The sequence below is a fragment of the Lissotriton vulgaris genome, chromosome 1_2, assembly GCF_964263255.1.
Source record: "Lissotriton vulgaris chromosome 1_2, aLisVul1.2, whole genome shotgun sequence".
In the NCBI taxonomy this organism is placed as follows: Eukaryota; Metazoa; Chordata; class Amphibia; order Caudata; family Salamandridae; genus Lissotriton; species Lissotriton vulgaris.
The window spans coordinates 301,815,005-302,968,437 of record NC_141686.1 but is presented as its reverse complement, the minus strand read 5'-3'; the positions used below and the strand labels follow the sequence as shown (position 1 = coordinate 302,968,437).

Here is a 1,153,433-nt window from a genome sequence, read left to right as displayed (position 1 = left end):
TCCCACTTTTCCATCATAATCTCATGTCAACTTTTCGTTCAAGACCCGGACCGCCTCATCGTAAATTTCGTTACCTCCCCCTAATAAAGGCCCAGAAGGAAAGGAGCAGAGCCAGGTGCAGAAGATAGAAAAGCAGGATAAGAGATGTTTGTGGGTCGTAAATGGGCAAGGCTACCAGCTTCGGCCGCCTAATCATGATCAGGCCAACGAACACGAGAACCAGTATAGCAGGGCTGGCCTCGGGCAGAGGAGGCAGCCTTTGTCGAGTCATGCAGCTACAGCGTGTTCTGTACTAAGGTGCACGTGTCTTTAGAGAGGTGAATCTCCGGCTAAGGCTACGTGTCCTTAATCGAAATGAAGTGATCAGAGGTTATTGCGTATGTGAGGGCAAGAAACACAAAATGGCTGCCATGATCTAAGATGGATGCCATGGGTAGATCAGAAATGCGTTTGTTACAGGAGTACTCTTGCTCGTAGCGTAGCGAAAACACCAGGATATGCTAAATGGATCATTTGCGGTTCGCTGATACTAATATTATGTATTTCCGACAATATTGAAAACACGGGTTCAAATCGTTACGGAACCTCAGGTCCAATGCAATCAGAGTTCTGATAAGGAGGAATTGTGGGAACTATGCATGGTCAAGCACTAAAGGGATGCCTCTAAAGCTCATTTTAGGCTCAAAAGTAAGGAGTTATAAAAACTGAGATTAAAAGCTCCAGTCCACACAACTGGACCTCAGGACCCTCTGCTTGCCCAATAACCCTCTCCTGCCCTCCGAACCAGCTCTGGCACTGCCATAGCCTGGAAGGCGCTGCTCACGGCTTTGTTTCTTTCTTTGCTGGCCAAGGATGGGTGGAGGAATCAGCACACATGAGGCTGGCAGGTAATACTACATGGATCACACATGAGGCGTGTAATCGTTAGTGCAGGGCATTAACCCCTCTCTTTCTGTCAATCCAGCACTGGCCACTGATGCAGTCTTCCTGTTTGTCTGGCCTTTTGTTTCCAGAGCTTTCACAATATAAGTGCTTTGTACGCTGTTGTTTCCTGAGCAAGCACTTCTTTCCATTTTATTCATGTTTCTTGAGCTAGAACTCTTGCATTGCACCCTTGTTTCCTGAACCTGGTCTATTTTGCAGTCCAGCCTTGTTTCTTGGGCTAGCACTGTCTTGCAGAGGGCCCTCACCTGAATCTGCTCTGTTTAGCAAAGCATCCATGTTTCCTAAGCCAACACTATTAAGCAGTTTCCCTGTTCTGAGAGCTACCACTTTCTTGAAGATCAACCTTGTTCCCTCATCTATTCGTTTTGCACTGCATCCTCGTTCCCAGAGCAAAGCACTGCCTTGCTGCAGTTTTCTGAGCTAGCACTGTTGTGCAATCTATCCATCTTCCCAAAGGTAGCTCTGTCGCCATCGCCATCATCCACAGGATCACCATCAAAATCTCAACCAACACCGAAGAAGCCCACAGCATGGCTGAACACCTCCACTTCCAGATCCACGTCGATCACAACACCACCCTGAGAGGAACCCTCATCTACAGACAAACCCCGGAACCCCGACCACAGTTCAGCAAATCCATCCCGACCTCATCAGCACACACGCCCTCGCCTCCACAGACTACATCCTCCTCGGAGACCTGAATTTCCACCTCGAGAACGCCAATGACAGCAACTCCACAACACTGATTGACAACCTCGCCAACCTCAGACTCAAACAGCTCGTCACGACACCTACCCACTCCGCCGGACACACGCTCGACCCCATATTCTCTGCAAGCCCCCACATCTCCTTCAGCCACACCACCGAACTCCACTTGACCGACCATCGCTGCATCCAGTTCACTTTCCAGAAACCCACCATGCACCACCACACCCAACAGGTCCCCCTCCTCAGCTGGAGTAAAATCACTGAAGACCAGCTAAACACCGCCCTCCCCCGACGCCCACCCTCCGACCCTACTGACCCAGACACCGCCGCCAGCAACCTCAGGCAAGAACCGTCCCAGTCTGGATTCCGCAGCAACCACAGCACCGAAACCGCCCTAATCGCCGCCACTGATGACATCAGGGCCCTGCTGGACGAAGACGAAACCTCCTGGACCTATCAGCCGCCTTCGACACTGTCTGCCACTGCACCCTAAGCATACGCCCCCACAATGCAGGGATCCGAGACAAGGCTTCGAAATGGACCACCTCCTTCCTCATCAGCAGAACCCAGAGCGTCCGCCTCCCCCTTTCCAGTCCGAAGCCTCCAAGATCATCTACGGCGTACACCAAGGATTATCCCCCGGCCGACACTGTTCAACATCTACATGGCCTCGCTCGCCCACGTCGCCAGACTGCACGACCTCAACATCGTCTCCTACGTCGACGACACACAGCTGATCCTCTCCCTCACCAAGGACCCCCTTACCACCAAAACCAACCTCCGCGAAGGAATGAAGGCTATCGCCGAATGGATGAAGGACAGCCATCTGCAGCTGAAATCGGACAAGACTGAGGTCCTCATCCTCTGCTCCACCCCCTCAGCTTGGGACGACTCTTAGTGGCTAACGTCCAGGGAGCAGCACCAAACACCCACCGACCAAGCACACAACCTGAGTTTCATCCTCGACTCAACACTCTCCATAACCAAGTAAGTCAACGCCGTCGCATCCTCCTGCTTCAACATCCCCCGCATGCTCCGGAAGATCTACAGGTGGATCCCAACCGACACATGAAGAACGGACACCCAGGCCCTCGTCAGAAGCAGGCTGGACTACGGAAACCCCCGCTACGCGGGAGCCCTGGCCAAACTGCTGAAACAACTGCAACGCATACAGAACGCCTCTGCCCACCTGATCCTCAACATCCCTCGACACAGCCACATCACACCCCACCTGAGAGACCTGCATTGGCTGCCCGTCAACAAGAGGATCACTTTCAAACTCCTCACCCACGCACACAAGGCATTACACAAAACTGGACCAGCTTTCCTCAACAGACGACTCACCTTCTACACCCCGAACCTCCAGCTCCGCTGACCGCACCCTCGCTACCGTCCCCCCGCAACTGAAGAACGACCGCCGGTGGCAAATCGTTCTCCTACCTCGCTGCCAAAACCTGGAACACACTCCCCATCCTCCTTCGACAGGCCCAAGACCTACTTACCTTCAGGAGACTACTCAAGACCTGGATTTTCGAGCTGCAGCATAACCCCCCCCAGCGTCTTGAGATCCCCACAGGTATGTAGTGCGCTTTACAAATTTCATCATTGATTGATTGATTGTCTTGAGGTCCCCCCAGTATCATGAGCTTTCACTGTCAAGCAGTGCCCCTGTTTCATGAGCAGGCACGTTTTACATTGCCCCCTATTTACTGAGGTAGCACTGTTTAGCTGTGTATCCTTGTCTCCTGAGCTAGCGCTGTCTTGAAAATTTGCTTGATAAGCAAGCATTGATTAGAGGTGTGTCCATGTTTTCTTTATTAATAATTGTATTGTGATGTGGTGCACTCTTGTTTAAAGAGCTAGCACTGTTTAGGAGAGTTTCCTTGCTCTCAGAGCTGGCAGGGTCTTGCTGTGTACCTTTGTTTCCTGAGCTTTTACGGTTTAGTGGGGTTTCTTTGTACCCAGAGATGGTACTGTCTTGCTCTGCACCCTTGTTACTGAAATAGCTGCATTTAGCAGTCTCCCATTGTTAACAGAGCTAGCACTGTCTTCCCATGCCACCTTGTTCCTTGAACCTGCACTGTATCACAATCAATTGTTGTTCCCAAAGCTGGCACTGTTTAGCAGTGTACCATTGTTTCCTGAGCTAGCACTGTTATATAATGTATCCCCCTTCCCATAGCTAGGTCTGTCTTGCAGTGCCTGCCATTTCCTGAATTGGCTCTATCTTGCAGTAAACAATGTGTTCCTGATCTAGCACTATCTTGCTGCACACCCTTGTTTCTGGGCTAGCAATATCTATTAGTCTCTCATTGTTAACAGAGCTAGCACTGTCTTTCAGTGCACTCTTGTTTAAAGAGCTGGAACTGTTTAGCAGTTCATCCTGGTCTCCTGTTCATCAGAGGATTCTAGGTTTACAGATCTAGCACTCGTTAGGAGTCTGCCGTTGTTTACAGAGCTAGAACTGCCTTTTTTTTGTTTACACATCTTGCACTCATTAGGAGTCTGCCATAGTCTTCTGTTCAGCAAAACACACAAGATGATTGACGGAATGTTGCACAATGGCAAAACATTCACCCACAGTCACAGATCTGGGTTTAATCCATCGTTATTTTTCTCACCACACCCCCCCAGTTCAGACAAGGCCATATGCAAATCAGTCTTGACCCTGTGCATCATAGGAACAGTACAGCCCGAACTGCCAAGCCATGTCTTCCCTGGACCAGAATCAAGCATCCTAGGACCGGCTTCTGGCTATCAGCCGTCATCAGCCAGGATAGCTTGACTCCTGTGACGTAGTGAGCACGGGACCCACATCTGGGCATACCCTTCCCACATAGGGCGAACAGCAAAACACACAAGATGATGGACGGAATGTTTCACAATAGCAAAACATTCACCCCCAGTCACAGATCTGGGTTTAATCCATTGTTATTTTGCTCACCACACCACCCCAGTTCAGACAATGCCATATGCAAATCAGTCTTGACCCTTTGCCTCATGGGAACAGTCCAGCCCGAACTGCCACGCCATTTCTTCCGTGGACCGGAATCAAGCATCCTAGGACTGGTTTCTGGCTATCAGCCATCATCAGCCAGGATAGCCTGACTCCAGTGGTGTAGTGAGCACGGGACCCACGTCTGGGCATACCCTTCCCACATAGGGCAAACAGCAAAACACACAAGATGATGGACGGAATGTTTCACAATGGCAAAGCATTCACCCACAGTCACATATCTGGGTTTAATCAATCGTTATTATGCTCACCACACCACCCCAGTTCAGACAAGGCCATATGCAAATCAGTCTTGACCCTTTGCCTCATGTGAACAGTCCAGCCCGAACTGCCAAGCCATGTCTTCCCTGGACCAGAATCAAGCTTCCTAGGACCGGTTTCTGGCTATCAGCCGTCATCAGCCAGTATAGCTTGACTCCAGTGGTGTAGTGAGCACGGGACCAACGTCTGGGCATACCCTTCCTACATAGGGTGAACAGCAAAACACACAAGATGATGGACAGAATGTTGCACAATGGCAAAACATTCACCCCCAGTCACAGATCTGGGTTTAACCCATCGTTATTTTGCTCACCGCGCCACTCCATTTCAGACATGGCCATAAGCAAATCAGTCTTGACCCTGTGACTCTTGGGAACAGTCCAGCCCGAACTGCCAAGTCATGTCTTCCCTGGAACGGAATCAAGCATCCTAGGACCGGTTTCTGGCTATCAGTCGTCATCAGCCAGGATAGCTTGACTCCAGTGGCGTAGTGAGCACGGGACCCACGTCTGGGCATACCTTTCCCACATAGGACGATCAGCAGAACACACAGGATGATGGACAGAATGTTGCACAATGGCAAAACATTCAACCTCAGTTACAGATCTGGGTTTAATCCATCGTTATTTTGCTCACCACACCACCCCAGTTCAGACATGGCCATAGGCAAATCAGTCTTGACCTTGTGCCTCATGGGACCAGTCCAGTCCGAACGGCCACGCCATGTCTTCACTGCACCGGAATCAAGCATTCTAGGACCAGTTTCTGGCTATCAGGAAATTTGAAGTTTTAATATTTTTTAACTGCGTCGTTTGGTTGATCCTAAAAACCATTCGTTTGACCTGCACATTTACTAAAAATCTGTGCGCATGCTCTTTAGTGCATTTGGGGGTGATTTTAAAACTTTCCTGCACTCTGCAGTCAGTGCTCGATGTTGTAGCCTGCCCGCCCCGGTCCGACTCGGCAATTATTGCCGTAGAGCGGAGGGCGGACAGGTAAGAGCCTGACAAACTTCCTCACTTCCGCTAGTGTATTAGGTAGCGGTCTAGCCTTCCACAAGGAGGGGCTATTTAGCCCTCTCGTTGCCCTGAGCGCGCAGCGGTCGCGCGCAGGGGAGTGCCTGAGGACGCGCCTGAGACAAGCCAGAGAGAAGCCCGTCTGTGCCCGTCCGTGCCTGGACGGGGCTAGGGGCGGGGTACCATGGCTGTTTCATCAATCTCCATGAGGATTCCTGATGCCAGCCGCATAACATATCCATCACAGGTACTACGGGATTTATGTCCCAGTATGTCCTATACATGTGCCGTCACTTTCCATTCGAATCTAGAAGGCCCTTTCACTTGCCCTAACTGTTCTATACATTTCAGCTCTGAGTTAGTGGCCAAGAGCTCCTTGCATTGTCACCCGCAAGGCCTTGTCTAACATCCAATACCGGCCCAGTAAAGATTATCAAGGATCCCACTCCTATAGGAAGCAAACATTTGTTATGTAATGTGCGTTCACTATCAAAGCACGCTTCACAGGTGTGGGACCTGATATCCACAGAGAAGCCTGATCTCTGTTTTTTAACAGAGACTTGGCTCAAGCCTCATTCTGTCCCAGCCATTACTTTAGGCATCCCGATGGGCTATAAGATCTCTAGACTGGACCGCCCACATAAAATAGGTGGAGGAATAGCAATTGTATATAGGGAGGAGCTAATTGTTACTACACTGGAGGAAATTAGTACTCCCCTGATGGAATTAATGATTTTTAAACTTAGCTCTACCTCTGGGGAGAACAGAAGGGGTGCGGTTCTATATCGACCCCCAGGCTCGAGTGTGGATTTTTCGATCGCACTTATGGAGGTTCTGGCTCCATTCATCTTAAACAATCAGATTTTCCTATTAGTCGGGGATTTCAACTTCCACAGTGAACTGGAGACATGCATGGAGGCCAGAACACTTCTTACTGATATGGAACATTTAGGTCTAAAAAAAATGAATCAGGGACCCACACATGAGGCAGGCCATACGTTGGATTTGGTGTTCTCCAACTCATTTTTAAATATGTGCCCATCCCCCATTCAAGCAGAATGGACCGATCATTTTATTCTAAAATTTTACACTAAGCCCATGTGTAAACCAAGTGTACCGACTGCTTTGGCGACCAAAAGAAGACCATGGCACAAACTGACACAGGACACCTTTCGAGAAGCCTATCAAGCTCCCATAATTAACGAGCATGAGGGAATAATGCCAATTGAGCTCAATCGCTTTGCAAATGCTGTAAATGAAGCAATTGATGGTACTATACCATTTAAAACGTATAAACCCCGCCAAGCAGCCAGACAAGAAGTCTGGTACTCCGAAGACCTGAGACACATGAAACAAAAGACTAGGAAGCTTGAAAAGGTGTGGAGACAATCCCGGAGTCAGGAGGACCAACAATGCTACCTAACATCCCTTAGATCCTATCATAAGGCAATAAGGATGGCTCGGAAAAGCCATATTGCGATGCAACTCGCAGAGGCTGGGAAGGACTCTAAAGTTCTTTTTCAAATCCTGCAAACTTTTACCAAGCCTGTAGCATGCGAGACGGCGGAGATTGCTTCCCAAGAACTATGTGACAGGATCTCATCCTTCTTTATGAAGAAAATTGACACGATCTATGCTAAGATATTGGCCACTAAATCAATGGAAGTGGCCGATCTTAACAACCTCCCTCACAATAGTATACAGCAGAACACACTGGCCAATCGTTTAAAAAACTTTCCCCTTATTTCTTTGGAGGAAGTCATTTCCCTTATAAAAGTAACTAAGAGCGGTAGTCCGCAGGATACTGTCCCCGCCCGGATCATGCCTATGCTGGCTGATATTCTTGGTCCAGACATACAGAAACTGATTAATCTGTCATTAAGCACGGGAGAAGTCCCGAGAGATTGGAAACGGGCATTGGTAAGACCGCTAAGGAAAAATACCACCATTCCTTGGACGGATCTTGCCAACCTGCGACCCATCTCTCTCCTTCCCTTTGCGGGCAAGATGATGGAGAAGTTTGTTAATGAGGAAAGAAAAGGGGAAACACTCAGTGTTGTGTAAAATACCCCTCACACACCAACAGGCCCCTTGGTGTCATGCTTCATCATCGGGGTCTTCGCACCCCGCTAAAGGGATGCGGCACGCTACGACCTGCGACTACGCTGGAGCGTTGACAAATTAGACTATGTGTGGTGTGTGTTGAGTGTAAGTGAAGGGGAATAAATGTGAGTGGGAGGTGTGGTGAAAAATTAAAAAGTACCTGGCTAGTGGGTAAAATGAAAAAAACTTTATTTCGTACCCCTGGCTGGTGCTGTTAAAAGTGTGCAAAAGAACGAGGTTTATTTGTCTTAATTAGGGACAGAACCTCTGGTGTGCGTCGACATGTTTCGGTACATGTGTACCTTCTTCAGGACGGGGCACAACTTCCCAACCCTACTCACGTTTTTCTAAGAAAAATGGGTTTATTTTAAATTTTCTAAAAAGTGATAACACTCATTAAAGACGGCTACAATGTGCCTACAGCGGTTCTCTGGATCATGTAATTACATGTCCTGAAAAAAGGAAAAAAAAAACCTTTAGGTTTGGTTACCATATAGGATTGGCTCAGACAGGTGCAGTCACCTGGAGCCCCAAACAGTTAATTAAACCTGTAAAGGAAAAAAGACATACAAAACACACAACATATAAGACACTTTTAGGGTTTTTTTGTACTTATTGTCTTTGGACATACTCATGGTCTTTGCTGTCTATTGCCTCATGAGCAAGTCCTGAGCATCAAGGTAGGTAGGTGGATCCACAATCTATAAGGATAGAGAAGTGGATTCAGTGTTGTTGCTTTTACTCACTTTTTAACTCCGCCATACACCTAGGCAGGCTGGGCTTTGTTTGAAAATACTCACGAAATCCGCCTATATTGGCCTCCTTCTACCACCTTGTGCTGCTCCGCCGTGAATGAAATGCGGATGAGCTAGGCGGTATATAAAGGAGGATTGGATGTGTTTCCATTGGTTGATTAGCGGAAAAGGCAAATGACCATGTTAGGGCGATACCCATGTTGCCGCCCCCTCCACGTATGTGGTCTAGTCACATGTTACATGTAACCCTCTGTTATTCGTTCATTACCGGGTCTCTGTATGTCCAAATATGGACTTTCCGCTCATCAGCCACTCACTGGCTGTTGCTGTGACCCGCGTAGGTCGAGAGCCCGTTGAATGCAGCTGCCGCTTGGCCGTCTCTCGTACGCGCATGCGCACAAGTGGTTTCTCGGCGCATTCTGTGAGCATGCGCGAAGCCGATTGTTGACAGCGCATGCGCGGTGATGTTACGTTGTTGGCAATGGTCACTGAGGGTACTTAGTTTTCAGTTTACCAAAATCTTACCATCATTAAGGGTGCATCCGGATGCCGGTTGTCAGTTAATTCTATTAACAAAAAAGGGGGGCATTGGTTTAAGTTTAAAATGACCATGTCTCTTTCCATGCCTACTTTTTTGCTTAATTTTTTCGGGATTCGGTGCAGTATATTGGCTGCTAGGAGGGAGATGTCATTCAGATATACTCCATTCTATGGCGACCTGTTATCTATACAGTGGGTGGTACATGGCCCAATGATAAACGTTTTTGGCCACTGGTATGGGTTCCCAGGCTCTCATTTAAATCGGAGGTTGTCGTCATTCCTGTTATATCCCGGGGGTGATCAAGTGATTTGGCTCCACGGTATATCATCATTGAGTCCTGTGATATGAGTTGCCAAGCGGAACACCCAACGTTGTTCCTTTTGGAACAGGCCTGCTTCCGAGGGTAGTCGTTCAATGATAGTCCAGCGTAGATCATTGATGCAATGCTGATGTGACAGAAAATGTGATGCCATCTTGGTTGTCGTTTTCTTGCAGCGTATATTGCTTTTATGTTCCCCTATCCTTATTTTGACGGGTCGGGTGGTCATGCCTACATATTCCAGTCCACATGGGCAAGTTATTATGTAGACCACGTTTCTTGTATTACAGTTGGAAAATTGGCGTTGTTCCCATGTTGTGCCATTTCTGAAAGTAAGGTTTTTGCTTTTCTGGGTTTGGTGACAACAACTGCAATCTCCATACGGGAAATGACCCTGCACACCAGTTACATTTAGTCTTGCCGTCTGGTTTTGCCGTGGTCTGGTGTGGACCACGATGTCCTTTATGTTTTTGCCCCTCCGATGTGCATGCATCGGTTTCTCAAAACTTAGGTCTCCACAGTTCAATATACCCCAGTGCTTATTGATGACCTTTGATACCTGGTTTGATATAGTAGAGTAAGTTGTCACACAGATCGGCCTCTTATTTGTTTCTTTTTCTTGGAGATTCTCTTCTATGAGTGCCTCCCTGTGATTGTTCTTTGCGCGTTTCATCGCTTTTTCGATGGTTCTGGTGGGGTACTGCCTTTGCATAAGTTTAGTTTTTAAGTCTTTTGCTTGTCGATTAAATTCGCTCAATTCTGTGCAGTTCCTCCGTAGTCTCAGAAACTGACCATACGGTAGATTTTCCCTTAGATGTCTGGGGTGAAAACTGTCGTAACGTAACAGACAATTCCTGGAGGTGGGTTTAAAGTGGGTAGTGCTTTTTAGCCTTCCGTCCTCACTGTAAATGTTCAGATCCAAGAAAACCATCGATGTGTTTGAAACGGTGCTGGTGAATTTTAGATACTCGTTCTGGTTGTTTAGCCAGGTCACAAAACTCATGGCGCTGTTAACGTCACCGTTCCAGATGATGAAAATGTCATCTATGTACCGTTTCCAGGTGTCAATCTGGGAACGGTAAGGGTTACTTTCGTGTAGAATTTTTTGTTCCTCTAGGTGGTGGACGTATAGTCCTGCTAGGCTTGGAGCAAAAGTACTACCCATGCTCGTTCCGTGGGTTTGTAGGTATAGTGTCTCTTTGTACTGGAAGAAATTGTCTTTCAGGGCCATGGTGATACACTCTAAGACCAGGTTTCTTGGTGTCTGATATTTCCAAGTGTGGCTGAAGAGTACTTCTTCAATGATCTCAAGTGTCTCTTCATGGGACATCGTGGTCCACACCAGACCACGGCAAAACTAGACGGCAAGACTAAATGTAACTGGTGTGCAGGGTCATTTCCCGTGTGGAGATTGCAGTTGTTGTCACCAAACCCAGAAAAGCAAAAACCTTACTTTCAGAAATGGCACAACATGGGAACAACGCCAATTTTCCAACTGTAATACAAGAAACGTGGTCTACATAATAACTTGCCCATGTGGACTGGAATATGTAGGCATGACCACCCGACCCGTCAAAATAAGGATAGGGGAACATAAAAGCAATATACGCTGCAAGAAAACGACAACCAAGATGGCATCACATTTTATGTCACATCAGCATTGCATCAATGATCTACGCTGGACTATCATTGAACGACTACCCTCGGAAGCAGGCCTGTTCCAAAAGGAACAACGTTGGGTGTTCCGCTTGGCAACTCATATCACAGGACTCAATGATGATATACCGTGGAGCCAAATCACTTGATCACCCCCGGGATATAACAGGAATGACGACAACCTCCGATTTAAATGAGAGCCTGGGAACCCATACCAGTGGCCAAAAACGTTTATCATTGGGCCATGTACCACCCACTGTATAGATAACAGGTCGCCATAGAATGGAGTATATCTGAATGACATCTCCCTCCTAGCAGCCAATATACTGCACCGAATCCCGAAAAAATTAAGCAAAAAAGTAGGCATGGAAAGAGACATGGTCATTTTAAACTTAAACCAATGCCCCCCTTTTTTGTTAATAGAATTAACTGACAACCGGCATCCGGATGCACCCTTAATGATGGTAAGATTTTGGTAAACTGAAAACTAAGTACCCTCAGTGACCATTGCCAACAACGTAACATCACCGCGCATGCGCTGTCAACAATCGGCTTCGCGCATGCTCACAGAATGCGCCGAGAAACCACTTGTGCGCATGCGCGTACGAGAGACGGCCAAGCGGCAGCTGCATTCAACGGGCTCTCGACCTACGCGGGTCACAGCAACAGCCAGTGAGTGGCTGACGAGCGGAAAGTCCATATTTGGACATACAGAGACCCGGTAATGAACGAATAACAGAGGGTTACATGTAACATGTGACTAGACCACATACGTGGAGGGGGCGGCAACATGGGTATCGCCCTAACATGGTCATTTGCCTTTTCCGCTAATCAACCAATGGAAACACATCCAATCCTCCTTTATATACCGCCTAGCTCATCCGCATTTCATTCACGGCGGAGCAGCACAAGGTGGTAGAAGGAGGCCAATATAGGCGGATTTCGTGAGTATTTTCAAACAAAGCCCAGCCTGCCTAGGTGTATGGCGGAGTTAAAAAGTGAGTAAAAGCAACAACACTGAATCCACTTCTCTATCCTTATAGATTGTGGATCCACCTACCTACCTTGATGCTCAGGACTTGCTCATGAGGCAATAGACAGCAAAGACCATGAGTATGTCCAAAGACAATAAGTACAAAAAAACCCTAAAAGTGTCTTATATGTTGTGTGTTTTGTATGTCTTTTTTCCTTTACAGGTTTAATTAACTGTTTGGGGCTCCAGGTGACTGCACCTGTCTGAGACAATCCTATATGGTAACCAAACCTAAAGTTTTTTTTTTCCTTTTTTCAGGACATGTAATTACATGATCCAGAGAACCGCTGTAGGCACATTGTAGCCGTCTTTAATGAGTGTTATCACTTTTTAGAAAATTTAAAATAAACCCATTTTTCTTAGAAAAACGTGAGTAGGGTTGGGAAGTTGTGCCCCGTCCTGAAGAAGGTACACATGTACCGAAACATGTCGACGCACACCAGAGGTTCTGTCCCTAATTAAGACAAATAAACCTCGTTCTTTTGCACACTTTTAACAGCACCAGCCAGGGGTACGAAATAAAGTTTTTTTCATTTTACCCACTAGCCAGGTACTTTTTAATTTTTCACCACACCTCCCACTCACATTTATTCCCCTTCACTTACACTCAACACACACCACACATAGTCTAATTTGTCAACGCTCCCGCGTAGTCGCAGGTCGTAGCGTGCCGCATCCCTTAAGCGGGGTGCGAAGACCCCGATGATGAAGCATGACACCAAGGGGCCTGTTGGTGTGTGAGGGGTATTTTACACAACACTGAGTGTTTCCCCTTTTCTTTCCTTTTTTACACACTGGTAGTAGGATTCTTCTTGTTTATTTATCAGTGCCCGTGGAGTAGGAATCCTACGTTGTACTCTACCTCCCTTCTTTGTTAAATGAAGTTTGTTAATGGACATCTGTCCAGGTTTGTTGAGGAGACACATGGACTGGATCCCTCTCAGTCGGGTTTCAGGCCGAGACACAGCACCGAGACCACCTTGCTGTCAGTCGCAGACGATCTACGTATGTACCAGGATGGGGGTTATTCCGTCATCCTGGTTCTTCTGGATCTGTCTGCGGCGTTCGACACCGTGTCACATGACATCATGACCACCAGACTTGTCAACATCGGTCTGGAAGGTGTAGCTCTGGCATGGCTGAGGAGTTTCCTGACCGACCGCACCCAGACCGTCACCTTGGGTGCCTACCGGTCAGAGGAGTTGGGGATCTCAAAGGGGGTGCCACAGGGGTCTTGCTTAAGCCCAACCCTGTTTAATATCTATGTGGCCCCCCTGGCAAACATCATGAGATCCCATGGGTTCATCCCTATGTCATACGCGGATGACACCCAACTCCTCTTCCCGTTTAAACATCTTACGGATACGGTCAGGAACTCTTTCTCCTTGGGGATGAAGGCAGTAGCTCACTGGATGGCATCAAACTTCCTGCAATGCAATGTGGCAAAAACGGAGGTGATGCTGTTCGGTGAGGCAAAGCTCCTATGGTCCCCAGACTGGTGGCCGCAAGATCTTGGCCCAGTGCCAAAGCCAAAGCAGGTGGTAAAAAATCTCGGTGTGCGTCTGGACCAGGAGCTCTCTTTAAAACAAAACAGCAATCAAGTAGTGGGCTCATGTTTCCATGTGATCGCTATGCTGAGGAAAGTCTTCCCCTTGCTCCCTGATACAACTAGGAGAACGTTAGTGCAGGCCCTTATACTGAGTCGACTGGACTACTGCAACGGGATGCTCCTATCAGTAAACGAGGGAGTTATTGCGAGATTGCAGGTAGTCCAGAACACGGCGGCCCGTCTTGTCCTAAATCAGCCTCCCCGCACACCATCGAAGCCTCTTCTGAACACCCTACATTGGCTGCCCATCAAACAAAGGGTGAAATACAAGATAGGGTGCACTATACATAGAAGTCTCCAGAACAAAGGCCCAGAGTATCTAAATAATAGATTCTCTCTCTATAGGCCTGCTCGATCCTTGAGATCCAGTGAACAAGGTCTTTTACAAGTTCCAAGAGCTAGAAAGACCAGACAAGGTGGAAGAGCTCTGTCCATTGCCGGACCAAGATTGTGGAACAGCCTTCCTCTCTCCTTGAGACTTTGTCAGGAGTATCTCCCATTTAGGAAACAGTTAAAAACCTTCTTATTTCCTAATTAATTAATGACATCTGCCTACCTATTGTTACAAGCTGAAAAGGTTCTCAAAGGCGCGGAGATACTCCTCCGGGAGATGATCCTAGCGCGATACAAACCCGCAAATAAATAAATAAATAAATAAATCAGTCATCATCAGCCAGGATAGCTTGACTCCAGTGGCGTAGTGAGCACCCGACCCACGTCTGGGCATACCCTTCCCACATAGGGCGAACAGCAAAACTCACAAGATGATGGATGGAATATTGCACAATGGCAAAACATTCACCCCCAGTCACAGAGCTGGGTTTAATCCATTGTTATTTTGCTCACCACGCCACCCCAGTTCAGACATGGCCATATGCAAATCAGTCTTGACCCTGTGCCTCATGGGAACAGTCCAGCCCGAAATGCCAAGCATTGTCTTCCCTGGACCGGAATCAAGCATCCTAGGACCGGTTTCTGCCTATCAGCCATCATCAGCCAGGATAGCTTGCCTCCATGGTGTAGTGAGCACGGGACCCACGTCTGGGCATACCCTTCCCACATAGGTCGAACAGCAAAACACCCAAGATGATGGACGGAATGTTGCACAATGGCAAAACATTTACCCCCAGTCACAGATCTGGGTTTAATCCATTGTTATTTTGCTCACCACGCCACCCCAGTTCAGACATGGCCATATGCAAATCAGACTCGACCCTGTGCCTCATGGGAACAGTCCAGCCCGAAATGCCAAGCATTGTCTTTCCTGGACCGGAATCAAGCATCCTAGGACCGTTTTCTGGCTATCCGCCGTCATCAGCCAGGATAGCTTGACTCCAGTGGCGTAGTGAGCACGGGACCTACGTCTGGGCATACCCTTCCCACATAGAGCCAACAGCAAAACACACAAGATGATGGACGGAATGTTGCACAATGGCAAAACATTCACCCCCAGTCACAGATCTGGGTTTAATCCATCGTTATTTTTCTCACCACACCACCTTAGTTCAGACAAGGCCATATGCAAATCAGTCTTGACCCTTTGCCTCATGTTAACAGTCAAGCCCGAACTGCCATGCCATGTCTTCCCCGGACCAGAATCAAGCTTCCTAGGACCTGTTTCTGGCTATCAGCCGTCATCAGCCAGGATAGCTTGACCCCAGTGGTGTATTGAGCACGGGACCCACGTCTGGGTGTACCCTTCCCACATAGGGTGAACAACAAAACACACAGGATGATGGACAGAATGTTGCACAATGGCAAAACATACACCCCCAAAAAACAGATCTGGGTTTAACCCATCGTTATTTTGCTCACCACGCCACCCCAGTTCAGACATGGCCATAAGCAAATCCGTCTTGACCCTGTGACTCATGGGAACAGTCCAGCCCGAACTGCCAATTCATGTCTTCCCTGGACCGGAATCAAGCATCCTAGGACCGGTTTCTGTCTATCAGCCGTCATCAGCCAGGATAGCTTGACTCCAGTGGCGTAGTGAGCACGGAACCCAAGTCTGGGTATACCCTTCCCTCATAGAGCCAACAGCAAAACACACAAGATGATGGACGGAATGTTGCACAATGGCAAAACATTCACCCCCAGTTACAGATCTGGGTTTAATCCATCGTTATTTTGCTCACCACACCACCCACCCAGTTCAGACATGGCCATATGCAAATCAGTCTTGACCTTATGCCTCATGGGACCAGTCCAGTCCGAACTGCCAAGCCATGTCTTCCCTGGACCGGAACCAAGCATTCTAGGACCAGTTTCTGGCTATCAGCCATCATCAGCCAGGATAACTTGACTCCAGTGGCGTAGTGAGCACGGGACCCACGTCTGGGCATAACCTTCCCACATAGGGCGAACAGCAAAACTCACAAGATGATGGATGGAATATTGCACAATGGCAAAACATTCACCCCCAGTCACAGAGCTGGGTTTAATCCATTGTTATTTCGCTCACCACGCCACCCCAGTTCAGACATGGCCATATGCAAATCAGTCTTGACCCTGTGTCTCACGGGAACAGTCCAGCCCGAAATGCCAAGCATTGTCTTCCCTGGACCGGAATCAAGCATCCTAGGACCGGTTTCTGGCTATCAGCCGTCATCAGCCAGGATATCTTGACTCCACTGGCGTAGTGAGCACAGGACCCACGTCTGGGCATACCCTTCCCACATAGAGCCAACAGCAAAACACACAAGATGTTGGACGAAATGTTGCACAATGGCAAAACATTCACCCCCAGTCACAGAGCTGGGTTTAATCCATTGTTATTTGCTCACCACGCCACCCCAGTTCAGACATGGCCATATTCAAATCATTCTTGACCCTTTGCCTCATGGGAACAGTCCAGCTCGAAATGCCAAGCATTGTCTTCCCTGGACCGGAAACAAGCATCCTAGGACCGGTTTCTGCCTATCAGCCATCATCAGCCGGGATAGCTTGACTCCAGTGGTGTAGTGAGCACGGGACCCACGTCTGGGCATACCCTTCCCACATAGGTCGAACAGCAAAACACACAAGATGATGGACAGAATGTTGCACAATGGCAAAACATTTACCCCCAGTCACAGATCTGGGTTTAATCCATTGTTATTTTGCTCACCACGCCACCCCAGTTCAAACAAGGCCATATGCAAATCAGACTTGACCCTGTGCCTCATGGGAACAGTCCAGCCCGAAATGCCAAGCATTGTCTTCCCTGGACCGGAATCAAGCATCCTAGGACCGTTTTCTGGCTATCAGCCGTCATCAGCCAGGATAGCTTGACTCCAGTGGCGTAGTGAGCACGGGACCTACGTCTGGGCATACCCTTCCCACATAGAGCCAACAGCAGAACTCAAAAGATGATGGATGGAATATTGCACAATGGCAAAACATTCACCCCCAGTCACAGAGCTGGGTTTAATCCATTGTTATTTTGCTCACCACGCCACCCCAGTTCAGACATGGCCATATGCAAATCAGTCTTGACCCTGTGCCTCATGGGAACAGTCCAGCCCGAAATGCCAAGCATTGTCTTCCCTGGACCGGAATCAAGCATCCTAGGACCGGTTTCTGCCTATCAGCCATCATCAGCCAGGATAGCTTGACTCGAGAGGTGTAGTGAGCACGGGACCCACGTCTGGGCATACCCTTCCCACATAGGTCGAACAGCAAAACACCCAAGATGAGGGACGGAATGTTGCACAATGGCAAAACATTTACCCCCAGTCACAAATCTGGGCTTAATCCATTGTTATTTTGCTCACCACGTCACCCCAGTTCAGACATGGCCATCTGCAAATCAGACAAGACCCTGTGCCTCATGGGAACAGTCCAGCCCGAAATGCCAAGCATTGTCTTCCCTGGACCGGAATCAAGCATCCTAGGACCGTTTTCTGGCTATCAGCCGTCATCAGCCAGGATAGCGTGACTCCAGTGGCGTAGTGAGCACGGGACCTACGTCTGGGCATACCCTTCCCACATAGAGCCAACAGCAGAACACACAAGATGATGGACGGAATGTTGCACAATGGCAAAACATTCACCCCCAGTCACAGATCTGGGTTTAATCCATCGTTATTTTTCTCACCACACCACCCTAGTTCAGACAAGGCCATATGCAAATCAGTCTTGACCCTTTGCCTCATGTGAACAGTCAAGCCCGAACTGCCACGCCATGTCTTCCCCGGACCAGAATCAAGCTTCCTAGGACCGGTTTCTGGCTACCAGCCGTCATCAGCCAGGATAGCTTGACCCCAGTGGTGTAGTGAGAACGGGACCCACGTCTGGGTGTACCCTTACCACATAGGGTGAACAGCAAAACACACAGGATGAGGGACAGAATGTTGCACAATGGCAAAACATACACCCCAAGTCACAGATCTGGGTTTAACTCATTGTTATTTTGCTCACCACGCCACCCCAGTTCAGACATGGCCATAAGCAAATCCGTCTTGACCCTGTGACTCATGGGAACAGTCCAGCCCGAACTGCCAAGGCATGTCTTCCCTGGACCGGAATCAAGCATCCTAGGACCGGTTTCTGGCTATCAGCCGTCATCAGCCAGGATAGCTTGACTCCAGTGGCGTAGTGAGCACGGAACCCACGTCTGGGCATACCCTTCCCACATAGGCCAACAACAAATCACACAAGACGATGGACGGAATGTTGCACAATGGCAAAACATTCAACCCCAGTTACAGATCTGGGTTTAATCCATCGTTATTTTGCTCACCACACCATCCCAGTTCAGACATGGCCATATGCAAATCAGTCTTGACCTTATGCCTCATGGGACCAGTCCAGTCCGAACTGCCAAGCCATGTCTTCCCTGGACCGGAACCAAGGATTCTAGGACCAGTTTCTGGCTATCAGCCATTATCAGCCAGGATAGCTTGACTCCAGTGGCGTAGTGAGCACGGGACCCACGTCTGGGCATAACCTTCCCACATAGGGCGAACAGCAAAACTCACAAGATGATGGATGGAAAATGGCACAATGGCAAAACATTCACCCCCAGTCACAGAGCTGGGTTTATTCCATTGTTATTTCGCTCACCACGCCACCCCAGTTCAGACATGGCCATATGCAAATCAGTCTTGACCCTGTGTCTCACGGGAACAGTCCAGCCCGAAATGCCAAGCATTGTCTTCCCTGGACCGGAATCAAGCATCCTAGGACCGGTTTCTGCCTATCAGCCATCATCAGCCAGGATAGCTTGACTCCAGTGGTGTAGTGAGCACGGGACCCACGTCTGGGCATACCATTCCCACATAGGTCGAGCAGCAAAACACCTAAGATGATGGACCGAATGTTGCACAATTGCAAAACATTTACCCCCAGTCACAGATCTGGGTTTAATCCATTGTTATTTTGCTCACCACGCCACCCCAGTTCAGACATGGCCATATGCAAATCAGTCTTGACCCTGTGCCTCATGGGAACAGTCCAGCCCGAACTGGCAAGCCATGTCTTTCCTGGACCGGAATCAAGCATCCTAGGACCGGTTTCTGGCTATCAGCCGTCATCAGCCAGGATATCTTGACTCCACTGGCGTAGTGAGCACGGGCCCCACGTCTGGGCATACCCTTCCCACATAGAGCCAACAGCAAAACACACAAGATGATGGACGGAATGTTGCACAATGGCAAAACATTCACCCCCAGTCACCGATCTGGGTTTAATCCATTGTTATTTTGCACACCACGCCACCCCAGTTCAGACATGGCCATATGCAAATCAGTCTTGACCCTTTGCCTCATGGGAACAGTCCAGCCCGAACTGCCACGCCATGTCTTCCGTGGACCGGAATCAAGCATCCTAGGACCGGTTTCTGGCTATCAGCCATCATCAGCCAGGATAGCCTGACTCCAGTGGCGTAGTGGACACGGGACTCACGTCTGGGCATACCCTTCCCACATAGGGCAAATAGCAAAACACACAAGATGATGGACGGAATGTTTCACAATGGCAAATCATTCACCCACAGTCACAGATCTGGGTTTAATCCATCGTTATTATGCTCACCACACCACCCCAGTTCAGACAAGGCCATATGCAAATCAGTCTTGACCCTTTGCCTCATGTGAACAGTCCAGCCCGAACTGCCAAGCCATGTCTTCCCTGGACCAGAATCAAGCTTCCTAGGACCGGTTTCTGGCTATCAGCCGTCATCAGCCAGGATAGCTTGACTCCAGTGGTGTAGTGAGCACGGGACCCACGTCTGGGCATACCCTTCCTACATAGGGTGAACAGCAAAACACACAAGATGATGGACAGAATGTTGCACAATGGCAAAACAGTCACCCCCAGTCACAGATCTCGGTTTAACCCATCGTTATTTTTCTCACCACGCCACTCCATTTCAGACATGGCCATAAGCAAATCAGTCTTGACCCTGTGACTCTTGGGAACAGTCCAGCCTGAACTGCCAAGTCATGTCTTCCCTGGACCGGAATCAAGCATCCTAGGACCGGTTTCTGGCTATCAGCCGTCATCAGCCAGGATAGCTTGACTCCAGTGGCGTAGTGAGCACGAGACCCATGTCTGGGCATACCTTTCCCACATAGGACGATCAGCAGAACACACAGGATGATGGACAGAATGTTGCACAATGGCAAAACATTCAACCTCAGTTACAGATCTGGGTTTAATCCATCGTTATTTTGCTCACCACACCACCCCAGTTCAGACATGGCCATATGCAAATCAGTCTTGACTTTGTGCCTCATGGGACCAGTCCAGTCCGAACGGCCACGCCATGTCTTCAATGGACCGGAATCAAGCATTCTAGGACCAGTTTCTGGCTATCAGCCATCATCAGCCAGGATAGCTTGACTCCAGTGGCGTAGTGAGCACGCGACCCACGTCTGGGCATACCCTTCCCACATAGGGCGAACAGCAAAACTCACAAGATGATGGATGGAATGTTGCACAATGGCAAAACATTCACCCCCAGTCACAGAGCTGGGTTTAATCCATTGTTATTTTGCTCACCACGCCACCCCAGTTCAGACATGGCCATATGCAAATCAGTCTTGACCCTGTGCCTCATGGGAACAGTCCAGCCCGAAATGCCAAGCATTGTCTTCCCTGGACCGGAATCAAGCATCCTAGGACCGGTTCCTGGCTATCAGCCGTCATCAGCCAGGATAGCTTGACTCCAGTGGCGTAGTGAGCACGGAACCCAAGTCTGGGTATACCCTTCCCACATAGAGCCAACAGCAAAACACACAAGATGATGGACGGAATGTTGCACAATGGCAAAACATTCACCCCCAGTTACAGATCTGGGTTTAATCCATCGTTATTTTGCTCACCACACCACCCACCCAGTTCAGACATGGCCATATGCAAATCAGTCTTGACCTTATGCCTCATGGGACCAGTCCAGTCCGAACTGCCAAGCCATGTCTTCCCTGGACCGGAACCAAGCATTCTAGGACCAGTTTCTGGCTATCAGCCATCATCAGCCAGGATAACTTGACTCCAGTGGCGTAGTGAGCACGGGACCCACGTCTGGGCATAACCTTCCCACATAGGGCGAACAGCAAAACTCACAAGATGATGGATGGAATATTGCACAATGGCAAAACATTCACCCCCAGTCACAGAGCTGGGTTTAATCCATTGTTATTTCGCTCACCACGCCACCCCAGTTCAGACATGGCCATATGCAAATCAGTCTTGACCCTGTGTCTCACGGGAACAGTCCAGCCCGAAATGCCAAGCATTGTCTTCCCTGGACCGGAATCAAGCATCCTAGGACCGGTTTCTGCCTATCAGCCATCATCAGCCAGGATAGCTTGACTCCAGTGGTGTAGTGAGCACGGGACCCACGTCTGGGCATACCCTTCCCACATAGGTCGAACAGCAAAACACCCAAGATGATGGACGGAATGTTGCACAATTGCAAAACATTTACCCCCAGTCACAGATCTGGGTTTAATCCATTGTTATTTTGCACACCACGCCACCCCAGTTCAGACATGGCCATATGCAAATCAGTCTTGACCCTGTGCCTCATGGGAACAGTCCAGCCCGAACTGGCAAGCCATGTCTTTCCTGGACCAGAATCAAGCATCCTAGGACCGGTTTCTGGCTATCAGCCGTCATCAGCCAGGATATCTTGACTCCACTGGCGTAGTGAGCACGGGACCCACGTCTGGGCATACCCTTCCCACATAGAGCCAACAGCAAAACACACAAGATGTTGGACGAAATGTTGCACAATGGCAAAACATTCACCCCCAGTCACAGAGCTGGGTTTAATCCATTGTTATTTGCTCACCACGCCACCCCAGTTCAGACATGGCCATATTCAAATCATTCTTGACCCTTTGCCTCATGGGAACAGTCCAGCTCGAAATGCCAAGCATTGTCTTCCCTGGACCGGAAACAAGCATCCTAGGACCGGTTTCTGCCTATCAGCCATCATCAGCCGGGATAGCTTGACTCCAGTGGTGTAGTGAGCACGGGACCCACGTCTGGGCATACCCTTCCCACATAGGTCGAACAGCAAAACACACAAGATGATGGACAGAATGTTGCACAATGGCAAAACATTTACCCCCAGTCACAGATCTGGGTTTAATCCATTGTTATTTTGCTCACCACGCCACCCCAGTTCAGACAAGGCCATATGCAAATCAGACTTGACCCTGTGCCTCATGGGAACAGTCCAGCCCCAAATGCCAAGCATTGTCTTCCCTGGACCGGAATCAATCATCCTAGGACCGTTTTCTGGCTATCAGCCGTCATCAGCCAGGATAGCTTGACTCCAGTGGCGTAGTGAGCACGGGACCTACGTCTGGGCATACCCTTCCCACATAGAGCCAACAGCAGAACTCACAAGATGATGGATGGAATATTGCACAATGGCAAAACATTCACCCCCAGTCACAGAGCTGGGTTTAATCCATTGTTATTTTGCTCACCACGCCACCCCAGTTCAGACATGGCCATATGCAAATCAGTCTTGACCCTGTGCCTCATGGGAACAGTCCAGCCCGAAATGCCAAGCATTGTCTTCCCTGGACCGGAATCAAGCATCCTAGGACCGGTTTCTACCTATCAGCCATCATCAGCCAGGATAGCTTGACTCCAGAGGTGTAGTGAGCACGGGACCCACGTCTGGGCATACCCTTCCCACATAGGTCGAACAGCAAAACACCCAAGATGAGGGACGGAATGTTGCACAATGGCAAAACATTTACCCCCAGTCACAGATCTGGGTTTAATCCATTGTTATTTTGCTCACCACGTCACCCCAGTTCAGACCTGGCCATATGCAAATCAGACAAGACCCTGTGCCTCATGGGAACAGTCCAGCCCGAAATGCCAAGCATTGTCTTCCCTGGACCGGAATCAAGCATCCTAGGACCGTTTTCTGGCTATCAGCCGTCATCAGCCAGGATAGCGTGACTCCAGTGGCGTAGTGAGCACGGGACCTACGTCTGGGCATACCCTTCCCACATAGAGCCAACAGCAGAACACACAAGATGATGGACGGAATGTTGCACAATGGCAAAACATTCACCCCCAGTCACAGATCTGGGTTTAATCCATCGTTATTTTGCTCACCACGCCACCCCAGTTCAGACATGGCCATAAGCAAATCCGTCTTGACCCTGTGACTCATGGGAACAGTCCATCCCGAACTGCCAAGTCATGTCTTCCCTGGACCGGAATCAAGCATCCTAGGACCATTTTCTGGCTATCAGCCGTCATCAGCCAGGATAGCTTGACTCCAGTGGCGTATTGAGCACGGAACCCACGTCTGGGCATACCCTTCCCACATAGGCCAACAACAAATCACACAAGACGATGGACGGAATGTTGCACAATGGCAAAACATTCAACCCCAGTTACAGATCTGGGTTTAATCCATCGTTATTTTGCTCACCACACCATCCCAGTTCAGACATGGCCATATGCAAATCAGTCTTGACCTTATGCCTCATGGGACCAGTCCAGTCCGAACTGCCAAGCCATGTCTTCCCTGGACCGGAACCAAGCATTCTAGGACCAGTTTCTGGCTATCAGCCATTATCAGCCAGGATAGCTTGACTCCAGTGGCGTAGTGAGCACGGGACCCACGTCTGGGCATAACCTTCCCACATAGGGCGAACAGCAAAACTCACAAGATGATGGATGGAAAATTGCACAATGGCAAAACATTCACCCCCAGTCACAGAGCTGGGTTTATTCCATTGTTATTTCGCTCACCACGCCACCCCAGTTCAGACATGGCCATATGCAAATCAGTCTTGACCCTGTGTCTCACGGGAACAGTCCAGCCCGAAATGCCAAGCATTGTCTTCCCTGGGCCGGAATCAAGCATCCTAGGACCGGTTTCTGCCTATCAGCCATCATCAGCCAGGATAGCTTGACTCCAGTGGTGTAGTGAGCACGGGACCCACGTCTGGGCATACCATTCCCACATAGGTCGAGCAGCAAAACACCTAAGATGATGGACCGAATGTTGCACAATTGCAAAACATTTACCCCCAGTCACAGATCTGGGTTTAATCCATTGTTATTTTGCTCACCACGCCACCCCAGTTCAGACATGGCCATATGCAAATCAGTCTTGACCCTGTGACTCTTGGGAACAGTCCAGCCCGAACTGCCAAGTCATGTCTTCCCTGGACCGGAATCAAGCATCCTAGGACCGGTTTCTGGCTATCAGCCATCATCAGCCAGGATAGCTTGACTCCAGTGGCGTAGTGAGCACGAGACCCATGTCTGGGCATACCTTTCCCACATAGGACGATCAGCAGAACACACAGGATGATGGACAGAATGTTGCACAATGGCAAAACATTCAACCTCAGTTACAGATCTGGGTTTAATCCATCGTTATTTTGCTCACCACACCACCCCAGTTCAGACATGGCCATATGCAAATCAGTCTTGACTTTGTGCCTCATGGGACCAGTCCAGTCCGAACGGCCACGCCATGTCTTCAATGGACCGGAATCAAGCATTCTAGGACCAGTTTCTGGCTATCAGCCATCATCAGCCAGGATAGCTTGACTCCAGTGGCGTAGTGAGCACGCGACCCACGTCTGGGCATACCCTTCCCACATAGGGCGAACAGCAAAACTCACAAGATGATGGATGGAATGTTGCACAATGGCAAAACATTCACCCCCAGTCACAGAGCTGGGTTTAATCCATTGTTATTTTGCTCACCACGCCACCCCAGTTCAGACATGGCCATATGCAAATCAGTCTTGACCCTGTTCCTCATGGGAACAGTCCAGCCCGAAATGCCAAGCATTGTCTTCCCTGGACCGGAATCAAGCATCCTAGGACCGGTTCCTGGCTATCAGCCGTCATCAGCCAGGATAGCTTGACTCCAGTGGCGTAGTGAGCACGGAACCCAAGTCTGGGTATACCCTTCCCACATAGAGCCAACAGCAAAACACACAAGATGATGGACGGAATGTTGCACAATGGCAAAACATTCACCCCCAGTTACAGATCTGGGTTTAATCCATCGTTATTTTGCTCACCACACCACCCACCCAGTTCAGACATGGCCATATGCAAATCAGTCTTGACCTTATGCCTCATGGGACCAGTCCAGTCCGAACTGCCAAGCCATGTCTTCCCTGGACCGGAACCAAGCATTCTAGGACCAGTTTCTGGCTATCAGCCATCATCAGCCAGGATAACTTGACTCCAGTGGCGTAGTGAGCACGGGACCCACGTCTGGGCATAACCTTCCCACATAGGGCGAACAGCAAAACTCACAAGATGATGGATGGAATATTGCACAATGGCAAAACATTCACCCCCAGTCACAGAGCTGGGTTTAATCCATTGTTATTTCGCTCACCACGCCACCCCAGTTCAGACATGGCCATATGCAAATCAGTCTTGACCCTGTGTCTCACGGGAACAGTCCAGCCCGAAATGCCAAGCATTGTCTTCCCTGGACCGGAATCAAGCATCCTAGGACCGGTTTCTGCCTATCAGCCATCATCAGCCAGGATAGCTTGACTCCAGTGGTGTAGTGAGCACGGGACCCACGTCTGGGCATACCCTTCCCACATAGGTCGAACAGCAAAACACCCAAGATGATGGAAGGAATGTTGCACAATTGCAAAACATTTACCCCCAGTCACAGATCTGGGTTTAATCCATTGTTATTTTGCACACCACGCCACCCCAGTTCAGACATGGCCATATGCAAATCAGTCTTGACCCTGTGCCTCATGGGAACAGTCCAGCCCGAACTGGCAAGCCATGTCTTTCCTGGACCAGAATCAAGCATCCTAGGACCGGTTTCTGGCTATCAGCCGTCATCAGCCAGGATATCTTGACTCCACTGGCGTAGTGAGCACGGGACCCACGTCTGGGCATACCCTTCCCACATAGAGCCAACAGCAAAACACACAAGATGTTGGACGAAATGTTGCACAATGGCAAAACATTCACCCCCAGTCACAGAGCTGGGTTTAATCCATTGTTATTTGCTCACCACGCCACCCCAGTTCAGACATGGCCATATTCAAATCATTCTTGACCCTTTGCCTCATGGGAACAGTCCAGCTCGAAATGCCAAGCATTGTCTTCCCTGGACCGGAAACAAGCATCCTAGGACCGGTTTCTGCCTATCAGCCATCATCAGCCGGGATAGCTTGACTCCAGTGGTGTAGTGAGCACGGGACCCACGTCTGGGCATACCCTTCCCACATAGGTCGAACAGCAAAACACACAAGATGATGGACAGAATGTTGCACAATGGCAAAACATTTACCCCCAGTCACAGATCTGGGTTTAATCCATTGTTATTTTGCTCACCACGCCACCCCAGTTCAGACAAGGCCATATGCAAATCAGACTTGACCCTGTGCCTCATGGGAACAGTCCAGCCCCAAATGCCAAGCATTGTCTTCCCTGGACCGGAATCAATCATCCTAGGACCGTTTTCTGGCTATCAGCCGTCATCAGCCAGGATAGCTTGACTCCAGTGGCGTAGTGAGCACGGGACCTACGTCTGGGCATACCCTTCCCACATAGAGCCAACAGCAGAACTCACAAGATGATGGATGGAATATTGCACAATGGCAAAACATTCACCCCCAGTCACAGAGCTGGGTTTAATCCATTGTTATTTTGCTCACCACGCCACCCCAGTTCAGACATGGCCATATGCAAATCAGTCTTGACCCTGTGCCTCATGGGAACAGTCCAGCCCGAAATGCCAAGCATTGTCTTCCCTGGACCGGAATCAAGCATCCTAGGACCGGTTTCTACCTATCAGCCATCATCAGCCAGGATAGCTTGACTCCAGAGGTGTAGTGAGCACGGGACCCACGTCTGGGCATACCCTTCCCACATAGGTCGAACAGCAAAACACCCAAGATGAGGGACGGAATGTTGCACAATGGCAAAACATTTACCCCCAGTCACAGATCTGGGTTTAATCCATTGTTATTTTGCTCACCACGTCACCCCAGTTCAGACCTGGCCATATGCAAATCAGACAAGACCCTGTGCCTCATGGGAACAGTCCAGCCCGAAATGCCAAGCATTGTCTTCCCTGGACCGGAATCAAGCATCCTAGGACCGTTTTCTGGCTATCAGCCGTCATCAGCCAGGATAGCGTGACTCCAGTGGCGTAGTGAGCACGGGACCTACGTCTGGGCATACCCTTCCCACATAGAGCCAACAGCAGAACACACAAGATGATGGACGGAATGTTGCACAATGGCAAAACATTCACCCCCAGTCACAGATCTGGGTTTAATCCATCGTTATTTTTCTCACCACGCCACCCCAGTTCAGACATGGCCATAAGCAAATCCGTCTTGACCCTGTGACTCATGGGAACAGTCCATCCCGAACTGCCAAGTCATGTCTTCCCTGGACCGGAATCAAGCATCCTAGGACCATTTTCTGGCTATCAGCCGTCATCAGCCAGGATAGCTTGACTCCAGTGGCGTAGTGAGCACGGAACCCACGTCTGGGCATACCCTTCCCACATAGGCCAACAACAAATCACACAAGACGATGGACGGAATGTTGCACAATGGCAAAACATTCAACCCCAGTTACAGATCTGGGTTTAATCCATCGTTATTTTGCTCACCACACCATCCCAGTTCAGACATGGCCATATGCAAATCAGTCTTGACCTTATGCCTCATGGGACCAGTCCAGTCCGAACTGCCAAGCCATGTCTTCCCTGGACCGGAACCAAGCATTCTAGGACCAGTTTCTGGCTATCAGCCATTATCAGCCAGGATAGCTTGACTCCAGTGGCGTAGTGAGCACGGGACCCACGTCTGGGCATAACCTTCCCACATAGGGCGAACAGCAAAACTCACAAGATGATGGATGGAAAATTGCACAATGGCAAAACATTCACCCCCAGTCACAGAGCTGGGTTTATTCCATTGTTATTTCGCTCACCACGCCACCCCAGTTCAGACATGGCCATATGCAAATCAGTCTTGACCCTGTGTCTCACGGGAACAGTCCAGCCCGAAATGCCAAGCATTGTCTTCCCTGGGCCGGAATCAAGCATCCTAGGACCGGTTTCTGCCTATCAGCCATCATCAGCCAGGATAGCTTGACTCCAGTGGTGTAGTGAGCACGGGACCCACGTCTGGGCATACCATTCCCACATAGGTCGAGCAGCAAAACACCTAAGATGATGGACCGAATGTTGCACAATTGCAAAACATTTACCCCCAGTCACAGATCTGGGTTTAATCCATTGTTATTTTGCTCACCACGCCACCCCAGTTCAGACATGGCCATATGCAAATCAGTCTTGACCCTGTGCCTCATGGGAACAGTCCAGCCCGAACTGGCAAGCCATGTCTTTCCTGGACCGGAATCAAGCATCCTAGGACCGGTTTCTGGCTATCAGCCGTCATCAGCCAGGATATCTTGACTCCACTGGCGTAGTGAGCACGGGCCCCACGTCTGGGCATACCCTTCCCACATAGAGCCAACAGCAAAACACACAAGATGATGGACGGAATGTTGCACAATGGCAAAACATTCACCCCCAGTCACCGATCTGGGTTTAATCCATTGTTATTTTGCACACCACGCCACCCCAGTTCAGACATGGCCATATGCAAATCAGTCTTGACCCTTTGCCTCATGGGAACAGTCCAGCCCGAACTGCCACGCCATGTCTTCCGTGGACCGGAATCAAGCATCCTAGGACCGGTTTCTGGCTATCAGCCATCATCAGCCAGGATAGCCTGACTCCAGTGGCGTAGTGGACACGGGACCCACGTCTGGGCATACCCTTCCCACATAGGGCAAATAGCAAAACACACAAGATGATGGACGGAATGTTTCACAATGGCAAATCATTCACCCACAGTCACAGATCTGGGTTTAATCCATCGTTATTATGCTCACCACACCACCCCAGTTCAGACAAGGCCATATGCAAATCAGTCTTGACCCTTTGCCTCATGTGAACAGTCCAGCCCGAACTGCCAAGCCATGTCTTCCCTGGACCAGAATCAAGCTTCCTAGGACCGGTTTCTGGCTATCAGCCGTCATCAGCCAGGATAGCTTGACTCCAGTGGTGTAGTGAGCACGGGACCCACGTCTGGGCATACCCTTCCTACATAGGGTGAACAGCAAAACACACAAGATGATGGACAGAATGTTGCACAATGGCAAAACAGTCACCCCCAGTAACAGATCTCGGTTTAACCCATCGTTATTTTTCTCACCACGCCACTCCATTTCAGACATGGCCATAAGCAAATCAGTCTTGACCCTGTGACTCTTGGGAACAGTCCAGCCCGAACTGCCAAGTCATGTCTTCCCTGGACCGGAATCAAGCATCCTAGGACCGGTTTCTGGCTATCAGCCGTCATCAGCCAGGATAGCTTGACTCCAGTGGCGTAGTGAGCACGAGACCCATGTCTGGGCATACCTTTCCCACATAGGACGATCAGCAGAACACACAGGATGATGGACAGAATGTTGCACAATGGCAAAACATTCAACCTCAGTTACAGATCTGGGTTTAATCCATCGTTATTTTGCTCACCACACCACCCCAGTTCAGACATGGCCATATGCAAATCAGTCTTGACTTTGTGCCTCATGGGACCAGTCCAGTCCGAACGGCCACGCCATGTCTTCAATGGACCGGAATCAAGCATTCTAGGACCAGTTTCTGGCTATCAGCCATCATCAGCCAGGATAGCTTGACTCCAGTGGCGTAGTGAGCACGCGACCCACGTCTGGGCATACCCTTCCCACATAGGGCGAACAGCAAAACTCACAAGATGATGGATGGAATGTTGCACAATGGCAAAACATTCACCCCCAGTCACAGAGCTGGGTTTAATCCATTGTTATTTTGCTCACCACGCCACCCCAGTTCAGACATGGCCATATGCAAATCAGTCTTGACCCTGTTCCTCATGGGAACAGTCCAGCCCGAAATGCCAAGCATTGTCTTCCCTGGACCGGAATCAAGCATCCTAGGACCAGTTCCTGGCTATCAGCCGTCATCAGCCAGGATAGCTTGACTCCAGTGGCGTAGTGAGCACGGAACCCAAGTCTGGGTATACCCTTCCCACATAGAGCCAACAGCAAAACACACAAGATGATGGACGGAATGTTGCACAATGGCAAAACATTCACCCCCAGTTACAGATCTGGGTTTAATCCATCGTTATTTTGCTCACCACACCACCCACCCAGTTCAGACATGGCCATATGCAAATCAGTCTTGACCTTATGCCTCATGGGACCAGTCCAGTCCGAACTGCCAAGCCATGTCTTCCCTGGACCGGAACCAAGCATTCTAGGACCAATTTCTGGCTATCAGCCATCATCAGCCAGGATAACTTGACTCCAGTGGCGTAGTGAGCACGGGACCCACGTCTGGGCATAACCTTCCCACATAGGGCGAACAGCAAAACTCACAAGATGATGGATGGAATATTGCACAATGGCAAAACATTCACCCCCAGTCACAGAGCTGGGTTTAATCCATTGTTATTTCGCTCACCACGCCACCCCAGTTCAGACATGGCCATATGCAAATCAGTCTTGACCCTGTGTCTCACGGGAACAGTCCAGCCCGAAATGCCAAGCATTGTCTTCCCTGGACCGGAATCAAGCATCCTAGGACCGGTTTCTGCCTATCAGCCATCATCAGCCAGGATAGCTTGACTCCAGTGGTGTAGTGAGCACGGGACCCACGTCTGGGCATACCCTTCCCACATAGGTCGAACAGCAAAACACCCAAGATGATGGAAGGAATGTTGCACAATTGCAAAACATTTACCCCCAGTCACAGATCTGGGTTTAATCCATTGTTATTTTGCACACCACGCCACCCCAGTTCAGACATGGCCATATGCAAATCAGTCTTGACCCTGTGCCTCATGGGAACAGTCCAGCCCGAACTGGCAAGCCATGTCTTTCCTGGACCAGAATCAAGCATCCTAGGACCGGTTTCTGACTATCAGCCGTCATCAGCCAGGATATCTTGACTCCACTGGCGTAGTGAGCACGGGACCCACGTCTGGGCATACCCTTCCCACATAGAGCCAACAGCAAAACACACAAGATGTTGGACGAAATGTTGCACAATGGCAAAACATTCACCCCCAGTCACAGAGCTGGGTTTAATCCATTGTTATTTGCTCACCACGCCACCCCAGTTCAGACATGGCCATATTCAAATCATTCTTGACCCTTTGCCTCATGGGAACAGTCCAGCTCGAAATGCCAAGCATTGTCTTCCCTGGACCGGAAACAAGCATCCTAGGACCGGTTTCTGCCTATCAGCCATCATCAGCCGGGATAGCTTGACTCCAGTGGTGTAGTGAGCACGGGACCCACGTCTGGGCATACCCTTCCCACATAGGTCGAACAGCAAAACACACAAGATGATGGACAGAATGTTGCACAATGGCAAAACATTTACCCCCAGTCACAGATCTGGGTTTAATCCATTGTTATTTTGCTCACCACGCCACCCCAGTTCAGACAAGGCCATATGCAAATCAGACTTGACCCTGTGCCTCATGGGAACAGTCCAGCCCCAAATGCCAAGCATTGTCTTCCCTGGACCGGAATCAATCATCCTAGGACCGTTTTCTGGCTATCAGCCGTCATCAGCCAGGATAGCTTGACTCCAGTGGCGTAGTGAGCACGGGACCTACGTCTGGGCATACCCTTCCCACATAGAGCCAACAGCAGAACTCACAAGATGATGGATGGAATATTGCACAATGGCAAAACATTCACCCCCAGTCACAGAGCTGGGTTTAATCCATTGTTATTTTGCTCACCACGCCACCCCAGTTCAGACATGGCCATATGCAAATCAGTCTTGACCCTGTGCCTCATGGGAACAGTCCAGCCCGAAATGCCAAGCATTGTCTTCCCTGGACCGGAATCAAGCATCCTAGGACCGGTTTCTACCTATCAGCCATCATCAGCCAGGATAGCTTGACTCCAGAGGTGTAGTGAGCACGGGACCCAAGTCTGGGCATACCCTTCCCACATAGGTCGAACAGCAAAACACCCAAGATGAGGGACGGAATGTTGCACAATGGCAAAACATTTACCCCCAGTCACAGATCTGGGTTTAATCCATTGTTATTTTGCTCACCACGTCACCCCAGTTCAGACCTGGCCATATGCAAATCAGACAAGACCCTGTGCCTCATGGGAACAGTCCAGCCCGAAATGCCAAGCATTGTCTTCCCTGGACCGGAATCAAGCATCCTAGGACCGTTTTCTGGCTATCAGCCGTCATCAGCCAGGATAGCGTGACTCCAGTGGCGTAGTGAGCACGGGACCTACGTCTGGGCATACCCTTCCCACATAGAGCCAACAGCAGAACACACAAGATGATGGACGGAATGTTGCACAATGGCAAAACATTCACCCCCAGTCACAGATCTGGGTTTAATCCATCGTTATTTTTCTCACCACACCACCCTAGTTCAGACAAGGCCATATGCAAATCAGTCTTGACCCTTTGCCTCATGTGAACAGTCAAGCCCGAACTGCCACGCCATGTCTTCCCCGGACCAGAATCAAGCTTCCTAGGACCGGTTTCTGGCTACCAGTCGTCATCAGCCAGGATAGCTTGACCCCAGTGGTGTAGTGAGAATGGGACCCACGTCTGGGTGTACCCTTCCCACATAGGGTGAACAGCAAAACACACAGGATGAGGGACAGAATGTTGCACAATGGCAAAACATACACCCCAAGTCACAGATCTGGGTTTAACTCATCGTTATTTTGCTCACCACGCCACCCCAGTTCAGACATGGCCATAAGCAAATCCGTCTTGACCCTGTGACTCATGGGAACAGTCCAGCCCGAACTGCCAAGGCATGTCTTCCCTGGACCGGAATCAAGCATCCTAGGACCGGTTTCTGGCTATCAGCCGTCATCAGCCAGGATAGCTTGACTCCAGTGGCGTAGTGAGCACGGAACCCACGTCTGGGCATACCCTTCCAACATAGGCCAACAACAAATCACACAAGACGATGGACGGAATGTTGCACAATGGCAAAACATTCAACCCCAGTTACAGATCTGGGTTTAATCCATCGTTATTTTGCTCACCACACCATCCCAGTTCAGACATGGCCATATGCAAATCAGTCTTGACCTTATGCCTCATGGGACCAGTCCAGTCCGAACTGCCAAGCCATGTCTTCCCTGGACCGGAACCAAGCATTCTAGGACCAGTTTCTGGCTATCAGCCATTATCAGCCAGGATAGCTTGACTCCAGTGGCGTAGTGAGCACGGGACCCACGTCTGGGCATAACCTTCCCACATAGGGCGAACAGCAAAACTCACAAGATGATGGATGGAAAATTGCACAATGGCAAAACATTCACCCCCAGTCACAGAGCTGGGTTTATTCCATTGTTATTTCGCTCACCACGCCACCCCAGTTCAGACATGGCCATATGCAAATCAGTCTTGACCCTGTGTCTCACGGGAACAGTCCAGCCCGAAATGCCAAGCATTGTCTTCCCTGGACCGGAATCAAGCATCCTAGGACCGGTTTCTGCCTATCAGCCATCATCAGCCAGGATAGCTTGTTTCCAGTGGTGTAGTGAGCACGGGACCCACGTCTGGGCATACCCTTCCCACATAGGTCGAGCAGCAAAACACCTAAGATGATGGACGGAATGTTGCACAATTGCAAAACATTTACCCCCAGTCACAGATCTGGGTTTAATCCATTGTTATTTTGCACACCACGCCACCCCAGTTCAGACATGGCCATATGCAAATCAGTCTTGACCCTGTGCCTCATGGGAACAGTCCAGCCCGAACTGGCAAGCCATGTCTTTCCTGGACCGGAATCAAGCATCCTAGGACCGGTTTCTGGCTATCAGCCGTCATCAGCCAGGATATCTTGACTCCACTGGCGTAGTGAGCACGGGCCCCACGTCTGGGCATACCCTTCCCACATAGAGCCAACAGCAAAACACACAAGATGATGGACGGAATGTTGCACAATGGCAAAACATTCACCCCCAGTCACAGATCTGGGTTTAATCCATTGTTATTTTGCACACCACGCCACCCCAGTTCAGACATGGCCATATGCAAATCAGTCTTGACCCTTTGCCTCATGGGAACAGTCCAGCCCGAACTGCCACGCCATGTCTTCTGTGGACCGGAATCAAGCATCCTAGGACCGGTTTCTGGCTATCAGCCATCATCAGCCAGGATAGCCTGACTCCAGTGGCGTAGTGGACACGGGACCCACGTCTGGGCATACCCTTCCCACATAGGGCAAATAGCAAAACACACAAGATGATGGACGGAATGTTTCACAATGGCAAATCATTCACCCACAGTCACAGATCTGGGTTTAATCCATCGTTATTATGCTCACCACACCACCCCAGTTCAGACAAGGCCATATGCAAATCAGTCTTGACCCTTTGCCTCATGTGAACAGTCCAGCCTGAACTGCCAAGCCATTTCTTCCCTGGACCAGAATCAAGCTTCCTAGGACCGGTTTCTGGCTATCAGCCGTCATCAGCCAGGATAGCTTGACTCCAGTGGTGTAGTGAGCACGGGACCCACGTCTGGGCATACCCTTCCTACATAGGGTGAACAGCAAAACACACAAGATGATGGACAGAATGTTGCACAATGGCAAAACAGTCACCCCCAGTCACAGATCTCGGTTTAACCCATCGTTATTTTTCTCACCACGCCACTCCATTTCAGACATGGCCATAAGCAAATCAGTCTTGACCCTGTGACTCTTGGGAACAGTCCAGCCCGAAATGCCAAGCATTGTCTTCCCTGGACCGGAATCAAGCATCCTAGGACCGGTTTCTGGCTATCAGCCGTCATCAGCCAGGATAGCTTGACTCCAGTGGCGTAGTGAATACGGGACCCACGTCTGGGCATACCTTTCCCACATAGGACGATCAGCAGAACACACAGGATGATGGACAGAATGTTGCACAATGGCAAAACATTCAACCTCAGTTACAGATCTGGGTTTAATCCATCGTTATTTTGCTCACCACACCACCCCAGTTCAGACATGGCCATATGCAAATCAGTCTTGACTTTGTGCCTCATGGGACCAGTCCAGTCCGAACGGCCACGCCATGTCTTCAATGGACCGGAATCAAGCATTCTAGGACCAGTTTCTGGCTAGCAGCCATCATCAGCCAGGATAGCTTGACTCCAGTGGCGTAGTGAGCACGCGACCCACGTCTGGGCATACCCTTCCCACATAGGGCGAACAGCAAAACTCACAAGATGATGGATGGAATGTTGCACAATGGCAAAACATTCACCCCCAGTCACAGAGCTGGGTTTAATCCATTGTTATTTTGCTCACCACGCCACCCCAGTTCAGACATGGCCATATGCAAATCAGTCTTGACCCTGTGCCTCATGGGAACAGTCCAGCCCGAAATGCCAAGCATTGTCTTCCCTGGACCGGAATCAAGCATCCTAGGACCGGTTTCAGCCTATCAGCCATCATCAGCCAGGATAGCTTGACTCCAGAGGTGTAGTGAGCACGGGACCCACGTCTGGGTTTACCCTTCCCACATAGATCGAACAATCAAAACACCCAAGATGATGGACGGAATGTTGCACAATGGCAAAACATTTACCCCCAGTCACAGATCTGGGTTTAATCTATTGTTATTTTGCTCACCACGCCACCCCAGTTCAGACATGGCCATATGCAAATCAGACTTGACCCTGTGCCTCATGGGAACAGTCCAGCCCGAAATGCCAAGCATTGTCTTCCCTGGACCGGAATCACGCATCCTAGGACCGTTTTCTGGCAATCAGCCGTCATCAGCCAGGATAGCTTGACTCCAGTGGCGTAGTGAGCACGGGACCTACGTCTGGGCATACCCTTCCCACATAGAGCCAACAGCAAAACACACAAGATGATGGACGGAATGTTGCACAATGGCAAAACATACACCCCCAGTCACAGATCTGGGTTTAACCCATCGTTATTTTGCTCACCACGCCACCCCAGTTCAGACATGGCCATAAGCAAATCCGTCTTGACCCTGTGACTCATGGGAACAGTCCATCCCGAACTGCCAAGTCATGTCTTCCCTGGACCGGAATCAAGCATCCTAGGACCATTTTCTGGCTATCAGCCGTCATCAGCCAGGATAGCTTGACTCCAGTGGCGTAGTGAGCACGGAACCCACGTCTGGGCATACCCTTCCCACATAGAGCCAACAGCAAAACACACAAGATGATGGACGGAATGTTGCACAATGGCAAAACATTCACCCCCAGTTACAGATCTGGGTTTAATCCATCGTTATTTTGCTCACCACACCACCCCAGTTCAGACATGGCCATATGCAAATCAGTCTTGACCTTATGCCTCAAGGGACCAGTCCATTCCGAACTGCCAAGCCATGTCTTCCCTGGACCGGAACCAAGCATTCTAGGACCAGTTTCAGGCTATCAGCCATCATCAGCCAGGATAGCTTGACTCCAGTGGCGTAGTGAGCACAGGACCCACGTCTGGGCATAACCTTCCCACATAGGGCGAACAGCAAAACTCACAAGATGATGGATGGAATATTGCACAATGGCAAAACATTCACCCCCAGTCGCAGAGCTGGGTTTAATCCATTGTTATTTCGCTCACCACGCCACCCCAGTTCAGACATGGCCATATGCAAATCAGTCTTGACCCTGTGTCTCACGGGAACAGTCCAGCCCGAAATGCCAAGCATTGTCTTCCCTGGACCGGAATCAAGCATCCTAGGACCGGTTTCTGCCTATCAGCTATCATCAGCCAGGATAGCTTGACTCCAGTGGTGTAGTGAGCACGGGACCCACGTCTGGGCATACCCTTCCCACATAGGTCGAACAGCAAAACACCCAAGATGATGGACGGAATGTTGCACAATTGCAAAACATTTACCCCCAGTCACAGATCTGGGTTTAATCCATTGTTATTTTGCACACCACGCCACCCCAGTTCAGACATGGCCATATGCAAATCAGTCTTGACCCTGTGCCTCATGGGAACAGTCCAGCCCGAACTGGCAAGCCATGTCTTTCCTGGACCGGAATCAAGCATCCTAGGACCGGTTTCTGGCTATCAGCCGTCATCAGCCAGGATTTCTTGACTCCACTGGCGTAGTGAGCACGGGCCCCACGTCTGGGCATACCCTTCCCACATAGAGCCAACAGCAAAACACACAAGATGATGGACGGAATGTTGCACAATGGCAAAACATTCACCCCCAGTCACAGAGCTGGGTTTAATCCATTGTTATTTTGCTCACCACGCCACCCCAGTTCAGACATGGCCATATGCAAATCAGTCTTGACCCTGTGCCTCATGGGAACAGTCCAGCCCGAAATGCCAAGCATTGTCTTCCCTGGACCGGAAACAAGCATCCTAGGACCGGTTTCTGCCTATCAGCCATCATCAGCCAGGATAGCTTGACTCCAGTGGTGTAGTGAGCACGGGACCCACTTCTGGGAATACCCTTCCCACATAGGTCGAACAGCAAAACACACAAGATGATGGGCGGAATGTTGCACAATGGCAAAACATTTACCCCCAGTCACAGATCTGGGTTTAATCCATTGTTATTTTGCTCACCATGCCACCCCAGTTCAGACATGGCCATATGCAAATCAGTCTTGACCCTGTGCATCATGGGAACAGTACAGCCCGAACTGCCAAGCCATGTCTTCCCTGGACCAGAATCAAGCATCCTAGGACTGGTTTCTGGCTATCAGCCATCATCAGCCAGGATAGCCTGACTCCAGTGGTGTAGTGAGCACGGGACCCACGTCTGGGCATACCCTTCCCACATAGGGCAAACAGCAAAGCACACAAGATGATGGACGGAATGTTTCACAATGGCAAAACATTTACCCCCAGTCACAGATCTGGGTTTAATCCATTGTTATTTTGCACACCCCGCCACCCCAGTTCAGACATGGCCATATGCAAATCAGTCTTGACCCTGTGCCTCATGGGAACAGTCCAGCCCGAACTGCCAAGTCATGTCTTCCCTGGACCGGAATCAAGCATCCTAGGACCGGTTTCTAGCTATCAGCCGTCATCAACGAGGATAGCTTGACTCCAGTGGCGTAGTGAGCACGGGACCTACGTCTGGGCATACCCTTCCCACATAGAGCCAACAGCAAAACACACAAGATGATGGACGGAATGTTGCACAATGGCAAAACATTCACCCCCAGTCAAAGATCTGGGTTTAATCCATCGTTATTTTGCTCACCACGCCACCCCAGTCCAGACTGGAATGGCATGGTGAGCAAAAAAATGATGGATTTAGGCCCAGATCTCTGTACTGGGTTGAATGTATGACATTGTTCTGCATTCTGTCCATCAATTGTTGTTTTTGCATTTGTCACCCTGAGTGGGACGGGTATGCTCAGACGTGAGTCCCGGGCTCTCCATGCCACTGGAATCAAGCTATTCTGGCTGATGAGGGCTGAAATCCCAAAAAACAGTCCTATGATGCTTGTTTGCAGACCAGGGAGGACCTGGCTTGGCAGTTCGGGCTGGACTGTTCCCATGGGTCACAGGGTCAAGACTGATTTGCATATAGCTGGGTTCAAACTGGAATGGCATGGTGAGCATAAAAACGATGGATTTAGGCCCAGATCTCTGTACTGGGGTGAATGTATGACATTGTTATGCATCCTGTCCATCAATTGTTGTTTATGCAATAGTCTTTTGATTAGCAGAGTATTCTTTGTTTACAAATCTGGTACTCGTTAGGTGTCTGCTGTTGTTTACAGAGGTAGAACTGCCTCTCACTGCAACCTGGTCTCCGGTTCACCAAGGCATTCTTTGTTTACAGATCTACCACTCGTTAGGAGTCTGCCATTGTTTACAGAGCAAGAACTGCTTTTTAATGCCCCTTGTCTCTGGTTCAGCAGGGCATTGTTTGTTTACAGATCTAACACTTGTTAGCAATCTACTGTTGTTTACTAAGCTAGAACTGCCTTTCAGTGTACCCTAGTCTCTGGTTCTGCAGCGTATTCTTTGTTTACAGAGCTAGCCCTCAATAGGAGTCTTCCATAGTCTCCTGTTCAGCAAAGTATTATTTGATTACATATCTAGCACTCATTAGGAGCCTGCCATTGTTTACCATGCTAGAACTGCCTTTTAATGCACCCTTGTCTCTGGTTCAGCAGGGCATTCTTTGTTTCCACATCTAGCACTCGTTAGGAGTCTGGCATAGTCTCCTGTTCAGCAAAGTATTCTTTGTTTACAGATCTAGCACTCGTTAGGAGTCTGCCAATGTTTACAGAGCTAGAACTGCCTTTTAATGCACCCTTGTCTCTGGTTCAGCAGGGCGTTCTTTGTTTACAGATCTAACACTTGTTAGCAATCTACTGTTGTTTACAGAGCTAGAACTGCCTTCCAGTGTACCCTAGTCTCCGGTTCTGCAGCGTATTTTTTGTTTACAGAGCTAGCCCTCAATAGGAGTCTTCCATAGTCTCCTGTTCAGCAAAGTATTCTTTGTTTACAGATGTAGCACTCGTTAGGAGTCTGCCATTGTTTACAGAGCTAGAACTGCCTGTTAATGCACCCTTGTCTCTGGTTCAGCAGGGCATTCTTTGTTTACAGATCTAGCACTCGTTAGGAGTCTGCCATTGTTTGCCGAGCTAGAACTGCCTTTCAGTGCACTCTGGTCTCTGGTTCAGCAGGGCATTCTTTGTTTCCACATCTAGCACTTGTTAGGAGTCTGGCATAGTCTCCTGTTCAGCAAAGTATTCTTTGATTACAGATCTAGCACTCATTAGGAGTCTGCCATTGTTTGCCGAGCTAGAACTGCCTTTCAGTGCACTCTGGTCTCTGGTTCAGCAGGGCATTCTTTGTTTCCACATCTAGCACTCGTTAGGAGTCTGGGATAGTCTCTTGTTCAGCAAAGTATTCTTTGTTTACAGATCTAGCACTCGTTAGGAGTCTGCCATTGTTTACAGAGCTAGAACTGCCTTTCAGTGCACCCTGGTCTCTGGATTAGCAAAGTATTCTTTGTTTACAGATCTAGCACTCGTTAGGAGTCTGCCATTGTTTACAGAGCTCGAACTGCCTTTTAATGCACCCTTGTCTCTGGTTCAGCAGGGCATTCTTTGTTTACAGATCTAACACTTGTTAGCAATCTACTGTTGTTTACGAAGCTAGAACTGCCTTTCAGTGTACCCTAGTCTCCGGTTCTGCAGCGTATTTTTTGTTTACAGAGCTAGCCCTCAATAGGAGTCTTCCATAGTCTCCTGTTCAGCAAAGTATTCTTTGTTTACAGATGTAGCACTCGTTAGGAGTCTGCCATTGTTTACAGATCTAGAACTGCCTGTTAATGCACCCTTGTCTCTGGTTCAGCAGGGCATTCTTTGTTTACTGATCTAACACTTGTTAGCAATCTACTGTTGTTTACAGAGCTAGAACTGCCTTTCAGTGTACCCTAGTCTCCGGTTCTGCAGCGTATTTTTTGTTTACAGAGCTAGCCCTCAATAGGAGTCTTCTATAGTCTCCTGTTCAGCAAAGTATTCTTTGATTACAGATCTAGCACTCATTAGGAGTCTGCCATTGTTTGCCGAGCTAGAACTGCCTTTCAGTGCACTCTGGTCTCTGGTTCAGCAGGGCATTCTTGGTTTCCACATCTAGCACTCGTTAGGAGTCTGGCATAGTCTCCTGTTTAGCAAAGTATTCTTTGTTTACAGATCTAGCACTCGTTAGGAGTCTGCCAATGTTTACAGAGCTAGAACTGCCTTTTAATGCACCCTTGTCTCTGGTTCAGCAGGGCGTTCTATGTTTACAGATCTAGCACTCGTTAGGAGTCTGCCAATGTTTACAGAGCTAGAACTGCCTTTCAATGCACCCTTGTCTCTGGTTCAGCAGGGCATTGTTTGTTTACAGATCTAACACTTGTTAGCAATCTACTGTTGTTTACGAAGCTAGAACTGCCTTTCAGTGTACCCTAGTCTCTGGTTCTGCAGCGTATTCTTTGTTTACAGAGCTAGCCCTCAATAGGAGTCTTCCATAGTCTCCTGTTCAGCAAAGTATTATTTGATTACATATCTAGCACTCATTAGGAGCCTGCCATTGTTTACCATGCTAGAACTGCCTTTTAATGCACCCTTGTCTCTGGTTCAGCAGGGCATTCTTTGTTTCCACATCTAGCACTCGTTAGGAGTCTGGCATAGTCTCCTGTTCAGCAAAGTATTCATTGTTTACAGATCTAGCACTCGTTAGGAGTCTGCCAATGTTTACAGAGCTAGAACTGCCTTTTAATGCACCCTTGTCTCTGGTTCAGCAGGGCGTTCTTTGTTTACAGATCTAACACTTGTTAGCAATCTACTGTTGTTTACAGAGCTAGAACTGCCTTTCAGTGTACCCTAGTCTCCGGTTCTGCAGCGTATTTTTTGTTTACAGAGCTAGCCCTCAATAGGAGTCTTCCATAGTCTCCTGTTCAGCAAAGTATTCTTTGTTTACAGATGTAGCACTCGTTAGGAGTCTGCCATTGTTTACAGAGCTAGAACTGCCTGTTATTGCACCCTTGTCTCTGGTTCAGCAGGGCATTCTTTGTTTACAGATCTAGCACTCGTTAGGAGTCTGCCATTGTTTGCCGAGCTAGAACTGCCTTTCAGTGCACTCTGGTCTCTGGTTCAGCAGGGCATTCTTTGTTTCCACATCTAGCACTCGTTAGGAGTCTGGCATAGTCTCCTGTTCAGCAAAGTATTCTTTGATTACAGATCTAGCACTCATTAGGAGTCTGCCATTGTTTGCCGAGCTAGAACTGCCTTTCAGTGCACTCTGGTCTCTGGTTCAGCAGGGCATTCTTTGTTTCCACATCTAGCACTCGTTAGGAGTCTGGGATAGTCTCTTGTTCAGCAAAGTATTCTTTGTTTACAGATCTAGCACTCGTTAGGAGTCTGCCATTGTTTACAGAGCTAGAACTGCCTTTCAGTGCACCCTGGTCTCTGGATTAGCAAAGTATTCTTTGTTTACAGATCTAGCACTCGTTAGGAGTCTGCCATTGTTTACAGAGCTCGAACTGCCTTTTAATGCACCCTTGTCTCTGGTTCAGCAGGGCATTCTTTGTTTACAGATCTAACACTTGTTAGCAATCTACTGTTGTTTACAGAGCTAGAACTGCCTTTCAGTGTACCCTAGTCTCCGGTTCTGCAGCGTATTTTTTGTTTACAGAGCTAGCCCTCAATAGGAGTCTTCTATAGTCTCCTGTTCAGCAAAGTATTCTTTGATTACAGATCTAGCACTCATTAGGAGTCTGCCATTGTTTGCCGAGCTAGAACTGCCTTTCAGTGCACTCTGGTCTCTGGTTCAGCAGGGCATTCTTGGTTTCCACATCTAGCACTCGTTAGGAGTCTGGGATAGTCTCTTGTTCAGCAAAGTATTCTTTGTTTACAGATCTAGCACTCGTTAGGAGTCTGCCATTGTTTACAGAGCTAGAACTGCCTTTTAATGCACCCTTGTCTCTGGTTCAGCAGGGCGTTCTTTGTTTACAGATCTAGCACTTGTTAGGAGTCTGCCGTTGTTTATGGAGCTAGAACTGCCTTTCAGTGTACCCTAGTCTCCGGTTCTGCAGCGTATTTTTTGTTTACAGAGCTAGCCCTCAATAGGAGTCTTCTATAGTCTCCTGTTCAGCAAAGTATTCTTTGATTAGAGATCTAGCACTCATTAGGAGTCTGCCATTGTTTGCCGAGCTAGAACTGCCTTTCAGTGCACTCTGGTCTCTGGTTCAGCAGGGCATTCTTGGTTTCCACATCTAGCACTCGTTAGGAGTCTGGCATAGTCTCCTGTTTAGCAAAGTATTCTTTGTTTACAGATCTAGCACTCGTTAGGAGTCTGCCAATGTTTACAGAGCTAGAACTGCCTTTTAATGCACCCTTGTCTCTGGTTCAGCAGGGCGTTCTTTGTTTACAGATCTAGCACTTGTTAGGAGTCTGCCATTGTTTATGGAGCTAGAACTGCCTTCAGCGCACCCTGGTTTCTAGTTCAGCAGTGTATTCTTTGTTTACAGATCTGGCACTTATTAGCAGTATCCCATTGTTTACAGAGCTAGAACTGCCTTCAGAGCATGCTGGTCTCGCTCTCGTGAGGAGTCTTCTATTGTTTAAAGAGGTAGAACTGCCTTCAGTGCACCCTGGTCTCTAGTTCAGCAGTGTATTCTTTGTTTACAGATCTAGTATTAGTTAGAAGTCTGCCAATGTTTACAGAGCTAGAGCTGCCTTTCGTGCACCCTGGTCTCTGGTTCAGCAGTGTATTCTTTGTTTACAGATTTAGCACTCGTTAGAATCATTGATTTGTTGCTATGGCAGCAATGATTCAGGACACCTTTATTATTGATCTTCCACTACTTTCAGTTGATACTGTGTTCCCACTCTTTGCGTTTGTTTCCTGGTTTCCCAGTGCCCCACCTTACAATCCCATAGGCTCCTCTTTTCTTGTATGATGGGTTTGTTCACTTTCTGCCAATAGGTATCAGATTCCCTTATTTCCCTTTACGCATTATTCCACTCTAACTCCTTGTCGATCATGGCAGGGTATGAACGCCAACACCCGCGCTGTTACCACCTTACCTGCCCCTGCGATCTCCAGGGTCCATGTCAAAGCTGGCAGCCTCGCTGGTGCTTCTGGTCCACTGTGAGTACTGTCTTGTTACCTTTTATGCCATCAACAAAGTTATCCGCTCCTTACTCATATGAATATTTTCATACGTTAAAAATAGTATCTTGGCATGACTTGTTGGTGACAACTTTTCTGAGCTTTCGTGGTCCTCAGTGGAGCTCCTGAGTGCTTCACCCACAATCCCATTAGTGTTATTGTTGGTACCTGTGTATGTTGAGAGTTCTCTGATAATGAATTCCTTTCAGTGCCTTTCCTTTATGAGCTTTGACTTTGTTACCTTTTGTGCAGGACTTCCTTCGGGGATCACTGGTGGCCGCCATGTTTTTCCTTTCGTTTCGCTTGCCACTGGTCCTCAACAGGACATTTACAGCTCATGTAACCCCTTCAGCGCTCATGACGAGTTCAGCTTGTCATAACCGCTGCGGACGGCCCACGCGGGGATAATTCCCCTGCTGTGCTGGGCGTTCCATTGTAGTGGGCAGAGTCATGACAAGCTCAGCTCGTCATGAGCGCAGCTCCGCTGTGCAGCATGACGAGCTGAGCTCGTCACGAGCACCGTGGTGCCGCGCGCAGCCCCCATCCCCGCAGCACCGCGGGGAATTAGCCCTGCTTGGAAGGGGTTAACACTGGCCCATGGCATAACCAAACCTCAGGGGGTCCCCTGCAAGGTAAGGTGAGGGGGCACCATTACCCACTCCGTAACTGCCTTGCTGCATCTGTTTTACTTGTTTAGAGCTGGAAGCCCAAGGAGGGCCCCATTTAGGTGAAGGGAGTACCCTTTTACCCCCCCAGACCCCTGGGGGCTTCCGTTACGCCCGTGCACTGTCCTCCACCAAACATCTTGGTGCCTAAGGCCTCTACCCCTGTTCTGGGGCCCTCAGCAGACTGTCCACTCAGTAGGTTTGCAGTAGTATCCGGCTCCTGTGGGTCAACGGCCGACAGCAGTACTTGTTATAAGGTTGGCCTCGCTGCCAGTGAGCCCCAGTCCATGAGCAACTGGCCCAATCAGTCCCATTGTCTTACAGTCATTATGCAACCACTCAGATCAATTTTTGCAATCTTCAATAAAGTATAATAAATATCTTAAAATTAATAATAGAATTATTTTTGTGGGAAATTGGAATGTTAAAGGATTCCATTGGGTTCTTCAACTTTTTCAAAGTAATACATGTATAACTTTTATAGATTGTCAATCATGTTTCTTTATCTACTTCTTATGCATCTAAATATCAGTCTTTAACTCATTGACCCAATCAACTTGTAATCATTCGGCTCATATTTCTTCTCCTTCATCTTCACCTCCGAATGTTCTTTCAGTTTTATCTCTTTCTCCGTCTGCGTCCCAAGTGTACAAACCCTTAACTTCTCCAGTCACTCGAAACAAAACAGAGGTAGAACTTTCCTGTGAAACTGGTCCCCAGCTTTCCCTTTCCATTCTTACTCGGAAAAGGGTCTGGATTACTTGTTTGATCTCTTTGCTTATTTGTATTACTTGTATTATCGACTTACCTGATTGTCTATGGGGCCTCTTATTTGATGTACCTACCCTACCAGTCACTTATACCTACAATTACGCTATGCCCAAATGCCTGTTATGCACTCTCCTGTTCTTACCCCTTGTCTTTGTAAAGCGCTCTGATATCTGCAAAGATCTTGTTCGTGCTATATAAAACTTTCAAAATAAATAAATAAATAAAATACCAACACTAAAACTTTATTTTTTGTTTACAACAGACTTTTTCTTACCCCTGCTTTGTTACGTAAAATAAATCCTACTCTTTCTCCCTCTTGCTGGTAATACGACTCCAGCAGACTTGAATCACGTTATTTATATGCCCTCATAGCCACTACTTTTGGAAACAAATCAATAACATTTTTCATACACAATCCCTTTTACTTTCGTTAACATATTTGTAGGTAGTGTATTCGATGACTAGGACTCTCACTCAAACAAATTTCATATTATAGATTAACTTCTTGATGTTGCTTCCCAACAGATTACCAGATCATGGAAAGATTCTTCCACTATTTCTTACGAGTCTGGTGGGATGGTGTTTGTTATAAGCACAGATTAGATAGAGCATATGTTTATCCCGTTTCCCCTGCAATGAAAAGAGATTTCCTGTGATTACCCATCACTCATTTCCAAGACTTGTCTGCAAATACAATACAAGTTCATAACCCCCAAGTTGAAGAAGTACCTAAACCCCCATGATTATTTTTATTACTATATTTCATAACAAATGTTATTAAATCTTGTATTAAATTTCTTTCGTTATGCTATTTGTTAGGAATTAGTAAGTAGATAAGTGGTTATATTAAACTAAATATAAACAAATGTCTTTTATTACCTTCCCCCTTTTTTTCCTCCTCCCCCATATTATCTTAACAACCTTATATAACTATATGTTATCTTTTATTTATGTATTATATTGAGGTGTTTTATATTCTATCAATAAAATCTCCTTTCCAACTAAAAAAATTATACAACCACACAATATTTCTATTTGTTTTTTTATTTTTATTTGATATTTTTCTAAAAACATACATTTCAGTGCAACTCTTTCCATAAAAAAAATGGTAAACGAAATAAAAAACAGAAAATAAACAAAAATATCAGATGAAGGCAGTATTTACAAGAATCAGGGCTGGAGTCTGGGGGCGATAGGGGGAGGCGGTTCTGCAGCAGTGCTCTTGGAAGGTGTGTGAGGAATGAATCTGGAGAGTGGAGTGTGGAGTGTGGGTGTGCAGTGTAAGTCAGCGACTGAGGCCCAGAAGTACAGGGGGTAGAAACGGACAGCTACAGACAGCTTAGGGCAGTGACTAGGGACAGAGATTGTGATAATGGTGTGCGACATCACACGCAACAATTCACGCAAACTGCAAACATTTGCATTTGCAAAATGACATTTGTAGTATTTCTCATCGAAGTTGTAAGTGAGTGCATGCTTTCCATTAAAGTCACTCAAGATACCAGCAGGTGGACTGATCAGAGGAGAAAATGTCTCACAGCAAGACAGTTTGTGTTCGTAAGTCTCCCACGAGACATTCCCAGCTCTAACGAGTGCCCCACTGAAAAACGTGCAAAATTTCACATCTACATATTTTGAGAAATTTCATAAATTTCCCATGATTTGAATACATCAACAAATTTTATGGGGATCCTAAACATTTTACAGAAGCCTGTCTAGAAGCAGATATGCACTGGTGCTACAGCGACCTCTACTGGACAGTCAGGGTACCACACTGGTTGGGCTATTGAGGTGTGTGTGCTCTGACAGGAGGCAGGCATCAGTACAGCAGGGCAGGAGAAGGCAGTCTCTAAGGGCCCAATTCACAGAACTAACTTAAGACAAAATCCTAAACGTACTACTTTTGGTATTCACAGAAGTTAGGATTTTGTCTTAAAACAGACTTAAAACAGACTTAAGTTAGGATTCTGTCTTAAGTCTGTTTAATTTAAGCCTGTTTTAAGACAAAATCCTATCTTCTGTGAATACCAAAGTAGTAAGTTTAGGATTTTGTCTTTAGTTAGTTCTGTGAATCAGCCCCTCAGGGAGGAGGCAGAAAGATACTGATACTGCAGTGACCCACTGGACTTTCAGGGTATGACACTGATTGGGCTATTGAGGGATCTGTGCTGTGGGGAGGAGGCAGGCATTTATTTTATTTCTTTTTATTGTAAAGTTTTATATAGCGCTAGTTTGACCCGTAAGTATCAGTGCGCTTTACAAACACACCGTAAAGAGCATCAGTACAGCAGAGCAGGCAAGGCAGAGACTGAAGTCCTGAGGGAGACAGCTGGAAGATTCTGGTGGTACCCACGAGACCCTCTCCAGGAGCAGCAGAGACACCCCTCGCCATGGGAGAGTGTCAGATGTAGTATTGGAGCCCGGGAGACCCTCTCGAGGGCAGCTGAGACAAACTAACACGGGTGAGTGAGTGTCAGAGGGATTGCTTGAGCTCATGAGACACTCTCCAGGAGCAGCAGAGACGCCCCCCTCCCCCATCCTTAGCAGAGTGTCAGGGGTACGACTTGAGTCGACGGGGCTCGGTCTGGGTGCAGCAAAGACCCTTCCCCATGGGAGAGTGTCAAAAGAACTGGTGGACTCTATGAGACGCCTCATTGTGCAGCAGAGGCCTCTTCAGAAGGAGAGACTGTCAGCTGGTGCTAGAACCTATGAGACCTCTCCAGTGTGCAGCAGAGACACCCTTCGCCGTTGGACAGTCAGGGGTACTGCCGGAACGCATGAGACCCTCTCAAGGTGCTGCCGGGACGCACAACCCCCATGCGATACTCCTCTCCCAGGGAAGAGACCGCCCCTCATGCTGAGGGGTATTTCAGACATGCCCCCCCCCCCCCTCTGTGGCCCACATTTGCCCCGTGGACCCCCGGGCGCGGCCGGCTCAGCCCGGCCCCGTCATGTTTACGCAGCTCGGCCATAAATTCCTGCTCCTGGGTTCATTGACGGGGATGTGTGAGAAGCCCCTCTGGGGGTCCCGGGGGATTACACTCAAGAGTGAGCGAGAAAGAAGGGGGGTGAAGGAAAGGGACCCGGGGAGGAAGGGACAAATTAAAAAGAAAGAAACAGACCTGGAAGGAGAAGAGAACACGGGAGGAATTAAAGCAGGAGTGACGTTTGTAAGGGAGGTAGGGCTCGGCAGGGGGTGGGGGAGGGGGGGGGCTGTGCAAACATTTGGCAGGAGAGGTTTCTTGCACCTCCGTGTAAATTCTCGAGCCTGTAGTGTATAAGGGATCGCGTTTCCCTTCTGCTGTGTGCGATCTAGGGGGTACAGACAGCTCTGCCTTTTTTAATCCCCCCCCCCCCCCATGACTGAGGTTCCTCTGTAGTGCCCCCTTCCGACTGACGGGCATCTATGCGCTTAGGTGGCATTAGGGGACCCGTGAAAACTGCAGGGTTGAAAGCGCCAAAGACTTGTTCATCTAGAGGTGCGGGGCTACTCAAACTGCCCACGTGTGGGCGATCCGCTGATGGTAATGCAGACTCCATGCCCATTCAATCATTGGCCTCTCTGCTAGCAGAACTCAGAAGTGCCACATATACGTGCATTCTATAATACTCTGACAATATGGACGAGAACATACATTAACAAGTAAATGGTAGTCTACGTATCAAAGCTGTGTCATGCGTGACTGACTCTCCCCCAACCCTAGCCGGCTTCAGAGACACTGGTTGACTTAGGAGGAGGCGTCCTCAACAGTTCCATCATAAAGCGGCTTCCGGGCATCCAGTGCTCTTAAGAGTAAGTCAGTCTTTGCCCTTCACTCACTGACCTCCCTTCCCCTCTTAGTGCAAAATCCAGTGGGTGGGCGGCCTCTGCCCCCTGCCAACACCTCACTTTCTGTGTTTTGAGGGGAGCGGCCGGGGGCCCTTGTGCCCAGCAAGGCAGAGGTCCGGGTTTCGTGAGGGGGTTCATGGCGAGTCTTTGGGGGGTTGGTTTAGTAAGGACTGATGGTCAAGGGAGTGGGGTGCCAGGACCACCCGCGTTCCAAAGCCCAGCACGGGGGTTCTGCTGCTCCTTGTGGGGGCTTCTGGGCGCTGCAGTACTGGTGCCCAGCATGGGAGGGTTCTGGGATCTGGGGGCCAGTATGATGGGCTTCTGCGTCCAGCAGGGTTCGGGTGTCCAGCATAGTGAATTCTGGGTTCTGCTCGGTCATGCTGGGTTCAAAGGTTTGGTGGTGCCCAGCATGACATTGGGCCTGTATTCAGTAGTGCTGTGGTGTTGGCATTCTTTTGGTCTGGATTCAGACGGTTTTGGTGACCACCATCGATGTGGCCTGGATTCAGAGGGGGTCTGTGGCCTGGACTCAGAGGGGGTCTGTGGCCTGGATTCCGAGGGGGTCTGTGGCCTGGACTCAGAGGGGGTCTGTGGCCTGGATTCAGAGCGGGGTCTGTGGCCTGGACTCAGAGGGGGTCTGTGGCCTGTACTCAGAGGGGTCTGTGGCCTGGACTCAGAGGTGGTCTGTGGCCTGGGCTCAGAGGGGTCTGTGGCCTGGGCTCAGAGGGGGTCTGTGGCCTGGACTCAGAGGGGGTCTGTGGCGAGGGGGTCTGTGGCCTGGACTCAGAGGGGGTCCGTGGCCTGGACTCAGAGGGGGTCCGTGGCCTGGACTCAGAGGGGGTCTGTGGCCTGTACTCAGAGGGGGTCTGTGGCCTGGACTCAGAGGTGGTCTGGGCCTGGACTCAGAGGTGGTCTGTGGCCTGGGCTCAGAGGGGTCTGTGGCCTGGACTCAGAGGTGGTCTGTGGCCTGGACTCAGAGGGGGTCTGTGGCCTGGGCTCAGAGGGGGTCTGTGGCCTGGACTCAGAGGTGGTCTGTGGCCTGGACTCAGAGGGGGTCTGTGGCCTGGGCTCAGAGGGGGTCTGTGGCCTGGACTCAGAGGGGGTCTGTGGCCTGGACTCAGAGGGGGTCTGTGGCCTGGGCTCAGGGGGGGGGTCTGTGGCCTGGACTCAGAGGTGGTCTGTGGCCTGGGCTCAGAGGGGGTCTGTGGCCTGGACTCAGAGGGGGTCTGTGGCCTGGACTCAGAGGTGGTCTGTGGCCTGGGCTCAGAGGGGGTCTGTGGCCTGGATTAGAGGGGGTCTGTGGCCTGGATTAGAGGGGGTCTGTGGCTTGGACTCAGAGGGGGTCTGTGGCCTGGATCAGAGGGGGTCTGTGGCCTGGACTCAGAGGGGGTCTGTGGCCTGGGCTCAGAGGTGGACTGTGGCCTGGATTAGAGGGGATCTGTGGCTTGGACTCAGAGGGGGTCTGTGGCCTGGATCAGAGGGGGCCTGTGGCATGGATCAGAGGGGGTCTGTGGCCTGGACTCAGAGGGGGTATGTGGCCTGGATTCAGAGGGGGTCTGTGGCCTGGGCTCAGAGGGGGTCTGTGGCCTGGACTCAGAGGTGGTCTATGGCCTGGGCTCCGAGCGGTCTGTGGCTTGGACTCGCTGCAGCTCTTCGGTCCTCAGCGGTGTTGTGTATCCAGTGGGGTCCGGTGCCCTCCATGCCAGGACACATGTGTGGCGGGCGTGAGCTGTCTCACATGCCAGTGTGCTGGTCCTGCGTGTTTCTCGCTGTGCCAGGGGCGCAGGGTGGGCAGAGTTGTGGCGCCTGGCAAGATCGGTTCTGCAGCGCGCGGGGCTCTGCTGGGCTCACGTGGCCAGCACGGTTCATGTCCGGGCTCTGCTGGGCTCACGTGCCCAGCACGGTTCATTTCCGGTCCTGCTGGGTTCTGGTGCCCTCCATGCCAGCGTCCAGCTCGGCGGGTGCCCATTGTTCTGCCCGGCAGGGGCCCGGAGCCAGGCACGTATAGCGTCCAGCAGGACTCCGGGTTTATAGCGCCTGTTGCCGCATCCATAAAGGGGTTCGTGGTGGTCTGTGCTGATTCAGCTGGACGGACAGCGGGGGGCCAGCGATCTGCAAAGAGAAACAGCGAGGTCAGATCTATAGACACAGACATGAGGCGCAAGAAGAGAGCAAACACCGGGGTCAACATGGCGGCGGAGGGGGGCGCAGGGCCACACACCCGGAGGAAGAGTGCTGGGGAGGAGTAAAGAAGCAGAATGCTGGGGAGGGAGGTACCCTGGCACACACTGGGGTCAACATGGCGGCGGAGGGGGGGGGGGGGGGGGGCGCAGGACAACACACCCGGGGGAAGAGTGCCTGGGGTAGGAGTAAAGAAGCAGAGTGCTGGGGAGGGAGGGGGGAGAGAGGTACCCTGGCGCACACTGGGGTCAACATGGCGGCGAGGGGGGGCTCACACACACGTGGGAAGAGCAAAGGCGCAGAGTGATGGGGAGAGAGGTACCCTGGCACACACTGGTGTCAACATGGCGGCGAGGGGGTGGGGGGGGGCGAGGGGGGCTCACACACACGTGGGAAGAGCAAAGGCGCCGAGTGATGGGGAGAGAGGTACCCTGGCACACACTAGTATCAACATGGCAAAGTAATGTCATTGATGGAGGCATGTGCCACAAAATACATACAAAAGAAAAATTTGAATAGTTTAAGACATGCAATCCTTCTTTGCCCCAAACTGTGAATGGATATAGCAATCCCTAATAACAGGACAACACACATATCAGGCATTACATTCCTAAACTGCACTAGAAGAAAAGATCACAATGTTTCAACCTTCACTTCATTAAGCTGACCTTCTTCTGGATGTTGCGTTCCATTGTCTTACGTTATTTTATGACGAGACCTATTGTTTAACACCTCAAAAGAATGAGCTCTGGGGTTTATGAAGCCAGACCAGAAAATCCATTTTTTATTTCAGAAGTTAGAGCTTCTATTAATGCCTCTTATGAGCACAACCTTTGACCTGTGCTCATCTTTGATCTTCGTTATAGAAACAAGTAGATGAGGAGAGATGTGACGTAAGGCCGTTCTCTGATCGCAAGGGCCTGTAATGAAACACCTTCTATTATAAGACCCTCCTCTGACATCAGAACCCCCTCTCTTATATGAACCTCCTCTGACCTATGCACCCCTTTATCTGAGCTTCCTTTAAGATAAGAACCCCAATTATTATATGGAAATCCTCTTATGTAGGAAGTCGCCTCTGATATAAGAAACTCTTCTGTTATATGAACCTTTTCTTTTACAAACTGGTCTGTGAGCCTCGTGATACGAGAACCCCCACTGTGTGATATGTGCTTTCTCTGATATAAGAACCCCCACTTCTATATGTGTCTGCTGTGGCATGAGACTCCCCTCTGGTGTATGAACCCCCTCTCTGGTATAGAAGCCTGGGGTGCTGCCAAGGGCTGCTATAAGAAGCACCCCTGTTACAATAACTGCACCCCGATATGACATAGGGACGCCTCTGTAATACCAAGGGGCTTCGACAGCCGGAACCTCTACCAGAAACACACGGGAGATGGATATAAGACCCCCCCCCCTCTGCTAGAAGAGGCTTCACCCATGACAAAGATCTGGTGTAAGACCCTCCTCTGAGATAGGGACCCCCTCTGGTATGAAAATCTCTTCTCGTGAGAGAAAGGTCTCGCGCACAGTCGCCTCCATTGAAGAACCTCTAACAAAAGACCCCTCTCTGGTAACACAAATGTCTTTTCAGAACAGGAAGATCTGATATTCGACCCCCTCAGGTTCAAGGACATCCCCTGATAATAGACAGATCTCCCCAGAACAGGATGATGTAATATTTATTTATTTATTTATTTATTTATTTATTCGACTTATAAAGCGCAACTGCCGCCTTGCAGGCTTCCTGGTGCTGATAGCTCAGAAAAGGGTGGTGGGGAATGTGAGGCCAGGCCAGGCCAGCCGGCCAGCACTTGGGGAACAGCCAAGTGTTAACCTTTTTCCTGAAAGGGAGAAGCTCCTTAACTTGCCTAATCTCCCATGGGAGTCTGTTCCATAGTGGCTGCTTCCACCCCAAAGGACCTTCCCCCCGACCTAACTTACCTAAACCTTGGCACATTCACCAGTCTTGCCGATGAGGAGCGAAGCAGTCTAGTTGGGGCAAACCAATCAAATTTAGATTGCATTGTTAAGGGTCCTATCCCATGAAGAGCCTTAACCCCTTGGTCGCGGCCGCGATTCTGCGCCTGTGCGGCAGAATCGCATGTGGGCGGGTTTATGACGGCCCCCAGCCGTCATCAGCACACGCCCACCGTAGTGCATGACGGCTGGGGCCGTCATCATCATCGAAGGGGTTAAAGACGAGACAGAGGGACTTAAGTTGTACTCTCTGCTCAGAGGGAGCCAGCAGAGTTCTGCCAACCTCCTCTGAGAATAGAGACTTCTTCTCAGGCTGGAAGGCCTGATGTTGGAGCCCACACGGGTTTAAAAAACCTCCTCTGAGAATAGAACCCCCTCTGGTATAAGACCCTTACCTTATAATAAGAAATCCTTTTGAGTACAGGAGGCTCTGATATTGGAGCCCTCTCTTATTCTACCTTCTTTGTGGGGTGGGGCTGTGTCCAGCGCCGCTGAGCTCTTTAAATGTCGTCTCCGAGGGATAAAAGCTTCACCTGCTCGGAGAGCGCCTCTCTCTCTCTCCGGGAGTATTGCCATAAAGTGAAAGCAGGCAGCAGCATGTCACCCCCCCTGGGCAGAATCAAATCTTACATGAAGGAAACTAGAAATCAGGTTCACTCCTGATTTTGTCCAGTAGGTGGCGAAGTCCCATCACTGTTCCTGGCCAGTCTGGAGTCCTTTCTTTCTGACTTTGCACGCGTGCTGCACTGCACCGGACACATACAAAGGGGAACGCTGTACAGCTGCCTAGGTACAGTATTGTGTACCGGAAGGCACCATTCCAGTACAAACCCATGCCAGACTCACAGACACCCTTGCACTATGGTGCAAACGTGTGTGGTGCACACATGGGTGGCCCACGGCAGCCTGATTGTACGTCCGTGCTAGGGAGAGGGAAGGAGAGTGTATGTATCTCTGTAGATATGGCGCTGTCTTTCACGCTCCTTGTCACGCAACGCAGCAACTTTGGGCGCTGCGCTGCGTTGTGTGCCAGGGTCGTAAATCTGTATCAAAAAGCCTAAGCCTCCTAAAACCCCAAGTAAAGCCGGGGCTCCATACACAGTCTGATCAACTAGAGTCACGCAAAAGGAGTGACAGTCACGCAGAGTGACGCGACGGTGAGTGGAGTTCAAGTGTGAAATGTAAAGAGGGGTGGGGAATAGCAAGCATGGTCTTTCATTTCTTGAAGCATGCAGCGTGTGTTCCTGTACAGGCGCACACCTGTCCATGTTGATGGAAGTTTTTTTTTTTTTGTTTGAAAAACTCAAAAAGAAATGACTTTATTAATGCTAGTTCAGGTTTCCTTTTGGTGTCTATTTGAACATGTGAGGGCACGTAAGTTTGCTTGCATTCTGGATATAATTTATCGATACATATATTAATTGTTTACATGTCTCTGGCTTCATCTCCTGGGGGAACTCTTAAAGGCCCGTCGCATCTGGGTTTCCTTGGAGGCTTTTCACCCAGCAGAAAAACTAGGCAGCTCTTAAAGCTTACACCCAAGCAGCCCGAGGGATGTGTGCCTGCCTGCCTTCCATCATGCCTGTGTCTGCCTGCCTGCCTCTCATGAGCAGCAGGCCTGCTGCCCGAGCGCCTGTGTCTGCCTGTCTGCCTCCCATCAACAGCAGGCCTGCTGCCCGAACATGTGTCTGCCTGCCTCCCATCAACAGCAGGCCTGCTGCCCGAGCGCCTGTGTCTGCCTGCCTGCCTCCCATCAACAGCAGGCCTGCTGCCCGAACCTGTGTCTGCCTGCCTCCCATCAACAGCAGGCCTGCTGCCCGAGCGCCTGTGTCTGCCTGCCTGCCTCCCATCAACAGCAGGCCTGCTGCCCGAACCTGTGTCTGCCTGCCTCTCATCAGCAGCAGACCTGCTGCCCGAACCTGTGTCTGCCTGCCTGCCTCCCATCAACAGCAGGCCTGCTGCCCGAGCGCCTGTGTCTGCCTCCCATCAACAGCAGGCCTGCTGCCCGAGCGCCTGTGTCTGCCTGCCTGCCTGCCTCCCATCAACAGCAGGCCTGCTGCCCGAACCTGTGTCTGCCTGCCTCTCATCAGCAGCAGACCTGCTGCCCGAACCTGTGTCTGCCTGCCTGCCTCCCATCAACAGCAGGCCTGCTGCCCGAGCGCCTGTGTCTGCCTCCCATCAACAGCAGGCCTGCTGCCCGAGCGCCTGTGTCTGCCTGCCTGCCTGCCTCCCATCAACAGCAGGCCTGCTGCCCGAACCTGTGTCTGCCTGCCTGCCTCCCATCAACAGCAGGCCTGCTGCCCGAGCGCCTGTGTCTGCCTGCCTGCCTCCCATCAACAGCAGGCCTGCTGCCCGAACCTGTGTCTGCCTGCCTCTCATCAGCAGCAGGCCTGCTGCCCGAGCGCCTGTGTCTGCCTGCCTGCCTCCCATCAGCAGCAGGCCTGCTGCCCGAACCTGTGTCTGCCTGCCTCTCATCAGCAGCAGGCCTGCTGCCCGAGCGCCTGTGTCTGCCTGCCTGTCTCCCATCAACAGCAGGCCTGCTGCCCGAGCGCCTGTGTCTGCCTGCCTGCCTCCCATCAACAGCAGGCCTGCTGCCCGAGCGCCTGTGCCTACTCTAGGCGCTGGAGCGCCTGGCTGGGTGTGTGGTCCTCGGATGTAGGTGTGTATGCATACTGTAATCATATAGCGCGAACCTAGCCGAAAGGCATCGGGTCGCTGTACAGGGTGAAAGGCAAGCTTGAAGCCGGCGAGTGATAGCAGAGGCGGCTGCACAGAGCACATCTAAAACACCCCTGACCCCATGCGCTTAAAATATCCGGGATCTAGCACCAAGAAGCAGCAGAGAGCGCTTCACAGAGACCACGTTTACTGTTGCAGGGCGCCGCAAACACAAGTGCTTCTATTGAACGCTATGGTGTGCGAGGTGCAAAAAAACACGCCACGGAAAATAGGGTGGAATTGGGACACGTCACTAGAGCCATACTACCTTTTACGTGATTACACATTCATGATTTACGACGCGCATGCATTAGAGTAGAGAGGGTCGTTGGCAAGTGATGAAAACACATTTTCCCCTTACTTTGCTAAGTACCAAAAATAATTGTAATCCAGTCACCATTTCCTGTGTTAGTCAATTAGCTGCTAGACTGGGGCTGACCACGCTGGAAACCCCACATTTCCTCAAGAAGGGAAGCCACCCCCCCCCCCCCCCCCCCTGAATCCAGCGAGACCAGTTCCAAATGTCACTGGAAAATTCAAACTAATTCTAGATACATCGTGGTCCTGGTCATTGGCGCTCAATGGTGTCTGCTGGCTGCAGAATGGACTATCTTTAACAACAGTGGCGGTGCGTCCATTGGGGGCGTTGGGGCGTTGCCCCACTAGCCATGGACGACCGCACTGTCAATGAATAATGACTTTTTAAAAATAAATCAGTCTTTTTAAAGATTAATCTAAGCCGAGCGCACTGCGCGCTACCTGTCCCGGGAAAAGCGTGAACGAATCGGGCATCCATAAGGATGTGGATTGTGGGGGGCGGAGCTGCGGCAGAGTGACAGGCAGGCAGGTCACACAGACAGGCTGCGGGGTGCTGCCTGCGCATGTTAAATCCCGGAGTAGTCAATTTTTTGACTCTCCCGCGCATGCGTACAGAAGACCTTCCCTCCCCACCCCCACCCGTAGCACTCAGATACATAGGCAGGGACCCGGGGCCCCGGTCTCATTACGGGCAGATAGTGTCCTGCTCGTAATCCAATCCTGGCGCAGTGACGCTGTTCACGCGACGCCAGGATTGGCTGCTGCAGCAGGATGGTCTGTAGTGGCGCCAACAGACCCGGGGCCTGCTCAGGAGCCGGACCTCGGGTAGGATTGTTTAAATAGATTTTATGTGGCGGGGTCTGGCCCAGTAGTAAGCCATGTGGCTATTGTTGTGCGAATGCAATGCTCGTCTGTGCGTAGGCGAGACTCGCCGATCTGTGGAAGGAATTGTGTCTGTGTAGTTGCGCCAACGGACCTGGGGCCTGCTCAGGAGTCGGACCTCAGGTAGGATTGTTTAAATACATTTTATGTGGCGGGGTCTGGCCCAGTAGTAAGCCATGTGGCTATTGTTGTGCGAATGCAATGCTAGTCTGTGCGTAGGCGAGACTCGCCGATCTGTGGAAGGAACCGTGTCTGTACAAGTGCTGAGCAGTGCGAGTGCTCGCATGTGACCAGTGCCCTCTGTTTTAATAACCCCCCCTCCCCGCACGACAGCAAGCTAGCCGCGAATGTATGCACGTTTAACTCCTCAAAGTTCATAAGGTAAAAAAAAACAACCCAGAAATAGAGGATTGTGGCCGGATTTGAACCTCATCATGAGTGCTCTGGATATTAATACAATTCGACGCCGCACAACTTGGATGTTTTGGGTGCAATACATAACACGTATTACCATTTTTGCTTATATATAGGGCACAATAGTTATCTTCTGGTGGTTACTGCCCCAAGAACTGCAGGTTCCGGTAATTCCTTGGACTTTTTTCCCCTCCGGTTACTTTCCTGAAATTTTGACCAGCAGAAAATAAACCGGGCCTGAGCACTTTATTATACTTGGTGAACACTGGTATGATACACTCTGCACCACTCATAATTCCGACCTCTGATGGAATCGGGGTTTCTGCAAGGGTCGGAATTTTCTGGTCCAGTGAAACGAGGGCTTAAATAGGTTAAGACAGACCCGGAATATGTATTACTCAGCAGGCCACACTTTGTCAGACGTAAATGATTCATATTTACAAGTGTAAAGCATGTGTGTGTTGTTACACATTTCCACTAAAAAGCTTTAGATTGTCTATTCTGTTGCATGCGTCATAGAGTGCAACCCGTTACCGAGCTTTCTTCTCCACATGCTTGGGAATGTTATTCATGAAATGGTGACACAGTTTAATTAGACTGGTGCACAGTGCGTCAGTAACTTTGGTCTAGCAAGTGCAGTTTTCACGTGTCCATGCTGACAGAACAGGAAGGTCTGATGCACATGAATAAGATCCCGTCAAACAGATACACTATTGACGTAGCTTTAGTTGGGTTGTTGACTGGTAATTGAGTTAATGCTCCCAAACGAGGCACGGGTGACACGGGTTAATTGCTAGGGAGAGTACCATTGTTCATGGTGTTTAGGCGACCAAGTTGGGTGTGACATAGCAGGAGCGAACGAGTCCAAGAAGGCAGAGTGGCTTAGTAGAAGCATGTGCAGGCAAGGCTAATTCTTTCATAGGAGAAGGCATTATCAGGTCTGCAGGGTTATTTTACTCCTTACCGGCAAAGAATTAAAAGAGCAGAAAACGTACAGAACGATACTAAAGTGGCCCGATACCCGGTAACTGTTATTTGTCAATTAGGAAACAATGCGAGGTCTGTGTTAATTTGCAGTTCAGACCTGTTAGTAATGACAAGCAGGTCAAGTGGAGTGCCCAGGAGTGGTACATGTTGTTATTAATATTTTGCCTACTCTATACTTCCATCATGTGCGTTTTTACTGAAATGCAGTGGAATGTGTGAACAATGCACTGTGCGCTCTGCAGAGAGGCCAACAATTGGATGACCATGTATTGTGAACACATTTTTTCACTCAGTGACGGCCACATTGAGGAACTGGCACTGCCCTCGGCCTCAGCTCCAGAGCTCAGCTCTCAACTGTGGTATGCATGTGATTCAGTTCAAAGCCTACACTGTACAAGAGTATTATACTAAGACAAACAACAAGTTAAAAACAGTTTTATGAGTTTTCCTTTATACGTGAATATAATAGTATTTTTTGCCCATATATCAAAGAATTTTGCTGAAAATTGCATCTACAAATGTCAATGTTTACACATCTTCTGGGGGGAACCCTATGAAACGTCAGCCTTATACGTATACATTTATTTTGTGTTACGCCCCACCACTTGCAAATTCCACCAGCCACCACTGTTTAACAAGCATTGCTTTTTTCGACTTGTTTTACATAGTCCAATGTCCCAAAACCCACCTGCCTCAACTGGGCCCAGTAGAAACCATAAAGAACTGGTCTGTTGGTTAAGGAACACTCAAGGGTGGAGGACTCTGCCTTACCTGCCTCTGGGCTCAGACCCTGCATGGGATCAGCGTCTCCTCCGTCGGGGTCCCCGGGGGCACCTTGGTCTCTCCGGACGGCTTGCCGGCATGGCTGCCGGAAGACAGGCTGCCTGACTTGTCGTCCAGGCGGGAGCCAGGCCGGATCTTCAGCAGCGGCCTCAGCTTGCCGCAGGAGAGCACGGCCAGGCACTGCTCGCGGAAGCGGCTGTCGAAGAAGGCGTACAGGAAGGGGTTCAGGCAGCTGTTGACATAGGCCACGCAGGTGGTGTAGGGGTGGATGTTGCTCAGGAAGGCGTGGAAGCCGCAGGACCAGGGAAGGACCTCGAGGTCCATCAGGAGGTAGATGATCTTCACCAGGTGGAAGGGTAGCCAGCAGGCCGCGAAGCAGGCCACCAGAGTCGAGATGATGCTGAGGAGACGTCGCTTCCGGAGGCCTTCATGGCGCTGCTTCTGGAAGTGGCTGGAGATGGTCCGGCCAATGAAGACGTAGCAGGTCAGCATGACGGCGAAGGGGGCCACAAATCCAAGAAGGGTGGACAAGATGCTTAGACTGACCATCCAGTGCAACTCAGTGGCTTTGCCGGCCACGCTGGCGTAGTCCATGAGGCAACTGATCTTCTCAGCTTGCTCCTGCCCTGGGCCCGTTCCGCGGAACACCAACACTGGTAGGGCAAATATGGCCGCCAGGACCCAAAGCACGCCGGTGGCCACCAGGCCGCTGATCCGCGAGCGAATGCGCCCATTGGTCAACGAGTGCACAATGGCCAGGTAGCGGTCGAAGCTGAGGCAGGTGAGGCAGAAGACGCTGGCATACATGTTCAGGGAGGTCAGGTAGCTGCTGAGCTTGCAGGCCAAGGACCCAAATGGCCAGTGGTAGTTGAGGGCAGTGTAGACTGCCCAGAGGGGCAGCGTGACCACGAAGGCTAGGTCGGCCAGGGCCAGGCTGGCGATGAAGGTGTCGGCCGAGCGCCTCTTCTCGGGGTTGCGGTAGATGGTCCAAAGCACAAGGCCGTTCCCCGAGATGCCGAGGAGGAAGACGAGCATATAGATGGTGGGCATGAGTACGTGGGTGGGCGTCCAATCGTTGTACTCACACTCAGTCTCATTGTCGTGGGGGTTGTAGCTCATGCCGTCTGGATAGTTGTAGTCCCCCTCATACCCACTACTGTCCATGCTGAGATTGTGGAGTTCACTCAGTGCATGTAGGCCCTGCCCGTGGGTCATAGCGGCGTTCCAACAAAAGAGGGCTTTGAATAAATCAAGGACGCCTTCTCCAAAATCAAAGCTGGCCTTCCTTGGTGGCCTCAAACAAATCAATGTAAATCTTTCCCGGTGGTCTCCACAAAAACCATGAAGTCCTCTCTTGGAAACTTCTTTCTTAAGAGTGGTCCCTTCAGGAGGGACCTCTCAGACCCAGGGAGTGTCCCTCTCAGATCCAGGGAGTGTCCCTCTCAGATCCAGGGAGTGTCCCTCTCAGACCCAGGGAGTCCTCTTCCCAGATCCAGGTGGACCTCGTCTTCTCCAGAGTTCGCCTCCGAGCCTGTTGGTCGCCTCCTCGGTCCCCAGCCCTCCTGGCCTCGGCTCTTCTTGGTTTGATTCGCGGGTTCAGGGGTCCTGGGTTTCCCTTGAGGTGGCGGCTCGCTCCCAGAGTCTCTCCTCGTCGGTCTCGGTCAGAACCGCCTGTCCCTCCTCTGTCTCAAGACGCCCCCTCCGTCCCTTCGCTGGACTCTCCGGCGCCCCTCGGTCTCAGGCTGGTCACCCGCCCCCCTCTGTCTCCTGGGCCCTGGGTACCGGCCGGTGGTATCGGATGCGGGTAGCTCGCCTGGCTCTGCCCCTCCTGAGGGCAGGGAGGTGTTCCTCTGCGTCTGCAGTGCTTGGTCACCGCTCCACTGTCTCCTGCAGGGTCCTGGAGAGTGAACTGCCCTCTCTGGTGGTCTCTGCGCTAAAGATGCCTGACCCAGCCCCTCCGTGCCATAAGATTAGTGGGGTCTGAAGACACACCCCTTCGCGAGCCTCGCATCTCAACTTCTCACTCCCCATCACCGCCGCCTCGTCTTCCTCACACCTCTTCAGGGAGCTGTTAACCCCTGCAGCGCTCTGGGCACGCACAGATTTCATCTGTAGACATGACATACAGGCTGCCCCTGCCTGTCCCCTCGGCCTGCACTCTGTCCTTGCTTACCCTCCCCTGCCTGTCCCGTCGGCCTGCACTCTGTCCTTGCTTACCCTCCCCTGCCTGTCCCCTCGGCCTGCACTCTGTCCTTGCTTACCCTCCCCTGCCTGTCCCGTCGGCCTGCACTCTGTCCTTGCTTACCCTCCCCTGCCTGTCCCGTCGGCCTGCACTCTGTCCTTGCTTACCCTCCCCTGCCTGTCCCCTCGGCCTGCACTCTGTCCTTGCTTACCCTCCCCTGCCTGTCCCGTCGGCCGGCACTCTGTCCTTGCTTACCCTCCCCTGCCTGTCCCGCCGACCTGCACTCTGTCCTAGCTTACCCTCCCATGCATGTCCCGTCGGCCTGCACTCTGTCCTTTCTTCCCCTGCTTCTCCCTGCCTTACCAGTTCTCCAACTCTCCCCCACAGTCCGACTTTGCCCCTGTACCTGCTTGTTCAATTCCAATCCTGCCCCCTCACTGCCCGTGGTTCTGATTGACGCAAAATGCCTACCAGCTATCGGGCTTAGCCGGTCTTTTACTGCCGTGTTCTGAGCGCCCTCTGACCCTCTGGCAAGAACCCTGGAAACCCACCCCCTGCCTGCGAAAACCCTGCTACCCTCTGCCCCCTGCCTGCCAGAACCCTCCCACCCTCTGCCCCCTGCCTGCCAGAACCCTGCTATCCTCTGCCCCCTGCCTTCCAGAACCCTGCTACCCCCTGCCTGCCAGAACCCTCCCACCCTCTGCCCCCTGCCTGCCATAACCCTGCTACCCTCTGCCCCCTGCCTGCCAGAACCCTGCCACCTGCCTGCGAGAACCCTGCTACCCTCTGCCCCCTGCCTGCCAGAACCCTGCCACCTGCCTGCGAGAACCCTGCTACCCTCTGCCCCCTGCCTGCCAGAACCCTGCTACCCTCTGCCTGCCAGAACCCTGCTACCCTCTGCTCCTGCCTGTGAGAACCCTGCCAACCCTCCCCCTGCCTGCCAGAACCCTGCCAACCCACCCTGCCAGAACCCTGCCAACCCTCCCCCCTGTCTGCCAGAACCCTGCCAACCCCCCCCCCCGCCAGAACCCTGCCAACCCTTCCCCTGCCTGCGAAAACCCTGCTACCCTCTGCCTGCCAGAACCCCGCTACCCTCTGCTTCCTGCCTGCCAAACCCTGCTACCCTCTGCCTGCCAGAACCCTGCTACCCTCTGCTTCCTGCCTGCCAAACCCTGCTACCCTCTGCCTGCCAGAACCCTGCTACCCTCTGCTTCCTGCCTGCCAGAACCCCCCACCCTCTGCCCCCTGCCTGCCAAACCCTGCTACCCTCAGCCCCCTGCCTTCCAGAACCTTGCCACCCTCAGCCCCCTGCCCGCCAGAACCCTGCTACCCTCTGCCCCCTGCCTGCCAGAACCCTGCCACCCTCTGCCCCCTGCCTACGAGAACCCTGCTACCCTCTGCCACCTGCCTGCGAGAACCCTGACAGCCCTCCCCCCTGCCTGCCAGAACCCTGCCAACCCCCCCTGCCAGAACCCTGCCAACCCTCCCCCTGTCTGCCAGAACCCTGCTACCCTCTGCCCCCTGCCTGCCAGAACCCTGCTACCCTCTGCCCCCTGCCTGCCAGAACCCTGCTACCCTCTGCCACCTGCCTGCGAGAACCCCCCACCCTCTGCCCCCTGCTTGCCAGAACCCTGCTACCCTCTGCCACCTGCCTGTGAGAACCCTGCCAGCCCTCCCCCTGTCTGCCAGAACCCTGCCAACCCCCCTGCCAGAAGCCTGCCAACCGCCCCCCCCTGCCTGCGAGAACCCCGCCACCCTCTTCCACAGCCTGCCAGAAGCATGCCACCCTCTGCTCCCTGCTGCGGATGTACCCCCCCCCCCATGTCTTGTGACTGGCCCTGCGCTAGGAGTGCCTGTTCTGCCTATGCTTGCTCCCTTCGTGACCTCTAACTGCCCCCTCTAAGCATGCCTGTCCCCTTCGTGTCTTGAGACTGCCACTTCTTTCCATGCCTGCTCCGTTCGTGTCCTCTGACAGTCTCTTCTGTCCATGCCTGCTCCCTTTGTGTCCCAAGACTACCCTTCTCTCCATGCCTGCACCCTTCGCGCATTCTCTGCTCCTTGTGTCCATGCCTGCTTCATTCGTGCCGCCTGATTGACCCATCTGTCCATGCCTGCTCCCTTCGAGCACTCAGCCTGCTCAAGTGTGTCCATGCCTGCTCCCTTCGTGCCCTCAGACCACCTTTCTGTCAATGCCTGCTCCTTCCATGCCCTGAGACTGCCCCATCTATCCATGCCTGCCTGCTCCATACGTGCCCTCAGACTGCCCCTTCTGTCCGTGCCTGCTTCTTTCGTGCCCTGAGACTGCCCCTTCTGTCCATGCCTGCCCCGCGCCCTCTGACCGCCTCTAGGTCCATGACTGCTCTCTCTGTGCCCTCTGACTGCCCCCTCTATCCATGCCTGCCTGCTCCATATATGCCCTCAGACGGCCCCTTCTTTCCATGCCTGTTTCCTTCGTTCACTATGTCTGCCCCTTGTGTTCAGGCCCGCTTCCTCCCTGACCTCCGACTACCCCTTCTGTCCGTCATCTCCATACGTGCCTTCTGACTCCCCCTTCTCTCCATGCCTGCTCCCTTCTCGCATTGTCTGCTCCTTCTCTCCATGCCTGCTCCCTTCTCGCATTGTCTGCTCCTTGTTTCCATGCCTGCTTCATTCGTGCCCCCTGATTGACCTATCTGTCCATGACTGCTCCCTTCGAGCACTCAGCCTGCTCAAGTGTGGCCATGCCTGCTCCCTTCGTGCCCTTAGACCACCTTTCTGTCAATGCCTGCTCCTTCCATGCCCTGAGACTGCCCCTTCTGTCCATGCCTGCCCCGCGCCCTCTGACCGCCCCTTAGGTCCATCACTGCTCTCTCTGTGCCCTCTGACTGCCCCCCTATCCTTGCCTGCCTGCCTGCTCCATACGTGCCCTCAGACCACCCTTCTGTCCATGCCTGCTCACTTCGTAGCATCACACTGCCCCTTCTGCCTTATGCTTGCTTCCTTTGCGCCCTCAGACTGCCCTTATGTCCATGCCTGCTCACTTTGTGCCCTCTGACTTCCCCTTCTCTCCCAGGAAGCACCCAGGCTCCCAGACTCCCCTAGCGAATCACGATGCTGCTGTCACCAGCATGACAGCAGCGTTTTGATTGGTCTGAGCGCTGTGGTTCAGCTCTCAGACAGGGGTTGGGAGTCTGTGCATGTCCTCCACCCAGGCTGTGCAATACAGCCCGGCGGAGAACATGCTAAGTGCGCATGACTGTTTGGCCTGCCCAAGACGGACGTCCAAACCATCATGCACATTTAGAGAGTGCCACCACTCCTCCCCCTGCTATGTGGGCAGTCCTCCCGCCCCTCCCCGCACCTCGGGAAAAGTAACATGATAATAACATGGCGATATCATTTTATTTTTCCTGTGGGACGAGGCTCCTCTGCCTTAACGGATGAGCCACCGCTGGGTCATAGAGAGGAGGGTCATGGAGCAGAGTGGAAAAGAGTGGAGTAGAGTGTCTTAGAGTGGAGTGGCGTAGAGTGGCATAGATGGCATAGACTGCAGTAGAGTGGAGTGTCAAGGAGTGTCATAGAGTAGATTGTTGTAGAGTGGAGCGGCGTAAAGTGGAGTGGTGTAAAGTGGAGCAGCGTAAAGTGGAGTGGCGTAAAGTGGAGTGACGTAAAGTGGAGTGGCGTAAAGTGGAGTGGCGTAAAGTGGAGCAGCGTAAAGTGGAGTGGCGTAAAGTGGAGCAGCGTAAAGTGGAGTGGCGTAAAGTGGAGTGGCGTAAAGTGGAGTGGCGTAAAGTGGAGTGGTGTAAAGTGGAGCAGCGTAAAGTGGAGCGGCGTAAAGTGGAGTGGCGTAAAGTGGAGTGGCGTAAAGTGGAGTGGCAAAAAGTGGAGTGGCACAGAGTGGAGTGGCGTAAAGTGGAGCGGGGTAAAGTGGAGTGGCGTAAAGTGGAGTGGCGTAAAGTGGAGTGGTGTAAAGTGGAGCAGCGTAAAGTGGAGTGGCGTAAAGTGGAGTGACGTAAAGTGGAGTGGCGTAAAGTGGAGTGGTGTAAAGTGGAGCAGCGTAAAGTGGAGCAGCGTAAAGTGGAGTGGCGTAAAGTGGAGCAGCGTAAAGTGGAGTGGCGTAAAGTGGAGTGGCGTAAAGTGGAGTGGCGTAAAGTGGAGTGGTGTAAAGTGGAGCAGCGTAAAGTGGAGCGGCGTAAAGTGGAGTGGCGTAAAGTGGAGTGGCGTAAAGTGGAGTGGTGTAAAGTGGAGCAGCGTAAAGTGGAGTGGCGTAAAGTGGAGTGGCGTAAAGTGGAGTGGCGTAAAGTGGAGTGGCGTAAAGTGGAGTGGCGTAAAGTGGAGTGGTGTAAAGTGGAGCAGCGTAAAGTGGAGTGGCGTAAAGTGGAGCAGCGTAAAGTGGAGTGGCGTAAAGTGGAGTGGCAAAAAGTGGAGTGGCACAGAGTGGAGTGGCACAGAGTGGAGTGGCACAGAGTAGAGTTTCATAGAGTTTAGAAGAATGTTGTAGAGTGGAGTATCGTGGAGTGGAATGGAGCAGCGTAGAGTAGAGTCGAGTGTCCTGTAGTGGTGTAGAGCAGAGTTGTGTAGAGTGGAGCACACATGATGTGGTAGCACACTGCCATTATTTCACCTGAAAGTGACCATTAAACTTTGCACAGACATACAGTTTCCTGATCAAACTATACAGCGCACAAACGAAGATGTGTGGAAATGGCGTCTCCTAGTGTATTGATTTATTTTAGTCGCATTAAAGAAACCGGTCCTCGGAAGCTTGTTTCCGGTCCAGGGGAGGCATGGCTTGGCAGTTCGGGCTGGACTGTTCCCATGAGGCACAGGGTCAAGCCTGATTTGCATATGGCCATGTCTGAACTGGGATGGCAGAGTGGGCTTAAGAACAGTGATGGATTAAACCCAGATCTTTTGACTGGGTTTGAGTGTTTGATTGGTTCAGATGCTCCATCCATCACCACCCCCTTTTCTACCGCTTTGTTCACCATAAGTGTGGCAGGGTATGCTCAGTCATGAGTCCCTTGCTCAATTTGCCGCTGGATTCAAGCAAGCCGGGCTGAAGACGGCTGGAATGCCAGAAACTGGTCCTTGGAAGCTTTTTTCCAGTCCAGGGAAGACATGGCTTGGCAGTTCGGACTGGACTGTTCCCATGAGGCACAGGGTCGGACTGATTTGCATATAGCCATGTCTGAACTGGGGCGGCAGAGTGAGCTAAAGAACGGGGATGGATTAAACCCAGATCAGTTGACTGGGGGTGTGTGTTTGATCGATTCAGATGCTCATGGGGGTCCTGCCTCGGGACCATCCATGCCGAAACTGTGGCGCTGACGAGGAAACTTTCGAGGTAAGGGATACTGTATGGGTCAAGTCTCCGTTTATGTCCCTCTCCGATATAAGACTGGAGACATTGACAATCACGGGAGATATGGGCTAGCCACTAGTTACTAGCCTGAATAACTGGGAGGGGTGAGGTTGCTCAATACATCAGCACGTTAACCGTATGGAGCGGAACTGGTAGTTCAACTAACATTGGCCTTTTTTAAAAAGACGTTGCGCTGCCCTGTATGAGGTATATCAGTAGCACCCACTCATATGAACCCCTATGCTATCACTCTTTGAGTTAGGGAGAAGTCCCGGTTGCATTATTAATCGCTATGGAAAGGAATGCTGGGACTTGTGGTCCGTATGACCACAGTGAATTGCTAAAGATAGGTGGGGGTCTTCTTATTGTATGATTAGGGGACCATGGATACTCTGCCTATCATGACTCTCCTGTATATATAATTCTAGATATATTGTATGTTGTTTTTTCTGTATTAGGTTCTCAATTTTTGAACCAAACCTTTACTGTGGGAGAAGGAACTGATACGGCTTCCTCACCCGAATTCACGGCGCCGGAGCGCGACATTTATAATTAAGGGATCCTTGTAACTTATTTTGAGAGGTATGCATTAGAAACTTTAAGCATGTTGGTTGACCCTTGTTTATGAAATCTGAGGGAGGTGTTATAGATGTTTCCTTCTATCCATATAGGTGTTGCCAAGGTTCACGGATACTTTAAGGCGAAAAGAAAAATTGGAAACTGAATAAACAGGGAGACTAGGAGTAGGACTACTAAACCGCTTGGGCCACTGCGGCTTCGACTGAGGTCAGTATAACGGAAGGGAGACAAGCGTTTAGAGTATGAATGCCGCATGTAATACAAAATTGGGATTCCTTAGTGAACTAGGCAAACCCGCTAGAGGTGCCAATCCGATTTTTGCACAAGGAGTGTATTGGAGAATGTTCTAGTTTGGACTCTAGACTCAAATAGTTATTAGGATAGCGGCAGATAATAGCAATGCTTTTTTACCCCTAGGTTCCCTTACACGCTTTTTTTGTGACTTTGGAGGATCCACGTACGCGTTACCGGTTGCACTTTCATCTCGGTAAGCTTAGTTGTCTGTGATATATCTATAAAGGAGGGATGAGGAGGTTTTGACTGGGTGTAATAAGAAAGATACTGACAGTGCACACAATGACATTGTGGACTCATGGGCCATTTGGGTGCCTGTGTTTCAGCTATTCTGCTTCTCGGCTTCTCTCCCCTCCATCTCTCTTTTTGCTTTTCTCTCTCTCTCTCTTTCTTTCTCTTTTACTCTTTACTCTACTTTTTTTCTTTTCCTTCAGTTCTCTTCGCTTTTTCACAAACCTTATAACAATGGTGATTTCAGTTAAAGAACTAAGATGAAAATGTATGACCATATTGACTACGGTCCGTTTACTTAATTTCATACCCTTCACAGACAAGTGTTAGTTAGCGTTAGGGTGTGAATCCTCTGACGATCCCTTACGACCATTGGTCCGACTGGTATGTACGATATTCTCTTCTCCCCCCCTTCTGCTGCTTCACAGGGTGGAATAGGAGGATAAATTTGGTTCTACATGATTTTATATGTCTATGAAAAGAAATAAGTTCTGCGTGATTGGAGTGAGATATAGACTGCATCAATGTGGGTACATCATGGGTGACATGAGTCTAGGACAAACTTTAGATCTGTAACTTGAGATCCCTTGTAACTGGTTTCTTAATGAAACAGACTGAGAAACAGAGAGTTAAATGTCTATGGTAATGAATTATGCTTTGAGGTTGTATGTGTTTCTTTTTGTATTGGTTTCTGTACTATCTCTTGTAGTGTGTCGTTTGTAATGTGTTTTTAAATATCATGTCGAATGTTTCTTTCTGGTAACAGTGACTATGAGTAAGATCTGTTTACAAAATGTAAAACTCATGAGGGTTTTTTTTATCTATTTGGTTTCAGCCCTGAAGAAACTCCCTGGTAGGGAGTGAAACGCGTTGGCTGACTGTTTTGCTAATTGCACTGTGACTGCTTTTAAAAAGAATGAATAATATTAAATAAAAGACTCTTTCACATACCAAATTTGACATCTTTCTTGGACATCTTCTTATCTGTGGGCCCCCACATAAGCTAACAAAAAAATGTTAGGGGCTGATTAGCATGGCGGGCGAACTTTGTCCACCCGCCATAGCCCCGGGAAATGGGACCGCCCGCAATGCATGCGGCGGTCGCGAATTTGCAATTTGGATGCGCCCACCACACTGGCGTGTGCATCCCGCATTTTTAACATTGTGGCGAGCAGTGCTGCCAGCAGCACCCACCGCAAGGTTAAAAATGCAAGTTGTGCATTTGAATGCACAACATGACAGGTACCGCGCGGTGCCTGCCACGTTGTACATGCAAATGCAGGGGGGTACCATAGGTACCCCCATGTGCACACCCCACCCCCCAAAATACCTGGGGGCTCACTACAGGCACCCAATGTCAAGGACTGCATGCCTTTCCGTGGTGGCAACGCCGCCACGGAAAGAGAAATCCCTGCATGTATCCTAATATGGATGGTGGATTCTACCTGACACCGCCACCATATTAAAACCTTTTCCGCACGGTCGACTCATCGACCGAGCATAAAACCGGCGGATGGTCTTTCCGTCCGTTAGGGTCCCCCTGCCATAGTAATATGGCTGGGGAAATGGGTGGCGTACGGTGGATTATGGCGGGTGGATTGCCACTGCTATGCGGGCAGTGGTGATCCGCCCACCATTGTAATCGACCCCTTAGTGTGCAATCCCTAGCACCCCAACCCTTGTGACCGCCTACAATGATTCGCTTATCACAGGATTTGTGTGATAAAAGCACTAACGCACTGACCAAGCTATATAAAATCCATATCTGTGGTTTGCAATTTTTGCACCAGACATGTTGACCTCCATGTTGCTTTATTTATGGAGGCACCCAGACTGCCATGAAGCATCCCCAATTGTATCGTTTGATTTCCACAGTGTCAACTCTTACTTAAAGTGCTGTCGGTGAAAGAGTCACTTGAGCTCCAGTGTGATTTCCAGGGACACTTTTCATCGATACCAGTTTGCTGTGCATGTGTCTCTCAAGCAAGGCACGCTTGTTTTTATGGCCTTCCATGGGAATTATTTTGATAAATGTGTGTCATTTATTAACTGGGGCATTCTGTTGCTGGCAGTATGCTGTAGTGTTCTCTGCAATCAAAGCAATATGGGAGATTCCCTTCTTTAGGAAAAGGGATGGGTGTGCAAATACAAGAACAAGATTCCCTTTTCCTTATTTTTTATAAAAACTGAGAAGAAATCACTTACTCAGGGCCTACCCTATGACCAAGCGGTACATTAGTTATGGGATGGAGTCAAAACAAGTTATCAAATTTACACAAACAAGTTATCACATTTCCATAAATAATTATGTACCTCCCTCTATGATGGAATTAGCCAAGTCAAAAAAGGGCAAAATGCAAAGGAATGAGATATATACCTGTTTTATTTACCAATTAATTCTTGTATCTTCATTATTTAATCTTAACAATAAACAAGCATTGGAAATGCAATAGGTCTCGCATTAGGAAAGTTTGAGCAATTGGTATTGTAAATGACACTTTTTTTATTTATGTGTTGGTTTTGTAACTAGCAAAAGTAATAGCTTTGTCAGTTACAATGTCAATAGTTTTAACTTTCGCAAATGTGACACCTATAGCATTTGTAATGCAATGTGTGTTGTCTTTACGTGACTTAGATGTATTGATATTGCAAATAACAATGGCTTTTAATTTTGTAAATAATTAATACTTAAATAAAATTTATTGTAATTTATAAATGGCAATAGCTTAAACGTTTGTAATTTAATTTTGTGAAGATTATGTTCAGTGTATTTTATTGTGACGAAAATCCAAGAACATTGAATTTGCACCTGGTGGTGGATGTGGTGGTGGATGTGGTGGTGGTGGTGGATGTGGTGGTGGTGGATGCGGTGGAAGTGGTGGTGGATGTGGTGGTGGTGGTGGATGTGGTGGTGGTGGTGGATGTGGTGGTGGATGAGGTGGTGGTGGGGGATATACTAATTTTACTTAGTAGGGTTGATGTCTAAGCTCGCTGCATTTGGAAGATGTAACATAGTATCTATTATTAATCTTTGAAAACGTATTTGATTTTTCACGTTTTCTTTTAATGCAAGTTCCGAATCCACCAGAAAAGGCTGTCCTCCTCTGGCTGTTGGGGGAGGGGCGGGAAGCAGGTAGAGAAGGGTTTCTGATTGTAAAGGGTGAATTTGTTCCCATGGAAGGCGAGGGAGGGGCCGTGGAAGAGGAGTGAGCGGGGCGCTGCAGCCAAGACTTGCTATGTGGATAAGTGTTCATAATGCTCGGAGAAAATATAGGCTCACACAAGCAGCTTTCAGGCTCGACCTCGGTGGCGGCTGAGATAAACAGAACTTTCAATGCGAACACCACAGGGTTAGGCTTCCCCCGCTACCGTAACAGCATACGAGCTCTGAAAACAAGAACGCACATGTTTTGGTTTGAAAGGGGTGGCTTGGTGAGCAAAATAACGATGGATTAAACCCAGATCTGTGACTGGCGGTGAATATTTTGCCATTGTGCAACATTCCGTCCATCATCTTGTGTGTTTTGCTGGTGTATTGAAGGCTGGTACCAACCTCAACTTCCCACTATGTTGCTATTGGCTGTCAACTTTGGTTCATGCCTACAAAGCAGAAATACATTTTTAAAAACATTTTAGCCCTCTTCCCTGGGCTATGAAGGTAAATTATACCTTGCACATATAAGTGATGGTTTAGGGGTCCCTAGTTTTTTGGGGCACCAATAATTTACCTAGATTTAAATACTTTGTTAGTTCAGAACCATTCTATGTTTGCTTTACTTGATGTTTCATTGCGTTGTGGCACCAGTGCTGCATCTCAGCCATATGTGCTGTGATCGACAAGTTCTTCATTTGTTTTAACCTGTTTTCCTGAACTGCGTCTCAAAAAAAAGTCCGTAAGGCAGAATTTGTAATGACATTGGCAGCAGCTGTGCATTTTAAAAGTAAAGTGTTATAATGCGCAACGTGTGAAGTTTATCTCTTTCACAAACCAGATTGTCGGTACATAGTTTTACAGATTCCTTCCACGCACGCACCTCACAAGCATCTCTGAACACACACACACACACAGCTTACACACTATGCACGCAACCTTCGGCACATCCTCACATGCCAGCGCTTGTCTCCCAGGAGATGGCACCTTCTGTAATGATGACCCTTCGCCCTGTTTAAATATCCGCAGTTAACGTGCTCAAATCATCGTTCACTGACGGGTTTCGACCTGTGACTAGAAAACTAAATATAAGGAAAGCATACAATTTAAATATGTACTATAAACGTAATACGCATGTCTCTCCTTTTAGTAGCCAATGTTTGTAGCATGTTGTTCCTTTTGGTTTTCTTTAGTTTGGGTTTTATATCGACTTAATTAAATGTTCTCACCTTTGCATCTTCCTTCAGACCCAGGTTGTGCACTGACGTGCCGCAGAACCAGCATGTTCTATGCGCTCTAATGCACTCACTATATATATATATATATAATATATATATATATATATATATAATATTTTTTTTAAGGTTTTTTTTCCCCCTTTGATTCTCAGGATGCAGTCTACACGCCGTGGACAGTGCCTGGATGCAGCCAGGGTGCAAGGATATGCAAATAACTCATTAAACTCTAGTCTGACGGGCATCTGTTACGATCTTTGATTGGGGTGGGGGTGTTAGTTGGGGGGTTGACTGTTGCTACGGACTGTGTGACGTACGGTTCACGCGCACTCTGAGTAAGAAGCTTAAATCAGAATGAAAACTGGGGAGTGGGGCCCTCCATGGCTGGTGAGCAAACGCCAGATGACTGCTCTCGGAAGCACCTAGCGGGCTGGTGTCAGGGAGTCCGTGTTTGTTTAAGGAAATGTCCCTATCAAAGTGTTTGTTCGCCTAACGTGCCATGTCGGTCAACTGGACAGCCCTAGTCCTGGGACCAAAGAGAGAAATTAGTCAGCCAAGCGTCAGGTATTCACAATGTACTCAGCTGTTTTGTCAAAGAGGGGGGAAAAGTAACGAGAAACGTCGCCCCTTCCACTTCCGAAAAAACAAAACACGGACGTCTCTTTTCGGACTAGTATTGACCCAAAGCCAAAGTGCGGCTCCCCCAAGTTTGAGAGCAGCAGTCAGTCGGTTATAGCGTCACGTGTTGATTCGTGCTTATCTCACTCGGGCTGCGTGTGTTTGTTGCACGCAGCAGTGAAGTGACATGTGGCCTACAGCTTGGCTATTGTGAGCCACGGATGCTGAAGTTTGCACTACGATTAGACCGTGAATGTTTAGCCAGGAGGATGAATGGCTGCTCCGGTGACGCAGATGTGACAGTAACAATTCCCACAACAGCCCTACAACAATCGTAGTGGCATTAAAATGTACTAAGCCTTAACGGGATCTCAGAAGTGTCTGATGTTTAGAAATGCCTTCATTACCATCCTTTCGTGTAAAAGAATTAAGGGAACAAACGACATTGAAAACACAAGTCTTTGTTACACCTTCCATATGACTTCTCGCTCAATACCTCTAAACACACACTGCTTTGCAGTGACTGGGCGGGCAGGGGAGGGGGCGGAGCGGGGAGAGGGAACAGACGGAGGGAAGGCAGATAAGGGGAGGGGGGAGGAGAAATGCGACACGGCGGGCAGGGGAGGGGGGCGGAGCGGGGGCCTGGAGTGCGGCTGAGGGAACTGATGTGCACGCGCTTTTAAGCTCAATGCGCATGCGCATTGAGCTTAAAAGTCACGGGCACTGCAAGGAATCGCCACGATTCCTTGCAAGTCAGTTAAAGAGTGGTTAAGCCCCCATAGTCTCGCAAGCTCGATGCGCATGCGCATCGACAGGCGAGACCTAAAAACATCATATTTATTGATATTAATAAAACATACAATACATATTAAAACACATTTATCTTAGAAGATTTTTTTTATTATATATATTGTGTTTTATTTATATCAATAAATATGATGTTTTTAATAAGGAAATAAGGAAAAGGGAATCTTGTTCTCGTAGTGTTCTCTGCTTCACAAGACTTGGGGCCAGATGTACGACCTGCCAAATAGCGCCTCGCAAATTGCGTCACATTTGTGACTCACAATTTGCAAGGCGCTATTTGGCGTGTACAACAGTGTGTTTAACACTGTTTGCGATTCCCAATGGGGTCGCAAATTGCGAGGCTCATGAATATTAATGAGCCTCTCGCAATTTGCGGGCCCATTGGGAATGACAGGCGCTCCCATGGATGGTGGCCTGCTGGGCTCAGCAGACCACGATGTCTGGGACTGCTTTTAAATAAAGCAGCTTTTTTTTTTTAATGGAAAACGGGATGCATTTAAAAAAAAGAAAGAAAAGTTTTTGTTCAACTTTTAAGGGCAGGCAGTGGTCCCTGGGACCACTGCTGACCCTTAAAACATAATATTGCATGCACCTGCAAAGGTGAAGGGGTCCCCTGGTCACCCCCTTCCTATTTGCAAATGCATTACCACCTACTTGAAGTAGGTGGCAATTTGCAAGTGTTTTGCGACCGCAATTGCCGTGGCAAAACATTGGTACATAGCTTTGCGGTCGCTATTAGGAAGGTAACGCCCCTTCCAAATACCAAGTTGCCTAACAGTATTTTGCGAGTCGCAATTTATTTGCGAGATGCAAAATACTGTTTGTACATGGGCCCATGCTTTTTAGCGCGCACAAACAGGTCTAAGATGCTAAAAAGCGTTGCACACCTAGTTGCTATGGCCAAGGTTGCCAAGGGCCTTTTAAATAACTACATATTTATATCATAACTATTTATCTACATTTGCTTCACTATTGATCTACAAAACATATATATATATATATATTACCTACTGGCGGTCGCCAGTAGGTAGTTATAGTTAGGATTTTTTTCAATGTTAAATCTCAAAATTCTTTTTGGAATATCTTTGGCGCCGGTTGACGAATCTGCCTGAGAATTTCCTCAAAATGGCCTTGCGGCGCCCCGGTCCTTCCCTGAAAGTTTGGGGGGGATTTGTCAAGCGGGGGCTGAGATAAAAGGGGGGTCCCAAAACGTGTTTTCCCCATGTTAATTTCCATAGGGCGGTCGACCTCACTTTTAGCCCGAACGGCTGAATGGATTTCCAACAAACTTGGCAAAATTGTAGGGACTGGTAGCCCGATGTGCCTTTGCTATGTCTCAAGATATGTGCTCCAGTGGTTTTTGAGTAATTTAGGTTCCAAAAAATATATATATCTATAGCAGCGCCCCGGTACGCGCACCGGGGAGCGCTCCGGGCGCGCCACGCGACTTGCGCACAGACAGCTGATTGGCTCTCGGGTGTCTGTAAACATTCAAAACAGTCCGGAGCGGCCGCCATCTTGTGTCTCGGTAAAATTGAGACACAAGAGGTGGCAAAAACAAAGGGGGAAATGACCATAAGGGGGCAGAGTAGACCCCCTCTGACCCCCTAGGTTTGATATGGGGGCCATAAATGGGCCCCGCGGGGCAAAAAAAATGTTTTATTTTTTTTCCGATGTGCGCGGGGGGAGCGCCCGGTACGCGCACCGGCGAGCGCACCGGGGAGCGTACCATGGGGAAAAAAAAGAATGACAGATTTTTTTTTTTAAATAGCATTTTTTAAGAAATTGGAGGTAGTTCTAAAAACTGTTTTTTTGGTTGTTTTATATTTTTTTATTGGTTTTTTAACATTTTTTTCTTTTTTTGGCTTTTCTGAACATTTTTTGTTTTTTTTGTATTTTTTAAGGGGACAAACAAAAAACAGGGAATTCTAAAGGGCTCAACAGGAGCAACAAAAAAAAGCGGAACAAATTAATGTTTCCTTGGGCACTTGTGGTTATCCCAAGCACGATTAATAATTGTGATGCATTGCTCTCCATAGCATATTGTTTGTCCACAAAAAATACAAACAATTTTAAAATTGGAAAATTTGGTTTGTATGGTGGAGCATATCTCCCTAACTTCTGGTCCCGATGGGGTGGAAACATTAGTTTGCGAGGTGCTGGCAGAAGATTGGACAATGTTTCTGGCCAGTTCCCTGACCTCTGCCCTAGCATAGCTATTTGGATGCTTTCTAAGCATATGTCTGATCATCGTGTGGTTGCCGAAGGAGTATTTTTTGTTGGGATTCCCCCTTGACAGCTCCTGATGACAGATTAAGCAGGTTGCCTTAGGTGCATTGACTTTTTTTTTGTCGTTGGGGATTGAAAAAAATTGCCAGATGATGTGCTCTTTTGGTTTATAGGTAATATTGTCCTCTGGGACGAATCTCCTCTCCTCCTCCTCATCCTCCTCCTGTTCTTGATCTCCACCACTGTGAAGTTGTGGAGGTCCTTGTGGTGGTGGTGGTGGTGGTGGTGGTCCAGAAGATCCAGCAGCTGCAGCTAATGTAGCCATTTTCGATTGAAATAAATGCAGGTCTTCCTCTCTCAAAGCACAAAGGTAGAATAAGGAAAAAAGGTGGGGGCTTTCATCATTTGGAAAAAAAAAAAGATCCTGAACCAATGAAAAGTGTTATTTTCATGTCACATGACCCGGGGTTTCATCATTATGAAACCAAAACTGTTATGAACCAATGAAAAGTGTTATTTTCAGGTCACATGACCCGACGCGCTTACGCTACGTGCTCCGGCGCGCTTACGTTACGCGCTCCGGGCCGCGCCCCGGAGCGCTTCCGGGTGCGTTTACGCAGCGCGTCATAAGACACATCGCGCGGCTACGCGATACGTCACGCTTACGCGACGTTGTTTTCGATCGCGACATTGGCGCTAACGGGACGCTTCCCGGTTCGCGCACCGGGGCGCTTCAAAATACTACGCTTTCCGGGGCGCGCACCAGAAGCGCTCAAGGGCAAAAAAAAAAAATGTTTTTTAAAAATTTGAAAAATTGTAAGGACTGGTAGCCCGATGTGCGTTTGCTATGTCTCAAGATATATGCTCCAGTTGTTTTTAAGAAAATTAACTTTTAAAAAATATATATTGGCCTATATATATGTTAGAGCCCAAATGTAGCCCAAATGTAGCCCAATGTAGCCCAATGTAGCCCAAAGATGGCCACCAGAGACAAAAAAATACAAATGTAGCCCAAATATCAGCCAGATGTAGCGTAACTATAGCCCAATGATAGTATGTACAAGAGTGTTCTAAATAACAACTAGAGCGCTAACAGTCTTACTTATAAAGTGAGACTTTTAGTTAGGAATTAGCATTAAAAAAACCTTTGAAATTCACTGAAAAAAACATAGGTTTCACACCAGTTATAGTTAGGAATTAGCATTTAAAAAACCTATGAAATTCACTGAAAAAAACATAGGTTTCACACCAGTTATAGTTAGGAATTAGCATTTAAAAAACCTATTAAATTCACTGAAAAAAACATAGGTTTCACACCAGTTATAGTTACCTGGAAATTTTACTGACATAAAACCATTGAAATTCCCACGTTATAGTTAGTTGGACTCACTATAACTTGCGCGTGTAATGCACTTCTGATGACATCACATATTACATCACTCATGACATGGCCAGTGACATCACTCATGACATCACTGATGACACCATCCTTGTGACAGAGTGACTGAGCTCCTTTCACTGTAAAGTAACCCTTGAAACACATATTCAAAAATAGAAACTAACATTTTCAAAAAAGTGGAGATACCTATACCAGTTAGAACAACCAATTCAGTAATTCCACCATCTATATACACATCCTCTCATTCAGCAACAGTTCTATATAGTCACTCATACATATACTCACTCATCATATGTAGTGATACACATATACATCCTGTTACACACCGACAGTCATCCAAAAGTTACTCACACACATACTCACACATGCAAATAAACTATTGAACATCCATTTATTTGCATATACAGCTATACATACACTAGTACATTACTTCTAAGGAAACTTACACATACTTACTCTCTTAAACAATCACTTATAGAAACACATACTTATTTAAACAGGAACTCTTTCAATCTCTCATTCTCACATATACTCACTTATATACATCAATACTCACATATACTAGATTAAAACATATGTAGTTACTCATAAAAACACTAGTGAGGCAGGCATTCACTCACTAACACACACATATTCACACTCATCCACCCATACAGTCCTGCACATACGCTGTCTTAAAAACACATACAAACAGTGAGTCAGTCACCAACCCATGCAGCCACTTATACACAAAGTGAACCACTGATACATATATTTAAAATATTTAAAAATTACTCGCTAATATATGTATTTACTAAGATACACTTTATAAGGCAGTTAACCAATCAATATTTTATTAAAAATAAACATCAATTTACACACTTATTTAAACATTTATTTGTCCATCGACCTTTACAAATACATATATAAAACAAATGTATGTTTCAGAAAGACACACATTCACTGGATGGTGTCATCAGTGATGTCATGAGTGATGTCACTGACCATATCATGAGTGATGTAATATGTGATGTCATCAGCAGTGCATTACACGCGCAAGTTATAGTGAGTCCAACTAACTATAACGTGGGAATTTCAATGGTTTTATATCAGTAAAATTTCCAGGTAACTATAACTGGTGTGAAACCTATGGTTTTTTCAGTGAATATATATATATATATATATATATATATATATATATATATATATATATATATATATATATATATATATATATAAAAATAAATAAACCTAATTTTAAAAATGTAAATTAATACTTGTATAGCGCACTACTCACCCGCAAGGGTCTCAAGGCGTTTGTACGAATACCGCTGTGGAACCCATCCTGGCTTTCCCTGTGAGGCGCCCACTGCTGGGCACCCCCAAGGTGGAGGCCAGGCATCCTTAGCGTTGTGGGGGCCGTTGTGGAGAAAAGCAAGCTATTGCCCAGAGTTGCAGAGTGGGACTCCATGATTGGAATAGGCACCGAGGCGAGAATTATCAGGTCCATGGAATTTTTGAGCCCAAGACCCGCTGAGGCAGGGAATTGAACCCTGGTCCCAGGCTAGACCTCTGCATCAGGGTCTGCCGCTCTAACCATTGTACAACAACACTTGAAAGCCAGAGGGTATTTAATGCAGCTTTAATCTACATATACTACCTACCTTTATCCATCTATATACCTTCCATGTACTTATGGATACATATCTTTATTACTTTTTGGATCTATAGATTTATTACTTTTCTTCTAACCCAGCATATCCAATGCACTACCGTATTTTCCCCCTTTGCAGCTCTCAATATATCCTCCAGCTCAACTCTTAGACGCATCTCTTTCTACTGCTCTTTCCAATGCACTAGCCTGTTGCTCACCCTATACCTCTATCTACTCTATCTATATATCCATTACCTCCACTCTCTCATTCATCCCAAACCTCGTACCACTACTATGGTCCCCAAAATAACCCCTTTGAGAGTCTTCCCTACGCCACCCCTCCTTCTATCATCTAACACCTCTTTTTACTATACCAATCAAAACAAGCCTTTCTAAACCACCCCTTGGACTCTTCCCTCTCCACCTCACTTTCACTCACCCCCCTCCACTCCCTTTTACTCATCCCAAGCCTCCTCCGACTGATATAATCTCCAAAACAAGCAACAAAAATAAATAAATAAAATGTAAATGCTTCCCTTCTATACCTCCACTAACCTTTTCAATGCAAATAACAGACTAACATGCCCACCACTCAAATTAATTTCATATTTCACAATACTAATTCACCACTAATAATTTATGGGTTCCAGCGTAGCATGCTACTCACCGTAAAAGCACTTCAACACCTGATCAGGGGTAGCAAGTGCTACACAAATGCAAACTTTTCTACCCCTTCTACCTTTCGCTATCCTTCAGAATCCAAATAACGGACTAACATATCCACCACTCAAATTACTTTCATATTCCCTATAATAATTTACCACTAACATTGTACGGCTTCCAAAGCAGCGTACTACTCGCTGAAAAAAAGCACTTCAACCCCCCCATCAGGGGTAGCAAGAGCTATATAAATGTAAATCATTTTTCCTTCTCTTGCCTTCTCAATCAAAATAACTGACTAACATATCCACCACTCAAATTACTTTTCTAATTTCACTATACTAATTCCCCACTAATCCTTTCCGGGTTCCGAAGTAGCGTGCTATTTGCCAAAAAAGCGCTTCAACACCCCATCAAGGGTAGCTAGCACTATATAAATGCATACATACCTTTTCCCTTCTTCTATCCCTCCACTATCCTTTTCAATCCAAATAACTGACTAACATATCCACCACTCAAATTACTTTAATATTTTCACTATACTAATTCACCAGTAATCCTTTATGGGTTCAGGAGTAGCATGCTACTCGCCGAAAAAGCGCTGCAATACCTCGTCAGGGGTAGTAAGCGCTATATAAATGCAATTACAATTCAATGCAATAAATCACCCAAGCTGCTAGAGCATCAACTTTGTATTTGTTGATTCAATAAGCTCTGTTCATGTGCTTCCATATTTAATTTATAATTTGTGATTCGAGTTAGCTGCTTCCATTACGATTTCCACATAATTCCACTGCACACTGTGCCAGATAATTCCACTACACATAACTGCATTCAACACCACGCAATTCCACAACAAACAATTGTATTGCACCCCACATAATTCCCCTCCACATAATTGCAATCCACACAATATAATTCAACATCATGCCACTTAATTCAACTACATTCCATACCACTCCGTGCTACACAATGCCACTCCATGTAAATCCACATCATTCCACTCCATGCCACATAATTACAAACCAATAAAATACTACACATTATTCAACTTTGCTCCATGCTACAAAATTCCAAATCACACAACACCTCTCTGGTACATAATTCCACTCCACTCCAAAACACATCATTTCAAATGCACAGCACACAATTCCACAACACATCACATACCTCAAATACACACTGCAGATTTCAACATCATGCCACAAACTTTAACAGCACACCACGGAAATCAACTTCCAAACACGCCACTCCGCAACACAGAACACTATTCCGCGTAATTAACTTCATAACACACATTCTAGCTCAACATAATTCCAATACACTTAATGTCATTTAATTACTATCCACATCCTTCTACAGCACACCATGCCACATATTTTCACTACACAACTTCACACCACACCACACAATTCCACTACACGCAATTCCAATCCAAGACATCTCTCCCTTACACTTCCACCAACCCTGCCATCTCTCCCCCACACACCCACTGCCCTCTCATCTCCCCCCACACACCCACTTCCCTCTCACCTCTCCCCCACACACCCACTGCCCTCTCATCTCTCCCCCACACACCCACTGCCCTCTCATCTCCCCCTCACACTCCCACTGCCCTCTCACCTCTCCCCCACACACCCACTGCCCCCTCACCTCTCCCCCACACACCCGCTGCCCTCTCACCTCTCCCCCCACACACCCACTGCCCTCTCATCTCCCCCCACACACCCACTGCCCTCTCATCTCTCCCTCACACTCCCACTGCCCTCTCACCTCTCCCCCACACACCAGCTGCCCTCTCACCTCTCCCCCCACACACCCACTGCCCTCTCATCTCCCCCTCACACCCCCACTGCCCTCTCACCTCTCCCCCACACACCCGCTGCCCTCTCACCTCTCCCCCCACACACCCACTGCCCTCTCATCTCCCCCCACACACCCACTGCCCTCTCATCTCCCCCCACACACCCACTGCCCTCTCATCTCCCCCTCACACCCCCACTGCCCTCTCACCTCTCCCCCACACACCCGCTGCCCTCTCACCTCTCCCCCACACACCCACTGCCCTCTCATCTCCCCCTCACATCCCCACTGCCCTCTCACCTCTCCCCCACACACCCGCTGCCCTCTCACCTCTCACCCCACACACCCACTGCCCTCTCATCTCCCCCCACACACCCACTGCCCTCTCATCTCCCCCACACACCCACTGCCCTCTCATCTCCCCCTCACACCCCCACTGCCCTCTCACCTCTCCCCCACACACCCGCTGCCCTCTCACCTCCCCCCCCACACACCCACTGCCCTCTCATCTCTCCCCCACACACCCACTGCCCTCTCACCTCTCCCTCACACACCCACTGCCCTCTCATCTCCCCCTCACACCCCCACTGCCCTCTCACCTCTCCCCCACACACCCGCTGCCCTCTCACCTCTCCCCCAACACACCCACTGCCCTCTCATCTCCCCCCACACACCCACTGCCCTGCCATCTCTCCCCCACACACCCACTGCCCTCTCATCTCCCCCTCACACCCCCACTGCCCTCTCACCTCTCTCCCACACACCCGCTGCCCTCTCACCTCTCCCCCCACACACCCACTGCCCTCTCATCTCTCCCCCACACACCCACTGCCCTCTCATCTCTCCCTCACACACCCACTGCCCTCTCATCTCTCCCCCACACACCCACTGCCCTCTCATCTCTCCCTCACACACCCACTGCCCTCTCATCTCTCCCCCACACACCCACTGCCCTCTCATCTCTCCCTCTCACACCCACTGCCCTCTCATCTCTCCCCCACACACCCACTGCCCTCTCACCTCTCACCTCTCCCCACACACCCACTGCCCTCTCATCTCTCCCTCACACTCCCACTGCCCTCTCATCTCTCCCTCACACACCCACTGCCCTCTCATCTCTCCCCCACACACCCACTGCCCTCTCATCTCTCCCTCTCACACCCACTGCCCTCTCATCTCTCCCCCACACACCCACTGCCCTCTCACCTCTCACCTCTCCCCACACACCCACTGCCCTCTCACCTCTCCCCCACACACCCACTGCCCTCTCATCTCTCCCTCTCACACCCACTGCCCTCTCATCTCTCCCTCACACACCCACTGCCCTCTCATCTCTCCCCCACACACCCACTGCCCTCTCATCTCTCCCTCTCACACCCACTGCCCTCTCATCTCTCCCCCACACACCCACTGCCCTCTCACCTCTCACCTCTCCCCACACACCCACTGCCCTCTCACCTCTCCCCCACACACCCACTGCCCTCTCATCTCTCCCTCTCACACCCACTGCCCTCTCATCTCTCCCCCACACACCCACTGCCCTCTCATCTCTCCCTCACACACCCACTGCCCTCTCATCTCTCCCCCACACACCCACTGCCCTCTCATGTCTCCCCCACACACCCACTGCCCTCTCACCTCTCCCTCACACACCCACTGCCCTCTCATCTCTCCCTCACACACCCACTGCCCTCTCATCTCCCCCTCACACTCCCTGCCCCCTCTCTATACTGCCTACTCACACATGCTACCTTCCGGTTCCACCTTGTTCTGTGCACAGATCCACCTCTGGCACACACCACCCCCTCGGGTGCTCCTTCCACTTACTGTCAGCCTCCTATGTAATGTAAGACCTTTCTGCTTTTCATAGTGTGTATGTGCAGCGCTCTGATGCCTACGGGTCTAGCTAGCGCTTTATAAAACTTTTCAAATACAAATTTTAAAAAATCCCTCTATCTCTCGCTCTCATACTCTCTCTCACCCCTGTCTCTCACACACTCTTCTCACCTCTCTCGTGTGTTGTCTTCAGACCTTCAAGCACAGTTTCTTTTCAAACTTCCCTCCTCCTCTTCTTGGGGTGTCTGTGGCCTGCTCCCCCCTTCTTTTTCTCTCTCTCTCACACACGCTCTGCTCCTCTAACTCAAATTCAGCCACCATTCATGCACAGACCACCTATGGCTTTCTCTTCCTTTCTATCTATTCTGTGCAGCTCCCACCCCTATCTATTCACCATGCCACATAATTCCACTCTAGACCTCACAATTCCATGTCACACAATTCCAATACAACCCGCATAATTCCACCCCACACCACATACATCCTCTCCACTCCGAACCAAAGCATGGGTACAAGACAGTGTCATTTGCAGCGCCAATAGCTCAAACAAATGTGAGACCTTTTGCACTGCAAATGCTTGTTATGGAGGGAAGTCCCTGAGACGGTTCTTGGGGTGTAGATTTTTCCGGGTAATACTTCTTTTTTTTCTACCTCACATCAATTCTTTTCACTCAAAAATCAGAGTGCATTGGAATCAGACATTTCCAGATTAAATAGCCCCCCTTAATGAAGTCGGATCAGGTCTCCGCTTCTTATCTCATGCCAAGATTGAGCCCCCTCTCACCCCCCCCCCCCAACCCTTACCACCCCCTATCGCTCCCTCCTATCTCACCACATATGTCTCCCGCCCTTCTCCCCAGCAGGCAGGGGTCCTTTGATGTTTCTTCCCTATCAGCACCCAGGAGAAGTTAATTATGGGTACCCCAGACCCCCTCCAGTACGTTATCTGGGAGTGGGGTCTCCCCCTCGCCCCCCAGAGAGAAGGCATCTGCAGGGCTTTCCTGGGGCCCCCCACTTTCAAGCTTCAAACGCGAGCTCTTAAAACTTTGTCGTAATCTGAAGGCAGGGTCTCTGGCTGAAACATAACTTTATCAGGACAAGGCATCTCTCGAACATATCCATCAATCACAGCCACATGTCGCCCCCCCTGTGCGATGCGGCTCCATTAAGGTGGGCTGTTTAATCTTGAAGGGCTGTGAGAGCATCCTGCTACGATTTTTAAGCGTAAAGAATACATGTGCGGCAGAAAAGACACATCATGTATATGTACACCCCCAGAACCGTCTGAGGGTCTCCACGCCATAAGATGCTTACAACTTACAGTGAGGCTGTGACTTTGAAGGACAGTGCAGCAGGGTCGATGACAGCCAGGAGGCAAACGGATCACACCCCGGAGGTCAGCTGGAAGGTCACAGCGCATACCCCCCTCCCCACCCTGCCGCCTTCACGCTGCCCCTCTCCCCACTGCCATAACTCACCATCCGCTTTCCGCACTGCGAGACCTCCCACAGCGCCTCGAGGCCCATCGAGAAGTGGCACGCGCTACATAGCACAGCATTCGATGGCTCTTTCTGCTGCGATGCAATGACTATGGTTTAGTTTCAAACTCCAGCTACCAGCATCTTCGGGGGAGGGGGGGGGGCAGACACTGGGCTGTGAAGATGTGAAAGAGAAATCGTCCGAAGAAGGGCAATTTACCGTAAAAACTTCAAGAAAGGGCAATTTTGTAGAAACGTTGGGGCAGATTTACAAGCCCCAAGCGCCACTTTTGCGTCACTTTTCCCTTGTTCAAAATGACGCAAAAGTGGCGAAAGGGCCTTGTAAATAAGCCCCATTCAATTTAAAATAAACTAATGTGAAGAACAGAGGCTGAGAGAGCATTCAAGGAAACGAAAAACAAGAAGTATTTCTCAAGATGCTGCTATGAGGTCATGTTTGCGACATGTCTGTCTCTTCAAAGAATGGGCACATTTTATTAAAATGAACTGAAATATAATAGGGCAAAGTAGTGCGCGGTGGGATACCAAATCTAACTCTTCCTAAACAGAGAAGACTTTGTCTTAGGAGCGTCAAAAAAGATCACCTTTCCTGTGAGATGCTGCAGGTGACAGCACTAATAATGGAAACAAGCAATGGCAAAGCCAATAGGTCTGCCTTCTGTGTCTCAAATATGATAGGTCAAGAAAAACTGCTGCGATGAAAAAACAAAACTGAAATGACTCCATTTGTGAGGTGCAGACTTTAAATGTGTGATAATTCAGCGTGCATTGGTTACTCGACCAGTCTATTAAATGTCTCTCACCACATCCATACTGCCATGCAAACGGGACCTCGCAAACGTCCTTACCTTGCTGAAATTACATCCCAGACTGCCAGTAGCTTGCAAACTTGTAATCTGAAAGAAGTCCGGAAATAGCCATGTAGTAGGTTGTAGGTTCAAGGTTTATTAGCTTGGTTGCAGGATGGTAGTTCATTAGTTGAGCCCTACCAGGAGCAGTATCCTTGCTGCTCAGCCCAAACACTCCAACTGTCTCTCTCTCTCCACTCCACCAGGCACTCCAGCACTCCACCCCCTCATCAAGCATTCCAACATTCCACATACACATCACATTCACACTGGCTGAGCGGCAGGGAAGGGATAACCAGGGAAAGGATGCATTATAAGAAATCAAGGTATAACACAACTATAGACCAATATCCTTGCTCCCCTTCGCTGCACAGTTGCTGCAAAAGATGGTTAATTCACAGCTCACAAATAATTTGGAGACCTACGGCCCTCTTGACTATTTGCAGTCAGGCTTCAGAGTGGCCCCCAGCACCTTGAAGCTGTGAAGAGGTTTAGATCCTTCCTAGCAAAAAGATCCCGACCATTCCACCCCACCCCCCTCTGCTGAAGTATTCTAGATCCAGACTTGATCATTAGGGAACACACGGGGTGCATTGCATCATCTACAGGAGCAACATGTCCCACCTGCTTGTACCTGCGCGTCATTCTTCATACTTCAAACTCCATCAAGATGTCCTCTGCCACTCCCCGGAAACCACCTCACTCACTTTCACAATATCTTTGAATCATCTCTTCCAGCCTCTGCTCTCACTCAACACCATCATCCTGGGGGACTTCAACATAAAGAGGAATGGATCCTGACCTGATCACTTCAGAGGCGGCCTCCTTCTCTCTGCCAATGATCTCCTACAGCAGTGGAAGGTATGTATATCAAAGGCTCCATCTGCTGCCTTATCATTCCCAAACCCTAGATCTGACCACCCCGGACTGCTGTGACAACTTCCTAATCCCTTTCAATATATTTCCTACCACCACTTCCTTCCGCAATCAATCTAAAAGTGAACACATTTGATGCTGCAACTATTGACAAATTGGTAGAAACTCTTTGCACCACCACCTACCTTCTGTCTCACAACTCTCCTTTTCAAACAATCCAATTCTTCCATCGTGGCCTTTATTTTTTGTTCCTGGTGAAGGGGGGAGAGCTCAGAACTTGCATAGACTACAAGGCACTTAACAGCAGTCCTGTAAAGAACAAACATCCTTTGCCATGAATTCCATCTTTATTAGATCAATTAAGGAAAGCAATGGAGTAGAGTAAAATAAACTTAAGCTGGCCTTATCATCTTGTGCGCCCACTGAAGGGTGATGAGTGGAGGACTGCACTCAGACCAAAGGGGCATATTTACAGCTGAATGAAGGAGCGAGGGTTAGCTTCAAAATTGCTATCGCTGCGTTCCATCACTTTAAAATGCAGGGATGCACTGTATTTACACTAGTACGCCAAACACCTGCTCTTCTCCCCGCGCTAGCGCTAAACCCAGCTGCCTAGCGCCAATGCAGGCACCCTTGCACAACAGTACAAGGGTGCCTGCATTGAGGGAATGATCGCTTATATGCAGGAAGGTGTCCCTTCCTGCACATAAACAATCCAGAATGGCAATTTGCTGTTTCTATGTGTGCTGCCCATTGCAGCACACATAGAAACAGCAAAAACGAGGAGAAATAACGCATTTCTCCTCGTTTCACCCTGGTTTGCCCTGGTCTTAATTTTGGTGCTGCCTCCTATTTATACAACCCTTGTAAATAGAGGGCAGCGTCACAATCAATGGGTGTTGTAGCAGAACGCCCAACACCCATTGCCCACCACTTTCACGCTAAGTGTGGCATGAAAAGGGGCCTTATTTTTGAGGTGGCTTTAAGCCACTTTAAGTGGATTAAAGCGGCCTCATAAATAAGGCAAACCCCAGCTGCCACAGAAACATCATTAAAAGTGGCGTTCCTGTGGTGATAGGGGCTTGTAAATGTGCCCGTACGTTTTGTGTTTACGCATACCATGTTAAGCTTTTTGGGCTGTGCTATGCCCCCACTGCTGTCACTAATGTGGATTTTTGGAGATGTATTATTTCTCATAAGGGTGTCCTAATGGTTCAAATTAAAAGTGGAGGCTATTAAGAGTTGAAAATCCTCTCAGTTTGTGAAAGCAATGCAATGCTTCTTGGGCTTTGCCAACTTTTATCAGAGTTACATCAATCATTTCTCTTCTATTGTCTCTCCCATTACACACTTTTGGGAAAAAACGGGTGCATTTAAATGGGATTCTGAAGCGGCGAAAGCTTTTTCGGAACTCATAAAAAGATTTGCGACAGCACCGGTACTTAGTTACCTAGAATTAACCTGTCCTTTCATTGTAGAAGCAGTTCAATCACAAAGTGCTATCGCAGGATTGTTATTGAGGAAAGGCCCAGATGGGCGGGGGTGGCCCCCTAAGGTGGCATTCCCTCAGGTGCCCAAGAGGTCTAGAGCCAAGCGAGTCGGGGCTACACCCCATCGCACCCAAGAGCAGTGGATGCTGAGGGCGCGGGACCAGTGGCCCAGTAGTGGAGGTGCCAGTGGCTGCAGGGAGGGTGCCAGTAGTGGAGATGCCAGTGGATGCAAGGAGTGTGCCAGTAACACCGGTCAATCCACCTAGAACTGAGGGGGGCAGTCAACCAGGTACACCTGGGACTGACCCGGTGGCACCGTGTCCGGTTATACCATCTGCTGGCGAGGGTCCTTCCGGTACTGCACCTGGGAATTCAGATTTGGTGGCCAGTTTGGCAGCAGTGCTACCTTCGTTAGCTAAGGCAAGGACTTGGACCCCCGCAGCGGGCACTGAGGAGCTGTTGACCGCGGAGAGTGCACTGGAGAAGGCCAGGAAATTAGTAGTGCAGTTGGAGGCGACTAAGCCAGGGGAGGACAGAATGTGCCAGTGGCGAATGTGGTGGCTAGTAGAGCAACAGCTAATGCGACCGGAGAAGACTCTCCCAAAGCAAATCCGCCATCAGAAGAGGAAGAGGTCAAGAAACGGAGGCGTCAGCAACAGGTATGCCACTGACGTTACCAAGCCTAGGTTTGGCCGAATTACGCTCCTCCAGGTATCGGTTTGTGAGGCATATCTCACAGGAGGTGAGAGAAAAGATTTGGAAAGGGGAATATGTATATATGTTTGCCCTGTTAGTTGAAAACGCGGATAAGGAAGAGGCAAAAAAGAACAAGGAGTGAATGCACCCAAGGGAATGGTCTAGTTTGAGGAGAGTCTGGTCAACTGGTTCAAGGGTTTCTGTAATTATATGGCAATATTTGCTGAACGTTTCCTGGGTTTAGGCACACAGATGGCATGCTACAAGAATAGGATAGCGTGAGTGCACGATGAAAACGGTGGTGTGGGGTGGAAGGAGTACGATAAGGATTTCAGAAGAGCAAAGCCAACCGACCCTGGCCTACTTGGGACCAAATTGACGTCTTTTTGTTGCTGAGGCACATGAAGTCCGTGCCCCATGACAACACGCAAGGGCAGTTCTTTCGGTCAGGTCCCCCATTTAATGTGGGGAGAAGAAGAGGGCATGTTGGGACTTTAACAAGCGTTCATGCACCAGAGCATCAGGCAAATAAAAATGTAAACATGCAAGTTCCTTCTGTGGTCACACCTCGCACCCAGAGTCAAAATGTTTTACGAGCTCAAAGGATAGGGGAGGCAAAAAACAGGATTGAGTGCGAAGCCCTCACCAACGCCCACTCCCCGATCATAACTGGTGCCCTGATCCCATGGTTGAACAAGTACAGCTTCCACAATTCAGGGCAGATCCTATTGGAAGGCTTCAGGGATGGTTTTAGAATTCCTGCACCTGGTTATTCGGGGGTTTCACTTTGCCAGAATCAATTATATGTAAGATCCAATGAGGGGATTTCAACAGCAAAAATAGAAAATGGGGGGAGGAGCCTGGCTCGCAACCATGATGGCCGTCTGACTCCTCGGCTCCGCTGACCCTCTCGCCATTCTCCCGTTTTCCGCTTCATCCTGCTGATTATCCTCATACTGCGTGGCGTCAACGGAATCGGGAGGCGAACCCGGTCATACCGATGTGCCTCTCTGCTCGATCCCGGCAGTGGAAGTGCCGAGACGCCCTCACCTCCTCCTGACGCCGCGCGGCTGTGTCCGGGTCTTTGTTCCTCGAGTGCGGCCGGCCCTGCACATAACGACGGCGGCCATTACAGGCAGGACAGAGCCGGCCGGTGTAACGTGGCAGCTACATCGCAATCTTCGCATCCTGTTTTGCCGCTTCATAGGCTTTGGGCACCGCCGCTGAAGGGGAAACATTGTTTCGTCTCTCCGGCCCGGGGACGGCTCCGCTGATACATTGTCTCCCCGAGCGCCGAGGTGGGCGCCATCTTCCTGCCTGCCTGCAGCTCCTGCAAGTGTGGACCCTGGGCTGCTATTGAGGACGCGGGCGTCTGCCCACGCCACTTCAACACTGTGGGGAGATGGAAAATGCTGCCCCTATGCCCCCAGACTGGTTTCGCCATGCTGAGCATTGGCAGGGTGATCAAAGGTTTGCGAGGGGTGATGGCGGCCGACTATCGGGACGGCTCCGCATCTGTTCGCCCCCCATACAGGATAATGCTGCGTCCTCTCTCCCTGAGGCGCCACTGTTGATTGGCGACATTTTGGGCGCCCTAGGCACTTTGAGAGCTGCCCTGTGTACTGTTGCCTGTGACTTGGGGGATCGGCTGGATGCGATTCTGTCTGCAACCCCCCTGCCTGTCCGCGGCTGCCTTCGAGAGCGGGACACTGCGCCACACCCTGTATCTGATTCCTGTGGTTCCTCCGCCCCGGTCGCCATTGACACGTCAGGGTTGCGAGACCCCAACACTGCTGAGGTGCCGGCAGGAGCACCCTTAAGGAGGTCCGAAGTTTCTGGAGCTGTGTTATGGCTGGGGAGACGTCACTGGACACCATGTCTGGCGGCTTCTTCGCGGAATACTGGCGGGACTCATTCCCTTCTCCTGGAGCGGTTGTTACTGTTTGGACTAGCTGATTTTGGTGGACCACTGCCGTGTGATGCTTTTTCTTATACCACTGCTGACCACATGGCTATGTGTCGGATGGACTTTGGAGGCCGTCTTCCCATTCTGATGTGGTCCCCTTGTTCATTCACTTCTTCCAGGATGTCTATCATGCAGTTGGACTGCGTCGCTACACCGTACCTTAGGGGGCAAGGTTGAGGGTGTCCCCTCTCAAGTCAGGACTGTCCTCCTTGTACTGCTGAGATGCTGATGGACTGCCGGGGATATTGCACATTGGTATTGTATTGGTAGCGGGGTCGGGGTAAGGGCGGCCAGAGTAATACATGCTGGTAGTTTTGGGTATACCCGTATGGCCCTCCTCCGGTCTTATGTGAACTGTGTTATTTCTTTTTCTTTCTTCTTCCCTTTTCTTGTTCTAAATTTCGGGTTCTTATGGGCGACAGGCACACTGCTAGGGGGGGGTAGGCCGTAGCCTCCGCATGCGTGCAGGGTGGGGGGTTGGGGGGTGGGGATTTTGTTTCGTTTCAGTTTCTATGGGCCTTCTTTCTCTTTTTTCTTCTTGTTTTTCTTTCACTTTTTCTTCCTTTCGGGTCAGTAGGAGTCTTGGGTGTAGAGCTGCTTCTTCTTTCCGCTGATGGTCCTGTGCCTTTGTGGATTTAGATGTTCTACGTCCGTGGGGCGGGCAATGGCCAGTATGTTCTGTTGGACTGTGCCATCATCCTGATTAGTGTTATTGTATGCTGCTTGTTGATTATCATCCTTCGTTTGGTAGCCAACTTGCTGGGTTCATTGCCTGTAATGTACTTTCGGTGGATTGTATGCGTCTGATCCTTTGTATTCATAAAAATTTAAAATTAACCTAATTTCTCCTTTACCCGGCGGTCCCTCCTTTCATATGTCATGTTTTGGACACTTGCTGCTTTTTGTCTTTAGAATTGAATTGAATTGAATTGAATTGAAAGAAAATTTATAATGCGCGGAGAGAGAACAATAACCCGAAGGTATCAAGGCGCCTAACAAAAGATCAGAAAATGATCAGGGGAAAGTCATAAGACCCTAGGCATATGCTTGCTGGAAGAGAAGGGTTTTTAAGGCAGTGCGGAAGTTCTGTAGGGACGGGAGAGATCTAAGATCCAGAGGGAGTTCGTTCCACCACTTAGGGGCAAGGGTGGAGAAGGCTCTGCCGCCCCATTTGGCTCTTCGTACACGGGGGGCTGCCAGAAGCAGTTTCCCAGAGGAGCGCAAGTTCCTTCGGGGGACATAGTGGGAGATGATGGATCCTATTCCAGTGTCGCTCTTTTTGGCGATGGCTCTGTAGGTCATACATAGGACCTTAAACCGGATACGATATTCGACCGGCAGCCAGTGCAGCGTTTTCCTGGCTGCAGTGGCCGAAGAGCGTCTGGGAATATCCAGGACAAATCTGGCTATGGCGTTTTGGACTACCTGTAAGCGCTGCAGCTGTCCTTTATTAAGTCCAGCATACAGCGCGTTACAATAGTCCAGACGCGAGCCGATAAGAGCAACAGCTATTTGTTTTCTTGCCTGGAGGGAGAGATATTTCCTGACCCTTCGTAGGGTGTGAATCAGGCCCCAACAGGTGGAAACGGTTCTGCTCACCTGGCTGCCTAAGTCAAGGGCAGGGTCTATTAGCACCCCGAGATTTTTAGCAGAAGATGTGGGGGAAGGACAAGTTCCAAGAGAGTCAGGCCACCAATTGGCTGACCAGATATTTTCTTTCCCCCCAAACACCATCACCTCCGTCTTCTCCCCATTCAGTTTCAGAGAGTTCTGGATCATCCATTTATCAACCGCCTCCATGCAGGATCTAAACTTGGAGGTGATTAGTTCATCTGAATGGGGAAGAGAGACGAGGATTTGAGTGTCGTCTGCGTACGAGACTACCTCCATCCCGAATGATCTTATTAATTTGGCTAGTGGGGTAACATAGATATTAAAAAGGGTCGGGCTGAGTGCTGACCCTTGAGGAACCCCACATAGCACAGGACGGGATGGAGATAGAAACTCCCCAAGCTTGACTCTTTGTTCCCTCCCCGTGAGGAAGGAGGTCAAGAGATCCAGAGCTGCATTCTTCACCCCCACCTCCCTCAGCCGCGATGTAAGTACTGAGGGGGAGAGGGTGTCGAAAGCCGCAGTTAGATCTAGCAGGACCAGGAGAGAGGTCTGGCCCTCATCTACTGACGTGCGGATCTTGTCAAGCACGATGGTGAGGGCTGACTCGGTGCTGAATTCTTTCCTGAATCCATGCTGGGAGGCGTCTAAGCATCCTGAGCTTTCCACAAAGGCGGCAAGATGCTTGTTAAGATGTGTCTCAAGCATCTTCGCAGGAGCAGGGAGCAGGGAGATAGGCCGAAAGTTTTTTAGGACCCCCGGATCCAGAGAGGCCTTTTTCAGCAGGGGTTTTACTACCGCCTTCTTCCACTCTGCAGGGAAAATGCCATCTCTAATGGCTAGATTCGTTATCTCCAGCAGCGGTGGTAAGAGGGTCTCCCTACACTGCTTGATGACTTTCAGTGGGCAGGTATCCAAAGGTGAACCAGACTTAGTCTTGGCTAACAATAGCTCAAGATCTTGCAAGGCCAGCGGGGGAAAAGCGTCCAGAGTCTGCTGGGCCGACCTATCCTTACTTTTTGTGCTCCCAATTGCTTTCGAGGCCGGCCTGTATGGTTGTGGGCCCGTATCTGTATGCTTATGTTGCACAATAAAGGTTTCAAAAAATAAAAAAAAAACGGAAAAAAAAAACGAAAATGAATTGAGCCTGGGCAGAGTGCGGGCCATTTGATGAAATACCGGTGGAGGGATTTGTGTGCTCACCTTTGGGGGGTTAGTTCCGTTTAATTCACAATTTATCAGCTCCCAGGGGTTAATCGTTGAATGAAGCCATAGATGGGGACCTTTCCACGGTCAGATATGCATAGTTTGATCAAGAAGTTGAAATGCTAAGGGGGCTGAGACAGGGCGCACTGCTAGCAAAATCTGACATTGAATCAGCTTTCCGATTATTGTCAGTGCACACACTAGACTTTTGCTTGCTGGGTTTCAAGTTCCAAGGGAGATATTATATGGACAAATGCATGCCTATGGGGTCTTCTGTTTCCTGCTCTTACTTTGAGATGTTCAGTTCATTTCTGGAGTGGGCTTTCAGGCAGGTGACGGGCGCCAGTCAGTGTTGCACCACCTGGACGATTTCCTTTTCTTAGGAGAGCCGGGCTCTCATGAGTGTGGCTGAGTATTACAGAAGTTTTGTACACTCATGCATAGGTTTGTGGTCCCTTTGGTGCAAGGCAATACTGTAGGCCAGCCACTGATATTGAATTCCTATGCATAGAACTAGATTCAGTGAACGGTGTGTCACGACTCCCCAAAGAAAAAATCATGGTTTTCATCATAGCATTACAGGAATGTTTGAGGAAGGAGAAGGTTATCCTGCACCAGCTGCAAAAAACAGTGGGACAGTTGAATTTTGTGTTAAAAATTATTCCCAGTTTGTCCTGCGAGGTCCGCAAGGACATGCATATTTGGATGGCATTTCTGCATGATTGTAATGGCAAAGTAGAGTGGCCCAGCCCAACCAGATCAAGCCCTGAGATGGGTCTGATGACCGATGTGGCAGGTAGCAAGGGTTTTGGTGCCATTTTAGCCCTGGCGTGGTCTGCGCAGCATTGGCCAGCATGGTGGGTGGAGTCCGGGTTTACTAATACTTCTATGCATGAAATGAAATGTACTTTTTAAGGCAAAACATGTCCCAGGTGTGTTTAATCATGCCGCTGATGCGCACTCTCACTTTAAGATGCAGGTGTTCAGGTCCCACCATCCCGAAGCAGCAGAGAACCCAACGCCTTTCCCAGACCAGCTTTGGCATCTTGGTGCCCCAGCTATCGGACCTCGTGGTGGTTAGCCCAGCACCCAGGACCAGGCGGGCCTAAGAGGGGGCTTTTGGGGCCTACTGCAAATTCCTGGGGGAGGAGTGGGAAGGGGCAATGCATGAGTCATCAGTGGTGATTTCCTTTGTGAGGGCAATGAAGGACAGGGGGGTTTCCGTGGCATGCACAAGATGCCACATTCCAGCAGTCTCCTTTTTTGCAAAGATGCAGGGCAAGCATGATCCCACCAACACATTCATAGCACAAAGAGCTCTGGGGTGGCAGTGCTTGCAAGGTCTCCAACCAGATGTTAGGCACCCCATAGGTATCGACACTCTGGTAGCGCTACTTAATGCGTTAGGAAAGGTTTGTAAATCATCTGGGGAAGTTCTTCTTTTTAAAGCAGCCTTTCCTCTGGCTTTCTAAGGCGCGTTCATGGTAGGGGAACTGGTAGCGAGGACTAAACAAGCCTGGTATGGGGGGCTGCAATTCAGCCACATAAGGGTGCTCGGAGGATCCCTATTTGTATCCATCCCCAGGTCTAAGTCTAAGTCTAAGACCGATCAGGACGGTAGGGAAGACCAAATAATACTGCAAAACGCACAGGCCACAGGGCACGGAGGGTCCATTATTAATGCACAGCGGTGGAACCTTGTTCACTAAATTTCAATTCAGTAAGGTCATGAGTGTGGCCTTCAAGGCAGCCGGTTTGAACCCATTAAGGTTTGGGACCCACTCTTTTCGGATAGGGGCCGCAACTGAGACCACGGCCAGAGGCCTATCAGGTAGCGCAGTCCAGAGGATTGGTAGGTTGTTCACAGACTGTTACACGTGCTATGTGCATCTCCATATGCTGTAAAAAGGGATTTCTATGTGTTACTGACGGTGATTTTATCTTTGGTTTTGGCTTGCAGTTTCCATGTCCTGTCCCACATGGAGGAAGCTTGCAGCGGTTCATCATTCTCCGGAGCCTATCGCAGCCCAGGTACCCACTAAGTATGGGCAAAATTTGCAAACTCGCGGTACGCGAATTCGTGCAAAAGCAAATTCGCGGTCCACAAAATTCGCAGATTTGTGCGAATTTGCGTATTTTTTTATTTTGCATGTTCGCGGGGCGTTTGTGTGTTCGCGGGGGTTTTTTCAGCGCGCCGACCGTGAAGTTACTCAGGCGGTCGTACATGGGCACGGCCCTCTTGTTTTCAGTGTTCGCGTTGCGTATTTCCGTTTCCGGGCCCAAGTTGCATGCTCGCGTTGGGCATTTCCTACGTGCGGGGCGCAATTACGTCATTGTGCCCATTTTTGTGTGTTCGCTGGGGAAATATCACGCAAACGTACCCAGGCGGTCCTCAATGGGCGCGGCCATCTTGTTTTTCATTCATTGCTATGGTTCTGGGCATGCTTTTTCTATCCTGCTTTAATCTTTGCAATCCTTTGTTTGTTTGATCTTTTTTTTAAATCTTTTTTACTCGTTATCTATCCCTCTCTTTTTCTACATCTATATTTTGTGTTTTTTTCTACTTTTGATTACTTACTACTTTTTTTAACGCTTTTCATTTATTTACTTTTTCCCTATTCTCTTTCCTATTTATTTCCATTCCTGTCCAGGACCATGGCAAAGGGAGCCGAGAAGAACAAGGGGAAGGGTCCCGCACCCCGTACCTGGCTCCCTTGCGGGCGATTAAGGGGGGAAGATGTATTGGCCCGGGAGATTTTCAGCACAGTGGAGGTGGCTGCACTTAGCTTTTATGTTCAGCGCCACCTCCCGAAGACCGTTGCAGCAGGCGGCAGGCCCGGTGCACGGTATGGCCTCCGGGAGCGTCGCAAGCTCTGTGATAAGGTGTGCCGGGCCATGTTTAGGGAGTCGGGGTCCGGCGCACCTACCATCAGGCGACGCACTGTTGGGCGGACCTCCTTGACCGGGAGCAGGTGCTGCTCAACCTGCTAGGCGTGGAGATCCCTGGGCTTGGTGAGTAGCTATTTAATAACTATTTTGTTTTCTTCTGCTCTGTGTTATTATATTGCTAATATATGTTTTTTCCCGAAGAGCAAGAATGCTGCTGATTCGATTACATTGCAGGTAAATTAATGTTTATAGCTTCTGTGATTGCAGGTGCTCCCCTGCTCAGTGGCGTTGCTACTATGCTTACTTGTTTGCAACTTTGTGCTCATTTGGCCTGATTATGTATGAGTGTAGTACTCTTACAGTACTGCGTAATGCTAGAGAGACTAGAGACTCAAGTCTAGTCCTTCCTTTGTACTCCAGCTGCCACTAAGAAGAAGAGATAGTGGTGGATTGATAGGTTGAGCATATTAAGACTTGTTATTAGTAGTAGGACATTTTTTAGTGGTCTGCAATCATGATGACTGACTGTGTCTGTAACATCGCGTGCTGCTGAGTGCTGGCAGTCGTTGTAGAACCTTTTTGTTGTTGGTTTAGTTAGTGATTTACATAACTTTCCAAGTATAGGGTCTGCGTATCTAGCAATACTGTACTATCCTCCCAGTTGCCCAGATCAAATAGGTCAATACGTGTAGTGCAATTGTTGGTAATTTGTTTCCCCGAGAAAATTTTAGTTTGTGGGCAAAGAAATCAAATATTTAAAAAAAACAATAATCCATGTTTGTGTTTATTTCATGATCATCAGCAACTCCCAGGGGCAAGAGGACAACAGCGACGCCGGCGGGACAAGGTGGGCAGGATCGGTCCTCCGAGCTGTCTTCTGCTGGCCCCAGTAAGTTGTTCTGTTGTAATTTTAATATTCTTAATTATACTTCCCTAACTTTTACAGCACCTACTCATTCCAAATTGTTTCCTAATTCTATTTTTTACATAATAGTCTTTGATCTTCTTGTAGACTGTTTCTACATTCTTATACTGCCTCTACTATCACTCTCTGTGCTATTACTATTTACTATTATTATGATTCGGTCTGTGTAGGTAGCTAAGCTTGCCCAGTCGGCAAACGGTGTTAAACAAAACTCTGATCCAGCAATAGCCCTAGGCACTGAGTGCGGTCCTCTGGGTTGCCCTTGTTGTCTATTCCAGTCTTCTTAATGTAAGTGCTTTGACAATTTCCAACAACAAAATGTCAATGTGTCCACCAAGAATAAGCTAGTAGTTGGCTTTTTTGATTTGATAGGAGCACATACCATACCGCTAGTGATTCAGGGACTATTCTGCACATACAGAAGTATGGACAAGAGAAATAGGACATTGTTGATGATAGGTGCAGTTCGACTTTCCACATACCTCAGTCCGAACAGAAGTTGATCCCATGACCGACTATCTAGTGTGTCTGACCAATGATTATACGACCCAGAAGAACAGAAGAAGACTACCGCCGAGTCCTGACCTATCAGAGTCACGGAAGCATGCCTGCCAAGTGCAGTAGTACAAACCCTTCCGCTCGCACTCGTGAACAAAAACCACACAGTGTTTTTTAGTTTTAAAGTTTTATTTTCAAATAAGAGATAAAAAAACTCTTTTTTTATTTTTAATAGCACAGTATTCCGAGCGAGCAGTGGTGATAGATGACGTTAAAGTTTAAACACCCTTCCCTAGAATCAATATACTTCAACTTAACACATCTAATTATTAGAATAACTGTGCGGGAGCCCTCACCTTGTTTGAACTTCAAGTACTGGTGGTGATGAGGAGTAGGTGGCGAATTTAAAAGCTCTTGTTGGCAGAAGGGCACTGGAATCTTCTGTCTGTAATTAGAAAAATGGTGCACGTTCAAAAGCAAGCATTCATCAGTTGTGCCAAAAAGTGTAGCATGTAATGGCTAAGCATATAAAAGGTTAACACCCTCCCCCAAACGGTCACTTTTTTTTCATTCCCAATAAGTAAAAATTGGTTATGTATCAACATTTTCTTCCATTAAGAGACGAAATAGGGGGTGGTGTATGGCATCTAAAAATATGACATGTTTTTTCTGGGAGTCACAACATCGGATGCGGCACACAATACCACCACCACCAGTGCCGGGGCCAGCAGCGTGTAGGCGTCCACTCCAGGGGGTGATGCGGCGGCGCCACAAGTGCCATCAGGAGGAGCTGTGGGGCATGGCTCAGCAGCGACGGACGGTGGTAAGTTATTATACTCCTTACTTATTGACATTTTAGAGTAGGCTCGCAAAGGAGTATATGATGTACTGTACAGTAGACAGTACACTAGTACAAGTACACTGTACTGTTAAGAACAGTTACTAATTTAGAACTACATTTTTGCCAATCATGGAGAAGACAGTCACCCTTGACTTCGCAATAGCATTAGCGGTGGTAGTTCTCGAGTAAGCAATGGCCCCCTCTATTTGACTTCCACTCAGCTGGGAAACTTTTATCGGGAAGCCAAGTCATATCAGATGAACTTGAGGGATGTGATGAACGAAATGGGGAAAGAAGGGTGAAAGGAAGGACGAGTGAGTCGTAACATTTATTGCTGTAAAGAATGATACGTGTTTTTGAATGCAGGCAGAGGTGGCTGATAGGAAGGAATCAGATGCATGGCTGCTTGAAGCAAGGATGGTTGGAGGAGAAAGAAAAGATGACTGCCTGTGTGGGTGTATCAGAAAATCATGTGTGGTGTGCATTGCAATATATCATTAGGGTGAAACTCAAATGCAAATCAAGACAGTGGTTTACCAAATAACATGAAATGGGTGTTAGTTGGTTGTTGAGAAAAAGTAAAGTTGGTGAGACGTTAAGAAGAATGATAGACGTTTACTTTGGAAGCCTGGATGGTATCTTCTTCCTCATAGATAGCAGAGGTGTATGTAGAGCAGACGCTCAGTGGATGAAGAGTGTTACTTTGTTTGAACAGCATGTCCGTGCCAGAGTAGCAAAGCAGAGGAAATCCAAATGCTAGAAGTTGTGATTGTTCAGAAATTCTTCCTTGACTAACAGTACAGTAGTTTACTTTGCAAGCACAGCATGTATTGTGTATGTATTGTATAGTTGACATATCAAGTCAAGTCCCTTCCTCCGGCAATTATGGGTACCACACTCACTCCCTATGTTAATAATTTTCTTTCAGCTGTGTCATGGGTGGACTATCGCTGTTGTTCACTCAATCTATCAAAACAAAGCACCTAAAGTCATCCATCATATAAGCAAAGATCATGTGATCAGGAGGATATATGATTAGAAATTAATAATCTTCATTTTCCTTTTGTAGTAGTCAAGGCCCGGGGGGGCAGTGCGAACTATAAATTACATTGAGCAGAAGCCCATGATGTAACCGAGTATGGCCAGTGCCACCCCTATAGAAAAGTAAGAGCTTCCCTATCCCCACCTGCATGTACTGCTTAAAGTAATGCGAGTCTGCATCATCATGGCTTGTGTCTGTTTTTCTTGGGTGGAAGCTGAGTGAGCTGGCATTATGCCAGCTACCACAAGTCCACGTACAAGTAACTTCTTTCGCAAAACAAGAGAAAGAAAGAAGAAGACTGTGTACTCTCTGACTCTCTGACTATTTAGTGAGTCCATAGTGCTGCTAGTAGAATTCCTGAAACTCCCACTAATGTTACAGGCCTACAAAGACGGCGGAAAGATACATGCCAAAATGTTATACTGTGCTTGCAAGTTGCTAGTGTTACTGTGAGACAACTTTCTGTTGAATTATTTTGTGTTAATGTTTAAGAGTATTGGTTACAGTATTTTTCTTTCTTTCTTCATATAGATGCTCCACAAAAGCTCACCAGGAAGGAGATGGCTGTCCGGGCCAGGGCCCGGAAGCTGGAGGCCATTTGTGCTGAAAATAAATAAATAAATAAAAATAAAAAAAAATTAAAAAATATCGGCGGCTGTGGGCTCGGGAGCAGGAGGAGGAGGCGGCAACAACTGCATCCTCCTCCAGTGCTCCCGGGGCCACCAGCCAGCAGTCTCCAGTTGTACGGTGCTGTGGTGCGACATCTCCTGCTGCCGCGCAACAGCAAGTAAAACACCAGCTGGCCCCCCCAGAGCCTGCATGGCACGTCAGCGCCACCTCCGCAGGAGCGTGGACTCCCTGGAGCTCGTGGTAGAAAAGCGCCAGCTCCGGGACCTCCGCAAAGAGATGCGGGACCACCTGTCCACAGGACACTGCAGGAAGAAGTGACTGTCCCTTGCCCCATTTTTAAAGACTGTTGGGGGGGAGTTGGGCGTTGGGGATTCAAAGGGAGTTTTGAAGGACATTTGGACGTTGGTTGGGGTTAGGGAGGGGGGTGAGTTTGGGTCTTTTGAATAGTTTATTTTTGTTAGGGAAAATATATTTATTTATTTTACATACTTAAACATAGCATATGCGTTCATATTATTCGTGTGGTGGTGGGCGGGGGTTACTGTACGTTTGGTTTCCTCAAACTTTCCAGCATGAATTATCTAAACGTCCAAAAATGTACAAAAGTGCCCCACTAACAGAGTTATTGAATTCAATTGCCCTACTAGTACTTTATTAGTACTACTGTCAGTCTCTCCTCTCCTCCGAGACCTAGCCCATTATTCTACCTCCCCAAAATGCTTATCTTACCTGTGATTCGTGTTTGAGAATAGGGCTGGACACAGGGCTGGCTGCATGGCAAATGACGATTAAGGTAGGTTGAGTATGGAATCCTGGACGGATGAAATGTCATCGTTGTGCTGGTAGTAGTAGTGGTACACACTGGCAGTAGCATTTGCAATGCAATAGGTCTCGCATTATGAGAGTTTGAGCTATTGGTCTTCTGAATGACAATTTTTTTATTTATGTGTTGGTTTTGAAAATAGCTAAATTAATAGCTTTGTCATTTACAATGCCAATAGTTATAACTTTCACAAATGTGACACCTATAGCATTTGTAATGCAACATGTTTTGTATTTACGTGACTTAGATATATTGATATTACAAATAACAATGGCTTTTAATTTTTTTAAATAATTAATACTTAAATAAAAGTGATTGTAATTTATAATGGCAATAGCTTAAACTTTTGTAAATAACTTTTGTGAAGATTATGCTCAGTGTATTTTATTGTGATGAAAATCCAAGAACAGAAGTGAAATATTAACATCTTTTTGTGACATTTGTAATAAAGCTTGAAACATTGAGATAACATATTTGAACCAGTTGTTGTTGATTGGTTGCACAGATTGATGCTGTGATGGCGCGGAGTGATGTTGTGGTGGTGCTGAGTGATGCTGTGGTGGTGCTGAGTAATGCTGGGGTTGCGCTGAGTGATGCTGTGGTGGTGCTTAGTGATGCTGTGGTGGTGCTGAGTGATGCTGTGGTGGTGCTGAGTGGTGCTGTGGTGGTGCTGAGTGATAATGTGGAGGTGCTGAGTGATAATGTGGTGGTGCTGAGTGGTGCTGTGGTGGTACTGAGTGGTGCTGTGGTGGTGCTGAGTGATGCTGTGGTGGTGCTGAGTGATGCTGTGGTGGTGCTGAGTGATGCTGTGGTGGTGCTGAGTGATAATGTGGAGGTGCTGATTGATAATGTGGTGGTGCTGAGTGATGCTGGAGTAGCGCTGAGTGATTATGTGGTGATGCTGAGTGGCGCTGGGGTGGTGCTGAGTGATGCTGTGGTGGTGCTGAGTGATGCTGTGGTGGTGCTGAGTGATGCTGTGGTGGTGCTTAGTGATGCTGTGGTGGTGCTGAGTGATGCTGTGGTGTTGCTGAGTGATGCTGTGGTGTTACTGAGTGGTGCTGTGGTGGTGCTGAGTGATAATGTGGTGGTGCTGAGTGATAATGTGGTAGTGCTGAGTGGTGCTGTGGTGGTGCTGAGTGATGCTGTGATGGTGCTGAGTGATGCTGTGGTGGTGCTGAGTGATAATGTGGAGGTGCTGATTGATAATGTGGTGGTGCTGAGTGATGCTGGAGTAGCGCTGAGTGATTATGTGGTGATGCTGAGTGGCGCTGGGGTGGTGCTGAGTGATGCTGTGGTGGTGCTGAGTGATGCTGTGGTGGTGCTGAGTGGTGCTGTGGTGGTGCTGAGTGAAAATGTGGTGGTGCTGAGTGATAATGTGGTGGTGCTGAGTGGTGCTGTGGTGGTGCTGAGTGATGCTGTGGTGGTGCTGTGGTGGTGCTGAGTGATGCTGTGGTGGTGCTGAGTGGTGCTGTGGTGGTGCTGAGTGGTGCTGTGATGGTGCTGAGTGATAATGTGGTGGTGCTGAGTGGTGCTGTGGTGGTGCTGAGTGATGCTGTGGTGGTGCTGAGTGATGCTGTGGTGGTGCTGAGTGGTGCTGTGGTGGTGCTGAGTGGTGCTGCTGAGTGGAGCTGAGTGGTGCTGTGGTGGTGCTGAGTGGTGCTGCGGTGGTGCTGAGTGGTGCTGTGGTGGTGCTGAGTGATGCTGTGGTGGTGCTGAGTGATGCTGCGGTGGTGCTGAGTTGTGCTGTGGTAGTGCTGAGTGGTGCTGCGGTGGTGCTGAGTGATGCTGTGCTGGTGCTGAGTGGTGCTGTGGTGGTGCTGAGTGGTGCTGTGGTGGTCCTGAGTTGTGCTGTGGTAGTGCTGAGTGGTGCTGTGGTGGTGCTGTGTGATGCTGTGGTGGTGCTGAGTGGTGCTGTGGTGGTGCTGAGTGATGCTGTGGTGGTGCTGAGCGCTGCTGTGGTGGTGCTGAGTGCTGCTGTGGTGGTGGTGAGTGATGCTGTGTTGATGCTGAGTGATGCTGTGGTGGTGCTGAGTGGTCCTGTGGTGGTGCTGAGTGTTGCTGTGGTGGTGCTGAGTGGTGCTGTGGTGGTGCTGAGTGCTGCTGTGGTGGTGCTGAGTGATGCTGTGGTGATGCTGTGGTGATGCTGAGTGATGCTGAGTGATGCTGTGGTGGTGCTGAGCGCTGCTGTGGTAGTGCTGAGTGGTGCTGTGGTGGTGCTGAGTGCTGCTGTGGTGGCGCTGAGTGATGCTGTGGTGATGCTGAGTGATGCTGTGGTGGTGCTGAGTGGTGCTGTGGCTGTGCTGAGTGATGCTGTGGTGGTGCTGAGTGATGCTGTGGTGGCGCTGAGTGGTGCTGTGGTGGTGCTGAGTGGTGCTGTGGTGGTGCTGAGTGTTGCTGTGGTGGTGCTGAGTGATGCTGTGGTGGTGCTGAGTGATGCTGTGGTGGTGCTGAGTGATGGTGCAGTAAGTGCCCGACTGTTGAAGCACTTCTAGTGGAGATGTGTGATGTTTTTAAAAGAAACATAAAACAGGGGCTCTTTACTTATTTTATTTCTTTATTTTATGCGTTTTATATAGCGCGGACTTTACCCGAAGGTGTCAGAGCGCTTCACAATAGGAACATAACTAATACATGAGGAGAAAATTACAAGTGAAGAAATTACAAAAGCAAACGTTAAGTTATTATTATTATTATACAGTTTATAGAGCGCCTGGTTACTCCAAACGCAATGTCTTAATCCCGGGACACAGTATGCTGCTCTGTGCCACGGCTATACCTACTGTGGCTACAAAAATTGTTCTTTTCAATTACTGAAAAACATGGCTGTGCCCCCAGAGCCCAAGAGTCTGCATGGGTGCGGGAGGCGAATACAGAACAAAAGGGAGGGATAGGGGGGGTGCATGCACATTGTGAAAGGGGGAGCAGGAGGTGAGCCCGAGAGTGGTGCGCGGCACAACTAGCAACCATTGACAAAGCCAATAGTCCTTGTTCGTTGTAGGTGTAATGTTAGTTGTTGTTTTCTATATCTGGATGTAAAGACATAAGCAGCAAAATACCAGTCCGCAGCACACTATGCTAAGCACAGATTTTAGCGTAAATGTTTAAAACAACGATCTAACTTCTGGGCATTGGTGTTTCACCTTGCAGGTTTTAACAGATCTTCTATTGTTGTCATGAGCATTGGATGGTGCGGTAAGTACCCAGCTGTTTAAGCACTTCTATTGGAGATGTGTGATGTTTTTAAAAAAACATAAAACTGTGGCTCTCATGCCTGCAATGTCTTCATCCCGGGACCCGGTATGCTGCTCTGTGCCACGGCTATCCCTACTGTGGCTACGAAAAGTGTTCTTTTCAATTACTGAAAAAAAACATGGCTGTGCCCGCAGAGCCCAAGAGACCGCATGGGTGCGGGAGGCGAATAGATAACAAATGGGAGGGGTGGGGGGAGGGTAAACGCGCATTGTGAAAGAGGGAGCAGGAGGTGAGCCCGAGAGTGGTGCACGGTGCAACTAACAACCATTGACAAAGCCAATAGTCCTTGTTCGTTCTCGGGTAATGTTCGAGTTCTATAAAATCACATTAAATAAAATACAATAAATAGGAATAATGTTAGTTGTTGATTTGTATATCTGGATGTAAAGACATAAGCAGCAAAATACCAGTCTGCAGCACACTATGCTAAGCACAGATTTTAGCATAAATGTTTAAATAGTAAATCCTTTTCTTCTTCTTTTTCAAAACTTGTACCGCCTTGCCCCGCAAATAGCCTTTAAATAAAATGAAACACTATTGTGCCAAGCATCGCACACTGTCGAAAAATGAGCACGGTGCACATTTAAGTCGCAGACAGCAGGAAGTTCCAAAAGCAAAAGAGAGGCTTTTTTTCCTAAAAGCTGCACAAAGCAGTAGAAGAATAAAACCGAAGTATAGTGAAGCGAACCTACCGGGGGATGGTGAAGCGGTGACACGGCAGTGCAGTACGGTGAAACGGCAGGGCAGAGCAGAGAGTTGGAGCGGAACACAGTGGCGGAGCAGGCTCGGGACGTGGAAGGTGAAGCAGAATCTTCCGGGGTGGCGCAGGATGAGGTAGAGGCAGACTTGGGAGCTGGCGGACCGGCACTAAGGAGGCCAGGGAAACCAGTAAACCAATGTGTGATTCAGAGAAAAGCGGCAAGTGAAAAGAGGCAAAACTTGAAAAACCTGGAACATTGGAAATATTAGAGAGCTGGGCAAAGCTGCAATAGTTTTTTTACTAAAAGGTGGGGGTTGAATGCTGGTTGCGGGGAAGCGGAGTGCTGAAAGCATTGGCGGCCCCTTTGAAGTGAAGCTTACGGCCTCGCGGCCATGAAAGTGAAAGCGGGATGTAATTAGGGGGGAGGAGAAGTGAGGCCGAGCGCGCAGTGCGCACGCTGAGGAAGCAACAGATGCCTGTGGGAGGGAGGCTGATGGATTTGATGTGGATGCGCTTTCCGCACGAGTGCACCACACGAACTGTCCGAAATCCACAATGGTTTAAGACCTTGCTTTGCCCACTATACTCTTGTCTATTTATCCCTTGCGGGATATAATCGTCTCGACCTAAAAAGGAAATGAAACATTGAGTGGCCTGAGCGTAGCATTAGAACAGTACGATAGATAGTACGGTAGAGAACAGTGTCATAAATTGTAGCCTAAGCAGTGCTAAAGTATTCAAAATATAAGTACTAGTTGCGTGGAGTATGGCTACTATAAGAAATAGTATTGAAGGCGAAGGACACAGCAGCGAAAGCATTAAGCATTCGATTCATCACGTGTGGAGGAGGATGTTGTTGATGATCAATCCACGATGGCGCACATGAAATTCTGATTTGAATGATTTTTCTGTTGCTTTGACCTTATCCTCCCCAGCAAGTGTGTGGAATTATTGTTCTCATTTAGTCACATCTCAATGAAAAAACATAGCCCGGGGGAAGAGGGTCAGGGTTTGAAAATTGGATGGGAATGGGGGTTTTTGGGAAATATTTATGGAAAGAGGAAAAAAAACACAGCATGGACAAACAACAAATGAAGATAAACAAATCTTTGGATACGAAGATATCCATAAATCTTTTAAGGGACATAAAGGAAGTGCATGCACTACTGCATGCATGAAGTTGTTTGCTAAATGGATGGTTAGGTTACTAAAAACTAAGTAGTACTTTCTACAGCTTACTAACTACGAAGAAACAATGTGACAGTACAGGGCTGCAGTAATTATGCAATTTCACTTGCCTATCTGCCCTCAGAGAGAATAAACACTTAGTACATTAAAGTAGTTTTAAAAATAGCAAATAAAAATGTATACAATGGCTAGAGGGATGAATTTGAAGCAGAGAGCAAACAAATGCACAGAGTCACCCTCATAGAAGTTCACAACAATAACATTATTTAAAAGATAAGGAGAAGTGAAGAGGATACTGTAACTGTATGTTGTAGTTTTTCTGTTGAATTTGGGAAGTTGCATGCATCTAGCCATTCCTCTTATTCGCGGTACTCCTCCATTCCATCTGACACTCCGTCGATCAATCTTGGTGACCAGACACACTGTCCACTGCCTGCCTGGCGGATGCGGAATTGCGGATCGCTAATGGTAAGCCTGAGTTAATCGTTTTTCCAATCGCACAGGGTAAAAGCCGGCTTGTAATTGTTGATGGAAAAACAGGAAGTGATATTAAAACACCACGGAGAAAAAAATATAAGGTACGCCGTGTAGTGCAAAAATAACACTTTCAGTTTCAGAGGCGACAGTATTACATACAAGCATCATTTCTAAAGTGCGTACTCTGAGTCTCCTTTTCAAGGATAGTAATTAGCACACAGCAGGCTAGGGCCATGCAGACGGTCAAGGCAGGCACCACTGAGTGAAGCAACCTGATGTAGAATACCTCTTTGACACAGACAGACAAAGCATATCTAATTGTATGCAGCAAGCCACATAGCCGCAATTTTACATGAACTGCTGTCTGGACTCTGGCATAACAACACTACACTGGCTCGACCACTCCATACCACAACTAGACAGACATGTAGTTCTGCTGTAGTAGTTGTTGTTGACTGGTTTACCTGTTTGCCACTCACGAATTGGCCATATTTCTTCCGTAAATCGACGATGATGATCCATCCATCCCAGTGAGTGACTGTAAAGAAAAAAGATATATTATTTAACTTTGATCATCAACACTCATCATCATCATGGTATATTGGCAAACAGTGAGTCCAAGGACATTTTGCATATTGGAAAATGCAACGTAGTGGCCCCTGCAATTTGAATTAAACAAGGTAAAAAAAACAGAGTAGACTTGAGTTACATTTAGTGTGTAAAAGAATAAATAATAACAGAAAACATATGATTCATTTCATGCACAACAAACAAACAGCCGTTGCTTTCATCAGAGCCAGACAGCCATTGCTGTCCACTGCATGCCATCTTCTCATTATTCATTACCCGTTCCACTTTTTGTCCGCATCTTGTTCTGAAAGTGAAGGCCCACATGGCAGCCTCTCCTGTCAATTTCAGAAGTAACTCTCAGCAATCAGCATGTAGTCAGTAATTCCAGTCCCACTTGAGGGGACTCGTCTACGAAGCCAAAGTTTCTTGATTCTGCGTAATCCAGCCATCTGCCTTGAGGGAAATGGATAGGGGTAGTCTGGAGGAGGAGGATAGAGAAGCATGACTGAGTTGTGAACTTGTGAACCTCAGGAATGCAGACAGCGGCACCTTCAAATCAATAAGGAAATAAGATGACGACAGTGCTGCTGATGGATTTGTTGTGATTAGAGTTTTGTTGTGATAAAAGTTGCAAAACAAAGAAAGGGAAGCGTGTTGTATGCTACATACACTAACACTACTATGGACTAAACAAACAATAATCAAAGAGATTTTTTACAGGTATTGTCATTTATTTTGCAATACCAGATATCAACCATTATCAAATTGCATTCACATTTAATAAATAGCCCCAAATGGGGAGAAGGAAGAAAGGGAAGGGGAGGGAGATGCTCAGGGAGGTGTAAAGTCAAAAAGGATAAGCACAGTCAAAAAACAAGTAGCAATTAAAGCAGTATTTCAAATTAAGTTCAAGACAAATCAGGTACAAAAAGGCCAAAAAATTAAAGCATCCATTGAAGAGCTGTTAAACTAAAGACATTCAACGGTCACATACACAAATCCTAACTATCAGGGGCATGTGCTGGAGGTCCAGTAAAGGAAAGAGCCGTTGACGTTTCGACCCCTGTCTGTAGGCTACCTTAGATCCTTTAACGGGGTCTTCATCAGAACATGTGCAGGGAAGGAGGGGAGTGGGGCGATCCTATCTGTGAAATTAAAACAGGAGGTCAGACTAATGCATTTGTAAAAACCAATTACAACGGTCCTATTTGACAGTGATAGAGTTCATTAAATTTAATTTACCATGGAGTCAGGGCCCAACCGGCCTCTGAACGTAGGAAGTGAGTGAAGCCACGCAAGCAATCGTGGTCAATCTCAGCGATATTAATTCGCAGCTACAGAGGAGAAATAATGGGATTGAATTGAACAGTATGGGATAAGAAGAAATCAAAAACATACCACCAGTTGAGAGGTATTCTGTCATACAGTATTACATACTAGATTTAAAACCGGGACTAAACTTACATAAGCTTCAACCAATCAGCCGAATGGTGAATGTATTGTGAGTTCCGCTCCCAATTGTCATTATCCGAAAGGGCCGAAGGTGCAATTAATGTGCACGGGCTGTATGGATGGAAAAGAAAGTGGGACTGGTGGGTATGTGCAATGATTCAATCGAGTGATAATCATAACAGGGGCCACCATTGTAGCATCACATCATCACTTACATTAAGCAATCTGAAATTGGCAAACGATAAGCGACGCTGGTAGTCTTAAACCATGGAACGCTGTTCCTGGTATAACTTCGTAACGTTTTGGTTCGCTGAAAAAATACAACAGAGACTCCGTTGGTAGAGAGCTACATGGGAATGCCTCCCTAGTCTAGGGCATACAAGACTTCGTAACATACCTCCGGGATAAGGGCTAATTGAGGAGCCGACCTTCCTTTCGGCGACAAATGTGCTGTGTGATGATGTCGTCTCATGCGACACCAGCCCGAGGGTCAAAGGAGGCAAAGGGCGGATAGCCGTTCCGTCAGCCTCAGTTGCAATTGAATCCTACGGAAAGCAACACGAAAAAACACCCGGTCAGAAAAGAGATGAGATATCTCTTTAGAAATTCAATGAGGCAAAGGGTTGCTTGGAGAAAGCACGCTGCTACTTACAGACACCCTGGGGGCCCGCTACAGTCAACGCTAACGCGAACTCCGCAGGACTGCTATGCGGAGTTAGGGGCGGGGTCAGTGTTTGTCTGATTCAAAGGAAATGGAAGAGTTACTTGGTGGCTACAGTAATGCGCACTGATGCAGCACTGAACAAGGACATCTGTTACTAGAAAGAAGACGTATACTTTGAATGTTCAAAAAATAAGATTCTAAAAGGTATAGAATTATTAAGACAGCAGTTTGCCGATTGAGCCTATTGCGAGACTGAAGCATTTCTTAGCTCGAGCAACTCTCCCACAGGAGGTTGTACACGAGTCGTTGTATTGAAAAAGTGTTAGTCAATCAAAACATTCAGAACAATTAGGGACAGCCAGGTATTACTGAAGTTGTAATAACCCGCGCAACTCTCTGGCACGAGGTTGTAGGGCGGGTTATTTTGCATCTAGTATACTACATAACTAACCAGGGTGCAATGAAGTCCATGTAAAACAGCTCGTGCACTTTCCAACATGAGAGTGTAAACGAGTATAATCAGATACATTTAGTGTGATAAAGTATACATATAAATTTATTTTATTTATTTGCAGGTTTGTACCGCGCTGGCTTCACTCCCAAGGGAGTATCTCCGCGCCTTTGGCTTCTACAGAGGGTTTTGAGGGAGGGAGTCTTTAAAGCTGATCCAGTCTGGGTTTACTGTTCAAACAAAAAGGTCTTCAACCTTTTCCTAAAGGGGAGATGGTCTACACATAGCCTAAGAGATACAGGGAGGCTGTTCCAGAGAGAGGGGCCAGCTATTGATAGGGTTTTAGTTCCATGTCTGGCCTTCTTAGCTCTGGGTACACACAGGAGACCTTGTTCACTTGATCTTAGTGTCCGAGTGGGAATGTAGGGCGTAAATTTGGTGGTTAAGTATGCGGGGCCCATACCATGTAGGCTTTTGTGTATGATGCAGCATACCTTAAATTTAGCCCTCTGTCTGACAGATAGCCAATGCAATTTGGTCAGCAGGGGTTTGGAGGGCGTGCGGGGAGGAGCATTCAGAACCAGGCGGGCGGCCGTATTCTGAGCTACCTGGAGTCTGTTCATGACTCCCTCGTTGGCAGACAGGAGCAAGCCGTTACAGTAGTCCAGGCGACTCAAAACGAGTGCCTGGACCAGTGTCTTCCTAACTGCATCAGGTAGAAATGGGAAGATTTTCCGTAGCATGCCAATAACATGAAAGCATGCTCCCACCACCTGGTTGCCATGTTGTTTGAGGGTAAGCTCCTGATCTAGACGGACCCCCAGATTCTTAACAGTTTGTTTAGGTTTGGGCACTGGGCCAAGATCTTGTGGCCACCAGTCTGGGGTCCAGAGCATTTTTGCCTCCCCAAACATCATGACTTCCGTCTTCCCCACGTTGCACTGCAGGTAGTTGGAGGACATCCATCGTGCCACCGCTTTCATGCCCCTGGAAAAAGAGTTTCTGACTTCAGGTGTAAAGATCTTAAAAGGAAAGAGGAGTTGAGTATCGTCTGCGTAAGATATTGGGATAAAACCATATCTTCTCATGATGTTGGCCAGGGGTGCCACATAGATGTTGAATAAGGTAGGGCTCAAACAAGAGCCCTGTGGCACCCCCTTGGTGATCTCAACTTCCTCTGACCTGTATGCACCCATAGCTACTTGCTGGGTGCGGTCTTTCAAGAAACTCTTTAACCATGCCAAGGCTTCCTGTTTTAGGCCGATGTTAGCCAGTCTGGTGATCAAAATAGAGTGGGATACAGTATCAAATGCCGCAGACAGATCCAACAGCACCAGGACAGCAGAGTAACCCCTGTCCTGGTACATGTGTAGATCGTCTGCGACAGTCAGCAGGGCGGTCTCCGTGCTATGTTTGGGTCTAAACCCAGATTGGGACTGGTCCAGTACTTCGTTGGATTCAATGTATTTAGATAATTTGTTGTTAACATGTTTTTCAGCAATTTTGCCTAGAAATGGGAGCAGGGAGATGGGCCTGAGGTTAGCTAATTCTTCCCAAGGAGTAGCAGTATTTTTCCTCAGTGGTTTCACCAAAGCCTTTTTCCATCCCTTGGGAACCTGTCCCGTACTTAAAGAAAGATTGATAATTTGCTGGATAGAGGGTCCCAGAGCCGCAGCCAGGATGGGCATGATCCGTGCAGGGATAGTGTCAGTAGGGGATCCACTCTTTATCATAGAGATGTTTCCTATTACTTCCTCCATAGATATGGGGGGGAAGGCAGAGAGGGAATGCCTGATCGGCTTTTCTGGTTCCAGGTTTACGATGAGCTCGTTATCAGCGGTGTTCTGATAATTCAGAAGCGTAATCTTATTATAAATGGCATCTATTTTTTGGTTGAAGAACTGAGAGATGTTGTCACAAAGTGTTTGTGACGCTACTTCTGCACTTTCGCATGCGGTGGGTTTAAAAAAAAGTCTCTAAAATCTGGTAAAGAGTCTTGGGATTGTTACCAGCTGCTAATATTTGCGACACAATGTGGTTTTTCCTTGCTGCTCGGATGGCTTTGTGGTATAATTTCTGAGAGCTTTTGTATGATTGTTTATCCTGATCTTGACGAGATGCCCTCCATTTCTTCTCCAGTTTTCTGGTGGTTTGTTTGAGCACTCTAAGGTTCTCTGAAAACCAGATTTCCTGCTTATGTGCAGGTCTGGGCTTAAAGGTTTTTAATGGAACAATGTTGTCTATAGCTTTGAGGAGAGTTTCCTCATAAGTCTGTAGGGCATTGTCAATGTTCTCTTTCTCATTTAAAATTGGTCCCACAAATTTTTTATTAAAGTCTTGTTGGGTCAGCTTATGCCAGGGTCTTCTTTTGTTCGCTAGGGTGAGGTTTCCGTTTCCACATGAGATAAGGGTGGGAGTGTAGAATTCTATTATAAAGTGGTCAGTCCACTCCACTTGATAGGGGGATTTACATTCGACCTGCAGGGAGTTAGTTAAAATTAGGTCTAGCGTGTGTCCTGCTTGATGAGTGGGTTCATCATTGATAGGCTTTAGACCCAGAGTGGCGAGGTCTGATAGCAGTGTCTGGGCTTCGCTGTTAGAATCCAGCTCACTATGGATGTTAAAATCTCCCAAAAGGAGGAAGTCAGAGTCTTCATATATGTGGGGTGCTAATGTTTCCATCAGAGTGATGGATACATTTGCACATGGCCCAGGGGGGCGATATACCACTGCTCCCTTTCTGCTAGTGAACAACCTAACCTAACCTAACTTAGATGGTGTCATTCTTGGTCAACATGAGAGTGTAAATGAGTATAATCGGATGCATCTAGTGTGATAAGATATACACATGAATGACACATGAATGGTGAACAGCCTGATCTATCTTAGATGGTGTAATTCTTAGTCAACTAGGTTAACCAAGAGCTGCTAATTGTGCCAAACTACTGTCCTGCTCATTAAGACCATTTTTTATCGAGTCTAAAAGGGACATCCATTTGGATTCACGTGTATTTAAAGCTGTCAACAGATTACCCCCTCTTCTTCCTAGGGATACCTTTTCAATGACAAACCATCTTAAGTCAGACACCGTATGTCCTGCTTTTTGCCAATGTTCTACCAAAGGCGCACCCAAAACTTTACATCGCAGTCTACTGCAGTGGGAAGAGATGCGGGATTTGATTTTCTGTTGGGTTTGTCCAACATATACATGATTGCATGGACATTGAACAATGTAGATCACACTAGTCGAATTACAGTTCGTGTAGTGTTTTAAAGTGTAGGCCCGTCCACCATGGGCAAATTTCTTGGTCTGAATGGTGGTGTCACACGCAGTACATGTGCCGCATCTGTAATGTCCTACCAAGGGGGGCAGATTCCATAAGGTAGTAAGAGTTGGTTGACTCCCTGGTTCCAAGTAGGAATGGACCACCATGTCTCGTATATTTTTAGCCCTTTTGAAGGAGTGAAGGGGGAGATGCGGTTGCTTGATCTCATCTGCTACCAAAGACCAGTTCTTGTTGATGATTTGTTTGATTTCATTACTCCGTGTCGAAAAAGTAGTGACACAGATAATGCGGTTGGGAGCGGAACTCACAATACATTCACCATTCGGCTGATTGGTTGAAGCTTATGTAAGTTTAGTCCCGGTTTTAAATTTAGTATGTAATACTGTATGACAGAATACCCCTTTCCCATACCAATACCGCAATGGGTTGTGATCAATCAAGACCTCTGCTGGGTCATCCAGATAGGCCTGCACCATCCGCTCAAGGTCCTCCAGGGTTTGTCCACTTTGCATACCATCTGCTGAATTAGGCTTTGCATCAACACTGGAACGAGAAGAAAACCCTTGATGAGTTATCCAATCCGCTTCCGACAATATTATGGCTGGCCTGGTGCAGGTGATGATGATGATATGGTTGCTGGTGTCGGTAACGGCTCTGAGGGAAAGAGACTGCCTTCGGCCACAGAAGTGGACCTTGACGCCGGATGGCCTACTGGCTCAGTAGTACTTGTGCCGGTTCCTTCAATTTCCTGACGCTCTTTTTTGAACCGAGTGGCTGACAGAGCTAGCCAATGTCTGTACTTTGAAACATCTGCTTCAGTAAAAGGAATAAACGCTTTGCTGGCCAGTGCCTTTTTGTACCGTGGATCCAGAATAGTGGCACAAATGTAATGTTGTTCTGTATGTATTTTTTTAAGCCTTTCATTGGCAACTAGGCGGGTTAATAAGCTCTCCGCCAACGGATATGCTTCTTGCTTGTCAGTATCATCTTTGAACATTGAAGACACTGCCTTCAGTTGGCGCTCTAGCATGCACAAACCACAGTTGATGGACTGAATGCAGAACAATGTCATACATTCACCCCAGTACCGAGATCTGGGCCTAAATCCATAGTTTTTTTGCACTCCACACCACCCCAGTTCAGACATGGCCATATGCAAATCAGTCTGACCCTGTGCCTCATGGGAACAGTCCAGCCCGAACTTCCAAGCCATGCCTTCCCTGGACCGGAAACAAGCTTCAGAGGACCGGTTTCTGGCATTCCCGCCGTATTCAGCCCGGCTTGCTTGAATCCAGTGGTGTGGAGTGCATGAGACTCACGTCTGAGCATACCCATCCCACTCGGGGTGACAAATGCAAAAACCACAGTTGATGGACCGAATGCAGAACAATGTCATACATTCACCCCAGTACAGAGATCTGGGCCTAAATCCATCGTTTTTTTGCACTCCACACCACCCAGTTCAGACATGGCCATCTGCAAATCAGTCTGACCCTGTGCCTCATGGGAACAGTCCAGCCCAAACTGCCAAGCAATGCCTTCCCTGGACCGGAAACAAGCTTCCGAGGACCGGTTTCTGGCATTCCAGCCGTCTTCAGCCCGGCTTGCTTGAATCCAGTGGTGTGGAGTGCATGAGACTCACGTCTGAGCATACCCATCCCACTCGGGGTGGCAAATGCAAAAACCACAGTTGATGGACAGAATGCAGAACAATGTCATACATTCACCCCAGTACAGAGATCTGGGCCTAAATCCATCGTTTTTATGCACTCCACACCACCCCAGTTCAGACATGGCCATATACAAATCAGTCTGACCCTGTGTCTCATGGGAACAGTCCAGCCCGAACTGCCAAGCCATGCCTTCCCTGGACCGGAAACAAGCTTCCGAGGACCGGTTTATGGCATTCCAGCCGTATTCAACCCGGCTTGCTTGAATCCAGTGGTGTGGAGTGCATGGGACTCACGTCTGAGCATACCCATCCCACTCGGGGTGGACAACAATGGGATAGCTTTGCCCAAAGTACAGTACTCCCTGCTGACTTCACGCGTGAAGACCTCAAAAGGACAAAGCATGTCTGTCAGGCTTTTAACTAGGTCCCATTCATCCAAATCTAGCCTCATGTCTTTCATAGTAGAACCCCGTTGAAAGACATACTCATTGATTACCATGCACTGCTCAGACAGACGCTCAAGCATGTAGAAGGTTGAGTTCCAACGTGTTACCACCTCCTGGATAGGTCCTCTGACTGGCACGCTACGTTCACATTGAATGTTCCTCCGCTGCTTCGGGACCTTAAAAGAATGGCTGAAATGTGTGCAGATTCTTCGACAGGTGGTCAGAAACTTGCTGACTGTGTTTTCTTTTTTCAAGAAATCTTGCACCATGATGTTAATACTGTGCGCCAAACACGGCACTCTGAAGTAGTTACCATCATGCATGGCCTTAACTATATTACTGCTATTATCCGTGGAAACATAACCAATCATGCACTTTCTTGGAAGCAGCCATTAAAAGACCTTACTTTGAAACTCCTTCAAAATGTTTTCTGCAGTATGAGATTTCTCCATGGCAAACATGGCTACTGTTGCATGTTTCTGACTAGCTTGACAAACTATATCACTGTCAACACCTGCATATAACTTGTCTCTAACCCCTGCAAAAGAGACCCAGTGTGCAGTGATGCACATGTAATCAAGGGCTTGGCAACTGGTCCACATGTCTGTTGTCAAGTGGATAGTGTGAACAGCACTCTTCTGCAAAGCTGCCCCAATCACCTCCAGCACATCTTGATGTAGTGCTGGAACCGCAACTCTGGCAAAATGGGACCGGCTAGGAACCTTCCATTTAGGGCAGGCTGTTGCCACAAATTCTCGAAAACCCACCCCTTCCACGAAAGAAAAAGGGAGAAGGTCCAGCGCTAACATTTTAGCCAGCATTGCATTAGAAAGGCGTGCAGTTGGGTGGTTGCGTTCAAATGGCGCCTCCGAACAAAACATGCTTTTAATGGTGGTCTGGACCGTTCTACATGATGATGATCCAGACTTCTTCAACCCAGTTAGGCTCATTGATGTACTATTTTTTCGCATTGGTGTCTCTCCCAGACTCCTAGTGTGCCTCATAGATGTTGCTGGGGTAGAGGGTGTGGGCGCTACCACTGCAGTGATGCTGCCAGGGGTACTGTGTGCACCAAAAAAATGTTGCTCGCTTTGAGGAAAATTAAATTTTGGCCATGTTGTGTTCCCTAGCGCGTACCCCACCGACTCCATGTACCAGCTTAAAGTGCATGTAACTTCCCTCCTGTGCCAGCTATGAAGACGCAAATACATTTGCGTCCACCGTTAACTTGTCCTCTTTCAGATCCACCTTGAATGGATTATGTAGTCCGTTCCTAAGTATGCTATGCCACCGTCTTTTTGTAGTACACTTTTCATGTATTCCTGCTCTAGCAAGAGTAGGCCCTGAATTCCTGCCATCTGAACCTCTTTTGTGGCTCCTGACTCTGCCCAGGCTACCTCTGTACCCGTGAACTCTGTCCTACTTTCAGCGCGGCCCCTCGCGCTCAGCTCCAGCCTGCTTTCTGCCAAGACTGACTATAACCTTCGAGTTATCTGTTCCGCTCCCCGAGAATACATTCCTGCCTACTAGATCCTGTAAACATCCTCTCCAGCTGCAGAGCCAAAAGGCCGACCTGTCTTAATGCAAGTAATTCATAGCCTCTGTTGCCATGCTTCCATGGAAGGCCCCGTGCCCCACGCTTCACATGTAGACACTTAGGCGCTTATACACGCATCCACAGTTAGCATAGAACAGCTTCTGCCCTAGAGACCTTTCCGCCCAGATAGTATAGTTCCTAAACACCAGATATCAGATATGATAGAAATACAAGTTGATCTGACATGCCAGACTTCTGTCTCTTTCCGTCAGTGTAAATGTCAAGTCCCCTGCACCCCGTCAATCACACGTCATGCAGCTGCGCGCGCATCCAAGCTTCCGATTTCTGCTGACATTGCAACATTCTGTTAGCACCACCCCTTGGTGCCACCCACTTGCGTCACTTATCAGTGACGTTTCTAGCACACACCTCTGGTTCACGCCTAGTTTACGCCTCTTGATGATGTACTAGTACCACGTGTATACTGTTATCTTGTCTTCTCTCAGCTGTTACGCCTCTTACATTGATTCTTTATGGTATAAATCAAGTATATAAGCTATGTACTGTCAATAAACGAGAGCGCTCATCTATCCCTTCTGACACCCCTGTGGTGGTCAGAACATGATATCCTGATTCCTTTATGAGGAATAAAACCCTTAGAAACTCTAACACCACGGACTCTGTCTTTTTTCATTCCGATTGAGTTATTATTGATTAAGTACTTACCTGCATAGAAATTAAGAGAGTAAATTAATTATTTACGTCATTTTGGCGCCCGAATAGGGTCCCCTCCCCCACCTCACGCGCCGGTTGGCGCGTTGCAAGCTGTGTCCCCTGCCATCAGTTAGATGGAACACACGTGTACTGGCAGGATTTCCTGCATCTCCCTCTGACCCACGGAGGTGACGAAGACTGCGATCAGTGCCCAGACGAGGCGGTGAGGAGTGCGGAGGATCCCGACCAGAGCCTAGCCGAAAGAAGCAAGGTCCGAGGTGTGAAGAGGCCCACCAGTTTTCCGAAGTTTTCCGAAATTTTCCGAAGTTTTCCGAAGTTCCGAGTCGAGTCCAGTCGAGTTTTCCGAGGCCTTCTGTTTCCGTGCTTCCCGGTGAGTACCATTGCTGGGTCGTATCTAGACGGGTTTGGGTACGCAAGTCCGGTCTGCACTGTTTTTAGGCAGTGTATCTGTACTGTTTAGCAGTATATCAAGTATTCCGAATTTCTGCACTGTTACAGCAGTGTATCCGTACTGTTGAGCAGTACATCTAGTATAAGGGGGTAGTCATCTATGTCTTCAACGTGTTTATGTGCTTAATGTTGTGGTATGAATGTGACTGTTTAAATGTGTATTATTGTGTTTCTTGTATCAACTAGCTGTGAACTCGTATTAAGGAATAAAGATCTAGCATTCAGTAATAAGTAAGCAAGATGCCGTTCTTCAACAAGTTAAAACAGATAGGAACTAGGAAAGGGTTACTGGAGGAAGAAATTCCTATCCCCCCTAGGGACACTCCAGGCAATTTTATGTACCAGAAGCATGGCATAGATGCCATATTATATCTAGACTTATGGGCCGATTACACCAAACACCTAGACGAAAGACACAGATGGCCTGTTACCGGAACGTGGGATGCCGAGTGCATCATGAGGGTAGAAGAAGCATTATGGAAAAAGAAAGCTAGACAATCTCAGAAGGACGCCATAGAATTTTGGCGTAAGGAATCACGTAAGCGTGCTGACAAAGCACTCCGTAGAGAAGACAGACTTAAGGAATCAGATAAAGAGCAAGAAAACGAATTAGTTACTGAAGGGATCCGAGTAAAAACAGAACAAATAGACCGTGCCCGAAATAATCTTGTAAACGGTATGTATCTTGCAGCAGATGGCACATCGGAAGCCCAATCAGAAACACCGAAAAACTTACCGACACCATTAGTTCCAACTAAAGTAATGCATAAAACTACTAAAGACATATTCCTAAATTCATATCTAGAGGATGTAGCACCAGCTTATACCAATCTGCCTGTTCGTGCCCTGCCTACTGACAGGGATGGGGGTGGCACTGCGCCCCCAGATAATGTTCCGCCGGTACCACGACAGACTCCCCCTGTTCCGCTAGCTCCGCCACTTCCCGCACTTAAAACAGACCTACCGAAACCAGTCCTACCTGATCTTACTAAACGACAAACTCAGACTCAGATCCAGATTCCGCGGAGAGATAATGCCCAAGCATCCGCCTCAGGAGGTGCGACAGCGGGTCTACAGACCCCGCCACCGACACACAGATTAAATTTAAGGGATACGCAGAATCCTTTCCAGTCTCCCCACTTATCCCGGCTTGACGCATTTAAAGAGAAGATGTCAGTTTGCAGATATGATCCAGTACCCGGAAAAGACGATTTAATGATATTAGCATCACTCCGATTAAGATCTGCCACCGATAACTTGCTATGCTATGTAGGAATGCAGGAACTTCTCGACAGACTATATAAGTTTATACAGACAGGGAAAGACCCCGACAGTGTCAAAGATGCCATGCATAAACAGAAAGTTGACATTCAAGCACAGATATTACGATTTTTCATAAATTGTGTAATAAGAGAACGAGACAGGCCCGGGACAGATCAAAGTGAATTAGACGCATTAAACAAGTGGGGTCAAAATATAGCCGAAGGAAAGCATGATAGAGGGAATTGCATAGCCAGTATGTCCCAGAAAATTAGAAAGGCAGTATTGACTGCACACCAGGAAGAGAATGATAAAGCTTCCTCCGAGGAGGAAGAAGACCATGAAGCACCAGGAAGGTCTACAGATACTATAGCGTACGTAGGTAAGGGAAATTACCTTAGGAAAGGCATCCGTCCGGAGAGCAAGAGAGTTCTTTTCTCTGCTTTAACCAATCCGAATTCTTCTGAACATCAGTTCCAGGAAACTGATAAAAGGCTTCGAGACCGAGTGGGGTACCATGTACTCAATTCTATGGATGAACAGGAACTAGCCCGGTCAGCCGTGTTATGGGCCGAAAACCCAGACATGTATAATGATGACACGTTAGTACAGACATTCTTGAACCTTTCCCCGGAAGAGCAGAAAATAGCAGGTGTATACATGATTCAGCACCTCCTCATCAAGTTCAGAAACCATCATTCTGATCCAGGTCCCTTACACGAGACATTAGAAGCACTACTCATGGATAGATGGAGAGGTTTTAGTACCAAATTAATACAAATAATTCTAGAACAACGACATAAATATAACACCTTCATAAGTCCCGAATATGTTCCCGCCCCGCCTCCAGAAAGGAAAACGTACCACATGCAATGCGGTGGCGGCATTGAAAGTCAGAACCCCTTACGAGAAGTACACCCAGTTATGGGTACGGACCAACGTTTGAAGCGTGTGTATGTTCACACACCACTGACTAAGTTAGAACTGTTAGAAATGAAGAAATTAGTTCCGTGCCATGATAAAGATCCTGCAGGTTTTCATAGAGAGCTTAAAGACATGTTGCTGATGGGAGATTACACGTATGATGATATTATGAAAATGTTAAAAGTACTGTTGCCCACGGGCATTTACGAGAAATTAAAGGAAAAGGATTGGGAGGTGGGAGAGTCAAAGATAGCATGGGCAGAAATAGAAGACGAAGAAAGCAAACGAGTCCCAGGGGTAGGCCTTGGGGACAAGACTAAAGCATTACCAGGTTTAATAGTACAGGTTTTGCCAAGATTATTGACAACTAGAAAGGAAGATTGGGACGCAATCTCGTCCTGTAAACAGAAACAAGATGAAGATACTAGTGACTTTTATTCAAGATTCGAGAAATGTTTCATCATAAATAGTGGCCTAAAAGTTAGCAGTGAGTCATATCCGCACCCTTTTGTAACAAAATTAGTAGAGAATGCCCTACCATTAGTCAAAAATAGAGTGTACAAAGTTGAAAGTACTTGGCAAGCAAACACACCATCCCAGATGTTACAAATGTTACAATATCACCAGAATAGAATTAGGGAAGAACAAGATCAGGAACAGAAACGTATGAAAGACACGAAAATGAAAATGTTAGTAGCTCAGACGATTCCAGCCGACGGTCATAGAAAAGGTGGGGCCCAGACCAATCATTCTGCCGCTCCCGTTAAAGGGACATGTAATTATTGCAAGCAGCCAGGTCACTACGTACATGAATGTCCAGTCCTGAAACACAACATCGAGACAGGTAAAACTAAAGAAAGACCGCGTCCGCCTAGACATGAACAGGGTCATCAACAGACCTCACAGAATGAACAGCCAATGCAGAATACACAGCACATGCATGATCAGTCCCACACAGTACAGACAGTAGCAGTACCGCAGCCACAACATGCCCAGACACAACCCATTGCCGCAACTCGGCAAGTATCACAACAGATGTACCAGTATGCCCAGTCGGCATATCCAGATTATCCCCGTTATACATGAAACAGCCTAGGGAGGGAAAGTGATTTGCCTCTTATTGAAATTCCTGTAGATCAAGAAGGTCCTTATGTACACAGTCACGTATTACGAAAAGACAGAAAATTTTTAATTGACACAGGGGCAAGTCGCACTACAATAAGTCACAATGAAGTCCCAGGGGCACCCCTCTCAGGCTCACAGAATGTTTCCCTTGGTTTTCAGGACAGCCTATTGTAAATGAAGTATCAGAACCAGTACCACTAGCTGTGGGTCCATTATCTCGAGTTACAGATTTGTTACTTACGAAATCATGTCCAGAAAATCTGTTAGGAATTAAAACACTGAAAGCTCTAGGAGCTATAATATGCTGTTCCCCGGAGGGAGTCAGACTCTTTCTTCGGGATTTCAAGGGTCATTATGTTTTACGTGATTTTGATGTCAGATTGAAAAATGTACCAGATCACTTATGGGCAAAAGGCCCGGCTGATGTAGGTTGTATGCATATCACTCCATATCGTGTCACACTCAAGACAGGAGTTGTTTTACCCAGAATCAGACAATACAAGTTACCACCCGATGCTGTAGTGGCTTTACTGAAAATAATTGAAGAGCTTATTGCCCAGGGAGTGGTTGTAGAGACCGACTCCAATATCTGTAATTCACCCATAATTCCAATTCTTAAACGTACAGACCGCAATGCACCGCCAGTATATCGGCTGGTGATTGATCTTCGAGAGCTGAATAAATGTATTGTACCACAGTATCCTGTGGTCCCCGATATCTCCTCCCTATTGACTGCTATTGATTCAGAAGCAACGTTCTTTACTGTAATAGATCTCAAGAACGCTTTCTTCAGTGTACCTATTGACCCGGAGAGCCAATATCTCTTCGGATTCAGTTTAAATGGACGAAGTTTCAAATTTTCCCGCGCACCTCAAGGATTTACAGAAAGCCCCAGCATCTATAGTCAAGCACTGAAAAGACAACTAGATTGTATCCAAATGCCAGTTAACACCGCTTTACTGCAATACGTCGATGATCTACTGATCACCGCACGAAGTGAGCCCGAATGTGAACAAGCATCTCTGACAGTTTTGTATTTCCTGGCCGACAAGGGACACAAGGTGTCCCCTTCGAAGCTACAATTCTGTGTTCAGCAAGTTGTGTACTTGGGTCACTTGCTGTCCAAAGTGGGGAGACAGCTCACTCCCGATCGCATTCAGTTAATTATAAATATGCCGCGACCTCAGACACAAAAGGAAGTGCGGGCCTTCATAGGCCTCACCTCGTACTGCAGACAATGGATTCCTCAATATGCATTTCTAGCTAAACCACTCATTCAGTTAACGACGCAGGAGGCTGCAACTTCCATTGCCCTCCCTTGGACTCAGGAACACACACAAGCCTTTGAGGAATTAAAGAAAGCTTTATGCCAAGCACCAGTTTTAGCGACACCATGTTACAGCAAACCATTTACACTTTTTGTTACAGAACGTGACGGTACAGCATTGTCTGTCCTCACTCAAGATCAAGCAGGTTCACATAAGCCTTGCGCTTATTTTTCAAGTACATTGGATTCAGTAGCACAGGCACTCCCTGCATGTTTAAAGTCAGTAGCAGCAACAGCGTTAGCAATCAGACAAAGCGACTCAATTGTTTTAGGTCATCAGTTAACAGTACAAGTTCCACATTCTGTAGAGGTTCTGTTAAACAGAACCCAGACTCAGCACTTGACTATAGCACGACTGACAGGTTACGAATTGACATTATTCCAGCCACACATAGAAATCAGACGCTGCAGTATCCTGAACCCAGCAACATTGTTACCTACAGTTATGACAGATCCAGCTCCACATGATTGTATAGAGATCATTAATGCAGTAACCAAGCCCAGACGAGATTTAGCAGATGTTCCATTGACAAATCCAGACCTGACACTTTATGTAGATGGTTCATGCATGAGAACAAGTACAGGAGAGTTAGTGGCCGCGTATGCCGTGACCACTGAAACCGAAGTTAAAGAAACACATCGTATTGATACACTGTCTGCTCAAGCGGCAGAGCTCATCGCTCTGACCCGAGCCTGTATTCTAGCCAAGAACAGAAATGTTAACATATACACAGATTCCCGTTATGCGTTCGGAGTCGTACACGACTTCGGCATGCTGTGGCAAGAAAGAGGTTTTCTGACCTCTCATGGTGCCAAGATACAACATGGTCCTCTCATTCAAGCACTATTAGAAGCAATACATCTGCCTTCAGCCATATCCGTCATGAAGTGTAAAGCACATACTAAAGCCACAGATTCTGTTTCCCAGGGTAACGACCTAGCAGATCAGACAGCAAAACATACAGCACTGACCGACACTCAGATAAATGATACGACAAAAACAACAGATCCGACAAACTGTATGACAGTCAGGGATCCCACACTAGATGTTATCGACATTCAGACACATGCTACTCCAGAAGAAATAAAGAAATGGATCGAACTAGGAGGGATCCAGACAGATCAAGGTTGGATGACGAAGGGAAAATCTACATGGTTTCTCCCTGACTCTATGGTTCAAGTCATGATAAATACAGCACATAGTCCTGCCCATCTAGGAGAGAAAGCAATGTTAGACAGTTTGCAAAATCTCTGGAACAATAAACACTTACGAGCAGCCGCAAAACAGAAAGTGCGTACTTGCATGATCTGTTGTCAGTTCAATCCAGGTAAAAGCGTCCCTGTAGAGCAAGGTGGATTTCATCCTCCCGATCACCCTTTTGAAGTCCTCCAGATGGATTATATCCAGATGGACCGTTGTCGAGGATTTAAATATGTTCTCGTAGTTGTCTGTGCTCTGTCCCGCTGGACCGAAGCATACCCAGTCCCAGATTACACTGCTCCGACCACTGCCAAACAGTTGGTTCGTGAATTTTTCCCACGATACGGCCTGCCTCGGGTCGTGTACTCAGATAACGGTCAGCCATTCTCGTCTGCCTTAATGAAAGAAGTTTCCTTATTACTGGGATACCAGTGGAAGTTCCATTGTGTCCGACACCCAGAAGCCGCAGGCCTTGTTGAGAGGCATAACCAGACATTAAAGATCCGCCTTGCCAAAATATGTCAGGAAAAAGGGGTCGACTGGATAGTCGCCCTGCCAGTGGCACTATTCTATATGAGAATGGTCGCCCATTCGAGATCAGGGCTATCTCCGTACGAGGTGGTCTTTGGAAGACCGCCGAATATGTGGGGGACGCCCATTCCTAAAAAGATTACTGATGTTGATTCTAATATGTTGACAGATTACCTTGCCTCCTTGATGTCTGCACTCCAATCATGTCGTTCACAGGTTGCCGCAGCCTTCCCTGACAACACTGATGTGAAGCCACATGACGTCCGTCCCGGTGATACTGTCCTCGTCCGCAACTTCGACAGGAAAAGTCCGTTGGAGCCCCGCTGGAAGTCTCCGAAGACCGTTCTTCTAACAACAAGGACGGCGGTGAAAATCGAGGGAAGAAAGGGGTGGGTACACACGAGTCATATCAAGAAATTTGCTGGACTGAAACCTGACCCAGACTCGTCCACCCCCACCAAAGACTGTGTTACCAAAGACTTTACCGAATCGCAACGAGAAAAGACTCCTCAAGAACAATATCGCATGAAATTACGATCTAGCAAGTCAGACAGTTTAATTGTTTAAGTCCTCCCCTAGGTGAATCGGTTAAATAGTTTTTGACATGTATCCCCTAGATCGAGATAGAGAGAGAGAAGCAAAGAAACGTACATATTGCAAATCACTTCGTAGTCACTGTATAGTGACACTAATAATCATGTTTATTCTCAGTGTTTTAATTATTATTGCTAGCATCTTATTACCTATCTACTATCCTATTTTCAAGCGTGAACAATCTGCTTACAATGTCTCTGCTGAACACACTTTTAGTGAGTTACCTCCTCATGAGCTTTCCTACAGACTCGCGCTGCGCAACAATACATTCATTAGTATGTTACATCATTCTCATCAAACTAACAATGCTACAAATTGCTGGATATGTGGCCGACTCCCTCCCTACCAGAATTACAAGGGAGCTCTGCCTCTCTTTCCGTATCCGTTCTCTCACAATGGCTCCTGCGGAGCATGGTTCAAAATAATTAATTCTTTAGATCCCGACATTGCTGTTTTCGATGGGGGTTGGGTTTGGGGAAACCTGAACTTGGTCCTACTAGACGTCTGTTACCCAGATAAGGAGGGACTTCCCACTAGAATAGGAACTGATCTAGAAAATGAAGTATATGGATTAGGTAATTATACAATTAGCCTTATGATTCTTACTGTCGAATCCGAAGCCACACCAGTTCTACCTATTATGTCAGTACTGCCAGTCACTGGTGAATTATGTATCAAGAAGAAAGGTTCAGTACACTTAGGTCATAGTAAATGTACTACTGTGGTCGAATTCAGTGATCATGGAAAATCGTCTTTCAAAGCTGTCAGTCATTCTTACTTTGTTTGTGGTCATACCGCATACATACGTCTACCTCCAGATTGGGATGGTACCTGTTACATTGCATTCCTCCTGCCACCAGTTTTTCTAGCTCCTCCTGATTACCATAGAAATAGCAATCTAGTAAAGAATAGACCCAGAAGAGATGTCCCACTTGTCGACTACACAGAAACGGCATGGGAACAGTACACCGATTTTAATAAAGGATTCTTTTTCTTTTTAGGACCTGTCCAGAATAGTAAATTAATACGCAGATTAACTAGAACACTTGAAGCAGTAGTAAATGAAACTGCCTCCGCCCTAGGTAACTTAACAGAAGAGCAGTCCGCTATGCGGGTTGTTGTCCTTCAGAATCGTCTTGTAATTGACGTCATCTTGGCAGATAGAGGTGGAGCCTGTAAGGTCATCGGGTCAAGTTGCTGTGTTTTCATACCACAAAACGCACCATCAGTATATCAAGCTATTACCCGTCTTCATAATATTGCAAATCAGATACATCAGAATCCAGGCACCTGGACTTGGTCCGGTTGGTTCTGGACAACGTTAACAGCTTGGGGATGGAAGATCCTATCCTTCCTAGGCATTGGCCTAGTCCTTGTATTCAGTTGCTGCCTGTGCCTGCAGTGTGGGCCAGCGATTTGTGGACTGTGTGCCACTTCTTGTATTGAACATTCCAGTTTTCACTCAAAACGTAACCGAAAGAAAGAAGAACAAATGATGTTACAAGAACAGACTGATCGATTCATGAGGATCGATATTTCATGAAGGGTCCGTAGGGAACAAGGAGGGAATGAGGAAAATTAAATTTTGGCCATGTTGTGTTCCCTAGCGCGTACCCCACCGACTCCATGTACCAGCTTAAAGTGCATGTAACTTCCCTCCTGTGCCAGCTATGAAGACGCAAATACATTTGCGTCCACCGTTAACTTGTCCTCTTTCAGATCCACCTTGAATGGATTATGTAGTCCGTTCCTAAGTATGCTATGCCACCGTCTTTTTGTAGTACACTTTTCATGTATTCCTGCTCTAGCAAGAGTAGGCCCTGAATTCCTGCCATCTGAACCTCTTTTGTGGCTCCTGACTCTGCCCAGGCTACCTCTGTACCCGTGAACTCTGTCCTACTTTCAGCGCGGCCCCTCGCGCTCAGCTCCAGCCTGCTTTCTGCCAAGACTGACTATAACCTTCGAGTTATCTGTTCCGCTCCCCGAGAATACATTCCTGCCTACTAGATCCTGTAAACATCCTCTCCAGCTGCAGAGCCACTAGGCCGACCTGTCTTAATGCAAGTAATTCATAGCCTCTGTTGCCATGCTTCCATGGAAGGCCCCGTGCCCCACGCTTCACATGTAGACACTTAGGCGCTTATACACGCATCCACAGTTAGCATAGAACAGCTTCTGCCCTAGAGACCTTTCCGCCCAGATAGTATAGTTCCTAAACACCAGATATCAGATATGATAGAAATACAAGTTGATCTGACATGCCAGACTTCTGTCTCTTTCCGTCAGTGTAAATGTCAAGTCCCCTGCACCCCGTCAATCACACGTCATGCAGCTGCGCGCGCATCCAAGCTTCCGATTTCTGCTGACATTGCAACATTCTGTTAGCACCACCCCTTGGTGCCACCCACTTGCGTCACTTATCAGTGACGTTTCTAGCACACACCTCTGGTTCACGCCTAGTTTACGCCTCTTGATGATGTACTAGTACCACGTGTATACTGTTATCTTGTCTTCTCTCAGCTGTTACGCCTCTTACATTGATTCTTTATGGTATAAATCAAGTATATAAGCTATGTACTGTCAATAAACGAGAGCGCTCATCTATCCCTTCTGACACCCCTGTGGTGGTCAGAACATGATATCCTGATTCCTTTATGAGGAATAAAACCCTTAGAAACTCTAACACCACGGACTCTGTCTTTTTTCATTCCGATTGAGTTATTATTGATTAAGTACTTACCTGCATAGAAATTAAGAGAGTAAATTAATTATTTACGTCAGCTTCTGATTCTCCAACTCCCCCCTGCACAATCTGATCATCGTCATCAGAAGATGCGATATCAATGGATACATTTGGATTTGTTACTTAGGTGCGCCTCCCACTGGATGATGTGGTGTTTTAGGAGATGCCCTCTCTGGCCTCCGGTACCATAGTTGATACCAAGCTTACCCCGACTAACTACTTGTTTACAAATCGAACAAATGACTAGGTTTTTCGCCTTTTTGCTAATATTAAAGAGTCCCAAACTGGCGACTGGAGAGTTCTGGTGGTGGTTGTGGTGGTGCTACTTTCAATGCCAGATGAAGTGGAGGATGGGCGTGGCGGAATTTGACTCTAGTGTTCCCTTACAGTTACAGCACCACTACTTGAGGTAATGGAGGTCGAGCTAGTTGGAGGTCCCTACCGACCCTTCTGAAGAGAAAATATGGCAGCTGTAGTAGGTCGTGTTGGTGTAGTAGTTACCTGTGTTGGTGGTGGTACCAGTGCCACAACGCCCACATCCCGCTCACCAGAAATTCGGGATAGGATCAAAATGTCAGACTGCTGCATGCCCGCTGGGGCTGGAGTGATGACTGTGATGACTGGGTCGTCGTCAGACTCTTCATCAGCAGCAGAATACGCCACTTCTTGTTCGTCGTCATCACCCATAACTGAAAGCCTTGCGGGAACCTTCCTTTTAGGCTTAGCTACCTTTGTCGGCTCATGGCGTGCCTCACTCTCAGACTGCATTGGTGGGTTCCAATCAACATCAAGATCATCAGAAGGAAGGGGGCTTGAAGAAGAACTTGTAGTAGCCCTCCTTGACCTTTTTCTTGCTGGGGATCTGGAAGACAATGGATCACCAGGAAGTGTGGCTTCCTCTGATGATACCTCTGCTTGAATCTCGATTTCCTGATGTGCCCCTACTTCTGGAGGAACAAGCATTGTGGGCAGTTGTGCCGCTCCATGCGCCTCTAGTTGCGCCTCTCCATGCGCCTGTCCATGCGCCCTTTCCCTGCGCCTCTCCTTGCGCCTCTCCTTGCACCTCTCCTTGCGCCTCTACTTGCGCCTCTAATTGCGCCTCTACTTGGCCTCTCCTTGCGCATGTACTTGTGCTTGTACTAGTTGCACCTGTGGTTGTCGTTGCGTCTGTGGTTGTTGAACACTCGTCAGATGAGTTACACCCTGCGTTGATTGGATGCTACTTTCTTGCGATGAGCCAACATCACTGGTCTATGGTGATTGAGCAATTAAAGTGGCTGCCTCTGCAGCACTCATGGCCTTGGACCTAACTTGGCGTGGGGGCGCTGAGCCCAATGAAGCGGAGGTACTGCTCCCAGCTTGGTCCCCGGCAAACCCCGCTGCTGCAGACGTAGTTTTTTTTCCCCAAAAAATGTGCCAGTCGGCACACCAGTCTCCTTGGTAAGTGACTCCACTTGCTTCTTCTGCTCCTTCTTACTGGCAGTGGCACTGGCAACTTTCTTGGTAGAGGATCTACGGCCACCTTTTTTTGGGCCCATCTTCTTCAGATGTCAGAACAGCAGGCCGCAGTTGCACGAGTTGCAGAGTTGTCTGTGGCCACACGTGACGTCACGTGACGTTGTGCAGCACACACCGCAGCAGGACTTCTTCCTGGCTCTGATGAAAAACAATGAGGCTGATTTGTGGTTCTCTTTGTGCACCTAGAAGCAAACGAAGCCAGAGGAACATCAGTTAAATGAATTTTGCATATGTTGTGCTTCAATTAATAGTTTGCAACTAGGCATTTAATATTATTAAAACACACCCAAAAGTGGAAAGACCAAAAATAAAAATTGCATATTTATTTCTAATAAAAAATGGATGTTTACATTAAATGTAAATGTAAATGTAAATGTACAGGAATTTATATAGCGCAAATCACCAACCAACCAGACCACACAGAGAGAGTTGTTTCATGCACCACTGAGTACCCCTGGGCATAATGGATGAAAGTAAGGCATACTGGGTGCAGGCCTATGGCACAAAACACACTGCCTGGCTTCAACATGGACCTTTCCTTGACCCCCACCCACATGGCCAGGCCCTGCCTGGAGGGACCAGGCCTCAAAATGGACCCCACGCACATGGCCAGGCCCCAACAACACCACAAAAAAGCAAAAAACACACAAAAAAACAGCCCAATCCAATGCCATCTATGCCCTAAATGATATTTAAATTCAAGATACCCCACAGAAAGACTTGGTCCATGCACCACTGACTACACCTGGGCATAATGGATGAAAGCAAGGCATACTGGGTACAGCAGGCCTATGGTACAAAGCACACTTCCTGGCTTCAAAATGGACCCTTCCTTGACCCCCACCCACATGGCCAGGCCCTGCCTGGACCAGGCCTCAAAATGGCCCCCAGCCACATGGCCAGACCCCAACAACACCCCAAAAAGTCGAAAAACACACAAAAATCACCACAATCCAATGCCATCCATGCCCTCAGTGATGTTTAAATTCAAGACACCCCTGGGCCTACTGGCTAGTATGGCTTTTCAGGCACCCCAAAATTAAAAGAAAAAAAATCCATATATAACATTGAGCTAAAATTCCATGACATAAATGAGATTTAAGTTCAACAAAACTCACAGAAACAGTTGTATCATGCACCCATGACTAACCCTTGGCCTACTGGATACTGTGGCTACCCACAATATTTTTTTTTTAAGTTGTGAAAAAGTTTTAAAATTGTAGTTGCAGCAACTGCAATGCCCCAAACAAACAACACCAACTTACTTGTAAAATCTCAAATCCAAAAGTGATCCAAAGTCCAAAAAGTCCTCAAATACAAATATCCAGCAGCAGCCACAAAAAGTAATCCTTCCAAATATCCCTTATTAAAATCATCATTTTCAGAAGGATTATGCTGCCTGCGGTGGACTTCTTACGCAGAATTGAAATTTTTGCAAGTTCGGGAAAGCAAGCTGTTCAAATCTCCGCCGGAAGTCAGCTGCGCGCCGCATCATTGTGTTCGCAATTGTTTACTCCTGCGATGCGTGATAGCAGGCCCTTATGACGTACTCGTGTTGTCAAACTCTCGCTGTGCAAGATGGCGGGCCGCGATGACGTACTCGCAGTCGAATGAATGAATTAATGTTGGATTTATAGAGCGCATGGTTACCCGGAGGCGTCCCAGCGCTGTACCACTGGGGAAACCGTCCTGGCTTTCCCTGGGAGATGGTCCCTTTACTGGGCATCCCCAAGGTGCAGCCAGGCATCCCCGGTGGTGATGGGGCCGGAGTGGAGATTAAGTAAGCTATTGCCCAGAGTTGCAGCGTGGGAACCCATGGTTAGAGTGGCACAGAGGCGAGATTTATCGGGCCCGCTGACATTGGTCCTGCAACCGGCCGCGTCGGGAATTGAACCCTGGTCCCAGGCCGACCTCTGCCGCCTCTAACCGTTGAGCCACACTTCTCCATATATAACTCTCGCGCGATCACGCAGCAAGATCCAAAATGGCGCAGCACACGCAAACCGGGAGGAAAAACAACTCGGCGAACTCAGAATCACAGTAAATCAACGCCACGCGCGCAAGATTATATTTTTCAAGCGCGACCAAGCAAAAAAATCCACCAGCTTGCGAATTGTGGATTTTTGGGCAAATTTGCGCGATTTGCGGACCGAGAATTTGCCAAAAATCCGCAAATTCCACAAACGGAGCGGATTTTCAGCCCATACTTAGTACCCACCTGGGGGTGAAAGAAAGTGGAAGTATGGATAGTGGGTCACTCATATGTGAGCAGATTGAGACAATTTTTCTTTTCAGGCAACTACGCTCACCGGGCATGGCAGGCCGGTTTCAATGTTTCTTTCCATGGCCGAGGGGTTTACGTCTTGACCAGCTAAGGGATATGTTGGTGAGTTTACTTGACAGGATTCACGTGCCCCCTGAAGCAGTAATCTAGCATCTGGGGGGCGTTGATCTGGTTCATCTGGGGTGGAAGGGTGATGTGGAAGCACCCTACTACTGAGGTAGGATGGCTGGCAAGGAGATGCCCACAGGCGGTGCTGGCCTGGTCACAGACGGCCCCCATATTTCAATCAAGTAGGGGGTGACTCTATGTGGGCTTTGAGCCACTCAGTAAAAAGAATCAACAATTGTATCAGTAAGTTATTTCGATTTCCAAAACTGTAGACGATGGTGCAAGGGTGCATCAGGGGGGAGAGGTTTTTCCTGCAGGATGGCGTGCATCTCTTCAAAATCGGTAATGAAATATATCTGGAGAACTTACTTGCCTGGTTGGAGGGAGCACGGAGCAGGGCATGACTTTCTATGTGCAAGGGCAGATAGTCGGGCAACTATGCCGGCCTGTGGCGGTAAGGTCTTGATTGGTGGGCATCTGTTACGGACCTTAGTAGGCATCACCATTTTCAAATAAGGACTATGGGGGAAGGGGGTGGAAAGTTGGTCTCTCATGGAACTCCAGAGGGCAATTACAGTGGTAGGCTGGAATGGTACGGGGGGAAGGGGAAGTTCCGCTTCTGATAGGCTTTACGGCCAAACTCGCACACACGCAGTGGCGCACGAAAACTTGGCATATCAGCATAGCCCCTTTTGGAGATAATCTTGATGTCATAGGCTGTGCCCGGGGAAGATAAGCTTCTGGCGAACTGGGTCTCATGCGCAAGGTCACTCCGGTAGGAGGGTGGGACCTAGCACGATTTTGGACCCTTCATTGGCCTTGCCGTAGGCTCAAACAGGGATACGCAGGAAAAGAATGATGTTGATCATTTAGCTTATGAAAGGAATGGCTATGTATTAAACTTCCTGGAGGGCTGACAAAGAGGTCAAAGATTTAAACGTCCTTAGCTCGTCAAGAGGACAGAATACATTTGACTGCCAGTAGCTCAGTGGACTGAAGCGCTGGGTGCCGAGAACTGTCCGCAAGGTGTAGGCCTCGGGTTACGTCGGGTGTTGTTCTGATGTCGTCAGGACTCGTCATGTCAGCTCGCGAGTCTACGACTCATTCGAATCAGGGATTTTATACATCAATTCGCCTCGAAGGCACTTGTAGGTTCACTCAGCCTTTCAGCCTTCCGTGGTGGATGCATTTGTGTCGTTGAATTGGAGAACAGATATTGCAGTGTTGCAAACCAACCTCATGTCTCCCTCTCGCTGCTGAAGTCATAGTTCTGAAGCTGAACGGGGGCCCCTTAAACTGTGCTGCGCTGAGTTGCGTGAAAGAGAGTCCAGAAAGGCCTCATATTTACAAATATATGGAACATTTTTGCTCTCGGCTTGTGGTGGCTCACTGTGGGGCTTACTTACAAGCCCCTTGCTGCGCCGGTGCGTCACTATTTGTGATGCACCGATGCACAGTGTGTCGGCCCATATTTACAAGGCCACGCAAAGCCCCCCTGCGTGTCTTTTCATGGCCTTGAAATGCGGCCTCTTTACACGCAGCACTTTGCATGAAAGCGGATGCTATGGCTGTTTCTGTGGGTGTCCCCACGCAACACCCATGGATTTTGCCGAATTCTTAGATTTACAATGTTTTGTAAACCTGGAAATACATTCCTATCCTACGTCTCCCCAGGGGAGGGGCAATGAGGAGAAATACTTTATTTCTCCTCAATTTTCCCGCTTTGTGTGTGTGCTGCAATTTGCCGCACACATAGAAAGAGGAAAACACCTCTCGGGATTGTCTTTGTGCAGGAAGGTGTCCATTCCTGCACAAAAACAATCATCCTCCCATTGCAGGCACCGTGGTGCAAGGGTGCCGGCACTGGCGCACGGCAGCTAATTATGCGCCTGCGCAGGGTATTGCACAAGGACTTGTCATATTGTTGTAAATATGACGTATCCCCGTGCTTTTAAAATAACGCAGCTCAACACAGCCAAATGGCTTGTGGTGCCGCGCTGCATAATTTTTTTGTTACAAGATTTTGTTGTAGGGCAGTGCAGCAGGCCTTCCTGCTGTGCTGCTCTTCGGCAAAAGAAAAGAGCAGGAATGAGCCGTATCTATAAGATATGGCACATTCCTGTCCTTTTCCCCTGCGCTGGTGAACAATGGGCTGCCATGCGCCAATGCAGGTACCTTTGCGCCATGGTCAAGGGGTGCCTGCGTTGCAGTGATGATTGTTTTGTGCAGGGAGGGAAACCTTACTGCAGAAAACCAATCACAAGAGGCTATTTCCTCTTTGCTATGTGTGTTGCAGAATACAGCACACATAGAAAAAAGAAAACGAGGAGAAATAAAGGTATTTCTCCTCGTTGTGCCTCCCTTACACCTTCCCTGGGGAGGCGTACTTTTTTGGTGCTGCCTCAGAGTTACAATTCCTTGTAAATCTCGGACAGTGTCAAAACGCCACGGGTGTTGCTGTGTTCGCTCCCAGCAACACTTATTAAATGCCCCTTTAATGAAGAAAACTGTGTTAAAGGGAACGATATTTACAAGGCTGCATCAAGCCACACAAAGTGGCTTAGCGCTGCCTGGTAAATATGGAGCAGAGGCAGCGCCATCAGGGCGTCGCATCAAGTGACGCTCTGGTAGCGCAGCGTCATGCAGGCACCCAGCAGTGCTCGCACGGTGATCAGGACAGTTTTAGTGCAGGAAGGGACACGGTTCGATCCCCGGCACCGGCGGCAGGTTAGCCCAGCACCATGTGACTCTGGGCAATAGCTTGCTTAATCTTCCCGACGGCCCCTAGCGCCTGGAGACCCTTACGGGTGATTGTGCGCTTTACAAATGTGGATTATTATTCTTCCACAACAACTTTTCAAGGACACACATTCAAAGAGGAAGCAACAAGGAGAAATAAAGATATCTCTCCTCGTTAGGCCTCTCTGTGGTAGGCACATTAGTAAATCTGGGTTTGCTGTATAAATCAATGGGTGGCTATATAGGAACACCTATGCTGCACCCATATACCATCTCCTCGAAGGAAGGTAATGCTTTGCAGCGCTATGCTCTGGGTTGGGTTCGTTTTTCTTACACGAAGCCATGCAAAGACAAGCAAAGAAATCAGATTTTGCTTGACTTAGTAAATCCGGACAAGAATTTTGCGTCGGGCTGTTTAAAAAAAGTGACGCAAAATGTTCATAAATGGGGGTCATACATCTTTGTAATTGGCAGATAGCTCTGCTTCTCCAGGTGAGCCTGTAGGATCCTGTAAGATCTGTGTCACCGGAGAGATAGCTTTACTGCTTCAGGGGAGCCTTTAAAATCTTTACAACTTGACAGGCAGGTCTTTTGCTTCCTATGAGCCTATAAGATTTGTGTAACCCGAGAGATAGCTCTGCTTAGCCAGGTGAATCATCTGAAGGAACTTTGTAACTGAGATCTGTGTAACCCGAGAGATAGCTCTGCTTCTCCAGGTGAGCCTGTAGGATCTTTGTAACTTCACTGGCTAGTCTGTTGCTAATGCAAAGCCTGTAAGATCATTACACCCTGAGGATAGATTTCCTGCTCCAGCTGAGACTGTAAACTCTGTGTAACCTGAGAGATAGCTCTGTTCCTCTGGCAGAGTGTGTAAGTTTTGTGTGGCCTGACGAAAAGATCTGCGTTTCGGAGGAACAGACTGTGCCTTTGTTGTAAATTGAGAGATGCCTTTATCTGAGGTCTGAAAAGAGCATGCAACGTGGGTGTAACCTTTGGGATAGTAGCCATCGGATGACCTCACTTTATAACGACTGAGAGCCATATTTATTAAAGGGTTGCCTCACCCTTGCACCATGCATCGGGGAAGAACAGCGGCGCAATCATAAGTTGGATTTTATCACGCCCCGCAAGGCCCCTATGCGTGGCCCTGAGTGGATTGATGAATCTATATTAAAGCAACGCAGCACAAATCACTGCCTTGCGTTACTCTGTCCGGGGAAGCCTTCCATGGGTGCAGCGTGGGGGTTCCCATGCGTCCACTCATGGTTTGTGAGGCATCCCCCGATATAAAGCAAAACCAAAGGGGATGAGGACAGAGCGTTGAACATTGCAAGCACTCACCCCCAGTCAACTGATCTGGGTTTAATCCATTGTTATTTTGCTCACCAAGCCACCCCAGTTCAGACATGGCCATATGCAAATCAGTCTTGACCCTGTGCCTCATGGGAAAAGTCTAGCCCGAACTGCCAAGCCATGTCTTCCCTGGACCGGAAACAAGCTTCCGAGGACCAGTTTCTGGCATTTCAGCCGTCTTCAGCCCGGCTTGCTTGGCGTAGTGAGCACGGGACCCACGTCTAGGCATACCCTGCCAACTTAGGGCGAACAAAGCGGTACAAAAGTTAGATCTGGGAATACGTCAAAATGCTACGTCTCCCGAAATGAGGCATAACGTGCAGAAATGTATTTTCCTCTTTCGATGTGCGCTGCTCTCTGTAGCGCACATAGAAAGAAGAAAAGGCCTCAGGGGATTGTTTTTTATGCAAAAAGGCGTGCCTCCACAGCCACCCTTGCAACATGGTGCGAGGGGGCTGCGTCGGCGCCAGGCTGCACATTGTGCGCCAGCGCTGGGAAAAGACAGGAATGGCCCTGTGCGATGTTAAATTCTGCACATTACCATGTATCCTTGGTGTACAATACCATTCTGTGTTAAAAAAAATACACACACCCTCCCTGTGATGGAATTTCCCTTATTTATAGATGTGAAAGTCCATTTGTTTCAGAGGAACTAATCTCCCAGAATGCATTGCTGTGACAGATGAAAGCCTAGGATGGGAAACCGGTGACCTGCTAACAAGAAGTAGCCCTAGTGAAGCCTCAGGCCTCAGAGGTGTGTGTGATCCGAGAGATAACCCTCTCGCACTGAGTCCTAAACCGCAGAGGTCTATGTGCCCCGACGGATAACTCTGCGCATGTCTCAGTCATCGACAGCCTCAGGACAACTCCACTGTGCTGTGTCCTATGGCACAGTGCATGTAACACAAGGATAACTCTGCTGTCTTATGCTCTCAACCTCAAATGTCCAAGGGCCATATGTATCAAAATACCCATTTGCGATTCTCAAATAGCGATTTTTAAGGAATCGCTATTTGAGAATCGCAAATGGATATGTATGTACAAAATCACATTTTTTTTGCGATTCCTTAGAATTCCTTAATTGCGATTCGCAAATTGCGAATCACAATTAAGGAATACTTTCCCATTCATTTCTATGGGCCAGGAGGCCCATAGGAATGAATGGGAAATAATTCTCAATTTGTGATTCGCAATTTGTTAATCGCAAATTGAGAATAATTTCAAGGGTGCAAGGGTGTCCAAAGGACACCCTGTTGCACCCCTGAAATATGCATGGGTGCACATGTGGCGCACATACATGCCCTAAGGGCATGTATGTGTGTCACATGGCACTTTGAAATATGCAAAAATATGCATTTTTAAAGGAATTCGCAACTTACCACCAACTTGAAGTTGGTGGTAATTTGCCATTCCTTAAGGCCAATCAGCGAATTTTTTTGGCTTCTTACATTGCATTTAAGGAATCACAAAATTTGCGATTCCTTCAATGCAATCGCAAAATAAAGAATCGCAAATTTTGCGATTCCTTATTTTTGAAGCAGATTTCCTTGATACATACCATTTTTCCAAATTGCATTTGCAAACGCCGAAATTCTGCGAATTTCGGCGTTTGCGAAGTCAATTTGGCTTGATACATATGGCCCTAAGTAACTGAGTGATAACTCTGCTGTTTTATGACTGCCTTATGACCTAAGCATTAACGGTCTTTGGGCTAGATGCATCAAGATACACTTTTGCGATTCTCAAATAGCGATTTTTAAGGAATCGCTATTTGAGAATTGCAAAATAGTATGTGAGGACTGTGAGGGGTCAAGGGATCCGTTGGTCTAGAGGAAGGCGGAGAGTTGTCTGTTGACGGTCTTCTCGATGACTTTGGCTGGGAAGGGGAGGAGCGAGATGGGGCGGAAGTTCTTGAGGTCCATGGGGTCCGTGGTGGGTTTCTTCAGGAGGGCGCTCAGTTCGGCATGTTTCCAGCTTTCCGGAAAGGTGGCGGATGCATAGGAGCTGTTGATGACGAGTCGGAGTTGGGGTGCGATGATGGAGGCAGATTTGTTGAAGACGTGGTGTGGTCAGGGGTCGGTGGGTGAGCCGGAGTGGATGGTGTTCATCAGGCCAGCTGTGTCTTCGGTGCTGACAGGGGTCCAGGTGCAGAGGGTGGTGGTGGTGGGTGACGGTTCGGTGGTGGGGTGCGTGGTCATCGTGGTTTAAGCGCCGAAGCTGTTGTGTATGTCGGCGATCTTGCGGTGGAAGAACGAGGCGAGAGAGTCGCAGAGGTCTTGCGAGGGTGTGATGTCGTTGTTGCAGGCGCTGGGGTTGGAGAGCTCTTTAACGATGCTGAAGAGTTCCTTGCTGTTGTGGGTGTTGTTGTCCGGTCGTTCTTTGAATGCTGTCTTCTTGGTGGTGCGGATCAGCTGGTGGTGTTTGCGGGTGGCGTTCTTGAGGGCTGTCATTTTTTCTGTTGTCTGGTCGTGGCGCCAGGCTTTCTCGAGGGTGCGGCAGGTTTTCTTGGAGTTCTTGAGGTCGTTGGTAAACCACGAGGCTTTCCTACTGCCGGGTTTGCTGGGAGAATTCTTCAGCGGTGCGAGTTCGTCGGCGCAGTCGGTGAGCCACTGGGTGAGGTTGTGGGCTGCTTCATCTGGGTCAGGTGTGTTGGTGGGGGGGTTCTGGCTGAAGGAGGTGGTGAGCTGGTCGGCGGTGATCTTGCTCCAGATTCTGCGGGGAGCCTGTTGCGGGTGCTGGTGAGTCGTGGTTCTCCTGAAGTTGAAGTGGACGCATCTGTGGTCTGTCCAGTGTAGTCCGGTGGAGTGGCTGAAGGTGATGTGCTTGCTGGAGGAGAAGATCGGATCAAGCGTGTGGCCGGTGTAGTGGGTAGGGGTGTTCACCAGTTGCTTGAGTCCGAGGTTGGTGAGGTTGTCCAGCAGGGCGGCGGTGTTGCAATCCTTGTTGTTCTCCAGGTGGAAGTTGAGGTCCCCTAGGAGGATGTAGTCTGTGGAGGTGAGGGCGTGCTGACTGATCAGGTCTGTGATGGCTTCGCTAAATTGTGTACGTGGTCCCGGGGGCCTGTAGATGAGGGTGCCCCTGAGGGTGGTTTTGGGGTCGATGTGTATCTGGAAGTGGAGGTGCTCGGCGGCTGTCAGGGTGTCGTCTGAGTTGGTCGTGATGCGGATGGTGTTTTTGTGGACGATGGCGATTCCTCCTCCGGTTCAGTTGATGCGGTCCTTCCGGGTGATCTTGTAGCCCTCCGGGATGGCTATGGCAATGTCGGGGGCTGAGGAGGCGTTCATCCAGGTCTCTGTGAGGAAGGCGACGTCTGGTAATGTTGTGTCCAGGAGGTTCCAGAGTTCGACTGCGTGCCTGTGGACAGACCGGGTGTTGAGCAGGATGCACTTGAGGTGGTTGTTGCTGGTGCTCAGCTTGGCGGGTGCGGTGTCGGTTCGGAGGCAGGTGAATTTGCAGGCTTGGCAGGTGAAGGGTCCGTGGGTCCGTTTCGGGGCGGCCTGGTGACAGGCGGGGTTTCGGCCGGTGCTGAGTCCGTGGAGGGTGGCCGCGTCATAGGTCCGTCGGGTGGGCTGGCGTCGGTGGGGTTCAGGGGTCCTGGCTCTGGGCACGGTCCAGGCGCCGACAGGCGCAGACGGTCTTGCCTTTGGCGCACAATCAGCGCGCCCACTATGCGTGACCGCTGCGCGTGACCGCTGTGCATACGCGTGGACTCCGCCATAAGTGGTGCAGAGGGAGGAGCAGCTGGGAGGGGGAGCGGGGTGGCGCGGGGATCGGGATACAGAAGAAGGGGGTGGGGCCGCAGGGGAGCAGCGGCAGGGAGCGGGGAGGGGGTACTGGCGGGAAAGCGGTCACGAGAGGGCAAGGAGCGGAGAGCACATATCGGGGGCACAAGGAAGCGTAAACCAAGCACAACAAGCACAGGGACCGACAAGTCAACGAAGAACACAGATCAGGTCACAAGGCAGAGGAAAAACAGCACAGGGAATGACAGTCACAAGAAAAGAACAAACCTATGCCACAGGGGCAGCGGCGACTGAGCGGGGCAGGCAGGGGGACCGGGCGCGCACAGGGGGAGCGGCGCGGCGGGTGGAGCGACCTTTACAGACCAGGATCTGGTCAGGTCATGCTCACCGTCGCGCGGGCTAGCCCTAAATAGCCGGTGGGAGGGAGGAGCAGCTGGGAGGCGGGAGCGGGGTGGCACGGGAATCGGGATGGAGAAGAAGAAGGGGGCGGGCCGCAGGGAAGCAGCGGCAGGGAGCGGGGAGGGGGTACTGGCGGGAAAGCGGTCACGAGAGGGCAAGGAGCGGAGAGCACAGATCAGGGGCACAAGGAAGCGTAAACCAAGCACAACAAGCACAGGGAACGACAAGTCAACGAAGAACACAGATCAGGGCACAAGGCAGAGGAAAAACAGCACAGGGAATGACAGTCACAAGGAAAGAACAAACCTATGCCACATGGGCAGCGGCGACCGAGCGGGGCAGGCAGGGGGACCGGGTGCACTCAGGGGGAGCCGCGCGGCAGGTGGAGCGACCTTCACAGACCAGGGTCAAGTCAGGTCAAATTGCTAATCGCAAATAAGGAATCATTTCCCATTCATTTCTACAGGCAGGAGGCCCTTAGGAATGAATGTGAAATTGTTCTCAATTAAGGAATACTTTCCCATTCATTTCTATGGGCCCGGATGCCCATAGGAATGAATGTGAAATTATTCTCAATGTGCGATACGCAAATTTGCTAATCGCAAATTGCAAATAATTTCAAGGGTGCAAGGGTGTCCAAAGGACACCCTGTGGCACCCCTGAAATAAGCATGGGTGCACATGTGGTGCACATACATGCCCTAAGGGCATGTATGTGCATCACATGGCACTTTGAAAAATGCAAAAATAGGCATTTTTCAAGAAATTCGCAAATTACCACCAACTTGAAGTTGCTGGTAATTTGCGATTCCTTAGGGACAATTAGCAATTTTTTTTGCATCATACATTGCATTTAAGGAATCGCAAATTTGCGATTCCTTATTTTGCACTAAAATTTGCTACATACATACCATTTTGCTCAAATGTGTTCGCAAACGCCGAAATTCTGCTAATTTAGGCGTTTGCGAACCCTTTGAGCTTCATACATCTAGCCCACAGTAACCTGACTGATAATTCTGCTGTCTTATGACTGTTGTGCCCTAAGCATCAACGGTCTATGCAACCTGAGTGATAACTCTGCTGTCTTATGCGCTAAGCATCAACGGTCTATGCAACTTGAGTGATAACTCTGCTGTCTTATGCTCTAAATAACAACAGTCTATATATCCTGAGTGATAACTCTGCTGTCTTATGCGCTAAGCATCAACGGTCTATGCAACTTGAGTGATAACTCTGCTGTCTTATGCTCTAAATAACAACAGTCTATATATCCTGAGTGATAACTCTGCTGTCTTATTCGCTAAACATCAACGGTCTACGCAACCTGAGTGATAACTCTGCTCTGTTATGCGCTAAACATCAACGGTCTATGCAACTTGAGTGATAACTCTGCTGTCTTATGCTCTAAATAACAACAGTCTATATATCCTGAGTGATAACTCTGCTGTCTTATGCGCTAAGCCTCAACGGTCTATGCAACTTGAGTGATAACTCTGCTGTCTTATGCTCTAAATAACAACAGTCTATATATCCTGAGTCATAAGTCTGCTGTCTTATGCGCTAAACATCAATGGTCTATGCAACTTGAGTGATAACTCTGCTGTCTTATGCTCTAAACAACAACGGTCTATGCAACCTGAGTGATAACTCTGCTGTCTTATTCTCTAAACATAAACGGTCTACGCAACCTGAGTGATAACTCTGCTGTCTTATGCTCTAAATAACAACAGTCTATGGGGCATATTACCAAGCAATAGCGATAATTAACGCTATTGCTTGGTTAGAGACAAAAATTTACCGCTGAGCTGCGGCGATTTTTACCGCAAATAGACCTTAGTATTACCAAGGTTTATCGCAAATGCGATAAAAATCGCCGTAATGCATGAATATCGCTGAAAAGTCAGCGATATTCATGCATTACCGAGCTAATGCTCTTAGCCATGTTATCCACCTCCCATTGGATAACATGGCTAAGAACTGCTCAGGGCAGGTGTTAGCTTTTGGAGATATTCGTGCTTAGCGCGAATATCTCCAAAAGTTGGTAATAGGAGATAGCGATGTTAGCGACTGTTTTCAGTCGCTAACATCTTGGCACGCCCACTTTGCATGTCATTAGTGATAAATATCACTGACATGCGAAGTGGGGCCAAGATGGTCGCTATCTCCTACTAGCTGTCGCTAACTGTTGTTAGCGACAGCTAGGTAATAGGGAGATAATTTTATCTCCGCTTTCTTGGCTTTTAAAGCCAAAAAAGCGGAGATAAACCCCTTGATAATATGCCCCTATCTATCCTGAGTGATAACTCTGCTGTCTTATGCGCTAAACATCAATGGTCTATGCAACTTGAGTGATAACTCTGCTGTCTTATTCGCTAAACATCAACGGTCTACGCAACCTGAGAGATAACTCTGCTCTGTTATGCGCTAAACATCAACGGTCTATGCAACTTGAGTGATAACTCTGCTGTCTTATGCTCTAAATAACAACAGTCTATATATCCTGAGTGATAACTCTGCTGTCTTATGCGCTAAACATCAATGGTCTATGCAACTTGAGTGATAACTCTGCTGTCTTAATCCAAGGAAAAGCACTGAATGGATCACCTCATTCCTCACCGGGAGGCATACTTTTATGGCGCTGCCTCGGAGTTACAATTCCTTGTAGGTCTGGGACAGTGTCAAAACGCCACGGGTGTTGCTGGGTTCGCTCCCAGCAACACTTATTAAATGCCCCTTTAATGAAGAAAACGGTGTTAAAGGGAACGATATTTACAAGACTGATTCAAGCCACACAAAGTGGCTTAGCGCTGCCTGGTAAATATGGAGCAGAGGCAGCGCCATCGGAGCGTCGCATCAAGTGACGCTCTGGTAGCGCAGCATCATGCAGGCACCCTTGTACCACGCTGCAGCAGTGCTAAATCAATGGGTGGCTATATAGGAACGCCTGTGTCCATCCTTATACCATCTCCCCGAAGGAAGGTAACGCTTTGCAGCGCTAGGCTCTGGGTTGGGTTCGTTTTTCTTACACGAAGCCATGCAAAGACAAGCAAAGAAATCAGATTTTGCTTGACTTAGTAAATCCGGACATGAATTTTGCGTTGGGCTGTTTAAAAAAAGTGACGCAAAATGTTCATAAATGTGGGTCATACATCTTTGTAATAGGCAGATAGCTCTGCTTCTCCAGGTGAGCCTGTAGGATCTTCGAAACTTGACAGTCTGTTGCTTCAGCAAGCGCAGAGCCTGTAAGGTCTGTGTCACCGGAGAGATAGCTCTGCTCTCCAGGTGAGCCTGTAGGATCCTGTAAGATCTGTGTCACCGGAGAGATAGCTTTACTGCTTCAGGTGAGTCTTTAGAATCTTTATAACTTGACAGGCAGGTCTTTTGCTTCCTATGAGCCTATAAGATCTGTGTAACCCGAGAGATAGCTCCGCTTCTCCAGGTGAGCCTGTAGGATCTTTGGGCCCGATTCACAGAATGGACTTAAGACTCAATCCTAAACTTACTACTATTTTGGTATTCACAGAATGCACTTACTACTTTCGGCATTCACAGAATGCACTTACTACTTTTGGTATTCACAGAAGTTAGGATTTTGTCTTAAGTTTGTCTTCAGACAGACTTAAGACAGACTTAAGACATACTGAAGACAAATTCCTAACTTCTGTGAATACCAAAATAGTAGTAAGTTTAGGATTGAGTCTTAAGTGCATTCTGTGAATCGGGCCCAGTGTAATTTCACTGCCAAGTCTGTTGCTAATGCAAAGCCTGAAAGATCATTAGACCCTGAGGATAGATTTCCTGCTCCAGCTGAGACTGTAAAATCTGTGTAACCCGAGAGATATCTCTGTTCCTCTGGCATAGTGTGTAAGTTTTGTGTGGCCTGACGAAAAAATCTGCATTTCGGAGGAACAGTCTGTGCCATTGCTTTAAATTGAGAGGTGCCTTTATTATCTAAGGTCTGAAAAGAGCATGTAACGTGTGTGTAACTTTTGGGATAGTAGCCATCGGATGACCTCACTTTATAAAGACTGAGAGCCGTATTTATTAAAGGGTTGCCTCACCCTTGCACCATGCATCGGGGAAGAACAGCGGTGCAAGTCATAAGTTGGATTTTATCACGCCCCGCAAGGCCCCTATGCGTGGCCCTGAGTGGATTGATGAATCTATATTAAAGCAACGCAGCACAAATCACTGCCTTGCGTTACTCTGTCCGGGGAAGCCTTCCATGGGTGCAGCGTGGGGGTTCCCATGCGTCCACTCATGGTTTGTGAGGCATCCCCCGATATAAAGCAAAACCAAAGGGGATGAGGACAGAGCGTTGAACATTGCAAGCACTCACCCCCAGTCAACTGATCTGGGTTTAATCCATTGTTATTTTGCTCACCAAGCCACCCCAGTTCAGACATGGCCATATGCAAATCAGTCTTGACCCTGTGCCTCATGGGAAAAGTCTAGCCCGAACTGCCAAGCCATGTCTTCCCTGGACCGGAAACAAGCTTCCGAGGACCAGTTTCTGGCATTTCAGCCGTCTTCAGCCCGGCTTGCTTGGCGTAGTGAGCACGGGACCCACGTCTAGGCATACCCTGCCAACTTAGGGCGAACAAAGCGGTACAAAAGTTAGATCTGGGAATACGTCAAAATGCTACGTCTCCCGAAATGAGGCATAACGTGCAGAAATGTATTTTCCTCTTTCGATGTGCGCTGCTCTCTGTAGCGCACATAGAAAGAAGAAAAGGCCTCAGGGGATTGTTTTTTATGCAAAAAGGCGTGCCTCCACAGCCACCCTTGCAACATGGTGCGAGGGGGCTGCGTCCGCGCCAGGCTGCACATTGTGCGCCAGCGCTGGGAAAAGACAGGAATGGCCCTGTGTGATGTTGAATTCTGCACATTACCATGTATCCTAGGTGTACAATACCATTCTGTGTTAAAAAAAATACACACACCCTCCCTGTGATGGACTTTCCTTTATTTATAGATGTGAAAGTCCATTTGTTTCAGAGGAACTAATCTCCCAGAATGCATTGCTGTGACAGATGAAAGCCTAGGATGGGAAACCAGTGACCTGCTAACAAGAAGCAGCCCTAGTGAAGCCTCAGGCCTCAGAGGTGTATGTGATCCGAGAGATAACCCTCTCGCACTAAGTCCTAAACTGCAGTTATGTGCTAAACATCAACGGTCTATACAACCAGAGTGATAACTCTGCTGTCTTATTCTCTAAACATAAACGGTCTACGCAACTCTCTGCTGTCTTATGCGCTAAACATCAACGGTCTACGCAACCTGAGTGATAGCTGTGCTGTCTTATGCGCTAAACATCAACGGTCTACGCAACCTGAGTGATAGCTGTGCTGTCTTATGCGCTAAACATCAACGGTCTACGCAACCTGAGTGATAGCTGTGCTGTCTTATTCTCTAAACATAAACGGTCTACGCAACTCTCTGCTGTCTTATGCGCTAAACATCAACGGTCTACGCAACCTGAGTGATAGCTGTGCTGTCTTATGCGCTAAACATCAACGGTCTACGCAACCTGAGTGATAGCTGTGCTGTCTTATGCGCTAAACATCAACGGTCTACGCAACCTGAGTGATAGCTGTGCTGTCTTATGCGCTAAACATCAACGGTCTACGCAACCTGAGTGATAGCTGTGCTGTCTTATTCTCTAAACATAAACGGTCTACGCAACTCTCTGCTGTCTTATGCGCTAAACATCAACGGTCTACGCAACCTGAGTGATAGCTGTGCTGTCTTATGCGCTAAACATCAACGGTCTACGCAACCTGAGTGATAGCTGTGCTGTCTTATGCGCTAAACATCAACGGTCTACGCAACCTGAGTGATAGCTCTGCTGTCTTATGCGCTAAACATCAACGGTCTACGCAACCTGAGTGATAGCTGTGCTGTCTTATGCGCTAAACATCAACGGTCTACGCAACTTGAGTGATAACTCTGCTGTCTTATTCTCTAAACATCAACGGTCTACGCAACCTGAGTGATAGCTGTGCTGTCTTATGCGCTAAACATCAACGGTCTACGCAACCTGAGTGATAGCTCTGCTGTCTTATTCTCTAAACATCAACGGTCTATGCAACCTGAGTGATAGCTCTGCTGTCTTATGCGCTAAACATCAACGGTCTATGCAACCTGAGTGATAGCTCTGCTGTCTTATTCTCTAAACACAAACGGTCTATGCAACCTGAGTGATAGCTCTGCTGTCTTATGCGCTAAACATCAACGGTCTACGCAACCTGAGTGATAGCTCTGCTGTCTTATGCGCTAAGCATCAACGGTCTATGCAACTTGAGTGATAACTCTGCTGTCTTATTCTCTAAACATAAACGGTCTATGCAACCTGAGTGATAGCTCTGCTGTCTTATGTGCTAAACATCAACGGTCTATGCAACTTGAGTGATAACTCTGCTGTCTTATGCGCCTCTGCTGTCTTGTGCTCTAAATAACAACAGTCTATATATCCTGAGTGATAACTCTGCTGTCTTATGCGCTAAGCATCAACGGTCTATGCAACCTGAGTGATAGCTCTGCTGTCTTATGCTCTTACCATAATGGTCTCTGTAACCTTAGTGATAACATGAACTATAACCTTTGCGTTAACCAATGACGGAATACGTGGCTCTGCTGTATTATCCCAGAGCGTTGAAGGGCGTTTGTGGTTTGTGCACGAATCACCGACGTGATGATATGTCACCTGAGCGATAACTCAGGCCTGTGTAACGTGAACACAGCGCCTAGACACTATGTCCAACGGCAAGAAGCGCCACGCTCCCTTAGAGTGGACGGACTGCGTCACGTGTGCGCTAGCTCTGCGGTGCCATGCGTCATTCTGGCATTATGTTAACCCTTGCCCCGTCTTCCAGCTCGATAGCATCCCCCCTTCCTCCCTGGGGCCCCTCCCTGGGGTCCCTCGCTGTTATCTCCTCCTGGTGTCAGGAGGACAGACGTTTGCCATCACGGCCCCGGCGGGGGCTCGGCTGTGTTGTGCTTGGGGAGGGGGTCCTTACTCTGGACCTTGGCGTTAATTGACCTCCAGAGGTGTGAGGGACCCCCCTCCCCGCACAGACACCCCCACCCCCGCCCTACTCTAATCCCCGCGCCAGGTGGGCCGCCTCCAATCCCTATCTTCAAACAGATGATGGGCAGCAAATGGGGGGCTCTAATTGCCCCCTGGGCCCTGGGCCCGGGGTGTCAAGGGATCTCAGAGCCGGGGAGGGAGGGGGGGGGGGGGGGGCAGTCTGACGGCCGGACCTCTCTTCACACTCAATCCAGGCGGTAATAACTTCCTTGCAGGTCTGCAAACACAGCCAGACCCAGTACACACCGCACTGCAGGGCATGCCGGGACATGAAGAGGGCACTGGACGTGGGGGCACGTGCACCCACAAGGAGGCCGAGCTGGGGCGTTGCATTTATTTTTGCAGTTTTATAGCGCAAACTTGACCTGAAGGTATCGGAGCGCTTAGATTTGATTGGTTTGATTTTTAGATTTATAGAGCGCTACGTTTTCCCGGAGGCGTCTTGGCGCTAGGGACTCAGACTTATGTGAAGTTAGCATGTGAGTGAGCATTAGAGGTTTACATGAACACCAGTTTCATTTCATTGCACAAAAACACATTATATTTTTTTGTAGGCGCAGGGAGATTGTTATGTGCCCAGAATCACAGGATGTTGAGCTGCCGCCGAGACTCGACCTCGGTTCCTCAGCAACAAACTAGGCAGCTCTCCCCGTTACGCCACACCCTCTCCCAGTGACGTGTTTTTTTTTAAATAATGCTGATTGACCGCTTCAGCCCTGCTGATTCTAAGCGCTGCACAGAAAAGAGGCCCGTTTACCGAAATGATGGTACTCGCTGTACCCACCTCGGAGTGATGAGGGCGGCACGTGCCTCTGCAAGGAAGGTGGGGCTGGACGGGGTCAGGAGCATCCCGCCCAGGGCGTCTGTGAGGCTGGGAATGAGGGGGTCGATGGCGTACTAACATCTCCTGATCGCGGCCTCAGCGCCAGGAGGGCTGGGGCAGAAGCAGTCAAGCGGGATTCATATCAGTCCCCTCGAACCCCCCCCCCCCCCCCCCCCCCACACACACACCACAGACCAGGGTTAGTCTAGAGCTCGACACAGTACTCTGTGCACGCGCTCCAGAACTGGGGACAGTGTTCCAGCTGAGACCTTCAGAACATAACACAACACTCAGGAGGAGGCCAGCAGAACTGGACACGACATGAACATGACACGACACTTCTACGAGGCCACTAGAACTGGACACGACATGATACTGCTATGATGGCTGCAGAACTGTACAAAATACTCAAGAAGAAACCTGCAGAACTTGACATTACCTGTCACTAACATGAGGCATGTTACTCTGCACACAATATTCAAGATAAGGCCTGCAGAACTTGACACACTAGTCCAGGTCAAACCTCCAGAACTGCAAAGAATAAGCCATTTGAAATGTAATATATTACCAAATGGCACTCAAACGCATGGGTCCAGAGGCACTTCTCAACACTTGCACTTCAGACACGAGGCCACACATGCATCAGTTCAAGAGCACTTCTTAACACCTGCACTTCAGAGATGAGGCCACAAATACATCAGTTCAAGAGCACTTCTTAACACCTGCACTTCAGAGATGAGGCCACAAATGCATCAGTTCCTAGTCATTTTTCAACACATGCACTTGTTCATGAGGCTTCAAATGCAGCAGTTGATGAGCACTTCTTAACACCTGCACTTCAGAGATGAGGCCACAAATGTATCAGTTCCTAGTCATTTTTCAACACATGCACTTGTTCATGAGGCTTCAAATGCACCAGTTGATGAGCACTTCTTAACACCTGCACTTCAGACATGAGGCCACAAATGTATCAGTTCCTAGTCATTTTTCAACACATGCACTTGTTCATGAGGCTTCAAATGCAGCAGTTGATGAGCACTTCTTAACACTTGCACTTTAGAGGTCAGGCCACAAATGCACCAGTTGATGAGCACTTCTTAACACCTGCACTTCAGAGATGAGACCACAAATGCATCAGTTCCTAGGCATTTTTCAACACATGCACTTGTTCATGAGGCTTCAAATGCACCAGTTGATGAGCACTTCTTAACACTTGCACTTTAGAGGTCATGCCACAATTGCACCAGTTGATGAGCACTTCTTAACACCTGCACTTCAGAGATGAGACCACAAATGCATCAGTTCCTAGGCATTTTTCAACACATGCACTTGTTCATGAGGCTTCAAATGCACCAGTTGATGAGCACTTCTTAACACTTGCACTTTAGAGGTCAGGCCACAAATGCACCAGTTGATGAGCACTTCTCAACACTTGCACTTTAGAGGTCAGGCCATAAATGCAGCAGTTGATGAGCACTTCTCAACACTTGCACTTGAGACATGAGGCCACAAATGCATCAGTTCAGAAGCCATGAGCCCCCTCTACACTTTCTCTTGCCTTGCCCTCATACTGTCCTGGTGCAGATGTGGCACCAAGGGCTGGGCAGGAAGGGAAGCAGAGACAGGAAGGGCAGGAAGGAAGAGGAGAGCGTGCGGGGCGCGGCCGGTCACTTGCCTGCTATCAGTAGGACAAACTACTGAAAACATTTAGGCAGTGGGTCAAAGTCAGATTTATCTGTGGAACAATAGAAGGAGATGAAGCCAACGCAGACCAGAGCTAATTTAAGGCCCTGCGACAGCCTGCAGGCTTCCGATGAGGAATACACAGGTCCTGCACCCGTTCACCCTGGGAAGGGCCGCCCCGGTCCTTATTCACCATGGACAGCCACTCAGCCATGAAAAGTGACCCAAAATTGTTCATTTTAAATTTACTTTCCCAACCAAAACACTTTTTACAGTAGAAAGTCACCTGAAACGAACACATAGCATCGCCTAGCACATGTTTGCATTACTGCGCGTCAAAGGGACGTTCCGTGGGTGGTACATTGTCGTTCCCATGCAACCAGCCACGGTTTTGACACAAAACTCTATCTACTAAAAAAAAGTGGCCAGTGTTTTACATGAAAAAGATAGTGCATTTATGACATTGGCACTTTCAAGGTGAAATGCTTTTTTTTTACCTTAGTTTTCCGTCTTTGAAAGTGTGTGGCACTGTACAGCACACATGCCAAGTAGAAAATGTTTTAAAGTTAGTCTAAGCATAATATTTTGTACTGGAAGGGCACCCTTACCGAACGAAACCTATACTAGAGATCACACACACGCCCTTGCACTATGGTACAAAAGGCGTGTGCATGGTGCTAGGCAGCCTGATTCTGGGGAGGGAGCAGGGCAGCGTCATATCACTGTAAATATGGCGCTTTCCTGATCTCTCATGCGATGTAGCAGAGATTTCATTCTTGCTGATCTGTGTGATGTTTTCGTAAATATCCCCTTTAATGTTGTCATCTATATCTGGTTCAGGATCACCAGCTAGTGATACAAGTCTATTCTGAGATGAAAGCGGGATGAGTGCCGTGGGATCAGCTTCAGTGCACTTCAATGCATCATTACTGGGCATCAGCGAGGAGTTCGGAAGGCTCTGCGGAGGCTTATTCCAGAGGCCCTCCCTCTCGGGAGAGCCGACAATATGGTGGGAATCTTGGGGGCTACTCACAGGACTGGGGCGTTTCATCCCGGGGAACTCGTTTGTGGCGAGGCTGTGGATTCGGCCAGGCCGGGCTCTGTCCCTGAAGTACTAGAGTGCTTCTGGGGTAGCGCGGCCCAAGCCCCGCCCATATTTAATGAGCTGCACAGAAGCGAGTGGGTCTCTCTGCTTCTGCGCAGTCCCTGAGGCCCCCGACATCACAGCACTCCCTGCGAGCAACCCCCACCTCAACGCTACTGGGAGCAGCAACAGGCTGGAGAGATTTTCCCCACCCACCATCCCCGGAGCAAGAGGGTGGGCATACGGTGGCGGGGTGTTATGTGATATAGGACATAGGAATATCCTTTTTAGGTCTCGCTCAGTAAGCACTCATGTGCTGCTCGGAGAGACATTTAGTAGGGGCTTTGGGAAGTGCTCCCAAAGCGGTGACCAGTTTGCTAGTACGCGCAACAAGCATGCGCACTGCTGCGCGCGCATCCCTTGCGTGTTTTAGCGTGTCATCACGATCACTTTCGCTTTCACAGCGATCATGATGACTTTTGTGGCCAATGCTTGTTATGTTTAGGATTCTTGTTACTATAACATCGCTTTTACCCGCGACAGCCTCCGATGCAATCAAGTAGCTCGCTCCATCGCACCGCTTTAATGCAGAATTTAGGTAAGTGTCTGCATTTCAGACACCAGCAGCCTGAAGCAGGAGAAGCGACTCGAAAGTAACAAATATAATACATTCATTGAGTACTGATTCCTTCCTAAGTATGAGCAAATGGAAGGGAAGAGAAATAAACACAAAGTGAATGTACCGTATAAAAAATGTGAGTGTTTATCTCTTGAACAAATACATTTACACAAATACTAAGTGTTAGGATTCAAATGCTATGTTTTCACTTAATGGCTTTTGAACCGGGTTGTTTGCCTGTGCTCCATTTGTCAGAATTTGGAGAGATTTTTGCCTTTGAAGATATTTGAGTCCAGAATCTCACATTTTGGAAACTTTTGACAGAGTGGAAGTGAGGTCCTTTTGGTTTTTTTTTTCTTTTCCCCAATATCCGATGATTAAGCCCACCCACTCAACAGTTCAGTATTGTGGTCTGGCCAGATTTCGATATTTATATACTGAATTTTCAGCATAGAAAAAAACCCTCAGGCCATTCTGTTTCAGCTACTAAGCGATTGAAAGTAGTCAAATACGTTATTAAATCACTTCTCCCCTGACGTAATGACAACAGCTCTTTGTCCGCACTGAAATTGGTGGCCCTTCTGTCAATTCCTCCCTGAACATATTCCAGTTGGACAGCATGGCATCGTCGTTTTTGACTAAGGGCACCGCCCAATTGGCAGCATCCCCCACCAAATATGACAGGGCAAACGCCACCCTAGAGTGATTAGTAGGAAAAGACGCCGGCTTGCATGAGAAATGTAACATAATCTGTGTCATAAAGGCCTGTGTTTTGCGTGGATCCCCTCCATATCGTTCAGGAGTAGCTAAAGGAATGGGGGGAGGAACAGTAACTTGAATCTGTTGTGCCCCCGAAGAAAAAGGGTTCTTAGACAATTGCTCAACCCTATCCTTCAGAGCCACAGCTTCCGCCTTGGACGCCGCTAGTTCTTGCTGAACTAAAACCAAAGCCCTCAACACATCATCCAAGGTGGCCATATGTACCCCAGCCGGACCAGGCAGTATGCAATTCGTGGGTTAGTAATTCTGTCAGACTCCACACTGCAGGATCCGGCTGATGCACATAAAACTCCACCTCCCGATCTCACCAACACACTGGCCAAAAAACACAGTGGGTTCGAGCGATAGGGCGAGGGAAAAAACAGGAGACCAAGGAAGGGAAAGGAAGGGGGCTGCTGGGAAGGGATAGCTGAAAGACAAGAAGAAAAAACAGTGCACAGGTTAGAACTGTTACTTCGAACCCCTGTCTCTCTACCTCTTTTAGTACTTATTGAAAAGGGTTCACCTTTCTAGAATCAATGCTCTTTTCCTCCTCCCTGTATATCCTGGTTGTGGATAACCTCCTCCCTGTATAAAGGTGTGTTTGTCTGCACCGATTTCCTAAGGATGGTAAACAACAATTAGTTCTAAATCACCCCTCCTCAAATGGACTGTGTACAATGATGGTATTGAAACAGCACCTACCCCTCCTTGATTAGAATGTGTCTTTAAATAAACGTGTATCCTCCACCAAATACGTGTAGTCAAAAAACCAACCAAAGTTATGCTCTTCCAGAGAGTACATAAGTGTTGCCCATAAATGCAATGTTCTCTTTGAGGAATACGGCAAGACGTAGCCTCCTACTACTGTCTTCCGCTTCCTTCCAAATATCTACAATTGTCTTCAAGTATCCCCGTTCTCCCAACACAGCAAGATGTAGGCCTTCCCACTATCTTCCGCTTGGATAATGAACTCAAAGACACTAGTGCCGTACTTCGTAGCGGCAGTGCGCAGAGGCTAGCCCCACTACACTCCGCTCTCCGGCGAGAACACTCACAATATAAATTCCAATGTCAGTTTTAACAAACAGTTTTCCTTTTGCAGCATCACTGTTTAACTTCACTGCAGCGCGTTAAACATCACGCGCTGCGTGTTCACTTACAGTACCAAAGGCGCTTCTTCTTTCCGATCGCGCTTCCTCTGAGGATCAGCTCCCAGTCTCCCGTCCCGCTGACGAGTGGCCAGAACAACCGGCAGGTGCACAAACAAAGATACGGGAAACTCCTTCCCCGCCTTCACTGGCAGATGAACGAAACCCTCTGCAAATTAGCGCGTTCCAAAAGCACTCACGCTGGAGCCAGCAACATACACTAACAAAGCTTCTCTAAACACAGTCCCAAGAGAAGCCAGGAAACAAGGTCTGGATAGCCACACAACGCACTGTAGGTCACAAAATTACTAACAGGAAGCAATGGGTCCACCTGACTTTTATAGGACCCCGCCCCCTGTATAGGTATTATGGGATTTGTAGTTCCTAGACTTTCGGTAGGCGCCTTGGTAGATCCTGACAGTATGTCCCCGCCCCTAGCGCCTCCTAGGGCCAGGCTTAGCAGGAAATCTCCGATGGAAAGAGCGCACCGCCGCCGGAGCATGTACATCCGAACATGGCTCCCAGGAATCATCCTCTGCGGTATACCCTTTCCATGAAACCAGGTATTTAAGAACACCCCTGCTCCACTTTGAGTCCTTAATGCTCCTCACCTCGTATTCCATACCCCCATCACACAACACTGGTGGAGGGGCCGCCCTGCGTGAAGAAAGAGCAGGTTTCAACAACTGTACATGGAACACCGGGTGTATGCGTAAGGAACCAGGCAGTTTCAGCTTGTAAGTGACAGGGTTCACTTGCTTCACAATGGCATAGGGGCCGATAAACCTGGGGTGGAACACGCTGCGCAACTTGAACCTGATGTTCCTGGTAGACAGCCAGACCTTATCTCCCACCACATACTGACGACTCTCTATCCTGCGACGATCCTCCCACCTCTTGTACACTTCCTTAGCCTTGTTCAAATGTATCTGAACTCCCTTATGTACCTTCCTCAACATCAGTACCCTTTCCTTGACTGAGGGTTGGTCTTGGAGATCGAGTGGTATGTCAATCGGCAATGTTTTTGCATCAAATCCGAATGTAGCCTTGAAAGGCGACATCCCTGTTGAATTGTGCCAGGTGTTATTGTAAGCCAGCTCCGCCATCCACAACAGATCTACCCAGGATTCATGAGCTTCTTTAGAGAAACATCTCAAATATTTCTTTAAGGTCTGATTCAGTCGCTCTGTTTGCCCGTCTGTTTGTGGGTGGAAGCTGGTAGACAGATTGGACTCAATATTCAGGGCGCGACACCACATACGCCAGAACCTGGCAATGAACTGGGGTCCCCTGTCGGACACTATCACCCTGGGAATACCATGCAATCGGACAACGTTACTAGCTAGAAGTTGCGCCGTCTGACTGGCATTCGGTAGATTTTTACAAGGGATGAAGTGTCCCATTTTAGTGAGACTGTCTACTACCACTAACACAGCGGAAAATCCCTTGTCCAACGGAAGGCCAGACACAAAATCCAAACTAATGTGTTGCCAGGGTTGCTTGGGAGTAGGCATGGGTATAAGCTTCCCCGCTGTTTTAGAGTTTAGTCCCTTTGCCCTGGCACAGATATCACACCGAGCTACCCATGCCTTGACGTTCTTACCCAGACTAGGCCACCAAAAGTGTCTTTGAACTATTTCGAGGGTTTTACGAACAGCAGGATGTCCCACCAGCTCTCCCTCATGCCCCCAAACAAACGCCTTTTTCTGCAACGGTAATGAGGGCAGAAATAATCTGTTCTGATAAAAAGGCAAACCATCTCTCACCTTCCTCTCTGCTATGCCATGAGCCCATGACATCCATCCTCCAGGATACTGATAGGTTCGTACCTCATCCAAAAACGTTTCTGCTCTGACTATACACAGAACTTTCCCTTCCGGAATGATGGCCTGTGTTTCTTCCACACTATCAGAGGGCATTGTCTGTCGTGATAGGGCATCTGCTTTTCTATTTTCAGACCCCGGACGAAAGGTAACCACAAAATTATATTCGGCAAAAAAAAGCATCCATCTCATTTGCCTTTGGGTTAAGTGTCTAGCAGATGACATGAATTGCAAATTCCTGTGGTCGGTATACACAGTGATGGTATGAAGGGCCCCCCATAGATATTGCCTCCACTCCTGAAAAGCCCTTTTTATCGACAGCAGTTCCTTCTCCGCTATCGTATAGTTGAGTTCAGCCGAACTCAACTTTTTTGACAGAAAGGCCACCGGGTGCAACTGCCCTGTACTCCCATCTCTCTGTGACAATACCGCCCCGATTGCTTCATCCGAAGCGTCGGCCTCAACAATAAAGGGATGTTCTAAATTGGGATGTGACAGCACAGGGGCTGTAGTGAATGAGTTTTTTAGTGTTTCAAAAGCCTCCCCGGCTTCCACCGTCCACTCAAAAGGCTTACCCTTCCTCAGAAGTTTGGTAATCGGCACCGCCGTCAACGAGAAATGCATAATAAATCTGCGATAGTAATTCGCGAAGCCCAGAAAACTCTGGACCTCTCTCACATTTCTCGGAACCGGCCAGTCTCGCACTGCTTCCACCTTCCGTTCCGACATTTGCAACCCCGATGGACTGATCATTACTCCCAAAAACTCCACACTATACACACCAAACTCACATTTGCTGAGCTTCACAAAAAGGCTATGTTCTTGCAGCTTGGCCAGCACTTTGCAAACATGTTCCACATGACTTTTTTCCTCCATCGAGTACACCAGAATGTCGTCTATGTACACGACTACAAACAAGTCAATGAACTCCTTTAGCACGTCATTAATCAGGAACTGAAAAGCCGCGGGGGCATTACAAAGCCCAAACGGCATGACTAGATACTCGTATAGTCCATACCGCGTCTTGACAGCCGTCTTCCACTCGTCCCCCTCTCTAACCCTGACCAGGTGATAAGCCCCCCGCAAGTCCAAGCGAGTATAGATCACAGCTTCTCTCACCTGATCGATCAACATGGTGATTAGGGGGAGAGGATAACGGTTTCGGATGGTATTTTTATTCAAGACGCGGTAGTCCACACATGCCCTCAGATCCCCATTAGCTTTTGCTATAAAGAAAAGGGGAGAGGCTGCGGGGGAACGAGAAGGTCTTATAAAGCCAATACTCTCATAGTGTGTAATGTACTCCCGTAAATGAGCTGTTTCAGGTACGGACAACGCATATACATGACATGTAGGAATCACTGCCCCGTCAATCAAATCAATCCTACAGTCATAGGCCCTATGAGGCGGTAGCTTCTCGACTCTGCTTTCACTAAAGACCTCCTGATAGCTTTCATATTGTTTCGGAAGCACTACCTCCTTCTCTGCCGCTGTAGCCACCCTGAATTGCAAGGCTAACACTGCCCCTGGAGAAGATACATAAGGCACCAAATGTTCCTTGCACATTCCAGAAGAGAACAGCACTGTACGGGATTTCCAGTCAATGGAAGGATTATGGTATGTGAACCATGGCATTCCCAGTATTATTTCATATTGTGGAGCGTCTATGATGTTCAATTCCACTTTCTCCACGTGTCTCCCTTCGGATACCTCTATAGACAACTCCACCTCCGCTGTCTTCTCGGTTATGAGACCCGATTTAATGGGCTGCCCATCGACCGCTAATACCTCCTCAGGATTACCTCGGGGTACCCTAGGCAACAACAGTCGGTTCACCAATCCATTGTCAATGAAATTCCCTGTCGCCCCGGAGTCCAACATCACCATCACAGAATGGGATTTTTGTTCGCACTCCAAGGACATCTCCAACACCAAATGGGACTCAGTTTCCCCTATACCAGAGGAAGCCAAGGAGGTAAGTTTCCAATCGGGAACCTCTTCCGCCTTAGGCAATGATGATTGTACTTCTTCCTTCTCCCTTGCCGTGCTAGACGCTGCTACCCTTTGATTCTTATTCCAAGTATTAGAGGTCTTGGGTTTTGAAGGGCATTCTCTTACATAGTGTCCCTTTTTTCCACAATACATACAGAGCCCCTGTACTCTTCTACTTTCTCTCTCGGTTTTCGATAACGGGTGCCTAATCGCTCCGATTTCCATTGGCTCCACCCCTGCCTCTGCAGAACCCGTAGCTCTAGAGGGGAACCCTACATTACGGGCATAGCCCCTGTCCCACTTCCTTCTATCCCCACTCCTCTCAGTCAAACGACCATCCAACCGCAACACCAGATTCACCATATCAATACAAGTGGTTGGCTGTGGGTCTATGTGCGCCACGGCATCCTTTAGTTCATCTCTTAAACCCTGATAGAACAGGGACATTCTTTTACCCTCAGGCCATTCTGTTTCAGCTACTAAGCGATTGAAAGTAGTCAAATACGTTATTAAATCACTTCTCCCCTGACGTAATGACAACAGCTCTTTGTCCGCACTGAAATTGGTGGCCCTTCTGTCAAAAACCTTCTCAAATTCCTCCCTGAACATATTCCAGTTGGACAGCATGGCATCGTCGTTTTTGACTAAGGGCACCGCCCAATTGGCAGCATCCCCCACCAAATATGACAGGGCAAACGCCACCCTAGAGTGATTAGTAGGAAAAGACGCCGGCTTGCATGAGAAATGTAACATAATCTGTGTCATAAAGGCCTGTGTTTTGCGTGGATCCCCTCCATATCGTTCAGGAGTAGCTAAAGGAATGGGGGGAGGAACAGTAACTTGAATCTGTTGTGCCCCCGAAGAAAAAGGGTTCTTAGACAATTGCTCAACCCTATCCTTCAGAGCCACAGCTTCCGCCTTGGACGCCGCTAGTTCTTGCTGAACTAAAACCAAAGCCCTCAACACATCATCCAAGGTGGCCATATGTACCCCAGCCGGACCAGGCAGTATGCAATTCGTGGGTTAGTAATTCTGTCAGACTCCACACTGCAGGATCCGGCTGATGCACATAAAACTCCACCTCCCGATCTCACCAACACACTGGCCAAAAAACACAGTGGGTTCGAGCGATAGGGCGAGGGAAAAAACAGGAGACCAAGGAAGGGAAAGGAAGGGGGCTGCTGGGAAGGGATAGCTGAAAGACAAGAAGAAAAAACAGTGCACAGGTTAGAACTGTTACTTCGAACCCCTGTCTCTCTACCTCTTTTAGTACTTATTGAAAAGGGTTCACCTTTCTAGAATCAATGCTCTTTTCCTCCTCCCTGTATATCCTGGTTGTGGATAACCTCCTCCCTGTATAAAGGTGTGTTTGTCTGCACCGATTTCCTAAGGATGGTAAACAACAATTAGTTCTAAATCACCCCTCCTCAAATGGACTGTGTACAATGATGGTATTGAAACAGCACCTACCCCTCCTTGATTAGAATGTGTCTTTAAATAAACGTGTATCCTCCACCAAATACGTGTAGTCAAAAAACCAACCAAAGTTATGCTCTTCCAGAGAGTACATAAGTGTTGCCCATAAATGCAATGTTCTCTTTGAGGAATACGGCAAGACGTAGCCTCCTACTACTGTCTTCCGCTTCCTTCCAAATATCTACAATTGTCTTCAAGTATCCCCGTTCTCCCAACACGGCAAGATGTAGGCCTTCCCACTATCTTCCGCTTGGATAATGAACTCAAAGACACTAGTGCCGTACTTCGTAGCGGCAGTGCGCAGAGGCTAGCCCCACTACACTCCGCTCTCCGGCGAGAACACTCACAATATAAATTCCAATGTCAGTTTTAACAAACAGTTTTCCTTTTGCAGCATCACTGTTTAACTTCACTGCAGCGCGTTAAACATCACGCGCTGCGTGTTCACTTACAGTACCAAAGGCGCTTCTTCTTTCCGATCGCGCTTCCTCTGAGGATCAGCTCCCAGTCTCCCGTCCCGCTGACGAGTGGCCAGAACAACCGGCAGGTGCACAAACAAAGATACGGGAAACTCCTTCCCCGCCTTCACTGGCAGATGAACGAAACCCTCTGCAAATTAGCGCGTTCCAAAAGCACTCGCGCTGGAGCCAGCAACATACACTAACAAAGCTTCTCTAAACACAGTCCCAAGAGAAGCCAGGAAACAAGGTCTGGATAGCCACACAACGCACTGTAGGTCACAAAATTACTAACAGGAAGCAATGGGTCCACCTGACTTTTATAGGACCCCGCCCCCTGTATAGGTATTATGGGATTTGTAGTTCCTAGACTTTCAGTAGGCGCCTTGGTAGATCCTGACAGGGTGGGCCTGTCTATGCCCCTGTCTCTTCTCTGCTTTGCCCCGCTTTCTCTCTCTTCCACTGCCATTCTCCATGCCCCAGTCTCTGGCTCCCATTGTCAAGTCTAACCCTGGGCATAGTTTGCATAGCAGCACTACATGTAGTTGTAAGTACTATACTTTGAAGTACACACAAGTACTGAGTGTAGCTGAGGGCACTGTGTACTTGTCTGCAATGCCAAATAAGTGCAAATGGCGTTCTGCACAGTGCTAGTTATGATAAAATAAGTAACTCTATCTTTATATAGTACAGTGCATTTAGTACTTTCACAAAAGTGAAACTGGAGAATTAGCCAGCAGTGAGAGAGGTGATGATTTTGGGATCCTCCCAAACCTAGGGAGAGAACCAAGCAGATGCCTTGAAAACAAAAAGCACATCTTATTGAACGATTCGGTGGTGGTCCCATCCTCTTAGGACCACCCCAAGCAGGTATTGGCAAAAAAACATTCCCAACCACAGGTCCTGCAAAGCATTATGGGATGGGAATATTATAGTATCCAAAATCAAAATAATTCTACAAAGAGCTGCAGTTCAACTGGTGGTTACTAGATGTCCCTCACGAGTCAAATGCAAATGCTTGTTGAAAGGGTTTCAATGGTTTTGCATTTCATTTGACTCGTGAGAGACACCTAGTAATGACTAGTTGAACTGCAGCTCTTTGTAGAATTATTTTGATTTTGGATACTATAATATTCACTACCCATTGCTAATCTCGTCCCATAATGCTTTGCAGGTCTTTGGTTGGGATTGTTTTTTTGCCAATAACTGTGCTTGGGGGGGTCCTAAGAGGATGGAACCACCACTGAAGTTCAACAAGAAGTGCTTTTTGTTTGTGCTCTTTGTGTTCAAGGAATCTGCTTGGTCCACCCCCTAGGTTAGAAGGGACCCTAAACTCATCACCTCTCTCATTGCCTAATATTTTCATTGAAAAAAAACACTTTTGTCAATTGGTTATATGGTTTTTAGCATGTAAAATTGTTTTAGCATAGCATCTGAGGATGTTGTTGATTTAGATGCTATGTGATTAAGAACATGTGCTACGCAAAAGTGGGAGGCAGGCATTAGTTGTTTTTAATGTATACTGAATTAATAAACAATTGCTGTTCTGGTCATCTCTAAATTATACAAATAGCATCACTATGTGAGAGCTGTCATATTGCTGGTGTTGACAATTAAGTGCCAGTGTCAAGCACCAGGCTCTAATTAAGCACTGCATTTAACCAGGGTTACATTGGCATGATGTTCCTGGGGAATTCATGTGCTAGCTCCCAAAGGCGAGACCTATTGGCTATGCCAATGCTTGTTTCTTTTGCAGGGTGATCAGGGGATCTATTGTTTATGTAATTAATGTCATGCTTAACCCTTTTCTTCTAGCTTTCAATGTATTATGTTTTCAATGATTTGTCGTAGTTAAGTTGGTTGTTAGGTGAGGTCATAATTGGTTGGGACACTTGAGGTCTCTTTCTGGCATCCTTTTTGTACCAAATTAACATCCGCACCACTGGACCCTCTAAGGGGTGCTGGCAGCAAGTCAACAGGTGGTTGCAGCGGTGAAAGGCGTTCAGGTGGTTGCTGACACACAGTCCTTACCTATCAAAAACCCACATAGGTGCAGTTGGCGCAAGTTAGCACATGCCCTTATGCCCTTGGGGACGAGGAACTTGGGTGTAGGAGGTGCCCGCTGTAGGTATCTTAAGGGCAGCCGGGTCCCCTGCACAAGGGCTCACAGTATGGACGGGGGAAGGGGGACCTCCCATAAGGAGCGAACCATCCTCTGGATTGGGGGGGGGGGAGTAAGAAAAAGGGTCACAGACCAAGTTATGATCTCACTCAGAATGGTTATGTTTTTTGTTGGTTGCACAGGAACAGACTAGTTATCGTTAGGTGGTTCCCATGTACTAGAGCCTCTGTTATGGCTAGGTCTCACTTGTAAACAAGCTGTAAATAATGTGTTTACTGTGCAACTTAAGATCGCAAAATTGTTTTATGTGTGTGTAAATATTAAATATGACTGGAGGTCTTACAACCCCTAACCTTCACTCATCTCATTTAATGTCCCCAGTTCTTGATGCTTTACTCATCTCTGTTAATGTCTCCATTTCTGGAGTCCTCCTTCATCTCAGTTAATGTCCCTAGTTCTGAAGGCCTCACTCATCTCAGTTAATGTCCTCAGTTCTTGATGCCTCACTCATCTCTGTTGATGTCCCTAGTTCTGAAGGCCTCCCTCATCTCAGTTAATGTTCCCAGTTCTGAAAACCTCCCTCATCTCTGTTAATATCCACAGTTCGCGATGCCTGACTCATCTCAGTTAATGTCCCCAGTCATGAAGGCCTCCCTCATCTCTGGTAATGGCGCCAGTTCTTGATGCCTCACTTATGTCAGTTAATGTCCCCAGTTCTGAAGACCTCCCTCATCTCTGTTAATGTCCCCAGTTTGCGATGCCTCACTCATCTCAGTTAATGTCCCCAGTTCTGGATGTCTCACTCATCTCGCTTAATGTCTCCAGTTCTTGATGCCTCACTCATCTCAGTTAATGTCCCCAGTTCTGGAGGCGTCATTCATCTCTGTTAATGTCCCCAGCTCTGACGGCCTCACTCATCTCTGTTAATGTCTCCAGTTCTGGAGTCCTTCCTCATCTCAGTTATTGTCCCCAGTTCTGAAGGCCTCCCTCATCTCAGTTAATGTCCCCAGTGCGCGATGCCTCACTCATCTCAGTTAATGTCCCCAGTTCTTGATGCCTCACTCATCTCTGTTAATGTCCCAAGTTCTTTAGTCTTCCCTCATCTCAGTTAATGTCCCCAGTTCTGAAGGCCTCCCTCATCTCTGTTAATGTCCCCAGTTCGCGATGCCTCACTCATCTCAGTTGATGTCCCCAGTTCTGAAGGCCTCCCTCATCTATGGTAATGTCCCTAGTTTGCGATGCCTCACTCATCTCAGTTAATGTCCCCAGTTCTGAAGGCCTCCTTCATCTCTGGTAATTTCTCCAGTCCTTGATGCCTCACTCATCTCAGTTAATGTCCCCAGTTCTGAAGGCCTCCCTCATCTCTGTTAATGTTTCCAGTACTGGATGCCTCACTCATCTCAGTAAATGTCCCCAGTTCTGGATGCTTCACTCATGTCTGTTAATGTCCCCAGCTCTGAAGGCCTTTCTCATCTCAGTTAATGTCCCCAGTTGTGAAGGCCTCCCTCATCTCAGTTAATGTCCCCAGTTCCCGATGCCTCACTCTTCTCAGTTAATGTCCCCAGTTCTGGAGGCTTCACTCATCTCTGTTAATGTCTCCAGCTCTGGAGACATCCCTCATCTCAGTTAATGTCCACAGCTCTGAAGGCCTCCTTCATCTCTGTTAATGCCCCCAGTTCTGAAGGCCTCCTTCATCTCTGTTAATGTCCCCAGTTCTGGAGGCCTCACTCATCTCTGTTAATATCCCAGTTCTGGAGGCCTCCCTGAGCTCTGTTAATCTCCCCAGTTCTGGATGCCTCACTCATCTCTGTTAATGTCCCCAGTTCTGGATGCCTCACTCATCTCAGTTAATGTCCCCAGCTCTGAAGGCCTCCTTCATCTCTGTTAATTTTCCCAGTTCTGGATGCCTCACACATCTCAGTTAATGTCCCCAGCTCTGAAAGCCTCCTTCATCTCTGTTAATGTCCCCAATTCTGAAGGCCTCCTTCATCTCTGTTAATGCTCCCAGTTCTGAAGGCCTCCTTCATCTCTGTTAATGACCCTAGTTCTGGAGGCCTCACTTATCTCTGTTAATGTCCCCAGTTCTGGAGGCCTCCCTCAGCTCTGTTAATGTCCTCAGTTCTGGATGCCTCACTCATCTCAGTTAATGTCCCAAGTTCTGGATGCCTCACTCATCTCTGTTAATGTCCCCAGCTCTGACGGCCTCACTCATCTCTGTTAATGTCCCCAGTACTTGATGCCTCACTCATCTCTGTTAATGTCCCCAGTTCTGAAAACTTCCCTCATCTCAGTTAATGTCCCCAGTTCTGAAGGCCTCCCTCATCTCTGTTAATGTCCCCAGTGCGCGATGCCTCACTCATCTCAGTTAATGTCCCCAGCTCTGAAGGCCTCCTTCATCTCTGTTAATGTCCCCAGTTCGCGATGCCTCACTCATCTCAGTTAATGTCCCCAGTTCTGAAGGCCTCCCTCATCTCTGGTAATGTCCCCAGTTTGCGATGCCTCACTCATCTCAGTTAATGTCCCCAGTTCTGAAGGCCTCCTTCATATCTGGTAATTTCTCCAGTTCTTGATGCCTCACTCATCTCAGTCAATGTCCCCAGTTCTGAAGGCCTCACTCATCTCAGCTAATGTCCCCAGTTCTGAAGGCCTCCCTCATCTCTGTTAACGTTTCCAGTACTGGATGCCTCACTCATCTCAGTAAATGTCCCTAGTTCTGGATGCCTCACTCATGTCTGTTAATGTCCCCAGCTCTGAAGGCCTTTCTCATCTCTGTTAATGTCCCCAGTTTGAGATGTCTCACTCATCTCAGTTAATGTCCCCAGTTCTGAAGGCCTCCCTCATCTCAGTTAATGTCCCCAGTTTCCGATGCCTCACTCATCTCAGTTAATGTCCCCAGTTCTGGAGGCTTCACTCATCTCTGTTAATGTCTCCAGTTCTGGAGACCTCCCTCATCTCAGTTAATGTACCCAGCTCTGAAGGCCTCCTTCATCTCTGTTAATGTCCCCAGTTCTGGAGGCCTCACTCATCTCTGTTAATATCCCAGTTCTGGAGGCCTCCCTGAGCTCTGTTAATCTCCCCAGTTCTGGATGCCTCACTCATCTCTGTTAATGTCCCCAGTTCTGGATGCCTCACTCATCTCAGTTAATGTCCCCAGCTCGGAAGGCCTCCTTCATCTCTGTTAATTTTCCCTGTTCTGGATGCCTCACACATCTCAGTTAATGTCCCCAGCTCTGAAGGTCTCCTTCATCTCTGTTAATGTCCCCAATTATGAAGGCCTCCTTCATCTCTGTTAATGTCCCCAGTTTGCGATGCCTCACTCATCTCAGTTGATGTCCCCAGTTCTGAAGGCCTCCCTCATCTATGGTAATGTCCCCAGTTTGCGATGCCTCACTCATCTCAGTTAATGTCCCCAGTTCTGAAGGCCTCCTTCATCTCTGGTAATTTCTCCAGTCCTTGATGCCTCACTCATCCCAGTTAATGTCCCCAGTTCTGAAGGCCTCCCTCATCTCTGTTAATGTTTCCAGTACTTAATGCCTCACTCATCTCAGTTAATGTCCCCAGTTCTGGATGCTTCACTCATGTCTGTTAATGTCCCCAGCTCTGAAGGCCTTTCTCATCTCAGTTAATGTCACCATTTGTGAAGGCCTCCCTCATCTCAGTTAATGTCCCCAGTTTCCGATGCCTCACTCATCTCAGTTAATGTCCCCAGTTCTGGAGGCTTCACTCATCTCTGTTAATGTCTCCAGCTCTGGAGACATCCCTCATCTCAGTTAATGTCCACAGCTCTGAAGGCCTCCTTCATCTCTGTTAATGTCCCCAGTTCTGAAGGCCTCCTTCATCTCTGTTAATGTCCCCAGTTCTGGAGGCCTCACTCATCTCTGTTAATATCCCAGTTCTGGAGGCCTCCCTGAGCTCTGTTAATCTCCCCAGTTCTGGATGCCTCACTCATCTCTGTTAATGTCCCCAGTTCTGGATGCCTCACTCATCTCAGTTAATGTCCCCAGCTCTGAAGGCCTCCTTCATCTCTGTTAATTTTCCCAGTTCTGGATGCCTCACACATCTCAGTTAATGTCCCCAGCTCTGAAGGCCTCCTTCATCTCTGTTAATGTCCCCAATTCTGAAGGCCTCCTTCATCTCTGTTAATGCTCCCAGTTCTGAAGGCCTCCTTCCTCTCTGTTAATGACCCTAGTTCTGGAGGCCTCACTTATCTCTGTTAATGTCCCCAGTTCTGGAGGCCTCCCTCAGCTCTGTTAATGTCCTCAGTTCTGGATGCCTCACTCATCTCATTTAATGTCCCAAGTTCTGGATGCCTCACTCATCTCTGTTAATGTCCCCAGCTCTGACGGCCTCACTCATCTCTGTTAATGTCCCCAGTTCTTGATGCCTCACTCATCTCTGTTAATGTCCCCAGTTCTGAAAACTTCCCTCATCTCAGTTAATGTCCCCAGTTCTGAAGGCCTCCCTCATCTCTGTTAATGTCCCCAGTTCGCGATGCCTCACTCATCTAAGTTAATGTCCCCAGTTCTGAAGGCCTCCCTCATCTCTGGTAATGTCCCCAGTTTGCGATGCCTCACTCATCTCAGTTAATGTCCCCAGTTCTGAAAGCCTCCTTCATATCTGGTAATTTCTCCAGTTCTTGATGCCTCACTCATCTCAGTTAATGTCCCCAGTTCTGAAGGCCTCACTCATCTCAGTTAATGTCCCCAGTTCTGAAGGCCTCCCTCATCTCTGTTAATGTTTCCAGTACTGGATGCCTCACTCATCTCAGTTAATGTCCCCAGTTCTGGATGCCACACTCATGTCTGTTAATGTCCCCAGCTCTGAAGGCCTTTCTCATCTCTGTTAATGTCCCCAGTTTGAGATGTCTCACTCATCTCAGTTAATGTCCCCAGTTCTGAAGGCCTCCCTCATCTCAGTTAATGTCCCCAGTTTCCGATGCCTCACTCATCTCAGTTAATGTCCCCAGTTCTGGAGGCTTCACTCATCTCTGTTAATGTCTCCAGTTCTGGAGACCTCCCTCATCTCAGTTAATGTCGCCAGCTCTGAAGGCCTCCTTCATCTCTGTTAATGTCCCCAGTTCTGAAGGCCTCCTTCATCTCTGTTAATGTCCCCAGTTCTGGAGGCCTCACTCATCTCTGTTAATATCTCAGTTCTGGAGGCCTCCCTGAGCTCTGTTAATCTCCCCAGTTCTGGATGCCTCACCCATCTCTGTTAATTTCCCCAGTTCTGGATGCCTCACTCATCTCAGTTAATGTCCTAAGCTCTGAAGGCCTCCTTCATCTCTGTTAATTTTCCCTGTTCTGGATGCCTCACACATCTCAGTTAATGTCCCCAGTTCTGAAGGCCTCCTTCATCTCTGTTAATGTCCCCAATTCTGAAGGCCTCCTTCATCTCTTTTAATGTTCCCAGTTCTGAAGGCCTCCTTCATCTCTGTTAATGACCCCAGTTCTGGAGGCCTCACTCATCTCTGTTAATGTCCCCAGTTCTGGAGGCCACCCTCAGCTCTGTTAATGTCCTCAGTTCTGGATGCCTCACTCATCTCAGTTAATGTCCCAAGTTCTGGATGCCTCACTCATCTCTGTTAATGTCCCCAGTTCTGGAGGCCTCACTCATCTCTGTTAATGTCCCCAGTTCTGGAGGCCTCCCTCAGCTCTGTTAATGTCCTTAGTTCTGGATGCCTCACTCATCTCAGTTAATGTCCCAAGTTCTGGATGCCTCACTCATCTCTGTTAATGTCCCCAGCTCTGATGGCCTCACTCATCTCTGTTAATGTCTCCAGTTCTGGAGTCCTCCCTCATCTCAGTTATTGTCCCCAGTTCTGAAGGCCTCCCTCATCTCAGTTAATGTCCCCAGTGCGCGATGCCTCACTCATCTCAGTTAATGTCCCCAGCTCTGAAGGCCTCCTTCATCTCTGTTAATTTTCCCAGTTCTGGATGCCTCACACATCTCAGTTAATGTCCCCAGCTCTGAAGGCCTCCTTCATCTCTGTTAATGTCCCCAATTCTGAAGGCCTCCTTCATCTCTGTTAATGTTCCCAGTTCTGAAGGCCTCCTTCATCTCTGTTAATGACCCCTGTTCTGGAGGCCTCACTCATCTCTGTTAATGTCCCCAGTTCTGGAGGCCTCCCTCAGCTCTGTTAATGTCATCAGTTCTGGATGCCTCTCATCTCAGTTAATGTCCCAAGTTCTGGATGCCTCACTCATCTCTGTTAATGTCCCCAGCTCTGACGGCCTCACTCATCTCTGTTAATGTCTCCAGTTCTGGAGTCCTCCCTCATCTCAGTTAATGTCCCCAGTTCTGAAGGCCTCCCTCATCTCTGTTAATGTCCCCAGTTCGCGATGCCTCACTCATCTCAGTTAATGTCCCCAGTTCTGAAGGCCTCCCTCATCTCTGGTAATGTCCCCAGTTTGCGATGCCTCGCTCATCTCAGTTAATGTCCCCAGTTCTGAAGGCCTCCTTCATATCTGGTAATTTCTCCAGTTCTTGATGCCTCACTCATCTCAGTTAATGTCCCCAGTTCTGAAGGCCTCACTCATCTCAGTTAATGTCCCCAGTTCTGAAGGCCTCCCTCATCTCTGTTAATGTTTCCAGTACTGGATGCCTCACTCATCTCAGTTAATGTCCCCAGTTCTGGATGACTCACTCATGTCTGTTAATGTCCCCAGCTCTGAAGGCCTTTCTCATCTCTGTTAATGTCCCCAGTTTGGGATGTCTCACTCATCTCAGTTAATGTCCCCAGTTCTGAAGGCCTCCTTCATATCTGGTAATTTCTCCAGTTCTGGTGGCTTCACTCATCTCCGTTAATGTCTCAAGTTCTGGAGACCTCCCTCATCTCAGTTAATGTCCCCAGCTCTGAAGGCCTCCTTCATCTCTGTTAATGTCCCCAGTTCTGGAGGCCTCACTCATCTCTGTTAATGTCCCCAGTTCTGGAGGCCACCCTCAGCTCTGTTAATGTCCTCAGTTCTGGATGCCTCACTCATCCCAGTTAATGTCCCAAGTTCTGGATGCCTCACTCATCTCTGTTAATGTCCCCAGTTCTGGAGGCCTCACTCATCTCTGTTAATGTCCCCAGTTCTGGAGGCCTCCCTCAGCTCTGTTAATGTCCTTAGTTCTGGATGCCTCACTCATCTCAGTTAATGTCCCAAGTTCTGGATGCCTCACTCATCTCTGTTAATGTCCCCAGCTCTGATGGCCTCACTCATCTCTGTTAATGTCTCCAGTTCTGGAGTCCTCCCTCATCTCAGTTATTGTCCCCAGTTCTGAAGGCCTCCCTCATCTCAGTTAATGTCCCCAGTGCGCGATGCCTCACTCATCTCAGTTAATGTCCCCAGCTCTGAAGGCCTCCTTCATCTCTGTTAATTTTCCCAGTTCTGGATGCCTCACACATCTCAGTTAATGTCCCCAGCTCTGAAGGCCTCCTTCATCTCTGTTAATGTCCCCAATTCTGAAGGCCTCCTTCATCTCTGTTAATGTTCCCAGTTCTGAAGGCCTCCTTCATCTCTGTTAATGACCCCTGTTTTGGAGGCCTCACTCATCTCTGTTAATGTCCCCAGTTCTGGAGGCCTCCCTCAGCTCTGTTAATGTCATCAGTTCTGGATGCCTCTCATCTCAGTTAATGTCCCAAGTTCTGGATGCCTCACTCATCTCTGTTAATGTCCCCAGCTCTGACAGCCTCACTCATCTCTGTTAATGTCTCCAGTTCTGGAGTCCTCCCTCATCTCAGTTAATGTCCCCAGTTCTGAAGGCCTCCCTCATCTCTGTTAATGTCCCCAGTTCGCGATGCCTCACTCATCTCAGTTAATGTCCCCAGTTCTGAAGGCCTCCCTCATCTCTGGTAATTTCTCCAGTTCTTGATGCCTCACTCATCTCAGTTAATGTCCCCAGTTCTGAAGGCCTCACTCATCTCAGTTAATGTCCCCAGTTCTGAAGGCCTCCCTCATCTCTGGTAATTTCTCCAGTTCTTGATGCCTCACTCATCTCAGTTAATGTCCCCAGTTCTGAAGGCCTCACTCATCTCAGTTAATGTCCCCAGTTCTGAAGGCCTCCCTCATCTCTGGTAATTTCTCCAGTTCTTGATGCCTCACTCATCTCAGTTAATGTCCCCAGTTCTGAAGGCCTCACTCATCTCAGTTAATGTTTCCAGTACTGGATGCCTCACTCATCTCAGTTAATGTCCCCAGTTCTGGATGACTCACTCATGTCTGTTAATGTCCCCAGCTCTGAAGGCCTTTCTCATCTCTGTTAATGTCCCCAGTTTGGGATGTCTCACTCATCTCAGTTAATGTCCCCAGTTCTGAAGGCCTCCTTCATATCTGGTAATTTCTCCAGTTCTGGAGGCTTCACTCATCTCCGTTAATGTCTCAAGTTCTGGAGACCTCCCTCATCTCAGTTAATGTCCCCAGCTCTGAAGGCCTCCTTCATCTCTGTTAATGTCCCCAGTTCTGGAGGCCTCACTCATCTCTGTTAATGTCCCAGTTCTGAAGGCCTCACTCATCTCTGTTAATGTCCCCAGTTCTGGATGCCTCACTCATCTCAGTTAATGTCCCCAGCTCTGAAGGCCTCCTTCATCTCTGTTAATGTTCCCAGTTCTGGATGCCTCACACATCTCAGTTAATGTCCCCAGGTCTGAAGGCCTCCTTCATCTCTGTTAATGTCCCCAATTTTGAAGGCCTCCTTCATCTCTGTTAATGTTCCCAGTTCTGAAGGCCTCCTTCATCTCTGTTAATGACCCCAGGTCTGGAGGCCTCACTCATCTCTGTTTATGTCCCCAGTTCTGGAGGCCTCCCTCAGCTCTGTTAATGTCCTCAGTTCTGGATACCTCACTCATCTCAGTTAATGTCCAATGTTCTGGATGCCTCACTCATCTCAGTTAATGTCCCCAGCTCTGAAGGCTTCCTTCATCTCTGCTAATGTCCCCAGTTCGTGATGCCTCGCTCATCTCAGTTAATGTCCCCAGTTCTGGATGCCTCACTCATCTCAGTTAATGTCCCAAGTTCTGGATGCCTCACTCATCTCAGTTAATGTCCCCAGCTCTGAAGGCCTCCTTTAGCTCTGATAATGTCCCCAGTTCGTGATGCCTCACTCATCTCTGTTAATGTTCCCAGTTCTGGATGCCTCACTCATCTCAGTTAATGTCCCCAGCTCTGAAGGCCTCCTTCATCTCTGTTAATGTCCCCAATTCTGAAGGCCTCCTTCATCTCTGTTAATGTTCCCAGTTCTGAAGGCCTCCTTCATCTCTGTTAATGACCCCAGTTCTGGAGGCCTCCCTCAGCTCTGTTAATGTCCTCAGTTCTGGATGCCTCACTCATCTCAGTTAATGTCCCAAGTTCTGGATGCCTCACTCATCTCAGTTAATGTCCCCAGCTCTGAAGGCCTCCTTCATCTCTGCTAATGTCCCCAGTTTGTGATGCCTCACTCATCTCAGTTAATGTCCCCAGTTCTGGAGGCCTCACTCATCTCTGTTAATGTCCCCAGTTCTGGAGGCTTCACTCATCTCTGTTAATGTCCCCAGTTCTGAAGGCCTCCCTCATCTCTGTTAATGTCCCCAGTTCTGGATGCCTCACTCATCTCTGTTATTGTCCCCAGCTCTGAAGGCCTCCTTTATCTCAGTTTATGTCCCCAGCTCTAGAGGCCTTACTCCCTTCGGTTATGGATGTCTCGCTCATCTCTGTTATTGTGTGCAGATTTTGAGGCTGTCTCTCAATTGTTGTCCCCATTTCTGGAGGCCCCATCTGGGATATTTAAATTGTAATTCATTCTGTGTTCGGAAGTCTCATTACTGATTTTCTTTCTTAGGTATTAGGGGGCATTGCATATATGACTGCTTTGGCATGTAGGGGCAGTCCGAATTAATAAACCTGATAGAACATTACTGCTGGTGACCCTGCCTGATGTACAGATGTCGCTGCTAGTTTTCGTGCATGCAACGCCCCCTGAAAGGCATCTGATCTGAAGCGGTCAGTTCTGTAAATTAACCGTTCACTTCCAGAGAATTGCCAGCCCTCAGATAAATGACCAACTACATGCAGAGTCCTTCATCCATCAGCACCACACACAGACCCCCCCCCCCCCCGAACACAGACCCCTGAGAGCTGTGGCGCACTGACAACTTTTCAGAGCCGCAGATAAATGAGGGTTTGACGTTCAGGCTCTCCCTTTCCTCGTAGGAATCAGGCCGTCTCTTGGAGCCATTTGTTGCACTCTGGCGCTCTCCAGCGGTCACTCGTGCAGATGCCGTAAAGATAGCAGTTCAGAGATGTTTTAATGTAGCTACGGTCAGGAGACCAGAGTACGCCGCCAGGGGGCGAAAACATGCTCAAGCAGTCCCCGACACACCTAAAGATCCGCGAATGCAACGTGGTTCTGCAGCGAGGCCTCTTTGTATCGGAACTGCATGCTCTAGTCACACAACCGACAGTGCTATGACTATGAGGCAGCACCAGTGCCCAATGGGCGCTATAAAAACACCAGAACGCACCATATGACAGTAAACACCCTGGGGCAGATTTATGATGACCTTGCGCCGCAATTGCGTCACTTTATTTGACGCAACTGCTGCGCAAACAATGCGCCCTATTTACAACGTGACGCATCTAGGAGATGCGTCACGTTGTAAAGCCCTGCGCCATAAGGAGGCGTTCCTGCGCAGGGTGGGGCGTTCCTGCTTAGGAACGCCTCCTGAAAGTGGCTGAGTGAAATCTATGAGATTTCACTCAGTCACTTTCAGGCCAATGCTGCATCAAAACCCTGCGCCTGCTTGAAGCAGGCGTAGGTCTTGATGCAGCATTGTGTAGATGGGGCATCCCCGAGCCTTGCTGGAGCTGCGTCGCGCTTGCGACGCAACTCCAGCAATGCGCCACATTTCCGGCACAGATGTATCACGCATCTGTGCCGTTTTTGCACCATGGTGCGCCGCATTATAAATGCTTCAGTAAAGGGGGTGGTGAGGGACAGAGTCTCTGAATTAAGCAGAACACTCCTACCCAGTCAACAGATCAGGGCTTGATCCATCACCGTTTTTTAGCTCACTGCACCATCCCAGCTCAGAACCTGGCTACATGCAAATTAGTCTGCCCCTGGCACAGTGCATCATGGGAACAGGGCAGACCAAACTACCAAGCCACTTCTTTTACTGGAAAGGAAACAAGCTTCTGGGGACCGGTTTCTGGCATTACAGCCGTCTTCGGCCCGGCTTGCTTGAATCCTGATGGTGCAGTGAGCAAGGGACTCATGTCTGAGCATACCCTTCCACGCTTATGGTGGACAAAACGATTCAGTAAAGGGGGTGGTGATGGACAGAGTATCTGAATTAAGCAGAACACTCCTACCCAGTCAACAGATCAGGGCTCTGAATAGTTTTGTCCACCATAAGCAGATGTGAGTCCCTTGCAAATCGGTGGTCTCCCGCCTGAATCGGGAGGGTGGGCACAGGTGATATTATGATAAATTGCACTGACATGCAGTGGTGCTGCTAATGATTTTAATTGGGAGGGTGTTTATCAATAACATCACTACACTAGAGGTAGAGGGGATACGCGGCAGTCTGCATTTAAAAATACAACTAACCCTGTCAGAAGAATAGCATTCAAAAGACACCTTTATTATTCATATTTATGGGGCAACACCTCCTGCACCCTTAGTTTCAGCATCACTGTTGGCGCATGCCTTCGGTGGCGGCAGAGGCGACGGGGCTGGGAGTCCTACAAATATCTGTGAGTATCCACACAGTCTGGCTTTCAGGAGTTTCAAGAATCCTAGGGCCATATTTAGGACCCAGTTTGCATCATTCCTGCACCACGAAACGTGGTATAAGAGTGATGGAAACTGTATGTCATATTTTACAGCCATGTATAGCCCCTTTGCGTGGCTCTAAGTGGCTCCTAAACTATGGTATAATACAATGCAGTGCAAAGCGCTGTGTTGTGTTACTCCGCCCTGGGTAGGCATTCCATGGGCGTTGTGTCGGTGTTCCCATGCAACTCCCATGCTTTTTGATGCATTATCACATTTACAAGATCTTGGAAACCAAACAGGGAGGCGGTGAGACTGCTGTTGTACCATCACCGACCATCACGGGGTCATGTGCACCCTCTGGCTCTAAGCATGAGAAGGCTCAGAGGGTGCCTGGCACAACACTAAAACCTCATTTAAACAGTGGCAATCCACTGGTGCTCTCGGCACCACCTGGGGGTGGGGGAACCTAGAGAAACTGTCTCTATGAACCAGGCTGCTTCACGACCGACCACAAAGTTCAGCCGTCCACCAAGCAAACGGAGAAGGAGGAATTGGAGAGCACTGATGCTTAAAAGGTGTTTCCAGCTCGAGAAACAGACCCACACCTACCATAAGGCACTTTTCTGGCGCATGCATCAAGGTAGGCTTTTGCGATTCCTTAATTGTGATAATTAAGAAATCACAATTAAGGAATTGCAAAAGCCTATGGATGTAGGTATCACTATACAAATAGCGATTTCTAAACATTCCTTAATTGCGACTCACAAATTGCAGGTCATAATTAAGGAATGCCTGCCCATAGAAATGAACGAGAGATTGCATGCACAATTTGCTTGTACCAGTAGGTACTCGCAAATTGCTCATGCAATTTCAAGGGTGCAAGGGTGTCGAAATGACACCCTGTAGCACCCCTGAAATTGATCTGTGCATATATGTTGCACACAAAAGTGCATTTTTCAAAGTTTTTGCAAATTACCATGAAGTTCAACTTTATGGTAATTTGCACCCCCTAATAGCGAAATCGCTATTCTGAAGTGGTTCCTGCATTGCATTTAAGGGATCGCAAACTGTGATTCCTTAAATACAATCGCGAATTCTCAATTTGCGAGTGCCATGAACCTTGATGCATGAGAAATGCCATCTTTGCTGGCGCAAACGGACGATTTTTGCAAATTGCACTCTTGCAAAAATGGTTGATGCATGTGCCTGTAGATCTACTAAAGCCTGCCCTTCAGTTGACCAGACGTCGGCGATCCGCCTCCTTGTTCCTCGCAGACAGCTCCAGATCCGCCGATTCAACAGCAGAGAATGCGCCTTCTCTCTCCTGGCGGCAAAGCCTGGAAGGACCTGCCCGAGCACCTGAGGAACGCCGCAACGCTCTGGGAATTCAGAAAAGGGCTCATGGCCTGGCTATTCAAATGAACAGAGCACCGCGAAGCAGCTAGCAACAGCGCCTAGAGACCTTCAAGGGGGATTTGCCGCGCTTTATAAATCCTGATTGATTGATTGATTGACCCTTGTCATGGTTTAACCCCTCCCCTGCTGATGACGGAACCTGCGCTGATGATGGAGCGGTTCCGTCATGGCCCGCCCGACGCTCCTGCGCGGCGCGAATTCCGTGCCTGCGCTGAGCGTTCTATTGAGCGGGCGGGGCCATGACTGAACCGCTCCGTCATAAGCACAGCGCAACCAACGCTGGTGACGGAGCGGTTCCGTCACCAGTATGCGACTTCCGTATTTCCGCCCCGCCCCCTTAGCACTGCGGCGGAATAGCCGCCGCAGTGAAGGGGTTAAAGCTTCTCTCCCATTAGTGAACACATCACAGTGTCTGCAGACAAATCATCTTTTTAACTTGAGCACCCTGATGTTATTGTGTGTTTTCAGGTTGAGTTTGAAGGTCAGTGGAGCCTTGCTGTTTGGTTGCTTCACTGGTGCAAACAAGCCTCTTGGGCCTCTTGTGAGTAGAGAAGGGGTGAATCACAGCCTTGGCCAATAACCAGCCTTCAATAAGGTTCTGTTGGAAAGATTGTTCTCCTAAATATCTAGTACCACAATATCATGCCACACCAATACCGTGGAGAAAATATGAAAAGATAAGTGCATATAGGGTGGTATACATTTATTAATCTTGAAGTTACATACGTATCATTGAGGTGGATACGTGTAGATTTAGGTTTAGAAAATCTATAGATACTTTCCTTTCAATATTCAATGTCTCTCGATATCTTCTACTGTCAAAGCCAGTAGGCCTGAGCTACTGTTGGTGAATGTTCTTTCCTTGTAATGGCTGACCCTTGGATGAAAGAAAGATCACAATACAGATTAGGGGAGTCACCAAGCCTTTGAAGATGAATGTAGTGAGCAATGAAGAAAGAGAATTACAATACACCTGTTACTCACAGAAAACAGTATGGCATGAAGGGGAAAGGACTTTGTAAAGGTTCATTGGGCCCGATTCACAGAATGAACTTAAGACTCAATCCTAAACTTACTACTATTTAGGTATTCACAGAATGCACTTACTACTTTTGGTATTCACAGAATGAACTTACTACTTTTGGTATTCACAGAAGTTAGGATTTTGTCTTAAGTCTGTCTTAAGTCTGTCCTAAGTCTGTCTTAAGTCGGTCTTAAGACAAACTTAAGTCAAAATCCTAACTTCTGTGAATACCAAAAGTAGTAAGTGCATTCTGTGAATACCAAAATAGTAGTAAGTTTAGATTGAGTCTTAAGTTCATTCTGTGAATCGGGCCCTGGGTGCTGCACCAGGCTGAGTAACGGGCAAAGTACATGAACCTGGTGATCTCGTCCGGCCACATCAGTCTACAGATCCAAGAACACAGAATGGGTGGAACTTTGGGACATGAAATGTAGGCAGTTGTTAGCAAATGTTTGAGCAGAAAGACAATGCTGTTTTTGGAAATCGTCAGAGTGTGAATGAGGCTTACCCTTCTGTTACTAGATTTATACCAGTCAGTCTGTGTGATGGAAGCTTGCACTGCTGCCCTTGCGGTCTGTGCTCTGTGTGATGAAAGCTTGCACTGCTGCCCTTGCTGTCTATGCTCTGTGTGATGGAAGCTTGCACTGCTGCCCTTGCTGTCTATGCTCTGTGTGATGGAAGCTTGCACTGCTGCCCTTGCTGTCTATGCTCTGTGTGATGGAAGCTTGCACTGCTGCCCTTGCTGTCTATGCTCTGTGTGATGGAAGCTTGCACTGCTGCCCTTGCTGTCTGTGCTCTGTGTGATGGAAGCTTGCACTGCCGCCCTTGCGGTCTATGCTCTGTGTGATGGAAGCTTGCACTGCTGCCCTTGCTGTCTGTGCTCTGTGTGATGGAAGCTTGCACTGCTGTCCTTGCTGTCTATGCTCTGTGTGATGGAAGCTTGCACTGCCGCCCTTGCGGTCTATGCTCTGTGTGATGGAAGCTTGCACTGCTGCCCTTGCTGTCTGTGCTCTGTGTGATGGAAGCTTGCACTGCTGCCCTTGCGGTCTGTGCTCTGTGTGATGGAAGCTTGCACTGCTGCCCTTGCTGTCTATGCTCTGTGTGATGGAAGCTTGCACTGCCGCCCTTGCGGTCTATGCTCTGTGTGATGGAAGCTTGCACTGCTGCCCTTGCTGTCTATGCTCTGTGTGATGGAAGCTTGCACTGCTGCCCTTGCTGTCTATGCTCTGTGTGATGGAAGCGTGCACTGCTGCCCTTGCGGTCTGTGCTCTGTGTGTGAGCTGAGAGAAGCTTCCTCTGCAATGTTTGCACTGTACCTGCTTTGTGTACGAGAGACCTTCTACTGTACATTCTGTATGTTAGGGATGCTGGTATTATGAATGCCTGTACCTTCCCTGTGTGTGAGGGAAGCAGCGACTACAGATGGATGTATCATGCCTGCTTTATGTAAGTGAAGCTTGTCCTTCTCCTTCCAGTGCTGTACCCAGCCTTCCTTTACTGTGTATGTTCTTGCGTAAACTGTGGGAAGCTTGCACTGCACGTGTTGTGTGTAAGAGGAATGTTTTTTCTGCAGACTCTTGTGCTGAGGACAAATATCAGCATTGTGTATTTGTTGTGTGTGACAGAGAATCTTGTTGCTGTGGTACATGCTGTGAGCTAAGGAAGCTTGCACTGTTGATGACCGTCCTGTACCTGCTCTGTGTGAGAGGGAAGCTTGCACTGTTGATGACCGTCCTTTACCTGCTCTGTGGGTGAGGGAAGCTTGCACTGTTGGTGACCGTCCTATACATGCTCTGTGGGTGAGGGAAGCTTGCACTGTTGAAGACCGCACTGTACCTGCTCTGTGTGTGAGGGAAGCTTGCACTGTTGATGACTGTACTGTACCTGCTCTGTGTGTGAGGGAAGCTTGCACTGTTGATGACTGTACTGTACCTGCTCTGTGTGTGAGGGAAGCTTGCACTGTTGATGACTGTACTGTATCTGATCTGTGTGTGAGGGACACTTGGACTGTTGTGACCGTACTGTACCTGCTCTGTGTGTGAGGGAATCTTGCACTGTTGATGACCGTACTGTGCCTGCTCTGTGTGTGAGGGACGCTTGCACTGTTGATGACTGTCCTGTACAATGCTCTGTGGGTGAGGGAAGCTTGCACTGTTGATGAACATACTGTGCCTGCTCTGTGGGTCAGGGAAGCTTGCACTGTTGAAGACCGCACTGTACCTGCTCTGTGTGTGAGGGAAGGTTGCACTGTTGATGACTGTACTGTACCTGCTCTGTGTGTGAGGGAAGCTTGCACTGTTGATGACTGTACTGTACCTGCTCTGTGTGTGAGGGAAGCTTGCACTGTTGATGACTGCACTGTACCTGCTCTGTGTGTGAGGGAAGCTTGCACTGTTGATGACTGTACTGTATCTGCTCTGTGTGTGAGGGACACTTGGACTGTTGTGACCGTACTGTACCTGCTCTGTGTGTGAGGGCCACTTGGACTGTTGTGACCGTCCTGTACCTGCTCTGTGTGTGAGGGACGCTTGCACTGTTGATGACTGTCCTGTACCTGCTCTGTGTGTGAGGGATGCTTGCACTGTTGATGAACGTCCTGTACCTGCTCTGTGTGAGAGGGAAGCTTGCACTGTTGATGACCGTCATGTACCTGCTCTGTGTGTGAGGGAAGCTTGCACTGTTGATGACCGTCCTGTACCTGCTCTGTGTGTGAGGGACGCTTGCACTGTTGATGACCGTCCTGTACCTGCTCTGTGTGTGAGGGAAGCTCGCACTGTTGATGACTGCCCTGTATCTGCTCTCTGTGTGTGGGAAGCTTGCACTGTTGATGACCGTCCTGTACCTGCTCTGTGTGTGAGGGAAGCTTGTGAGGGACGCTTGCACAGTTGATGACTGTCCTGTACCTGCTCTGTGGGTGAGGGAAGCTTGCACTGTTGATGACCGTCCTGGTCCTGCTCTGTGTGTGAGGGAAGCTTGCACTGTTGATAACTGCCCTTTACCTGCTCTGTGTGCGAGGGAAGCTTGCACTGTTGATGACTGTCCTGTACCTGCTCTGTGTGTGAGGGACACTTGCACTGTTGATGACTGTCCTGTACCTGCTCTGTGTGTGAGGGAAGCTTGCACTGTTAATGACCGTCCTGGTCCTGCTCTGTGTGTGAGGGAAGCTTTCACTGTTGATGACTGTCCTGTACCTGCTCTGTGGGTGAGGGAAGCTTGCATTGTTGATGACCGTACTGTGCCTGCTCTGTGTGTGAGTGAAGCTTGTGAGGGAAGCTTGCATTGTTGATGACCGTCCTGTACCTGCTCTGTGTGTGAGGGAAGCTCGCACTGTTGATGACCGTCCTGGTCCTGCTCTGTGTGTGAGGGAAGCTTGCACTGTTGATGACTGTCCTGTACCTGCTCTGTGTGTGAGGGAAGCTTGCACTGTTGATGACTGTCCTGTACCTGCTCTGTGTGTGAGGGAAGCTTGCACTGTTGGTGACTGTCCTGTACCTGCTCTGTGTGTGAGGGAAGCTTGCACTGTTGATGACTGTCCTGTACCTGCTCTCTGTGTGAGGGAAGCTTGCACTGTTGATGACTGCACTGTCCCTGCTCTGTTGGTGAGGGAAGCAAGCACTGTTGGTGACTGTCCTGTACCTGCTCTGTGTGTGAGGGAAGCTTGCACTGTTGATGACCGTCCTGGTCCTGCTCTGTGTGTGAAGGACACTTGCACTGTTGGTGACAGTCCTGTACCTGCTCTGTGTGTAAGGGAAGCTTGCACTGTTGATGACCGTTTTCTACCTGCTCTGTGCGTGAGGGAAGCTCGCACTGTTGATGACCGTTTTCTACCTGTTCTGTGCGTGAGGGAAGCTCGCACTGCTGATGACTGTCCTTTACCTGCTCTGTGTGTGAGGGAAGCTTGCACTGTTGATAACTGCCCTTTACCTGCTCTGTGTGTGAGGGACGCTTGCACTGTTGATGACCGTCCTGGTCCTGCTCTGTGTGTGAGGGACACTTGCACTGTTGATGACTGTCCTGTACCTACTCTGTGTGTCAGGGAAGCTTGCACTGTTGGTGACTTTACTGTACCTGTTATGAGTGTGAGGGAAGCTTGCACTGTTGATAACTGTCCTGTACCTGCTCTGTGTGTGAGGGAAGCTTGCACTGTTGATGACCGTCCTGGTCCTGCTCTGTGTGTGAGGGACACTTGCACTGTTGGTGACTGTCCTGTACCTGCTCTGTGTGTAAGGTAAGCTTGCACTGTTGATGACCGTTTTCTACCTGCTCTGTACGTGAGGGAAGCTCGCACTGTTGATGACTGTCCTGTACCTGCTCTGTGTGTGAGGGAAGCTTGCACTGTTGATAACTGCCCTTTACCTGCTCTGTGTGTGAGGGACGCTTGCACTGTTGATGACCGTTTTCTACCTGCTCTGTGCGTGAGGGAAGCTCGCACTGTTGATGACCGTTTTCTACCTGCTCTGTGCATGAGGGAAGCTCGCACTGTTGATGACTGTCCAGTACCTGCTCTCTGTGTGAGGGAAGCTTGCACTGTTGATGACTGCACTGTCCCTGCTCTGTTGGTGAGCAAAGCTTGCACTGTTGGTGACTGTCCTGTACCTGCTCTGTGTGTGAGGGAAGCTTGCACTGTTGATAACTGCCCTTTACCTGCTCTGTGTGTGAGGGCGCTTGCACTGTTGATGACCGTCCTGGTCCTGCTCTGTGTGTGAGGGACACTTGCACTGTTGATGACTGTCCTGTACCTGCTCTGTGTGTGAGGGATGCTTGCACTGTTGATGACCGTCCTGTACCTGCTCTGTGTGTGAGGGAAGCTTGCAATGTTGATGACCGTCCTGTACCTGCTGTGTGTGAGGGACGCTTGCATTGTTGATGACCGTCCTGTACCTACTCTGTGTGTGAGGGAAGCTTGCACTGTTGATGACTGTCCTGTACCTGCTCTCTGTGTGAGGGAAGCTTGCACTGTTGATGACCGTCCTGTACCTGCTGTGTGTGAGGGACGCTTGCATTGTTGATGACCGTCCTGTACCTACTCTGTGTGTGAGGGAAGCTTGCACTGTTGATGACTGTCCTGTACCTGCTCTCTGGGTAAGGGAAGCTTGCACTGTTGAAGACCGCACTGTACCTGCTCTGTGTGTGAGGGAAGCTTGCACTGTTGATGACCACCCTGTACCTGCCCTGTTTGTGAGGGAAGCTTGCATTGTTGATGAACGTCCTGTACCTGCTATGTGTGTGAGGGACGCTTGCACTGTTGATGACCGTCCTGTGCCTGCTCTGTGTGTGAAAGAAGCTCGCACTGTTGATGACCGTACTGTGCCTGCTCTGTGGGTGAGCGAAGCTTGCACTGTTGGTGACTGTCCTGAACCTGCTCTTTGGGTGAGGGAAGCTTGCACTGTTGATGACCGCTCTGTACCTGCTCTGTGTATGAGGGACGCTTGCACTGTTGATGACTGTCCTGTACCTGCTCTGTGTGTGAGGGACGCTTGCACTGTTGATGACTGTCCTGTACCTGCTCTGTGTGTGAGGGACGCTTGCACTGTTGATGACCGTCCCGTACCTACTCTGAGTGTAAGGGAAGCTTGCACTGCTGAATACTGTACGGTGCCTGCTCTGTGGGTAAGGGAAGCCTGCACTGTTGATGACCGTCCTGTACCTGCTCTTTGTGTGAGGGAAGCTCGCACTGTTGATGACCATACTGTGTCTGCTCTGTGTGTGAGGGAAGCTTGCACTGTTGATGACCGCCCAGTACCTGCTCTGAGTGTAAGGGAAGCTTGCACTGCTGAATACTGTACTGTGCCTGCCCTTTGTGTGAGGGAAGCTCGCACTGTTAATGACCGTACTGTGCCTGCTCTGTGTAAGAGGGAAGCTTGCACTGTTGGTGACCTAACTGTACCTACTTTGTGTGTGAGGGAAGCTTGCACTGTTGATGACCGTCCTGTACCTGCTCTGTGTGTGAGGGAAGCTTGCACTGTTGATGACCGTCCTTTACCTGCTCTGTGGGTGAAGGAAGCTTACACTGTTGATGACCGTCCTGTACCTGCTATGTGTGTGAGGGACGCTTGCACTGTTGATGACTGTACTGAACCTACTCTGTGTGTGAGGGACGCTTGCACTGTTGGTGACCGCACAGTACCTGCTCTGTGTGTGAGGGAAGCTTGCACTGTTGATGACCGTCCTGTACCTGCTCTGTGTGTGAGGGAAGCTTGCACTGTTGATGACCATCCTTTACCTGCTCTGTGGGTGAAGGAAGCTTGCACTGTTGGTGACCGTCCTATACATGCTCTGTGGGTGAGGGAAGCTTGCACTGTTGATGACTGCCCTGTACCTGCTCTGTGTGTGAGGGAAGCTTGCAGTGTTGATGACTGTCCTGTACCAGCTCTGTGTGTGAGGGAAGCTTGCACTGTTGATGACCGTCCTGTACCTGCTCTGTGGGTGAGGGAAGCTTGCACTGTTGATGACCGTCCTGTACCTGCTCTGTGTGTGAGGGGCGCTTGCACTGTTGGTGACTGTCCTGTACCTGCTCTGTGTGTGAGGGACGCTTGCACTGTTGATGACTGTCCTGTACCTGCTCTATGTGTGAGGGAAGCTTGCACTGTTGATGACCGTGCTGTACCTGCTCTGTGGGTGAGGAAGCTTGCACTGTTGATGACCGCCCTGTACCTGCTCTGTGGGTGAGGGAAGCTTGCACTGTTGATGACCGTACTCTACCTGCTCTGTGGGTGAGGGAAGCTCGCACTGTTGATGACTGTCCTGTACCTGCTCTGTGTGTGAGGAAGCTTGCACTGTTGATGACCGTCCTGTACCTGCTCTGTGGGTGAGGGAAGCTTGCACTGTTGATGACCGTACTCTACCTGCTCTGTGGGTGAGGGAAGCTTGCACTGTTGATGACCGCCCTGTACCTGCTATGTGGGTGAGGGAAGCTTGCACTGTTGATGACCGTACTCTACCTGATCTGTGGGTGAGGGAAGCTTGCACTGTTGATGACCGTCCTGAACCTGCTCTGTGTGTGAGGGAAGCTTGCACTGTTGATGACCATCCTGTACCTGCTGTGTGAGGGACGCTTGCACTGTTGGTGACTGTCCTGTACCTGCTCTGTGGGTGAGGGAAGCTTGCACTTTTGATGACCGTCCTGTACCTGCTCTGTTTGTGAGGGAAGCTTGCACTGTTGATGACCGTCCTGTACCTGCTCTCTGTGTGAGGGAAGCTTGCACTGTTGGTGACCGTCCTGTACCTGCTCTGTGTGTGAGGGATGCTTGCACTGTTGATGACCGTCCTGTACCTGCTCTGTGTGTGAGGGAAGCTCGCACTGTTGATGACCGTCCTGTGCCTGCTCTGTGTGTGAGGGATGCTTGCACTGTTGATGACCGTCCTGTAAATGCTCTGCGTGTGAGGGAAGATTGCACTGTTGGTGACCGTCCTATACATGCTCTGTGGGTGAGGGAAGCTTGCACTGTTGATGAACATACTGTGCCTGCTCTGTGGGTCAGGGAAGCTTGCACTGTTGAAGACCGCACTGTACCTGCTCTGTGTGTGAGGGAAGCTTGCACTGTTGATGACTGTACTGTACCTGCTCTGTGTGTGAGGGAAGCTTGCACTGTTGATGAATGTAAGGTATCTGCTCTGTGTTTGAGGGACACTTGGACTGTTGTGACCGTACTGTACCTGCTCTGTGTGTGAGGAACGCTTGCACTGTTGAGGACTGCCCTGTACCTACTCTGTGGGTGAGGGAAGCTTGCACTGTTGATGACCGTCCTTTACCTGCTCTGTGGGTGAGGGAAGCTTGCACTGTTGATGACCGTCCTTTACCTGCTCTGTGGGTGAGGGAAGCTTGCACTGTTGATGACCGTCCTGTACCTGCTCTGTGTGTGAGGGAAGCGTCCTTTACCTGCTCTGTGGGTGAGGAAAGCTTGCACTGTTGATGACCGTCCTTTACCTGCTCTGTGTGTGAGGGAAGCTTGCACTGTTGATGACCGTCCTGTACCTGCTCTGTGTGTGAGGGAAGCTTGCACTGTTGATGACCGTCCTGTACCTGCTCTGTGTGTGAGGGAAGCTTGCACCGTTGATGACCGTCCTGTACCTGCTCTGTGTGTGAGGGAAGCTTGCACTGTTGATGACTGTCCTTTACCTGCTCTGCGTGTGAGGGAAGCTTGCACTGTTGATGACCGTCCTGTACCTGCTCTGTGTGTGAGGGAAGCTTGCACTGTTGATGACCATCCTGTACCTGCTCTGTGTGTGAGGGAAGCTTGCACTGTTGATGACCGTCCTGTACCTGCTCTGTGTGTGAGGGAAGCTCGCACTGTTGATGACCGTACTGTACCTGCTCTGCGGGTGAGGGAAGCTTGCACTGTTTATGACCGTCCTGTACCTGCTCTGTGTGTGAGGGAAGCTCGCACTGTTGTTGACCGTCCTGTACCTGCTCTGTGTGTGAGGGAAGCTTGTGAGGGACGCTTGCACTGTTGATGACCGTACTGTACCTGCTCTGTGGGTGAGGGAAGCTTGCACTGTTGATGATCTTCCTGTACCTGCTCTGTGGGTGAGAGAAGCTTGCACTGTTGATCACCACCCTGTACCTGCTCTGTGTGTGAGGGAAGCTTGTACTGTTGATGACCGTCCTGTACCTGCTCTGTGTGTGAGGGAAGCTTGCACTGTTGATGACCACCCTGTACCTGCTCTGCGTGTGAGGGATGCTTGCACTGTTGATGACCGTCCTGTACCTGCTCTGTGGGTGAGGGAAACTTGCACTGTTGATGACCGCCCTGTACCTGCTCTGTGTGTGAGGGAAGCTTGTACTGTTGATGACTGTCCTGTACCTGCTCTGTGTGTCAGGGATGCTTGCACTGTTGATGACTGTCCTGTACCTGCTCTGTGTGTGAGGGAAGCTTGCACTGTTGATGACCGTCCTGTACCTGCTCTGTGTGTGAGGGAAGCTTGCACTGTTGATGACTGTCCTTTACCTGCTTTGTGTGTGAGGGACGCTTGGACTGTTGATGACTGTCCTGTACCTACTCTGCGTGTGGGGGACGCTTGCACTGTTGGTGACTGTCCTGTACCTACTCTGCGTGTGAGGGAAGTTTGCACTGTTGATGACCGTCCTGTACCTGCTCTGTGTGTGAAGGAAGCTCGCACTGTTGATGACCGTACTGTGCCTGCTCTGTGGGTGAGCGAAGCTTGCACTGTTGGTGACTGTCCTGTACCTGATCTGTGTGTGAGGGAAGCTTGCACTGTTGATGACCGTCCTGTACCTGCTCTGTGGGTGAGGGAAGCTTGCACTGTTGGTGACCGCCCTGTACCTGGTCTGTGTGTGAGGGAAGCTTGCACTGTTGATGACCGTACTGTACCTGCTCTGTGGGTTAGGGACGCTTGCACTGTTGATGACTGGCCTGTACCTGCTCTGTGTGTAAGGGAAGCTTGCACTGTTGATGACCGTCCTGCACCTGCTCTGTGTGTGAGGGAAGCTTGCACTGGTGATGACCGTCCTGTACCTGCTCTGTGTATGAGGGAAGCTTGCACTGTTGATGGCCGTCCTGTACCTGCTCTGTGTGTGAGGGAATCTTGCACTGTTGATGACCATCCTGTACCTGCTCTGTGTGTCAGTGATGCTTGCACTGTTGACGACTGTCCTGTACCTGATCTGTGTGTGAGGGAAGCTTGCACTGTTGATGACCGCCCTGTACCTGCTCTGTGTGTGCGGGACGCTTGCACTGTTGATGACTCTCCTGTACCTGCTCTGTCTGTCAGGGATGCTTGCACTGTTGGTGACTGTCCTATACCTGCTCTGTGTGTGAGGGAAGCTTGCACTGTTGAAGACTGTACTGTACCTGCTCTGTATGTGAGGGAAGCTCACACCGTTGATGACCATCCTGTGCCTGCTCTGTGTGTGAGGAACGCTTGCACTGTTGATGACTGTCCTGCACCTGCTCTGTGTGTGAGGGAAGCTTGCACTGTTGATGACCATCCTGTGCCTGCTTTGTGTGTGAGGGACGCTTGCACTGTTGATGACTGTCCTGTACCTGCTCTGTGTGTGAGGGAAGCTTGCACTGTTGATGACTGTACTTTCCCTGCTCAATGTGTGAGGGAAGCTTGCACTGTTGATGACGGTACTGTACCTGCTTTGTGTGTGAGGGAAGCTTGCACTGTTGATGACTGCCCTTTACCTGCTCTGTGTGTGAGGGAAGCTTGCACTGTTGATGACTGCGCTGTACCTGCTCTGTGTGTGAGGGAAGTTTGCACTGTTGATGACCGTCCTGTACCTGCTCTGTGTGTGAGGGAAGCTCGCACTGTTGATGACCGTACTGTGCCTGCTCTGTGGGTGAGCGAAGCTTGCACTGTTGGTGACTGTCCTGTACCTGATCTGTGTGTGAGGGAAGCTTGCACTGTTGATGACCGTCCTGTACCTGCTCTGTGTGTGAGGGACACTTGCACTGTTGATGACTGACCTGTACCTGCTCTGTGTGTGAGGGAAGCTTGCACTGTTGATGACCGTCCTGTACCTGTTCTGTGGGTGAGGGAAGCTTGCACTGTTGGTGACCGCCCTGTACCTGGTCTGTGTGTGTGGGAAGCTTGCACTGTTGATGACCGTACTGTACCTGCTCTGTGGGTTAGGGACGCTTGCACTGTGGATGACTGGCCTGTACCTGCTCTGTGTGTAAGGGAAGCTTGCACTGTTGATGACTGTCCTGTACCTACTCTGTGTGTGAGCGAAGCTTGCACTGTTGATGACCGTCCTGTACCTGCTCTGTGTGTGAGGAAGCTTGCACTGTTGATGACCGTCCTGTACCTGCTCTGTGTGTGAGGGAAGCTTGCACTGTTGATGACCGTCCTGTACCTGCTCTGTGTGTGAAGGACGCTTGCACCGTTGATGACTGTCCTGTACCTGCTCTCTGTGTGAGGGAAGCTTGCACTGTGATGACCGTCCTGTACCTGCTCTGTGTGTGAGGGAAGCTTGCACTGTTGATGACCGTCCTGAACCTGCTCTTTGGGTGAGGGAAGCATGCACTGTTGATGACCGTCCTGTACCTGCTCTGTGTGTGCGGTAAGCTTGCACTGTTGATGACTGTCCTGTACCTGCTCTGTGTGTGAGGGAAGCTTGCACTGTTGATGACCGTCCTTTACCGGCTCTGTGGGTGAGGGAAGCTTGCACTGTTGATGACCACCCTGTACCTGCTCTGTGTTTGCGGGACGCTAGCACTGTTGATGACTGTCCTGTACCTGCTGTGTGGTAGGGAAGCTTGCACTGTTGATGACTGTCCTGTACCTGCTCTATGTGTGAGGGATGCTTGCACTGTTGATGACTGTCCTGTACCTGCTGTGTGTGAGGGGAGCTTGCACTGTTGGTGACTGTCCTGTACCTGCTCTGCGTGTTAGGGACGCTTACCCTGTTGATGACTGTCCTGTACCTGCTCTGTGTGTGAGGGAAGCTTGCACTGTTGATGACCGTACTCTACCTGCTCTGTGCGTGAGGGAAGCTCGCACTGTTGATGACCGTCCTGTACCTGCTCTGTGTGTGAGGGACGCTTGCACTGTTGGTGACCGCCCTGTACCTGCTCTGTGTGTGAAGTAAGCTTGCAGTGTTGATGACCGTACTGTGTCTGCTCTGTGGGTGAGGGAAGCTTGCACTGTTGGTGACCGCCCTGTACCTGCTCTGTGTGTGAAGGAAGCTTGCAATGTTGATGACCGTACTGTGTCTGCACTGTGGGTGAGGGAAGCTTGCACTGTTGATGACCGCCCTATACCTGCTCTGTGGGTGAGGGAAGCTTGCACTGTTGGTGACCGCCCTGTACCTGCTCTGTGTGTGAAGGAAGCTTGCAGTGTTGATGACCGTACTGTGTCTGCTCTGTGGGTGAGGGAAGCTTGCACTGTTGGTGACCATACTGTACCTGCTCTGTGGGTGAGGGAAGCTTGCACTGTTGATGACTGTCCTGTACCTGCTCTGTGTGTGAGGGAAGCTTGCGCTGTTGATGACCGTACTGTACCTGCTCTGTGTGTGAGGGACGCTTGCACTGTTGATGACTGCCCTGTACCTGCTCTGTGTGTGAGGGAAGCTTGTGAGGGAAGCTTGCACTGTTGATGACTGCCCTGTACCTGCTCTGTGTGTGAGGGAAGCTTGCACTGTTGATGACTGCCCTGTACCTGCTTTGTGTGAGAGGGAAGCTTGCACTGTTGATGACCGTCCTGTACCTGCTCTGTGTGTGAGGGAAGCTTGCACTGTTGATGACCGTCCTATACCTGCTCTGTGTGTGAGGGAAGCTTGCACTGTTGATGACTGTACTGTCCCTGCTCTGTGTGTGAGGGACGCTTGCACTGTTGATGACTGTCCTGTACCTGCTTTGTGTGTGAGGGAAGCTTGCACTGTTGATGACCGTCCTGTAACTTCTCTGTGTGTGAGGGAAGCTTGCACTGTTGATGACCGCCCTGTACATGCTCTGTGTGTGCGGGACGCTTGCACTGTTGATGACTGTCCTGTACCTACTCTGCGTGTGAGGGAAGCTTGCACTGTTGATGACCGTCCTGTACCTGCTCTGTGTGTGAGGGAAGCTTGCACTGTTGATGACCGTCCTGTACCTGTTCTGTGTGTGAGGGACGCTTGCACTGTTGATGACTGTCCTGTACCTGCTGTGTGTGGTAGGGAAGCTTGCACTGTTGATGACCGTCCTGTACTTGCTTTGTGTGTGAGGGATGCTTGCACTGTTGATGACTGTCCTGTACCTGATCTGTGTGTGAGGGAAGCTTGCACTGTTGATGACCACCCTGTACCTGCTCTGTGTGTGCGGGACGCTTGCACTGTTGATGACTGTCCTGTACCTGCTGTGTGTGGTAGGGAAGCTTGCACTGTTGATGACCATACTGTACCTGCTCTGTGTGTGAGGGAAGCTTGCACTGTTGATGACCGTCCTGTACCTGCTCTGTGTGTGAGGGAAGCTCGCACTGTTGATGACCGTACTGTACCTGCTCTGTGGGTGAGGGAAGCTTGCACTGTTTATGACTGTCCTGTACCTGCTCTGTGTGTGAGGGAAGCTTGCACTGTTGATGACCACCCTGTACCTGCTCTGTGCGTGAGGGAAGCTTGCACTGTTGATGACCACCCTGTACCTGCTCTGTGCGTGAGGGAAGCTTGCACTGTTGATGACCACCCTGTACCTGCTCTGTGCGTGAGGGAAGCTTGCACTGTTGATGACCGTCCTGTACCTGCTCTGTGTGTGAGGGAAGCTTGTACTGTTGATGACTGTCCTGTACCTGCTCTGTGTGTGAGGGAAGCTTTCACTGTTTATGACCGCCCTGTACCTGCTCTGTGTGTGCAGGAAGCTTGCACTGTTGATGACCGTCCTGTACCTGCTCTGTGTGTGAGGGAAGCTTGCACTGTTGATGGCTGTCCTGTACCTGCTCTGTGTGTGAGGGAAGCTTGCACTGTTGATGGCTGCACTGTACCTGCTCTGTGGGTGAGCGAAGCTTGCACTGTTGATGACCGTCCTGTACCTGCTCTGTGTGTGAGGGAAGCTTTCACTGTTGATGACTGCACTGTACCTGCTCTGTTGGTGAGGGAAGCTTGCACTGTTAATGACTGTACTGTGCCTGCTCTGTGTGTGAAGGACGCTTGCACTGTTGATGACTGTCCTGTACCTGCTCTGTGTGTGAGGGAAGTTTGCACAATTGATGACCGTCCTGTACCTGCTCTGTGTGTGAGGGAAGCTTGCACTGTTGATGACCGTCCTGTACCTGCTCTGTTTGTGAGGGAAGCTTGCACTGTTGATGACTGTCCTGTACCTGATCTGTGTGTGAGGGAAGCTTGCACTGTTGATGACCGCCCTGTACCTGCTCTGTGGGTGAGGGAAGCTTGCACTGTTGATGACCGTACTCTACCTGCTCTGTGTGAGAGGGAAGCTTGCACTGTTGGTGACTGTCCTGTACCTGCTCTGTGTGTGAGTAATGCTTGCACTGTTGATGACCGTCCTGTACCTGCTTTGTGTGTGAGGAACGCTTGCACTGTTGATGACTGCCCTGTACCTACTCTGTGGGTGAGGGAAGCTTGCACTGTTGATGACCGTCCTTTACCTGCTCTGTGGGTGAGGGAAGCTTGCACTGTTGATGACCGTCCTTTACCTGCTCTGTGTGTGAGGGAAGCTTGCACTGTTGATGACCGTCCTGTACCTGCTCTGTGTGTGAGGGAAGCGTCCTTTACCTGCTCTGTGGGTGAGGGAAGCTTGCACTGTTGATGACCGTCCTTTACCTGCTCTGTGTGTGAGGGAAGCTTGCACTGTTGATGACCGTCCTGTACCTGCTCTGTGTGTGAGGGAAGCTTGCACTGTTGATGACCGTCCTGTACCTGCTCTGTGTGTGAGGAAAGCTTGCACCGTTGATGACCGTCCTGTACCTGCTCAGTGTGTGAGGGAAGCTTGCACTGTTGATGACTGTCCTTTACCTGCTCTGCGTGTGAGGGAAGCTTGCACTGTTGATGACCGTCCTGTACCTGCTCTGTGTGTGAGGGAAGCTTGCACTGTTGATGACCATCCTGTACCTGCTCTGTGTGTGAGGGAAGCTTGCACTGTTGATGACCGTCCTGTACCTGCTCTGTGTGTGAGGGAAGCTCGCACTGTTGATGACCGTACTGTACCTGCTCAGCGGGTGAGGGAAGCTTGCACTGTTTATGACCGTCCTGTACCTGCTCTGTGTGTGAGGGAAGCTCGCACTGTTGTTGACCGTCCTGTACCTGCTCTGTGTGTGAGGGAAGCTTGTGAGGGACGCTTGCACTGTTGATGACCGTACTGTACCTGCTCTGTGGGTGAGAGAAGCTTGCACTGTTGATCACCGCCCTGTACCTGCTCTGTGTGTGAGGGAAGCTTGTACTGTTGATGACCGTCCTGTACCTGCTCTGTGTGTGAGGGAAGCTTGCACTGTTGACGACCACCCTGTACCTGCTCTGCGTGTGAGGGATGCTTGCACTGTTGATGACTGTCCTGTACCTGATCTGTGTGTGAGGGAAGCTTGCACTGTTGATGACAGTACTGTACCAGCTCTGTGTGTGAGGGAAGCTCGCACTGTTGATGACCGTGCTGTACCTGCTCTGTGGGTGAGGGAAGCTTGCACTGTTGATGACCGTCCTGTACCTGCTCTGTGGGTGAGGGAAACTTGCACTGTTGATGACCGCCCTGTACCTGCTCTGTGTGTGAGGGAAGCTTGTACTGTTGATGACCGTCTTGTACCTGCTCTGTGTGTCAGGGATGCTTGCACTGTTGATGACTGTCCTGTACCTGCTCTGTGTGTGAGGGAAGCTTGCACTGTTGATGACTGCGCTGTACCTGCTCTGTGTGTGAGGGAAGTTTGCACTGTTGATGACCGTCCTGTACCTGCTCTGTGTGTGAGGGAAGCTCGCACTGTTGATGACCGTACTGTGCCTGCTCTGTGGGTGAGCGAAGCTTGCACTGTTGGTGACTGTCCTGTACCTGATCTGTGTGTGAGGGAAGCTTGCACTGTTGATGACCGACCTGTACCTGCTCTGTGTGTGAGGGACACTTGCACTGTTGATGACTGTCCTGTACCTGCTCTGTGTGTGAGGGAAGCTTGCACTGTTGATGACCGTCCTGTACCTGTTCTGTGGGTGAGGGAAGCTTGCACTGTTGGTGACCGCCCTGTACCTGGTCTGTGTGTGTGGGAAGCTTGCACTGTTGATGACCGTACTGTACCTGCTCTGTGGGTTAGGGAAGCTTGCACTGTGGATGACTGGCCTGTACCTGCTCTGTGTGTAAGGGAAGCTTGCACTGTTGATGACTGTCCTGTACCTGCTCTGTGTGTGAGCGAAGCTTGCACTGTTGATGACCGTCCTGTACCTGCTCTGTGTGTGAGGAAGCTTGCACTGTTGATGACCGTCCTGTACCTGCTCTGTGTGTGAGGGAAGCTTGCACTGTTGATGACCGTCCTGTACCTGCTCTGTGTGTGAAGGACGCTTGCACCGTTGATGACTGTCCTGTACCTGCTCTCTGTGTGAGGGAAGCTTGCACTGTTGATGACCGTCCTGTACCTGCTCTGTGTGTGAGGGAAGCTTGCACTGTTGATGACCGTCCTGAACCTGCTCTTTGGGTGAGGGAAGCATGCACTGTTGATGACCGTCCTGTACCTGCTCTGTGTGTGCGGGAAGCTTGCACTGTTGATGACTGTCCTGTACCTGCTCTGTGTGTGAGGGAAGCTTGCACTGTTGATGACCGTCCTTTACCGGCTCTGTGGGTGAGGGAAGCTTGCACTGTTGATGACCACCCTGTACCTGCTCTGTGTTTGCGGGACGCTTGCACTGTTGATGACTGTCCTGTACCTGCTGTGTGGTAGGGAAGCTTGCACTGTTGATGACTGTCCTGTACCTGCTCTATGTGTGAGGGATGCTTGCACTGTTGATGACTGTCCTGTACCTGCTGTGTGTGAGGGGAGCTTGCACTGTTGGTGACTGTCCTGCACCTGCTCTGCGTGTTAGGGACGCTTACCCTGTTGATGACTGTCCTGTACCTGCTCTGTGTGTGAGGGAAGCTTGCACTGTTGATGACCGTACTCTACCTGCTCTGTGCGTGAGGGAAGCTCGCACTGTTGATGACCGTCCTGTACCTGCTCTGTGTGTGAGGGACGCTTGCACTGTTGGTGACCGCCCTGTACCTGCTCTGTGTGTGAAGTAAGCTTGCAGTGTTGATGACCGTACTGTGTCTGCTCTGTGGGTGAGGGAAGCTTGCACTGTTGGTGACCGCCCTGTACCTGCTCTGTGTGTGAAGGAAGCTTGCAGTGTTGATGACCGTACTGTGTCTGCTCTGTGGGTGAGGGAAGCTTGCACTGTTGATGACCGCCCTATACCTGCTCTGTGGGTGAGGGAAGCTTGCACTGTTGGTGACCGCCCTGTACCTGCTCTGTGTGTGAAGGAAGCTTGCAGTGTTGATGACCGTACTGTGTCTGCTCTGTGGGTGAGGGAAGCTTGCACTGTTGGTGACCATACTGTACCTGCTCTGTGGGTGAGGGAAGCTTGCACTGTTGATGACTGTCCTGTACCTGCTCTGTGTGTGAGGGAAGCTTGCGCTGTTGATGACCGTACTGTACCTGCTCTGTGTGTGAGGGACGATTGCACTGTTGATGACTGCCCTGTACCTGCTCTGTGTGTGAGGGAAGCTTGTGAGGGAAGCTTGCACTGTTGATGACTGCCCTGTACCTGCTCTGTGTGTGAGGGAAGCTTGCACTGTTGATGACTGCCCTGTACCTGCTTTGTGTGAGAGGGAAGCTTGCACTGTTGATGACCGTCCTGTACCTGCTCTGTGTGTGAGGGAAGCTTGCACTGTTGATGACCGTCCTATACCTGCTCTGTGTGTGAGGGAAGCTTGCACTGTTGATGACTGTACTGTCCCTGCTCTGTGTGTGAGGGACGCTTGCACTGTTGATGACTGTCCTGTACCTGCTTTGTGTGTGAGGGAAGCTTGCACTGTTGATGACCGTCCTGTAACTTCTCTGTGTGTGAGGGAAGCTTGCACTGTTGATGACCGCCCTGTACATGCTCTGTGTGTGCGGGACGCTTGCACTGTTGATGACTGTCCTGTACCTACTCTGCGTGTGAGGGAAGCTTGCACTGTTGATGACCGTCCTGTACCTGCTCTGTGTGTGAGGGAAGCTTGCACTGTTGATGACCGTCCTGTACCTGTTCTGTGTGTGAGGGACGCTTGCACTGTTGATGACTGTCCTGTACCTGCTGTGTGTGGTAGGGAAGCTTGCACTGTTGATGACCGTCCTGTACTTGCTCTGTGTGTGAGGGATGCTTGCACTGTTGATGACTGTCCTGTACCTGATCTGTGTGTGAGGGAAGCTTGCACTGTTGATGACCACCCTGTACCTGCTCTGTGTGTGCGGGACGCTTGCACTGTTGATGACTATCCTGTACCTGCTGTGTGTGGTAGGGAAGCTTGCACTGTTGATGACCATACTGTACCTGCTCTGTGTGTGAGGGAAGCTTGCACTGTTGATGACCGTCCTGTACCTGCTCTGTGTGTGAGGGAAGCTCGCACTGTTGATGACCGTACTGTACCTGCTCTGTGGGTGAGGGAAGCTTGCACTGTTTATGACTGTCCTGTACCTGCTCTGTGTGTGAGGGAAGCTTGCACTGTTGATGACCACCCTGTACCTGCTCTGTGCGTGAGGGAAGCTTGCACTGTTGATGACCACCCTGTACCTGCTCTGTGCGTGAGGGAAGCTTGCACTGTTGATGACCACCCTGTACCTGCTCTGTGCGTGAGGGAAGCTTGCACTGTTGATGACCGTCCTGTACCTGCTCTGTGTGTGAGGGAAGCTTGTACTGTTGATGACTGTCCTGTACCTGCTCTGTGTGTGAGGGAAGCTTTCACTGTTTATGACCGCCCTGTACCTGCTCTGTGTGTGCAGGAAGCTTGCACTGTTGATGACCGTCCTGTACCTGCTCTGTGTGTGAGGGAAGCTTGCACTGTTGATGGCTGTCCTGTACCTGCTCTGTGTGTGAGGGAAGCTTGCACTGTTGATGGCTGCACTGTACCTGCTCTGGGTGTGAGCGAAGCTTGCACTGTTGATGACCGTCCTGTACCTGCTCTGTGTGTGAGGGAAGCTTTCACTGTTGATGACTGCACTGTACCTGCTCTGTTGGTGAGGGAAGCTTGCACTGTTAATGACTGTACTGTGCCTGCTCTGTGTGTGAAGGACGCTTGCACTGTTGATGACTGTCCTGTACCTGCTCTGTGTGTGAGGGAAGTTTGCACAATTGATGACCGTCCTGTACCTGCTCTGTGTGTGAGGGAAGCTTGCACTGTTGATGACCGTCCTGTACCTGCTCTGTTTGTGAGGGAAGCTTGCACTGTTGATGACTGTCCTGTACCTGATCTGTGTGTGAGGGAAGCTTGCACTGTTGATGACTGCCCTGTACCTGCTCTGTGGGTGAGGGAAGCTTGCACTGTTGATGACCGTACTCTACCTGCTCTGTGTGAGAGGGAAGCTTGCACTGTTGGTGACTGTCCTGTACCTGCTCTGTGTGTGAGTAATGCTTGCACTGTTGATGACCGTCCTGTACCTGCTTTGTGTGTGAGGAACGCTTGCACTGTTGATGACTGCCCTGTACCTACTCTGTGGGTGAGGGAAGCTTGCACTGTTGATGACCGTCCTTTACCTGCTCTGTGGGTGAGGGAAGCTTGCACTGTTGATGACCGTCCTTTACCTGCTCTGTGTGTGAGGGAAGCTTGCACTGTTGATGACCGTCCTGTACCTGCTCTGTGTGTGAGGGAAGCGTCCTTTACCTGCTCTGTGGGTGAGGGAAGCTTGCACTGTTGATGACCGTCCTTTACCTGCTCTGTGTGTGAGGGAAGCTTGCACTGTTGATGACCGTCCTGTACCTGCTCTGTGTGTGAGGGAAGCTTGCACTGTTGATGACCGTCCTGTACCTGCTCTGTGTGTGAGGAAAGCTTGCACCGTTGATGACCGTCCTGTACCTGCTCTGTGTGTGAGGGAAGCTTGCACTGTTGATGACTGTCCTTTACCTGCTCTGCGTGTGAGGGAAGCTTGCACTGTTGATGACCGTCCTGTACCTGCTCTGTGTGTGAGGGAAGCTTGCACTGTTGATGACCATCCTGTACCTGCTCTGTGTGTGAGGGAAGCTTGCACTGTTGATGACCGTCCTGTACCTGCTCTGTGTGTGAGGGAAGCTCGCACTGTTGATGACCGTACTGTACCTGCTCTGCGGGTGAGGGAAGCTTGCACTGTTTATGACCGTCCTGTACCTGCTCTGTGTGTGAGGGAAGCTCGCACTGTTGTTGACCGTCCTGTACCTGCTCTGTGTGTGAGGGAAGCTTGTGAGGGACGCTTGCACTGTTGATGACCGTACTGTACCTGCTCTGTGGGTGAGAGAAGCTTGCACTGTTGATCACCGCCCTGTACCTGCTCTGTGTGTGAGGGAAGCTTGTACTGTTGATGACCGTCCTGTACCTGCTCTGTGTGTGAGGGAAGCTTGCACTGTTGACGACCACCCTGTACCTGCTCTGCGTGTGAGGGATGCTTGCACTGTTGATGACTGTCCTGTACCTGATCTGTGTGTGAGGGAAGCTTGCACTGTTGATGACCGTACTGTACCTGCTCTGTGTGTGAGGGAAGCTCGCACTGTTGATGACCGTGCTGTACCTGCTCTGTGGGTGAGGGAAGCTTGCACTGTTGATGACCGTCCTGTACCTGCTCTGTGGGTGAGGGAAACTTGCACTGTTGATGACCGCCCTGTACCTGCTCTGTGTGTGAGGGAAGCTTGTACTGTTGATGACCGTCTTGTACCTGCTCTGTGTGTGAGGGAAGCTTGCACTGTTGACGACCACCCTGTACCTGCTCTGCGTGTGAGGGATGCTTGCACTGTTGATGACTGTCCTGTACCTGATCTGTGTGTGAGGGAAGCTTGCACTGTTGATGACCGTACTGTACCTGCTCTGTGTGTGAGGGAAGCTCGCACTGTTGATGACCGTGCTGTACCTGCTCTGTGGGTGAGGGAAGCTTGCACTGTTGATGACCGTCCTGTACCTGCTCTGTGGGTGAGGGAAACTTGCACTGTTGATGACCGCCCTGTACCTGCTCTGTGTGTGAGGGAAGCTTGTACTGTTGATGACCGTCTTGTACCTGCTCTGTGTGTCAGGGATGCTTGCACTGTTGATGACTGTCCTGTACCTGCTCTGTGTGTGAGGGAAGCTTGCACTGTTGATGACTGCGCTGTACCTGCTCTGTGTGTGAGGGAAGTTTGCACTGTTGATGACCGTCCTGTACCTGCTCTGTGTGTGAGGGAAGCTCGCACTGTTGATGACCGTACTGTGCCTGCTCTGTGGGTGAGCGAAGCTTGCACTGTTGGTGACTGTCCTGTACCTGATCTGTGTGTGAGGGAAGTTTGCACTGTTGATGACCGTCCTGTACCTGCTCTGTGTGTGAGGGACACTTGCACTGTTGATGACTGTCCTGTACCTGCTCTGTGTGTGAGGGAAGCTTGCACTGTTGATGACCGTCCTGTACCTGTTCTGTGGGTGAGGGAAGCTTGCACTGTTGGTGACCGCCCTGTACCTGGTCTGTGTGTGTGGGAAGCTTGCACTGTTGATGACCGTACTGTACCTGCTCTGTGGGTTAGGGACGCTTGCACTGTGGATGACTGGCCTGTACCTGCTCTGTGTGTAAGGGAAGCTTGCACTGTTGATGACTGTCCTGTACCTGCTCTGTGTGTGAGCGAAGCTTGCACTGTTGATGACCGTCCTGTACCTGCTCTGTGTGTGAGGAAGCTTGCACTGTTGATGACCGTCCTGTACCTGCTCTGTGTGTGAGGGAAGCTTGCACTGTTGATGACCGTCCTGTACCTGCTCTGTGTGTGAAGGACGCTTGCACCGTTGATGACTGTCCTGTACCTGCTCTCTGTGTGAGGGAAGCTTGCACTGTTGATGACCGTCCTGTACCTGCTCTGTGTGTGAGGGAAGCTTGCACTGTTGATGACCGTCCTGAACCTGCTCTTTGGGTGAGGGAAGCATGCACTGTTGATGACCGTCCTGTACCTGCTCTGTGTGTGCGGGAAGCTTGCACTGTTGATGACTGTCCTGTACCTGCTCTGTGTGTGAGGGAAGCTTGCACTGTTGATGACCGTCCTTTACCGGCTCTGTGGGTGAGGGAAGCTTGCACTGTTGATGACCACCCTGTACCTGCTCTGTGTTTGCGGGACGCTTGCACTGTTGATGACTGTCCTGTACCTGCTGTGTGGTAGGGAAGCTTGCACTGTTGATGACTGTCCTGTACCTGCTCTATGTGTGAGGGATGCTTGCACTGTTGATGACTGTCCTGTACCTGCTGTGTGTGAGGGGAGCTTGCACTGTTGGTGACTGTCCTGTACCTGCTCTGCGTGTTAGGGACGCTTACCCTGTTGATGACTGTCCTGTACCTGCTCTGTGTGTGAGGGAAGCTTGCACTGTTGATGACCGTACTCTACCTGCTCTGTGCGTGAGGGAAGCTCGCACTGTTGATGACCGTCCTGTACCTGCTCTGTGTGTGAGGGACGCTTGCACTGTTGGTGACCGCCCTGTACCTGCTCTGTGTGTGAAGTAAGCTTGCAGTGTTGATGACCGTACTGTGTCTGCTCTGTGGGTGAGGGAAGCTTGCACTGTTGGTGACCGCCCTGTACCTGCTCTGTGTGTGAAGGAAGCTTGCAGTGTTGATGACCGTACTGTGTCTGCTCTGTGGGTGAGGGAAGCTTGCACTGTTGATGACCGCCCTATACCTGCTCTGTGGGTGAGGGAAGCTTGCACTGTTGGTGACCGCCCTGTACCTGCTCTGTGTGTGAAGGAAGCTTGCAGTGTTGATGACCGTACTGTGTCTGCTCTGTGGGTGAGGGAAGCTTGCACTGTTGGTGACCATACTGTACCTGCTCTGTGGGTGAGGGAAGCTTGCACTGTTGATGACTGTCCTGTACCTGCTCTGTGTGTGAGGGAAGCTTGCGCTGTTGATGACCGTACTGTACCTGCTCTGTGTGTGAGGGACGCTTGCACTGTTGATGACTGCCCTGTACCTGCTCTGTGTGTGAGGGAAGCTTGTGAGGGAAGCTTGCACTGTTGATGACTGCCCTGTACCTGCTCTGTGTGTGAGGGAAGCTTGCACTGTTGATGACTGCCCTGTACCTGCTTTGTGTGAGAGGGAAGCTTGCACTGTTGATGACCGTCCTGCACCTGCTCTGTGTGTGAGGGAAGCTTGCACTGTTGATGACCGTCCTATACCTGCTCTGTGTGTGAGGGAAGCTTGCACTGTTGATGACTGTACTGTCCCTGCTCTGTGTGTGAGGGACGCTTGCACTGTTGATGACTGTCCTGTACCTGCTTTGTGTGTGAGGGAAGCTTGCACTGTTGATGACCGTCCTGTAACTTCTCTGTGTGTGAGGGAAGCTTGCACTGTTGATGACCGCCCTGTACATGCTCTGTGTGTGCGGGACGCTTGCACTGTTGATGACTGTCCTGTACCTACTCTGCGTGTGAGGGAAGCTTGCACTGTTGATGACCGTCCTGTACCTGCTCTGTGTGTGAGGGAAGCTTGCACTGTTGATGACCGTCCTGTACCTGTTCTGTGTGTGAGGGACGCTTGCACTGTTGATGACTGTCCTGTACCTGCTGTGTGTGGTAGGGAAGCTTGCACTGTTGATGACCGTCCTGTACTTGCTCTGTGTGTGAGGGATGCTTGCACTGTTGATGACTGTCCTGTACCTGATCTGTGTGTGAGGGAAGCTTGCACTGTTGATGACCACCCTGTACCTGCTCTGTGTGTGCGGGACGCTTGCACTGTTGATGACTATCCTGTACCTGCTGTGTGTGGTAGGGAAGCTTGCACTGTTGATGACCATACTGTACCTGCTCTGTGTGTGAGGGAAGCTTGCACTGTTGATGACCGTCCTGTACCTGCTCTGTGTGTGAGGGAAGCTCGCACTGTTGATGACCGTACTGTACCTGCTCTGTGGGTGAGGGAAGCTTGCACTGTTTATGACTGTCCTGTACCTGCTCTGTGCGTGAGGGAAGCTTGCACTGTTGATGACCACCCTGTACCTGCTTTGTGCGTGAGGGAAGCTTGCACTGTTGATGACCACCCTGTACCTGCTCTGTGCGTGAGGGAAGCTTGCACTGTTGATGACCGTCCTGTACCTGCTCTGTGTTTGAGGGAAGCTTGTACTGTTGATGACTGTCCTGTACCTGCTCTGTGTGATAGGGAAGCTTGCACTGTTTATGACCGCCCTGTACCTGCTCTGTGTGTGCAGGAAGCTTGCACTGTTGATGACCGTCCTGTACCTGCTCTGTGTGTGAGGGAAGCTTGCACTGTTGATGGCTGTCCTGTACCTGCTCTGTGTGTGAGGGAAGCTTGCACTGTTGATGGCTGCACTGTACCTGCTCTGTGTGTGAGCGAAGCTTGCACTGTTGATGACCGTCCTGTACCTGCTCTGTGTGTGAGGGAAGCTTTCACTGTTGATGACTGCACTGTACCTGCTCTGTTGGTGAGGGAAGCTTGCACTGTTAATGACTGTACTGTGCCTGCTCTGTGTGTGAAGGACGCTTGCACTGTTGATGACTGTCCTGTACCTGCTCTGTGTGTGAGGGAAGTTTGCACAATTGATGACCGTCCTGTACCTGCTCTGTGTGTGAGGGAAGCTTGCACTGTTGATGACCGTCCTGTACCTGCTCTGTTTGTGAGGGAAGCTTGCACTGTTGATGACTGTCCTGTACCTGATCTGTGTGTGAGGGAAGCTTGCACTGTTGATGACCGCCCTGTACCTGCTCTGTGGGTGAGGGAAGCTTGCACTGTTGATGACCGTACTCTACCTGCTCTGTGTGAGAGGGAAGCTTGCATTGTTGGTGACTGTCCTGTACCTGCTCTGTGTGTGAGTAATGCTTGCACTGTTGATGACCGTCCTGTACCTGCTTTGTGTGTGAGGAACGCTTGCACTGTTGATGACTGCCCTGTACCTACTCTGTGGGTGAGGGAAGCTTGCACTGTTGATGACCGTCCTTTACCTGCTCTGTGGGTGAGGGAAGCTTGCACTGTTGATGACCGTCCTTTACCTGCTCTGTGTGTGAGGGAAGCTTGCACTGTTGATGACCGTCCTGTACCTGCTCTGTGTGTGAGGGAAGCGTCCTTTACCTGCTCTGTGGGTGAGGGAAGCTTGCACTGTTGATGACCGTCCTTTACCTGCTCTGTGTGTGAGGGAAGCTTGCACTGTTGATGACCGTCCTGTACCTGCTCTGTGTGTGAGGGAAGCTTGCACTGTTGATGACCGTCCTGTACCTGCTCTGTGTGTGAGGGAAGCTTGCACCGTTGATGACCGTCCTGTACCTGCTCTGTGTGTGAGGGAAGCTTGCACTGTTGATGACTGTCCTTTACCTGCTCTGCGTGTGAGGGAAGCTTGCACTGTTGATGACCGTCCTGTACCTGCTCTGTGTGTGAGGGAAGCTTGCACTGTTGATGACCATCCTGTACCTGCTCTGTGTGTGAGGGAAGCTTGCACTGTTGATGACCGTCCTGTACCTGCTCTGTGTGTGAGGGAAGCTCGCACTGTTGATGACCGTACTGTACCTGCTCTGCGGGTGAGGGAAGCTTGCACTGTTTATGACCGTCCTGTACCTGCTCTGTGTGTGAGGGAAGCTCGCACTGTTGTTGACCGTCCTGTACCTGCTCTGTGTGTGAGGGAAGCTTGTGAGGGACGCTTGCACTGTTGATGACCGTACTGTACCTGCTCTGTGGGTGAGAGAAGCTTGCACTGTTGATCACCGCCCTGTACCTGCTCTGTGTGTGAGGGAAGCTTGTACTGTTGATGACCGTCCTGTACCTGCTCTGTGTGTGAGGGAAGCTTGCACTGTTGACGACCACCCTGTACCTGCTCTGCGTGTGAGGGATGCTTGCACTGTTGATGACTGTCCTGTACCTGATCTGTGTGTGAGGGAAGCTTGCACTGTTGATGACCGTACTGTACCTGCTCTGTGTGTGAGGGAAGCTCGCACTGTTGATGACCGTGCTGTACCTGCTCTGTGGGTGAGGGAAGCTTGCACTGTTGATGACCGTCCTGTACCTGCTCTGTGGGTGAGGGAAACTTGCACTGTTGATGACCGCCCTGTACCTGCTCTGTGTGTGAGGGAAGCTTGTACTGTTGATGACCGTCTTGTACCTGCTCTGTGTGTCAGGGATGCTTGCACTGTTGATGACTGTCCTGTACCTGCTCTGTGTGTGAGGGAAGCTTGCACTGTTGATGACCGTCCTGTACCTGCTCTGTGTGTGAGGGAAGCTTGCACTGTTGATGACTGTCCTTTACCTGCTTTGTGTGTGAGGGCCGCTTGCACTGTTGATGACTGTCCTGTACCTACTCTGCGTGTGAGGGACGCTTGCACTGTTGGTGACTGTCCTTTACCTACTCTGCGTGTGAGGGAAGTTTGCACTGTTGATGACCGTCCTGTACCTGCTCTGTGTGTGAAGGAAGCTCGCACTGTTGATGACCGTACTGTGCCTGCTCTGTGGGTGAGCGAAGCTTGCACTGTTGGTGACTGTCCTGTACCTGATCTGTGTGTGAGGGAAGCTTGCACTGTTGATGACCGTCCTGTACCTGCTCTGTGGGTGAGGGAAGCTTGCACTGTTGGTGACCGCCCTGTACCTGGTCTGTGTGTGAGGGAAGCTTGCACTGTTGATGACCGTACTGTACCTGCTCTGTGGGTTAGGGACGCTTGCACTGTTGATGACTGGCCTGTACCTGCTCTGTGTGTAAGGGAAGCTTGCACTGTTGATGACCGTCCTGTACCTGCTCTGTGTGTGAGGGAAGCTTGCACTGGTGATGACCGTCCTGTACCTGCTCTGTGTATGAGGGAAGCTTGCACTGTTGATGGCCGTCCTGTACCTGCTCTGTGTGTGAGGGAATCTTGCACTGTTGATGACCATCCTGTACCTGCTCTGTGTGTCAGTGATGCTTGCACTGTTGACGACTGTCCTGTACCTGATCTGTGAGTGAGGGAAGCTTGCACTTTTGATGACCGCCCTGTACCTGCTCTGTGTGTGCGGGCTGCTTGCACTGTTGATGACTGTCCTGTACCTGCTCTGCCTGTCAGGGATGCTTGCACTGTTGGTGACTGTCCTATACCTGCTCTGTGTGTGAGGGAAGCTTGCACTGTTGAAGACTGTACTGTACCTGCTCTGTATGTGAGGGAAGCTCACACCATTGATGACCATCCTGTGCCTGCTCTGTGTGTGAGGAACGCTTGCACTGTTGATGACTGTCCTGCACCTGCTCTGTGTGTGAGGGAAGCTTGCACTGTTGATGACCATCCTGTGCCTGCTTTGTGTGTGAGGGACGCTTGCACTGTTGATGACTGTCCTGTACCTGCTCTGTGTGTGAGGGAAGCTTGCACTGTTGATGACTGTACTTTCCCTGCTCAATGTGTGAGGGAAGCTTGCACTGTTGATGACGGTACTGTACCTGCTTTGTGTGTGAGGGAAGCTTGCACTGTTGATGACTGCCCTTTACCTGCTCTGTGTGTGAGGGAAGCTTGCACTGTTGATGACTGCGCTGTACCTGCTCTGTGTGTGAGGGAAGTTTGCACTGTTGATGACCGTCCTGTACCTGCTCTGTGTGTGAGGGAAGCTCGCACTGTTGATGACCGTACTGTGCCTGCTCTGTGGGTGAGCGAAGCTTGCACTGTTGGTGACTGTCCTGTACCTGATCTGTGTGTGAGGGAAGCTTGCACTGTTGATGACCGTCCTGTACCTGCTCTTGTGTGTGAGGGACACTTGCACTGTTGATGACTGTCCTGTACCTGCTCTGTGTGTGCGGGAAGCTTGCACTGTTGATGACCGTCCTGTACCTGCTCTGTGGGTGAGGGAAGCTTGCACTGTTGGTGACCGCCCTGTACCTGGTCTGTGTGTGTGGGAAGCTTGCACTGTTGATGACCGTACTGTACCTGCTCTGTGGGTTAGGGACGCTTGCACTGTGGATGACTGGCCTGTACCTGCTCTGTGTGTAAGGGAAGCTTGCACTGTTGATGACCGTCCTGTACCTGCTCTGTGTGTGAGGGAAGCTTGCACTGTTGATGACCGTCCTGTACCTGCTCTGTGTGTGAGGGAAGCTTGCACTGTTGATGACCGTCCTGTACCTGCTCTGTGTGTGAAGGACGCTTGCACCGTTGATGACTGTCCTGTACCTGCTCTCTGTGTGAGGGAAGCTTGCACTGTTGATGACCGTCCTGTACCTGCTCTGTGTGTGAGGGAAGCTTGCACTGTTGATGACCGTCCTGAACCTGCTCTTTGGGTGAGGGAAGCTTGCACTGTTGATGACCGTCCTGTACCTGCTCTGTGTGTGCGGGAAGCTTGCACTGTTGATGACTGTCCTGTACCTGCTCTGTGTGTGAGGGAAGCTTGCACTGTTGATGACCGTCCTTTACCTGCTCTGTGGGTGAGGGAAGCTTGCACTGTTGATGACCACCCTGTACCTGCTCTGTGTTTGCGGGACGCTTGCACTGTTGATGACTGTCCTGTACCTGCTGTGTGGTAGGGAAGCTTGCACTGTTGATGACTGTCCTGTACCTGCTCTATGTGTGAGGGATGCTTGCACTGTTGATGACTGTCCTGTACCTGCTGTGTGTGAGGGGAGCTTGCACTGTTGGTGACTGTCCTGTACCTGCTCTGCGTGTTAGGGACGCTTACCCTGTTGATGACTGTCCTGTACCTGCTCTGTGTGTGAGGGAAGCTTGCACTGTTGATGACCGTACTCTACCTGCTCTGTGCGTGAGGGAAGCTCGCACTGTTGATGACCGTCCTGTACCTGCTCTGTGTGTGAGGGACGCTTGCACTGTTGGTGACCGCCCTGTACCTGCTCTGTGTGTGAAGTAAGCTTGCAGTGTTGATGACCGTACTGTGTCTGCTCTGTGGGTGAGGGAAGCTTGCACTGTTGGTGACCGCCCTGTACCTGCTCTGTGTGTGAAGGAAGCTTGCAGTGTTGATGACCGTACTGTCTGCTCTGTGGGTGAGGGAAGCTTGCACTGTTGATGACCGCCCTGTACCTGCTCTGTGGGTGAGGGAAGCTTGCACTGTTGGTGACCGCCCTGTACCTGCTCTGTGTGTGAAGGAAGCTTGCAGTGTTGATGACCGTACTGTGTCTGCTCTGTGGGTGAGGGAAGCTTGCACTGTTGGTGACCATACTGTACCTGCTCTGTGGGTGAGGGAAGCTTGCACTGTTGATGACTGTCCTGTACCTGCTCTGTGTGTGAGGGAAGCTTGCGCTGTTGATGACCGTACTGTACCTGCTCTGTGTGTGAGGGACGCTTGCACTGTTGATGACTGCCCTGTACCTGCTCTGTGTGTGAGGGAAGCTTGTGAGGGAAGCTTGCACTGTTGATGACTGTCCTTTACCTGCTCTGCGTGTGAGGGAAGCTTGCACTGTTGATGACCATCCTGTACCTGCTCTGTGTGTGAGGGAAGCTTGCACTGTTGATGACCGTCCTGTACCTGCTCTGTGTGTGAGGGAAGCTCGCACTGTTGATGACCGTACTGTACCTGCTCTGCGGGTGAGGGAAGCTTGCACTGTTTATGACCGTCCTGTACCTGCTCTGTGTGTGAGGGAAGCTTGCACTGTTGTTGACCGTCCTGTACCTGCTCTGTTTGTGAGGGAAGCTTGTGAGGGACGCTTGCACTGTTGATGACCGTACTGTACCTGCTCTGTGGGTGAGGGAAGCTTGCACTGTTGATGATCTTCCTGTACCTGCTCTGTGGGTGAGAGAAGCTTGCACTGTTGATCACCGCCCTGTACCTGCTCTGTGTGTGAGGGAAGCTTGTACTGTTGATGACCGTCCTGTACCTGCTCTGTGTGTGAGGGAAGCTTGCACTGTTGATGACCACCCTGTACCTGCTCTGCGTGTGAGGGATGCTTGCACTGTTGATGACTGTCCTGTACCTGATCTGTGTGTGAGGGAAGCTTGCACTGTTGATGACCGTACTGTACCTGCTCTGTGTGTGAGGGAAGCTCGCACTGTTGATGACCGTGCTGTACCTGCTCTGTGGGTGAGGGAAGCTTGCACTGTTGATGACCGTCCTGTACCTGCTCTGTGGGTGAGGGAAACTTGCACTGTTGATGACCGCCCTGTACCTGCTCTGTGTGTGAGGGAAGCTTGTACTGTTGATGACCGCCCTGTACCTGCTCTGTGTGTGCGGGACGCTTGCACTGTTGATGACTGTCCTGTACCTGCTCTGTCTGTCAGGGATGCTTGCACTGTTGGTGACTGTCCTATACCTGCTCTGTGTGTGAGGGAAGCTTGCACTGTTGAAGACTGTACTGTACCTGCTCTGTATGTGAGGGAAGCTCACACCATTGATGACCATCCTGTGCCTGCTCTGTGTGTGAGGAACGCTTGCACTGTTGATGACTGTCCTGCACCTGCTCTGTGTGTGAGGGAAGCTTGCACTGTTGATGACCATCCTGTGCCTGCTTTGTGTGTGAGGGACGCTTGCACTGTTGATGACTGTCCTGTACCTGCTCTGTGTGTGAGGGAAGCTTGCACTGTTGATGACTGTACTTTCCCTGCTCAATGTGTGAGGGAAGCTTGCACTGTTGATGACGGTACTGTACCTGCTTTGTGTGTGAGGGAAGCTTGCACTGTTGATGACTGCCCTTTACCTGCTCTGTGTGTGAGGGAAGCTTGCACTGTTGATGACTGCGCTGTACCTGCTCTGTGTGTGAGGGAAGTTTGCACTGTTGATGACCGTCCTGTACCTGCTCTGTGTGTGAGGGAAGCTCGCACTGTTGATGACCGTACTGTGCCTGCTCTGTGGGTGAGCGAAGCTTGCACTGTTGGTGACTGTCCTGTACCTGATCTGTGTGTGAGGGAAGCTTGCACTGTTGATGACCGTCCTGTACCTGCTCTGTGTGTGAGGGACACTTGCACTGTTGATGACTGTCCTGTACCTGCTCTGTGTGTGAGGGAAGCTTGCACTGTTGATGACCGTCCTGTACCTGCTCTGTGGGTGAGGGAAGCTTGCACTGTTGGTGACCGCCCTGTACCTGGTCTGTGTGTGTGGGAAGCTTGCACTGTTGATGACCGTACTGTACCTGCTCTGTGGGTTAGGTACGCTTGCACTGTGGATGACTGGCCTGTACCTGCTCTGTGTGTAAGGGAAGTTTGCACTGTTGATGACCGTCCTGCACCTGCTCTGTGTGTGAGGGAAGCTTGCACTGTTGATGACCGTCCTGTACCTGCTCTGTGTGTGAGGGAAGCTTGCACTGTTGATGACCGTCCTGTACCTGCTCTGTGTGTGAGGGAAGCTTGCACTGTTGATGACCGTCCTGAACCTGCTCTTTGGGTGAGGGAAGCTTGCACTGTTGATGACTGTCCTGTACCTGCTCTGTGTGTGAGGGAAGCTTGCACTGTTGATGACCTTCCTTTACCTGCTCTGTGGGTGAGGGAAGCTTGCACTGTTGATGACCACCCTGTACCTGCTCTGTGTTTGCGGGACGCTTGCACTGTTGATGACTGTCCTGTACCTGCTGTGTGGTAGGGAAGCTTGCACTGTTGATGACTGTCCTGTACCTGCTCTATGTGTGAGGGATGCTTGCACTGTTGATGACTGTCCTGTACCTGCTGTGTGTGAGGGAAGCTTGCACTGTTGGTGACTGTCCTGTACCTGCTCTGCGTGTTAGGGACGCTTACCCTGTTGATGACTGTCCTGTACCTGCTCTGTGTGTGAGGGAAGCTTGCACTGTTGATGACCGTACTCTACCTGCTCTGTGCGTGAGGGAAGCTCGCACTGTTGATGACCGTCCTGTACCTGCTCTGTGTGTGAGGGACGCTTGCACTGTTGGTGACCGCCCTGTACCTGCTCTGTGTGTGAAGTAAGCTTGCAGTGTTGATGACCGTACTGTGTCTGCTCTGTGGGTGAGGGAAGCTTGCACTGTTGGTGACCGCCCTGTACCTGCTCTGTGTGTGAAGGGAGCTTGCAGTGTTGATGACCGTACTGTGTCTGCTCTGTGGGTGAGGGAAGCTTGCACTGTTGATGACCGCCCTGTACCTGCTCTGTGGGTGAGGGAAGCTTGCACTGTTGGTGACCGCCCTGTACCTGCTCTGTGTGTGAAGGAAGCTTGCAGTGTTGATGACCATACTGTGTCTGCTCTGTGGGGGAGGGAAGCTTGCACTGTTGGTGACCATACTGTACCTGCTCTGTGGGTGAGGGAAGCTTGCACTGTTGATGACTGTCCTGTACCTGCTCTGTGTGTGAGGGAAGCTTGCGCTGTTGATGACCGTACTGTACCTGCTCTGTGTGTGAGGGACGCTTGCACTGTTGATGACTGCCCTGTACCTGCTCTGTGTGTGAGGGAAGCTTGTGAGGGGAGCTTGCACTGTTGATGACTGCCCTGTACCTGCTCTGTGTGTGAGGGAAGCTTGCACTGTTGATGACTACCCTGTACCTGCTTTGTGTGAGAGGGAAGCTTGCACTGTTGATGACCGTCCTGTACCTGCTCTGTGTGTGAGGGAAGCTTGCACTGTTGATGACCGTCCTATACCTGCTCTGTGTGTGAGGGAAGCTTGCACTGTTGATGACTGTACTGTCCCTGCTCTGTGTGTGAGGGACGCTTGCACTGTTGATGACTGTCCTGTACCTGCTTTGTGTGTGAGGGAAGCTTGCACTGTTGATGACCGTCCTGTAACTTCTCTGTGTGTGAGGGAAGCTTGCACTGTTGATGACCGCCCTGTACATGCTCTGTGTGTGCGGGACGCTTGCACTGTTGATGACTGTCCTGTACCTACTCTGCGTGTGAGGGAAGCTTGCACTGTTGATGACCGTCCTGTACCTGCTCTGTGTGTGAGGGAAGCTTGCACTGTTGATGACCGTCCTGTACCTGTTCTGTGTGTGAGGGACGCTTGCACTGTTGATGACTGTCCTGTACCTGCTGTGTGTGGTAGGGAAGCTTGCACTGTTGGTGACCGTCCTGTACTTGCTCTGTGTGTGAGGGATGCTTGCACTGTTGATGACTGTCCTGTACCTGATCTGTGTGTGAGGGAAGCTTGCACTGTTGATGACCACCCTGAACCTGCTCTGTGTGTGCGGGATGCTTGCACTGTTGATGACTGTCCTGTACCTGCTGTGTGTGGTAGGGAAGCTTGCACTGTTGATGACTGTCCTGTACCTGCTCTGTGGGTGAGGGAAGCTTGCACTGTTGATGACTGTCCTGTACCTGCTCTGTGTGTGAGGGAAGCTTGCACTGTTGAAGACCGCACTGTACCTGCTCTCTGTGTGAGGGATGCTTGCAATGTTGATGACTGCACTGTACCTGCTCTGTGTGTAAGGGAAGCTTGCACTGTTGATAACCGTCCTGTACCTGCTCTCTGTGTGAGGGAAGCTTGCACTGTTGATGACCGTCCTGTACCTGCTCTCTGTGTGTGAGGGAAGCTTGCACTGTTGATGACTGTCCTGTACCTGCTCTGTGTGTGAGGGAAGCTTGCACTGTTGATGACTGTCCTGTACCTGCTCTGTGTGTGAGGGAAGCTTGCACTGTTGATGACCGTCCTGTACCTGCTCTCTCTGTGAGGGAAGCTTGCACTGTTGATGACCGTCCTGTACCTGCTCTCTGTGTGAGGGAAGCGTGCACTGTTGATGACTGCGCTGTCCCTGCTCTGTTGGTGAGGGAAGCAAGCACTGTTGATGACTGTCCTGTACCTGATCTGTGTGTGAGGGAAGCTTGCACTGTTGATGACCACCCTGAACCTGCTCTGTGTGTGCGGGATGCTTGCACTGTTGATGACTGTCCTGTACCTGCTGTGTGTGGTAGGGAAGCTTGCACTGTTGATGACTGTCCTGTACCTGCTCTGTGGGTGAGGGAAGCTTGCACTGTTGATGACTGTCCTGTACCTGCTCTGTGTGTGAGGGAAGCTTGCACTGTTGAAGACCGCACTGTACCTGCTCTCTGTGTGAGGGATGCTTGCAATGTTGATGACTGCACTGTACCTGCTCTGTGTGTAAGGGAAGCTTGCACTGTTGATAACCGTCCTGTACCTGCTCTCTGTGTGAGGGAAGCTTGCACTGTTGATGACCGTCCTGTACCTGCTCTCTGTGTGTGAGGGAAGCTTGCACTGTTGATGACTGTCCTGTACCTGCTCTGTGTGTGAGGGAAGCTTGCACTGTTGATGACTGTCCTGTACCTGCTCTGTGTGTGAGGGAAGCTTGCACTGTTGATGACCGTCCTGTACCTGCTCTCTCTGTGAGGGAAGCTTGCACTGTTGATGACCGTCCTGTACCTGCTCTCTGTGTGAGGGAAGCGTGCACTGTTGATGACTGCGCTGTCCCTGCTCTGTTGGTGAGGGAAGCAAGCACTGTTGGTGACTGTCCTGTACCTGCTCTGTGTGTGAGGGAAGCTTGCACTGTTGATGACCGTATTGTGCCTGCTCTGTGTGTGAGGGAAGCTTGCACTGTTGATGAGCATACTGTACCTGCTCTGTGTGTGAGAGCAATCTTGTAATGTTGTTGCATACTGTACCTGTTCTGTGTAACGGAAGCTTGCTTTGTCCACAGTCGATGATTGTTCTCAGGACAGACGTCCACATCATGTACCTGTTGTGTGTGAGAGAAACATGCTACTGTAGCTTCTTTTAGTGGTTTGGAAGCTTACACTCTTGGTGTCTGTAGTGTATCTGCTCTGTGTATGAGACAATGTGCACTGCTGAGGTCTGTTTTGTAGCTAGTCTGTGGTAGAGAAGCATGCACCATGGTTAAATGTTTTGTACCTGTAAAGAGTGAAGCTTGAACCAGAGTTCGAGCTTCACTCACATACCTTACTGTACTTTTACTGTATCTGCATTGCGGGGAGTGTGTCAGGCTCCCAAGGTGGTCTGCCTCGGCCTAAGGAGGTTCTCCATGAACACTATGCCACCAATATGCCCAACGGCACCTGCACGCCAACAGCAGCAGCATCTCCTACACAATGAAAGCACTGTGTCACATCTCACCAGACCTTGGATACCAGCAAAGGCTACAAGCTACCCTCACACTCATAATCTCCAAGTTTGGCTATGTGAACATCATATACCTTGACACACCAGATTCATCATATGCAAAATACAACTAATTTATCATGCTGCCACAGGCTCCTTCTGCGCCTTTACCCAAGAGAACACGTGACCCCTCTCCTCTGGCTACTTGCAGCTAGAAGAGCAATATTCGAGGCACTCTGCATTATCCACAGAGCTTCTCAGGGAAAGGACCTGCTGTACCTACAAGTTAAATTCAAGCAATACAAAGAGAGCAGGGCACTGAGCTCCACACTTGCCCCATGGATCGACACATCACCACACTAGAAGAAATCCCTAAGAGGCGCTGCTTTCTCATTACAAGCCGCTAAGCTGTGGAACTCACCGCCAGCCAAGACCAGAAGCATCAAGGAACATTTAAGCTTCAGAGGAGAGTTGAAAACACTGCTATTTCCAAGATAACTTCATGATCCCACAACCCTGGGATTGAACCCAGAACAACAATCACACCTTCAAGTTTAATGTGCAATGTACAGTCCACAGATAAGGAACAATCAGACTAGCGCGCTGCTTTCTATGTCCAGGTAAGTTATGAAAGGCTTTTTATTTTAATTATGTTTCCTATTTCAGAGTGCTAAGTTATATGTTTGTCTTTTGTTGTTTTTGGAGTTGGATGAATTCATGGTTGGTGCTGAAACTTCAGGTCGCCCGGGCATCTCACATGGAGTAAGGCACAGAGAACACCAGTGCCACATGGACCTCAAAGGGGGTGCTTGCAGCAATTGGTAAAGAAGCAGCAACTTTGCAGAGGTTGGGTCAGTCTCTGTCGCGGCCCTTACCCGCCTATCCACACATGCACAGTTGCCCTTTGGGGTGGTTGCAGGATGTGGTCTGTGCCAGGGGACCAATGCATGGCCCGGTTGCTCAGGTTAGCTCTCCGGTGGGTGGCGGGGGTACCCCAGGTAAGGGTTTGCTCTGGGGTGAGTGGGCCTCCGGCACAGGTAAAGAGAGAAGGGACTCCCAAAGGAGCAATTGTCCTTTTTCAGCTTTCGGATAGGGCCTTAGATGGCCCAAAAAGGCCAGAGGTGCCAACGTGTTATGGCAGCTAAAAACGATTTCAGGTTGTTTTGTGTGTTATACTTCGTAGCTGGAAACGCCAGGACGCCCCTTTGCTGGGGCAGCTGTGCGCTATATAAGATACAATAACATAACGTAACATAACATAACGTGGACCTGGTCGAAGGGCACACAGTGAGTTCACAAAAATGATTGTTTATGCACAGGGAGTTTTGGGGTTGTAAGTAGTTTGATGTCTAGCTGACTAGATATGTGAAAAGAACCTGTTACAACCTTAAAAAGATAAGTGATGTGTTTTTTTCTAAAAACGAAGATTTGATCATGTCATAAAATAGAGCCTGATATTGTGGTGTCTCTTACCACGGAAGTATGGGCGCAAAATCCGTTACGCTAGCGAAATTTGCGAATTTTCGGCAATTTCGTGATCTGCGAATCTCGCGAAATTGCCAAAAATTCGCAAATTCAATCGCGGGCAGATTTATATTTTTTTGCAGCATCTTTGTGGATAATGCAGGCAGGATTCATTCTGGCACGATGCTCCTGTCACAAAAATTAAACCTCAACAGTAAGCACTTACAGAATGATATAAATAAAGCAGGTGCCCGAGTTGACGCTCAAATTCAGTCACGCATTATAATCAGCCCAAACAACTAGTGAGCACAGTTGAGGCTAGGCAGGTGTGCTTCCTCCCCATATTTCTACCGCCTACAATTAGATGTAATCCTTGATGGAGGTCTGCATCCACGAGTTTCTCGAGCATCATCTCCTGTACTTCCTGTGAACAGGAGGCTGCTTTCTCCTCACCTGGTGATCGGTCTCTGACCCTTTATAAACAAGAGGCATGTGAACTCGCATGGAAGCCCCGCCACACACACATTAGTGCATGCAACGTCTTTGCGCCCTTTCCTCACAATGATGGACAGCTCACTCGATGGACCTCGGCGCCCAAATAACTAGTGAGCATGGTCGAGGCTAGGCAGGTGTGCTTCCTCCCCATATTTCTACCGCCTACAATTAGATGTAATGCTTGATGGAGGTCTGCATCCACGAGTTTCTCGAGTGCAATCCCCTGTACTTCCTGTGAACAGGAAGCTGCTTTCTCCTCATCTGGTGATCGGTCTCTGACCCTTTATAAACAAGAGGCATGTGAACTCGCATGGAAGCCCCGCCACACACACACTAGTGCATGCAACGTCTTTGCGCCCTTTCCTCACAATGATGGACAGCTCACTCAAGGGACCTCGGTGCCCAAATAACTAGTGAGCATGGTCGAGGCTAGGCAGGTGTGCTTCCTCCCCATATTTCTACCGCCTACAATTAGATGTAATCCTTGATGGAGGTCTGCATCCACGAGTTTCTCGAGCGCAATCCCCTGTACTTCCTGTGAACAGGAGGCTGCTTTCTCCTCATCTGGTGATCGGTCTCTGACCCTTTATAAACAAGAGGCATGTGAACTCGCATAGAAGCCCCGCCACACACACACTAGGGTATGCAACGTCTTCCCGCCCTTTCCTCACTATGATCGACAGCTCACTCGAGGGACCTTGGCGCCTTTCGGCGCGGTGACAAAGGTCCAGACACACGTGTCACAAATGGCTAAAAAATCTGCGACTTCGCGGGAAAATCCACGAACTTGCAGATTTTTTTGCCATTTCGCGCGAATACGCGAATTAAGCATACCATGATGGTTGAGTCTTGCAGCGGCAGGCCAGATTTTGCTCCCTAAGTAAACAGCAGATACTCCGTTCTCAGGTTTCACCAGCTCTTCTTTGTGCATTTTCTTCCTAGGTCCGTCAAATCTGAAGTTCAGGGTTGGGTAGTGGTCATAACCCTGACCCCAGCTGGCTAATTCTCTCTAACAGAAGATAGAGGAATTTTAACTGCGGGGTCCATCTCACCTGTCCCACCTTAGGGGTGGTGCTGGCTGAACGTGGGAACACCTCCTAATCTTACTAATTTCCCCTCCCACCAAAAGTAGGGCAGGATCAGAGGGTTGTCACCCTCCACTGGCTGGAGACGCCTGACTTGCATTTCAAAGGTAGCATCTCCTGTGAAGCACCTCTTCCCAGATTAGGCTTTGTTCCTGACCTATGAGAGTGCCGGCTCTCACCCTATGAGTTCAGAACATGCCTAGTGGTGGCAGGGTGGCTGAGACCAGTCAGAGACCACGTTAGTAGGAAGTAGGTTTTCAGGGGAGACCTCTAAGGTGCCCACCGTGTGCATTTATTAACAAACCTAACACTGGCATAAGTGTGGGTTTATTAAGATGAGATGTTTGGTACCAAACATCTCTGGGTACAGGGAAGCCATAATGGTGCTGGGGAACTCATAATGATGGGTGTACAGCACATGTACTCTCATTGGTTGGTTGTATGTCAGTACCCCGTATGCATTTACCCCACATGCCTTTGCAACGCATCCACTGCCCCGACTGCGATGTTGCCACATATCACTTTACCACGCAAGTCCTAACAATGACATGCTTTAGTGGGTGCTGGACTTTGAATGGTATAAATTACTATTTCAACTCCAGTCTATGTAGCAGTAGAAAATGAGTTAGACTTAAAAATCACCCCAGGAGAGTAGATTGGGACCCCACGTAGGACGTGTGCAGCGTGTGAACACAGACGCGGGCTCCGTACAACTCTATGTGAAAGTCGCGGTTACAATCTTATAATTTAAGGGCACTTCTAGGAAAACTTCAAGCAAAACCTTTAGAACTTGAGAAGTTCTAAGGACAACCCACCCGTGGATACCGAGGTATCCGAGTTACCTATCCCAGAGGAGCCATGTGCAAAGGGGTGGAGTGGTGTCGGAAACCTCAGTCGTTTTCTATGGAGAGCTGCAAAGTAGTACTGCTGCTACAAAATGAGAAAATAATGAAGTAATACTGTCAAAACAGTGCTGCATTATGCCGCATAATTCGCCTTTTCATGCCACATAACTTAGTCAAGCCTGCCATGTAAATTGGTGCTACATGGCCGCATAATTCCAGTGGCCCTGCTAATAGGTCGAATGAGTGTGGAAAGCAGTAAACCAGTAGTGCTACTTTAGCTACTCCTAAAGGCTTTGTGAAGTTGTCACAAAACATCTAAAACGGGAATATACAGGGAATTTTTAGTACCAACAGAAAGGACTGTGTCTTCTTTGCACTTTTACTAATCCGGAGTTAGACATTTCAGGGCTAATTTACATAGTCAGTTATGAGTAGGGTCAGAGTAATCCTAAATGCCCTTTTCAATTGATCTCAAAGTCCCCAAAACCTGAATTGCATCAAATGCCCCTCTTCCGTTCTGTATTTACCCCCAGAGGGACTTATGTATGACAGATTCCACCTTTATGGTCAATAACACATCTATTATTAATATTGCATCTCAGTACCCTACTCACATCTCACATCCTTCCATCCTCAGTTTTTATCACATTCTGAACAGTTTTTTGCAGCCCTGTCCTTGAGACCCAGCCTCTGATCCCGGTGCAAAGAGATGCAGGTACCAAGACATCACACGGCACAGGCCCTGCCCTCCCAGGGGCGGAGGGACGGATGGGGCAAGTGCTGTTTCTGGACTTACACACGCTCTTTAAAGGCACTGCAGCTGTCCAGAGGCTGAGTGAATATCAGTGCAATGCACAAAGTGGACACTTTCTGTCATGAATGCACAGAACTGTCCTCTCCTACACGTGATAGAGTGACACACATGGGGGCATATTACCAACAACTAGCGATATTTTTCGCTAAATGAGATTAGCAATATTTTTTTTATCGCAGCGCATCGCCGGATTTTATCGAAGAGATAATGTGCCTGCCATTAGCAACATTTATCTCAAATGCAATAAAATATCTGACGATAGCGGCTCAATGCGTGAATATCGCTGGAAATTAAGCGATATTCAGGCATTAACGCCAATAGGGTCTAAACCTGAATATCAAACTCCCATTGGATATAAAGGTTAAGAAGTGGTCTTAGCAGGCGTTAGTTTTTGGCGATATTCGCACTTAGCGCAATTTTTTTTATTGCTGTGCCTGCGTTGATAATAGGCGATAGCGATGTTAGCGACTGCTTTCAGTCGCTAACAGGTTGGGTACGCCCACTTTGCATGTCATTAGCGATAAATATCGCAGACATGCAAAGCGGGCCCCAAACCGCTCGCTGTCGCCTACAAACTGTCGCTATTTGCTGTAGCGACAGCTTGCTAATATGGCGATGAAATTATCGCCACTTTAGCGGGAAAAAGTCCTGCTAAAGCAGCGATAAGGCCTTTGATAATATGCCCCATGGTGCTTTAAAATGTCACCCATGAGAATGCTGAAAACATGGAAATGCCACACATAGGTACATTTGTGATTTGGCAGCCTGGGGGACTAGGCCCAGGAGCAGGATAAGTGATGCTGGCTACCAAATGTGGAGCATGGGCTAACAGCTTTTTAGGACATTTTTCATATCCAGATGGTCGAGAAGCCTGCAGTAAGATGCAGCCCTGCGTCCTCCTGTGATAAGGAAAAGGACAGGCATAGATGACGAATAGCGATGGACGCGTTCAGTTGAATGAATGAATTATAAACTTATAAAGCGCACTGCCACCCCCACGGTGCCTCCTGGCGCTGCAAGTTTAAATCAAAACAACCCAGAAGAAAGGGAAGCAGAAAAAAGAAGATCAGGCTGACTAGATAAGGGGGTAGCATCGGGAGCCAAGAAAAGGCAGGTTTATAAAGAGAGCTTCCGGTTCAATGACCCGCAGGGGGCTGGGAGCTGACTGAGGAGGGAAGAAAAAGAAGCAAAGAAGAGGTTTTGTCGACACTTTGTTGTGATACACAGATTTGTTCTCTGATTTGTGGCAGGGCTGTTGACAGGTTACTCCACTAAACCCCAGGAAGGAGATGGGTGACTCGTGCGTCTGCAGAGGGTTCACTTCCTGTTTGCCAGTGCGTGTGTGCTCTGATAAAACCACTCACTTCCGGGAGGAAGGAGACAGAGCGTGAGCCTGTCTGAGATTAAGTAAAGTAATGTTTGGCACAAATCACTTCTAGGATAGTTCCTGGACAGCCCAACCTTTCAATCTCACATGGGAAGCCAAAAGGGAGGTGCCCCTCCCACCCGGAAATCAGCTCCCAAGACTAAAATCAGTGTCAGGGAAGGATTGGGCCATCTCAGTTACTTTAGGGAGCTTTGTGGTTAATAATATTTGATGGTACAAAAGGAGTTGGTTATTATTATCAAACGCAGGAGAAGAGGTCCCGTGAGTGCGGGCCACTTGGCCAGTGTGGGTGAATTATTCCCAGGAGTCAGCCTGACTGAGTTAACATACCTTCCACAGTGAAAGATTCAATTAAACTCATTGTGGTTTTTGAGGTCGGATTGGTGCGATAAGGGATTCCTTCCAAAAGATACAAGGGTCCATATTTATCATTTTTTTGGGCAACATAGTAAACCACCTTGCTACACAGCGTGAAAGGGTAGGATTGCGCAATATTTAACATAACAGAACATTCCTGTCCTTTCCTGGCACTGCCACACCTCTGGCTGCCCAGCGCCAACACAGGCCCCCGTGCGCATTGTACAGGGATGCCTGCGTTGTAGGCAGGATCGTTTTTGTGCAGGAAGGGACACATTTCTGCAGGAAAACAGTCCTCAGAGGTAGTTTCCTCTTTCCACGTGCGCAGCACACATAGAAAGAGGAAAAACCAAGGAGGAAGTGTAGCATGTTGAGGCTTTCTTTGTCTACGACCACTAATGGTAAATCTGTGGACGGGCCAAAATCCCGTGGGTGGTGCGTGTGAACACACCCGCTCCGTCCATGGAACGGCTCCCTGGGGCAGAGCACTGCAAGGCAGTGATTTATGCTGCTTTGCGTTACTCTAGATTAATCAAACCATGCAGGGGCACGCAAGGGGCCTTGTGTGACTTGATGATTCTAACTTAGGTTTTGCGTCACCCCTGCGCCCCCTTCTATGGCGCAAGCGCGATGCAAAACCTGGATATACCTGGCCGAGGTGCTTCATGCTACGCAGGGGTGTGACCTCATTGCAAATGGTGAGGTCTAGGGGGCACTTGAGGCTGGCCGGACATAGAACTGCCGACCAGACTGGGGTTGACCGAAGAGAGCTCGACTCCTTTTCATAACTCTCTACATTGAGAATACAGCTTCCCTCTGCTAATGCGGCTTGCTCAGTAAAATGAGACCTTTTTAGTCTCTATTAAGTAAAACCACATGCACGTGGTTTTATTAGTAAACCCTGTTTGTCTTCCCCTACATGTCAACCAGTGATAGTAGAGGTAACCGACGTGTTAGTGCGCTCTGGTGTGGTGTAATTCAAATGGGTGCATCTTCCACTTCTTCCTTGGAGCAGCGTCTGGGCGGTCCTGATGGACACAGAGATGCTGTTCTAGATACTGGTCAGGGCTCGAGTCGGGGTACACACGGGTGGACGGCGTCCCCCCACTCTTTTCACAGGGTGGACGCCGTCCCCCCTGCCAAGAAGCTGAGCCCCACAGAAAGAAGCTGAAGGTGTCCTGGTGTAATTTTCAGACACCGGGACAAGTTGAGCACGTGACGTCATTAGGTCATTTGCATATTGTCATTCCCCCCACTTGTTTTTATAGGATTTGTGCCCTGATTCTGGTTACCCAGATGGAAAATACCTGCTGTCTTATTTTGTTACTGTTTTATTCTTCAACCAGTCTGCAGCCTGGTGGTGTCCTGGATGAACTCACACACAACTGCACTTCCTATATTAATGCACAGTCCTGAGAGGCCCATTCTCCACTCTGCTCAGGTGCATTAACTCACCCACAGGTCTAGATTCATTTATTAACGCCCGACCTTCGGAGCACCATTCTCCACTCTGCCCAGATGCATGAACTCACCCACAGGGTTAGAATTCCCATAATAAGGCACAGCCTTCTCAGACACTCCCTTAGCTTCCCTGGCCTCAAAGCCAGTGGTGACAGCTTCTAGCATGAAGTGCACGGTGCTTTTGTTGTGTTATGTAGAGTGACATAACCCCATGATGCACATTTTGAGGGTGATCCTGACCCCGCGGAGGTGTGTACATGTATGTAAGACCTAGAATTCATAAGTAATCCTTGCTTCAGCAGGCATGCGGTGGGTTTTTAATCAGGGGTGCTGTTTATTAGTTCTGGATACTACTAGCTCCTAGATGTGGCCTTGACACTCATGTGTAGGGAGCATTGACCTGTGCACGACTGTGTGCACGGTGGACATGTGTGCTTGGACTTTGTGTACAAGGTGAACATGCGTGTTTGAACTGTGTGCGTGGTGAGCACATGGGTAAACATCCATTTCTATGATTTTTTTTACTTCGCGATACCATTACAACGCATGCATTACCACGCATGAATTGTAAATTGCAAAGTAATTACTACGCATTTGTTTAGAACGCATGGTCATTTACCACGCATGCCTTCACAACGAATTTCGTTGTAAAGGTATGTATAGTAAATGACTATGCGTTCTAAAAACATGTAGACGATCCACGTTATTTTAAGGAAACAGAGGCTGTTCCGTTTCCTCACAATGACGTGCACCGCCCCTCAGAGACAATGTGAAGCAGGAACCAGGAGGAGAGAGGAACCACGAGGAGTGAGAGGTAAGGGGGATTGGGCATGGGGTGGGGGTTATTTTTTAGTGTTTAGGGGGTTCGGCAGGGTCGTGCTGAGGGTAGTGTTTTAGGGTTTAGAGTAGTGTAGGGGGTCGTGCTGGGTAGTGTTTTAGTGTAGGGACAGGACTGGGGGTCTGGGGTTGTGCTGAGGTAGTGTTTTAGGGTTTAGGGTAGTGTAGGTGGTCGTGCTGAGTAGTGTTTGAGTGTAGGGACAGAACTGGGGGTCGGGGGGTCATGCTGGGGGTAGTGTTTTAGGGTTTTGAAAGTGTTGTGGTGTTTGTGTAGTGTAGGGGGTCGTGCTGGAGGTAGTGTTTTAGGGATTAGGGTAGTGTAGTGGTGTATGAGTAGTGTAGGGTAGTATTTTAGGGTTTAGGGTAGTTTAGTGGGGGCGTGCTGGGTAGTGTAAATGTAGTGAGAGGACTGTCGCTTACCTTAGAAACTTTTACCATGACTATACCTTTATCTCATATGTTTTTGCGTTGTAATGGCATGTGCATAGTCGGGGTAAAAGTGTGCGTTGTAATGGTATCGCGTTGTACTTGACAACACGTACTAATACCCGCGTTGTACTGGTACGCGTTGTAATGAGTGCTATTCAAGCACATGCACTTGGACTGTGCGTGTGGTGAGTACGTGTGCCTAGACTGTGCGTGTGGTGGACATGTGAGTTTGGACTTTGTGTACATGGTGAGCACATGTGCTTGTACTGTGCGTATGGTGAGCATGCGTACTTGAAATGTGTGTGCTGTGAGCATGTCTGCTTGGACTGTGCATGTGTGCTTGATGTGTGTGTGTGGTGAGCATGTGTGCTTGGACTTTGCTTGTGGCGCGCTCATGTTCTTGGACTGTGTGTGTGGTGGTGAGCATGTGTGCTTGATCTGTGTGTGTGTGGTGAGCATGTGTGCTTGGACTGTGTGTGATGAGCATGTGTGCTCGGACTGTGTGTGAGGTGAACATGTGTGCTTGAACTATGTGTGTGGTGAGCAGGTGTACTACTTGGACTGTGCGTTTGGTGAGCATGTCTGCTTGGACAGTGCTTGTGGTGAGGATGTCTGCTTGGACTGTGAGTGTGGTGAGCACGTGTGCTTGGACACTGTGTGTGGTGAGCATGTGTGTTTGAACTGTGTGTGTGGTGAGCATGCCTGCTTGGACTGTGTGTTTGGTGACCATGTCTGCTTGGACTGTGTGTGTGGTGAGCACATGTTCTTGGACTGTGTGTGTGGTGAGCACATGTTCTTGGACTGTGTGTGTGGTGAGCACATGTTCTTGGACTGTGTGTGTGGTGAGCATGTGTGCTTGAACTGTGTGTGTGAGGTGAGCATGCATTCCTGGACTGTGCATGTGGTGAGCACATGTGCTTGGACTGTTTGTGTGTGTTGAGCACGTGTGCTTAGACTGTGATGAGCATGTCTACTTGTACTGTGTGTGTGTCATGAGCATGTGTGCTTGAATTGTGTGTGTGGCAGGCATGTGTGCTTGGACTGTTTGTATGTGGGGAGAAAGTGCGCTTGGACTGTATGTGTGGTGAGCATGTGTGCTTGGACTGTGTTTGGTGAGCATGTCTGCTTGGACTGTGTGTGTGGTGAGCATGTGTTCTTGGACTGTGTGTGTGAGGTGAGCATGTGTGCTTGGGCTGTGCATATGGTAAGCACATGTGCTTGGACATGTGGTGAGCATTGAACTGTGTGTATGCATGGTGGGCATGTGTACTTAGACTGTGCATGTGATGGGCATGTATGCTCAGACTGTGTGTTTGTGGTGAGCATGTGTGCATGAACTGTGTGAGTGGCAAGCATGAGTGCTTGGACTGTGTGTGTGTGGTGAGAATGTGCGCTTGGACTGTGTATGTGGTGAACACGTGTGCTTGGACTGTGTTTGTGGTGAGCACGTGTGCTTGGACACTGTGTGTGGTGAGCATGTGTGTTTGAACTGTGTGTGTGGTGAGCATGCCTGCTTGGACTGTGTGTTTGGTGACCATGTCTGCTTGGACTGTGTGTGTGGTGAGCGCATGTTCTTGGACTGTGTGTGTGGTGAGCACATGTTCTTGGACTGTGTGTGTGGTGAGAAAATGTTCTTGGACTGTGTGTGTGGTGAGCATGTGTGCTTGAACTGTGTGTGTGAGATGAGCATGCATGCCTGGACTGTACGTGTGGTGAGCACGTGTGCCTAGACTGTGCGTGTGGTGGACATGTGTGTTTGGACTTTGTGTACATGGTGAACACATGTGCTTGTACTGTGTGTATGGTGAGCATGTGTACTTGAGATGTGTGTGCTGTGAGCATGTCTGCTTGGACTGTGCATGTGTGGTGAATATGTGTGTGTGGTGAGCATGTGTGCTTGGACTTTGCTTGTGGCGCGCTCATGTTCTTGGACTGTGTGTGTGGTGGTGAGCATGTGTGCTTGATGTGTGTGTGTGGTGAGCATGTGTGCTTGGACTGTGTGTGATGAGCATGTGTGCTTGGACTTTGCATGTTGCACACATGTGTTCTTAGACTATGTGTGTGGTGAGCATGTGTGCTCGGACTGTGTGTGAGGTGAACATGTGTGCTTGAACTGTGTGTGTGGTGAGCAGGTGTACTACTTGGACTGTGCGTTTGGTGAGCATGTCTGCTTGGACAGTGCTTGTGGTGAGGATGTCTGCTTGGACTGTGAGTGTGGTGAGCACGTGTGCTTGGACACTGTGTGTGGTGAGCATGTGCGTTTGAACTCTGTGTGTGGTGAGCATGCCTGCTTGGACCGTGTGTTTGGTGACCATGTCTGCTTGGACTGTGTGTGTGGTGAGCACATGTTCTTGGACTGTGTGTGTGGTGAGCACATGTTCTTGGACTGTGTGTGTGGTGAGCACATGTTCTTGGACTGTGTGTGTGGTGAGCATGTGTGCTTGAACTGTGTGTGTGAGGTGAGCATGCATGCCTGGACTGTGCGTGTGGTGAGCACATGTGCTTGGACTGTTTGTGTGTGTTGAGCATGTGTGCTTAGACTGTGCATGTGATGAGCATGTCTACTTGTACTGTGTGTGTCATGAGCATGTGTGCTTGAATTGTGTGTGTGGCAGGCATGTGTGCTTGGACTGTTTGTGTATGGTGAGAAAGTGCGCTTGGACTGTATGTGTGGTGAGCATGTGTGCTTGGACTGTGTTTGGTGAGCATGTCTGCTTGGACTGTGTGTGTGGTGAGCATGTGTCCTTGGACTGTGTGTGTGGTGAGCATGTGTGCTTGGACTGTGTGTGTGAGGTGAGCATGTGTGCTTGGGCTGTGCAAATGGTAAGCACATGTGCTTGGACATGTGGTGAGCATTGAACTGTGTGTATGCATGGTGGGCATGTGTACTTAGACTGTGCATGTGATGGGCATGTGTGCTCGGACTGTGTGTGTGTGGTGAGCATGTGTGCATGAACTGTGTGAGTGGCAAGCATGAGTGCTTGGACTGTGTGTGGTGAGAAAGTGTGCTTGGACTGTACGTGTGGTGAGCACGTGCGTGCTTGGACTGTGTGTGGTGAGAATGTGTGCTTGGACTGTGTATGTGGTGAACACGTGTGCTTGGACAGTGCATGTGGTGAGCACGTGTGCTTGAACTGTGAGTGTTGTGAGCATGTGTGCTTGGATACTGTGTGCGGTGAGCATGTGTGTTTGAACTGTGTGTGTGTGGTGAGCATTTGTGCTTGGACTGTGTGTGTGGTGAACATGTGCACTTGGGAGCACGTGTGTTTGGACTGTCTGTGTGTGTTGAGCACATGTGCCTGGACTGTGCATGTGGTGAGCATGTCTGCTTGGACAGTGAGTGTGGTGAGCATTGAACTGTGTGTTTGCATGGTGGGCATGTTTGCTTAGACTGTGCATGTGATGAGCATATCTGCTTGGACTGTTTGTGTGTGGTGAGCATGTGTGCTTGAACTGTGTGTGTGGCAAGCATGTGTGCTTGGGCTGTGTGTGTGTGGTGAGCAAATGTGCTTGGAATGTATGTGTGGTGAGCACGTGTGCTTGGACTGTGCGTGTGGTTAACATGTGTGCTTGGACAGTGTGTGGTGAACATGTGTGCTTGGACTGTGTGTGCTGAGCATGTGTGCTTGGACTGCATGTGGTGAGCATGTGTGCTTGGACTGTGTTTGCAGTGAGCATGTGTGCTTGGACTGTGTGTGCTGTGAACATGTGTGCTTGGACTGTGCATGTGGTGAGCACGTGCGCCTGGACTGGTGCTTGAACTGTGCATGTGATGAGCATGTGTGCTTGGACTGTGAGTGTGGTACGCATGTGTGTTTGGACTGTGTGTGTGCTGCGCATGTGTGCTTGGACTGTGCATGTGGTGAGCATGTGTGCTTGGATGGTGCGTTTGGTGAGCATGTGTGTTGGTATGTGTGTGTGGTGAGCACGTGTGCTTGGACTGTGTTTGCAGTGAGCATGTGTGCTTGGCGGTGTGTGGTGAGCATGTGTGCTTGGACTGTGTGTGTGGTGAGCATGTATGCTTGCACTGTGTGTTGGACTGTGTTTGTGGTGAGCACATGCGCTTGCACTGTGTGTGTGGACAGCACGTGTGCTTGGACTGTGTGTTGGACTGTGTGTGTGGTGAGCATGTGTGTTTTGCTGTGCGTGTGGAGAGCATGTGTGCTTTGACTGTGCATGTGGTGAGCATGTGTGCTTGGACTGTGTGTGTGGCAAGCACGTGTGCTTTGACTGTGCATGTGGAGAGCATGTGTGCCTGGACTGTGCGTTGGACTGTGTGTGTGGTGCGCATGTGTGTTTGGACTGTGTGTGTGCTGAGCATGTGTGCTTGGACTGTGCATGTGGTGAGCATGTGTGCTTGGATGTTGCGTTTGGTGAGCATGTGTGTTGGTATGTGTGTGTGGTGTGGTGAGCACGTGTGGTTGGACTGTGTTTGTAGTGAGCATGTGTGCTTGGACTGTGTGTGTTGTGAGCATGTGTGCTTGAACTGTGCGTGTGGTGAGCATGTGTGCTTGGACTGTGTGTGTTGTGAGCATGTGTGCTTGGATGTTGCGTTTGGTGAGCATGTGTGTTGGTATGTGTGTGTGGTGTGGTGAGCACGTGTGATTGGACTGTGTTTGTAGTGAGCATGTGTGCTTGGACTGTGTGTGTTGTGAGCATGTGTGCTTGAACTGTGCGTGTGGTGAGCATGTGTGCTTGGACTGTGTGTGTTGTGAGCATGTGTGCTTGAACTGTGCGTGTGGTGAGCACGTGTGCTTGGACGGTGCATGTGGTGAGCAGGTGTGCTTACATTATGCATGTGGTGAGCTGTCTGTGTATGTCTTTGCATCTTGCGCATTCTGTGCCAGGTTGGGCATTTAATGTGAGAGCTGGCACGCCTCTCCCGCCCTTCACTCCCACATCTAGATTTGACCCCCCACCCTGACGGCTCTGCCCCCATTGCCTTCAAGTTTTAGACTAATCCAGCCTGACATTAGCACTGCGTCCACTAGGTGGCGCCAAAAGCCCGCCGATAAACCTCTTTCTCAAGCTTCGCTTCTCTGTCCCAAAAACCTCACGGAAATATTAGGAACAATCGATGGAGGAACCGAGAACAAAAGAAAACATACTATGAGAATCCATCAACTGGGGTCAATGTGTGACAGAGGAAACGAGAGGCGGAGTCATGAAAAGCAGAGAGCGACGGTCAAGGTACACATTTTTTTTAATTCGCTGCAAAGAAATTGGCAGCAAGGTCAAATGTGGCAGTTAATATATTCTGCTTACATAATTGGCCACAAAGAGGCTGCGTTTTGAAATATCTTTGGGTTAAGGCGCCTGCTGCACAGATCTTTGTGTGCCCAGCAAATTTGCATTTGCTAGAGGGATCTGTGTTGTGCCTAATCGCACTTTTGACTCATAAGGCGGCGCGTAAGATCTGATGGGCCTGCTGCAAAGCGCACTGTGTAACAAGCAGAGGACAGGTTTGTATTTTATGTAGATAGCTCAGTGGGTTGCTGCTTTTGTCACAGAGACTCTATGGTGAGGAGCTGTATGCACACAGTAGGTCTTGGGGTTAAATCCTTATGGCCTCAATACGCTATTATTCTGGGCTTGCAAAGACGGATGCCTTATGATGCTAATAAAGTCTAGTTAGTACACCGAACACCGAACACCGAACACCCAACACCCAACACCCAACACCCAACACCCAACACCCAACACCCAACACCCAACACCCAACACCCAACACCCAACACCCAACACCCAACACCCAACACCCAACACCCAACACCCAACACCCAACACCCAACACTGTGTTGCATTTTAAATCCTGCCTCTATGTTCCTCTCGACCATGCACTCAACATAGAAGGTGATATTTATCATTAGTGCACACAACGCAACGCCACGAGCCTCCGTGCTGCGCTGCGTGAAAGGGAGAGTGCAGATCTGGAAGGTATTAAACCTTAAGGGGCGCATTCATCCTCGCTGTCTGCGCTGGTGCACAACCCGCTGTCGAGTGCCAAAGCAGGAACCCTTGCCCCTTTGTGCGCGAGTGTCTGCGTTTCTGGCGTGATTGAAGGGACCCCTTCCTGCAACACAAGCACACTCCTCTGAGGCTTGCTCCTGCTTCACACGTGCTGCAGAATTCATCACACACAGTGAGAGGAAGAACGAGGAAAAATAATGATGTTTCTCCTTGTTATGCCTCTCTGGGGAAGGCGGAGTATGTACTAGGCAGTGACCTGCGCTGCCCTGCTGTACTCCAGTGTACCGAGCCACGTGGGTCACACAAGGTATCCTTGGCTGGTCTGGTAAACATCGTTCTAGGTTTGTGTTGCCCTTGTGTTACCTTGCGGGGTGCAAGGGCGACATAAAACTTTGAAGGATATGCCCCATAATGTCTACATGTATGGGCGATATGTGTCTCCTGTGCCTTGTAACTCTCATTCGCTTATGTCACGCTTCCTATACATTGGTTTACACACTTGTATGTTTTATTTTCCCTCGGTGTGTGTGATGTAAAGCTCTCCCACACCCTGCATTGTGATGAGTAGCACCGTAAAATAATTACTAAATAAAAGAGTAAATACCATTTAAATTTTCAATCAAACACTCACCCCCAGTCAACTGATCTGGGTTTAATCCATCACCGTTCTTTAGCTCACTCAGCCACCCCAGTTCAGACATGGCCATATGCAAATCAGTCTGACCCTGACCGGTCCCAGGATGCTTGTTTCCGGTCCAGGGAAGACTGGCTTGGCAGTTCGGGCTGGACTGTTCCCATGAGGCACAGGTGCTAGAGCGCGCAGTTTTCCCCAGGTCACCCGGGATACCAATTCGATACCAATTCTCTAACACGCACTGGGCCCTCGGCGTGAAGAACACATTAATTTCGTTTGGGTGAAACTGGGTGAGGATTTCTCCTCCTGCACGCTGCTAGGAGTAATCAAGTTTGGATTTACCTCTGCTTACCATGCACCTGACTTACCACAGGCGCAATTCCTTGACGGACCTGGAGCTGTTAAAGAAAAGTAGACAGGCCTAACATCCAATACACCTTAAAATCCTTAAAATACTTTCCACAGTTTTGTAAAATGACCACAGACACCTGATTAAGTTCGAGTTTTTATATAAGATTTCAAAGTGAAGAAGCCAAAATAATAAGCGATACACAGAGTAATATATCAAACATCAAAATCAGTACCAAAAGGTAACTTTGCACAAAAAATATGACCATTTAGAATATATGGGAAACTACAGGGAGAGGTTTTAGCACATACTATTCACTGCAACGTTATACTAGAACATAGGAATGGGATGGGACCTAGAACATGTACTTAACCTAAGTGTTCAGAATATTCTTGCTAAGATCACTGCAAAACCACTAAAGGAAAGGGAAAAACGGGAACATGCTATGGTTAATAAAATCAATGAATTTCTAAAGGAGAGGGGGAGAGAAGGAACCAACTAAAATTCAGGCACATATAAGTTCAATGGCAATAAGGCAATAACACAGGTAAGAATGTTTAACTGATCAGACGAGAGAGAGAGAGAGAAAAAGAGATACGCAAACCCACAATCTATATTTACCTAATTCAGATTGAAGACCAACCCTGGCCACGGGTCAGTTGGGAAGACGGGGACAGGGACCCTCAGAAAAAGAATGCCAGACTGTGAGCAGGTACAGCTCACGGAGAATAAGGACAGGATACCCCTCAGGTTCGGATCAAGGACTGGGCCTCCCAGGGTACGACCAACACCCACAGCTTCGGACAGCAACGCCTGCGTTACCCCCTCCTGCAAGTAATCCGCCAGAAACCCTGATTGGATTCTCGAATTCCCCAGCAAAGTGCTTCGCCAGCACTTAGGATTTTCCACCCCTTGGGAGTTTGTGGAAAGTATGGACAAAGTGCTCCGCAGCACTTTCAGGCTTGAACACCTATTGAGATCGTAGGGTCAGTGACAGGTCTGCTACTCGGACAAGTCGGACAATTTTCCTAAGCAAAACTAGGGTAGTTATACAGTTTGGGGACCCTTAGACCACCCATTAATGTTGCAAGTGACAGTTTCCCACATTGTGATTGGTCAGGAGAGGTGGTGCGGTCTTTACCACCTCCTAGAATTCAGTTTCACATGATTAAATATGCAATTTTGAATACCCGCCCCTCAGGTTCACGTTCCCATGCATAGAATACAGCAGTACAGGACAGTTTTCAATAGGTAGCAACAATATTGCTTCTTTCAAGGTGAGACTCCGTATTCCCAGCGATGTTCCCAGGCGCATTGTGCTTCAGGAGCCAGCTGGCTAGGTTTAGCTTCTGCGCAGTTGGAACTTTCTCTGGTCAGGTGACGGTGCCCAGCAGAGCCTCAAGCATGGCTCCGCTCATGATCACCCCAGCCCAAAAGACGCGGTACATGAAAAGTAAGCGAAGACAAATTAGAATCATACATAAAAATGATCGCACTGTATACCATGATAAAGGAAAACCAACCCTTACTTTTATAATAACTATAGCATTAAAGATTAATGCGAAAGAATAGATAGGCTAAAAGCTGCTGCAGTAAGCAGAGAGCGTGGTGAGAGACAAGCGGCCATATTTAGCATCAATGCGCATGAGCACAGAATCCCTCCAGAATGCGAGTGCGTCACATCACATGGGTATGACCGACGCATGCGCAGACTGAATTTGCGGCAAAGCAGCCATTTTCAGTGCAAGCTTCGTTAGTACGTGAAAAGACATACAAGCAAGCATCCTAGGGACACCCGCGTGTAGGGGAAAACACTTTACAAATGACGAATAATGGTGTTAATATTATTATGTAATTCAGACAAGGGTTTTGCATACGAGCAAGGCGCTATACGTGCGAATCCTTGCTCCATCAATCCCCTCTTTGATGATATTTACTATCATCACTACATGAAGGAAACAGATGCCAACTTTTCTCATTCATTCATATCGTCCATTTCGATTTCAATAAACTTATTGTTTAGTTTTCTTTCAGCTTCCCTATGAGAGTGGTGATTTTTCGCCTTTTTATAAATTGCACTCTTCAGCTCTTCTAATTCTAGCTCATCAATGTTTCTTTTTACCCCCCTCGGATTTACTGTATATTTCTTTTTACACTTCTGACATTTGCAGCAGATAAAAACGATCAATACAATCACACCTATTATGACTATTGGCATCAGTATTTTCCACAAAATATTTCTACCTAGATTAGTAAACCAACCACCTATAGAGGAGAGACCTCCAGTCAGTCTCGTCCAGGCACTGTCAACCTCCAATGGTTTGAGTTCCTTTTCCAAATTAGTTATGTTCCTCACATATTGTTTTAATTCGATACTCTTATCAGGAATGTAGGTGCAACAATGTTGCGCTCTCAGCATTCTACAGACTCCGCCCTCTTTTGCTAATAGGGTGTCAAGGGCAAGACGGTTTTGTAAAACCATTGATCTGATCGCAACCATCTCAGTATTGACCAGCAGGAAACCAGCAGCAGTGTCCGTTGATAACCGGTCCACTACTGTAGACAATTTGCAGATTCTATGGGTGTTCAGAACTACCCCCATTCCAGGTATCAGTGCACTAAAAATATCACCTACAATTTCGCCTACACTCTCGCGTCTACTACGCACTAAGCCATTAGTTTCATCATCGCTTCCAGCTGTATTGCTCACATGGTATATTTTCGGGAAAACAATGCCAAAGTAGCAGCTTCCATACCAGTGATCCGGCAATTTGAAATAAGCCTTGTTCCCACATATATAATATATTCCGGGAAACACAGGTTCTGACCCGTTTTTGAAACCCCAACCTCCGATTACCTTATAATTATGTTCACACTCGCTGGAACCGATGAATACATTGTTATAGTACTCTGTCTTTTCCCTATGGATACAAAGTTTCCCTTTTCCTTCAAAATCCAGCAACAAGGCAGGACTGGCTTCGCCTTCTGAGGTGTTATCCATGTGCTCAGCCCACCTAGGAACTCTTTCCTTCTCGTCATTTGCCTTCTTCTGAAACTTTTCTCTCCTTCTATCTGCCATCTTTATAAACATCTTTTCCTGCTCTTGCAGAGAACAGGTCAGATTGTCTTCTTTTGCTTGATCTAAGTCTATGTTACCTATAGTCAGGAAATATTCTCCCATATAGCGGGTCACGTCACTTGTAGTATGTACACGGTTCAAATGTCTTCTAATGGGAAGTTCAGAAAATACTACGTCCTCATTTGAATAATAGTACTGCAAGGAGCTTCTATAGAACAAGCTAGCTAATATACTACAGGATATTCCATAGGTCAAAGGTAGATGGTGGTATGTCACGCCTTCAGCCACTGAAGTTGGCAGCTTCATGCAGACATAACAGTCCTCTATTTCCATAGCTTCTACATAATGCACTAACAAGTTAGCAAAAACATTTAAGTGCGTCCTGTTCTTCATTTTGTGAAAGTGTAGTCCATCCTCATCTGGTGCTTCTAAATCAGGTCGTGTGTGTGTCAGTCCTACTCTTTTGTCGCGTCTTTCTAGTCTTCGTGGTGTTTCTGCAGTCGGTACAACTCCTACATCTAATACTTCGGGTTCAGTAGGGGACAAGTTAGGATTCTTACTTATCATAAAAGGTAGAAAAACTGTTAGTCCTATCCACATTACTATTAGCATAGCTACACTACACAAGCATATCTTACAACAGGTTTTGAGACACCCACAGCGGGATCTCCCAGAGACACTCGGATCAGACATTTTAGCTTACAGGTGGCTTTTGCTACCCCTCTTCGTTTCTTTGCACCAAAGGCTCACTTCAGGGCTCACTTAAGGAGGGTCTTCGTCCGAACTCCGATCAGCAATGGACTCGTTGTCACTGTTGCCACTGTGGTGAGGCTCGTCAATTTCTTCCAACACAAAGTACGTCCACTCAGGGCTCCGATACAGTCGGTTCTGTTTCTTTATTCTGTCGCTCTTTCTCAGCGATTTGCCTTGGGCTGCATTCCTCTCACTCAAAGCCCTTTTTCGGTCTTTATCGTTTTCTTCGACTGTCTTTAGTCTGAGCCTTAGTCTTTTGACGTACCGAGGTGTACTTCTTCCTCCGTGCCTCCCAGTGGTTGAGGATACTTCTCCCTCTTCGTGCACTCTTTTCACTTTTTGTTGTGGCACTTCTGTTTCCCTGCCTGTCTGACTAGTTCCAGGTCTTTCGTCTATTTCTTCTGCCTGGTCGCTAATCTGTCCCTGCTCAGATTCAAATCGCACTTTCTTTTTACTTTTTGTTACTGTTGTTTCCGTTGTCTGAGCACTTTGATCTAGTTCTATCTGTTCCTGTTCATGCTCTTCGATCTCTTCGTTTTCTTCTGCATGAACGTCAGCCCTAATTTCTAACTGTCCCTTTCTCGGCTCCGGAGTTTCAGGAGGAGTCTCGAGATCTTGATCTGACCCTACTTGGCCTATGTCCTGATCAGGTGTGTTGTGGCTTTCGTTGACCTGACCTGCTCCTTCTATTTCTGACTCACCTGGACTATCCCACTCACTGTCTAAGTAGGAATATTTCCTTGTTCGTATTGGATCATGAACTGGTTCGTCGGCGGGATACCATTCAACGTCTCGACTTGTGCTCGGCAGTTCGATGTCAGCTAGCTCCGGACTCTCTTCCTCGGAGGTCTCTTCAGCTGTGCTGCCTTCAGCTCCAGTCGCGTTTTCTCCAGATACCCGCTTTGTGTGGCTGGCGTGGATCCACTTCGGTACACCAGCGCACTTCACAGCAGTGGTAGTGACGAGGATCACTTGTCGCCGCTTTCCCCACCTTGGCTTCAAGCAGCTGCTCCGGGTGTGTTTCTTTAACACCACCCAGTCTCCTGGCTGCAGGTTGTGTGCTGGAGTCTTTGGCCACTCGTCTTCAGTCTCTCCAATCTGCTGAGAGAGAGAACGCACTTGGTCACCCAGCTGCTTGCAGTATTCTAGCACCATATCATCAGAAATGCTTAGCAGTTTGTTTCCGGGTACCCATGCCTGGCGCATCACTCTTCCCATCAACACTTCATGGGGACTCAGGCCAGTCTTTCGATTCGGGATACTTCTCAAACTCATCAGCACCAGGGGTAAAGCTTCTATCCAGTTCATTTTTGTGGAATCACACATTTTTCCCAGTCTGGACTTCAGAGTGCCATTTATTTGTTCCACTACCCCAGAAGCCTCTGGGTGGTAGGCGCAGTGCAATCTTTGCTTCATTTTGAATGCTCTACAGAGTTCCAATAGGACATCGTTGGCAAAATGCCCACCTTGGTCCGTTTCGATCGTCTCTGGGATCCCATACCTAGGTATCAACTCCCTGAGCAATAGTTTGGCTGTGGTTATAGCGTCATTTTTCTTAGCTGGATATGCTTCCACCCACCTAGAGAATAGACAAACTATGACTAAAACATATCTATATCCGTTGCATCTGGGCATGGTTATGAAGTCTGCCTGTATTCTCACGAAGGGACCTACTGCCTTTCCAATATTACTCTGTTTCACTACAGTCTTCTTTCCTGCATTGAATTGCTGACACACTAGGCACCTCTGGCAAAGCCTTTCCGCCTGGTCCCTGAACTTTGAATTATAGAACACTTGGTCAAACACCCGACACATCGCGTCTCTTCCCATATGTGTTGGCTCGTGTATCATTCTGACCATGGGGTCGATCAAGCTATCAGGCAGTACAGGCACCCCAGCCGGGTTTACCACCACACCATCTTCTCGCAACTCGCATTCCTTTGCTGCCCACCTGCCTTTTTCTTGCCTGTCTGTGGCTTGTTGTATCTCTCTTAATTCTTCCCACGTTGACACATTATCAAACAACATAAGTTGGCAGCTGGTTCCATCCCACCGGGCAATTTGTAGGGACATCTGGTGACGGGCACAAAACTGTGCAATTTGGTCAGCGTACCTATTACCGGCAGTCACATCATCATTTCCAGATCTGTGAGCCGCACACTTGACCACAGCCAATTCTTTGGGTAATTGGATGGCTTCCAGTAAGTTATGCACTACTTTCCCATTTCGGATAGGTGTGCCAGAGGAAGTCATGAATTCTCTTTGCAACCACAATTGGCCGAAGTCATGAACAACCCCGAAACAGTACTGACTGTCTGTGTAAACAGTAATTCTTTTGCTTTTTCCCCTCTTGCATGCTCGGGTTAACGCTATAAGCTCCGCCACTTGTGCAGATTTCACCTCGCGCATGTAAGATGCCTCGACGACTCCTGTCAGAGTAACCACAGCATAGGCAGCACTCAGACTCCCACTCTCATGTCTCAAACACGAGCCATCCACAAACATTGTTTTATCCCCGTCCCGTAGTGCTATTTCACGGATGTCAGGACGGGGCTTGGTGCTATATTCAGTCAGGTCAATGCAATTATGTTCCCCACCCTCATCCGATTCTGCATCCAGAGGGACAGGTAACAGTGTCGCAGGATTTAGGACATTGCACCGGGAAATAGTTACATTTTCAGCACCAATCAAAATTCTCTCATACTTAGTCAGCCGACTAGGTGTGAGGTACTGGGTCTTAGTTCTAGTCAGTAGGATGACAACAGAGTGAGGAACATAGACAGTGACGGGATGTCCCATGACAATGCTCTCACTCTGTTCTAGACTGACGCAAGTAGCAGCAACGGCTTTTAAGCAGCCAGGCAGTCCAGCCGCCACTGGATCTAGGGTGGCCGAAAAGTAGGCGACTGGTCTCCTGACTGATCCGTGCTCCTGGGTCAAGACTGAAAGAGCACAATTTTCTCTGGTGTCACAGAACAGTTCAAAGGGTTTATTGTACTCAGGCATACCCAATGCAGGTGCGGTACATAGACAGTTTCTCAGAGTTACCCAAGCATTCATGCTCTCACTGTCCCAGTGGACGGGATCTTCCACTCCTTTCTTTGTCATATTTATCAAGGGTCGGGCTAGAGCCGCAAATCCTGCAATCCATTGTCTGCAGTAACCCACAACTCCCAAGAACATTCTCACCTCTTTCTGGGTGGTGGGCAGTTCCATAGCTTTAATTATTTTGATCCTTTCGGTAGTGACCTTCCTGATTCCCTTTTCTATCTGGTGCCCCAGATATTTTACTGAGTTTTTACAGAATTGTAATTTGTCAGGCGACACTTTATGTCCTCCTTTTCCTAGGTGATTCAGCAAGGCGATGGTGTCAGTGACACAGTCGGACTGGGTTTTAGATGCCACTAACAGGTCATCTATGTACTGCACCAAAACAGACTCTCTTGGCAGCACTAGGGATTCAAGGCACTTTTTCAGTATCTGGTTGAAAATCGATGGACTTTCAGTGTACCCTTGAGGGACACGATTCCAGACATAGATATGACTGTCGAATTCAAAACTGAAAAGGAACTTGCTTTCTGGATGCAATGGGATGGAAAAGAATGCGTGGCACAGATCGATGACAGTGAACCATTCTGCGTTCCAGGGAATCTGGTAGAGTATCACTGCAGGGTTGGGTACAATAGGACAGCAAGGCACAACAATTTGGTTTACCTTGCGCAAATCTTGCACCACCCGGTACTTCCCACTAGGCTTTTTGATCCCAATGATAGGCGAATTACAGGGGCTGCTCAGCACTTCCTCTATTATTTCTGCTTCTAGCAGCCTCGTGATTTCAGTCGCTACTCCTGCCTTCACTTCTGCACTCATTTTGTACTGCCTGGTTTTGGGGTATACAGCATTTGTTTTTATTGTTACTTTAACCGGGTCCACATTTGCCATCAGGCCTACATCTTTTCCTGTGAAATCCCACACTTCGGGTACTACCCTTAGCTGGAGTTCCTCAGGTAAGTCCTCAATTGTCAAAGGCTTAATGTCAGCATCTTGTCTGACTAACATCAGTTTGTACAGGCCATCTTCATCGGGGGTCTGAATTTCGACGCCATTTGGTGTGCAATAAATGGTACAACGCATCTTGCACAACAAATCACGTCCCAGTAGGTTTACAGGACTGGAATCACAGACCACAAATCTGTGCATTTCCTTGAAATTTCCTATGGAAATCTCCATTGGTTCAGTTACAGGGGTACTTATTATCTGATTTGATACGCCCACTACTTGGATCGCTTCTCCCGAGAGGGGTAGGTTAGGAACATCCACTGTTCTTACAGTAGATCTGGTAGCACCAGTGTCCAACAGAAAGGTGACATCTCTTCCTTCAACCTTTCCTTCAATGTATGGTCCAGTCTGGTCTACCGGCAAGGAGGCGCCAAGTACGCACTCCTCATCCTCCCCTCTCAGGCCCCGTCAATCTTGATCTTCACAAAGGAAGGTATCACTTAGCAAGTACTGTGGAATGACTGCATTTCTTTCACTCTCAACCTCCCATACTTCCGCCCTCTCATTCTGCTGACCCTGACTCTTAAAATTCTGTCTAGGAGCGCGAGGTACTGGAGGTAATTTTACCTGTTGCTGGGTTTTCCTTGTCCCCTCTTTCGGTACCTGTGGATTTAAACCATTTACAGGGGCATTACCAGCCTGTAGGTGTGGACACTCGTCTCTCCAATGCCCCATCTGGCCGCACCCATGGCACGGAAACTTTTTCATGGCCTCCTCACGACTCATTTTAGGTCTGGGCTTTCCTCCCCCCCCAGAATTGGTATTCGGAACATTATTATCAGAAGTTATTTTACTTAACTGTTTTTCCTGCTGTTCGGCTAATTTCACCTGTGCCCACATCACTTTCTCCTTGAGGGCTTTCTTTTTATTTTCAATTTCATCTTCGCAGTATTTTGCATATTTCAGGACATCATCTATGGGCTTTCCCTGCCAACTGATTTTGTTATCTCGAATCCACTGTGATATTTCAGGCCTCAATCCTAGCACAAATCTGTAACTGAAATGGGTCATGTCTTTCATGTCCACATTATCAATACCACTGTAAGTTTTGAATACCTGTAGTAACCTTTCGTAAAATGAATGAACTGTCTCATCACGTTCTTGGGTTGTTCTATCTATTCGGGTCCAATCTGTCTCTTTGGCTGGCACCTTTTTCTTAAGATACTGTATGACCTGGTCATATTTCCTCATAACATCCGCTGAAGGGGCTCCCGTTCTCTCATCTCTGGGATATTCATCATTAGGCCAATCAATCTCTATTTTACATTCCGTCCACAGATCTACAGGGACCACAATATCGAAAAACCCATCCAGGTCTTTCAGCAGGCATTTCTGAACTTTTATGAAACGCTCTACCTGTCGGTACCAGTCAACTGGTTTCTCGCGTAATTTCGGGAAGTCATTTGTAAATGACACAATGTCTTGCCTGGACCAAGGGACATGGACATACTTTCCTCCCGGGACCTCTCTCATGGGACACAATTTTTCTGTTGGGGTTACTTCCTTTAATACAAATTCTGAAGTTACTGACCCAGCCCTGCTGCCTTCCTTCTTCTTTGCCCACCTTGTTCTCCACTTCCCCACTTCGCCCCATTTCTGCAGGAGTTTCAACAATTCTTTTACTTGGATCTGTTTTCCCATCACATTCAGGCTTTCTAAGTCTTTGTCTGAAAAGTCCACTCTGTAGGGTTTCTGAAGGATTTTGGAGCGACTAACATCAACGCCCATTTCTGCGGCTGCATCCATTATCTTTTCGTGGAGCACCCTAGCACTCCGGGTAAGATTTTTACTGATGAATAGTAACTCTTCTTCATTATACGAGCTCAGGCGCTCAACTCCCACGTTCCCAGCCATCATTTCTTCTATTTCTATTCTTAATTTATATATTTCCAATGTTTTAGGTTGAGAAGTGGTCTCTTTCTCTATCTCCTTTGTCCACCTGTCTAATTCTTCAGGGGAAACTAAAGAGGCGTTCCTGATTCCAGATGCACTTTCAATCACCACTTCCTTTTGTCTAGGCTGACTTCTTGCCCCTACTATACTGGCCCTCGGCTCCCTTATGGGCAAATCCATTAAACTTCCAGATTCACACTCACTTTCCTGATCCTCATCTACGAATACTTCTTTCCTCGGGGTCTGGAAGCTAGTAGTAGGCAGCATTGGGGTGATGACAGGAGGAAGGGGACTAATCAAGTCATTCTTATACATCGGGATAGCAGGACCAATAGTTACCGGAATGGTCAAGGAATCAGGATGGGGATGCAGCTGTGCAATGGTTCTGGCTAAATCCTCTCGTTGTTTACAGAGGGCTTCTCTCTCCCTTTCCTGCAACCCCCTTTCAGCAGTATTGCCATGTAATACCTGAGGTACTAAGGATGGGTAAATACTCGGGGCAGTCGGGGTAACCAATCGAGGGGGACTTTCCCCGAATGGCTGATAATTCGGGACTGTGGACTTAGGTCTGCAAAACTCATCCCTTCCACTATGTTTACTGCTTGTAGCTGTCCTGTCTGTATCACTTTCCCTCCTACTCCGGGGGTAATTGGTAACAGAACTTTGGGAATGCACCGAATCTGATTCCGCTACATAGGGAGGTGGATCCTTCATTAACAAGTCTTCCAGGTGTTCATCTTCTACATCCCCCATAGGTGCTAGGTGATGGGTTTTTGCTTTACATTTTCCTCTTTTCTCCTCTAATACTCCCATCATGGGGAACAGCCCTTCAGTTAACATAGACTGCCTCCACTGTTTCATTTTCTGCTCTTTGGTTGGCGTTGGAAGTCTGGGATACCACCTACTCACTCCCTTATCCATTCGTGGTTTATCTCGCTCTGCAGCCTCAATCTCCCATTCCTCCAAAGCTTCGTACTGGGTCAACCTAGGTCTAGGGTGTAACTCATTCATGCGGGTCCTTAAGTTAAACAGGATCCGACCATTAAATGTACCTTCAACAGGGAATGCCAGGACTCCGTCATCTACAGTATACTTTGCCCAATTTTCTAGCCAGATACAAGTGTGATACCCTTTATCAAACATCATAAAAGAGGCAGGGGTATTTGGCGGGGGAATGAGTACGCCTTCTCTCGTTCTAATGGGTTTGTCAGTTTTGAAAAAGTTCTTCACTTTATCCGAAAATGACAATTTTCTCTTTATTCCATACATCATGTGCGGTCTACCTCGTATAAGCTGATCCTTATGAAATCCTAGGTACTTTGGATTCGGTATGAAGTCTGGATACCACATACAACTCTCCAGACTCGCTTCTAACTCGGCTTGATTAATTTTGTTTACTTTCGTGCTTCCAATGCTAGCGCGACTTTTATTTCGCGCCACCCAATCAGGTCAGAGAATACAACTACGGTCAACCAATGGGTGCGCGGCCTTTTCGCAAGACAGAGTCTCACGCTTCGGCGCTCACCCCTCCTTCACAAATTCAGCTCCGCTACACGCCCGCTATCCTGACCAATACCAGCGCGGCACGGAGTGACGTCAGAGCAGCTCTCCGACTGACTCCCGCCTTCACAAGGTAACGGAAACTTTTTACTCTCTCTAAAGTGCAAGTGCAGGTTTTAGTTATCAACACACAACGTTTGCCACTATGTCTGAGTGTTCTAAATAGAGAAAAGACTTTTCTTTCGCTACTAGTAAACCACTTCTGTCTACTTTTCATTCACTCTGGATAGACTTCTTTGCCCATCCCTACACACTAGTAACATAGAACCCGTTATTCTTCTGACTCATCCACCTTGATCGGGGATATGTACTGAGCCAGGATTTCACCAGCGAACTATTTTACTTACCAGACAAGCCTCGGAGACCCTATTACTCCTCCCGTATGCGACCCTTACTAGGTGATATCGCAATGAAAGTTTTATAATGGACTCGTAGCTATCATTCACTCCAGAAACAAAGGTCCTAATTAGTGCTTCCAGTTATCCTTAACCCTGCACTAATATCTCAAACCTAGTGACTTCAACAGCTAACCGGATTCTCCTCACCGTTAGCTAAAATACTTCCCCGGGGATTCAGACTACACTGAACATTTACAAACAATTCTGGGTTAATTCAACATGCAGTATTTATAACAGCAATGCAAATTCATGAACATTTACATATAAAAACATATTTCAAAAATATTGTAAAAATACAGTAACAATCAGCAGCACGTTTTTGTATTCACGGTTTGTTTATGACTATCCTGCCTACCTAATCTAACTAGTCCAAACCATCCTCTGCTAGCCAGAAATTACTGCTAGAGCGCGCAGTTTTCCCCAGGTCACCCGGGATACCAATTCTCTAACACGCACTGGGCCCTCGGCGTGAAGAACACATTAATTTCGTTTGGGTGAAACTGGGTGAGGATTTCTCCTCCTGCACGCTGCTAGGAGTAATCAAGTTTGGATTTACCTCTGCTTACCATGCACCTGACTTACCACAGGCGCAATTCCTTGACGGACCTGGAGCTGTTAAAGAAAAGTAGACAGGCCTAACATCCAATACACCTTAAAATCCTTAAAATACTTTCCACAGTTTTGTAAAATGACCACAGACACCTGATTAAGTTCGAGTTTTTATATAAGATTTCAAAGTGAAGAAGCCAAAATAATAAGCGATACACAGAGTAATATATCAAACATCAAAATCAGTACCAAAAGGTAACTTTGCACAAAAAATATGACCATTTAGAATATATGGGAAACTACAGGGAGAGGTTTTAGCACATACTATTCACTGCAACGTTATACTAGAACATAGGAATGGGATGGGACCTAGAACATGTACTTAACCTAAGTGTTCAGAATATTCTTGCTAAGATCACTGCAAAACCACTAAAGGAAAGGGAAAAACGGGAACATGCTATGGTTAATAAAATCAATGAATTTCTAAAGGAGAGGGGGAGAGAAGGAACCAACTAAAATTCAGGCACATATAAGTTCAATGGCAATAAGGCAATAACACAGGTAAGAATGTTTAACTGATCAGACGAGAGAGAGAGAGAGAAAAAGAGATACGCAAACCCACAATCTATATTTACCTAATTCAGATTGAAGACCAACCCTGGCCACGGGTCAGTTGGGAAGACGGGGACAGGGACCCTCAGAAAAAGAATGCCAGACTGTGAGCAGGTACAGCTCACGGAGAATAAGGACAGGATACCCCTCAGGTTCGGATCAAGGACTGGGCCTCCCAGGGTACGACCAACACCCACAGCTTCGGACAGCAACGCCTGCGTTACCCCCTCCTGCAAGTAATCCGCCAGAAACCCTGATTGGATTCTCGAATTCCCCAGCAAAGTGCTTCGCCAGCACTTAGGATTTTCCACCCCTTGGGAGTTTGTGGAAAGTATGGACAAAGTGCTCCGCAGCACTTTCAGGCTTGAACACCTATTGAGATCGTAGGGTCAGTGACAGGTCTGCTACTCGGACAAGTCGGACAATTTTCCTAAGCAAAACTAGGGTAGTTATACAGTTTGGGGACCCTTAGACCACCCATTAATGTTGCAAGTGACAGTTTCCCACATTGTGATTGGTCAGGAGAGGTGGTGCGGTCTTTACCACCTCCTAGAATTCAGTTTCACATGATTAAATATGCAATTTTGAATACCCGCCCCTCAGGTTCACGTTCCCATGCATAGAATACAGCAGTACAGGACAGTTTTCAATAGGTAGCAACAATATTGCTTCTTTCAAGGTGAGACTCCGTATTCCCAGCGATGTTCCCAGGCGCATTGTGCTTCAGGAGCCAGCTGGCTAGGTTTAGCTTCTGCGCAGTTGGAACTTTCTCTGGTCAGGTGACGGTGCCCAGCAGAGCCTCAAGCATGGCTCCGCTCATGATCACCCCAGCCCAAAAGACGCGGTACATGAAAAGTAAGCGAAGACAAATTAGAATCATACATAAAAATGATCGCACTGTATACCATGATAAAGGAAAACCAACCCTTACTTTTATAATAACTATAGCATTAAAGATTAATGCGAAAGAATAGATAGGCTAAAAGCTGCTGCAGTAAGCAGAGAGCGTGGTGAGAGACAAGCGGCCATATTTAGCATCAATGCGCATGAGCACAGAATCCCTCCAGAATGCGAGTGCGTCACATCACATGGGTATGACCGACGCATGCGCAGACTGAATTTGCGGCAAAGCAGCCATTTTCAGTGCAAGCTTCGTTAGTACGTGAAAAGACATACAAGCAAGCATCCTAGGGACACCCGCGTGTAGGGGAAAACACTTTACAAATGACGAATAATGGTGTTAATATTATTATGTAATTCAGACAAGGGTTTTGCATACGAGCAAGGCGCTATACGTGCGAATCCTTGCTCCATCACAGGGACAGACTGATTTACATATGGCCATGTCTGAACTGGGGTGGCTGAGTGAGCTAAAGAACGGTGATGGATTAAACCCAGATCAGTTGACTGGGTGTGAGTGTTTGATTTGCTCAAACGCTCCGTCCATCATCCCCTTTTGTATCGCATTCTGACAGTGCTAACACATCTCTTACACATTGGAGGTGAAATAAGCTAAATACCTGCCTCCTGAACATAGTTTCTCTTAAGTACTTGTGAATTGATAACAAGCTGTGTGCATTGGCGTCTACGTGCTGGGCTCCTGAAGGCTCCTAGCGGAGCTATACCCAAAACAAAAGGAGGGCTGATGGCCCTGTGAATCAGACCTTTGTTTGAGAACCAGCAGGAAGAGGGAATAAAAAGGCCCCCTCGCTGCCTGCAAGTTGCCTCGCCCTTGCAAGGGGGTGCAAAGGCGCCACAAAACCTTTTTTGCACAGGAAGGGTATCCTTCCAGTACTAAACCTGTGCTAGAATCACGGAGACACCCTTGCACTATGGTACAAAGGACTTTCCCTGACACCCTGCAGCACATTTCTGTGCCGGCAAAAGGAAGAGGGGAGGAGAGTGCCACATTTCTGTAAATATGTTCTCACTCAGCGCAGCATTTGCGGCTGTTGCACTGCGCCGCGTGATAATGTAGTGATCCTGAGCCACGGTATTTAAAGTGCATGTAAAGGCTGTGCATAGCACTGGACGCCTGTGCACCAGCGCAGAGGACAACAGCAGCAAGCCATTTTAGTAAATATGGCTCTGGGCGCTTTCTTCCCCTTGCACAACGCAGTGCAGCAACTTTGGCTGAGGGCTGATTTGCGCCAGAAAGAATAAATATGCCCCGTGGTCTCTTAAAGTGTCAGGATCCTTCTATCATTCCCTTCCACTGAGCGAGAACTGTTAAGCGGGGAGCAGGATGGGTCAGGGTGCCGGTGAAGGAACATTTAAGAGCACTCATTAAGGTTCAGTCTAGAAATCACAGAAAACAAGTTACAAGAGACTAATTGTTTTTAAAGAAAATGCTAAATGTAAATGCATTTTGGACTGAAGAAATTATTTAAGAGGTTAACCAGAGCCATTTCTGCTCAGGCACACCTTGAATTCACCCCTCCACATATGGGCGTCCTTCAACCTGCACCTAAACTGCCAGCGAGACGCTCATACCTTGGACGCCACTGCTATCGCGTGGCCTTAGCGGAGAATACACTTTCCTCTGATAATTTGTACAGAGGCGAGATTAAAGTTCACTAACATTTTCTCTGTTGAGATTGTGATTAAATGCACTCATGAGGACACGGAGATGTCACAGGTGACCATATTGAAAGTGTGGCAGCTGTGAAACAACGAAGTGCAGAGAAGAGGGTAAACAAGCAGCAGGAGCCTATCTGAAAGAGTCCTGAGAGGAGGTCTGCACACTCGAGTGCCCGGCTCGCGAACACGGCAAGCTGAAGGAATTGCCAGAAAAATCAAAGGGGCTTATTTACAAGAGCCCTCTGTCACTTTTGCACCACGTAATGTGACGCAGAGCTCTGAATTTGATTTATGAGGCCACGCAAAGCAACCCTGCATGGCTTAGTGTGGCCTCGTAATGGAGTACAGCAACGCAGCGCAAATCAATGCATCACTGAGCTCTGCACCCGGAAAGCATTCCAAGGGGGTTGTGGTGGGTCTCCCCATGTCACACCCATGGAATCTGACGCTACCTCAGAATTACAAAGTCATGTAAACATGCAGTAGCGCCAGATCTGTACGCCTCCCGAGGTGAAGCGTAGCGAGGAGAAATTTGTTTATTTCTCCTCGTATTTTCTTCTTTCTATGTGTGCTCAATTGTGCAGCACACAAAGAAAGAGAAAAACACCTCCCAGGATTGTTTGTGTGCAGGAAGGTGCCCCTTCCTTCATAAAATCAATCCTGCATGCAAAGGAGGCCCCCTTGCACCGCGGTGCAAGGTTGTCTGAGGAAGGACAGACTGCAGCGTGTTGCCTAAATACGGTGCATTCCTGACTTTTTGCTTTGGGGTGGGGCAGTGAAGCAAGATGCCTTGCTGTGCTGCCCTACGCCAAAACTCCATCAATAACCCTAAACTTCATCATATAAACATCTGGATCTACAGAAGCCGTGGGCTCAAAGTGGGAGCTTGTGGGGCCCATACAACCAAAAGTAAATACTATGGTGGGCTGGAGGATGAGCCACAGAGAGGGGATTATTTCAGAGGATCATACTGGGTCGAGTGATCGTAGTGAACATGCCTGACCACTGCCAGGGGAGCGATGTCTTCTTTTAGGGGGGGGGGGGGATGAGTGGAGGAACATGTTGTTTACAGCACATTCCCATCCTATAGTAACTCTTCTCCCAGCTCAGTTTCCCCTCAAGCCTCCTCTTTCTGCTTCTTCATCCTTTCTGTCAATACATCTGTCCTTTTTTTGTGTAACAGTAACATCTCATGTCTTCTTCCTCAAACCCAATTTCTTCTCGTTCTCTTCTGCTTCAACCTCATTCCCATGTGTCTTCTTCCTTCCCTCCCTTCTCTCCCCATCTCCTTTCGATGTTCATCTCTCCTTCTTTCCTCTTCTCGTGCCCTGTGCAGTCTACTCTCGTCCTCACATTCTTGCTCCCCCTCCTTCTTTTCTTGCTGCCTTCTCTCCTCCTCCTCCTCCCTTTTAATCGCCTCTCTTTTCCCATCCTACACCCTTTTTTATCTTCAATGTCCTCCAGTCCTCTTTCTTCGGTTCTTTCCCTCTCTCTTCTTTCCCTTTCAAGGCACAGACAAATAACCACAGAAACCTTGCCAGTGAGCTTGCCCCTCCCAGCACATACGGCCAGCTGCCCCAGGTGGGGGCTGGAGTGAAAGACATTGACAGGGGCCAGTTGTTTCCAGCTGGAGACAGGGACAAGGTTTCCCTGCACGTGCCCCCGGCTCTCACCAGCTGATTGCCACAAAGGTCGCCGGCCAAACTGGTGAGTGCCCAGTACAGTCTGTGTCCTGTCGGGCGCTGGTTCCTCCCATTCCGACACCGCGGTTAAAAGCCTGAGGAACTGATTCGGCCAAGATTTGAACCCAGTTCCAGAAAGGGTGGTGTTTTTTTCATACTCTTGAGGACGCTGGAGACAATGTAAATGTAAATGTAAATTTACGCTGGAGACAATCTAGTCTTTCTCCCCCAGGAGAAGGGAGTCCCAGTCATTGGATCAATGATTCTAACTCCCCAAAACTATGGCCATGCCGCATATCTCAGACTCACAGGGGTACAGATTAGGGAGCAGAAGAGACCAGAGAATATAGCGCTTAGACTCATTTTATTCTCCTCCATAAGCAGACTCCCTTCACTGGATCCCCATCAAGGAGCAAATCTACTTCTAAGCGCTGTGTGCTTTGCCCAGAGGGCTTTTCTGTTTAAGTGGCCCGAATCTTTGCCTTCTCCTATCAACCCGTGCAATCCTTTGCTTCAAACAAGGTCACTGAGCGGAGGAGGAGATCCCATATAGTCCTTGCCAATCAGCTGTGAAAGCTCTGCCTTTTCAACTTGGACACATTCCGGGTGATTCTCCTTTAGCAAAGTGTAAATCTCCTTTTTAGGTCGAGACTCTGCAGCGCGTATGCGCTTTATGCAATATGTGTTGTGATCGCCTCTATCTGCTTTTGGCATGCCCATGAATTGCCATTTGTTCAATGTTGTGCCATTTAGAAATACAGGTTTTTTATTGGTGCAGTGGGTCTGATTCTCCTGTCTTTGCGTGCTTGGGTCACACCCAGGCGATTTCACTCATTTTTTGCTTGCGTTGGCCATCCCAATACATCTGCGGTTCCTCCTTGTCATCCTGATATCCCTTTTTATTTTGTAGGCTATCAACATCGTTTTAGGCTTTCAGGCTGTTTCACGGAGCGATGTTCTGCTCGCCATCTGCAAAGTAGCAATTTCTGTCTGGTAGCTGTTGAGCTACGCCAATAGCTCTAACTCCAAAAAACGCACGACCTATTGCATTTTTAATGCTTATTTATTCTAACTCTGCTCTGCCTCTCTGTTGTCCGCCATTGTGGCGAGTGACATCCTAGCACCATGGTGCTTCTGGGAATAGGTGGGCATTAATAAACAATAAATACAAATTAAATGATAACAATGAACAAGCATTGGCAAAGCCAATAGGTCTTGCCTACACAAGGTGTATTGGCTTTGTCATTGCTTTGATTAGCATTATTGTACAGAAGCGCGGCTGCAGTGGTGCATGGCTGGAAGTAACGAACTTAAGTGCTAAGACACAGCCAACGTAATCACGCCATAGCTAGGAGTTAAGACTTTTCTTGACCAACCCCGCTTTCCGTCATGCCAAGCTGGCGAAGAGCAATTGCAGCACCGTGCGTCAGTCCTCAGCAGTCCAATAGATTAGATTAGATTAGATTAGATTTGGATTTATAGAGCGCATGGCTGCCCTGGAGCGTCCCAGCGCTGATATCGACCTGAACCTAGTGAACTCAAGAGAGGGACGGAATTAGGAGGTGAATAAAATGTAACTCAGCCATTCCACAAGCCTCCGCCCAGGCAAGCGCTGTCAGTATGCCTCGACTCGCTCTCGGACCACCCACAGCCGGGCCTCTACAAGCCCCCGGCCGGGCAAGCAGGCAGGGAGGAAAGCGCAGCCGGGGTGCGCACAAGTTCCAGGCACCATAGGGACAGTTGTCCTACCTGCCCCCTTGTAACTGACCTCTGGCACACACACTTGATGGCGTCACAAAGGTGGCTGTTGTTGACTTGATAGTTTTTAGAAAACAATGGTTCATTTAAGGTCAATAGATCCTGGTAGTAAAATATTTTCTGAACATGCAGAGAAGACAGTGGGACCTATATCTTTTGATATGAGAACATTTTTGACAAGTATATGGAGGGACACGTAGACATTATAAAGCAATTAAATTATTCATTGCACAAAATTCATGACATCATTTCCAAAGGGGAATGAAGATCCAGTGCTCACAGATAGTAAAAAAAAATGTGATGTGGTGAGTGAAGGAAGACTTTAAAGATACATCAAATTTACAAGAAGAAGAAAAACCTTATGGACACCTTTTTACATAATAAACAAGGAGTTTTGTTGTAATGCGGTCAACAGCGTTTCAATCTCAGTGATTTGAGATCTTCATCAGGACAGGTTTGTGAGCACCTGGTATCTACAATGTAAAAACAAAAGAAGGTTTCAGGGAGTGTCCCGGTTAAAACCTGCATGCTGATGCTATGATTCATTAATTATTGTTATTCAATTTTAATTAATTGTTAGGGGCTATCCCTATGCGAAAGACCAAAAATGGAACATAGCGAGAAAGCAAAACTGAGTGCTTACACACCTGTCCTGATGGCCCTGATCACATTTACTTCCTCAATTTATTCCAAGGCAGAGTGTGTGCAATGAATGCATATGTTCGGAAAGACCATTGCCCGTCACTCATTCAGCTCCTCGTGGTGCACTCCATCATGACTCCACCCCGTCAGGCCCCAACCCTCCCTCACCCGGTATGTTATTTTTTTAAGTTTTTAAAACTGTTGAGAAGCCATGATTTGCTATTCATCAGAGCATGCATCTGAGGGTGATAACAATAGGTACCTCAAATGATCCTGGGCTGAGGCAGCCTCGATGTGCTATTCATAAGAGCACGCGTCAGAGGGTGATAATGGTAGGCAGTGTAGATGATACTGGGCTGAGCCAGCCTCTATGTGCTATTCACAGGAGCATGCGCCCAAGGGCGATAACGGTAGGCAGTGTAGATGATACTGGGCTGAAGCAGCCTCGATGTGCTATTCACAGGAGCACGCGCCCAAGGGCGATAACGGTAGGAAGCGTAGATGAAACTGGGCTGAAGCAGCCTCGATGTGCTATTCACAGGAGCACGCGCCCAAGGGCGATAACGGTAGGAAGCGTAGATGATACTGGGCTGAAGCAGCCTCGATGTGCTATTCACAGGAGCACGCGCCCAAGGGCGATAACGGTAGGAGGCGTAGATGATACCGGGCTGAGGCAGCCTTAATGTGCTAGTCACAGGAGCATGCGCCCGAGGGCGATAACGATAGGCAGCGTAGATGATTGATACTGGGCTGAGGCAGCCTCGATGTGCTAGTCACAGGAGTATGCGCCCGAGGGCGATAACCGTAGAAAGCGTAGATGATACCGGGCTGAGGCACCCTCGATGGGCTAGCCACAGGAGCATGCGCCCGAGGGCGATAACGGTAGGAAGTGTAGATGATACCGGGCTGAGGCAGCTTCGATGTGCTACTCTCAGGAGCATGCGCCCGAGGGCGATAACGGTAGAAAGCGTAGATGATACCGGGCTGAGGCAGCCTCGATGTGCTAGTCACAGGAGAATGCGCCCGAGGGCGATAACGGTAGGGAGCGTAGGTAGGGAGCGTAGATGATACTGGGCTGAGGCAGCCTCGATGTGCTATTCACAGGAGCATGCATCCAAGGGTGATAACGGTAGGCAGTGTAGTTGATACTGGGCTGAGGCAGTCTCAATGTACTATTCACAGGAGCATGCGCCTGCGGGCGATAACGGTAGGCAGCGTAGATGATACTGGGTTGGGAAGCCTCGATGTGCTAGTCACAGGAGCATGAGCGGGAGGGAGATAATGGTAGGAAGCGTAGATGACACTGGGCTGAGGCAGCCTCGATGTGCTAGTCACAGGAACATGCGCCTGAAGGCGATAACGGTAGACAGCGTAGATGATACTGGGCTGAGGCAGCCTCGATGTGCTAGTCACAGGAGCATGCGCCCGAGGGGGATAATGGTAGGAAGCGTAGATGATACCGGGCTGAGGCAGCCTCGATGTGCTAGTCACAGGAGCATGCGCCCGAAGGCGATAACGGTAGGAAGCGTAGATTATACCGGGCTGAGGCAGCCTCGATGTGCTAGTCACAGGAACATGCGCCTGAGGGCGATAGCGGTAGACAGCGTAGATGATACTGGGCGGAGGCAGCCTCGATGTGCTAGTCACAGGAGCATGCGCCTGAGGGTGATAACGGTAGGCAGCGTAGATGATACCGGGCTGAGGCAGCCTCGATGTGCTAGTCACAGGAGCATGCGCCCGAGGGGGATAATGGTAGGAAGCGTAGATGATACCGGGCTGAGGCAGCCTCGATGTGCTAGTCACAGGAGCATGCGCCCGAAGGCGATAACGGTAGGAAGCGTAGATGATACCGGGCTGAGGCAGCCTCGATGTGCTAGTCACAATACCATGCGCCCCAGGGCGATAACGGTAGGAAGCGTAGATGATACCGGGCTGAGGCAGCCTCGATGTGCTAGTCACAGGAGCATGCGCCCGAGGGCGATAACGATAGGAGGCATAGATGATACCGGGCTGAGGCAGCCTCGATGTGCTAGTCACAGGATCTTGCGTCCAAGGGCGATAACGGTAGGAAGCATAGATGATACCGGGCTGAGGCAGCCTCGATTTGCCAGTCACAGGAGCATGCGTCCGAGGGCGATAACCGTAGGAAGCGTAGATGATACCGGGCTGAGGCACCCTCGATGGGCTAGCCACAGGAGCATGCACCCGAGGGCGATAACGGTAGGAAGCGTAGATGATACCGGGCTGAGGCAGCTTCGATGTGCTACTCACAGGAGCATGCGCCCGAGGGCGATAACGGTAGAAAGCGTAGATGATACCGGGCTGAGGCAGCCTTGATGTGCTAGTCACAGGAGCATGCGTCCGAGGGCAATAACGAAAGGAAGCGCAGATGATACCGGGCTGAGGCAGCCTCGATGTGCTATTCACAGGAGCATCCGCCCGAGGGCGATAACGGTAGGCAGCGTAGATGATACCGGACTGAGGCAGCCTTGATGTGCTAGTCACAGGAGCATGCGCCCGAGGGCAATAACGAAAGGAAGCGCAGATGATACCGGGCTGAGGCAGCCTCGATGTGCTATTCACAGGAGCATGCGCCAAAGGGCGATAACGAAAGGAAGCGTAGATGATACCGGGCTGAGGGAGCCTTGATGTGCTATTCACAGGAGCATGCGCCCGAGGGCAATAACAATAGGAAGCATAGATGTTACCGGGCTGAGGCAGCCTCGTTGTGCTATTCACAAGAGCATGCACCCAAGGGCGATCACGATAGGAAGCGTAGATGATACCGGGCTGAGGCAGCCTTGATGTGCTATTCACAGGAGCATGTGCCCTAGGGCAATAACGATAGGACGCGTAGATGATACTGGGCTGAGGCAGCCTTGATGTGCTAGTCACAGGAGCATGCGCCCGGGGGCGATAACGGTAGGAGGCGTAGATGATACCGGGCTGAGGCAGCCTTGATGTGCTAGTCACAGGAGCATGCGCCCGAGGGCGATAACGGTAGGAGGCGTAGACGATACCGGGCTGAGGCAGCCTCGATGTGCTAGTCACAGGAGCATGCGCCCGAGGGCGATAACGGTAGGAAGCGTAGATGATACTGGGCTGAGGCAGCCTCGATGTGCTAGTCACAGGAGCATGCGCCGGAGGGCAATAACTGTAGGAAGCGTAGATGATACCGGGCTGAGGCAGCCTCGATGTGCTAGTCACGGGAGCTTGCGCCCGAGGGCGATAACGGTAGGAAGCGTAGATGATACCGGGCTGAGGCAGCCTCGATGTGCTAATCACAGGAGCATGCGTCCGAGGGCAATAACGATAGGAAGCGTAGATGATACCGGGCTGAGGCAGCCTCAATGTGCTATTCACAAGAGCATGCGCCCGAGGGCTATCACGATAGGAAGCGTAGATGATACCGGGCTGAGGCAGCCTCGATGTGTTATTCAAAAGAGCATGCTTTTGAGGACGATAATAGTAGGTAGCGTAGACGGTACTGGGCTGAGGCAGCCTTGATGTGCTATTCACAGGAGCATCCGCCCGAGGGCGATAACGGTAGGCAGCGTAGATGATACCGGACTGAGGCAGCCTTGATGTGCTAGTCACAGGAGCATGCGCCCGAGGGCAATAACGAAAGGAAGCGTAGATGATACCGGGCTGAGGCAGCCTCGATGTGCTAGTCACAGGAGCATGCGCCCGAAGGCGATAACGGTAGGAAGCGTAGATGATACCGGGCTGAGGCAGCCTCGATGTGCTAGTCACAATACCATGCGCCCCAGGGCGATAACGGTAGGAAGCGTAGATGATACCGGGCTGAGGCAGCCTCGATGTGCTAGTCACAGGAGCATGCGCCCGAGGGCGATAACGATAGGAGGCATAGATGATACCGGGCTGAGGCAGCCTCGATGTGCTAGTCACAGGATCTTGCGTCCAAGGGCGATAACGGTAGGAAGCATAGATGATACCGGGCTGAGGCAGCCTCGATTTGCCAGTCACAGGAGCATGCGTCCGAGGGCGATAACCGTAGGAAGCGTAGATGATACCGGGCTGAGGCACCCTCGATGGGCTAGCCACAGGAGCATGCGCCCGAGGGCGATAACGGTAGGAAGCGTAGATGATACCGGGCTGAGGCAGCTTCGATGTGCTACTCACAGGAGCATGCGCCCGAGGGCGATAACGGTAGAAAGCGTAGATGATACCGGGCTGAGGCAGCCTTGATGTGCTAGTCACAGGAGCATGCGTCCGAGGGCAATAACGAAAGGAAGCGCAGATGATACCGGGCTGAGGCAGCCTCGATGTGCTATTCACAGGAGCATCCGCCCGAGGGCGATAACGGTAGGCAGCGTAGATGATACCGGACTGAGGCAGCCTTGATGTGCTAGTCACAGGAGCATGCGCCCGAGGGCAATAACGAAAGGAAGCGCAGATGATACCGGGCTGAGGCAGCCTCGATGTGCTATTCACAGGAGCATGCGCCAAAGGGCGATAACGAAAGGAAGCGTAGATGATACCGGGCTGAGGGAGCCTTGATGTGCTATTCACAGGAGCATGCGCCCGAGGGCAATAACAATAGGAAGCATAGATGTTACCGGGCTGAGGCAGCCTCGTTGTGCTATTCACAAGAGCATGCACCCAAGGGCGATCACGATAGGAAGCGTAGATGATACCGGGCTGAGGCAGCCTTGATGTGCTATTCACAGGAGCATGTGCCCTAGGGCAATAACGATAGGACGCGTAGATGATACTGGGCTGAGGCAGCCTTGATGTGCTAGTCACAGGAGCATGCGCCCGGGGGCGATAACGGTAGGAGGCGTAGATGATACCGGGCTGAGGCAGCCTTGATGTGCTAGTCACAGGAGCATGCGCCCGAGGGCGATAACGGTAGGAGGCGTAGATGATACCGGGCTGAGGCAGCCTCGATGTGCTAGTCACAGGAGCATGCGCCCGAGGGCGATAACGGTAGGAAGCGTAGATGATACTGGGCTGAGGCAGCCTCGATGTGCTAGTCACAGGAGCATGCGCCGGAGGGCAATAACTGTAGGAAGCGTAGATGATACCGGGCTGAGGCAGCCTCGATGTGCTAGTCACGGGAGCTTGCGCCCGAGGGCGATAACGGTAGGAAGCGTAGATGATACCGGGCTGAGGCAGCCTCGATGTGCTAATCACAGGAGCATGCGTCCGAGGGCAATAACGATAGGAAGCGTAGATGATACCGGGCTGAGGCAGCCTCAATGTGCTATTCACAAGAGCATGCGCCCGAGGGCTATCACGATAGGAAGCGTAGATGATACCGGGCTGAGGCAGCCTCGATGTGTTATTCAAAAGAGCATGCTTTTGAGGACGATAATAGTAGGTAGCGTAGACGGTACTGGGCTGAGGCAGCCTTGATGTGCTATTCACAGGAGCATCCGCCCGAGGGCGATAACGGTAGGCAGCGTAGATGATACCGGACTGAGGCAGCCTTGATGTGCTAGTCACAGGAGCATGCGCCCGAGGGCAATAACGAAAGGAAGCGCAGATGATACCGGGCTGAGGCAGCCTCGATGTGCTATTCACAGGAGCATGCGCGAAAGGGCGATAACGAAAGGAAGCGTAGATGATACCGGGCTGAGGGAGCCTTGATGTGCTATTCACAGGAGCATGCGCCCGAGGGCAATAACAATAGGAAGCATAGATGTTACCGGGCTGAGGCAGCCTCGTTGTGCTATTCATAAGAGCATGCACCCAAGATCGATCACGATAGGAAGCGTAGATGATACCGGGCTGAGGCTGCCTTGATGTGCTATTCACAGGAGCATGTGCCCTAGGGCAATAACGATAGGACGCGTAGATGATACTGGGCTGAGGCAGCCTTGATGTGCTAGTCACAGGAGCATGCGCCCGGGGGCGATAACGGTAGGAGGCGTAGATGATACCGGGCTGAGGCAGCCTTGATGTGCTAGTCACAGGAGCATGCGCCCGAGGGCGATAACGGTAGGAGGCGTAGATGATACCGGGCTGAGGCAGCCTCGATGTGCTAGTCACAGGAGCATGCGCCCGAGGGCGATAACGGTAGCAAGCGTAGATGATACTGGGCTGAGGCAGCCTCGATGTGCTAGTCACAGGAGCATGCGCCGGAGGGCAATAACTGTAGGAAGCGTAGATGATACCGGGCTGAGGCAGCCTCGATGTGCTAGTCACGGGAGCTTGCGCCCGAGGGCGATAACGGTAGGAAGCGTAGATGATACCGGGCTGAGGCAGCCTCGATGTGCTAATCACAGGAGCATGCGTCCGAGGGCAATAACGATAGGAAGCGTAGATGATACCGGGCTGAGGCAGCCTCAATGTGCTATTCACAAGAGCCTGCGCCCGAGGGCTATCACGATAGGAAGCGTAGATGATAACGGGCTGAGGCAGCCTCGATGTGTTATTCAAAAGAGCATGCTTTTGAGGACGATAATAGTAGGTAGCGTAGACGGTACTGGGCTGAGGCAGCCTTGATGTGCTATTCACAGGAGCATGCGCTCGAGGGCAATAACGATAGGAAGCGTAGATGATTAGCGCAATACACACTTACTTTTTGGAACTTATGCCCTTTTTTTGAGTTCCTCTTATTTTGTTGGAGGCATACTGGGAGCAGGAATCACCAACTCTGTCCATTATTCTGCGCTAAATTGCAGGATTAGGTGCTAATTTCCCCAGAATTTGACAATAACGCTTAGACTCAGGAATACCGGGTTCTATTCTGTGTATGTTTTCCCTATGCCATAAAAAATAACAAGCTCGCATCTGCATCCGTTTACCACCAGCTTTAAACAGGTTATAACTGCATGTGGGCTTTGCTTTGACTCATGGTGGAGGAAGCAGATAGTATGGGGTGGAGGGAAAATCATGAATAGAGTAGAGAGCTGGGAGCCATTTTGTGCTCCCTCTTGCTGTGGTAGGAGGGCAGGGTGATGCAGTTGCCCACAGCCTCCATCACTCCTCTATCAGGACCGAGTCCATTTCGTAAGGCTTGAGAGTACCGGGTCCAGTATTTGCAGGCGAAATTTGAGACTGAGACGTGGAAAATCCTGTAATTGCCCAGAGTGGTATCCTCAAGGTACTGCTGTGGGAAGCTTGTATAAAGTGCCTAAATGGTGTTTGTTGGTTCTCAACTGAAGCAAGTCAGTAAAAAACTGCAAGAATACAAACTTCTGCCTTGCATATTGAATGCAGCTGCCTGTAGAGAGTGCATAACTGTAAATGTAAATTGATACTTGTATAGCGCACTACTCACCCGCAAGGGTCTCAAGGCGCTTGTACGAATACCGCTGTGGAACCCATCCTGGCTTTCCCTGTGAGGCGTCCACTCCTGGGCACCCCCAAGGTGGAGGCCAGGCATCCTTAGCGTTGTGGGGGTCGTTGTGGAGATTAAGCAAGCTATTGCCCAGAGTTGCAGAGTGGGACTCCATGATTGGAATAGGCACTGAGGCGAGAATGATCAGGTCCGTGGAATTTTTGAGCCAAGACCCGCTGAGGCGGGGAATTGAACCCTGTCCCGGGCTAACCATTGAGCCACACTTCTCGTAACTCATACTTCGCGTAACTCATGGAGCCATTTTAACTGGACTTTTACTTGTTACCAACAAGTTATCATTGAGCAACAAAAGCAATAACCAACCAAGAATACAAATGCCTGACCTAACTTTATATGCAATACACAAGCACTGGTAACAGGCACGTTAACCAGCTGAGATATGGCAAGCATGAGAAATCTCCACAATCTACAGATCTGAAGAATGTCACCGCTGCATGAGGCATTACTATCTAAATGAATCATTCATAGGGCAGTGATTTAGGATTAAAGAATACCTTTCACTAGATAGAGTAAAGTGATTTATGGAGCGGGCGGTGTTGAGCTCCTGTATTACCTCATATACAGGAAGGATGAGTGAGATGGCATGCTGCGTGAATGCCTGAAAACGCAGAGCAGTGGTGCTTTGTGACTCACTGATTATGTTCTGACCTTAGGTGTCACCAATGATCACTGGCACATTGACCCAGTAGATCCAATGATCCATGGCACATTGACCCAGTAGATCCAGTGATCTCTGGCACATAGACCCAGTAGACCCAATGATCCCTGGCATGTACACCCAGTAGATCCAGTGATCTCTGGCACATAGACCCAGGAGACCCAATGATCCCTGGCATGTACACCCAGTAGATCCAATGATCCTGGCACGTAGACCCAGTAGATCCAATGATCCTGGCACGTAGACCCAGTAGATCCAATGATCCCTGGTACATAGACCCTTTAGGCCCAATGATTCCTGCATTGTGGACCCAGTAGATCCAATGATCACTAGCATGTAGACCCAGTAGATCCAATGATCGCTAGCATTTAGACCCAGTAGATCCAATGATCTCTGGCACATAGATCCAATAGTCAGTCAGTCAGAATATCTTTATTCGACTTATTACAAGTCATACAAAGAACATAAAAGAAAAAGAAAACAATTACTTTGCAATGCAATGCATACTATACATCTATTTACATTTCCCACGCACAAAAAAAACCTAATAAACAAGCAGGAGAAAAATTTTAGACATGGATAAAATATTTCTATACAAATCTATCACGTAAACATGCTCAAGCAACAAGAAAAGTTTTAAAGTAAGCTATGGCTAACAGGTTTCGCCCGCATTGCGGCTACCAGAAAGTTTGCCATACAAAAAGTAATATGTATGTTAGGTAGGAGTTGTAGAAAGAGCAGGGCTGGTCTTACTTGAACAAAACCAGCTTTTTTCAAAATAGGCAACAAATATTTCTTTCTCTGCTCATGGTATATACTACAAAACATAACAAAGTGCAGAGTATCCTGCACCGAAAAATTGTCGCAGCAGCACGGTGGGGCCTGCTCAGGCTTCTGCCAGGTCTTAAATGAACCTAGATAAAAATGTATCAAATTAAATCGGAACTTTGATAATAAAAACCTGTGATATGGGAATGTGACAAAGTTCAGGTAGGGGGCGAGTGAGGGTGTACAAACCAAGAGGTTATGTGCCCTTACTGCAGGTTTCAACAATTCGAGGTCCTCCCTCCGTGCTTCCTGCCTATCCCTAAATAACTCTTTGATGGTTACTATGTCCTGTCTCCTAATATTTTCCGGAGATGAAAAAAGATCTGGGCGACCCAGATCTGCAAGGGTTTTAGCTACGTATGCCAACCAAGGGATGCTGGTGTATTTATCCAAGGATAAGACATCGTGCAAAATCTTGTGGTTCAGAGGTAGGTCATCATTTGTCCACAATTTCAGCCACAAAGTTAGCGGAGCAAGGCTCAGGGTATCAGACAGATAGGGCAGACCCACCTCCTTATGGATGGAATACGTTGGGGTGGATTGCGGGACTGAGAGCAAGGATCTAATGAATCTATTTTCTGCTCTCTGAATTGGATCCAGGTTTACGTAACCCCACAGTTGGGAACCATAGGCCGCTATGGCCACTGGTTTGCTCTTGTAGATTTTCAGAAGAGTTTGCATGGGCCTAGCCCCTAGCTTCCCAGCAAAGCCCAAAACCGCTGAGGAGGATCTTATTACCGCCAATCTTTTTGCTCTTATCTGAGGGCCCCAAGTTCCTTTCTGATCAAATATTACCCCCAAATATGGAAATGTGGACACGTTGGTGACCGGGACTCCCCTGCAAAAAAATGTTTTGTGTCTTTTTTGTTGCATTCACGCCCCATAACCATCGTGTGTGATTTAGAGGCGTTGACCTTAAGGTCCAGCGTCTCCATGAAGCTACCAAAAGCGTCCAGGAGATGCTGTAGGCCTACCCCAGTGCGGGCTATCAGCACTGCATCGTCCGCATACAGGAGCGCTGGAATTTTGACATCTCCTGCATGCGGAACGTCGGCTGCCTGTCCCTGCAGGTGACTGCCCAGCCTGTTGATGTAGATGGTGAATAATACAGGGGCTAGAATACAGCCTTGCCGCACCCCCTTAAGAGATTTAAACAGGGGGGTACGTCTGCCATCATTTGTGACTCGGACAGCTGCAAAAAGCTCCTGGTGCAGTTTAGCCATAAACACAACCAAAGACTCATCAATGCCCATCTCCAACAATAACTGCCACAATTTCGACCTATTCACCAGATCAAAGGCAGAGGAGAGGTCCATAAATGCAAGGTACATGGAGCCCTCCTTTGCCACTGTATATTTAGAAATTAATAGATGTAAGTTTATACATTGTTCGATCGTCCCCTTTTTTTCTCTGAATCCATATTGTAGTTCAGACAGCCCTCCACGGCTCTCAACGTTGTCATTAAGTCTGGCTAGAAGAACTCTGCCTAATATTTTTACCGTTGAGTCCAAAAGAGATATGGGCCTATAGGAGGCGGGATCATCTCGCTGGCCTTTATTTTTATAGATAGGGACTATGGTGGATGTGGCCCAAGAACTGGGTGCATGGTTGTTGGCTAGGTTAAACACTTTCGACAATACCGCCGACCACAATTTAGGAGAGTACATAAAAAAATCAGCGGGAACACCGTCAGGGCCGGGAGCTTTATGTCTTGTTGTGGCCATCAGGGCTTTTTCTACTTCTTCGGGGTTAAAGACCAACGGGTCTGCCACTATAGCAGGTACTGAAACATCTGCAGTTCCTTTGGAACCACCCTCATATACATTTTTGAAGTGGTTTAGCCATTTGTCGTCGGTGATCACACAGTCCATAAGAGCGTTATTGTCGTCAGAAAATAAAGGTTGTCTGATGATCTCCCAGAATCTTTTACTGTCCTTCAGTACTGCAGCTGAGAGGAGATTTTCCCATGCTTCGCGTTTAAGGGATTCTTTGCGGTTCTTAATGGCAACCTTGTAGCGTTTCCTTAATCTAACAATATCCTCCCCAGCCCTGGGAGAGGTTTTTAACGCTGTCATCAATGCTCTGTGCGCTTTTGAACAAGCAGAATCAAACCAACGTTTTGTACCAGAAAATCCTTTTTTTGGTTTGACTAAAAGATCCTTAGCCACCTGGCCACAAATTTCCTCAAAAGCCTCTATAATTTCTTTACCTTGCGCCCCCGATTTTTGACAGATGGCCACTTTGTCCTTTATTTTTGGAAAATTTGTTTCATAGAAATTATCCGGGATCACTTTGGCCCATTTCAGTCGTCTGTCTTGATCGCAGGGTTTCAGGGGGTGTGCTGGTTTAAGTGCTTTTGGCGGTGCTCCCATCTGGCCACCCCAGGCCACTTCAAGTAGTACAGGGTTGTGGTCACTGTAGGGTATTATGACTGTACAATAGACCATAGACCGATTTAAAATACCTTGTGAAACAAAGATGTAGTCTATCACTGAGCCATGGTGACTGCCAATGTAGGTTGGCGCCCTAACGCCCTTATCGGGTTCATAGAGGTCATGGTTTGCTAATAATTCTTCTAACTCAAGCCCCTCTGTAGAGTGTTCAAAGTGGGGGCCCCGAGGGGTCTCCTCGCCCACCTCAGTTACATTGTCACCTCTTCCCATACAACCCAAATTACATAAATGAATATTAAAATCTCCTAAAAGGATAAACTCATAAACTAAATGGATATTCTGAGACACTTTATTTAAGATATTATCTAGGTTAGCGATATTACTCCCACTGTGTTCGCTGTTCCTAGAATTGTAAAAATTAATATATATCGTCCTGCAATTGTTACTAGTCATCCTTTCAACCATTAGGATGTTTACGGAATCTGTATTTATCTGCCTATAGGTGCCCTTCAGATCTAGAGAAAACATAATGGCCAAACCACCTTTGGCTCTGCCCATGCGGCTAGGGACTGCAGGGATAGAGAAGCAGGTGAATCCATCCCACCAGAAATTAGCCGATATGTCCCACGTTTCTTGCAGGGCAATTATATGTTGCTTTGAAATAAAGCTCACACATGCTTTGTCCTGTCGTTTTGCAGATGAGCCGGCTATGTTCCATGATATAATTTTACAGGCGTTGGTAGGTAACCTCAACTCTTTTTCCCCCAACAAACACCCCTCAGCTAAGCTTAAGGATCTGACCGCCTTGTTCTGTGCTACCTCAGGTGCGTTCTGTGTTGGGACGAAGTTCAGGGTTGACGCTATGCAACCCTCCCCCTGGTATGATAGCCCAGGGTTGTCCAACGGGACATAACTCTCAGGTGTTTCATAAAATGTAGGCAGGCGGAGGTCATCATCGGTGTAACACTGGCTAAGGTTTATTTCGGGTCTAGCTATGGACTCACTTGCTCGGACATTGCAAGGTTTAAGTCAATCGCAGTTGTTTAGATCCGCTAAGGGAGCATACCTATTCCCCAAACCGCCCCCCCAATCAAAAGGGGTAGCTGCCTGACCTTGACCCATAGCTGCGATGTTCCACATAGGTAAAGGGGTATTTGGGCGTATCGGAAAATAATTGTTTCTCGCCCATGGTACGAACCTATTGATTCGCCCAATGGGATCTTGGCCCATCCAACCCGGGCCCCAGCCATTGACGGCAGGGTCTGGTGGCATGGGAGGCCACAAATTTGACTCATGCGCCTGGTTAGATCTTCCGTACTCGAAGTTAAATATAGGCCCAGGGCGCTCGTTGGGGAATCTATGTCTAAAACCGCCTTCCCAGTTTGGGGCGTTATTCGCTCTCCTAACTCTAGTAGGGTTAGAAAAAGTAAGGAGCTGAGCCTCACTATAGAAGAATTTTAGGGTGAGCGGGATTATAGAGCCGCTCCGCCTTTGGGGTGGGAAGATGTTATTCAAAATTTTTGGGAGGACTTCTGTGTTGGCAAAGTTTATAATCACACAGTCCCCCTTAAATTTTTTGGGATTGGACCCAATCCAAGATACCCTCCTGGTCATAACAATATCCCTTGCTAAACTATCCATCCCTTGGGGGGCCATGGTCATGTTTGTAGTAAGCCAATGAAGAGCTTTATCCTTCAAGTCCTGTTTCGATTCTATTTTGTTTTGTGCTAAGACTGGGACATTTGCTAATACTAGCACAACTGGAGAGGCTTCCAAAATGAATTGGGCTGATACATCCTCCTGTATTGTCCCAATTATGTCCCCTGATGATGATGTCGGCGCGGCTCCGCCTGCTAGGTCCTGAATGGGAGCCGTTAATAGAGTTGAAGCTACTGCTAAGGGCCCCTCTGGCAGTGTAGGCTGTGGGACACTCTCATTTGGTAGAGCCTCTACGGCTCCCGATGCCAATTTTGTGACAAGAGCAGATAGATTGGCCACCTCTACCACCAGATTACTTTGTGCACCCCCCGCCTTCTTAACCTCCGCAGTTAATTTATCCAGTTTACCAATCAAGGGCTTGATGATTGTCCTAATTTTTATATCAATCATATCTTGGATCCGATTAAAGAGTTCATCGTCAATAATACGTCTGGATTCTGCTTCGGCATCGAAGTCAATTTGTTGCCCTTCACGTCTTGGGGGCGGTGTAGCTGCCTTTCTCCTGCCTTGTTGTTTCCCCCCTCTCTTTGAGTGAGATTTTCTACAGGTTCTCACTGGCCGTGGAACGGGCTGCTCCGGTGACGGTACTTCCTCGATGGAAAATGACTGGTGATTATGCTCTGAGGTATTATCGTTATTGGCCGACGAGTTAACCAAAACATGAGGATCTTCTGCATCGCTGGCCAAGTCTTGTGGAATATGGACTAGGCTATTCGACTGGGGAAAATCTGGCGGTGTGGTCAGTAACTCTGGAACAGTTGCCCTTGCGGGCGGACTTTCTAACGGAAGAACTGGCGATTGGCTCAAACCTAGCGATTGCCTCCTCTCATTGTTGATCTTATTGACTTTTTGAACCACATATGAGAGCATTGTGTTGAGGGGCTCCGTTGCAGCAGATGCGGGCTTTTTCCTTACCATAATGCCTACCTCTTACAAACGACCGAGCCAATTGACCAAGGTATGTGTCAGGATCCACAGGCAGATGGCAGAAGACCTGGGGGTAATGAGGGTTAATAGAGTTCTGTACCTTGCTAAACGCAGACGGCGAACCTTAGGGGGGTGGCCTCGCCTCGCCTTCTCGTGCCTCTGAGGGCCACAGAGGGCGCGCCCTTTGCCCGGGCTTCGCCCCGGGCACTCCTGCGCGCTCCCGCGCAGCGAGGCACGTCACTTCTTATAGGCGTTGGTTAGGAGGAACATGAGGGGCGGGGCGGTCAGGGAGAGCGGGCCAGGTGACTTGGCCTCGGGATCGCCGGGGCTCCTGGGAAAGTGAGTCCCGGTTCCCAGCGCTTGCAGCCCTGTCACTCGCGCACACACCCTGCAGGTAACAGCACTCGGTTGGGCGACCTTGGCGATGTGGGACCCGCGAAGCGGGTTCCGCGAGGTGTTGACTGGGTCCTCCCTTCTGCAGCAGCGATTCCTCCTTCCAGGTAACAGCACAGCAAACTGTAGATCCAATAGACCCAATGATGCCTGGCACATAGATACAGTTGACCCAATAATCCCTGGCATGTAGACCCAGTAAACCCAATGATACCTGGCATGTAGACCCAGTAGAACCAATGATCCTTTGCACGTAGACCCAGAAGATCCAATGATCGCTGTCACATAGACCTGGTAGAGCTAATGAACACTGGCACGTAGATGCAATGATCACTGGCACATAGACCCAGTAGACCCAATGATCCCTGGCGCATTGACCCAGTAGACCCAATGATCCCTGGCATGCAGACCCAGTAGATCCAAATGATCACTGGCACATAGATCCAGTAGACCCAACGATCCCTGGCACATAGACCGAGTGGATCCAATCATCACTAGCACATAGATCCAGTAGATCCAATGATCCCTGGTACATATACCCAGTAGAGCTAATGAACACTGGCACGTAGACCCTTTAGACCCAATGAACACTGGCATGTAGATCCAGTAGACCCAATGGTCCCTGGCACGTAGACCTAGTAGACCCAATGATCACTGGCACGTAGACCCAGTAGACCCAATGATCCCTGGCACATAGATCCAGTAAACCCAATGGTCCCTGGCACATAGATCCAGTAGATCCAATGATCCCTGGTACATATACCCAGTAGAGCTAATGAACACTGGCACGTAGACCCAGTAGACCCAATGGTCCCTGGCACTTAGACCCAGTAGACCCAATGATCCCTGGCACGTAGACCCAGTAGACCCAATGATCACAGGCACGTAGATCCAGTAGACCGAATGATCCCTGGCACATAGACCCAGTAGATCCAATGATCCCTGGCACATAGACCCAGTAGACCCAATGATCACAGGCACGTAGATCCAGTAGACCCAATGATCCCTGGCACATAGACGCAGTAGACCCAATGATCCCTGGCACATAGACCCAGTAGATCCAATGATCCCTGGCACATAGACCCAGTAGACCCAATGATCACAGGCACGTAGATCCAGTAGACCCAATGATCCCTGGCACATAGACGCAGTAGACCCAATGATCACTGGCACATAGACGCAGTAGACCCAATGATCACTGGCACATAGACGCAGTAGACCCAATGATCCCTGGCACATAGACGCAGTAGACCCAATGATCCCTGGCACATAGATCCAGTAGATCCAATGATCCCTGGTACATATACCCAGTAGAGCTAATGAACACTGGCACGTAGACCCAGTAGACCCAATGGTCCCTGGCACTTAGACCCAGTAGACCCAATGATCCCTGGCACGTAGACCCAGTAGACCCAATGATCACAGGCACGTAGATCCAGTAGACCCAATGATCCCTGGCACATAGACCCAGTAGATCCAATGATCCCTGGCACATAGACCCAGTAGACCCAATGATCACAGGCACGTAGATCCAGTAGACCCAATGATCCCTGGCACATAGACGCAGTAGACCCAATGATCCCTGGCACATAGACCCAGTAGATCCAATGATCCCTGGCACATAGACCCAGTAGACCCAATGATCACAGGCACGTAGATCCAGTAGACCCAATGATCCCTGGCACATAGACCTAGTAGACCCAATGATCACTGGCACGTAGACCCAGTAGACCCAATGATCACTGGCACATAGACGCAGTAGACCCAATGATCACAGGCACGTAGATCCAGTAGACCCAATGGTCCCTGGCACGTAGACCTAGTAGACCCAATGATCACTGGCACGTAGACCCAGTAGACCCAATGATCCCTGGCACATAGATCCAGTAAACCCAATGGTCCCTGGCACATAGATCCAGTAGATCCAATGATCCCTGGTACATATACCCAGTAGAGCTAATGAACACTGGCACGTAGACCCAGTAGACCCAATGGTCCCTGGCACTAAGACCCAGTAGACCCAATGATCCCTGGCACGTAGACCCAGTAGACCCAATGATCACAGGCATGTAGATCCAGTAGACCCAATGATCCCTGGCACATAGACCCAGTAGATCCAATGATCCCTGGCACATAGACCCAGTAGACCCAATGATCACAGGCACGTAGATCCAGTAGACCCAATGATCCCTGGCACATAGACGCAGTAGACCCAATGATCCCTGGCACATAGACCCAGTAGATCCAATGATCCCTGGCACATAGACCCAGTAGACCCAATGATCACAGGCACGTAGATCCAGTAGACCCAATGATCCCTGGCACATAGACGCAGTAGACCCAATGATCCCTGGCACATAGACCCAGTAGACCCAATGATCCCTGGCACGTAGACCTAGTAGACCCAATGATCACTGGCATGTAGACCCAGTAGATCCAGTGATCCCTGGCACATAGATCCAGTAAACCCAATGATCCCTGGCACATAGAACCAATGATTCATGGCACGTAGACCCATAAGATCCAATTATCACTGGCACATGGACCCAGTAGTTTTGAGTGAAATCAAAGCGGTTGCAGAGGGCAGAGGGTGAAATCAGATCTTATCTCACAGGCAGCTGCTGCCCACAGGAGTGGCCTGAAATCGGAACCCTACACACAGCGCCTGCGGTGCCATTAGCCCTTGCGCATCAAGTCACACTGAAGACAACCCTACAGAGCAAGTTAAAAGCAGTAGTTTGCGGTGCGGGCACACAATTATAAAGCAAAAGTGTACCAATCCCTGACCAATCCAGAACCTGAAGGTAGTCATACTCTTGTTATTCGACAAGCGTTCGCCCTCCCAAAGCCTCTTTCCGGGATTGAAGTAAGGGTAAGGAGAAGACCTGATCCTCACAATACTAATCCAATGGGCTCCCCGTAACCCAACTTTGAAAAATTATTCAGGGGGTGTTCCACCCCAAACACCCCCCCCTGAATAAATGCCGCTATCACTGCATCATAAAAGGACAAAAAGTTCAAATTAAACACTTTAAAAGGGGTGATTCTCCTTCTCTTTTGTCCCTTTTTTATGCAACTTATTCCGATGCCAGGACCGGCTTTAGCACTGGTGGCACCCGGTGCAACAATTTATTTTCGGTGCCCCCTACCCCAATGACCTCCTTCTCCACTGATTTCCTCCTATAACCATCCAACATTGCCCTTTATCTCTCCATAGCCCCTCTCGCAAATCCATGTATTTGTTTTATAGCGCTATTCATACCAGTGTAGGGTGTCAGAGCACTTTCCATCATACACATAAACTATTCAGAGACAATGAATCATACATTTTTTAATCAGTCTGTAGGAAAGGTGTAGGAATCACGTCATCGATAGTAGTATTTACAAAAAGGGGTGGTGAGGGACAGAGTCTCTGAATTAAGCAGAAAGCTCTCACCCAGTCAAAAGATCAGGGCTAGATCCAACACCGTTTTTTAGCTCACTGCACCATCCCAGTTTCAGAACCTGGCTGTATGCAAATTAGCCTGTTCCTGTCCCAGTGCATGATGGGAACAGGACAAACCAAACTACAGAAGCCAATTCTTACACTGGGAAGGAAACAAGCTCCCGGGGACCGGTTTCTGGCATTACAGCCGTCTTCGGCCCGGTTTGCTTGAATCCTGATGGTGCAATGAGCAAGGGTCTCACATCTGAGAATACCCTTCCACGCTTAGGGTGGACAAAAATATTTACAAAAAGGGGTGGTGAGGGACAGAGTCTCTGAATTAAGCAGAAAGCTCTCACCCAGTCAAAAGATCAGGGCTAGATCCAACACCGTTTTTTAGCTCACTGCACCATCCCAGTTTCAGAACCTGGCTGTATGCAAATTAGCCTGTTCCTGTCCCAGTGCATGATGGGAACAGGACAAACCAAACTACAGAAGCCAATTCTTACACTGGGAAGGAAACAAGCTCCCGGGGACCGGTTTCTGGCATTACAGCCGTCTTCGGCCCGGTTTGCTTGAATCCTGATGGTGCAATGAGCAAGGGTCTCACATCTGAGAATACCCTTACACGCTTAGGGTGGACAAAAATATTTACAAAAAGGGGTGGTGAGGGACAGAGTCTCTGAATTAAGCAGAAAGCTCTCACCCAGTCAAAAGATCAGGGCTAGATCCAACACCGTTTTTTAGCTCACTGCACCATCCCAGTTTCAGAACCTGGCTGTATGCAAATTAGCCTGTTCCTGTCCCAGTGCATGATGGGAACAGGACAAACCAAACTACAGAAGCCAATTCTTACACTGGGAAGGAAACAAGCTCCCGGGGACCGGTTTCTGGCATTACAGCCGTCTTCGGCCCGGTTTGCTTGAATCCTGATGGTGCAATGAGCAAGGGTCTCACATCTGAGAATACCCTTCCACGCTTAGGGTGGACAAAAATATTTACAAAAAGGGGTGGTGAGGGACAGAGTCTCTGAATTAAGTATTCAGTATACTCAGACATGAGTCCCTTTCTCACTGCTCCATCAGGATTCAAGCAAGCCGGGCCGAAGAAGGCTGAAATGCCAGAAACCGGTCCCCGGTAGCTTGTCTCCTTTCTGGTGAAGAATTGGCTTGGTAGTTTAGTCTGCCCTGTTCCCATGATGCACTGGGCCAGGGACAGACTGATTTGCATATAGCCAGGTTCTGAGCTGTGATGGGGCAGTGAGATAAATAACGGTGATGGATCAAGCCCTGATCTTTGGACTGGGTAAGAGTGGTCTGTTTAACTCAGACACTCTGTTCATCACCACCCCCTTTTCTGAATCGTTTTTGGCCACTATAGGTGTGGCAGGGTATACTCAGACATGAGTCCCTTTCTCACTGCTCCATCAGGATTCAAGCAAGCCGGGCCGAAGAAGGCTGAAATGCCAGAAACCGGTCCCCGGTAGCTTGTCTCCTTTCTGGTGAAGAATTGGCTTGGTAGTTTAGTCTGCCCTGTTCCCATGATGCACTGGGCCAGGGACAGACTGATTTGCATATAGCCAGGTTCTAAGCTGTGATGGGGCAGTGAGATAAATAACGGTGATGGATCAAGCCCTGATCTTTGGACTGGGTAAGAGTGGTCTGTTTAACTCAGACACTCTGTTCATCACCACCCCCTTTTCTAAATCGATAGTAGTAGGCAGCATATTTTAAGAGTGATTGGTCTTAAAAAGCAAAAACATAGGATTTAAAACATACTGTTGGGGTTGGCAATACTAATGAGACTGTATTTCTATCCAAACCATCCCTTTTATAGCAACATTAGGAAATGACTGGGGAAAAACATAACCTTCCAACCTATAGCATGCAGTTGGTTGATGACAGTTCACAGGTCGCTATGCTATATTACTTGAGATTGTAATTTATGAAAAGCAAGTAACAACAGGATCTCTGTGAAAAAAATGAAACCCACTGAGCTATCCACATAAATACATTTCTGTCATCTGCATGGTACACGTTCTTTGCAGAAGGGACATTAACCTTCTGTGCTACAGTCAAAAATACCACTAGAGACAACTCTGATCACTCTTCAGCAGGAACACAATATTTATTCACCAGCATTATCTTGACATTGTTATTGTTGCCTGAATAAGAATTCTGGTGCACAGATGCATTTAAACCAAGTTATTTTCTAACACATTGCCCCCCAACACAGCGCCCATGAACTCAGCACCAGGTGCTCACCGCCCTAAAAGCCAGCCCTGTCTGATGTTCAGCCGGTGGGCACCCAAAATGACATGCCCATGTTTTAAACCTCAAATTCACATTCCCAGAATAATTAAGGATTCAGTTTTGACTGTCTGAATTTCTTATAGTTTTGCTGATAACTGACAGCGTGAATTTTTGGGGGGAGACAGCGTATGTTACGATGCTGCTCAAGCCCTGGGCCCTGAATGCCTCTCCACACCACGACAAAGGCGCTAAGAAATGAGTGATAGTTCGGTCACTGAGGGGTCGCCCCAGCAGCACAATGGAGTGAGTGACAGGCAGAGACAGGTCCATGAGTGCTTTGAGCTCAGGGCCCTGCCTGTGCTCTCAGCACTTCCTCCTCCTGGGCCCAGAAATCTTAATAAAATGAACACATGGGGCCCGATTCACAGAACTAACTTAAGACAAAATCCTAAACTTACTACTTTTGGTATTCACAGAAGTTAGGATTTTGTCTTAAGTTTGTCTTAACCTCATGCGCGCTATTGTTATTATGCTCGTATGCTGAGATTTTAAAAAACCCATGTAACATGACGAGCTGGGCTCGTCATCAGCGTGCGAGGAGGCTACACCATGACGAGCCCAGCTCGTCATCAGCGTGGAAGGGGTTAAGACAAACTTAAGACAGACTTAAGTTAGGATTTTGTCTTAAGTCTTACAAATTTAAGACAAAATCCTAACTTCTCTGAATACTAAAAGTAGTAAGTTTAGGATTTTGTCTTAAGTTAGTTCTGTGAATCGGGCCCATGATTACCAGCAGCAGAACTAACTACGCTGCCTCATAACCAACAGAGCAATTATTTGGGGGTCTTTACACCCCATGCACCCCGAAGCTATGCTGCTGGGTGTGTCCTATGCATCTTGCTAAAAGTTGGGTTTCTGGTTGGCTGAGGTATGCACCCTGCCCAAGCAGGAACCACAGTCCTAGTCAGGGAAAGTAAGATACACACAAAAAGTTCTCACACTCTCATAGCTTGGCACAGAGCAGTCAGGGTACCATTACGAGGCAATGTGTAAAGTATTTGTACAACACAACACAGAGTAACACAATACAAACACCACAAAAAGAGTCCACACCTGGTTAAAAAATAGATATGATTGTTATAAATCAAACAAGACCAAAACGACAATAATCCAATTAGTAGAAGTTGAGATATGAATTTGTTTAAGATTAAATGTAAAAAAGCGCTTAGAAGCAATACGGAAGCTGGGAAGCAAAACTGTGCCTTGGGATAACAGGACGTCAGAATGTAGGGAGTAAGTCTCTCTACCACGTCTGTACTTGTAGGCTCAAATCGGACGAGCTCGCAGTGCCTCACCTGAGTTCCTAACCTTTCCAGAGTGGCAGGTGATTTTGGCAAACCTCGAACATAAACCTCTAGTCCGCAAAGGACCCGTGGAAATAGATTATCACCTTTCATTTCTCACCCATCCATGTCCATAGTAAACAAAAGAAATACACAAAGGAAGTTTGCATTATATTTATTGAAACTATTGTAGTCTATTTTGAAGCAGATGTGTTGTGATGAGTAAACGATTACAACTGAGCAACGTAATCAGCATTTCTAGCAGGCTGTAAACAATGAACAACCCAACCATGGCACCTAATATCTCTATCTAGGCCTACCCTCAATATGTGAGCACAGGGATATATTAGTGGTCTCTGGGATTAGCAGCAGAACCCATACTTGGTGTGTGAAGTTAGTTAGGTGGTCTGCATCATAGGTGTAACCTTCATTTAAGCAAGCCTGCTGCCTCCGTTCCAGGGCAGGTCTCTCTGCTGGAAATCACCTCCCTGCCCACTAAGCGGGCGAGACACGGTTTATTTGATAAGAACTACTGTGTTAGAAAACTACAGCGGTGTTACCGTGTTAGGTCGAAAAAGGTTAAGAGATGTTGCCGACGAGGCACAAGAAAACAATACACTATGGTGTTTGAGCTTTTACAAAATGTTTAGACTAAGTCCCAAGAAGAGTCACTGAATAACATATAACTTGTACAGCGTATTTCTACACTAACATAATGCCACAAAAACAAATGTATTATGTGTGATTGTGCTAAGCAGGAGCAAGCTAAAACAGCTAATACCTAAAACTAAGGGAGAACCAAAGTGTGCCAAAAAGGGAAATCAAGCATATAATATATAACAGGCTTATGCAATGCAATAGGTCTCACAATTTTTGAGGAATTAGAGCTATTGGTGTTGAAATGGTAATGTTTTTACATTTTGTAAATTTGGGCAAATCTTTTATTCTGCCAGCGCCATATAAATGTGCAAATTTACCTGAAAAAAAAGCAGGGATCTTGTAGGGGTGGTGGAGGTGGGCAATTAGTTGTGTGGTAGGGATGAGGAAGTGGGGATAGAGGGCACAGCCAATCAGTGATGACCTTTGGCACTGTAACCTCCCTGCCAGCTGCCAACTCAGTAGCTTGGGATCCACGTCCGAGTCTTGGCGTTAGCTTAACATTTTGTTAATTTGGAAAAATCGCATGTTCTCCCCCTGCCCGCAATATATATATGTACAAATGGAAATGGGAAAAAAGCAGTAATCGCAGCGGTGTTGTAGCGGTGGTTGGGGTGGGCATGTAGTGTTGTGGGAGGGATGAGGGGATAGGGAGAGAGGGTACACAGAGATGAAAGTGTAAGAATTGTAATTTAAATTAAACCAAAAAAAAGCATTGATCTTGGAGGAGTGGAGGGTCGGGCAAGCAGTGTTGTGGGAGGGGTGAGGGTTATTGGGGGATGGCACAGGGAGATTACATGAAAATAGGGAAAATAAAGCTACCTAATCTAAGTAAACAGCACACTTAACAGCAAAGGGAGGCCAACAAAAAAAGAGTGCTATTGAAGCTCTCTACACCAGTTAGAACACTCGTAACAGGGGCAGTCTTCATGGGAGGATACAAAAGTCCAAAATGAGGGCATTCTAATCTTATCCACCAAACAAAAGCCGACATCTCCAAAGGACAGAAAGAGGAACTAATTGAAAAGATGGGCGGTCCTCCAAGCCCATATTCTGAATGTAACTTGTCTCGAAGAGAAAGCGCAAGCGCTGGCTAGGCAAGACCTAAAAAATAATAATCATAAAAATAAAAAAGAAGTATTAGTGAACTTTTGGTGAGCGTGGAGGTGTTTGTGGTGAGTTTGTGGTGAGCTGTGGTGACCTATGTTGAATGTGATGAGGGATGATTGGTGAGGTTGCACAAGACCCATATGAGAGGCACAGGAGTAAAGGTGAGAAAAAGGTGAATGACCGGGAGAATGAGCATGAGAGATTGTGAATATGTGGAGAGTAATAGTGAAAGTTGTGTGTGATGGAGAATATGGTGAGTGATGGTGAAACACCTCCTATTTCTATCTGAGGAAGGGCAGAGGCATAAGAAATGTCTTTGTGGTGCTGACCCTGGATTGCTGCTTCCGCAGGGCGGCCAGATGACTCCATGTCATAGGGACACCAAAGTTATAGTTCTGGGTTTTGCTTTAACACACCATTGCATTCTGGTAGTTGTAGTCTTTCTTTGTTTTAATTGAGCCAATTGGACAAAACACACTAGATGACAATAACTTGTAAAAGCAAAGTCCAGGTATGGAAAAGTGGGTTCCAGTGACAAGGATTGATTTGTATCAGTGAGCAACCCAAAATACCCTTGAGGGCTTGGGTAAATATATAGAAAGGTAAAGAGTGCCTTCAAGGGAATTTGTTTAGGCAAATAATTTAGTAGTAATTTAGGAAAAGTTGTGAGGACAATTCAATGGTCCTATAGTTAAATCAATCTCAAATATAAATTAATAACTACATATAGGATACACACTTTTACATAACATAAAACAAATACACAGAAAGAACACTATGACAGGTGTATAGAAAAATATTGAAGTTATCGTATGAATAAAAAGGTAATCAATTTGAAATACAAATATATATACACAAGCCTACAGGTGTACTGATCATAAACAAATCTACAGCTCTGTAGGTCCAAGTGACACCTTTCCTAATTCTTGATTTGATGAACAAAAAGGAAAAGGTGTAGGTCGACGTTTCGGTCTCCTAGGTATTAATCTGTGAGACCATCTTCAGGACTGTTGAACTTTATATTTGTAATACCCTAATGTAATCTCTATCATTTGGTTGAGACTACTTCGGATAGACAGTTGTATTATGTTTGTTTGTTTGTAGAAGGCTTTATTTCGATAACATTTTATCTTAAAAAGCATCACAATAAAAACAATCTCACATTACAAATTCCACAAGATAAAACAAGAAAGGAATGATCATACACAGTATACCATCCAATAATAAAAAGTTTGATAGCACATTAAAGTTAAGAACTGATTAAACATTATAATCATTTATCTTTAAGCATTCTTGCTCTAATAACCCATGCCCAGCTAAGGAACTTAGACAAAGCACAAACATATACTAGCCGAGTATCTGACATGAGGATTCGCAAGGCCATTGAATGAGATCTAGTACCCATATTCCTGCACACTGGTTTTAGCCACCAAGATCTCAGGAGTTTATAGGCAGTGCACTCAAATAAGATATGGGGCACTGTTTCCAAGATCAGCGGACAGAATGGGCATGAGCTAAGGGTGCTTGGGGACACGCTCCAGCGTGCTGTAAACTCGCCAAGAGGAAGGGTGCCAATCCTAATTTTAAAATACAGCATGCGATCACGCGGTTTAGTAATAAAATCAAAATAGGGCTCTAACGAGGGTACATCCTTTAAAAGAAGATAGTTAGAAACGATCCTGCCATTTTTAGGGTTTGAATATTTTTTATTATACACCCAGCTCCAGTAAATCTGCTTCAATTGGGATTTTGGCACAGCAGATCTATTTGACCATGCCTCCCCCAAACCGAGCTCAACAAGTAAGGATTTTACATTTCGCAGCCAACTTATTTTTGTCCAACCAGACATAGACAGAATTTCTGCCAGCCCTTCTGCATAATGAGCAAGTTCCGGAACTCGCCATAGGCGTGACCACAAAAGCAGTGGGCGGAACTGGACCTGGTCCTTTATTGGGCGATTCCCCAGATCGTACAGTACCGGAATCATAGGTGTACTTTGGGGAAGGGACAGCAACGACCTTAAAAATTTGTTCTCTGACTGGGTAAGCTGGTCAATGCTACAGGCCCCCCCATAATTATGCCCCATACAGGGATCCACTAACTGCTCTTGCGTTGTAGATCTCTACAATGGGGGAAATAGGTTTAGTTGTAGAGCTACACTGTTCTTTAATAAGTGTGCCTGTTACCCTTTTAAGAGAGAGGACCATTTTGTTAATGTGAGGGCCCCAATGTATTCGATCGGAGAGTCTAATGCCCAAATAATCAAATTCTGCCACCCTATCCAGCTGCACCCCGTTCAAGTTTGGCGGAATTCTCATTTGTATCCGGAAGACTTGCTCAATTGTTCCAGTTCCAGAGCGGAAACCTGCCTGTAAGTCGGACAGAATTTTGTTGTCTTCGACCCACTGGAGGATTCTGCCTAATACTGCCTTCCCTATAACCTTTGGCGTGGAATCTATTAAGCTAATAGGGCGGTAGTTGGCGGGGTCGTCCCTAGAGCCCTTCTTAAAAATAGGGACCACCTCCGCCCCTCTCCAAGACTCCGGGATTGGCGCACCCTTCATGATGGCCTTAAGGAGACCTGCCAAAATCCTCCCCCACTCTGGATAATTTAAGCGCAACAGGTCTCCTGGAACCCCATCGGGGCCTGCTGCTTTACGTGGGACCAAGGAGCGAATAATCGCTTCAACCTCTTTTGCCGTGAATCCGATGGCCTCCTCCTTGGACAGTGTCATGTCGTCGTGCCTGACTCTGCCTAGGGACAGAGCAGGCAGACAGGAAGCGGAAAGACAGAAACAGGAACAGGAACTCTAATCTAGCCTGTAAGCCAGTTACATCCTGGCAGGGAATAAAGAAGGATGTGAAAAGTCTAGCTCCGACTCCTGTGTCGTTTATGTGTGGGCAGAGCGTGACATTGGCGACGAGGGTGGGATGTCATTACCCCACAACAGAGTTGCGTAGCCCAGCCGCCTACACGGCCCAAAACAACGAGTCCGTGGTTTCCCGCGCCGACTGCCTAGAAAGGCGCGAGAAACTGCCAGGAGCCGCGACCCTGTCAGGATGAAGCCTCACCGCGCCTCCCAATTGTTAAGGAGCTACATTTCCCATGAGCATCTGTTTCAGGAAGTATATGGGCAATGGAGGCAGGAAGGAAGTTGCACGTAATTTTGAGTCTTTGCTTTGACTCTATCGGGATTGGAGAGGTTCCTGTATGCTGCGGCGCTTAGCTGTGGAATCCGGCTGGAACCAAGGACTCGACATCACTCGTTCTTGTGAGGTATTTGGGGCGGGCGTTACAGCCGCTGGGAGCCGCTCTGCTCGCGCGCTGTGATTCCATTGTTGCAATTATCCCCGTTTGTGTTGCCGGAAGATACGCGTCGGCTGATGCGTGCTGGTGCCGAAGGGGAAACTGATTTGCGGTTTTCCGCGGAACTGAGCGGCGGTCGCTGCCAGTTGCCGTGACATTCGTTGGTTCTTGGAAATAGCCGGTTATTTGGGCTTGATACTGAAGTGGACAAGGTAGTGTTCCGTTTAAGAACACCGAGGGTGTTTTCTGGTCACGTTTTCGCTGGGGTAGTGTGGTGGTCACAACTACCTACCGCCAGTGCTTTTGGATACTAGGTGATAGTTGCTTGCAGCGGAACGTAGTGGTGGTCGCAACCACACGTTACCGTTCAGCAACGTGGACGTGTGAAGGGTGAACATTATTCTTTTGTTTCTCCGTCTGTTGTTTCATTATTCTTCCTTGCCCATTTTCAGTTATATAACAATAACATTATTGAGTGATTATAGAGCTTCCTCTCTTCAACTCTTTATGTTTTATGAACTACTGGGGAAGAGATCTCTACTGCATTGAATAAGTAGAGGACTACAAGTCTTTGGGGTCATATGAACAGTCCTATTCCTCATGATATGGTGTGTATGAGTATTGGTGGTAAAGAGATGGAATGGAGGTGTAGAGATTAGCGATTGGTGTAATAACAACTGTGTTCTGTTGCAGGAAGCTGGACTATATCTGTCTTATGATGGTTGGAGGAAAGTGTACAGCCTCATAAGGTATTCGGGTTCTAGAGAGAATTTATGAGAGTAGACTTCAACATAGACTTGTGCTATAATTCCCATGTTTTGTCATTTCAGATCCCTTGTCCCTGCTGACCCTTTCCCTTCCCCGGTCTCTTTTCATTATTTATCCCTCGCCTGATGGTTCGAACCCCCTGTGTTTTACATCCAGGGTGTTGGTAACATCGGGAGGTGGACCCCTTTGTTCATCGATCGTATCCTGCGGAGCGGGCCCTGACAGAATTACGTGCCCACGTTAAAAGCTTCGCCCGATGCGTTGGTGAGCAAACATGGCTACACTTGAGGATGTTTTACAAGCTCTTGCTGTAATGCAGCAGGAGCTGACTGCCTCTAGAGCAGAAACCACTGCTTTAAGAGAAAGAGTGGATATGATGGCAGGCAATCCCTTTGATGCAGCCACACTTAATCCACGGATTCAGGTTACGGTGCCTCCACCAATACCGTTGGCAAGCCCCGAAAGGTATTCTGGGGATCCTTCGAAGACCCAGATATTCCTGACCCAAATCATGATGCATTTCTCATGTAAACCCGCGTCTTTTCCCAATCACCATTCAAGGGTGGCGTTCGCCATCTCGTACATGATCGGCGATGCCGCAAATTGGGCTGTTCCGTTGGTGAGAAAAGACTATGCCATATTATCTGACTGGGGGATTTTCAGAGCCGAATTCGAGAAAGTGTTCGATCGGCGAACCACTTCTTTTAGTGCAGATAAAGAACTGTTGGAATTAAGACAGGGACGGAATGAACTGGTCACTTATCCAACCTCCTTTAATCGGTTGGTGGCGGAATCATCCTGGCCAGAGGAAAAGCAGATGTCTATATACTATCAGGGTTTGAGAGATGGGATGAAGGACGTCATAGCCCAAATAGATCCTCAGCCCACTACCTGTGCAGGCATGATTAGCCTTTCATTAAGATTGGATGGTAGGATGACGGAGCGATCCGGAGACAGGAAAAAGTGGGACAGGGGTCCTCCTAAGCTAGAGTATCAGAGTAGGAAGGGGCCAGTGGGAGTTGCAGACAGTCATGAACCAATGGAAATAGGAGCTGTGAGGGCTCCTTTAACTAGAGAAGAGAGAGAAACCCGTAGAACACAAGGGTTGTGTATGTACTGCGGGAGGAAAGGTCATTACGTGAGGGAATGCCCAACGAAGCCCAAAAACACGGGGGGTGGGTTAAGAAGAGATTGGCCGTATCAAACACTGAGCTAGGCAATGCTGGGTCAGAAGGAGGAGTTCAGGCCCCTTTGAAACTGCCTTCTTTGGTTTGTGAGATTATTCGTGATTCGGTATCACACATTGTCGTGTCTATGTGTTTGGAAAGCCAACAAGTAGTCCATCAGGTGCTAGTAATGATTAATTCAGGGGCTACTGGCAATTTTATTGATAGCGGGTTGGTGTCCCTACTAGCACTGAAACGCATACCACGACAACACCCAGAGGAAGTGTGGGCGGTGGATGGGAAACCCCTGAAATCTGGGTTGATAACAGAACAAACGGAAGAGGTATTGTTAACTGTCGATATACCAGAGGGGGAACATCGAGATAGGTTGATTTTGAACATAATTGAGGCCCCTCAATACGAAGTCATTTTGGGAATGCCCTGGCTGTCGTACCATAACCCTGAAATTGATTGGAGGGAAAAGAAGCTTCGGTTCCCCTCACCTGACTGCCAGGCACACATGTCGTTGCATCCAGTTACTCAGGCTGTGGAGTTATCTACTCCCTTTCAGGTGGCTACTGCAGCAGAAAAGGAGGTCCTGTTACCTAATGAGTTACGGTCTTACAAGGATGTATTTAGTGAACAACTGGCCAATGAGATACCCCCTCATCGTGTATACGATTGTCGTATCGATTTAGTGGAAGGAGCAGTGGTGCCCACATGTCGTGTATATGCATTGTCAGTGCCTGAAACTAAACATTTGAAAGAGTATTTGGATCACTACCAGTCTATAGGTTTTATTCGACCCTCCAAGTCCCCTGCTGCTTCTCCTTTGATTTTCATTGCCAAATCCAGTGGTGAATTGAGGGCATGTGTGGACTATAGAATGTTAAATAAAAACACAGTCCGTAACAGATATCCACTCCCCCTCATTCCCGTTCTGTTAGATCAGGTACGGAATGCCAGGATATACACCAAACTGGATCTCAGAGGGGCATATCATCTTGTGAGGATGAGAGAGAGGGATGAATGGAAGACTGCTTTTAAAACATGCTACGGGATATATGAATATACAGTCATGCCCTTTGGGTTATGTAACGCCCCGGCAGCGTTCCAGTACTTCCTAAATGATGTACTGAGGGACCTGGTGGATATCAGTGTAGTGGTATACATTGATGACATTTTAATCTATTCTGAGAATGACACTATTCATCTGGATCATGCCAAACAGGTTTTGCAGAGGCTGAGAGATAACAAATTGTTTTGTAAGCTCAGTAAATGTGAGTTTGGAGTGGAGAATGTGGAATTCTTGGGAGTTATGCTGTGTCCTGAAGGGTTACAGATGGCAGAACGCAAGGTGCAAGCAGTCAACTCTTGGCCTACACCAAAATCCTTGAAAGAGGTCCAATGCTTCCTGGCTTTTGCTAACTATTACAGGAGATTCATCGATGGGTTCTCACGCATAGCTGCACCCCTTTCTCGCCTTCTTAGAAAAGGGGTGGGGTTTTGTTGGTCTCCTGAAGCTGATGCTGCCTTTATGTGTCTGAAAAAGGCTTTTGTTTCCGCTCCTATTCTTGCACATCCGCAACCTGATCTGCCATACATCGTGGAGGCAGACGCTTCTGATGAGGCTGTAGGGGCTATTTTGTCTCAAAGGAATCCACAAACAGGTCAACTGCATCCGGTGGCCTATCTGTCAAAAAAACTGAGCCAGGCGGAAAAGAACTATACAATAGCTGAAAAAGAACTACTGGCTATCAAAAAGGCATTCCAAGAATGGAGGCAGTATCTTTGGGGGGCCTCATATCCTGTGACAGTGTATTCAGACCACCGCAACCTGCAATATATGAGAACTGCAAGGCATCCATCTCAAAGGCAAATGAGGTGAATGTTATTCTTTGCTGAATACAATTTCATCATCACTTTCCGTCCAGGCATTGAAAACAGAAAGGCGGACACTCTGTCTCGTTTGGGTGACACGGTGTTGGTACAGTCTGACCCTCCGATGGAGGCCATCATCGAACCAACCAAGGTGATATGTGTGCTGAACGCAGAGGCATTTCTGGAGACGATTAAAAGACAAAAAACCGTGGCTGCATGGACTCATTGGAGTAGCAAAGAACCCGGTCGTTCTCTTAAACAGGGTCTGCCGTTTGTACAAAACCGGTTGTTTTTGCCTACAAAGGAAAGCCGGAAAAAAGCCTTTGAGTGGTGTCACTCTTCCCCAATGTCAGGTCACCAAGGCATAAAGAAAACAGTCCTTTTAGTACAGAGACAGTTCTTGTGGGACTCGCTGTCCAAAGACGTAAAACTATGGGTGGGTCAGTGCGATGTGTGTGCTCGTGCAAAGACCTTACAGTGTCAGAGTAAGGGGAAATTACTACCACTGCCCACACCAAAGAAGCCATGGCAGAGCATTAGCGTGGATTTGGTTACAGGATTGCCCACAGATCATGGACACACGGCTGTTCTGGTTGTTGTGGATAGCCTCACAAAAATGGGTCATTTCATTCCATGCATAAATCTCCCCACAGCTGGTCAAACCGCACAGCTACTCTTGTCTAATGTCATCCGATATCACGGAATACCTGAAGTCATAATATCTGACAGGGGTCCTCAATTCACCGCCAGCTTCTGGAAATCATGGTGTTTAGCGTTACACATCAAAGCCACACTGTCAACCAGTTTCCATCCCCAGACGGATGGTCAAACCGAGCGGCTTAATCAATCCTTGAAAAAATACCTACGCTGTTATGCTGCAGAGGCTCATGACTCCTGGGTATCCTTGTTGTGGCTAGCTGAGTTTGCCTACAATAATTCGTGGCACAATTCATTGGGGGGTGTCTCCCTTTTTTGCCAATTATGGATATGACGCTCGAGCCTTGCCTATAGCCATCCCAGGAGATGTGGGAAATCAGCCTTGAGTCTTGAGTCTAGTCCGTCATCTGCATGCAGTCCAGAGGAAAGTATCCAAACACTTGGTCCATGCTAAGGCGGTCTACAAGAAATGGGCAGATAAACACCGTGGTGTGGGGCCGACGTATCATGTGGGGGACAGAGTATGGTTGTCCACGAAAAATATCCGCTTCAAACTCCGTTCGGTGTTCCATCCTAGATACATTGGCCCCTACGTTATTCAAAGAAGCAGATTAACCCTGTGGCATATAAATTGAAGCTACCAGCATCACTACGAATCCACCCGGTGTTTCACTGCAGATTGTTGAAACCGGCGATGTCAGCTAGGAGACAGGCTCCTCCGGCAGTGCAGTGTGATGGTGGGTTGGAATATGTGGTTCGGTGCATAAAGGACTCTAAAAGACGTAGAGGCGCATTGTGGTATTTGGTGGCCTGGAAGGGCTACACTGCTGAGGACGACTCTTGGGAACCTTGTCAGAATGTGCATGCTCCTGTTGCGGTCAGGACATTCCATCAGAGGTTCCCTGCTAAACCCGGGCCTAGGAGGCGCTAGGGGGGAGGGCATTCTGTCAGGATGAAGCCTCACCGCGCCTACCCAATTGTTAAGGAACTACATTTCCCATGAGCATCTGTTTCAGGAAGTATATGGGCAATGGAGGCAGGAAGGAAGTTGCACGTAATTTTGAGTCTTTGCTTTTACTCTATCGGGATTGGAGAGGTTCCTGTATGCTGCGGCGCTTAGCTGTGGAATCCGGCTGGAACCAAGGACTCGACATCACTCGTTCTTGTGAGGTATTTGGGGCGGGCGTTACAGCCGCTGGGAGCCGCTCTGCTCGCGCGCTCTGATTCCGTTGTTGCAACTATCCCCGTTTGTGTTGCCGGAAGATACGCGTCGGCTGACGCGTGCTGGTGCCGAAGGGTAAACTGATTTGCGGTTTTCCGCGGAACTGAGCGGCGGTCGCTGCCAGTTGCCGTGACATTCGTTGGTTCTTGGAAATAGCCGGTTATTTGGGCTTGATACTGAAGTGGACAAGGTAGTGTTCCGTTTAAGAACACCGAGGGTGTTTTCTGGTCACGTTTTCGCTGGGGTAGTGTGGTGGTCACAACTACCTACCGCCAGTGCTTTTGGATATTATTGAGTGATTATAGAGCTTCCTCTCTTCAACTCTTTATGTTTTATGAACTACTGGGGAAGAGATCTCTACTGCATTGAATAAGTAGAGGACTACAAGTCTTTGGGGTCATATGAACAGTCCTATTCCTCATGATATGGTGTGTATGAGTATTGGTGGTAAAGAGATGGAATGGAGGTGTAGAGATTAGCGATTGGTGTAATAACAACTGTGTTCTGTTGCAGGAAGCTGGACTATATCTGTCTTATGATGGTTGGAGGAAAGTGTACAGCCTCATAAGGTATTCGGGTTCTAGAGAGAATTTATGAGAGTAGACTTCAACATAGACTTGTGCTATAATTCCTATGTTTTGTCATTTCAGATCCCTTGTCCCTGCTGACCCTTTCCCTTCCCCGGTCTCTTTTCATTATTTATCCCTCGCCTGATGGTTCGAACCCCCTGTGTTTTACATCCAGGGTGTTGGTAACATCGGGAGGTGGACCCCTTTGTTCATCGATCGTATCCTGCGGAGCGGGCCCTGACAGAATTACGTGCCCACGTTAAAAGCTTCGCCCGATGCGTTGGTGAGCAAACATGGCTACACTTGAGGATGTTTTACAAGCTCTTGCTGTAATGCAGCAGGAGCTGACTGCCTCTAGAGCAGAAACCACTGCTTTAAGAGAAAGAGTGGATATGATGGCAGGCAATCCCTTTGATGCAGCCACACTTAATCCACGGATTCAGGTTACGGTGCCTCCACCCATACCGTTGGCAAGCCCCGAAAGGTATTCTGGGGATCCTTCGAAGACCCAGATATTCCTGACCCAAATCATGATGCATTTCTCATGTAAACCCGCGTCTTTTCCCAATCACCATTCAAGGGTGGCGTTCGCCATCTCGTACATGATCGGCGATGCCGCAAATTGGGCTGTTCCGTTGGTGAGAAAAGACTATGCCATATTATCTGACTGGGGGATTTTCAGAGCCGAATTCGAGAAAGTGTTCGATCGGCGAACCACTTCTTTTAGTGCAGATAAAGAACTGTTGGAATTAAGACAGGGACGGAATGAACTGGTCACTTATCCAACCTCCTTTAATCGGTTGGTGGCGGAATCATCCTGGCCAGAGGAAAAGCAGATGTCTATATACTATCAGGGTTTGAGAGATGGGATGAAGGACGTCATAGCCCAAATAGATCCTCAGCCCACTACCTGTGCAGGCATGATTAGCCTTTCATTAAGATTGGATGGTAGGATGACGGAGCGATCCGGAGACAGGAAAAAGTGGGACAGGGGTCCTCCTAAGCTAGAGTATCAGAGTAGGAAGGGGCCAGTGGGAGTTGCAGACAGTCATGAACCAATGGAAATAGGAGCTGTGAGGGCTCCTTTAACTAGAGAAGAGAGAGAAACCCGTAGAACACAAGGGTTGTGTATGTACTGCGGGAGGAAAGGTCATTACGTGAGGGAATGCCCAACGAAGCCCAAAAACACGGGGGGTGGGTTAAGAAGAGATTGGCCGTATCAAACACTGAGCTAGGCAATGCTGGGTCAGAAGGAGGAGTTCAGGCCCCTTTGAAACTGCCTTCTTTGGTTTGTGAGATTATTCGTGATTCGGTATCACACATTGTCGTGTCTATGTGTTTGGAAAGCCAACAAGTAGTCCATCAGGTGCTAGTAATGATTAATTCAGGGGCTACTGGCAATTTTATTGATAGCGGGTTGGTGTCCCTACTAGCACTGAAACGCATACCACGACAACACCCAGAGGAAGTGTGGGCGGTGGATGGGAAACCCCTGAAATCTGGGTTGATAACAGAACAAACGGAAGAGGTATTGTTAACTGTCGATATACCAGAGGGGGAACATCGAGATAGGTTGATTTTGAACATAATTGAGGCCCCTCAATACGAAGTCATTTTGGGAATGCCCTGGCTGTCGTACCATAACCCTGAAATTGATTGGAGGGAAAAGAAGCTTCGGTTCCCCTCACCTGACTGCCAGGCACACATGTCGTTGCATCCAGTTACTCAGGCTGTGGAGTTATCTACTCCCTTTCAGGTGGCTACTGCAGCAGAAAAGGAGGTCCTGTTACCTAATGAGTTACGGTCTTACAAGGATGTATTTAGTGAACAACTGGCCAATGAGATACCCCCTCATTGTGTATACGATTGTCGTATCGATTTAGTGGAAGGAGCAGTGGTGCCCACATGTCGTGTATATGCATTGTCAGTGCCTGAAACTAAACATTTGAAAGAGTATTTGGATCACTACCAGTCTATAGGTTTTATTCGACCCTCCAAGTCCCCTGCTGCTTCTCCTTTGATTTTCATTGCCAAATCCAGTGGTGAATTGAGGGCATGTGTGGACTATAGAATGTTAAATAAAAACACAGTCCGTAACAGATATCCACTCCCCCTCATTCCCGTTCTGTTAGATCAGGTACGGAATGCCAGGATATACACCAAACTGGATCTCAGAGGGGCATATCATCTTGTGAGGATGAGAGAGAGGGATGAATGGAAGACTGCTTTTAAAACATGCTACGGGATATATGAATATACAGTCATGCCCTTTGGGTTATGTAACGCCCCGGCAGCGTTCCAGTACTTCCTAAATGATGTACTGAGGGACCTGGTGGATATCAGTGTAGTGGTATACATTGATGACATTTTAATCTATTCTGAGAATGACACTATTCATCTGGATCATGCCAAACAGGTTTTGCAGAGGCTGAGAGATAACAAATTGTTTTGTAAGCTCAGTAAATGTGAGTTTGGAGTGGAGAATGTGGAATTCTTGGGAGTTATGCTGTGTCCTGAAGGGTTACAGATGGCAGAACGCAAGGTGCAAGCAGTCAACTCTTGGCCTACACCAAAATCCTTGAAAGAGGTCCAATGCTTCCTGGCTTTTGCTAACTATTACAGGAGATTCATCGATGGGTTCTCACGCATAGCTGCACCCCTTTCTCGCCTTCTTAGAAAAGGGGTGGGGTTTTGTTGGTCTCCTGAAGCTGATGCTGCCTTTATGTGTCTGAAAAAGGCTTTTGTTTCCGCTCCTATTCTTGCACATCCGCAACCTGATCTGCCATACATCGTGGAGGCAGACGCTTCTGATGAGGCTGTAGGGGCTATTTTGTCTCAAAGGAATCCACAAACAGGTCAACTGCATCCGGTGGCCTATCTGTCAAAAAAACTGAGCCAGGCGGAAAAGAACTATACAATAGCTGAAAAAGAACTACTGGCTATCAAAAAGGCATTCCAAGAATGGAGGCAGTATCTTTGGGGGGCCTCATATCCTGTGACAGTGTATTCAGACCACCGCAACCTGCAATATATGAGAACTGCAAGGCATCCATCTCAAAGGCAAATGAGGTGAATGTTATTCTTTGCTGAATACAATTTCATCATCACTTTCCGTCCAGGCATTGAAAACAGAAAGGCGGACACTCTGTCTCGTTTGGGTGACACGGTGTTGGTACAGTCTGACCCTCCGATGGAGGCCATCATCGAACCAACCAAGGTGATATGTGTGCTGAACGCAGAGGCATTTCTGGAGACGATTAAAAGACAAAAAACCGTGGCTGCATGGACTCATTGGAGTAGCAAAGAACCCGGTCGTTCTCTTAAACAGGGTCTGCCGTTTGTACAAAACCGGTTGTTTTTGCCTACAAAGGAAAGCCGGAAAAAAGCCTTTGAGTGGTGTCACTCTTCCCCAATGTCAGGTCACCAAGGCATAAAGAAAACAGTCCTTTTAGTACAGAGACAGTTCTTGTGGGACTCGCTGTCCAAAGACGTAAAACTATGGGTGGGTCAGTGCGATGTGTGTGCTCGTGCAAAGACCTTACAGTGTCAGAGTAAGGGGAAATTACTACCACTGCCCACACCAAAGAAGCCATGGCAGAGCATTAGCGTGGATTTGGTTACAGGATTGCCCACAGATCATGGACACACGGCTGTTCTGGTTGTTGTGGATAGCCTCACAAAAATGGGTCATTTCATTCCATGCATAAATCTCCCCACAGCTGGTCAAACCGCACAGCTACTCTTGTCTAATGTCATCCGATATCACGGAATACCTGAAGTCATAATATCTGACAGGGGTCCTCAATTCACCGCCAGCTTCTGGAAATCATGGTGTTTAGCGTTACACATCAAAGCCACACTGTCAACCAGTTTCCATCCCCAGACGGATGGTCAAACCGAGCGGCTTAATCAATCCTTGAAAAAATACCTACGCTGTTATGCTGCAGAGGCTCATGACTCCTGGGTATCCTTGTTGTGGCTAGCTGAGTTTGCCTACAATAATTCGTGGCACAATTCGTTGGGGGTGTCTCCCTTTTTTGCCAATTATGGATATGACGCTCGAGCCTTGCCTATAGCCATCCCAGGAGATGTGGGAAATCAGCCTTGAGTCTTGAGTCTAGTCCGTCATCTGCATGCAGTCCAGAGGAAAGTATCCAAACACTTGGTCCATGCTAAGGCGGTCTACAAGAAATGGGCAGATAAACACCGTGGTGTGGGGCCGACGTATCATGTGGGGGACAGAGTATGGTTGTCCACGAAAAATATCCGCTTCAAACTCCGTTCGGTGTTCCATCCTAGATACATTGGCCCCTACGTTATTCAAAGAAGCAGATTAACCCTGTGGCATATAAATTGAAGCTACCAGCATCACTACGAATCCACCCGGTGTTTCACTGCAGATTGTTGAAACCGGCGATGTCAGCTAGGAGACAGGCTCCTCCGGCAGTGCAGTGTGATGGTGGGTTGGAATATGTGGTTCGGTGCATAAAGGACTCTAAAAGACGTAGAGGCGCATTGTGGTATTTGGTGGCCTGGAAGGGCTACACTGCTGAGGACGACTCTTGGGAACCTTGTCAGAATGTGCATGCTCCTGTTGCGGTCAGGACATTCCATCAGAGGTTCCCTGCTAAACCCGGGCCTAGGAGGCGCTAGGGGGGAGGGCATTCTGTCAGGATGAAGCCTCACCGCGCCTACCCAATTGTTAAGGAACTACATTTCCCATGAGCATCTGTTTCAGGAAGTATATGGGCAATGGAGGCAGGAAGGAAGTTGCACGTAATTTTGAGTCTTTGCTTTTACTCTATCGGGATTGGAGAGGTTCCTGTATGCTGCGGCGCTTAGCTGTGGAATCCGGCTGGAACCAAGGACTCGACATCACTCGTTCTTGTGAGGTATTTGGGGCGGGCGTTACAGCCGCTGGGAGCCGCTCTGCTCGCGCGCTCTGATTCCGTTGTTGCAACTATCCCCGTTTGTGTTGCCGGAAGATACGCGTCGGCTGACGCGTGCTGGTGCCGAAGGGTAAACTGATTTGCGGTTTTCCGCGGAACTGAGCGGCGGTCGCTGCCAGTTGCCGTGACATTCGTTGGTTCTTGGAAATAGCCGGTTATTTGGGCTTGATACTGAAGTGGACAAGGTAGTGTTCCGTTTAAGAACACCGAGGGTGTTTTCTGGTCACGTTTTCGCTGGGGTAGTGTGGTGGTCACAACTACCTACCGCCAGTGCTTTTGGATACTAGGTGATAGTTGCTTACAGCGGAACGTAGTGGTGGTCGCAACCACACCTTACCGTTCAGCAACGTGGACGTGTGAAGGGTGAACATTATTCTTTTGTTTCTCCGTCTGTTGTTTCATTATTCTTCCTTGCCCATTTTCAGTTATATAACAATAACATTATTGAGTGATTATAGAGCTTCCTCTCTTCAACTCTTTATGTTTTATGAACTACTGGGGAAGAGATCTCTACTGCATTGAATAAGTAGAGGACTACAAGTCTTTGGGGTCATATGAACAGTCCTATTCCTCATGATATGGTGTGTATGAGTATTGGTGGTAAAGAAATGGAATGGAGGTGTAGAGATTAGCGATTGGTGTAGTAACAACTGTGTTCTGTTCTGGACTATATCTGTCTTATGATGGTTGGAGGAAAGTGTACAGCCTCATAAGGTATTCGGGTTCTAGAGAGAATTTATGAGAGTAGACTTCAACATAGACTTGTGCTATGATTCCTATGTTTTGTCATTTCAGATCCCTTGTCCCTGCTGACCCTTTCCCTTCCCCGGTCTCTTTTCATTATTTATCCCTCGCCTGATGGTTCGAACCCCCTGTGTTTTACATCCATGGTGTTGGTAACATCGGGAGGTGGACCCCTTTGTTCATCGATCGTATCCTGCGGAGCGGGCCCTGACAGACCCGGCTAGACAACGCCGCGCTGCCATCCAAGGTGCACAGAGCAAGGAGTGTGCACACGCATCACCGGACGACCGATCCCCGGAGCAGCCCAAATACCGAGTGACACCACGACGAGCGCGGAGGCCCCGCCCACTCGCAGAGATGCCGGAACAAGAGCAGACGCGAGGGTGAGTCCAGCTACAGCGAAACAAGAGACTGAAGCGAAGAGAGTGCAATTGTGGCAGCTAGTGCAAGCGTGTGGTCGAAGAATCGTCTGGGCTAAGAAAATAGCGTCCCATCTGGCGGCCATCTTTAGGTCAGGCGCCGGCCCTTTGAATAACTCACGCTTCAGATGCGGCGGCCATCTTAGAATCAGGCACTACTCATTTCAGGACATAAGGCCAGCAAATAAAGCGGGAAAACAAGCTCACATTAACCAGAAGGAGCAAGAAAAGCAAACAAACACATGCCCAACTACAACAAACCCCAGCAACAACGAGAAAGCAGGGAGACACAACAAAGGGTGAATAAAACTCTGAACTAGCCAAACTACTATCCAAGCCTCACATGTCTGACACCGAACCTAACAGTACCACTGGAAGACACGAAACAGCGGGCCCAGCAGCACAAGCTAACGCAGCCATGATGCCTCAGGCGTCCGTGTGGGCACCCTTCATGCGACAACCACAGCCGCTGACACTAACGCCTGGCAACACTATGGGGCCCGCATGGAAAACCTGGAGTGAGGATTTTGAAGATTACATGGAGGGCTCTCTAGTACAAGACCCCAAACGTAAACTGGTTGCACTGCGAAATCTAGCAGGCCAAGAGATAGCACAAATCATCAAGGAGATGCCGGACGCAGCAACTGCCACCTACGATGAAGTAAAAGCTGCCCTTGATAGACGATTCTTACACAAACGCAACGTGGACTACGAGCGATATGTGTTTAACCTGGCCACCCAAGAAAAAGGAGAATACATGGGCGATTTCATTGTGCGCATTAAAAGGATGACGCGATATTGCGAATTTGAAAACTTCAAGACGGAAGACGCACTGCGACTTCGCATCATCGATGGATGCCAATCTGAATCACTAAGCATGCGACTCCTGAAGAAACCATACACCTTAGAAGAGATTGAAGAATTAACAAGAATCAATGATCAAGCGGGAGATCATGCCAAGCGAATGGAAACTCACAAGCACGATCATAAAGAACACGCCCTCCGAGTACAAACACGCAAGACCACTCGATCCGTGACGAACACACGTAGATCGAGCAAACACCACCACAGCTCCCGGAAAACGTCACCCAGACGAGAATCACGACATACCAGATCCACCAAATCAACACCTGCATGCTATCGATGTGGACAAGAATACCCTCATTCGGGACAATGCCCAGCAATTGGCCAGCGATGTCATCGCTGCGGGAAAGATAATCACTTTGAGGTAGCATGCCAAGCCAGACAATCAACACACCAGTCTCCCATCCCGCGACCTAGCACCCGACACTACGCACGTGCTGTAACGGGAAGAGAGAGACACTCATCCAGCTCCTCAAGATCAAGTAACCGATCAACAAGCTCTTACCAACCGCGAAGCCGATCCACGAGCACGCATTACTCTCGACATCATACGACAAGCTCACGTCGGGCACACAGATCCACATCCAGCGACTCATCGTCACACACACCTGCGTCGCAAGACAGTGACGAATACATCTGCATGGTGTCTGACCCGGACCGTTTGAAACGATACCCCAAACTAGACATCATGATAGGGGATCATCCAGCAAAGTTCGTCCTGGACTCAGGAGCATCGCTGAATTATATCTGTGCGCTGGAGTACTACAACATGAAAAATCGACCCAAACTGGAGCCAGCAGCGGTTCGTATATTCACATGGATGTCTCGGAAACCCCTACCGTGTCTAGGTCGGTTTCACACCACACTGACTTTCAAGGACAGGAAAGTTCCAGCATACGTCCATGTGGTAGAGGGACCTGATGTTGCCGACTGCCTGCTCAGCTTGCCAACAGCTGAAAGATTAAAACTAGTGGAACTGCTGTACATGACTGAAGATGCCCCTGACATCGTGGCGAAATTCCCAAACCTCTTCAAGGGCCTGGGAAAATTAAATCACTTCAAGGTGAAGCTACACATCGACGAACGTGTAACACCCATTGCCCAGCATCACAGAAAGGTGCCCTTCCACTTACAGCAAGCTGTTGATGACGAGCTCCAAGACCTCTTACAAACAGACATCATTGAACGCACGTCAGGACCCACCCCCTGGGTATCCCCAGTCGTAGTAGTCCCGAAGAAAGGACAGGACAATAAAGTCAGACTATGTGTGGACATGCGTGCACCCAACACCACCATTGAGCGAGAACACCACCCAGGGCCACACATAAGTGACATGATCACGAGACTCAATGGCGCTACAATATTTTCCAAACTTGACCTTAACAAAGGATACCACCAGCTAGAGCTCCATGAACAATCAAGGTACATTACAACATTCACCACGCACCAGGGCCTGTTCCGTTACAAACGTCTAAATTTCGGCATTTCGGCAGCCGCCGAAATCTTCCAGGAAGCCATCCGGAGAGTTATTCAAGGGATTCCAAACGCATTCAACTATAGTGACGACTTGCTAGTATTCGGTAAGGATCGGATCGAGCACGACACTGCACTGGACAGGGTATGCCACGCCCTGCTGAAAGCAAACTTGACGCTAAATGCCAACAAGTGTGAGTTCCACAAAAATACCCTGAAATTTTACGGACACATCTTCTCAAGTGAAGGGATGAAACCAGATCCTGACAAGGTAGCTGCACTTGCTGACACCCCGACGCCCCGAGACGTGAGTGATCTCCGCTCTTTCCTCGGAATGGCGAGCTACTGCGCACGCTACATCCGTGACTACGCCACCATCAGCTACCCACTTCGAGAACTCACGCGTCAAGGACAGCCCTTCGAGTGGTCACAAGCATGCGAGCAAGCCTTCATGGAATTCAAACAGGCTTTTGGCTCAGCCATCAATCTTGCCTATTTTGACACGAACAAGAGAACAGAGATCACTGTCGACGCCAGTCCAGTGGGCCTGGGCGCCATCTTAGCCCAATATCGTGAACACTCTGACCAACGCCATATCATCGCATACGCCAGCCGCAGCCTCACGGACACGGAGAAAGCGTACTCCCAGCCGGAGAACGAAAGCTTGGCCGTGGTATGGGCGTGCGAACACTTCCACCTGTTTGTATATGGCAAACACTTCACCATCGTCACTGACCACCAGGCATTGATCACCATATTTGGCAATCCCAACGCCAAGATGCCGCCGCGCATTGAGCGGTGGGGGCTGCGTCTCCAAGACTACATATACACCATCGTCCACAAGCCTGGTAAAGCTGAGAATCCAGCTGATTACATGTCTCGGCACCCCTTATCCAGCGCCACGACTGCACAATCACTAGCTGACGACTACATCCATTTCGTCATCGATGCAGCATGCCCTCCTACAGTTCCTCTTGAGGCCATTCAAGAAGCATCCGCCTCGGACCCACTCATTCAAGCTGTCATGGCCCACATACGTGCAAACTCCTGGCGGCACGTCAAAAATACACCTCAAGGCTCAGAAACACACCTCCGCGATCTCACAGCTTTTCAACGCATTCACGATGAACTCTCCATCAGTGACAATGGACTTCTCTTGAGAGGGGGGAGAATTGTGATCCCACACAAACTGCGCCAAGGAATCATCAACCTGGCCCACGAAGGCCACAGAGGCATAAACGCCACAAAGAAGATCTTGAGAGAACGAGTCTGGTTCCCTTCTCTCGACCTGATGGTAGAGTCAACCCTAAAAGACTGCATGACTTGCCAACTGGTTAGTCGCGAGGAACCTCCAGCCCCACTTCAAATGTCCGAACTCCCAGACGGAGTGTGGCAGCAAGTCGCAGTCGACTTCTTTGGACCACTGCAGTCAGGACAATACATCATGGTTGTCATGGATGAGTACTCAAGATTCCCTTTTGCACACATGATACCATCCACCAGAGCAACAGCAGTCATCCCCATACTAGATGAAATCTTTGCAGCATGGGGCATTCCTTCAAGAGTTAAATCTGACAATGGACCCCCGTTCAACGGCCATGAGTTCACAGACTTTGCGAAACACCTCAACTTTAAACACCAGAAAATCACTCCCCTATGGCCACAAGCCAATGGCATGGTGGAGCGATTCATGGGGACACTGAAAAAGGCAATCCAGCAAGCGGAACTAACGCACAGAGACATCCAGCAGACCCTGAATGAGGTGCTGAGGGCCTACCGGACCACTCCGCATAACACCACGAATCAGTGCCCAGCCACAATAATGCTGGGAAGAGCACCCCGCACTCGATTACCCACGATAAGCACGACATCCCAACCACGGACCATCACCATTGATCACAACACGCTGGTTGAAATAGACAGAGAAAAGAAACAGAAGATGAAGACATATGCAGACCGACGCCGACACGCCGGACGCAGCAACTGCCACCTACGATGAAGTAAAAGCTGCCCTTGATAGACGATTCTTACACAAACGCAACGTGGACTACGAGCGATATGTGTTTAACCTGGCCACCCAAGAAAAAGGAGAATACATGGGCGATTTCATTGTGCGCATTTAAAGGATGACGCGATATTGCGAATTTGAAAACTTCAAGACGGAAGACGCACTGCGACTTCGCATCATCGATGGATGCCAATCTGAATCACTAAGCATGCGACTCCTGAAGAAACCATACACCTTAGAAGAGATTGAAGAATTAACAAGAATCAATGATCAAGCGGGAGATCATGCCAAGCGAATGGAAACTCACAAGCACGATCATAAAGAACACGCCCTCCGAGTACAAACACGCAAGACCACTCGATCCGTGACGAACACACGTAGATCGAGCAAACACCACCACAGCTCCCGGAAAACGTCACCCAGACGAGAATCACGACATACCAGATCCACCAAATCAACACCTGCATGCTATCGATGTGGACAAGAATACCCTCATTCGGGACAATGCCCAGCAATTGGCCAGCGATGTCATCGCTGCGGGAAAGATAATCACTTTGAGGTAGCATGCCAAGCCAGACAATCAACACACCAGTCTCCCATCCCGCGACCTAGCACCCGACACCACGCACGTGCTGTAACGGGAAGAGAGAGACACTCATCCAGCTCCTCAAGATCAAGTAACCGATCAACAAGCTCTTACCAACCGCGAAGCCGATCCACGAGCACGCATTACTCTCGACATCATACGACAAGCTCACGTCGGGCACACAGATCCACATCCAGCGACTCATCGTCACACACACCTGCGTCGCAAGACAGTGACGAATACATCTGCATGGTGTCTGACCCGGACCGTTTGAAACGATACCCCAAACTAGACATCATGATAGGGGATCATCCAGCAAAGTTCGTCCTGGACTCAGGAGCATCGCTGAATTATATCTGTGCGCTGGAGTACTACAACATGAAAAATCGACCCAAACTGGAGCCAGCAGCGGTTCGTATATTCACATGGATGTCTCGGAAACCCCTACCATGTCTAGGTCGGTTTCACACCACACTGACTTTCAAGGACAGGAAAGTTCCAGCATACGTCCATGTGGTAGAGGGACCTGATGTTGCCGACTGCCTGCTCAGCTTGCCAACAGCTGAAAGATTAAAACTAGTGGAACTGCTGTACATGACTGAAGATGCCCCTGACATCGTGGCGAAATTCCCAAACCTCTTCAAGGGCCTTGGAAAATTAAATCACTTCAAGGTGAAGCTACACATCGACGAACGTGTAACACCCATTGCCCAGCATCACAGAAAGGTGCCCTTCCACTTACAGCAAGCTGTTGATGACGAGCTCCAAGACCTCTTACAAACAGACATCATTGAACGCACGTCAGGACCCACCCCCTGGGTATCCCCAGTCGTAGTAGTCCCGAAGAAAGGACAGGACAATAAAGTCAGACTATGTGTGGACATGCGTGCACCCAACACCGCCATTGAGCGAGAACACCACCCAGGGCCACACATAAGTGACATGATCACGAGACTCAATGGCGCTACAATATTTTCCAAACTTGACCTTAACAAAGGATACCACCAGCTAGAGCTCCATGAACAATCAAGGTACATTACAACATTCACCACGCACCAGGGCCTGTTCCGTTACAAACGTCTAAATTTCGGCATTTCGGCAGCCGCCGAAATCTTCCAGGAAGCCATCCGGAGAGTTATTCAAGGGATTCCAAACGCATTCAACTATAATGACGACTTGCTAGTATTCGGTAAGGATCGGATCGAGCACGACACTGCACTGGACAGGGTATGCCACGCCCTGCTGAAAGCAAACTTGACGCTAAATGCCAACAAGTGTGAGTTCCACAAAAATACCCTGAAATTTTACGGACACATCTTCTCAAGTGAAGGGATGAAACCAGATCCTGACAAGGTAGCTGCACTTGCTGACACCCCGACGCCCCGAGACGTGAGTGATCCCCGCTCTTTCCTCGGAATGGCGAGCTACTGCGCACGCTACATCCGTGACTACGCCACCATCAGCTACCCACTTCGAGAACTCACGCGTCAAGGACAGCCCTTCGAGTGGTCACAAGCATGCGAGCAAGCCTTCATGGAATTCAAACAGGCTTTTGGCTCAGCCATCAATCTTGCCTATTTTGACACGAACAAGAGAACAGAGATCACTGTCGACGCCAGTCCAGTGGGCCTGGGCGCCATCTTAGCCCAATATCGTGAACACTCTGACCAACGCCATATCATCGCATACGCCAGCCGCAGCCTCACGGACACGGAGAAAGCGTACTCCCAGCCGGAGAACGAAAGCTTGGCCGTGGTATGGGCGTGCGAACACTTCCACCTGTTTGTATATGGCAAACACTTCACCATCGTCACTGACCACCAGGCATTGATCACCATATTTGGCAATCCCAACGCCAAGATGCCGCCGCGCATTGAGCGGTGGGGGCTGCGTCTCCAAGACTACATATACACCATCGTCCACAAGCCTGGTAAAGCTGAGAATCCAGCTGATTACATGTCTCGGCACCCCTTATCCAGCGCCACGACTGCACAATCACTAGCTGACGACTACATCCATTTCGTCATCGATGCAGCATGCCCTCCTACAGTTCCTCTTGAGGCCATTCAAGAAGCATCTGCCTCGGACCCACTCATTCAAGCAGTCATGGCCCACATACGTGCGAACTCCTGGCGGCACGTCAAAAATACACCTCAAGGCTCAGAAACACACCTCCGCGATCTCACAGCTTTTCAACGCATTCACGATGAACTCTCCATCAGTGACAATGGACTTCTCTTGAGAGGGGGGAGAATTGTGATCCCACACAAACTGCGCCAAGGAATCATCAACCTGGCCCACGAAGGCCACAGAGGCATAAACGCCACGAAGAAGATCTTGAGAGAACGAGTCTGGTTCCCTTCTCTCGACCTGATGGTAGAGTCAACCCTAAAAGACTGCATGACTTGCCAACTGGTTAGTCGCGAGGAACCTCCAGCCCCACTTCAAATGTCCGAACTCCCAGACGGAGTGTGGCAGCAAGTCGCAGTCGACTTCTTTGGACCACTGCAGTCAGGACAATACATCATGGTTGTCATGGATGAGTACTCAAGATTCCCTTTTGCACACATGATACCATCCACCAGAGCAACAGCAGTCATCCCCATACTAGATGAAATCTTTGCAGCATGGGGCATTCCTTCAAGAGTTAAATCTGACAATGGACCCCCGTTCAACGGCCATGAGTTCACAGACTTTGCGAAACACCTCAACTTTAAACACCAGAAAATCACTCCCCTATGGCCACAAGCCAATGGCATGGTGGAGCGATTCATGGGGACGCTGAAAAAGGCAATCCAGCAAGCGGAACTAACGCACAGAGACATCCAGCAGACCCTGAATGAGGTGCTGAGGGCCTACCGGACCACTCCGCATAACACCACGAATCAGTGCCCAGCCACAATAATGCTGGGAAGAGCACCCCGCACTCGATTACCCACGATAAGCACGACATCCCAACCACGGACCATCACCATTGATCACAACACGCTGGTTGAAATAGACAGAGAAAAGAAACAGAAGATGAAGACATATGCAGACCGACGCCGACACGCCAAAGACGTCGACATCCAAGAAGGAGACTGGGTCATAGTACGAGGTGACCGGCGAACAAAAGCAGATAGCCGATACCTGGACACTCGACTGCAGGTTTACAAAAGGAAGGGAACAATGATCACAGCAAAAGCTGATCACAAGCAAATAACAAGAAACATCGCACTTCAAAAGATACACTCCCTCAAACCGCCGAGAAACCTCCTCGAGTCAAACATCGAGTGACTCAGCCAGTCAAAGTGACAACAACGACCCTCATCATCACAACTCTCCAAGAATCATCAGCAGCCCCAGTCGACATGGCCAAACGCCAGAACGAGAGGTCCGTCCCAGACGTCAAGTGAGGAGACCCAGGCGACTTGTCGAAGAAATGTAGGGAGCAGCAGGACTTTGTACAAAAGGGGGAGATGTCATGTCGTCGTGCCTGACTCTGCCTAGGGACAGAGCAGGCAGACAGGAAGCGGAAAGACAGAAACAGGAACAGGAACTCTAATCTAGCCTGTAAGCCAGTTACATCCTGGCAGGGAATAAAGAAGGATGTGAAAAGTCTAGCTCCGACTCCTGTGTCGTTTATGTGTGGGCAGAGCGTGACAGACAGGAGGCCATTTAGTTGAGACTACTTCGGATAGACAGTTGTATTATAAGTCTTGATAGACAAGATGAACTTTACTTGCGAATGCTGCTAAATAATAGATGGCGTTGATTTAAAGATATTTCGATAGCAGGAGGTGTGACCAGATGGTGTTGGGGTGGATGTTGCTCAGGAAGGCGTGGAAGCCGCAAGAGCAGGGAAGGATCTTGAGGTCTGTCAGCAGGCTGATGATCTTCGCCAGGTGGGAGGGTAGCCAGCAGGCCGCAAAGCAGGCCACTAGAGCCGTGATGATCTTGAGGAGCCGTCGCTTCCGCGGGCCTTCATGACGCTGCTTCTGGAAGTGACTGGAGATGGTTCGGCCAATGAAGACGTAGCAGGTCAGCATGACGATGAAAGGAGCCACAAACCCAAGAAGGGTGGACAAGATGATTAGACTGCCCAACCAGTATAATTCAGTGCCTTCACCCGCCATGCCAGCGAAGTCCATGAGGCAACTGATCTTAGCTGGCTCCTGAACAGATCCTGTTCTGCGGATCACCAACACTGGTAGGGCAAGTATGGCCGCCAGGACCCAAAGCACACCGGTGGCCACCAGGCCTCTTATGTGTGAGCGAGGTTGCCCATGGGTCAACGAGTGTACAATGGCCAGGTAGCGGTCGAAGCTGAGGCAGGTGAGGCAGAAGACGCTGGCATACATGTTCAGGGAGGTCAGGTAGCTACTGAGCTTGCAGGCCAAGGAGCCAAAGGGCCAGTGGTAGTTCAGGGCAGTGTAGACTGCCCAGAGGGGCTGTGTGACCACGAAGGCTAGGTCGGCCAGGGCCAGGCTGGCGATGAAGGTGTCGGCCGAGCGCCTCTTCTCGGGGTTACGGTAGATGGTCCAAAGCACAAGGCCGTTCCCTGAGATGCCGAGGAGGAAGACGAGCATGTAGATGGTGGGCATGAGTACATGGGTGGGCGTCCAATCATTGTACTCACAGTAAGTCTCATTGTCGTGAGGGTAGTCCATATAGTAATAGTCATCCTCATACCCACTGTCCATGCTGAAATTGTGGGGTTCACTCGTTGCCTGTAGGCCTTGCCCATGGGTCATAGCTGCTTTTCTACCTTAAGAGGCCTTTGAATAAATCAAGGACGCTTTCTCCAAAATCAAAGCAGGCCGTCCTTGGTGGCCTCAAACAAATCAATTTAGTTTTTTCCTGGTGCTCTCCTAAAAAATGATGAGGTCCTCTTTCGGGAATTCCTTCCCAAGCGATTGGTCCATTCAGGAGGGAGCTCTCAGATCCAGGCAAACCTACTCCCAGGTAGGGGTGGGCGGAAAATCCGTTCCGCTCGCGGATTTTGCGGATTTTCGGGAAATCCGCAATCCGCGAGATTTGCGAATCTCCCGCAAAATCCGCAAATCCGCGAGCAGCGGATTTTGCTCGCACTGCTCGCACTGTTCGCGTGAGTTCGCGTGAGTTCGCGCCCCGCGAATAAGTGCAAAATTGCAGAAATACGATCTTAGCAAAACTGAAAGTAACTACTTACCAGGTTCAAAAGTTCAGGCTCATCATTAGTAGCCATTTCCTGTAGTGCTTCCTGAGGGGCCCCTCCAGAGTTCAGTTGCCAGTTGAAACTATTATGTGACCCTGCTCTGAACCTCAGAATAGTTACACATATGCCACAAAGGTCCTGAATTACAGCTAAGGGAGACAAGCAGGAGCCAGGCTGGAAGTTAAAATCCATTAATCAGCCCCTAATTCATTATTGTCAGTTGGGGCAGGGCAGGTGTTGTAACTAATTTTGCAACAATGAAAGCACTTAGCAAGTGCAAAAGATCACTAATCAGGGCGCACTAAGGAAGCAGGTGCCAGCTAAAAAAATATTCTGTGACACATTAATCAGCCCCAAATTAATTCAGGTCACTTGAGGCAGGGAAGGTGTGCTTTGCTTTGCCGAAAATAATGTACACTGGACAACCAGAGGGTGTGGTGATGAAACAGAGGGTGGCATGGGTGGGCCAGAGGGTGGCATGAGTAGTCAGAGAGTGGCAGTGGTGACAGAGAGTGGCAGTGATGAAGAAGAGTGTCCCAAACAGGCTGGACACGTAGAAACAACAAGTTCGCGAAACTTGCGACCCGACAGGTAAGTTCGCAATTTGCGAAAGTGTACAAAACCCTCGCGAACTGGCAGAAACACGGGCGAACACAAAAAAAAAAAAAAATCCGCAAATTCGCGGGAATTCGCGGATTTTGCGGATTGCGAATCCGCAAATCCGCAAAATTCGCGAACGCGAGATCCGCAAAATAGGTCAAGGCACTCCTTCTTCCAGAACCAGGGAGTTTCCTCTCAGATCCAGGCAGTCCTGCTCTCAGGTCAAGGCAGACCTTCTCCCCAGAGCGCTCCTCTCAGAGCCTGCCAATCACCTCCTCACTCACCAGCCCTCCTGGTATGGGCCCTTCTTGGTTTGAAGCGCGGGTTCAGGTGTCTTTGGCTTTCCTTGAGGTGATGACTCGCTCCTGGGAGGCTCACCTCATACCTTATGTGTCGCAGGCTGGGCCTTGGGTACCGACTGGTGGTATCAGATGAGGGTAGCTCTCCCAGCCTCTGCCCCTCCTGAGGGCTGGAATTGTTCCTCTAGTGTCCGGTCACCCGTGCTCGGGGTCCTTCCACCTCTCCACTCTCTCCTGCAGGGTAGGCATGAGCGAATTTTGCGGATCTCGCGTTCGCGAATTTTGCGGATTTGCGGATTCGCAATCCGCAAAATCCGCGAATTCCCGCGAATTTGCGGATTTTTTTTTTTGTGTTCGCCCGTGTTTCTGCCAGTTCGCGAGGGTTTTGTACACTTTCGCAAATTGCGAACTTACCTGTCGGGTCGCAAGTTTCGCGAACTTGTTGTTTCTACGTGTCCAGCCTGTTTGGGACACTCTTCTTCATCACTGCCACTCTCTGTCACCACTGCCACTCTCTGACTACTCATGCCACCCTCTGGCCCACCCATGCCACCCTCTGTTTCATCACCACACCCTCTGGTTGTCCAGTGTACATTATTTTCGGCAAAGCACACCTTCCCTGCCTCAAGTGACCTGAATTAATTTGGGGCTGATTAATGTGTCACAGAATATTTTTTTAGCTGGCACCTGCTTCCTTAGTGCGCCCTGATTAGTGATCTTTTGCACTTGCTAAGTGCTTTCATTGTTGCAAAATTAGTTACAACACCTGCCCTGCCCCAACTGACAATAATGAATTAGGGGCTGATTAATGGATTTTAACTTCCAGCCTGGCTCCTGCTTGTCTCCCTTAGCTGTAATTCAGGACCTTTGTGGCATATGTGTAACTATTCTGAGGTTCAGAGCAGGGTCACATAATAGTTTCAACTGGCAACTGAACTCTGGAGGGGCCCCTCAGGAAGCATGCAGGAAATGGCTACTAATGATGAGCCTGAACTTTTGAACCTGGTAAGTAGTTACTTTCAGTTTTGCTAAGATCGTATTTCTGCAATTTTGCACTTATTCGCGGGGCGCGAACTCACGCGAACTCACGCGAACAGTGCGAGCAGTGCGAGCAAAATCCGCTGCTCGCGGATTTGCGGATTTTGCGGGAGATTCGCAAATCTCGCGGATTGCGGATTTCCCGAAAATCCGCAAAATCCGCGAGCGGAACGGATTTTCCGCCCACCCCTACTGCAGGGTCCTGGAGACTGAACTGCCCTCTCTGTTGGCTCTCCTGCTCTCTGATGGTATGACCCTTGTCCTTCCCTCCTGCTCTCTGGTGGTATGGCCCTTGTCCTTCCCTCCTGCTCTCTGATGGTATGGTAATACCAGTTGCTTCCAGCCCTCTGTCCCCTGTTCCTCTACAGTGGCGCCTCTAGATGTTATTTTTAGGGGGGCACACAAGGGGCCAGAGATACAACTGATAGAGTCACCTGCAAACGGAACCCGTGAAGATTCGAAGCGCATGTAATACATATATGGATAAGCACACAGCCAATTAAATATTTTAAGCCGACTGTTAACTTTTCTAAGGTCTGTGGAAGAGGTAATGGTCTTTGGAGTGCTTCAGTCACTCACATCCGTCTCTTTCCACCTCTTTATTCTGCAGTTCATGCTTAGACATGTGAGCGGTGTTTTTCCTCATATCGTTCTGAAACACTCCATCTGCATATCTTACATGATCTAATCTCTTTCCTCTGCAGCACATTTTATCTGTTTCCTGTATGTACTTCTTTGCATCTCCTTTCCTTACCCACCCCCACATCCACGGCATTCACTCATGTGTCAGCACTGCATTTATCCAAACGTTCTTCATGTCTGCATTTCAACAACAGTTTAACGTCTATACATACTTTCAAATAGAATTACAATTATCACACCTGACCATGGCTCTGTGTGCTTTGCAGAGAGGTCATTGGTTTGGATGAGCATTTATTCTGTACCCCTACATGAAGTCTGGCCTTTTACTGCCCCTGTCCCCTGCCAGCCTCAGACCATCCCTTTCTGTTCTCCCATCTAAGCCCACATGCAGCCTCGTCTCTTACTGTCCTACTCCTTGGAGCCGTTTCTGCTGCTCAAACCTGCATGCTGCCTCGTCTTTTACTGCCCGCCCCCTACATCCATTCCTGCCCTCTGAGCCTGCATGCAGCCTGCTCTTGTACTGTTCCATCCCCTTCCAACCATTCCTGCCCTCTTAGCCTGCATGCAGCCTCGTCTCTTACTGCCCTGTCCCCTTCCAACCATTCCTGCCCTCTGACCCTCCATGCAGCCTGGTCTCTTACTGCCCCGTCCCCCTCCATCCATTCCTGCCCTCTGAGCCTGTATGCAGTTGTGTCTCTACTGCCCTGTCCCCCTCCATCCATTCCTGCCCTCTGAGCCTGCATGCAGCCTGGTCTCTTACTGCCCTGTCCCCCTCCATCCATTCCTGCCCTCTGAGCCTGCATGCAGCCTGGTCTCTTACTGCCCTGTCCCCCTCCATCCATTCCTGCCCTCTTAGCCTGCATGCAGCCTGGTCTCTTACTGCCCTGTCCCCCTCCATCCATTCCTGCCCTCTGAGCCTGCATGCAGCCTGGTCTCTTACTGCCCTGTCCCCCTCCATCCATTCCTGCCCTCTGAGCCTGCATGCAGCCTGGTCTCTTACTGCCCTGTCCCCCTCCATCCATTCCTGCCCTCTTAGCCTGCATGCTGCCTGCTCTTGTACTGTTCCATCCCTTTCCACCCATTCCTGCCCTCTGAGCCTGCATGCAGCCTGGTCTCTTACTGCCCTGTCCCCCTCCATCCATTCCTGCCCTCTGAGCCTGCATGCAGCCTGCTCTTGTACTGTTCCATCCCCTTCCAACCATTCCTGCTCTCTGAGCATGTATGCCGCGTACTTTTACTGCCCGGTCCCACTTCTTCCGTCCCTACCCTCTGAGACTGCATGCAGCCTGTTCTATTACTGACCGTCCCCCTCCATCCATTCCTACCCTCTGAGCCTGCATGCAGCCTGGTCTCTTACTGCCCTGTTACTCTCCATCCATTCCTACCCTCTGAGCCTGCATGCAGCCTGGTCTCTTACTGCCCTGTCCCCCTCCATCCATTCCTGCCCCCTGAGTCTGCATGCAGCCTGGTCTCTTACTGCCCTGTCCCCCTCCATCCATTCCTGCTCTCTGAGCCTGCATGCAGCCTGGTCTCTTACTGCCCTGTCCCCCTCCATCCATTCCTGCCCTCTGAGCCTGCATGCAGCCTGGTCTCTTACTGCCCTGTCCCCCTCCATCCATTCTGGCTCTCTGAGACTGTATGCAGCCTGGACTCTTATTGACCCCTCCCCTTCCTTCCACCGAGAGATAACATGGGATTATTGAGAAGACATATGCTGCTGAGTGGATTGCTCTGATTGTGGTAGCCAGACGAGCCAACGGCAAGATCCGCTTGTGTGTTGAACTGAGGAACATAAACAACCTTGTAGTTGAGAGATTTCCTCTACCTGAAATAAGTGAAATGTTGGCACAGACTAAAGGGATTAAGTTGTTTACATCAATAGGCTTGCCATCGGCTTATCACCAAATAGAATTGCATGAGGAAAGTAAGGATTTGCTGCCTTCCCGACTCCCTCTGGATGCTATAGGTGTGCGCGTATGCCATTTGGACTAGCATCGGCGGCAGCCGTATTTCAGAAGTTAATGCATCGACTGTTGGGGGATCAGAGTGGCACTGTTTTTTCCAAGATGACATTTTGATCATGGGGGAAAGTGAGGAAATACATGATGCAAGAGCGGAGAAAGTACTCAACATTTTACAAGAGCCAGTTGACCACAGAATTTTTCAAATGCAAATTCAAAGTGAAATGTTTGAATTGACGGAAGCTCCTCTACCCACCTTTAAAGATGAGTTACGGTCATTCCTTGGATTGGCCGAATTGTATGCCAAAATTGTGTATAATTCTTCAGAAAAGACTTACAATGTATGGCAACTATTGAAGGATGATGTCAAATGTGTTTTGATAAGTCGGTTACAGGATGATCTTGGGTGTATCCTGACGTGCATTTGTAAGTCTGAGAATCTGCATGGGTTTGATCCAATGTGCATTCTCGGCGTGGATGGAAGCATGAAAGGCATTGGGCGGGATTTAGCCAGAGGGATGATAAAGGGAAGGCGTTTAATGTGGCCTTTGCGTCAAGGGCACTATCGACTTCAGAGGAACGTTACTCAGTTATGGAAAAGGAACCTTTAGCAAGTATATGGGGATTGGAACACTTTAAGAATGTTTTGGGGGTTATGAGGCAGAGATTAGAAGTGATCAAAAACACTTATTGAAGGATTTAACTACTGAGGGATTGTTGGATGTCACTTCCAGGATCGCTAGGATGTAGGAGAGATTGGTGGATTATTGGTGAATGGAGAAGTGAAGCACTGCCTCCCCCCTCCAGGGGTCATTTTCTCCACCGAGAAGGACTGGCCTCCAAATCAGTGAACGCTGTGTCATTCAACGCCACACCTGTTTGGGCTGCTTGTTGGGTTCGTGCTGCGAAGTGCCACAAATGTGACATTTACCGCTCTAGGAAATACCAAAATTAAAACATGTATTGGCTTTTTTACAAGCCCCTTGCACCGCTGTTACGTCACCTTTTCTGATTTTAAAAGGGACGCACCGGCGGCGCAAAGAGCTTATAAATAAGGCCCATAGTAAGGTAGAGAATGCTATTGGCAGGTACAACCGAAAAGAGTGGTGGTGAATTAGGTATTTAAATAGGTGGTAGTGTTTTGTTGGACTGTTATGTTCCATATAGGTACCCTAATATAGGCTCACGTAGTCACCTAACCCTTCACCTATATTCTCTCTACCATTAAACTGCATAATGGTTCTTGGGACTGACTTTTTACCTAGTTACGGGAAAGTTCAGAAATGACATGGGGTTTTCTCCGAAAAGCTTAAGCCTCATTCATTATACCTGAGGATTCTTCGAATCACGGCAGGCCTACCATCTCCTGCATAATAACAATGTATGAGGGTGTTTCCTTCTGTCATCCCATTCCGACATGACACAGCAAAGTATATCCCCAAGGGGTACCACTTCGGGTATACATACATCATCTCTTGATGAGCTAGTCAGAGGAGAAAAGGACTTCCCTGCCGACACTCTGACACGAGACGCTGAGGCTCCTGCGCGTACACACTCCAGCTCGCAGTGGTCTAACATCCCTTGCAGGGCGTCCATCTCAAAAACAAGACAGGGTCCCACAGTCTCTCACTTCAGGTAATGAGGTCGACTTAATCCGAGAGGGATTCTTGGCTTTACACCCACATACGTGCCAGGTACATTCAGGTATATCTAGTAAGGGACGCTTCGTAGGCGTACTCATTTTATTGTCATGTATTTTATGTACTTGCCCGTAGTCATTGTTTCAGCACAGTGTTAGAAATCTACCGTCCTTTTACTCTGTTGGTGCTTATAAGCATTTACATCTGTTATTGTCGAGTGGTTTTTCAGCACACCTATTTTAAAATAGAAAGACGATGGTTCAATAAATGCTTATTGAAAAACGTCCCTACCGTTTTTTCTGTGTATCTCACTGAGACGAAGTGAGCACGAGTGACTGAGTGAAAAGTAGTACACTGTTTCCACGATTCTGAGGGATCAGGGTTGCCATGTTTGATAGTTGCCAAGGACTATTCTCTCGTTGGTAAGAGGAGATTCTAGACTTACTGTGAGCTAGCTGGGTATACAGGCGAACATACCCGGAATCACTCCGACTCCAATCCCACAGTATATGTTGTTTAAACGTGCAGATCTAATATAGGTTTATAGGAACTACACGACAGGACTAGAATGAACATCGCATTTAATAAATTGGGGGCGGGCCTCATGCGCAGTCAGAGACATCTTAAGGATTTTGGGGGCCCTGGTCCAGAAGTAATGTGGGGCCCCTGTTCGCAACAACTTTGATTTTGTAATCCAGTTTCAGCTATTTCATGCCCTCTTTGCCCAGATCACTGACAGCGCACGGGCACACGCGCCAAAACTCTACATGTGTTTACATCTAACTTTCAAGGATAATGGCGTGTGCTTTCGATATTATAACACAGCAGTCCCTCACAAATGTTATTGCAAATAATCCTTGTGGCCCTCGGCCATTTTTCATATGTGAGGCCGTGTTTGATCTAAAAGAAACTTTGTTTATGAATGTTTCATGATATTGAAAAAACAACAACATTTCTATACAAAATGTCTCTTATAAACTTCCATACATTACCAGATTAAAAATAATTGAAAGAGAAAGGTTATTTAAAATAATTTGTTTAAGAATTATTCAAGCACATCAGGTCAGGGCTGTCCGCAGAACAGAACTGGCTCTATCAGGGGCCCCTCAAAGGTGGGGTCCTGGGCTAAGGCCCACTTTGCTTATGCCTTACAACGTCTCTGCGTACAGTAGAAAACAAACATATGAAAAACTTCAGTGTAACTGGAAGAGGCTGAAAGAAAGGTTCCTTGGTTGTCATGAGCACAAATCCATGTCACAGACACTTAAAGCTTCTGTTATTCCAACAGGACCTGAGACTTTTGAAGAATCCTGGACATGTTACATCTCTTCTAGTCCCATAGGTTGACGCCTGAATTCCTTCCCTGAGTTGCGCATAAGTAACAAACACAGCTCTGCAGAGATGTTTATTAATGGGAAGAGGAGCTCTGAGCACAGGGGAAACTCAAAACTGAACACAAGTCTTAGAACAGAAGAGAGATGCGCCGAATAAAAAGAGAATGTTTTATTTATTTCTAAATGGTTGAATAAACAGGCTTGTTTTCTGCTGAGTGAAACACAGCACATGTTGTACACAAGCTCTTCTACTCTGGTAGAAAGGCCAGTGCTAAGAAAGGGGGATTTTCATCTTCCCTGCAGGACTAAACGACTGTTAGAAATAATGTTGTCGGGGTTATCCTCCGGGAAAAGACTGAATCGCAATTTTATACATTTTAATTCGTGTTTTTATAAAGTTTTATAAATGTATAGTGTATACAAAATTATTCATTTTCCCTTTCTTGGCTTATAATTTTCTTGCTTCATAATTTATTCAGCCCTGCCGCAGACTTTGGTTTGGTTTTGCGTCATAATTCACCGGCCATGGATATAAGTGATAGTGCACATGTGGTGAGGGTTGGTGGTGAGCTGTGGTGAGTGTGATGAGGGGTGATGTGTGAGGTTTCACTCAGTGGCGTCACTAGGGTTGGTGTCACCCGGTGCGGGTAACTCATGGTGTCACCCCCTCACGACTTACCGCATGGACATCCTCCGCTCCGAGTCCGCCAGTGGACACAGTTGGCAAATAACGGGACCACAGGACAACACAACACAACACTAGACAACCTGGCAGCATACCACCAAGGTCAACACCAGAGATCCAAAATATAGCATTGCTTTGGACAACTTAAAACATGGAGCCATTACGCACAACACAACATGGACATTACACTAGAAAGTATGAAGCCACAGTGGAAAACGTAATGGCACCATATTACCCAACATGGCACAACTTTGTTTAACATGGCATCACAATGAACAGCACAGCATCACACTAGAGAGAAGGACACCACAATAGACAAAAAACGTCACCACACAAACCGCAATGGCCCAGCAATGGATGATATGACACCAGCTTAGCAACATGACACCACACTAGACAAAATGGCACCACTCTGGATACCCCGATGGCGCAACACTGGTCAATATGGCACCAGACTAAACAGTGTGGTACAAAACTAAGTAATGAGGACCCACAGTAGGCCTCAAGAACCCTCACTAAACCATAACCTAGACTGCACCCCATGTTATGTGGCACTAGTCAAGAAAAACAGCACCACACTGCACAGGCAGGCGTGAGACTAGACTGAAAAATACTGCACTGAACAACACGGCAGCAACACACTTGACAATATGATGACACAGTCTGGCTTGACAACACGGCACACTCTGGGCGAAACTAACTGCCACGTTAAAATGTTGAGAAAGCTCCTAATACAGTACCTTGAGACTGACAAAGCAAATAGGTACGTAGTTGTTCTTAGTACAGCAGGTGCAGTGGCCCTGGGGTGGAAAGTGCCCAATCTCACATCAATTGTCACTATATTTTGCTCTCGCAAGCGGAGGTGGTGGTCACATTTCCTCCTGCTTGCACTAGGGCCCATAGTGCCCCACTGAGAACAAAAAAAATACAGTAAATAGCCATTGCAAAAAAGTCCTGCGTTTCAAAGCGCTGCCCTTCCTGCGGGCGGAACACAAACACACACTTGGCAACCGTTGTTTGTGGAAACCAATATCCATCTAAAACTGTTTCTTTTCTAATCACTCTGCTAATAGTCTAATCGCACGGAGTGCTGCAAAAATTGCAAGTCAATGGGTGCCCTGTCTGAGTATTTGCATGCAGAAAAAAACCACACACATTACAGAGGGCAAAGAGAGAGAGAGGGGTGGGAAGGCGCAGAGGGCTCAAGCCACCAGAATCCTGAAAAGAGCCAGGATGCCCCCAACCCCAACTTCAACGAACCCCACAGCGCACCAGGACAGAAACTTGGAGGCGGGGCAGGGGTACCATGCGCGCGAGAGAGAACTTCCCACACACTCTAGACAGATGTTGTGTGCAAGAGGGGAGGAATATTATTGCCCCATGTATGTGCATCATACTGAGAAATACTAATACTAATATTTGCTGAGAGAAAAACATTATGTTTATACAAAATAATTTGCCACAAAAACGAGGAGTCCAGTTCAAGAGTATCAATCTGCATCACGTAGGCATTTTACCAGTCACGCAACCTGCCATTCTGAAATGGCGGTTCTATCCTATGAAAGGCACTGAAGTCCGATAAATTACCATCCACATGGTATACATATTGCTGTAGAAAAGTTTTAAAGAGTGTGCCCAAACTCTTGCTCAACTCACAGTGACATCTTACCCTTTCTTTAGACTCCACTGTGGTGGTGGCTGGGCCCGTAACGTAGGGGTTCTGCAAATCGCCCAGCACCACCCCACTGCCGAGACTGTTTCCACTCAGTCTAAGCGTGTGGTGGTGGCGCGCATCAGTGGAGCACAGCGTGGGGGCTGGTCCAGGGCTGTCATTGGTAGCGCTATAAGATTGACGCCCTAGGACCCACAAACTGGGTACGCCGCCGCCGCGCATCTCACCATCACCACTATGCAAGTAGGTGGTGTGTGCCTGGCATGCACTGCAGTATTTGTTGTAAGCAGGTGCGCAGTGCGTTTGCACAGTGCACTAATAATTGCACGTAATGTGTGCACTGTGCTGCCGCCGCCTCCAAAATAGAGCCGCCTGGGGCTGACGGTGACCGCCCTGCCCCCTTCCCCCCCCCCCCCCCCCCCCCCCCACAGCTATGCCGCTGCCTAGGATGGGCGAAGGCCCTAAGCATCCTTTTTGTCCCACTGTCCTCTCCAAGGAAGGCATGACAGTCAGCGCCCCTGCACACACTGCTCAGAAGAGGACTCTTCAGAGTTAGAACAAATGCATTTTGCACCATTTTTATTGTCTCCTCCATACTAGGGAATCAAACAAACAGCCCAGAACTAAAGAAATCCTCGAATAGTTAAATTGAGCAAGCTGATGGAGCATGATTTTGGCTGTGTTTAACCAGAAAGGAAGCACTTAAACTTTCCAGTCTTCAAATCTGAAAGACAGAACTACGTTTGTGCAGCATCATTTTGTTTAATTTCTTGAAATTGCCAAAAAATCTGAACTAGGGAGCTCTACGAATTTCACAAAAGTAATGCACATTATGTGCATTAATTTCATACTCTGTTTCCTCCGTTTTCATTTTTTGCAAAAACAGGCACCGGTACAAAATAACTTGTGTACCTTGATTATTAGCAGAACGTGCGCAAAACAGATTCGATTTGCTCTTTGCATACACCTTCGCAAAGGGTGCCTAATGGTACAATGTATCACTTAATATTCTCTGTGCCAACAAGTGTAATTCCGTAATACCTGAAACATCAGTGGCATATATGAGTTGTTGTCAACGCCGCCCGTCATAGCGCTAGCAGAGTTCACATCTGAGCGCTAGGCTGTATAATTTCTCTGCGAGGCCCTGCTAAAGCTCCCGGCTCGAGAAGGGGCGTGCAATCACGGGCTCCAGTTCCCTTCCATTGTTCACCTGTCTGACTGTGCTCCTGGGTGTACCTGTTTGTATTGCCTCCTCGTGCCTCAGGGCCCCGGTTCCTTCCTTCTGATTATAAAGCAGAGCAGAGGCGAGGCTGCAGCGCTGCAGAGCACAGATTGGTGTCACCCCATGTGGATGGTGTCACCCGGTGCGGTCCGCACCCCCCCGCACCCCCCTAGTGACGCCACTGGTTTCACTAGAGGGATGGTGAGATGTGCAGGAGTATTGGTGAGAAAATGCAAGCGACCGGGAGATTGTGAATATGCGGAGTGTGATGGTGAAAGTCGTGTGTGAGGGTTAGGGTCTGGTGAGTGACGTTGAGACGCCGCCCCTTTCTATCTGAGGAAGGGCAGAGGCACAAGAAATGTCGAGGTGGCGCTGACCCTGGATCCCTGCTTCTGTAGGGAGACCAGATGTTCACCTGCCAGGAGCACTGCCGTTTAGGGGGAGGGCTTCTCTTCACCCCTTCTGCCCTTGCACCAGCCATGGGGGGCATGGCTCACCGCTCTCCAGGCCCCGCCGTGAGGGGAACGGCATCCAGCACAAGGGACCACAACTCCCAGCAGGCGCTGGCTGCCGCTCGCGGGCTTTATCATCGCGTCACCAGGAGGCACGCTAAGTAGCGAGCAGGCCTCCCGCAGCGCGGGACACGCGCGGGCGTGCCCGGGACACGCCCGTCTGAGCCCGTCAGAGACAGTAAGAGACTGGGCTGGGCCACTCCCCTAATATGTTTCACTGTTTAAGGGATTTATATTTTATTTCCTAACTATGAGGACTGGTTTAAAAGAGCCACTTTTCTCAGATTTTAAAATGGTACGTAGAATTGGGTGGGTTGGTCCCTCAGTCAAATCATTGAGTGGAGATTGTCTTGTACTAACTTTTAAATCACCTTTATTGGTGCACAGAATCCCAGAGAGGGGCAATAATGGACCACCTAATCCTAACGACATACACATAGTACCATTGGGGTATTTTTATCGATCATTGAACTCTCTAACACGACAGGGCTTTTCGTCTGAGGGAGACAACCATTCACGACCCAGGCAGCCTAGATATCCTGTCACAGTTGATATACGCTTCAATCCTCTGAATTCCCTGGAAGTCATCGATTGACTGGACCCCGGGAAACGTGTATTATATAATTATGAAATCAGTAGATCTGATCACAGCGAATATTCTGGGTTGATTTTAACGAGTAACGATGGGACCGTATGTGAACATTACGTCAGAAATTAGAGTGGACTGACGCGACAGCCCTTGAACCCGCATATGGAGATTCAGGGTGACACCAATGGTATTTTAAATGTCTCTCTTTCAACCAGTGACTTGGTCGATAACAGTAGCGTTGAGGTACAAGGATTTCTGGGCTCATAGAACGCGGCTCAGATTAGTTTACAGGGCAGTTTAACTGATTCCTCTCCACCGATACATGAAAATGAGAACCTACCAGGAACAGTAACTCACCTTTACAACCGCCCTGCTAAAGTCAAACGCTCCTTCTGCAATATTGTTTCATGGAACGTTGCTGGGACTCGTTCTAAGTTAAACACTCAATTGTGGTGGGAATTTATCCTACAGTTCGAGGTCCTATGCTTTCAGGAGACATGGTCTAAGGAAGCGATTCACTTGAATGGGTATAGGACCTACCACACCCCAGCAGTTAATGTTCAGACCGGCAGGGCTAAGGGAGGTCTATGCACGTAATGTGTGACATTGATCCACATTCGGTCCATCAATTGTTTTGTTTGCAAATTCCGCCCTAAGTGCGCTGGGGATGCTCAGACGTGGGTCCCAGGCACTCCACACCACTGGAGTCAAGCTAGCCGGGCTGATGAGAGGTGTTACCTCGAAACCGGTCCGGTCCTCGGATGCTTGATTCCGTTCTGGGAAGGACATGGCTTTTGTAGTTCGGACTGGACTGTTCCCATGGGGCACAGGGTCAGAGCTGATTTGCATATCGCCATTGTCTAACCCAGGGTGGTGTGGAGTGCAAAAAAACGATGGATTTGGGCCCAGATCTTTGGACTGGGTGAATGTGTGACATTGATCCACATTCGGTCCATCAATTGTTTTGTTTGCAAATTCCGCCCTAAGTGCGCTGGGGATGCTCAGACGTGGGTCCCAGGCACTCCACACCACTGGAGTCAAGCTAGCCGGGCTGATGAGAGGTGTTACCTCGAAACCGGTCCGGTCCTCGGATGCTTGATTCCGTTCTGGGAAGGACATGGCTTTTGTAGTTCGGACTGGACTGTTCCCATGGGGCACAGGGTCAGAGCTGATTTGCATATCGCCATTGTCTAACCCAGGGTGGTGTGGAGTGCAAAAAAACGATGGATTTGGGCCCAGATCTTTGGACTGGGGTGAATGTGTGACATTGATCCACATTCGGTCCATCAATTGTTTTGTTTGCAAATTCCGCCCTAAGTGCGCTGGGGATGCTCAGACGTGGGTCCCAGGCACTCCACACCACTGGAGTCAAGCTAGCCGGGCTGATGAGAGGTGTTACCTCGAAACCGGTCCGGTCCTCGGATGCTTGATTCCGTTCTGGGAAGGACATGGCTTTTGTAGTTCGGACTGGACTGTTCCCATGGGGCACAGGGTCAGAGCTGATTTGCATATCGCCATTGTCTAATCCAGGGTGGTGTGGAGTGCAAAAAAACGATGGATTTGGGCCCAGATCTTTGGACTGGGGTGAATGTGTGACATTGATCCACATTCGGTCCATCAATTGTTTTGTTTGCAAATTCCGCCCTAAGTGCGCTGGGGATGCTCAGACGTGGGTCCCAGGCACTCCACACCACTGGAATCAAGCTAGCCGGGCTGATGAGAGGTGTTACCTCGAAACCGGTCCGGTCCTCGGATGCTTGATTCCGTTCTGGGAAGGACATGGCTTTTGTAGTTCGGACTGGACTGTTCCCATGGGGCACAGGGTCAGAGCTGATTTGCATATCGCCATTGTCTAACCCAGGGTGGTGTGGAGTGCAAAAAAACGATGGATTTGGGTCCAGATCTTTGGACTGGGGTGAATGTGTGACATTGATCCACATTCGGTCCATCAATTATTTTGTTTGCAAATTCCGCCCTAAGTGCGCTGGGGATGCTCAGACGTGGGTCCCAGGCACTCCACACCACTGGAGTCAAGCTAGCCGGGCTGATGAGAGGTGTTACCTCGAAACCGGTCCGGTCCTCGGATGCTTGATTCCGTTCTGGGAAGGACATGGCTTTTGTAGTTCGGACTGGACTGTTCCCATGGGGCACAGGGTCAGAGCTGATTTGCATATCGCCATTGTCTAACCCAGGGTGGTGTGGAGTGCAAAAAAACGATGGATTTGGGCCCAGATCTTTGGACTGGGGTGAATGTGTGACATTGATCCACATTCGGTCCATCAATTGTTTTGTTTGCGTATACATAAAGCAGCATAAATGTAAAGGACATCACAATGCTTGCCAGTGATGATTGTTACCACCTAGTCAGACTGGATCTCGATAAATCATTTTTCTTAGTTTTGGTTAACTTTTATAATAATATTTCCCCCTGGGAAAGTGGGCACCGTTGTAAGGAACATGTCAAAAGTACTGAGATCAGAGTGCAAAATCAAAAGCAAAGATGTAACACTTATATTGGCTGGGGATTTCAATTGTACGCTATGTGAGGATACTGGGGGTAACCTGTGCGGAGCTTTAAGAGAAGAAGGAGTATGTTCATCGCACTTTAGACATACTGCTCTGGGGGAACAGCTAAACGAACTTATCCTTAGTTTTGATCCGGGATTTGCTCACGAACTATGCTCAACATCAGCTGCAATGCCATGGACATCCAATGGTATGGGCCTTTGCTCCACCATTGATTAAATCTTAATATCAAATAATTATGCTCAAGGTTTACATTCTTTTCATGTTTCAGAGAACTGGCTTGGTGACCACTTTCCCCTTTGTCTGGCTATTACGTTACCCTCTAGTAAAACTTCTAGATCTATCACCAATAACTATTGGCTGCTAGAAAATATATCCATTGGTAGTACCAGTGGGTATTCCCTTCACTGGGCCATGGTAGATCAAGCCGCACTGACCAAAACAGTGGTGGATAAATGTAAATCACATATAGAGACATACCTGTCCGAAATAGCACCCCCTGATAACATGTTAGCCTCCTTTATGGCAATAACCGCTGTGATAAGAGAGTCTCTCTGTGGGAGCGCAGGTTTGATAAACAATTCAGAAAAGGGGGTGGTGATGAACAGAGTGTCTGAATTAAGCAGACCACTCTTACCCAGTCCAAAGATCAGGGCTTGATCCATCACCGTTATTTATCTCACTGCACCATCCCAGCTCAGAACCTGGCTATATGCAAATCAGTCTGTCCCTGGCCCAGTGCATCATGGGAACAGGGCAGACTAAACTACCAAGCCAATTCTTCACCAGAAAGGAGACAAGCTACCGGGGACCGGTTTCTGGCATTTCAGCCGTCTTCGGCCCGGCTTGCTTGAATCCTGATGGTGCAGTGAGCAAGGGACTCATGTCTGAGTATACCCTGCCACACCTATAGTGGCCAAAAACGATTCAGAAAAGGGGGTGGTGATGAAGAGAGTGTCTGAATTAAGCAGACCACTCTTACCCAGTCCAAAGATCAGGGCTTGATCCATAACCGTTATTTATCTCACTGCACCATCCCAGATCAGAACCTGGCTATATGCAAATCAGTCTGTCCCTGGCCCAGTGCATCATGGGAACAGGGCAGACTAAACTACCAAGCCAATTCTTCACCAGAAAGGAGACAAGCTACCGGGGACCGGTTTCTGGCATTTCAGCCGTCTTCGGCCCGGCTTGCTTGAATCCTGATGGTGCAGTGAGAAAGGGACTCATGTCTGAGTATACCCTGCCACACCTATAGTGGCCAAAAACGATTCAGAAAAGGGGGTGGTGAGAAAAACGGTGATGGATCAAGCCCTGATCTGTTGACTGGGTAAGAGTATTCTGCTTAATTCAGAAACTCTGTCCATCACCACCCCCTTTTCTGAATCGTTTTTCCCACCATAAGCGTGGAAGGGTATACTCAGATGTGAGTCCCTTGCTCATTGCACCATCAGGATTCAAGCAAGCCGGGCCGATGACGGCTGTAATGTCAGAAACCGGTCCCCGGAAGCTTGTTGCCTTCCCAGTGAAAGAATTGGCTTGGTATTTTGGTGTGCCCTGTTCCCATGATGCACTGGGACAGGGACAGACTAATTTGCATGTAGCCAGGTTCTGTGCTGGGATGGTGCAGTGAGCTAAAAAACGGTGATGGATCAAGCCCTGATCTGTTGACTGGGTAAGAGTATTCTGCTTAATTCAGAAACTCTGTCCATCACCACCCCCTTTTCTGAATCGTTTTGTCCACCATAAGCGTGGAAGGGTATACTCAGATGTGAGTCCCTTGCTCATTGCACCATCAGGATTCAAGCAAGCCGGGCCGGTGACGGCTGTAATGCCAGAAACTGGTCCCAGGAAGCTTGTTTCCTTCCCAGTGAAAGAATTGGCTTAGTAGTTTGGTTTGCCCTGTTCCCATGATGCACTAGGACAGGGACAGACTAATTTGCATGTAGCCAGGTTCTGTGCTGGGATGGTGCAGTGAGCTAAAAAACGGTGATGGATCAAGCCCTGATCTGTTGACTGGGTAAGAGTATTCTGCTTAATTCAGAAACTCTGTCCATCACCACCCCCTTTTCTGAATTGTTTTGTCCACCATAAGCGTGGAAGGGTATACTCAGATGTGAGTCCCTTACTCATTGCACCATCAGGATTCAAGCAAGCCGGGCCGATGACGGCTGTAATGCCAGAAACCGGTCCCCCGAAGCTTGTTTCCTTCCCAGTGAAAGAATTGGCTTGGTAGTTTGGTTTGCCCTGTTCCCATAATGCACTGGGACCGGGACAGACTAATTTGCATGTAGCCAGGTTCTGTGCTGGGATGGTGCAGTGAGCTAAAAAACGGTGATGGATCAAGCCCTGATCTGTTGACTGGGTAAGAGTGGTCTGCTTAATTCAGAAACTCTGTCCATCACCACCCCCTTTTCTGAATCGTTTTGTCCACCATAAGCATGGAAGGGTATACTCAGATGTGAGTCCCTTGCTCATTGCACCATCAGGATTCAAGCAAGCCGGGCCGATGACGGCTGTAATGCCAGAAACCGGTCCCCGGAAGCTTGTTTCCTTCCCAGTGAAAGAATTGGCTTGGTAGTTTGGTTTGCCCTGTTCCCATGATGCACTGGGACAGGGACAGAATAATTGGCATGTAGCCAGGTTCTGTGCTGGGATGGTGCAGTGAGCTAAAAAACGGTGATGGATCAAGCCCTGATCTGTTGGCTGGGTAAGAGTGGTCTGCTTAATTCAGAAACTCTGTCCATCACCACCCCCTTTTCTGAATCGGTTTGATAAACAGGAATGGAGGCTGCAATAATAGTTTAGAAAGGAGTTTATTGATAACAGAATGAGATGGAACAGGTTGGTCAAGGGTTTGTTCTTCTTCCTCGGATGATTCTTGGGATGAGCTGGAAGCAGGGTTTGGTAAAGATGTTTGTTTTCCTGCTTGCACTTCCGGACTGGAATGGTCTCTCCGGAGGCTCATAGAAGAACGAAAGAAATAATAGGGGAACCGTCAGAATGATGTTTCAGTATGCTAAGAGTTTCTTTCCCATCACCACACCGTTGTGCTTTCTCTGTATTGACCAGCTTTCTTATAGTGATAGGGTTGTCAGGATTATGCCTTTCTTTTAAGTGACTATGACTGGTAAATACTATGTATTCACGTGCAGGGATTTGTCAAGGAAACACTGTGCAGAAACGTGCAGGAATTCAAGGGAACACTGTGAAGAAACGTGCAGGGAACAGGATGCCCGATAATCAACATTCAGTGTTCTGCCCTTCCTTTATGCCCTTTATGTTGCACTCCAACCCCCCTCCCTTTCGTACATTAGTGACCCCGAGCCAGTTACACTCACCGGCTCCCTTCGTAACTCTCTTGAGTCACGGCCGCCTTCCAGCCTCCTCAGGACACCACCAGTCTTCCAACCAGCTTTCCTCTTCGTCCTCAAGTCTGGGTTCCTCCGAACCGGGTCCGCGTCTTCAGTCCCACCGGGTCCCGCGTCTTCAGTCCCACCGGGTCCCGCGTCTTCAGTCCAACCGGGTCCCACGTCTTCAGTCCAACCGGGTCCCGCGTCTTCTCTTTCCTCTTCCTCGGTGCTCCGGCATCCTGTTCCTCCTTCCGCGCTCACACACCCTGAACGCTGACCCTGCGCGCATTTGATTGGTTCGTGCTCGTCTCTTCCGGGGCACGGGGGCGGAACTTCCGTGTCCTGCCAGTGTACAGCGTTCTCCTGTGAAAACACGGGAGATGAATAGGGACGTGATGGCCGTATTCGCGACTGTAGTCCCCCTTGTCTCCGGGTAAGTACGGGGTCCTTCTCACACTCTCATTAGGCGCAAAAAGAGTAACAGACCTCAGAATGGGTGGTTTGACTCTAGGTGCACCCAAACTTACTCGCAGCTTAAAAAAGAGCTTCACAAAACCCCTAGAAAAATGCTAGAAATAAGGTTAGCTAGAGGGGCATACAAACAAGCATTAAGGGACAGAAAAAATACATTTTGGAATGTAATTAGGGCATGTTGGACAGGCCACATGAAAGGCCGCTCTTCCCCGGCCCGACCAGGCCTGAGCCCGGTCACGCAGGTACTACACACCACCCTTGCACGTCCTCCGTCCCCTCAGGGACCCCTGCCCTCGAGCATGTCCACCTCGTGGGTCCGATCCACTGCCAGCCTACGCGCCCATCCTGGGGCGCCATCTTGGACACTCCCCCACGTGGCCGCCTGGCCCCCGGCCGACCTCAACCCTGGGCCTGGCCAGGCCTCAGACATCCCGGCACCACCATCCACCCAGGAGGTGAGCGGGCTACTTGGCAAGTCAATGGGAGAAGGAGGTGTCGATGGCTCTCCACCACCAAGTGCCGCTCGCCCATCGCCTCCCCGGGCGTTGGCTCCACCCCCCTGCTGGGTGTCTGGACTCCCTCATCCCGGACCTCCCGACCTCCAAGTGCGAGGGTCCGGACATCAAAGCACACCAGCCCTATAACTGGGGCAGCTCCAGAGCAGGAAGGCAGTTGTATCTTGGAGTCGAGAGACGTAAAGAGGAACTCATCCTAGGCCGACTACTGGCGCTGCCGTAGCTCTGTCTTGTGCACCATCGTCCTGCCTGTTGGCGCTGCCACAGCCTTCGCAACCTTCATCTCCTTCATCGTCGTCGGGACCTGCTGGCGTGGCCGCGGACCGTTGTAACCGTCATCTTCACCGGGACCTGCAGGCTCCGCCGCGGACCGTCGTTTTTCCTTCGTCCATCTCGGGACCGGCTGGCTCCGCCGCGGCCCGATCATCTAGAACGCCGAGCTCGAGGATTGAGAGCTATTTTCCACTCATTGGTAACAAGACTGTCCCGCTACCCCTTTTCCTAAACCAGAGACCAGAACCGAGGGGACCCCTGAGTCCAGACCTCCTTGTATCATATCATCGTAACCTAAGAATTGCATATAAAGCCTCGTTAAACTCAACCTTGTGTGGTGTCCGTCTGTGGGGGGGAAGTTACTTGTCTGTACAGTCGTTGGAGACGGCTCTCCCCGGAGACCGCTCCCCGTAGTCTCGGCCGACCCTCCCGGTCCGTCTAACATTGGTGGCCAGCGGCGCGATCCGAATCACCGCATAACGTACAGAGAGTAGCTCACCCCACGACGAAATCACAATGTCAACTAAAGAAAGCGGATCAACAGAGAAGTTCCAAATGGAGAAATTGGAGGAGTACAGCCATCGTGAACTAAAACAATTCTGCATCGAACTGGGTATCGCTACCACCGGACTAAGCACCAAAGACGATTTTAAGCATGCCCTAGAATCTTGGGCAGAGACCGGGGCTGCCGGAACCCCCGATCAAAGCACCGCAGAAAAAACCACCACGGCCCCTGAAGGGCAAAGAACGGGTCTCTCGCAAGACGAGATCCAGGAAAGAGAAAGAACCCGACTACACGAGCTAGAAATGGCCCGGCTCAAAATGGACGTTGAACTTAAGTTGGCCGAACAAAAAATCAACTTAGAGCACCTGCGTCTCCGAGAAGAAAGAGAGGAGAAACAGAGACAAAGGGAGCTCGAGGAAAAGAAACTGGCGTACGAACACGAACGGAACCTAGCCGAGATCAACCTGCGCAAGCAGAATAAAGAAGTAGGGGTGCCCGAGCGACCCCACACCTCAGAGGCCACAGAGAAAAGGGTACACATCCCCAAGGATGTTGTCCGAGAATATTTCCGAGAGGACGACATCCAGCAATGGTTTAAGGCCTATGAAATCGCTATGACTGCACACCGGATCGATAGAAGCGATTGGGGAGCCGGTCTATGGGGGAGATTCCTCAATGAGGGCCGCGATACCCTGCTACAGCTCCCGGACCACCAGATGACCTCCTATGACCATATGAAAGCGGCACTCCTCACCCGCTATGGCCTCACACCCGAGATGTACCGTCAGAGGTTCCGAGACTGCACCCGCATCCCGGGTACAACTTGGGTGGACTATGTAACCTACTTTAGCCGAGCCTTCGAGGGCTGGATCAGAGGAAGCCACATCACGACCTACGAACAACTGTTCAATCTGATGGTATGGGAGCATCTGTCGAATAATTGCTTCATTGAACTCCGCCAGCACCTCCTCGACAGCAAGTTAACGGATCCCCGGCAGCTCGCAGCCGAAGCTGACCGGTGGGAGATCACCAGAGTGGGCCGGAATGGGTCCTACGAACAGAACCGGAACAACAATGGTCAGCACCGACCCAGAGGAGGAGGAGGGGGCCAAGGACGAGGAAGAGACAACGCTCCGGTCGCCCCCGCTACCAGCACCACCCCCCCGGCCAACCGGGGCAGCACCCCGGCGCGACCGGGGTACAGAGCCAATGTCACGTGTCACCGATGCCAACGGGTCGGCCACTATGCAAACGACCCAAATTGCCCGCAGTACCAGAGCCCAAGACCCCGCCAAGTGGCCGCTGCGGCCCTAGGGGAAGAACAGATCTCCGAGGAGCAGGAAGAATACGAACAAGAGCATCAAGAGTGGGAGCCAGCCGCCATGGCTCTAGCATGCTTAGGGGGGAAAGACATGGTCCCGCGGGTCCCCCTACCCGCTAACACCCAGAAGTACAGCCAATGGGTGAGCATCAATGGACGCCGGGCCGAAGCCCTTCGTGACACCGGGGCCAGTGTAACAGCCGTCCGCTGTCACCTGGTGACCCCAGAACAGTATTTACCGAACATTCTCTGCCCTGTACGATCAGCCGATAACTCGGAAAGTCTGTGTCGGATGGCCTGCGTCCCTTTCGAATGGGGAGGGGTCTCCGGCATGTTGAAAGTAACGGTCCGAGACGATGCCCCCGTAGACTGCCTCCTGGGGAATGACCTTGAAAGCTCTCCGTGGGCAGCCGTGGAGCGAAGAGAACACCTGGGGATGTTAGGCGTCCCGGACTGGGCGTGCGTCACCACCCGGTCCATGGCCGCCCGTGCCAACCACCGCCCAGAAGAACCCGAATGGCCGGCACCACCGCCCCCGGTCGCCCCAGCCGAAACCACCGACCGTGACGTTCCCCCCGAACCAGCTCAACCTTCCGACCTTGCTAACCTCGACCAGTGGCCTCAAGAGGGGGGGCCCACGCAAGAACAATTTCGCCAAGAACAGAAGACCTGTCCCTCCCTCGAGGGACTCCGCCAGCAAGCGCTCGCCCAAAGCGCAGGAGATACCTCCGGTACTCATTGGGTCTACTGGGACAATGATCTGCTGTACAGCGAGCAAAGAATCGCCGAGCTGGGGGCCAACCGAGTATTAGTGGTGCCCCTCCGTTTTAGAGACTTTCTGCTCAACCTGGCCCACGATGTCCCCCTGGCAGGACACCTGGGACAAGATAAAACCTACAGTCGCCTAGTGACCCACTTCTTCTGGCCCAAAATGAGGAACGATGTGCACCAGCATTGCCGATCTTGCCCCACGTGCCAAGCCAGTGGAAAGAGCGGCCGCAAACTAAAGGCTCCCCTGCAACCTTTTCCTGTGGTCACTACCCCGTTTGAGAGGGTCGGAATAGACATTGTGGGGCCCCTGGACCCGCGCACCAAACAAGGCCATCGATTCATCTTGGTGCTAGTGGACCACGCCACCCGCTACCCTGAGGCTGTCCCTCTGCGGACTGTGACAGCCCCGGTAGTCGGCCGGGCTCTGATGGGGATCTTCTCCCGTGTGGGCTTCCCCCGAGAAGTCGTCAGCGACAGAGGCACGAACTTTATTTCTAAATACATGAAATCCCTCTGGCAACAGTGCGGGGTCACCTACCGATTCACGACCCCCTATCACCCTCAAGGGAACGGACTCGTTGAGCGGTTCAACCGCACGCTAAAGGGGATGATCGGGGGGTTGGAAGAGCCCCTCCGTCGCCAGTGGGATGTGCTGCTGCCGTGCCTCCTCTTCGCTTATCGAGAGGTCCCCCAGAAATCCCTGGGCTTCAGCCCATTTGAACTGCTATATGGACACCCAGTGCGGGGGCCGCTCAGCCTAGTCAAAGAAGGCTGGGAGATGCCTCCGTTAAAGAACCCTCCAGATGTCTTCCGGTATCTCTTAACCCTCCGCAACCAGACCCGGCGGTTCCGGGAACTGGCAAAAACCAACCTAGAGGCCAGTCAAGAGGACATGAAAAAGTGGTATGACCGGAATGCCTCATCCATTGAATTTGAACCTGGCCAACAGGTATGGGTGATGTCCCCCACCGAACCATGCGCCCTACAAGACAAATGGACGGGGCCCTTCAAAGTAATCGAGCGCAAGGGCCCTGCCACCTATCTCATCGACATGGAATCCTCCCGGAACCCACTCCGGGTCCTCCACGCTAACAGACTAAAGCCCCACTTTGTGCGCACAGAACTCAGCCTCCTGATGGCCACAGACACTGGGGCTGAAGAAGACTCCGAGCCCCTCCCTGACCTCCTACGGACTCGGGAGCAAGACGGCTCCGTGGATGGGGTCCGACTCTCGGAGGCCCTCACCAGAGAGCAACGCCAGGACTGTCAAGCCCTCCTATCACAGTTCGCCAGCCTGTTCTCCCTCACCCCAGGTGTCACTTCCTGGTGTGTGCACGATGTGGACACGGGGGACAGCCCCCCTATCCGCCACCGGGCCTACCGCGTGCCAGATCGGGTACGGGCCTGCATCCAGGACGAAGTAGCCAAGATGCTCACCCTCGGGGTCATCGAAGCCTCAGACAGCCCCTGGGCCAGCCCTGTAGTACTGGTCCCCAAAGCAGCTGCCCCCGGCACCACCCCAGAACTCCGGTTCTGCGTCGACTACCGGGGCTTGAATGCGGTCACCCGAACAGACGCACATCCCATCCCCCGGGCAGATGAACTGATCGACCGCATGGGAGCTGCCCGCTACCTCAGTATCTTCGACCTGACGGCGGGCTACTGGCAGATCGGCCTCACACCCAGGGCGCAAGAACGTTCTGCCTTTTCCACACCCGATGGCCATTACCATTTCACCGTCATGCCCTTCGGCATGAAGAACGCCCCAGCGACATTCCAACGGCTCGTCAATCAGGTCCTGGCGGGGCTCGAAGGATTCAGCGCCGCCTACCTAGACGACATCGCTGTGTACAGCCACCATTGGTCCGAGCACCTCCACCACCTCCGAGCAGTGCTGCAAGCCCTAAAGCGGGCTGGCCTCACGATCAAGGCCAGCAAATGTCAAATTGGGCAAGGGTCTGTAACCTACCTCGGGCACCAGGTGGGAAGCGGCCTGGTGGCCCCTCTGCAGCTAAAAATTGCCGCCATCCAGTCCTGGCAGTCCCCCATCACCCAGACCGAGGTACGAGCCTTCCTGGGCCTCACAGGCTACTACCGAAGGTTCGTGAAAGACTATGGGACTATAGTGGGGCCCCTCACAGAACTCACGTCGAAAAACCAGCCCAAGAAAGTCAACTGGACCCCAGAGTGTCAAGCTGCCTTTGAACAATTGAAAGCCGCCATGTGTTCCGCCCCTGTGCTCCAGGCCCCCGACTACAGCCGGGAGTTCGTCGTTCAGACGGATGCCTCCGACCATGGCATTGGGGCAGTCCTGTCTCAAGTGAACACCGACGGCCTTGATCAACCGGTGGCCTTCATTAGCCGGCGACTCCTACCACGGGAACAGCGCTGGAGCACCATAGAGAGGGAGGCCTTCGCTGTGGTATGGGCCCTCAAGAAGCTCCGGCCCTACCTTTTTGGCACACACTTTCGGGTACAGACCGACCACCGACCCCTGCAATGGCTGATGCAGATGCGGGGGGAAAACCCGAAGTTACTACGCTGGTCCATCTCCCTACAAGGTATGGACTTCACAGTCGAACACCGGCCTGGGCCAGATCACGCCAACGCGGATGGCCTGTCCCGGTTCTTCCGCCTCGACGAGGAGAGTCCCCAAGAGGATGGGTAACTCTCCCCGCCTTCAGCTGGGGGGGACGCATGTTGGACAGGCCACATGAAAGGCCGCTCTCCCCCGGCCCGACCAGGCCTGAGCCCGGTCACGCAGGTACTACACACCACCCTTGCACGTCCTCCGTCCCCTCAGGGACCCCTGCCCTCGAGCATGTCCACCTCGTGGGTCCGATCCACTGCCAGCCTACGCGCCCATCCTGGGGCGCCATCTTGGACACTCCCCCACGTGGCCGCCTGGCCCCCGGCCGACCTCAACCCTGGGCCTGGCCAGGCCTCAGACATCCCGGCACCACCATCCACCCAGGAGGTGAGCGGGCTACTTGGCAAGTCAATGGGAGAAGGAGGTGTCGATGGCTCTCCACCACCAAGTGCCGCTCGCCCATCGCCTCCCCGGGCGTTGGCTCCACCCCCCTGCTGGGTGTCTGGACTCCCTCATCCCGGACCTCCCGACCTCCAAGTGCGAGGGTCCGGACATCAAAGCACACCAGCCCTATAACTGGGGCAGCTCCAGAGCAGGAAGGCAGTTGTATCTTGGAGTCGAGAGACGTAAAGAGGAACTCATCCTAGGCCGACTACTGGCGCTGCCGTAGCTCTGTCTTGTGCACCATCGTCCTGCCTGTTGGCGCTGCCACAGCCTTCGCAACCTTCATCTCCTTCATCGTCGTCGGGACCTGCTGGCGTGGCCGCGGACCGTTGTAACCGTCATCTTCACCGGGACCTGCAGGCTCCGCCGCGGACCGTCGTTTTTCCTTCGTCCATCTCGGGACCGGCTGGCTCCGCCGCGGCCCGATCATCTAGAACGCCGAGCTCGAGGATTGAGAGCTATTTTCCACTCATTGGTAACAAGACTGTCCCGCTACCCCTTTTCCTAAACCAGAGACCAGAACCGAGGGGACCCCTGAGTCCAGACCTCCTTGTATCATATCATCGTAACCTAAGAATTGCATATAAAGCCTCGTTAAACTCAACCTTGTGTGGTGTCCGTCTGTGGGGGGGAAGTTACTTGTCTGTACAGTCGTTGGAGACGGCTCTCCCCGGAGACCGCTCCCCGTAGTCTCGGCCGACCCTCCCGGTCCGTCTAACAGGGCACTATTTCTAATTAGAGAGAATGGCCCGTCAATTGAGATAGCAATTACAGAGGAACAGTAGATTGGGCATTTTGCTCAAGTATATAAGGGTGAGGGAAACACTGAAATGGTGGACAACCAACCCCATGGGGCTCAGGGCTTATGTTATTCCCCAAACCATAAGGAACTATTGTTCACTTTAGAGGAAGTGGAGCGGGCCCTAAATGCAAGCCAAGGCCGTAAGGGTACCTGTAGACATGTTTAAATCAAACATCCCTCTGTGGGGGCCTCTACTGGTACAAGTGCCTAACGCCAGTTGTAGCTCCGATTTTTTACCTTCCTGGGTAGAGTCCACTATCGTGCCCATTTTTATGAAGGGAGACCGACACGATTCAGCATGTTACAGACCAATCTCTCTGTTAGATGCTATAACAAAGGTAGTGGGGAGAATTGTTCTGGAACACCTTCAGGACTGGGCAGATGAAAATTCTGTCCTGTCTGACATACAATATGGCTTTCGGACTGGTGTGGGGACCGTAGAGCAGGGAATAAACCTTTCTCTCCTGGTGGGGAAGTATACTAGAGCAAACAAAGGGAATCTCTTCTTAGCTTTTGTGGATCTCACAGCCCCATTTGACTGTGTGTGCCACATTGAACTATGGTCAATATTAGAAGGTATGGGGGTTGATGTAAATATTATTTATTTTCTTGAACATTTTTACAATAATACCAAGGCCCGCGTACGCTGCGTTCTGAAGGGCGTACGTTCGGCTGCCTTTCCGATTAGGAGAGGTGTTAGCCAGGGCTGTGTCCTGACCCTGTTCCCTTTTAACATGTATATAAAAGGACTGGGGGAGGCTCTTCTTAAAGACAACCAAGACTTCCCCGTAGTAGCCGGATGTTCTATTCTAGCCCTCTTGTACACAGACGACGGAGTGTTGATGTCTCGGACAGAAGTAGGCCTACAGCAATAGTTTTTCTCTTTTTATGAAAGACCTAGGTTTAAGGGTAAACTCTTCCAAAACTTTTATAATGCACTGTGGAATCGGCATAAAGAAACAAAAAGATAAGTATCTGGCAGGACAAAAGATCGGGGTTACAAAGAACTTTTCATATCTGGCCATTCTTTTCGCCCACAATGATTCTTGGGGTCAAGCAACCGCAGCAAAAAAACTGGCACTTCTACGCACTACCTCTGCTCTCACTGCCCCTGCGAGAAAACTAGGCAAAAAAACCCAGGGGAGCTTATCAAAATCTACAAGGCTAAGTGTGTCTCAACAGCAGTGCATGGGAGCGGGGTTTGGGGGTTTCCCGATCCGCTTCCAATCCAGAAATTAGAGATTATTTTAAAGATCTTGGTCATTTAGCTTACTTCACTAATCCTACTTCTATTAGGGCAATAACAAGGAAGGAACTAAGACAAGAGGGTATTGTGTTGCCACCCTAGGAGGGAAAACATGGCGGCCGCTGGTTAGGGCGGTGCGTGCGTCTCTAACGGACCTCTCCTCTTCCCTGGAGGTAATGTGTAACATACGGCTTTTCACCGGCGTTTACCACAGCTTTGCCCCTGAAGGTCTTCCGAAAGTAAGACGCATCTTCCCGGAGCCCTTCTTTCGGTCATATTTGTGAGTGGCATTTGTGAACCGTTCGTATCAGTCCAGATCAGCCCAGAGTTGATGTGCGTGAACCCGATACCGCCCCCCGCCTCTCTCCTGCGGTGGAGGAAAGCAGCCGTGGAGCTTCGGCGTGGCCGCAGGGCGGCAGCGCGCAGACTCCTTAGAGGGGGTATACGAGGTTCAGGAGGAGCGAGTGAGAAAGGGAAAACGAGTGAGCAGCCGACTTTTTTCAACACGCACCACACGGAGCGTAAGGAGCTTAATGAGCCTGAGCCTGACCCTGACTTGAAAGCCAAAGCGTCAGTAGCCCGCGGACCTCCCTTAGCACCGGGTGATAAAGTATCTGAAAGTAAGGAGGGGGCACAGGGAGGAAGCTCGAATGGGGGTGAGCGCCTGAAGTCCATCAAACCGACTAGTGGTACTCTTGGAAAGCGAGGGGGGAAGGGCGAAAGACGGGTTAAGGGCTCCAGGGGTTGTTCATCCGTGGATGGGTCTGGAGAAGGTAGGAAAGAAACCCCAAACTGTACACCTGACTGTGGTCCTGAGAGAGAGCGCGAAGCGGGGGCAGATAGTGCTGGCGGGTCTGAGGCTGAGGCTGCAGGGGTTGTGGATCACGATTTGGCTGCCGCAGGTGGGATTCAAGGGGGGGGTCTATCCACCTCAAAGCAAGTACCAGTTCTGGCACCCAGTCAAGGGGTAAAGGCAAAACCAAGGGGGCACGCAGGAGTGCAACACGAATTACGCCATCGCTGCGTTCCTAATTTAAAGTTCTGCCCCAAGTCCTCGATATTATACAAAGTACGGAGGTGGTTTGTGACACTCGCGAAAGAAGCATGAGCGACTTTAATGCCCAGGTGGGCGAGTCCCCCGGATCAGCGAACACAGTAGAGGTCTCCAAGTCAATGCCAGTAGCAGAACTTGGGGTGCCTGTTTTTTCTATGGAGGGTGGTGGAGCTGTAAATGGTGATCCCACCGTTGGAACAGAGCGTGGGGGCAGCCAGTTGGAAGCACTTTTGACCGCAATGAGGAAGGAGATTAAGAGCGGCTTTGCAGAATCCAAGATGATTCAGACCGAGATCAGGGCAGCATGCGAGACCCTGGAAAAAAAGGTGGATGGCCTCTTTGAGAGAACAGAGAGTCTGGAAGGGTCAGTGGGGGAGGTAAAAGACAGCTTGGAGTCCGCAGAGATTAAGATCGAAGGCCTACAGAGAGATGGGGATGCAATAAAGGATAGGGTTGAGTCCCTGGAAAATTATTCAAGAAGGAACAACCTTAGACTCTTAAAGATCCCAGAGGGAAAGGAGGGTGGTGAAATTAAGGCATATGTGGTGTTATTATTGAAGAATGCCCTCAACTTGGACGAAACAACTGAGGATCTGGAGAAAGACATCCAGAGGATACATAGGGACCCCTTCCGCCTCAACCCAGGGAGAGTGAAACCAAGGAAAATCTTAGTGAACTTCCTCACATATTCTATAAAAGAAAAAATCCTGAACCTCGCACTAAAGGCAAAGTCGCTAAAAGCCACAGATTTTTCCTTCGAAGTCCGTTCCGACTTGTCAAAAACCACATTAGATAGACAGTGGGAACTGGGCCAGAAAATGGAGAAGTTCAGGGCCATGGGGGCAACTGTACAGATGAGGATCCCCGCTTTCTTGAGGGTGATGTATAACAATAAAATGCATAACATCCGCTCTCCTCTAGAGGCTGATGACCTATTAGCATCCATTAGTGACCACTCACGGGGGGGACACTAAGGTCCTTTTGCTCCTACTTTAAATCCCCAGACAGAGAGCTTTATAGATATGGGTTTATTTCAAACCCTAAACAGAAGGAAAAAAAAATAGAAGGGAAGGAAAGAGTAAAAAAAATGAAGATGTATAATGTCACTCAGGAAAAGGGAAATATTAAACAGCTATAACGAGCAACTGAATGTCACGATTAAGGGAAAAAAAATTAAAAAATTCAAGAAAGGGAAAAAAAAAACATATATGCTTACACTATTGAACTGAACTTAGTCAGAAACAGGGGGTGGTGGGACTCTCAATCCTGTTAAGCTCAAGCCTCCTTAAAAGCGATTCAGTCACGAAAGCTTGTGTTTAGCCGGCTCCTATTCGTACATAGGGTCGGCAGGGCAAGAGGAGAGGGTCTGTCCGCAGACGCAAACCTGGCTATTCACCTGGCCAGTGTAAGCAAGGGTGGGTTTTCCAGGGGGAAAGGGGGGGAGCTAAAATGTCCTCATAAGCCTGTCCTCGTATCAATTGTTTTGATCCGCAACTCTTTTAAACGCCCCACGAATAGGGCAAGTCAGGGTAAAAGATGTCACTTTAAGTACATAAGAGAGGGTGGTTCCATAGGCGGGTGGATGGAATGGAGTAGGATAAGGGAATGATGGGGTTGCAGTTTCTATCCTGGAATGTCAATGGCTTGCGTGTGAGGAGTAGGAGACACAGAATCCTACAATATCTGAGAAACTCCCGTGCGCAGGTCATTGTCATCCAGGAGACACATTTACTCAAAACTGAGGTCTACGACATGTTGAAGAGGCTGAAGTGGGTAGACAAATTTCTATGTACGGACCATAATGCCAACATACGTGGGAACCTCATTATTTTCAAACAGCAGGCTAAGGTTCAGGGAGTATAAGGAGGACCTCAGTGGTAGATGGCTTTCTTCCAAAATACGGCTGGATGGTAGACCATATACTCTAGTGGGCTATTATGGCCCGAACTATGATGATTTATCCTACCTGAATGAGATTGAGAACTACTTATATACTTGGGCAAAATGCCCAATCCACTGTTCCTCTGTAATTGCTATCTCAATTGACGGACCGTTCTCGCTAATTAGAAATGGTGCCCTAATTACCTTCCAAAATGTCACACTATCTCTGGCTATTGAGGCCACATGTAATGCCTCCCATACCTCTTTTTTTAATGTGTTTTTTCTGTCCCTTATTGCTTGTTTGTATGCCCCTCTAGCTAACCTTATTTCTAGTATTTTTCTAGGGGTTTTGTGAAGCTCTTTTTTTAGCTGCGAGTAAGGTTGGGTGCACCGAGTCAAACCACCCGTTTAGAGGTCTGTTACTCTTTTTGCGCCTAATGAGAGACTCTCTTATCACAGCGGTTATTGCCATAAAGGAGGCTAAAATGTTATCAGGGGGTGCTATTTCGGACAGGCATGTCTCTATAAGTGATTTACATTTATCCACCACTGTCATGGTCAGGTTTACCTACCCTTCCACTTGTCTGACCATTCAGCCATCCTCTTCACTTTAAGTCTCTCTCAGCAGACTAGATACATATCCTGGTCTTTTGACCGGATGATCCTGCTTGAGGAAGGGGAGACAGGCTTCCTTATAGCAGAGTCCACCTCATTTTTGGAAATTAATTTAAATTCTGCTACGATAGTGACTTTGTGGGAAGCATTCAAAGCCTTCCTAAGAGGGTGTATAACTAACCATGCCTCATACAGAGGGAAGGTTTATAGAGATGCAATCACAAATATAGAGAGTCTCTCTTAAATCAGATGGGTGGCCACGCCACAGGATCTTCAACTGACCAAGAAATGCGGGCGGAGGTAAAAAAAAACCTGGAAAACTTACTCCAAGAAAGGGTGGCTAAGAAGTGGGAGGTCAGTAAGCTCTCACACTTCGAGTTTGGAGAGGCTGCAGGCAAGGTTTTGGCCTGGAAGGTTAAATCCGACCAGGCCAAAAATTACATTAGGGAAATAAAAGTGGAGGGGGAAGTTACAGCTAGGACTTCAAACCCAGGAATTGGGAGCGCCTTTTTACGGAATTCTTCCAGAACATCTACAAGGAGGAGATTATGTAAGATCCAACGGCTAGGGACTCGTGGCTAGACAAGGTCAGATTGCCTACCCTCTCATTAGAGCAGAGTGATCGTTTGAATAAGGAAATATCAGAGGCAGAAGTCAGCAAGGTTATCGGACAACTGAAGCGGGGGATGGCCTGCCTGGGGAGTTGTACTGAGTGTTGGGTCCGGTCATTACTCCAACTTTGACTGCCCTCTTTAACGACATCTTCTTAAACGGTGTGGCGCCACCTGAGTCGTGGAATGAGGCAACTATTGTCTTGATCCCCAAACCTGGTAAGGACCCGACCGACTGCGGGTCTTATCGGCCAATTTCACTCCTAAACGACGATTATAAGATCTTTGCAGCCATTTTGTCATCACGGCTTGGGAGTGAGATCGGCTCAATCGTCCACCAAGACCAGAAGGGATTTATTAGGGGCGCCAGATGGCAGACCTCACTCATGACCTGGTTGGTGCAATTGACATTGCCACAACTTTTTCTCAGTCTGATACCTTTGTTTGGGCTTGGGAAAAGATTATGTTATTGCCCTGTGCCAAATGACACTCAAGGTGGTTGGTGTTTTTCCATGGAATGAGGGTTTGGCAAATGAGGACAAAAAAAAAAGAGGGTATTGTGTTTCTGGACACCTTAAAATGTCATTTGAGATCTTAAAACCCACAGTGCTGGGTAATCAGAGGGTTTTAATTACTTTTAACATTCAACCCTACCTAACCTTTGTACCTAGTGCCCACAATAGATTTTTACTAACTCGTTTTAGGCTGGGGGTCTTTCACAGACTAGTTACTTTCCCTACAAGGAGTGACTGGTCTCAAGACCTCCAACTATGTCCCTGCGATAATACTTCCCCACAATCCACGATACACGTTACCTTTTTCTGTAGGTATTATTCTGTTCCCAGGAGCTCGATCTTGGTACCTATTCTGAAACAATGCGGGTTACGCCAATCCCGTCCCGCTTTCCTGGCTCTACAATACTTAGATAATGAGCAGAGTGTTTTCAGGATAACAATCTTCCTGAAAAAGATTTTGAGTCTAAGGATACAAAGGTGCACCTAATTGTTTTAATGAGATATGGGCTTCTTCCCAACCAATGAATGAAGGCTTTGTAAGTTTAATATTCTTTTGAACCTAGTGTATGAAATTATGTATGTCATTTTTATGCGAACTATGTCTGTATGAATTCTCTGGTTGATTTTAAACTTTGTGCTTTATGATTGTTTGTTTAACCAATCGAATAAAGCCTTCTTTGACTTGAAAAGACTCCATATTTTCCAGGTCTGGGTTTGCCTTTAACATACCAGTGCATTCTGGGAGCTGTAGTCTTTCTCCATTACAATTGACAAACACACCAGATGACAATGACATTTAAAAGCAAATTCCAGGAATTGAAAAGTGCAGTCCCGGCGACATGGAGCCACCTGGCTACCCTGTGCTCGTGGAAAGAGGGGGGAGAGGGAGCCTCAGCACTACCTAGGCACTACAGGAGTTTCAGAATGGCATATTTTGATGACGTCCTTCAAGGTCATATAGCTCATTTAAGGCCTCAACATGGGGAATAACAAGTGACGCTTGTGTTCAGGTCCCACTGCCAAGGGCTCCGGCCCCCCTCCTCCACCCACCTCCATTTCTCACGGTCCCCATCCACTGCCCCAGAATCTCACTCAAGAAGAAATAGAAAATTGAGGCACAGGCTGCTGTAATACTATTCAGTTTGCAATAAAATCACATTTTTTATTTATACACACCTGAAAAGCTGCAGACTGTGTGCCTTGAGTGAAAAGAAAAACATACAAAAAACAACACATGACGTAGGAGTGCCCCATAGCAGTGCTTCCTGCTTAACATGTCTACTAATCACCAAGCATTGCATACCTGTGTGGGGCAGTGTGGCACCTAAAAGGTCATGATTAAGGTGCAGAGCTGTGCCATTGTGGTTCCTTCGGATGGTGCCTACAATCTTACTAGCAGAGTTTGCGCAGGCGCACCTCAGAGCACACAACGGGTTCCACAAGCTCCCTTGTGTCAGTTTTAACTCCCACAAAGTTTGTGTGTGCAAGCAAAAGTCAAGAAAGGGACAGTTGTATGGGAATTGCCAACATTGGATCATTTCTCAAGGAAGCTCAGTCTGGCACAGCACCGGGTCCTTAGCCCCAGCCTCAGCTTCCTGCCGGAGAGCAAGACCAGGCACTGCTCGCGGAAGCGGCTGTCGAAGAAGGCGTACAGGAAGGGGTTCAGGCAGCTGTTGACGTAGGCCACGCAGGTGGAGTAGGGGTGGATGTTGCTCAGGAAGTTGCCGAAGTCGCAGTACCCGGAAAGGACCTTGAGTTCCACCAGGATGTAGATGATCCTCACCAGGTGAAAGGGTAGCCAGCAGGCAGCGAAGCAGGCCACTAGAGCTGTGATGATCTTTAGGAGCCGTCGCTTCCGCGGGCCTTCATGGCGCTGCTTCTGGAAGTGACTGGAGATGGTTCAGCCAATGAAGACGTAGCAGGTCAGCATGACGATGAAGGGAGCCACAAACCCAAGAAGGGTGGACAAGATGATCAGACTGCCCAACCAGTATAATTCAGTGCCTTCACCGACCATGCCAGCGAAGTCCATGAGGCACATGATCTTAGCTGGCTCCTGCCTGGGTCCCGTTCCGCGGAACACCAGCACTGGTAGCGCAAGTATGGCCGCCAGGACCCAAAGCACGCTCGTGGCCACCAGGCCTCTTATGTGTGAGCGAGGTTGCCCATTGATCAACGAGTGCACAATGGCCAGGTAGCGGTCGAAGCTGAGGCAGGTGAGGCAGAAGACGCTGGCATACATGTTCAGGGAGGTCAGGTAGCTGCTGAGCTTGCAGGCCAAGGAGCCAAAGGGCCAGTGGTAGTTGAGGGCAGTGTAGACTGCCCAGAGGGGCAGCGTGACCACGAGGGCTAGGTCGGCCAGGGCCAGGCTGGCGATGAAGGTGTCGGCCGAGCGCCTCTTCTCGGGGTTGCGGTAGATGGTCCAAAGCACAAGGCCGTTACCTGAGATGCCCAGGAGGAAGACGAGCATGTAGATGGTGGGCAGGAGTACATGGGTGGGCGTCCAATCATTGTACTCACAGTAAGTCTCATTGTCGTCAGGGTAGTCCATATAGTAATAGTCATCCTCATACCCCCTGTCCATGCTGAAATTGTGGGGTTCACTCGTTGCCTGTAGGCCCTGCCCATGGGTCATAGCTGCTTTTCTACCTTAAGGGGCTTTGAATAAATCAAGGACGCTTTCTCCAAAATCAAAGCAGGCCGTCCTTGGTGGCCTCAAACAAATCAATGTAGTTTTTTCCTGGTGGTCTCCTAAAAAATGATGAGGTCCTCTTTCGAGAATTCCTTCGCAAGCGATTGGTCCATTCAGGAGGGAGCTCTCAGATCCAGGCAAACCTCCCAGATCCAGGCAGAACTCCTCCCAGATCCAGGCAGTGTTCCTCCCAAATCCAGGCAGACTTCCTCCAGATCCAGACAGTGTTCCTCAAGAACCAGGGAGTCCTCCCAGTTCTAGGCAGTCGTTCTCCCGGATCCAGGCAGAATTTCTTCCGGAACCAACAACTTTGGTCCTACTTACCTGAAAAATCGGGTCTCGATATCCTGCTCCACCAGATCCTTGAGATCCAATGACCTCCGCCTCCTCATCTCGCCCCGCTTCAGACTTTCCAGAACCGGTGGCAGAGGTTTCGGTGTCATTGCTGCCAGACTTTGGAACTCCCTTCCTCTTGAGCTGAGGTTCTGCCCCTCTGAAACCGTCTTCCGAGCCAAGCTCAAAACCTGGCTCTTCTCCGGACTCTAACTTCCTTGCACCGTCCTTTTCTCTTCCCGTCTCCACTCAGTAACCCCTGGATTTCAGCGCCGGGACACCCCTTCGGGGGTAGCTGCGCGCTTTACAAACTCCATAAAATAAAAAATAAAAAAAATAAAATAACCAGGCAGTTTTCCTCTCAGATCCAGGCAGTCTTCCTCCAGATCCAGGCAGTCCTGCTCTCAGGTCAAGGCAGACCTTCTCACCAGTGAGCTACTCTCAGAGCCTGCCGATCGCCTCCTCACTCACCAGCCCTCCTGGTATGGGCCCTTCTTGGTTTGAAGCGCGGGTTCAGGTGTCTTTGGTTTTCCCTTGAGGTGATGACTCGCTCCTGGGAGGCTCCCCTCATACCTTATGTGTCTCAGGCTGGGCCCTGGGTACCGACTGGTGGTATCAGATGAGGGTAGCTCGCCCGGCCTCTGCCCCTCCTGAGGGCCGGGGTCGGGGTTGTTCCTCTACTCCTCCTGAGGGCCGGGGTTGTTCCTCTGAGCCTCCAGTGTCCGGTCACCCGTGCTCGGGGTCCTTCCACCTCTCTACTGTCTCCTGCAGGGTCCTGGAGACTGAACTGCCCTCTCTGTTGGCTTCTGTGCTAAAGATGCCTGACCCAGCCCCTCCGTGCCATAAGATTAGCGGGGTCTGAAGACACGCCCCTTCACTGAGCCTCCCATCTCAACTTCTTCCTCCCCATCACCACCGCCTCGTCTTCCTCACACCCTCCTCAGAGAGCTGTTAACCCCTGCAGCGCTCTGGGCAGTCACAGATTTCCGATGAACACACGTGACATACAGGCTGCCCCTGCCTGTCCCGTCGGCCTGCACTCTGTCCTTTGTCCCCCTGCTTCTCACTGCCCTGCCTGTCCCACTGGCCTGCACTCTGTCCTTTGTCCCCCTGCTTCTCCCTGCCCTGCCTGTCCCGTCATCCTGCACTCTGTCTGCGCCTCCCCTGCCCTGCCTGTCCCATCGGCCTGCTCTCTGTCCTTGCTTCCCTGGTTTTCCCTGCCCTGCCTATCCCCTTGGCTTGCACTCGGTCCATGCTTCCCTGCTTCTCACTTCCCTGCCTGTCCCCTTGGCTTGCACTCGGTCCATGCTTCCCTGCTTCTCACTTCCCTGCCTGTCCCATCGGCCTGCTCTCTGTCCTTGCTTCCCTGCTTCTCACTTCCCTGTCTGTCCCGTCGGCCTGCACTCGGTCCATGCTTCACCTGCTTCTCCCTGCTCTGCCTGCTCTCCGACTATTCTTCAATGTCAAACTGTCTTTCTGTATATGCTTGTGCAGTTCCTGCCCTCTCACTGCCCACGGATTTCAATGACCCACACTGCCTGCCCGCCATGTGGCTTAGTAAGTCTTTCCCTCCTGCTCTCTGATGGTACGACCCTTGTCTTTCCCTCCTGCTCTCTGATGGTACGACCCTTGTCTTTCCCTCCTGCTCTCTGATGGTATGACCCTTGTCTTCCCTCCTGCTCTTTGATGGTATGACCCTTGTCCTTCCCTCCTGCTCTCTGATGGTTTGACCCTTGTCTTTCCCTCCTGCTATCTGATGGTACGACCCTTGTCTTTCCCTCCTGCTCTCAGGTGGTATAGCCTGTGTATTTCCCTGCTACTCTCTGATGGTATGACCCTTGTCTTTTCCTACTGCTATCTGATGGTATAACCCTTGTCTTTCCCTCCTGCTCTTTGATGGTATGACCCTTGTCCTTCCCTCCTGCTCTCTGATGGTTTGACCCTTGTCTTTCCCTCCTGCTATCTGATGGTACGACCCTTGTCTTTCCCTCCTGCTCTCTGATGGTACGACCCTTGTCTTTCCCTCCTGCTCTCTGATGGTATGACCCTTGTCTTTCCCTCCTGCTCTCAGGTGGTATAGCCTGTGTATTTCCCTGCTACTCTCTGATGGTATGACCTTTGTCTTTTCCTACTGCTATCTGATGGTATAACCCTTGTCTTTCCCTCCTGCTCTTTGATGGTATGACCCTTGTCCTTCCCTCCTGCTCTCTGATGGTTTGACCCTTGTCTTTCCCTCCTGCTCTCTGATGGTATGACCCTTGTCTTTCCCTCCTGCTCTCAGGTGGTATAGCCTGTGTATTTCCCTGCTACTCTCTGATGGTATGACCCTTGTCTTTTCCTACTGCTATCTGATGGTATAACCCTTGTCTTTCCCTCCTGCTCTTTGATGGTATGACCCTTGTCCTTCCCTCCTGCTCTCTGATGGTTTGACCCTTGTCTTTCCCTCCTGCTATCTGATGGTATAACCCTTGTCCTTCCCTACTGCTCTTTCATGGTATGGCCCTTGTCTTTCCCTCCTGCTCTCTGATGATATGGCAAGACAGTTGCTACCAGCCCACTGTCCCCTGTTTGCTCTCTTACTGTTCCTCTACAGTGGCGCCTCTAGATGTTATTTTCAGGGGGCACATAAGGGGCCAGAAATAAAACTAATAGGGTCACCTGCAAAGGGAACCCATGAAGATTTGAAACGCATGTAATAGATATATGGATACGCACAAAGACAATTAAATATTTTAAGCCGAATGTTAACTTTTCTAAGGTCTGTGGAAGAGGTAGTGGTCTTTTGAGTGCCTCAGTCACTCACATCCGTCTCTTTCCACCACTTTGTCTGCAGTCTCTTGCTTAGACATGTGAGCCTTGTTTTTCCTCATATCGTTCTGAAACACTCCATCTGCATGTCTTACATGATCTAATCTCTTTCCTCTGCAGCACATTTTATCTCTTTCCTGCACGTACTTCTTTGCATCTCCTTTTCTCCCCACCCCCACATCCACGGCATTCACTCATGTGTCAGCACTGCATTTATCCAAACGTTCGCCATGTCTGTATTTCAACAGCAGTTTAACGTCTATACATACTTTCAAATAGAATTACAATTATCACACCTGACCATTGCTCTGTGTGCTTTGCAGAGAGATCAAGGATTGGATGAGCAAGCATTCTGTACCACTACATGAAGTCTGGCCTTTTACTGCCCCTGTCCCCTGCCAGCCTCAGACCATCCCTTTCTGTTCTCCCGTCAAATCCTGCATGCAGCCTGGTCTCTTACTGCCCTGCCCCCCTCCATCCACTCCTGTCCTCTGAGGCTGCATGCAGCCTTGTCTCTTACTGCCCTGTCCCCTCCATCCACTCCTGCCCTCTGAGCCTGCATGCAGCCTCGTCTCTTACTGCCCTGACCCCCTCCATCCATTCCTTCCCCCTGAGCCTGCATGCAGCCTGGTCTCTTACTGCCCTGACCCCCTCCATCCATTCCTTCCCCCTGAGACTGCATGCAGCCTGGTCTCTTACTGCCCTGCCCCCCTCGAACCACTCCTGCCCTCTGACCCTGCATGCAGCCTGGTCTCTTACTGCCCTGTTACTCTCCATCCATTTCTGCTCTCTTGGCCTTCATGCAGACTGACATCTTACTGCCCTGCCCCCCTCCATCCACTCCTGCCTTCTGAGCCTTCTGGCAGCCTGGTCTCTTACTGCCCGTTCCCTCCATCGATTCCCACTCTCTGAACCCGGCATGCTGCCTGGTTTCGCACTGCCCCATCCCTCTTCTATCCATTCCTTCTTTCCGAGCCAGCATGCAGTCTGGTCTCTTACTACCCCACCTGCTTCCATCCCTTCCTGCCCTCTAAGCCTGCATGCAGTCTGAAATCTTACTGCACTGTTACCTTCCTTGCATTCATGCTTTCTGAGCCTCTATGAAGCCTGGTGTCTCTCTGCTTTGTCCCCTCTCTTTACTCCTGCCCTCTTAGCCTGCATGCAACATGTTTCCTTACTGCCCTGACCCCCTCCATCCATTCCTGCCCTCTTCGCCTGCATGCAGCCTGGTCTCTTACTGCCCTGTCCCCCTACATCTATTCCTGCACTCTGAGCCTGCATACACCCAGGTCTCTTACTGCCCTGTCCCCCTCCATCCATTCCTGCCCTCTGAGCCTGCATACAGCCTGGTCTCTTACTGCCCTGTCCCCCTCCATCCATTTCTGCCCTCTGAGCCTGCATACAGCCTGGTCTCTTACTGCCCTGTCCCCCTCCATCCATTTCTGCCCTCTGAGCCTGCATGCAGCCTGGTCTCTTACTGCCCTGTCCCCCTCCATCCATTCCTGCCCCCTGAGCCTGCATGCAGCCTGGTCTCTTAGTGCCCTGTCCCCCTCCATCCATTCCTGCCCCCTGAGCCTGCATGCAGCCTGGTCTCTTACTGCCCTGTCCCCCTCCATCCATTCCTGCCCTCTTACCCTGCATGCAGCCAGGTCTCTACTACCCCCTTCCTTCCATTGAGAGATAACTAGGGATTATTGAGATGACAGATGCGGCTGAGTGGATTGCTCAGATTGTGGTAGCCAAACGAGCTAATGGCAAGATCCGGTTGTGTATTGACCTGAGGAACATAAACAACCTTGTAATTGAGAGATTTCATCTACCTAAATAAGTGAAATGTTGGCACAGACTAAAGGGATTAAGTTGTTTACATCAATAGGCTTGTCATCGGCGTATCACCAAATAGAATTGCATGAGGAAAGTAAGGATTTGCAGCCTTCCCGACACCCTCTGGATGCTATAGGTGTGCGCGTATGCCATTTGGGCTAGCATCGGCGGCAGCCGTATTTCATAAGTTAAAGCATTTATCTGTTGAGGGATCAGAGTGGTACTATTTTTTCCAAGATGACATTTTGATCATGGGGGAAAGTGAGGAAATACATGAAGCAAGAGTGGAGAAAGTACTCAACATTTTACAAGAGAATGGGTTGACTGCAAAATGTTTCAAATGCAAATTCAAAATGAAATGTTTGAATTGACGGAAGCTCCTCTACCCACCTTTAAAGATGAGTTACGGTCATTCCTTGGATTGGCCGAATTTTATGCCAAATTTGTGCATAATTTTTCAAAAAAGACTTACAATTTATGGCAACGATTAAAGAATGATGTCAAATTTGTTTTGATAAGTCGGTTACAGGATGATCTTGAATGTATCACGAAGTGCCTTTTTAAATCTGAGAATCTGCATGGGTTTGATCCAATGCGCATTCTCGGCGTGGATAGAAGCATGAAAGGCATTGGGCGGGATTTAGCCAGACGGATGATAAAGGGAAGGCGTTTAATGTGGCCTTTGCGTCAAGGGCACTATCGACTTCAGAGGAACGTTACTCTGTAATGGAAAAGGAAACTTTAGCAAGCATATGGGGATTGGAACACTTTAGGAATTTATTTTGGGGTTATGAGGCAGAGATTAGAAGTGATCAAACACACTTACTGAAGGTGTTAACTCCTGGGGGATTGTTGGATGTCACTTCCAGGATTGCTAGGATGTAGGAGAGATTGGTGGATTATTGGTATAAGCTGTGCTACGAGCCAGGTGTGAAGAATAGAGCGGCTGATTGTCTGAGGAGACTACAGTTGCCCTTAGTGGAGGTTTCCAGAGATGGTGGTGAACATTTCAATGGGCCAGTGGTGCAGAAAAACTGGATGCCAGCAACATGATGGAATGGAAGGAAGCCTTTAAGGAGGATACTGCATTGGTAGAAGTAAGGAAGTATGTGGTGGAAGGTTGGCCAGACAAAGGTGCCTTGAGGGAAGAGTGCAAGTCATATTGGGAGGTGCGTAATGAAATGACTGTGATGTTTGACAATGTCTTGAGGGGAGACAGGATAATTCCTCCCATGTCTTTATGGACCGCCATAGTGAAATTGTGTCACAAGGGACATTTAGGCATAGTGAAGAGTAAAACGAAAGTGGAAGAATCCTACTGGTGGGTAGGTATAGATGAAGAAGTGGAGAGTGTGGTTAGGGAGTGTGACCTGTATGAAGGAGCGGATAAGTCGCAGATGACAATGATACCTTGTCTTCACCCTGTGCCTTGCCCTGATATGGCTTGGAAAACCATAGGGGTAAACATAAGTGGCCCTGCGAGTGAAGAAGAGGGTAGTAATTGTTATGTACTCGTGGATATGGACTACTTTTCCAAGTGGCCAGAGATTGAGTTTGTTTGTAATTCCAATGCTGATTCTGTGGTGGCATTCTTGGATAGTGTTTTTCAAAGAGATGGTCTTCTGAAGAGAGTCATAACTGATAATGGGGTGCAGCTCGGGATTGAGGTTTTGAAGGAGTTCATGATGCACAATGGGGTAGAACACAGTTTCACTTCTCTCTATCATCCCAGAGGTAATGGCAAAGTTGAGAGATTTAACAGAATTGTAAATGGCTCCTTGCAGACTGCTAGGAGTAAGAGCTTGGATTGGAAGGTGAGCATCAGAAAGACGGTGTGGATGTATCCCACTACGCCCACTGTTACCAGTTTGAGCCCATTCACCATTATGAAAGGTAACGTGCCTTTTATGAAGGATAACCAAGGTTGGCTGGCGAAGTCTAGATTAATACAATGGTCTCCAGACAAGGTAAAAAATAATATTGTGAAGGCTAAAGGTAAATGCAAGGTGTATCAGACAAAAGGAAGGGCTCTAGAGAGTGCCAGGTCAAAAAGGGGATTCTGTAAGAGTAAAGTTGCCCTTTAGAGTTGATAAAGGGAAAAGCAAATTCTTAAAACCATGTAGGGTGGGAGAAATCATAACAAACTGTGCATGATTGAGTGGTAGTAAGGTGTGGTACATGAGCAGATTTGCTAATTTTTTAGAAGACAATGTTCAGTGTTGATGATAGTAAGGACAAGGGTTTGTGGGTTTGGGTTGTTGGATTGATGATTTTGATTGGCAGGGGGATGGTCTGTGTGAGGGTGCTGAAGAAAGTTATGTGGTTGAGAGTTGAATGGGAGTATATCGACGAGATTGAACAGCTTGATAGAAAAGAGAATGGTAAAACTCTGGAAGTTGAGATGAAGAGCAGATCCAGTAGGGAAATAAAGCAGCCAGTGTATTTGCAAGATTATGTGTCTTAATCCTGTAGCCTTTCTCTGTTTTGCAATTCTGTTATTACTCTGTTACTTGCTAGGTATTATTTTTGTATCCATACAATCCTGTATTATTTATAGGGAGAAGATGTGTGTTTATTCTTGAATGTGTTGTGGCACTAGGGAGCTCACGTGGTTGTGTTCAGAATGTATTCTGTTCTATGGGAACTTTGTGAATGGTCCTTGGTGGTCAGGTACATGGTCTGCTCTCTTGACAGGAAAAAAATGTACTGCTTGAACCTCCCACTTTCAAGAAGGAAAGTTCGATGGCCCAATCCTTTTCAGGCAACGCAGTGAGAATCTGGAACTCACTTCCGCATCAGCTCCGGATCATCTCCCCCTCCCAGACCTTCAAAACTGACCTCAAAGTTCTCCTCCTTCAAAGACACTTCCAAATTTAATTCACGCCCTCTCTATTATCTGAAGGAAGACCTTCCATTATAGAAAATTCTATTCTCCATGACTATGGAAGTGCCTTCCCAGTCAGGCGCGGTGCGTCCACTGGGGCGTGGGGGCGTAGCCCCCCCCCCCCCCCGCTCGCACCGCAGGCGTCTTTGAACTAAAGTAAACTGAATCAGTTTACTTAAGTTCAAAGACGCCGGCTCGAGGGAGAACGAACTGACAATCATGTCAGTCAGCATGACGTCGGACCGCCCACTGGTCCGGCGTCATGTTGACTGACATGATGGTCAAACCAGGAGCAACAGGCAGCAGCACAAGTGCGCATGAGTGGGGACGGTGGGCACCATGCCCACTCATGCGCACTAGTGTCTGCTCTGCTGGGGCATGCCCATTAGGAGAGCGGGGGTTGAGCAAAGGCTCAAACCTCGGTCTCCTAATGGGCAGGCGGGCGAGTGGTAGCCGTCCCCTTAGCCAATCCTGGCGCTGCTGGCAGCGCCATGATTGGCTGAGAGGGGTTGCCAGTGCCACCCACCTGCCAGTCCACTCCTCCCCAGTGCCGTTGGAGTCATGAAGGCGGCAAGCGACTTCCCCAACATCACCCTGACCCGATCCGGCCAGCCAGGAAAGAGGCAGCTCAGTAACCGCAAGTAAGGTAGGGTTAACTTTTTATTTCCTATGGCCCCCCGCCCCCTCCTCCCTCCCGTGAGCACGCCGGACAATAATTATGCACAATGCTCCAGCGCAGAATATTGTGTTTTTTTTAAACAAAACTTTGTCTTAAAAAACTATGGCATGGTACGAGTGTTTCTAGAGCGCTTCCTGCCCCTGCGCTTCGTGCCAAGCAGACAGTGCTTAGCGAATGCCCTGCCAGTAGTAGGGGTGAGGGCTTTTCGAAAGTTACACTACTACTGAGTAACTACTCGCGTCGCGTGCACTCTCCTCGCGCACTTATTTATCAAATTTTTATTTGCATGTTGCGCGAACCTGCGCGAAGAGGACTAAGAGAGCTTTACGTGAGCACCAGAAGGTCGCATTCCTTTTATTTCTGGCGCGGAGAGATTGAGCGATTTGCCCAGAATCACACGCGGTGTTCAGCCGCCGACGCTGTGACTCCAACCTGGGTGCCCCGTTGAAAATTCGACAGCAGTGGCCGTAAGGCTTCGTCGTCTTCCATAATTACCAGTGTACAGGTATTTCACCCACAGCCTCCCTCCCCGCACCGGAAGGCATTTCCCATTAATGTATTATATTCTGCTTCCATAATGACCCCCAGTGCAGCCGCCCCCATGCCCTTTCCGTTCCAGCCACGATTACAAAAAGTCCCCTCATACGCATAGTATCATCTCCACCGGGGGTGAGGGGCTACTACACGGGATGGGGAGGCGGGAGGCAGGGTTGGGGTAGAAGTGCCAGGGGCCCAGAGCCGCGTACCCCATGTATGTTTGATGGGTGGGGGTGCGAATCTGCAGCCATTGGCATCTTTACTCCCAAGGGCAGAGCTGCATAGAGGGCTCTGGGTTTCCAGCTCACCCTCTCTTTCACTCTGTGATCTCAGCTTTTTACCAGTGTCCGTGTGAACAGAGACGAGAGATCTTGTGACACACGGCGGCACCATGTGCGTGTGCAGGCCTGTATGAAACAGTGTCCATGCAGGGACTGTCATTTTTCATCCGCAGAACCGCCGCAGCCGTCCGATTTTCTGTTTCTTCATTCACCCACACCGACGCCAATCAGCATAGTGCTTATCTTATCTTATCTTATCTTAAGTGCAACTTATAAAGCGCGCTAACACCAAAGGCTTCCTGGCGCTTTAAGACAGAGTGAGTGAGGGTGAAGCGTGAGTGAGTGACGGAGTTTTAACCAAGGGGAGGGAAGAGGTGAGTTTTAAGCGATTTTCTGAAGTTCAGGAGGGAAGGGCTGGATTTGATGGAAAGAGTGAGGAGATTCCAAAGCCCGGGAGCCAGGTAGGAGAATTCTGCTGCTGTGTAAAGCGTTTTTTGTAAATCTGCTGGAATTTCTCTCTTGCCAAAACATGTATTCAGCAGCTGGTATGGGCTGCTTTACCTTGTCTTGCTGGGTCAGAAATGTATTTATGGATGGAGATACATTTTTGAATGCATCTCACAGCCTTGCAACAGATGCATTAACCCATTGGAACTCTTGAGACAGAAGCTTACCGAAGCACTACTGTGCCTTTAAGAGTGTTCCGTCGCCTGCTGACAAGGCTGTGTTGGAAACTGCACTTTTAACATTTCGCGCACTCTCAGACACCCGGTCTCCGGCCCAGATCCTCACTTCCGGGTCTGGTGAGCACTGGTTAGCGTTGTAGTGGCTGGTAGGGCACTCTATTTAATAAGTATGTTGTGGCGGGCGTGCAGCGGACGCGTCGCCGGCGTGCCAAAGGTGCGCCAAAGGCAAGCCCGTCTGCGCCCGTCCACGCTCTGGCCGGGCACAGGGCCCGAACCCCTGGTTGTTGTAAAGCAAAGGTTTTATTTTATTCACGTAAGGATCTACTTAATGTTAACCCTGCCTTTAGGAACCAGCAATGCCCTAGGTTGGCCCGAGACAAGTAGAAGAACAACACTATGAGCTCCCAATGCAGATGCTGGCGGATACCGCTCCCCTCTATTCTTAATGAGTCCATTAACAAATATAGGACCACCCAGGCAACTCTAAAACCAGCGTTACCTAGAAACGGGGGCACACTGAGATGCATTATGTTCAATGCTAGATCCCTTGTGAAGCACAGCGTGGAATGCACACTTTTAATGGGGGAGCACGAAATCAAACTGGCTTTTGTCACCGAAACTTGGACCAACAATTGTTCGTGCCCTGATCTGGTGAAAGCTACACCGGCGGGCTTTCACTGTCACACCTTGGATCGGTTCCACAAGAAGGGGGGTGGTCTTGCTATTATCTATCACAAATCACTTTCCCCGAAGTTTGTACCAGCAACCAGCTTGGCCTGTGAGGCCCTAGCCCTTGATATATACTCTGAGGTTAACAGACCGTTTAAAGGGATGCTGATATATCGGCTTCCGGGTCCTAAAGGTAGATTTCTGGAGTCCCTGGACTCGCTGCTGGAGGAGGGTCTGTGCTTGGAATCCTTCTCAGTGATGGGGGATTTTAATTTCTATCTTGAAAATTCCGAAGATGCTGAAACATCTAGGCTGAATCAAATCCTGGGTATTGGGGGCCTGGAGCAAATGGTGAAGGTGCCAACACATGAAAAGGGCCATACCCTGGATGGTATATACACCAACAATAAGGATGTAACTGAGATCATGGTCTTCCCGATCCCTTGACCATTTTGCAATCAAGTTTGGACTTAAACCATTGCCGGCCCAGCCTATAGACCAGAAACAGAATCACGAGATAGGCATTAGATCTTGGGGTAAGCTGGATGTAGAAAGACTATGTAACGTCCTGGTGAACTCCATGTTCCAGATTCCGATAGATGTGGATGAAGCTACATCTACCTATAACACCTGGCTCACCAAGGCCTGTGACCAGCTAGTCCCTGTTAAAAAGTGGGTTCCCAAACGGGCTCTGCCCACTGCACTCTGGTACTAGGATGAGCTCAGGGCTAAAAAAATGGTCTGTAAATCTACAGAGAGAGACTGGCGGAAATCATATTCTGAAGGGATGAAGAAATAGTATAAAGCCTGTATTTCTAATTACAAGTTAGCTCTCTTTGAAGCCAAAAAGGAATACATCTCACTGCAAATAACCAGGGTGGAATCAAACTCTAAAGAACTGTTTAAAACAATTTGTAAACTAACTAAACCCATTACCCCAAAAAAACAGGGCGATGTAGAGTTCTGCAATAAAATGGCGGATTATTTTAAAACTAAAGTTGAAACTATTTTCACCTCCCTGGTGGGTCAGATCAATGTAAAACAGATTGATTCAAGTTTTACGGCCTTGGGCTGCCCAGCTACCACCGAAGGCTCTCTGGATCATTTTTCCCCCATCGAGAATACTGTATTGATCAAACTGTTGCACACCATAAAATCTGGTGCTCCCACTGATCCTTGTCCCACCAGAATTGTTAGGTTAATCCCAGATATTATTGGAGAAGTTCTAACCCCCCCCCCCCCCCCCCCCCCCCCCCTAGTAAACTCAGTTTTTCGGACCGGAATTTTTCCTAGAATTTGGAAAAAGGCCTCCGTGCTCCCTTTGCTGAAGAAGCAATCATTGGACCTCAAGGACTCGAATAATTATCGCCCGATTTCCAGACTCCCTCGGTGAGCTAAAGTACTGGAGAAAGAAATGAACAGCCAATTTAGTAATTTCATTCTGGCTAAGAACTCCTTAGACCCCTCGCAGTTTGGGTTCAGAGCCTTCCACAGCACAGAGTTGGCGTTAATAAAATCTACGGAGTAAATCAGAGAGGCCGTGGATAGGGGAGGAAATGCCATCTTAATCCTCCTGGACCTATCTGCGGCCTTTGACACAGTCCACCATGGGGTCCTGCTGAACCGGCTCTCTGACATTGGAGTCAAGGGTTCAGCATGGAAATTGCAACACTCCTTGCTGGCTGATAGGTCCCAGACATTGGACCTAGATGGGAATGTCTCTGACCCCTTCTCGCTCCCTTGTGAGTCTGCCACAGGGATCTTCCTTAAGCCCCACGCTTTTTAGTATCTATGTGGCCCCCTTGGTCAATATTATCCGGTCATTTGGGTTCCAGCTCACCTCCTACGCTGATGACACTCAGATTGTGTTGTCGCTGACGGAGGGAGTGGAAAGAGAAGCAGGGGGCAGGTTTCAGAAATGTATGAGCTCCATTTCCAGCTGGATGTCATCTAATTGCTTAAAGCTCAACTCAGCAAAAATCGAGGTGATAATGTTTGGCAATAATCCCCGGGTATGGATACCGGACTGGTAGCCGGAAGAGCTGGGTTCCTGCCCAATATCCTCTAGGAAAGCCAAGAATCTGGGAGTCTTGGTGGATAACAAACTCACCATGGGGGATAAAGTGAACCAGGTGACGTCTGCCTTAGATTAATTTAAAAAATCCAGAGCCTCCTCTCGGCAACCTTAGGACGGTTGTTACAGCTCTGATTTTGTCCCATCTGGACTACTGCAACAGCCGCTATCTCAATGTACAGAAACAACACATGTACAAGCTGCAACTAGTCCAGAATGCGGCAGTCAGATTGCTGTCGGAAACCGCAAGATTTGCTTCGGTTAGAGGAGAGCTGAGGAAATTACATTGGCTCCCAATTCCACTCAGATCACGGTTTAAGGCCCTTTGTGTGGTTTTTAAATCAGCAAATGGTATTGGCCCAGAGTGTCTCAAGCATAGACTCACTTGGTATGCCCCCCGCAGAACCCTGCGTTCCTCCAGGTGTAAATTAGTTCAAACTTCCATGTTTAAGAAAACCAACTGGGAGGCAGAAGTTTCTTTCACTGTGCCTCTAAAGCATGGAACGAACTTCCATTCAACTAAGAAATGCTCCAGATCTTATCTCCTTTCGGAAGGGTTTGAAAACTTGGCTTTTCTCTCAATAGCTCACCGTTCCCCAGGTAACCAGTACTCAGCGCCAGGACACCTCAGGGTAGCAGTGCGCTTTATAAGTACAAATAACATAACATAACATGTGTTAAAACGTTTGTTTACAGGCTTTCGGGATCGATTGATATTTTAGGGTGTACAAAAACTCTTGGCAGCCCAGAAATACCTTTCTGATTGACTATGTTTTTGAGACTGATTCCATATCGCAATTATGTTAAGCATAACATTTCTTCTTGAATGCTGCTAATCTGTGACCTGTTTAGTCCTTTGTTTAGTTGTGTGCAGTTTAAATTTAAAAAAATCTGTGAGGTTCTCAGCATTGTATCTTGATGTCTGCTATGAAGCTCTGTGGGTATACTGAAAAGGCAGCTACCATGTTGTTGTAGTATGACATCCCTTTATTAATGTAATAACTGCACTTTTACAATTGCATTATTAACCTTCTTGCTTCTGGAATTTGCTTGAAAATGCACCATTTACCCACTCTTTTTTCAAAAAGGTGCTTGCTCGCCGCAGGCTCGCCCAGAAACTTTACGCCTCACCACTTTTAAATGTCACCAGCCACCCCTGTTCCCAGTGTGTTCTTGTGGTTTGAGTATCTGCCATTTATTGCAGTATTATCCTTCTACCTGTGTTTGGTACTCTTTTGTAACATGCACGTCACTTTTCTCTTGTAACACACTGTTTGCTACCTCTTACATTTTGTTTGCTTTCGATACTTGCACAAGTGCCACCATTGCCTACGTAACGTTTGTTCTTGTGCTTGAGTGTCTGCCATTTACTGCAGTACTATACCTCTACTAGTACTTTGTACGCTTTTGTAACCTGCACATGTCACTGTTTCCTCCTGTAATGCATCGTTTGCTCCTCTTGTATTTTGTTTGCTCACAATTGTCACTTTTGCCTCATGTAACTTAACGTTTGGTTTTGTAATTTGTTCACTTGTAATCTTATCCTCATGTATCAGTACTGTTCCTGTTGTGAAGCGCTCTGACACCTTCGGGTAAAGTCCGCGCTATATAAAAACGCATAAATAAATAAATGTATATGTAATGCCCTGCTTTGTACTCTTCTTTGCTTTCCTTTGCCTATATTCCTTTTGGAAAACGCAAGATGGGCGCACACCGCTAGCCTCTCCACCGGATCGCCCCTCAGCATTCTGGGAGTGGTAGTGCGAGTAGCAAAGAAACCGGAAAGTTCAAAGTGTATCACCTTGGATGGTGCAAATCAGTTCTTGAAGCTTCAGTAATCTCTAGACCCGAGACATGGCCCGGGTTTCGGGATTTATATCCCTCATCAGTAGAGATAAAGTTCAGGGGTGGTGAAGAAAGCCGCTGTAGATCCGTCAAGGGCTTTGTTGCCTGCTCAGCACGCAGGTGCGTTTCCCAAAAGCCCGTCGGCTTGGAGGCTCGCAAAAGCCATTAAGTAGAACGCAAGATGGGCGCACACCGCTAGCCTCTCCACCGGATCGCCCCTCAGCATTCTGGGAGTGGTAGTGCGAGTAGCAAAGAAACAGGAAAGTTCAAAGTGTATCACCTTGGATGGTGCAAATCAGTTCTTGAAGCTTCAGTAATCTCTAGACCCGAGACATGGCCCGGGTTTCGGGATTTATATCCCTCATCAGTAGAGATAAAGTTCAGGGGTGGTGAAGAAAGCCGCTGTAGATCCGTCAAGGGCTTTGTTGCCTGCTCAGCACGCAGGTGCGTTTCCCAAAAGCCACTTACAAACTTTGTTTCTACTGTTCGAACTACACGCACTTCAAATACCAGAGTGCTTAGGGGCGATCCGGAGGAGAGGCTAGTGGTGTGCGATCCATTGTGGTATTCTACTTATAGCGCTCCCATGAGCCCCGAGCTGACGAGCTCCTGGAGACGCACCTGCGTGCCGGAGAGGCATCAGGGCCTGTGACGGATACTTGGCGGCCTTCTCATCCACCCCAAATACTTCTCTACTGATGAGGGAAACTATCCCGAAACCTGGGCCATGTCTCGGGTCTAGAGATCTTGGGGACAACGAGTACCTACTCGCACCAACGTTGGTGAACCACTTACAAACTTTGTTTCTACTGTTCGAACTACACGCACTTCAAATACCAGAGTGCTGGGGGCGTGGCCAAGATGGCGGGCTGAGAGGTCGCACTTGCCGAGAGCTCCCGGACCCCTGAATCCCTGCACCGCTTGTAACCGCTGATTCCCCCCGGATCACGCGGCGACTGAGCCTGGTGCCCACGGTGGAGGTGTGGAGCGACTGCTGAGCCCGGTTTGCGCCGTCGGGGGTGTGTTCCTGACCGGTGAAGCTCGGGTCGGGGCTCGCTGAATGGCCCGTGTGCGAGCTGGAAGCCGCGAGTCTCCCGACCCTCGGAGCGTGACGGAGCGCCCAGCCGCCTGTGTGTGAAGCCCGCAGCGGTGCATGAACTGTCGGAGTGGGAGTCTGCAACGGCTTCGCGAACGGCTCGGAGTTGTCCGATGGCGGTTGTGCGGAACGGAGCAGAGCGGAGGTGAGGGGCGGAGGCGGAGTCGACATCGCTTCACTACGCCAGCCCGTGGATTGAAGAGGCCCGCTGGGAGAGGCCGCTCCGGCCGGTTGTCTGAGCGGAGCAGCGGAGCGGGGCTCCCGGGGCAGATCTCCCCCTGAGGCCGCGGCCCCCGGCGGCCATCGCACAGTGACTTTGCCCACTGGCCGAATTTTGGGTCCCGGATCGGAGACGGAGAGGGGTTCTCCATATTGGGCGTTGGCCCCTCGACATCACAGAGCGGCCATTTTGTGGTCTCCGCCCGGGCAGCTCGGCCTTCCTGGTGCTCTTTAAGTGGCGCTGCCCCCGACTAGCATATAGCTGCTTTCTTTGCCCTCAACGTCCTCTACTCAGCTGCAATGTCGAACGCTAGGGGACAGCGACGGGGCGACCGAACCTTGCCGGACATGCTGGGACGCGGCACCCTACGCAGCGGTGGAACCCAACCCGCCACGACCTCCCCGGCCCCGACCAGGAGTGCAGATGGCTGAGAACCCCCGGTGACGAGATCATTTCTCGAATCGCTCTTTAGCTCCCTTCGGGAGGACTTTCAAACGCTCAAGCGTGAGGTGGCCGGGGAGGTCCGCGAAGTACGGAGAGAGATGGACTCCCTGGGGGAACGTGTGAACACAGTGGAGGAAGCGGGTCACTCCAGGGATGAAGCGATCACCCATCTGCAGCAGGAAGTTCTGCGACTGCGGGAGCAACAGATTGAGCTACAGGCCCACGCCGAGGACCTTGAAAATCGGTCCAGGCGGAACAACATACGGGTCCGGGGTGTGCCGTCCGGTGAGGAGGGTGAAGACGTGACTGCTTATCTAGTGGCCCTCTTTCGTAAGATCCTGGGAGAGTCGGAGGACTTTCGGATCCGCATAGACCGAGCACATCGGGCGGGCCGCCCCCGCAGAGCTACGGCGCCCGCCCCGGACATTCTGGCCTTCCTCCCGAACTTTCCCTTGAAGGAGCGAATCCTCCGAGAAGCACGAGGGCAGCAATCTTTCCGATTCCGGGACCACCCTGTGACCCTGTTTCAGGACTTATCTACAGTCACGCTGCAGAAGAGGAAATCATTCAAGATCGCCACTGACTTCCTCCGGGAACGAGGGACACAGTACTCTTGGGGGCACCCCTTCCGTCTGATCTTCCGATGGAACGGTGTTTTGCATCAGCTTCGGTCCCTCCAGGATGTCTGCGCGGTGTTGGGCCTCACAGCATCGGATACAGATACCCCGGCTCCGCGGCGGAGGCGAAGCACTCGTGACGGATGGCAGCAAGCTGGAGGGGGGACCTCTCCTCCTTCGGAGCGTCCGGGCTCGCCCGTGATCAGGGCGGACATGGAGGCCGCCATCCAGGAGGCCTCCAGAGTGGCGGCGAACGGCGAAGTGGCCCTGACGGCCTGAACTCACTCCGGGGGGAGTCTACTTTAGCTTATTCCTCTTGCAGGTGCGGGGTTCCGGGGGGTGGGCTGGGAGGGATGGCGAGTGCTGGAGGAGGGGGCTGGACGTCCACTAGACTGATTTACCACGGCCCTGCCCGTTACGGGCCGGACTGGGACAATGTCTTTTTTGAAAAGTTTGAGTAGCAGGGAATGGGGTTGGGACAGGCGGGCAGATGTTTTGATTTTGGGGACTAGAGGGGGGGGCAGCTGCGGGGGGTGGTGTAGATTTGGTTGTGTGGGGACGAGGGGGGGTTTTCTAGTTGTGGGGTGTTGGGGTTCGGGGACTGTACTGTGCCAGTGGACGGTTCAAAGTTGCTCTGTTTTGAGGCCTCGAGTGGTGCCTTCTGTGTTTGCCTGCGGGGCTTTGCCTCTTGAAATGTGCTCCATTGATCCCCCTCCTTGATGGCTCTTAAGGTGCTTACTCTCAATGTGAAAGGGCTGAATAATCCGGTTAAGAGGCGGGCAGTGTTATCCTTGTTGGAAAACTCACAAGCGGATATCTGTCTGTTGCAGGAGACCCATTTGCTGACTAAGGACTGCTCGAGGATGCGTACCCCTAAGTTCCCCACGCAGCTGTTCTCCTCTAGCGCCTCCAAGACGGCAGGGGTGGCGATCTTGTTTTCTAGAGGGTTCAGGGGAGAGGTCGTGTGCAGGGTAGCAGAACAGAAGGGGAGACTTCTGGTGTACAGGATCAAGATGGGGGGTCTAGCACTGACTGTTGGCACCGTCTACTGCCCCAATGATCACCAGGACCAATTCTTACACAGGGCTTTGGAGGACGTGGCATCCACCTCTGATAGGCACATAGTGTTGGGGGGTGATTTGAACCTGGTTTTCGATGCGGCGGTGGACAGGTCTGTGCAGCGGCGCCACCAGTTGGGTGAGCTTTCGGGCTCGATTCGAGCTCGACTTGAGGAGCTGGATCTGCATGACATGTGGCGCCACCTCCACCCCACCACCCGCGCATACTCTTACTTCTCACATGCCCATAGATCTTATGCGCGATTAGATCATCTCCTTGTATCGGGCCCAATGCTCCCTTTGGCTTCAAACGTGGACATGGGGGTCCTCTCTCTTTCTGACCACGCCCCGGTGGAGGGCGCTTTCACTCTGCCCCCGGTGGTCCGGCCGAGAGGGGTCTGGCGGCTCCGGGACACGCTTTTGCACAGGCGGTCGGTGGTGGATCAGATCCGGGCGGCCATTTTGGATTTTCAGACCATAAATGATACTGGGGATACTTCTCGTGCGACACAGTGGGCAGCCCTGAAGGCGGTGCTCCGAGGCGAATTTATAGCGATTTCCTCGGCCGAGAATAGGGACCGACAGCTCAAGAGAGATGAGCTCACCCAGCAGGTGAGGGAGCTGGAGCAGGTTCATCACAGGACAGGAGCCCCCAGGGTGTGGAGGCAGCTGAAGGCGGCACGGAAACTCCTGGCGGCCCTTGACACGGACCGGGCGGAGTATGCGATGCTTCGCCTGAAACACAAATATTATACAGGGGGCGATCGGTGTGGGCGGCTCCTGGCTAATAAACTTAGGGTGCAACACCAGCAGCACCGTGTGAAGGAACTGGTGGACCCGACCGGTGGTAGGGTCACGGCTGATGTGCAAATAGCAGACGTCTTTCGCAGCTTTTATGCTGACCTCTACACCGGGGAGGCCCCCTCGGCCCGGGCTGAGATGGCCTATCTGGACTCGGTCCCGCTCCCGTCGTTGTCTCAGGAGCAGGCTCAGTATCTGGAGCGTGACATCCGTATCGAGGAGGTGATCACGGCGATATCCCGGCTTAAATTGGGCAAGGCCCCGGGTCCGGATGGCTTTATCCCGCTGTTCTATAAAACCTTCTGTCAGGAACTGGCGCCTCTACTGACCCGCCTTTTTAACTCCTTCGCAGAACCGGGAGCCATCCCCTCCGAATTTCTCCAGGCCACGGTTTCCGTGATTCCGAAGCCGGGTAAGGACAGGACCGCCTGTGGGTCCTACCGTCCCATTTCGCTACTGAACACAGATTTGAAAGTGTTCACCAGTATATTAGCCGCACGCCTGGCGTTGCACCTCCCGGGCATGGTTGACTCGGACCAAGCGGGCTTCGTGCCCGGTAGGCAAACAGTAGATAACACAAAGAGGGTGACGCACATCCTCGAGAAGGCTTCCAGGATCCCTGGGGAGAGGATGCTCCTGTCCATAGACGCGGAGAAGGCTTTCGACAGGGTGCACTGGCCCTACCTAGAGAAGGTCCTGAGCAAATTCGGGATTGGGGAGAAGTTCCGTCATCTGATCTTCAATTGTTACCGGTTCCCCTCTGCGGTAGTCCGGGTGAACGGCGGCAGCTCTCGACCCTTCCCCATTGAGCGGGGTACGAGACAGGGGTGCCCTCTCTCCCCTCTGCTCTTTGCCCTGTACATGGAGCCCTTTGCTCAGAGGGTCAGGCAGAACCCCGACATTGTCGGTGTCAAGATGGGTGCATTCCATCATGCGATCAGCCTGTACGCGGATGATGTCATTCTGACGCTGGATGACCCGCGGAGATCGCTGCCGGCCTGTGTAGAGGAATTGAACTTATTCGCCGACGTGGCGGGCTTCAAGGTGAACCTGGGGAAGTCGGCCGCCCTTGACATTTCGCTTACTAACGCCACCAGAACGGAACTACAGAGGCTTTACCCTCTGAGCTGGTCCAGGACCGGATCCCGTACTTGGGGATCCTATTGGCGCCCTCCCTCCCGGAGATGGTCACGGCCAATTACGCGGTGCTGGGCGCGAAAATCAGGGAGGAATTGGGCCGATGGGATAAGGGCACGCTGTCGTTGCTGGGTAGGGTGGCCGCGGTGAAGATGACTCTCCTGCCTCAGGTGCTTTACCTTTTTAGGGCGTTGCCGCTCCAGCCCCCCGCGGGGTGGCTTGCGGAGACACAGGCTGCCATCGCGCGGTTCGTGTGGCAGGGCCGCAGGCCGAGGATCAAGAGAAGCATCGCTATGCTGTCACCGGAATCTGGGGGGCTGGGGATACCGGACTTGCGGAAATATTTCCATGCCGCTCAGCTCCGCTATCTAGTGGAATGGAGCCAGTGGGAGTCTGATAAGCACTGGCTGTTCCAGGACCAGGCGGTGGCGGGAAGGACGCTGCAGGAAGTACCATTCTTGAAGCGGGCCCATCGACCCCCCAATCTCTATGCGTCTCTGGTAACGCGGGTCCCGCTCCGGACGTGGGACTCGTTGGCTGCCAGGTGCGAGCTTACCACCTTCCCCTCTCCCTTTACGCCGCTCATTGGCAACCCGGACTTCGGCCCCGGGATGGAGCAGGGCGCTTATGAGCGATGGCGGGTGGCCCACTGCTGCACTCTGTATCACTTGTATTGCCCTGAGGGGGTTGTCCCCTTCCCGGACCTGAGGAGGGATTATGGCCTCCCGGAAACGGAGCGCATGCGATACATGCAGGCACGCCACTGGGCATTACAACCCCAAGTGCGCGACGCGGCACACCGGGAAATCACTGCGTATGAGCGTTGGTTAATTACTCGCACGTCGGACGCTAAACTGATCTCAGACCTGTATAAAATGCTGCAACCCCCCTCCTTTCATATTCACAACCCCGGTCGGGAACGTTGGGAGCGCGAGCTCGGGCGCGTGTTGAGCCATAAAGAATGGGAACACATCTCCTTCCGCGCACGTCACTCGGCCTACCACACGGGTCTTACGGAGACCTTCACTAAAATCTCGACCTACTGGTACCGTACCCCGGAGAAACTGCACGAGATGGACAGGGCAATACCAGGGACGTGCTGGCGCAACTGTGGCAATACTGGTACGCTAACACACATACTATGGGAATGTCCCCTGCTGGCTCCTTACTGGGAAGAGGTTTTGGGCGAAGTAGACAAATGCTTTGGGATAGAACTGCCTAGATTCCCGGCCTATGTTCTGCTAGGGTTGCCGAATGGGCTGATGTATCCCCTTAGATCTAAGAGAGGTAGACAGATCGCAATTGCGCTGGGGTCAGCGGTGCAGAATATTCTCATACACTGGCGCACTACCACACTTCCCTCTGTAGTTGGTTGGCTGCACAGATTATGGCATGTCCTTGGAATGGAGAAGATGTCCTTAGTAGCCTTGGGGGATACTGATACTTTTGAGGAACTGTGGGAGCCCTTTCACAGCCTGTTATGTTCCGAGTTTCGGGAGATCACCTGCCCTAGATACCTTAGGTTGTTAAGGCTGACACCGCCACCGGACCCGCCTACTTGATTGGGTGGGGTCGGTACTGTGTAGCGGGGATTTTCGGAGAGTTGCATGTAGCGGAGACTGTAGATACTGGCACGGTGCAGGGGGTGGGTTAGGGTTCGGTAGTTGGGGGTTCTGTTTGGTTGGGTTGGTTCTTGGAGCGGGGTTGCTTCCCTCCCTTCACCCCCCCTTTTTCCCCTTTCCCTCTTCCCCTCTCCCCCCCCCCCCCTCGTTGTTTGTAAGTGACCACAGTTGGGGAAGCTATGCTCCCGAGTCGGATGGGGCCTCTTACGAAATTGTAATTGCATTACTGTACTTGCTGCACAATACGCATTGCTGTGCGGTTCCTGTGGTTTACTTGTTCCTTGCCCCCTTTGTGTCCTACCCCACCCTGCTTCAATAAAATACTTTAAACCAAATACCAGAGTGCTTAGGGGCGATCCGGAGGAGAGGCTAGTGGTGTGCGATCCATTGTGGTATTCTACTTATAGCGCTCCCATGAGCCCCGAGCTGACGAGCTCCTGGAGACGCACCTGCGTGCCGGAGAGACATCAGGGCCTGTGACGGATACTTGGCGGCCTTCTCATCCACCCCAAATACTTCTCTACTGATGAGGGAAACTATCCCGAAACCCGGGCCATGTCTCGGGTCTAGAGATCTTGGGGACAACGAGTACCTACTCGCACCAACGTTGGTGAACCACTTACAAACTTTGTTTCTACTGTTCGAACTACACGCACTTCAAATACCAAGTGCTTAGGGGCGATCCGGAGGAGAGGCTAGTGGTGTGCGATCCATTGTGGTATTCTACTTATAGCGCTCCCATGAGCCCCGAGCTGACGAGCTCCTGGAGACGCACCTGCGTGCCGGAGAGGCATCAGGGCCTGTGACGGATACTTGGCGGCCTTCTCATCCACCCCAAATACTTCTCTACTGATGAGGGAAACTATCCCGAAACCCGGACCATGTCTCGGGTCTAGAGATCTTGGGGACAACGAGTACCTACTCGCACCAACGTTGGTGAACCACTTACAAACTTTGTTTCTACTGTTCGAACTACACGCACTTCAAATACCAGAGTGCTTAGGGGCGATCCGGAGGAGAGGCTAGTGGTGTGCGATCCATTGTGGTATTCTACTTATAGCGCTCCCATGAGCCCCGAGCTGACGAGCTCCTGGAGACGCACCTGCGTGCCGGAGAGGCATCAGGGCCTGTGACGGATACTTGGCGGCCTTCTCATCCACCCCAAATACTTCTCTACTGATGAGGGAAACTATCCCGAAACCCGGGCCATGTCTCGGGTCTAGAGATCTTGGGGACAACGAGTACCTACTCGCACCAACGTTGGTGAACCACTTACAAACTTTGTTTCTACTGTTCGAACTACACGCACTTCAAATACCAGAGTGCTTAGGGGCGATCCGGAGGAGAGGCTAGTGGTGTGCGATCCATTGTGGTATTCTATATATTCCTTTTGGAACTTGGAATTAGATCTCTGTATTATTCCGACGTAAGAATGTTAAGCCGGGATTCCTGGCAGTTGGACTTGGGCTGTTTGTGGATGAGGTTTAATAAACTATACCTCGTTTTACCTTAATCAATTCTCTTTATTTATTTATGTGGAAAACACCACAGTATACTCCTGTCACCGTGTGAACCCAACAAGAGCCCAGGCGAATCAGCATTGGTCCATTCTGCTTTAAAATAGGCGCACTTGTTACAAAACTATTTCCATGGGATGGGAGTGTTGTGTCTTCGATCCCACTTGTGCCCCGCTCTCACTGAGGACTTCACAGCGCTTTACTGCTGACTTTGATGACTGTTTGAAGCTATGAACACTACGTTAAGGACATAGAAGAAGGACTTTGAGTGTAGCTCTGCAGAGACACTAGTCGCCATTTTGGAACGGGCTCATTCTTTACGCATGTACACTGCGGTTGGACAGGGTAGCTCTCTAGGCTACTAGACGATCGGCCCACAGGAGCCGAGACGTACTTGTCTGTGTGACCTGGACCCCAAGTAAGACCGGGCTTGAAAGAGAATCAGCAACTGACCGTCCTCGCCAAACCCCACCGTGGAGACCTGAGCGTGCCCCTTACAAGATGGCGGCCTCGCGTGCCTGGCGCTTTGACGTCATCAGGACGCGCCGTGCCGCACCTCCGGTCTGTAGTGGCAGGAGCCGAGCGGTGAAGGTGACACCGGAGGGGCCGCGGTGAGTGCGGGACGGGGCCCGGGGGGCGGCTGCATGACGTCACGGCCCGGTTAGGGCAGGGAGGGCTTCGATGCCTCTCCTAGACTTAGCCTGGTGTCACCAGTGCTTCGAGGCGCTGTGGTAGCGCCTCATGTCACTGTTTCGAGCTTTGGTCAGATGTGAGACGGGTCATAATAGTGATTTGTGCAACTAATATTGTGTGCCTCTGTCTAGCAAACAATGCACCGGCGAGCAGAGCGCTAGTCTTGTCCAAGTCTAGGAAGAGGCCCCAGGAGACCCAGCAGTTGTGTAACCTGTGCAAGATCTGGCATTACATAACCGTGTGTATATTTATCTCTGACCACTAGTATATGTAGTACACCTTTTGTACTTACTATCATTCCTGTGTGATTTTAGAGTTTATCTATTTCTATCTTTCCTTGAGTGACTTTACAACTTGTACATTTGCATTTGTTCCCCTTCTTTCACTCCACTTGTACATTTGCAATTTTTTTCTGTTTATATCTCTTATGTAACTCATGTAATCTAAAGTCCTTAGGTAACGCAACTGGTTCTTTTGTAAACCGCACTGGCACCTTCGGGTAATTTTTGCGCTATATAAAATCGCATTAAATAAATAAAACAGTGGACGTTGGCTAGTGGTGGGGAGAGGGGCAGGTCTGTACTCTGAAATAACTGCCATGCACAGCAGTGGTCGATGGAGGGGGTTGGAAGCCATGTCATTGTGATTGAGTTTATGCAGTGCTTACTAATCCATATGTGGTGATGAAGTGCTTTACTGTGCATTTACACTGGGCAAGGCGTCGCGTAGGGAACCCGTGTTAGTGTTCATTGTTGGTTACCTGGAGTTATCTTGTGCTCTCCTGAAAGCCCTCCCGTGCATCCACTTACATTTTTTTTGTGTTAGATTACGTTATTCTGAGTTATTTGTGACAATTAGTAGGAGGTATGTGAGTTCATGCAGATGGATGGTTGGGCTAAGATGTGAGCTTGAGGGCATGCAGGTGTATTACTTAAAAATGAATGTCCCTTTTTAAATGACGTGTGGATTATTTGCAAAACAGAAATAATACAGACCGAGGGAAAGACATATGTGACAGTCGACTGTATTCAGATAGAGGAGACTTGTAGGAATGGGAAGCCTGAGAGTCTCTTTAAAAAAAAAAAGGGGGGGGGGGAGATGACAATCAGAAGTTATGGCAAGTCTGTGTTTCATGCATATTTTTATGAATGTAGAGTTTGCTTTATTAGCCAGCATGCAATCTAACTATGCAACATTGTAGAAAGAAACATTATTTGCATGTTATACATCGCTATAAGTTAAAGTAAATCTTTATTCCATGATTACCTAAATTCATTTACAAAGAACAATCTATATTGCGATGTAAAAGTAGGAATCTAATATAAAACTAGGTAGTTAAAAACTATACGAAAGACCTTTATAAAACCTTATTACCTTATTTAAAACCATGATTTTTAAGGCCCAAACGAAACTGGTGTGTTTGAAGAAAACAAGGAACACCCTACTCACGAGGAACTAGGGTACATGTTATGTCGAAACTGGCAGCCTAATTGTGTGCAACATGAAACAAAGATCAAGATTATAAAATCAATTGTAGAAAAATATAAAAGCACAACATTTTAAGTCCAAACAAGATTAGGAGCATTATGATGTACAATGCATACAGTGCTATAGTACTTTTGATAGGCCATGTAGCCAGACTAACAGTCTGTCTGCTGCTCGGCTACAGTGTGGCAAGCTGAATAGCCCAGGGACCAGATTTTGTAAACGGTTGGATGCATATATTGTGAATGAATATTAACTAAAAAGATTTGTGCGGCGAGCCAGTGAAGCAATAACTTTGCAAACCTAGGAAAGTAGGAGAGCAAAGGAGTAAATAATGAAAATGAGATACTTGTAGCAGTGCCTTATTGTACAGGATGTTTGATGCTTTGCCTGCAGTGTTAACAATGGGCCCTGATTGCAGTTGTTTCTGTTTTGCTCAAGCATTGAAAATCGAAGCTTTGCATGGTTAACATTATGATGAAGTTGAAGAGAGAACTATTATTTTCTATTTCGTACATTCATTCTGATTGTCTGAACTGTGTGTGAATGGGAAATGCATTTGGTTCGGTTTGTTGCATTTATTCTGCTGGCATTTTAAAAGTATGTAATTAAAATTCAAAAGTGGTAAGGGGAGTAAAGACACGAAAACATAACAATTTTGTGTCTTATACTGTGCTGTATATAAGCGACAAGACTTGCAAAAGAGACTGTTAGAAATGGGAGTCTCTAGTTGGCAATGGCTAGCTCCAATGTCCAAATAGGGACCCTTCTTCCTAAGTCATGGCAAGTGGCTGCTCAACCCTGTGGTAGCGTAGCACGGGCAGTTAGGCCTATCTCAGAGACAGTGTTTGAAGCATTTATGATCACATACAACAAGGCAGTAACGACACCACAAAAGGACACCACTCCGGTAGGTATAGAAAAATATCTTTATCTAACAGTTTAACTCAAATCCGTAGGGACTCAAAAAAGATAACCACGTATTCATCCAAGCGTAACACTGACGGATTTCAGGGCCGGGGCCTACGTGACCCGGTGCACACCAGGTACCTGTCATTGAAAGGGCACGCAGCCTCTCGAAGAAGTGGAGACGGTTAGAGGCGGACTCCCAGCGACCCCATGTCTTGGAAGCTGAAGTCTGCAGCGTGCACTCCCAGTGATTAGGGCAATCGGGGACAGGCAGCAGCGCTTGGCAGCAGAGTCTCGGGCTGGTGGTGGCGATGACTCTTGTTACGCAGGTCCGTGGTGGGCTCACAGCAGTAGCAGCTCTCTCTTTAGCTGCGGCAGCCCACAGGACAAATCCAAAGGATGCAAAGTGGTCAGTGATGCGGGTGCTCAGCAGCCACAGTTCTATCTTAGTTGGGGCGGCCCGCGGTACAAATTATGATGATGCAAAGTAGCACAGGGTGGTGGGCACTCAGCAGCTACAACTCTCACTTGGCTGCGGCAGCCCACGAGACAATTCAGAATGGTGCACAGTACCAAAAGGGTGTGGGCACTCAGCGGCTACAGCTCTCTCTTGGCTGCGGCGGCCCACAGGACAAATCACGATGGCGCACAGTAGCAAAAGGGTGTGGGCACTCAGCGGCTACAGCTCTCTCTTGGCTGGGGCGGCCCTCGGGACAAATCACAATGGTGCACTGTAGCAAAGGGTGTGGGCACTCAGCGGCTACATCTCTCTCATGGCTGCGGCGGCCCATGCGGATTCAACAGGAGGTCCGAAAGTGCAGATTCCGTCGGCCCTCAGCGGCGGCAGCTCTCCCTCAGCGGCCCACAGGGATCCTGCGGAAGGTTGGAGGGTACAGATTTGGGCAGGCTCTCAGCGGCGGCAGCTCTCGTCTTAACTGCAGCGGACCACCCAGGTTAAGCAAAGAAAGGTTCAAAGGGTCAGAGTCAGACGCGTGCCCAGCGGCGGCAGCTCTCTTAGCTGCAGTAGCCCGCACAGGTTTAGCAAAAGTTTAGAAGGTTTCAATTCAGATTCGTGCGTGCTCTTAGCAGCAGCAACTCTCTCTTAGCTGCAGCAGCCCGCACAGGTTTAGCAAAAGTTCAGACGATGCCCAGTCCGCAGTCCTCACAGTAGAACTAGAGGCTCCGGATTACTCGACGGAGGCCTCACCTGCAAGCTGAACTCCTCGCACAGGAATTCCGACGGCTGACTGGGTGAAGTCTAATGTCCCTGAGACTTCGGCAGGAGGCTCTCTCGATCTAGGCCCTCTGGTAGTTTCTTCGGCAAGCTTGGTGAAAGTTGCAAAGTCCTTTCCTCTGTTCACTCGGATGTTTATTTATTTATTTATTTTGAAGGTTTTATATAGCGCAAACAAGACCCTTGCGGGTATCAGAGCGCTTTACAGGGTGAATATCGAACAGAACAAAGGCATATGGTAAACATATAGTTCCATACAAATCAAGCATAGTAAGTCACAATATCGAAGATACATAGGTAAGTAGTAAATAATATACAGTTCAATATAGATCAAGAATTGCATCATATAGACACGGTAACCCCGGCTCAAGTGAACTTAGCCCTGATTTCACTTCTTTTTTGAAGGATGCAGTAGAGGGATTAAGTCTAGTTTCTGAAGGCAAAGCTCTCCAGATCCTGGGCGCCATCCCCGAGAAGGCTCAGTTGTATGTTTTCTTCTTGTTGAAATTTGTGGTTTCAATGGTCTGGGGATGCCACCTAAATAATAAATTCAGATATATTTAAAAGGCAGTAACAGGTGGTGCAAATGGACCCCTTACCTGGGGTGTCAACACTCTATTATGCCCACCTCCTGTGGAAGGAGGACATAACCCTAGCCCTTATTGGAGAAGTCCCACCATCTTTAAGATGTTGGATGCTGCAATATGTGCTTAACCACACCTGCAAGGTGGAGTTGGCAGAGGGGGGGCACACCTTGAATTCTACCTAAGTTTTCCCGCCAAAAGGGAGTGCGGACAGGAGGGGGGGGGGGGCCTACTATGAGGGGAGGTTGGGGTTCGTGTTTCAATGCATCAAGGCCTTTGGAGCTTCCCACCACAGATGGCTCTTCCTAACCTGGGGAACGTGTGAACATCTCCGGCCAGGACAGGCTTGGTTCTGGATCTCTGAGCGTGCTAGTGCTCACTCCATGAGGTCAGAACACTGTCTGGTGATGACAGGCTGGCTTAGACCAGTTGGTGACCTCACTAAGGATTGATAGGTTACAGGTGACCCCTCAAGTGGTCCTCTGTGTGCAGTTATTAATAAATCTGCCACTGAAATCAGCACAGGCTTATTAACCCCTTCCATGCTGGTGACGAACCCCAGCCGTCATGCACTACGGTGCTCGTGTGCTGATGACGGCTGGGGTTCGTCATGGCCCGCCCGTGTTCGTCCGGCGGCCGCACACTGGAAAAATCGCGGCCGCACGGAAGGGGTTAAGACGAGATGTTTGGTACCAGACATCACATAGTACAGTGAAGCCATCACAGTGCTGAGGAACTCATAGTGACGAGTGTCCAGCCATGTACTCCTCATGGCTTCCTTGTACACTTACAATATCCAAGAATTGACATGGATATTTGAGGGGCACATCTGCTCAGGCAGATATGTCCTCACAGGTGATATGGTGCACCCTGCCATAGGGCTATAAGGCCTGCCAGAGGGGTGTCTTACCTATATCTCATGTAATATTGTGAGCATGGCACACATGGATGTGTGCAGTGTCGACTATTCAGTTCTATCTGTTCAAACGCACGCAGTCTGCAAAGGGAAGGTGCATGGCCTTGGTGAGGGGACCCCAGGGTGGCACAATTTGTGTTGCTACACTTGAGGTACCTCTTCAGTGCCAATTCCCCTGGGTACCACTGGTCCGATTTACTAGGGACTTACAAGGGGTATTGAAGTTGGGCCAAATGGGAAACAAAAGGTGCAGGTTAAGGGAATAGCTTCTCGCACAGAGGACCTATTTGGCAGGGACCCTGTGCACTTCCAATCGAAAATACATAATTTTTCAGACAAATAGCGGGGCTAACCATATCCAAAAGAGGCACTTTCCTACAGTGTGCGCATTTTCTAGGGTGTGAAGGAGAATGATTACTTTCATCTTGACCTATATCATGTCCTCCCTAAGCAGCTGCAGGTTCTCATTGATTTGGGTTTCGGGGAGTTTATGGGATATGCACTGAGGGATACCATTATTACTCTGTGTGGATCTTTGCAACGTTTTGTGACCATGAGCTAATATTATTTCCATAAACTGCTCTGTCAGTGAGATATTCTTAGGGGCTGTTGCACTCCCTGTAGATGAGTAGTTGCGGTTTGTAGGGTCTAGTTGAAGACTCCGAGTAGTTATGTGGACTGTGGGGCTGCAATTGCAGATGAGAGTAGTATTTTGGGCGGCGAAAGTGGCTTTAAGATCCAGATTAGGGCTCGGGGGTAAGAGATGAGCTTCTATGAGGGTTTGCTGGGGTGACTGCTTACCTTCTCAGGTTTGGATGGAGATTCTGGGGGACTAGTAGGCTGCAGAACTGTTGTTGCTGATGGGTTTAGTTTTGGGCGGTGCCATTGGGAATTAGGATCATGAATAGGTGTTGTTGCTTATGGTCTGAGTCAGGTGGCTTGGGCTCGGAGTCAGGTGGCTAGGCACTTTTACTGGGACTGCTACTTGCCTTTTCAGTTCACTAAAGAATGAGTTGAATGTTTGCAAGTCATTGCCCGTTGCCTGTATGAAGATGTTGCCATTTTTATGAAGTGAGATGGTAGCATTCGCTTTGAGAGTAGGGTTATATTGAGAGTTTGCTACCATGGGGGATGTTCTGTGTTGAGTTGACTGTCTTGAGGGAGTACAATTTAGCAGTGCTTCTCGTGTAGAAGATCAAATTGGTCTTAATGGCCCCTTTTGAAAAGCAAATATAGGAGTTTGATATGAGATTTTCAGGGTTGCTTCTTATTATATTATGTTTTTGCTCCGTTTTTGGATAGGTCTAAAGGGTAGTTGATTCTAAGTGAGTTAATTCCTGAAGGGAATAGGTGAGAACATTTGCATTGTTGTGACCATACATCATACTTGATTAATTCCGCTCTGTTGGGAGAAAGGTCACAGCTTGCAGTTCCTGATCGTTGGACCGCAACAAAGTAGTTACCTCTATTCTGCTTCCAGTATTGTGGTTCATGTTGTTTTGTTGTATTTAAGGGTTTATCTTTTTGGCCACTTAATATTGCATTTGTGTTTTCAGCTCTTGTAACAGGATATTGGTTTCCATATTTGGTCCCCTGCATGTGCTATATTGGTTGCTTTCTGTGTCTCCCCAGTTTTGAAGTGGGGAGGTTTCATCTCATTTCCTGTTGTATTGTTTTCCCTCTATATCTCTTGTTTATAGTGGGGGTTGTCTTCTTTCTTTTCGCCCCTCTCAGCATTGAAATTCCCTGCTCTGCTGTCAATATTAGGACTGTCTTGGCAGTTCCTGCTTTAGCGTCTGAATCAACCTACTTTCAGTATTTTGATGTACTTTCGCGCCTCACCCATTGCAGTGGGTTTTCTTTCTGGTTTGGAGTTCCTCGCTCAGCTCTACAGTTATTGTTTGAAGTTTCTCCACTAGTTGTTTTTCGTTTTTTATGGTTTGCTCCTCTGCCTATTATTCAATATGGGTGATCTCATATCTGTTGTACTTTCACTATTCATGTCCCCTTCTTTACTTCCTCTGCCAGTACTCAGTACTCATCATCATCATCCACATTCTTTACCAGTAATGTTGGCTCTCTTCACTGCTCTGTGTCAATACTTTTCCGATTACTCTTTATTTAGGACCATTCTCTTACCTTTAGTATCTCGAGGGGTGTTTCATCTCTGCTCCCCAGTAAGTGGTGTGCTGTGCTTGCCTTACCTTGAATTCCCTCCTTTGCACCATTGGCCCATGGTTCCTTTTCTGTTCTCAGATGTGTGTTGCCTCTTCCCTGCAGATCTCTGCCTCCTCAGGATGTTTGCACTGAGACAGGCCCTTCGAGGACCCCTCCCAACACAGAGGGCTGTCCTCTCTCAAGTGCGCTTCACCTCTTCCACCCCAGAGCAGGTGAGCCTAAAGCCCATGTGGGCCTGCATCTTCTTATTGTCTAACCTTCAATGTTATTCCCTTGCAATGCTGCAGCTGAGAGCTATCTTTTGCCAGGTTCTTTACTTTATTCAAATGCAAATATCCACCAGGTAAGGCTGAGATCTCTTAGCCAGGGATTTCCTGGCTCCTCTCTCTGTAATTATCTCCAACTCCGGGTTGGTGCATCTTCCAAAAGGTGGACTTCTCTTCAGAGCTCACTGGAATAGGATTGCACATCTAGTGACCAGGTGCCCAGGCAGTATTGTCTCCTGGTTAAAGTGTAACTGCCCCAAGATTATCATGGAAACTGTTCTGTGTGGGTCTGATGCCAGTAAAAACGCAGACCGTTCTCTGCGTTTTAGGAGACCTAACAATGACAACAATCATAACAGAATGGACGCTGATCCCCCTCATTCATTCCCAGGCCAGTAATGCAGTTGTGAGCATTTATGTGCAAACGAGTGGTCAAACGTCAGCTCCCTTTTGTGACCTGTTGATTGGTGCAAAAAACTCACGTCTGAAATGTTGTAATACATACATGCATGCATTCCTGTCCGACAGATGGGATGTGATTTTACTGTGCATGTGATCATGGAACAGACTAGGTTTGCACACGTCTACTCCTTGCATGCCTTTACGCTGCCTGTCAGTTAGTCTCCTTCAAAGATACTATCTAGACCCTCAGAACCTTTCATTATCTTAGCTCAAATATTTTCAAAATGAAAGCTCTGTATAATATGGAGAAGATGAGTTGTTGATCAGCTGACCAGGTGGATTAATGTCAAACGCAGTAGTTTTTTTAATTCATGCTTCACGTATTTGAAACTCTGCCTCAATATCCACTTCAAAGTGAGGGTACTTTCATAAACAATTGGTTGCTATTGTATAAACTTCCCTTCCTCGGGTCCTTGGTGTGCCCTGTTTGCTGCAGTTATGGAAGTGTTTTTCTTTCTTTCTGTGTCTGGAGTAAGTGAACCGGTCAGTGGTGCCTGCATTGGATAGAAGAACTCTGTTTCAAAACTGAACCAGTTGAACTCCTGGAAGGGCCTGAATGAAAACCATGCACTGATCCTTGTCGGGTGGGGTGTGGGTTTTCTACTACACTTTCAGATTATGCTCAGTGCCGCAAACCCATGAAACTCCCCACATAGTGTCCTGAAAAGATTAGCTGTTGAAAATGGAGCTCGAAGGGTCTGTGAAATGCCCCTTTACGTAACCACTCTGGTTGTAACAGTTAACACAATGTAAGTGCATCTAGATGTAAAGTCCACAAAGTAAAGGTGCACCAACATCTTACTTTTCATTTTGGTGCATTTTCAAGTATAGAAAACAAGAAGGCCTAACAGGATACACACTTGAATGAAGGCTGAGTGGAGGTCAAACATTGTTGTTACTGTTGCCTTTCCTTGAAATCATTTTCGTACATCCTCTCCTTTGTCTTCTGTTCCCCTCTCTCTCCTTCCAATGTCACCTTGTGTTCTTTCTCTTAGCTGCCTCTACAACTTGATTGTGTCCCCGTCTTGCTGTTCTTCCCTTGCTCTCTCTCTTTAGCTCTCATGTTGACTCTAATTCCTGCTCTTCCACACACAGGCTGCTCCGAAGAAAACCAAGTTTGGACCTTTGAAAGATGAGGATCGCATCTTCACAAACCTCTACGGACGGCATGACTGGGGGTAAGAGCGGTCATACTTGGAGGGAATGTTCTTCCAGAAGAGCATCTCTCTTCTGGGAAAATACATATCTCCTGGCTAGCTGCTTTTCTACAACTCTTCCTTTTGAAGGAGATATTCAGTGTCTTTGGCCATCTGTGCCCAAGTACTCATCTGTGTAGTGAAAGAAACCCCTGGACCCATGTCAGTTCAATACTTTGCATCTGCCTAGGAAGGGATTTCATGTTCAGGGGGGAGGAGGTTTAAGTGTTTGCACATTCACTCATTGTCCCTTGTTACAAGAATCTTGTCCACGGATGAGTGTGGAGTTTGTTTCATAAGCCTCCTTGGCTCTTTCTTGTCATTATTTCATGTGTTATGGTTAAAGCCATTTATTTAGGTTATAATTAAGTATTTAATATTGGTAAGAGGGGTAGCTTCTTCATGGAATCGCATCACCATTACTAAAATAAAACATAACATTAGTTTGCGTTTCCTTAATTTTTTTTATTTAAATTGTTATTATTAAGTATATGTAAAAAAAATTAGGGTCAGCTTATCAGAGAAGGGGCTGAAGTGGTCAACATTTTAATGCCTTGTGGTGATGCGTAAACTATAAAGTAATGATAATTTCCAATGTTAGGCAAACGTTTTTTAGAAATGTCAGTCCGAAGTGATGGCTTAGAAGTTGGGACATCTGACGTAATGGTGGTCGAAGCATCAAAGAGCCCACTCTTCCTACTATCATATGCCTTCCTTTGCAAGGATCACCTCTCGTGGTGAGAGAGGAGCTCAGTGTTCATGTCCAGTTCATTAGTAACGTATCATTCTTAAAGGGTGGAGGTAAGAGTGTGAGTGGAGGAGTCACTATACTACGATTTCACCATGATGAACTTAATCTTTCAGGTTAAAAGGGGCCTTAAGCCGCGGAGACTGGTACAAGACTAAAGAGATCCTGCTGAAGGGTGTCGACTGGATCCTGGGCGAGGTGAAGGCCTCTGGGCTGCGCGGCAGAGGCGGTGCCGGCTTCCCCACTGGACTCAAGTGGAGCTTCATGAACAAGCCGTCCGATGGCAGGTACAACCCCATCAAGACCACTTAAGGCTCATCGCAGGCTCACCCTGGAACGTGAAATACTGAGTTTAATTTTGCACTTGTTCCTGGACATTAGCTTGTTCCTAAGCACTCCTGGTTTGGTAAAGAAAGTAATTGAGGCAGAAGAACATGAAGTGATTTGCTAAATATCTCATCATTTTGTCTGGTGTCCACGCAACCTTGCCAGTTGGGAATGTATATTCAAGATTAGGAATTCCTCTGCTGATCCATATGCCTAGGTATTTAAACTTATCATGCTGCGTCAAGGCAGCGCAGTCAGTTGTGAGTGGTGGGAGTTCACTCAAGAGGTGGAAAATGAGGGATTTGGCCCAGGTTTTCTGGTATCCAGAGTAGGTGCGAAGAGTCAGAATATGTTGGAGTCTCCTATTGCCAGGAAGAGAAACCTACTCTCTTAGCAAGAATAGAAGATATGTATGGAGAACAGATCCTTTTTATACAGCATGAAGAATTAATATTGGATTGAGATTAATTGTATAAACGGATATTGAATATTGCTGCATTCCATCTGTTCTGTTACCATATAAGTACCCAGTGTAACAAGACTGTTAGGTCTGTTACTTCTTTGGGTGCTAGGTTTGGTGATCTTTAGGTCAGCACAGCTTCTTAGGCCTCCAAAGTTGAGCAGCTTCGAGCCACTGGACTAGACTGGGGGAGTCGCTCTACTAGGAGCCAGTGGCGTATGCTTATGGTGATGCTCATGAGAAGTTTGAATGGCGTGTTCGCTTGAATACTGGCAGCAGGATTTTAGATTACTGTGATTTTTTTTTTTTTGAACAGGCGCTTAGTAATTCTAAAAAAAGATTCAGGAAAGTCTTGTGGCTACAGAATAGGTTGGGTGGTTGCTGGGCACAGTCATTAGGACAAGGGAGGTAAGTACACTGTTTAGGCTAAGCAGTCGCGGCCGGCATAACAAGCAGGGGCGGAGGGTTTAATTCAATAATAAATAGGCATCTTCTTGCCTCCGGCAGGAACGGGTAGCCTCCCTCCCCTCCCCCAAGCCAATCACAAAGCTGCAATGGCAGCGTTGTGATTGGTGGGGACGCTGCCCAGCCAGGGGCTTACCCTACATGGAGAAAGGGAAGAGTGTGCATGACTGGTTTGAGCGCCCCCAGAGGGCTGACCAAACAGTCATTGCGTCCTCAACTCCTCCTTGCTCGCAGAGCAGCCCCGCCTGCCCGCAACTAAACATAAAATGGTAATAACAGGAAGTTGTTGCCATTTTATGTTTCTGCTTCTCGCACTGCGAGAAAGTAGTGGGGCGACGCTACATCTGCCCTAGTGGAGGAGCCGCCCCTGAGGCCAAGGTGAGACCAGGAAGACCATAAATGTTACAGTGGGTGGGACCCTGGGTATGTACGAGTGCCTGCTTGTTTGGTGACTAGTTGGGTGCCTTCGTAGGTAGAATTGGAAGGGCTGTCGGAGTTGTATAGGGAAGATCCTTGTTGGTCACTTGAATGAAGGTCCTTTACTTAGTTTTGAGGCGATTGTGGCTGTTCCTTTGGGGTTTGATTGTCAACATGCTCAACGTGATTAGAGATTAATTATGCTATTTTCACTTCAATAGTTTTCTCTTCTCGAGGTTACTCATCTCCAATTTACTTCCCCCCCCCCCCCCACACTTTTTGTTTCTCGTCTGATTGCCTTGTCAAAAAACTCTTCTCTCCATGTTTCCTGACAGTCTCTTCATCTAATTGTAACTTATTCTGCTTCTGAGTGCCCCACACATATTCTTTTGCATTTACGGCTTCACTTTGACATCTCTCCTTCAGGCCCAAATACTTGGTGGTAAACGCAGATGAGGGTGAGCCGGGGACCTGCAAAGACCGAGAGATCATGCGTCATGATCCTCACAAACTGATTGAAGGCTGCCTGGTTGCCGGGAAGGCCATGGGCGCACGTGCAGCTTACATCTACATCCGTGGCGAGTTCTACAACGAGGCTTCCAACCTACAGGTGAGCCGTTTGAGCATTGAATGTTGCAAAACAAAAGGGTTGAAGAGGTTGCTAGTGGATGCTAGAAAAGATGTCAAAGAGACGTCCAGCCTACAAGTTTCTACTGCTGTGGTTGAGAAAGGCTAACTAAACTGGTAAACAAGGGCTGACAGGAGGTGGATGGAAAGAGACAGAAATGGTGGCAACAGAATGAACATTGTAAGTCTGCTTAGAAAGTGGTTGTTATTGCTGTGGGCGCTTCTCTTTGGTTATGTTTTTTTCACTGGAAAAGCTCCTTGTACAGTGAATTGAGGATATGTTCCATCTCCTGCTATTTGTGGTGCTAAAATATCTGCTATCACTATCAGAATCACAACTGCTACGACCAGACATGGAATAAAAGACATTCTGAGCGGACTCTTAAAAGATGGCTGCCTACATGTAAAGCACAAAGATCATGAGCTGCAGAGCTCTTTTAGGATGCAAAATGCATATTGTATGCACTGAAACAGACTAATGCAGATTCATTGGAGTTGTGAACATGATCAGTCCCTTTGAATGCACACAGTAGTAACAGGTGGTGCAGACCCTCAGATGAATCTCTCAAAAGAAGACTGCCCTTGAAGGTGGAGGACTCTTGCTGGCAGTGGTCTCTGTACTGCTGGATTAATGTGCTCTGAGCATTTGACGTTAGTTATTTTACTCGAGCCTCCTTCTGTGCTTTTGCCTCTGACTCAAGTCCATTAGTCTCTGAAGAATCTTTAGTTCGCATTATAGATCACTACATAAACAATACATCTCTTGTCCATATTATGTGAATAAACTTGGTACAGGCACACCTCCACTGACTGGTTTGGTACTCTGACGTTACATACATGTTTTTAAATAAAATGTGCACACATGGTAGAAGTTTAGAGGCTGTAGAGAAAAATAAATAAATGCTGTCACAGAAAATGAACAAACAGATGTATCTTAGTTTGGGCTTCAAGTTTGGTACAAATGATAGATGCTGAAGTTTGCCACTGGATAAGGTAAATTGTATTTGCATGAATAACAAAAATTTTACAATTACTACATTCGTAAAGAAAGTACACCAATTTAAAATACAGACCAATACATTGTAAAATTTCTAATAGTCTAAAATAGGTTTTCCCAAATAATCATAAACATAATTTATAGACTTTACATCGGACTGTCATCTTTCCAGAACTTAATATAAATCGCAACACTTGATATTTCATAATTCATGTATATATAGTCCTACATTTTTGCCATTACATTTTTTTATTTTTTAGACTTCTAGATTTTCTGTGCGCAACTCACAAGTATCCAACTTCTTTTTTACAAGTATTACAAATTTTGTAAAATTGGCATTCATTTTAATATCCGTTGGTCTAAAACCAACTACCATGGCATGTCTGCAGGTTCGAACACCTCCCGTCAATGAAGCAGTTTTTCAAGTATCGTTTTCTTTCCTCGATCATTACTGCACATATACAAACAAAATGTAAAATACTTTCGTCCCACAGGTTGCATAGTCTGCACATAGTCAGCTTAGATGGTCTCAACCAGGGCACTGCATGTTTGGCACTGTGATTTTGCGCATAGCAACAACCAGAATAATGGCAATTGTAAACATGTCCACAAGTCAGAGAGGTTCCTATCGTTCTCATTACCATGCATTTTTACTCATTTTGACTAATCTAAGAGATTGTTAATTAAGCTAGAAAGGAGGAAAGTTTGAGTAGTGGCATGCACGCCATTTGCTGCATCTGGAAATCTACCTCATGAACTCTCTTCCCAGATTCCTGGTGCTTCTCAGCTTTCCCTTCATGTTATGTTCAATGTCTGGAGGAAAAGCAAAGTTTCAAGCATGGAAACGGTCAAAGGTTCTATTGTTATCAGGCAGAGGATCCTGTGACACACCGATCCTTCTGTAGCCCATTGATCTCGTTATGTGGCAGCCAGTTTGGCTCATTTTGATATCAAGGCTCAAAGGAACATAGAGTACGACCACTCAGTAAGGTTTTTCATGGTGCCACGCGACTCTTGGACCACGCCGCACACTTAAGTCCTGGTCATTTTGCAACATTGTTTCTCAAGTGCTTTGGCGATCTTCATTATTCAACTCGCGTGCTTTTTTCAAAATGATTTTTGCATTTGTGTTAAATTCAGTTCTTTTGAATCGGTTTCCTTATTTAGCTTCCTTTATCTTTCCTTTCTGTTTGAATTTCTATTTTTTGGTTCTAACTAGGCTGAGTTATGACCTGTAATTGGACGAAAGTGAACTCTGCTCATCATGAGCGTGCACGCACGGTCCTTGAGCATATTACAGTATCTTCAAGAGTGAGCCCTGTCAAGAGTGGAAGGTGAAAACCATGAACCTTGACACAAATATCACTCAAAGTTAAGCAAGACATCTGAGTACTCTCATCCTTTGTTGATGAGATCATTACTCAATAGTTGAATCTTCTGCTAGGATAGAGGCCATCATTCAGGAAATGCTTAAAAGAAAACACTTTACAGGATCAGTAAATATGAATTCCAGTTCAAAATTAAGATTCTTTGAGACCAGAGCCATTGTGCTAACGACCTCCAAGTCCTAGAGAAGTAGTGCTGATGCTGGCACAGTCTTCCTCCCCGTCTCTGTTGGTGATCTTAGCATGGTGCCAACAACAGGCCTGTGAGCGCTGTGGTAGAGCTTAGAGTTGCAAAACCAGGTGTGTTGATGTAGAGGAGGCCTTCAGCTTCTCAAATACAGCTCCTTCTTTCAAACATTTTGAGGGTTATTGTTGATTGCTGGGAATTGATTACAAAGACAAGATTCGGGAAGACATATTTTCTAGGGTTAGATGAAATAAAAATTGTTGTGCTCGCTGTTAAGTATTATTAACTTTGTTTTTATGTGTCGACAATAGCATCGGTGCACTTTCAGCACCTCGCAGTGCATGGTCTGTAAACTCCCCTCTGCACCATAGTTTTACTGACATCATTTCTAGTGTTAAATGCAATGAAAATTAATTGTGCTCGCTGTTCACTATTAACAACATTGTTTTATGTGCCCCGTCAGCGCCCACTCTGCTTTCACCTATAGCCGCCTGCAGTCCCTCAGCCACCCTGTACACACTCTTCTGCACCTTGCAGAACTTACCTAGCCCCTGCCACAACCTATAACCTCTCACACCTACACAACCTTCTGGCACGCCTTACATTACTACGCCCTTCACATCCATCAGACATACTCTTTAAACCTTCACCTGCACCCTTTCTACCCTCAGCCACTCCTGCACATTCTCAGCCATCTGCAGCAGCCCCGGCAACATTGTATGGAATACCCGCATTGTGCTCATTCTCAACAAAGCTCTGCACATCCTATTTCACACTGCGCATCATTGGCCACTCTCAGCCTATGCCGTATTAATGCTTTGCATGCCTCTGCTACTGCCAAGTTGTGTAGGGCCTTCTCTACATTTGCACATCTTTGGCCATTGCCTACCAAATATGATCTGCCCAGCCTTTCCCAAAAGCTCTATGCACAGTTAATTTCCTTTCTTCACATTGTGAGCTAAAATGCCCAATTACATTTTGCAGACTGTGAGCAAAAATGTGCACTTATGCCCACCCTTGTTCACATTGCTCGCTTCCCATGCTCTGCAGTTACCCTCCCTACAAACCACCATTTATGTTCTATTAATGCCCTGCACCCTTTCAGGCGATATTTTCACCCTACACTCTGGAAAATGTTTCCACGTCTTGCATAGCCTGGGTCGAAGCTCTCAGCATTGCTCGTAACCGACTGGCAATACTCACTACCATGCTGCTAAACCTCAATCAGGCTATGCACACACTCTTCCACGGACACTTTTCCTACACACCCGCTTGCCTTTCATCCCTTTTTCCGGTTGCTACTTTGCACTGTTTGCTCTTTCCCTAATTCTCGATCTCTTCTTTTTCTAGCGCTCTTCTCTTCTTTCCTCTCTTCTTACTCCTCCATCTTGCCTTATCCCTTTCTCCTTCCGCTTTTCTTTCCCCTTTTTCGTTGCGAGTTCCATGACTAGGGTCCACGTACGTGAAATCTACTTTGAAGAAAGAGAGTTCGCGCTCACTGTTGTGTAACAGAGCCTTCTTGTCCCATGTTGCGAGTGAGAAATGTGCCGTGGTAAATATGGCCTTTTGATGAGAAGACTTTGTATACCTACCTCTAGCCTAGTAGTTGTACGGGTAGTGAGTTCCTAATAAAAAGAAAAACTCTCCCATTGAATTACCCATTAACCATCAATTTAAAGGAGTGGACAAATAGATGCATACATGAGAGCAGTTGAATAGTTTATATAGTCGGTATGTGGTTAAGGGGTATATTAGACAGAATCAACCATTGCCACAAACGTATCCATTTTGTAACTTTAGCAGGCAGACAACCCTTTATGCATTTGAATACAAGGCTGCAGGAGTTGCTGGAGTGAACTGCAAGCCCCAATGAGCATTGCGCCAGGAGTAGTCATCTTCCTGCACTTTTGCACCCATAGAGCTTTTGATATTCTACAACACGGACGCTACAGAGGCTGCAGGGGTTGCTGGAAGGGCCTACATGCTCTGACGAACATCGCGTCAGTTGGTACCACCTTAATGCACTTTTGCGATAAAAAACACAGTTAATCTCCAGCAGTGTGGGACGTTACTGAGGCTTTAGGAGTTCCCGGAGGGGACTACAAGCCGCAGTGAGTATCATGCCAGGAGGCGCCACCTTCCACACTTTCGCTCTCAAAAGCGATGTTAATCTCCCGCAGCAGGGGGCCCAGGCCCGTTCTGTGCCAGGAAGAGGCGGGGCAAAGCCACCCCCTTTGGTTTTGCATCCTAGGTAATGGGACTCCTTTTCTCTGTGGCATTCGAATAGCTAGTGCTGGGATTGAGAATTGTTTTGTTGTGATCATTCCCAATTCTGGCTTTTTATACTTGATTTGCTGTTTTCTGGGGTATCTCGTACTCTGAACTTTAGCTGAGTCTTTCCTTCCGTTTTTGAGACCCCGCCATATATATGTACGCATTACGGGGATAAGAAAAGTAGAAGCATGTGATGTTACCAATGAGCGTCCTAGAACTAGCACCACTATTTTATTTAACTAATGCAGTGGGTGCTCTCTCTGAGGAAATCTACTACGCAGAAGAACTAACTCACTCCAGCCAGGAACCAGACTTTGCATTGGAATTAGAGGAGCAGCCTATCCTGGCGGGTTCCTTCCAAAGCTATTTACTCATTGGGAGCCAGCAAGAGATACAGGATATGCAGTCTGCAGTCCCTCCCCTGATCGAACATGTGCAGGCTTGTACTACACACAGCCTGGCGGAGTAATTGGCGAAACCATGTCCAAGACTAACAAGCATTAGCATAGCCAATAGGTCTCGCCTTTGGGACCTTATAAGTGAGTGAATGATTACATGCTTCTATAGCGCATGGCTACCCGTGGGCATCCCAGCGCTTTGGACCAAGGACAAGTAACCACCACTCAGCAAAACAGAAAGGTCTTCAACCGTTTCCTAAAGGCAAGATGGTTGGATTCAAGCCGAATATTCTCGGGGAGTTTGTTCCAGAATTTAGCTTCATGAAATGCGAAACGTCGGCCACCCGTACGTGTCCGCTTGATCCTAGGGACTGTCAGCAGATTGTGGTGGTTAGATCTTAGAACTCTAGGAATTTGGTGGTGGCAAAACAGAGGGCGCAGAATGGCTGGGCCATTATTAGTTGTTGACTTGTGGACCATACACATAGCTTTAAACCAGACCCTTTCCTGCACCGGGAGCCAATGAAGGGATCGCAGTGCAGCCTTCGCGGAACTATGTCTAGGTACATCCATGAACAGACGGGCTGCGCAGTTCTGGACAGACTGTAATATTTTAATGGTGCCTAAGGGTGCACCTAGATAGACCGCATTAACATAATCCAGGCGGGACAAAATAAGTGTTTAGCCATGCAACAGTTGACGTTGTTGCACCAAGGATATTGTGCTGCATAACTAAATACTTATAAGGTCCCAAAAGCGAGAACCTATTGGCTATGCCAATGCTTGTTCATTCTTTTTGGAGTTTTTTTTATATAGGGCAAACTAGACGCAAAAGGTATCGGAGCTCTTTACATGAGCACCAGTTACGTTACAGAAGGACGCATTCCTTTTTTGTTTTTTTTGTTAGGCATGCAAGATTACCATAAGTGATTTGCCCCGAATCGCAGGATGTGGAGCGTCCATGCCGAGACCCCTACCAGTTCCCCAGCTTCGAGGTTGTCGGATTTGCAAAGTCATTTTTCAATACATTTTAATTTGAGATTTTTTCATTTTAATACAGACCATACATCATCATCTTTGTTTGCAAACTGAAACACTACTGAGGTGTTACATAAACTACTTCAGATGTTGCTTGATGTAGATATGTAATACTTTCATTCTATGGTAACATGCATGATGCTGTTGCAAGTGTTTCAGCAGATGTAGCTAGTGTTGTAGGAAAAAAATGCAAATTACAACTCAGCCACAGACTGGTAGTGTAGGTTTACAGCCGCTCTGCCACAGGGGCCATTGGCGTAGGTTGGGATTTTTTTTTACAGTTGTAGCCTTGCTTTTTACAAATCATTATGTTCTGGTATGTTGGACAAATGGAATACATCCGTGGCTACAAGGTCCAGAATGCACTGATGTATTACATGAAATCCCAGCATTGATAAGGTGTCCCGGCAATGTAATCATCTGGCAGCCCTATTATTCCTTCTTTAATTTGGAATTTGGTTGTTATCGAGTTTAAAGAAGATGGTAAACAGAGCTGACGTATGCGATCCTCGTGAGCAAGAACGGCTTGCCTAACGGGGCTTTGCTATGAAAAAATCGGGCATGGCGTTGCTTTCCCATTAGTATGAGACAGTTGTTACACAAATGGATTGTCTTGTTTCTTTGTGCCTGGGGAAGGGGACCTGGTGGAGCCTGCATGTCTCGGAAGAGGGTGGTTTTCATATCTTATGAAGTTAGTCTGGTTGATCTCTCCAAAACTCGTCAAGGTTTTTCTAGAGTCCGTAACCTTTGTGTATGATAAACCTGCCTCCTTACCTCTGAACTCTACTCTATAGATTAGGTAGAGTGACGTTTGAGTTGACACATCTGATAGAGATTTGGCGAAGTGGGACTTCTATTGTTTACCTGGATCCTTACTCCAGTGAGACTTTACAGCACCGTCTGTTTAACGTAACTCTATTCTACTGGTAGAAAATGGCGGAAATTCAGAGCAATAGCCCTGTCCTTGTCTTTACCAACTGAAATATATTGGAGCTGCCTGATGTTTGTTCCCTTTCCATGGCTTTGCATTTGTGCTTCAGGGAAGCCCTTCTGTAGAGTGTGCCCAGCTGTGTCTTGATTGGTGCTCTTGCCCATCCCTGTTGGTGGTTAAGTTGGTGAAACCCCAGTACTTGCATACATGTTTAATTTGCAATTTGTTCTCTTGACAGACTCCCCCAGCACCCCAGTAAATGGCCCACTTGCTGTGTCGCACCCGCCCTACATTCCCTCGCCTCCAACGACACCCGCGCTGGCCGACTATCCCCGTTCGCAACAACTCACACCGCCCCCGCCGTGTCCCTCCCGCTATCCACAACAGCACCCTTAAGAGCCTCCCTGAACGCTGCCGCAAGACTCATTACTGGCTCAAGAAAACATTCGCATATTTCCCCAGATTTAAAGTCCCTAAAATGGCTGCCGTTTGAAGCCGGAATACAACTAAAAATTGCAGTTCTGACACACGCGGCCGTGCACCACAATGCACCCAACTACCTCGCTCAAAAATTGTCCATATCAGGAGGTTCGAGGTCCAATAGAAGCTCAAAAAATCTACTCCTGAAACCCGTAGATTCAGGAAAGAGAAAACCTACAAGCGCTCCTTCTCAGGAATGGCACCCAGGATCTGGAATGCGCTCCCGCCTGAAATTAGGCGTATCTCCTCCGCTGCACTCTTCAAGAAAGAGGTGAAAACCATCCTTCTGGCCAAGATCTCCTGAACCTTATAGGTAGTGGATCAGAGACTCTACATTGCCTTGTATCAATGCTCACCTTGTCCTTTGGCATTATACCTCTACTTGATGGTGACACTACTACGCTACTTTCGTCCTACCGACCAATATATGAGACGCATTGGGTCAATGATTCACCCTCCCGATGCCCTCACTCAGTGCGCTCTCTATACTAAAACACTGGTATAAGCCTGCCACACACCCAAGGTGTACCTGAACACCTATGTAATGGGATCCATGACTTGTGCCGTTTTATTACCTGTTCACCTGACTGTATATTGATATGTTTTATGTATTTTATTATTATCCTTTCATGTTAGTGACTACTACATTGCTCCCATTACCTCTGTTCTTTCCTACTGCCCCTACCCTGTCATTGTGAAGCGCTCTGATATCTGTAAGGATCTTGTTCGCGCTATATAAAACTTTGAATAAATAAAATAAATAAATAAATAAAGCAGATTATTTTCATAAAGTAAGTATATTAAATTACCTTCTTCCCACTTCATTTGGGTGGTAAGATATGTAATCCTCTCTAGACTGAACTATTGTGACATCCTCTCTCCATTCCTCTCAAGGCAGAAAACCGGAGAAACTGCAGAGGATGCCAAAAAATATACCTAGAATGTGCATCAACTTGAAGAAACCTGAGCAACGTTTCCAGCCTTAAAAACAACAACACCCCACTGGGTGCCAAGTTTAAAACAAGGTGATATGCAATGCCTTGTTCACCTTGCAAATAGTGTTCTCACGTTTAAAGTCCTAACTAAATCTTACAGCTGGCAACTCAGGCTCTCCATACACTCAATCCTCTTTGATGTGCACAAAGGGGAAACAAAGAACGGCGCAAAGAAAACACAGCGTAAAGCAAGGGCCTATGAGATGCCCATTTCCCCTTTTTTAAGAAAATTTAAATGTCCCACGAGGTCACAACCAAGTCACTATCTATCTATTCAAGAAGCATATGTGAACTTCTCTTATCAGGTAATTATTTGGTGGTTACCATGAACCTATGGGCCCTTCTCTCAAAAAGAACAAGTTCCCAACACAAACTTGTGGCTACCAGATTCAGGAAGTGGGTTTGCGCATAATAACACAAGATGACCCTCAAGATAGTCTGAACCCACACACCTCGTGCATAATTCTCCTCTGCGTCCTCTTTTGTCAGTGGGAGCTTGCAAAGACACCAGCCATCTGCCTAGCTCAACAAATGTGGTGAAGGGGACACCGAGGTACATGCCAATAAATACAAAACTCAAATAAACACCAACATTTAGATCACCTGAACTGTCTATTTATGCACCATTATCAAACTGGAATACATTTTTCTTTCCAGTTAATCTGTTCACTTTCTAAGAAAGTAAAAAGAATCGACAAATTCCTTGCTATTTCTCAAACTCACACATTTGTAACTCATACTTCAAATAAACACTGGATTTGCACAAGCAACAGTGACTGCTGCAGAACCAAACGTGTTACTATGAATTGCCTTTACCCATAAAATCCGCTTGTTTGTATCACAGAAGTAGCACTTTTTTATTAATGTGGTTGAATTTCAAGACATAACATGAGTATATTTTGAACCCTATGATTGTTATTTCTTCGAAGTAGGGAAGGCCCATTTTTGAGATATTTGATGGTCATTACTTTTGTCACCTAAACATGTTATGAAGAATAAAATCAGCATATTTTGTTTTAAATGATCATAGTTAGAATGGAGTATGTATGTGATAGTATAAGTTAAATATTAACATTTTGTTTTTAGTATGATAGCACTGAAGAACTGTATTACAGGTGTGCAGCTTGAGGAATGCTGGTGGTGCAAGCAGAGTTGTATCAAGGCCACCATTGCCCCTAGTGCAAGCAAGGAAGCTGCTTCCCCCAGTTTGCAAAGTGGGTAGTACAATTTTGCAAAAAATCATGGGTTAGTGGGATTCCCAGGCCTGTAGGGCCAAAGATCACATGCTTATGCTGCAGCACGGATGGCTACACCCCTGAGAGCATGCTTGATTGCTTGCCACTACATTCAGAGCTTATCATGCCACAGTGCTTTTTGATGCATGCATGGCGTGCATAATCTCCAGCATGCTGACGCAGGATACCTAGACATGGTTGTCAGTTTTCAAGATGGCCACCTAAGTGTGCAAATTATGCAGCCATTTTGAAAAGGTACATGTCTTTCTCAACTGCAGCACACAGATGGTGGAAAAATCCTAAACACTTATTTCTGTTTCTAAGGTTCGATATCTTGAAGCATGAAGAGCCTCCCAGTGAGATGCTTACTCATATCCATTATACAACAGGCATTATGCAGGTCTGTTTCTTATGGAATGGGGTGCTTCAAGAGACCCTTAGTGTCAACACAGACTAAACCTGAAACTGAAGACCTATTTTAGAACGTATGTGGGATAATCAGAGTAGAAGAGGGCCACCTTTTAATACTCTAAGTGGAAGCTTGTAGGTTTGTGTTCTGTTGCGTGCAACATTATAGGCTGGATTCAAACGGAGTAAATCTGGGGGTAAGAAAGGCCAGCGAAAAAAGGGGTTCCATGTCTTTTTTGGCAAGGCAAAAAACTTTGCTAATTAATAAAATGTTCGAGGGATCTCCTTAATGTGTACAGTTTTCTTTCTAAAGAATCCTTCGTATTATCAGTAGCGTTGGTATCGCATCTGTATCAATATGTGTTATAATGTCAAAATAGCTAGAGAATAATGCCTCAGTATGTTCTACACAATTCATGGTCATTCCTTGCCCCATATTTTGTTCTTCAGAGCATGATTCCAGTGGACCTGGCTATTCCTGCTAAAATCAGTGGGACTCGTGTTATCGCCTTCAGGAGGTTCAAACACTAAATGAGGGCTTTTGTACAGAAATGTATCCACCCAAACGACAGCATGCCATGCAAGTGAGCTAGCAAGAGCAAGGGTTATTCTTAGACTGGACCAGGCATAATGAGCTATTAAATAGGAAAATCCTGGAAGGCAGAGCGATTACTCAGTTGTCAGGTTACACAGGTTTCAGCACCTCCATGACACAATCCATGCGCCTTCTCTGGTCTTTATCTAAGAATATTGAACGCTCCCCCTCCTGAAACCTGAACCAACCCCTCGACCGCCGCATGCAAAAAATAAGTGAAAGGATTGCTCCTGAATATCTACCTGCCTCAAGAGACCTGTAACTTCCAAACTAACTTTTACTTCTTGTTTACAGCTTTGGCCTACATTCCTACTTTGCAATGTGCTTCTTGTGTAACCTCTTATTGGTTTATTATTTTCTCCTTTACCAGCGTAACGTGCCTGCTTCGGTGTATAGCGCCCTGATACCGGACTGGTCTTGTTTGCGCTATATAAAACCTTTCAAATAAATAAATTATAGGTGCCATACATTTGCTAGTGCAGTGGGCACAATATTGGTGCAATGGGGCTCCTCGAAGGAGTAGAGGAAAGGTAGAACCGACAGCACCAGCTTCCTCATTCGAGTGAGAGTGAACTTATGTCCCCCAGGCTCCCCCGGCATCTCGGTTGTTCCCAGACAGTACATTTATTTTGTACCCTCCTACGCCACCTGCTGTTACTATAAATCATGTGTCAATACCGGAAGCGCAGCGGACGAGCGCAGCGGGCACGCCGATTGCGCGCCGATTGCGCGCCGAAGGCGCGCTTAAGGCAAGCTCGTCTGCGCTCGTCCGCGACGAGGACGCGCCTAGCGCCATAAACCCTGCCCAACACAGCCCACGGTCCCCCTGTTATTCCCGCGATGCCCTGCTCAACCTCCGAGGATATGCTCATGAAGGTAAGCTCACCTTTGAAGAGACTGCTTCTCCCTTAACAGACTTCACCCACAAGGACCTACTTGTAGGAGGCCTCTTGAACGTTAGATATCTACCGAAGCATGCCACCGAAATCAACCTCCTTATAGACTCACATCATCTAGATGTACTTTTTTTAACAGAGACTTGGACACATGCCAACTGTGAGACTGACTTAGCCTCTGCTTGCCCTCAAAATTTTAACATTCTCCATCTCCCTAGACCCAAAGGCCGCGGTGGCAGTGTCGGTGTCATCTTCCGAGCCTCGTGGCAATTGAACACCATTGATATAGATTCAGTACCCGGAATTGAGCTCTTCGGTCTGACTATAAATTGCCACCTAGGAGTCACCTTCACGGTAATTATTTGCTACCGACCGCCGGGGGCCTTCTCCCTCTCGCAACAGCAAGCGCTCCTCACGATTATCACCAATTTGGCAACCTCCCACAATAAACTTATTATTCTAGGAGACTTCAATCTTTGGCCAAACGGCAGCCTAGACACAGGTCTAAACAATCTTCTGCTGTCCTGTGACAGTGTGGGGCTTCACCAACTGATAAAGGACCCCACCCATTCCGCTGGCAACCGCCTCGGCCTCGACCTCATCTTTTCGAGTCCGGGTCTAACGCAAGTAGGCGACATCCTGCCTATGAGCTGGACAGACCACTCGCTCATTAAACTTTACATTAACAACGCCACAATAAGAAAGCCCAAGACTCACCTGCCACCACAATTTTCTTATCGTAATTGGAAAGCTTTAGAAAAACTCAGCATCTCCACCAAAGTCTTCGAGGTGGAAGATAGTGTCTCCTCGTCCAATTCGGTAGAATACAACTACAGATCTTTTAGCGCAAATATCACATCCATCGCGGACTCGGTCGCCCCTCTAAAACTCTGCAAACCTAAAGGTAGAGCACCTGCTCCCTGGTACAACTACTCCCTGAAGATCCTCAAATCAACCTGTAAACAGGCTGAGAGACAGTGGAGACATGGATACTGTAATAACAAGAAAGTCCTCTGGAAAAAGGCACTCCGTGAATACAAATCTGCCATCACAGAGAGCAAAGCGAATTACTACTGCTCCACCATAGCTAATGCGGCTAACAGTCCTAAGAGCATATTTCAGATCCTGGACAATATTTTACATCCTGACTGCGCCAAAAACCCTATCTCTCCATCTCAGACCCTCTGTGATAGCCTCGCTCAGTTTTTCACTGACAAAATTGAGACTATCATAAATAACTTAGCCACGCCCCCGCCACACATCCATCCCACCTCTCCCGAAGTTAGCCCCATCAATCCTGACTCCTTGAAGTCAGCCTGCCCTCCCACGAACAGGCTCCGCGCTTTCCCCCTTCTCTCTCAAACTGAATTCGACAAAGTGGCACAAGGCATCACCTCTGGATCTCCCCTTGACCCTTTGCCTCCGAAAATTTGGAAAGCATGTGGACACGAATTATTCCATACCCTCCGGATGATTTGTAATCAATCCCTTAGCTGTGGCTTCGTCCCCACCTCCTGGAAGCAAGCGCTCATCACCCCGCTTCTGAAGAAACCCACGCTCAATCCAGAATGCTTGTCCAATTTCCGCCCCATATCACTTCTGCCATTCCCGGTGAAGGTGCTGGAACGTTGGGTCAGTAACTGCCTCTCAACCCATCTCGAGCAGCACCACATTCTGGACGAATTCCAATTTGGTTTTCGCCCAGCCCATGGCACCGAAACCGCTGTGCTCACCACCATGGAGGAGCTTCGAATGCGCGCAGACAGGGGCCAAGCTGTGGCCTTGATCCTATTAGACCTGTCTGCCGCATTCGATACTGTCAACCATGGGATTCTGCTCGAGCGGCTGAGAGAGGCAGGGATCGACGGCACGGCCCTGATCTGGTTCCACTCCTACCTCAGTGACAGAAAACAGGCTGTATCCCTCCCCCCTTTCCAATCGGCCTTCTCCCCTGTCCCTCACGGTGTTCCTCAGGGCTCCTCCATCAGCCCGATATTATTTAATGTTTACTTGAAACCTTTGGTCACTCTAATTAAATCACACAACATGACCACAGTAAACTACGCAGACGATACTCAGCTCCTTCTTTCTTGGGAGGGCGAAGATTCCATCCCCTTAGAAGCTTTCCACAACTGTCTAAGAGACACCGCAAGCTGGCTGCACAGAAACTCCCTCCAGTTTAACTCCTCGAAAACCGAGGTTTTGTTCTGCCCCGCGAGCCGTATACCGCGCCCTCTGCCTGCTGAGTTCTGGCCCCCGGAAAACTCTAACAACCCGCCACCGGTCACCAGTGTTCGCAACCTGGGCGTCATGCTTAACCACCAACTAAGCATGGAAACGCAGGTTTCAAGAACAGTCGCTACCTGCTCAGGCCTCATGCGCTCATTGCGCAAAGTCCTGCCTCTACTACCATCTTCTGCCCGAGCACTGATAGTCAGGTGCACTATTCTTAGTCGCCTAGACTATTGTAATGCGCTGCTGTTTGAATCCCCTGTGACACTACTGGACAGACTCCAACGAGTTCAGTCGGCAGCAGCCAAATTGGCCCTTGGGTGGACCAGGAGATCCTCGGCCACTGCAGCACTGGCCGAGCTGCACTGGCTGCCGTTGAAGCAACGCATTGCCTTTAAAGCCCTTTGCCTGGTCTTTAAGGCACTACACGGTGCCGGACCCAGGCCTCTCCAACGTCTGTTCTCATGGTATACTCCCACCAGAACACTTAGGTCCACAACTGCCTGCCTTGTGAAAGTGCCCAGATGTAAGAAGGCCAGGACTGGGGGAAGATCGTTCAGAGTAGCTGCTGCCAAGCTGTGGAACAGTCTGCCTGTCGATATTCGTCAAATCCCTCACCTCCTTCCCTTCAGAAAACGAATTAAAACCTGGCTCTTTCCTCCGTCCCTTTAAATCCCCAACCACAGTTCAACCCCCGTCTAAGAACCTCTAGGAGTAGCCAACAGCGCCAGGATACCTGCCAGGTGACAGTCGCGCTCTATAAATATTTTAAATAAATAATAAATAATGTGTGTGATGCATGTATTTTTGGTGTAAGATCTGTTTTTATTATCTGTGTAATCATCTTTGGTTGTTATTACTTTTTTTATTCTAATTTTGCATTTTTGGTTCCATAGTGCGATGTGGGTACATAGGGGAATAGGGTGAGAAGTTATTTAATTGCCTCAAATTGTAAAGCGCTCTGATATCCTTCGGGATCAAGTTCGCGCTATATAAAACTTTATAAATAAATAAATGACAGTGGAGTTGCTGTTTGCTGAAAAACAGGAAGCGAGAATGGAATAGAACAGATGTTCTTTTCAGTTTCAACTTTTTTAGCGATTGTCACCATGTTGAGGCTTTGATGTTCCTCTTTGCATTTCCTACCATTAGTTTTTGTAGCTTTTTACTTCCAAAGCAGATTAACAAAAGGCATCTCTTATAAAGACCTCAATGTAATAAAAACGTTGAAGGACATTTTACCAAATATGTTCTGAGATTCTGTTTGTTTATTTTAACACCATTTTAAATTGCTGAACTATTAGTACAGTTCATGAAGTATGTCTTTTATGTCTTTTACAGCCACCATCTCTCACTTGTCTTTCTCTGAGTATGTTGTATTCCTTAAACATCACCGTCATTGGTTCTCTTTCAAACTTGTTTGTTCTGCTCCTCGTTGTGTTGCAACTTTGCTCTGTGTCTCGTGCTCTATATCCCAATTTCCTCCCTACATTTCAGTTGAAATGTAATGCCCACCAAACCCCTTTATATACTTCCTTGCTTCATACTTTTTTAGGTCTCGTAGCGAAAACAGCGCGTAAGCGCTGTGTCTCGCCAGAGATCTTTTGTCACTGACTGTGCTTCCCAGGAGACAGTACCGGCTGCGCGCATTTCCTGTTGAAGGCGGCGATTTCCGCGGGCCACGCGCTCGCGAGCAGCTGCTGTCTCCTGAGAAGCTTCAAACACGCATGCGCATACACACACACACAGCTACCTTTTGTCTCCACCCGAGTCCTTCCTCCGAAAACAGAGCCCCACCAATACGAGAGCCGCCCACCCCCCTCCCCCAACAGATGCGCACCTCTAAAAACTCTCCAGCAAACGGGCCCCTTATGCCGTTGCTACTCCGCTAATCTTGTGGGAAATGCTCTTCACCTCGCTGATCTTCAATTGCCCACTATCCCGGCACCTCTCGCCCCCCTTCGCATGCCGCCCAGTGCCTCGCCCGCTCTCTCCTTTGCCCACTATACTGCACCCACCCCTCCCCCACCTCGCCTCACACTCTGTCTACGCCGCACCTCTTCTCCTGACAATTCCCCGAAGCGCCCATGCATGCACGCACATACATACACAAACACACACACGTGCGCACACACACACACACGTGCACCAAGGCCCCCCCATCGCACACATGCATAAACACACGAGCGCACCCGCCCCCCCACCCCCCTGCCGCCCCCCTACAAGTAAGGGCACTTACCGCCACTCCGGAGATCTGCAACCCCACGTCACCGCTGCTCCTCGGGCAAGGCATTCGTGGGTGCGGTCTTCGCGCACAAAGCGGAAGTCCCGCCCCCACCATAGCTTTCATTTTCAGGACTGGCGCGCGCCGTAGCGTCCTCCTCCGTGTCAGCAACTCGTGGCCCCTCGGAGCTTAGTGCCTTGCTGTGACACAACGGCGCTCATTACCGGCGTCCACAGACACCTCCTGCTCCACTCGCAGACAAAAAACATAATCGTGCGAAAATGACCATGGCCGGCTCGATTCCTCACAGCGAAAACTCCGTGACCACAGTAAGAGCTCAGGATTTCAAGCGCTTCTTCTAGTTCCCTTTGTCCCCTGTTTCCCCTCCCTTTGCTCTATTCTCTATGCAGCAGACTATTGAGGACAGTATCTCTCTCTCTACATATTTTAGTCTGTGTATCTTTGTCATCATTGAGCTCCATGTTTGTTGGATGTTGTATACATATGCACTGTTTGAAACTTATACAGAATTAACAACAAAAAAAGAGATGTGACATTGTTGAACAATTTTTAAGTTGGACAGATAATTTATAGCGCGACTGCAAACATCCACAGAACCGATATTTTTCAGGCTGTGAAAGCCAGCCAGAGTTCTGAATGAGAATTAAAAGGGTGCCTTTCGCCTTTGTCAACAGTTTGAAGCTGCCACAACATTTATTCTCACAGGACTTTAACATCTGCACGTGAACTGCTGGATTCCGTGAGTTTTGGCATCGACTCTAGAAATATTCTCTTGCCCCAAAGTTGATTTGTATCATTATTAGTCAAAGATCTCCAACCCTTTTGTTTAAATAAAAATAAAAAATTGATATAGTAAGGTCTACTTATGTTCAATGAAAATCATCCCAAGCTTCTCACACATTATAAGCATTACAACAGTGATCGCTTAAGACAAGATTCCTTCGGGGCCTTTGCATGCAAGATTACCTTAGTGACGACCTTAGTGAATCAGACCAGGTCAACCAGCGCAAATGTTGAAAAAAAGCTTCATCCGTTTTAATTTTGAATGCCTCTACGTGCCCTACCAGCCAAATATACAGTGCTGCCTGACACCTAGGATTAGTAACAGGACTTCCCAATGCAGCAGGAATGAACATTTAACGATTGGATTTAAATATGTTTTTTTTATCTCCAAACATAAGCTTATCAGTTCCAAAAACACACATTTTACTTTTTAAATATGTGGTTTAAAATGTTTGAAACCTACCTAATTCAACCGAACAAAAGCCTTTCATTCTTTAGGTTGGGCTGCACTTAGGGTAGCTACTCCCAGGTAGGCGGAGAGCTGCCAGTAGCTCCCGAACTACCCGACAGACCCTGTTATAATGTCACTATACCAACGAATAACAGGTAATATATACTCTTTGACGTGTTAGTTTCCATAGGATTACATATGTGCTGATCCAAACACTAGGCCATGGCTGCAAGTGTTTGTAGAACTCTTGCAGTGATGCTTTTTGAAAGTTTTGCATGTATGAATTACACTATACTGCTGGTTAAATTACTTAAATCCGGCTCACTGAGCGCTTGGTGCACCAGTGAATGCAAAATGAACTAAGCACAGCAGCAGGGATTATTGGAAACTGGGCTGCATCTGAACAGGTGGTGTCTTCTGTTTTCACGAAATAATGCTCCATTTGTTAAATGCATGCTGAGGCTGACTTGTTTTTGAAAATATTATCACAGAGCTTAACTTTACAAAGCAATTTTTTGTTGATAATGAGTCATGAGGTTACCAGTAACTTTATAGAAATGTTATTCACGGACAGGGTGTGGTTGGATGAAACTGGGCAGTGTTGGAGGAATGTAAATGGATTATCCTTTTTCAGAGTCCATTTTGAAGCATTTGCGAAGTAGTAGAAGGCGTTGCAAGGAATATGTAAAGTTGAAGGACAGTAAAGATTTGTGGGGTTCTGAATGTCCCAGTAGGCCTGAAAGTATTTAGACAGTTTTAATTGACTATGGGTGACTTTAAGACAACAAGCATTTGCAATGCAATAGGTCTCGCATTTACGCGAGTTTAAGCTACTGGCATTGTGAATGACAATGCCTTTTATTTATGTTTTGAAAACGAAAACATAAATAAAAGGCATTGCCATTTACAGTGCCAGTAGCTCAAACTCGAATAAATACGAGACCTATTGCATTGCAAATGCTTGTTATATATTGTCTCTTTATTTCCTTCTTTTGTTTTTTACACATTTACAAAATGTCACTGTTTTCTGCTTGGTCAGACTTGGCACTCACGTTTTCTAAATTTCCACCTGCATTCCCTAAAATCTGTTTGCCCGCCACCCCGCTTTTATTATATTTATTTTTTTACTTGTCTTAAGTCTCCATGGAATATCCTTTTTCTTCCCCATCTGAGATTTGTACTCTTGTTTTTTTCTCTTCCTCCACCATGTTTTTTCTTCTTTTGTTCTTTCTCCCTCTTATAGGTAGCAATCCGTGAGGCCTATGAAGCTGGCCTCATTGGAAAGAACGCCTGTGGTTCTGGCTATGACTTTGACGTCTTCGTCATGCGCGGGGCAGGTGCCTACATCTGCGGTGAGGAGACAGCACTTATAGAGTCGCTTGAGGGGAAGCAGGGCAAGCCACGCCTAAAGCCCCCATTCCCTGCTGATGTTGGTACGTCCCACATTGAACTTTTCCTTGTTGTTCTATTATTTTGCTTGTTTATAGTGCAATTTTACAGGCTCTTCATGTGGGCGAAGGGGGTGCAGACAGAAATTAAGAAAAAGGCCAGTGGTGGAGGGGTTGGAGGAGTGGGGACAGTAGCTTGAGTTTTGCCTCTGGCTGGAAAGATTCAGCACATGGAACCTGGAGCAGATGTGGGTTGGTGGTCCACACCCAAGACAGAATGGAAAATCTCCTGAAAGACAATATATTGTATTTGCACAGTTCAGGTAGATTGAAATATGTTGTGTAACATCGTTTTTGGAGCATCGTTTTTGGCACTTGTGTAAACTACCATTGTGACTGCATTAGGAACTGATGTCTTTACGCAAGTGAGAACTGTACACACTGCCCATCAATGCCAAATCCAGTGCTAGCTTCTTATGCTGTCTACCAGTAGCACCTTTTACTACTGTTCACCAGTGCCAGCTCTACACGCTGCCAGCCACTGTCAGATCCTCATGGTGAGCCCTAGTGCATGTTTATTACACTGCTCACAAGTGCCAGTTCTTCACGCTGTCCACTCATCATTATGCCTGCCAGTCCTAGTTTCCCACCCAGCCCACTTGTGCCAGCTCCTCACAATGTTCACTAATAAAAGGCTGACCACCAATGGCAGCGTGACCTCCTTATAAAAGAATCTACTCACACTGCTCACCAGTGCCAGCTCCTCACGCTGCCCATCATTGTCAGCTTGTCCTCCTGCCACCGGTGCCAGCTCCTCACACTGCCCATCATTGTCAGCTTGTCCTCCGGCTCACCGGTGCCAGCTCCTCACGCTGCCCATCATTGTGAGCTTGTCCTCCTGCCACCGGTGCCAGCTCCTCACACTGCCCATCATTGTCAGCTTGTCCTCCGGCTCACCGGTGCCAGCTCCTCACGCTGCCCATCATTGTCAGCTTGTCCTCCTGCTCACCGGTGCCAGCTCCTCACGCTGCCCATCATTGTCCGCTTGTCCCCTGGCTCACCGGTGCCAGCTCCTCACGCTGCCCATCATTGTCAGCTTGTCCTCCTGCCACCGGTGCCAGCTCCTCACACTGCCCATCATTGTCAGCTTGTCCTCCGGCTCACCGGTGCCAGCTCCTCACGCTGCCCATCATTGTCCACTTGTCCCCTGGCTCACCGGTGCCAGCTCCTCACGCTGCCCATCATTGTCAGCTTGTCCTCCTGCCACCGGTGCCAGCTCCTCACGCTGCCCATCATTATCAGTTTGTCCTCTGGCTCACCGGTGCCAGCTCCTCACGCTGCCCATCATTGTCAGCTTGTCCTCCGGCTCACCGGTGCCAGCTCCTCACGCTGCCCATCATTGTCAGCTTGTCCTCCTGCTCACCGGTGCCAGCTCCTCACGCTGCCCATCATTGTCAGCTTGTCCTCCGGCTCACCGGTGCCAGCTCCTCACGCTGCCCATCATTGTCAGCTTGTCCTCCTGCTCACCGGTGCCAGCTCCTCACGCTGCCCATCATTGTCAGCTTGTCATCCGGCTCACCGGTGCCAGCTCCTCACGCTGCCCATCATTGTCCACTTGTCCCCTGGCTCACCGGTGCCAGCTCCTCACGCTGCCCATCATTGTCAGCTTGTCCTCCTGCCACCGGTGCCAGCTCCTCACGCTGCCCATCATTATCAGCTTGTCCTCTGGCTCACCGGTGCCAGCTCCTCACGCTGCCCATCATTGTCAGCTTGTCCTCCTGCCACCGGTGCCAGCTCCTCACGCTGCCCATCATTATCAGCTTGTCCTCCTGCCACCGGTGCCAGCTCCTCACGCTGCCCATCATTATCAGCTTGTCCTCTGGCTCACCGGTGCCAGCTCCTCACGCTGCCCATCATTGTCAGCTTGTCCTCCGGCTCACCGGTGCCAGCTCCTCGCGCTGCCCATCATTGTCAGCTTGTCCTCCTGCTCACCGGTGCCAGCTCCTCACGCTGCCCATCATTGTCAGCTTGTCCTCCTGCTCACCGGTGCCAGCTCCTCACGCTGCCCATCATTGTCAGCTTGTCCTGCTCACCGGTGCCAGCTCCTCACGCTGCCCATCATTGTCAGCTTGTCCTGCTCACCGGTGCCAGCTCCTCACGCTGCCCATCATTGTCAGCTTGTCCTGCTCACCGGTGCCAGCTCCTCACGCTGCCCATCATTGTCAGCTTGTCCTCTGGCTCACCGGTGCCAGCTCCTCACGCTGCCCATCATTGTCAGCTTGTCCTCTGGTAAATAATGTGTTATCAAAAGGACTTTGATGACATCCCTTAGGCACTCAAGTAGGTGTAATCCTCCAAAAGATTCAATAGAAGATAAGTATTTTCAACTTAGTTTATTTTTTATTTTTTTATGTTTCTGTTTTGATTGATGAATTTCAATTTCAAAAGATATATTCAATGCCGTAATGCATATTAATATTCACATTCCATATTAATATTCCTGCTCCAATGCATTTCGGGCTACCAGCCCTTCATCGGGGAGCCTATACAAACAAAAGACGAACATATTTGTAACATGTTGACGACTATTTGTCAAGTGTGATAAAAAGAAATAGACCCTTAGTCCAAGATATTCACCAAATAACGTGAAAAAATGCAACGATTAATGTGGAAAATACAATAGTATTGCCAAATACCCGATGCTTAACCTCAAGGTGACTTGTAAATGATTACCGTCGGTTAGTCCGAGTGAACTTAACAAAGCGTTAAACGACGTGCCTCGCTAGTGCCTTGGAATACGAAAGAGTGATGGGAAGTGAATAAAGTCAACGAAGATTAAATGCGTGCTGAGTAAGCAATGCTCGAAGTTCTAAAGCGGCAAAAACTTACTTTTTGGCGAGGTTCGCAGCGTTTCAAAAGCGCCGACCGAAGACCGGCATGTTAATCCGGAAATGCGGTGGTGGGGTTAATGAATAATCGTGAATGGTTAGTGTGAGACACGTGACCGCGAGTGGTGGCAAGTAAAAGCGGACTGAAAAAAGGGTAGTGCTAATGTATGAAATAATAAAATACAGCGTAAAGTAAACATAATCAATTCTCTAAACAAAGATATGTAGCAAATGCTAACATTATGTGCAGTAATCAGGTAAAGTTAACAAATGTCTATACATAAAAAGAACCACGCTGTGGAGATCAGGTCAGAACGGGGGGGCACCCTCTGGTGCTTTCATTCAGTTAGTGATGTTACAGGTAACATGAAAATTCGATCCGTTCATTTAAGCCAAAGGGCTTGATCGAGTTTAATTTATAAATCCAGAAATTTTCTCTCTGTAGTAGCGCCCTGTTATTGTCTCTTCCTTCTATTTTATGAATAATTTCCAGTGCCATGAATTTTAGTTGGGCTATGGTGTGGTTAGACTCCAAAAAATGTGTCGCTATGGATGATTTGAGATTCTTAGTTCGAATGTTCGATTTATGTTCATTGACGCGGGTTTTCAACTTGCGCTCCGTTTTGCCCACATATACCTTCCCACATGGGCATTTAAGTAGGTAAATTAAGTTGTTGGAGTCACATGTAGCTGTGACTTTCAAGTTGATATTGTAACCTTTCATGGGGTGTGATAGTTTGTTGCCTGTGATTACATTGTGGCAATTATTGCAGTTATTGCATGGTCTGGTACCTTTATAGATCACTGTTTGTTCTGTAGGATGTTTGAGAATTTCACCCAGGTTTTTGCCCCTTGTGTGTGCAAATATTGGTTTAGCTTCAAACATGTTGTTAAAGTCTGTCTCTAGTTGTAACATTGGCCAATGTCTTAGGACAATCCTTTTGTATGTTAAGCTAGCATTGGAATATTTGGAAACAACGACCATCCGGTCATTTTCTTTTTTCTTGCTTGATGGTAGTAAAAGTTCTTGTCTATGCAGATTTTTCACTTCATTTTTGGTTTTTTCCAGTAAATCATCTGTGTATTCTCTCGCTTTGAAGCGGTTGATCATTTCATCCATTCTACTTTCCAGCACTGTAGGGTCCGAGGTGATTCGTTTTACTCTTAACAATTGAGATTTAGGTAGGTGATTTTTTAGAGATGGCTGATGAAAACTCGAATAATGTAACATGTTGTTACGGTCAGTTGATTTTCTGAAGATATCTGTCATGATTTGGTCATCTTTTATGGTGATGCGAACATCCAAGAAGGTTATTGTGTTTGAGTCAATGGTCCAAGTGAACTGAATGCGCTGATTGACTGAGTTCAAAGTGGTTAATGCAAGTTCCAAATTAGCGCGTGAGTCTTTCCACAAGATAAATAAATCATCTATGTAGCGTACATACATCCTTAAATGATTTTTCCACAATGGGTTCTGCCAGATGTTGTTGTTCTCAAACTCTCCCATAAAAATATTCGCGTATACTGGGGCAGCCGAATTACCCATGCTGGTGCCCACTAGTTGCAAGAACCAGTTGTCTTTGTAGGTGAAGTAGCTGTGGTAAAGTGTGAACATTGTTAATTCCATCAGGAATAAGTTTGAGAATAACAACATCTGGCAGAACCCATTGTGGAAAAATCATTTAAGGATGTATGTACGCTACATAGATGATTTATTTACCTTGTGGAAAGACTTGCGCGCTAATTTGGAACTTGCATTAACCACTTTGAACTCAGTCAATCAGCGCATTCAGTTCACTTGGACCATTGACTCAAACACAATAACCTTCTTGGATGTTCGCATCACCATAAAAGATGACCAAATCATGACAGATATCTTCAGAAAATCAACTGACCGTAACAACATGTTACATTGTCAGCTTGTCCTCTGGCTCACCGGTGCCAGCTCCTCACGCTGCCCTGGGGCAGCCATCTCCCTGCTGGATTTACTTTTGGATTTGCACAGCAGGGGTTAGCCGCAAAGCCAAGATCAGTCTCCATCTAGCCACAGTTGTCAAAAATCTCACATGTGATTGACAGGATTACAAATCAATGAATCATGACGTTAAACAGCAGCAATATCCAAAAGTGTTAACCCTTTCAAACCCACGGAGCACCCTGAGTAAAGTTGTTTTAATGCATAATCTATTTTAATGTTTGATGTAAATCAGTTTTGGGTGTATGCACAAGCAAATTTTTCTATGTAAGTTGAAATACTATAATACATCTTTTATCAACGTGTCCTCAACGTTTTACCTTTTTTCACTCTGCAAGAAAACTTGCCTAGTCGGACATCAGCTGACCACACCAAGCGATTGTCAAATGTGGTGCATTTTCCCCCATCTGGTAAATTAAGAGGAATCAGAATGTCCTTTGAAGGTAAAGTGTGTCTGAACCATAAGTAAACAACTTGGAAAAGGAAGTGTTTATTGCGCCGGGCCAAGGCATCCCAAGAGAAGTAGGATCTCGACCAATGCTTCATTACTTTGGTACCCGCAGAGCTTTGAGGTTGAGCACTTATCCCACAACGCCAGGAGCAGGTTGCAAAGTGTCTGTGGGCCAAAGTAGAGCAATTCTAGCGCAGTAGCGAAAAATCGGCACTATTGGCCTTGCCAGTGCTTGTTCAGTGCTCTTTCTACATCCCTGTAATTATTTCTTTAGTTATGGAAGCAAAAGCAATATTGTAGGTTCTTAAAGTTGCCTATGTGCTTAATTTGAAATAAAAAAGGGTACTTTTATTTTGCTTTTGTGCATTTATTTTTAATTTTTTATTTTAAGCAGAACATTTATTGTGTCCTGCCAAAGTGAGGCTCAGGAGCCAACAACCAGTGGTCAAGTTATTTTACATTTTGACTTAGACCAGTTGATGATGATATGTGTTTATTTTTCTGTAGTCGCAAATACTGAGTGCTTTCCATTCCAAATAACTGTTCGTCATTGTCCTCAAAGTAGTTTTCCAAGCAACCTGAAACCCCATGTATTTCTCTTCTCTTTGCGTAGGTGTCTTTGGCTGCCCCACCACCGTGGCCAATGTGGAGACTGTTGCCGTAGCTCCCACTATCTGCCGTCGTGGCGGGGCCTGGTTTGCAGGCTTTGGTCGGGAAAGGAACTCTGGCACCAAACTATTTAACATCTCTGGACATGTCAACAAGCCATGCACTGTGGAAGAAGAGATGTCTATCCCACTGAAGGAGCTGATCGAGAGGCATGCTGGTGAGTGCACCTACAGCTTCACGACTGAACGTCTGTCTAGACCTGAAAACCTGCAGCTCTTACAGTGTACTACTACATTTGGGGGACACATCAGATTGAACTGTTCTAATTCTCAAAACACACACATGGCTTCTTGTCCCCAATTTGCAGAACCCACTGATTTTCTAGTACAGACTCTTAGCAAAGTTCTGTCGTTGCACCTCAATGCTGGCTGTCCCATCCTGACTATTCCTGTTCTAAAACCCACAGCGGAACCTCCAGTGTGACTTCAGCGCACTGCTGAGATCTTCTCCTCTAAGGGTGCCCACACCGCTGTACCAAGGCAATGCTATACTTAACTAAAGCACCTCACAGTTCCAGTTCTGTGACTCGCTCACTTTCACTTACAACACCTGACATCTGACGTGTGCATCCCCCGTGCTCTTTCACTAGAGGGACCCACACCCGTATTGTCACTGCACTTTAGGCCTTATCTGCTGTATCTTTTTTCTTGTCTTCACTAGTCGCACGTCTCTAGATTTGATAAGATTCCCTTTTTTAATGTGGCTTTGATTCTTTCTCCTTCCAGGGGGGGTGACCGGAGGCTGGGATAACCTTCTAGCAGTCATCCCTGGGGGCTCGTCCACACCTCTTATTCCCAAGTCTGTCTGTGAGACGGTGATGATGGACTTCGATGCGCTGGTACAGGCTCAGACTGGCCTCGGGACGGCAGCTCTCATTGTTATGGATAAATCGGTAAGGACTGAATTTGTCGTATTATTTAATGATAATCCCTAAACATACATAACATAACGTGTATGTGTAAAGAGCACGTTCACCCAGAGGTCTCTTGGCGCTGAATAACAGATGTTTATTGTTACTCAACTCAATGGTACTCATTTTATCGACCTCGAATGGATGAAAGGCTGAGTGGACCCGCCGGGATTTGAACCTGTGACCATGAGGTCGAACACAGGCCCCTGTAGTGGATACATTATTCAACTGAGCCACCTGACCCGGCATGCATGTGTTTGCCGGTCCCCTCCTCATTTTTGTTGCTTCGATTATTCTATTTCTTTGTTACTCTGATACTGCTGTTTGAACCCTTTGTCCCTCCTTGTTGCTACTTGTACCCTCTCCCTCGCCCATCCTTCTGTGCTGCTGCTTGCACCCTCCCACTCACCTGTGTTGCTGAATGGTCCCTCCCATCCCTCTGTGTTGTTGTGTGTCCCACTTCTCACTCCATCTGTAAATTTGTTTGAGCAGCGCAAGTATCTCAGTGAATCGACACCCTACTATTGTCAGATAAGCGAACTTGATACAGGTAATAATGAAGGCTGCACAAGGGCACACAATGCTGCCTTGAGTAGGCGAGATCGCATGCCAGTTCTCCTGGCCCTTCAGTGATTGCTCACCCCTACTTCTGAAAGGGAATATTATGATGAAAGGGTATCTGTGCACGTAAAGACTACTGCTGGGTCATTATAAGATGATGGTATATTTTCTATTGGTCCCCTAATGATTTGGGTGGGATCACAGAAGTATTTAAGAGAGCAAAGCGGTGTCATTCAGTGTGCACGGTCTTCTATAAAGGACCACCTAAGGCCTCAGTCATCACAGAAATACAAAACAAATTTGCTTGCTTTTCTGTAATATTTTAATATTTAGCAAAGCATATCAAGTGTGCAGAAAGTTGGTCCCCAGTATTGTCTGCTGCCCTCTTCATAAGTACCTTGTACATGGAGCGGTCATCTAGGGGTGAGGGCCTTGAGGGGTATTTCATGACTTCTTCCTCAGGGCATTCAGGGTTCAGATCCTGCCACATGTCTTCGTGGTGACCCAGACCCTCAAGTACAGTGGATTCATCTTCATTGTAATCGAGGATTTCCTCCTGTTCCTCTTCATGTGCCTACGTTGATTAGGGTACTTCGATGTCCAGTTGATTCGGCTCTGTTTCCCTCTGCTCTACGGGTTTTGGTTGGATGTGAAACTCTTTTAAAGGGTCACTGAAGGTTCCCTTTTGGAAGTGTCGATATTTTGACTTTGAGGGATGCAGCTCTTTCACCTTCGGCTCCTTGTCCTTTACACCTTCGGTGTGCCTGCCAGCATTGAGGGTTGGTTAGAAGGCATCCCTCATTGGTGTCTTTTGGTCCACACCCGGGCAGCTCTTTTTGTTTATGCTATCCTCCGCCTATTAAGTGTTTTGACGTTGAGGCGGCCTTTGAAAACTTGGATTCCTGTGCCTTTTGGGGTCTTAGTTACTTTTTTCTGCTTCTTTTTGGCGTCTCTCACCGCCCTTCTTACTACCTTCAATGACTCTTTCCTCAATGTCCAACTCTCTTTCTGCTGGCTTGGCTTCTCAACGTTCTCCTCTTCCTCTTTACTGGAGAAGCCCAGGTCCTTCAGGGACTCCTGTGTCCATGGAGTATCGGCTGTGGCCTGGTGTGGTAGGACCTATTTGAGTCTCGCTTTCAACTCTTTGGGACAAGTTCTGTGCAGGCCTTTCAGTCATCTTGGTCCTTCAAGAGACAAAAGTTGTGCTGATCTTTCTGCGTGACTTGTGATGGCAGTTGGGGCAGGATTTAAATGGGGTGTCCTCCATGTGCCCTCACTGCCACCCTCCTCTGTTATCCAACCCCGTGGTGTTCATCGCCAGGCTCCACCCATAGGGTTTGAGAAGGTTCCCCTCCTCTGCTGTTGGACCTTTTGTAGACCTCTGTTTTCGGTGGATAAACCTCGGTTTTCAGTGGCTTCTTAGAATTCTTCGGATCTCCTCCACCTTGCTTTGAGACCCAATGGCAGAAGAAAGAATCTTAAGATGGTGACCACGCACAGGAATCTCTGGGACGCACATCTTGCATGGCACAGAGAATGGACTTACTAGCAAGAGAGAGAACGAAGAAACACTGTTCTGGACCCAACTCCTAGATGGCAGAATATATGCGGAGCATGTGAATCTAGAAAAGGATTCATGCTGTATAGTTGCTGTTAAAGGTAAATAACTTTACTTTGTGCCTACCTGGAGCCCTACCTGCAGATTTTGCTGATGTTTTACATTTTGTGTTTTCTTCATTGTACGTCTGTTTTCATGCCTCCTGCTATCTGCTGTATTTTCTGTACAATATCCTTATTTTACGGGTCCCTCTCCCTTCCTTCCACAGACTGACATTGTCAAAGCCATTGCTCGCCTGATCGAGTTCTACAAGCATGAGAGCTGTGGGCAGTGCACTCCGTGCCGCGAGGGTAGGTTGCCGGTGGTCTCTCCTGGGGGCATTGATGCATGTCTTGAGATGGGTGAATACCCTACCTGGGTCAGTAGTTGGTACAGAGAAGCACAGGTTGCAGTGACTTTCAGAGACATGAGGGTGTGCGCAAAGTGAGCGAGGCATGAGTGCAGGGACAGAGGGTAATGTACTCTCTGGCTCTTGAAATATCGTTCACCACAGGCTGGGGTAGTATTATTCTTGCATATTAGGAACATACACTATGCCAACTGCCTTACCTCATCACTGTGTTCATTTAATAAGTATGTCCCATCTATGAGACTGCTATATCTACCTAGTCCTCGAAATAAAAGCTTTCATATTCCTTGCTGTAAACTGTGTCATTTTGTTTGAAAAAACGTTGGAGCTAATTCAGTTTGGTTTTCCTGATGAGGACGATGACTTCAATCTTTCAAGGGTTCTTCTTGAGGTGGCTCGAGGTAATGTGAAAAGGGACCCGAACCACTGGAACCTATCCCACCCACCATCTAACTCACTGCCTCTGTGCCCTCCACATTCCCTCTCTGCGGTTACTCGTCCAGCTCAATCCCCTCACTCCAACCCTAGGGCTGTTGAACTCCCTTGGTCTTGCTCAGTTCCAGCAGACCTTTTCCTCCTACTGTCTGCCCCTTCTACCCATCGACCATGATCCACTGAGACTGCCCTCCCTCCCTCCCTCTTGCTTGCATTGACGCCCAGGGCTACTATTGGGTTCCATTGGATATACAAGACTGTACATACAAAAGTGAAGAATAAGACCTTGTTCCGGGTTATGAAACTCATTCGGTGTTCGTTTAAGCCATGCACAAGGTTTACGTCTTCTCTCGAACTCTCTGGGAGCTGATAACAAATGCAGTCTGTGTTTGTAAAATGAGACCTCCTAAAAAAAAACTGCTATAATCTACCCCTTTGCACCTCCACAGTTCATGGATTATTTCACTACCTCATAACGCATCAACCGTCCACGACCCACCTTCCTCTCCTATCACTCACTGACTGGCTGCTGGTCTGTGACACTCTACAGCACTCCGCTGCCTTTTGGCTTGTTTCATGCTATAGAAATGCCATATACATATATAGGTGCAAAGACCACGCCTGCTGGCCATGTCACTGATTCCTCGTCTTCCCCTTTTTATATATAATATGACTGTTTTTGTTGTTTCTCATTCTCCATGTCTCTTTCCCTCACTTTATCTAGTATTCACTTGGTACCCTTTATTTCATTGATGGTTGCAACCATCCTCTTCCTTACAGGTGTGGACTGGATGAACAAGGTCATGTGGCGCTTTGTCCAGGGCAATGCACGCACTGATGAGATAGACATGCTATGGGAAATCAGCAAACAGATCGAAGGACACACCATCTGTGCACTGGGAGATGGTGCCGCCTGGCCTGTACAGGTAATTGAGTGCCTTCCAGCTGATTGCAAAATTCTTGCAGCTGTGTCTCGGTATTGCGTTCCGGTGGGATACATAGAGGCGGTTCCTGAATAGTCTTGGAAATCCAGGGTAAAGTGCTTCATTGAGATTTGGAGGCGAACAACCAATGCGGCTCATCTGGGTGTAGGAAGATTGGAGAGTGTTTGTGTTGGAAGGTTTGCGCGGTGGAGCGAATAGTTCTTGAGGAAGTCGGTCTGGAAGCTGCTGCCGTTATATGTGGATTGCTTATTCTCAATCCCTACAGAGGGGCACATTGTACACATGTTCAGCACTTGGTATCTGCCATGTTGGTATCAGATTATACCAAGGCTTCTAGTAGTGAGCAGGAAGAGGGTAGTGGCAAATAGGTAATGGAGGTCCCTGGCGGCAGTAGAGTGTAGTGTTTCTCTTGTGAAGAAGCTCTGAGTAAAGAAAAGATACCACAGTGCCATCATCACCAGGTTCATCAGCACTTCCCTACTCGCTGGACTTGCATCCCACAACTTAAAGAATCTGTCATCACACCATTTCCTAGAATTCTACTGCTGACTTAAGCTTCCCCGCCCTCTTCCCGATCGCCAACATCCTGGAAGCAGTATTTTCAACCCAACTCAACTCCTTTTAGGAAGCCAGCAACCTTCTCTGCAACTTCTAGTTGTGCGTCTCCCACTAGGAGACACCTGAACATTAGGACAGAACTTCTCAGCCAGGACAGTGCTCAGAGCTGCGTTTTGATTTCCCTCGACCTGTCTGCTGCTGTGAACTGTGAGCACAAAGTTCTTCTTTGCCAGCTGGAGGCTATATTTGGGCTGGAACAAGTTGTAATCCCGTGGTTCATGTCGTTCCTCTCAAACTGCTATCCGCTAACGCTCAGAACTTACCTATCTAGAATCAAATGACCTGTGGTGAGTCTCCAACATCCTCCATTTGACAGACCCTTTAACTTCTTTGTGGCCACCATTGCAATGATCTCTAACCAGTTACCTATACAATGACAAGATTCTGATGTATATTACACTCCAGAAAGAACCGAAGTACCTGTGCACGATTGTCTCCAGTACTTCCAAAAACAGACTGAGAACTGGCTCTGCATGAATGACACAATATGAGCGATTCGGATCATTGGCCCTGGTTAACTAAAGATACTTGGCCATGATCTGACCTCCTTCTCTCTGCACTTCTTCAGTCCCTGCTAATTTGGTCCACAATCTTCAACAGTTGCATCATTTCCTCTTCAGATTAATTCCATTAGCAAAAACATGCTTTTGTTTTTCCTCCTCCGTCGCCCCCGAGAAATACTCCCATTACTTTGACCTCGAGCTCGAATCAGCCCAATCACTCCTTCACTGGTGGCTATGAGGGGGGACTTCTTGCAAGTCATTAAGTAAGTTACAAGGTGCTCGGAGCTTCACATCACAGATCATCTGTGACACCAAATGCTTGAATCTCATGCCTCCACTGCACTGACTGCACATTGATTGAACGATTGTTTTCAAAACACTGCCTGGTCCACCAATCTTTCCACGGTGCTGCCCTGGGCTGTGGCTTCAGATTGGTCATTCCTTAGAGCCCCCCACATGCCAAGGTCTGCCTCCATAAAAGCACCTCAACCTGCACCCTTCTACAAAGAAGAGGTTTGGGGGAAGATTTCTACCCCTCCAAGCTTCATCCTTCTGGACCTCTCTCCCATGGCACCCATGCAATTGACCCTATGTCAGATCCTTTGGAAAGCAACTGAACACCCAGCATCTCCTCCTCAATGACTCTACTCCATGTGTTCTCTCTGTAGAATCATTTGGTCGTGTCAGCGTGTTAAACTAATTAAATTCAACCCAACATGATGCTGCAGGGGTTGCTCTTTGTAGTAATATGTACTCATTTGCTAAAATATTCAAATACCCTCTGCGCAGTACTTGTGAAACTTCCTCAGGCACTGTTTATTATCACTATCAGTTGGAAATGTTTCTAGTTGGTACCAAAACAGATATTTGAATGAATTCTTATTTGTTTAAATTAAAACACTATACTATATATTTGTGTTGCCCCCAAAAGGCAGAACTTAAAAGTTAACGTAAGGGCCCTAAACCTCAATGGCTGTGTTCATCAGAAAAAACTCATTCTTGTTGCAAGTGTTGCGTGTGCAGTATTAGATACATAGACTCTTTACTGTCTCATCTTCATCTGTACTGAACATTTCATAAGTTTTTAGATCCTGATCTCTGCCATTCATGTTTTTGGAGCTCTAGTGGTGTAATCCCTGCTAAGTTAGACTTCTTCCTCATGCAAATCTAATGTGAAACTTTTCACTTCTTTTGCAGGGTTTGATCCGACACTTCCGCCCTGTGCTAGAGGACAGGATGAAGCAGTACGAGATGACTAAGACCCAGCAAGCACGGGCATAAGGCAGCGATGCCCAAATGAGGCAGAAGCATTGAGACGATGCCCACTCCGCCATCTATCTGACCTCCCCCAGTTATTCATCGAAGAGCTGCTATTGCCCTCATTTGTTGTGCTTCTTTTATTTATCTTTTTCAAGGTATATGCATTTTCTACTTACGCAAGTTTACCTTTTGACCTGCATCAGTTAGGTGCATTTATTTCATGGTTGGGCGTTTTTACGGTTTTGCCTGGCTGTGCACAGACACTTTTCCATTTCTTGGGGTTTCCTCCTTTCTCTTCTCCTTAGGGACTGTATTGTGGCTGATCCATCGCTCCAGACATACAATGAATGCACATCTGATCACCAGTAGCATGGCAGATTAACGGTTGTGCACTTGATCGATGAAAAGGGAGCGAACTTTTCAGGAAAGCTATTTGTATGCTACACAACTGCGGGATGGCGAAAGAAAGCCATCAACACAAACCCTGGCTGCCTTTCCCTAGGATCCTGTTTCATCGTGTTCTTTGGGTTCATCCCTGCTGGAGGGACTGCTCTAAGAGCCTGTTTAATCGTGCTCTATGGGTCAGTCCCTCCTCCAGGCACTCCGGAGATTTCATTTTCTTTAGCCCCAAGTGTGCAAGGTTTCTATGCCTTGTGTCCGATCCAGGAGTCTGAACTCTACAGCGTCAGTGTCGAGTTCCAGGAGGTTTGAAATATACTGGATGAGTGTGACTTAATTTGGTTGTGTTTAAGTGCATTTATTATAAAGTAAGATCAAAGTCGTAAGACTTTTAAAACAGAAATATTACAAGCTGTTTCAACTATGGCAAAAAAGTGAAATTGCGAAAGTTATTATGTTTCTGTGGAGCAAGATCTTTCTGGATGTAGAAGGGGGCAGATCGTTGGTGACCAACTGGGAAGCAGAAGTCTGGTGGGACTGTACAGTGTCTAACTCTTGCCTCTGACTGTTGTAGATAGGGATTTAAAAATAAAAATATAATTTAAACTTTTATTAAAGTCTGCGTTCCTGTTCTCTGTCAAGTTAGCAAATTGAAATTGTCTTGTTCTCTTTGTGCTTCAAAATGTCACCAGTTTGTTGGGTTAATTGTAACGAATCTACAAAAAGCGCTGAACGCTGGTCCGTATTTTTTTTTAATTCAGTTGTATTTTAGTATTTGCAGTGGTTGCCTCCTCTGTAGTTACACCACACAGCCTTCACACGAGGTCTCAAGTTGTTCTAAATGCAAGAAAAGTGCATCTATGGCAACATTTGTTGCCTGTGTCCTAAAGAAGAATATAAAAGGATCGGGAGGTTGCAGTGCAGGCTCATTAACATTCTCCTTCAAGCTTTTAAATGTTTCTTCCTCATTTTTGCCACCAGCAAAAAGCACGTGTTTCATGTTAATTTAGTCAACATAGCTACCAACACAGAGTATTCAGAGGTGGATCTTCAATGGAGATTCCTTAGAGCTATTATATTCGGAGCATTCTTCGCACTCCTCAGTTGCATTCTGTCTAAAATGCCACTCTTAATTGATCCATTGGATTTGGACAAATAATGGTTTCCAATAATTCTACATATTGAATATGAAATGCACACATTCCAGTTTTTAAATAGGTTTCATTTTCTCTTAATATCTGTAGAACCAATTTCACATATTGTTGGTGTTATTCAATATTATCTTAATAAACCACGATAATGAAAAAAACTACATGATCCATTTAGAGATATAGATTGATACTCCTTGTATTTGAAATAGCATTTCTCTCACCAGCAGTAATGGATTAAGATATTGGATGTAGCACATTTGATACAGCCATAATCTATGCAAGGGCACCGACCATCATTATTCTTTCCCACAAAAAAACATGGCGTGGGGAGCGGGCACTGAGATCATCCTGTCTCTAGCTAAAGGGTTCTGCTAGGAGCAATGTGGTCTTGCAGGGGGCGACGAAGAGACGTCCCAGAAGTACAAGACAACATATCTGTGGAGGGCAGGGATCAACGGCGGACTCCAATGGCTACACCTCCTTGCTGCATTCCCGTTATAGATAGATGGTAATGTAGTCACAATTGGTGTGCACAGACTGCTCCTGCACCTGCCGTTGAGAGATGCAAACTGCCAGGCAGATAAACAAGAATCTGGGAAAAGATGGAGCGGTGCACTACCCTGGTCTTCTGTTTTGTAACAATAAGTAATCAATTTCCTTTAGTGAAAACATTTTCTTTATTCAGATATTCCAACAAAAACGTGCAAAGATTCCCAGCCAATGCGTTTCGTTCAGCAGAATGAACTTAGTGCTGAAAAGAGGTGTAACATAGATAATATAAATATATACAAATGACTAGATGGACACAGGACAAAACAAGCAAATGAATATATACAAAACATAATTGAAAATGACACCACTATACGTGTGTACAGATGAGTAGGTGAACACAGGACAAAAAACACAAATGAGTACATATAAAACATACTTCAAAATAACACCACAATATCAACACGGGACATGACCCCAAAGTTACAGTATGTACTTGCATTGGGTCAACACCTAACCTGAAAACAGTACAAAACTAATAACAGAAATGCAAAACAGTGCACATAAAACTTGAATGAATCATAGAACAGGCCAGTCTATACAGGGATATGTCGAACCCCTACATATTTAATGGGAACTGGTCATATTAGAAGTCAGTATAAAAACTGCCATCATATCTCAGTATGAGTGTCCTGGGGGGATGGTTGGCTGGTAGCCAGTGACCAGGAAACGTGTGCGTGTGTAAAATAGTAAAACGACAGGCCTAGACCTGCCGGCGTATACCTCGCAAGCTTGTATGTTCAGAGACCATCATTGTACGGGATCAGAATACTGGACTTAAGTTTGTAATATAAGATCAGGCATGGGCCTGAAGTTGTGGACCCCAAGCAGCTATGTGTTTGTATTCCATCCTGTGATTAGGACCTGCCTATGTGTACCCCGTATACGAGATCTATGAGGGATATACTTACTGTGTACAATAAAACCAAGTGGAGGTGGAAGCAAAACAAAGGAAATGTGCTGCAAACGGCAAGTAGGCACACAGCTAAAAGGGTCCCATCTGAAGAGCACGGATGGGAACGAGATCACAAAAGCTCAAGGGAGGGGAGATAAACAAGTTGACGAGTATCAAAAGGCTTTACACAACAGCAGTAGTTGGATGGGGGGACAGAGACGTACATAAGCACATACCGCATGTAATATTGAGCGACTCCCAAGGGTTCGGTGATGGTGGGGTCTCCTGTTAGGAAATGACTGAATATTGCTGTGGTAGCATCATGAGTGTAATTGTCAAGGTTACAAGCACCCTTACCTGTAGGTTGCTTGTAGATGATTCCGCAGAGACGTTATGGACCAACTTCCCCAAATTCTAGGCAATCCCTAGTGGTTTATTTATAACACTGAGGTAATCTTCTAGAAATCAGGGAGGTAGGCCGGATCGTGGACGCTACCTGCTTCCTTAATTGTCGACCTGCGAGGCAATAAGGAAAGCTATTTGTAATCTCTATTCAGAATACCTATTCTCTATTTCAATAACACAAGAGTTTTCTTCCTTTGGATATTCTAAGGCAAATTATGTGCAAGCCTACCTGCGACTGATAAGGCCTAGGCGTCGCGTCCGTGTTGTCGTCGTGAAGGATGAAGTGTAGCAGAGCGGTGTTGAATGGTATGAGTTGCCAGAGAATCTCCTTGTCACTGAAGAAACAAACAGTTGGGAATAAGTTATTTCCTTTCTTATGTTTGTCTAATAACTTCAATAATTCTTAACTATTTTACTCCCCCACTTACTCTCTCTGTTCTTAGTTGTGTCTTCCTTCACTTTTTCCTCCTAGACAAATTTACATTATAAACAAAACACGTCTTGCACCAAATCACTATAATGAACTACAGTCCCAAAGTTAGCCTTGATACTTCTCAAAGCCAAAAGTACAAAAGATAATTCTGTTCGGAAAGTTTCTATTCAAGTTTCTCACAAAGGTTCTTTAAACAAAGTCCAGGTAAGTTTGTTCGAGTTTTGACTTCTTGTCGCTTGCTTGCGTTGGGCGCCTGAAGAATTAAACAACAATGAAAGTTTTCACTTAGCTTGTCTTTCTCCTTTGTTGCGCGATGCCGAGTTGCAGACCTTCGAAATGCTGGGGCGTTGGCTGGTGTCTGCAGGCTCCGTGAACTCTTCAGGACGATCCGGTGCTGGGCGATGGTGAGAGGCAAAGCGTCGAGCAGCGTTGGGTGTGGCCTTTTATAGCTGTGCCACACCCAGGGTTTGCTGACGTAACGCGCACCTTCCCCAGCGTGCGTCTGTCATCGCGTGCGCTCGCACCTTTTTCCTGCGTGCGTTTTACACTGCATGCGCTCGCGCTGTTGCTGCTGCATTCTCCAGGAAATAACTGACAAACATTACTCTCCTATAAGCGCACAATGAGGAAAGAAGCATAACGTCTCTCTCTAGTCCCCTCTCAATAAAAACAAGAAAACAAGAGCACTTTATCAATACTATCAGAAAAGGTTTGAACAATAAAATTCCCAGTGAGTGAATGAGTAATCACATGAAACATTATTATACACACACATACACTTTACATTACTGGAGTGCTGGTTGCACGGGACAGGGGTGGGTTTCTTGAGAGGGCAAACCGCTTTCATGGGAGTCGAGAGAACCAGGTGTATGTGATTCATGACAGTACTCCCCTCTCAAGAGCCCTCCCAAAATGCGTGGAACAGGTTTGGGTTTGTTTGGGTTATGAAGATGGAAACTTCTGAGTAAACGAGGAGAATTCTGTAAATTGGAAAGAGGTTCCCAAGATCGTTCTTCTGGACCATAACCTTTCCAATGTATTAGATAAAACAGCTTTCCTCGAATTCTCTTTGAATCTAAAATTTTCTGGACGTCAAATTCAGGGGTTCCATCGATGTATAGGGGTCCAGGATTTTCTCTGAATCTGGTCTTAGGATCACAGGGTTTAATCAATGACACATGAAATACCGAATGAAATTTATATTTAGAAGGTAACCTCAGTTTAATACTGACTGGATTGATTATTTTCTCTACATCAAATGGTCCTATGAATTTTGGGCGAAACTTTTTACAAATATTAATTTTTAAGTTCCTTGTGGATAACCATACCTTGTCTCCGATGGAGTATTCAGGTGATGGTTTTCTGTGTAAATCCGAAGATTCTTTTTGACTTTCTTTTGCTTGAGCTAAATGATACTGAGCCAAATTTTGCACATGAATTAGTTTCGTGATGTGGTCTTCTAAAGATGGTATAGCCGAAGGGATTAAGATAGTTTCTGGGATATTTTTAGGATGGAAACCATAGGTGCAGAAGAAGGGTGATAGAGTGGTGGAAGAACTATCCATGTTATTGAATGCAAATTCTAAAACCCATAAAATATCTGACCATTCCTTCTCTTCTTCTACCAAAGCACATCTTAAAAACTGCTCTATGGTTTGATTGGTTCTCTCTGTTAAGCCATCTGTTTGAGGATGATACCCAGAAGACGTGCGAATATCCATACCTAAGGTTTCACCTAAATGTTGCCAAAAATGTGAAACAAATTGAGGACCCCTATCAGAAATTATTACCGAAGGAATCCCATGTAGTCGAATTATTTCTTTGGAAAAGATTTGAGTTAACTCTTTTGCAGAGGGAATTTTCTTTAATGGGATGAAATGTGCCATACGAGAGAAATGATCGACTACTGTCAGAATTGTGTTAAAACCTTCCTTGGTTTTTGGAAGTTCTACGATAAAATCAAGAGATATGGTGTGCCAAGGTTGAGGGGCAATTGGAAGAGGAAGCAGTTGACCACTAGGTGCCTGATGTTGTGTTTTATTCTGTGCACAAATCTCACAAGTCTCAATATAAGATTTAACATCATTTAACAAGGAAGACCACCAGAATTTCCTTCTAATCAACTGACTGGTCTTGATAATTCCAGGGTGCGCAGACATAAGTGTGTCATGATGCAACTGAATAATTTTTGTTTGTAATTCTGGTGTGGGTACAAAAATTTGTTCATTCATATACAAAAATCCTTCTCTTAACTGTAATAGTGGATACAAGTCATACCATTCTTGTGATGTTTTCTCCTGAACCCTCTTTTTAATGTCTTCCAATACATTAGACACAATCACTCCAACCTTAAAACAATGGTCTGGTAAAACAGCTTGAACTTCTTCAGATGAACCTTCTTTTTCTTCTAACATTGCCAAACGTGACAAAGCATCTGCTTTTAGGTTCTCTTTTCCTGGTCGGTAAGTTATCACAAAATTGTAATCATTAAAGAATAATGTCCAACGTAATTGCCTAGCTGTGAGTGCTTTAACAGAGCGCAGAAATTGTAAATTTCTGTGATCAGTATAGATCGTTACAGGATGTCTTGCCCCTAACAAGTAATGACGCCATTCTTCGAAGACTGCTTTGATGGCTAACAACTCCTTGTCAGCGATAGCGTAATTTTGTTCTGTAGGGGTTAGTTTCCGTGAATAATATGCAATTGGATGCATTTGACCAGTTTCTTTGTGTCTTTGAGATAGAATCCCTCCAATGGCAAACTGAGAAGCATCTGCTTCCACAATAAAAGGATTAGAAGGATCCGGATGCATTAATACAGGAGCTGTAGTAAACTGTCGTTTGAGGTTCTGAAAAGCTTCCTCTGCATCGTTATTCCAATCAAACTTTACACCTTTCTTCAGAAGCCTAGTAATTGGGGTTATCAATTGGGAAAAATTACAGATAAAACGTCTATAAAAATTAGCGAACCCCAAGAAACTTTGTACTTGCTTCACTGAAGAAGGACTACTCCAATCTAGAACTGCTTGGATCTTCTTAGGATCCATTTCTATGCCTTCTGGACTTAGAACATACCCCAGGAATTCTACTCTGGTAGTATGGAATGTGCTTTTCTCAAGTTTTACATACAAGGAGTTGTCAAGAAGTTTTTGAAGAATAGCTCTTACTTGTTGTACATGTTCTGTGGTGTTTTTTGAATAAATGAGGATATCATCTATGTACACAATACAACAGATATCTAGAAATTCCCTTAGGACCTCATTTATAAAAAATTGGAAGGCCGCGGGAGCGTTGCAGAGTCCGAATGGCATAACCTGATACTCGTATAGACCGAATTTGGTACGAAATGCTGTTTTCCAATCATCGCCACTTCGAACCCTAACCAAATGATAAGCTCCTCGCAAATCCAATTTAGTATAAATGACGGCATCTTTTAATTGGTCTAAGAGAGTTGGAATTAAAGGAAGTGGATATCTGTTCTTAATGGTTACGTTGTTAAGAGCTCTATAATCGATGCACGTTCTCAACTCACCTCCCTTTTTTGGGATAAAAAAGAGAGGAGAGGATACGGGCGATTTTGAGTGTCTAATAAATCCATTTGCCAAATATTCATCTAAATACTCTCTTAAATGGTCGTTTTCTTTTTCAGTGAGTGCATAAATACGACTACACGGTAGAGTAGCCCCAGGCACTAGATCTATTCGACAATCAAAATCCCGATGTGGTGGTAAAGTATTGGCCTTTGATTTATCGAACACATCGTGAAGATCAGAATACTCTTCAGGAATTCCTTCCAAAAGTAACACACTCTTTGAGTTCAAGGGGAAATTACTACCTTGAATCAGTACTTTGGAATCTTGTGATAACAAACAGGTTGATGTACAATAATGTGAATCTAACAACACTGTTCTTTCCACCCAATCAATTTTGGGATTGTGCTTAGCAAGCCAGGGGATACCTAGGATTAAGCAAAATTGAGGTGCGTCAATGATGTCGAAGGTTATGTTTTCTCTATGGACATTCAAACAAGTCATGGCAAGTGTTTCTGTGCTAAATTGAATTAAACCTGATGATAACTCTTTGCCATCAACAGCCCTAACCACTTCCGGATGTTCTTTGGATTTGGTCTTAAAATCTAATCCCTTTAAAAACATTGTGTCTATGAAATTGCCTGTGGCTCCTGAGTCAATTAAAGCGTCAACTGTCCATCTTTTTTCTGATTCTGTAAGAGATTGCAAAGTGACCTTAATACTAAGATGTTGAGAAGTTATTTCAGGAGTGATGGAGGCCAAACTAGAAATCTTACTCGACAATCTGACCTCTTGATTTGTCGAGCTAGTTAGTTTTCCGACTGTTGTACTAAAGCTACTTCTGGACTCTTCCCCTTGGGTTTGTTTGGACGCACCGGGCATTCTTTGACAAAGTGGCCTGACTTGCCGCAATACAAACATTGGTTTAATTTTCTTCTTTTGTCCTTTTCTTCTTTACTTAAAGGACCTTTGATAGTACCTATCTGCATGGGTTCTCCTAAATCAACCTTAGGTGTGCTTTCTGCTCTCATACTATTATTTCTCTCTTTAAAAGAGAAGACTTTGACCTCAGTCTTTCCTTTTTCACCTCTGCGTTCCGATAGCCGATGATTAAGTTTCACCACTAAGTCTATGAAATCTTCTATAGTATCTGGAGGATCTAAAATTTGAGTGACCATATCTTTTAATTCGTCCTTGAGTCCTTTGTAAAAAAGAGAAACCCTTTTTTCCTCTGGCCAATGAGCTTCAATTACAAGTCTATTGAACTGAGATATATAATGCAATAAGTCAGATGAACCCTGTTTTAAATGTAATAACTCATGATCTGCTGATTGGACAAAGACATGTTTTGCGAACAGTTTTTTCATAGTATTTTTAAAAGTTCGGAGATTATAGAGAATTGGGTCATCTCGATCGACTATAGGCACTGACCATAAAGCTGCATCACCTCCTAAATATGAGAGGATAAAGGCTATTTTTGAGGAGTCGTCAGGAAAAGCTGCTGGTTTTGCTATAAAATGTAAATGACATTGATTTAAAAATATGGAGAATTTATTACTATCTCCATAAAACCGTTCTGGAGGTGCTAAAGGAACAGGTACTGGGGTTACCACTTGAATCTGAGTTGGCGTTGAAGATGAACTAGGGTCAGGATGCAAGGTTTGAAACCCTGGCTGAAAAGTTGCTGGTTTCAACACAGACTTCTGAGTTGGAGAGAAAGTCCAAGTACTAGGACCGGATGAAACAGGCTGCATATTACTTCGAATATCAGCAACCTCCCTACGAAGGGCTGCGTTATCTGCTTGAATTGCAGTTAACAAATTTGCCATGTCTTGTAAAGAATTTGCAATGGAAGGATCCATAACGTCTGGGCGGAATAAAAGTCGTGGGCTTTGCCTTCTGTCAAGGTTACAAGCACCCTTACCTGTAGGTTGCTTGTAGATGATTCCGCAGAGACGTTATGGACCAACTTCCCCAAATTCTAGGCAATCCCTAGTGGTTTATTTATAACACTGAGGTAATCTTCTAGAAATCAGGGAGGTAGGCCGGATCGTGGACGCTACCTGCTTCCTTAATTGTCGACCTGCGAGGCAATAAGGAAAGCTATTTGTAATCTCTATTCAGAATACCTATTCTCTATTTCAATAACACAAGAGTTTTCTTCCTTTGGATATTCTAAGGCAAATTATGTGCAAGCCTACCTGCGACTGATAAGGCCTAGGCGTCGCGTCCGTGTTGTCGTCGTGAAGGATGAAGTGTAGCAGAGCGGTGTTGAATGGTATGAGTTGCCAGAGAATCTCCTTGTCACTGAAGAAACAAACAGTTGGGAATAAGTTATTTCCTTTCTTATATTTGTCTAATAACTTCAATAATTCTTAACTATTTTACTCCCCCACTTACTCTCTCTGTTCTTAGTTGTGTCTTCCTTCACTTTTTCCTCCTAGACAAATTTACATTATAAACAAAACACGTCTTGCACCAAATCACTATAATGAACTACAGTCCCAAAGTTAGCCTTGATACTTCTCAAAGCCAAAAGTACAAAAGATAATTCTGTTCGGAAAGTTTCTATTCAAGTTTCTCACAAAGGTTCTTTAAACAAAGTCCAGGTAAGTTTGTTCGAGTTATGACTTCTTGTCGCTTGCTTGCGTTGGGCGCCTGAAGAATTAAACAACAATGAAAGTTTTCACTTAGCTTGTCTTTCTCCTTTGTTGCGCGATGCCGAGTTGCAGACCTTCGAAATGCTGGGGCGTTGGCTGGTGTCTGCAGGCTCCGTGAACTCTTCAGGACGATCCTGTGCTGGGCGATGGTGAGAGGCAAAGCGTCGAGCAGCATTGGGTGTGGCCTTTTATAGCTGTGCCACACCCAGGGTTTGCTGACGTAACGCGCACCTTCCCCAGCGTGCGTCTGTCATCGCGTGCGCTCGCACCTTTTTCCTGCGTGCGTTTTACACTGCATGCGCTCGCGCTGTTGCTGCTGCATTCTCCAGGAAATAACTGACAAACATTACTCTCCTATAAGCGCACAATGAGGAAAGAAGCATAACGTCTCTCTCTAGTCCCCTCTCAATAAAAACAAGAAAACAAGAGCACTTTATCAATACTATCAGAAAAGGTTTGAACAATAAAATTCCCAGTGAGTGAATGAGTAATCACATGAAACATTATTATACACACACATACACTTTACATTACTGGAGTGCTGGTTGCACGGGACAGGGGTGGGTTTCTTGAGAGGGCAAACCGCTTTCATGGGAGTCGAGAGAACCAGGTGTATGTGATTCATGACAGTAATGGTGGCTCCGAGGACAGAGTGCCTCCTTTGATAAGGGCCTGATAGAGAGATCTGCCAGGAGAAGTAAAGATGCAATCAGCCTAAAGCAAAGGGTATCATGAAAATATCCGTAACACCCGGGGAGGGGTGGAGGAAGCAAGGTGTGTGGCCGTTCAGAGAGGGCGTACTGCGCCGAGCGTCGGCGTGAGGCTTGTGGGGTTGGAAGTGTCAAGGGTATGGAACCTGCAGCTATGAAGGTCAAGGGGTGTCTAGACCCGTGGGCGAAGATGGAAATGCGCGGAGAAAGCCGGGTGCGTAGCTGATCAAAGCCAGACAGGGAGAACGTGTGCAGTGCTGGCCATCGCGGTGTGGGGCGCGGGACGTGATACTGATATGGAAACAACGGCTGTTGTTGGTGGGAAGATGCCAGGGCCCGTGAGTGATGATGGAAATGCGCGGGACAGAAGTGTTATGAGGGCAAGTCATGACCCCGAGTGAGGCTGAATGTCCGAGCTGAGACTCAGACTTGAAGTAAAAGAAGCTCAGGGTGCCCGCAACGTACAGGGGGGTGACAGTATGAAAAATTAAAGACCAAAGCCCAAGCTAGAGGGGGCAAGCGGACAGGGCGAGAATATCTGGCACAGCGAGCGGGAATAGCAAGGGTGTCCGTCTTTGGCATTGAACGTAGGGCCAAAAAGCAACACAGGGTGCCGGCAGCGAACGGAGGCAGGACAGCGTAGCACGAAAAGTAGTGTGGGCGGAGGCAAGCGGGAAAGGTAGGTAAGTAAAGTGTGCCAGTGCAAATCGGGTGGGGGTGGGCAAGTCTCGATTCCTGGAGGAGTGATAACCCAGGTGCTAAAGCGCCCCGTTTACCTGGAGCCATGGTATATATCCATGCTCCTTCCGCGCACTGCCTCTGGATGATAGTGGAATCCATTGGTGGGGAGGCGGGCCAGTATATACATAGCTGCCAAGGTTTCAGATTGCTTAAGTGTGACATGTTGATAGTTTCAATGTACTTATGAGTGACATTCAACGACTATGAGTGACACTTTCTAGTGACCAAAATCATGCAATGATATCCACGGAAATGGAAAAATATCAGAGCTAACACTCATTTGACCAACGGGAAACTCAAACTCTGCAGCAGGTGCATTTAATCCTATTATTGCTATTTAATCTCCACCCTAAACTAAGTGCCAGGTGCTGTTGAACCACAAGTAATAAAGGGATCTCTGTCACATTAGTAACAACCCACTGAGCTATGCACATAAAATACAGTGTAAATGATGACAGACTATCTTTGCAGCAGGCATATTGACCCTCTGTGCTGCTTTTTGCTGAGAGTCAAAACTGACAAGACAGAGCTCCGACCTCTATCCGGTGAAAACCTTAATCTACAGGCATTTTCCCTCTAGGTGCACAAAGGGAAAGTGTACCCATTTGCCAACCACTATGCCCTGCTGGAGGTCACCCCCCCGTAACATTTTAAATGTGAGCTGCAGTCGGTTATTACATTTATTTGCTTCTTACCAGAGTCTCCGAGATCAGAATCCAATCCCTGTGAAAGAGAGGAGCTGCTGGCGTGTCACAGCCGAGATATTTAGCCTTTCTTTTCTCAAGAGTCAGAGAGGGAGCCATGTTGCCCTACCTACCTATCAAAAAACACAGTTGATGTGTTGCATGTTTATCTAGGTTCCTGATCGATACTGTGACCTTATGCCCCTATTCGGCTATAAATCCATTTATTCCCTATATTGGCATAACCGTTCAAGTGCGATTTTCTAAAAAGTCATCTCTGGCCTCACACGAACAGAGCCACATTCCAGCATAGTTCCCTCTGCCACTTCCTTTGCGACCAATTAGTGCAATGACAGAGCAGTAGTCACTATCTGATATTCCTAGATAACACTCCGAGTTCTTCAACAAGATAAAAACTTAGCAAACCTGGAAATCCCCGCTTGCTATGTTTTGATTAGTAATGGAACTCTAATGAGCAACTGATAACTATCACTTCCTAGTGACATCTTTAATTGACGTCTTATGTCCAGCAAACTTGCGTCAAACCCGGCACCTGTCAGGTATAAATATTACCAACGTTGCCTTAAGCAATGCCTGTTGTATGAGCTACTGAAGCCAGCTGCCTGCACGACCCTGTGTTGGTAAATCTAGCACTCTGTCGCTGCAGCCTGCTATTCTGTGGTGGTGAAGCAGCTGATACCATTATCGCCGCCAAAGCGCGAACTATGGTGCAGTACGCTTAAGGAGCTGAACAGCCGTCCTCTGCGAAGACATCCAGCAGATTCCAGCTGCCCGCGGACGCTGTCCCCCCTCCTTCCTCGACGCGCTGAAGAGACCCGCTGCCTTTCTCGTGCAGAGAAATCCAGCCACGGCGTTTCCGGTTTACCCTCGCGGGTGACTGGGATATCGAGAGAGACCCCTGAAGGAGATACCAATCCTCCATCATTCTATTCAGAGGTATGGTGTTGACTAAACCCTTAGACGAGAATTCTTGAAACAAACCTTGGCAAAACCAACTTAACTTAAAGCTACTTACTTACTCCCCTTTCACGTGTTAGGCTTAGGTCAGGCACACTGGGGTAGGCTTAGTTAGAAGCACCAGTTGAGTATGTTAGCCTAATGTATATATGACTGTATATATGTTTTATTACTTTTAAACCATTGTATGGCTAAGAAACCATATCAATGCTTTTACAGTTCTATTTCGCAATACTTATCTTACTGTACGTACTTTTTATCATAACAATTATTGCAATTGTGGCAATACATTTCTCTTGTACGAGAAGAAAGACTGTTCAATAAATGTTAACCCTTTATTGACAAACGCCCGTCTCTCTATTCTCTACATACCGTGAAAGTAAACTGCACTAGACTGACTGAGTGAAATACATGTCTATTGTTTCACACGACCCTAGAGATTGACTCTTGATCTGAGGAGCAAAGTTGTCATGTTGCACGGTTGTTGGAAAGCTGAATCCCTTCTTGTCTGTGCCAAGGAAGCTGATCACTTCCTATGCAGAGAAGAAAGTTTCCAGTGACCTCTGAGCTAGTTGGTAACACAACCCAATTAAGTTTAGCATAGTCAGTGGAGGCCTGGAATATCCGCAGTTCCACGTCGATACTACTGTTTATGTTATTCCAATGCGCAGGGCCTAGTGGGAAACTAGGAACTACACTACAGATGGACAGCATGTAGAACAAGGTCATACATTCACCCCAGTACAAGGATCTGGGCCTAAATCCATCGTTTTTTGCACTCCACACCACCCTGGGTTAGACACTGGCTATATGCAAATCAGCTCTGACCCTGTGCCTCATGGGAACAGTCCAGCCCGAACTGCCAAGCCATGTCTTTCCCAGACCGGAATCAAGCATCCAAGGACCGGTTTCTGGCTATCAGCCTTCATCAGCCTGGATAGCTTGACTCTAGTGGTGTGGAGAGCCTGGGACTCACGTCTCAGTATACCCAGCACACTCGGGGTGAAAATGGCAAAAAACACAGTTGATGGACAAAAAAACGATGGATTTAGGCCCAGATCTTTGTACTGGGGTGAATGTAAGACATTGTTCTGCATTCTGTCCATCAACTGTGTTTTTTGTGTTTTTTGCCCTACCTACCTAGGCCTGTGGCACTTGCTCTCATTGCGAGACTGACTCGCGCTGGTGTGGCGAGTATGGGGCATAGTCGAGGTCAAGAGGAAGTGAGCAGGTGCTCGATTCTCAAACACCGACTTCCTCCTTTAACTCTGAGCCAGGCAGGGCGTGAGGATGGACAATAGCAATTAACAAACTCTTACTCCTGGGGCCTGGCCGGCATGTAGGAGACTGGACATCCTGCCACCGCATCATGCGCCGGACGGGGATGTTCAGTGAGTACCGAGCGGGACCGTTCAGTCAGCGACAGACTGTCCTGGCGGCCGCTGCATCGCGGGTGACTGACTCCTTCGCTCAGCTGCGGCAAGACTTGCATTTGGCCGGGTGCAGCAGCTGAGAGCACACTGCGACCTGCCTCGGGCCGGTGCGAGCTGCAGCAGGAAGCTGCGAGAGGCTTGAATGGTTTGCGGGCGGCGCGGTAGCAACCCTCTCCCTCTCTCCAAAAACTGAACTCCCCGATCAGAAAGCAGGATGTGATGACGCCCCGGAAAAAAAGACTTGCATGATGTGGAGCCAAAAGTCAGACCGGGAGATGAGCCGGCGTTACCACTTGCCATAATGGAGGCATAATATAGCCCGAACTCTACCTGAAGGTATTGGAGCGCTTTACATGAGCTCCGGTTACATTACTCAAGGGCACATTTAGGCACGGGGAGATTATGTGATCGGCAGGCAGGGCTGCTCGGGAGGAGCGCTTGAGGATCCTAATGGCGAGACCGATTGGCATTGCCAATGCTAGTTAGACACAAGGAGATTAAGTGATTTTCCCAGAATCACAGGATATTGAGAGTCGTTGCCGAGACTCGAACTGGGTTCCCCAGTTTCGAGGTTGACCGTTCTAGCCGTAAGGCTTTAAAAGGAGCATGGAAAGTGCAGCACCTTATCGCATGTTTGCCTCTGCGCCCACGTCGGTAATACGGCGTTGGCGCAGAGGCATAGTGATTCCCTCATTTGATAATGATAGCACTGGTGCTATATGTGTGCCAGCTCTATCTGTATTACATAAGAGACAGCACAAGCATTTGCGGCCCTTCTTTAATACCAAAGTACCCCTGGGAATCAGAAAGGGGATGAGAAGACCCGTTGCACCCCTGGGGCACTTGTGTGATACTCACCCTGGAGCACCGCTTTCCGAGTGTGCATCCATCCCAACCTGGAGCGTCTCTGCTGTTCCTACATGAGGCTCGCACCACTCCGCTACCGCACATCTGTCCCCCGTTTCGGCGCCCCTGCTTACTGCAGGTTATGCAAACGTGTTAATCCTTGAAAGCCCACTATGCACTTTTTTCAAACGCTAATATCTCAGAAACTACTAAACGTATTTACCACAAACTGAAATAAGCACGCGTTTTGAGTAAGGTTCCGCTTTTGTACCAAGATTGGAATAAATCTGTTCAGTTGTTCGGGCTGTAAATTAAAGCAAAATTTCCTATGTGAGCTGAAATGGGAAACCCCACATTTTTTCACCACCTCTCCTATTAACTGCTTTCCCTTAGGATGCCGAAACTTAGCTGACTGGGTTAATAGTTTGCCACGATTCTTGTAAATCAATCCATGGGGTCAAAAGTTTTAGGCAAATCAAAAAATGCATTTTCAGTGGAAAGTGGGATTCCTACATAACCGTATAGCAGATATCACTGCTTCGTATTACATATGCGCGTATATATGTGTGTGTGTGTGTGTGTGTGTATGTATATATATTGTTAGAATTGGTGATCTCTGGTTGGCACAGGTAAGGACTTGTGACAAGCAGGGACCCTCTCCTAGTCAGGATAAGGGGATCGCCCTCTAAAATAACCCCTGCTCAACCTCTAGGTAGTGTGGCGCAAGCAGACAAGGCTTATCTCAGAGCGTCATAGGTTAAGCATTTGTGAACACATACAGTAACTCAGGGACAACACCACAAAAGGATACCACACTAGGTTTTTATAAAAAATAGTTATACTTTATGTAAGGCTTAGCACAAGACCAAATAACGTAAAAATAGGCCACAATACTATCTGCGAGGCATGGTGGGTGTCGTACCTCAGAGCGGGAATACCTCAATTGCCAGCAGCGTGATGTCAGGCGGCCGGTACGCTGCGAGCTTACGGGCCGTACTTTCCAATGCGGTGCTGCTTGTCAGATCTCAGTAGCGCGGTGCCAGGGGGCCGGTATGCTTCGAACGTACGGGCCAGACTTTCCTTGCGGTGCGCTCTGATCATGAACTCCAGCGGCAGGGGAGGCGGCGAGCAGTGCGGCTCAAGGGAGGAGGGTGAATCGGTGTGCGAGCGGCCCTTCTTTGGACGGTGCGAGCTAAGGCTCATAGGTAGAGCGGGAACAGAAGGTGTGGGGTGGCCACAGGCATGGCTTCCCAGCGGTCTGGGTTTGAGAGGTGCATTTTGCTCGCTCTTCCAGCGGCAGGGGGAAATCGGCAAATTCCAGAAGCTCTGTTTGAGGCAGTAGAAGTCCAATAGTCCTGGGACTCTGTTCAGGGGGCAAGCTCACCCACAAGCCCTTTGAGATCTTTTAGAAGCACAAGTTGAGAAAAGTCTCTTAAAGTCTTTTCCTCTCCTCGCAGCAAGGCAACCACTGCATGCCAATCCCCCAGGTCAGGGACAGTACTTCTCCTGGCAGCTTTCCCAGTTCCTTCTCGTCGGGCAGAGGTGCTTCTTGATTCAGCGGGATCTAGTTTCTTGGGAGCAGGGCCCCAATATTTATACTACATTTCTTTTGTTCTTCTAGGCTAGGGAGCCTTTGCCTTGTTCTGTCCAGTTCTTGAGCACTTTGATGTCTCTGCCCTGCACTCTGAAAGGACAAGCCAGAGTCACCACAACAGACGCTCCACAGGAGGTGGAGCCAGCATTGAGGTGGCAGAGCACAGCCATATTCAGAGTCCAGGTGCACTCCTCCCACCCATCTGGTTGTAATCTTCCTATTCACCACCTGGCTGCCCCAGCTTGTCTCATGGAATTCCCCATCCCTGTCACTCACAGAAACCAGACAGCAGATACACATCCTAGCAGAGGCGGGCTGAAATGGTAAGGCAAGCAAATACTAACTTTCTAAAAGTGGTATTTGCAAACACAGGATATTAAAATAAACTTTACTAAAATATGTATTTTATTATTCAGGCATACTAAACATGAACTTTTAGCATGTTCTCTGAGTCTGTTAGGATTATAGAGTGTAATAATTCCAGCAGCCCATTCTGGCCTATGGAGAACAGGTAGCCTTACAATAGTGAAAAACGAAAATGGCTGTAATTCACTATTAGGACATGCCACACACGCACACCAGGGATTGTCCTACCTTATGCTTACAATGCACTAACATTGGGCCTACCATAGGGGTGACTAATATGAAGTTAAGGGAAGGTTTAGGGACTGGCAAGTGGGTGCACTTGCCTAGTCCGCATGACAGTATCAGTCTGCACGCAGGTTCTGCAATGGCAGACCTTAGACACATTTTACCAGGCTGCTTCTGTGGGTGGCACAAGCAGTGCTGCAAGTCCACCAGCAGCATTTGCAGTTACAAGCCTGGGGCACTCCTGGTGCACTGTACTAGGGGCTGACAGTAAACCAAATAAGCCAAACATGGAATCCAATCAATACAACAATTTCACATAGGGAGCACTTGCACTGTGGCACTGGTTGGCAGTGGCACAGTGCTCTGAGCAGCTAACACCAGCAAAAACACATGAGGCAAGAGCAACAAAAATGGAAGGGAGACCCACGCTAATGGTGCCAGGTCAAACATACATATATTCCAAAAAGAGTCAAGTTACCTTGCATGGAAACGCCAGCACAGTTGCTAAAAACAAATCCGTTTATTGTGGGCAAAGGAAGCATCGTGTAAGCCCCACCAACAAGTTGCCAAACATATTTCGGGCTCCCGCCCTTAATCACTGGCAGTCAACACTGAGTCACAGCAGCTGTGCCGACTACAGCACATTAGCCCTGCCCAAATGGGATTTCATCTTGCACATTACATTCTGGGGTAAGTAGTCTTTGCATGAACCAAAGTTGGTGCTGTACAATGTCTCGTGTTGTTAATATATACTTCCCAAGTGGGTCTGGTGGCAGGGAACACAATGCTGTCCACTGGTGTCTGAACCCGCAAAGCTGGTATTAACAACTCCTCGCAGCACCACACTTCCAGGCACTGCAGGCCCACTGTGTGAGTGGCGGGGCTTCTCCGCGGCGAGGCATGCCGCAAATTAATTCCAACAAGAGTCAAGTTACCTTGCATGGAAACTCCATCACAGTTGCTAAAAACAAATCCGTTTATTGTGGGCAGAGGAAGCATCGTGCAAGCCCCACCATCAAAGTTGCTAAACATGTTTCGGGCTCCCGCCCTTGATCACTGGTAGTCAACACTGAGTCACAGCAGCTGTGCTAACTACAGCACATTAGCCCCGCCCAAATGGGATTTCATCTTGCACATTGCATTCTGGGGTAAGTAGTCTTTATATGAACCAAAGTTGGTGCTGTACAATGTCTTGTGTTGTTAAAATATACTTCCCCAAGTGGGTCTGGTGGCAGGGAACACAACGCTGTCCACTGGTGGCAGGGAACACAAAGCTGGTATTAACAACTCCTCGCAGTACCGCACTTCCAGGCACTGCAGGGTCACTGTGGGCTGCTGGAATTATTACACTTTATAATTCTAACAGACTCAGAGAACATGCTAGAAATTTGAGTTTAGTATGCCTGAACTCAGAATAATAAAATACATCTTTTAGTAAAGTTTATTTTAATCTCCTGTGTTTGCAAATACCACTTTTAGAAAGTAGGTATTTGCTTGCCTAACCTTTTCAGCCCACCTCTCCTATGATGTGTATCTGCTTTCTGGTTTCTGTGAGTGACAGGGCTGGGGAATTCCAGGAGACAGGCAGGGGCAACCAGGTGGTGAATAGGAAGATTGCATCCAGATGGGTGGGAGGAGTGCACCTGGAGCGTCTGATGTCTCTGCCCTGCACACTGAAAGGACAAGCCAGAGTCACCACAACAAAGTGCTCAAGAACTGGACTGGACAAGGCAAAGGCCCCCTGGCCTGAAAGAACAAAAGACATGTGGTATAAATATTGGGGCCCTGCTCCCAAGAAACCAGATCCTGCTTGAACAAGGAGAACCTCTGCCCGACGAGACGGAACTGGGAAAGCTGCAAGGAGGAGTACTGTCCCTGACCTGGGGGATTGGCCTGCAGAATAAGAAACAGGTGAGCGTTCTAGGTTTGCAAAGGGCCTTCCACCACGCTGTAACATTTGTTGCTGCATTTTTGGTAACGTTTGAACTGTTTGAGCTAGAAACAAGGCTTTTTTTGTTAACATATGCAGATTAGTGAGCAGATGATTAATTATGTGGCTAATGCAGAAAATGTATAATTGTGCGAAAGCCGGTGCAGCCAAACAGTCGCATAATTCCAGTGGCCCTGATCATATCTCTGACTAGGTCCACAAGTGCTCCTCAGTGATTCCTCCATTTTTGTCCCTCTGAGTTCATAGTTGAGCTTCTGAAGAACCGGCTTTTTAGAACCCAGCGGCGCCAGGGATAACGCCCGATGTCTTCGGATTCCCCTGCCTCGGCAAACAGAGACACGGGACACTTCTTGATGACATCAAAGGCCAAATTTTATTGGCTGCAACCAGGAACAGAGATCTACGAAGCACAACACGGGTGGTTCGCTAGAGACTGCACAAATTCATGGAGCGGAGCATCATCTTTTATGCTAAAAATCACATTCCTGGCTAGCATCAATTACATACAAACTGACCAATCGTAGGGTGACATTTCACATGACGACAATCCCACTTTCCGTTGTCCAGCCCACCAGAGATGACCAAGCAAAATCCAACATTCCTGTTCGAGCGGGCCGGACAAACCCATCGCAAAGACCTCAACCCAAATCAATAATTAAGCCATAAAGGAAGGGACAGAAGCAGATGAGAAGCAAGATAGAAGGGTGTGTGCGTGTACCATAAACTCAGCAATGTCCTGCTCTTTGATCTCTATCTGACCAGCTGCTTAACAAGGAACTGGCTCAACGAGGTCAGCCTCAGGCAAGGAAGTCAGTTCTTGAGAAATTTACGGGACAAAGGTAATTATTAAACATAAAATGTGGGCTATAGATGGTCCATCTTGACGACATCTGTTTATGATGAGTCCTTGACGGTGTTATATGAGTCCATCCATAGGCATTTTATAGTGCATTAAAAATGGTATCCGTCCCCATTTGGGGATGTACCTCTATGTTGTCACAATTGACTGGTTTATACGAATTTATCAGCGAAACCCACTACAACGTATTATTATAGCGTTTATTTCTGGTTTCCAGAATTTTTCACTCCGCCTATGAGCCTGAGGCCCACATTTTGAACGGAATCATCAGTGATTATACCAGTCAAATATTACTTTTATAATACGTGAGTATAACTATGAAGTTAATGGGTTATGTGCCCTGGCTGTTTAAGATGATACATTGGTATAATGCATATTTACTGTATATTTTTCAGAAAGTTCTGCACTTAAACCATTCCATTTTCGATCAATTGAAGGCATTGAGCCAAGTGATTGTCCAGTAAGTGATCCATGCACAATGATATAATGAGATTCTGATTTAAAACTATTATCATGTATTACAAATAAGGAACTGTTTCTGAAATCTCCCTCTTTATGAAAAATGAAATTGACCCTAAGGACATCATGTCCTAGTCTTATCTCTGTTTTTATGAACTGTGTCTCTAAGGGCCTCATGTCCTAGTTTGATCTTTGTCTCTATGAACTTTTTTTATGAACTGGGTTTTCTCCCCAGCTCTGAAATGTACAAGGAAATGGAAAACCCGTTTAAGGGTTTATATCGTTGATGTATAATTGTCAAACACAAGAGGTTATTAGGATGTAACAGGTTGAGGCTATTTTGATGTTATATTTCAGTGTATATATATCTTTTTTTATCTAGGTTTAGATAATAAACTTATTCTTTTCATTATTCTTTTCATTTTTAGAACATACTGTGGCTACTCCAGAAGAAGGCGCTGGTCGCCGAAACGCGCGTCGAGAAACAATATTTGTATTTGTATTTGTATTTGTATATTAGATTTCTATAGCGCCTTATCACCCAGGGGTCTCTAAGCGCTTTGCAGAGAGTGAGCACTTTGTGCCACTTTTTAAATTTCTATTTTATTTTTGTATTGTTGACATTGTATGTACTAATAATTGATTTAATTTACATTTGTTTGAAAATCTGTGTATTGTGATGCATTTTTTTGAAGTTTTAACCTAGACAATTTTGTTTAATGTCTTGTTTGTTTTTAATGCGAATATCAATAAATGTCAGAAACTGATTCCTGTGTAGTCCAACCTCTCTTTTACTCCTTAGGTTTGACAAGCTGCAACACCTTAGTGCCTAGGTTGTTTTATTTCATTCATTTTTTCCCTGACCTAGGACTAGTTCATTCATTCCTTCAGGGGGTCCTTGATATTTAATCATAAGGAAGTCAGTTCGGCCAGGTCACACAGAAGTCAGCTAAAGGTGTACGTGTCCCAAAAACTCGTTCGGCCATAGTCATCGGCCTATGTGAGGGCAACCACACAAAATGGCTGCACACACAAAATGGAACCCAAGGGTTCAAACGAAATCCCTGAATACGTAGTGTTCTCATTGATCGATTATGACGAAACACTCGTACATACCGCACTCGTCATTTGCGGTCCGCTGATACCAAAATCGTCTATATCCGACGACCTTCATTGAACAGGTTCGGAATCTACGGAACCTCAGACCCTCCTTTTGCCCTTACATAGGCAACAAACCCAAACCCATGTCAGTCTGAATCCAGGTCTATATTCATCAAATCATCAAGATGTTGCTGTAGCATCATCCTAGTACTTAGCAACTCTCTCTGGACAGGTCTCCTCGCACATGAAGTAGCACAGAGGCCACATATAGCAGGAGCACACTGTACACAGAGACAGAACAGGAAAAGGATAGCTAAGACCATCCCAATGACCATCAGAATCTTCCATCCCCACGTGGATATCAATCCCCAAAACCATCCCATCAACGACCAATCTCCCTCGTCTATATGTACAGACTCGGAGATCTTATGTAGCTTGGAAAAGGCCTGGAAGACTGTCGGAGCGTTGTCTGGAATGAAAACGCAGCAGCTCGATTGAATCAGTTTGCACACCCCACCTCTATCTGCAAGTATGACATCTAGAGCAACTCTGCTCTGAAGTGTCATAAGTCGATCCGACTGGATCTCAGCAGTCAAGTTACTAAGGGCACCAGCAGTTTCGACTATGGTGGACTCAACCACTCTCGTCAACTGTCGAATGTTCCTGCTATTAGCCATAGGTCCCCAGAACGGCAGAAAACCCTTAAGGAAATCTCCCAATTCTTGCCCTGCGGTGTCTTCCTTACTGAAGACACCTCTAGCAACTCTCGTCTTGTAGTAATCTGTCGCAGCTGTAAAAGTGGGAGGCAACAGGAACGAAACAAAACATTTGCCCGAAAAGTCAGGGGGCAACCATGTGTACGCTTTATCGTAACAGATGAAATAGGTACCCTTAGCTGCTAGAAACGCTGGGGAAGTCTGAGACGTAAATACATATGTCTCAGTACAGACACTCTTCCCTAACTGAGCTCTCGGATTCTTGCCACTACCTTGCAGACAATAATGACCCTGATGGGGCACTATCCAAATCGGTGGAGAACTTTTCGCTCGCTGGTTAACACTCAGACTAACTCCGTATCCAGTAACGTTCCATCCAATGTATGCTTGTGTCTCATCTCTCGGGATAGTTCATAGGAACTAATTCCTCTAATCATGTCGACTATACTCTTGACCAGAGCACTAGTCTTGGGACTATCTTTCACAGAACGTTGGGGATAGACTCCATGAGCATAAATGAACATCGTTCTGTAAGCCCAAATAGAACCATTGTAGCTAAAAGGCAAAACCAGGTAAGGAATACCTTTATCTGTAGTATGGGGCATAAGACCACACACCCAACAATTTGTCGTGTTCATTACTAGCTGGTGTTGGTGCAGGAGCTGAACAAAGGAATTGTTAGCAAATTCCAGTCTTCTAACGATTTCATGTTCGGGCAAAGGGTGAAAAGAATGAGAAGAAACAGTAGGAGGAGGTATAGGTTGCGTAGTGGGCATAAACGTCACTTGAAAAGAGAATGTCACATATCCAATTAAAAACATCATTAAGCTAAGCAACATAAGCAAACACAATATTAAAAAACGTTTTCGGCTCATCAATTTACAAATTTTGCTCTTAAAGCTTATTCTTTCAACAGGTCTCCATCTCGAAAAACTCCATCCTCTCTAGTTGCTGCTCATGACGGTAGGGTGTTCTGTGCTAAGGAATGCTTCTGTCAGTCCAGGGCAACTCCCTTAGACCAACCAGAACCGTTGACCTAACGTCTTTGGCTTGCACTCCAAAGACTTGACACCGCGACCCTACAGCTGAACCCGGATGGCGGTTCGAAAAATAAAAATCAAAGTAGTTCCTCAGAGGAGAGCTAACCTTCAAAAATCAGTAAAAGAAAGAATCTCAGTGCTTTATTAGTCCCGCGACTCTCGGTCGCAAATTATAATGCTCTTTGCCAGGCAATGTCTGTTCACGGAACAGTAAATCAGGTTCAACAGTGTTCAAACGGTTCAATGGAGGCACAGCTTCTTGAAGAAGATCATCACTTTCTTGCTCAGTGTTCGCTCCAATCAAACGGGCATCGTTGAAAGGCAGAAAACGAGGCACAGTCTCAGTCTCAGAATTAGGAAGTCCTTTCCGGACCCACCGGTCGTACGGCAGAGGCAAAGGAGCCCTCTTACAATGTACGCCGTGGATCCAGTTCTTTTTACCGTGCACTCGTACTGCAGAACGGGTAGATAATAGCACCAAATAGGGTCCGTTCCAGCGGGGCTGCTCGTTCTTGGTCCGCTGAAAGTTCTTGACGAGTACCCAGGATCCAGGTTCAATGGCATGTCCTGGATCTTCAGAAGCTTGTGGCAATGAATCGTGAACCTGTTGATGCAAAACACGCAATTTAGCCGTCAATTCGTACAGGTAATCAAGCTACACAGGATGTTCTATTTCGCTAAATTTTGTCGGCCTCGGCACTCCCCAAACATTTGCCAGGCGACCAAAAACTACCTTGTACGGACTCAAACCCATTTGTGAATGCACAGTCATTCTAGTGGACAAAAGGGCTAGAGGCAAGGCATCTGGCCATTGTAAACCAGAGCTCGCTTGAATCTTGGCTAATTTCAGTTTGAGAGTGCCATTATAGCACTCGACTAGACCAGCTGATTGGGGGTGATTCTCAGCGTGAAACTTTTGCCTAATTCCTAATCCATCACATACTCTCGTCATCACTTGACCCACAAATTCACTCCCATTGTCACTCCAGATCATTCTCGGCAAACCACACCTAGGGAAGAATTCCTTAATAAGGTCTTTCGTTGTGGTCAAGGCAGTGTTATCCTTCAAAGGGTAGGCTTCCACCCATTTAGAAAAAGAGCAAACAACCACTAACACGTACTTCAGGTTGTTGCACCTCTCCATGTGGATGAAATCTAACTGCAAAGCCTCTACCGGATACGTTGGAGGAGCAAAATGACCAGCTGGAGTTGGAGTTCCCTTATCAGGATTGTACATCAAACACACCATACAATTCTTAACCAGATTCTCTGCACACTTGGGAATACCAGCATTCTGCCATACTGGAGCTAACAACTTGCAAATCCCTTTGATGCTAATATGAGCCAATCCATGAGCCATTGTAACCACTGGAAGTACATACGCATCGGGTAACAACCATCGCTGATGCTCTGACAACTCAATCCAACAACCATTCGAATCCAATTAACCCTTGCTCTCTCTCCATTCATTCAACTCTTTCTGTGTAGCTTCAGCTTGGATGGATTTCACACTCTCAATCGTATCTTCACACATACTTCCATCTGGAACCCATGCGCCGGACCCGCAACAAACATTCAACTCATCACATCTCTTGCAGTTTCTTTTGCGACTTCATCTGCAAACGCATTACCACGACCAACATCATCAGTAACTTTCTTATGCGCACTGCATTTCGCAATCGCAACTTGCAACGGCAAAGTAAGAGATTCAAGAAGTTTATTCACCAACTGACCATGCTGAATCTTAGTTCCATGCGAAGTCAGGAACCCACGCTCTCTCCACAAACGTCCAAAACTATGAGTCACGCCGAACGCATTCTGGCTATCGGTATACACAGTCACTTGTTTTCCTTTCGCCAATACACACGCTCTCATTAATGCAATCAACTCTGCTGCTTGCGCTGAATTATGTGGGATACGTGCAGCTTCAACAATCGTATGCAAAGTCGTAACAGCATATGCCGCAGTCATATCACCATTCGGAAGCTTAAAGCACGAACCATCAACCCATAAGGTACCATCACACTCTGAAAGAGGAGTATCCCTAAGGTCTATCCTCCCTTTCGTGTCTTCCTCAGTCCTAAGGAAACAATCATGCTGTTCGGTAACGTCTGTCTCAGCTGAAATCGGCAACAAGGTAGCTGGATTCAACGTGTTGCATCTCTTTATATGCACATGACTCGCTAATAGTGTCAATTCGTAACCAGACAACCGAGCACTAGTTAAGTGCTGTGTCTTGGTACGATTCAACAAGGTATCCACTGCACGTGGAACCATCACAATCAGTATATTGTCCATCACTAAACCAGCAGACTGTCGAATCGAGACAGCCGCTGCCGCTGTAGCTCTCAGACAACTCAGCAATGCTCTAGCTACCGGATCCAAAGTCGACGAAAAATAGGCACATGGACGCTGCTTATCACCAAACTGTTGAGTCAAAACTGACAATGCACATCCCTCTCCCTCGTGGACATACAATGTGAAAGACTTACTGTAGTCGGGGGTACCCAACACAGGAGCCGAACACAACGTATCACGTAATTCTGAAAAGCTCTTCTGACATTCGTCAGTCCAAGGAATAGGATTTGGAGTATCCTTAACAGTAAGAGCTATCAAAGGTTTCGCAAGCAACGAAAAATGAGGGATCCACTGTCTACAATACGATGTAATACCTAGGAAAGCACGAACTTCTCTCTGTGTCGTAGGCACACTCATTTTCGCAATCGCTTGAATTCTTTCTGGGGTCAGTTTCCTTCCCTCCTTCGATAAGAGGTGACCTAAATAGGTAACTTCTTGTCGACAATATTGCAACTTCGAAAGAGAAACCTTATGATGGAAATCAGACAGATGACGTAACAACGACAAAGTAGCCTCTCTACAGATCTCTTCATTGTCAGCAGCAACTAACAGATCGTCAACATACTGAATAAGAGCAGCACCATCAGGTAAAACAAGCAAGTCAAGTTGTGTTTTCAAAGCCTGACTATAGATCGATGGACTCTCGCAATAGCCTTGAGGAGCGCGCTTAAACCGGAAACTTCGTCCTCCTATAGAGAAGCCAAAAATATCTCTACTTTCCACGGCAATCGGGATGCTGAAGAAAGCATTCTTCAAGTTAATCACCGAAAACCACGTGGCTGTAGCCGGGATCAAAGTCAATAAAGCTGTGATATCAGGTACAACAGGAAATTGCGGAACAACTATCTTATTCACCTCGCGGAGATCGATCACGAACCTATATACAGGAGGCTGTGAAGAATCAGTTCTTTTCAGAACAGGCAGAACCGGACTATTGCACACATTACCTCTCGTTTCCTCAATCACACCTTTCTCAATCAGATCATAGATGATCGCCAAAAGTGCTCTTTCACCATCACCAGAAATGCGATATTGCGGAATGCGTGGCAATCTAGCATTCGCTTTCAATGTCACAACATATGGCGGAATCTCTAAGAGACCTACATCATTAGGACCAGTAGCCCAAAGAGAATCAGGGAGAGTAGACAATTCAGGTGGAATTCGATCTTTAGACAAGTACATCGGAGAGATCACTCTCTTACCCAATGTAAGGTGTACTCCTGACGGAGAACAATATAGCGTTGCATACAATCTCTTTAACAAGTCCAATCCCAACAAGTTCTCACCACAACCTGTCATCAGAATGAGGGGTGCGTCGAAATCCCAAGGTCCAACAGAAATAGACAACAGCCTAGAAATCGGATTCGTAACCGGGGCGCCAGAAAAACCTACTGAAACATTCTTTAAGCCAGACAAAGGTGCGCCAGGAAGTTTAGAGTGCATAATGGAACTCTTTGCAGCACCAGTATCCAACAGAAAAGGCTCTGACACACCTGATGCAATCACTTCAACATAGGGTCCACTCTGATCTACTGGAACTGAAACAACTCCCTCTCTTTGTCTATGGCTGTCCTAGCAATCATTACCATCCACATTCTCACCGTCGACATAGTAATCATCCGCATAGTACTGTGCCGTCCTACCAGACGCACCATTCTGCTGATCAAAGCTATTCATAGAATTCTGTGGAGGCAAAGAACGCGCATTCTGACCACGACCTCTACCTCTAGGAGCTTGTTGAACACCTCGACCTCTCACACCAGAAGCACCATTCGTGCGCTGTAACAGAACCGGACAAGTACTCTTGAAATGACCCTCTTCTTTGCAATATGCACATTGATTAGGGCCTACGGGAAAACGCGGTTGAGAAGACTCGAACCTTTGCGAGTTTCTCTGATATTGCTGAGGTTGCTGATAATTGCGCTGATTATTACGAGGCGTATAAGCTTGCTGTAGAAGAACTTTAGTCTTCAATTCCTTAGTCTTCTTATCTGCTTTCTCTAGCTTATCCTTATTTCTGTTCTCATAGTACTGGGCAGTAGCCAAAATCTGCGCTGACGTAGAAACAGCCCAAGCACTCTCAGAATCCTTCAACCTATTGCATAATTCTGGAAGCAAATTATGAACAAATTTGTCAACGAACAACCGTTGACCACCTTCTGTACTCATATCCTGACCACTGTGGTCTACAAATGTCTCTTCAAATCTAGTGAAAAAGTCGGACACAGTTTCATCTTTCTTATGCTTACATGCAGACAACATGTCCCAATTAGCACGCAAAGCAGGCATTAAAGTCTTCATATAATCAATAATCCTACCAGGTAGTTCAGTAATCACATCCTCAGGTTTAGAACCACCTACTTGTCTATTATCTGCAGCTCTAAGATTATTCCATGTATCACCTAATTCATGCGCATGATCCATGTGACAAATCTTTCCCCAAATAGGCTGTGGAACAACATTCCCAAACAACATATCTATATCAGCCAGATTCATGATACATGAATCCGCAGTTTGAGATAGTTCCTTATAAAACCCTGCTGGATTTTTACGCGGATCAGACAAAGTCTGCTTAAGAGCTAAGACTTCAGCACGCTTCCATGGAAAATGTACCCAGACACGCTGAAAGTGTGGCTGAATAGGTAGTTGAGCAGCTGCATCACCAGGTCTCCAAACTGGAGGAACCTTTCTCATCGGATATTGTTGGGCCTTTCTCCTAACCGAAGAATCAGGCTCAAACAATCTCTGAGAAGGAGATTCACTCCTAAACGACAACAACGTCGCAACTGCTTTCTCAACCCCAAGACCCACAACAGTTCCTTTCGCAAATTCAGAACGTATATGGTACAACTCAGGCGGAGTTTGTCCTACCTCACCATCTTCCCATTGTTCACAAAGGAAAGAACACATCATATCGAAAACACATCTTTGTTTTGGTGCTTCCCACTGATGAAAAACATCCATAACACCCTCAAGATCATAATGTGAAGGATACGAAACCCATTTACGCGCTAAGTGATCTAACACTGTGCGTTCATCAGGACTAGGCAATTGGCTACGTAATTGCATACGCTCTACAACAGGAGATATACCCAAAGAACCCAACAGAGGAGAAAAGAGACCAGCAACAGCATCAGTCATTTTCTGTCGAGCAGAAGGAGAAGTTGACAAAAGAACAGGAGACGGAGCAGAATGAGAAGAAACCGAAGTCGGAACAGTAACAGAAGGAACAGGCAATACAGGTGTAGGAGTAGCAGACGAAGGAGGTAGCATAGTCGGCGGCCCGTGAGAAGGCTGCGCCAAAGGAATAGGAGCCAACGGAAGAGGAGTTGGCTGTTAAGGAACCACAGGTGGCAAAGCAACCGGAGGTTGCACAACTACAGGTGGCGGAGGTGCTGTAGCACTCTGCACATAAGGGGGTGGCGAACTCAATAGATGCGACATTAAAGGATCTTTCGCAAGATTTTTCTTCTCGTCTTGCTGTTGAGGCGGCAAAGCTGGATAGCACTTGTCTACCGCTAGTTTACGTTGCCTAAGCATCTGTTCGCTTTCTTGTCTTCTTCGTTATCCCTAAACTGTATAGCAGCTTGCACCATTGACATACCTCGTTCTAGTTTATTTTTCTTCGCTAACTTAATTTCTTTCTGTTTGGCTTCCTTTCGCAATAAGCGGAAAAAGTCAAACATCGCAGGCCGGGCTTTCTTCTTGAACAGTTTAACTTCGAGATTGTCTAAAATCTCTGTTTCAAAGCTACCATAACGGGGCCACAGTAGGACACTGTCTTTCCTGGTATATTTGATCCATATTTCATTATAAGCAATGGGGCCCACTCCATGTTTTACGTAAAGCTCATAGGTCGGAGTTCCAATCGGAGGAACCAGACACGAATCCTCCAATCGGGAATCCCTAGTACAACTACAACCAAATATCTTTTCAAGTCTGCTAAGACCAGGCATCTTCGCTCACTAGTCTAGCTTCAAACTTCAAGGGAAATCTCAAAAACGATAGTCTCGTGAATACACGAGTCCATCGGCTTTGGGGCCTGCAGGTACCAAATCAAAGCGATCCCGATGGGATACCAAACAAAACTAAGGACTGGGAGACGCTCCACTCATACTGAAATGTCGATGGCGTCATCAGAAGACCCGTCTATCGTCTCGCTCTACAAATCGTCTAATGGCTCCATGACAGGGCGACAGTCAGGGCAGCAGTCCTTCGTAGCCGTCGGAAAGCGGGGAACCTCGCAGCAAAGACTTTCGGACCACGACGACCTACAGGGGTCGATGAAGTGGCAGGCCTTCCTCCAGAATTTCCACATGAAGCTCCTCACGATCTTCGGGCTTGGACCGGTACCCCTGAAGTCGCCCCACGTGGGGCGCCAACTGAAGAACCGGGTTTTTAGAACCCAGCGGCGCCAGGGATAACGCCCGATGTCTTCGGATTCCCCTGCCTCGGCAAACAGAGACACGGGACACTTCTTGATGACATCAAAGACCAAATTTTATTGGCTGCAACCAGGAACAGAGATCTACGAAGCACAACATGGGTGGTTCGCTAGAGACTGCACAAATTCATGGAGCGGAGCATCGTCTTTTATGCTAAAAATCACATTCCTGGCTGGCATCAATTACATACAAACTGACCAATCATAGGGTGACATTTCGAACATATCGCATGACGACAATACCACTTTCCGTTGTCCAGCCCACCAGAGATGACCAAGCAAAATCCAACATTCCTGTTCGAGCGGGCCGGACAAACCCATCGTAAAGACCTCAACCCAAATCAATAATTAAGCCATAAAGGAAGGGACAGAAGCAGATGAGAAGCAAGATAGAAGGGTGTGCGCATGTACCATAAACTCAGCAATGTCCTGCTCTTTGATCTCTATCTGACCAGCTGCTTAACAAGGAACTGGCTCAACGAGGTCAGCCTCGGGCAAGGAAGTCAGTTTGGCCAGGTCACACAAAAGTCAGCTAATGGTGTACGTGTCCCAAAAACTCGTTCGGCCATAGTCATCGGCCTATTTGAGGGCAACCACACAAAATGGCTGCCGCACACAAAATGGGACCCAAGGGTTCAAACAAAATCCCTGAATGCGTAGTGTTCTCATTGATCGATTATGACGAAAACACTCGTACATACCGCACTCGTCATTTGCGGTCCGCTGATACCAAAATCGTCTATATCCGACGACCTTCATTGAACAGGTTCAGAATCTACGGAACCTCAGACCCTCGGTACCACAGAACCCCACTTCTATGGAAAAGAGGAAGACTAAACCTGATGTTACCTCTCCACAACACAGACTACCATACCACATAATTACTCTCCATAACACATAATCACACTCTACATAATTCCTATACACTAAATACCACATACTTTCTATCCACATAATTTCACTGCACAACATACATCCACTCCACTCAAAAAAACATTAGTAAAAAACTTTTACATTTACAACGTCAATAGCTTTAGTTCTCACAAATGCGAAACCTATTACATTGCAAACACCATTTTAACTAGTAGTCGCATTTACAGAGTGGCAGAGAAAGGGTGCTGGACCTCCGACCAGTGCTCAGGAATTCCGCTGCGTAGGACACAGAGGAGGTATCAGGAGGGCTTCTTGGCCCCAAAATCCCTCAGGAGTAAATTGGACTTCATGCCCCATCCCGTAATCTGCCAAGAGGTGCATTTTCAGAGTGGTGGAGAAAGGGGGGCATGGCCTCTGAAGATGTCTTAGCAATACCACTGGGTGGGGCTTACTGGAGGTAATAAGAGGGGTAGTTGGCCCCCAAGGACATCCTTAGGGGGCCAACTACCCCTACTATTACCTCCAGTAAGTCCCACTCAGCAGGATTGCTAAGTTCTCATAGCAGACCACACCCCCTTAGATCACCACTCTGCAAACATGCTCCCTGGCGTGCTCTTGGATGGGGATTGAAGTCCCCTGCGCTGCTGGGGGTCCTTTAGGGGCCAACTAGCCTACCTCTCACCTCCAGTAAGCCCCACACAGTGAGATGGCTGAAAGGTGGACACAGGCCACACCCACTTTCTCCACCACTCTGCAAACGCGCCTCCTGGCACGCTCTTGCTTGCGCGGTGAAGTCCTCTTTCCTCATGAAGGTTCCTAGGGGCCAATTAGCCCACCAGTTACCTCCAGCAAGCCCCACACTGCTGGATTGCTGAGAGGTCCTCAGGACACAAGAGGAACTCATTGGCCCACCAGCAGTGCGCCAAGGTGCAAAAAGGGGCGTGGCCTCGGATCACCTATATGCAATCTAGTTGTGTGGCGCTTACTTGAGGTACCTGGTGGGCTAGTTCACCCCAAGGGACCCTCAGTATTCTAGGGGACTTAATTCCCCAACTTAGAACGCGACAGGGGGTGCGTTTTGCAGAGTGGTGCAGGGAGGGGACGGGGTCTCTGAAGAGATGCAGCTTTTTTTCCTTTTTTTTGTTAGAAGGGGTACTGTGCGGGCCCCCTTCTTTCAGTTTTTGTTTGGGCCCTGGGGACCCCATGCTCCAGGGCCCGCCTTATTTCAATTATGGCCCCGGGGATCACAACCCCTGGGCCCGGCCTTCCATATCTAAAAAAAAAAAAAAAAAAAATGTAAATTAAAGGGGAGGACGGCTGAGTGGCCCCCATGTACAACCAGTATGAGCACAGGGGACTAAATGCAACAAAGTGGCAACTTTGCTAAAGTTGTGCACTGCATCTTGTTGCTTTAATTTGTCTTGAGAATCAAGTCGGGCTTAATGTAACATGTCCTTGGATGACCCCCTTTGGTCGCACTGTCCCAGAGTTAGCACAGCTGAAGGAGCAGATTGTAATTCTGCGCTCGCCAATTCAGCAACCACACTTTTCCACAGTAAAAACAACAGTTCCATGTTTTTACTATGAGAACATGTAAAATTACATGTTCTGTCCATGGGTTATGTTGCGCCCTGCATTAGGACTCGCCAGCTCTGCCATAGGGGTGACTAACACATATACAAGGGAAAGGTCTGGCCGTGCCATTCATTTAAATGGCAAAGTCGGGCAAACAGTTAAAGCTGCTCTTCCAGCCTGCAAATGGTGGGCTACGAGTATCGTTTTCCTTGTGCCCCCCCCCTCCCCTCAGGGTGGCACAACCAGTGCTGCAAACCCTACCTTACAATCCATGGGTACCTACCATTTACTAGGTACTTAGGGGTAAGTTAGCTCAGCCAATTGGGTAAAAGCCAATTCGACATGCCAGTTTATTGGTAAGGGCACATCCACCGAGGGAATGTCTGACAAAATATCGAAATCAAAAATATTGAAATACAAAAATATCGGAACAAAAATATCGAAGTCAAAAATATAGGAATCCTATCCCTAACAAGGTAAGTACAAAAATATCGAAAAATTAATATCGTAGTACAAAAATATCGAAATTAAAAATATCGTTTTTTTAAATGTATTAATAATAATGTAAAAATAATTATAAAATACATATAATGTTACAAATATTAAATAAAAATATTAAAACATAATTAAAAAATTAAAACTAATACATATACATTTAAAATAAATTAAAAACTTAATAATTTAATGTAATTTTATATTTTTTAATTTCATTTAATTATTTAATTTAAATTTATTTTATTTTTACCCTGTACGACTGTACCCCAAAAACCCAAAACTGACCCTGAACCCTAAAAATACCCCTTTACCCAAAAACCCAAAACTGACCCTGAACCCTAAAAATACCCCTTTACCCAAAAACTGAAAACTGACCCTGAACCCTAAAAATACCCCTTTACCCAAAAACTGAAAACTGACCCTGAACCCTAAAAATACCCCTTTACCCAAGAACTGAAAACTGACCCTGAACCCTAAAAATACCCCTTTACCCACGAACTGAAAACTGACCCTGAACCCTAAAAATACCCCTTTACCCAAAAACTGAAAACTGACCCTGAACCCTAAAAATACCCCTTTACCCAAGAACTGAAAACTGACCCTGAACCCTAAAAATACCCCTTTACCCAAGAACTGAAAACTGACCCTGAACCCTAAAAATACCCCTTTACCCAAAAACTGAAAACTGACCCTGAACCCTAAAAAAACTCCTTTACCCAAAATTAATTATTATTATTTAATTACCAATTAATTATTAATTAACAATAACAATAAAGTATATATATTAGCACATTAGCTGTAATTAATTAAATGTAATAATTAATATTATTTTTTCCCAATTAATTAATTAAGAATAACAAAAATTTATATATATAAAAAATTACTCTAATTAATGTAATTAACTAATTAATATTAATTAATTACCAACTAATTAATAATTAAAAATATGTACAAAAGTATATTAATTAATTAACTAATTAATATTAATTAATTACCAATTAATTATTAATTAAAAATATTTACAAACATATATTAATTAATTAATTATTATTAAATTACTTCCCACCCTATTCCCCTATAAACCCATAACCCGCTACAGAACATATTTATCAATTAATCAATTAAATAAAATTAATTAAAAATGAATTCTCAATTAATTAATTAATAATTCCTACTAATTAATAATTAATTTAACATAATTAAATTACTTCCCACCCTATTCCCCTATAAACCCACAACCCGCTACAGTACTAAAAGACAATATTTAATTAAATTACATTAAAAATAAATAATAAAACATAATAAATACAATATAATATACACAACATTTATTTAAAAATTGATATTAGTAACATCGAAATTATTTATTTCGATATTATTGACATCGATATTTAAAACTTCGATATTACTAATATCATACTAATATCGATATTAAGACTATCGATATTACTTACCTTCTATATTATGTCCCATCGATATTTAAACTTCGATATAATTGTATATCGAAATTTAAAACTCGATATTTTGTCTGTGTACCCCACCGAGGTCTATTTAGCAGGCCTCAGTGCGGTCTCCGAGTCGCAAAACCAGCCGCATCATCCAAAACCTTGGGAGTGACAATACACAAAGAGGCATGTCCTTACATCATTGATGATACCACTGATGGCATCTCCAATGATATCATCCAATGAATGCGACGGCTTGATACACACATATCTTACTGGAAGGTATCCAGCGAGGCCTAATTTTCTATAGCTGTTTCTGCTAATAGGTGTATCTTTTTTCAGCAAGCTTAGCCTCCTAATGCGTCTTGGGTGTATGGAGGGAGTGAGCTCTCTGTGAATTCTTGTGCATAGAGTGAACGCCATGAGCAGAAGAGACTTGCTGACTTGTGTCTTCTTGATTATCCACAAGAGTTCAACTAGCCGTAAAATCTTTGCTACATGATGAAGATGGTACATAGGATGTTTTTATTCTCCTAATTGTCCTTTTATGTCTGGAAGGAGTGGGCTCTGTATGAGCATTTGTGCATAGGAGTAGAAACTGTTCTCACTAGGTACTTGCCCATCCATGTGTATTTAATTGCCCCCAAAAGATCTGCTATCTGCTAAGTGTTAGGTGGTGAAGGCCCTACTATACACAGTCTTCACCTTGTACCAAAGTGGCCTTGGGTGTCTTAAAGGAGTGGACTCTCTATGGAGGATTTCTGCACAGGGCAAAGACTGTTCTTAGTAGGTACTTTCCCACCCTGGAGTGGTTTATTGCTCATGAGAGGTCGACTGTTCGTGAAGGGTTTTGGTACAGGGCACAGGCGGTGCATAGTAGTGGCTTGGCCACCTAATGTGGCTTGAGTGGCTGGAGGGTGTGGGTTCTCCATCAAGAGTTGTTCACAGGGCGAAGGCCGTGTGCGGTAGGTGCCTGCCCACACGTATGGCTGATTGCCTGCATGAGTTCGTGTTGGACCGGCCTCGTGGCGTGGCCCGACCCCTCCCGCATGGCGGGTCCCGGACTACCGCTACCCTTGTTCCCCGGACAAGAGCCGCACCTGCAGCCCTCCGGGTCACCCCCAGCTCTTCCCCGACGGAACTCAGACTCGTATTCGCAACCTTCTCGGCTGGCCCGGGCCCTTTCCCGAACCACCGTCCCCGGCCCAGCTGCCATCTTGGACCCTCCACGACCAGGCCTCGTGGCCTCGGGTCGACCTCAGCCTCAGGCCCAGCCAAGCCCCGACATCGAGGCACCACCTTCCACCCAGGGGATAAAGAGACCACTTGGCGAGTCAATGGGAGAAAGAGTTTCGATGGTCCCCCATCCGCCTGGTTTTGATCGCCCCCGGCCTCCCTGGGCGCTGGCTCCACCCCCCCGCTGGGTGTCTGGACTCCCTCATCCCGGACCCCCCGACCTCCAAGTGCGAGGGTCCGGACATCAAAGAGCACCAGACCTATAACTGGAGCAGCTCCAGAGCAGGAAGTCAGTTGTATCCTGGAGTCGAGAGACACCGAGACAAACTCATCTTTGGAGGCCTGCTGGCGCTGCCGCGGCTCCTCTTTGTGAGCCACCTTTGAAGGCCTGCTGGCGCTGCCGCGGCTCATCTTCGTGAACCATCTTTGGAGGCCTGCTGGCGCTGCCGCGGCTCATCTTCGTGAACCATCTTTGGAGGCCTGCTGGCGCTGCCGCGGCTCCTCTTCGTGAACCACCCTTGAAGGCCTGCTGGCGCTGCCGTGGCTCATCTTCGTGAACCATCTTCGAAGGCCTGCTGGCGCTGCCGCGGCTCCTCTTCGTGAACCACCCTTGAAGGCCTGCTGGCGCTGCCGCGGCTCATCTTCGTGAACCATCTTTGAATGCCTGCTGGCGCTGCCGCGGCTCATCTTTGTGAACCATTTTGAAGGCCTGCTGGCGCTGCCGCGGCTCATCGTCGTGAACCATTTTGAAGGCCTGCTGGCGCTGCCGCGGCTCATCGTCGTGAACCATTTTGAAGGCCTGCTGGCGCTGCCGCGGCTCATCGTCGTGAACCATCTTGAAGGCCTGCTGGCGCTGCCGCGGCTCATCATCGTGAACCATCTTTCAAGCCTGCTGGCGCTGCCGCGGCTCATCTTCGTGAACTATCCTTGAAGGCCTGCTGGCGCTGCCGCGGCCCCTACCAGAGAACCCTCCAGCTCGAGGATTGAGAGCTGTGCACCAGAGATCCCCGTACCAGACCGGTACTGAGACTGTCCCGCTACCCCCTTTCCCTAGAGACTAGAATTGAAGGAATCCTAGTAACCTGTTCCTCCTGTATCATGAAGATAACCTGCCTAAGAATATCGATAAAAGTGTTAAGAACCTATCTTTGTGTGGCGTCCATCTGTGGGGGGGTAGTTGCTCGTCCGTACGATCTAAGGAGAGGGCCTTCGCCAGGAGGCCTCTCCCCCTTGCTCGGCCGACCCTCAGGTTCCCCGTCTAACAGTTCGGCTATCCATAAAGTATTTGGTTAGCTCAATAATCTATAACTTGTGGCTATTGGTGTTTTTTATTGCAAGACCTAACTATAAAGTCACTTTAACCTTTGTTTTTTTCAGTGATTTTCTAGGGTTTTTATTAATGTAAGGATAAATATTTTTACTGTACTTAACTAGAACATCACTTTAACCTTTGAACTTTTATCAGATAATTTCTGATGTTTTTCATTAGATTTACCTAACTCCCTCACTGAACATACCTTTAGACCATGTACAGTAGAGGGCATGCAGCAGGGCCTAGCTTGCATCCAGGCCCTGTGCCCAACTCTTGTGAGCGGCCAACCTACCACCATGCATGGCTTTAGGCTGAGCGCAGTGTTCACTGCAAGGTCAGGTCCAACAACCTCCTGCATGTGGCCAACACCCCAGTCAACCCCGCCCAACATTGCCAAGTTTTTTAAAACTCTTTTTTATTTGATATCCAGGGTCTTGCAGGGCTTTCATGGGAGCTCATGGGGGACTGTGACAGATCCTGAATGGGAGGCTTTGCTGGGTCCCACAGGAGTCCAGGGCCCACATCTAACCCCTGCCTCACACGGCTGCAGGGCTTGGCCCCTGGGCGGTTCTTGCATCCATCCCCCTTGGTCGGACAACCCCATGCAGGTGGCTAACCCACAATGCAGCTCCACCCCACATTTTCAATTTTTTTGTCTTTTTACATTTTTTTACAGGGTCCTGCGGGACCACAGAGTGTGTTTTGCTAGGTCCAGCGAGAGTACAGCTGGCTCACGGCATGATCTGTTAATGCTGCGGTCAACCGCGCTACCAGACAGACCGGCAAGAAAAAAAGCTAACTCGGTCAATCAGAACGCTCAGTTTTTTTAGTTTGATGTACTGCACCACTTTAGTAGCGATTTACAAGTAAATTAACTATGCCAGTTGGGTGTAATCCAATGTTAAGAAGGTGGACGGCTGATACAGGGAAAATTTACAGACTTGTGAGGACTTGTTCCCCAAGCATTAATACAAAACACAGAGAGTCCTCGTGTCTAGAATGCTGAAGACAGCCTCAGGCGGGACAGCAGCAAAGATAACTAGTAGCTAGAGGGGAAGTCCTTTAATTAGGACGACATCCCATCACCCACCAAAGTGACATGCTTCATCATCTGGGATTCTCCTCTTGGCGGAGACTCCTAGCTCCGCCAAGGGCTACAACCCCCTCACTATGAGGGAGGAGCTCAGGGATGTTTTAAGAGTTCTACTCTGCGGAGGATGTACTAAATCCTACAGATGAGGAACTTAAAACTGGTTGGGTAGGGAGCGCAGTGCAAGAAGAAGAAACTCAGAATGTGAGGTAAGTGATGTTAAAACTAACTACTAGGAGTGAAAAAAACTTTATTGGTTCATTCCTAGTGTCAGAATAAAAAACAGTGCAACTGCAGTATAAAAATAATAATTACTGCATGTGACAGATGAACCAGGTCAACATGTTTCGGCCTATGAGACCCATAGAGGTGTCATTGCCTTCTTCGGGACCTACAGACAAAGTGCTACTGCGTTGAGTTATGTGAAAAGTGAAAATGAATATGTGTGATTGGTGATAAATGTAATAAAAAAATGGATACCAAACTAGTAACCCCACTTTTGGTGAACACGATTTACTAGTTTTACCCATTTGATTGCAGATACGAGGCCTCACCTCCACCTGGCAACAACTCAGGGGAGCGGCACCGCTCTGTCTATCGGTACCCCAGGCGGTCAAAGCGCTCTAGCGACTAGTTATCTTTGCTGTTGTCCCGCTTGATGCTGTCTTCAGCATTTTAGACCTGAGTACTCTCTGTGTTTTGTAATCCAATGTAACCATGTTTATAGGAGAGAGTGCAAGTACTTTAGCACTGGTTAGCAGTGGTAAACTGCATGAAGTGCCAACGCCAGCAAATCTAAAGTCAGCAAACACAGGAGGCTGAAAGGCAAAAAGTTGGGGGGAACCCACACCAATGATGTCAGGTACAACAGACACCTAATCCATCATCTGCTGCATAATCTGCATATTTCAACAAAACAAATGTCAAGCTTAATTGGACCAAAAGTTACTAAAAACGTAGCGATATGTTAGCACACAGTGGAAGACTAGTCAGCTTTCAGTCGGTTATTTATGCATTCGGTTATTAAACTGGGATGAATGAGGTGAAATCTTTCCCCAGGCAGTTTTGTGTTGTCTAAAACATACATATATTGAAGTAATACTATCAGAAATGTGCCACAATATGCTACATAATTTGCCTTTTCTTGCTGCATACTTTAGTCAACCCTTCCACATAACTTGGTGGTCCCCTGCCGCATAATTCCAGTGGCCCTAATATATATATATATATATATATATATATATATATATATATATATATATATATATATATATATATATATATATATATATATATATATTTATATATGTGGCATGTGATGATAGAGGGCTCTTTTAAGCCCCAGGTCCCTTCAGTCCAGCGTTTGTCATTGTTCCAATATTCCTGTTTGCCTGACCCCTTGTTTTCCAGGTCCCTGAGCCTTTGCTATTCTTGTTACCTGAACATTTCTGTTTCCTGAGCTGTAGTTGATTCCTTGTTCCTTGAACTAGTTCTACCTACAGTGCTGTCTGGATTCCTTGTTTTCTGAGCCAGCACTATTTAGTTCATCCTTGAACTATTTTCTTTCTGTATTTACCTTTTTCCGAGAGCCTGCCTTGTTCCCATTTACCTCAGTTCAGGTTTCTAGAGAGCAAGTAACAAACCAAACAAGGGAACTTGAAGCTAAGAATGCAGGAAGGTTTGTTCCTGCATTCTTAGCTTGCTTTCTCCCATGTCTGCCCTTTGTTTTCCCTTATTTCCTGTTGAGAACTATTCCTTGCTAGCTCCTTGTCTATCTTGGCTGTTTATTTAGTTCTACCCCCTTGCTGTTACTGCCTTGCGTATCCCTGTTTGATCACCAGGATTTGCGGGCACAGATGACAACATAGGTGGTGTTTCTCCTCTGCTGTGACTATTGTCTTTGGGTTACATTTATAACCACCATAGGTATCAGCTCCTCGGACCTTGCCTTTGCATCTTTATCCTGTAGGTGGGTATTTGCAGTCAGTATCTGTACCAGCAACTGTGGGTGAGGAACTTACTGAGCTCACAGCGCGGAGCTCATGAGTGCTTTACCGTACATTTGCTTTATTGTTTTACTAGCAGCCTGTCCCGACCTTGTTCAGGAGCTTTCAGGCTTCCCTCTACCCCGGCCTGCCCCGACATTGCCCAGCAGCCCGTGCCCCCGCCCGTCCCGTCCCCCGCCTGCCGCCTGGCCCGACCCTCGCCTTGCCTGAGTCAATGGAGGTGTTAGTCCCTGTCCCCAGCCTTCCCGGACCTTCGCCTGCCTCGACATTGCCTTTTGTAACTCCCCGTCCCCTGCCTGGCCCGACACCCGCCTGCTTACCTCAGCCGCCGCTCCTGAGTTGACAGCTCCTCGCCGCTCTGCTCCTCACCGCCTGTCCGCCGCCGCTCCTCCCCCGCGCCTTGTCCGTCTCTCCGCTGGTCGCACCGCCGCTGGCCTGTCCTCTGCTCCTCACGTGACCGCTCCTCCCCCACGCCATGTCCGCCGCTTCTCTGACGCCGCACCTTGATGTGAGCACGCACGTCGCGGCGGGCGCTACTTTGGGGGGACTACTTTTTTTTTTAATACATTTTTTAAATAAGGTTTATTTTTAAACTTTATATAGCCTATAACCATCTACACACCCTGACGATTTCTACGGTGTATCGGGTGTGTAGATTGGCACAGTGGTTCCGGAGTTTACCCGCCGCAAAGCCTGAAAGTTTCTCCTTTATTATAGTAGTATAGATTTGAAAAAAAAAGGTCAAAGTAACATTATAGTTCGGTGAGAAAAAAAATCTGATTTTGTTTAAAAAACACCCTTAGAAATTCACTGAATAAAACAAACATTTAAGTAACATAGTTTGGTGAATATGTCAGTGACAAAAAAACACAGAAATTCAACAATTATAGTTATCCGAGCTAACTATAAGTTGCACACTCGACATGCACTGCTTATGACCCCAAATATTACAACACTCATGACATGTAATTACATCACAGATATCTCAAATGACATAATTGATGATATCACTGGCATATATATTTTTTTAAAGACAAAAAAATGTTTTTATCACAACTAACCTTAACATTACTATAACCTTTGTTTGGGATGTGGCATTTTAAAGCGCATAACCATTAGCCTAGTTTTTTTTTACGTGTGATTACAAGAAGGGGCACAGAAATAATCGTACAAGGAGAGAAAGAAGAAGCACTGAGACAAAGAGTGAAGTGAGAGAAGAAATATGCATTGAGAGGAAGAAAGGGAAGTGAGAGAAATAAGGGGCACTGAAAGAAGGGTACACCTCGAGACAGGAGGGGTACTGGGAGGAAGAAAGGGGAGTGAGAGAAATAAGGGGCACTGAAAGAAGGGTACACCTCGAGACAGGAGGGGTACTTGGAGGAAGAAAGGGGAGTGAGAGAAACAAGGGGCACTGAAAGAAGGGTACACCTCGAGACAGGAGGGGTACTGGGAGGAAGAAAGGGGAGTGAGAGAAATAAGGGGCACTGAAAGAAGGGTACACCTCGAGACAGGAGGGGTACTGGGAGGAAGAAAGGGGAGTGAGAGAAACAAGGGGCACTGAAAGAAGGGTACACCTCGAGACAGGAGGGGTACTGGGAGGAAGAAAGGGGAGTGAGAGAAACAAGGGGCACTGAAAGAAGGGTACACCTCGAAACAGGAGGGGTACTGGGAGGAAGAAAGGGGAGTGAGAGAAACAAGGGGCACTGAAAGAAGGGTACACCTCGAGACAGGAGGGGTACTGGGAGGAAGAAAGGGGAGTGAGAGAAATAAGGGGCACTGAAAGAAGGGTACACCTCGAGACAGGAGGGGTACTGGGAGGAAGAAAGGGGAGTGAGAGAAACAAGGGGCACTGAAAGAAGGGTACACCTCGAGACAGGAGGGGTACTGGGAGGAAGAAAGGGGAGTGAGAGAAACAAGGGGCACTGAAAGAAGGGTACACCTCGAGACAGGAGGGGTACTGGGAGGAAGAAAGGGGAGTGAGAGAAATAAGGGGCACTGAAAGCATTTTAAAATGGGTCCCGAGTGACCTTTGTTTTTAATCGGCGCTTGATTTTAAAAAGCGTATTTTCACTTTCACGACTTTTCCTACCATCCTCTACCTCCTGGGCCGCTCTCAGCTGAGTGTTGACGCTGAGAACTGGTCCTGGGGAGGCGAGGGTGTCATAGCGCCAAGAAACTAATCAGTGTTAGTGCGCTCAATAAATAATTTAATAACATAACATAACATAACATAACATAGCGGCCATCTTGGGTGTGGGGTCGCACTCTCGCGCTCTAGCTGCCATAAAAAAGGTACAAGGCTCTCCGCGTAGCCGGAGTCACGCCAGAGTCCAGCCCGTCTGCGCCCGTCCGCGCTGAGGACGCGCTGGGCGGCTGGACTCTGGACTCAGACGAAGCCATTGCTCCCCCCCATAGATACTCCCTCCAAGAGATGCTACGTCTGAAACCTCGAAGATCAGGGTGTTCGCACTCCTATGAGCCTGACGAACTCCTTTTTCCTTTACGATGTGGCTGTCACCACACGCGTAGGCCTTCCATCTCTGTTCCCCGTCACCTCCCCCCTGGCCACCCTGACGCGATCAGTCCTGGGACAGTGGGAGTAGAAGGCATCTTGATCAATGCCCGCTCCCTTGTCAAAAATAAGATAATGTTCAGGGAGAAGGTCCTAGATAGAATGCCTGCCCTAGTGTTCATCACTGAAACATGGGCTAAAGACTCATCTGGTCCTGACCTAACCGAAGCGGTCCCGGAAGGGTACTGCCTGGCTAGACTGGACAGACAGGGACGAGTGGGAGGGGGTATAGCGATCCTTCACAGAGACCACCTGCAATGCCACACTGTGCCTATACCCGACTTCCCGGACTGCTTTCAAGCTCTCTATTTCACAATAAGGGAAGCGCAATGCCCCTTCTTTAATGGAATTCTCTTATATCGACCTCCTGGCTCAAGGACCGATTTTACACACAACTTCCTCCAGTCCCTGGAACCCTACTTTGGTCGAGAAAATTTCTCCATCTTAGGTGATTTCAATTACCACTTAGAACGACATGATCTATCGGATACATCATGTCTCACTGAGGCTTTGGCGTCCTGTGGACTCACGCAGCGAGTTAGCGGGGCCACACATCGTGCAGGCCATACACTAGATGGTATTTTTTCCAATGACCATCGTTTGACCACCAAGGATCCGGTGCATCTTTCTTGGTCCGATCATCTTGCGGTTCCATTCCTCCTGGAATACCATAGGATGGACGGAAGTAAAAAGGGGATTCACATAATGGAAACTGCCAGAAATTTTAGGAATATCAGCAATGACTCCTTTGCGCCTTGGGCTGCCAGCCTTTCCATTACAGGCTCGGACAGCGTACAGACCGCTGTTGGCCGTTTCGAAGAGGTCACTACTAGGGCCTTGAATGAACTGGCCCCAGTACAGACTCGCCGCCGAGCCAGAAAGAGACCATCTGCCCCATGGTTCTCAGACTCCCTTAGACTCCTCAGGCAAGAAGTGAGGAGGAAGGAGAGGCTCTGGCACTCTAGTTGGGACCCTAAGAACAAGGAAGCCCATAAACTCCTTGTCAAGAAATACAAGGCTGAGATTGTACAGGCCAAACAAGATCACTTTGTGGCCTTGACAACTACACTTTCCTCGACGAAGGAGCTTTTTAAAATCGTTGATTCTTTAGTCAACTTACAAGTCCCTGACCCTGTTGTACCATCGCAAGATCTATGTGATAGGATCGCCTCGTTCTTTCACACCAAAATACAGGACATCCACCTTGCTCTGGAGGAGCAGAGAGCATGTACCAGTGTGCCTCCTGCCCGGGCTGAGATGAATATGACCACTACTGAAATCTCCCCATCACGCACTCTGGACTCCTTTCCCCCGCTGTCTCTGCAGGATCTGGAGATCTTGCTTAATAAGACCAAATCTGGTTCCCCCCTGGATACCTGCCCACTGAAAATCATCAAGCAGTGTAGGGAGACCTTCCTACCTCCTCTGCTAGAAATAATGAATCTAGCCATGAGAGACGGTACCTTCCCCTTGGAATGGAAGAGCGCCGTAGTGAAACCCCTGCTTAAGAAGGCCTCCCTTGATCCGGAAGTCCTAAAAAACTTCCGTCCAATCTCGCTGCTCCCAGCTCCAGCGAAGATGCTAGAGTCACATCTTAACAAGCATCTCGCTGCATTTGTGGAAAGTTCGGGCTGCTTGGACTCCTCCCAGCATGGATTCAGGAGGGAACATAGCACCGAGTCGGCTCTCACCATCGTGCTTGATAAGATCCGCACGACAGTAGATGGGGGCCAGACTACCCTCCTGGTCCTACTAGATCTAACTGCGGCCTTCGACACCCTCTCTCCCTCAGTACTTACATCTCGCCTGAGGGATGTGGGGGTGAAGGACGCAGCTCTAGATCTATTGACCTCCTTCCTTGATGGGCGGGAACAAAGAGTCAAGCTGGGGGAGTTCCTATCTCCATCCCGACCAGTGCTGTGTGGGGTCCCACAAGGGTCGGCCCTTAGTCCGACCCTTTTCAACATCTACGTGACCCCACTAGCCAGACTAATAAGATCTTTCGGGATGGAGGTAGTCTCTTACGCAGATGACACCCAAATACTCTCTTCCCCATTCAGATGTACAAACTGCCTCCAAGTTTAGATCTTGTATGGAGGCGGTTGGTCATTGGATGATCCAGAACTCTCTCAAACTGAATGGGGAGAAGACTGAGGTGATGGTGTTTGGAGGGAAAGAGAACATCTGGTCAGCCAACTGGTGGCCTGACTCGCTAGGAGATTGTCCTTCCCCCACAACATCTGCTAAGAATCTCGGGGTGATGATAGACCCTGCCCTGGATATGGGCAGGCAGGTGAGTAGAACCATCTCCACCTGCTGGGGCTTAATTCACACCCTGCGAAGGGTCAGGAAATACCTCTCTTTACAGTCCAGAAAGCAAGTAGCAGTCGCACTCATTGGCTCACGCCTGGACTACTGTAGTGCGCTGTATGCGGGGCTAAACAGGAGCCTCCTGCAGCGCTTACAGGTAGTTCAGAATGCCACTGCCAGATTTGTTCTGGATGTTCCCAGACGCTCCTCGGCCACGTTGGCCAGGAAAACGCTGCACTGGCTACCGGTAGAACACCGAGTGCGGTTCAAAGTTCTATGCATGACCTATAGAGCCATTGCAAAACAAGCATTGGAAATGCAATAGGTCTCGCATTAGAAAAGTTGGAGTTATTGGTATTGTAAATGACATTGGTTTTTAAAATTGCTAAATTGATGGCTTTGTCATTTACAATGCCAATAGTTATAACTTTTGCGAATGTGACACCTATAGCATTTGGAATGCAACATATTTTGTATTTACGTGACTTAGATGGCAGCTCTTGTCGTTAGACCACATCTCTAGAGAGCAGGAGAGTGCAGCAGGGGAGAGAAGCACAGCAATGCAATAGGTCTTGCATTAGGAAAGTTTGAGCTATTGGTATTGTAAAGGACACATTTTTTATTTATGTGCTTGTTTTGAAAATAGCGAATTAATAGCTTTGTTATTTACAATGCCAATAGTTTTATCTTTTGCAAATGTGACACCTATTGTAACACAATATGTGTTGTGAGGGTGAGTGAGGGTGAGGGTGAGGGGTTGAGGGTGAGGTGTTGAGGGTGAGTGAGGGTGAGGTGTTGAGGGTGAGTGAGGGTGAGGTGTTGAGGGTGAGTGAGGCTGAGTGAGGGTGAGGGGTTGAGGGGAAGGGGTCGAGGGTGAGGGGTTGAGGGTGAGGGAGGGTGAGGGGTTGAGGGTGCGGGAGGGTGAGGGGTTGAGGGTGAGTGAGGGTGAGGTGTTGAGGGTGAGTGAGGGTGAGGGTGAGTGAGGGTGAGGGGTTGAGAGTGAGTGAGGGTGAGGTGTTGAGGGTGAGTGAGGGTGAGGGTGAGGGTGAGGCTGAGGGGTTGAGGGTGAGTGAGGGTGAGTGAGAGTGAGGGTGAGTGAGGGTGAGTGAGAGTGAGGGTGAGTGAGGGGTTGAGGGTGAGTGAGGGTGAGGGGTTGAGGGTGAGTGAGGGTGAGGTGTTGAGGGTGAGAGAGGGTGAGGGTGAGTGAGGGTGAGTGAGGGTGAGTGAGGGTGAGTGAGGGTGAGTGAGTGATGGTGAGGGTGAGGGGTTGAGGGTGAGTGAGGGTGAGTGAGGGTGAGTGAGGGTGAGTGAGGGTGAGGGATTGAGGGTGAGGGGTTGAGGGTGAGGGGTTGAGGGTGAGTGAGGGTGAGGGTGAGTGAGGGTGAGGTGTTGAGGGTGAGTGAGGGTGAGGGGTTGAGGGTGAGTGAGGATGAGGGTGAGTGAGGATGAGGGGTTGAGGGTGGGTGAGAGTGAGTGAGGGTGAGTGAGGGTGAGGGTGGGTGAGGGTGAGTGAGGGTGAGGGTGAGGGTGAGTGAGGGTGAGTGAGGGTGAGGGTGAATGTGAGTGAGGGTGAGTGAGGGTGAGGGTGAGTGAGGGTGAGTGAGGGTGAGGGTGAATGTGAGTGAGGGTGAGTGAGGGTGAGGATGAGGGGTTGAGGGTGAGTGAGGGTGAGGGGTTGAGGGTGAGTGAGGGTGAGGGGTTGAGGGTGAGTGAGGGTGAGTGAGGGTGAGGGTGAGTGAGGATGAGGGGTTGAGGGTGGGTGAGGGTGAGTGAGGTTGAGGGTGAGTGAGGTTGAGGGTGAGTGAGGGTGAGGGTGAGTGAGGGTGAGGGTGAGGGTGAGTGAGGGTGAGTGAGGGTGAGTGTGAGTGAGGGTGAGTGAGGGTGAGGATGAGGGGTTGAGGGTGAGTGAGGGTGAGGGGTTGAGGGTGAGTGAGGGTGAGGGGTTGAGGGTGAGTGAGGCTGAGGGTGAGGGGTTGAGGGTGGGTGAGGGTGAGTGAGGGTGAGGGTGAGGTGTTGAGGGTGAGTGAGGGTGAGTTAGAGTGAGGGTGAGTGAGGGGTTGAGGGTGAGGTGTTGAGGGTGAGTGAGGGTGAGGCATTGAGGGTGAGTGAGGGTGAGGTGTTGAGGGTGAGTGAGGGTGAGTGAGGGCGAGTGAGGGTGAGTGAGGGTGAGTGAGGGTGAGTGATGGTGTGGGTGAGGGGTTGAGGGTGAGTGAGGGTGAGGGGGTTGAGGGTGAGTGAGGGTGAGGGGTTGAGGGTGAGTGAGGGTGAGGGTGAGGGTGACTGAGGGTGAGGGATTGAGGGGGAGGGATTGAGGGTGAGGGGTTGAGGGTGAGTGAGGGTGAGGGTGAGTGAGGGTGAGGGGTTGAGGGTGAGTGAGGGTGAGGGGTTGAGGGTGAGTGAGGGTGAGGGTGAGTGAGGATGAGGGGTTGAGGGTGGGTGAGGGTGAGTGAGGTTGAGGGTGAGTGAGGGTGAGTGAGGGTGAGGGTGAGTGAGGGTGAGGGTGAGTGAGGGCGTGTGAGGGCGAGTGAGGGTGAGTGAGGGTGAGTGAGGGTGAGTGATGGTGTGGGTGAGGGGTTGAGGGTGAGTGAGGGTGAGGGGTTGAGGGTGAGTGAGGGTGAGGGTGAGTGAGGGTGAGGTATTGAGGGTGAGGGGTTGAGGTTGGGTGAGGGTGAGTGAGGGTGAGGTATTGAGGGTGAGGGGTTGAGGTTGAGTGAGGGTGAGGGTGAGTGAGGGTGAGGGGTTGAGGGTGAGTGAGGGTGAGGGGTTGAGGGTGAGTGAGGGTGAGTGAGGATGAGGGGTTGAGGGTGGGTGAGGGTGAGTGAGGTTGAGGGTGAGTGAGGGTGAGGGTGAGTGAGGGTGAGGGTGAGTGTGAGTGAGGGTGAGTGAGGGTGAGGGTGAGGGGTTGAGGGTGAGTGAGGGTGAGGGGTTGAGGGTGAGTGAGGGTGAGTGAGGGTGAGGGGTTGAGGGTGAGTGAGGGTGAGGGTGAGTTAGGGTGAGGGGTTGAGGGTGGGTGAGGGTGAGTGAGGGTGAGGGGTTGAGGGTGAGTGAGGATGAGTGAGAGTGAGGGTGAGTGAGGGGTTGAGGGTGAGTGAGGGTGAGGGGTTGAGGGTGAGTGAGGGTGAGGGGTTGAGGGTGAGTGAGGGTGAGGGTGAGTGAGGGTGAGGGTGAGTGGTTGAGGGTGAGTGAGGGTGAGTGAGGGTGAGGGTGAGTGAGGGTGAGGGTGAGTGAGGGTGAGGGTGAGGTGTTGAGGGTGAGTGAGGGTGAGTGAGGGTGAGGGGTTGAGGGTGAGTGAGGGTGAGTGGTTGAGGGTGAGTGAAGGTGAGTGAGGGTATGTATGTATGTATGTATGTATGTATGTATGTTGAGTTTGAGGGTGAGTGAGGGTGAGGGTGAGGTGTTGAGGGTGAGTGAGGGTGAGGGGTTGAGGGTGAGTGAGGGTGAGGGGTTGAGGGTGAGTGAGGGTGAGTGAGGGTGAGGGTGAGTGAGGGTGAGGGGTTGAGGGTGAGGTGTTGAGGGTGAGTGAGGGTGAGGGGTTGAGGGTGAGTGAGGGTGAGGTGTTGAGGGTGAGTGAGGGTGAGTGAGGGTGAGGGTGAGGTGTTGAGGGTGAGGGTGAGGTGTTGAGGGTGAGTGAGGGTGGGTGAGGGTGAGTGAGGGTGGGTGAGGGGTTGAGGGTGAGTGAGGGTGAGGGTGAGGGTGAGTGAGGGTGAGGGGTTGAGGGTGAGGGGCTGAGGGTGAGTGAGGGTGAGGGGTTGAGGGTGAGTGAGGGTGAGGGGTTGAGGGTGAGTGAGGGTGAGAGGTTGAGGGTGAGTGAGGGTGAGGGGTTGAGGGTGATAGAGGATGAGTGAGAGTGAGGGTGAGTGAGGGGTTGAGGGTGAGGGGTTGAGGATGAGTGAGGGTGAGGGGTTGAGGGTGAGTGAGGGTGAGGTGTTGAGGGTGAGTGAGGGTGAGGGTGGGTGAGCGTGAGGGTGAGCGTGAGGGTGAGTGAGGTGTTGAGGGTGAGGGGTTGAGGGTGAGTGAGGGTGAGGGGTTGAGGGTGAGTGAGGGTGAGGGGTTGAGGGTGAGTGAGGGTGAGGTGTTGAGGGTGAGTGAGGGTGAGGGTGGGTGAGCGTGAGGGAGGGGTTGAGGGTGAGGTGTTGAGGGTGAGTGAGGGTGTGGGTGAGGGGTTGAGGGTGAGTGAGGGTGAGGGGTTGAGGGTGAGTGAGGGTGTGACCATATCCATTCCAGACACTGATAATTAATTGGCGACAAAAGTTATTATTTGACGTGGCATATCTTAATTGCTAGGTTTTTTAATTAGTAGTTGATGTTTAATTTTTGTAATCATTTTTTTAAGTATGCACCTCTTAAAAAATAAATAAAAATATTGCTTGTTATGTATTTCCATTTGTAGACCTAGAATAGTTATGGTGCATTGTATGTAGCTTTAAAAAATAAAAATGTAGACTGCTCAATGTATTTCCGTGAATAGATGCAGGTTGCCTCTTTCTGTCAAATAATATCCCTTGTTCAACTTACTATAGTGGCGCGGCATACTATGAAGCAGAGGAGGACTGACTGTCAGAGCCTTGCTCTTTCCTCGCTTGCCAACAGGGCTACTCCAGAATAAGACCACGAAAACCATAATTTGTGAAACATGGCCATTTGACTCGCAGCCCGGTCAGTGGGGGGGCTCCGCTTTCTGATCCGTAGAGGCTGATGAGCAGTCACTTTCTTGAAGAGGAAATGGGGAATAAAAACTTTACTTTTGCAGTGATGTCGATGAACCTGGCTTGATGTCACACTTCTGCATTGTGCTGATTTTCTAAGTAAAAACATGCATAGTGAGGAGCACTAACACGGGTTTGAGATGGTGGAAGAGCTGCTTATCTCTTATGGAGATAGATTATCTGGGGGGAGGAAGGGCTCCTAATGGGAAGTGTAGACGGGGAGAAATTGAGAAAAAAGCTGAGCAGGGAGGGTGTTATTGCGGCTATCTGTTTGCCCGAGGGGAGGAGAAATGCAGGCCTGAGGCAGAGCACACGCTGAGAAGCTTGTGGGAGGGGGGCTGGGCTGCCTTTGATCTGGTAATGCGAGGCAGGCAGGCAGGCGGCTGGTGGCATTGTGCACGCGCTTTTTAGGGCTTGCGCTTGCGCAATGACCTAAAAAGCACATGCACTTGAAGAAATCGCCAGTGGAATCGCCAGTGGTGGTTCAAAACTGGATAAGCCGTAATAGAGCTTCGCCAGCGATGCGCAGAAGCGCATCAGCAGGCGAGCCCTAAAACAGCGTTATGGGAGTTGGTTCCATCATCTCCCATTACACTCCCGGAAGGAACTTGCGTTCCTCCGGGAAATCGCTCCTGACAGTTTCCCGTATACGAAGAGCCAAGTGGGGTGGCAGGGCCTTCTCTACCCTAGCCCCCAAATGGAGGAATGATCTTCCTTTGGATCTTAGGTCCCTACCTTCCCTACAGAAATTCCAAAGTGCCCTTAAAACTCGCTTCTTTCTGCAAGCCTATGTGTAACGATGTCTGTTTCCTTTCTCTGTTGGTATTGTTATTGTTAGGCGCCTTGACACCTGCGGGTTATTGTTTTGCGCATTATAAATCTCTTTCAAATCAAATCAAATCAAAGAAGGGTACACCTCGAGACAGTAGGGGTACTGGGAGGAAGAAAGGGGAGTGAGAGAAATAAGGGGCACTGAAAGAAGGGTACACCTCGAGACAGGAGGGGTACTGGGAGGAAGAAAGGGGAGTGAGAGAAACAAGGGGCACTGAAAGAAGGGTACACCTCGAGACAGGAGGGGTACTGGGAGGAAGAAAGGGGAGTGAGAGAAACAAGGGGCACTGAAAGAAGGGTACACCTCGAGACAGGAGGGGTACTGGGAGGAAGAAAGGGGAGTGAGAGAAATAAGGGGCACTGAAAGAAGGGTACACCTCGAGACAGTAGGGGTACTGGGAGGAAGAAAGGGGAGTGAGAGAAATAAGGGGCACTGAAAGAAGGGTACACCTCGAGACAGGAGGGGTACTGGGAGGAAGAAAGGGGAGTGAGAGAAACAAGGGGCACTGAAAGAAGGGTACACCTCGAGACAGGAGGGGTACTGGGAGGAAGAAAGGGGAGTGAGAGAAAGAAAAAAAGAGATTAAATCTGCGTGTTTGCTTACGCAGATCAACATCAGCAAAAACAAAATAAAGCTGCTGCAGTGAATGAAATGAATCTTTATTTGGATGCGATCACTGCACTAAAAGATAAAGTCAAGGTACAAAAGTACATTAATTACAATTCTATAAATAATAAAAATAAAGACTCCTGATTATGTCGGGCTAAAAACAAAATAAAAGGAGTTAAGTCCACAACATGGTCAATCGGGTCTTGGTAGTCTTGACCTAAAGGCAGCCCGAAGGGAATTCGTGACTACAAAAAGGTTATATTTGTTGTGCAGGAGCTGCAAGAACAAAAGCGCCACTCAGGCTTGTCTGAACTTTAAAGATTTTGAAAAAGGACGGAGAAACTGCCCCCTAGGGTGACTAAAATATTTACATAAAAGTACAAAATGTAGGGTATCCTGTGGAGACCTAAAGTGGCAGCCACTGAGCCCTCTCGAGTGTGTGTGAATCTAGCCAGACGGGGGAGCTAGACGATGATGGAGCTGATTGATCCTAAATCGGGTCACCAGAAACCTATTGCTCACACTAGTAAGGATGAAAAGATCATTCTCCATGCCCTGCACTGACTTCACCAGAGCATGCCCCCTCGCTACAGCTTCACGAGCTCATTATGTTCACGGTGAGCAGTGGCGTGCTTGAAAAACAAATCCTTTACAAATACCGGGTTATGATTATTTTATAAATATGTTGAGCTCTTGAGGCCTCAATGAGTCACGATTAAGAAAAGTGTCTGCCCTGCATAGAGTAGAGAGGGACTCTCTTACATACGATATCCATGGGATTTTAAGAGCATGGTCTAATAACAGACAATCTGTTTGGCTCAGCGCCCTTCCTGGACCATAGCTTCGCCCAACACACCAGGGGCTTCACTGCCACCAGATCAGTAATCTAGTTTATTAGAACATTGGAATGTTGGGAGCTCCATTGAAAACGATGGAGTGCTCTGGGCTTATAATGGCTGGTATAAGCCCGGAGCTCCAACATTCCAATGATTCCAATCCCCTTGGGCTCCTTTAAACATTTGTTTTATTTATTAGAACATTCTGCCCTCTAGTGGCAGAATGTTCTAATAGACTTATAGCCCTTTGTAACTGTGCTACACCGGCTATTAAAGTCCCGCTGCCTTGTTAAAGTCCCTCGTCTTCGTCTCGGGCCTTTAACACTGTAGCGGGCCTTTAATAGCTGGTATAGCCCGCTACAGCTGGCTATAAGGCTATACTCAAGTTCTTCATGTTCGGAGAACAAGGGAGGACTCTGGGGAACCTTCATGGTTCGTTTCTAAAACTTATTTTGGGCAAGCTGTAACTTGTGCACCAAGGTGTACCCCCATACTTCACTACCGTATAAAACCTTAGAAATACATTTGGAAAGGTATAACTTTAAAAGCACGCCTGGCAACCATGAACCCAATCTATGGGCAATGCCGCAGTGTGGTTGATAGGTGCATACTTATTATTAGTATTATTGCCATGCAGGCTAATCTTTTTGGATAGATGCAATCGATATTTTGTTTTACATTTCATTAATGTTCCAAGATGATGGTTGCCAATCTTGGAGTGGTAAGTGTTCAAAACTCTGCACGAAAGTGCTTCAGAGTGAAAGTGATGCCCAGGTAGCAGAATGTAGCCTCTGTGCCCGCCTAAAAAATAAACCATTTTTCATATAAAAAGAAGACCATGATAGCAAGGTGGGTTAGGAGGTGGGGGAAAAGCAAGTCACTTCTGCCAAGCATCAGGAGCAGTGGGGGCTGGACAACAGAGAAGTTGGGAAACTGGAGTTTAAAAAAATAAAGTTTTTAAAAAACAGAAGAAAGCTGGATAGGTGGGGTGGGCAAAGAGCAACACAGAGAGTTGGAATTTGAGGGGGAAGCGACAGACAAGGGCGAGAGCAAGAAAACACATGCACTCCCATGGACTGCTGATACAAAAAGTAGTTCACAGAATGTACCTGGTGGAAGGACACATGCCTTCCAATCAAAAAGATGGTAAAGCAGCAATGCTGCAGGAGGAGCAGCAAACCCAAGAAGAGGAAGGAAAGTCATCGAATAAAAAGCAAGTAAATGTGGCAGTGAGAAGCCAGCCAATGGGCTGACCCAAATCCCACTGGAAGTGTTGTTATTGTGCAGGTTGGGATTTCAACACAGCCAGCTACAAGCTCTAGTGAGACCTTAAAACGAAGGGTAATACAACAGTACCCCCCGGCTGCACAAACCGTGTCTCCATGTCATTGCTACTGAGGGCAATCCTTCCTGAAACAAATACTCCTGGCTTTAGCCCTGATTACACCAGCGTTGAAAGGCTCCACTGGTTACCAGTAGAGTTAAATCTTATTGTTACAGGGTTGTGTGCAAAAGGTTGCTCACTACATAAGAGCACAGCTCTCGCTGAAGGGTGCAGCAACCTTCAATGCAGGGCCCCAGATTCTTCACTGCCCTGGGTTTAGGTCAGGGGGCAGAACTAAACCCCCTGCGACTCAAACCCCATCTATAAAGAGACTGTTGCAAAAACATTAATTACATCATTGCTTCCACAGAGACCCAAACGTCCACTGGTTGCTGTTTGCTTATGTAGTTGGGATGCAGTCATGAGTAATTTCCATTGGCTGAGATACATTCACGCATTCCATGCATCACTTTTTTGTATACTTCAGTGTGACGTCCTACGTGCAACAGGTATGCTCAGACGCGGGTCTGGGGCACACTGTGCCATTGGAACCAAGCCCCACCCAACTGACGAGCCCCAACTAGGGTGGAACCGGTCCTGGGTTGCTTGTGTTCCAGGTCAGGGAGGACCTGATTTGAGTTGGACTGTTCCCATTGGAGGAGGGTCAGGACAGATTTGCATATGGCTGGGTCTAAACTGAGGTACGACATAGGGCAAAAAACTCTGTACTGGATGCAACCCCAATTTCTACTGGCTGAGATTAATTCATGGAGCTCAGTCTTCATTTTTTGTACACTCCAGCTATAAAACTCTCACGTGAATAAATCACAATATGCAACTTTGTCTTGCCATATCTTTCTCTCCAGCTCCCGTCTCCCTGTGCAACAACTTTCTTTCATACCATTATTTAAATCCAGTTTTTTGTTTTTTTATTTGTAATTTGCACCCTAAGATGAAAGCTCCTTCATGAAGAGATATTACTTTTCTGTGTGAAATTGCCAGGACAAATAAGGATCAGACACTTTGTAAGTTGGCAACACTTTATTTGCAAGAATATTTTTAGAAAATACCATTATGCATAAAATATATTTCCAACTATTTACAGGGCTCTTGCATGAAGACTCGCTCCGAGTGACGTGTCTGCCTATAGTTTGGTTTATAAAGGCTACTTAGCTCCTGTGCATAAAACTCTGACTACATTGTACGCTTTATGAGGCTAATAATTCGTACAATCTGCTACCACGACACATATATTTTTGTTGCTGCTACATGCTCTCAGCAGCTGATCTGAAGAGATTCCTAAATCATTCAGTTGCTGTATAAGAAACAGACCCATATAGTTTATATCTGTACTTCAGTATCCATCCATCCAAGGTCACACCACTGATTTACATTTTCTGAAATATAATTGGGGTTTGACTCTGTAAAAAGCATACATTCCACAATGTCAATGGGAAAAACAGAATCTTGTCAAGAAGTCCTATGTTGATCAATCCACACACTGTATAGGATTTTTTAAACACTTTTTAACTCCAGGATTTAATTTTCCTTCACATTTACTGCGTTAGTTTGAACTTTTACCCCAAAGTACATTTCATTTTTATACACATAAACAGAAGACATTCTTTAAATTGAATTCCTAAACACATTATACATTCACTGCATAAGAGCCAGAGGCCACTTTAACAATTGTCTGCATGAGGATTTGCAAACATTTGCAGCGGTCATCTACTGCAGATTCACACTGTGCAATATACTGCCACCTAGTGTCAGTTCCAGAATATTACAACTTGTTTCTCTCAAAACTCTTGGGGTTTATTTGCAAGCTGCTCGCGCTGCGGGCGCTTCACTTTTATTATGGGAAAAAGTGACGTAGCAGCGGCGCAAGGGGCGTGTAAGCAAGCCCCCTTATGCTTTGACATGTAACTCATCCGTGACCACAGCGCAAAGAAGCCCACACTGCATTGCAATAGCTACAATGGATACTTTTTTCACAGTTATATGCAAATGTTGGGCCCGATTCACAGAATGAACTTAAGACTCAATCCTAAACTTACTACTATTTTGGTATTCACAGAATGCACTTACTACTTTTGGCATTCACAGAATGAATTTACTACTTTTGGCATTCACAGAAGTTAGGATTTTGTCTTAAGACAGACTTAAGACAGACTTAAGACAGACTTAAGACAAACTTAGGACAGACTTAAGACAGACTTAAGACAAAATCCTAACTTAAGTCCGTATTAAGTCTGTCTTAAGTCTGTCTTAAGACAAACGTAAGACAAAATCCTAACATCTGTGAATACCAAAAGTAGTAAGTGCATTCTGTCAATACTAAAAGTAGTAAGTGCATTCTGTGAATACCAAAATAGTAGTAAGTTTAGGATTGAGTCTTAAGTTCATTCTGTGAATCGGGCCCGTTAATTTCAGTACCAATAGAATGGAAAACAGCATTGTGATGTTGGCTCTTAAGAAGCTGTCCACAATCAGGACCTGTTCTTTCCATCCAGTGCAATCTGTTGCTTTTCATTTTGTTTTACTGTGTGACGGGTGGGTGGGGTCTTGGAGGACGTGGAACGTTTGTGCTGAGTGCAGAGCACTGCCAAACCAGCACGTAAAATACACCACCGCTCAGTCCCCACCCAAAAGAAACCCAAAAGCTGCTGAGGCTGCCACCCATGTCCTTGGGAGGTTTAAACCTCCATAGTGGACATCGGCTATGCAGAGCCTCAAAAGACAATGATCTGGAAACCCTCTGTGTGCAAGAGCTTCCAGCTGCCCTGGTGCTCACTGTGGGATGGTGTCTCTTTTACCAGGTGCCTGTGTGAAGCGAGTGATGTTGTGTGGCACCATGAAAGTTGGCAGGGCTGTGAGACCTTGTGTAGTTGGTTGGTGCCCCAACCCATCACTCGCGATCACTGAAAAGATATACTTGATGTCTGCAATCTGCCTTTCCTCCGAACCCTCATTGGCTGTTGGAGTTTCAGGCATTTCTTTGCAAAAGAAGGAAACATTCGCCGGGCTTATTATGCCGCAGTGGTGGGCAAGGACGTGGCCGACTCGCCCAAGCAATCTTCAAGGATGGAATTTAAGAGCCGAAGCGGGTGGGCACCATTTCAATGTCAAGCTGGATATGACCACACAGATGTGCGTAAAGCGGTCTGGAGAGAATCTCCCACAGACCACTATCGAAGGACCAGTGCTTTGGTGGAATGTACAGAGGGATGTCCCCAAAAACCCACAATGCGGGCACACGATTCCATCAGGGATCTGGCTCAGGGAACACCGGCAACACATCTTACACCAATGCTGCGGTATCCAAATATTTTCACTGTCATCGCGGATAAAAAAAATTCACATGCTCCAGAACTGCAGTTTGGCTTCAACAGAGCTCTACTTTGTTAGGCCTATGCTGGGGCATGGTCAGTGAGCGTATTCCCCTGAGTGCCCAAGTGAGTGATATACTTTCTATTTTGGCCCTATGCTCACCTTAATCCAAGCATGCACAGAGAAGCCTAGGGCTGTCCCGAATTGTGAGCAGTACTGGCCTTGTCGTGTGACCTGGAGTCGTGCACCGACCGCACCTTCATTTGCAGCAGAGCACTAGTGTCCCTGTCCTGAGTATGGCGCATGAAGTGGTGGTGGCAGGATAATGTGGATTAGAAGAATGAATCATCCGACCCACTGGAGTGGAGGCCTACTGGCCCTCTCGTGTAAAATTCCATTTCTGTGCACTTGCACTAGCGTCTTGAAAGCGTGTTGATGTGCGTAGCCTGCATAGTGGTTGGCAATGGGCCGCTGATTTTTGTTCTTAAACACTCCCATTTCGTGTATGTTAGTGGTGGGTCTGCAGGGGGAACATCCTTTACGACGCGGATTTTACTCCGCAGTGCTTTTACGACGCGTCCGTTACAACGCAAGTCGTAACCACGACTTGCGCTGGAGGGCGCTAGAGGATTAAGAATAGTATATTTACTATTCCAACACCTTCCCTAGTGTCCACGGGGACTGGTGTTAGAATAGTAAATTATACTATTCTCAATCCGCGCCCCCAACGCAAGTCATGGTACTAACTTGAGTTGTAAGGGACGCGTTGTAAAAGCACGCGTTGTGACGATACGCGTCGTACCTTCATACATCCGTCTGCAGACTCTTTTGTGAAATGTGAGGAGCCGTTAGGTGAAGCGTCACTATTTATCTTTCCCATGTGCAGAAACTTCACATCTCTTTGCGCCTCTGTTGTGGGTGCCCCAGGATGGAGGCCACAGTGCTGTGGGAAGCATCACTCAGCACAAAGGCTGTGCCCGGTGAGCAGCCTAGAAAGGACACTTGAAAGAAGAACCACACCCAACTGGCTCTACGGCTTAGAAAAGAGGACCAGCCTCAGAAGAGGGTCAAACAGAATGGGGTACAATCTGAAAAAGAAATCAATCAAATTGGAGTTCAAACTTGAAATGGGAACAGATCAGAGAACCTGAACTTACACCATGCGAGGCCGATTTCAAACCTGCTTGGCCTCGATAGATAAAGAACCATTCTCATCGATCCTGGTAGAGACCATATCCTACAAAAATCGTTTAGTATGCTACTTAAGCAGAACGCTGAAAATGTTAAGTCCTAAAGTGGCCATTTCTGCAGAATAACCTTTCTCTCCTGCTCCTAAAGAAAGAAGGTGGTTCTGGATGAGCCTGTCAGAGAAATGAGAGACATTGTACGAAAGTCACCTGCATCACTCACTACTCGTAACACACAAGGGGAGAATAAGAGGTGGGAGGCAGGTGGGAAGAAGATAGTTTTGAAATGCAGGCACTGCCACCTTGACGAATATGTGGCTACAGGGCGTGCCTCCTTCTTGACTCACGTGACTCCAGAATCACCCAAAATTACAGTTTTCTCCAAGAGGAGATTTAAATTAGGTGAGAGCCCCAGGCCTCATTCCTATGCATAGGATGAATGAGTAGATATGCAGGGATGCTAACTGCCCTGACGAAGGCCTCAGACCCGAAAGAGCTTTAGATGTAGGCCAAAACATGTTAGCTTTTATAATGGTGATATATCAGTCATTGTTACGCACAATAAACCCAAAACAGTTTTTAACCATGTCTACGATACTCAATAAAGGAGATTTCCTCTGGTATATCTTAAGACATTTTAACTTTTCTGGATCCCTGCTCCAGGTCCAGTAGTGATTTATCTAAGAACTCCCAATTCTGTTTAAGTCTGCAAGGGTGGTACTGACCTACCATGGCGTGGATAGACACTGATGATGAAGCATGCCATGAGATATAGTGGGTGAGAAGTGTGGGCGAGGCGTCTACTCCAAAATCTATTGGTTTTCCAAGGGACCGACCTCACATTTCAATCCTAGTTGACGATATATGATTTACTACCCGCGCGACTACTGCCTTGAGAAACAGAATCTTGGTATGAATGGGAGTACGATCTAAACACTGGATTATGGGAGAGAGCCTTGCCTGGAGTAAAGACCAGCCCGACTGGCCACAAGAGGATGACCCCTGCCGATGAAAGATGACCCTATCATGCTATCATACGATGTGCATCCTCTTGCCAAGGAGGAGCTTTACAAGTCGAGGAGGAGAATGAGTTCCTTTTTGGAGGCCTCAAGAGAACAGAGAAGTCAAACAAACAATTACCCATGTTAAAGGTAGTTTGCAGCTCCAGTTCTGTAAATGTGGTGCCACTTCAGATTGAGAGAAGTTTCAAGGCTGCTCTGGGACCCCCTGTCCATCCGTGGTCATGTTGAGCCAACCTCCATGGTAGTTTATGCTGCAGGCCAGGATCCGCTCAATCGAAGAGATACTGATGCTCACCCACCAGATAGCAAGCACGCGTATTACGCTGCATGGCGCAAAGTAAACAGGAGCTACTGCGGGTTGACGTAGAGCTACATTGCAGTATTTGTAAGTCAATATGACACGTTTCAGTGAAGATTTGGTACCTTCCTGGCTAACAATGCAAAGCAAAAAGTTCAGAAGGGCAAACGCACTGAAGGGATTCACTATGCCGTAGGTGCAGCAGACAGTTTACCGACCGCCCAGCACCAGTCGTCCGTGCATCAGCATGGATGGCCTGGGTTGTACTTTATGCCAGAGGCACAAATGCAACTTTTAAATTTGCCCTTCATTGTGGATCCTCTGGTTGGCATGACTTTAGGAGGGCTCTCAGGGAGTACACTAACTGCACTACATGCTTTGGATGTCAGAGCAACTCTTGCCTTTGTGCATCCGCATCAAGGAAAAGTTATTTCTAAATATGGACTATCAGGTAGATTGTATGCTGTGTACAAACCTGTTGTTCTTTTGTGCCCATCATATCCCTTGTCTTCACCACATCTACATTACACACTTAAACAAATGTTGACAGGACCAATGGGTCTGGCGTTAGTTTAAAACCTTTTGACTTTGTCAATGTTTATTTTGTTTGTGAATGGTTTTTGTATGAAGACATGTGACATACAAGCAGCCAGGTAGCAGTGTTGGGGGCTTCCGGGGGGTTCTTCTATGTAAAAAGACCATTATCTAAAAGCCAAATCATTTTTCAAATGTGCAAGCACAAATTGCAGAAGTAGTTCCTGGCGCTGAAGGGGTTCCTTATTGTGCGAATGTGCACACTGTGCAAGAGCCGAGTGACATCACAGTCAGATAAGCCAATGGCTGAAGTGGGCTCCGCCTGTGTCCCATGCTTTATACTGTAGTAGGAGGAAACAAAATCAGAATGACACTACAGCTGACCAATGGATGAAGAGGGCAGACTAAAGCCTCTGTGGCCAGACCTATCACACAATGTGGAGGGAAAAACCTTTAATTTAAGGGTGAGTCTCTGTTCCAGTGGACTGTGGGCTTCAAGGTGGCAGGGTCACAAGTAATTCCCAAAGCATAGGGAGAGCTGACGTCCCATTAGAATATAGGGCCAGATTTTAAAAGGTTTTGTTTCACCCTTGCTGCACACAACAGGGGAAAATGGAGACGCAAAACCTAATTTGCACGGCTTGATAAATATAGAGAAACACAAGGCAGTGCAAATCGCTGACGCATTATTCCATGCGTGGTGCCTGGGTGTTCCTGCGCATCCACCCTTGGATTTTGGAACATTTCTAGATTTACCATTAGTGGTAGACCTGGTCATGCGTCAAAATGCTACTCCTCCCCACGTGTGTTGTAATGAGGAGAAATATCTTTATTTCTCCTAGTTTTTTCCTCCCTTTACGTGCGCAGAATGCGTCACACATAGAAAGAGGAAAAATTCCTCTCCGGATTGATTTTGTGCAGGAAGGTGTCCCTTCCTGCACAAAAAGTATCCTGCATACCGCACAGGTCCTCTTGTAACATGGCACAAGGGGGCCTGTGTTGGCGCTAGGCAGCCAAAAGTGAGCCAGATCCAAGAAAGGACAGGAATGCGCTCTATAATTAAAGGTTAAAGGGCAGTCCTGCCCTTTAACTTTCACACAGCTTAGCAATGTGGCTTTCTGCATTGTGCTGCATGAAAGATTGATACATCTGCCCCCTAATTCATCAATAACAGAGAATCAAGAATGAAGCAAGCCTCCGCCTCTGGGATGTCAGCTCTCAAAGATCAGGGAGGTTTTTTCTCTCTACCTGAATCTTTTGGTAGCTCTTGACTTTGATCCGTCCCAAGGAAGACTTCCCTTTCTGGTTTGGGAAATGTCGACCAACTGGTCCCAAACTGTACTTCAATACAGTCAGATTACATTCATACAGCTGTGTCTCCTCTGTATCATTGTGAGTCACTGGGCCCGATTCACAGAACTAACTTAAGACAAAATCCTAAACTTACTACCATTTTGGTATTCACAGAAGTCATTTAGGAGTCCTAAAGTTAGGAGTCCTAACTTTACTACTCCTAAACTGAGAAAAATCCTAACTTTAAGACTTTGGGTATTCACAGAAGGCATTTAGGAGTCCGAAAGTTAGGACTCCTAACTTCTGTGAATACCGAAATGAGTAAGTGCCTTCTGTGAATACCAAAATGGTAGTAAGTTTAGGATTTTGTCTTAAGTTAGTTCTGTGAATCGGGCCCAGTGTTTTTAATTGTACATAATAGTTGCACTTTTACACTTTTATTTCACTTCTGCACTTGCTCACTGTGCCACTGCAACATTTTTGTACATTGCCACCATCTAATTTAGAAATAACGAAATTGAAAATACGATTAAATTGTGTACATTGTGACCTTTGTGCAAACTCTTTTCCATTCTATGGTTGACAGTATTTTGAATGACCCATCTCCCATCAGAAAGTATAAGTAACTGTTTTTGGGCTTATGCCAGGGCTGCGAGAAAATAAGGGTGTTGGTGGCAGACAGAAAAATAAAAATAATAAGATGTGGCCATTGAGGAACGTCCTACTGACCACATGACCTGGGGGAGTCATCAAAACGTCCATGGAAATACCCCAAAGGTGTTGTGAAAAAAGAAGGCTAAACTGTGATTAAGTGGATCATTGCTGGTCAAGTGTCCAAGCCTTGGCTAATAGGGCTTATCCGCGGTGACCTGTTCATGAACCGTGGCTAACCGGATCACGTGTCGTTGGCTGTTTATAAATGTTGGCCACCGTCATCATCCTCAGGAGCCTATCTATAAACCTTGGATACCTTTAGTCTGACCACAAACATAAAATCAGTGCAAGTACAAAGATGTCTTAGTTGATGAAGTGCTGGTGTATTATATTCAGAATGTACAAGTTAGAAATGAGAGTTGTCCTTTGCTTTTTCCATTTCTTTTTTGTTTCTGAATCTGAATGCCAAGGTTTGGCTTGCAATGGAGGTCTCCTGGCAGTGTTCTGGGAGGGATTGTTCCCCCCACGCCTTGCGGTCCATCGGTTTCCTGGTGGCCTTCCGGCCAAGTGACCGTTTCACAGGTGGGTTAACCGCATTCACAAGTTCCACCTGTTCAACCCACATTGTGCAGTCTCACCTTGCAAAGCCACATACTGATGCCCATGGGGAATCAGGGGTTGTGCCACCTTGGACTTGGCGTGAGCTGGCGGCGGTGCCAACGTGGAGAGGACAGGTTGGGGAGCTGGACATGGCTCAGATCCAAGGCAGAGGTTTCTGTGCTTACAGGGTCGAGGACTTTATCTGGGCCCTCTTGCGGGTGACTGGGATTGGTAATCCTGTGGTCAGATGGGCTTCATCCCTTCTGATTCCAGCCCAGAGATACGCGGTCCAGCTGCTGCATGTGAGAAAAAGAAGAGGTGCGTTAATGGTTACATGTCGCGCCGAGTGCCATGGTACAGTATTGACACAGGTAGTGTGGACTGCCGCAGAGGTGCCCTGCTAGTTCTACAGGTCGCGAGCAGCGTGAGATACCCCAACAGTACCATGCCGATAGCACAGGGCCAAAGTGGAGCCGGAGTGCCGCCAGGCTTCAACCCTTACTAAAGTGATCTGTGCATTCTTCACTGGTCCAACTCACAGTTTGATCACAGAGTGTGGAAAAGAACCAGCTGTTAGGAAAAGTAGTTCTAACCAATAAACCCCCTCAGTGTTTCACTTTCTGACCTTTGATTTTTGGCCCTCTGCCCTGAGGGGTGTCTTCCTAATTGAGTATCACCCCCTGCAACCTCAGTTATTCTTGGATGAAGAGCCTCTACTCTCTGCCTGACTTTTAATGTGAGACCAGCTGCCCGTGGAATGTGAGGGTAAGGGTCCTGGGCAGGTTGTACTGGACATGGGTAGAGAGTGTGCCCAGATTGACTTGGCCCTCGGACTGGCTTTGTGTCACTCCGAGCGATGCAAGGCAAGTCGGTGCATAAGTTAGACTTACTAAGCCACACAAATCCACCTTGCGTGGCTCTGCCTGGCTTAGTAAATCCAGAGTGACGCACGGAAGCACAATGGCTGGCTTGCGTTACTCTACATTGAGAAGGCGTTCCGCCGGTGGAGCGTGGGTGCCCCCAAGCATCCCCCCATGGATGGTGGTGCATTCCCATATTTACTGAGGGTAGTAAACCACTGAAGTGTCAACATGCTACGTCATCATAACCGAGGCATAACAACGAGAAATATCCTTGTTTCTCCTCCTTCTTCCCTCTTTCTACATGTGCTGAATTCTGCAGCAAATATAGAAACAGAAAAATGCCTCAGAGGATTGTTTTTGTGCAGGAAGGTGTCCCTCCCTGCACAAATAATATCCTGCCTGTAACACAGGCACCCTAACGCCATGGCACAAGGGTGCCTGCGTTGACACTAAGCAGTACACAGTATGTGAATAGGGTGCATTCCTGCTCTCTCCATTCGATGCAGCGCAGGGCAGCAAGTTGTCTTGCGGCGTTGCAGTGCATCAAGTGTTAGTCATTCTGGGCCTAAGTGTGTACTGTAAATGTTGCATGTTGGGGTTAGGGAGAGTTGTGTTTACCTGTATGGGGACAAGACTCCAGTTTGGATCCCTGGTGCGTGAGCGTTCCAGAGGATGGAGGGTGGATAGAGACTTCCAGACAGAGCTGTGTCCGCCGGAACATTTCTGAGGTCCTTTCAAGTGGACCAGATCCCTGTGAAGGGAAGAAGGAAGACCGAGGCCCCTTCAGAGTGTAGAGACAACTTCTACCCCCAGGAGTCCGCCGCTTTTCCACTGGTCGACTTGCCGACCGGCGGAAAACGGGTTTAATATGGTGGCGGTGTCTGGAAGACACTGCCATCCATATTACGATGCAGGCTGTGATCAGCCTTTCCATGGCTGCATTGCCGCCATGGAAAGGCTAGCGGTTCCTGCTGTTGGGGGCCTGTTGTGGACCCTCAGGGTGTGGGAGGGCTTGTGGGGGGTGCACATCGGTGGTACCTATGGTACCCTCCTGCGTTTGCATGTACAATGTGGCAGGCACCCTGCGGTGCCTGTCACATTAGGCATTTAAAAGCACAACATGTATTTTTTACATTGCGTGGGTGCTGCACCGCCCGCCGCAATGTAAAATATACAGGATGCATCCGCCACACGGGCGGGCGCATCATATTTCGTATGGCGGGACTGTTTTGCAGCTGCGATGTCCGCCCGCCATCGTAATCGGCCCCATAGTCCCTGAGTCCTGTAATGGCTGTCAGAAGAAAAAAATCATGTTGCTGGCAGTCAGAGTACTCGCTCCCACAGGAGTCGGGCTTCCACAGAAGAGAGATGGCCCAAGGGAAAAGAAGCTCCCTGGACCAATCAGAATGCTCTATTTTTAAACTGGCGTTCCTGCAAGAGTCTCTCAAGCCTCTTGGGGACTTAACCATCCAGAAGTCTATATTTATTTTTACCTTAATTTCTCAAAACTACTAAACAAATTTACAATAAGTCACAAAAGCTCATCTGTGGACCAAGATCTAGCTTCCTGGCAAATTTGGTGTAATTCCGTTCAGCTGTCTTGGCTGCACAAACTATTCACAAAGTAGCATCTTTTTGGAAAGTTTTGTGGAGATTCGTCAAACGGTGCCAAGGTTATTAGCAACACAAAAACGCTTTTCCTATTGAACATCTAACCTAACAGTATTATGCATTGTATTTAGCTTTGTGTGCGTTTCCATTTTAACAGGGCTCCTTTGGATTCTCTGGCATCACTACCCTGAGAGTCAAATGTGGAAGAGGTGTTTGTGGTTTTCAATTTGTGGTGACAATAGTACGAGGAACTTTGCCTTTTCGTGCCACATAATTTAGTCAACCCTGCCACATCCTTTGCTCCTCCTCTGCTGCATAATACCAGTGGCCCTACTTTTATCTCTACATATAGCCCAGTACGTTTAGCCTTACCTATATCCTGGAACCTCTACACCCACTTATTCTCCTGTACATCTAACCCACCCACACCCGAGTACCAATACCCCTATGTATACCCTGATATATCTACCCTCATCTGTGTAACCATCAATAACATTGTACCTTTATCTCTTAATAGAACCTAGTAAATGTAAATGTGTTTTGTATTTATATAGCGCCTTCTACCCAGAGGTCTCGTAGCGCTGTATTCATACCGCTGTGGAACTCTGCCTGGCTTTCCTGTGAGGCGTCCACTCCTGGGCACCCCCAAGGTGCAGCCAGGAATCCCATGCACTGTTGGGGCCGTTGTGGAGATTAAGCAAGCTAGTGCCCAGAGTCACAGAGTGGGACCCATGATTGGAATGACACCGAGGCAAGAATTATCAGGTCCGGGGAAATTGAGCCAAAGACCCGCCGAGGCGGGAATTGAACCCTGGTCCCGGGCCAGACCTCTGCATCAGGGTCCGCCGCTCTAACCATTGAGCCACGCTTCTCGACTGTTAGCCTATCCTACTATATCTGGCCCAGATATACTCTTGTGCCTCTATCACCCACATCCTAGTATGACACCCCTACCTATTCCCTAATGCATCTCCCCTCGCATATATATCCAACTATATCATCATACCTTTAGCTCCACATATACCCTAGTACCTATAGCCTCAGCTATACCCTCATACATCTACCCTTTCCTACCCCCTTCCTGTGCAATAGTGAATAATGAACGGTTAGCACGCTACACTATGGTGCTTGCTTATCTGGAAGGGCGCTGTCTTTGCGATAAACAGTGATAAGCGTTTTGCTGTCAAACGTGAGTGACCAGTGTGATGGTCTTATGCAGTCTTGGGTCACAGCGCTTAATAGCGTGATGTTGGAAAGATAAGTGACAGATGGCGAGCACACAGTTTACATTAATTGGAAGATGCAAACTGCTTTGCATGTCCTTTAGAGATGTCTTCAGTGATAGCAGTGTTACCTACATGGGCACATGGGATATGGGGTCTAGGACCTCCACCTCTTCCTTCTCAATAACTCTTGGCCTCCACACACCAAAGGCTGAGATCCTCATGTCCTACGTCAGAGATACATCTCTATTGAGCAAGAAGAGTTAGTCTCCCTTTTAAAGTGTTTCCTGCATGTCATGGGAGTTAGTGTCCTACGTGGAGTGTTAGACTTTAAAGTGCAGTAGGAGTTGGTTTCCCACATGCAGTAAGAGTTAGACTTGCATGTGCAGGAAGTTGTCCTTGTGCAGTAGAGTTAGTCCCCCAGGTACACACTGGGCTCGATTCACAAAATGAACTTAAGACTCAATCCTAAACTTACTACTTTTGGTATTCACAGAAGTTAGGATTTTGTCTTAAGTTTGTCTTAAGACAGACTTAAGACAGATTTAAGACAAACTTAAGACAAAATCCTAATTTAAGTCTGTCTTAAGTCTGTTTTAAGACAAACTTAAGACAAAATCCTAACTTCTGTGAATACCAAAAGTAGTAAGTTTAGGATTGAGCCTTAAGTTCATTCTGTGAATCGGGCCCTCAGTGTTCATCTATGTGCATGGAGAGTTACTCTTTAATGTGCAGTAAGAGTTGTTTTCCCGCGTGTAGTGTTATTCACCGCTGTCGAGTAACAGTTGCTTCCTCACATGCAGTAATCAGGCAGCAAACGTTAGTCTAACATCTGCAGTCAGTCTCCCGCGTTCAGTAAGAGTAGTCTCAATGTGCATTAAAACTACCTTACACGCCAAAAGAGTTACTATGCTATGTGTCATTTGATATGTCCGCATGGGAAGTTGTTACAATTAGTATTTTGTTGCTAAGTAGTCCTATTTTTTGGGTTACATGTGTTGATTCTTTGGATACAACTAACAAAGATAGAATGCACATCAATTGATAAAAGGTTACCTTGGGCTTTATCTTGTAATTGTTTAGTTTAAAAAGTTTAACAATGACAAGATAATATTATACAAGCTAAGAACAGAGTGTGATGGATTAGAGAGGAGCTTTGTGCCCGAAAACTGCAACAGGCGATGCCGGTGTCATCCATCTTCGAAGCACAAATGTGTCTCTTTCCTTGGTGCTAAGGTTAATTTAGTTCGCCCTGAAGATGACGGTGGAATTGTAAATATCGACATGAAGATTTAGGAATTCACCAATATGTTGCAATATTTTTTGCTGTCTATCCTGCTGGTAAACGTTGCAGCCACTATTCTGTTTATTTTCATTGCAGTTACTATTCACATTGTGTGCACTAGATATATTTTTGTTTATAAAATAAGCCTTTATGATACATCCATTATTTCCTACTGTTCTTGAGTGTGCCTTTCAATTATGAAAGAGGGTTTGGGTTCCACTATCATCCCTGTGATATCTCATAGAATTGAGCCTAACACATCACACTCAGATACTGAACTGTGAGTTACAGGGTGCTGGTCAGGGGGTCTAGAGAGCCTATCCTGGGACATGTTGTGGGCAATCCAGAAAATTTATTACAGTGAGATGGTCCCCAATAGGAAGAAAGAGTTAGCCTCCTTCATGGAGTCCGGCTAAATCTCTAATATGTAGTTATATTTGTTCCCCCGTGGTCAGTGTGGTTTGGTCTCCAATGTTAGCTTACTCTGTGCCTTCTTTGTGCAGCGCAGATTAATTCTCTAATGTATGTTAGTCCCCATGTGCCTGGCCCTAAGATGGCTGCCACCGCCCTTGAGAAAGATTACCATAGGTCAGTCGCTGAGCTCTGCATTGTCATTGGTCAAGGCATGCCACTGCTCCACAGGCTGGTCCTTGTTCTTCAGACACTGGAACCAGTGCCTCAGCTGATCCCCCTTGGAGTTTATCCCCAGCTGGATCCCCCCTGTGGAGAGAAACCAAAAAACCTGATATGGGAGGAGCTCACTGGGGTGGGCAGGCGTACACTCCGCAACGATAACAAACAAAAGTGTACAGAAAAAACATAAATGACATAAACGAATAACGAAAAAAATAGCCAAATGCCACGTTGAAGCAATTGTTTCTGCCTAAATTTGAAAAGTGCAAAGGCTGGCCATAGTGCATTACTGTATCTGCTGCAGAAGAATTCACAGACACTTCATACAGTGCTGCAGTGTGTCCTGACACTTTCTATTTCAAATGTTGAGACTTGACCAATAGCAGCTAGAAGTGTAAATGGATGCATTTGCATCAGGGATGAGCTCCAGAGCACACTGGCAGTGACAGTTGGGTATAGGGAAAAAAACAGGCGTGAAAAAAACTAATAGACAAAAAATAAAAAATAAGGTGTGAGTATCTGGGAAAGAATAGGAACATAAGTACCACCCCTCCCGCCCCACATTATATACATTTTCACCACTATCACACAGAACCAACAGGGCGGGTTTAGAAATGAGGATGGCTGACAGTCTGAGGGGGCAGATGAAAAAGGAAGTGGGCAGAAGCCATTTTGTCCAGAGAGGCGGCGTGGTAACCCTACCCACAACCCAATCGGCTTCTTAAAAGTACTGGCCTGCCCGAATGTCCTGACATTTGCATAACCCTTTCCTATGACCCCGCCCCTTTACCTGTCTTAGTGGATGGCGCATCGAGTGCCTCGAAGCCTGCTAGATGCAGCCCCTAAGCACTGTAGGGTAAGCTCACCTATGAAGTCGTTGGACATGCCCAGGTCGTAGTCCCACACAGACACAAACAGCGTCTTCTTGGCCAACTCCTCCTGGCGGATCTCGTAGAAGAACTCCTGAGGGTGAGAGCAGTGAGTGAGGAGGTAAGTACCAAGTGCACATGTGGAGCAGACTTTACCACAGTATATATGGATTAAACTAACACCCACAGAGGTGGAGGGGGGCACCAGAGACAAGGTGTAAACAGATGGGGTGTGAAGCGAAAGAGGATGGCTGGGAGGAAGTCATACTATAAGATGTTAGAGTGAGGAAGTCATATATAGCGCAGAAGAGGAACGCTATATATAGACGAGTTAAAAGACGCCCCACCTACTTAAGATGTGACGACGCCAGAGACATAAATATACAAGAAAGAAAAAACAGAGGGGCATATCATCAACATACGGAGATAAGTATCGCTAAGCGCACTTAGCGCTAGGATAATTGTCGCTGGGTATCGGTTGTTTTTATCGCGGAAATAGCACGCTATCAGCGACGCCTATCTCCAGAGCGATAAAAATATCCGAGTTAGCTGCCAGTGATAATTGCACAACGTTTGGCGCTACGCTGTTGATAGGGCAGGGCAGACTCAGCCATGATATCCACCTTCAATTGGATATCATGGCTAAGTCAAACTAAAAGCAGGCATAAGGAAAGTAGCGATAACAGAGGTTAGCGCTACTTTTCTCATCGCTATGCTTGTTAGTGTGGCAATTGATAATTGGAGAAATGTCGGTTAGCGACATTTCTCCAGTTATTTTCGGCAGGAACGCCCTCTCTGCATCTCATTAGAGATGCAAAGGGAGGCGTAGTGGAAAAGGGCGCTAACATGCGTTTTTGCATGTTAGCACCCTGTTGTTGATAGGGCGATAGTTTTATCTCCGCTTTTTTGGCTTTTGGAGATAAAGCCCTTGCTGATGTGCCCCTGAGAGACCTTCACACATCATGGCAAATAATGATATCACTGAGCTAGACAGGAAGTGAGGCAGAGCACAGACAACACCCATAATATGTGATGGTAAAGACGCAATGACAGTAAACAGAGGAAAACAATAAAAGTGAGTGGACGAATGCTTGAATTAATCTATGCCGGTGCTAATTATTGTGGGAAATATTCGACTGCATCTTTTTTCCCACCATGCCACCTTGAACATATTTATCATTTTTTCACGCGCTGCATGAAAGGGCAGGAATGAACAATATCGGTCATGACATGGCGTGTTGCTGCTCTATCCATGCGTTGGCGCACTGCACTTATGACTGACTAGCGCCAACGCAGGCATCCTTGCACCATGCTGTGTTGTAGGCAGGATTGTTTTTGTGCAGGAAAGAAGACTTTGAGGCTTTTTCCTCCATCATAGAAAGAGAAAAAAGTGAGGACATAAAGTCCTTTCTCCTCGTTATGCCTCTCTTGGGAAGGCGTAGCATTTTGACACATTCCCAAGTCTACCACTCATGCTAAATCTGGTATATGCCAAAATCTATGAGTGGAGCATGCGTGGGAACACCCACACTCCATCCACATTCCATCCACACTCCACCCATGGAACGCCAAGCTTGGGTAGTGTAACGCACGGCAGATTTACAAAGCTGCATGGTCTCATTCTAGGTTTTGCGTCACTATGCACCCTTTTTCGTGGTGCACGTGTGTCACAAAACCTATGATAAATTTGCCCCCTTACTCTGATCTACATCTTAGAAAAAAGCTGCGCTATAAAATTTTAGTACAAGTCGGTGGCGGGTTTAAATTCAGGTGCACATGTATGGGCACACTGCGGGGTTATACAATTATATCTTCAACGGTCACCATAAAAACCTTTAAGAAACAAAAAGTTTCACAATAAACAACGCCTTTGAGAACACAGGCCCATTAAATTGAATCAACAACAAATTTTGTATATAAAATCTTGTATCCTTTAACTTCAGCGATACAAAGCCCTTCTAGCCAGTATGACTTTTGTCGGAGTGGCTCATATGCCTTCGACTTCCTTAGGGCTTGAATAAACACAATTAGGGGCATATTACCAACAACTAGCGATATTTATCGCTAAATGGGCTTAGCGAGTTTTTTTCTATTGCCGTGCTTCGCCTGATTTTATCGCAGAGATAACTTGCTATTAGCAACGTTTATCTGAAATGCGATAACATTTCAGGCGTTAGCGGCGAAAAGCGTGAATATCGCTGAGAATACAGCGATATTCACGCATTATCGCCAATGGGGACTTAGCCATAATATCCAACTTCCATTGGATATAATGGCTAAGAACTGGTCTGAGCAGGCGTTTTCTTGCTAATAGGCGATAGCGACGTTAACTACTGCTTTCAGTCGCTAACAGGTTGGGTACGACCACTTTCCATGTCATTAGCGATAAATATCGCTGACATGCAAAACTGGCCCCAAACCGCTCGCTATCGCCTACAAGCTGTCGCTAACTGCTGTTAGCAACAGCTTGCTAATAGGGCAATAGAATTATCTCTGTTTAGCGGCCGAAAACGGCCGCTAAAGCAGCGATAATTACATATCGCCCGCCTTGGTAATATGCCCCTAAATCTTTTAAGAGCATTGTGCTCAGGTACTTAATTCTAGAAAGTTGTGAGTAGGGAGCTACCCTTTCTAAAAGGATTGGGTCAACAATCATACAAAATACAGAGCTCCTTCTCCTGGATTTTATAAGTCATAGGTGATGTACATCCCTTGGGGGACGTTCTAGTTAGTAAAAAAGGGATTTGCAGTATTGTACGGGTTACCAAATTTACAACTAAAAGTCTGTTGGACCCAAAAGTACTATGAAAACTTCATGCACAAGGACAAAAGTTTTTGTAAAATGTCATTCATTTATTTTATAAAAGTTAAAATTCATAATAACACAGAACTGTTATATGAAACAACAAGAAATACACTTTCAATTTTTGCAAAAATATACAATCAATGTTAAAAAGGGTTATGAGATTAAAAAATGCTATTATAGCATTATCTACATCAACATGTTAAAACATCACATTTATTGATCAAACAATGATATAGGAACAAACTGTCGACGCGGCGTTTCGGTGCCCCTTTTGGTCTTGCACCTTCTTCAGGACTCATTCCCTATATTGTCACATCTACAAAGATCACAGTACATTTCAACAGACTTTTAGTTGTAAATTTGGTAACCCGTACAATACTGCAAATCCCTTTTTTACTAACTAGAACGTCCCCCAAGGGATGTACATCACCTATGACTTATAAAATCCAGGAGAAGGAGTTCTGTATTTTGCAGGTACTTAATTCTCCAGTGCTCAGAAGCGTTATTCATTGTCGTTCTGTAAAATTTGTTAGATCTGCACATTTGTGTAACACCTTGGTGATCTGCTGAATTGTGAATGTATAGATACAGAAGTCTCCATGCAGTTTTAGGAAATATTGGAGTTTTGCCCTGATAAAATGATGATCTTGCTTTACCTGAGGCAGGTGGAGAGTAAAAGGTCATTGCACCAAATTCGTGAATCAACAATTTTTTGATTAAGGTTAACCCTATACAAAGTCCTTTCTGGGTGAAAATAATGTTCTCTACTGTGAACTGATGCAACTGCAACAAAATCTATACCTGTGTCTACAGAATAGAGGAGACAACTTGGTTTCAAGAGGCGCAAATTTGAATTTATGAAATATATATTTTTAGAGGTTTTTTTTTAGATATAAAAACTTTATAAATTACTGTGAATAAAATCTATTTGAAGATTTTTGTGAATTGTAGTTTCTTCTTATTTAGGTGCATGGATAGAACCCAGATTTTCTGATAAGTACTCCTTTTAGGGACTTTGGCGTTCCTTGCTGGTCCCATCCAGTCGTTGCGACTGACACTAAAACAATTTGATCATGATCAAATGAAATAGAGGCAGGTCCTTGGAGCGAGATCCAGCGGGGACAGCTAGGTGCCGAGAGGGTGCTGAGCGTTGCGGGCGGTGTGCCATTGTCGCTCCCACCCCCCCTCTGAATCTATGGGGCGTGGTTCATACTGAATACAAACTTTTGGGCTCCTCGCAACTGAGGTAAATCCCCAGCCTTTGGTTTGTATTTTCACGCACTTTTTTACACATAGTGCCACTGTTTTTAACTTTCACACCTACAGCAGGGTAGGCCTTAGCGCGCCTATACCTGTTGAGGTAACACCCACTTACTGGTCCTGACGAAAGCCCTGTAAACTCACACACTTAAAGGGCAGAAACATGTTGACCTTCCCCTAACAGGGAAACACCTGTATTTCTTGTGGATAGTTTCCCTGCACATAGCATTAATTTTAATATGTCAAGTTGACCAGCGAATAAATGATTTTTTGGGACAACCTCTGACATTTTTAACTACACCTTCTTTTTCACATTCACTCTCACAACAACCCGCTCCGCAGTCTCCTGGCGTCGTAGCACACTCGGGAGGTACTCGATCTCCCGAGTGGACCCGATGATGAAGCATGTCACCACTAGGGTGAGTGAGGGTTTCTTGAAGAAATAATTTGTTTTTTCTAGAAAGTTAGCCCAGTGTATTGACCAACTACAGCTGGCCTCATATTAATACGTGCTATTCTGATCACACCCACGCCTCACTGACGGACACTCTTCCTTTGTTTGTGTACCTTGGAGCTGAACAACAACATTGGGTGTTGTACCATGAGCTGCTCACCTATCTTCCAGCGCCTCTTGGCACGCTGGTCTCAAACTATTGTGAGCCATGAAACTGGCACCATTGAACTGCCTTTGGTGGCCACCCCCATCTGTCCTCGCAAATTCATGCGTGCCCATGAGGACCCACAGGTCATACAGTCTTAGCAAGCACTCCCATGAAAGACCATCAACCCTAGTGATTGGAGATGGAATCTACTAGGGCTGTATCTAGGCCCTCAAAGATGCCAAGACTTTTGCATTTCTTTTGTTCTTTCCTATTTTAGATGAATTTACCATCTGGGGTGTTAATAAAGTTTCATTCTTTTTACAATGAATACCACTGAATGGACATTCATGTTTTCTGTGTGTGCCTAAGGTTTCATAGTGTAGCTGGCTGCAATCTCTTGGGACAGGAGTGTCCCCTTCATGGATCTGACGAACGTACGTGAATGACACAATATCTCTTAGGGCATCCCATGAGATGGTTTGAGACCCTAGAGTGTGGCCCTGGGATTTAGAAGGATGCACAAAAGTCACCCACTTTTTGAGAGTGACTTTTCTCAACTCAACAGGCTGACAGGGAGTGGCACTGGAAGCAGAAAATGATTTCAATGGGAGGGAAAGTCCCTTTTTATTTATTGCCTTCGCAGGAGAGTTGAAGATCTGAAGGTTCAGCAGCATTCGGAGTGAGGCCATTCCTGTGACATGAAGGACTGAGGGCCCGATTCACAGAACTAACTTAAGACAAAATCCTAAACTTACTATCATTTCGGTATTCACAGAAGGCACTTACTCATTTCGGTATTCACAGAAGTTAGGAGTCTCAACTTTAGGACTCCTAAATGCCTTCTGTGAATACCAAAAGTCTTCAAGTTAGGATTTTTCTCAGTTTAGGAGTAGTAAAGTTAGGAATCCTAACTGTAGGACTCCTAACTTCTGTAAATACCAAAATGAGTAAGTGCCTTCTGTGAATACCAAAATGGTAGTAAGTTTAGGATTTTGCCTTAAGTTAGTTCTGTGAATCAGGACCGAAGATCTGAAGCTTTGGCACCACTCGGAGTGAGGCCATTCCTGTGGCATGAAGGTCTGCGGCTTCAGCAGCTCTTGAAATGAGACCATTCCTGGATCTACAAGAATTAAACCCACCTGCTTACCTCATTAAACTCAGGGTTCAGGGTCTTCTTCCTCACTGTGGTTTTGTACTTGGACTTCTTCCCCATGTCTGGCCGAAGAAATCTTGAAGGAACAGAGAGACGTGCAGAGTTAAAGGAGGAAAGAAGGGAGAGGAAGGAGGTGCAGTGGTGACAGTGAGATCACAGATGGGAAGGAGATGGCAGAGGAGCGAGGAGACAATGAGAAAATAGCGACAGACGATGAGGGTGGAAGTAAAAAGTGAGGGACGAGGAAGAGTTTGTGAAATTGACTATAAGGACTTCTAGCTGCTACAAAGAACCTAAGGCCCTTCCTTTGGCTCACTCTCTGGAAAGGCCTTTCCCTGGGACTGACACCTTCTTTGATGCTAATGGCTTGTACTTTTAACAAAGCCGGTGAATAAACCCATTGGATACGGAAAGCCAAGCATCCCTGCAGGGGAATACACGACTCGCGGGAGCTGGGGCCTGTGGTTCCCTGGAGCTCCCTGGATACACTCCTCTTTGGATTGTCCCATTAAGAAAACAGGACTTTCACCTCTGGAAAATTATACCAGTGGATGAGATTAAAGTCTGTGTCTGCACCGCGGCACTCATTCCCATTTCCAAGGAGAGGAGAGGCATGACCCATTTTACAGAAAGTAGCCGGTGGTAGAATCTGCAGCGAAGAACAATTCTTAGGGCACGATTCACAGAATGAACTTAAGACTCAATCCTAAACTTACTACTTTTGGTATTCACAGAAGTTAGGATTTTGTCTTAAATTTGTCTTATGACAAACTTAAGACAGTCTTAAGACAACGTAAGACAGACTTAAGACAAAATCCTAACTTCCGTGAATACCAAAAGTAGTAAATTCATTCTGTGAATGCCAAAAGTAGTCAGTGCATTCTGTGAATACCAAAATAGTAGTAAGTTTAGGATTGAGTCTTAAGTTCATTCTGTGAATCGGGCCTTAGTGCTCAACAGGCACTGCTTTGTTTTTAGGTCTTGCCTACGGGCTCCTTTAAGATGTTTGTTGTGGAAAGACCTCTTGTGGACCATACCAAAAACTTACAGAGGGCTTAGAGCCCGCCCACTGCTCACCATTGGTTGGATTTCCTTGTAACAATAATCTGCTAGCTTCTTCCTCGATGACTTTCTTTCCGTTTCTGTGTTTGCCCCTCCGCTTGAGAATAGTTTCAAAACCATATTTTTGATTGGATGACTTGTACTCTTCCACTGCTTACATCCACGGAACTACTTTTCTTTTTTACACCCCATGAAAGTAGATGTGTTATTTGCCCTCTCCCTCATGCACTGCCTCCCTTCTTTAATACTACCCCTTCCCCGCCCTCTTCCTCCTCCTGCCTCCTCCCCTGATCTCAGTTCCTCCATTGCGTTTCCCCTTCTTCATCCGGGTCTTTATCCTCTATATCTAGTCCCCGCCTCTCATGCACGCCCTCCCCATCCCTCTGTGCTTTTATTCTTTTCAAAAACGTACTTTTATCTTTGATTTTTGTAGCGACCCCTTGAGTTGCAATTTGCTACTGGGCAAGTCCTATGTTTTTCATGTGCCTTCATGCATTGTTATTCGATTTTCCACTCTAATATAGGCGTCTGTCTAGGAATGGCAAATCTTTTGTGCCATGCTCAACAGACAGTAAAGACTGCAGTGGCAACGCCAAACTGCACGACCGATTGGCTTCGCCAATGCTTCCATAGTCAGTGGTTATTCTGAAAAGCCTTTCTTTAGATTCTATTTTTCTAGACAGACATAAACTAATTTATAAATAGGAATAAAAAGAAAATATAAAAGGAGTCACAAGGGGGCAGCAATGCACAAGAAATGGAATATTAATCGTCATTTTGCCGGAACCGAGCTTGCAGAGAATGTAATTGGAAAGGCTCTGCTCACGTAAGACTATGACCAATGAAAAGAAAGTACAAGAAAAGGCAAAAGATATAAGATAGATTCATTCTTTTCTCATCTTGACAACGCGTCATATTTCAGTAACAGAGGTAGAGAACAGCGACGGGTAATTCATCCAGATAGTATGGTGTGAGTATGCCCTGACCTCGGGAACCAACACCACCAGCGCCAGAGGAGGTCACAGCCAGATACAGCAAGTCCTCACCCCACCAGCACTTGACAAGGTCAAAGCCAGGGACAGAAAGCCCTGACCCCACCAGCGCCTGAGAAGGTCACCCACCAGATACAGGGAACTGTTCCCATGAGGCACAGGGTCAAGGCTGATTTGCATATAGCTGGGTCTGAACTGGGGTGAAGAAGTGAGCTAAAGAATGATGATGGATTCCACCCAGATCTGTGACTGGGGGAGAGTGTCTGAAACGTTTCAGCGCTCCGTCCATCATCTCCATGTGTTTGCTTTGTTCGCCCTAAGTTGGCAGGGTATGCCCAGACGTGGGTCCCTTGCTCACCATGCACTGGACTCAAGCCCTCCTGGCTGATGAGGGGCGTTGCCCAGAACCTGGTCCCAGGATGCTTGTTTCCAGTCCCGGTTGGACCTGGCTTGGCAGTTCAGTCTGAACTGTTCCCATGAGGCACAGGGTCAGACTGATTTGTATATAGATGGGCCTTTCTAAACTGGTGGGGGTCTAGCCATCTTGCACAGAGATGGAATACAGATTACCAAACTCAAACCTGCAGTATATCTTTCGTTTGAATACCTAGGCATCAAACTCACTACCAAGGGCTCCCCACCCATCAAATTCCACACTATCTACCATCCTCCTGGAGAGCATACCCTCGTCCCCGAAGAACTAACAGACCTCATAGCACGATTCTCCTTGACAGACACCAAAGACATGTTCTTGGGTGACCTCAATATCCACAGGAACGACCCAGAATACTCCACTGTCCTGAACCTTTCCAACCTTATGGAAATTTATAACCTCAAACAACTCTGCAATAAACCAACTCACATCAAAGGTGCAACACGAGATGCGATCATAACAAACAATGATCTGATCTCCTTTAGAGAGATTTCTCCCATTGACTGGTCCGACCACCACCCCATTCTGTTCAAGATTGACACTCTTGCCAACCTCCATGCTACCCATGTTGTCAAACCCAAACTATTAACCAGAAATATCAAAGAAATACCTTTATCCGAACTTGAAGCCAAGATACTTCCCCATCTTCAACTCCATCCCTATTCATGGACGGCTGATGACCTCACCTATGGCACAGGTCTTAGACCAAGTAGCTCAAACAACTGAGGAGAACCAAATCAAATCCCTGGTTTAACGTGGAGCTGAATGATGAACGGCGCCAACTCAGACAAACAGAAAGGTCTAGGAGACAAAACCCCTCATCCCTGCACCTAACACATCTTAGATCTGCTCGACGGTCTTACAAAAAACACATCTTCAATGAAAAGGCATTTTTTTTCCACAGCCAACTAGAGCTGGTGAAAAACAGACCAAGAGAACTCTTCAACATGGTAAAAAGCCAAACTAACTGCACTCCCTCTCAAGAAATCGAAGCCACCAATGAGCGATGTGAAGAAATTGCCACCTTATTCACTAATAAAGTCTCTAAAATTGATCAATCCTTCTTACAAACGGCTAACCCCCCTTCCACCTTACCCCCTTCAACCTCAGGGCTGATTTGCACAGAGCTGAGTCTCGTTCAAGGTGGCTGGTGAGCAAAAACAGATGGACTGGAATGGTTTCCAGGGTAATTAGCAGTGGCTGAGATGAACCCAAGCATTCCACCGCTCGCTCTTTTGCTTTCCTGTTTACTGTCATGGGGTGTTTAGCATCTCACATTAATGGTGTGTGCTCACAGACACTTACAACTACCTAGAGAGGTTTCAGGAAGCAACTCTTTCTGTTCAGACTTGGGGAGAGTCTCTGAGAAGCAACAAACATATGGGGTACACAGAGGGAAGAACAACAGATTCAGGCAAAGAGACAATGAAGAGAAGCAACATGTACATGAGCAGGAGCAAGGTTTTAGAGCAGGTGAAGCACAGGGAGACCAAAGAGAGATCAATAAATAATATATAGTTGTGCAGGGTCTACCAGGGGGCTGCTCTATCACTGCCCCCCTGCACTGCTTCCTTTTTAGTTTTCCCTTTCCATGCTCTCCCATTTACTCCTCGCCTTCTTCCTTCTGCCCTCCCTGACTCACACGTCCCATCTCCTCCCTGTGTTATCACTTCAGGCTTCTCTCCCTGTGGCTCTTCTCACCTCCATCCCTTCTTCTGCTAATCCATAGTCTTCCTTTCCTTCCTCTCTCCTCATGGTCCATCCATACAGTGCCTTTCTCTGCTCTCTTATCACCGCCCCTCTCCCCTGCCCTCTCCTCTCTATTCTTCTCACACCTCTTCTTTTGTTTTTTGTCTTCCTCCCTCCCTCTTTTATTTCCCTCAAGCCGTTCTCATCTTTCCTCTCCATTCTCTAAGGACTTACTTTCACACTTCCGACTTTTTCACTTTTACCCTTAGCTCTCCAATGTCCCTAGAACCTCTGCCTCTCCTCCCCTGCTCTGCCCGAGTCTTTACCAACACCGTTTACTCCTGTTCTTATTCCTCTTCTCGTCCATATTATACGTCTTTACCCTTCATCTCTGAACTTCTTCACCCCTTCCCTCTTTCTTTCTCTCTCGCTCGCCTCCCTCTCTCTCCTCTCTCTCTCTTCTCTCTTTCTTTCTCTCTCTATCGCCTCCCAGCCGCTCTCACACATCCTATTTCCAACTTCTCTCCTCTTTTCTCAGCCTCCTCAGAATCTCCCTCCTTTCCCTTTGCACCCCTGTACCTCGAACCTCTCATTTTCTCAACTTTCCATATGTTCATCTTTTCTTGTGCCTCGTCCACCTTCCCTCGTTCGAGTTTACCAACCTCCTCCACTCCTGTTTCTCCTGATCTCCCTTCCCTCTCTTCTCCTCCCTTGTTCCTGTCCCTTCCTCATCCCTCTCTTTGCCCCTCTTTCCTCTCTTTTTCTTTCTCCTCCGCTCTCCTCCCCATCTATGCCTCTCCTCATCTGTCTCGCTTTCTCCTCTCCCCCCTCTCCCCTTCTTTTCCTGTCTCTTATTTCGCTTGTCTCTTCTCTAGCACCTTCCTCTCCCTCTCGTCTCCTCTCTCCTTCATTTCCTGTCTCTTCTTTCGCCTGTCTCTTCTCTAGCGCCTTCCTCTCCCCCCCCTCCTCTCCATATCCCCCCCCCCCCTTGAGTCCCTCCCCACCACCCCATGTTGAGGCGGGGACCCCTCTTACATCTTGACGAAGGGGTCCGAGTACCCGTTGGAGTCCATGGCCGCCAGATGCGCACAGCGCAGGACGCCGACCACCAGGCCCAGCTTCTGGGAGCTATAACAGAGGGAGATGAGGATGCGGCCGCGCTCCTCCGCCGGCGCCTCTCCGGAGTCCTTTAGTCATGGGAAGGAGAGAAGTGGACAGGGAGTGAGGTGGGGGGATACCACAGCTTTCTACCCCTCTGCCCCCTCCCCCCTGCTCTGCCCCACAAGCACCCCTCCCTCTCACCCTTTACTCCCCTTCTAGCGCTTTAACAGTCAGCCCTTCATACCTTTCCATACCTGTGCATTATTCTGTTTATAGTCCCGCCTTCCTCCCCACTTCTCTTGCTCTGTCATTCACTTCCTTTCCTCCCCCAAGATTCTATCTTTGCTTCTCATTATTTCCGGTGATGCTCTGTAGTTTAATGTGACGTTGGTTTTATAGCACCTCAGCCCCGACCTTCTCTCCTTGTGGTGTTTGCTCTTCTCTTTGTGTATATATTTTTCTCAAATAACTCTGCTGCTCTCATGCCTTCCTATTCATGTCCCTCCGCAAGCTTCCTGTCTCCCATCCATCTTTCCTCACCCACTGTGTCTCCCCCTCTCCTAAGTCACTGTCCCCCTTAGTCTTTCTTCTCACGTCTGTTTTCTACCTCTATTGTGTTTCCTCTTTGAGGCCCATAGACCACAGGCCCTCCTGTCCTGTGATTTATCCTGTGAGGGTTCGAGGACATGGCACTCACACTGCGGGTGACCTGGGGTCCGCAGAGTCCAGAGGCTCTCAAATGCGCCTGGAACTGTGAAGTGTGGCTCAGGGGTTCGAGGCGGCAGACCTGGAGCTTGAGTTCGGCCCTGGACCAGGGTTCAATTCCCCGCCTCGGCGGGTCTTGGGCTAAAAAATTCCACGGACTCGTTAATTCTCGCTCCGGTGCCTTCTCGACTCACGGGTTCACACTCTGCGACTCTGGGCAATAGCTTGCTTAATCTCCACAACGGCCCCTCGCGGTGGGATGCCTGGCTTTCACCTTGTGGATACCCTGCCAGGGTTATCTCACAGGGGAATACCAGGACGGGTTCCCTAAGCAAGCGCGGAGATGCCCCAGGGTAAGTCATGCGCTATATAAGCTTCATTCATTTCATTTCATTTCATTTCATTTCATTTCAACTGAAGCTCCGTGTCCACCCTGCTCTCCAGGCTACAGAAGGGATTATTTGCAGCACCACACTCCGGAATGGAGAGCGTGTTCCAGTGCCGGAATCTGCGCTGGAACACGCATGGGCATAATATCAATGCCCTAACTCGTGTGTGTAGCTGGCCCTAAAATTTGAATTTTTGGTTGCAAACACCGGTGAGCAAGATAGCGACTGCCCCCGAACTAAATTTTAATCTGTGACTTTGCCAGTGGCTGGTTACTGAACCTTTACAAGCACCCTTACAAGCAGTCCTGTGGTCTTACTCCCCTGACCCTCTGGTCTCCGGATTGATCTCCTCTGCACCAGCTCCTCATGAACGATGAGGCTGCGACTGTGCTGCGGTCTGCCCTTCTCCCCCTGGACCTGCTGGCTATGTCGGCCCTCTTCCTGGACTTTCGGACTTGTGACCTTTGTGCTCCCCGCCATTTTCTCTGTATGTCTGGCCTCTTCTTCTACCTTCCTCCTCCGCCTTTTTTAGCGATCTCTGACCTCCCCCTCTGTCCTTTCGACTTTCCTATTGTCTCTCCTGTTGCCTCTGACACACTCCTCACTGTCTTATTCACCACTATCTGCTTCCCCCTCTCGTTTATCTCACGTGCCTTCCCTTCTCTGTGACTCTTAGAGTATATCCATTCCTATCCCTCTGACTTTTGTGCTGTCCTGACCGACACTTTGCTGCTGTTTTCGGACAGTTTTCTCTGGACTCTAGCCCTCCTCCCACTCCCTCGTCCTTTAACCCCTTCCGTGCGGGGCGTATTTTCCGCCTGTGCTGACTCCGCCTTGCGCGGGCGGAGTCATGCCGGAACGGTTCCGTCATCAGCACAGCTCAGCCGATGCTGATGACGGAACCGTTCCGTCATCAGCATGGAAGGGGTTAAATCTTTTCCCCGTGGATGATCCTCAAATGTTTCCTCCCTTTTCTGCTTCCCCTTCTCTCCATACCCTTGCATCCCACCCACCCTCCCTTTGTGCTGTGACTGCTTCCACACTTATGGAACTCTGCTCTTTGACTTATTGTAATAACTCTAATCATTGGTACTTGCTTTAGTCCTTGCACCATATACCATTCCTATGCGACTCTTAGAGTACACCCAGTCATATCCCCTCCCTATGTATATAGAGATAACTCTAATCACTAGTTTATGCAGGAGTCCGCTGTGCTCTCTACCTTTCCTATGTGACTCTTAGAGTATATCCATGTGTATCCCCTCCCTAAGTAGATAGAGATATCACTAGTATATGCCTAGAATTTATCCATTTGTATCTCCTCCTTGTGTGACTCTATCTCTTGTACATTTGACATTTTTTCTGTTTGTACCTTTTAATAACATATGTAATCCTAAGTCCGTATGTTTTCAACTGGTTCTTATGTAAGTCAAAAATTTGCAAATTCTTTTGTCCGCTTGTAACCTTCAGTCCTTATGTTTGAAACTGGGTCCTATGTAAAGCGCTCTGACACCTTCGAGTAAAGTTCGCGCTATATAAAATCGCATAAATAAATAAAATAAATAAAAAGTCCTGCTTGGTTGGCTCAGGATGGGATGACTGTGAGCCTGCCCTGGCTGCCATGCTGCTCGAAGGCGCGCCACTAAAACTACATTTCCCAGGTGTCCCAGCGCGTGTCTGGCAAAACACTGAACGAGGCCCTAGGGCTAGGCAGAGATGGTCTTACCATGCCGGCAGCACTCTTCCAGCCCTGCCAAGTACCACACATCAAGCGTTAGACTGACGCATTTCAGTGTGGTGGTCCGCATCAGTACACGGAAACGCGAAGTCACGCATAATAGCGCCTCCTGAGCTGTCAAGGAACGCTAGAAATCACCACGACAAAGCACCGAAACTGGAGTGGCTGCGCGCTGCGCGTGCTGCTCATGTGGGGGTGCTGGGCTTCCATGAGTCCCATCTGCTTCTTTAAACATGTCTCGGCCAGAGCCAGGCTTCATCAGACACGCGTGCTCGCGTGATGTCTTATCATCATGAAGTAAAGATGGTTGTTGTTCAAGCCACTGCAGGTAACATGACTGTGCAGTCTGAGCTCTGCTTTCAGAGTCTCACCTGCTGCTGTGTTTACTAAACACAGCAGAGGGAGTCGTGTTCCTTGTTACTGTGGGGGGCCATGGTTTGGTTTACGTAAGACGTTCACCCCTCCTGGCACGTGCTTTCCAGTCAAGGAAGGGACTTCCTGTTGATTCATTTAAACAAGTGAGCCTTTTAACGCCTGCTTTCAGCAGCATTCATTGTTGGCGCTAAACTGTGTCTACCAATGTTAGTAGATAGGGTTTAGCATCAAAGTGCGTGGGTGATAGCACGGGAACGACCATGTACCTCCAATGTAACGCCCAGTGATGCAAAGTAATGCAAAGCAGCGTTTCGTGCCATAGAGGGTGGCTTTGTGGGGCCTTGTGAATATGGACCAGCACACTGCGCCACAGGAGCATCGGCTGCGCAAGGGGCTAAGTATCTGGTTTGTTTTACAAAACATAATGCTCACCCAACGCTAAACCTTTGAGAATCTGGGCTGTCGTGTTCATAATTAGTAATCATCCTTATTCGCTGATGATCTGTTTATTCACTGAGTACAGAGAGAGTTTACTCTAACAGTCTCCTTTCTGCCCCAGTTGCCCCGGGCCCAGATTCACCCCGAGTCTGTGCAGCCATGCCGGCTAGTGCTGAGAAGCCCCGGCCCTACCTTCATTTGAGGGTCGTCAGTGTTACTTGAATCAGGCCTTCAAAGAAGCCAATGTAAGAAACCAAAAATAGCGCATATCCAACTGCTAGTGGAATGTGGTTACTGGTACATCATATGTAATTGTAGGGTGTGCACCTATCAGCAGAGTTACACCAGTAGTAACCCTGTAAGACTGTAACTGTAGGGTGTGCACGGATCGGCAGTGTTACACCAGTAGTAACCCTGTAAGACTGTAACTGTTGGGTGTGCATGGATCGGCAGTGTTACACCAGTAGTAACCCTGTAAGACTGTAACTGTAGGGTGTGCACGGATCGGCAGTGTTAATCCAGTAGTAACCCTGTAAGACTCGCCATGCAGCTGCGCTGCTCTTAGGTTTAAAGGTCCGAGTCATTTGGTTTATTTTCTGGACAGCGCCCTATGCTTGTCACTGGTTCTTCAGGATAACTCTGAGCACACAGGCTTCGGGACACTGTCTGGGGCAGGTCACTGCTGCACGTCAAAGCTCTGATCTGATGGCACCTGTAGTGTCGTGTGAGTTAGCAAGGTCATCGAGAAGATCGTCAGCAGACAGCTAACCCGATACCTCAAAGAAAACAGCATCCTTGACCCATCCCAGTCAGGGTTCCGCAGCAACCACAGCACCGAGACTGCCATCATCGCCGCCACCGACGACATCAGGACCCTGCTGGACAACGGTGAGACCGCGACCCTCATCCTCCTGGACCTCTCCGCCACCTTCGACACCGTCTGCACTGCACACTAGGCACACACCTCCACGACGCAGGGATCCGAGACAAGGCCCTGGAATGGACCACCTTCATCCTCTCTGGCAGAACACAGAGCGTCCGCCTCCCCCCATTCCAATCCGAAGCCTCCAAGATCATCTGCGGAGTACCCCAGGGATCATCCCTCAGCCCGACACTGTTCAACATCTACATGGCCCCGCTCGCACAAGTCTCCCGACAGCACGACCTCATCATAATCTCCTATGCCGACGACACGCAACTGATCCTCTCCCTCACAAAGGACCCCCTCACCGCCAAATCCAACCTCCACGAAGGAATGAAGGCTATCACTGACTGGATGAAGATCAGCCGACTGAAGCTGAACTCTGACAAGACGGAGGTCCTCATCCTTGGCTCCAACCCTTCAGCCTGGGACGACTCCTGGTGGTCTACAGCACTGGGAGCAGCCCCGACACCCACCGACCACGCACCCAACCTGGGAGTCATCCTCGACTCAACACTCTCCATGACCAAGCAAGTCAATGCAGTCTCCTCCTCCTGCTACAATACCCTCTGCATGCTCCGCAAGATCTACAGGTGGATCCCGACAGATACAAGAAGAACAGTCACCCAGGCCCTCTACGCGGGAGCTCATCAAATGACTGCAAGGCATTCAAAACGCCTCTGCATGCCTGATCCTCAACGTACCACGCCACAGCTACATCACCCCCACCTGAGAAACCTGCGCTGGCTCCCCGTCAACAAGAGGATTTCCTTCATGCTCCTCATCCACGCACACAAGGCACTCCACGAGACCGGCCCAGCCTACCGCAACAGACGACTCTTCTTTTGCATCCCCAACCGCCAGCTCCGTTTCGCCGACCTCACCCTCGCCACCGTCCCTTGCATCCCACCTCGCCGCCAAGACATGGAACACCCTCCCACTGAGCCTACGATAGACCCAAGGTCTGCTGACCTTCAGGGGGCTACTCAAGACCTGGCTGTTCGACCAGTAGAACCCCCCCCCCCTTTACCCCCCAGCGGCTTGATACCCTCACGGGTAAGTAGTGCGCTCTACAAATTCTTGATTGATTGAGCAATGACAGAACCTTGGGGCTCCTGATGGACACCGTAGGTCCATCAGGAGCCAGAGCCCGGAGCCAGGCCCGGAGCCAGAGCCCGAAGCCAGAGCCCGGAGCCAGAGCCCGGAGCCAGGCCTGTGCAGTATTACCGGTGCCATTTTAGCAGTGTTGATATCTCAATCTTGTGTGCATGAAGATCTGTTTGAGTGACAGGCGTGCTGGTTGTGACACTTGTTGCTTTCCACCTCTAATGTCCTCTTTCTTCGTCCCTTCCTTCCTCTCTCCCACCCCTCTATCTGTTCCCCTTCTTCCCTGTCTTTCTGTTTCTGTTTCCTTCTCTCTCTTTCCTTTTCTTTCACTTCTCTCTTCTCGCCCCATCCTCCTGTCCCTCCCCCAGCCCTCCTTACCTCCTCGTACACCGACATCCCTCTCACCGCATTCATCGTGCTTGGGCGCTTTTTCTGCAACAAGAAAGATGACGTGTTCATTAATCCATCAGGCCCCTGCGAGGACCCCGGTGAGCTCTCGCGGCTGACACGACCGAACCAGCTCACTGAGCAGAAATGTGTGACTAAAAGTGGTCTGAAGAGTGGAGAAAAAGCTGCAAAGGTGTATTACATAAAGCTGGGGTGTCCTGCTCTGGGATAAAAAATAGAATTAGAGAAACATGGATGAAAGCGGTGACCGTGAGGGGTCCTGGTGAGCTGACGTCAGTCATTGTGAGGTAAAGGTGATGTACCACCTGCTGGTGTGGTAGCAGAATATTGTGTTCTAAATATTGTTTACAGAAATATCGTCCCACTGAGGTGAATAGTAAAGTTACACCTAACAGGATGATATTTTTGTGAAAGATCTTTAGGACATTATATAGGGCAGACACTATTCTGACATCCACCCCCTTTGTTTGGATTCTGTAGCTGGAGATATGCCTGTATGTGATGTTCTAGGGATGTATTCTGTACAAAGTGTGCTTTCCCTATTTGTGCCTCGGTGCACTTTCCAAAGCTGCACTGGGTGAAACCAGGGACAGTGCACCATATTAGAAGTAATATACCCTGCCCCCAGGGTAGCCACAAACTCGCGCCGTCCTCGAGGCAGCACATCCAAGTGGAATAGGAAGCAGCTGTTTAAAAGATGCTCCGTGTTTCACAGTGCAGGTGGCAATCCGCCTGCACTTTCGAGAGGAGAGAGATCCGCTTGCTGGTGGGTGCAGTGTGTTAGGGGAATGTCTTGGGGGGTTGGACCCCCTCTCTCCCCTTTAGAGGGCTATCTTCAGGAGGTGCACCCTCGATGTGCTTCCTATGGGCAACGCCCATAATATGGTTCTGGTCCATATTAGAAGTGCTTGCCTCATTTGAATGAGGCCACACCCCCATGTAAATGAGGGAACGCCCTCTCATGATAGTGCTGGCGCTACATGTGCTCAAGCGCTACTAATATCATGTAAGTGCACACACAAGTGTTGGAGGCCCCTTCTGTAATACCGCTGAGCCCCCGGACTCCAGCTGACATGCTTTGAGCATGCTCTCTGGTGGATGTGTGTGGGTTGCAAGACTTTTTGAACTGCCTGGTCACTGCGATGTCCACTGATGGAGCCGTGTGAGGGCAGAGTGACCTCTGTGGGTGGAAGCGTGCATGTGGGTATGTACAGTTCAATCACTGCTGCTGTAGTAGAGTGTGCAAGAGAGCAATGTGACATACACTGGGGAAGTGTGTAAGCGCGGAAAGGCAGCGTGACCTTCTCTGCTGGAGGAACACTAGTTTGTGTGTTTGTGTTTCACTGTGAGGACCGTGTGGCCTCGTCTCGTCGGACAGCACATGTGTGTTTATTTGTGTGGACAGCGTTACTTTCTACGGTGGGAGGCGCAATAGCCTATGGTGGAGCCCCACCCCACAGGGCTGAAGAGGGTGGCGCTGAAGAGATGAATGCTGAAGTGAATGGTGGAGTTGAGAAGTTGGGAGGAGTGGAAGCGTTTTTCTCGGTTTATATATTCATGAATAAATAATGCTACTGAATAATGATTTTTATGATGGATCCAATACACGAATGCTGAACATATATAGTTGAAACAAGTTTTATATAGCCTTATAGCCCGCCGTAGCAGGCTATACCGGCTATTAAAGGCCCGCTCTAGCGTTAAAGGCACAAGCCGAAGGCGAGGGACTTTAACAAGGGACTGGGACTTTAATAGCCGGTATAGCCCTCTACGAAGGGATGTAAGGCTGTTTGAACATTCTGCCACTAGAGGGCAGAATGTTCTAACAAATAAAACAAAGGCCTCTCGGAGCTCGAGGAGATTTAAATCCCCTTGAGCTCCGAGAGGCCTTTGTAAAACATTGGAATGTTGCTCTGCGGGCCTTAACCGGTCCGTAGACGCCGGGAGCACTCCATTGTGTACAATGGAGCTCCCAACATTCCATTGTTCTAATATAAAATATAGAAGTGTGTTTATGAACGTGATTTAGTTGTGCTCCATTTTTATAGAACGATGTATTGATTAACATGGATGTAGTTCTGATGCTGTTCTGCTTGCGCTTCTGCTCCTCGCCCTCCCACTTCATCCCCCGCGCATCTACACCCCCCACAGGCTCTGCAGAGGGAAGACTGTTTCACCTCATTGAATTTTACAATATGGAGCTATTATGAATAAACCTTCTAGAGTTCCTTACTGTAAATTTTCTGACGGTCCTTCCATGTAGTTCCGTTGCTGGGCCTAGTCAGATTCATTGGTGTGACGCCTTATTGTTTGCAATGTTGCATATTATTTTTTACGTCTCCGTATCGTAAAAAGTACAAGACGCTCAAAATTCTCTTAAAATGGGATGGTGTTTATGAACTCGTAGTGATGTAGAAACATCTGATTTGTCTAAAACGTGTTACTTATAACAAGGCCACAAGGAGTCTGCGTGCTTTGTATTTGTTATGCAAGAATTGTGTATCAGAACCCCTTGGCTTTGGGATGAGCCAGAAGACTTTCCTATTCTACTAAGGATGCTGCCTGATTTCTTACTGATTTTGCTGTTCATTTGGGACTTACACATTTCTGATGTCTGACTACTCTGCACTTTGCCTTTGAGCCTTCATGGCATTTATTTCTGTACCATCTGGTTTGGTTATACAACTGTTGTATTCTTTACTTGGTACGCCCCGCTCCCCCCCTGCCCTCCTTCCCTTTGGTACGTGCCAGCCTGGCATACATGAACATTCCATAGCTAACTCCAGCTGACTGGAACTTGTGATGGTGTGTAGACGCAATAAAGAAGGCTTCAAGAACTACCGTGTGTGTTCCTATTTTGTAAAAAAAAAACATTTAACTTTTCTCCTGATTTAGAACTCTGTTATGGTTATGACTATTACACTGGTAAATCGGTGTTGGGGAGTGTGACTTTTTGCCCAAGATCAACTAGGAGCAGAACCAACTGAGGTAAATTCGAACATGTTTAGAATCTTAGGGTGTCCTGAATACCAGGGTACAGGGTTCGGCTTCCAGAGTGGTGATGAGGAAATGGTTGGTGTTAAGGAGATAGGCAGTATTGAGGGGATGTCTGGTTTTTGGGAACCAGGCAGTGAGAAATAAGTGGTGTTGAGATGGATGGCGTTGAGGACTTGTGTGATGTTGAGTCAATGAGTGGAAGTGTGAAACTAGGAAGTACTGGGGAGATAGGTGTTGTTGAGGACATGGGTGGTGTGTTGAGATGTTTTTATAGGAAAGGGATAATACTGAAGACAAGGGCAGTTTTGGGTAGATGGGTGGTGTTGAGGAGATGGGTAGACCCATGGAGATGGGTGGTTTAAGGTGGTAGGTGGTGTTGAAATTAGCAGCATTGGGATGGTCTGTGATTTCGTAGAGGAGATTAATATAGGTGAGAATATGAGTGGTGTTGAGGAGGTGGGAAGTGGTTTAGAGATGGTCAGACTTGTGGAGATGGGTGGGTTTGGTTGGGTGGTGGTGTTGTGATTGGTGACATTGAGACGGATGGTGTTGTCATTGAGATGTTTACTGCTGAGTTGATGAGTGGTGTTATGGAAATGAGAAGACCTCTGAAGATGGGTGGTGAGTATTTGAGCAATGTTGAGATGGACAACATTGGGATTGTTGGCTTTGAGATGAGTGCTGTTGAGGAGACAGGGAGTGTTTAGAAGCCAGATGCCATTGAAGGGAAGGGGCTCATTGAGGTGATAGGTGGTGGAGAAATGATGGGCAGTATTGATGAGATGGGTAGAGTCGACAAGACAGGTGTTGTTCAAGGGATGAGGAGTATTGAGGTGGTGAAATGATGGACAATATTGAGGAGATGGGTAGAGTCGACAAGGCAGGTGTTCAAGGGATGAGGAGTGTTGAGGTGGTGAAATGATGGGCAGTATTGAGGAGATGGTAGTGTTGAGGTGATGGGTGGTGGTGGGTGGTGTTGAGGCACTGGGTGGGGTTGAGGCGATGGGTGGTGTTGAGGTGATGGATGGTGTTGAGGAGATGGATGGTGGTGAGTGGTGTTGAGGCACTTGGCGGGGTTGAGGCAATGGGTGGTGTTGAGGTGATGGATGGTGTTGAGAAGATAGGTGGCGATGGGTGATGTTGAAGGGATGGCGATGAGGTGTGCAGTAATGTGGATCAGGACAATGCTGAGGAAACAGGCAATGTTGGGATGCTGCTGACGGCGGTGTTGTGGTGTATCTTGTTGAGGAGATGGCTGTTGTTGAGGTGGTGGGGTGAAGTAATGTGGTGTTGAGCATGTTGGCAGTGTTGTTGAGAAGGGCACGTTGAGGAGAATGTCAGTGTTGAGATATGGAGCATTAAGGACATGGTCAGTGCTGAAGCAAGGACAGTGTTTAAGACAGTGTGTCTTGAAGAGACGAGATGTGTTGAGGGAACTGAGAGTAGAAAGAGATGAGAAGCATAGATGACTGAGGGTTTTAAGATGAGCGGTGAAGATGAGTGCGGCTGTAGAGAGGACAAAAGCGGTGCTGAGCAGATGGGTAGTGATGTGATTGGTCTCTTACCAATAGTGGCTTCTCCAGGCAGATGTTGAAAGCCTTCGTCTGGTTGGGTGAAAGCTTCTTCAATGGAACCCGTATCTCTCCAATGAAGTCGTTGCGACCAAACTTGTCTTCATCACACACAGAAAGCCTGTCCAACCAGAAGAGACAACAATGACATTAAATATTCATGTCAGGGCTTCCATACACTGCTGCGGGGCTTGTGGAAAAATATTTTGTGGACCACTCTAAGTCATTTTTCACAATGTACAAGGGAAGGGCATAATGCCAACCTCCTGCTTTCAACTTTCCTGCATTGACACCCCTCTTCACACTGTTCCTCTCCCATGCGCCCTGCCCAACTTCTCAGTACCTTTATCTCTCCACTGCAAATATTTCTCTTCGTCACATCTCTCTCCCTCTTCTCTTCTCTATGCACCACTTTAATACCACCCCTCCCACCTGTCCCATACTCCTATGCCATGATACATCCTGCATGCCTCTCCTCAATTCGTGCCTCAAGAAAACAATATACATTGTCAGAGAATACAGGGGCCTCCTCTCTTCCAGTGTTGCATGCTTCTAAATGCTCCTGTGTTACAATGGTCTAAACCTCCTTGCATTGCAATGGTCTAAATTTTCTTGCATCATGATGGTCTAAATATCCTTGCATCACGATGGTCTAAATATCCTTGCGTTACGATGGTCTAAATATCCTTGCATCATGATGGTCTAAATATCCTTGCATCATGACGGTCTAAATATCCTTGCATCACGATGGTCTAAATATCCTTGCGTTACGATGGTCTAAATATCCTTGCATCATGATGGTCTAAATATCCTTGCATCATGACGGTCTAAATATCCTTGAATCACGATGGTCTAAATTTCCTTGCATCATGATGGTCTAAATATCCTTGATTTACAATGGTCTAAATATCCTTGAGTTACGATGGTCTAAATATCCTTGCGTTACGATGGTCTAAATATCCTTGCATTACGATGGTCTAAATATCCTTGCATCATGACGGTCTAAATATCCTTGCATCACGATGGTCTAAATATCCTTGAGTTACGATGGTCTAAATATCCTTGCGTTACGATGGTCTAAATATTCTTGCATCACGATGGTCTAAATATCCTTGCATCACGATGGTCTAAATATCCTTGCGTTACGATGGTCTAAATATCCTTGCATCACGATGGTCTAAATATCCTTGCATCATGACGGTCTAAATATCCTTGAGTTACAATGGTCTAAATGTCCTTGCATCTTGATGGTCTAAATATCCTTGTGTCACAATGGGCTAAATATCCTTGAGTTACGATGGTCTAAATATCCTTGCATCACAATGGTCTAAATATCCTTTTGTTGCAATGATCTAAATATCCCTATGTCACGACGGTCCCCTTAAGCCAGACCCAGCTATCTTCCCACCTAAACCTTGGTATCTGAGACTTACAGATATCCTGATGTCTTGATTCAGGGCACTATTCTCTGCCCAGCCTCCCCACGAGAGAGAAACAGAGTGAGAATAAGGGTCTGCTCACTTCCTTCCTGCTTTCACTACTCAGCTATTATATTTATGTCTCAATCTGTTACTTTTTAATGTCTCTTCTAACTTTTTTGTGTTCCCTTGTACATTCTCTCTTGATTACTTTGCAGACAATGTGCTGGTGTGTGACCAGAGTCCACTTCCCAGGGGCCAGGAATCCCTTGCTACCATGTTTATTGGCACAAAGACCCACACACAGCTGCACTGATGCACCTCCACCCTGACCGGCACTACTTCCATCTAGGTGGATCAGGTTCTAATGACGTGAGCATTTGTGCAGGGTGGATCACTGAAATAATATCGAGGGTCAAAATATCGACTTGCCAAAATATCGTGGACAAAATATCGACAGTCAAAATATCGAGTTTGTATCTACAAACAGGTAAGTACAAAAATATTGAGTACAAAATATCGTTAACAATAATATAGATGTAAAAAATATCGACTTTATTAAAAACAGTGTTAAATTAAATTAATATTAAATTTTAATTACTAAAATATACTTAAAAATACTTAAATTAAATTATAATAATTAAATAATAAATGAAAATAATAATAAAAATGTTTTACAATCTTATTTGTTGACCCTGAACGCTAAAATATACCCCTTTACCCAAAAACCCAAAACTGACCCTGAACCCTAAAAATACCCCTTTACCCAAAAACTAAAAACTGACCCTGAACCCTAAAAATGCCCCTTTACCCAAAAACTGAAAACTGACCCTGAACCCTAAAAATGCCCCTTTACCCAAAAACTAAAAACTGACCCTGAACCCTAAAAATGCCCCTTTACCCAAAAACTGAAAACTGACCCTGAACCCTAAAAATGCCCCTTTACCCAAAAACTAAAAACTGACCCTGAACCCTAAAAATGCCCCTTTACCCAAAAACTGAAAACTGACCCTGAACCCTAAAAATGCCCCTTTACCCAAAAACTAAAAACTGACCTTGAACCCTAAAAATGCCCCTTTACCCAAAAACTGAAAACTGACCCTGAACACTAAAAATACTCCTTTACCCAAAATGTATCAATATTATTTAATTACCAAATAATAATTAATTAACAATAACAATAAAGTAAATATATTAGCACATTAGCTGTAATTATTTTAATAATTAATAATAATTTTTCCCAATTAATTACTTAACAATAACACAAAATTATATATATTAAAATGTACTCTAATTAATGTAATTAACTAATTACAATTAATTAATTACCAATTAATTACTAATACAAAATATGTACAAAATTATATTAATTAATTAACTAATTATTATTAATTAATTATCAATTAATTATTAATTATAAATATTTACAAACATATATTAATTAATTAATTATTATTAAATTACTTCCCACCCTATTCCCCTATAAACCCACAACCCGCTACAGAATTACATTACGCAATTATTAAAAAAACAAAATTCATTTAATAAAATATTTTATAACATGAATACACACTTTTCACACATATTATTACATAAAAATACACTATAAAATATTATATATTATTAAAAATTCGATATTTTTGCTATCTATATTTTATACAGTCGATATTACTTCACTTACCTGAAAAACGATATTTTTGTAGTCAATATTATGTCCAGTCGATATTTTGTCCAGTCTATATTTAAAACTCGATATTATGTCCAGTCGATATTTTGGAGTCGATATTTTGTCTGTGCAGGGTGTGTGGTTGCTAGGCCAATGGCCTTTTAACCGCATGCGCGCTAGCGGGTTTTCCCGCTGCGCGCTGAAAATTCGAAAATCGCGCGTTACGTGACAAAGCCAGCTCGTCATGCGCGCAGTGCAGGTAACGCCCATGACGAGCTGGCTTTGTCACCAGCACTGAAGGGGTTAAGGTGTATATCTTGCTGCATGGAAAGTGCATGTGTCCTATATGGTTCAATGTCCATTCTATGGGTCTATTTGACCAGACAGGTGTGTTGAAGCTGACTACATCCCTATTGGTTGATGGGGCTGTCCGTCTACTTCTATACTTCTAGAAGGAGGAGGGCTGTGAAGTGTGCATGAGTAGTTGTCATGCTGGCTCTGGCATGTGCAGTAGATCAGGATGCTTTTTGGAGCCTGCCGGTGCAGGGATGGTGTAGATGGTAGGGGTGGGAGTAGTTGGCAGAGTACTACTACGCAGAATTCCACGAAGCGTGCATTCCGATTCCACTCTGTCAAACTCTCAATTCATAAAACCGAAACCTCATATACTTTTGATAAAATAACAAGTGTTTCTGTCTTGTAAATGTAAATTGATACTTGTATAGCGCACTACTCACCCGCAATGGTCTCAAGGCGCTTGTACGAATACCGCTGTGGAACCCATCCTGGCTTTGCCTGTGAGGCGTCCACTCCTGTGCACCCCCAAGGTGGAGGCCAGGCATCCTTAGCGTTGTGGGGCCGTTGTGGAGATTAAGCAAGCTATTGCCCAGAGTGGGACTCCATGATTGGAATAGGCACCGAGGCGAGAATGATCAGATCCGTGGAATTTTGAGCCCAAGACCCGCCGAGGCGGGGAATTGAACCCTGGTCCTGGGCTATACCTCTGCATCAGGGTCTGCCGCTCCAATCATTGAGCCACACTTCTCCGTCTTTACATGCTAAAATGCATATAGTAATTTCTCAAAAGTGAAAATGAATATGTAGCAAGCAGTGAGAGAGGTGAAGATTTTGGGATCCTCCTTAACCTAGGGAGAGAACCAAGCAGATGCCTTGAAAACAAAAAGCGCATTATTACATCAAGCTGCAGGTCAATGCTTTTGCATTTGACTTAGGAGGGACACCTAGTAACGATTATTAGAACTGTAGCTTCATGAAAGGGGTTCAATGCTTTTGCATTTGACTCGTGAGGGACACCTAGTAACGACTAGTGGAACTGCAGCTTGATGTAATAATTCAACGCTTTTGTCTTTGACTCGTGAGGGACGGATCACTGACATAATATCGAGGGACATAATATCGACTAGCAAAAATATCGGCGAGAAAATATCGACAGACAGAATATCGACTTTGTATCTACAAACAGGTAAGTACAAAAATATTGAGTAAAAAATATCGTTTACAAAAATATAGTTTGTAAAAATATCGACTTTATTAAAAACAATATTAAATTAAATTAATATTAATAATTAATTACTAAAATATACTTAAAAATACTTAAATTACCTTATAATAATTAAATAATTAAAGTTATAAAAAAATAATTATACAATAATATTTGTTAAAACATATATATATAGTAACATAATATAATTAAAAAATATCCAGTAATATTACCGTAGGATAGCGGAAGTGTAAAAATTACTATTCCCACTCCATAGAGTGCAACAGTAAGGAAAGGTTGGATAACGTAGGGGTAAAAATTACTATTCCCACTCCAGAGAGTGAAAAAGTAGGGAAAGCGTTGGATAGCGTATGGGTAAAAATTACTATTCTCACTCCAGAGAGTGCAACAGTAGGGAAAGCGTTGGATAGCGTAGGGGTGAAAATTACTATTCCCACTCCAGAGAGTGCAACAGTAGGGAAAGCGTTGGATAGCGTAGGGGTAAAAATTACTATTCCCACTCCAGAGAGTGCAACAGTAAGGAAAGCGTTGGATAGCGTAGGGGTAAAAATTACTATTCCCACTCCAGAGAGTGCAACAGTAGGGAAAGCGTTGGATAGCGTAGGGGTAAACATTACTATTCCCACTCCAGAAAGTGCAACAGTAGGTAAGGCGTTGGATAGCGTAGGTGTCAAAATTACCATTCCCACTCCAGAGAGTGCAACAGTAGGGAAAGCGTTGGATAGCGTAGGGGTAAAAATTACTATTCCCACTCCAGTGAGTGCAACAGTAGGGAAATTAGATACTTCATATATTATTTAAAATATATATATATATTTATATATATATATATATATATATATATTAATATCTATAAAAAAATAATTTAAAGTAATTACCAATTTTATATAATATAATAATTAATTAATTACAAATACTAATTTCATGTAATCATTACAATTAGTTATCTATCAATACTAATTAATTACAAATTAACAATGAATTAATTAGTAATTAAAAAGTTACTTAACAATTAAAATCTAATAAATACCAAATAAAAATTAACATATGTAATTAGTTATAATTAAAGTACTTCCCACCCTATTCCCCTATAAACCCACAACCCACTACAGAAAATAAATTCGTAAAATTAACCTAATTATCAATTAATCAATTTAATAAAATTAATTCTCAATTAAAATTTAATTAATTACCAAATAACAATTATTTAACAATTAATTATAAATGAATAACACTACATAAATTAATATATTTAATTAATTATAATTAAATTAATTCCCACCCTATTCCCCTATAAACCCACACCCCGCTACAGAAATTAAATTAGTTAAATTAACATAATTATCAGTTAATCAATTAAATAAAATTAATTGGCAATTAAAATGTAATTAATTACAAAATTAAAATTAATTAACAATTAATTATAAACAAATACCAATAAATAAATTTACATATTTAATTAATTATAATTAAATTACTTCCCACCCTATTCCCCTATCAACCCACAACCCGCTACAGAATTAAATTACGCAAAATTTAAATAACATTAAATTCATTAATTAAATTACATTATAAAATAAATAAACACTTTTAACACATAAAATACACTATAAAAAATTCGATATTATTAAATGTTAGATATTTTTATTAACCTATATTATGTACTTTGATATTTTGACTATCTAGATTTTAATATTCGATATTGTTATTATTATGTTTCTTATATAGCGCCTGAATCGACCCCCGAAGGGGTATCTCCGCGCTTGCCTTGGGAACCCGTCCTGGCTTTTCCCTGTGAGATAGCCCCTACAGGGCATCCCCAAGGTGAAAGCCAGGCATCCCGCTGCGGGGGGGCCGTTGTGGAGATTAAGCAAGCTTAATGCCCAGAGTTGCAGAGTGTGAACCCATGATTAGGTCAGGCACCGAAGCGAGAATTATCGAGCCCATGGACATTTGAGCTCAAGACCCTGCTGCGTTGGGTATTGAACCCTGGTCCCGGGTCTGACCTCTGCTTCAGGGTCTGCCTGCTCTAACCAGTGAGCCACACTTCTCCATTACATTACTTACCTTCAAAACAATATTTTTGATGTCTATATTCTGTCCATTCGATATTCTGTCCAGCCTATATTTTGTACTCGATATTATGTCCATTCGATATTTTGTAGTCGATATTTTGTCTGTTTACCGTGAGGGACACCTAGTAACGACTAGTCGAACTGCAGCTCTTTGTAGAATTATTTTGATATTGGATACTATAATATTCACTGCCCACTGCTAATCTCGTCCCATAATGCTTTGCAGGGCCTTTTGTTGGGATTGTATTTTTGCCCATAACTGTGCTTGGGGTGGTCCTAGGAGGATAGGATCACCCCTGAATCGTTCAGCATGATATGCTCTTTGTGTTCAAGGCATCTGCTTGGTCCTCCCCCTGATTAGGGTGGACCCCAAAATCATCATCTCTCTCATTGCCTCATATTTTTCATTTCCAAAGTTCACTTTTGTGAATTGGTTATATGCTTTTTAGCTGTAAAGTTGCTATAGCAAAACATTTGTGGGTGCAGTTTAGTAGCTGACTCCGCTAGGTGGAGGAACGGAGTCATTGGTTTTAATGAAATGCGTAGTTAACAAATCACCGCAAACTCCGGTAGTGGAGCGGAGTTCACTGCCTGGGGTTAGTAGATGTGTGCAGGTGGAAGGCTGGCCGAGAGCATCATGATTGACACATCGACAGGTGTGGTTTAGTGCTGTAGTGTTTCTGGTCTGGGCATTGGTTGGGACTGAACACTAGTTGCATGCAGGAAATGATGACAAGTAGAGAAGGGTAATGTGAGGATCCTGTCGTGTTCTAATCTAGGACCCCGATCAATACTGTGACCTTATGCCCCTATACGGCAATAATCCATTCATACCCCTATGATGGCATAAACGATCAAGAGCGATATTTCAGAAACTCGTCGCTGGCCTAACACGATCAGAGCCACATTTCAGAATCTCTTCCTCTGCAGCTCATTACAGCAGATGACACAGCAGAAGCCACTATCTTAGATTCCTAGATTACACTCCGAGTTCTTCAACAAGATAAAACTCAGCAACCTGGGAAATCCCCGCTTGCTATGTTTTGATTAGTAATAGAACTCTAATGAGCACTGAGAGACGATCACTTCCTAGTGACATCTTTATTGACGTCTTATGTCCAAAAACTTACGTCAAACAAGGCACCTTTCAGGTATAAATATTACCAACGTTGCCTTAAGCAAACGCTGCCGCTACGACATCGATGATAGCGATGGTGTGGTGAATACAGGAGCAGAACAGCTGTCCCTTGCAGAGCCCAGCAGATGCAAGCTGCCCACGGACGCTGCCCCTCCTCCTCCGTGACGCGCTGAGAGAGACGCTGTCTTTTCTCCTGCCGAGAAAATCCAGCTCCGGCGTTTCCAGCCTACTCTTGCGAGTGACTGGGATATCGAGTCCTGGGAGGAGATACAAGACCTCCAACATTCTATTACAGAGGTATGGTGTTGACTAAATGCTTAGAAAGAATTCTTGAAGCAAACCTTGGCAAAACCAACTTAACTAAAACTGCTACTTACTTACTCCCTCCCAAGTATTAGGCTTAGGTCAGGTACACTGGGGTAGGCGTAGTTAGAAGCACCAGTTGAGTACGTTAGCTAAATGTATATATGAATGTATATATTTTATTCATTTTAACCATTGTATGGCTAAGAAACCACATCAATGCTTTTACAGTACTATTTCGCAATCCTCATTTTACTGTACGCACTTTTTATAATAACTAGTCTTGCAATTGTGGCAATTCATTTCTCTTGTATGAGAAGAAAGACTGTTCAATAATTAATACCTTTTTATTGAAAACGCCCGTCTATCTATTCTCTGCATCTTGGTGAAAGTAATCTGCACAACTGACTGAGTAAAATAACTGTCTATTGTTTCACACGACTCTAGAGATTGACTCTTATTCTAAGGAGCAAAGTTGTCATGTTTATGCGGTTGTTGGAAAACTGAATCCCTTCTTGTCTGTGCCAGGGAAGCTGATCACTTCCTATTTAGTCAAGAAAGTTTCCAGTGACCTCTGAGGTAGTTGGTAACAAACCCAATTAAGTTTAGCATAGTCAGTAGAGACCTGGAAGACCGCACTTCTACGTCTATACTACTGTTTATGTTATTCCAATGCGCAGGGCCTATAGGGAAAATAGGAACTACACTACAATCCTATTCAAGCTGCCTCAAGCAGTGGATGGGCCTTGGGTGCAGATGGAGTTGCAGAGGAGCACAGGTACATGCAGAACAGAAGGATGCGTACATTTGAGTGGTTTGCCCATGCAGCTATGCGGCTATTGCTTGGTCTCACTGCAGAGACAAGTGTGCACTCTAAGTGCCCCACAGGCAGCAGAAGCACAAAACTCACTGCAGAACATACAGTCGCCCCTGTCTGATGCAAGTATCTGGTGGAAGAAGTTCTCTCTGAAGTGCACCCCCACCTTGGCCTGGACAGTTTACAGATTCCGGCTGGACCACCCTTTTGATGATGGAGGCTGACTTCACAAGCTCTTAGAAAAGGTCTCTGTTTCCATACCACTCTGCCACCTGCCTTCCTTCTAGCCGGAGTCCCCACTGAGAAGGCCACAAGTTCACTTTTACCCAATGCTGTAGAAGCTAAAACACATGTTGTATCTCAGTCTGAAGGGGAGCCAGTGGGCAACTTTAAAGTGGACCTTTCCTCAGCCTGCCCATGTGCACCATCTCCCTTGTGTCCCGGAAGCAAAGAAGGCTCTCAGGTCCCAGGGTTGGACCTGAAGGCTCTGAGATCTCAGGGATGGACCTGAAAGCTCTGAGGTCTCAGGGATGAACTTGAAAGCTCTGAGGTCTCAGGGACGGGAGATCTGAAGGCTCCAATGTCTCAGGTGTGGAATTGAAGGCTCCAAGGTCTCAGGAAAGGACCTAAAAATGCTTGAAGGTCTCAGGGATGGACCTGAAGGCTCTGAGGTCTCAGATGAAGGCTCTGAGGTATAAGGGATGGACCTGAAGGATTTGAATTTTCAGGGATGGATCTGAAGGCTCTGAGGTCTAAAGGGTAGATCTGAAGGCTCTGAGGTCTCAAGGATGGATCTGAAGGCTCTGAGGTCTAAAGGTTGGATCTGAAGGCTCTGAGGTCTAAAGGATGGATCTGACGGCTCTGAGGTCTAAAGGATGGATCTGAAGGCTCTGAGGTCACAAGGATGGATCTGAAGGCTCTGAGGTCTCAAGGATGGATCTGAAGGCTCCGAGGTCTCAAGGATGGATCTGAAGGCTCTGAGGTCTCAAGGATGGATCTGAAGGCTCTGATGTCTCAAGGATGGATCTGAAGGCTCTAAGGTCAAAATGATGGATCTGAAGGCTCTGAGGTCTAAAGGATGGATCTGAAGGCTCTGAGGTCTAAAGGGCAGATTTGAAGGCTCTGATGTCTCAAGGATGGATCTGAAGGCTCTAAGGTCAAAATGATGGATCTGAAGGCTCTGAGGTCTAAAGGATGGATGTGAAGGCTCTGAGGTCTCAAGGATGGATGTGAAGGCTCTGAGGTCTAAAGGGTGGATCTGAAGGCTCTGAGGTCTAAAGGATGGATCCGAAGGCTCTGAGGTCTCAAGGATGGATCCGAAGGCTCTGAGGTCTCAAGGATGGATCCGAAGGCTCTGAGGTCTCAAGGATGGATGTGAAGGCTCTGAGGTCTAAAGGGTGGATCTGAAGGCTCTGAGGTCTAAAGGATGGATCTGAAGGCTCTGAGGTCTCAAGGATGGATCCGAAGGCTCTGAGGTCTCAAGGATGGATCCGAAGGCTCTGAGGTCTCAAGGATGGATGTGAAGGCTCTGAGGTCTAAAGGGTGGATCTGAAGGCTCTGAGGTCTAAAGGATGGATGTGAAGGCTCTGAGGTCTAAAGGGTGGATCTGAAGGCTCTGAGGTCTCAAGGATGGATGTGAAGGCTCTGAGGTCTAAAGGGTGGATCCGAAGGCTCTGAGGTCTCAAGGATGGATCCGAAGGCTCTGAGGTCTCAAGGATGGATGTGAAGGCTCTGAGGTCTAAAGGGTGGATCTGAAGGCTCTGAGGTCTAAAGGATGGATCTGAAGGCTCTGAGGTCTCAAGGATGGATCCGAAGGCTCTGAGGTCTCAAGGATGGATCCGAAGGCTCTGAGGTCTCAAGGATGGATGTGAAGGCTCTGAGGTCTAAAGGGTGGATCTGAAGGCTCTGAGGTCTAAAGGATGGATGTGAAGGCTCTGAGGTCTAAAGGGTGGATCTGAAGGCTCTGAGGTCTAAAGGATGGATCTGAAGGCTCTGAGGTCTAAAGGGTGGATCTGAAGGCTCTGAGGTCTAAAGGATGGATGTGAAGGCTCAGTGGTCTAAAGGGTGGATCTGAAGGCTCTGAGGTCTAAAGGATGGATCTGAAGGCTCAGAGGTCTAAAGGGCGGATGTGAAGGCTCTAAGGTCAAAATGATGGATCTGAAGGCTCTGAGGTCTAAAGGATGGATCTGAAGGCTCTGAGGTCTAAAGGATGGATGTGAAGGCTCAGTGGTCTAAAGGGTGGATCTGAAGGCTCTGAGGTCTAAAGGATGGATCTGAAGGCTCTGAGGTCTAAAGGGTAGATCTGAAGGCTCTGAGGTCTCAAGGATGGATCTGAAGGCTCTGAGGTCTAAAGGATGGATGTGAAGGCTCAGTGGTCTAAAGGGTGGATCTGAAGGCTCTGAGGTCTAAAGGATGGATGTGAAGGCTCAGTGGTCTAAAGGGTGGATCTGAAGGCTCTGAGGTCTAAAGGATGGATCTGAAGCCTCTGAGGTCCAAAGGATGGATCTGAAGGCTCTGGGGTCTAAAGAATGGATCTGAAGGCTCTGAGGTCTCAAGGACGGATCTGAAGGCTCTGAGGTCTAAAGGATGGATGTGAAAGCTCTGAGGTCTAAAGGGTGGATCTGAAGGCTCTGAGGTCTCTAGGATGGATCTGAAGGCTCTGAGGTCTCAAGGGTGGATCCGAAGGCTCTGAGGTCTCAAGGACGGATCTGAAGGCTCTGAGGTCTCAAGGATGGATCTGAAGGCTCTGAGGTCTCAAGGATGGATCTGAAGGCTCTGAGGTCTAAAGGATGGATCTGAAGGCTCTGAGGTCAAAATGATGGATCTGAAGGCTCTGAGGTCTCAAGGATGGATCTGAAGGCTCCGAGGTTTCAAGGATGGATCTGAAGGCTCTGATGTCTCAAGGATGGATCTGAAGGCTCTGAGGTCTAAAGGATGGATCTGAAGGCTCTGAGGTCTCAAGGATGGATCTGAATGCTCTGATGTCTCAAGGATGGATCTGAAGGCTCTGAGGTCAAAATGATGGATCTGAAGGCTCTGAGGTCTCAAGGATGGATCTGAAGGCTCTGAGGTCAAAATGATGGATCTGAATGCTCTGATGTCTCAAGGATGGATCTGAAGGCTCTGAGGTCAAAATGATGGATCTGATGGCTCTGAGGTTTCAAGGATGGATCTGAAGGCTCTGAGGTCTCAAGGGTTCTGAGGTTTCAAGGATGGATCTGAAGGCTCTGAGGTCAAAATGATGGATCTGAAGGCTCTGAGGTCTCAAGGATGGATCTGAAGGCTCTGAGGTCTCAGGGATGGATTTGAAGGCTCTGAGGTCTCAAGGATGGATCTGAAGGCTCTGAGGTCTAAAGGATGGATCCGAAGGATCTGAGGTCTCAAGGATGGATCCGAAGGCTCTGAGGTCTCAAGGATGGATCCGAAGGCTCTGAGGTCTAAAGGATGGATCTGAAGGCTCTGAGGTCTCAAGGATGGATCTGAAGGCTCCGAGGTCTAAAGGGTAGATCTGAAGGCTCAGAGGTCTCAAGGATGGATCCGAAGGCTCTGAGGTCTCAAGGACGGATCTGAAGGCTCTGAGGTCTCAAGGATGGATCTGAAGGCTCTGAGGTCTCAAGGATGGATCTGAAGGCTCTGAGGTCTAAAGGATGGATCTGAAGGCTCTGAGGTCAAAATGATGGATCTGAAGGCTCTGAGGTCTCAAGGATGGATCTGAAGGCTCCGAGGTTTCAAGGATGGATCTGAAGGCTCTGATGTCTCAAGGATGGATCTGAAGGCTCTAAGGTCAAAATGATGGATCTGAAGGCTCTGAGGTCTAAAGGATGGATCTGAAGGCTCTGAGGTCTCAAGGATGGATCTGAATGCTCTGATGTCTCAAGGATGGATCTGAAGGCTCTGAGGTCAAAATGATGGATCTGAAGGCTCTGAGGTCTCAAGGATGGATCTGAAGGCTCTGAGGTCAAAATGATGGATCTGAATGCTCTGATGTCTCAAGGATGGATCTGAAGGCTCTGAGGTCAAAATGATGGATCTGATGGCTCTGAGGTTTCAAGGATGGATCTGAAGGCTCTGAGGTCTCAAGGGTTCTGAGGTTTCAAGGATGGATCTGAAGGCTCTGAGGTCAAAATGATGGATCTGAAGGCTCTGAGGTCTCAAGGATGGATCTGAAGGCTCTGAGGTCTCAGGGATGGATTTGAAGGCTCTGAGGTCTCAAGGATGGATCTGAAGGCTCTGAGGTCTAAAGGATGGATCCGAAGGATCTGAGGTCTCAAGGACGGACCTGAAGGCTCTGAGGTCTCAAGGACGGACCTGAAGGCTCTGAGGTCTCAAGGGTTCTGAGGTTTCAAGGATGGATCTGAAGGCTCTGAGGTCAAAATGATGGATCTGAAGGCTCTGAGGTCTCAAGGATGGATCTGAAGGCTCTGAGGTCTCAGGGATGGATTTGAAGGCTCTGAGGTCTCAGGGATGGATCTGAAGGCTCTGAGGTCTCAAGGATGGATCTGAAGGCTCTGAGGTCTAAAGGATGGATCCGAAGGATCTGAGGTCTCAAGGATGGATCCGAAGGCTCTGAGGTCTCAAGGATGGATCCGAAGGCTCTGGGGTCTCAAGGATGGATGTGAAGGCTCTGAGGTCTAAAGGGTGGATCTGAAGGCTCTGAGGTCTAAAGGATGGATGTGAAGGCTCTGAGGTCTAAAGGGTGGATCTGAAGGCTCTGAGGTCTAAAGGATGGATCTGAAGGCTCTGAGGTCTCAAGGATGGATCCGAAGGCTCTGAGGTCTCAAGGATGGATGTGAAGGCTCTGAGGTCTAAAGGGTGGATGTGAAGGCTCTGAGGTCTAAAGGATGGATGTGAAGGCTCTGAGGTCTAAAGGGTGGATCTGAAGGCTCTGAGGTCTCAGGGATGGATTTGAAGGCTCTGAGGTCTCAAGGATGGATCTGAAGGCTCTGATGTCTCAAGGACAGATCTGAAGGCTCTGAGGTCTAAAGGATGGATCCGAAGGATCTGAGGTCTCAAGGATGGATCCGAAGGATCTGAGGTCTAAAGGACGGATGTGAAGGCTCTGAGGTCTAAAGGGTGGATCTGAAGGCTCTGAGGTCTAAAGGGTGGATCTGAAGGCTCTGAGGTCTCAAGGATGGACCTGAAGGCTCTGAGGTCTAAAGGGTAGATCTGAAGGCTCTGAGGTCTAAAGGATGGATCTGAAGGCTCTGAGGTCCCAAGGACAGATCTGAAGGCTCTGAGGTCTCAGGGATGGACGTCAAGGCTCTGAGGTCTCAGGGATGGACCTCAAGGCTCTGAGGTCTCAGGGATGGACCTGAAGGCTTTGAGGTCTCAGGGATGGACCTGAAGGCTTTGAGGTCTCAAGAATGGATCTGAAGGCTCTGAGGTTTCAAGGATGGATCTGAAGGCTCTGAGGTCGCAGGGATGGACTTGAAGGCTCTAAGGTCTAAAGGATGGATGTAAAGGCTCTGAGGTCTCAAGGACGGATCTGAAGGCTCTGAGGTCTCAGGGATGGACCTGAAGGCTTTGAGGTCTCAATGACGGATCTGAAGGCTCTGAGGTCTCAGGGATGGACCTGAAGGCTTTGAGGTCTCAAGAATGGATCTGAAGGCTCTGAGGTTTCAAGGATGGATCTGAAGGCTCTGAGGTCGCAGGGATGGACTTGAAGGCTCTAAGGTCTAAAGGATGGATCTGAAGGCTCTGAGGTCTCAAGGATGGATCTGAAGGCTCTGAAGTCTCAGTGATGGACCTCAAGACTCCGCAGTCTCAGTGACGGACCTGAAGGCTCTGAGGTCTGATGGACATGAAAAAGAGTCATGCTGAGTCACTGCAAATGAAAACCTCGGCCTGGTGTTCAAAGGACCATTCCTGATTGCTGGGAGTATGTAATTGAGGTCCTGAATTCAGATTCCCCTTTTGATCCTTGTCCTCCGTTGCTACTTAAGACTATAAAAGATGAGGTCAACCCAGTGATCAACTCCATACTAAATTCCTCATTACAAACAGGAGATATTCCAACATGCTGGAAGGTTGCAGCTGTCAGACCTCTCCAAAAAAAAGCCATTCAAGACCAGACAGTATTGTCAAATCTTCGGCCCATATCGCTTCTCCCAGCGGTATGCAAAATCGCAGAGACCTGTATTAACAAACAGCTCACAGCATATCTGGAGGACAATAATCTTCTCCATCCAAATCAAGCTGGCTTCAGATCCCATCATTCGACAGAATCGGCCCTCCTTTTCTCTACGGAAACAATCAGAGCTGCTTTGGATCAGGGCAAAAGAGCAGTCCTAATCCTGTTAGACCTATCTGCAGCCTTCGACACGGTGTCCCACGATATCCTGATACATCGCCTAAGAAGTGTAGGCATAGTGGGCACCGTGTTGAAATGGTTTACCAACTTTTTGAGACAAAGAAAGCTGATTACCATGCTAGGGCAGTACTGTTCGGAAGAAAGGGAAGTCCAGTCTGGGGTACTTCAGGGCTCTAGTCTGAGCCCCATTTTATTTAATCTTTATATGGCCCCATTGATGGAACTCATTTCTTCTTTTGCCATAAGTTCAATAGCATATGCCGATGACACTCAACTAGTCCTAATCCTAGACGAGGACGCGGCAATTGCTGAAGGCGCTTTAAGGGACTGTCTGAAAGCCCTTTTCAAGTGGATGAATAAAAATCACCTGAGATGTAACACCGCAAAGACAGAAATTTTACCCTTTGGTAGAAACTATCTGTTTTCCCCCCAGACTTGTTGGCCGTCAGAGGCCGAGGCCCCGCCTAGCACTATTAAGAGTGCTCGAAATTTAGGAATTAAATTCGACGAGGCATTATCCTTCAAACAACAGGCAAGTGAAGTGGCAGGCTCATGCTTTAATGTAATAAAGGGTCTCAGAATTTTTTTTGATTTTCTCCCCCTATCAGCCAGACAAACGGTAGAGGTGGCACTAGTTACATCCAGGTTGGATTATTGTAACAGTTTGTACGCTGGGGTAAACAAAGCAGCCATACATAAGCTACAAATGGTTCAACATGCTGCGGCAAGATTAGTGCTTAAATTGCCAAGAAAGACCTCAGCCTCTGCAGCGCTCGATACACTTCATTGGCTCCCCATACAAAAGCGGATCCTGTTTAAAGTCTTGATAACTACGTTTAGAGCATTCCATAAACGAGGCCCAACATATCTGTCTAAAAACTTCAATCATTATCACCCTCGCCGACAACTGAGATCAGCAACGGCCAATCTGATGGTCATCCCAAAGTTCCGGCTCGTCACGAGAGGAGGAAAATCCCTAGCGGTGAGAGGAACTAAAGCCTGGAATAAACTCCCTCACCAAATTCGTGAAATTTCCTGTGAGAATAAATTTAGGAAATCCCTTAAAACATGGATTTACAACTTAGCAGACACAACCTGCAAAACCCTGGTCTAGGATTGGAACGCCACTGTGGGGATTACACCTCCCACCACCTGGAATACACAAGCCAAAAAGCGCCAAGATGCTCCTCGGAGTGATAGTGCGCTATAGAAATTCCTTATCACTATCACTATCACTGTTTAGGAAGACCTCTTCTGCTAGAAATGAGCAGGCCTGTTTTGGAAACGATGCACACTGTTCTAAAATCTAACGAACGAATGACTGCGCCTCCTTGCAGCTCTATTTGTGAACAACACCCAACACATTTCTTTTAATAAGTTTGCTTTTCTAAAGTTGCTTTTCTAAAGAACATTTTTTTCATAGTGTTTGCTCCCTAATTCAGGTTCCACTTAATTTTGTGAACTTTCATTTATGGAATTCTTTATATTATTTTCATGTCTTCATTTTCATTTCATTTCAAGGGTCTTATAAAGCGCATGGCGACCCAAACACGGGTTTCCCAGTGCTAACAGGAGACCTGAGTGAGGAACAGGCTGAATTCAGGAGAACAGATACGTTTTCAGTTGCTTCCTAAAGCTGAGCAAGTTATTGTTTGTTCCTATTGTTGGATCTTAAAGTCTGCTGGTTTTCAGTTGTATTGGTGCTTTGGTCAGTTATTCTACATGCATTTATCTGAGGGAAGTCTTGCTGCTTGGCTCAGATACCAGTGGGGAGCCAGGTCGCTTCGTCTCACCGAACATCACGGATCTGACCTCTCCCCACCAACCCTAACCATCCAGTTCCTACAGCAGATTTGTTTATCAATTTTTCGTTTGAAAATTTAAGAATAAATGTATGCAACCAACCCATGTTCTACCCAAACAATTGATTTTTCAAGGCTTGCTTGATCTATTAAGAGATGTCAATGCCTCGTATGTCCATCTGTACAGTGTATGTAGCATTCCTTTACGTTTTGTACCGCATCCTCTTTTAGGCCATGGGCCCCTGTTCCTTCTGTATCTTTTCCCTCAGTTTTAAACCAGCTCCGTCACTGATGCTTCCTATCGCCAGGTACCACGCCTGACACTGTGCGGTATATTTACAAAGAGATAGCGCCACCAGAACATCACTTTTAGTGACGCTGTGGTGGGGCTACGCCCTTCTTTATATGAACAAAGTGGCGTTAAGCCAGTTTTTGTGGCTTCATACCGCCTTGTAAATACAGACCCTTTACACGCATCATGCAAGGTGCATGCAATGCGTGTTGCTGTGAGTGTTTCACTGACACATTCATTGCTTTATGATGCTGCCCCAGATTTACGAGGATGCGTGAATCTGCTGCAGTGCCAAAAACGAACGTCATGCAGGAGCAGGTGTTTGAATGGCAAAACAAGGAGACATGCTTTGATTTCTCCTCGTTTTTGCTTTTTCTATGTGTGCTTCATTCTGCTGCACACATTGAAGTAACAAATCACCAATATGAATTGTTTATGTGCGGTAAGGGAAACCTTCCTGAATATGAACAATCATACCCTGCAACACAAGCCCCTTTGCACTATGGTTCAAGGGTGCATGTGCTGGCGGTAGGCAGCTAATTTTAGGGCCAGCACTAGGGAAAACACAGGGGTGCTCTTCATTGTTTTAAATACCGCACATCCCTGTGTTTTGGAGATGTCGGAGCGCAGCACTACCAAATTTGGCACAGCTCTGTGCACCAACATTTCGTTGTAAATATGCTCCTCACTCCGGGCCCGATTCACAGAATGAACTTAAGACTCAATCCTAAACTTACTACTATTTTGGTATTCACAGAATGCACTTACTACTTTTGGCATTCACAGAATGCACTTCCTACTTTTGGTACTTTTAAGTCTGTCTTAAGACAAACTTAAAACAGACTTAAGACAGACTTAAGTTAGGATTCTGTCTTAAGTCTGTCTTAAGTCTCTCTTAAGTCTCTCTTAAGGTTATCTTAAGACAAAATCCTAACTTAAGTCTGTCTTAAGTCTGTTTTAAGTTTGTCTTAAGACAGACTTAAAAGTACCAAAAGTAGTAAGTTCATTCTGTCAATGCCAAAAGTAGTAAGTGCATTCTGTGAATACCAAAATAGTAGTAAGTTTAGGATTGAGTCTTAAGTTCATTCTGTGAATCAGGCTCTCTGATACTTACTCTGCCACTGACACATTGATTTCCTCCCTCCTCTTCTATGTGCCTCCGTCTGACATCAGCTCTGTCACTGACACTCTGTGTGACCTGGTGCCTCTTCTCTTCTATGTGCCTCGGTCTGACACCAGCTCTGTCACCGACACTCTGTGTGACCTGGGCCTCTTCTCATCCTTTACTCTCAGTCTGGCACTAGCTCTGTCACTGACACTCTGTGTGACCTGGGCCTCTTCTCTTCCTTTACTCTCAGTCTGGCACTAGCTCTGTCACTGACACTCTGTGTGACCAGCGCCTTTTCTCTTCCTTTACTCTCAGTCTGGCACTAGCTCTGTCACTGACACTCTGTGTGACCAGCGCCTTTTCTCTTCCTTTACTCTCAGTCTGGCACTAGCTCTGTCACTGACACGCTGTGTGACCTGCGCCTCTTCTCTTCCTTTACTCTCAGTCTGGCCCTAGCTCTGTCACTGACACTCTGTGTGACCTGGGCCTCTTCTCTTCCTTTGCTCTCAGTCTGGCACTAGCTCTGTCACTGACACTCTGTGTGACCAGCACGTCTTCTCTTCCTTTACTCTCAGTCTGGCCCTAGCTCTGTCACTGACACTCGGTGTGACCTGGACCTCTTCTCTTCCTTTACTCTCAGTCTGGTCCTAGCTCTGTCACTGACACTCTGTATGACCAGCGCGTCTTCTCTTCCTTTACTCTCAGTCTGGCCCTAGCTCTGTCACTGACACTCGGTGTGACCTGGGCCTCTTCTCTTCCTTTACTCTCAGTCTGGCCCTAGCTCTGTCACTGACACTCTGTGTGACCTGGTGCCTCTTCTCTTCTATGTGCCTCGGTCTGACACCAGCTCTGTCACCGACAACCTGTGTGACCTGGGCCTCTTCTCATCCTTTACTCTCAGTCTGGCACTAGCTCTGTCACTGACACTCTGTGTGACCTGGGCCTCTTCTCTTCCTTTACTCTCAGTCTGGCACTAGCTCTGTCACTGACACTCTGTGTGACCTGGGCCTCTTCTCTTCCTTTACTCTCAGTCTGGCACTAGCTCTGTCACTGACACTCTGTGTGACCTGGGCCTCTTCTCTTCCTTTACTCTCAGTCTGGCCCTAGCTCTGTCACCGACACTCTGTGTGACCTGGTCCTCTTCTCTTTCTTTACTCTCAGTCTGGCACTAGCTCTGTCACTGACACTCTGTGTGACCTGGGCCTCTTCTCTTCCTTTACTCTCAGTCTGGCACTAGCTCTGTTACTGACACTATGTGTGACCTGGGCCTCTTCTCTTCCTTTACTCTCAGTCTGGCACTAGCTCTGTCACTGACACTCTGTGTGACCTGGGCCTCTTCTCTTCCTTTACTCTCAGTCTGGCACTAGCTCTGTCACTGACACTCTTTATGACCTAGGCCTCTTCTCTTCCTTTACTCTCTGTCTGGCACTAGCTCTGTCACTGACACTCTGTGTGACCTGGGCCTCTTCTCTTCCTTTACTCTCAGTCTGGCCCTAGCTCTGTCACTGACACTCTGTGTGACCTGGGCATCTTCTCTTCCTTTACTCTCAGTCTGGCACTAGCTCTGTCACTGACACTCTGTGTGACCTGGGCCTCTTCTCTTCCTTCACTCTCAGTCTGGCACTAGCTCTGTCACTGACACTCTGTGTGACCAGCGCCTTTTCTCTTCCTTTACTCTCAGTCTGGCACTAGCTCTGTCACTGACACTCTGTGTGACCTGGGCCTCTTCTCTTCCTTTACTCTCAGTCTGGCACTAGCTCTGTCACTGACACTCTTTATGACCTAGGCCTCTTCTCTTCCTTTACTCTCTGTCTGGCACTAGCTCTGTCACTGACACTCTGTGTGACCTGGGCCTCTTCTCTTCCTTTACTCTCAGTCTGGCACTAGCTCTGTCACTGACACTCTGTGTGACCTGGGCCTCTTCTCTTCCTTTACTCTCAGTCTGGCACTAGCTCTGTCACTGACACTCTGTGTGACCTGGGCCTCTTCTCTTCCTTTGCTCTCAGTCTGGCACTAGCTCTGTCACTGACACTCTGTGTGACCAGCACGTCTTCTCTTCCTTTACTCTCAGTCTGGCCCTAGCTCTGTCACTGACACTCGGTGTGACCTGGACCTCTTCTCTTCCTTTACTCTCAGTCTGGTCCTAGCTCTGTCACTGACACTCTGTATGACCAGCGCGTCTTCTCTTCCTTTACTCTCAGTCTGGCCCTAGCTCTGTCACTGACACTCGGTGTGACCTGGGCCTCTTCTCTTCCTTTACTCTCAGTCTGGCCCTAGCTCTGTCACTGACACTCTGTGTGACCTGGTGCCTCTTCTCTTCTATGTGCCTCGGTCTGACACCAGCTCTGTCACCGACAACCTGTGTGACCTGGGCCTCTTCTCATCCTTTACTCTCAGTCTGGCACTAGCTCTGTCACTGACACTCTGTGTGACCTGGGCCTCTTCTCTTCCTTTACTCTCAGTCTGGCACTAGCTCTGTCACTGACACTCTGTGTGACCTGGGCCTCTTCTCTTCCTTTACTCTCAGTCTGGCACTAGCTCTGTCACTGACACTCTGTGTGACCTGGGCCTCTTCTCTTCCTTTACTCTCAGTCTGGCCCTAGCTCTGTCACCGACACTCTGTGTGACCTGGTCCTCTTCTCTTTCTTTACTCTCAGTCTGGCACTAGCTCTGTCACTGACACTCTGTGTGACCTGGGCCTCTTCTCTTCCTTTACTCTCAGTCTGGCACTAGCTCTGTTACTGACACTATGTGTGACCTGGGCCTCTTCTCTTCCTTTACTCTCAGTCTGGCACTAGCTCTGTCACTGACACTCTGTGTGACCTGGGCCTCTTCTCTTCCTTTACTCTCAGTCTGGCACTAGCTCTGTCACTGACACTCTTTATGACCTAGGCCTCTTCTCTTCCTTTACTCTCTGTCTGGCACTAGCTCTGTCACTGACACTCTGTGTGACCTGGGCCTCTTCTCTTCCTTTACTCTCAGTCTGGCCCTAGCTCTGTCACTGACACTCTGTGTGACCTGGGCATCTTCTCTTCCTTTACTCTCAGTCTGGCACTAGCTCTGTCACTGACACTCTGTGTGACCTGGGCCTCTTCTCTTCCTTCACTCTCAGTCTGGCACTAGCTCTGTCACTGACACTCTGTGTGACCAGCGCCTTTTCTCTTCCTTTACTCTCAGTCTGGCACTAGCTCTGTCACTGACACTCTGTGTGACCTGGGCCTCTTCTCTTCCTTTACTCTCAGTCTGGCACTAGCTCTGTCACTGACACTCTTTATGACCTAGGCCTCTTCTCTTCCTTTACTCTCTGTCTGGCACTAGCTCTGTCACTGACACTCTGTGTGACCTGGGCCTCTTCTCTTCCTTTACTCTCAGTCTGGCCCTAGCTCTGTCACTGACACTCTGTGTGACCTGGGCATCTTCTCTTCCTTTACTCTCAGTCTGGCACTAGCTCTGTCACTGACACTCTGTGTGACCTGGGCCTCTTCTCTTCCTTTACTCTCAGTCTGGCACTAGCTCTGTCACTGACACTCTGTGTGACCTGGGCCTCTTCTCTTCCTTCACTCTCAGTCTGGCACTAGCTCTGTCACTGACACTCTGTGTGACCTGCGCCTCTTCTCTTCCTTTACTCTCAGCCTGGCACTAGCTCTGTCACTGACACTCTGTGTGACCTCGGCCTCTTCTCTTCCTTTACTCTCAGTCTGGCCCTAGCTCTGTCACTGACACTCTGTGTGACCTGCGCCTCTTCTCTTCCTTTACTCTCAGTCTGGCCCTAGCTCTGTCACTGACACTCTGTGTGACCTGGGCATCTTCTCTTCCTTTACTCTCAGTCTGGCACTAGCTCTGTCACTGTCACTCTGTGTGACCTGGGCCTCTTCTCTTCCTTTACTCTCTGTCTGGCCCTAGCTCTGTCACTGATACTCTGTGTGACCTGGGCCTCTTCTCTTCCTTTACTCTCTGTCTGGCACTAGCTCTATCACTGACACTCTGTGTGACCTGGGCCTCTTCTCTTCCTTCACTCTCTGTATGGCACTAGCTCTGTCACTGACACTCTGTGTGACCTGGGCCTCTTCTCTTCCTTTACTCTCAGTCTGGCCCTAGCTCTGTCACTGTCACTCTGTGTGACCTGCGCCTCTTCTCTTCCTTTGCTCTCAGTCTGGCCCTAGCTCTGTCACTGACACTCTGTGTGACCTGGGTCTCTTCTCTTCATTCACTCCCTGTCTGGCACTAGCTCTGTCACTGACACTCTGTGTGACCTGGGCCTTTTCTCGAGCTTCACTCTCTGTCTGGCACTAGCTCTATCACTGACACTCTGTGTGACCTGGGCCTCTTCTCTTCCTTTACTCTCAGTCTGGCACTAGCTCTGTCACTGACACTCTGTGTGACCTGGGCCTCTTCTCTTCCTTTACTCTCAGTCTGGCACTAGCTCTGTCACTGACACTCTGTGTGACCTGGGCCTCTTCTCTTCCTTCACTCTCAGTCTGGCACTAGCTCTGTCACTGACACTCTGTGTGACCTGCGCCTCTTCTCTTCCTTTACTCTCAGTCTGGCACTAGCTCTGTCACTGACACTCTGTGTGACCTCGGCCTCTTCTCTTCCTTTACTCTCAGTCTGGCCCTAGCTCTGTCACTGACACTCTGTGTGACCTGCGCCTCTTCTCTTCCTTTACTCTCAGTCTGGCCCTAGCTCTGTCACTGACACTCTTTGTGACCTGGGCATCTTCTCTTCCTTTACTCTCAGTCTGGCCATAGCTCTGTCACTGTCACTCTGTGTGACCTGGGCCTCTTCTCTTCCTTTACTCTCTGTCTGGCCCTAGCTCTGTCACTGATACTCTGTGTGACCTGGGCCTCTTCTCTTCCTTTACTCTCTGTCTGGCACTAGCTCTGTCACTGACACTCTGTGTGACCTGGGCCTCTTCTCTTCCTTCACTCTCTGTATGGCACTAGCTCTGTCACTGACACTCTGTGTGACCTGGGCCTCTTTTCTTCCTTTACTCTCAGTCTGGCCCTAGCTCTGTCACTGTCACTCTGTGTGACCTGCGCCTCTTCTCTTCCTTTGCTCTCAGTCTGGCCCTAGCTCTGTCACTGACACTCTGTGTGACCTGGGCCTCTTCTCTTTCTTTACTCTCAGTCTGGCACTAGCTCTGTCACTGACACTCTGTGTGACCAGGGCCTCTTCTCTTCCTTCACTCTCTGTCTGGCACTAGCTCTGTCACTGACACTCTGTGTGACCTGGGCCTCTTCTCTTCCCTTACTCTCAGTCTGGCCCTAGCTCTGTCACTGACACTCTGTGTGACCTGGGCCTCTTCTCTTCCTTTACTCTCTGTCTGGCCCTAGCTCTGTCACTGATACTCTGTGTGACCTGGGCCTCTTCTCTTCCTTTACTCTCTGTCTGGCACTAGCTCTGTCACTGACACTCTGTGTGACCTGCTCCTCTTCTCTTCCTTTACTCTCAGTCTGGCCCTAGCTCTGTCACTGACACTCTGTGTGACCTGGGCCTCTTCTCTTCCTTTACTCTCAGTCTGGCACTAGCTCTGTCACTGACACTCTGTGTGATCTTGGTTCTGTCATTGATAGTTCACCTCATAGCACATGCATGCTTGGGGACCATGAGCATGCATATCGGTGGCAGGGTGGGGGGCGGGGGGAGTCCTCACCGGAGGGTCTTGCGCATCATGTCTTCCTTGGTGACTCCATAGTAGGTGAGGGTCTCGTTCCACATGGGCTTCAGCGTGTTGCGCAGGGTCTTGGTGCGGAGTTTGTTCGCCTGTGTCAGGAGGGGAAAGAAGAAGGTGAAGAACATGGCGGTCCGCACTCTTTTGTTGCACAAGCCATGTACTGCAGAGGCATTCTAGGACACAAGGGGGCAGTGTGTAGGTACTCACTCCTGGGGGCAGGTGCCTGAACTTTCAAGGGTGGTGACACATTTGGGATGGATGGCTGGATGGGTAGGTGGATGTAGGGATGGGTGGAGGGAGGGCAGGATCTATAGATGGTTGGGTGGGTGGAGGGATGGATGAACGGAAGGAGGGATCTAGGGATGGAGGGAGGAATGGGTGGGTGGGCGGATGCATGAGGGAGGGACTTGGAAGGGTGGATGTAGTGATGGGTGGAGGGAAGGAGGGATCAAGGGATGGAGGGAGGGTGGGATGCATGGATGGAGAGAGAGGTGTATTGATGGTTGGATAGAGAGAGGGATTGAGGGATGGATGGAAAGGTGGGGTGGGTGGATGGATGGGTAGGTGCATAGGTAGATGAAAGGATGTAGGGGGAAGGGAGGGGGGAGGGAGGGATGGGTGGGTGGATGGATGGAGGGAGGGATGGAGGGATGGGTGGGTCAGTGGGTAGATGTAGGGAGAGATGGATGGGTGGGTGGATGTAGGGATGGGTGGAGGGAAGGAGGGATCTCTGGATGGAGGGAGGGATGTATGGGTGGATGGATGGCTGGATGGATGAATGGGTGGATGGTTGGGAGGGTGAATGTTTTGAGGGAGGGATGGGTGGGTGGGTGGATGGATAGGTAGATGGATGGGTAGATGGAGGGATGGATAGGTGGGTCAGTAGGTGGATGGATGGATGGGTGGGTGGGTGGATGGATGGATGGATGAATGGATGGGTGGATGGGTGAATGGATTAAGGAATGCATGGATGGGTGGCAGGATGGATGGATGGGTGGGTGGATGGGCAGGTGGATGGCGGATAATAATAATAATAATAATAATAATAATAATAATAATAATAATAATAATAATAATAATAGCATTTGTAGAACGCAACAGCTACCTCAGGCAGAGGTGTCCTGGCGCTTCGTGGTCAACAGCAGGTGAGGGAGGTCCAACCAAGGTACGAGCATTGGCTGAGGAGCCAAGGCTTCAAGGTCTTTCTGAACTCATGTTCGGACTTAATCAGGCGCATATGGGAAGGTAGGGAGTACCACAGTCTGGCCGTCCCCACAGTGAAGGAACTGCCTCCCATACGGGACTTACCAAAATGAGGTAATCAGAGCAGGTGCTGGGAGTTAGATCACAGAGTGCGTTCTTGTTGGTATAGGCAGAGCCTACACTTAAGATAGCCCGGGTCACCATCTAGCAAAGCCCGAAAGGCCAGAGTCAGGGACTTAAAATCTATCCTTTTAGCTGCAGGCAGTGAAGTTGTCTGATGTGTGGCGAGATGTGGTGACGGAACGGGACTCAATTAATTAATGTCGCTGCAGCATTCTGTAACATCTGTAATCAGGCAGACCACAATGGCAACCCAGGGTAAAGACAGTTTGCGTAGTCCAGTCGAGATGTCACAGTAGCATGGACTATGATTCTGCGACAATCCTCCGGCAATAGATGCAAGAATTTCCTCAAACTTCTCAACTTCGCAAAGCATGAGGCTGATATATGACTGACTTGGGCCGAGAAAGACAGGTCTGTCTCCCATTTGATGCCCATGTTTTTTGCCGTATTTGCTGGTAAAGGTGGCGATCCCATTTCAACTGGCCACACAAGTCCGGTGGGGGGAGGAGATGTCGGCCGAAGAACAAGACCTCCGTCTTGTCCGTGTTAAGTTTTAAGCTGTTATTATTCATCCAGCATGAAATCAGAAGAGTGACCCTTAAAAGAGAACACCTGCTAGGTGTCATCCGCAAAGGAGACTTCTTTCACTTCCCAAGAGGCAATGAGAGAGAAGAGTGGCACCAGATAGGTGCTGAAGAGCAATGGGCTCAGGGCCGAGCCCTGAGGCACCCCACACCACAGTGGCTTAGGTTTCGATTGATGGGATTGGAGAAAGACCCTTTGAGAGCAGTCTTTAAGGTAAGACTGGATCCAGGAGAGTTCTACCCCCTGTAAGCCCAGCTGTTTAAGTTTGTCCAGTAGGATTGGTGCGCAACTGTGTCGAATGCAGCGGACATATCTAAAAGGACCAGCATCGCTGAGGTCCCTGCATCTATCGTCATTCTTACAGAATCCACCACCAGTGCAGTCTCGGTGCTGAATCCTGAAAGGAAACCGGACTGAGTGTCGTGTAGGATGTCATGACCTTCTATAAAATTGGCGAGTTGGTGTTGCACCAGTTATTCTAGCATCTTCGCGGGTGCCGGCAGTAGTGAGATTGGGCGGTAGTTGCTAAGCTCCGTCGGGTCAGCGTTCGGCTTTTTTAATAGGGGCAGTAGCAGAGCATGTTTCCAAATATCAGGGTGAAATGCTTGTGGAAAGCGAGGTATTCCAAATGTGATTTAAAACAGGGTTAATCAAATGCGCCAATGTCCTGAACAGCTTCGGGGGACATAGATACTCAGGTGAACCAGACTTGCATCTCAGGATTTCAGTCCGTGATTCCTGCTGGGAAATAGGGAGAACATTTGAGAGGGTGCCCTTAGTATTTAGGATTTCCTGCAACTGGTTCAGCCATCTCATAAATGCCATAAATGTGGCATATACCTTCTCTGATTCGATGAATCTCAGGTGACTGGGAGGACAGTTCCAGGCCTTTGTACTGAGAGCAGCGAAGGATTTACCCCTCCCACGACTTTTGATTCTAGAGGTTGGGGGCGTCAAAGATTAGTACACAAAGGAGTCACTCTTCCTTGTAGAGGAAGAAAAAGGAAGAAACTTTTGTCGTGTGCTACTCTATCTGTGGGGGACAGTGTGTCCTCATAATAATGCCCTCACTCACCCCGAAGGATGTCATGCTTCATCATTTGGGGTTTGCTCCTTGTTGGGCCGGTGCTGTAATACCCTACGGGTCCCCCGAAGGGTCACTTTATCAGAGATCTTTGATGAGAAGCTGTTTGGGTGTGTGGGTATAAGTGGCAGTGAAGTCTAAAGTGGTGTATTTAAAAAATGACTGGAGGGAGGGTGGGTACTATTTATTAGACCGACTGACTGGCAGATCCCCCGGAGTGCATGACCCTGGATTCCGATATTATGTAGGCGGTGGATGACGATAAGGTGGGAGACTGTCAAATGCTGCAGAGAGTTCCAGGAGGATGAGGGCGACCGTGTCTCCTCTGTCCAGAGTCAGGTGGATGTCATTCGTGGCAGTGAGAGGGTAGTTTCGTGGTATGGTTTGGTCTGAAACCAGACTAAGTGGGTTCAGGGAGTTTGTGGTCGTTGACGTATTCAGTGAGGTGTCTGTTGATGATTTTCTCTAAAACCTTGGTGAAGAATAGTAGCAGGGAGATCGGTCTATAGTTGGTGAGTGCTAAAGGGTCCGCAGAGGGTGTCTTCAGCAATGGGAGCATAGTTGCGTGTTTTCAAGCCACTGTAGGCGCAGAGGTGCACAGGTGACAGAAAGGAGTTGCTTGTCCTAGATCTGTGAAGTCCTTGAGGGCCTGATCCCTCTATTACAGATGTGTACCTGGTTTTTCTATGACAGATGTGTACCCGGTGCCTGTTTGACAGATGCTTACCTGGTCCCTGTGCTGTGTGTCAGATGTGTACCTGCTCCGTGTGTGACAGATGCATACAGCTTTTTTAGAAAGCCGCTGGTGTTCAAAGTAGCTTTTGACCTGCTGTGAAAGGGACATTGGTAAAAATAGAGGGCACAATTCACAAAGGTAAGCTTAGACCAAAAGTCTAAGTTTAGACTTGAAGTCTAAGTTTAGATTTAAAGTCTAACTTTACTAGGTCTAAACTTAGACTCTAAATGTTAACTTTTGGCCTTTGTTTACTTTTGTGAATCCGAAAGCGCCTAGTCTCTGATCCCCAGCCACCTGTGTGTTTTCATGGTGTACACAAAGACCAGGGTGGGTGACCGCGCTGGTACAGATTAGCAACAACTAAACCCATACATGTACGAATGCCACCCCACCCAGGGGGTGTAGAGTGCACTAGTGGGGAAACTAGGACAACACATGCGCTCCTGTGTGCCCCCAAACAAATTAAGCAGCATTAATGTGTCCCAGATAATGTAGGGGTGAATGGATGGATGGGTTAATCAATGGGTTAGCAACTGATTGCATTATTCAAGGAGTTCACATTCTAGCAAGTGAAGCTGGCAGATGGGTACGTCAAGGAATGAATGTATAAATAAGTCACCTGGAAGAAACTGTTTTAAGAATGCAGGGTGAGTGAGGCAAATGGTGAGTGAATGGTTGTATGTTTGCTGTGATAACAAGAGTCTGTAGCACAAGGACAGATAAGTAAATAACTGAATACCTCCGAGAGGGATTTTGTAAGTGACTGACCGAATGAATGAATGAAAGAATGTATGATATTCGAGACACTGGTGAAGTGAATTGGTGAAAGCCAAAGAGAGTGAGTGCAGGATCGCCAACTCTCACTGGGTCATAGGGGACACAGGTATCTTCATTCTTTTTTACAAACCATTTCAATCTGGTGGCTCAACCAAACTGGTTCTGCTGAAAGCCAACCATGGTAAAACTCCCACATACACAAAGTGAATGAAAGAAGGCCAGAACTAGAAAGCATGTAGTATATGAGCAATATGTAATAATGTAACAACTCTAAGCGGGTAGGGTAGGTCAGTGAGATAGTGAGTTTTTCTTTATAAATACCCGCAGACGAGCCCCTACCTTGCTTGCTCCAGGAAGTAGATTCGCTTTGACATAGGGATCGGAGGAGCCATTCGAGTCCATGGGCTTCAAGCCCTGTGAGGAAAAGAAGAGAGAGTTAAGTGTCAGGTGTCCTTCAAAACGCAGTCAGTCCATCAACTGAAGAGTCCTTGTCAATGCTGCCAATACTCCTAGCTGGAGAGGCCCTCCACCCCACGCACTCCTGGGACCCTGCAGATAATACCACATGAAGAGTCCCCTGTGATACGATCAACTTACGCAATTGTCCCAGCACCACCAACTCTCACCCCAGCCAACAGGAACAATTCAAGAGTCCTTCCTGGTACCACCAACTCCAGAGCTCATGCCGGTACAATTAACTCAAGAGCTCACGACGATACCACCAATTCAAGAGCTCATGCCAGTACCATTAACTCAAGGGCTCATGGTGTTACCATTAACTCAAGCACTCATGACAGTACCATTAACTCAAGGGCTTATGGCGGTAACACCAATTCAAAAGCTCATGCTGGTACCGGTAACTCGAGCTCATGCCAGTACCAGAGCTCATGCCGGTACAGTTACCTCAAGAGCTCATGATGATACTACCAATTCAAGAGCTCATGCCTGTACCACCAACTCAAGAGCTCATGCCGGTACCATTAACTCAAGAGCTCATGATGATACCATAAATTCAAGAGCTCATGCCTGTACCACCAACTCAAGAGCTCATGCCTGTACCACCAACTCAAGAGCTCATGCCGGAACCATTAATTCAAGAGCTCATGCCGGTACCATTAACTCAAGAGCTCATGATGATACCATAAATTCAAGAGCTCATGCCTGTACCACCAACTCAAGAGCTCATGCCGGTACCATTAACTCAAGAGCTCATGATGATACCATAAATTCAAGAGCTAATGCCTGTACCACCAACTCAAGAGCTCATGCCTGTACCACCAACTCAAGAGCTCATGCCGGAACCATTAATTCAAGAGCTCATGCCGGTACCATTAACTCAAGAGCTCATGATGATACCATAAATTCAAGAGCTCATGCCTGTACCACCAACTCAAGAGCTCATGCCGGTACCATTAACTCAAGAGCTCATGATGATACCATAAATTCAAGAGCTCATGCCTGTACCACCAACTCAAGAGCCTATGCTGCTATCATTAAATTAAGCGGCAATGCCAGTACCACCAACTCAAGAGTGCATGCCCTTATCACCAACACAATGGACTCTCAGAACTGACAACTGAAGAATGACAGCCAATACCAGGCACTATAGAGACTATATCAAAACTATCAACTCAAGAGAACCCACCAACTTCATCCCCACCATCCTATGACACTCCATCACTGACGGCTACATCCTTAATCAGAGAGACAGGAGGTGAGCTTCCCTTCATTCACATACCCTTTGGGACTGCACTTTTAGTGACTCCCCCTTTGAATTCCTTTGTGTTTCTAAGATGCTTCTCCCATCTGGATCTTTAAGCACATGCATTATTTACCAACTCCCAGATCAAAACTCAGCATCTGAGGAGCGCGTCAATCACCTCCTCCCACTGTGGTCCAACGCTGATCAACTAACATGTTTATAAGTGACTTAAGTGTTTGTGGAAACAACCAAATGTATCTAGGATTTCAACCTTTTAAACAATGAGCTATGAACACCATCTAACCCCCCTGTCCATCACTCTGTCCGCCAATAGATGGCTCTCATCACCAAGAACCCTAGGTGATATGCAACTGGACAGGTTCTTAGTGACACTCAAGCACCTGAACTGCACTCTGGAAGAACGCTACAACACGCTAGGACTTTTAGCACAAAATGCTTTATCTCTCATATATGATCTAGCACCACACCAATGGCAATCTAACACAGACAGAAAATAAGGTCAATTTGATTGAAACTTTGCAAAGTTTGCAAAGTCATATATTTGAACATCTTTAAACCTTCTATCCCAATATTCAAACCCTGGGAAGCTGAAGCCATTCAACTAAACCCTATCTAGGAACAGAAACGTCCACTTTCTTGGATGACATGATCACTGCTTGAGAACAAACTTTCTATGCTCTCAGATGACACATGCGTAGCCTGTGAGTAACTGTTCCATGTTCTCAGATGGCCCATGAGTAAACCTTCTACATTCTCATATAAACCTTTGCAGTCGGCGAACAAACCATTCTGCCTCTCAAATGGCTGTCACAAACTACGAGCAACCCTTCCAAGCTCTCATGACACCATTATCGTCGACGAGCAACCCTTCCATGGTCTCACAACACTATTGTGGGCTATGAGCAAACCCTTCCATGCTCTCACAACACCATAGTGGTATACGAGCAACCCTTCCATGGTCTCACAACACCATTGTGCCCTACGAGCAACACTTCCATGCTCTTGTGACACCATTGTGGTCTACGAGCAACCCTTCCATGGTCTCACAACACCATTGTGCTCTACGAGCAACACTTCCATGGTCTCACAACACCATTGTGCTCTACGAGCAACACTTCCATGCTCTTGTGACACCATTGTGGTCTACGAGCAACCCTTCCATGCTCTCATGACACCATTGTGGTCTACGAGCAAGCCTTCCATGGTCTCACAACACCATTGTGTTCTAAAAGCAACCTTTCCATGCTCTTACGACACCATTGTGGTCTACAAGCGACCCTTCCATACTATCATGACACCATTGTGGCTCCATGCTCTCATGACACCATTTTGTTCTACGAGGAACCCTTCCATGCTCTCACGACACCATTGTGGCCTACGAGCAACCCTTCCATACTATCATGACACCATTGTGGTCTATGAGCAACTCCTCCTTGCTCTCATGACACCATTGTGTGGTTCCATGCTCTCATGACACCATTGTGGTCTATGAGCAACCCTTCCATGCTCTCACAACACCATTGTGGTCTACAAACAACCCTTCCATGCTCTCACGACACCATTGTGGTCTACAAGCAACCCTTAAATACTATCATGACACCATTGTGGTCTACAAGCAACCCTCCCATGGTCTCACAACATCTCACAACACCATTGTGGTCTACAAGCAACCCTTCCATGCTCTCACGACACCATTGTGGTCTACAAGCAACCCTTCCATACTATCATGATACCATTGTGGCTCCATGCTCCCATGACACCATTGTGTTGTACGAGCAACTCTTCCATGGTCTCACAACACTACTGTGGGCTACGAGCAACCCTTCCACGCTCTCGCGACACCATTGTGGTCTACAAGCAACCCTTACATACTATCATGACACCATTGTGGTCTACAAGCAACCCTTCCATGCTCTCACGACACCATTGTGGTCTACAAGCAACCCTTCCATGCTCTCACGACACCATTGTGGTCTATGAACAACCCTTCCATGCTCTTATGACACCATTGTGTTCTACAAGCAACCCTTCCATGGTCTCACATCACCATTGTGGTCTATGAACAACCCTTCCATGCTCTTATGACACCATTGTGGTCTACAAGCAACCCTTCCATGGTCTCACATCACCATTGTGGTCTAAGGGCAACCCTTCCATGTTTTCACAACACCATTGTGGTCTATGGGCAACCCTTCCATGTTCTCACAACACCATTGTGGTCTACGAGCAACCCTTCCATGCTATCATGACATCATTGTGGTTCCATGCTCTCATGATACCATTGTAGTCTACCAGCCCCCCTTCCATGCTCTCCCGACACCACTGTGGTCTTCGAGCAACACTTCCATGATCTTGCGACACCATTGTGGTCCACGACCAACCCTTCCAAGCTCTCACGACATCATTTGTGGTGTATGAGCAACCCTTCCATGGTCTCACAACACCACTGTGGTCAACGAGCGACCCTTCCATTCTCTCAGGTGGCACAGTTGCAGCCTGCAAGGAAACCGTCCTTCCATGCTGCCAGATGACAACATTGTGACTTGTGAGCACACCGACAATGCTCTCAGATGACATCATCGTGGTCTGCAAGCAAACCTTCCACAGTCTCAGATGACAACATCACAGCCTATGGGAACAACCCTCCTGCTGGACCATCTGCCAGTTCACCCATCTCACTTGTTTCCTCCACTAAGCCTGTGTATAGAATTTCAGATTCAGTGCCTGGCCTTACAATGGCAGCCATGTTACGCTGACGTAAGAAGAGGATGTAAACATTATTGAGGTTAAGAGTGAGCCAGAGAATGGTCAGGCGTGTCTGCCTCAAAGCCATTAACTTGATTCAGACACCCCACTGGCTTGGGGCAATTATTTTGTTTATTAATTAACTAATATGTAGGACATTGTGCTTTTGTTTGAGATTTTGACAACCGTTTGGATATTTGTCTGTATTTAATGACTGTTTATTTTGGACGTTTTTTCCTTATACATTACATTGGAATGCACTCCACAGTTGTATATAGACTTCATCTGTGACATTTCCCAATGTGTTTTTATTATTTGACCGCCCCTCCCCCAGGTTTCCATTTCCTCTTTAAAAAATAAAAATAAAATGTTTTGCCGAATCCAAAGGACAGTTTTAAAAAGTGCAAATTAAAAAGTTTTCAGAATTTTAGATAAAAAACAAACATGTTCAAAAAATGTTGCATATGTTTTAATTGAAAAAGTCATATTGATTAATTTTCTGCCATGAAAATTATATATATATATATATATATATATATATATATATATATATATATATATATATATATATATATAAGAAAAACTCGTCAAGGGTAATCCAGCACTGCCACAGTAGTTCGCAGATTTGAACAGACGAAGAGAAGAACCCAGGAATGGTGCCAAACAAAGTGCGTATTTATTTGTGCTCAATTTCGCTCAGCATGCCCGCCATTACGCGTTTCGACAGTAAATGTACATGTAAATGTACATGTATTTATATAGCGCAAATCGCCCACATCGCAGGCATCTATGCGCTTGCTTAGGGAACCCGTCCTGGTATTCCCCTGTGAGATACCCCGGCAGGGTATCCACAAGGTGAAAGCCAGGCATCCCGCCGCGAGGGGCCGTTGTGGAGATTAAGCAAGCTATTGCCCAGAGTCGCAGAGTGTGAACCCGTGAGTCGAGTAGGCACCGGAGCGAGAATTATCGAGTCCTTGGAATTATTGAGCCCAACCCCCGTCGGGGCGGGGAATTGGACCCTGGTCCAGGGCCGATCTCAGCTTCCGGGTCTGCCGCCTCTAACCCCTGAGCCACACGTATCCACTGTCTTGATCACATATATATATAATCTTTAAATTTCATTAGCTAAATTCTAAAACCATAATACTAAGAATGTCAACAAAGCACAGAATATAATTTGCACTTTACTATGCATTAGGTTTAAAGTACCACATTTGCAAAGGATGACATTTACAAACAGGTATTTTCACAAATGGTACATACATTATTTGTTTTTTTTTCTAAGTATAGGCTTCAGTGTTTTTGTGAGCCTGCTTGTCTTTGTGGTGGTGGAGTTGGTGGTGGAGAAGGTGTGGGTGTTTGGAGCGGAGCTGGGTGGTTTCTGGGTGTTACAAGGGGATTGACACTTGGGTTTGTGGGTGGTGTGCCGTTATAGTTTGAGGTGCCTCTGAAAAGACTTGTACGTTGAGCATACCTTCCAAGCAGCTACCTGATAAATGGAGCCATAGCGGCCTATCAACAAACCTTCTACGCTCGCAACCTACTATTACACCTTACACGTTGTCAGGAGACCTATTACAACCTACTAGCACACCTTCCACGCTGTGAGGTGACCTATCACAATCTACTAACACACCTTCCATGCTGTGAGGTGACCTATTACAACCTACTAGTCCACTGTCCATGCTGTAAGGCGACCTATCACAACCTACTAGCACACCTTCCACGCTGTGAGGTGTCCTATCACAACCTACTAGCACACCTTCCATGCTGTGAGGTGACCTATCACATTCACAACCTACTAGCACACCTTCCACGCTGTGAGGTGACCTATCACAATCTACTAGCACACCTTCCATGCTGTGAGGTGACCTATCACAATCTACTAGCACACCTTCCACGCTGTGAGGTGACCTATCACAACCTACTAGTCCACTGTCCATGCTGTAAGGCGACCTATCACAACCTACTAGCACACCTTCCACGCTGTGAGGTGTCCTATCACAACCTACTAGCACACCTTCCACGCTGTGAGGTGACCTATCACAACCTAGTAGTCCACTGTCCATGCTGTAAGGCGACCTATCACAACCTACTAGCACACCTTCCACGCTGTGAGGTGTCCTATCACAACCTACTAGCACACCTTCCACGCTGTGAGGTGACCTATCACAATCTACTAACACACCTTCCATGCTGTGAGGTGACCTATTACAACCTACTAGTCCACTGTCCATGCTGTAAGGCGACCTATCACAACCTACTAGCACACCTTCCACGCTGTGAGGTGTCCTATCACAACCTACTAGCACACCTTCCATGCTGTGAGGTGACCTATCACATTCACAACCTACTAGCACACCTTCCACGCTGTGAGGTGACCTATCACAATCTACTAGCACACCTTCCATGCTGTGAGGTGACCTATCACAATCTACTAGCACACCTTCCACGCTGTGAGGTGACCTATCACAACCTACTAGTCCACTGTCCATGCTGTAAGGCGACCTATCACAACCTACTAGCACACCTTCCACGCTGTGAGGTGTCCTATCACAACCTACTAGCACACCTTCCACGCTGTGAGGTGACCTATCACAACCTACTAGTCCACTGTCCATGCTGTAAGGCGACCTATCACAACCTACTAGCACACCTTCCACGCTGTGAGGTGTCCTATCACAACCTACTAGCACACCTTCCACGCTGTGAGGTGACCTATCACAACCTACTAGTCCACTGTCCATGCTGTAAGGTGACCTATCACAACCTACTAGCACACCTTTGACGCTGTGAGGCGACCTATCAGAACCTACTAGTCCACTGTCCATGCTGTAAGGCGACCTATCACAACCAGAGGCATAACAAAAGTTAAGTCGCCCCCCCTGCAAGCTACATGGAGGGGCCCCTGCTCCGAATCTAATCTGGAGCTCTCAGGTCTGACTGAGTACTGTGCTGAGGGGGTCCCCTGTAGCTCAGGGTCCCCACGCACTGTGCGCGCTGCGGGGGCCTGTGTTACGCCACTGATCACAACCTACTAGTACAACTTCCACACTGTCAGGCGACCTATCACAACCTACTAGTACAGTTTCCACGCTGTCAGGCAACCTATCACAATCTACTAGCACACCTTCACCGCTGTCAGGCGACCTAACTCAACCTACTAGCACACCTTCCACATTGTCAGATGATACCATCAAGGTCTATGAAGCATATGAGTAAACTTTCCACACACTTACATGACACTACTGCAGGCCACAAACATATTTTTCACACTTACAGATAGTAAAATATTTATGCAGAACCAAAACAGTAATAAAGTCAAAATACCAAGCTATAAAAATCCCAAATGAATTACAAAAATACTGTAAGATTGAAGTTCAAGTTCATCAATTTGAACTTGAACATGAGTAAAATTTAATAAACAAAATGACAAATTCCAATAAGGGAAACTAGAGATATACATTTTAAAGATTTCAGGGAAAATAGTGCCTAAAAGCTCAAACGCCACTGATAGTCTATAGCCGCGGGCCTAGGTGCAATTTGAGGTTGACTGTGAATCAGCGTAGGTCTGATACACCACCCAGCTTTGTCCTGGTCAAATATTTTACCTTCTGACGTTGGGCCTGATTTATATCTTGGCGGTATGGATACTTCGCCACAATGGTGATGGAGTATCCATACCACTAAGAAACACCTAATGGTTTGCCCCTTGGGAACCGCATCGGAAATCTTCGCCGGTGAAACCATGAAGCGCGGGCTTCATTGACAACATAAATTAACAATGCAAAGACCAGGTGTTATGAAACAATTGTACACCTGAACGTGCATGTGCAAATGGTGTTTCTCTTTGTGAATTACAATTAGAAAACAACTAAAGGAGTAGAACTCGTTTTTTGAAATTTTCTGCACTAGGTCCTGAAGAATAGATGAAAGAGGCAGCCTTGGAACATGTCAACCAGTGGGGTGTAGGAACATTATTCCTAATGACTCTATTCATCCCCTGTTTTTAACCTTACCGACTAGGGATCGGAATAAAGTACTTTACCCACTAGCCAGGTAATTTTAAAAGCACTTTCTTTTTACTTCACTCCTTCCCTGCAGGAACATCTACCTCTCATAGTCTGTTAATCAGTGCTCCTTTGTAATCGATTGATTGATTGATAGGCTTTATTTCGGTATACAAATACCATAAAAGCAATACAAAAATACAATTGTAAAAAGTCATATACAATCAATTTATACACAATTGATAAAAACAGGTACAGTAATTAATTTAACAGGTTAAAACAAGGATTAAATTGACACAGAAAGCCTTCTATTACGAATCAACCAAGCCCATTTCAGGAATTTTGACACAGCACATACGATCACGGGGGATATGTCAGTCATTAAAATGCGTATTGCCACTAAACACTGACGAATGCCCAGCAGTCTACAGAGTGGTTTGAGCCAACGGATTCGCGGGGCACGGTAGTTCGGGCATTCGAAAAAAATGTGGACAACTGACTCTACACGAGTGGGACAGGATGCAAAAAGAGGTGAAAGTTGGTAAGGCCCCTTCCAGCGGGCGACTACCTCCCCTATTGGTAAAGTCCCCACACGAAACTTAAAATACAGAGAGCAGTCGAACGGGATAGTGATAATGTCTAGATAGGGTTCATATGCCACCACGTCCTTGATTCTCACAAAAGCTACTGTTTTGTTGCAATGGCGTGAGTCTAGATGTAATTTAGCAGAGACCCAATTCCAATACAACTTTTTAATAGTAGCCTTCGGTGGGGCAGATTTTGTGGATCAAGCATCAGGTTGTCCTATCTCCATTAGTAGTCTTTTGGCGTCCCTCAACCATTTAATCCTCGACCACCCTGCCATGTCCATAACCTCAGACAGAGCCTCCGCGTAGGAGACCAATTCGGGAACCCGCCACAACCCCGCCCAAAGAAGCAGTGGGCGAAGTTGCGCTTGCTCCCCAATAGGTCTACAACCTAAATCCAATAGCACTGGCACAGTTGGAGTGCTTCGTGGCAAAGCCATCAGGTCTTTCAAGAACTTATTCTCAGATTTGACTATTGGATCCAGGTTGCAGGTACCCCACATCTCAGCCCCATATAAAGCGGCACTGACCCCTCTCGCTTTATAAATATCCACCACTGGGGCAATGGGTTTGCAAGATGAGGATCGTTGTTTCTTGAGTAGTGCTCCTCCTACCCTTTTATGGCCCAGTAACATTTTATAGATGTGTGGATTACAGGAAAGGGAGTCGTTGAGGCGGATACCCAAATAGTCAAACTCGGAAACTCTCTCTAAGGGCTCTGAATTCAAGGTCGGAAGTCTGCCAAGTTTCCTGGGGGGGTTCATGACCAAGAATTTGGTTTTGTCTGTGTTGATTACTAGGCCTCTCAATAGACAAAACTCCTGGAAGCTATTTAAAAGGCTCTGCAGACCCATAGGGGACTTTGAAATGAGGAGAGTGTCATCCGCAAAAAGCAGTGTAGGGATCCGTTTGCCCGCCAAGGATGGAGCGTCCGAGGGAGTGCCAAGCAGATGTTCAACCACTCCGTTTACATAAAGCGAAAACAGAGTGGGCGCCAGGACACATCCGTGTCGGACTCACCTTCCTACAGGAATTCTTCCTGTTTTTTCGCCCTTCGTGCCCCAACGCACCTGTGCAAAGTTGCCATCATGAAGTTTTAGCAGCAGGGAGAGAATGTAGGAGGGCAACCCTAGGTTTAACCGGACCTTCCATAGTTTCTCCCTGGGAACCAGGTCGAAGGCTGTTTTTAAGTCTATAAAGGCCAAGTACAGACTGCCCCCTCCCAACACCACCACCTTCCAGTGAAGGAGAGTCAGTCTGAAGGCCTGCTCGATTGTCCCTGTGCCAGAACAAAACCCAGCTTGGAGGTCCATCAATTTGAACATGAACATGAGTAAAATTTAATTTAAAAAATGACAAATTCCAATAAGGGAAACTAGAGATATACATTTTAAAGATTTCAGGGAAAATAGTGCTTAAAAGCTCAAACGCCACTGATAGTCTATAGCCGCGGGCCTAGGTGCAATTTGAGGCTGACTGTGAATCAGCGTAATGAGGAAAATGAAATTTTACATGGCCAATGTGTCCCCTGCTTGTACCCCAACGTTTAGTGTACTTGCATGTCATCCATGCATAGTCTGTAATAATGATGCCTCTGCATTTCCGTCCCACATTAGGATGTCAGTTACCAAGTCTTTCATGAAAGAAACGTTAATTTTACACTGAGGCCCATGTTGCCCATGCGTTTGCATTGTGCACTTTTAAAATCGAGATGAACCCATTTTGTGGCTCAGCCTGAGCCAGGACCCGAATTAAGGTTTCATGCCTCCAGACACTCTGAGGGCTGCAGCTACGTATCCCTGACCTCTCACATACTTTTGGCTAAGCCGAGAGGGGCCCAGCCCGGGGTGCCAAGACAGTATTTTGCACAACAGTTATCTGCTTGCTCTACAAAATCACATTCCTGCCTGGTGAAGAAGGTAAACAGAACCCGTCTGAAGAGATAGGGCCTAGCCTTTCTGTCTCCGTTTAAGTGATTTGCAGAGCTCGCCTCCATAGAAAGCTCAAAGCCCCCACGCAAATGAACGAAGAAATATATGCCCACACTGGCTCTTGGTGAAGAGCGACCTTTGCTTCAGATAATACATCCCCGGACTTAAGATATCAGATAATACCAGACGTGCAGGTCGTCTTGACACTGAAGGCCTCTCTACCAGACCAAAAGTCAGCTCCCCCCAGTTACACGTTAGTTGCACGTCATGACCAAGTTGCTCACACAAGTAGGGCAAAGGTTCCAGCTGGCCATGCGACCCCCTTCATGTATCCACCCACCTATGACTCACCTATGACTCCTCAAGTGAACTCCCACATGTATGCCCTCATGCACGCCCACATGCTCTTATCTCTCTCTTGCTCTTGCTCTGCCTGGAGCGCTCCTCCCTATGTACGAGATTGAATGTATAAATATTGTACTCTGTGAATAAAGTTCAGAAGACCCTTCCTGAACCTTAGTGGTGATGGAACCGATTCTCCCTTAACTCGAGTTATTGAAATAAAGCCCTTTTGAATCGGACACCACGGACTCTGCCTCTCATTTTATGCATGACCCTTTGTTTAAGTATAGAAATTATGACAGGGTAATACTTTATTTACCACATAAATCTGGCGCCCGAATAGGGAAAAATCCCCTTCCCCACCAAAAGAACTGCGGGAGGAGGGGGAACGGGTCAAGGCAGAACAGGCTGATAGAGAAAGAAATGCTGTCGTTGCTGGTATTTATCCCGTCCTCTCAGAAGAACTAGCTAGAGTGACCCCCTCAGAAACACCCCGTAGGTCGCGAACGCCACCACCTGTACCCTTTAGAGTACGTAGAAAAAAGCCGACAGCCTCGGAGGTTTTTATTTCCTCCTATCTAGAAGAGTCCGCACCGGACTACGCAAACGCAGATTTCCCTCCGCCCCCACCAGCGGATCAGCTCGAACAGCTTCAGCAGGTCGTGAAAGACGACGTAGGGCCAGGGGCCGTAGGGGGAGGGGGGCCAACGCCATATAAGTTTACTGTAGATGTAGCAATTTCACACTGTATATACGATCCAGAACCAGGAAAGGGCTCAATGCTCGTGATTTCACTAAGATTAAGACAAGCCGTCGACTATTTGGTCACACTACCAGACATGAAAGAACACCTAGATAAAATATACCGTTTCATCAGGACGGGGAGGGACCCGAGAGTATAGAACAGGCCATGGAACACAGAAAAGTAGGGGTTAAGAACTACATCCTACGTTTTATGATTAACTGCCTGATCAGGGAACAAGACCAAGGAGACGGGGATGTAAAGCATGGTTTGATAGAATGGAGTGATAACATAGATGCCGGTCGGCATGATAAACAGGGACAGACAGATAGCATGACGAAGAAAATACAAAAGGAAATAGTAGCGATACACAGAGCAGGGTCTGACAAGAAGGGTGAGTCATCAACGGAAGATCTTGAGCCAGAAACCGAGGAAAAGGACAAAATGAATTATGTAGGCAAGGCACGACAGTTCGACAGGCCCAAGTGCCTCGACTACCGTAAACAGGGATCGGCTATTAAAGAAAGATATTCCCTTGAAAATCTATTCCAAGCTACTGAAAAAGCACTGAAACGACGGATAGAGAGCGAGCGATCTAATACCCCACACGAAAAGGAATTGGCACGGTCAGCCACCCAGTGGGTGTCCAATTCTAATATATATAGCAATGATATAGTGGCTCAGACTTTCTTGAGCCTTCCGCCGAACGAACAGCGTTTGGCCGGTATTTACATGGTCCAACATTTAATAACGTTGTATGAAAGTCAATATTCTGATCCCGGTCCTTTGTATAAATTATGGACGACATACTTCTAGAAAGATGGACAGGCCTGGGTACTGACTTAATTAACGTCATCCTGGATCAACGACATAAGTACTTGAATTCTCTGACCACATGCATGCTTCCCGCCCCACACCACGACAGAAAGCACCTATACATAGACAGACAGAACCCCCTACGAGAGGTACATCCCGTCAAAAATGCAACCAGTGAGCTTCAACGAGTGTATGTTTACACCCCCTTGACGAAATTAGAAATACTGGAAATGAAAAAGATGTTGCCCTGCCATGATAAAGACCCGGGGGGTTTCACCGTGAATTAAAAGACATTCTCCGCATCGGAGATTATACATATGCTGACATTCTGAAACTATTGAAAGTACTGTTGCCTGCAGGTATTTATGAAAAACTTAAGGAAAAAGACTGGGAGGTGGGAGAGAAAAAGTTAAGTTGGGCAGAATTGGAAACAGAGGATAAAGCCAGGCTTCCGGGGGTTGGTCTTGGGGACAAAGCTAGAGAACTACCTGAACTCCTAATACAGGTTTTGCCGAGACTATTGATTACTAAAAAGGAAGACTGGGATGCTATTTCACCCTGTAAACAGAAACCAGACGAGGACACAAGTGATTTCTATTCTAGATTCGAGAAATGTTTTGCTATTAGTAGTGGCCTTAAGCCCAGTAGTGAATCGTATCCACATCTTTTCGTGAGCAAATTACTAGAGAATTCCCTACCCCAGATCAAGAATAGAGTACTGAAGGTTGAGAGTACTTGGCAAGCAAACAGCCCTTCACAAATGTTGCAAATGCTACAATATCACCAGAACAGGATTAGAGAAGAGCAGGATCAGGAAAAGAGACGCATGAAAGAGACAAAGATGAAGGTGCTGGTTGCCCAAACGGTACAGGCAAACATGAACAAAAATGGCAAAAATGGCGCGACACCTGTCAAGGGGAACTGTAATTATTGCAAGCAACCAGGTCACTATGTAAATGAATGTGCTGTCCTGAAACACAATATAGCTACAGGCAAAACAAAAGAACGACCACACGTTCCAAGGCAAAATAGCACCCCACAGAGCACACAACAGACAGTAGTGAATTTTCCACCCCCACCACCGCCTGTTCATGCCACACAGCAAATGTATCAGTACACACAGTCAGACTATCCAGAATACCAATCGTACTCATGAAACAGCCTTGAGAGGGAAGTTGGCTTGCCCCTTATTGAGATTCCTGTAGATCAAGAGGGTCCTTATGTACATAGTCGTGTATTGGGACAAGACAGAAAATTTCTGATTGACACAGGGGCGAGCAGAACTACCATCAGCCATGACGAGGTTCCAGGGGCACCCCTCTCGGGCTCACAGAATGTTTCCCTGGGATTTTCAGGAAATCCTATTGTTAATGAAGTATCGAAACCAGTCTCCCTAGGGGTTGGTCCATTGTCACGTACCACAGACTTGCTACTTACTAAATCATGTCCAGAAAATTTACTTGGTATAAAGACATTAAAAGAACTAGGAGCAGTTATCTGTTGTTCTCCGAAGGGAGTGCGACTGTTCTTACGTGATTTTAAGGGACATTATGTGTTGAAAGAATTTGACCACAGACTCCAGAATGTACCACAGCACCTATGGGCACAAGGTCCGACTGACGTAGGTTACATGAACATAACGCCACACCATGTCACTCTCAAAGCAGGAGTAGTACTGCCACGTATACGACAATACAAGTTACCACCTGATGCCGTAGTGGCCTTATTGAAAATTATTGACGAACTCATTGCACAAGGGGTGGTAGTGGAGACTGACTCGAATGTGTGTAACTCATCTGCCATTCCTATCCTTAAACGAACAGACTCTAATGCACCACCAGTGTACAGACTAGTTGTTGACCTTCGAGAATTGAATAAATGTGTAGTTCCACAATACCCAGTGGTCCCAGACATTTCTTCATTACTGACTGCTATTGATTCCGAAGCAACGTTCTTTACAGTCATTGACTTGAAGAATGCTTTCTTTAGCGTTCCAATTCATCCAGACAGCCAGTATCTCTTCGGATTCAGTCTAAAAGGACGTAGATTTAAATTTACGAGAGCTCCCCAAGGTTTTACAGAGAGTCCTAGCATTTACAGCCAAGCATTAAAAAGACAGCTGGACAGTATTACTATGCCTACCAACACTGCACTGCTCCAGTACGTAGACGACATCCTAATTACAGCACGATCAGAACCAGACTGCGAAAATGCATCACTGACAGTTTTAGACTTTCTGGGAGACAAGGGGCACAAAGTGTCCCCTTCGAAGTTACAATTCTGTGCACAGCAAGTGGTGTACCTTGGACACTTGCTGTCCAAGAGGGGTAGGCAGCTGACACAAGAACGTATTCAGTTAATTGCTAACCTTTCACAGCTCAAGACACAAAAGGAAGTACGGGCTTTCATTGGCCTCACTTCATACTGCAGACAATGGATTCCCCAGTATGCCTATCTAGCCAAACCACTCATACAGTTGACAACACAGTAGGCAGCGTCTTCGACTGTCCTCCCTTGGACACAAGAACACACCTTGGCATTTGAAGAATTAAAAAGAGCCTTATGTCAAGCGCCAGTTTTAGCGACTCCTACTTACAGCAAACCCTTTACGCTTTTCGTGACTGAACGGGATGGAACAGCATTATCTGTTCCATCACAAGATCAAGCAGGAAAACACAAGCCTTGTGCTTATTTTTCTAGTACACTCGACCCAGTGGCCCAGGCTCTGCCTGCGTGCCTGAAATCAGTTGCAGCAACAGCCCTAGCCATAAGACAAAGTGACTCCATAGTGCTGGGACACCCCCTGACAGTCCAGGTACCGCATGCAGTGGAAGTTCTCTTGAACAGGACACAGACACAACACTTGACCGTAGCGAGACTGACAGGATATGAACTGACGTTATTTCAGCCACACATAGAAATCAGACGATGTAACATTCTGAACCCTGCTACACTTTTGCCCTCAAGTACAGTAGACACCGCACCACATGACTGTGTGGAAGTAATGAATACAGTGACGAAACCAAGACAAGACCTGACAGATATTGCACTGCCAGACCCTGACCTAACACTTTATGTAGATGGATCATGCATGAGAACGAGTTCAGGAGAGTTAGTGGCAGCATATGCCGTGACCACTGCTACTGAAGTCATAGAGACACAAAGAATAGACATACTGTCAGCACAAGCAGCAGAGCTCATCGCTCTGACACAAGCCTGCATAAGAGCTAAGAACTTGAAAGTGAACATTTATACAGATTCACAATATGCATTCGGTGTAGTTCATGACTTCGGAGTATTATGGAGGGAGAGAGGTTTCTTGACCTCCCATGGGGCCAAAATTCAGCACGGCCCGCTTATTCAAGCCCTGTTAGAAGCAATACATTTACCTGCAGCCATAGCTATCCTGAAATGCAAAGCGCACACGAAAGTTACAGATACCATTTCCCAGGGTAATGACCTGGCAGACCGAACTGCTAAACTTACAACCCAGACACCAACAGACACGACAAAGACAGAAGTACCATTACTGACAAAAATTATGACAGTCAGGGATCCTTCTCAAGATGTACTCGACATACAGACACATGCCACTTCAGATGAAATAAAGAAATGGACTGAACAAGGAGGGGTCCAGACTGACCAAGGTTGGATGACTAAGGGCAAAGCTACATGGTTTCTTCCAGATTCCATGGTACAAGTGATCATAAACACAGCACAAAGTCCAGCACACTTGGGAGAAAAGGCAATGTTAGACAGCTTACAGGATATCTGGTTTAACAAGCACCTGCGTGCAGCAGCGAAACAAAAAGTGCGAACATGTATGATCTGTTGCCAGTTCAATCCAGGTAAAGGCATTCCGGTGGAACAAGGCGGATTTCATCCTCCTGACCACCCTTTTGAGGTCCTCCAGATGGATTATATCAAAATGGACAGATGTAGAGGTTACAAGTATGTCTTGGTAGTTGTGTGTGCACTATCTAGATGGACAGAAGCGTATCCAGTCCCAGATTATACTGCTGTGACAACCGCCAGGCAATTGGTGCGAGAATTCTTCCCTAGATACGGATTGTCCCGTGTCGTGTACTCAGACAATGGTCAGCCTTTTTCTTCTGAATTAATGAAACAAGTGTCCCTTCTGTTAGGATATACCTGGAAATTCCATTGTGTACGACACCCTGAAGCAGCAGGCCTTGTTGAAAGACATAATCAGACAATAAAGACGAAACTAGCAAAGATCTGTGCAGAAAAAGGCGTGGATTGGATGGTAGCCTTGCCGGTTGCCCTCTTTTACATGCGTATGGTAGCCCATTCCAGAACAGGCCTATCTCGGTATGAAGTGGTTTTCGGTAGACCGCCGAATATGTGGGGTACGCCTATGCCTAAGAAAATAACTGATGTTGACAGTAACATGCTGACAGATTACCTGGCTTCCTTGATGTCTGAACTACTCTCTTGTCATTCACAGGTTGCCGCTGCTTTCCCTGACAACACCCAAGTCAAGGAGCACGCCATAGTCCCCGCCGATTTCGTGTTTATCAGGAACTTTGATCGATCAAGCCCCCTTGAACCGCGTTGGAAGACGCCGAAATTAGTGCTTCTGACCACGAGGATAGCGATCAAGGTCGAAGGAAGAAAAGGGTGGCTCCATGCCCATCATTGCAAAAAGTACTTTGGAGACTCTGGAACTTTGATAAATAACAATGACATTACAGACTTTGAGCCCCCTTTGCTAGAAAAGACTTCACAGCAAGAGTACAGGTCGAAATTACGACCTAGAAACTCAGACAGCGTTTAATTGTTTAAGTCCACTAGGTGGTGAATCGGTTAGGCAAGTTTCTGACATGTATAGGATCACGGACCAGAATAGTAAAAAGAGCAAAATTAAAGAAAAATACTGCAAGATATTACGTAGTAGATGTATAGTAACTCGGATTTTTCTATCTCTTTTGTGCATCACTATAATCTGTATAAGCTTAATACTACATGTTTTCTTTCCTCCTATTGCCTCACATATACACTTTTCCATAAATGACACAGTAGAGCATACATTTAGTGATCTGCCACCCCATGAACTGTCATATCGACTAGCCCTGCGCAACAATACTTTTATTCGGATGTTGCACCGTTCTCATCAGACCAGCAATGCGACAGATTGCTGGGTATGTGGCCAACTTCCACCTTATCAAAAGACGAAGGGAGTTCTGCCCTTCTTCCCTTTTCTGTTCTCCCACAATGGTTCGTGCGGAGCATGGTTTGCTTTAATGTCATCACTAGACAGAAAGTCCACAGTTTACAAGGGTGACTGGATATGGGGAAATTTGAATAAAGTAATGAATGAGGCATGTTTTCCAGACGAAGACGGTCTTCCCCAAAGGAAGGGGACCGATCTAGAAAATGAAGAGTACGAGCAAGGAAATGCTTCCCTCAGCTTTATAATGCTGAATGTTCAGCCCATGCAAAATGCAGGTCCACCGTTTATTACAGTCCTACCAGTTAAAGGTGATTTGTGCGTTAGAAAGAAAGGATCAGTACATATGGGACACAGCGAGTGTAATGCTGTAGTCGAGTTTAATGATAAAGGAAAGTCTTCTTTCAAAGCATCTCGCCATACCTATTTCATTTGCAGTCAGACAGCCTATGTACATCTGCCCTTAGACTGGAGTGGGACATGCTATATAGCGTTCCTGCTGCCACCCGTCTTTCTAGCCCCATCCCATTATCATCAAGATTCACGACTAGAGCATGTTAGACACAGGAGGGAGACCGATTCCCCAGTGATTGATCAGACTGAGACAGCCTGGGAGCAATATACAGATTTCAATAGAGGATTCTTTTTCTTCATAGGTCCCGTCCAAAACAGTAAACTCATACACAGGTTAACAAGAACTCTAGAAGCAGTAGTGAATGAGACTGCATCTGCCCTGGCGAACTTGACCCAGGAGCAGTCTGCCATGCGACTTGTTGTTCTTCAGAACCGTCTTGTTCTTGACGTCATCCTGGCAGATAGGGGCGGGGCTTGTAGAGTGATCGGCTCCAGTTGTTGCGTTTTCATTCCAAATAACGCGCCATCTGTGTACGCAGCAATAACAAGGCTCCACAAGATTGCTCATGATATACATCAAGACCCAGGGACATGGACTTGGTCCAGTTGGCTCTGGAGTGTAATATCGGCATGGGGATGGAAAGTGTTGTCGTTCCTAGGAATGATACTGCTTATGATATTTGGCTGCTGTCTCTGTCTGCAGTGTGGCCCGGCGATTTGCGGCCTGTGTGCCACTGCCTGTGTTCCCCATCCACGTATACAAAAGATCAAAGACGAGCAAATGATGCTGTATGATCAGATATACGGTATCATGAATATAGATGTATCCTGAAGGGTACAGTAGGGGACAAGGAGGGAATGAGGAAAATGAAATTTTACATGGCCAATGTGTCCCCTGCTTGTACCCCAACGTTTAGTGTACTTGCATGCCATCAATGCATTTTCCCTCTCATGTCTGTAATAATGATGCCTCTGCATTTCCGTCCCACATTAGGATGTCAGTTACCAAGTCTTTCATGAAAGAAACGTTAATTTTACACTGAGGCCCATGTTGCCCATGCGTTTGCATTGTGCACTTTTAAAATCGAGATGAACCCATTTTGTGGCTCAGCCTGAGCCAGGACCCGAATTAAGGTTTCATGCCTCCAGACACTCTGAGGGCTGCAGCTACGTATCCCTGACCTCTCGCAAACTTTTGGCTAAGCCGAGAGGGGCCCAGCCCGGGGTGCCAAGACAGTATTTTGCACAACAGTTATCTGCTTGCTCTACAAAATCAAATTCCTGCCTTGTGAAGAAGGTAAACAGAACCCGTCTGCAGAGATAGGGCCTAGCCTTTCTGTCTCCGTTTAAGTGATTTGCAGAGCTCGCTTCCATAGAAAGCTCAAAGCCCCCACGCAAATGAACGAAGAAATATATGCCCACACTGGCTCTTGGTGAAGAGCGACCTTTGCTTCAGATAATACATCCCCGGACTTAAGATATCAGATAATACCAGACGTGCAGGTCGTCTTGACACTGAAGGCCTCTCTACCAGACCAAAAGTCAGCTCCCCTCAGTTACACGTTAGTTGCACGTCATGACCAAGTTGCTCACACAAGTAGGGCAAAGGTTCCAGCTGGCCATGCGACCCCCTTCATGTATCCACCCACCTATGACTCACCTATGACTCCTCAAGTGAACGCCCACATGTACGCCCTCATGCACGCCCACATGCTCTTATCTCTCTCTTGCTCTTGCTCTGCCTGGAGCGCTCCTCCCTATGTACGAGATTGAATGTATAAATATTGTACTCTGTGAATAAAGTTCAGAAGACCCTTCCTGAACCTTAGTGGTGATGGAACCGATTCTCCCTTAACTCGAGTTATTGAAAGAAAGCCCTTTTGAATCGGACACCACGGACTCTGCCTCTCATTTTATGCATGACCCTTTGTTTAAGTATAGAAATTATGACAGGGTAATACTTTATTTACCACAGTAGGTCTGATACACCACCCAGCTTTGTCCTGGTCGAATATTTTACCTTCTGACGTTGGGCCTGATTTATATCTCGGCGGTATGGATACTTCGCCACAATGGTGATGGAGTATCCATACCACTAAGAAACACCTAATGGTTTGCCCCTTGGGAACCGCATCGGAAATCTTTGCCGGTGAAACCATGAAGCGCGGGCTTCATTGACAATATAAATTAACCATGCAAAGACCAGGTGTTATGAAACAATTGTACACCTGAGCGTGCATGTGCAAATGGTGTTTTTCTTTGTGAATTACAATTAGAAAACAACTAAAGGAGTAGAACTAGTTTTTTGACATTTTCTGCACTAGGTCCTGAAGAATAGATGAAAGAGGCAGCCTTGGAACATGTCAACCAGTGGGGTGTAGGAACATTATTCCTAATGACCCTATTCATCCCCTGTTTTTAACCTTACCGACTAGGGATCAGAATAAAGTACTTTACCCACTAGCCAGGTAATTTTAAAAGCACTTTCTTTTTACTTCACTCCTTCCCTGCATCTACCTCTCATAGTCTGTTATTCAGTGCTCCTGTGTAATCAGTTTTGTCGCAGCACGCCCCGTTCCGTAGCAGAACGGGAAGGACCCTATGATGAAGCATGCCACCAAGGAGTAACCCTGGTGAGTGAGGGTTTTACAAAAAATGTAGGGTTTTCCCAGGTAAAGGAACAAGATATTCCTCGCTTAAGTAAAGGTGGGTCCTTTATTGCACTAATTTCTTTGCAGCAGATTAAAAAAAAAATTGTATACGTTGACTGTCAGACACTGGTTTTCAAGCTCCACCCCTCGTGACTCTGCCCCCTTTCCTTTGCCACGCCTTGCCCCCCAATTTATGAGTACACAGAGAAAATGTTTTCCAATTCCAGCACAGAAAAGAGAAATTTCCTAGCTTTGTGTCTGGTGTGTCCCTTTTAGGGCGGGGATAAACTGATTTGAGTATGGTCGGTCCCTGCCTGTAATGACACAGAGAGCAGAAAACATTAAATGATGGAGTAATTGCTTGTGGCTGCGATGAATTGCGGCACTGCAACTCTTACATTGTCATCTCCCCAGAGAATGAGATTGGGAAGGCATAGATTTATGAGAGACGTTACTGGAAAAACTTTATACTGGGGCATCATTTACTTGTTTTTAGCGTAGGGCAGCCCTGCAAGCGTCCCTGCTGCCCTACGTCAAAAGGTCTATAAGATACGGTGCATTACTGTCCTCTTTCACAGCACTGGTGCACAAACAGCTGCCTAGCACCAATGCAGACACCTTTGCACCCCTTTGCAAGGGTGTCTGCTGTGAAAGCAGGTTGTTTTTGCGCAGGAAGGAACACCTTCCTGCACAAAACAACAGTTACACCACTCCTTGGGATGTGTTGGCTTTTGTAGATATGGCTCTGCAGTGTGCGCTGCCAGAGTATCATTAAAAGTGACGCGCCAGCGTCGCACAGGGCTTGTAAATTAGCCCCTGGCTGCGTTACTATTCTAACTCCTGTCTATGGAAACAGAGGTCAGTGCACGTGCTGTGGGTTTTATGTAAATGAGGCGGGTATACTCCGCACACACCCATGCATGCTCACAGCTCAGGGCAGGCCTCGTAAGGAGGGCGGCACTACACATGATCTGGTCCTGTGTGTCCACTGCAGTTCAGGAGCAGAGGCTGAGCAGACCCCAATGTACCATTGGTTTCACCGGTGGCTGTTGCATCTTGGTACAAAGAGTAGGCATGAACTCTATTGTTGAAAAGTGAACACCTCATTACACTGTGTTTCCCTTTATTAATGTTTGTTTTTTATGAGACAATATCTTGCACAGCTATTTTTTTATTTTTATAAACTAAACTGCAGTGCACTCATTCACAGGACAAACCTAGCTCTTTTTGACAAGACGTTAGACATGCTGTCAGACCTTCTCATTCAACTGAGGCAGTAATACTGACTGCGTTGTATAAGCTACGGAAGGATGCAGACAGGGGCATCTCTCAGGCTCTGGTGCTCTTGGACCTTTCAGCAGCATTTGACACAGTTGACCACGGCATTTTAGTGGACCGTGTCCGGGACGCAGGACTCCAGGGTTCGGCTCTCAGCTGGATTACGTCCTTCCTGGAGGACAGTTCCCAGTCCGTTCGCCTATCCCCCTTTACTTTGCCTAATAATAAGTCAATGTGCGGAGTACGTCAGGGATCTTCACTATCCCGCACCTGTTCAACCTGTATCTACTCCCCCGAATCTTGTCCTTAAGAGAAAGAAATGTGAGCACATTTAATTATGCAGATGACCTGCAACTAATATTTACCATCGACAACACACCTGTTTCCGCGTCTGAACTCCAAGCCACCACGCTACACATCCGCAACTGGATGAACAGCAACCACCTGAAGTTAAACCCAGACAAAACCGAGATGAACCTGATAGGAGGGGCTCGAAATCCTTGAAGCTCACACTTCTGGCCAGCCGCAGGGCTCTCCCCCAACCCCATCCTCCTCATGTAATAGCCTCTGGACCACAATCAAGTGCGACCTATCCATGAAGTCCCGGATCGGAACAGTAGTGTCTACCTGCCTCTTTCAGTTACGGAAGATTAGGGAAATCTGTCGACGTCCTACTGGGAAAGAACTAGTGCAGGCAGTACAAGCCCTGGTCATTTCCCACGTAGACCGCGCTAACTCACTGAGCCTCGGTCTGCCGCTATTTCTAGTCAAAAGACTGCAACTGGTGCCGAACAGGCTGCAAGAGTGATTTTCCATCAGCCCCGGCGGCAACATGCTTACCCTCTTATGAGCAAGCTTCATTGGCCCCCCATATCACAACGCTGTGCCTTCAAAATCAGATGCCTCCTTTTCAAATCCTTGCATGGCACTTGCCCAGAATTTGTCTTCAATATAATGCAGAGATACATACCCAGCCGTACTTTGCACTCACCCCACATGAACCTTCTGGTCACCCTGTCCTATAAATCAAAGCATCTAGGCGGCAGCACATTTGCAGTGCTGCCTCCCCATTTTTGGAACACCCCGCCCCTTGACATCAGATCCTGTTCAGTCCTCCTGAGATTCAGGAAACTCCTTAAAACATGGCTGTTCACTCAGGCATATGAATAACTCGCCATGGCCCAGGCGACCCCTCTACATAGCGCCAAGAAACCACCCAGTGTACGTGTGCTCTACACATATTTTAACATAACAGCACAAGAAGTATATTTTTCTTTTTGCTCATGACTTGGAATATTTGTCTTTTTTTCCCTTTTACTCTCCAAATCCTTCCTTGTTTTTGTTTGTCCGGGATCTATCATGATGAAAACATAAAAATACAGGTAGAGACTTACAAGTCTGTTTGAACGTTCTTTTATATTTTTCTCATTTCACAAACATTTGAAGAATTATACCTGGAAATACTGTAAGAGTCCCTGTGCAAAATCTACAGAGGGAGTTTCCATATAGAGGGAAATGAGCTTGCTTTTTCCCTGTGCATAAAGCCCTCCCCCAAGACCCCCAGCACATCTGGTGGTGAACTCCCTCCCTTTCCCTTCCTGGAAGGGGAGTTAACTCATAACTTTCTGCTTATTTGGAAGATGGAAGGGGTCAGATCGGAGTTTGTGAATCTCCACAATCCTACATGTTTTTTGGCATCCACAAACTTACAGGGCAAACTCAGTGGCGGCTAGCATGTTTGGAGAGTGATGGGGTGGCCAAATGGGTGGTACTAAAATAAATAAAAGAAATGGGTACTTACCTTCCTGGCTTGCTACACGACGTCCTCCTCGCTCGGGTGTTGCAGGCTTCTCTCCTTGAGGCTCCAACACGGGACCCAGCCAGCTCCCCTAGCCAATCCTGGCACTGCTCCCATGCTGTTAACCATCATGAGAGAATGACCAGGATTCGAGGGCGTGCCCTCTCTCAGGGCTCTAAAGCGCACTGGAGGGCTGTGCTTTCTCTAACCCTGCTGTCTTGGCTGGGTTACAGAGGTTTAAATGTGCATGTATGGCTGGTCGTCGCAGGAGACTGGCTAAAATGACATTCACCCTTTAAAAACCTATGTGCACAGCTCATTGCTGCCACTCAGGATTAATGGCCCCGCCCAATCATAGCACTCGGTTCGAGACGTGTTGGTGAAAAATAAAATGGTAGTAAATAAACTTTATCACTGTTTTATGTGGAAAAGCCCCTGGGGCTTTTCCGTGGACATTTTGGGCGGGGCAACGCTACTCCGCTCTCATGGAGGAGCCGCTCCTGGGTAAACCATGCCTCGTAGCGCCCCTTTCCTGCCCTTTGTGTTGCATTTCTACTGCAGTTTTCTCCACCTTGATGGCGGAGTTGCTCACAGTGAGAAATCTGTTTACATCTCCCTTGAATCCTTTTGTGAATTCTTGGCAGGGCTAAATGAGAAACTTTCAGTTGTACATATATGTTTTTGGTCAAATTTACGTAGGTCCCTAGGGCCCAACATTTTTTATTTTAATTTTATATCTTTCATTTTTTCCTAGGCTCTGTGCCCTGTATTTTCACTGAATAATGAATGACTGCCCTGGCACAACATGTTGCTGAATACATAGGGCCCGATTCACAGAATGAACTTAAGACTCAATCCTAAACTTACTACTATTTTGGTATTCACAGAATGAACTTACTACTTTTGGCATTCACAGAATGCACTTACTACTTTTGGCATTCACAGAAGTTAGGATTTTGTCTTAAGTTTGTCCTAAGACAAACTTAAGACACAATCCTAACTTCTGTGAATACCAAAAGTAGTAAATGCATTCTGTGAATACCAAAATAGTAGTAAGTTTAGGATTGAGTCTTAAGTTCATTCTGTGAATCGGGCCCATAGGATCCCTGACTGTGAGAGACTGCTATGACAGATCTTATACTACATCAACCCTCTGTGCAGGAACACAGCGAGCATGCCCAGTTCCCCAGTAAAATGTGCCAGAGCACACCCCATGCATACATAAGACATCTTTTCAGGCCCTTTATAGGTCTTTGGCACCACCACTATCTGGTGCCCTAAGGCTGCTGCCTTACGGCTGTCCTACTTAGCCTCATGGAAGAGTCATTCCTGCGCACAGATCCACAGACCCCTTTCCACGTCGAGTTGCAGCAAAGCAGAGGTGTCCAGCTGTGAGGCTCGTTCATTCATAAGGACCCAATAGGGTTTAGTGGACAAAAGGTTACTCATCAATCAAACCTGCAGAAAATGAACTCCTGTCAATAACAGATTTATTTACAAAAGTGGCCTTGAGTAACTTATCCAAAAATACAGTTAAAAGCAACCCAATAAGCTCGCACACAAATACAGATCAATGCAACATAATCAATAATTATCATTCAGAGAATTGGAATGAACTCTCGTTTGAGCCTCACGGGATAACTCAAATAGCTAATAAATAAGAGACTAGTTTGGGATCAACAAATACCCCTCTAGAGCTTGAGGTGTAGGGTCAGACATCTCGCTTGAGTAGCATCCCTCAATATACGCAACACAGGAGTATGGATTCATTGTGTGTCAGTATTCATTCCCAAGAATCCCTGCCTCGTGACATACACAGATCCTCCAGAGGGCCCCTCCTTGTCATGACAGTTGATTCCAATCTCCATGTGTCAATCAATGATTCTTCTCCATTGAACACCGATCATTCTTAAAGTTTTCACTGCTCTTCATCACTGCATAGAGTTGTCTCTCCTGTTCCTTCCTGAAGCCTGATCACCACTACAATGGTGGATAGGACCCACAAAAAGTATTACATTTGTGAAGATCGCATTATGGATCCTTCTTCAAATCCTGCCAGGGTGAAAGCTCGCTCAAACAGAGAATGCATCGCAAGAAACTGGTTTGCAGGAAAATGTCTTGTGGAAGACATTAACACCTCAGGCCAGTGTTTTTGATGGTAATTCTCATGTCTTTAGAACAAGAGAAACTTCACAGAATTTTGTGAAAGTTTGCAAAGATGATTAAATTCCGCACACTCAGGAGTCCAACAAAAGAACACTCCATCAAACCTCTGAGCCATCATACAATGGCACCTTAAACTATTTCCACAACCACCCAGCCAACTAGTAAGTGAGGATGTATGTCGTTACAACGCATACTTTTACAACGCTTACCTTTACAACGCTTTTTTTACACCGCAACATCCATTACAACGCATTCCATTACAACGCATGCCATTACAACGAATTCTTTGAAACTACCTTTACAACGCATTCCACTACAACGCATACTACATTTACAATGCATACCATTACAACGCATGCCATTACATCGAATTCTTTGAAACTACCTTTACAACCGGGACCTAGTAAAACAGTACCAACCCAGCAGAAACCTTCGCTCTAGCCAGGCCTGTATGGCTATAGCTCCGAGAATAAAAAAGGCAAGGGCGGGCGGCAGGACGTTTACCTACAATGCCGCCAAGATCAGGAACTCACTTCCTCTTCATCTCAGATCCAACCCTAACCTCTCCTCCTTTCGAAAACAGCTGAAGACTTTTTTGTTTAACCCCCCTCATTAATTTCTGCAAGTTACCTCTGTCAAGCAATTTCTATTCTGGTCTCTAGCGCTTGGACGCCTCTGGGCAGCAACCGCGCTCTATAAATGTACTTTTCATTTCATTTCATTCATTTCACAACGCATTCCACTACAACGCATACTACATTTACAACGCATACCATTACAACGCATACCATTACATTGCATGAATGGTAAGTATTGGATAGTGTAGGGGTAAAAATTACTATTCTAAGTCCAGGGGGTTGCAGCAGTAGGGTAAGTGTTGGATAGTGTAGGGGTAAAAATTACTATTCTAACTCCAGGGGGTTGCAGCAGTAGGGTAAGTGTTGGATAGTGTAGGGGTAAAAATTACTATTCTAACTCCAGGGGGTGCAACAGTAGGGAAAGCGTTGGATAGCGTAGGGGTAAAAATTACTATTCTAACTCCAGGGGGTGCAACAGTAGGGTAAGTGTTGGATAGTGTAGGGGTAAAAATTACTATTCTAACTCCAGTGGGTGCAACAGTAGGGAAAGCGTTGGATAGCGTAGGGGTAAAAATTACTATTCTAACTCCAGGGGGTGCAACAGTAGGGTAAGTGTTGGATAGTGTAGGTATGCGTTGTAATGGTAAACTGCACTGGCTTCTCACCGCGAAAAGATGCGTTTTCAAAGCAATGACGCTGGCTTTCCGTGCATTTAAAGGCAACGGCTCGGCCCATCTGAAAAACACCCTCCGTCCATATGTCAAATCCAGGGCTCTACGCTCCAATTCCCTATTTTTCCTAGAAACTCCCCGATTTAAACGATCCCGGGCAGGTGGAAAAACCTTTGAGGTTTGTGCCACTCAGCACTGGAACAAGCTCCCGCTGGCTCTACGCACCTGCCAAGCAGAACCAGCATTTCGCAAATCCCTGACAACGCATCTCTTTTCCACCTAGTCTGGTACCCGACCCGTTCCTCTTGTTGTCAGAGTCGTCAGCGCCGGGATGCCCCGTTGGGGCCGCTGCGCGCTTTACAAAATACACAAATAAATAAATAAATAAATAAATGGTATGCATTGTAATGACTGCGTTGTAGTGACATGCGTTGTAGTGGTATGCGTTGTAGTGACATGCGTTGTAATGGTTGAGTTGTAATGGCATGCGTTGTAATGGATGTTGCGTTGTAAAAGTTTCGTTGTAAAGGTAGTGCGTTGTAAAAGGTGCGTTGTAAGTGTTGTTTCCCAGTAAGTAAGGTTGTCCCTGACTGCTCTTTGCTTGTTATATGTTGTGGACCACAAACTGTCTACAAAGGATTGTGTCAATTCCAACCGGCAGAAGAGGCAAAATGTATTGGCGTGCCAAAGTTTCAGCTTTTTCAGGTTCTGTATTATCGTGGTAATGCCAAAGTCTTGGAGCTCTTTACACATTTCATGGCGCCGTTGTTGTCCTTGTGTTATCTCATTAGAGTTTCAGAAGAGATGGCTTTTCTTAGCATCCACTTGAAGGGATCCTCCATGCACAGCGGCTTGATGGAGGACGGGCTACCGAACATCTGGATTGCATAGTTGCCGTCACCCCTTGAGCTTGGATGGAAACCTATATGGTTTCCCAGTAGCTCTCCTCACATTACTTTCTGGAGGAGTCAAATGATCTTTGACCAGACCCGGCATATGGCTGGTTTCCTATCAGTTTTGTCAGTGAGCCACTCGCAACGCATGGCGTTGGCCACTCTGCTAACATCATACCTGTTGGCTTCACTGGTACCACATGCCCTGAAATGCCATGACCTATCACATCTCACAAAGCACATTTTTCTGTAACTATGCAGACCCCGCGGCAAGGGACCTCCTTCTGTAACCAGGTCAGCCTGTGTTGCCTTCTTGTAGGAAGGAAGACATGCCAGACCACTCATTTTGTGGTGAAGATGGTTTGACTTTCTTCTGTGTCTGTCCACAAAAGGATTTCCTGTTTTCATAACTTATTCCTGAACACTTCCGTTCAAGCCTCTAGTGGCTCCCTGGTGGATGTTTGAAGTTAAACAAATTATGGTTTTAATAACATCTTCAAGATGGCGGAGAAGTAGGACCTGCTCCTCCAGGGGGTGCTCTCTAGGGGTTCACCCTCACTGTGGTCACCTTCTGCCATCACCCTTCCCGGGCCAGTGACACGTCTATGAAGTGGGTCAGCTTTGGAGGGTGGAGGTATCAAGACATGTCCATCCAGGGAGGATCCTTCTGACTGTTGTCCATCCACCAAGGTGGTCAAATGCAGGGCACGCAGCTCTCCACCTCTCTCCTTCACTTCCAGACTCCCATCCTGTAAGCCTGCTGCTTCAGGTCAAGAATGGAGTACCAGGGGACGCGGATAAGTGAATCACCTCCACCTGACCCCGCTGGATCTGTCTCATGCCCAGCAGCAAGAACTAAGGATAACGCAGTTGTCCTGGGTAAATGCCCCCAGGGATAGGCATATAGCTTAGAAGTGGCCAGACTATACATCTGGATGCCCCTAGTCCCCTGTGGCTTCTCAGAATCTGCCTCCCCAAGAGAGGAGGGGCCCTCAAAGACCCTCCCCCGCTCATCTTTAGTGGCCTGCTAAAAGTGTAGTTGGGAAGAAAGTTGGCTTGGGAAACCATAAACCCAATGGGTCTAGTTCACTCTATATAAAACTGTGAAATAAATAATTTTTAAACAAATGTTTTCCTGGACTGAACACGCCCTTTGATGAATTTACATGTAAACAGCCACTAGACAAACTATCTTCATAGGCGCAATGCTTAATTTGAGCCGGTGGTTTCCGCTGCTCTGCATTGGCACTTAATGTTCAGCATTGGCACTTAAGGCAGTCTGCCACATGGTGGTGCTGTCTGCCTAAATTAGCGATGAGCACAACAACAACTGTTTATGAATTTAATATACATTAACAATAATTAATACCTACCATCCAAGCCTTTCACATAGCTCGTGGGTCTGGAATAGTCAGATTGTCACACTTGTGTGGTGGGATGGTTAGTAGTTGTGTTGATACTGTCATTGGCGCTGCTGGCGGGGGCAGTGGGTGGTGCAAACTGCAGTGGCCTCCTGACGAGGGGCCTGTTTTTTTACTAATTAAGCCCGAACCAGCTGGTACTGCTGACGAGTGACACTGCTCATTGTGTTGGGTTGTCAAGTAAGAAGCCAAGCCTATTGTTGCAGATATGACTGACTACAGCATGTGTGTGGTCACAGCCTCTCGGCCACACCTTGTGTGTTGGATAGGCATCCTTAAGGAGGACCCAGTGGCCTCAGAGGGGAGGGCCACACTCACCTGTGTGATGTTGGACACAACCTCCTTACATGTGTGTTTCGCTTCTGAAGGCCGCTGCTTCAATATATGCGGCTGACGGAGGCAGTGTTGAGACTCACACACTTGGGCTGGTAGCTCTTGCCCTCATGGTTGTTGTCTGAAACCGAGCCCGAATTCTTTAAATATTCATACTATAGCATCTTCAGCCGTGGGACCCGTAAATGACAATGCCAAACACGGAGCTAGGTATCGCACGTCTTTATTCTTCTGCGTGTAACTGCAAACTCAACATTCTAAAGCCATATTCACTACAATGCACTCTACCCATCACGTCACAGTTCTACGGAGTTCATCAGGAGCCAAAAGGGTTCCGTACTTGTTACCTCAGAAGACACTACTCATCCTATCTGCTAGCACCAGGCACTGCACTCTCATGCTTCCATGAGGGTTCGAGGCGCTTCATGTCACACCATGGACTGCCATCACCTGCCTATTGGACCCCTCCAAGAGTTGAGAGGTCTCAAGGCTAAGGAGAACAGGTTCCCGTCCCAATAAATGAGTGTGTGTGTGTGTGTCTTGTAAAGCGCACTGCTACCCGGAGGCGTCCTGGCGCTATGGACCGCTGGGGAACCCGTCCTGGCTTTCCCTGTGAGATGTTCCCTCCGGGGTATCTCCAAGGTGAAACCAGGCATCCCCGGCGTTTGTGGGGGGCCGTTGTGGAGATGAGACAAGCTAACGCCCAGAGTTGCCGAGTGTGATCCCTGGTTAGAGTAGGCACCGAGGCGAGAATTATCAAGTCCGCTGACCCTGCCGCGTTGGGGATTGAACCCTGGTCCCAGAACTAATAGTACAAAATGACAACACAACTTTAAAATAATTTGACCAAAGAGCTTCATGTTTACAAGACTTTCCTTATTTCTTTCTTCTTTCTTCTCTTCTGCTCTCATTAACGCTATTCTTTCTTCTCTGGTCTTTCTTCCCTTGTATTCTTTGTTCATTTGTCATTCTGTATTTGTCTCTGTCATTCATTCAAACATTAGCTGACAACATGCCAGCACTGCGGACCCGGCTGGTACCGGGGAGCCTTTCCGCTGCCTGCAGGTGCCTGCTCCTTCAGTGGGGCGTCTTGGTAAGGGTACTGGACAGACGTTGTACTAACCGGGGACCCTGAAGGTACTCTTGGTGCTGCACTGACGGACCAGAGCTTCCTTTCAGGAGGACACACTTCATGACCGCCCCTAAGGCCTTACTCCTCACACACCCTTCAGCGGGACTAGGTCGGCTTTCACTGGTACCGTGTGCCCTGATCCTGTGGGGACCACACCGTCTGTTGTGTCCTTTTATTATTAAAACAGCCTGTATAAGGGAGTGATCCCAAGCATGACAATCAGAGGGCCACATGACGTCAGTCACCCTTGACTTCCAACTCCTGGCCCAGTGTTTTCTGGGATTTGTAGTTCTAGTATGCCTAAATCAAGTTGATTGGACAAAGGTTCTAGGTAGAAATGGTTTCTCGAAAGACAATGGGCTGCATTCTGGTCTAAGTTGGTGTACCTCGGGCCATGGAGTGCTCTAGTACCTGAGCCCAGCCCCCTCCAGGCTCTAGTACCTGAGCAGAGCCCCCCTCCTGGCTTTAGTACCTGAGCCGAGCCCCCCTCCTGGCTTTAGTACCTGAGCCGAGCCCCCCTCCAGGCTCTAGTACCTGAGCCGAGCCCCCCTCCAGGCTCTAGTACCTGAGATGAGCCCCCCTCAAGGCCCTGGTACCTGAGCCGAGCCACCTCCAGGCTCTAGTACCTGAGCCGAGCCCCCTCCAGGCTCTAGTGCCTGAGCTGAGCCCCCTCCAGGGTCTAGTACCTGAGCCGAGCCCCCCTCCAGGCTCCAGTACCTGAGATGAGCCCCCCTCAAGGCCCTGGTACCTGAGCCGAGCCACCTCCAGGCTCTAGTACCTGAGCCGAGCCCCCCTCCAGGCTCTAGTGCCTGAGCCGAGCCCCTCTCCAGGGTCTAGTACCTGAGCCGAGCCCCCCTCCAGGCTCCAGTACCTGAGATGAGCCCCCCTCAAGGCCCTGGTACCTGAGCCGAGCCACCTCCAGGCTCTAGTACCTGAGCCGAGCCCCCCTCCAGGCTCTAGTGCCTGAGCCGAGCCCCTCTCCAGGGTCTAGTACCTGAGCCGAGCCCCCCTCCAGGCTCTAGTACCTGAGCAGAGCCCCCCTCCAGGCTCTGGTACCTGAGCAGAGCCCCCCTCCAGGTTCTAGTACCTGAGCCAAACCCCACCTCAAGGCTCTATTACCTGAGCCAAGCCCCCTCCAGGCTCCAGTACCTGAGACGAGCCGCCCTCCAGGCTCTCGTACCTGAGCCGAGCCCCACTCCAGAATCTGGTACCTGAGCCCCCCTCCAGGCTCTCGTACCTGAGCCGAGACCCCCTCCAGGCTCTTGTACCTGAGCCGAGCCCTTTTCAGGCTCTAGTACCTGAGCCGAGCCCACATCCAGGCTCTCGTACCTGAGCCGAGCCCTTTTCAGGCTCTAGTACCTGAGCATAGCTCCACTCTCAGGTGAACTCTCAGGTTGGTGGCAGCTCCTGAAGTTCGCTGGGGAGACTATTACCAGCTAAGCTTGTTCAGTCACTACAGAGAGCGTAGGCATGATTTAGATGCTGGCGCCATAATTACTTTTTAAAATTGTCACTCACCACTCTGTGCACTATTTTAATCTTTTATACTGCCAAAAGCATTTTTTTGTACATTTTCGCTCCTCCTGTGGCCTCACTCGCCCGTTCCACCGCGGCTGAGTGTGCCGTTTGTGTGGAGGGCGAGGCGCCATCTTGGGCCGTGTTTTTCCTAGAGCGAGGCCGGAGTTAGCGGTCTAGCGCTTCTGGGGAGGCAGGGCATAAAGGGCACATCTGTTTTCGGGAGCTCAGCCGAGGGGCGCAGCGGGCGCGACGATGGCACGCCGAAGGTGCGCCTAAGATAAGCCCGTCTGCGCCCGTCCGCGCTCCGACAGTGCACAGGGCCAGAAATGCTGGCTCTACGATGGCCGGTTCTGGGGACCCACTGATTGTCTATAGTCGAGAGTCACTACTCTCATTTAATAAAAGCCCCTGCAGTAATAGCACGCCTACCTGGCAGCTAAAACCTGGAACTCACTTCCCACTTACCTTTGCCTTACCCAGAACCACCTAGCATTCAGAAAGCAACTTAAAACGTGGATATTTGACAAGTAATTCCCCACCCCTCCTTAAGCGCCTTGAGACCCTCTGGGTTGTAGCGCGCTATATAAATTCTCTGACTTGACTTGTCCATCCTCATCCCCTCCGTCCGACATCGACCCTCATTCCAACATTCGTGCAGCCCTCATCAATGCACGTTCTTTGGTCAAACATGCGGAGGAGGTTTATGAATTGATCATCGATGAGGCACTTGACCTCTTATTTATAACAGAGTCATGGTTGCACGAATCCTGCGCACCGGTGATAGAACTAGCGACCCCTCGGGGGTATAAGATAACCAGGCTCGACCGCAGTTCCGGCCGAGGTGGGGGCTTAGCGGTGATTCTTAGGGACAAGTGGTCTCTATTAAAAGAGAGTACAGGGGAAATTTCTGAGGGAGAAGCTATGGAGTTCTCTATAGCTTTTTCCCCACATTTTACATTGGGAGGAATACTGGTTTACCGCCCTCCTGGCCCCCCAGGTATGTTTCTTAAATCTCTGGAGGAAGTGGTGACACATAGAGCAATGAGGTTCCCCAAATTTCTGATGCTGGGGGATTTCAACATCCATGTAGACACCCCTTCTGCATCTGGAGCGAAGGACCTGTGTGACCTCTGCGATCTTACTCTCCTATCCCAGCAGGTACTTAGCTCCACCCACTCTGGGGGCCACCAACTTCAGTCTGTCACTAGAAGCTCTGCGCCCTATCACCTGCTCGGACCACTTTTTGGTCTGCTTTACCTGGGACATTGGTAGTCCACGCATATCGAGAAAAGAGCATCTGGGCCCTCCCCCCCTTAAAATTAGCATCCCCGCCCTGAACACTGCATTGGCGCAATCTTGTCCCGCCATGGCCACTAATTTAGAGGGAGCAGTCGAAAATTTTTCAACATGGCTGAGCTCTACTATTGAATCTCTCACCCAACCACTAGGAAATCGGCGTTCTAGAAACTCCCCTTCCTCTCCCTGGTATACGGACCATTTAAAAATTTTAAACCTTGGCTGTAAGTCCAAGGAACGGGCCTGGGGATGGGACTATTGTCCCTTAGCCAAGATGGAACTCCGAGCAGCACAAAAAGAGTATTATGCCGCCATCAAGTCTGCCAAAGGTGATTTCTTTGCGGCTAGAATCTCCAAGGCTAAGAATAATAGCAGAGAAATCTTTGCAATAGTACGGAGCTATACATCCCCCGTGGCAGAAACCGCCTCGGCACCCTCTTCTCCGGGCTGGTGTGAAAAGCTGTCCACTTTCTTTATAGAAAAAATCGAAAACATTCAGGCCAGCCTTAAGCGACCCGCCCGGGCTTGGTCTTCTCCCACTCCTGCGGTCCAGGACTGTAATAACCCTCCCCAATTCCTAAACACCTTTGATCCAGTTGAGACGAAAGATATGCTGGCCATCTTAAAATCATTAAAATCTGGATCCTTGTGGATCCCTATCCAGCAAGGGTCCTTAGTGGAGTGGCGGAAGTTATTGCTCCTTGGTCAACGATTCACTGCAATCAGGTGTGATGCCCCACCAATGGAAACAGGCTAAGCTCCTCCCCTTGATTAAGAAACCCTCGGCTGACCCGCTTCTCCCCTCCAATTACCGTCCTATTTCCTTGCTCCCAGCTCTGGCTAAGGTCTGCAAGAAGGCCGTTTTCAGACAGCTGGAGAAGTTCGTGGAGTCTTCGGGGGCGTTACATCCCGCCCAATCTGGCTTCTGAACTTCGTTTTGTCGTAATTGGCCCGTTCGGATTAGCGATTAGCCGAATCTACACGTTGTCCTCTTTAACTTGGCTATATACGATAAACGCCATTTTGAATGTTGCAGCGGCCATCTTAGACCATGAGCGGCCTCGTGGCCGACGTGCCCTTTAGTCCTTTGTCCGTTCCACTGACCACTCTCATCTGCCCAGCAACAGGCTATTTTTAGTACTGGTCAAGCCACACATGCGCAGTTCTCACTGACCCGTAAACCTTCAGGAATGTGCCGCTAACTGACCAGCAGGTTTGAAACTCTCCAATGAGCTGGCAGTATTCCAAAACATGACCATATATGTCTCTAAAACTGTGTCTTAACTTGTGCCTCCTAAACTTTTATTGCCCCAAAATTGTATATAAACGGGGTCACATCGGTGTTCGTGTGATACCTCTAGCATTACCGAAGGGTGCTGTTTGAGTGTACCACCACCCCATGGGGTCTTAATAAACTTGTTCTTTGCATTTTACAGTTTCCGTGCCAACAGTTCTTGTGTGTAAGTGGGTAATCTCTGGAGCGTGTAGGCCTTGGGAACCCCGAAATACTTCAATTGGCGACCACGAAGGGACTCATCGGAGACTCGGATGCTCGAAGGAGAGGTCGTGACGAAGGCTTGGAAATCCGCCATGGGCGCGCGCTGCCACGAGTGACCCGAGTCTTGGCTGCCACGGTGTTTTTTCCTTTCCTTCCGATCTGACCTTCCAGGTGGCGCCGGTCTCCGACTGAGTTTTCGAAGTGTCCGCATCGCTGAGAAAGTGCCGTTTGGCTGATTTGGCTTACAAGACCTTGGCAGTTGGAACCTGGACATTTGAGTATTTGGTAAGCTTTATGTTCGGTAAGGTAGTCTTCGGACGCTTACTGAAGTTCTACGAATTGTGTTCGGTAAGGTAGTCTTCGGACGCTTACTGAAAATCTGTGCTTTGTGATCGGTGAGGTAGTCTTCGGACACTTGCCGAGTTCTAGGAACTTTGATTTGAGTTAGCTAACATTGTGAATTTGTGATCTTTGAACTTATATGTGTAGTGCACTTCACATAGGCAGGCATGTAGAGATGTTTCTCTAACTTTGTTTTTTCCCTTTGAGCGGCACAATCGTGAGAAGAACTGTAAGTGCCATTTTGTCCGGTGTCACGCTTTCGTGATACTTTTTGAACATGCCTGTTTTTAGCACACTCCGGGGAATGTGTTGTTTTGGAGAAGGTACCTCAATTAGGTTAGCGGAATCACAGCCGGCTCCCCCAGAGGGAACACCAAATAGGGACATGTATATCAAATTCGGCCTTCCACCTATTATGTACAGTAAATTATGGCATAAGTATACTAAGGCCGATCCCGAATTGCAATGGCCCCTACACGGGTCGTACGATTTGAGTAAAATCCAATTTGTAGAGCAATGTATGTTTCAACGCAGGTCTAGACAAAACATGTTTGATTGCGTGCGAATGTGGGAGAAAGCGGCGCGTGAGCGAATGAAGCGTGAGGTTGCCTTGGCGGACAAAGAGCAGCGCAAGGCTGCTCGGGATAAGGCTTTACAGCTTGAGGAAAAGGAGGCTCAGGAGAAGAAAGAAAGGGAGGAACGGGAGCGTAATTTGCAAACGACTGGTCAGTTTCCTATTCGCCGACCACTCTATCCTGTCCTTAATAATGAAATTGATGATTTTTCTTTGTTAGATCGGTCACCGCCTCCGTACGTTTTGCCGACGGCTCCGGCTGCGGATTCCGAGGATGATGGAAAGGATAAGTCGAACCAGAAGGGTGTATCTGCTCTCAGGTTTACTGCGGATAGGTCCGCTCATTTACGTAGTTGGGCTCGTAAAGTGAATAAGCATTGTGTTACTCAGGAGCAGTTGTTAACAGAGAAGAAAGGGTGGTCGGATCTTGAATTAATGTATTTTCTGTCCAGTCTGGCGGATGAAGTTGTAAACGCATATCGTGAACTTTCTGATACGCTTGAGCCTAAAGTGTTGTCGGTGTATCGTGAGAATTTAGCTAAAGGTGATTTTGATCTTACAGATGTTGACGACCTGTTCAAGCAATTGATCAAGCTGCGGGATGAGACAACCCAATTGCGACAGGAACGAAAACGGAGGCAAAAGGAGTCCGAGCCGGGAAATAACGGGGAGGCTAAGGAGTGTTCTCTTCGTGGTTCAGATAAGAATTCTGCGTTGCATGTTATGCCTATGCGTGAAGCCGCGCCTTTGTATGTTCCACCAAAAGGGGAAGGTACGGATGATGATAAGTTGTCGAAGGATGCGAAAGGGTATTTTGTGTATAATTGGGTATATACGCCATGGAATAGAGCAGATGTCATGGCATTGAAAAATTCTTTACCTGATCTCCGGAAAAATCCAGCGGCATTTTATGAGGGGGTGGAGGGGGCTATATCGTCTTGTGTGATGACTCTTGTAGATATAGATTTGTTTTTTGGGTTGATATTACCCCCTGATATGTGGCGGCAGATTCGTAAAAATAATGATGAGACAATATTGGGAGGGACATGGAAAGAAATAAATGCTGCAGATTTAGACAGGGCACCAGCATGCAAGCCTTGTCAGCTAATCCTAGAACTCCCGGCAGCTATTTTGCGTAAATTAAAAACGCTTGTCCCCGCCAAAAAGATTGATTGGACTATGTTAACGTCGTGCAAGCAGAAACCCGACGAAACGGTTTCCGATTTCTTTACGCGCTTCGAGGAGGCCTTTCATGATTACAGTGGTCAATCTTTAACAGATGATACGGGTCGGCATTTGTTTGTAGATAAGTATGTGGCTAATCTCCTACCAGAGATTGCAAAGCGATTGAAGTCGAGTGAAAGTTCCTGGGCCACGGCTACCCCTGCGTCCTTGTTAACTATGGCTCAATATTATGAGCGGCAGGAAGTGGAGGCTAAAGAAAGTGTAGAGAAAAAGACGAAAGAATTGAAAACGAAGGTGATGTTGGCGCAGGTCCGGGGAACACAGAGTAGAGGGAATGATAGAGGTAGACGAGGTGGAGGAAACGCATCGTATGGTCGTACGGACATTGCGGAGGATCAGTGTGCTTATTGTAAGGAGTTTGGGCATTGGGCCGACGATTGTCCGGTACTTCGTGAACAGCGTAGTCAGCGTGGTCGAGGTAGTGGAAGGTCAAGAGGAGGTTATACTGGAACGAGAGGTGGCAGAGGTGATCGTAGACAGGTTGAGGAGAGGGGCCGTGGCCAGGACGAACGAAATACGTTTGATAGACGGAATCAATATCAGATTTCGGAAGGAGAGAATGTGGAACATCAGGATTATGTGCATGCATAGGATTGCGTAGGATGGGGTAAGGAATCAGTCGAAGTGCCAGTAGATCAGCAAGGTCCATATGTAACAGCGGGTATTTTAGGTTCTACTGATCAATTTCTAGTCGACACAGGAGCTACTCGTAGCGCTCTGTCGAAAAACTTGGTTCCGAGGGCTCCCCTGTCTGGCGAAATGATTACGTGTGTAGGGTTTGATGGCACACCCTCCCCCAGCCCATTGTCCAAGCCCCTTGCACTATGCATTGACAAATACTTTAGTTTTGGTCAATTTTTGTTATCACCCCATACCCCAGATAATATCCTGGGCATTGACTTGCTTAAATATTTTCGAGCAACAATACGCTGCGCTCCAGAGGGAGTGCGGGTTATTCTGAATGACAACTACCCTGACCCTGAGGATTGCCCTGACCCTGACAGATTTTATGCCATTTTAGATATCCCTGCTTTGGCCTCTCTGCCGCACTCGTTGTGGGCGACATCAGATACGGATGTGGGAGAGATGCGCATTCCACCAATACACATTACTGTTAAGGAGGGGGCCCCTCTACCACGAGTGCCACAGTATAAGATTTCGAAGGAAGGTGAAATTGCACTGACACATATTGTTCAGGATTTGATTTCTGCAGGGGTGGTGGAGGAAGTCCCTTATAATGTCTGTAACAGCCCTATTCTACCGATTCTTAAGAGAGACTCAGATGGCAAGATCTATCGGTTTATTATTGATTTGCGTGAAATAAATAAAATTGTCATTCCCCAATATCCAGTGGTGTCTGATATCACGACTTTGCTTACTCTGGTTCCACCGACAGCCACCACTTTTAGCGTTATTGACTTAAAGAATGCGTTCTTTTCTATCCCTGTTCACCCAGATAGCAGATATCTGTTTGGTTTTACGCTCAATAATAAATCGTATAGATTTTGTCGTGTTCCCCAAGGATATACTGAAAGCCCTAGCATCTACAGCCAGGCTTTGAAACGTCAACTAGATTCCTTTAAATTGCAGTCTGGCGTGGCGCTCATCCAGTACGTGGATGACCTTCTGCTTGCCGCCGACTCCTATGCACAATGTGAACAGAGTACGCTTGCGTTGCTTTCCTTTTTGGCACAAAACAATCATAAGGTTTCCAAGAAAAAGCTTCAATACTGTAGACCCCAGGTGACCTACCTCGGTCATCTGTTGTCTAAGGAGGGGCGGGCATTAACATCTGATCGAATTCAAGCAATTTTAGACACACCAGTCCCCCGCACGCAGAGAGATGTGCGTGCCTTCATAGGGTTGACGTCTTTTTGTAGGCAATGGATTATGGGTTTTTCGCATATCATAAAACCTTTGTTAGCATTACTGTCCAAAGCCACACCGATGCCTCTTGAGTGGACAGATGAATGTCAGAGAGCTTTTGAACAGTTGAGGCAGGCCCTTTGTTCCGCACCCGTGTTAGGAACACCAGACTACACGAAACTTTTCACATTGTACGTACACGAGAATGATGGGTGTGCGTTGTCAGTGTTAGTGCAGTTACACGGGGATAAGCAGAGACCATGTGCATACTTCTCTGCCATTTTGGATCCTGTAGCACGAGGGCTGCCTGGGTGTTTTCGAGCGGTAGCGGCAACAGCAGTAGCCATACGACAGAGTGAGGGCATAGTGTTATCACATAAATTGTTGGTGTTAGTTCCCCATGCGGTAGATGCCCTGTTAAACCAAACAAAGACCCAGTACCTCACGAGTGCACGACTTACAGGATACGAGCTGACACTCTTAGCGCCACACATAACATTGAAAAGATGCGCTACTTTGAACCCTGCCACCTTATTGCCCTATCCGGCTGAGGAGGGTCAGGAAGAAAAACATCACGACTGTGTTTTCCTGACTGAGGAACAGACAAAGGGTCGTGTTGACTTACAGGATGTGCCACTTCCTGATGTGGACGGGGAACTGTGGGTTGATGGATCGTGTTTAAGGCTGCCAGATGGTACGACCTCCGCAGCATATGCGATCACGACTCTTAAAACGGTGGTAGAAACAGCTAGAATACCACAAAAATCGGCTCAGGCAGCAGAGCTGATAGCTTTAACAAGAGCCTGCGAATTGAGTGCCGGATTATGTGTGAACATATACACGGACAGCCGGTACGCCTTTGGAGTGGCCCATGACTTCGGGCTTCTTTGGAGGGAACGTGGGTTCCTGACATCACACGGGGAGCATATTATGCACGGAGAGCTAGTGCGTGATCTCCTAAATGCGTTGCTTAGTCCTAAAAAAGTAGCGATAGTGAAGTGCAGTGCCCATAAGAAGATTACGGATAAAGTGGGTCAAGGAAATGCCTTTGCAGACAGCATAGCAAGGCAAACGGCTATGTCCCGAACTAGCTCCCCTATGTATGTGGTACAATCACAGGCCGAGCGATGGAGTGATGCTAGAGCAGAGATACGGGATATTCAAAAATCAGCTACAGAATCTGAGCTTGCGGCTTGGGCAGCAGATGGGGTACTAGATGACGAGGGTTGTTGGAGAAGCAAAGACATGGAGAAGTGGAAATTGCCTGCGGCTTACTTACAGGCGATGGTCCAGATGACACATGGACTGGCCCATGTCGGGGCTCTTGCAATAACTCGGCTTTTAACACGAGTTTGGGAACATCCTGAGATTGCGAATACCGCAAAGAGAGTAGTGCAGACCTGCCTGGTATGTTTGCAACACAATCCTGGGAAGGGGACCTATACTCTGAAAGGAGGGTTCGTTCCACCTTCTGCACCGTTTGAAGTGCTTCAAATGGATTACATCCAACTCGAGCGCTGCAGTAACCTGAAGTATGTCCTAGTGGTGGTGTGTGCTTTTAGCAAATGGGTTGAGGCCTACCCCACGAAAGACAATACGGCTTTGACAACAGCTAAGGTGTTGCTTAAGGAATTCTTTCCTCGCTTTGGAGTTTGCAGATTTTTGTGGAGCGATAATGGGCCCCATTTTGTTGGAAAGATTGTGGAATATGTACTGAAGGGGTTAGGGATTCAGCAAAAGTTCCACGCTGTATTCCACCCTCAGTCAGCAGGCTTGGTCGAGCGGTATAATGCCACCTTGAAGCTTAAGCTGGCCAAAATCGTGGCGTCTACATCATTGAAGTGGCCAGACGCATTGCCGCTAGCACTACTATCTCTCAGATCAGTACCCCACTCACGAACTGGCCTTACGCCCTATGAGGTGGTGTTTGGCCGCCCTATGAATATCTGGGGGGTGCCCAAGCCGCGATTAATACATGATGTGCCTTGTGTTATGATGAATGATTATTTGGCACGATTAACAAATGATTTGCTCTCTATTCATCAACAGGTTCGAGAAGCGCTCCCTGATAACTCCACTGGAGAAGGCCACGATCTTCGCCCTGGGGACCATGTAATGGTCCGTTCGTTTGAAAGAGCAAGCAGTTTGGAGCCCAGGTGGAAGGGCCCCGAGCAGGTCCTCCTGGCGACCCGCACCGCAGTACGAGTGACCAACAGGAAGCGGTGGGTGCATTCGACACATTGTCGCCGAGTCTCTCCGGATCTGGTGACTCCTGCTGTGCTGACTGATTATAAGGAGATCTTGGAGAAAAAAAAGAGCCCAGCTGTGACGTCGGCCGAAGTGGAGGGAGCCTTCCCGGACCAATCTGCTACTGGAAGAGAGCGCTACAATCTACGACCGCGATAAGAAGATTTTTTTGTTCCTTTTTAAGACTGGTTGGTTACCGCTCCAGGTTTGTGAAACGGAAACCGGGAATTCCAAGGGGGGGGGATCAGTTCTGCCAGAGTAGAGACACCCGTCTTGGCCCGGAGAAGAAAACAACGGCTACCTCGGAGTTCAGCACCGCATTTTTCTTTTTTTAGGTATACACTCACGTGTATCTGAGACAATTTGTGAAAAAACATTGTGAACAATTTGTGCCACTTGAGCCTTTGCACAAACTCTCTTGAGCCATGGCACCAACGGCATCACGTGATAAGAAAATATTGGGTGCCTTTCTCTTTGTCTTGACCATTGTGGTGATCGCTGTTATAGCCTGGGTAGTCGAACTTGTGGTGCCTGTACGTGAACATTTGCTGCCGACTACCCCGGCACCGTCTGAACATTTTCATTTTACATTGCCTTTTCATGAAGAGCGTCATCGGCAAACGTATTTGAATAACAGTTTCATTCAGATTCTTCACCACACGCATAATATGACCAATACTTCTAATTGCTGGGTGTGTGGAATGTTGCCTGGGCACCAGAAGAGAGGGGGCACCCCACTTATTCCACTCCCGTTTTCGCACAATGGGTCATGCAATGCCTGGTACACCCTCCTCTTTACTCTGAGATGGCCAACCAAAGGGGGGGTGCTTTTTCGTTTGAATAAAGTATGTTCCCATGACAAGGATGGGTTTCCCCGGGCTGAGGGTACACGTTTCGAGTGGGAAGAATACAGGCCTGATAATGTATCTGCTCCACGTATAGATAGCAATCAGCGAAATGTGAATGTATCCAGTGCTCATGTCATAAATGTCATTGCCACAAAAGCCGATTTATGCATTAGAAACAAGGGCACGATTGCAGTGGGGAAAAGCGAATGTAATATTACTCTCACGTTTGATAGCCTGAATGGCATTTCATTTGTTGCATCTCGAAACACCTACTTCATCTGTGGAACGAAGGGGTACCATCAGCTTCCAGTGGGGTGGTTGGGCACGTGCTATGTATCGTTTGTGCTACCTCCCGTATTCATTGCCCCTCCAATGTACCACAATGATTATACTCTGTACCACGATTTCGTTTTGAACAGAGTTAAACGAACTGTTGCCCTGGAGGACATTGATCAAACGGACACTGCATTACAACAGTATGTGGATTTTAATCTGGGACTATTCTCCTTTGTGGGGGCTGCACTGAACAGCCAGAAAATAAGACGACTGACACGCGTTGTCGAGGCTGTTGCGAATGACACTGCCATTGCCCTGGGGAATATTACCGAGGAACTACAGATTTCCAGAATTGTCACCCTCCAAAACAGGATGGTGCTAGACGTTGTTTTGGCTGATCGTGGGGGGGCATGCAGAATTATCGGAAGTAGCTGCTGTGTATACGTCCCGGACAATTCCCCATCTGTGTATGATGCTATTTCCAAACTGCATAAGATAGCGGCTGAGATACATCCAGACAATGGGACTTGGACACTTTCAGGATGGTTTTGGTCTATGATTGCGACGTGGGGTTGGAAACTGTTGACAATTCTCTGTATACTTGTGGGAGCACTGTTTTTTATCTGCTTGTGTATCCAATGTGGCCCTGCCTTATGTTCAATGTGTTTATCAGCTTGCTTACCATCGAGGCGAGCTCTTGCCCATGACAAAATAATGCTACACAAAGAGGTGACTCAAATTATGTTAATAGACATCGAGGACGAACATCCAGACTATGTTCATTATGAGGTAGATTCAGCTAAACGCTAAAAGGGTCGTCTGTCGTAATTGGCCCGTTCGGATTAGCGATTAGCCGAATCTACACGTTGTCCTCTTTAACTTGGCTATATACGATAAACGCCATTTTGAATGTTGCAGCGGCCATCTTAGACCATGAGCGGCCTCGTGGCCGACGTGCCCTTTAGTCCTTTGTCCGTTCCACTGACCACTCTCATCTGCCCAGCAACAGGCTATTTTTAGTACTGGTCAAGCCACACATGCGCAGTTCTCACTGACCCGTAAACCTTCAGGAATGTGCCGCTAACTGACCAGCAGGTTTGAAACTCTCCAATGAGCTGGCAGTATTCCAAAACATGACCATATATGTCTCTAAAACTGTGTCTTAACTTGTGCCGCCTAAACTTTTATTGCCCCAAAATTGTATATAAACGGGGTCACATCGGTGTTCGGTGTGATACCTCTAGCATTACCGAAGGGTGCTGTTTGAGTGTACCACCACCCCATGGGGTCTTAATAAACTTGTTCTTTGCATTTTACAGTTTCCGTGCCAACAGTTCTTGTGTGTAAGTGGGTAATCTCTGGAGCGTGTAGGCCTTGGGAACCCCGAAATACTTCAGTTTAGCACGGAGACTGCGCTTGTGGAAGTCGCCGAGGCCATAAGGGTATGTCTGGATGGGGGCGGCAGGGCGGCTCTAATTTTATTGGACCTCTATGCCGCGTGTGACACTGTACCCCACATCCAGCTACTCTCCAGGCAGTCTGATATTGGCATCTCGGGCATGGCTTTATGCTGGGTTAAGTCATTTCTTACGGACCGCTTCCAGCAAGTATGGATGCCTCCTCACCACTCTTCAAACGTTTTAGTGGAAACAGGTGTCCCGCAGGGGTCGACTTTGAGCCCACGGCTTTTTAATGTTTACATGACCCCCCTTATTTATTTGGCAGAAAGTTTGGGTGCCAAAATAATGGCCTATGTCGATGACACCCAACTTCTCTTCACCTGGGAAGGAAGCACCTTTGGTACAGTCGGAGCCCAACAGTGCCTGTCCGCTACCTTTGCCTGGCTGGCCCAGGCCAGCCTTAAGTGCAACGAGGATAAGTCCGAGATTCTCTTGTACAGACAATTCCCGGTGGACTTTAAGGATTCACTCTGGCCTAAAGATACACCTTGTCCTAAGGGTGATTGCGGGATAGCAGAAAACCTGGGGATCTGGTTTGGTGCAGATCTGTGCTTTCGCGATCAAATCATGAGGTTGGCGGGAACATGCTTTGGCACCCTGGCAACCTTCAGGAAGTTTTTTCCCCTTCTTCCCCAAGTTGCTAGGGAGGCAGTAGCCAGGGCACTTATTCTCTCACGCCTGGACTATTCAAATTCTCTATACATCGGCGCCCCTGACTTTCTGATACGCAAACTGCAAGTAGTTCAGAACGCGGCAGTGAGACTCCTCTTTGATATACCCAAGAGGTTAAGTGTTCGTAAACAGCTGCGTGAGCTTCACTGGCTCCCCGTAGCCCAAAGAGTGCGTTTTAAGGCTCTGGTACTGACTCACAAAGCCTTACATGGCCCCTGTCCATCCTATCTGAGGGCCAGATTCACATTCTACCAGCCAACTCGTGAGCTTCGTTCAGCTACACTCCAACGTCTAGTGGTCCCCAGATTCAAGAGGGTGCGCCTTGGGGGTCATTCCCTGGCGGTTAGAGCAGCCACCATGTGGAATGATTTACCTGACCTACTCAGATACACTACGAACTTGAATAGTTTAAAAAAAAAACTCAAAACGCATCTTTTCCAACAAGCAGCCTAGCTACCTTGTCTGTCTTAAACGCATGTTGTTCCCCTACGCGCCAGGACAGTCTTGACTAACAGTGTGTGATACAAATCTAAATATAAAATAACTTAACATAACATAACATAACACTCCAGGCTCTAGTACCTGAGTCGAGCATCCCTCCAGGCTCCAGTACCTGAGCCCCCCTCCAGGCTCTAGAACCTGAGCCGAGCCCCCTCCAGGCTCTAGTACCTGAGATGAGCCCCCTCCAAGCTCTAGTACCTCGGCGGAGCCCCCTCCAGGCTCTAGTACCTGAGCCAAGCCCCCTCCAGGCTCCAGTACCTGAGCCCCCCTCCAGGCTCTAGAACCTGAGCCGAGCCCCCCTCCAGGCTCCAGTATCTGAGCCCCCCTCCAGGCTCTAGAACCTGAGCCAAGCCCCCTCCAGGCTCCAGTACCTGAGCCCCCCTCCAGGCTCTAGAACCTGAGCCGAGCCCCCCTCCAGGCTCTAGAACCTGATCCTTGCCCCCCTCCAGGCTCTAGTGCCTGAGCTGAGCCCCCTCCAGGCTCTAGTACCTGAGATGAGGCCCCCTCCAAGCTCTAGTACCTCAGCGGAGCCCCCCTCCAGGCTCTAGTACCTAAGCCAAGCCCCCTCCAGGCTCCAGTACCTGAGCCCCCCTCCAGGCACTAGAACCTGAGCTGAGCCCCCCTCCAGGCTCTAGTGCCTGAGCTGAGCCCCCTCCAGGCTCTGGTACCTAAACCAAGCCCCCTCCAGGCTCTGGTACCTAAACCAAGCCCCCTCCAGGCTCCAGTACCTGAGCCCCCCTCCAGGCTCTAGAACCTGAGCCGAGCCCCCCTCCAGGCTCCAGTACCTGAGCCCCCCTCCAGGCTCTAGAACCTGAGCCAAGCCCCCTCCAGGCTCCAGTACCTGAGCCCCCCTCCAGGCTCTAGAACCTGAGCTGAGCCCCCCTCCAGGCTCTAGAACCTGATCCTTGCCCCCCTCCAGGCTCTAGTGCCTGAGCTGAGCCCCCTCCAGGCTCTAGTACCTGAGATGAGCCCCCCTTCAAGCTCTAGTACCTCAGCGGAGCCCCCCTCCAGGCTCTAGTACCTAAGCCAAGCCCCCTCCAGGCTCCAGTACCTGAGCCCCCCTCCAGGCACTAGAACCTGAGCCGAGCCCCACCTCCAGGCTCTAGTACCTGAGCTGAGCCCCCTCCAGGCTCTGGTACCTAAACCAAGCCCCTCCAGGCTCTGGTACCTGAGCCGAGCCCCCTCCAGGCTCTAGTGCCTGAGCCGAGCCCCCTCCAGGGGTGTGTTACCGTTAAAACGCATCTTTTACAACGCGTTCCGTTACAACGCGATTTTTACATCGTAAATACCATTACAATGCATGCCATTACAACGCATGGCATTACATAGCAGATGGTATTACAACGCATACCATTACATCGTAAGTATTGGTAAGTATTTAATTTTTTTTTTTATTTTATTTTATATGTTATTTTTGATTTAATTATTATTAATTATAAAAAAATATTTATTTCGTTTTTAAATATTATAAATTAAATATATTAATTTAAGTATTTTTTAAAATAAGTATGAGTATAGGAGTATATGTTTTGGGGTACTGTTGTATATGTTTTGGGGTGTTTGGGTATTTTTAGGTTTTAGGGCAGTGTTTGGGTTTTAGGGTACAGGGGTGTTTTTAGGTTTTAGGGCAGGGTTTGGGTTTTGGGGTACAGGGGTGTTTTTAGGTTTTAGGGTAGGGTTTGGGTTTTGGGGTACAGGGGTGTTTTTAGGTTTTAGGGTAGGGTTTGGGTTTTGGGGTACAGGGGTGTTTTTAGGTTTTAGGGCAGGGTTTGGGTTTTGGGGTACAGGGGTGTTTTTAGGTTTTAGGGCAGGGTTTGGGTTTTGGGGTACAGGGGTGTTTTTAGGTTTTAGGGCAGTGTTTGGGTTTTGGGGTACAGGGGTGTTTTTAGGTTTTAGGGCAGGGTTTGGGTTTTGGGGTACAGGGGTGTTTTTAGGTTTTAGGGTAGGGTTTGGGTTTTGGGGTACAGGGGTGTTTTTAGGTTTTAGGGCAGGGTTTGGGTTTTGGGGTACAGGGGTGTTTTTAGGTTTTAGGGCAGGGTTTGGGTTTTGGGGTACAGGGGTGTTTTTAGGTTTTAGGGCAGTGTTTGGGTTTTGGGGTACAGGGGTGTTTTTAGGTTTTAGGGCAGGGTTTGGGTTTTGGGGTACAGGGGTGTTTTTAGGTTTTAGGGTAGGGTTTGTGTTTTGGGGTACAGGGGTGTTTTTAGGTTTTAGGGCAGGGTTTGGGTTTTGGGGTACAGGGGTGTTTTAGGTTTTAGGGCAGGGTTTGGGTTTTGGGGTACAGGGGTGTTTTTAGGTTTTAGGGCAGTGTTTGGGTTTTGGGGTACAGGGGTGTTTTTAGGTTTTAGGGCAGTGTATGGGTTTTGGGGTACAGGGGTATTACGACTTTATATAAATTAAATTAATTAAATTAATTTTATTTAATTTTATTAAATTAATAACAATATTTACAATTATTAATTTAATTGTATTAATAAACGATTACAATTAAATTATATTATTTAAAAATGTTTAATTAATTAAATTCTTTTAATTTTATTAAATATAATTATATTATGTATTATTTATAACTTAATTAAATTATAATTATATTTATTGTAATTAATTGCATTATATTATTTTCTATTTATAAATGTTTTATATATCATTTATTATATTATTTTAAATATATTAAATTAATATATTATTAATTTAATTGTATTTATAAACGATTATAATTAAATTATATTATTTAAAAATGTTTAATTAATTAAATACTTTTAATTTTATTAATTATAATTATATTATGTATTATTTATAACTTAATTAAATTATAATTATTTTTATTGTAATTAATTACATTATATTATTTTCTATTTATAAATTTTTTATATATCATTAATTATATTATTTTAAATTACTATAATTAAATTAATTACTGTTTTAAAAATGTTATATTATTTTTATTATTTTAAATTAATTTAATTAACTTTATTACATTTTTTAAAAAAAAGATATACTTACCAATACTTACGATGTAATGGTATGCGTTGTAATACCATCTGCAATGTAATGCCATGCGTTGTAATGGCATGCATTGTAATGGTATTTACGATGTAAAAATCGCGTTGTAACGGAACGCGTTGTAAAACATCGCGTTGTACTGACACCAATCCCCTCCAGGCTCTAGTGCCTGAGCCGAGCCCCCTCCAGGCTCTAGTGCCTGAGCCGAGCCCCCCTCCAGGCTCTAGTACCTGAGCCGAGCCCCCATTCAGGCTCTAGTGCCTGAGCCGAGCCCCCTCCAGCGAATGACGCTCACTTTGCTCCTGTTTCCCGGGCTACAGGCAGTGATCTGAACAAGCATTTGCAATGCAATAGGTCTCGTTTGAGGTATTGGCATTGTAAATGACAATGCCTTTGATTTATCCGTTTTGAAAACCAACATATGAATAAAAGGCGACAACGCCAATAGCTCGATCTTTTCCAAATGCGAGGCCTATTGCATTGTGTAGTAAGGAAGCAGGATACATGTGTTGTCTTGAGTAGATTTATTGGTGGTCACATGGAGGAGGAGCTGGCTTGGAAGCAGCCAACTCCAACAGACACCAGCTCAAGAGGGAGCCATGTGCATCCGGAAGGAACCAAGCATCAGTGGAACATTCTAATTCAAACCAACACATTACACTTACACATTAACAATAATAGAAAGATTAATAAAGCAGAGTAAAACAATATCTGATTTAACAGATCACTACACATTGTAAATGCTTGGAAGGCAGACAGAGTGACGCAAATATACACAGGAACAGTACAATGTACAGCAGGAAGGAGGACGGGGCGGGGCCTCCCGGGGCTTTATTTATTATGGGTTTTTATATAGCGCAAACTTTACCTGAAGGTGTCAGAGCGCTTTGCAATAAAACCAGTTACATTACAAAAGAACTTCAGAGTATTTGAAGAACATAAAAGATACAAACAGATACATTCCAAGCTCACATAAGAATGGTAGGAAGCACATCGGTTAACACAGATACTGCTTGGGTGGAGTGCGTCCTGGTGCACCCAGCGCACTGGGCAGGGGGACACAGGGAACTGGGCAGGGAGACACAGGGCACTGGGCAGGGAGACACAGGGCACTGGGCAGGGAGACACAGGGCACTGAGCAGGGAGACACAGGGCACTGGGCAGGGAGACACGGGGCACAGGGCAGGGAGACACAGGGCACTGAGCAGGGAGACACAGGGCACTGAGCAGGGAAACACAGGGCACTGGGCAGGGAGACACAGGGCACTGGGCAGGGAGACACAGGGCACTGGGCAGGGAGACACAGGGCACTGGGCAGGGAGACACAGGGCACTGGGCAGGGAGACACAGGGCACTGGGCAGGGAGACACAGGGCACTGGGCAGGGAGACACAGGGCACTGGGCAGGGAGACACAGGGCACTGAGCAGGGAGACACAGGACACTGAGCAGAGACACAGGGCACTGAGCAGGGAGACAGGGCACTGGGCAGGGAGACACAGGGCACTGGGCAGGGAGACACAGGGCACTGGGCAGGGAGACACAGGGCACTGGGCAGGGAGACACAGGGCACTGGGCAGGGAGACACAGGGCACTGGGCAGGGAGACACAGGGCACTGGGCAGGGAGACACAGGGCACTGAGCAGGGAGACACAGGACACTGAGCAGAGACACAGGGCACTGAGCAGTGAGACATAGGGCACTGGGCAGGGAGACACAGGGCACTGGGCAGGGAGACACAGGGCACTGGGCAGGGAGACACAGGGCACTGAGCAGGGAGACACAGGGCACTGGGCAAGGAGACACAGGGCACTGGGCAGGGAGACACAGGGCACTGAGCAGGGAGACACAGGGCACTGGGCAGGAAGACACAGGGAACTGGGCAGGGAGACACAGGGCACTGGGCAGGGAGACACAGGGCACGGGGCAGGGAGACACAGGGCACTGAGCAGGGAGACACAGGGCACTGGGCAGGGAGACACAGGGCACTGAGCAGAGAGACACAGGGCACTGAGCAGGGAGACACAGGGCACTGGGCAGGGAGACACAGGGCACTGAGCAGGGAGACACAGGGCACTGGGCAGGGAGACACAGGGCACTGGGCCTTAAGACACAGGGCACTGGGCAGGGAGACACAGGGCACTGGGCAGGGAGACACAGGGCACTGGGCAGGGAGACACAGGGCACTGGGCAGGGAGACACAGGTTACTGGGCAGGGTGACACAGGGCACTGAGCAGGGAGACACAGGGCACTGGGCAGGGAGACACAGGGCACTGAGCAGGGAGACACAGGACACTGAGCAGAGACACAGGGCACTGAGCAGGGAGACACAGGGCACTGAGCAGGGAGACACAGGGCACTGGGCAGGGAGACACAGGGCACTGGGCAGGGAGACACAGGGCACTGAGCAGGGAGACACAGGACACTGGGCAGGGAGACACAGGGCACTGGCAGGGAGACACAGGGCACTGAGCAGGGAGACACAGGACACTGAGCAGAGACACAAGGCACTGAGCAGGGAGACACAGGGCACTGAGCAGGGAGACACAGGGCACTGGGCAGGGAGACACAGGGCACTGAGCAGGGAGACACAGGGCACTGGGCAGGGAGACACATCGCACTGAGCAGGGAGACACAGGGCACTGGGCAGGGAGACACAGGGCACTGGGCAGGGAGACACAGGGCACTGGGCAGGGAGACACAGGGCACTGGGCAGGGAGACAACGGACACTGGGCAGGGAGACACAGGGCACTGAGCAGGGAGACACAGGGCACTGAGCACGGAGACACAGGGCACTGGGCAGGGAGACACCGGGCACTGAGCAGGGAGACACAGGGCACTGGGCAGGGAGACACATCGCACTGAGCAGGGAGACACAGGGAACTGGGCAGGGAGACACAGGGCACTGGGCAGGGAGACACAGGGCACTGGGCAGGGAGACACAGGGCACTGGGCAGTGAGACACAGGGCACTGGGCAGGGAGACACAGGGCACTGAGCAGGGAGACACAGGACACTGAGCAGAGACACAGGACACTGAGCAGGGAGACATAGGGAGACACAGGGCACTGGGCAGGGAGACACAGGGCACTGAGCAGGGAGACACAGGGCACTGGGCAGGGAGACACATCGCACTGAGCAGGGAGACACAGGGCACTGGGCAGGGAGACACAGGGCACTGGGCAGGGAGACACAGGGCACTGAGCAGGGAGACACAGGGCACTGGGCAGGGAGACACAGGGCACTGGGCAGGGAGACACAGGGCACTGAGCAGGGAGACACAGGGCACTGGGCAGGGAGACACAGGACACTGAGCAGGGAGACACAGGGCACTGGGCAGGGAGACACAGGGCACTGGGCAGGGAGACACAAGGCACTGAGCAGGGAGACACAGGGCACTGGGCAGGGAGACACAGGGCACTGAGCAGGGAGACACAGGGCACTGGGCAGGGAGACACAGGGCACTGGGCAGGGAGACACAGGGCACTGAGCAGAGAGACACAGGGCACTGAGCAGGGAGACACAGGGCACTGGGCAGGGAGACACAGGGCACTGGGCAGGGAGACACAGGGCACTGAGCAGGGAGACACAGGGCACTGGGCAGGGAGACACAGGGCACTGAGCAGGGAGACACAGGGCACTGGGCAGGGAGACACAGGGCACTGAGCAGGGAGACACAGGGCGACACAGGGCACTGGGCAGGGAGACACAGGGCACTGGGCAGGGAGACACAGGGCACTGGGCAGGGAGACACAGGGCACTGGGCAGGGAGACACAGGGCACTGAGCAGGGAGACACAGGACACTGAGCAGAGACACAGGGCACTGAGCAGGGAGACACAGGGCACTGAGCAGGGAGACACAGGGCACTGGGCAGGGAGACACAGGGCACTGAGCAGGGAGACACAGGGCACTGGGCAGGGAGATACATCGCACTGAGCAGGGAGACACAGGGCACTGGGCAGGGAGACACAGGGCACTGGGCAGGGAGACACAGGGCACTGGGCAGGGAGACACAGGGCACTGAGCAGGGAGACACAGGGCACTGGGCAGGGAGACACAGGGCACTGGGCAGGGAGACACAGGGCACTGAGCAGGGAGACACAGGGCACTGGGCAGGGAGACACAGGGCACTGAGCAGGGAGACACATGGCACTGGGCAGGGAGACACAGGGCACTGAGCAGGGAGACACAGGGCACTGGGCAGGGAGACACAGGGCACTGAGCAGGGAGACACAGGGCACTGGGCAGGGAGACACAGGGCACTGAGCAGGGAGACACAGGGCACTGGGCAGGGAGACACAGGGCACTGAGCAGGGAGACACAGGGCACTGGGCAGGGAGACACAGGGCACTGGGCAGGGAGACACAGGGCACTGGGCAGGGAGACACAGGGCACTGGGCAGGGAGACACAGGGCACTGAGCAGGGAGACACAGGGCACTGGGCAGGGAGACACAGGGCACTGGGCAGGGAGACACAGGGCACTGAGCAGGGAGACACAGGGCACTGGGCAGGGAGACACAGAGCACTGGGCAGGGAGACACAGGGCACTGGGCAGGGAAACACAGGGCACTGGGCAGGGAGACACAGGGCACTGGGCAGGGAGACACAGGGCACTGAGCAGGGAGACACAGGGCAATGGGCAGGGAGACACAGGGCACTGGGCAGGGAGACACAGGGCACTGAGCAGGGAGACACAGGGCACTGGGCAGGGAGACACAGGGCACTGGGCAGGGAGACACAGGGCACTGAGCAGGGAGACACAGGGCACTGGGCAGGGAGACACAGGGCACTGGGCAGGGAGACACAGGGCACTGGGCAGGGAGACAAAGGGCACTGAGCAGGGAAACACAGGGCACTGGGCAGGGAGACACAGGGCACTGGGCAGGGAGACGCAGGGCACTGAGCAGGGAGACGCAGGGCACTGGGCAGGGAGACACAGGGCACTGAGCAGAGAGACGCAGGGCACTGAGCAGGGAGACACAGGGCACTGGGCAGGGAGACACAGGGCACTGGGCAGGGAGACACAGGGCACTGGGCAGGGAGACACAGGGCACTGGGCAGGGAGACCCAGGGCACTGGGCAGGGAGACACAGGGCACTGAGCAGGGAGACACAGGGCACTGAGCAGGGAGACACAGGGCACTGGGCAGGGAGACACAGGGCACTGGGCAGGGAGACACAGGGCACTGAGCAGGGAGACACAGGACACTGAGCAGGGAGACACAGGGCACTGAGCAGGGAGACAAAGGGCACTGAACAGAGAGACACAGGGCACTGAGCAGGGAGACACAGGGCACTGGGCAGGGAGACACAGGGCACTGGGCAGGGAGACACAGGGCACTGGGCAGGGAGACACAGGGCACTGGGCAGGGAGACACAGGGCACTGGGCAGGGAGACACAGGGCACTGGGCAGGGAGACAACGGGCACTGGGCAGGGAGACACAGGGCACTGAGCAGGGAGACACAGGACACTGAGCAGAGACACAGGGCACTGAGCAGGGAGACACAGGGCACTGAGCACGGAGACACAGGGCACTGGGCAGGGAGACACCGGGCACTGAGCAGGGAGACACAGGGCACTGGGCAGGGAGACACATCGCACTGAGCAGGGAGACACAGGGAACTGGGCAGGGAGACACAGGGCACTGGGCAGGGAGACACAGGGCACTGGGCAGGGAGACACAGGGCACTGGGCAGTGAGACACAGGGCACTGGGCAGGGAGACACAGGGCACTGGGCAGGGAGACACAGGGCACTGAGCAAGGAGACACAGGGCACTGGGCAGGGAGACACAGGGCACTGGGCAGGGAGACACAGGGCACTGGGCAGGGAGACACAGGGCACTGGGCAGGGAGACACAGGGCACTGAGCAGAGAGACACAGGGCACTGAGCAGAGAGACACAGGGCACTGGGCAGGGAGACACAGGGCACTGGGCAGGGAGACACAGGGCACTGGGCAGGGAGACACAGGGCACTGAGCAGGGAGACACAGGGAACTGGGCAGTGAGACACAGGGCACTGAGCAGGGAGACACAGGGCACTGAGCAGAGAGACACAGGGCACTGAGCAGGGAGATACTGGGCAGGGAGACACAGGGCACTGAGCAGGGAGACACAGGGCACTGAGCAGAGAGACACAGGGCACTGAGCAGGGAGATACTGGGCAGGGAGACACAGGGCACTGGGCAGGGAGACACAGGGCACTGGGCAGGGTGACACAGGGCACTGGGCAGGGAGACACAGGGCACTGAGCAGGGAGACACAGGGCACTGAGCAGGGAGACACAGGGCACTGGGCAGGGAGACACAGGGCACTGGGCAGGGAGACACAGGGCACTGGGCAGGGAGACACAGGGCACTGAGCAGGGAGACACAGGGCACTGAGCAGGGAGACACAGGGCACTGGGCAGGGAGACACAGGGTACTGGGCAGGGAGACACAGGGCACTGGGCAGGGAGACACAGGGCACTGAGCAGGGAGACACAGGGCACTGAGCAGAGAGACACAGGGCACTGAGCAGGGAGATACTGGGTAGGGAGACACTGGGCACTGGGCAGGGAGACACAGGGCACTGAGCAGAGAGACACAGGGCACTGAGCAGGGAGATACTGGGCAGGGAGACACGGGGAACTGAGCAGGGAGACACAGGGCACTGGGCAGGGAGACACAGGGCACTGGGCAGGGAGACACAGGGCACTGGGCAGGGAGACACAGGGCACTGAGCAGAGAGACACAGGGCACTGGGCAGGGAGACACAGGGCACTGGGCAGGGAGACACAGGGCACTGGGCAGGGAGACACCGGGCACTGGGCAGGGAGACACAGGGCACTGAGCAGGGAGACACAGGGCACTGGGCAGGGAGACACAGGGCACTGGGCAGGGAGACACAGGGCACTGAGCAGGGAGACACAGGGCACTGGGCAGGGAGACACAGGGCACTGAACAGAGAGACACAGGGCACTGTGCAGGGCACTGAGCAGGGAGACACAGGGCACTGAGCAGGGAGACACAGGGCACTGAGCAGGGAGACACAGGGCACTGAGCAGGGAGACACAGGGCACTGGGCAGGGAGACACAGGGCACAGGGCAGGGAGACACAGGGCACTGGGCAGGGAGACACAGGTCACTGAGCAGGGAGACACAGGGCACTGGGCAGGGAGATACAGGGCACTGGGCAGGGAGACACAGGGCACTGAGCAGGGAGACACAGGGCACTGGGCAGGGAGACACAGGGCACTGAGCAGAGAGACACAGGGCACTGAGCAGGGAGACACAGGGCACTGGGCAGAGAGACACAGGGCACTGGGCAGGGAGACACAGGGCACTGGGCAGGGAGACACAGGGCACTGGGCAGGGAGACACAGGGCACTGGGCAGGGAGACACAGGGCACTGGGCAGGTAGACACAGGGCACTGAGCAGGGAGACACAGGGCACCGAGCAGAGAGACACAGGGCACTGAGCAGGGAGATACTGGGCAGGGAGACACAGGGTACTGGGCAGGGAGACACAGGGCACTGGGCAGGGTGACACAGGGCACTGGGCAGGGAGACACAGGGCACTGGGCAGGGAGACACAGGTCACTGAGCAGGGAGACACAGGGCACTGGGCAGGGAGACACAGGGCACTGAGCAAGGAGACACAGGGCACTGGGCAGGGAGACACAGGGCACTGGGCAGGGAGACACAGGGCACTGGGCAGGGAGACACAGGGCACTGAGCAGAGAGACACAGGGCACTGAGCAGAGAGACACAGGGCACTGGGCAGGGAGACACAGGGCACTGGGCAGGGAGACACAGGGCACTGGGCAGGGAGACACAGGGAACTGGGCAGTGAAACACAGGGCACTGAGCAGGGAGACACAGGGCACTGAGCAGAGAGACACAGGGCACTGAGCAGGGAGATACTGGGCAGGGAGACACAGGGCACTGAGCAGGGAGACACAGGGCACTGAGCAGAGAGACACAGGGCACTGAGCAGGGAGATACTGGGCAGGGAGACACAGGGCACTGGGCAGGGAGACACAGGGCACTGGGCAGGGTGACACAGGGCACTGGGCAGGGAGACACAGGGCACTGAGCAGGGAGACACAGCGCACTGAGCAGGGAGACACAGGACACTGGGCAGGGAGACACAGGGCACTAGGCAGGGAGACACAGGGCACTGGGCAGGGAGACACAGGGCACTGAGCAGGGAGACACAGGGCACTGAGCAGGGAGACACAGGGCACTGGGCAGGGAGACACAGGGTACTGGGCAGGGAGACACTGGGCACTGGGCAGGGAGACACAGGGCACTGAGCAGGGAGACACAGGGCACTGAGCAGAGAGACACAGGGCACTGAGCAGGGAGATACTGGGTAGGGAGACACTGGGCACTGGGCAGGGAGACACAGGGCACTGAGCAGAGAGACACAGGGCACTGAGCAGGGAGATACTGGGCAGGGAGACACAGGGAACTGAGCAGGGAGACACAGGGCACTGGGCAGGGAGACACAGGGCACTGGGCAGGGAGACACAGGGCAGGGAGACACAGGGCACTGAGCAGAGAGACACAGGGCACTGGGCAGGGAGACACAGGGCACTGGGCAGGGAGACACAGGGCACTGGGCAGGGAGACACAGGGCACTGGGCAGGGAGACACAGGGCACTGGGCAGGGAGACACAGGGCACTGAGCAGGGAGACACAGGGCACTGGGCAGGGAGACACAGGGCACTGGGCAGGGAGACACAGGGCACTGAGCAGGGAGACACAGGGCACTGGGCAGGGAGACACAGGGCACTGAACAGAGAGACACAGGGCACTGTGCAGGGCACTGAGCAGGGAGACACAGGGCACTGAGCAGGGAGACACAGGGCACTGAGCAGGGAGACACAGGGCACTGAGCAGGGAGACACAGGGCACTGGGCAGGGAGACACAGGGCACAGGGCAGGGAGACACAGGGCACTGGGCAGGGAGACACAGGTCACTGAGCAGGGAGACACAGGGCACTGGGAAGGGAGATACAGGGCACTGGGCAGGGAGACACGGGGCACTGAGCAGGGAGACACAGGGCACTGAGCAGGGAGACACAGGGCACTGAGCAGGGAGACACAGGGCACTGAGCAGGGAGACACAGGGCACTGAGCAGGGAGACACAGGGCACTGGGCAGGGAGACACAGGGCACAGGGCAGGGAGACACAGGGCACTGGGCAGGGAGACACAGGTCACTGAGCAGGGAGACACAGGGCACTGGGCAGGGAGATACAGGGCACTGGGCAGGGAGACACAGGGCACTGAGCAGGGAGACACAGGGCACTGGGCAGGGAGACACAGGGCACTGAGCAGAGAGACACAGGGCACTGAGCAGGGAGACACAGGGCACTGGGCAGAGAGACACAGGGCACTGGGCAGGGAGACACAGGGCACTGGGCAGGGAGACACAGGGCACTGAGCAGGGAGACACAGGGCACTGGGCAGGGAGACACAGGGCACTGGGCAGGGAGACACAGGGCACTGAGCAGAGAGACACAGGGCACTGGGCAGGGAGACACAGGGCACTGGGCAGGGAGACACAGGGCACTGGGCAGGGAGACACAGGGCACTGGGCATGGAGACACAGGGCACTGAGCAGGGAGACACAGGGCACTGAGCAGGGAGACACAGGGCACTGGGCAGGGAGACACAGGGCACTGGGCAGGGAGACACAGGGCACTGGGCAGGGAGACACAGGGCACTGGGCAGGTAGACACAGGGCACTGAGCAGGGAGACACAGGGCACTGAGCAGAGAGACACAGGGCACTGAGCAGGGAGATACTGGGCAGGGAGACACAGGGCACTGGGCAGGGAGACACAGGGCACTGGGCAGGGTGACACAGGGCACTGGGCAGGGAGACACAGGGCACTGGGCAGGGAGACACAGGGCACTGAGCAGGGAGACACAGGGCACTGGGCAGGGAGACACAGGGCACTGGGCAGGGAGACACAGGGCACTGGGCAGGGAGACACAGGGCACTGAGCAGAGAGACACAGGGCACTGGGCAGGGAGACACAGGGCACTGGGCAGGGAGACACAGGGCACTGGGCAGGGAGACACAGGGCACTGGGCAGGGAGACACAGGGAACTGGGCAGGGAGACACAGGGCACTGAGCAGGGAGACACAGGGCACTGAGCAGAGAGACACAGGGCACTGAGCAGGGAGATACTGGGCAGGGAGACACAGGGCACTGAGCAGGGAGACACAGGGCACTGAGCAGAGAGACACAGGGCACTGAGCAGGGAGATACTGGGCAGGGAGACACAGGGCACTGGGCAGGGAGACACAGGGCACTGGGCAGGGTGACACAGGGCACTGGGCAGGGAGACACAGGGCACTGAGCAGGGAGACACAGGGCACTGGGCAGGGAGACACAGGGCACTGGGCAGGGAGTCACAGGGCACTGGGCAGGGAGACACAGGGCACTGGGCAGGGAGACACAGGGCACTGGGCAGGGAGACGCAGGGCACTGAGCAGGGAGACACAGGGCACTGAGCAGGGAGACACAGGGCACTGGGCAGGGAGACACAGGGCACTGGGCAGGGAGATACTGGGCAGGGAGACACAGGGCACTGGGCAGGGAGACACAGGGCACTGAGCAGAGAGACACAGGGCACTGAGCAGGGAGATACTGGGCAGGGAGACACAGGGCACTGGGCAGGGAGACACAGGGCACTGGGCAGGGTGACAGGGCACTGGGCAGGGAGACACAGGGCACTGGGCAGGGAGACACAGGGCACTGGGCAGGGAGACACAGGGCACTGGGCAGGGAGACACAGGGCACTGAGCAGGGAGACACAGGGCAATGGGCAGGGAGACACAGGGCACTGGGCAGGGAGACACAGGGCACTGGGCAGGGAGACACAGGGCACTGAGCAGAGAGACACAGGGCACTGGGCAGGGAGACACAGGGCACTGAGCAGAGAGACACAGGGCACTGAGCAGGGAGACACAGGGCACTGGGCAGGGAGACACAGGGCACTGGGCAGGGAGACACAGGGCACTGAGCAGGGAGACACAGGGCACTGGGCAGGGAGACACAGGGCACTGGGCAGGGAGACACAGGGCACTGAGCAGGGAGACACAGGGCACTGGGCAGGGAGACACAGGGCACTGAGCAGGGAGACACAGGGCACTGGGCAGGGAGACACAGGGCACTGAGCAGGGAGACACAGGGCACTGGGCAGGGAGACACAGGGCACTGAGCAGGGAGACACAGGGCACTGGGCAGGGAGACACAGGGCACTGAGCAGGGAGACACAGGGCACTGGGCAGGGAGACACAGGGCACTGAGCAGGGAGACACAGGGCACTGGGCAGGGAGACACAGGGCACTGGGCAGGGAGACACAGGGCACTGGGCAGGGAGACACAGGGCACTGGGCAGGGAGACACAGGGCACTGGGCAGGGAGACACAGGGCACTGGGCAGGGAGACACAGGGCACTGAGCAGGGAGACACAGGGCACTGAGCAGGGAGACACAGGGCACTGGGCAGGGAGACACAGGGCACTGGGCAGGGAGACACAGGGCACTGAGCAGGGAGACACAGGGCACTGGGCAGGGAGACATAGAGCACTGGGCAGGGAGACACAGGGCACTGGGCAGGGAGACACAGGGCACTGGGCAGGGAGACACAGGGCACTGGGCAGGGAGACACAGGGCACTGAGCAGGGAGACACAGGGCACTGGGCAGGGAGACACAGAGCACTGGGCAGGGAGACACAGGGCACTGGGCAGGGAGACACAGGGCACTGAGCAGGGAGACACAGGGCACTTAGCAGAGAGACACAGGGCACTGAGCAGGGAGACACAGGGCACTGGGCAGGGAGACACAGGGCACTGAGCAGAGAGACACAGGGCACTGAGCAGGGAGACACAGGGCACTGGGCAGGGAGACACAGGGCACTGGGCAGGGAGACACAGGGCACTGGGCAGGGAGACACAGGGCACTGGGCAGGGAGACACAGGGCACTGAGCAGGGAGACACAGGGCAATGGGCAGGGAGACACAGGGCACTGGGCAGGGAGACACAGGGCACTGGGCAGGGAGACACAGGGCACTGAGCAGGGAGACACAGGGCACTGGGCAGGGAGACACAGGGCACTGAGCAGGGAGACACAGGGCACTGGGCAGGGAGACACAGGGCACTGGGCAGGGAGACACAGGGCACTGGGCAGGGAGACAAAGGGCACTGAGCAGGGAAACACAGGGCACTGGGCAGGGAGACACAGGGCACTGGGCAGGGAGACGCAGGGCACTGAGCAGGGAGACGCAGGGCACTGGGCAGGGAGACACAGGGCACTGAGCAGAGAGACGCAGGGCACTGAGCAGGGAGACACAGGGCACTGGGCAGGGAGACACAGGGCACTGGGCAGGGAGACACAGGGCACTGGGCAGGGAGACCCAGGGCACTGGGCAGGGAGACACAGGGCACTGGGCAGGGAGACACAGGGCACTGAGCAGGGAGACACAGGGCACTGGGCAGGGAGACACAGGGCACTGGGCAGGGAGACACAGGGCACTGAGCAGGGAGACACAGGGCACTGAGCAGAGAGACACAGGACACTGAGCAGGGAGACACAGGGCACTGGGCAGGGAGACAAAGGGCACTGAACAGAGAGACACAGGGCACTGAGCAGGGAGACACAGGGCACTGGGCAGGGAGACACAGGGCACTGGGCAGGGAGACACAGGGCACTGGGCAGGGAGACACAGGGCACTGGGCAGGGAGACACAGGGCACTGGGCAGGGAGACACAGGGCACTGGGCAGGGAGACAACGGGCACTGGGCAGGGAGACACAGGGCACTGGGCAGGGAGACAACGGGCACTGGGCAGGGAGACACAGGGCACTGAGCAGGGAGACACAGGACACTGAGCAGAGACACAGGGCACTGAGCAGGGAGACACAGGGCACTGAGCACGGAGACACAGGGCACTGGGCAGGGAGACATCGGGCACTGAGCAGGGAGACACAGGGCACTGGGCAGGGAGACACATCGCACTGAGCAGGGAGACACAGGGAACTGGGCAGGGAGACACAGGGCACTGGGCAGGGAGACACAGGGCACTGGGCAGGGAGACACAGGGCACTGGGCAGTGAGACACAGGGCACTGGGCAGGGAGACACAGGGCACTGGGCAGGGAGACACAGGGCACTGAGCAAGGAGACACAGGGCACTGGGCAGGGAGACACAGGGCACTGGGCAGGGAGACACAGGGCACTGGGCAGGGAGACACAGGGCACTGGGCAGGGAGACACAGGGCACTGAGCAGAGAGACACAGGGCACTGAGCAGAGAGACACAGGGCACTGGGCAGGGAGACACAGGGCACTGGGCAGGGAGACACAGGGCACTGGGCAGGGAGACACAGGGCACTGAGCAGGGAGACACAGGGAACTGGGCAGTGAGACACAGGGCACTGAGCAGGGAGACACAGGGCACTGAGCAGAGAGACACAGGGCACTGAGCAGGGAGATACTGGGCAGGGAGACACAGGGCACTGAGCAGGGAGACACAGGGCACTGAGCAGAGAGACACAGGGCACTGAGCAGGGAGATACTGGGCAGGGAGACACAGGGCACTGGGCAGGGAGACACAGGGCACTGGGCAGGGTGACACAGGGCACTGGGCAGGGAGACACAGGGCACTGAGCAGGGAGACACAGGGCACTGAGCAGGGAGACACAGGGCACTGGGCAGGGAGACACAGGGCACTGGGCAGGGAGACACAGGGCACTGGGCAGGGAGACACAGGGCACTGAGCAGGGAGACACAGGGCACTGAGCAGGGAGACACAGGGTACTGGGCAGGGAGACACAGGGCACTGGGCAGGGAGACACAGCGCACTGAGCAGGGAGACACAGGGCACTGAGCAGAGAGACACAGGGCACTGAGCAGGGAGATACTGGGTAGGGAGACACTGGGCACTGGGCAGGGAGACACAGGGCACTGAGCAGAGAGACACAGGGCACTGAGCAGGGAGATACTGGGCAGGGAGACACGGGGAACTGAGCAGGGAGACACAGGGCACTGGGCAGGGAGACACAGGGCACTGGGCAGGGAGACACAGGGCACTGGGCAGGGAGACACAGGGCACTGAGCAGAGAGACACAGGGCACTGGGCAGGGAGACACAGGGCACTGGGCAGGGAGACACAGGGCACTGGGCAGGGAGACACAGGGCACTGGGCAGGGAGACACAGGGCACTGGGCAGGGAGACACAGGGCACTGAGCAGGGAGACACAGGGCACTGGGCAGGGAGACACAGGGCACTGGGCAGGGAGACACAGGGCACTGAGCAGGGAGACACAGGGCACTGGGCAGGGAGACACAGGGCACTGAACAGAGAGACACAGGGCACTGTGCAGGGCACTGAGCAGGGAGACACAGGGCACTGAGCAGGGAGACACAGGGCACTGAGCAGGGAGACACAGGGCACTGAGCAGGGAGACACAGGGCACTGGGCAGGGAGACACAGGGCACAGGGCAGGGAGACACAGGGCACTGGGCAGGGAGACACAGGTCACTGAGCAGGGAGACACAGGGCACTGGGCAGGGAGATACAGGGCACTGGGCAGGGAGACACAGGGCACTGAGCAGGGAGACACAGGGCACTGGGCAGGGAGACACAGGGCACTGAGCAGAGAGACACAGGGCACTGAGCAGGGAGACACAGGGCACTGGGCAGAGAGACACAGGGCACTGGGCAGGGAGACACAGGGCACTGGGCAGGGAGACACAGGGCACTGGGCAGGGAGACACAGGGCACTGGGCAGGGAGACACAGGGCACTGGGCAGGGAGACACAGGGCACTGGGCAGGTAGACACAGGGCACTGAGCAGGGAGACACAGGGCACCGAGCAGAGAGACACAGGGCACTGAGCAGGGAGATACTGGGCAGGGAGACACAGGGCACTGGGCAGGGAGACACAGGGCACTGGGCAGGGTGACACAGGGCACTGGGCAGGGAGACACAGGGCACTGGGCAGGGAGACACAGGTCACTGAGCAGGGAGACACAGGGCACTGGGCAGGGAGACACAGGGCACTGAGCAAGGAGACACAGGGCACTGGGCAGGGAGACACAGGGCACTGGGCAGGGAGACACAGGGCACTGGGCAGGGAGACACAGGGCACTGAGCAGAGAGACACAGGGCACTGAGCAGAGAGACACAGGGCACTGGGCAGGGAGACACAGGGCACTGGGCAGGGAGACACAGGGCACTGGGCAGGGAGACACAGGGCACTGGGCAGGGAGACACAGGGAACTGGGCAGTGAAACACAGGGCACTGAGCAGGGAGACACAGGGCACTGAGCAGAGAGACACAGGGCACTGAGCAGGGAGATACTGGGCAGGGAGACACAGGGCACTGAGCAGGGAGACACAGGGCACTGAGCAGAGAGACACAGGGCACTGAGCAGGGTGATACTGGGCAGGGAGACACAGGGCACTGGGCAGGGAGACACAGGGCACTGGGCAGGGTGACACAGGGCACTGGGCAGGGAGACACAGGGCACTGAGCAGGGAGACACAGCGCACTGAGCAGGGAGACACAGGACACTGGGCAGGGAGACACAGGGCACTAGGCAGGGAGACACAGGGCACTGGGCAGGGAGACACAGGGCACTGAGCAGGGAGACACAGGGCACTGAGCAGGGAGACACAGGGCACTGGGCAGGGAGACACAGGGTACTGGGCAGGGAGACACTGGGCACTGGGCAGGGAGACACAGGGCACTGAGCAGGGAGACACAGGGCACTGAGCAGGGAGACACAGGGTACTGGGCAGGGAGACACTGGGCACTGGGCAGGGAGACACAGGGCACTGAGCAGGGAGACACAGGGCACTGAGCAGAGAGACACAGGGCACTGAGCAGGGAGATACTGGGTAGGGAGACACTGGGCACTGGGCAGGGAGACACAGGGCACTGGGCAGGGAGACACAGGGCACTGAGCAGGGAGACACAGGGCACTGGGCAGGGAGACACAGGGCACTGGGCAGGGAGACACAGGGCACTGAGCAGGGAGACACAGGGCACTGGGCAGGGAGACACAGGGCACTGAACAGAGAGACACAGGGCACTGTGCAGGGCACTGAGCAGGGAGACACAGGGCACTGAGCAGGGAGACACAGGGCACTGAGCAGGGAGACACAGGGCACTGAGCAGGGAGACACAGGGCACTGGGCAGGGAGACACAGGGCACAGGGCAGGGAGACACAGGGCACTGGGCAGGGAGACACAGGTCACTGAGCAGGGAGACACAGGGCACTGGGCAGGGAGATACAGGGCACTGGGCAGGGAGACACGGGGCACTGAGCAGGGAGACACAGGGCACTGAGCAGGGAGACACAGGGCACTGAGCAGGGAGACACAGGGCACTGGGCAGGGAGACACAGGGCACTGGGCAGGGAGACACAGGGCACAGGGCAGGGAGACACAGGGCACTGGGCAGGGAGACACAGGTCACTGAGCAGGGAGACACAGGGCACTGGGCAGGGAGATACAGGGCACTGGGCAGGGAGACACAGGGCACTGAGCAGGGAGACACAGGGCACTGGGCAGGGAGACACAGGGCACTGAGCAGAGAGACACAGGGCACTGAGCAGGGAGACACAGGGCACTGGGCAGAGAGACACAGGGCACTGGGCAGGGAGACACAGGGCACTGAGCAGAGAGACACAGGGCACTGGGCAGGGAGACACAGGGCACTGGGCAGGGAGACACAGGGCACTGGGCAGGGAGACACAGGGCACTGGGCAGGGAGACACAGGGAACTGGGCAGGGAGACACAGGGCACTGAGCAGGGAGACACAGGGCACTGAGCAGAGAGACACAGGGCACTGAGCAGGGAGATACTGGGCAGGGAGACACAGGGCACTGAGCAGGGAGACACAGGGCACTGAGCAGAGAGACACAGGGCACTGAGCAGGGAGATACTGGGCAGGGAGACACAGGGCACTGGGCAGGGAGACACAGGGCACTGGGCAGGGTGACACAGGGCACTGGGCAGGGAGACACAGGGCACTGAGCAGGGAGACACAGGGCACTGGGCAGGGAGACACAGGGCACTGGGCAGGGAGTCACAGGGCACTGGGCAGGGAGACACAGGGCACTGGGCAGGGAGACACAGGGCACTGGGCAGGGAGACGCAGGGCACTGAGCAGGGAGACACAGGGCACTGAGCAGGGAGACACAGGGCACTGGGCAGGGAGACACAGGGCACTGGGCAGGGAGACACAGGGCACTGGGCAGGGAGACACAGGGCACTGAGCAGGGAGACACAGGGCACTGAGCAGAGAGACACAGGGGACTGAGCAGGGAGATACTGGGCAGGGAGACACAGGGCACTGGGCAGGGAGACACAGGGCACTGAGCAGAGAGACACAGGGCACTGAGCAGGGAGATACTGGGCAGGGAGACACAGGGCACTGGGCAGGGAGACACAGGGCACTGGGCAGGGTGACACAGGGCACTGGGCAGGGAGACACAGGGCACTGGGCAGGGAGACACAGGGCACTGGGCAGGGAGACACAGGGCACTGGGCAGGGAGACACAGGGCACTGAGCAGGGAGACACAGGGCACTGGGCAGGGAGACACAGGGCACTGGGCAGGGAGACACAGGGCACTGGGCAGGGAGACACAGGGCACTGAGCAGAGAGACACAGGGCACTGGGCAGGGAGACACAGGGCACTGAGCAGAGAGACACAGGGCACTGAGCAGGGAGACACAGGGCACTGGGCAGGGAGAAACAGGGCACTGGGCAGGGAGACACAGGGCACTGAGCAGGGAGACACAGGGCACTGGGCAGGGAGAAACAGGGCACTGGGCAGGGATACCCAGGGCACTATTGCTGAGAGACGCAGGAAATATTTATATGCCCATGGCATACTGTAAATCTGATAACATATGTGTGTGCTTACCTGTGTTCTAGTGCCGGTCTGTGTGTGTTTATACGTGTGCCTGCGTTCTCCTGTGCGTGCTTATGAGTCCGCAAACGTGCTTGTGTGTGCTCTTGTACGTTCTGTGTTTGCTAAGCTGTGTTTATTGTTTGCAGACCCAACACTTACACATGTGTGGGAGGCAGAGTTACTGCCTAATCTAGATGTATCTCTGAAGAGCGACTCTGTCTCCAGGCCGACTAGTCTTCAAAAGGTTCTAATGCCAGCCATTGCAGCGGCATGGCCATGTCACTAGACTGAACCTTCTCCCAGCCCTCCCGAACTTTGAAAAGTATGACGTGTCACGAACTTCGCTGAATGCCTTCTGGCCAGAGGCCCCAGGACGGCACAGATCTGACATGTTCCCAGCACGGCAGGCTTTCCAGGGGCACGTGTATGTTTGTTATGTATCATTTTAGGACCATAGTGTAATTTTCCCGATTCATGCCCATATATAGGTATAAATCACTCGACCCTTATATAGGCATAGAAATCATAACCATGTTTAGACTTAGCCTATGCAGTCCAAATACGGCATGGCTACTTCTACTAGTTCCGAAAATCCACAACGATTTCTTGGAAAAACCCGCCTTCAGCAACTAGGGACTTCCCCTTGCTTGAATAGTGATTTTTCCAAGAACTCATGGAGTTTTCAAAGAACTGAGTCTTTGATGACGTTATTATGTCCAACCTTACGTCAATCTCGGGACCTTTAAGGTATAAATATGCCCACACTTGCCCAGGAAAACATACAGTGGTTTGGAGCAGTTCGACTATCTACTTGCCCGATGCAGTTCGCTACAGCAAGTGCCAAAGGAAGCCGACCCTCCAGCTGACGCACTGAGAAAGACGCTGTCTTTTCTCTTGCCGAGAAATCCAGCTCCAGTGTTTCCAGGCTACCCTTGCGGGTTGTTGGGAGATCGAGTCCTGAGAGAGAGATACCAGACCTCTTCATTCTAAAACCAAAGTACAGAGCTGATTAAAACCCTAAGAGAAATCTTGGATAGATTCTTTGCAGAAAATACTAAATCTTTGCTACCCCACACCTACTTCGTCCTCGTACTAGACTTAGGTTATGTACACCGGGGCAGGCGTATTTTAGAAACACCAGTGGAGTACGTTTTAGTCTTTTATATATTTAATGTATGTATTCTATGGCTTAGAACCATACCATGCTATTACAGTATTATTTTGTAATACTCTTTTTACTGTATGCACTTTACTTCATGACAAGTATTGTGATTGTAGTGGTTCATTTCTTTTGCATGAGAAAGAAGACTGTTCAATAAGCACCCTTTTATTGAAAACGCCCGTCTCTCTATTTCTCTGCACTTCTGGTGAAACGAAGCATGCACGATTGACTGAGTGAAATAACTATCTACTATTTCCGCGACTCTAGAGATATATTTCTTATTCTTGGGAAACAAACTTGTCATGTTTATATGGTTGTCAGAAACTAATCCCTTCTTGTTCATTCAAGAAAGTTTCTAGTGACCTCTGAGTTAGCTGGCACACACGCAATTAAGTTTAGTATATTCGATAGAGACCTAGTCGACTTAAGTCCTACGTCAATTCTATAGTATATGCTATTCCAATGCGCAGAGCCTATTGGGAATATAGGAACTACACTACATGTTGGAAGCCTTCCCTTTCTCCAACTTGGCTGAGCTTTCCTACAAGACTAGCAGGTGACAAGCCTGACTCTACCCCAAACCTGCTTGCCTTTGTGAGGCACTCGCACGTCATGAGTCTCACTGTGGCTAGACTAGCCCCCGCTCCTTTCTAGCCCTTTGGAGGCATGCATGTTAACAGTCTCTTTGCCACAGCTCATGGTGCTCAGATGACCTTCATCATTCCTGAGCTCCACCTGTCTGTGAAATATTCCTACAAATCTGATAAGAGCTTTCCTTAGCTGCTGCCCCACCAGCCTCTCGGGCATTCATGTACCTGACACTGTCCCAGCCTCACTGTTCTGAATGCGACTTGCTCTGCCACAGCCATACTAACTTTTCGTCGGGACTGGTCGGTCCTTCATGATGGCTCTGCAGTGGGCCGAACAAGCTTTCACATACAATAAATATTCATTCAGAAACAACAACACCTTTCGAAAGTCATAACTGACTGTCCAGCCCAACTAGCCTTTCAGAATCACTGACTCCGAGGAATGAGCCCAGGGCTCTGCTGCCAGTGTCCGGCTTTTTCAGAGGCACGGTGTGTCGCAGACCTTAAACCTGGCTAGCCCTGTCCCAGCCCTACCGGCTTTTCTCATATAATGATAGCTAGTAAGCTGACGCATGACTCACTCTCCATCATAGTGTCGCAAGACTAATGGTAAAACAAGACGGCTTTGTACGGACGAGAAGGGGCCCGATTCACAGAACTAATCTGAAACAAAATCCTAAACTTACTACTTTTGGTATTCACAGAATGCACTTTACTACTTTTGGTTAAACTTACTAATTTAGGTTAAACGTACTACTTTTCGTATTCACAAAAGGCATTTAGTAGTAGTAAACTAAGTTTACTACTACTAAATGCCTTCAGTGAATACCAAAATTAGTAAGTTTAGGATTTTGTCTCAGATTAGTTCGGTGAATCAGGCCCTACGCCTTTCCACCGACTCCCCCCCCCCCCCCCCCCCCCCCACCCCGTGGCCATTCACAGAAACTAGCCTTGGTACCTGTCTGTGGGACTTTCAGAGGAACCAGAAACATACATAGGCGGATGCACTTGACAGCACAGGGGCAAAAAGAAAGACTCTGCTTTAACAAATGATGTTTCAGGGCAGGAGCCTAACCTGTCAAAGGACGCATCAACCTTACTGGCCTTTCAGAAACACTGGTCTAACGTGTGACTCTCGTTTGCCATCCTTACCAGCCTTCAGACGCAGGGGTGTCCAACATAGGATATAAGAGCTGAGTCCATGCAATGTTTCTCAAGATATGAATGTATAACACAATTATAAGGACTGGAATACAGTCGAATGTATAATGGACTTTATTAAAATCTGCATTGGAGCCCACCAACCTGGACCTAAGCTGGACAATTAAAGGGGGTTAAAGGGAGTTTCTCAGAGTTATTCGTTCTTTTGAGAAAGGAAATATATACTTACCGCGATATCAGCTCCCCTTTTGCCGCACCGACTTCTGGAGCTCACAGATTGGTTCTGGAATACACCCCACACCGTGCTGGTCCCAAATCTTACACACACTGTCTCTTGAGATGCCTCAACAGATATAAAATTGAAGTCCTTCGTTGGTACCGAATTTTCCGAAGGCCGGGTTGGTCCAGAGCCTTACATTCGCTAATATAACCCACAACCGTCAGCAGAACATGGGCAGCATGGAACCCCGTCTTCACCCATTAGGGATCACTGTTAACCTACAACCTTCTTGTTTCGGGGAAAAGCAGTGGACCACCCAACAACCTCTGGGTCACCAATCCTGAGCAAGGCTGTAAAATGAAGGAAAAACCACACAGAGAGAACGAGAGAAGAGTCCGGAAGAGGAAACAAGCATTTGCAATGCAATAGCACTCGCATTTACGCAAGACCTATTGAATTGAAAACGGGAGTGCGGGCGTGGGGCAGGGAGCGAGAAGGCATGAAGAACGAGAGTGCGGGGGCGAGAACGCACGGACTGTGGGAGGGGGGAGAAGGCACGGGAAGAAAATAGTTACCATGCAACACTCAAAGTAAAGGGGCTAATCGCCGTGGAAGGATACAAATGACACATGGCCGTCATAAGGAGGGACTAACAAGCCTATAAACCAATCGGAAGGCAGCATTTAGGAACGACAAAGCCACAAGCCAATGAAAAAGATGGTCAGGGAAGTGGGGCTTCTCTTCCGTAATCAACTGCTCCAGATCAATCCCAGAGTAGCGCTTATGCGCTGGCTCATGGCTCGACCTAAAAATGGTTCTCCCTTGAAATAGGAGCTGTCCGGTTCACCCTTACCCTTCCTTACCCACTACATTGGACAGGTTGGCACCCACTGTCTGTGCCTAAACCACCGCTCTGCCATTTTTCTCTGGAACGCCCTGGTCGAAAAAAATGCAGTTTGTGTTCAGAACCGTGAAATCACATTGTCAAATATTTTCTTACATTAATTAGTCTGATCTTCCATCCCTTTCCACTAATGGGCTCGTATAAACACTCTGCTGGTTTAAAGGATGTTCATGGCTTTCCTCACCAGATGTCCCTGCTCAGCCCTGCTCTCTCGGAGTGTCCCATCAGCAGGTTTATTCTTCACACAGTCTCAGAACCCAGCTCTCTGCTCACTTCACTGAGCCTGTCACACATAGACAAACAATGGCCGCCTGCTCCACCGCATGGCCTGCTGCACAGAGGCTGTTTCTAACACTGCAAAACTGTTCCCAGCATGGAGGTAGGCTCGGGGCAGGATGAGGCAGATACTGGTGCCCTGCCTTGAGCTCCGCTCTTGCTACCCCTGGCTTCAGAGGTCATCAGGACTGGGGTATGAATTGAAAGTGAACAGTGCCGGACTGGCCGTACCAGGCATCAGGCGTTTCCCTGGGAGGCAGGAAGGGTAGGGGGTGGTTTTGCAGAGGTGGGGGCAGGTTTTGGAATGGTGCTGCAATATCAGACCGTCGTGACAGAAGCAGAAAGCTAGTATTTCCAGACTCCCGGGGCCAGGCGACACTTCAAGGGCTGGTCCGAGAAAATTGCTAGGGATGCTGTGGGTTCCCAGTCCGGACTTGGAAGTGAATTGACCTCTAAGAGCCATGTTTACTGTCTCTAGTTTCTACTCCATGCTCTCCCCAGTGCCCCTTAGTATAAACAGGAGGGTGTTGAACACCATTGAACAAGGGTAAATCCTGTGATGTCATCAGAGGTCAAAGGGTGTGTGGTGTCACTACCATTTAACAAAAAAAAATATTTAGGAGTTTGTAGAGCGCACAGCTACCCCCAATGGGGGTGTCCTGGCGCTGAGGCAGACAGCAGATAGCAGGCATGGAGAAGAGAACTAGATGCTGGTAAACAACCAGGGTTCCAGAGCACACCGAAAAGTTAGTTCTGACTCCGATGAGCGGATGGAGAGTGGCCGAGCATTCCAAAGTTTAGAGGTTTTAACAGCGAAAGGCTCGCCTGCTAGTTCTTGCCTTACAAAAACGGGGAATAGCAATGAGACACTGGTGGTTGGATCTAAGGGTCCGATCGAGATGGTAGCGCTGAAGTCTAGCTCTCAGGAACGTGGGCCTAATCCCTGGAATGCTCTGAAGGCCTGGGTAAGAGCCTTGAATTTGATGTGTTTAATCACCGGTAACCAGTGAAGATTCCTCAGGTGGGGGGTAATCAAGTGGCCGAAAGGTATTTTACGAATCAATCTGGCAGCTGCGTTTTGTATTATCTGCAGATGTCGAGTCAGATAGGCGGGAGCACCCAGATAGAGACCGTGGGCGTAATCCAAGTGTGATCAGCCGCGTAGCTAGGGGGGGGCGGGGGGGGCGGTCCGCCCCAGGCGGCACCTTTTTTGAGGCAGCTGAGGCGGCCACGGCCGCACGGGCAGGCCGGCACTCACTCACTGACTGACAGGAGGCCCGGCCGAGGCCCGTTGCGGCCGCGGCGGAGGCCAGGCTGTGAGTGACTGTAGGGTGGTGCGGTGGCCCGTGCGCTTTACATGCATATAACCTGACCAGACACTTTAAATTTGCCCCGTCACCTGCCGTCGGTTCATCTAATTTCAATATCTGCACGCAGCACTAAGGCTAAGCAGTAACTAAGCACACAATAAATGTCGGTTCGAATCAATCATGTGACATCATACTGATAGTGTGAACCCGACCGTTGTTGGGGGGGGGGGGGCACCTCCCAGCATGGCTCACAGGGCCGTCAATCAGTGGTAGCGTGCGCGGTGCGCACAGCCGCAACCAATGACGGCCCTGTAACATTTTGGGGCAGCCCTCTCGCCGTCGCACCGTAGTGTGACGTTACACTTTGCGCGCTCACCTTACCGCCCTAGTGCCCCTCTCGTCGTGTGGAGCAGTCGAGGAGTGTGGAGACCACTTGCCACCATTCTTTTTTGCTGGCCCTGCTGCTCAGCTTTACACAGTACTGTTTCTCTGTGGGCTGTGGCTGCGGGCGGCACTCTGAGCGAAATAATTAATCGAGGTGAGAGAGATTCGGGTCGGACGTCGGAGAGTCGAGTCCAGTCAGATGGGGGCCCGGCCCGGGCAGACATACCAGGTTGGTGGGGCTATGGTGAATTATAGCTGCCAAGCTTTCAAATTGCTATGTGTGACGACATCTTTATAATTTTATTTCAGTGTAATTAGGAGTGACTTTTTTTTAAAGTAATACGTTTATTGTATAGTTGATTAAAACCATAACCATTTAAAAGAAAATCCAACATGATACACCGAATTTGCAAAGTACTTAATTGAAAATAAATTTCATTGTTCGGGTAGTCTGCACACTGTACCTTGTTTAAAGTGCAGATTTCATAGGTCTAACCAAGTCTAAAAAAAATTCATTAGTAAGGTAAAACATAATTAAATAACCGCTTAAAGTTTAATATCATTGTAGAAAGATGCTCACAATACGAAGTAGGCAATAACTACACTGAGCTGTTTTATAGATGTGGTGGACCAAATTAAATTGACACGTAATGTCTTTCTGTACACACCAATAAAACAATGCAGTATTGAATGAAAAAGTGGTTATTGTTCACTAGAACTATCACACCTAGTGCCTCCGGTATTCACTTTTATTCTCAATGCTAACTGGGATTATCCCTCCTGTTACCACCAGCACGCCCTCCTGGTACCTACCTCTCAGAGGGGAGATAAAAAATTTAAGGGTACCCAAAAAAACGCCCAACATAATCTAAAGAGACCAAAGGCAAATATATTGGACTACCCTGGCTCTGGTCAGTGCTAAAGCGCTGCACTTTGCAGAAAGGCATCTTCACGTGGCAGACAGGACTACTAGGCTGTACCATGGTAGACGTGATGTACAGAGGCTTATGACCTAACTTTGTTCCAAAGTAATCACTCTTGAAAGGTTTAGGATGCTGCTAGTTAAAACGGAAGGAAGGGTCAAGGGAGCAAACGCAGCTGCTGACACTGCAAACCTAAAGCCATCCGAAGTTCTTCAACACCAAATCCTAGAAGTGCAAGCAACAACTGCTGTTAATAATGGCCACCCCTAAATGATGTGCCAGAATGATCTCACTGGCATTCTTGCATCCGAGTGTGTAAACCCCACCAAAGGATAGTATGAATTATGGTCATCTTTAGTAATCCAGTTTCTCTGCCGGTGCTTAAAATTCAGGTCTGTTGTGCAATTTAAACCCAAGAAAAAAACGTGCCCTTTTCACAAGGTTTTCAGAATAGTTTTATGTTTCTTTCTCTGCAATCGTATTTGTAAAGAGCGTGAAATGTGAATTTAACCACTCTTAAAAAAATAAAAATAAATGTGTTTACTACCACAGACGTATAACATTTAAATCGGTAGAAAAATAAATCCTTGATAACATAAAATGAGGACGTAAAGTACTCTGCCTATGGTGGTACTACATAGTGCTTCGTACTATGTTTGCTACAACAATTATTATTTATTTTTTTATTTCAGTTTTTTTAATTGAAAAAAGAGGTTTATATATACAAGGTACAGTATACAGGGGGTGCAGTCAAAGATCGCCGGGGGCAAAAGATATAGTAGTTTCTACAACGTTTTAGGCCGGTGGGGTTACATACGCCCTTTTGTGTGACAAGGGTGCAGCGTCCGTATGTTTGGTGATTGGTATTGTCCTCGACCCCTGTCCGTATCACCCGGCGGCGAGAAAGGAAAAGTGGGAAAGGAGAAAAGAAGGGTTCTGGTGTTGGGTGGATTCAACTACTATGAGTGACATTGTCCTGCAAGCAGAATATCATACAATGAAGACGAGCGAGTCAGCGAGGGAAACTTATAAATATTTTAAATTAGACTCACTGTCTTGAGCTTAGAGAAACTCTGAGAAGATCTGAAAACTCCCGAGATGGCTGATTCACAATTACCAACTAATTAATTATCAAAATCATGTCACCTAGCAGTCTGAAACCTTGGCAGCTATGAAAGAGGGTGGGCATCACTTCACATGACAAAGCTTTGAAGACCATACCCATACTTAGATATTTCATAAAAGTGTTGATAGTAAGTATGCATAGCTGCCAAGGTTTCAGATTGCTTATGTGTGACATTATTATAATTTCAGTGTAATTATGAGTGACATTCAACGACTGAGTGACACTTTTTCATGAGTAAAATCTAGCAATGATGACGAGGGAAACCTATAAATATCAAAAATTACATCCATTTGAGCAACAAGAAGCTCTAAGAAGATCTTAAAACTGCTGCAGAGCACCAGAAATGGAATGGTGCGGTAGGACCCGACTGTACCAAATGGGATGTGAGAGCCCCAGTGCGGATAATCTCAGCTGCATGCTAATAAATTATGATAGTTACTTAGTCACGATAGCCGACTATGATGTATGGTCATTTAATGGTCAGCTGTAGATGATGGATCCCTGAACAGTGTCATGTATGTGCATGTTTGCTTTGTGCTGAGGGGGAATTGTTCACACAGCTCTTTGATGGATGTCACATGTGGTTTTTCTAAGTCCCCAGATAGATCATGCAGTCTGTGTGTTCTCTTTTGTACTGCCAGTCACCGGTGTATTCAACTGTCTAGCCTTTGACTGTGTCATGTATGTGCATTTTTGCACACTTTGAACTATTTTTCCATTATCTGAAGAGTATCCCTAGTTTACTGTATTGTGGCTTTTTATCGTTATTGGTCTTGTGTTCAGTCTAGGCCTAAAGATACGTTTTTTTTATAACTACTTGTGTGGTGTCCCTTTGTAGTGTTCTTCACTGTGTATGATCATAAATGCTTTACACACTGCCTCTGAGATAAGCCTAGCTGTTCGTGCTACGTTATCACAGGGTTGAGCAGGGGTTATCAAAGGGTGTAGCCCCCTTACTCTGACTTAGGAAGAGGGTCCCCACTTGGACAGTGACCAGCCATTGCCAACTAGAGACCCCCATTTCTAACAAACAACCATTCCGATTTTGAGAGGAGTAAACATCTCAATGCCCATTAGATTCCCCATGTTAGACTAATCTTCTGATTTGTTACCTTTGCCTCAAATTGTAAAGCGCTCTGATTTCCTTCGGGTTCAAATTTGCGCTATATAAAACTTTATAAATAACTAAATGTAACTTTCATGATCGAGGTAACTGTTAGGAGCAATACTACGTGTCTCTCCTCGGAGACTCGGACATCTTTCAAGTGCTCACGGTCCTTTTTCCCCAGCACCCCCCCTCCCACCCCCCCCCCCAAGGGGGCGGCAATCTGAGGGGTAGCCCCGGGCGCCACAAGCTCTAGCTACGCCCCTGAGTGTGATGTAGTTAGAGCAAGGATTACTGTTTAGCGGCACTCCTGGGGAAGGAAGTGGAGGAATTTCCGTAGTGTGCGAAGCTTCCCGAAGCACGAGGAGGAGACTTATCTGATTTGGTTTTTGCAGGAAAGTTCATTGTCTAGTCTGACGCCGAGATTTCTCACTGAGTCAATACGCGAAGGAGGAGGATTCATCTCCAATGGCCACTAGAGCACAGAGGCGGGGGCGGAGGGGTCGGAGATTTTTGGTTAAAAAAGAGTACCTCGGTTTTGTCCGAATTAAGCTTGAGATAGTTCAATGACATTCAGGCCGAGATGTTATTCAGGCAGTTTCTAATGTTGGAAAAAGCAGCTTCGGAATGCTCTTCAAAAGAGAAGACCAATTGGGTGTCACCCGCTTAGGAGATCACCCTCACCCCGCAGGATTCTACCAACGCCACAAGAGGTGAAACGTAGGCGTTAAAAAGGAGAGGACTCAAAAGCAGAGCCTTGTGGAACCCCGCAGAGCAAGGGTTCCTCGCCAGAGATAAAAGGATGAAGAAAGACTTGTTGAGACCGGTTCCACGGGAATGACCGGATCCAGGACAGGGCCGTGCCCTGAATACCCAGGTCTCTTAACCTCTCCATGAGAATGGGGTGGGCAGCCGTATCAAATGCTGCGGACAGATCGAGTAGCACCAGCATCGCTGCTTTGCCCAATCAATGCTCTCGCGGATACTCTCGGAAACTTCAAGGAGGGCAGTCTCTGTGCTGTAGCACGCTCGGAATCCGAACTGAGAGTCAAGAAAATGATTTCTAGATTCCAGGTGATTGGAGAGTTGCTCATGAATTATTCGTTCAAGAATTTTTGCTGGTGTTGGTAGGAGGGAAATGGGTCTATAATGTTTTTTAAAACAGCAGGGTCAGCATCTGGTATTTTGAGGCTCAGCAGAAAATAGGCCTGCTTCCACACTGCAGGGAAAGTTCCAGAACACAACGAAGAATTCCAGATCTGGTTCAGTGGGGGGTTGATGCAAGGTGCCAGGAGTTAAAAAAACTGAGCCAGGCAGGGGTCGCCGGGTTACCCACGTTTGCAAGTTAGGAGTTTTTGGAGCGAAGCTTCGCGAGAGAGAGGACGGAAAGTGGTCATAATATCATTGCTGACCAACACAGCCGTAGGCTCGGGAATGGACTGTGGGGGGGCAAAGGTGGAATATATAACTTAGATTTTATCCTGAAAGAAATCTGATATTCCCTGCACAAGGGCATGGTAGGGAGAACTGTACTGGCAGTGGCGGCTGGCTTGGTAAATTCTTGTACTATTTCAAATAGAGTTTTAGTAGAGTTCCCCGCTGAGTGGGTCTTATTAGTGAAATGGTCTCTCATAATAGTGCGCTTTAGTTTGTGAAACATGTTTGGGCTTTTTTATATGCCATATTAGCCACGGGGTCATAGGATAATCTCCAGACGCGCTCCAGTTTTTTGCTCTGGCTTTTCTCAGTATGGAGCTCAGGAGAAAACAAGGGGTCTGATGGTCTCAGTCTAGATGAGCATTGCCCATGCGATTTGCTGAAGCAACTTTCATGGCCTTTAGAGGGGCAAGACTTTAAAAATAACTCCAGGCATCTAATATTTGTTGATGTTGTAATAATTGATCACGTTGGGCCTCATTTAAGGGATTTTGGCGTGGAGCAGCGCAGGAAGGCACCTCGGTGAACTGCTCTACGCCAAAGTGAAAGGGCAGGAATGTACCGTATTTAAGCTATGCGGTGCATTCTTGTCTTTTCTGCCTGTGCTGGCGCTGTTTTTGCAGCCCAGTGCCAGCATAGACGCCCCTGCACCATCGTGCAACGGTGCCTGTGTTGTCAGCAGGATTGCTTTTGTGCATGAAGTGGGACCTTACTGCACAGACAGGTGCGAATCTCTGGAACACCCTTTGTCTATCTCTGTGTTTGAAGACTTCACTTCTGAAGTTCAGGAAGGCTCACAACCTGGCTTTTTTTTTGTAGAGTTTTATAAAGCGCAAACTAGACCCGAAGATATCGGGTATCAGAGACATTGAGGGTGACGAGAGACCACTAGGGCTTCAGCACAAATTTTGGCACCCTAGGGACCCCTCACCAAGACCATGCAAACTGCCATTTGCAAAAAGAACAGATGATGGATGGAATGCTGAGCCAATCAGCCATTCACCCCCAGTCACAGATCTGGGTTAAATCCATTGGTTATTTTGCACACCATGCCATTTCAGTTTAGACACAGCCATATGCAACTCAGTCTTGACCCTGTCCCCAAGAGAAACGTCGAGCCTCAACTGCCATCCAGGTTGTCTCTGGACTAGAAACACGCATCCTGGGACCGGTTTTGGGGTTTCACCCCTCTTCAGCCAGGCTCGCTTGAATCTTGTTGTGTAGTGAGCACGGGATCTACGTCTGGGCAAACCCTCCCCTTTTAGGGTGACAAAAGCAGAAAGAACAGGTGATGGACGGAATGCCGACCCAATCAAACATTCACCCCCAGTCACAGATCTGTGTTAAATCCATTATTTGTTTTGCACGACATTCCATTAAAGTTCATTCCATTGCAGGCTGCATGTGTTGGTGCAGAGAAAGGTGAAAAGTCGAGCATGGCACATGCCCCTGTGTGCCATATGCACAGAAACTGCATGATGTAGGTAATTCACCCCTAGTGCAGGCCTTACAGCCCTAAGGCAGGGAGCACTGAATTACATGTGTGGTCCTATCTGCCTGAGAAGATATGGCCCTACAATCTCTAAGTCCATTCTTGGCTATTGTAAGTGCACAGGGAAGCCATGTAGAGTAACTGGGCTGGACACTCATCAATACGAGTTCCCCAGAACTATGATGAGTTCACTGAACCCAGGGATATTTGGTACCAAACATCTCATCTCAATAAATCCACACTGATGGCAATATTGGATTTATTAATAAATGCACAAAGAGGGTACCTTTAGGGCCCCCTGAACAACCTACCAAGCACTGGTGTGGTCAATGACTAGTCTTAGCCAGCTTGCCACCACCAGAAAAGTTTCTGACATCATGGGATGAGAGCCGGAGCTCTCAGAAGTCTGTGACAATGCCTCCTCTGTACGGAGGTGCTTCACACCTCCTCCAGGTCAGAATTGAATTCCAAGGCGGGAAGCTTCAAAGATGATTCCGCTGATGCAGAATTTCGGCACAAAACCATACCTGCTGCCTCAACGGACTCAACCATCATGATGTTATGACTAGTCCTGCAGCTGTAAGGCCTCCAAGAATGGTGGAGCACCTCCATCCCTTTGACAATCACCGGAGAAGTCCCTTGGAGTAGAGGAAATACTCCCCTGTAACCACCAGCACCGAACCGGCAGAGTCCAACTTACTGACTTGCCGCTCCGTGGCAACGCTGACGCAGCAACCAAACCAGAAGCAGTACACCAGCTCCCGGGGGTTAGATCTGTCCCCTACCAAGTGAGAGGACACCAGAACCTATAGCAATACCCAAGGTACCGGATCACCTGCAAAAGAGACCGAGATGAAAAGTCTAATCCATACTCTAACTTCCCAGGAAGCACGCACCCATCGAGGGACTTCGACTCCCCTGAGACCTACCACGGGAGTGGCCCAGCCTGCTCCAGACAGCTAAGACCATCTTGATGCACAGAACCCGGCTGACCTATCCGCTCTGAATCCAGTCCGCCCAGCCTGGGTACTGATTAACCAGTTGTGGTCCTGTGGTGCTGAGGCCCTTGTGACCTGATCCCTTGTTTGGGGTCCCTGGACTTACCTGTAGGTCCCATTGTGCCACCTGTTTTGAGGTGGCCTCTTCTTTCATAGTGCACTATCTACCAATGACCTCATCACCCTGCTCCCAGCTGAGTCCGGGATGCTCCCTACGATCTGCTGGTGGAACATTGGACCTTGGTCTGCTGCTACCCTAAACCTTGAAGGTAAAAGCCTAAAACCGACTAAACGATTTTATATACATTTTTTCTTCATAGACTTTCATTGTGCGTAAATGCACTAAGTTTTTGGTGTAGATCGGCCAAGAGCTTGCAATTGGGAAGGGCCAAAAACATAGAGATTGAGTGGATAGTCTATGCGCTATATATTTTTTTTAAATGCGTTTTTTGGTGATTCTGCATTTTACACCCACACAAGTGAGGTATAATTTTTATTGGGAGACCAAGGGGAACGCTATGTGGTAGGAGATTTGTGCCGGCATGGTGAACCCACACGGAAATGTGAGGAAAATGTGATTTTTTTTCAGCTTCATTTGAGGTTTGTAGGGGGTTGGAGGTCTACACAAGCCACAATTCCCTGGATTCCTTGAGTGTCTAGCTTTCAGAAATGTGTGGGTTTGGTAGGTTTCCCCAGATGGCCGCCAAGCCCGGGACAAAAAACGCAGATGCCCCCTTGCAAAACCAGGTCTTTTTGAAATTGGTAATTTTGATGTCTCCATAATAAGTTGTGGGCCCTTCCCTGTTGAGGGTACTTGGTCCACCCACACAAGTGAGGTACCATTTTTATCAGATGACCTGGAGAAATGCTGAGTGGTAAGAAATTTGTATCAGCTTGGTGATCTCACAACTTTCCTATACAGAAATGTGAGAAAAGTTTGATTTTTTCAGCTAAATTTGATGTTTACAGGGGAATCTGGGTAGGAAAATGTTGGTGGGTCCACGCAAGCCATACCTCCCTACAGTCCCCCCGGTGTCTAGTTTGCAGAAATGTTTGGGTTTGGTAAGTTTTCCTAGATGGTCGCCGGCCCGGGACCAAAAACCCAGTTGACGCCCCCTTCCAAAACCAGGTTGTTTTTCTGATAGGTAATTATGATGTCTCCACAGTAAGTTTTGGGCCATTTCTTGTCGTGGGCACTATGCCTACCCACACAAGTGAGGTACTATTTTTATTGGGAGACCTGGGGGAACACTGGTTGGTAGGAAATTTGTGACAGCCCAGTGATCCCACAACTTTCCGACACAGAAAAAACAGGAAAAAGCTATTTTTTAAAGCTAAATTTGAGGTTTGCTGGGAATTCTGGGTAGGAAAATGTTGGGATATCCACGCAAGCCACACTTCCCTGGACTCCCCTAGGTGCCTAGTTTTTAGAAATGTCCATGTATGGTAGGTTTCCCTAGATGGCCGCTGAACCCGGGAACAAAAATGCAGGTGACCCCCTTGAAAAACCAGGACGATTTGTGATAGATAGGTGGGCACCTATGTTTTTGGTCCCGGCTTGCAGACATCTATGGGAACCTAAAACACCCAGACATTTCTGAACACTAGACACCTGTGGGAGTCCAGGGCGGTGTGTCTTGCGTTAATCCCCCAACATTTTCCTTCCCAGAATCCTCGGCAAACCTCAAATTTAGCTAAAAAGTCAAATTTTCCCCTATCTGTGTTGGAAAGTTTGGGGTCACCGCACGGCACAAATATTCAATGTTCAACGTTCCACTCAGTCTCCCGATAAAAATTATACATTACTTGTGTGAATGGGCCAAGTGCCAATGACATGGAGGGACCAACACCGTGTAGAGATTGAAGGAGGTCCAAAGTGCGTCCAAAAGGGCAGTTTGTTTTTACGTTTTTAGGCTGACGCTACTTTGGGCACCCACACAAGTGAGGTATCATTTTTCCCGGGAGACCAAGGGGAATGCTGGGTGGTAGGAGATTTGTACCTGCAACTTACCCACACAGAAATGTCAGGAAAATGTGACTTTGTAAGTAAATTTGAGGTTTGCAGGGGATTCTGGGTAAGAAAACGCTGGGGGATACACGGAAGCCGCATCATGAGCTAAGAGTCAGTACACACACACCATCATTGATGCACACCACTAGCCAAGCGCCATCCATGCACACTCCCAGCTAAGAGCCACACACCACCAGCCAATAGCCATCCATGCACACATCCAGCAAAGCACCAAACACGTACCCGCCAGCCAAAAGCAATCCATGCACACAGTCAGCCAAGCACTATCCATGCACGTCGCCAGCCAAGCACCACCTACACACTCCACTAGTCAAGCGCCATCCCTGCCCACCGCCAGCCAAGCAGGGCCGGACTGGGAGCCGCAACCAGCCCAGGCAGATTGCTGCTGCCACCTGCCCAGGGAGGGGGCATGCCAGTAAAAACACTGCTCCCGCTTTTGTTACTGGGGGACGATATTACAGCACTTCTGCAAAACTGCCCCCCATTGACAAAATCGGCCCCCACAGTGCAGGAAAACTGACCTAACCCTCCGGCCCACCTGGGGAAACGCCCGGTGCCCACACCGGCCAGTCCGACCCTGCAACCAAGCACCATCGATGCACACAGTCAGCCAAGCACTAGTCCACATACACTGCCAGCCAAGCACCACTCTACTCACACCACCAGGCAAGCGCAATCTACACAAACCGTCATCCAGTGCGAGTCCACACACATTATTAGCCAAGTGCAGGTCCACACACACCGCCAGAAATGCCAGGCAATGATCAGTACACGCAGACCGTCAGCTGCACACACACACACACAACCTCTCCCTGGTTTCTACTGGTTTTCAGATGAGACTAAAAATATCACTGAAACAGCCAAAATGTGAGCCTATATAATGGGGGAGTGACCTGTGCCCAGGGGCACATCCCTGGTGCCTCGTGGGCTTTCTGCACCAGGGAGGGGGAGAAAGGGGCTATAGCCCCGATCTCCCTTCCAGGGAGACAGAAAGACATTTAATCCATGGCGCCTAGTATGCTTTCTGCCCCCCCCCACCCAGGGGAGCAGATGAGGGGCTATTGCCCCCGTCTGCCTCCCAGGTGAGGGAGAAAGACTGTGGCAATTTTGGGGGGATTATATTTTATTATACGTAGAGGTAGGGGTGGGGGCTGCCAAGAATGGTCATGCTAATGCCCCCCCCCCCCCACCCCCAAAAAATGTCTTTCTGCCTCCCTGGTATGTTTGGGGGGGTAGAAGTGAGTTCTAGACAGTAACCAGATTGAAGGATTTGTCTCACCCACCTGTCTGTGGTGATGTTGTTCCAGGCAGGAAGGAAGTGTAGTAATCTTCCCCCAACTGGTGTGGAATGATTCAAGGGAAGTGTAGGGAAGTCATTGGGTGGGGGTGGAGGCAGATCTGGTATTGTTGGTCTTGCCTCTTCCTTTATTACTGATGCCTCTGTAGCCTCCTCTTTGGTAACCTCTGGTGAATTTAGACTGGGTGGGATCCGTGTAAGAGGTGGAGGGGTTGTCAGAGGAGTAGCCTCTGGAGGTGCCTTTGTAGAACGAGCGACGAAAAGAACGTCTGTGAGCTTGTGATTGCAAGGCTCCCTTAGATTTCGCTGTGTCTGTGTCTTTTTTCATTGTTTCAACTGATGAATCTACATTAGGTCCAAATAATTGTTCCTGATCGAATGGCTGGTTTAAGATGGAACTTTGTACTTCAGGTTTAAAATCTGAAATGTGTAGCCAAGCATGTCTACGCAGAAGGACGCTTGTGTTGACGGCTCTGGAGGCGGTATCTGCTACGTCCAGAGCGCAACGAATGGAGGTGTTAGTAATATATCTTCCCTCCTGTATGAGGTCATTGGCCCTGTTTTTATGTTTGTCTGGGAGATGCTGAAATAGGGTCTCTAGTTCATCGTAATGTGCCCTATCGTACCTGGCTAACAGAGCTTGAGTGTTGGCGATACGCCATATGTTAGCTGCTTGTGATGCTGTTCTTTAGCCAGAGGCGTTTTAAGAGTTTGGACTCTTTATCAGGGGGTGAATCGTCCCCTGATGTCTGAGAGTTGATCCTTTTCCTAGCATTGGAGACTACTAGGTAATCTAAAGGTACGGGCCCTTATTGTCGGCTGGGTCAGCAGGGGCAGCTTTGCACTTTTTCTTGATCCTGGGGCTAATAACTCTAGCCCTCACAGGATTTTAAAACACTTCAGGTACATGCTTGATGACCCCTTTTAGCATAGGGAAAATAGAGGTAGACCTTTGTGAGGTATCAAAAGTGTCCATTAGGAAATCCTCTTCCACAGGGTCTGTATGTAAGTCAACCCCATGGTATTTGGCAGCTCTGTGGAGTAGCTGATTAAAACCAGTTGTGTCTTCTGGAGGGGAAGGCCTAGAGGGGTAGATGTTCTCTTGTGGAACATTAGGGACATCTGGCGTGTTATAATCGTCCCAGGGATCAGGGGAAGAAGGTGGACTAGGATCCTCTAGTGGCTCTTCATCCGCACCCCTGTGTCGTTAGAGGTGTCATCATCATCCCTTGGTGGAGGAGATGGTGTAGGAGAATGGTGTGGTGGGGGAGGTGGAGGAGAAGGTGGAGGGGGAGGTGGAGAATGTGGTGGAAATGGGACCCTGAGGGGAGATGTAGCAATGTCCCTTTTTTTAGGTGGTGGAGCCGGTGCAGGTGTATCCAATGGTCTCTTCTTTGAACTTAGGGTGAGCTGATCAGTTTTAGGGTCTTTTAGAAGAGTTTTCTGTCTAGGGTCTGGTGTAAAGAGCTCTTCTGATGGAGGCTGGTCTTTCGGCGCCGACCTTTTCGGTTCGGTAGACTTACGCAGCACCGACTCCAGAACAGTTTTGTGGTCTTTTGGCATGGAACCGTGATGTTTTACAGTCTCTGTCTGTGGAACCGGGTGTTTTTTCGGTTCTGAGGCTTTTTTGGGCTCCGAAGGTTGTGAATCCGAACTTTTAGGGAGCAGCTTTTTGCGTGGCTCCGAGGGTTTTTCAGAGTCGATGGGTCGGTGCTTGGATGTGAAGGCGGCTTTCGGCACGGAGGAGGAGGGTGGTTTCTTTTTCGGTGCCGGTGTTTCAGTACCGACGGCAGACTGACTCGAACCCGAGTCGCCTGAAGGCTAAATAGGCTTCTTTGCCATGCCCGAGGGCGGGGCATGTGAAGCAGTGTCTCGGTGTGCACCTGGGCCTGAAGGTGAAGGTGTGACCGAAGCCTTTTTTGATGGTGTATGGAGGGGGTCAGGGTCGACGTATTTACTTACGACCCGCTTCACAGGAGTGAGTTCTTCGATGTCAGAGTCCTCGGCTTCGGAGGTGCTGATGAGGAGTTCTTATGTTGATACCCTCTTGGAAGATGTCATCGGGAATGGATGCCGATGAGCGAGCCATTGTTCTTCGAGCTCGACGATCCCGAATGGGGTTCTTGGAGTGGAAAGAGGCACAAGCTGCACAACAGTCTCTGGCCACGTGCTCTGGTGAAAGACAGAGGTTACATACCTCATGCAGATCAGTGTGGGGAAACTTCAACCCACATTGAGGACACTTCTTGAATGGAGTCCTTTCCATGAGCCAGATGCCAAGGCCCAAGTAGGCCCGAAGGCCCTCGTCGACAATCGAAATGGAGGACTTCGAAGTTGGAGAGATGCGCAAGAACTGGGGATCGCAAACGAAAACAATGCCATAGAGAGGGTGAGGGATAGCGTATTGAAAGTGGAATCAGTAACGGTTCCTAACTGGAGTGCGAGAAACACATCCGAGCCCGATGGCAGAAAAAAAGAATCTGAAGATGGAGCCGATGCCCATGCGCACTATGGTCCAAATGAGGAGTCACCTATCTCGTGACTTCCAAATACTTTTCCAGGAAAACAACAAAGTGCAAACATCCAGGCCCAACACCAGATGGCTATCTATGCACAGAGTGTGATCTGCAGCTCATATGCCTCAAACATGCATTTACTCACCTGTTTAAAGGAAATGTCCCAGTGCTGAATCTAGGCATCTAGCACTGAGTTAGAAAGTAACTTACCTGCAATTTATTGAAAAAACCTATTCACTCCAATCTACTGTATTTGCTAAGTGTTGCATACTACTGCTCCCCTGCTCCCCTGTAAATCAAACAAAGTACAATTTCTATTGCATTTTCAAACTGTTCTATATCCAGTAACTTATTACTGAAAAGTATTTAAATTCTTACATGTACCAGGCCTGCTTGGCTCTAAAAAGAAACAACAGTATATTTTTATACAAAAACAATTGGCCTAGAGTTCAGTTCTTGTGTGTCTGAGACCATTTGCTGACTGACTTTGTACATCAAATGCTTTACACTGTCCTCTGATACTGCCTTACTGCTCGACCAAGCTACCACTTAGAGAGTAGGGTTCTATCTAACTTTAACCTCTGCCTACCTCTGGAGGCCCTTGGACTCTATGCACACTATACCTCATTGTGGTGTAGTATATATCGAGCGGGTTTCTTACAAAAGCAGAACGGACTAAAAACCAGGGTTAAACAAAAGGAAGGTCAACAACACAGAACAGAAGAGGAGCAACGTGGTACACCAGGCTACAGCAGAGCCCAAGAAACAAGGGAAGCAGCAGACAGCAGTCGGGTCAAGCGGTCAGAGCAGCGGGAGCACAAGCGAGGTAGAGGCAGCGGGGAGCTTCGAGATCCTGTTTAGGAGCTTCCGGTTTATTGGAGCTTAAACATGGCCGACCCAACTTGGAGAGTAATGTTCTGTGCATTGCCATCCAGAGCAATGGGTAATACTGTCGGACCACCGGGTTGGTCAGCCTTCTTTGGCCACCAGAGAGGCTTCTGTGCTCTAGGAATGTTTATGTAATTTCAGAACTCTCCCTTTTCTCTGTGCACACACAGCTCTCCGTGCTTTTCTCTATTTCCTCCATTCATTTTGCTGAATGTGAAACACAAAATTTCCAAGTTTTTGAGTACTGAATCTGTTGTGTTTATGCTTATAGTTGCGGTTGAAGTCAAGCATAACTTATTCCTTATGCGGACATGTTCCTGTTGAGTCTGGCTGAGGTGCCAAGGTTTCTTGGCAGATTGAATCTCAAACATGTACTGCCTGACAATCAATACATCCTCGCTGTTTGTCCTGACCCCTACATTACTACACTGGCCTTGTACTTTAATTCACTAACTTTTTAACCTCCCAATCCTCCTTGGCTTTTCCGATTCCTTCTCACTCTGATATATCCTTTGAACAAAACTACATCCCCTGCTTACCTCAACGGTCCAAAATGCATCACCTTGTAAATGGGCACTTGGTGGCAACACACATTACAAGAATAATTGCAATATGTTAGACTAATTCAGAATATCTCTGCATGTGTGTCTTCTCCACAAGTGAACAAACAAGCATTTGCAATGCAATAGGTCTCACATTGGTTGAAAGTGCAAATGTGTTTTGGTTTATAGTTGGCAGAGCCTTTTTGTACTGATATGACCACAATTAGTCAAGGGGCTGCAGGCTAAGTCTGGAGGGCACAACGGAAAAGGGCCGGAAGTGGAACTTCTGCTTAATTTGGCTTTAAACCCTCGTAAAAGGGCTCCAACTGAGAGCGGTGAATGGATAAATGCAGCGCAGGAATGGGAGTTTTGGAATGCTGCCACATAAAATACAATTAATGTGTTCATTAAATAAAAGGTACACATGGTGATTTACGAAATGCCGCATTTGCTATGTGTGGGAGCGACTTAAAAGGTTTAGAAGGGGGAATTATTCTCCCAGCTCCTTCTGCTTGAATGCCAATTAGTTTAAACAGCTGCTGGGAGAGGAAAAGGGGGATGGGAGGAGGTTGGTAGGGAGTGCGTAAGAGGCTGGCTGTCTGCAAAGTGTTGGGAGTGACTCTTGGGGGCGTCCCGGCACTGAGAACCATCTGAGCACACACATGGGAATAGGTTATATTTCTTACCCAAAAAAAATGGATGACACACTTGTACGTGCATTCTTTTGGAGCTATGTTCCTTCCTACTATGCGGCGTGTGCAGCCTCCCCAGGACGCTGGTGTTCTTTTATTGTGGTAAAGGGCGCAGCAGTTTTGAATTATTTGGTGCTTTGACTGAATACGGAGCTCACGCTAGATGCGTACAGCCTCAATGGTTGCCTGTGCATGCCCCGGTTACTTACCGGTAATCTTCAGTACTCCGAGTATAGTCTTCCTCGCCACATGACTTACATAGTGAGCTTCAGCTCCACACCAGAACCCTCCAAAGCAAAAAGTTAGCCTCCCATGCCTCCCATCCCTTCCCAAGATGGCCGACCCATTACCACCTGACCTCTATAAGAGGCGGGCCGGCCCAACCCATCAGCCTGAAACAACCAAGCACAAACATGAAGCCGATAGCCAGACAGGGAGGGAGGGATGGGAACTCATGTGGCGAGGAAGACTACACTCGGAGTAATGAAGATTACCGGTAAGTAACCGTGGCATTACCTCCTCGTTAGTCTTCCTCGCCACATGACTTACATAGTGAGCACATACCAAAGCCAAGCGGCTTCATGGAAACTCACAAGAAACCAACAGACCAGGGGCTGACCACGAAGGAGGCCAAACCCAACAGACCAGTACGAGTGGAAGGACCACCCAGGAGAGAGGCAACCACGAGTAGGAGAACCAACCCGGGACCGAAGACACCGGGAAGGCCAAAAAACAAACCGGACCCCAGAGACACCAAGAGTCGCCAGGAAAACCGCCCCAACCGAAGGAAGGCAGAGAAAGGCACGGGACCGTACCGCACGGAGCCAAAAAAGGCAACAGCAACCAGGGCCAGAACAGAAAGAGCAGGCCCGAACAACACACCAGGGAGCAAAAATCCAAAGAGAGGAACCGAACGAACAGAGGACATCCCCACCACAGCGACCCAACAACAAAAAAATCACCAGTGGAAAGAGACAACCAGTCCGCCCAACACAGCACTACCGCAAGGGCAACCACAACCCGCGAGGGAGCCGAACCAGAAAAACTGGGAAGCGGCACCTGAGCCATCCAACAGACAGGCAAGAGCCGGAAGAATGGAAAAGGGAGCCGAAAAGAAACAGAAGGGGGACAAACCCCCGTCAAACAAAGGACCCCCGGAAGGGACCGCGACTCCAAGGAGAGAACCCAGGCAGGCACCAGGGAAAACGAACCCAGGAAAGGAGCCAGAAACGACACCGAAGGGACCCGGAGGAGAACCAACCAGGCAAAGGTGAAAAAACTGAAAACCCACAGGCCCGCCCACGGCCAGAAGGGAGAAGAAGAGGCAGAAAGAAGCCAATTGGCCAGGTACGGGAACACCCTGCACAGGGACCAAGCAACCGGCCCAGGAAGAAACACAAGAAGAGAGCGAGCCGCCAAAGAGAGCACCCAGGCGGGCAAACAGACAGCCAGCCCACAACCAGGCCCAGACAAAAAAGAACCGACAGGCATAGGAGTGCGGCAGCAACACACCAAAGGCGTGAAAAACAGAAGGGCAGGGTGAAGACGAGCCCGAGCCATGACAAAATACCCAGGGAGCCACCAGAGCCAACAGGACCTGGGACCCCAAAACCAGGGGAAAGAAACGAGGACACACCCACACCGGAAGCGCAGGGCCCCGCCAGGAAATCCCATAGCACCGCCGGAAATAAAAACAGCCAGCAGGCAAAGGGACCCCAGGAAGCGTAAAGCCGGGAGCCCAAACAAGAAGTCCGAAGAGCCAAAAAAACGGAGATCCAAAGGAAGCAGACAGGGCCAGACGGACCCAGGAGACTCCCGAACCAGGCACAAAAGAGGCCCGACCCACAAACCACCGAAGGAGAGGCGATGAGAACAGGAGCACCCAGGGCCAGAAAGGCCGCAGTCAAAAATGACCCAGGCAAGGACAGTACCAATGCGCCAAAGACAAAAAGGGGCGAACCCCGCACACGTCCCGGAGCACGAGGCAGGGGACAGACGCACCACAGGGACCAACAAGCCCCAGCAAGGCAGGGGAAAACCCCAGAGAAGCCAAGGAACGGCAAAATAGAAGCCAGACGGGAAAAACGACCACAGGGAAATCCACCGACCCAGCACAGACCGAGAACCCAAGCATGGCCAGAGAAGGCACCACCAACATACAGGCAGGAGGAACCCAGCTCTCCCAGGAGACAGAGCGGGAAGAGTCGGGGGAAAAAGAACCAAGGAAGGCCCAGAGGCACCGAGACCAACAGGAAGGGGAGGATCCGCAAAGGACAGACAGGGGTGAGAAAACACCACCAGTCCACAAGACCCAAACCACGACCAGAGGAAGGCACCACCAAGGCAGACAACCCCAACCGGAAAACCCACGAACAGGACCCGGAGAGAAAGGATCAGCGAAACCGTCAAAAGCGACCCCGCAACAAAAAAGGAAGAACGCACGCCCCCACCAGAGGCAGGCGTCAAATTCCATGCCCGACCAGGCAGGCACCACCCAAAGGAAGCAGAGCCATCAAAGGGCCATAGCCCCAAGGGCAACGTAGGCCCGGTAGAGAAGGATCGCAACAAAGACCCGACCCCCAGGGGGCAAGGAGAAGCACGGTGACAGCCGAAAGCCGACAGGAAAAAAAGGGAGCAAGAGCCGCCCGCCGAGTCCCGACAAGACCAGTAGAGCCCTCCAGGAGCAGAAATAGCCAGCAAGAAAACACTGACGCAGCCCAGAGACGGACGGACAGACCCCAACAGCAGGAAGACCACCCCAGACAAGCCGTAGCCCACAGCCCCCGGAAAACCCCGGAGGACGGCCAACAAGGAACCAACCGGGACCGACCCCACACAAAAACAGCGGGGACAGGAGTCCAAAGGACAAAAGGACCACAGGCCCAAAGCCCCGAAGGCAACACAGCGAATCACGAAGCAGAGGCCCCACAACCCAACGCCACAGGCGCCGTATAACAAGCAACCCAAAAATGCACCACACACGGATACAATTACAACGGCCGGAAAAGAACCCCGGCCTGATACTGGCGGGCACCACCAAAGGGACAAGACATACCTCCGAGCTACAGCACCACGGACTCAAGCCAAAGCAAGGAACCCTGTGAAAAAAGCAGAGAGAGCAACCCAATGGGAGACGCCGAGGCGACAAAGGAACGCCTCACGAAAAAGCGTGACAACCACCGGCAAACCGGTAACCCCAGAGCCCGCAGGAGGCAGTCGAAGTGAACACGCCCCACGAGCACCCGCAGAGCATGTGAACTACACACGAGGAAGAGGGCGCAAGGGGAGCCCGGCGAACACTGGATCAGGAGGAGGAGAAAACACCGCCAAGGTCCATGGAGGAAAAGTCCGAGCCAAAAGCCAACCCGGAGACCACAGAAGCAGCCCGAGAAGAAGAACAGGAGCAACAGCCCCAGAAACCCCAAAGGCCACACCAAGCAGGACCAGGAACAACTGCGGTGGGCACAGAAATTTTCAAAAAAACACAGCCCTACAAGAGGAACTGAGAACCACCATGTCGACAGCACCAGGCAAACTCAGGAGGAGACCCACCCAGGCACTAGCCCCGACCATGTCCAAAGATGACGAGAAGAGGAACACAAAGACCCCAAATGTTCAGGACTGACCCCGACACCCGAGGGTAGGACAGAGCACAGAGACATGGAACGTGGAAAACCAGCCACCCAGGGGCAACCAATACGCATAAAACAAGAAAAAATACAACGTATGACAAGGAACCACCTGAGGATACGGCCCCAGCAAGGCAGGACTCCAACCCTGGGCCGCAAGAGCAGGCGCCAACAAAAGTAAACCACCTGCAGAGCCAAAGCCCCATCCAAAAGCGAGGCACCGCCACAGAAAATGAGCGCAGGAACCGGGAACGAAAAACAGCCACTCAGCGAATGTAAAATGAAATACTTGAACTCCGAAAAGCAAGCACCGGGGGACCGGCCCAACGAGCCATAGCCCCCGTATTTCCAAAAAAACAATTACTGTATGAAAACATCCCACCCAGGGAAACTTCCACAGCATCGGCAGGATTTGAACCCTGGTCCACGAGGGCTGTCCCCACCAAAGGCACAAGACATACCATCGAGCTATAGCACCTTGGATGAGACCCGAGAGTGACTGACAAACCACTCCCAAACATGCATCAGCAGGGCCCATGGTACACAGGCAAAGCCACCGAACCGGTGGTCAAAAGAGCGGGGCACCGCCACAGTAACGTGGCTGAAAGAAACATAAGAGAGACCCACAAAAAACAAAAATAAAATGCGAATACTAATGCCTTTGCAAACTAACAATACCAGAATGCCAAACCAGGGATCGAACCAGGGACCACAAGAACTGCAGTCCAACGCACCCCCAACTGAGCAATCCTGGCCCGCCAGCTGCACCACGTGAGCGAAGACAGAGAACTGGACCCGCCCACCATCGGAGCCCCGGGGGAGGAGCAGAACGCCACAGCCTCCCAGGCTGGAAAACGCGGGAAGAAGAACCCCAAAGTTGCTCTACAATTGTAAACAAATGAATACCAAAGCGTTTTGGAAAACAATAAATGGCCTACACAAGGTAAATACAGTAACAGTATCTTCAAATGTTACAGAACAAGATTGGGTAGTCCATCTCACAAAACTCGTTACCGATGAAGACCACCCACCAGCAATACAAACTAACAAGGTATTTGAGACTGAGCAAATCATCAAGACCAAAACACAATTTGAGTCGGTACATGCTTTAGACGGGACATCATGCACGCTCACAAGAGTTGAAAATGTGATTAAAGCAGGATGAAGTGATAGCGCCCCAGGTCCAAATGGCATCCCACAGGCAATATTCAAACTGGACCCAAAATACTAGACCAATCCAATAATGGTCTTGTTCAAAGAGGTGGAAAATACAGGGATGACTCCAGACAGCTGGAGGGGATCCATAATAAACCCTATTTTTAAGGGAGGAGATAAAACAAACGCATCCAACTACAGATTAATAGCTCTTATTGACTCGGAAGCAAAATATTACGCATCATTAATATTATAAGATCTAAAGCGCCGGGACACTCTTTGAGTAGCCGTACGCTATACAAGACAAATATAACATAACATAAAATAACATAACAATAGAGTGGTCTAATTCTAAGAACTTGATAACACCACAACAAACAGGATTTCGGAAGGGTATGGTACGCTAATTAATATGACAACAGTAGCATCCATTGCGGAAAAGAGCAAATGCCAAAAGAATAAACTGCAACTCTGCTTTATAGATCTGAAAGCCGCTTTTGACCGGGTTGATCAATCACTTCTATCGATTAAATTTAAGTATGGGCGAATTTTGCTAATCAGCGGTTCGCGAATTCGCGCAAAATCGCAAAAAAATCTGCGAATTCGTGGATTTCCCCGCGAAATCGCAGATTTTTTTGCGATTTTGCACCACCGCTAGTGTGTGTGGGGGGGCAAATGGAGGGGCTTCTATGCGAGTTCACATGCCTCTTGTGTGTATAAAAGGACAGGCACCGATCAGAGCAGCAGATGAGTAGAAAGAAGCTCGTGGTCACAGGAACTGCCCAGCCTCGACAAAATGCACATTTTTTGGGGGCTGATCAACTTTTCCATCGCGCCGAAAGGTGCCGTGGTCCCTCGAGTGAGCTGTCCATCATAGTGGCTAAAGGGCAGGAAGACGGTGCACACCGCTAGTGTGTGTGGGGGAGGGCAAACGGGGGGGGCTTCTATGCGAGTTTACATGCCTCTTGTGTGTATAAAAGGACAGGCACGGATCAGAGCAGCAGATGAGGAGAAAGAAGCTTGTGGTCACAGGAACTGCACGGGGATAGAGCTTGTGAAAGTAAAGGATGCAAAGGCCTCCATCAAGCATCATAGCTAATTTTCGACGGTAGATATGGGGAGAACACACATCTGCTCAGCCTAGACAAAACGCAATTTTTTTTTGGGCTGATTAAGGAGTTACTGAATTTGACCTTCAACTCAGGCACCTGCTTTATCTATATCTGTAAGTGCTTCCTGCAGAAGCCTCGTTGTCTACTTGTAACTATTCTCTGACCCTGCTTCGAGGGTCAGAGCAGGGTCAGAGAATAGTTGCAAGTAGGCAAGGAGGCACCGCTCAGGAAGCATTTACAGGGATACAGCAGGTGCCCAAGTTGAAGTTAATTTCTTTGTAACCATTTTGTAAATGGTTACACAGAAATTAATTCTTTGTAACCATTTTGTAAATGGTTACACAGAAATTAGCTTCAAGTTGGGCACCTGCTGTAACCCTATAAGTGCTTCCTGAGCAAAATTTGTCCTGCTCACGAATTTGTGGATTTTGCCGCGATTTCGCGCGATTCACGGATCGCAAAATCGCGGAAAATCAGAACGAATTTTCCGCCCATACTTAATTGAATTACGACAGTGGGGTATTCAAGAAACAATGCGAAGAGCAATCGGTTCGCTATACACAGATACATGGATTCAGATTAAGGTAGGGGATGGGACCAAAATATCAAGAAAAATATCAACCGCAAGGGGTCTTAAGCAAGGATGTGTGCTAGCATCACATCTGTTCAACCTCTTTACGGCGGACTTATCAACCCAACTAGATCAAGTAAATTCGCATGCTCCAAGGTTCGGTTCACTAAAGATATCCCATCTATTATAGGCTGACGACATTGTTCTGCTGAGTCATCCAGAAATTGGACTCCAAAGATTGATAAAAGAAACTGTGGCATACACAAAACTCATAAATTCGAAATTAACATCACCAAGACAAAAACCATGCGTATAGGGAATAATCCCTATGCCGCACTAAAGATTAGGCTGGACAATGTAATCATAGAAGAAGTCAGTGTTTATAAATATTTAGGTTTCACTTTTGATAAAAATGTTAACTTCCGTGCACACAGTTTACTTGCTAAAAAACTAGATGCCCCTCTCACCAACCATTGCTCTCTGTAATCAAAGCTAAACTGCTTCCATCTCTTACTTACGCAAGTACGGTGATGCATGGAACGAATCCAAAATGTTGGATAGATTACAAGTCAAAACATACAGACGGGTCTTTGGTCTGCCCTGTAATGCCTCTCCTACTCAAATTTGTTTGAAATTCGGACTGACACAACAAACCATAGCAAGAAGATATCACTTCATCAAATCCATACATAAATTACGAAACAATCAGTCTAGTCCATTAATTAGTGCTCTATGGGAATCAGTGAATAATGTGAATTCAAGTTACAATAAATACTTGTCATCATCTTTACAACTAACCAATGAGGGTGACTTATGGGACTTGAATCTATTGCATATTACTTTTTGCCAAGCCTTGAATAAATCTGCAAAAATACATTCGCTAGTTGAGGACAAAAGCAAATTTTCGCAGCGATCCCATGCCTGGACGACTTTCAAACCTATGTGACATTGTAACCGGCGACTTACCTACACCTAACATATCCAGTGATTTATAAGAAAAAACTATTGGCCATGCGCTTAGGTGAGCTGCCGTCTCTGTCTGACAAACCAGCATGGAGATACAAAGGACCAAAAACATGCAGACTATGTGATGCTCCGAAGGAGGATTTTGTGCATTTGGTCACTGTTAGCACAAGGGGGATTACACTCCTAAAGTAACCCCTGCTCACCCTCTAGGCAGAGTGGCGGGAGCAGCCAAGGCTTTACTTCAGAGGCGTGGTAAGTTAAGCAGTTGTGACCACATACAGTAACCCAGTGACAACACTACAAATGGAAACCACACAGGTTTTATATAAAAAACTAGCTGACCCGTTGCGCGTTGCTGTGATCTCAGAAGAAAGGAAATGTAAGGCAACTTGTTATGATAACATTCAATTTACATTGTGCCATTTTTATTGAAACTTATTCATTTTAATATGGAAAACATTTTAAAGTGTTGTTTTAATTCTGTTTATTTATTTGAGTGCTTGTGGATACACGGTATTTTTTGTTTTTCAATTTGGTGCATACACGAATAAATCAGAAGATTTTCCGACACGTGAGCTGGCCACATACAGTTGTCCATGTGAGAAGCACGGATTCTCCAAATCTAGTCACACACTTGCAGCGATTGTCCTTTTCCTTTGTTGATGGTCATTGCAAAAGCGAGTCGCACCGGAAACTGTAAACGTTCAGTATTGGAAAGATTATGAGGGCCCTGGGGGCCGATATTTAACAAATATTTTTTTATTTTGCCAGAAACCTTCGCGGGAGTGTACTCAACAACTTCCCAAAGTTTCATGGCGACCGGATGAATGGTGTAGTAATGCATAAAGGACAAACAGACATACTTTGGTTTTTATTTATATAGATAAGTAGATTTTATATAGAGTTACCACAAGACCATAAACGACAAAAATGCACACTATGATTACTTTAAGATGGTAGATTTAAGCTTAGTTCAGTTCTTAGATGCAACACTCTGCATCAATGTACCTTAGGTTGTGTTGCGCTTCCACGACAAGCAATGTTGCAGCGATGGGAAATGCGGCAAAGTTCAGATACAAAGAAATAAAGACGTGAAGATCTTCCAGATGTGGCACACTTCTCGGGGATGCGAGAAGCTCTCGGTTCGATGCGTGGACTGCAGCAGCGACACCCTTACGATGCGACGGCAACAGCTCCAGCGGCGGCGCTCTTCTCCCACGATGCGTGAAGCTTACGCTCGATGCGACAACTACAGCGGCAACATCCAAGATACGACAGCAGCAGCTCCAACGGCAGAGCGCTTCTCAGGGATGCGAGGTGCTCTTGATCAATGCGGTGCAGTGCGACAGTTCAAGCGGCGACACCCTCCTTTGGAGTTGCGACGGCAGGCACATCAATGGCGATACGCTCCGACCTCGTTGCGAGATTCTTCTCCTGATGGGATGCAGTGCGACACCTACAGTGGCGAAACCCTCCTTCGGAGTTGCGATGGCAGCAGCAGCGACAGCGACACGCTTCCTCTTCATTGCGACGCGCTTCTCTCCAATGCGGTGTAGTGCGACAGTTCCAGCGCCGATACCCTCCTTTCTCCGGAGTTGTGACAGCAGGCACAGCGGCGGCGACACGCTTCTTCTCATTGAGTCGCGCTTCCAGCTCCTTGCGACATGCAGTACCTCAGAAGGACCAAAACAGCAGCAGGCACTTCCACTAGAACTCTGGGGAGCTGGGGGGTGAAGTCTGTTGTCCCTGAGACTTCAGCAGGAGGCAAGCTTTTTTCCAAGCCCTTGGAGATCCTTCACAAGTTGAAAGCAAAGTACACAAAGTTCCTTTCTCCTTCCTTTGGCAGTAAGACAACCACTGCAGGCCAATCCCCTAAGCAGCACTTCAGCTTGGGAAAATACTCTCCTCAGTTTCTTTAGGTTCCTCTCCTCAGTAAAGGTTTCTTCTTGTAGTCCAAAAGTGGGTCCCAATATTTATACCCCAAAATTCTTTGTTCTCTGAGGGTAGAGGGGCCCTTTGCCCAGTCCATACCAGTTCTGAAGCACTCTGTTTACCAGACTTCTCCTTTCCTTTCACAGTGCAGGGCATGTACATCAGACGCCCAGCAGGAGGTGGAGCCAGCATTGTGGAAGGCAAGCACAGTCCTGGAGCACTTTGTTTACAGGACTCCTTCTCTTCTTTCAGTGTGCCTGGCAGAGACATTAGCTGCTCCCCAGGGGGTGGAGCCAGCATTGTAGAATGCAGGCACATCCCTATTCAGAGTACAGGTGTATTCCTCCCTCCCATCTAGATGCAGATCTCTCTATTCACCACTGGATGACGCAGCCTGTCTCCTGGAATTCCCCAGCCCTTTCACTCACAGAAACCAGACATAGGAATACACAACCTAGCAGAGACAGGTTTGAATGGTTAGACAAGCAAATACCTACTTTCTAAAAGTGGCATTTGCAAACACAGAATATTAAAATAAACTTTACTAAAATATGTATTTTATTATTCTGAGTTCAGGCATACTAAACTCGAATGTCTACACTGTTCTCTGAGCCTGTTAGGATTATAAAATGTAACAATTCTAACAGCCCATTCTGGCCTATGGAGAACAGGTAGCCGTGCAATAGTGAAAAACGAAAATGGCTGTAATTCACTATTAGGAAATGCCACACACATCAGGGCTTGTCCTACCTTATCCTTACAATGCACCCTGCCCTTGGGCCCACTATAGGGATGACATATGAAGAAAAGGGAAGGTTTAGGGACTGGTAAGTGGGTGCACTTTCCCAGTCAGCATGATAGTACCAGACTGCACGCAGGCTCTGCAATGACAGATCTTAGGCACATTTTAGAAGGCTACTTCTGTGGGTGGCACAACCAGGGCTGCAGGCCCACCAGCAGCATTTGGATTTACACGCCCTGGCACACTCAGTGCACTAGACTAGGGTCTGACAAGTAAACCAAAACATCCAAACATGGAATCACTAATCCATACATCAATTTACAATAGGGAGCACTTGAACTGTGGCACTGAATAGCAGTGGCACAGTGCCCAAAGCATCTAACACCAGCAAAAACACATGAGGTAACAGCAAAAATGGAAGGGAGACCCACGCCAATCGTGCCAGGTCTAATAGTCACCATATCTCCCAAACTGAATAATGAACGTCGCACACTCTTAAAACACTTATTTAATGAGAGAGGGATACATAAGTGCAGAACAGCCATCATGAGAAGTCCTCAGCTAAACTTCTGAAATTTTTACAAATTCATGATAAAGCAGTTAAGCAGAATTGTAAGCTGCATACCATAGCATGAGGAATTTGCTTCGTATAATGAGTACACAACATTTATACACCGCTAAAACAGTTCTAAGATGTTGTCACTTAGAGTTGTGGAATTTTTTATGGATGCATACGTCGATTTATAGCAACAGTGAAAATGTCTGAATACATTTTATAATGATAATGTTTTTTAATGAGAAAACATTTTCCTGAGCTGTAGCAATATTAATTCATGTTTCTAAGATAAGCGATTATTTAAAAAAAGGATTGTTTTATATGTATATTGTGATGGTTTTTATTAACTGAAAACAATAACCGATTATTTGATTTGAAGTCGAGGAAGTGCGTAGCTGTTGTGCCTGTAAATGTAGTTACGACTAAGAAGTCATAAACCAAAGAGTGCTCACAAACTGTACTTAAAACATACCAACTAACAACACATGTAACAGGGGCAGTCCTTATGGGAGGTTACAAGAGTAGAAAAGGAGGGACTACTAAGCAAACTAACCAATTGAAAAAAAGCATTTAGGAAAGAGAGACACAAGAGCCAACTGAAAACATGGGCGGGCACTGGGTGGAGCGTAAAGCCCGTATCATGAACACAGAATGTCTCGAAGAGACAGTGCAAGTGCTGCCTATGTGAGACCTAAAAACAATCACACTGATTCTCTTGAGCCGTGTGATGTACCAATTTAAATCCTCAGAACCTGTGTAATGCATGTCCATATGTGCCTACATGTATGATGTACATGTAAACACACACATACCTGTCAAACAATGCTATTCCCATTCACATACAGTGCCTAAATAAACCACAACTTATGTCAGTCCAAGAAACAGCTTAGCAGGAATGCCTGACAGCAGAACAAATGCAGGGCTGAGGTTTAATAAGTGAAAGGCCTAATGGGCAGTAAGGCCTGAGGGAGAAGGGAAAATTAGAGCTCCCACAGTTGTACAAGTATTTGGTATTTGTAGGACTTGGCCTTTTTGGCTAAAGTTCTCTAAACTTTTTCCTTTCCCCCTAGACCATTTTCCCAGTGGTTAATGTGTCCAATAAAAAGTGCCGGGGCTCTCCTCAGGAGCCAGCGCTAACAGGAGAAATGTGCTGGTTCAATCTGCCTCCTGACTGGAGCCCCGGCACGTATTGTTCTGGGGATTACTTCGCCTAATGGCTAGAGCTGCCAATTTCGGAGCTTGGGAACTGGGTCCGAGTCTCGGCGTGGCTCAACATCCTGTGATTCTGGGGAAAATTGCGTGCCTTCCAAATGAGTGCTTCCTTAATTGGTGCTATAAGTGCCGGTGCTGAGGAATAGGTGCAGGTGCTGAGCACCGGAAAGCACAGGCACAAATTAAGCACTGCATTTTCCTGACATAGAGTTGCCAATTTAGATGTTTTGGGTACTTTGCCACTGCTGATTAGTGTCAAAGTACAAGTGTTCACTGTTTAAAGTGCAATGGTAATTGGTTGGCCATGATTGGTATGTTTGCCTTACTAGTAAAGTCCCTAGTGATGTGCACTGTGTGCGCCAGGGCTAGTAATGCAAGGGTGCACGGAGAAGGGAAATCAGGCCTGCAGTGTAGGGCCTGCACGCAGTTTGCTAAGTTAGCATGTTGTCGTGACAAGGGCAACCACTTGTCAGGCCTTACTTTTCCTTTTGCGTACATAGTGGTCACCCCTGTGGTAGGACCCAGGTAACCCCTGAACAGGATGCAGTGTAAGTAAAAGGCAGGGCATGTACTGAGGTGTGTGCTATGTCCTGACAGTGAAAAACATTACATTTCGTTTTTCAATGGTGAATGTCCATCCTGCCATAGGACAGAATGGGGGAGGCTGGGTGTTGCGTTTCCTAGCCTAGTTTCCCATAGGTTTAAAATGGAGAGGTGAAGTTTAGTATGTATGAACTCACAGTGTCATAGCACATCTTTCTATGAAAGTGGTTTTGTCACTGTGAATTCAGAAGCCACTCTTTTAGAAAGAGACTGGGCTTTGTGCTTTAAGCATTTTTGTGTGTCTGTGCTGAATGTGGATTGACTGTCTGGATCTTAGAGGTGAGAGGAGCTAGGGGAGCTTTTGACCCAGGGAGGGGTTAAGATGGCACCAAGCTGACCTGCATCTAGGGAGTAGGGGGAGGAAAAGCCCAGGAAGGTGAAGAGGCCTGGGTTGCTGCTATAAAACAATTGATCCATCTCCTGCTGAGTGATTAAGGATCCAGACCCCCAGTATCAAAGGGAGAAAGGTGACACTGGGAGGGAGACACCCAGAACTGATTTGGCCGGGGTCAGGGACCCCTGAGCACAACGAACTTCAAAGACATTTAGGGGTATAACTATGAGAACTGAGATACCTGAACATTGGAATAGAAATGGATTGAGACTAAAAAGGCTTGGACCGATTTTGTGGTCAAGAGGAACCTCTGCTAAGGAAGGAACAACTGAAGAGACTGCTGGGAAGGACCAACCCTTGCTTCGTGATCTGGGGCTGGTCTGGAGTTTGCTGTTTTAACCAAGAAAGAGACTGTTGAGACTGTGCTTTGTGCGCTGGGTTCCCCTGCTTGAAGAAGACTGTGCTTTGTGCTGTGTCTTGTTACCCTAAGGACCCGAGGTGAGCTGGCTCCCTGTTTGAAAACACATGAACATAAAGGTTTCCGGAGAAGTTTCAAGCAACGCGGTGGGCGTGTGTTGTGGCAGCTTTAGACCCTCGAAAGGTATGCCTTGCGATCTTTGACACACGGAGGAGAAGTGAGACTCGGACGCGCTGGGTGCGTGTCGTGGTGCACAGGAGGTGTTGGTGAAGAGCGCCTGGTCAACGTGTGAATCGGAAGGGAAGGGAGTCTCGGACGCGTAGGGTGCGTGTCGTGGTACACAGGAGGTGTTGGTGAAAAGCGCCTAGTCAATGTGTGCATCGGAAGTGGAGTGAGTCTCGAACACGCAGGTTGTGTGCCGTGGTGCAGCGGAGGTGGTGGTGAAGAGCGCCTGGTCATTGAGTGCACCTGAGGAGAAGTGAGGCTCGGACACCGTGAGCGTGTCGTGGTGCGGCTGGAGGCGTTGGTGAAGAGCGTCTGGATATTGGGGCACCTGAGGTGGAGTAAGCCTCAGTGAAGCAGTGTGCGTGCTTGGGTGCAACTTGGGACTGTGGAGGTGATCGGCTGATCATCGCGTGCACCAGAAGAAAGTTAGTCTCTGCAGCGCGGTTTGTGTCTTGGTGCCAACTGAGACTGCAGGAAGGAGTGACTGGTGAATGTGCACTTGGAGTCACTGTGTAGTCACATCAGCGTTGTGTGTGTGGCTTCTTTCCAGAGGAGACCCGGAGGGTGCTGTAGTGAACGTGCACCCGGAGTAACGTAATCTCAAAGGCATGGTACATGTGCCCTGCGGCCGCCTGAGACCTTCCTAACAGTCGTGGCCCGAACTTGCCAAGCCGCTTTGGCCCATTGAGAAAGTTCTGCACGGAAGGCCCAGTTCGCTGAAGGAGGAGAGGAGAGTGGGAGCGCGCCCCAGGGAACGTGGATCACTACCTGGGCGATATGCGGGCTTGAGTGACACTCTCTCTGCCTCTCATTCCTTCAGGTGACGTGAGCCTTTGCTTCGGCTTAGATTGGGGCCCGTACTGACCAGAGGAGTGGCAGTACCGGGGCCAGAGTGAGAAGCTGTACTTTAAGTCATCGTTGATACGTGTGGGGGCAACTGTTATCGGAGGTTGATTGTCATAATACACATTGCCAATATTGCTGCTAATGAACTGCCGGACTGTCTTATGACTCCTGACACTATTTCTGAATAACGAAGTACACAATTGTAACACTATGCAGTATTTCTCCATTGCAAAGTACAGGATTGTAAAGGCCCGCACTGCCTTATTCCTTCATTGCACGGTACATGATTGTAGCAGTATGCATTGCATTATGTCTCCCATTGCAAGGTACCATGGTGTGTCGTTACGCATTGTATTATTTCTCCTTTGCAAGCACAGGATTGTATTGTTACTCAGTGCACTGTTGTTTGTCCATTGCAACGTGTGTGATTCCAGCATTGCGACCAGCATAGCATTTGGAAAGCGGTGGTTGGGATTTTAACCTACCAGCCAGCCGTAACGAATATTTCCCTTTATTATATGTTGGCTTTTGTATTGTGTGGTCTGAACAAATATCTTTTTATATAAAGTTTATACTTGTTTTATCAAACTCGTATGGAGTCCATTTGTTGTGTCACTCACCAGTGGGTTGCTGTGAGTGTGGTTGCACATACTGTACACTCGTGCCTTGGAGATAGGCCTGGCTGCTCGTGCCAAGCTACTAAGGGGGTGAGCAGGGCTATCTCAAATGGTGTCCTTACTTGGCCTAACGTTGAGTGAGGAGTCTCGGGTCTCGCATTTGGTGACAGTTGTGCAGGACTGGGACACCAGCTTCCAACAGTATTCTCATGATAGACCTCACCCACAGTCAGAGGGTACACACATGCTGCTGCGACTGGCCCTGTGCCACAGTCAGAGGGTACACACATTCTGCTGGGACAGGCTTGTGCCGTGGTAAAAGTGTATACACATATTGCCGTGACAGGTCCTGTGCCACGGTCAGAGGGTACAAACATACTGCTGGGACAGGCTCTGTGCCAGGGTCAGAGGGTACACATATGCTGCTGGGTCAGGCCTGCTCCACAGTCAGAGGGTACACACATACTACTACGACAGGGCCCTGCTACGGCAAGAGGGTACACACATACTACCAGGACAGGGCCTGTGGCACAGCCAGAGGGTACACATATACTGCTGGGACAGGCCTGTGCCAAGATCAGAGGGTACACATATGCTGCTGGGTCAGGCCTGCTCCACAGTCAGAGGGTACACACATACTACTACGACAGGGCCCTGCCACAGACAGAGGGTACGCACATGCTGCTGGGACAGGTTTTGTGCCAGAGTTAGAGGGTACACACGTGCTGGTGGGACAGGGCCTGTGCCACGGTCGAGGGTACACACATGCTGCTGGAACAAGCCTGTGCCATGTTCAGAGGGTACGCACATGCTGCTGGGACAAGCCATATGATATCACATTCCTGGAGCTGGGACCAGCCCTGGGACAGCCCAGATCTGCTTTCATTTCCAGAATGCAGCGACAACAGAAAGGCTTGCCAAAAGAGACAAGGGATACTCAAGGCAGTGTGGAAAACATGGAGCAGGACACCGAGCCCCTCGGATCATCCAGACCGCAGAATACTCATTCGAGTATAAATATGAAGCCAACAGATGGAATCAGCTGGAATTGTGTAAGCGCTTGTTGCACCTGAGGGTGTGGCTTATTCAACTTCTTCCGGGTCTGACAAGTGAGCTGTTCTGGCATTCCCTTGTGATCGGCAGAAAGTGAAAACCGACTACAAAAACCATTTGCTACCAATTTTCAACTTTGAGCCCAACTCAAAATGAGTCAATTAATATAAAATAAAATGCATCTCTTGGAGATGAAAGGCCCCTCCTGCTGCAGCACTGCGCCTTCATCCCAGGGACGGCTCCCCGGATGTCCTATGAGCAGGTGAGATGAGAGACCCCATAGCTACATGCAACATCGTGCAGTGAGGGGCTTTGAAACACAAACCTCTGTGGATTCTCCCTTCACATCCAGACCATTGTTGGGAAACCTGAGACTCACGGGTGACACGAGTGAACCTAGTCCGAAGCACCAGCGCTGAATGTGAAAGACAGGTTATTGTAGCCCTGCAGAACCCCACCCTATATATAAACAAGCATTTGCAATGCAACAGGTCTCGCATTAGGAGATGGTGTCATTGCTTTGGGTTACTAACAGGGAATAGTGGTAATCCAAACAATCGTTCATTAATGATTTACACACTTAGATCACTAGAAACAGATTATGTATTTCAACATATTTATTTTAAAATTGTTATTTTAAGATGTTGAGATCTAATGCAGAACATTGGTAACATCACAGAAGTTAATAAAAAGCAGCAAAGCTTTTCAATAGCAGTGAAAACAGGGAAAATCGTAACATCACAATGTATATCCCTTAAGCCCTCACTATGCTGCCTCTAAATGCAGATGAATATATAATAAGCCTGGGTTTCGGAGCTTGTACAACCTAGTACAACAGGGTTTGAGTCTGTTTGGAATAGCTTGGGAGCTATTGTGAGCCAAGGCCAAGAGTTAGGAAACTGTGTCTACGAGAGAACACAACCCTGGCACCAGTTTATGAATGCAGAAGGGAATGCTTCGCAGAGCCTCTGGAAGTCTTGCTTGAGCCTTCTTTGATCGAGATGGAATACGCTGCCGTGTTATTTGCATCTGCGTCTACGACCTCTTATGTCTGACATGGATGACGAGCATCAAGGAGTGCGACTCAAATGTTTCCCAGTCGTTCTCTCCGCTCTTCTTCTCTTTCTCTTCTTCACGTCCCCCGCTTCCGCAAATCCCGCACCGGGGGCACCCGATTCTCTGTGTTGGCCCCCCAGATTTGGAACAATCTCCCTCTTTCCATTCGCTCTATCCCTATTTTTTCCCACTTTCGTAAAGCCCTCAAAACTTTTCTTTTTCTTCAGGCATTCCCCGGCTAATCTCCTTGGGACCCTCTGTAGACACTGATGTGCCCCTTAGCGCCAGGAAGCCGCTTGGCCGCAGTGCGCTTTAGAAATTTATTTTTCATTTCATTTCATTTTATTTATGGACATATAAGGTGAAAGGAGGTCAATCAGACTACACTATTTTGGCAATGGATGTTATATGACGTTGTAAAAAAGGCATATGTCCCCGAATTATGTCGCACTGGGGGTTTTGTTGATGTCTATACCTGAATGACTTGACACTTTCACAGCTATTGGAAAGAGAGGCAGAGACGACATCTGTGTCAAAGGCAGACATGTTCAAGATTCTGCAAAATTTGAGGGAAAATGGCAGTCTCCATTATCAAAGATGGCGGACTCTATTACCTAAGATAGATTCGGGCCGAGAGTAAACGAGCTGGACGGGCTAACGAAAATAGAAACTACAGCAAATATGGAACCTGTGCTGTATGTGTTCAAGAACCTAAAACTAAAAGAAAGAAGCCGAAAAGTAAGTGATCAAATTAATAGAATTATGGAGGGAAACAGTAATAAAGTGCACCATTGAATGTGTTTTTGATTGATCTTGCTTATCAGAGATATTGATCACACATTTACAGAATAAAAGCACGTCAGAATCGTGCATGTGATGAAACAGCAATTCATCACTTGTTACATGTTCAATAACACGTCTTCAAACTGAAATGAAAAAGGAGTCTGTGCTGGAAGACATGATCCTCACAACACCAGGTTCCTTCCCCTGATCAATAGACGTAACTCACGGCCAAATGTAAATTCCAATTGTTTCTATCGATCCGTGTCCCACATTCATTTGGAGTCTTCAAATCATCCTAGCAGAGGATAAGCAGGTAATCTATACGTCAGCTCAAGGTCAATGCTACATACATACATACAGCCAATGAGACACAAGAGAAGGCGGCCCCGCCCACCAGCGCCGCCTTCACCTCCTTCCAATAGGAAGACGAGGCTGAGGAGGGCTCCACTGTCTACATCCCCCGGCCCCACGCTTGGGGTAGACTGCTTGCAGCTGAGGCAAGCTGTAACTTCTCAAAGCCGCTATGCAGCAAAACCATCAACACTTTGCTCCAGTGCAAAGTCATGAATAGGGGCACAAAGTGTAGATAGTTTATTTACTTTCCAGTAAATAACTATTGGCACTAGAGAGCATTCTGTAATATTTAACACTGCAGCTTTAATAGAATTTTATAGATGTCATTAGTTATGTCATCTTATGTTGACATGGATATGTTCTAATTTCAGTCAGTTGATGTCTGCTGGCTTTGTATGTGGATGGGATCTTATATTCCTGGATTAAACTTCATCAAATATACCTTTCTGTATCTTGGATTTATTAATGAAGATACTTCACATTCCTTAAAGCTTTGTGTTACTTTGTGTCACGGGGTGTCCTACAAGTGGGACATGAGCATTCCCAGGCTTCCACCACGGTTTCTGTTGCAAAGCGCTATCTACCCACAACCTTTAACAAGGAAAAATGTTTTTATTTCTTCTAACGTTTGAAACATTTATTGAGTGTTGCACTTTACACCACACGTGTCATGTGTGAAAAGCTTTAAAGTTACTCTTAGCATAGGATTATTGTACTGGAAGGGAAGGGCATTCTTCCTGTATAAAACATATGCTATACATCACGCACACCTTGGCACTATAGTGCAAACGTGTATGCCTGTTTGTGCAGCAGCACTAGTGAAGAGAGCTGCGGGCCCTTTTTCATAAATATGGCTCCGTGACATTCTCAGCAGCACAGCACTTTGCTTGCTGAGCTGTTGTGTGTTACTTTTTAGGTCTCGCAGACCTAGCGCTGGAGCGCGCATGCGGTCCTCGCTCTGCAAGGCTTATTGTGATCGAAAAAATTTCAGTAGTGCACTTGAAGCCACGCCCATCATACTGATTGGCTGGAGTCACTGTTTACGCTAAATGCTGGCCTCCGATTGAAAGTGAGGCTTTTTTGTTACCGCCCAGCCTGCTTTTGGTCCCGTCCATCCGGACTGGATCGTTTGCTTGCGGCGTAACACACTCTCCTTGAAGTATTCGGTGGGCACTTTTTTTCTCATTTGTGCACATCATCTACTGTTGTATTGGTTTAAATATCTGTTATTTTATTTAGAGCACCACAGATGTAGAGAAAACTGCTGTAGCAAGCACAGTATGACACACATTGTGGTGAAATAATATGCCAGTGTTTCCTTGCGCATTTCCTCGCAGCGGGCAGTAGGTTCTATTTATTTTGATGGGCGCCCCTCTCCCATTCTCTCTGTGGTTCCTCCATGCCTGTACGTGGCGCGGCGCTGCATTGTGCTCCGGAAAGCAATCTTTCATTCTGCCGCTGATGGCTGCGGCCGCGTATCTCGGACTCGGGGTTTATCGCCGTCAGCGGGTCTGGAGTCGTCCATCAGGGACGCTTTTATTGCTGCTAATGTTCTGAACGTGTAGCTCGTAGCGCCAACAATATCCAGGCGAGTGGCTGCCACCGAAGCACGTTCTCTTCTGTGCCTGAGAGTTCACATTGGAGCAGTCATTCAAGGGTACAGTGTGTCTTAAGCCCTCCTCGAAGTATTTGGGCCTTATGAAGAAGCTGTAGTATTGTGCGTTTGTGTACGTGTGTGTAAGTGTCTTTGTTTCCGTTTGCCGAGTGTATGTGCATGTACCTAGTTGTGTGTGTATGTATGTTGTGCGTGTGTATTAAGGGTGCATGTATTTTGATTCCCATGTGTAGATTTGGTGTCTGCGCAGTTGTATGTGTGTGTATAGTTGTGTAGGTGCATGTATGTTGAATTCCTGTGTAGTTTTTGTGTCTGTGTAGTTGTGTGTGTGTATAGTTGTGTAGGTGCATGCATGTTGAATCACATCTCTTTTGCTGGCAGAGGTTTACAATATCCTGTTCACAGTCTGTCCAGAATTGAAAATGACACCTCACAAACTACCTTAGCCCCTTCCATGCTCTTGACGAGCTCAGCTCGTCATGACCACACCCATTTCTATTATGGCCCGCACAGCAGAAGATCATCTCAAGCAGACAAGGTGTTAGACACACAAACAGCAGCACCAACAGAAATGCCGAATAAAGAGAGGATGTGGCCTAACATCTAGAGCGGTCAATCTCAGAGCTGGGGAATCGGGTTCGAGTCTCTGCAGGGACGAGCAACAACATCCTGTGATTCCAGGCAAATCGCTTAATCTCCATGTACCAATCAAAAATGAAGTGCAGTAAAAGTGGGTACACTTGGAGCTGGGGCATGGTCCTTTTCTGGCCCCCATCAAAAGGCGCCACTGCTTAATGGGTTTGGCTATTTAGTGATGCAAATGATACATCAATCAAATGATATAGGAGACATGTCCTACCAAGTTATAAATAACAAACATTTGCAATGCAATAGATCTCGCATTTACGCAAGTTTAAGCTATTGGCATTGTAAATGACAATGGCTTTTATTTATGTTTTAAAAAACGAAAACAAATATTAAAGGCATTGTTATTTGCAACGTCAATAGCTCAAGCTTGTGTAACTGCGAGACCTATTGTATTGCAAATCCTTGTTTAGTAAATGTGTCATTAGTAGTGTTTGGGACTGTGGAAATACTCTGGGTGCGCCTAGTCTACCGTGCCACCGCCTGCACAGTAATGCTGTGGGTGGCCTCTCAGAGTTACACCAAGAACCCGACAAGGAGTTGCCGCTTTGAGGTTCACCTTGCTGATGAAAGGACACTTTCTACTGCAACAGATATGCCCCTTTGGGACCTGCTACTAGGCCAACCTCAGATCCAGAGTTCAGGAATGTTTGCCACCTTATCTGCAGCTCTAGATTAGACGGAAGCGACAGATCCGACTGCTCGGCTCTGGGTGTCTCTTGGACACTTCTTGTTCTGTGAGTCTAGAGGAGGCGACGGATTCCATATATGAATCTCACCGGCAATGACCACTGTCCATCTAGGAGCCTTTAAAGAAGCGAGTTCTATTCAGCCCGGCTGATGAGGGGTGAAACTCCGCAAGTTCCGCACACCCCTAGAATATACTATGTAAGACACTGATAACAATAAACTCAAGATGCGGTGAGAGCTGTGTCTTTTTATAAGAATAGGTCTTGATTCACAAATAGGAAATGCAGGATAGTTAGTATGAGCTGCTTGGATAACAGGGGGGTCAAATATTGGGGCACAGGCCCCGCACTGCATAGAAGGTACACGTAAGACGCATTATTACATTTAGCATGAGTGCCAACGAAGAACGTTATTGTGGTCAGTAATTGCTAGAAATAGGATCTCTGGTTGGCTGGGGCGTGCGCCAAAGCCAGGAAGAAACCACCACTCTAGGCAGGGCAAGGGAGTTACACGCTGAAGATAAACCCTGCTCACCCCCTTGGTACCTTGGCACGAGCAGTCAGGCTTATCCCAGAGGCAATGGGTAAAGCGTTTGCGCAACACACACACACAGCAGCGACACACTAGGCACATTACAAAAGAAACTCCACGCAAGGTTATATCAAAAATAGCCTTTATAGTACACATAAAACACATTAGAACACAATCACATATATACACGGTAGTAATTTGCAGGGGATTATATACATGACAGGGCCAATCGGGCCACTGTCAGAACCATAAGAACAGGTAGTAAAACACAACCAGTAACTACTGGCAAAATAGTGTACTCAGCATTATCACAAGCAACATAAACGCATTGGGTCCGATTCACAGAACTAATTTAAGACAAAATCCTAAACTTACTACTTTTGGTATTCAGAGAAATTAGGATTTTGTCTTAAAACAGTCTTAAGACAGACTTAAGACAAAATCCTAACTTACGTCTGTCTTAAGTCTATCTTAAGACAAACTTAAGACAAAATCCTAACTTCTGTGAATACCAAAAGTAGTAAGTTTAGGATTTTGTCTTAAGTTAGTTCTGTGAATCGGGCCCACAATGTCTGCCTCACATTAGGCAAAAACACAATTATGCATTAGCATTAGACAACCCATTAAACATACATCCTAATAACCAGCAGTGCACCCCAGTAACACTAGGAAGGTGCACACATCATCTGGGGGCCCCACGCCACACCATGACACCAAATAACCCCAGGCGAACTGGGCTTCCTTGGGGCCCGTCTGGGCTGTCCCAAATGCCCTTGGTCAAAAAGTCAGGGTGCTGTAAACATAGGGCCTTTCACCAGCCCTCCGGCTGCCAATGCAACCACCACAAATATGCGCAATCCACTGGGTGCGAGGGGGCGTCTCACCCCTTCCTCGTTATGAAGAGAAATGCCCTCGCCGGTGCAGCTGCCTGCGCTCTAGCGGTGCAGCTGGGGAAATGAGCCTTGGCACTACAGTGCCTTGAGAGCCCCACTCCGGGACTCTTACAAACAAATTGCCCCCACGTTGCAGCTGCCCGCACTCCTGCGATGCAGCTGTGGAAATTGGACGCCCGCCCAGCAGGGCCACTCAAGCCCCTCTCACCGGGACTCTGAAATGCCATACGCCCACGTAGTAGCCGACCACAACCCGCGGTGCAGCAGAAAACAGCAGTGGCACCAACACTGCCCAATGTGAGCCCCACTCACCGGGGCTCCCTTTCCTCTCCACCGCAAGCTCCTTCCGGGTCGGGTTGGCGGCGGTCCGCTGCACGAATGCGCAGTAGGCTCCCGCCAGGATTCTCCTGGAAGTACCAAAATGCGGGGTTAGCTCCCGCTTCTCAGTGCATAAATGCGGGGTATGCTCCCGCTTCTCCTAAGGACCACAGGGGAATCCCCACACCGGGATTCCCTCAGGGCACTTCGTAGCCCAGAGCGGCAGGGCTAAAGTGCTCCTCTCGTCCTCTGGCAAGGTCGGAGTCCCCCTCTCTGGGGCTCCAGCAGTACAGATGAAGCGCTCACGCAGCACTAGAATCATAGTCCAAAAAGCATGGCTGGGCCCAGGTAGGCCAGCTCAGGGGCCCTCCAACAGGGGTGCAGTCCCTTGTGGCAGTTCCTCCTGGGGCCCAGCAGGTCCAAACAGCACCCAAGAACAGTACACCTTACATGGGGTCACAACCCCAATATTTATACTACATTTCCCTTTGTTCTGCCCTGGCACAGGGCTTGGGGAACTAGTCTCAACTGGTTCTGGGGGGTACTGGAGCGCTCTGTTTACAATGCTTATACTCCCCTTTGTCAGGTGGGGGCTCTGTCATCAGACACACCACAGGGGGGCGGAGCCAGCATTCACCCAGGCAACAGACCTATTCAGGGTCAGGGGACTACTCCTCCCACTACTCCAAAAGCAGATCTGCCGATTGAGCCTAGCACTGACTCACCCTGCCCTCTGGAGCCACACACACCTCACCAGCCCCTGCCACTCCACAGCCAGACATGCAATACACATCATGCAGGCATGGACACACAGCCCACAGAAATACCAACTTCTAAAAGTGGCATTTCTAAAATAGTGATCATAAATCTGCGCACACCATTCCGCAGCAGTTTTTATCACTATTGAAAACATATCAAACTTGACCACGCTGCTCCTCTCATAACAGGAATTACCACTAAAAACACATATCAGGGAATCCCCAATGCATTCCTATGAGAGGGCAGACTCACAGCAGTGAGAAACCAAAATGGCTGTTTGTCACTACCAGGACATGTCATGCATTTAAGGTACAGGTCCTACCCTTTACCTACAATGCAGCCTTCCCATGGGGCTAGCTAGGGCCTACCTTAGGGGTGACTGACAGGCTGTAAAATGGGGGTCACAGACATGGCACACACTTTAGGTGTCACGTCACAGCGGCAGAAACACTGTGTGCACAGGCCTTGCTATGGCACAGGCCTGAGATAGATTTGAAAGGCTACTTTGGTGGGTGGAGCAAGCAGTGCTGCAAGCCACCCAGTAGCATTTAAATTACCGGCCCAGGTATCTGAGACACCACTTTACAAGGGACTGACAGGTAAATTAACCCTTTAAGTGCTGCGAACGTCCAACGGTTGTCGCGTGCACTACCTCGCTAGTGCTGCGCACGACCGTTGGACGTCCGAATCCCGTTAGCGCGATCGAACGTCCGCACTGGGGCGGAATGTTCGACGCGCTAAACGGGTTAAATACGCTGAACAGGTGTAGACCAATCTTACGATGTTTACCACAGAGAGCACACGCACTTTACAGTGGACAGCATTGCTAAAGTGCCCAGAGTCCTAGAACCACCATCGCCATGTCAGAAAAAAGGCTTGGAGGAAGGCAAAAAGTTCAGGGATGACCCTACAAAAAGGGCCAAGTCCAACAGTAATCGAAGTTCAAGAGCGAGTCCAGTTATAGCTCTAACTGGCTCCAAATTTCAGCTTTAAAAGCAGTGGGGTTACTGGTACTGAAACAGAGGCACATCCAAGGGATCACTGAAATAATATCGACTGACAAAATATCGACTTGCCAAAATATCGTGGACAAAATATCGACAGTCAAAATATCGAGTTTGTATCTACAAACAGGTAAGTACAAAAATATCGAGTACAAAATATCGTTAACAAAAATATAGATGTAAAAAATATCGACTTTATTAAAAACAGTGTAAAATTAAATTAATATTACATTTTAATTACAAAAATATACTTAAAACGACTTAAATTAAATTATAATAATAAAATAATAAATGAAAATAATAAAAATAATTTTTTTAAATCTTATTTGTTGACCCTGAACCCTAAAAATACCCCTTTACCCAAAAACCCAAAACTGACCCTGAACCCTAAAAATACCCCTTTACCCAAAAACCCAAAACTGACACTGAACCCTAAAAATACCCCTTTACCCATGACCTGAAAACTGACCCTGAACCCTAAAAATACCCCTTTACCCATGAACTGAAAACTGACCCTGAACCCTAAAAATACCCCTTTACCCATGAACTGAAAACTGACCCTGAACCCTAAAAATACCCCTTTACCCATGAATCTACCATGATCTACACGTGACCACGCCCTCTGCCTATGCCAGCCCATAGTCTTAAAAATGTGCTGTAACAGGAAGCGCAGCGGACGAGCGCAGCGGGCGCGACGAATGCGCGCCGAAGGCGCGCATAAGGCTATCTCGTCTGCGCTCGTCCGCGCCGAGGACGGGCCAACGGCCACCCCCCATGCTACTCCAGACCCGCGGCCTCATCCACATACGGTGAGATTAACCTATTCCGCCGACGAACTACGCCAATTAAAACATCTAGCGGAGCAACCTCACTCACTTCCTACTCTAAGACACTCCAACCATATCGTAGGCCCAGTGTCATGTCCATCTTGCATCAAACGCTCTAGAAAATCCTCAATAAATAACACACCTTCCATACAAGCGGCACTTATAAACGCCAGATCCCTTCCTAAACACAAAACGGAAATAGCCGACTTGATCGAGGAGCATAAACTCGACCTATTGTTCATCACTGAAACTTGGGGCGACGAGGCCTCGGGACCCGACTTTGCCGAAGCCACTCCTAACAACTTTAATGTTTGTAGACTCGACAGACCAATAAAAAGAGGTGGAGGCATTGCCATCATTTACAAAAACCGTTTCAAACTCGCGACCAAACCACATATTTGTTCAGAATACGAGTCTCTTACTTTCACTCTAGGTTTATCAGCAAAAACATCCTTTAAGGGAATGCTGATGTACCGCCCTCCTGGTTCAAGAGCGAAGTTTCTATCTAACATAGGGAATCTACTGGAAGCAGTCACCGGCACCCCCCAGTTTACGCTATTAGGTGACTTTAACTTTCACCTTGAGATCTCAAATAACCAAGACACCATACAACTAATTTCAGATCTCGAAGCTGTGGGACTAATACAGCTCATTAACTCTCCCACTCACCAAGCCGGCCATACATTAGACGGCATATTCACAAACAACCCTCTGGTAAATATTACCCAGATAATTCCTTTGATCTGGTCAGACCATTCAGCCATTTGTTTTACTATACAAACTACTGTCACTAAATCGAACACTGATGTACCAGCTCGTCTTACATACAGAGACTGGAAAAATATTGATATATCTCAATTATCAGAAATAATACAGGATACCTATGTCCCTACTGAGCAAGACCCCACCAAAGCATCTTTAAACTACCAGTCCAATCTGGACTCGGCATGTAACAAACTAGCCCCTCCCAAAACTACACACCGAAACAGAACAACACCTTCAGCCCCATGGTTCACGGAGGCCCTACGCATGCAGAAACAACATTGCAGGAACCTGGAAAGACAATGGCGCCGCAACTACAGCCCGGCAGACAAATCTACCTACAAAAATGCCCTCGCTATCTATAAAAGAGCGATAATTACTGAGAAAAGTCACTACTATGTTACTCAGTTCAACCAGGCAAAAAATTCATCCGGAGAATTATTTAGGGTAGTAACTACCTTATCCAACCCCCCGACGCCGCCCCTAGAGACCTCTCAATCACTGACCGATGCCTTGGCTAGCTTCTTTGAGGAAAAAGTCAGTTCCATCTTCCTGACCTTTTCACGCTCTAACCCGCTACAACCTGTGACTTCTCCCTCTACCAGTAACGCACCAACCTTTGTATCCTTTCAACCGGTAGACAAAGACCATATTCAACGTCTAGTAGTCAGCACCAAATCTGGCTCCCCCCGGGACCCCTGCCCCCCTTCCATTCTTAACCGCATACCAGAAGCAATTTCCCCTTCATTAGTCACAATATGTAATGCCATGTTCTCTACGGGAACATATCCATCTGTCTGGAAAGAAGCAATAATAAAACCACTGCTGAAAAAACCCACTCTAGACCCTCTTATACCAGCAAGCTATAGACCAATTGCTTGTCTCCCTTTTCCAGCTAAGATTTTTGAAAAATCCATGAACCAGCAGCTTTCAAAATTCATAAACACCAACAACTTGCTAGACGACACTCAGTTCGGTTTCAGGCAGGGACACGGGACTGAGACGGCACTACTGAAAGCCGCTGATGAAATTAGAACAACTATGGACAAGGGAGGATCAGCTGTCTTGATACTCCTAGATCTCTCCGCTGCTTTCGACACGGTCGATCATATCACTCTGATCGACCGTGTCGCAGCCCTGGGAATAGGAGGAACGGCCAAAGACCTGATTGCCTCATTTCTCGCCAATCGGCCACAGATTGTCAAAATGGGTAACTACACCTCCCAGACCTTTTTTCTCCCCTGTGGAGTCCCACAAGGTTCCTCGCTAAGTCCGACGCTTTTTAATATCTATGTATCGGACTTGGCGAGGGTGATAAAATCTTATGGCATTGCATTGACCACATATGCCGATGACACGCAACTAGTGCTATCGGTACATGACAACGGTACCAGTGTGGCAGCCAATTTCCGGGAGGGTATGAAGGCAATAAGCTCCTGGATGTCATCAAATTGCCTCAAGCTTAACTCTGATAAAACGGAGGTGATGACATTCGGGAGCTTGAAACCAGCATGGTCCCCACAATGGTGGCCACCGGAGTTGGGATCCCCCCCCGAACCGGTGACTAAGGTTCGTAACTTAGGAGTTATCTTTGATAACAAACTGACCTTCCATCACCACGCCAATACTGTGACATCATCTGCATTTTTTATACTCAAAAAAATCAAGAAACTTCTCCCATATCTTCCTCAATCAGCGGGCAAAACTCTCATTAGTACACTTGTGTTCTCTAAAACGGACTACTGCAATTCCTTGCTTCTCAATGCGCAGGAAGGAGTCCTTAATAAATTCCAAACCGTCCAGAACGCGGCTGCAAGAATTTTACTTTCAATCCCCAAATTTACCTCAGTATCCCACCGTCTCAAAGAACTCCACTGGCTTCCAATCAGAAAGCGAATAAAATTTAAGGCTCTTTGTATAGCTTACAAGACCCTAAATTATCCAGGGCCTAAGTTCCTAAAAATAGCTCTTCATCCTCTGGAGCACCGCAGAACACTTCGATCCTCAACTACTTGCATGCTGTCTGTCCCTCGGACAAAAAAAGCGACTTGGGGAGATAGGTGCTTCACTACAGCTACTGCCAAGTTATGGAATACCCTCCCACTGCACATAAAAACTGCCCCCACCCTCATTAAATTCCGAAAGAGCCTCAAGACATGGCTTTTCTCCTCTGTTTAACCATTCTTATAGAGTAAGAGTTCCCTGAGCAACAGCGCCGAGACACCCGTATGGGTATTTGCGCGCTTTAAAAATAGCAAAAATAAATAAATAAATAAAATAAATAAATGAACTGAAAACTGACCCTGAACCCTAAAAATACCCCTTTACCCATGACCTGAAAACTGACCCTGAACCCTAAAAATACCCCTTTACCCATGACCTGAAAACTGGCCCATGAACCCTAAAAATACCCCTTTACCCATGAACTGAAAACTGACCCTGAACCCTAAAAATACCCCTTTACCCATGACCTGAAAACTGACCCTGAACCCTAAAAATACCCCTTTACCCATGAACTGAAAACTGACCCTGAACCCTAAAAATACCCCTTTACCCATGAACTGAAAACTAACCCTGATCCCTAAAAATACCCCTTTACCCATGAACTGAAAACTGACCCTGAACCCTAAAAATGCTCCTTTACCCAAAATGTATCAATATTATTTAATTACCAATTAATTATTAATTAACAATAACAATAAAGTAAATATATTAGAACATTAGGTGTAATTATTTTAATAATTAATATTATTTTTTCAAAATTAATTACTTAAAAATAACACAAAATTATATATATAAAAATGTACTCTAATTAATGTAATTAACTAATTACAATTAATTAATTAACAATTATTTACTAATACAAAATATATTCAAAATATATTAATTAATTAACTAATTAATATTAATTAATCATCAATTAATTATTAATTAAAAATATTAACAAACATATATTAATTAATTAATTATTATTAAATTACTTCCCACCCTATTCCCCTATAAACCCACAACCCGCTACAGAATTACATTACGCAATTATTATCAAAACAAAATTCATGTAGTAAAATATTTTATAACATTAATACACACTATTCACACATATTATTACATAAAAATACACTATAAAATATTATATATTATTAAAAAATCGATATTTTTGCTATCTATATTTTATACAGTCGATATTACTTCACTTACCTGAAAAACGATATTTTTGTAGTCGATATTATGTCCAGTCGATATTTTGTCCAGTCTATATTTAAAACTCGATATTATGTCCAGTCGATATTTTGGAGTCGATATTTTGTCTCTATACCACATCCAAGTTAGGTCCATATGGGTACCAAACATTAGGGTCCTGTGCCTCTCAAATTACAATCATTGGCAAAAACTTTCAGGTGATGAACAAAGCCAGGAGGACAAGGGGGACATGTACTAAAACCAGTTGCAACTGGGCAGCTGGGATTTAGGGTCAGGGTCAGAGGTGAGTGGAACGGTTTAAGAACCCAGTGCAGCCATCTTCCACGTATAGGACACTATGATATGACCTACGGTGAGAGGGACAACCCGTTGGGGCCTCTGGGGTTGTAAGAAGGGCACAAAAAGGTCAGGCAAGGTGCGGAGCATAAAAAGGTGGTCAGGCAAGGGCATAAAAAGAAGGTCAGGCAAGGGTCTGGGCATAAAAAGAAGGTCAGGCAAGGGGCGGGGTATAAAAAAAAGGTCAGGCAAGGGGCGGGACATAAAAAGGTCAGGCAAGGGCATAAAAGGAAGGTGCTACGATGTTATTCTGTCGCAGCTTTTTCTTTCTCCAATAAAGCGCCGGGACACTCTTTTTGAGTAGCCGAGCGCTATATAAAAGAATAAATAACAAAACATAACATTATTAGGATGAAATAGACCCCCTTTGCACGGGAGTCTGATAAGTGATGGGTGCAACTACACGTGAAAACTATTTCTGTCTCTTCATGTCTCTTCACATTATTTCCAAATGAAATGTGCCCACGTGTTTTGATCACACGCTTCACCGTGTCAATCCAGGGTGTTGCATGAGCAGTGGGGTGGGGGTGCCCTCCTACCTACCGAACACTGACGTCATGATTTACGGCCCCCAGCACCTTTCCTTACCCCCTAACTCTCTCATCTACTATTCATTGACGTCATGATTGACGTGTTTAAACCCGCCTGTACCTCGCAGGCAAGCCCCGAAGCTCTCAGGACACAAGCGTAACACAGGCCCCTGCGGCGCAGGGGCCCCAGCCCACATGGACACCTCCTACCTCTCAAGGGCCCCTATGGAGCCCAAGGCATATCTGTGAGCTATGGGAGACTCCGGGCCCCGCGTCACTTTCTGCAGGGGCCCCATCATTTTGCATTACCTCCTCGTCAGCCCTCCCCGTCCCAGTCCTTACTAATGAGCATAGCTCCTCCCACCAGAAACTCCCAAGCAACTAAAAACCCATCCCTTCCCTCCAGGCCACACCCACACCCGAAGGCATATAACCATGTGACCCACCCATCCACATCCTGTTTGTTTTTTCTGCGGAATTCATTTCCTGGCAACTTCGTTGTGGGGAGGTGCTGGACCGGTGCCTCCTTTCGGGTGAGTGTGAAACGGCCTGCTGGGCGGCCGTTTGTTCCCCTGATGTACCTGTTTTTATTTTTTCATGTACTTTCGAGTCCCTGCTTTAGCGGGATCGTGGGGTTGGGGGGCCTTGACTACCTGGTGTGGGGTGGTGTCTCCCTGCTGCGGCCTCCCCTCTTCCGGGTATGTTCCCTGCCATAGCGGGTACACCCGGGGTGGGAGGGGAGGTGTGTTGGGCGCGGCTGGCCTCTCTGCTCGCCTGTGGCGTTGCGGTTTGGCTCCTACTTGGTGGTGTGTTTGGAGGCTGGGTGCTCGTATCAGGCCCGTGTTTCCCACTGTTTGCTGCCATTTGCATTGTCCGGGAGTTGGGGGGTGCGGATGTGGTGTGCCCTGCAATGCTTTCGGCTTTGAACTCGGTTACCTGGGTTCGGGTATTGGCGTTGCTTCAACCTCGTATGGTTCTGAGCGTTTCGCTTTTCCTCCCCCTCCTACCAAACGTAATCTGGAGTTTTTATGTGTTATGCTTGTGCTCGTGAAGAGCGCACCAATACGTTTTTATGCTCTGGCCTCCTTTCGGTTCCCGTGTCTGTTTAGGGGCAGGTTCCTTTGATGGGTAGTATCTACTCTCTCTTTTGTGTCCTATTTTAGGGCTGCCTGTTCTTTCTATGTTCGTTTCATTTGTGTTTACGTTTGTAGGGGCGCCCTGGTGTTCTGATGGTGTTGGGCTGCGCCTCGTGACACATGCCTGGGGCCGGTGCTTTGGGGGGTCGGGACTCTGGGGCTGTGGTTGCATGTCCTTGGTTTCTCCCCTGGCCTCTTTTCCCTGCCGTGGTTCGCTCTCTGCCCCTTAATTTGGGGCATTGCTTGTGTTTATGGCGGTGACCCGTGGTGGTGGCGCGTCTTGTCTTCCTGTTGGGGCCTCCCCTCTTCCGGGTTGATTCTCTGCCCTAGCGGGTTCGCCCGGGGTGGGAGGGGTGGTTTGTTGTGCACGGCTGGCTTCTCTGCACCCCGGTGGCATGGCGGTCTGGCCTCCTTTGAATGAATGAAGCAGTACTTGTATAGCGCTATCTACCCGGAGGCCTCGTAGCGCTAGTGACAGAAATTCAGTTAGCAAGGGCTCAGGCCAGGTCAACAGAATGTAGTATACAAGTGTGTTTTTAAAGTTTTCCTAAAGGAGAGATGGTTTAAAGTTTCCCGCAGAGGCAGAGGGAGGGTGTTCCATAGCCTTGCCGCAGTGTGTGAGAAGGAGCGGCCACCCCATCGAGCCTTCTTGACTCTGATGGGAGTAGCCAACTGAGAGGAGCTGGACCGAAGAGAACGAGATGGAGCATAGGGAGTGACCAGGGACTGAAGAATTGCAGGGCCGGTGCGATGGAAGGCCTTGTGTAAAATACACATGGCCTTAAATTGTATTCTTCCAGCTATAGGAAGCCAGTGAAGTTCCCTCAAAGCATTCCTCGCTGACTGCCAACGGGGAAGGTTGTAGAGTAGACGGGCTGCACTGTTTTGGGCGACTTGGAGCCTGTGGATGGTATAGGCAGGAGCTCCCATATAGAGGACATTCCCGTAATCCAGGCGAGATAGTATAAGGGCCTGGATCAGGATCCTCCTTGCCTGAAATGGGAGCAGAGGGAGCACCCTCCGTAGCATCCTCATCAACCCAAAACAGGTGGCCGCAGTCTTCGTAGCTTGTACCGAAAAGTTCAGGTCGGTATCAAGCCAAATCCCTAGGCTTTTTATTTGAGGTTTGGGCGTGGGGGGTGGGCCTAAACATGGAGGCCAGGAGGATGCAAAACCCGAGGGAGAGGAATTGCCCAGCAAGATGACGTCTGTCTTCTCCCCGTTGAGTTTTAAACATGAGGATTGCATCCATCTGGAAACCGCCTCCAGACAGGAGCCTAAGGTGCTGGACGATCCCTCCTGGTGGTCTAAGGAGACCACCAGTTGGGTATCGTCTGCGTAGGTGACAATACGCACACCAAAGGGATGGACTATCCTGTCTAGGGGCTCCATGTAGACATTAAACAGAGTGGGGCTCAGGGAGGAGCCCTGAGGAACCCCACATCTGAGAGGGTGTTTAGGGGATGTCACCTCGCCCTCGAAGACCTGAAAGAAGCGGTCAGCCAGGAAGGATGTCAGCCATTCTAAGGCTGCGCCCGACACACCCATGTCCGCCAGGCGTTGTAAAAGCGTGACATGGTTGACTGTGTCGAACGCAGCACTTAGATCTAATAAGATAATGGCGACCTTTCCACCCTGGTCCAACACAGTTCTAGCTTCCTCCGTTACCGCTAGGAGAGCGGTTTCGGTTCCATGTCGAGGGCGGAACCCTGTTTGGGAGGCACGCAGGAGCCCATTTGATTCCAAATGGCTCATCAAGATGTTGTTCACGTGCCTCTCCAATAGTTTACTCAGCCAAGGGAGCAAAGAGATAGGGCGATAGTTCGCCAGGTTGTCCTGGTCCAGGTTGGGCTTCTTCAACAGAGCCCTCACCATTGCGCACTTCCATGACGGGGGTACGGATTTTGTGGTGATGGAGGTGTTGAGGACGTCCAGTATGACCGGGCGGATTATGTCCACTACCTTCAGAAGGGTCTGGGGGGATGCTGAGTCACTGGGTGAACCAGAGGTAATTTGAGAAATAAGTCTGTCCAGAGTAGGCATATCTAAAAGAGGAATGGTATTTAGCTGGCAAGGAGTAGCAGTGGACAGGAAAGTAGGGGAAGAGGGGTCCGGGGTGCTATCGACTTCTCCAAAAGAACAGTATATAGTCTGAATCTTTTGGGAGAAAAAGTTCGCCAGGTTGATACAGCGATCCTGGGCATCCTCCACGGAGGGACATTCAGTAGGGGGAGAGGTAAGGGTTTTAACGATTTTGAAGATTTCCCTTGGGGCATTAGCGGCAGCCTCGATTTTGCTGCCGTAATAAGAGGCTTGTGCTGTTTTTTGCTCCCGTTTATAGAGCCTGATGGCCGCTCTATAACTAGTTTTCTTGTCTTGGGAGTAATCTTGTCTCCAGGCTCTTTCATATTTCCGACAGAGTTGTTTCCTCGATTTAAGGTTAGGAGTGAACCAAGGAGCAGGACTCAGTCTTTTAGTGACATTGGTAACTCGCACAGGGAGGACCATGTCCAGAGAGGAAGAGATCCAGCTATCGAAATTATTGGCAGCGATATTGGCATTCGGGGCTTTTCTCGGGGGGTCTCTGGCCAGTGCAGTTTCCCATTCAGTGAGGGGGAGTGAAGACCACTTCCTACCTCGCTGTTTAGCAAGATGACAAGTGGGGATGGGAGAATATGTATGCCAGATAAAAGGAACCAAAAAGTGGTCGGTCCATGGTAACGGAATCGGGGTTAGCACTTTAAGATCGTCGCTGTTGCTATAAATGTGATCCAGAAGATGGCCTCTATTGTGGGTTATATGAAATCCTTTTTGATGAAGATCCAGTGCTGAAAGGTTAGAGCGGAGCGTATTGGCTGCTGTATTGTGGGGGTCATCAAGATGCAGATTAAGGTCCCCCAGTAGAGTGAAGTTGGGTGAAGACAGCACAATGCTAGCAGCAAGATCGGTTATTTGAGCGATGGAGTTTTTTAAAGCACCTGGAGGGCGATAGGCTAATATTCCTGAAAAGGTGGTGGTAGGGGAGAATTCTAACGAAAAATGAACACTTTCGCAGGTAGGTGAGGTGGTAGGGGTAATACGGCATTTATAATTGTCTCGATAGACAATAGCCAGTCCCCCGCCCCTCCCAGTCTGACGGTCCAGCCTCTTGAGCGTAAAGCCCTGGGGAATGGCCCACCCAATCGCTGGATCGTTGTCTAAGTGAAGCCAAGTTTCCGTTAGGAAAAGTGCGTGGGGGTTGAGCTCTTCAATCATTGTATGTAATTCTGTGTGGTGTTTACATACGGACCTGCAATTTAGGAGATACAATCTCCATTCCAGAGCTGGAGAAGGGTGTGGGATACCTATATTTCGGATAGAGGGATTCCAATTACAGTTCCTACAGAGATAATTGATATCAGACGGATGAAACAAATGGGCACAGTGAGAGCGTAAGGGAGGGCGTAAGGCAAGCAATGAGGGGACATCATAAGTGTAGGAGGGGAGAGTCATGGCAAACCAGTCTACCTGCCGGACCGCCGGAGCGACAGGACGCGGACTGGCGCAGACTGGCTTCTCTCTGGCGCCTCTCCGGCGCGTCTACGGCGCTTTCAGGTCGGTGTGTGACGGTCTGCTTGGCGGCCTTTTTTATTCCCCCTTGGATACCTGTTTCATGTGCGTTTGTGTCCCTGCTTTGGTGGGACCATGGGGTTTGGGGGAGTCCGGGACTCCCTCTTTCTGTCATGTTTGGTGTGGTATTCCATGTTTTCATGTCATTTGGAATTTGCCTATGTCATTTGGTATTGATACAGGTCACTTGGAATGTATATTCTTGATTTCTGTTGCTGGGTGATCTTACTGGGAAGTAAGATATCTTTCATCTGTGGTTGTCCAGCTGTTCTTCTGGATATTATATCTACTTGGAGCCCAACTTCTGTGTGGATTTCCATTACTACTTTGGGCTGGCCTGCTGTCCTGTTGGGGTGTGGCATTCCCTGATTAGCCCTTGTGGATCTTGCATTGCTTGATCTGGGCTCTAATTTCTCTGTTCTGTTCCCCTTATGGAGTTCTGTAGTTTGGGCTCCGCTGTAACGGGGAGGTGGTGGTCGCTGGGTCTTCCTCTGCTCCTTCCATAGGGCATGGTCTGGACGTGCCTTCGTGGTGTTCTGCTCCATGCTCGGGACGCTTTTTGGGTTCCGTGGCCCTTGGTGGATGGTTGGTCGGTAGACGTTTCTCCATTCGCCTGTTGTTGGGGCTTATGGGCCTCCCTTTTCCTGGATCTCTTGCCTGGAGCTGTGGCTCGGTGGTATGTCTTGTGCCTGTGGTGATGGTGGATCTCACTAGTCATGGGTTCGGATCCTGCTGAAGGGGTGTGGGGGGAGGTTGTCAGTCATGCCTTTCCCTGGTTTCTGGCAATGAGGTTTCCTTTGCGGTGGTTTCCTGGGGTTTCCTGGCTGTGGAGCGGGTGGTTCCCAGTGGCTGGTGTGGCGTCTCGGTGCCTGGTGGTGTCCGTGGTTGCGGTTCCTTTTTCTCCTGTGGTCTTGCGGGATGGGGGACCTTGAGGCTGGCTTGTACTTCCTCTGGTTTTGCGGTCCGGGCTGCGTCTTGCCCTGGCTTTTGGGTCGGTCACTTTGTGTGTCTGTCCGTTTTTTCTGTGCTGGTTTGCTGGTTGTGGGTCCCTCTGCCTCTTTTTCCGGGTTGGGACTGCAGTGGCATTTCTGGGCAGACTTTTTCCTTTGAAACCCTTGGGGCATTGGCGACGGTGGCTGGGTCCTCTGTGTCTGCTCGCTGGGTTTTGCCTTGGAGGACGGTACTGCTTGGGGGACTCCCTTGATGGTGCTTCCCTTCGCGGGCTCTTTACTATTTTGGGATCCGTGGGGTTGTGCGCCTGCTTTTGGGCGGCGTTTCATTCTGATTTGGTGGCCCTGCCCTTTGGGGGTATGGAATGGGGCCGGGGGGTCCCTTCCTTCCTCTTGTCCCAGGGTCTACGGGGTGCTTCCTCTTCTTCTTGTCCCTCCTTGTTGGGCTGGGCTTCTGGCTGTGTTCTGTGCTGCCCCTTTTTCCCATTTCTCAGGCACTGTGGCGGGCTCTTTGCGCAGGGCTCGGGTCTCCTTTCTGTGGGGGCGGTGTTGTGAGTGCTTGTGTTTCGGCAGGGTCGGGGGGTGTACTCGCTCCTGTTTCGGTTCCGGGCCCTTCTGGGGTCTGCTGTCTGGTGCTGGTTCTGGCGGCTGCACGCTTGTGTCTCCCTCTTCGATCCTTCTGGTTCTCCGGGACACATTCTTCTTAGGCCGGTTCCCGCTGCTTCTTTGCCTACTAGGGGGTTCCGGGTGTTCCCTGCCTTGTTCGGTGGGTTGATTCTTCCTCTTCTTTCCTTCCGGTTTGGGCCCTTTCAATGGGTGTTTGCTGCCTCCTGCGTCGGTTTGGAATGTGCTGCTGTGCGTGGGGTGGTTTCGGCTCCTAGGTTGGTGGGGTTTTCCTGACGGTGCCCCGCAGTCTACGGTGGTGGTTGGGGGCTCGGTCTTCCTCTACTCCCCGGCGGCTCCATGTTCGGCGGCTGTTTCCTGCTGCTGTGTGGTTTGTCCTTGGGCCCGGTGGCTCTTGTTCCCCCTGGCGTGTCTTGCTCTGGGCCTCTTGCGGGGCTGTCCATTTGGGTCCTGAGTGACGTTGGTTCTCTGACCTGGGCTCTGGGGCTCTGTGGAGTGTTTTGTGCCTCTGCTGTCGCAGGCTCCCGCTGGACGGTGGGTTCATTTCCTGCCTCTGCTTTCTTGGTGTCCCATGGGGGTGTTGTGCCTTTGGCCTTGCTTGCCTGGGTGCACCTGATCTTGTTTGATGGATCTGGGGTTCTGCTGTTTCTGGCCTGGTTGGTGCCTGGTTGGGAGGTCGCCTGGGTATGCTGGGTGCTGTTGCGTTCGTGGGGTGCTTTCATGTGGCCCGGGGTGCTGTTGCTGCTCTTGTGCCTCTGGTGGCGCTGGCTCGCTCTGGTCTGGGGTTGAATCCTGATTGCCTGTGCTTTCAGTCTGTCCCTTGGTCGGTTCGGTTGGCCTGGCCTCTTTCTGCCTTGGTTCCCCTGAGGTTCGGGGGGTCTAGTCGGTCTGTGTGCTGGTGGTGTGTTTGGTCGTCCGCCTTTGTTGTGCTGGGATGGCTTCACTTGACGGTTCGGCTGTTCGGCTGTGAGGGGGGGCATTTTCTTCCTTGTGGCCCCTTGGACTTTTCGTCTCCCGGGGGGTTTTTCTTCCCGGGGCGGCTCTCCTGCGTGGGGGGTTTCCCTCCCTGTCCGAGTTATGCCTCTTGCTGTCCAGGTTCGGTGTCTCGTGGTTGGGCCTGTTTTGCTTCTCCGGGGAGTGCCTTGGGTTGAGGTTGTTCTCTGGTTTGGTCAGGCTCTGTCTGCGGGGTAGTTGCCCTGTCCTTCTGTTGTACGGAGGTCTGCTGTGTGCTTTTCCCCCGTTTGCGCTGGTTCCGTGGGTCCTGCTGCGGGTTGGACTGGGTCGGGCCTCGTTTGTCCTGGTGGCTCCGGTTTGGTCTGGGTGGCCTTGGCTCCCTCTGTTTTGGCTGACGGTGGGGCCTTGCAGGTGTTTGCCCGTGGTCCCTTGTTGTTTCCCCTATGTCTCGGGGTGTCCACTTGCGGGGTGTCTGGACCTCCTGGCTTTGGGGTGTTTTGGCTGAGTTTTTTCTCGGTTCGGGAGCCCTTCGCCTCTCCTGTCCTGTGCCTGACATGGGGTTTTCTTTCCTGGATTGCTGTCCGACACAGGATGTGTCTGCATTGGATTCCGGGGCTTGTCTTGGGTTTCTGGGTGTTTGGCTTCGACTTGGGTCGGCCTGTATCCTCCCTGCGAGCTCTGTGGGCGGTTAGTTGGCCTTTCGGGGTTCGGGCGTTGGGCTGGTGCGCCCCTTGGAGTCCGGATGGTTGGGGGGTTGTTTCCTCCTGGCGCCGTTCTTTCGTTCCTTTGCTCCTTGTTGGAGTTTCTGGTTCTGCCTGTTTTCTGTCCTGTACCTCTTACTGGGGTTTGGGTGCTGCTGCTCTGTTTGGCGGTTGTGCGGGCTCTGGCGGTGTGCCTCCTTCCTGCTGTGCCTTTTTTTATGGGGTGGTGTTCCCTTTTTGTTGCCTTTAGGCTGGCTGGTCGTGTTCTGGGGCCTTCTGTGGCTGCTCTCCGTCAGTGGCGGTGTTGGCTGTGCGGCCTGCTGTTGGGCTTGTGGTGTGTTGACGCCTGGGTCGGTTCGAGGTTCCTCGCCTCTGGGGTAGCTGCTCGTTGGGCTTGCTTCCGGGTTGGCCGTGTTCTGTGTGGATGCTGCTGGGTGTTCTCCTCGTGCTGTTATGTCCTGTAGTCGTTGAGTGATATGTGGGACTGTGTCTCCTGGGTTTGGGGACGCTGGCTTGCGTTCTGCTCGGGTTGTGTGACTTTCTGCTTGTGCGGCTTGAGTCTGTTTTTCTGCTATGTGAAGCCGATTCTTGCTTTGGTATCTGCTCATTAGTAAGGACTGGGACGGGGAGGGCTGACGAGGAGGTAATGACCGGTTACTCACCGGTAATATTCATTACTCCGAGTCGTAGCCCTCCCCGTCCCAGTCCTGGTTCCCGTCCCTCCCTCCCTGTTCGGCTTCTTGTGCTTGGTAGTACAGGATGTGGATGGGCGGGTCACATGGTTATATGCCTTCGGGTGTGGGTGTGGCCTGGAGGGAAGGGATGGGTTTTTAGTTGCTTGGGAGTTTCTGGTGGGAGGAGCTATGCTCATTAGTAAGGACTGGGACGGGGAGGGCTACGACTCGGAGTAATGAATATTACCGGTGAGTAACCGGTCATTACGTCCCTGCACCAGAGGTTCCATACACAGGATCTCGAAGGGTCTGGGCGCCTGTTGCAGCGCTGTCCGAGGGCTCTGAGGATACGAAATGCCACGGTTGTTTCACTGACCTGTCTGGAGCTCTCTGTACTCAGAGTTAACGCCTCTGTGCCGCCCCAAGGAAGCCGCCGCCATTTCCAGAGCGTCCCGCGTAATGGGTCCATCCTAGAGCCAGCCACGTGCTTGAGCCAGGGGTCGGAAGGGACGGGCCTAGTTCATGTACAGCACTCCAAAGATGACGCACATTCACCATGGGGGGCCGTAGGACTGTCTGGGGGCCCCTCCCGCCCCCACTGCCAGCCAGCTACAGCATGCTTAGTGTAGAGGCGGGGGCACCCCTAAGACCCTTCAGGACCGGCAGAGGGGTCTCACAGAGCTGTGCCATAGAGAACCTTGGAGACCCCAACACCCGCACCCGTGTGGGGCCCTCCTCAAAGGGCAGGGGGGGGGGAGCACTCACCCAAAGACGCACTTGAAGGGGAGGCTAAAAGAGCGCATTAGTGGATGGACGGATGCAGCGGCAGTCAACCCTTGGATTCACGAGGGCTGGCGGCCGTGGGGCACCAGGGGGCGCTCTTGCATCACACACTGCCGTGACACTCGGTCCGAAAGCATTGAATCGATGTGTAACTGCTTCAAAGTAGCAGCCTGGCACTGACACACTCCGAGGAAAGCCTGCTGTCTACACCTGCCTCTGTGCTGTGACAGAAGTATGACGTGTAAACCTACAAGTGTGTTAGAGCAGCCACAGCCCTTGTTATGGGCTGAATTGTTAGCTTGTGTGACTCTCCCTCGGGGTTTATTTATTTATTTATTTATTATTACATTTATTAAGCGCACAGCTACCCGGAGGTTTCCCGGCGCTAAAGCAAACTGATCGGTGAAAAGAGGGAGGGACATTAGTTGTTAAAAAGCCATGTTTTTATTCCTTTACGGAATTTCAGAAAGCACGATTCCGTGCGCAAGGGTTGAGGGAGAGAATTCCATAAGGATGGGGCCAACAGGGCAAACGAGCGGCCACCCATTTTGGCTCTGTTAATGCGTGGAATTTTAAATTTGTTTTGTGACGAGGACCTGAGTGTACGGGGGGGAACATATTGTTGGACTAAGGCAGCAAGATAGCACGGGGCTCTATCAGTCATGATTTTATGCATGTAGCAGAGTGCTTTAAAGTGCACTCTGCTTTCAATGCGCAGCCAATGCAGGTTGCGCCTGTGATGAGTGACCGATGATCTTGCGGGAAGTTGGCAAATCAGACGAACTGCCATATTTTGAACCACTTGATATTTTCTGGTTACCTCTTTGGCAGCACCTAAGAGCAGGATGTTCCCATAGTCCAGGCGTGAGATGACAAGGGCCTGGACCACGGTCCTCAAAGTGTCTGTAGGCAGCATCCAGGTGATCTTCCTCAGCCACCTGATGATGGTGGTACAGGTGGCCGCAACTTTCACAACATGATGTTTGAAAGTGAGTTGGTTATCGAAGATCACACCGAGGTTGCGTGCAGACACTGATGGAATAGGTAGAGGACCCATCTCCGGAGGCCAATGGTGAGGGCCCCAAAGAGAGGTGTCGGGTCCAAACAGAAGCAGCTCTGTTTTGTCCCCGTTGAGCTTTAGTTTGTGCTTCAACATCCAGTCCGATATATGCTTTAATCCAGTTTGAAGAGAGGAGGAGGGGAGGTTTTTGTTAGTGGAAAGTGAGTAGATGACCTGCGTGTCATCAGCGTAGGAGTAAATTGTTAGACCAGCCTGTTCGGCCAAGAACGCAAGAGGCCTTACGTACAGATTAAAGAAGAGGGGACTGAGGATAGAGCCCTGGGGAACACCGTGAGGAGAAGGAAGGGTGGAAGATACAGAGGTAGAAGAAAAAACCTGAAACGTGCGATCAGACAAAAAGTTAGCAATCCAGGCCAGGGCGGTACCACCAACACCAACTGCCTCCAAGGTGGATAATAAGATGGAATGGGAGACGGTGTCAAAAGCGGCACTCAAATCAAGCAAGATGAGTGCCACCGTCTCACCCTTATCCACTTGGCGCCTGATGGTTTCTGACACGCCAAGGAGAGTAGTTTCCGTGGAGAAACCAGCCCTGAAACCGGACTGGGATCCATGGAGAAAATTGGAGGACTCAACAAAAGAACTAAGTAAGGAATTGACATGTTTCTCCAAAATCTTGGAGAAACAGGAAAGCAAAGAAATAGGGCGAAAGTTGGAAGGATTGTTCGGATCAGCATTGGCCTTCTTTAATAGTGGTACCACCATTGCGTGCTTCCATTCATTCGGAACAGTCGCTTCTACCAATGAGGCGTTGAGGACATCCAGAATAATGTGGAGAGGGGCTGGGTCAAGGGAACCCAGAACTTGAGGGGGAAAGGGGTCAAGGGGAGAACCAGATTTGATGTCCTGAAGATATTTTTTAAAAAGCGCCGGGGAAATAGGATCCCAGGAAAGCAATGGGGGAGTGGTAGGCAAGGAACAGGGAGGAGTAACCAGAGGCGCGACATGGGTAGGAGTAGCAGAAGTGGAATTAAAAATGGCATAAATTTTGTCTATCTTTTCCCGGAAAAAGTTAGCTAGAGCATTGCACTGTGCAGTGTCTAAGCATGGGTCTTTCGGGACTGAGGAAGCACCAGAGAGCTCCTTGACAATTTTAAACAGGGCCTTGGGCCTGTTTTGGGCCGTGAGTATGGTGTTATTGGCAAAATTAGCTCTAGCAGTGTCACATGCCGCATGGTAGGATTTAAGAGCGGATCTGTAATTAGCTTTGTGCTCGGGGTTATACTTTGCACGCCAAATACGTTCAAGTTTCTTACAATTGGATTTTACCAGGCGTAGAGAGTCATTAAACCAGGGCGCCGGGGGGTGGTGAATTTGAGTTTTATTTTTTTGGGTAGGTAAGCAGGAATCCAAGGCTGTAGTTAACCATGATGTAATTATGGGTAGCTCTTTAATCGTTATATTAGAACCTGACGGGATGGAGTTGGCCAGAGAAAAGTTAAATCTGTCAAGGTCTAGACGTTTCCAGTTCCTACTAGTTTTGTGGGTAAGGTCTGGCCTGGAGATGTCAGCTATACATATTTTAACAGAAAACTTAACTAAAAAATGATCTGACCAAAGAACAGGGGTAGAGGATTGATAGGAAATGGTCGTCAGATTGGAAATAATAGGGTCTAAAAGGTTACCGGCTTTATGAGTAGGGTCGGAATTGTAGAGATGCAGGTCAAGAGCTTCAAAATCTTGTAAGAGACGTTGAGCAATAGCACACGAGACAGAATTAAAATGAATATTTAAATCTCCAACAATGGTAAAATTAGTAGATTGTGCTAGTAAAGGAGCAATGAGTTCGGGAAGTGCAGTAGCCCAACCGCTCACTGATCCAGGTGGACGGTAAATCAGAATGCCTGTTAAGGTAAATTGGGGGGAAAGAGTTAATTTAAACAGGCCCGCCTCACAGTCAGGGAAGTCGAGATCTTCCCATTTACAGGAGAACTCTCTTTTGTAAATAACAGCAATTCCTCCACCGTCTTTAAGCGCTCGGTTTCTCCCAACATAGGTATAATCATTGGGGAGGGCCATGGTGATATCTGGACCCGAGCTATCATTAAGCCATGTTTCGGTCACAAACAGAGCAGCAGGGCGATCTGACTCCAACAGATCGAAGATATCTCTCTTATGTTTGGAGAGCGATCTACTATTAATGCTAATGAAGGTTAGTTCTGAAGAGTGATTGTGTAAGGTGGGACGTATATTACACGCTGGGGAGGGTAAGTTCCAGAACGAAGACGACATACTGTCAGTACTAGATTCAAGAGAGTCTAGGGCCAGGGAGCAGTGGGGGCACACAACAGGGGCATGTTGACAGTTTAACACAATATGCGAAGGGCAAATTGATCCCCGCAACAGCAGGAGAGCGGATCTAGAGTATGAAAGAGGATTTTGTGCAGGGGGGCTGGGCCCTGGGCTCGTGCTGGCGCGGACGGGCGCAGACGGGCAGGACTTTGGCACGACTTCGGCGCGAAGTCGGCGCTCCCGCTGCGCTCGTCCGCTGCGCTTCCGCCATTGTGTCATTAAGTACACAAGAGGAAAGAACCACTAGACCGCTCACCTGCCAATTAGCCAGCAGGGCGGAAGTGGGGATGCAGGGCGGAAGTAAGTGAGCGCTCGTATGGCCACCGCCGCTGCAAACGGCACAAGCCGTGGCGGATCGGTGCCAGGAGCCGGGGATAGCAAGATTCAACCAAGATATGCAGGTAAGTTTTACAGGACGTTGCGCCAAGGGAGGCGATCACAAAATAAGCGTTGCGCCGAGATCGGCGATCAATAGCAGAGTGGAGCCGGTGTGCCCATTAAAATAGCACACTACATACAAAAGCGGTAGCGCTGAAAAGCGCTAAACCGCGATAGTACAAATGCAGTTTTAAAATGTTTTAAAATGAATCCAGTCACACACGAAGCAAACCAGCCTCTCTCACCAGCAGTTAGCCCCGGACTGACAGGAAACTCGGCTTAAGTAAGATCAGCAATATAATCCACTAGACCGCTCACCTGCCAATTAGCCAGCAGGGCGGAAGTGGGGATGCAGGGCGGAAGTAAGTGAGCGCTCGTATGGCCACCGCCGCTGCAAACGGCACAAGCCGTGGCGGATCGGTGCCAGGAGCCGGGGATAGCAAGATTCAACCAAGATATGCAGGTAAGTTTTACAGGACGTTGCGCCAAGGGAGGCGATCACAAAATAAGCGTTGCGCCGAGATCGGCGATCAATAGCAGAGTGGAGCCGGTGTGCCCATTAAAATAGCACACTACATACAAAAGCGGTAGCGCTGAAAAGCGCTAAACCGCGATAGTACAAATGCAGTTTTAAAATGTTTTAAAATGAATCCAGTCACACACGAAGCAAACCAGCCTCTCTCACCAGCAGTTAGCCCCGGACTGACAGGAAACTCGGCTTAAGTAAGATCAGCAATATAATCCACTAGACCGCTCACCTGCCAATTAGCCAGCAGGGCGGAAGTGGGGATGCAGGGCGGAAGTAAGTGAGCGCTCGTATGGCCACCGCCGCTGCAAACGGCACAAGCCGTGGCGGATCGGTGCCAGGAGCCGGGGATAGCAAGATTCAACCAAGATATGCAGGTAAGTTTTACAGGACGTTGCGCCAAGGGAGGCGATCACAAAATAAGCGTTGCGCCGAGATCGGCGATCAATAGCAGAGTGGAGCCGGTGTGCCCATTAAAATAGCACACTACATACAAAAGCGGTAGCGCTGAAAAGCGCTAAACCGCGATAGTACAAATGCAGTTTTAAAATGTTTTAAAATGAATCCAGTCACACACGAAGCAAACCAGCCTCTCTCACCAGCAGTTAGCCCCGGACTGACAGGAAACTCGGCTTATCCAGTATTTGGGTGTCTTTCATAGATTCACATGCCTGAATCATTCCCCGTCGCCGAGACGGGAGCCTCCGGTACATGAAAAAGTAATGTCCTAAGGACATACATAGAGAATATAGGCCGAAGGGCCTCCCCTTATGGGGCCTTTCCACGTCCTTATGCAAAAGGACCGAACTCTCATCGTTAGCCAATCAGCTCCGACCTCCTTCCAGAACCTTCCCGGGAGGAGCCTCCGTCCCTCAGATTTTCTACCGCACGTTGTGCTAGGGAGTCTCCAACCTGAGCTCTTCAGGTTTCCAAAATTCGAAGTCTCAAACTTCGCCGAAATTCACTTGTACGAAAAGGATTTCATCCTAGCATCGACTACATGTCGGAATCTAATAAGAAAACTTCGTCCATGGCGGACTCACAGAAGAAAGCCCTCCTAAGGGCCTGCTCCTCCTGCGGCAAGCAGCGGATTCAAGCGGAGGACAAGCACGACCTGTGCATATATTGCCTGTACCCTGACCACGTCACTGACAAGTGTAGGGTGTGTAGAGCCTTCCCAAAGAAGACGGTTAAGGAACGGGAAACTCGCCTTCGCGAATGGCTCGACAGGCTTAAGGTCCGAGACACTCTGGAATCTTCCGAGGGTAGTGTCTCCGCGACCTCCAAAGTCTCCAAGAAGAGACCCAGGGTGCAGTCCCCTGGAGAGACAGACACTCCTCCTAAGAAGGCGCACAGGAAGCCTTCGGAGGCACGCTCCACCACCTCCTCCGTGTCTGTTAAGGATGGCCAGAGGTTCAAGAAGCCCGCTCCATCTACTAAGCGGACCACCTCAGTCACGACCACTGTGTCGACTACTACGGCCTCATCGCCCTCCGCGGCGACCACGACGACCACCACTGCGTCCTCGGGCGCACCGGTCTCCTCGACCATTCCTCTGAAACCCTCGAAGGCCGCCTCTTCGTCACCTAAGAGGTCTAAATCGTCACCTAAGAGGTCTAAATCTTCAGGTACGCCTTCGCCGAAAACACCTCATAACGAAGGCTCGTCTCCCAAGACATCGAGGTCAAGTTCGTCTCCTAAACAATCGAAGTCAAGTTCAAAAACCACACCTTCGACAAAGGCATCTCAAGTCCACGACCCTACCATCAGTAAGGCGGCGACACCCTTATCCCCGCAAAAATTGGTACCGTTAACCCTGACGGAGGTGCCCAAATCACCAACACACATGGCGGGAGCGCCATCTTCACGCACGTCGTCGGAAGAGACCCCGGCGCCATCTTGGAAGGAATCGAGATTGGTCGAAGTCTCTATTCACTCGAGTCCTACACCCTCGGTTCGCCCAACGGTGGAATTGGCACCCGAAGAAGAACAAGACACACTACAAAGTGAAGAGTCGGACGAAGAACAGGAGGTTCACGAAGACCACCAGGACGTCCAAGAGATCCGGGACGGAGTGACGTATCAAGGCAGCTCCCTGACCGTAGACACGGTGAAAACACCGATGATCTGTTTGCCACTGTCTCTGGTCAACGATTTGAAATCCCTGGTGCAGGACTATAAACGAAGGTTCCCGGACGCAGACAGCGGTGCCCAGGTACCGGTCACCCAACCGCAACCGTCGGCCTCGCACCCTTCCGCTCCCCCGGCCCGTCCTCGGAGCCAACTCCGACCGCAAACACAGGCGGAGGACTCATCGGAAAGCGAGGAGGACGACACGGACTTAGAGGAAGGCGAGGTGCAAGACGTCGCCTCGGACCACAGAGACGACAATGCCGATGCTGCGTCATCACACCATTCATCTGCCCCGGCATCCCCGAGACCGCGCCACTCTGAAACGGCGGACGTGGGAGGTTTCCACAAACTGGTGGACAGGGCTGCAAGGCGGTTTCACATGACGGTGGAATCCGCGGAAACGGAATGCTTCCTCCATGACTTCAAGGAGCACACACAGAAATCGACCAAGTCTATTCCTCTGATAGACTTTCTATGGGAACAGGGCAAGAAGCTGATGCTCACGCCTGCCTCGGTGCCGGCGGTGGTTCCGCGCCTGGACAAAAAATATAAGGCCCCGAACTCCGCTCCTGCCTGCCTGACCGGCCACCCCAAACCGGACTCGGTTGTCACTCAGGCGGCCCAAAAACAATCCCGAAACCCCTCCTCGCCGCTGTCCGCGCCCCCGGACAAGGAAGGAAGGAAGCTGGACACCATAGGCAAGAGGTTCTCCACCACATCCGCCATGTCCATCAAGGTGGCAAACTCCATCGCCCTCCTGGGCCGCTACAACCGCCAGCTATGGGAAGACATAGCTCCCTACCTGCAAGGCCTGCCGGCCACGGTCCAGGACGAGGTGAAAGCTCTTCTGGCGGAAGGACAAAACTCCGCGGCTGAAATTATCGACTGCGCCATCGACGCAGCCATGACGGGATTCCGCCAGTTGGCCGGGGCTGCCGTGCTCCGCCGCCAGGGCTGGCTCAAGGCGACGTCTTTTCGGCAGGAGGTCCAATCTAAGGTGCTGGATATGCCGTTCGATGGGCAATTCCTCTTTGGGGAGAAGATAGACGAGGCACTCCAGGCCATCAAAAAAGACACCGACACGGCGAGGGCTCTGGGCTCCCTCCAGTCCCGGAACCAATCCTTTCGGGGAGGCCGCTCCAGGGGTCAGTACTCCTACAGAGGTTCCTACCAAAATCGGTCGTCCTATTCCTATGGCAACAGGAACCAACCCCAGCAGAAACAACAGTCCCGACAGTCATCCTATGGGAGATCGTCCTTCAGAGGCAAATCCGCCAAGAAGGGCGCTGGCGGCCGCCAGTGACCACTTACTCCAGCCAGTCCCACCACCGTCTCAATCCTTTCGAATTGGGGGAAAACTGACCCACTTACTCCACAATTGGCGAAAAATCACTACGGATCGGTGGGTACTACAAATAATTCAATTTGGACATTCCCTCGAACTGGTCAACACCCCTCCCAACACCCCTCCGCTGAGGCGTGCTCACAGACACCTGCACCTCCTTCTCCAGGAAGTCTCTGCCATGTTGGTCAAAGGAGCCATCGAAAAGGTCCCGGACTCCCAGAAGGGGAAGGGTTTTTAATCCCACTTCTTCCTGGTCCAACAGAAAGGGGACAAGTGGAGGCCGATCTTAGACCTCCGGGCGCTCAACGCCTTCCTGAGGAGTCAATCCTTCCGGATGGTCACAATCCAGGAGATCCTAGGAGCACTGGAAAAAGGCGACTCGATGGTCTCCCTGGACTTACAGGACGCCTACTACCATGTCCCCATACTCGTCAGGCACAGGAAATACCTAAGGTTCGAAATAGCGGGCAGACATTACCAGTTCAAGGTCTTGCCGTTTGGCCTCAAATCTGCCCCACGTATCTTCACGAAGTGCTTGGCGCCAGTGGCAGCCTTCCTGCGACAAAGGGGTCACCAGGTGTTCCCCTACCTGGACGACTGGCTGGTGAAGGCTCCTTCCCCGGAGGACGCGCTGGCTTCCTTCAACGCCTGCAGCGCTCTTTTCCAACAGCTGGGTCTGACGATCAACCTCAAAAAATCGTGCACTACTCCGTCAACGAGGATCACCTTCCTGGGGGCAACCCTGGACACGGAGCGTGCGAAGGCTTTCCCCTCAGAGGACAGGATCTGCAAAGTACTGTCTCTGGCCGCGGCGGTGGCCAAGAAGCCTCGCATCAAGGTCCGGACGTTCACCTCCTTGCTAGGGATGATGTCCTCATGCATTCTCCTCGTACCGCACTGCAGGCTCCGCATGCGCCCCCTACAGGAAGCGTTGGCGAGACAATGGAAACAGTGTTCAGGCTCATTCGACGACATTCTCACAATCACGCCGGCCATCATAAAGGCCCTGCTGTGGTGGAGAAACAGGACTCACCTGACGGCCGGATTGCCGTTCCTCCTGCCGCCGGCACCACTGGTCATCACGACCGATGCCTCACTGGAAGGCTGGGGCGCAGTACTGTTAGACCTTCGAGTCAGCGGCAAATGGGACGCCCAGGAGACACAACTACACATCAACCTCCTGGAGCTGAGGGCAGTGTACCTGGCTCTACAGGCCTTCCTGCCACGCATCGGCTCTTCCCCTGTGCTCGTCAAAACAGACAACACCACGACGATGCACTACCTGAACAAACAAGGGGGAACGCGATCTCTCTCTCTCTCAAGAGAATCGCAAAAAATCTGGAACTGGTTGGTGGCGCACGGCCTCTCCCTCAAGGCGGAGTACGTTCCAGGGAAGGAGAACACTATCGCGGACGCCCTCAGCAGGCAGACCTCTCTCTCCCACGAATGGGAGCTCAACGGCGACACGGTGGCCCACGTCTTCTCACAATGGGGCACCCCGAGGATCGATCTCTTCGCGACGGCAGAGAACACCAAATGCCGAAGCTACGCAAGCTGGCATCCCCAACGGGGGTCGCTGGGAAATGCTTTTTCCATCGGCTGGTCCAGCGTGTTTGCGTACGCTTTTCCGCCGTTCCCGATGATACCGAGGCTCCTCCGGAAGATGAGGACAGAACCGTGCACGCTGATACTGATTGCTCCGTACTGGCCGAGACAACATTGGTTCTCGGATCTTCTTCGCCTATCCATCAGGCCCCCGATTCACCTGCGACAACTCCCGAACCTCTTGACAATGTCCGGAGGCCAGGTACACCACCCGAACCTCCGTTCGCTCAACTTATCGGCTTGGCTCCTGAGCACCGTGAGTTCGGGGAGCTAGACATACCGCAGGACTGCAGGGAGGTACTGGCCAAAGCGAGAGCGAGCAGCACGACCAAGACCTACTCGCTGAAATGGAAGAGGTTCTGCGTGTGGTGTTCGGAACAAGACTTACACCCGCTCCGGGTCACCCCAGTACAACTGCTACCGTACCTACTGCACCTGGCTCAATCGGGACTGGCTCACGCCTCCATTAAGGTTCATCTGGCTGCGATTTCTAGGTTCACCAGGACCCCATCGGGACCCTCCCTCTGGTCCAGTCGACTGGTAAAGCAATTTCTAAAAGGACTTTACAGATCCTTTCCGAGGCCTCGGAAAGTTCCTCCAACCTGGCAGTTGAACTTGGTGCTAAACCAATTAATGAAACACCCATTCGAGCCCATACACCGGGCATCGCTCAAGCATCTCTCCTGGAAAACGGCTCTCCTGCTAGCCCTGACGTCGGCCAGAAGGGTCAGCGAACTTCAGGCGCTGTCCATTCAGGAACCGTATCTCCAATTCAGGCACGACCGAGTGGTACTCAGGCCCAACCCTAGATTCATTCCTAAAGTGCCGTCAGACTTTCATCTGAACGAACCAATTGTCCTCAAGTCGTTCTTTCCGGACCCTTCCACGGCAGCGGAAAGGGCGCTGCATTCCCTGGACATTAAAAGGTGTCTCAAATTCTACTTGGACAGGACCAAAGACGTCAGGAAGTCTTCTCAACTCTTTGTAGCCTACAGCAACCCGCGCATGGGGTTGCCCTTGACAAAACAGAGCATCTCACGCTGGATTTCTTCAGCGATTGCTTTCTGCCATGATCAGGCCGGACGGCCTTTGACAGATCGAGTGGCTGCCCACTCGACCAGAGCGATGTCAACGTCAGCGGCGCTCTTCGCTGGAGTGACGATCCTGGACATCTGCCGAGCGGCGACATGGAAGTCCCCGCATACCTTTTCCAGGCACTACTGCCTGGACATCGAACTGCAGAGGGACGCTGCAGTGGGACAAGCGGTGCTGCGCCATCTCTTCCAATACGGTGAGCCTTACCTCGTCCCGCCATCCAGGTATGCACATTCTTAATGGTTTTCTCTGCTATATGCATGAATATATATTACCATGTTTTCTCTCAGGTTGCCTGTACTTCTATAGGCCTACTGTATGTGAGAATGTGCCTTACCACTATGCATGTATAACTGCTGGCTACTCTGATTCAGGCATGTGAATCTATGAAAGACACCCAAATACTGGATAAGAAATGCGTTACTTACCTGTAACAGCAGTTATCCAGTATTGGTGTCTTTCATAGATTCACATGCAACCCTCCCGCCTCCCCGGTAAGGACTCACGTACCTCTAGGTCTACATTGCGACACCCTAGCTGGGTGCGTACGAAAATCTGAGGGACGGAGGCTCCTCCCGGGAAGGTTCTGGAAGGAGGTCGGAGCTGATTGGCTAACGATGAGAGTTCGGTCCTTTTGCATAAGGACGTGGAAAGGCCCCATAAGGGGAGGCCCTTCGGCCTATATTCTCTATGTATGTCCTTAGGACATTACTTTTTCATGTACCGGAGGCTCCCGTCTCGGCGACGGGGAATGATTCAGGCATGTGAATCTATGAAAGACACCAATACTGGATAACTGCTGTTACAGGTAAGTAACGCATTTCTTAAGTAAGATCAGCAATATAATCCACTAGACCGCTCACCTGCCAATTAGCCAGCAGGGCGGAAGTGGGGATGCAGGGCGGAAGTAAGTGAGCGCTCGTATGGCCACCGCCGCTGCAAACGGCACAAGCCGTGGCGGATCGGTGCCAGGAGCCGGGGATAGCAAGATTCAACCAAGATATGCAGGTAAGTTTTACAGGACGTTGCGCCAAGGGAGGCGATCACAAAATAAGCGTTGCGCCGAGATCGGCGATCAATAGCAGAGTGGAGCCGGTGTGCCCATTAAAATAGCACACTACATACAAAAGCGGTAGCGCTGAAAAGCGCTAAACCGCGATAGTACAAATGCAGTTTTAAAATGTTTTAAAATGAATCCAGTCACACACGAAGCAAACCAGCCTCTCTCACCAGCAGTTAGCCCCGGACTGACAGGAAACTCGGCTTAAGTAAGATCAGCAATATAATCCACTAGACCGCTCACCTGCCAATTAGCCAGCAGGGCGGAAGTGGGGATGCAGGGCGGAAGTAAGTAAGCGCTCGTATGGCCACCGCCGCTGCAAACGGCACAAGCCGTGGCGGATCGGTGCCAGGAGCCGGGGATAGCAAGATTCAACCAAGATATGCAGGTAAGTTTTACAGGACGTTGCGCCAAGGGAGGCGATCACAAAATAAGCGTTGCGCCGAGATCGGCGATCAATAGCAGAGTGGAGCCGGTGTGCCCATTAAAATAGCACACTACATACAAAAGCGGTAGCGCTGAAAAGCGCTAAACCGCGATAGTACAAATGCAGTTTTAAAATGTTTTAAAATGAATCCAGTCACACACGAAGCAAACCAGCCTCTCTCACCAGCAGTTAGCCCCGGACTGACAGGAAACTCGGCTTAAGTAAGATCAGCAATATAATCCACTAGACCGCTCACCTGCCAATTAGCCAGCAGGGCGGAAGTGGGGATGCAGGGCGGAAGTAAGTGAGCGCTCGTATGGCCACCGCCGCTGCAAACGGCACAAGCCGTGGCGGATCGGTGCCAGGAGCCGGGGATAGCAAGATTCAACCAAGATATGCAGGTAAGTTTTACAGGACGTTGCGCCAAGGGAGGCGATCACAAAATAAGCGTTGCGCCGAGATCGGCGATCAATAGCAGAGTGGAGCCGGTGTGCCCATTAAAATAGCACACTACATACAAAAGCGGTAGCGCTGAAAAGCGCTAAACCGCGATAGTACAAATGCAGTTTTAAAATGTTTTAAAATGAATCCAGTCACACACGAAGCAAACCAGCCTCTCTCACCAGCAGTTAGCTGGTGAGAGGGTTCAGTGGGGACCCATCCACTCCCGCCTCCAGGACCTCTGTCCCCTTTACGCATCACGGGTGGGACTCACCCCATTACTCAGAATATGGACAACTCAGCTCTGCTCGAGCCGAACACCCACCACATGGACACACACAGGAGAGTGCACACAACTCCACACCACTCACGTCCCACCTTCTACAGGAAACGTCTTAACACGTGACACACCCTGGTCTCTCACTGAAGACCCCTCGTGCTCTCTCTCATCAAACGCTGCACTCTCCAGAAAAACACAACATCGAGGTCAGCATGGGGGGCTGGATAATGTCACTGTGTGTCCTGCTCGGACTTTGACATCTGCCAATCAGCTCTTTATTCACCGTACCGCACACCAAACCAGAAACAACAGCACCCCTCAGTCACCGCACCCCACACAAAACGAGAAACAGCACCCCCTCAGTCCCCGCACCGCACACCAAAACAGAAACAGCACCACACCACACACCAAACCAGAAACAACAGCACCCCTCAGTCACCGCACCCCACACAAAACGAGAAACAGCACCCCTCAGTCCCCGCACCGCACACCAAAACAGAAACAGCACCACACCACACACCAAACCAGAAACAGCACCCCTCAGTCACCGCACCACACACCAAACCAGAAACAACACCCCATAGTCACCGCACTGCACACAAAAGCAGAAACAGCACCCCTCAGTCACCGCACCGCACACCAAACCAGAAACAACACCCCTCAGTCACCGCACCACACACCAAACCAGAAACAACACCCCATAGTCACCGCACTGCACACAAAAGCAGAAACAGCACCCCTCAGTCACCGCACCGCACACCAAACCAGAAACAGCAACACCCCCCAGTCACCGCACCGCACACCAAACCAGAAACAACAGCACCCCTCAGTCCCCACACCACACACCAAACGAGAAACAGCACCCCTCAATCCCCGCACCGCACAACAAAACAGAAACAACACCACCCCTCAGTCACAGCACCGCACACCAAACCAGAAACAGCACCCCTCAGTAACAACACCCCTCAGTCACCGCACCACACACCAAACCAGAAACAGCACCCTTCAGTCCCCGCACTGCACACCAACCCAGAAACAACGCCCCTCAATCACCGCACCGCGCACCAAACCAGAAACAGCACCCATCAGTCACCGCACTGCACACATAACCAGAAACAGCACCACCCCTCAGTCACCGCACAGCATACCAAACCAGAAACAACACCCCTCAGGCACCGCACAGTACACCAAACCAGAAACCACACCCCTCAGTCACCGCATCGCACACCAAACCAGAAATAGCACCCCTCAGTCACCGCACACCAAACCAGAAACAGCACCCCTCAGTCTCTGCACCGCACACAAAACCAGAAACAGCACCATCCCTCAGTCACCACAAAGCATACCAAACCAGAAACAACACCCCTCAGGCACCGCACAGTACACCAAACCAGAAACCACACCCCTCAGTCACCGCACCGCACACCAAACCAGAAATAGCACCCCTCAGTCACCGCACCCAAACCAGAAACAGCACCCCTCAGTCCCCACACCGCACACCAAACCAGAAACAGCACCGCTCAGTCCCCGCACACCAAACCAGAAACAGCACTCCTTAGTCACTGCACTGCACTCCAAACCAGAAAAAAACATTCCTTCAGTCACTTCACCGCACACCAAACCAGTAACAGCACCCCTCAGTCACCGCACAGCATACCAAACCAGAAACAACACCCCTCAGGCACCGCACAGTACACCAAACCAGAAACCACACCCCTCAGTCACCGCACCGCACACCAAACCAGAAATAGCACCCCTCAGTCACCGCACACAAAACCAGAAACAGCACCCCTTAGTCTCTGCACCGCACACCAAACCAGAAACAGCACCGCTCAGTCCCCACACCGCACACCAAACCAGAAACAGCACCGCTCAGTCCCCACACACCAAACCAGAAACAGCACTCCTTAGTCCCCGCACAGCATGCTAAACCAGAAACAGCACCACCCCTCAGTCACCGCAACGCCCACCAAACCAGAAACAGCACCCCCCAATCACCACACTGCACACCAAACCAGAAACAACACCCCTCAGTCACCGCACCGCACACCAAACCAGAAACAGCATCCCTCAGTCACCGCACCGCACACCAAACCAGAAACAGCACCCCTCAGTCACCGCACTGCACACCAAACCAGAAACCACACCCCTCAGTCACCGCACCGCACACCAAACCAGAAATAGCACCCCTCAGTCACCGCACACAAAACCAGAAACAGCACCCCTCAGTCTCTGCACCGCACACCAAACCAGAAACAGCACCGCTCAGTCCCCACACCGCACACCAAACCAGAAACAGCACCGCTCAGTCCCCACACACCAAACCAGAAACAGCACTCCTTAGTCCCCGCACAGCATGCTAAACCAGAAACAGCACCACCCCTCAGTCACCGCAACGCCCACCAAACCAGAAACAGCACCCCCCAATCACCACACTGCACACCAAACCAGAAACAACACCCCTCAGTCACCGCACCGCACACCAAACCAGAAACAGCATCCCTCAGTCACCGCACCGCACACCAAACCAGAAACAGCACCCCTCAGTCACCGCACTGCACACCAAACCAGAAATAGCACCACCCCTCAGTCACCGCACAGCACACCAAACCAGAAACAACACCCCTCAGTCACTGCACAGCACACAAAACCAGAAACAGCATCCCTCAGTCACCGCACACCAAATCAGAATTAGCACCACCCCTCAGTCACTGTACCGCACACCAAATCAGAAACAGCACCCCTCAGTCCCCGCACAGCACACCAAAACAGAAACAGCACCACCCCTCAGTCACTGCACAGCATCCCAAACCAGAAACAGCACCCCTCAGTCACCGCACCGCACACCAAACCAGAAACAGGACCCCTCAGTCACCGATATGGCCCAAGTGCTTAGGTTCCCCCCCAACTCCCAAAACTAGGACAAAAAGTCTGGGCGTTTGTTAGACAATTCTCTCACGTTTGACTACCAAGCAGTGAGGGTGACAGGGGCCTGCTTTGGTACACTCAGACTATTTCAGAAGGTCCTCCGTCTCCTTCCAATGGCTGCAAAAAGAATCCTAATTCAGGCCCTGGTCCTATCGCGACTGGACTATGGCAACTCTCTCTACTTAGGGGCTCCCAAAGCAACACTAAGGAAGCTCCAATTCACAAAGAATTGTGCCGCCAGGATGCTGCTCGGGATTCAAAAAACGCAGTCAGCCAAGCCAGCTCTAAAGACCCTACACTGGCTGCCAATCCCTGAAAGAGTAGAATTCATGGCTCTCTGCATTGCCCATAAGACCATGTGGGGAACTGCCACTGCCATCAACAGCTCCCTTAGCACCCCCTTTCGCCCCAAGAAAGACCTGCGACCGGCTAACCTCAACCTTGCAGTCGTTCACAAAATCAGGACGGTAAGAAGCAGAGGAAGATTCTTTTCCTTTAATGCGGCAAAACTCTGGAGCACACTACCCCACACCTTTGCATCGAACACCACCTGTTTCAGTTTCGTAAACTTCTAAAAACCTGGTTATTTCAACAATCGGCCCCATAACTCCACTCGTTTTCTCTGTTCAGTCGCTAGCGTTTGGATGCCCGAGGGTAGCTATGCGCTTTACATATGCTGAATAATAATAATAGTAATACGCTACACACCATTCCAGACACAGCGCACACCATACCAGACACAGCACCCCTTATTCACCGCACTGCACACCATACCAGACACAGCACCCCTTATTCACCGCACTGCACACCATACCAGACACAGCACCCCTTATTCACCGCACTGCACACCATACCAGACACAGCACCCCTTATTCACCGCACTGCACACCATACCAGACAAAGCACCTCTGTATTCACCACACACCATACCAGACACAGCACCCCTTATTCACCGCACTGCACACCATACCAGACACAGCACCCCTTATTCACCGCACTGCACACCATACCAGACACAGCACCCCTTATTCACCGCACTGCACACCATACCAGACAAAGCACCTCTGTATTCACCACACACCATACCAGACACAGCACCTCCGTATTCACTGCACACCATACCAGACACAGCACCTCTGTATTCACCGCACACCATACCAGACAAAGCACCTCTGTATTCACCGCACACCATACCAGACACAGCACCCCTTATTCACCGCACTGCACACCATACCAGACACAGCACCTCTGTATTCACCGCACTGCACATTATACTAGACACAGCACCTCTGTATACACTGCACACCATACCAGACACAGCACCTCTGTATTCACCGCACACCATACCAGACAAAGCACCTCTGTATTCACCGCACACCATACCAGACACAGCACCCCTTATTCACCGCACTGCACACCATACCAGACACAGCACCTCGGTATTCACTCTACACCATACCAGACACAGCACCTCCGTATTCACTCTACACCATACCAGACACAGCACCCCTTATTCACCGCACTGCACACCATACCAGACACAGCACCTCTGTATTCACCGCACTGCACATTATACTAGACACAGCACCTCTGTATACACTGCACACCATACCAGACACAGCACCTCTGTATTCACCGCACACCATACCAGACAAAGCACCTCTGTATTCACCGCACACCATACCAGACACAGCACCCCTTATTCACCGCACTGCACACCATACCAGACACAGCACCTCTGTATTCACCGCACTGCACATTATACTAGACACAGCACCTCTGTATACACTGCACACCATACCAGACACAGCACCTCTGTATTCACCGCACACCATACCAGACAAAGCACCTCTGTATTCACCGCACACCATACCAGACACAGCACCCCTTATTCACCGCACTGCACACCATACCAGACACAGCACCTCGGTATTCACTCTACACCATACCAGACACAGCACCTCCGTATTCACTCTACACCATACCAGACACAGCACCCCTTATTCACCGCACTGCACACCATACCAGACACAGCACCTCTGTATTCACCGCACTGCACATTATACTAGACACAGCACCTCTGTATACACTGCACACCATACCAGACACAGCACCTCTGTATTCACCGCACACCATACCAGACAAAGCACCCCTTATTCACCGCACTGCACACCATACCAGACACAGCACCTCTGTATTCACCGCACACCATACCAGACACAGCACCCCTTATTCACCGCACTGCACACCATACCAGACACAGCACCTCGGTATTCACTCTACACCATACCAGACACAGCACCCCTTATTCACCGCACACCATACCAGACACAGCACCCCTTATTCACCGCACTGCACACCATACCAGACACAGCACCTCTGTATTCACCGCACTGCACATTATACTAGACACAGCACCTCTGTATACACTGCACACCATACCAGACACAGCACCTCTGTATTCACCGCACACCATACCAGACAAAGCACCCCTTATTCACCGCACTGCACACAATACCAGACACAGCACCTCTGTATTCACTGCACACCATACCAGACACAGCACCCCTTATTCACCGCACTGCACACCATACCAGACACAGCACCTCTGTATACACTGCACACCATACCAGACACAGCACCTCTGTATTCACCGCACACCATACCAGACAAAGCACCCCTTATTCACCGCACTGCACACCATACCAGACACAGCACCTCTGTATTCACCGCACTGCACATTATACTAGACACAGCACCTCTGTATACACTGCACACCATACCAGACACAGCACCTCTGTATTCACTGCACACCATACCAGACACAGCACCTCCGTATTCACTCTACACCATACCAGACACAGCACCCCTTATTCACCGCACTGCACACCATACCAGACACAGTACCTCTGTATTCACCGCACTGCACATTATACTAGACACAGCACCTCTGTATACACTGCACACCATACCAGACACAGCACCTCTGTATTCACCGCACACCATACCAGACAAAGCACCCCTTATTCACCGCACTGCACACAATACCAGACACAGCACCTCTGTATTCACCGCACACCATACCAGACACAGCACCCCTTATTCACCGCACTGCACACCATACCAGACACAGCACCTCGGTATTCACTCTACACCATACCAGACACAGCACCCCTTATTCACCGCACACCATACCAGACACAGCACCCCTTATTCACCGCACTGCACACCATACCAGACACAGCACCTCTGTATTCACCGCACTGCACATTATACTAGACACAGCACCTCTGTATACACTGCACACCATACCAGACACAGCACCTCTGTATTCACCGCACACCATACCAGACAAAGCACCCCTTATTCACCGCACTGCACACAATACCAGACACAGCACCTCTGTATTCACCGCACACCATACCAGACACAGCACCCCTTATTCACCGCACTGCACACCATACCAGACACAGCACCTCCGTATTCACTCTACACCATACCAGACACAGCACCTCTGTATTCACCGCACACCATACCAGACACAGCACCTCTTATTCACCGCACTGCACACCATACCAGACACAGCACCTCCGTATTCACTGCACACCATACCAGACACAGCACCTCTGTATTCACTGCACACCATACCAGACACAGCACCTCTGTATTCACTGCACACCATACCAGACACAGCACCTCTGTATTCACTGCACACCATACCAGACACAGCACCTCTGTATTCACCGCACACCATACCAGACACAGCACCTCCATATTCACCGCACACCATACCAGACACAGCACCTCCGTATTCACTCTACACCATACCAGACACAGCACCTCTGTATTCACCGCACACCATACCAGACACAGCACCCCTTATTCACCGCACTGCACACCATACCAGACACAGCACCTCCGTATTCACTGCACACCATACCAGACACAGCACCTCTGTATTCACTGCACACCATACCAGACACAGCACCTCTGTATTCACTGCACACCATACCAGACACAGCACCCCTTATTCACCGCACACCATACCAGACACAGCACCCCTTATTCACCGCACTGCACACCATACCAGACACAGCACCTCCGTATTCACTGCACACCATACCAGACACAGCACCTCTGTATACACTGCACACCATACCAGACACAGCACCTCTGTATTCACCGCACACCATACCAGACAAAGCACCCCTTATTCACCGCACTGCACACAATACCAGACACAGCACCTCTGTATTCAGCGCACACCATACCAGACACAGCACCTCCATATTCACTGCACACCATACCAGACACAGCACCTCCATATTCACTGCACACCATACCAGACACAGCACCTCTGTATTCACCGCACACCATACCAGACACAGCACCCCTTATTCACCGCACTGCACACCATACCAGACACAGCACCTCTGTATACACTGCACACCATACCAGACACAGCACCTCTGTATTCACTGCACACCATACCAGACACAGCACCTCTGTATTCAGCGCACACCATACCAGACACAGCACCTCCATATTCACTGCACACCATACCAGACACAGCACCTCCATATTCACTGCACACCATACCAGACACAGCACCTCTGTATTCACCGCACACCATACCAGACACAGCACCCCTTATTCACCGCACTGCACACCATACCAGACACAGCACCTCTGTATACACTGCACACCATACCAGACACAGCACCTCTGTATTCACTGCACACCATACCAGACACAGCACCTCTGTATTCACCACACTGCACATCATACCAAACACAGCACCTCTGTATTCACTGCACACCATACCAGACACAGCACCTCTGTATTCACTGCACACCATACCAGACACAGCACCTCTGTATTCACCGCACTGCACATCATACCAAACACAGCACCTCTGTATACACTGCACACCATACCAGACACAGCACCTCCGTATACACTGCACACTATACCAGACACAGCACCCCTTATTCACCGCACTGCACACCATACCAGACACAGCACCTCCGTATACACTGCACACCATACCAGACACAGCACCTCTGTATTCACTACACACCATACCAGACACAGCACCTCTGTATTCACTGCACACCATACCAGACACAGCACCTCTGTATTCACTGCACACCATACCAGAGAAAGCACCTCTGTCTTCACTGCACACCATACCAGAGAAAGCACCTCTGTCTTCACTGCACACCATACCAGACACAGCACCCCTTATTCACCGCACTGCACACCATACCAGACACAGCACCTCCGTATACACTGCACACCATACCAGACAAAGCAACTCTGTATTCACTGCACACCATACCAGATACAGCACCTCTGTATTCACTGCACACCATACTAGACACAGCACCTAGTTATAACTGCAGTACACACCATACCTGACCCAGTATATAAATGCTTGCAATAATGAAACTAGACGTAGCAGGCTATGGTACCTAGTCTATTAAGTTCCATCATGGCCACTGTTAGATTTTGGGGTCTCTGGTTGGCACAGGTAGGTACTTGTGACAAATAGGGACCCTCTCCTCTAGTCAGGGAAAGGGGATTACACTCCTAAAATAACGCCTGTTCATCCTCTAGGTTGCGTGGTGCGAGCAGTCAAGGCTTATTTTAGAGGCGTTGTAAGTTAAGCAGTTGTGACCACATACAGTAACCTAGAGACAACAATACAATTAGAAACCACAAAGGTTTTATACAAAAAATAAGTAGACTCTATACAGAGTTACCACAAGACCATAAACAACAAAAAAATACACACTATGATTACTTTAAGATGGTAGATTAAGCTTAGTTCAGTTCAGTTCTTAGATGCTACACTCTGCGTCAATGTACCTTAAGTTGCGGTGCGTTTCTACGACAAGCAATGTCGCAGCGATGGGAAATGAGGCAAAGTTCAGATACAAAGAAATAAAGATGTGAAAATCTTCCAGATGCGGCACGCTTCTTGGGGATGTGATAAGTTCTTGGTCTGATGCGTGGACTACAGCGGCGACATCCAAGATGCAACGGCAGCAGCTCCAGCGGCGACGCTCTTCTCCCACGATACGTGAAGCTTCCGCTTGATGCGACAACTACTGTGGCGACATCCAAGATGCGACGGCAGCAGCTCCGACGGCGGCGCCCTTCTCGGGGATGCGAGGTGCTCTTGATCGATGCGTTGCAGTGCGACAATTCCAGCGGCGACACCCTCCTTCTCCGGAGTTGCGACAGCAGGCACAGCGACGGCGACACGCTCCGACTTCATTGCGAGATTCTTCTCCTGATGCGGTGCATTTCGACTGCTCCAGCGGCGACACCCTCCTTCTTCGGAGTTGTGACGGCAGCAGCAGCGACAGCGACATGCTTCCTCTTTGTTGCGGCACACTTCTCTCCGATGCGGTGCAGTGCGACAGTTCCCGTTGCGACATCCTCCTTTCTGCGGAGTTGCGTCGGCAGGCACAGCAACGGCGACACAGCTCTCCTTGTTGAGTCGCGCTTCCAGCTCCTTGCGACACGCAGTTCCTCAGAAGGCCCAAAACAGCAGCAGGCACTTCAAAAAGAACTCTGGGGAGCTGGGGTGTGAAGTCTGTTGTCCCTGAGACTTCAGCAGGAGGCAAACTCTTTTCCAAGCCCTTTGAGATCCTTCACAAGTTGAAAGCAAAGTACACAAAGTTCCTTTCTCTTTCCTTTGGCAGTAAGGCAACCACTGCAGGCCAATCCCCCAAGCAGCACTTCAGCTTGGGAATAGACTCTCCTCAGTTTCTTCAGGTTCCTCTCCTCAGTAAAGGTTTCTTCTTGTAGTCCAAAAGTGATCTAATTTCATGGGAGCAGGGTCCCAAAATTTATACCGCAAAATCCTTTGTTCTCTGAGGGGAGAGGGGCCTCTGCCCAGTCCAAACCAGTTCCTGAGCACTTTGTTTACCAGACTTCTCCTTTCCTTTCACAGTGCAGGGCAGAAGCATCAGACGCCCCACAGGAGGTGGAGCCAGCATTGTGGAAGGCAGGCACAGCCCTATTCAGAGTTCAGGTGCACTCCTCTCTCCCATCTAGATGCAGATCTCTCTATTCACCACTGGGTGACTCAGCCTGTCTCCTGGAATTCCCCAGCCCTGTCACTCACAGAAACAAGACATAGGAATACACAAACTAGCAGAGGCAGGTTTGAATGGTTAGACAAGCAAATACTACTTTCTAAAAGTGGTATTTTCAAACACAGAATATTAAAATAAACTTCACTAAAAGATGTATTTTATTATTCTGAGTTCAGGCATACTAAACACGAATTTCTACCATGTTCTCTGGGCCTGTTAGGATTATAAAATGTAATAACTCTAACAGCATATTCTGGTCTATAAAGAACAGGTAGCCTTTCAATAGTGAAAAGCGAAAATGGCTATAATTCACTATTAGGACATGTCACACAAACCAGGGCTTGTCCTACCTTATACTTACAATGCACCCTGCCCTTGGGCCTACCATAGGGGTGACTGATATGAAGAAAAGGGAAAGTTTAGGGACTGGGAAGTGGGTGCACCTGCCCAGTCAGCATGAAAGTACCAGACTGCACGCAGACTCTGGAATGGCAGACCTTAGACACATTTTACAAGGCTGCTTCTGTGGGTGGCGCAACCAGCGCTGCAGGCCCACTAGCAGCTTTTAGATTTACACGCCCTAGGCACACTAAGTGCACTAGACTAGGGTCTGACAAGTAAACCAAATAGCCAAACATGGAACCACTGATTAGTCCATCAATTTACAGTAGGGAGCACTTGCGCGGTGGCAGTGGATAGCAGTGGCACAGTGCCCAAAGCATCTAACACCAGCAAAAATATACGAGGCAACAGCAAAAAAATGGAAGGGAGACCCACGCCAATGGTGCCAGGTCTAACAGCCACCACATTGGCCAGAGTGTTCTGAACCTTCATGTCTGGCCTTTCTTGGAGTGGTAGAACAATGATACACCCTGGACAGCAGTAGTCATAATAGTCACCTGGTTTAGAGGAAGTGGCTGTGCATGATGTGGTGTGCCACAGATGAAATAACCAAGTGACCCATAAGTACTACCTAGAGAGCGGTAGTGTCCTCTTGAAAGAAATTAAAATAAAAAGAGGCAAGCAAAGAAATTAAATGAGATCTATAAAAGTAGAAAATTAAAACTAAAGGACAAGCCAACCATCCCTGATACTGATTCGCACTCATTTGCAGGTGAATGTGCACATGTGATCAGAAACTGCAGTCATTCACAGGGAAGAGAGCCAATGACTGATGTGGACTGAATCATTAGCCCATGTAGTGTGCTGTCACATAAGGAGACAGAGTGTAAACGACCAATGGCAGAAGGGGGCAGACCCAAAGACTATCTATATGTTTAAACGGGTATATATTTTGGCAAGTTATCCCACTGCCTCATGGTAGTTTGGGAGAAGTCTGTGCCACAAAATGGATATGTATCTATATAGGTATGGAGGTATGCATTAGTCAAATTTTTTTTTATAGCAAGATCTTGGCAGCCAGCTAAGCCAGGCCTTGCAAAGAGATTCAGGCTAAAACGATGAAAGTGGAAATCTTCAACCCTTAGGGTTCGTCAGAGGGTTTGACCAGCACAAAAATGCTTCATTACAAGGGTAACCTATGAGATTTTATGGAGCAAAATACCTATCCATGAGTTTTAATATTGAGTAATAGGAATTCACCCTTAAATACCTATAGACTTTAACTTATGGTTTTCACTATCAATATGTCTGACCTACGGCCTTTATCATCTTTTTTCATTATAAACAATCAGGGCTAGAACCTTCATTATGGGCCTGTCTCCCTACCCAACGTAGTCCTACTGCGTTGGTCACACACTTTTCCACAAGGCATCGAGCAGCTATACCGTCATAAAATGACAAATATGTAAAAAAAGTACAGTGGTCTTAACAATTTAAATCACTACTGATAGAGTCTAATAAACATTACCATTGCGCAAATCTTCTATCCTCAAGGTTTTCTCTGGTGAGCCACCAAAACCCGTTCCTACTATGGTAATCGGTGAGATTCTATGTAACAAAATATTAGCTCTGGGCAAAATAAAAATTACATTGGTATAATACGCATAATTTCGGGCTATGCACTAAACTACAGTGTTAGCATATTAATTTTGCATAATTTGGAGTAATTTTCAGAATTTTCTAGATATTTTGCTTAAATGGGCAAATGCTATTTAAGCACTTTTCTCGTAGCCGTACAAAATGCCTGCCTACAGGCTTTAGTAAAGTGTAATAACCCACATGTAAAACCTTATTGTCTTTAACACATGGTTTTCACAGTAAATCAGCCACTCCCGCTAGCTTTGTTATAACTTTTTATTATAAACTGATCACTCCTAAAGAATCTGACAGAACGTTTATCAGTGAACCTATGAGGCTTATATCCTTTAATGTCGGCTTGAGGCTATAACCAACACAGGTCTACTGAAGTGAACGTAAACTGGCAACCCCAATACACACATTTATAAAAACACATATATGTGCAGAATTACGATTGGCAAAACCTTATACAACCCCTCTCAATACGGCCTAATATGAGTCATTACTGTGAAAATCTTTTACTCCCAGGGTTTGTCGGGATGGGTGACCAACACTAGAACATTTGCCTACTAGTGGGAAACACCTGCCCGCCGGCACCGCGGCAATACTGGCGGACTGGTCAGGATCAACCGCCAAAACAAATCCACATAGCGTTGATAACAAACCCTTATTAAAGGCCTATTGGCTTGAACAGATCCCGTTCACAATAAATGAGCCAGGTCACTGGCCTTGTCACAGCATTCCATCATAAACAGACCAGACTTGTGGCTCCTGGCCCAAGTCTTGCCTGCGTACCAGTCAGGCCCATCGGTGTTATCCTCCGCTTGTCACGATAACCAACTCAGGCTTACTGTTCTCAGCAAAAGATTTCCCACAAGACAACTCTCGGGCCTATAGCCATATGATTAAAAATGTACACAGATGTACAGTTGGTAGAGTAAAACACTATGGGCCCAATTCACAGAACTAACTTAAGACAAAATCCTAAACTTACTACTTTTGGTATTCACAGAAGTTAGTATTTTGTCTTAAGTCAATCTTAAGTCTGTCTTAAGTCTGTCTTAAGTTTGTCTTAAAACAAACTTAAAACAAAATCCTAACTTCTGTGAATACCAAATGTAGTAATTTTAGGATTTTGTCTTAAGTTAGTTCTGTGAATCGGGCCCTATATTTCATGATAGAGTCTACTAAGGATTATAACAGTCGATATCTTCAGTTCCAAGGGTTTGTTCGGGTCGGTCACCAACACCAAAACCCTTGCCATCTACAGTAATCTGTGACTCATGCTTGTCACAATACACAGATCAGGCCTACTGGCTTAGTCATAACATTTTATAATAAATAGATCAAACCCATGGAATCTTGTATGATTTTCCCAATTAACCAATAAGGCCTCTGACCTTTACTATTGGCGTTGCACCATAACCAACACAGGTCTATTTAAAGTGTGCATAACTGGCAACCATCAAACCATCATGCATACAGTTATAAAATGACAAATATGTTGAAAAATACAGCTTGCAAAACAATAAATAACCCCTCTCAGTAGGGTCTAACAAGATTCATCACAGATTTGTTAGACTGGGTGCCCAATGCCAAACCCCTGACCCACTTTGGTAAGCTGTGAGATTCCATATAACACTATACCAGCCCACAGCCTGTCACACAATGGCATAGCAACTAACTGTCAAAGGCCTACTGGCTTAAACAAATGCTTTTCAGAATAAATAAGCTAGACGAACAGTATTTGTCATAACTTTTTATAAGCAGAACAGACCCATGGTATCGAACATAACGTTTCCCAGTGCACCAATCAGACCTCTAGCTTGTCACCATAACCAGCTCAGACCTGCTGTTTCCAGCATGCAGGCTCCCACACGGTATCCATCAGGCACTCAGTCATAGAGGTAGATAGGATACAAAAGTACACTTGGCAAAGCAAATACTACCTCTTCTCAGTGCTCTTAAGAAGAATTCTCACAGTACATTTCTATATCCGTGGTTTGTCGCACGTGGTAACCAACGCCAAGACCCTTGCCTACTACCGTAGTCTGTGAGAATCCATGTAACAAAATACCTATCTGTGGGCTTTGATACAGAGGAACAACCATGCACTCTTGAATGCCTATTGAATTTAAATCCGATACTAATGCACTAATAGTTACAGCCATTGCCAAGTTTCTGTTTTCTATGTGGTTAACAAGACGAAGAATGTTTCGGAAGTAACAAAGCTTCCTGGCTTGTTGTTAGATAACTCCCCCAGGAAAAACTTTGGGTTCCTACTGTATTTTAACTTTTTAATCTGTTAATAAATAACTTATTGTCTTAAATATCTTAACGGGACTCCGCCACTATACGGAAACTTGTGGACTATGTATATGAATTGGGATGTAACATGTGTATTATTTTATTGCCTAAAATGTGTTTTTTTTTCTTTGTTGTACTTTTATGGTTCATAAACAAACCGAAATAAAGTTTAGAATAAAAAAAAATAATTTAACATATGCTTTTTACAAAAAAAAATCAGGTCTTTAGCCTTTTTCATAACATTTCATAACAAAAAGATCAGGCCTTTTGCCACTGTTATTTTCTTGCCACCATGCTCCAGCGAGTCCTGCTGTATTAAGTATAAGCATTGCAACACGCACATATATAGTGGAAGAACACAACTTCAGCCCAACCAAACCATCTACTCAGGGAAACCAACATGTAGGTGGAGCCTAAGTGTGTATCTCCAAAAGTTCAAGTCCCATCCTATTGTGCACTTGATCCTTTATGTGTGCCTTCTCTGGGCAGCCATACTGCTGCAGGCTCATGCAGCCCGATAAACAAACACAATAACCACAGCTGCATAGAGGGGAAGCACTATTTCTGTGGAAGCACACAACTTCTGCCCAATCAAAACACGTTCTGCTGCCCACCAACATGTGAGCAGAGCCAAATCCCCTTTCTGCAGTGCCCCTGAAAACCCTTTTAAGATTGATCACAAAAGGTACAGCGACAGGTGCGCTGTCAAGCCAAAGGACATGAGAGGGCGGGAAGACCAACACAATCCCACAAGCGAATCACAACCACATAATTTACCTCTAAAAATCCCAAGAACTCCCCACCACATTCCCTGTCACTGACATATTCAATAGCCTGAATATCTGAATATGATAATTAAACAGGGTTTCTCCCTTCTCGTCCCATAATCTAGATCCAATCCTTGCACAGATCAAACAAATGCAAAACATATACCCTTTGTGGACAAATCAATGATTTACTCTAACTTTTCATGCACAGAAACACCTGGTATGAATGAAACCCCCAGGAGTGTGTGGCAGTCCTTTGTGCTTGGTGAGTCCCTTAGTGCCGGAGCCTCCTATACCTTGACCTGGGCCAGATGATTGTTTCCATTTCTGTGCTGTCACCATTCTCTCAACTACCAGTAAGTAGAATGTCCATTCTCATTTCCTGGAAGAGGTCCGGTTTTAAATAATGTAGTAGGTTGCGCCTACTAGTAGTGCGCCAGTAGTGTGCTGGTGGTGAGTATGCAGTGTGCTTGTGTTACGCCTGCAGTGTACTGGTGTTACGCCTGCAGTGTGCTGGTCTTAGGCCTGCAGTGTGCTGGTGGTGCACCTGCAGTGTGCTGGTGCTACACCTGCAGTGTGCTGGTCTTAGGCCTGCAGTGTGCTGGTGGTGCGCCTGCAGTGTGCTGGTGGTGCGCCTGCAGTGTGCTTGTGTTATGCCTCAGGGTGCTGGTGGTGCGCCTGCAGTGTGCTGGTGTTACGCCTGCAGTGTGCTGGTGGTGCACCTGCAGTGTGCTGGTGCTACACCTGCAGTGTGCTGGTCTTAGGCCTGCAGTGTGCTGGTGGTGCGCCTGCAGTGTGCTGGTGGTGCGCCTGCAGTGTGCTTGTGTTATGCCTCAGGGTGCTGGTGGTGCGCCTGCAGTGTGCTGGTGTTACGCCTTCAGTGTGCTGGTGGTGCACCTGCAGTGTGCTGGTGCTACACCTGCAGTGTGCTGGTCTTAGGCCTGCAGTGTGCTGGTGGTGCGCCTGCAGTGTGCTTGTGTTATGCCTCAGGGTGCTGGTGGTGCGCCTGCAGTGTGCTGGTGTTACGCCTGCAGTGTGCTGGTGGTGCGCCTGCAATGTGCTGGTGTTACGCCTACAGTGTGCTGGTGGTGCGGCTGCAGTGTGCTGGTGGCGCGCCCGCAATGTGGTAAGGGCATTCCCGCAGTGTGCTGGTGGTGCACCTGCAGTGTGCTGGTGGTACACCTGCAGTGTGCTGGTATTACGCCTGCAATGTGCTGGTGTTACGCCTACAGTGTGCTGGTGGTGCGGCTGCAGTGTGCTGGTGGCGCGCCCGCAATGTGGTAAGGGCATTCCCGCAGTGTGCTGGTGGTGCACCCAAAGTGTGGTAAGGGCATGCCCGCTGTGTGCTGGTGGGAAAACTAGGAAAGGCTTGGGTCCTGTCACTGGCCGGCGTGGACCACTATTGTGCAAGAAACAAAACAAGGGCCGGGCAGTTTCGAGTCTGTATCACAGTGCACAGCCTAGTCTAACAAATCACTAGGCTGGACAACCATTTGTGTTGATTTACTTATCGTTTTTATACAAATTTTTCAAACCAGTTTTTGGCGTCAAGAGATACAACACAACATTTATCACAAAATACAAATATACATTCAGTGAAATGAGAAAGAAATATCAAAAACAAAATTGTGTAAACAAAGGAAATGTCATACATAAATAACATGGACAACTATCAAACAGGCCTCAAATTAATCAGTCATAGAGGCTCCAATCCTGATTATGCAAACCACAAGGGGAATGTTAAGTTAAAGAAACCTCCTTGTTACAACCCTCGCAAGATACACAATAGATCAACAGATTAGGTGCCAAAGCTAGGAACAACATAGGAACATATCAGCAATTCCAAAGTGTGTTTAAGTTGATTCCTAGCGTGCCCTAAAAATTCGGTATCTTGGGGGTGAAAACGTCGACGCGTTTCGAACCCAAAAGTATTCCAAGGGTTCTCCTCAGGACATGGATTGGGGGGTCGTTGTCACTGTGAAGCAATTAAAAACACAGTATAAGTGAGGGTACCTATTTTCATCCACTCCTCGCAGAGACACAACCACTTATAAGTGAAAAAGTACCTTAGTCGTGGGATGTTCAAGTCACTCCCTGTGAGAAAAGCGGGGTGAGAGGTCTGATTTAGAAAAAATACCAGTATCTGAATCGTCTCAACAAACGCTGCACCAACTTTAATTAAAAAATGAATAAAGCGCGGCATACCTTAGCAATGAGCGAGGTTGCCGCTGGGTAGGGAGACAGTGCCGGCCGTCACCTTTACGTTAATACATAAGTCTGAAATCTAAAGAAATGATGGACATTGCTTAGTATTGCTCTGAGTGCCGTACGAATGCACGGGTATGAGCAGAAACTGACAGGGACAATGGTCCTACCTTATCGGCGGGGCAATTTTTCAACAGTGCGCTGGTGGTGGAGCGGCAACCGCCGCGCTGACTGGCGTGCTGTTCAAAATAAAGGCAGGCATTTAGATGGACGCGGTTACACGCGTGTCCACAGCGAAAACAAAATCCTAACGGATGACTTACTTCTCGGCTTTGGTCCGAGGCGTTACAGTCCGGCACTCTTATCGGCGTGGGAAATTTTAACAGTGCGCGAGTGGTGAAGCGGCAACCGCCGTGCTGACAGGCGTGCTGTTCAAAATAAAAGCAGGCATTTAGATGGACGCGGATGAAAGCGTGTCCACAGTAGGAACATAATCCTAACGGGTGACTTACTTCTCGGCTTTGGTCCGAGGCGTTACAGTCCGGCACACTACGGCTTCTGTGAGAGAGCTTGTGAGCCCGGGGGGCGTGTCTAGAAGTATTTAAACTCCTCCTATTCCTAATGAATTATGGGAAATGTGGTTTCAACAATCGGACACAATTGTTGGAAAAATAATGAAATGTGCAGAGCGAGACGTATGCAAAGGTATATGAATCCATTGACTGGTAAATCTCTGGTAAATGTAAATCACAAAGAGCAGGTACTGAACGGACACGGGAGCAGCAACAGGCACAAGCAGACTTGCGTTACAGACAGGTGAAGTGTTTATAGATTGCTGAATTCGTTCATATCATTCAATCCCGACATGGCGGTATTGAATTTTAAAATGAGATACGCATCTTTTTGGGCCAATCTCGCATCAGGGTCTCCTCCGGCACCAGGGGCATTTTTTATACACGCCAGGATTGTCCACTTCAGGTCGTTTGCTGAATGTTCTTCTTTCAGAAAGTGCGAAACCAACGGTGCAGTAAGTACTTTGTTATTAATCCGTGATCTATGTTGGATTATGCGTTGGCGCACTTCTTGTGTGGTTTTCCCTATGTATACTTTCCCACAGGGACAGGTTATGGCATACACTGCGTACTTTGTTTTGCAGTTGGTAAAGTCATCGTGACGCCAGTGTTTTGTTCCATCAGTAAAGTGGGTACCTTCCGTCGTTAAGCTGCACACCGAACACGTTCCACACTTGTGGTGTCCTTTGACTGGTCCCAGGTTGAATAGGGTACTTTGTGTCTCCCTTTTGGTTGTACCCCTTGTTGAAGAAATTTGCTGCCCTATGCTACGATTTTTCTTCAATGCCGCTCCACCACCAGCGCACTGTTGAAAAATTGCCCCGCCGATAAGGTAGGACCATTGTCCCTGTCAGTTTCTGCTCATACCCGTGCATTCGTACGGCACTCAGAGCAATACTAAGCAATGTCCATCATTTCTTTAGATTTCAGACTTATGTATTAACGTAAAGGTGACGGCCGGCACTGTCTCCCTACCCAGCGGCAACCTCGCTCATTGCTAAGGTATGCCGCGCTTTATTCATTTTTTAATTAAAGTTGGTGCAGCGTTTGTTGAGACGATTCAGATACTGGTATTTTTTCTAAATCAGACCTCTCACCCCGCTTTTCTCACAGGGAGTGACTTGAACATCCCACGACTAAGGTACTTTTTCACTTATAAGTGGTTGTGTCTCTGCGAGGAGTGGATGAAAATAGGTACCCTCACTTATACTGTGTTTTTAATTGCTTCACAGTGACAACGACCCCCCAATCCATGTCCTGAGGAGAACCCTTGGAATACTTTTGGGTTCGAAACGCGTCGACGTTTTCACCTCCAAGATACCGAATTTTTAGGGCACGCTAGGAATCAACTTAAACAAACTTTGGAATTGCTGATATGTTCCTATGTTGTTCCTAGCTTTGGCACCTAATCTGTTGATCTATTGTGTATCTTGCGAGGGTTGTAACAAGGAGGTTTCTTTAACTTAACATTCCCCTTGTGGTTTGCATAATCAGGATTGGAGCCTCTATGACTGATTAATTTGAGGCCTGTTTGATAGTTGTCCATGTTATTTATGTATGACATTTCCTTTGTTTACACAATTTTGTTTTTGATATTTCTTTCTCATTTCACTGAATGTATATTTGTATTTTGTGATAAATGTTGTGTTGTATCTCTTGACGCCAAAAACTGGTTTGAAAAATTTGTATAAAAACGATAAGTAAATCAACACAAATGGTTGTCCAACCTAGTGATTTGTTAGACTAGGCTGTGCACTGTGATACAGACTCGAAACTGCCCGGCCCTTGTTTTGTTTCTTGCGCTGTGTGCTGGTGGCATGCCCGCAGTGTAGTAAGGGCATGCCCGCTGTGTGCAGGTGGCATGCCCACAGTGTGACTGGTGGCGCGCCCGCAGTGTGGTAGGACTTGTCTACAGTGTGCTGGTGGAGTGCCCGCAGTGTGCTGGCAATGTGCCCTCAGTCTGCTGGTAATGCGCCCTCAGCGTCCTGGTGACGCGCCCTCATGTCCTGGTGACGTGCCCTCAGTGTGCTGGTGACGCGCCCTCCGTGTGCTGGTGACGCGCCCTCAGTGTGCTGGTGACGCGCCCTCCGTGTGCTGGTGACGTGCCCTCAGTGTGCTGGTGATGCGCCCTTAGTGTGCTGGTGATCGCCCTCAGTGTGCTGGTGATGTGCTCTCAGTGTCCTGGTAACGTGCCCTCAGTGTGCTGGTGACGTGCCCTCAGTGTGCTGGTGATGCGCCCTTAATGTGCTGGTGATCGCCCTCAGTGTGCTGGTGATGTGCTCTCAGTGTCCTGGTAACGTGCCCTCAGTGTGCTGGTGGTGCGTCTGCAGTGTGCTGGTGGAGCGCCTGCAGTGTCCTGGTGACGTGTCCTCAGTGTGCTGGTGGTGACGTGCCTTCAGAGAGCTCATGACGCGCCCTCAGTGTGCTGGTGACATGCCCTCAGTCTTCTGGTGGAGCGCCTTCAGTGTCCTGCTGACGTGCCCTCAGTGTGCTGGTGACGCGCCCTCTTTGTGCTGGTGACGCACCCTCAGTGAGCTGGTGACGTGCCCTCAATGTACTGGTGATGTGCCCGCAGTGTGCTGGTGACGTGCCCGCAGTGTGCTCATGATGCACCCTCAGTGTACTGATGACGCGCCCTCAGTGTGCTGGTGACGCGTCCTCAGTGTGCTAGTCACGCGCCCTCAGTGTGCTGGTGAAGCACCCTCAGTCTGCTGGTGACGTGCCTTCAGTGTACTGGTGACGCGCCCTCTGTGTGCTGGTGACGTGCCCTCAGTTTATTGGTGACGCGCCCTCAGTGTACTGGTGACAAGCCCTCAGTGTGCTGGTGATGTTTCCTCAGTGTACTGGTGACGCGCCCTCAGTGTGCTGGTGACACGCCCTCAGTGTGCTCATGACCTGCCCCAAGTGTGCTGGTGGCGCGCCCTCAGTGTGCTGGTGATGCGCCCCCAGTGTGCTGGTGATGCGCCCTCAGTCTGCTGGTGACGCACCCTCAGTGGGCTAGTGACGCGCCCTCAGTGTGCTGGTGACGTGCCCCCAGTGTGCTGGAGACGCGTCCTCATTGTGCTGGTGACGTGCCCTCAGTGTGCTGGTGATGCACCCCCAGTGTGCTGGTGACATGCCCTCAGTATGCTGGTGACGCGCCCTCAGTCTGCTGGTGGTGCACCCCCAGTGTGTGGGTGACGCGCCCTCAGTGTGGTGGTGACATGCCCTCAGTATGCTGGTGACGCGCCCTCAGTCTGCTGGTGGCACACCCCCAGTGTGTGGGTGACGCGCCCGCAGTGTGCTGGTGACGCGCCCTCAGTCTGCTGGTGTCGTGTCTTCAGTGTACTGGTGACGTGCACCAAGTGTGCTCATGACGCACTCACAGTGTGCTGGTGACGGTCCCTCAGTGTGCTCATGACACACCCTCAGTGTGTTGGTGATGCTCCCTCAGTGTGCTGGTGATGCGCCCTCAGTGTGCTGGTGACGCACCCTCAGTGGGCTGGTGACGCGCCCTCAGTGTGCTGGTGACGCACCCTCAGTGGGCTGGTGACGCGCCCTCAGTGTGCTGGTGACGGCCCTCAGTGTGCTGGTGACGCGCCCTCAATGTGCTCATGACACACCCTAAGTGTGTTGGTGATGCGCTCTCAGTGTGCTGGTGACGTGCCCTTAGTGTGCTTGTGATTTGTTCTCAGTGTGCAGGTGATGCGCCCTCAGTGTGCTGGTGACGCGCCCTCAGTGTGCTGGTGACGCGCCCTCAGTGTACCGGTGACGTGCTAGCACGCTGATTTCAGCAGTCAGATAGACACCTCTTTGGTTCTCTTACCTTGGCCTGGTGGATGTTACAGTGCAGCGCGTTCATCTTCTCATCAAACAGAAGGCTGAACTCCAGGGTCCCCAAAGAAGCTGCAAAAAATAAAACCCAGGGTTACTAAAATACCCAAAACACTTGTTCTTTCCTGCTCACTAAAGGCAGACAGTTTTGACCTCTTATTATTATCACAATGAGACTAGACTCTGCAGAACCAGGTGTCACCTGACTGGAAAGACACAAGTATATGAACTTCACCACAAGAGGGCGCCTCTCACTGTTCCCCTCTGCCCTACTTGCTAGTTTACCCTAAGTAGTTTGGTATCATGTTTGATTTGGTCTGAAGTGTATCGTGAGCGATTTCAGTCTTCCGCAGAGTTTTCTTATCTGCTCTGGTTCAGGGTTTAGGTTACAGCAGAGGTGTGAGGCACAGACATGATGCCACACCCGTCGCTGTGGTACAGGGTGTAGGTTAAAGCAGAGGTGTGAGGCACAGACATGATGCTGTGCCTGTCGCTGTGGTGCAGGGTGTAGGTTAAAGCAGAGGTGTGAGCACAGACATAATGATGTGCCTGTCGCTGTGGTGCAGGGTTTAGGTTAAAGCAGAGGTGTGAGGCACAGACATGATGCTGTGCCTGTCGCTGTGGTGCAGGGTTTAGGTTAAAGCAGAGGTGTGAGGCACAGACATAATGCTGTGCCTGTCGCTGTGGTGCAGGGTGTAGGTTAAAGAAGAGGTGTGAGGTACAGACATAATGCTGTGCCTGTCGCTATGGTGCAGTGTGTAGGTTAAAGAAGAGGTGTGAGGTACAGACATGATGCTGTGCCTGTCGCTATGGTGCAGTGTGTAGGTTAAAGAAGAGGTGTGAGGTACAGACATGATGCTGTGCCTGTCGCTGTGGTGCAGGGTGTAGGTTAAAGCAGAGGTGCGAGGTACAGGCATGATGATGTGCCTGTCGCTGTGGTGCAGGGTGTAGGTTAAAGCAGAGGTGTGAGGTACAGGCATGATGATGTGCCTGTCACTGTGGTTGGTGCAGGGTGTAGGTTGAAGAAGAGGTGTGCGGTACATGCATGATGCTGTGCCTGTCGCTGTGGTGCAGGGTGTAGCTTAAATCAGGGGTGTGAGGTACATGCATGATTCTGTGCCTGTAGCTGTGGTACAGGATGTAGTTTAAAGCGGAGGTGTGAGGTACATGCATGTTGCAGTGGCTGTCGCTGTGGTACAGGGTGTAGGTTAAAGTAGAGGTGTGAGTTACAGACATTAAGCTGTGCCTGTCGCTCTGGTGCAGGGTGTAGTTTAAAGCAGAGGTATGAGATACAGGCATGATGCCACACCCGTCGCTGTGGTACAGGGTGTAGTTTAAAGCAGAGATGTGAGGTACAGGTATGATGCTGTGCCTGTCGCTGTGGTACAGGGTGTGGGTTAAAGCAGAGGTGTGAGGTACTAGCACGATGGTGCGCCTGTCGCTGTGGTACAGGGTGTGGTTTAAAGCAGAGGTGTGAGATACAGGCATGATGCCACGCCCGTCGCTGTGGTACAGGGTGTAGCTTCAGGCAGAGGTGTGAGGTGCACCATTACGGTGCGCCTGTCGCTGCGGTACAGGGTATGCTTTCAAGCAGAGGTGTGAGGTACTGGCATGATGGTGCGCCTATCGCTGTGGTACAGGGTGCGGTTTAAATCAGAGGTGTGAGGTACTGGCATGATGGTGCGCCTGTCGCTGTGGTACAGGGTGTGGTTTAAAGCAGAGGTGTTAGGTACCGGCATGATGCCGCGCCTGTCGCTCTGGCGCATGGTGTAGTTTAAAGCAGAGGTGTGAGATACAGGCATGATGCCACGCCTGTCGCTGTGGTACAGGGTGTAGCTTAAAGCAGAGGTGTGAGGTACAGGCATGATGGTGCGCCTGTCGCTGCTGTACAGGTTGTGGTTTACAGCATAGGTGTGAGCTACAGGTATGATGCTGTGCCTGTCGATGTGGTACAGGGTGTAGTTTAAAGTGGAGGTGTGAGATACATGCATGATGCAATGCCTGTCGCTGTGGTACTGGGTGTAGCTTAAAGCAGAGGTGTGAGGTACAGGCATGATGGTGCGCCTGTCGCTGCGGTACAGGTTGTGGTTTACAGCAGAGGTGTGAGCTACAGGTATGATGATGTGCCTGTCGATGTGGTACAGGATGTAGTTTAAAGTGGAGGTGTGAGGTACAGGCATGATGGTGCTCCTGTCGATGTGGTACAGGATGTAGTTTAAAGTGGAGGTGTGAGGTACATGCATGATGCAGTGCCTGTAGATATGGTACTGGTGTAGTTTAAAGTGGAGGTGTGAGGTACAGGCATGATGGTGCTCCTGTCGCTGTGGTACAGGGTGTTGTTTAAAGCGGAGGTGTGAGGTACATGCATGATGCAGTGCCTGTCGCTGTGGTACAGGGTGTAGGTTAAAGCAGAGGTGTGTGGTACAGACATTAAGCTGTGCCTGTCGCTCTTGTGCAGGGTGTAGTTTAAAGCAGAGGTGTGAGGTACAGGTATGATGCCGCGCCTGTCACTCTGGCGCAGGGTGTAGTTTAAAGCAAAGGTGTGAGATACATGCATGATGCCACGCCCGTCGCTGTGGTACAGGGTGTAGTTTAAAGCAGAGATGTAAGGTACAGGTATGATGCCACGCCCGTCGCTGTGGTACAGGGTGTAGCTTAAAGCATAGGTGCGAGGTACAGGTATGACGGTGCGCCTGTCGCTGCGGTGCAGGGTGTGGTTTAAAGCAGAGGTGTGAGGTACAGGTATGATGCCGCGCCTGTCACTCTGGCGCAGGGTGTAGTTTAAAGCAAAGGTGTGAGATACATGCATGATGCCACGCCCGTCGCTGTGGTACAGGGTGTAGGTTAAAGCAGAGGTGTGATATGAGGTACAGGCATGATGCTGCGCCTGTCGCTGTGGTACAGGGCGTGGTTTAAAGCAGAGGTTTGAGGTACTGGCATTATGGTGCGCCTGTCGCTGTGGTACAGGGTGTGGTTTAAAGCAGAGGTGTGAGATACAGGCATGATGCAACGCTCGTCGCTGTGGTACAGGGTGTGGTTTAAAGCAGAGGTGTGAGGTACTGGCATTATGTTGCGCCTGTCGCTGTGGTACAGGGTGTGGTTTAAAGCAGAGGTGTGAGGTACTGGCATTATGGTGCGCCTGTCGCTGTGGTACAGGGTGCGGTTTAAAGCAGAGGTGTGAGGTACAGGCATGATGCCGCGCATGTCGCTGCCGTACAAGGCGTTGTTTACAGCAGAGGTGTGAGGTACAGGCATGATGCCACGCCTGTCGCTCTGCGCAGCGTGTAGTTTAAAGCAGAGGTGTGAGGTACAGGCATGATGCCACGCCTGTCGCTCTTGCGCAGGGTCTAGTTTAAAGCAGAGGTGTGAGATACAGGCATGATGCCACGCCCGTCGCTGTGGTACAGGGTGTAGTTTAAAGCAGAGGTGTGAGGTACAGGCATGACGGTGCGCCTGTCGCTGTGGTACAGGGTGCGGTTTAAAGCAGAGGTGTGAGGTACTGGCATTATGGTGCGCCTGTCGCTGTGGTACAGGGTGCGGTTTAAAGCAGAGGTGTGAGGTACAGGCATGACGGTGCACCTGTCGGTGCCGTACAGGGCGTTGTTTAAAGCAGAGGTGTGAGGTACAGGCATGATGCCGCGCATGTCGCTGCCGTACAAGGCGTTGTTTACAGCAGAGGTGTGAGGTACAGGCATGATGTCGCGCCTGTCGCTCTCCGCAGCGTGTAGTTTAAAGCAGAGGTGTGAGGTACAGGCATATTGGTGCGCCTGTTGCTGCCTTACAGGGTGTGGTTTACAGCAGAGCTGTGAGGTACAGGCATGATGCCGCGCCTGTCGCTCTGGCGCAGGGTCTAGTTTAAAGCAGAGGTGTGAGATACAGGCATGATGCCACGCCCGTCGCTGTGGTACAGGGTGTAGTTTAAAGCAGAGGTGTGAGGTACAGGCATGACAGTGCGCCTGTCGCTGTGGTACAGGGTGCGGTTTAAAGCAGAGGTATGAGGTACAGGCATGATGGTGCGCCTGTCGCTGCCGTAAAGGGCGCTGTTTACAGCAGAGGTGTGAGGTACAGGCATGATGCCGCGCCTGCCGCTGCCATACAGGGTGTTGTTTACAGCAGAGGTGTGAGGTACAGGCATGATGTCGCGCCTGTTGCTCTGCGCAGGGTGTAGTTTAAAGACAGATGTGAGATACAGGCATGATGTGCTACAGGGTGTAGGTTTGAGGTTTTATGCTCAGGTGTGACTCAATCAATGTGTGATGACTCTCAGCTCCAGTGCAGGTTCTGGTTTCATACTCAGGTGTGTCTTAGTCAATGTGTGATGACTCTCAGCTCCGGTGCAGGTTCTGGTTTCATGCTCAGGTGTGACTTAGTCAATGTGTGATGACTCTCAGCTCTAGTACAGGTTCTGGTTTCATGCTCAGGTGTGACTTAGTCAATGTGTGATGACTCTCAGCTCCAGTGCAGGTTCTGGTTTCATGCTCAGGTGTGACTCAGTCAATGTGTGACGACTCTCAGCTCCGGTGCAGGTTCTGGTTTCATGCTCAGGTGTGACTCAGTCAATGTGTGACGACTCTCAGCTCCGGTGCAGGTTCTGGTTTCATGCTCAGGTGTGACTCAGTCAATGTGTGACGACTCTCAGCTCCGGTGCAGGTTCTGGTTTCATGCTCAGGTGTGACTTAGTCAATGTGTGATGACTCCCAGCTCCGGTGCAGGTTCTGGTTTCATGCTCAGGTGTGACTTAGTCAATGTGTCATGACTCTCAGCTCCGGTGCAGGTTCTGGTTTCATGCTCAGGTGTGACTTAGTCAATGTGTGATGACTCTCAGCTCCGGTGCAGGTTCTGGTTTCATGCTCAGGTGTGACTTAGTCAATGTGTGATGACTCTCAGCTCCTGTGCAGGTTCTGGTTTCATGCTCATGCGTGACTAAGTCAATGTGTGATGACTCTCAGCTTCGGTGCAGGTTCTGGTTTCATGCTCAGGCGTGACTTAGTCAATGTGTGATGACTCTCAGCTACGGTGCAGGTTCTGGTTTCATGCTCAGGTGTGACTTAGTCAATGTCAGATGACTCTCAGCTCCGGTGCAGGTTCTGGTTTCATGCTCAGGTGTGACTTAGTCAATGTGTGATGACTCGCAGCTCCGGTGCAGGTTCTGGTTTCATGCTCAGGCGTGACTTAGTCAATGTGTGATGACTCTCAGCTACGGTGCAGGTTCTGGTTTCATGCTCAGGTGTGACTTAGTCAATGTCAGATGACTCTCAGCTCCGGTGCAGGTTCTGGTTTCATGCTCAGGTGTGACTTAGTCAATGTGTGATGACTCGCAGCTCCGGTGCAGGTTCTGGTTTCATGCTCAGGTGTGACTTAGTCAATGTGTGATGACTCTCAGCTCCCGTGCAGGTTCTGGTTTCATGCTCAGGTGTGACTCAGTCAATGTGTGATGACTCTCAGCTCCGGTGCAGGTTCTGGTTTCATGCACAGGTGTGACTCAGTCAATGTGTGATGACTCTCAGCTCCGGTGCAGGTTCTGGTTTCATGCTCAGGTGTGACTTAGTCAATGTGTGATGACTCTCAGCTCCGGTGCAGGTTCTGGTTTCATGCTCAGGTGTGACTTAGTCAATGTGTGATGACTCTCAGCTCCGGTGCAGGTTCTGGTTTCATGCTCAGGTGTGACTTAGTCAATGTGTGATGACTCTCAGCTCCTGTGCAGGTTCTGGTTTCATGCTCAGGCGTGACTGAGTCAATGTGTGATGACTCTCAGCTCCGGTGCAGGTTCTGGTTTCATGCTCAGGTGTGACTTAGTCAATGTGCGATGACTCTCAGCTCTAGGGCAGGTTCTGGTTTCATGCTCAGGTGTGACTTAGTCAATGTGTGATGACTCTCAGCTCCGGTGCAGGTTCTGGTTTCATGCTCAGGTGTGACTTAGTCAATGTGTGATGACTCTCAGCTCCGGTGCAGGTTCTGGTTTCATGCTCAGGTGTGACTTAGTCAATGTGGGATGACTCTCAGCTCCTGTGCAGGTTCTGGTTTCATGCTCAGGTGTGACTTAGTCAATGTGTGATGACTCTCAGCTCCGGTGCAGGTTCTGGTTTCATGCTCAGGTGTGACTTAGTCAATGTGTGATGACTCTCAGCTCCGGTGCAGGTTCTGGTTTCATGCTCAGGTGTGACTTAGTCAATGTGTGATGACTCGCAGCTCCGGTGCAGGTTCTGGTTTCATGCTCAGGTGTGACTTAGTCAATGTGTGATGACTCTCAGCTCCGGTGCAGGTTCTGGTTTCATGCTCAGGTGTGACTCAGTCAATGTGTGACGACTCTCAGCTCCAGTGCAGGTTCTGGTTTCATGCTCAGGTGTGACTCAGTCAATGTGTGATGACTCTCAGCTCCGGTGCAGGTTCTGGTTTCATGCTCAGGTGTGACTTAGTCAATGTGTGATGACTCTCAGCTCCGGTGCAGGTTCTGGTTTCATGCTCAGGTGTGACTTAGTCAATGTGTGATGACTCTCAGGTCTAGTACAGGTTCTGGTTTCATGCTTAGGTGTGACTTAGTCAATGTGTGATGACTCTCAGCTCCGTTGCAGGTTCTGGTTTCATGCTCAGGTGTGACTCAGTCAATGTGTGATGACTCTCAGCTCCGGTGCAGGTACTGGTTTCATGCTCAGGTGTGACTCAGTCAATGTGTGATGACTCTCTGCTCCGGTGCAGGTTCTGGTTTCATGCTAAGGTGTGACTTAGTCAATGTGCGATGACTCTCAGCTCCGGTGCAGGTTCTGGTTTCATGCTAAGGTGTGACTTAGTCAATGTGCGATGACTCTCAGCTCCGGTGCAGGTTCTGGTTTCATGCTCAGGTGTGACTTAGTCAATGTGCGATGACTCTCAGCTCCGGTGCAGGTTCTGGTTTCATGCTCAGGTGTGACTTAGTCAATGTGTGATGACTCTCAGCTCCGGTGCAGGTTCTGGTTTCATACTCAGGTGTGACTTAGTCAATGTGTGATGACTCTCAGCTCTAGTACAGGTTCTGGTTTCATGCTCAGGTGTGACTTAGTCAATGTGTGATGACTCTCAGCTCCGGTGCAGGTTCTGGTTTCATGCTCAGGTGTGACTTAGTCAATGTGTGATGACTCTCAGCTCCTGTGCAGGTTCTGGTTTCATGCTCAGGCGTGACTTAGTCAATGTGTGATGACTCTCAGCTCCGGTGCAGGTTCTGGTTTCATGCTCAGGTGTGACTTAGTCAATGTGTGATGACTCTCAGCTCCTGTGCAGGTTCTGGTTTCATGCTCAGGCGTGACTAAGTCAATGTGTGATGACTCTCAGCTCTAGTACAGGTTCTGGTTTCATGCTCAGGTGTGACTTAGTCAATGTGTGATGACTCTCAGCTCCGGTGCAGGTTCTGGTTTCATACTCAGGTGTGACTTAGTCAATGTGTGATGACTCTCAGCTCCGGTGCAGGTTCTGGTTTCATGCTCAGGTGTGACTTAGTCAATGTGTGATGACTCTCAGCTCCTGTGCAGGTTCTGGTTTCATACTCAGGTGTGACTTAGTCAATGTGTGATGACTCTCATCTCTAGTACAGGTTCTGGTTTCATGCTCAGGTGTGACTCAGTCAATGTGTGATGACTCTCAGCTCCGGTGCAGGTTCTGGTTTCATGCTCAGGTGTGACTTAGTCAATGTGTGATGACTCTCAGCTCCGGTGCAGGTTCTGGTTTCATGCTAAGGTGTGACTTAGTCAATGTGTGACGACTCTCAGCTCCGGTGCAGGTTCTGGTTTCATGCTCAGGTGTGAGATGCCAGTGATGGCTTTGACTGTGGTACAATGGTATTCCCTGCACAGATGCCAGGTGCAGTCATGTTGTGATGACTTTCATCTCTGGCATGAGGTGTTTCATGTGAGGTAAGGTGATAGCACGAGTGTAGGAAACAGACTGTGTATATACCATACTAAAGTAAGGTATAGTGTGCACAGAGTCCAGGCAGTCCCCAGAGGTATAGCAGAGGCTAAATTAGATAAGTACTGACAGCTCCCTTTGTGGTAGTGTGGGCGAGCAGCTAGGCTTACCTGGAGGATTTATTTTATTCACTCAGGCAAGACTGAAGGCACACACTCAAAGACTGAATCCAGATAAATTAGGTAAGTATAAAAAGGCTTCCTTATAATTTATTTTGTAGAACCAAGCAGGACTAGGCACATGCAAGTAATAAGTACTTGCATGTGCACAGAAATGCAATTGTGTATTGTATTGGAATCGATGACAGGTTTGTATTACTTTTAAGACAGTTCAAAATACAGTAAGATTACTTTTGATTACTCTTGCGTTACTTTTCAGTTACTTCAAGTACTTGCGGTGATCTGCCAAGATATCATACACTGGAGATAGTCGCTTACTGGTAAGTACGACAATTCTGAAGTTATACCATAGTTACTTTCTTTTCATACCCAACAATAGGTCAACAAAGACATTTTTTAAGAAAAAAACACGTAACATCGGTTCCTATGTAAAAAAGAGTGTAACCGGCTCATGAGCAGGAGTGTTGGTCGGCCAGGCTCTCAAGTGCACCACGAGCGGCACTGGGGCGGCAGGATACAGAGTGCAGGGGCTCAATGTTAGCCAATAGGATTAAGGGGCCTTCGGTCTGGGACTGCTTGCGAGCAGGCCACCTGTATGTGGAAGCAAAGCTCCTAGGGTTAACATCAGCACTGCAGGGGCCAACAATCAGCACAGGAGCAGCACCACCAGCGGCACAGGGGAGGCCGGGTGGAGAGAGCCAAGGAGACGTTGAGTACCCTGCACATTTTCCTGCAATGAGGGCTTTAATCTCTGGTACTGTGTGTTGTTTCATGGACATGTGTGAAGTAAGGTCATAATTTCAGGGCTTTCACCTCTGGTAGTTTGGTGTTTCATTCACACATATCTAGTGAGGTCATGATGCGATTTCTTTTAGTTCTGGTACAGTGTGTCATTTCATGCACAGGTGCGAGGCACATAAATGGTGTGATCCTGGACAGCCCTCATCCTGCCATCTACGTATCTCTCTACCGCCCCATCCGGCTGAACATCATACTCGAGTCCGAGCGTACACTCTGCTGACACGACTGTTCCTCATGCTTCCGTGAACAGGCAATCACAGGGGACTAATATAATTCGATATTATGTCCCCAGTTGGGGCCGGATGTGAGTAGCTAACTGGTAATGCTCATCTTTGATACGCATCTGATCTTTTGTCCGTAATTAACCTTGAGGCTTTTTATCTTTAATAATCAGAGCATCACTGGAGCTGGTGAAGCAGCGAAGAGCTGAACCGGGCTGTTCTAGCCCATCACCACTTCCTTTAGTTCACATTTAAATTCTCATTAGCTTAATGACCATGTACAGCAGCACATTACAGAACACAAGCAAACCCCTGGGTCTAAAATAGAAAGAAAAAGAGTGGGTTAGTACACCCAGCTGGAGTGGAGGATTCCTTTTAAAAGACAATTTCCCTCACCCACCGTAGCTAGCACGCTTATCATCGGGAACCTCTTCGCGCCGTGATGCCTAGTCATGATCTGAGCTACAACCCCTCTTTTGAGGGAAGAGCACAGCGGATGATTTTCAGAGGTATAGTAAATGCCCTTCTCTTCTTTCACAGTGCAGGGCAGAGACATCAGACGTACCACAGGGGGTGGAACCAGCACTGTGGGGGGCGGGCACAGTCCTATTCTGGTTCCAGGTGCAACTCCTCCCTCCCATCTAGACGCAGATCTCTCTATTCACCACTGGGCTGACTCATTCTGTCTCCTGGAATCCCCCAGCCCTGTCACTCACAAAACCAGACAAAGGAATATACAACCTAGCAGGGGCAGGTTTGAATGGTTAGACAAGCAAATACCTACTTTCTAAAAGTGGTATTTGCAAACACAGAATATTAAAATTTACTTTACTAAAAGATGTATTTTATCATTCTGAGTTAAGGCATACTAAACTCGAATTTCTACCATGTTCTCTGAGACAGTTAGTATTATAAACATGTAATAATCTAACAGCCCATTCTGGCCTATGGAGAACAGGTAGCCTTGCAATAGTGAAAAACAAAAATGGCTGTAATTCACTATTAGGATATGCCACACACATCAGGGCGTGTCCTACCTTGGGCCTACCATACGGGTGACTGATATGAAGAAAAGGGAAGGTTTAGGGACTCGCAAGTGGGTGCACTTGCCCAGTCAGCATGACAGTACCAGACTGCACGCAGGCTCTGCAATGGCAAACCTTAGACACATTTTACAAAGCTCCTTCTGTGGGTGGCACAACCAGTGCTGCAAACCCACTAGCAGCATTTGGATTTACAAGCCCTGGGCACTCCTGGTGCACTGTACTAGGGTCTGACAAGTAAACCAAACAGTCAATCATGGAATCACCAATTAATACATTCATTTACAGTAGGGAGCAAATGCACTTTAGCACTGATCAGCAGTGGTAAAGTGCCCAGAGTCATAAAACCAACAAAAACAGGTCAGACAAAATACAGGAGGAAGGCAAAAAGTTCAGGGATGACCCTGCAAAAAGGGCCAAGTCCAACAACTTCCAAGCACTATCTTGAGGGGTGCTAACTCCAATGAAAGGCACAATCCCCACGCAATGTGCCCAAACACCAGCAGAGCTTGAGGAGTGCCAACCAGTGCACTAACACACTGAAAGAATCCAAGGAAGTTGGGGCTGCCACTGTGTGTAAGTCAAAAACCCCAGCCCTGTACTCATTGCATCCAAGCACAAATACCCAGATTACGCTGGGAAATGTTGGATTCTGCCCTTGGATGCTATAAGGAGCCTGCAACTGAGATAACATTACACCTGATGTTATTATTGAAGCCTACAGTCTGCTCTTTAAGCTCCTTCCCTTTGAATTCATCCAAGTGGTGTCATTTCAGACTCGGTCTGTTTGCAGAGCAGTGTGGTGTGCACAGGGTCAGACTGGAGACCACAGTAGCTTGGCACAGTATGTTGTGCAGAAAAGGGGTTTCGAGGTGGAGGGGACAGTTCTCACGCATTGTTCACCATCGACAGCTTTCCCCTACCTCTCCTTTGCCTCTGCACCTCTCCCTTACTCTGCTCTCAGTCAATGTTCTCAATTGACATAGATTTACTAAAAGGCCTGGGGTAGCGGAAGTGACATCTTCCAAACATTGAGCCATTGATGACATGACAGGAAGTGACATCACATTACATTTTGACCCTGGTGATGTTAGAGCAGGCTTTGCCACATGAACGTTGTCATAGTGGCATTAAGGTTGTGACACCGCTAAACTAAAAACTGAAATATCTTTGGTGAAAGTGACATATTCAGTGGAAAAAATAGCAATGGTTAAAGTGAAGTTATGGTTAGGAATTGTAAATAAGTCATGATTTACAGTGAAACAAGACCTTAGAAATGAGTGAGATTATAGTTAGGTGTGATATTAAGATATGATTTTTTTTTAATGCTTACAAATTCACGGTAAAAAACAAAGGGGCTCATTAGGAAGACGCGTCATCCTGTCGTGTGTAAGGACCGCCCTCCATAAGGGCGGGGTCCCATTGGGGGTATTAGGATGCGCCCACCACAGTGGCGGGCGCATCCTATATCTTTAGCATTGCGGCGGGGGGTGCTGAAAGCACCGGCCGCCGCAATGCTAAAGATAAATGTTGTGCATTACAAAGCACAACATGATAGGCACCGCGCGGTGCCTGCCACGTTGTACTTTGCAATGCTGTCCCTGGGGGCCCGCAATGGGCCCCTGCAGGGTGTCTCCGCATACCTTTCCGCATTGGAAAATGCCCATGCTAATATGGCTGGTGGTGTCTGATAGACACCACCACCATATTAAACCTTTTCCGCCCCGGCCGCAAGGCAACCGTGGCGGAAAAGCGGCGGACGGTCTTTCTGTCCGCCGTGGTCCCCCCGGCCCTACTAATATGGCGGGGGGTCAGTCCGGGTAGGATGACGGGCGGATCGCCCCACCAGGCCGGCGGTAGCTACCGCCAGCCTGGCGGGTGCGATCCGCCCGCCATCCTAATGGGCCCCAAAGTTTTAAATGGTGTTATAGTTAGGTTAAAATTTCAACAACAATGTAACATTTTGAACTCAAAAAATCTCAGAAATTAACCAGTTATAGTCAGCAAAGCTAACTCTAACTTGCGACCCCACCATGCATTGCCTATGAGCTCACATATTACACCACTCATCTATGACATCATTGATGACATCACTGATGACATCTCAAATGACAGCATTTCAAATGATGGAGTACCCAGCGCCTTTAAAGTCTCAGGAAGGGGAGCAGAGTGGCCCACCTTTCTTTTATGTTCTTTGACGCATGGGGGGATGGGTTCCCTTGGGCCTCTTAAAGCCTGGACAGTGTGGCCACACGGCCTCCCTCATCAATTTTATTGATTTCTACACAGGGGAATGGGGTTTCTGAGGCCTATTTCAGATTGGAGAGGAGGCCTGTGTGCCTCCTCCTTTTTTTTAAAAGAAATCAGCCCCAGGGGATAGCGTCTGCGGGCCTACAAAGGGTCGGGGACACATGCCCCCCCTTTCGTGAATTCAGCATCAGAGGATGAGGTCCCTGGGGACTAACAAAGCTCCGGTGTGGGGTGTCCCTCTTCATGACCCCAAAAATGTATAAACAAGCATTTGCAATGCAATGGTCTCGGCATCATTAAAGGTAGAGCTATTGGCATTGCTCATGACATTTCTTTTTTTTTCTTTAAATCATAAATAAATGGCATTGTCATTTACATTGCCAATACACAGCACTCTGCACTCAACAGCACACGCCACTCTGCACCTGCACTCACTGCTCTGCACACTCACTCTGCACTCACTACTCTGCACTCACTACTCTGCACTCACTACTCTGCGCTCACTACTCTGCACTCACTATTCTGCATTCTGCACACTCACTCTGCACTCACTACTCTGCACTCACTACTCTGCACTCACTATTCTGCATTCTGCACACTCACTCTGCACTCACTACTCTGCACTCTGCACTCACTACTCTGCACTCACTACTCTGCACTCTGCAATCACTATTCTGCACTTTGCACACTCACTCTGCACTCACTACTCTGCACTCTGCACTCACTACTCTGCACTCACTACTCTGCACTCACTACTCACTACTCTGCACTCACTACTCACTACTCTGCACTCACTACTCTGCACTCACTACTCTGCACTCACTACTCTGCACTCACTACTCACTACTCTGCACTCACTACTCTGCACTCACTACTCTGCACTCACTACTCACTACTCTGCACTCACTACTCACTACTCTGCACTCACTACTCTGCACTCACTACTCACTACTCTGCACTCACTACTCTGCACTCACTACTCACTACTCTGCACTCACTACTCTGCACTCTGCACTCACTACTCTGCACTCACTACTCTGCACTCACTACTCTGCACTCACTACTCACTACTCTGCACTCACTATTCACTACTCTGCACTCTGCACTCACTACTCTGCACTCACTACTCACTACTTTGCACTCACTACTCTGCACTCACTACTCACTACTCACTACTCTGCACTCACTACTCACTACTCTGCACTCACTACTCACTACTCTGCACTCACTACTCACTACTTTGCACTCACTACTCTGCACTCACTACTCACTATTCTGCACTCACTACTCTGCACTCACTACTCACTACTCTGCACTCACTACTCTGCACTCACTACTCACTACTCTGCACTCACTACTCTGCACTCAGCACTCACTACTCTGCACTCACTACTCTGCACTCACTACTCTGCACTCACTACTCACTACTCTGCACTCACTACTCTGCACTCACTACTCACTACTCTGCACTCACTACTCACTACTCTGCACTCACTACTCTGCACTCACTACTCACTACTCTGCACTCACTACTCACTACTCTGCACTCTGCACTCACTACTCTGCACTCACTACTCACTACTCTGCACTCACTACTCACTACTCTGCACTCACTACTCACACTCACTACTCTGCACTCACTACTCACACTCACTACTCACTACTCTGCAATCACTACTCACTACTCTGCACTCACTACTCTGCACTCACTACTCACTACTCTGCACTCACTACTCACTACTCTGCACTCACTACTCACTACTCTGCACTCACTACTCTGCACTCACTACTCACTACTCTACACTCACTACTCTGCACTCACTACTCTGCACTCACTACTCAGCACTCACTACTCTGCACTCACTACTCACTACTCTGCACTCACTACTCTGCACTCTGCACACTCACTCTGCACTCACAACTCTGCACTCACAACTCTGCACTCACACTCTGCCAAGCGCGTCCACATACCCTAAGCGGCTTGTGCACCTGTCTGTCGCCCTTGGGAGGCATTTTAGAGATGTTGCCCTGTAGTAAAAAAATAATACTTGTACTTTGAAATGCAAAACATGAACCCCTTTATTAAATAGTCTTGCTTAAACCTTTGACTGCCATATAGTGTTTACCTCTATAATGAGCAATTGAAGCCAGGGAACCCTCCTGATACTTACATACCTTAAAAATATTATTACGCCCCTAAGTCTTGCACCATTTCTTTTATCCATCTTACCCCAATATTTGAAAAAGTTTTTGTTGTGATGTTGGTGGGAGACCGGAGTCACCTTTGAAACCGAAAACCAGAGAAAAGGCTGGGCGACCTTGTGGTACAACTGCAGGTCATTCGCTTGCAGAATGTAGTCTTTTACTGAATTAAACTGGGAGTTTCAATAAATAAAGTTCACACGCAAAGCTATCATTCTGCAGGTTGCCACGCGTTTCGAATCGAATGTACGAAAGACCTTCAGGCAATAACAACACTTCAACAGCATAGCTCCAGCCAGCAATCAAAATACTGAACTATTATTAACAATCGCATCGTGCTGGAGATCCTATGTCTCCTGTGTGTTGGAATTACAACGCTCTTTATATTGCGCGTGTAGGTCATCTTCCCAGGGGGAGGCGGGTTCAATTCCAAAAACAAATGTATTTTATATACCGGTCACCTTGCAAAGGAGCAAGCCTGTAATAACCATAAACTCACCCTGCGTGCTACATTCGTGTTGCACGTTCTATCCTGTGCAAAGAGAAATAAAGTTTGATAATACAACAACTTGCTAACAATCACGCCCCCACCATCACGAGAAAACACACTAGAAAAATATAAAATAACTCTTACTGCCCCCGGAATTCCCCGCGGCCACACCGGAAGTCAGGCAAGGTCGCCTGTGACGGGGGCGGAGCCGCGTCCGGATCGGAAGGGGAGGCAGGCGGAGGAAATGCGTCGAGCGGCCCGGGGCTCCTGCGAGCGGTGGAGAGCCCCGGGGCCGACAACAGGACGTTGCACACGTGTTGCGGGGCTCCCTTGACCAAGAGGGAGTCCCGGGAAAGGAGCTACCAAGAGCTGCAGCGTCAACTTTCCCTGCCCGTGCGGAGAGCGGAGTCCCCCAGATTGCCACAGTAAGTTAAAGGGAGGGGGGGGGGCGGCGGTGCGGTGCACTTGTGTGTGTGTGTGTGTGCGTGCGCATGTGTGTATGAGTGGGGGGGTTCTGTATGTATGTGCGTGCGTGCGTGTGCGCTTCTGTGTGTGTTTCTATGTATGCGCATGCGTGTTTTGTGTGGGAGCTTCGCGCAGCGCTCGTACTTATGCGCGTGCCAGTTTAGAATCGCCTGCGCGCGGCCAGGAGTGTCTCCTGGGAAGCACACTCGCCGACAAAAGGTTCTCGGCGGAGACGCGCTTCCGCGCGGCTAGCCGAGACCTAAAAACAGGGATTGCAATTTTCTTTTCTTTTTTTTGCCAATTTATTTTTATTTTGGCCCAAGGGGGGGTGTATCCCTCTCGGTTCTCCCCTCCACCCTCCCACAGGGTGTAGGGGGTCAGGGTATTTTTTAACAAATTTTGGGAGGGGGTGGCATGAGTAGGGCTCACTCAGCCTGTAAGACATGTACCTGAGGTCCAGACAAATAGGGGTATAGGCATAGCCAAAAAGACATGTACGTGAGTCCCAGACGAATTGAGGTACAGCCAAAAAGACATGTACCTGAGTCCCAGACAAATAGAGGTACGTCCTGCTAGACATGTACCTGAGGCGCAGGCAAACAGCAGTGAAAACTACAAGACATGTACCTGAGGTCGGGGCAAATAGAGGTGCAGCCTGTAAGACAAGTAAGTACCTGAGGAACAAGCATAAAGAGGCACAGCCTGTAAGACATGTACCTGATGTCCAGGCAAACACAGGCACAGCCTGTAAGACATGTACCTGATGTCCAGGCAAACACAGGCACAGCCTGTAGGACATGTACCTGATGTCCAGGCAAATGCAGGTACAGCCTGTAAGACGTACCTGAGGTCCAGGCAAACTGAGGCACAGCCTGAGTATCTGAGGTCCAGGCAAACAGAGGCACAGCCTGTAAAAAATGAAGCTGAAGTCCAGGCAAATAGAGGCACAACCTGTAAAACATGTAGCTGAAATCCAGGCAAATAGAGGCACAACCTGTAAGACATGTACCTGAGGTCCAGGCAAACCAAGGCACAAACTGTAAGACATGTAACTGAGGTCCAGGCAAACAGAGGCATACTCTGTAAAACATATAGCTGAAGTCCAGGCAAATAGAGGCACAACCTGTAAGACATGATACTGAGGTCCAGGCAAACCGAGGCCCAACCTGTAAGACATGTATCTGAGGTCCAGGCAAACAGAGGCACAGTCTGTAAAACATGTAGCTGAAGTCCAGGCAAATAGAGGCACAACTTGTAAGGCATGTACCTGAGGTCCAGGCAAACCGAGGCACAACCTGTAAGACATGTATCTGAAGTCAAGGCAAACAGAGGCACAGTCTGTAAAACATGTAGCTGAAGTCTAACCAAATAGAGGCACAACCTGTAAGACATGTACCTGAGGTCCAGGCAAACCGAGGCACAACCTGTAAGACATGTATCTGAGGTCCAGGCAAACAGAGGCACAGTCTGTAAAACATGTAGCTGAAGTCCAGGCAAATAGAGGCACAACCTGTAAGACATGTACCGGAGGTCCAGCCAAACCGAGGAACAGCCTGTAAGAGAGGTACCTGAGGTCCAGGCAAACAGAGGCACAGTCTGTAAGACATGTATCTGAAGTCCAGGCAAATAGAGGCACAACCTGTAAGACATGTACTGGAGGTCCAGGCACAACCTGTAAGACATGTATCGGAGGTCCAGGCAAACCGAGGCACAACCTGTAAGACATGTATCTGAGGTCCAGGCAAACAGAGGCACAGTCTGTAAAACATGTAGCTGAAGTCCAGGCAAATAGAGGCACAACCTGTAAGACATGTACCTGAGGTCCAGGCAAACCGAGGCACATCCTGTAAGACATGTATCTGAGGTCCAGGCAAACCGAGGCACAACCTGTAAGACATGTACCTGAGGGCCAGGCAGACAGAGGCACCTGTAAGACTTGTATCTGAGGTCCAGGCAAACCGAGGCACAACCTGTAAGACATGTACTGGAGGTACAGGCAAATAGAGGCACAACCTGTAAGACATGTACCAGATGTCCAGGCAAACCGAGGCACAACCTGTAAGACATGTATCTGAGGTCCAGGCAAACAGAGGCACAGTCTGTAAAACATGTAGCTGAAGTCCAGGCAAATAGAGGCACAACCTGTAAGACATGTACCGGAGGTCCCAGCAAACCGAGGCACAGCCTGTAAGACTCGTACCTGAGGTCCAGGCAAACAGAGGCACAGTCTGTAAAACATGTAGCTGAAGTCCAGGCAAACCGAGGCACAACCAGTAAGACATGTACCTGAGGTCCAGGCAAACCGAGGCACAACCTGTAAGACATGTATCTGAGGTCCAGGCAAATAGAGGCACAACCTGTAAGACATGTACCTGAGGTACAGGCAAACCGAGGCACAACCTGTAAGACATGTATCTGAGGTCCAGGCAAATAGAGGCACAACCTGTAAGATATATACCTGAGGTCCAAGCAAACCGAGGCACAGCCTGTAAGACACATGCCTGAGGTCCAGGCAAACCGAGGAACAGCCTGTAAGACATGTACCTGAGGTCCAGGCAAACCGAGGCACAACCTGTAAGACATGTATCAGAGGTCCAGGCAAACAGAGGCACAGTCTGTAAAACATGTAGCTTAAGTCAAGGCAAATAGAGGCACAACCTGTAAGACATGTACTGGAGGTCCAGGCAGACCGAGGCACAACCTGTAAGACATGTACCTTAGGGCCAGGCAAACAGAGGCACCTGTAAGACTTGTATCTGAGGTCCAGGCAAACCGAGGCACAACCTGTAAGACATGTACTGGAGGTCCAGGCAAACAGAGGCACAACCTGTAAGACATGTACCGGTGGTCCAGGCAAACCGAGGCACAACCTGTAAGACATGTATCTGAGGTCCAGGCAAACAGAGGCACAGTCTGTAAAACATGTAGCTGAAGTCCAGGCAAATAGAGGCACAACCTGTAAGACATGTACCAGAGGTCCCAGCAAACCGAGGCACAGCCTGTAAGACACGTACCTGAGGTCCAGGCAAACAGAGGCACAGTCTGTAAAACATGTAGCTGAAGTCCAGGCAAACCGAGGCACAACCAGTAAGACATGTACCTGAGGTCCAGGCAAACCGAGGCACAACCTGTAAGACATGTATCTGAGGTCCAGGCAAACCGAGGCACAACCTGTAAGACATGTATCTGAGGTCCAGGCAAATAGAGGTACAACCTGTGAGACATGTACCTGAGGTCCAGGCAAACCGAGGCACAACCTGTAAGACATGTATCTGAGGTCCAGGCAAATAGAGGCACAACCTGTAAGATATGTACCTGAGGTCCAGGCAAACCGAGGCACAGCCTGTAAGACATGTACCTGAGGTCCAGGCAAACAGAGGCACAGTCTGTAAAGCATGTAGCTGAAGTCCAGGCAAATAGAGGCACAACCTATAAGACATGTACCGGAGGTTCAGGCAAACCGAGGCACAACCTGTAAGACATGTACCTGAGGTCCAGGCAAACCGAGGCACAACCTGTAAGACATGTACCTGAGGTCCAGGCAAATAGAGGCACAACCTGTCAGATATGTACCTGAGGTCCAGGCAAACCAAGGCACAACCTGTAAGACATGTACCTGAGGTCCAGGCACATAGAGGCACAACCTGTCAGATATGTACCTGAGGTTCAGGCAAACCGAGGCACAACCATTCAGACATGTACCTGAGGTCCAGCAAACAGAGGCACAGTCTGTAAAACATGTAGCTGAAGTCCAGGCAAATAGAGGCACAACCTGTCAGATAGGTACCTGAGGTCCAGGCAAACCGAGGCACAACCTGTAAGACATGTACCTGAGGTCCAGGCAAACAGAGGCACAGTCTGTAAAACATGTAGCTGAAGTCCAGGCAAATAGAGGCACAACCTGTCAGATATGTGCCTGAGGTTCAGGCAAACCGAGGCACAACCTGTAAGACATGTACCTGAGGTCCAGGCAAACAGAGGCACAGTCTGTAAAACATGTAGCTGAAGTCCAGGCAAATAGAGGCACAACCTGTCAGATAGGTACCTGAGGTCCAGGCAAACCGAGGCACAACCTGTAAGACATGTATCTGAGGTCCAGGCAAACAGAGGCACAGTCTGTAAAACATGTAGCTGAAGTCCAGGCAAATAGAGGCACAACCTGTAAGACATGTACCTGAGGTCCAGGCAAACCGAGGCACAACCTGTAAGACATGTACCTGAGGTCCAGGCAAACAGAGGCACAGTCTGTAAAACATGTAGCTGAAGTCCAGGCAAATAGAGGCACAACCTGTAAGACATGTACCTGAGGTCCAGGCAAACCGAGGCACAGCCTGTAAGACATGTACCTGAGGTCCAGGCAAACCGAGGCACAACCTGTAAGACATTTACCTGAGGTCCAGGCAAACCGAGGCACAGCCTGTAAGACATGTACCTGAGGTCCAGGCAAACCGTGGCACAGCCTGTAAGACATGTACCTGAGGTCCAGGCAAACCGAGGCACAGCCTGTAAGACATGTACCTGAGGTCCAGGCAAATAGAGGCACAGCCTGTAAGACATGAACCTGAGGTCCAGGCAAATAGAGGCACAGCCTGTAAGACATGTATCTGAGGTCCAGGCAAACAGAGGCACAACCTGTAAGACATGTATCTGAGGTCCAGGCAAATAGAGGCACAACCTGTAAGACATGTATCTGAGGTCCAGGCAAATAGAGGCACAGCCTGTAAGACACATGCCTGAGGTCCAGGCAAATAGAGGCACAGCCTGTAAGACATGTACCTGAGGTCCAGGCAAATGGAGGCACAGCCTGTAAGACATGTATCTGAGGTCCAGGCAAACAGAGGCACAACCTTTAAGACATGTATCTGAGGTCCAGGCAAATAGAGGCACAGCCTGTAAGACACATGCCTGAGGTCCAGGCAAACCGAGGCACAGCCTGTAAGACATGTACCTGAGGTCCAGGCAAACCGAGGCACAACCTGTAAGACATGTACCTGAGGTCCAGGCAAACAGAGGCGCAGCCTGTAAGACACATGCCTGAGGTCCAGGCAAACCGAGGCACAACCTGTAAGACATGTATCTGAGGTCCAGGCAAATAGAGGCACAGCCTGTAAGACACATGCCTGAGGTCCAGGCAAATAGAGGCACAGCCTGTAAGACATGTACCTGAGGTCCAGGCAAATGGAGGCACAGCCTGTAAGACATGTATCTGAGGTCCAGGCAAACAGAGGCACAACCTTTAAGACATGTATCTGAGGTCCAGGCAAATAGAGGCACAGCCTGTAAGACACATGCCTGAGGTCCAGGCAAACCGAGGCACAGCCTGTAAGACATGTACCTGAGGTCCAGGCAAACCGAGGCACAACCTGTAAGACATGTACCTGAGGTCCAGGCAAACAGAGGCGCAGCCTGTAAGACACATGCCTGAGGTCCAGGCAAAGCGAGGCACAACCTGTAAGACACGTATCTGAGGTCCAGGCAAATAGAGGCACAACCTGTAAGACATGTATCTGAGGTCCAGGCAAATAGAGGCACAACCTGTAAGACATGTACCGGAGGTCCAGGCAAACCGAGGCACAACCGAAAGACATGTGCCTGAGGTCCAGGCAAACAGAGGCGCAGCCTGTAAGACACATGCCTGAGGTCCAGGCAAACCGAGGCACAACCTGTAAGACACGTATCTGAGGTCCAGGCAAATAGAGGCACAACCTGTAAGACATGTACCTGAGGTCCAGGCAAATAGAGGCACAACCTGTAAGACATGATACTGAGGTCCAGGCAAATAGAGGCGCAACCTGTAAGACATGTATCTGAGGTCCTGGCAAATAGAGGCACAACCTGTAAGACATGTATCTGAGGTCCTGGCAAATAGAGGCACAACCTGTAAGACATGTATCTGAGGTCCTGGCAAATAGAGGCACAACCTGTAAGACATGTATCTGAGGTCCTGGCAAATAGAGGCACAACCTGTAAGACATGTATCTGAGGTCCTGGCAAATAGAGGCACAACCTGTAAGACATGTATCTGAGGTCCTGGCAAATAGAGGCACAGCCTTTGAAGCATAGAACCGAGTGTGGAAGGATGAAGCTGGGGACCATGTAGTGTCTGACACACTATGACAGGAAACAAAGCCCAGGTCATCCTTGTAACTTGCAAGTAGCAATTCTATTTCAGCAACAACTGTTAACAGAATCCATGCTGCAATTTACAACCTTGTAGTCTGTACTATATTTGAAGGCTCCACATATGCCCTTAAGATACACTTAGAGACGGTGCGTCCCAAACCTAGGGAAGCGAGTGTGTTGACCGGGCTGCTGGAGTATTCTCTATCATGAACTTCTGTGGTTCTTTGTTTTCGTGCAAATACATTCATCAGCACTTTCCAAAACTGTTCAAGTAGACGAGAGTCCAGACCTCTCCTGCCGCTGTAACCTGAAATGCATCACTGTGAATTGGGGTCCAGCTGTGAAGAAATAAATGGGATGAACTGTGCTCCCTCCCGGCACAGCTCGTGGCAGGACACAGGGGCGTGAGGTGACGTCACATCGAGGTCGTCCAATGAAGTTGTCGCTCTCTGGATATTGTAATATTGTTAAGCGTGGATCTCTTAGAGAGACGTTAGCACGAACAACTGGATTCTAAATCCAGTCATTCACTGCTATGATGTGATACATTTAAGTACCAGACGTTGTTAGCCACTGTTGCTATGAAATACAAGAATCCAGCTGCTTGTTATGGGTTCCGTGGCAGCCTATCAGAGCGGCGCTGGAGAGCAGGAAGCACCACTTATGGGGGGAAGTGGGCGTGGCTAGTAAGAGGGTGGTATTTGTTTTCATTTGGGACAGTTTGGTGTTGTATCCTGGTTTGTATGTGTTCATGCTCTGCCAGTGAGTCCCTGGTATAATGATGTCACGTGGGATGTTGGGGTGAGAGACAGCGGTTGGAGAAGGGCTGAGCAGGAAGCTGGCTGCCCCTGGTGCAGCTGTATTACTGATCTTGTAACTGACCCAAATAAATCCTCTTGAACCACATCTACCTGCGTGGACCTGACTACTGCAGGAGGCAAGGCCACTTTATGTATGCTGCCCCTGCGAATCCATTGAAAGCAGGGGCAGATGATATTGGGGGGTTCATACATAACTTTAAATTATTTCAGGGTTCTGAGTGACATCATCAGAAACCTGAACTTCACTTTTTCAGGTCACTCAGAACCCCTCGGTGAATTCACTGTTGCCCAACTATAACTCTGTATGTTATGAATAGCTCTCATAGACAGAGCCTCTATCTTTACTTCTGTTTCTAAATATGACGAGTCACTGCTGTGACACAGCAAAAAATGATAACAAAGCTCCTTACCCACTGTTGACACCCAGCCAGGCTGCCCCCCCCCCCTCCCCCCCCCGCCGCCTGCTTTGACTGAAGCTGAAAGCACAGCTGCAGGAGGGGGCAGGAATGCAGGTATCGATTTTGCACATTTGGGTCAGAAAACACATGTCAAAATATGAATGGCTCCCTGTTTCTCTTCTGCTGCTGCGGAGCTGTTTCAAAGCAGGGACAGGTGATTTTGGGACCATATAAAACAAAAAATTACAAATGGGGAAAAAGTAAATTCCGAGGTGTTTTTCACAGAGTGGTTCAGAGTGACATCACAGACAACTCGAACTTCGCTCTCATCTATTTGACGTAACTCAGACCCCCCTCTGTAAAAAAACAACCCCTTTTTTACTGTCATTCATATGTCGTAACCTAAGGCTGTGCTAAGCAAAAGTGCTGCACAAACCGATTCATTTTCTGTGACCAGTGATAATTGATTCCACAAACGAGGGCTCTGTGACCTCTTACACACCCAAGGATGACTAAAACACATTAAAAAAAGAGAAACAATGGAAAGAAACAAACTGAAACTTTGGCCGAGCAGCCCAGTCACAGAAGTGCCCTGTTCAGAAGAATATGAACATTAGATCCCGAAAAAATGTTGTCACTCATATGGAGTGGACACATTTATGACGTCAGACACAAACCCTTTTGCCCCCCCCTTGCTAAACACTCCTCAGCAGAACCTCCATCCCTCCCTGTGCATCCATCATTTAACTCATGGTTTGCCCTTCTACCTGCCCCCCTTGCACCCTTCCAGGCCCACTATGGGGCTCAGCTCAGAGCATAAAAGAAGTCTGTTCTTGTGCAAATCCTTGCTCTTTCCACTTGTGCTGGAGGCAGCTCACCACAGAGACCCCACCTGGGGAACCCCTCGATCCTTCGGCTAGGCGCACCGGGGTTTGAGAACAGGACCTGCCCTGTTGCTGATGGCAAAGGTTGGCCCTCAGTGATTGGACTTTGTATAGGCCTTTCTATTTTTATAAATATTTTACAAAATGTGAGAATCCTGTGGAAGTCACTCATGAATTGCAAGTCGCGGCCATCTTCAATGTCAACCAGGAGCTGTGACACCAAAGCTACTACCACGGTTCCCAGCTGCCATCTTTGGTGTCCACAACAGAGATAAATCTTTCTTCATAATTTAAAGGTGGGGGGCCTTGGGGTCCCCCCATTGTGTCTTGGGGGTCAGGGTTACTATGGGGAGCAAAAGGCTCCCTCGTCTTATCAGAAGCACAAGGTCTCTAGTTCCAAAAGACAAATTGTGGGCTTACCAAGAACACACTGAGGCTTGCTTCCGATTGGCTGGCTTCACGGTCACTCTTATTTCTTGCTTTCTATTGAGCGGCTTTCCTTGATTCCGCCTCTCCGGCTTATGTTTGTCCCTCCCATAGAGAAAAGTCTCCTCATCATCTCATTGATTTCCTGGCGTCTATACTTTTTCTGCTAGCTTTTATGGAGCTACTTTCTTCTTCTTGCTTCAACACTTAGGGGCCGATTATGATTGCGGTTTTTCCGCATCCTCGGGGCCGGCGGAAGCCACCGCCGGCCCAGAGGATGCGGAAAAACCGCAGCGGACTGACCAAGGACCCACCGCCCGATTAGGATGGCTGGTGGGTCCTGGTTTCCGTCCGCAGCTATTCTGCCGCGGTCGGCTTACAACCGCGGCGGAAAAGCTCTGATATGGTGACGGTGTCTCTCAGACACCGTCCGCCATATCAGGATGGGCTTTAAAAAGTGCTTTTCCGCGGCGGGTTTTCCGCCGTGGAAAAGCATACGGATCTTCACTGCGGGGGCCCGTTGCGGGCCCCCTAGGTTAAGGGGGGGTGGGGAGTGCACATGGGGGGTACCTATGGTACCCCCCTGCATTTGCATGCAGAAAGCGGCAGGCACCGTGCGGTGCCTGCCTCTTTCTGCATGCAAATGCAATGCGTGCATTTTTAACATTGCCGCGGGTGCAGCTTGAAGCTGCACCTGCCGCAATGTTAAAAATAGAGGATGTGATCGCCAGGGTGGCGGTCACATCCTAATTACACAGGAGGGAACTCCGCATGCCATGCGGAGGTTCCCTCCTGCTCTGGGGTCGCGGACGGACGCAAGTCCTTCCGCGATCCTAATCGACCCCTATATGCGAGCACAGGGGTTTGCTAATTGTCTCGTTCATGTGCTTTTCTCCAACCTCCATGTTGCTCTCTCTCAGAGATGTCCTTCTCTCACACCACATAGACATGTGATGCTCTCTCTTGCCCGAGTGTTCCTCGCTCTCGCGCTCCAGGTTGCTCTTTTTTTGCCCAGGTTTCTCCTTTTGCCCCGTGTTCTCTTGCTCATGTTGCTTCAGCCCCACCTGTCCCCAGTCTCCTACCACAGCCTGCACATCTGGCTCCATTAAAAAACTAAAAAAACACTTTTGAGCTACGTTTTCACACTACTTTTATTTTTTATTTACTAATCTCGAATTAGTAAATGACAAAATAAAAAAGCCCATGTCCTTTTGTATGGGCACATTCCTTTTGAACCCTCGCTTCTTTAACAATACTGCATGGCAGCTGAAGCATGGCTAAAAACATTGCCAAAGCAAATAGGTCTTATAGGCAAGACCTATTGGCTTTTCCAGTGATTGTTTTTTATATTGACAGACTTGCGAAATATTTACAAATAACAAAAACCAGACGTATACAACATCGTTAACCCTTTAAAGCCTGATCACTAACTTTTTCAAATGCTTATATCTCAAAAACGAATGAACAGGCGATGCTGGAAATGCTTTCCAAATGGTTGCACCATCTGATCTTGGTCTAAAATCATAACCCCATTCAGTGAACTGATGGAGCAGCTGGCGGTAGGTAATCAGCTTGCATTTGACTTCCCTTGCGCGATAACAACCTTATAACTCGATCCTTGAATACCCTTGATAAGGCTGTGGCATCTCGTCAGCGCCGTCGCTACTCTGCACCCACCGAGGACGCAAACCAAATGATGCCGTCACCTGGACAGCAATGCAAGCCTTCGGTTGGTGCACGCTCACCTGAAGGTCTTGAGAAAACTTTATGTCACTTATTTTATTACGTTGTGTCGAGTTCACTTTTGTTTGTTTTGCTGAATGTTACAGGAAATACTTTACACCCTAGGAGAAAATAATCTAGTGTGGCCCTGATCTTGATTGTGTATCCCTTGTTGTTTCGCTGTGCGAACTGCTATTGTACGGAGTTTATTCATGCTTTCGCCTTGTGTACAGCGCTCTGATACCCGCAAGGGTCATGTTCGAGATTTATAAAACGTTCTAAATAAATAAATAAATGCCCAAAGATCAGCTATCATACATAAAGAAAGCTAAAATGTACTGGTGGCTTTACTAGAAGTTATACAGAGTTTTTGGACAGGAAACATGATGAAGAAAATTATAATTCAATTATTAGGCCTTGAAAAAAAAGAAAGGTGTCTCAAAACACACTGCTTTGGCTTTGACACATACGGCCAGATTCATCAAGCCGAAAACGGCTTGCAAAGGGCCAGATTCTGAGAATCTGGCCCTTTGAGAACGCTATTTTTGCATTTGGGATTCATCATCCCAAATGCAAAAATCGCATTTGTATAAATCGCATATTTGCGAATAATTGCATTTAAGGAATCTCAAGTAGAGATTCCTTAAATGCAATTCAAGAAGCATTTAAAAATTGCGAAATCGCTATTTTGGGCTGCTATTTACCGCGAGGTCAAACCTCGTGGTAAATAGCGAAAACTTAGAAAAATGCATTTAAATGCATTTTCTAAGTTGCATGTTACACACACATGTCCAAAGGACATGTGTGTGTGTAACATGTACGCAACACCAATGTAGATTACATTTCAAGGGTGCTACAGGGTGTCCTTTGGACACCCCTGGCACCCTTGAAATCGCATCCTTATTTGCGATTAGCAAATTGCTAATCGCAAATAAGGAATAACTCCCCATTCATTCCTATGGGCCCATAGGAATGAATGGGGAGTTATTCCTTATTTGCGATTAGCGATTAGCAATTTGCTAATCGCAAAAAGGAATGTGTAGGAATCGCAATTTATTTAGCGATTCCTACATGAATCCCGTTTTGCAAGTCCTTAATAGCGAATCCTTAATAATCGCTATTAAGGACTCGCAAAATGGCACTATGATGAATCTAGCTGATAGGCCCTTGTTATGATGTCGGTCGGACCACAACTCACAGCCTGTCAGTTGCGATCCGACCGACATCTAGTGCCGTTGTCCAACCACTGCATTAGGATGCGCCGCAGTCAGAAGTACCGTGCGAAGAGACCACCGGACGATTCCTACAGGCTCAAGGAGCCCATCTTACCATTGGTCGGACAGTAATTCCCTACAATGGGGCAGTGCATGGATGTTTATAAAGTGAATACACTATCTGGCTGCTGTGAAGGTGGTCGCTTCCTAATTTGGGATATGATGCCAGTTGGATGCTGGTCCAATCAGCATCGTAATGAGGCCCATAGTTTGGGTTTAAAATATATGCTCTTGGTAAATTATTCAGAAGTGTTTTAGTTTTTTTAAATGATACTGATTATCTTATCACAAACTCAGACTTCCGAGAATTTGGGATTTGTGTTGTTTCTTGTATGATGTGATTTTGCAGAAGCTTAAATATTTAACCATACTGGAAAATAATAAATATAATGACAAAACAAGAAACTGCATTTTTGAGTGTACAATTCGGGTGCCTCCTACACTTTTTAAAATATTTTATAATCTGCAAGGGTAAAGGGAGCCTACTACAACCTTAGGGGGCGCCTTTGCACTAGACCGAAAGCCCATCAATTCCCAGTTGTTCTTGGATGGGATGTGTTGAGACAGAAAGGCACAGCGAGCTGGGAATGGCTGTGGAGAGATTTAGTGGCCATTAGAAATGAATCCCTCAACAGGCAGCTGCGACTCCATTAACCGCTGTACGAAGCGGCGCCCGCGCCACAGCCGCGCGTTGATTGGCCGCAGGAAGCGGATGAAGGATGCTGGAACTGCACTTCAGGGGACACGAGCCTCTCTCTTATTCCTGGCACGCGGAGGGATGGCTGTGCAGAGAATTGTGATGAAGCTTCGGATCTGCTGCAACTGCTGTCAGTTCACAGAGAGCAGGCATCACCTCAGCTGTAAAGGGTCTATGGGGGTCCCACAAGTATATCTTGGTGTTTATACAGAACAAACTGAGCAGGGAAGCTCTATACCTAATGAGGTGTTCTGAGATGATTCAGGATCTTGTACATTAAGTGGAGAATGGCAATTTTCATTTGTGCGTACATTCAATGTGCACACATTTACTTATGTATCATGTGTCACATATTTGCAGTTTTAGGTGCAGAGAGATTCAAGCTTTCATTTAGGCCTTGATGCATGGGTCTTCAAACTGTGGGGGGGCGCAGCATCCCCTCAGGGGGCGCGCACTTCACCCCACCACTTAACCTTCCATTGTTCCTTCCAGGCCCATTAATTAGGCTTCGTGTCTCAGCCCAGGCTGCTGCACCTCGAGCTGCTGGGGCTCGTCTGGACAGTGTCTGGAGTCTTATCTCCGGCACGCCCGAGTTTTTCACAGGTCTTTAAAGACCATGTGCAGCACATGTATATCGTGGGCCTCCCCTGTGGCATATTTCCAGTCTCCCTGTTTATAGCTTTCAAATTAACAAGTTCATGTTACACGAAAGTCAGCAGCGTTTAATAACAAGACAATTGTAACTTTGCAATAATATAATTTAATTTGGAAAAGAGTGCAGATGTTTTTTATAACGGGATTATATATTGCATTCCCAAAAAGTGCTTCTACACCTCTTATGGGGTAGTAAGCGCTATATAAATGCAATCACAATATTTACATACCTTTGCAAACTGGTTACAGAGGCAGTTTGTTTCCTGATTCGAGTACCCCATGAGCCCCCACTCTGTCTATTTCTTCCATTTGGATTTTACTTTTTTTTACCGTAGTGTGAAAATTTATTTCATTAAGAGAAATATATAAAGTAGGATTACAAAACGAAAAATGCCAGCCAAGTGTTGCTTAAAGAACCTGCCAAGGCCTTGTCTTGACACTAAGTAGGGTTATAAATAAAATAGTATGTATACATTTGCAATGTGATTTTTCAATCTTTGTTTTCTTTAATTATCAGTCATGGATCATTCAGGCAGCCCTAGAAAACAATTAAAATGCTTTCTGTTCAAAGCATGCACAGATAAGTGCTAAAAATAGGCTTTATGGGACTGCTTATTTTTGTACAGACTGGAACATCAATATAATGTGCTCAAAAGACTGGAAGTTTGTTTCAGGATGAGCCACAATATTTATTTCCTCCACCCTTGATCACTGGACACTGAATAATGCCATAAAAGCAATAGTGTAACTTGTATCTGAAACCCTATGCCATCCCTCAATAACATGCTGATTAACTTGAGCTGTGACTGGGAACGCAACCTGCATTCAGACAACTCACTCCTCATTCTCACCCTTCACTTTCACACTCACCCTGCACTCACAGCGATCCCAATGCACTCACACTGTTCACCATGCACTCACACCACCTACTCACCCTGCACTCAGTGACCACACTGCAGTTATGCCACTGACCATGAACTTACATCGTTCTCCCTCCACTTACCCTGCGGTCACAAGGACCCCCCAGGTCACTCTGCACTCACAATGCTCTTGCACTGTTCACCTTGTACCTCACCGTACAGTCAGGCGAGCACACTACTCACCCTGCTCATGTGACACTTTACTCACCGGTCCCCCTCACTGCTCACTCTGCAATCTCACTCAAACAAGCCCATCACTAATCATACATTGATTTGTCCCACTCTGAACTAACATACGCACCCAAATTCTTTTGGTCACCTCACTCACCCTGCAGTCACTCCTCTCACCCTACTTTCACACATAATTGCTGAATTTGACATCTGGTTGCTGCCATTCGCATCTCTTGAATCCTTCCCCCTCAAGGTTATTCTGGTTTGTACCCTGGCAGCTAATGCATTTTACTGCAAGGAATTTACAACGGTTGTATCTTTCCTGAAGATTTCATTCTTTGGCAGGTAAGAGTGAAGAGCTTTTTGTTTTATGTTTTTTAAAGCTTCGCTCCCTTCCCCTTCGTCCCACTACTAGTGGGAACGTTGGAGGCTTCAAGGAGGAGCGGATTTGGCATTAATGCCAAAGTTGCTGATTTTGGTTCTGGGGACCCAGGTTCGAGTCCAGGCATCGGCTCAACATCCTGTGATTCTGGGCAAATCACTTCATCTCCCTGTGCTAACAAAAACTGAATGTGTTTCAGTGTAATGTAAGAGATGCTCCTGTAAAGCGCTCCAATACCTTTGGGTCATGTCCGCTCTATATAAAACTGAAGAAACTATATTACAAAATGTTGTGAGCACTCCCGTTTCCAGGCACTGCTCGAGACTGGAAGTGGAGTGCAGCCTAAGGATGACATAAGCAAGATTCCATCCACATATTGACTATCTCTGTGGAGAAAAGCAGGCACACCCCTCACCTGTGCTTTGGGAGTGTTTTTGCTAATCTATCCTAAATGTTGTGTTTTATGTGAAAAATAAAGCACCTATGTCATTTTTGGGGACTCTGCAGGAGGGAATGGCCATCAATGATGCAGAGTATTATTATTATGTTTCTTATATAGCGCCAGAATCGACCCCCGAAGGGGTATCTCCTCGCTTGCCTTGGGAACCCGTCCTGGTTTTTCCTTGTGAGATAGCCCCTACAGGGCATCCCCAATGTGAAAGCCAGGCATCCCGCCGCAGGGGGGCCGTTGTGGAGATTAAGCAAGCTTAATGCCCAGAGTTGCCGAGTGTGAACCCATGATTAGGTCAGGCACCGAAGCGAGAATTATCGAGTCCATGGACATTTGAGCTCAACACCCTGCCGCGTCGGGAATTGAACCCTGGTCCCGGGTCTGACCTCTGCTTCAGGGTCTGCCTGCTCTAACCAGTGAGCCACACTTCTCCAGCTTCTAGAACTTTTTGTTAGGTGGTGGTGGTAGGGGGGCTCGACATGTACAAAGGTTTCGATGGGGGGGCCCAGCCGACAAAAGATTGAAGACCTCTGCACTTGATGGGTGAGCTATAATGCTGCTGCGGGGCAGACGGGTCCCACCTCCAATGACTTTACTACAACCCACCCATCACATTTAGACATCCCCACCACACGAGCACCGTATCTTGGCGCTTTAAAGCTGTATCTCTTGCAGATCTCGTTGACATGCTCAACACCCTCAAAGACAATTCGTATGAAGATGATGTCTTACCCTCGTCCTTTATCAAAGCCCTTTCTGGGGGCACTTTTTCGCCCCTACTCACCAGTGGTAAGGCCTTCTTTACTAAAGGGATCTTTCCAGAAGCTCTCAAGACAGGCCAGATCCTCCCACTCCTAAAGAAACCTGCATTAGACCCTCATGACCTCACCAACTACCAGCCCATCACTAGCCGATCAGTCATTGGCAAGATCATTGAAAACGTAGACTATGTTCAACTCTAAGACCACATGCTCCCCATCTCTGGCACGACTACCAGCATACATCAGATCATGCTGCAGCACTGAGGCCGCAACGTCGAACCTTTGCCTCCTGAAATTGCAGGACCCCTCTGCTGCCTTCGACACAGAGAATCCTTCCACTCTTATGGGTACTCTAGAGTTTCAAATGAGGGTCACTGACATGGTTCTTCACTGGTTCTCCTACTTTTCCAGCTTGAACTAGTTGGTTCACATGGGCATCAAAATACCCTTATCACCTGCGGAGACCCCCAGGGTTCCACGTAAACTGGTTTGGATGAGAGGCAATATATAGGCACATGTAATTGGATATACAGCAATACACCAATAAAAAGCATTAGCAGATGAATGTTTTCTGGTCTTTTATTCTCTGTTGCGCTTCAAATGATACAACCAGCCAACGCGTTTCGACCAAACATGGGCATCTTCAGGGCAAGATATTGTTGAAGTTAACTGTATCCTCTGGCACGTGTGTCAAGAAACGATTAAAGCGAATCCTAAAGTACATAGATGAAGCTCATGGTAGAGCGTAGATCAGCAGGTATGTTAAGTGGCGGTGTTATTTGAAGACGGTATTAGCCGTAAACGAAACCTAGGAGCCGTGTCCATAAGCAGCGTCCTAAAGTCAGCACGATAGAAGAGAGGTTCCATACTGTATCCCTTCATCTTCAACCTGTACATGGAGCCACTTGCTGCTTTACTCACACATAGCAGCATCAAGATTCAGCAACATGCTGATGAAACTCAACTCTACTTGGAGCCTCCTCTGCTTCAGACATCAAAAGCTGCAAGCACTGCCTGCACTCCCCCCAGACCTGGCTATCTGGAAGTAACTTGAAGTTCAGCCCAACAGACATAGAATCCCTGTCGTTTGCCAAGAAACACAAACAAGAAACTGTACAAAACTGACACAATGACATGAACTTCGACAGCTTTGAACCCCAACTTACGTCAAAAGTCAAGTCACCTGGATTCACCCTGGACACCGACCTCAAACTCAAGAACAGCACAATGCCAAAAAACAGAGACGGCCTTGTACCAGCTCACTTTTCTGAAGAACGTGAAACTGTTTCTTCCTGAAAGTGACTTCAGGACTGCCCTCATTCCAGCCCTCGTACTCTTGCATATCGATGGCGGTGATGTACCGCTCCATGGCGTCCCAGACGTCACGCTAGCACTCGCTCCGGGCCTCCGATACGCCCGACACATCCAACGCCTCAATAACTATGACTACGTCACTCCCATCCTGATGGAACTACATTAGCTACACTTGCCGGCCTGCACCATCTTCAAAACTAGATGCATCCTTTACAACGCCTACACCACCAGCACCCTGCTTATCTTACAGACACGCTTTCCCTCCCTGGTGTCGGCACACCTGCAGCCAGGACAGCATCAGACTGCAAACTAAGAAGTGTAAAAAAACAAAACAAGACAGCAGGCCTTCGCTATGCATGCACCAAGGATCTGGAACAATATCTCTGTATCCGTCAGGAGCGCCCAAACGCTGCTCCAGTTTAGGAAAGAACTGAAGACGCACCTCTTTACAGAACAGCACATCACATGCATCAACTGCACGCATCCCAGCTGTCTCTCCTGTGCCTCGTCGACTTTATGCTCGCCTTTGAATCTATATATGCTCTGCTGCCTTTCGGCTACGTTCGCATTATACAGAAACCATATGCATGCATACAAACATACAGGATAAAAACCCCACTGGAAGCCCAGCTCTAAACAGTTTGGACTTTCCGATACCTGCAGGAAGATGGTTCCTAGTGGAGACGGTCGAGGCTCTGTTTTTAAAAACTCCGCAGCTCCCTTGCCTCCAAGGCAAGGCAAGGCAACTCACAAAACGTTCCTGGGGACGCAAAGTTTGGCCTTTGCTGTGACCGAGGGCCGCACTGATGCCAAGGGGGAGGAGGGGGAGGATTAAGGTGAGTGTAGGGGAAGCAAGATACCTGAGAGCCTAGCTAGGGGAAAGGACAGCCACTGCTCAATGTGGTTGGCTGTTGGAAGTAGTGTCTAATGTGTAACAAAGGAAAAATTGTTCCTTTTTTAGGTGTCCCCTCACTCACCGGGGTTGCCCCACGGTGACATGCTTCATCATTGGGGCCATCCCAGTCCTCTACGGGCTGGGGCGTGCTGCGACTTGCGGAGTTACGTAGGAGCACTTAAATGGACTATGTGTGGTGCATGTGTATTTGTGGGGAGTGGACTATGTGATGAAATTAAAAGTTACCTGCCCAGTAGGTTACTAATAAACTTTATTCTGGCCTCTAGGTGGTAGTATTAAAAACGGGGTAGGGAGATAGGCTATCCTAAACTTAATGTGTCCAGATGTTCCTATCAACTCCTAAGTCGACATGTTTCGTGCATACCCCAAGCACTTCTTCGGGACTACACAGGGACCAGCCCTGTGTTCGCCACTCCTTACTCTATCAATGAGAGATTTGTAAAAAGGTTTTTAAACTGCAGCAAACTCTATTAAGTGCATGCATTTATACCTACGTATTTTGTTTCCCAAAAACACGTGGTTCCTGAAAGATAGAAAACAACTTTAAAATTCAAGGGGTGGTTGGCCCCATTAGTTATCACACACAGTTTCTACCAGAAGTGATGTATTCTGTGAATATTGAACGCGAACTCATTGGCCGTGTTTTCATGCACAAAAACGTGATAGATTTCGTGCATATTTTGAACGTGGTTTTTAACACCTATCATAGTGTCACACCCATACATACAACAATCATACACACTCATACATACTTTCTTTTGAGACCTAACTGGGCCCCATGGAGTCGGAGGGGTATCGGTATCCTCGCAACTCTAATGAGAGAGAAATAGAGTTGTTAAGTTCCCCAGCGTTGTTCGCTCCTTGGGCAGTGTCTCCGTTTAGAAAACGGCATTCCTTCGTGCTCTATTTCACTTACTTGTGCTCCGGTTACCTCCTGTTTTCAGGCACCTACTGTTTCTCCCTCCGGTCCGGATGTTATCGGACTGGAGGTACCGAGTGGTTTAAATGCTGCAAGCAATCGCGGTGGTCCCGCGTTGTTGAGGGGAACGCCCTTCGCGTAAGCTAGAGCGTGTGTTACTCCGCCCGTCTGCGTGGCGGCCATCTTGGGAGTGTCGGTCTTCGTAGGTAGTCGAGTTAAGGTGTCTAACACGACTATTACAGCAGTTTGACACTTTTGAAACAATTTATGGTGCTCTGCAAAGTACTCACTATCTTATAAGGGTTTTTAAACGTCAATTTAAAAAAAAAATGAAAATGAAGTTCGTAAATTGAACTGATTACTCCGGTTTGGTAACCTACCCTTCCCAAAGGTATGGAATGTCACCAAAGTCATACCAGTCAGTTCTAGCTGGAAATAACAATATTTTAGAGGGATCTTAGCTTACAGTGGTGGGTCATTCATTGGTTGTGCAGTTTTCGCCCAAAGGTGGTCGATACTATATACATCCGACTTCGTGAATTCCACATATGCTGGGTCTGATATTAAAATGTTTACATATATTCCTTATGTGAACTGTCCCCAGGGAATGTCATCATTCAATCCCACTATATGGGAGCGGAGCTTGAAAACCCAGCGTTGCTCCTTTTCCAACAGTTTCTTTTCCATGTCAGCATGGGGAGGTTGTGTTTCCAGCACCACCCAGCGCATATCGTTGGGTGTGTGTGCCTTTTCCAAAAAGTGTGTTGTCATTTTGGTGTTTGAATTTTTACATCTAAAGTTACTGCGATGTTCAACCATTCTGGTGTTGACCTTTCTGGTTGTCATTCCAATATAATGTAAATTGCACACACATGTGATCATGTAGACAACTCCTGATGTATTGCAGTTCGAAAACTGTCTTAACTCCCATTTCAGGCCTGTATTACAAATTACCTGTTTGGTGGGTTCTGTCAGGTGGCACACGCTGCAGTTGGAACATGGATGGTGTCCAGCTGGCAGGGGGTGCAGACGTCGGACTGGGCCTTCCATAGATTTGGGGCGTGTGTGCACCATTAAGTCCTTCAAGTTTTTCCCTTTACGATGGCTGAACATCGGTTGGGTGATGTTGAGACCCCCGCTGTTCAGAGTTCTCCAATGTTTCTTCACGATTTTTGTCACCTGTTGTGAGGCTACTGTATATGTAGTAATGCAGATGGGCCTTCTCTCCGATGGATTTGTCGGAGGTTCCTTGGGTTTAGACTCCAACAGTGCATCCCTGTGGTTATTGGATGCCCTTTTCTTGGCTTTCTGAACAATCTTTTTTGGGTACTGTCTCTGATATAGTTTATCGCATAATTCCTTGGCCTGCTTTTCATAGTCACTTTTTTCTGAACAATTCCTTCTCAGTCTCAGGAACTGCCCAAAAGGCAGGTTTTCACGGAGTTGGCGTGGATGGAAGCTTTCAAAGCTAAGTAGACAATTTCTAGACGTTGGCTTGAAATGTGTCGTGGTTGTTAGTGTCCCTTTCTCCGCTTTGATGTTTAGGTCTAGGAAGACTAGTTGTTCACGGCTCATTGTAGAGGTGAACTTGAGAAAAGGGTCCTGAAGATTCAGCCAGTTTAGGAACACATCTGCCTCCTGCTCTGTTCCATTCCAGATGAGAATGACGTCATCTATGTAACGTTTCCATATCTGGATTTTGGTAGCATGGGGGTTGTCTGTATTTAGGATCTTTTTGGTCTCTAGCCAGTGCACATACAAACCCGCCACGCTCGGCGCAAAGGTGCTTCCCATGCTGGTTCCATGGGTCTGTTTGTATATAGTTTCCTGGAAACGAAAGAAGTTCTCGGTGAGGGCAAGGCGGCAGCATTCCAGCACTACATGCCTAGGTGTTTTGTAATCCCATTGGCTTTCGAATAGAATGTCCTCTAGGATCTGTAGGGTCTCTCTGTGAGGTAAGCTTATATACAGACTCTCTACGTCGAGTCCTATCAGAATCTGTGTCATGGGGTCAAAAGGTAGATCTTTAAGGAGGCACAGCACTGATTTTGTGTCCTGTAGATATGTTACTGTCTTCTGTACCAATGGTCTTAAGTAAGCGTCCGCAAACTTAGACAAAGGCTCAAGTATTGACCCTATACCTGAGACGATAGGTCTCCCAGGTGGTTTTTCCAACCTTTTGTGGATTTTTGGGATAGTATAGAAGTACGGAGTCCTGGGATGTTTGTTCTCAAGGAAATCTGCTTCCTTTCTAGTTAGCCAGTCGTTGACCAGACACTCTTCCACCATCCCAGCTATCTCAATCCTCAAACGTTCCGTAGGGTCTGCCCTCAGTACTTCATAGTTCCTTTGGTCTGCCAGTAATCTCAGGCACTCCGTCTCATAGTCTTCTGAGTTTTGTATAACAATTGCCCCGCCTTTATCGGCTGGCTTTATTGTTATTGTTACATCATTGGCTAGTTGAGTTATTGCTTCCTTTTCAGCTCTACTGGTGTTATGAAACGTGTTCAAATCCCTGGTATCCAGATCCATTACATCTTTCAAAACTGCCTTCTCAAAAGCCAAAACCTCAACTGGTAGGCTATTTGTAGGGGGGGTAAAGGATGACTTCTTCTTTAGTCCTGTGTCACTAGTAATTCCTGTAGGTTGTGGTTTGTCTTTAAAAAAGACTTGTAATTTTATACTGCGTACAAATTCCTTCAATTCACAGTATAGCTTGAATTTATCCAGGGTTGTGGTCGGAACAAAACCCAAACCTTTTTCTAAGACTCTCTCCTCAATTGGTGTCAAAATTTTATCAGAGAGGTTTACTACTAGGCTAGAAATTGTCTACTTAGCTTTGAAAGCTTCCATCCACGCCAACTCCGTGAAAACCTGCCTTTTGGGCAGTTCCTGAGACTGAGAAGGAATTGTTCAGAAAAAAGTGACTATGAAAAGCAGGCCAAGGAATTATGCGATAAACTATATCAGAGACAGTACCCAAAAAAGATTGTTCAGAAAGCCAAGAAAAGGGCATCCAATAACCACAGGGATGCACTGTTGGAGTCTAAACCCAAGGAACCTCCGACAAATCCATCGGAGAGAAGGCCCATCTGCATTACTACATATACAGTAGCCTCACAACAGGTGACAAAAATCGTGAAGAAACATTGGAGAACTCTGAACAGCGGGGGTCTCAACATCACCCAACCGATGTTCAGCCATCGTAAAGGGAAAAACTTGAAGGACTTAATGGTGCACACACGCCCCAAATCTATGGAAGGCCCAGTCCGACGTCTGCACCCCCTGCCAGCTGGACACCATCCATGTTCCAACTGCAGCGTGTGCCACCTGACAGAACCCACCAAACAGGTAATTTGTAATACAGGCCTGAAATGGGAGTTAAGACAGTTTTCGAACTGCAATACATCAGGAGTTGTCTACATGATCACATGTGTGTGCAATTTACATTATATTGGAATGACAACCAGAAAGGTCAACACCAGAATGGTTGAACATCGCAGTAACTTTAGATGTACAAATTCAAACACCAAAATGACAACACACTTTTTGGAAAAGGCACACACACCCAACGATATGCGCTGGGTGGTGCTGGAAACACAACCTCCCCATGCTGACATGGAAAAGAAACTGTTGGAAAAGGAGCAACGCTGGGTTTTCAAGCTCCGCTCCCATATAGTGGGATTGAATGATGACATTCCCTGGGGACAGTTAACATAAGGAATATATGTAAACATTTTAATATCAGACCCAGCATATGTGGAATTCACGAAGTCGGATGTATATAGTATCGACCACCTTTGGGCGAAAACTGCACAACCAATGAATGATCCACCACTGTAAGCTAAGATCCCTCTAAAATATTGTTATTTCCAGCTAGAACTGACTGGTATGACTTTGGTGACATTCCATACCTTTGGGAAGGGTAGGTTACCAAACCGGAGTAATCAGTTCAATTTACGAACTTCATTTTCATTTTTTTTTAAATTGACGTTTAAAAACCCTTATAATATAGTGAGTACTTTGCAGAGCACCATAAATTGTTTCAAAAGTGTCAAACTGCTGTAATAGTCGTGTTAGACACCTTAACTCGACTACCTACGAAGACCGACACTCCCAAGATGGCCGCCACGCAGACGGGCGGAGTAACACACGCTCTAGCTTACGCGAAGGGCGTTCCCCTCAACAACGCGGGACCACCGCGATTGCTTGCAGCATTTAAACCACTCGGTACCTCCAGTCCGATAACATCCGGACCGGAGGGAGAAACAGTAGGTGCCTGAAAACAGGAGGTAACCGGAGCACAAGTAAGTGAAATAGAGCACGAAGGAATGCCGTTTTCTAAACGGAGACACTGCCCAAGGAGCGAACAACGCTGGGGAACTTAACAACTCTATTTCTCTCTCATTAGAGTTGCGAGGATACCGATACCCCTCCGACTCCAAGGGGCCCAGTTAGGTCTCAAGAGAAAGTATGTATGAGTGTGTATGATTGTTGTATGTATGGGTGTGACACTATGATAGGTGTTAAAAACCACGTTCAAAATATGCACGAAATCTATCACGTTTTTGTGCATGAAAACACGGCCAATGAGTTCGCGTTCAATATTCACAGAATACATCACTTCTGGTAGAAACTGTGTGTGATAACTAATGGGGCCAACCACCCCTTGAATTTTAAAGTTGTTTTCTATCTTTCAGGAACCACGTGTTTTTGGGAAACAAAATACGTAGGTATAAATGCATGCACTTAATAGAGTTTGCTGCAGTTTAAAAACCTTTTTACAAATCTCTCATTGATAGAGTAAGGAGTGGCGAACACAGGGCTGGTCATTGTGTAGTCCCGAAGAAGTGCTTGGGGTATGCACGAAACATGTCGACTTAGGAGTTGATAGGAACATCTGGACACATTAAGTTTAGGATAGCCTATCTCCCTACCCCGTTTTTAATACTACCACCTAGAGGCCAGAATAAAGTTTATTAGTAACCTACTGGGCAGGTAACTTTTAATTTCATCACATAGTCCACTCCCCACAAATACACATGCACCACACATAGTCCATTTAAGTGCTCCTACGTAACTCCGCAAGTCGCAGCACGCCCCAGCCCGTAGAGGACTGGGATGGCCCCAATGATGAAGCATGTCACCGTGGGGCAACCCCGGTGAGTGAGGGGACACCTAAAAAAGGAACAATTTTTCCTTTGTTACACATTAGACACTACTTCCAACAGCCAACCACATTGAGCAGTGGCTGTCCTTTCCCCTAGCTAGGCTCTCAGGTATCTGGAAACAGAAACCTTTTTTCTGACTTTAATGACTGGAGGGCGAGCCAAGCTATTTACCCTCTAACTCCCCTAGTTCTTTTCCTGACACGTTGCAGCGCGCAGCTGCGGGAGTCTTTGTGGACACCTTTCTAGTAATACACACCCACGTTCCAGTCTGACACAAGTACATACTGAATAAATTAAGATGGCAGAGATCACAGGGCTCTCCTTCACAGAAGATGAGGCAGATAGAATAATAGCCTCTATGCTACCCCATTCAAGCACTACCTACAAGGATACGAGTGAATCACAACAGAGTTGGGATGAAGTAACGGAACTCAAACGCAATCTAGTCAAAACCATCATACATGGGGTAATGATGAGTGAATATCACAGGGCCAACGCAGCACCACGCGGCCTTATAGTGAATAATGAACCTTTCATATTTCAAGATGACCTTATTTTTAAGAAAGATTGGTCACTGATAAGCTGGCACTGCACCAGGGACTGGCTAGTCCTCATTGTAAAGACAGCGGCACGCAGAGCTGAGGCATTGAAGGTGCAAATTCAGGACCTGGAAATTAAACTGAAAACATACCAGACACCGGCTGAACTTAAGAAAAGGCTGGATGAACTTAACAAATCAATGAGTGAATTTGAGATATCCCTGAAAGACACTAAGTACACTAAATTTTACAAAGATAAAAAAACCTTTTCCCACGAAAAGGTGTACCCATACATCAAAGCCGAGTATATACTCTCTGGGAGGAACCCAGGTTATAACAGTGACAGTGGAGCCTCAGACACAGGATCTGACTCCTCAGACAACAGTTATAATCGCAACCAACCGCGAAATAGACGAGGCAGAGCGGGGAGAAGAATGAACAGGGGAAACAACTGGCAACCCTACCAAGGACCGCCACCGCAGTTCTTCTATGGACCACCCCCACCTTTTCAGCAACCATACCCACAACAGCCTTTTCCATTTTGGGACAATGCCCAAATGTCAGGAATACCACAACAGCCTTTTTTAGGGAGGGGCAAAAAACCAGGCCGAGGAAAATCCAGAGGACAGCAAGTCCAATGGGCACAACCACTGGAAACCAACAGAACACACACAAGGAGCCAGGGACCAGTAACAACACTATCAACCAGCAGCATCTAAGCCTAGTAGTAAACCTCTCTGATAAAATTTTGACACCAGTTGAGGAGAGAGTCTTAGAAAAAGGTTTGGGTTTTGTTCCGACCACAACCCTGGATAAATTCAAGCTATACTGTGAATTGAAGGAATTTGTACGCAGTATAAAATTACAAGTCTTTTTTAAAGACAAACCACAACCTACAGGAATTACTAGTGACACAGGACTAAAGAAGAAGTCATCCTTTACCCCCCCTACAAATAGCCTACCAGTTGAGGTTTTGGCTTTTGAGAAGGCAGTTTTGAAAGATGTAATGGATCTGGATACCAGGGATTTGAACACGTTTCATAACACCAGTAGAGCTGAAAAGGAAGCAATAACTCAACTAGCCAATGATGTAACAATAACAATAAAGCCAGCCGATAAAGGCGGGGCAATTGTTATACAAAACTCAGAAGACTATGAGACGGAGTGCCTGAGATTACTGGCAGACCAAAGGAACTATGAAGTACTGAGGGCAGACCCTACGGAATGTTTGAGGATTGAGATAGCTGGGATGGTGGAAGAGTGTCTGGTCAACGACTGGCTAACTAGAAAGGAAGCAGATTTCCTGGAGAACAAACATCCCAGGACTCCGTACTTCTATACTATCCCAAAAATCCACAAAAGGTTGGAAAAACCACCTGGGAGACCTATCGTCTCAGGTATAGGGTCAATACTTGAGCCTTTGTCTAAGTTTGCGGACGCTTACTTAAGACCATTGGTACAGAAGACAGTAACATATCTACAGGACACAAAATCAGTGCTGTGCCTCCTTAAAGATCTACCTTTTGACCCCATGACACAGATTCTGATAGGACTCGACGTAGAGAGTCTGTATACAAGCTTACCTCACAGAGAGACCCTACAGATCCTAGAGGACATTCTATTCGAAAGCCAATGGGATTACAAAACACCTAGGCATGTAGTGCTGGAATGCTGCCGCCTTGCCCTCACCGAGAACTTCTTTCGTTTCCAGGAAACTATATACAAACAGACCCATGGAACCAGCATGGGAAGCACCTTTGCGCCGAGCGTGGCGGGTTTGTATGTGCACTGGCTAGAGACCAAAAAGATCCTAAATACAGACAACCCCCATGCTACCAAAATCCAGATATGGAAACGTTACATAGATGACGTCATTCTCATCTGGAATGGAACAGAGCAGGAGGCAGATGTGTTCCTAAACTGGCTGAATCTTCAGGACCCTTTTCTCAAGTTTGAGGAAAATTAAATTTTGGCCATGATGTGTTCCCTAGCGCGTACCCCACCGACTCCATGTACCAGCTTAAAGTGCATGTAACTTCCCTCCTGTGCCAGCTATGAAGACGCAAATACATTTGCGTCCACCGTTAACTTGTCCTCTTTCAGATCCACCATGAATGGATTATGTAGTCCGTTCCTAAGTATGCTATGCCACCGTCTTTTTGTAGTACACTTTTCATATTTTTCCTGCTCTAGCAAGAGTAGGCCCTGAATTCCTGCCATCTGAACCTCTTTTGTGGCTCCTGACTCTGCCCAGGCTACCTCTGTACCCGTGAACTCTGTCCTACTTTCTGTGCGGCCCCTCGCGCTCAGCTCAAGCCTGCTTTCTGCCAAGACTGACTATAACCTTCGAGTTATCTGTTTCGCTCCTCGAGAATGCATTCCTGCCTACTAGATCCTGTAAACATCCTCCCCAGCTGCAGAGCCAAAGGGCCGACCTGTCTTAATGCAAGTAATTCATAGCCTCCGTTGCCATGCTTCCATGGAAGGCCCCGAGCCCCCACGCTTCACATGTAGACACTCAGGCGCTCATACGCGCATCCACAGTTAGCATAGAATAGCTTCTGCCCTAGAGACCTTTCCGCCCAGATAGTATAGTTCCTAAACATCAGATATCAGATATGATAGAAGTACAAGTTGATCTGACATGCCAGACTTCTGTCTCTTTCCGTCAGTGTAAATGTCAAGTCCCCTGCACCCCGTCAATCACACGTCATGCAGCTGCGCGCGCATCCAAGCTTCCGATTTTCTGCTGACATTGCAACATTCTGTTAGCACCACCCCTTGGTGCCACCCACTCGCGTCACCTATCAGTGACGTTTCTAGCACACACCTCTAGTTCACGCCTAGTTTACGCCTCTTGATGATGTATTGGTATCACGTGTATAATGTTATCTTGTCTTCTCTCAGCTGTTACGCCTCTTACATTATTCTTTATGGTATACATCAAGTATATAAGCTATGTATTGTCAATAAACGAGAGCGCTCTATCCCTTCTGACACCCCTGTGGTGGTCAGAACATGATATCCTGATTCCTTTATGAGGAATAAAACCCTTAGAAACTCTAACACCACGGACTCTGTTTTTTTTATTCTGATTGAGTTATTATTGATTAAGTACTTACCTGCATAGAAATTAAGAGAGTAAATTAATTATTTACGTCATTTTGGCGCCCGAACAGGGACCCCTCCCCCACCTCACGCGCCGGTTGGTGCGTTGCAAACTCTGTCCCCTGCCATCAGTTAGATGGAACACACGTGTACTGGCAGGATTTCCTGCATCTCCCTCTGACCCACGGAGGTGACGAAGACTGCGATCAGTGCCCAGACGAGGCGGTGAGGAGTGCGGAGGATCCCGACCAGAGCCCAGCCGAAAGAAGCAAGGTCCGAGGTGTGAAGAGGCCCACCAGTTTTCCGAAGTTTTCCGAAGTTTTCCGAAATTTTCCGAAGTTTTCCGAAGTTCCGAGTCGAGTCCAGTCGAGTTTTCCGAGGCCTTCTGCTTCCGTGCTTCCCGGTGAGTACCATTGCTGGGTCGTATCTAGACGGGTTTGGGTACGCAAGTCCGGTCTGCACTGTTTTTAGGCAGTGTATCTGTACTGTTTAGCAGTATATCAAGTATTCCGAATTTCTGCACTGTTACACCAGTGTATCTGTACTGTTGAGCAGTACATCCAGTATAGGGGGTAGTTATCTATGTCTTCAATGTTTTTTATGTGATTAATGTTGTGGTATGAATGTGACTGTTTAAACGTGTATTATTGTATTTCTCGTATAATCTAGCTGTCAAGGGTATTAAGGAATAAAGATCTAGCGTTCAGTAATAAGTAAGCAGGATGCCGTTTTTCAATAAGTTAAAACAGATAGGAACTAGGAAAGGGTTACTGGAGGAAGAAATTCCTATCCCCCCTAGGGACACTCCAGGCAATTTTATGTATCAGAAACATGGCATAGATGCCATATTATATCTAGATTTATGGGCCGATTACACCAAACACTTAGACGAAAGACACAGATGGCCTGTTACCGGAACATGGGATGCCGAGTGCAATATTAGGGTAGAAGAAGCGTTATGGAAAAAGAAAGCCAGACAATCTCAGAAGGACGCCATAGAATTTTGGCGTAAGGAATCACGTAAGCGTGCTGACAAAGCACTCCGTAAAGAAGACAGACTTAAAGAATCAGAAAAAGACCAAGAAAACGAATTAGTTACTGAAGGGATCCGAGTAAAAACAGAACAAATAGACCGTGCCCGAAATAATTTAGTAAACGGTATGTATCTTGCAGCAGATGACACATCTGAAGCCATTTCAGAAATACCGAAAAACTTACCGACACCATTAGTTCCAACTAAAGTAATGCATAAAAGTACTAAAGACATATTCCTAAATTCATATTTAGAGGATGTAGCACCAGCTTACACCAATCTGCCTGTTCGTGCCCTGCCTACTGACAGGGATGGGGGTGGCACTGCACCCCCAGATAATGTTCCGCCGGTACCGCGACAGACCTCCCCTGTTCCGCCAGCTCCGCCACTTCCTGCACTCAAGACTGACCTACCGAAACCAATACTACCTGATCTTACTAAAAGACAAATTCAAGTCCAGATACAGACTCCGCGGAGAGATAATACCCAAGCATCCGCCTCAGGAGGTGCAACTGGGGGTCCTCAGACCCCGCCATTGACACACAGACTCAATTTAAGGGACACGCAGAATCCTTTCCAGTCTCCCCACTCGACGCGTCTTGACGCATTTAAAGAGAAAATGTCAGTTTGCAGATATGATCCAGTCCCCGGAAGAACCGATCTAATGATATTAGCATCACTACGATTAAGATCTGCCACCGATAGCTTGCTATGCTATGTAGGAATGAAGGAAGTCCTCGACAGATTATATAAGTTTATACGCACAGGGGAAGACCCTGATAGTGTTAAAGATGCCATGCATAAACAGAAAGTTGACACTCAAGCACTGATATTACGATTTTTCATAAATTGTGTAATAAGAGAACGAGACAGGCCCGGGACAGATCAAAGTGAATTAGACGCATTAAACAAGTGGGGTCAAAATATAGCCGATGGAAAACATGACAAGGGGACTTGCATAGCCAGTATGTCCCAGAAAATTAGAAAGGCAGTATTGACTGCACACCAGGAAGAGAATGATAAAACTTCCTCCGAGGAGGAAGATGAACATGAAGCATCAGGAAAGTCTACAGATACTATAGCATATGTAGGTAGGGGAGCCTACCTTAGGAAAGGTGTCCGTCCAGAAAGCAAGAGAGTTTTTCTCTCTGAGTGAACAAATCCGAATTCTTCTGAACATCAGTTCCAGGAAACTGATAAAAGGCTTCGAGACCGAATGGGGTACCATGTACTTAATTCTATGGATGAACAGGAATTAGCCCGGTCAGCTGTATTATGGGCCGAAAACCCAGACATGTATAATGATGACACGTTAGTACAGACATTCTTGAACCTTTCCCCGGAAGAGCAGAAAATAGCAGGTGTATACATGATTCAGCACCTCCTCATCAAGTTCAGAAACCATCATTCTGATCCAGGTCCCTTACACGAAACATTAGAAGCACTACTCAAGGATAGATGGAGAGGTTTTAGTACCAAGTTAATACAAATAATTCTAGAACAACGATGTAAGTATAACACCTTCATAAGTCCTGAATATGTTCCCGCCCCGCCTCCAGAAAGAAAAACGTACCACATGCAATGCGGTAGTGGCATTGAAAGTCAGAACCCCTTACGAGAAGTACACCCAGTTATGGGTACGGACCAACGCTTGAAGCGTGTGTATGTTCACACACCACTGACTAAGTTAGAACTGTTAGAAATGAAGAAACTAGTTCCGTGCCATGATAAAGACCCTGCAGGTTTTCACAGAGAGCTTAAAGACATGTTACTGATGGGAGACTACACGTATGATGATATTATGAAAATGTTAAAAGTACTGTTGCCCACGGGCATTTACGAGAAATTAAAGGAAAAAGATTGGGAGGTGGGAGAGTCAAAGATAGCATGGGCAGAAATAGAAGACGAAGAAAGCAAACGAGTCCCAGGGTTAGGTCTTGGGGATAAGACCAAAGCATTACCAGGTTTAATAGTACAGGTTTTGCCAAGATTATTGACAACTAGAAAGGAAGATTGGGATGCAATCTCGTCCTGTAAACAGAAACAAGATGAAGATACTAGCGACTTTTATTCAAGATTTGAGAAATGTTTCATCATCAATAGTGGCCTAAAGGTTAGCAGCGAGTCATATCCACACCTTTTTGTAACAAAATTAGTAGAGAATGCCCTACCATTAGTCAAAAATAGAGTATACAAAGTTGAAAGTACTTGGCAGGCAAACACGCCATCCCAGATGTTACAAATGTTACAATATCACCAGAACAGAATTAGGGAAGAGCAAGATCAGGAACAGAAACGTATGAAAGACACGAAAATGAAAATGCTAGTAGCACAAACGATCCCAGCCGACGGTCATAGAAAAGGTGGGGCCCAGACCAATCATTCTGCCGCTCCCGTCAAAGGGACATGTAATTATTGCAAGCAGCCAGGTCACTACGTACATGAATGTCCAGTCCTGAAACATAACATCGCGACAGGTAAAACTAAAGAAAGACCGCATCCGCCTAGACATGAACAGGGTCATCAACAGACCTCACAGAACGAACAGCCAATGCAGAATCAACAGCCTATGCATGATCAGTCCCACACAGTACAGACAGTAGCAGTACCGCAGCCACAGCATGCTCAGACACAGCCCGCTGCCGCAACTCGGCAAGTCTCACAACAGATGTACCAGTATGCCCAGTCGGCATATCCAGATTATCAGCGATACACATGAAACAGCCTAGAGAGGGAAGGTGATTTGCCTCTTATTGAAATTCCTGTAGATCAAGAAGGTCCTTATGTACACAGTCACGTATTAGGAAAAGACAGAAAGTTTTTAATTGACACAGGGGCAAGTCGCACTACCATCAGTCACAATGAAGTCCCAGGGGCACCCCTCTCAGGCTCACAGAATGTTTCCCTTGGTTTTTCAGGACAGCCTATTGTAAATGAAGTATCAGAACCAGTACCACTAGCTGTGGGTCCATTATCTCGAGTTACAGATTTGTTACTTACGAAATCATGTCCAGAAAATCTGTTAGGAATTAAAACACTGAAGGCTCTAGGAGCTATAATATGCTGTTCCCCGGAGGGAGTCAGACTCTTTCTACGGGATTTCAAGGGTCATTATGTTCTACGTGATTTTGATGTCAGATTGAAAAATGTACCAGATCATTTATGGGCAAAAGGCCCAGCTGATGTAGGTTGTATGCATATCACTCCATATCGTGTTACACTCAAGACAGGAGTTGTTCTACCCAGAATCAGACAATACAAGTTACCACCCGATGCTGTAGTGGCTTTACTGAAAATAATTGAAGAGGTTATTGCCCAAGGAGTGGTCGTAGAGACCGACTCCAATATCTGTAATTCACCCATCATTCCAATTCTTAAACGTACAGACCGCAATGCACCGCCAGTATATCGGCTGGTGATTGATCTTCGAGAACTGAACAAATGCATTGTACCACAGTACCCTGTGGTCCCCGATATCTCTTCCCTATTGACTGCTATTGATTCAGAAGCAACGTTCTTTACCGTAATCGATCTCAAGAACGCTTTTTTCAGTGTACCTATTGATCCGGAGAGCCAATATCTCTTCGGATTCAGTTTAAATGGACGAAGTTTCAAATTTTCCCGCGCACCTCAAGGATTTACAGAAAGCCCCAGCATCTATAGTCAAGCACTGAAAAGACAACTAGATTGTATTCAAATGCCAGTTAATACCGCCTTACTGCAATACGTCGATGATCTATTGATCACCGCACGAAGTGAGCCCGAATGTGAACAAGCATCACTAACAGTTTTGCATTTCCTGGCTGACAAGGGACACAAGGTGTCTCCTTCGAAGCTTCAATTCTGTGTTCAGCAAGTTGTGTACTTGGGTCACTTGCTGTCCAAAGTGGGGAGACAGCTCACTCCCGATCGCATTCAGTTAATTGTAAACATGCCTCGACCCCAGTCACAAAAGGAAGTGCGGGCCTTCATAGGCCTCACCTCGTACTGCAGACAATGGATTCCTCAATATGCATTTCTAGCTAAACCACTCATCCAGTTAACGACACAGGAGGCAGCGACTTCGACTGTCCTCCCTTGGACTCAGGAACACACACAAGCCTTTGAGGAATTAAAGAAAGCATTATGCCAAGCACCAGTTTTAGCGACACCATGTTACAGCAAACCGTTTACACTTTTTGTTACAGAACGTGACGGTACAGCATTGTCTGTCCTCACTCAAGATCAAGCAGGTTCACATAAGCCTTGCGCTTATTTTTCAAGTACATTGGATTCAGTAGCCCAGGCACTCCCTGCGTGCTTAAAGTCAGTAGCAGCAACAGCGTTAGCAATCAGACAAAGCGACTCAATTGTTCTAGGTCATCAGTTAACAGTACAAGTTCCACATTCTGTAGAGGTTCTGTTAAATAGAACCCAGACTCAACACTTGACTATAGCACGACTGACAGGTTACGAATTGACCTTATTCCAGCCACACATAGAAATCAGACGCTGCAGTATCTTGAACCCAGCAACGCTGTTACCTACAGTTATGACAGATCCAGCTCCACATGATTGTATAGAGATCATTAATGCAGTAACAAAACCCCGACGAGATTTAACAGATGTTCCATTGACAAATCCAGACCTGACACTTTATGTGGATGGTTCATGCATGAGAACAAGTACAGGAGAGTTAGTGGCCGCGTATGCAGTGACCACTGAAACAAAAGTTAAAGAAACACATCGTATTGATACACTGTCTGCTCAAGCAGCAGAGCTCATTGCTCTGACCCGAGCCTGTATTCTAGCCAAGAACAGAAATGTTAACATATACACTGATTCCCGTTATGCGTTCGGAGTCGTACACGACTTCGGCATGCTCTGGCAGGAACGAGGTTTCCTGACCTCTCATGGTACAAAGATACAGCATGGTCCTCTCATTCAAGCACTGTTAGAAGCAATACATCTGCCTTCAGCCATATCCGTCATGAAGTGTAAAGCACATACTAAAGTCACAGATTCTGTTTCCCAGGGTAACGACCTGGCAGATCAGACAGCAAAACATACAGCACTGACTCACACTCAGACAACTGACACGACAAAGACAACAGATCCGACAAACTGTATGACAGTCAGAGATCCCACACTAGATGTTATTGACATTCAGACACATGCTACTCCAGACGAAATAAAGAAATGGATCGAACTAGGAGGGATCCAGACAGATCAAGGTTGGATGACGAAGGGAAAATCTACATGGTTTCTCCCTGACTCTATGGTTCAAGTCATGATAAATACAGCACATAGTCCTGCACATCTAGGAGAAAAGGCAATGCTAGACAGTTTACAAAATCTCTGGAGCAATAAACACTTACGAGCCGCAGCAAAACAGAAAGTGCGTACTTGCATGATCTGTTGTCAGTTCAATCCAGGTAAAAGCGTCCCTGTAGAGCAAGGTGGATTTCATCCTCCCGATCACCCTTTTGAAGTCCTCCAGATGGATTATATCCAGATGGACCGTTGTCGAGGTTTTAAATATGTTCTCGTAGTTGTCTGTGCTCTGTCCCGCTGGACCGAAGCATACCCAGTCCCAGATTACACTGCTCCGACCACTGCCAAACAGTTGGTTCGTGAATTTTTCCCACGATACGGCATGCCTCGTGTCGTGTACTCAGATGACGGTCAGCCATTCTCGTCTGCCTTAATGAAAGAAGTTTCCTTGTTACTGGGATACCAGTGGAAGTTCCATTGTGTCCGACATCCAGAAGCCGCAGGCCTTGTTGAGAGGCATAATCAGACATTAAAGATCCGCCTTGCCAAAATATGTCAGGACAAAGGGGTCGACTGGATAGTCGCCCTGCCAGTGGCACTATTCTATATGAGAATGGTCGCCCATTCGAGATCAGGGCTATCTCCGTACGAAGTGGTCTTTGGCAGACCACCGAATATGTGGGGGACGCCCATTCCTAAAAAGATTACTGATGTTGATTCTAATATGTTGACAGATTACCTTGCCTCCTTGATGTCTGCACTCCAATCATGTCGTTCACAGGTTGCCGCAGCCTTCCCTGACAACACTGAGGTGAAGCCTCACGACGTCCGTCCCGGGGATACTGTCCTCGTCCGCAACTTCGACAGAAAAAGTCCGTTGGAGCCCCGCTGGAAGTCTCCGAAGACCGTTCTTCTTACCACAAGGACCGCAGTCAAATTGGAAGGCAGAAAGGGGTGGGTCCACCTAAGCCATATCAAAACATTCCCAGGACTGAAACCGGAACAAGACTCACCCACCCCCACCAAAGACTGTGTTAACAAAGACTTTTCCGAATCCAAACGAGAAAAAACTCCTCAAGAACAATATCGTATGAAATTGCGATCTAGCAAGTCAGACAGTTTAATTGTTTAAGTCCTCCCCTAGGTGAATCGGTTAAATAGTTTCTGACATGTATCCCCTAGATCGAGATAGAGAGAGAGAAGCAACGAAACGTACATATTGCAAATCACTTCGTAGTCACTGCATAGTGACGCTTATAATTATGTTTATTCTCAGCATTTTTATTATTGTTGCTAGCGTCTTATTACCTATCTACTATCCTATTTTCAAGCGTGAACAATCTGCTTACAATGCCTCTGCTGAACACACTTTTAGTGAGTTACCTCCTCACGAGCTTTCCTACAGATTTGCGCTGCGCAACAACACATTCATTAGTATGTTACATCATTCTCATCAAACTAACAATGCTACAAATTGCTGGATATGTGGCCGACTCCCTCCCTACCAGAATTACAAGGGAGCTCTGCCTCTCTTTCCGTACCCGTTCACTCACAATGGCTCCTGCGGAGCATGGTTTAAAATAATTAATTCTTTAGATCCCGACATTGCTGTTTTCGATGGAGGTTGGGTTTGGGGAAACCTGAACTTGGTCCTACTAGACGTCTGTTACCCAGATAAGGAGGGACTTCCCACTAGAATAGGAACTGATCTAGAAAATGAAGTATATGGATTAGGTAATTATACAATTAGCCTTATGATTCTTACTGTCGAATCCGAAGCCACACCCGTTCTGTCCATTATGTCAGTACTGCCAGTCACTGGTGAATTATGTATCAAGAAGAAAGGTTCAGTACATTTAGGTCATAGTAAATGCACTACTGTGGTCGAATTCAGTGATGATGGAAAATCATCTTTTAAAGCTATCAGTCATTCTTATTTTGTTTGCGGTCATACCGCATACATACGTCTACCTCCAGATTGGGATGGTACCTGTTACATTGCATTCCTTCTGCCACCTGTTTTTCTAGCTCCTCCTGATTACCATAGAAATAGCAATCTAGTAAAGAATAGGCCCAGAAGAGATGCCCCACTTGTCGACTACACAGAAACGGCATGGGAACAGTACACTGATTTTAATAAAGGATTCTTTTTCTTTTTAGGACCTGTCCAGAATAGTAAATTAATACACAGATTAACTAGAACACTTGAAGCAGTAGTAAATGAAACTACCTCCGCCTTAGGTAACTTAACTGAAGAGCAGTCCGCTATGCGGGTTGTTGTCCTTCAGAATCGTCTTGTAATTGACGTCATCTTGGCAGATAGAGGTGGAGCCTGTAAGGTCATCGGGTCAAGCTGCTGTGTTTTCATTCCACAAAATGCACCATCTGTATATCAAGCTATCACCCGTCTTCATAAAATTGCAAATCAGATACACCAGAATCCAGGCACCTGGACTTGGTCCGGTTGGTTCTGGACAACGTTAACAGCTTGGGGATGGAAGATCATGTCCTTCCTAGGCATTGGCCTAGTCCTAGTATTCAGTTGCTGCCTGTGCCTGCAGTGTGGGCCAGCGATTTGTGGACTGTGTGCCACTTCTTGTATTGAACATTCCAGTTTCCTCTCAAAACGTAACCGAAAGAAAGAAGAACAGATGATGTTGCAAGAACAGACTGATCGATTCATGAGGATCGATATTTCATGAAGGGTCCGTAGGGAACAAGGAGGGAATGAGGAAAATTAAATTTTGGCCATGATGTGTTCCCTAGCGCGTACCCCACCGACTCCATGTACCAGCTTAAAGTGCATGTAACTTCCCTCCTGTGCCAGCTATGAAGACGCAAATACATTTGCGTCCACCGTTAACTTGTCCTCTTTCAGATCCACCATGAATGGATTATGTAGTCCGTTCCTAAGTATGCTATGCCACCGTCTTTTTGTAGTACACTTTTCATATTTTTCCTGCTCTAGCAAGAGTAGGCCCTGAATTCCTGCCATCTGAACCTCTTTTGTGGCTCCTGACTCTGCCCAGGCTACCTCTGTACCCGTGAACTCTGTCCTACTTTCTGTGCGGCCCCTCGCGCTCAGCTCAAGCCTGCTTTCTGCCAAGACTGACTATAACCTTCGAGTTATCTGTTTCGCTCCTCGAGAATGCATTCCTGCCTACTAGATCCTGTAAACATCCTCCCCAGCTGCAGAGCCAAAGGGCCGACCTGTCTTAATGCAAGTAATTCATAGCCTCCGTTGCCATGCTTCCATGGAAGGCCCCGAGCCCCCATGCTTCACATGTAGACACTCAGGCGCTCATACGCGCATCCACAGTTAGCATAGAATAGCTTCTGCCCTAGAGACCTTTCCGCCCAGATAGTATAGTTCCTAAACATCAGATATCAGATATGATAGAAGTACAAGTTGATCTGACATGCCAGACTTCTGTCTCTTTCCGTCAGTGTAAATGTCAAGTCCCCTGCACCCCGTCAATCACACGTCATGCAGCTGCGCGCGCATCCAAGCTTCCGATTTTCTGCTGACATTGCAACATTCTGTTAGCACCACCCCTTGGTGCCACCCACTCGCGTCACCTATCAGTGACGTTTCTAGCACACACCTCTAGTTCACGCCTAGTTTACGCCTCTTGATGATGTATTGGTATCACGTGTATAATGTTATCTTGTCTTCTCTCAGCTGTTACGCCTCTTACATTATTCTTTATGGTATACATCAAGTATATAAGCTATGTATTGTCAATAAACGAGAGCGCTCTATCCCTTCTGACACCCCTGTGGTGGTCAGAACATGATATCCTGATTCCTTTATGAGGAATAAAACCCTTAGAAACTCTAACACCACGGACTCTGTTTTTTTTATTCTGATTGAGTTATTATTGATTAAGTACTTACCTGCATAGAAATTAAGAGAGTAAATTAATTATTTACGTCAAGTTCACCTCTACAATGAGCCGTGAACAACTAGTCTTCCTAGACCTAAACATCAAAGCGGAGAAAGGGACACTAACAACCACGACACATTTCAAGCCAACGTCTAGAAATTGTCTACTTAGCTTTGAAAGCTTCCATCCACGCCAACTCCGTGAAAACCTGCCTTTTGGGCAGTTCCTGAGACTGAGAAGGAATTGTTCAGAAAAAAGTGACTATGAAAAGCAGGCCAAGGAATTATGCGATAAACTATATCAGAGACAGTACCCAAAAAAGATTGTTCAGAAAGCCAAGAAAAGGGCATCCAATAACCACAGGGATGCACTGTTGGAGTCTAAACCCAAGGAACCTCCGACAAATCCATCGGAGAGAAGGCCCATCTGCATTACTACATATACAGTAGCCTCACAACAGGTGACAAAAATCGTGAAGAAACATTGGAGAACTCTGAACAGCGGGGGTCTCAACATCACCCAACCGATGTTCAGCCATCGTAAAGGGAAAAACTTGAAGGACTTAATGGTGCACACACGCCCCAAATCTATGGAAGGCCCAGTCCGACGTCTGCACCCCCTGCCAGCTGGACACCATCCATGTTCCAACTGCAGCGTGTGCCACCTGACAGAACCCACCAAACAGGTAATTTGTAATACAGGCCTGAAATGGGAGTTAAGACAGTTTTCGAACTGCAATACATCAGGAGTTGTCTACATGATCACATGTGTGTGCAATTTACATTATATTGGAATGACAACCAGAAAGGTCAACACCAGAATGGTTGAACATCGCAGTAACTTTAGATGTAAAAATTCAAACACCAAAATGACAACACACTTTTTGGAAAAGGCACACACACCCAACGATATGCGCTGGGTGGTGCTGGAAACACAACCTCCCCATGCTGACATGGAAAAGAAACTGTTGGAAAAGGAGCAACGCTGGGTTTTCAAGCTCCGCTCCCATATAGTGGGATTGAATGATGACATTCCCTGGGGACAGTTCACATAAGGAATATATGTAAACATTTTAATATCAGACCCAGCATATGTGGAATTCACGAAGTCGGATGTATATAGTATCGACCACCTTTGGGCGAAAACTGCACAACCAATGAATGACCCACCACTGTAAGCTAAGATCCCTCTAAAATATTGTTATTTCCAGCTAGAACTGACTGGTATGACTTTGGTGACATTCCATACCTTTGGGAAGGGTAGGTTACCAAACCGGAGTAATCAGTTCAATTTACGAACTTCATTTTCATTTTTTTTGAAATTGACGTTTAAAAACCCTTATAATATAGTGAGTACTTTGCAGAGCACCATAAATTGTTTCAAAAGTGTCAAACTGCTGTAATAGTCGTGTTAGACACCTTAACTCGACTACCTACGAAGACCGACACTCCCAAGATGGCCGCCACGCAGACGGGCGGAGTAACACACGCTCTAGCTTACGCGAAGGGCGTTCCCCTCAACAACGCGGGACCACCGCGATTGCTTGCAGCATTTAAACCACTCGGTACCTCCAGTCCGATAACATCCGGACCGGAGGGAGAAACAGTAGGTGCCTGAAAACAGGAGGTAACCGGAGCACAAGTAAGTGAAATAGAGCACGAAGGAATGCCGTTTTCTAAACGGAGACACTGCCCAAGGAGCGAACAACGCTGGGGAACTTAACAACTCTATTTCTCTCTCATTAGAGTTGCGAGGATACCGATACCCCTCCGACTCCATGGGGCCCAGTTAGGTCTCAAAAGAAAGTATGTATGAGTGTGTATGATTGTTGTATGTATGGGTGTGACACTATGATAGGTGTTAAAAACCACGTTCAAAATATGCACGAAATCTATCACGTTTTTGTGCATGAAAACACGGCCAATGAGTTCGCGTTCAATATTCACAGAATACATCACTTCTGGTAGAAACTGTGTGTGATAACTAATGGGGCCAACCACCCCTTGAATTTTAAAGTTGTTTTCTATCTTTCAGGAACCACGTGTTTTTGGGAAACAAAATACGTAGGTATAAATGCATGCACTTAATAGAGTTTGCTGCAGTTTAAAAACCTTTTTACAAATCTCTCATTGATAGAGTAAGGAGTGGCGAACACAGGGCTGGTCCCTGTGTAGTCCCGAAGAAGTGCTTGGGGTATGCACGAAACATGTCGACTTAGGAGTTGATAGGAACATCTGGACACATTAAGTTTAGGATAGCCTATCTCCCTACCCCGTTTTTAATACTACCACCTAGAGGCCAGAATAAAGTTTATTAGTAACCTACTGGGCAGGTAACTTTTAATTTCATCACATAGTCCACTCCCCACAAATACACATGCACCACACATAGTCCATTTAAGTGCTCCTACGTAACTCCGCAAGTCGCAGCACGCCCCAGCCCGTAGAGGACTGGGATGGCCCCAATGATGAAGCATGTCACCGTGGGGCAACCCCGGTGAGTGAGGGGACACCTAAAAAAGGAACAATTTTTCCTTTGTTACACATTAGACACTACTTCCAACAGCCAACCACATTGAGCAGTGGCTGTCCTTTCCCCTAGCTAGGCTCTCAGGTATCTGGAAACAGAAACCTTTTTTCTGACTTTAATGACTGGAGGGCGAGCCAAGCTATTTACCCTCTAACTCCCCTAGTTCTTTTCCTGTAGGGGAAGCAAGGCATATATATATCTAGTGGCGGTCTTGACAAATGAAGGTGTTCCTAAAATTAAGGGACTTTCTTCCTTTCCCTTATTGAAATTAAATTTTAGCCCCTTCGCTGCGGGGGTAATTCCCCTGCGGTGCGGAGGCGTGGGTGGGTCCACTGCGCCGCTGTGCTCATGACGAGCTCAGCTCGTCACAGCCCCACCCACTGATTAATTCTCCCGCACAGGTGGGGAATTACCACGCGTGGACTGACCGCGGCCGTTATGACGAGCTCAGCTCGTCATGCGCACAGCTCCACTGTGACTCCGGACGAGCTGAGCTCGTCCTGAGCACCGAAGGAGTATAGGTTCTTGATGTATATTTAACTTTTGTTGTCATGCTAGTTCTGAGTCGAGTAAACGGCAGCCCAGTGCTGCTGCTGCCCAGGGGGCCCCATGTAAGGGTCAGAAGGGCCACATTCGGCCCCCGGGCCCTACTTTGAGCATTACTGCTCTAAGGGACGGAGAGGACCCGAGAGGTTGGGGGCGGGGAGGGGGGGGGGCGTCTGCTGTTTGGCAGGTGCTCAGCTATCTCCCACCAAAAAGTCTCCATTACGACATCTGTTTGATCCCATTTCTGTCTGGAAATGGCTCAAACAGGAATTACAGATGTGGAAATGCTGCCCTCCCGACTTCCCCCACAGACATTACGGCTGGCGACGTCACTGACAGGAAACCGGTAACTTCGGCAGAACTGGGCGCAGTACTCTGAATTCTCACTGTGATTCTCCATTTCTCAGGGTTCAAACAGCGTCCCACTTGCAGTAGATAGCTAATTTGGCAAAACAAAGTTATCGATTTCCACAGTATCGGGACCTGCTGGTATGAAATCACCACTGCAGCTTTGGCACCATCTAGGAACAAAGCCCTAAGATCCGCGGTTCGCCCTGAAGCACACAGTGTGCAATCCAAGAGCAGCGCCGGGATTCGAACCCAAGGCCCAGGGCTCAAATGAAGCCCCTCCGGCCCTTGACAGCACCTGCGCCTGGGTGAAGCCTCGCGCATACAGCACATCTCATCTTTATCAAAGGGATTCAGGAGAGGCATTCCTTCCTGTTCTTTTAGATGAAATGCTGACACATCAGGAACAGAGCAGAGTTATGCAGCCTGTGCTTTGTTCGAGTGAATGTAAAACTGTTTTCTGTTTTGATACAACAGGCAGCAGGAGAGATAGCTCCCTGCTCGCGCATCATTAACATTTGGTATTTCAGGGCGCACTCCGTTGAATCCCATTGCTAGAAACGCATTGAATGGCATATCAGATGTAATTGTTAATTTACATTTCTCCAAAACGTCTTGCAGGGTTGTGAAGGTTTCACAGGCATTGCCTCGTCTGAGCTGCACCCGCTCAGCCCAAACTGACAGACAGTTCGTGCAGCCTCTCAGAATCTGTCAGCAACAACTGTGAACGTATCATGGACATGTGGTTCCTGCTCTAACCTTTCCAAATCCTCAACTTCTTTCAAATCATTATTACTGAAACTATCAGAGTTGGCAGAAAGGAGGGAAGAGAATCTCTCTCGCAATACTGAGACGTGCTGAGAAAAAGATCTTAGTACAGAATATTGGTCAAAGTAACTAGGAAGAGATTGGAGTAAAGAGTTTTTGGGTCGAGCCTGGGCAGCGCCTGCGCTGCTCTGTGATGCATGCTGTATTCGAGTATGGATTTGTTGCTCCACCCACTCTCCACCCATATTTGTCATTGGCTTGTGTCATTGCCCTTTGGAAATGCTGGCTTCTGATTCGTTAATAGGCTTGTTAGTCCCTCCTTAGTACCGTATTCATTTTAACCTCCCACGAGGACTGGACCTTTTACTTCTGTTGTTACACAGTACGTCCTATTTAGTCTGTAAGCTCTATTTTCTTTAATGAGTTTCTTCTACTGCAGGCATGACATGTTATGTTATGTTAAGTACTCGTATAACGCGCAACAGCTACTCCAAAGAGTGTCCCGGCGCGGTCCAAGAGGAGTCACTGAACTACACCACCATGATTTACGGGAACAGGTGAGTTTTTGAAAGTTTATTGAAGGCTAGCGGGTCTTGAGTATTGCGCAATGGAAACGGAAGGGCATTCCAAGCCTAGGCAGCCTTGACAACCAGGGAGCAGCCGCCCAGCCTGTGGCGCGAGAGGCGGGGTACCCTAGCTAGAAGGAGAGCTGGAGAGGCCAGTTGTCTCAACGGGACATAAAAGGAGAACGCTTCTGTAAATAGGTGGGCCACAACCGTAGAGGGCTCGATGGGCCATGACCAGGGATTTAAATTCGACCCGATCCGCCACGGGAAGCCAGTGGAGTACGCGGAGACCAGTGGAGTACTGCATCTATCAGTGCGCCATGGCCGCTTTCACTTTCATGGTGTCCCCTCCCTGGAATATCGCGCCATCACCCCTCCTCTGCCCCACAAAGTGGGTTGCCGGTCTGAGTGCCATTATTTTAGTACCGGCTAATGGACTGCGGAAGTTAAAACAACACGGAAGTCCTCACCCACCAGTCAAGGAGGGGGATGCAGCAGCACAAAGGCTTGTAAAGGTGTGGGAGCAATTTCATCAGAAAGGGAACTGTGCACCACGTGATCTAAGAGAAACCCACTCAGATTCTGCCATGCAGGCGCTAGCTTTGGAAACATCCGCGTGATATCGCACAGCTTTATGTACGATATAATAAAAACCGTCTGCTTCTTGGTTCTGTACGTCCCTCACCATGCCATAATCAGGCTGTTGACATGTAAAAAGAGCTTGCCACTTCTTTTCTGGATATTTATAGATTTATTTTGGAGTGTAAAAGCCTTTAGTCTCGACCACGCTTTTGTCCTGAACTATTTTCTTCTACTCCTAAAGACCCTCCCACCAGTCATGCGCCGGCGCACAGCTTTCTGTGGTGCAGCACGTGCAGTGGCACCGGGGCTCAGAGGCCAGTAAAATAACATTGGACTTAGGCAGCAGCCCAGTCTCATTCCAGGCTTTTACATACAATATGTCCCTCTGCTGAAAACATATTTTACCCCCTCCCGCTGCCCCCACCTCCACCCGTCACGGTCCACCCTACACAGAACCCACACCATGGGCCCGATTCACAAAATGAACTTAAGACTCAATACTAAACTTATTACTACTTTTGGTATTAACAGAAGTTAGGATTTTGTCTTAAGTTTGTCTTAAGTCTGTTTTAAGACAAACTTAAGACAAAATCCTAACTTCTGTGAATACCAAAAGTAGTAAGTGCATTCTGTGAATACCAAAATAGTAGTAAGTTTAGGATTGAGTCTTAAATTCATTCTGTGAATCGGGCCCCATATATTTACCACCGGCTCATAGCAGGGAGTAAGTGGAGTTGTTAACACATTGGAACTGTTATTTCCGTTTGGTTTTACAGCTGTGGGAAAACACAGTCCCACAAGGTATTGCCCCATTTTGTAGGGTTTACATTGAAATTGCACAGTACTGGGTGGATTTACCTTAAGGTAGCGATAACTTGGTAAAATCCTCCCTAGTACTGTGCACTTTGTTACTGGGGCACAGGACATTGTTTCTGGAGCAAAAAGAAGGAAACATTGGCAATTATTGGCTTTTCTATATTGTAAAGAAATTCAGAAACCTGAGCAATACACAGATGGAGGAGCAAACGAGGAGCAGGACCTGATGCGCCTCTCTTACAGACTACCCGGCTTCATCCTGGCCTTCCATGTATAACAAGAATAAGCATTTGCAATGCAAGCAGTCTCGAGAGAGTTTGAGCTATTGGCATTGTAAATTACGTTATGTTATATTTAATTTATACAGCGCATGGCTACTCAAGAGTGTCCCGGCGCTTGCTCCAGAAAGAAAGATGCACACAGATCAGAAGCTAAAAAGCAACGTTATTAGTTGTTTCTTTAAAAGCAATGGATCCTGGGTGCCCCGGAGTGCCAAGGGCAGCATATTCCAGGCCAGACCAGCTTTCCGAACAAAGGAGCTCCCACCGATCCTTTGGAGATTGAACCTGGGGGTCTGTATATTTATGTGTTGGTTTTTAAAATAGATAAATAAAGGCATTGTCATTTACAATGCCAATAACTTAAAACCCGCAAATGCGAGACCTATTGCATTGCACATGCTTGTTATAGTTTTGGAAGGAAAACAGGGAACAACAAGCGCTTCAAATTCGCCATCTTTCAATGACGATAGAAACTCCTCGCCGCCTACATAAAAAATATCATCCAATAAGAGAACCATTCTCATGAAATATCCGAAGGACATAATCAGAGGCCTCTGCAAGGAATGTCCAGACATCTATAAGAAAACCCGAGGGGTTGCTTCAGAGAGGAACTTGGATCTCAGCCCCAAAGGAAAAGAAAACTTCCTTCCCACAAGGATGGTGATGGAAATCATCCTGGCTTCAACACATCCCTGTGTCCGACACTAAGAATTTGCTGCATTTCAGGCCGGCAGCAAATCTGTTGTCAATCAATCAATCCGGATTAATAAAGTGCGGCAAATCACCCATGAGGGACTCAAGGCGCTGTTGTGGATTTCTTGGGGCCACTTTTGATGAATGCGCCCTGATCTTCACACTGGCATGTTTCTAAACAGAAGGGAAGTGTTATCATATCTTGTCAACAGGTCTTTGATGCCTGCAAGGTGAGCACAGCACCATTTGTGATGTCTAGTCTTGAGGTGGCAAGGTTTGTTAGAATGACGTTGACTACTGCAGGTTCTCTGCAGACAACCGAGCAATCATTTTATTGTTGTTGCCGTATCAGCACCTACCTGAGATCTACGAAGGGGCGAGCTCGACCGAATGCTGCTGCCCTTCTACACAGACACAAAAATAAGGATATCAAGCTGTATTCGGATGAGAATATTCTGCGATCCTCAGTTCATAAAAAGAAATATAAACATGTAAACATGAAACACCCATCACATTGCATGCATTACAACACATGCGATGACAACGCAGTAGTTACAACCACCGCGTTGTTACATCGCAGTACCATTACAACGCAAGTCGTTACAACAACTTGCTCTAAGGGGCGCTCTAAACTAAGGAATAGTATAATTTACTATTCCAACACCTTCCCCACGGTTGCACACACTGGTGTTGGAATAGTAAATTATACTATTCCTAAATCCAGCACTCCCCCGGAGCAAGTTGTTGTAAAGATTTGCATTGTACTAGTACTGCGGTGTAACAACGCGGTCGTTGTAACAACCGCGTGTACATCGCATGTGTTGTAAATGCATGCAATGTATAGGGATATATTAGACAGGATGTACCCTTTCGGCTACAGCGTTTGACTTTGAAGCAGGAGAAACAGGTTTGAGTCTGGGCAACGACGCTCAACATTCTTTGATTCTGGGCATGTCCCTGTGCCTAGCAAAATGAATATGTCCATCTGTAACGAAACTGGTACTCCTGTAAAGGGCTCTGATGCCCGATTTCTCGGGTCTAGTTTGCGCTATATAAAACTCCCAAAAAATAAATGAAATATTCCATGTAAATGTAAACTGTTAGAGAAAATGTCACTCAGAGAAAGCGTTAATACCGATTGTGCTATAGTAAAGCCCCCCCTTCGGGCACCCTTCCATTTGATCTCCGGTTGTTACTCTAAGAAGAGGTCCAGGACTGCTAATCAATCTAAGAAATGTGAGCAGATTCCAATAATCATGAAAAGAGCCCAATCATTGATTAGTTCTGAAACATATAATATCTCATGTCAATCTCTGTCTGGATCTTATGTTCTTCGTACCCAAGTACTTGTATCCTGCGTTCCTCATTACGTCCTACACATTGAAAGACCCAGTGTTACATTTGGCTGCAAATCGCTGAGTTTATGTGGAATTGAGTGAACTTTGGGATTGTGCACCAAGACTTCAGCCAACACTTCTTCTATCTATCCAGTTGCTTCCTCGGTGCCACATATGGCTGGCAGCATTTCTTAACCGCCCACCACCGGGCTGCGACCTTTGACACTGATATCGCTTCTGGTGATGTCATTTCTGGTGAAGTCAGAGAGGGTAACATGTTGTTCCTGCTTATATTTCTCACGCTTTACTTAAACCTGCATTCCCTATGAGTGTTTACTTTTTCCTGAATTAAACCTCAAATAAACATGTTTATTCATTGTTTGAATTAAATAACGTTATAAGCAGTTACTGGTCAGTGAAATGCCAAACAAATACTAAAAATTGGTATGTGTTGCTATTTCTAGCCACACCCCTGACTCGGCCCACTGATCCAACCTCAGGTTATTTCTGCCCCCTGATTCCCCGCCCACACTTCCCCTACTTTTTTCCCCACTTCGACCACTGAATGCTTGAGACATCCTTCCCGCCTGTTAAATGTCCGCACTTGTAGCTTGGAGCGGTATTAGGTCAATGCGCATGCGCAGAAGTTGTAGCTCAACGCTACATTTGGTTGGAAGTTATTGGTATAAACACGAGATTAAATGTGCATTTATTTTTGTGCGAATGGGTTGTAAATCATCTTGGGCTGACAGCCGCCTGGCCTATTTCAGCAGGATTTTTGCTATTTTTTCGGCTGGGAGTGCAGCTTGCATAAGCTCTTTAGAGGCGCGTTGATCGATCGCCGCCTGCATTCCTGATGATTGATCTTGAATGTCTCACAAAAGGTGCTTCAAGGACCCCGGCTCGGCTCGGATAACTGATCACAAAGAGAAAGAAACCTTGCATTGAGGGCACACTCATGGGGGGGGGCAGACTGAGCTCCAGGCGCATCTGTGCCCCCCCTGCAAGCCGCTAGATTAACAGGCGCCTGCAGCATGGGCCTTGCACCCGCTCCAACCAGCTTCTTATGCAATTTTTGTAATGAAAGGAGCCGCATATAAAAATAGGCATCAGTTTTCAATCAATGATCTTATTGATTGCAGAAAGATCCGGCCCGGATTCATAAAGTTATTGATTGAAGGGCTCGAGTCGGGGTACCACGCGGGTGGACGGCGTCCCCTCACTTATTTTACTATAAACTGCAACTGAGTGCAAGCCACCTTTCGTGACGTCACTTCCTGTCATGACGTCAGCGTCCCCCCACTTCTTTTTTCAGCCCGGGCACACTAAAAAAAGTGGCTTACATTTGCATATTGTCTTTGGCGAAACTGTATTAAACAAGCATTTGCAATGCAATAGGTCTCGCATTATTAAAGTTTGAGCTATCGGCATTGTAAATGACAATGTCTTTTATTTGTTTGCATCGGTGCATAAACAAGCACTTTGTACGTATAGTCCTTGCTTACGATGAGCAAGGCTGGCAGTAAAAGAGACTCCAGCCCTGCTTCTCATAAGCATGGGCTATAGGTACGAAGCACTTGTTTACGCACCGATGCAAATGAATAAAGGGCATTGTCCACATCATTTTGTACTTCAATGCAATCACCAACATTAACGAGTGTTGGACCCGTCACCGTCTCCACATACTAAGTGCAACAGTTACACAATCAGTGACATTTAAGCAGGCGATCACTCTTCCCTGCAGCAGGTGCGATAACCCGCAGTGCTGCAGGCCTCGTCTTACCTGCAGACTGCACGAGTCCCTGGAGTATCCTCGCTAACCTGTGAGATTTTAACGGGGGTTGACAGACATCTGCAGCATGTGCTTTAACCGACTGAACTGTCACTGGCATGGGAATGTCTTTCCTCTGGTACAGAAACCAACAACCTGTGGGATTGCAGCATGTGACATGTATGTTGTGCAGAGAGGTGCATGCTTGTTCACTCGCAGGTTTCTTTTCGGCTGGAAGTATTATCTGGAAGTTACTCACTATTCAGAAGCACGTGCTATCTTGCTATCACCGAAGTAACTACTGTCTCACTGGGATTGGGGCCTATTGTGACCTGGGGGTAGCGGGGGCGGGGGGAGGTCACACGATCCTTCTTGAAACAGCAGTTCACACTTGGCAGGACATGCTCCAAATGCTGCACCATCACGGGTGCACAGGACCAGTAGAGACGCTCCATGTACCTATCAGCTTTGCACCAGTGGTGAACCCTCGTGTGCAAGCAATGCCTTAGCAAAGCGCTGTCTCGTGCCAGCCCTGTGTCAGTGAACAGCGCATCCGTGCCAGCAGGTAACCAGTGTACAGTTCCCAGCTGCTCGTGATTCAACAGTGACCACAGTTATGTTTCCATAACTGCAAGAGTGGACAGCCTCCCCCCCCACCCCCCTGCGGCCACCGGTACAGAAGTGGACTTGGCGCTTTTGCTTGCACTGCGCAGATAGACGTCTGGCACTGCTCTCTTCTGTCTGTGCTGGACGAGGGAGCATATATGTGGCCAGAACTACACTTCTGGACAGCGTTGTACCGTGTGAGACTCTCATTCTTAAATTTCCACTGTTTCCAGCGTTGCACTAACACACAGTTCATTCGAGGCGCTCTTGCACCAGCGACTGTGGACCGCACCGGAAAGCTGTTCTGTGATCGACACGGCCTAGTCGGCAGCTACCAGTAGCAACGTAAGAGGATGTGGCTTAAAGGCTGGAGCGGCCGACCTTGAAGCTGGGGACCCGGGTTCGAATCCGGGGGAGTCTCAAGCATAACGTGATTCTGGGCAAATCTCTTAATGTCCCAGCCCTAAACAAAATAAGGATCAAACATGTCACCCGCGACTGTTCAACATAAACACGCATAATCAATGCTCAACAAATCCAACAGCACCACCCTCCAACCTTGTTGTATGCGGATAATACCACCTCCACCTTCCACTGGGAGGGCATGTCTCAGACACCATGGAATACCCTGTCCAGAGCAAAAGAAAATGTGACGAAGGAAAGCTACTCCTAAAGAACCTTGCCAAGATAGGGACGGTTACCCCTGGCTATAGCTAAACAAAAAACCTTTCTGTCACTTATTCAAAGAACCAGACGGGATAACCTGAGTAAAGGCCCTGTGCACTCACCCACTAATGTCAGTTATCCTGCTGACAATAATAAAATCCCAAAACAACAAGAATAACGGGAAGACAAGATCAAATATGAATACAAGGTACACCATAAATGCATAATTCATATAGTTTCTTCGTACTCAAAGAAATACACACATCCAACAGAAATTCAGGGGGGAGGGGGTGGGGTGTACTGTGTATGTGTGTTTTTTCTGGCAGGTGGTACAAGAGAGCCCAAATCCCCTCATTTACATACCAAATTGCAGCCCCCTGGTGAGCTTGCTCCGGTGCATTTGTCCCAAGGTATTATGGGATTTGTAGTACTCACGCGCAAAAGTGATCTCCCTTCAGTGGGTTCTGCCATCCACATTATTCAGGGCATAGTTATTTTACCCTCCAGGGTGTCTCTGAAAAGACACCCGGTTACAATAGCGTTAAAACTTCTGCTAGCTGTGGGTTCCAGTACCTCACAGCAGTCCTTTAATTTTCAAGGTGGTGCAGTCTCCACGACCAGGACTGGCCATATAATGTTTTAACGCTATTGTAACCGGGCGCCTTTTCAGAGACCCACTGGAGTGTAAAATAACTATGGGCCCAATTCACAGAATGATCTTAAGACTCAATCCTAAACTTACTACTATTTTGGTATTCACAGAATGTACTTACTACTTTTGGCATTCACAGAATGAACTTACTACTTTTGGCATTCACAGAATGCACTTACTACTTTTGGCATTCACAGAATGAACTTACTACTTTTGGCATTCACAGAATGAACTTACTACTTTTGGCATTCACAGAATGCACTTACTACTTTTGGCATTCACAGAATGAACTTACTACTTTTGGCATTCACAGAATGAACTTACTACTTTTGGCATTCACAGAATGCACTTACTACTTTTGGCATTCACAGAATGCACTTACTACTTTTGGCATTCACAGAATGAACTTACTACTTTTGGCATTCACAGAATGAACTTACTACTTTTGGCATTCACAGAATGCACTTACTACTTTTGGCATTCACAGAATGAACTTACTACTTTTGGTATTCACAGAAAGCACTTACTACTTTTGGCATTCACAGAATGAACTTACTGTTCACACACACACAGACACACGCGCACACACCCACACACGCGCACACACCCCGCCCCCCCCCACTGTTCAGTTCTGTGTCTGTTCAGTTTCCTGACGATAAAGCGACAATAATTTTATCACCTGCTCTTGATAATATGCCCCCACATTTCTATCCTTACAATGCATTCACCTTTAGCCCGTCCATGAAGGTGATAAAATCTATATTCTTTCATGTAATGTTACTCAGGCTTGGAATATTTGCAAGTAGCTTTGGCATATTCGGGATATAATATGGCATTTTTTTGTGGTTCTTCACAGTCAACAGGGCTGGTTCTTGGCTTGTACTCCAGGGGCCCTCCGCCGCCCCTCAATCAGTTGCAGCCTGATGTTGAAGGGAGCGGGCAACATGGGGGAGGTCTACGAAAGGCTTTGCTTCACTGAGGGTATTGTCACTGCCTGAAACATTTTATTTCTGATTGGGCATGAATGTCCCTGGTTAATGTACTGGGAGATTGGCTCAACTGTTTATCCTCAGCAACTGCTGTAGCCTCAGCGGGTGTTTGGCCGGGCTCGTCCACCTTTGCAGACAAAACGAGATGGGTCCATTGATCAGCTTCTGAAGCCTGGGTTGACTGGCGCCTTCGCTGCTCCGTGTTTTGCAGATGGAGGATGCTCAGTTGGCACCATCATTTCTGAGTAAAGGGAGAACTTTGTAGCCAGTGCAGCCAGAGCATGGAATGGTCTCCCACTACACCTTAGACGCATGGCCAATCTACTGGCCTTCAGGAAGGCCTTAAAAACATGGCTTTTTAATTAATTTCAACAATACCTCCACCACTTTAGTCCCCGGTAGGACTTCACACATCGCCAGGACACCTTCGGGTAACAGTTGGCGCTCTTTAAATTTCACTAATATTAACAATAACAACTCTGTGTTAGTAATAGGATTGATTTGTTGTTCCACAACCCCAAATCCAGCCAAAGAGCTGGTGACAAGGATGTGGTATAAGGGGAGTTCTGTCCACTACCCATGTTCTTTTTAATCCAGGGTTAGTCCACCACTGCCCTGCTCTGAGAAAGATGGCAAGCAACATTTGTTGCGATAAGGGGCCTTTTCTTGCCTTTTATTGAGTTTTACTGAGTTTCTTCCGAAGTTTTATTTTGTATTTTTACACAATTTTAGAAGTTTGAAACTGTATTATGTGTCTGTTGTCAGGAGACAAGTTGCGCTTCCACGTTGATCGTTGTTTGTGGTGGTCTTTCCTTGGAAGGATGGTCTGATGCCGTAACCTCCTCCTGGGCGAAGGGATTCGCCTTGGCATATTTAAGTGCCCCGGTGACAGGTTGATGTGTCTCAGAGTCCATGTACACCGCCAATAAATCATCTGGGGGGGGGCCTAGTGGCGTGATGGCCAAACTGTATTTGTTGAACCTTCTTTTTCAAATCTGCTGTTAATGATGACGTCACCGCTGGAGGTCTGCCAATATTTCAAGGAGGTGGGAGCAGAAACATGTAACCTCCATGTCTGGCGTTGGCCGCTGCCCCTGGGCTATTAAGGAGTTGAGGTCATCTCATTTTTGGTCAATGGCTTTGGTGAATTCTGCCAGGTTTTGCAGAATCATAATTTTTCAAGCTTGCCTGCTTGCAGTATCTATCTATCTATCTATCTATCTATCTATCTATCTATCTATCTATCTATCTATCTATCTATCTATCTATCTATCTATCTATCTATCTATATTTTGTTTTCACTGAAAAGGATAAAGGTTAAAGTAACATTATAGTTAGTTAGATTGTTCAGTAACAACATACCATTTTAAATTCAAAAGACTAAATTAATTCACCAATTATAGATATCTCAAGTAACTATAACTCATTCCCTAAGGTATCTATAACTCGCGCCCTGCCATGCACAGTTTTCTCATCAATAATTTAATTTCCAATTTTGCAGTGATATTATTAATTATCTCATAGAAGACTTCATAAATGATGTAATATGTGGGGTAATTAGCAGTGCATGGAGACGCGCACGTTCTAGTTACCTTAAGGCATGAGTTATGTTCCTAGAGATAAACATAAGTGTTGAATTTCTGTGTTTTTTAGAGTTTAAAATGTTACATGACCAGACAACTCACCTAATTATAATATTACTTCAACCTTTGTTTTTTTCCAGTGAATTTCAATGATTTTTTTACATAAAGTAATATTTTATTACAATACATAAAGCAAAGTCGGTAGGGGGTTGGTTGTAGGGCTTGGCCATAGCCAACCCCACGCTGCACACGGCCTTTAGCCATGCACAACTGAATGTCAGCCGCAGCCAAGGGCCAGCGACCAACACATGCAGGCAGCCAAGCCTCCCCTCCCACTTAATAAAATATAAAGCAGACCTATCATCCTTATCTGAAAATTACCAATCATTTTAATAAAATTTATATTTTCATAATGACTTATAAAGTCATTATGTATAAAGTGTTAACCCTTCCCATGCTCATGACGAGCTCAGCTCGACATGAGCCACGGTTCTCGTGTGCTCATGACGAGCTGAGCTCGTCATGACCTTTGGAATGCTCGTACGCTCGGCAAATTCCCCTGCTGTGCGAACGTTCTAAAGAAACGGGTGTGGCCATGACGAGCTCAGCTCGTCATAAGCACACGAGCACTGTGCTGCATGACGAGCTGAGCTCGTCATGAGCACGAGGGCCCTGTGTGCGCATCCTTCCCCCACCACAGCGGGGGAATGTGCCCAGCAGGGTAGGGGTTAAATGTTTTTGAACTACGTGTCTGTGACTCCTTTTTCATGTTTTTTTATTTTTACATTTAGGAGGTAAAAAATGTGAAAATAAATAATCACTACCTTTGAACCTTTTACTGTAATGGCAAAAATACCCAAATCAAGGCCTTACTTATATTGTATGTGATTCATCTGCTGCACATACAGCACAACCAGCCCCTAGGGGGCAATACAATCCCAGCTGTAGAACTAAACCTCCAACCTGGGAAAGACTTTGCTATTCATCATAAATTTAGTAAGTTGTCCTGGGGGTATAGTTTCAATGACCCAAGAGACTTATGTTTTTTTTCTAGGGCTGCTGGGGCAGCAGACGTCCCTAAACGCCTTCCCCATAACATTTTTTAAAAATGGGTGATGCCCTTGCCCCTTCTAGAGACATCACCAAAAAGAAATATATTTAAATAGCCTTCCATGGGCATTATGGGGCACTCCTTGAAGTAGCAGTGTTTTAATGGGAGTCACGGTCCTACCGGGACACCCACGGTTTCTTTTTCCAAGGGGCCCAGGGTGCCGCTGTACCACAGGCTCCCTGCTCCAGCAAGAACTGGCATAGAGGTTTATTTGAATATATAAATTGGCGTGCCCCGATGCCCACCCATGGCTCCCCATGGCTAATCCCACATTGGATGTTACGGGGGGAGGTCCAGGGCCCCAGTAGTCAGCCAGGCACAGCAGGTTCATCGGGAGCCGCCATTGCTCCAACCCCACGGGAGCCGTTTTCTTTTGCTCCTGTGGGGCAGGAGCCATATAAAGCATTAAGGGGCATATTACCAAGCAATAGCGATAATTATCGCTATTGCTTGGTTAGAGACAAACATTTATCGCCGACCTGCGGCGATTTTTATCGCAGATAAACCTTGGTATTACCAAAGTTTATCGCAAATGCGATAAAAATCGGCCGCAATGCATGAATATCGCTGAAAAGTCCGCGATATTCATACATTACCGAGCTAATGCTCTTAGCCATGTTATCCACCTCCCATTGAATAACATGGCTAAGAACTGCTCAGGGCAGGTGTTAGCTTTTGGAGATTTTCGCGCTTAGCGCGAATATCTCCAAAAGTTGGTAATAGGAGATAGCGATGTTAGCGACTGTTTCCAGTCGCTAACATCTTGGCAAGCCCACTTTGCATGTCATTAGTGATAAATTTCTCTGACATGCAAAGTGGGGCCCAAGATGGTCGCTATCTCCTACTAGCTGCCGCTAACTGGTGTTAGCGACAGCTAGGTAATAGGGAGATAATTTTATCTCCGCTTTCTTGGCTTTTAAAGCCAAAAAAGCAGAGATAAACCCCCTTGATAATATGCCCCTTAATGCTTTGTTCTCCCACCCGGCTGGAGCAGTTTTGTACCAAAGGGAGAACAAACAGACAATGTCCTGGGTTTGGGGACCCCGGTGCACAATCATTAATTCTGTCCCAGGCAATGGGGTCACTGAGGCCATAGCATGGCTCAGGGAAAGGGAACCCTCCCCTGTATTTGAAAGATGGCCCCAGGTATTGGGTCCCCAGGGCTTTTCCTGGCCCATGGAGGGGGGCTGGATAGGCCCCTCCTGTTTATTTATCGGCCCCGGGGATGGTGTCCCCGGGGTCTTGTGGGAGCATGCCCCCCCTTTAATATATATATATCCCAGTGGCAGTCACACAGGGTAGTTTTAGATGGGGCGTGTTTCCATAGGAAATGCCTTTTTTGTTTTGCTAATAACTTTGGCGCCATTTGACAAATCTCCAGTATACTTTCCAAAAAGTGTATCTTTTTTGCCTAGTTTGTGCATTGGGAGTTTCAGGGTTATCCGTCAAGCAGAGGTCGAGAAAAAGGGAGGGCCCCAATGCATTTTCCATACACTTATTTTGAGAAGCACTACCGCAAAAACTGCTGAACGAAATTACTTTTCCAGCTTCCTGCTTCAGTACTAGAACACAATCTACCAAAAAAGTAATTTTTTCTCTACATTTTTCTAACTAAGGCAGTTTTTAGGGTTATAAAATTGTTTGAATAAAGTTTGCAAACTTGGTAAAAAGACCAAGTTTCCCAGCTTCAAGATCACTGCTGCTCCCAGCCAGTCTGCAGTCAATACCTGTCAGTCTGGGTTCAGGGATCAGGGTTTGGTGAAGAGAGCAGGCATAATTAATGAGCAGCTGTTGCATTATTAATGAGGAGCAGATTAAAGAGCCGGCTCACTCCTCATCCCTGTGGATAAGACCTGCCTATCAGATAGTGACACCCTCAACAGATTTGCTCTACATAACCTGCCTGGGGGGAGTGGATGCGGGAGGGGCGGGGGTTTAATGAAGAAAGCCGCCTCATTTCCCAACCACATCTCGTCTGACATTGTCAGATCCGGGCTAGAATCCCACGCGTTGCAGATCACCCTTTCACTGCGCTTCTCAGAAGGACGGGCCGTCACGCCTCATAAAAAGGTACTTTATTTACGGTCCACTAGAAGCGGGGCGCTGAGCGGGTCATGGATGAGGCGTGTCGGCTGCGCATGCGCACTGTTCCGGGACCGGAATGGGAACAGAAACAGGCCCTGGCAAACTGCTCAGCAGACCCCCCTGGGTTGAGGGGGAGTGCAGCCGAGCAGTTTGCGATTTTGTTACAGGGGCTTACCTCCGTTAACAAAAACGGATCCCCAGGGGCCCAAAACCGGGCACCACCCTAGCTGCCTACCAGGGAAACGCGCGGTGCCCGCTATGGCCAGTCCGGCCCTGACTGATCAGCATCAGGAATAGGACACTCGTGGGAGCAGGTTCATGCTGACCATCCCCGCCGTGGCCCCGCTGTGAGGGAGAACGCTAGCGGCCATCTGTTCACGTTTTAAGGTTCTGCAAAGGCCCGAGCGTGATGTCTCTGCAAGACTTTATATGTTTTCATAGCTGCAAATTATTGGCTTTGCATCTGTGACATTTCCAAATTCTCTGTGTGTTTTAGGGCCAGATGTGTGGTGGTTTTTAGCGGTCTCAAGCGGAAAATCTGGCTGTTTGCAATTGCTAAAATGCCTTCTTACATGTACTAACCCTATTTGGCAAGTCTGTAACCTATTACTGTCTCACAAAATAGGGTTTGTGAGTCACTATTAGGAAGGGACTGGCCATGGGAGTCCCTTCCCAACAGTGCGTCGCAAGGGCATGTACGATTGTATTGCCACTGGAATGGGGTTGCAAAACAATCGCAGTTTACCACCTACCTCAAGTGGGTGGAAAGCCAGTCACAAACCAGAAGGGGTCCCCCGGAAGCCCCTTGCCCTTTGTGATTGGCTGTAAAAACGATTTTAAGAGGAGGCAAGTGTCCCACTGCCTACGCTTAAAAAATGTAAAAAAAACTTTTCATTTTTCTTTTAGAAACACATCCTCTTTTTTTCAAGGAAACAGGTTGCCCCCCCAAAAAAACGTTGCTTTCTTTCAAAGGAATCACAGGCACCACCATCTTTGTGTTGATTGCGCATTCCACATAGGTCGGAAATTGCGGCCTGACTCATGAATATTGACGGGGCAGGACATTTGTGACCTCATGTGAATCGCTAATGTGTCTGAGACACATTAGTACATTTCCTTTTGCGACTCACAAATTGCAAGTCACTAAAAAACACAATTTGCGAGTCGCAAAATGTAATGGTCTTCCATCTGCCCTCCGGTGTGAGATTTCAGTGCCTTATGTGTTCACTCGAGTCACACACTAGTGCCAGAAGAGCAAAGCAGTTACATCCACGCAGTGCACTGCATTTCAGTGCCACGTAAAGCGCATTAAGCGTATGTGCAGCAGCAAAAGGGAGGCGTGTGCCAAGCAGTTAAAGAGATATGTTGTTAACTGCTGCAGCTTTATACCTTGCGGCACCTGGCAAGAATAAAGGCTCTGTGGAAATAAACAGCTGCTGCGCTAAAGGCGTCGCAAACAAGCGCTGCTTAGAGAAGAAACAAATCACACATTATAAAAATATAGCCAGCAAGCATATACTATGTGTAACCATCATAGGCATTCACAACGATAGGGTTCACATGGCTAATGGACAATCATGTGCCGAAATGAGTGCCCAGTAGCAGCTCACCGGCCTTGAGCACCTTCCATCTGCTGCACAAAACATCTTTAGCACACAGTTTTTCGTTACCATCTCAAAAACTATAATCCGCTCCAGCAATTCTGGATGGGCATGGGAAGACAACATGGTGGCCCCGAGGGCAGTGATCACTGCCAAACAGATGCCGTACAAGCCACATTCGAAGGCTCTTACCAGAGCGCCAGGGTCTGACAGTGAGGCCCAGATTCTGAAAGGTGTCAGGTAACGCAGGAAGCCCCCAAAGATGCTGCGCTGCGTTGTATGACAAGGAGGGAGCAGGAGAGCACCATATTCACAGAGATATGGCACCCTCCCTCCTCTCCCTAGCGTCAGCGCTGATTTCACCTGCTGTGTGCCAGGCACACACCATAGCACTATAGTGAAAGGGTATGCGTCTGAGTCTAGCATAGGTTTTGTACAGTAAGGGTACCCTTCCAGTGCAAGGTACCGTGCGTGGGCACACTTGGAAGCTTTTCCTACTTTGCACAGTGCAGCACACATGCAAAGTCTGAAAAGCAAGGGGAAATGACAACATTTCTCCTTTAATGCCTGTTTTCCATCAGCGATAATTTTTGGCACTAAATCTCGTCAACAAATGTTAGTATATAGAGTTTAGCATCAAAAAGCATGCGTGGTTGAATGGGCGGCACGCCAACGTACCACACATTTAACGTCCAGTGACGCAAAATAATGCAAAGCAGCTTTTCGTGGTGCTTTGCGTTACTTTTCCATACAAACCAATACTTATAGCAATTACCATTGGCTTGTAAATTCCAAAACATGTCTATCATCAGGTTTGCGTTAGAAAAGTAACGCTAACCCGACACTAAACCTTTGAGAATCTGGGCCTCAGTGTGAGTTCATTTCAGAATCCCCAATGTCAGAACCCCCAGTGTAAGAATCCCCAATGTTAGAATCATCAATGTCAGAACCCCCAGTGTGAGAATCCCCCAGTGTCAGAACCCCCAGTGTCAGAACCCCCAGTGTCAGAACCCCCAGTGTCAGAATCCCCCAGTGTCAGAACCCCCAGTGTCAGAACACCGAGTGTCAGAATCCCCACTGTCAGAAGCCCCAATGTCAGAAGCCCCAATGTCAGAATCCCCCGATGTCAGAACCCCCAATGTCAGAAGCCCCGATACCAGAATCCCCAATGTCAGAATCCCCTGATGTCAGAAACCCCAATGGCAGATTCCCCAATGTCAGAATCCCCGATGTCAGAATCCCAGATGCCAGAATCCCCTATGTCAGAATCCCTGATGTCAGAATCCCCGATGTCAGAATCCCCGATGCCAGAATCCCCGATGCCAGAATCCCCTATGTCAGAATCCCTGATGTCAGAATCCCCGATGTCAGAATCCCCTATGCCAGAATCCCCGCTGTCAGAATCCCCGATGCCAGAATCCCCGTTGTCAGAATCCCCGAAGCCAGAATCCCCTATGCCAGAATCCCCAATGTCAGAATCCCCTATGCCAGAATCCCCGATGCCAGAATCCCCTATGTGAGAATCCCCGATGCCAGAATCCCCAATGTCAGAATCCCTGATGCCAGAATCCCCTATGTCAGAATCCCCGATGTCAGAATCCCCGATGTCAGAATCCCCTATGCCAGAATCCCCGATGTCAGAATCCCCGATGCCAGAATCCCCTATGTCAGGATCCCCGATGTCAGAATCCCCGATGTCAGAATCCCCAATGTCAGAATCCCCGATGCCAGAATCCTCTATGTCAGAATCCCCGATGTCAGAATCCCCGATGTCAGAATCCCCTATGCCAGAATCCCCGATGTCAGAATCCCCGATGCCAGAATCCCCTATGTCAGGATCCCCGATGTCAGAATCCCCGATGTCAGAATCCCCAATGTCAGAATCCCCTATGCCAGAATCCCCAATGTCAGAATCCCCGATGCCGGAATCCGCTATGTCAGAATCCCCGATGTCAGAATCCCCGATGCCAGAATCCCCAATGTCAGAATCCCCGATGTCAGAATCCCCGTTGTCAGAATCCCCGATGCCAGAATCCCCTATGTCAGAATCCCCGATGTCAGAATCCCCTATGCCAGAATCCCCGATGCCAGAATCCCCTATGTCAGAATCCCCGATGTCAGAATCCCCGATGTCAGAATCCCCGATGTCAGAATCCCCTATGCCAGAATCCCCGATGTCAGAATCCCCGATGCCAGAATCCCCTATGTCAGGATTCCCGATGTCAGAATCCCCGATGTCAGAATCCCCAATGTCAGAATCCCCTATGCCAGAATCTCCAATGTTAGAATCCCCGATGCCGGAATCCGCTATGTCAGAATCCCCAATGTCAGAATCCCCGATGCCAGAATCTCCGATGCCAGAATCCCCTATGTCAGAATCCCCGATGTCAGAATCCCCGATGTCAGAATCCCCGATGTCAGAATCCCCTATGCCAGAATCCCCAATGTCAGAATCCCCTATGCCAGAATCCCCGTTGTCAGAATCCCCGATGTCAGAATCCCCGATGTCAGAATCCACAATGTCAGAATCCCCTATGCCAGAATCCCCAATGTCAGAATCCCCGATGCCGGAATCCGCTATGTCAGAATCCCCGATGTCAGAATCCCCGATGCCAGAATCCCCGATGCCAGAATCCCCTATGTTAGAATCCCCGATGTCAGTATCCCCGATGTCAGAACCCACAATGTCTGAATCCCCGATGCCAGACTCCCGATGCCAGAATCCCCTATGTCAGAATCCCCGATGTCAGAACCCCCAATGTCAGAATCCCCGATGCCAGAATCCCCTATGCCAGAATCCCCAATGCCAGAAACCCCGATGTCAGAAACCCCGATGTCAGAATCCCTGACGCCAGAACCCCCAATGCCAGAATCCCCGATGCCAGAATCCCCAATGCCAGAAACCCCGATGTCAGAATCCCTGACGCCAGAACCCCCAATGCCAGAATCCCCGATGCCAGAATCCCCAATGCCAGAAACCCCGATGTCAGAATCCCTGACGCCAGAACCCCCAATGCCAGAATCCCCGATGCCAGAATCCCCAATGCCAGAAACCCCGATGTCAGAATCCCTGACGCCAGAACCCCCAATGCCAGAATCCCCGATGCCAGAATCCCCAATGCCAGAAACCCCGATGTCAGAATCCCTGACGCCAGAATCCCCGCTGTCAGAATCCCCGCTGTCAGAACCCCCGATGTCAGAACCCCCGATGTCAGAACCCCAGATGTCAGAATCCCCAATGCCAGAATGCCAGACCGTGACTTCCTGTAAGTTGGAAAATTGCCCCTTGGACCGCTGTTAGGATAGCGGTAAACAGCAATAACCAGGATTCAATGGTCCCCGGTGTGACTGCACCTGCTGCATCAATGGTAGCTGCCACACGCTGCCGCCTTTGAGCACGGTGGAAGCGAGATGCAGAGGGGACTGAGCCAGCAAATGAGCAGGGAGAGTCGAGCCCGAGTCAACCTAAGGGCCCTAACTCGAGCCACGGCAACAACATCGCTGCCGTGGAAATTGTGCAACGAAGAGTTTGTAAAAATAAGAAAATGACTACTCAGACCTCATAAAGCGGCTCGCTCTAGAGTATTCCTTGTTTCACTGCACTGGGTGCCTTCATTAGAAGCAAAAGTTTCTAAATGTGAACTTAAAAATAATCACGCCCCTCAGTCCCACCGCCCTGATGACAATGTCGATATGGACCCAAGAGACAAGTCTATAGTCTCGTGTACCCTGTATGTAACCTATAGAAGTGCTCCCCAAACGTTTTAAAACCATGGCCCACTTTTTGGAACAACAAACATTGGCGACCCACCTACCTCCAATGGACATGCGGACGGGCGAGGCTTGAATGTAACTAAAGCTTTGTGTAGTATCACATTGTCATGTACAGACAGCACAATTTAAATTCAAACAGTCACTACCTTTGCACAGCCAATGATAGAAGTATAGAGCATGCAAGTGATAATGCAGGGAGACTGGGGTTCTGTGAAATGTGCCCTTTGTGCATCACCAGGTAAAGTGTCTTGATTTGCTCTAATCCTATTTATATCTCTGTTAATTTTAGCACACTTCAGAATTACAACAAAAGATTCATGTTTCCTTTCCTAACTGCTGGTCGTACACAGTTGAACTATAGGTATTTACATTTTGTTGTGCCTTTCAAAGACAGGACATCACAGAGCCCTTCCCCTGGACTCCAGCGAGATTATCACATAATTCACTTTAAAAAACTCCTCTCACTTTGCAGTCAGTTAAAGACATATTAACACCAATCCTGCAGGAATTAGGCTGACATTTGACCTCTGTCTTTGAGGAACTGGCAAATGTGACAAGTTAAATTGGAGGGAACTTTATTTATTGCTGCCACTTCCCTGGCCCATAAACTCTTGAGCACAGTTTGGGAAACTTTGGCCTCGATTTTTACAGCTGTAGCAAATTTAAAGATTATTACAATATCTACAAGAGGCGCTCTTAAACTGTGCACTTTCTACACTGAAGCACTTCAAGGCGCTGTCAAAATGTAACGATGAAGAAAACAAGAGGCTCAGTGAAATCAGGTAATTGACAAAGATCACACGATTTGAGCGAGCTGGGAAGCAGAGATTGGTCCCACATTTCCTGACTCCGCATTTCAGCTTCTTTCTCTTTCCCATTTTAAACGCTTCGGGGCTTACTTACGACTTTTCGTCGGGCCCGATTCACAGAACTAACTTAAGACAAAATCCTAAACTTATTACCATTTTGGTATTCACAGAAGGCACTTACTCATTTCGAGTCCTAACTATAGGACTCCTAAATGCCTTCTGTGAATACTGAAAGTCTTAAAGATATGATTTTTCTCAGTTTAGGAGTAGTAAAGTTAGGGCTACTAACTATCGGACTCCTAAATCATTCTGTGAATACCAAAATGGTAGTAAGTTTAGGATTTTGTCTTAAGTTAGTTCTGTGAATCGGGCCCGTCATTTTTAACCTGGAAAAAGTGATGCAAAAGTGGCGGGAGGGGCTCGTAAATCTGCCCCTTTATCTTTATTTCTTTAAGGAACTACATAAGCATATTGTGTTCAATAATTACCCATATTATGTAATAAATCAGAGTCAATCAAATTGAAACAAGAAGGGTTTGTAGAAAAAGATGACTGAAGGAAAGGGTGGGGCCGGGGCGACATCCATTGCATGATGGCTCGGCTCGTTTCTGGGCTCGAGGTTGCAAGAGGACATAGAGCTGAACCGGACCTGGGAATCTAGCTCGATCCTTGCCTGGCTCACCCAGCTCTGGCGAGTCAAGGTACCTCTAAAAAATATAACCCTCACCCCACCCAGACGGACGTTGATTGTAATGTTGGTTGTATGGACACATGATGGTGGGTATGCCCTCGGCCCTAGGTTGGTGATGCCAGCCCTCCCGCCTGTCTGTGTGTCCCCTGCACTCCTGCAATCTCTGCTTCTAGCACCCTGCCTCCACCCAGGGCGCCCTCTGTGTGAAGCGGCCCCTGGGTGGGCTGGTTGTTCTGGTCTGTGCAGTCCCTCTGTGGGCGCTGTCCCCCTCTAGGCGCTATGGGCCACCATGTCCTGCCTCTTCTGCCCCTCTGTGTGCCCCTCTGCCCATCACGTGTTTTTGTCCTGCCCTGACCCTACAGCCCTTCTGCTCCCTTGCATACTAAACATTGCCAAAGTCTGTAGGTCTGTCGTGTAGCTTCAAATGCAGGACTGGCCTGTGGACTTTGGCATAGCTTGGAACCTTGAGTTAGGTAGGGCTTTTCTTTGACCCCATCTACCCCCTCCTCAGCACCTCCAGCTCATTTTTTAAAATAATCTCTTCAGATGTTCACGCCCATTGGAAGATATTTAAAAAACAGTGCGGGTGGAGGGCGTTCGCGGCTCCCCGCTGCCCCGCGCCAGCTTTGCTCAAGGGTAAGGGGGTTAAGTTGCTCTTTCATCAGTACATTTGGGGGACAGTTAGGGTTTCATAGAGGCAGTGGCGTAGAAAGGGGCGGTGGGTGGGTGGTCCGCCCAGGGTGGCACAAGTTTTGGGGGCGGCATCCTCCCCCCTTACCTGCGGCAAACACATGCATTGCCAGCCCCCCAACCCCGCTCTTACATGCGGCTGCCGTGGGGCGGCAAACGCAGGGACCGCCACGGGCGGCCAAAGGTCTAGCTACACCACTGCATAGGGGGAGGTAGAAGCTATGGTATGCAGAGCGGGCCATGACTTGCATAGGACCTCACAGTATTTATACCAATAAGTAACAACATGTAAAAGCACAATGTTGAGAGAGCGCAAAATGGTGTTAGAAATTGTAGGGGTGCACCATATTCACGAGTAGTCAGCACCCACATATATAGAGGATTATAATCATGTTTAAATATGACACAGAGCTATGAAACCATGTACCAGAAGTTTGCATAAGCTGTAACGTAAAGTGCTTTTAAAATACTAATGTCATGTTAACTTAGAAATGTATTTGTAGTGTAATACTAATTCAGTTAAAGGATGCTCAAATAGACATTGATGTATTTAAATGCATGTTTTAGAAATTTACTATTGTGTCCATGTAACGACATAGAAGTGTTTTAGTCAGAAAACGGATCCCCAGGGGCCCAAAACCGGGCACCACCCTAGCGGCCTACCAGGGAAACGCCCGGTGCCCGGTATGGCCCTGACTGATCAGCATCAGGAATAGGACACCCGTGGGAGGAGGTTCATGCTGACTCTCCCCGCCATGGCCCCGCTGTGAGGGAGAAAGCTAGCGGCCATCTGTTCACGTTTTAAGGTTCTGCAAAGGCCCGAGCATGATGTCTTGGCAAGACTTTATATGTATTCATAGCTGCAAATTATTGGCTTTGCATCTGTGACATTTCCAAATTCTCTGTGTGTTTTAGGGCCAGATGTATGGTCGTTTTTAGCGGTCTCAAGCGGAAAATCGGGCTGTTTGCAATTGCTAAAATGCCTTCTTACATGTACTAACCCTATTTGGCAAGTCTGTAACCTATTACTGTCTCACAAAATAGGGTTTGTGAGTCACTATTAGGAAGGGACTGGCCATGGGAGTCCCTTCCTAATAGTGCGTCGCAAGGGCATGTACGATTGTATTGCCACTGGAATGCGGTTGCAAAACAATTGCAGTTTACCACCTACCTCAAGTGGGTGGAAAGCCAGAAGGGGTCCCCCGGAGGCCCCTTGCCCTTTGTGATTGGCTGCAAAAACGATTTTAAGAGGAGGCAAGTGTCCCACTGCCTACGCTTAAAAATGTAAAAAAAACTTTTAATTTTTCTTTTAGAAGCACATCCTCTTTTTTTTCAAGGAAACAGGTTGTCCCCCCCAAAAAACGTTGCTTTCTTTCAGAGGAATCACAGGCACCACCATCTTTGTGGTTATTGCCCATTCCACATAGGTCGGAAATTGCGGCCTGACTCATGAATATTGACGGGGCAGGACATTTGTGACCTCATTGGGAATCGCTAATGTGTCTGAGACACATTAGTACATTTCCTTTTGCGACTCACAAATTGCAAGTCACTAAAAATCACAATTTACGAGTCGCAAAATGTAATGGTCTTCCACCTGCCCTCTAGTGCGAGATTTCAGTGCCTTATGTGTTCACTCGAGTCACACACTAGCGCTAGAAGAGCAACGCAGTTACATCCATGTAGTGCACTGTATTTCAGTGCCACGTAAAGCGCATTAAGCGTATGTGCAGCAGCAAGCGGGAGGCGTGTGCCAAGCAGTTAAAGAGATATGTTGTTAACTGCTGCAGCTTTATACCTTGTGGCACCCGGCACCTGGCAAGAGTAAAGGCTCTGTGGAAATAAACAGCTGCTGCGCTAAGGGCGTCGCAAACAAGCACTGCTTAGAGAAGAAGCAAATGACACATTATAAAAATATATCCAGCAAGCATATATACTATGTGTAACCATCCTAGGCATTGCATGTCACTCACAACAATAGGGTTCACATGGCTAATGGACAATCATGTGCCAAAATGAGTGCCCAGTAGCAGCTCACCGGCCTAGAGCACCTTCCATCTGCTGCACAAAACTTCTTTAGCACACAGTGTTCCGTTGCCATCTCAAAAACTATAATCCGCTCCAGCAATTCTGGATGGGCATGGGAAGACAACATGGTGGCCCGGAGGGCAGTGATCACTGCCAAACAGATGCCCGTGTAAGCCACATTCGAAGGCTCTTACCAGAGCGCCAGGGTCTGACAGTAAGGCCCAGATTCTGAAAGGTGTCAGGCAACGCAGGAAGCACCCAAAGATGCTGCGTTGCATGACAAGGAGGGAGCAGGAGAGCACCATATTCACAGAGATACAGCCCCTCCCCCTCTCCCTAGCGTCAGCGCTGATTTCACCTGATGTGTGTCAGGCAACGCAGGAGGCACCCAAAGATGCTGTGCTGCATGCATTACAAGGAGGGATCAGGAGAGCGCCCAAGATGCTGCGTTGCATGACAAGGAGGGAGCAGGAGAGCACCATATTCACAGAGATACTGCACCCTCCCCCCTCTACCTAGCACTGGCGCAAATGTCACCTGCTGTGTCCCAGGCACACACCATAGCACTACAGTGCAAGGGTATGCGCCTGAGTCTAGCACAGGTTTTGTATAGTAAGGGGGTACCCTTCCAGTGCAAGATACTGTGCGTGGCACACTTGGAAGCTTTTCCTACTTTGCACAGCGCAGCACACATGCAAAATTTGAAAAGCAAGGGGGAATGACAACATTTCTCCTTTTAATGCCCGTTTTCCATCAGCGATAATTTTTGGCACTAAATCTCGTCAACAAATGTTAGTATATAGAGTTTAGCATCAAAAAGCATGCGTGGTTGAATGGGCACGCCTACGTACCGCACATTTAACGCCCAGTGACGCAAAATAATGCAAAGCAGTTTTTCGTGGTGCTTTGCGTTACTTTTCCATACAAACCAATACTAAGACCAATTACCATTGGCTTGTAAATTCCAAAACATGTCTAGCATCAGGTTTGCGTTAAAAAAGTAACGCTAACCCGACACTAAACCTTTAAGAATCTGGGCTTCAGTGTGAGTTCATTTCAGAACCCCCAATGTCAGAACCCCCAATGTCAGAAGTCCCGATGTCAGAACCCCCAGTGTCAGAATCCCCAATGTCAGAATCCCCAATGTCAGAATCCCTGATGTCAGAAGCCCCAATGTCAGATCCCCCAATGTCAGAATCCCCGATGTCAGAAGCCCCAGTGTCAGAACCCCCAATGTCAGAAGCCCCAATGTCAGAAGCTCCGATGTCAGAAGCCCCAGTGTCAGAAACCCCAGTGTCAGAACCCCCAACCCGCCTTTGAGCAGGGTGGAAGTGAGAGGTAGAGGTGACTGAGCCAGTGTATGAACAGGGAGAGCCGAGCTAGAGTCAACCTAAGGGCCCTTTCTCGAGCCACGGCAACAACATTGCTGCCGTGGAAATTGTGCAACAAATTGCATGTAAAAATAAGACAATGACTACTCAGACCTCATAAGCGGCTCGCTCTAGAGTATTCCTTGTTTCACTGCACTGGGTGCCTTCATTAGAAGTAAAAGTTTCTAAATGTGAAATTAAAAATAATCATGCCCCCTCATTCCCCCCCCCCGTTATGTTATCTTATGTTATGTTATTGGATTCTTCTATAGCGCAACGGCTACTCCAGAAGGAGTGTCCCGGCGCTTTGGCGAAGAAGTCCTTCGGGGATGGCAACATAACTGCAAAACATAAGGAAAGGCGGGGGCTATCTGGTGAAGAGCCAAGTTTTTAAAGCCTTTCTGAAAGACATCAGGCTAGGGAGCTGTCTGAGAGAAAGGGGAAGCTCATTCCAGGCACAGGGAGCCAAGTAATGAAAAGAGCGACCGCCTTGTCTGGTGCGTTTGATGGTCGGAACGACCATTTTAGACAAGGAGGCGGACCGCAAGGCCCTGTTCGGTTTGTAAAAGGCAAGACGTTTCCTGATGTAGCTAGGGCCTAAATCATGAAGGGCTTTGAAGGTCAGCGTCAGGCTTTTGAAAAGGACCCTCTTGGCTATAGGAAGCCAGTGCAGTTCCTTTAACAGGTCTGAGGCACTAGCGCGTCTAGGGAGCCCGTAAATAGCCCGAGCGGCTGAATTTTGGACTACTTGAAGTCTCCTCACGAGGTATTTGGGGAGTCCTAAATAGAGGGCATTAGCGTAGTCTAATCTAGACCCAACAAGTGCTTGAACAATGACCCTTCGATGGTTAATTGAGATCAAGGGGAGAAATTTCCTGAGCATCCGAAGGATCCCGAAACATTTCCCCGAGAGACAGGATATTTGAGGCCCAAAGGTTAAATCATTGTCGACAATGATTCCTAGATTTTTAGCCTTGACACTTGCGTTTGCAGGTGGAAACAAGTCTTGCGGCCACCAGCTTTTCCAATTTGGTTCAGTGGCGCAGCCAAAGAAAAGCAGCTCCGACTTATCGGAGTTGCATTTTAAGCCGTGTCCCCTGAACCAACCAAATACTGCCTCTAGGCATCTTCTGATGCGAGTCCCATCAAACACCTCATTCTTGTCATATGTGAACAAGAGCTGGGTGTCGTCAGCGTAAGACACGATCTGAGCGCCGAACGACTCCGCTACCTCTGCAAGGGGGGCCAAAAAGATGTTAAAGAGCAGGGGGCTAAGAATAGACCCCTACTTCCAGAGGTGCCATAGCGGCGGAGTGTGGAGGCGCCCAGATCGTTTGCCGACGGCTGGCTAGAAATGATTTGAGCCAGTTCCACACCATCCCCCGAAGACCGCATTCCCAGAGTCGTATTAGGAGGGTATCATGGGGAACGGTGTCGAACGCCGCTGACAGGTCCAACATGACCATTATGGCCTTTCCTCCAGCATCCAAAACCTCTCTGATGGCGGTAGTGACTTCAAGTAACGCGGTCTCTGTGCTCCGTCCTGATGACAATCTCGATATGGACCCAAGAGACAAGTCTATAGTCTCGTGTACCCTGTATGTAACCTATAGAAGTGCTTCCCAAGCGCTTTAAAACCATGGCCCACTTTTTGGAACAACAAACATTGGCGACCCACCTACCTCCAATGGACATGCGGACGGGCGAGGTTTGAATGTAACTAAAGCTTTGTGTAGTATCACATTGTCATGTACAGACAGTACAATTTCTATTGAAACGGTCTCTACCTTTGCACAGCAAATGATAGAAGTATACAGCATACAAGTGATAATGCAGGGAGACTGGGGTTCTGTGAAATGTGCCCTTTGTGCATCACCAAGTAAAGTGTCTTGATTTGCTCTGATCCTATTTATATCTCTGTTAATTTTAGCACACTTCAGAATTACAACAAAAGATTCAGTTTTCCTTTCCTAACTGCTGGTCGTACACAGTTGAACTATAGGTATTTACATTTTGTTGTGCCTTTCAAAGACAGGACATCACAGAGCCCTTCCCCTGGACTCCAGCGAGATTATCACATAATTCACTTTAAAAACTCCTCTCACTTTGCAGTCAGGTAAAGAAATATTAACACCAATCCTGCAGCAATTAGGCTGACATTTGACCTCTGTCTTTGAGGCACTGGTAGATGTGGCAAGTTAAATTAAAGGGAACTTTATTTATTGCTGCCACTTCCCTGGCCCATAAACTCTTGAGCACAGTTTGGGAAACTTTGGCCTTGATTTTTACAGCTGAAGCAACTTTAAAGATTATTACAATATCTACAAGAGGGGCTCTTAAACTCTGCACTTTCTACACTGATGCACTTCAAGGCGCTGTCAAAATGTAACGATGAAGAAAGCAAGAGGCACAGTGAAATCAGGTAATTGACAAAGATCACACGATTTGAGCGAGCTGGGAAGCAGAGATTGGTCCCACATTTCCTGACTCCGCATTTCAGCTTCTTTTTCTTTCCCATTTTAAACGCTTTGGGGCTTATTTACAAGGGCCTTGCGGCACTTTTCGTCATTTTTAACATGGAAAAAGTGATGCACAAGTGGCGGGAGGGGCTCGTAAATCTGCCCCTTTATCTTTATTTCTTTAAGGAACTACATAAGCATATTGTGTTCAATAATTACCCATATTATGTAATAAATCAGAGTCAATCAAATTGAAACAAGAAGGGTTTGTAGAAAAAGATGACTGAAGGAAAGGGTGGGGGCGGGGCGACATCCATTGCATGATGGCTCGGCTCGTTTCTGGGCTCGAGGTTTCAAGAGGACATAGAGCTGAGCCAGAGCTGGGAATCCAGCTCGAACCTTGCCTGGCTCACCCAGCTCTGGCGAGTCAAGGTACTTCAAAAAAATATAAACCCCCTCTCCACCCAGACGGACGTTGATTGTAATATTAGTTATGTGGACACATGGTGGTGGGTGTGCCCTCTGCTCTAGGTTGGTGATGCCAGCCCTCCAGCCTATCTGTGTGTCCCCTGCACTCCTGCAATCTCTGCTTCTAGGACCCTGCCTCCACCCAGGGAGCCCTGCAGTCCCTCTGTGGGCGCTGTCCCCCTCTAGGCACTTTGGGCCACCATGTCCTGCCTCTTCTGCCCCTCTGTGTGCCCCTCTGCCCCATCCTCTATGTAACCCTCACCATCACAAGTATGTGCTGCCCTGACCCTACAGCCCTTCTGCTCCCCTACATACTAAACATTGCCAAAGTCTGTAGGTCTGTCGTGTAGCTACAAATGCAGGACAGGCCTGTGGACTTTGGCATAGCTTGGAACCTTGAGTTAGGTAGGGCTTTTCTTTGACCCCATCTACCCCCTCCTCAGCACCTCCAGCTAATTTTTAAAAATAATCTCTTCAGATGTTCACGCCCATTGGAAGATATTTAAAAAACAGTGTGGGTGGAGGGTGTTTGCGGCTCCCCGCTGCCCCGCGCCAGCTTTGCTCAAGGGTAAGGGGGTTAAGTTGCTCTTTCATCAGTACATTTGGGGGACAGTTAGGGTTTCTTAGAGGCAGTGGCGTAGAAAGGGGCGTTGGGTGGGTGGTCCGCCCAGGGTGGCACAAGTTTTGGGGCGGCATCCTCCCCCCTTACCTGCGGCTGTCGCAGGGCGGCAAACACATGCATTGCCAGCCCCCTAACCCCGCTCTTACATGCGGCTGCCGTGGGGCGGCAAACGCAGGGACCGCCACGGGCGGCCAAAGGTCTAGCTACACCACTGCATAGGGGGAGGTGCAAACTATGGTATGCAGAGCGGGCCATGACTTGCATAGGACCTCACAGGATTTATACCAATAAGTAACAACATGTAAAAGCACAATGTCAACAAATAATCGCACATACTCAAACCTAGACATAATACTACAGTCATAGTCGAGTCTTTGATATTGTTAATAGTAATGCAATATCTCATCGCAAATGTTTTTTGATTTTAAAGTATTTTATTATTTTTTTTACAAACAAATACAATAGTATTCTGTCACGGGGTTAGCCAAACGTAGTATGTATGCGTTGGTTACAGGTACTTTCAGGTAAGATATCTGTTTTCGCTAATCCCCTCTACATTGACTTGCTGGGAAATTAGGCAAAGGCTGATAGAAAGAGAGACACAGGAAAGAAAGGGGTGAAAGGAAGATCCCATCTGCAAGACCATACATGACGTTTTTATTTTCCTCTGCGGCATCAAGAGAGAGGGCCTCATCCATTGCGGGCGGGAGGATCTTTCGGGTGTGCAACTTCGCATAGAGAGAGTGAAATTCAAATATTTGGGACGCTGGGTGACTTCTAATCCAGATGACTACTATGAGGCTACCCTGAGGCCCATTCAGCACAGTTTGGAACAAGATGTGACTCACTAGCAGCCGCGGCCACTCCCTTCACTGGGGAAGGCGGCCATGTTTAAGATGGTGGCGCTACCCAGATTCCTTTACATACTTCAGAATACCCGTATCTAAAACAGGAGAGTTTTTTCACTAAAGTAGATAATTTATTATGAATAATTTTATTGGGCTGGTGGGCGACCTAGAATATCCTTATAAACTCTATGGCGAATGAAATATGACAGGGGAATAGTTTTACCAAATGTACAGAAGTATGAGATACAACAAGTAGCTACAATATTATCATATATTTTCGCATGTGTTTGTTTAACTTCTTGTATGTTTAGTATTTTACACCTTCACCCGTTTATCTTGTCTACTTCTATGTACAGCTCTCTGATTCCTGACGGGTCATGTTCGCGCTTTATAAAACTTTTCAAATAAATAAATAAATTATGAGGTAGCGCAGGGTTGCGTGGTGAATGAACGCGCATATACAGACCTTGCAAACCCTGCATTTTGGAGAGATGGGAGGGGAATGGGAACACACAGCTCCTTTCACACGATATCTGGGGGCAACTATCTTTTGGCGCTAGTCCCGCGACACAGATGGTAGTGGATAGCTGAAAACGATTGACAAAGGGAATGGGATGGAATCGAGACAGTGAGAAAGGACTAAATTGGAAGAAGTGAGCGCACTGCAAGGGTTCAAAGGATGGGGTGGCATCAGGCTGTCGACATTGGCAGACGTGTGGGATGCCAACGGAGTGGTTCGCTTTTCATATCAACAGCAAAAATATCAGATGTCAGATACGCAGTGGTTCAGGTATAGACAGTTGTCGCACACACTAAAAAAAAGTACACCATTGGATGCGGAAACACAAGAAACCTCCCAGTTGGAAAATAGACTTTTAGATGGAGGAGTAGAGAGGAAGCTAGTGTCCCAGACATACGGCACAGTAATGAGAAATGCACAGACCCCAATAGATAAGGACAGATGGGTACAGGCTACAGGTGAATTGGACGAGGAAGACTGGCGAGAGGCATTGGGATTCCCGACAGCAGTGTCAATCAAGGCAAATGTTAGATTGATCCATCTGAAGACATTTCATAGAGTGTATTATACACACACTGTTGGCTGGGTGGAAGATACGACCTGATGTGGGGTTGTGGAATGGCGAGTTCCTTTCTCCAAATATTGTGGATTTGCCCTCATGTTGGGAAGCTTTTGGAAGGGGTGGAGGCATCACAATCTACAGCAATGGGAAAATACAGTGAATTTGTCACCCCGATTGGCATTGTCTGGGAAATGGAGGTAGTAGATCGTTCACGCTACAAAACGTAACTCGTCAATGCGGGACGCAGGGCAGCTGAGCGACTTACTGCACAACAATGGGGATCCGGCTCTATCCCCACACGCGAGACTTAGGATATGGGAATCGAATACTGTAGGATCATTGAAAAGGAGTATACAAAGGAAGAGGGTGCAAGACGAACTATGAAAAGGTTTGGGGTGGATGTTATGTTATGTTAGAGAGATTTGTAAAGCGCAGCGGTTACCCTAGGGTGTCCTGGCGCTAGCTACAGTCCTCCAAGTGATACATAAATTGCAACCTATTCATAAATCAAACTTCCACCTTTTTAGGGCCTTCCTGAAAACTTATAGATCAGTAGCATTCCTCAGATGAAGAGGGAGGTTATTTCAAGCCTTTGCCGCACAGGCCGCGAAACCTCTGCCTCCCCACCTGTTTTTTTTAAGGTGATACTGTTACTAGTTTTGCTCCTAGGGAGCGAAGTGATGTTTTGGGCACGTACCACTGAAATTGTTGTTTCAAGTGATCAGGTCCAGAGCCTTGTAGGGCCCTAAACACCAAACAAAGGGATTTAAATTGCACCCGCTTAACAGGTAACCAGTGAAGTCTTTTGATTTCGCTTGAAATCGGTGCAAATGTCGATGTGCCGGTGAGCAGTCTAGCGGCCGCATTCTGCAACACTTGCAGTTTATGAAGAAAGCGCTCCTACATATTCAGGTGAAAACAATTGCAATAGTCCAACCTCGACACAGTTAGTGCTGTAACCACTGTTCGCTGGCTACCTCTTGGTAAAAAGGAAGGATGTTCCTACTTGTTCTGAGGGGGTCTGTTGTGGCTGAAACTACTGCATTGACTTGATTGCCGAGCTCGAGCATGTCATCTATTAACACTCCCAAATTGTTATTTTGCACTTCAGAAACACTTTCAGTGGGACATTCAAATGGAAATGTAAAAAGACAACTGTACATAGGCCGAAAGGCAGGAAGAACTGTGACATATTTTATTTGAATGTGGTGATTTGTACATGTAACTTACTTATGGAGGGGAACTGGACCAATAGCCAATGTGTGTTGAGTTGATTACAGTTTTGATTGCTTTATGGTTATGATAAAATGCGCATAAAAATAATGAAATAAAAAAGAAGTTAAAAAAAAGAGAAAGTGGCCATGAGCATTGCATTTGGTGTGCAGGTTATGGTTTGATTGGCTGATATGTGAGTTGTGGTTTACATGGATGTTGTGCAAGTGATGATTTGCATGACTGGTTGTGCAAGTTGTGGTTTACATGGCTGTTGTGTAAGTTAGGGTACACCTGGCTGTTGAGCAAGTTGTGATTTAAATGGCTGTTGTGCGAGTTATGGTTTGCATGGCTGTTGAGCAAGTTGTGATTTAAATGGCTGTTGTGCGAGTTATGGTTTGCATGGCTGTTGAGCAAGTTGTGATTTACATGGCTGTTGTGCAAGTTGTGAATTACATGGCTGTTGTGCAAGTTATGGTTTGCATGGCTGTTGTACGAGTTGTGGTTTACATGGCTGTTGAGCAAGTTGTGATTTAAATGGCTGTTGTGCGAGTTATGGTTTACAAGGCTGTTGTGCAAGCTGTGAATTACATGGCTGTTGTGCAAGTTATGGTACACATGGCTGTTGTACGACTTGTGGTTTACATGGCTGTTGTGCAAGTTATGGTACACATGGCTGTTGTGCAAGTTGTGATTTACATGGCTGTTGTGCAAGTTATGGTTTGCATGGCTGTTGTGCGAGTTGTGGTTTACATAGCTGTTGTTCAAGTTATGGTTTGCATGGCTGTTGTGCGAGTTGTGGTTTACATGGCTGTTGTGCAAGTTATGGTTTGCATGGCTGTTGATCAAGTTGTAATTTACATGGCTGTTGTTCAAGTTATGGTTTGCATGGCTGTTGATCAAGTTGTGATTTACATGGCTGTTGTGCAAGTTATGGTTTGCATGGCTGTTGTGCGAGTTGTGGTTTACATAGCTGTTGTTCAATTTATGGTTTGCATGGCTGTTGATCAAGTTGTGATTTACATGGCTGTTGTGCAAGTTATGGTTTGCATGGCTGTTGTGCGAGTTGTGGTTTACATAGCTGTTGTTCAATTTATGGTTTGCATGGCTGTTGATCAAGTTGTGATTTACATGGCTGTTGTGCAAGTTATGGTTTGCATGGCTGTTGTACGAGTTGTGGTATACATGGCTGTTGAGCAAGTTGTGATTTAAATGGCTGTTGTGCGAGTTATGGTTTACAAGGCTGTTGTGCAAGCTGTAAATTACATGGCTGTTGTGCAAGTTATGGTACACATGGCTGTTGTACGACTTGTGGTTTATATGGCTGTTGTGCAAGTTATGGTACACATGGCTGTTGTGCAAATTGTGATTTACATGGCTGTTGTGCAAGTTATGGTTTGCATGGCTGTTGTGCGAGTTGTGGTTTACATAGCTGTTGTTCAAGTTATGGTTTGCATGGCTGTTGTGCGAGTTGTGGTTTACATGGCTGTTGTGCAAGTTATGGTTTGCATGGCTGTTGATCAAGTTGTGATTTACATGGCTGTTGTTCAAGTTATGGTTTGCATGGCTGTTGATCAAGTTGTGATTTACATGGCTGTTGTGCAAGTTATGGTTCATTTGGCTGTTGTGCATGTTATGGTTTGCATGACTGTTGTGCAAGTTGTGTTTTGCAAAGTTGATGTGTGAACTGTGGTTTTCATGTCTGCTGTGCATGTTATAATTTCTATAATTTGGAAATGTTAGTGTTTTTTGGTTTAAATTCATACCCACCACTGCATCTTAACTGTGTTTTTTAAGTGAGTTTCTACGTTTTCTTAGTGTGTCAGGAACTGTTCCCGGGACCGCCATCAGGGCTGCCAGGTAACATGAATAATCTGTATAAAGCATGCCCTTCCTGCTGTCTTCTCAGGCCAGATAAAATGCAATCCTTCCCCACATTTAAGGGGTATATTCTGGTCAATAGAGTATATAGGGACATTTTTTTTGTGTTTTTGTTGTGTGACCAACAATCTGAGCAGAAGGGGGCTTCTTCTGTTCCTTTTGCAGCTAACAAAGGAAAGGCAAAGAGTGTCTCAGTCAAGGACAAGTTACAGGAAGTGGAGAACTGAGGTGCATCTGTCCATCGGCTGCCGCCATCTTTACGCCTGAATCAAGATCTCGTGTAAGGGGAATTTCAGAAGAGAGCAAAAGATAAGTAAGATGGTAGTTGTGACAGGCACACACTTCTTTTATAAGGTATTATATATTATAACCTATTACAGGTTATAGTCCAGCCTCAGTACTGAATGGCAGCTCCATGGGCTGCAAATGTAATCCACAAGTTCAAAGACTATTTGTTCAAAGAAAAGTGCCACACCCCTCCGGAGATCGCTGAGCGGTTGGAGACCATCTGCCTTGGTCCAATCATAGCCCTCTGTAAAATTTAAATTGCACCAGCATAATTCACATAATTTCATGAATTTTCCACTATGCCTCTTATGTGAAATACCTTGAATTATGCCATTATGCCACTTTGCTTCATTATGTGCCATTCGTGTGACAAATTTACTGCAAACATCACAAATGACAGTAAAAATGTACCACAAATGCACAGGAACAACAGAACATGAGGGTATAATGTTTGCAGTACTGTTAAAATCCATTCAATATTAATGCCAGGATGTATTTTGCACTAAATGACAGATTTGCATTCCATATATTTATGTATGAGAAAATAGGGTGTATTAGGTGGTGTGGTTGTGCGACCTCACAGTGTCATATTTATCAACCCCTTTTCATCCAGTAGGTTTCATCTGTCAAACCTTCAGCTCAACCCAGTAACTGTGGCATGGAGCAGCAAGGCCTAGACAGAGCAACCAGTGCAAAATATTCACACAGCAGCAAAACAATTGAAGTGGAAATCGACACGACTTAAGAAATTCGTCACCAATTTATAAAGAAAGACTGACATTTTATAAGAAGTTAGACGCTAGAACGAAAAAGATCAACCAGAGAATCCAGAGATTTCTATTTTACAAGTAATAGAAAATCGAAGCAATATTACTCAACTACAAACAAGCCTTGACAAAATCAACAAATTGAACCCTTAGAAACCTTTTAAAATAAAACGTAGGTACTTTTCAATGCAATTGGTTAGAAGTACTTGGGGTGACCAACTCCAGGCGGGAGCCAATCAAGGGGTCCAACAAGGTCTTCAAGATCAGTTACCTTTCCAGAAGAAGCCGTCCTTCAGCAGTTCCAGGTGCGTTACCCACATTGCAATGGATTCCCATGGAGTGGTCCTGACGCAAGGGATGAAGAATGCTGAAGATGCTCCATGGATGCTATGGATGCGATGCATTTGAGGGGGAGTCCGCCCGCAGGGGTTCCTTGGGCCACGAGATGATTAGGGAGTCCTATTTGCAGGGTCAATAGTCAAGAAATCCTTCACACTCTGCTCGAACTCCAGTTGCCAATAGACTTTCAGTCGTCCATGGTTGCGGTCACAGCCCAATCGAGCAGCCTTCTGTCAGCACTCCCATGTTCACCAAACTCGGCGTAACTCTGCGCCTTGGGTCTTGATCCACGGTGCTTTATGGTGGCGGCGGATTTGGCTTGAAGACTTTGGGCTGCCAGCTTGCTTCAGCAGGCTTCTTTACCTGCTGTGTCCCTGTGCTGCGAACAGGAGGCCAGCTGGTGGGCCTTTGGAGTCTCTGGACTTAACAGGTCTCTGGAGATAGCTTCACTGTGAGCAGGAGAAGGCAGACACAGTCCCTCTCTTCGCTAGCTTCCAGGTGCAACAGTAGCAGTCCTTGTTGGTGCAGGCTCTCTTTGCTGGTCCCTCTGTACTTTTAATGGCAAAGTTGAGCTGGTAGCATAAAACCGCCCTTCCAGCCTGCAGTGGCAGATTGGGAACCATGTTTTGCCATGTCCCACTCAGGATGGCACAACAAGTCCTGTAGTCCATGGGGGTCACACTCACATTCAGGCCCAGGGTACCCCTGGCCCCATATACTAGGGACTTGCAAGCAAGTTAGGCTACGCCTACTGAGAACAAGTCAATTAAACATGCATCCTTTTAACTCCTTGCGTGCTGGTGATGGAACCACTCCGTCACCAGCCACGGACGAGCTGTGCTGGTGTCGGAATGGTTCCGTCACGGCCCAGCCGCCGCGCCTGTGCAGCATCAATTCCGCACCTGCACGGCGCGTTCTATTGAGTGGGCGGGCCGTGACGGAACCACTCCGTCACAAGCACAGCGCGCCAGTGGCTCGTGACGGAGTGGTTCCGTCACGAGCATGGCGGCGCCGCACGGCCCCCCCCTCTCCTTCCCCTTGTCAAGTCAAGTCAAGTCAACGAATTTATATAGCGCACTACATACCCAGAGGGTCTCAAGGCGCTTAGGGAGGGGAGGAGGATTACTTGTCAAATATCCACGTTTTAAGTTGCTTCCTGAATGCTAGGTGGTTCTGGGTAAGGCGAAGGTAAGTGGGGAGTGAGTTCCATGTTTTAGCAGCCAGGTATGAGAAGGATCTGCCTCCCATGGTGGTCTTGTTGATGCGAGGTACAGTGGTGAGGGCTTGGCTGGAAGAACGTAGTTGGCGGGAGGGGGTGTAGAAGGACAGTCGTGTGTTGAGGCATTCTGGTCCAATGTCGTAGAGTGATTTGTGTGCGTGGGTTAGCAGTCGGAAAGTGATCCTCTTATTGACGGGCAGCCAGTGGAGGTCTTTAAGGTGACCAGAGATGTGTTCATTGCGTGGGATGTCTAATATGATCCTGGCTGAGGCGTTTTGGATTCGTTGGAGTTTCTTCTGGAGTTTAGCGGTAGTACCTGCGTAGAGGGTGTTTCCGTAGTCCAGTCGGCTCGTGACCAGAGCATGGGTGTTTTTTTGAGCATGCGAAGAATGTTGAAGCAGGAAGAGGATACGGCGCTGACTTGTCTGTTCATAGAGAGTGAAGAATCCAGGATAACGCCTAAGTTCCGTGCGTGGTCTGTTGGGATGGGTGCTTTTTCAAGGGCTTCCGGCCACCAAGAGTCGTCCCATGCAGAGGGGGATGTACCTAAGATGAGGACTTCTGTTTTATCTGAGTTCAGTTTCAGACGGCTGTGTTTAAGCGCCGCGGCGGAATTACCGCCGCGGCCAAGGGGTTAAGGGTCAGAGCACATGCACTGAGTCCTGTTTAGCAGGGCTCAGGGCACTTTAGAGCCTAGCAGTCAAGATGGGGCAAAAGGTGGGTGGGGGAACAAACCTGCAAAAAGCATGGTTCCATACAGCCATAATCTATGTAATTACCCTAAAGTAAACTACCCAATTTTTGTGCAGCACAAAATAAGCTTAGTAAATGGTTAATCCATGGATATCCATGCCTGACTATATATATATCATAGTTAAATTTATGAGTCTCAATTACATTGGCTTGAATGTATACACTATGATGTCACTATTCCAGACCCACACAGAAGGGAGAGGGCAAGCAAAGAGAGCCGGTCCATGGCCTGAAAGATAAACAGCTGGTGCAGGAGTGCATTACAGATCACTCACCCATTCTACATACCAAATCCGGTCTATTGTGAAGGGTGCGTGTAGCCGAGGCGAGTGGAGCGGAGAGTCTGTCCTAGTGTTTGGCAATGGTGCAAAGAGTCTCTTGACACAGCAGCTATGGAGCATGAACATCTGGACTCTTATGTGAGATGGGAGATGTTGGCTGTGCAGCTGCTGGAGGGGGCTCTTGGCATGGAGGGCACATTGAATCCTGGACACCAAGTACTCTTGATGCAGATGTCTACCGAAGGGGATCAGCGAGAGCTTCGAAGGAGTGCTTGTGAGCTTGCGATGGAGGCTCGTTCTAAAACTGATGAGAATATTGTTTATCCAAATGGAGGGACAGGATACTCTGGACTGAAGATATACATTTATAAAGATTTAAATAGGAATATTACCATGAAAGCACAAACTGGCACTGACAATCAACAGTTGTGGTTGACAGAAATCGAGGCGCAATTTGAGGCTCACAAAAATACAGCGATGGTCAGATACACCAAGCAGACTCGTCCTGGTTAAAGATTTTACCTTGTGACTTAGAACCCGATTTAGATTCTGGTGGAGATGGTACTCCATTGCAACGGCGACAGAGTACCCTCTCCTGAAAAGCGAAGTTCCGTCTGCCTCATTTGGAGATGGGCGGAACTTGAGTATATAGATCACGGAGACTACGCCGTCTCAGCAGCCTACATACCGCTCAGAGGGTCTGATGGAAGTATGGCTGTCAGAGGTTTGGCCGTGTGTTTATCTGCCCTATTTGTTCGAACAAGTGACCAATTTTCTCTGTCCATTGCCTCTAGGTAAAACCTGGCAGGAATGGGCAGGGTAAACTGCAAAATGACCCCCATGGTGGCGTCTGTTGACTTTCAATGCATTTACAGAGCCTGTTGAGACAGCGGGTCCAGTGAATGCAAGAGATGTCTTTTGGGCCAGTGGACAACTCAAAATTTAGTGGGTGAGTACTCCCTCAAGGCGACAAAGTACTTTACTCATTCCCCCTGAAAGAGTAAATGCCCGATTGCCAAACTCTGAATAACGTCCTCAGTCCTTTAAGTCCCGGTCAACCATAAGAGCATACTCCTCAGGCCCCAGGACCTCACGAAGGCACTTAGGGACTCACAGGGTGTCAGGCAGGGGCCTGCAGCAGGGCCCAGACCAGATCCAATTGCCACCGGTCGACTGGGTACTTCCTGGAAAAGGCCCACTTTAGCTTGTAGATTGTTTTAGTTTGTAGTCACACAGGATTGTCAGCCCACTGATCCTTGGCATCCACTTATTTGTCCTGGGCATAAGAGGTAGCAAATCACAGACAGCAGGTCCAGTCACCTTCTGACCTTCCACAGGTCCAGACAGTGTTTTGAATTGGGTGTCTGGAGGTGCCACTTTATGACTGGTACTAGCTAGTGAGTGAGGATGACTGGTGGCCCCTCCCTAACCATTGGGGGAAAGGGCCAACCTTGCCCACTTTTTCAGTAGTTCCTGTTTGCCTTACTGCAGACAGGCCCTAAATGCCATGTGTCAGGGCATTTTCAAGATTGTGAAAGCTTTTGTCTATACCAAGCTTGGGATCTGGGACAAGGGGTTTAAGTGGGAAGTGCACTGTTGGAATCCTAGTGTCCTCCCACATCTAACACTGAAATACAGTTTGTAGCAAGCACTGTATCCACAAACCCAGAGACAGAAATCTGGTAGGACAAAAGCAGGGTCCTTCATCAACCAGATGGGGATCCACAAGACTTGTCTTAGCATCCTGTTCTCTTCCTTTCAAGTGCCCCGAAGAGTAACATGTGGCTCAACAAACCTCAGAGGAGTCATCTCTACCCATTTGGGTCAGCCTATTGTTTGCAACTGGGAGGAATTTAACACCTTATTCACACCTATTGAAGACTTGACCACAGTTTGAGAGCTAAAAGAGGTTTTTGCTCATTAGCCTTCTGACAGTTTATGAATGTAAGAATTCACTTTCCAAAAATTACTTTTCTTTAAAATGTATCAAAAATCATATTTCCCAGTTGAATTCGATTATTTAATACATATTAAAAATAGCGAATTAATTAATCTTATAGCCTGGCCCTTTCCTGCGTTAGCAGTATTAGTATTTTAATCTGTACTCTTATCTTCTACATAGTTTAGGTAAGCCTGCCACAGTGAAAACAGATTTTTTGGACTTTGTCACTGTGGAGATGTAGTAATAATAATTTTCTAAATTCTCATTTTTAAATACCATGGGCCCGATTCACAGAATTAATTTAAGACTCAATCTTAAACTTACTACTTTTTTTGGTATTCACAGAATGCACTTACTACTTTTGGCATTCACAGAAGTTAGGATTTTGTCTTAAGTCTGTCTTAAGTCTGTTTTAAGACAAACGTAAGACAAAATCTTAACTACTGTGAATACCAAAAGTAGTAAGTGCATTCTGTGAATACCAAAAGTAGCAAGTGCATTCTGTGAATACCAAAATAGTAGTAAGTTTAGGATTGAGTCTTAAATTCATTCTGTGAATCGGGCCCCATGTGCCCTACCTTGTGGGCTAAAATGGTTACACAGGGGTGGCTTACTTATATTTAAAACAGAGGATTTTTCTATTTATTAAACAGGGTCACTGCAGGTTTACACTGTGGCAGTCAGGCTACGTAAGGTCGCCCTGAAGATGTGTTTGCACTGCCACTGTAGTGGGTGGCACGATAGGTGCTGCAGGCCACAAGCTGAATTTTAACTTCCAAGCACTGGGTGCCTTTCTAGGCCATATACTAGGGGTTTATAAGCAAGTTAGAAGCTCACATTAGGAATAAGCCAAGTTAACCTTGTTTAAAGGGGAGCACGGGCACTTTACAACTGGTTAGAAGGGGTAAAGTGCTCAGTGTTGTAAAACCAGCAAAAATAGCGTCCAACAAAAGGCAAAAAATCCTGGGTGATCACGCTGAAAAGGTAGATTCCTACAGTAGGGATTTTGGTCTAGAAAGACATTAGAGTTTTCAAAAACATCCCAATTAGAGGGATTCATATGTTTTTACAGGCATGGAAGTCAGACTTCCATCGACAACAGGGAAACATCGAGGCTTATATACAAGCCCAGTGCGACGCCGGTACGACACTTTTTTTGACGTTCCGGCAGCCCACATAGGCTTGCTCATATCTACGAGGCCACGGAAAGCCCCCCTGCGTGGATTTTCATAGCCTTGTAGATTTGGTGTAAGACCATGCAGCGCAAGTCGCTACGTTGCCTCACACTGTCCCGGGGAGGCGTGCCATGAGCGTTGCGGAGGGTGTTCCAACTCAACACCCATGTTTTTTGATGTATTCCCACATTTACAAAAAAGCGTAGATCTGGGATTGCATCAAACCCCTGTGCCTCCCCATGGGGTGGTGTAAGTGTTGTTTTCGTGCAGGAAAGAGTCCCTCTCTCTCCAAAAACAATCTAATTTCCATGCAGACACATCTTGCAACATGGTGCAAGGGGGCCTGCGTTGGTGCGTGGCAAGCATTTGTGCGCCAGCGCTGTGAAAGAGGACAGGAATGCGTCGAATCTCATAGATACAGCGCATTCCTGCCCTTTTCATTTGGTGCAGGGTAGCGCAGCAAGAAGCCTTGCGGCACTGCCTTACACCCAAATGTTGTAAATGCGGCCCTAAATTGTTAGTATCCGAAATAGTAGCAGGAACCATTTTCTCGGAGTGGGGAAATTTAGACAACTTTTTGTTCCATAAAATAGAATACAATATATAAAGTGTAACTGTGACCTGAAAGGTATCTTGGTGCTCACTCAAATCAAGGAAATTTACAGAGAAAGATCTCAGCACTCTAGTTTTATGTGATGACATGAAGGTGATACACATGACTTAACAGGGCTCTTCCTGGAAAAAGGATTCAATGTATCTCCCAAGGCCAGGGAAGTGGAGAAAAATCTCTGGCAGGCTAAGGCTAGTTTAACCGCAGTCAGCCGAATAAGCGCTAAACCCTTCAGAAGGAAAGCCGGAGAACCCAAGAACAATACATTGCAGTCATCTCGACGGCTCATGGCAATGAAGTGAACCAGTAGCAGATGGGAAATAGGACAAGACTTTAGGCAGCAATCTCACTAGGTCAAAGAAAGACAAGGAAAGCTCGGTCCCAGAAAGACCAGAGTCTTAAGATCTCAAGTTAGGCACATACCCTGAAGAGTCCGGCTTCACACTATCCGCTAGTGGTCAGAAACTTGAAAGGAATGGAAGCGTAAGCCTGCCCACTGAGCAGCAAAGTATTTCCGTTTATCATTGTAAAATTTGAAGGCATTGTTGATCAGACAAATAGAGATGTCATTCAGATAGTTATGAAAAGAGCTCGCGTTCGATCGTTGATAGTAATCCGAGGACAGAATGAGCTGTGCATCATCAGCATAATTTATGAAATTGATTCCGTGAGATATAATTAGGACTCCCGGTTTTATGGTATTTATTTTTCTGCCATTTCTATCTGTATTTATCCATATTTATTTTTTGCTAATTTTATCTGTATTTATCCATATTTATTTTGGGTTTTGTGTAAAAATTAAGCTGAAATTAGTATATTTCCACATTTATTTAACCAATAAATATGCATTCATACTTGAATGTCTGGCAGGTTTCAATTCTGTGAACACCCGCAAAAGATAAATCATATGAAGCCATGCACATTTCAGTATCAACCTTGTGCATCTCTACTGCTGTTAAAGCATCTTTACTAAAATTCCTTTCTTTTTTAACCCCTAATCTATCAATCTACACATCTATTGGCCTGGCAGTCACGGCAGACAGTATTTAGAATTTCTCAAAAAGCAACCCAATTTCCGTTTTTATCCACATTTAAAAATAAATATAGACAAGAAAATGAATGTTTTCCGTCTGTATTTATCTGTAAAAATCAGTAAGAACGGAAAACAAGGAGTAATAGATATAATTGACAAGGCCAGAGGATGAAAATAAACACGCAATAAAGTCAAACATAGATCCGAGCCTTGAAGCACCCCGTGATCCACAGGCCAGAAGGAGGATGAATGAGGTTGCATCTGAACGGCTTGTACACTGTTCGAGAGACAGGATTTAAGCCGGGCCAGAGCACTGTCCCTTATCCTTGCTTCCGAAAGCCTGTAAAACAGAACTCTATGGTTTACAGTGTCAAACACAGCAGACAGGTCTAGAAGCTTCTGAGTACCTACTTTATCTCTGTCCGTCGTAATTTCCAGGTCATCCACGGCTGAGACCAACGCAGACTCCGCACCATGAGCCGGTCTGAAGCCAGCTTGAGCTTCACCCACAACTGCCTTGACCTTCCAAATGGTCAGATACTTTCATATTCATGTGTCTTTTGAGAATCAGGCCGGAAATGGTAGCTGAGAGAGAGGCAGATGGTTTGAAAGCTCATGGGGGTCTGCCGTAGATTTTTCTTTTTAATAAAGGGAGAACCAGGCCTCTCTCCAAAGCCATTGGCACCCCCTGCCTGTTAAACATTGATTGCAAAAGGCCAGGAGAAGTGGGGGGGGGGGGCACTAAAGTGGTCAGCTCCTTCCAGACCTTTAGAAGAAGTGGATCTAACCTGGAGCTTGAGGAAACGGCAGACCCAAAATGACCGCCATCAGCTTCCGCAATCACGCTAAATCCATTGAGGCCTTCAGATGATCGAGGGTTGGTTGTATGTCTGCAGCGATCATGAAGGACATTGGGGAACATCTGGGAGGGACACTGCAGGAGCTGCAGGGGGGCTTGGAGGCTGAGACTGAATGGGGATTTTACAGTGCCATTGGCCAGCCGTAAAACTTGGAGGTGTTGATGGCCCTGTGAGAATACCGACAATTAGGGAATTGTATGCTAATGGAAGAGTAGTGCAATCTTAGTAAAATGAAGAGGGAGGAATATGTGTGACACGCCAAGTAATTTTTGGGTTGAAGCAGCTCCTCCACTGAGGCGGAGGAGCGTCGCCCCACTACTCTGCATAAAATGATAACGTAATGTTTTTAGAATTTTCTTTTGTCCTCCTGCTGCGGCAGCTTGTGTGAGAGGGATAGACAGGGCTGAAGAGCAACGGTGGAGTGGTACAACCTTCGTACGCGCGCAATGACTGTTTGGTTGGCCCTCTCGGGCCGCCCAAAAGAGTCATGTGCACTTTCCCTTTTCTCCATGCAGGCTGCATTACAGCCTGCATGGAGAACATGCCCGCCCCTCCAGCTCATGGCTGAACACCGTGTCACGGTACTCAGACCAATCACAACGCTGCATTACAGCCTGCATGGAGAACATGCCCGCCCCTCCAGCCCATGGCTGAGCGCTGTGTGATGGCACTCAGAACAATCACAATGGTGCATTGCAGTGCTCTGATAGGTCAGAGGAGCCTGGCTGTTCTTCCTGTTCCTGCACAAAACTTGGTAGAGAATTTGGAAAAGGTTCGAGCAAGAACAGAATATAAAATTTGCGGATAATAGGAAGATGAATGGGAGAAGACATTGTAGTTGGAGAGAGAAGGTTAAGTGAAAGCAAAACCGGGGTAGTATTAGAGGAAAGAAGAACGAGATAGAATTGAAACGAGGGAGGTTTGGGAGGGGATATGGTTGAAAGCAGGAGACTGGTGAGAGATCGGAAAAGATAGAGAATCAGAAAGAGGAATGTAGTAACAAGATAGGAAGGGGAACGGAGAAGATGTAGAAAAGAATAAATGGAATTGAGAAACTGGATTGGAAAAGGAAGAAGCAGCTTTATGGATCGATAGATTTGATTTGCAGTCAGTTGGATGGTTTGGATTAAAATTGCTGACTAGGAAGACTCCTCTGAGGTGGTCTTTATGCGCGAAGAGGTTAGGAGAGTTAATGCTGAGTGTGCTTAGGTTACAGTGTTTTACTAGGGTGTCAATAGTCAGCTTTGAGAGTATGGGAAGCTGATAGAGTCTTGAGAATCAGTAGTTCTCAAAAGATTTTAAGAGTTGGGGGTTTAGGAGGAAGATTGCTGTTCTTGGTGGAGGGGAGAGACAGCTGGCTGGTAGGATCACATTCGCCAACACTCCTGATGGAGCTTGGATGTCTCCAGATTAAAAAAAGTTAGCTCCCTCCTGATTAAAACTTCCTCTGCCTGATGGATAATTTAAGAGCCTGATGTGCGTCTCAGCAGGGTGCAAATGCTGGGTGCAAACTGTGCTCCCACCATGCACAAGCGGCTGTCCCTTTGCCTTCCAACTTATATACTAAGAGGTGGCATGTGAAAATGCCCATAGTGGGCAAAGCTCAGAAAACTATGCCGGCAGAGTGGAATTCTTCGCCACCCTTATTAAATTCTCATTTACGTATCACATACCGGCCCTTACTGAACCTTACAACAGGAGCAAATGGGCAGTATTTGTCTCTGGGAAGGGTGGCAGCCATGGGGCATGATGGCTGCCCCCAGGGGCGGCTCTAGGCTCATGGCGGCTCTGGCATAGGTAGGGGGCCCCAGAAGAGGGGGTCAGGGGAGGCCAGTGAAGAGGGGGTGGGGTCAGGGTGTTTGGAAGTGGAACAGAGCCGGAGCCCGCCAAATCCCTGCCACTGGGGCCGCCACGCATCCTCAGAGGATTATTATATTAAGGATACATATTGGCTTGGCGGCTCTGGGGTTTGGCGGCCCTGTGCAGATGCACAGCTTGCACATGCCTAAGGCACAGGCGGCAGTGCAAGCTTCCCTCAAACAGAAATCACAGCAACAACTAAAACTGCTGTTACACACAAAACAGCTGCATGCCAGCACCAGTGCCAGCTTCATGCTGTGCCAGGCAAGCTTCTTTCAGACACAAAACAGGCACAACACAAACAGCACAGGCGGCAGTGCAAGCTTCCCTCACACACAAACCAAAGTAACAACATAAGCTGCCCCACAGACTGGACCAGCCCCTCCCACCGACCCCTGAGGAGCAGGGAGCAGGGGCTGCTGGGTAATGCCGAGATCAGTCCTTAGCATCTGCAGGGAGTGACGTCTTCGCACCCGCCAGACGGGGACGGATGTGCACGGGAGGCACGTGCGCCGGGGTGTGAGTTCCGGCTGCCTCTGCTTCTATTTCCGTCCCAAGGTGCCACCAGCAGTTCACGCCTCGCCGTGTCTGCTCAGGAGGTGCGCGTGCCTCCACCTGGGTGATAATTTCACACTCAGCACGAGCCCGGATTTAGATCTGTGTTGTCAGCAGTAGATGCTGTTTCACGTGCCACCTGCCTCCTTTGTCCTTGGATTCACATCTGTCTTTCTGGCCCAAAAACACTTTGTTTTTCAGGCGTAAAAGCAGTTGAACAGCAGCCTTTACACAGGCGCGCGCACAACACAAACTGCACAGGTGGCAGTGCAAGCTTCCCTCACACAGAAACCACAGTAACAACATAATCTGCCATTACACACAAAACAGATGCATGCCAGCATCAGTGCCAGCTTCATGTTGTGCCAGGGCAAGCTTCTTTCAGACACAGAACAGGCACAACACAAACAGCACAGGTGGCAGTGCAAGCTTCCCTCACACAGAAACCACAGTAACAACTAAAACTGCTGTTACGCACAAAACAGCTGCATGCCAGCACCAGTGCCAGCTTCATGCTGTGCCAGGCAAGCTTCTTTCAGACACAGAACAGGCACAACACAAACAGCACAGGCGGCAGTGCAAGCTTCCCTCACATACAAACAAAAGTAACAACATAAGCTGCTGTTACACACAAAACAGCTGCATGCCAGTACCATTGCCAGCTTCATGCTGTGCCAGGCAAGCTTCTTTCAGACACAGAACAGGCACAACACAAACAGCACAGGCGGCAGTGCAAGCTTCCCTCACACACAAACCAAAGTAACAACATAAGCTGCCGTTACACACAAAACAGCTGCATGCCAGCACCAGTGCCAGCTTCATGCTGTGCCAGGCAAGCTTCTTTCAGACACAGAACAGGCACAACACAAACAGCACAGGCGGCAGTGCAAGCTTCCCTCACATACAAACAAAAGTAACAACATAAGCTGCTGTTATACACAAAACAGCTGCATGCCAGCACCATTGCCAGCTTCATGCTGTGCCAGGCAAGCTTCTTTCAGACACAGAACAGGCACAACACAAACAGCACAGGCGGCATTGCAAGCTTCCCTCACACAGAAACCAAAGTAACAACATAAGCTGCCGTTACACACAAAACAGCTGCATGCCAGCACCAGTGCCAGCTTCATGCTGTGCCAGGCAAGCTTCTTTCAGACACAGAACAGGCACAACACAAACAGTACAGGCGGCAGTGCAAGCTTCCCTCACATACAAACAAAAGTAACAACATAAGCTGCTGTTACACACAAAACAGCTGCATGCCAGCATCAGTGCCAGCTTCATGCTGTGCCAGGCAAGCTTCTTTCAGACACAGAACAGGCACAACACAAACAGCACAGGCGGCAATGCAAGATTCCCTCAAACAGAAATCACAGCAACAACTAAAACTGCTGTTACACACAAAACAGCTGCATGCCAGCACCAGTGCCAGCTTCATGCTGTGCCAGGCAAGCTTCTTTCAGACACAGAACAGGCACAACACAAACAGCACAGGCGGCAGTGCAAGCTTCCCTCACACACAAACCAAAGTAACAACATAAGCTGCCGTTACACACAAAACAGCTGCATGCCAGCACCATTGCCAGCTTCATGCTGTGCCAGGCAAGCTTCTTTCAGACACAGAACAGGCACAACACAAACAGCACAGGCGGCAGTGCAAGCTTCCCTCACACACAAACAAAAGTAACAACAAAAGCTGCTGTTACACACAAAACAGCTGCATGCCAGCACCAGTTCCAGCTTCATGCTGTGCCAGGCAAGCTTCTTTCAGACACAGAACAGGCACAACACAAACAGCACAGGCGGCAGTACAAGCTTCCCTCAAACAGAAACCACAGCAACAACTAAAACTGCTGTTACACACAAAACAGCTGCATGCCAGCACCAGTGCCAGCTTCATGCTGTGCCAGGCAAGCTTCTCTCAGACACACAACAGATACAACACAAACAGCACACGCGGCAGTGCAAGCTTCCCTCACACACAAACCAAAGTAACAACATAAGCTGCCGCTACACACAAAACACCTGCATGCCAGCACCATTGCCAGCTTCATGCTGTGCCAGGCAAGCTTCTTTCAGACACAGAACAGGCACAACACAAACAGCACAGGGGGCAGTGCAAGCTTCCCTCACACCCAAACCAAAGTAACAACATAAGCTGCCGCTACACACAAAACACCTGCATGCCAGCACCAGTGCCAGCTTCATGCTGTGCCAGGCAAGCTTCTCTCAGACACAGAACAGATACAACACAAACAGCACAGGTGGCAGTGCAAGCTTCCCTCACACACAAACCAAAGTAACAACATAAGCTGCCGTTACACACAAAACAGCTGCATGCCAGCACCAGTGCCAGCTTCATGCTGTGCCAGGCAAGCTTCTCTCAGACACAGAACAGATACAACACAAACAGCACAGGTGGCAGTGCAAGCTTCCCTCACACACAAACCAAAGTAACAACAAAAGCTGCTGTTACACACAAAACAGCTGCATGCCAGGACCAGTGCCAGCTTCATGCTGTGCCAGGCAAGTTTCTCTCAGACACAGAACAAGCACAACACAAACAGCATAGGCGGCAGTTTAAGCTTCCCTCACACACAAACCAAAGTAACAACATAAGGTGCCGTTACACACAAAACAGCTGCATGCCAGCACCAGTGCCAGCTTCATGCTGTGCCAGGCAAGCTTCTCTCAGACACACAACAGATACAACACAAACAGCACACGCGGCAGTGCAAGCTTCCCTCACACACAAACCAAAGTAACAACATAAGCTGCTGTTACACACAAAACTGCTGCATGCCAGGACCAGTGCCAGCTTCATGCTGTGCCAGGGCAAGTTTCTCTCAGACACAGAACAAGCACAACACAAACAGCACAGGGGGCAGTGCAAGCTTCCCTCACACAGAAACTAAAGTAACAACATAAGCTGCCGTTACACACAAAACGTCTGCATGCCAGCATCAGTGCCAGCTTCATGCTGTGCCAGGGCAAGCGTCTCTCAGACACAGAACAAGCACAACACAAACAGCACAGGGGGCAGTGCGAGCTTCCCTCACACACAAACCAGATGCATCACTGGAAACATAGGCGGCTCTTACACACATAAAGGTTCCATAGCAGCACCAGTGCCAGCTTCATGCTGTATCAGGGAAGACTTCTCTCAGACACAGAACAGGTACAACATAACCAGCACAGACGGCAGTGCGAGCTTCCCTCACACACAAACCAAAGTAACAACATAAGCTGCCAATACACACAAAACAGCTGCATGCCAGCATCAGTGCCAGCTTCATGCTGTGCCAGGCAAGCTTCTTTCAGACACAGAACAGGCACAAAACAAACAGCACAGGCGGCAGTGCAAGCTTCCCTCGCACACAAACCAAAGTAACAACATAAGCTGCCGTTACACACAAAACAGCTGCATGCCAGCACCAGTGCCAGCTTCATGCTGTGCCAGGCAAGCTTCTCTCAGACACAGAACAGATACAACACAAACAGCACAGGTGGCAGTGCAAGCTTCCCTCACACACAAACCAAAGTAACAACATAAGCTGCCGTTACACACAAAACAGCTGCATGCCAGCACCAGTGCCAGCTTCATGCTGTGCCAGGCAAGCTTCTCTCAGACACACAACAGATACAACACAAACAGCACACGCGGCAGTGCAAGCTTCCCTCACACACAAACCAAAGTAACAACATAAGCTGCTGTTACACACAAAACTGCTGCATGCCAGGACCAGTGCCAGCTTCATGCTGTGCCAGGGCAAGTTTCTCTCAGACACAGAACAAGCACAACACAAACAGCACAGGGGGCAGTGCAAGCTTCCCTCACACAGAAACTAAAGTAACAACATAAGCTGCCGTTACACACAAAATGTCTGCATGCCAGCATCAGTGCCAGCTTCATGCTGTGCCAGGGCAAGCGTCTCTCAGACACAGAACAAGCACAACACAAACAGCACAGGGGGCAGTGCGAGCTTCCCTCACACACAAACCAGATGCATCACTGGAAACATAGGCGGCTCTTACACACATAAAGGTTCCATAGCAGCACCGGTGCGCTTCATGCTGTGTCAGGGCAAGCTTCTCTCAGACACAGAACAGGTACAACATAACCAGCACAGACGGCAGTGCGAGCTTCCCTCACACACAAACCAAAGTAACAACATAAGCTGCCATTACACACAAAACAGCTGCATGCCAGCATCAGTGCCAGCTTCATGCTGTGCCAGGCAAGCTTCTTTCAGACACAGAACAGGCACAAAACAAACAGCACAGGCGGCAGTGCAAGCTTCCCTCACACACAAACCAAAGTAACAACATAAGCTGCCGTTACACACAAAACAGCTGCATGCCAGCACCAGTGCCAGCTTCATGCTGTGCCAGGCAAGCTTCTTTCAGACACAGAACAGGCACAACACAAACAGCACAGGGGGCAGTGCGAGCTTCCGTCACACACAAACCAAAGTAACAACATAATCTGCCATTACACACAAAACAGCTGCATGCCAGCATCAGTGCCAGCTTCATGCTGTGCCAGGCAAGCTTCTCTCAGACACAGAACAGGTACAACACAAACAGCACAGGGGGCAGTGCAAGCTTCCCTCACACACAAACCAAAGTAACAACATAAGCTGCTGTTACACACAAAACAGCTGCATGCCAGCACCAGTGCCAGCTTCATGCTGTGCCAGGCAAGCTTCTCTCAGACGCAGAACAGATACAACACAAACAGCACAGGCAGCAGTGCAAGCTTCCCTCACACACAAACCAAAGTAACAACATAAGCTGCCGTTACACACAAAACAGTTGCATGCCAGCATCAGTGCCAGCTTCATGCTGTGCCAGGCAAGCTTCTCTCAGACGCAGAACAGATACAACACAAACAGCACAGGCAGCAGTGCAAGCTTCCCTCACACACAAACCAGATGCATCACTGGAAACATAGGCGGCTCTTACACACATAAAGGTTCCAAGGCAGCACCAGTGCCAGCTTCATGCTGTATCAGGGAAGACTTCTCTCAGACACAGAACAGGTACAACATAACCAGCACAGACGGCAGTGCGAGCTTCCCTCATACACAAACCAGATGCAGTGCTGGTAACATAGGCGGCTCTTACACAGATTCCATAGCAGCACCAGTGCCAGCTTCATGATGTGTCAGGGCAAGCTTCTCTCAGACACAGAACAGATACAACATAAACAGCACATGTGGCAGTGCAAGCTTCCCTCACACACATACTAGGTTCAGTGCTGGCGAGAAAAGCTGCTCTCACACACAAAACAGTTGCATGCCTGCGCCAGTAGCTGTTTCATGCGGTCTTAGACACAGAATAGGTACAGCACAGACTTTCTATCTATGTGGTATTTGTACAGCACAAACATTCCCAAAGGCAGCAGAGCGCTGTGCGAGGTCAAAGGCCAGGATACTGTCAACAAGTGTTTCGACAGGAGGTTGAATTTGTGGATGGTGGATGCCTCATGATGTAGTGTTTTTAACGAGGCGTTTTCAACTCGCTCTTAAATTTGAGCAGGGCTGAGGGTGATCCTGTTGGATACAGCGGGCCGGTTTCTGTCACTCTGGCACCATGAAAAGTGGTGCAAGAGCGACGCAAACCTTAAGTCATATTTTTTAAGCCATGCAAATCCACTTTGAGTGGATTCAAAAATATGGAGCAACGGAACCCAGCACATATCACTGCGTTTGATTACTCCACCCTGGGTATGCGTTCCATGGGTGTTTCAATGCATCTCTGTTGGACTTGCCTTCCTCCTGTATCTTGTCTGACCTGTTTTTGTTGGCCGTATGACTCTGGGCACTTTACCACTGCTGATCAGTGCTAAAGTGCATATGCTCTCCCTATTGTGAATTGATGTATGAATTAGTGATTCCACGATTGGCTGTTTTGGTTTACTGGTCAGACCCTAGTACAGTGCACTGAGTGTGCCCAGGGCTTGTAAACCAAATGCTGCTAGTGGGCTTGCAGCACTGGTTGTGCCACCCACAGAAGCAGCCTGTAAAAGTGTGTCTAAGGCCTGCCATTGCAGAACCTGTGTGCAGTCTGGTACTGTCATGCTGACTGGGCAAGTGCACCCACTTGCCAGTTACTAAGCCTTCCCTTTTCTTCATATCAGACACTCCTATGGTAGGCCCAAGGGCAGGGTGCATTGTAAGAATAAGGTACGACAAGCCCTGAGGTGTGTGGCATGTCCTAATAGTGTATTACAGCCATTTAGAATGGGCAGTTAGATTATTACAATCTTATAATCGTAACTGACTCAGAGAACATGGTAGAAATTCGAGTTTAGTATGCCTGAACTCAGAATGATAAAATACATCTTTTAGTGAAGTTGGATTTAACATTCTGTGTTTAAAAATACCACTTTTAGAAAGGAGGTCTTTTCTTGCCTAACCTTTCAAGCCTGCCTCTGCTAGGTTGTGTATTCCTTTTTCTGGAGTTTGTGAGTGACAGGGCTGGGGGATTACTGGAGACAAGTTGGGTCAGCCCAGTGGTGAATAGAGAGAGCTGCATCTAGATGGGAGGGAGGAGTTGTACCAGGGCCCTGAATAGGGCTGTGCCTTCCCTCCACATCCTGTGGTGTCTGATGTCTCTGCCCTACTCACTGCAAGAAGAGAAGGAATCCTGTCAACAAAGTGCTCCAAGGCTGTGCTTGCCTTTCACAATGCTGGCTCCAACTCCTGTGGGGCCAACGACACCCAGCTGATACTATCCCTCACCAAGGACCCAGCCACCGCCAAAACCAACTTCCAGGAAGGGATGAAAGAAGTAGCAGACTGGATGAAGCACAGCCGTCTCAAGCTTAACTCAGACAAGACGGAAGTCCTCATCCTCGGACAATCCCTATCTGCCTGGGACAACTCTTGGTGGCCCTCGGCGCTGGGAACCGCACCGACACCCACGGACCACGCACGCAACCTGGGTTTTATCCTGGACTCCTCCCTCACGATGACCAAACAAGTCAACGCCATCTCATCCTCATGCTTCAACACCCGGAGAATGCTTCGAAAGAACTTCCGGTGGATCTCCACAGAAACCAGAAGAACAGTCACCCAGGCCCTCGTCATCAGCCGACTGGACTACGGAAACGCCCTATGCGCAGGAACCACCGGCAAACTCCAGACTAGGCTCCAGCGCATACAAAACACCGCAGCACGACTCATCCTCGACATCCCTCGCCACAGCCACATAACCACCCACCTGAGAAACCTCCACTGGCTCCCCGTCAACAAAAGGATCACATTCAGACTGCTCACCCACGCACACAAAGCGCTCCACAACATGGGCTCGACTACCTCAATAGCCGACTCTCGTTCTACACCCCCACCCGCCAGGTTCGCTCCACCAGCCTCGCCCTCGCCATCGTCCCACGAATTCGCAGAACCACCTCTGGAGGAAGATCATTCTCCTACCTGGCAGCGAAGACCTGGAACTCCCTCCCCACTCACCTACGATTGACCCAGGACCATCTCAGCTTCAGGAAGCACCTCAAGACCTGGCTCTTCGAGCAGTAGCACCACCCCCCCCCCCCCCGCCCATTGCCTTGAGACCCTCACTGGTGAGTAGTGTGCTCTATAATTGCTTTGATTGATTGATTGGGGCGTCTGATGTTTCTGACCAGGACTGTGAAAGGAAAGAATGAGTCTTGTAAACAGAGTGCTCAAGAACTGGTTTGGAGAGGGGCAAAGGCTCCTCTATCTCATCAGAGAACAAAGACTTTGGGGGTATAAATATTGAGACCCTGATCCCAAGAAATTAGATCACTTTTGGACTACAAGAAGAAACCTTTACTGAGGAGAGGAACCTGAAGAAACTGAGGAGAGACTATCCCTAAGCTGAAGTACTGCTTGAGGGATTGGCCTGCAGTGGTTGCCTGACTGCCAAAGGAAGGATAAAGGAACTGTGTGTACTTTGCTTTCAACTTGTGAAGGATCTCCAAGGGCTTGGAATAGAGCTTGCCTCCTGCTACAGTCTCAGGGACAACAGACTTCAACCCCCAGCTCCCCGGAGTTCTTTTGGAAGTGCCTGCTGCTGTTTTGGGCCTTGGGCCTTCTAAGAGGCTGCGTGCCGCAAGGAGCTGGAAGCGCGACTCAACGAAGCCGAAGCATGGCGCCGTCGCTGCTGCTGCCGTTGCACTTTTGAACAAGGGTGTTGCCGCTGGAGTTGTCGCCCTGCACCGCATCGAGAGATGCATCTCGCAACGAAGAGGAAGCGTGTCGCCGCCACTGCTGCCTGCCGCCGCACTTCTGAACAAGGGTGTCGCCGCTGGAGTTCTCACACTGCACCGCATCGAGAGAAGGGTCTCGCAATGAGGAAGAAGCGTGCCACCGTCGCTGTTCCTGCCGTTGCACTTCTGAACAAGGGTGTCGCCGCTGGACCTGTCGCATTGCACCGCATTGACGAAAGCGCCTCGCATTCCTCGAGAAGCGCGCCACCTTCGGAGCTGCTGCCATCGCATTTCTGACCAAGGATGTCGCCGCTATAGTTGTCGCATTGTGTGGAGGCTTCACCCAAACGTGGGAGAAGAGTGTCGCAGCTGAAGCTCTTGCCGTCGCACTTCTGAACAAGGGTGTCACCGCTGCAGTCCACGCATTGAACCGAGAACTTCTCGCATCCCCGGAGAAGGAGGTATGTCGTTACAACGCAATGTTTTACATCGCAGTACTTTACGACGCATGTTTTACAACGCAAGCCGTTACCACGACTTGCGTTGTTGGGGGCTGGATAGTGAATAGTTTAATTTACTATTCCAACTCCAGTCCCTGTGGATAGTAGGGAAGGAGTTGGATAGTACATTAAACTATTTACTATCCTGGAGCGCCCCCCAGCGCAATTCGTTGTTACAACTTGCGTTGTAAAAGTTGCGTCGTAAGGGAACTGCGGTGTAACATCCGCGTTGTAAAGGATGTTCCCCCCGGAGAAGCGTTCCGCATTTGGAAGATCTTCACGTCTTTATTTCTTTGTACCTGAACTGTGCCGCATTCCCATCGCTGCGGCATTGCTTGTCGTGGACGCGCAATACATCATAAGGTACATTGACGCAAAGTGTTGCATCTTAAGAACTGAACTGAACTAAGCTAAAACTACCATCTTAAAGTATCAGTATTGTGTATTTTGGTCGTTTATGGTCTTGTGGTAAATCTATTGTAGGAAGGTGGATACCTGACTATTTATTTATTTATTTATTTATTTTAGCGGTTTTATATAGCGCTGGCTGGACCCGGGGTTATCAGATCGCTTTACATTTTAGAGACAAGAAAGGTCAATAAGATAGGGGACATACATAGCATCAATGTATATAAACAACATATAGGTCTCCGCCTGACAGATTTCAAAATGATAAATATGGGACATAAGCCCAACAAAATGTGTAAGATGTGATAAATCAAAAATATCAAAAAGGCACAAATTGAAAAACGAGCCGGAAAATTGCGGAGTCAGGATAGGGAGGTTAGTGGTCCGTTAGGTTGGTAAGGAAGAGAAGGGGGAGGGGCAGAAGTGGGGGGGTTGGAGGGGATGCCGGCTGAGGGTGGACAAGGGAAGGAGGGAGCAAAGGAGGAGTGAAGGTGGTAAACAGGGATGGGGAAGTGACAAGGAGGAAGGGCGAGAAAGGCAAGGGAGGGCGAATGCATCTAGGGTCGGACAGGTGTAGCCAGTGGAAGAGAACATATATGGATTAGGGTCCCCAGTATTTATTGAGGAGATGTAGTTTGAGTTCTTTTTTGAAACTAGAGTAGGAAGAGTTGCAGCGAAGGTCAGTTTGAAGGGCATTCCAAATGCAAGGAGCGTTGCCGGAAAAGGATCGAGACTGGGTGGTTTTCTTTTTTAGAAGGGGGGGGGGGAATAAGAAGGAGGGTGTTAGTACTTCTCAAGGAACGGGCGCAACCTAGTGCTTAGCTGGTTTTCAACTTAGTTGGCCTGGGATCCTGCTAATCAGGGATCCAGGCTATCTGCTCTCTCTGTAAAATGGACTCCATGTACCCTAGGTACATCTCCAATTGGACATTGGGTCACCTTATCAGCCCCTGTACAGTGTACTATAGGTAACCAGGGCATAGGTGCATCCAAGGCCTACCAGGGGCTGCAGCATATCTTTTGCCACCCCTGGCTGGCCATCCAAAATGACACAACTGGCGGATCACTCAGCTGGGGCAAGGTTGTGTAATCACCCCTTGCTTGGATATAGTATACCTATATCTAAACCTATATCTGGACACATATATACCTATAAGTCACTCCTATGGCAGGCCTTAACAATCCTGGAGGCAGAGTGCTTGGTTTTATGTGAGATGGTGCTCTAGCATGAGCTGAGCCTGTCTGCAGCTTTCGGAACGAAGTCCCTTAGCTGTTTTGGGATATTGCTATACCATATACTCTTAAATGCATTATAATCCTCGCGGTTTCTTGCTAACTTTGGTTTGGCTTTATCAAAACATGTTGTGTAAGGTGTCATACGCTTTGGAATACTACCCACTCGCCAGTTCTGGTGACGGGGGTAGCATTCCACCCATCTAGAGGGAGAAGATATGTTACTTTGCTTAAACACGGTTAAATCTAACAAGAGCCCCAGCATCACAAAATGGATGCTGCTGCCACCGACACAAGTCTGGCCTCCTGCTGCTGACCGAAACTCTGGCAGGGGAGGCCTGGACAAATGGTATCCTGTCACAGGGAGGTGTTAAACCACCCCAGACAGGAGATAGTGGATTGGGGCAGGGAGGGCTGAATAAAACTAGACACTGCCTGGGGCGCACAAGGCGTCCCATGCATAGTCCATTTCAAACCGGTGATGGAGCACTCCAGCCCCAGCTCTGGCACAAAACTGGACAAAGGGAAAGGGGTGTAACCACCCCCTTCCTGGGTCCCACCCATAGGAGGGACCTAGCAGGTGATCCAGCCCCTTGATTTGGAATAAAGGTAGGAGCTGTGCCAATGCAACTTAGATCATCCTGACTGAACCTTTGAAACAAAACTCTGGACCCTTCGACATCCTACTCAATGTAGAAGACTGAAGAATCTCCCTTGTGGTAAAAGGAGTGGCCACCCTGTGCAAGCAGGCACCATCAGCGCATCGAGACTTCCTTTGCCGTTGCTCCCGCCAGATCTCGAATGACAGAGACCAACAAGACCTGAACTCCCAGACTTCCAACAGCCCGATCCACCGTCCTAGCAAAGCTTAGACCCGTGGAGGCGATGTGAGACGTGGGACCGGCCATCTTGCAAAGTCGACAAAGTGCTTCCTGTGCAGCTCCCGAGGCACCCTCAATACTGTGCTTTGGGGTTTGAGAAGCCCCAGCCCTGAGCAGCCTGTGCTCCAAAGATCACCTCTCCACACTCTCCGAGTGCTGCGTGGGGCCCTTTTGCACTTTTCCTGCTTGACGCGTTGTCCGGTCACTTGCCTGTTGGCTAGTGGCCTCTGTGACGACGATCCATCAAAACTACACTGCTGGTCTGGTTGCTCCAGACTGGCCCCAGCTCCCCTGAAAAGGAGCCATCGATCGGACCTTCCCGGTCCGATCAAGAAGACATCTTCGAGTCCTGCGTGGGTTGCCTTTGCCAAGGCTTGGTGACTCCGATTCGAGTACTGACACTGCCGACAGTGAGAGCCTTCGTGGGACAGCTCGTGTTCGCCAGCTGAACATCCTCGATCCTTCCTGGTCCACGTGGCAGCGGAGACAAACTACTCGACAGCACCTGATCGCAACCCAACATTGCCTGGTTCCGTCCTGGTTCCATCCTGGTCACTGGCTAGTGACCTAGACTCTGTCCCCTCTGCTTTCAGGTACTCTTCATCTTCTATCCACCCTTGGATCCAACCGGACTCTACTCTCCTGGCCGCCTGCAGCATCTTTTCCTCCAGGCTCCATAGACCATCACAACGAAGCCCGACACACTTTGGCACCTATGCACCGGCTTCCTGTGGGTGAGGTAACGATATAACTCCGGTGCTCCTATAGTGGTTTCCACCTCTAGTGTCCTAGTTTTAAGTGGCTAAGTTCTAGTCCAGTTGGAAGTCTCCGAAACCTAACACTTTCTGATTTTTACACACCATTGACTTGTATGGTAAACGCGGTTGCCTATAGACACTGCACCCGCATCCTGTGGCCTCCTATGTCCTAACCTTTGTTAGTCTAGTGTAGGCCCAGCGATTCCCAAGGCCCTAGGCCTGTTCATTGTTCGTGACATGGTACTTATACCACTTTCTTAATATATGGTTTGAGTGGCCACCTGGCCTATCCATAATTGTGCAGCTTATTGTATGTTATACTGTGTTCTTTGTTTAACGCTTGTGCTCCTGTGCTCATAAAGAGTTAAGGGGATTATTCTAGAAATAAATACATATATTTTGTAATATATAACTTGTGTGGTGACCACTGTGCCTTCTACGAGGCCGGGTCACCCCTCCTGCTGCCAAGTGCCTTCCTTCCTGTCTGCCTGCCTGCCTACGCGACCCAGCCGCCGCTGAGCCGCCCGTCGCCTTCGCCGATTCCCGCCGCTGCCTCCCTGCGGCCCCGCCCACCTCGAGCCCATTGGCCACCCGCTACCCGCCTCCCAGCTGACCCGCCCTCCCGGCTACTGATTTATGACGCCCCCAGAGCGACCGCGCAGCGGGAGCGCCGACTGAGCGCCGAAGGTGCACCAAATGTAAGCCCGTCTGCGCCCGTCCGCGCCTGGACCGCGCCCAGCACCAGGACTCCTGGCCCCCGCAGACCCCAGCCCACCCGCCGGACGTACGACGCCGCCACCCTCAATGCACTCAACGCCGGCCGAGTCCCGGGCTGCTACCGAGGTCGCCTTCTTCACGGAAACCTGGATGAACGCCTCCTCCGCGCCTGACATCGCCATCGGCATCCCAGACGGCTACAAGATCATCCGAAGGGACCGCATCAACCACACCGGAGGAGGCATCGCCATCGTACACAGGAACACCGTCCGCATCACAACCAACACCGATGACACACTCGCTACCGCCGAGCACCTGCACTTCCAAGTCCACATCAACCCCAAGACCACCCTCAGAGGCACCCTCATTTACAGACCCCCTGGACAACGCACACAATTCAGCGAAGACATCGCCGACTTCATCAGCCCGCACGCCCTCTGCTCCGCAGACTACATCCTCCTAGGGGACCTCAACTTCCACCTGGAGAACAACAACGACCGCAACACCACCACCCTGCTGGACAACCTCGCCAACCTGGGACTCAAGCAACTGGTGACCACCCCCACCCACTACGCCGGACACACACTCGACCCCGTTTTCTCATCCAGCAAGGACATCGCCTTCAGCCACGCCACCGGACTCCACTGGACGGACCACAGCTGCGTCCACTTCAGCTTCGCAAGGACCACGATCCACCACCACCGGCAACAGGCTGCACGCAGGAACTGGAAGAAGATCACAGCCGACCAGCTTGCGTCCTCCCTGAGCACGAACCCTCCCACCAGCACAACGAACCCTAGCCAGGCGGCCACCAACCTCACGAAGTGGATCAGCGACTGCGCAGACGAGCTCGCCCCCCTGAGGACACCGCCCAGCAGACCCAGCAGCAAGAAAGCTCCATGGTTCACCAACGAACTCAAGAGCTCCAAGAAGAACTGCCGAGCCCTCGAGAGAACCTGGCGCAGAGACCCAACACCGGACAACATGACTGCCCTCAAGCTCGCCACCCGGAAACACCACCAACTCATCCGCACCACCAAGAAAACTGCATTCAAGGAACGACTGGACAACTATGCACACAAAAGCAAAGAACTCTTTAACATCGTCAAAGAGCTCTCCAACCCCAACGCCGGAAACAACGACATCACCCCTTCGCAACACCTCTGCAACTCCCTCGCCTCCTACTTCCACAACAAGATCGCGGACATACACAACAGCTTCAGCACTCAACCGACGAGCACCACGACCGAACCACCGCCCCCCACCACCACCCTCCGCGCCTGGACTCCGATCAGCACCGAAGACACCGTCCGCACGATGAACTCCATCCACTCCGGATCTCCGACCGACCCCTGCCCTCACCACGTCTTCAACAAGGCTGACGCTATCATTGCACCCCACCTGCGGGACATCATCAACACCTCCTTCGACACCGCTACCTTCCCGGAGAGCTGGAAGCACGCCGAACTCAGCGCTCTACTCAAGAAGCCATCGGCTGACCCCACCGACCTCAAGAACTACCGCCCCATCTCGCTGCTCCCGTTTCCTGCAAAAGTCATCGAGAAGACCGTCAACAAGCAGCTGGCCGCCTTCCTCGAGACGAACGGATCCCTCGACCCCTCGCAGTCTGGCTTCCGGGCCAACCACAGCACCGAGACCGCCCTGATCGCAGTCACCGCTGACATCCGAGCGCTGCTCGACAACGGAGAAACAGCGGCCCTCATCCTCCTCGACCTCTCCGCGGCCTTCGACACTGTCTGCCATCCTACCCTAGTACAACGCCTCAGCAACGTCGGAGTCCAGGAGAAGGCACTGGAGTGGATCATCTCCTTCCTCGCCGGAAGAACACAGAGAGTCCGCCTCCCCCCGTTCAGATCAGAAGCCACCGAAGTCATCTGCGGCATCCCTCAAGGCTCCTTGCTCAGTCCAACCCTCTTCAACATCTACATGAGCCCCCTCGCAAACATCGCACGCCAGCACAACCTCAACATCATCTCCTACGCCGACGACACCCAGCTGATCCTCTCCCTCACCAACGACCCCGCCACCCCCAGAGCCAACCTTCACGAAGGGATGAAAGAGGTAGCCGAATGGATGAAGAACAGCCGCCTGAAACTGAACTCGGACAAGACGGAAGTCCTCATCCTGGGATCCTCACCCTCCGCCTGGGATGACTCCTGGTGGCCCCCCGCCCTAGGCAGCGCACCCAAACCAACAGACCACGCACGCAACCTGGGCTTCATCCTGGACTCCTCCCTCTCCATGACCAGACAAGTCAACGCCGTCTCCTCGTCGTGCTTCAATATCCTGCGCATGCTACGTAAGATCTTCCGGTGGATCCCCACCGAGACCAGGAAGACGGTCACCCAGGCCCTCGTCACCAGCCGTCTGGACTATGGCAACACCCTCTACGCCGGAACCACCGCCAAACTCCAGAAGAGACTCCAGCGGATCCAGATTGCCTCAGCACGACTCAACCTGGACATCCCCCGTCGCAGCCACATCTCCGGACACCTGAGAGATCTGCATTGGCTCCCGGTTAACAAGAGAATCGCCTTCCGTCTCCTCACCCACGCACACAAAGCCCTACACAGCCAAGGCCCAGGATACCTCAACAGCCGCCTCAACTTCTACGCTCCCAAACGCCAGCTTCGTTCGACCAGCCACGCCCTCGCCACCGTCCCCCGCTTCCGCAGAGCCACCACAGGGGGACGGTCCTTCTCCTACCTCACCGCCAAGACATGGAACACCCTCCCCACCCACCTCCGCCTGACCCAGGACCACCTCGCCTTCAGGAAGCAACTCAAGACCTGGTTGTTCGAGCAGTAGCAGGCCCCCCCCCCCAGCACCTTGAGACCCTGTGGGTGAGTAGTGCGCTATATAAATGCGATGATTGATTGATTGATTGATTGTGGTGTCCTTTCATTTGGTATTTTAAAGGATTGCATATGGTAAAACAGCTAGCTTCACTTGCCCTCTTGAGTTTAGCCTAAGACTGCTTTGTCCATGCTACCATTAGGATAGCTGGTCTATAAGGATGACTTTACACCCAATCACCATAAGGGTCGTTTGGACTGGTGCAAGGTGCTCACTAGAATAATCATCAAATACCAGGCCAACTTCTCACATCTATATCAAGTATACTTATTTTTGTTATAAAACCTGTGTGGTGTCCATCTGTAGTGTTGTCCCTGGGTTACTGTATGTGGTCACAAATGCTTTACACACTGCCTCTGAGATAAGCCTGTCTGTTCATGCCAAACTACCAAGGGGTTGAGCAGGGGTTATTTTAGGAGTGTACCCCCTTACCCTGACTAGAGGCAAGGGTCCCTATTTCGCACAAGTACCTATCTGTGCCAACTAGAGACCCCCAAACCTAACAATCTCCCATGGTTTTAACACATTTCCAGATTTACACGCCTGGGAATGCCAAAAAAAGATACTCCTCCTCAGAGGAGGTGTAACACGGAGAAATATCTTTAATTCCTCTTTCTGTGTACTTCATTCCACATTGTGTAGCACACATAGACAGAGTACAAATCCTCATAGGATTGTTTTTGTGCAGAATGAGGCCTCTTTCTGCACAAAACAATCCTGCCTACAACACAGGCACCATGGTGCAAGGGTGCCGGCATTGGCACTAGGCTGCCAAACCGGTGCCATATTGGATAAATAAAGCGTCTTCCTTCCCTTTCCCTGCGACGCTGAGCAGTGCATCAAGGTGGCTTGCTGTGCTGCCTGTGCCACTAAAGTCGTAAATATGGCCCAGGGCGTTGTTCCAGATTCTGGCTCCACAGATGCAGCCGGCCTGAAGACCCCCTCCAACCACAAACACTACTTCTCACATGAACAAAATGTACCCCATACTCAGCAGCCGTGCAGCCTTCAGGCAGTAGCAGTGCAAGCTTCTCTCAGATGAGGAACAGGTACAACACAGCCAATATTAATTAAAGCTTTTCTTTCTACTGGACAAGTACAGCTGGCAGGAGTACAGCAGGGCAAGGTATAAACACGTGCGCACACACACACACACTCACACATACAGACACACACACCTTGACCCTCCCCCATGATCCCACAGAAGAGGTACAGAACAGGCGGCATCACTGCAAGCTTCCTTTAGATGCAGGAAAGGTACAGCAAGGCAACGCACGCTTCCCTCAGTCACAACAAAGAGGCAACAGAGTGCAAGCTTCCTTCACATACCGAATAAATTCTGTATAGACAACTGTGGTGCACTTGTCACTCACACATGTACAAAGGGTACAGCCCAGGCAGTATCTATGAAAGCTTCCCTCGCCTGCAGAACAGCTACAACACAGGTGGGGCAGTGTAGATGTCATTACCCAAAAGGCTTCCCTACTCAATAACCAAGTATTGCAATCACAAGTAACAGGTACAATACATGATACACACACTTCACATACAAGTTGCAAGTTCAGCTGTGTCAACAAGATTCTGAAAATGGAGTGCAGTGAATTTGAATTTGAATTTGAATTTAAAATTTCTTATAAAGCGCACGTATACCTGCGGTTTCTTGGCGCTGTTACTAACCGGATCCTAAATTAAAAAGCTGGGGGGACAGGAAAGTTATTATTCGAAATATTTTATGAACAGGTAGGTTTTAAGTTGGTTACGGAATTGTGGGTAGAGAGAAATGGTACGGAGTTCAAGGGGAAGGGAGTTTCAGAGGGTAGGGGCGAGAGTAGCAAATTTGGAGCCTCCCCACTTCTTTCTCCGGAAGCGTGGGATGGTGAGGAGGGACTGGGAGGATGAACGAAGTTCCCTGGTGGGAACATAGGAAACAATCTCGGAGGAGATGAACGCAGGTGCGAGTCCGTGTCGGGCCCGGAAAGTGATGGAAGCAAGCTTGAATTGAATTCTGGCTCGCACAGGGAGCCAGTGAAGTGATTTTAGGAGCGGGGTAGAGTGGTGAAATTTGGGGAGTTTGAAAACCAGGCGGGCCGCCTGGTTTTGGATCTGTTGTAGGCGACGCAAACTGTAGGCGGGGATGCCGGCATACAGGGCGTTGCCATAATCCAGGCGGGATACCACCATGGCCAAGATGATGAGCTTTAGAGCAGAGAAAGTGAAGAAACGGGACACCCTGCGTATAGTGCGCAGTGAAAGAAAAGAAGAAGACACCACAGAGCTAACCTGGGAGTGAAGAGTGAGTTGAGAATTAAGTTTTATACCAAGTGTTTTGACTGAGGAAGCGGGGGTAGGAGGGGGGCCAAGAGAAGGGGGCCAGAAAAGAGGGGACCAGGGGCTGGATGAACCACCCGTCAACACCAACTCGGTTTTGTCGGGGTTGAGTTTAAGGTGATTGTGGTTCATCCAGTCCCTGATGTGGAGCATAACAGATTGAAAGTTTAGAACAGAGGAAGGAGAAGATAGATTGAAGACAAGCTGGAGGTCGTCCGCATAATTAAATACGCCGACCTCCATCTGTTGAAGCGAGAAGATTAGGGGAGCAATATACAGATTAAACAAGAGGGGAGAAAGAGAGGAACCCTGGGGAACCCCGCACTGAACTTTCCGGACGTCCGCCGTGAAGTCACCCAGGCGAACAGCCTGGGTGCGGTCACTCAGGAAGGAGGACAACCAGACCAGGGCAGTCCCCCCGATCCCCGCCGCTCCGATACGGGAGAGGAGGATGGTGTGATCCACCGTATCGAAGGCGGCTGAGAGATCGAGGAGTACAAGGGCCTGGTGCTGATTAGTGTCCATGCCCTCCCTGAGGGTGTCCAAGACCGACAGGACAACGGACTCCGTAGAGTGTGCAGGGCGGAAACCGGCTTGACGGGGGGCAAGAGCACCATGATTCTCAACAAAAGAGCTCAGAGCACAGGTGACGTGGCGCTCGAGCACCTTGGCTAGGAATGGTAGGAGGGAAATAGGACGGAAATTGGCGGGGACAGAAGGGTCTGCCCCGGGTTTTTTTAGGATGGGCACAATTACCGCCGATTTCAAGGGTTTAGGAACGATGCCTTGGGCAAGAGAGCTGTTAAGAAGGTGAAGGGGAGGGTCAGGGCAGGAAACAAAGATATGGCGGAGAATGTGAGCGGGACAGGGGTCTAGAGGAGAGCCGGATTTGACCAGGGGAACCAAGGTGATCAGGCTCTCCCGAGTGATAGGGGGAAGTGAGGTAAGCACGCCCTTGGGGGGGGACATTGGGGGTCGACAAAAGAGGGGGAGGGTGGCGGGATATTAGCCTTGATGGTGATGATTTTGTGAATGAAATAGTTGTTGAGAGAAGAACAGAGTTCTTCGGACGGGGCTGGCTTAAGAGTGGTTCTGTCCGAGAACGCTAGGTTGTGGATGATGGTGAATATCTCCTTGGACTGGTACAAAGCACTCTGAGTTTCCAAACCAATGATCATACAAAATGCATTATCTTTCATCTTGTCAGAGGAGCATTGATGTAAACATTGGCTTCTTTACCACCTTACAGTCCTGTTCCAATCCTGCCATCTCTATGGAGGGCCGTGAGCTTCACGCATCCATGTGTTGAACAAGTTTAAAAGGGCGACATGAATCCGGTCCCAATACATGAAATGAAATTAAATCCAGTATTTGTAAAGCGCGGAATTACCCGAGGGTGTCAAGGCGCTGGGGGCCGTCAGGAAGATTAAGCAAGCTATTGCCCAGTGTAACATGGTGCTAGATTAAACTGCGGCCAGCGCCGGGGATCGAACCATGAACCTCCTGGTCTGGAGTCAGGAGCCATGGCCGCTGCGCCACACCCCTTCCTGCATACATCATTTGTCCCAATCCAAACGCTGTCCCAGTATAGGGCTCTCCGCTCATCACTCAACACTCCTGATGCCGGGTTCTAGGGTATAAAGCCGTGCCATCACAGGGTGGAGGTCCCTGCCTTATTGTCCCTCGTTGAATATCCTTCTGCCTATCCCATGTCATCACAGGGTGGGGGTCCCTGCCTAATTGTCCCTTGTTGAATGTCCCTCGGCCTTCGCCATGTCATCACAGGGTGGGGGTCCCTGCCTTATTCTCTCTCGTTGAATGTCCCTCTGCCTCTGCAGTGTCATCACAGGGTGGGGGTCCCTGCCTTATTGTCTCTTGTTGATAGTCCCTCGGCCTCTGAAGTGTCATCACAGGGTGGGGGTCCCTGCCTTATTGTCTCTCATTAAATGTCCCTCGACCTCTGCTGTGTCATCACAGGGTGGGGGTCCCTGCCTTATTGTGTTTTGTTGAATGTCCCTCGGCCTCTCCCATGTCATCACAGGGTGGGGGTCCCTGCCTTATTGTCTATCGTTTAATGTCCCTCAGCCTTTGCTGTGTCCTCACGGGGTGGGGGTCCCTGCCTTATTGTCTCTCGTTGAATGTTCTTCTGCCTCTGCCGTGTCATCACGGGGTGGGGGTCCCTGCCTTATTGTCTCTCGTTGAATGTCACTCAGCCTTTGCCGTGTCATCACAGGGTGGGGGTCCCTGCCTTATTGTCTCTCATTAATTGTCCCTCGGCCTCTGCCGTGTCATCACAGGGTGGGGGTCCCTGCCTTATTGTCTCTTGTTGATTGTCCCTCAGCCTCTGAAGTGTCATCACAGGGTGGGGGTCCCTGCCTTATTGTGTTTTGTTGAATGTCCCTCGGCCTCTCCCATGTCATCACAGGGTGGGGGTCCCTGCCTTATTGTCTATCGTTTAATGTCCCTCTGCCTCTGCAGTGTCATCATAGGGTGGGGGTCCCTGCCTTATTGTCTCTTGTTTAATGTCACTCGACCTCTGCCGTGCCATCACAGGGTGGGGGTCCCTGCCTTTTTGTCCCTCGTTGAATGTCCCTGGGCCTCTGAAGTGTCATCATAGGGTGGGGGTCCCTGCCTTATTGTCTCTCGTTGAATGTCCCTCAGCCTCTGCCGTGTCATCACAGGGTGGGGGTCCCTGCCTTATTGTCTCTCATTAATTGTCCCTCGGCCTCTGCCGTGTCATCACAGGGTGGGGGTCCCTGCCTTATTGTCTCTTGTTGATTGTCCCTCAGCCTCTGAAGTGTCATCACAGGGTGGGGGTCCCTGCCTTATTGTGTTTTGTTGAATGTCCCTCGGCCTCTCCCATGTCATCACAGGGTGGGGGTCCCTGCCTTATTGTCTATCGTTTAATGTCCCTCGGCCTTCGCCGTGTCATCACAGGGTGGGGGTCCCTGCCTTATTGTCTCTTGTTTAATGTCACTCGACCTCTGCCGTGCCATCACAGGGTGGGGGTCCCTGCCTTTTTGTCCCTCGTTGAATGTCCCTGGGCCTCTGAAGTGTCATCATAGGGTGGGGGTCCCTGCCTTATTGTCTCTCGTTGAATGTCCCTCAGCCTCTGCCGTGTCATCACAGGGTGGGGGCCCCTGCCTTATTGTGTTTTGTTGAATGTCCCTCGGCCTCTCCTATGTCATCACAGGGTGGGGGTCCCTGCCTTATTGTCTCTCGTTGAATGTCCCTCTGCCTCTGCCGTGTCATCACGGGGTGGGGGTCCCTGCCTTATTGTCTCTTGTTGATTGTCCCTCAGCCTCTGAAGTGTCATCACGGGGTGGGGGTCCCTGCCTTATTGTCTCTTGTTGATTGTCCCTCAGCCTCTGAAGTGTCATCACAGGGTGGGCGTCCCTGCCTTATTGTCTCTCGTTGAATGTCCCTCAGCCTCTGCTCTGTCTTCTTCACACGGTTGGGGTCCCTCCCTTTCTGGCTCCTGGTTAATGACCAAACATTTTATTAATACAGTTGTTGTCCCCTTGCTATTTCACCCCAGAGAAAGTTCCCTTCCTTTGTCCCATGGTCGGTCAGAGTCTTGTCATCATACATGATCAATGTCCTTGTCGAATAGGACACGTTATAATGCAAACATTTACAACGCATGCCTTTACAGCGCGTTTTTTAATTCGCAACATCCATTACAACGCATGATTTTCCAACACATGCTATCTCAACGCATTTCTGAAACTAAATATACAACACATTCCATTACAAAGCATACCATTACAGCGCATATAATTAGAACGCATAATACTTTTAGGGCAACAGTAGGGTATGTGTTGGATAGCGTAGGGGTAAAAATTACTCTTCCCACTCCAGTGAGTGCAATAGTAGGGAAAGAGCTGGATAGCGTAGGGGTAAAAATGACTGTTCCCACTCCAGTATTCCCCATTACATACCTTATAGTTTGTTGTAATGGCATGCGCTGTAGTGACATGCGTTGTAATGGCATGCGATGTAAAGGCAGTTGCGTTGGAATGACAGTGTTGTAAATGTAGTGCGTTGTAATGACTGCGTTGTAATGGTTGTTTCCCTCCCTGTCTGGTTGTTACATACAATTAGTGAATTTGCACAACGTACACACAAATCAACAACTAGGAGGTGCCTGGGTACAAATGATGGAACATTCTGCCTGTGGAACTTTTTTCTGGATCCCTGGCAGAAGCTCCAGCTTGTGGCAACTAGCCACTTACCACTGGCACCCTGCACCCAAAACTGACCACAAAGTGCACCCCTTTAGCACGCTAGCCTCAGGGTAGTGTCGTAATGTGAGCAAGAAACTCAGAGATGAGAAATATAACAGTATTCAGTAAAGCATCCCCGTCACTACTTTTATGTAGGAAGAAAAGGATGTTTTTTTTCAACACACAAGATCAATGTAGAAATCAATGGGTAGAAATATGGGGCGTCGGTGCTTTCCAACCTTCTTGGAACCATGAGCCAGTTTTTAGAACGATAAACTGCTGTGACCCACCCAGCTTTAATGGACACGAGGCAGGTGATTTTTAATGTAACTATAGCACCATGTGGGAGCCCACTCTCATTCACAGACTGCACATTTTCCATTGAAATGGGAACTATATTTGCCCAGACATCCAGTATAAGAGGTAAAACTATATTATACAGAAACGATAATGTGTGTAAATCGAGATTTAATGAATATTTATAATTTGTGCACCATCAAGTAAAGTGCCTTCATTTGTTTTGAGTCTATTAGATCTTTGTTTTTATCAGACTTCCGAATTACAAAAATAATGCCCTCCAATTTTGCTATCCTACCTGCTGAACGTGTACAAGTCATTTACAGGTATTTAAATTTTTTTGCGTCTTAAAAAAATGATGTCCTAGGGCCTTTCCATTTACGCTTTTTATGCCCCAGCAAGATTGTCACATAATTCACTTTAATTTTCTTTTTCTGATGGCAAAGTGAGAGGCCTTTTTAAACACCAATTCCCATGTTAAAGAAATAGGCAGCTATTTGTTATGTTATGTTAATAAAATGTATTGCGAATACCCGGAGGAGTCTCAGCGCTAGGACTGCGGTTATCCCAGACGGAGCATTAACAGCCTGATTCATGAAAGGTAATTGCGCTCGCAAAGGGCCAGATTCTGAGAATCTGGCCCTTTGCGAGTGCAATTTTTGCATTTGGGATTCATCATCCCAAATGCAAAATTCGCTATTTCAGAACTCGCAAATTTGCGAGGAATAGCATTTAAGGAATCTCTATTAGAGATTCCTTAAACGCTATTCTTGAAACATTTACAAATTGCGATTTCGCAATTTTGGGCCGCTATTTACCGCGAGGTCAAACCTCGTGGTAAATAGCGAAAACGTAGAAAAATGCTTTTAAAAGCATTTTTGTAAGTTGCATGTTACACACACACATGTCTTTTGGACATGTGTGTGTGTAACATCTGTGTAATTTGACATTTCAGGGGTGTTACAGGGTGTCCTTTGGACACCCCTGCACCCTTTAAATCGCTATCTCATTTGCGATTAGCCAATTGCTAATCGCCAATAAGGAATGACTCCCCATTCATTCCTATGGGCCTTTAGGCCCATAGGAATGAATGGGGAGTTATTCCTTATTGGCGATTAGCAATTGGCTAATCGCAAATAAGGAATCTGCAGGAATCGCAAAAAATATTGCGATTCCTACATGAATCCCGTTTTGCGAGTCTGGAATAGCGATTCCTTATGAATCGCTATTTCAGACTCGCAAAACTTCACAATGATGAATCTGGCCGCTAGTTCTGCAATAGCCACGTTTTTAGCCCCTTTCTGAAGGTGGTGAGTGCGCTTGGGCTCCTGAGCTCCATTGGTAGTATGTCCAGAGTGTTGCAGTGTCATACGGGAAGCTACGGCCTCCCCAGCTTGAGGACCGGATCCTCTGAACTTTCTTAAGTCTAGCGCCTGTGGAGCGGAATTGTCTGGCCGGTTCATACCAGGCAAAGAGATTTCTAAGAAACAGTGGTCCTGTTTTACTCAGTGCCTTGTATGCTAGGAATAGTGACTTAAATGAAGTTTGTTGTGCCACCGGAAGCCAGTGGAGTCTTTCCTTGGCTGCTGATTCGTGCTTAGGGACATTCAGAAGAAGTCTAGCCGCTGCACTTTGTACTGTCTGGAGCTTTTTCTGATATTGCTTCTGCATATTCAGATATGCTAGAAGGCATAGTTTGACATTTGACCTCTGTGTTTGAAACAAAGCAAATGCAACATGATAAATACAGATTTTTTTTATTCCAAAATATTTTTATGTTTGCAGAGCATGTACAACAAATTACGTGTCCACAGAGTGACACAGTGCACGGAAAAAGAAGACATAACCCTTCCCATTGAATAAAATGCACTCAGCGTCACAAGCAACCCCCTGGCGGCCCAATGCACAGAAGGGCCACCACTCCAGTAGTTGGCGATGTCCTTTTTGAAGAGCATTGTCCCAAACCACACTAGCATTCAGTCTCTTGTAGGGGCTCCAAAGTAGTCGAGGATACCCAACAAAGCTATTTTCGGGGAGGCTACAATCGTGCAGGCAACTTGTGGGCTCTCCACGAGCGCTGACCGTGAACTAGGTGTAAGGGAGACAGTGACGTTGGATGAGGTGCCAGCGTGCAGAGATTGCCAGGGTGCGAGGTGCCAAATGTGCCTCCCTCCAGTGCGCGTCCTCCAACGGGCCTAGCCATCCCTCCCATCATGTCCTCAGGGACACCATGAGGTCTGGGAAATGATTCACCAGTGAGATATGGATTTGGGAAACCCCCCTTTCCCCAGAGGACCCATCAACAAATGTTCCTCCAATGGTTTATATTCTGTGGCCATGGAAAGCATTTCTTGATGGTTTGACATGGCATGTCCTAATTGCAGGTGTTGGTAACATTGGGACTTGTGCAAGTGGAATTCTTGGGGAGGTCCTGGAAGAACTTAATTTAGATGCCCTCCCATACATACCCCACATTTGATATACCTATTCGGTCCCATCCCTGGAAGGCTTTTAAACATGTCACCTGGTCCAATCATCAGCCTGCACAGAGAGGGGTCTCCAATGTCACTCGTCGGTCCCATCCATTGCACCTCGGTGCCACCCTCCACATCTGGAACACAACCTTGGTCACCGCTGGGAACAAGGCAGAGACAGGCGTGCCTTATAGACGACTTGTTATATTTTTTAGGCTGATCAGTGCTATTTCCTTCTTGAAGGCAGGATTCTCCCTTCCCCCCTCCAGCCAGTAATTCACTCCAAAGTATGTGCCTCCCAGTAGTAGAGGCGGACATCCAACATTGCGAGTCCACCATCAAAGGTGGACTCGCGAATACATTTACTAAAGGCAATTCTAGAAACCTTGTTTACGCATAGGAACCTGCGTCATTTCGCCTTCAGATCACCGGACCAGAAGTGAGCCAAGGCTGTGTGGACTCTTCATATACAGTGCTGTGTACCGCCAAGCGGGATGAATCTACATTGGTCTGGATGGACCAGTTGGGTCAGGACATGGAGGAGATGATTTGCCAAAGCTTGGCGAAGAGTTTTACTTCTGTGTTGATCATGGACATCGGGGGGGGTGGTAAAACTGTGATGGAAAAACACTACCCAGATGGTTTCTACATATCTTCCATGCTGTCCAGGGCTCTGGATAACAATTGATGTTACCTAGATGTTAAGCGTCTGTGTAGGGGCGAAACCTAATGTACAATCAATCTGAACTGAATCCAATAGTACATGGTAATGAAGAGAACCAATTAACTCAGGAGATATAACCAGTGGATATGATGACGAGAGACGTGAATTTTCATTTGCAGAGGCTGTGTTTGGACAAATAGGGATTCTCAAAATGGTTGGGACTTGAGAATCCGCCTAGATTGAACTGTGCTACTGGGCCAACAGGTGCAATATAAACTGCAGGCAAACTAGGCGATGACGCGATGTAGCCTCGATTAGGGAGGATAGAATCAAGTGACTCGGCATATAATTTCCTCATTCAACCCTTTTTTTTTACCATATGGAGAGAGAAAATCCAAATGTCTCTCTCTTGATTTGTAATTATAATGTCCTGCCCTTGTTTTTCCTTAACTTATTCTGAAATGATCCACTGGAGTTTGTTCTTTTTCACACAATGTTGGACTAAGGGTGCTTGGAGTTCTTTTGTTCTAATCCTTGACTTGTGTTCTGCATAGCGAGTCCTGAATTCTCTGCTGGTTTCACCTATATATCCAAGTCCAGACAGATGATAAGGTTGTAACTTCTACAATAGGCCATATCTTCTCGAGGGCCCGTGCGACCTCCAAATTCCCATCTGTCTGTCGTTAAGGCGGAATCACATGGTTGGCAAGTGCGACATCTATGGTTGCCTTTAACTAGATTGGTTCCTGTGGTGTTTGTTCTTTTTTTGGTTTTAGCCTAGTATGACTTAGTTTGTCTCTTATATTTGCATTCTTCTGTATGCAAACATAGGTCTTTCTAATATGTTGTCCTCTTCACTGATTAATAACGCAGACTAGTTTGTCTTCCATCTTGTGATTGGCTCCCTGTGAGCATCTCGATTGCAGTACTTTGCTCTCTTATAAGCTTGTCGGACCAGGCTCTACGGATGCCCTCGCTATAGACGTCTCTGCTTAAGTACTTCTCTTTATGTCTCATGTTCTCTGATGGTGGAACAGTTATTCTAATTCTAAGAAATTCCAGAAAAAGGAAATATAATCTTTTTGACAATTTGGATGGAAACTTGAATGCTGGAGCACTTTGTGTTTTTTGCTGTGGGTTTTCTATAAAGAAATTGACTTGTAACTTGCCCTGGGTGCCTGTAATCCAAATGTCTAAACATTTTACCTTTTCAGAATTATATTTGGCAGTGAATCTCAGATTTGTGTTGCTTAGGTTGAGCAACTGGATGAATTCTAGAAGTCCTTCCTCTGCCTCTGACCAAACAAAAAAAACATTGTTTATAAAGCGATGCCAGTCCTTTACATTTTCGAAAAATGGGGCAGCCAAATGTGTTTGCGTTCATACAGCGTCCAGCGGATGGAGGCCTAGAGGTCTGAAATCTGTGTGTACTCCTCCCGTTCTTTGCCTCTCATGTAGGACCTGGCGAACCCTGCCATGGTGGCTTTACAAGCCACCCATAGCTTCCACAGGCGACTCCACTGTCCCATGATTACAGGTGGTGGACTGGCCTGAGACCTACCCAAATCCTCCCTCCCCCCAAATGGGGATTCCTTTATGGGAGACCGAGACACGCAGATACCATCCCTGTGTTAGAGAATATACTATTCTCAGGCCGTATTTATTACAAACAACATAAACACGACATTTTATATCATAGAATTATTCAATTATCCAAACTATCACATGACGTTTACAATATTTACATCAATAATACTTTGATTAGAGGAACTAATACATGTCATCTCCTAGCAACAGATCCCCAAAAGGAGTCCAGGCTGGCCGCCCTCCAGTCACCATGGGATTGAATATTCCAAATGATTTGGAACTGTGGCCCCTATAACACAAGTTGCATAGCTCAATGAAAACTGGACCCCCAACATACCATGCCAGAGCCAACCAAAGAAGGGATCCCCCCTGGCATCCCATTGAGATGTGCCTGGTTTACCGGGTCATACCGTGGTCCCCACGGGCAGACGCCATCCCCTGACATTCTTCGGGCCATGTAATGGAGTACTGTGAGAGGCTAGGGACAATCACTGTAGCGGGAGCCCCAACCCCTTCCCTACATCCTCCACGGCAACCCCAGCCCCAGTTTAAGCCAAAGGCTTCCCAATTCAGAATTTGCCTGCACTTCAATTACTGATGCCAAGCTTGTCCACCTGTTTTGTGACCAAACATGACTCCTTCCCCGCCCCACAAAAAGAGACTGTCTAAGGGGATGGGAGGGTGGAGAAAAAAGGCAGCCTCACTGTCGCGTTCACTGGCAACAGCGGCAAGGTCCAAGGTGCGTGCACAGCAAAAAGGTTGTTGGGGCAGCCATGTGAGGAAAAAAATGGGTTACTGTGTGGGGTGCACTCCCCCTTTAGCCTCACCTGGCTGCCCCCGCGACCGCCCAGGTGCCCCCCTCAACCCTATCAGCCAATCACCCCTCACGGGCATCCCTCCTGTGAAAATTCAAAACTGCGGCGCCACCGTTGGTGCTGCCCAACACTGGTCTGAACCGGCCCGCACCTGTCTTGGGGGATCGCCATTGGTTGGTGTTGGCCCCTGGAACCGGTCTCCAAGAATGCTTTCAATTAATGGAACAGGGATATTTGGGCATGAATTAAGAACCAAGCACTGAGGTGATATGCAGGTCACCCAACATCAGTCCTTGTACCAAAGTGAACCACAACAGGAGCATGATCTGATGCCCATCTGTAAAATATGGGAGGACGTTGTATGTAGGAGGTCAGGGCTGGCAGAAGGAGGTGATCAATAAGAGAGATCGAGCTGCAGGCCGTTGATGCATGAGTGAAATCTCGGGTCCCTGGAATCCAGACCCTCCAGGTGTCTCATAGTCCCAAACCATTCACTCACATAGCTAACCTCGGGTCCCTGGAACCCAGACCCTCCAGGCGTCTCATAGTCCCAAACCATTCACTCAGATAGCTAACCTCAGATCCCTGGAATCCAGACCCTCCAGGCGTCTCATAGTCCCAAACCATTCACTCAGATAGCTAACCTCGAACCCTGGAATCCAGACCCTCCAGGCGTCTCATATTCCCAATCCATTCACTCAGATAGCTGACCTTCGATCCCTGGAATCCCGACCCTCCAGGCGTCTCATAGTCCCAATCCATTAACTCAGATAGCTAAACTTTGATCCCTGGAATCCAGACCCTCCAGGCGTCTCATATGCCCAATCCATTCACGCAGATAGCTGACCTTCGATCCCTGGAATCCTGACCCTCCAGGCGTCTCGTAGTCCCAATCCATTCACTCAGATAGCTAACCCTTGCCCTGTTCATAACTTCTCCCCTGGAGGTTTGAGTGAGTCGGAGGCGTCCATGATGTCTTCAAAGTCTCCCCTATTGATCACCCTGCCCTGTGGCAGGTTTAATAGAAGTCCTTGAGGGATGTCATTGTGGATTTGAAATGGGAGGAGGAAATGTAAACACTGAGCAGTTTCTAGGAGGAATCTTCCAGGGAGACCTCAAGAATGACGTTTCGCCCCAGGGAGTAGCAGGAGATCTGGGAGACCACCATGGGCGTAGTTTTGTGTAAAAGGATGCCACTCCCCTGGATCCTCGAGAATTCCCTGTGTGATAGACCCTCTTGTAGCCATATCTGGCCAAGAAGATACATTTGTTGCCCAGGAGATGAGTCGCTGTAATATCAGGATCACCGGAGCATGACAATGAGACAATTGCAGGACCGCCCCTCTCATAATACGGTTGAGGAGGCCATTAACGTTCCAAGTCATTACCTTAAAGACGTGCATGGCAGTTGAGAAAGATATTTAAGCTGTGAAGTGTAGAGAAGTGTGGAATGACCCTCCGCGCACCCGAGGTGTCTCCCTTCCTCCTTCTGCAAAAACCACTCTCTGGACATAGCGATTCAAGTCTGGGAGCGCGAGGTATCTGACCTTCTTGTTTTTTTGCATCAGGGATAGGCACAGCTGGCAGAGGTAAGAGCGTTGAGGGGGCAGGGGGAGGGGGGGAGTTGACAGATGACAGGATAGGTAAAAAAAAAATTCAAAACCTTACCTTGCGCTCACCGACTCAGTGATGCGGCAAGTGCAAGGTAAGTGGTTTTATTCATTGGCTGTTCCCAATGGCATGATATTGTGCCAAAACAGAGTCAGTACATTGCCCTCTTCTGGTAAAATGGTGGGTACCAGTCTCCTGATACCAATTTGAGCTCCCTGTGCAGCCCTTCCAATGATAATTATGAGGTTCCTGGTAACGTGTGGATTATACCAATTGTCTACTCACTGGCACAGTTTAAACAGAATGACCACCTCACTCCAGATCATTATGGACACAGTCTCCAGTCCTAAACCATTCACTTACAAATCATTGCTATTGTGGTTGTCTAATTAGTTAAATGGAAGTAAAGCAATACTACAACACCCAGAATCCATTAGGTCATCAATTAGACTGGAAGACTGTAATGAATTAGAGGAAGTCGTTACTCTAGTTTCAGTCCTTGGCGGGCATGGCCAACTTTAGCTGACTGGGGCCAGCAGCTGTGTGGCTCCTTGCGTTCTGCATTCCTGCATGGCTCACTAGGAGTGAAACTCACTCTACGGCTTACTAGGAAGAGTCGTTCTTACTCCGCGGCTCACTAGGAGGAGTCGCTCTCCATCTACGGCTCCCTAGGAGGAGTCACACTCCCTCTACATGTCACTAGGAGGAGTCACACACAATCAACGCTTCATTAGGAGGAGTCACACTGACTCTACAGCTTACTAGGAGGAGTCGCGTGCACTCTGCGGCTTAGTAGTAGGAGTCACGCGCACTCTACAGCTCACTATAAGGAGTCACACTTACTCTCTGGCTTACTAGTGATGGAGCTAGATTTCATCAAAATTAAGCATTGCTCTGTTTTGTGTTTCAGACAGAATGCATTTAAAATGGCACGAGAATTTTGATGCAAGTGAAAACACATGGCACAAAAAGCATGAAATGAGGCCTAGTCAAATGCGTTTTAACAGTGGCACTTTTGGTGCATGCAAAGTGAAAGACATGAAATGAGGCCTGGTCAAAATGCTTTCAGTCTGCAATGCTTTCATTAAAAAACATGCTTAATTAATTAATCATGGATGTTTAATGTGTCTAGATAGAAGGTAGAGCTTGCTCGGCCTGTGTTGCTACGCTAGCGCTTGCCAACTGTTTTTAAAATTTGCACTAAATTGTTTTCATAGTCACTTTCAAAGTGACTCTCACCTATTGTGTCGCTCTTTGCTCGCCGACTCCCCGATCCACCACAGCAATTCCTATGCTGGTTGAGTGGAGGGAGGATACCGAGCTCTTCACTTCCTGGTTGGGACATTATTGGGCGGCCATCTTGGCAGGGTGAAGCTCCAGTTTTTCTTTGAGCCAATCTACTTCAGGGCAGAATGGAACTAACACACAGCGGACGCGCGCAGCGGGCATGCCACTGACACGCCGAAGGCGCGCCAAAGGCAAGCCCGTCTGCGCCCGTCAGCGCCCAACGGGGCCCGGGGGCCATAACCCCAGGCAATTTCCCTGAAAATTGCATAACTTATAGCTCCCATGCCCTGCTTGAGCTGAGAGGGGTTACTAATTCCAATTGTTTACATTCTTTGAACGTTGCTAATAACCCCTCCCACTGCCCACACTGTAATTTTAAGCTAAAGTCCCGCAAACATCATAGGCTCCGTACCAGTACACCGGTAAGGATGTTTCTCCTAAATTGCTTCCAAAGCATTCCATTGAATTAGCGTTGCTAATAGCGGAGCTTGAGCCAGATGCTCTTTTTCTAACACAGACCTGGCTCCAGATTGAAACTGACCCTGCTATTATTCAAACCCTCCCCCAAGGCTACTCAATACTCAGAGTCGATCGCATGTCCGGTAGAGGAGGAGGCCTGGCTATCATATTCAAAGACATTTTTAACTGTCGTATCACATTGACTACGTTATCAGACTGTGAGAGCATGACCTTCTCCCTAGAGTTCTCGCCGACGAGCACCTTTTCCGGTCTGCTGATTTACTGCCCTCCGGGAACCTTAGGACAATTTCTCCCTAATCTCTCCACCTTAGTCGCCAATATAGCTCTTGCTCTAGCCAGTTTTACGGTACTTGGTGATTTTATTATCCATCTAGATGACCCCTCCAACAATGTAGCCAGCAAACTATTATCAAGCTTTCTGGCGATCCAACTCAAGCAAAAAGGAATTGCCTCTACACATGTCAAGGGTCACCTTCTTGACCATGTATTCAGCAATTTGCATAACCTTGTTGTAGGCACCCCTACCCCACTCCCCTGGACGGATCACTTTCTGGTCCCTCTTAGTTGGGAGACTTCTGTGCTTTTGCCTTCGCAGAGAGCAACACCGACTTTGGAAAGAAAATGGTCTAGGTTCTCCCCCAATCGTTGGATCATAGCTCTTGATAACACACGACCGCTTAGAGATCTTAATCCTAACATGGCTAGCAGCAACTTCAATGCTTGGATACAAAGTTCCCTTGACCGAGTTCTCCCTAAGGAGCCCACCTACAAAATAAACAGACCGAAAACAGCCCCATGGTTTTTCCCCAAACTGAGTGACCAAAAGCAATCATGTCAGAGACTGGAAGGAAGCTGGAGACAGAATTTCTCAGAGACTAGGAAAGTGGAATATAGAAAAGCAATAAAGCTATATAAATCAGAAATCAAAATCGCCCAAACCACATTCTATGAAGAAAAAATAAGTACTGCCACAAACCCACCCAAGGAGAATTTTCGCATTGCCAAATCACTTATCACCTTACCTCAAAAACCTCTAATAACAGAAGGAGCACTTACACAATGCAATCATTTGGAAATCTCTTTCCACCAAAAGATCCAAAACATTTGTAGCTCCTTCCCTATTACAACACTCAAGCCTACGGTGACCACAATAACTAGCCCTGACTCTATTTCCAAATGCTCGTTAGAGGAATTCCCCCCCCCCCCCCCCCCAGATGATGATTCTCTGAATTTGATCATCACAAGAGTAACCTCAGGCTCTCCGTTGGACCCTGCTCCCCCGCAAGACCTCACCTCAGTCATTGATGCCAATCGCCCAGTTATCCATGATATTTTGATTCCCCCATTGCCTCCGGTTTGGTACCCACAGCTTGGAAATGCACGATGGTTAAGGCCCTTCTGAAGAAACCCAGTTTGGATCAATCCAATCTGGCCAACTATTGCACAATTTCCCACCTCCCTTGGCTGAGTAAGCAGGTTGAGAAGCACATCAACACCATATTGGTTGACTACTTGGAATCCAACGGGCTGTTGCGTGATTCTCAAACAGGCTTTCGTCCTCAGCATGGGACGGAAACGGCCTTATTAGTAGTAACAGAGGAGGCAAGGAGGTTGCTGGACCATGGAGGAACAGCGGCAATCATCCTCCTGGACCTCAGTGCCACGTTTGACACTGTTAACCATAACATTTTAGCCCATCGACTTAAAGGCATGGGAGTGTCAGGCACGGCACTGACTTGGTTCCAGTCCTTCCTCAGCAACCGCTTCTTCCAAGTCTTTGAAGAAGATGTTTGTTCTCTCGTTTGTCTCTCAGCTGTGGGGTTCCTCAGGGCTCTGCCTTGAGCCCCACGCTTTTTAACATGTACATGAGTCCTTTGGCGGAGATTGTCCATCCATTCGGCATTAAGATCATCACCTATGCAGACGACAATCAGCTAGTGGTAGCATTAAATCACGCTGAAGGGTCGTCTAGCACCCTAGGTTCTTGCCTTGAGGCCGTGGCTGAGTGGATGGAACTCTCCTGCCTCAAGCTCAATGGGGACAAAACGGAGATTATGTTCCTGGGCAACCCTCCGTCTTCCATGCCCGCTCTCCTGTGGCCGGTATGCCTGGGCCCTGCTCCACCTCCAAAAGCACAAATCAAAAGCCTTGGTATGTGGCTCGACAGCTCCCTTGATTTCAACCACCATGCCACCAAGCTCTCAGCCCCCTGTTATGGACTGATGAGAATGTTGCAGAAAATCATTCCCCTCCTCCCCTTCCAGGCGAGAAGAATTAGGGTACAAGCCCTTATACTCTCTCGCCTGGATTATGGGAATGCCCTATACCTTGGAGCTCCTCAATTCACCATCCACAAACTGCAATTAATTCAGAATTGCGCACCTCGCCTGCGTCTCCAGATTCCGCAGTGGCAATCTGCTAAACCAGCATTGAGGATTCTTCATTGGCTCCCTATTCCGGCCAGGTACAGTTTAAGGCTATGTGCCTAGTTCATAGAGCCATCCAGAAGACTGGACCGGCTATTATCCACTCACTGGTCACACCCTATTTTCCCCACAGAACCCTGCGCTCCAGTTCCTTATACCTGGCTGCCCCTCAAAAAATTCTAAGATCCAAATGGGGGGGGATGCTCCTTTTCGTTTAATGCTGCAAAGATCTGGAACTCTCTCCCCCTCACTTTACGAAAGGACAATAACCTCTTAGCCTTCCGGAAGCTCTTCAAAACCCACCTCTTTAAGACATTCCCTTAACATCACAGCCTCTGTTTTCACTGCTCTTCTATCAGATAGTGCTGGTAGGCCTCAGGGTAGCCATGCACTATACAAGTACAATTTCATTCATTTCATTCATTCATAGTTAGATTTAACCTCACTATAGAATGTATATTTAATTTAGAAGATGTTTTTTTGTGAACTTTTAAAGTAGCACATAATGGTCCTGAATTAACATGTGTTTTTGCAGTGCAGAAAAACTCTTGATTTCAGATTCCTCTTTAGCTTTTAAGATAAGATAAACACTCCCTGTTCCCGTCTCAAGAGACTTTGGCTTTGTTACATATTTAGACAATGCATATTCAGTTCATAAAACATCTTTCTTATAATGTGCATTAATTAATCAACCGTGCACCAACACTACACGTGGGGCAAATGCATTTTGCATGAAAAGCTATCTAAAACTTTAGAGCATGTTGCTATGAGTATGTATTAACTGTCTGCACTTAGAAAATATGCACTGGTGCTTGTTTATGCTATGTAGTACATGACGCATTTTTTCATATTGTGCACAAATAATAGAAAAGCTGCTTTAAGCAAATAGCTTTTGCCAGGTAATAACTAATACAGGGTACTAGTATGGGGGGCGGTAAACATAATGGGTTTAATTTCATAAATTAATATTCTTTTGTGTTTGTTTTGTTTTTGGGCCCAAAATAAAATGGATGCCTAAGAATCCATCATGGCTGAGAATTGTTAGCAGAGTGCTGAATGAGAGACGCATGCGTCGACAGAAGATTGCGCCAGCTGAAAGAACTGCCAAGTGCTTGAAGTGAGGACACATGGGTCAAGGCCACAGTGAACGGTACACTCCTGTCATCGTGCCAACGCGCCAGTGTTTGTGAGAGAGTGTCAATCCCGCGTGCGATGTGAAAGCGGGAAGGAAATGGACTGATATATTTTTCAATCTAAATGTTGCAAACTTTGTATAATTATTGATGGTGAAACATATGACTGTATTAAGCCTTTTCGCTCCCTTTGTTAGAATTGTTATGAGTTCGATTTCCAATGAGAACAGGATGGTGAGACCCTCATGTCATCTATGCTAACCAATCACAGTCCAAGTTTCTACTGAAACTGCAACATTATTAGTAGAGTCAGCCAAAAATTAGAGTATAAAAAATGACCCCACAGGGGGCATGTCAGCCTTAAGCCTTTGGTCTTAGAGGAGAGAAGGGGAGAGGAGCCGATCTGACCAGACATCATATGGGTTAGGTACGTGAACGTTGCTGGTGCAGCCTGGGAGGAGATTACATCCGAGGAGACAGAGAGGGAGGAGAGGGGCAGAGAGGCATAGGCTAGCCTTGCACATCATATTTTTGGCAAGGCAGATTACATTCCTCTGTGGCCTTGTGAAGGGAGGGCAGCCTCTCTCTGTGAAGACACAGATAGACACATTGAACAGACCAGGGCAGAGAAAGCAGCTGATGGAACATGTTTAGATTTAGATGCTAAAACTCTGCGTCTATGCTTTGACTAATTAACTAGCTTTGAAAAAATGTATTTGTCTTATGCATTCATTTCTCTTTATGGGAGATTTTCGCCAATTATTAATTATTGATAAGCCGTGCAAAACTCACTCTTGAATTATATTTTCCCGAACTCCTTAAAGAATTCTGACTGACATTTGATGCCTCAATCCCTCCTTCATGGAGTGCTTTGTATGCCACCTATAATATGTTCTGTAATAATTCTACTTTTCCTGTATTCCAATTCTCTGACCTGATTGATATTTGACTATTGAATAAAGGGTCAGAGTACCTTAACTTTTAACTAGAAAATAAAACCCTTTAAAATACTCTCAATTATCTTTATTGGCTTAAATTTTAATTACATTTTGATTTTTCATGTTTATGTAAAATCTCCTAGAAGTGATAACACGGTGGCAAAGGTTCATCACCTTTATAGCGGTAAACTAGAGGTAAATGATGTTTTGCATTGAGAAATTACCGTGAAATTACGGCTGGATCAGTTTCTGGTAGCAGAGGTAAGTTTAACACCATCACCAAAAGGAGCATAGTTTAGTTTAAAGTCTAGAGAAATAGCGCTAGAAAATAATTGCCCAAGGTTATATAAATGTCCTGATTCCTGATTCCAATGCTCAGAACCTGAAGACTGGCAACGCAGTACTGGAAGGTGATGCAAGAAGGCGATTGCTGGAGTGGTGTGAGTATCAATAGGGTTGTGAAATGTTGTTAATGTGCTAGCATGTATTTTTGAAGTGTTGAAAATAGTAAGGGGTTTGACTGTCGGTGAAAATTTTGCTCAGTTTGAATTGATGGTTTTATTGAATATATTGGTAATTTCATAGGACAGAATTTTAGGATTATTAATTATATGTTCCCAACCTGAAAAGTTAGTGTCTTGTTTTATGTTGTCCTGAAATCCCGGGAAGGAATAGCGGGTGGTAAATGGAAGCCACACTGATCTGAGGTTACTTGTCTGTTGGAATAGCACTGAGAAGCTGCGGAGGGCTGGCATTGTTAAATTAGGGACTATTTTCTGTGTAAAAGTGAGAGTGATTGATAGCAAAGAGTTCGCTGGTGAAACTTTGGTCTTACATAACCTAGAAAGGGTGACACCAAAGGAGTAGCAGTTCTTCTGAGCTTGAGTGAAGGGTAAGCGGAAGGGATTTACTCGCAGTGTTTGAAGAGTAAACATTAGTTCTTACTTTGTGAAGAGTAAGCGGAATGTGTTACTCACAGTGAAAATAAATCTATCCTTTATTTAGTGGAACAGACAGAGTAGCAAATGTTTTTATGTTGTTACTAACAGAATTTTGAATAAGAAAACTCAGAAAAATATTGCAGTAAGATTTTGTGGAGGGTCAGTAGTATGAGTTAACCCCTTCCATGCGGCCGTGATTCTGCGCCTGTGCGGCAGAATCGCGAGTGGGCGGGTTTATGACGGCCCCCAGCCGTCATCAGCACACGAGCACCGTAGTGCATGACGGCTGGGGGCCGTCATGCATGGAAGGGGTTAAACTGACTGAAATTGAAACGGACAGCATTGGAAAAAAGAAATTGCATTGAATTATTGCAGAAATTAAAATGTTTGAAGGTTTGAAGAAACTGTTGGGAGGTAAAGTGAAACATTTGTTTTTAATTATTGATCCTCCTGAAGAAACACCTGTGCATTTTATGTCTACCAATTTGTGACAAAATTCATGTATGTGGGTTCACCAATGGTGCAAGATTACTGAAAAAGAGGGTCCTTTGAGGTTTCCAAAAGATGGTACTTTTGAATTACAAATTATTGACAAATTAAGGAAAGTGTTATGTGAAATAAAGACACCATCTAAAGCTGCACAATTTGAGGCCTTACGCATGTGAGAAAAAGCAACAAGAGACAAAGCAAGTGAGGATAAAAAGGTAAAGCACCAGATGCAAAAGAAGAGAATTAATGACGATAAAGAGCTTCAAATAAATAATGATTCAGGGGATAAAATAATGGATGCATTGTTAACTAAGTATCCGCCACCTTATGTGGTCCCGACTATAAATACTGATAATAATGTACCTGTAAGTACTACAGTGGCTACTGCTTCTGTTAAACAGAGAGATACATAGATTGAGAGAACTGTGCAGACATTACAGATTGACCCACTATCTGTTGATTCAGCACTGACAGTGATACCTCCAGGTGTTACTGCTTCAAATGTGCCTGATTCAGTTCAAATGTTATAAACTGCAGATGCACAGGCAATGCCTAGAAAAATTGTGACTGTCCCAATTAATATGGTCCCTACTCAAAAGGTTCAAAGAGCTGCAGAAGGAGTAATTATGTCAGGGTTTATTTCAGAAACTCAAACTTCACAGATTATTGAACAGAAACTACCCCAGACAGTCCAAGCACTGAACATTGGGGGGGGGGGAGATGGTCTTTACAACATCTGCAGCCCAGGATAAAATGAATTTATTTAAAGATGGGATTTTTCAAACCTGCTTTGAAGAAGCAGCAGTGATTAAAAAGATAGACAGTGTGGGGGAACCAATTAACTCAGATCCTGAAAAAGAGAAACAGCTTAGTGTTTTCATTCAACATTTGAACATGAAGAAATTAACAGTCCCTGCGGTTTAAATCATGAAAATGTGAACCAGTGTCGGGAGAAATAATTAATTTCCCTGAGTAAGGAAACAGCTGCATATGCATTAACTATACATGATGGACTGACTGGTTTTGGCTCAAGATTATGAAATTGATGTTTCAGGAAGTTTTCCGTTTCAGAAAAGTTCCAGGGTACATATGGATGATGAAGCAAATGAGAAAATGTGTTCTTCAGGAATGCAATTGCACATTGCAGAAATAATTAAATATATTTTCAAATGCAATGGGTTTGAGAAATTAGGAGACAAGTGGGCAAGAAAACATGAGAAGAAAAAGAAACCACAAGTCCTAGCAAGGAAACTGGATAAGAAAAAGCAACCACAAGATCTAGATGAGGAAAATAAAAAACAGGATGAGGGAGAAGCTTTGGCTTACTCATTGAGATAAAAGGTGGGAGAAGTGTATGTTCATGAGCCACGGAACAAAAGTGAACTTGCAGCATTTGACATTGCCATGCAAACTGAATTGTGGTTTGAATCTAAAGTTGTTGTGCAAAGGCCAGGTGACGAGACAATGAAAAGGGTTTACATGAATGCACCATCATTTTCTGTTGTTATTGAGAAAAACGTAGCAGTGATTACTTTCCTGAAGGGCAGAGTGCCAGCAAAGGATGTTAATTGGGTACAGATTAAAAGAACATTGGATGGAAGTAAAGGTGTTTTGGTTTGTGCAAATTAAGGTATGGATGTAGCACTGCTGGAAAAAGAATTCTTTTGCAATCTTTATAACAGATTTGAGCAATGGAAGAAGAAATGTAAATTTAAACATGATGCAGCAAGTGGAAATGCACAAACACAGAGAGAAATGAACGTACAAAATGTGCCAGGTAATCAAATGCAAATGTCAGTTCAGAAACAGGTACCAATGGCAAGAGTTTTTCAATCTCAGATGCTCCCACAAAATATGGAAAATTGTCACATTATTTTAAACCTGTTGTCCAGAGCAAATGTGAATTCATTACAGAAACAAAATCAGAACACATTTCCACAGGTTACTGTATACACAGGCCTCGCAGGAAAACAGTTGTTCTGCAAATTAAACAGCACAGATTACTGTACACCAGATAATGTTAATTATCAGATTCCTGATGAGGATGTACATTTTAAAATGGCCCACCAAAAGACAGCTGTAGCAGAAATGACAGTTGAAAAATTACCTTCTGATGTTAAAGAAAAAATAAACACAGAAATAAGGGAGTTCCCAGAGAAGGATGTCAGATTAAGCAAATGTGCAGACCATATCGTATTCAAATTAGAACCAGATGGCATGTATTCAAGAACACCATCAGCTGCAGAAATGTTACCCATAATTGGGGATAAACTAAGTAAAGGATTTTTTGATGGAATTGATTGGAAGTTTATGTAACTTTCTGCTCACAGGTTCACAGAAACCAAATGAAAAGAACAGATTTGTGCAGGAGATTAATAGCATAACTTTTCCATGTTGTCCTGTGAAACCGAATCCAGCCAATACATTTTTCACATTCCATGTGCTGAAGAATGGCTTACTGTTATTGATTTTTGTCAAGTTCATGTCACAGTGCTATTGCATGAGAATAGTCAGGAGTACTGTCAAAAAGAAGATGAATACCTGGGACACAAAATTGGAAAGGGAGGTAGAAAGGTGTCACCAGGGAGAGTGGGAACAATTCCCCAGATAAATCCACCTCAAACTCAGAAATAAGTCATGATGTTTTTGAGAATGGTTAGCTGCTGTAGAGAGTGGTTATTAAACATTTCCCTAGTGGCTAAGCCTTTACTGAGGCTGACACACAAGGATGTGTCTGATCCGCTTCCATTGGACAACAATTGCACAAAAGCATTCCTCGAGTTTAAAGAGAAAAAGTGTTGTGCCCCGGCGCTAGGAATGCAAGTTTATTTAAAAGAAAATACACCAATTTGCAGTGAGATGGAGGGCTGTGCTCTCTCAGTGCCTGTTCAAAAACATGAATGTGTTCAAAGGTCTGTGACGTATTACCCAATGACCTTTGACCCCAACATCAATGAAACTGAATTTGAGTATCTAGATATCATGAAAATATGCATAAAGCCAAGATCAGACCATAAGGATGATCGTCTGATTCAGCCCAACAATGTCCATTTTGTAGATGGTCCGTGTTTGAAAGGTAATAATGACACATTGAGAGCAGCACATGCGGTACTCCCTATACATTATGTTGTCTAAGCTTGATGGCTTTCAGTAGTTACCTCAGCACAACATTCAAAATTGATTGCCCTTACCATAACATGCAGTATAGCTGCTCAAATGGGAGTCACTATTGTATGAGAGAGAGAAAGGCTGATTCAGTTGCACAAAATAGTATTCTGTTAGCATATACATTCAATGGGATTTCCACAGGTGAATATGAAAAGAAAACTGTTTATTTTGAGAAAAATGACAACTACATAGTAGCAAATGGTTATTGCAAAAACTGATGCCCAGGTATAGATTGCCAGTTTCTCCGAAATCAGATCATAATGAGGTTTCAAAGATGATGTGTGCAGAACAACAGATTGGACAAGGATTGCATTGTAAGTATCTGCCTGAAGTTCCAAGTATAATAAAGCAACACAAAGGCAGCGCAGAGTTACACTTTGCAGAAGACTGTGTTTCAGCATCACTGAAGTGGCTTGCGTATTTACATGCTAATGCACTTGTGAAAAACACTGATGAAAAACTAGCCATTGCTGCGTAGGTCTGGCTGATGTGGAGTGTGCAGTTTCTCGCCAGATTGCTGCTGCTACACCAGATCTGCATAATGGATGGTGCAACAACTTTGATCTGAGAGATGCTGTGCTGAAACATCTGAATCTGATCAAAGGGAAAATAAAAGTGAAAGGCTTGGATTGAAAAAGTGCCAAGAATTGATGGTGCTCTGTCAGAGTTTCTCAGCACCTGAGAGGACAAATTGCAAGCCAAAAGTACTGAATGCCACACTTTATGAGCCACCCTGATGGCAAGCTGATGACAAAGAGCAAAGAAATGCTGAAACTGTCCTGTTGAATAATCATTTTATTATTTTAGTTACTTATTTTAGAGAAGACTAACAGCTCCAAGAAGCTACTTACAGAACTCTGCACTAAACATGTGAGCTTGGCTATATATGATATGATTACAGACAAAACTCGTGTTGCCTTAGAAAAAGAGGTAAAATTGTTATATACCCAGTTTTGCAATAAAAATGTCACCTGTGAGATTAAATAAGTGTGATGATTTACAAATCATTTGAGGTATCTTGATTAGTTATCATCATAGGGAGGGTTGATAGAGCTAGATTTCATCAAGATAAGGATTGCTCTGTTTTGTGTTTTCAGACAGACTGCGTTTAAATTGGCACACAGATTTTGGTGCAAGTGAAAACACATGGCACATAAAGCATGAAATGAGGCCTAGTCAAATGCGTTTTAACAGTGGCACTTTTGGTGCGTGCAAAGTGAAAGACATGAAATGAGGCCTGGTCAAAATGCTTTCAGTCTGAAATGCTTTCATTTTAAACCATGCTTAATTCATTAATAATGGATGTTTAATGTGTCTAGTTTAGATGTAACCTCACTATAGAATGTACATCTAATTTAGAGATATTTTTTTCCAAATTTTAAAGTAGCACATAATTGTGCTAAATTAACATGTGTTTTTGCAGTGTAGAAAAACTCTTGATTTCAGATTCCTCTTTAGCTTTGAAGATAAGATAAACACTCCCTATTCTCATCTCAAGAGACTTTGGCTTTGTTGCATATTTAGACAATACATATTCAGTTCATAAAACATCTTTCTTAAGATGTGTATTAATTAATCAACCATGCACCAACACTACACGTGGGGCAAACGCATTTTGCATGAAAAGCTACCTAAAACTTTAGAGCATGTTGGTATGAGTATGTATTAACTGTCTGCGCTTTAAAAATGTGCACTGCTGCATGTTTATACTATGTTGTACGTTGCACATTTTTGCATATGGTGCACAAATAATAGAAAAGCTGCTTTAAGCCAATAGCTTTTGCCAGGTAATAACTAATACAGGGTACTAGTATGGGGGGAGGTAAACATAATGGGCTTCATTTCATAAATTAATATTCTTTTGTGTTTTTTTTTTCGTGGGGCCCAAAATAAAATGGATGCCTAAGAATCCATCATGGCTGAGAATTGTTAGCAGTGTGCTGAATGAGAGACGCATGCGCAGACAGAAGATTGCGCCAGCTGAAAGAACTGCTAAGTGCTTGAAGTGAGGACACATGGGTCACTGCCACAGTGAACGGTACACTCCTGTCATCGTGCCAACGCGCCAGTGTTTGTGAGAGAGTGTCAATCCTGCGTGCGATGTGAAAGCGAGAAGAAAATGGACTGATACATATTATAATCTAAATGTTGCAACATTTGTATAATTATTGATGGTGAAACATATGACTGTATTAAGCCTTAACGCTCCCTTTGTTAGAATTGTTATGAGTTCGATTTCCAATGAGAACAGGATGGTGAGACCCTCATGTCATCTATGCTAACCAATCACAGTCCATGTTTCTACTGAAACTGCAACATTATTAGTAGAGTCAGCCAAGAATTAGAGTATAAAAATGACCCCACAGGGGGCATGTCAGCCTTAAGCCTTTGGTCTTAGAGGAGAGAAGGGGAGAGGAGCCGATCTGACCAGACATCAAATGGGTTAGGTACGTGAACGTTGCGGGTGCAGCCTGGGAGGAGATTGCATCCAAGGAGACACAGAGGGAGGAGAGGGGCAGAGAGGCATAGGCTAGCCTTGCATGTCATATTTTTGGCAAGGCAGATCACATTCCTCTGTGGCCTTGTGAAGGGAGGGCAGCCTCTCTCTGTGAAGACACAGATAGACACATTGAACAGACCAGGGCAGAGAAAGCAGCTGATGGAACATGTTTAGATATAGATGCTAAAACTCTAAGTTCATGCTTTGACTAATTAACTAGCTTTGAATAAATGTATTTTTTCTATGCATTCATTTCTCTTTATGGGAGATTTTTGGCAAATTATTAAATATTGATTAGCCTTGCAAAACTCACTCTTGAATTATATTTTCCCGAACACTTTAAAGAATTCTGACTGACATTTGATGCCTCATTCTCTCCTTCATGGAGTGCTTTGTATGCAGCCTATAATATGTTCTGTATTAATTCTATTTTTCCTATTTTCCAATTCTGTAAGCTGATTGATATTTGACTATTGAATAAAGGGTCAGAGATCCTTAACTTTTAACTAGAAAATAAAACCCTTTGAAATATTCATAATTCTCTTTACTGGCTTAAATATTAATTACATTTTGATTTTTCATGTTTATGTAAAGTCTCCTAGAAGTGATAACACGGTGGCAAATGTTCATCACCTTTATAGCGGTAAACTAGAGGTAAATGATGTTTTACATTGAGAAATTACCGTGAAATTACCGCTGGATCAGTTTCTGGTAGCAGAGATAAGTTTAACACCATCACCAAAAGGAGCATAGTTTAGTTTAAAGTCTAGAGAAATAGCGCTAGAAAATAATTGCCCAAGTTATATAAATGTCCAGATTCCTAATTCCAATGCTCAGAACCTGAAGGCTGGCAAAGCAGTACTAGAAGGTGATGCAAGAAGGTGATTGCTGGAGTGGTGTGAGTATCAATAGGGTTGTGAAATGTTGTTAATGTGCTGGGATGTATTTTTGAAGTGTTGAAAATAGTAAGGGTTTTGACTGTCGGTGAAAATTTTCTCAGTTTGAATTGATGGTTTTATTGATTATATTGGTAATTTCATAGGACAGATTTTTAGGATTATTAATTATATGTTCCTAACCTGAAAAGTTGGTGTCTTGTTTTATGTTGTCCTGAAATCCCGGGAAGGAATAGCTGGTGGTAAATGGAAGCCACACTGCACTGAGGTTACTCGTCTGTTAGAATAGCACTGAGAAGCTACGGAGGGCTGGCAGTGTTAAATTAGGGACTATTTTCTGTGTAAAAGTGAGAGTGATTGATAGCAAAGAGTTCGCTGGTGAACCTTTGGTCTTACATAACCTAGGAAGGGTTACACCAAAGGAGTAGCAGTTCTTCTGAGCTTGAGTGAAGGGTAAGCGGAAGGGATTTACCCGCAGCGTTTGAAGAGTAAACATTAGTTCTTACTTTGTGAAGAGTAAGCAGAATGTGTTACTCACAGTGAAAATAAATCTATCATTTATTTAGTGGAACAGACAGAGTAGCAAATGTTTTTATGTTGTTACTAACAGAATTTTGAATAAGAAAACTCAGAAAAATATTGCAGTAAGATTTTGTGGAGGGTCAGTAGTAGGAGTTAAACTGACTGAAATTGAAACGGACAGCACTGGAAAAAAGAAATTGCATTGAACCATTGCAGAAATGAAAATGTTGGAAGGTTTAAAGAAACTGTTGGGAGGTAAAGTGAAAAATGTGTTTTTAATTATTGATGCTCCTGAAGAAACACCTGTGCATTTTATGTCTACCAATTTGGGACAAAATTCATGTCTGTGCGTTCACCAATGGTGAAAGATTACTGAAAAAGGACGGTGCAAGATTACTGAAAAAGAGGGTCCGTTGAGGTTTCCAAACGATGGTACTTTTGAATTGCAAATTATTGACAAATTAAAGAAAGTGGAATGTGAAATAAAGACACCATCTAAAGCTGCACAATTTGAGGCCTTACGCATGTGAGAAAAAGCAACAAGAGACAAAGCAAGTGAGGATAAAAAGGTAAAGCACCAGATGCAAGAGAAGGGAAATAATGATGACAAAAAGCTTCAAATAAATAATGATTCAGGGGGTGAAATAATGGATGCATTGTTAACTAAGTCTCCGCCACCTTATGTGGTCCCGACTATAAATACTGATAATAATGTACCTGTAAGTACTACAGTGGCTACTGCTTCTGTTGAACAGAGAGAAACACAGATTGAGAGAACTGTGCAGACATTTCAGATTGATCCACTATCTGTTGATTCAGCACTGACAGTGATACCTCCAGGTGTTACTGCTTCAAATGTGCCTGATTCAGTTCAAATGTTATAAACTGCAGATGCACAGGCAATGCCTAGAAAAATTGTGACTGTCCCAATTAATATGGTCCCTACTCAAAAGGTTCAAAGAGCTGCAGAAGGAGTAATTATGTCAGGGTTTATTTCAGAAACTCAAAATTCACAGATTATTTAACAGAAACTACCCCAGACAGTCCAAGCACTGAACATTGGGCGGAGAGATGGTCTTTACAACATCTGCAGCCCAGGATAAAATGAATTTATTTAAAGATGGGATTTTTCAAACCTGCTTTGAAGAAGCAGCAGTGATTAAAACGATAGACAGTGTGGGGGAACCAATTAACTCAGATCCTGAAAAAGAGAAACAGCTTAGTGTTTTCATTCAACATTTGAACATGAAGAAATTAACAGTCCCTGCTGTTTAAATCATGAAAATGTGAGCCAGTGTCGGGAGAAATAATTAATTTCCCTGAGTAAGGAAACAGCTGCATGTGCATTAACTATACATGATAGACTGACTGATTTGGCTCAAGATTATGAAATTGATGTTTCAGGAAGTTTTCCGTTTCAGAAAAGTTCCAGGGTACATATGGATGATGAAGCAAATGAGAAAATATGTTCTTCAGGAATGCAATTGCACATTGCAGAAATAATTAAATATATTTTCAAATGCAATGGGTTTGAGAAATTAGGAGACAAGTGGGCAAGAAAACATAAGAAGAAAAAGAAACCACAAGACCTAGCAAGGAAACTGGATAAGAAAAAGATACTACAAGATCTAGATGAGGAAAATAAAAAACAGGATGAGGGAGAAGCTTTGGCTTACTCATTGAGAGAAAAGGTGGGAGAAGTGTATGTTCATGAGCCACGGAACAAAAGTGAACTTGCAGCATTTGACATTGCCATGCAAACTGAATTGTGGTTTGAATCTAAAGTTGTTGTACAAAGGCCAGGTGACGAGACAATGAAAAGGGTTTATATGAATGCACCATCATTTTCTGTTGTTATGGAGAAAAACGTAGCAGTGATTACTTTCCTGAAGGGCAGAGTACCAGCAAAGGATGTTAATTGGGTACAGATTAAAAGAACACAGGATGGAAGCAAAGGTGTTTTGGTTTGTGCAAATTCAGGTATGGATGTAGCACTGCTGGAAAAAGTATTCTTTTGCAATCCTTATAACAGATTTGAGCAATGGAAGAAGAAATGTAAATTTAAACATGATGCAGCAAGTGGAAATGCACAAACACAGAGAGAAATGAACGTACAAAATGTGCCAGGTAATCAAATGCAAATGTCAGTTCAGAAACAGGTACCAATGGCAAGAGTTTTTCAAGCTCAAATGCTCTCACAAAATATGGAAATTTTTCACATTATTTTAAACCAGTTGTCCAGAGAAAATGTGAATTCATTCCAGAAACAAAATCAGAACACATTTCCACAGGTTACTGTATACACAGGCCTCGCAGGAAAACAGTTGTTCTGCAAATTAAACAGCACCGATTACTGTACACCAGATAATGTTAATTATCAGATTCCTGATGAGGATGTACATTTTAAAATGGCCCAACAAAAGACAGCTGTTGCAGAAATGACAGTTGAAAAAATACCTTCTGATGTTAAAGAAATAATAAACACAGAAATAAGGGAGTTCACAGAGAAGGATGTCAGATTAAGCAAATGTGCAGACCATATCGTATTCAAATTAGAACCAGATGGCATGTATTCAAGAACACCATCAGCTGCAGAAATGTTACCCATAATTGGGGATAAACTAAGTAAAGGATTTTTGATGGAATTGATTGGAAGTTTATGTAACTTTCTGCTCACAGGTTCACAGAAACCAAATGAAAAGAACAGATTTGTGCAGGATATTAATAGCATAACTTTTCCATGTTGTCCTGTGAAACCAAATCCAGCCAATATATTTTTTCACATTTCATGTGCTGAAGAATGGCTTACTGTTATTGATTTTTGTCAAGTTCATGTCACAGTGCCATTGCATGAGAATAGTCAGGAGTACTGTCAAAAAGAAGATGAATACCTGGGACACATAATTGGAAAGGGAGGTAGAAAGGTGTCACCAGGGAGAGTGGGAACAATTCCCCAGATGAATCTACCTCAAACTCAGAAATAAGCCAAGATGTTTTTGAGAATGGTTAGCTGCTGTAGAGAGTGGTTATTAAACATTTCCCTAGTGGCTAAGCCTTTACTGAGGCTGACACACAAGGATGTGTCTGATCCGCTTCCATTGGACAACAATTGCACAAAAGCATTCCTAGAGTTGAAAGAGTAAAAGTGTTGCGCCCCGGCGCTAGGAATGCAAGTTTATTTAAAAGAAAATACACCAATTTGCAGTGAGAGGGAGGGCTGTGCTCTCTCAGTCCCTGTTCAAAAACATGAATGTGTTCAAAGGTCTGTGACTATTACCCAATGACCTTTGACCCCAACATCAATGAAACTGAATTTGAGTGTCTAGATGTTATGAAAATATGCATAAAGCCAAGATCAGACCTTAAGGATGATCGTCTGATTCAGCCCAACAATGTCCATTTTGTAGATGGTCCATGTTTGAAAGGTAATAATGGCACTTTGAGAGCAGCACATGCGGTACTCTCTATACATTATGTTGTCTAAGCTTCATGGCTTTCAGTAGTTACCTCCGGACAAAATTCAAAATTGATTGCCCTTACCATAACATGCAGTATAGCTGCTCAAATGGGAGTCACTATTGTATGAGAGAGAGAAAGGCTGATTCAGTTGCACAAAATAGTATTCTGTTAGCATATATATTCAATGGGATTTCCACAGGTGAATATGAAAAGAATACTGTTTACTTTGAGAAAAATGGCAACTACATAGTAGTAAATGGTTATTGCAAAAACTTATGCCCAGGTATAGATTGCCAGTTTCTCCGAAATCAGATCATAATGAGGTTTCAAAGATGATGTGTGCAGAACAACAGATTGGACAAGGATTGCATTGTAACTATCTGCCTGAAGTTCCAAGTATAATAAAGCAACACAAAGGCAGCGCAGAGTTACACTTTGCAAAAGACTGTGTTTCAGCATCATGGAGTGGCTGGAGTATTTACATGCTAATGCACTTGTGAAAAACACTGATGAAAAACTAGCCATTGCTGTGTAGGTCTGGCTGATGTGGAGTGTGCAGTTTCTCGCCAGATTGCAGCTGCTACACCAGATCTGCATAATGGATGGTGCCGCAACTTTGATCTGAGAGATGCTGTGGTGAAACATCTGAATCTGATCAAAGTGAAAGGCTTGGATTGAAAAAGTGCTAAAAATTGATGGTGCTCTGTTTGAGTTTCTCAGCACCTGAGTGGTCAAATTGCAGGGCAAAAGTACTGAATGCCACACTGTATGAGCCACCGTGATGGCAAGCTGATGACAAACAGCAAAGAAATCCTGAAACTGTCCTGTTGAATAATCCTTTTATTATTTTAGTTACTTATTTTAGAGCAGACTAGCAGTTTCAAGAGGCTACTTGCAGAACTCTGCACTAAACATTTGAGCTTGGCTATGTATGATCTGATTACAGACAAAACTTGTGTTGCCTTAGACATAGAGGTAAAATTGCTATATACCCAGCTTTTGCAATAAAAATGTCACCTGTGAGATTAAATAAGTGTGATGATTGACAAATCATTTGAGGTATCTTGATTTGTTATCATCACAGGGAGGGTTGATAGAGCTAGATTTCATCAAGATTAAGCATTGCTCTGTTTTGTGTTTCAGACAGACTGCATTTAAATTGGCACACAGATTTTGGTGCAAGTGAAAACACATGGCACACGAAACATGTAATGAGGCCTAGTCAAATGCGTTTTAACAGTGGCACTTTTGGTGCATGCAAAGTGAAAGACATGAAATGAGGCCTGGTCAAAATGCTTTCAGTCTGAAATGCTTTCATTTTAAACCATGCTTAATTCATTAATAATGGGTGTTTAATGTGTCTAGTTTAGATGAAACCTCACTATAGAATGTACATCTAATTTAGAGGATATATTGTTTTCCAAATTTTAAAGTAGCACATAATTGTGCTAAATTAACATGTGTTTTTGCAGTGTATAAAAACTCTTGATTTCAGTTTCCTCTTTAGCTTTGAAGATAAGATCAACACCCCCTGTTCCCATCTCAAGAGACTTTGGCTTTGTTGCATATTTAGACAATACATATTCAGTTCATAAAACATCTTTCTTATAATGTGTATTAATTAATCAACCATGCACCAACACTACACGTGGGGTAAACGCATTTTGCATGAAAAGCTATCTAAAACTTTAGAGCATGTTGGCATGAGTATGTATTAACCGTCTGCGCTTTGAAAATTTGCCCTGCTGCATGTTTATACTATGTTGTACATGACAAATATGTGCATATTGTGCACAAATAATAAAATAAGCTGCTTTAAACTAATAGCTTTTGCCAGGCAATAACTAATACAGGGTACTAGTATGGGGGGAGGTAAACATAATGGGCTTCATTTCATAAATTAATATTCTTTTGTGTTTGTTTTGTTTTTGGGCGCAAAATAAAATGGATGCCTACGAATCCATCATGGCTGAGAATTGTTATCAGTGTGCTGAATGAGAGACACATGCGCAGACAGAAGATTGCGCCAGCTGAAAGAACTGCTAAGTGCTTGAAGTGAGGACACATGGGTCACTGCCACAGTAAACTGGACACTCCTGTCATCGTGCCAACGTGCCAGTGTTTGTGGGAGAGTGTCAATCCTGCGTGCGATGTGAAAGCGGGAAGGAAATGGACTGATATATTTTTCAATCTAAATGTTGCAACATTTGAATAATTATTGATGGTGAAACATATGACTGTATTAAGCCTTAACGCTCCCTTTGTTATGAGTTCAATTTCCAATGAGAACAGGATGGTGAGTCCCTCATGTCATCTATGCTAACCAATCACAGTGCAAGTTTCTACTGAAACTGCAACATTATTAGTATAGTCAGCCAAGAATTAGAGTATAAAAAATGAACCCATAGGGGGCATGTCAGCCTTAAGCCTTTGGTCTTAGAGGAGAGAAGGGGAGCCGAGCCGATCTGATCAGACATCATTTGGGTTAGGTACGTGAACGTCGCGGGTGCAGCCTGGGAGGAGATTGCATCCGAGGGGACACAGAGGGAGGGGGGGGGGGGGGGGGAGAGAGGCATAGGCTAGCCTTGCACGTCATATTTTTGGCAAGGCAGATTACATTCCTCTGTGGCCTTGTGAAGGGAGGGCAGCCTCTCTCTGTGAAGACACAGATAGACACATTGAACAGACCAGGGCAGAGAGAGCAGCCGATAGAACAGGTTTAGATACAGATGCTAAAACTCTAAGTTTATGCTTTGACTAATTAACTAGCTTTGAAAAGATTTATTTGTCTTATGCGTTTATTTCTCTTTATGGGAGATTTTTGCCAATTATCAACTATTGATTAGCCTTGCAAAACTCACTCTTGAATTATATTTCCCCCGAACTCTTTAAAGAATTCTGACTGACATTTGATGCCTCATTCCCTCCTTCATGGAGTGCTTTGTATGCAACCTATAATATGTTCTGTAAGAATTCAATTTTTCCTGTTTTCCAATTCTGTAACCTGATTGATATTTGACTAATGAATAAAGGATCAGAGAACCTTAACTTTTAACTAGAAAATAAAACCCTTTAAAATACTCACTAACTCTCTTTATTGGCTTAAATATTAATTACATTTTGATTTTTCATGTTTATGTAAAGTCTCCTAGAAGTGATAACACGGTGGCAAAGGTTCATCACCTTTAAAGCGGTAAACTAGAGGTAAATGATGTTTTGCATTGAGAAATTACCGTTAAATTACAGCTGGATCACTAGGAGGAGTCGTGCTCTCCCTAATGCTCACTAGGAGGAGTCACAATCCCTCTACGGCTTACTAGGTGGAGTCACGCTCACTCTGCGGTTCAGTAGGAGGAGTGACGCTGATTCTGCAGCTCACTATGCGGTGTCACGCCACTCTACCGCACACTAGGAGAAGTCACGCTCACTCTACCCCAACCTGTCCCCACGTCTTTTTTACAGACAAGCAACTCTAGCTGTGAAGGTGTGATAGCATGCATGCATCGAGGCTGAGGACTCCCTCCACCAGCTCTAATTGAGGCAATGTGAGTCTTCTTTTGGGAATCTTTCTAAGGCAGAAACATAAACCTATTACCCAAGCAAATTGATCAAAAGTGACGGTCGAACGTTCTTCCAATGCCTTTTTTTAGCTAAGGTTCCTCTGATTAAGAGAGCTAAATCAGTAAGGCAATCTTTTTCATTCAATGCTTCCAAATTATGGAACATCCTTCCACTTTCTCTTCGAGTCTTCCGTAAGGCACTAAAAGCTTGATTGTTAGAGCGTATTCTTGTAAATTTCTCCTCTCGTTCCGCAGTGACAGTGCTGGGAGGCCCACGGCTAGCCATGCGCTATTTAAGTGTGATTAGAATAGAATAAAATAGAATAGAATCGAGGTAACCGCAGGGTGTGGTTTTGATCTTGGTTCTGTACCAACTTCCAGGGCGCGGCTGCTACACTTGATGATGCCACTAAAATGCAGATACTTCCCTCTCCTGCCGCTCAAGGAAGGAGGGTGCCTGTGGGGGTGCCCCTCTGGACTGCAGAAAAGGCTACAAGAGCTGTTTCAGGCATCAGGTGTTTTCCCAGGTGGCTGGGATGATGCGGGCTGGTCTGTCACTGGGGGCAGGTTTTGTAGCAGTGTAGCAATTTTAAAAGCACACGCTGCAGAGTTCCTTGTATATCCAGCGGTTTTCAGGCAACAACAAAAGTGTCAAGATAACGCTGCATATAATGTACCTGCTGGATGGAGTTCGGAGTTTTGCCTAGTCTTACACTGGTATAAGAGGTGATATAAAACAAATGAAATATATGTGAGAGAGGTTATGGAGAGATGAGGGGCCCTGTTGGGGGGTGATAGTGGTGGAATCATTGAAGAGCCCAGATAAAGACTGTCATATCCTGGTGTGCTGTAAGGTTATCATTTACGATGCTTTCAAAACTAATACAATTGAATAGGTAATGAATGATGCATTGGAGAATGCACCGTTTTCTCCCAAATGTTCTTGAGGGGAGACCCCCCAAAATGTATTTCTTTCGGTCAGGCTCACTTGCTGCATGTGCACACTCGCCATGCGCCAAGCGGGACTAGCCTGACAACATTTTCCAGGGCTGATTTGAGTTCCCAGTCCGCCCCTGACTTACAGAGATACACTCTGGGTGAACCCCTCCCAGGCGGCGAGTTCGCCCCCTCCTTGTCAGCCTTGTCATACAGCATCCCTTCCCACCATGATTCATTCCAGGGACAACTAATTATGGTGCATCAAAAGGCCGCAGTTAGTTTTCAAAACATGGATTATACATCTCGCCACTTACTGGTTGGTCATTTGCAACTCATGCTCATTTATTGGGGAGAGGGTGTAGCTTTACGGCTAGAGCGGTCGACGTCGAAGATGGGGAACCCGGTTTGAGTCTCGGCAATGACGCTCAACATACTGTGATTCTGGGCAAATCACTTAATCTCCCCGTGCCTAACAAAAATGAATGTGTCCTTGTGTAACGAAACTGATGCTATGTAAAACGCTCTTATACCCGATATCTTCGGGTCTAGTTCGCGCTATATAAATTTCTAAAAAAAAATCTACATTACATTCATGTAACACATTAAATGGTTGTCTCTGTTCCTGGCTGACGGCACTTACCTGCGCGAGGGCCCTATTTGCAGGTGTCTAAGGGGCCCATTAAGATGGCAGGCGGATTGCCCCCGCCAGGCTGGCTGTAGCCACCGCCGGCCTGGCGGGCGAAATCCGCCCGCTATCCTCACCTAAATGACCCCCTGCAATATTAGGATGGCAGGGGGGACCGCGGCGGACAGAAAGGCCATCCGCCGCTTTTCCGTCCCGGTCGCAAGGCGACCGGGGCGGAAAAGGTCCAATATGGCGTCGGTGTCTAATAGACACCGCCAGCGCTATATTAGCATGGGCTTGCAGAGATACCTTTCCGTAGCGGCATCGGTCTTCACTTTGGGGCCCCCCAGAGTGAAGGAGAGGTAGGGGGTGCACACGGGGAACCTGTGGTACTGCCCTGCATTTCCATAAACAAAGCGGCAGGCACCGCGCAGTGCCTGCCGCTTTGTTTATGCAAATGCATATGTGCACTTTTAGCATTGTGGCGGGCGGTGCTGAGAGCACCGCCCACCACAATGCTAAAAATGCAGGATGCGCCCGCCACAGTGGCGGGCGCATCCTAATACCCCCCACGGGACCCCCCCTTCTGGCGGGCGGTCCCAATCACCAATAGGATGGTGGGCGGACTAAGTCCGCCCACCATCCTAATGACCCCCCATCCTAATGACCCCCTAAGTGTTCTGCTCGGTTCTAGGCTTCCCTTGCTACTGACTCTATGGTCGGGCTTCAGGTCCCGCCTGGGCTGTTAGTGATGTTCTGCTTGCCCTGGACCCTTGCTGGCACTCACTTGCCTGTTCCCCATGTCCCTGCCGTGTGGCATCGCAAGGACACTGTATGAGCAGCTCTTATACTCTGGCTGTCGATGCGTGCTGCCACCTGTTCACGCTGTGTCCCCGACATGAGGCATCCCAAGGACACTGTCAGCAGCTCTTCTACATATGTTACTCTCCCCTTCGGGTATCTCTCTGGGCTGCCTCACCACACTGCCAGCGGTTTACCGATCAGAGGAAGCTCCCTCTTTGCTTCCCCTTTTCCTCCTTGCTCATGAGAAGCCCATTTGTTACAGAATCCCCACTATGTTGAGTACGAACATACCCATGACAGCCCCGGTCAAGTGTACCACATTCTCCAAGGTTGATCAACCGTGTCGCACAAAGCCCCATCCGTTTGTCCTACATCTCTTGGCCATGATGATGTTCAGTTTGCGCCTTGACTTTTCCACCACACCCTGGTCGACAGCACCCCTCCATACCTGACGCGTGATCATTTCTGACCATATATCTGCTGGGTGGGTTAGTCGTGCCATGGCCACCAACCCAATGGTCATCTTCTCCAGCAGGCTCCTCCTCCCGATGTCTACCAGATCATTGCCCCCCAGGTGAATGACCACTGCATCTGGCCAGCTGCCCTAGCTCAGGGCCTCCTGCACGACAGGGGGCAGCTGGACCCATTTCATGCCCGACTGCCCCAAACAAAGTCACCACCATTTCCGGAGCCAGATCCCCTTGAATTATATTCGGTCTGCTGCCCACCATTGCACCCGCATTATGTACGAGTGACCCTGGAGTCACACCTTGCAGCGGCCCTACAGCAGACCTGATGGGAGCGAACTCAAAACTTAGTGCCCCGCGGGGCATATGTACCTTTTGGAAGGCTTTTCATGCCCAGTGTCACAATGTCTTGATCCGCTCTGCATTGAATCCCAGGTGTGTCGCAGTGGTTGCTGCCCCTATGCGGAATGGGTGTGACCCAAACTCGCTGGGTGGAAAAGCCGCCCTCTCCAGGGCCTTCCGCGTTACTGCTATGAATTGAAAACGGCTCAGGCAGAGCCCCTCCCTGTGTGTGAATAGGGGCATGGGTGCCCTGCTCTATGTATTCCCGCATGATGCGAACCGGGCAGCATGCCCTGTCCGCAATGCAGTCAATCCTTGTGTGCGTCCCTCTGTCTGCCTGGTCTCTCTTTGACCGATGCAGGTGGACCAATATTTATCCGCCCCCCATGTGGAGGTCTTCTGTGTACATGCATGCTACAGTACATCCGAGTTTCTCCTCGCCAGGGCCACTAGCTCGCTAACTTTGCAAGCCCCACAGAAGGCTAATGCAAATGCTGCCCTGAATAACGCCAGTTCGTGTTATTCTGTACATATGTCGGCTAATGCGCCCAGAACCCTTTTTAAGACCTCGAAATCGATGGGCCTCTTCCTGTCACGCGATGTGATCTGTAGCCTACCCCAGCCTTTCATTGCCATCCTACAGGGGAAAGTCCGCGTCGGATCCTCCCCCGTTGCAAACTTGGCATAGCATGCGACCGTACTGAGGTGTATTTGTGCCCAAGTTCTGCTCCTCCCGCTCTGGAATGCCCATTCGATAAAAGCTGTCATCTTCCCCAGGTCGACCCAGCACACAGCCCCATCCCCCCCAGAGCCAGTTACATTACTGAAAACCTCCCAGCACTTACAATATCACTTCTCTTTCTCGGGGGCCAGCGCATTGTTCACCAGCCTCGTCAGGCTGTCCCCGCAAGGTTCCAAAGGTCTCCTGGTACTGGCATCTTGCGCTGGTCTGTGTGGGGTGCCAACTCCCTGAATCTGTCCCACTGAAAACGAGAGATTGCGTCAGCTATATAGTTCTCCATCCCTGCAATGTGTCTTGCCAACACTCTGCTGGGATCACTCTGTTAGCGAAGTTTAATTTCCTCAGCAGCCGCTGGATTTCCCCCAGTGTCGCCTTCTCTCTCTGCAACAATTGCTCTAAGATTTGGTGCAGCTCTGCGACCTTCCCGTGTGGCAGCTTGCATGTTCCTTCTACCGAATCCAGCTCAATCCCCAGGAATGATAGTTTGGTGACCAGGCCCTCTGTTTTGTCTGGCACCAGCAGGATCCCTGCCGTAGCTCAATCGCCAGCCCTTCAAACCGGCATAGGAGGTTCGCGCATTACCCTGTTCCCATGTTGCCAATGAAGAGGAAGTCGTCCGAGTAGTCAATGCGTCCTCCCACCTGGTGTTGCGTCCCGAGCACCCACTCCAGGACACAGCTAAATGACTCAAAATAGGCCCATGGGTAGTCATTTGTATTAATAGTTGTCTAACAGCTGAAAGCCCAGCAGGTGATAGTTGCCTGGGTGCGCTGGCAGTAAGCGGAAGGCCGACTCCATATCTGGTTTAGCTAAGAGGGCCCACTTTCCTGCCCACTTAATCATCTCCACTGCATCGTATAACTAGGCTTTTGCCACTGAGCAGCTGCCCCACTCTAGTCAGTCATTTATGGAATCCCCTTGTGGGTGTGACAGGTGGTGAATGAGTCGGAACTCCCCTGCCTCTTTCTTTGACACCAGCCCCAAGAGGCACACCATGAGATTCTTCAGCGGGTGAGGCGAAGGAGCCTGCCGCCCTCCCCAGTTGTACCTCCTTATGCAACCTCTGCCTGGCCATCTCTGGGCTGTCCCGTATTAGATTGCATTTTAGATTGCGCTAAGCGGCGGGGCACACAGACCCCTGTAAGCAATGGGGAACCCGTATGTGAATTGAAACCCCTTGCTAATCGTTGCCTGTCTGTCTCCTTTGGGTAATTATTCGGTAAGGCCACTAATCTCCATATTTTGATGGGGATGGGCAGTGTTTTCCCCTCCTCCTGCCCCCGCTTCCTTCCTGCACCTGTGTACGCCCTCCGCTGTTGTTTGTTGTTGTTCTCCTCTCTGCTGTCCCCTGCCCCTTGTGACTGTTTGCAGTGGGCAGCGGGGTGGTTGCCGCCGCAGCTCCCGGATCTGTGTTTAAATCTGCAGGCATGCCCCATTTACATTCAACCTTGTCATACTTCCAGCACGTTGCCAAGCGGCCCTTCCCTCCTGGTGGACCTCTACCCTTTGACCCTTGTCCTTGACCCTCGAATTTCCCTTTGGACCCTCAGAGTTAAACATTGTGCTCCCGTGTGCCTACCCCCTCCCTGGCTGCCACCATGTGAGTTGTGAAACCTTCTATGTCCTGGTGGTCCCACTCTATCACTGGCCAGGTCTGCATCTGTTCCCTGAAGCCCTCGTCGTACCGTAACCAAGCCCCCCCTTGGTACTTCGGTTGTGCCTCATGCACCTTTCGCTCATGCAGGAAGAAGGCTGCTGCGCTCTGGTGGAATTTTTCTAAGAAGACGCATGCCAGGGTTCTGAAGGCTTGCAGCCAATTTTCTATTGATTTCTCAAGTCTGGGTTTGCGCCTGTCTCTCCTGCCCTCATACTTCTTATCCTGTGCTGTGTAATCCAACCCTGCCTGGCGCACTTCCAGTAAGGAAAATATGTTGATGTATTTCTTCCTCTAGATTCGTTCCTTCACTGCTAGCGGTATTAGGTTGGCTTGTCCCATCGACGAGTGGTAGTGGGTGGGCCCCCAGGGGACGAGTATATGTATTCGCTGGCGGGCTTGCCTGCTGGCCCTTCCCCTGCTTCAGCCTTGCCCGGCAGGTTTCCCCCAGTTTCCTCTGACCTATTTGGATTGCTTGGGTTAGCCGCGACCCCCTTCCGCTCTTCCCTCGCTCCCTGGTCCCCTGGGTTTTTGTGTGCTGACCTTGTTTGCCCCCGGGGTCCCTTCTTCTGAGGCTCTATCTACCTGGACCACTAACTACCGGGCTTGCACCGTCCCCAGAGCACCTCATCCCCAGGTGTGGACCCCCACCATATTGTGGGCCTGGCCTGGCCCGGCCCATGGCCACCAGGGCATCCAAGCTGCTTACCCTTGGAATTCCCTTTCTCCTTGTCCTCCCCAGGGTTTACTAGAAGGGGGGCTTGGATCCACACAGACCCTGCACTGCATAGTTATTCATCCCCAGCCGAGTACCATAGTTAGCAATGTGCCCAGGTGCCCCCTCAAAACCTAGTACACAACCCGCCCCTTTCGCTCAGCGCTTGTTGCTCACCATTTGTGGCCGCTGCATAGTGCCAATATCGGCCCACTCACCAGCCCGCTAGCAGCAACATGCATGTCGCAGAAATACGCAGACAAGACAACTTTTTGTTGGAGAAAAGTAGCTGCAGGTTTATTAGCATATACACATGCCAACAAGGTGGGTTATCTTACAGACGATCCAAAGGCAAGCCGCCCCTCGCGGCCTACCACCTGATGGGCCAATTTGCAACGTAGTCTTAGCCAATCGTTGCTTAGCGGTTGTGGTGAGGAGATAGCCCCTCCCATTTCTGGTGAACCATTGGTCCACCCTCTTGCTCACGCCCCCCCCCCTACGAGGGACGGAGTGTTCAAGCGACCCCCGGTTGTACAGGTTTCCAACCGCCTGTAGGATAGCAGGGTGCCGTCGCAGCCCCAGGGTCCACCGCACAGACTTCCTGGGGATATTAGGCCTCAGCATCCTTTGTGCTCCTGAAGAGGGTACTGCCGGGTACCTTTCCGCCTCTGGATCGCCCTGTAACTCCGCCACAGCCCTGGATGTGGCGACCGTCGCAGCCAGGGCCCCCCACCAAGGCCGGCATTCTTCCTACTATTTCTAGCGTGATATTTCTAGGGCCTCTCCCCTAACCAGCCAGAATCGGTCCAAGGTAAATCGGGCAGGAGTGTCAAAATATCCTCCCAAAGCCCCTTGCACTTGGGGTAAGGTCTCCCAAGTCTAATGACGCCGTGTCTCCTCTGCCCCTTGTATTACACACAGCGCAGAACTTCCTGCTCATTGGCTCCAGCGCCTCCCCTGACTAGCGCCTTGCCTACAGAGATGGAGACATGTCTGACCACTGAAATTACCTGTCCCCCACTGGTGGCAAAACCCACTGTAAGTTTATTGTGGTCGTTCTTATCAGGTGCCATAAAATACTGCAATGACCAGCGCAATGCATAGTAAAAGAACCTTGGTGCACACCCTAGGTGTCACGGTCAGTATTGGGGGATTGAGAGTATAGAGTCCTGATCATGATATACTGCAACAAATTTTTCAACGTGTCAACCTACGCTGCTTGCTGAACAAGCGCCTGGTCACAGAAGCCTGGATCCTGCTAACCCCTTGAGACCCTTATAGATACACCGGAGTGGTGTCAAAAAAAGATAGTGTGTCAAAAGGTTCCCTAATTGGGGGATAAGGACTATTCGCTGGAACCCGTCTGTGAAAGTGAAAATACAGTGACACGCTCCTCAGTCCAGAATACCCTTGCCTGATCCTCAAGGCACCTAGAGCCAGCTGCCCCCCGCAGGCAGGCGAGGGAAAACTGGCCCAGAACCCCCCAGACTGATATTCGAACACTAACACCACCACAGGCTCCAGCTAGGGATTGGATACCCCTGACCTGGCAAGGCCGGTCGGTGGCCAACCCCTCTGCCCCCCTTAGTTGACTACCTAACCCTGGGGAAGGTGAACTTACAGTGAAGCCTGAAGGGGGTCAATGACCGAATACATGCTTGATAAGAGAGCAGTGAGATGCCCGACAAGCCGACTTCTAACAAATTGTGCCAAACTAAGCTCCTCCCCCATGCGCCTCTCAACATAATGCACCCCAACCAAACAAGACAGTTGGTCGCATTTGCCAAAACCTGTCTAAAGGGCGGGACTGAAAGACTGTCTAGGATGATCTAGCGGAACCATCTCTTGGTGCATGCCTGCAAACCTAACATAATATATATGCTGGACCGCCCACTGTCTAGGCGCGAACTTCTCTGGCATGGGAGAAGGCCGGTAATACATCGACAATGCCTTTCTAACAATGAGTGCAGTGACTCCTCATGTGTGCTATTCATCCTCCTTTAACTGGCACTCGTCTGTAAGACCTGGTGGAGCCACTAGGAGAACAGTTACTAGTACTTCCTGGTGAGTGAAAACTGCAAAGCGAGACCAAGCTTAGTACCACAGAAACCCGAAATAAATTACTCTCCTGGCGAAAGCTTACCAGAGGACTTAGACAGATGTCATCCATTACGTGTGTTGGACAGGCCACATGAAGGGCTCGCTCCCTCCCCGCATGACAGGGCCCAGACACCCGCTCTCCCAGGGCCACCCACAGAAGCACCACGCAACCCGTCCCCTATGGGACGCCTGCTCCCGGACATCTCTGCATCCCTGGCCCGGGCCACCGTCAGCACCATTGCCCGGACCAGTCGCCATCTTGGACACTGCACCACGAGGCCGCGTGGCCTCAGCTCGACCCCAACCCTGGGCCTGGCCAGGCCCCGACAGCCCAGCACCACCATCCACCCAGGAGGTGAACGGACCACTTGGCAGGTCAATGGGAGGAAGAAGTGTCGATGGCTCTCCCCCGCCAGGTGCCGATCGCCCCCAGCCTCCCGGGCGCTGGCTCCACCCCCCTGCTGGGTGTCTGGACTCCCTCATCCCGGACCTCCCGACCTCCAAGTGCGAGGGTCCGGACATCAAAGGGCGCCAGACCTATAACTGGGGCAGCTCCAGAGCAGGAAGGAGTTGTATCCTGGAGTCGAGAGACACCTAGAAGAACTCATCCTTGACGGACTGTTGGCGCTGCCGCAGCCCTGCCTTGTGAACTGTCGTCCTGCCTGCTGGCGCTGCCGCGGCCCTCTGCAAACGTCATCCTCGCCGGGACCTGCTGGCGCTGCCGTGGCCCGTTGTAGCTACCATCTTCGTCGGGACCTGCTGGCGCTGCCGCGGACCGTTGCCACCTTCGATCGCCTCGGGACCTGCTGGCGCTGCCGCGGCCCGTCTTCCTAGAACACCAAGCTCGAGGATTGTGAGCTATCCACCATCTCATCGCAACTACCAGATTGGTAACAAGACTGTCCCGCTACCCCCTTCTCCCATCCAAGAGACTAGAATCGAGGGGACCCCTGAGTCCTGACCTCCTTGTACCATTCTACCGTACTGCAAGATTGCTTATAAAGAACGTTAAACCTTATCTTTGTGTGGTGTCCGTCTGTGGGGGGGAAGTTACTTGTCTGTACGATCGCTGGAGACGGCTCTCCTCGGAGACCTCTCCCCTTGTCCTCGGCCGACCCTCCAGGTCCCGTCTAACATTGGTGGCCAGCGGCGCGATCCGAACCAATGCGTAATCGTACAGAAAGCAACTCACCCCACGACAAAATCACAATGACGACCCAAGAGAGCGGATCTACAGATAAATTCCAAACGGAAAAACTGGAGGAATACAGCCATCGAGAATTAAAACAATTTTGTATGGAACTGGGCATTGCTACCACCGGTCTGAGCACAAAAGATGACTTTAAACACGCCCTACAATCGTGGGCGGAAGCAAATACCGCCGGTCCCCGGGACCAACACATCGAAACACCGGAGACGAGCACCGCTCCTTCCGAAGAAAGGAGAGCGGGTCTCTCCCGGGAAGAGATCCAAGAGGGAGAAAAAGGCAGACTGCACGAATTAGAATTGGCATGGCTCAAGCTGGATGGAGAACTAAAACTAGCAGAACAAAAATTGAACCTAGAACACTTACGGCTCCGAGAAGAGCGGGAAGAAAAGCAAAGACAAAGAGAGCTCGAAGAAAAAAGACTGGCATACGAACACGAGCGCAAACTGGCGGAGATAGAACTACGGAAGCAAAATAAAGACCTGGGGATGCCCGAGCCACCGCGCACCCCAGGAGCTACAGAACCAAAGGTCCACATTCCCAAAGATGTCGTCCGAGAGTATTACCGAAACGACGACATACAACAGTGGTTCAAGGCCTACGAGATCGCCATGACCTCCCACCGGATCGATCGAAGTGACTGGGGAGCCGGTCTATGGGGGAGATTCATCAATGAAGGCCGCGATGCCCTGTTGCAGCTCCCAGACCATCAAATGACGTCCTATGACCACATGAAGGCCGCCCTCCTCACTCGATATGGGCTTACACCCGAAATGTACCGCCAGAGGTTCCGCGACTGCACCCGAATCCCGGGTACAACTTGGGTGGAATATGTAAACTATTTCAGCCGAGCCTTCGAGGGGTGGATCAAGGGGAGCCACGTAACGACCTACGAGCAGCTTTTTAACCTTCATCGTGTGGGAGCACCTCTCCAACAACTGCTTCGTTGAGCTCAGGCAGCACCTCCTCGACAGTAAATTGACTGATCCACGGCAGCTCGCCGCCGAGGCTGACCGATGGGAAAGCACCCGAGTGGGCCGGGGTGGGCCGAACGAGCAGAACCGGAACAACCAAGGTCATCACCGTCCCCGCGGAGGAGGAGGAGGCCAGGGCCGGGGGAAAGACGCCGTCCCGGCCGCTCCCGCGACCAGCACCCTGCCCCCGGCCGGCCGGGGCAACCCCCCGATGCGCCCGGGATTCAGAGCCAATGTCACGTGTCACCGATGCCAGCGAGTCGGCCACTACGCCAATGACCCGAACTGCCCAAAGAACCAGACTCCGGGGCCCCGCCAGGTAGCTGCCGCCGCCCTGGGAGAAGAACAAGTCTACGAAGAACAGGAAGAGTACGAGCAGGAGCAACCAGAGTGGGAACCGGCCGCCATGGTCCTGGCGTGCCTAGGGGGAAGAGACATGATCCCGCGGGCTCCCCTACCCGCCAACACCAGAAAGTACAGTCAGTGGGTGAAAATAAATGGGCACAAGGCTGAAGCCCTACGTGACACGGGGGCCAGTGTGACGGCCATCCGCTGTCACCTGGTAACCCCGGAACAAATCCTGCCGAACATCCTCTGCCCTGTCCGATCAGCCGACAATTCTGAGAGCCTGTGTCGGAAGGCCTGCGTCCCCTTCGAATGGGGAGGAGTATCCGGCATGCTGAAGGTGACGGTCCGCGATGATGCCCCCGTGGACTGTCTCCTGGGGAACGATCTTGAGAGTTCCCCGTGGGCCGCCGTGGAGAGAAGAGAGCACCTGGGGATGTTGGGCCTCCCGGACTGGGCATGCGTAACCACCCGGTCCATGGCCGCCCGTAACATCCCCCAACCTGAAGAACCCGAATGGCCAGCGCCTCCTCCTCCGGTCGCTCCAGTGGGGGACGCCGACCATGCCAACCCCCCGGAACAAACCCAAGAAGGGCTCGCCCAGCCACAGGACCTTCCAGACCTGGCTCAGTGGCGCCAAGAAGGGGGGCCCACCCAGGAACAATTCCGTCAAGAGCAAAAGACCTGTCCCTCCCTCGAGGGACTACGGCAGCAAGCCCTCGCCCAGAGTACGGGAGATACCGCGGGGCCCACTGGATCTTTTGGGACAATGACCTATTGTACAGCGAGCAAAGAATTGCGTAATTGGGGGCCAGTCGAGTGTTGGTGGTGCCCCTCCGTTTCAGAGACTTCCTGTTGAACTTGGCCCACGATGTCCCCCTGGCTGGACACTTGGGACAGGACAAAACCTACAGCCGCCTGGTGACCCACTTTTACTGGCCAAAAATGAGAAATGACGTCCTCAACCACTGCCGGTCCTGCCCCACTTGCCAGGCCAGCGGGAAGAGCGGCCGCAAACTCAAGGCACCCCTGCAGCCCTTCCCGGTTGTTACCACCCCGTTCGAAAAGGTGGGAATAGACATTGTGGGGCCCCTGGACCCCCGAACAGCACAAGGGCATCGATTCATCCTGGAACTGGTGGACCACGCCACCCGCTATCCCGAAGCCGTTCCCCTTCGAGCTGTAACAGCACCGGTGGTCGGCCGAGCCTTAATGGGGATCTTCTCCCGGGTGGGCTTCCCCCGAGAGGTCGTCAGCGACAGAGGCACAAACTTTATTTCAAAATATATGAAATCCCTCTGGTAGCAGTGCGGGGTCACCTACCGATTCACAACCCCCTATCACCCGCAAGGAAACGGACTGGTTGAGCGGTTCAACCGCACACTCAAGGGAATGATTATGGGGTTGGAAGAGCCCCTCCGCCGCCAGTGGGATGTACTACTCCCGTGCCTCCTCTTTGCCTACCGAAAAGTCCCCCAGAAGTCCCTCGGCTTCAGCCCCTTCGAACTCTTGTACGGACACCCTGTACGAGGGCCCCTCAGCCTAGTCAAAGAAGGTTGGGAGATGTAGGAGAGTAGGGTCTGCAATCCTATGATCACCCAGATTTTTTGCTTTTGTTTCACTGGTTTACGACTTTCTCTGGCTGTGGGCCTGCCAACCAGACCCACAGCCTGGCTGTTCTCTCTCTAAATTACAACATGTACCCTAGGTGCATTTACCAATTGGTACTGGGCCACCTTATCAGACCCTGTAACTCAGGGCATAGGTGTACCCAGGGCCTACCAGGGGCTGAAGCATGTATTATGCCACCCCTGGCTGGCCTCCTTAATTTGACACAACTGGCTGCATGACAGCTGGGGCAGAGTCGTGTAATCACCCTTTGCTGTAGATATAGTATACCGATATCTAACCCTAAGATGGACACACAGATTCCTATCAGTCACTCCTATGGCAGGCCTTGACAATCCTGAAGGCAGAGTGCTTGGAATCGTGTGAGATGGTGCTCTGGCATGAGCTGAGCCTGTCTGCAGCTTGCGGAACCAAGTCCTAATAGCTGTTCCATGATATCGCATACCATATACTCTTAAGTGCATTATAATCCTCGCGGTTAAATGCTATCTTTGGTATTGCTTTATCAAAACATGTCGAGTAAGGTGCCATACGAATTGGAATACTAACCCCTCGCCAATTCTGGCGACGGGGTTAGCATTCCACCCTTCTAGAGGGACACGACATGTATGTAACTGTGAACCCCGGTTAAAGTTAAGCGAAGCCTCAGCTCCACAAAATGGATGCTGCCACCACAGACACGAGTCTGACCTCCTGCTGCTGGGAGTCCTCCCAGAGAGGAGAGCTTGGACAAAGGGTTTCCTGTCAGGGGCGGTGCTAGCACCATCCCAGACAGGGTTTTGTGTATCCTGGGTAGGCAGGGCTTTACAGGAAGGTGACTGCTGAGTGGCACCCCGGTGCTCACTACGCATAGGCCGGTCAGAACCAGTTCCAGGGGCACACCAGCCCCTGGCCTGGGGGAAGTCCGGCATGGGAGAGGGGTGTAACCACCCCCCTCCTAGTCCCACCCATAGGCAGGACCTAGTCACCGGGTCAGCCCCCTTTTTTAGTATAAAGATAGGAGCGGGCCCCCTGTTCAATTTAGATCATCTTTGGAATCAAGACACGACTTTCTGCGAAAGACATCAAGATTTCCTTCTTCAAGATTCTCCCTTGTGGCTAAGGAGTAGTCACCCTGCATCAAGCGGGCACCATCCTAAGAACACTGTGGTCTGCTGCAAGTCCATCCTCCGGAATCCGACTGCCCAGCTCGACGAGACCCGGCTTCCCTGGCACCTCTGACCTCTACTCACCTCTACAGCAAAGCTGAGAACCGTGAGTGCGACGAGACCTCGAGGGACCGACGATCGCCAAGACTGCACGACTTCTTTGCAACAAGCCCACCGTGTGCTCCACTGGTGAGTGCTTTGGGGTCCGAGAGGCCCCAACCCTGAGCAGCTCCAGCACCGAAGATCAGCCCTCCAGCATCTCCACGATCTGCGTGGGGCCCTTCTGCTTTTGCCTGGTCACCGCGCTGTGTGGCTACTAGCCGGCTGGCTTGTGGCCTTCTTCACGACGCCCGACGACATCACTGCTGCTGGTCTGGTTGCTCCAGACTGGCCCTTGCTTCCTTCTTCAAGAGAGGCACCCCAGACCCTCCTGGTCCACTCCAGACGCCATTTTGAGTCCACCGCGTGGGCTTGAATTTGCCAAGGCTTTGTTGCCCAATCCTGGGTCCAGCGACGCCGACAGCTTCATCCATCATGGGACAGCTCGCTCCTCCATCCTGGTCGCTGACAACGCCTCCTGGTCCGTGAGATCTGCGAGCACAGCGTCACCCACTCACCTAGTCGAGGTGACTACCATCCGGTGCCCTCCTGGTGCCACCTGACTACTGGCTAGTAGTCTCGAACTTGGTCCCCTCTGCTTTCAGGTGTCATCTTCCTTCGATCCAGGCTTGGATCCATCGAACTTTGTACACTGGTCGCCTGCCAGCAACTTCTTTCTTCCAGGCCCCTGATCCGTCTACGAGGATTCCCGACGTCTTTTGAGACCTATGCAGCTGCAGCCCCTGGGCTAGGTAACTTCGGCATTTCGGTGCCCCAGCATAGCCTCATTATCCAAGGGTCAGAATCCACTTTCGTTTTCCTCCTACCAGGTCGGGTTCGCCCGAGAACACTAACTTTGTCATTACTAGCTACCATAGACTTTGTCCCGCATCACGCGTGAGAGTGCACACTCTGCACCTGAGTCCCCTGGGTCTCCTATAAGTAATCTGAAGATTCTATAGTCAAGATCTAGCGATTCCAAAGCCTATTAGTACTGTACTTACCTGCTAGTAATTTCGCATTCCACTTTCAGAGTATATGGTTTTCCGTGCCCCTCGGGCATTTGTATACACTGTGCTAACTTAAGTATTTTCGTAAGAGTTTTGTTTTGTGCTTAGTACCCTGTCCTCATAAGGAGTACAGGGCTGTTGTGATTCTTAATAAATATCTTGTTTATTTTCATAACACTTGTGTGGTGTCCTTTCACTGGGTATTCAAGGGGTATATGTGTGGTATAACAGCTGGCTTAACACGCCCTCTCGAGTCTTTAGCCTTAGACTGCTCGTATCCATGCTGCTAGGTTAGCTGGTCTATAAGGTTGACTTACAACCAATCATCAATAAGGGTTGCTGGACTGATACATAGTGTTCACTAGAATAGTGAGCACTGCATATCAGGCCACCTTCTCACAGATGGCCCCCCTGAAAACCCCTCCAGACGTCTACAAGTACCTCCTGACCCTACGCAATCAAACCAGACGATTCAGAGAGATCGCCAAAGCCAATCTGGAGGCCAGTCAGGAGGACATGAAAAAATGGTACGATCAAAATGCCTCCTCCATAGAGTTCGAACCTGGCCAGCAAGTGTGGGTGATGTCCCCCACCGAACCTTGTGCCTTGCAGGATAAGAGGACAGGACCCTTCAAGGTGGTCGAGCGCAAGAGCCCCGTCACCTATCTCATCGACATGGAATCTCCCCGAAACCCCCCCCGGGTCCTCCACGCCAACAGACTCAAACCCCACTTTGTGCGCTCGGAGCTCAGCCTACTGATGGCTACAGACAGTGGAGCGGAGGAAGACTCCGAGCCTCTCCCTGACCTACTGAGGACCCGTGAAAAAGATGGGTCAGTCGACGGGGTCCGACTCTCAGAGGCCCTAACCCCGGAGCAGCGCCAAGACTGTCGGACCCTCCTGCTGCAATTTGCGTCCCTATTTTCCCTCACCCCCGGGGTCACCCCCTGGTGCTTGCACGACGTGGACACCGGGGACAGTCCCCCTATCAGACATCGGGCATACCGCGTACCAGATCGGGTACGTGCCTGCATCCAAGAAGAAGTGTCAAAAATGCTCACACTCGGAGTCATCGAGCCCTCGGACAGCCCCTGGGCCAGCCCAGTCGTGCTGGTCCCCAAGGCTGCCGCCCCAGGCACCGCCCCTGAGCTACGCTTCTGCGTCGACTATCGGGGTCTGAACGCTGTCACCCGAACCGACGCTCACCCCATTCCCCGAGCAGATGAACTGATCGACCGCATGGGGGCTGCCCGCTATCTCAGCATCTTCGACCTGACAGCGGGCTACTGGCAGATCGGCCTCACCCCCAGGGCCCAAGAACGATCCGCTTTCTCCACCCCGGATGGCCACTACCACTTCAAAGTGATGCCATTTGGCATGAAAAACGCTCCAGCAACCTTTCAACGACTTGTGAACCAGGTATTGGCGGGCCTTGAAGCGTTCAGCGCTGCCTACCTGGACGATATTGCGGTGTACAGCCGCCACTGGTCAGACCACCTCAGCCACCTCCGAGAGGTCCTGCGGGCCCTCCAACAGGCCGGCCTCACAATTAAGGCCAGCAAGTGCCAGATTGGCCAAGGGTCCGTGACCTACCTCGGACACCAAGTGGGAAGCGGTCTGGTGGCCCCCCTCCAGCTCAAGATCGCTGCCATCCAGTCCTGGCAGCCACCCGTCACCCAAACCGAGGTCCGAGCCTTCCTGGGGCTCACCGGATACTACCGGCGGTTTGTGAAGGACTATGGCAGCATTGTGGGGCCCCTCACGGCCCTCACATCCAAGAACCAGCCAAAAAGAGTCGACTGGACCCCAGACTGCCAAGCGGCCTTCGAGAAGCTGAAGGCCGGCATGTGCACCGCCCCTGTGCTCCAGGCTCCCGACTACAGCCGGGAGTTCATCGTCCAGACTGATGCCTCCGACCACGGCATTGGGGCCGTCCTCTCCCAGCTGAACCCCGAGGGAGTCGACCAACCAGTGGCCTTCATCAGCAGACGCCTACTGGCCCGAGAAAAGCGCTGGAGCACCATCGAGAGGGAGGCCTTCGCAGTGGAATGGGCCCTCAAAAAGCTCCGGCCCTATCTCTTCGGTACCCACTTTCGGGTACAAACAGATCATCGCCCCCTGCAATGGCTAATGCAGATGCGGGGGGAGAATCCCAAGCTGTTGCGATGGTCCATCTCCCTGCAGGGGATGGACTTCACGGTGGAGCACCGCCCTGGCCAGGACCACGCCAACGCGGATGGCCTGTCACGCTTTTTCCGCCTCGACGAGGAAAGTCCCCAAGAGGATGGGTGACTCTCCCCGCCTTCAGCTGGGGGGGACGCATGTTGGACAGGCCACATGAAGGGCTCGCTCCCTCCCCGCATGACAGGGCCCAGACACCGGCTCTCCCAGGGCCACTCACAGAAGCACCACGCAACCCGTCCCCTATGGGACGCCTGCTCCCGGACATCTCTGCATCCCTGGGCCGGGCCACCGTCAGCACCATTGCCCGGACCAGTCGCCATCTTGGACACTGCACCACGAGGCCGCGTGGCCTCAGCTCGACCCCAACCCTGGGCCTGGCCAGGCCCCGACAGGCCGGCACCACCATCCACCCAGGAGGTGAACGGACCACTTGGCAGGTCAATGGGAGGAAGAAGTGTCGATGGCTCTCCCCTGCCAGGTGCCGATCGCCCCCAGCCTCCCCGGGCGCTGGCTCCACCCCCCTGCTGGGTGTCTGGACTCCCTCATCCCGGACCTCCCGACCTCCAAGTGCGAGGGTCCGGACATCAAAGGGCGCCAGACCTATAACTGGGGCAGCTCCAGAGCAGGAAGGAGTTGTATCCTGGAGTCGAGAGACACCTAGAAGAACTCATCCTTGATGGACGGTTGGCGCTGCCGCAGCCCTGCCTTGTGAACTGTCGTCCTGCCTGCTGGCGCTGCCGCGGCCCTCTGCAACCTTCATCCTCGCCGGGACCTGCTGGCGCTGCCGCGGCCCGTTGTAGCTACCATCTTCGTCGGGACCTGCTGGCGCTGCCGCGGACCGTTGCCACCTTCGATCGCCTCGGGCCCTGCTGGCGCTGCCGCGGCCCGTCTTCCTAGAACACCAAGCTCGAGGATTGTGAGCTATCCACCATCTCATCGCAACTACCAGATTGGTAACAAGACTGTCCCGCTACCCCCTTCTCCCATCCAAGAGACTAGAATCGAGGGGACCCCTGAGTCCTGACCTCCTTGTACCATTCTACCGTACTGCAAGATTGCTTATAAAGAACGTTAAACCTTATCTTTGTGTGGTGTCCGTCTGTGGGGGGGAAGTTACTTGTCTGTACGATCGCTGGAGACGGCTCTCCTCGGAGACCTCTCCCCTTGTCCTCGGCCGACCCTCCAGGTCCCGTCTAACAACGTGCCAACCCAAGATTGTATAACGTTGAGACTGTCACAAGTGGCCTGTACACATCCGGGCACTGCCCGTAAATTCACTAACACGATCGCCAACATGGCCAAAACACACCCACCCTTTGTCCAGAAAACTAAAGAAGAAAGAGTCTTAAAGGGTCAGCTAGATCCGGGGCAGAGCCAGCTGGGATGTCCCGTGGGGACAGGCTGGAGGAAGTAAGAGAGTCAAAACTGCCCAAACTGTACAAATGGATCTCGCTTACCCCTAGTGGCCCTGGGCCTGGGGAAATTAGACTGGTGATGGACTTACGTGAAAGTAATTTGTGGGCCAAACTTGGCGCCCAACAGGAACCCTAAACTTTGGCATGCTGCCCCTGCTCACCTGGACAGGCCCTCTCCCCTGCAGTGTGAAGTCCTAAGAAGTGTCATGACACTAGCACAACCGTGACGCCTAAGATTGCTTCACCCCTACAAGCAGTCTGAACCCGGTTGCCACCTTGCCCCCAAGAGCACATAACCCGGGACAGCGAGTAGGCCCTAGGACCGGAGACTGCCCTTGCAGTCCTTAATTCCATACACACCTGTCCTAAACAGAGGCCTGTGTACTTGGTCCGGTTGTTCTGAAAATGGCAGGATGTTACACTCCAGGCTTGGGCGTGCTGGCCCAGAGCACACGCCCTGATCCCAGTGTGTTCTTCCCCTGCATCCGCTCGAAGCCTTGACAGACCAGCCTGCCCTGCGTTGTTATAAACTATATGGAACAAAACTGGCATTACTGGAAGAGAGAACAGATCGATAAAAACAGCCCCAGACAGCCTATACCGGTAAACAATTTGCTACCTCGAATCCCCGAATCTGAGCCCCTTACATACGCCCCAGTTGCTGTACAGAGGGACCCATTCCAAAATTGCACAAGGGATGCAATATGTGCCCAGCCAGACCAATAGTATACCGACAATGCAAGTGAAAATTCTCACCGTGGATCAAGGAGAAGCCCACCTTTTGCCAGTACTTAACGGGCGAACGCCCCAATTAAATCCTAGCAACCAACAAACTGGCCAGACTCATCAATAGTTTAAAAGGAGGAAACCACTCGAAATAGCACTGAAAACACCTGCTATGCTCAGCTTGATCAGTTGGTATCAAATTGTGCCCATGGGGCGAAAATTGGGCGCCCCCCAACGGGACCATAATGACACCTGGGGAAACCTGGGGTCCCAGACCCTATCTTGCTGGCCCCCACCCCAGTGTGATTACCCTATACCTGGTGATAGTCCATGTGGCCCTAGTGGGACGTGCAGTTTCTTCAGCGCGGTGGGGTGACCTATACAACACGTAACAAGCAAAACTGCTGTAGTCTCATCCCAACAGAGACCCTGAGTGTTGAACAACCATGCCCTGGCATGCTGAAAAGCCCCCTTGGATGCCAACCCTCCACCTGAGTGAGAGAAAGGGGGCATGCCTGTATCCAGAGGTACTGGCAGACGCATGAGTGAGTGGTTCTAGTGATAGCAGTGCCCGTACGTACACATGCATGACATACGAGCACTGAATACAGCCCAGAGCATGCCCAGGTAACTGCCCCTAGAAAGGGAAAGGGACTTGGAGAGGACAGGGAACACGCCTTTATAGTTGCCCTACGCTCAGCTCAGCTGCGCCCACATCCCCACATCCCCAGTGTGATCAGGCCGTAATCCTTGTATAAGTACAGGTGACCCCCTGAGTCAGTGGGGTCGTTCACCAATGCTGTTTCTTCTTTGTGGACACCAAGGAGATGTTTGCAGAATCCGCTAAAGAATTAACTGCACGCATGTCACATATCCTTCTGTAAGGTGCTGTACGCAAACACCCTTTTGTTTGCTCCCAATAGTCCCATACTACCTGTAACTTAGCATCTGCTATGAAATGTGGCCACTTGTATTGCTCTCATGTACAGCTGTAAACAGCACTAGTTGCAATACCAACTATGTACTCTTGATAACACACGTATCTTCATCCGACAGTCTCGAGGTGCTGAATAACAGAAGAGTCTTGTTACCCAACTCAATGGTACTCGTTTATCGACCTCGGATGTATGCAAGGCTGGGTAGACCCGCCGGGGATAGGACCGGTGACCAAGAGATCGGCACCGACCCCTGCCGTGGATGCATAGTTCCACTGCGCAACCAGACCCGGATACAGGTCCGTTCCTATTGTGAAGCGTGATCCTCCACTACGTCGTGGCGGAAGTCAGGCCCCTGCTCCGACCACTGCTTCCAACGCCCGCCACAAACACACGCCAGAACTGATCCCCGGCACTGCCAGCAGTACGCCCGGGCCCTACATTCTATGCACAGCTCTTAGCGCCCGTGTCGAGTCCCCGCCAAGAGGCCGTGCCCCACGAGGCAGCTCTCATCCACACACGCATGAAGAGCCACAACCCCGAAGGTACGAAAGAAGCAAAGCCCACTCAACCCTGACTCACCTAATAGACCCGACGGAAAAATGGCACAATGACCCCCGGCGTAATAGGACAACGCGTCCAGACCGAAACGGCGTCAGGGTGAGGGGACAGCGGACAAAGAGGCCGCTAGGTGGGCGGGGGAGGAATATATACTCTCCCCCGCCACCACCATTCCGGAAGTGACGCACAGGACCTTCCGGGGTCTCAAAGCGCTGGGCTACCCCGTGTGCCATCTAGTGGCATTATGGGGGCCGACCTCTTACTTGTGTCCCCTGCGGGGGACGTGTCGGTCGGCCTGCATTGTAGCTCGCCTCGCTGTGTGCCCCTGCCCTGCTTCTTGGTTCTGCCTGAATCACTCCTGCTGCCGAGGGAGGAGCCGCGGTTCAAGCCTTGTTGTGGCCCCGCTTCCCAGACCTGGAACCTCCGCTCGTGCCTGCTGGACCGAGCTCTCCTAGGCTGGCTTGACCTGCTACGAACTGTCCCAAGCCGATTTCTCCCCCGATTTCTGAAGCGAGACCAGAGATGGGGGAGGCGCGGCTTGTACCCTCTGCCTCGCCGCGCTCCTGTACGCTGCCCTGCAACACTCGTTGCACCGGAGTTCCTCATATAGCGGCCGCTCTCTGCTGGTGCGGACCGGTAAGTCCTGTGCTGCTGCCCGCTGGGACGGGAAGGCTGGACATAAGACTGTCTTTCCGGCAGCGCTGTCCTTCATGAACTAAGGCGATGGTCCGGATATCCTCCGAGGCAATGGTCCTCTCATCATCTGAGGCTACCGAGGCGACGTATGGAAAAGTATATAACGGTGATCCATAAAAAAGGAATACATGTTAAATTAGTGTTGTCTATATGTCAGGAACATATGTAATGTCTTAATTCTAAGTTATGTCCGTCAGTCACTGTTAGTTTTTTGTTGCTTATATATGTTTTATGTTATTTGTTACAGCCCTGATGAAGTTCCAAAAAGGTTGTATCTTTGGGGAACGAAACGTGTTGCCTGTCTTTATGAACTCATTTTGAAATAAAAGAAGAGATTGATGAAATAACAACGGACTATATGTATTGTGTTCGATGCACCTCCTATTGCTAAATGTACCGAGGCAATGTTTGTTTGTGAGGTTAAAAGGGGGGACCCGTGCCCCCTTTTAACTCCCTTGCCCCGCTCAGCCCCTTCTCTGTAATTGGGCGGCTTGTGGGTTTCAAAAGGGCGCCCAATTCCAGCGCACCCTCTTTTCGTGGGTTTTCTCCCGGGGTGCTCCAGCCTCTGGGAGGCGTTCCCCAGAGGCCCCCACTGGACCGGCTTTGCCTTCTCCGGCCCGTGTTTCAATAGTAAAGTGGGTCTCTGCGCACATGCGTGATTGACATGTGTGCAAAGGCTGAACATCCCCCAAACCATCAGATACTTTTTAATGTGAAACAGCGCCAGGGCTAAGCTGGAGGCCTATTCCCTTCCAACGCAGCCAAATAAAGCTTGTGACGTTGCCATTATCAATTTAACTGTCATATTAAAATACCATTTATGAAATACCCTGGTTTTGGATAACTGGACCAGTGCCCACATGCATCAAACTCCCGTTTTGCGTTTCCAAATTTGCGATTTTTACCGAATCGCAAATATGGATTCGCAAAACGGGATGCATCATAGAAAGTGCAAAATATTTCCGATTCGGTAAAAAATCGCAATTTTTACCGAATCGCAAATATTATGTGAATTCAAAATTGCAAATTCGCTATTCCCATTGATTCCTATGGGCCAAAAGGCCCATAGGAATCAATGGAAATTGCGGATTCGCAATTTTGAATTCGCAAATGTTGATGCATTCCATGGGTGCAGGGGGGGGTCCAAAGGACCCCCCCCTGCACCCCTGAAATGTATTTTTAAATGGATGTTTCACACACACATGTCCTAAGGACATGTGTGTCTGTAACATGACATTGTTTAAAATGTAAATTAGAACATTTAAAAAAAAATTCGCAATTTACCACGAGGTTCAACCTCGTGGTAATTTGCACTTCCAAACTTTGTTTCCGCAATTTGATTTCAGAATGATGCATTGCATTTAAGGAATCGCAAATTTGCGATTCCTTAAATGCAATCGCATTCTGGAAAGTGTGATTGACGTGGAGCTGGAGGGTGCAGGGGACTTGACATTTACACTAGCGGAAAGAGACAGAAGTCTGGCGTGTCAGATCAACTCGTACCTATATCATATCTGATACCTGATGTTTGGGAACCATATTATCTAGAGGGAAAGGTCTCTTGGGCAGAGGCTATTCTATACTGACTGTGAGTGCGTGTATAAGCGTCTACGTGTCTGCATGAGATGCGAGGGGGCATGGGCCTACCATGGTAACAGAAGCTATGAATTACTTGCACGGAGACAGTGAGGCCGGGCCCTTTGCTCTGCAGCTGGAAGGATGTTTACTTGAACTAGTAGGCAGGAATGTATGTTTGAGGAGCGGAGCAGATAATTCGAAGCTTGAATACAGTTTTGGCAGGCAGCAGGCTGAGCTAAGCGCCGTTAGCCGCGCAGGGAGTAAGGCAGAGGTCACGGGTACAGAGGCAGCCCAGGCTGAGGCGTTCAGAGTCAGAAGGCAGGAAAAGGCTCGATGGCAGAATTCAGAGGCCTACTTCGCCAGAGCTGAAAAACGTGTAAAGTACACCACAAAAAGACGTTGGCATGGCATACTTAGAAACGGAATATTCAACCCGTTCAGGGTGGATCTGAAAGAGGACATGTTATCGTTGGACGCAAATGTATTTGCGTCTTCATAGCTGGCACAGGAGGGAAGTTACATGCACTTTAAGCTCGTACATGGAGACGGTGGGGTACACGTTAGGGAACATTTCTTGACCATAAAATTTATATTTCCTCAACTCAATGACCTCTCCACTTAATAACGTAACCCGAAATGCAATAAAGTGTTTTATATCTTCACCAGACTTGCTTAGAAAGGACCTCAAGCTCACGCACAAGCAGGCTTTCTAATTGGAAGGGAGACTCCCTCCATTTAGACCAATAAAGTGTTCTGTCTCAATTTGTGTTTACTTTCTCCATCAAACGGCAAATCTTCAGGGTATGGTGGCCATCCGAGAAGCTGCCATTCCTCTCGACCGGAAACGCTCTCTTCTGAAATGGCCGCCCCGTTACCCTACCCTGGGGAAGCGTTAGTCCTCTGTCTACTTCTTACGCATCTGCAAAAACTACGAGGCAAGGTACGTCAGAACGCTCTTCGACTCTTGCGTTACAGTGGGTGTTTTGTACAATTAGCGAGGATTAAGGGGTTAAAGGCTGTATTTAAGATCCTTCAGCGCGCCATATTTTAAACTATTGTTTGCATTGTTTTATTTAGCAATGGCAGCGGCTTCTGTTGCCCCGAGAGTGCCGCTCAGGACAACAACGATACTGGATATAAATGAAGCGAAATCTGCCTGCCTTCGATTTGGTTGCTATTCATCTCAAGCGCATTTTTTCTCAAACTTCCTTTAGGAGTTCGGCATCAGTTTTGTCAGCCTTGAGCTCCTGACACATAGAACGGAACAGCCAATCCGCGTTCGTCCAAGGGCATGAAGTGTAGACCGAGATGTCACGCTATAGACCCCACGCCTCAGGATGGAGATGTCAGTAATGTTTAGATCATACTTTCGCCTGTCAATTTGAGGCGGCGCTCTGGATCGTTTCATACGAAAAAATGAAGCAGGGTTTTCCGCCAAGGCTATTCAACTAACCCTTGTATGGTCCTGACTACACTTATAGAAACATATACATTGGTCTGGCCCAGTCCTACCAAACTGTGACTTTGGACATATATTAGGGTGTTATCAGGGTCAATAGTACTTACTATCGACAGTGGTTGTAATTTAAACAGTCTATAAGCAGTCCTCTGAAGTCATTAGATGTAGCTCACTCACCCTCACCCTCTCACGATCACTCACCCTCACCCTCACTCACCCTCACTCACCCTCAACCCCTCACCCTCACTCACCCTCACTCACCCTCACCCTCACTCACCCTCAACCCCTCACCCTCACTCACCCTCAACCCCTCACCCTCAATCCCTCACCCTCACTCACCCTCACCCACACTCACCCACACTCACCCACACTCACCCACACTCACCCACACTCACCCACACTCACCCTCACTCACCTTCACCCACCCTCACTCACCTTCACCCACCCTCACTCACCCTCACCCTCACTCACCCTCAACCCCTCACCCTCACTCACCCTCAACCCCTCACCCTCACTCACCCTCAACCCCTCACCCTCACTCACCCTCAACCCCTCACCCTCACCCACCCCCACTCACCCTCAACCCCTCACCCTCAACCCCTCACCCTCACTCACCCTCAACCCCTCACCCTCACTCACCATCAACCCCTCACCCTCAATCCCTCACCCTCACTCACCCTCACCCTCACTCACCCTCACTCACCCACACTCACCCACACTCACCCACACTCACCCTCACTCACCCTCACTCACACTCACACTCACCCACCCTCACTCACCCTCACCCACCTTCACCCTCACTCACCCTCACCCTCACTCACCCTCACTCACCCTCACCCTCACTCACCCTCAACCCCTCACCCTCACTCACCCTCAACCCCTCACCCACCCTCAACCCCTCAGCCTCACTCACCCTCAACCCCTCACTCACCCTCACTCTCACTCACCCTCACTCACCCTCAACCCCTCAGCCTCACCCTCACTCACCCTCAACCCCTCACCCTCACTCACCCTCAACGCCTCACCCTCAACACCTCACCCTCAATGCCTCACCCTCACTCACCCTCAACACCTCACCCTCACTCACCCTCACCCTCACTCACCCTCAACACCTCACCCTCACTCACCCTCAACCCCTCACCCTCACCCTCACTCACCCTCAACCCCTCACGCCCTCACCCTCACCCTCACTCACCCTCAACCCCTCACCCTCTCACCCCCTCACCCTCACTCACCCTCACTCACTCACTCACCCTCACTCACTCACCCTCACTCACTCACCCTCACTCACTCACCCTCACTCACTCACCGTCACTCACTCACCCTCACTCACTCACCCTCACTCACCCTCACTCACTCACCCTCACTCACCCTCACCCTCACTCACCCTCACTCACCCTCACCCTCACTCACCCTCACTCACCCTCACTCAGCGCAACCACAGCATCTTCACTAAATATATTTAATAAACTTTAAGCTATTGGCAATATAAAATAAAATCCATTTTATTTACGTATTAATTATTAATTGTTTTTTAAAGCCATTGATTTTTTTAATATCAATACATATAAGTCACATATAAGTCCCGTTAATACAAAACATGTTGCTTTACAAATGCTAGAGGTGTCACATTTACAAAAATTATAACTATTGGCTTTGTAAAGAAGAAAGCTATTAATTTAGCTATTTAGAAAAAACAACACATAAATAAAAAACAAAAAAATAAATAACACCTATAGCTCAAACTTTCCTACTGCGAGACCTATTGCATTTCCAATGCAATAGGTCTCGGAGAATTTGAGTTAGAGCTTTTAGAAATGTTTATGGCTTTTTTTTTTTAATTCTTTAGCATTGGCTACAGGAAACAAAAATGCTAAAGATTTACAAAAAAACCCATAAACAATTCTAAAAGCACTAACTCTAATGCTGCGAGACCTATTGCATTTCTAATGCTTGTTTATCACCTGAAATGTAGGCAAGCGAGTGACATAATGCTGTGAGTAACCTGTCGCATGTGTGTGGTGTACTTGTTTTGGTGTGCTAGGTGCCTTGATTCCCCCCTCCAACCCCCCTCCCCCCCCTCCCTCCCCCAGGACTGACTGAGGTGCTAATCATGAAATGAAACCATTTCCGGGGTTCGCTGGTGCGTCATTGGCCGCAAGGCTTTTCGCTCTCAGTAGGTTTCTGTCCCTCTCTGGCACAGACCGTGGCCCTTTGCCATCCTGGCCTCCTTGACAGGCGCCTCTGGCAGGGGTCACAGGAGGTCACGGAAAGGAAATGAATCAGACAGGGACATGACCTTCCTGTCTCTGGATATGACACCCTCCTCACCCTGTTCTTTATCAAAACCAACAGAGCGTCCCCTGTCTGCCCTCTCGAGGTCACCTTGGGTGGGCCATGCCAGCAGCGAGCTCTCCCATCCACAGCTCTCTCTCTTCTCTCTCTCTCTCTCCCTCCCTCTCACACCCCCATCTCTCTCTCTCACACACACTCTCTGTCTCTCTCTCTCACTCTCTCTCTCTCCTCTCGTTGACGTCACACACAGCAGCTCAGTCTATTCCTGTCAATTATTTCAATATCCCGCTTCCGCAGTGGGCGCGCGTAGGCGCGCGGGGCGCACTCTCGCTCGCGCTCTCTCTTTCGCTGCCCCTCAACCTCGGCCTCCCTCTCTCTCGTTCTCTCCTTTCACATCACAACAATTATTGACTCGCCTGTCTCTTCATTCATGAAAGGCGCTACGCCAGAGCCACGTCAAGCATACATGTGGCGCGTCAGACACATAATGGGTGCGTCCACTGCAGACATGGAAGAAAACCTAGAATTGCAGTCTTTTTTTAGCAGTTGTGCAGAATATTTTTCGCTTTCTTAGAATGCAGGGGATGGTTTAAATAGTCAATGCTCTAAGATCCAAATTTACTAAGCCCTTGCGTTGCCCTTGCGTCACACAAGGCAACACAGCCCTTTAGGGTGAATTACTGAGCCGCGGAAAACCACCTCGCATGGCTCTGCGTGGCTTGGTAAATCCAGAGTAACGCACAGTAGCATAAATCTCTACCTTGTGTTAGTTACTCTGTGTTGGGAAGGCCTTCCAAGGGCGTTGCATAGGCGTTCCTTGGCTGTTGCATAGGCGTTCCATGGCTGTTGCATAGGCGTTCCATGGCTGTTGCATAGGCCTTCCAAGGGCGTTGCATAGGCGTTCCATGGGTGTGCATAGGCGTACCATGGCTGTTGCATAGGCCTTCCAAGGGCGTTGCATAGGCGTTCCATGGGTGTGCATAGGCGTACCATGGCTGTTGCATAGGCGGTCCATGGGCGTTGCATAGGCGTTCCATGGCTGTTGCATAGGCCTTCCATGGGCGTTGCATAGGCGTTCCATGGCTGTTGCATAGGCCTTCCAAGGGCGTTGCATAGGCGGTCCATGGCTGTTGCATAAGCCTTCCAAGGGCGTTGCATAGGCAATCCATGGGCGTTTCATAGGCGGTCCATGGGCGTTGCATATTATGTTATGTTGTGTTAAAAGGTTTTTTACTGCGCACGGTCACCAATTGGTTTCATGGCGCTCAGAGACAAAGCAGGAAAGAAAGGCAGAGGGGTTTATTCATGGGCTAGCTGGAAAAGATGGGTTTTGAGGAGTTTACGAAAGCATATATAGTTTGGACACAGTCGAATAGTGGAGCGAAGGGAGTTCCAGGTACAGAGGGCAAGGAAAGAAAAACAGGAGCTGCCATGTTTTTTCCGTTTAAACCTGGGAGTGGTTAAAAGGTTGTGAGCAGAGGATGGGCGTTGCTTAGGCGTTCCATGGGCGTTGCATAGGCGTTCCATGGGCGTTGCATAGGCATTCCATGGCTGTTGCATAGGCCTTCCATGGGCGTTGCATAGGCGTTCCATGGCTGTTGCATTGGCCTTCCATGGGCGTTGCATAGGCGGTCCATGGCTGTAGCATAGGCGGTCCATGGGCGTTGCATAGGCCTTCCATGGCCGTTGCCTAGGCGTTCCATAGCTGTTGCATAGGTCTTCCATGGGCGTTGCATAGGCGTTCCATGGCTGTTGCATAGGCGTTCCATGGCTGTTGCATAGGCCTTCCATGGGCGTTGCATAGGTGTTCCATGGCTGTTGCATAGGCATTCCATGGGCGTTGCATAGGCGGTCCATGGCTGTTGCATAGGCGGTCCATGGGCGTTGCATAGGCGTTCCATGGGCGTTGCATAGGCATTCCATTGGCGTTGCATAGGCATTCCATGGGCGTTGCATAGGCGTTCCATGGCTGTTGCATAGGCCTTCCAAGGGCGTTGCATAGGCGGTCCATGGCTGATGCATAGGCCTTCCAAGGACGTTGCATAGGTGGTCCATGGGCATTGCATAGGCGGTGCATGGCTGTTGCATAGGCCTTGCATAGGCGTTCCATGGCTGTTGCATAGGCCTTCCAAGGGCGTTGCATAGGCGGTCCATGGCTGTTGCATAGGCCTTCCATGGGCGTTGCATAGGCAGTCCATGGGTGTTGCATAGGCCTTCCATGGGCGATGCATAGGCATTCCTTGGCTGTTGCATAGGCCTTCCAAGGGCGTTGCATAGGCGGTCCATGGCTGTTGCGTAGGCCTTCCTAGGGCGTTGCATAGGCGGTGCAAGGCTGTTGCATAAGCCTTCCAAGGGCGTTGCATAGGCGTTCCATGGCTGTTGCATAGGCCTTCCAAGGGCGTTGCATAGGCGGTCCATGGCTGTTGCTTAGGCCTTCCATGGGCGTTGCATAGGCAGTTCATTAGAGTTGCATAGGCCTTCCCTGGGCGTTGCATAGGCGTTCCATGGCTGTTGCATAGGCCTTCCATGGGTTTGCATAGGCGGTCCATGGCTGTTGCATAGGCGGTCCATGGGCGTTGCATAGGCCTTCCATGGCATTGCATAGGCGTTCCATGGCTGTTGCATAGGCCTTCCAAGGGTGTTGCATAGGCAGTCCCTGGCTCTTGCATAGGCCCTCCAAGGGCGTTGCATAGGCGGACCATGGCTGTTGCATAGGCCTTCCATGGGCGTTGCATAGGCAGTCCATGGGTGTTGCATAGGCGTTCCATGGGCGTTGCATAGGCATTCCATGGCTGTTGCATAGGCCTTCCAAGGGCGTTGCATAGGCGGTCCATGGCTGTTGCATAAGCCTTCCAAGGGTGTTGCATATGCGGTCCATGGGCGTTGCATAGTCGTTCCATGGCTGTTGCATAGGCCTTCCATGGGTTTGCATAGGCGGTCCATGGCTGTTGCATAGGCGGTCCATGGGCGTTGCATAGGCCTTCCATGGCATTGCATAGGCGTTCCATGGCTGTTGCATAGGCCTTCCAAGGGTGTTGCATAGGCGGTCCCTGGCTGTTGCATAGGCCCTCCAAGGGCATTGCATAGGCAGACCATGGCTGTTGCATAGGCCTTCCATGGGCGTTGCATAGGCAGTCCATGGGCGTTGCATAGGCGTTCCATGGGCGTTGCATAGGCATTCCATGGCTGTTGCCTAGGCCTTCCAAGGGCGTTGCATAGGCAGTCCATTGCTGTTGCATAGGCCTTCCAAGGGCGTTGCATAGGCGTTCCATGGCTGTTACATAGGCCTTCCAAGGGCGTTGCATAGGCGCTCCATGGCTGTTGCATAGGCCTTCCAAGGGTGTTGCATAGGCGGTCCATGGCTGTTGCATAGGCCTTCCATGGGCGTTGCATAGGCAGTCCAGGGGCATTGCATAGGCCTTCCATGGGCATTGCATAGGCGTTCCATGGCTGTTGCATAGGCCTTCCATGGGTTTGCATAGGCGGTCCATGGCTGTTGCATTGGCATTCCATGGGCGTTGCATAGGCGGTCCATGGCTGTTGCATAGGCGGTCCATGGGCGTTGCATAGGCGGTCCATGGGCGTTGCATAGGCGCTCCATGGCTGTTGCATAGGCGTTCCATGGCTGTTGCATAGGCCTTCCATGGCATTGCATAGGCGTTCCATGGCTGTTGCATAGGCATTCCATGGGCGTTGCATAGGCGGTCCATGGCTGTTGCATAGGCGGTCCATGGGCGTTGCATAGGCGGTCCATGGGTGTTGCATAGGCGCTCCATGGCTGTTGCATAGGCCTTCCGTGGGCGTTGCATAGGCGTTCCATGGCTGTTGCCTAGGCGTTCCATGGCTGTTGCATAGGTCTTCCATGGGCGTTGCATAGGCGTTCCATGGCTGTTGCATAGGCCTTCCATGGGCGTTGCATAGGCGTTCCATGGCTGTTGCATAAGCCTTCCATGGGCGTTGCATAGGGGTTCCATGGCTGTTGCATTGGCCTTCCATGGGCGTTGCATAGGCGGTCCATGGGCGTTGGACAGGCGTTCCATGGCTGTTGCATAGGCGGTCCATGGGCGTTGCATAGGCATTCCATGGCTGTTGCATAGGTGGTCCATGGGCGTTGGATAGGCATTCCATGGCTGTTGCATAGGCGGTCCATGGGCGTTGCATAGGCGGTCCATGGTTGTTGCATAGGCGATCCATGGCTGTTGCATAGGCGTTCCAAGGCTGTTGCATAGGTGGTCCATGGGCGTTGGATAGGCGTTCCATGGCTGTTGCATAGGCGATCCATGGGCGTTGCATAGGCGTTCCATGGCTGTTGCATAGGCGGTCCATGGCTGTTGCATAGGCGTTCCAAGGCTGTTGCATAGGCGGTCCATGGGCGTTGGATAGGCGTTCCCATACTCACACCCATGGATTTTGATGCAATCCCAGATTTCCCCAACTTAGTACACCCGGGATTGCGTCAAAATGGTAGATAATAAGGAAACATATATTTATTTCTCCTCTTCATTCTGCAGCACAAGTAGAAAGAGGAAAATGCATTAAAGGATTGTTTTTGCAGGAGGGGTCCCTTCCTGCACAAAAAGTATCCTGTCAGTAACGCAGTACCCTTGCACCATGCGCACGGGTGCCTGCAGTGGCGCTAGGCAGCCCTCAGCGTGCCAGCGCAGGGAAGGAGCACATATGCATCATATCTTAGTAAATGTGCCGTATTTCCTTTCTCACCCTGTCACACAACTCAGCTTGGCTGATGAGGGGTGAAACCCCGAAACCGGTCCCAGCATGCTTCCTTTCCGGTCTAGGGAGGACCTGGCTGGGCAGTTCGGGCTGGATTGTTCCCATGAGGCACGGGGTCAGACTGATTTGCATATGGCTGGGTCTGAAGTGGGGTGGCATGGTGAGCAAAAGAATGATGGATTCAACCCAGATCTCTTGATGGGGGGTGAATGTTTGATTTGCTCTGCATTCCATCCATCAATTGTGTGTTTTTTACCCTTTTTTTCAGACAGAATTGTTTCTGTTTATTTGTTAGGTGTCTGCTACTGGACTGATTACTTCTTGGCGCTATGGAAGTAGGCAACTCTTAGTTACAGTGGAGTGCTACATCTCTGCCCTGTCCCATTTGCAGGACTTGTAGTCTGCATGTAAGTTTATGCCATAACTCCAAAGCCAACATGCGTGCAAGGAGCCCACAGCCCGTCACCCCTTAAACTGGAGGCTGAGATTTAATTGTAAACCCCATAGGAAATAATGTTAAATTAATTGAAATGAATAAAAAAAGTAAACAATATAAATAAAAATGATAGTAGCATTTCATTTTATTAGATGTAATTGCATTCTTTTTAAAAATGATACACATCAAGTTATCAATTAATATTAAAGCATATTAGAAATAATTTTTGTATTAGATGGTGTTTTATTTTTAAATTTAACCTTGACAAAAATAATTTTAATGTTTTAACTAATTTATTTTTTAATTTAAAATCTAGTTAATAGTGCTGTAGCATGTTTGCACTTAGTTCTAAATTTAAAATAAAGATATTAAAATAATGTTTGTTTCATTGTTATATAAAATATAAGTTTAATAAATGTTTTTACTTTTCTGTGTACTTTACCAAGCAGCAATCTCCCTATGGTAAAGCATAGGCAACTTTTCCCTATAATTTACCATGCTCGGGCCCCAGCCATATCTGAGGGAATCTCTTTATGGTATAGACTATATGCATATATTCCCTATATTTTAACATGCAGAGGTCTCTGTCCCAATCGTGGAGGCTCTCTACGGTAAATTTGAGCCTGAGGCAGTTAACGTTCATCCAGTTGACAAGAAAACGGATGAGTTGGGTGTTGTCCCCGTCGGAGATGATGTTGATCATGTGTGATCTGGTAATACCGGCGAGCAGAGTCATGCATATGTTGTAAACAGTAGTGGTGATCGAGGATCCCTGGGGGTCTCCACGGATGAGGTTGGTGGCTGTGGAGGTGTAAGGTGCCAAACTGACCACCTGTGTGCGCCTTGTGAGGGAGGAGAAAGCCATTGGAGTGCAGGTGATAAAAATTGCTGAGTCGTGGAGGCGCAGGATGGGATATGAGATGGTGTCGAAAGTTATGGAGAGGTCGAGCAGGAGGAGTGCCGCTGGGTCCGCTCTGTTAATGTCCATGTGAATATCGTCGGTGGCAGCAATGAGGGCAGTTTCCGTGCTCTGGTTGTTCTGAAGCCTGGTTGAGAGGTGTTAAGGAGGAGGTTTACCTTGAGGTGGTGTAACAGTCACCTGCTGATGATTTTTTTTAAAGGATTTTTGATGGGTAATGAAACTGGGAGATAGGTTGGAAGTTATCCAGTATCGTCGGGTCTGCCAAGGGTTTCTTAAGAGGCAGAAGAATGGAGGAATGCTCCCAGGATTCTAGGTGACAGAGGTGAGGGAATTGTTGAGGGTTGGGGTGAGCACAGAGCAGATAGGGTTGAGTCCTCTTGTGAAGGGGAAGTGTGGGCAGGGATCCGAAGGGCTTCAGACTGGTTGGATCGCACAGTAGAGGCTGTTTCCACCATGGAGATCCCAGGCCAGTATGCCAGGACGGTTCCTGGATGGATCGTCTCGTCAGGTTGGATGAAGGTGTGGGGAGAATGGATCCAGTTGGCCAGCGACGTTGTTCTAGATGTTGCTGATTTTGTTGTGAAAGATGTGGGAAAGATGGTTGCAGAGGTCCTGTGAGGGGTGATGATGGTGGAGATAGCAGTACGGAGGAGAAGTCTTTTACAATTGCAAAGATTTCTTTGACGTTGTTGGACCTGTTTGTGATTTGTTCTGTCACAGCTGAGCGAATGCTGCTTATGATTTGCGGATGGAAGTGTTGGAGGGTTGATTGGAAGATCCCTCTGTTGTCTTCATGCGTGTGTCTCTAAGATTCCTCTCTTGTTGTCTTCATGTGTGTTTCCAGCAGCGTTCCAGCTGCTTGCATTGGCCTTTGTAAAATCTGAGATCTTCTGTATACCAGCTTGCAATGGGTCTTATTCTGGAAGTGGTGGTGGTTTTGGGAGGGGAGTTGGAGTCTGAGCAGGAGGTGACTCAGGCATTGAATTGAGCGTGGATTGTGGGAGGCCGTCTTCGTGCTACGGGTGGTTGGTTTGCAGTTCTGTGATCCAGGTTTCTTCTGAGATTCGGCTCCAGTTTCTCCGTATGCTCTTGGAGAGTGCGGGTCGGCATTGGTGGGAGATGTTCGAGTTGAAGCCAAGCAGAGAGTGATCTGTCCAGGTGAGGATGGTCTGTCAAATTTTAGGAAGAAAAGATCGAGGTCCTCTGGTGTGGGTGGGGACTTTCACGAGTTGAGTGAGTTCGAGAGAGTTGAGGCCATCCAGGAGGTTAGAGGTATTTAGGTATGTGTGATCTTTCAGGTGGAATTTGGAGTATCCGAAGAGGGTGCAGGAGCTGGCGCTGAGTGCCGGAGGGCAGTGAGTTCCATGGTGGTGCTTCTGAAGTTGGCCCATGTGCAGGTTGTCGATAGAGGAGGGCTCCACCCAAGGGAGCGTTGTTGGAGATGTGTACTTTAAAGGCCAGATGTTCAGGTGTCTCTCAGAAATTGCGAAGGTGGTGAATAGAGATGGGCACATTGTTAATTGCCCGGAGTAATTGGAGCTATTTTGGTAATTCTGTGTTACTCTTGGGATGCAAAATTACTGAAATTATGTGATTACACCTGCTTGAGCAATTAAGAATAATGTGCGGCAAAAGTCCTACCTCAGGAGGATAGGAACAACAAACGTCGAGAGGACGAGTGGCTGCTGGCTGCTGCTGCTCGTGTCCTGTTGCGTTTCGTTTAAGGAGACGATGAGGCGTAATGACCAGAGCTGCTGACTTGGGAGCTGGGACCCTGGTTCGTATCTTGACGTCGGCTCAACATCCTCTGATTCTGGGTAAATCACTCAAATCACTTAATCTCCCCGTGCCCAAGGACAGCGCCTGGATACCCTCACAGGTGATAAGTCTCGCTGTATAAATCTACAAATTATTAGAGTGAAATTGTCTTTGCACAAAATGTATCCTCTGGCCCATTTTGGACATAAGAGGGCATTTTGTGCTAACGAAATAGTGTTAAATGCTCGATTACGTTCCTCGTGTTATTACGAATAATTATGCATAATTATATGGTATTTATGCAGAATTACGCTTGAGACAATTGCGCAAGTTACGCCCACCCCTTGTGGTGGAGCAGCTGATGTAGTCTCTGTGGCTGAAGGCTAGGCCACCTCCGGGTTTGCTGGTTCTGTCCTGTCTTGTTATCTTGAAGTTGGGGGGGAGGGGTTAGTCATAGCGCTGTTGGGCCTATAACAGGGTGAGCCAAGTATCGGTCACAAATAGGAGGTCCAGGAGGAGGTCAGACCGCGGCAGGGCAAAAGGGTGGAGGAAGAGGTAAGGATCAAGGGAGGGAGGCTTTTTGCTCATGACCAACAAAACCAGATTTACCTTAAGGCCACACCTCTTAGTGGGCTGCTAGAATAAAACAAGCATTTGCAATGTAATAGGTCTTGCATTTGGGAATGTTCAAGCTATTGGCATTGTATATGACAATGCCTTTTATTTATGCTCTAAAAGCAAACACATAAAAAAAGGCATTGTCATTTACAAAGTCAAGAGCTTAAACTCTTGCAAATGCTTGTTTTTTTCTAGGGGTGGGAAGCCTTCACTCTGATGTGCAAACTGCATTTCTTTTTGAGTGCATTTACAGGCTGGCGACGGATGCATTTCCCAAAGTGTTAAATCAGCTTGCAGTGGGTGCTTGATGTTATGCTAATCTTTGTGCCAACTTGAGAAAAACAAAATAAAATACCCCGTCGGGGTGAGTAGCGAGTACAATGTAGACGTGCCTGGAGATGCTGTGCATTGCGTCACTGCAGGAAAGTCCTGAGTTTACAAGACCCACATTTGTCTTGGGAATAAATCTGTATTTCCATAACGCAGGCTTGCACTGAGACGTCTGTCTCACGGCTTCTCATTTTGAAATGCAGCTTTGTTGTCTGAGACGCACCTAAAGGCGGACGCACTGACGAGGACTGTGTGTACTCCAGGGAATGTAAACAGGGAACAGGAGCGGCTCTAGGCTCATGGCGGCCCTGGGCAGGGAGCGTAGGTAGGGGGCCCCCGGAGCATAGGTAGGGGGCCCACGAAGGACCGTAGGCGCGGAGGTCAGTGAACAGGTCAGGGTGTTTGGAAGTGGAACAGAGCCGGAGGCCGCCAAATCCCTGCCCGGGGCCGCCTCGCAAATATGTATCCATCCTCGGAGGATTATTATTTTAAATATATATATTGGCGTGGTCGCCCCTGGGGTTTGGTGGCCCTGTGCAGGTGCACAGCTTGCACATGCCTAAGGCCGCCCCTGCAGGGAAGGGCTCGCCCGAAGGATCTCTGTTCCTCGCTGCCTCAAGGTGGAATTCTCCCTTTATCGGGACTTCCATTGTCGGCAGAGGGACAGGGAAGGATTCTGGTGTCCGAGTGCAGAGTAGCAGTAGATGGTTTACCTGGAGAGAGCTGCCTTATAGTTGGAGGTTTAGGATGGCAGCTGTAAAAGACGCCAGTTACAGCCAACAGCACAAGTCACTGGCCGTGGCTGTGAAATGTTTTTTTTGTTGTAAAAGTGTCCCATGTTGCGCTTTACCTTAACCCCTTGCATGCTCGGGACACCCCCCCGCCGTCATGCGTCATGGTGGGTGTGTGTGGAGAATGGCCTGGGGGCGTCCGTATCCCCCCCACTATTCAAATCGCCCACAAAGCGCAAAAATTTGCGCCGCATGCAAGGGGTTAATGGCGCCCGTGCCCCTTTCTTTAGACGCGGCTTGCTGTCAGCTGAATAGGGTGAGCAGCTTCTAACGAAAGGGGCATGGCCACCGTTAAAGTGAAACCAATGTATGGGGTGCTTTCACGGGGAAAAAAGGTTCAGGAGCGCGGCTGCTATAGTTAAAGAGGACCGTGCTGGTAAATAAAATAAATAAAGAAGCGTGGCCGCTACAGTTAAAGCAGACCGGCCGCCATGACTAATAAAAATATAAAAGTGGGCGGCATGCTGCGCTGTAGGAAAGCGCGTCGTGGGTGGAATAGGGGAAACTCAGTAAAGAAAAGAGTGCCCACAGACTGTAGAGAAAACAGACGGTGTAACAACACAAGTAAAAGGTCCAGTCCCCCTGGGAGGTTACACATGCAGACAAGGCGGGACTAACAAGTCTATTTATGAATCAAAAGCAACAATTTTTTTTTTCAGAACCAAATTTTATTGATTTTCTTGTCATTGAAGGATTACAAAGAGGGCACTGCTCTCCATGAGTCAGGGGAGCAGTGTGCAAATAAGTAGTTATCACATACAAATAATTCAAGCAGCAAATCGACATAAATGACCTTCGCCGAACTCCCTACCCCTCAACCCTCACCCTTTGAACCCCCCACCCGGATCCCACCCCCCTCCCCGCACAGCGTCCACATGGTCCAAATGTAAGTGCATAGTAAAAATATAGTCAGTGTGTGTATTGTGTCACCCAGGGTCAACAAGCACTTGTCCTGCATCAGCATCTTGTTGCGCTGGTGGTTCCAGCCACAGTCCTCTATAGTCCGCCCATCTCTTCCATATTTTGAAATGTTTGCGGGGCATCCCCTGGCTTCAAAAACTGGGCGCTCCAGCCCCATATAAAAATCCAAACCCCTCTTCCACACCCCTACCAGGGGGGCCTTGGAATCCTTCCAGGCCCGAGATATGTCTCTTTTGGCCGCCGTAAGGCCTAGGAGCAGCAGATGGCGTTTATAGATATTCCCTCCCACCTGTTCCATGACATGAAGGAGGCCCAGCTTCGGCGATCGGGGGAGGTCCCAGCCCAACCCTTCAGACAGACAATCCCATACGCCGGTCCAAAACCTCAATAATTTATCACACGCCCACACTGTGTGAATGAAGGTGCCCACTGCACGACCACACCGCAGGCAGTCAGGGGAGGCAATCAGCCCAGCTCTCCACAATCGGTCTCTAGTATAGTAAGTACTTGAATTGGATAAAGCACAGGTGCACCGCAACAGCTGCCCCCCTCGGGGCCTCCAGGGCCTCCCTCCAATCCTCTTCCTCCAAGTCCCCTACATCTCCCTCCCACACCGACCGTTGCTTGTCCAGGGGAGAGGAACAGTGCGTAACTAGTGTTTGATATATATTAGATATTTTCTTGGTTTCTAATTCTCCCATGAACACCTTAGCTTCCAGGGGGCTAAACTCCGGCAAGGACTCCAGGCCGGCCAAAGCGGGGGACACGGCGTGTCGGAGTTGCAGGTATTTAAAGAATTGTGTTCGGGGCATTTTATACTCCTCTCTCAGAGCTTGGAACGATTGAAGGGTTGTGCCTTTCATGACGTGCCCCAGCGCCGATTTTCCAATCGCGTCCCAGTCATGGAATCCCTGCAAGGAAGCCAGTGCCGGAAGCCTCCCATTCTGCCACAATGGGGTTTCCCTCATCAAAAAATCAACGATTTTGAATGGACAGTAACAGGAGCCAATTGGAAAGATGGGCATGAAATGGGCGGAGCTTCAAGTTCATACCTGAATACAGCATGCCTCGCAGAGCAGCGCACTCGCTGCCCAGGCTCGACCAAAAATACAGTCCTGGTTTTCATTTTATCTCGCATTACTTTTCACTTTGTTATATATAATTCAACCTTTAGAATGAGAACTTACAAACTAAAGTACCAGATGCAAAATGAAGTAAGATGAGAATGTGAGGATTTACTGAGCATCTTATTACTGTCCAGGGGCGTCAGGAAAGCAGATATACAAACCCCCAGTCACCTACACTGAAATCAGAGGCATAATTCATAAATTAAATGCTAAAGAGACCCTCCAAACATAAAAACAAGAACATAACACAAAAAAACAGAATGATAGTTTGGGTTTCCCGATGACGGTGGCCCGGTGCCTGCGTCCACCCACTGACCCGGCGTCCACCCACTGACCCGGCGTCCACCTACTGACCCAGCGTCCACCCACTGACCCAGCGTCCACCCACTGACCCGGCGTCCACCCACTGACCCGGCGTCCACCCACTGACCCAGCGTCCACCCACTGACCCGACGTCCACCCACTGACCCAGCGTCCACCCACTGACCCGGCGTCCACCCACTGACCCTGCGCCCACCCACTGACCCGGCGTCCCCACCCACTGACCCTGCGTCCACCCACTGACCCGGCGTCCCCACCCACTGGTGATTTTAATCAAACATTGCGCACGTGTTGGAGCAGAATTGACTACATTAAACACTTTTTATGAATGGACGGTAATGCCAGTACACATGTATTATTCATGTACTTTTAATTGGAAAAATATGAAAGAGTATGCCACTAATTTATTTCCAAGATATTGAACAAATTAATATTCATTCATACTCATAAACTCCGTAAAAGAAAGGCTTGTGCACAACGAATCCTATAGTCACCCGTGTCACAAGGTTTCCACCTAGAAAACCTCGCCCTTCATCTGCAGGTGCTCCAATGGAGCCATGTGGAGTTTATTCTTGATATATTGATTACCCGAGCTTGTTAAATATTAAAACCCCTGCAGCCACCGCGGTCTGTAGGGGTTTTAATATTTAATCCGGACCGGGATGTTATCCCCCAGCACTCTTCATTAGGGCGGCCCCTCCCACCCACAGTCCATCAGTGGCACGTCCCTTCTCGCGGGGGCGTGCAGCGCGTGCCAGGCTGTAAGGAGCAGCGCCACGCCCACTCACAGTCCATCAGTGGCACGTCCCTTCTCGCGGGGGCGTGCAGCGCGTGCCAGGCTGTGATGAGCAGCCTGGCCTCTGCAAACAGAGTGCATCGAAGAAACGAAATCAATTTATTTCCGACACGTCCCGGTCCTCCAGGCGGCCGGGACGTCACGCCTGTGAGCGGATCCATCCTGTTAAACACTTGACAGCTCGGTGGGTGATGCTGACGGAGTCTCACACCTCCAGAGGTGAGGGGCCTCGTCCCATCCTCCAAGCCACAGAGCCCGGATGTGAGTGATGAGGGTTCACGGCTGTCTCCATGCACAAGAGAAGCCGTTTCACTGCAAGAGGCGCCGGGATTCTTGTTATTGCTGCTTTGCAAGGCCTCTTTTTCAATCAAGGCAGTGACCCATCTTTCAGGAAAAATGCCTTGTGCTTGGCTGGTTTTAGTGCCTGGGAGCGTGTGTCTGTTGTCAACAGCTGTTTATTACCCCGCTGCAGTGTCCACGCTTCAGTGAAGAGTGTTATAACACAAAGTGTGGAGGCTCCTCATTGGCTGAAGCTCATGTGTGGGTCAAAGGGCGTCAGATGTCACTTTTCTTAGACACCTTAATGTGACAAGGACCCCTACGTGCAAATTGGACCGTTTTTGGTTCTGAGAGACCTCAGATTCATAAATCAGTTGTGTCGGTTCTGGACAGGGCCGCATTAACCCCCCCCCCCCCCTTAATATTCTAGATGACCCCACCCGCTGAGAGGAATCTACCTGGGGTGGTCTCTGCCTGATGGACATAGAAAAAACACTCCCTTTCCGTGAGACTCTGGGCTGCGGTGTCAGGGCCGCCTCTACACCCCTTCCATCTATGAAAGATGCACGTCACGTTCCATCTGCAGACCAGCAAAGGATTATTTTATGGCCCATCACCGAACACTAATGGGAATACACATGGGTCAGTGTAACCATCCGCAAAACCCCATGCGTCTCCCAATGGCAAACTATAAAAACACACCAAGCCAATTGCTTAACCCATTTTCTGTACAGCTTCCTAGTCTCATTTTGAGGTCGAGCCTGAGTCGGCGCGCATGCGCTGCTCTGGAGGTCTGCTCTGGTAGAGTACGGAAAAGATGTCCCACCCACTCTCCGCCCATATTTGTTATTGGTTTGTGTCTTTGTCCTTCGTCATTGCAGACTTCTGATTCAGTAATTGGTTTGTTAGTCCCTCCTTAGTACCGCCTTGTCTTTATTTGTAACCTCCCATGGCTACTGGCCCCTTTACGTCTGTTGTTACATTGTACTCGCTTATTCGTCTGTAAGCACTATTTTCTTTTTTTCCTACTGCAGGCAGGACGACGGGCGCAGCCAGGACAATGGCAGCTGCTTCTTGCATTTGCAGCGCACCCCTGACAGGACAATGGCGGCAGATTTTCACATCAAGCGCTATGCCGCTCTAACCATAAAAATTACATAATGCCGATGCTTTTTATTTACATCTGAGATGAACGCGGCGTCTGCTTCAGGGACACCGCACTTTCTCTCAGCTTTTATTTTTAAAAACAATAAAATCGCATGCTGAGCGCGGCACCCGCTTTAGGGAGACCGCGCTTAGTTTCATTTTTTTTCATTTTAACTTTATCGATGTGCGCAATACCACGCACTGCAAGACAGTCTCACTGGACGGCACTGCTCAGGAATTGGACAGCTCGATCATTGTGGAGGTAATAATAATTGGGCTGTGGCAAGATGAGAACAGGGAAGTGGATGTTTCCCTTTAGCAAATGATCTCTGCCATCATGGAGGAGAGGAACCGCAGCAACATCCGACACAAGATCAGCGGGTTGGGTAAAATACTTTTGAGAGAGTGACATAATTAAAGAGGGACTGTTGAGTTCTGAGCGAGTGACTAAAGAGAGAGTGACTGTTGACAGATACGCGGTGTGATAGATGGCAAAAGGTTCCTGAGTGATGACAGAGAGAGTGACTTTCTATAGAGTGAATGTTGCAAGACGGGGAAAGTCACTGCAGGTGACCCAGTGAGTGCTGGGAAAGTGATTGGTATGAAACGATGGTATTGAGTGAGCTTGACTTAACAGAGTAACTACCGAAAGAGTTACAAATGAGACCTTTCGTTGATGAGTGTTGTGGGACGAGCTGCTCAAGAAAGTGACGGCTCGGGGAGGGAATTATTAGGAGATCAGGTGGATGTTGGTTAGAGACTACTGAGACAGAGTTGATGCTTTTAAGAGATGTATTTACCAGATAAGAGACTGCAAGGACAGTTCCATGTGGTAGAGTTACAATCCATTTTTAAGACGTTGTTTATTTAATGTCGTAGGTAGATGTCACATCGAAAGGACCAGAGTAAAAGTAACTTATTTGCTTATTTGACTAATTAGAGCAAAACAAGGAGTGCAATAATTACATTCACACTAGTCGCTTAAGATTTGACCTTTTGGAAGACATTGATGGACAATTCTGTGTTCTCTGGCCACACGGTAAACAACTTTTACCCCGAAACTATCTCCGCGCATGGAATCACAACGCGGTCGTGGTTCCGCATACCATTACTCCGCAAGTTGGAACAACGACTTGTGGAGGGGAGGGGAAGGTGTTGGATTTAAAATCCAATACCTTCCCTAGTGTCCGCACTGACTAGAGTTTGAATAGTAAAATTTACTATTCCAACATCCAGCGCCCCTCCTGCAAGTCGTTGTTCCGACTTGCGAAGTAATGGTAGGCGGAATCACAATGTGTTCGTGGTAACGACCGCGTTCTGATTCCCTGCGGGGAGAAAGACTGCGGGGTAAAGAGACATATTCGGCCACACCCAGTAACATATATCTTTTACGGGAATATCTGGAGAAAGCCGTACACCACACAGCATTGCTTGTGAGAGCAGAGATCTGAAAGAGGGAAAGGCATCATTAACAATAATTGCGGAAACGTCCAAACATGGCAGCCGTGGTCCATTTGTAAAAATAAGTGCCGGGCTCTTGTCAGGAGGGAGCTTCGACCTGCCATTCAGAACCAACAAATCCTACAAGTGGGGAGAGGACGTTGCATAATGGCCAGAACTGCCGACCCAGGTTGGAGTCACGGCTATGGCTCAACATCCTATGATTCTAGGCGAATCACTTAATCAACATCTGCCTACCAAAAAATGAATGTCTCCCTAACGAGTGCTCAAGCGCCGGCGTTGATGATTAAGTGTCGGTGCTCAGCATCGGAAACCACCGGCTAAAATTAACACCTTGGCTGCTAGAACAATTCCCGCTAGGTGCTGAAATATTCAGATCCCCATTCTTCATGACGAGCTCAGCTCGTCATAAGCACACGACCAGTGTACTGCATGACGAGCTGAGCTCGTCATGAGCATCGAAGGGGTTAAACACTGCTTGTAATGTTCAAAAGGCGAGGCCGATTACATTGCATATGCTTGTTTGAATAAATGTTGGCCCAAGGCTACCTAAAAAAGCCAAATCTGTCTCTAGCCAGACCCAAAAACACCAATGAACTCCTTTCAGCTGCAAGTTAAAGTCAGCCACAGCTGAAGTGAAACCCAGGTCATGGTAACCACTGGTTAAGTGTAGAGATGCACACAACCTGAAGCACATTGAAGGGTTGGTCCGCACTCTCATTCAAAAACCTCAAACGTGTCTGTCTCATAGCTGGGGAGCAAAGAGCAGCCATAAGTGGGATGCAACACCCCCCTAACACCCAGTGGCAGCTCTCAGCTAAGGCGGAGGAGCGTCACCCTACGGCTTGGCGCGGCATCTTTGCCAGGCAGGGTGGGCGGGGCTGCTCTGCTGACAGAGCAGGGGAAGGGAGAATGGTCTGCACTCTCTAAAGTGCGCATGAATGTTTGCTCGGCCCTCTGGGACCGGCCAAACAGTCATGCGCACTTTGCATGCTCTCCACCCAGGCTGCATTACAGCCTGAGTGGAGAACATGCCCAGGCTCCCTATCCCTGCCCGGGCGCCTTGGTTTGGCACCCAGACCAATCACAATGCAGCAATGCAGCATTGTGATTGGCTCAGGGGAGCTTCAGCCTGGGTGCTTGTTATGGCCCATAGGGGAGAGACGCTGCGATAAGGGGAGGTGGTAAGTTGAATTTAATTTTTTTATTTACACCTCGTCCACCTACCTCACCTCGCCGCCACCGATTCATGCCAGCGACCACTGGTTACACCCCTGTGCCTGATGCTACTACACCAATGCTAGCTATGCCTCTGGACACACCCTAGTCAAACCACAGAGAAACGCTCCTTCAAGGCACTGGAAAAATGCCCAACGTCCTATGTAAGAGGCATCCACAGTCCTACTGCTGAGAAATCAAAATCAATAAAAACTGGACCAGATGCACATGCATTAAGTGGGCTGTTTCCATCCCTCAGTGCTTAATTTGTAAAAGAAAGAGTGCCGGTCCCCAAGCGCTAATCAGAAGCCTGCAGCCGATGCAATTAAAGGCCGGTGTAGTATTCAATCACACTTATGCCTCTTTAATCCAGTACCAGGCACTCCCGCCCCTTTATCTCATGAATCCCAAGGATGTCTACTCTTGGACTCAAGAACCGAGGAGGCAGCCCTAATCTTGACTCAAGAACCGATGAGGCGGCTTCGATCTAGACTCCGGTACCGAGGTTAGCGCCTCCATTCTAGACTTAAGAACCAAGGAGGAGGCTCCGCTCTAAACTCAAGAACTGAGGAGGCTGCTCTGATCTAGACTCAAGAACCAAGGAGGCGGCTCTGATCTAGACTCAAGAACCGAGGAGGCGGCTCCTGATCTAGACTCAAGAACCGAGGAGACGGTCTGATCTAGACTCAAGAACCGAAGAGGCAGCTCCGATCTAGACTCAAGAACTGAGGAGGCGGCTCTGATCTAGACTCAAGAACCGAGGAGGCGGCTCTGATCTAGACTCAACAACCAAGGAGGCGGTTCTGATCTAGACTCAAGAACCGAGGAGGCGGCTCCTGATCTGGACTCAAGAACCGAGGAGGCGGCTCCGATCTAGACTCAAGAACCAAGGAGACGGCTCCCAATCCAGACTCAAGAACCGAACAGGTGGCTCCGATGTAGAGTCAGGAACCAAGGCTGCGGCCCTGATCTAGACTCAAGAACCGAGGAGGCGGCTCTGATCTAGACTCAAGAACCGAGGAGGCGGCTCTGATCTAGACTCAAGAACCGAGGAGGCGTCTCTGATCTAGACTTAAGAACCAAGGAGGCGGCTCTGATCTAGACTCAAGAACTGAGGAGGTGGCACCAATCTAGACTCAAGAACCAAGGCTGCAACTCTGATCTAGACTCAAGAACCGAGGAGGCGGCTCTGATCTAGACTCAAGAACTGAGGAGGTGGCACCAATCAAGACTCCGGTACAGAGGAGACGTCTCTGATCTAGACTCAAGAACCGAGGAGGCGGCTCCCAATCCAGACTCAAGAACAAAACAGGTGGCTCCGATCTAGACTCAGGAACCAAAGCTGCGGCTCCGATCTAGACTCAAGTACCGAGGAGGCAGCTCCGATCTAGACTCAGGAACCAAGGTTGCAGCTCTGATCTAGACTCAAGAACCGAGGAGGCGGCTCTGATCTAGACTCAAGAACCAAGGAGGCGGCTCTGATCTAGACTCAAGAACCAAGGAGGCGGCTCCCAATCCAGACTCAAGAACCGAACAGGTGGCTCCGATCTAGACTCAAGAACCGAGGAGGCGGCTCTGATCTAGACTCAAGAACCGAGAAGGCGGCTCCCAATCCAGACTCAAGAACCGAACAGGTGGCTCCGATCTAGACTCAGGAACCAAGGCTGCTGCTCCGATCTAGACTCAAGTACCGAGGAGGCAGCTCCGATCTAGACTCAAGAACCGAGGAGATAGCTCTGATCTAGACTCAAGAACCAAGGAGGCGGCTCTGATCTAGACTCAAGAACCGAGGAGGCAGCTCTGATCTAGACTCAAGAACCGAGGAGGCGGCTCTGATCTAGACTCAAGAACCAAGGAGGCGTCTCCGATCTAGACTCAAGAACCAAGGAGACGGCTCCCAATCCAGACTCAAGAACCGAACAGGTGGCTCTGATCTAGACTCAGGAACCAAGGCTGCAGCTCTGCTCTAGACTCAAGAACAGAAGAGGAAGCTCTGATCTAGACTCAAGAACCGAGGAGGCGGCTCTGATCTAGACTCAAGAACCGAGGAGGCGGCTCCCAATCCAGACTCAAGAACCGAACAGGTGGCTCCGATCTAGACTCAGGAACCAAGGCTGCGGCTCTGATCTAGACTCAAGAACAGAGGAGGCAGCTCTGATCTAGACTCAAGAACCGAGGAGGCAGCTCCGATCTAGACTCAAGAACCGAGGAGGTAGCTCTGATCTAGACTCAAGAACCAAGGAGGTGGCTCCGATCTAGATTCAGGAACCAAGGCTGCGGCTCCGATCTAGACTCAAGTTCCGAGGAGGCAGCTCCGATCTAGACTCAAGAACCAAGGAGGCGGCTCCCAATCCAGACTCAAGAGCCGAACAGGTGACTCCAATCTAGACTCAAGAATTGAGCAGGCAGCTCCGATCTAGACTCAAGTACCGAGGAGGCAGCTCCGATCCAGACTCAAGTAACGAGGAGGCAGCTCCGATCTAGACTCAAGAACCGAGGAGGCGGCTCTCATCTAGACTCAAGAACCGAGGAGGCGGCTCTGATCTGGACTCAAGAACCGAGCAGGCAGCTCCGATCTAGACTCAATACCGAGGAGGCAGCTCTGATCCAGACTCAAGTACAGAACAGGTGGCTCCGATCTAGACTCAAGAACCAAGGAGGCGGCTCCCAATCCAGACTCAAGAACCGAGGAGGCGGCTCTGATCTAGACTCAAGAACCGAGGAGGCGGCTCTGATCTAGACTCAAGAACCAAGGAGGCGGCTCCGATCTAGACTCAAGAAACAAGGAGTCGGCTCCCAATCCAGACTCAAGAACCGAACAGGTGGCTCCGATCTAGACTCAGGAACCAAGGCTGCGGCTCTGCTCTAGACTCAAGAACAGAGGAGGAAGCTCTGATCTAGACTCAAGAACCGAGGAGGCGGCTCTGATCTAGACTCAAGAACCGAGGAGGCGGCTCCCAATCCAGACTCAAGAACCGAACAGGTGGCTCCGATCTAGACTCAAGAACCAAGGCTGCGGCTCTGATCTAGACTCAAGAACAGAGGAGGCAGCTCTGATCTAGACTCAAGAACCGAGGAGGCAGCTCCGATCTAGACTCAAGAACCGAGGAGGTAGCTCTGATCTAGACTCAAGAACCAAGGAGGTGGCTCCGATCTAGACTCAGGAACCAAGGCTGCGGCTCCGATCTAGACTCAAGTTCTGAGGAGGCAGCTCCGATCTAGACTCAAGAACCAAGGAGGCGGCTCCCAATGCAGACTCAAGAGCCGAACAGGTGGCTCCAATCTAGACTCAAGAATTGAGCAGGCAGCTCCGATCTAGACTCAAGTACCGAGGAGGCAGCTCCGATCCAGACTCAAGTACCGAGGAGGCAGCTCCGATCTAGACTCAAGAACCGAGGAGGCGGCTCTCATCTAGACTCAAGAACCGAGGAGGCGGCTCTGATCTGGACTCAAGAACCGAGCAGGCAGCTCCGATCTAGACTCAATACCAAGGAGGCAGCTCTGATCCAGACTCAAGTACCGAACAGGTGGCTCTGATCTAGACTCAAGAACCAAGGAGGCGGCTCCCAATCCAGACTCAAGAACCGAGGAGGCGACTCTGATCTAGACTCAAGAACTGAGCAGGCAGCTCTTATCTAGACTCAAGAACTGAGGCGGCGGCTCCGATCTAGACTCAAGAACCGAGGAGGCAGCTCCGATCCAGACTCAAGAACCGAACAGGTGGCTTCCAATCCAGACTCAAGAACCGAGCAGGCAGCTCCGATCTAGACTCAATACCGAGGAGGCAGCTCTGATCCAGACTCAAGTACCGAACAGGTGGCTCCGATCTAGACTCAAGAACCAAGGAGGCGGCTCCCAATCCAGACTCAAGAACCGAGGAGGCGGCTCTGATCTAGACTCAAGAACTGAGCAGGCAGCTCTAATCTAGACTCAAGAGCTGAGGCGGCGGCTCCGATCTAGACTCAAGAACCGAGGAGGCAGCTCCGATCTAGACTCAAGAACCAAGGAGGCGGCTCCCAATCCAGACTCAAGAACCGAGGAGACGGCTGTGATCTTTTGCTCCACTGGGGCTTTTACCCAGGCAGAAGGCTGAGGTCACATGTTCTGCTGTTGACATTTCCTGCTGAGGTGTTTGAAACCCCCAGGATTGCAGCTGAGTGTTGCCTGGCTAGATGTTGATGTGACTGGATCACAGTAATGCCTTATTGATTGGTTTTCCCAGGAAAGCTCTGTTATCGGTTCTGTCCTGAGTGTGAGGATGGGCTCTGCGCGGGACTCTGACATTTAACCGCATATTCGCTGTTCCTTCTAACTTTCAATTGTAAAAACGAGGCGAGTATTTGTATTTTTTGTCCTTTATTTTATGATTTTTAATCCTAGTTTGTACTAAGCATGTACATCGCGTCTGTGGTGTATTTCTGTCTGTACGAGTTTCCTTTATAAATCCCAACGATACCAGAACAAAAGCAGCTTAAATGTCCTTAAATGAAAACAGTACCCTCTGACAGAACACAATACAGAGCGTCAGAATACAATAAAACTGCACAAACAGGAACACAAATACATTTTTCTGCCTCACCAGGTTCAAATGTCACCAGCCGCCACTGATAAATTAATAACCAACATTAAAACCCTGCACCGGCGATGCCTGCCCCCCATCCAAGAATGCAAAGCTTTGGGCAGTAAATGCACAGGTGTCTCTACCTGGATCACGTGACGGCAACCGAGACCTCTTTTGGCTCCTGCGTGTAGAGAGCCCCCCGGACTCTCTCCCACAATGTATCTTTCCCCCACGCACGCATGCACAACACCGGGGCGGGCTCGCGCCGGGGTATAAATAAACATGCGGAAGACCGCTCGGGGTCTTTCCGGCTAACCGCAACTACGAGTCTGTGTCAGTCCTTGTGTAATTATATTGCCACGTGCGAGGCCTTACCTGCAACACCACATTGGCGACGAGGCCGGTCGTCATCCACGCGTGCCTGTTGCCTCCTGCGACACCGCGCTGACTGTGTCCTGCTGCGGTGCCCACCCGCTACTTTGTGCCGGTCCCCCTCCGACCCGAGGCCCGCCCACGCGTCTCCCGTGAGGGAGCGCCTTCAGCTGGCGGGGCTCGTGGGGTCGGCGTGCAGCGGAAGGATCCAGGTGGTGAGTGTGCTGTCTGCCCCGCCTGCACGATCCCCGCTTTGCCTCGATTCGCCGGCCGGCGCGGAGGAAGTGCGCCTGCCCGCCGCTGACGAACTTCAGAGCCTTGAGGCAGCACCACGTGGCCACGGCCTACAGCGGACCCGCCTCCCCTCCTAGACAAGGCGCGCGAGCGGCGTCCCTACCGCGTGTGCACGATCGGCACCGCGCCAGGCCCCACACGCTCTGCACCAGTCTGCGCCGCACGGCGATTCCATCAACCACCGGCAAAGGCAAATCGGGGTCACCTGTCAGGCCTCCAACGCGCGCCTACGCGGCGCAACGAAAAAAAAAAAACAAGCCTTGGCAAATTCATTCAGAGACCGGCCAACGCCGGGATTCCCAGGCGCCCCGCCTGCACCCAATCTGCTCTGCCCGTGCCAGGCCGCACGGCGCTCCAACCCTTGGCGCACCCAAGCACCTCGGCCCTGCCTTGCACGCTGCCAAGACTCCGGAAAGCTCCAGAACCACGTGTTTGAAGTCACACCATGAGCCAGAACGCGACAGGGGCGGCCCAAGATGGGGCTGTCCAGCCCCCACCACCAGCGGTCCAGCCACCGCCGGCCGTGCCTGCGGCACTCCCACAGGCCCAAGCCCAGGCGGGAGCTCAGGCCCCAGCGGGACCTCCCTTGCCAGCACCTCCTGCCCACCTGCATGCCGGCGCAGGGCCCATCCCGCCCTTCAGCGAAACCGCGGATCCAGCGACAGCAGCGCTCCGATGGCGGGCGTGGGTCGGACGACTCAATCTATACTTCAAGGGCACCAGAGAAACGGATGGGACAGTGAAGAGGTCGCTCCTCATTTTGTACGGGGGGTCAGGAAATTTATGATCTGTTTGAGTCGCTCCCCAACACCGGGCCCGAGCACGACTATGATGCCGCCGTCGCGGCTCTGAACGCACATTTTGACCCCCAGCTCAACAATGACTTTGAAAAATTCAAGTTCAAACGCGCCTGGCAAACTGACTCCGAATCCGTCGACATGTACTATGCTCGACTCCGTCAGCTTGCGAGCACGTGCCCATTCGCCAACCCCCGTGAGGAAATCAGGGATCAGATCATAGTAGGATGCAAGTCAAAGCTGTTGCGAACGCTGATCTTCAGGCAACCAGGGATATCACTCGACGAGATACTAATCCTTGCCAGGTCGCTTGAACTGTCCGATGCCAGGGCAGAGGAAATGGAGGCGGCGCTGCGCACCCCGGTTATTGCCCCACCAGCTGCAAGAACCCCGACCATCAAAGAAGAACGGCTAGATGCAATTCAAAGAAGGTTCCCACCAGCGAAGCAGCGGAACGGCCCACCACGAGGAAACCAATGCGGGTACTGCGGTGAAGACCATCCTGCCACGTGTGGCGCCAAAGGCAAGACGCACCTCAAGTGTGGGCGTCTGAATCATTTTGCCGCCGTCTGCCGGGGAGGGAAGTTCAGATCAGCAGGCCCACGTGCCAGGGCAGTAACGCAACGCATCCGACAACTATCACTCGACCAGGAACGACCTCCTCCGGACACTCAAGCGCAAGACCGACGACCCAGGTACGAGGACGATGAGGACGACGAGGTGTACGTCGTCTCCTATGTAAGCCGAGCGTCCACGAAAAGGAGGCCGCCGCCCATGTGTTCCATAACAGTGGATGGGACGAATGTCAACGCCTTGATAGACATAGGAGCGTCCGTAAATGTCATGGACTCGGATCAATACGAGAGGATGTCCCCGAAGCCTGCACTGACGCCATCTGTAGCGAGGATCTATACCTACGGGGGAACTGAACCGCTACCCCTTCAAGGAGTAATCCAAACCACTGTAGTCAACGGAGAATACTCCACGGAGACCAAGTTTCACATCACGGAGGGAAAGAAGGGCACCCTCCTGAGCTGCCACACGGCAGAAGATCTTGGCCTGGTATTCTTTGCCAATCAAGTGCACCAAGCACACGCGGATTTCATGCTAAAGGATTTTCCAGAACTGTTCAAGGGCCTAGGCAAACTAAAGGGGCGGAGATTCAAGTTACACATAGACACCTCAATCAAACCGGTAGCACTCCGACACCGGCGGGTGCCTTTCAACCTCAGGCCGCAGGTCGAGGAGGAGCTTCGAAAGCTTGAAGACTTGGGAGTGATCGAGAAAGTGTCGGGCCCGACACCCTGGGTCTCCCCGTTGGTCGTTGCACCAAAACCGAAGCAGCCAGGGGCCATTCGTCTATGCGTGGACATGAGGCTCCCCAACACAGCCGTCAAGCGCGAAAGGCATATCACCCCCACCATGGACGATATAATAGCGGACCTCAACGGGGCGAAGTGGTTTTCGAAACTGGACCTCAATTCGGGTTATCACCAGCTCGAGTTGGAGCCAGCCAGCAGATACATCACCACTTTTTCGACGCACGTGGGGCTGCGTCGCTACACCCGGCTCAGCTTCGGTGTCTCCTCCGCGGCCGAGGTTTTCCAAAACGCCATTCGTGAGGTGCTATCTGGACTAAGGGGATTGATTAACCTCAGCGATGATATTCTAGTGTACTCCACAACCCTAGAAGAGCATCACGTCAACTTGAGGGCAACCTTGCAAAGGCTCGCAGACAGCGGCCTGACTCTACACCGAGCCAAATGCGCTTTCTACCAAGAGTCGGTGGAGTTTTTCGGATACACCTTCACGAGAGAGGGCCTGAAAGTCGACCCCAAGAAAGCGGAAGCGATCAAGGCAGCCAGCACCCCCCGAAACCCAACTGAAGTGCGCAGTTTCTTGGGCATGGCCACGTACTGTGGCCCGTTCATACCCAACTTGGCCGCCGTTGCGGAACCCCTCAGGACCCTCACCCGAGCCGATCAGAAATGGGACTGGACCACCGCCGCGAACAAAGCGTTCCAAACCATCAAGGCCAGTCTCCTGGATAACACCACAATGGCCTACTTCCAACCACGACGGCGGACCGAGCTGATCGTTGACGCCAGCCCCGTGGGGCTGGGAGCCGTTCTACTACAAGAATACGGGCCTGAGGAGTGGAAACCAGTTGCCTATGTCAGCAAGGCGCTGACGGACACAGAGACCAGGTATGCCCAAAAAGAAAGAGAGGCCCTAGCCATCAAGTGGGCGTGCCAGCATTTCCATCTCTACCTCTGCGGGCAAGAATTCACGGTGGTCACAGATCACAAGCCTCTTCTGCCCCTCTTTGCGGGGACATCACGGCTAGCTCCCCCACGCATTGAACGGTGGGCAGTCCAGCTGCAGGGCTACCGCTTCAAAATCGTGTTCCGGCCAGGGGCCCACAACCCAGCCGATTACCTGTCCCGGCACCCGGATGTCATCACTCAGCGACCGCCCACAGAAGAAGGAGAGGAGGTAGAAGAGATCGTCCACATGATCACGCAGGCCGCGTGTCCGGAGAACATGTCGCTCAAAGAAATCGGACACGCCACTGCAGAAGACGAGACTCTGACGAAAGTCCGCCGTGCCCTCGAAGAGAATCGTTGGGCCCATTTTCTCGATGGCGCCTCTAGCCTCCGGCCGGAAGTGAGCCACGCCAGACAGCAACTGTGGCAGATACGCAGCGAGCTAAGTGTGGGAGATGAGGGAGTTATCCTGCGAGGGCACCTCATCGTCATGCCGGAAAGCCTCCAACAAAGAGCTCTGAGTCTAGCACATGTGGGGCACCAAGGCATGGCTAAGACGAAGGCACGGCTAAGGAGCAAGGTGTGGTTTCCGGCGATGAACAGTCAAGTGGACGCAATGATACGGTCCTGCCACGCCTGCACGATCACTGGTGGAGAACCCGTCCCGGCACCCGTAATCACAGAGGAAGCACCTCAGACACCCTGGACACAACTCAGCATAGACTTCGGCAGCTTCCCGGACGGAAGGCACATGCTGGTGCTGGTAGACTCGTTCTCAAAATTCCCAATTGTGGAAGTCATAGCATCTACCGCATTCCCTCAAGTCAAGAAAGTGCTAAACCGTGTGTTCGCCAGGATGGGGCTCCCAGAGGAAATCAAGTCCGACAACGGGCCCCCCTTTCAAGGGAGAGAATTTCAGTCGTACCTGGAGGCCCTCCGGATCAAACACAGAAAGATCACCCCGCTGTGGCCCCAGGCAAATGGGGAAGTTGAGAGGCTGATGCGAACAATAAATAGGGCCCTCCGGATAGTGGTGGACAATGGCGAGGACCTGGAGGCAGCCCTGGACCAATTCCTAGGAGCATACCGTCAGACGCCCCACTCAACAACCAAGTGTGCTCCCTCCCACGTGTTGTTCAAGTGGGCTCCCAGGGACAGCATCCCAACGGCCAGCACATGGGTGCCAGAAGAGAGAGATGCCGAGGCTACCCAAGCCCGAAGACGGACCACAAACATCAAGGCAAGCGTGTGTCGTCACGCCAAGGAACCGGACATTAAGGAAGGGGACATGGTGGTCGTCAAAGATCGCCATCCTGGCTGGAAGCTCCGAACTCCGTTCGAGCCCGAAGTGTGGGTAGTGGACAAGGTCCAAGGGACAATGGTCACCGCGAAGAGAGACGGACAGGTCGTGACAAGGAACATATCATGCTTCAGGAAGGCGACCGAAACAACCGAAGGGCATAGGAGAGAGGAAGGAATGGAACCAGGAGAACACGAAGACTTGGACTTCTACAGTTTTCCTGGTCCGACAACAGTGCCGTTACAGGGTGAAGTCCAACCAAGGCCAACACCACCTAGCCTTGGCACCGAGCAAAGTCAACCGAGGGCAGCGGAGGTGAGCGCAAGTCCAAGGGCAACCCCGGCTGGGGTTGTCAAACCACCATGGACCCGGAATCACCGATACAGTCTGAGGCCCAATCCGAAGCCTAGCCAGCGGTTGAGAGACTTTGCCTGGGCATCGCCCTAAACTGAAATCCCGGTGTGTGCCGGCTGAAAAGAACTAAAACAAAGGAGGGATGTAGAGAGCCACCCGGACTCTCTCACACAATGTATCTTTCCCCCACGCACGCACGCACCCCGGGTGCGGGCTCGCGCCGGGGTATAAATAAACATGCGGAAGACCGCTCGGGGTCTTTCCGGCTATCCGCAACTACGAGTCTGTGTCAGTCCTTGTGTAATTATATTGCCACGTGCGAGGCCTTACCTGCAACACCACACTGCGGTCCCTTTTTCCGCTCAATAAGCATGGGTGAATTTTGCGAATCTCGCGTTCGCGAATTTTGCGGATTTGCGAACTCGCAATCCGCAAAATCCGCGAATTCTCGCGAATTTGCGGATTTTTTTTTGTGTGTGTTTGCGCGGGTTTCTGCCAGTTTGCGAGGGTTTTGTACACTTTCGCAAATTGCGAACTTACCTGTCGGGTCGCAAGTTTCGCGAACTTGTTGTTTCTACGTGTCCAGCCTGTTTGGGACACTCTTCTTCATCACTGCCACTCTCTGTCACCACTGCCACTCTCTGACTACTCATGCCACCCTCTGGCCCACCCATGCCACCCTCTGCTTCATCACAGCACTCTCTGGTTGTCCAGTCAGTGTACATTATTGTGGCAACGCAAGCACACCTTCCCTGCCTCAAGTGACCTGAATTAATTTGGGGCTGATTAATGTGTCACAGAATATTTTTTTAGCTGGCACCTGCTTCCTTAGTGCTTCCTGATTAGTGATCTTTTGTACTTGCTAAGTGCTTTCATTGTTGCAAAATTAGTTACAACACCTGCCCTGCCCCAACTGACAATAATGAATTAGGGGCTGATTAATGGATTTGAACTTCCAGCCTGGCTCCTGCTTGTCTCCCTTAGCTGTAATTCAGGACCTTTGTGGCATATGTGTAACTATTCTGAGGTTCAGAGCAGGGTCACATAATAGTTGCAACTGGCAACTGAACTCTGGAGGGGCCCCTCAGGAAGCACTACAGGAAATGGCTACTAATGATGAGCCTGAACTTTTGAACCTGGTAAGTAGTTTCAGTTTTGCTAAGATCGTATTTCTGCAATTTTGCACTTATTCGCGGGGTGCGAAGTTGTACTGGGAAGCCGCGAACTCACGCGAACAGTGCGAGCAAAATCCGCTGCTCGCGGATTTGCGGATTTTGCGGGAGATTCGCGAATCTCGCGGATTGCGAATTTACCGAAAATCCGCAAAATCCGCGAGCGAAACGGATTTTCCGCCCATGCTTACCGCTCAACAACCCCCGGTGACCCCCTCAGCAACGCCCAGCTGGGCCAGGGGGGCCACACCACACATATGCCAAGCACACTGCAAGCAGGCATCAAACTGCCCACCTTCCTGATCTGCCCCTGGAGGCGGTCAAAGGGTGAAGGGGAAATGATCACGTGACTAATGAATGGACTGGAAAAAGAGGGCGACCACAGGACTAGGCTTTCCATGTGTTCTATACCCAATGCCCGGCTCATCAGCTGGTAGACTACCCGCCGTGTGACCTGCTGAATGTAGTTTAAGAAGGAGACTCTGCCTAATTGTGTTTGTTCAGGGGGGTACGAACCCCCTTTTAGCATCACATTTCACTCTGAACCCTCCAGTGCCTAGCCAAATAATCACATGTTAAGTTTCTTTATTTCGAGTGTTTTTTTGGGGGGGGGGGCGGGGAGTGATGTTTTTTAGACTTGTCAGACTGAAAATGTCTTTGGAAATGGATCATACTAAATTCAAGAGGGATTTTCAAATTCCCTTTCGACACAAGTCTTCAAAATCTTCCCCTGAAGAGTAGGCTATGTCCAGAAGATGCACGTCTTATCTTTTTTGGTTTTTCAACCTCCCCTCTGTATGACGTCCAAGCGTTCTGAAGCCTCTTTAGAGGGGTGCTCTGGTCCACAAAGAGGGTCAAAGAATGTGCTTGGGGTTATTGTGTCCCAGGGGTATTTGGGTGCTGAAAACAACCTCTTGGGCCATGGTATGGTCAGGCAGAGCAGTATCACTGAATGGAATTCCATCCCCAGGGTAATGAGTGAGATCTCGGTTCGGATCGTGAGTGAGATCCCAGTTCGGATCATGAGAGTGATCCCGCTTCGGATCGTGAGTGAGATCCCAGTTCGGATCATGAGTGTGATCCCGCTTCGGATCGTGAGTGGGATCCCAGTTTGGATCCTGAGTGTGATCCTGGTTCAGATCATGAGTGTGATCCCGGTTCAGATCGTAAGAGTGATCCCGGTTCTGATCGTGAGTGTTATCCCGCTTCGGATAGTGAGTGTGATCCCGGTTCAGATCATGAGTGTGATCCCGGTTCAGATCGTAAGAGTGATCCCGGTTCTGATCGTGAGTGTTATCCCGCTTCGGATAGTGAGTGTGATCCCGGTTCAGATCATGAGTGTGATAACGGTTCAGATCGTAAGAGTGATCCCAGTTCGGATCGTGAGTGTGATCCCGCTTCGGATCGTGAGTGTGATCCCGCTTCGGATAGTGAGTATGATCCCGCTTCGGATAGTGAGTGTGATCCCGGTTCAGATCATGAGTGTGATCCTGGTTCGAATCATGAGTGTGATCCCGGTTCTGATCGTGAGTGTGATCCCGCTTCAGATAGTGAGTGTGATCCCGGTTCAGATCATGAGTGTGATCCCGGTTCAGATCGTAAGAGTGATCCCGGTTCTGATCGTGAGTGTGATCCCGCTTCGGATCCTGAGTGTGATCCCGGTTCAGATTATGAGTGTGATCCCGGTTCAGATCGTAAGAGTGATCCCGGTTCTGATCGTGAGTGTGATCCCGCTTCGGATAGTGAGTATGATCCCGCTTCGGATAGTGAGTGTGATCCCGGTTCAGATCATGAGTGTGATCCTGGTTCGAATCATGTGTATGATCCCGGTCGGATCATGTGTGTGATATCGGTTCGGATCATTAGGATGATCCCAGTTCGGATCATGAGTGATCCCGGTTCAGATCATGAGTGTGATCCCGCTTCGGATCGTGAGTGTGATCCCAGTTCAGATCGTGAGTGTGATCCTAGTTCGGATCTTTAGTGTGATCCAAGTTCAGATCGTGAGTGTGATCCCGGTTCGGATCTTGAGTTTGATCCAAGTTCGGATCTTGAGTGTGATCCCGGTATGGATTGTGAGTGAGATCCCAGTTCGGATCATAAGTGTGATCCCAGTTCTGATCATGAGCATGATCCCGGTTCCCACCAGTACAGTGAAACACATAATTAGGCACTAGGGGCCACATGTATGTATATTTTGTCATAACACTACCATCCTGATTCGCAGAATCGGACAGTTTGCGCCGCAAAAAAGCATTTTTCCATGGACAAAGGCCCAGTTTACCATTTGGTAACCTATTTCCGAATCGTGAAATGGGTTGCCGATTCGGTATTAGGAAGGGGCATGTTAAGGGCGTCCCTTGCTAACAGCAACTCACAATGGTATGTGAGAATGTTTTGCAGCCAAAATATGGTCGGAAAACAATCACATTTTATCACCAACTTGAAGTTGGTGGTAAGACAGGCTAGTGGTCCCATGAACCACTGCCTACTCCTAAACAGTGAGAAGAAAACTTTTCATTTTTGATTTTGAAATGCATCCCATTTTCCTTTAAGGAAAACCGGCTGCATTAAAAAAATGTTGCTTTATTTAGAAGCAATCACAGACATGGTGGTATGTTGACCCCTGCAGGCTGCCATCCCTGTGTTTTTAGCGATTCCCAATGGGTTGTAAATTGCGACATACCTCATGAATATTAATAAGGTAAGTTAATTGGAACCCCATTCGGAATCGCAAAATGTCTCAAAGACACATTAGTACATAGGTGTTTGCGATTTCCTAATAGGCCTGGGCGGTAAATTCCGTTCCTCTCGTGGAATTTGCGGAATTTGGGTAATTTCGTGTTCCGCAGAGAACACGGAATTGCCAACAATTCCACGATCCATGAATTCGCTCAATTTTTGCTTTTTCGCTCTTTCAAAATGGGTGTTTGTGAGATATTTCTCAACTAGCACGCAAACAGCGTTCGTGAACAGGTAAAAAGCATCGCGAACGGGCGGAACAAGCAATTCCGCGTGTTTGCGGAACTTTTGCATGCTCGTGGAGAATTTTGACTGTTTTGCAGAGCTTTGCGTAACGCGACTACGCGAGTTCCGCCCACCCCTTTTTCCTAATAGCGAACTGCAAAAATTCACTATTAGGTAATTGCAAAATTAACCCTACGTGCATGGGGGCCTATTCACAAGGATTTAACTCTGAATTATCCCCACTTTAACGCAACAAAAGTGGTGATAGAATTAACACCCCAGTCACAAGCTGGTGCAAACTGCAGAAAACACCAGTATTCCCGCGATAACTGCCTCCGAATTTATCACCACTGTGGACCAACTAACACTAATGAAATACAGAGTAGGCGTTCCTGTGCAAAAACGAACAAAACACGTCACAACTTTCACAACGAACTGCCAGATCTGCAAAGCGAAACAAAAACAGGTGATAAGCTGCGCTAGCACAAGGGATTTTACAGCTGCCTTTTGCTGGTGTTAAGCAGGACGACTACCCAAAGCATGAAAGGGAGCCCAGCCAAGAGCCCCACCTGAAGACCCGCTGGTGCCTGGTTTGTGACCCCGTTCTTCGGCTGCTGGTGGAAACACAAGACCAGTGTGTGTGGGGTGCCATGTGCAGTGGGGGCTGAGGGCTTGGATGCAGTCGGCGAGCGGAGTGTGCCCCGCATGGGATGGCGGCCCCTGAAGAGGCCGCTTGAGGCTGGGTCCCAGGGGAGATGTAGCCTGCAGTGCTGGCTAACATCGGCTGCAGACCAGGGCAAGTAAACAGGGGCACAGAGACCCCTGGAGGCCCGAGCCTGGGAGATGCATGAGCGGCGGCATCGGAGTTGTGGTTGACACCGGCAGCCAGGCGGAGCAGGCCTTGCCCTAAGCAGCAGATCCCCGGAGTGGTGGTGAGGGGGCAGTCCCTAGGGGACACGAGAGCTGGGGACACTGGCATCACTCCTGGCATTAGAGCAGTGCCCCCATTTTACTGCCCAAACAACCCCCCATGACTTGGAGAGTCGTGCTTTGTTTGGCCTCTGCGGCCCCCTCCTCTTCCTTCTCCCCCCCCCCCCCCGGGGGGTGAGCAACTCAGCAGGACCCCGGAGGGTGCCCTGCCGGGGGACAGTTGCATGGAGGTGGGGGTGCCAGCCTACTTCACAACCCCACTTGTACGGTGGTAGGCGGACTCGCTGTGTTCTTCCATCGAGGAAGGAGATGATCCATTCCAGCACCTTGTCCTGGATTCCGATGTTGCTGAGGCGCCGTACTAGGGTGCGGTGGCAGACCGTGTCGAATGCCGCGGAGAGGTCTAGGAGGATGAGGGCCACTGTTTCTCCATTGTCCATCAGGGCTCGGATGTCATCGGTGGCGGCGATGAGGGCGGTCTCGGTGCTGTGTTTGGCTCGGAAGCCGGACTGTGAGGGGTCGAGGGATCCGTTCGTCTCGAGGAAGGCGGCCATCTGCTTGTTGACGGTCTTCTCGATGACTTTGGCTGGAAACGGGAGAAGCGAGATGGGGCGGTAATTCTTGAGGTCGGTGGGGTCCGCTGTTGGTTTCTTGAGTAGAGCGCTGAGTTCGGCGTGTTTCCAGCTTTCAGGGAAGATGGCGGTGTCGAAGGAGGTGTTGATGATGTCTCGCAGGTGGGGTGCGATGACAGCGTCGGCCTTGTTGAAGACGTGGTGAGGGCAGGGGTCGGTCGGTGATCCGGAGTGGATGGAGTTCATCGTGCGGATGGTGTCTTCGGTGCTGATCGGGGTCCATGCGTGGAGGGTGGTGGTGGGGGGGGGTGGCTGGTCGGTCGTGGTGTGCGTTGGTTGGTTGTTGAAACTGCTGTGTATGTCCGTGATCTTGTTGTGGAAGTATGAGGCGAGGGAGTTGCAGAGGTCTTGCGATGGGGTGATGTCGTTGTTTCCTGCGCTGGGGTTGGAAAGCTCTTTCACGATGTTGAAGAGTTCCTTGCAGTTGTGTGCGTTGTTGTCCAACCGGTCCTTGAATGCTGTTTTCTTGGCGGCGCGGATCAGCTGGTGGTGTTTCCGGGTGGCAAGTTTGTAGGAGGTCTTGTTGTCCGGTGTCGGTTCCCTTTTCCAGACTTTCTCGAGGGCTCGGCAGTTCTTCTTGGAGCTCTTGAGTTCGTCGGTGAACCATGGGGCCTTCTTGCTGCCGGGTCTGCTAGGCGGGGTCCTCAGCGGGGCGAGTTCGTCCGCGCAGTTGCTGATCCACTTCGTGAGGTTGTCGGCGGCCTGGCTGGGGTTCGCTGAGCTGGCAGGAGGGTGTTGGCTCAGGGAGGTGGCGAGCTGGTCTGCTGTGATCTTGTTCCAGCTTCTGCGGGCGGTCTGTTGCTGGTGTTGGTGGGTCGGCCTTCTCTTGAAGGTGAAGTGGACGCAGCTGTGGTCCGTCCATTGAAGCTCTGTGGCGTGGCTGAAGTCGATGTCTGTGCTGGATGAGAAGACGGCGTCGAGTGTGTGTCCGGCGAGGTGGGTGGGGGTGGACACCAGTTGCTTGAGTCCCAGGTTGGCGAGGTTGTCGAGCAGGGTGCTGGTGTTGTGGTCGTTGTTGTTCTCCAGATGGAAGTTGAGGTCTCCCAGGAGGATGTAGTCAGCGGAGGGGAGGGCATGCGGGCTGATGAAGTCGGCGATGTCCTCGCTGAATTGCGTGCGTGGTCCAGGGGGTCGGTAGATCAGGGTGCCTCTGAGGGTGGTGTTCGGGTTGGTGTGGATCTGGAAATGCAGGTGTTCGGCGCTGGTCAGGGTGTTGTCGGTGCTGGTCGTGAGATGGATGGTGTTCCTGTGGATGATGGCGATGCCTCCTCCCATCTGGTTGGCGTTTCGGTCCCTCCGGACGATCTTGTAGCCCTCTGGGATAGCGATGGCGATGTCGGGAGCTGAAGAGGCGTTCATCCAGGTCTCCGTGAGGAAGGCAACGTCAGGGGCTGTGGCGTCTAGGAGGTTCCAGAGTTCGATGGCGTGTCTGTGGACGGAGCGGGTGTTGAGCAGGATGCACTTGAGGTGGGTGCTGCTGGAGTTCGACTTGGCGGGTGCTGGTGCGGGGCTGGTCCGGATGCAGGAGAACTTGCAGGTGTGGCAGCTGAAAGGTCCGTGGGTGCGTCTTGGAGTGGCTTGGTGGCATTCTGGGAGTCGGCCGGTGTTGAGAGCGATGAGGGTGGCGGCTGAGTACGTCAGGCGGGTAGGTCGAGATCTTCGAGGTCCAGGGGTCCTGGCGCTGGTCGCGATCCGGTCGCGGACGGGCGCAGACGGGCTTACCTTTGGCGCGCCTTCGGCGCACAATCGGCGCGCCCGCTGCGCGTGACCGCTGCGCGTGACCGCTGCGCGTGACCGCTGCGCGTTCGCACGGTCGCCATTTAAGGCGAAGTGCGCGGGTGGGCGGGTGGGCGGAGCAGCTGGGAGGCGGGAGCGGGGAGGGTTACAGAAGACAAAAAAGGGGCGGGACAAGCGGCGGTGGCGGAAAGGGAGGGCGGGGGCGGCGCGGTAGGCGGACAACAAGGAAGGAGAGCAAACACGGGAAAAATGCAAAAACAATCAAACAGGCACAAATTAACGCAAAAACAGGGGAAAAAGAGAGTTAAACCAAGTTAAACAAAGCAAGCACAAAAAACCGTCAAAACAAGGGCAAAAACACTCGCAGCGGCGGCAGCCGGCAAACGAGGCAGCAGCGGGGCAGAGGGCAGGCAAGGGGCACACGCAGCAGCTGGTGGCCGTGCGGCGCGGGGGTGTCCCACAAGTGGGTCATCACACGTTTTTCTGTGTTGTGGAACGTCTTTTTATCTCTTGTTGAGATTGTAGTCTTGCGGAAATTGGCTGTGTTATCGGCGGACTATCGCATTGTACCGCGGTGTTGTGAATTCCACGTTGACACAGCGTGATATTCCCGCGATAGGCTGCAATGTTTAAAGTTGCGTCAGCAAACTCTGGTGATGTTTAACACACGTTCTTGTGATATCCCCCATGGTCTTTTTCATGTTTTATGTTTTTCTACAGGTATTCGAACAATCTGCCCGTGGCATGGCTTCTCAAAGCTTACAGGGCAATGGGAGGGCTGCCCACGCGAGTTTGATGTGAAGAATGCCCCACCAGTCGCGCAAAAAAGGACCCCACAGCCCCTCAAGTTTCGTCACGCCACTGTGCGCCCCCACAGCAGGAATGAAGAAGTTCCTAATTTCGTTGAATGGCTCACTGGTTAGAGGCGGCAGACCCGAGAGCAGAGGACGGCCCGGGACCAGGGTTCGATTCCCGGCGCGGCAGGTTTCTGGACCAGGGTCAGCGGACTCGATAATTCTCTCGCCTCGGTGCCCACTCTGATCAGCGATCACACTCGGCAACTCTGGGCATTAGCTTGCCTCATCTTCACTAACGGCCCCACCAGACCGCCGGGGATGCCTGGTCTCACCCTGGAGATACCCATTAAGGGACCATCTCTCAGGGAAGCCAGGAAGGGTTTCGCAGCGGTCGAAGCGCCTTGGGACCCTACGGGCAAGTAGTGCGCTATATAAAATGCCTATACATACATACAACATCTGTGCTTTGTGGGTGAATGTACTTGTTCTTGGGGGGGGGGTGTCTATTCTTGCCTGGAAAGACGATCTGCAGAGGTTAGGATTTTAGAATGTATTGGAAGGACCAATCACCTCCAGCACACAACGAACTGCAGCTTCTTGGCGCTAGCTCACTCATTTGTGAGTTACACCCAAGACATCTGATTACACACAGATGTTCAGGGCAGGCACTCAACCCTCTGAGCTGGCTTTAGGATCAAATGAAAACTAAGCATATCTGCTATGTTAGGTCTCCTTGAAAGCACGGATTTAAAAAAATTGATTTGGCATTAGGCACAGTGGAGAAAAAAATGTTTCATTGCTATAAGAGTGGATCTGGAACAGGAAGTGAGGAACTATTTAGAAATAGAGTTACTTTGTAAAGGAGGGGGTTGCCATTGTTCTGCATAATGGAGTGGTGTGGCTCATTGGTTAGCGGCGGCAGACCTGTAAGCAGAGAACGGCCCGGGACCAGGGTTCAATTCCTGACGCGGCAGGGTCTTGGACCAGAGTCAAAGGACTCAATAATTCTCGCCTCAGTGCCTACTCTAACCAGGGAACACACTCGGCAACTCTGGGCATTAAGCTTACCTCATCTCCACAACGGCCCCCCACAGACGCCGGGGATGCCTGGTTTCACCCTGGAGATACCCAGTAAGGGACCATCTCACAGGGAAAACCAGGACGGGTTCCCCAGCGGTCTACAGCGCCAGGACACTCAGGTAGAGTAACAGTGCGCTTTACAAGTATCCCACATTTACATTTACATTTACATAATGTACTAGTGCATTCAGATATTACTTTGGCAACCTGGTCCTGTTATATGCCACAGGTACCAGTGAATCTCCACAATAGGAAGTGTAAACATTCTCCACTTGTCGTCCTTCTTCGATGTCGTTGACACCACTGCTCTCTCTGAGCCCACCAGTTGCTTTGCATAGCGCCTGTGATTTGCATAGCGCCTGTGAAGTGGTAGCGCGTGTTACTAAGCGCGCGTTCGACACCACCCGCCGAAGGGCCGCAGCAGGGAACAGTGCAATGAAATTCTCGCTCCTTTCATCACATTTGTAGGTGCCTGTGGCACAGACTGCTCACCTCGCTATGGTGAAAAGATCACAGCTAATTAAACGTCTCTTAATTGTTTCTGATCGGCTGTTAATGCACCCGGGCTTCAAAGAGCGGGTTTCAGTCCGCCACTGGCTGCTGGGGCCAGAGAATATTATGTATTTGTAGCGGTTATTCGCTGAGGCGACGGAAATTCAAGTTATTTGTCGTGCCCTTGAGGCTACCAATGACTTCATCGCTCAAATCGACCATTTCAGACACAACGGAGAAGTGTGGCTCACTGGTTAGAGCAGGCAGACCCTGAAGCAGAGGTCAGACCCGGGACCAGGGTTCAATTCCCGACGCGGCAGGGTGTTGAGCTCAAATGTCCACGGACTCGATAATTCTCGCTTCGGTGCCTGACCTAATCATGGGTTCACACTCTGCAACTCTGGGCATTAAGCTTGCTTAATCTCCACAACGGCCCCCCGCGGCGGGATGCCTGGCTTTCACCTTGGGGATGCCCTGTAGGGGCTATCTCACAGGGAAAAACCAGGACGGGTTCCCAAGGCAAGCGCGGAGATACCCCTTCGGGGGTCGATTCTGGCGCTATATAAGAAATGCAATAATACATAATAATAATAACGCTCTCAAAATAAAACATGCTTGCTTGGATTTACCAGTCCATTAAATCTAAATAAAGACACAAGCTGAGAAAGCTGAAAAAAAATCACACAATGACAATGTCATTTTCCGAAAGAGGTGCGTGAACCGTGCCTACTAAGTTGAAGTGTCTGCATTCCCTTCAGAATAATACAGTAATGGTGGTTAAACGCGGGGTTGGAGAGTGGCAGGAATACAATTTTAAGAGTAATATAATGTTGAAAAGTTCAAGTGCTCAGGCTGTTTTTGTAAAAAAGCAAGTCAACTCTTTTTGTTGGGGCAGTTATAGCCCTGAGAGTTTGAAGCATTCTGAGAGCACATTTGTTCTTTTTAGGTCGAGCCTAGCAGCGCGCATGCGCTGCTCTGCGAGGCATGCTGTATCTGGTCGGGGTGCTTAGACCACACCCACCACTTACCATTTGTTCCTTCTTGTACCTTTCTTCATTCCTTTCTTCTTATTGGTCAAACGCTGCTCTTTGGCACGCCTTTGGGTGTATTTTTCTCTTTGTGGCGACTGTCCCTCCTACATGTCCCCTTACACTGTGATTATATTTTTAGCGCACTTTTTGTTTAGCTGAATTGGTCCTGTGTCGGGAACACAGACAAACCAACCTTCTCAGCTTACCCACGACTCGCCCGTCTGGAATAACTCTTTCAGTGATTCAGATTCTTAGCCCACCGTTTGCAAAAAATAAAAAGTTCACCGCAGCTTCCCGAAGAATCAAACTCTTTCCGGATTCTGAATGTTGTATAAAGTCTCAGGTAAAGCATAAGACAATTCAAGAATTTGAAACCATTTTCAAGGGCAAGAGGGAGGAAGTGGCAGCAGGGTGCAGAAAATAAGGGGAAATGCTGAGTATGTATTAGTTGGAGTAATTTTCTTCCATCCGCGGCAGCTGCCAGGTCGATAATTTTTGATGCCCGTCGTCCTGACTTCCCTCTGCCTCTGAGGCAACCCCGGGAAGACCTCCTGTCCCCTCAGTGGCTCCGCCCTCTTAGTGCACCCAGAGCTGTCTGGGCTCTGATAGGCAGCTCAGCCAGTAATTCTCATACCTCAAGTGATTGCTCTTCAGTACCACGCTGAGTCGCTTTATTGCCTGGCACACTGCCATCAATCAGCATTTACTGTAATAGTCATTTTTTAAATTAGACCGTTTTACATGAGCACAAGCAAGGTGAGAGAGGACTTCAGAGCGCTTCCTTTTCTTAGAATTGTAATGCAATGTTGGTACATTTGCTTTTAATAAACTACTTTATGAGCTAATGCAGGATGAATGATATAAACCAACTGCTTCTTTCTGAAGAAGTTTTTTGGTTCAAATGTATTATTCATATTATATGTAATTTCAAGTATTTAAGCCAATTGGATTGTTATTAAGACTATTACAATTATTACCAAGTTTATTATGTTTTGTATTATTGCTAAAGTTATTGTAGTATTGTTGTTGCTGGTATCATTAGCATTAACTATTTCTTGCTTTGACACACCCATATGTCTTCCATTAAGTACCAAGCCAGTTTGTTAACAATAACCAAATACAATCATCCACCGCGCTCGAGGTCTATTAGACAGTCGTAATACTGCCGACAACAGCAATTCTTTCTGATCCCTGATGATGTATTTTAAAGATATGAAGTGATAACTATTTCAGAAAGAATGGGTGCCAACAAGTATCCCAAGGACACTTTAGTGTTTAAAGCGTTGAAAACTGCGAACTATATCGCAGTTTTTAAAAGTTTCTTTAATAAAAGCATAATTTTGAACTTCATGTAATTTGGCCAAACATGGGAGTTTCAGCAAATGACTTTTTGATTTAATTGTTGAAATATTAGTTCTGCTTCTGCACTTGAGCACGGCGAAACAAGACTCAACGAGCACTGAATCAGAGGGTTTTTTCTTATTTTCGAGAACCTCAGGTCATCAAATATTGCTGTTTTCCCGCTCTATTTAGTGGGGACGCTCCATTTGCACCCAGGTTATCCTTATAAACCTGACAACTGCATGTCAGACCGGATACTCACAGGCACATTGTCGCTGCATTTCACGGAGGACATCCCGGTCAATGAGAGGTGCACAACCCAGAGTCCGTCCTCCAAAGAAGAAAGTACACTACTTACTCTTAAAAAATGGAAACAAATGTTGGAGTTGGTGAATAGTATCATTGCTGTCGGATTCACCCAAGGTGACTTCCCCATCAACCCAGAGTCAGAAGTAATCAATTAAAATGTTAATGCTAGCATTTGTAAAGCTCACAGCTACCTCCGACGGGGGTGTCCCAGCACTGGGGGCCGTGGGGAAGATTCAGCAAGCTATTGCCCAGAGTCACATTGTGCTGTGCTAACCAGCCACCGGAGATCGAGCCGTGAACCCTGTGGTCCGGAGTCAGGCACCCTGGCCGCTACGCCACACCTCTTCCATTAGACGCGTCCTACGACCCACATCCCATGCCTATCGAATACCAGGTCACATGTGGGGTCTCTCTGAACCTAAAGACAAATGAGCAGCCAGGGAAAACCTGGGTGCTCATTAGATAGTTAGTTGCACCATGAACAGGTCAGAGGAAATTGTTCTCAATGAAGAACGTTTAGCCAAGGGCTTACGTTCTCCAAAATACCACAGAGGTAGTAACCACATGTAGATAGAAATACCCAATCAAGCAGGGCATGGCATGCACATTTGTTGATTTATGACTGAAATTATTTTTGGAATGTAGAAAATTGCTTTATTGTACCTCATGAACTGTATATAACAGCGGCCGAAACTTTGTACACCCACAAGACTTTGAGCAGACACACTCTGTTGAGGCTCTCCCGGCCACCGTGTTTAATTAAACCTACTTGTTCCTGTTTTGCCAAACACCTATTGTCTTTTTATTTATTAAAGGTAAACTCATATCTGAGCAACAAAAACATTTTGCTTTTTTTTTAAATGCATCCCATTTTCCTTCAAGGAAAACAAGCTGTATTTAAAAAAAATTCTTCATTTAAAAGCAATCACAGACATAGTGGTCTGCTGACCCCAGCAGGCGGCCATCCCTGTGATTTTTGCGATTCCCAATGGGTCCCAAACCACGACCTACCTCATGAATATTAATGAGGGAGGTCTATTTGTGACCCACTTGGAATTGCTAAATGAGTTAAACACATATTTCAACATTGCTGATGGTGATTACCAAATAGTGAATCTCAAAAATTCACTATTAGGTCATCGCAAATCCAAAGTTACATACACCTGTCCCAATGTTTCTTCAGTTCGTGAGTTACACACTCTTCCTTCAGTGGTAAACTTGGAGAGGCAAGCTGATATTTGTTCTCAAGGTACAGAGCAAGGGCATAATGTGTCTTTATCAAATTGCACAAAGTTGATTGAAACACACCATTTATTAGTTGATCCAACAGAACCTTTTGAATTTGCTCAGTAATCAATAAAGGTTTTCAGGATGAGCCTGCTTTTACTTCATGGTTGACCTCAGTTTACCCCTTGTTTTAAATACACAAATTCTTTACTGATGTCTCCTCTCAGTTGTTGCTGACTTTATTTAGTCTCACAGAGTTGATTTCAAGTCTGACTGCGCAATCAAGCAGGCAAAAGTTGGCAAATTTGCTGCAGGCTCAGGAAGTAGACAGACTCAATCAAATCTATCACCACAACCATTAAAATATATAAATCCAGTGGAGTTGAGTATACATAATGAATCCAGCCAAAATCAATTATAAATGCAAATTTTAAATACAATCCTACAGGAACTGTTTTTCAGAATCAAACAAACACATCATTCACGATCCATTATGAACATTATTACACAATTAAAGGGGAGAGATGAATAAGTCGAAGAACTTTTTAAACGATTGGTGGTAGCTGAGTCCTCTGATCTCGTAGACTTCCAAAATGTACAACATTTCAGTTCAGAAATATGAAAAGAAGTTTGAAACACTCTGGGCCAAAAAGATGACCTGGAGAATTGATCAAGGAGGTCTAATCTGCCCTTCACTGGGGCTCGGGAGTGCAAAGAGAACAATCTGAGGTAACTTTAGGGATTGATAAATCAATCAAGGAATATTTCTTGCCTAACATTGATTGAGATTTGACTATTATGAGGCCACATCGTAATCCTGCTAATGAAAACCCTGAGTCAAAGCATCCTTGCACAATAATCGTCAATTTTCCTGATATAGAATTAAGGACAACGTTTTGAGCAAGGCTTTTCTTTCCCTTGATTTTTCACAGAAGGAAAGAACTAGATATGTTGCACACTGTGGGTATGTGTGTTTATTTACTACATGTGGGGTTTGAGGGGGGAGGTGGGTGGAGAGCAGGTTTTCCATACTCTACCTTGTTCCCATATTTGTGTGTTTTGTTTGACTTAAGTCACTGCAGGAGTTGTCATCCCCAGTTTTTTTTTCTTACCTGCAGAAGTGTGACACGGGTCTGCCTTCTACTGTCTCTTTTACCCAAGGACCAGGTCTCCTGTAGTAACTGTCATTGTGGAAAGACTACTATAGCCATTACCGTTTTGTAATTACCACAACATCAGTAGCTATTACAATAGAAATGGATTTAGTAATTGTTCGTTTAACTCTATTCCACCCTGGTATGCAACAAAATGTATGTGGCTTACCTGAAATCTGTATATTTCGCTGTGAGCCTTAGTTGAACTCGTCACAAACTACAACTGATAAATAATTTTTTTTGCAGAGTTATATATAGCGTGAACTGGACCCGAAACGGGTATCAGAGCGCTTTACATAGTACCAGTTATGTTACAGTAGGACACACATTCATTTTTGTTAGGCATGGGGAGATTAAGTGATTTGCCCGGAATCACAGGATGTTCAGCGTCATTGCAGAGACTCGAACCCAGTTCCCCAGATTCAAGGTTGACCACCCTAGCCGTTAGGCCAACTCCTCTCCCCGATAGTATTCTTCTTTAATCAGTCAGTGGAGCAAGTATGAATGAGTTGGCTCGTTGGTGGAGAGGAGGACTCCCTACCACTCTGGACAAATGAAGGGCTGGGCACAATGAAGTCGACTCGCACACGCTCACACAAGATTAGAACCGTGAGAGGATTTTACATCACTGATACAGCTAGGGTGGGCAAGTAAGCTCAGTTTATTGGCCTGTATAAACAAATCCCTTTGGAGTCACTCAAAGGCTCCTGGTGATACACACTGAGCCTCACTCATCAGATATGGATTGATTGTTGCTGGGGTGGGTGCCAGCAGGCGTAGTCTCAGGAGGAGCTCTCTGATGGGTTGCAGGCGGGAGGGTGAACCTCTGAGTATTCGAGAAGTCAGAGAGCCACTCTCCATGCATGGCTTCAAGAGCCCTGCTTGCCTTTATTTCTTTGATGCATAACGGTGGTAGAGTGCCGGCCATGCTTATTAACTAAATTCATGGACAAACCATTGTTTAGAAGTTTTTCTAAAGCACAGCAGAGTTTGTTAGTTCCTTGACCTGCTGTCTCCTTGGGGAGTAAACTCACAACTTATATGGATGTGTGGGGGCAGTGTCTAACAGCCTCCCTCTACTCTTTTAAGTGTGTTGTAAATGGTTTGAACTGGGTGGGGTTCTCTAGTGAGACACTCTGTAAAGAAAAGAACAATCAGTTGCCCTGGGAGAATTTTTCTCCTAATCTTTCACCTTGCCATGTGGTTTCCCTCGAGGGTCATCATTATGTCCCACGTTATTTAATCTGTACATGGCTCCGTTAGCCAAACTAATAAAACGTATGGTTTTTCAACCATCTCATATGCTGACAATACCCAAGTAGTGGTATCCATTACTAACAGCAAAGAGGAGGTGGCTTATTGAATTAATAACTGCATGGGAGCTATCTTAAACTAGATGAGTAGCCAGTGTCTCAAGTTTCATTCTGATAAGATAGAGGTGCTAATCTTTGGAAATGACAAAACTTTTTAGGACAATGCTTGGTGGCTCCAGAGATTGGGCCCTCTGCCAACATCTGTTTTGAAAGTCAGAAATTTGGGAATCATGTTTGATTCCAAACTCTCTTTCATGGAACAGGTTAACCAGCTCATGCCGTCACGTTTTTTTGTATTAAAAAATTTGAAGAAGACTTGGCCTTTCAAACCCTATGGGCCCGATTCACAGAATGAATTTAAGACTCAATCCTAAATTTACTACTATTTTGGTATTCACAGAATGCACTTACTACTTTTGGTATTCACAGAAGTTAGGATTTTGTCTTAAGACAAACTTAAGACAGACTTAAGACAGACTTAAGTTAGGATTTTGTCTTAAGTCTGTCTTAAGTTTGTCTTAAGACTGTCTTAAGACTGTCTTAAGTCTGTCTTAAGTCTGTCTTAAGACAAACTTAAGACAAAATCCTAACTTCTGTGAATACCAAAAGTAGTAAGTGCATTCTGTGAATACCAAAATAGTAGTACGTTTAGGATTGAGTCTTAAGTTCATTCTGTGAATCGGGCCCTATGATCTTAGGAAAACAGTCATCATTGCTCTGGGTTTTTCGAGATTGCATAGCTACAGTGCCTTTTATGTGGGCATGCAGCAAGGGATGTTAAAAGAGCTGCAGAGGATACAGAACGCAGCAGCTCGCCTGCTCAGAAATATTAAAAAGTTTGGCTCTGTCTCAAAATACTTGGAGGAACTTCATTGGCTTCCTGACAAGAAGAGGGGAGCATTTAAGGCACTTTGTACAGCTCACAAATACCTTAATGCGGCAGACCCTGAATGTCTTAAGAGAAGACTTTTGTGGCACTCACTAAAGAGGTATTTGCGATCGTCAGTCTCTAAAAAAGTGGCGGTGAATTCGCAAGACCTCGTGGGGAGGTAGAGGTTTTGTGTACCACGCCTCCACGCTCTGGACTCTTATTCCAGATCATTTGAGAGGCCAGTCTAATATATAGAAATTTTGTAAACAGCTGATAATCTGGCTTTTTAACTAGTGTAGGTGTACATAATCTAACAGCAGATATATAGCGCCAAGAAGCCTTCAGGCATGTGTCGCACTTTACAAAATTAAATTAAATGTTAAATGTGTAAAAATCCAAAGTAATTCTTGTTGCTGATAGATAGCACATGAAACTGGCAGCTCTTAAAGCACCTGCGAGACACAATTTACATGTGTATTTTGCTGCTTCGAATGAAATTAACTACTTATGGGATTTTGCAAAAAAGGTTTATGGAAACACAGTAAGTCAACCCTTTTGAGTTCTCTTCCTGTGCACAGCTAATCAACCTTAACTACCCTTTGTCTTGTGTTTCATGGCAGGGAAATGGGCCCAGAAAATATATACATGGAGTGGGGCAGAGATGCAAAGGTCAGACCACAGCTCATTTGAAGGTTTATCCCAGTGAAGCTTTGCCCTAAAAAATGTGCACTTTAAGTGGAAGCCCATAGTGCAAGCGTGTTCAGATAAGTTACAGCACAATCTACCTGAAATCAACTTCCGGGAGCTCCTCAAACCTCACCTGTTCTTTTAGTACAGAAAGAAGATTAAATACTAATTGATATCATATACACTTTTAGCGTGATTCAAGATTCCAGATTTAGCCTTTATTTTTGTAATTTTAGGTCGAGTGTTATCCAAGACCTTTGATTTGGGTAAAATAGTATGTATTTCATGCTCTCAGCTAGCTCTCTTCATCTGTTGGTCTGTTATGGTGTCACTCACATTTTTCTCCCGCCCACTACAGCCTGGGGCACTTGGTCAGCCCACTGCAGCCACTGGCTAGCTTCACTGTGAGTGACAGCATTCTGTTCTTTCACAAAGAGCACCTCCACGCAAAGTAGTTCCCTCAGTACCAGGGGCTTCTGTGGCAAATGTGTGCTTTGTGACACACAAAAAATATTTTGCTTTTAAACAATATATTTTTTTTCTTATATTAGTCAGGGCCCAGCAGCTTATCAAAAATAAAGTTTTATAACAAAACATGGGAAAACAAGCAGCGATAAAGCCAAAAGGCTGGTAGTCAATCCCAGAACTATTAATTGTTGCCATGTTTACTATTAATTTGATGGTGATATAGGTGTTTTAAGTGTTTAGTGATATAGTTTTTCAGCTGACAATGATCACAAACACATATTTATCACCTGTGACAAGCTAAAAAACGGAAAAGAATTTAGCAGAGTTTAGAGGAACATTATATTACCTTCCACTCAGAGGAAGGGAGTTTGCAAACATGCTTTGCAAATGCTGACGCTCATTAGCTGGTGATTGGCAGCAGGGGGGAAGCGCGGTTTGAAGACAGGTTATATGGCTTCGCTGAACATCTGTGATTGCATCGGAAACAATGAAAGGAAACGACTCAATGTGTCTTTCTTTATCCGCGACAGCACCTGAGCCTCCAGAGTTTCTGGAATTTCCAGATGTTGTCTTATCAGTCATGAGTGCAAAAATGTACATTTGGAAGGAGATGAGCACGAATGGTTGTCTGTGGTGTTTGTAGAGTGCAAACCATTCAAAAGGCAGCGGGAGCTGCACAAGATCAGGGGCAAGGATACAGTCAAGAAGGGATTGAGGAGTAGCTGAGATCTGGGAACAGAAGTCTGCTGCTGATGTAGTGTTCTTCAGAGAGATGTGTCTTCAACTCTTTCCTAAATTGGAGCTGGCCTGATGGATACAGGGGTGTTGTTCCACAACCTGGGTATATTTATGGAAAAAGCTGTAGCGGCTCCTGGAGGGAGTGCTGCCGTGCGGTGATGTATGGCGGGGGAGGCGGTAGTAAAGTCTGGATTATGGCCTAAAGGAGGTAAGTATACAAATAAAAGATAAAACGAATTTCGTTGAGAGCGCTGCATCGTATTTGGCGCCTCCCCTTGCGTCAGCGCCCTGCACCACTCCCTCCAGGAGCCGCTACTGGGAAAAAGTACTTTGCTTTATTTCGTTTGAACCTCTTCATCGCCTGTCTGATGGCGCCATGGCTGTGGCAGTACTGGGAGGAGCCAGAGACACCGCGCTGGTCAGCCCGATCGGTGGAAGGGCCTTTCTTTGTGGAGTATGGAGCTGGTTTGGAAGATGGTGAGCACCGGCGAGGGGACGCAGCGGAGTCCATCAAGATAAAGAGGAATGTGATGATTTCTTCAGAGCCTGAGCGGGACGTGCCATGATACATAGGTAGGGTGACCAACTGGCATTGGTGCAAATTCAGGACGGTGAGTGTAAAAATTCAGGACAAAGGGTCAAAATTCAGGACAAAACTTCAGGACAATAGGTACGTTTTACAGACACATCAGAGGTCGCGCAATAGTATATAAGTAAGCCCAGCCATTTCCAAACATATTCCACCGTTTGCAAACCTATCCATCATGTATCCTTCCATCTATCATTTCACTCATCCATCCCTTCATCCATCCTTTCACTCATCTCCATTATCCATCCATCCATCCACCATTTCACCCTATCCATTTGTACACTTATCCATCCACTCTTTATCCCATCCATCCATTCACTCATCCATTCAGCCATTTACCCTTTCACCAATCCAGCCATCCTTTCACTTACTAATCCTTCCACCCATCCACTATTTTAGTCATCCATCCATCCTCCTTTTCTCTCTCTATCGACCCTTTCACTTAGCCATCCTTCCATCCATCCATCCACCCACCCATCCATCCATCCATCTACTCATCCACTCATGAATCCATCCATTGATCCTATCACTCATCCATCTATCATTTCACTCCTTCACACATCTATTCATCCTTTTGTCCATCTACCCTCCCTTTCACTCACTCATCTATCCTTACATCCACCCTTTCACTTATACGTCCATTCATTCACCCTTGCACTTATCAATTCATCAATCCATCCATCATTTCACTCATCCACCTACCCACCCATCATCCACCCAACCATCCACCCACCCACCATCCACCCACCCACTCATCCATCCTTTCACCCACCCATCATCCAATCCACTGATCCATCCTTTCACCCACCCACTATCCACCCACCCACTCATCCATCCATCCATCCTTTCACCCACCCACTCATCCATCCATCCTTTCACCCACCCACTCATCATCCATCCATCCTTTCACCCACCCACTCATCATCCATCCATCCTTTCACCCACCGACTCTCCATCCATCCATCCTTTCACCCACCCATCATCCATCCATCCATCCGTCCTTTCCCTCATCATCCATCCTTCCCCTCATCATCCATCCATCCTTTTCCCTCATCATCCATCCATCGATCCTTCTACCCACCCACTCATCATCCATCCATCCTTCCCCTCATCATCCAGCCATCCTTCCCCTCATCATCCATCCATCCTTTTACCCACCCCCTCATCATCCATCCATTCCCTAATCATCCATCCATCCATCCTTTCACGCACCCCCTCATCATCCATCCATCCACCATTCCCCTCATCATCCATCCTTTCACCCACCCCCTCATCATCCATCCATCCCCTCATCATCCATCCATCCATACCCTCATCCATCCATCCCCTCACCCATTCCCTCATCCATCCATCCATCCCCTCACCCATCCATCCTTCCCCTCATCCATCCTTCCTTTCATCCATCATCCATCCTTCCTTTCATCCATCATCCATCCTTCCCCTCACCCATCCATCCATCCCATCCATTTATCCTTTCCCTCATCCATCCATCCACCCATCTCCTGAGCCATCCATCCTTCCCCTCCATCCATCCACTCCATCCATCCTTCCCCTCATCCATCCATCCTCTCCATCCATCCATCCTTCCCCTCCATCCATCCATCCTTCTCCTCATCCATTATCCTTCCCCTCATCCATCTTTCCCCTCATCCATCATCCAGCTACCCTTCCACCCATACATCCAGCTATTTACATTTTCTCTCCATCCTTCCCCTCACTCATCAATCCATCCATCCTCTCTTATTAGCCATTTATTCAATCTTTCATTCATCCATTCACCCTTTCACTAATTCATCCAGCCATTCACCCATCCCTTCACTTACTTACTCGCCGACCTTTCCATATTAATTTTGAGCTGAGCCCTTTTGAGAAGAGGCCCATCAAGAACTTCACCCTCGCTGCAGGGGCCGTTCCAGGACTGGGACGGAAGCCACCCAGGGAGGAGACAGGATCCACCACAGGGGGGGGGGGACAAGAGCCACCACAGGTGGGGGTGGACTGGAGCCACAACATGGGGGGACAGGAGCCATCCCAAACGTGGGGTGGACTGGAGCCACCACATGGGGGGACAGGTGCCATCACTGAGGGGAGGGCAGGAGCCATCACAGGAGAGGGAACACAGGGGTGGGCATACAGTATTCTAGTATCATCTTGGGCTCCTCTCCTGCACAAGACAACGAGAAGACAGGCTCTCTGTCCAAAATGCCATCCCCCACTGTGTTGTACAGTACTTACAGGAGATACTCTAAGAGAACTGATTGAACTGATTGTCCTCCATACTTTGTTAATCAGTGTGGGTGCGATTGTGCCATTTCTGTATTTTCTTACATTATAGACTGCATGTTTGAAGAACCGAGGTTTGCTTACAATTTAGTGACAGTAATTAAGCTCTGTGAAGAGAACCACGTGCTGCCTCGGGGTAATCAGGGGTGTAATCTGGCCGAGTCTCGGATGTTTGGGGCCCTGGGTAGAAATGGAATGTGTGAGCCCCACTCTAAATAGCAGAGACATGACACATTCAGGGCTGTTTGCATGTGAATAGATGTCGCAGCTCCTGAACCGGCAGCCCCTCCCTCTCAGTCACCTTCGAAGCACCTCTTAACAGGTCATCAAGGGCTGGAGGTGTGAGGGTAGCCATCCCGCTGTGCCTCTCCAATGCTGCGGGGCATCTGAGGAGCTTTGGTGCAGCATCGGAGTGAAGAAAAGAGGTGGGTGCAAGCTGTGCCGGCTTTAGGGTGGAGCAACCGGTGCCCTGTTAAAATGACGGACAAATGGCGTCCGTTAAAGATTCCTTCACGGACAACGGACAGACGGCCGAAATTACGGACTGTCCGTTAAATTTACGGACGGTTGGTCACCCTATACATAGGATGCCCGTAAAGGGTGCCATGGTGGAGTCTGGGAGACTGTGGCGCAGGGCACTCCCACCACCCACATGCAAGAGCAGTGCTTAATTTGCTGGGCACCTGCACTTAATTGCCAGAACCTGCACTCATGAAAGCTGCCACATGGTGGCGCTCTCCATGCAATTTAAAGAGGAGCAGAAAAATTGTTGATTGTTAATTCAATATACATAAGACTCCCTGTTTTCCGTTTTTACTGAATTTTACAGATAAATACAGACAGAGAAACATTTATTTTCCTGTCTGTATTTATTTTTAAATGTGGGTAAAAAAAGAAATATGGGCTGTTTTTGAGTGATTCTAAATGCTGCAATCATGACTGCCAGGCCAATAGCTGTGCGGATTGACAGGCAAGGGGATTAAAAATATAGAGAGATTTTAGTAAAGAGCCTTAAACAGCAGTAGATTTCCACAACCTTGATACTAAAATTTACGTATTTTCTAACAAGTGCATATTTTACCATCTGAGTGTGTTTATATCATTGAAACTTGTCAGGCGTTGAGGCACGAGTGCTCCATTAACTGGTTAAATAAATATACACATTGCAGCTTAATTTTTTCACATACACTAAAATAAATATGAATAAATACAGGTAGAAGTAGCAAAAAATAAATATGGATAAATGCAGACAGAAATGACAAAAATATAAATACCATAAAACTGGGAGCCCTAAATATACATTAAAACTAACTAAAACCTGCCGCCCAAGCCATTCTTAAAGCTTTGGGGGCTTGAGCCGTGTGATGGTTACTCGTTGTGTAAGTACAGGGGCAATGTGTGGTGCAAACTACGGTGGCCTCCTGACAAGAGCCCTGACACTTATTTTTTCACAAATAAAGCACTGTGCAAGAGTAAGAAGATTTGAACAGCCGTTCTCATTTCACTTTCCGGAACAAACTTTTTCACTTTCTTTAGAAGAGAGAACCAGCCCCAGCCCATCCTGCTCAGTGTGCTCCTTGCGGGTGAGGTTGGCGTCCAGGGTAAATACAACATTGGGTGAAGGCTATAGTTTGAAGATTTCATGTCTCAAGTCATTGAGCCAGGTAATATTATGTCTTGATTCTTCCTCGTTGCAAATGGCAGTAAGTCTGTCTTGGTGGGGGTTGAGCCTTAGGGTGCAGAAGGCCTCCCAGGGTGGATGAGTTGCAGACAGTGTTGTGAGCATTGGCAGTCTCAGGCTGAGGGGACTTTTGAGTACAGTTGTGGGTCGTTGGCATATTAGTGAATTTTGATGCTTTTATCTGTGAGTGAAACCCCAGGAAAACACTCTTGCATGCATGTACTTAAGTGCTCTACAGGGGTCAGAGCTGCGACCTCTTATTATTATTATTATTATTATTATTGGGACATTTGTTGAGCGCTGCGATTACGCACACCGGCGTGTCCACGCGCTGAAAAGTGGGAGTAGGCAGATGACAGGGAACACAAAAACTACGCGGGCCATTATTTGCTGTAAAGATAAGTTTTTAGTTTTGCCCGGAATCTAGCCTCATCTGGTTCCAAACGCAGGTCCGTTGGCAGTTTGTTCCAGTTGGTTGCCGCCAAGTATCTGAAAGACCTGCCTCCCATGCGGGCCTTCTTAATTCTTGGAGTCCTCAGTAGGCCACCCCCTGTTGATCTAAGCGCCCGTGTTGGTATGTACGCTTTGATCAAATTCGTCAGAGGGGCCGGTGCTCTGCCATTCAAAATGCGATGACAGGTGCAGAGGGCTTTATACTCCACTCTTCTCCTCACCGGGAGCCAGTGTAGCTGCTGGAGGGCCGCCTTAGAAGGCGCCCTTTTAGGCAGTCTGAGAATCAGACGCGCTGCCGCATTCTGCAGCACTTGCAGCTGGGCCATGCTTTTTTCTGGAGCCCCCAGGTACAGCAGGTTCCCATAGTCCGCCCTAGCTGTCACCAGGGCATGAACCAGGGTTTGACGTGCTTCAAGCGGGAGTAAGTCCAGGACCTTTCTCAGCTTCTTCAGAATCCCGAAGCAGACTCCCACCACCCGATTAATCTGGGGGCCAAATGTGAGCCCTACGTCAAACCACACCCCCAAATTGCGCGCCTCTAGGCACGGGGTTGGGGTAGGTCCAAGGCAGGAGGGCCACCATGCCGGCGACCAGGCAGACTGGGCTCTCCCTACCAGCAGCACCTCTGTCTTGCTGCCGTTCAGCTTCAAACAATTGTTGGCCATCCATTCGGCTAGATCTTTCATGCACGAACGGAAGCCATCGGCAGCACGACAGGGCGCCTGCGACAGGGAGATCACCAGCTGCGTGTCGTCGGCGTAGGAGACCAGTTGGAGGCCATGGCTCTCCACGATCGATGCAACAGGCGCGACATACATATTAAAGAGGGTTGGGCTCAATGACGAGCCCTGCGGCACGCCTTGGCCCAGAGGCACCCCCCTTGAATAACAGTCTCCCTGCCTGACTTGAAAGCTTCTCTCATTGAGGAAGTCTTGGATCCATCTCAGCGCGGTGCCAGAGATGCCACCTCTGTTCAGACACTGTAGCAAGATGTTATGTGCTACAGTGTCGAACGCCGCGCTGAGGTCCAACAAGATCAAAGCCATAGTTTGGCCTGCATCCACGCCCTCTCTCAGATGTTCCGTCGCCATGAGGAGGGCGGACTCGGTGGAATGTCGTGGCCTGAAGCCAAACTGCGTCGCATGGAGCAGTCCCCTTTCCTCCACGTGCTTCATAATTTGGGTATTAACCACCTTTTCCGCCACTTTTGACAGAAAAGGCAGGAGGGAGATGGGCCTCAGATTTTCTAATACCTCGAAGCCTAAGTGGGGTTTCTTCCGGAGCGGGAGCACCACCGCCTGTTTCCATCCGTCCGGCAGCTTCCCTGATCCGAAAGATACGTCGAGGATGTGCCTAATATAAGGCTCCAAGACTTCCAGACTGTCTGCCAAGCGTTTTGGCGACACCGGATCCCACGGGGACCCTGATTTTACAGAGCGGCACACCACTAATAGTTCCTCAGGAGGAGGGGTGCAATAGTGTGTAATATGCCCTGCCGTCTCTGTGTCCCCCATTGCTTCCTCTAGGTCCAGCCCTATAGGCCGAATAGGGAAGGTCGAATAAATCTTCTCTACTTTGGCGGAGAAGTAGTCTGCAATCCGGTCACAAGACTCCGTAGAGCAACTCTCCGGCTCTGTAGGTGCATTTACCGAAGTCAGGGATTTATAGATGCCAAAAAGTTCCTTGGCGGAGTTTTCCGCCCCCTGAATTTGTTCAGCAAAGTAGGCTGCCTTAGACTTTTTTATCAGCCTATGGTGATTGCGCCTTTTTTCCAGGAATAAGTCCCTGGCCTTGTTGTCATAGGACACCCTCCAGACTTTTTCTGCCCGCCTACAGTCTGCCTTTGTCAGTCTCAGCTCAGCACTGAACCAAGGAGCTGAGCGATCTTTCCGAGCACCTGTGGTAGTGCGGCAGAGTGGGGCTGTCTGGTCAAGCGCTGCCGTGATGCGCTGATTCTTGCTTGCTTCTTGCGACCCCTGGCACTGCCTTTGCGACCACTGGCCTCAGAGGTGGCAGAATTAGTGCCAGGAATAAAGTGGCAGTTCGAGCTCCACTCTCCATCACTTCTGTCAGTTTTTTACTACACTAATAGTGAATAATTATTATTCACTATCAGTGTAATAAAAACGCAGTACAATTTGCTGTAATATGACCCTCCCTGGCAGCTGAGGTAAGTAAAAAATGCTTTTGACCGCTTCGCCGCGGTGAAAAAAAATGATGCGTGTGCAGTTCGGATGGCCCCCGGCCATCCGACACACACGCCCACTGTGACGTCGGACAGCCGGGGGCCGTCCGACGCATCGAAGAGGCTAAATGTAGCTTTTGTGCCTGTTTGTGGGTGAGAGTTTGTTTATGTAAGTGAGAGAGTTTGTGTATGTGTGAATGTGTGTGTATGTGTAAGTGTGTGAGTGAAAGTAAAGGTCAAATGTCATGTGATGTCACTTCTGTTACCCCAGGCATTTTAGTGAATTGACGTCCTTGCCCTCTTGACCCCATTTCTCAGCCTCAAAGGGGTGATGGTCACCAGTAGCGGTCGGTGTTGGGAGTGCTGCCTGGCGGTGACGTGGGGTTGGGGAGGGGCAGGGTGGGGTGAGGGTAGTAAACTATGGAATACGGCCAACTACATGTAAGTAAACATAAAAATGAATCAAACACATTTTGTTGCACGCAATGCATCGCAAATACGATGCAGTGCGCAGCGAAATTCGTTGTATTCATTTTTATGTTTACTTACATGTAGTTGGCCGTATTCCATAGTTTACTACCCTCACCCCACCCTGCCCCTCCCCAACTCCACGTCACCGCCAGGCAGCACTCCCAACACCGACTGCTACTGGTGGTCACGTGTAGGAGGTTATAAACAGAAAAACAATCCAGGGTGTGTACTTTGTCTCTTCATTGGCTGAGCTGCCGGGCATCCTTGGAAGAGCAGGCAGATGAGCAGTGGCATCGAAGCACCACCCGTCACAGCCTTGGCACTCGGACTCCGGGGCCAATGGCACTCAGTATTGGGGACAGGGACTTATTTTTCCTCATCGGATAGTTCCTGAAAGTATGAGAGGGAAAACCCATGAGGGGGACAGAAGGAGGACGAGAAAGATGGAAAAAAAATCCCACAGTGATAAAGCAAGAACCCACTAGAGTGAGATAAAGGCGCAGGGAGTCTCTGGCAGTGGATTAAAGATGCATGAGGTGAACTTAAGAGTAAGACCACGCAGCCTCGGGATTCGGCGCGCTGACATTGATTAGCACCAGCTACGGTCTTCTGAGCAGAGCTTTGGGCACCAGCACTCTTTATTTGACAAACTAAGCACTGGCTGATAGTAGCATCTGACATTCAGCCTCGTGTATTGTGGGCTTGGCATTGATTGGCTGTGGCCTTATGACATCACAGAAAGAGCAAATACTCTTCTGTGCTTTGAGGCTCCAACAGGTCAGAGAGGAGTGTAGCTGAGACGATGCTAAGGTCTTTACTCCACCTGCAATATCAGGAGGAGCAGAGCCTGTCCTGGATGGCAGTGGTGAGTGAGCTGTTGTGGGATCCTGACTAAAACAAGAGCAGTGGGACCTTGGAGGAGACGTAGCGGCAGACCAGCATGGTCGCACTCCGTTTCATGCCTTCTGGGTGCCGTCGGGCTCGAAGTAGACGGCACATTAAGCTACAGGCTCTGGGAGACACAGCCGCGTGAGGCTCAGACCACAGGGACCCTCGGGAGTATATTGGGGATCGGACACCCGAAAGAAGAACATTAATCTGTTCAGGACACACCACCTCTCTATCCGCTGTGGTGTGCCTCAGCTCCCACTCCTGCACCTTGTGCTTCTGTCCATGGTTTCTCTGCCATAAACGCACCAACGTAACACTTGGCTTCGCTGAGTCCTCACTGTCGCCGCTCTGACCGCTCACTGAGTTCTATTTCTGCCCTAGCGAGGGAACCAGCTCGGGCCAATCTAAGTTCTGAGTGCTGTTCTGCTGATGCTGTGAAGTCCTGAACCCTCACAGTCGAGTTTCCGAGCAGCCCACAGGACGGAGACTGCCCTCTTGGCAGTGATTGATTCCACCAGGACGCTACTGGACGAAGGCGCTCCGGCTTTGCTGGTGTTACTTGATTTGTCAGCTGCCTTCGATACGGTGTCTCATTCCATTTTCATTCAGAGCAGTGCTAACACCACACATTGCCCCTGCCAGGCTGCTGATGATAGTAACAACACAACCACTAACCACTAACCATCACACACCTACATGTGCGACAGTTCACACTATTCCAGGCCCTCAAAGCTATAGGAATGGCTTGAGCCACGGGTAATCGTCAGTTTTAGAGTATATTGAATAAATGATTGACTGCTGCTGTGGTCATCTCTAAATCAGGCAGCACCCCAGAGCACGACCACTCCCTCCCAAGTGTGGCACAAGGGTCTCCCAGAGAGCAATATTCTTCCAAAATTCAAAATGGCTGAAATCTCACCAGCGGAGCAAGAACTAGATAAACCAACCTCTGCGATGGCTCATTCCTATGGCTCTCCTCCCCCTGGCATCTGCTAATGCCTTCCTTAAGCCTGCCATCCTGCTGGGTTCATGGTGGATGGGGGTAGATGAACCTGGCAGTCTCTGCCTGTCCCTTACTGCCTTTGAAGTTGATGCTGTACGACCCCACCTTGCTCTGGCATTCCTGTGGAGCAGGGGTCTCTTACAAGAAATAGCCTCTCTCCCTGGGTGCCACTTCTCACTTCATCAAAGCAGCCTGGCTTATCCACTTAACTCTGACCAATCAGGGGAGACCACAAAAAGGCGAATTTTGGCTTACAGAAAAGGAAGACATAACTTCTTTTCTGTATGCTTCAGGTTAAATTCTACAATATCCTATTGTTGGATTTATCAATATTATTTTCCTATGTCATTGAATGATATTTTAATCTGATTCCTAGTGCTAGTTATGAGTTCCTTAAGTATTGTCATGTTAACCTAAGTGGATGGGGATGTACAATGGGGTAAAATGAAATGCCCAAATACTCCAACACCAGGGCCTATAAACATCTTTTATAGGGACCATGCTTATACCTATGTGACCCCCACCCTGGGAAACTTTAGGGGTCCTGATTATGCAAAAATAATGTAGATCCTCACTCCACAGAGCTCCTAGCACAAACGTCGATTTTGGGAAGCACTTTACCAAATGGGGACGTTAAATATGCAATTTATCTATCACTAGGGCATATAAAACATTTTTATAAGGGCCCTCCTTATAAGTACCCGACACCCCACCACTGGGACGTCTAGGGGAGAAACTGGGGGAGCGTATTATGCCAAAATATTGTTGTTTTTCCATTTTTAGGTGCTGCTACCACCAACGTCGAGTTGGGACACCCAGGGGAGACACTGGGCTTACCTAATATGCCAAGATATTATAGTTTGTACATTTTTAAGTGCCCCTGCCTGGGCACGCTTAGGAAGTCACTCCTGCTACGACGTAACCCAGCTGTTGGATTGTGAGTACGTGTGGTGTGTTTTTAAAGGGTGTGAGACAGGCTGTCATGATTCTTGCTTTCACTGTCTTCACCTGGATAGTGATTCAATCCATTGCTTTGAAGCCCATCGGGGGGTTAGGGGGTTGGGGAAGGGTGGGGAGGGGAGCCATGGATGTAGCCTTCAATAGTACAGCAGGTGCAGTGGCACCAGAGTGCGAGGGCCCCGCTGCACTCTAATGATGGATGTTGTTGTGAGCAGTCAAGGAGTGTTAGACCTTTTCTAAAACACCCACTTCTAATCTGCCCCGACTGCTGCACATCTGTAGAGCGAAGATACCCCTTTGGGGGGGATTTGGGCACTTTACCAAGTCAATACATAATAATAATAATTTAATTCATGTCCCTTCCTCTCATTAGGGCACATGGCATTTTATTTATTTGTAAAGTTTTATATAGCGCTAGCTAGACCTGTGGGTATCAGAGCGCTTTACATACACAGAGGGAAAAAAAAGATTGTATAGCATCACAGGACATGAGGATGCATGAAGATATAAGCAAAGACATAATACTTGTATATCCAGTGAGGGGAGAAGGACGCAGGTGATTGACACAGTCAGAAGACCCCCAGCCTTGAAGGTCGAAGGGAGTGGGGAGTCCACTGGGTTATTGATGCCGGGGGCGGTTGCCTTTGTCGGTAAACTATTGGTTGAGAACAAAGAGTTTTAGGTCCTTTTTTAAGCAAGAGAAGGAGGAGTTGCATCTGAGGTCGATAGGGAGTGCGTTCCACATCCTGGGTACGTTACCAGAGAAGGACCGGCACTGGGTCATTTTCCTTTTCAGTTTCGGAGGGATGAGAAGAAGAGAGTTGGTGCTTCTCATAGTTCTGGATTTTCCTGCTTTTTCTAGTTTGCTGTTTAGGTAGTTTGGGAATTGGGTGTGAAGGGCCTTGTGAGTGATGCAGGCCAGTTTGTAAATCCATCTCCCTTCCAAGGGAAGCCAGTTGAGTGCGAAGAGGGTTGGTGAGATGTGTTCAAATCTTTTTACATCAGTTATGAGTCGTGCTGCCATGTTGAGGACTGACCATAGGGGGGCTAGGTGGGCGTTTGGTGACCCAGTTAGGATGGCGTTCCTATAGTCCAGTTTAGAAAGGACCACTATCATGTTTGCTTAAGTTGGACCGGGTTAGTCTGACGACTTCTACCTGTCCCTTATCTGCCTCATCCCCAGAGGGATCCTCATCCTCATCATCCTCCACATCTTCGTTCTCAGTTGCGAGGTGGATGAGGTCAGGATCGTCTCTGGTTCCCTCGAGGGGAGGCATGTCTCTTTCTGGATTAGAAGAGCTGGGAAGGGTCTCAGCTTTTCTGGCATCATAAGTCTCCAAGAGACCAATCAGAAAGGACGTGGTGGGGTTAGACCCCTGCTTGATCTTCCTGGAGTGACACACTTGTCTTAACTCCTTGAAGCGCAGCACAGTATATCTCGAAGGGATGACCTGTGGAGGGTCAACTGACACAAGGGGAGACTCAGAGTTTCCTCCTTTGTCCGACATACTGTTTCTAGTGTGGTGTAAGTGATGCACCTACCTACACTATGTGTTTACCTACTGATCCCTTGCTAAGAGTTGCAGCCAAGGTGTGCTAAGCCTTGAGGAGCTGCAACAGCTGGTTCAGTAGAACTCAGAGTATTCTAAGCTTTAGTTATATGTACTAACAGTACTTATGTGATCTTTCAACAAGATATTCTTAGGATACGTGTGGTAAAACAACAGCAAGCTCAAATCCCAACCGCTGCTCACCAATGTGAGAAGTTGGCCCGATATGCAGCGTTCGCTATTCTAGCGACCGCTATGTATCGTTCCAAACGACCCTTATGATGATTGGTTGTAAGTCAACCTATAGACCAGCTATCCTAGTAGCGTGGATACGAGCAGTCTAAGGCTAAAGACTCGAGAGGGCGCGTTAAGCCAGCTGTTTACCACACATGTACCCCTTGAACACCAAGTGAAAGGACACCACACAAGTGTTATGAAAATAAACAGGATATTTATTAAGATTCACAACAGCCCTGGACTCGTTATGAGGACAGGGTACTAAGCACAAACCAAATCTCTTAGGAAAATACTTCAAGTGCACAATTAAAACAAGTGTCCGAGGACACGGAAAGTTTAAGGTCTCGGGCGGACCCGATAAGGCAAGTCGGAAGCGAGGGACTCGGGACCCTAGAGTAAAGAGGCTATGCAGGCACCGAAATGCCGAGTTACCTAGCCACGAGGGCTGCAGCTGCACAAGTCTTACAGGCGTCGGGGTCTTCGCTGACGAGCCAGGAGCCGGAAGAAAAGGAGTTGCTGGCCGGCGACCAGTGATGAATAGTTCGTAGAGATCCAAGCCTGGATCAGAGATTGATGATACCTGAAAGCAGAGGGGACCAAGTTCGTACTACTAGCCAGTAGTCAGAGGGTACCAGGAAGGCACCGGTTGGCCGTCACCTCGACCAGGTGAGTGGGCGACGCTAGGCTCTGCAGTCTCACGGACCAGGAGGCGTTGTCGGCGACCACGGTGGAGGTGCGAGCTGTCCCACGAAGGATGATGCTGTCGGCGTCGCTGGGCCCAGGATGGGGCAACAAGCCTTGGCAGATCTCAGGGCCACGTGGTGGGCCTAAGATGGCGTCTTGAGTGGACCAGGAGGGTCCGGGGTGCTTCTCGCAAAGATGGAAGCAAGGGCCAGTCTGGAGCAACCAGACCAGCAGTGTTGATTTCCGGATGTCGTCACAGAAGGGCACAAGCCAGCGGCTAGTGACCAGACAACGTGCTGAGCAGCGAGCAGAAGGGCCCCACGCAGATCGTGGAGATGCTGGGAGACTGCACTTCGGTGCTGGAGCGGCTCAGGGTCGGGGCTTCTCGGACCCCAGAGCACTCACCAGAGAATTGCTTCGATGGTCGTGCTGGTTAAGAAAGCGTGCAGGTTTTGATGATGGCCGGTCCCTCGAGGTCTCGTCGCACCCACAGATCACAGCTGAGCTGATGACGTGGGTAGAGGTCAGAGGTGCCAGGGAAGCCGGTTCTCGTCGAGCTGGGCCGTCGGATCCTTGAGGAAGGACTTGCAGCATACCGCAGAGTTTTTAGGTGGTGCCCGCTGATGCAGGGTGACTACTCCTTAGTCACAAGGGAGAAATCTTGAGAAGAGTCTCGAATGTCCTTTCGTAGAAAGTAGTTCTTGATTCAAAGATGATCTAATTTGGAAGGGTCCCCGCTCCGGCCTTTATTCTAAAGAAAGGGGTGGGTACATGACTAGGTCCTGCCCTAAGGGTGGGACCAGGAAGGGGGTAGTTACACCCCTCTCCCCTGCGGGACTTTCCCCAGGCCAGGGCTGGCGCCCCTGGAACTGGTTCTGACCGGCAGATGCGTAGTGAGCACCGGGGTGCCACTCCGCAGTCACCTTCTCGCAAAAGCCCTACCTATCCAGAATACACAAACCCTGTCTGGGACGGTGCGAACACCGCCCTCGACAGGAAACCCTTTGTCCAAGCGCTCCTCGCTGGAAGGACTCCCAGCAGCAGGAGGTCAGACTCGTGTCTGTGGTGGCAGCATCCATTTTGTGGAGCTGAGGCTTTAGTTAACTTTAACCGGGGTTCACAGTTACGTACATGTCGTGTCCCTCTAGAAGGGCGGAATGCTAACCTCGTCGCCAGAGTTGGTGAGAGGGCAGCATCCCGATTCGTATGACACCTTACTCGACATGTCTTGATAACGCGACACCGAAGTTACCGATATGGTACGCGTTATCATGGAACAGCCATTGGGTCTTGATTCCGCAAGCTGCAACCGGGCTCGGCTCGGGCCAGAACACAGTTCACACGAGCCCACGCACTCTGCCTTCAGGATTGTCAAGGCCTGCCATAGGAGTGACTGATAGGAACTCGGGTGTCCATTGTATGGTTAGATATAGGGCTACTATATCTAAAGCAAAGGGTGATTACACGACTTCGCCCCAGCTGTCATGCAGCCAGTTGTGTCAAATTTAGGAGGCCAGCCAGGGGTGGCATAATACATGCTGCAGCCCCTGGCGGCCCTGGGTACACCTATGCCCTGAGTTACAGGGTCTGATAAGGTGGCCCAGTACCAATTGGTAAATGCACCTAGGGTACATATCGTAATTTAGAAAGAGAACAGCCAGGCTGTGGGTCTGATTAGCAGGCCCACAGCCAGAGAAAGTCGTAAACCAGTGAAACAAAAGCAAAAAATCTGGGTGATCATAGGATTGCAGACCCTACTCTCCTACATGACCCCCCCCCAAACGTCGGAACAATAAGCTAACCTTGACCAGGTGAGTCTTCTTGCTCTAAGTGGAAATATCTGGAGAGCCCATCGGCATTGCCATGATCAGTACCAGGTCTATGTTCCACTGTAAAGTCCATCCCCTGTAGGGAAATGGACCACCTAAGCAGTTTGGGGTTTTCACCCTTCATCTGATTTAGCCACAAGAGGGGCTTATGGTCGGTCTGAATCTTGAAGTGAGTGCCAAACAAGTATGGCCTCAGCTTCTTCAGGGCCCAAACCACAGCAAAGGCCTCCCTCTCAGTAGCTGACCAATTCTTCTCTCTAGGGGTCAGCCTTCTGCTTATAAAAGCAATGGGCTGGTCTTGACCATCAAAATTCAGTTGAGAAAGAACAGCTCCCACACCCAACTCAGAAGCATCTGTTTGGACAATGAATGGTTTGGAGTAGTCCGGACTCTTGAGGATAGGCGCCGTGCACATGGCCTGCTTTAGGTCATCGAATGCTTTTTGACAGCTCGCTGTCCACTGAACCTTTTTTGGCATTTTCTTGCTTGTCAGTTCGTTTAATGGTGTCACGATGGAACCATAGTTCCTGACAAACTTCCGGTAGTATCCAGTCAGGCCCAAGAAAGCTCGAACCTGAGTCTGGGTGGTTGGAGGAGCCCAGTCCCTGATCGACTGTATTTTGCTCTCCAGTGGCTGAACCTGGCCTCCACCTACAAGGTGGCCCAGGTATACAACCTGTGTCTGCCCTATCTGGCACTTGGTGGCCTTGATAGTGAGGCCTGCTGCTTGCAGGGCCTCTAACACTTTCCGCAGGTGGACCAGGTGATCCTCCCAGGTGGAGCTAAAGACAGCAATATCGTCAAGATACGCCGCACAGAAGTCATCCAGCCCAGTAAGGACTTGATTCACCAACCTTTGGAAGGTGGCAGGTGCATTTTTCAGACCAAAGGGCATCACCACGAACTGATAATGCCCACCAGGGGTTGAAAATGCGGTCTTAGGCTTGGCGTCCTCAGCTAACCTGATTTGCCAATACCCAGCTGTCAGGTCAAACGTACTTAAGTAGTTGGCCGAAGCCAATCTATCGATAAGCTCGTCTGCCCTTGGTATTGGGTGGGCGTCAGTCTTAGTGACTGCATTGAGACCCCTGTAGTCTACGCAGAACCTCATCTCTTTCTTACCGCCCGGGGTGTGAGGTTTCGGCACTAGAACTACGGGACTAGCCCAAGGGCTGTCCGAGGGTTCAATGACTCCCAGCTCCAACATTTTCTGCACTTCACTCTTGATGCAGTCTCTAACGTGATCAGGCTGCCGGTAGATTTTACTCTTAACGGGCAAGCTGTCACCAGTGTCAACCTCATGGGTGCACCAATTGGTCTGACTGGGTGTTAGAGAGAACATATGTCTGAACGACTGAAGAACCTGTTTACAGTCGCTCTGTTGATGTTCGGAGAGGCTGCCACAAAAGACAACACCATCTACCGATCCATCGTCAGGATTCTGAGTGAGCAGGTCGGGGAGAGGGTCACTCTCCTCTTCCTGCCCCTCATCTAGGGCCATGAGCAAACTCATGTCCTTCCTGTCGACATATACCTTGAGCCTGTTGACATGAAGCACCCTGTGGGGGCTCCGGGGAGTTCCCAGGTCGACCAGGTAGGTGACCTCTCCCTTTTTCTCCAGGATGGTGTAGGGCCCGGACCATTTGTCCTTGAGTGCTGCTGGGGCCACTGGCTCCAACACCCACACCTTCTGTCCGGGCTGATAAACAGTCAAGACAGCCTTTTGGTCATGCCAAGCTTTTTGGAGTTCTTGGCTGGCCTTAAGGTTTTCAGATGCCTTCTCCATGTATTCAGCCATCCGCGAGCGGAGGCCAAGCACATAGTCCACTATGTTGGCTGCAGGCTTTTTGAGAGGTCTCTCCCATCCTTCCTTCACCAAACACAGGGGTCCTCTTACAGGATGTCCGTACAAAAGTTCAAAAGGGCTGTAGCCAACCCCCTTCTGTGGGACTTCTCTGTAGGCGAACAAGAGGCAGGGGATCAGGACGTCCCATCTACGCTGAAGCTTTTCCGGTAGTCCATGAATCATCCCTTTCAGGGTCCTGTTGAATCTCTCAACAAGCCCATTGCATTGTGGATGATAGGGTGTAGTGAACTTGTAGTTGACACCACATTCCTTCCACATAGCAGTTAAGTAGCTCGACATAAAGGTTGCACCTCTGTCGGAGACGACCTCCTTAGGGAAGCCCACTCTGGAGAACACTCCAACTAGGGCTCTTGCCACAACAGGTGCTGTAGTGGTCCTAAGGGGAATAGCTTCAGGATACCTGGTGGCATGATCCACTACCACCAGTATAAACTTGTGCCCTGATGCTGTTGGTGGTTCCATGGGACCGACGATGTCGATCCCCACCCGTTCAAAGGGCACCCCCACCACAGGCATTGGTATAAGGGGGGCCTTTGTCGTGCCACCTGACTTACCACTGGCTTGGCAAGTGACACAGGAGCGGCAAAACTCCTTGGTATCTTCGTTCATGTGAGGCCAGTGAAAGTGTGAGACAAGCCTGTCCCACGTCTTCGTCTGGCCTAAGTGACCTGCTAAGGGAATCTCGTGGGCCAAGGTAAGTAGGAAACCACGCTGAGACAAGGGTACAACCAGCCTCCTGGTCATGCCAGGCTTGGGGTCTCTTGACTCAGTGTACAGGAGTCCATCTTCCCAGTATACCTTGTGGGTACCTGTGGCGTTCCCAGCAGCCTCAGCAGCAGCCTGCTGTCTGAGGGGTTCAAGAGAAGGGCAGTCTAACTGGTCCTTCCCCAGGTCTTCCCTTGAGGGTCCCCCTGAACCCAAGAATTCAACTTGATCAAGCTCGAATTCCCTAGGCTCAGTTTCCCTCAATTCCTGTAGGTCAGCCTCCTCTGAGACTTGATCCACGACCTGGGGCAAGGGGGAAGGCGCAGCCTTAACCCTACTGCTCTTTTTCTTGGGAGGTGTCTGGTCCGTTGTTCCAGGATCCAGCACCTGTTCAGTGGGGCATTTCCTGACCTGTGACCTGGTCACAGCGAACACATGTGCTGGCAAGCCTAACATTTCCATGTGAGTCCGGTGCTCCACTTCTGACCATTGTGATGACTCCAAATCATTGCCCAACAAACAATCCACTGGGAGGTCTGAACTAACTACAACCTTCTTTTGGCCAGTTACCCCTCCCCAGGAGAAAGCTACAATTGCCATACTGTGATTGGTAGTGACATTGCTTGCATTGGTCACCAGGAATTCTGTACCTGGCATGATCTGTCCAGGGTCCACAAAGTTAGGCGTCACCATGGTGACGCTGGCACAAGTGTCCCTATAGGCCTGAGCCATCTTTCCATTTATGAAAGGCGTCTGTCTGTATTTGCCCAAAGTGTTGGGGCTTACGTCAGGGGACATATCCACATCCCCTGTACTGACAAGGACAGCCTGAGTGAGTGTGCCAACTAGGTTGTCACGCCCCTCAGAACCCAGGGTTAACCCTACTAAACCCTTGGGAGGCGCACTACCACTGCTGACTGTACTAGGGGGCACAGGTGCCTTAGGGGCTGCAGTGGCAGGAGTCTGCCCTCCTCCTTTCTTGGTGCACTCACTAAACCAGTGAGATTTACTTTTGCAGTACTGGCACCATCTTTTGGATTGGCCTTCTTTCTTCTTTTGGGGAGCCTGACCCCCACCCTCTTTGGGTTGTTGGGGACCTGTCGAAGACTTCTGGTCATTTTGTTCCCCCTTAGAATCTTTACCCTTCTGGTCTGCTTTCTTCTGACCACCTTGATTCTGGCCCTGGTTCTGTTTAACTCTCGTGCGAACCCATCTGTCTGCCTTCTTTCCCAATTCTTGGGGAGAGGTCAGATCCGAGTCGACAAGATGCTGATGCAACAACTGGTTCTGACAATTGTTTAAAATTTGTTCTCTCATCATCAAATTATACAATCCTTTGTAATCAGTAACCTTACTGCCCAGTAACCAGCCCTCAAAAGCCTTAGTGGCACAATCGACAAAGTCAGACCAGTCTTGAGACTGCGTTTTCTGGGTATCCCTGAACAGCACCCTGTACTGCTCAGTGGTTAGGCCGAACCCTTCAACGAGTGTATTTTTCAAGACTTGGTAATCGTTAGCATCCTCCACCCTTGTGGTGAGGAGCTTGTCTCTTCCCTTTCCTTCAAAGGAGAGCCACAAGATAGCTGCCCACTGACTCTGGGGAACACCCTGCACAGTGCAGGCCCTCTCCAAAGCAGTAATCCATTTGTGGATATCGTCCCCTTGTTTAAAGGGGGGCACTATCTTACCAAGGTGTTTCGTATCAAAACTCCTTTCCCTATTGCTAGGTACATTGCTGCCACCAGTGGGGACTACCCCACTTAACTGTTGTTCTCTAGCAAAGGCAAGCCTTTCTTTGGCCAGGGCAAGTTCTTCCCTTTCAATCCTCAGATTAGCTGCCCTTTCCTTAGCTTCGTACACTCTCCTCTGAGGGGACGTCATCCCTCTTTGAGAAGAGTTGTGAGAGCCATTGGTTTGAAGGGATCTGCCAGAGTCTCTCGACAGAGATCGGGCTCGTCCGTTCCCAATGTTAAGCGGACCTGACAGTAGCGCTGGGGGTCCCCCAGTACCACTATCATGTTTGCTTAAGTTGGACCGGGTTAGTCTGACGACTTCTACCTGTCCCTTATCTGCCTCATCCCCAGAGGGATCCTCATCCTCATCATCCTCCACATCTTCGTTCTCAGTTGCGAGGTGGATGAGGTCAGGATCGTCTCTGGTTCCCTCGAGGGGAGGCATGTCTCTTTCTGGATTAGAAGAGCTGGGAAGGGTCTCAGCTTTTCTGGCATCATAAGTCTCCAAGAGACCAATCAGAAAGGACGTGGTGGGGTTAGACCCCTGCTTGATCTTCCTGGAGTGACACACTTGTCTTAACTCCTTGAAGCTCAGCACAGTATATCTCGAAGGGATGACCTGTGGAGGGTCAACTGACACAAGGGGAGACTCAGAGTTTCCTCCTTTGTCCGACATACTGTTTCTAGTGTGGTGTAAGTGATGCACCTACCTACACTATGTGTTTACCTACTGATCCCTTGCTAAGAGTTGCAGCCAAGGTGTGCTAAGCCTTGAGGAGCTGCAACAGCTGGTTCAGTAGAACTCAGAGTATTCTAAGCTTTAGTTATATGTACTAACAGTACTTATGTGATCTTTCAACAAGATATTCTTAGGATACGTGTGGTAAAACAACAGCAAGCTCAAATCCCAACCGCTGCTCACCAATGTGAGAAGTTGGCCCGATATGCAGCGTTCGCTATTCTAGCGACCGCTATGTATCGTTCCAAACGACCCTTATGATGATTGGTTGTAAGTCAACCTATAGACCAGCTATCCTAGTAGCGTGGATACGAGCAGTCTAAGGCTAAAGACTCGAGAGGGCGCGTTAAGCCAGCTGTTTACCACACATGTACCCCTTGAACACCAAGTGAAAGGACACCACACAAGTGTTATGAAAATAAACAGGATATTTATTAAGATTCACAACAGCCCTGGACTCGTTATGAGGACAGGGTACTAAGCACAAACCAAATCTCTTAGGAAAATACTTCAAGTGCACAATTAAAACAAGTGTCCGAGGACACGGAAAGTTTAAGGTCTCGGGCGGACCCGATAAGGCAAGTCGGAAGCGAGGGACTCGGGACCCTAGAGTAAAGAGGCTATGCAGGCACCGAAATGCCGAGTTACCTAGCCACGAGGGCTGCGGCTGCACAAGTCTTACAGGCGTCGGGGTCTTCGCTGACGAGCCAGGAGCCGGAAGAAAAGGAGTTGCTGGCCGGCGACCAGTGATGAATAGTTCGTAGAGATCCAAGCCTGGATCAGAGATTGATGATACCTGAAAGCAGAGGGGACCAAGTTCGTACTACTAGCCAGTAGTCAGAGGGTACCAGGAAGGCACCGGTTGGCCGTCACCTCGACCAGGTGAGTGGGCGACGCTAGGCTCTGCAGTCTCACGGACCAGGAGGCGTTGTCGGCGACCACGGTGGAGGTGCGAGCTGACCCACGAAGGATGATGCTGTCGGCGTCGCTGGGCCCAGGATGGGGCAACAAGCCTTGGCAGATCTCAGGGCCACGCGGTGGGCCTAAGATGGCGTCTTGAGTGGACCAGGAGGGTCCGGGGTGCTTCTCGCAAAGATGGAAGCAAGGGCCAGTCTGGAGCAACCAGACCAGTAGTGTTGATTTCCGGATGTCGTCACAGAAGGGCACAAGCCAGCGGCTAGTGACCAGACAACGTGCTGAGCAGCGAGCAGAAGGGCCCCACGCAGATCGTGGAGATGCTGGGAGACTGCACTTCGGTGCTGGAGCGGCTCAGGGTCGGGGCTTCTCGGACCCCAGAGCACTCACCAGAGAATTGCTTCGATGGTCGTGCTGGTTAAGAAAGCGTGCAGGTTTTGATGATGGCCGGTCCCTCGAGGTCTCGCCGCACCCACAGATCACAGCTGAGCTGATGACGTGGGTAGAGGTCAGAGGTGCCAGGGAAGCCGGTTCTCGTCGAGCTGGGCCGTCGGATCCTTGAGGAAGGACTTGCAGCAAACCGCAGAGTTCTTAGGTGGTGCCCGCTGATGCAGGGTGACTACTCCTTAGTCACAAGGGAGAAATCTTGAGAAGAGTCTCGAATGTCCTTTCGTAGAAAGTAGTTCTTGATTCAAAGATGATCTAATTTGGAAGGGTCCCCGCTCCGGCCTTTATTCTAAAGAAAGGGGTGGGTACATGACTAGGTCCTGCCCTAAGGGTGGGACCAGGAAGGGGGTAGTTACACCCCTCTCCCCTGCCGGACTTTCCCCAGGCCAGGGCTGGCGCCCCTGGAACTGGTTCTGACCGGCAGATGCGTAGTGAGCACCGGGGTGCCACTCCGCAGTCACCTTCTCGCAAAAGCCCTACCTATCCAGAATACACAAACCCTGTCTGGGACGGTGCGAACACCGCCCTCGACAGGAAACCCTTTGTCCAAGCGCTCCTCGCTGGAAGGACTCCCAGCAGCAGGAGGTCAGACTCGTGTCTGTGGTGGCAGCATCCATTTTGTGGAGCTGAGGCTTTAGTTAACTTTAACCGGGGTTCACAGTTACGTACATGTCGTGTCCCTCTAGAAGGGCGGAATGCTAACCTCGTCGCCAGAGTTGGTGAGAGGGCAGCATCCCGATTCGTATGACACCTTACTCGACATGTCTTGATAACGCGACACCGAAGTTACCGATATGGTACGCGTTATCATGGAACAGCCATTGGGTCTTGATTCCGCAAGCTGCAACCGGGCTCGGCTCGGGCCAGAACACAGTTCACACGAGCCCACGCACTCTGCCTTCAGGATTGTCAAGGCCTGCCATAGGAGTGACTGATAGGAACTCGGGTGTCCATTGTATGGTTAGATATAGGGCTACTATATCTAAAGCAAAGGGTGATTACACGACTTCGCCCCAGCTGTCATGCAGCCAGTTGTGTCAAATTTAGGAGGCCAGCCAGGGGTGGCATAATACATGCTGCAGCCCCTGGCGGCCCTGGGTACACCTATGCCCTGAGTTACAGGGTCTGATAAGGTGGCCCAGTACCAATTGGTAAATGCACCTAGGGTACATATCGTAATTTAGAAAGAGAACAGCCAGGCTGTGGGTCTGATTAGCAGGCCCACAGCCAGAGAAAGTCGTAAACCAGTGAAACAAAAGCAAAAAATCTGGGTGATCATAGGATTGCAGACCCTACTCTCCCACAGCCGCCTTCCAGCCTTAACATCTACTGTTCTTGTGAGGCCAACTTTGTTGCATCTAGCCCAGCTCCACAGATGTCAACCATGCGCAATAGAACCAGAAGCTGCACTAAAAAAGCTATGGCCGTAGCACAAGTGACTGGACCTATAGATCTTTTTATCTCACGGGTGAATGAAACCATCGATAAAAGTATTATATTGCTGGAAAAAAGAGTTTCCTTGGATCTCATGAACGCTAAGCGCTCGTCCTTGGGCTCTCTTGCAACTGCAAAGTCACCCTCCCAGCAAGCTTTGAACAACTGTTCCTTACCCCTACCCTTGTTCACCACTGGCGCAATCACTGTATCGAACGCTGTCGACTTGTCAGTCACCCAATCTGACTCCGATCCGTCCTATGTTGATCTTGAGGCTACCCCAGATCTAGAAGCCTGTCAGCCATCTGACAAAACAGAACCGGGTCTAGATGGGCAACTTGATAAAGGAACAGCACCTGTAACTATCGACTCAGGGGGAAGGTTACCATCTCTACAAAGGTTGCGTCTAAGACTAAGTCCAAGGAAAAACCCAAAGCTAAAGCCAGGAACCATAACCTGATATTGCCCACCCCGCATTCTGCTTCAGGCCTACCCTGCTGGGTTGAAAATATGGTAATAGATCTTAAATTGGACCTTGAGGCCACATTAGCAGCGCAAATCAAGCCCTTAATTTCCAAACTTGACAGACTTACGTCACTAATGAACTCGAAATGGTCTAATAAAATGAATGGGCCTGGGTCTACCCAGTTGCAAGGGATTAAAGAAACATTTCCCAAGCCAAGCTTCCTAAAGACACATCCAACAAGGCCAAAATACAATTAGCTAACAAGGACCCAGCCACACTACACCTGTCCCAAACAGGGGACAACTTTGCTCAACCCCCACCTTTATCTACCCCGAAGGCGGTGGGTCCCACTCCGGCTTTGCAATTACCTGCTGATGGAAATAAAACCACCATCCCACAAGCAAAAGATCTCAAAGGAAAGTCTACTAACCCAACTGCTCCTCTCTCCACAAACAAGCCCGAAGGCTCTAGGTCAAAACAGGCACGTTTTAAGGCAATCAGCCTGCCACCGGAAGTCTCTCCTTTCGTGGTTGTGCTGACAGCTGTTCCACCACTGAAGGAGGGAGTAAAAGAAACCTTTGTAGAGCTAAGAAATAAATGTGCCCAGTGGCTCCAGTTGCATAAACCTTTACCTAGTTACATGAGTGGAGAAATTCTTACTGTGCGTAGAGGGGATTGGGTGGGCAGGAGTAAGAAAACAATAGCAGGGGATGTAATCACAGTTAACTTTAGGGACATAGGGTCAGCCAGTTACATATGCAATACACCCAACAGTGGACCTGCCACCCAAATTAACCCACTCCCTTTGTCTTACTTCCTTCCCATGCCGCCAAGATTTAATACTCATCGGCCTACTTTTCCAAATAACATAGGGTCTGTATATCCCCCGCAACATACCACCAAACACTGGCAGCAACCATCACACATCTCATCTATTTTTCCACACCATACTAGTCTGCAGTGGCAACAACCTTTCCAAAATCCACCACCTCTCTATCAGCCGGCTCAGCAGTGGCAGCAACCCCCTCAGCCCCCACAACCCGCTAACCATCAGTGGCATCACTCATGGCAAGACTTGCCTCCTCCCTTTGATCCCTTTTACTCACAGTTCACTTACCCCAATAGATTTTGTGTGCTAGATGAGGTTGACTGACTGAACCCCATGGAAACTCCAGATCCAAACTTTACTATCATTAATAACGATATGGAGGATGTTCCCCTAGCCATCCCTTTCCTCATCTGTCCCGAATCCCCAATAGTGGCACCTGCTATATCACTCTCCCATATATCAACTAAGGACAGAGTAGATCCACCTAACCCTAGAACTACTATTATCCCCGACGGTGATCCAATACATAGCGAGATAAAAATCCTTAGCTGGAACCTTGCGGGGATCTCTAGGAAACTAGGCCTGCCGGAGTGGAACGTCTTGATCGACGCCCACAAGATCTGTGCATTCCAGGAGACCTGGAGCACTGAGCCACTGTATCGTGTTGGGTTTGTCACCTTCTTTACACCAGCTGTAAAACCTAAGATAGGGAAGGGGCGGCCATCAGGGGGGCTTATTATCTGGGAAGTGGAATACGCAATAAGCACTATCATTCCACAAAAAGCGGCCGGACCCGATGGGATTCCCGGAGACCTGCTAAAATCCGACAGTGCTAAATGGGGTAAACTGATTCATTCCCTCCTGGTTGCCATTTGTAAAGGTGCCCCTATTCCCTCATCGTGGAAAGGGGCTGAGGTGGTCCCTATTCACAAGAAAGGTTCGAGGGATGACCCATCTAACTACAGGCCGATCAGCTTGCTAGACATCAGCCAAAAAGTTGTCGGCAAAGTCCTGTTAGTCAGAATTTTAAATTGGGTAGAAGAAAACAAAATCCTTTCTGATTTCCAGGCAGGCTTTAGAGTGGGTACTGGAACGATTGAGCAAGCCTTCAGGCTCATGATGGTATATTGGAAGGTTGTGGTTATAGGCAAGGGCAGTCTTTATCGGATGTATGACGTTACTCCGCATACCGTTACAACTACCTACCATTACAACGCGACCATTACAACGCATACCATTACAACGCATAGCGCTTTGGGGTGCTGGATAGTGGTAAGTATAATTTACTATTCTAACTCCAGTCCCCGTGGACCCTAGGGAAGGTGTTGGATAGTAAATTATACTTATTCCCTATCCTAAAGCGCCACCCAGCGCAATGGGTTGTAATGGTATGCGTTGTAAAAGTCGCGTTGTAATGGTAGTGCGGAGTAAAAAATGCGTTGTAACAGGTGCATACCGTCTTTATCTCGCGTTTATCGATTTAAAGACTGCCTTTGACCTTGTACCTAGGGACTCATTATGGAAAGTACTTGCTGACATGGGGCTGCCCCACTATCTGCTATCCTTATTAATCAGATTGCACCAGGACAGCTTTGCCCAAGTCAGGTGGGGTCCTGGAGGGGAGAAAACGGGCAGTATTCCGGTCGAGAGAGGAGTCCGCCAGGGATGTGTTCTGGCTCCCACCCTTTTCTCTCTTTACATCAACGGGGTGGTTGAGCATCTCCTCAAACATCCATCTGATGAGCCATCCCTGGCTGGTGAACGCATTCCAACACTCCTCTTCGCGGATGACACGCTTTTAATCTCCAAAACCCCAATGGGACTCCAGAGACTTTTGGACAATTTCCAATCTTTTTGTACTAAACGAGGCCTGGTAATAAATACAAATAAAACGAAGTACCTCGTCCTTAACCCACCGAAACAACATGTGCGTTCCCCCACCCTAAATGCTGAGCTCCTGGAAAGGGTAAAGGTCTTTGATTACCTCGGGATACGCCTATCGGACAAAATGGACTGGACGCCACACCTAGATAAAATGCTGTTGAACCACAAAAGGATCACAGGTGCCCTCTTGAGAGAGCAACGTTCCAGTACATCAAGGCCTATAGGCACAGTCCTTGAGATCTACACAGCCAAAGGTGTTAGCTCTGCCCTCTACGGGGCCGAACTTTGGGGCTTTTCGACCACTGATGCTCTGCAGAGATCCGAGAACAAATTCTGCAGAGAAATAATGTCCCTTCCACAAGGTACTCCCACACTTCCTTTATTTATGGACCTTGGCTGCACCCAGATTGGCGAAATTGCAAAATTTCGCCCTTTACTATTATGGGCTCGCATCTGGCGTGTAGAAGAACTAAGTGGATATGCCAGAGGCCTTAAGGAAATCATGTCATCGCCAAGCTGGCACAAAATCAAATGGCTAAAAGACATGAAGACCTTACTTACTAAGTTGGGACAACTTGAATCATGGCTGAATAAAACTTCACCCCCAAAGCAAACACTCAAAAAGCTCTACTGGGACTGGATTTGCTCACAAAGAAACTCTAGTACCTCCCTGGACTTTTTGAGGTTTAAGGACTGCCCTAGACGTGAATTGTATCTGGATGCAAATGTAAAACCCTTTGATAGGGCCTTGTATTTCAGATTTAGAGTGGGAACTCTACCACTTAACACTTTTACCAAAAGATGGAAATCCTGTATGGAAATGTCCGAGCTATGCCCTACATGTCTTGCTAAACCGGAAACATTGGCACACTTCATGTTCGTGTGCGGCGAGTATGCTACACCAAGGAGGGTCTGGCTCAAAAACCTATGCCGTCAGCTGGGGACTAGGAGTCATGAAGAGGCAATCAGGATACTTATTTCTGACAGTAGTGTACCCTATGCTTGCGCCCTAGCCAAATTTTTATCTTGGGCTTGGGCTATACGAGCCAAAAAGCTAAAACATTCTGTTTAATTCTTCTTAGTAAATTTCTTAAACTGAAAATACTGCCATACTTGCTTGATTTGTTGGAACTCAATCAATTAGTTGGCTAGTTCAGCATTGTACAAACACTTTTTTTTTTGTGTCTTGTACAGAGATACAAAAATCTTTTAAACTCATTACTGTTGTTCTTATCTGTAACTGTTTTAACAACTGAGCTGCTTTTATGATAATTACTTTTATCGAAATAAAGCTTTTTGACTTTGACTTTGATTATCGTGTCCCCCTGCACAGGGTGGGGGAGGGCTTTCACTCGTGCGTCCTCTCCAGCTTATGCTCGCTACCTCGCTTCACTCTGTCCTTTCACCCATCAATGTCTCCTCTCTCCCTCCCACCTCTCTTTTCTCCGAGTCCGCCCGCTCCTCTCTCACCCCTTCCTTTTCTTTTCACACCCGCTATTCCTTCTCCCCACACCCTCTCTCTCCGACCTCGCCCTTCTTCTCTCTAGCCTTCCCTTTTCCTTCCCTCGATTCTCTTCCCGTTTCACCCCTCCCCATTAATTTCTCCCCATAAGCCGCCCTCTTTCCCCCTCTCCCCTTCTCATTGGCTCCTGTCGCTCACCCACTTCTGCCCTGGCCTCCACCACCCAATGAATGACACACGTGGGGTACACTCCCTCTGTGTCCCCATCACCTCCCCCCTCTCAGGTTTGCCTCCCACTCCGGCACCACCACCGAAAGCGAAGCGCACCCACTCCCCCAAACTTACATGGTCCCGTAACTGCTTGGAAAGTGCTTTGGGGCTACACGTCTGGCATGAAGCACGCTCTCTGTGCCCTACATCCTTCCTGCACCCTTGCTGGGAGGCACGAGTGGGGTTAACTCCTCAAAGGACGAGGCACACCCCAGGCACACTCCAGACATGATGGGCAGGGAACAATGTGTCTGGTGGCGAGTAAACCTGTCAGTGAGAAATTGATTTTGACTGCTATGTCCCATTGTACGTAGCATTCTGCGCGAGAAAGGCCTCAAATTGATGATCTTGTCAACAGGTAAGAAATGCACAGATGCCACGGATCTATGATCACTGTTGTGAGGTGATCACTGTTCCTGCAGCTGCATACTTAATTCCTGAAGAACTATCAGTTTACCATTTAAACCCAGAGTTAGCTTTTCTGGCTGTTTCCTAGACCTCATAGCAATTGAGCTGTAGAAACTTTTGGATTTTATATGTATTTTTATTTTTTGAAGTTTAGCATAGCGCAAACTTGATCCTAAGGTATATTACACAAGTATATATTTTTTTTTTGAACTGAAGGAATAATTGATTTGCCCAGAATTACAGGATGTTGAAATGACTATCGAGACTCGAACCCAGTTCCCCAGTTCCAGAGTCTGGAGATCTGGCTGTAACGCCACAATCCTCTCCTACACGCATAATGGGATTTGATAATCTGCAATGATTTGGTATTTCTGTAGGTTTAGTGCTCCGCAGTGGGTATGGGAAACTCCCAAATAAATTATATAGTGCTTGGAAGCTACGGGTGTGGCAGAGCTGAGGGGAGTAAAATAGTGCTGTTAGGTAATGGGAAGTCTCTGTAGCAAAGTGCCACCACCGCATCACTGAGCTCCACCTCAGCATCATGCAGGGCCACCACAGCATCACTCAGTTTGACCACAGCATCACTCCAGCACTCAGTGCCAACTCAGCAGCCATCCGCGGTCCGTGGAGGGAGTTCTGGTGGGGCAGGCAGGCGGGGAGGGGCAGTGTGGGGGGTGATAAACACCGGAATATGGATGATTGCAGGTAAGTAAACTATTAAATCAATAAACCGAATTTCGTTCCGTGCCCTGCATCGCATTTTGCATATTCCGGTGTTTATCACCCCCCACACTGCCCCTCCTCCGCCCCGTCTGCCTGCCCCACCGGAACTCCCTCCACGGACCGTGGCTGTCAGCAGCACCACCTCCGCATCACTCAGCGCCACCACAGGGTCAATCAGCGCCACCACAGCATCACTCAACATCAACACAGCATCACTCAACGTCACAACAGCATCACTCAACGTCACCACAGTATCACTCAACGTAACAACAGCATCACACTGCATCGCCACAGCATCACTGAGTGCCACCACAGCTTCACTCAACACCACCATGGCACCACCTCAGTATCAGCACAGCACCACTTTAGCATCAGTGCACCAGCACAGACCAACTCAGGATCACCTGAGCTACTGCTTCACCCTGCATTACCTCGACATCACTCAGCACCACATCAGTATCACTCAGCACCACATCAGCACAGCACCATCACAGCACCATCTCAGCATCTGCACCACCTCCTCATCAGTGCTCCACCAGCTCAGAACCACTTCATTCCCATTGCAATTATATCTCTGCATCAGCATAACACCACCTCCACATCAGTGTACCGCCACAGGTGCAGACCCACCTCAGCAGCAATTCAGCACCAGCCCAGCACCACTTCAACATCAGTACAGCACCACCTCAATATCCGTGCAACACCACTTCAGCATAACCTCAGCACAGCACTAACTTAGCATCACTCAGTACCACCTAAGCACCACCTCTGCACCCCCTGAGCACCAGTGCAGCACCACCACCTTGGCACCACTCAGCACCACATAAGTATCACTCAGCATCACCTTTGCACTAGTACACCAATGCCTCAGCATCACTGAGCAACACCTGAGCATTATTCAGCATGACGTCCGCACCAGTCACCACCACCACCAACGCCTCAGCATCACTCTGCACCAGGGCCGGGCTGGGAACCAAAACCGGCCCTGGCAAAGTGCTTAGCCGGTCCTCCCGAGGGTTGGGGGTGCAGCCGAGCTCTTTGCCAGGGCTGATTTGCAGCGGATTTTGTTACAGGGCCGATTTTGCAGCTATGCTGTAACAAAAAAGGCCCCGGAGGCCCAAAACTGGCCCCCACCCTTGCGGCCCACCGGGGGGATGCCCGGTGCCCACTACGGCCAGTCCAGCCTTGCTCAGCACCACCTGAGCCTACTCTCGGAATTTGGCATCTGCTGACTCTCCCCCTAGCATTCGTCCGCTGCTCGTGTTATAATACAGGTACTAGTTCGAAACCTTCTCCCTCCAATTGTTTATGCCCCCTCAAAAAAAGCTATAACAAACAACCATTGAAACAGGCAGAAACGAGTTGCCAGCATTGCAAGGACAACAGAAAACCGAGGACATTTTTATTGTAAATACTTTTTCTAATATGGTCATTCAGTTGTACATAACGCCTTCTTGCTCATATATAAGGTAACAAAAATGCTTCGGGCACTTTTTTATTATAACTTCTCAGCATGCTGCACAGCAGTCACACTTCTCTATAGCAAAGTTTGAAGACATTGACAAAGTCAATAGCTCTGGCTAAACACTTATAAGGCCCCAAAGGCAAGACCTATTGGCTATGCTAATGCTTATTTCAAGTTTGTTACATTACTAATTGATATTTCTAGAGAGCTTCCTTAGCAAAATATATTTCAGTCACTACAAATGCATGTATACAAGTCGCCCTGACTCTACAGCGCTTCAGCACCAAGGTTTGCTGTGTGAATACCCTGAAGCAGCTGTGGTGATGCCACTTTATAACAAAGCATATGAAATCAATTTGTAAAAATAACCCGCCGCTATACTCAGCAAATATTTAAATGTTATGATTTGCAATGAAATTCACTATTCAGTACTGACAAAATAGAAAAGATATCTAGAGTTGTAACACCTAGCAATAGAGTAACCATTGCAAGCCAATAAATGATAAGTCGACAATGTAAATCAAAACTCAGAGAGCACCATGAGAAGGCAAAACAAATGAAGCGATGTGCCGAAACGTGTTGAATTACAACGCTATTCTGAATGATCAAATCAGTGCTTCTACAGGGTGTGAAATTGTATACAGTCACTACACTTTGTTACTGAATGGGCCACTAAAATATGAGTTTTACTACAGATTGTATATCCTGAAAGAGTTGTTTATAAAAACATCTAGTTACTTCATTAAAATATAACTATTTTGCTGCTCTAGAAAAAGAGTGAATTGAGTAAAGACATGTATTTTTATAGCCAATATTATGACCAATGCAAACATAAATTTAAAAAACTCATACTGATGCTTTCATATATACAGGATATAGAAACATAAGTGAATCGAGGAGACCTTAGGGTTCAGCTTACTACTGCATTGTGCATCACCCATTACAAGCAAGACCTACCATAGAGTCAAACTCATGTGAATGTATTTGTTGGAACAAGAGAGAAAGCTACTAGAAAGTCTACTTTTGTGCCACACTATACAATAATCCACCATATTTTTGCCACTGTGAACACTCCTTCTTGCGGTAAGTGAATAAACTTACTTGAGTCATCCGAGTCGTAGCCTTCCTCTTCCTCCTGGGCTTCCTTCTCCCGCTCCTCTTTCCTCCTCTCCTCCTCGTCCTCGCCAGACGGGGACACGTCCCCTCCAGTGGAGCTCCTCCGGCTTTCCTCCTTCTCCTCGCCTCCGCCCTCATCGTCGGGGCGGGTGGGTGCCGGCCGTGGCCTGATGATGCCTGGTGGAAAGTTGTGGAACCGTGGAAAGTAGTCCGAGATCTGCTTGATGGGCCGGATTGGCCCAGGGCAGACGTTGATGGCCATGTGTTCCTGCATGCTGACCTTCTCCGCCCTTCGGACCGTCATCAGGCACAACTGGCGTGGTCGACAGGACCAAGGATGGCCAAAGTCAATTTTAGTGAAAAAATGTTATCAATGAGGAGAATTGCAACTGATCCTGCTCCAGAAGCAGAGGGTTCTGGATGGAGAAGGTCTGTAAGTCACAGGCTGGACAAGCTCTGGATGCAACAACTTGGAGGTGAGTAGATCTGAGGGTTCCCAGATTCAAACAAGATAGTCATGGGCGGAGACGGTCTAGATTTAATCCGTAGATGACCTGGAAGATCTGTAGATTCAACCGAGACAAAAATAGAAAGAAAAAGTTTGGATTAAATCACTTTGCGAGTTCCAAGCCAGAGGGTGTCCTGGTTTGAGCAAGAAATTCACTGGAGAGGAACATTGACTTTGGAGAGCTGCTAGAAGATGTTTCTAAATTAGGCTTATGGGCCAGCGTTTTCTAGCAGTTGAAGCGGCTGTCAGAAGCGTTGCATAGAAGTGTCTGAACTCAGCTCCTGCCACAGCAGCAAGGTAAGGATGCACCTGACTTCTTGGCAGAGTCACAGGAGAAGGAAATGTCAGCACTGAGAGCCTTTGACAGCGACAAGTAAATGTAGAAACTGGAAGGAGAGATGCCTGCTGCAGATAGTAAAGGTTTAAAGGGCCAGGAAGTCGCCGGGTTCTCATTTACCTCTTTACAAAGTCTAACTGAGAGCCTGTGCTGTGAGTGAGATTTGGGGGGGGGTCACAGGACCAGGAAGCACTTTGAAAAGTTCAAGAAGAGGAGGTGCCGTGACTTGGCTTTGGAGACTTCAGGATTAGTAAATTATTGGATTGAGATCTGTGGTGAGTTACAAGAAGCTCATGCGCCTAGTCTGAGAATGTTGGACTCACAGGAGATGGAAGCGCTTGGATTTACATAGGAAGAGTCCCAGGAAACGGAAGCACCTGAAGCGACGTCTCTATCCCGCTCTTCAGGGGGTTGCCAGGTAAGGAAGTGTCCAGGGTCGGTTCCGGTGACTCACACAGGCGTCGAGGATATGGGTTTTATTCCTCAAAGGATCACACAGAAGGGAGGTGTCCAAGATCACCGACTGAAGAGTCACAGGAGGACTTTTCTGGATTCGGTCCCAGAGATGCTCAGAAGTAAATGTCCTGCTTTGGGTCCTGGGGGCTCATGGCCCCCTCCTCTGGTGGGAGGGGCTCAGCCTGCGAAGAAGGTTGACTTCGGCAGTCAGGTTCCTGAGCCAGCCGTCCCTCAGATGGTGTCTGGGTGGGAAGTGCATTAAGGAGAAATGTAAAGAAAGTGCAGGAACACGACAAGCCTTCCACCCAAACACTCACTCTTGGGTCACCACACTGAGTCACCATCCTTCACAATATTGACATGCTCTTACTCACAGAGACCTGGTTCAACAATACCTCTCACTCTATGTTTGATCTCCTATTACCCACAGGCTATTCTATATTTAGAAATGACAGAATTGACAGAGTTGGGGGAGGTGTTGCAGTCATCTTTAGAAACTCCCTTCAACTTAAGTCTTTTCCTAACACCTCCTCCCGCACTTTTGAATGCCAATCCCTTGAACTTCAATTGCACCACCGCTCACCCCTTAGATTCCATGCCAGTTACCTCCCGCCTAGTAGTGTCCCTTCGTTTATGGAGGAACTCACTGACTTCATCAGCGACCAATACTCGCAAAGTGACAATCAGACCTTTGTGGGTGACTTCAATCTCCACTGGGGCTTACCGCAAGACTCTTCTGCGAATTTGCTGGCCGCCTTCCTCTCTGCAAACGATCCTATAACACTGCACAGAATCAACACACTCCAAGGGCTCAATCTGGACCTTGTTATTTCTAAGGCAGGCATGCTTTCTATCGCTACCCCTATTCATGTAGACTGGTCTGACCATCTCCTCATCCCATTCTCTCTTCACCTATCACACTCTATAACTCTGGGCCAACTTAAGAGGGCTACCTCCTGGTTCTGTGACACTAAAAATATTGACGTCAGTACCCTATGTGAATCAGCTTTGCTATCACTTCCAAGGCTAGATTCGAACCTGGATGTTAACGAGCTCACCTCCCAATGCCTCACAGTCCTTGCAGTCGAAATTAATAACGTTGCTCCTCTCCAAAGCAAAAAGAAAAGGCCCACTCCCTCAGCACCTTGGTTCAACAAATCCCTCTATGAAGAAAGGAGGTACCTAAGATTCCTGGAGAAACAATGGAGACAAGGGCCCACCACCGATAATTTGGCCACGCTTCGTTCAGCAAGATCCAAGTACTACAAGCACATCTTCCTTGGAAAAGCATCGCACTTCAGAACCCTCCTCGACTCAACCAAAAATAGACCCAAAAAACTATTCGATCTCATCAAGAATCCCTACTGCTCTCCCCCAACCTCCAAGTTGGGGGATTCTACAAAGAAAGCAGCAGAATTCGCTATATTCTTTGACGAAAAAGTGAAATCACTTGTGGATCAGGTCGCTCATCCTACACCTCCAGAGGAGCGCAAATCCTTAGCCATTTGGCAGAGCTTTGACCCCATATCTGAAGATGCCCTCCTCAAATGCATCCTCGAAACAAAGCCCTCCAACCACTCGCTTGACCCCATCCCCAGTGCCATTGCCATTGACTTCTATACCCTTTCTCTTTCCTATTGGACCACTCTGGTCAACCTCTCCCTCTGTCAAGGCTCCCTTCCTGTCTCCTTCGAAACTGGGCAGGTCACCCCGCTGCTTAAAAAACACACTGCTGATGCGAATGACCTCAACAACTTCCGCCCCATCACTAACCTACCTTTTCTTCCGAAGATCACAGAAAGATGTGTAGCGAAACAACTCTCTCATCATATCAAGGACAATGATCTTCTTGACAATTTCCAGTCTGGGTTCATTCAAAACTGCAGCACTGAAACAGCACTGCTGCAAGTGATTGATGACGTGCTGCGGATACTCAATTCAGGGAAGTCTTGTCTTCTAATTCTCCTTGATCTTTCTGCAGCTTTTGACACTGTCAATCACAACATTCAGCACTCTTCAACAGAGAATGGGCATGGAGGGCACTGTGCCTAAATGGGTTGCTTCCTTCCTCTCTGATAGATCCCAAATGATCAAAATAGCGAAGTCTTTAATCTCCTTTGGCGGTAGGTCAAGGTGTTCCTCAAGGCTCTACACTTGCACCCATATTGTTCAATCTTTATTCAGAACCATTGGGAAATCTCCTAAGTAAATCCGGGATCCACTATCAGCTCTATACAGACGACACTCAAATCTACCTTAAGGTGGTCTCCACTCACGATCTCTCCATCCTTAGCTCTACTTTTGACTCCAATCAAAACTGGATGTTAACTCATCAACTGATTCTGAATCCCTCTGAAACTGAATTCCACCTCCTCCCCTCCTCACTTTCTCCTCCCCCCGGTTCAATCATGGATGGGTCAGATGAATCTACTTAACAATAAACCCATCATTGTCGACAGCGCAAAATCCCTTGGTGTCATTCTCGACAAAAAACTCAATCTACTCTCCCACATCAATTCTATTGCGAAGTCTCCTCGATACCAACTGCGCCTTCTACGGGGATCCGTCGCTTCTTCCCGGAGCAAGACCTTAAAACACTGGTCTAATCGCTGGTTCTCTCCAGACTGGACTACTGCAATTCTGTTCTTACTGGCCTCCCTAAATCCCACCTGTCCCCCCTTAAACCTGTTCTCCATTCAGCAGTTCGTTTCACATATGGGGCCAAAAGAAGCGACCACATCACACCCATATTATCCACCCTCCACTGGCTTCCCATCGAGGCAAGATCTATCTATAAGACTGCCTGCATCACCCACAAAGTCTTGCACTCCTCCTCTCCTCGCTACCTGGCGAATAAACTGAAACTCTCTGGAGGCTCTAGACCTTCACGTAATGCAGAAAATGTATTGCTTGAACCTCCCACTTTCAAGAAGGAAAGATTGATGGGCCATTCCTTTTCAGGCAACGCGGTGAGAATCTGGAACTCACTTCTGCCTCAGCTCCGGACCGCCACCTCCTCCCAGGCCTTCAAAACTGACCTCAAAGTTCTCCTCCTTCAAAGACACTTCCAAATGTAATTCACACCCTCTCTATTATCTGAAGGAAGACCTTCCATTATAGGAAATTCTGTTCTCCGTGACTATAGAAGGGCCTTCCCAGTGTGTTCTTGTGGTGTGAGTGCCTGCCATTTAATGCAGTATTATACTTCTACCTTTATTTTGTACTCTTTTGTAACATGCACACGTCACTTTTTCTCTTGCAACGTATCGTTTGCTACCTCTTGCATTCTGTTTGCTTTTGATATATGCACAAGTGCCACCATTGCCTCATGCAACGTAACGTTTGCTTTTGTAACAGGCTCACTTGTAATTTTCATGCACCATTACTGTTCCTGTTGTGAAGCGCTCTGACACCTTTGGTTAAAGTCTGCGCTATATAAAAATGCATAAAATAAATAAATACAAATAAATAAAAGCACCAAGGCTGGGGGCTTTGGTACCACCCCCTCACTGGGCTCCTTGGAGCAGCTGCCCTGCATGAGGGAGGGACACGAGCCTAGGGGGGGTTCATTGTTACCCAACTCAATGGTACTCATTTTATCGACACAGACTGCAGGGGGAGCTTTACTGTTGGGTACATGCTCATCAGCTCTTATCCAAGATAAAGTCTGTGTGGACATCCCGGGGCTGGAATTACCCGCTCCGGCGGCGTTACCTCATGAGTTAAGGGGGATCACTGGTAAAGTCCCCGGAATGAGGAGTACCCTACTGACCTGGACCCAGACTTACGTTGGGGCAGTTTTTCCCAAAATCCAGGGAGTAGCACTGATTTACAACATTCTCAGAGCAGGTGCACAATATCTGCGGGGGCTGTGCGACCCATGGGATACTCGGCCGGGTAGTGGTCTAGGGTACGGCAAGGATATGCCCTGTACGTGGAGCTGTGCCCTTCATGGAGCCGGGTGTGGCAGTGGGGCACATGGGTACCAGCCGGTTCCTCTGCCCACCGCGCCTGCCCCTCCCAGCACTGCTTTGCAGGTGTGGGCCCACCCTTGGGGATCTGGTCTTTCTGGATCCAGTCATTTTTGAGTCCACAAACTTCAGACCACTTGGCGTTGCCTGCAGCGGTGAGCCTCAGGGTATCGCTTTTAGCCCCTATTAATGGGGACCATGATGTGTTGCAATGCTCCAGAAAGTTGTACCAATACCATACGCGTGGCACCAGTCGCACTCTTGTTCATTTACTCACTCACACTTGCTGTTACCCCAGCACTGTTTACCTTTTTCTGGTTTCCAAAGCCAGCTCTAGGGCTCAGCTGGAGTTCAATCCATAAGTCCCTCTCATCTCTCATCGATAGGTAATACATTGATGATGTCTTTAAATTCCAACACACCCCACCCCCACCTTGCCCACACCTCATCCACCACTGCTTGGCGTACCTCTGGTTCATGACTGTGCCATGCACCAGTGCGTCTGGTCTTCTGCAGACGCACCTCGGCCTTCACTTCTCGCCATGCCTAGGTTATGGTTTTCTGCAATGTCATGTTAACCCCTTCGGCTTTGCGCAAATTCTCCCGCTGTGCGGGAGAATTAATAAGTGGGCGGGATTCGGACGGACCCTAGCCGTCCTTAGCACACGCCTACCGTGACGTGGGACGGCTGGGGGCCGTCCTGAGCACTGAAGAGGTTAAGGATGTGTAGAGTTATAGCTGGGAATTGTAAGTAATGGAGATATTTTTACAGACGGGTTCTGAGTGACGTCAAATAGACAATGAGAGCGAAGCTTGAGTGACGTCAAATAGACAATGAGAGCGCAGCTTGAGTGAGTCAAATAGACAATGAGAGTGCAGCTTGAGTGACATCAAATAGACAATGAGGGCCCGATTCACAGAATGAATTTAAGACTCAATCCTAAACTTACTACTATTTTGGTATTCACAGAATGCACTTACTACTTTTGGTATTCACAGAAGTTAGGATTTTGTCTTAAGTCTGTCTTAGGTCTGTCTTAAGACTAACTTAAGACAAAATCCTAACTTCTGTGAATACCAAAAGTAGTAAGTTCATTCTGTGAATGCCAAAAGTAGTAAGTGCATTCTGTGAATACCAAAATAGTAGTAAGTTTAGGATTAAGTCTTAAGTTCATTCTGTGAATCGGGCTCCTAGAGCGCAGCTTGAGTAAGTCAAATAGACAATGAGAGTGCAGCTTGAGTGACATCAAATAGACAATGAGAGCGAAGCTTGAGTGACGTCAAATAGACAATGAGAGTGCAGCTTGAGTGACATCAAATAGACAATGAGAGCGAAGCTTGAGTGACGTCAAATAGACAATGAGAGTGCAGCTTGAGTGAGTCAAATAGACAATGAGAGTGCAGCTTGAGTGACATCAAATAGACAATGAGAGCGAAGCTTGAGTGAGTCAAATAGACAATGAGAGTGCAGCTTGAGTGACATCAAATAGACAATGAGAGCGAAGCTTGAGTGACGTCAAATAGACAATGAGAGCGCAGCTTGAGTGAGTCAAATAGACAATGAGAGTGCAGCTTGAGTGACATCAAATAGACAATGAGAACGAAGCTTGAGTGACATCAAATAGACAATGAAAGCGCAGCTTGAGTGAGTCAAATAGACAATGAGAGTGCAGCTTGAGTGACATCAAATAGACAATGAGAGCGAAGCTTGAGTGACGTCAAATAGACAATGAGAGCGCAGGTTGAGTGAGTCAAATAGACAATGAGAGTGCAGCTTGAGTGACATCCAATAGACAATGAGAGCGAAGCTTGAGTGACGTCAAATAGACAATGAGAGCGCAGCTTGAGTGAGTCAAATAGACAATGAGAGTGCAGCTTGAGTGACATCAAATAGACAATGAGAGCGAAGCTTGAGTGACGTCAAATAGACAATGAAAGCACAGCTTGAGTGAGTCAAATAGGCAATGAGAGTGCAGCTTGAGTGACATCAAATAGACAATGAGAGCGAAGCTTGAGTGACGTCAAATAGACAATGAGAGCGCAGCTTGAGAGAGTCAAATAGACAATGAGAGAGCAGCTTGAGTGACATCAAATAGACAATGAGAGCGAAGCTTGAGTGACGTCAAATAGACAATGAGAGCGCAGCTTGAGTGAGTCAAATAGACAATGAGAGTGCAGCTTGAGTGACATTAAATAGACAATGAGAGCGAAGCTTGAGTGACGTCAAATAGACAATGAAAGCACAGCTTGAGTGAGTCAAATAGACAATGAGAGTGCAGCTTGAGTGACATCAAATAGACAATGAGAGCGAAGCTTGAGTGACGTCAAATAGACAATGAGAGCGCAGCTTGAGTGAGTCAAATAGACAATGAGAGAGCAGCTTGAGTGACATCAAATAGACAATGAGAGCGAAGCTTGAGTGACGTCAAATAGACAATGAGAGCACAGCTTGAGTGAGTCAAATAGACAATGAGAGTGCAGCTTGAGTGACATCAAATAGACAATGAGAGCGAAGCTTGAGTGACGTCAAATAGACAATGAGAGCGCAGCTTGAGTGAGTCAAATAGACAATGAGAGTGCAGCTTGAGTGACATCAAATAGACAATGAGAGCGTAGCTTGAGTGACGACAAATGGACAATGAGAGCGCAGCTTGAGTGAGTCAAATAGACAATGAGAGTGCAGCTTGAGTGACATCAAATAGACAATGAGAGCGAAGCTTGAGTGACGTCAAATAGACAATGAGAGCGCAGCTTGAGTGAGTCAAATAGACAATGAGAGTGCAGCTTGAGTGACATCAAATAGACAATGAGAGCGAAGCTTGAGTGACGTCAAATAGACAATGAGAGCGCAGCTTGAGTGAGTCAAATAGACAATGAGAGCGTAGCTTGAGTGACATCAAATAGACAATGAGAGCGAAGCTTGAGTGACGTCAAATAGACAATGAGAGTGCAGCTTGAGTGACATCAAATAGACAATGAGAGCGTAGCTTGAGTGACATCAAATAGACAATGAGAGCGTAGCTTGAGTGACATCATATAGACAATGAGAGTGTGTAATGTTGGTGCACCAAAGGAAACACTGACTGCAGGTTTGTAATTCAAACTCCTTTAATTGTACTTAACAAGGGTTGTTCGAGGAGCGCCGGCCGGCGCTGCCGTCTCTCTCAGTCCTCGGCGCGCAATCCGCTTCTGCGCGCGCATCGCCGCCAACATGGCCGCCGCACGCCACGTCTGCGTGACGTGCATAAACTAGAGCGCACACTACATATCTCCCCCTTTTACTAAACATTAAGAAGTCACTTACAGATCATTGTCCAATTCGAAGTCTCGGAATCTGGAGGGCCTTACCACCTGCCTTCCGCTTCTTGTAACCCTGATGGGGTTCCCCGGAGCCTCTTGGTTCTGCATTTCAGTTCCTTCCGTTTCTTCACTCGCCACCCCACCATCATTCATGCTTCTCCCCGACCAGTCCATCTCAGTACCTTGACTCTCGCTCACTCCTTCGCCTTCTCGCGCCGTCCCGGCACTTGCTCCACCACGCTGCTCGCTTACACCTTGTCCCCCTTCCGTATTTAACTCCTCCATGTCTTCCCATTCAGTTCCAGGTTGCTCCCAGCTCAATACCTTGTTGCACCGGGCCATGCGATCCTGAGACCACACGTTACCGTCGCTCAGCAGGGCCGCTCGATCATACACTTCCTTAACTTGCATGGGTTTACTATATTTACTGTCTCCTTTCTTCTGTAGAGTGGCTAGCTTTACTCTTACCCACTCTCCTTTTTCCAGACCTGTTCCTTTCACATTCCTTCGTTTGTTGTAATGGTTGGTGTAAATTGTTTGTGCTCTTTCTAAGTTGGCCCGTACCACTGCGGGGGACCACTCACTGGTGATGACCTTCTCCTTCCAGATCCTGTTATCATGTGTGAAGGGTTCTCGCCCTCTCAATATCTGGAACGGGCTGTACCCCGTGCTGGTGGGGGTTATTCTGTAGGCCCACACCATATTCTCTAGTGCTTTCTCCCAGTCCTTGTTGCTGGAGATGGCGGCTTGTATGGCTCCCATCACTACCCTATTAAACTGCTCCACTAAACCGTTACCGGTTGGATGGTAGATCGCCGTGTGTTTGATGGTGATGCCGTTCCTTTGCATAAATTTGCTCCACCTTTCCGACAGAAAGATGTGTAGCGAAACAACTCTCTCGTCATATCAAGGACAATGATCTTCTTGACAATTTCCAGTCTGGTTTCATTCAAAACTGCAGCACTGAAACAGCCCTAATGCAAGTGATTGATGACGCGCTGCGGATACTCAATTTAGGGGCGTCCTGTCTTCTAATTCTCCTTGATCTTTCTGCAGCCTTTGACACTGTCAATCACAACACTCTCCTCAACACTCTTCAACGGAGAATGGGCATGGAGGGCACTGTGCTTAAATGGTTTGCCTCCTTCCTCTCAGATAGATCCCAAATGATCAAACTAGCAAAAATCTTGTAAGTAAATTCGGGATCGACTTTCAGCTCTATTCTGACGGCACTCAAATCTACCTCAAGGTTGCCTCCACTCACGACCTCTCCATCCTAAGCTCTACTCTCGACTCCAATCAAAACTGGATGTTAAATCATCAACTGATTCTGAATCCCTCCAAAACTGAATTCCTCCTCCTCTCCTCCTCACTTTCTCCTCCCCCGGTTCAATCATGGATGGATCAGATGAATCTACTGAACAATAAACCCATCATTTTCGACAGCGCAAAATCCCTGGGTGTCATACTCGATGAAATACTCAGTCTACTTACACAAGACACAGGGGCAAGGGAGTGTGGGAGCCCTTTATAACATGGCCTCTCCTCCCTGTCCCAAAAATAAACTACCCGCCCCCCCTCTCAGCCGTCACTCCCCTCCCATCCAGAAGCGGCGCTCTCTGCTCTCCAGCCCAGCCCTCCCAGCCTCTCAGAGAGCCAGACGGAGCAGGAGCACCTGCCAGTAACACGCCCTGTTTCCTCCAATCACAAGGCTCTCTTTCTGTGCACTCACACACGTTTGAGCATGTCCCGCCCATCTGCATCACAGATCCAGACGGATCCAAGAAAAGAAGGACTGAAGGTTCAAGGCAGAGAACTTGGCAGCGATGAAGAGGCCGCATACACAGATGTCTGCGATAAGTTCTGGGATTAAAGGCTACCTTTTCTGCTAAAAATGAAAAGAACTGGTCGTTTTGCTCTCTGGTTGAGGAAGAGTGCAACAGCCACTGCAAGCAAAAGCAGCTGCGAAGAGACCCGGGCAGGAAGCTTCAGCTCTGGCCTGTAGATGCCTGGTCTCACCCTGGAGATACCCATTAAGGGACCATCTCTCAGGGAAGCCAGGAAGGGTTTCGCAGCGGTCGAAGCGCCTTGGGACCCTCCGGGTAAGTAGTGCGCTATATAAATGCCTATACATACATACATACATAGCACGCCTGGGGCCACGTGCAGCACGGTCAGTGCACGAGGACCTATCAGCAGCATTCCCGCTCTCTAGCACTGGAGCGCAGGCACATCACAGGCCTCATACAGAAGTCCTGGTCTGAGGCTGCAGCCGGCTGTGCAGGAAGCTTCAGCTCAGGCCTGCAGCACGCCTGGGGCCACGCGCAGCACGGTCAGTGCACCGGGGACCTATCAGCAGCATTCCTGCTCTCTAGCACTGGAGCGCAGGCACATCACAGGCCTCATACAGAAGTCCTGGTCTGAGGCTGCAGCCGGCTGGGCAGGAAGCTTCAGCTCTGCTCCGCAGCACGCCTGGGGCCACACGCAGCACGGTCAGTGCACCGGGGACCTATCAGCAGCAGTACTGCTCTCTAGCACTGGAGCGCAGGCACATCACAGGCCTCATACAGAAGTCCTGGTCTGAGGCTGCAGCCGGCTGTGCAGGAAGCACCAGCTCTGCTCCGCAGCACGCCTGGGGCCACGCGCAGCACGGTCAGTGCACCGGGGACCTATCAGCAGCATTCCTGCTCTCTAGCACTGGCGCGCAGGCACATCACAGGCCTCATACAGAAGTCCTGGTCCTGAGGCTGCAGCCGGCTGAGCAGGAAGCTTCAGCTCTGCTCCGCAGCACGCCTGGGGCCACGCGCAGCACGGTCAGTGCACCGGGGACCTATCAGCAGCATTCCTGCTCTCTAGCACTGGAGCGCAGGCAAATCACAGGCCTCATACAGACGTCCTGGTCTGAGGCTGCAGCCGGCTGTGCAGGAAGCTTCAGCTCTGCCCCGCAGCACGCCTGGGGCCACGCGCAGCACGGTCAGTGCACCGGGGACCTATCAGCAGCATTCCTGCTCTCTAGCACCGGAGCGCAGGCACATCACAGGCCTCATACAGCAACACTGGTCTGAGGCTGCAGCCGGCTGAGCAGGAAGCTTCAGCTCTAGCCTGCAGCACGCCTGGGGCCACGCGCAGCATGGTCAGTGCACCGGGGACCTATCAGCAGCATTCCTGCACTCTAGCACTGGAGCGCAGGCACATCACAGGCCTCATACCGAAGTCCTGGTCTGAGGCTGCAGCCGGCTGTGCAGGAAGCTTCAGCTCTAGCCTGCAGCACGCCTGGGGCCACGCGCAGCATGGTCAGTGCACCGGGGACCTATCAGCAGCATTCCTGCTCTCTAGCACTGGAGCGCAGGCACATCACAGGCCTCATACAGAAGTCCTGGTCTGAGGCTGCAGCCGGCTGTGCAGGAAGCTTCAGCTCTAGCCTGCAGCACGCCTGGGGCCACGCGCAGCACAGTCAGTGCACCTGGGGCCTATCAGCAGCATTCCTGCTCTCTAGCACCGGAGCGCAGGCACATCACAGGCCTCATACAGCAACCCTGGTCTGAGGCTGCAGCCGGCTGTGCAGGAAGATTCAGCTCTGCTCCGCAGCACGCCTGGGGCCACGCGCAGCACGGTCAGTGCACCGGGGACCTATCACCAGCATTCCTGCTCTCTAGCACCGGAGCGCAGGCACATCACAGGCCTCATACAGCAAGTCTGGTCCTCAGGCTGCAGCCGGCTGTGCAGGAAGCTTCAGCTCTGCTCCGCAGCACGCCTGGGGCCACGCGCAGCACGGTCAGTGCACCGGGGACCTATCAGCAGCATTCCTGCTCTCTAGCACCGGAGCGCAGGCACATCACAGGCCTCATAAAGCAACCCTGGTCCTCAGGCTGCAGCCGGCTGTGCAGGAAGCTTCATACCTGGCCTGCAGCACGCCTGGGGCCACGCGCAGCACGGTCAGTGCACCGGGGACCTATCAGCAGCATTCCTGCTCTCTAGCACTGGCGCGCAGGCACATCACAGGCCTCATACAGAAGTCCTGGTCCTGAGGCTGCAGCCGGCTGTGCAGGAAGCTTCAGCTCAGGCCTGCAGCACGCCTGGGGCCACGCGCAGCACAGTCAGTGCACCGGGGACCTATCAGCAGCAATCCTGCTCTCTAGCACTGGAGCGCAGGCACATCACAGGCCTCATACAGAAGTCCTGGTCCTGAGGCTGCAGCCGGCTGTGCAGGAAGCTTCATACCTGGCCTGCAGCACGCCTGGGGCCACGCGCAGCACAGTCAGTGCACGGGGACCTATCAGCAGCATTCCTGCACTCTAGCACTGGAGCGCAGGCACATCACAGGCCTCATACAGAAGTCCTGGCCCTGAGGCTGCAGCCAGCTGTGCAGGAAGCTTCAGCTGTGGCCCGCAGCACGCCTGGGGCCATGCGCAAGACGGTCAGTGCACCGGGGACCTATCAGCAGCATTCCTGCTCTCTAGCACTGGAGCGCAGGCACATCACAGGCCTCATACAGAAGTCCTGGTCCTGAGGCTGCAGCCGGCTGTGCAGGAAGCTTCAGCTCTGCCCCGCAGCACGCCTGGGGCCACGCGCAGCACGGTCAGTGCACCGGGGACCTATCAGCAGCATTCCTGCTCTCTAGCACTGGAGCGCAGGCACATCACAGGCCTCATACAGACGTCCTGGTCTGAGGCTGCAGCCGGCTGTGCAGGAAGCTTCAGCTCTGGCCTGCAGCACGCCTGGGGCCACGCGCAGCACGGTCAGTGCACCGGGGACCTATCAGCAGCATTCCTGCTCTCTAGCACTGGAGCGCAGGCACATCACAGGCCTCATACAGAAGTCCTGGTCTGAGGCTGCAGCCGGCTGTGCAGGAAGCTTCAGCTCTAGCCCGCAGCAAGCCTGGGGCCACGCGCAGCACGGTCAGTGCACCGGGGACCTATCAGCAGCATTCTTGCTCTCTAGCACTGGAGCGCAGGCACATCACAGGCCTCATACAGAAGTCCTGGTCTGAGGCTGCAGCCGGCTGTGCAGGAAGCTTCAGCTCTAGCCTGCAGCACGCCTGGGGCCACGCGCAGCACGGTCAGTGCACTGGAGTCAAGCTAGCCGGGCTGATGAGAGGTGTTACCTCGAAACCGGTCCGGTCCTCGGATGCTTGATTCCGGTCTGGGAAAGATATGGCTGTTGTAGTTCGGACTGGACTGTTCCCATGGGGCACAGGGTCAGAGCTGATTTGCATGAAGCCATTATCTGACCCAGGGTGGTGTGGAGTGCAAAAAACGATGGATTTAGTCCCAGATCCTTGTACTGGGGTGAATGTAAGACATTGATCTACATTCTGTCCATCAAATTGTTTGTTGTAATTTTCTCCCTGAGTGTACTGGGGTAGCTCAGACGTGGGTCCCAGAGCCTCCACACCACTGGAGTCAAGCTAGCCGGGCTGATGAGAGGTGTTACCTCGAAACCGGTCCGGTCCTCGGATGCTTGATTCCGGTCTGGGAAAGATATGGCTGTTGTAGTTCGGACTGGACTGTTCCCATGGGGCACAGGGTCAGAGCTGATTTGCATAAAGCCATTATCTGACCCAGGGTGGTGTGGAGTGCAAAAAACGATGGATTTAGGCCCAGATCCTTGTACTGGGGTGAATGTAAGACATTGATCTACATTCTGTCCATCAAATTGTTTTTTGTCATTTTCTCCCTGAGTGTACTGGGGTAGCTCAGACGTGGGTCCCAGAGCCTCCACACCACTGGAGTCAAGCTAGCCGGGCTGATGAGAGGTGTTACCTCGAAACCGGTCCGGTCCTTGCTTGATTCCGGTCTGGGAAAGATATGGCTGTTGTAGTTCGGACTGGACTGTTCCCATGGGGCACAGGGTCAGAGCTGATTTGCATAAAGCCATTATCTGACCCAGGGTGGTGTGGAGTGCAAAAAACGATGGATTTAGGCCCAGATCCTTGTACTGGGGTGAATGTAAGACATTGATCTACATTCTGTCCGTCAAATTGTTTTTTGTAATTTTCTCCCTGAGTGTACTGGGGTAGCTCAGACGTGGGTCCCAGAGCCTCCACACCACTGGAGTCAAGCTAGCCGGGCTAATGAGAGGTGTTACCTCGAAACCGGTCCGGTCCTCGGATGCTTGATTCCGGTCTAGGAAAGATATGGCTGTTGTAGTTCGGACTGGACTGTTCCCATGGGGCACAGGGTCAGAGCTGATTTGCATAAAGCCATTATCTGACCCAGGGTGGTGTGGAGTGCAAAAAACGATGGATTTAGGCCCAGATCCTTGTACTGGGGTGAATGTAAGACATTGATCTACATTCTGTCCATCAAATTGTTTTTTGTAATTTTCTCCCTGAGTGTACTGGGGTAGCTCAGACGTGGGTCCCAGAGCCTCCACACCACTGGAGTCAAGCTAGCCGGGCTGATGAGAGGTGTTACCTCGAAACCGGTCCGGTCCTCGGATGCTTGATTCCGGTCTGGGAAAGATATGGCTGTTGTTGTTCGGACTGGACTGTTCCCATGGGGCACAGGGTCAGAGCTGATTTGCATAAAGCCATTATCTGACCCAGGGTGGTGTGGAGTGCAAAAAACGATGGATTTAGGCCCAGATCCTTGTACTGGGGTGAATGTAAGACATTGATCTACATTCTGTCCATCAAATTGTTTTTTGTAATTTTCTCCCTGAGTGTACTGGGGTAGCTCAGACGTGGGTCCCAGAGCCTCCACACCACTGGAGTCAAGCTAGCCGGGCTGATGAGAGGTGTTACCTCGAACCCGGTCTGGTCCTCGGATGCTTGATTCCGGTCTGGGAAAGATATGGCTGTTGTAGTTCGGACTGGACTGTTCCCATGGGGCACAGGGTCAGAGCTGATTTGCATAAAGCCATTATCTGACCCAGGGTGGTGTGGAGTGCAAAAAACGATGGATTTAGGCCCAGATCCTTGTACTGGGGTGAATGTAAGACATTGATCTACATTCTGTCCATCAAATTGTTTTTTGTAATTTTCTCCCTGAGTGTACTGGGGTAGCTCAGACGTGGGTCCCAGAGCCTCCACACCACTGGAGTCAAGCTAGCCGGGCTGATGAGAGGTGTTACCTCGAACCCGGTCCGGTCCTCGGATGCTTGATTCCGGTCTGGGAAAGATATGGCTGTTGTAGTTCGGACTGGACTGTTCCCATGGGGCACAGGGTCAGAGCTGATTTGCATAAAGCCATTATCTGACCCAGGGTGGTGTGGAGTGCAAAAAACGATGGATTTAGGCCCAGATCCTTGTACTGGGGTGAATGTAAGACATTGATCTACATTCTGTCCATCAAATTGTTTTTTGTAATTTTCTCCCTGAGTGTACTGGGGTAGCTCAGACGTGGGTCCCAGAGCCTCCACACCACTGGAGTCAAGCTAGCCGGGCTGATGAAAGGTGTTACCTCGAAACCGGTCCGGTCCTCGGATGCTTGATTCCGGTCTGGGAAAGATATGGCTGTTGTAGTTCGGACTGGACTGTTCCCATGGGGCACAGGGTCAGAGCTGATTTGCATAAAGCCATTATCTGACCCAGGGTGGTGTGGAGTGCAAAAAACGATGGATTTAGGCCCAGATCCTTGTACTCGGGTGAATGTAAGACATTGATCTACATTCTGTCCATCAAATTGTTTTTTGTAATTTTCTCCCTGAGTGTACTGGGGAAGCTCAGACGTGGGTCCCAGAGCCTCCACACCACTGGAGTCAAGCTAGCCGGGCTGATGAGAGGTGTTACCTCGAAACCGGTCCGGTCCTCGGATGCCCTTGATTCCGGTCTGGGAAAGATATGGCTGTTGTAGTTCGGACTGGACTGTTCCCATTGGGCACAGGGTCAGAGCTGATTTGCATAAAGCCATTATCTGACCCAGGGTGGTGTGGAGTGCAAAAAACGATGGATTTAGGCCCAGATCCTTGTACTGGGGTGAATGTAAGACATTGATCTACATTCTGTCCATCAAATTGTTTTTTGTAATTTTCTCCCTGAGTGTACTGGGGTAGCTCAGACGTGGGTCCCAGAGCCTCCACACCACTGGAGTCAAGCTAGCCGGGCTGATGAGAGGTGTTACCTCGAAACCGGTCCGGTCCTCGGATGCTTGATTCCGGTCTGGGAAAGATATGGCTGTTGTAGTTCGGACTGGACTGTTCCCATGGGGCACAGGGTCAGAGCTGATTTGCATAAAGCCATTATCTGACCCAGGGTGGTGTGGAGTGCAAAAAACGATGGGTTTAGGCCCAGATCCTTGTACTGGGGTGAATGTAAGACATTGATCTACATTCTGTCCATCAAATTGTTTTTTGTAATTCTCAGCTCTGCTTCGCAGCACGCCTGGGGCCACGCGCAGCACGGTCAGTGCACCGGGGACCTATCAGCAGCATTCCTGCTCTCTAGCACTGGAGCGCAGGCAAATCACAGGCCTCATACAGCAACACTGGTCTGAGGCTGCAGCCGGCTGTGCAGGAAGCTTCAGCTCTGGCCCGCTGCACGCCTGGGGCCACGCGCAGCACGGTCAGTGCACCGGGGACCTATCAGCAGCATTCCTGCACTCTAGCACTGGAGCGCAGGCACATCACAGGCCTCATACAGCAAGCCTGGTCTGAGGCTGCAGCCGGCTGTGCAGGAAGCTTCAGCTCTGCTCCGCAGCACGCCTGGGGCCACGCGCAGCACGGTCAGTGCACCGGGGACCTATAAGCAGCATTCCTGCACTCTAGCATTGGAGCACAGGCACATCACAGGCCTCATACCGAAGTCCTGGTCTGAGGCTGCAGCCGGCTGTGCAGGAAGCTTCAGCTCTGCTCCGCAGCACGCCTGGGTCCACGTGCAGCACGGTCAGTGCACCGGGGACCTGTCAGCAGCATTCTTGCTCTCTAGCACTGGAGCGGAGGCACATCACAGGCTTCATACAGAAGTCCTGGTCTGAGGCTGCAGCCGGCTGTGCAGGAAGCTTCACCTCTGCTCCGCAGCACGCCTGGGGTCACGCGCAGCACGGTCAGTGCACCTGGGGCCTATCAGCAGCATTCCTGCTCTCTAGCACTGAAGCGCAGGCACATCACAGACCTCATACAGCAACCCTGGTCTGAGGCTGCAGCCGGCTGTGCAGGAAGCTTCACCTCTGCTCCGCAGCACGCCTGGGGCCACGCGCAGCACGGTCAGTGCACCGGGGACCTATCAGCAGCATTCCTGCTCTCTAGCACTGGAGCGCAGGCACATCACAGGCCTCATACAGAAGTCCTGGTCTGAGGCTGCAGCCGGCTGTGCAGGAAGCTTCAGCTCTGCTCCGCAGCACGCCTGGGTCCACGCGCAGCACGGTCAGTGCACCAGGGTTCTATCAGCAGCATTCCTGCTCTCTAGCACTGGAGCGCAGGCACATCACAGGCCTCATACAGACGTCCTGGTCTGAGGCTGCAGCCGGCTGTGCAGGAAGCTTCAGCCCTGCTCCGCAGCACGCCTGGGGCCACGCGCAGCATGGTCAGTGCACCGGGGACCTATCAGCAGCATTCCTGCTCTCTAGCACTGGAGCGCAGGCACATCACAGGCCTCATACAGCAAGCCTGGTCTGAGGCTGCAGCCAGCTGTGCAGGAAGCTTCAGCTCTGCTCCGCAGCACGCCTGGGTCCACGCGCAGCACGGTCAGTGCACCGGGGACCTATCAGCAGCATTCCTGCACTCTAGCACTGGAGCGCAGGCACATCACAGGCCTCATACAGACGTCCTGGTCTGAGGCTGCAGCCGGCTGTGCAGGAAGCTTCAGCTCTGCTCCGCAGCACGCCTGGGGCCACGCGCAGCATGGTCAGTGCACCGGGGACCTATCAGCAGCATTCCTGCTCTCTAGCACTGGAGCGCAGGCACATCACAGGCCTCATACAGCAAGCCTGGTCTGAGGCTGCAGCCAGCTGTGCAGGAAGCTTCAGCTCTGCTCCGCAGCACGCCTGGGGCCACGCGCAGCACGGTCAGTGCACCGGGGACCTATCAGCAGCATTCCTGCTCTTTAGCACTGGAGCGCAGGCACATCACAGGCCTCATACAGAAGTCCTGGTCTGAGGCTGCAGCCGGCTTTGCAGGAAGCTTCAGCTCTGCTCCGCAGCACGCCTGGGGCCACGCGCAGCACGGTCAGTGCACCGGGACCTATCAGCAGCATTCCTGCTCTCTAGCACTGGAGCGCAGGCACATCGCAGGCCTCATACAGAAGTCCTGGTCCTGAGGCTGCAGCCGGCTTTGCAGGAAGCTTCAGCTCTGGCCTGCAGCACGCCTGGGGCCACGCGCAGCATGGTCAGTGCACAGGAGGACCTATCAGCAGCATTCCCGCTCTCTAGCACTGGAGCGCAGGCACATCACAGGCCTCATACAGAGGTCCTGGTCCTGAGGCTGCAGCCGGCTGTGCAGGAAGCTTCAGCTCTGCTCCGCAGCACGCCTGGGGCCACGCGCAGCACGGTCAGTGCACCGGGGACCTATCAGCAGCATTCCTGCTCTTTAGCACTGGAGCGCAGGCACATCACAGGCCTCATACAGAAGTCCTGGTCTGAGGCTGCAGCCGGCTGTGCAGGAAGCTTCAGCTCTGCTCCGCAGCACGCCTGGGGCCACGCGCAGCACGGTCAGTGCACCGGGGACCTATCAGCAGCAGTACTGCTGTCTAGCACTGGAGCGCAGGCACATCAAGGCCTCATACAGAAGTCCTGGTCTGAGGCTGCAGCCGGCTGTGCAGGAAGCTTCAGCTCTAGCCCGCAGCACGCCTGGGGTCACGCGCAGCTCGGTCAGTGCACCGGGGACCTATCAGCAGCATTCCTGCTCTCTAGCACTGGAGCGCAGGCACATCACAGGCCTCATACAGAAGTCCTGGTCTGAGGCTGCACCCGGCTGTGCAGGAAGCTTCAGCTCTAGCCTGCAGCACGCCTGGGTCCACGCGCAGCACGGTCAGTGCACCAGGGACCTATCAGCAGCATTCCTGCTCTCTAGCACTGGAGCGCAGGCACATCACAGGCCTCATACAGAAGTCCTGGTCTTGAGGCTGCAGCCGGCTGTGCAGGAAGCTTCAGCTCTGGCCTGCAGCACGCCTGGGGCCAGGCACAGCACAGTCAGTGCACCGGGGACCTATCAGCAGCAATCCTGCTCTCTAGCACTGGAGCGCAGGCACATCACAGGCCTCATACAGAAGTCCTGGTCCTGAGGCTGCAGCGGGCTGTGCAGGAAGCTTCAGCTCAGGCCCGCAGCACGCCTGGGGCCACGCGCAGCACGGTCAGTGCACCGGGGACCTATCAGCAGCAATCCTGCTCTCTAGCACTGGAGCGCAGGCACATCACAGGCCTCATAGAGCAACCCTGGTCTGAGGCTGCAGCCGGCGGTGCAGGAAGCTTCAGCTCTGCTCCGCAGCACGCCTGGGGCCACGCGCAGCACGGTCAGTGCACCGGGGTACCTATCAGCAGCATTTCTGCACTCTAGCACTGGAGCGCAGGCACATCACAGGCCTCATACAGCAAGCCTGGTCCTCAGGCTGCAGCCGGCTGTGCAGGAAGCTTCAGCTCTGCTCCGCAGCACGCCTGGGGCCACGCGCAGCACGGTCAGTGCACCGGGGACCTATCAGCAGCAATCCTGCTCTCTAGCACTGGAGCGCAGGCACATCGCAGGCCTCATAGAGCAACCCTGGTCTGAGGCTGCAGCCGGCGGTGCAGGAAGCTTCAGCTCTGCTCCGCAGCACGCCTGGGGCCACGCGCAGCACGGTCAGTGCACCGGGGTACCTATCAGCAGCATTTCTTCACTCTAGCACTGGAGCGCAGGCACATCACAGGCCTCATACAGAAGTCCTGGTCCTGAGGCTGCAGCCGGCTGTGCAGGAAGCTTTAGCTCAGGTCTGCAGCACGCCTGGGGCCAGGCGCAGCACGGTCAGTGCACCGGGGTACCTATCAGCAGCATTTCTGCACTCTAGCACTGGAGCGCAGGCACATCACAGGCCTCATACAGAAGTCCTGGTCCTGAGGCTGCAGCCGGCTGTGCAGGAAGCTTCAGCTCTGCTCCGCAGCACGCCTGGGGCCACACGCAGCACGGTCAGTGCACCGGGGACCTATCAGCAGCAATCCTGCTCTCTAGCACTGGAGCGCAGGCACATCACAGGCCTCATAGAGCAACCCTGGTCTGAGGCTGCAGCCGGCGGTGCAGGAAGCTTCAGCTCTGCTCCGCAGCACGCCTGGGGCCACGCGCAGCACGGTCAGTGCACCGGGGTACCTATCAGCAGCATTTCTGCACTCTAGCACTGGAGCGCAGGCACATCACAGGCCTCATACAGCAAGCCTGGTCCTCAGGCTGCAGCCGGCTGTGCAGAAAGCTTCAGCTCTAGCCCGCAGCACGCCTGGGGCCACGCGCAGCAGGGTCAGTGCACCGGGGACCTATCAGCAGCATTCCTGCTCTCTAGCACTGGAGCGCAGGCACATCACAGGCCTCATACAGAAGTCCTGGTCTGAGGCTGCAGCCGGCTGTGCAGGAAGCTTCAGCTCAGGCCTGCAGCACGCCTGGGTCCACGCGCAGCACGGTCAGGGCACCGGGGACCTATCAGCAGCATTCCTGCACTCTAGCACTGGAGCGCAGGCACATCACAGGCCTCATACCGAAGTCCTGGTCTGAGGCTGCAGCCGGCTGTGCAGGAAGCTTTAGCTCTGCTCCGCAGCACGCCTGGGGCCACGCGCAGCACGGTCAGTGCACCGGGGACCTATCAGCAGCATTCCTGCTCTCTAGCACTAGAGAGCAGGCACATCACAGGCCTCATACAGAAGTCCTGGTCTGAGGCTGCAGCCGGCTGGGCAGGAAGCTTCAGCTCAGGCCTGCAGCACGCCTGGGGCCACGCGCAGCACAGTCAGTGCACCGGGGACCTATCAGCAGCATTCCTGCTCTCTAGCACTGGAGCGCAGGCACATCACAGGCCTCATACCGAAGTCCTGGTCTGAGGCTGCAGCCGGCTGTGCAGGAAGCTTTAGCTCTGCTCCGCAGCACGCCTGGGGCCACGCGCAGCACGGTCAGTGCACCGGGGACCTATCAGCAGCATTCCTGCTCTCTAGCACTAGAGAGCAGGCACATCACAGGCCTCATACAGAAGTCCTGGTCTGAGGCTGCAGCCGGCTGTGCAGGAAGCTTCAGCTCAGGCCTGCAGCACGCCTGGGTCCACGCGCAGCACGGTCAGGGCACCGGGGACCTATCAGCAGCATTCCTGCACTCTAGCACTGGAGCGCAGGCACATCACAGGCCTCATACCGAAGTCCTGGTCTGAGGCTGCAGCCGGCTGTGCAGGAAGCTTTAGCTCTGCTCCGCAGCACGCCTGGGGCCACGCGCAGCACGGTCAGTGCACCGGGGACCTATCAGCAGCATTCCTGCTCTCTAGCACTAGAGAGCAGGCACATCACAGGCCTCATACAGAAGTCCTGGTCTGAGGCTGCAGCCGGCTGGGCAGGAAGCTTCAGCTCAGGCCTGCAGCACGCCTGGGGCCACGCGCAGCACAGTCAGTGCACCGGGGACCTATCAGCAGCATTCCTGCTCTCTAGCACTGGAGCGCAGGCACATCACAGGCCTCATACCGAAGTCCTGGTCTGAGGCTGCAGCCGGCTGTGCAGGAAGCTTTAGCTCTGCTCCGCAGCACGCCTGGGGCCACGCGCAGCACGGTCAGTGCACCGGGGACCTATCAGCAGCATTCCTGCTCTCTAGCACTAGAGAGCAGGCACATCACAGGCCTCATACAGAAGTCCTGGTCTGAGGCTGCAGCCGGCTGGGCAGGAAGCTTCAGCTCAGGCCTGCAGCACGCCTGGGGCCACGCGCAGCACAGTCAGTGCACCGGGGACCTATCAGCAGCATTCCTGCTCTCTAGCACTGGAGCGCAGGCACATCACAGGCCTCATACCGAAGTCCTGGTCCCGAGGCTGCAGCCGGCTGTGCAGGAAGCTTTAGCTCTGCTCCGCAGCACGCCTGGGGCCACACGCAGCACGGTCAGTGCACCGGGGACCTATCAGCAGCAGTACTGCTCTCTAGCACTAGAGAGCAGGCACATCACAGGCCTCATACAGAAGTCCTGGTCTGAGGCTGCAGCCGGCTGGGCAGGAAGCTTCAGCTCAGGCCTGCAGCACGCCTGGGGCCACCCGCAGCACGGTCAGTGCACCGGGGACCTATCAGCAGCATTCCTGCTCTCTAGCACTAGAGAGCAGGCACATCACAGGCCTCATACAGAAGTCCTGGTCTGAGGCTGCAGCCGGCGGTGCAGGAAGCTTCAGCTCTGCTCCGCAGCACGCCTGGGGCCACGCGCAGCACGGTCAGTGCACCGGGGTACCTATCAGCAGCATTTCTGCACTCTAGCACTGGAGCGCAGGCACATCACAGGCCTCATACAGCAAGCCTGGTCCTCAGGCTGCAGCCGGCTGGGCAGGAAGCTTCAGCTCAGGCCTGCAGCACGCCTGGGGCCACCCGCAGCACGGTCAGTGCACCGGGGACCTATCAGCAGCATTCCTGCTCTCTAGCACTAGAGAGCAGGCACATCACAGGCCTCATACAGAAGTCCTGGTCTGAGGCTGCAGCCGGCTGGGCAGGAAGCTTCAGCTCAGGCCTGCAGCACGCCTGGGGCCACGCGCAGCACAGTCAGTGCACCGGGGACCTATCAGCAGCATTCCTGCTCTCTAGCACCGGAGCGCAGGCACATCACAGGCCTCATACAACAGCCCTGGTCTAAGGCTGCAGCTGGCTGTGCAGGAAGCTTTAGCTCTGCTCCGCAGCACGCCTGGGGCCACGCGCAGCACGGTCAGTGCACGAGGACCTATCAGCAGCATTCCTGCTCTCTAGCACTGGAGCGCAGGCACATCACAGGCCTCATACAGCAAGCCTGGTCCTGAGGCTGCAGCCGGCTGTGCAGGAAGCTTCAGCTCAGGCCCGCAGCACGTCTGCTGTTCTTCACCTGGTGCTGACACCGTCAGTAACAGTGTCAATGTTACCGTATTCCTTGCACGCATAACAAATTTGTTATCAGTAGAAACAATGTCGATGCACGACAATATTTAGGAATGCATAACTATGTCAAAATCAGTAAAGACAACATCAATGTATTCTGCGACAACTTTACACACGATGGTGAGAATGTCGGTAAAAATGATACCAGTGCCTGTCATATTATTCTCAGGAGTTCTAGTGAGCTCGCATCATTGCTGTGCGATTCACCCGAGGTGACCTTCCCATGAACCCAGAGATATGTGGTCAGACAGGTCCTGTGATCCCAACCCACGCCTATCGAGGGACAGGTCACAGGTGGGGTCTCACTTAGCTCAAAGACAAACACACGTCGAGGGATAAACCTGATCGATGCCACAGATAGATAGTTACACCACAAACGGGTCAGAGGAAATTGGAGCCCCAATAAAACATGTTTAGCCAAAGGCTTGCGTTCCCCAAAAATACCACAAAGCTAGATACCACATGTAGATAGGTAGACTCAACCAATCAGGACACAAAATGTGCAGCGCGCGTAGTGATCACATGCTCCTCACACCGGACATCTGGACGCATACACACTGGCCCACACTAGCTCTCCCCGAGGTCGAGAGCCATCTGTGTCCTTACCGGGATGACCAAATTTGTTAACTGGAGATGCTTGTCTCAAGAATGCAGAATGTGTTTATTGTACTTCCTGAGATGTATAAATTGTTAGCTGAAACTTGTACAAAGGGAGACTTTCCTCAGATGCACTCTGTCGAGACTCTCCTGGTCGCTGCGTTTAATTAAACCAGCTTGTTCCTGTTTTGTCAAACACCTCTTGTCTTTTCATTAATTAAAGTAAAATCTTCTCCAAGCAACACGTCAATTCCAACACCCAGATGACTGCTTTGACCACCTGGCACACCATTACCACATAAGACGTTCATTGACCATGTGGGTCTTAAATTTCGTAGCACGCCCTGATCCATGCATTCATCATATCTTCACTAAAGAATTGGACCCATCAGCACTGCCCTCTTCCCAATTCTAAATGATTCAATCACCACAGCAACTTTCCAGGACTCCACGAAACACGCCATGGTTCTCCCACTACTCAAGAAACCCTCAGCGGACTCAAGATGCCATCCAACCCTTGACCCATCTCCATGCTAATCTTCACAGCGAAAGTCAGGGAGAAGATCATGAACAAACGTCTAGCCTCCGACCTTAACAACAGCCACCTCAACACAACTCAATCCAGATTCATATCCAACCACAGCACTGAGAAAATCCTCATTGTCACCATGGATGACATCAAACTAATAATGGACAGAGGAGACACCTCTCCACTCATCCGTCCAGATCTTTCCACCTTCACCGTCTGCCTCTCCAACCTCATTCAATGCCTACACAAAGCCGGAATTGAAGGACCCGCACTCTGGTGGGTCTGCTCTTTTCTTACAGGCTGAGCCCAGTCGATCAGCCTGATTCCTTTCACTTCACTCACCAGCACTTCATCTACGGAGTACCACAAGGATCCTTGCTCAGACTGACACTGTTCAGCACCTTCAAGGGCCTACTCGCCAGCATCCTTTGTGCCCACAGCATCAACGTTATACCCTAGGTAGATGGCACCCAGCTCATCCTCCGTCTCTCCGACAAAACACTGAACACCCAGACCAGTTTCACCACCTACATGCCCGAAGTCACCAGATGGATGAAAACCAACTGCCTCAAACTCAACACAGACAAGACGGAAGTCGTTATATTCGGCAAAGACACCTTGCGTTGGGACTTCGACTGGGTCGGGTGAAGTTACAAGCAACAGCCTTTCAACCATGTACTCTGAAGAAGGCCCAATGCAAAGTGTAGCACTTCATAATCTTATCGGGGTTGGAGCGCTATGTAAGTGATTCAAATTGCGTGGCAACTTGCTCGATGTCGCAGAGAGGGGTTGTGGCATCGCAAGGGCTAGGATAGTACTATAGAACTGCGAATACAATAGACTGCAATTCAAATCAGACCTAACTTCCAGCTTCATGTTATTGAATGAGTGGAATCGGTGACCTCATTTGCATACCGGCATCCTAAACAATAGATATACATCATGCAGGTAGAGGCGCATTATTCAGCCTGACAGCCTCTATCGCAGAGGACGTCCTGGACCTATCAGGGATGACAGGTACACACTTCAGCACCTCCTCGGCTCTATCAGCTGCAGCCACAGACAGGGGCTGTGATGAATGCTCCCTTCACCCACCGATAATACAAGCCCATCAGATTAATACACACCACTTCTCTTCGGCTCGCGACAGCAGGTCGAGGCGTGCATACACAATGCCTCGCTGCCCATGTGTGCTGTGGAGGGGGAGACTTCACAGTATCTCGGCACAGCACACAACCCAAAGCACCTGCTGTATCTGTGGATATTACTGAGTCCTAGAGGGTTAGTTAACAGTAACTACTGCTATTTACAGCACTTACAGCCTCTCACAACTCATAACATCTGCTACATCCGTGGATATTACAGAGTCCTAGAGAGCTAGGGCCTGATTCACAGAACTAACTTACGACAAAATCCTAAACTTACTACTTTTGGTATTCACAGAAGTTAGGATTTTGTCTTAAGACAGACTTAAGACAGACTTAAGTTAGGATTCTGTCTTAAGCCTGTCTTAAGTCTGTCTTAAGACAACATTCTAACTTCTGTGAATACCAAAAGTAGTAAGTTTAGGATTTTGTCTTAAGTTAGTTCTGTGAATCAGCCCCCTAGTTAATAGTAACCACTGCTATTTACAGCACTTATAGGAACTCACATTTCATAGCACCTGCTGTATCTGTGGCTATTCCTGAGTCCTAGTTAATAGTTATAGTAACAAGTGTAATTTACAGCACTTAAAGACTCTCAGAACTCCTAGTCTCTTCTTATCTTGGATGTTACTGAGTCCTAGAAAATTAATGAATCGTAACAAATCTTACTTACAGCACTTAAAGCATCTTACAACTAATAACACCTTATATATCAGTGGATATTCCTAATTGAGACCTAAAGAACTTGATGCCCGTCCGACAACATCAAGAGAAGTTAGAAACCTCGGAGCAGCCCAGATTCAGACCAATGCTTGATACCACGTGCTACCAAGGTCATAGAGCGCCTTCGACACTATGAGGCGCTACAGCTCATCTTCCCATTCCTTGCAAGACATCCTCACGCTCATAATTTCCAAGCTTGGTTATTTATTATTTATTTAACTTTTAAGGGGCGCTGCTACCGAAAGAGCCATGTCTTGAGTCCTTTACGAAAGTTGAGATACGTAGTTTCAGTTTTCAAAGCAGTGGGCAGGGTATTCCAGATCTTTGGGCCTAAGTGGGAGAACGAGCGACCGCCCATTTTCACCAACTTAAATCTAGGAATTACAAAAGCACCTTTAGAGTAGGATCTAAGAGAACGAATAGGGTGATACGCATGAATAAGTTCCTGTAAGTTTACAGGGGCGGTACCCTGTTTAATCTTCACTATATAGCAGAGGGCCTTAAACTTGATTCTGCTTGCAATCCTGAGCTAATGGAGGTCTAGGAGGGACTGGGAAATGGAGACTCTACGCGGAACATGGCATAAAAGTCATGCGGCCGCATTCTGCACCACCTGCAGCTTTCTGAGAGTTTCTTGGTCCACTCCCAGATAAAGAACAATGCCATAGTCCACGCGAGAAACAACTAAGGCCTGGACAACCGTCCTTTGTGTGGAAACAGGGAGCATCCAGAGAATTTTGTGAAGCCATCTTAAGATAGTAAAACATGTGGAGGCCACTTTTACTACTTGCTGCCGCATAGAGAGATTCTCATCGATGAGAAAGCCAAGGTTGCGAACCTGGGCAACAGGTTGGGGAAGAGGACCCATATCTCGAGGCCAATGTTGGGGGCCCCATGAATTCTTACCTTTGCCCAAGACGACAACCTCAGTCTTGTCCCCATTCATTTTCAGAAAGTTATTACGCATCCATTCTGAGACTTTATTCAATCCCTGTTTAAGAGCTGAGATGCTGCCATCTTCCACAGTAGAAAGAGAAAAGATGATTTGAGTGTCATCAGCGTACGAAAATAGAGAGACCAGCTTTCTCCACAATAGTGGCCAAGGGTCTAACGTAGATATTAAAAAGTAAAAGACTCAGGATAGACCCCTGAGGCACTCCGTACGCTGAAGAACAAATTTTGGAAGAGGCTTTCGCGGAAAAGACCTGAAAAGTACGGCCATTAAAGAAGGAGGCAAGCCAAGCCAAAGCGGGACCCTCAACTCCCAAAGACCAAAGAGATGCAAAAAGAATGGAATGCGACAGAGTATCAAAAGCAGCACTCAGATCAAGTAATATGAGTGCAGATGTCTCTCCGCGGTCCATGCAGTGACGCAGTCTCTTGGTGACTCCAAGAAGAGTTGTTTCAGTGGAGTAGTTGGCCCTGAAGCCTGATTGAGATGGAGGTAAGAAACTCAGATTCTCCACATAATGAGTTAACTGATTATTAATATGTCTTTCCAAAATCTTGGAAAATACAGGTAGCAGAGAGATTGGCCTATAGTTTGATAATTTAGAAGGATAAGCTCCACCCTTTTTTAGGAGTGGAATAATTATTGCATGTTTCCGCTCAGGCGGAACAAAGGCATCTCTCAATGAAAAGTTAAGAAGCTCTTTTAAAACATTAAGGGAGTCCGGGCGCAGTTGGCTCAATATTTTAATAGGCAAAGGGTCACGTGGAGAATCCGATTTGATACTTGCCAGGCAATCAACAAAAGGTGTGTCATCAATTGGTAGCCAGTCATCAAGTATGGCTACAGAGTCAGACATGCTTATATAGGTAGAGTCAGGAATCAAAACAGGTTCAGCAGAGAGGGGAGGGGAACCCAAAGAACCATAAACGAGCTCAACCTTCTCAATAAAGAACTCAGCAATTGTGTCACATTGCGCTTCATCAAGAATCGGTGGGGTAGGGACGGTGTCAGAGCCTGTCAGCTTTTTTACAACCGAAAAGAGAGTTTACCCCAACGTCTAAAACTCTCATGCGAGTCTGGGCAGACCCTGTTCTCAGCCCCCGAAATCCTCAAGTGGAATTGAACCACGAAATGATCTGACCATTCCAAAGGGAGAGCAGAAGGACTACAGTCAAAGGGGAGAGTAGAGAGAATAGGATCGAGCAAATGCCCTGCCGCAAGTGTGGGTTCGGAATTGCATAAAAAGATATTGAGAGCCTCTAGGTCAGACAAAAAAGGGTTGTTGACATGACATTGGGAATTTCCTAGATGTAAGATAAGGTCCCCAAGAATGGTGAAATTAGCGGCTTTTAACAGGAGGGCGGCAATGGCATCAGAAAAGGAAGCTGCCCATGTGCCTGGATTTCCAGGGGGGGGGGGTATATAAGGAGGCCAGACAGGGTCAGATGAGGATTAATTGCAAGTTTAAACTAAGCAGCTTCACATCCACTGCCACCAGTTTACACCTTGGTACAGCCGCAAAAGACAAGTTATACCAGATGCTGCTGCAAGGCGGCTTCTCTGCCTCCACACAAGAGGGCGTATGACTCCAGTCCTGCAATCGCTCCACTGGCTGCTTAGCGCCAGAAGGACAAGGTTAATGGCTCTCTGCATACAACTTGTATTCAAGCTATTCAAAGCAAACTGGACACTTCGCTCCGGGTTTGCACCACTTATCACACCACCTTACCATGAGAAAGGTACGGTGGTACTGCTTCCTCAGTACAAGCCGCCAAGCTCTGGAACTCACTACTAGCACATGTTAGAAGCTCTCAGCAGTATTTACACTTCAGAAGACAGGGACAACCTGGCTGTTTCCTAAATAACCGCCCCACCCACATCCAGGCAACAGAGCCCAGACACAGTGGTACCGACAACCGTTCTCCTAAACTCACGATCCACAGATCAGAAACAACCCAAGCAGCAGACTACTTTCGAAATGCAGGCAAGCTAAGAGGGGCTGTGGCTCAGCGTGACATTATATAACTAAGTCCTTCGAGATATATATATATATATAACAGTTGTAGCCCACAAAAATACTAAAACCTGCAGCGGTCAGCAACAAATTATAATTTATTCCTCGTCAATTCACATAATACATGTCTACTATGAGGGTCCTCCGTCACCAGCACTGTACAGCCTCAAAGGTCACCACATAAACAGGCATTGATAACCTGAAGAGATCTGTCACACATTACTGGACAACTTTGAGGACTTTAATAGAGCTCCCCCTGCAGGCCCCAAATATAAGGAGAATCTGACAACTTCTTTACATCCCTCAAAGACACTCAGAAATGGATGATAATTAAATGCCCGTCCTTTCAAATCTCTGCACTTCCCTCCCTGCATCCAGGTCTGCTCAGGATCACAACTATACACAGATTCTCAGACTGGACACCCCAGTGCAGTGATTAGCTAACCAGACTACATCATATGGAATACCATAAAGCGGCCTGCAGAGCTGCTCCCACCTACCAGCCTACTGAACCCCATAGAAACGCGCGTCTGTCCCTTTCACTTCAGCATCGAACAAACTGCTACGCTTTAACTCCCATAACACAATAACCGCATCTCAGTGGTCACCACACACAACATAGAAACACTGCCACAGAGGATCAAGGCAGACAAAATCCTTCCAACCACACACCCTATATGGCGCAGCGTAATACTTGTGTAGGCAAGTTCTTCAGCGCCCACATATAATATAATCTCCTCTCCTGATGCGTGTTTGCAGTACTGAACCCCCTCTCCTCTCCTAATGCACCTCTGTCCTGACATGCATCATCGCGTGTTTCCAGTACCGAACCCCCTCTCCTCTCCTAATGCACCTCTGTCCTGACATGCATCATCACGTGTTTGCAGTACTGAACCCTCCTCGTCTCCTAATGCACCTCTGTCCTGACATGCATCATCGCGTGTTTGCAGTACTGAACCCCCTCTCCTCTCCTAATGCACCTCTATCCTGACATGCATCATCACGTGTTTGTAGTACCGAACCCTCTCTCCTCTCCTCTCCTAATGCACCTCTGTCCTGACATGCATCATCACGTGTTTGCAGTACCGAACCCCCTCTCCTCTCCCAATGCACCTCTATCCTGACATGCATCATCACGTGTTTGCAGTACTGAACCTCCTCTCCTCTCCCAATGCAACTCTATCCTGACATGCATCATCACGTGTTTGCAGTATTGAACCCCCTCTCCTCTCCTAATGCACCTCTATCCTGACATGCATCATCACGTGTGTGCAGTACCGAACCCCCTATCCTCTCCTAATGCACCTCTATCCTGACATGCATCATCACATGTTTGCAGTAGCGAACCCCCCTCCTGTCCTAATGCTCCTCTGTCCTGACATGCATCATCACGTGTTTGCAGTACCGAACCACCTCACCTCTCCTAATGCACCTCTATCCTGACATGCATCAACACGTGTTTGCAGTACCGAACCCCCTCTCCTCTCCTAATGCACCTCTATCCTGACATGCATCATCACGTGTTTGCAGTAGCGAACCCCCTCTCCTGTCCTAATGCTCCTCTGTCCTGACATGCATCATCACGTGTTTGCAGTACCGAACCACCTCACCTCTCCTAATGCACCTCTATCCTGACATGCATCATCACGTGTTTGCAGTACTGAACCCCCTCTCCTCTCCTAATGCACCTCGGTCCGGACATGCATCATCACGTGTTTCCAGTACTGAACCCCCTCACCTATCCTAATGCACCTCTATCCTGACATGCATCATCACGTGTTTGCAGTACTGAACCCCCTCACCTCTCCTAATGCACCTCTGTCCTGACATGCATCATCACGTGTTTGCAGTACCGAACCCCCTCACCTCTCCTAATGCACCTCTATCCTGACATGCATCATCACGTGTTTGCAGTACTGAACCCCCTCTCCTCTCCTAATGCACCTCGGTCCGGACATGCATCATCACGTGTTTCCAGTACTGAACCCCCTCACCTATCCTAATGCACCTCTATCCTGACATGCATCATCACGTGTTTGCAGTACTGAACCCCCTCACCTCTCCTAATGCACCTCTATCCTGACTTGCATCATCGCATGCATGTGCAGTACTGAACCCCACCTCCTCTCCCAATGCACCACTATCTTGACATGCATCATCATGTGTTTGCAGTACTGAACCCCATCACCTCTCCTAATGCACCTCTATCCTGACATGCATCATCACGTGTTTGCAGTAGCGAACCCCATCTCCTCTCCCAATGCACCTCTATCCTGACATGCATCATTACGTGTTTGCAGTACCGACACCCCTCTTTTCTCAAATGCACCTCTATCCTGACATGCATCATCACGTGTTTGCAGTACTGAACCCCCTCTCCTCTTCCAATGCACCTCTTTCTTGATGTGCATCATCACGTGTTTGCCGTCCTGAACCCCCCTCACCTCTCCTAATGCACCTCTGTCCTGGCATGCATCATCACGTGTTTGCAGTACTGAACCCCTCTCCTCTCCCAATGCACCTCTTTCCTGATGTGCATCATCACGTGTTTGCGGTACTGAACCCCCCTCACCTCTCCTAATGCACCTCTGTCCTGGCATGCATCATCACGTGTGTGCAGTACCGACCCCCTCTTCTCTCCCAATGCACCTCTATCCTGACATGCATCATTACGTGTTTCCAGTGCCGAACCCCCTCTTTTCTCCCAATGCACCTCTATCCTGACATGCATCATCACGTGTTTGCAGTACTGAACTCCCTCTCCTCTCCTAATGCACCTCTGTCCTGGCATGCATCATCACATGTTTGCAGTACTGAACGCCCTCTCCTCTCCTAATGCACCTCTGTTCTGGCATGCATCATCACGTGTTTGCAGTACTGAACCCCTTCTCCTCTCCTAATGCACCTCTGTCCTGGCATGCATCATCACGTGTTTGCAGTACCGAACCCCCTCTCCTCTCCTAATGCACCTCTGTCCTGGCATACATCATCACATGTTTGCAGTACTGAACCCCCTCTCCTCTCCTAATGCACCTCTGTCCTGACATGCATCATCACGTGTTTGCAGTACCGAACCCCCTCTCCTCTCCTCTCCTAATGCACCTCTGTCCTGACATGCATCATCATGTGTTTGCAGTACCGAACCCCCTCTCCTCTCCTCTCCTCTCCTAATGCACCTCTGTCCTGACATGCATCATCACGTGTTTGCAGTACCGAACCCCCGCTCCTCTCCTCTCCTAATGCACCTCTGTCCTGACATGCATCATCACGTGTTTGCAGTACCGAACCCCCTCTCCTCTCCTAAAGCACCTCTGTCCTGACATGCATCATCACGTGTTTCCAGTACTGAACCCCCTCTCCTCTCCTAATGCACCTCTGTCCTGGCATGCATCATCACGTGTTTGCAGTACTGAACCCCCTCTCCTCTCCTAATGCACCTCTGTCCTGACATGCATCATCATGTGTTTGCAGTACCGAACCCCCTCTTTTCTCCCAATGCACCTCTATCCTGACATGCATCATCACGTGTTTGCAGTACTGAACACCCTCTCCTCTCCTAATGCACCTCTGTCCTGACATGCATCATCATGTGTTTCCAGTACTGAACCCCCTCTCCTCTCCTAAAGCACCTCTGTCCTGACATGCATCATCAAGTGTTTCCAGTACTGAACCCCCTCCCCTCTCCTAATGCACCTCTGTCCTGACATGCATCATCATGTGTTTGCAGTACCGAACCCCCTCTCCTCTCCCAATGCAACTCTATCCTGACATGCATCATCACGTGTTTGCAGTACTGAACCCCCTCTCCTCTCCTAATGCACCTCTGTCCTGGCATGCATCATCACGTGTTTGCAGTACTGAACCCCCTCTCCTCTCCTAATGCACCTCTGTCCTGACATGCATCATCATGTGTTTGCAGTACCGAACCCCCTCTTTTCTCCCAATGCACCTCTATCCTGACATGCATCATCACGTGTTTGCAGTACTGAACCCCCTCTCCTCTCCTAATGCACCTCTGTCCTGGCATGCATCATCACGTGTTTGCAGTACTGAACCCCCTCTCCTCTCCTAATGCACCTCTGTCCTGACATGCATCATCATGTGTTTGCAGTACCGAACCCCCTCTTTTCTCCCAATGCACCTCTATCCTGACATGCATCATCACGTGTTTGCCGTACTGAACACCCTCTCCTCTCCTAATGCACCTCTGTCCTGACATGCATCATCATGTGTTTCCAGTACTGAACCCCCTCTCCTCTCCTAAAGCACCTCTGTCCTGACATGCATCATCACGTGCTTCCAGTACTGAACCCCCTCTCCTCTCCTAATGCACCTCTGTCCTGGCATGCATCATCACGTGTTTGCAGTACTGAACACCCTCTCCTCTCCTAATGCACCTCTGTCCTGGCATGCATCATCACGTGTTTGCAGTACTGAACCCCCTCTCCTCTCCTCTCCTCTCCTCTCCTCTCCTCTCCTAATGCACCTCTGTCCTGACATGCATCATCACGTGTTTGCAGTACCGAACCCCCTCTCCTCTCCTCTCCTAATGCACCTCTGTCCTGACATGCATCATCACGTGTTTGCAGTACCAAACCCCCTCTACTCTCCTCCCCTAATGCACCTCTGTCCTGACATGCATCATCACGTGTTTGCAGTACCGAACCCCCTCTCCTCTCCTCTCCTAATGCACCTCTGTCCTGACATGCATCATCACGTGTTTGCAGTACCGAACCCTCTCTTTTCTCCCAATGCACCTCTATCCTGACATGCATTATCACGTGTTTGCAGTACTGAACCTGCTCTCCTCTCCTAATGCACCTCTGTCCTGACATGCATCATCATGTGTTTGCAGTACCAAACCCCCTCTCCTCTCCTCCCCTAATGCACCTCTGTCCTGACATGCATCATCACGTGTTTGCAGTACCGAACCCCCTCTCCTCTCCTCTCCTAATGCACCTCTATCCTGACATGCATCATCGCGTGTTTGCAGTACTGAACCCCCTCACCTCTCCTAATGCACCTCTGTCCTGACATGCATCATCACGTGTTTGCAGTACTGAACCCCCTCTCCTCTCCTCTCCTAATGCACCTCTGTCCTGACATGCATCATCACGTGTTTGCAGTACTGAACACCCTCTCCTCTCCCAATGCACCTCTATCCTGACATGCATCATCACGTGTTTGCAGTACTGAACCCCCTCTCCTCTCCCAATGCACCTCTATCCTGACATGCATCATCACATGTTTGCAGTACTGAACCCCCTCTCCGCTCTTAATGCACCTCTGTCCTGACATGCATCTTCACGTGTTTGCAGTACCGAACCCCTTCTCCTCTTCTCTCCTAATGCACCTCTGTCCTGACATGCATCATCACGTGTTTGCAGTACCGAACCCCTTCTTCTCTCCCAAAGCACCTCTATCCTGACATGCATCATCACGTGTTTGCAGTACTGAACCCCCTCACCTCTCCTAATGCACCTCTGTCCTGACATGCATCATCACATGTTTGCAGTACCGAACCCCTTCTCCTCTCCTCTCCTAATGCACCTCTGTCCTGACATGCATCATCACGTGTTTGCAGTACCGAACCCCTTCTCCTCTCCTCTCCTAAGGCACCTCTATCCTGACGTGCATCATTACGTGTTTGCAGTACCTAACCCCTTCTCCTCTCCCAATGCACCTCTATCCTGACATGCATCATCACGTGTTTGCAGTACTGAACCCCCTCTCCTCTCCTAATGTACCTCTGTCCTGACATGCATCATCACATGTTTGCAGTACCAAACCCCCTCTCCTCTCCTCCCCTAATGCACCTCTGTCCTGACATGCATCATCACGTGTTTGCAGTACCAAACCCCCTCTCCTCTCCTCCCCTAATGCACCTCTGTCCTGACATGCATCATCACGTGTTTGCAGTACCGAACCCCCTCTCCTCTCCTCTCCTAATGCACCTCTGTCCTGACATGCATCATCACGTGTTTGCAGTACCGAACCCCCTCTCCTCTCCTCTCCTAATGCACCTCTGTCCTGACATGCATCATCACGTGTTTGCAGTACCAAACCCCCTCTCCTCTCCTCCCCTAATGCACCTCTGTCCTGACATGCATCAGCACGTGTTTGCAGTTCTGAACCCCCTCTCCTCTCCTCTCCTAATGCACCTCTGTCCTGACATGCATCATCATGTGTTTTCAGTACTGAACCCCCTCTACTCTCCTCTCCTAATGCACCTCTATCCTGACATGCATCATCACGTGTTTGCAGTACTGAACCCCCTCTCCTCTCCTTATGCACCGCTGTCCTGGCATGCATCATCACATGTTTGCAGTACTGAACCCCCTTTCCTCTCCCAATGCACCTCTATCCTGACATGCATCATCACATGTTTGCAGTACTGAACCCCCTCTCCTCTCCCAATGCACCTCTGTCCTGAGATGCATCAGCACGTGTTTGCAGTTCTGAACCCCCTCTCCTCTCCTCTCCTAATGCACCTCTGTCCTGACATGCATCATCACGTGTTTGCAGTACTGAACCACCTCTACTCTCCTCTCCTAATGCACCTCTATACTGACATGCATCATCACGTGTTTGCAGTACTGAACCCCCTCTCCTCTCCCAATGCACCTCTATCCTGACATGCATCATCACGTGTTTGCAGTACTGAACCCCCTCTCCTCTCCCAATACACCTCTATCCTGACATGCATCATCACATGTTTGCAGTACTGAACCCCCTCTCCTCTCCCAATACACCTCTATCCTGACATGCATCATCACATGTTTGCAGTACTGAACCCCCTCACCTCTCCTAATGCACCTCTGTCCTGACATGCATCATCACATGTTTGCAGTACCGAACCCTTTTTCCTCTCCTCTCCTAATGCACCTCTGTCCTGACATGCATCATCACGTGTTTGCAGTACCGAACCCCTTCTCCTCTCCTCTCCTAAGGCACCTCTATCCTGACGTGCATCATCACGTGTTTGCAGTACCGAACCCCTTCTCCTCTCCCAATGCACCTCTATCCTGACATGCATCATCACGTGTTTGCAGTACTGAACCCCCTCTCCTCTCCTAATGTACCTCTGTCCTGACATGCATCATCACATGTTTGCAGTACCAAACCCCCTCTCCTCTCCTCCCCTAATGCACCTCTGTCCTGACATGCATCATCACGTGTTTGCAGTACCAAACCCCCTCTCCTCTCCTCCCCTAATGCACCTCTGTCCTGACATGCATCATCACGTGTTTGCAGTACCGAACCCCCTCTCCTCTCCTCTCCTAATGCACCTCTGTCCTGACATGCATCATCACGTGTTTGCAGTACCAAACCCCCTCTCCTCTCCTCCCCTAATGCACCTCTGTCCTGACATGCATCAGCACGTGTTTGCAGTTCTGAACCCCCTCTCCTCTCCTCTCCTAATGCACCTCTGTCCTGACATGCATCATCACGTGTTTGCAGTACTGAACCCCCTCTACTCTCCTCTCCTAATGCACCTCTACCCTGACATGCATCATCACGTGTTTGCAGTACTGAACCCCCTCTCCTCTCCTTATGCACCGCTGTCCTGGCATGCATCATCACATGTTTGCAGTACTGAACCCCCTCTCCTCTCCCAATGCACCTCTATCCTGACATGCATCATCACATGTTTGCAGTACTGAACCCCCTCTCCTCTCCCAATGCACCTCTGTCCTGAGATGCATCAGCACGTGTTTGCAGTTCTGAACCCCCTCTCCTCTCCTCTCCTAATGCACCTCTGTCCTGACATGCATCATCACGTGTTTGCAGTACTGAACCACCTCTACTCTCCTCTCCTAATGCACCTCTATACTGACATGCATCATCACGTGTTTGCAGTACTGAACCCCCTCTCCTCTCCCAATGCACCTCTATCCTGACATGCATCATCACGTGTTTGCAGTACTGAACCCCCTCTCCTCTCCCAATACACCTCTATCCTGACATGCATCATCACATGTTTGCAGTACTGAACCCCCTCTCCTCTCCCAATACACCTCTATCCTGACATGCATCATCACATGTTTGCAGTACTGAACCCCCTCACCTCTCCTAATGCACCTCTGTCCTGACATGCATCATCACATGTTTGCAGTACCGAACCCCTTCTCCTCTCCTCTCCTAATGCACCTCTGTCCTGACATGCATCATCACGTGTTTGCAGTACCGAACCCCTTCTCCTCTCCTCTCCTAAGGCACCTCTATCCTGACGTGCATCATCACGTGTTTGCAGTACCGAACCCCTTCTCCTCTCCCAATGCACCTCTATCCTGACATGCATCATCACGTGTTTGCAGTACTGAACCCCCTCTCCTCTCCTAATGTACCTCTGTCCTGACATGCATCATCACATGTTTGCATTACCAAACCCCCTCTCCTCTCCTCCCCTAATGCACCTCTGTCCTGACATGCATCATCACGTGTTTGCAGTACCAAACCCCCTCTCCTCTCCTCCCCTAATGCACCTCTGTCCTGACATGCATCATCACGTGTTTGCAGTACCGAACCCCCTCTCCTCTCCTCTCCTAATGCACCTCTGTCCTGACATGCATCATCACGTGTTTGCAGTACCAAACCCCCTCTCCTCTCCTCCCCTAATGCACCTCTGTCCTGACATGCATCAGCACGTGTTTGCAGTTCTGAACCCCCTCTCCTCTCCTCTCCTAATGCACCTCTGTCCTGACATGCATCATCACGTGTTTGCAGTACTGAACCCCCTCTACTCTCCTCTCCTAATGCACCTCTATCCTGACATGCATCATCACGTCTTTGCAGTACTGAACCCCCTCTCCTCTCCTTATGCACCGCTGTCCTGGCATGCATCATCACATGTTTGCAGTACTGAACCCCCTCTCCTCTCCCAATGCACCTCTATCCTGACATGCATCATCACATGTTTGCAGTACTGAACCCCCTCTCCTCTCCCAATGCACCTCTGTCCTGAGATGCATCAGCACGTGTTTGCAGTTCTGAACCCCCTCTCCTCTCCTCTCCTAATGCACCTCTGTCCTGACATGCATCATCACGTGTTTGCAGTACTGAACCCCCTCTACTCTCCTCTCCTAATGCACCTCTATATTGACATGCATCATCACGTGTTTGCAGTACTGAACCCCCTCTCCTCTCCCAATGCACCTCTATCCTGACATGCATCATCACGTGTTTGCAGTACTGAACCCCCTCTCCTCTCCCAATACACCTCTATCCTGACATGCATCATCACGTGTTTGCAGTACTGAACACCCTCTCCTCTCCTAATGCACCTCTGTCCTGACATGCATCATCATGTGTTTCCAGTACTGAACCCCCTCTCCTCTCCTAAAGCACCTCTGTCCTGACATGCATCATCACGTGTTTCCAGTACTGAACCCCCTCTCCTCTCCTAATGCACCTCTGCCCTGGCATGCATCATCACGTGTTTGCAGTACTGAACACCCTCTCCTCTCCTAATGCACCTCTGTCCTGGCATGCATCATCACGTGTTTGCAGTACTGAACCCCCTCTCCTCTCCTCTCCTCTCCTCTCCTAATGCACCTCTGTCCTGACATGCATCATCACGTGTTTGCAGTACCGAACCCCCTCTCCTCTCCTCTCCTAATGCACCTCTGTCCTGACATGCATCATCACATGTTTGCAGTATCAAACCCCCTCTACTCTCCTCCCCTAATGCACCTCTGTCCTGACATGAATCATCACGTGTTTGCAGTACTGAACCCCCTCTCCTCTCCTCTCCTAATGCACCTCTGTCCTGACATGCATCATCACGTGTTTGCAGTACCGAACCCTCTCTTTTCTCCCAATGCACCTCTATCCTGACATGCATTATCACGTGTTTGCAGTACTGAACCCCCTCTCCTCTCCTAATGCACCTCTGTCCTGACATGCATCATCATGTGTTTGCAGTACCAAACCCTCTCTCCTCTCCTCCCCTAATGCACCTCTGTCCTGACATGCATCATCACGTGTTTGCAGTACCGAACCCCCTCTCCTCTCCTCTCCTAATGCACCTCTATCCTGACATGCATCATCGCGTGTTTGCAGTACTGAACCCCCTCACCTCTCCTAATGCACCTCTGTCCTGACATGCATCATCACGTGTTTACAGTACTGAACCCCCTCTCCTCTCCTCTCCTAATGCACCTCTGTCCTGACATGCATCATCACGTGTTTGCAGTACTGAACACCCTCTCCTCTCCCAATGCACCTCTATCCTGACATGCATCATCACATGTTTGCAGTACTGAACCCCCTCTCCTCTCCCAATGCACCTCTATCCTGACATGCATCATCACATGTTTGCAGTACTGAACCCCCTCTCCGCTCTTAATGCACCTCTGTCCTGACATGCATCTTCACGTGTTTGCAGTACCGAACCCCTTCTCCTCTTCTCTCCTAATGCACCTCTGTCCTGACATGCATCATCACGTGTTTGCAGTACCGAACCCCTTCTTCTCTCCCAAAGCACCTCTATCCTGACATGCATCATCACGTGTTTGCAGTACCGAACCCCCTATCCTCTCCTAATGCACCTCTATCCTGACATGCATCATCACATGTTTGCAGTAGCGAACCCCCCTCCTGTCCTAATGCTCCTCTGTCCTGACATGCATCATCACGTGTTTGCAGTACCGAACCACCTCACCTCTCCTAATGCACCTCTATCCTGACATGCATCAACACGTGTTTGCAGTACCGAACCCCCTCTCCTCTCCTAATGCACCTCTATCCTGACATGCATCATCACGTGTTTGCAGTAGCGAACCCCCTCTCCTGTCCTAATGCTCCTCTGTCCTGACATGCATCATCACGTGTTTGCAGTACCGAACCACCTCACCTCTCCTAATGCACCTCTATCCTGACATGCATCATCACGTGTTTGCAGTACTGAACCCCCTCTCCTCTCCTAATGCACCTCGGTCCGGACATGCATCATCACGTGTTTCCAGTAGTGAACCCCCTCACCTATCTTAATGCACCTCTATCCTGACATGCATCATCATCTGTTTGCAGTACTGAACCCCCTCACCTCTCCTAATGCACCTCTATCCTGACATGCATCATCACGTGTTTGCAGTACTGAACCCCCTCTCCTCTCCTAATGCACCTCGGTCCGGACATGCATCATCACGTGTTTCCAGTACTGAACCCCCTCACCTATCCTAATGCACCTCTATCCTGACATGCATCATCACGTGTTTGCAGTACTGAACCCCCTCACCTCTCCTAATGCACCTCTATCCTGACTTGCATCATCGCATGCATGTGCAGTACTGAACCCCACCTCCTCTCCCAATGCACCACTATCTTGACATGCATCATCATGTGTTTGCAGTACTGAACCCCATCACCTCTCCTAATGCACCTCTATCCTGACATGCATCATCACGTGTTTGCAGTAGCGAACCCCATCTCCTCTCCCAATGCACCTCTATCCTGACATGCATCATTACGTGTTTGCAGTACCGACACCCCTCTTTTCTCAAATGCACCTCTATCCTGACATGCATCATCACGTGTTTGCAGTACTGAACCCCCTCTCCTCTTCCAATGCACCTCTTTCTTGATGTGCATCATCACGTGTTTGCCGTCCTGAACCCCCCTCACCTCTCCTAATGCACCTCTGTCCTGGCATGCATCATCACGTGTTTGCAGTACTGAACCCCTCTCCTCTCCCAATGCACCTCTTTCCTGATGTGCATCATCACGTGTTTGCAGTACTGAACCCCCCTCACCTCTCCTAATGCACCTCTGTCCTGGCATGCATCATCACGTGTGTGCAGTACCGACCCCCTCTTCTCTCCCAATGCACCTCTATCCTGACATGCATCATTACGTGTTTCCAGTGCCGAACCCCCTCTTTTCTCCCAATGCACCTCTATCCTGACATGCATCATCACGTGTTTGCAGTACTGAACTCCCTCTCCTCTCCTAATGCACCTCTGTCCTGGCATGCATCATCACATGTTTGCAGTACTGAACGCCCTCTCCTCTCCTAATGCACCTCTGTTCTGGCATGCATCATCACGTGTTTGCAGTACTGAACCCCTTCTCCTCTCCTAATGCACCTCTGTCCTGGCATGCATCATCACGTGTTTGCAGTACCGAACCCCGTCTCCTCTCCTAATGCACCTCTGTCCTGGCATACATCATCACATGTTTGCAGTACTGAACCCCCTCTCCTCTCCTAATGCACCTCTGTCCTGACATGCATCATCACGTGTTTGCAGTACCGAACCCCCTCTCCTCTCCTCTCCTAATGCACCTCTGTCCTGACATGCATCATCATGTGTTTGCAGTACCGAACCCCCTCTCCTCTCCTCTCCTCTCCTAATGCACCTCTGTCCTGACATGCATCATCACGTGTTTGCAGTACCGAACCCCCGCTCCTCTCCTCTCCTAATGCACCTCTGTCCTGACATGCATCATCACGTGTTTGCAGTACCGAACCCCCTCTCCTCTCCTAAAGCACCTCTGTCCTGACATGCATCATCACGTGTTTCCAGTACTGAACCCCCTCTCCTCTCCTAATGCACCTCTGTCCTGGCATGCATCATCACGTGTTTGCAGTACTGAACCCCCTCTCCTCTCCTAATGCACCTCTGTCCTGACATGCATCATCATGTGTTTGCAGTACCGAACCCCCTCTTTTCTCCCAATGCACCTCTATCCTGACATGCATCATCACGTGTTTGCAGTACTGAACACCCTCTCCTCTCCTAATGCACCTCTGTCCTGACATGCATCATCATGTGTTTCCAGTACTGAACCCCCTCTCCTCTCCTAAAGCACCTCTGTCCTGACATGCATCATCAAGTGTTTCCAGTACTGAACCCCCTCTCCTCTCCTAATGCACCTCTGTCCTGACATGCATCATCATGTGTTTGCAGTACCGAACCCCCTCTCCTCTCCCAATGCAACTCTATCCTGACATGCATCATCACGTGTTTGCAGTACTGAACCCCCTCTCCTCTCCTAATGCACCTCTGTCCTGGCATGCATCATCACGTGTTTGCAGTACTGAACCCCCTCTCCTCTCCTAATGCACCTCTGTCCTGACATGCATCATCATGTGTTTGCAGTACCGAACCCCCTCTTTTCTCCCAATGCACCTCTATCCTGACATGCATCATCACGTGTTTGCAGTACTGAACCCCCTCTCCTCTCCTAATGCACCTCTGTCCTGGCATGCATCATCACGTGTTTGCAGTACTGAACCCCCTCTCCTCTCCTAATGCACCTCTGTCCTGACATGCATCATCATGTGTTTGCAGTACCGAACCCCCTCTTTTCTCCCAATGCACCTCTATCCTGACATGCATCATCACGTGTTTGCAGTACTGAACACCCTCTCCTCTCCTAATGCACCTCTGTCCTGACATGCATCATCATGTGTTTCCAGTACTGAACCCCCTCTCCTCTCCTAAAGCACCTCTGTCCTGACATGCATCATCACGTGTTTCCAGTACTGAACCCCCTCTCCTCTCCTAATGCACCTCTGTCCTGGCATGCATCATCACGTGTTTGCAGTACTGAACACCCTCTCCTCTCCTAATGCACCTCTGTCCTGGCATGCATCATCACGTGTTTGCAGTACTGAACCCCCTCTCCTCTCCTCTCCTCTCCTCTCCTCTCCTAATGCACCTCTGTCCTGACATGCATCATCACGTGTTTGCAGTACCGAACCCCCTCTCCTCTCCTCTCCTAATGCACCTCTGTCCTGACATGCATCATCACGTGTTTGCAGTACCAAACACCCTCTACTCTCCTCCCCTAATGCACCTCTGTCCTGACATGCATCATCACGTGTTTGCAGTACCGAACCCCCTCTCCTCTCCTCTCCTAATGCACCTCTGTCCTGACATGCATCATCACGTGTTTGCAGTACCGAACCCTCTCTTTTCTCCCAATGCACCTCTATCCTGACATGCATTATCACGTGTTTGCAGTACTGAACCTGCTCTCCTCTCCTAATGCACCTCTGTCCTGACATGCATCATCATGTGTTTGCAGTACCAAACCCCCTCCCCTCTCCTCCCCTAATGCACCTCTGTCCTGACATGCATCATCACGTGTTTGCAGTACCGAACCCCCTCTCCTCTCCTCTCCTAATGCACCTCTATCCTGACATGCATCATCGCGTGTTTGCAGTACTGAACCCCCTCACCTCTCCTAATGCACCTCTTTTCTGACATGCATCATCACGTGTTTGCAGTACTGAACCCCCTCTCCTCTCCTCTCCTAATGCACCTCTGTCCTGACATGCATCATCACGTGTTTGCAGTACTGAACACCCTCTCCTCTCCCAATGCACCTCTATCCTGACATGCATCATCACGTGTTTGCAGTACTGAACCCCCTCTCCTCTCCCAATGCACCTCTATCCTGACATGCATCATCACATGTTTGCAGTACTGAACCCCCTCTCCGCTCTTAATGCACCTCTGTCCTGACATGCATCTTCACGTGTTTGCAGTACCGAACCCCTTCTCCTCTTCTCTCCTAATGCACCTCTGTCCTGACATGCATCATCACGTGTTTGCAGTACCGAACCCCTTCTTCTCTCCCAAAGCACCTCTATCCTGACATGCATCATCACATGTTTGCAGTACTGAACCCCCTCACCTCTCCTAATGCACCTCTGTCCTGACATGCATCATCACATGTTTGCAGTACCGAACCCCTTCTCCTCTCCTCTCCTAATGCACCTCTGTCCTGACATGCATCATCACGTGTTTGCAGTACCGAACCCCTTCTCCTCTCCTCTCCTAAGGCACCTCTATCCTGACGTGCATCATCACGTGTTTGCAGTACCGAACCCCTTCTCCTCTCCCAATGCACCTCTATCCTGACATGCATCATCACGTGTTTGCAGTACTGAACCCACTCTCCTCTCCTAATGTACCTCTGTCCTGACATGCATCATCACATGTTTGCAGTACCAAACCCCCTCTCCTCTCCTCCCCTAATGCACCTCTGTCCTGACATGCATCATCACGTGTTTGCAGTACCAAACCCCCTCTCCTCTCCTCCCCTAATGCACCTCTGTCCTGACATGCATCATCACGTGTTTGCAGTACCGAACCCCCTCTCCTCTCCTAATGCACCTCTGTCCTGACATGCATCATCACGTGTTTGCAGTACCGAACCCCCTCTCCTCTCCTCTCCTAATGCACCTCGTCCTGACATGCATCATCACGTGTTTGCAGTACCAAACCCCCTCTCCTCTCCTCCCCTAATGCACCTCTGTCCTGACATGCATCAGCACGTGTTTGCAGTTCTGAACCCCCTCTCCTCTCCTCTCCTAATGCACCTCTGTCCTGACATGCATCATCATGTGTTTGCAGTACTGAACCCCCTCTACTCTCCTCTCCTAATGCACCTCTATCCTGACATGCATCATCACGTGTTTGCAGTACTGAACCCCCTCTCCTCTCCTTATGCACCGCTGTCCTGGCATGCATCATCACATGTTTGCAGTACTGAACCCCCTCTCCTCTCCCAATGCACCTCTATCCTGACATGCATCATCACATGTTTGCAGTACTGAACCCCCTCTCCTCTCCCAATGCACCTCTGTCCTGAGATGCATCAGCACGTGTTTGCAGTTCTGAACCCCCTCTCCTCTCCTCTCCTAATGCACCTCTGTCCTGACATGCATCATCACGTGTTTGCAGTACTGAACCCCCTCTACTCTCCTCTCCTAATGCACCTCTATACTGACATGCATCATCACGTGTTTGCAGTACTGAACCCCCTCTCCTCTCCCAATGCACCTCTATCCTGACATGCATCATCACGTGTTTGCAGTACTGAACCCCCTCTCCTCTTCCAATGCACCTCTTTCTTGATGTGCATCATCACGTGTTTGCCGTCCTGAACCCCCCTCACCTCTCCTAATGCACCTCTGTCCTGGCATGCATCATCACGTGTTTGCAGTACTGAACCCCTCTCCTCTCCCAATGCACCTCTTTCCTGATGTGCATCATCACGTGTTTGCAGTACTGAACCCCCCTCACCTCTCCTAATGCACCTCTGTCCTGGCATGCATCATCACGTGTGTGCAGTACCGACCCCCTCTTCTCTCCCAATGCACCTCTATCCTGACATGCATCATTACGTGTTTCCAGTGCCGAACCCCCTCTTTTCTCCCAATGCACCTCTATCCTGACATGCATCATCACGTGTTTGCAGTACTGAACTCCCTCTCCTCTCCTAATGCACCTCTGTCCTGGCATGCATCATCACATGTTTGCAGTACTGAACGCCCTCTCCTCTCCTAATGCACCTCTGTTCTGGCATGCATCATCACGTGTTTGCAGTACTGAACCCCTTCTCCTCTCCTAATGCACCTCTGTCCTGGCATGCATAATCACGTGTTTGCAGTACCGAACCCCCTCTCCTCTCCTAATGCACCTCTGTCCTGGCATACATCATCACATGTTTGCAGTACTGAACCCCCTCTCCTCTCCTAATGCACCTCTGTCCTGACATGCATCATCACGTGTTTGCAGTACCGAACCCCCTCTCCTCTCCTCTCCTAATGCACCTCTGTCCTGACATGCATCATCATGTGTTTGCAGTACCGAACCCCCTCTCCTCTCCTCTCCTCTCCTAATGCACCTCTGTCCTGACATGCATCATCACGTGTTTGCAGTACCGAACCCCCGCTCCTCTCCTCTCCTAATGCACCTCTGTCCTGACATGCATCATCACGTGTTTGCAGTACCGAACCCCCTCTCCTCTCCTAAAGCACCTCTGTCCTGACATGCATCATCACGTGTTTCCAGTACTGAACCCCCTCTCCTCTCCTAATGCACCTCTGTCCTGGCATGCATCATCATGTGTTTGCAGTACTGAACCCCCTCTCCTCTCCTAATGCACCTCTGTCCTGACATGCATCATCATGTGTTTGCAGTACCGAACCCCCTCTTTTCTCCCAATGCACCTCTATCCTGACATGCATCATCACGTGTTTGCAGTACTGAACACCCTCTCCTCTCCTAATGCACCTCTGTCCTGACATGCATCATCATGTGTTTCCAGTACTGAACCCCCTCTCCTCTCCTAAAGCACCTCTGTCCTGACATGCATCATCAAGTGTTTCCAGTACTGAACCCCCTCTCCTCTCCTAATGCACCTCTGTCCTGACATGCATCATCATGTGTTTGCAGTACCGAACCCCCTCTCCTCTCCCAATGCAACTCTATCCTGACATGCATCATCACGTGTTTGCAGTACTGAACCCCCTCTCCTCTCCTAATGCACCTCTGTCCTGGCATGCATCATCACGTGTTTGCAGTACTGAACCCCCTCTCCTCTCCTAATGCACCTCTGTCCTGACATGCATCATCATGTGTTTGCAGTACCGAACCCCCTCTTTTCTCCCAATGCACCTCTATCCTGACATGCATCATCACGTGTTTGCAGTACTGAACCCCCTCTCCTCTCCTAATGCACCTCTGTCCTGGCATGCATCATCACGTGTTTGCAGTACTGAACCCCCTCTCCTCTCCTAATGCACCTCTGTCCTGACATGCATCATCATGTGTTTGCAGTACCGAACCCCCTCTTTTCTCCCAATGCACCTCTATCCTGACATGCATCATCACGTGTTTGCAGTACTGAACACCCTCTCCTCTCCTAATGCACCTCTGTCCTGACATGCATCATCATGTGTTTCCAGTACTGAACCCCCTCTCCTCTCCTAAAGCACCTCTGTCCTGACATGCATCATCACGTGTTTCCAGTACTGAACCCCCTCTCCTCTCCTAATGCACCTCTGTCCTGGCATGCATCATCACGTGTTTGCAGTACTGAACACCCTCTCCTCTCCTAATGCACCTCTGTCCTGACATGCATCATCACGTGTTTGCAGTACCAAACCCCCTCTCCTCTCCTCCCCTAATGCACCTCTGTCCTGACATGCATCATCACGTGTTTGCAGTACCGAACCCCCTCTCCTCTCCTCTCCTAATGCACCTCTGTCCTGACATGCATCATCATGTGTTTCCAGTACTGAACCCCCTCTCCTCTCCCAATGCACCTCTGTCCTGACATGCATCATCACGTGTTTGCAGTACCGAACCCCCTCTCCTCTCCTAATGCACCTCTGTCCTGACATGCATCATCACGTGTTTGCAGTACCAAACACCCTCTACTCTCCTCCCCTAATGCACCTCTGTCCTGACATGCATCATCACGTGTTTGCAGTACCGAACCCCCTCTCCTCTCCTCTCCTAATGCACCTCTGTCCTGACATGCATCATCACGTGTTTGCAGTACCGAACCCTCTCTTTTCTCCCAATGCACCTCTATCCTGACATGCATTATCACGTGTTTGCAGTACTGAACCTGCTCTCCTCTCCTAATGCACCTCTGTCCTGACATGCATCATCATGTGTTTGCAGTACCAAACCCCCTCCCCTCTCCTCCCCTAATGCACCTCTGTCCTGACATGCATCATCACGTGTTTGCAGTACCGAACCCCCTCTCCTCTCCTAATGCACCTCTATCCTGACATGCATCATCGCGTGTTTGCAGTACTGAACCCCCTCACCTCTCCTAATGCACCTCTTTTCTGACATGCATCATCACGTGTTTGCAGTACTGAACCCCCTCTCCTCTCCTCTCCTAATGCACCTCTGTCCTGACATGCATCATCACGTGTTTGCAGTACTGAACACCCTCTCCTCTCCCAATACACCTCTATCCTGACATGCATCATCACGTGTTTGCAGTACTGAACCCCCTCTCCTCTCCCAATGCACCTCTATCCTGACATGCATCATCACATGTTTGCAGTACTGAACCCCCTCTCCGCTCTTAATGCACCTCTGTCCTGACATGCATCTTCACGTGTTTGCAGTACCGAACCCCTTCTCCTCTTCTCTCCTAATGCACCTCTGTCCTGACATGCATCATCACGTGTTTGCAGTACCGAACCCCTTCTTCTCTCCCAAAGCACCTCTATCCTGACATGCATCATCACATGTTTGCAGTACTGAACCCCCTCACCTCTCCTAATGCACCTCTGTCCTGACATGCATCATCACATGTTTGCAGTACCGAACCCCTTCTCCTCTCCTCTCCTAATGCACCTCTGTCCTGACATGCATCATCACGTGTTTGCAGTACCGAACCCCTTCTCCTCTCCTCTCCTAAGGCACCTCTATCCTGACGTGCATCATCACGTGTTTGCAGTACCGAACCCCTTCTCCTCTCCCAATGCACCTCTATCCTGACATGCATCATCACGTGTTTGCAGTACTGAACCCCCTCTCCTCTCCTAATGTACCTCTGTCCTGACATGCATCATCACATGTTTGCAGTACCAAACCCCCTCTCCTCTCCTCCCCTAATGCACCTCTGTCCTGACATGCATCATCACGTGTTTGCAGTACCAAACCCCCTCTCCTCTCCTCCCCTAATGCACCTCTGTCCTGACATGCATCATCACGTGTTTGCAGTACCGAACCCCCTCTCCTCTCCTCTCCTAATGCACCTCTGTCCTGACATGCATCATCACGTGTTTGCAGTACCGAACCCCCTCTCCTCTCCTCTCCTAATGCACCTCGTCCTGACATGCATCATCACGTGTTTGCAGTACCAAACCCCCTCTCCTCTCCTCCCCTAATGCACCTCTGTCCTGACATGCATCAGCACGTGTTTGCAGTTCTGAACCCCCTCTCCTCTCCTCTCCTAATGCACCTCTGTCCTGACATGCATCATCATGTGTTTGCAGTACTGAACCCCCTCTACTCTCCTCTCCTAATGCACCTCTATCCTGACATGCATCATCACGTGTTTGCAGTACTGAACCCCCTCTCCTCTCCTTATGCACCGCTGTCCTGGCATGCATCATCACATGTTTGCAGTACTGAACTGTGAAAAATAAATACAAACTTGGTGAACATTATCGGCGCCATCTTGCCCCCTTTCCAGGCCCATTCGTGCGCGTAAGCGGCAGCCATTTTGAGCACCATGGCCTCCCTGCCCCTCACTAATAGCCAGCGCGTCTCTCTCTCTCTCAACCTCGCAAGCATTCCCCCGCACGCTGACAACCCCCGCTCTCTCATGCCTTGGGTCATAAACCCCTCTCCAGCACAGCTCCACCACGGAATCCCATCCTGTTCCCAGCGCGACACCTCCCCTCATTCCTTTCATGGCCTCAAACCCTTTTGATGCAAACCCCCTTTTCCTGTGTCCCCGTTTGTCTTCCTCGTTCCCAGGCTGCCACCTGACCCTGCGGATACTGTTTATTACCCCGTACAGTAGGAAGCTTCCCCTCCCCATCAAAGATCCCCGAACCGATCAAAGCCCCCACCCCATGAGATCCGATCAAACCCCATGCATTCCGTGAATCGGCGGAATGCCCTGCTGTGCGACCACCATCACCTGTTGTGACCGGGGTGGGGAATCCAACTGTAAATGTATGTGGGAACGGGTCTGAAGGGGAGATTCCGAGGATGTCCTTTCAAATACTAAAATATTACGAGAATGTGTTATGTGCAATAAAGGTTGTAAACTCTAGTATAAGAGGCCAGGCCTCAGAGATGTGGTTAGAGCACCTCGTGACGATACTTGCTGTCTGAATTGATGTGTTCTCCTCCGGAGAGAATAAAATCCTCGTTTCCCGCCTTCCAGTCTCCAGCGCCTGCTTCTTCATTGATTAATATTGGTGGGTCATAGAGGCGATACCGCCGGGCAACATAAAAGGGTCTTTGGTTACCGGTTGTCTTTGGAACCCTTTTTAACAATTGGCGTCCCAAACGTGGGGCCCATCAGCGACTCGTGGATCCAGTGGGAGAGGTCCTGACGACAGAGTGAACGACTGCAACGATCGGAAGGTACCCTGTCCGATAGACCCTCGTCTGACAGCCGATCATCCGAACTTCACTGGTTCCGAACAGACCTCTCTCGAGTGATCTGCGGTCCTGACTGGGAACCATCAGGAGTGCCACGAGAAGTACGAAGAGAAGAGGACGATCGGGCGCTGGATTCGGAAGACGAGAAACTGTCCATGCGGTCCGGGTAAGGTCGTGTAAACACGACGAATTGCGAAAGTGATAGATAATTGAAAGAAATTGATAATTGTTGTGAAAATACTAGTATTACTCTTTGTTAATTTATTGGAGATTCACTGTCTACAAACGGAGAAACAACAGGCTCTCCCTTTATAAACAGCGAAGGATAGGTACGCACCCGTCGGACCTATTTTCCCCCTCCCCATTCAACAATTGCCCCCCCCCCCCATTGATTAACTGTTATAGATCGTTTTCTGGAGATTCTCTGTCTACAAACAGGGAAGATTAGGTCCCCTCTTTGCAGATAGTGAAAGGGTAGGTGACGCGAACCTTTGCGAGCCTACTTATTCTCCCCATTGACCATATTGATTTTTTATTTTTGACCTAACATTGATTAACTGTTATAGATTGTTTTCTGGAGATTCTCTGTCTGAAAACAGGGAAGATTAGGTCCCCTCTTTGCAGATAGTGAAAGGGTAGGTGACGCGAACCTTTGCGAGCCTACTTATTCTCCCCATTGACCATATTGATTTTTTATTTTCGACCTAACATTGATTGATTGCTCAGAATTGGTTCATGAGGTATTCACTACGTGCAAACAACGTAGAATAGAAATATTCTGTCTAGTCTTTGCGCGCAGTGATAAGATAGGTAGTGCTGACTATTATCCCATTGTGATCCGTCATGCCTGTCTTCTCCCCACTGGTCAGTAGCCTGTTTAACCCGGACCGCTTATTAGAGATGAACCATCCGGCTCCGCTGGAAGGCACCCCTAATAAGGACATGTTCATGAAGCATGGATTAATTGCTATAGCCTATAGTGAGCTGTGGCATAAATATACAAAAAGGGATCGAGAAAGACAGTGGCCACTGAGAGGATCCTTTGATCTTGACAAAATAGAAACGGTAGAAATAGCCCTTCGTAGGAATGAAACATCACCTATTATGCTCGATAGTCTCGGTATGTGGCGCAAAGAAGCCACGCAACGAAGGGAAGACAACGAATTTAGAAAAGGTGAAGGGACACGACGGACAACCCTCCAAACATCTAGTAGGCAAAAGGAAAGGCCAGCGATGGCACAGCCCCGAGGAGTAGACATGAAAAACGAATGGTGTAAAGGGATGTGCCGACAAGCCAACCCCGGAACACAACGACCCGAAGGTAATCCCCCGACATTACGCACAGGACGGACAGATTTAAAACAAAACCAATGTGCTTTCTGTAAACGTCTTGGACACTGGAAAGTCCAATGCCCGACTCTGCAAAGCATAGGTAAGAATGGAGGGTTGACGGGAAAGACGGACCGACAGAAAGAAAAAAGACGTGAGATAAAAACCAATCAGACTAGTGCAGACAGAACAGACAGGACCACCCCGTTTGATTATGCTCGGTGGCACAGATTTCGTCAGGCCAATTTTAACGACATGTTAGAGTTCTGGGACTGATTGCTCTCTGTTGCTCCCCCACTCTAAAAAAAACAAACACAACTGCAGGTCAGTGTAAACAACCCCCTGTTAAAGAAAAGACTCAAGGAAGCCAAGCGTCTATTATATAAAACTTAGGATTTAATCACGGTAAAGAAAACACACAACCAACGGTAAATAGAATAACTAGTAGAACTTTCTAAAACAAACTTTACTGATAGAAAAAAATACAAAACGTGTTATGCTCACTCCGGAAGTCCTCCAATGTAACAGTTCGATGGTCCCGCCCATCCGGAACACATAGCACGTGTGGGGCGGGGCCTGCCAGCAACCATGGGCCAAAAAGAGATCGCCGGCGAGAAGGTTCCGGAGACTCCACAAAGCAGCCAATGAAATGGTCTTCCCATACTGCCCTTCCAGGGATGGCGTCCCCCGGGCCGCGAGTAGGGAGGGGGCGGATGAAAATGACCCCCTCCCTCGTATCTCCTGGTCCGGCCATCACGAATTTCTCCATCGAACGGATGCAGGGTGGGCAGGGAGGAAGAGGCGACGCGGACGAGCCTCTTCCACCTCCACAGGTAGGAGGCTTCCCTGCCCTGGACCGGCGCCGATGTCCTCCAGCCGGGCGACGGCCATATACCTACGCTGCACAGGAAATATAATGTCCGGCTGGTATATTTCCGTAATACAGGACATACAATGCCCGCCTCGTATATTTTCTCAGTACAGGACATACAAGACCCGGCTGGTATACTTCCGTAGCACAGGACATACAATGTCCGGCGGGCACATTTACGGAGCACCGAATGTACAGTGGTCCCCCAAGAGTCGGAATCAGGGGTGTAGGGTGGTCATCATGTGCGCCCCTGATTCCAAGAGACGGCGTAGGATGCACCGGGAGAGGAAGACGGCACGGTGAGCCTCCCTCACCTCCCCAGATGAAGGCTCCACTGCTGCACCCTGGCGCCCCGAACCAAAATGTCCTGCTCCAATCGCATGATGCTCTGTTTTTCGCCATCACAAGAAGTTTTCCTCCGCTCCTGATGGATACGGCAAAGGTTGCTGCAGGGCCTCAAAATGGCGTCTGGGCCCTCGAAAGGCGGGTCTAGGCCACTGGAATAACTTTTGTCCAAAGTTGCAACTCGGGCACTTGCCCACCTGGGCGCAAGCCCCCACCATCGACAAACATCCCCTCGACTTTGAAGATTCTACCAAAGTCCCAAGAGCCCTCAGCCCCTTCAGGCTTCCGGTGAGGAACAGCTGCATTGATCTCAAATGAAATAACCACGGCACAGCAACAAGATGGCGGTGCTCTCGTGTCTGCATCAGCTTCCGTCTGAACCACCCAGGAACATTATGGGCTAACGAACTCGAACAAGTTCCGGCTGAACATCAACATGACCCGGTAAGAGAGACTCTACCCCCTCCCTCTCTTGATTGACGGTCCACACCACCAGCCCCTCTGTTAGCACAATTTTCTTTTGAACTACCGAAAGGGACTCTGGTCCAACCGCCAATTGTCGGGGATATTTTGCCCCTGATGCTACTTCCGGACTAAACCGACCTCGCCCAAAATGGCGCTGGTATCAATAGGAGACCAACGGATGCCTCGTGGTGTTCCTTAGCTAATGAAACTTGATGTACTAAGATATATATGTATATATATGAACCATTGCGCACTCGATGTTAAAGGGAGGAGGGTTCACTTGACAGACATTTAAGAAGAGGTTCTGTAAAAATGTTGATTTCAATGAACAATTTATTTTTGATATTTGTTGTAACTGATACCTAACGTCGCTCATGATGCACGCCCGCGGTTTGCATTTAGGAAATGTGATTGCGATGAGCTTGACTGTGTTTCCATCTATGAACTGAAATGCCCCTGATTCCTTCGTCACGCAATGAAATGTTTTTGGTTACCTACAAATAATTAATTAGACCTTTTTACATGTTCCCGTACTACAAAATAACCCCCTACTGTATGTGCTTCCATCGACGACATGTCAGGCCAAAATATGAATTGCGCTCTCACCTTTTACGTACTGAATAACTCTAAAAATAAAAGTCTTAGAAGCTATGAATAGGCTCCGCGTACTTTTGTAAATACGGGTATCGGTGGGAGGGTTTTTCTGTGCGCAACTGTTCTGCTCTCTTTTTAAGGTTATCCGAGAAATGGTTGTTCGGCCCTGGGTTGATGGTCAAAACGAAGGTATGATACGCTGCTTATGAAGAAGGACCTCGACTCCAGAGAATGGGTAAAGTAAAATGGTGTGATTGATAAATTGTTATAAGGATATGGTGGTCGAAGGTACTAAGGTACAGGGTTGAACGAAGAACTGGTATGCCTTAAGAACATCACAGCTTTGGGAATGATTTAGGGACCCCGATGACCGGATACATCTACGAAACCGGGTACCTCGCGCTAGGCACCTCTGATTCCTCTTTTTAGCGTTTTTCACTACACACGATCCTTAATGCCATCCTCGAACCTCCCCATGAACCACCTATCACATTGCCTGCCCCCATGACTTTAAGAAACCAGCACCCTAAGGGATTATATCCCGAAGAGACAAGTACGAGTATGTGGTAAGTAAAGGATTTTCGTGCCCTTACATTTGATGTGTTCGAATGTTGTCCCCCTACCTCCCCTTTTTCTCCCCCTTTTTCCTCTGCAGGTTACATTAGAATCCCGATTAGAGTATCATAAGGGATCTGGAACCACGTCACGCCCGATGCATGAAGACGGACTAGCGCTACAAAATGGCACAACAAGGACGCTCTCACGACCTTTTTACCAAATCTAACGCTTTTCTGTCCCAAAACTGCATGCTTCCCACCTCCTAACACAGACCCGAAAACGTCTAACGTTGGGTAACGCACTGAATAGCCCAAACAATACACGGTCATTCTCTATGTCACACGTGTATTGTTCGGCCTATTGTCTCTCTCTCTCTCTCTCTCTCTCTCTCTCTCTCTCTCTCTCTCTCTCTCTCTCTTTCTCTCACTAACTCTTCCACCCCTCCACACTTTCCCTCTTCCTAGCAACTGGCACCTAATTGGCGAACCTGGTGCATCTCCTGATTGGCCCCAAATACCACAAGTATTTGCGCAAATCTGTCCTAAATAAAATTGTATTGGTACCACGTTACTACCTCTCCTTTTCTACTAAAATATGGATGAAATTTAAATTGGCCGATAGGAAAGGGACAGGTAAGACGACTAAGGTTCCCTAAATTTGACCCACTCTCAGGGAACTATTTGTCAGTGGCTCCTATGATAAAAAATGTGTCTGTGGTAATGCGACCATCCCCATTGAAAATTGTCTCCGTACCCCAAGCTGTAAGAAATGATCGAGACACCCCCATCTACCCAAAATGCTCCCAGTTTGGTATCCATCAGATCCCTCCCTCCCCGAGGATAAGTTTAATAATTATTGCAAACCACCCCTCCCGAGTTTTTGTAGTAACCAGGTTGCGAGGATTTATATAGAAAGTTAGAAGGATGTGTGCAAAGTTGAAAATTAGATTGAAAAACGAAAGAACTTGTTGCAGTAAGCATGGTTGAAAATAAGATGTTTTTATGTAATGCAGACTTGTTTAGCCTATGTTCATCCCTCAGAAGGATGCTTATCAGACTATGGTGAATAGCACGTTGCACTTTTTGTAAAATACAAGGCCCGGAAGACCAGCCTAGCCTTTCAAGACTTGTACTAGGGAAATGGGCCTCTGCCAGAAGAACTGACATCTACTATAATAGACATATGACAAATGAACGTAATAATCATCAAAGCGTCAAAGAATTAGCCAACAAAAGGAAGTTGTAAGGAATCCAGCAAACCCATCATCAATTGTTTATACGTAAGCCGCAAAAATCTCAAATGTAGCGAGTGCTTACGCTAGTCGCTTGGTGTTGGGAAAGAAAATAGATTCATGTAATTACCTTTTTCTGCAAATTCTCTAAAGACTGTCTTTTCAACACTCATTTAAGGATATCACTGTCGGAGGAGAAAGAGACCGGATGTGGGAGCACGCGGCCTGACTGCGGATTGTGGAACATCAGCAACGGAGGCCAAGGCGAGACCACGGCAGTAAGGAGTCGCAGGACGGGGCACTGTTTCAAACAAAGCTAAGGAAAGGGCTGACCTGAAGCCCATGCTCTATGATCAACGTATGCCAAAAAGCCCCCGCTCTCTGAACATGGTCACGGACTCGCCTGACGCCAAACTCTCCGCCTCCCCCTGATCTGTTCCCGACTTGGCCTTGCTCCATCCCCTCTTCCTCCGACCTACCATAAGGACTGTTCACACCCGCACCTTTCCACCCGAACTCCCAAGTTCCTTCAAATCCTACTGAGTTACCCAGAGAAGAGTACTCCCTGCGTCAGAAGGGAGGGAGCTCCGATTAAGTAGACCACGAACTATGTTAAAATCCCGGAACAGTGACCTAGAACTCCACCAAGGGTCGCCCCGAAGAAAAGATAAACAAAGTCTGTGGTTCTGCCCGCTACCAAGCACCTTGAAGATGATGGAAGCAACAGGAAATGCCCACCACAGAGACTCAAGAAACGAACAGATCTCACAATTCTGGAACAATCGCATTTTTTGCAAATCTATGCTCTGCGCTACAAAAGAAAGTGCATCTGTTCCAAACCGTAACGCATTGCTCCTATGGGGTCTGGCGAATCAAAGCAAAAGGTACCCCTGCCCGCAGACCTCCAACGACTCAATCCACATGAACATTTCTGTTGCTAGGTAATCCAGGTGCTCGACAGCGCTGACAGAAGACGACAATGGACAACGAGAACTTTGACATATTTACTGTATCTCCTTTCTCTCCCAATCACCATTTGACTGACTATGTACTCGCTGTATACAAGAAGGACTTACTTATATGATAACTCACCAGTTCTTATTCTATGATCTGTACCCAACGCCCTCACTGCGTAATTCTAGGCTGATATTGCATTACGATGACTTCTCCTGCAACCAACTTAGCAATGAACCCGCTTACTAGATGATGAGATTTTTCAATACGATGTTTATAAAATGATATATATGTGCAGTTCCTTTGTCTAGGCCCCCTCCCCCTTACTTATGATCGCTACATATAGGTATAGATAAGAAATAGGCCAGCAAGATGTCTTGGAAATGTTAAAGGGAGGACTGTGAAAAATAAATACAAACTTGGTGAACATTATCGGCGCCATCTTGCCCCCTTTCCAGGCCCATTCGTGCGCGTAAGCGGCAGCCATTTTGAGCACCATGGCCTCCCTGCCCCTCACTAATAGCCAGCGCGTCTCTCTCTCTCTCAACCTCGCAAGCATTCCCCCGCACGCTGACAACCCCCGCTCTCTCATGCCTTGGGTCATAAACCCCTCTCCAGCACAGCTCCACCACGGAATCCCATCCTGTTCCCAGCGCGACACCTCCCCTCATTCCTTTCATGGCCTCAAACCCTTTTGATGCAAACCCCCTTTTCCTGTGTCCCCGTTTGTCTTCCTCGTTCCCAGGCTGCCACCTGACCCTGCGGATACTGTTTATTACCCCGTACAGTAGGAAGCTTCCCCTCCCCATCAAAGATCCCCGAACCGATCAAAGCCCCCACCCCATGAGATCCGATCAAACCCCATGCATTCCGTGAATCGGCGGAATGCCCTGCTGTGCGACCACCATCACCTGTTGTGACCGGGGTGGGGAATCCAACTGTAAATGTATGTGGGAACGGGTCTGAAGGGGAGATTCCGAGGATGTCCTTTCAAATACTAAAATATTACGAGAATGTGTTATGTGCAATAAAGGTTGTAAACTCTAGTATAAGAGGCCAGGCCTCAGAGATGTGGTTAGAGCACCTCGTGACGATACTTGCTGTCTGAATTGATGTGTTCTCCTCCGGAGAGAATAAAATCCTCGTTTCCCGCCTTCCAGTCTCCAGCGCCTGCTTCTTCATTGATTAATATTGGTGGGTCATAGAGGCGATACCGCCGGGCAACATAAAAGGGTCTTTGGTTACCGGTTGTCTTTGGAACCCTTTTTAACAGAACCCCCTCTCCTCTCCCAATGCACCTCTATCCTGACATGCATCATCACATGTTTGCAGTACTGAACCCCCTCTCCTCTCCCAATGCACCTCTGTCCTGAGATGCATCAGCACGTGTTTGCAGTTCTGAACCCCCTCTCCTCTCCTCTCCTAATGCACCTCTGTCCTGACATGCATCATCACGTGTTTGCAGTACTGAACCCCCTCTACTCTCCTCTCCTAATGCACCTCTATACTGACATGCATCATCACGTGTTTGCAGTACTGAACCCCCTCTCCTCTCCCAATGCACCTCTATCCTGACATGCATCATCACGTGTTTGCAGTACTGAACCCCCTCTCCTCTCCCAATACACCTCTATCCTGACATGCATCATCACATGTTTGCAGTACTGAACCCCCTCTCCTCTCCCAATACACCTCTATCCTGACATGCATCATCACATGTTTGCAGTACTGAACCCCCTCACCTCTCCTAATGCACCTCTGTCCTGACATGCATCATCACATGTTTGCAGTACCGAACCCCTTCTCCTCTCCTCTCCTAATGCACCTCTGTCCTGACATGCATCATCACGTGTTTGCAGTACCGAACCCCTTCTCCTCTCCTCTCCTAAGGCACCTCTATCCTGACGTGCATCATCAAGTGTTTGCAGTACCGAACCCCTTCTCCTCTCCCAATGCACCTCTATCCTGACATGCATCATCACGTGTTTGCAGTACTGAACCCCCTCTCCTCTCCTAATGTACCTCTGTCCTGACATGCATCATCACATGTTTGCAGTACCAAACCCCCTCTCCTCTCCTCCCCTAATGCACCTCTGTCCTGACATGCATCATCACGTGTTTGCAGTACCAAACCCCCTCTCCTCTCCTCCCCTAATGCACCTCTGTCCTGACATGCATCATCACGTGTTTGCAGTACCGAACCCCCTCTCCTCTCCTCTCCTAATGCACCTCTGTCCTGACATGCATCATCACGTGTTTGCAGTACCGAACCCCCTCTCCTCTCCTCTCCTAATGCACCTCTGTCCTGACATGCATCATCACGTGTTTGCAGTACCAAACCCCCTCTCCTCTCCTCCCCTAATGCACCTCTGTCCTGACATGCATCAGCACGTGTTTGCAGTTCTGAACCCCCTCTCCTCTCCTAATGCACCTCTGTCCTGACATGCATCATCACGTGTTTGCAGTACTGAACCCCCTCTACTCTCCTCTCCTAATGCACCTCTATCCTGACATGCATCATCACGTGTTTGCAGTACTGAACCCCCTCTCCTCTCCTTATGCACCGCTGTCCTGGCATGCATCATCACATGTTTGCAGTACTGAACCCCCTCTCCTCTCCCAATGCACCTCTATCCTGACATGCATCATCACATGTTTGCAGTACTGAACCCCCTCTCCTCTCCCAATGCACCTCTGTCCTGAGATGCATCAGCACGTGTTTGCAGTTCTGAACCCCCTCTCCTCTCCTCTCCTAATGCACCTCTGTCCTGACATGCATCATCACGTGTTTGCAGTACTGAACCCCCTCTACTCTCCTCTCCTAATGCACCTCTATATTGACATGCATCATCACGTGTTTGCAGTACTGAACCCCCTCTCCTCTCCCAATGCACCTCTATCCTGACATGCATCATCACGTGTTTGCAGTACTGAACCCCCTCTCCTCTCCCAATACACCTCTATCCTGACATGCATCATCACGTGTTTGCAGTACTGAACACCCTCTCCTCTCCTAATGCACCTCTGTCCTGACATGCATCATCATGTGTTTCCAGTACTGAACCCCCTCTCCTCTCCTAAAGCACCTCTGTCCTGACATGCATCATCACGTGTTTCCAGTACTGAACTCCCTCTCCTCTCCTAATGCACCTCTGTCCTGGCATGCATCATCACGTGTTTGCAGTACTGAACACCCTCTCCTCTCCTAATGCACCTCTGTCCTGGCATGCATCATCACGTGTTTGCAGTACTGAACCCCCTCTCCTCTCCTCTCCTCTCCTCTCCTAATGCACCTCTGTCCTGACATGCATCATCACGTGTTTGCAGTACCGAACCCCCTCTCCTCTCCTCTCCTAATGCACCTCTGTCCTGACATGCATCATCACGTGTTTGCAGTATCAAACCCCCTCTACTCTCCTCCCCTAATGCACCTCTGTCCTGACATGCATCATCACGTGTTTGCAGTACCGAACCCCCTCTCCTCTCCTCTCCTAATGCACCTCTGTCCTGACATGCATCATCACGTGTTTGCAGTACCGAACCCTCTCTTTTCTCCCAATGCACCTCTATCCTGACATGCATTATCACGTGTTTGCAGTACTGAACCCCCTCTCCTCTCCTAATGCACCTCTGTCCTGACATGCATCATCATGTGTTTGCAGTACCAAACCCCCTCTCCTCTCCTCCCCTAATGCACCTCTGTCCTGACATGCATCATCACGTGTTTGCAGTACCGAACCCCCTCTCCTCTCCTCTCCTAATGCACCTCTATCCTGACATGCATCATCGCGTGTTTGCAGTACTGAACCCCCTCACCTCTCCTAATGCACCTCTGTCCTGACATGCATCATCACGTGTTTGCAGTACTGAACCCCCTCTCCTCTCCTCTCCTAATGCACCTCTGTCCTGACATGCATCATCACGTGTTTGCAGTACTGAACACCCTCTCCTCTCCCAATGCACCTCTATCCTGACATGCATCATCACGTGTTTGCAGTACTGAACCCCCTCTCCTCTCCCAATGCACCTCTATCCTGACATGCATCATCACATGTTTGCAGTACTGAACCCCCTCTCCGCTCTTAATGCACCTCTGTCCTGACATGCATCTTCACGTGTTTGCAGTACCGAACCCCTTCTCCTCTTCTCTCCTAATGCACCTCTGTCCTGACATGCATCATCACGTGTTTGCAGTACCGAACCCCTTCTTCTCTCCCAAAGCACCTCTATCCTGACATGCATCATCACGTGTTTGCAGTACTGAACCCCCTCACCTCTCCTAATGCACCTCTGTCCTGACATGCATCATCACATGTTTGAAGTACCGAACCCCTTCTCCTCTCCTCTCCTAATGCACCTCTGTCCTGACATGCATCATCACGTGTTTGCAGTACCGAACCCCTTCTCCTCTCCTCTCCTAAGGCACCTCTATCCTGACGTGCATCATCACGTGTTTGCAGTACCGAACCCCTTCTCCTCTCCCAATGCACCTCTATCCTGACATGCATCATCACGTGTTTGCAGTACTGAACCCCCTTTCCTCTCCTAATGTACCTCTGTCCTGACATGCATCATCACATGTTTGCAGTACCAAACCCCCTCTCCTCTCCTCCCCTAATGCACCTCTGTCCTGACATGCATCATCACGTGTTTGCAGTACCAAACCCCCTCTCCTCTCCTCCCCTAATGCACCTCTGTCCTGACATGCATCATCACGTGTTTGCAGTACCGAACCCCCTCTCCTCTCCTCTCCTAATGCACCTCTGTCCTGACATGCATCATCACGTGTTTGCAGTACCGAACCCCCTTTCCTCTCCTCTCCTAATGCACCTCTGTCCTGACATGCATCATCACGTGTTTGCAGTACCGAACCCCCTCTCCTCTCCTCCCCTAATGCACCTCTGTCCTGACATGCATCAGCACGTGTTTGCAGTTCTGAACCCCCTCTCCTCTCCTCTCCTAATGCACCTCTGTCCTGACATGCATCATCACGTGTTTGCAGTACTGAACCCCCTCTACTCTCCTCTCCTAATGCACCTCTATCCTGACATGCATCATCACGTGTTTGCAGTACTGAACCCCCTCTCCTCTCCTTATGCACCGCTGTCCTGGCATGCATCATCACATGTTTGCAGTACTGAACCCCCTCTCCTCTCCCAATGCACCTCTATCCTGACATGCATCATCACATGTTTGCAGTACTGAACCCCCTCTCCTCTCCCAATGCACCTCTGTCCTGAGATGCATCAGCACGTGTTTGCAGTTCTGAACCCCCCCTCCTCTCCTCTCCTAATGCACCTCTGTCCTGACATGCATCATCACGTGTTTGCAGTACTGAACCCCCTCTACTCTCCTCTCCTAATGCACCTCTATACTGACATGCATCATCACGTGTTTGCAGTACTGAACCCCCTCTCCTCTCCCAATGCACCTCTATCCTGACATGCATCATCACGTGTTTGCAGTACTGAACCCCCTCTCCTCTCCCAATACACCTCTATCCTGACATGCACAATCACGTGTTTGCAGTACTGAACCCCCTCTCCTCTTCCAAATGCAGTTCTATCCTGACATGCATCATCAGGTGTTTGCAGTTCTGTACCCCCTCTCCTCTCCTCTCCTAATGCACCTCTGTCCTGACATGCATCATCACGTGTTTGCAGTACTGAACCCCCTCTACTCTCCTCTCCTAATGCACCTCTATACTGACATGCATCATCACGTGTTTGCAGTACTGAACCCCCTCTCCTCTCCCAATGCACCTCTATCCTGACATGCATCATCACATGTTTGCAGTACTGAACCCCCTCTCCTCTCGTAATGCACCTCTCTCCTGACATGCACAATCACGTGTTTGCAGTACTGAACCCCCTCTCCTCTTCCAAATGCAGTTCTATCCTGACATGCATCATCAGGTGTTTGCAGTACTGAACCCCCTCTCCGATCCCCGTGCCTCCAGCTTTTGCCCGTCGTTTCTTTGCGCCTCAGCGGTGCCCGCGCTGCCCATGCTTTTCCAGGCTCCTCAGTTCTGATTTGCATCTTCTCCGTCACTGAAACCTCCCCTTCATCTGTTATTTACTCGTTGTTTACGTGTATATCAGGAATGTCTGGAAGCATGCGTGGGCAGGAGGCGCCCCCCCCCCCCCCCGGCCCCCCTTGCCTGCTCCCCCGCACCCCCTGGCAGTGATGGACGCTCTCCAGGCGCAGAGAACGCAGACAGGTCGAATTGATAGCAGCAGCAGCCCGTCTCTGCTGATCAGGGGAGCGGGGGAGGGGCGCGGGGGGAGGATGGGGGGTCAGTACCGGGGCCCCCACCCCTAGGTGTGTATTGTAATGAGGCCCCACATCAGAGGACGCCTGAGCGCACCCAGCGCCCACCTCAAGGCACGTGCTGTCTGCGTGACTGGGGGGACCCGCTCCTGACGTCATCGCACACTAATCCCCGCACCGCGCACGTGACACGGGTGTTGAGTGGCCGTCTGTGCTCTTCGTGTTTTTAGGAATAGACTGCATTGTGCAGTGGGGTCGCCAGATCTCCGTGGAGCACGTGCGGAAATGACAATGCAGATGGGGCAGTCATAAACAGCAGGTATCAGGTCTGAATGGCCCCCTGGGACTCTGGCACCCGGTGCACTGCACCTGCTGCACCAATGCTAGCGGCACCTCTGGACCGGGGAGGTGGTACCCTGCGTCCATTGGGTGCTGCTGGCTGATTGTGATAGACACTGGGAGTGTGACAGAGTGTGACAGACTCTGGGAGTGTGACAGAGTGTGACAGACACTGGGAGTGTGACAGGGTGTGAGAGTGTGACAGACAATGGGGGTGTGACAGAGTGTGAGAGTGTGACAGATGCTTGGAGTGTGACAGAGTGTCACAGACACTGGGAGTGTGACAGAGTGTGACAGACACTGGGAGTGTGACAGGGTGTGAGAGTGTGGCAGACACTGGGAGTGTGACAGAGTGTGACAGACACTGGGAGTGTGACAGGGTGTGAGAGTGTGGCAGACACTGGGGGTGTGACAGAGTGTGAGAGTGTGACAGATGCTGGGAGTGTGACAGAGTGTCACAGACACTGGGAGTGTGACAGAGTGTGACAGGGTGTGAGAGTGTGGCAGACACTGGGGGTGTGACAGAGTGTGAGAGTGTGACAGATGCTGGGAGTGTGACAGAGTGTCACAGACACTGCGAGTGTGAGAATGTGACAGACACTGGGAGTGTGACAGAGTGTGAGAGTGTGACAGATACTGGGAGTGTGAAACACTCTGGGAGTGTGACAGACACTGGGAGTGTGACAGAGTGTGAGAGTGCGGCAGACACTGGGGGTGTGACAGAGTGTGAGAGTATGGCAGACACTGGGGGTGTGACAGAGTGTGAGAGTGTGGTAGACATGGGAAGTGTGACATAGTTTGAGTGTGACAGACACTGGGAGTGTGACAGAGTGTGGCAGGCACTGGGAGTGTGACAGGGTGTGAGAGTGTGACAGACACTGAGAGTGTGACAGAGTGTGAGGGTGTGACAGAGTGTGAGAGGTTGACAGACACTAGGATTGTGACAGAGTGTGACAGACATTGGGAGTGTGATAGAGTGTGAGGGTGTGACAGACACTGGGAATGTGGCAGGGTGTGGGAGATTGATAGTGGCTGGGTTAAGTGTGTGACATGATTTGGGAGTGTGACAGACACTGGGAGTGTGACAGAGGGTGAGAGTGTGACAGACACTGGGAGTGTGACAGAGTGTGAGAGTGTGACAGACACTGGGAGTGTGACAGAGTGTGACGGATTGTGTGAGTGTGACAGACACTGGGAATGGGACAGAGTGTCAGAGTGTGACAGACACTGGGAGTGTGACAGAGTGTGACAGACACTGGGAGTGTGGCTGGGTGAGGGAGAGTGACAGTTACTGGGCTAGGAGTGTGACAGGGTTTGGAGGTTTGAGAGACACTATGAGTGTGACAGAGTGTGACAGACTGTGAGAATGTGGCAGATTCTGGGGGTGTGACAAAGTGTGAGAGTGTGACAGACACTGGGGGTGTGACAAAGAGTGAGAGTATGACAGATACTGGGGGTGTGACAGAGTGTGAGAGTGTGACAGACACTGGGAGTGTGACAGAGAGTGACAGACTGTCCGAGTGTGACAGACACTGGGGGTGTGACAGAGAGTGGCAGAGTGTGAGAGTGTGACAGACACTGGGAGTGTGACAGAGTGTGATGGATTGTGGGAGTGTGACAGACACTGGGAGTGTGACAGAGTGTGAGAGTGGGACAGACACTGGGAGTGTGGCTGGGTGCGGGAGACTGACAGTGACTGGGTTAGGGGTGTGACAGACCCTGGGACTGTGACAGAGTGTGAGAGTGTGACAGGCACTGGAAGTGTGACAGTGTGAGACAGTGACAGTAACTGGGATTGTGACAGAATGTGAGAGTGTGAAATACACTGGGAGTTTGACAGAGTGTGATGGAGTGTGAGAGTGTGACTGACACTGGGAGTGTGGCTCGGTGTGGGAGAGTGACAGTGACTGGGTTAGAAGTGTGACAGGGTTTTGGAGTTTGACAGACGCCAGGACTGTGACCAAGTGTAAGATTGTGACAGACACTGGGAATGTGACAAAGTGTGAGTGTGGCAGACACTGGGGATGTGAAAGAGTGTGAGAGTGTGACAGATGCTGGGAGTGTGACAGAGTGTCACAGACTCTGGGAGTGTGACAGACACTGGGAGTGTGAGAGTGTGACAGACACTGGGAGTGTCACAGAGTGTGAGAGTGTGTGAAGATACTTGGAGTGTGCCAGACTCTGGGAGTGTGACAGACACTGTGAGTGTGACAGAGTGTGAGAGTGTGGCAGACACTGGGGGTGTGACAGTGTGTGAGAGTGTGGCAGACACTGGGGGTGTGAAAGAGTGTGAGAGTGTGGCAGACACTGGGGGTGTGACAGAGTGTGAGAGTGTGACAGACGCTGAGAGTGTGACAGAGTGTCACAGAAACTGGGAGTGTGATAGACACTGGGAGTGTGAGAGTGTGACAGACACTGGGAGTTTGACAGAGTGTGATGGAGTGTGAGAGTGTGACAGACACTGGGAGTGTGGCAGACACTGGGAATGTGACAGAGTGTGACAGAGTGTGAGAGTCTGAAAGACACTGGGAGTGTGGCAGGGTTTGGGAGGATGAGAGTGACTAGATTGGGAGTGTGACAGGGTTTGGGAGAGTGACAGTGACTGGGTTAGGAATGTTTCAGGTTTCAGGAACTTGACAGTGACTGGGTTAAGAATGTGACAGGGTGACATGACTGAGATAGCAGTGTGACAGGTTGGAGTGTGACAGGCATCACGGTGAGAGGGGGGGTGTCAGTGACTGGGTTGGGCATGCAACAGGGTTTGGCAGTGACAGGGATGGGAGTGTGGGAGGGCTTGTGAGGGTGACAGACAGGGTTTGGGAGAGTGACGGGAGAAGAGTAGTGGCCGTGCTTGGGAGGGTGACAGTGACGGGCAGGGAGTGTGACAGAGATTAGGGTGAGAGGGAGTATGACAGTGATGGGTTGGGAGTGTGACAGATATTAGGGTGAGAGGGAGTGTGACAGTGATGGGTTGGGAGTGTGACAGAGATTAGGGTGAGAGGGAGTGTGACAGTGACAGGGTAGGAGTGTGACAGAGATAAGGGTGAGAGGGAGTGTGACTGTGACAGGGTAGGAGTGTGACAGAGATTAGGGTGAGAGGGAGTGTGATAGTGACGGGTTGGGAGTGTGACAGAGATTAGGCTGAGAGGGAGTGTGACAGTGATGGGTTGGGCGTGTGACAGAGATTAGGGTGAGAGGGAGTGTGACAGTGACGGTTTGGGAGTGTGACAGACATTAGGGTGAGAGGGAGTGTGACAGTGACAGGGTAGGAGTGTGACAGAAATTAAGGTGAATAAAAGTGTGACAGTGACAGGGTAGGAGTGTGACAGAGATTAGGGTGAGAGGGAGTGTGACAGTGACGGGTTGGGAGTGTGACAGAGATTAGGGTGAGAGGGAGTGTGAAAGTGAAGTGTTGGGAGTGTGACAGGAATTAAGGTGAAAAAAGTGTGACAGTGACAGGGTAGGAGTGTGACAGAGATTAGGATGAGAGGGAGTGTGACAGAGAATAGGGTGAGAGGGAATGTGACAGTGATGGGTTGGGAGTGTGACAGAGATTACGGTGAGAGGGAGTGTGACAGTGATGAGTTGGGAGTGTGACAGTGGCGGGTTGGGAGTGTGACAGTGACAGGTTGAGAGTGTGACAGAGATTAGGGTGACAGGGAGTGTGACAGTGACAGGGTAGGGGTGTGACAGAGATTAGGGTGAGATGGAGTGTGACAGCGATGGGTTGGGAGTGTGACAGAGATTAGGGTGAGAGGGAGTGTTACAGTGACGGGTTGGGAGTGTGACAGAGATTAGGGTGAGAGGGAGTGTGATAGTGACGGGTTGGGAGTGTGACAGAGATTAGGCTGAGAGGGAGTGTGACAGTGATGGGTTGGGAGTGTGACAGAGATTAGGCTGAGAGGGAGTGTGACAGTGACGGTTTGGGAGTGTGACAGACATTAGGGTGAGAGGGAGTGTGACAGTGACAGGGTAGGAGTGTGACAGGAATTAAGGTGAATAAAAGTGTGACAGTGACAGGGTAGGAGTGTGACAGAGATTAGGGTGAGAGGGAGTGTGACAGTGACGGATTGGGATTGTGACAGAGATTAGGGTGAGAGGGAGTGTGAAAGTGAAGTGTTGGGAGTGTGACAGGAATTAAGATGAAAAAAAGTGTGACAGTGACAGGGTAGGAGTGTGACAGAGATTAGGATGAGAGGGAGTGTGACAGAGAATAGGGTGAGAGGGAATGTGACAGTGATGGGTTGGGAGTGTGACAGAGATTAGGGTGAGAGGGAGTGTGAAAGTGAAGTGTTGGGAGTGTGACAGGAATTAAGATGAAAAAAAGTGTGACAGTGACAGGGTAGGAGTGTGACAGAGATTAGGATGAGAGGGAGTGTGACAGAGAATAGGGTGAGAGGGAATCTGACAGTGATGGGTTGGGAGTGCGACAGAGATTAGGGTGAGAGGGAGTGTGATGTGATGGGTTGGGAGTGTGACAGAGATTAGGGTGAGAAGGGATGTGACAGTGTCAGGGTAGGAGTGCGACAGAGATTAGGATGAGAGGGAGTGTGACAGAGATTAGGGTGAGAGGGGATGTGACAGTGATGGGTTGGGAGTGTGACAGAGATTAGGGTGAGAAGGGATGTGACAGTGGCAGGGTAGGAGTGTGACAGAGATTAGGATGAGAGGGAGTGTGACAGAGATTAGGGTGAGAGGGGATGTGACAGTGATGGGTTGGGAGTTTGACAGAGATTAGGGTGAGAAGGGATGTGACAGTGTCAGGGTAGGAGTGCGACAGAGATTAGGATGAGAGGGAGTGTGACAGAGATTAGGGTGAGAGGGGATGTGACAGTGTCAGGGTAGGAGTGTGACAGAGATTAGGGTGAGAAGGGATGTGACAGTGGCAGGGTAGGAGTGTGACAGAGATTAGGGTGAGAGGGGATATGACAGTGAATGGGTTCAGAGTGTGACAGGGTTTGGGGTGAGAGGGAGTGTGACAGGTTTAGGAATGGTGACCGACTCCACGAGTGTCAATCAATCAAACAAGGGTTAGTCAAATGCAACTTTTCAGGGTCTCATGGCCGCCGGGGGCATGGGGGGTGACGCAGGCCCCTGCAGGGACCGTGGTGGGGGGGGCCCGAGCTGCAGGGGGGCCCTACTGCACAGTACCCAGGTTTAAGCACTCTGGATTCAATCCAGAGCGGCCCCCTCGTGTACCTTGCAGGGGGGGCTCAACTTTCGTTAAGCCACTGGCTGGGAAGGTGGAGAGCAGATCCGTCTAAGTGTGGGGGTCATTCGAAGAGCCAGGTCTTGGGGTCCTTACTGGGCTGGGGTAGGGTGACAGGGTTAGGGTGATTGACAGACAACAGGAGTGTGACAGGGTTTGGGAGAGTGACAGTGAGTGGGTTCGGAGTGTGGTAAGGATTAGGGTGAGGCAGAGGGTGACTGTGCCTGGGTTGGGAGTGGGACCGGGGTCTTGGGTTGTAAAGTGAAAGGGTCTGGGGTGTAAAGTGACAGGGTCTGGGGTGGTAATGTGACAGGGTCTGGTGGTGTAAAGTCACAGGGTCTGGGGTGGAACGGGGACAGGGTCTGTGGGAGTAAAGGGACAGAGTGTGGGGGTGGTAAAGTCACAGGGAATGAGGTTGTAAAGTGATAAGGTCTGGGGTGTAAAGTGACCTGGTCTGGGGTGGTAAAGTGATTGGATCTTGGGGTGGTAAAGCATCAGTGTCTGGGGGTGGTAAAGTCACAGGGTCTGGGGTGGAACGGTGACAGGGTCCGTGGGAGTAAAGAGACAGGGTCTGTGGTGGTAAAGGTACTGGGTGTGGGGGTGGTAAAGTCACAGGGTCTGGGGTGGCAAAGTGACAGGGTCTGGGGTGGTAAAGTGACATGGTCTGGGGTGTAAAGTGACCGGGTCTAGGGGTAAAGGGACCGGGTCTGGGGTGTAAAGTGACAGGGTCTGGCGGTGGTAAAGTGACCGGGTCTTGGGTGGTAAAGTGACCGGGTCTGTGGTGGTAAAGTGACCGGGTCTTGGTTGGTAAAGTGACAGGGTCTGGGGTGTAAAGTGACAGGGTCTGGGGTGGTAAAGGGACAGGGTCTGGAGTGTAAAGTGACCGGGTCTGGGGTGTAAAGTGACAGGGTCTGGGGTGGTAAAGGGACAGGGTCTGGGGTGTAAAGTGACCGGGTCTGGGGTGAAAAGTGACAGGGTCTGCGGTGGTAAAGGGACAGGGTCTGGGGTGTAAAGTGACAGGGTCTGGGGTGGTAAAGGGACAGGGCCTGGGGTGTAAAGTGACAGCTTGGGTGTAAAGTGACCGGGTCTGGGATGGTAAAGTGACAGTGTCTGGGGTGTAAAGTGACCGGGTCTGGGGTGTAAAGTGAACAGGTCTGGGGTGGTAAAGTGACAGTGTCTGGGGTGTAAAGTGACAGGGTCTGGAGGTGGTAAAGTGACAGGGTCTGGGGGGTACCCCACGCCCCCCCGTGCTGCGTGTCTGCCGTCGCGCAGCCGCGAGTGTAACCTTCACCGCGTCCTCTCCGGGAAGAGGGAAACCCGAGCGCTCCCTGCGGGGAGAGGCGGCCGGGCAGAGAGCGGGGAAGCAGCGGGGGCGCCCCCCACCCCGGCAGAGACAGCGGGGGTGCCCTACACCACTCTCCCCCCTCCCACCCCCCTTCCCGGTGCCTAACACCCCCACGCCAGAATCACCTCTGCTGCTCCCGTCTACACCCCAGACCTGCCCCCACCCTGCTCAACACCTGGCAGCCCCTGTGCCCCCCAACCTCCAGACCCCAACTCTGCCTTTCTGACTCGCCCGCCGGCCCCTCTGACCTCCAGCCTGCTGTCCTGGTCTCATGACCCCCTGAACTCAACTTCACCCCCCCCCCCCCCCCCGCACTGTGCACGTTATGAATGAAAGGATATTGTCCCGGGGGTCTCGCTTGGCCTCGCAGCAGCGGATGGCGACCCCGAAGAGGCAGAGCCAGCCCCTCATGGGGAGACCCCCCGCCGGCCCCTGGAGGGGGGAGGCTGGAGGTCACGGGGAGGGCGTGGGGGGCTCCGGCGAGGGGGTGTCCCTCGCAGTCCGTCCCTCGGAGAGGGTCCCAGCCGGCGGTGGTCCTCGAGGGTCTGTCCCGTCCCTCAGTCCCGTCTCTCCCTCCCAGGGATGGGGGCCAGCGGTGGTCCTCGGGGGCCCGTCCCTCGGAGAGGGTCCCAACCAGCGGTGGTCCTCGGGGGTCCGTCCTTCGGAGAGGGTCCCAGCCAGCGGTGGTCCTCGTTTCCCCTCAGTCCCGTCTCTCCCTCCCAGGGCAGGGGGGCATCGGAGGTCAGAGACGTCCCTCACTGAGGTGTCTCCCTGCTAGGGATGGGGGGCATCGTTGGTCCAGGAGGGTCCTGACCTTCCCTCAGTGAGGTCTGTCCTTCCCAGGGATGGGAGGCATCGGTGGTCCTCGGGGGTCCTCTCTGTCCCTCAGTCCCAGGGCAGGGGCAGCGTGCGCTTCGAAGGTCACGTCCAGACTCAGCTCCTCCCGCCGCCTCTGCTCCTGTGATGTGTGAGGGAGCGCGCCTTTTATCTGTGTCCCTCTCCCAGCGCTCACTCACGCGGTCCGCCGTTCCCTCTCCTCCTCTCTCGGCTCTGCCCGGCCTCACTTCTTCCTCATACCTTCCCTTCCTCACCTCCTCGCTTCATCCCTCCCCTCACTCCCTCATACCTGCCCTCCCTCCTCACCTCTCCGATTCTCTCTCTTTCCTCTCACTCCCTCATACCTTCCCTTCCTCACCTCCTCGCTTCACCCTCTCCCCTCACTCCCTCATACCTGCCCTCCCTCCTCACCTCTCCGATTCTCTCTCTTTCCTCTCACTCCCTCATACCTGCCCTCCCTCCTCACCTCTACGCTTCTCTCTCTTTCCTCTCACTCCCTCATACCTCCCTTCCTCCCTCATCTCTCTGCTTCTCTCTCTTTCCTCTCACTCCCTCATACCTGCCCTCCCTCCTCACCTCTACGCTTCTCTCTCTTTCCTCTCACTCCCTCATACCTGCCCTCCCTCCTCATCTCTCTGCTTCTCTCTCTTTCCTCTCACTCCCTCATACCTGCCCTCCCTCCTCACCTCTACGCTTCTCTCTCTTTCCTCTCACTCCCTCATACCTGCCCTCCCTCACCTCTCCACTTCTCTCTCTTTCTCTCTCCTCTCATTCCCTCATAACTGTCCCCCCTCACCTGTCACTTTTCTCTCTCTTATCTCCTCTCCCCTCGCGCCCTCTTACATTCCCTCACACCTGCCCGCCCTCATACCTATCCTCACACCTGCCCTCCCTCACCTCTCTACTTCTCGCTCTCTCTCACCTCTCCCCTCACTTCCTCATACCTTCTCATCTCCACAGGTCTTCCACCCTCTCCCTCACCAGTCCGCCCCTCGCAGCTCTTCCCTCTCACCTCTCTCCTCCCTTCTCCTCACCCTTCCCTCACTTCAACCTCACCCGTCACCATAGCTCTCTACTCTTCACGTTCTCATCTCAGCGCTATATCTCTTATCTTTGTCTTTTCTCTCTCTATCTTCCCCACTCTGTTATTTCCATTCCACTCCCCTCCCCTCTCCGCCTCTTTCCTCTCTCCCTCCTCTCTTCTCCTGTCTCCCTCTCCGCCTCTTTCCTCTCTCCCTCCTCTCTTCTCCTGTCTCCTCTCCGCCTCTTTCCTCTCTTCTCCTGTCTCTCTCTCCGCCTCTTTCCTCTCTCCCTCCTCTCTTCTCCTGTCTCCCTCTCCGCCTCTTTCCTCTCTTCCTCCTCTCTTCTCCTGTCTCCCTCTTCGCCTCTTTGCTCTCTTCCTCCTCTCTCTCCCTCTTTCCTCTTTCCTCTCTCCCTCCTCTCTTCTCCTTTCTCCCTCTCCGCCTCTTTCCTCTCTTCTTCCTCTCTTCTCCTGTCTCCCTCTCCGCCTCTTTCCTCTCTCCCTCCTCTCTTCTCCTGTCTCCCTCTCCGCCTCTTTCCTCTCTTCTTCTTCTCTTCTCCTGTCTCCCTCTACGTCTCTTTCCTCTCTTCCTCCTCTCTTCTCCTGTCTCCCTCTCCGCCTCTTTCCTCTCTTCCTCCTCTCTCTGCCTCTTTCCTCTTTCCTCTCTCCCTCCTCTCTTCTCCTTTCTCCCTGTCCGCCTCTTTCCTCTCTTCTTCCTCTCTTCTCCTGTCTCCCTCTCCGCCTCTTTCCTCTCTTCCTCCTCTCTTCTCCTGTCTCCCTCTCCGCCTCTTTCCTCTCTTCCTCCTCTCTTCTCCTGTCTCCCTCTCCGCCTCTTTCCTCTCTTCTCCCGTCTCTCTCTTCGCCTCTTTCCTCTCTCCCTCCTCTCTTCTCCTGTCTCCCTCTCCGCCTCTTTCCTCTCTTCCTCCTCTCTCTGCCTCTTTCCTCTCTTCCTCCTCTCTTCTCCTGTCTCCCTCTCCGCCTCTTTCCTCTCTTCCTCCTCTCTCTGCCTCTTTCCTCTCTCCCTCCTCTCTTCTCCTGTCTCCCTCTCCGCCTCTTTCCTCTCTTCCTCCTCTCTCTGCCTCTTTCCTCTCTCCCTCCTCTCTTCTCCTGTCTCCCTCTCCGCCTCTTTCCTCTCTTCCTCCTCTCTCTGCCTCTTTCCTCTCTTCCTCCTTTCTTCTCCTGTCTCCCTCTCCGCCTCTTTTCTCTCTTCCTCCTCTCTCCGCCTCTTTCCTCTCTTCCTCCTCTCTTCTCCTGTCTCCCTCTCTGCCTCTTTCCTCCTCTCTTCTCCTGTCTCCCTCTCCGCCTCTTTCCTCTCTTCTTCCTCTCTTCTCCTGTCTCCCTCTACGTCTTTTTCCTCTCTTCCTCCTCTCTTTTCCTGTCTCCCTCTCCGCCGCTTTCCTCTCTTCCTCCTCTCTTCTCCTGTCTCCTCTCCGCCTCTTTCCTCTCTTCTCCTGTCTCCCTCTCCCCCTCCTTCCTCTCTTCCTCCTCTCTTCTCCTCTCTCCCTCTCCGTCTCTTTCCTCTTTTCTCCTGTCTCGCTCTCCGCCTCTTTCCTCTCTTCCTCCTCTCTCTGCCTCTTTCCTCTCTTCCTCCTCTCTTCTCCTGTCTGCCTCTCCGCCTCTTTCCTCTCTTCCTCCTCTCTTCTCCTGTCTCCCTCTCCGCCTCTTTCCTCTCTTCCTCCTCTCTTCTCCTCTCTCCCTCTCGTTCCTCTCTTCTCCTGTCTCTCTCTCCGCCTCTTTCCTCTCTTCCTCTCTCTTCTCCTGTCTCCCTCTCCGCCTCTTTCCTCTCTTCCTCCTCTCTCTGCCTCTTTCCTCTCTCCCTCCTCTCTTCTCCTGTCTCCCTCTGCGCCTCTTTCCTCTCTTCCTCCTTTCTTCTCCTGTCTCCCTCTCCGCCTCTTTTCTCTCTTCCTCCTCTCTTCTCCTGTCTCCCTCTTTGCCTCTTTCCTCTCTTCCTCCTCTCTCTGCCTCTTTCCTCTCTTCCTCCTCTCTTCTCCTGTCTCCCTCTCCGCCTATTTTCTCTCTTCCTCCTCTCTTCTCCTGTCTCCCTCTCTGCCTCTTTCCTCCTCTCTTCTCCTGTCTCCCTCTCCGCCTCTTTCCTCTCTTCTTCCTCTCTTCTCCTGTCTCCCTCTACGTCTTTTTCCTCTCTTCCTCCTCTCTTCTCCTGTCTCCCTCTCCGCCACTTTCCTCTCTTCCTCCTCTCTTCTCCTGTCTCCTCTCCGCCTCTTTCCTCTCTTCTCCTGTCTCCCTCTCCCCCTCCTTCCTCTCTTCCTCCTCTCTTCTCCTCTCTCCCTCTCTGTCTCTTTCCTCTTTTCTCCTGTCTCGCTCTCCGCCTCTTTCCTCTCTTCCTCCTCTCTCTGCCTCTTTCCTCTCTTCCTCCTCTCTTCTCCTGTCTGCCTCTCCGCCTCTTTCCTCTCTTCCTCCTCTCTTCTCCTGTCTCCCTCTCCGCCTCTTTCCTCTCTTCCTCCTCTCTTCTCCTCTCTCCCTCTCCGTCTCTTTCCTCTCTTCTCCTGTCTCTCTCTCTGCCTCTTTCCTCTCTTCCTCTCTCTTCTCCTGTCTCCCTCTCCGCCTCTTTCCTCTCTTCCTCCTCTCTCTGCCTCTTTCCTCTCTCCCTCCTCTCTTCTCCTGTCTCCCTCTCCGCCTCTTTCCTCTCTTCCTCCTTTCTTCTCCTGTCTCCCTCTCCGCCTCTTTTCTCTCTTCCTCCTCTCTTCTCCTGTCTCCCTCTTTGCCTCTTTCCTCTCTTCCTCCTCTCTCTGCCTCTTTCCTCTCTTCCTCCTCTCTTCTCCTGTCTCCCTCTCCGCCTCTTTTCTCTCTTCCTCCTCTCTTCTCCTGTCTCCCTCTCTGCCTCTTTCCTCCTCTCTTCTCCTGTCTCCCTCTCCGCCTCTTTCCTCTCTTCTTCCTCTCTTCTCCTGTCTCCCTCTACGTCTTTTTCCTCTCTTCCTCCTCTCTTCTCCTGTCTCCCTCTCCGCCGCTTTCCTCTCTTCCTCCTCTCTTCTCCTGTCTCCTCTCCGCCTCTTTCCTCTCTTCTCCTGTCTCACTCTCCCCCTCCTTCCTCTCTTCCTCCTCTCTTCTCCTCTCTCCCTCTCCGTCTCTTTCCTCTTTTCTCCTGTCTCGCTCTCCGCCTCTTTCCTCTCTTCCTCCTCTCTCTGCCTCTTTCCTCTCTTCCTCCTCTCTTCTCCTGTCTCCCTCTCCGCCTCTTTCCTCTCTTCCTCCTCTCTTCTCCTCTCTCCCTCTCCGTCTCTTTCCTCTCTTCTCCTGTCTCTCTCTCCGCCTCTTTCCTCTCTTCCTCTCTCTTCTCCTGTCTCCCTCTCCGCCTCTTTCCTCTCTTCCTCCTCTCTCTGCCTCTTTCCTCTCTCCCTCCTCTCTTCTCCTGTCTCCCTCTCCGCCTCTTTCCTCTCTTCCTCCTGTCTTCTCCTGTCTCCCTCTCCGCCTCTTTTCTCTCTTCCTCCTCTCTTCTCCTGTCTCCCTCTTTGCCTCTTTCCTCTCTTCCTCCTCTCTCTGCCTCTTTCCTCTCTTCCTCCTCTCTTCTCCTGTCTCCCTCTCCGCCTCTTTTCTCTCTTCCTCCTCTCTTCTCCTGTCTCCCTCTTCGCCTCTTTCCTCTCTTCCTCCTCTCTCTGCCTCTTTCCTCTCTTCCTCCTCTCTTCTCCTGTCTCCCTCTCCGCCTCTTTTCTCTCTTCCTCCTCTCTCCGCCTCTTTTCTCTCTTCCTCCTCTCTTCTCCTGTCTCCCTCTCCGCCTCTTTCCTCTCTTCCTCCTCTCTTCTCCTGTCTCCCTCTCCGCATCTTTCCTCTCTCCCTCCTCTCTTCTCCTGTCTCCCTCTCCGCCTCCTTCCTCTCTTCTTCTTCTCTTCTCCTGTCTCCCTCTACGTCTCTTTCCTCTCTTCCTCCTCTCTTCTCCTGTCTCCCTCTCCGCCTCTTTCCTCTCTTCCTCCTCTCTTCTCTTGTCTCCCTCTCCGCCTCTTTCCTCTCTTCCTCCTCTCTTCTCCCGTCTCCCTCTCCGCCTCTTTCCTCTCTTCCTCCTCTCTTCTCCTGTCTCCTCTCCGCCTCTTTCCTCTCTTCCTCCTCTCTTCTCCTGTCTCCTCTCCGCCTCTTTCCTCTCTTCCTCCTCTCTTCTCCTGTCTCCTCTCCGCCTCTTTCCTCTCTTCCTCCTCTCTTCTCCCGTCTCCCTCTCCGCCTCTTTCCTCTCTTCCTCCTCTCTTCTCCTGTCTCCTCTCCGCCTCTTTCCTCTCTTCCTCCTCTCTTCTCCTGTCTCCTCTCCGCCTCTTTCCTCTCTTCTCCTCTCTCCCTCTCCGTCTCTTTCCTCTCTCCCTCTCCAACTCTTTCCTCTCTTCCTTCTCTCTTCTCCTGTCTCCCTCTCCGCCTCTTTCCTCTCTTCCTCCTCTCTTCTCCTGTCTACCTCTCCGTCTCTTTCCTCTCTTCTCCTGTCTCCCTCTCCGCCTCTTTCCTCTCTTCTCCTGTCTCTCTCTCCACCTCTTTCCTCCCTTCCTCCTCTCTTCTCCTGTCTCCCTCTCCGCCTCTTTCCTCTCTTCCTCCTCTCTTCTCCTGTCTCCCTCTCCACCTCTTTCCTCCCTTCCTCCTCTCGTCTCCTGTCTCCCTCTCCGCCTCTTTCCTCCCTTCCTCCTCTCTTCTCCTGTCTCCCTCTCCGCCTCTTTCCTCTCTTCCTCCTCTCTTCTCCTGTCTCTCTCTCCGCCTCTTTCCTCTCTTCCTCCTCTCTTCTCCTGTCTCCCTCTCCACCTCTTTCCTCTCTTCCTCCTCTCTCTGCCTCTTTCCTTTCTCCCTCCTCTCTTCTCCTGTCTCTCTCCGCCTCTTTCCCCTCTTCCTCCTCTCTTCTCCTGTCTCCCTCTCCGCCTCTTTCCTCTCTTCTCCTGTCTCTCTCTTCGCCTCTTTACTCTCTTCCTCCTCTCTTCTCCTGTCTCCCTCTCCGCCTCTTTTCTCTCTTCCTCCTCTATCTGCCTCTTTCCTCTCTCCCTCCTCTCTTCTCCTGTCTCCCTCTCCGTCTCTTTCCTCTCTTCTCCTGTCTCTCTCTCCGCCTCTTTCCTCTCTTCCTCCTCTCTTCTCCTGTCTCCCTCTCCGCCTCTTTCCTCTCTTCCTCCTCTCTCTGCCTCTTTCCTCTCTTCCTCCTCTCTCTGCCTCTTTCCTCTATCCCTCCTCTCTTCTCCTGTCTCCCTCTCCGCCTCTTTCCTCTCTTCCTTCTCTCTCTGCCTCTTTCCTCTCTCCCCCCTCTCTTCTCCTGTCTCCCTCTCCGCCTCTTTCCTCTCTTCCTCCTCTCTCTGCCTCTTTCCTCTCTTCCTCCTTTCTTCTCCTGTCTCCCTCTCCGCCTCTTTTCTCTCTTCCTCCTCTCTCCGCCTCTTTCCTCTCTTCCTCCTCTCTTCTCCTGTCTCCCTCTCCGCCTCTTTCCTCCTCTCTTCTCCTGTCTCCCTCTCCGCCTCTTTCCTCCTCTCTTCTCCTGTCTCCCTCTCCGCCTCTTTCCTCTCTTCTTCCTCTCTTCTCCTGTCTCCCTCTACGTCTTTTTCCTCTCTTCCTCCTCTCTTCTCCTGTCTCCCTCTCCGCCGCTTTCCTCTCTTCCTCCTCTCTTCTCCTGTCTCCTCTCCGCCTCTTTCCTCTCTTCTCCTGTCTCCCTCTCCCCCTCCTTCCTATCTTCCTCCTCTCTTCTCCTCTCTCCCTCTCCGTCTCTTTCCTCTTTTCTCCTGTCTCGCTCTCCGCCTCTTTCCTCTCTTCCTCCTCTCTCTGCCTCTTTCCTCTCTTCCTCCTCTCTTCTCCTGTCTGCCTCTCCGCCTCTTTCCTCTCTTCCTCCTCTCTTCTCCTGTCTCCCTCTCCGCCTCTTTCCTCTCTTCCTCCTCTCTTCTCCTCTCTCCCTCTCCGTCTCTTTCCTCTCTTCTCCTGTCTCTCTCTCCGCCTCTTTCCTCTCTTCCTCTCTCTTCTCCTGTCTCCCTCTCCGCCTCTTTCCTCTCTTCCTCCTTTCTTCTCCTGTCTCCGTCTCCGCCTCTTTTCTCTCTTCCTCCTCTCTTCTCCTGTCTCCCTCTTTGCCTCTTTCCTCTCTTCCTCCTCTCTCTGCCTCTTTCCTCTCTTCCTCCTCTCTTCTCCTGTCTCCCTCTCCGCCTCTTTTCTCTCTTCCTCCTCTCTTCTCCTGTCTCCCTCTTCGCCTCTTTCCTCTCTTCCTCCTCTCTCTGCCTCTTTCCTCTCTTCCTCCTCTCTTCTCCTGTCTCCCTCTCCGCCTCTTTTCTCTCTTCCTCCTCTCTCCGCCTCTTTTCTCTCTTCCTCCTCTCTTCTCCTGTCTCCCTCTCCGCCTCTTTCCTCTCTTCCTCCTCTCTTCTCCTGTCTCCCTCTCCGCCTCTTTCCTCTCTCCCTCCTCTCTTCTCCTGTCTCCCTCTCCGCCTCCTTCCTCTCTTCTTCTTCTCTTCTCCTGTCTCCCTCTACGTCTCTTTCCTCTCTTCCTCCTCTCTTCTCCTGTCTCCCTCTCCGCCTCTTTCCTCTCTTCCTCCTCTCTTCTCCTCTCTCCCTCTCCGTCTCTTTCCTCTCTCCCTCTCCAACTCTTTCCTCTCTTCCTCCTCTCTTCTCCTGTCTCCCTCTCCGCCTCTTTCCTCTCTTCCTCCTCTCTTCTCCTGTCTACCTCTCCGTCTCTTTCCTCTCTTCTCCTGTCTCCCTCTCCGCCTCTTTCCTCTCTTCTCCTGTCTCTCTCTCCACCTCTTTCCTCCCTTCCTCCTCTCTTCTCCTGTCTCCCTCTCCGCCTCTTTCCTCTCTTCTCCTGTCTCTCTCTCCGCCTCTTTCCTCTCTTCCTCCTCTCTTCTCCTGTCTCCCTCTCCACCTCTTTCCTCTCTTCCTTCTCTCTTCTCCTGTCTCCCTCTCCGCCTCTTTCCTTTCTCCCTCCTCTCTTCTCCTGTCTCTCTCCGCCTCTTTCCTCTCTTCCTCCTCTCTTCTCCTGTCTCCCTCTCCGCCTCTTTCCTCTCTTCTCCTGTCTCTCTCTCCGCCTCTTTACTCTCTTCCTCCTCTCTTCTCCTGTCTCCCTCTCCGCCTCTTTTCTCTCTTCCTCCTCTCTCTGCCTCTTTCCTCTCTCCCTCCTCTCTTCTCCTGTCTCCCTCTCAGTCTCTTTCCTCTCTTCTCCTGTCTCTCTCTCCGCCTCTTTCCTCTCTTCCTCCTCTCTTCTCCTGTCTCCCTCTCCGCCTCTTTCCTCTCTTCCTCCTCTCTCTGCCTCTTTCCTCTCTTCCTCCTCTCTTCTCCTGTCTCCCTCTCCGCCTCTTTCCTTTCTTCTCCTGTCTCCCTCTCCGCCTCTTTCCTCTCTTCCTCCTCTCTTCTCCTGTCTGGCCTCTACGCCTCTTTCCTCTCTTCCTACTCTCTTCTCCTGTCTCCCTCTCCGCCTCTTTCCTCTCTTCCTCCTCTCTTCTCCTGTCTCCCTCTCCGCCTCTTTCCTCTCCACCTCCTCTCTTCTCCTGTCTCCCTCTCCGCCCCTTTCCTCTCTTCCTCCTCTCTTCTCCTGTCTACCTCTCCGTCTCTTTCCTCTCTTCTCCTGTCTCCCTCTCCGCCCCTTTCCTCTCTTCCTCCTCTCTTCTCCTGTCTCCTCTCCTCTTTATTCCATCTTCTGTCCGCCCCTCCTCTATGTCATCCTCAATATTCCTCTATTTCCACCCAACGTCCGTTTTTCTTCCTCCCTCTCGCCTGTTTCTCTTTTATTTGATTTATTTATTTATTTATTTATGCATTTTTATATAGCGCGGACTTTACCCGAAGGCGTCAGAGCGCTTCACATTAGGAACAGAAATGAAACATAATGAGAAACATTACAAAAGAACAGATTACAAAAGCATACGTTACTTACATAAGGTAATAGTGACAATTGTGAGCAAACAAAATACATGAGGTAGTAAAAATTGTGAGCAACCAAAAATACATGAGGTAGTAAAGGTAATAGTGACAATTGTGAGCAGACAAAATACTTGAGGTAGTAAAAATTGTGAGCAACCAAAAATACATGAGGTAGTCAAAAGTGCACAAGAGGAAAAGTGACAAGTGTGCAGTTATAAGAGAAAACAGAGTATAATTTGAGGTATAATACTGCAATAAGTGCTGGCACAAGAACAGGCGTTACGTAGGCAAGGTGGCACTTGTGCAAGTATCAAAGGTAAAAACATGTGAGAGGTAGCAACCGTGTGTTACAAGGGCAAAGTGGTGTGTGCATGTTACAAAAGGGCACCGAACACAAGTATATGGAGAATACTGCAAAAAGGCAGACACTCCAACCACAGGAAAACACTGGGAAGGCACTCCCATGGTCATGGAAAGTAGAAAATATCAGTAGTGGGAAGTCTTCCTCCAAATAGCAAGAGGACGTGAATTACTTTTGGAGGTGTCTCTGGAGGAGGAGAACTTTGAGGTCCCTTTTGAAGGCCTGGGAGGAGGCGGTGGTCCAGAGCTGAGGCGGAAACGAGTTCTAGATTCTCACTGCGTTGCCTGAAAAGGATTGGGCCATTGTTCTTTCCTTCTTGAAAGTGGGAGGTTCAAGCAGTAGATTCTCTGCATTGCGTGAAGGTCTAGAGCCTCCAGAGAGTTTCAGTTTATTCGCCAGGTAGCGGGGAGAGGAGGAGTGCAAGGCTTTGTGGGTGATACAAGCGGTCTTGTAGATAGCTCTAGCCTCGAAGGGAAGCCAGCGGAGGCTGGATAACATCGGTGTGATGTGATCGCTTCTTTTGGCCCCATAAAGAAACGAGCTGCTGAATGGAAGACAGACTTAAGTGGGGACAGGTGAGATTTGGGGAGGCCAGTAAGAAGAGAATTGCAGTAGCCAGCGATTGCACCAGGGTTATAAGGTCCTGCTCCGGGAAGAAGCGACGGATTCCCCAAAGATGGCGCAGTTGGTAGCGAGCAGATTTTGCAATAGAATTGATGTGGGGAGTTAGATTGAGTTTTTGACTCCAAGGGATTTTGCGCTGTCGACAATGATGGGTTTATTGTTTAGTAGATTCATCTGATCCATCCATGATTGAACCCGGGGAGGAGAGAGTGAGGAGGAGAGGAGGAGGAATTCAGTTTTGGAGGGATTCATAATCAATTGATGAGTTGACATCCAGTTTTGAATGGAGTCGAGAGTGGAGCTTAGGATGGAGAGATCATGAGTAGAGGCACCTTGAGGTAGAGTTGAGTGTCATCTGCATAGAGATGATAGTGGATCCCGGATTTGCTTAGGAGGTTTCCCAGTGGTTCTAAGTAGAGATTGATCAATGTGGGTGCAAGTATAGAGCCTTGGGGAACACCTTGACCCACCGCCACAGGAGAAGAAAGACTGTTCGCTATTTTGATCATTTGAGATCTGTCAGAGAGGAAGGATGCAAACCATTTAAGCACAGTGCCCTCCATGCCCATTCTCTGTTGAAGAATATTGAGGAGGGTGCTGTGATTAACAGTGTCGAAGGCTGCGGAAAGGTCAAGGAGAATTAGCAGACAGGACCCCCCTGAGTCGAGTATCCTCAGCGCATCATCAACCACTTGCAGTAGGGCTGTTTCAGTGCTGCAGTTTAGGATGAAGCCGGACTGACAATTGTCAAGAAGATCATTGTCCTTGATATGACGAGAGAGTTGTTTTGCTACACATCTTTCTGTGATCTTCGCAAGAAAGGGAAGGTTAGTTGCACTTTCCCTATCGTTCTTTCCCTTCTCCCCTCTACTTACCCCCTATCTCCATTTCGTTTTGGGGATCCCTTCTTCTCTCTTTTTCCATTATCCCCCCACGGTCCTCTGCCTGACGTACTCCGTTTACAAGAGACATTCCTGCCCTCTTCCGCCCCCCCTGAATCCCCCACCAAATGGTGCCCCCCTTCAGTGTTGGCACTATAAGCAGATGTGTGCCTCCTCTGGTGTTTATTTAAAAAGGAAAGTATTTTATTTCCACTTTTGAATTAAGGAGCAGCAAAACCAGAACAGTCCGAAGTGCCTAACACTGACAGTCAGTGAGTTGTGACCCCGCCCCATGTTAATATATTAACGGGACCAAAACCCGGCCCTATGTTAATCTGTGGGGCCAGTCCAACCCGCACCTAGAGCGGAGGAGGGTGGGCCACTTTACGCCCACCCAGCAAGGAAGCAGCCAGAAAAGGAAAGTACCACCCCCCGCCCCTTACTTTGAAAGGAAAGCTCTGTTGTCTCGAAGCAAGCGAGGCCGGAGAGCCGACCCATCCACAGAGAGCGCCCCTGTCTCTTCCACCCAGACATCTATTCCTTCATCCTTTCACACTTCCACCCACCCTTTGATAGCCACTATTTCACCTTTACATTCTCACATCTACTCATTCATCCTTTCACCCTTGCACTCTGCCTCTAATCGCCACTATTTCACTTTTAGTTTCTCACATCTATTCATTTTTTCATACACCATTCACTCTTTCCCCGTTCCATCAATCCATCCACTGATCCAGCCGTCCACTCTGCCATCCATGCATCCATCCATTCATTCTGACATCTGTCCATCTTGCCACCTCTCCATCATCCGTCCATCTATCCAATCTGCCATCCATTTGCTCAACCTTTCACTCACTCATCTAATCATTCCTTTACTGTACCGTCCTTTCACATGACAATCAATCAATCCATCCATCTATCTATCCATCCATCCATCTATCCATCCATCCATCCTTCCATCCATCCATCCATCCATCCATCCATCCATCCATCCATCCATCCATCCATCCATCCATCCATCTATCCTTCCATCCATCCATCTATCCATCTATCCATCTTTCCATCCATCCATCCATCCATCCATCCATCCATCCATCCATCCATCCATCCATCCATCCATCCATCCATCCATCCATCCATCCATCCATTCATCCATCCATCCATCCATCCATCCATCCTTCCATCCATCCATCTATCCATCCATCCATCTATCCATCCATCCATCCATCCATCCATCCATCCATCCATCCATCCATCCATCCATCCATCCATCCATCCATCCATCCATCAATCCATCCATCTATCCTTCCATCCATCTAGCCATCCATCCATCCTTCAATCCATCCATCTATCCTTCCATCCATCCATCTATCCATCCATCCATCCATCCATCCATCCATCCATCCACCCACCCATCCATCTATCCTTCCATCCATCCTTCCATCCATCCATCTATCCATCCATACATCTATCCACCCTTCCATCCATCCATCCATCCATCCATCCATCCATCCATCCATCCATCCATCCATCCATCCATCCATCCATCCATCCATCCTTCCATCCATCCATCTATCCATCCATCCATCTATCCATCCATCCATCCTTCCATCCATCCATCTATACATCCATCCATCCATCCATCCATCCATCCATCCATCCATCCATCCATCCATCCATCCATCCATCCATCCATCCATCCATCCATCCATCCATCTATCCTTCCATCCATCCATCTATCTATCCATCCATCTATTCATCCATCCATCCATCTATCCATCCATCCATCTATCCTTCCATCCATCCATCCATCCATCCATCCATCTATCCTTCCATCCATCCATCCATCCATCCATCCATCCATCCATCTATCCATCCATCCATCCATCCATCCATCCATCCATCCATCCATCCATCCATCCATCCATCCATCCATCCATCCATCCATCCATCCATCCATCCTTCCATCCATCCATCCATCTATCCTTCCATCCGTCCATCTATCCATCCATATATCCTTCCATCCATCCTTCCATCCATCCATCCATCTATCCATCCATCCATCTATCCATCCATCCATCCATCCATCCATCCATCCATCCATCCATCCATCCATCCATCCATCCATCCATCCATCCATCCATCCATCCATCCATCCATCCATCCATCCATCCATCCATCTAAACATTCATCCTTCCATCCATCTTTACACTGGGCTATGCTTTCAGCTGTCAATTCACCTATATATTCACTCATTCTGTCTCCCATTCTTCTATCTACTCACACAATCACCCACCCGATCATTCGTCCATCTACTCATCCATCCTTCCCTTCACCCTTCCTTCCATTCAGCATTCCTTCCTTCTTTCCCTTTTCCATGCTCCCATCTTTTGTTTTTCACTGCTCCTGCTTGCTCCTGTATTAATGCTGTATTCCTTAATAGTGGGAATTATGAGATGTTACATAAACAAGTATGGTAGCATTAATAGGAGAGTGTGGAGAAACACACATCTCTCTATCTTGTTACCTAACAATTGTAGGAACAGAGGGGAACCAAAGACTTTTTGGACTTGTGCTGTGTTTGCAAAGAAAGTCATCCTTTGTGGAAGAGGAAACCTCACACACATAATTTTATTTAAAATACCTTGGTTTTGGCAGGTTATTACCTTTATTCAAAGGGACATTGGGTATCTCTAAAAATATCTTTAATTGGAATAATGTGGGCAATGGCTCAAACCAGTTCCTTATCTGCCAACACGTTTCGGCCCAATGATAATATCCAAAACGGCCGGGGGCCTTCTTCAGGGCTAAAAGATCCCTTCCGATGTATCTGTCACTTCTAATACTCACTAGAATGAAAAAATAGAATGAAGGTGAGAACTACCTCTAAATCCAGGTGATTCCTACCTGTATCTGGTTCTAATGTTCAATTGACTTTCGATACTTTAGGGGATACCGGCTTCCTGGATTTGAAGGGGACTGTGTCCTTTCTAGTCACACATTTGTGAAAAGGTAGTCCACGTTTGGTTACTTACGTGTATGTCTGTTGAACATTGTAACCTGAACCAGGTTGGAATCCGCTGGGGTCAGAGGTAGTTCACACCTTCATTCTATTTTTTTTAAATCTAGTGACTGGAGACATGTTGGCAGATGTGGAACGGGTTTGAGCCACTGCCCTCATTGTAAGCGGTGGGCGGAATTTGCGTAGTCGCGTTATGAAAAGCTCCGCAAAACAGTAAAAAATCTCAGCAAGCACGCAAAAGTTCCACAAACACGCGGATTGCTTGTTCTGGTGTTCGCAATGCTGTTTTCCTGTTCGCAAATGCTGTTTGCGTGCTCGGGGTAAAATATCTCGCGAACAGGCATTTTGAAAGCACGAACAAGCAAAAAATTAGGCGAAGACGCGGATCGCGGAATATTTGGCAATTCCGCGTTCTCCGCGGAACACGAAATTACCCAAATTCCGCAAATTCCACGAACGGAATGGAATTTACCGCCCAGGCCTACTCATTATACACATTCAAGGTTGTTTTGAGAAATACCCGGTGTCCCTTTGAATAAAGCTAGTAAATAACCTGCCAACACCGAGGTACTATTAATAAAAATCTGAATCCCGTCTTTGTAAAGTTAGTCTTATTCAAGAACTCCCTCCTACATTTAAGTCTTCGAAGAGGTTGAGTCCGCCCAGGTGGAATTTACCTACCGGGGTGAGGAGAGGATGCAGATGACGAAGCACAGCACTCTTATGTGTATGAAGTTTCCTCTTACATAAAGGATGACTTTCTTTGGAAACACACCAAAAAGTATTTGGTTTCACCTCTGTTCCTACAATTGTTAGGTAAGTAGTGTATGGGACCAGCAAGAGAGAACTTTGGATGGCGCTGCCCTCCCTTACTGTTGTGTGACCTCCAGCCAGTGCCAAGATTCACAGAACTCAGGGGGCTGCCCCCCTCCAGCACAAGTCTGGGGAAGCTCCGCTTCTGTTGCTCAGTTTGGGCCAATAGTCCAGTAAAGTCCATTGGACGGGCCGGGCAAATGTTGTGAGAAACACAGGGGTCGAGTCAACAATCTGTCTTTTCCCTTGCAGCCCCCTTGGTTATCTGGCACTGGCTTGTGGGGCCCGAGGAGGTTAGGGGACAGTAACCCCCGCCTGGCTGGTCGCTGTTTACTTCCGTCAGGTTCTACTGGGGGATGGTGGTCCTCGGGCAATGTCAAGTGAAGTAGTACAAACTTTATCCAGGTTCAAACAGACGAGTATATACAGTATTTACCCACACTGAGGTAGGCTGGACGTTAAATTGAAAAAGACCAGATTTTGTAGTCCAGTCTTTATCAATATTGAAGTAGAGTGGTCTGTGTGTATGTTGAGATAGACTGGTCTTTATCAATATTGAAGTAGACCTGTCTTCCTCTATGTTGAGATAGACCGGTCTATAGCTATATTGAAACAGATCAGTCTCTGTCTATGTCTATATTGAAGCAGACCGGACTTTATATTGAGATAGACTTTTCCCTTTATCTATACTGATGCAGAACGGAATTTATTAATATTGATATAGATAGACCAGTCTGAATCTATCTAGAGGTAGACCAGTCTTCATTGCAGACATCGATCGATCTATGTCTATATTGAAGTAGACCGGACTTTATATCGAGATAGACTGCCCTTTATCTATATTGAGGTAGACCAGTCTTTATCAATACAGATATCTCAGTCTGTATCTATATAGAGGTAGACCAGTCTTCAATGCGGACATCGATCGATCTATGTCTATATTAAAGGAGACCGATCTGTATCTATGTTGACATGAACTGGTTTTAATCTATATTAAAGTAGACCAGACTTTATCAATACAGATATTGAGCAGTCTGCATCTATATAGAGGTAGACCAGTCTTCAATGCAGATATGGATCAATCTATGTCTATATTGAAGTAGACCAAACTTTATATTGAGATAGACTGCCCTTTATCTATATTGAGGTAGACCAGGCTTTATCATTTTTGATTTAGAACGGCCGGTGTCTCTATTGAGGTAGACCAGACTTCAATCTGGACAAAGACCAGTCTATGTCTATATTGAAGTACACCGGTGTGCATCTATATATAGGTAGACCAGTCTTCAATGCGGACATCGATCAATCTATGTGTATATTGAAGTAGACCGGACTTTATATCGAGATAGACTGCCCTTTATCTATATTGAGGTAGACCAGTCTTTATCAATACAGATATCTCAGACTGTATCTATATAGAGGTAGACCAGTCTTCAATTCGGACATCGATCGATCTATGTCTATATTAAAGGAGACCGATCTGTATCTATGTTGACATGAACTGGTCTTAATCTATATTAAAGTAGACCAGACTTTATCAATACAGATATTGAGCAGTCTGCATCTATATAGAGGTAGACCAGTCTTCAATGCAGATATGGATCAATCTATGTCTATATTGAAGTAGACCAAACTTTATATTGAGATCGACTGCCCTTTATCTATATTGAGGTAGACCAGACTTTATCATTTTTGATTTAGAACGGTCGGTGTCTCTATTGAGGTAGACCAGACTTCAATCTGGACAAAGACCAGTCTATGTCTATATTGAAGTACACCGGTGTGCATCTATATATAGGTAGACCAGTCTTCAATGCGGACATCGATCAATCTATGTGTATATTGAAGTAGACCGGACTTTATATCAAGATAGACTGTCCTTTATCTATATTGAAGTAGACCAGACTTTATCAATGCAGATATCGACCAGTCTGTATCTATATAGAGGTTTTCCAGTCTTCAATGCAGACATTGATCGATCTATGTCTATATTGAAGTAGACCAGTCTGTATCTATGTTAACATAAACTAGTCTTTATCTATATTGAAGTAGATCAGACTTTATCAATACAGATATCGACTAGTCTGTATCTATATAGAGGTAGACCAGTCTTCAATGCGGACATCGATCGATCTATGTCTATATTGAAGTAGACCAGTCTGTATCTATGTTGACATAGACTGGTCTTTACCTATATTGAAGTATACCGGATTTTATATCAAGATAGACTCTCTATTATCTATATTGAAGTAGACCGGACTTTATCAATACAGATATCGACCAGTCTGTATCTATATAGAGGTAGACCAGTCTTCAATGCGGACATCGATTGATCTATGTCTATATCAAAGTAGACCGGTCTGTATCTATGTTGACATAGACTGGTCTTTATTTATATTGAAGTAGACCGGACTTTATCAATACAGGTATTGAGCAGTCTGCATCTATATAGAGGTAGACCAGTCTTCAATGCAGATATCGATCGAACTATGTCTATATTGAAGTAGACCAGACTTTATTTCAAGATAGACTGTCCTTTATTTATATTGAAGTAGACCGGACTTTATCAATACAGATATCGACCAGTCTGTATCTATATAGAGGTTTTCCAGTCTTCAATGCAGACATTGATCGATCTATGTCTATATTGAAGTAGACCAGTCTGTATCTATGTTAACATAAACTAGTCTTTATCTATATTGAAGTAGATCGGACTTTATCAATACAGATATCGACTAGTCTGTATCTATATAGAGGTAGACCAGTCTTCAATGCGGACATCGATCGATCTATGTCTATATTGAAGTAGACCAGTCTGTATCTATGTTGACATAGACTGGTCTTTACCTATATTGAAGTATACCGGATTTTATATCAAGATAGACTGTCTATTATCTATATTGAAGTAGACCGGACTTTATCAATACAGATATCGACCAGTCTGTATCTATATAGAGGTAGACCAGTCTTCAATGGGGACATCGATCCATCTATGTCTAATTGAAGTAGACCGATTTGTATTTATGTTAACATAAAGTGGTCTTTATCTATATTGAAGTAGATCAGACTTTATCAATACAGATATCGACTGGTCTGTATCTATATAGAGGTAGACCAGTCTTCAATGCGGACATCGATTGATCTATGTCTATATCAAAGTAGACCGGTCTGTATCTATGTCGACATAGACTGGTCTTTATTTATATTGAAGTAGACCGGACTTTATCAATACAGGTATTGAGCAGTCTGCATCTATATAGAGGTAGACCAGTCTTCAATGCAGATATCGATCGAACTATGTCTATATTGAAGTAGACCAGACTTTATTTCAAGATAGACTGTCCTTTATTTATATTGAAGTAGACCGGACTTTATCAATACAGATATCGACCAGTCTGCATCTATGTAGAGGTAGACCAGTCTTCAATGCGGACATCGATCAATCTATGTCTAATTGAAGTAGACCGGCCTGTATTCATGTTAACATAAACTGGTCTTTATCTATATTGTGGATCAGACTTTATAAATACAGATATAGACTAGTCTGTATCTATATAGAGGTAGACCAGTCTTCAATGCGGACATCGATCGATCTATGTCTATATCGGAGTAGACCAAGCTGTATCTATGTTGACATAGACTGGTCTTTATTTATATTGAAGAAGACCGGACTTTATCAATACAGATAATGACCAGTCTGCATCTATACAGAGGTAGACCAGTCTTCAATGCGGACATCGATCAATCTATGTCTAATTGAAGTCGACCGGTCTGCATTTATGTTAACATAAACTGGTCTTTATCTATATTGAAGTAGATCGGACTTTATCAATACAGATATCGACTAGTCTGTATCTATATAGAGGTAGACCAGTTTTCAATGCGGACATCGATCGATTAATGTCTATATTAAAGTAGACCAGTCTATATCTATGTTGACATAGACTGGTCTTTACCTATATTGAAGTATACCGGATTTTATATCAAGATAGACTGTCCATTATCTATATTGAAGTAGACCGGACTTTAACAATACAGATATCGACCAGTCTGTATCTATATAGAGTTAGACCAGTCTTCAATGCGGACATCGATTAATCTATGTCTAACTGAAGTAGACCGGTCTGTATTTTTGTTAACATAAACTGGTCTTTATCTATATTGAAGTAGATCAGGCTTTATCAATACAGATATCGACTAGTCTGTATCTATATAGAGGTAGACCAGTCTTCAATGCGGACATCGATCGATCTATGTCTATATCGGAGTAGACCAAGCTGTATCTATGTTTTTTTTTTTTTTTTAAATATATTTTTATTGCAGGAATCAGTACAATAATACAGTAACGACCAGCATCATATTATAGCCAACTCTTACAAGATATAGCCCCCGACCCCCTTCCATAGCATTGCTATACAGCCAAGCGGCCCATATTCCTGGGGTTGGGCAGCGAATGTAGCTGGGGCCAGTAGGATGCTGGAGCTGGTCCGGATAACACCCTGTCCGTCATCTGCTTTTCTAAACAAACCCCAACCCCCGAAACCCAGAAACCCAAAAAGATACCCCCCCTCAAACTTCCAGTCATTGTGAAACTCCCCCCTACCCCCCCCCCCACCATCAGCGCCAGGGAGCTTATTACTGTCGGCTCTACTGCTTGACCCACGGGGAAGGTAATAGTGCTGTTAATGCTAGTGTCTAACGGGACTCGGGTCTAGTTGCTTCTTCGCTTTCAGAGTCGCTGGGGGTACCATAATCCCTGAGGGCCTGCACCAGCGTTTCCCATTCTAACGCGGCCTCCTGCGCCTTCTCATTGCTTTGCCTCCAAGCCAACTGATAACGCAGCGCGCTCTCACCCGCCGCCCATTTCAAAAGTTCACCGTGCCATCTGCCGCCCGTAGGACCAGCACGTGCCTTCCAGTTCCTGGTCACCTCTCGCTTAGCCAGTAGGAGCCCCAGGTCTATAAATTTACTGGTGATTTTATTCCGGGGGGTATGGGGGAACCAGTGCAGTAGCCCTACCGCCGCATCGAACGATAAGTGCCTCCCCGTCACCTCTTCTAAAGTCGCCGCCACCTCCTGCCAGTAGGACGTCAATCCGGGACAGGCCCATAGCATGTGTAGGAGGTCTGCCTCCTGAGCCGGGCACCTAGGGCATTCCGCCGAGGCCGTGGCGAAATAACGCCTGATCTTAACCGGGGTCAGGTATGCCCTATGGAGAACATAGTAGTGGACCAGTTGGAAACGGGCACTACGTGTACCCTTCCATGCTCGCCTCACCAGCTGGGACCAGGTCGTCTCCGGGATCTCCCTACCGATGTCCTCTTCCCAGCGGGACTTCAGTGTAGTGAGAGGGACCAACCCCTCGGTAATCAGCCTGCCGTAAAGGCAAGTGACCGCCTTCACTGTGCCCGCCGACATCATTACATACTGGCACACCTGAGACAACTGAGGTTCCTCTAGCCCGTTTTGCCAGTGCGCCTGGATCACTCGCACAATGGCCGAGTGCAGCAGAAAGTCGCCCCGGGGGATCCCAAAGCGGTCAATGAGACCCTGAAAGGACAGGAGCACTCCGTCCTCGTACAGGTCCCCGACGAGCTGTAAACCCGAATCCTCCCAGTCCGCCAGTCGCGACCAGTCTCCTCCGTGGGGGAGGGCCGTCAGCATCCCCAATGGTATTTCAGGAGCATAAGGGGTCCGCAGGTGACCTCTGTTATGAGCCCGATTCCAACAGAGTCGGATAGTCCGCTCCTCCATCGACAGGTCCCGAAGGACTAAACGCTGTCGCAGCGCGATAAAGGAGAGGACGTGCCTGGCTATACCCGTCCCTCTACCGTCTTCCGGGCCTCTGAACTCCCTGGCTATCTCCTGGGTGTATGTCTGGAGCTGCGCCGCTAGGTAATACTTCTCAAAGTCCGGCACAGCGAGCCCCCCCTCGTCCTTCGGCCTCATCAGGGTATTGAGGGCCACCCGCTGCCGGCCCGTGCCCCAAAGGAACCCGACCACCATAGAACGTAAGCGGCGAAACATAGCCGGTGGGACCCAGATCGGCAAAGTCCGAAAATAATACAATAGTCGGGGGAGCGCCACCATTTTGAGCAGGGCGATGCGTCCCGCCACGGAGAGCGGCAGCGTGGCCCAAAAATCCATGCTGCCTCGGAGTGCCCGTATGCAACGGGCAATGTTTCCGTCTAGGAGGTCGGGCTGGTCGTGGTACACAAATACCCCAAGGTATTTAAAGCAGTCGGGTTCCCATCTGACCTCCCTACTTAGCGCCGGAGTGGGGACACCCCTACGCATCGGGAAGAGGCAGGTCTTAGACCAGTTCACTCGTAGGCCTGAGACGTCTCCGAACTCCGTTAGCGCTAATTCCGCTCCCCGTAATGCGTCGACTGGATCCTCCAGGAAGAGCAACAGGTCGTCCGCATAGAGCGAGACGTAATGCGGGCCCGCCGCTGTCCATAAGCCCGTATAGTGGGCTCCCGAACGAAGATGCATCGCTAGTGGCTCCACCGCTAGTGCAAAAAGAAGCGGGGATAAGGAGCACCCTTGCCGCGTGCCACGCTCCACCGGATATCGCGATGAAATCAAAGGGCCCGATCTAACCCTGGCTGAAGCGGAAGCGTAAAGAACTGCTGTCCATTTGATAAATCCCTCCCCGAGGCCGAATTTCCGCAATACCGCGCTTAAGTAGTCCCACTCCAGGCTATCAAACGCCTTCTCCAGGTCCACCGACAAAACTACCGGGGACGGGGCATCCACGAATGGTTCCCCAAGCAAGCGAAACAACCTTCGGATGTTCATGGTCGTATTTCGCCGTGGGATGAAACCGGCCTGGTCCTCGTGTACTAGGGAGCCCATTTGTCCCAACAGCCTCGAGGCCAAGATGCTGCTCAATATTTTGTAGACCACCGTCAGCATTGAGAGGGGACGGTAGGACCCCGGGTCAGACGAGTCTCGACCTGGCTTGAGGAGAGGAACCACCAACGCCTCACACATCGAGCCGGGGAGGCGACCCAACCTCTTCGCCTCCCTGTAGACCACCAGTAAACGAGGGGCCAGGAGGTCAGCATAAGCTGCATAGAACTCCACCGGTAGGCCATCCAGGCCCGGGGTCTTGTTCCTCGCCATCCGTTTGATGGCCCCGCGGATCTCCCCCAAGCCTATATCAGATCCCAGGGCGTCTGCCACGTCTTGTTCCACTGTGCGGAGTTCTAACGGGCGAAGATAGTTATCAAGCCGGTCTGGGTCACGCGCGGAGCGACTGCGATATAAACATTCGTAATAATGCCGGAAGCAATTAAGAATCTCCGGTTGGGTGCACACCTCAGTCCCATCTGCCCTACGCATCCCGGTCGTCGTCTGGGACTGGCGCGTAGGGTTGGCCAACCACGCCAGTAACGCGCTCGATCTGTCGCCCTCCGCTATAGATCGGACCGTGTAGGCCTTATAATCGAAACAGCGGAGCCGTTCGACCTCCACCGCCACCTTCTCCCTCGCCTCTACCGTTTGTGTTTGCAATTCCGGGTGTCCGGGTCGGCTAATTTCGAGCTCGCGGAGCGTTCGGTCCACTGCGTCTAAATCGGCCAGGATAACACGCCGCATGCCCACCCTCTTAGAGATACAGTACCCCCTCACCACTACCTTGAAAGCGTCCCATTCGAGCGCCCTAGTACTCGCGGAACCGCCGTTGGATGCAAAATAATCCGTGATTCTCTCCCCTAGGTCTGCCTTGAAGACACTGTCCTCGAGGATCTCGGGGCGCATCTTCCAGGTGGGTACCGCTGGCGTCCCAGGGAACCAGCGAATGTCCAGCAGGAGGGGGTTATGGTCCGAAATGGTCCGCGATAAATACTCCGATCGGACCGCTGCCGAGACTAATTCGGACGAACCAAGAAAGCCATCCAGTCTGACATGCAGCTCATGAAGGCTCGAAAAGTACGAATAATCTCTAGACGCGGGGTGATGCGCCCTCCAGATGTCCGTCAAACCCCAACGGGTCTGCCAATCTTGACGGCCTTTAGCCGTCCGCCGGACCGGGGAGTCGGGGAGCGGGGGATGCGAGCGGTCTATGTCTACATCTACCACGGAGTTAAAGTCTCCCCCCAGCAGGAGGGGACCGGTGAAAAAGTGGGCCAACGAGCCCGATAACCCGGAAAGGAAGGCAGTCTGGTCCACATTAGGTGCATACACACAGCAAACATTCAAGTCCCTCCCTCCTAGCGTGCCTGATATGGCCACGAAGCGCCCCTCTGGGTCCAACACTGTCCTCGTGACCTGGAAGGGGACTCCTGCCCTGATCCATATTAGCGCCCCCCTGGCATAAGCGGAGTACGCCGTGGAAAAGACCTGCCCTCGCCACCTACGCTGAAGCGCCGCCCCTTCCGCCTTGTTCAGATGCGTTTCCTGCAGCAGCGCCATTTGCACTCCCCTACGCACTAAATAAGCGTGGACCCTGTGACGCCTAGACATAGTGTGAAGCCCCCTCACGTTCCAAGTAATACATTTCAAGTTCGCAACATCAGCCATTGTCCCAAAGTGTTCTTGCACAGTCTCCCCGTCCGGGTCCCCACAAAGAAAAAACATCAATCCCCCCAGCGCTGTCGGCGGCCATTTTCCCCAACCAGAACCAAACCCCCCAAAAACCAACAAAACCCCCTCCCACCCACCCCAGAACAGGACCCAAACTACGCCATCTAGATCCCATCCAAACTCCTACGAAGAACAACCCCAAAAACCCCACTAGTCCTACGGTCGCCACCGTAGGAAGGCCGTATGGGCCAGGTGCGGGCTGAGCGGAGGCAGTGGGCCCTCGTCGCCCAGGCTACCAGGACTATAACAAGCCCCCCCTGTGTCAAAATCTTCCGGGGCAAGAGCAGAAGCCTCCCAACCCTCCCTCTTCCATTGTCAGCAATAAAGAACGGCAGCCGCCTCCCCCCTGCCGGGCCCCCACCCAAAACAAGGCAACCTATCCCATTACCCTTGTCCGTCCAAAAGGTCCTCCACCGATTTCGGTGTGATCACCGGTGTGTGGGTATGTCTGCCACTGAGTCTTCCGAGTCCGACGGTGCCCCCTGAGCACCCGGGTTTTCTTCCTCCTCTTCGATGTCTTCGCCCCTTGCTCCCGACAGTTCCGACAGAACTTCCAACACTCCCCTCCGCTCAGATGATGTCTCCGCTGTCGAGGGTCCTCCCGTGCGGCCGCGGCGGTTCCTGACCCTTTTAGATCGCCTCCTTTGTTCCGGCTCCTCCGCCTGATGGGTCGAGGCGTTATAACCATCCTTCCCTGTTCGGTACAGTTCGAGCCAGTCACAGACCTCCTCCGGGGTGTCGAAGAACTGGGTTTTGTCGTCGACAATGACTCGGAGCTTCGCAGGAAATAGGAGTGAATATTGGATGCCCTCACTCCTGAGTTCACGCTTAACCGCCAGGAAGGAGAACCGCTTGCGCTGCGTCTCGTAGGTATAGTCAGGGAAGATATTCACCTGGCTGTTTGCAACCTGGAACGGGCCATTGTGTCTAGCGGCATTTAGGATCAGGTCTCTGTCCCGGAAATGTAGCAACCGCGCCACCACCGGCCTCGGGGCTCGTCCCTGCTGTGGGGGCCGCGCTGGAACTCTGTGGGCTCGTTCTAAAGTGTAAAAGGAGGACAGGCCCTCCGGGACCACCGTGTCTCGGAGCCAGGTCTCCAGGTAGCGCACCATATCGCCTTCCTCAACCTTTTCCGGCAGGCCCACTACCCGAATGTTATTCCTCCTGTTTCGGCCTTCCGCATCCTCCGCCCTCCGTTCGAGGGTCTCGATTCGGGACATGGCATCCTTTATCGTCGCAGCCAGGGTTCTCTGCGCCGGTTCGATAGTCTTCACCGTGCTCTCCACCTCCTTGACCCGGTCTGAGAGTTTACCATGGTCTGCCCTAAGGAGGCCCAGGCCAGTCGCCACCTGGGCAATGTCCTGTTGTAGGGCCGACCGAGTTGCCTCTATGGCTTCCAGTACACGGTCGAATTGTTGCTGGAGTGGTGCGCCACCAGGTCGTTTAGGATCTCCATGTTCTTCCTTGTCCTGGGCCTCAGAGTCCGAGGTGGCCTGGCTGGATCCCTTGGCTCCTTTAGGTTTCCCCATGCTGCCAGGGGCTCTCCGCAAAGGTCCCGGAGTAGTCGCCTCCGTGCGCAAGTGTCCAGCACGACCTTCCCGGGGTTTCGCCCTCCAGTCCGGAATGGGCGATCTCCTTCTCCAGAGCCTGTGGAGACTCCGCCGTTTCGGCTCACGCCACCGCCACGGCGTCCGAGGGCACCGATAAGGGGGCGGAGACACCCGTCTCCGAGTCGGGCAGGCCCATTCACCCACTATAGCTCCGGGGCAAGGGCCATCAACACCCCCGGTTGTCCTGTGGCGCCCGAGTGTCGCGCCATCCATGTAGTTGGAGTGGCCAGGGACTCGCAGCTAGTTGCGGAGTCGCGGTGCCGACCACTGCCTAGAACTGGGTGCGCCCGTGCCCGGTGCCCTCTAACGCGTGGGCACCCGCCCGGTCGTCTAACCGAGTATGGTCCCGCCGTAGAGGGTCCGAACCAGCCAATGTCCAATGTCTAAAACAACTGAGGCTGGTGACACCCGCGAGACCTCCTCAACTCCGTAGGTTCGATCAAGGGGACAAAGGGGTCCGGGCGCCATATTGGGTCGCACTCCGCCACTCCGCAAACTTCGGCATTTCTTCAAAAGCCACCTCCGTCCAAACTCCATCAGGGCCCTCGGCAGGGTGTCGTCGCCTCACTCAACCGAACGCGGGGTCTGGGGTGCCCCTCAGCCTCCGATGTTCAGGATAATTCCGGGCTCAGTCCCGGAGCCGAGCTCTCAGGCGACCATCGCCATCGGCGCCCAAGCCACGCCCCCCCAAGCTGTATCTATGTTGACATAGACTGGTCTTTATTTATATTGAAGAAGACCGGACTTTATCAATACAGATATTGACCAGTCTGCATCTATACAGAGGTAGACCAGTCTTCAATGCGGACATCGATCAATCTATGTCTAATTGAAGTCGACCGGTCTGCATTTATGTTAACATAAACTGGTCTTTATCTATATTGAAGTAGATCGGACTTTATCAATACAGATATCGACTAGTCTGTATCTATATAGAGGTAGACCAGTCTTCAATGCGGACATCGATCGATTAATGTCTATATTAAAGTAGACCAGTCTATATCTATGTTGACATAGACTGGTCTTTACCTATATTGAAGTATACCGGATTTTATATCAAGATAGACTGTCCATTATCTATATTGAAGTAGACCGGACTTTAACAATACAGATATCGACCAGTCTGTATCTATATAGAGTTAGACCAGTCTTCAATGCGGACATCGATTAATCTATGTCTAACTGAAGTAGACCGGTCTGTATTTTTGTTAACATAAACTGGTCTTTATCTATATTGAAGTAGATCAGGCTTTATCAATACAGATATTGACTAGTCTGTATCTATATAGAGGTAGACCAGTCTTCAATGCGGACATCGATCGATCTATGTCTATATCGAAGTAGACCGGTCTGTATCTATGTTGACATAGACTGGTCTTTATTTATATTGAAGTAGACCGGACTTTATCAATACAGATATTGACCAGTCTGTATCTATATAGAGGTAGACCAGTCTTCAATGCAGACATCAATCAATCTATTGTCTATATTGAAGTACACCGGTCTGTATCTATGTTGACATAGACTGGTCTTTATTTATATTGAAGTAGACCGGACTTTATCAATACAGATATAGACCAGTCTCTATCTATATAGAGGTAGACCAGTCTTCAATGCGGACATCGATCGATTAATGTCTATATTAAAGTAGACCAGTCTATATCTATGTTGACATAGACTGGTCTTTACCTATATTGAAGTATACCGGATTTTATATCAAGATAGACTGTCCATTATCTATATTGAAGTAGACCGGACTTTAACAATACAGATATCGACCAGTCTGTATCTATATAGAGTTAGACCAGTCTTCAATGCGGACATCGATTAATCTATGTCTAACTGAAGTAGACCGGTCTGTATTTTTGTTAACATAAACTGGTCTTTATCTATATTGAAGTAGATCAGGCTTTATCAATACAGATATCGACTAGTCTGTATCTATATAGAGGTAGACCAGTCTTCAATGCGGACATCGATCGATCTATGTCTATATCGGAGTAGACCAAGCTGTATCTATGTTGACATAGACTGGTCTTTATTTATATTGAAGAAGACCGGACTTTATCAATACAGATATTGACCAGTCTGCATCTATACAGAGGTAGACCAGTCTTCAATGCGGACATCGATCAATCTATGTCTAATTGAAGTCGACCGGTCTGCATTTATGTTAACATAAACTGGTCTTTATCTATATTGAAGTAGATCGGACTTTATCAATACAGATATCGACTAGTCTGTATCTATATAGAGGTAGACCAGTCTTCAATGCGGACATCGATCGATTAATGTCTATATTAAAGTAGACCAGTCTATATCTATGTTGACATAGACTGGTCTTTACCTATATTGAAGTATACCAGATTTTATATCAAGATAGACTGTCCATTATCTATATTGAAGTAGACCGGACTTTAACAATACAGATATCGACCAGTCTGTATCTATATAGAGTTAGACCAGTCTTCAATGCGGACATCGATTAATCTATGTCTAACTGAAGTAGACCGGTCTGTATTTTTGTTAACATAAACTGGTCTTTATCTATATTGAAGTAGATCAGGCTTTATCAATACAGATATTGACTAGTCTGTATCTATATAGAGGTAGACCAGTCTTCAATGCGGACATCGATCGATCTATGTCTATATCGAAGTAGACCGGTCTGTATCTATGTTGACATAGACTGGTCTTTATTTATATTGAAGTAGACCGGACTTTATCAATACAGATATTGACCAGTCTGTATCTATATAGAGGTAGACCAGTCTTCAATGCAGACATCAATCAATCTATTGTCTATATTGAAGTACACCGGTCTGTATCTATGTTGACATAGACTGGTCTTTATTTATATTGAAGTAGACCAGACTTTATCAATACAGATATAGACCAGTCTCTATCTATATAGAGGTAGACCAGTCTTCATGGCTTGCCAGTTCAGGCTAAACTGTTCCAATGAGGCACAGGGTCAAGACTAATTTGCCTATAGCTTTGTTTGAACTGGGATGGCGAAGTGAGCTAAAGAACAATGATGGATTCAACCCAGATCTGTGACTGGGGGTGAGGGTCTGAAAACTTTCAGTGCTCTGTCCATCATCTCCTTGTGTTTGCTTTGTTCGCCCTAAGTTGGCAGGGTATGCCCAGACGTGGGTCTCTTGTTCACTTTGCCACTGGATTCAAGCTAGCCTGACTGAGGAGGGCTGTTAGCCCGAAACTGGTCCCAGGATGCTTGTTTCCGGTCCAGGGAAGACATGGCTTGGCAGTTCGGGTTGGACTGTTCCCATGAGGCACAGGGTCAAGACTGATTTGCATATACCTGTGTCTGAACTGGGGTGGCAGAGTGGGCTAAAGAACGGTGATGGATCCAACCCAGATCTGTGACTGGGGGTGAATGTCTGAAAAATGCCAGTGCTCCGTTCATGCTTGTCTTCAATGCGGACATCGATTGATCTATGTCCATATTGACCTAGACCTGTCTGTGTCAATGTTGAGATAGACGGGTCTTTATAAATATTGAAGTAGAACGGTGTGTAACAATATTGATGTAGAACAGTCTGTATCTATTTTGCCTTATACCAATCACTGTCTCCGTCTAAGTCTATATTGAGGTAGACCGAACTTTATCAATATTGAGGTCGAACGGACGGTCTGCATCTATACTGAGGTAGACCAGCCTTTATCAATATTGAAGTAGACTGGTCTGTATCTATATTGAAGCAGACCAAGCTCTGTTTCTGTCGAAGTATGTATTGAGGTAGACTGGATTTTAACAATATTGAGGTAGAACGGTTGGTATCTATATTGGTGTAGAACGGTCTGTATCTAGATTGATGTAGACCAGTCTTTATAAATATTGAAGTAGACCGGTCTGTATCTATAGTGATGTAGGGTGGTCTTTATTGATATTGATGTTGTACGGTCTGTATCTATAGTGATGTAGATCAGCCTTAATAATGAAGCGTGGCTCAAATCCACTGGAGTGACTTACAGCACTCACCTATAATTACCTTATAGGAAGTCAGCCGGACAGTGGAGAAGTATAACAAAAGTCTTTATTAGGCCAAACAACACTCATATGAGAGGGCCCTGTCCGACCTCACTCCTAGGAGTGCGAACGAGAGGACTGCCTCTCTGCATCACAGCAATACATTATAATGCAATACAGTAGATAGGGTACGCCCCTTGTGGAAAACTACTGAGCCCCAGACCAGTGAACAAAGATCTCATACAGCAGGCATCTGCACCTGCGAGGGATACATTATTATCTCTGCTCAAGGCCATGGAGCTAGGCTTCGGCGCCTCTGGGCATGAGAACATTGCAGATAGCGGAACTTGTTACTTTCGCCCACAGTAAGCCGAGAAACGAAAACTGCTGTCTTAGTATATTTCTGTATTCCTGCGGGAGGGGCATGAGTGAGCAGAACCCGCAGGCACAGAGAGTTACACAAAATGGTGGCACACAGGCTAAGCTAAGAAACTAATATGGTCACGCATACATTTGAATATAGGCAAGAAAGAAAAATATGAATTCAGCATAAGTGCGTTTACGTAAATGCGTTAGTTAGTCATATGATGCTAACTCACACGTCATCATAGGGTAATTAGAGCATCGAAAAGTGAATTCTATCAGACCCTCCTTTTAGCATCATTGGCTAACTATAGCCTCATTTATTTGCCAAAGGTAGTGCCGACATCCATTCTAGGGGCAGATCTGTACTACCTCAGTCTAGAACATCTTCTGCAATAAACATCAAAAAACTTGCATCAGCAGGAATTTCAGTAATCATAGAAGTGGCATATTGACCATGTAACTTCTTTTTCGGACGTATGTTTGCAGCACACATCGAACAACATGGAGGAAGGCAATATATACAAAGGCAACATGACAGAATTACGCTCACCACTCCAACCAGGCCCATCAATATTTTCCAGCCCCAGGAAGAAAAGGCACCCCAGAGCCACCCCTGGAGAGACCATGTTCCATTATCTTGGTGCAGTTCAGTCGCTAATCTATGCAATTTTTGTACTGCCAAGTTAACAGTCGGGGCGGAGTCAGGGATATACACGCAACAAGAGGTCCCGATGACGCGACAGGCCCCGCCCCTATCAGCTAATATGACATCAAGGACCATCCTATTCTGGATCGTAAATAATCTCATAGCCTGAACCTCAACAGAGATGTTAGTCGTAATGTCGGCCTCAACCAGAACCACCTTTTCCATTACCCTAGAGAGTCGTCTGATAGCTCTACTGTTGAATATAGGACCCCAGAAAGGGAGCAGACCCTTCGAAAAGTCAGTCCACTGCTGATACGAAGTATCTGTCTGATCAACGTCCTCTACCTGGAGGTCCCTCCTTTTACGCTGCCCCTGCGGCTGCTCTTGAGTATTGGAGAATCGTCGATGAGTTCTGTGGTAATCAGAGGGGGCCACATACACGGGAGGAATCAGATAAGCCAGGTAGCACACCCCACCCCAACCCTCGGGCAACCATAAGTACCCATTTTCACCGCAAACAAAATAGACACTGGGTGGGGCAATCAAGGAAGGGCTAACGGGCAGACGTATTGAAGCAGTCACGTTACAAGAGCTATTTCCAACCTTTATGGGACCCCGTCCCTCTATACAGAAAAATGGAGGAGGGCCCACCACAGCCAAGGGTATCAAACTTTTGGAGCTGTCGTTACTCTTAGGGGGATGCCTATAAGACAAGGTGGCATTCAATTTCATGAAACTATCCCTGAGTCGATCAGTATCATTAGGTGTCAAGAATCGACCCAACTTTTTCTCACATGTCTCTATAAAGGTCTGGTCAAAACGTCCGTCAGTATATATTCGTCCAAGGGAAGCTGAAGGCAAAGGGCGTACTCGCATTGTCATTGTCCACCCCCTATTCTGCAGTCGGGGAGTTAGGGAATCTGGCTGTTGGAAATATTTGACAAGACCTATAAGAGTATACCATCCCACACAACTATTTACCGGAGTCAAAGGAAGAGCAAGGAATCTATCTTTCTTATAAGCAGCAGAAGGCAAAAGCCCACATACCCAGCAATCTGTCATGTTGGTAGTGGCATGTGCGTGATGCAAAGTTTTAATAAAAACATTATCCCTATAATTCTTTCGTATCATTCTTTCCCCGTATTCAACTGTTAACATTTGGTGTTCCGGAATAGCAGTAGGTGTGGGTGCAAATGTATGAACGGGATAATGTTTATCTACGAAAAACAGTATTCCAAGAGTCACCAGAAAGGCAATTAAAACAATGATGATAACCACAATTTTTCCCTTTCGGGGAAGGGCCAACCAGGGGGAATCGGGCACACGTCTCGGGGGAGCTGCAAAAGGCTGCTCCTCATCAGGTATTGGCCGCCCAAAGGGATACATTTCCAATAATCGTTCAAAAATATCAAAAATCAAAAGGGAAAAAATAAAAATCACACTGTTACTAAGGAAAAATAGTCCCAGACAATCCTCCACCGGCCAGAGGGGTTCTTCAACCCTTAAAAAGGGATCTTCTCCCTGTGTCCTTCAAAGCCTCACAGGCAGGCTTTTACCGTCCATACCTGCTCCCACGTCGCTGGTCAAAACTTTTGAAACAAGGGAAGCACTTAATTTGGGCCCCGCACCACTCTATAGTCTCAAAGAACACAATCTTCGGCTAAACACCAGGGCCCTTACAAGTCCATCCCTACCACTAAATCTTCTTTTTCAGAATGTCCACTAAGCCCTTCTTCCAGTATTTAGTCCATTACATTCCAGCACTGCACTTATTTCTTTCGGGCCTCAAATTGTAACGGGTGCTCCCTGGCACTTCGTGGTCGGAGAACAAAGCAGGTGTCTCCGTGGCAGATGCTGAACTTTCCGGTATCTCTTTGCTAGCAACAAGAGGAGTGGTAGAGCTCACAGAATTTTCAATGCCGCTTCGCTCTTCTCCAATCAGTGAAGCATCCGAGAAAGGAACATACCTCGGGATATGTTCACACTCTTGGTCAGCGATGCCGTCTTGCACCCATTGATCATAGGGCAACGGGAGCGGGACCCTCTTTACATGAGAGGCATGGGTCCACGCCTTTCTGCCGTCAATTCGCAGTGCAGTGCGCGTGGTAAGTAGCACCTGACGAGGCTCTGACCATCTGGGCTCCAAACAGGACTTCCGCTGGTATCGTCGCACCACGACCCAATCCCCTGGGTGGATGGTGTGTCCAGGCCCCTCCGGCAACGGCTTCAGAGTGTCTGCTACCTGCTGATGAATAGAACGAAGATCTTTAGTCAAAGCATACAGATAGTCTGTCAACAGAGGGTAAGGAACTTCGGAGAAACATTTAGGTCGGGGCACTCCCCAAATATTGGCCGGGCGGCCAAATACCACCTCGTGCGGGGAGACGCCCATTTTTGCATTTACAGTGACTCTTGTGGATAGCAAAGCTAAGGGAAGTGCGTCTGGCCAACGAAGACCTGTACTCTCACATATTTTGGCCATTTTTAACTTGAGCGTGCCATTAAACCGTTCCACCAGTCCTGCCGCCTGAGGGTGCAAGGCTGAGTGGAACTTCTGGGTGATATGTAGACCTTTGCATATATTTTTCACTAATTCAGCATTAAAGGACGTACCATTATCACTCCAGATCACCCTAGGTAATCCAAAGCGGGAGAAATACTCCTTTATCAACATTTTTGCAGTAGACATAGCCGTGCAGTCTTTCGTTGGGAATGCCTCCACCCACCTACTAAAGGCGCATACGACTACAAGGACGTACTTCAAGTTGTTGACTCTTTCCATTTCGATGTAATCCATCTGAATCACCTCAAAAGGGAAAGAGGGGGGTGCAAAATTTCCAACCGGGACAGGGGTACCCTTTCCAGGATTGTGTCTCAAACACACCATACATTGACGAACCAAATTGGTAGCCATCTTAGAGATGTTTTTATTGCTCCACACCGGATCTAATAATTTGGAAATGCCCTTTGCACTCACATGGGCAGGTCCATGTGCCATTGTCACTACTGGAAGGACATACGCATTCGGTAACATCCATCTTCTCTTGTCTGTCACATCTGTCCAACATTCATCCGCATCCAGTCGTCCCTGCCCATCCTTCCATGCTCTCAATTCCTCATCCGTTGCTTTACTCTGTATGTTCCTGACACTTTGTACCGTGTCAGCGAACATATGAATATCTGGGACCCATCGTGCTGGCCCTGCCACAAACATCCGTGGTAATTTTTCTCTAGCAGTCTCTTTTGCTGTCTCGTCGGCAAAAGCGTTGCCTCGCCCGACATCGTCCACTATTGTCTTGTGTGCGCTACATTTTATCACAGCCAGTCTTTTGGGTAGTGTCAATGCCGTTAGCAGTCGTAATATCAGTGGACCATGTTGTATGCGTTGGCCATGGGAGGTCAAGAATCCCCGTTCTGCCCAAAGTCGCCCGTAATTATGAACCACGCCAAAGGCGTATTGGCTATCAGTGTAAATGTTCACATCCAACCCCTCACTCAACTCACATGCTCTCAGTAAGGCAATAATCTCAGCAGCCTGAGCAGAATTGTAAGGTATTCTAGAAGTCTCTACCACCGTCTGTAATGTTGTTATTGCATATGCTGCTGTCGATGTCCCATCTGGTAATTTAAAACAGGATCCATCAACATACAGTTCCCCATCTGGGTCTTCCATGGGCCTGTCTGTCAGATCCACCCTCCCCTTTGTCTCCTCTTCAGTCTTATACAAACAGTCGTGTATGTCATCACCATGTGTGTCACTATCTGTGGGGATGGGTAACAAGGTGGCGGGGTTCAATGTGGCACACCTTTTAATTGTCACATGGGGTGCAAAAAGAGTCATCTCGTAACCCGTCAGACGAGCGCTTGTTAAATGCTGCGTCTGTGTCCTGTTCAGTAAAATATCCACAGCATGCGGTACCATTACTGTGAGATCTGTTCCCAGCACGAGCCCTGCCGATTGTCTTATAGAGACCGCAGCAGCCGCCGTGGCTCTCAGACAGCTCGGCAGCGCTCTTGCCACATTATCGAGCATTGCAGAGAAGTATGCACACGGTCTCTGCTTCCCCCCAAAACACTGAGTTAGGACAGACAACGCGCAACCTTCCGCCTCGTGCACGTAAAGAACAAAAGGCTTCTGGTAATCAGGTGTTCCAAGAACTGGCGCAGAACACAGAGATTCTTTTAGTAACTCAAACGCTTCCTGACATGCGGGGGTCCAGGGTAGGGGTTCGCGCACTTCTTTGGTAGTCAGATACAATAGGGGTTTTGTTAGTAACGCATAGTTAGGTATCCACTGACGACAATACGATGTTATGCCTAGGAACGCGCCCACCTCTCGCTGCGTATTAGGTACCTGCATGTTAGTGATCGCTTTTATGCGCTCCGGCGTCAATCTCCTCCCCACTTTCGAAAGGAGGTGACCGAGGTAGGTGACCTCCGTTCGACAGTATTGAAATTTCGGAAGGGACACTTTATGCCCCCTCTTCGCCAAATGGTGTAACAATTTCACAGTAGCATCTCGACAACCCTGCTCATCATCCGACGCTATTAGGATATCATCCACATACTGCAACATTACGTTGCCGGGTGGAAGTTCCAGATCATCCAATTGTGCTTTTAGAGCCTGACTGTATATACTAGGACTCTCAGTGTACCCCTGAGGAATTCTCTTGAAGCGAAAACTTCGGCCAGCCAATGAGAATCCGAAGAGATACCTGCTATCTTCATGTACAGGAATACTGAAGAAAGCATTTTTCAAATCAAGGACAGAGAAATATTTGGCCGAAGGTGGAATCATGGTCAATATCGTAGTGATGTCTGAGACCACCGGGTACTGTGGCTCCACTACTCTATTTACTTGCCGCAAATCGATCACAAATCTATAGACATCAGGGGTATTATCTGTTGCATCAGGTGACCGTCTTTTAAGTACAGGCAAAATAGGACTGTTACATATATTCGAATTAGTCTCTTCTACAACTCCAGACTGTATTAACTCTTGAATTATTTGTAACAAGGCCCTCTCACCCTCTCTAGGTATCTTGTATTGCGGAATTCTGGGCAATTTGGCTCCCACCTTCACTCTTATTGTCACCGGGGCAATGTCCATTCTCCCCACATCATTATCACTGACAGCCCACAAGCTGTCTGGTATGCCTCGAAACTCAGGTGGCAGCGGGTCGTCTTTTGAAAAGCACTGTAGTGGGCGGGCAACATTGGGTCCTAGAGTAAGGTACACGCCATCCGGGGAACAATAGATGGTAGCATGCAATCTCTTCAATAAGTCTAAACCCAACAAATTTTCACCACAATTTGATGTCAATAAAAACGGTGAATCAACAGTAAAAGGACCAATCGTTAACGTGAGAGGTTTAGAAATGGGGCTAATCACCGGAGTTCCTGCGAAACCCACGGATATGTTATTCTTGCCAGACAGAGCCGCCCCTGGGACCCGAGAACGAGCCACTGAACTTTTCATTGCACCCGTATCCACTAGAAATTTCTGTTGAGACCCTAGTAAGTCGGCTTCGACATAAGGTCCCCTCTGATCAACTTCCATAAGTACTGGTCCCATGCTCTGTCCTACGCTGTCCTAGTTGTGGGAGAACCCTGTCAAATCATCAACTGAGTAATCATCGTTATAGTACTGGCCCCCGCTCCTCTGCGACTGTTGTCTATCTGTCCCATTGTCAAAGTAATTGCCTCCCGGTCTCCCGCCTCCTTCTGATCGCGCAGCCTGTCTCCCAAAATCACCGCCACCTCTTCCTCGTCCGCGCCCTACACCAGCGCTTGCCTGAAGCAGCGGGCAATCCCTCCACCAGTGCCCCTCCTGCTTGCACTTCGCGCACTGATTCGGTCCCAGCCTGTCCCTGCTCTCACCTCTCCCAAATCCACCTCCGCGGCTCGGCCCCGCACCCCTTCCTCTGCCTCTTGCCACCTGCTGCAACAAAACCCTCGTCTTCAAATCTTTAGCCTTCTTTTCCTGTTTGTCCTTATTTTCATTTTCCCTGTGCTCGTAATATTGCGCCATACTTAGTATTCCCGAAGGAGAGGACGTTGTCCACGTGCTCTCCGACGCTTGCAGTCTGGCCGATATCTCAGGCAATAAGTTTGTGACAAACCTGTTGACGAAGAGCCGTAACCCTCCATCCTGCGACACATCCTGCCCACTAAAATCCATAAACGTTTCCTCAAACCTCGTGAAGAAATCAGAGACCGCCTCATCCTTTTTCTGCTTGCAAGCCGTCAATTTGTCCCAATCTACCTTTTTCGGGGGGATGAGGGAATGCATATATTTTATAATACGCCCTGGCAAAGCCAATATCTCAGCCTTCGGCTTCTCCCCTGGCTTACGCTCCTTGTCCCAATCCTGCAACTCCTGCCATGTACCACCCAGTTCCTCCGTATGATCCGTACCTTTCACTTGTCGCCACACATCAACCGGGACCAAAAGCCCGAAAAACAATTCGACGTCAGCCAACGTCATCACAGTAGAAGACGCCGCTTCCGTGAGCTCTTTGTAATAGGCTGTTGGATTCTTTCTAGAATCCGGCAGTTGAGCCTTCAATGACAACACCTCACTTCTCTTCCATGGCGTATACACCCATTGCTCCTGAAAATGCGCATCAATTCTGTTCCTTGTAACAGCCTTCGTGACTGGATCTAACAACTCGGGGATCTCAGGATGAAAAATAGGGTGTACCTCTCACATTGGGTGGAGACCTGGGAAATGGGGTGTACCTGCAGAGGGCAACTCATTCCTGTATTGCAAAAGCGCGCGCAGACTACTCATCACTTCCTTCACCCCCGTGTTCGTTCTGTACGCTCCAGCCTGTATATCCCGCAAAACCGCCGGAGCCACACCTCCATATCCCTGCTCCCATAGCGGTATCAATACGCTAGCCATGTGCCACAGAGCGTGCTGCTGCATTAACGGCTCAAAATCTTTCATGGTGGACCAGATATCATCAAACGAATAAATATTATTCCTGGCCCATTGACATGCCTGGTTAGCCACCAAACTTTTTTCATCCAAACCAACAGTAGAACGCGTAAGCAGCTTCCGTACCTGTGAGAACAATCCGCTACCTGCGCCACGACTAGGGGTTACCATCTCCTGACTGGGGGTGGTGCTGGCTGAAACTGTAGGGAGTGCTAAAGAAAATGGCGAGGGGGCGGGTGAAGTGGGCTGAAGTAGAGAAACGAGGGGTGTCGAGGGCAGGGATTGTTGGGGGGCACTCGCCGAAGGACCTGGAATGGCGCTACTAGGGGCCGAAAGTGCACCAGAGGAGGGGTACAATGGCTGCGGGGCATAAGGGGGAGGGGGTCGGGCATTCAAAATGTCCTCCATCTCATCTGGGTCGTCCTCTCTCACTACGTAACTTTTATTTTCCTTCAGCCTACAAAGTCTATCTGCGCGCTCCATGCGTAATGCATTCTCATTCCCCACCTGTTCTCTCGCTTTCTGCGCCATAGTCTGGGTGAACTTTTTATACTCCTCTTTCTCCTCTCGCATCTTACGTTTCCTGACCTCTTTCTGCCATATTCGCAAAGAGTCGAACATACTCTGGCGGCTGCGCCTAGCAAACAGTTTATCTTGCAAATAATCCAATTTAGCTTCATCAAAAGAACCCGTCAAAGGCCATTGTAAATCCACATTATCAGCAGTGTATCGATGCCACAAAGTGCCAAACAAAATCGGAACCAGTCCGTGTTTAACATACATATCAAAACTCGGTGTCCCTTCAGGGGGTGCGGGTTGGCTCTCGGCCAGTCTAGTATCTGAGGGTCGACAACAACATCCAAAACATCTCAACTTGCTAAAACACGGCATCTTTACTTTATCTTGAATCTCAACTCAAGTTCATTCACACACAAACATATAGACGTACACCAAAGAACCACGTACACATATACAATATCTCCAAACACGTGTTACCAAATGGGACAAGGCCCGTCGACCAAGTCCTGGGGAACCTGGACTCTACCGCAGACCGAACAGTACACTAACTGTTCTGAGGACGGGGAACGAATCCGCCACCCGTGCGGCACTATGGATCGCTGCGCACTTTACCGCGGGAAACCCCGATCACGCCTCCTCCGAATCACCACACTAGGAGTTCGGGGTAAGCGCACCAGAGTCTACCCACAATGAGCCACGCCTTCACCACAGTACCATCCGGTCGGATCACTACAAACAATTACCTCGAAATACGTCCCCAACCCCATCAAGTCTGTCAGAGCACCGACTCGTACTCTGAGTTCCCCGGAGCACACTAGCCCCAGGAGCACACCGGCTCCTCAAACCATCGGAGACACTCTAGTCTCCCGGAACGCTCCTGTTCCTGCAGCAATCACAGGTGGACCACTCACCTTCCGTTGGCGGCACCGACCTCTACCGTTCTCCACCTCCGGCTGCCAGGACCAACACGGTCAGCTTCAAGTTCCGCCTTCTGGACCCCGGCGTAAGATCCGAACCAGGACCTCTCCCGATCAGCAGGGTGGGGCAGCGCTGCGAGAACCAAGCTCGGCATCAAATGGGATCCCGGGCCCACCGTGCCGACCAGCGGGTCCCCGGTCTTCTGCTACCCACTTACGGGTGAGAAAGATCCTTATCGCGGGGTCCCTATTCGGGCGCCATCTGATAAGCGTGGCTCAAATCCACTGGAGTGACTTACAGCACTCACCTATAATTACCTTATAGGAAGTCAGCCGGACAGTGGAGAAGTATAACAAAAGTCTTTATTAGGCCAAACAACACTCATATGAGAGGGCCCTGTCCGACCTCACTCCTAGGAGTGCGAACGAGAGGACTGCCTCTCTGCATCACAGCAATACATTATAATGCAATACAGTAGATAGGGTACGCCCCTTGTGGAAAACTACTGAGCCCCAGACCAGTGAACAAAGATCTCATACAGCAGGCATCTGCACCTGCGAGGGATACATTATTATCTCTGCTCAAGGCCATGGAGCTAGGCTTCGGCGCCTCTGGGCATGAGAACATTGCAGATAGCGGAACTTGTTACTTTCGCCCACAGTAAGCCGAGAAACGAAAACTGCTGTCTTAGTATATTTCTGTATTCCTGCGGGAGGGGCATGAGTGAGCAGAACCCGCAGGCACAGAGAGTTACACAAAATGGTGGCACACAGGCTAAGCTAAGAAACTAATATGGTCACGCATACATTTGAATATAGGCAAGAAAGAAAAATATGAATTCAGCATAAGTGCGTTTACGTAAATGCGTTAGTTAGTCATATGATGCTAACTCACACGTCATCATAGGGTAATTAGAGCATCGAAAAGTGAATTCTATCAGAAGTAGACCGGAATGTATCGATATTGATAAACATCGGTCCATATCTATACAGAAGTAAACCAGTCTTTATCAATATTGAAGTAGACAGGTCGGTATCCAGGTATTAAGATAAACTGGTCTGTATCTATATTGATGTCGTACGGTCTGTATCTATAGTGATGTAGACCAGCCTTAATAATGAAGTAGACCGGAATGTATCGATATTGATAAACACCGGTCCATATCTATACAGAAGTAGACCAGTCTTTATCAATATTGAAGTAGACAGGTCTGTATCCAGGTATTAAGATAGACTGGTCTGTATCTATATTGATGTCGTACGGTCTGTATCTATAGTGATGTAGACCAGCCTTAATAATGAAGTAGACAGGACTTTATCGGGACTGTATCCAGGTATTAAGATAGACTGGTCTTTATCGATATTGATGTCGTACGGTCTGTATCTATATTGATGTCGTACGGTCTGTATCTATATTGATGTCGTACGGTCTGTATCTATAGTGATGTAGACCAGCCTTAATAATGAAGTAGACCGGAATGTATCGATATTGATAAACACCGGTCCATAGCTATACAGAAGTAGACCAGTCTTTATCAATATTGAAGTAGACAGGTCGGTATCCAGGTATTAAGATAAACTGGTCTGTATCTATATTGATGTCGTACGGTCTGTATCTATAGTGATGTAGACCAGCCTTAATAATGAAGTAGACAGGACTTTATCGGGACTGTATCCAGGTATTAAGATAGACTGGTCTTTATCGATATCGATGTCGTACGGTTTGTGTCTATAGTGATGTAGACCAAACTTTTTTTGTTGTTTTTTCAAAGCTTTATTTTCCAGTTTTATGCATACATGAATAAGATATACAGTAGAGTGCGGTCTATAGTATCGGCAATAACAAGAGATATATGTAGTATGACAAGTGTTATATGTTACATTTACTGGTGCAGGTGATCAATGGAATGTGGGTGGAAATCTAAGACATACGTGTTCAACAGAGTGATTTGCAATACATGGAAATCTTTGTTACTCCGAGCATTAACTTAGCACAGATAACATCACAATGAGTGTGGCGAATAGCAAAGACGTTTCAACATCATGAATATTCGCCCCATGTAATGTTTCTAGCCGACCCCCTCAAGAACTATACCACTAGCTATCTGTGAGGCCTGTTCGGATTGTTTCTTAGCAATGTATATCCTATATGGGCCCCAAATGTCCACTGGTCACGATGAGCTGGGGATCAGCGTAGAGTATTCCTCGCAATTAATATTGCAAAATGCTAAACTGCGAAGCCATGATTGTAGTGACGGGTCCCGTTTGCTGCCCCAAAGTAGAGCAATCCCCCGCTTGGCTAACAGGAAACCCAAAGCTGCCAATTTCCTGACCTTCCTAGGGAAATTAACCACTTATTCCAACAGTGCGATCTCAGGAGTGGGTAGTAGCTGCATGGAGATTATGTCTCATAACGTGATGTGGATCTGGGTCCAGTATCGGTGTATTTTAGGACAAGTCCAGGAGAGGTGGGCAAAGTCGGCAAATGGAGCCAAGCATTTCTGGCAGTGGTGGGGCCTGGTACGGTCTATCCTATGGGATCGTGTGATAAATTCTGCGGAGAAACTTAAAATGAAGTAGCTTATGCCTGCTGTTCAACGAAACCTCTTTGGTTGCCCCGCAGCATTGTTCCCATTGGTCGTCTGTAATGGGCCTGCCCAAATCCACCTCCCAAGCCGTGCGTACTTTAGCGTCAGAGAATGGTCTGGACGTCCCACATTGCTTGTAGGATTTTGAGATCAGATGTGTGCCTGTAGGGCTTTTGATAAGCAGTGTCAATGGTGGGGCTGGCTCAGGGGCCGATGGAAGGAAGGGAACGTGGCCCGAAGCATGGAGTACATAAGTGTCAGAACAGAGGTGTCCATAAAGGAGCGTTCACTTCCTCCAACACGAGAAGACATGATCATCAGGAAACAGGTCACCTATCGTGTGAATGTGGAATTTCTCAAGTGTGCGTTGGATCAAGACATCCACCGTCATGGGAAACAATGAAGGGTTTGGCAGGGGTAACTCTGGAGAATACACCTGAACAAGGCCCAACAGTCTACGCAGCCTGTCCCGTGCTAAGCAGGTGGTGGAGACGTTTGAATATCGCGGGGGTCCCTAGGGAAGCCCATGGATAGAATAGTGGAAAGATGTCGTGGGAGTACTAGGTCCGCCTCTGGCTTCAAATATGTGACACGCGCATCCGGGTGGTACCAGGCATATGCATAACAGCATTGTGCTGTCAGGTAGTACAAATACATGTCTGGGACCCCAAAGCCCCCTCTCTCATATGGCAGAGTCAAGGTCTGCCAGTTCACACGTGGTGTCTTGTCCCCCCAAATGAGGCGCAATAGAAGTGTACGTAGTTGGAGAAAAAAAGTCTTGGTAAGAGGAATGGGAATATTGTTAAAAAGGTATAGAAACCGGGGGAGGACCACCATTTTAATTATAGCCACTCTCCCGGCCAGTGACAAAGGTAGCCGCAGCCATTTCACAGTCTGCGATTCCAAAGAGCTAATAGCCCTGCCATAATTTAGCCTGATCATGGTAGCAGTGTCTAGATGGATATAGACTCCGAGATATTTGACAGCATCCTGGCACCACTCGAGCGGGAATTCGCATTCCCAAGAAGTCGTGCCAGCAGTTAACGGGAAAATAACCGATTTGTGCCTGTTAACACTGTGCCCAGAAAACCTACCGAATAAAATCATTTCCATAATCAGGGTTTCGAGATTAAGATGGGGCATCCTAACATACAAAATAGCATCATCCGCGTAGAGAGAAACCAGGAGAGGCCCAGTGAGAAATTGTAGGCCGCAGTGTAAATGTTTTTTCTGAAAGTGTCGAACTAGAGGGGACATTTCCAATATAAAAAGCAATGGGGACAATGGGCATCCCTGCCTCGTGCCACGAGACAGAGTAAAAGGACCAGAAAGAGTACTATTCAGGCGTAGTCTAGCTGTTGTTTCAGTGTAGAGGAGAGCAATCGTAGAGACAAAACATTCGGGCATACCCATACGTCACATAATAGACAGGAAAAAGACCCATTCAAGGGAGTCGAATGCCTTCTCTGCGTCAAGGAGTACGGCTGCAGCAGGCGTGACGGGATCGATCCTGTGCAGCACCGTGAACAGAGTCCGCAAATTAAGTGACGTGGATCTATGAGGCACGAAGCCTGATTGAGCCGGAGAGATGATGAATTCCATTAATAAAGATAATCGTATTGCGATTACCTTCGTCAATATTTTATAATCAATGTTCAGTAGGGGAAACGGTCTATAGGAGCTACAGAGCTTATGGTCTCTGCCCGGTTTGGGAAGAAGAATAATGACCGCTTCTATGAACGTTGGAGGAAGAATACCCACTTCTAGTGCCTCAGCATACACCCCCCCCAACTTGGGACTAAAATATCTTTATAAGCTTTATAAAAATCAGCCGAGAAGCCGTCAAGACTAGGAGCAGATGAGCCACGCAACGCCTCGATCGCCTCCAATATGCTGTCCTGAGATAAAAAGTCCTGCATATACCGCTCTAGATAGACCATTGCAATTTCCGCCAGATATTCCCCCTGGTCCCGCAGGTTCCCTATGACTCTGGAAGTGTATATTATTTTGTAATATGAAAGGAATGTGCCGCATATGTCTGGGGTAGAGTGTAATAGGGTGTAATTTGGCCCTATAATTTCCGTGATGTAAGCTTTATCCCGCGGAGGGCGGAGGGTGTGTGCCAGGGTCCTTCCAAGTCTTTCGCCCTCACCATATCACCGCTCGACATGCTGTTTATTAAGGAACAATAGCTATTGTTCCGTGGCTTCTCTAAATTTGAGCAGTAGAGCTAAGCGTCGGGTCTCCCCGGTTTCGGATACCGTTACCATTAAATCTCGGTCCAGGGCAGCGATATCTGCTTCAATGCGGTTTAAAGTGGAGTGGAGATCCCGCAGGACCCCAGCATGTTTAGCAATACAGACGCCCCTGATATAAGCTTTGAATCCCTCGCAGAGTACCGCCCAGGTGTCCACCGACCCAGTGTTTGTTTCAAAGTATTCCTCTATAGCCCGTCTAACTTCCTCTTGAAAAACCTGATCCAAAAGCGCGCTTCCAGGAAAGCGCCATTTTCTCTGATATCCTCCCGGCCTAGGGACGTTAATTTTAGGCACGACCGGAGAATGGTCCGAAAGCGTGCGAGGTAAAGTAAGCAACCCTCCCAGCCATCTAGCAACACCCGGGAAAACCAACCAGTAGTCTATCCTGGTCCACGTGTTATGAAATCCAGAATAGTGCGTGTATTCCGTGAGATGTGAGTGCAATTTGTTTTCAATATCTATTAAAGGAAGTGGTTGCATATGTCGTTAAGCGCCTGTCGTGAACGGGGTTTAGAGTCAGGAGAAGTGGAAGTGCTGTCACTGGCTGGATCCAACAACAAATTGAAATCACCTCCTATTATCAGAAGTCTGCGGTCAAGTGTCAATAGCTGCACTTGCAACTCATGGAAAAAATCTGGGGAGTCCACATTAGGACCATACACACAGACCAGGGAGATCTGTTGTCCCATCAATAAACCAGCAACAATCAGAGTTCGGCCCTCACCGTCGACCAATATCTTATGTAAGGAGAAGGGGACTCTTCTATGTATGAATATGGCAACCCCCCTCGCATATCGACTGTAATTGGAAAAAAATCTATGGGAACCCCAGTTCGCTGCAACAGGAATGTGATCAGAGTTGGACAGATGTGTTTCCTGCATGAACACAATATCATTGTTATGTCTGGCGATATTGTTAAGGACTTACCTTCGTTTTCTAGTGTTGTTTAAACCTCTAACATTCCATGACATCAAAGAGAGCCTGGAAGGACCGGGCTGGCGCCCTAGCTGTACCATTGGAAAACAATCACCTCAATCACACCGCAATGCATAGCAACCTCATGCCGTATACCAGCAATCTGAGCAATGACTATAAAAGCAACATTGAAATCAAGCAAATGTACCCCCCACCACCCACCACCCCGCCTCCTACCAACCCAAGCGAGGCATACCCCAACTAAATGTATTGTGACACCAACCTGGTCTTAAGTTTGTCTTAAGTCAAACTTAAGACAAAATCTTAACTTAAGTCTGTCTTAAGTCTGTCTTAAGTGTGTCTTAGGTCTGTCTTAAGTCTGTCTTAAGTCAAACTTAAGACAAAATCCTAACTTTACTACTACTAAATGCCTTCTGTGAATACCAAAAGCAGTAAGTTTAGGATTTTGTCTTAAGCTGGTTCTGTGAATCGGCCCCTATGTCTATATTGTAGTGGACCTGACTCTGGCCACTCATTTGTTATTCTTCACCCTTCTTTATTTATTTAATTATACATTTTAATTTTTAGGGGTGTCCCCGTAACACCTGGGAACCCAAGGCTCGTGTTTTTTGTTGTGGGTTGCGGAAGGAGCCCCAAGCCTCATTGGTGTCCTGAAACCAGCTCCATCCCATGAGGGTTCAACAGGAGCTGGCCACTGGCTCACTGGGTCTATGAGATCAAATTGTTCGGGGAGGGGAGCCACAACCCCCACCCAGCAGTGAGGAGCCACTGGGCCCCGACCCACCCCGGGGATTCAAAGTGAAATGGGCGCGACCTTGTCCCTTTTTAAAAACAATTGTTTGCCATGTATCCTCCACAGATCCACAAACCCTGATGGGAGCCCCCCCCCCCCCACAAGGCCTAGGCTGACAGGGTATCCCTCCCCTGCCCCCATGACCAAAGTTTTATTTTTATTTTTTAAGACAGAGGAGTCATTCCGGAGTCTTAAAATGGCTGTCGCAACATATTTGTTGATGTTGAGTCAGCCAATCTGGTCATTATAATTTGAACTGTTGGTTGGTGGTATTTCCACATTATCATATATTAATAAAAAAGAAAAATTATTTTCTCAAAAACTACTGAACTGATTTACATCAAAACACAAAACACTTGCTTTCTACGTAGATTTATAGCTTTCTGCCAAATTTGACGGAATTCAGTTTAGCCATTTTTTTCTGTATCGCTGTTCACATTTCCTGTGGAAAAGTGCACGGGGAAAATATGTTTTGGGTCCCCATGTTTCTCGGCCCTCGCTTGACGGATCTCTCTGGAACTTTTCAGGAAGAGCTTAGGCGGATGAACTTTTTTGGGGTTCCAGGCCCCCCCCTTTCCAATCCCTTGCTAGTATCTCCTATTAAAATTTATATTTTTTACCTGACTTAATAGAAACTCCTATGTTGGCTTCAAATCATCATTTTTTTAAATAAATGTGGTGCACAACTAAAACCTCACTGATCCCTTTCCTCTAATTCTGTCCTTAAGGGACTTGTTGAAGGTTCAGGCATGAAGGAACACTGCAGCTTCCCACTTCCCATCAGGAGCCAGAGCGGGTAGTTTCAGGCCCTTTGTCGCGAGGGACGTTGACCGCTCCCTGCATTCTTCCTCTTATGGCAGGCCCACCGCACCAGTGTCATGCTGCACCTCCCTCCTCCTGTACAGTCACTCCTGTAGGGTTTGCAAGCTCCATCCGTTCTGGGTAGCTAGGCTGTCTTTGAGGAAATCCAAAATGTAATTTTCATTCTGAGGGTCTTACTAATATCAATAAAGAACATGGCACAGAAGCTGAAATATGAAAAAGATATCTTTATTAAACTTAATTAAGTGAGGCTACGTCACCCAGCTGCCTTAGCAATTGAATGAGGCAGTCTGAGGAATACAGAGGACAGAGGCCTTATGTATGTTTTGGGTTACATGACTCAGCACAAAAGTAAGTGGGGCAGTCCTAGCTTTGGCAAGCATGCAAAAAAACCAACATTCCTTCTTACACAATGCTGGACAAACCCATAATAGAACACCACAACCCATATCGTAAACAGGTCATAAAAAGAGGGAACAGAAACAGATGAGAGGTAGGATAAGGGGTGTGTATGTGCATACCAAACTTTACAATCTCCTGTGCTCTGATCCTTAATCTTGATCAGCTACCGGGCAAGGAACTGGCTTAGCAAGGTCAGCTTCAGGGAACGAGGTCGGTTCACTCAGGTCATCCAGCAGTCAGCTAAAGTCATCGGCCTATGTGAGGGCAACCACAAAATGGCTGCCATGCACAAAATGGAACCCAAATACACAGTGAATCCATCGGTGTAACATGATGAAAAGACTCATACTTGCTGAACTCACTGTTTACGGTTCGCTGTTACCAAAATCGTAACAGAACCATGACCTTTATGACCCAGGCTCAGAATTCACGGAACCTCAGCTTCTAGGCACTTCAGGACAGGTGAGCGCTCTTATATCAAAGGGTAGGCTCAGATGATGTCCCCTCACCTCTGGGAAGCTGGCTGTGAGGACGACACCAGCTGTGGTGCTACAACAGCCCTCTGAATAATCCATGGAGCACGTCCTTCTTTGGTTATTGAGAATTTGGAACTGGAACAGCAAGTGGCTGCCACTTCAATGCCATGAAAGCAGTGAGGAAATATGGATTCACGGCCGGCACCAGCTGCAGAACTGGTTTACGGCAAGTGTCCTATACAGGCTGCTCTCTAGACACAACCTTTGTGTAAAGTGATGCTTCTCACAGTAGAGTAGGCTTCAGCCTGGAGAACCCACAACACAGAACAACAAGCATTTTCAATGCAATAGGTCTCGCATTTGCGATAGTTTAAGCTATTAGTATTGTAAATGACCATGCCTTTTATTTATTTTTTTAAAGCAAAACATAAAAAAAGCAGTGTCATTTACAATGTCAATAGCTCAAATTCACATAAATGCGAGACCTATTGCATTGCAAATGCTTCTTCGTAGATCGTCAACATGGTGCCTTCAAGGCACATCAGAATATTTTGAGAATCTACCGTGATAGAAGGAGCTAGAAATGCCATGCTGTATTCGTACCCAGCAAAAGACACATTAATGCAGTTATTGGTGTTTTGCGTGGCATCAACACGCTACCTTCCAGGCACTTCAGTGCACTTAGAAGCCTGCAACATTGATGAAAAGCTAGGTACGTAACGCAATCTTACTTGCAAAGCAGAGGCACATTTCTTTCGTTATCTGTGTATTTATGGATTCATTTGTAATTTGTGAAGTGCCGACATGTTGTGTCCATGCGTCCATACGCTTTATAGCTTTTCGAATCCCTGATTGGAGGAAGACAGCACAGGCTTGTGCTAATTTTGAAACTTAAAGAGACAGGTTTATTTATTTTTATTTATTGAAGCTTAATATAGCTCATTTACACCACTTAGTGACTCTGGAGACAGCGAGTAGTTAGATCTGGGCGCACTCTATCATTTGCATAAAAAAAGATATACACATTTTACATTTCACCAGGGCTGACTTTTGGGATACGTGTAGCGCCTGCATTTTGCCTTTAAGAGCCTCATTTTCTTGGAGAAGAAACAGTTGTGCATAGTGCATTGTTTTTGGCTAGAGAGTCGTTTACTGCTGAGGAATTTTAGGGTTTCTGTGCACAAGTGGACCAGTGGAGGCACTACCAGTGCAGAAATGGATTGTGGGAATGGAATGGGGTACAAAGTAAACTCACAAGTACAAATATTCTGATACAGACCAGCTTCTATTCATCATGCACAGGAGAGTAGTTAATGATGGCCTAGAAGTTTGGAGAAAAGGTGTGAGGAAGCCTGGGGAGACGAAATTTGTTAGCCTAGATGCCTATAATGATGGCATTATTCCTCTATAAATATTATAGGCAGAAAGATGCTGCACTCAGGCCAATCACTTATGTTCCTGCGTTGAAGCTGCCATTCAGACCAATACGGTGCATTTGGAAAAGTTAAATTATCCGTCAATGAAAACTGTTCCTTATAGACATAACTTAATAGAAAAATAATGCTACCGTTTTATTACAGCAAATCTTTGGAAGGGCATGGTTGTGGCGGATGTCGAAGTGGTCTGTAAATTCTGAATCTTCCAGAGAATTTAACAAGTGTGAACTTTGAAAAAGAGGGAGTGTAAATGCCCTTGTCAATCTGTAAGTCGCTGAGTTTGTATATTACGTGGATCTTCAGTTCGTTCGAAAGACTGTTCCTATGCCGGTCTCTTGTGCAGGTCTTTTTGTGCGTTCCCTGTGCCCCCAACCCTGATCCAGCATGCAAGAGAGGATTGCCACCACGTGGGTAATGTACCGTACAAACCTGCGGGCAAGACCCCATGTTACCAGTGGCTTCAGAGGGCATTCGGTGCTTCCTACTGTTTTTTCTCCCCCCTGGCTTTTGATGATGCTGAGCTGGTCCCACGGTGCTCCCTTGCCTTCATGCACTACTGTCAGTCAGTAGCGGCCGCTATGAGCATATAGGTAGGTGCAAGTTGTTACTTCTTTCTAACCGCCGTGTCAAGTCCCGTTTTAGATCAGAAGAGCAAGAGCGCCAAGAAACCAGCAAAGATGACCCTTGCTCTTGGAAATGTGGATCCGGACAGACCACGGCACGTTTATTTCAAAATATTGTTTTAAAACAATAAGGACCAGATGTAGGTCGCCAATTACCGGTCGGTAACGGCCGATTTCGGCCGTTACCGACCGGTAATTGGTTTTTGAGATGTAGGGGGCCCCAATTTTATCGAATCTGTAAATTTACTGATTCTGTAAATTTACAGCTTCGGTACAATACCGACTCGGTATATTTACCGAATTGGTAATTCCAGATGTAGGTGGAACTTAAAATAGGGCCACAGTCCCTTAAGAGTTCCTTATTTACCATGAGATACTATCTCATGGTAAATAACGAATTCCTGTGTACATGCACATCTGTGCATGTACACCGGTGCCATGTGGCACACATACTTGCCCTAAGGGCATGTATGTGTGTCACATTGCACACAAGCCAGAATCAGGGGTCCAACAGGGTGTCAAAGTGACAACCTGTCCCCCTTGTAAATTCGGTAATTTTACCGAATCGGTATTTACCGATTCAGTAATTGCCATTGATTCCTATGGGCTTCTAAGCAAACACCACTTAAAACGTGTGTACGCAAGGAATCTTGCACCTTCCCTATAACACAGAGGCTCCCTTCAGAAAAAAATTCCCCCACCCCCCTCAAATATTTCAATTAATGAGGGAATTTTTTGTCAGATACAAAACAAGCTGTCTCCGTGAAGCCGATGGGGGAGAGGGAGGCGGGGAGGAGTGAAAGCGCGCGACACGTGGACAGGAGATGTGCATGCATACGGAGTGTCCTGACGCCGTGCGCGTACACATCGCCTGTCCAGGCGCGCACATGGTTTGTCTCCCTTCTCAAACCAGACCGACAACAATAGAGTTTCGCCAAGCGAAAGCAGCGAATGCAGCGCATGCGCTGCGTTCACTAGCGAGACCTACAAAGTGTGAGCTTTCTGCACCTGGCTGTCATCAGCAGTGGCATCTTAAAGAATTTGGGGCCCTATGCAAGGCATATTTTGGGTGACCCTAGTTCAGAACAATGTTGAAGTTTATTAACCATTTTCTGGTTATTTAAATCTGTTTGGCACCAGGCAATACTGAATTATTTGTTGAAATTTCAGGTACAGGGTCACACAAAGACAATTGAAATATATATTATGCCCCAAAATACCTACGATGAAACTGAGTGGAGAGAGTCAGAGGCGAAGGCAGGCAAAGCGAGGGAAAAGATTTTGATAGAGAAAGAGAACAAACTGATGTTCGAGTAAATGTGAGCTTCTCAGGGGGCCCCCTTGGAAGGTTGGGCCCTGGGCAAGTGCCCATTTTGTCCATGCCTTAAAAAGTCTCTGGCCTTCAACGGCAATGAAAGATGGATCAGGGAAAGACAAAAGTCTGGCGCTACCACAGGGTCTTCTTCGCCTTGACCATCAGGTCTGCAGTCCCAGCCTCCACCCCCCATCTGACAAATGGTGCATCTGGTGCCGCTGTGGAACCGTAGACCAGGCAGGCGGCCAGGCAGCAAGGGAGCAGTTCCGGTAGGGAGGTGGTTCTCGCGGTACACAGACAAAATATCGATTTTTAAATATCGATATACAAAAATATCGAAGTTTAAATATCGATGGGACAAAATATCGAAGGTAAGTAATATCGACAGTCTTAATATCGATATTAGTATGATATCAGTAATATCGAAGTTTTAAATATCGATGTCAATAATATCGAAATAAATAACTTCGATGTTACTAATATCAATTTTTAAATAAATTTAGTGTATATTATATTGTATTTATTATGTTTTATTATTTATTTTTTATGTAATTTAATTAAATATTGTCTTTTACTTCTGTAGCGGGTTGTGGGTTTATAGGGGAATAGGGTGGGAAGTAATTTAATTATGTTAAATTAATTATTAATTAGTAGGAATTATTAATTAATTAATTGAGAAATAATTTTTAATTAATTTTAATGAATTGATTAATTGATAAATATGTTCTGTAGCGGGTTATGGGTTTATAGGGGAATAGGGTGGGAAGTAATTTAATAATAATTAATTAATTAATATATGTTTGTACATATTTTAATTAATAATTAATTGGTAATTAATTTACATTAATTAGTTAATTAATTAATATAATTTTGTACATATTTATAATTATTAATTAGTTGATAATTAATTAATATTAATTATTTAATTACATTAATTATAGTAATTTTTTTATATATACTTTTTTGTTATTCTTAATTAATTAATTGGGAAAAATAATATTAATTATTACATTAAATTAATTACAGCTAATGTTCTAATATATTTACTTTATTGTTATTGTTAATTAATAATTAATTGGTAATTAAATAATATTAATTAATTTTGGGTAAAGGAGTATTTTTAGGGTTCAGGGTCAGTTTTCAGTTTTTGGGTAAAGGGGTATTTTTAGGGTTCAGGGTCAGTTTTCAGTTTTTGGGTAAAGGGGTATTTTTAGGGTTCTGGGTCAGTTTTCAGTTTTTGGGTAAAGGGGTATTTTTAGGGTTCAGGGTCAGTTTTCAGTTTTTGGGTAAAGGGGTATTTTTAGGGTTCAGGGTCAGTTTTCAGTTCATGGGTAAAGGGGTATTTTTAGGGTTCAGGGTCAGTTTTCAGTTTTTGGGTAAAGGGGTATTTTTAGGGTTCAGGGTCAGTTTTCAGTTTTTGGGTAAAGGGGTATTTTTAGGGTTCAGGGTCAGTTTTGGGTTTTTGGGGTACAGGCGTACAGGGTAAAAACAAAAAAATATTACATTAAATCAAATAAATAACATTTAAAAATTACATTAAATTATTAAGTGTTTTATTTATTTTAAATGTATATGTATTAGTTTTAATTTTGTTTTAATATTTTTATTTAATATTTGTAAAATTATATGTATTTGAAAATTATTTTTACATTAATATTAATACATTTAAAAAAACAATATTTTTGATTCCGATATTTTTGTACTACGATATTATTTTTTCGATTTTTTTGTACTTACCTTTAGGAAGATAGGATTCCGATATTTTTGATGTCGATATTTTTGCTCCGATATTTTTGTATTTCGATATTCTGTCTGTCGATATTATGTCAAACATTCGGTTCTCGCGGTGTGGGGTGGTAGAAGTCCTGGAAGTGCGGGTGCAGCAAGAGTCCAGACCCCAATCGATCTTCCCAGCCTTGAATTGTCGCACTAGTGACCGGGCTGGAGCAGGCACTAAGACCATCCGCGGAATGTGTTCAGGTGGCCAGCATTTTGGAGGCGAAGAGTTTAAAAGGAAGAGAGTCGGTGAAGCCAATGTCCTTGTCCTGACACAAGCAGGCTAGCAACAGTGAATGGGGCTAGCAGCCAAGGAGGACTAAAATCACTGTTATGGCGATGGATAGGGACTGCGGCTTGAATGGGGGCAGTGGGACCAGGGTAACCAGGATATTGGGTCCACAAGGAAGGGGGCGCCCAGTGCAAGGGATGTGAGGCTTGCACCAAGGTGGCAGGGGCATCGAGGCTTGCTATGGGAACGATAAGGTAAAGCCACGGTTCAGTAGGCTGCCTTTAGGGCCTGATGCTTAAAGGGGCTCTATGACCATCTGGCCCTAAAAGCATCCCTGGGGGAGGTGCTGGTGAGAAGCAATGTTTCTGTGCGGGACTCGCCTGTAATAAAACATACGACCTGCCCACAACATGTTTGAAAGGTTTCACTCTAACTTAAACATTCCCCCCCATACAAATATGGGAGGGGAGCTCCAAGGCCCCCCATGTCTCCTGCAACATGGGTCTGTAATGAAAAGGCAGGGTTGCTTTTGCTTTCAGGGCACGCCTTTACTGGGGGCAGAGGGGGTCTGTCGATGTAAGGGACAGGAGAAAGTGCATCAGATTTATGTCAGAGCCATGTCACGACAGATCCTGAGCTGGGGAACAGCGTTTACACTGCAACTTTTACCACGCAGTACCTTTACCATGCAACTTTTACCACGCAAGTTGTTACAACGGCTTGCGCTGGGGGGCGCTGTAAGATAGGGAATAGTTTAATTTACTATCCAAAACCTTCACTACTATCCACGGAGACTGGAGTTTTAATAGTAAATTAAACTATTCACTATCCAGCGCCCCCCAACACAAGTCGTTGTAACGACTTGCGTTGTAAAACCTGCGTGGTAAAGGCATGCGTTGTAAAAGCATGCGTAGTAACAACATACATCCCCTGAGCCATCTCGTGATATCAGGAAGCGCAGGTCCTCGTGCAAACAAGCTGTCCTCGTTGATGTAAGGGGTAGGAGGAAGTGCAGCAGATGCATGGGTTATCATGAGATGTCTCAGGATCTGTCGTGACATGGCGCTAACACATACATCTGCTGCACTTTCAGTCCCTACCCCTTACATACAGAGGGACAACTTCTTTGCAATTGAACCTGCACTGAATCCTGATATCACGAGTTAGCTCACGATCTGTCATGACATGAAGCTAACACATACATCTGCTGCACTTCCTCCTACCCCTCACATCCACAGGGACAGCTCGTCTGCGTAAGACGAGCGGCGGAGCGTTTGTGCGACATCTTCAATAAGATTGTAGCTATACCTTCCTCAAATTTAGAAGAGGCAACACGTTCCAACACTAGCTGGCTAGAAACAGCAGGGAAGGTGCTTGCTCCTAGAAAAATGTTCTATCCCACCAGACAGCTGCCCTCCGCTCCTTGGTATTCACAGGAACTCAGGGAACAAAAATTGATTTGTAAACATCTGGAGAGAAGATAGAGAACAGGGTACAAGGATACTGATAAGGAGGAGTATAAATCGGGTCTTGCCATATACAAACAGCAGATTCACCAGGCAAAGCTTCTATTTTTTCCATGAAGATTAACAGAGCAAATACCTCAGCTAGGGATCTATTTACTACAGTCACTAGCTTGGCCAACCCAGTGGCGATTACATCTACGCCTAGTCAGGATCTCTGTGAGAAATTGGCCAGTTTTTTCTATGGGACAGTGGATGCCATTTTCTCCACCTTCTCTAATGTTACCTCTAAGAATTTGGCGGGCCAAACGGTTGACCTACATATAGAAAAGAAAGTGCTACTGGACAAATGTGTCCAGCTTACAGTTACAGAAACTGGTAATCTACTTATGCAGGTGAAATCTGGGTCCCCTTAGGACCCTTGTCCGATAGCGATGTTGAAGTTAGTGGCAGAGCCAGTATCTCGAGTTTTGACACCCATTTTTTTAATTCAATGTATTCAGAGGGATACTTTCCGTCAGACTGGAAAAAAACTTCTATTCTGCCCCTTCTGCAGAAACCGAATCTCGATACAAAAGACCATAACAATTTTAGACCAATATCCAGACTTCTGGTACCTGCTAAAATCATCGAAAGAAATTTAAATATGCAACTTAGCCAATTTCTGGAGTTTACACAAGCCTTGGACCAAACTCAGTATGGCTTTCGAGGGGGCCACAGCACCGAAGCTGCTCTTTTGAAATCTACTAAAGAGATACAGACTATTCTAGATCAAGGTGGCAAGGCTGCTCTGATCTTGTTAGACCTCTCTGCAGCATTCGATACGGTCCACCACGATTTGTTGATGGACCGGCTGCAGGAGATTGGTGTACAGGGTTCGGCTTGGAGACTCCTAAGATCATTCTTGTCAAACCAGAGCCAGCTGGTGGCGCTGGGGGAATTTGTATTTAAACCTTTCTCACTACCATGTGGGGTCCCGCAAGGGTCCTCACTGAGTCCGACACTATTTAATATATGTATATGTCCTCTTTGGCGCCCGTTATTCAGTCATTTGGGTTCAGTCTCTTCTACCAGCTGAGTCTAAGAGCACGGCAGTCCGTTTTCAAGATTGTATGAATGCATGGATGGCACAAAACTGCCTCAAGTTAAACTCCAGTAAGACGGAGGTGGTATGCTTTGGGAATGATCCTAATTTTTGGACGCTGAATGGTGGCCAGACACCCTGGGCACTCTTCCCGCACCCAATAGGAAGGTCAAAAACCTAGGTGTGTGTGTGGACCAGAAGCTCAATTTCAAAGACCAAGTTAACTCGGTGGCCTCTGCTACGTTTTAGGTCATGCAAAGAAAATGTTGCCATTGTTACCTACAGAATGTCGTAAAACAGTGATCGCAGCTCTCCCTGTGTCGAGGCTGGACTACTGTAATAGTCTGTACTTCGATATCGAGGAAGGTTTAATGCAGAAGTTGCAACCCCTGCAGAATGCGGCTGCTAGACTGGTGTCGGGCATCCCAAAATACGCTCCAATAGCCAAAGAGATACGAAACTGCACTGGCTGCCAGTTCGGAAGCGTGCCATGTTCAAGGCGATGTGTCTGGCTCACAAGGCACTTTCTGGAGAAGGGTCGGTCTATTTAAAAGAGCGGCTGTACTGGTACACGCCAAACAGAGTACTACGTCATCTGATGCCAAGCTGGTTGATGTGCCATTTGTAAAAAAGGCCCCCTGGGGTGGAGAAAGCTTTGGAGCTAGTGCAGCCAACGCTTGGAATGAGCTCCCCCTATATCTCAGAGGTGTGTCGAGCCTCATGGCCTTTCGAAAGGCTTTAAACCCCTGTCTGTTTACTGATTAGCATGACATTGGTTCGATCCTCAGCCAATCTTTCACATAGCACCAGGACACCTACGGGGAACAGTAGCGCTCCACAAATGTTATAATAATAAGGGACCTACCTGCACTTGCTGATATCACGAGATGGCTCACGATCTGTTGTGACATAGAGCTATCAGGAAGCTCAGGTCCTGGTGCAGACGAGCTGCCCCAGGGATGAAAGGGGTAGGAGGAAGTGCCACAGATGTACGTGTTAGCGCCATGTCACGACAGATCGTGAGCCAGCTCGTGATATCAGAAAGCGCGCGTCCTCCTGCAGACGAGCTGTCCTCGTGGCTGTAAGGGGAAGGAGGAAGTGCATCAGATGTACGTGTTAGCGCCATGTCGCGACAGACCGTGTATCAGGATTCAGCGCAGGTCCTGGTGCACTGCACACGCGCTGCCCCCGTGGCTGTAAGGGGTAGAAGGAAGTGCATCATATGTATGTGTTAGCGCCATGTCACGATAGATCGTGAGCCAGCTCATGATATCAGGATTCAGCGCAGGTCCTCGTGCAGACGAGCTGTCCTCGTGGCTGTAAGGGGTAGGAGGAAGTGCATCATATGTATGTGTTAGCGCCATGTCGCGACAGACCGTATATCAGGATTCCGCGCTGGTCCTCGTGCACACGCGCTGCCCCCGTGGCTGTAAGGGGTAGAAGGAAGTGCATCATATGTATGTGTTAGCGCCATGTCACGATAGATCGTGAGCCAGCTCATGATATCAGGATTCAGCGCAGGTCCTCGTGCAGACGAGCTGTCCTCGTGGCTGTAAGGGGTAGAAGGAAGTGCATCATATGTATGTGTTAGCGCCATGTCGCGACAGACCGTATATCAGGATTCCGCGCTGGTCCTCGTGCACACGCGCTGCCCCCGTGGCTGTAAGGGGTAGAAGGAAGTGCATCATATGTATGTGTTAGCGCCATGTCACGATAGATCGTGAGCCAGCTCATGATATCAGGATTCAGCGCAGGTCCTCGTGCAGACGAGCTGTCCTCGTGGCTGTAAGGGGTAGAAGGAAGTGCATCATATGTATGTGTTAGCGCCATGTCGCGACAGACCGTATATCAGGATTCCGCGCTGGTCCTCGTGCACACGCGCTGCCCCGTGCTCCAGGCCGCGCCCCGTCTCCCCGCTGTGAGGCATTACAAGGAGTCTCTGCCCCCGTCCAGCTGGTGACTCTGCCCGAGGCGGCTGCGGTCCCTCATTGATATTTTACTGCCGAGTTTGACTCTGCGGCGGGGACGCGGGGACACGGGGACACAGCGAGCTGATGAACGCGGCTCCCGCGGCAGAATGTCAAGGAAAAGGGGCGGAGCCTGACACGGAACATTGAGAAAGATGGGAGCCATAAAACCATCTGGGACGAGTGATGGGCCTCCCAGAGGCCTCGGGGCGCTAGGAGGTAGGGGGGACACAAGGCTGGCAATCTACAAACAGAGGCCTCGGGGCGCTAGGAGGGAGGGGGGTACAGGGCTGGTAATGTGCAACCCAGAGGCCTCGGGGCGCTAGGAGGGAGGGGGGTACAGGGCTGGTAATGTGCAACCCAGAGGCCTCGGGGCGCTGGGAGGGGGGTACAGGGCTGGTAATGTGCAACCCAGAGGCCTCGGGGCGCTAGGAGGGAGGGGGGATACAAGGCTGGTAATCTACAACCCAGAGGCCTCGGGGCGCTAGGAGGGAGGGGGGTACAGGGCTGGTAATGTGCAACCCAGAGGCCTCGGGGCGCTGGGAGGGGGGTACAGGGCTGGTAATGTGCAACCCAGAGGCCTCGGGGCGCTAGGAGGGAGGGGGGATACAAGGCTGGTAATCTACAACCCAGAGGCCTCGGGGCGCTAGGAGGGAGGGGGATAGAAGGCTGGTAATCTACAAACGAGGCGCTAGGAGGGGGATGCAAGGCTGGTAATGTACAACCCAGAGGCCTCGAAGCGCTAGGAGGTGCGATATAAGGCTGGTAATCTACAATCAGAGGCCTCGAGGCGCTAGGAGGGAGGGGGGATACAAGGCTGGTAATCTACAAACAGAGGCCTCGAGGCGCTAGGAGGGGGGATACAAGGCTGGTAATCTACAATCAGAGGCCTTGAGGCGCTAGGAGGGGGGATACAAGGCTGGTAATGTACAACGCAGAGGCCTCGAGGCGCCAGGAGGGGCGATACAAGGCTGGTAATGTACAACCCAGAGGCCTCGAGGCGCTAGGAGGGGGATACAAGGCTGGTAATGTGCCTCCCAGAGGCCTCGGTGCGCTAGTAGGGGGGATACAAGGCTGGCAATGTGCAACCCAGAGGTCTCGAGGCGCTAGCAGGGAGGGGATGATACAGGGCTGGTAATGTAGAAACCAGACGTGTCGTTGCGCTAGGAGGGAGGTGGGGGAATGGGGCGGATAATGTGCACCCAGATGCCTCGACGCGCTAGGAGAGAGGGGTGATACAGGGCTGGTAATGTACAACCCAGAGGCCTCGAGGCGCTAGGGGGGAGGAGTGATACAGGGCTGGCAATGTACAATCCAGAGACCTCGAGGCGCTAGAAGGGAGTGGGGGGGGTGATAATTTACAACACAGAGGCCTCGAAGTGCTAGGAGGGGTGATACAGGGCTGTTAATGTACAAACCAGAGGTGTCGTTGCGCTAAGAGGGAGGTGGGGGAACGGGGCCGATAATGTGCACCCAGAGGTCTCGAGGCGCTTTGAGGGGTGATACAGGGCGGTTAATGTACAACCCAGAGGTCTCGTGGCGCTAGGATGGGGTGATACAGGGCTGTTAATGTACAGCCCAGGGGTCTCGTAGCACTAGGAGGGGGTGATACAGGGCTGTTATTGTACAACCCAGAGGTCTCATGGAGCTAGGAGGGGGATACAGGGATGTTAATGTACAACCCAAAGGCCTCAAGGCACTAGGAGGGGGAATACAGGGCTGTTAATGTACAACCCAGAGGTCTCGTGGCACTAGGAGGGGGATACAGGGCTGTTAATGTACAACTCAGAGGTCTCATGGAGCTAGGAGGGGGGATACAAGGCTGTTAATGTACAGCCCAGAGGTCTCGAGGAGCTAGGAGGGGGGATACAAGGCTGTTAATGTACAACCCAGAGGTTTTGTGGTGCTAGGCCAGGGATTCAAGGCTGTTAATGTACAACCCGGAGGCCTTGAGGAACTAGGAGGGAGGAGTGATTCAGGGCTGATAATGTCCAACCCAGAGGCCTCGAGGCGCTAGGAGGGAGGAGTGATACAGGGCTGGTAATGTACAACCCAGAAACCTCGAGGCGCTAAAAGGTGTGGAAAAACAGCCAATCTCTAACGAATACCCAGGCTGTTTGGCGCAAGACGCCTCTAATTCCCAATATCGATAGTTACCAAAATAAAGAGGCAGACGCTGGAAACTGGAAAGCAAGAACAGGTTTATAACTCCAGAGGAGAACACGTCAGGTCTGACACAAGGAATGTCTTCAGGAGGTGTTCTAACAGCTTCTCCCCTTTTTATACAATTTACAGTAACTTTATTGGTGGTCAAATATCCTAGGAATTCCCGCCCCCAGCAGGTTCTCACAGAGTCCCAACAGTTTGTCGTCCCCCACCCGGGTCTTAATTAGTGATTGATATCTCGCAGCTGGACATTCCGACAGGATCTGTAAATGTGTGTGTGATCGGTCATATCTAAGGGTTATGCAAGTGATAAGATCAAGCATTTCTGTTCGTGCAACAAGTCCTGCTGTGTGGGGGCAATAAAGTACGTCCACAAGGCTTGGTTTACAGCCTGGGACTGGATCAAGTGGCCAGGTGCGGTTGGGGGTTATCAGATGGGCCTGCACGAGTGTGGAGGATGAAAGGACAAACGCGTTTAGGGCAGGAAGTGGCTCCAGGGCCTTGTCACGAGGACAAGGTTTTATGACCTTAGTGCATTTGGTCATGCTGAATCAGGGCACCGGGGATGGTTGCGAGGTCAGGGTGAATCGTGGGTGACTTGCAAAGCACGAGATGGCTGCAGCATCTAAAATGGATGCCGTTTACATGCGAACAATGGCTCTTGTTAGGCAAGATGGCGCCGGTGATGTTCACGTTTGTAAACTGCGATTTAACAGTCCTCCCTTTGAACATTCTCAAGACATCTTGCTAATCTATTTCGATCCCCATAATGTTTTGTATCTCTGTGTCATGTATTACATTCATTCGTTCTATGCGAGAATCTACAGTCTTAGGGGGCAAAAAGAGTTCAAACATAGATAACACAAGGGTGGTATGCAGTGTATCCCCAAACAGCAACCACATATTATAAAAATCGGAACCAAGAGAACCATCAATATTTCCACCCCCATTCTTTTAATATGCCCCAAAACCAGCTTCCAAGTGTCCAAGTCTCTTGTTCTTGATGGATCTCCGATGCCAGTCTGTGCAGATGTTCGATCGCCTTATAGACAGAAGGCGAGCTGTCAGGGACAAAGGTACAACAGCTGGCACCGATGATGCGGCATGCTCCTCCACGGTTTAAAACAAGACAGTTTTGCAAAGTCATCAGGCGGACCGCATGAAGCTCAGCAGTGTTGTTGGTGAGGATGCCGGCTGTTACGTTCAAAGCTATCTCTACTGCTTGAGACAGGTTTCGAATGGCTCAGCTGTTTGCCATCGGACCCCAAAGTGGAACAAGGCCTTTAACTGCATCAAGAAACTGGGATGCAGCAGAATCTGCTTGGTCTGTGTCTCCGGACCGCTTTTCTCGGTGATGTCCAGCAGGTGCAGTGTAGGTTGGAGGCAGAGCAAAGGCAATATAGCAAGCACCCCCCCTGCCTTTTGGGAGCCAGGTGAGGCTTTAGTACCACAGATGAAGTACATATTGGGTGATGCGACAAATGAAGGGGGGGGGTTGGCAGTGTGTAGAGTCCTGGTGATGTGACAAGTACTGTGTTCCACGATTTTCGTCCCATGGCATTCGATGCAGACAAAACCTGAAACGTTCACCACAGATAGGGCCACAGTTGTGGTTGCAGCTGTTCTCTTCTTTAGAAAGGAGAAGGTGGATCTGGCCGGATCATTGAACACTTGCATTTCCACACGTTCTTTTGCAGGGATGCTCATTGGGAAGGTCGCATTTGAAGTGAGAGGGCAAAAGGGAACAGCCGTTCTTCCAGTTTTGTTCAGCCAGAACTCGTTATAGAATTGTTTTATTGTCCCATCGGATGTGGCATTGTCTTTGTAGCTTTCTTGTAGGAGCGTTAACCAACCAAGGCAGGACCCATGAACAGAGAAAGGTGAAGGGATGAAAGGAATAGAATGTATAGTGGTATGTGGTAGCAGCCCACAGACCCAACAGTTAGTAGCATTTGCAACAAGATTGTGCAGATGCAACAGTTAGATGAAAGAGTTATTCCAGAACTCTCTGCGTCGTTCTCGGAGGCGTGGTGACAGTGATACCAGATAGTGTTCTTTTTCAGTGGTGGGTTGCATAGTGGGCATCAATGTTCAATAAGTAGGAGCACTCTCTTCGATGATCCAGATTGCGACCATTAGCAAGAGGCTGGTGAGAGATACTGCTATGAGTGCGATTGTCTTTAATGTGTCAATTTTGGCAGTCTTGGCGTCGTTGCGGCGGTTCTTCGGTTGTCCGGGATCTTCCATAATTTTCAAGGGGCTCGATGACTCACAGGACCACATACTTCGTTTAGCGAATCTCTTGGTAGCCTTTGTAGTGTTTGGCTACCGATCGGAGACTTTTGACTTAGTTGGTGGTCTGCGTGTCGAGACGCCCTCCTTTTGTCGACCTCAGGTTGTACCCATTCTTGGATGGTACAGTAGGGTCGGGATACTCTGCTAGTTCTAGAGTCTCTGTCTGAGGGTAGCAGTTCAAGGCTGGTCGATCTTTGGTCAGGAGCTCTTTTTGGACGTTTACTTCTTTGCTGGTTGTCAGGCCTGGTGAGATCTTCCGACAGTGGTGGGCGTGCAGCCAATTTTTCTTTCCTACTACTCGAAGGGCAGTTCGGGTGGTGAAGAGGACTTGCCAGGGGCCCATCCACCTGGGTTCCAGACTCTTTGACCTCTGGAAATTTCTGATCAAGAAGAAATCCCCAGGTCTGATATCATGTCCTGGGCCCCTGGACACGTCCGGAATGGCATGCAGCACCTGTTGGTGGATAAGCATTAATTCATTCATTAACTTGTACAGGTAATCAGACATTAATATGTCCGGGACATCATTAATGGTGGTTGGTTTTGGTGCCGCCCCAATGTTCATAGGCTTGCCAAAGACTACTTTGTATGGGGTTAGTCTGTGCTTGGTTGGGGTGGAACGCACCGATAGCAATGCCAGTGGGAGTGCATTAGGCCATTTCAGCCCAGTTGTGGCGACTATCTTTGCCAATTTTAACTTTAGTGTGGCATTGTGTCGTTCCACAGGCCCGCTGATTGGGGGTGAAAGACGGCGTGGAACTTTTGCTTCACCCCTAAGCCCTTCAGAATGTTTTGAATCACTTCCGCTACGAAATGGGGGCCATTGTCGCTCCATAAAATTCGACAAAGGCCGTATCTAGGGAACAATTCTTTTAGCAACACCTTAGCAGTAGCTGTGGCAGTATTGTCACAAGTGGGGTATGCTTCCACCCATTTGCTGAAAGCGCACACAATGGCTAAGATGTATTTGAGACCATGGCACCTTTCTAATTGTATATAATCCATTTGGAGGATTTCAAAGGGGTGATCACGAATTCCCAAACCCTCCCCGTGGTACTGCTGTCCCCTTCCCTGGGTTGTGGTGTAAGCACACCATGCATTGCTGTACTAAACGTCTTGCTGAGTCTGAAATCTTGCCGTTATGCCATAACCTTGTGATTAGTTTGGTCATGGGGCGGATCCTATGTGTGCGGGTAAGTGTGCCATGGTCAATATGGGGATCAGATAGGCGTCTGATAACAGCCATTTGTCACCGTCTTTTGTCCTCAATCAATCAATCAGGAGTTTGTTAAAGCGCAACTACTCACCCGTAAGGGTCTCAAGGCACTAGGGGTGGGGGGGCCTTCCTTCCTCATCTTTCAGTCCCACCGGCGCCCATTCAGTCTGTTCGCTCTGTGTGCCTGTCGTCTGTATGTCCCTTACAGTCGCCATAGCGTCAGTCCAGTGTTCCGCTTGTGACCTGGTCACATACATGCGTGTCGTGGTTCTGTCTTGTGCTGTGGTTTGGGCAGTATTGTCTGCTAGTGCAATTCCCTGCCCAATGAGATTGGTTACCTTCTTATGAGCCTGACACTTAATTACTGCTAGCTGCTGGGGGAGGAGGACTGCTTCTGTCAATGCGGAGACTAGGTCTCCGTGTAAGAATGGTGTGCCTTGTGACATCAGGAACCCTCTTTCCCTCCAAAGGAGTCCGAAATGATGAACTACCCGTACTGGCTATCGGTGTATATGTTGACTGTCGTGCCAGCCGCTAGAATGCATGCTCGTGTAAGGGCAATGAACTCAGCTGCTTGGGCAGATCGTTGGGCAATGCGGGCAGTTTCTAGGACAGTTTGAGCCGTGGTCACGGCATACGCTGCTGAGGTAGTGCAATCAGGGAGCTTGAGGCATGAGCCTTCTACCCATAGTTCCCCCACTGGTTCTGGGAAGGCAGTGTCTCGGAGGTCAACTCTACTTTCAGTCTGCTCGTCAGTGAGAGTTACGCAGTCGTGTAGCGAAATTGTATTAGGGTCGTTTTCTGGAAGAGGCAGCAATGTGGCTGGATTGAGGGTGAAACATCGTTTCAGCGTAATATGTGGTGCTAACAGGGTCAGTTCATATCCAGTCAGTCGGGCACTCGTCAAACGTTGCGTCTTAGTCTGGTTTAGCAATGTGTCGACTGCATGTGGTACTAGCACTGTGATGGGGTTCCCTCGCTCTGTCATATGGAGACTGCTGCAGCTGCTACAGCGCGCAAGCATGCGGGCAGCGCTCTAGCTACTGGGCCGAGGGCGGCAGAGAAATACGCACAGGGGCGTTGCTTGTGGACAATTGATTGTGTCAGACAGATAATGCACATCCCTCCCTTTCGTGTGTGTAGAGGGAAAATGGTTTGGAGTAGTCTGGTGTCCCTAGAACAGGTGCTGAACAAAGGGCATCTCGTAATTCCTTGAATGCCGACTGGCATTCGGGTGTCCAAGGGAGTGAAAAGGGTGTGTCTTTGGCTAGGAGGGAGAGAAGGGGTTTGACGATGAGGCTGAAGTTTGGTAACCATTGTCGACAGAATGAGGTGAGGCTTATCAGTGAGCGGACTTGTTTCTGGTTTCTGGGGACAGGAGTGTCTAGAATGGTCTGGATCCTGTCTGGTGTGAGCGTTCTCCCTTCCTTTGACAAAAGGTGTCCTAAATACGTCACTTGTGGTTGGCAGAATCGCAGTTTCTTGCGGGAGACCTTGTGACCATTCTCTGCGAGGAAATGAAGTAACTGAATGGTGACAGTGACTGCTATTGGAGTGGTGTCTGCTGCTAGCAAGATGCCATCTACGTATTGTATCAGTGCTACTCTGTCTGGCAATTGTATGGCATCCAGCTGTCTTTTGAGTGCCTGACTGTAGATGCTCGGACTTTCTGTGTACCCCTGCGGTGCTCTACAAAATCTAAATGAGTGGGATATGAGTGTAAATCTAAAAATATAGCAGCTGTCCTCATGAATGGGTATAGAAAAGAATGCATTTTTGAGATCGATAACAGTGAAAACGGTGGCAATGGATGGGATGAGGGTCAGGATGGTGGTAATGTCAGAAACGACTGGATATTGGGGCACTACGATCTTGTTTACCTCCTTTAGGTCAATGATAAAGTGGTAGGCTTTTCTGTCTCCCTCTCCCTGTTTCTTTATGATCGGCAGAATAGGACTGCTACAAATGTTGCTCACCACTTCTTCTACCACCCCTGCTTCTACGAGTGAGTGAATGATGTCTGTGAGTGCTCTCTCTCCCTCTGGTGAGATTTTGTACTGCAGTATCTTTGGTAGAGTCGCATCCTGTCGTATTGTTACATGCACTGGGCCAATCATCATTTGTCCTACGTCTGAGTCAGCCCTAGCCCATAAGTGCGATGGCAAAGTGTCCACTAGGGATGTGTCTGCTTCGGAAATGGGTTACATGCATTGGAGTGGACTATCTCTCTGGTGTTGGTGGTTGTCATTTAAGATGACTCGCACTCCGTCTGGGGAACATCGAATAGTTGCACAGAAGTGCTTCAGTAAGTCGAGATCCATAATGGCGTCTGGGGTGTTGGAAGAGAGAAGGAATGTCATGTCGATGATGTTATTTTCTAGATTAAAAGGGATGAGCCTGGACAAAGAGTTAGTGGAGGGCGTACCATCAAATCCTATTGAGGTCACATGTGAGCCAGACAAGGGTGCCCTTGGAATCAGTCGTTTGGATAGTGCACTACGTGTTGCTCCGGTGTCTACCAAAAATGGCGACTCTGTGCCCAGGATCTTTGCGGTAACATTAGGGCCTTGCTGATCAACATAGAGATCGACTGGATCCCTCCCTTGCCCTTGGCTGTCCTATGCAAAGTCGTACGTGTTGTCGTAGTTTGATTGCTGATACTGGTTCTGTCGGGGGCGGTCAAAAGCCTTTGTCCTACCTGGCCTCTCTTCACTAACGTCGTTTGCGTACCCTCTTCCTCATCCTCTACCTCGTGGTCCATTTGCTAATTCTCTTGTTCCTTTTTCTTTATTTATTTCTGCCAGGATCGGGCATTGGGATTTCCAGTGTCCGTACCCCTTACAAAATGCACACTGATCTTCCCCTAAGTCTCGGCGTCCGTTGTATGGGGTAGGTACATTATTTCTAGGTGGTGGTGGTGCTCTAGGGGTATTTTGCTGATATCCTCCCCAGTACTGTTCCCTTCCTGAATTTACACTCTGTAGCTGCGCTATCATGACTCTTTCTTTCAAATCTTTCTTTTTCTTTTCGTTGACCCTTTCATTTTCGTTTTTCTGGTGTTCATAGTACTGGGCCATCTGGAGGAGGGCCGCTGGTTTAGAGGACGCCCAACTGCTCTCACTGGTCTGTAGTTTCTGTGAGATTTCTTGCAACAGTCCCTTAACATAGTTCTTTTTTTTGTTTAAGAAATTTTTATTAAGCATTAAAACAATGATACACGAAACATGTCATGAAAAATTAGGAAAAATTACATATGAGTATAATAATAATTGAAAGACATCAATCTATAGAAATTTATATAGATAAAAGAAAGGTATGAAAAGATAGAAAGGAGAAAGAAGAAAGGAAAGGAGTGAAAATGAGAAAAGAAAAGGAGGAAAGCATAAGACAGGGAAAGAGAAAAGGAGAGAAAGAGGAAGATAAGGAAGTAGAACTAAGGGATCATAAGGGACAAGAAGCACGCGGTAAGGGAGAAGGATTAGAAGAGAGATAGGAAGTAAAGGGAAGCCATAATAAGTCAGATTTAATTTTCAAAGGGATAGAGGTAGAAGAGGCAATAGAAATTCTATGTTCATCACATATATAATTCCACCATGTGTGGACCGAGAGTTTAGAATTGTCTTTCCAGCACGATAAAATAACTTTAAATGCAAGTGCAATAAAAACCTAACAACTTAGCAGAAGAAGGTGTACTAATATCAATATCGTCAGCTAAAGAACCTAGAAATATGTGTATAAGAGACAATTGTGAAGAAAGAGATAACATTTTCATACATATATTCCAAACTTCAGTCCAAAAAGATAAAACTGGGGAACAATAGTAAAGTTGGTGTAGTAGAGTACCAGGATCTTTAGAACAGGACCAACATAAAGGAGAGGAGGTTGGTGAGAATTTATGAATAGTAACCGGTGTAATAACAACTCTGTGATAAATAAAAAGTAGGGATTGGGTAATGCGTGCAGCAACAGAGACTTTGAAGAGTCTAGACCATAAACGATCCCATAAAGCAGTGTCAAAAGAGACATCAAGATCAGTTTCCCAAGCAGTCTCTACTGTAGATTTAGATCGAACAGAACAATTAGACAGTAAAAGTGAATATACAAGAGCAGCTTTAGGTTGTTGAGTAGAAAAGAGAGGATAAAGTGGAGTGACAGGAGTGAAAGAGGAAAAGGAATCAGAGGAAGAAGATAAAGAGGATAAGTGAGATTGAATAGCAGAGATTATAATAGAATATTCAGCAAGAAAAGAGGAGGGTAAGTTAAACTTATTTTGTAAATCCACAAAAGAAAGGAGATTAGAATCAAGAAAAAATTGATGTACAAACATTATATTCTTTTCTTTCCAGTGTTTAAAGTAAAATGATTTACCTTTATATCGAAGAAATTTGTTGTACCAAACTACAGATGATAGAAAACATTGTAGAGGGGAAAGGGAAGAGGAAAAAACATTTTGCAAGGTAGATTGGCAATATTTCAAAATAGGATACTTGGATATAAAGGTACAATTTGACATGAAAGGAACATGTTGAAATGAGAAATCTTTCAAAAAAGAGCGTTCCAGGAGCACCCATTTAGGAACAGGAGTATCAAGGAAATCATATGCCAAGGAGAAGGATTGTTTGATAAGAAAGGCAGAATGATAAGAGCCAAAATCAGGGAAACGAACACCACCTTCATTTTTAGGGCGAACCAACTTATGTAATCCAATGCGGGGGTGTTTATTGTTCCACAAAAATTTTGTGCATATTGAATTGATACGGGAAAAATAGGATTTAGGGATTTTGAAGGGGAGCATAGAAACTGTATATAAAACATGAGGGGTAATCATCATTTTGATAGTATCTAATCTACCCCACCAAGAAAGAAATAGGGGAGACCAAATCTGCAGGAGGGATTGAATTTTCTTAAATAACGAATCAAATGTTATTTTAAGGGTATCTTTTAGAGAGGAAGAAAACCATATGCCGAGGTATTTAATTTTAGAAGGACACCATGCAAAATCAGTATTATTAAACATATATTGAAAACACAAAGAATTAAGGGGAAGCACTTCAGTTTTGGATAAATTGAGCTTATATCCTGATATTGAGGAATATAACTGAACTTCATCTAAAAAGGGAGGGAGGGAAGATTCAGGATTAGACATGTAAATGAGGACATCATCAGCGTATGCTGAAAGTTTGGTTTCGACAGAGGGGAATTTTAAACCCGTGATGTGAGGGTTAGAACGAATACGTTGCAAAAAGGGTTCAAGACAGAGGATAAATAATAACGGGGAAAGGGGACAGCCTTGTCTTGTACCTCTTGTTAAAGAAAAAAATCTGGAAAATTGGTTGTTAACAAAAATACTGGCACGGGGAGAGGAATAAAGGAGTTTGACTAACGCTATAAACTTTGGCCCAAAGCCAAACCAAGTGAGGGTTCGAAACATGTACTGCCAATTAATACGATCAAAAGCTTTTTCAGCGTCTAGAGAAAGGGCTGCTAACGGGGTTTTGACATTTTTGCTGTGAGAAAGGACATTGGAAAAAAGACGGGCATTATCCGCAGCAAGTCTGCCCTTAACAAACCCCACTTGGTCTGTGTTGATTAGGCGAGGGATAATGGAATCAAGGCGAGAGGCAAGGATTTTAGCGAAAATTTTACAATCATAATTTATTAAGGAAATGGGGCGGAAATTCTTACATTGGGAATGGTCCTTATCAGGTTTCGGGATGATTACAATGAGGGCGTCCAAAAACGACCCAGAGGCCTTAGCTTCAAAAATAAAAGAATTAAATAAATGAAGGAGTTTGGGAGCAAAAAACGAATGAAAGGAGGAGTAAAATTCAATCGGCAGGCCATCAGGACCAGGGGCTTTTGATTTCTTAAGGGATTGAATAGCTGAGGTAATCTCTTGGAGGGTAATTTCACGTTCTAGGTGTGAAAATTCAACAGGGAGGGCTGGGGGGGGGGTGGGAGGCCGTCAAAAAAAGTTGTTAAGTTAGCATCAGAAGGGTGAGTATCATCGGTATATAAGGCTTGATAATAGTTGTGAAAAACTTCAGCAATGTCTTCATCGGAAGTAACTAACTTGTTGAGTGAATCATTAAAAATTGGACCGATAGTTTTGCGTTCAGATTTGATTTTCAAGTAGTTGGCCAACATTTTACCTGCTTTGTTCTGACCCCCATGATATTTAGATTTTATTTTAAGGAGAGTATGACAAGCTTCATTAGTTATAATTTTATTAAGGTCAGATTTGGCATGGATCAAGTCCTTAAGGGCAGATGGGGATTTGGAGGAAAAGTAAGTGTGTTCAAGTGATTTAATGTGTTTAAGTTGATCTTCATATTTTTGCTTATTAAGCTTCTTTTTGGCAGAAACATAGGAGATCGTAAAAGCACGAAAAGAAGCTTTAAAAGCATCCCAAGTGTTAGGAATGGAAGTATCCACAGGATCATTTAAGGAAAAATATTCATGAAAAAACTCAGTACATTTTTTCACAAAGGTGGCATCAGATAAAAGAAAAGAGTTAAATTTCCAACGACTAAAAGTGGAGGGACTAATGGATAAATCCAAGGTAGTGTAAACCGGTGCATGGTCAGAAATAAAAATAGAGCCAATAACAGATTTTTGAAGGGAGGGGAGGAGAGACTTACTGAGCATAATATAATCAATCCTTGAGCGTGTATGATGGACATTAGAGAAAAAAGTATATTCTAGTAAATCAGGATTACACACTTTCCACGAGTCATAAAGAGGACGAGAGGCAATGGCAGATTGGAAGGCCTTATGGGTTTTATCAGGTTGGAATTTACTTGAAGACAAACGGTCTGAAAAAGGGTCTGACCACTGGTTAAAATCCCCAGCAACGATGAAGTTAGGACAATCAATGGATGCAATAAGCAGTTTAATGTCTGTCCAGAATTTGGGATCTGGACGAACAGGGCCATAAATATTCAATAAGACCATCGTTTTGTTATGAATAACCACCTTTGCCATTGCCCAACGACCTTCATCATCATTTTGGGAGGAAATAATTTGTGCATTTAAAGACTTGTGGAACAATATAGCAACCCCTCCTTTTTTGTTGACCGCAGGAGAAAACACAACCTGGCCCACCCATTGTCTTTTCAATTTAAGAGAATCAATGTCCGAGCAATGAGTTTCTTGAAGAAAGACAACCTGTGAATGAAATTTGGTTAAGTGAGACAATACCTTCTGACGCTTGACAGGATGACCAAGACCACGAACATTCCAAGAGACAAAATTACACATGTCGGGAGGAGGAAGGAATGGACGAAGGGTGGAGGCAACACACAGCAGGGAGATCACTATATAAGGGGAGACAAAAAATAACGGTTAAACATTGGAGTGGGAGAACGCTCATTTCAAGAAGAGAATGAGAGATGAAATAACATGGAAGAAAGAGACGGAAAAGTAAATAAAACAGCAGAGTTAGCTTGAGAAGAAGGAAGGAAGAAAAGAAAGAGAAGAGAGAGATAGAGGAAAGATACATAAAAGAAGGAGATAGGAGTAGAAAACAGGTCAAGGCACAAAGGCTTGATCTGAAAGGAGAACAGTAACCAAAATTTATGAGACGCGGGTACACCAGAGAGAGGACATGACCCACGAGCAATCCATAAACGGACAAATTAGAAAGGATAAACACAAGGATGTGAGAAGAAAGTCTAGAACAAAATAGAAGGGAGAGATATGATAAGTAAATATATAGAAATTAAAGCATTAACGTTGGAAGAGGAAAAACATTGATAGAAGAAAAAGCACTAGCTGGCAGTTTCCATGTTGGACGGTGTGATGCTCATCAGGTAGTCTCGAAGTTTCTGTGGATCATCATACGACTTGGTACGACCATTGTGTGTGATCTTACAGAAACAGGGATGAAGAATTCCATATTGAATGTTGAGTTGTCTCATCGTGGGACGAAGGTTCAGGAATTCCTTACGTCGAGCATTGGTAGCAGAAGAGAGATCTTGGGAAATGAAGATGTTGTGGCCAGACCATTGGAGACGACGTTTGGCCCTGGCAGCTTTTAGAACATCCATGAGTTCTGTGAACTCCAAGAATAGCATGATGATTCCACGTGGTTTGGATGCGTTGGAATTGATACGACCAAGGCGATGCGCTCTCTGGATGTTGAGAGGATGAGTCGATGGGGAGAGTTCCAAAAGTTCTTGAAGAAGTTTCCGAATAAAAGAGACCATGTCTGACCCCTCCAAATTTTCCGGAACACCATAAACGCGTAGGTTGTTGCGTCTATTTCTATTTTCCAAATCCTCGGTGTGCAATTTGAGTTTGTGGATTTCTTCTTCCAAAAGTGGAATCTTGGTTGAGAGGTCTTGGACATCGCTGACACGTTGCTCTAAGTTCAAAACCTTATTTTCCATGACCACCCAGCGCTCCTCGATCTGCTGAAGTTTAGCGTTGGTAGCAGTCATAAACGGTTGAAGACCACGCACCTCCTCAAGGATTGAATCCAAAACAGGATTAGTCGAAGAGTTTATGGGGGAGGGTGGGTCATTCTTTTGTCTTTTGGGTTTCGTTCCTGTTTGCGATAACTTCGGTGAAGTAGAGATATTTGCCATGATGCTGGTTGAATAAAGGAAGCTTTGACCAGTAATGCTGTTGAATATGAAATAGAGCGTGGATACTCAAACGTGAAAGGGGCACACCTTGTGGCAAAAATGAAGGCACTGAGACACACTATTTATTAGTGTGCGAATGAGGAAGCAGCCACACGAGGACAAACAGGAAGCGTCCACTAACTCAGAGGCTTGATATTGCGGCAAAACAACATGGCACTGTGGAGTATCAGATTAAATGAGGTACAGCACCACGACATTCACATGGAGGCATAAATAGTGCAATAAGGTATTGGAGGAGACTGATGGTTATTAGGAGTGAGAAGAACAAGAAACCTGTAGAGGCACTGAGGCATTCATTACATCCCTTGAGCATGAGTAGAAAGTCAGGCATTCAAAGGCACAAAATGGCGGTCGTTCCACCTCAGATAAAAAAATTGCGCTTTTAAAATGGAAAGCGGTAGTGGCATCCACAGTGAAAAGCAGACCACAGCAACTCATGAGTGAAGTAGGGTGATATGTAGTAATAGTGCCACATTAGCGCCAGAGCGAAGGGGGAAAGAGCAGGAACATTACAGAGAAAAGAGCCGGATCGGCAGCATACAAAATGGCGGCCGTTTGCGTTGCGCAGCGAAGGAATAATTACCAAAGGAAATTGTCACTGAAAATGAGCTCTCTCCGGCCGGTAAAGTGCTTCATTGCGGAGTCCCCACCTTCCGATGTTGATATCTGTGAAGAAAACCGCTCGACAAGCGGTTTTGACAAAGTCTCACGGCATCCGCGGAATGTCCGAAGCGGAGCTCACGGAGAACACGTCCTCGATCGCCGGCGCGTAAGCCACGCCCCCCCCCTTAACATAGTTCTGTACGAACAAGTTGTGTCCGGTTGCAGTGGACACGTCTTGTCCACTATAATCGGAGGACACTGTCTCGAACCGGGAGAAGAATTCTGAAACATCTTTTTGAGGTTTCTGGAGGCAAGCTGTTACGATAGACCAATCTATCTTTTTCTCGGGAATCAGAGTCTTTACCTTCTGCACTATTTTGTCAGGGAGGTCTGGTATGGCTTTCAAGGGTGTCTGTCCAGAGTTTCGCTGTTTATCCAGCCCATCGAATTGTCCCCAGGTATGACCGAACAGGTCTGTGTGGTCTACTTTCCTGATCTGCTTCCACACATCGGCTGGCAGACATAGCCCAAAGAACAAATCGATGTCGGCTAGCGTCATAATTGTCGACCCTAGGGCTGTATCTAACTCCGTATAAAATGCGGTAGGATTCTTTCGTAAGTCCGGCACGGATTTTCGGAACGTCAGAATGTCCTGTCTATCCCAGGGCTGATATACCTAATTATAGACCACCCTTCCCTTAGTGTCTTGGTGATTTATGTCATCGTGAGTTCCTTGTCCTCTAGGGGGGACACAGTAGGGGGTAGCTTCCTTAATGGGCATCATGTTATCTATTCTCTCTATCTGAGGTTCCGTCATCGCAGATGTTGCATTTTTGTCTACCTGCCCTTGCTCCATGAGGTGGCAGAAGACTTCTAATGTATAGGAAAAAAGTTCCGCTACATCGCCTTCACTCTCGTCTCCTGTATCTACCTGTACAGAGTCACGAGTCGGTCGGGCCCTTTATTCCTATACTTTTCCTCATACGCTGTGAGTGTGTAATAACAATAGCGCACAACAAAGTGTCATTTGCGGTTGTCGGCGTAGGAGTTACATATATCTGTTATGTATTCCTCTATTTCTTTCCTGTCTACTAGGGTTTTAACTATCCTATCAATGCCTGCTCGCTAATTTTTACTTCATCGTGGGATTCTCACCAGCCCTGTCACTTCGATTCTTTCTGATGTGTCGTCTGGCAAGGCATTAGGCGTGAGAAGCTCGGTCGGCGCAGACGCCGTGGATACCGAGGCCCTGGCGCTACCTTCAGTTGCATTCTGAGATCCTTGTTGTTGCACTAGAGGATGGGTAGGGGCATATATAGGGAGGTGGCATTAGATAATCGGTTGACCTAGGAGTAGATTGTCGTCTACCCTTTGTTTCGATGGGAGCTCAGGGTAAAGAGTTGAGGGAGCTCTAGCCGGGTATTGACCTGAGATCTCTGCCTCTCGCTCCTTCCTAGCTTTTTCGCTTTCTTTAACTTCCTCTTCTAACTTTTTGCCAGCTAGGTGAGCTGATTTTTATAGTTCTTTTTCTATTCTCGCTTCATCTCTTTTCTTATTTATTTATTTATTTGTTTATTTATTTATTTATTCGACTTGTAAAGCGCAACTGTCACCTTGCAGGTATCCTGGCGCTGAGCGGCTAAAGAGTAGGGTGAATCGGGCCAGAGGTGCTATCTAGATCTTAGGGAAACAGCCAGGTTTTAACACGTCTTCTAAAAGGGAGAAGTTCTCTAATTTGTCTAATTTCCCAAGGAAGTTTGTTCCACAGTCTGGCTCCTGCCACTCCAAAGCATCTACCTCCTGACCTGACTTTCTTAAAACTTGGCACCTTCATCAGTCTGGCCGAGGTCGAACGAAGCAGCCTCGATGGAGTGTACCAGTCAAATTTTTTCGCAGGATCAGTGGTCCGCCCCCATGAAGAGATTTAAAAACCAGACAGAGTGACTTAAAGTGCACTCTTTGTCTAACGGGAAGCCAATGGAGTTTGGCTAGGGCCGCAGAGGCAGAGGACCTTCTAGACAGACCTAGCACCATCTTTGCAGCCGCTGATTGGATTCTTTGTAGCCTATCCAGGAGAAAATTAGGGGAATCTAGGAGGAGCGCATTACAGTAGTCAAGCCTACTGAGAATTCTGCACCTTGCCACTGTGGCACGCGCCTGACAAGACAGAAGAGGAAAGATTTTACGAAGGGACCTGATGATAGCGAAACAGGTGGCTGTAGTTTTTGTAACCTGGGCTTCCAGGGAAAGCTTGCAGTCAAAACATAATACCCAAGTTACGAGCACTTTTTGACTGCACAGTGTTAGAGAAACCAGGAGGCCAAAAGTTGTCAGAAAGAGGGCGGGGGATATTATTCGCAGTACATACAATCACCTTAGTCTTGCCTGCGTTAAGTTGAAGGGAGTTGGCCCGAAGCCATCGAGCCGTATCCTGCAGGCAGTCATGGAAGACCTCTACAGACGTTGATCCTCCCTCAAAGGAGAGGATCATCTGAGTATCATCGGCGTAATTCACCGTATTTATGTCATAAGATTTTATGACCGAAATCAGAGGTTTTAAATAAATGTTAAAAAGAATGGGGCTAATTGCCGATCCTTGAGGCACGCTGAACTGCACATTAGAAAAGGCGGATTGAAAAGGAGGGAGGGAAACTGCCTGCTGTCTATCGTGCAGGAAGGAGTGAAACCAGCATAAAGCACAGCCTCTCACACCAGCCTCGCTAAGTCTCTCCAGCTGAATCCCATGATTTACCGTATTAAAGGCGGCAGACAGGTCAAGCAGAATCAGTGCAACTGCCTGACCCCTGTCTGTTCATCTTTGAAGCTCATCCATGACGGTCACTAGAGCGTCCCATGCGCAGGCCGGAAGCCGAACTGGAACTCCTCCAGCCAGTTGTGTTGTTAAAGGTGCTCGGAGAGTGCAATGGCAACAGCACGTTCCACATTTTTTGATGGAAAGGGCAAAAGGGAGATAGGCCTGTAGTTTTTCGAGCATTCTGGATCTAGAGAGGGCTTCTTCAATAGCGGGGACACTAATGCCTGTTTCCATTGACTGGGCACTATTCCACTCACCAACGACTGATTGTAAATCAGCCGAAGGGAAGGGAGGATATCCTCCTCATACTCCTTCCAGATCTTATGTGGCACTGGATCCAAGATGGAGCCAGATGTAATACCATGTGCCATGCGGTTAAAATCCTCCGTTGAGAGTGGTCTAAACTCGGATAGGATTTCAGAGTCTTGCCAACCTAGGCCATTATCCATACCCTTCAGCTCCTTCCCAGTAGGGACTCCTGTGTGCCTGGCCATAAGTCCGGGATTTCCAGTGGCCGGTTGATCACCCGCAAGGTCATTAATAATTAGTTGGATCTTTTCTTGAAAGAAATTAGCCAACTTTTCGCAGAGGTCTTGAGAGGGAACTGTCTCATTCTTAGAACAGTCAGGGCTGGTAAGACTGCTCAAGATATTAAAAATACTACTGGCACTATTTGATGCATTGCAGATAATGAAGGTGAAGTAGTCAGCTTTAGTATTTTTTATCGCAAGTTTATACTCCTCAATTTTATGTTTCCACAGCATCTTATCTGTCTCCTTATATCCGTGCCTCCATCTCCTCTCTGCCTGTTTGCATCCCAGTTTCAAGTCTTTTAACAGGGCATTAAACACTGGGGCAGATGCTTTCCCTTTACCTCTGTGCTTTTTAAGTGGGGCGCAGGTGTCCAGTGTTGAGGTAATCTTAAGAGACAGTGAGGCATAATTCTCCTCAACAGTATTGTCGGGAGAAAAACTTTCCGTGATTTTAAACACAGGCCCGTCACTCCTCATGTGTGCGAGCGCCTTCCAATTTCGACTAACATATTCCGTCACAGGGCGCCGGACTTGGGTTTGAAAAGACTTAACCTTAACACAGAATTTCATCAGGAAGTGATCCGTCCAATCCATAGGGAGGACCCCACCCATCTGAAGAAGGTAGGGTTCGGAGATCACTAGGTCAAGAAGATGACCGGCTTTGTAAGTAGCCTTAGAGACCTGCTGATAGAGACCAAGTCCTTTACAAGAATGAAGCAGATCAAAAAGACCAGGATCAAGAGAGCGATTAAACCACAGATTAAAGTCCCCCAGGATGTTGTTTCTTTTCGCCATAAGCCGAAGCTGTCAAGCATAGTCGGCATGGTTTTCTTTTCGCGTAAGGCTATTTCTAGCGTTTCTACTTTAGAAGGATCAAAAGATCCCGTCAGTGGCCACTGATTTTCTCGTATCTTTCTTAGTGTGCTTGTGCCAGAGTTTGCTATAAGCTACAGCGACTATTCCATATTTCACATACATGCCCTTATTAGGGGTGCCCTCCAGTGGAGCCGGATGACTGACCTCTAATAAACGGTCCGTGCTGAACCAATTACCAATCAGTGGGGAGAAGATAGGCATGACATATAATTCAACAAATAAAGATCTCGGACAATTGTGGACAAAGGTCCGCACTACCTATCCTTCGCTGCCTGCAAAGAGAGAGAATATTCCTATTCTTTGTTGTTTGCAAACAGAGAATATCTCAAAAAGAACCAATGTACCAAATAGCTAACGAGCTAAACGAATCAATAAAGCGCAATACTATTATTCAATCCAAACAATTCCAATACAATCAATCATTCGACAGCAGTCGTTTTCACGACCTTACCCGGACCGCATGGACAGTTCTTCGTCTTCCACTTCCAGCACCCGGTCATCCTCTCTTCTCCGTATTAGCCGCAGCACTCCTGTGAGATCCCAGTCAGGACCGTAGGTCACTCGAGAGAGGTCCGTTCGGAACTGGTGAAGTTCGGATGATCGGCCGCCAGACGAGGGTCTCTTTCAGGCAGGTGCACTTTCCCGATCGTTGCAGTCGTTCACTCTGTCGTTGGGACCTCTCTACCAGACCTCGTGTTGCTGATCGGCACCACGTTGGGACGCCAATTTGTAGAAAAACAGGCAATCTCTAACGAATACCCAGGCTGTTTGGCGCAAGACGCCTCTAATTCCCAATATCGATAGTTACCAAAATAAAAAGGCAGACGCTGGAAACTGGAAAGCAAGAACAGGCTTATAACTCCAGAGGAGAATACGTCAGGTCTGACACAAGGAATGTCTTCAGGAGGTGTTCTTACAACTTCTCCGTTGCTCCCCTTTTTATACAATTTACAGTAACTTTATTGGTGGTCAAATATCCTAGGAATTCCCGCCCCCAGCAGGTTCTCACAGAGTCCCAACAGTTTGTCGTCGCCCACCCAGGTATTAATTAGTGATTGATATCTCGCAGCTGGACATTCCGACAGGATCTGTAAATGTGTGTGTGTGATCGGTCATATCTAAGGGTTATGCAAGTGATAAGATCAAGCATTTCTGTTCGTGCATCAAGTCCTGCTGTGTGGGGGCAATAAAGTACGTCCACAATGCTTGGTTTATAGCCTGGGACTGGATCAAGTGGCCAGGTGCAGTTGGGGGTTATCAGATGGGCTTGCTCGAGTGTTGAGGATGAAAGGACAAACGTGTTTAGGGGGGAAGTGGCTCCAGGGTCTTGTCACGAGGATAAGGTTTTATGACCTTAGTGCATTTGGTCATGCTGAATCAGGGCACCGGGGATGGTTGCGAGGTCAGGGTGAATCGTGGGTGACTTGCAAAGCGCGAGATGGCCGCAGCACCTAAAATGGTTGCAGTTTACGTGCGGACAATGGCTCTTGTTAGGCAAGATGGTGCTGGTGATGTTCACGTTTGTAAACTGCGATTTAGCAAAGGGTGTGGGGGGGTACAGGGCTGATAATGTACAACACAGAAGCCTCGAAGCGCTAGGAGTGGTGATACAGGGCTGTTAATGTACAAACCAGAGGTGTCGCTGTGCTAGGAGGGAGGTGGGTTAACGGGGCGGATAATGTGCACCCAGAGGCCTCGAGGTGCTAGGAGAGAGGGGTGATACAGGGCTGTTAATGTACTACCCAGAGGTCTCGAGACGCTTTGAGGGGTGATACAAGGCGGTTAATATACAATCCAGAGGTCTTGTGGCGCTAGGATGGGGTGATACAGGGCTGTTAATCTACAACCCAGAGGTCTTGTGGTGCTAGGAGGGGGATACAAGGCTGTTAATGTACAACCCAGAGGCCTTGAGGAGCTATGAGGGGTGATACAGGGCTATTAATGTGCAACCCAGAGGTCTTGAGGCGCTATGAGAAGTGAAACAAGGCTGTTATTGTACAACCCAGATGCCTCAAGTCGCTAGCAGGGGGGATACAGGGCTGTTAATGTACAACCCAGAGGTCTTGTGGCGCTAGGATGGGGTGATACAGGGCTGTTAATGTACAACCAAGAAGCCTCTTGGCGCTAGGAGGGGTGATACAGGGCTGTTAATGTACAACACAGAGGTCTCGTGGCGCTAGGAGGGTGATACAAGGCTGTTAATGTACAACCCAGAGGCCTTGAGGCGCTATGAGGGGTGAAACAAGGCTGTTAATGTACAACCCAGAGGCCTTGAGGAGCTAGGAGTTGTGATGCAGGGCTGTTAATGTACAACCCAGAGGCCTTGAGGAGCTAGGAGTTGTGATTCAAGGCTGTTAATGTACAACCCAGAGGTCTCGTGGCGCTAGGAGGGGGGATACAGGGCTGTTACCCCGTGGTATAGTGACCCTCCCCCCCCCCCCCTTTCCCCCCCTCCTCCAGCATCTTAAGGGGGACTGCGACGGGACGTGAACTTGAGCCCAATAAAACGTTGATCAGTCTTTTCTGCCTCTTCCGTCTGCAGACAAAATCTAATAAACAATGGGAAGCGAAGACCATGACAGAGGTCTGTCTGTGGCTGCAGCAGAGGAAAAAGAGGAACGAAAATCAGGGTAAGATGAACAAACGGGACAAAACCGAGAGATGAACAAACAGAAAAAGTGTGCATGAGAGGAAGATAACAAAGAAAAAAGAAGGAGACAAACTATGAGTAGAAAGTAAAGAATGAACAGGAGAAAAATGGCGGAATGAAAGGAGGAAGAGTGAAACCAAAGGTGAACATTTGAAAAGACGGGTGTAGGAATGAATGGATGGAAGAGTGAAAGGATGGAGTGAAAAAGTGAAACGATGGATAGGTGTGAGGGAAAACTAACTTAAGAAAAAATCCTAAACTTACTACTCTTGGTATTCACAGAAGTTAGGATTTTGTCTTAAGACAGACTTAAGACAGACTTAAGACAGACTTGACAGACTTAAGACAAAATCCTAACTTCTGTGAATACCAAAAGTAGTAAGTTTAGGGTTTTGTCTTAAGTTAGTTCTGTGAATAAGCCCCCCAGTTATGTGATGCAATTGGTGTTTTGTAGCTCGCCAATCATCCGTGGGTGTATTAGTGAGTGTAGGGGTGAAAAAGGGAAAAGATTGAGATATAAAACGATGAATGAATGGAAGAAGAGGGAATGGACAGAGAGAAAGGATGTACGAAAGGGTGAATGGATGGATGTTGGATGGGCGGAAAGCTGAAGGGATTGACAGATGACTGAATGAATATATAGAAGGGTGAAAGGACTAATAAATGGATGGGTGGAAGGAGGGTGAGTGGGTGGAAGGGTGAAGGGGACCCTTCTATGTAAGGTCAGCTCGGCTCACTTTGCCTGCTCGTTGCAGGGGTACGGTTCAAGTGGGGGGTGTTATATTCTTCTAGCTACTTCCTTGCTGGTACCGGAGGTACAGAAGTACAACACAGAGTCAGTGTCGGACTGGGACAGAAAATAGGCCTGGGCACCAAAATAAAAATGTTCCCCACTAGTGAAAGAAAGATTTGAATAAGTTGCCCATGTTTGCGAATTTGGGCAGTTTTGAAATACAAAGCTGTTACTAGAGGTTCATAAACTAGTAGCAACAGAAAATGTGAATCCCGTGGTTCTCGAGGCACTAGACAGGTGTGTTACTAGGCTGTTACTGGAGATGTAACACCAGACAGGCCAGACATGGGACTTCCCTGTGCTTGGTGGGGTGAAAAGGGCTGTTAATACAGTTCTCAAGGCGCTGGACAGGGTGTTACTAGGCTGTTACTGGAGATGTAACAACGGACAGGCCAGACATTGGACCTCCCTGTGCTCGATGGGGTGAAAAGGGCTACAACAGAGTTCTCGGGCGCTAGACAGGGTGTTACTAGGTTGTTTACAGAGGTATAAAGCCAGCAGGGCCAGGTAATGTACAACGCAGAGTTCTCGAGGCGCTAGACAGGGTGTTTCTAGGCTGTTTACAGAGGTATAAAACCAGCAGGGCCGGATAATGTACAACGCAGATGGGGTGTTACTAGGCTTTTACTAGTGGTATAAAAAACAGTCGGACCAGATAATAAACAACGCAGAGTACTAATGGCGCTGGACAGGGCGTCACCAGGCTCTTACTAGAGGTATAAAAACTAGCCGGGCGAGATAATGAACAACGCAGAGTACTAGTGGCACTACACGGCGTACTGCTAGGCTTTTACTAGAGGTATAAAAATCTGCTGGAACGGATAATGTACAACGCAGAGCTCTAATGGCGCTAGATGGGGTGTTACTAGGCTTTTACTAGAGGTATGAACATCAGGTGGAACAGCTAATGTACAACGCAGAGTTCTAGTGGCACTAGAAGGGGTGTTAGCAGGCTTTTACTAGAGGTATAAAATTCAGCTGGACCAGCTAATGTACAACGCAGAGTTCTAGGGGCGCTAGACGAGGTGTTACTAGGCGGTTTACAGAGGTATAAAATCAGTCGGACCAGATATTGTACAACACAGAGTTCTAGTGGCGATAGACGGGGTGTTAGCAGGCTTTTACTAGAGGTATAAAATACAGCTGGACCAGCTAATGTACAACGCAGAGTTCTAGTGGCACTAGACAGGGTGTTACTAGGCGGTTTACAGTGGTACAAAAATCAGCCCGAGCAGATAATGTACAATGCAGAGTTCTAGTGGCACTAGAAGGGGTGCTTTTACTAGGCGGTTTATGATGGGGCGATCAAGAGTTACAACATGCGAGCACTGGCGGTGCCTCATGATTCTTACAATAATGAGAGCGCTGGCAGTGCCTCGTGATTCTCACAATAATGAGAGTGCTGGCGGTGCCTTGAGATTCTCACAACAATGAGAGCGCTGGCGGTGTCTCATGATTGTCACAACAATAAGAGCGCTGGCGGTGTCTCATGATTGTCACAACAATGAGAGCGCTGGCGGTGCCTCGTGATTCTCACAACAATGAGAGCGCTGGCGGCACATCGTGATTCTCAAAATAATGAGATCGCTGGCGGCGCCTCGTGTTTCTCACAATAATGAGCGCTGGTGGCGGATCGTGATTCTCATAAAAATGAGAGCACTGGTGGCGCCTCGTGATTCTCACAACAATGAGAGCGCTGGAGGTGCCTTGTGATTCTCACAACAATGAGAGCGCTGGCGGCGTCTTGTGATTCTCACAATAATGAGAGCGCTGGCGGCGCCTCATGATTCTCACAAAAATGAGAGCGCCAGGGGTGCCTCGTGATTCTCACAAGAATGAGAGCGCCAGCGGTGCCTCGTGATTCTCACAAGAATGAGAGCACTGGCGGCGCCTCATGATTCTCATAAAAATGAGAGCGCTGGCGGCGCCTCGTGATTCTCACAACAATGAGGGTGCCAGCGGTGCCTCCTGATTCTCACAATAATGAGAGTGCCAGCAGTGCCTCGTGATTCTCACAATAATGAGAGCGCTGGCGGTGCCTCGTGATTCTCACAACAATGAGAGCGCTGGCGGCGCATCGTGATTCTCACAACAATGAGAGCGCTGGCGGCGCATCGTGATTCTCACAATAATGAGATCGCTGGCGGCACCTCGTGATTCTCACAATAATGAGCGCTGGTGGTGCATCGTGATTCTCACAACAATGAGAACGCCAGTGGTGCCTTGTGATTCTCACAAGAATGAGAGCGCTGGCGGTGCCTTGTGATTCTCATAAAAATGAGAGCGCTGGCGGCGTCTTGTGATTCTCACAATAATGAGTGCGCTGGCGGTGCCTCGTGATTCTCATAACAATGAGAGCGCTGGCGGCGTCTCGTGATTCTAACAATAATGAGAGCGCTGGCGGCGCCTTATGATTTTCACAACAATGAGAGCGCCAGGGGTGCCTCGTGATTCTCACAAGAATGAGAGCACTGGCGGCGTCTCATGATTCTCATAAAAATGAGAGCGCTGGCGGCGCCTCGTGATTCTCACAACAATGAGAGTGCTGGCGGTGCCTCGTGATTCTCACAACAATGAGAGCGCTGGCGGCACATCGTGATTCTCACAACAATGAGAGCGCCAGCAGTGCCTCGTGATTCTCACAATAATGAGAGCGACAGCGGTGCCTCGTGATTCTCACAATAATGAATGCGCTGGTGGAGCTTCGTGATTCTCACAATAAGGAGAGCGCTGGCGGCGCCTCATGATTCTCACAATATTGAGGGCGCTCACAGCTGTGGTGCTTCACGTCAACTCTCTATAGGGGTTCAAACAGTAAATAAACAGCCTTTGGTAACAAATCTGACCAGCAATGGATGATCTATGGGATGATGATGCTGATAATTTCTAATTTCTAATTTAAAATGCTTGTAAAGCGCAGCATACACCTTGCGGTTTCTTGGCGCTGAAGGTTCAGTGACTGAGGGGAAGGAAGACCGGGGAGAAAATTTAGGCGGGGAAAGCCTGGCTAAATAGGAAGGTTTTCAAGTCTCCACGGAAAGAAAGGTACTGAGTAGCGGAGCGGAGGTTATCAGGGAGAGAGTTCCAGAAGGAAGGGGCCAGAGTAGAGAAATTGGATCCACCCCATTTTTTGCGCGAGAAACGGGGGATCAGGAGAAGGGACTTGGAGGAGGACCGGAGATTTCTTGCGGGGACGTAGGGTTTGATAAGTGAAGTGATGAAAGCAGGGGCAGTGCCCTGACGGGCCTGGAAAACCATGCACCCGATTTTGAAGAGGGAACGCTGTTTCACGGGGAGCCAGTGGAGTTTCTTTAGGAGGGGGGTGGAGTGGTGATAACGTGGGAGGCCAAATATCAGTCTGGCCGCCTGGTTCTGGATGGCTTGGAGTCTACGCAAACTATAGGCAGGGATGCCATGGAAAAGAGCGTTGGCGTAGTCCAAACGCGAGATTACCAGGGCGGCCATGATGGTCTTGAGGGCCTGAGGGGTGAAGAAGCGGGAGACAGAGCGGATGGTTCGAAGAGTGAGGAAACAGGAGGAGACCACAGAGCTGATGTGTGAGTGAAGAGTGAGCTGATTGTTCATTTTAACACCCAGTGTTTTGACAGTGGTGGAGGGGGAGGGTGCAGGGCCGAGAGAGGGGGGCCAGAAAAGAGAGTTCCAGGGACTGGACGAACCACCAGTGAGAACCAGCTCAGTTTTATCAGGGTTCAGTTTAAGGTGGTTGTGATTCATCCAGTCCCTGATGAATGTCATAGTAGACTGGAAATTGGAGACCGAGAGAGAGGAGGGGGACAGATCAAAGATGAGCTGGAGGTCATCCGCGTAGTTGAAGACGGTGACCTCCAGCTGCTGGAGAGCAAAGATGAGAGGAAAGATATAGAGGTTGAAGAGAAGGGGGGAGAGAGAGGAACCCTGGGGAACACCGCAAGTGACAGGGAGGGGAGTGGAGGTGAAGTCGCCTAGACGGACCGCCTGGGTGCGGTCCCTCAGAAAGGAGGAGAGCCAGACAAGGGCTGATCCCCCGATGCCAGCCGCCTTGACACGGGTGAGTAGGATGGTATGGTCCACCGTGTCAAAGGCGGCGGAAAGATCGAGGAGGACCAGTGCCTGGTGGTTGTTGTCATCCATGCCCTTTCTGAGGTTGTCTAGGACGGCGACTACGACCGATTCTGTTGAGTGCCTGGGGCGGAATCCTGCCTGACGAGAAGCCAGCCCCCCATTCGCCTCAATGTGGGTGCTCAGAGCCGCGGTAACATGGCGTTCCATCACCTTGCCCAGAAAGGGCAGCAGGGAGATGGGGCGAAAGTTGGACGAGATAGAAGGGTCCGAGCCGGGTTTCTTCAACAGGGGTACTATGGTGGCTGCTTTTAGTACCGGGGGCACCACACCCTGTGCCAAGGCGCTGTTGAGGAAGGCAATCGGGGGATCAGGGCAGCTAGAATAGATTTGCTGTAGGATGCGAGCGGGGCAGACATCCGCCGGGGACCCAGATTTAACTTTGGGGAGAATCGACAGAAAGGATTCCTGAGTGAGGGGAGGGATAACAGTGAAATGATTTTGTACTGGGGATGCTGATGCGTATGGTGATGAAGATGGAGATGTTGTTGATCCTCCAAAGGAATTGGAAATAGTTGGACCTGGGACTCCTGACACCTGCGCTGCATGGAGTATGTTTTCTGGCGCATACATGATCTGTGGGAGCGCAAACACTGTGTTACTATTACATACTCTTTTTTATATCTGTATTGTCTTTTAGTCTTCTTTTTTTGGGTCTCTGGGCACCATGAAAGTTTGAACATTCCTTTTGAACTTTCTTGATAAGAGCATCGGTTCCTGAGCACCTTAGTGCTGATTGTGGTCCTGACGCCTCTGGCACTTTGACAGGACAGTCGTTGACTCAGGTGCACACAGCCAAGGGCTCATCACAACGTCTGTTTTGTTCAATCTAGTTTTTAATTTAATCTTGACACATTCACTCACCAGGAATAAACACTGCCAAGGAAATGCCCGCTGCAATTTTACCTACTTATTCATCCAACCTACTACCTACTCTGCCAAACACCCAAATTACGACAGAGACCTGAGCTCTGGCTGATACCAGGCCAGGGTGAGAGGAAAGACCTCTGACCGAGAGCCCCCGTCGCTGGGATCCACTGGGCATTGAAGCACCCACCCAGCCAGGAGCTGCCCGATGATGACGCGAGCCACCTAAGTGGGTGAGGGCTACTGCATCCTTTGACTAGGGATACCCACAATCTGTGGATATTAGTATACAAAAGAAAAGGGTAAGTTGACCCTTGGGTCGTACAACGCATGGCACACCAATTTGTTGTGTGAAAAGTGTCAGGCGGTGATTTCTGATGCCGCGGTTGTTGATGTTTGACCCGGGCGTACGACAGCACCCAAGGTCCACCGGAATGGTACCTCCTCTGTGAGTGGAGGATTGTATTAAAGCCATCGTAAGGACACCTCCTGTCAGGGGAACAATATCAAACATGAAGGTTGAGTGTCCTCAACCTACTCTATCAGATGAGGAGGCCTCAACCATTGTTCACGGTCCTACGATCGTATCCTTTTCAGCGGGGGGGCGTAGTGATCCCAGAAAGGGACATGAGAGAGTCTAGAACTCATGCTAGTGACGTAAATAATTAATTTACTCTCTTAATTTCTATGCAGGTAAGTACTTAATCAATAATAACTCAATCGGAATGAAAGAAGACAGAGTCCGTGGTGTTAGAGTTTCTAAGGGTTTTATTCCTCATAAAGGAATGGTCTTGATCAGGATATCATGTTCTGACCACCACAGGGGTGTCAGAAGGGATAGAGCGCTAATATTTTATTGACAGTACATAGCTTATATACTTGATTTATACCATAAAGAATAATGCAAGAGGCGTAACAGCTGAGAGAAGACAAGATAACAGTATACACGTGATACTAATACGTAATCAAGAGGCGTGAACTAGGCGTGAACCAGAGGTGTGTGCTAGAAACGTCACTGATAGGTGACGCAAGTGGGTGGCACCAAGGGGTGGTGCTAACAGAATTGTTGCAGTGTCAGCAGAAATCGGAAGCTTGGATGCGCGCGCAGCTGCATGACGTGTGATTGACGGGGTGCAGGGGATTTGACATTTACACTGACGGAAAGAGACAGAAGTCTGGCATGTCAGATCAACTTGTACTTCTATCATATCTGATATCTGATGTTTAGGAACTATACTATCTGGGCGGAAAGGTCTCTAGGGCAGAAGCTGTTCTATGCTAACTGTGGATGCGTGTATAAGCGCCTAAGTGTCTGCATGAGAAGCGTGGGGGCACGGGGCCTTCCATGGAAGCATGGCAACAGAGGTTATGAATTACTTGCATTGAGACAGGTCGGCCCTTTGGCTCTGCAGCTGGAGAGGATGTTTACAGGATCTAGTAGGCAGGAATGCATTCTCGAGGAGCGGAACAGATAACTCGAAGGTTATAGTCAGTCTTGGCAGAAAGCAGGCTGGGCTGAGCGCGAGGGGCCGCGCTGAAAGTAAGTCAGAGTTCACGGGTACAGAGGTAGCCTGGGCAGGAGCTGTCAGAGTCAGGAGCCACAAAAGAGGCTCGGTGGCAGAAATTCAGGGCCTACTCTGCTGGAGCAGGAAAACATGTAAAGTGTACTACAAAAAGACGGTGGCATAGCATACTTAGGAACGGACTATATAATCCATTCATGGTGGATCTGAAAGAGGACAAGTTAACGTTGGACGCAAATGTATTTGCGTCTTCATAGCTGGCACAGGAGGGAAGTTACATGCACTTTAAGCTGGTACATGGAGTCGGTGGGGTACGCACTAGGGAACACAACTTGACCATAAAATTTATATTTCCTCATTCCCTCCTTGTTCCCTACGGACCCTTCATGATATATCGATCCTCATGAATCTATCAGTTTGTTCTTGTAACATCATTTGTTCTTCTTTCTTTCGATTACGTTTTGAGAGAAAACTGGAATGTTCAATACATGACGTGGCACACAGTCCACAAATCGCTGGCCCACACTGCAGGCACAGGCAGCAACTGAATACTAGGACTAGGCCGATGCCTAGGAAGGATAGGATCTTCCATCCCCAAGCTGTTAACGTTGTCCAGAACCAACCAGACCAAGTCCAGGTGCCTGGATTCTGATGTATCTGATTTGCAATTTTATGAAGACGGGTGATAGCTTGATATACAGATGGTGCGTTTTGTGGTATGAAAACACAGCAACTTGACCCGATGACCTTACAGGCTCCACCTCTATCTGCCAAGATGACGTCAATTACAAGACGATTCTGAAGGACAACAACCCGCATGGCGGACTGCTCTTCTGTTAAGTTACCTAAGGCGGAGGTAGTTTCATTTACTACTGCTTCGAGTGTTCTAGTTAATCTGCGTATTAATTTACTATTCTGGACAGGTCCTAAAAAGAAAAAGAATCCTTTATTAAAGTCGGTGTACTGTTCCCATGCCGTTTCTGTGTAGTCGACAAGTGGGATATCTCTTCTGGGTCTATTCTTTACTAGATTGGAATTTCTATGGTAATCAGGAGGAGCTAGAAAAACAGGTGGCAGAAGGAATGCAATGTAACAGGTACCATCCCAATCTGGAGGTAGACGTATGTATGCGGTATGACCACAAACAAAGTAAGAATGACTGATAGCTTTGAAGGACGATTTTCCATGATCACGGAATTCGACCACAGTAGTGCATTTACTATGACCTAAGTGTACTGAACCTTTCTTCTTGATACATAATTCACCAGTGACTGGCAGTACTGACATAATGGGTGGAACTGGTGTGGCTTCGGATTCGACAGTGAGAATCATAAGGCTAATTGTATAATTACCTAATCCATATACTTCATTTTCTAGATCAGTTCCTATTCTAGTGGGAAGTCCCTCCTTATCTGGGTAACAGACGTCGAGCAGGACCAAGTTCAGGTTTCCCCAAACCCAACCCCCATCGAAAACAGCAATATCAGGATCTAAGGAATTAATTATTTTAAACCATGCTCCGCAGGAGCCATTGTGAGTGAACGGGTACGGAAAGAGGGGCAGAGCTCCCTTGTAATTCTGATAGGGAGGGAGTCGGCCACATATCCAGCAATTGGTAGCATTGTTAGTTTGATGAGAATGATGTAACATACTAATGAATGTATTGTTGCGCAGCGCAAGTCTGTAGGAAAGCTCGTGAGGAGGTAACTCACTAAAAGTGTGTTCAGCAGAGACATTGTAAGCAGATTGTTCACGCTTGAAAATAGGGTAATAGATAGGCAATAAGATGCTAGTAATGATAATTAAAACACTGAGAATAAACATGATTATTAGTGTCACTATGCAGTGACTACGAAGTGATTTACAATATGTACGTTTCTTTGCTTCTCTCTCTCTATCTCGATCTAGGGGATACATGTCAGAAACTATTTAACCGATTCACCTAGGGGAGGACTTAAACAATTAAACTGTCTGACTTGCTAGATCGTAATTTCATGCGATAATTTTCTTGAGGAGTTTTTTCTCGTTCAGTTTCTGTAAAGTCTTTCTGTTCGACACAGTCTTTGGTGGGGGTGGACGAGTCTTGGTCAGGTTTCAGTCCAGAGAATTTTTTTATATGACTCGTGTGGACCCACCCCTTTCTTCCTTCGATTTTCACGGCCGTCCTTGTTGTAAGCAGTACGGTCTTTGGAGACTTCCAGCGGGGCTCCAGCGGACTCTTTCTGTCGAAATTTCGGACGAGCACCGTATCACCAGGACGGACGTCGTGTGGCTTTACATCAGTGTTGTCAGGAAAGGCTGCGGCAACCTGTGAACAACATGATTGGAGTGCAGACATCAAGGAGGCAAGGTAATCCGTCAACATGTTAGAATCAACATCAGTAATCTTTTTTGGAATGGGCGTCCCCCACATATTCGGTGGTCTTCCAAAGACCACCTCGTACGGGGATAGCCCTGATCTCGAATGGGCGACCATTCTCATGTAGAATAGTGCCACTGGCAGGGCGACTATCCAATCGACCCCTTTCTCCTGACATATTTTGGCAAGGCGGATCTTTAGTGTCTGGTTATGCCTCTCAACAAGGCCTGCGGCTTCTGGGTGTCGGACACAATGGAACTTCCACTGGTATCCCAGTAATAAAGAAACTTCTTTCATTAAGGCAGATGAGAATGGCTGACCGTTATCTGAGTACACGACACGAGGCAAGCCGTATCGTGGGAAAAATTCACGAACCAACTGTTTGGCAGTGGTCGGAGCAGTATAATCTGAGACTGGGTATGCTTCGGTCCAGCGGGACAGAGCACAGACAACTACGAGAACATATTTAAATCCTCGACAACGATCCATCTGGATATAATCCATCTGGAGGACTTCAAAAGGGTGATCGGGAGGATGAAATCCACCTTGCTCTACAGGGACGCTTTTACCTGGATTGAACTGACAACAGATCATGCAAGTACGCACTTTCTGTTTTGCGGCTGCTCGTAAGTGTTTATTGTTCCAGAGATTTTTCAAACTGTCTAACATTGCTTTCTCTCCTAGATGTGCAGGACTATGTGCTGTATTTATCATGACTTGAACCATAGAGTCAGGGAGAAACCATGTAGATCTTCCCTTCGTCATCCAACCTTGATCTGTCTGGATCCCTCCTAGTTCAATCCATTTCTTTATTTCTTCTGGAGTAGCATGTGTCTGAATGTCGATAACATCTAGTGTGGGATCCCTGACTGTCATACAATTTGTCGGATCTGTTGTCTTTGTCGTATCAGTTGTCTGAGTGTGAGTCAGTGCTGTATGCTTTGCTGTCTGATCTGCCAGGTCGTTACCCTGGGTAACAGAATCTGTGACTTTAGTATGTGCTTTACACTTCATGACGGATATGGCTGAAGGTAGATGTATTGCTTCTAACAGTGCTTGAATAAGAGGACCATGCTGTATCTTGGCACCATGAGAGGTCAGGAAACCTCGTTCCTGCCAGAGTACTCCGAAGTCGTGAACAACTCCGAATGCATAACGGGAATCAGTGTATATGTTGACATTTCTGTTCTTGGCTAGAATACAGGCTCGGGTCAGAGCGGTGAGCTCTGCTGCTTGAGCAGACAGTGTATCAATACGATGTGTTTCTTTAACTTCAGTTTCAGTGGTCACTGCATACGCGGCCACTAATTCTCCTGTACTTGTTCTCATGCATGAACCATCTACATAAAGTGTCAGGTCTGGGTTTGTCAATGGAATATCTGTTAAATCTCGTCGGGGCTTTGTTACTGCATTAATGATCTCTATACAATCATGCGGAGCTGGATCTGTCATAACTGTAGGTAACAGTGTTGCTGGGTTCAGGATACTGCAGCGTCTGATTTCTATGTGTGGCTGGAATAGTGTCAATTCGTAACCTGTCAGTCGTGCTATAGTCAAGTGTTGAGTTTGGGTTCTGTTTAACAGAACCTCTACAGAATGTGGGACTTGTACTGTTAACTGATGTCCTAAAACAATTGAATCACTTTGTCTTATTGCTAACGCTGTTGCTGCTACTGACTTTAAGCACGCAGGGAGTGCCTGGGCTACTGAATCCAATGTACTTGAAAAATAAGCGCAAGGCTTATGTGAACCTGCCTGATCTTGAGTGAGGACAGACAATGCTGTACCATCACGTTCTGTAACAAAAAGTGTAAACGGTTTGCTGTAACATGGTGTCGCTAAAACTGGTGCTTGGCATAATGCTTTCTTTAATTCCTCAAAGGCTTGTGTGTGTTCCTGAGTCCAAGGGAGGGCAATGGAAGTTGCAGCCTCCTGCGTCGTTAACTGGATGAGTGGTTTAGCTAGAAATGCATATTGAGGAATCCATTGTCTGCAGTACGAGGTGAGGCCTATGAAGGCCCGCACTTCCTTTTGCGTCTGGGGTCGTGGCATATTTACAATTAACTGAATGCGATCGGGAGTGAGCTGTCTCCCCACTTTGGACAGCAAGTGACCCAAGTACACAACTTGCTGAACACAGAATTGTAGCTTCGAAGGAGACACCTTGTGTCCCTTGTCGGCCAGGAAATGTAAAACTGTCAATGATGCTTGTTCACATTCGGGCTCACTTCGTGCGGTGATCAGTAGATCATCGACGTATTGCAATAAAGCGGTATTAACTGGCATTTGAATACAATCTAGTTGTCTTTTCAGTGCTTGACTATAGATGCTGGGGCTTTCTGTAAATCCTTGAGGTGCGCGGGAAAATTTGAAACTTCGTCCATTTAAACTGAATCCGAAGAGATATTGGCTCTCCGGATCAATAGGTACACTGAAGAAAGCGTTCTTGAGGTCAATTACGGTAAAGAACGTTGCTTCTGAATCAATAGCAGTTAACAGGGAGGAGATATCGGGGACCACAGGATACTGTGGTACAATGCATTTGTTCAGCTCTCGGAGATCAATCACCAGCCGATATACTGGCGGTGCATTGGGGTCTGTACGTTTAAGAATTGGAATAATAGGTGAATTACAGATATTGGAGTCGGTCTCTACGACCACCCCCTGGGCAATAAGTTCTTCAATGATTTTCAGTAAAGCCACTACAGCATCGGGTGGTAACTTGTATTGTCTGATTCTGGGTAGGACAACTCCTGTCTTGAGTGTAACACGATATGGAGTGATATGCATACAACCTACATCAGCTGGGCCTTTTGCCCATAAGTGATCTGGTACATTTTTCAATCTGACATCAAAATCACGTAAAACATAATGACCCTTGAAATCCCGTAGAAAAAGTCTGACTCCCTCCGGGGAACAGCATATTATAGCTCCTAGAGCCTTCAGTGTTTTAATTCCTAACAGATTTTCTGGGCATGATTTTGTAAGTAACAAATCTGTAACTCGGGATAATGGACCCACAGCTAATGGTACTGGTTCTGATACTTCATTTACAATAGGCTGTCCTGAAAAACCAAGGGAAACATTCTGTGAGCCTGAGAGGGGTGCCCCTGGGACTTCATTGTGACTGATTGTAGTGCGACTTGCCCCTGTGTCAATTAAAAACTTTCTGTCTTTTCCCAATACGTGACTGTGTACATAAGGACCTTCTTGATCTACAGGAATTTCAATAAGAGGCAAATCACCTTCCCTCTCTAGGCTGTTTCATGTATATCGGGGGTAATCTGGATATGCAGATTGGGCATACTGGTACATCTGTTGTGAGACTTGCTGAGTCGCAGCAATGGGCTGTGGCTGCGGTACGGCTACGGTCTGTGCTGTGTGGGGTGGAGCATGCATAGGCTGTGTATTCTGCATTGGCTGTTCGTTCTGTGAGGTCTGTTGATGACCATGTTCATGTCTAGGCGGATGCGGTCTTTCTTTAGTTTTACCTGTTGAGATGTTATGTTTCAGGACTGGGCATTCATGTACGTAATGACCTGGCTGCTTGCAATAATTACATGTCCCTTTAACGGGAGCTGCAGAATGATTGGTCTGGGCCCCACCTTTTCTTTGACCGTCGGCTGGGACCGTCTGAGCTACTAACATTTTCATTTTCGTGTCTTTCATACGTTTCTGTTCCTGATCTTGTTCTTCCCTAATTCTGTTCTGGTGATATTGTAACATTTGTAACATCTGGGATGGCGTATTTGCCTGCCAAGTACTTTCAACTTTGTACACTCTATTTTTGACTAATGGTAGGGAATTCTCGACTAATTTTGATACAAAAAGGTGTGGATATGACTCGCTACTATGTTGTAGGCCACTATTTATAATGAAACATTTCTCGAATCTGGAATAAAAGTCACTAGTATCTTCATCTTGTTTCTGTTTACAGGACGAGATTGCGTCCCAATCTTCCTTTCTAGTTGTCAATAATCTTGGCAAAACCTGTACTATTAATCCGGGCAATGCTTTAGTCCTATCCCCAAGGCCTAACCCTGGGATTCGTTTACTTTCTTCGTCTTCTATTTCTGCCCATGCTATCTTAGACTCTCCCACCTCCCAATCCTTTTCCTTTAATTTCTCGTAAATGCCCGTGGGCAACAGTACTTTTAACATTTTCATAATATCATCATACGTGTAATCTCCCATCAGTAACATGTCTTTAAGCTCTCTGTGAAAACCTGCAGGGTCTTTATCGTGACACGGGACTAATTTCTTCATTTTTAACAGTTCTAACTTAGTCAGTGGTGTGTGAACATACACACGCCTCAAAACTTGATCCGTACCCATAACTGGGTGTACTTCTCGTAAGGGGTTCTGACTTTCAATGTTACCCCCGCATTGCATGTGATACGTTTTTCTTTCTGGAGGCGGGGCGGGAACATATTCAGAGCTTATGAAGGTGTTATATTTATGTCGTTGTTCTAGAATTATTTGTATTAATTTGGTACTGAAACCTCTCCATCTATCCATAAGTAGTGCTTCTAATGTTTCGTGTAAGGGACCTGGATCGGAATGATGGTTTCTGAACTTGATGAGGAGGTGCTGAATCATGTATACACCTGCTATTTTCTGCTCTTCTGGGGAAAGGTTCAAGAATGTCTGCACTAATGTATCATCATTATATATGTCTGGATTTTCGGCCCATAATACTGCTGTCCGAGCTAGTTCCTGTTCATCCATAGAATTGAGTACATGGTACCCCATTCGGTCTCGAAGCCTTTTATCAGTTTCCTGGAACTGATGTTCAGAAGAATTCGGATTTGTTAAAGCAGAGAGAAAAACTCTCTTGTTTTCCGGACGGATGCCTTTCCTAAGGTAATTTCCCTTACCTACATACGCTATAGTATCTGTAGACCTTCCTGGTGCTGTAAGTTCCTCTTCCTCCTCGGAGGAAGCTTTATCATTCCCTTCCTGGTGTGCAATTAATACTGCCTTTCTAATTTTCTGGGACATACTGGCTATGCAAGCCCCCCTATCATGTTTTCCTTCGGCTATATTTTGACCCCACTTGTTTAGTCCGTCTAATTCACTTTGATCTGTCTCGGGCCTGTCTCGTTCTCTTATTAGACAATTTATGAAAAATCGTAATATCTGGGCTTGAATGTCAACTTTCTGTTTATGCTTGGCATCTTTGACACTGTCAGGGTCTTTCCCTGTCTGAAGAAACTCGTATATTCTATCGAGACGCTCCTTCATTCCTACATAGCATAGCAAGCTATCGGTGGCAGATCTTAATCGTAGTGATGCCAGGATCATTAGATCTTCTTTACCGGGTACTGGATCATATCTGCAAACTGACATTTTTTCCGTTAATGCGTCAAGACGCGACAAGTGGGGAGACTGGAAAGGATTCTGCGTGTCCCTTAAATTGAATCTGTGTGTCGGTGGCGGGGTCTGAGGACCCGCAGTCGCACCTCCTGAGGCGGATGCTTGGGCATTATCTCTCCGCGGAGTCTGTATCTGAACTTGAATTTGTCGTTTAGTAGGATCAGGTAAGACCTGTTTCGGTAAGTCAATCTTGAGTGCGGGAAGTGGCGGAGCTGGCGGAACAGGGGAGGTCTGTCGCGGTACCGGCGGAACATGATCTGGGGGCGTAGTGCCACCCCCATCCCTGTCAGTAGGCAGGGCACGAACAGGCAGATTGGTGTAAGCTGGTACTACATCCTCTAGATATGAGTTTAGGAATATATCTTTAGTAGTTTTATGCATTACTTTAGTCGGAACTAATGGTGTCGGTAAGTTTTTCGGTATTTCTGATAGGGCTTCAGATGTGCCATCTGCTGCGAGATACATACCGTTTACAAGATTATTTCGGGCACGGTCTATTTGTTCTGTTTTTACTCGGATCCCTTCAGTAACTAATTCGTTTTCCTGGTCATTCTCTGATTCTTTAAGTCTGTCTTCTCTACGGAGTGCTTTGTCAGCACGCTTACGTGATTCCTTACGCCAAAATTCTATGGCGTCCTTCTGAGATTGTCTAGCTTTCTTTTTCCATAATGCTTCTTCTACCCTCATGATGCACTCGGCATCCCATGTTCCGGTGACAGGCCATCTGTGTCTTTCGTCTAGGTGTTTTGTGTAATCGGCCCATAAATCTAGATATAATATGGCATCTATGCCATGCTTTTGGTACATAAAATTGCCTGGAGTGTCCCTAGGGGGAATAGGAATTTCTTCCTCCAGTATCCCTTTCCTAGTTCCTATCTGCTTTAACTTGTTGAAAAACGGCATTTTGCTTACTTATTACTGAGTGCTCGATCCTTACTACTTAATACTGGTTACAACTTAATTGATACAAGAAACACAATAATGCACATTAAACGGTCACATTCATACCACGACATTAATCACATGAAAACATTTAAGACATAGATGACTACCCCCCTATACTGGATGTACTGCTCAACAGTACAGATACACTGATGTAACAGTGCAGAAATTCGGAATACTAGATATACTGCTAAACAGTACAGATACACTGCCTAAAAACAGTGCAGACCGGACTTGCGTACCCAAACCCGTCTAGATACGACCCAGCAATGGTACTCACCGGGAAGCACGGAAACAGAAGGCCTCGGAAAACTCGACTGGACTCGACTCGGTACTTCGGAAAACTTCGGAAAATTTCGGAAAACTTCGGAAAACTTCGGAAAACTTCGGAAACCTGGTGGGCCTCTTGACACCTCGGACCTTACTTCTTTCGGCTAGGCTCTGGTCGGGATCCTCCGCACTCCTCACCGCCTCGTCTGGGCACTGATCGCAGTCTTCGTCACCTCCTTGAGTCAGAGGGAGATGCAGGAAATCCTGCCAGTACGCGTATGTTCCATCTAACTGATGGCAGGGGACATAGCTTGCAACGCACCAACCGGCGCGTGAGGTGGGGGAGGGGTCCCTATTCGGGCGCCAAAATGACGTAAATAATTAATTTACTCTCTTAATTTCTATGCAGGTAAGTACTTAATCAATAATAACTCAATCGGAATGAAAGAAGACAGAGTCCGTGGTGTTAGAGTTTCTAAGGGTTTTATTCCTCATAAAGGAATGGTCTTGATCAGGATATCATGTTCTGACCACCACAGGGGTGTCAGAAGGGATAGAGCGCTAATATTTTATTGACAGTACATAGCTTATATACTTGATTTATACCATAAAGAATAATGCAAGAGGCGTAACAGCTGAGAGAAGACAAGATAACAGTATACACGTGATACTAATACGTAATCAAGAGGCGTGAACTAGGCGTGAACCAGAGGTGTGTGCTAGAAACGTCACTGATAGGTGACGCAAGTGGGTGGCACCAAGGGGTGGTGCTAACAGAATTGTTGCAGTGTCAGCAGAAATCGGAAGCTTGGATGCGCGCGCAGCTGCATGACGTGTGATTGACGGGGTGCAGGGGATTTGACATTTACACAGACGGAAAGAGACAGAAGTCTGGCATGTCAGATCAACTTGTACTTCTATCATATCTGATATCTGATGTTTAGGAACTATACTATCTGGGCGGAAAGGTCTCTAGGGCAGAAGCTGTTCTATGCTAACTGTGGATGCGTGTATAAGCGCCTAAGTGTCTGCATTAGAAGCGTGGGGGCACGGGGCCTTCCATGGAAGCATGGCAACAGAGGTTATGAATTACTTGCATTGAGACAGGTCGGCCCTTTGGCTCTGCAGCTGGAGAGGATGTTTACAGGATCTAGTAGGCAGGAATGCATTCTCGAGGAGCGGAACAGATAACTCGAAGGTTATAGTCAGTCTTGGCAGAAAGCAGGCTGGGCTGAGCGCGAGGGGCCGCGCTGAAAGTAAGTCAGAGTTCACGGGTACAGAGGTAGCCTGGGCAGGAGCTGTCAGAGTCAGGAGCCACAAAAGAGGCTCGGTGGCAGAAATTCAGGGCCTACTCTGCTGGAGCAGGAAAACATGTAAAGTGTACTACAAAAAGACGGTGGCATAGCATACTTAGGAACGGACTATATAATCCATTCATGGTGGATCTGAAAGAGGACAAGTTAACGTTGGACGCAAATGTATTTGCGTCTTCATAGCTGGCACAGGAGGGAAGTTACATGCACTTTAAGCTGGTACATGGAGTCGGTGGGGTACGCACTAGGGAACACAACTTGACCATAAAATTTATATTTCATCATTAGAAGGAACTATTGGACACCCCAGGCCTGATTAGAAAAATACTCCTCCTGGTGGATCAATGGAAGAACTCAGGAGATCACCAAACCTTGGCGCTGTTTCTACTTGGGCGCAAAGGGCTATTTGCTTCTTGGGCGACGCTAACTCTGAGTCACCATCTGTGAAGCTGACGGCTCTTCTAGCCATCGTAGACCCTAAGCTAGGGGAGATAGCGAGCTCTCATGGAGGCTTTAATGAGGAAGGTCTTTTGTTTGGGAATAACTCCATCCAGGAGATTGAGACATGTGCAAGCTTCCTCTTCCCTGGGTGAAGCCCACTCGTCCCTTGGGGGGGGTCTCTTCCAGTGCCGGCAGATATGGAGGTTGTTTCACAGCCGTTCATCCTTTTGAAGACCTCATACCATCAATAAGGGAAACCACCTTCACAACGCAACTTTTACAACGCACTACCATTACAACAAAACTTTTACAACGCATGCCATTACAACGCAACCATTACAACGCATGTCACTACAACGCATACCACTACAACGCAACCATTACAACGCATGACACTACAACGCATACCACTACAACGTATGTCATTACAACTCAGTCATTACAATGCCTACCATTACAACACATACCATCACAACGCATAGTACCCTTTCACGATCCAACACTTACCCTACTGTTGCACCCCCTGGAGTTAGAATAGTAATTTTAACCCCTACACTATCCAACACCAACCCTACTGTTGCACCCCCTGGAGTTAGAATAGTAATTTTTACCCCTACACTATCCAACACCTACCCTACTGTAGCACCCCCTGAAGTTAGAAAGTAATTTTCACCCCTACACTATCCAACACTTACCCTACTGTTGCACCCCCCTTGAAGTTAAAATAGTAATTTTTACCCCTGCGCTATCCAACACTTACCTTACTGTTGCACCCCCTGGAGTTAGAATAGTAATTTTTACCCCTACACTATCCAACACCTTACCCTACTTTTGCACCCCCTGGAGTTAGAATAGTAATTTTTACCCCTACACTATCCAACACTTACCCTACTGTGGCACCCCTGGAGTTAGAATAGTAATTTTAACCCCTACACTATCCAACACTTACCCTACTGTTGCACCCCCTGGAGTTAGATTAGTAATTTTTACCCCTACACTATCCAACACTTACCCTACTGTTGCACTCTCTGGAGTTAGAATAGTAATTTGTACCCCTACACTATCCAACACTTACCCTACTGTTGCACCCCCTGGAGTTAGAAATGTAATTTTTACCCCTACACTATCCAACACTTACCCTACTGTTGCACCCCCTGGAGTTAGAATAGTAATTGTTACCCCTACACTATCCAACACTTTCCCTACTGTGGCACCCCCTGGAGTTAGAATAGTAATGTTAACCCCTACACTATCCAACACTTACCCTACTGTTGCACCCCCTGGAGTTAGAGTAGTAATTTTTACCCCTACACTATCCAACACTTACCCTACTGTGGCACCCCCTGGAGTTAGAATAGTAATTGTTACCCCTACACTATCCAACACTTACCCTACTGTGGCACCCCCTGGAGTTAGAATAGTAATTTTAACCCCTACACTATCCAACACTTACCCTACTGTTGCACCCCCTGGAGTTAGAGTAGTCATTTTTACCCCTACACTATCCAATACTTACCATACATGCAATGTAATGGTATGCATTGTAATGGTATGCATTGTAAAGGTAGTATGCATTGTAATGGAATGCGTTGTAAAGGTAGTTTTTAAAAATGTGTTGTAATGGCAGGCGTTGTAATGGAAGGCGTTGTAATGGAATGCGTTGTAATGGATGTTGCATTGTAAAAAATGTGTTGTAAAGGTATGCGTTGTAAAAGTATGCGTTGTAACGTCATACATTCCATCAATAATGCCTGTTGTCCCATCCAAACCCTCTTCTGCAGAAGAGAAGAGAAGGCCACTTCCCCTTAACAGAGGACAAGCGAAAGGAGGCGCAACGCAGAGTAGGCATGTTCTCCATTTGTAAAAGTGGAGGGCTGGTTTAGCCTTTTTGCTCAGAATTGGCTGGAAATTTCTAGTGGACATTGGATTTTATAAACAATCCAGGCTTTCACATAGACATTTCTACAACCCTAATTCAAACTAATTTCCTTACTTCAATACAGTTTTACCAAGAAGGCAAGGACTTAATTATCCTCCAGGTAAAGGATCTTGAAAGATGCAATAAAACCTTGTCTTTTGCATCCAAAGGGGTTTGTCAGCAATATATCTACAGTCAGGAGAAAGAAGAAGAGGTTTCATGCTGTTATAGATTTGGGAAACCGCAGTCAATTTGTACTGCATTGTCACTTCAAGATGGAGACGCCAATCAATCTCATCGACATCTCCTACCAAGGGATTGGATGATTCATGTGGATTTAAAGGGCAGCTACTCAACGGTCCCAATGTATCCGCATCAGAGGAAGTATCTAAAGTTCCTTTGGAAAGGACAGGCGTTCAGCTTCAGAGCCCTTCCATTTGGCCTCTCCTGCACTTCCTGGTGTTTTATCAGTACGTTGAAACCTTTTGCAGGAACTCTCAGGGCCCAAGCTTAAGGAGGGGGATTTACTTAGATTGCATGATGTTTTTAAAACGGAAAAGGAACGTTTATGGAATCAGAACAATCTGCCATAAAAATGATTCAGACCCTGGGGTTCACAGTAACTATAGGGTCCCGATTCACAGAACTAACTTAAGACAAAATCCTAAACTTACTTTATTATTATTATTAAGGGGCATTTATAGAGCGCCTGGTTACGCAAAAAGCGTGTCCCTGCGCTGAACTGAAGCACTCTGAAAGAGAAGTAGGGGAGAAGCCCAGTTATTTTGAAAAGAGGTGAGTTTTTAATTTCCTCCTGAAACTAGATTCGGAGGGGTCCAGACGGAGATTGAGAGGTAAGGTATTCCAGCTTTTTGCCGCCAGGTATCGGAAGGATCTTCCTCCCATACGGGCCTTTTTCACCCTAGGGACCTTAAGTAAGCCTCCTTGCGAGGAGCGCAGAGCACGAGTTGGTGCATACCTTGTGATAAGGTTCTGGAGTGGTGCTGGCGCCTTCTTAGCAAGGATACGGTGGCAGGTACAGAGGGACTTAAATTCAACTCTGCTCCTCACTGGCAGCCAGTGGAGTGACTGGAGGGCAGCCTTGGAGTTCGATCTTTTTGGGAGGTTTAAGATAAGGCGAGCTGCAGCATTCTGTAGCACCTGGAGTCGATTTATCGCTTTACAGGTAGCTCCCATATAGAGTAGGTTGCCAAAGTCCATGCGTGAGGTGACAAGGGCGTGCACCAGCGTTCTGCGGGCGGCCGTAGGAAGGAGAATTAGGACCTTCCGCAGAGTTTTTAGAATGCTGAAGCAAATGCCCGTCACCCTGTTAATCTGTGGTCCGAAAGAGAGGTCAGCATCTAGCCAGACCCCGAGGTTTCTGACTTCCTTCCGAGGTGTGGGGGCCACACCTAGGCATGGAGGCCACCATGCCGACGTCCAGACAGATGGATGCCTCCCACCACGAGCACCTCGGTCTTGTTGCCATTTAATTTCAGGCAATTTGTCGACATCCAGGTTGCAAGATCTTGCATGCATGCCCTGAAACTGTCCATAGCAAGGCCGGGTGTACGCGAGAGGGATACAACTAGCTGTGTGTCGTCGGCATAGGTTACAATTTGTAGTCCGTGTCCCACTACGATTGGAGCCACTGGGGAGACATAGAGATTGAAAAGAGTTGGGCTCAGGGACGATCCCTGAGGAACGCCCTGACCCAATTCTATGTCTCGGGAATAGTGGTCCCCTTGACGGACCTGGAAACTTCTCCCCGTTAGGAAGGATTGGATCCATTGGAGTGCGGCTCCAGTTATACCTCCATCATTCAGACACTGTAGCAAGGTGGAGTGAGCTACAGTGTCGAATGCCGCACTCAGATCCAATAGGATAAGGGCCATAGTGTGACCTTCATCCACCCCCTGCCGTAGGGATTCCACAGCCGTCAGTAGTGCCGATTCCGTAGAATGGCGGGGGCGGAAGCCAAATTGGGTGTCGTGCAGTAAGGCAGCTTTGTCTATGAAATCCATAAGTTGGAGATTGACCGTTTTTTCGGCTACCTTGGCCAGATAAGGTAAGAGAGAGATGGGCCGCAGATTGTCTAATTTATCAAAGCTGATGGTTGGTTTTTTCCTAAGAGGAAGGACCACCACTTTTTTCCATTCTTTTGGCACAGTCTTTGTAATAAAAGACACGTCCAGTAGATGCCTAATGTAGGGCTCCAAGGCCCCCAGGCTGTCTCTTAGGCGTTTGGGAGTGGTAGGGTCCCATGGGGAACCTGACTTTACAGATCTGCAGATTTTTAGGAGAGTTTCTGTGGGTGGGGTGACAAAGTTGGTCAGGGCGGGTGAGTTTCCCCTTTTCCCTTTTGGTATTCACAGAAGTTAGGATTTTGTCTTAAGACAGACTTAAGACAGACTTAAAACAGACTTAAGACAGACTTAAGTTAGGATTCTGTCTTAAGTCTGTCTTAAGACAAAATCCTAACTTCTATGAATACCAAAAGTAGTAGGTTTAGGAATTTGTCTTAAGTTAGTTCTGTGAATCAGCCCCATAGAGTCGTATCACCTTGTCCCATAACAAAGAATGGAGTTTCTGAGGATTTGTGATAGATTAAAAAAAGAACGTTTCTTTAACTCACAGATTCAAGGTTGACTTTAATCAAAAAAGAATTGAGGAACGGAGGGAACTGGGCTTTTGTTGCAGGTACACCCCCCACCTCTTGCCCCCTTTTTCAGCCACTAGATGCTGACTTTTGCCTCTGGGAGAGAACTGGGGCCTGTTTACCTTGTTTTAGGGACAGAGCACTGGCACAGAGTTCTGGCTAAGTCAAATTGTGCTGCAATTGTTTAAGCATTTTAGGAACCCTCTAAGTCCCGAGTAAATGGTACCACTGATACCTTGGGAAGCCGTACTAAAAGAAGGTCCCTAAGGGCTGCAGCATATCTTATGCCACCCTAAGGAACCCACATACAAATTCCACACAGAGTGCCAGTGTAGGCTGTGCGACATGGTGCAAACCATGAGTGAAAACATGACATGGCAGACTCCTGGGTGTCATGTCAAAGTCACTTCATCTAATATATGTAAGCCACCCCTACAGCAGGATGTGCCCCTGTGGTGTCGAGCTCGATTACAATATTGCAAGTGAGCAGGGAACCCATCTTAAGGTATGACTGGACACTGGTCAAAATGAGTTACCCAGCTATATAAAGGCTTAACTAAAACATATGATGTTTGATATCAAACGCCTCAAATTAATGAACCCACACTGATTCCAGTGATGGGTTTATTAATACAAGCACTTAAAGGGTACCTAAGAGGTACCTCCTCAAACCTGCCAGCCCTCTAGTGTGCTGGCTGACTGGTCCTGTCCATCCTGCCACCACATATGAGTTTCTGACCCCCAGGGATGAGAGCCTTAGCTCTCAGGAGATCAGGAACAATGCCTGCTCTGGAGAGAGGTGTTATAACCTCTTCCATGAAGGCTGGTAAAATTAGCATTCCAAGGCAGGGGCTTCAAAGAGCCCACTGACTTTGGTATGCAAATCTGGCTTCTCTCACAGGAGAGGATGCTGACCCCCGTGCTCTGGGCCTTCTGGCACTAGGACAGGCCGGAAATGAGCTATGCAGGAGTCTTGTTGCACTGCCAGGCCTGAAGTGAGTACCACTTTTAGGATTGCCTCATTTTGTATGTGGTGGAATAAGGAATTCCTGGAATGGGTGATGCCACGCCCCAAAGCAAGTGGTCTTCTAGGGGGTGTAGTGACCCCAGGGGTAAGTACCCCATTTGCTACTATCCTTCATTCAACTTAACACCCATAAATTGAGTATTTACGGGACCCCTGATACCATATCTTCAGATTTCAACAAATTAAGAGAAGGAGTGAAAAAAGAAGAGTTCTGTCACGAAAACCGAGCAGCAACGACTGACTTGCTCCAACCTGTCCAGCCTGACTGTTGCTCCCAACAATCTTGGAAGAAGGAGACACTTCCTGCTACTGTGCAGACTCCAAGAAACCCAGAGGGATTCCAGTGCTTCACCAATTGACTTAGAAACTCCCTTGGAGTAGAGAAGCTACTCCCCTGCACTTACAGGTGCGGTCCACGGAGTTGCCACTCCCAGGCCAGCCTGGCGGAGCAGCCCCGCAGAAGGAGGACCCTGTGCTCCCGAAGGTCAAATCTGTCTTCCCACAGAGTGAGGGTAAACCAGGATCAACCGGTGCCGTACGGGACCAATGTCCGGGGTACTGGACCCCTTACAGCAGCCAAGGCTTGCTTTAACCAGTCTGGACCCCAACGCTGAGGAAGACCGACCTGCATGTTGAGGGACTTCAGGGATAGTGAGACTCACATTGTGAGTGTCCCACTTGCCCCTCTTCTGCAAAATAAAGACAAAGGTGGGGGCCTGCGTCTACTGCCATTGACACCTCAAAGCACCTGTGCATCCTCAATTGAGATCCTGAGTCCAAGGGAGGTGGAGGCACCAATGGGGCCCCCAGACCCACAGGAGCTAAGCCCATGCTTGGGTTTGCCCAGACTGGACTTCCAGCCGCCACCTGCTGCCTCTTTAAGCAGATTGTTATAAAACAGGGGGTAACCCAAATACAGTCAAAGGACCTTGGTATCAAGTATTATAGTCAACAGTTGGTCCTAGACATTGATTCAACATACACAAAATAATGATATACTTCAATTAATTTCTTTAGTCCCCATTAGATTCAATCCACTATGGTTAATATAGAACAGAACATGATAGATATAATAGCCCAAAGTATCGATTGGTACAGGAAAACACACATGAAACCAATACGCCTCACCACAGTCCAAGAGACTTTCTTATTTAATATGTATTTTGAAAATAGCAAATATAAATACAAATATTTACAAACAGGGTTTTAATATCAATTAGTGTGCACAGAAAAGAGTGAAAGTAAGTGCTCATGTGAGTGATCAAGAAGATCTGTGAAAGAAAATAGGATTATTTATATATAAACACAGGTGAGCCTGCCCTAACTCAAAAGCTTGCAAAAAATGTAGCTCTTTTTTGCTGGTACGTGGTTGGAAGGTTCTCGTATTACTTGATTTGCACAAGAGACAAGGGGAAAGGGAGGGGGGGAGGGGCAGGAACATGTAGGTGCAGGCTCCAAGGAGAATTGTCGACGTTTCGACCCAAAACAGAAAGCTGGGTAACTGGATTCCTCAGGGACGGGTCTTCATCAGGACGGGGCAAAGGAGGGGGAGGGGCGAAGGGTTTGTCAATGTGCACGTAGGTAAAGTAACCCCAATGTCAGTGGGAACCCTTAAATGGTGTGCCACTTGTGCGACGTTAATCTGCACACATATGGTTTGTCACTGTGCTGAGGTTAGCACCACGAGACGTCCCTTGGTAGCGTTCAGCCGTAGATAAAGGTTTAACTCTAGTCAATTTCACGACCACGAAACATCAGTTCTCTTTCGTTTCCACGCAGTGGGGGAAGCTCCGCCCACTTTCCGAGCATCTTTTTCATTGCCTTAAATTATAAATGATGCTTTCTCATTCGTTTTCTGCTTGTTAGTCCCTCCTCCTGACAGCCATGTTGTAATTTTTCTCCTTCCACGACTATCGGCCCCTCTGATTGCAGCTGTCAAGAAAGGAGGAAGCTAACTGCGAATAGAGCATGTGCAGACCTCATGCTGTCCTCTTTCTGTGTTTCTACTTCCGGCCCAGTGGAGCAACATTATGGTAAATGTAGGGCTACTTTGAATTTGTATTGTATTGTATTGTAATTGCATTTGTATAGCGCTTACTACCCCTGATGAGGCATCTAAGCGCTTTTTCGGCGAGTAGCACGTTACTTTGGGACCCATAGAGGATCCAGAGTGGCGTGCTTAAACACCCCATCAGGGGTAACAGGCGCTATATAAATACACACCTTTTTTCCTGTTCTATCCTTCTGCTATCCTTCCGAATCCAAATAACTGGCTAACCTATCCACCACTTAAAATGTTCTTGCATGTTTCACTATACTAATCCTCAATGGGTCCCGGGGTAGCGTGCTTACTCGCCGAAAAAGCGCTTTCACACCTCGTCAGTGTTACTGTAATAAAACAGCAAGAAGCGAGACAGCATAATATCCGCCTTCTTGTTTTTAATCAAATCAGGACACTCTTGAGAAGCCGTCTTTGCTCACATCATATGTTGACTTTCGCTCTGCAAATATTCATTCCGTAAGATAGCTTAGCAGGTTCAGTGCCCATTTCACTGCTCGTGAGTAACATGCTGAAGGTCAAAAGTTTGAATATACCGAAATGTTGATTCAAACTTTCATCCTTCTGACTTGGATAAGATGAGGACAATCGCATTTTTCAATGCTTGGTGACTTTCTGCTAATCATCTTTCTCAGTAGCGCAAACTTGACCTAAAATCAGGTATCATTTCATTTTCATTTCATTTCATTTCATAATCTTTATTTCGATGATTGTTCATCATTAAAAATACAAAAAACAGTACATTGATACAATATTAAAAATGGTATTACAATATTAAAATTCCCACGGTTAAAAATATAAAACTATTTCAATTGATGCTCAGGTTGACCACATTCTTAGTAAAATACTTCCTAGTTTCGAAGAGCTAGATTCAAACAATAACGCCTCCTATTCCAGACAGTGCCCAAGTATTTTGCCACAGCAAAGACGATGTTTTCAGCAAGGTCGGTTTTAAGTACCCTGTAAGCCACCAAACACTCAAAGAAGCCCAAATTTTTGCACAGTGGGACTATCCATTTTTTTATAGCTGCACTGTACGCTGGGCAGAAGAAGAGGATGTGCATGTCTGTCTCTCTATCCACTCCACTCCACACCCAGGGCAGCTACTCTCAGTGGGCTTACTCCATTTGCTTGTAAGGTCACGAGTCGGTAGTGACCCGTGCCTCCACTGCACATAAAGCTTCCTTATAGGAGGCGGATAAATAATGTCTAAGACTGGTTCGAAACAGTAGCAGTCTTTAAAGAGCAGAAAAGACTCAGTGCAGGACCCGATATTTTCATTTTGCAGTAGTGTCGCTAATTTATGGTCATTATAGATTTTTGCCAATCGCTTCTTGGGCAACAACGGACAAGTGACCAGAAGGTTAGACCATACAGTATGTAAACCAAGACTCTCCAACCCCAATTTAACAAACTTAAGCCAGGGAATTTTACCTGCATTGGGGATGGAAAGGTTCTCTTGCAAAGCCTCCCTATAACTAACTAATTCCGGGGTTGCCCAAATCCTACGCCAGAACATCAGTGGTCTCAGAGCGCTTTACATGACCAATAGTTACATTACATGTGGACACATTCATTAAGATAAAGTGATTTGCCCAGAATCACAGGCTGATGAGCGTCGGTGCCGAGACTCAAACCCAGTTCCCAGATTTGAAGTCCACCGCCCCTAACCGTTAGGCTACATCCTCTCATCTATTAAGTCTTTCATCTTTTAAGTCCTAAAGTGTGAGGGTTTCCCTCTACCACTGACAGGCACCCGAAAAGCCCTAATTAAAAAATAGTCTCTTCCTCAGAGAACTTATGATAAGGCCGCCACCCACCTGCCTTCCTGTACATGCATCAAGCAAAAAATAAATCCATGCCCAGATCCTGTCAGAGGGAGAGGGAAGTAGGGCTGGGGCGGGGAAGCGACAACGCACTGTAATGGGGATTACTGGTAAGTAAGGCAGGACCTCTTTGTCTCTCTTCCTCGTCCCTGTACTAAAGTCTGAACACAAAATAAGCAATAATATAAGCACTGATGCAATGCAGAACTGAAAAAGAAGGCTGCTCCCCTGCACATTTGAGGAAAAAACATAAAACAGAATGACACAGTCTCTGCTCCTAGAACAGTGGCGCCTAAAGCAACACCAACTTCCCCAACTGAAGGCTATAGTGGGTGATAAAGGTGTCAGGGGAGCCCAAGTGGTCGGCCTACAAACATCAGTCATAGAAATCCCTTGCAGTACCTAGAGGCTGTCTTGCCTCGTGCTGAGCGGACATGAATTAGGGCTGCAAGAGGAACCCGAGACATTGTGAAGGACATAGAAACTGCAGTGCATCGACACTGTAGGGTAGAAGCAGAGGCCTATGGGATATGACGTCATCTGGCAGGAGAAACTCAGATGTGCGTTGCAAATACAAGAAGAGCCAGTCCAGCATCGAAAGGATGCAGGTGAACCTCATCTGCAGGGAGAAGGACGCTCTCTTGATGAAGGTAAAAATTAGTAAGACCCATGAGCGGGGGAGTGCTCATGGGTGCCTAGCACCGGAGCTCTGCATCGCTTGTGAAATGTCGCTGTGATTTTCGCGATTCAAAACTCTTTGGCCATTGAAATAGAGAGTTTAATTGCACCGGAATTGCTCATGAACTCCCTCATATGTCTGCTATGGGTGTCTTCGCTGTGTTAGGATTCGGTCCCCAGTCCTCTTTTTCTGACCATAGCTTTCACCATCACATGACACGCCAGCAGTATAAAAGGGAGTCCTACCATAGTGTCGTTGCTTGTTATTGCAAACCTGTGGGTTCCTGCTATTTTTGGTTCCTGAGAAGCTGTTGGTTGTTGCCGTTCCTCACGGGCTCGTGAGGAACTTGGAAAACCTGCCCTTTTTCCCGTATCCCTTACCTTGATTCCCGTTGTGGTAATTTCCCTGTTCCCGTTCCCCTCTGTTCCTTTGTAGTGACCCGCCCTGTGTTCCCATAGTGAGTTAGTTAGCGTACCTGTTCCCCGTTCCCCCCTATCTCTTGTAGAGATTAACCAACGACATCCAGGGGCGCCTGTTTGTCAGACGCTGTTTTTGCATCTTTTTGTTTCCTTATATCTAGAGACTTGTAGTTTCTTGAACGGTTTCAATCCGTTCCTTCTTTTCTGCAAGTCTTGTGGAAACTATCCGCCTCGTTTAGGGCGGATCTGACGTTGTGAGCTGAATCCCGGCTGGGACTCATTTTTACTCGTAAGACGAGTGTTATCGTTTCTCACTGTTTTTGGTTTCCCCCGCTCACCACCTTTTTGTTGTACAGGGGTTTTTTGTTCATGCACTTCCGTTGGCATGTTTTTTACCCTGTGAAATCCTGTCACGCCCAAACCATAAACACCCGATAAACCCGTCCTATGGTTTAACAAAAAGTCCTCCTCGAAGCAAAACCTGCATTTGTTAATGGTAAGTGTCAGTGTTGTGAATTGCTGGATATGGTCTTTTGTTACTGAATCAGGATTGGGGACCGAAGATTATTGTGTGCTATACCTTTTTTGTTTCCCTGTCCCTGCAGGTGCGGAAGCGAGGAGGAGGGTGTTGTTTGAATCTCCGTTCTACAGGGGTGGAAGGTTTGGAGCCTTTTGTTTCCACCCCCTTTTCTGGTTCAACGGTTAACTCATTTGTGCCATCTAGTGAGTGACCGGTGAGTCGGGGAAGTGGTTGGGACTTGCAACGTTCCTGCAGTGTGTGGGTTGGGCAGGAGCCTAACACGCTGTTTTTTGAGGTAAAACCTCTTTTACTTGTTCTGACTCCTTTGCGGCCACCATTTTGTTTTTCTCTTTGAGGCTTTCCTTGCTTCTCGCCTCAGATATTATGCCGCATTCCTGACTTTTGATAGTAATTACTATTTTCCTGCTAGTCTAAGCCTGACCAGACCTATTTTTCAATTTTATTAGGAGGATTATTTTTGTTTTGAGCTGCATGCGCAATTATTTGTGGAGCCTACCTTACACACACTGAGTCATTGCAGTTTGTTGCTGGTGTTTTTCTTCGCTTTCATACAGTTTTTGCTTCCCTGCTCTATGGGCAGTAGCAAGAAATTATTACTTACACAAAAGAGATCTACAGCTCATTCTTCAGTGTTAGTATCTTCTTCCTCTGCTCCTGTATTTAGGGACACTATCATTATGGTGCAATCCAACTCTTCAAAGTCAGCAATTTTGACGCCCTCGTCAATTAAATCGCAAACTTCAGCTTCTGCTAATAAATGCCTCAAACGGATGTACTACATTACAACGCATGCTTTTACATCGAATGCTTTTACAACGCGGGTTTTACAACGCATACCATTACAACGCATAGTGCTTTGGGGCGCTGGATAGTGAATAGTTTAATTTACTATTCCAACTCCAGTCCCGTGGATAGTAGGAAAGGTGTTGGACAGTAAATTAAACCTATTCCCTATTCTAGAGCGCCCCCCAGCGCAATGCGTTATAATGGTTTGCGTTGTAAAAGTTGCGTCGTAAAGGCACTGCGTGGTAAAAGTTGCGTTGTAAGTGATGTTTCCCGCCTCAAACAGGACCCTCCTTCTCCACAAAAGTCTGTTTTTCCGATACCTCTGGACACCATCTTTGAGGAAATTAGCGCTTTGCGCCCTTTTATTGAAGAGACTAACTCCTGCTTACAGACTATGGACACCAAATGGGCTTCTTTGGATTCTCGCATTTCCACAGTGGAACAGCAAGTTGATGAACTTCAAAATGTCTCCACAAAATTAGTTGCCCTTGAGAAGGAGGTTCTTTGGTTGAAGAAATCAGCGCAGGACCTTGAAAACAGGAATAGGAGCAATAATGTACGCTTATTTGGTCTTCTAGAGAATTTAGACGGTGATGATCCAGTTCCCTTCTTCAACAACTTTCTCATAAAGCTTCTAGACCTCCCTGCATTTACAAATCTGAATATTCAGAGAGCCCACATGTTGTGCCCCTACTGTCTTCATCAGCTGCTCTTTCCAAGACGCAAGGTGTGAATTAACAATTTTTGAAATGTACAGATCTGCTACTGGTTTTAAATGCAGCTAAACACAAAAATAGCTTGTCTGGTCAGGTGCTAAGGTATTTCTCTCTCAGGATGTTTCCTCTACAACAGTTAAACGGCGGAAAGAATTTTTGGATATTCAACTATCTTTGCGCACACTTGGAGCTAGATATGGACTTTATCACCTGTGTTTATTCAAGGTTACTTACCAAAACAAGACTTACACTTTTGAGGAACCGGCAGAGTTGAGGAAATTCATTCATTAGTGTTCCGTTGCCGACCAGCCAAACACCGCAGGAGTGAAGAGCGTCCCAATCCCCTACCCTCGCCGTGGCCCCCAACACCCAGGAATAAACCGGGTGGTGAAGAACACAACACCGGGAGAAGGTGGGTAAACAAAACAAGGGAACCCATGGTCTTAGGGAACACAGCTCGTCTCCTTCTGCTTCCTGGCAGCTGACTGATTGACCCAGACGAAACCGCTATAAAAGAAAAAGGGGGACAAGGTTAGACACACCCCACAAACAATGCCAGTGCCAGGGACACACACGAACCACCGACCTGCCTGCTTACCCCAGATAACAAACGGGAGTAGCTTGATACGAAACAGGAATAACTCCGCTGCAATCGTATTGGTTCTTTCAACCACGCCCCCTCGGGAAACACAGAGAATGTCAAAGGGGGTGGAATTCAGTGAGAAAACAAATAAGGGACAGGGGAAAAAAGTCGTCAAGGGAATCTGATAGACACCCAAAAAAACCCTAGTCTTTAAAAGAACACGAAGGTAGCACAAAAAACAGCTGTTGTTCAGCTGCTTCGTAAAACCACCCAAAAGACACACAACAAGATGGTTTGAATACAAAAAGGGAAAATAACGGGATGCCAGAACTCATAGGAAACGCAGTCGCGAATCCCAAAGACGTCACCGAAAATACCAAAGCAGGTCCCCAGAAAGGGTTCGTTATGCCCAAAGGAATATGAAACAGGGTTAAATGGGGAAATAGGGGAATCAAAATCCAGCGTTTGGAAGGACCGCTGGAATAGAGCTCAATGGAAAGGGAACAAGGTGGGACAACAGGAACAGGAAACACACGGCAAGGGACCATCAACGAAACCAAGCGCCTGTTTCCTGCAGGCAGGCCCTTTTAAAGCGAGCCCGAGGGAGCGTCCATAAATTTGCATATGCACTTGGCATTTTTAGCTGAAACCAGTGACCGGGGAACTAAACAGAAGGCACTGGCCCCCCCTGAACCCAAACAGTACCCCCCCCCGCCGAAAGCCTTCCCACCGGCCTAGGTTTCCCAGGGTGCAGACGATGAAACAGACGAACAAACCGGGTAGCATGTTCCCAACTCGCTGGAACCCAAGAACGATCCTCTGGGGGATAACCCTTCCAGTCAATAAGGTAGTACAGCCGTCCCTTCATCTGCTTAGAATCTAATACCTCATTAACCTCGTACTCCACGTTATCATCAATCAAAACAGGAGGAGGAGGTGGCAACTCTTGAGTCGTGGTGACATAAGGCTTCAACAAAGATGTATGAAACGCAGGATGAATACTATACTCAACCGGTAAAGTCAACCTGATCGCAACTGGATTCACCACCTTCTGGACAGGAAAGGGACCCACAAACCGAGGCTGTAATTTCCTTCGTCCCGGCAACCTTAGGTTTTTAGTTGCCAGCCACACCCTATCCCCAACTGCATACAGGGGAGCTGGCCGCCTATGCCTGTCTGCCTGTACCTTCATGACCTTTTTGGACTCAAATAGCTGCTGTTGGGCTTTCTTCCAGATATCAATCAAATCCCTACTAAGGAAATCCACTGCTGGTACCCTCTCAGATGGTTGAATAGGAATTGTCTTGGGATGGAACCCCATCGAACAGTAAAACAGCGACATTCCCAATGCTGAGTGCATACTGTTATTATAGGCAAACTCAGCCACAGGAAGGGCTTGTACCCAACTGCCCGTCAGCGACGTTAGCAAACATCGCAAATACTGCTCCATGGTTTGATTGGTGCGTTCTGTTTGCCCATCGCTTTGTGGATGATAAGCTGTTGACAACCGTACATCCATTTTTAAAGATCGACATAAGGCAGTCCAAAAGTGTGATACAAACTGTGCACCTCTATCTGAGACGATGGCAGTAGGCACCCCATGCAATCGGATCACTTGGGCCATAAATACATCAGCCAATTCTCTAGACGTAGGTAACCCTGGCAAGGGAACGAAGTGTGCCGTTTTAGTGAATAAATCCACTACTACCAAAATGGTCGTGAACCCTGAATCAGGCGGCAAATCGGTCACAAAATCCATACTGATCGTATGCCAGGGGTAGGGAGGCACTGGCAAAGGATGTAACAACCCAGATGGTGACATGTGCGAGGACTTACTAACAGCACACACCAGGCATGAGGCCACAAAAACCTGCACATCATGGGCCAAAGACTTCCACCAGAACCAAGGCATACACAGCTCTTTGGTCTTATTGACCCCGGAATGCCCAACCAAGAATGATGAATGACAAAAAGTAAGAACCAGTGTACGCAACTCAGGGGGCACAAACAATTTCTTTGCCTGATACAAAAACCCATCCTTTAACGTAAACCCAGGTTCCGACAGCCACGGAGCCAGATCCCACTGCTTCATTTCCTCTTGCACTTTAACCATGAATTCATCTATGGAGGCACAACCAACGATCTTATCACTTGGGATCATTAATCAGGTCTCCTCTACCCGCCTTCCTTGTGACGGATCCGCATGAATCCGACATAATGCATCAGACTTCCCCTGTTTAGCTGCTGGCCTATACGTGATGGTAAAATCGTATTTATTGAAAAACAGCACCCATCTCATCTGCCTGGGAGCCAAAGCCCTGGCAGACCGGAAAAACTCCAAGTTCTTATGATCCGTATAGATCGTAATGGGGTGACTGCCCCCCCCAAAGATAGTGTCGCCATTCCTCAAAAGACAGCTTTATGGCCAATAGCTCCCTCTCGGCCACAGTATAATTCTGCTCAGCAGGTAGCAGTTTTTTCGAGAAAAACGCGATTGGATGCATGAACCCAGACTCACTATCACGCTGAGACAACACACCCCCAACAGCTAGCTAGGATGCATCCGCCTCTATATAAAACGGAAGGGCAGGATCAGGATGCATTAACACAGGAGCAGATGTAAAATGCCCGATCAAACTCTCCAAAGCCAACTGTGCTGCAGGCGTCCAATCAAACACCACTCCCGTCTTCAACATTGAAGTCTTAGGCGAAACAATATCAGAGAAATGGCTGATAAAACGCCTGTAGAAGTTGTTGAGTCCAAGTAGCACCTGTATATCCCAGACACATGTGGGTATGGGCCAGTTGATAATAGCTTCAATCTTCCGGGGATCCATCTTAATACCATCCACTGAAATCAAGAATACCAGAAACTCAACATGTGTCGCACCAAAAGTGCACTTATCCAGCTTGACAAATAAACGGTGTTCCAACAACTTAGACAAAACCTGCGAAACATGAGTATCATATCATGTTCCTCAAAAGACTGGGAAAAAAACTAAATATCATCAAAGTAAACAATCACACTGATATCCAAAAACTCACGCAAAACCTCATTAATAAAAAACTGAAAAGCAGCAGGGGCGTTACACAAACCAAAAGGCATAACACAATATTCAAACAAACCAAACTTAGTGCGGAACGCCGTTTTCCATTCGTCGCCCTCTCGGACGCGAACGAGATGGTAAGCACCTCTTAAATCAAGCTTTGTAAACACCTTGGCGTGTCGCAGCTGATCTAACAACACCGGTATGAGAGGTAATGGGTACTTGTTCTTTATTGTTACCCTATTCAACGCTCTGTAGTGCACACAAGCGCGGAGATCACCCTCCTTCTTCAGTATTAAAAAGATGGAGGATGATTCAGGCGATGAAGAAGGTCGAATAAACCTATTCTTCAACATCTCATCCAAATACTGCCGTAGATGTTTCTCCTCTGGCTCCGACAACGCATAAACCCTACTACATGGCAAAATGGCCCCCGGAACCAAATCGATACGGCAATCAAAAGCTCTGTGTGGTAGCAAAACACAGGCCTGATCCTTATCGAATACCTCCTTGTATGCCACAAACGAAGAGGGCAAACTGTTCTGAACGCAACCACTAGATGAATATGCAAAGCAAGCAGTCACCGTAAAATGGTGCGGGACGCTTTGAACCGCCCTTTGTACATCATATGGATTACAACTACTGCTCTCAAGGACAGAAGGACTCTCACACCCCCTTCCCACGAAAGCCACAGCCTTATTCACTGGTAACCGGGACGGTTTCACTGGACACTCTCGAGCGAAGTGTCCACCCCTCCCACAATGCAGACACAACTGCAACAATCGCCTCCGCTCCTTTTCCTCCTTGGATAAGGGACCCCTCACCCCACCCAATAGCATAGGTGCGGGATCTGTCTTAACACCCTCGCTTTCTGGTGTTTCTCTCTTGGTTACAGTTGTCCTCAGGGGTTGAAACCTGGTCCTTTCCCCCTTCCTCTCACTCAAACGATGGTTGAGTTTTACAACCAAATCGATAAACTCAACACAATCTTCGGGGGGTCTACTACCTGTGAGACTAGGGGCCCGATGTAGGTAAACGCGATTTTCCGATTTCAAAATACCGAGGCGGGCCGAATCGGTATTCTGAAATCGGAAAACGATATGTAGGAAAAAAATACCGAATGAAAACCGAATCGGTCGGCATCGGTAATGAGAATCGGTACGTTCCGATTCAGCTCGTTCCGAATCGGAAATTACCGATTTGGCCAACAACGAATCGGAAAACACCGAATCGGCTCTCACCGAATCGGACATTTCCGAATCGGCGTATACCGATTCGGTAAAAGCCGATTCGGTCAAAACCGATTCGGCAATCATAGACCCATGGCGAAAAAGCCCATAGGAATGCATTGCATGAACCGATTCGGCTTTTACCGATTCGGATAATACCGAATCGGATTTTACCGATTCGGCTAATACCGATTCGGTAAAAGCCGCTTCGGCAATAGGCGATTCAGCCAATGAGGTGGCTCCCCCTCCCCCACCCAAACAGGGAGTGGCAACCCTGGCAGGTGCAGACAATTAAGAAGTTTCTAGAAGTTACTGGAAAGCCTGCCTGAGCCCAACACACAGTTAGCAGCAGTGGGAGAAGGAGGTTGCAGACTGAGCAGGAGCAGGAGAATATGGCAGATCAGGCAGGAAGCCAGAAGTCCTCCCAAAAGAGGAAGCCCAAATTCACCACCACAGAACTGCAGGTGCTGGTTGAGGAGGTGGTGAGGGTGCACCGCCAGCTCTTTGGCAGGCTGTCCCTCAGCGTGCCAGACAGCACGAAGAGGAGATTGTGGACCGACATCGCACAGAAGGTCAATGCTGCTGGAGTCACCCCCAGGTCCATTGAGGAACTAAAGAAAAGGTTCTACGACCTCCGCAGCCTCACCAAGAGGAAGCTGGCCGAAATCCAGAGGCAGGCTGGACACACCGGAGGAGGCCAGAACCCGGCGCCACCCCTCACCGAGCTGGAGGAAATTGTCTCCAGCACCATCGAGAGGGCGAGCATCGTAGGGATCGGGACCCTGGACAGCACTGCGATGGCCACAGCTACAGGTAAGAAGCATGCGCATCATGACACACCCTACCAGACACCTCCCCATTAGACACAATGCATAGGCAAACACCAGCACTGTACTGCCACCAACATACAAGAGACAAGCATCATGGTACATGTAGTCAGCAGAAGTTAGCCAGATATGTCAGTGCAGAATCACAAGACAGGAAACAGTGTGACACGGTGTAAGGAGATGCAAGGACATGTGGAATGCCATAATTGTACTGCCTGTAATACATCGGCACTCAGTTTACAAATGCTTCTTTGTACCTAGGGGCACCATCAGGCAGCACCACTGTGGCAGCAGAGGGAGCCTCGACATCTACTACTGCAGTGGCAGGGCCGAGCACCAGCCAGCCTGGCCAGGAGGAGGAGGATGAGGATGAGGAAGGAGACACCACAGGGCTTGGAATGGAGGGAGTCCTGGTGATTGATTTCCAGGCAGTGCACTCCCCAGAACTGCCCAGCTCACCCCCCTTGCAATTTTCACCATGCAACTCCCCAACAAGGCAGACCATTCCGCCGACAACAGCTCCTGCCACAACCGTGGCCTTGCCACCCGTCCTACCTGTCCTGGGAGCAGGGGCACCGGGACCGGCCAGCACCACACCACCACCAGTGGCACCCCAGCCCACTCAGCAGGCCGGAGGCAGCAGTGCCAGACGCCGTGCCACCACCACCACCACCACCACTGCTGCACCAGCACGGGAGGGCAGTGTGTTCCTGGGCCTGGAGGGCCAGATGGTCAAAATCCAGCGCCAACAGGCCAGATCCACCATGGCCTGCCAACGCCAGCTCCTGCAGCACAACCTGCAGATGGGGGAGTTGGTGAAGGGGTTCCAGGCTGTTGTGGACAGCAACAAGGAGGTGGCAGCAGGGTTGGGCAGGCTGACCACTGCCATCACCCACTCCTCTGCCAGGCAGGAGGAGCATGAGGTTGCGCGCAGGAGGGATGCCCGGGTGCTCAACCGGGCCATGGCCCGCCTTGCATCGGCGACCGCCCAGCTGTGCATCCGAAGCGCAAATCAGGAGTCGGTGCAGAGTCAGCAAACGGCTGAGCTGACCAGGGGGATGGCCAGAATCACCACGGCCATGGAGGCCATGTTAATTTCAAACGCCGCCTCCAATCCTGCCCTGGACCTGGGTGATGCTGGAGACAGCAGCAGCCGCAGCAGCCCGGCCAGCGCTGCATCAGAGCCAAGGAGGAGCACCAGGCGATCCGCTGATGCTGCAGGCCATTCGGAGGGGGCCGGGGGACACCCCAGTGGGTCTGGAAAGCGGGCCAAAAAATAGGCTGGCAAGGGGGGATGATCATACCAGGACCCTGGACTTTATTTGTTTTGACAGACTCCATTTTATGATGCACTTCAGTGATGTAACTGTGGTGCATCACTATTAAAAATTTTATTTTCCAAGCAACATTTAGCTGCCTTTGCATCTGTACTCAGTCAGAAATAGTTCTCAGTGATCTCCTCACGTCTGTATCTGCCATCACATGGCGTACACACCCCAGCTGGCTGTGTCAGTGGCACAGCTTCGTCGTCGTCATAGTCCTCGTAGTCAGACAACTCCACCTCAGTGCCCTTCTTGACCGCAAGGTTGTGTAACATTGCACATACAGCTATGATCTTGCAGCAGGTGATGGGGGTATACTGCCTTGCACCTCCACTCTTGTGCAGGCATCTGAATCTACTTTTCCAGATGCCAAAGGTCCGTTCAACAACATTCCTGGTGCGTATGTGGGCCCGGTTATACCTCCTTTGGCTGGGTGTGGAGGGGTTGAGGTAGGGGGTGAGTATGAATGAGCGGAGGGCATATGCACTGTCGCCTGGAAGAGAAAGGGGTCACATTAGACACATGCATACATGTATTACACCTACCTACTATGTGTTATGGGGGTCTGATGATGTGGCTCACCTAGGAGGTATCCTTCTCCAAAATCGCCAGCCATCAGCCGTGCATATATGCCGCTCTGTTGGAATATATAGGAGTCATGGGTACTCCCTGGAAATTTTGCTACCAGGTCTGTGATGGTGCACTTGGCATTGCAGATCACCTGCACGTTGATGGTGTGTGTCGATTTCCGATTGCGGTATATGTATTCGGTGTCCGCTGGTGGGCAAATCGGAATATGCGTGCCATCTATGCAACCGATGACTTGGGGAAAGTGTGCCATCTGGTAGAAGTCCGCTTTGGTTTGTAGCAGTTCTGCGTGGGTTGCAGGGAATGAGATGTATTGGTCCATCCTGTCTATCATGGCGTCAAGGAATATGTGGAAGAACCTTGACAGGCTGCTCTGGCTCACCCCTCCTGCTGCTGCTGCTCCACTTTGATAGCTGCCAGACGCTACCAGGTGTAGGCTGCATAGCACCTGGACGTGCGCAGGGATGGCGTGTGCCCTTGGGGTGTGGTGGTCCAAGTATGGCTTAAGGTCCCTGATGAGCTCAAGTATGGTGTCAGAGTCCAGCCTGTATCTCTGTAGGATCTCAGCCTCAGTGAGCATGAACAGGGTTATCCTCTGTCTGTAGACCTGTTCATTTCTTAGCCATTCCCTCTGTCCTTCCTGCTGTAGCCGTAGCCGCCTCGCAATGACATAGAAAGCTGCCATCCTGCAAGTTGCAATGCATTTTGGGACTGTTTATATGGGTTGGAGTTGGTTACCACCTGATTGCAATCCATGGTAAATACCGAGTGAATTCTACCGATTTTGAGCCGATTTCGGTGTTTCTGTGCCTCCCTACATCTCGGTATCGGGGAATTTCCCGATCGGAGATTCATACGAATCGGCATGTTTTCCGAATCGGATCATGTCCGAATCGGTATTTTTTCCGATTCGGTACACGGACCGAATCGGTGAATTTCGGATTCGGTGTCAGTAACGAATCGGTAGTGGGACCGATTCGGCGATTTTCCGATTCGGTGTCACTAACGATTCGGTAGTGGGACCGAATCGGCGATTTTCCGATTCGGTGTCACTAACGATTCGGTACATGGACCGATTCGGTCTTTGTATCCGAATCGGTGTTTTTCCGATTCGTTACATATCCGATTTTCGGTATGTACGTCTCGGATTCTTTCACATTCGGTACACATTCCGAATCGGTTTTCTATCCGATTCGTTCTGTTTCTGGTTCCCTACATCTCGATGGCTGTTTACCGATCGGTAAGGGCCAAAAATCGGTATTTTCGGCCGATACCGATCGGTAAAGCCCTACCTACATCGGGCCCTGTGTCTTTTAAGTCCTCGCACAAGCCCTGATAAAATAAAGATGTTCTTTTTGCCATGGGCCATTGTGTTTCAGCTGCTAAGCGGTTAAAGGTAGCCACATAAGCCAAAAGGTCCTGCTTACCCTGCCGTAGCTTAGGCAATTCAGCATTGCTTGCTTGCATAAACGCATGCTTAGCAAACAGACTATGCATCTGGAGCTTGAATGCCGGAAAACTACTCAACACAGCGTCATTATTTTCGACTAAGGCCAATGCACGATAAGGGTCATACCCTGGATCAGGTCTTCTCCACATCCCCCTTGGAGGTGATGGCTACTGTACCAGTGCTCTGGTCAGACCACAGATTGGCCAAACTTTATATTCATGGCACATTGAAACCTTCTAACACCGCTTTTAAGCAGCAGGGCCGTGCTCCTAGGGTTTATCATTGAGTGACTCCAGACATGCTGGCTCAGGCTGCTCTGGATCACCCTTACCCCCTTACGGGAGATCTGGAGAGGGACCTGGATTCCCTGCAAGTGTGGCTATTGGACAGGCTAAACGATCTTGCCCCTGTGATGACCCCCCGATTAACACCTAAGCGGGTTTCTGCTCCTTGGTTTACTGAGGCGCTGTCAGCCTCTCGACGGCAGTGTAAGGTAGCTGAAAGAGCCTGGCGCTCACAGTATGACCCTGTGGCAAGGCTTGCCTATAGGACAGTGGTTAAGGCCTATCATCGGGATATCCTCTTGGAGAAAAAAGCCTACTTCGCAAGGAGGATAGAGGCCGCCTCTAATTCCTGTAAGGAGATTTTTACAATTGTCAGGGAATTCACGGGCCCCCGATCTAACGCGACCCAGGCTGTCCTTTCGGAGTCTTGGGCTTCCGATCTTGCAAATTTCTTTGCCAACAAGATAAAACTGATCCAAGACTCTTTTCCTCTGGTGGCGACTGCTGTTTCGGCCAGCCCGAGGATGGATCAGTTTTATTGGCCCCCGCGGGACCAGTTATGGCCGCTTTTCCATCGATTTCAGCTCCTGCTTCCTTGGCACTTATGGGCAATCTCAAATCTGGGTCGCCTCTTGACCCTTGCCCGGCCAAATTCTTGGCAAAAATGGCGGAAGTTATAAATCCGCTGGCGAATCCACTCTTGAACCTCTCTTTGAGCCAGGGGGTGGTTCCGCAGGCCTGGAAGCAGGCAATGGTCATTCCTTTGCTGAAGAAGCCTGGTCTTGATCCGGAGGTTCTGGCCAACTACAGGCCTATTTCTCTCCTCCCTGCTCTTACGAAAATTCTAGAGAAGCATGTGCATATGGTGCTTTCTAATTTTTTAGAAGCTCATGATGTACTGCACACCACTCAATCTGGCTTCCGCCCCAACCTAAGCACCGAGACGGAGCTCTTGGAGGTGTCTGAAGCCATAAAAGAGGTGCTTGACTCGGGGGGCAAAGCCATGCTTGTCATGTTGGACCTGTCGGCAGCCTTTGACTCCGTTCCCCATGAGGGTCTGCTCACCAGACTTCATGAGATCGGTCTGAGGGGGACGGTGCTCAGCTGGTTTCGATAATTTTTGGCTGGCCGTCGACAAACGGTCTGGGTCTCATCTAGCTCGGCCGTGATGCCGCCTCTGGGAGTCGGAGTTCCGCAGGGCTCTGTGTTGAGCCCAACTCTTTTAAACATCTTTATGACCCCTTTGGTGGCATTGGCGTAGTCTTTCGGGGCCCAGATCGTATCCTATGCCGATGACACTCAGCTCCTCTTCTCGTGTAAGAAAGGAGGAGATTTTGATGGAGAGAGTATCCGGGAATGCCTTGGGGCTGTTTTTAAATGGTTCCAGCTGAACAGCCTCAAGTGCAACTCAGATAAGTCTGAGGTACTCTTCTTCGGCTGTTCATCGGATCCGGACTGGCAGGCATGGTGGCCTATTAATATGTTCCCCCCATCTTGTTCGTCCCAGTTGGCTAAGAACCTGGGGGTCAAGATGGACAAGGGTCTGACGCTGAGATCTTAGATCCTTGGTTTAACGGGAACATGTTTTGGTCTCCTCAAGATGCTCCGGAAGTTTCTGCCTCTTCTCTCAGAGGAGCACAGGAAGATGACAGTGCAGGCCCTGATCGGCTCAAGACTGGATTATTCCAACGTCCTCTATCTGGGCCTGCCGGAATATCTATTGCAGCGGCTGCAAGTTGTTCAGAACGCGGCCGCGAGGGCCATTTATGGCCTAAATAGGCGTTGCAGTCGCTCCATTGGCTGCCTATCCGGAAGCGGATTGCCTTTAAGGCCTTGACCTTGGCCTATAAAGCCCTTCATGAGGTGGGAGCAAAGTATCTCCAAAGGAGACTCGCCTTTTACCACCCGGCTCGATCTGTAATATCTGAATCTTTGTTTCTTGTGGTGGTCCCGCGAGTAAAAAGAGCCCGCATTGGAGGCCTCTCCTTTGGGTTGCTGGCGCCACAGTTGTGGAACACTTTGCCGCTGACATTACGCGGTGATACTAATTTGCTTGCCTTCAGGAAGGGCCTTAAAACGTGGCTTTTTGCCCTTTCGGCCATTTTCCCTCTGTTTTTGTTTCTTCTAATCTGTTTTTACATCACTGTGTTGTGTTATTCTGCTACAGGGCTCAATAAAAGCGCCGGGACACTCTTTTTGAGTAGCCGTGCGCTATACAAAACAATATATAACATAACATAACATAACTAAGGGGACCGCCCAACCAGCAGCAGTACCCGATAGATACGAAATCACAAACGCTACTTTAGTAGTGTCGTCGGGGAAAGCAGCAGGTCGACACATAAAGTGCAAATGACACTGGTTCATAAAGATAGCGGATCTGCTACTGTCCCCAGTGAATCTCTCAGGAGCAGCTAGAGGCACAGGCACAGGAGTATTTACAGTAACAGACAAAGGCGAAGGAGACCCACTCTGCCCCCCACTTCTCTCATACTTAAATGTATCTGGCTGAATCACGGGGGTCTTAGCCTTTTCAGAGGGATCCCTCCCTCTTCTCTTGGTGTTTTCCTTCACCTCACTCAGTGTCACCCGTAACTCATGATTCTCCTGACGAAGGGATTGGACTTCACCCTGCATAAGTGCTAAAGCCTGCATGAGTTCCTGCATCAAAGAAGCCCCTCCCGCTGCCTCCTCAACCATTCTTCACTCGGGCGGTGTATCAATTTGTGGGCTTGGTTTTCTGTTCCGTTGCCGACCAGCCAAACACCGCAGGAGTGAAGAGCGTCCCAATCCCCTACCCTCGCCGTGGCCCCCAACACCCAGGAATAAACCGGGTGGTGAAGAACACAACACCGGGAGAAGGTGGGTAAACAAAACAAGGGAACCCAAGGTCTTGGGGAACACAGCTCATCTCCTTCAGCTTCCTGGCAGCTGACTGCTTGACCCAGACGAAACCGCTATAAAAGAAAAAGGGGGACAAGGTTAGACACACCCCACAAACAATGCCAGTGCCAAGTACACACACGAACCACCGACCTGCCTGCTTACCCCAGATAACAAACGGGAGTAGCTTGATACGAAACAGGAATAACTCCGCTGCAATCGTATTGGTTCTTTCTTGTGTAACCCCAGACCAACCACGCCCCCTCGGGAAACACCGAGGATGTCAAAGGGGGTGGAATTCAGTGAGAAAACAAATAAGGGACAGGGGAAAAAAGACATCAAGGGAATCTGATAGACACCCAAAAAAACTCTGGACTTTAAAAGAACACGAAGGTAGCACAACAAACGGCCGTTGTTCAGCTCCTTCGTAAAACCACCCAAAAGACACACAACCAGATGGTTTGAATACAAAAAGGGAAAATAACGGGACGCCAGAACTCATAGGAAACGCAGTCGCGAATCCCAAAGACGTCACCGAAAATACCAAAGCAGGTCCCCAGAAAGGGTTCGTTATGCCCAAAGGAATATGGAACAGGGTTAAATGGGGAAAAAGGGGAATCAAAATCCAGCGTTTGGAAGGACCGCTGGAATAGAGCTCAATGGAAAGGGAACCAGGTGGGACAACAGGAACAGGAAACACACGGCAAGGGACCATCAAAGAAACCAAGCACCTGTTTCCTGCAGGCAGGCCCTTTTAAAGCGAGCCCGAGGGAGCGTCCATAAATTCGCATATGCACTTGGCACTTTTAGCTGAAACCAGTGACCAGGGAACTAGACAGAAGGCACTGGCCCCCCCTGAACCCCAACAATTAGCACTCCACATCGTCAATGGCTGTCTCTGGTTCTCTCTCTTCTACATCCTCCATACCTTGACTTTCTTATCCTTTGCTTCAGATTTATTTTGCTTGGTTTTACTTAATGCTTTTTATCTTTGCAGGTTATGGTTCATAATTGTATTGTATCACTGTGTTGTATCATTTTGTTTTCTTCTCTTCTTTTTGTCTTATATCCTTCTATTGTTTTAGGTAATTTCTTAACTTCTAAATCTTTTTCTTTCTCTGTTTCCTGTTTATCGCATATGTTCCCCAATGTGGTGCCCCCTTCCCGTTGGTTGTGCCATCTTCCTTGTGTCGCCACTCCCCGCATTTCTTTTTGTATTCTCTTAAAAGGTATGCATCACAGTCGTCATCCACTTTATTTTCTCAATTTGCATTCCTATATTGCATTTAGTGGCTGTCATGTGCTGTCTTCTCTTATTATCTCTTTTTTCACTCGTCTCCTTTTTCTGACCTTCTCCCCTTTCTTCCTCCTTCCACCCCTTTCCCTCCTTTTCTCTAATGTTGTACCTATGTATGGCTTGTAAGTGTGATTGTAGTATTCATTGCATCTTTGTTAATATTGCATGATTTGTTTTTGTTGTTGTTCTTTATGTATTTTTGACGGTTTTACATTCAGAGTTATTTCTTGGAATGTGAAAGGTTTCATTAACCCTAATAGGAGACAGAAAATTCTATCACAGCTTGCCTTTTATAACCCTAACGTGGTCCTTCTACAAGAGACCCATCTAACAGAAATTGAGGCATTAAAATTGAAGAGAGGTTGGGTGCGATCAGTATTATTCTCTCCCACTTCTAATAAGAAACTTGGGGCCAGATGTAGGTAGCACTTTACCGATCGGAATCAGCCGAAAATACCGATTTTCGGCCGTTTCCGATCGGTAAAGGGCTATGGAGATGTAGGGGCATATATTCGGTAATTTTACCGAATCGTTATTATTACCGAATGGGTAAATTTACCGATTCGGTAATATTTACCGATTCGGTAAAATTACCGAAAATGCAATGTGGGTAGCCAATATTCCATTGGCACATGGCTTTCAGAATCGGTATTTTACCATGGAATACAAATCCATGGTAAAATACCGATTCCTGTGTACATGCACATCTGTGCATGTACACATGTGCCATGTGACAGACAGACGTGCCCTTAGGGCATGTCTGTGTGCCACATTGCACACATGCCCGTTTTGGGGGTGCTAGAAGGTGTCAAAGTGACACCCCCTGCACCCTTGACAAATTCGGTATTTACCGATTCGGTAAATACCGAATCGGTATTTGAATTGAATCCTATGGGCTTCAAGGCCCATAGGATTCAATAGCAAATACCGATTCGGTATTTACCGAATCGGTAAATACCGAATTCTTAAGGAATCGGTAACTAATCCAGATGTTGGTACCTACATCACATTTACCGATTTTGAAATACCGAATCGGTAAAATTCGGTATTTCAAAATCGGTAAATGTGATTTACCTACATCTGGCCCATGGTGTTATAATTCTATGCCATAAGAAACTGAATTGTAAAATTATTTTGCAAGAAATTGATACATAAGGTAGATGGTTGCTTCTAAGTTGTTAATTAATAATATTTATTTGACTGTTTTTAATGTTTATGGTCCTACTCATCCTGATTGATCCTTTTGGACTCCGATCACACAAAAATTTATTCAATTTAGAGATGATTACTTTATTCGAGGAGGCGACTGCAACCAAGTTGTTGACCCTTTTCTTGATCGCCAATCACGGACACTCTTCACCCCTCATAAATCTCATAAACATTTCTTGACACTATTTCCCAAACACATCTTGTTGACTCTTGGAGACTCTCTCATCCCGATTCACTTGACTTTTCTTTCTTCTCTCCTCCTCTCAATTCCCTCTCCCATTTAGACTATATTTTTCTCTCCCAATCTTTATCTTAAAACTTTTTATCCTCGTCTATTGAACCTATTGTTATCTATGATCATGCCGCAATTATAACTGACCTTGACTTACTTCCACCACATCCCAAGTCCTCCCGTTGGCGTTTCAACAACTCTCTTTTACTTGGCCCACTTTTCTCTTCTTCTTTCATCACCTTTGTTAATGAATTTTTTGATCTAAATAACAATCCTAGCTCCTCCCCCTATATAGTTTTGGATTCCATTTCCTTTAAAGCCACTGCATGGGGTTTCATTATAGACTTTGTCTCAAAAAATAAGAAACGTTTTCTTCAACAACATAAAGCTACCTTGGCCACATCAAAGCTTTAGAGCACAAATTCTATACCTCACCGGACGACGAGGTCCTGCCAGCTCTGATTCGTGCTAAATTGGCATTCAATAAAACTTTAACTGATAACGCCTCTTCCATACTTCTTCGTAGTAGTGCTCGTTATTACGGAGGTCGTAATAAAGTTGGAAAACCATTCGCAAATTATCTCAAATCCTGTAAAGACCACACGATGATTGACTCTATTTCTTTTTTGGATGGTTCTCTTCTTCATAAGGATCAAGATATTCTTAGCAAATTTAAACTATTCTAAAGATCTTTACACCCCATAGTACCCTCTCTCTAGTTCCCTCATTCAATCCTACCTTGATAATTTACCATCGCCGTCCAACTCTCATCTTAATCTATCTGATCGGGAGGTTAACCTATCCCTTAATGAACTATCCTCTGCTTTAACCGCTTTGAAGAAAGGGAAAACTCCTGGCCCGGATGTTTTTTCAGTTGAAGTTTATTTGCATTTTTCTAACTTACTCCTTCCTAAACTCTTAAATCTTTTTTACTCCTTCTTTCTCTCTGGTAAAACATAGGGGACTTTTCAAGAAGCCACAAATTGCCTTATCCATAAGGAGGGATAAGATCGATGTTTTGCAAAAACTATAGGCCGATTTTCCTGGTTAATATTGTTTTTAAAAATTTTACCAAGACACTTGCTTTATGTTTGAATCCTCTTTTACTTCATTTAGTCAGTAAGGAGCAATGTGGTTGACCTCGGATAATTCACGTCCCTTTCTTAATGTTTTAAACAAAGTTCTTTCCCTCTCCACATCTTTAGCTGCTATTTCTGTTGATGCTGAAAAAGCTTTTGATAGAGTAGATTGGTCCTTATTATGCATCTTTGAAATGGCATGGTTTTGGTCACAAATTTACTTCTCTTATATCTTCATTATATTCTGCCCCCTGAGCTTCAGTACTATATAACGGTTGTATTTCATCCTACTTTCCCCTCCAACCCGGAGTCCGTCAAGGTTGCCGTCTCTCGCCTCTTCTTTGTGTTCTTGCTCTTGAACCCTTCCTATCCTCAATCAGTAATAGTGTTTCCATTTCTGGTTTTTCGTATGGTGACCAATATTTAAAACTCTCTGCTTACGCAGATGACATTCTACTCTTCATTTCTGATCCCAAAACATCCATTCCCCCTTTATTACATGAATTTACTTCTTTTTCTCTTGTTTCTGGATATAAAATCAATTATGATAAAACAGAAATTCTCCCTCTCACTAAAGTTTGTCTTCCACGTTCCAATTCTTCCACTGGGTTTGCATGGAATAGCTCTAAAATCAAATATCTAGGTATATGGTTCTCCAACTCTATTTTCTCTTCTATTAAATTAAATATGACTGCGATCCTCTCTCGGATTGACAGATTACTTTCCTCTTGGAATCCTCTCTTTCTTTCGTGGTTAGACTCAATTAAGATGATGATTACTAGTATTTTGATTTATACTCTTTCAATATGATTCCTATCCACATTCCTCTCTGCTATTTTAAACAAATTGATTCTCGTCTTTCTAAATTTCTTTGGCAAAATAAAAAAAACAGGATCTCTCTCTCTTCTCATTGTAGGAGAAAACCCATTAGAGATGTAAATTTCCCTAATTTTTGCTTATATCAAATCATTTTTTCTTCGCCAGGCCTCCAAACGGCTTCTCTCTCACCTTTTCCCTTTTACTCCCATGTGGCTCTCCATTGAGCGTACCTTATCATAACCTTTCTCTTTAAAAGAAATGTTAGCCTTTTCTGCAAAAACACCTCTTACCTCCCTCCCCTTGTTTAAACACACTTGTTCCCTATTTAAACCTTTGATACTCCCCAAACCTATCTCTAGAGAATCCTTTTTAGATTCTCCTTTTTGGCATAATTCCCTTATTACTATTAATGGCTGAACCATCTTTTGGAGCTCTTGGAGATCACGGGGCATAATCTGGGTCAAGGACCTATTGATGGTCTATCTCCTTGCCTATTTCCCCAACATCAGACCACTTTTCAATGTCCCCGCTCCTTCCTACAGCATTTACTACTCTAATTATGGTCATTCTTGATATTTTCTTTTCTCTCCCATCCTCACCTCTTCCCCCTGTTCCTAATTCTCTTCTCAAGATTCTTGTCTTGCTGCCTAAAGCTTCTCCTATAAATAAATACTTCTCAGCTCCTAATCCAGAACATATTAAAACTAAGTTGGAACGTTCATAGGAATCTGACCTGGGATGTGAATGGTCTATCATTTTCTGGGACAAACTTTGGTCCAGTTCTGTAAAAGTTTCTCGCTCTGCTTCTCTTACTCAGTCTATGTTCTTTCTCTATCATAGACTTTATTTTACTCCCACCTCTATCGCTAAATTTTCTCACTCCACTAATACAAACTGTTAGACTTGTGGCTCCTCTAATGCCGACCTTCTTCACCTTCTCTTCCTTTGCCCCTCAGTCTCTACTGTCTGGGAGAAAGTTTGGTCCTATATTTCTCGTCTATTTAATATTTCCATTCCCTATTCCATTCCCCTTCTTTTCTCTGGAAGTCTCTATGATTCCTTAGACCTTCTTCCTCACAAAAATGGCCTCTTTGACCTTATGCTCGCTTTAGCTTTCCAACACATCACTCTCAATTGGAAAACACTCACTAAACTCTCCATCCAATACTGGTGGAACAGTCTTTGTCAAATGCACTGACTTGATATTGCTTTTGCCGCCTCCTGTAAACCATTGGTCAATAGAGATCTCTTTTGGTTACCTCTTACTACTTATTTAGATCATTTAGTATTAACAGATAATTCTCGTGTAAATGCTGAACATTTTAAACCTCCTTGAATGTCTATTTTCTTTGTTCCTTGCCTTTTACTGTTTTTGACTTACTATATATATTAGCTAAATTACCATAATCTCTTTTATTCCGATGTAAAATGCAGTTTCTTATTTTATCAGTTTTGTAATATTTAATTTCTTCTTTTCTCTCTTTTTCCCCTCCCTCCCCCTATTCCCTTAAAAATGTAAAAATAGCTTTCTCTTCTTATTTATATTAACCATTCATTTGATATGTTTTTTATCTTGTATTGCAGTGTTTTGTATCACTGTTTTTTTGTATTACTTATTATTCGAATAAAGTTTTGAAACTTAAAAGAGAAAGGCCCATGAGCAAAAATGACCCAGGAGGGAACAGGAGAACCTATTCTAAGGCTGAGAAGCAAAAACCATGTTGAAGGCAGAATGGAAGCTCAGATAAGGAACCCAGAGCATCCCATGGGGAAGAGAAGTCACAAAACGTACCGGCGTATCCGTGACAAGTTACTACCATCAACAATCTAGAAGCCTTACTGGATCAGAGGAAAAACATGATAGACTGCTCGGATTATATCACCCAACCAAAGCACTCCAGTGCTACTGGGGAACCATGTCAGATGACTCAGGGCAGACTTTGGTTACTGGACTCACATTGTAACAAAACTTTTACCACTGATGTCCTGGGGATTTACCCTACTATTGCACCCCAAAACGAGAATGTCCTTTAGCACTTGACCCTCGGGGTAGTGAAGTTGACCAGTTCAAATCATGAACAGAGGGACTAGAGACTCATTGAACCATCGATAACACTTAATAAATCAGCTCTTTATTTTAATTAAAAAGGATAAGGTACCAGACTTCAACATAAACTACTATTCCCCAGAGGATGCATTGAGTGATAAGAAGTACCATGCATTAAATATTCCAGATGGGGGCAGTCGAAGCCACTCCACTAAGAACAGGTATTGAATGGTTGCAAAGTGTAAGGTCAACTTCAGCCCTCCTGGGAAACTGACCGGTAAAGTTTATGGGTTTTCCTCCGAGGTCCTGCTGACCCTATCCAGAGAGGGGACGTTGACTCCCAATGCAATGTCTTCCCTCTCCCCAGCTGTCCCATCCTGCACTGAACCCCTTCTGTCCTTGGGTGTCCTCATCCTATTTCTTCTCCTCAGCTGAGCTTGCGAGGACCAGCTGGAAGCGGGGGCTGGTCCGCTCCTGGTGGCATGTGTCCTCACATGGTCCATCGAGCAGGATCTTGCTGGCGAGGACCAGCTGGACGCGGAGACTGGTCCCCTCCAGATGGCGCGTGTCCTCACATGGTCCACCAAGCAGCATCCCGCTGACTCTGCTTCTGCCCAGATGACATTGTTGCCGTCCTCGCCTGGTGTGAGCGCACCTGCGCGGGTTGGTTGAACACCAGCACCGACGGTGAAGAGCAGGAGCTCAGGTTGTGCAGCTCAAGGTCCAGTCAATCTTGACAGGGTGATCTTCCTCGAGCCCAAACATAAGGCAACCACCCAAAGAAAAGTTTTTCTGTAACTGCGGAATTCCATGGTGTAAAACTCCGCAAATTCTGCACAACCCTTATTGTATTACATCGCAACCCGCCACATGTGTAACAGCGTACCCCTTTCTGCAGTACATAACCAAGAGATGGAGAGGATCCAAGCATGGCTTGCAATCTAACTGGCATCAGGTACCTGATTGCACATGTGAACATGTAACACTAGCACACATCCACTGTTCAGGCTATCAGCATGTACCTGTAACACTTGTACATATCAGCCACCCAGGCAATCAATATGCGCATGACTAATTATTAATTTTTTTAAAGTTTTATATAGCTCAAACTCGACCTGAAGGTATCAGAGCACTAGTTGCACACCAGACAGACACATTCATTTTGTTAGGCACTGGGAAATTACATGATTTTCCCAGAATTACAGGATGCTGAGCATCCCTGCAGAGACTTGACCTCAGTTCCTCTGCATCGAGCTAGATCGCTCTAGCCATCAACAGTAGTACACAGTTTATGTCTGTGCAAGCAGCATGCACATGTAACACTAGTACACATCAGCTGCTAAGACAATCAGCGGATATATGACGTTAGCACGCATACTTTTACCACGCATACCATTACCACGCAATTTTTACAACGCAGGACCCTTTACAACGAATGCCTTTACAACGCATTACACTACAACGCAGATACTATTACAACGCATACCATTACAACGTAAGTATAGGTAAGTATATAATATTTTTAAATAATGTAATTAATAATTATTTAAATATTTTAATTAATTATATTATTTTTTATTTAAGAATGTGTAAATATATATGTTAAAAATACCCCTATACCCCAAAACCGAAACCTAGCCCTGAACCCTAAAAATACCCCTGTACCCCAAACCCCAAACCTAGCCCTGAACCCTAAAAATACCCCTGTACCCCAAAACCCAAACCCAGCCGTGAACCCTAAAAATACCCCTGTACCCCAAAACCCAAACCTAGCCCTGAACCCTAAAAATACCCCTGTACCCCAAAACCCAAACCTAGCCCTGAACCCTAAAAATACCCCTGTACCCCAAAACCCAAACCTAGCCCTGAACCCTAAAAATACCCCTGTACCCCAAACCCCAAACCTAGCCCTGAACCCTAAAAATAACCCTGTACCCCAAAACCCAAACCCAGCCCTGAACCCTAAAAATACCCCTGTACCCCAAAACCCAAACCCAGCCCTGAACCCTAAAAATACCCCTGTACCCCAAAACCCAAACCCAGCCCTGAACCCTAAAAATACCCCTGTACCCCAAAACCCAAACCTAGCCCTGAACCCTAAAAATACCCCTGTACCCCAAAACCCAAACTCAGCCCTAAACCCTATATATAAAATTACTATAATTAATTTATTTTAAATATTTTGATAATTAAAAAAAGGTTACATTAAATGACATACTTACCTATACTTACGTTGTAATGGCATGCGTTGTAATGTCTTGCGTTGTAAAGGTATGCGTTGTAAACAATCCTGCGTTGTAATGGTATGCGTTGTTACAGTATGCGTGGTAAAAGATGCCTGGTAACAGTTACATACCACAATCAGCATGCACATGTAACGCTAGTACACAGTTTCTGCCTCTGCAATCATTAAGCACATTTAACACTGGAACACATCAGATCATGGCCAAACAATCAGCATGCACATATAACTTTAAAACATTTCAGATCTTGGACAGACAATAGCTGTTGATTGCTACACGAGCGCTGGTCGCGCTGTCACCTAGCTCGGACAACTGGTGATTTTAAACTCCCTTTGCCTATCTCTGTTCATTTAGGTTTTTTAAACCCCTGATTTTATCGCCGCAACATTGGGCTTGCTGTCCCCTTACCTGCATTTAATTTTGGAAAACACCGCCATTTGGCGGGTCCGGGTTCCGGGGCTGATTTCATTTGCGGGCGCCATCTTTGGTTGGGCTGAGTGTGTGTGTGCGCGGGCGCCATCTTGGAGCGTCCCGACGCTCGAGTGGATGTGGGAGACGCCTATTTAAGGCGGACTCGATTTTTCAGGCTTTCTGTTGATTGCTACACGAGCGCTGGTCGCGCTGTCACCTAGCTCGGACAACTGGTGATTTTAAACTCCCTTTGCCTATCTCTGTTCATTTAGGTTTTTTAAACCCCTGATTTTATCGCCGCTACATTGGGCTTGCTGTCCCCTTACCTGCATTTAATTTTGGAAAACACACCGCCATTTGGCGGGTCCGGGTTCCGGGGCTGATTTCATTTGCGGGCGCCATCTTTGGTTGGGCTGAGTGTGTGTGTGCGCGGGCGCCATCTTGGAGCGTCCCGACGCTCGAGTGGATGTGGGAGACGCCTATTTAAGGCGGACTCGATTTTTCAGGCTTTCTGTTGATTGCTACACGAGCGCTGGTCGCGCTGTCACCTAGCTCGGACAACTGGTGATTTTAAACTCCCTTTGCCTATCTCTGTTCATTTAGGTTTTTTAAACCCCTGATTTTATCGCCGCTACATTGGGCTTGCTGTCCCCTTACCTGCATTTAATTTTGGAAAACACACCGCCATTTGGCGGGTCCGGGTTCCGGGGCTGATTTCATTTGCGGGCGCCATCTTTGGTTGGGCTGAGTGTGTGTGTGCGCGGGCGCCATCTTGGAGCGTCCCGACGCTCGAGTGGATGTGGGAGACGCCTATTTAAGGCGGACTCGATTTTTCAGGCTTTCTGTTGATTGCTACACGAGCGCTGGTCGCGCTGTCACCTAGCTCGGACAACTGGTGATTTTAAACTCCCTTTGCCTATCTCTGTTCATTTAGGTTTTTTAAACCCCTGATTTTATCGCCGCTACATTGGGCTTGCTGTCCCCTTACCTGCATTTAATTTTGGAAAACACACCGCCATTTGGCGGGTCCGGGTTCCGGGGCTGATTTCATTTGCGGGCGCCATCTTTGGTTGGGCTGAGTGTGTGTGTGCGCGGGCGCCATCTTGGAGCGTCCCGACGCTCGAGTGGATGTGGGAGACGCCTATTTAAAGTCGTCCTCTTCCGCGCAGCGGGATCGCGCAGCGGGACGCCGTCGCTTAGCCGGAGTCGTGCCAGAGTCCTGCCCGTCTGCGCCCGTCAGCGTCCCGGAGGCGTACGAGGCGACGGGCAGGACTGGGCAATTCATCTCATAGTTAGCTTGTATATGTGAGCATTATGCTCCACTACTCGGGTTAGGAACTTCGGTCTTGGCAGTACATAAATGGCTCCTGCCGGACGGTGTTTCCTGCTCGCCACAAGGGCAAGCATTGCTGCCCTGAGTGTGGCTGGCGCCCGCAGAAACATCTTGGCGATGCGCCGCAGAAGGCGGCGGTTAGCGCTAAACATCTGGGCCTACTGCTCAACACTAGATCTCTTGGCCGGCACGCTTTGGATATTTTTGATTTGCTGGAGTCAGAAAAACCCCTGTTTCTGATGCTCACCGAGACGTGGCTCGGCGAGGCGTCCAACCCAGATATTGCCACTGCTATCCCGCCCGAGTATAACATCTTCAGGCAGGATAGGTCGAAGGGACGTGGAGGTGGGGTGGCACTAATAGTCAACAAAATGGCCACCTGTACCATCATCCCATCGGACGCGATCAAGGATTGCGAATCCCTTGCCTTTGCCATTGTCCTTTCACCACACCAATCGATGAAGGGTCTCCTAGTCTATCGGCCGCCAGGGCCCATGGGCTCTTTTTTTGAAGAGTTCCAGTCGGTGACCTCTTCTTTGCTACTTACGTCAGAGCATTGTATTGTCGCCGGGGACTTTAACGTCCACATGGACGTGGAAACGGATGCCGATGCGATGAAAATGTTGGAGGTCACAGCCCCAATGGGCCTGGTTCCCTATCATGTTGGACCGACCCATGAAAAGGGACATACCCTAGATTTGACCTTCTCTACGACCCCTATAGAGATGCTGGCTCCCATCCAGGTGCTTTGGTCTGACCACAGGCTGGTGAAATTTTATTTCTCGGAAGTTAGGAAGCCTTCCGGTGCCCCCCGGCAGACTTCCGTGGGATTCAGGGCACTTCACCGGATTACTCCGGAACTGCTGGCACAGTCTTGCGCGGACCACCCCTGTGCTTTAACGGGGAACTTAGAGGAGGATGTGGAGCGATTGCAGGTCTGGTTCTCCGAGAGACTTAATGATCTTGCTCCTCTGAGACCCCTCCGCAAACCCGAAAAAGGTGCATCTGCCCCTTGGTTTACGGAAGCATTGGCGGCTTCACGTCGGCAATGCAAGGTAGCGGAAAGAGCATGGCGCGTGAAATACGACGCGACGGCGAAACTCGCCTACAGGTCTTTGGCGAAAGCTTACCATCGGAACATCCTCGCGGAGAAGAAGGCTTATTTCGCGAGAAAAATTGAAGCTGCCTCCAATTCCTGTAAGGAGCTTTTCGCCATTGTGCGGGAGTTTACAACTTCTCGCGCAGCACGTACCCAGACCCCCCCTCCTGCGCCTTGGGTCAGGGCGATTGCGGACTTTTTCACCTCTAAGATCCAGCGGATGCAGGACTCCTTCCTTGTGCTGGAGCCTGAGATGCCAGGTCGGGCGGAGAATGCCGCTGTTACCCGACCTAACGCAGGTGTGGCCTTGGCAGCTTTCCCTCCTCTCTCGCTGACCGCTTCATTTGACCTGATGGCTGGGCTTAAGTCAGGTTCCCCTCGGGATGCCTGCCCTGCAAAATTTCTGGCTAAAATGGCAGCTGTCATTAATCCACTCGTGAACCCCCTGTTGAACTGTTCTCTTGCACAGGTTGTGGTTCCCCAGTCCTGGAAGCAGGCAATGATTATTCCCCTGCTTAAAAAGCCTGGTCTGGATGTGGAGGTGTTAGCGAATTATAGACCTATCTCGCTCCTGCCGGCTTTTGCGAAGGTCATTGAAAAGCACGTGCATAAGGTGCTTGCCGATTACCTGGAGTCCCACGACCTACTGCACCCTACCCAGTCGGGTTTCCGCGCCAATCTTAGCACCGAAACAGCTCTCCTGGAAGTCTCGGAGGCGATAAAGGAGGTGCTGGATTCGGTCGGGAGAGCGATGCTGGTGATGTTAGCTCTGTCGGCGGCCTTAGACACCGTCCCTCATGAGGGTCTGCTTGCTAGACTCTCAGAGATTGGTCTTCGAGGGACGGTGCTCCAGTGGTTTCGATCTTTCCTGGCAGGCCGTCGACAAACGGTCTGGGCTTCTGCTTGCTCCGCCGAGATGTCGCCATTGGGTGTCGGAGTTCCTCAGGGCTCTGTTCTGAGCCCAACTCTATTTAACATCTTCATGACCCCTCTGGCGGCACTGGCGGAGTCCTTCGGGGCCCAGATCGTTTCCTACGTCGATGACACCCAGCTCCTCTTCACCTGTGAGAGGGGTGCGGACTTCGATGGTGGTAGGATCCAGGGTTGCCTTGAGGCTGTGTTTCAGTGGTTCCATCATAACAGCCTCAAGTGCAACTCGGATAAATCCGAGGTCCTCTTTTTTGGGTGCAGTTCGGACCCGGACTGGAAAGTGTGGTGGCCTGAGACCATGTTTCCACCAGCAAGTTCGTCTGTTATATCCTGCTCTTCCTCTATCTTTGTCCCTCCTTAGTGTTAGTGTCTGCTTGTCTATGTCATGTCTCTGTGATGTCATCCATGATTCTACCTGTTGCTATTCAAGGGATTTATCAGTTACCTGGAGGCTGAGCAGGAAGTTATCTGCTCCTGGTGGGGTTTCTTACCATATTACATTCCTACCTGAATGCTGTACCTTCTATCTAATCTCAAGAATAAATATACCACATGAACATTACAACAAGGACTCTTCATCTTTATTTTACTGAATTTAACACTGGCGACTGAATTTAACATCGTCCCAGGTGGCTAAAAACCTTGGGATTAAGATCGACAATGGCCTCACACTACGCTCGCAGGTAATCGGTCTCACTGGCACCTGCTTTGGCCTACTCCGGATGCTTCGCAAGTTCCTTCCCCTGTTATCGGAGGAACACAGGAAGATCACGGTGCAGGCGATTATAGGCTCGAGAATTGACTATTCCAACGTCCTCTATCTTGGCCTGCCAGAATACCTGCTCCAACGGTTACAGGTTGTCCAGAATTCGGCAGCACGTGCCATCTTTGGACTATCTCGCCGTGCCAGAGCCTCGGGCCTCCTGGAGGCTTTGCACTGGCTTCCTGTCCGGAAGCGGATAATTTTTAAGACTCTCACCCTGGCACACAAAGCCTTGCACGCCTCCGGAGCAAAATATCTTCAGAAAAGGCTGACCTTTTACCTTCCTGCCAGGTCGCTTAGGTCTGAAGCCTTGTCTCTTGCTGCGGTTCCCCGCGTGAAGAGAGCTCGCATCGGTGGCCGCTCTTTTAAATTACTAGCGCCTCAGTTGTGGAATAAACTGCCTGTGTCCCTGCGCAGCACTCCTAACCTGTTGGCCTTTAGGAAGGGGCTTAAAACCTGGCTTTTCACCTCTTAGTTTCGGGCCCTATTAGGTTTCCTTTTTTCTCTGTTTTTATTTACTTTCCCTGTTGTGTTATGAGATTAGTGTGCAATTCAAAGCATCGGGACCCTCTTTCGAGTAGCCGCACGCTATATAAAACCCCGGTATAACATAACATAACATAACATAACAATCAGCATGTACATGTAACACTAGTATACATCAGACAATCAGCTTGTACATGAAACAATAGTACATATCCATGCAGTGAGCTCAGCACACACAGTGCACACAGTGATAACATGATGACGACACATTAACAGAGACTCTCCCCACCTATGGAGAGCCGTTGATATGGCTGGGAGCTGGGGGCCAGTGGGATGGAAGGGGTGGGGTCGCCCTATCCGTCCGGCTGCTGATAGCACTGATTGGTTGACGTGCCCGCTGCCCCAGAGGTACTAAAGTGCGTCCGGGGCGTCTGATGTTTGAACCCGCCCCCATTTAAGCGACCGCGTGGTTGCAAGCAGGTCTCTGTATCCTGTTTGCAGCAAGGCGTGGTCGCCCCAACCTTCTGCCGGACGCCTGACTCCTCGCCCAAGTGTTGACAAGAGGTTTGTGGGCCCCCTTCTCCTCGCATCGCCTCTCCGGGAGTCGCGCATGCTCGAGTTTTGGCGTGCATTGTGTCCCTGCAAGGTCGAGACCCACCTGCATTTGTTATCAGAAGGAAATAATGTATGCTTCCATGACTAGGCCTATATTCCTCTTTCTAACAAGCATTAGAAATGCAATAGGTCTCGCAGCATTAGAGTTAGTGCTTTTAGAATTGTTTATATCTTTTTTGTTTTAAATCTTTTGCATTTTATTTTTTGTAGGCAATGCAAAAGATTTACAAATCAAAAAAGCAATAAGCAAATGTAAAATCTTTAAGTAAAAATCCTGCGAGACCTATTGCACTGTGTGAGGGTGAGGTGTTGAGGGTGAGTGAGGGTGGGGGTGAGTGAGGAGTTGAGTGTGAGTGAGGTGTTGAGGGTGAGTGAGGTGTTGAGGGTGAGTGAGGTGTTGAGGGTGAGTGTTAGTGAGAGTGAGTGAGGGTGAGAGTGTTATTGTGAGTTAGGGTGAGGTGTTGAGGGTGGATGAGGGTGAGGGTGAGGTGTTGAGGATGAGTGAGGATGAGTGAGGGTGTGCATTTGAAGGGGAGGCGTTGAAGGTGAGTGCGGATGATTGATAGTGAGTGTGAGTGAGGTGTTGAGGGTGAGGTGTTGAAGGTGAGGAGTTGAAGGCGAGGCGTTGAGGGTGAGTGAGGGTGAGGGTGAGGGAGGGTGAGTGAGGGTGAGGGTGAGTGAGGGTGAAGGTGAGTGAGGGTGAGTGAGGGTGAGGGTGAGTGAGGGTGAGGGTGAGTGAGGGTGATGTGTCGAGGGTGAGTGAGGGTGAGGCTGAGTTATTGTGAGTAAGTGTGAGGATGAGTGAGGGTGAGAGTTCGAGGGTGAGTGAGGGTGAGTGAGGGTGAGGGGTTGAGGGTGAGTGAGGGTGATGCTGAGGGGTTGAGGGTGAGTGAGGGGTTGAGGGTGAGTGAGGGTGAGGGATTGAGGGTGAGTGAGGGTGAGGGGTTGAGGGTGAGTGATTGAGGATGAGTGAGGGTGAGGGGTTGAGGATGAGGGGTTGAGGGTGAGTGAGGGTGAGGGGTTGAGGGTGAGGGGTTGAGGGTGAGTGAGGGTGAGGGGTTGAGGGTGAGTGAGGGTGAGTGAGGGTGAGGGGTTGAGGGTGAGGGTGAGTGAGTGAAGGTGAAGGGTTGAGGGTGAGTGAGGGTGAGTGAGGGTGAGTGAGGGTGAGTGAGGGTGGGTGAGTGAGTGAGGGTGAGTGAGGGTGAGGGGTTGAGGGTGAGGGTGAGTGTGGGTGAGGGTGAGTGAGGATGAGTGAGGGTGAGTGAGGGTGAGGATGAGTGAGGGTGAGGATGAGTGAGGGTGAGTGATGGTGAGGGTGAGTGAGGGTGAGGGTGAGTGAGATCTTGGTCTGGAGGTAGGAGGCAATGGGTTGTTTTGCAAAAAAGCAGTTGAATGTTGACTGGAAGAGCGTGAATCTTAAGTCCAAATATTAAGTACATTCTCGTCGGTCAACAATGAGGATTTACAATTCAATATCCACCATGGGTTACGAGTGGCTTAGATTACAGCTCGGCGACTTTAAAATTCAGTACAAAGTATTAGATGTCCTTTGTCTGCTAAAATGCTAGGATGGACATTAAAATACAGAATCATTCGCTGAGACTGTTACAGAAAGACATTGACTATCACTGGAACAGAAGTTGAGGCACCTCTTTACTTGCTTAAGAATGCGTGACATAATACTAAAGAAACTGTTCAAATTTTTAAAGTACACTGACCTCAATAACACCTTAAACGCAGCCAAGTAGTAACATGCGCTCTTGCTAAGTCCATGTGCAATCTGTAATATACGTATATATTCAGGCCTATGAAATCGAGCTATGGTGAGGGTTTCAACAAATGAAACTATATGTACATCCGACAGTGCAAAATCACTAGAAACTAAGCTAAACAATAAAAAGGACAATACATAATCGGGTAGAATGCGGCAAAACATTACCTTTTAAATTATGTTTTGTTGGTGGAAGGCTAATGAAAAGGCAGTGTATTAAAAAATAATGCAGCATTATAGAGTAATTTGCGAGAAAGGCCATCTATGAGGATATTTACCCCGCACTACTCAAAGGCATGACCAATTTAATAATATCATGAAAACAACTACACGAGGCATCGGAGTGAGAACAGCCTCTAAAACAAGCTGCATTGTCGAGCCTATGGATATCGAGGCCCTTCGGCAAGGGAGATGCCACGGCCTGCTTCGGTAACTGAAGTCGATGATGCTGGATAAACACAGTGCGCAGCAACGCCTGTCGCCAGCCTATCAAATTACAGGGGAAAAGTGCTGTGTTCATCCTGCTCCTGGGAGGCCAGCATCGGACAGCTCGAAGTTAATATGACATGGAATCACTAATGCAAGGGCTCAAATAAGGATTATGTTCAAAGTACTGGCCCATCAGAAAATCAAAGAAAGAGTAATTCTGAAAACGAACGCCGTAACATCTGCGCACATTCTAGCTTTACCAGCGTTAAGGGCTGACCCCTGCTATGATGCAACCACAGCCAGAAAACTGAAACCAAGGGCGCCTCCTCTGCGCAGGGAACAAACAAAGCAACCCGGCTGGCTGTGGTGAGTCCGTGGACTCTGCTTCAAATCACCATAAAATGCCACGTGTTTTACAACTGAACATCCTTCATTCGAAATGTAGATAGCGAACTATGGTAGACCTTTAAGAGACGCAATGTCACTCTGCTTCTGCCAAGACCCGAAAAGCTAGCATCCCAATTTGTTTTCATTCACACTACCTATCTTAAGCTAGTGGAAATTAAGGAAAACAAGACGGACGGACGGAGGGGAGGGGGGAGGAGAAATGCGACACGAAGGGGAGGGGGCGGAGCGGGTTAAATTATACAAACAACAAGCTGGAGGGAAGAGAGGGGAGGGGGGAGGAGAAATGCGGCAGGCAGGCAGGGGAGGAGAGGAGGAGGGGGGAGGAGAGTAGGGGAGGCACGGGACTGAGTAGTCCGAAAAGAGGGTTTAAACCTCAGCGAAATCAATTTAAAATACAGGGCACTTACGTTTCAAATGGCAGCCCTGCCTTGAAATCGTGCAAATCATAATGCACTCAAGCTGCCAGTGATGACCAAGAAAAGAAACAACAAGCTTCTCAGCAGTGGCCGCAGGCTGCCAGTGGGAGGGAACGAGCGAACATATGGCGAGCGGCGGGAAGGGGAAGGGGCGGAACAGGGGAGGGGGCGGAACGGGGGAGGGGGCGGAGAGGGGACATGCACGCGCCCGTGACTTTTAAGGTCAATGCGCATGCGCATAAGCTTAATGCGCATGCGCATTGACCTTAAAAGTCACGGGCACTGCAAGGAATCGCCACGATTCCTTGCAGTGTGGATAAAGTGTGGATAACTCGCTATAGTCTCGCCTTGCTCGATGCGCATGCGCATCGACAGGCGAGACCTAAAAAGGATCTATGAATTGTGTTATGATACCCCATGAAATGTATACAAAGACGCTCAAAAGCAGTGTACTTCTGTAACTGTGCTCCCGGGCGAAGTGTTTGAATAAACCAACTGTTCTAGTTTGTCAAACGCCTCCTGTCTTTGTTGTTTCAAGGTAAATTCATATTAGAGCAACAACATCACATGCCCAGGAATTCATTGCGCACATATAACACATTTACACAAGAGATGCCCAGACAATCAACCGGCACATGTAACACAAGTACACTTCTGTTACCCAAGGCAGTCAGCATGCACATGTAACGCTAGTACACATCTATGCTGAGACAATCTGCATGCACATGTAACACAAGTACACATCAACTGCCCAGACAATCAGCATGCACATGTAACACTAGTACACGTCAACTGCCCAATCAGCATGCACATGTAACCCTAGTACACATCAACTGCCCAGGCAAGCAGCAGGCACATGTAACACAACTACACATCAACTGCCCAATCAGCATGCACATGTAACACTAGTACACATCAGATGCCCAGAAAATCAGCATGCACACGTAACACTAGTACAAATCAGATGCCCAGGCAAGCAGCATGCACATGTAACACAAGTACACAGCAACTGCCCAGACAATCAGCATGCACATGTAACACAAGCACACATCAACTGCCCAGACAATCAGCATGCACATGTAACACTAGTACACAGCAACTGCCCAGACAATCAGCATGCACATGTAACACAAGCACACATCAACTGCCCAATCAGCATGCACATGTAACACTAGTACACATCAGATGCCCAGGCAAGCAGCAGGCACATCTAACACTAGTACACAGCAACAATCAGCATGCACATGTAACACAAGTACACATCAACTGCCCAGAAAATCAGCATGCACACGTAACACTAGTACAAATCAGATGCCCAGGCAAGCAGCATGCACATGTAACACAAGTACACAGCAACTGCCCAGACAATCAGCATGCACATGTAACACAAGCACACATCAACTGCCCAGACAATCAGCATGCACATGTAACACTAGTACACAGCAACTGCCCAGACAATCAGCATGCACATGTAACACTAGTACGAATCAGATGCCCAGGCAAGCAGCATGCACATGTAACACTAGTACACAGCAACTGCCCAGACAATCAGCATGCACATGTAACACAAGCACACATCAACTGCCCAGACAATCAGCATGCACATGTAACACTAGTACAAATCAGATGCCCAGGCAAACAGCATGCACATGTAACACAAGTACACGTCAACTGCCCAGACAATCAGCATGGACATGTAACACTAGTACGAATCAGATGCCCAGGCAAGCAGCATGCACATGTAACACTAGTACACATCAACTGCCCAGGCAAGCAGCATGCACATGTAACACTAGTACACATCAGATGCCCAGGAAAGCAGCATGGACACGTAAAACTAGTACACAGCAACTGCCTAGACAATCAGCATGCACATGTAACACAAGTACACATCAACTGCCCTGACAATCAGCATGCACATGTAACACAAGTACACATCAACTGCCCTGACAATCAGCATGCACATGTAACACTAGTACACATCAACTGCCCAGACCATCAGCATGCACATGTAACACTAGTACACAGCAACTGACCAGACAATCAGCATGCTCATGTAATGCTAGTACACATCAGACTCCAAGACAATCAGCGTGTGCATGTAAGGCTAGTACACATCAACGGTCCAGACAATCAGCATGCACATGTAACACTAGTACACACCTACTGCGGAAGATGGCCGCCAAGTAGAGACTCTCGGCTCGAGCTCCTGGGTTGGGGATAACCAAATCGGTTTAAATCCCCCTGCAAACCCCGCCATCCACCCGACATCCACCCGCCTGCCTTCTGCAAAAATTTTGATCATAAGGAACAAAAATTAGGCTTACCTCCGATCATACAGTGTGCCTTCCCCTCTCCTGTTTTGAAGCTCCAGGCCTGCAGCGACTTGTGTTGGGATCCTCGCTAGACATGCAGAAACGCTGCAGGACCTGCAACGTCACCACAGCACTGTGATTGTCGCCTTGGAGCCAGCTGATCGCCCACCTTTGGCAACTTAGAACGGTGATCTCCCAGGTTTATCCTGTCTACGTTAGATGATGAGTCGAGCGTGTGGGTTCCTCTGAGCCGCATCGCACTCGTCGATCTCGTTGACTGCATCTATCTTTCCCGTCTGGGGCCCCGCAGGACGAGCCAACACCCGCCGATGCATGGGGTTCTCTTTGCCTCATCACCCTCCTGCTGGGCCATGCCCGGATGATCTAATGCCCCCCGGGGCCGTACGACTCGACTGGTGAGCCGGGCCCCAGCGAAGCTGCTCTGTTCTGCTCTGCACTGCTTGAGTGCAGTTCCGAATCCTCCAAACGGCTTCTTCCTTCATGACTGCTTGTGTTCTCCCCATCAGGCTGCATCGTCCGCCTGCTGACCAGCACTGCGTTGTTTCACTGCGGGTCTGGTGCTGACGGGAGCCTGCTGATGATCACACGACCCGGGAACTGTAAGGGTATAAAATTAGTTGAATCATACACACTGAACTGGGGAGTCTGGAAGCAGCCTACCTGACTTTAAAAGGGCGGCTGCCGATGACCTAAAGGCGATGTGATGCAATGCAAGACAGACAGTGTATAATTTGTAATTTATAATTTGTAATTTATATTTATATAGCGCGTTATCACCAACGGTCTCTAAGCGCTGAGAGAGAGGGAATCTGCTTTAGGTTACTGGTGGGGAGAGGGTACTTCACTGTGTGCCCCAGTCTTCCTTGAAGAGTATGGTCTTTTGCTGTTTCCTAAATGGAAGCAAAGAGTGTTCCTTTCGGATATTATCGGGTAGCTTGTTCCAGATCTGTGGGATGATAGTAGAAAAAGCTCTGCCTCCAAGGGAGACCAGTCCGGCGCAGGGGCAAACTAGAAACCGAGCCTCAGAGGATCGAAGTGCTCTGGTTGGGGCATAATTGTCTAGGCTATTTTTGATGTATCTCGGTGCCTGGCCAAAGATGGCCTTATGCACAAACAGAGGCCTTTGAATTTTATCCTTTGCCTGATTGGAAGCCAATGAAGTTGGCGCAAAAGGGGGGAGGCATGGGTGCAGCGGGGGACCTTGAGCACTAGTCGGCCCGCATCATTCATAGTGATCTGGAGTCTGGCCAATTGGTGGTCTGGGAGTCCCAGGTAGAGCGAGTTTCCGTAGTCCAACCTGGATATAATAAGTGCTACTACCACTCATTTGAGGGTGTCAAAAGTGAGAAGAGGGGTCAGTTTCCGCAACTGCCTTGATAGATTTGAGCAGACACCCACTATTGTGGATACTTGTGGAGCCATGGTTAGTTTACTATCAATCTTGAGGCCCAGGCTTTTAACTACCGTGGCTGGCTCGGGATATTTGCCCAACTCTTGAGGCCAGAAAAGGCTACTCCAGAGGTTGGTGTCCGAGGTGACGGCCAACACCTCAGTCTTGTCTGGATTTATTTTGAGGTAGTTGGCCGACATCCAATTAATCGGGAATTTAAGAATGTTCTGGACTCTGGCGTGGGCTGATGAAGAGTTATCGATCTGGATGATAATTTGGGTGTCGTCTACGTAGTTATACACTTGGCACTCCAACTGGTTTAGTGCGGATATCAGGGGTTGGAGATAGGCATTAAACAAGAGTGGTGACAGTGCGGATCCCTGCGGGAATCAACAGGGAAGTGTGCCTGGCCTGAACACAACATCACCCAGCTGCACTCTCTGAGAGCGGTCTTTCAAGAAAGATGTGAGCCATGTCAACGCTATTCCCTGAACCCCAAGCTCAAATATCCGCGACAAGAGAAGCTTGTGGTTTACGGTATCAAAAGCCGCGGATAAGTCTAAGAGGATCAGGGCACTGGGTTTACTGGAGTCGGCCCTCAGTCTCAGTCCATCTAGTACAGATAGCATGACTAGTTCTGTAATATGATGTGCTCGAAAACCTGCCTGATTGAATTGTAGGAGGTGGTTGGCCTCCAGATGGTGTGAGAGTGAGGTGAGCACATGCTGTTCGAGGACTTTAGAAAGGAATGGAAGCTGGGAGATTGTCCGAAAGTTCTTCAAGTTTTTGATGTTAGCCCCAGGTTTTTTCAAAAGAGGGATCACACGCACCTCCTTGAAGTCTCTGGGGACTACTTCAATTTTAAGGGAGGAGTTCAAGAGGGATAAAATCTCAACTTAAATCCCAGGGAGAGCCATCTTGTAGGTCCTTGGCGGACAGGGGTCTGCAGGTGAGCCAGACTTCACACGACCTAGAAGTGAGGCAAGGGCTTCATGCGAGAGTGGGGGGAATGAAGTTAGGGCTTGCTCTACCGGGGGACATAAGGGTATTGGTTCTAATGGGCATGGGAGCAAAGGGGTGGCCTCACTTGTGGTCAAAAGGTCATCCACTTTGGTAGCAAAGAACGTTTGGAATGTATCGCAGTCTTCTATGCCAAATGAAGGCTTCTGTTCTTTAACCTGTCTCAATTCTTTCAAAATTCTGAACGTTTCTTTTTGCGTGTTATGAGCAGATGTTATTTTATTTTCATAGAAGATAGCTTTCCCAATTTGGATAGCGTTCTTGTAAATGGCAAAAGCTTCAAGATATTTTGAGAGGCCGATCGGGTCATATGCTTTCCGCCAGGCTCTTTCGCTTTGGCGGAGCTGTTGTTTTAGGCTGCGAAGGTTCTCATTGAACCATGGGGCCCCCTGTCCCTTGTCTCTTATCATCACTGTTAACACTCATTTTACCTTTTCAGGGTTATTATTATACAGGCACCCTGGACCTATGTGTGGGTTCAATACTTCTCTCCTGGAGACTGTAGAAGCCTTTGCTATGGGATCAGCTAATTTTAGTATCTTGGGCGACCTTAATTTTCATTTTGAGCTGGAACATGATCCTATGCTCTGCACTTTGATCATTGATCTAGCGGCTTTCCAGCTCTTTCAATTAGTTAAAGGTCCTACCCACATTGGAGGACATCCGTTGGATCCAATTTTTACTAATATCGAATCATCTAACATCTCTACCTCTACACCCATAGCCTGGTCAGACCATTTTCTAGTTGAATTGACTTTCTGTATTTCTACCCCCTAATACGTGTAAAACTCAAAGAGCTGTGCGCAAAAGACCCTAGGGAAGGCTCCGCCTAGCGGACTTTCATGCCCTCGTGGAAAGTGATCCTTTGGACCCCTTTACTGATGTTGAAACAGGTGAATTGAATGAGTGAGTTGAATGACTCCTTCTGTCCTTGGTTAACCCAGGCATTGGATAAACTTATTCCAGTAACATGGGGTAACGGTCGCATGCAGGACGCCAATCCTTGGTACAACGATACTTTGGCGGGCCTCAAGAAGACCTGCAAGAGGTATGAATGCGAGTGGAGAAAAGACTATTCCACTGAGAAAAAGGCCTGCTACCTAAAACAGCTTAAGACATATCACAAAGCCATCTGTAGGACTCGGGCGGAGTACTAAGCCACCGAAATAAAAATTAGTACTAACCTGGCCAAGGTGATTTTTAAGATTCTTAAGGAACTCAACACTAAAAAATCCACTAACAATATTGCTACTTCGGCGGCTCACTGTGAAGAGATAGCCTCCTTTTTTGTGGAGAAGATACGAGGCATCTATCAAGCCTTCACCCCTGTGACTCAGCCTTGCTGTAGCTCAGAACCGAGACATAGTTCTGTCTCTAGGCTATCGGCTATTCCCGAAATCTCTGAGGAAAGGTTCGATCAGCTAATTAAGCTTATTAAATCTGGCTCCCCTTAAGCCTGCCCAATTCAGAGTTTCTTCTCTGTACTGTCTTGCCCCGCTGCATAGCCTTAGTAACGCCTCCTTTTCAGCAGCAGTTGTGCCAGTTAAGTGGAAGCAGGCATGGGTCTCTCCTATACTAAAAAAGTCCACCTTAGACCCCCTGAAGCCTGAAGATTTTAGACAGATTTCGCTGCTTCCTTGGGCTGCTAAGATTGCCGAGACCCATGTAAACTCAATTCTTACCAACGTCTTAAACATCAATGACACCTTTGATGAAACTCAGCATGGGTTTCGTGCCGGTCATAGCACGGAGACGGCACTCCTGGCTATGACGGAGCATCTTCGGGCCATCCTTGATCATGGCCAAACAGCGGCACTGATCCTACTGGATCTCAGTGCCGCGTTCGACACTGTCTCCCACCAGATCCTGCTTCGCCGGTTTGAAGAGGCAGGGATCACGGATATGGCTCTTGCCTGGTTTAAGTCCTTCCTAACCGACAGATCATTTTGTGTTTCCACTCCTCCTTTCCTTTCTAGGGCGTACTCTATTGGGCAGGGTGTTCCTCAGGGCTCGGCTTTGAGCCCACCCTGTTCAACCTTTGCGTTCAACCGCTGGCTGCTGTCGCCAAAGCGTGGGACCTTAACATCGTGTCGTACGCCGACGACACGCAACTAGTGGTTGCCCTATCGGAAGGTATCACCATGGACCATCTTAAGTTCAGTGCAGGCCTAGCTGCAGTAGCAGAGTGGATGACAACGAACTGCTTACAGCTTAACGCCGCCAAGACAGAGGTGCTATTGGTGGGCAGAAATGCGGAGTTATGGGGAGATCATTGGTGGCCTTCTACTTTGGGGAAAGCTCCTACACCCAAGTCAGAAGTAAAGAACTTGGGAGTTTGGGTAGATTCAGCATTAAGCTTCGGCACCCAAACAAAAAAAGTTGCTGCTACATGTTTTGGCATACTACGCAGTTTGAAAGCAGTTTTGAAAATGTTTGACCCTCTACCAGGCAACTAATTGTTCAATCTACTGTGCTGTCCAGATTGGACTATGCCTCTTCACTGCTCCTGGGTGCCAATAAGGTGGAAATTGCCCATCTGCAACGCATTCAAAATGCGGCTGCTAGAGCCTTAGTAGGCCTGCCTCGTTTCTGTCCTACTTCCAGCACTATTCGGAAACTTCACTGGCTTCATGTAGCCCAGCGGATACAGTTTAAGGCCTTATGTATCTCATTTAAAATCTTAAAACAGTCGACCCCTAAAATGCTGGTGCCATTGCTGAAGATGTATGCGCCTACGCGGGCTCTGCGTTCAGCTGGTCAGAATCTGGTTGAGGTCCCCCGGTTCAAACGATGTAGAGCGGGTGGAAGTTCTTTCCGTTTCTTAGCAGCAAAATTATGGAATGTTCTTCCAGTCCATATTCAGGAAATAAAGGAGTCGCATCTATTCAGGAAAGCCATCAAAACTCACCTATTTCCTTAAAATATTCTTTGTTTCCTTTCTGTTCTCAGTTCTGCTTTTACTCAGGATTAGCGTCGGGACGCTCCTTTGCTGGGGCAGCTGAGCGCTTTATAAATCATATAACATAACATAACATAAAACAGCAGTGTGAGAGAGACAACCCTGTGGGTTCCCCTCATCCAGCGAACATGTCACCCTGCGGCTGCCTCCCTTCATCGTGAGTTCTCTTCCTCGCCCCATCTTCACTCCCGGTGGCTACCTCAGACCCGCTTCGGCAGCTCACTTCCCTCCAACAGTCTCCCAGTCTCTCTTCTCAAAGAGAGCCATTCCCAGGCACAAGGCCACAGACTGCAGAAATCTAAAAACATCTCCCATGCAGGTGGTGGGAGCAGCTGCCTTCCTGCTGGTCTAAGGCAGCGGAAAGGCCTCGGCTCCCCCTTCACCGCCGGAGGAGGGGGCCTGAGAGCGCACATGCTCCCTGGACAAGGAGGTCACAGCTAAGGGAGGCCCTGGCAGAGAAGGCCTGACACCCCCCCCCCCACCCCAGCTCATGAACCACTCCTCCCAGTTTCCACCTGTTGGTCGAGAGAACACCATGCTATGGTGGAGGGGGGGTCTCAGACCCCCAACAGCTGAATTTATTTATTTATTTATTTTAAAGGTTTTATATAGCACTGGCTAGAAGGCGGTCACGGCCCAGGCAGGCTTTGACA

At 48.6% G+C, this 1,153,433-nt stretch overlaps 4 protein-coding genes and 2 pseudogenes across 4 annotated transcripts; 2 read left to right on the top strand and 4 right to left on the bottom strand.

Annotated features, from left to right (window-relative positions):
* Positions 1-51,030: 51,030 nt before the first annotated feature.
* Positions 51,031-61,578, bottom strand: LOC147736563 (apelin receptor-like). Its single transcript, XM_086953304.1, has 2 exons — positions 59,652-61,578; positions 51,031-51,512 (listed from the first exon to the last, which is right to left on the bottom strand). The coding sequence occupies exon 1, from the start codon at positions 60,876-60,878 to the stop codon at positions 59,664-59,666; it is 1,215 nt and encodes a 404-aa protein (XP_086809430.1). The 5' UTR covers positions 60,879-61,578; the 3' UTR covers positions 51,031-51,512; positions 59,652-59,663.
* Positions 61,579-94,414: 32,836 nt separating this feature from the next.
* Positions 94,415-95,761, top strand: LOC147736562 (uncharacterized; annotated as a pseudogene).
* A 197,273-nt stretch (positions 95,762-293,034) lies between these two features.
* On the bottom strand, positions 293,035-294,012 carry LOC147736561 (apelin receptor-like). Its single transcript, XM_086952639.1, has one exon. It carries the CDS (start codon positions 294,010-294,012, stop codon positions 293,035-293,037), a length of 978 nt encoding a protein of 325 aa, XP_086808765.1.
* Positions 294,013-327,351: 33,339 nt separating this feature from the next.
* On the bottom strand, positions 327,352-329,001 carry LOC147736560 (apelin receptor B-like; annotated as a pseudogene).
* Positions 329,002-352,486: 23,485 nt separating this feature from the next.
* On the top strand, positions 352,487-398,046 carry NDUFV1 (NADH:ubiquinone oxidoreductase core subunit V1). Its single transcript, XM_086953303.1, has 11 exons — positions 352,487-352,580; positions 360,071-360,180; positions 361,792-361,874; positions 362,757-362,927; positions 364,736-364,919; positions 383,710-383,899; positions 389,782-389,994; positions 390,563-390,729; positions 393,135-393,216; positions 394,491-394,636; positions 396,973-398,046. The coding sequence occupies exons 2-11, from the start codon at positions 360,088-360,090 to the stop codon at positions 397,054-397,056; spliced, it is 1,413 nt and encodes a 470-aa protein (XP_086809429.1). The 5' UTR covers positions 352,487-352,580; positions 360,071-360,087; the 3' UTR covers positions 397,057-398,046.
* Positions 398,047-458,869: 60,823 nt separating this feature from the next.
* LOC147736558 (double C2-like domain-containing protein beta) lies at positions 458,870-936,151 on the bottom strand. Its single transcript, XM_086953771.1, has 11 exons — positions 935,833-936,151; positions 678,298-678,377; positions 516,905-516,979; positions 512,037-512,146; positions 487,927-488,053; positions 483,335-483,388; positions 477,217-477,368; positions 472,000-472,081; positions 466,182-466,278; positions 465,266-465,402; positions 458,870-459,996 (listed from the first exon to the last, which is right to left on the bottom strand). The coding sequence occupies exons 1-10, from the start codon at positions 936,149-936,151 to the stop codon at positions 465,272-465,274; spliced, it is 1,227 nt and encodes a 408-aa protein (XP_086809897.1). The 3' UTR covers positions 458,870-459,996; positions 465,266-465,271.
* Positions 936,152-1,153,433: the final 217,282 nt, after the last annotated feature.

Bases quoted from the DNA above. Each gene is read 5' to 3' on its own strand.
- NDUFV1 (XM_086953303.1), top strand. From the start codon at position 360,088: ATGTTTGCACTGAGACAGGCCCTTCGAGGACCCCTCCCAACACAGAGG. The intron at 361,875-362,756 runs GTAAGAGCGGTC...TTAATCTTTCAG, and splicing joins TACGGACGGCATGACTGGGG to GTTAAAAGGGGCCTTAAGCC. The intron at 362,928-364,735 runs GTACAACCCCAT...TCTCTCCTTCAG, and splicing joins AACAAGCCGTCCGATGGCAG to GCCCAAATACTTGGTGGTAA.
- LOC147736563 (XM_086953304.1), bottom strand. From the start codon at position 60,878: ATGACCCACGGGCAGGGCCTACATGCACTGAGTGAACTCCACAATCTC.
- LOC147736558 (XM_086953771.1), bottom strand. From the start codon at position 936,151: ATGACGGTCCGAAGGGCGGAGAAGGTCAGCATGCAGGAACACATGGCC. The intron at 512,147-516,904 runs GTAGGGGCTCGT...CTCCTGACACAG, and splicing joins TACTTCCTGGAGCAAGCAAG to GCGAACAAACTCCGCACCAA. The intron at 477,369-483,334 runs GTAAGGAGGGCT...CCATGACTAAAG, and splicing joins GGATGTCGGTGTACGAGGAG to GACTCCGGAGAGGCGCCGGC.
- LOC147736561 (XM_086952639.1), bottom strand. From the start codon at position 294,012: ATGACCCATGGGCAAGGCCTACAGGCAACGAGTGAACCCCACAATTTC.